We start from the raw sequence: 999058 nt of genomic DNA on the forward strand, positions 1-999058 counted from the left end.
AGCTGCTAGAGGGAGAACAGAGCATAAGACCTGTACATGGAGCTGCGATTCTCTGCATTGTATTGAAATGGCATAACAATGCCAGGAAGAAAGTATGAATGGGTAATGATCTTGCTGTGAACGTGGAGAGGAAAGCCCGGAATTGAGAGCAGGAATATGCCTACCTTCAGCGTGATTGCTGTATGCAAAGAGCAGCTTGCTGCACGCACCGCACCGCACCAAACGGCAGACAGGCAAAGCCAACGCCATCTTTCGTGTCACTCACTGGCGAGCACCAATAGGTCCGATTGAGCTCAGCAAGCTCGCAAGGGATGTCCGATAGCCTGCTTTGTTGCTGTCTTGACAGGATGATCAAGCAAGGCCGATTATTCGGAAGTCTTTTGACTTCTTGAAGACGTCGGAGAAGCTCTATCGGCTTTCTGAAACTCTTCGCACGATAGCAGTGGAATCCGTAGCGGTCTTGCAGTGGCATGAGGAATGGAGGGATCGGAGACGCGGAAGAGGGAGGAGTGTAAGCCGGGCATGATCGCACTGAAAGAAGAGTCATCAGCCATACCAGACAACTCATGATGTACCAAGAAATGGCTTTGTAGGATGATATTGACGATGTCAAGGAAGAGGAGTGAAGTCTGCCCTGGATGAGACCTCGGACGCGTCGCAGGATTATCATCTCACAAGTGGACCCCTCTGACGACAACGTCCGATCTTCAAAGAAGAACCACGTCCATGTCACTCTCTGTACCTGATCTTTCCTGTTCCTATTTCCGTCGCATGTTGGACTGCTGTTGAGGTATTCTAGCCGGACTTGTATATCATATGAGTGCGGCGGAGTGAAGCCTCTCGTCCTCTCTCTCCGCCATTCCTAACATAATCCCCCTCAATCCCATGCCAGCAACACCATGGCAGGCAACCCTTTCCGCCGAAGCGTCGCCGCCAATATCTCAATACCTCCCCTGGACACCGACAGTAAGACCTCGCCTTTTCCAGCTACAACAACACGCATTGACTCGGTCCAGCAACATCCACACCCCAACCGAAGAAGAAGCGAGTCCAAATTCAGTCACCACCAGCATTGAACAATGAAGAAGAAAGCGGCCGTCGACTTTCCGCTTCCGATTCAGCCTCTCGAGCCGATTCTCCACCACCTCCACCTCGAGAAAGCGAACTATCCGACTCTTCGAACGACGATGAGGAAGCTGGCGAGGCACGATTGAACATGAGGAGGAATTCGGGATCTTTAGCTCCGCCGAGTGCATTTCCAGGCATATTTGACCGACGGGAAGGAGAAGGAGTAGCAGGAGGAGGGACAACGAAAGCACCGTACAATCCGTTCGCTCGCACGCTGGCGACGCAGGAGGAGGAGTCTAGAAGTCGGAGAGCTACGAATGGACACGACAGAGGGACGAGAGATACTGCGGATCGGCCGGCAGTGATGGACGTGGATGCGTTTAAGAATATCCTATTGACGGGAAGTGCGACGCCATCTGCCGCGAACAGACCACAGGATTTGAACAACAGCACAGAGACACCAATGTTTGACTCAAACTACTCTATGCGCGGCCCATTATCACCAGATATGGACGGCTACGATGATTATGCTTCTGCTTCTCCGGACGAAGCTGACGATACCGACGATGACGATGATGACCACGATTTTACGAGCGAGCGAAAGAACCTGATGGGTCAAGGAAGATCCGACGACCTCGCACCGCCAGCACCACCTAAATCCTTGAAGCCCACGAGAGGACCACAAACAGTATCTTTTGCAGACTTTGATCAATCAATACCACCAGGCTGGCAGGCTCCAAGCCGGAATCCTTCTCCCTTACCTCGCGCTGGTATTCTTAGGCCGAGCGCGCAAAGAGCTAGCAGCGACATGAACAAGCCGCTTCCTCCTCCGCCAAGTGCTGGCATGAAGAGCGTTGGCGAGGAGTCTGCATTGCCGCCTACTGTGCCGGATAAGGATATGCCAGTTTCGCCGCCGCCACAGCCTGAAGCTCAGCCTCAAGTCGAATCAGAAGCATTATCAGCTCTACCGCGGTCGCAACCACAGCCTCCATTACAAAGACAACAGTCAGACGATGCCTCAACACCGAAGAAAGCTCCTCCCCCTCCACCCGTCTCCCGCAGAAAGCAAGCCTCCAGTACACCCACAGACCGACCTCGCAGCATCTCCAATCTCTCCACAACATCCTCAACCTTCACACCTCCCGCATCCGAGTCCGTAAGCCCCGGTCTGCCCTCTCCACCACTCACCGGGCCGACGAAACCGGAACTATCCACATCGAATTCCTCCGCTCCGACGATACCTCCACCACCTCCATCACGGAAGCCTCATCCAACAAGCTCAACAGAATCGAAGCCTCCTCAACTTCACATCCCAACAACAGAAAACACCCAGCCCCCAAAACTCGTCCCCCCACCTCCACCCCGCCGGCACCCCTCCAAAACCTCCCAAACTTCCCGAACCTCTTCTCCCGCCCACTCTCTTCGCACAAGTATACCTCCACCGTCAGGCGCAGCGGCCCCACCACCACCTCCTCCCCGCCGCGCTATGGGAACCACAGGCATCAACTCGGGTTCGGCGAGGAGTAGTCTCGATGGTGTGAGGCGACAGGGAAGTGCGAGTGGGAGTGTGGCGAGGAGTAGCTTCGAAAGCGGACAGCGCAGGACAGGGTTCGAGGATGCGACAACTCCGACGCCACTGGGCAACGGGAAGGGGAATGACGAGAGGGACGTGTTGGCGGATATGCGGGCTTTTGAAGAGGAGATTGAGGCGTTGAGGAGGGCTGGTGGTGGGACTTGAGCTTCGAAATCCAGAGACCAAGAAGGACGAAACAGTACAGGGTCGAATCTGGATCCCCCAGGATATTGACCACGATTCCAGGCGCAAGCTGAAAAGCGGAAATGTGGACGTTCAATGAGCCATCGTCCAGGCTGGCTGATTATGGTGAAGCTACGCTCCTTGGTCGAAAGAATAAGCTTGAACGTCGTTCCAGACGGCGCCTTCTGCGGCCGGGATATATCCCTTCTCACACCATCCAAACGCCACCTCCTCCTGCCCGGCATAGAACGCATCGAATGCCGGATTCAACGCATCCTTGAGGGAATGCACGTCGCCAGCGGAATGTATTGACTCCCAAGGATGCGTACATTGTCGTCCAGTGCACGTTTTGAGGACCATGAGCAGGGTGTTTAGACGGGGTATTAGTCGCGCTAGAGAAATTGGTGTCTGTGTTGAGGAGACGTTGTTCGGTGGAGATGGTGGGAAGGGGATGTATGCATTCCCGTGCCCTGCGACGGAAGGGAAGGTGATTCTCGTCTCCTCGTGATCCAGCGGATAGAGGTTCGAGGTCTGATATGGATCGGCCTACACCTCTTGTCAGTGCCATGTCCCCGCATGCAGGAGAAGTCACACAAAAGGCCCGAGATGCGGCTGGAAACGGAATCCACTCACCAAAACATCGTAGAGCTCACGTTCTCCACTACACCAGACGGTATACAACAGACTATACCCCTCGCCCACCACCCTCAACGCTTTATACGTATGATTGGGGTACAGCGTGCTGCCGTACTTGCCTTCGGACATGATGATGCCCCACATCTCCACGTTGACGTGTTCCATTTTATGCTCCATACTTTCCGCTTCCAGCAAAGTGTGCAGGGGGATGGGCTGGCCATCGAAAGCGTACTTCTCGCTCATTTCCTCTAGATACGAGGACGAGGAGGAAGCGAGGGACAAAAAAGTCGGCGCGAGATCCGTATGCGTCGTTACCAACTCAGAGACATGGCCGCGGGGAATCCCCGGCCCGCGAACAATAAGCGGGATATTGATGTCCTCTTCGAACGCGCATTGTTTCCCCGGTTGTAAACGGTGTTGGCCGATATGATACCCGTTGTCGGTGGAGAAGAAAATGTACGTCTCGTCCAGCACACCCGCTTCTTCAAGACGAGTAAAGAGCTCATCGACCATTTCGTCCACGGATTGCAGAGCTCGTAACCGGGACCGGTAAAAATGATCGTTGAAGTCAATATTCGTCTGATTTTGCTGGGGTAGTCGGCTGATCCAGCTTACACCGTGCGGTGAGTCCGGGTTAAAATGCGGAGTCCGCGGCACAGTAACATTTGCAAAGAGATGCGCGTGTCGAGCAGCAGGCACGGGAGGAGATTGAATATTCGACTTCTCGGTGAAGTTCCCGTGGATGAGACCTTGGAGTTGGTGCACGTTGGAGTGAGGGGCTGTGGGGGCTATTGTGAGGAAGAAGGGGGAGGAAGGATTGGCGAGGGCGGAGGAGAGGAAGGCGAAGGATTTGGAGCGGATGAGATCCGTGCTGTATTGGCCTGGGTAGGAGGTGGGAGGGCCGGCGTTGCGGGTGAAGGACGCGTTGAGGTATTCGTAGGTGTAGGGGTCGAGGAGGAATTCGGAGCCGGTCCTGAATGATATCTAGAGTCAGCAGAGTGCGGCTTTTCAGCTTGGAGGAGTCAGACGTACCAGCCGGCGGCGGGTTCGGGGTCGTTGTAGTTGTCGACTGTCTGCGCGTTGAACAGCTTCCCAACATAATAAGTCTCGTAATCCAGCTCCTGCAGCCACACAGGTAGATACGCCTCATTCAATCCTTGCGATAAAAACTTCGGATATCCACCTGAACGCCATTCAGCCATCAACGCCCCCCACATGAGTGGAATGACCACAATCACACTCACCATAAGGAGGATTAACGTCCGTAACATTAGTATTATGCGCCGCCTTGCCCGTCCACAAACTCACCCGACTCGGACAACACAGCGCGACGGTACAGTAGTGGCGTTTGAACGACGTTCCTTGGTCGGTGAGATGTTTTTTGAGATACGGCATGTAGGAGAGGGAGTCTAGGTGGAGGTCTTGGTCGTCGGTTAGGATGAAGATTATGTTGGGTTGTGAGGGGGCTGGTTGGAGGGGGTGTTGTGCATCTTGGAGGGGTTGTTGTGCATCTTGGGTCGCGGTGGAGGGGTGGTAGGAGAGGAGGAGGAGGAGGGAGATTGTGTAGATCGTCCAGGTATATGCGAAGCGCCAGATCATGGCTGAGATGGCACGTAGAGCCGGTCTGCGTACCGTTTGATATGGAGATACTGGCCAAGGATGAAGTTGATGGAGTGATGTTGCAAGAGGTGAGGTGGGGCATCTAGAACTAAAACCGATCACGCCTTGATCGACCTCATGGACTTGGCAACAACCAGAACGCAGGCCCGAGAGTCATGTCACAGGGCCTCATGTTGCAATTGCAGTGATAAGGGATGTGCGAACAAGTGATCTGCAGTGAGTATCATTGTCAAAATTTGAGATGTGAGACTTGTACATACTACAGCCCGAAAATCCGAGCCAACACCATTCCCACAAGTCCAACACTCACTAAAGTCTCTAGTCTATTCGACGCAGAAATAGGAGGATCCGTACTAGGTCTATCAGAGGTGCCTGGTATTCACCTCAATGTATCTATCGTTCCGTGATTCCGCAAATGCTTCTCATGCCTGGTTCACTTACCCTGCCATTCAACCGTCAATCCCGTCGGATGTCCACTTCCCGCATACACCTTGACCTGCGTACTCCCGCTCGCCGTCGAGTCTGCCGAGAATGCCGTGCCACCACCATACTGCAGCGAGTTCCCATCCGCCGTGAAGATCGTGCTGGAAACACCGGACCCGCACGTCAACGCGCCGGACACGATTCCGCACGCTCCTTTGCTCGACTTGAGGGTGAAGCCGTCGCCGGAAGAGGTGGCTGTGAAGGTCGCGCAGGTGCCGCTGGTATACCACGTGCCGGAGGAGATGATGCAGCCTTTTTGGGAGCCGCCGGTGATGACGTTTAGGTAGCCTGAGCCACTGAAAGGTCCGCCTGGGGAAGAGGTGGGGCTGCTACCTGGTGCGGAGGTACCGGTCGAGGTTGGAGAGCTGCCAGAGGATTTCGGGAGGTACTTGATGCCCGTGCTGGGACAGTTGGACTTGGTCAGGCTGTCGGTTGGGACGAAGTCGCCGGTTTGAAGACTGCCGCGGATGTTGTAGAAGTACCACAGTTCATCGAGTTGGCCGGAGCGACAGCCGACGTAAGGTGCGTGGCCGTCGAATTTGTCGGCCAGAGCATTTTGAATGGCGGACAGGGAGTAGGTCTTTGAAGAGGAGGGAGTGATACCCGCGGCGGAAAGCCAGGTGTAGGACGGCAATGACTTGAAGAGGTCGACGGTTCGGTTGAAGAACGCAGGGACTTCCTCGGTGGGTTGGTAGGATGTATAGCAGTCTGGGTCGAGGGTGGAGACGCAGGTGCCGTGCTTTCCCCATTCGTGTTCCCAGAAGCTAGAGGTGGTTAGTGGTGGCATGGATGGAATAGACGGATGGCACTCACGACTCTGCAGACCCAGAGTTGCTGGTCCAGTACGTGTTCATGTAGTCGACCAGATCCTGCCTGCCGTACGTTTTGAGAATGTCTGTAATGTTCGTGTAGGCACGTCGATCATCGCAATTGGCTTCGTAGGTGCCATCACAGTTGTCAGGCTGATCGATAGTCAGCATCATTCCTCCATCTCATCGTTGGTCAACACCCACCCAAAGACCGTGAATCGTCCAGCTGTCATCCGGTCCAGTAGCAGGATTCGTATCCCAGAATTGCGTCTGCAAAAGCGCTCCTCCAGGCGAGTTGAAACAGCAGGTATCTGTCACAGCACTGCTATTCTGGCAGGACAACTGCGGATTCGAGCATGTCGCCGAAGCACTCGATTCCTGTCGAATGAGCGAACTGTGTGTGAATCCCAACACGCTCTGAGTGACGCCCAGCGCCGAGAGGGCGAAACGTGACATGGACCGTACGGAAGGCATGGTGATGTTGGTGGTAGAGAGATGTCCTAGACGGGACACGGCGGCATTTTGTAGACTTGTTTGCCAGGCCATGGCTGGGTGCGACTATGACGGATGTTTCCTTTCTGCCCGGTTCCAGTTTGCTACCTTACGACCTTCCGGAATGGTGATGGTTCGCCTCCGAGAGGGTTTGAGTCGTCCCTTTGTTGGTGTTGTGGTGATGTCGGGAAACGTGGAGGATGGGGTGCCATGATTGGGCGGCGATATTGATTGAAGATATCAAGGATTGATTAAAGATATCAAGGGTCTCCGCATACTTTGACGGATCATTTGACGGATCATTAGTGGCAAAGCTTGAGCTCGACGACACGCCGAGGCTCTCACGTCTCCCCACCACCTCAAGCTGGAGAGCTTCACCGCGTGCTGCCATTGCACACGTCCTCACTACCACAATCATGTTCGCCCTCGCACAACACACCGCCCGGAGGACTCTCTCCCGTCAACAATGGACAAAGGTCGTCGTCTCCGCCGCCAACTACAGTAGCGGCTCCCTCTCCTCCACCATCCGCATTAGCAGCATCCCCGCTCCTCACACCGGCGAAATCACAGTCCTCTCCCTCAACCGTCCTCGAGCTCGCAATGCCATCTCGACCGCCCTCCTCGGCGAGCTGAACACCGTCGTCGAGCAGCTTCACGCTCAGGGCGACAAGTCCAGCACTCGAGCACTGATCTTGACATCCGAAAGTGACGATGCCTTTTGCGCTGGAGCAGACTTGAAAGAGCGGTTGACGTTTACTGAAGAAGAGTGCATAATGTCCAGCCAGCTCTCGTTCTGATGTATGCTGACCTCTCTCCAGCACCCGCAACTTCCTCAAAACCCTCCGCCACACCTTCACCCGCCTCTCCACCCTCCCCATCCCCACAATCTCCGCCATCTCCTCCATCGCCTTCGGCGGCGGCCTCGAACTCGCCCTCTGCACCAATTTCCGCGTCCTCGCCTCGACCGCCTCCATCGGCCTCCCCGAAACTCGGCTCGCAATCATCCCCGGCGGCGGAGGAACATACCGTCTTCCCGCCCTTATCGGCGAAACGCGAGCCCGCGACTTGATCCTTACGGGCAGGAGGGTGAGTGGAGAAGAGGCGTATTTTATTGGACTGGCGGATCGGCTGGTGCAAATCTCAGAGCAAGAGTTGGGCGAGAAGGGTGTTGCGAGGGGGAGGGTCTTGGAGGAGGCGACGGCCATGGCGAAGGGGATTTGTGAGGGCGGGCCGGTGGCGATTCGGGCGGCGCAGGCGGCGGTCAGTGGATGGAGAGATGGGGAGGGGAGTGAGAATAAAGCGTATGAGAGGGTGATTCCGACGAAGGACCGGTTGGAGGCGCTGACGGCGTTTGGGGAGAAAAGGAAGCCAAGTTTTCAGGGGAGGTGAGGGTGAAATGGGCAGGGTGGAGAAAAGTTAAGAGATGACAAAATCGGGATATATGGGAAGATGTGTAGATCATGTGGATAGTGATGATGACAATACGACGATTCCAGACAGTCGCCGGGAGACGGCGGTTTGCTCGAGGTGAGTCGTGTTCGCTGCATGAGATGCTGACCCGCATAGACATTGAATCACGCCGTGAAAGATAAACGATCTCCAATACCGACCGCGCGCGAGCTTCTTCAAGCCAGCATCAGCCGCCAGCGCTACGGCCCCCGGAGGAGTCGTGTTTTGGACCAACATGCGGCTGGATGTCCGACATGCACGCGGTTGCGCTTAGCCATGGCCGCGTCTCCTCCACAACGATTGAAGATCTTCTCACAAAGGCCGCTCAGCGCACCGACGGCAGGGTCGTCTGGAAATATCCCAAGCAGCCTGTGCTTCTCGCTATAGGCGGTAGCGGCAAGCCCACACGATACGACGCGCTAGTGGATACGGCGGTGATGCGGTCGGCTCTGCAAGCCATAGCTACCAACGCTGGCGTTGTGGACGCGCACACGATCCAGCTATACTACATTCGCCGTGGAATGCTTCGAGCCGGGGCCTACGTTGCAGATTCCCTCAAGGGTATTGCAGGCCGTGCTGCCGCTGCCATCGCTGGACACTCCGTCCAAGCTCTCAACAACGGCCTCACGGCGATGTACGCTGGAACACGCAACAACGACATGGACATGCAGAACCCACACGCGAAGGACGATATCAACCACGACGATGAGGACGGCATAGACAACAAAGACGACGAGAACAATGACGCGGAAGGCGAAACAGATCAGCATCAACCGACCGTGGCGATGCTATCAGGACAATACCACGACGAGAACGGGGAGCTTGTCCAAGTTTCCAAGGCCGACCTTTCTCCGCAGATTGTCGCGTTAGTATCCACAGTACTAACAGAGTTTCCGGTGAAAGATTCTACCTAGTCGAGGACCTCGTACGTCGAGAAGTGCGTCGGCGAGACTGTCTTAGAAGGTCGTACTAGTTGGTGTTAGTCGAAAGTCGACAAGTACGCGGCTGGATGACAGACGTGCACTAACATGCGCGCGCTATGTTTGCGATAGAATCCGAAAAGCTCACGCAAGCTGGTTATCGTCGCCATACCGCGGTCAATTCGTGGTACAGGATTATTGCCATCGGACACGGGATTCTGGCAACGAGAAGGAGGTCTCGCACACCTACAAACCTCTGGGCCTAAGTCACGCAAAGATGTTGAACGACACCATGGATGCGATATTATTACGAGGGTTCGCGTTGTTGGCATCATTACTTTGGAAGGAGCATTACGATGGATGGAAGAGTCTCGCACTATTCTGCATTTCAAATGTCGTCGGTCTACCAGCCTTCCAATCACAAGACTTTACCTCCTGACGCGCTCGTTGGCTTGCACGCGTCACCGCCGACGTCTGCGACGATTCTCGGAGGAGATTGCCGACTCTCCGTCATATGGAGGGGCAACTATGGCTATGGCTGGCATTGCGGTACTCCTAGAAAAGCTTTTCGACGATGGAACCTGCATGTTCGCTGCTTTATCGCGAGATGTTAGGCCCCGTGGAGGGTGCCATCACCACTGTCTGCAGCCACGGCCCATCAACATCGTAAACATGGAGCACGAGTGGGTGACGGAGCGGCGGCATTTCTGGATGAAGTGCCTCGCAGAAGCACCGATTCACACTGGTCGCTTCAAAGCGGACGTTGACATGACAGCCAATTTTCCATCGCACTTCCCACAGTATCCTGGACCAGCAAGCTCAAATTTCCAGTGGGACCAGGTGATGAAGCCTTTTGCGAGGCCAGAGCTGAGCGTCAGTCATCCTTTGAAGCGAATGAAGTAAGAGTTCTGAACTGACTGTGATATGCAGGCATTTCCGATTGGTACCTCAGCACTCCGCTCGTGCAGTCTTACCCGTCCTACGAATACAACTTCACCCAAACCGGCAGCTCGCGCGCGATCGCCGTACCAAATCCTCACTCCTATCCTTAAACGGGCGATACGCCGTCAAGTCTCTTCCTCCCAGCACCTTCCACGACGACCATCGATGAGTCAAACGAAATTTCTTCATCTCTCACACCCCGTGTCAGACACGGCCGAAACGGCATCAAGCCCGCTCATTGATATCCCATCCGTGACGACCGCGGACACCATACAAACGCCTTCATCAGCCGTCGACTCCGTCGCGTCAGAAACGGCCGATACGGCCACCATCTCTGCTCATCGGTCCGCACCCCCAACACCTTCCCCGCGAAGCAGCCCTGTCTACAACCTCTACAACGCCTCCCCGGTACGCCACAGAAGTGCATCACTCAACTTTTCGCTGGCTCCAATGGAGGATCTTCCGCCACCAGCACAGGTGCCTGAGGATCTTCCGCCTCCAACACACGTGCCTGCCACACTACACACTCCCACATTTGACGAAAACGTCACAAGAATCAACGGCTCCGACTTTGGCGCAAATGTCGACACCCCTCACACAGGGGACGAATACGTCCCACCTGCCGCAGATCCACGTTCCCTCGATGCACGCGCGTTTGACAACTGGGTGGCACAGTGGTCTAAGGAATTGACAAGATCCTCAGACTATCCACAAGACCTGATTGACGAGAGAAAAACTCGTTCGGTCGTCCGTTTCCTCCAAAACCCCATCTTCTGGGAGCGCATTGCACCAGAACTCATCAAGGCAGATCGTCAAGCGCTCGAGCATAGCTGTCCCTCCGTTGGAGAAGCGTTGATGAACGAGACTTGGTGCGTGGTGGTGGGTTACGAGAGTGGAAAGACGACCGTCACGCGTCGGCTGTATTACTCTGGCAAGGATGTCACTGACCTCCGCATTCGAGCCTTCAACGCCGCATGTGATCACAACATCCGAGGCTTGGCGACCATCAACGGCTATCAAATGGAGACCCGTCAGCAAATGACAGAGGCCTTGTACGCTTGTTCTCATGGCTCAAGCGAGAATGTGCGGAGACCCGGTCGCTCCGGCCTTGACTGGCAGCTACTTTCGCAGTTGAAGAATCACTTCCCCTACCTTCAGTCAGTCGCTATGCTCTGCTCGCCTCTCTCCCGGACGAAGAGTGGACGGCAGCGACGACGGAAGTGCCGAATACGGCAGCACAGACGATGACGATGACGACAATTCGGCATGGGCAAGGTCGTTCACACACCGCGCGCTCCCACCATCCAAGACAAAATCAACGCACTGCCGTTCGAGGTGGACTTTGACATCTCGCAGCCACAGCCGAACGCCACGGCGCACCTGCCCATCAAGTCTCACGGAGGTGCGATGTGGCACGAGGCTTTCCTCTCATTCCCCATCGTGCAGATGGCCTTCGAGCAACCTGGCTTCGTACTGTCGCAGCCAACAATGCTGCGCAACGTCTTGTTTCATCTCAACAGAGGAAGTCGGACCTCGCCCAACGACCCCAAGGATACCGAGAATTTGCGCATCCGAATGAAGCAACCTGGTCAAAGCATCACACTGGGGAGTCTGAGAGCCGTCTTGAAAGATCTCGATGATGGTATGTCCGGAACGGACACTGCTCAACAGTTTGTGTACGATCTCCCACTTCGACAGCATCGTCCTGGCCGTCCCCTTGAGATGAGATGGGAGCAGGTCTTGGAGCATCAGATCATGAGCATCGTCAAGTGCCCGGTGTGCCGCAAGTGAGTTCCGGCTGCATTCTTCACCCAGAATGCGCTGGCAGATGCGAAGAAACATGACTCTGGTGATGGATGTTGTCGCTGTCGCGGTGAGGCAGCATCGGCCGACTACTGGCACGATCTCCGTCATTTCATCCGCAAGCTCGACAGAGACAATGGATACGATGATGGCATGGATGAGGAGGTGCCTTCTGACCCTCTTACCGGGCTTGCTCTTGCGCCCTCCATTGAGGGCAATGCCACGAGGGTGGAGAGCCGACCGAGCCAGATGCTGATGCATGGCCATCTTAACCACAACTTCATCCATGCAATGATGCCGCGTGGCAGCAATCATGAATTCAAGAAGACCCTGCAGAGGTCATATACCCACGCAGCTCAAGGTTACGAGGGTCTCGTCGCTCATATGGCGACCGTGAGGAGGATAAGCGGCATCCGAGGTATCGCTGGTGGGGCCTTCTCCGCAACAGTCACGACGACGTCGATGCGATTTACCACCCGACCATCTTTCCTGAGGATGACCCATCTCTCACTGTCGGAAACGACCACTCTCATTCTCCTTCTCCGCCACGGATACCAACTGCAGCGGAAAAACACCCTGCCCCACCGGCCGATACTGGCGTCCCTGAATCACCGCCACTCGAGCCAGCGCAGTCCGCCGAACCAGCCGACACCGGCGTCATTCCACCTCATTTGCGAACTCAGGCGGCTCAAGAGCCTCCTCGACCAGCATCGCCGTCTCAGGATCCACCCATCGATCTTGGTCCTCCAGCTCCTGCAATGGCCGCAAACGGCCCTCCTGTTGTAACGGCTGCGCCGCGAGCACCACGGCCGGCACCACCCATGGTACCCGCTCCAGCAGCACCTACAGTTGTCGGTCCTACACAATCGATTACTACCCTCTCGACACTGCAGCGAATCTGCTCCCTCAATCTGAACAACAGAGGGATTCTTCTACCGGGATACTGCCGCAAGACAGCTGGTCCATCAATGTGTGGAGCACCGCTTCACATCTGTCCAGACTTCTGGAGCAGCGTGGTGAAAGGTACTCCTCCCTGCACAGTGACGGGTCCCGATGGCACTCAGCACATCGACAACGACCGCGTGCTAGTGATACACGAGAGAGTTACCTGCCGACACTGGCTGGAGGGCACGTTTCTTGCTCTCGCCGGACGTATCTACGAGCACGGCATTCGTTGGTGATATGAGGGCCTCGGAGCGTTCTCCGTGGCGGAGATCGCCGCGTAGCAAGGCGCAAATCAACCACCTCCTCCTCCGCCTCCGGGCCCAAATCTTCCAGCCCTCCCTCCGGGACCATCAGGTGGAGAACCACCGTCATCAGCAAGCCCACCGCCTCCGTGACTACCAGGTGGAGGGGCACCGCCTCCGTGACCATCACCTTGTCGCTCCCTAACGGCCTCGTCCACATCAAGTTCCGAGCGGTCAGACACACTAGAGGGAGATAAAAATGCGCTATTGCGAGGACAATAGCCAGGGAATCGTGCTCCACCGCCGAATGGTGCGCCACCGCCAAATGACTCTGCCACGCCAGAAATCTCTGCAACGCTGGGAAACTCCGCACCACCACCCTCGAGCTCTCCATCCACATCATCATCATCATCATCATCATCATCTTCCGATACGGAATCCGAGCGTACTCAATCACCACCTCATCGTCGACGAAGACGGAGCGGTGCGCCATCTCGCTCACTGGGAAGTATGCAATCTGACTCATCATCATCATCTTCGTCAGATGACAATGGTCCTCCTCAGCCAGCTCTCCAGGACCACCTGGCCCGCCTCCGGGACCGCCTCCCTCACCCGCGCCTCGCATCAACGCCGAACCACCACCACTCCAAATGAATTTGTTTCATTTCATCAAGCCAAACATGGTCGATAAGAAGTTCGAGGGCAGCACAGAGCGCGAACCCGTCTTCATTGATGGCAGAGAGCTGAAGTTTAGAGGCATGTCGGCAACATCAGGCGATGACGGCGGCTCAGACGCAATTTGCGCTTTCACAACCTTCCCCAGATTTGCGAGGTTCATGGGCGGTCGAGGACATGGACGCTATCATCCGTTCAGGACAGAATGATTCCGGCGATCTATCAGGTTTCGAGGCCCAGATCAGCGGCGTGGAAGCATTCGTGGCCATCTACGAGAACACGGATATGAGGTTTGGCTTCGTGGAATCGCACTTCACTGAGATTCTCGACAAGGAACTTGAGAACCGTGGACGGGCACTCGTGGGCGACAACGTCAACGTCAAGGACTTGCAGGGGAAACTGTATACGGACGTACACGGCAAGGCTTCCAAGCCGTCAAATGCAGTACTCAGGACCGAGGTGCGCATGTGGGCGAAGCTCGACATGTTGCGCAAACAAGGGCGATTTGCGCTGATCTGCTTCGGCTCAAAGACCATCAAGCGGCTTATACGCCGGGACGAAAAGGGCTTCCATCTCGACGACATGCTCGCGTGGGACAGCATTCTCCGCCACATCTACATGCAGGAGCGTGCGGGCTTTGCAGAGCGCGCAGAAGGCGATTTGAGAGCTCGGTGTGGACTTCCAGAAGCCTTGGCGACAAGCGAAGTGCTGCAAATGCGGTGGAATGATTTGGCCGCTCGATAGGCCGATCCAGAAAGCGCACGCTTGTTCTTCGAGAAGTACGGCTCTGCTGGACTGCGGCGGGGTATGGTCTGCTCAGAGTCACTGATCGAGGGAGGTCCTCTCGGCTTCCGGCATCTCGCGGGCATGGACACTCTGCTACTTGCAGAGATGCCATCGTTCGAAGACCTGGACAACGACACTGCGATGAACGGCGCCGACCCGCAGCGGTACACTACGATCACTTACGAGCCGAGACAGGCAGGGACACTGCTCGTAGTCGTGCCATGCGCCGCCAGCGTCCACGCCCCTGGCGATGGTCCATTTCCTCGACCAGGATACACTCCAGGAGTCCTTCCTCCCATCATCCATGATGCTGAACCCGATGTCATCTACAATTTTGAGGTTGTTGTGGGAAAGGTTTCGTTCTTTGAGTGTGTTTGTGACGAGTCAGATGCCAATTGCTGCCTCGTTTCGGATCGCCATGTCGATGAGGCACATCCTGCTCTCAAGACTCCTCGAGTGCTCTTGGTGGCCACCAAGGACATTGAGAGAATGGAGACTCTGCGAGTACTGCACAATCGATCAGGATCATCAGCGAGCGAGTTCAACAAGAACATGCAGTGTATGCTGACAGAAGGAGGCGATACGACCGTCAAGGGCACTTTCTGCATTCGGTTCGGTCAAGTCAGGCAATTTCTACCACATGGACGAAGCCGACGCCGAGAACAAAGCGAGCGGTGAGCAGGACCGAGACTTGGTCCGGGATCTCGTCGGAACTGAACACCTCTGGAACAAGTGTGTCAAGCCAAACATGGCTATGCAAGCAGACGAAGGCATTGCCATCGTAGAAGAGGACAAGACAGTGGTGCAACTTTGGTTCCGCAGATTGATGGGGGCACGGGTGGATTACGCAACTCTTGGCTTTCTGAGCAACCTCGACGCAGACTACCACGAAGTCTAAACATGGACAGCCTCATTCTTGACCGCATCCCACTCCAGCTTCGCCCATCACATCCACAGGATGGACCGGAATCAGTATGGGCTGATGTGTTTGGAGATCAGTCTACTGCCGGCCCAAGACAAGAAGAGGGGCGCAAAGAAGACCGTCACCGAGGTGCCAGAAGAGTTGAACACCAGAGTGGTCGATATGACGGCTCATCAGTAGATGGGTCGTCATATGTCATATCATCAGTAGCGAGGGGTCGTCATAGTTCATTGATGAATCCTCATATATGACGGCTTAGCATGTTGCTCCTTCCTAATGGGGATGGTCACCGACGATATTACCGACCATGTCCACCTAAGGCCTATTAAGCGAGGTGGTCTAAGCGCCTGAGACTACCTTACCCTCATCAATGACTTCTTATATCATCAGTGCCTCGTCATATTTCATCAAGGGCCCGTCATATCAAGAGTTCATTGATGACACCTCATTAATGACGATTCATATCGACCACTCTGTTGAACACCATCCCGGCTCGTTTCCCTCGAGACGATCCAAACAACGCATTCAGCTGTGCGTTGTACTTCCTCTTCATGACAAAGCCCATTCGTGAGCTGTTTGACATGTCCGTTTCGGTGGATGGGAGAGGCTGTTCAACATGCAGACCTGGAGGTCAATCACACAGCCACCAACCACGAATGACGAGGCGCGCGATGAGCGTGACTGCATCATTGATTGTCCTAACGCCATCAAGGCCGCAGTGCAGCATGCTTCGAGACGAGGTCCCGCTCTCGCGGACATGACGAGCATCGTCCGTGCTTTCAACGACGGCGATCCAGAGCGGAATCTCACCATCGCTCAAGACGACTTGCTGACAGACTTCGACACGGTCCTGGAGACTTTCATTGGCGTTCTATACGACGCCCTCCGAGACGGATCCAACACAGGACACATCGAGAACCGCGATCCAGCCATTTGGAAAAACTGGACAAACTTGCGTATGAGTAGCGGGCCCACCTTCCTGCTTGGCAAGACTCACGATCTCCTTATTCGAACGCAAGTTAACCAAACCGCACCATTCTGGCGACTCACATTGTACCCTTCTCGCATGAATACCCACACTTTCACTATCTCCAGCCTTATCTCACGTTCGAGAAGCCGCTTTACCGTTACGTCGCAGAAGGACCTTACTTAACATCTCGCGGAGCTCGCGAGGGTATTCGCTAAGCCCGCGAGGCTAGTAGCGGACGTCTCTTCTACTCGCGGACCTCGCGAAGGTATTTACCTTATCCGCGGAGCTCGCGAAGGTATTCGCGAAGCCCGCGAGGCTAGTAGCGGACGTCTCTTCTACTCGCGGACCTCGCGAAGGTATTTACCTTATCCGCGGTGCTCGCGAAGGAAACTGCGGACCCCGCGAGGCTAGTAGCGGACGTCTCTTCTACTCGCGGACCTCGCGAAGGTATTTACCTTATCCGCGGTGCTCGCGAAGGAAACTGCGGACCCCGCGAGGCTAGTAGCGGACGTCTCTTATACTCGCGGACCTCGCGAAGGTATTTACCTTATCCGCGGAGCTCGCGAAAGTATCCGCGGACCCCGCGAGGCTAGTAGCGGACGTCTCTTATACTCGCGGACCTCGCGAAGGTATTTACCTTATCCGCGGACCCCGCGAGGCTAGTAGCGGACGTCTCTTATACTCGCGGACCTCGCGAAGGTATTTACCTTATCCGCGGTGCTCGCGAAGATGTCTACTAAGCTCGCGAGGCCCGCGGGAAGAAGAGGTATCCTTCGCGGGCCTCGCGAAGGTATGTACTATGTCCGCGGAGCTCGCGAAGGTGTCTACTAAGCTCGCGAGGCCCGCGGAGAGAAAAGGTATCCTTCGCGGGCCTCGCGAAGGTATATATATTACCCGCGGAGCTTATAAGAACGCTAACTCTATTCGCGAACCCTCGCGAAGGTACTCTCGCTATCCGCGGAGCCCGAAAGAATGCCTTCTCTAATTGTAATCCTTCGCGAAGACATATCTCGTCCTCGCGGAGCTCGCGGACGTATAATCGAATCCGCGAAGCCCGCGAAGATGCCTTCTCCGTTCGCGAACCCTCGCGGAGCTCGTTAAGATACTTATCGGATCCGCGAAGCCCGCGAGGATGCCTCCTCTGTTCGCGAAGGCTCGCGGGAGGGCTTTCTTACTTACGATACTCTCGCGACCGTTTGTAAGTATTCGCGAAGCCCGCGGGCATACCTGCGCTTTTCGCGAGCCCTCGCGAAAAGTGCATACTTTACTTACGAAGCCCGCGGACATGATTCTCCTACCCGCGGAGGCTCGCGAAGGTAAATATTTTACTCGCGGATATGCTAGTCGTCCCCGCGAGTCCTCGCGAAGTCCGCGGAGACGTCTGTCCTACTCGCGGAGGCTCGCGAAGGTGTTTAATTTACGCGCGGATACTTTTATCGTCCTTGCGAGGCCCGCGGCTACCGCGGCGGACACCTCTTTCGTTCGCGGAGCCCGCGGCGGACACCTCTTTCGTTCGCGAGCCTGACGAATACTTCGCGGAGGGCTGTAGCTTACTCGCGGCGATCGCGGCGGTCGCGGCGGTCGCGGCGGACATTTCTTTCGTTCGCGGGGTCCGCGGACGAGCCTTGTTTCGTTCGCGGCGACCGCGGCGGACACCTCTTTCGTTCGCGAGCCTGACGAATACTTCGCGGAGGGCTGTAGCTTACTTGCGGCGGTCGCGGCGGTCGCGGCGGACATTTCTTTCGTTCGCGGGGTCTGCGGACGAGCCTTGTTTCGTTCGCGGCGACCGCGGCGGACACCACTTTCCTTCGCGGAGCCCGCGGAGTCCACGACGGATGTCTCTCTCCTTCGCGGATATCGCGGCGCTCGCGGCGGATATCTCGTTCGTCCGCGGAGGAGCCCGCGGCGCCAGCGGCGGATATCTCTTTCGTTTGCGGAGGCCGCGAGGTCTGTGACGGGTATCTCTCTCCATAGCGGCTAATTCATGGAACAGCGCAGCTGTTCACTACGGCAACAACCTTCCTGAGTCAACTCAGAGGAGCAGAAGAGTCATACCACAGTCACGGGAAAGACTGACGAGGAAGAAGTGAAGGAGACGACTGGGTCGACCTAGGAGTAAACTCAGACGCTGAATCACATCTTGGAGAAGGCGAGCAAGGTGAAATCGGAAAACTTGATGCAAGGGGCTCTTCATCTGGTTAAGGAGGCAATGTTGACATGGATCAAGGCGGTAACGCAGCTGCGAAAGTCAAGGCAGGCGACAATGGCGCCGAAGATGATGAATAGGAAGGGAACTGGCTCAATGCAGGACAGTCAAGCAGATCCAACCAGTAATAGCGAGGAGGGCGATAGGGACGGAACGGACCCTTCAGAAAGATGGTGACGATGGGCAAGATGTAGTGAAGGGCAAGGATAACGATCGAGTGCTGGCGTCCGAAGCAACTGCGGACCGTGGGAGCGAGTTACTGGCCAAGGTCGGACTCAAGAGGGAAGAAAGGCCTGGACACAACGAAGGCAAAGAGCGTTGAAGCCCAACCGGCTCATGGCTCCCAGCAAACAGGTGAGGAGGAAAAATTAAAAGACAAGGCCGTGGGGAGTCAAAATGATTAAGAGCCGTCGCTCGAAGAGATCGCCAACCGCTGAGACAAGTCGCCGTCCAAGGCTTCGATCGAGGAGGACAAGGAGAAGGAGGACCCGTTTCCTCCCGACGATGCTCTTGGCTCGGAGCACAACACGGAGATTGATGGGCAGAGGTCGCCAAGCAGAGCACGACGTGAAGCTGGCGAGGGCGAGGATGATAAGTCAGCTCATGGAGATGTTGCAGATCCGCATGGGATTATGGACACCAATGATTCAATCGATCCCGCTGTAAGACCTTAACACCAAGATCCTGCAGCGCTGGCTGAGCGTGCCATTCGGGACTGCCTGCATCACGATCCGGTCTCGGCTCTTCTTCGGTACGCAATCCTTCAGGATCGAAGCGATGGCCAAGCCAAGATGTCGCAACCCAACAGCCAAGTAGGCAACGAACCCAGCATGGCCCAAGGGAACCGAATGGCAAGATGTGGATCCGGTACGAGACATGAGTGTGTCACAAGATCTTTAGTAACAGCCTCCATATGAGCGGAGATGCTGGGACATGTCAAAGCCAAGCTCTCGATGGAATGCCGAGTGCATCCTGTGAACTATTTGAAGCAGTACGCCATGGAGATCAGGAACAACATCCTGTTCGCCCGAGATCGTCCCGGAACTGGAAATGTCCGAACGATCCTTTCAGTTGTGAATCATGCTAGTGTACACGTACGGCACTCCATCGCCAAGACCGTCTGACTAAATATGGCGCTGTCCATATAACACTCTGGCAAAACGTTCCCTACACTCATACATGCGCCAAGTGCATTCAACCTCACCGGTCATCACTCGACACCAACACGGCAACATTGGCATACGTCGGTGCTGACTTGGAAGGTGGCGGAGCTCTGGATAATGCGCATGAGACCAATGATCCGCCAGGCTCGAAGGTAGAATGAACTGCACATATAAGAGACTGTTCCACACCAGATATCGGTCCTCGTTGCTATCTAACAACAACTTCATACTACACGCACCACCCTTCATCACAATGCAACTCCAATCGTCCCTCGCAATGGTCGCACTAGCCCTGACTGTCGCTGTCAAAGCCGACTTCCAGATCTACGTCCGTCACTCCTTCATGACACATATTCATCTCCAACAGAACTGACAATGAAGATTCAGAAAGTGGATGGCTACGACGTCCTGGGCGCTGAATGGGATGGCTGGCAGGTCTTCGATGGAGAACCCAGCTGCGACGATGTCAACAACCAGTACAGAAGTCTCGGCAACTCCGCGGATGTCTCTGGCACCCCAGGCATTCGATGCAAAGGATGCGGCGATGGTGCCACCGAGGACGACATCACTGAGCTGGAGATCAACGGCGATGACTGGGGTCACTACACTATCTACAGTATGTGAGCTGTAGTCTTTCCCATTCACATTCGCTGACAGTTCCATCACAGAGGACAGGGGCTACGTGCTTGAGCCTGCGGGTGGCGGTGCAACTGCGGGATCCTGCACATACGACACCGGCGACGAGTTCACCTGCACCGGAGCTGTGACTTCTAGCGGCAAGAGAGCGTTCAAGTGCACTTCTGACTTGAGCGGCATCAGGGCCAGGGGTGCGTAGGGTTGACATGAGGTGCTGGACCTGCTGGTCGATCATTTTGTTGGCAGAGATTGGAACAGGAAGAAGACAACAACACTCTTTTGAACTATCATCATGTGTCCATATATGTCCGGTCTCTACTTGATATGACAATGACGATGCATCATGACCATGACTATGCTGATTCGTATTTCACCTTCACATGCATGCCAAGCCTTTTGACGCTAACAGTCCACTGGTCTCGTCCAGGCAGTATGCGATGAGGCAAGGCGGTAATGGTCACGCTTGAGTAGCATGAATGATGTGAGGATAGATCCGAAGCTTGTCATTCCTTGAGAGTCCCGATAGAGAGCGTTGTCACCATTTCATATTGAGCATTCGTCCTCACCCAGTGTCTGAAATGACACAGCCTGTCAGGACCCAGAGCTGAAGCTAGCACGACGCACGTCACTTGTCACTTGCGCTATCGTTTCAGCTGCTTTCACTATATAGCAAAAGCTCTGTATTGTCACATGCTCAACACGACATGATCCCTCTATTCTATACTTGCTGTCTTCTTATCAACATCTCCAATCAACATATCCTTCGCAACACATCATTTACAACAAGGAACATTGAGTGACTGCCCTCGATACAGCCCACTCATCGTCGACAACTACGGCGTATCGCATCTGCAAACAACCTCATCAGTCTAATCAAACACTGCCATGGCCAGGACAAGGACTGTCCGCCGGGGCCCTCACTACCGCCCTACAATGACTGACTCGATGAGAATCGCCCAACAAAGTGTCACTTCTCAGCCTCCCACCAACAGCACTCCGATCTTCAAGCTCTCTCCAGAACTCCTCAACAGGATCTACAATTACCTCCTCGCCAGTCCGAGCAGGATCTTCGTGGCAAAGATCGTGCGCGGCAACCGTCGCGCTGCTCTAAAGCAGATTCGAAGTAGAGACTCAGTCGAACTCTCCGTCAGCATCCTTGGCACATGTCGCCAGATCCATGATCAAGCTACACCGATGCTCTACGGTCTCAACTCTTTCGTGCTCGAGGCGGGCTGGGATTCCCAAACATTTCTGCACCAGATCGGCCCCAGCGTCGAGTTCATCCGGCACGTGAAGCTGCACAATATCGAAGTACAGGTCCCTGTCGCGGCTGGTTTGAAGCTCCTGAGCCAAGCGAAGGCACTGCAAACGTTGCAATTTGGAAGATCGGTTCGAAGTAGCTTCAAGGCGAAGGATCTGGCCGAAGCTTTGGAGCCGTTGATGGTTGCGTTGAAGAAGCATCAAGGCGAAGAAAGTGCTTGGGATGTGGTCGAATTTGTGCCAGCAGAACAGGTTGAAGATGAGTTTGAGTACATGATGGAGCAGGTGGAGATGGAGGAGTATGCCTCTGCTGTCAATGCAGCCCTGGCCCAGAGAATGCTTGAGCCAGCCGTGCGCACTTCAGAAGACTACTAACACGACATTTCAACGCCTGAGAGGCAATACTCCTGCTCTGACAAGCTTGATGTAGCACGATGATCATCGACGGCTCGGTCTGGCGAGATTGACTCACCGAGGCAACATTGGCTGCGCATGGCAGAACGAGACAGTTAGGCAGCGATAGCTTCGGTCAGGATTTCTTAATTTTCAATGCTAGCGATTCATCATGGAGAGTTCCTCGAAGGTCCTCGATCATAATCATAAAATAAGTCATGCAAGTCCGCGCAATGCCATCTAGTAAGCAAAAGCCAAACTCCTCTCATCCTCACTCTGCCTCATGCGGCGATTGATGCGCATCAGCCAGAACTTCATCACCCAAGCAAGACCAGCCGTGATCACCGAGAAGCCAGCGCTGGAGCCCATTGCGATCGGGTAGTTGGGCTCATCGCTGTCCGGCCACAAGTATGGAGTCCAGATGAAGGAGACGTTGGCAATGGTGTTGACAATTGCCAAGGATGATGCCTTCTTCTCTTTTGTTTGACCACATGTTGCCGAGACCCAGCCGAGGATGATGGAGTTGACGGCGTAGGTGCCAATAGCAAAGACGCACATCGAGAAGTAGCGACCGCCGACATTGGAGATCGTGCCAGCGAGTACGAATCCGACTACAGCAAGAGCCTTCGCGGAGGTGATGTGCCAAGTACGCTCGTTGTAGCGGCCGGATTGCCAGGACCAGTAGATGGAAGTAGCACCAGCGATGAGGTATGGTGGGCATGTAAGCGCAAGGGTGACGTCCTGGTTATCGAAGCCGAGTGATTCGACGGCGGTAGGGAAGAAGTTCTTGAAACCGTTGGCAGCCAAGTGCATGTGCTGCATAGCGGCGAAGAGCCAAAGCTTGGGATCGGCAGCGGCTGCTTTGAGACCGGCCCACGAAGAAGTGCCTGCGCTGGCACCGACTGTATCGCGGGTGATTCGGCCATTGGCGAGCAGACGTTCTTCTGGCGTCAACCAGCGAGTTGTGAGTGGGTCGTCCGGAAGGACAAAGCCAGCACCGATGGCCACGACCAGGGTGGCAATGCCTTGGATAAGGAAGAGCCATCGCCAGTCGCTTAAGCCAGCTGTACCATCGAGTTTGAAGATCCCAATTGCGATGAGACCGGCAAAGGCAGTGGCGAGGATGTTGCCGGTGTAGAGGATGGAGATTCGCGTGGCGATCTCCTTGCGGGTGTAGAAGATTCCAAGGATGTACAATGCACCAGGGTAGTACGGAGCTTCAACAAGTCCAAGGAAGAATCGAGTCAGGAAGAGGCCCTTGAAGTCCTTTGCGAGGGCAGTAAGGCCGGAGACGATGGCCCAGAGAGCCATGCAGGAAGACATGTAGATGGATGGTCGAAGGCGAGTAATGAGCATGTTCGAGGGAACCTGGCCGAGAATGTAGCCGACAAAGAGGATGGACACGCAGGTCTGGTATTGCACATCTGAGATGCCGGTGTCCTCCATGATGGAACCAATCTTCGCGAGGGCGATGGCATTGCGATCAAGGTAGTTGAGCCTGGCAAGTCGAAGCGTATAAGTCAGCTATGGTCTATGATGAGAATTCGATGCAGAGTAAGACCTGCTGGCGTTTCCGTGGCAGAGTCTCGGGTCACCGAAGGCCTTATACACTGTAGAACTTACCAGTACATTATCCACAATGTCGGCATGATGTATTTGTCAAGCTTCTTCACCAGAGCGATCTCAGCCGGATCAGTCTTCTTGTGAGCGCCGGAGTAGTCGACGTCCGCCTCGCCTTCAACATCCTTCGCGGGATAGTCGTAGTCCAGTGTGACGCTCGGCGTAAGAGTCTCTTGATGCGAAACGACAATCTTCTCATTGTCCTTGTCGGTCGCCATGGTGGGTGGTGATGTGTCGTGAACACAGGTAAGAGATAAGAGAGGTGGATGAGAGTCAAAGGAGATGAAAGGTGTCGGAGGGAGGGGTATGTTTGCGAAGAAAGTTGTGTTGCTCCTGCTGGGACTTATCTTGGGCCTGCTGGGGACTGGCCTTTATACATCACCGTCTGCTCATCCTACTTCACGGGTGATGGCGGCTATCGTCTCCAGAGCTACAATGGCTCAACGTCCGATTCATTCTTTCGACCCCAGACAACCTGCATCGCGTGGGAGACGGAACCATGTCTTCGTGTGGGGAAAGTGTAATGTCCAAGACACGGAATCCTTTGCCCAGCCAAGAGGGACACAGTTGTTCCTTGGGCAATAGGGCTGCTCAACTCGGACAGACGAGCTTTGCACTGCCCGAGGCGTCGAAGGCGTGATATACCAAGCATCGACCGTCGGTAAGTCAAGGAAACCGGCGGTAAGTGACGACCTAGGCAAGATTAGCTTTCCGGACGAAGCGTGGAGTAAGACATTCCAAGCGCATCCCCATACGCCAAGGCATTGGCTTCTATAAGCGGATGAAGAACCTTGGGTAGTGAATGGCTAGGAGATGTCCGGTGTCCAGCCCGGTGGATAGCCCAGGCTCCGGTGGCTTGCAGGTTTTCTTGGAAGTCGGTTGAAGTGGTGCTGGGTGCAGCAGTGACTTACTTGCCGAAGGTCTAGCCGACCTAAATGCATTGTATCCTTCGTGCCCAGAAGATACTTAGGAACGTTTTCTTGGCACTCCGCTCGTGCATACTAGCGCTCGACGTATCATATCCAGTATCCCAGCGCCCTGGTCGGCGGCTGCTGACATGTTTGCAAGGGACGCATCCTAGGCGCGGCAGATCCAGAACTTGCGGCAACCGTTGCTCTTTGCCACCAAGGCATCGATGCGAGTAGGAGTTAAGAATAAGCAGCTTGAAGCATCCAGATTCGTCTGGCACGCATGGAAGAGGAGCTTAGCGGTCAGTTTATCACATCGCACAAGAGTCTGACAGTAGTCTTTGTCCTTCGTTTCTGACTAGAATGCGCCTTAGAGGGAGACTAGATTGAACCGTAAAGGCGCGATGTTGTAAGTCGCAAATCCAAGACCGCCGCATTTGCGCCAAGGTCGGGTGAAGTCGCTCGGGCTAAGCTCCATCCCGAACGGAATAGCTACGGACTGTGGCATGTCGTTCGGATCCTTCGGAATAAGCGCGGCGGTGGAGTATGCAGAATAGTAGTCCCGTATTGAACGGACAATACCAGGCGAGGCGCTGTGCCGCGTTGGCGGAATGCTCCTGCGTCTCGAAGAAGGCCCGATGTGTGTCTTGGGCGGTGGAGTGAGGAAGAAGAGATGAGGTTTCCAAGGACCGAAAAGATCTTGGTGTTCCCCATGGGCAACCACGCGAGTCCAGCGGTATCCACACGTGGGTCCGCAGGGGTTGACACGTCGCGAGGAGAGCACGTGGTTTTCTGCGGAGAATTGTGGAGATCCTGTTCGGTCTCCGCATCGTCAATACATCGTCAACAGACGGCGTGCGTTCAAGTCGTTGAGATTCTCGTATTGTTCGCCGTTGTTGGTGGTATATGCTCGGAGGAAAGCCATGGCGGAAGGGCGATTTGCTCGTAGTCCACGTCCTTGGCAACGACCTCGAGACGAGGCAGGGAGGGAGGAAGGTGAGCACTTTCCTGTTTGAAAGCCATCAACATTTCAACAAACATTCCACGAGGCAGATTGGCAGAGAAGCACCTCAAGCACACCATGGGCATCGATCTCTCATATACACGATGCGGCCACTCCTCTGCCACACATCGTCGCGCCGGTATCGGGCCGTCATAGCCATCTTCCACGCAGACCGCCAGTCGTGGGATCTGCATGTGCGGCCGATATCCGCCGACGACACCGATCAAGATCTTTCGTGACTCCCACCGCCATGGAGTGTCCAACAACAACATTCTCATACGACAAAAGCGTCTGGCAGCATACTTGGCATGCCAATAGTCTGATCTCATGGCGCTTGTCGCACGTCCATTCCGCTGGTTCTATCATGAATTCGGAGTCGATTCCATCGCCAGTACCGGCAGAAATGCCTACCTGATCATCATATCACGTGCCTTGCGCATGTTTGCGTATGGCACTAACCAACTGATACTTGGTAAGGAGGTTGACCGAGACTTTTGACCAGCGGATAGAGCTGACTCGGGCATTGCAGCGTTGTTCTTCGCCGAGTTGAACTACTCAGACTATCGGATTGGCCTTTTCATGGTGAGTCAACGTCTATATCGATGCAGCGCAAGACCTTTATTGACGATGTCCTCAACAGACATTGACCTTACTCGGCGATGTCTTCCTCGGCACATTCCTCACACTCATCGCCGACCGCTTTGGTCGGCGCAAGATCCTCTTCGGTGGCTCATTCCTCATGGTCATGACCGGCATCATCTTCGCGCTGTTCGAGAACTTCTGGATCCTCCTTCTCGCGGCCGTGATCGGAGTCGTCAGTGCCACAGGTGGAGACTTTGGACCATTTCGAACGATCGAGGAGTCCATGCTGTCACAGCTCACGACGCCAACGACCAGATCTGATGTGCTCGCTTGGTATGTCACGATCTCTGCCTTTGGTTCTTCTATCGGGAGTGAGATGAGTGGAAGGATTATCGAGCATCTTCGAAGTCGAGACATGACTCTCAAGGCAGCATATCATTCTCTGTTTTGGATCTATGCGGTCATGGGTCTGGTCAACGCTGGGCTGGTGCTGCTCCTCACAAAAGACTGCGAAGCAGACAGCAATCTTGCGGCGGACAATTACGATCAAGTTCCGCAAGACGATGAGCATACCGACCACGATTCCGAGCTCGACACTCGCCCAGACCGTGGCCAGCAGATGCCACTGGGAGAGCCAGTTGGCTCAAAACTAGCCCCTGCCGCCAGTCCACGAGCCTGGGTCGCCCGCTGGATGGGTCCAATCTCAACACCGACCCTCAAAGTCGTCTACAAACTCTGGATCCTGCTCGCAATTGACTCTCTCGCCGACGGCATGGTACCCTACTCCCTGACGAATTACTACATCGATGGCAAATTCCACCCGTCAAAGTCCACGCTCGGCGACGTGACTTCAGTCGCCTACTTCCTCACCGCCATCGGCGGTATCTTCGCCGGTCCTATGGCACGAAAGATTGGACTCGTCAACACCATGGTCTTCACGCATATCCCATCTTCTGCGGCAGTGCTACTGTTCCCATTGCCAAACTACTTCTGGATGGCGGTCATCTTGCTGTTCGTCCGTGCAGGCTTGAACAACATGGATCAAGCTCCTCGTTCGGCGCTCATCGCGGCTGTCGTCAGGCCTGAGGAGAGAACTGCAGTCATGGGCATCACGAGTATGCTGAGAACCCTGGCAGCGACGAGTGGGCCGATGGTGACGGGTTTCCTGGCCGGCGGAAACCGATTTTGGGTGGCTTTCGTGGCCGGCGGTGCGTTTCGGCTGACGTATGATGTCGGGTTGTGGGTGATTTTCAGGAGTATCAAGTTGCATCAGCATGAGGGTGGAGATGGTAGTGACGCGATTGACGGGACGGCGAGAAGTCGGATGAGTGAGGAGGAGGTTTTTGCACTACAGAAGAGCGATGATGAGGATGATTACGATGAGGAAGATGGTGAGGGTAGCGAAAGGTCGAGAAAGTGATGGTCGACGATTATGGCGACAGCAACGTATAGGAAAGAACGGCATGAGATACACGGCCTTAATGAGTATAGACTGGTACTAGAGAGCTTTGTGGTATTGCTAATGGCCATCATGGTATTCAGAAGACGACCATCAAGGTACTTGACCTCACCTTGTCGAGCTATTTAATTTCAAGATCAGCTTCGATACCACCGGAACCTCGAACGACAAGCCAACAACAACACCACGTTTGTTTCCCTCGTGCTACCTCTTGACTTGAACTATCAACCCAGTCTCCCCCGCCTACTACCTCTCACACCAGAAACAATGCCCGCCCCTTACAAACTCATCATCCTCCGCCACGGCCGCTCAGAATGGAACGAAAAGAACCTCTTCACAGGCTGGGTTGACGTCCCACTCAACGAACAAGGAATCAAAGAAGCCACTCAAGCCGGGAAACTGCTCAAAAAACACAACTACCTCCCCGAAATCCTCTTCACCTCCCTCCTCCGCCGCGCCATCGTCACCGCTGACCTCGCTCTCGACGAAGCTGACAGACTCTGGATCCCCGTCAAGCGATCCTGGAAACTCAACGAACGCCACTACGGCGGTCTGCAGGGTCTCGACAAAGCTGAAGCCGCTGAACGAGAAGGTGCAGAACAAGTCCATATCTGGCGGAGGTCGTTTGATGTTCGGCCTCCTGCTACGAGTGAGGAGTATCGGAAGTCAGAGGATGAAGGTGGGAGGTATGCTTCGCAAGGGATTGAAGTGCCGGCTACGGAGTGCTTGAAAGATGTGCTTGTGAGGGTTCTGCCGTATTGGACGGAGGATATTGTGGGTGAGTTGAAGAAGGGGAGGACGGTGTTGATCGCGGCGCATGGGAATAGTTTGAGGGCGTTGATGAAGGAGCTGGAGGGGATTAGTGATGAGGATATTCCGGGCGTGGAGATTCCGACGGGGGTGCCGATTGTTTATGAGTTGGATGAGGAGTTCAAGGGGAAAGGGAGGCAGTTGGAGTGAGTTGTGATGGCCCGTGGTCGGTCGTGGGTTTGTCCGATGGAAGAGGATATGTTGGGCCACTCTGAGCTCGTGATAGTCTGTGTTGTCTTGCGAGCAACGATATCATTATGAGACCGTGTTGCAATGCCAGTGACACGACACTGTCACTTCTGCTCTCTTCTCCGATACTGTTCACATTTCAGGACCCTTCTAGCCAGAGCAGCAACCTACAAAGCGAGTCCTCTGGATCTAGACCATGAAGGTTCAGGAAAGCTTGGCAATTACGTTTGCCTCGCAAACGAAGTGAATGAGCTCGAAATATGCACGGACTTCCGGGCCGCCAGCAAACGCAGGTCTTCTCCGCCGTCCAATACAGCTCAGGACTTTTCATTCCTTTCTTTACCTCACCATCTTTCCAAAACACGCCGCAGCGCAGCCATCAATCATGGCACCCACCAGCACGACCGCGCTCGCGGACCCGCTCATGCTCGACAAGATCGACAAGCTCTTCGCCTGTGGTGTTGGTGAACTTGTTGACCTCCCTCAGATTGTCGTCGTCGGTGACCAGTCGTCCGGAAAGTCCAGCGTGCTTGAAGGTCTCATCCGCAAGCCACTGCCTCGTGACAGCGGACTCTGCACTCGATTCGCCACACAGATCGTCTTCCGCCGGGCTAAGGTCGAAGGCATCGAAGTTTCCATCATTCCAGACAAGGATGCCGATCCTCAGCATGTGGCCAGAGTGAAGAAGTGGGGAAAGAAAGTCGAGGAAGAGTTGGATTCAGAGGTGTTCGTCAAGATCATGGAGGAGGTGAGTGCCCGCCGATCACAGCGTCCGTGATGGAGCAACAATTGAGCTGACGTACGTGCGCGCAGGTCCATACCGAGATGGGACTGGCCGGTTTCGGCGGCGACGATGATGGAGAGAAGCGACCAACATTCTCGAACGACGTCCTGCGCCTGGAAATTTCGGGACCTGAGCAAGAGCATTTGAGCGTGATTGATGTTCCAGGCATCTTCAAGTCGACAACAGAAGGAGTCACGACAAAGGCGGACATCGCACTGGTGAGGAACATGGTGCATGGATACATGAACAACCCCCGCTCGGTCATTCTTGCCGTGGTCCCTGCCAATGTCGACGTTGCCACTCAGGAGATTCTTGAGCTTGCCACGGAGGCTGATCCTCAAGGAGATCGTACGTTGGGCGTCCTCACCAAACCCGATCTGATGGATAGAGGTACTGAGGGTCGGAGTGTGGATCTGCTCGAAGGTCGTGCGCGGGTGATGCAGTTGGGCTGGCACGTCATTCGCAATCCGGGTCAGATGGAGATGGCCGAGAAGAATTTGGACCGAAACACTCTGGAGAGGGACTTCTTCCGCAACAAGGCGCCGTGGTCTGATCTGGACGACGACAAGGTCGGCGTCGATACCTTGCGGATCCGACTCAAGGACGTGATCTCCTCGCTGGTGAAGAGAGAATTTCCGAAGGTATGTTGTCTTATGCTGAGAATGTCGTGTCGTGCTAATGGTTGAGCCAGGTGAAAGCAGAAATCAAGAACCGATTGAACGCTCGTCAAAAGCGGCTTGATCAACTCGGACCCGAGCGCAGAGGTACCATGGAGCAGATGGCGTACTTGACCAAGATGGCAGCTCAGTTCCAGCGCATTGCCTCCCTAGCGCTCAGCGCCAACTACGGTGCTGACGACGTCTTCAACGACGATTCCAGCCTTCGCATTGCTCCTGCAATTATGGCTCGTATGAAGACGTTCTCCGATGACATGGCCAAGCTCGGTCATGAGTACGAATTCATGTCGGTTCAGGAGAAGGACGACCCATCGGCCGCCATTGCATTGGCATTAGCGACGTCAGCCGCACCACTCACGCCGGTCAAGCTGGACACCTTCAAGATTCGAGAGCAAGAAGACGTCGAGGAGCTGACCGAGATCTTGCATGCCCAGTCTGACCTTTGCTGTCCGCTGACTGATGGCATGGAAGACTGGCTGAATCGCGTCTTCCGAGGCAATCGTGGTTTCGAGCTGGGCACCTTCAACGCCACCATTCTCTCGACCGCGATGAAGAAGCAGTCGCAGAAGTGGGCAGATATTACCAAAGGTTTCCTCAGCGACATCATCGTCATGGTGCACAGGTTCATCCTCGGGGCCTTGAAGGTCGTCTGCAATGACACCGAAATCCGCACGGCCGTCAAGAACACTCTCGCCGAAGACTTGGCAAAGTGCTACCACAAAGCCATGGAGAACGCCAACTTCCTGCTCAAAGTCGAGAGCTGTGACACTCCCACAACTCTCAACCACTACTTCAACGACAATCTGCAGAAGAGTCGTCATGGTAAGGTGGTCGCCGGCATGAAACGTAAAGCCTTCACGATCCAGGGCTACGGAGAATGCGTGAAGCTCGACACTGCTACCGCTCCCATCAACAACATGTCCAATGAGGACCACGTCATCCATGACATCCACGACATCCTCATGTCGTACTACAAGGTCAGCAGGAAGACATTCGTCGACAGCATCTGCAAGCAGGCCGTCAGCCACTACCTCCTCCACTGCGAGACCAGTCCGCTCGCGCTGTTCTCGCCAATCTGGGTCAGCCAGCTCTCTGTGGCGGCCTTGGAGGAGATCGCTGGAGAGGCACCGGCGGTTCGCAGGTCAAGAGCTCTTCTAACCAAGGAGATCGGCAGCTTGAGAGAGTCGATGAAGATTTTGGCATGGAATTGAGGCCAGGCTTGAGCTGGATGTCTGACCGGAGATGTTTTCTCCCAAAGCTGCGCACCAGAGGAAGAGAACGAGTGGCAAAGTCCTGGAAATTTGGATACCGATTTCTGCCTAGTTGTTGGCAATGGAGTTGGTGTAGTCCGTGCTGGCGGCCGAAGCCAAGATCTCCTAGCTTGAATGACAAATGTCAAAAACGTGCGTTCCATCCATGTCGTCAAGTCCGTCGTCGTGATGATATGCACCAGATTCTGATGAATGTGGCATGCCTGTCGACGTCGACTTTGCTGTCTGGTCTAACAGGCACCTTGCGTGCGAGACGACGTATAGATGTGGAGTTCCCGTCTCCCTTCATCCGCCCTTCTTGTTCTGTCTGACCTGCTCCCTCAACGCTTCCATATATTCGTCCAGAAATCCTCCGTTCCCTCTCGCATCTCCATTTCCCGGCGTCTTACTCGTCTCTTTCCACGCCGTGTCCGCATCTTGACTCGCACTCTCACTAACAACCCTCTTCCCACTCCCCTCCTTCTCGTCCCTCATCCTCCTTAATCTCTGCTCCGCCTTCCTCCACGCCACCTCCGCATTCTCCTCTGCCTCAACTTCACTCAACCCCTGCCTCCTCGCCTCAACTCTCGCCTGGCTCGCCACCTGCCTCATCTCCTCTTTCTCCGCGGCTCCTAATTGTCCACGTATCTCTTCGACGAAATGCTTGATGAAGCCGGGTGAATTGCTTCCCTCCGGTGAGTCTAGTTTCGTGCCGCCGAGTTCGTCCGCGGGAGTGCCGTGTTGTGCTCGGTGAACGGTTTTGGCAACTTTTCGGGCCATGCGGTGGAAGCCGGGGGTGCGGAGGAGTTGTTGGATCATCCATGCTTCTAGCAGGGCGATTATGGGGCGTGGGAGCATTGTGGTTTGTGATGTGGTTGTAGCGGGTGGGGAGGGAAGGATGGCTGTTGATGGTCTGATCAATCCGGCATCGTGGCAATAGTGAATGTGTTGTGGCGAGTATGCAGTACAGCGATGCGTTGATATTGCTGCCTATCGATAGTGATGTCGTGAAGTCGAGGACGTTCACCATGCGGCATGAATCCACATCCGACCCGGTCCAAGCGCGCGGATAAAAAAGCAGGGTCCACGATCGAGAGGGGCACTGCACGCGCTGTCACCTGTGTGTGTTTCAGATCTGAAAAGTCGTCGGCGTCATTTGATTCGTGCTGCAACAACCAGCATCATACCTCGCCTAAACTTCTCGCGGCTAAGCTTGAGGCTAAGGAAATGTGAGTGAATACGTGAGGTGAACGTAGGACACATTCTCATCCTTCTGCTCTCTAATCTGTCAGTTCACATTCACTCGCGTCTGTTACCTAGCAAAAGTCACCTCCAGAGAGTCTGCCCCACTATCCCGTTGATATAGTTCCCGCGGGGTGATATTCTTCCACTTTTCCTAGCTACTATCGGACACGCGACAAGAGAGAGAGTGAAGGAAGTCGATCCCCGAAAAGAATTCACCCACCACGGCCACCACTATATCAACCGCCCGCTGCCCCTCGTTTCTCCCACGGAAGCTACCGACCAACTCCATCGCCCGCCGCCTGCCTGCTGCATGCCACCGAACCATGGCTAACAATCCGCCCCCGCTGCCAGCCTTCCTCCAGCAGTCCAAGACTGGTCCGTCAATACACTGGATATCACATCTTTACTAACTCAAGCTAACATCCAAGTTTCTTCTCAGACCTCCACTCCAAGTTCGTCGACCTCGAATGGCAACAACGCAACCGCCTCGCCCAAGGCACCTCGCATCCCGCCAATGGCTCGCCCGACTCCTCCCCCTTCGCACGCCTCACGGGCACCCACATCTCCTCCCGCAACCGCTACCTCAACGTCGAACCCTTCGCCGCCAACCGCGTCAAGCTCCGCGTGGCATCCGCCTCCGACAACGACTACATCAACGCTTCTCCCATCTCCCTAGGCAAGAGACGATACATCGCAACCCAAGGTCCGAAAGACACAAGCGTAGCGCATTTCTACCGCATGTTGTTGGAGGAGTCGCAGAATCCCGCGGTGGTGGTCATGTTGACGCAGACACACGAGTCGGGGAAAGAGAAGTGTTTCCAGTACTACCCGTCGAGCGAGAGGGACAGTCCGCTACACCTACCAGTGAAAGCGAGTGAAGAGGAGGTGGTCGAGCAGAACGGACATGAAGAGGCATACAACGGCACAGTCGAGCTCATCAGCGTGGAGAGACACACACCCTCTCGATCAGAGGTGAGACGGATGAGGCTGAGATTCGAAGACAAACCCAACCAAGAACGCGAAGTCCGCCATCTCCTCTTCGAAGGCTGGCCAGATTTTCTCGTTCCCGAAGGCGACGACCGCGCCGCTCTCGTCGAACTCGTGCGACTATCCGCAGCACTTACAACCTACTCCCCTGCCAACGGCTCTCTCGCCTCCACACTCGCTTCCGCATCGCCGTCGAACCCGCGCATTGTGCATTGCTCCGCTGGAGTCGGCCGTTCAGGGACGTTCATCGCGCTGGACTACCTCCTCAGTGAGATGTTCGAGGGAAACTGGGACAATCTGGCGATAGGAAGGGATCCGGTCGCCGAGACGGTGGACGAGCTGCGGAAACAGAGGATGATGATGGTTCAGGGCGAGAGCCAATTCATGTTCTTGTACGAGGCATTGAGGGAGCAGTGGGCGAAGAAAGGTGGAGGAGAGGATGCGAAGGGTGGAGCGAATCGATGACAGGCGGGTCGGGCGCGCTGAGGAAACCGAGGAAACATGGATGGGTTGAATGATTATAACGAGGAGGTATGAGTCCACGACTTGGCTCAGTCAGGGACATTGGACGATTGGTATGACCTCTGTGCTGGAGTGGCATGGAGTTGGGATGCAGACTTCACCAAGAGACAGATGGGAAAGAGGAACGGAACGATGAGGTGCCTCAATTACGATGAAGATGATCATTCGTGGATGCCTGCTGTGAGTGGCAACAGAGCTCGTGAAGATGCGAACGAAATGCCAAACAAGATTCCCAAGTTCCCTCCCACACAAAGATGGTCCAATGCAGCGCGACCCGATGCGTGTCGCTGTGGCACTCCACCGGCACTCAACTCATTGCAAGGTACCGTCTAGCATCCGACAGTATTCCCAGCACCATTGACCAGAACCTGGCACGAGCTGTAAGGCACCATACCGCCATAAGGACTCTCGATCGTGTTCCTCTGCTGACAAGACAGCACCTTGCTATCGCAGTAGCCGCGCTCGGACATCCTGGGGTCGCATTCCGCTGTTCAGAAGTTTTAGATACGCAGTTCATCTGGATCTGTATGGTGATTCCTTGCACCAATATGCGTGCGACTGCAAGATCGACCGGTGGCACATGGGCGCGGTGATCGAGGGGTTTGATTGAAACTCCAGTTCACTGTGCCAGACCCTTGAGTAGGAGCTCCGCACGATCAGACCGAAGCGAATCTTGCGGGAGTCCTCCACGACGTGTGCAGCCGGTGTCTGGCAGTCAGCAGGCACACGCCAGTCTTGACGTGTCCTCCTGCTCCCTCAAGCCGTTCATACACCGGCCGTACGGGAGAACCAGCATGCAGCACTGCAAGAAGCGCACTGTGTACCATCAATCGCGCTTCAACCCATACCTCCGACCTTCCCATCTTTCACCTCTTGCAGTCCACCCAACACGATCCTCTGCCGTCTAATCCTCTCTTCCAATTCTGCGATCTCTTCATCCTGCTCTTCTAGACTTCTCTCCACATCCGGTAGTCCTTCGACAGCTCTCAATGCCGCGCGGATCTTCGCTTTCACTTCCAGTACCGCGGTCGGTAAGTCTTTCGGCGCGAGAGGTGCCAGTCCAATGTATGATGTGCCTTCTGGAACGCTGTCTGAAAGATTCGAGTTCGCTGTGTGGAGGTTTGGGTCGGTCTGTTGCAAGGCGACGCGGGAAAGGAGTTCGTGAAGGGTTGGGAGTATGTCGAAAGTGCCAGGAGGAGGAAGGGCTAGTAGCGGAGAGGTTGGAGTGAGGTTTGTCGTGGTTTTGATCGGGTGCGCCATGTTGCTGGTCGGTGAAAGGAAGCGATGTTGTTGGTGGTCGATTGGTTGTAGATTCGATTGGTTGTAGATCTGGAGAGCACAAGGTAAGGTAGCTCTTGCCGCCTGAGGCATCAATGAGAGCTTGCCAATGATCAGATCTGGTGGGATGTTCTGTTGATAGCGGGGCCAACACATTTCTCGCGGCCTGGATCGCGGTGGAAGAACAAACTACACTTCAATTATCACTCCTCATATCGTGGGACATTCACGACTCTTTTCAATCAGGACAATCACAAGCCAGCCAGAAATCGATCCACGACCGACTCCTACCCCGAACGATCCACCAAGGTTCTGCCCATCATGGTGCAAGTCAAGCAAAAGGCCGCATTGATCTGCATCGACGGCTGGGGTATTCCAGTCATCTCCTCCGATCCCCAGGGCAATGCAATCCTCAACGCCGAGACGCCGTGGATGGACGAGTTCGCGACCGTAGGCAGCAAAATTACATCCGGATACACCGAGCTCGAGGCTTCCTCCCTCGCCGTCGGTCTGCCCGAGGGATTAATGGGAAACAGTGAAGTCGGACACTTGAACATCGGAGCTGGACGAGTGGTCTGGCAAGATGTCGTCCGTATCGATCAGACGATCAAGAAGGGCGAGATGAACAAGGTGGAGAACATTGTCAAGAGCTTCACGCGTGCCAAAGAGGGCAATGGCAGACTGCACCTCTGCGGACTGGTCAGTGACGGTGGAGTGCACTCTCATATCAACCACCTCAAGAACCTGCTCAAGGTCGCAAAAGAGATCGGCGTACCAGAGGTATACATCCACTTCTTCGGCGATGGCCGAGACACCGACCCAAAGTCCGGCAAAGGCCACCTCGAAGATCTGCTCGCTTTCACCAAGGAGCAGAGCATTGGTAAATTGGCCACCATAGTCGGTCGCTACTACGTGATGGACCGCGACAAGCGATGGGAGCGTGTCGAGCTCGGCCTCAAGGGCATGGTCACAGGTGAGGGCGAGGAGTCCTCTGACCCAGTAGCCACTTTCCAAGCACGCTACGATGCCGGCGAGAATGACGAGTTCTTGAAGCCCATCATCATCAACGGCAAGGAGGGTCGCATCTCCGACAAGGACACTGTTTTCTTCTTCAACTACCGCTCCGACCGCGTTCGCGAGGTTGTGCAACTTCTCGGCGACCAGGACCGCTCTCCTCGTCCAGACTTCCCCTACCCATCCGACATTCACCTCACCACCATGACCCGGTACAAGACGGACTTCAACCTTCCCATCGCTTTCGCTCCGGTGTCCATGGACAATGTTCTCGCTGACTGGTTGGGCCAACACGATGTGAAGCAGGTTCACATCGCGGAGACCGAGAAGTTCGCCCACGTCACTTTCTTCTTCAATGGCGGTCAAGAGACACAGTACCCTGGCGAAGAACGTGACCTGATTCCTTCTCCCAAGGGTGTGGCGACCTACGACCTCGAACCAAAGATGTCCGCCATGGGTGTTGCCGAGAAGATGGCCGAGCGTATCGCCGCGGGCGAACACGAGTTCATCATGAACAACTTCGCGCCACCAGACATGGTAGGCCACACAGGTGTATACGATGCTGCGGTAATTGCATGTGGTGAGACGGATAAGGCGATTGGAGTGGTCTACGAGGCTTGCAAGAAGCACGGATACACGCTGTTCATCACCGCGGATCACGGCAATGCGGAGGAGATGTTGACAGAGGAGAAGACGCCGAAGACAAGTCATACGACGAATAAGGTGCCTTTCGTCATGGCAAATGCGCCGGAGGGCTGGAGTTTGAAGAGGACGGATGGCGTGCTGGGAGATGTGGCGCCGACGATACTGGCGTGTATGGGATTGGAGCAACCGAAGGAGATGACCGGAACGAGTTTGTTGGTCAAGAAATAATTTGCTTCGAATGCATCATCGAGGGATACACATGACATAGATGTATAGAAGTGGAGGATCCGATGGCAGTCTTGCGCGAATTGCACGCAGTCCCGATCTCACGTATCTCCAGCTGGACACCAGACTACACTGCTGAAGAATGGATGGGTAGAGCATGCGACGCGAGACGCAGTCAAATGACGCTCGAGAGTGAGTCTCATCTGTTTCAAGACTTCCGCGCTCGGCATTCTGGAGCGGATGAAAGCGGGATCGTAGCGTGAGGCTGATCTGTTTCAAAACATTCACGCTCGACATACATCCCTCCTGACCATCTCTTCAACCAAAACCCTCACTTCCTCCGGCTCATCAAAGACCTTACAAACCACGCCTTTCTCCTCCAAACCCCTAAAAGCCCTCTCAAACCGCTTCGGCGAATTCTTCTCTTCCTCATCCATTCCCTCCACACCCACCACCCTGCGAATGAACACCGCTCCAACCCAACCGGGAAACTGCCTCGCTACCGCACAGTAACTCTCCACATCTCTCTGCGTAGAGTCACCGATACACACGACTTTCCGCTTTGGGAACCAGCTGTGGACTTTACGCATTTGTGAAATTTTGTACGCTTCGACGCCTCGTGTCAAGCTGGCAATCAGGCCGCCGAGGTTTTGCCAGCTTGCGTCTCGGAGGAGGATTGTGCCGGGTGGGTAGTGTGTTGATAGGAATGGGCGGAGGAAGGGATAGAGAGGGTACGGAGATGCGGAGAGGTAGAAGAATGGTGGAGAGGAGAGGAGGGTGGAGAGGGAGGAGTAGAGGTCTGGCATGTTGGGGATTGGGAGAGGAGTGGAGGTGATGAAGGTGGAATGGATGATTCCCATAGGTGAAGGTGTGAGGGTGGTTTTGATGGTGTCGTCGATGTCCGAGAGGAGGAGGTAGCCGGTGGGAGGGCAGCAGAGCGTGCTGATGTTGTTTAGCTCATGCTTCCGGAAACACATGCGGTTTACTTACCGGCCGGCGAGATTGGGAGCAGTGTCTAAATCAACCGGTGCGGAAATCATTGGTCCAGTCCTCATCGGATCAAAGTGCAAAGGCACCACATCCGTACTGATTCCATTCCTCGTTGATGGGCCGAGAGTGACCTGTTCTTTGCCGCCAACATCTATCCGCAACGTACGTTTGACAAGTACAGTATCAGCGAAAGGCTGCACCCTCTCCGCAATCCGCTGCCGGGTGGCGATGTCCGTCTCGTCGATATTCAGCATACGAGCGATAGCTGCGATGACGTGAGAGACATCGGCGCCGGAGTTCTTGACGAAATAGCAGGCGATGAATTCTGCTTGCCAGCCTGATTCCTCTCCCTTGCGGACAGTGACTTCGTTCCCGTCGGAATCAATGACAGTCGGTCTGGCTTTCCGATGCGGACGCAGTCTTTCGAGACTCTTTACACGAACAGAGCGTTCTGGAGTTTGAAATGCCGTGTTGTCAAGGAGCCAGACAGTGTGTTCTTCTGGATCGACGGGTCTAGATTTGTCCCACGGGAACATCCTGGGCAGTCGTTCGAACAGGTCCGGCATTTCTTTGCTTAGATCGGACGTTACTTCTGGAGAGTATTTGGCTTGCTTATCGCCTCGGAGAATGCCGAATGCGCTGCTGGTCGATCGTCGCAGACGGCAGAATGGGCCTGATATAGATACCATGGTGGGCGGAACCGTAAGTCTTGTGATGGGAAAAAGCCAAGAAATCCAAGAGAGACCGAAGAGCGATGATATGGCAACGTGACGGCGAGATGAGACTTGAGACCGTGGCCTTCCAGACTGAACAGGTGCGAGGTTACGCTGTTGACATACGGCGGACAGGAAAGTGATTTAGGGTACAAGGAAATGGGATTTTGTCTTTAAGGTCAGGCGTAGGTCGTATATTACCTTTTCTGGTCATTCTGAGGCCATCGTGCGCGGCTATACGTCGTGGCATGACTTGTCGTCGAACAGGGAGGCACATGTCGTTGGAAGGAGGCACGCACGCGGCGTTCTGTCTCAAGCGACTCCTGCTGTCTCGCCGTGCTGTTGGAAAGCCTACTGAAAGATATGATCCCCCAGTCGTCGTATTGTGAGGCTGCGTATGCCATGATGGACGACTAGACGCTGATGTCGATGCAGTTGCAGTTGTCCGAGAGTGAGGTTGATGTTTGATCGGGAGATATTGCATCATGCCTGAGGCACCGATAGCTTAAAAATATTAGCATCAAGTCCCCAAGACGAGGCAGAGGCTTGTGTGCTCTTCGCATTTTTCCATCAGCAAGGCGTTTCAACCTCACCTCATCTCTTCGAGCACTTCGCAGCGCACTAATCATTACATCCAGTCCGACGACCCGCCCACGACCCTCTCTTCGGTGCGCTCCCGCCTCCGCTCCGAATCCGGTGTCACGGAGATCGCACCATCCGTGGAGTAGCTGATGAGGTACCTCGACTCTCTGCGGGGTCACGAGACATAGGTGACGAGGCCCGCCATCTCCAAATCGCCTCTACGCAAGCCACAGAATCCTCCGCCGTGGAAGGCTTCCAAGATCGTGGCAATCGAAGCATTCCATGTTCCATCGCAGGAACCACTCCAGCCGGACAGAATCCTGCGGCTGATCGACCTTATCTGCGTTCTGTGGTCGGAGCATTTTGCCACCTCCACCGCTGATTCTGATAAGGACTGATACCCAGTATGCGTCTCAACCTTTCAAGTGTCGGCGGTATTGCTCCTTATGTTCGGGCAAGAACGGCAACCCCGAGAGCATTCACGCCAGCGATAACACCGATCGGCTTACACGAAGCATTGACTGCATTCACCGACCGGCTCCAGAATCTGGGACCGTGAGCCGCCGCTTTCCAATTTCCACCCTGTCTGCCGCCAGACTAGAGTTCGTGGGCTGTCCCTGCTCGCCGCTTTGGTCGCGCGGAGCCGGGCGGGGTAAGGCCGGCGACTTGTTCGTGTTGGCTTGATGACCTTGTCAAGCCTAGCGAATCCCTTGAGAGCAGATCAGAGATGAGGTCCAAACCTTCGGTCGTAGTTGGACCATCCACTGAGAGCGACTTCAATCCTCGACGACGGTCATATCATCATGTAGAGAGGCGGTAATCTGAACCCCATGTGGAGCAGCGACCGGGGTTCCAGAACCTCTGCACGATCGCAACCCACCGGCGAACAAATGTTACCCCCGCAATCGAATACGACACTTCAATTTGACTTTGACACTTGGTGCAAACGACTTCACTTTGAACGAATCAGAGACCAGCCTTACCCAATGCTTATCTCTTCCACCATCGGGACCATCTCCCAAATTGGCAGGTGGTCAGCGTGGCTTCATGGGTCCGTCACCGTGCGTTCCCAAGAGCTTGGCTGCGTTGCTTGACCTGCTTGTTTCGTGCGCCGCAATTGCTTCTCCATTCTGGCGCCAGAAGCAATGGTGCCGTCTTCCGCACACTACCAACGCGGTGTCCACGCGACCTTCGAAAGACACTCTATCAACGCCCTGCAGATGGGCCGACCAATCTCATGGTCGGCTATCGGCCGGACCACCCATCTTCGCGTGGCGTCGAGCACAAGCTCGCACGATGCCTGTGCGACCCATGCTTGTCACATTGTAGCGGGATCAGGCTTATCGGGTATCACCACTCCGTGTCGACAGACCATCGATTATAACTTAGTGGTCCTGCCCCGGCCGCTTTCCTTGTTCCTCTCCCTTCTTGAAGCTACAACTATTGTCCCACAACCAGGGTCTGGCATACCATGGCTCCCTCCGCCTTGAAGAGGTTCGCCTTCAAGAGGTCCAACACAGCCCAAACCGCTGGCGAGGGCTCGGCCTCCAGCTCAAGCGACCAGGATGCCGGCATCACCGAGCTCACCGAGTATCCTGTCTCGAAGATCGCCGCCGAGTATGCTGGCGAAGTGCACGCCGACACCTCCGCCGTTCGAAACATCTCGGAGGTTGAAGCCAACTCGAGATTGAATGAGTTCCGCAAGGAGCATGCGTTCGATCCCAACATTCCCGACGTTGCTTTCGATGCCATCAAAGAAGTCACCGCCACTCATGACCACAAGGGCGAGGCTGCTCTTGCAGAAGAGTTCATCAACGACTCGCCATACCCTGAGGTGAGTAAGACTTGCGCGGTGTCTCCTCACCGCCTGCCATAGGTTACGGCAATAGCGCTATCCACAAGCGCACGAATGCCATATCCACGAGATACTAAGACTGACAGCACTTCAGGTCCGAGCTGTCGTGCGCAACTACGATGAGGATGTTCCCACCAGCACTCTCCGCGCCTGGACTATTGGTCTCCTCTTGACCACCGTGGTCTCTGGTTGCAACGCTCTTTTCTTCCTCCGATACCCCATCGTCTCGATCTCAACCTACGTTGTGCAACTTATCGCATATCCCATGGGCGTTGCCTGGGCAAAGGTCATGCCCAACACGACCATCTTCGGCATCCGCGTGAACCCGGGTCCCTTCAACGTGAAGGAGCACGTCATCATTGTCGCCATGGCCAACGCTGCTTTCGGTGGTGGTACCGGCTACTTCGTCGATACTGTTGTATCGATCGAGAAATTCTACAACATCGAGAGTATGGGCTGGGGCTTCAACATCCTCTTTGCACTGTCCACGCAGTGTCTCGGATTCGGTCTTGCAGGCTCCGTTCGAAAGTGGCTTGTGGAGCCGGCGTCTATGATCTGGCCTTCGGCGCTGGTCAACGTTGGTTTCATGTACGCTCTGCACGACCAGAGCCCTAGTGACCCGGCCAAGACCAATGGCTGGAGCATCGGCAGATACCGCTGGTAAGTTTTTGAAGGGCATAAGGCTTTCTGCGCCCGAGACTGTCTGGGTCCGCCTTGATTTGTTTTCTGAGCGTCGCTAACCCTTCTTCCCTTTAGGTTCTTGTACATGATGGCGGCTATGTTCGTGTGGAGCTTCTTCCCTGATTGGATATTCCCAGCGTTGTCATACTTCGCTTGGGTTACCTGGATTAAGCCCAACAATGTAGTGGTCAACCAGCTCTTTGGACAATCCACCGGCATTGTAAGTGTAGCAAAGGGCGCGCGAACCGTTCTTGTGCCCACATCTTTGATTGATTGCCATTGTTCTTTGCTTACCTTGTTCACTTCTGTAGTCTCTCGGCTTTCCCTTCACGGGCTTCACCTTGGATTGGGCACAGATCAACAGTTTCTACGGTAGCCCGCTGGTTGCTCCATGGCACGCACATGGCAATCTCCTGGTCGGAATCATCTTCCTTCTCTGGATTGTCACTCCAGCGTTGCACTACACCGGAGCGTGGTACGCCGAATACCTGCCCATCTCTCAAAACGGCATTACAGGTAGGTCAACCCAGCAACGAGAGCCTCGCGCACTATCCCGCCCCCGACACAGGCGAGAGCTGCCTGTACCTACGTTCCGGGATGTCGGAGATGATGGCTGACGTTGCGATCTTAGACAACACCGGCTCCAAGTACAACACATCACGAATCCTGACCCCCGAGCACATTGTCGACCCGGCAGCATACGAGGCCTACTCGCCGCTCTTCTTGTCAACATCCTTTGCGTTGACATATGGAGTTTCGTTCGCTACGATTACTGCGCTGGTCAGCCACACCTATCTTTACCACGGAAAGGACATCTGGCGCCGCTGGAAGGCTTCCAAGGGCGAGATGGATGACGTCCACATGAAGCTCATGCGGAAGTACAAGACTGTCCCAACATGGTGGTACATTGCTCTTTTGGCCGTTATGATTGCCTTTGCTTTCACCTCTGCACTAGCGTTCCCCACTGAGATGAAGGCTGGATCCGTCGTGCTGGCCCTCGTCATCGCTGCTGCCTGGACCATTCCCATTGGAGTCATTCAGGCCATGACCAACATTCAGCTGGGTCTGAACGTCTTCACTGAGTTCATTATCGGATACTTGCAGCCCGGTCACCCAATCGCCATGATGATGTAAGTACGACACAGTGGACAAGGCCTGCAATGAATCGAGACCGTTCAACGGGACTGCCAGCAGATGTTCCTCTGCATCGAATCCTCATCTTCTCGACCACAGCTGACTCAACATTTCGCTTTGACAGGTTCAAGACCTTTGGATACATTGTCATGACTCAAGCGCTTTACTTCTGCCAGGATCTCAAACTCGGCCACTACATGCACGTTCCCCAACGATCCATGTTCGCCGCCCAACTCGTCGCCACAGCGTGGTCCGCCATGGTGCAGCTGGGCACAGTTCAATGGGCTATGGGCGCAATTAAGGGCGTTTGCACAAAGGCCGCATCCAACAACTTCACCTGCGACTACATCAAGACCTTCTACAACGCTTCCGTCATTTGGGGTGCTATCGGACCCAAGCACTTGTTCTCCAGCGGTGCTCTCTACCAGGATCTGCAATACTTTTGGCTGATTGGCTTTTTCCTGCCGTTCATCCCGTACGTGTTTGCGAAGTGGTTCCCCAAGTGGAGCCTGATCCGGAAGATCAACATGCCTGTTGTGCTCAGCTCCATGAGCTATGTTCCACCATACAGCGCCATGAACATTGTGAGTGTCCCCGATCCACTCATGCACGGCATCAGTATAGCTTGCTAACGTATCATCCTCAGCTCGCCTACTGCTCCTTCGGCTATCTGTTCAACAAGTTCATCAAGGACCGCTACCGCGGCTGGTGGATGAACTACAACTACATCACCGCCGCGGCTTGGGATGTCGGTCTTGCGCTGATGTCCATCCTGATCTTCTTCGCTATCCAACTGCCAACCGGAAAGGTCATGACGGATTGGTGGGGAACCACGGTCATCACGACCACTGCCGATCAAATGCAGACTGCTGTGAGGAAGACGGTCGCTGACGGAGAGATCTTCGGGCCATCAACTTGGAAGTGGTAGATGTCGCCCGCGAGGAGATTTGTTGCGAGTGCAGGCAGGCAGATGTGTATAGTTCGGAGGTGCTGCTGCAAGGCAGAAAGATGAAATCACGAATACGAAGAAGTTTCGACTTTGAAACTGCACACCATCAATTGTGATAAAGACATGATTCGCTTTGAATTTGTGCTGACTGAACCTCGAATAGCCTGCAGCATGTGAAATTGTGAGACTTTCACGTCCCGTTGTATCTCAATCGCAAAAGGCCAACCTCCAACAAAGCGCTCACTCAAGTGACCGCAACCAATCCGTCGAAAGGGTGGAGCATCTGCCGCCCACTCCCGTGTCCGCGCAGGTACGCCTTTTGCAGGACCACTCAAAGCACAAAGTCATCGCTATCGTTCGCAGCCCCCTCGACCTCGTGCGACTTGGACTTGGACTTCTTCCGAGCTGGCTCCTGCGCCTCCTCCTCATCGCCATCCTCATCCTTGATCGGAGCCTCAGTCTCGGCCTTGGCCTTCTTTCCCTTGGGCGTGGCCGCGGCTCGAGCACGCTTGGGAGTCGGAGTTCCGCTCGGCGTCGCCTTAGCCTTCTTCACTGGAGTGACAGCACCGCCGTTTGCCACATCTCCTCCATATTCAGCTTTGAGCTTGTTCTTGGTGACGCGCAGGCACTCGCGGGCAGAGGCGACGGACTTGAGACCTGTGATAATGCGGAACTTTTCGAAGTCGATCTTTTCGTGGTCAGCATGTCACGTGGAGAGGGAGATAGGGATCGAGACGTACCTTTGGCTCGGTCTCCATGCAGGCGAAGGCGGCGGCCAAGCGAGAGTTGTCGATGTCGGTGAGAGGCATGTTGGCTCTTGGAAGTGGTTTGGTAGGACTTGTAGTGGTTTTGTTTCGGTCTGGCTGTGGACTTGGAGGAATCTTGTCAGCTTATGATTCTGGTTGGTTTGCGGTCGAACTGGTGAAAATTTGCGAGGCGGTGTCAAGTGCTTGTGCGCCGGTCAAACTGTGACCGCGCAGGATGCGCAGCGAAGCAGGCAATCTTTCGACAGGAAAGCGAGCGCGACCATACTTACCAGAGTCTGGGAACCTGATGCAATATCGGTCGGAATGAAGTATGTTGGAATGTATTTGAATGTCGGAGTTGGAATTGTAAACAGAGTGGATATGGAAGTGCGAGAAAGCAAACGCAGACTTGGACTCCCTTTTGTAGCTGCGCCTGAAGTGAATGAGCCTGCAAATGAGCGGCAACTGAGACACACATCAGCACAACTTCACTCCAGATCACTTCCATAGCATCATCATACCGCTCACAAGTGCCACACATATCGCCTGCTATTGGTCAGAATGCAGTCTTAGACACATCAAAGATGTTGTCGCAATCTTATTGAATCCGACAACTTTTCACCCGCTTCAAGTGAAACCAACGAGCATCTTTCCGCCAATGTTCACGTTCTTTCCGTGAGGTTCAAGTGAAAGGTTCTGGAGTCCATGTCGTGTGACGAGAGATCCCTGCAAAAGCTGCATATGGCCGTCCATTTTTGCGACTTGTCATTTCTCTTCCGCGGATGCGCCGGCAGATCACCCTTAGCGACAGATCCCACTGCCTTTGACTGGCCACAGTCATCATTCAACCACGCTTCCTCCATCCAGCAGGTCGCCCAGCAGGTTCCTCCTCAGCGCCTCCCTATCCACTTCATCCAGACTGTACACCCCTTCGTAAGCGTGAATGCTCAATTGACTCAGAAACGGCCTGATGACCTGTGCCACAAACTCCTCTCGCGGTAAAGCTTTGATGTCATCTTTGTCGACATTCAAATCATCGCCTAGCAGCAACCAGCGCCGCCCTCTTTGTGCTTCACGCGGGCTCAAACCAGCCACGTTGCTATTCGAGGTCGTGGCGAGGAGTGTGTCGTCAATACCGCTCGATGCCAGAGCTCCGGAGAGATGATCCGACAGTGCGGCAGGAACGAAGTCGGAAGGCTGGTAGACGGCGTCGATGGTATCGGAGATGTACAGCCACTCGTGGAGTTGGAACTCATCCGGAGAAACAGCGACCAGAGTGTCAAGCAGTTTACAAGCTTGAAAGAGGGACAAATTGTTGAAGCCCTGTGGTTCGTTCTTCGCGGTTGGCAGCAAGGAAAGCAGCGCCGACTGTAGCTTATCGTTGATGACGGGCCACAATGGTGCAAGGTGGAATGGAGATACAGACACCGTGAGCGTCCTGCAAAGCATAAACAGCTCGGCCTTGATCGCCGAGGAAGGCGAAGAAGACGGTGTAGCGTCGAACAACTCAGCGAGTTTCTCCTCCAGCGGACGAAGGTTTGCGACATACGTATCTTCGGGAGATGCCAGGAGAAGGAGGCAGATCCTGCGGAGGTTGAGCTGGGTTTTGCGATCGGCTTCGAGGCGGGCGGCGCTGGCTCCGACGCCGAACATGATGCCTGCGATTGAGGGAGGAGTGAGCCGGGAGAGGAGTTCGGGCATGCGCTCACGGTCGTGGAGGGACCACTGGTGAAAAGCTGGAAACCATCCTGTAGTCATGAGCTCAGGCGGAGCAGACAGGATCTTAGTATCGTTGAAGGCATCGGAAATCTCTTTCTTCCATGGCTTTGCACCCGGTGCCTTGCGGGCCATGTTGACGAGTAGAGTAAGCACATCCTTACCGACATTCTTCGGAAATGATCTCGCGCGGAAGATTGAGGAGATGAGACTTCCTGTGATGGTGTTGATGGTGGTTGCGATCCTCTCCTGCGTTTCTAAGATCAGGTCCAGCCTATCTGTGACCTGAATGAGGACTGGCAAAAGCGTCATGGAGTGCTCAAGCGTGGCGTGTCTCGAGGCGCGGTCGCCTTTCGCATCTTCTTGCAGTACAGGCTCGGTTACGTAGCCAGATGGCAAGGTGGTGAAAGTGGCGGCGAGAAGTCGCTGAAAGATGTCGCCGAGTTCTCGTCTCATTTTTTTCTGTTCACCAAAATTCGTGTTGTTCAGCTTGTCGGATAGCAGTAAGATGATTGCAAGCAAGTGCGGCAAGACCTGTCGATGTGGGAGTGGATTTGAAAGCACATCCCGCAAGAATGTCAAACAGTCGGGCCAAACTTCGTCCATGGCATCGTCTTCGATGGATGCGAGGTATGCCGTCAGGAAGATCGCCACGTCTGAGGGTGAGAGATCCGTGGTCAGACTAGACTGTCGAGGAGCCGGAAGAGTAATTGCGTTTGTGCGACTGCAAAGTGCATCCAGAACTGCGGGCACAACGTTCTTCGGTCTCGTTACTTGCATAACGTGAAGGACAGACAGAGTGGCGGACGCCTCAGAGTCTTCTGTCATAGTGCACCAATGTTTCATCACAACCTCCAGGCTTTCCAGCGGCTCAATCGAGAAGATCTCCTCAAGGAGATGGCGAGTCTTGTTGCGCACCTTTAGCGCATTGTACGATGTCGTAGCAGAACTGGAGGGGTCGAAGTGGAGGGAGTCCGCAGCACTGCTCGCCCACAGCCACATCTTCAGCGCCACGCGGATGCTGTCTTGGAAGGTGAGAATGACTGTCAGGCGACTATTTGCCTGCGAAGTCCTGCTCGGAGGACCCTCAGCTTTGAACATGCCAGCCGCGACATTTCCGAAGAAGCCCGGCTTGGTGTCAGCTTCTTTGGTAGCGGGCTCATCGGCACTTTCGACCATCAAGCATTGGTACGCCCGATCAAGCACCATCTCTAAGCCCTCCAGCAGGCTCATGATGACCGACTCCGAAGCTGTAGCACTGGCAGTACTCTCTTTCCGCGAGATTGCGACCATCTCTCCATGCGCCTTGAGCAGCTCTTTGCAGAAACATTCGACGAGAGGTAAGAGGTTGGCAAAGATCGCATCGGCAAACATCGGAAGGACATCAGCAAGAAATTGAAGCCACTGATCGAGATGATTGCGTGTCCGGGAACTCGCGAAGCCTAGTTGCAGGCACTTGAACAATGAAGGTGGCGGCCCAAGATTTTGCGGTAGAGAAGACGCCGAGGTCGCGGCCTGGCTTGAAGCTATGACCAACGGCTTCCTTGTCGAAGACGAAGCTCGTTGTGGTTCTCCCGTCTGGTCGCCGAGAGAGGTGGTAGAGAGGCGGAGCTTCAAGGCAAGATGGGTCACCCTGAGCATTCCGCCTTGGAGCGTACTCATAGATCCTTTAATGCAACTCATGAGGCGGTCCAAGAGCGCTACTTCCAGCTGCAGTGCCTTTAGCTGTTCGGATACCGGACCAGAGATGAGCAGATCCAGCACTGCTATGAGTCGTCTGTTCAGCGATTCCGACGGATGGCGGTCGCTACAGAGCAGTGCTACGCACTTCTCGGCGAGCACCTGAAGTCCATCTTTCTCGTCGGTCTTGGCCTCGTTCAAGGTGAAACTGCTGCTTAAGCAGCGCCATGTCCACTGACTGCCATGCTCAAGTAGATTCTCGAAGTGATGAAAAATGTAGTCCAGCTCCCGCAGGAGTCCATCTTGGTCGCGTTTTTGAGACCTCGTATCGGCACTCTCTAGCGATGCAATTGCTGTACTGCACTCGTTGAGGCGCCGCAGGAGGATCTGGAAAACATGCTCGAGGCTCGCAACACTCTGTAACCAATTTCTTGCGACTTCGAATGTAGGATTGGTGGGACTTGCCAAAGCATCCAGGACCAAGACTAAAGGGTGTTCCAGAATGTCCAGATGCCGTGCTGCTTGCTTTGCGTCGGTAATTATCGAGATGGAGCTGCTCTTGCGCCCGCCACCCGTAGCGGTATTTGGAGACAAGACGGAATGCCGCCAGAGGACCGTGAAGCGGCGAATTGCCTCTGCGCTGCCATCTTGAGATTGTTCCATCGTCGGTGGCATGTCTCGCATGAGAGTTGCGAGGGTCGCAGTCATTGCATCGCCGGAATCGACCAGCTTCTCGAGCTGCCAGAATGCTTTCACTGCTTCGACATGGTACTTCGGCATCGATGGAGACATGTACTCCCATAGTTGTGACGTCAGTAGTGGCTGTACCCGAACGATGTCTCCCAATGTCAAGTACGGTGGGGGAGAGCTCAAGGCAGCAGTCAACGAGATGGTCCATGAAATGACGGGGAAAGGTAGGATCCTCCGCTCGCGGGCGGCTATCTCGAATGCGCCGATCAGTGTGTCGCGCAGCTGCGGTCCCTTGGGTCGTGAGTGCGATGTTCTCGAAAGCAGACCAAGAAATAGAGCTGCTGACTCGGAGTAAAGATCCATGTCCAGCGCGGTGTATGAGTCTGTGAGGACCGAGGCTATTCGCAGGGAAAGCTGGCGCGAAATCTCAGCATTGCCAAAAGGCGGACGCCTCTCGCCGCCACGGTCCGCATCCCGGTAGAAGTCGCGAATTGCGTCCTGTACAGTCGCATCAGGGACTAGCGTTTCACTGGGCGTGTTCGTTACTCCAGAGTCGCCGGCTTGGAGCACCCTCGCCGGCACCATGTTCAAGAGTTGCAGTGCAGCGCCAACCAATTGCAGCTTCGCCTTGGGCGACTGAGGCGATCCTGTTGCATATGCAAGGAGATATAGCATCGCAATCGGGATATGCACGGTAAGCATCTCCTCGTCTTTGACGTTAAAAGTCCCGACGATCCACCGGAACAGTTCAATGCCGTTCAGACTTGGTGACGATCCACTCATGGTGTCTCGAACAATGCCGAGGAGACACTCCCAAATCAAACTGGCCTCGACACCGTCAAAGAATAGGCTTGCGCTCCGCACGACTTCAGTGACGTCGCTGGAGGGTGCTGACAAGCTGTATTCATAGAGGCTCCTCATCGCAGGCAAAAATATGTCGGGAACAAGCAATCCGCCGATCTCCCACCGATCCATCAGCGAGAGGCAGACTCGAAATGGTCGCGCGCGCTGGGCTGGTTTACTTTGTCCATGATCCTGCAGCATGGCGAGTATGCATCGTTGCAGGCTGGACTTGCCGTATGAAGAGAAGTAGCGCAATTGTGTGTTGGCACTTGATGTGTGAGAATCCTTGTGATGGGCCTCTGGTGATGACGTCCGACTGTCGTTGATTTCTTCTTTGGGCTCCGGGCCCAGAAACCAGCTCCATAGTCGTCGGTTCAGGCTCATATCTCGGCGGAGCAGAACCAGTGTGGTCGCGGTCACCAACCGATCGAGGTCGGCGTTGCCGACTCTCTGTTGAAGCACATCGCAACTCAAAGGCAGATGCGTCACCAATAGATCGAGGAAACCTCTTTGTATCAAGATCTGAGAGTCAGAAAGGCCACAAACAAAGCAGCGAATGAGCAAACCAGGTTCCGGCGAGACGATAGTCTCAGCTCCGCGACGAGTCTGCTCGTCTTCTCGCCCACCCTTAGTGGACTTTGGAGGCAATTTGGGCAACTTTCGAACGAGGTAATTCAGCGCACCTTGACGTCTGGTTGGACTTGTTACAACGGCCAGAAATAGACACTGCCAGAAATAGCCGTCCACGTCCTGATCCGTGTTTAAGTCCGATGTAAAAGCGTGCTCCAGAGATTGCAGAATGCGAAAGGCCCGATCGAAATCCTCACCGGTCTCGTCCTCCAATGCAGGTAGCAGACTGAGTGTCAAAGATTTCAGCGCCGGACGGAGGGATAAGGGAGGCAGCGAAATGATGTGGTCCTCGTATAAGCTGTAGAGGCCTGGTCGCACAGACAAGGATGCAAATGACAAGACTGCAGTCAGACCCGGGAGGTATTCATGTAAAAGTCCAGCGAGAAAGTCGTTTCCGAATGCGGAGAAAATGTAGGTGTAGACCTCCAACGACTTTTGATGCACTCCAGAGGGTAGCGCAGGATTCAAGCATTGCGCTAATCGTGTGGCTATGGCATCGCTATGAGGCAGAACGGGAGCATCCTTTGGGTGATTCTGAATGGCCTTGAGCAACCTGCCCAAAAAGGCAATATAGTCGGCCCATTCTTCCGGTGAGATCTCCCACGAGCTCAATGCTCGTTCAATGTTTGCAGCATATCGGCGGAGACTCTTGTCGGCCTTGTACAGGTCTGTAAAATGTTAGAGTGGAGTTCTTGAGAGTGTTCGGCCGCCAAAGCCACGCACATACCGCCTTCGACAGTCTTCCTCGTGGTCCGAGGAATGGGCGTGGAGCGGCCGGAATCTGGTGGTGAAAATGACTGTCGTCCCGTCACAGCCTCACGGCTCATCGTCAGCGTGTCCGGATCCGTGTGCACATTTAATTCGACGAAGTGGGAGGCTCGTCCGTCGAGAATGAATCGTCTCTGAAGTGAACACTTTGCATGGTTGTTTCCAATTCCATAGCATGTCGCGGCCTTGCGTGGAAAGCACGGTCCACTTTGATTACTAAGCCTTGCGGCAACGTCAAGGATACCTTACCTATCACTCTTGAATTGGAATCGCATTGCCAGTTCACAAACGTCTACAGTCAGCACCGGGGAGAGAAGGAAACAATCGAAGCGATATCAGCATGTGAGAGTGAAGCAATGCCAGGGAGTGATGGACCGGAAGCTGGATCTTCCACGAAGAATGATGAATCCGACGAGGTTGGCGACAGCGGCTTGCCACCAAGTAGCGATATTGACGATGGGATGACGAACGACGACAAGCATGCCCGACAGACACAGGATTCTGAGAACGGCTCTGCTATGGTCCAGTCCTTGGAGTTGACGCCTCCACCTTTGCCTCCACGGCCACCATTATCACAAGCGGGATCTCTCCGGCTGTCCCGCAAAGCATCGAGGCCGCAACTACTGTCCACTCCCACGACAGCAGTCTCGCTCGCGCAGGGACATATGCAAACGCACTCCGATTCGTTGGACTACCTTGGCTCGCCAGTCAGCAAGGGCGCATCTCGAAGACCAAGTTTTGCGCATCTTGGCCGCCTCAAAGGAAACGATGGTGACGATGGAGCCAGCATCCGCAGTTATCTACCGAACCTGGAATCTCACTTCGATAATGAGAGCATTCTGGGCGATGTGCGCGGTCAGGAGCATGTTCCGAGATGGGAAGGCGGACCGGGAGAAGCCGGCCAGGACGATGTATTCCAGAGTCTCACCGCAGAGGACGATGCACTCAGCGAGCAGATTCTCCACGAATTCGACGAGATTGATTCTGAGAATCTCGAGGGCAAGGCTGAGGACGTGTTGCTCGCGGACTGGAAAGCCAAGCTCAAGCATTTCTTCATCTTGTCCGCATCTGGCAAGCCAATCTACAGCAGACACGGCGACGATCAATTGATCAGCCACTACATTGGTGTCGCCCAAACCCTGATCTCATTCCATCAAAACTCCAAAGATCCGCTCAGAGGGTTCACCGCTGGAGGGACTCGCTTCGTCATGCTCCCAAAAGGTCCACTGAATCTCATCGCCATCACCCGACTACCCGAGAGCGACGCGCAGCTACGGACACAACTGGAATCGCTGTACATGCAAATCTTATCCACCTTAACTCTTCCGAGCATGGAACGGATGTTCTCTAATCGACCATCCACAGATCTCCGGCGAGGTCTAGAAGGCACAGAAGTCCTTCTCGATGGTCTAGCCGATGGCTTCACCCGGGGCTCTCCGTCCACCCTCCTCTCAGCTCTTGAATGCCTCCGTCTCCGCAAAACGCACCGACGAGTCATCAACGACACCCTTCTCAAAGTCAGATCGCCCGACCTCCTCTACGGTCTCGTCGTCGCAGCAGGTCGCTTGGTCAGCGTAGTCCGTCCTAAGAAGCACTCGCTGCACCCAGGTGATCTACATCTCATCTTCAACATGTTGTTCGAAGCCGGGAGCGTCAAGGCCGGCGGTGGTGAAAACTGGATCCCAGTCTGTCTGCCTGGATTCAACAATACCGGGTTCCTATACATGTACGTCAGCTTCTTCGACACGTCAGAGCGACAGTCTCGACCAGCCAGCAAAGACAACAGCAGCAAATCCAGCAGTGAAGACACCAGACCCTCCACCTCCACCGAGCCTTCCTCCCCAATCACCAACGACCTCGCCGTCGTCCTCATCTCCGCCAACAAAGAAGCCTTCTTCGCCCTCCGCAAAATGCGCGACGACTTCCTCGCCGCCCTCTCCACAACACCCCTCCTCCCCATCCTCCGAAGCGCCATCCTCACCCCCTCCCACCCCATCACCACCCTCCTCCCCAACACCCCTCTCCTCCACTTCCTCTACAAATCCCGCGGAAACGTGCAATTCATCTCCCCATCCTTCTCACCCCACTTCTCCTCCCCCGTCGCCCGCCGTCGCTTGATGAGTCTCTACGCCACCATGCACGACGCCCTCCACGCCAAAGGCGCGCATGCGAAAGTTCTGCATGTGGCGGGTCAGGATGCTAATGCGGTGGCGTGGGAGACGCCGGTGTTTGAGCTTTATTGCGTTGCTGGGCCGGGGGTGGGAAGGGAGGGATTGGTGGATGGGGCGAATCGGGTTGTGAGATGGGTGAGGAGGGAGGAGGAGAGGTGTTTTATTATTGGAGGGGCGGTGTTTTAGGAGAAGAGGAGGGTTGCGAGGGGGAAGACGGGGAGGTGCAAAGCAGGTGTGTTCATGGAAGAGGTCAAGTGTCGGATCGAGGAGGAGATGTGATTCGGGCCTGTAGTCAGGCGGACATCAGATCCGGATTTTGTCGCAGAGTACGAGAGCACACGGAGTGGAGAGATTGCCAAGGCAGCGATTTCTACAATATTACATTGCACGTTCAGTCTGGTGATGTACATTCGATGCTCTATCACCTCCAACAGCCGGGTAGCTCAAATTGTATACAACCTTCACACCATCGCCATTCAGCCCGTGGGTATCTCATGCGCCCAAAACTCCAGCCGGTAAGCAAATCCATGCGCCATCCATCCAGCCTCTCACACTTCACCTCAAATCACCAACCACTCCTCCCCAATCCTCCTCGCCGCCTCAAAATTCCCCACCAAAGCATAACACCCCTGCAACGCATACGCCGCCTCCATCGCAAAATCCTCTCCCTCGCCATAATTCCCCTCGAACCCATCCGTTCTCCCTTCCATCCTCGCAGCCGCCACCTCCTCCTCCCACTCCGCCCTCACCGCCTCACTCAACTCGAGCACCTTCTCATACGCCGGCACAGCCAAGTGCGTGAGCGCGAGGTAATGCCACATTCTCGCCACATTATACTCCGCTTCCTGTCTGTGACAAGCTTTGCCGGACTTGATGCGCAAATCATAGTATCGCGACATGGCAGCGATGCCTTGAGTGATACCAAAGTGTCGATTTTCAACTTGTCGCTTCATGGAATTTTGGATCCACATGGTGGCGATGGAGAGGTTGACGGCGATGTTTTCGGGTTGGAGGGCGAGGGCGCGGTAGTAGTAGGGTAATGAACTGGAGGAGTGGTTCGCGACGGCGACCATGTGGCCATAGATGAGCAGGATGCCGGCGTCGAGGCTTGGCCGCACGGGCTGCTCGTCGGACTTTTCGGCGCGAGAGATGAGCGCTGATTTTTGTATCGACCAGTCGATGCGCCCGCGGATGGCGGGGTCCATGGCGAGGTAGTCGAATTGCTTGACCATGCGGAGCATGAATTTCTGTGAGGGGCCGGAGGAGAACCAATTTGAGCCAAAGGAGAAACGATTCAGAGCGGCGAAGAGTTGGAAGGCTTCGGGGGAGCGGAAGTCGGAGTCGTTGGAGATGATCTTGCGGGCCAGTTCGATCCAGTATTGGGAGTCGTTGAAAGTTAGAGCGCAGTGTAGAGAAACGGCGTAATTGGTGCTTCGAATTTCCGGATCCGTGTAGAAGACGTTGGCGCCCCAGAGGACGTCTTGTAATATGCGATAGCATTTGTCTTGTTCCGCGGAGCGGGCGTAGAGCAGAGCGAGGTCGACAAAGACGTGGTTCCACTCGGAGAAGGGCAGACCGAGAAAGCTGTGAGCAGATTTGTTGTGGGCGTGATGCACATCGCGGATCAGACCTTGCCGCGTGTCATCAGAGATTTTGAGCTTGATATTGCGGTCGCGGTCGGGGAAGAAGACCTTCATCGATGCGAAGTCTTCGAGCATGCTGGTGGCTGCAGACACCCAGTGCTCGACTGCTTCCTCGTTATTGCCCTCCTTGAATGCGGGCCAATGGGTTTGGAGTACGGCATAGCTGGCGAGCGTCCGCATTTCGGCATCTTCAGCTTGACGAGCGCGCTCGAGTTTGCGTGCCGCTTGTATACCCGGGATTGCGGTCGTCGGCTTCCTCAATCTGGGACGCTTCGGGGTACCATCCGTCGACTGCTCTTCTCCCTCGACACCAGTGAGCATGCCCACAATGTCTCGCTTCTTGACACGCTTCTTCCTCTCCTTGACCGGGACAATTGCTTTCGCAGGACCATCACTCGGAGCTGCCGAAGGCTCAATAGTTGCACCCGGAAGCGCTGCCAGCCCTCCGACAGGCAGCAGCTCCCTCAGCACGTTTCCAGCTTTGTTCCAAGCCGGCGCCTTCTTGACGTACGGCTGCTGATTCGCGGGTGGCGCGCGCTGCGGCGTCCACTCTGCAGGAACCGGTGCGAATGCATACTGGTTGTTGGTCGGGATCATCTTGATCTTGGCGTCTTTCAACAAGTCCTTGCGTCCCAATCGGATAATGTCGTTGCAGAGAAATCTCGCTTTGTCCGTTTCTCCAGCATCTTCGTAGAGCTTCGCCAACAGCGCTCCAGCTTTGGCATAATTGTGACCATTCCGACCGACGATAATCTCAAAGCATTCCATAGCGGGAGCCGGGCGCTCCAAAGCTTGATAGCAAGTGCCCAGCTGCATCCACACTTTCTCATCGAGGTTGTGCTTCATGTGATTGGAGACGGTGCGGATGACGTCGTAGAACTCCGCTGCTTCGAGCAGATGTCCGGCATATCGCAAGGCGTTGGCTGCTTGGAGGAACATGTCGTGATACTCGTCAACATCCTCCTCGTACTCGAACAGAGCTCTAAAGTGCCTCATCGCCTGGTCTTTGTTCTGAAAGCCGAGCTTCATCCAGAACAGGCCCATGCAGACATGAATATCGACGGGCAGACCGTCGCCGTACTTGGACTTGTCCAAACTGCATCTCCCCTGCTGGAACTCTGCAACGTATGCCCGTCTGTCGTTTGGCATGTCCCACTCGCGGTCATCCTCGACATAGCGATCCCAGAACGTCTCATCTTTCCGACCAATGAACCATCTCGAATACCGCTTGGCGAGGGCCAGTCCCTCCCTCGCGTCTCCTGCATTGTATATCAACTCGAGGTAGATGTTGAGGTGATCCCACGGCTCCGTTTCATCATCTTCATCACCAAACGTCTCACTGTCCTTGTAGATATCAAAAGCCTTGTCGTACGCCTCGAGTGCTCTCTTCATTTCTCCTGTGTCCGTGGAAGAGGCAGACAAGAGGGCAAACTCGCGCACATACTGCGTCTTCTCAGGCCAATTTTTGAGAATGTTCTTGCAATCCAGGCGAGAGAACTTGACATTTCCCAGCTCCATGTACAGCTCAAACTTTGCAATGCGCAATTGCAGTTCAATATCCCGGCTCTTATTCAACTTGATTGCCTCACTATAGCATTCGATCGCCGTGTGGAGATGATCTTGTGAACGGACGTCGCCAGCAATTTCGAGGGTCTTTTCGGCGACCATGACCCAGATATCGGGATTGCGAATTGTGATCGCACCGAACCACAAGGCTTGAACAGAATCATCGTCTCGTCCTTGCTTCTTGAGAATTTCAGAGAGAAGAGAGTGGGCCTGGAATATCTCCGGATTGATACCAATGGCCTGTCGACAGAAGTCCGCCGCAATGTCGAGCTGGTCCTCAAAATAGTGCTTGCTCGCGCGCGCAATATAATCTTTGAAGACATGCCCGGGGTCCGGCGCCCTTCTTTTGCGCCCAAGCTTGGCTCTGTGACCCGTACCTCGAGGTCTTCGCTCCTTTACCTCATCGCTGGTCTTTGACATCTTGCCCACTTTTTCGTGCTCGGTACCTTTCAGCAGCTGTCGCCACCCTCCCCGACCGCGTCCGCGCGGTCGTCCACGTTTGGCACCTCTACCACGCACGCTCTGAGTGCTTGCCTCATCGAGAGCAGGTAACTCGGGTTCCTCCAATGCCGACGCAGGATCCGCCTCGAATGGTTCATCGTCAAACTGCAAGTCCTCTTCGCGGTGGTGAGCCTCGTAAATCATTTCCTGCAACGGCAGCTGCGCATCATAAAACGCCTCTCTCGCCTCGTATCGACCGTACCCAGCATGTGTAATGTCAGGTAGCTCCTCGTGCCAAGCAGCCTGAACAGGATTGACTCGACCTGGCTCATCATGTCGAGCCTGAAACTGGCGCATCAATCGCTGCGACTCCGTGAGGTTAGGCTCCGCCGCGGCGTTTGTTCCCAACTGTCCCGAAGATCCAGGTGCGGACTCCGCAGTGGTTGCTTGACTGGCATTATTCCAGGAGGTCCCGGGCCAAGTTCCGTATGGTGAAGCTTGTGTTCCAGAAAAGGCGCCATATGGAGAAGGTTGGGATCCTGGAAGAGTTCCATATGCACTGTAAGATCCGCTTGCAACAGTGGGGTCAGGGTATTGAGATGCGGTGTTGACAGTCTGATCCGTGGCGGAGGACTGTCCCACGTTCGAGTTGGCCATGGTGAAGTTTGTCAGATGATGGCGGTTGAGTATCAACCGCCGGGTTCAGCGAATTGGTCACCGAGATTGTTCATTGGGCATTTCGAGGACGAGGTCATTGGAAGGTCATATTCATCTTGTCGTTATTGTGACGTGCGATGTATGAAGACGAGGCGCAGATGTTCGAGGTTCGACGGGAATCTAAGTCGCTGACATAATCGCGCGCGCTCGACGGAGGCAGGTCCGCAGGTACGTGAGGGCAGTTGCGGCAGATATCATACCTTACGCAGATCGAGACGACACCCTGACCGGAATTGAGAGCACTGTACTAGACATGTGGCGGTGATGGTTACAATTCGAAGACTGCTCTATCGAGCTTCGAGTGCTATTGATACATGAGGTACATCGGCTCGTCGAGCGTAAAATGTCGCCAACATCCCTCTGTGTGTGGACATGTCCAGACTGTGCGAATGCCTCGCAATGACGTCTGCGCATCTCGCTATCCTCAAAGGACACTGAACGGGCTCAGTCACCGCCGTCGACTCGCTTCGGCCTTTGCATTGCGTCGCAATATCCGAGAGCCTCACCCTTGGCCACTCAGAGACAGAGACAGCTCTTTGCGACCCGTCATGTGGCCGGGAGCATCCCTCGAAATGCTGAGTCTCTGTAGTCTCTTCTTCGCTTCTTTCTGGAGTGGTATGTTGGAGTATCATGACGCTGTATCTCCTCCGTTCGGACCATTGAAGCTATTCCCTCTGCCTTCGACCTTTATTAACCACGCTCTTCTCAATTGATCGGCTTCGCGTTCTCCGCCGTCAACTTCTTGATCGTCGCATCTCTCTGGTGTTCCATAACTCTCCTCTTCTTGAAGTATGTGACCTACAACAAACCCCGATTATTAGCACTCGTCCTTTATTCGCATTCATGATCCCGGTCACGATTCATGTTCTGCTTAGCTTGATCCAAGCCAACCTCCCTCGTAGTATCTCCCTCAGGAAGATCCAAAGACTTACCCAACTACTCGCACAGACTTTCTCAAACTCCTTCAACTCAGGTGCACACGCCGCCCTGGCTTTCGCATCTTCTCTCACGGAGTCCACAATTCCATTCCTCTCTAAACAAGCGAAGAAGTTGTCGCGTCCTTCCCAGCATTGTGCTCGCGCGGTGCGGTCGGGTGCGATGAAGCCGCCATCGTTCGAGGGTTCGGGAGCTGGAGGCGATGGTGAAGAAGAGCTGGAGAAAAGGCCCATGGTTGAAGGAAATGTGTGATTCGCTCGTGTAAAGAGGTTCGTGAGATGAGGACGGATGAGAGCAGGGAGGAAGGTCCAAGTAGAAATGTGTCGAGTCCCTGGTAAAGCAATCTCTAAGGTATGAACGTGTAATGGACAATTCTTATGAAGTCGGCGTCATGAAGGACCTACATGCCGAGGCCAGAAGTCGTGGCGACTAGAACCATCAGCTGGAACGACTCGGCAGACGGCGAGCGAATTGCGATGGAACAAAGTGCTTCCTCTTTGCTCCCTGGCCATCATAAGGCGCCTGTCAGACAGGACGTTAGGTCTTTTGGGAATTGTGAAGCTGCCTGCATACCTTAGCTGCCTTCACACAAGTGCGTGGCATGCCGCTCGGTCAATTCGTGCTTCTGATCCCAGTTGCCAACCAGTACGGCCATGCAAACCCATGGAATCTTTCAGGATGAAAGACATGGTTCTCGGAAGATTGGCCGGCTTTTCTGCCTCCCGACGGAAAAGGCAAAGAAGAGAGGAAGTGAAGAGAACCAGTCAAGGTAATAAGAGGCGTCGGGTTGGTTTGGGAGGGCGAGAGGGGTTGGGATTCAATCTCACACCTCCACCGCAAGGGCTTCACGCTGGGATGTTCTCTCTCGCCAGCAGTAGGGAAAGACGCAACAAAACAGAAAGATCACATCATACAAGCACGCTCTATATCTTCCCCAACCGAGACACAATCAAAGGCAAAATGGCTCGCCTCTCACATGTTTTGATGCGATCCCCGTTGTTCGATCGGCCGCACGGTCCCGCTTAGGTGTTCGGGAATGCGGTGACTGGCCGATGTGAACTAGGAGGTACTGTGAAATGCGCCTAGATTCTCATGCTGCCTATAAGCATTGGACGGTTTGGGTCGGCCGTCCGTCCCTATAGGCATTCTTGTGACTATCTTGTACTTCTCTTATAGATGTGTACATCTGAGAAACATGGCGACGAGGAGGGAGAGTCTCTCTCTTGTTCCTTCCTCTCTCCAGCCAAGAAAGCCGCCTCAGGCCACTAGCGCTTCTTCCTCTCTCTCCCACCCACCCGAACAGCAGCGCGCGCCCGACAGCACAGCGCGTGTCGAGACCCAGCAACGAAACAGTCCCGGATGCCAAACAAACCGCCGAGGCTCCATCATCACTATCCCTTCTCTGCTCTCTAGGTGAGTGTCTGCATGCCGTCGGACCTCTATCTCACTGCCACCACCACCTCGCGCGCCGCCCTCCCACATTCCTCCTCCTCCTCCATCACCATCACCATCACCAATACTCCCATGCGACACGATCCATTCCCTTTGCGCCTCGATCCCTCCTCGCGCATGCCCTCTCACTAACAATGCCGCTATCAGTATTGATCCCACTCCTCCCCACTACCCACACATGTCACCATGAACCAAGCAGGATGGGCCAACAACCAGGCCAACATGTACCCGGGTGCCGCCCAGCACCTTAATCCTCAAGCCATGAACTACAACTTCGACGTCAACCAATTCGCCCAGGGTCTGCAACATCAACAACAACAAGCTCAACAGCAGCAGCAGCAGCAGCAACAACAGCAGAATGGCACATCACAAAATCCCACCCCGAATCCACAACAACAACAGCAGTTCGCCGGCCAGAACTTCAACCCGGCCTCCGTCGTCCCGGCGAAACGTCCTCACGATGGCATGTCCGCCTCGCCTGTTCAACCATCACAAGTATCGCGCTCCCAGACTCCATCCTACGGCGGATACCCGAACGCCCAGCAGCCTTTTCCCAACGCGCCGACACCATACCAGCATCTTCAACAACCCGGTTCGAACAACGCGACTCCCTCTCCAACGATGCAGAACCAGCCTTTCCGACCACCACAACAACCGCGCATGAACAATGCCTCGCCGAGTCCATTCCCGCAGCAGCAGCAACCCCCACAAGGCAACTTTGCTGGACAAATGCCGCCCGGCGCGCCGCAGACTATGAATCAGGGCAATGGGATGACGCCGCAGAACGCCATGGCCCAGTATGGTCAGCAGTATGGGATGAGCCCGGGAATGTCTATGCCGGCTGGTATGCCAAACGCGATGGCGCAACAGATGGGAAACATGGCGAATATCGCAAACATGCCTCAGGATGCGCAGAGACAATATCAGCTGAAGCTGATGCAGCATCAACAGGCGCTGCGTATGCAGAGTGGCATGGCCAACGCGCGCATGGCTGCTGGACAGCCCGGGCAACCCGGACAAATGAGCAATCTCGCCGCGATCCAGCAGCAACAGCAACAGCAGCGACAGGCAGCGGGACAGATGGCGAACGGACAAGCTACAGCTACGAGCCAGGCGCAAGCTCAGAGCATGCACTTGCAGGCGGAGAAGCGGAAAGCTTTCATCAAGCAATTGCACGGGTATGCGCAGCAGCAAGGACGACAATTCAACCCGCAGCCGCAGGTGGCCGGGAAGCCGTTGGACCTCTACACATTGTTCAATTATGTGATCTCCAATGGCGGCTCGCAGCAAATCGAACGTCAGGGACAATGGCCAGGTATTGCCGCGAAGATGCAGTTTCCACCGAATGCAGTGGAGGAGATCAAAGCAACGTACCTGAACGATGTCGGCGCATATGAGCGCGCATGGACACAGGTTAGGTTGCAGCATAAGCAAGATCAGGCTCGAATGCATGCACAGCAGATGGCGGGATATGGTGGAGGACAACAATCTCCTACAAAGGCGATACCCGGACCGACTGCACAGACTGCGTATCAGCAGCAAATGCAACAACTGCAGCAGCAGCAGCAGCAAAATCCGCCACCGCAGAGCACACCCGTCCAGGCAAATGCCGCATTGCCGCAAAATGGTATGACAACTCCTGGGCAATTGATGGGTCCTGGAGCTGGACAGCATCACCGACGGACGAGCAGCATGAGGCGGCCTGACCAGACGACACCCCAGACCGGACCCGTACCTCCTGGAGCTGGAGCGTCACCTTTGTTGGTGAAGCAACAGCGGCCGCCATCGGTCAAGCAGGAGAGCAGTGGCGCTGTTATGAAGAGCGAGGAGCCTCAAAGCTCCAACTACGTACCTCAATCGCGATCGATTGAGTCGGACGGCGGGTATGACATTCCCGCATTGTTTGAGCTAGGGACGGTGATCGAGCGGGCGAAGCCCAACATGCCGACGGTCGACGAGATGGGTGTGATTGACACGAAAGCCATCACCCTGAGTCTGGCATCTGGCATCCACTCTGAGGTGCGGTATGCACTGGACACGCTGGTCATAATAACATTCGAGACTCGCGTGGCCCTTAATTTGGAGCAATGCGAAGATCTACTGGATGTGCTAATAGACTGCGCCGAAGAACAAACCGAGGCCCTCTCAGAAGAGGCCGTCGAGGTCTCGGACGCACTCGACCTCCCCTCATACGAAGACGTCCTCCGCAACAACAAAATCGAAGCCGATACCTTGCAAGACGTCCCTGAGTTTGGCACGCAAGCCTATGACCTCGATCGCGCTGCTGACAGACTCATTGCAATCACGACCATCCTTCGCAATTTCTCCTTTTACGAATTCAACCACCGCCTGCTCACGTCCTCCACGGCGATCAAATGGCTGAGCAACACCATCCGTCTTCTCGGCACGCGTAATATGCTTTTGAGGACTCACCACAACACTCAGGACTTCTACAAGGACATCGTCATCTTCCTCTCCAACGTCACGCAGACGCTTGAGATCCCATCTCGCGAAGATGCGCTGCATTTACTCCACTTCCTCCTCGCTTTTGCCCCACAACCCGCTCCCTCTTTCGCCAATAGCACGAGCACTCCACCTACACTCTCATTCACACCCTACGTTCCGTCTCTCCACCGCTACCTGCCTCCAGCGGTCGACTCCCTCGCCAAACTCCTCGCTCGTCAAGACCCTAACCGTGGCTTCTACCGCTCCATCTTCTCCAGCTCCAACAATTCCTCCCTGGACAGCAGCGCCGAGGAATCTCCTCTCGATCTTCTAACCCGTTCCTTCGCCCTCTCAATCTCCATCCTCCCCGACCGCACCGCCGTGCCTCATCCTTCCAACTCGACCCAACTCCGCCTCGTGGAAGCTCGCAAAGCACACCTCACACAAGGAATGCTAGCCGCAGACATCCTCACCACGCTCCTGCCGAACGATGATGTCGGAGCCATAAGGGCGAGGAGCTGGATCGAGAGCGAAGATGGATGGGTTGTGGGACTGTTGAACCTCGCGGCGCTATTGAGCGTGGATCGAGGCGGTATGAATGGACAGAAGGGAGGACTGGGACTAGATCAAGAAGCCGCGAGGGGAGTAGGGCAGAGATGTCTCGGTATGGTGAGACGATTAGCGGAGAGGGCGAGGAAGGCGCCTGTAGAGAGCGATGGCGTTAATGGGACGAGTGAAGGTGATGATGAGGATGCGCTGTCGTATGAACAATTGGTCAGGGAACACAAGAGCCGACCCAAGTGGGAGGGTATCCCGCAAGGACATGCGATTTTGGGCGCGTTGATGATGCCTAGCACGGACAAGGTCGCGTTGGGCTTGCTTTGTGGATTGCATGAGATGGCGATGCAGAGTGTATGAGGTTGGAAGGGAGAATGATGGAATTCATGATTTGTGGGTGCCAGATGAGAGCATGTGGAAAAGGTGTTTGGGTATGGAGATGGGCGTACAGACGGGAATTGGGTCTGTGTGGTGGTGCGGGGAGAGACGAGATGAACTGTATAGTCCAACGAAATTACTTGTGAATTCATGTATACTTCTGTTCTATACCAGCAAAACCCTCCATCGACGTTGCGTATCTGTGCACATCTACACCTCTATCTCACGAGCATAGCCAAGGGCCTCAGCGCGGAGAACGGAGTCACGGACGAAGAATCTATCCTATCCTCCGTGCCCGGCTCATCCATGAGGATCGTCACACTACTGGAGGTACTGACTTCCTTCTCGATCGAAAAGCCCACCCAAGCACGGCTCTCCACGCTAAAAATCTCCCTCCGCGGATCTCAGGGAAATAAAGTTACATCAGGTAGCTCGAGATCGGCGGATGGAGGTACATGCAGGTGTGCCACGTTGTTTGCGAGATTTGCCGGGGTATGAACGTGGAGTTGTGGTTGTTTTTGTTGGGAGACCAACTCGAGCAGACCGTCGCGAGTGCCAGGGAACGGTGAAGGCGTTGCGACTTGGCGGGTTATTTTCACGATCAAGTGTCGAAGGTTATGCCTGCACAAATCCAGCAAATGCCTTACAATGTGCGGCTCTCGCAAGTCCCGAATGAACTTCCAACTGAGATGTTCCTTGATTCGGATAGGGAAAGCTTTGCCGGTTGAAGTCCGGGCTTGGCTGGGGCTTGCATAAATCTTGGCTGATGAAATGCTGAAGTTTTTGTGAATCGTCTTTGAGTTTGTGCAAACGAAGTTATGAACAGGGGTGTGCACAATAGCCCCATAGTCTCCATCTTTACAGCCCACTTCCTCCTGTAACTGTTGCACAAAGGATTCTAGGCCACGATCGCCACCCGACTGCCACTTCCACTTCCACGTGTCGCTGCTCCAGTTTCATGACTCCTTGTGGAGTCGAGATTCCGGGAGCACAAGAAAAGTACATCCGTATACATAAAATCGGAAGACTGGTGAGAGAGAGGATGCGATGCGGCTGCAAGAACTTTTTCATGGGCGGATCGCACAAAAGCTTGGCCTCCCGCTATTGATGTATGACGACAAACTGCACCAGTCGTATGGAATGCGAATCGCCGTTAAACTCCGAATGAGTGAGCACAATTGAGTGGACCATGTCGCCGCTCTCCGGTAACGTGAGGGCGGAGGTTCTACTTCGACCCGTTCCCTGAGTCGCTTTTGTTTATTATACACCCGCCCGCCCCCCGCTCTCTCTTTTTGACCTCACTTCATTGATACAGATTCCTTTGCCCTAACGAGATTGCTTGCGGATCCGTTGCCAAGCCGGGAATTCCTGCAATCCCTCGGACTGCGCTGTTTTGTTGTTGTCTTCAGCAGCAGCAGCATCGAGTGACTTTTCCTTGTCCTGACTGGCATCTCCTTGCATTGCATCGCAATACAAGCAGCCATGGCCACAGGCGGGAGCGCGAGCACGCCCATCGTGGGAGACTACAACCCGGAGCGAGTCGAGCAATTATTCGACATTCCCAGGCCGGAGCAGGGCAACATCTACGTCGAGGCTGAGAATGCCGCACGAACACCATCTGGAGCGCAAGAATCGCAACTCTCCGGCTCCACTCCCGGCATCAACACTGCTGATCATGCCGATGATTCGTACCTCACAGCAAACGGCAGAGAGGCGGCCGAGAGCATCAACGACGATAAGAAGTCCTCCGGCTTCAACAGCGATGACGATCAGCCCATCAACGCAGAGGAGCGCAATATTCTCAGGCGACTGGCCACAAACTCGCGCCGCTCAATGAATAACACGAACGAAGACCCGGAAGCTCTGCAAAGGACGGGAACGCTCGACGGCCTCGGTATGGACGACCCGGTCTTTGATCCGAACAGCCCGCGTTTCGACCTCTACAAGTGGTTGAAGCTCACCCTCAAATTGGTCAACGATGAGGACATCAAGATCAAGCGTTCCGGTCTTGCTTTCAAGGACTTGCACGTCAGTGGAAGCGGCTCAGCGCTCAACTTGCAGCCGACTGTCAGCAGCATGTTGAGTGCTCCTCTGCGAATAGGGGAGATGTTCAGCATGGCAAAGAAACCTCACAAGCAAATCCTGCGCAGCTTTGACGGTCTGATGAAGAGCGGAGAGCTACTGATCGTGCTTGGTCGTCCGGGTTCAGGCTGCAGTACTCTTCTCAAATCCCTGACCGGTCAAATGCATGGTCTTACGATGGATGAGAAGACCACCATTCACTACAACGGTATCGATCAGAAGCAGATGATCAAGGAGTTCCAGGGTGAAGTTATCTACAATCAAGAGGTGGACAAGCACTTCCCGCATTTGACAGTCGGTCAGACGCTCGAGCATGCCGCGGCGTTGAGAATGTCGCAGCAACGACCTCTTGGGACTTCCCGTCAGAGTGCGGTGGAGTACCTCACGCAGGTCGTCATGGCTGTGTACGGGCTCAGTCACACATACAACACCAAGGTCGGCAATGACTTCGTCCGTGGTGTCAGTGGAGGAGAGCGAAAGCGTGTCTCCATCGCTGAGATGGCTCTCGCCGGCTCGGCTTTGGCAGCTTGGGACAACTCGACTCGTGGTCTCGACTCCGCCACTGCCCTCACATTCATCAAGGCTCTCCGTCTCAATGCCGACCTCGTTGGATCCGCACACGCCGTCGCTATCTACCAAGCATCTCAAGCCATCTACGATCTCTTCGACAAGGCGATTGTCCTGTATGAAGGCCGCGAGATTTTCTTCGGTAAGGCGAGTGTCGCGAAGAAGTACTTTGAGGACATGGGCTTCTACTGCCCCTCCCGACAGACGACAGGAGACTTCCTCACCTCCGTCACCAACCCCGCAGAACGCCAACTCCGCGAAGGCTACGAAGACCGCGCTCCACGCACCGCCGACGACTTTGAAAAGTACTGGCACGATTCGCCCGAGTACCAGACCCTTCAGAAGGAAATTCAGGCATACGAGGAGGAGTACCCCGTCGGCAACTCCTCCGAACTCGAAGCTTTCCGCAGCTTCAAGAACGACAACCAAGCCAAGCACGCCCGCCCGAAGTCCCCTTACGTCGTCTCCGTGCCCATGCAGATCAAGCTCAACACCAAGCGATCCTGGCAGCGCATCTGGGGTGACAAGGCGCAGACCTTCACGCCCATGATCTTCAACGTCATCATCGCTCTCATCATCGGTTCCATCTTCTTCAACAGTCCACCTGCGACTTCCGCCTTCACTGCGAGAGGAGCTGTGCTGTTCTTTGCTATTCTGATCAACGCTCTGTCGGCCATCTCGGAAATCAACTCGCTATACGATCAACGTCCGATTGTGGAAAAGCATAAATCCTATGCTTTCTACCATCCTGCAACAGAAGCAATCGCCGGTATCGTCATGGATGTGCCGCTGAAATTCGTGGTCGCCGTGTGCTTCAACTTAGTGCTGTACTTCATGTCTGGCCTCCGACGCGAACCGGCGCAGTTCTTCCTGTTCTTCCTCATCGCTTTCGTGTCGACTTTCGTCATGAGCGCCGTGTTCCGAACATTGGCTGCGCTGACCAAGACGATCTCCCAAGCTATGGCGCTGTCCGGAGTCATGGTCCTCGCACTGGTCATCTACACAGGGTTCGTTGTGCCAACCAAGTACATGAAGCCGTGGTTTGGCTGGATTCGATGGATCAACCCGATCTTCTACGCTTTCGAGATTCTCGTCGCCAACGAGTTCCACGCAAGAGAGTTCGAGTGCTCGCAGTTCATCCCAACCTACACTCAGTTCGGCGGTGAGACTTTCATCTGCAGCGTCGTTGGCGCTGTTGCCGGTGAGCTCACCGTCACCGGAGATGCTTACATCGCCGAGATGTATGGCTACTACTACTCGCACGTGTGGAGGAACTTCGGTATCCTGCTGGCCTTCTTCTTCGCTTTCATGGTCATCTACTTTGTCGCTGTCGAGCTCAACTCCAGCACTTCCTCCACCGCCGAGGTCCTGGTCTTCCGCCGTGGACATGTTCCCGCTTACATGCAGAACATTGACAAGCCTGGGAAGGAAGATGGCGAGGCTGCTGCCGCTGAGAAGGGACCTGAGAAAGGTGACGAGGGCGGCGACGTTAGCGCCATCCCACCACAGACTGACATCTTCACTTGGCGCGACGTGGACTATGATATTGAGATCAAGGGCGAGCCGCGCCGACTCCTCGACCACGTCTCTGGCTGGGTCAAGCCAGGTACTCTGACCGCTCTGATGGGAACTTCTGGAGCCGGAAAGACCACCCTTCTCGATGTGCTCGCCCAACGTACCACTATGGGTGTTGTTACCGGAAACATGTTCGTCAATGGCGCTCCTCTCGATGATTCTTTCCAGCGCAAGACTGGGTACGTCCAACAGCAGGATCTTCATCTCGAAACCTCGACCGTCCGTGAATCGCTTCGCTTCTCCGCTATGCTTCGTCAACCTCGTACTGTCAGCAAGCAAGAAAAGTACGAGTACGTCGAGGAGGTTATCAAGATGCTGAACATGGAGGACTTCGCCGAGGCTGTTGTCGGTGTTCCCGGAGAAGGTCTCAACGTCGAGCAGCGTAAGCTGCTTACGATCGGTGTGGAACTCGCTGCTAAGCCAAAACTCCTCCTCTTCTTGGACGAGCCTACCTCCGGTCTCGACTCCCAATCCGCTTGGGCTATCTGCGCCTTCCTTCGCAAGCTCGCCGACGCCGGTCAAGCTGTGCTCTGCACAATTCACCAGCCGTCCGCCATCCTTTTCCAAGAGTTCGACCGCTTGCTCTTCCTCCGCAAGGGAGGTCACACCGTCTACTTCGGTGACATCGGCAAGAACTCCCGCACTCTGCTGGACTACTTCGAGAGCAACGGTGCCCGCGACTGTGGTGAAGAGGAGAACCCGGCTGAATACATGCTTGAGATTGTTGGTGACGATTCGTCTGACTGGGTTGGAACTTGGAACGACAGCAAGGAAGCCGGCGAGGTACAGCAGGAGATCGAACGCATCCACAAGGAACGCTCCTCCGCGGCGAAGAACTCGACCGACGACAACGACGACCCCTACGCCCACGCCGAATTCGCCATGCCTTTCGGCGCCCAACTCAAGATGGTCACTCACCGCGTGTTCCAACAATACTGGCGTATGCCGAGCTACCTGTTCGCGAAAATGGCTCTCTCCATCGCCGCTGGTCTCTTCATCGGTTTCTCCTTCTACTCCGCCGACGCCACCCTCCAGGGAATGCAGAACGTCATCTACTCTCTCTTCATGCTGACCACCATCTTCTCGACTCTGGTCCAGCAAATCCAGCCCCTCTTCGTCACCCAGCGCTCTCTGTACGAAGTCCGCGAGCGCCCATCGAAAGCATACTCCTGGAAAGCCTTCCTCATCGCCAACATGGTCGTCGAAATTCCCTACCAGATCATCGCCGGCATCCTCGTGTACGCGACCTTCTACTATCCCGTCGTCGGCATCCAGTCCTCCGAACGCCAGGTGCTGGTCATGCTTCTCTGCATCGTCCTCTTCGTCTACGCCTCGACATTCGCACACATGTGTATCGCCGCCATGCCGGACGCTCAAACCGCAGGAGCCATCGTCACCTTCCTCTTCTTCATGGCCCTCATCTTCAACGGTGTCATGCAGCCTCCCAGCGCCCTGCCAGGCTTCTGGATCTTCATGTACCGCGTCTCACCCTTCACTTACTGGGTCGCATCCATGGCCTCCGCCATGCTACACGACCGTCAAGTCACCTGCTCCGACACGGAGATCTCCACCTTCCAACCTCCTCAAGGCCAAACTTGTGGGCAATACATGCAACCCTACCTCGAAGGCGGCGCGGCCGGCTACCTGCAAAACCCCGACGCCACGGCCGACTGTGGATACTGCTCCATTCGAGTTGCGGACACCTTTCTCAGCGGCGTCGGCATCTCCTGGTCCAACCGCTGGAGAGACTTCGGCCTCGTCTGGGTGTACGTCTTCTTCAATTTGGGCATGGCGGTGTTCCTGTACTGGTTCTTCCGCGTGCGCTCGCACTCCAAGAAGACTAGCAAGAAGAGCAAGAAGAGCGGCGACAAGAAGGGTGCCGCTGCCGTCGCGGGTACTGAGAAGGACGACAAGAAGGTCAAGAAGACCGACACGTCCTCTTCTTCCGAAGGCAACACTCCCGCTGCCGCTTCCGTCGACCCGGAAAAGGACGCGGAAGCTCAGCGCTCGGGCTCGACGACTTCGGCAAAAGCGGTGAAGAGACAGACTTCACGCACGGCGGGCCTGACGAGGACGGTCAGTGAGATGGGACAGAGCGTGTTGACGACGAATAAAGGCCGGTCGAGGGCGAATGAGAGGAATGCTCATGTCTATTAGAGGAGGATATCGACAGAACGGTGGAGTCTGGAAAGATGCTAGACATGTAATGGTTGGAAAGGGGGGAAATGTATAGATGGGGAAAAGGATTTCGTGCATAGATTTCTCTTTCTCTTTCTCTTTTGGATTTTTGCTTTTTTTTTCAAGCGAGGCGCTCGATGGGATTCAGTCGGTCTAGATAGTTGGTTGCACAGGACAGAGGAGATGATACAGAATTGACGTCAGGATTTACCTTGCTGGCCTCGTTCTCTCATGATTCCTGTCCGACCATCTCTTCCACAGGTGGAGAAGTTGTAGAGCTGAGGAGCTCTCCGTTCGCACAGTCTCCTCCGTAACGCTTGAGCTACTTTGTCTTGTCTCTCTTCCTTGCTCCGTGGCCCGCATCGAGTGGATGTCTCATCAGAAGCATGATCTCTTTCTTGATGCTGGGACGCTTTCCAGGAACCGCTCATTCCTGCTACCAGGTTTGGTAAGGACGAGGATCTGTCCGTTGGCTTGGACTGCTGCATGGTTCTGCGAGACTGCATCTCGGGAAAGCCTCCTTCTTGAATCGAACATTAGCCTGTCTGGAATCCTTGCCATTTGCATGGTATGGCTCTCACTCCGGAAGACGATCCGTGATGAGAGAACGCCTCAAACTTTCACATGGCGCTGACCGCACGCCCACGAGGTAGGCATATTCATTCTCTCCACTCTCTTCACCAACGAGAGTCCTAGCATGTCCGTAAACATTTTCATTGGCATGGTCATTCTAGCATTTCTCGAGCACCATGTCTCACTAGTGCCGAAGCATCTATGCATGTGACAAAACCCTGAACTGAACGCCGTCTCACTTCCTCTCATCATCTCTTTCACATGCCGAAGCAAACACTTCACCATCCTCCGATCACGTGGCTCGCAGCCTTGTCCTTGTTGCGCACCACCCAGCCCTTCGCCAGCGGCTGGAACGCCAGCACACCTCTGATCAACTCCTCGACCCGCTTCGCCAGCACGCTCCTCCAAGCCCGCTGCATCTTCAACACAGTAGTCAACACGTGCACTCGAGTCTCTCCGAGCACCGCACACTCCCTGCCCACCGACATGTACACGATGCGACGGCGCATCTCCTTCCACTCCTGCTTCTTGCGCCACACACGCTGCAGGATGCGCACGCTGCGCAGCTTGCGATCACGTGGCAACACGGTGGCGGCCAGGTAGGCCAAGTTTGCAATTGTCGTGTTGCGGGTGGGATTGCGGTTGATGTTGTAGAACTGCTCAGACCAGAATTGGCCGCAGCCGAGGAGCTGGAGGTATTTCTCGAGGGTTGGGCGTTGAGCGATGTGCTCAGGACCGTAGGTCTTGCAGAGAGCGAGCCAGACGCGAGGGCCTCCGAAAGAGGTGGTCATGTCGTCGACGGGAATTCCATGCTCGGCGGCGTGGACGGTGGCCCAGGCCTGGAGAAGGCCCACTACCTCTCCGAAGGTTCGTGCTCCGATTTCGTTGTTGGGGAGGCAGGAGGTGTCGATGCCGGCGCGCTTCACGTCAGCGAGGAGGAGCCCGAAGTCCACAAGGTGGATGTGACCGTAGAAGCTGGTGATATTTGTCAAGAGGCTGATGGTCTTCACGCGGTGGCCATAGAGGATGTTTCGTGGGTCAATGTCAGCCTGTGGGAAGCCGTCTCGGTAACAGGCAGCATTGAAAGCATCAATCGCCAGGCGAATGTTCCACAGCTTCTGGGCGTCGCTGATACAGGGATAGCGGAGGTGACGAGTGAGGATTGGCTCAGGAAGGTGGCTGCGTTCGTCGTCGAAGACTTGATCTGTGCCCCAGGTGGCTTCCGACAGCATCACATCATCTGCCATGTTGAAGTCGGGGCGACGACTCAGAGTTGTTCCACCCGGGCTGAGACACTTATCGTCCTCGTAGAGAAGGAGCTCGACCAGTTTGACGAGGAGCACACCATCGCGCAGGTCGACGGCAAGGTTGTCGATATGGTACTGGAGCTCGCTGAGGGGGTGTTGCTCGTAGACAACGTCGTATCCCAGCCTGGACAGCGCGGTCTCCAAATTCGGCGAATTTGGCAGAAGCATTCTTCCGAGAGCTTCGAGCACCCCCGCTGAAGACTTCAGCTGCGATTTGGGCCTGAACAGTAGCATCGGAATTTGTCCTTCGTCCTGAACGCGATCGAGAAGCCAGATAAGCATCAGACATCGCTGCAAAGTCTTCCGCTCTCGTGCTTCAGCGATCATGGCCTCGCTGGCGCCGGCTGGATGTTGGGCGCCGACATCGTAGATGAAAAAGGACTCCAGGAAGAGATTCAGGTTCCGCTTCTCGGCGTGAGGATCAATCGTGTTGGCGACCAGAGGATTGTTGCTCGGGAGCTGACGGCCGGTCACGACTTCCACGGCAGCGGAAAGATATTTGGGGTTGTAATTCGTCCACAGGTTCAAGAACTGTCTCCTCAAGCCAATGTCCCGGGTCCGATCATGAGGATAGTTCGGATTCACGGTTGGTTGGATCGATCCGTACTGCAGTGCCGCTTGCAAGCGATTGTTCAGAATTACGACCTCTTCCACATCGTAGGTGGCGAGCATATACGCCCTCAACTCGGGGATCGTCCATTCATCGGCTGTGATGGCGAGTCCTGCTTCGGCGAAGATGACGTTCGTGACGTGCGTGACGGCGATTTCTTGCTGATCGACCCAGTTGTCGTCGAAGATCTCCGGATGTTTGACAGTCTCCGTGAGAAGAGGGAAAAGCTGCAAGTTTGCCGCTTTGGTCGCTCTGCGGCGCTCCGCGATGGTGACTTTCAAGGACGCTGGTGGAGCGACCTTGTCTGCAATGTCTAGGACTTCTTGCTTGGGTTCAGGGACGGATTTGATGGACTTGGCGGGCTGGGCAGTGTTGAAGCTGGGTTCAGGGCTCAGCTTTGTCGTGGAGGCACTCTTGGGCGGTGGAAGGCGGGCACTCTGCGCTGTCGGAACGTGGTCGGTCGTGGAAGCGCGGTTGCGGGATGGCAGGCCGGCACTCTGGGAAGTCGGGCGCATCTTGTAAGCGCTCTTACGTGGTGGAAGGCCGGCACTCCTGATGTTCGGGATGCGGATTGTCAATGGGCCTGACTGCGAGTCAGGAATCATGGACATTCGCTTTGGTTTTGGCTTCGGCTTCTGATTGCCATCGATGGAAGATTGCATGGAGAAACGTGGCGGGATGTTCTCCTTACCAGTAGGGCTTTGAAGAGAGATTAGCTCAGTATCATTCTGCACGGCATAAAGGTCAGTACTTACGCGCCCGCAACGTCATTCGATTCGCCTTGGAATGCATGGTTGTGAGGACTCTGCATCAGCTGGCCGAGCGGCATGCGTTTTGGTGCAGCTGCCAATGAGAGCCTCTTAGGCTTGCGCAGTGGCTTCTGCTTGATGGCATGACTGTCGTCGGAGGTCTGGGTGGAGTCGACCGGGATGCCGACTTGGAAGGTGTCGTCCAGGCGGTCTGTATGAAATCAGTCAGAGAGAATGGTCAGGGAGGTATCGTTGATGTTCCGACTTACTAGTGTTGTGTGCTCCCGGATGGATGGTGAGCATCGTCGTGTCGTCGCTTGGGACGAAGATCGTCCTCCTCCTCTCGCCACCGTCCTCCTTTGCATCTCCCGTCTCATCACCACCGTAGTCCATCATCTCCACCGACCGCCGTGTAAGATCCGAGATCACCGCTTCCTTCGACCCAGGTCCCTTGGTCCTATCGCCTTGGCTACGTACTTCATTCGACATCACGTTGCTGCTGCCGCTGACGCCGCCGAGCATCCTCCTAGAACGCATCGCAGGCTTGCTGAGCAAGGTCTTACCTGTACTCGTAGGTCCGCCGCTTGGAGCTGGCTCGCTGGCTTCCTCCGCCACGATGTCGAGATCGTTGCCGTTGGGCCGTCGTACTGCTCCGCCGAGCATGGTCGATTGAGGTCGTCGTGGTGGAAGGTCGACCGCGCGGGTGAAGTCGACGTTTTCAGTGTTGTCGTCTGTGGGTGCGATGCTCAATCTCCAAGGTGGAGCTGCCGCAGGAGGGCACGGAGTGGTGTCGGGCAGCATGATCGATGCTGTTGTTCGAATGAGAGTGTCTTGAAGCTCAGCTTCCAGCTGAATTCGTTCTTGGTGGGCTCTTGGCGGGGCCTTGATTTCTGATGCGTCGCAGCGTTTGATCCGGATAATCGACCGGAGTTGAGGAAGTGAAGTGCTGAGATCCCGGGTCGTACAAATGGGGCGGAGGACCCGTTGTTGTGAATCAGCCGGCCCATAGCAACGATATTTAGAACTATCTGCACGCCGAGCCAGCCAATCAGAAACGATGCCAATCGCCAGGGCCGCAGCTAGTTGAGCGACACATCTTTTTCGGAGAGCGGTTTCACATTGCCATTGTAAGAGCTCATATACACAATGTGTTTTTGATACAATGTGTGAAGCAGCCAACGATGCCTCAATACCGTAGAGAGACGCTGCAAAGGCAAGGGGCATTTCTCTTGAGGTGGTTCGTATGGCTGTGATGAACGGAGACGAAGCCCATGGAGTACGATAGGATTGTGATTTTGAGACGGCAATTGTGTACAGCAGCGATAGTTTGAGATGCTATATCATCATGTGCAGACCACCGGACTCATGTTCTGCATTCAGAGTCCCGCCCATGTTGAACGAGGACACTAAAGGAAGGGTATGTATGCGCTTGCACTCGACTCCATACAGCCACAGCAACATCAAATGGAACGACTGCTCACGCCTTCTTCCATGTATCTCCATTGCACTCGACCAAGCCGTCTCCCTCCATCATCCTCAGCAGCATTAAAACATGCTCATCGCCCCACGTGAACGTTGGAATGACCATCTTGACCATATTCGTGATTCCCATCGGCCCCTCCACTGGCCTGGGACCATTATTCGTCAACAGCGTAGAGATGAACATTGAGAACATCGGCGCCTGCTCTTTCAACTTCCTTTCATCGGCCAGTGCGGCTAGCATGCCCTCGTCCATGTCCACATCTTCTGTGCTGCGGTCGGCGACGATGCCAGGCTCCATGTCTAAGCGCTCCAGAACAGCATATTTGCCTGGCGTGAGTTCGTAGAGGACTCTGCTGCTGGTCCAGTGGTGGATCGCGAGAAGAACGAGCTCGGGTGGCATCTCGAGTGCTTCGGCAATCTCATCAGACGAAAGACCGGTTGCCGGGTCGTAGTTGATGGGAGGATCATTTTGATCTCCCTGCAGTCCGTCGCAGAAGACATCGATGACACTAGCCTTGAAAGCGTCCACCGAGTCCTCCACCGTACGGTCCTCCAGCTCCAAGACCACATCCGCTCTCGATTGTACATGTTTCCAGCGAACGACTCGCGTACCGTTGAAGTTCTTGTACTGCTGCGAGTACGCGTCCAGTTTCTGCTGTATTTGGTGAGGGATCTTGAAGTCTTCGCTCGGATACTCGGGCCAGAAGTGGCTTGACATGACTTTGACGTCAAGTTCGGGATGAGTGGTGGTCGGTTGTATTGGTTCGAGGGGCAGACGAGCGCGCTTGGGATAGTAGATGTTCCCGCGACGGGTAGCGACTAGCGAAAGAGCTCCACCGAACAATTTACGATCGATACGAGTCTTGAACATGTCGTACAGGACGTCGCCGTGGATACCTTCTGCTGGAAGGGCTCGCTGGATCTCTTTGGGTGTGACGGTGCCGATGTTGGTCGTTCGTGGGTTGAAGTGGGTGTGCAGCGCCACCGAGTCCTGCATATCCTTCAACATTACTTCGGCGTTGTGCATCTGTCCGGCATCCAGGCGTGCCTTGAGCAGCTCGATAATCTTGATCTCTTTGGAGAAGTCCGCGCCGGTCTTATGGAGGAAGTTGTCGCCGATTGCAGCTGTAAAAGCTTTGGCAAAGTCTTCCTTCTCGAACAAGGCCAGAATATGAGCTACAACGTCGTCTGACTTGGATGACTTGTAATTTGGTCCAGCGTCAATCGGGTCGGGCATCCATGTCATGTCACTCCAGTCGATCATCTTGTCGTTTTTGGCGTCGACGGCAGAGGTGATGACTTCGTGTGCAATGTCGGGACAGACTTTGTCCGGATCGTGACCGGTGACGGTGCCGTTGATCTCGTCAATATCTGCCAGCAGGCTGTCGGCAATAATGGTCGCCGTATCGTCTCTCCCACGTAAGTAGTTGCGAATTCGACTTGCGACCTTCTCCAGTAGGACACCACGAGAGTCCAGTGCTTGGAAGACATGGATGACACTGATGTAGATGCCCAGGATTTCCGTAGTGCTCGCCCCTGCGTGGAGTAAACGCCGTTGAAACTGGTCCAGAAATGATGCGCACAGGTGCGCTTTCTCGTTCGGACCATTCGTGCTGAGGTACTCCCTGATATCGAGGATGGCACCTTGGCTGGACGGCCAGCTGCGGACATAGTCGAACAATGAGCTTACTCTTGACCGACCGAGATGGTTCTCTGCAGCGGAAACGAATTGCTCAGCTGGTAGCTTCAGTAACGCCTCACCCGTCAGAGTAGATATAGCCTGTTCCGTTGCTGGCACGAAACAGTCCCGGATCCAGCAACGTAGCTTGGGCATAACAGAGGATCTGCCACTCCAGTCGACTTGGAAGCAGCGTCTCTCCACAGCGGCATCTCGCAGTATGCGATGAACAGCTAGCGCAGCAGCCCGCTCCTTGTTCGATCCGCTAGAGATGGTCGAGCCGATACGACTAAGCAAGTCGCTCTCCAGATCCATGTCGCAGTGACAATGCTCCTCGTGAAGACATTTCGAGGTCGTATTTATGGCTTGCTTCTGAGACTGGAACGACGGCTTCGTGACGGAGTTGCTCGCGTCCTTCGATCGCAGCTGTGATGTAGATGGCCGCATGGATCCAGATTGATGGAGTGAGCCGCCATGGTCCCTTGGCCGTCGTGATGAAGTCGTGTGTTGCTGTCTTGGAAACACCGAAGCGAAGACACTGTCCGGAAAGGATCCTTCACCGGCTCGCCCGACTGCCGCCGCCATGGTGAGTGTCTCTTCGTTTCTTGGATCAGACTCATCAATCGAAAGTGAGCTCGTCCATGCGCGTTCGTAACGCGATAGACTTTGTGGCTGAATCTCGAAGCTGCGCCTCTTCAGGTTCGACTGTGGCTGTGCTGTGACGTACATCTCTTTGTGGTCGGGCGGTAAACTTGAATTCACTTGATCGTCGAATAAACAACCTACGTCGTCGTATTTCACCGCTTTCTCCTTCACACTTCAAACGTCCTGCCTGATTCGACATTCCTCTTATTCAGTCGATCAGTCACCACCACCTCATCACACGCTGCAAACAACGAGCACCATCTCACCGCCAGCATGTCGAAACGAAGCGGCGTGCCCAATGGCGTGGAGAAGTCTGCCAAAGAGGCCACCCAAGAGCCCAGTGAGTGCTGATATCCTCATGAGAGCCGCCAATGAACAGCGACTGACCATACTCACAGCTCCCGATAAGCAGTCTCGTCTCATCAACGACCCGAACCCAGGCCACTTCAGCCTGGTCCGCGCCTACCACCTCGCGGATTTCATCACTCTCATGAACGGCTTCTGCGGTATCATGTCCATCATGTCCTCCATGCGCTACTGCTTGACTCCGAGCCATACACAGCACCTGTGGGCCGCTCTCGCTCTGATGCCATTTGGCTTGTTCTTTGACTTCTTCGATGGCAAGGTAGCGAGGTGGAGGAAAAAGAGCAGCTTGATGGGACAGGAGCTTGACTCCTTGGCAGATCTGGTACAACACATACCATTGGTTGGATACGAGAGTCAAAGCAAAGCTAACACGACTTACAGATCTCATTCGGCGTGGCACCCGCAATGTGTGCTTTCTCCCTTGGCATGCGCACCGGTCTCGATCAGCTCCTCCTGACTTGCTTTGTCCTCTCTGGTCTTGCAAGACTCGCACGATTCAACGTCACGACCGGGAACGTTCCGAAAGATGCCACTGGCAAGGCCAAATACTTCGAGGGTCTCCCAATCCCCACAAGCCTGTCGATTGCTGGTCTGATGGCTTTCTGGGCGTCAAAGGGCTGGGTCCAGGACAACATTCCTTACGGAACGATCGCCAAGGGCACAATCTTCGAGATGCATCCGATTGTGGGTCTGTTCTTGATTCACGGATGCTGCATGGTGTCCAAGAGTCTTCACATCCCGAAGCCGTAGAGAGACAGTCTTTACCGACAGACGTGGACATGAAAGAAGCGTTGGAGTTGTGGCTGAGCAGCGGTGAAAAGTTTCAGGGCGATTTGCATGGTGGAGTCGAGTGCAGCGCATAGATACCCTTCCTTTAGTGTCTTCGTTCAACACGCCGGGACTTTGAATGCAGAACATGAGTCCGAGAGCACCTACGCCCCCTTCTCGCCGCTGGTGGTCTTCAATACTTCGAGGTCAGTGATCATCATTAAAGCTGGGAAATGCGGAGTAATGACAACCTTCTAGGTCATTGCTGACTACAGTCGATTGAAAGATAAGTTTGACAATTAGGTTGGGTTCGTAAGTCGTCCCTGTGAGACAACAAGCCCGTCTGAGAATACCTGTAAGTCACTTCGATATCTTCTTCTTTCGAGCTTTTGTGAATGAGGGCAGACGGACTTTTTATATTTTGCCGTGTCTTCGCCGCATGTTTCTCGATTCGACACTTCGACACCTCAAGCATTCACTTCAATTCACGTCACCTCGCGCTTCGGCACGCCCCGCGCCTCCGCCAATTTCTCCAAGTTCCCTCTTCCATCTCTTGTCATTCTTCCACCGGCATCCCCGAAACGCCATCCGATCGCAAGATGGCATCTCCGTTCGGCGGCAAGCCTCTTGCGCCGCTCGAGTCATCCGCGCAAGGAGAACAAGAAGAAGAGTCGGACTTTTACGAGCATGTAGCAAAGCGCGCTCGATTGCATGCGCCCTCCTCGAGATCAGGCTCTTTCCAAAGCTCTCCCTTCGCCTCACTCGGAGAGGCGGTTGCGCGGGACGAGGACTCGCGACCATCACCATTTGGTCGGACAGATGCGCTCTCCGCCGGAGCAGCTGGACTCTCGAGCTCACCTTCTACCACTATCGCACCTTTGTTACCGTCGCAAGAGTCCGTTTCGGGAACGAGAAGCCCATCTCTCACTAGAGCATCACCATTTGGTGTCAACGAACCCATGCGCTCTACCTTCGGAGCTACGGCGCAGCCGAAGCTGTCTTCTTTCGCATCTTTTGGCAAACCCGCAGGCCCAGGCACACCGGCCTCATTCGCTTCGTTTGGCAGGACAAGCGCGGAATTTGGACCATCGACTTCCTTCCGTACCATGAAGATGACTCCCCGAGATCTTCAACCCTCTTCTGGCACACAAAAGAGCACTTCACCAGCTCAAATTCTCGAAGGTGATGATATTCTGGCGAAAGCTATGCAGCGCGCGATACAGAAGCGCAAGGCTGTCTTTGGTCACGAGGATGTCGCTGCTGACAAGGCTGTGGGCGACTATCTGACCCGTCTGGGTGCTCCAAATGTGTCCACCTTGGCAAGCGAGCTGTCCGTTGTTGCGCAGCAACACCCAGTGGCCATGGACTTCATCCGTCACATCTTCAAGAACAATGCGCAGTCAAGCACACCCGCCGTGCAGGGAATGTACGAAACTTCACGATCTCATTCTCAACGCATGCCAACAAACAATCTCGAAGCCCACGAGAGGATCTCGACAGACCACTCATTCTTCCTGCCTACGGAGAAATCTGAAGCCCGACTGGCGCAGCTTCGGAAGGGGAATTTGGACTTCACGACGGATGGTCGACGCGAGTCGAGCGCCGACAATTCGGCGCCTTGCAACTGCTCGGAACGCAGTGAAACAAAGACTCTGCCGGACACAGAAAATGGCGAAGACAACCTACCCTTCCTCGTCCTCGACCTCCCGCCAGAGCTGCGAATGGATGTTCTGAAGTCAGCCCTAAACCCAGGCTTCATCAGCCTCCGCAGCTGCGCCCACCATCTTCCGGCCGGCACCATTCCCGAAGTCTCACCTGCCCTCCTCCAGACAAGCAAGCAAATCGGACACGAAGCAAAAGACCTCCTGCTCGAAAATACTCTCATTGTCAACGTCTGGGTCGACTGCTCCTCCCGCTCCGTCGTCAACCCTCACCAACTCCCCAGACATCTCCACCCTTCCATCAAACACCTCACCATCGTCATCGACTTCACGCCCATCATCACTAGCCCCGCCACGGAGCGCGACTGGCGTCCGTTTCAGCGCATGACGAACTTGAAGACGCTTCGCATCTGCGCAATCAACGGCATCACAAAGACCTCCGGAAGCTCGGTCCGGCGCGACGACATCTACCAGGGCTGCGTCAAGGCTGTGGTTGAGCGGATCCCCAAGGACTGCGTCGTGTCCTACGGAGCCCATGCGCCTGCTGAAGAGGCCCACATTGCAGACATGACGAAGGCGCTGAACAAGCATGGACAGAGGTACACTGGGCTGGGTTTCAGTGGAAGATGCGGGGGCTGCTACAGCATGCCTGGAGAGGTGATTCTGGGTCATTTCCGAGAGCTTGAGAAGGTCGAGAAGGTTGTGCAGGGATGCAAGTCTGGGAGTACGTTGGATTGGCGGTTCATCAAAGAGGAACGCGAGGACACCGGTTGATGTTGACAAGGCGGTATAATGAAGTAGGTGGATCGCTGAAAGCAAAGCAAGGCCCAAAGCACTGAGTACAAATGGAGAATTGAGGGATGAAGACTTGGAATCGCGCCGCACGGAGGTGCTTTCTGGACGACCGGTCAAGGCACAGGCGTCGGGCTCATGGCGGCATCGACAAGCAGCTTTTAGACACGAACAATGCGATATGACTTCTTCCAATGTCGCAAAGTTGATCACTGACTGACTCACTCAATGCACTCAAAGGAGCTTCTTCAAATCCAGCGTTGAACACGAGACCGGACTAGTAGTTTCCACGTCCACGTTGCGAACGCAAGACGCATCGATACGCTGAGATGAGCCGGCGAGTCCAGGATCATGGGATCAAACTGGCTTCATTGTGCGTATAGTTTGTGAATGTTGTATCATGTACAGATACTCGGAGAGGCAGTGCAGCAGTCTCGTGAAGCCACTCTCCGAGAGAAAAGTGTAGTTCAACTAGCCGCCACATTAACGGTTAGCTTAGATTCTGTCTGAAGTGCGGAAGGTCTCGTTGGCTTTGTTGGGTACCGTGGAAATACTTGTCGCTACCGCACACGTTCAATCGAAACGATATCATTTACAGGAGCATATCAAGGCAATGTGGCGAATATGTACTCCGAAGCAGACATGATGTTCAGCCAGCTGCCGCACTAGTTCTAGCAATGAGCCCAGGCACTCAGAGTACGCACGGGTCGTGGATTCACGAACTCGTTCGTGGCCGTAGAAGTATTTCCGAGTCGAGAACCTGGTGCAGCTGCCGACCTTAACAGCGAATTCTGTGCCGAGTGCTGTCGAAGATCCTCGTGCAAGTACCACTTACACACTAGCCATGCGATTCAAGCTATGAGCGACCTTGTCGACCAGTTCGGGGGCTGCATCGGGGTCAATGGACGAGACGCGGTCGAAGTCAGCGAATGTCTTGTAGCAGATAGCGCTCGGTGCCATATCTAGCAACTCCTTGCCAGCCGGTGACACTTTGCGGTACTGTTTCCTTGCTAGCTCTTCGAGGTCTTCGCGAAGGATGTCGTTGAACTCTGCTGGTTTGATCTCCATGTTGTATAGCACACGCAGCCATTTCTTCAAGGTCGCGATACCTCTCGCCGTTCTCTCTGGATCATCATCTTCGTCTTCATCTTCATCCTCGTCTTCGTCTTCGCCTTGAGACTCGTACGAGGTCATGCTGGTGTGTGGGTGGATCATCCTGCATACACTCCATGCATGCATTAAAGCCAAGGGCGCCTCCGGTTGCCCGAGTTAAGTGTTGGACCCGTGATACGTAGTGATCACGGACGTGGCGGTACTCGAGAGGCTCCTCAGACTCGATCTCATCCACGCCGCCCCCAGCACAGTAGACGCACAACGCTACACCAGTATAGTATCTCAGTCCGGCGTCTCTTATCGTGTCACAGCGGCCGCAGAGGAAGTGTCGGGAATGAGCTGGACTCTGTGATTCGAGCTCGTCGGTCGGTGTGCTGGTGTCGGCCGCTGATTCGGCAGCCTGCTCGCGTTGAGGATGGGTTGATTGATGTGTTGATTGGAGTGCCGCGAGCTGCTCGTCGTCGTTCTCAGCTTCGATTCCGCCCTTTCGGTGGGTGGTGCATTGAGTAGATTCGCGTGGGGGTTGTGGAGCGGCGCTCGCTGGGCGGTAGCGTGCTGCTACAATGAATTAGCATAGAGTAATGTATCTCGATGAGGGTAGACTTGCTCGTCGTCTTGACGCGTGACTTCAATAGAGCACGTAGATGGTTCTCGTGGTCGCCTCCATCGTTGTTATAGATCAAGAACCGCGTGAGCGCCTTCGTGCTATCCTCTGCGTCACGTTGGACACGCTCATCTGCGTCCATGGGTGGCCGCGTCGTCAGAATGTGGTGTGGTGGTCATTCATGTCGATGAGTGGGCTTGAGTCGCGACGTTCATTCCATATATGGCAAGAACCCTCAGGGTCCCACCGCCCCGATAGTGATAGTGATCCGCGAGCTCGCTTTCGCTAAACTCCACCTCATGTGCCGATAGGTACAAACTGCATTTCCTCACTCCACCAACGAGTGATAGTCAGTAGTTGGAACTCATGTTGCTCGCATCTGTCAGTCATTCTGTCCCAGATCAGCGCCTCGTCTGAAGCCTCCTCGACGCCATCGTTATCACGCTTCCCCTTCCTCAGAAACCCTCAAACCCTCCGCCAGACGTGCTGTCAACTCATTGTAATGTTTTGCGTAAAACATGTTATTGCTCAAACCATCTCAACACCCTCCGGACACAGTTCCTCTCGAGCCATCCAGGCCACAGCATTTATTATTGCTTCCAGCCGTGTCTTGGAGTTCAATCGTCTAGCTCATAGGCCTTCAGCTCCTCGAACATTTTGTCTTGTGCGGACCATGCTTTCGTCTTGAAGGCCGGTCGTGCCCGTCCCTCAATCTCATGTTTGTACATTCGAATCAGCTCAGCGTTTATGCCCTCAAGCACGAAACTGACGGCTGTCGTCTCTGGCCTCCTTATTCCTGGCTCCCACAATGGCTTGTTGCAGTCCATCACCATCATCGTATCCTTCCCGTAAATATCCCTCCGATTCTCTTCGTTAAGAGTGTGCATACTGCTGCGAACACCCTCGTCCTCCCTTGCTCTATCGTCCGCTATGCTTCCTTTGCTCTTGTCCGCCTCTCCACTGCTCTCGCTAGTCCTCGCGTTTTCGTTCGGGTCTGACGGGCTCGTAGATCTGTCGAGTGCTTTCTCTGCTTTCTCTGCCGAGGCTGCGTTGGTTATGTCGCTTTGAAGAGTCTCGTCCGTACCTGCGGCGCCTGTCATTGTTAGCAATACCTTCGCCTCCCTAGAAGCACGTTGTCGTTCTTACCCGATATAGGCTGCTTGTCCTTTAGCCTCCTCTCTTTCCGTCGCGCTCTCTTCTCCCTCTTGCGCTCCTTCTTCTCCTTCGTTTCTAGCTTCTCGTTCTCCCCTCCTTTGTCCTCGGCTCTCTCTACAGCTTTGTTTTTCCTCCACGCCGCGCTCCTCTTGGCCTTTTCGTTTTCTCCTCTTGTGGCGGTTTGCTTCCCGTTACACTAGCATCGTCTCGCTGAGATGTCGTCGTAGACATCTGGCTAGCCATCGAATGTGCCGCTTGGAAAATCTCTATCGTATGCGCGCTCGTTGCAAAGTCTAGCACTATAGCCGCTTGTTGCGGTCCATCACCATCATCGTATCCTTCATCCCCCACCCAATCTGTGGAACGCTCGATCGGATCTCTTTCTCCGAGCCCAGTCGAGTCGTAGTCGTACCCGTGTGGTCGTGAACCCCGATATCTACCTGCTGCTCGGCTTTGCTGGAATGTCCGTCGCTGCAATCAAGCTCGCTGCCGCGCCTTCCATCGTCCGGTATGCCTCCTCGTCCTCCGTCCACTTCTTCACCGTCGAGGCATCCGCCGTCTATGCAAGAATGACGGCCTCGAGTCTCGTTTCTTTCCTCACTTCTTGCCCTTCTTCTTGCCCTTCGCACCTCCGCCGCCGCCAACAACGCTCTTCAATGCTGCATGACCTTCCGCTTCCACGTGCTTGAATAGCTGCGTTCGACTGGGAAAGTACTCTCTACAGACTTCACAATTGAGTCCTTTATCTACTGGTGCTCCAGAAGCCGCGGCAGCAGCTTTCTTCGCTCGCTTCTGCGCGGCTTTACCCATCTTTTTTGACGGGCCAGTGGAATCGTCGCCATTTTCCGAGGCTCCCGTCGTCGGTGTATCGAGAGAAGCGGACACGAGGCGGGCTTGTACTGTTTCGAGGGAGGCGTAGTCGTCGTTTTCGGAGTCGGATGGTGAGAGTGGTGTTGGTGCCTTTGTTTCTGCTTTTTTCGATTGGTCTGTGGGAGCCTCATTCGTCGCTGGTGTTTCGACGTCTCCGGCGTCTTTGAGCGAGGCGTTGTTCGCATAAGCATCCGGTTCAGCATCGTCAAGCGTATCGTCGGTCCCATGTGAGCCACCATTGGCTCGAACTTCATGATCATCCAAATCGTCCGCCACATCTTCAAGCATCTCCTCCCCGTCCACATCGACTTCGGGTGTATTGATACCTCCGCTCTCGCCATCACTGCCATCCAAGTCCAGATGCGCATTCTCCTTCCGCATCTTATGTTGCAAAGCTCTCACCGCCTTCTGATGCTTCTTACTCTTCTCATGCGCCTCCCACTGCCTCTCACTCTTGAAGATCTTATTACATGCCACACACTCCAGAACATGCTCCTCGACCTCCTCTTCCTCACTCTCCTCCAACTCCTCCGGCTCTCTGACTTTCGTCCACTCCGGCACCTCATCCTCCATCTTCGCCGCATTCGCCGCTCTCGCCCTTGCCGCCTGCGCCTGTGCCGCATCCCTCAACACCCTTTGCCGTTCCTCCTCAGTCTGCGTGTTCGGTACATATCTCGGATCCCGCTTCCGAACAAATGCCACCAAAGACCTGACCGCATCATTAAACTCCTGCTTCGCCGCTTTCCTCAACTTTCCGTTTTCCTCCTCCATGCGCCTTCGAATGAAGCGATCCGGCGCCTCGGATAATCTGTACTTGTCCACCCACGAAAAGCTTTTCACCGTGGCAAATCCTGCCCACGCCGCATAGAATGCCTTGACCACATCTCCGTAGTCATCGTCCCTGTGCCCAAAAGTCGGATACTCGCGAAACTCGCCTCCCTCCCAATCTGCTGCAACTTCCTCTTCCTTCGCTAATTGATCAAACGTCTCACGAATAAATCCAAAGAATCCCGACGGCGCATCCGAAAACTCAACATTACTGTTAAATTTCCTTACCAACCTCGCCAGATCATCCGCTGTCGTTGCTCTAACATTCCCAAACGAAGGCGCAGCACCTGCACTTCCATCTCCACCGATATCGTCATCTCCACGGAGAATGGCTGTTTCATGGCTATCGTACCAGGCTCGTTCCTGTGGATCGGAGAGGACTTCGTAGGCGGCTTGAACTTCTGCAAAGGTCTTTGTGGCTGCTTCTTCGTTGCCGTGGTTCCGATCCGGATGTAAGAGAAGGGCTTTTCGGCGATAGGCTTTTTTGATCTCGTCTTCTGTTGCTTGTCGAGTGATGCCCAGGAGTTCGTAGTAGGATGTTTTCTGGGTTGTGGTGGAGTTGCCGGTATTGCTATCGCTCGATTGACTGGCGCCCATGGCGGGCTCTATCGAGAGTCAATCTCCCGATTCAGTGAGCTTGATGGAAATCGTCTGAGGTATTGGTAGAAATTCTACGGCATATCAAGTGAGGTTGGCGGAAGTGCGGTTTGTGCTGAGTCATCAAAAACTGCGAGAGCGATCGCCGTGCGTGAATGACGAAGAATGGCTCATAAGGTAAGTACATCTTGGTGCTTTTTGATCATGAGAACTGTAGAATGGAGGATGATCGATAGGTAAGAGAAGATGACGTTTCGAGAGTACTTGCATTTCATCCGGGACCAACTATATAGCTTAACAACGATGTCGTTCTCATCCTTGTGAATGTCAAAGTCGAGCCTCTCACTTGTATTGCAAGCACCCCGATGTGTCTTCTCCTCGCTGATTCATGCCCAGAGGAAGTCTCGATACGTCTGATTGTCGTTGATGAAAGGACGAGACTCATCAAGAGTGATGATAGACGCACGCTTGTGATTGCCAAGTATCACCCCCTCTTCTGCAAGCTCTCTCCACAGCCTCCACTTCCTCCTCCACGCATGAGCGTGACTCTGTCCGCTGTGATCATCGTGAGGCAGAGATTGTTACAGTACAAGTCCTGCGCTCTGACGCTTCGGTATAGTGCCCTCTCTTCTATTGCCCTCCACGTCGTATCCTCCCGATCAATCCTCCCTATCGCGGCATTCCTTCGCAACAGCAGCCATCTATCGACATAGATTGCAGGTCGAAGAGCAGACAGCGTGAGGCAAGAGGCGATACCATGGCCACCGAGGCGCACTGTGCATACTGTTTCGAGACCATCGCTGCGCACTTCGAGGGCAGAAAGCCGCTGGCACTCTCGCAAGTAGAAGACCTCTGGGAACAGTATCACGCAAGCACTGGCACAGACGCAATACGGCATGGCGAGGAGGGATCTGAGTATAACAACGATGATGATGGGACAAACATTCTCGAGGCTGAGGAGTCCTCGAGCGCTCGTCCCGCCGCCATATCTCGCTTGCTGAATCGACAGCCGACTGATTCCGCTGCATCCAGCAACAGCAGCCTGCCATCAACCACATCCTCCTCCTCTCCTGGCAGCAAAGCCGCTTCTGGCGCTGCGACGCCCGCAAGCTCGACGGGCTCGCATTCGTCTATACTGCGACGAACAGAGCCAGGCGAGAAGCATCCGCTGTTCGTGACTTGGAACACCATCTCTCGGAGTGGTAACAAGAGCTTGCGAGGCTGCATCGGAACGTTTGAAGCACAGAGACTCGGGTATGGTCTGCGCTCGTATGCGCTGACAAGGTAACAATCATCATGAGCGAGGTCCTCTGCCTTGCGGTATCTGACACAATCACAGTGCCTTCGAGGACACACGCTTCTCACCGATCCCGGCCTCCCTCCTCCCGTCTCTCAGCGTTCACGTCACGCTTCTGACCAACTTCTCGCAACCAGTCGCGGACCCACTAGCCTGGACGCTCGGCAAGCATGGCATCCGCATCAAGTTCTCCGACCGCGGACGAAGCTACGGTGCGACCTACCTACCCGATGTTGCGACCGAGCAGGGCTGGACGAAAGAGGAGGCTATTGTGTCTTTGATGAAGAAAGGAGGCTGGCACGGAAGTAGCAGCTCATGGCAAAAGGCCTGGCGGGATGGCAAGGGAGAGCTGGTCACATACGAGGGCAAGCAGGTTGGCTTGCACTACCCGGAATGGCGAGCATGGAGGGACTGGGTGGATGAGCAGGACGTTGAGGCTACAGGTTCGGCGTAGGCGGTTGAAGAGCACGAAGAGCATTGCCGACTTCAAGGAGAAGAAAGACGCTTTGGAATCGCTGAATGGAAATTCCTAGATTCAACGCTTTCCGCCATCACACGTTCACTTGTATGACCGCTAGCTGCATGTTCCCATGTCGCAGCGCCGTGTCTCTGGAGCTGGCTCTGATCGAAGACCGCGAACTGGTTGTTGAAGTCCTTGGAGCTTGAATGTAGAGGCTTGGTTATCTTACTTACTACGAGCCAGGTCGATCACCTTCCATGTGCCAGCCGCTGCGTAGTGCCGTTGCGTGTTTGTGTCTCGTCAAGCGCCGCCTGACGCCTGACGTCTTTTGACACTCACGTGAGGCTACTGCAACCCTGACATGAGAAACACTTGCATCACCTCTCATTCCAACTTCCGCACCGGCCAGGAACTTGCTCCTCTGAAACATTGAAGCTTGCAACTTCTGATGAATGACGTTGAATGGCGACGCATTGTGGATTTGCACTTGAAGATGATCAATTGAAATGCGGGTCTCCGTTCAGCAAAACACCGTCATGTTGCAAGGATTTGAAAGAGACGAACCAATGCGATGCAAGTGTCTCGGCCGCAAGAACGAATGTTCATGGCATGAAGCGATCCTTACCTGTCAAAGGTCTTGCTTGCTGTGGCGACTACCCACTGTGAGCTCGCGCCTACCATCATGATCGACGAAAGTGAGGCAACAGTGAGGCATGTGCGTGCGTGACTGCTCGAGTGATTGCTGTATAGACATCATGTGCAAGCAAGAACGCACATGCAATGACGCAAGTGTTCGTCACGTTCTCAAATCGCAGCAGTCACTGCTGGATTGGAGGAGCATAAGAGAGCTCGATTCTTCTTTTTCAAACCCTCGCTTCTACTCCAACATCAACTCGCTCATCCACCACCGCAAACTTCAACCAAACATCCACTCAACCACATCATCGACCAACCAAAAAACAAACAACCAACACCGCCAACATGACTGACGCCGGACGCAAGGATCTCTCCGACAGTATGTTCTGACAACAACCTCATCTCGCCCGCAAGACACATGCTAACTTCACCACAGAGATCTCCGACAAGGCCACCCCTGACCATTCCAAGTCCACCATGGACAAAGTCGGCGACTCCATCACCGGCACCGCGGACAAGGCCGGCCGTGACCTCGTGCCCGACAGTCAAAAGTCGACCACCCAGTCCATCGGCGACAAGGCCAGCCGCGAGAAGGACCACGCGAAGGGTGACGAGTCTGTCCTCGACAAGGTACGCAGCATCGAGCATCTCTCCTCACTTCACTCGGATCAGCCACTGACTTCTCTCTCCAGGCCAAGAACGCCATCGGCATGAACAAATAGATGTCGTCCCGACGACATCTACTCCTCACACACCACCTCGACTTCGATTCACCTGACAACCATGGCATGAGAACTGAGGAGCTTGGAGGATTGTGCAGGAAGGCGGTACAGAGATACGACGCAACGATACCACCCTGAGGGGAACAAGGAGTTTTTGAGATTCTGGGGCAGATACCACGGCATGACCTACGTATCCTGAAATCAAGTCCGAGTTGACTGCATCTTGTTCCATGTGCTTATGTGTCTCGTTTGACGTGTGCCTGAGGATGTGTGGTGAAGATGATGTTGAAGAGAGTTTTGACTAAGGAACATAACCGTCCGAGCATGCATCAGAAGCACGACGAGGTTCTTGCCTCAACACAGCATGACATTATCATGCAGGTGCGTGTGATCAACACCATCGCCCATGGATACCTTGGAATCATGAGATCTGTTCCCTCGCATGTCCAAAGACCTCAACGAGCCTCCCTACAAAGCCGATCTCAAGCCCCTTGATGGAGAAATCATTCCAATGGGGTACAAATCTCGGGCACAAGAAACATCCGCAGCCGAGACTTCCTGAGGTGCAGTCAAGAAGACCGATTTGGAGTGAACTTGTCGGCAGATTGGCCCATGTCCGCGGCGACTCGACATCGACGACTCGGAATACCATGCCAAGGACTTGAATAGTAACACAAGACGCTACATAGAGCACCACGTGATGTTCTGGTAGGCAAGAAGATAAGGATGGCCATCAACCCAGCTCGCCGTGCCTGTCTCCTTGTGACCCTCGCGGGCCAAGACTGGGGGCCATGTTCGACCCCAGGCTGAGTAAAAATACATCGCGCCGATGGGGGCATCCTGGACAGCGATCCCCGCGGCAAGTCCCATCGGATCCAGGATTCAGAAGACATCAGCACTATAACCTCACTCCGCGGTCCGCCAAGAGGCCCAAGAAAGCGGGAGAGAAATGGACGTACAAGCATCGGGACAGGATGACGATTCCACGATCACCTCATCACATCACACGGCGACCTGTCGACGCTCCGGAGGAGATCCATGGAAAAGACATCATTCACAGCAGGCGTCGCCGGCATGGCGCGAGCATCGTTGATGGGGCGCTGTTGGCCCGGCGGGCACGCTGTTGTTGGCCTGGCAATTTGACGATACCCCGGACCGGTGACTTCAATCTTTGGAGCCCGGGAATCGCTCTCGTTTTGTCTGGTCCGCAGCAGCAGTCGGCTTGGCACCGGAGCAACTCCATGGGCCCATTCTCTGTGACGCGGCAGGAGGTTGGACAATGGATTGCTCGTCCGCCAAGCTGTCGCCTAGCCGAGATACAACGCCTGACACCCGGATTCGCAGCTCTTTGCTCCCCTAAACGGTCAAAGCAAGCGACTCGCCTCCAGAGTCCATCCATGTTCATCGACGGCTCTCTCCTCCGAACGTCGATGTCCAAATTAAACCAATGCTCCATGATGTGCCGTAGGGATCCGGAAGCATGTTCTAAAAAGGGGACTGTGAGTCTTTGTTGACAGTGTGTTGGAGCATGGATTTGCTGCCAGGGTATGTTCGGTGGTAACTTCACATCATGACGGGACCAGCTCCGGACGATGTGCTATTCTTGGCAGCACGATTGAAGTGAAGTCACACTACCACGACCAAGACTGCATGACACGATATATCGACGCCAAGGCACGTCAATAACACGATACGTTAGACACGTTATGCTCAAGTCGAACCTACCGGCATTTTGATATCACTAACTGCCGCCTCGCAGCCAACAGCCAAGCCAAGAGTCGTAGGACTCGTCCTTCGGACCAACCACGACGAATTGCCTTTCACGACTCGACTTGTGCAGAGAACTCCCGCTTCAACTTACCTTGCTGCTCCGGGTTTAGTCAGGGCAAGTTTCCACGGTTCGCTCAGAGCGGGCGGCACGGACAGAGGATCCGCAAGTTAGTTGGTGTGTCGGGACACACGGCTGACGTTATGCGCACGATCTGCACAGCATCGAAGCGCGGCAGAAGAATTCGGTCTTCTTCACCTCGTCAGGGCCTTCACCGCGAGAGCTCGTCGTACCTGCACGGCGCGTTTTCGACCGTATGTCCGTTCGCTTGTTGTCCGGGAGGTGGATTCGGCAATCGTTCAGGAATCGCTGGTTCGGCTTGCACGTCACTAGGCGAACAGCGAGTCGGTACTGCAGTGGCTCCCAATGCTGCATGTTGAACGTGAAGAGATGTTGTCACCGCCAGAGGTAGCAAGGAGAGCTGGAATACGGATCAGTTCGCACGAAATCTGTAGTGCCTGAGTAGCAAGCCGGATCCGCAATATTGACCTCTTACCAGCCATGTCTCGCTGTGAACAGTCTATCGCTTTTTACTCCTGCGTGGGCCAATAACGGCTTGCACACACGGCTGGAGACAATTGCAATCTCTACGATAGGCCTACGTCGAGAAGTCCCCGCGGACCTGAACGTCATCTCAATAGGCTTGCAGCTACTCCTTTCAGCTTACCACTCAGGTACGTACACATAAGCTTCTTGCATAAAAATCCGCACGAAAGTTGTGCCCGGCTCACGGAGCCTGGTGGCTGCTTGAACCCTCGGATCGCCGACGCCCTGGCCGAGACCAAGCATTGCAAGCGCGAGAGAAATTTTGCGCGGTGGACTCTTGTACTTTCCGCCCATCGTGAGCTGTGTATTGGTTGAAGATGTGGGAGATCAAAGATCTGATAGTGTGAAGAGGTTCTGTCTGAGAATTGGTCAGCTTACTTCTTCCGACTGCAGCGTGAAGCCGCTATGTTGGGCCGAAGTGGAACAGTCGGAGTTAAAAGAGATCGACCCAGGTTTCGTCCGAGCCTTTGAAGGTACGCTTCATATGACATCTCAGATCACACGTAGGTTGTCGTGCTGCTCGCAGTGCGACTCCAGTATTGAGGAATTGCGATGTGCTGAAATAACTCCCGCGCATGAGTTCGTCGCCCCGATGTTGATGAGAAAATTGTTCCGAGGTCGTTCTGTTCTTGTCTACAAGCACATGAAAACGCTGTCAAACATCGGAGCATGCCGCCCAGCGCCTCGACATTAGGGCTGTCAGAGTCCGGCCGAGTCGCGACACTGAGAGTGCGAGTCTTCTCTCGGGGTCTCTTCACCAAATGAGTCAGCTGCTGTCTAGTTTCAACACGCACCACAAGGAATGCAAAGGCCGGATGAGACTCCACACGCCTGTGCAGCATCATCCCGCGTCGGCGGCGTCGCCAAAGATTTTCTTGCATACAGATCCCAACCCTTCTAGATGTTCCAGGCGTGTTCCACGAGTGTCGATCTCTCAGGTACTGTTATACCAAGAAAAGTACCACACGGGACGAAAGCGAGACATTCTCCAATGCTGAATGCTCGGTGCCGGGCAATGTTCGAGAAAGGGACCTGGAGAGCGAAATTGACGTAACACAGTAATGGCGACCAAGACCCACGTGGCAGGGCGAGATGATCGACGCCTGGGCCGCAACGTGAAAACTGTAGACTGCTGACTGCCAAGTCGCTGGGAACGGACAATCGCGTTTCTGAAATTCCCGTTGTTTGGTGATCGGGATGTGAAGATCGAGTGGTGGAAAGGGAGACGTGTCCGCATGCGGATGAGGAATCTCTGGCGGTGTCGCGCATGATGTTAGACGTCTTCGACTGCACTTCTGCAGACCAAAGTGTCCATCATACGCCCGCCGACGCGTACAATCTGTGATTGGAGAACCCGCCAAATGCAGCACGCGAAACGTTGTCAGGTTGATAGATCAGCCAGTATGGTGGTGCATATACCTCCTTCGTTGCGGCTTACCACAAACGGCATGCGAAATGACCATGTGGAAGCCAGTAGAATTTTCCTGCAAGCCATACCGCTGATGGCTGCGACGCCAACAGCCACCCGCCCGATTAGATTGCAGCAACATCAAAGCCACGCGGCTGAAATTTCATCGTGCACAAGTGCGCAAGAACGTAAGTATCATTCGGTGCCGGTCTGCCTAAGACATGAGCTTGTTTTGGGGAATTCGTTAATGTCTGTTCGGCGGGGAGTTCCGACGGTGATGACTTGTCCCAATAGCACGGTAGGTGGTGAAACATCCATTTATACCACCCAAGCGCGATAGATCGTGCGGCTGCCCCAAACTTGACCTTTCTTGAGGATTACCATATCTCTCCACTTGTCGTTGTTGATGGCGTTCACGTAGCGCGAAGCCTCGATACACATTCCGCTTCGAGGTCCTCGCGCGGGCTGTCCGTCCATGGCTGGCACATCGATGAAACGGCCAGCATAGAATTGGAAGGCAGGTTCTGTGCTCAAGGCCTCAAAGTGAATATTGGTGTTGGGATGCGATAGCTCGAGCAGCTTGTACATCTGTTCCTTTCGAGTATCCAGCTTGATGGTTGATGGATCTGTGTTCATCACGAAGCAGTGATCTGGATTCGGCTCCTCGGGCCCAAAGACGAACTGCTCGTCTTGTGGAATGCCTGGGTATGGCTCAATGGCACCTGTGGGGATATCGTCGCTATCGGTCACCATATGCATGTTGGTCTGGACTTTCGCTCTTGTCCCTTCGATGGTTGGGCCTCCTGAGATGTTGAAGTAGCTGTGGAAAAGACGTCAGTGTCATGTTGTGTACAGCGTCTGTTGTTACGATCATACCTGTGATTCGTCAAGCTGACGGCCGTCTCTTCGACTTCATCGCCCACGAGCTCGGCTTCATATTCGATCTCGAGACTTGTCTTCTCAATGCCATGGTCTTGCTCCAACGAAGGTGTATACCAGATCTTCACCTCCACCGTACCCGGAAAGCCCTCATCTCCGTCTTTGCTGAGGTATTTGAATAGCACTGCATCTTTTCCATTCCGTGTGACAGGTGTAGGTCCCTCGAAGTCCTTCTTACCCCAGCCTGAAGGTCCTCCGTGCAGGGTGTTGGGACCATTGTTCGCGGTCAAGTCATAGCTCTTTCCGTTCAGTCGGTCGATCTTCGCGTTCGAGATACGATTGCAGACTCTGCCGATATTCTCGCCGAAGAATGGACTGTGCTCGGACTTGTACGAAGCTGCTGATGGGAAGCCCAGTACGATGTTGTGGCCGCCCACGCGGAATTCTTGGATGATGCCGCCCTGAGGCAGGAACGTGAAGGCGTCGGAGAACTTGGATTGAGCCATGCTGGTGATGGTCGAGGATCGAAAGTGATGTGAGAGATTGAAAGGTATTGCCGCCTACCTTTCACTGTCCTCGCGGTTCAATACCATGATCAGTGGAGCCGAGATGGAGGGGCACTTTAGCCTGTTCACGTATCAGTCATTTTGCCCACCTCGTATGCAGACATGAGCCTGAATGATGCTGAGCCATGCGAGAATTACTGGTACAATTGCCAGCGAAAGAGCATGTTCTCATGTTTCATCTTTGTTGTCGGTAACAATGTCGGTCAGGAAACAGCAGCGAACAAGGGAGTGCAACTTGGCAAAGTTATGAAACGCCGGAGACCGCCATTCCGCCAGCACCATCCTCGACCTCACGTTCACTCATCAAACCTGCCCAGCACCTCCATGCTTTGTTCACATCACGCTCACTGGACATGCCGCAACGTGGTCCAGTCGTCGCATTGGCAACAAGACACGCTTCATCACTCGAATGACGATCTGCCGGTCACACTGCATTGCGTGGCAGACCGCCAGGGGCCTACTGGTGATTGTAAACAGTGCGCACGCTTGTGAACCTGGACAACTCCCATGTCGAAATCCTTCCAGCGCATTGGCTCGGGGACGTTCTTTGCAGCCTCCCAACACCACTGCAGGATACACGAATACTCGCAGAAATGAGATTGGACCTGCTCACTTACAGGATACATGAGTACGTTCGGAAAGGAGATTGGACTTGTGGATTGTCAGTCAGCATCAGCATAACGATCGTCGTGAGCAGCCATCATTGTGCGCAGCGGTGAAAGGAAGTCGAGCGGTGAGGTAAACTCTATATTTGAATGCCCCGAGTATCGTGTGAGTCTCATCTCTATCTATCAGACGCGTCCGCTGCGCTAGTTCCCAAGATGCGATGAGGCGCGCCGTGTAATACATCCTCAGCGCCGATGGTATTCCCAACTCCATGCTTGAACGCAGCACAAAAACGACAGTAACAGCACGTGGCTCAATCCCGTCCGGCAAATCTCCGGCTCCATGTGCATTGTTCCAATAAAACACTCAAACTCGTTTCCTATGATGAAACCTGCACGAATTGGCTGAACTCGAGGTCGATCATGGGATCCAAAGGAGTCATGCCAAGGCTGATGTCCTGATGCACCTTCGGCAGGTAACCTTGGGATAGTGCATGTTGGTACAGAGGAAGACCTCCCATGCTCATATCGTAAGAAGAGGTCGGGTCCCATCCACCAAATGGCATGTTGGACATCTTCTCGTTGGCTGGCTCCTCGTAGGTTGTTGGTGACTGGATCATGTACGTCGATTGGATGGTGTTCTGCTGAGCGTGCTGGCTTGGATATGCCCACTCTGCGTGATACAATTGTGGATCATGCGAGAGTGGAGAGCTCGTGCGGACGGGTGAGTGCTGCGATTGATGCTGAGAGAGTCGCGGATTGGATCTTGGACTCTGTTGTTCGGTAGGCGAGTTTGGGCCGCTGAAGTGAAAGTTGTCGCGAAAAAGTTGTGGCTTGGCGTCGTATGAGCTGTAGGTAGCCGATTGTCGTTTCGACTGATACGCTTCGTGTTGGCTGTGTTCGGACTCGGAGCTCAAGCTGCCACGCCTTGCAGCAAAGCCGGCGCCTTCAGAGATCAAACGAGACTGCAATTGCGAAGGGTCCTCTTCGAACATTTCCACATCGCCAGATCCGTCGTTCTTCGACTCCAGCAGACCAAGGGCTTTCAGGATGTCGTGGGTAAGTGGCTGGCCGTTGTCGCTCTCGCTGAGCGTAGATCCCGTCCAGGCTCCGGCGGCTTGCATGCGCCTGTAAATTTCTTGGAGACCAGAAACCAGCTGAGCCTGCTGCTGCTCAAGCATCTCGACGTAGCCTTTCGGGTAGACCTTGTCGTTGGACTTTTTGCGCTCGCTGATGAACAGTCAGACAACAAGATCAAACGACGTTCGAGACAGAGTCCGCACTCACCCAAAAACACAGATGGCGTTGTCGGTCCGACATCTCGAGCAAGGGCTTGAACCATCGCACTTGCTCTTCTTGAGACGGCATCGATCACAAGCCTTGCAGACACGCTTCCGAATGCCATCGGTCGTTGAATCTTGCGAAGCAGTTCGAGAGATGTGACCCAGCTTTGTCGCGGGTGAATGTGCGCTGGGTGCCATTGTGTGTGAGTGGTACGAGACCGTGTTCATGCAATGGAGTTGGCCGCGGTGTGACATTGCAATGTTGTGGAAGGATTGTCGTCTGGAGTTGAGGTACAGATGGAGCCTTGTTCATGTAGAGCCAAGTAAGAGACGACCAGTGGGGTTGGGAGAATAGTGAAATGGGACGGGAGCGAAGACGTTTAGATATATCGAATGTCCGTTGTGATTGATGCGGCCGCGGCAGTACCAAGAGCGGGCCATCCCAGCAAGCTCTCCCAAGATCTTATGCACCGCCTGGTACACAGGTCAACGCTGAGGCCGTTTTGTCATCGTGCACGCCTAACACAGTGGCATTCCGTCCGGGATTTAGCGTGGCAGTGTCACGGCTGTTGGACCGGAGGGTAGCGCGATAGCAAGCAATACGCTTGTCCCGGGAGCTAGACATGGACCAGGTGGCATAGATGATGCACGCTGTCGACAAGGTTTGCAATAAGGTTTGGACGGTGCAGAAGGGATCGGTGACCAGGAGCAAGACGACCCGAATCCCGGTGCGATGCAGAAATAGTGAGAACGGCGAACGGAAGGGGACGCACTCGGCATCCGGGGCTTGTTTGACCTCCACCTGGAAGGATGTCCATGTGGGAAATGTGACGTCGGGAGGTGAGGATTCAGAACGTTATTACTCATCAATATGGTCACTGTAAATGACCGTTATCGTGTCGGTGCTGCTGGATGCTTAAGCGGACCTCATGCTACCGCTTGCCCGTGGAGCTCAACGCACATACAACCACGAGTCCGCACAACAGACCGCATGCGCAAACAACTCCCTCAAGATGCCTTGCCACTTGCTATTGAACACGCCAAGACGACGTCGGCCACGACTGCCCCATTCAGCATCCAATGTACCGCTCGCTCCCTCGCTCTACCCCTCATCAATGCGATGGTCGCAGTACCGCTAAACACCCATGCATCTTGCCCGCCAAGCGCGAGAGGGATCTTGGAGTCGTCCACCTCCAGACCATCTTCTCCACGTGTGCGAGCCGAGTGCAGGACGTGTCCCTGCGCTCGTGAGGAGCAGTGCCACAGCGCCCGTCCTCGCCGACCAAAGGGAAGCAAGGACAATGGTCGGCACGCACCTCAGACCTCTCGAGCGGTTGCCACGACTGGCTGGGTGCCTGAACGTGCGCTCACGGCTCTGTCTTCGATAGCACTGCCTCAACAGCACTGCCGGCCTTGGATCATGCCCACAAGGTGGTGATGAAGAACGCTGCACTGCCAGGCTGGCTCATGATTGAGACCACCATTAGCGGCCGATCATCTCGCTCGTGGGACTCTCCCTGCGATCGTCACGTTGGCTCATTTGGCTGCGCCGACGTTGCTACCCCGTGATTTCCAAACCCTGTCAAAGCCGAGAGACCCCGGTGAACTTTGGCCCAGGCCTTGCGGCCTGAGATCATCATCCTTCACAGGTTGTTCATTCCTGAAGTCAGATCTAACTTAAGCCCGACCACCTTCAGACTGACACGGGATGAGCCGGAGCCTCAATCGATACCGGTCCGGCAACTGCTGGAACCCCGATTGTCGTTGCGCGCAGTTAAGCTACTCAAATACGGCGCTCATCACAGCTTCCGATTCCGATGAGCTGGCCGCCGACCCTGGTCAAGAAGTATTCTTGGCGACGAATGTCTCGGCGCAATTGCTTTGGCTTGCTTCGGATGATGACTTGCAGACAGCTACTGATCTTTCGGCGTTTGATCCTGTATACGTCTAGCCTCTAGGACGCCCTCATTGGTGACGAATTCCCTCAATATCGCACAGCCTGCAATGATTAACATGGCGTGCCAACTCCGGCTAAACGCACAGGCGTGCATATGGCTTTCTCAAACGCAGCAAAGCAATCCCAAGCAGAACACGAACGACTCCACATTGCCATCTATGGACTGACATTTGGGATGAAGGACATTGCCTTGGCACGTACCATGGCCATGTTCTTGGCTGCATGTAGAGGGCATCCTGATTGCAATGGTGTTCATCCCCGAACTACCCCACAACTGCATGGATGTGCCACTCTTTCCAACGCCAAGCTTCAGGCATCGTCTTGTCTGCCTTGACCACTGTCTTGGGGCCAGCGATGCAATGGACATCTCTGACACGGGTCTTGGCGCTTGCTCACCGAGCTAGCCAGTCTTCTCCACGCACGAGGTTCTTGACTTGGCTCCAAGACTTTCCGGTGGCTTATGATCGTTGGCGACTCTCTTGGGTTGTTTCTAATCTCAGGCAGGTCCGGATCCTTAGTGTCAAAATGCATGTATTTTACTCTGCTTAAGCTGGACTTTCTCTAAGTTATTCCGGATTTGCTTAACATATACACAACGCATACTCTACGCATTTTGCCCGGATAAACGAGACGCTTATTTAGTTCTACAGCTACTTACGATACGTATATATATGTCTTAAAAACATAATAAAACAGTTGTATATGTATAGGAGAAGTCGACGCTATAGTCGGCGCTAGTCGAAGGGAGTGCCAGCTGTTAAAAAACTACTGGGACTATGCGTGCAGCCTGACTTAAGTTATGCCGACCTGCCTGAGTATAGAAAGAACCCTCTCTTGGACCGTTCCTGGGATCACGCCATGCCAAGTGCTGCAGGACGCAGGATGTATGCAACTTCAGTTTCGAAATCATTATCGCAAGGCAGGAGTGTTTCACTGAATTAAGACAACATCTCTCGGCAAATCGAGCGTCTACAATCGGCAGTTGGGCAGTGTTTCAAGCCACGACCGATGATCGGGCGAAGCATCATCCCAGCACAGCTATGCAGGCACAAGGCAACCCTTTCAGGGGGCCCACGCACGATTGGCGGCGACGCTACCTACTTCCATGGCCATCGAGTCCAGATCCTGGGAGATGTATCGGCACGATTTTGAAACCCTCCGTGGAGGCACGTCGTTTCGACATCCTGCTTGAACAGTCACAATAAATCTGTAGCCGCGGATTTGGCTGCCACCTGGTTTGGCTTGGGGTCGAATGTCCGCTGACTTGCTCGATCAATAGCTAATCACAATGCTATCGTGTGCTTCAGCCTTCAACCATAGCAAGTTCGGATCTATAAAATGGCGCGATCGAAGCTTCCAGGCCGGGCCTGCAACCGAACTTCCGTCCACGTAAGAGACCTCTCGCTCCTGTACACGAGCACGATGCCAAAAATGGCCCATATTACAGAAGCGAATGCTTGACTGATAACGGACATGGGTCAAATGTCAAAAGCCGTCCGCTGTACTACTGAAGTACTGAGCGAGCGAGAGGTCGGTTCGGGAACGGAGACTCGCTATCCGAGGATCAGACTGCTGCTTTGACCGACAGGGAAGCACTTGACTTGGACACTTTGAGCCTAATTGGTGCCGATCATCCTCGTAACTCTGTGTATGAGCCATATTAAGGATTTGGTTCACTTTGATGAACCGTCGGAGATACACCGCATTTCAATGTACGCCGTCAACTAGGATATCGAACGCGCGACAAAACACCGGCAGATGGCATGGGCGTGCGAGATCAAGGCTGCATTCAGAGCGCTGCGCAAAGGTCGCCGTGGTGCGGCGCCCAATCAGCGGTCTCCTTCCACTTTTTTCCGCCCTGCGATGGACCTGCGGATCGAGAGACAGAAATAATCAGACTTTGGTTCTCGCTGGCGGTCTGTCATCACCATACAACCAGGGAATACCAGTTTGAACACATCAGTCAGCTCACGGGGAGCACACGTGCTCGGTAAGCTCTGTTATACTGGCCGATACATCGAAGTAATGCGCCTGTTGCGCCGCCGTTGCGATCCCAGCTGATGCTGAAGTCCCGACCTATTTTTGAGAATCGAGGCTCGATAGTTTTACGTCCTTCCCGCGGATCTAGCCGGGACATGGTGCAGACCTTTTGCATACTTCGGAGTTCGCACTGCCTTGAACACACATTCTAAACAGCCTCAAAAACGCTTGTGTGATCGCTTCCACACAATCTGAGGTGCCAAGATCGGATAAGCGTTTTGTCTATTGCTCGGCGAATTGCGTATCGCGATTGAGTGTGCAGAATGTCACAGAATCTTCTCCACACGTGCGAAGACCGCCGTCGTTGCAAGTTTCATAGCCAACCTCAGTCCATCAGCTTGGCCGTACCAGTCCGAAGACGATCGAGACGCTCCCAGCATGTCCAGAACATCCAACATTCTTGTTCCACAAGCAGATGTGAGCCGCACGCGATCGACACACACACCCCGACACTGGAAGGATCAATACAGCGTCCCCGACAAAGTTGGCCGGGCACCCATATCCTCGCCATGTTTCCTCGGAGCCGGCACTTGGTCAAATCCCGAAAGCCCTGATTTCCTCATCTTCCCTGATGCTGCCTATTTCCAACGCACACCACAAGTCGAAACGAGCAGGCTGCATGGCATGCATGCCAGCTGTTGGCGATCGTGATGGATGCTCCTTGAACGCAATCGTGCCACATGCTCCGATGTCTGAGCAAGGAAGTGTTGCATCCAAACAATCCCATCCAAACAGCATATCTAGCGATGAAGTTGTTTTATTTTTGGTGGGTAGCCGAAGGCTACCTTCCGGTGGAGTTGCACATCCGCAAGAGCTAGTCAGTGGAATCGAACCACCATAATCACCATCCAAACAGCACATCAGAGTTCCCAATCCCGGAGAAAATGACGCTCGAGGGAACAACCCTCCATAAACGGCAACGCATCGACCGCTGTTGCGGCCCTGCGCATTCCCCACACCTCCACCGGAACTCCGCCTCATTCCCCATTACTGCCCAGAAAACTGTGTCGTCGGTCGCACTTCATGAGCAAATAAAACGTGTCTGCACGGGACACCCCTGTTTCAGGCATGTCCAGGCTGCCATGAACTCGTGAATCGTGAAGACAGCGAACTCCCGACTGGGAACTGCTGTCATGAGTCAGTGATAGTCGGTAGGCAGTGCTCGGACGACCTCGGAGTGCTCGTATATGAGCATCGAGAGCTCCGGAAACGATATGTAAGTTCACCTGTTCCCTCCACGTTGCGTGCGGTTGAAGGCAGTGGTTTTGCACAGCCCGACGGACGTGCGGAAGTCGCACAGATCATGTCAAGTGAGTGAGGCTGTGAAGAGCCACCAAGGTGAAAGTACCCGTAACACATTCTCCAGAGCGTTGACTCTGGCGGTGCGATTCTCCACCAGAGAGTCAGAGGCAGGATCAACAAACGAGACATGAAACGGCGTGCATACAGGAACGCCTCATGGATCGCACGATACAAAAAGCATTGCACGCAGGGGACATCGAGGGTCGAGATATGAGACTCGTGGATCGCACGATACAAAAGCATTGCACACAGGGAACATCGAGGGTCGAGATATGAGGATGTTTCAACTGCGATGCGCCGGCCTGTTTCGAGAAGCTGGCGGTGGATGGTGGGTGGTGTTCGCAACTTTCATTTCGTCGTTGAAAATGTGATACAATTGACGAGCAGTAGAGGCCTCGAGCGCTTGCACGTAAACGGCGCTGGTCCGTGACCTTCAAATCGCATTGCTTTGGGTTCCAACTTCAATGTGCTATGCAACGGCAGAGTCCAAGTAGCAGCCAAGGAAACACGAACCTCATACCTCGACATACGACTCGTGCAGCAAATGTTCCATCAAGCAAATCAACTCCATCTTCCATTCACCGCACACACGACGCTTCGCGCCCGAACTCTTCTTCACTCAATCCACAATTCCTCATGAACTCCCTTGTCTGCATCTCCGTCATGCCCTGCAGCTGTCCCTTCTCCAGCTGCACCAGCACTGGTTCCGGAATACTCCTCGAAAGTCCTTTGAAGTACTCCAGGATTCTCTCCTCTGTGCGGCGCATCGGATTCTCCTCCGCTGCATCAAGTAGGCAGCCCACCAACTCGGAATTCTTGCCATTCCACCCAACCTTCGGACATACTTTCTCCAGCGCTCGCTGTCTCATCTCTTTCCACCCAGGTATCTCTTGCTCACTCTCGTCGTCCTTGAACATGTCATTCACCTTGTCTCCCTCGTCTCCGTCTATTCCACCCTCAGCACCAGGATTGAAACCCCACGCAAACGCCTCGTCCAAAATTTCCTTCCCGTTTGCCCTGTAAATGAGATATTGTTCCAAGCAGGCCTGCAGCATCCACCCGACGGCCAGATCGCACCAAGTTTTGCTTACGGAAATGTTGAGCAGGTTTTGAAAACTGGCGGAGAGTCGCATGAAGAGAGGAAGCAGGTCGAGGAGGGAGATGGAGGAGGGCTGGCCATAATGAGAGGGCGTGGTGCTTGGTTTGGTGCCAGCGATGACCGAATTCTGGTGGAGGACGCGCGCGCGCTGGCGGACGATATGTTCGGTGGGTATTGAAAGGGTTTCAGACAAGTGATCCGTCGAGTGGTCGGCGGTGGGTCGGTATTTCGCAGACTTGATCCAGTCGTGGGCTCTGGCGCGATTCTGGTTGCGGAGCGCAGAAAGGGACTTGAGCGGCGGAGTGGTGTTGTTGAGAGTCAGTCGTTGGGTGAAGAGCGTCACAACCTGGAGAAGGAGTTCACGGAATCGGATCTCTGCGTCAAGTTTGTAGCGTGGATATCGGGTGTTGAAGAGAGCGAGGAACTCGTCGACTTGGCTTAGAGCGCGGTCTACAGGAGAGATGTCGTCTTCGTGGACGCGGGCGGAAGTGTTGGGGTTGTCGAAGCAGATATTGATCGCTTGATAGATCAAGTAGTCGAGGATCATGTGGTCGACTTCAAGGGATGTTGCGATGTCATCGTTCGTACGAGTCGCCAGGGAGCTTGGAGCTCGCGGATCCAAGCGAACGCGTTTTCGCGGTGGTTCTTCCATGCTACTAGCGACACTCTGTGGAACAAGACCAAGTAGTTCTCGAGATCGCCGTCCAAGGTGATTATGCTTCTCTTTCTATGGTCGGCGCTCGTGAACCTACGCGCTACGGCGGTTCCACGCGTTTCAGGCTTCGTTTCGGGAGATAGCGTGGGCGGTAAAGCATTATTCACGAGCGAAAGTGGAGGGAGAGGTTTCCTAGAGAACCGACAAATTCGTGGATGGTGAGTGAATTGCAGCGATTGTGATTGTCGTCGTGAAGGCATTGGAAGGTGAAGTCGGGCAATCTAGCGGCCCGCTTGTGAAGCAGTTCCGATCTCTTCCGTTCAACTACAATCCACCAGACTACTTCACAATACCATCCTCACCAACCTCATCATTGCAATTCCGTCGCTGCCATCAAGTCTACAAGCACTCGTGTAGCCGCCGTCGAGTACTCCTCGGCGTTGCTCTTCTCGCCGGCGCATGTCGCCGCAGAAGCATTGGCTGCGAGGCCCTCTCTGCGCTTGCACAGGCACTGCAGCACTCATATCGCTGTGCAATACGTCAAGCTGCTTCATTCACTCGGCCAAGAGATTGTCCGCAGTCGTTTGCCAGAAGTCTGCTGTGTCGCCACAAACGCACGTTTGCGCCAGCCCACTGACGCAGTTCCGGTTTCTGCACTGCCCTGTTTGTTTGGAGTTGTGACCGCCGCGCTCCTTTTGTACGGACAACAGCCACGGTTTCATTTTTCACTTCTTCTCCCAACATCATTCTTTCCTATCTTCCACTGATCAGACGACCATCATGTCAAACATTCCAGGCTTCCGCAGTGTCGGCTATTACGTGAACTGGGCGATCTATGGAAGAAATCACCAGCCTCAGGACATTCCCGCGGACAAACTTACGCATGTTCTCTACGCATTCGCCAACATTCGTCCTGAGACTGGCGAGGTGTACTTGACCGACGGCTGGTCAGACACGGACAAGCACTATCCGAGCGATTCGTGGAATGACACTGGAAACAATGTTTACGGCTGCATCAAGCAATTTTACCTTTTGAAGAAGCGGAACAGAAATCTCAAAATCCTCCTGAGTATTGGCGGCTGGACCTACAGCAGCAACTTTGCCGTGCCTGCATCCACCGAGCAAGGCCGCCGAACCTTCGCCACGAGTGCCGTATGCTTGCTCAAGGATCTGGGTCTAGATGGATTGGATGTCGACTGGGAGTATCCGAAGAATGACGCGGAGTCGGGCGACCTCGTGAAGCTGCTCCAAGCAACTCGTTACGCGCTGGATGAATACTCGAACACTCTTCCGGAAAGACCGCATTTCGAGCTCACCATTGCCTCGCCTGCCGGGCCTTCCAATTGTCAATGGCTGAGAATGCGCGAGATGGACCAATACCTGGACTTCTGGAACATGATGGCTTATGATTTTGCCGGGAGCTGGGATTCCACTGCCGGTCATCAAGCCAATGTGTATCCAAGCAAAGACAGCTCCAAAAGCACACCCTTCAGCATCGACTTTGCTGTCAAATACTACCTTCAGAACGGCGTGCATCCAAGCAAGATCGTGCTTGGAATGCCGCTCTACGGCCGCGCGTTCCAGCAGACAAAGGGACCTGGCAAATCCTTCAACGGCGTTGGCGAGGGAAGCTGGGAGAACGGCGTGTGGGACTACAAAGTAAGTTTTTCACACTCCATCACAACACTGCACCACACCTTCCACTCTCCTCCTGAAATGATGACAAAGAGCAATGGAGCCTGCTCGTCCTCGCGATGGGCGCGGACACGCGACTAACCTCTTCCTTCAATGGAACGATGGTTTCTGCGTTCCGAAGTGCCGCGTCTACAGGCCGTGACAAGCGAAGTGGATCACACCTCCGCTTCGCAACCAATAACTTGATCTAATCTGACACTTTCCTTCACCATTCATTATGTCGCCCTCCACAATTCTCACACGGAGTGCACTGACATCCTCCTCACAGGCCCTGCCTCGGCCCGGCGCCAAAGTTGTAGAGGACACCTCCGCTATAGCATCCTACAGCTATGACTCTTCCACCAAGACCATGATCTCCTACGACACGCCCGCCATCGCGGCAAAGAAGGTCGAGTACATCCAGCGGAACAATCTGGGTGGCGCGATGTGGTGGGAGACGTCGGGCGATAAGGTGCCTGGTGGAGGAGGCGGGCAGAGTTTGATTGCTTTGACGGTCGATGGACTAGGAGGGTTCGAGGGGAGGCATATGCAGAGGAAGGAGAATTGTTTGAATTACCCGGGGAGTAAGTATGATAATTTGAGGGGTGGTATGAAGGGCGAGTGAGATGAGGCATGGAGGGACGGGTGTTGGACAGTCGCGATTGAGCACCGGACTCCATATTGCAAACTTGAAAGGCGCATCACAGTCGTCATGAATTCGTTTCTTCCATTTCGCCGCCAGCGCCGATGCTACGTGCAGTAATGCTAACAAGCACAATGACTCCAGTCATGTCATGCAATGCTTCAAGGTTCTGTGTCCTTCTCAATGCAAATCACGTTCCCACTTTCGTCTCGCCGTCGCGTTGCTCTTCTCCTCTGTGCCTATCGATCCATTCTCACCTCCCGCCTGGGCCTCTGTCCCGACTTTGACTCGATGCTCGATCACGCCCAATCTCGCTCCTACTCAGATCCACACTCTGCCGCAGCGCCTCCACGCTCGGCCTCGCTATGCTGTCCATGCTAGGCCTGACACTTGAAGAACTGCTCTGCCTTCTCCTTCTATTCCTCGTCTCCTCCGGATCACCGGGCGAAAGTCCACTCGCTCTCGCGAACAAGTTCAGAATATCCGTCAACGACACGACGCCTGAGAGTCGGCCGCTCATACTCGCTCCAGGTAAGCTGCTCGCTGAGACGGCGATGCTGGGCGATGCAGGCACGAGGTTCGGAGGTGTGGATTCGGAGATGGAGCCGTGGCGGGCAGGTGTTGTGGTGGCTGTGGAGTGTTGGATCACAGCACTGTTGGAGAGGCTGGACGCGGGCGAGGCGTGGTGAAGACCTGGTGAGGGTGGGACGCTGGTGGATGGTGAAGGCGCATCGACGATCCACATTCTGTGGCTTCGCGTAGCGCACAGCTTGGCGACTGTGTGGGCAAGCGTACTGAAGGGCGTGACGTGGAAGACGGGATATGAGTCTTGACCATCGTAGACGCCGCGTTCGGTGAGGATGACGGAGATGAAGTGGAGGCAGGTGGAGGAGAGGAGAGGGATGGCGGAGGTGTCCGTGAGGAGCTGCGATGTGTTAGTGGGTTGTCGAGGACTGCGGAACATGAAGCTGAATCTCACCCGCACGTCTACCTGTGAGACGTTCCCGACCACATGCCCTTGACTGTCTAATACCGGCAGAGATGTGATACCTTCTGCGTGCATTAGTCGCAAAGCGTCGGCCACCGGCTTGTCACCATTGATGGCAAGCACCTCCTTCGCTCCGAGATCCAGATCCTTCAATGATAGCGAGTAGAGGTTTTCCGTCGCAGCGAAGCTCCTGTGATTCTCCCAGAAAAATCTGACCAGCCTCAACTGGCTCAGCACACCAATCGCCTCGCTCGTTCCCTCTTTACAAACGACAACTCTGTGGTGTCCACCGCCTAACACTTCCATCGCCTGTGACAACGTCGCGGTATGTGGTAGAAACTCCGGCTCTTCTCTTGCTCCAAGATGATCTGTAACATCTGCCAAAGGTATAACATCACCACTGCGTGCCCGCTCTGCTATCCTCGCGGCCTTCTCATCCGGCTGTACCAAACCCAGTACGAGAAGGAGATATGCGTTCAGATCCGAGTAGCCAAAGGTTTGTATCACTGTCTTCGTCCTCGTGGACTCCCTCACCAGCACAACATTCGGCGCACCCGACCGGATGAGCAGCTTCGTGGTATCCTCAATACTAGTGGAGAGCTCTACGAAGCGAACCTCATTCGGGTCGATGATCTCCTGGAGCTCGATCCGCCGCCAGTCTCGGCCTTTGAATCGCTCGTCCGCACCGTTCGACTTGCTAGAGGGATGCATGAGGAGTTCCGTCAATGTCGAGCCGGAGACGGAGTTGTTGCGCGTCAGGCGAGGAGAAGCGGGATAGCGGACGTTGGGGTTCTCTGCGAAGGAGGAGCGTTTCGAGACAGATGGAGAGGGTGTTGCGATGAAGCTCGACTCCCGGCGTGGGGTGTGGTGGGGCGTCGTCTGCGGGGGACTGGCCAAGTTGGTGGTGTTGATCTGAGCCGGGCGGTGGTGTTGTGAGTGGTGGGGTGACGCGCGATGATCCACTGAGCCGCGTCGAGATGAGCTCATCGGGGGCTTGGGAGGAATGTGGAGGGAGGGCGTCGTGGTCTGCGCGGCGGTGGTGGCGGAGTTGAAGACGCTGGCCTCGGAGTGGTCGGTGTCCCGTTGAGCCATGCTTTCCGTCCTATTCTTGCTTCCTTCCTGATTGAAAAGAGTTGTCGTAGACCCAACCTTCTATGCAACCTTATTCTAAAGTACCGAAGTGTATGTAACGAAGTGAAGGGAAGCAACTCATTCGTTCTGGGAGTGATGCAGAGATGGACCCGAGACTGGCAAGAGGATGGACGTGATCAGGGTATAGGTGGTTTATGTTTGTAGAGTAAATACATCCTAGTTCAGACCGCCGCTATAGCAGACATCCTTGCGCTGTGTTATCATTGAAGCTGTGGGACCCCTGACCCCTCCTTTAAAGCTTAAGTCCCGAAGTCCCTCCACAACCAGGCCAAGACAAAAGGTCCTCGAGCTGCATCTGGCAGAGATGGCCGCGTGTAAGAAATGCATGAGGATGTACTAGACAGGCGTACAGGTAGTCTGTTCGATACGCAAGATTGTCGTGCTTGCAGGTATTCCGGCAAAACATGCCAAAAGGAAAGAGGTCGCGTGCCGAGGCGCTAGTATGGCCTAGCGCCATCTTTGTCAGAGCCGGCATTAAAGTGCATAATCCGAACGATGGAAGAGAGTTGGACCAGACGCTGGCATCGACACGTAGTGCCAGAAGAGTGCTCACCCGCCTCAGGAAGGATGTGTCGTGGACTGTGTGTCAACGATGTCACAAAGACCGGACAATTGAATTGTCTGGCATTCCTTTGTCAAGAACGTCTTGTCCCTCTGCGTTGCGCACGAAAGGCTGATTGACAACCTTCACAGCACCAGTCGCATCAACGGCAGCACAATTCTCTCGGCTTCGGAGTCATGGGCTAGGTTGAACCACAGCTTTCGATACTTGCAGCATATTACTGCGCCGAAAGTGTACAACAGTCCGTGGTCAACACATTTTGCTCATACAGCTTTCCTCCAGTCCGATTCTGCAGTTCCGGACGAAGCACGCAAGTTCATTCCGGAGCCTGTCTACCCTGCCAGTCGATTCGAAGCATCTCCAGACTTGAAATCAGCAGCGCAGCGATTCGACGTCCCGTCTTGGCTGTCGATCATCACATCAGCACAAGGCATTACGGATCTCCGCAATCTGCAGCAAAACTCGGCTCGTCGATCGACTATCAACCTTCACAACCTGCAGAGCTACAGACTCGATGCTGCGGACAGCTTCGACTTCGGCTACAGGAAAATGACTATAGAATTTCGTCAGCATGCCGGAACACTACAGTCTCAGGAGACACTTTCTTGGCTGAGAGTTCTTGCGAGTCTCTTCCAATACGCCCACGACAATAGGGAACCTGACATACCGAAGCTGTGCCTGAACAACTGGGCCGACCCGAGCATGGACAGCATAGACTTCCTCATGATGGTCGGAGTCGATGCCGGCACGATCAAGCACTATGAACACGTCTTGGGCGTGTCCGTTTCCCAAACATACGCTGACTGCATTCGACGGGAAGAACAAGCCGCAGTGTCGAGGGACTCATGGGACCAATATCTCACGCCTGTTGCCCTGGAATTGATTGAGACACGCACGGCGGGTATATCCCCGTGGAATGTCACTTCGGTCATTCGAGAGAAGTTTGCTCGCGGAGGTTACGGCCAGTTTCCTGCATGCTATCTGGCGGACATGAGGCTTCACAAAGCCGCTGTGGACATCTTGACGGTCGGAACTCGTCCTTCTTGGGCAACATTGCCATCCAGGGATTCAGCCATCGATCTCCGTGCAAGTTTGTTTGATTCAGTCAGAAAGTGATTAGGTTCGCTGATAACCTAGTCTTCGTGGCGACATATCATTTGGAACTGAATGCTGCTTCCATCGTACGTATTTTCGAATTTCATATGCATTTGCTTCCAAGACCTCTCTGAACACGTTGACGTGTAGAACGCCGCGAGAAACTGAGATCGGCGCATCGCGAATCAGCGAGTCAACGTTGCCCTTTGGTAGGTTGTGCGTTGACACGATCAGGTTGTACCAGTAACTATGTGAAATGAATTATTAACAAGCATAGTAGATTTCATCAGTCCAGCATCGCTGTTCTGTCTCATCCCACTTCCTCAACACGGCAAAAATCAATTTGCCGATCAATCCAAAGACGCTGGGTCGACCGTCCTCGCCGCGGTATCGCAATCCTCAGGATTGTTCCCAACATTCTGCGCACACGCGCTGAACCCATCCACGTCCTTGTATATCCCGCTCTTGTCCGGGCTGGCCTGCATGAACTTGCCCGTCACCACACCAACACCATCCGCAGCCGGTCCCATGGTGACCTGTCCGTTCCTCAAAACCGGCAGCGCGGTGGCGTTGTTGAAGTAGTACGTGTTCCGCTGACACAGACCACTGGGCAGCAGGATGGGAGTGCTGATCAACTTCTTGATCGTGCGGGCTCCGATTCGAGAACTGTCGGCAGTCTTGAACGAAAAGTCGAGGGCTTCGGGGTATACACCCGGTCCGGAGATGGGATTCGGGAGGATGGCCCACGCCACTCTCGCGCTGTTGGTGCCGGAAGCATCGGTCATGTACGCCGCGGCCTTGGGAGCGAACTGTCCCAGCCGGACGGGTGCGCCTCCAAATAGCAGTGGAGAGGCTACGGTTGGGACGAGGCCGTTCGGGAGAGGACCGTTGGGTCCCGCGAGGTATTGCACGATCGAGGCCGAGAGGGGAGCGTCGCTGTTGCCCCTTGCGACGTAAGGAACGAAGACTGTGCCGACGAGAAGGGCGCCGTCAATCTGAAGCGCGGTCAAGCGAGTGTCGTCGGTGTAGCCGCTGGTGACCAGAACTGGGTGCATGCCTTCGGGAAAGCCGTTGGGGAAGAAGTCTGGGTCGGATTGAGATTGGATATCGAGCAGTCGGAGGTTTGCCAGAGGGTACGCCTCTTTTGCGGCTGCAAGAGCGGTGTCCTTGGGGACTGGGACGACGAACCATGCTGAACGGATGTTAGTATTGGAGCAGGAAGCGGGAATTGAGAGGAGTAACGTACTGTTGTTCGAAGTCATCGTGCGGACATTTGGGTTGTAAGCGGCAACAGTGTTCAGGCATTGAGCCGACACGAATGTCGCCACCGAGGCGGCCAGCAGGGCCAGAGACGAGCGAAGCGACGGCATGGTGGATGTTGGTATGCTAGATGAACAGCGCCGACGATGGCTTGCGGAAGAGGGAATATAAGCACCATGGCAAAACACAGCCTCAAGACGACGCGAAGCGTCATCCTGTATTTTCATGTGCGGTGCATCGATTGGGCCCCGTGCCACGCAACGGCAATCTCACCCATGAATCAGGCTGTTGATCTCGATTCTTGAACTTCTCAAAAAAAAGTCCCTCGCGGCCGGTCTCTCAACATAATAATTAATAAATGCGCAACGACTCGTACACCGCCTCTACGAGCGTTAGTCACAAGTCGTTTCCGAGGTTCTTGTGATAGAACAGGTCTGGTAACGATGACGCGAAAGTCATGCCAACCACAAAAACGTGTCGAGCAAGGCAAATTATGCATGAGGGACCTTACAATTCTCGCTGAAACGGCCCTGCGGCTCAGAATCGGCAGTGTTTATGTTGAAGCACGCACGCTGCCAGATCATTCGAAGGAGCTCTGATAAACAGGATGTTTCGTCCTGGCCACCCGCGACAATTGGATTTCACGTGTCTTGATTTCAACATGTTCCGTATCAGAACTACGTGTTTGATGCAAGACATGAGCTCGTAGAAGTAACGTAGGATGTGCTACAGCAGCATCGAATCGGACCTCTTCAACGATATAGACTTGGCATCGAATTGCATGCCAAACGGCAGCTTCTCTCACCGCTGGACGACTCTATCACCTTGGACTTTGACACCTCCCTTCCCAGTCCAGAGATCCCTCACGGCCGCCATGTGCTCCGCGAGGTTCAGATCGTTCCTCACACCATGCTTCTTCGATTCACGAAGGCTTCGCTTATACTGAGCAGACGTGCCCAAGCTGCCGGCAACACACCGTTTGACGCCGTTCCAAGCTGCGTCCGCCACGGTCTTCCATACAGCCGCCTGATCGACGACCATCTCTGGCGTGTAGAAGATCCTGCAGTCTGCCGGTTCATACATGAATTGAAGTGGTGTGTTGGTCTCGTCGCCTTGCCGATACGCGTTTCGATAGTTGATGCTGTTGAGTCCGGTGCGGTAATAGGCCCAATTGTTGTAGTTTGCAAGCACCGTCTTCTCGTAATACTTACGAGAGTGGACATACTCGGTTTGGAACGGATATAAGACATCGTTGAGAATGGTCTCATATGTGAGGTACTGGGATCCTTTGGTGCCTCCGACTGCTTGAGTGATATCGGTGTTTGGGCGCCCGCCAAGGACAACGTACTTCACACCCGCTGCGTTGAAATTAGCTCTTGACATCATCGGTTATGATGGTAATGATACCTTGCTGCCTCATAAGCTCCGAGAAGATCGAGCAGCCACTTGAGCAGTAGCCGTCTGTTACAACGACGATATTCTCGGCGGCGAACGGCTGTGTAGTAATATTTGTTCGACTGCGGTAGCCCGAAATGTCCCATGGCCCAGTGTGGTAAGGATTCAGGACATCGCTCAAATTCCATCGGACGATATCAGTATAGAGATCTCCCGTCGGTCCCAGGGGATGCGGGCCATATTTGTCCGCCCAAGATGTAAAAGGCTCGTAGTTGACATCCGAGTCGGTATGATAGTCAAACTCACTGGCTATGTTGCCGAGTGTCGAGTCGTTGTTCTTTGCACACTTGTCACTTACTTGACCAGAAGAAGGACGACCTTGTGGCAGTCGGTAGACATCAACTTACGTTCATGCTTCTCTCCACAAGTTTTGAAAAGTAGCTGACCTCCTGACCAACAAAGTCGAAAGCTTCGTGCGCTCGGAAGCGCGAAGCGCCATAAGGTAGCATTGAGGGAAACAATAGCTTGAATATGTCGTACCTGGAAGCCAGACGGTGATCAATTAGCAAAGTCTTTGCCACGTCGAGGGCTTAGAAATCTCTGCCAAGGATGACAATTCATTTTTTATACTCACACGGGTAAGATCAAGCCTCCACTGTTCGCGCTCAAGTCGATGATCAACTTCGTTTTGTTCGCTGCACCAAGAGGGTCAGAACCCGCGGTATGTATCGCGAAAAGGAGCAGCTCACCTGCCACAGCCCTGTCAATCAAATACGTGTTCACTGCTTGCCAATTGACTGGATCCGGACTTGAGCTCGCAAAGGAAGCTAGACTCAGAACCGCCACGTCGTCAAATCCGTCTCCGTCCAGGAAGTAGCCAGAGTTATAGTTGTTAGGTCCGCGAATGACTGGATCGGGATATCCTGGCGCTGGTGGATTTGCAAATGGGTCGGGAGCTGTATTTGGCGCGGGAGGAGCAGGAGTCGTTGACGAATTCGCAGACATCTCCTCAAGCAAGTCGATACCCATCTGCTCCGCGGTTTTGATCTTGAACGCATCCACTGTCAACCAGAACTTGTAGATGTCGGGACCGCTATGGAAATCGTCAAATGGCGCCAGAGTTCGAGCATAGTTTTCGCTGGTGACTGAAGAACCGTTCGCGAACGTCAAGGTGGTACTTGGGCCTGGATAGACGTATCGACCCCGGCCACCGCCACTGAACGTCCCAGTCCTATCGCCATTGATTCCCAAAGAAACTTGTGCGAGCACATGGAACATGTCGTTCCAACGGGCGTCGCGGTCCTGAAGCGGGCTGCTGATATCAGACCACTCGAGCAGGAACTCAGTGCTGTCGCGACCATCGATGAGGGCCACCGGACTCGGTGCGAAGGAGGCTTTGCCTACAGTGGTTTCCAGGATGTCCGAGTACACGTAGACTTTGGGTATGCTCATTCCGTCGAGCGAGACAGATACCAGCGGAGTGCTACGTCCAAATGCAAAGATCCCAAGACTGTCCGGGCCAATACTGAGATGATTGTCGTGGGCGTTTGTGAAGCATCTGTAGACATCATTGCCAAAAGCGAACTCGCTCGAATAGCCACCTGCGCGGACAGTGCTGTAAATAGCCTCAAATGCCGCAAAGAAATCGTACGGTGGCTGGCCCAGTCAATAATCACGAATAAAAATCGGTATGGAGGAGGCAGACTGACCTGAACCTTCTCTGCAAACTCCTGCGGAGGCTCTTTCAAGTACTGAAAGGTGGTGTGCCAGTCCAGAAATGGGCGAATAGAGTCCATGAAGACAACTGTGTACCGTCAAGATCGTACCTTGCAGTGCGAGGGGTGGTGAAACTATACCTGCAGCGGACTGATTGAAAGGTACGGTCGCTTGAACAGTGTCAGTCGGTATGCTTACGGGCTCTTCTCGCACGCACTCACTCATGCAGTCATACGCTAACTGCGCGGGAACCTTTACAGAGTCATCTCCACTCGCGAGATACAGCTCGCGCACCTCTGCACAAGCATTGTCCGCTGATGCCTGCACGGTGGCAGCGAGGAAGCTCGCTAGAAGGAATTGGCCTTTCATTGTGCCTGAGCGAAGCTGTTAGTGAGGGACGCAAGGTCACGTAGAATTGATATGGTACTTACCACCTCAACAGTATCGAATGGTGGCAGCGTTTCGTGTCCGTGTACGACTGGGTCGTCGTTCTTGAATTGAGGCAGTCTTCCTCGCACCTCGCCCGAAGATGATGGGAGGATGCAAGGCCGGCCGGGGACTGGTCAACATCATATTGAGTGTGAGTGTGAGAGAGACCGTATGGTTCCGGTTTTTACCCATCCATGGCTTCCGCGTACATGGTATATCGAAGAGTTTTTAATCTCGGCATCGTGTTCGGGAAGGTCGAGGGAATTGAGTTTGGAGGCAAAGTGGTCTCGTCTTCGAGCATCACTGAGCCACGCTCTTGTGTCGAATAGCTGATTTCAAGCGTCTCGCAAGGAGCTGTCCGTGAGTGAGAAAACAATGAATGGCAGCCAGCATCTTTGTGCTTCAATTTGTTGCAAGCCAGGCGCTCTAGATTCGGCTTGTCCCTGACCAGCAGGCCTATTACTCCAGACAAGGGTGATGTTGGGCTCAAGTCGGCTGTGCTGACGCGGATGTGAACCGATGCGTGGTCTGGAACTTGAAGGACGTGGCTCAGCCTCGTTGCTGCCTGAAAGTGTGCCTTATTCACAACTGCCCATTAGGTACCAAACCATACTTTCCACGAGTTCCGACTCCGAATCGTCGAAGGTTCAAAGTCGACTAGGACAACGACAACGAGACTGATCGTGCGAAGCCGAAGATGGTCTGTGTGTGGGCTGCTCAGGAGCGATTTCGTGGTCTGTAGGCTAGCCCAGGGCAGGAGCGAAGCTGCTAAGTAACGGCATCTATATACATATAGTTCAGCATCTGTACCAATATACACCAGACGCAATGCTCTACTGCCCTCTCACAGGAGCCCAGTAGAAGCCACCTTGGTGCTGCTCGACGCCCTCAGCAGCACTGCACCACTTCACGCGGTTCTTCGCGTATTGCTCGATCCTTGGCTTGACCTTTGTCTCGTGCAGATCGAAGTCGTCGATCGTTCCTATTCTCATAATGAGCTTCCCTGGGTACCCCTCACTAACACGATACAGCAGAGTGCCGCATCTAGAGCAGAAGTGGTTCTCCATCGTGTTGCCAGACTCAATTGTCTTGGCCTGGGCGAATTTGGTGAGAAGCTCCTTGCCACGAATGTGCTTGGTCGCAGACTCATTGACGATGAAGTTGGACGCGAACATGGAGGCTGTGATCTTGCGGCAGTCGGAGCAGTGGCAGATGAAGCTGTCCACAAAGTCTTCGCCTTCGGTGGGCTGAGGAGGAAAGTCATTAGTTCGTCGTCAATCACGCCTTTGTCCTGAGACACGTACGAAGTCGATCTGGACGGCGCTGCAGTAGCATGTCGCTGTAGCTCGCGAGCCAGTCTTCGCACCCTCAGAAGGGAGAGGAATGTTGCCGCTCATGGTGTGCAGAAGTCCGGGGATTGTTTGATGGTTTCGAAATCGTAGTCAGACTCGGTCAACGTGAGGTAAAGGGTCAATAGTAAAAGCAGAACGAGGGCTCCATCAGGTTATATGCCTTTTGCTCCCTCGGTTGGAGCTCTCTCATGCTGCGTCCAGATCTACGCTTATTAATAGCGGCATCGTGCTACCACAGTGCTTCGACCCTGAGAATGCAAATCATCCTCACCATGCGGCCAGATCTTCCGATGATACCATGTGCGGGTCGCAAACACCATTGCTTACTGATCAACCGCATTGCCGAGCACTTCATGACGAAAGATGCCTCGGGTTGTGCTATTGTTGCGGGCAATTCCTTCAGAGCCAATGGAGAGAAGGTCGATGGTATCGTAAAGGAGGAAACGGAGGAGACGGAGTGCGGTCAAACATATATGTGCTGGATGTGACCTTGATGGACGATATGCTGCAAGATCACATTCAAGATCGCCGCAAAGTCAAAGCGAACCCAATTTGGCATCGGCTGAAATTCGGAGAACACCCATCGACCTCTTGATGAACAACCAAACCAGTTGTACTCTCGACAACGTTCGGTCGACTTACCTGCGGCCTGCTATCCTACCTGCCAAGGCTGCAAGACTTGCTGCCTGCCGGTTCTGTATTTGAGGTATTTCACAAGGTTGCTTCGGCGTTGTGGACTTCGTGCTTGCTATAGCCAACAGACAAAACTGCAGTAGTGGTATTCGCTATATACCCGGCAGCTCAGAAAATCGCTTGGTGTAAAGAAATGTATTCAGCCAAGATACCGGCGGTTTCAGGTCCAGCCAGGAGTCTACCGGCTGGAACGTCCAGCGACAAAGGTAATGAGAATAACGGCTCCGAGGACGACGATTGCACCCGGGAGCAGAGCCTCGTTTGGAACTCCTGGAACGATCTGCTCCTGCTTTACGGGCTGCGCTGCTGCAGCTTTTCGTTCTCTACGGCGATCTGCAGCTGCTTGCGCCTCTTCTTCAGCCTCCTCATCCTCTTCAACCCTGCGGCGTCTGATCGACTCTGGCGGCGGCGTGACAGGGATGATGGCGGGTTGTGGATCGACCGTGGCGGTCAATGCTGGCTTCTCCGGGTCATGGACAAAGAGGTCGACTTTGTCTTTGCGTGCAGCTTGAGCGAGGGTAATGGCCTCCAGGAGATCGTGGTCAGTTGTGATGGAGACTGTATCGCCTTCGTTGTCCAGATAACTCAGCGCAAAGCCTGCATGACCGAGCGTGCCATTCTCGAATGTGGGAACACCGCCCAGGCCCTCAGCCTCGTTTCCGAGCTTGTTTCCAACGTCGGTGATGAGCTCTGCCAGGCCTGCCGAAGCTACGACCTGCAGTCGATGGACACGCCCTCCGGGGGCCTTGAACTTGAAGGTAAAAGGTCTGTCTTCAACAGCACCAGCAAGGGACTGCTCTTGATCCGGTGCACCAGTGTGTGATGCAGAGTCGTTTGGGAGGACGCTGTCACCGCGCTCGAGGTGCATACGGTGTCCCATGTCGGGCGACATCATGTTGGACCGCTCATCGGACGTGTGTGGTATGTGGCTACCACCTTCACCAGACATCATCGACTCGGTCTCGTTCTCCATCGACATCCAGAATTTGTTCCATGCTGGACCTTCATTGTCGCCAGTCGACATGCCATTGATCTGGTCCAGGGTTGCATAGGTCAGCTTCAGAACGTCGACCATGCCAACAATTTCGTCGCTCTCCTTGTTCATGACCGGCAGGTTGAGGTAGTGGCCATCGTGCATCTTTCTCAAAGCCTGCTGAATGCTCATGTCCATTGGTGCGAAATCGGGGTGAGGTGTCATGACACGAATGACGCTGCAATTCGCTGGATCCAGACCAGCTGCAATGACACGAAGGACAACATCCTTTGAAGTGAAGATTCCGGTAATTTGACCTTGATCCTGCACGAGTACCGCAGTGGTGTGGTTGTCCTTCATCATCTGAGCTGCCTCCTTGACGCTTGTCCTTACAGACACTGTGACCGGAGGTAGTCCGTTCAAGACTGACTCCAGTGTAGGTCCGGACATACGCTGTCTGACGGCTTCAACATATTGTATGATCTGCTGCGGTTGGCTTGACCCGAGCTCGGCCTGAACGCCCTCCAATGCGTCGTACAACTTCTTCGACGAGCTGTATGCACGCTCCAACTTCTCCATTGCGTCGTAGAAGCATTTTGTGATGTCCAAAATACCAGAGATGTCGTGGTTCTCGTCCATGACCGGCAAATGTCTGAAGCCCTTCCGCACCATGAGGTCCAATGCATCCGTTGCACTTGTGTCCGTCTTTGCACATAATGGGTTCTTGGTCATGATCTCGGCGATTGTCACGTTTTGAGCCTTGAGTCCTGCGCCTACCACTCGGAATGCCAGATCTTTAGCCGTGAAGATACCCGCGATCCTGTCATCATCGTCTGTTACGAGCACGCAGTCCTCTCGCTTCGCTGCCATTAATTGTGCTGCCTCGGTGACGGTCATCGTGGGCTTGATCTGCAAGGCTTGGTTCGGTCGAAGGGCGAGCACAGTACCCGGCGGTGCTTTTCGAGTCTGTCGTGCTCTGTTACCAGGTCCACGCTTCTTGTTGAGGTCCTTTTCGATCTTAATGCGGATAGCCTGTGAAAGGAGTCAGTCTATGTCGACAGCTCTGTTTCGCTACGAGTCTAGCACACCTCATCGCGCTTGGACTGCTTCGCTCTGCTGGAGCTGAGGGAAGTGTTCGCGTCGCTGACCATCGACTCCAGCTTCGGCCGTGGTATGGACGAAGGGCCATCGTTGTAGCCAACCTGCGGCCGCAGATTCTTTGGAGTCCCTCGCTGTGTTCCGCCAGCGTTCGACATGGTCGGCTAGACTCGCTGAACGGCTGATGGAGAGTCGACGTTTGCGGATTCAACAGATGTCCGCTCAGGGTCGAGATGGCAGGTTGATCAACAAGAGCACAGAGGACAGTCGGGGCCGTCACCTGTCAGGTTTAAAGTTTGAGTCGCTTGAGTCGGCAAATAATAAACAACGATCCGATCCCTGTCGCTACGACGGAACGTACCCGCTCCGCTCCTGCAGTATATGTATTCCTTCCGATCGCTCTCAAGTCTTGCCATGTGTTCTTGACATCTTCGCGAGATATCACTATGAAGTGGCGAATCTTTTCGAGGAACCAGTCAATTGCGTTGTGATCAGAGCACTAAGAAGAAGCTGCTCAGCTCCGAAATGCTGTGATAAAGTTGTCAAGGTCGCTAGGTCTTCTAGGCCTCAGGCACCACTATGCAGATGCTCAATGAATAAGGTACCTCTCATATTCATGATTTCGCACGATTTCCAGGAGGATAATGCTGTCCTATCGGTGATTCTGAGATCTTCAGTAGAAAACGTCTTTGGACTGCGCGCGAAAGAGTACCGGACTGATCGTGCCTGCCTCTTGATCCGTCGTTTCAAGTCACGTGCACTTGCAGTCCGGAAGCTTGGCGAGTCGAAAGCCCACTTCAATTTGAGATTGGGCGACATCAACTTTACGAGACCACCACTTCAGTCAACACATCACAACCGTCAACATGGTCAAGAAGCGCGCGTCCAACGGACGTAACAAGAACGGCCGCGGCCACACCAAGCCGATCAGATGCTCCAACTGCTCGCGATGCACACCCAAGGACAAGGCCATCAAGAGATTCACCATCCGCAACATGGTCGAATCCGCCGCCATCCGTACGACATATTCTACGACATCCTGGAAGAAGCGAATCGGTAGCTAAACATTGTTCTTTCAGGTGATATCTCCGATGCGTCCGTCTTCGCCGAATACGCCGTCCCAAAGATGTACCTCAAGCTTCAGTACTGCGTCTCGTGCGCCATCCACGGAAAGATTGTTCGGTACGCGCGCTCCGCCTCTTCGCTATAAGGAACCCTTCCGATCTCCGGTCTCGATACTAACATACACCCACAGTGTCCGCTCTCGCGAGGGTCGCCGCAATCGAGCCCCACCACCGAGGGTGCGCTACAACAAGGACGGCAAGAAGGTGAACCCAGGGCAGGTGGCCAAGATCCCAGGTGCTCAGGCCGCCGCATAGATGGAGCAGGGGATGTGAGATCACGATGTGGAGTTCATGGGACACGCAAAAGACTGGTTACTGGCGTTCTGCAGTCGGTCATATGGAAACGTGTGACACGGTTCGAGGACGAGCCGTGCCTGGCTAGGGCAGGCGTCGAAGGCCATCTGGAGTGAAGGAATAGCTTCGAAATGAACCACGTTCAACCACTGCACTGTGTCGGAATCGTCTTGTACAGGATCTGGCACGCAGCACCGACTCGTGAAGTCATTTTTCAGGATCGCGGGTGCGATAAAGCGAGCACCACAGGGGAGGATGCAAGGCAGGATCACGTTCCTTTCGTGTCATCGTTTGCATGTCATGTTGGCATACGGTCATATCGTTCAGACTGGTTGTTCTCAGTCTGCCCGTCGCTTTGCGTCCTCTACCTTATCAGCTCCGCCGGAACCTGGCTCAGCACCGTCCTCATCCCAGTCCTCCGCATTCTCATCCCAATTGTCGAGCTCTTCAGTCACAGTCTTGCCGGCTCCAGCGCCGGCTTGGCTATCTCCATGTACCACGCCCGTCTCCTGATCACCAACCACTCCAAGTTCAACGTCTCGTTCTGCGGCGTGATCTTCATCACCAAGTTCCTCTCCAGGCACAATGTCGTAGTGTTTGTTCTTTCGTTTCCGCTCAAGCATCCGCCTATGATACCACGAGCTCAATCCCAAAGCCAAACCGCTACCGACCACGTTCGCGAGGATGTCGTAAGGATCGAAGTCTCGGCCATTGGGCAGGAGCCCTTGCACGACTTCTGAACCGATTCCAAGTCCGGCCGTGCAAACGAGAAGTGATAGGTTGATGCAACGTCGTCGAGAGGTTTCCAAGATCCAGTAGAAGGTGATCTGTCGTATGTCAGTCGTCTGTAAAGTGGCAGCTCGAGCACAGGGAGGGATGCCATGGTGAGGGAAAGCGTTGCGGTCGCTTGATTGCAATCGTGCAAAAATGGAGCAACATACCGTCAAAAGGAAGAACGTCACAAGATGTAGGCCTTTGTCGCTTTGCCCATACTGCGGCAACTTCTGTGTGGAGAGTCCGAGATATGCGCTCGCTCCGACCAAGAATCCAAAGGCAGCTATAGCTTGGTTAGACACTCGTTGTACGGCACATCTGGCTGCGCGCACGAACCTAGGAAGGGCTTTCTTATCCGCAACGAAGACATGAAGGCATCCAGACTCATGCCGGTGGACAAGCGCAGGTTGTAGTTGCGACGTAGTTGAACAACGAGAGGTAGAGATCATGTAGCTTGCAGGCAAGGTGTTTCGGACCCAGAACATCTGCACGCATCGGCACTCCCTCACAAGCAAGAAACCCGTGGGACCATTTGACGACGGCCGAACCATCACCACAACCACCACAATCAATGCGCGTTCACTTCCATTCACTTCACCCCATCATTCATACTAGTGAATCACAATATTCACCATAGACCGGCTTGGTCGAGTTGCGCAGTCCCGAAGCCGCGACGCTTGTACATTCATTCACCGTCTGCCAAAAGTCCTCAGTTCATCATCGCTCCCGACGGGAACAGCACGCGGCTTCTCGACTTCAAGTGAGGTCAGTCCGAGGCCTTTTCATCGCCCAACATCGCCAACGCATCCGATTCATCAAATAAACTCCTCTCCGATATTCCGCGCGCCGCGACATTTCCTATGGTGCCCATATCGAATCCCTTCGTTCCGAACTCGGTCGGCGCACTGGAGCCGTACATTACCACGAGCAGGTGATGACCTCGACACCATCGCGGCCTGTAGTCCATGGCTTCTCGCGCGCGCCTAATGGACTCAATGGCAGCGCTCGTCGCGCTCATAGCATGAACCATGATACTGCTTCCCAACAAGGGCATGCGACGGAAGAGGGGCCGGGTGAGGAGGACCCCATCCATGAGATGTTACGGGCGCGTTGGACAGCCTCTGAAGCCAATATTGCAACACTTTTTGGCATAGACGGCCAGAAGACTGCTTCGGAGCGCGATTCCGCCGACCAGCATGATACAATAGCTTCGGAGAACGGAGCGGATGATAATGCCAAGACCTCCAATCCGGCCAAGAAAGCTGCTCGACAGATTGACGATGACTACGGCGATGACGATGATGAGGACGAAGCAGAGGATGCGGATACCGAGAGTCCTCTCAAGTCAAAGGGCAAGGCTGCCATTCCCAATGGGGTTTCAATCCCACCGTCGAATCCGGTCCGGACACCAGCACCGGCCGTCAAGCCACCCACCCTTGGACGACCAAGCACATCTACAACATCTGATATGGGAAAGAGCTCAGAAGAGGTTCGGAAGCAACTGGAAGAGGACAAAAAGGCTGCGGCCCTTGCAGCGAGATGGAGCTTTCAGAGCATGTTCTACACTTTCGAGAGCGATCGAGACGCGATGCTGGAGCAGCAGAAGTTAGATGAGCTGGACCGTGAAGTGGAGAATGAGATATCGGGCGGACCCAATGCGCCTGCGAATGGCACATCATCCAATGCGCCAGCTGCCAACACCGCAGGGACCACTCAAGGATCACTAGGCAGCGCAGATCTGGGCGCATCCAGTCTTACGCTCAAGCACCTTATTGCCCGGATTGATATGAAACGAGACCAGGTTCGGGCCTCGGACAATCAACTCAGGACCCTCATCTCGGAAGTTAGAAAGGGCCGTAGCAAGTGGGCGAGCGAGGATCGCGTTGGTCAAGAAGAGCTGTACGAAGCATCGGAGAAGGTGCTCATGGAACTCAAGGCGATGACCGAGTACGCCCAACCATTCCTACAGCGCGTGAGCAAGCGTGAAGCTCCAGACTATTTCAACGTCATCAAGACGCCCATGGATATCGGCACGATGATCAAGAAGTTGAAGCAGCTCGCCTACAAGAGCAAAAAGGACTTTGTCGATGATCTCAATCTCATATGGGCGAATTGCTTGCGATACAACCAGGATCCTCAGCACGTTCTCCGTAAGAAGGCATTGTATATGCGCAAGGAGACTGACAAGCTCACGCCTCTGATCCCTGACATCGTTGTGAGGGATCGAGCCGAAGTCGAAGCGGAAGAGCGCAGAGCCCACCTGGACAATGAAGACAGCGATGAGGAACCGCTGATTATGGCGTCTCGAGGGCGGAAAGCTCCTAAGAAGGGCGCCCCAACATCTGCGCGGAAAGGCCCACCAGCAGCAGCCGATGAATCTTCGACTCCGGCTCCTGAGTCGAAGCCCGCCATGCATGCCTCTGCGAGCAATCTGCGGAACGACTTCTTACGAGCAGATTCAGAGACACAGGACGCGCACTCAGCTGGCTTCAGCACCCCACCTCCCGGCCAAGCCACACCACATGTCAACGGTGTTCATACTGGTGGTGTGCAAAGTCAACCGGATGTCATGGAAATTGACGGACTGGGTAACTCTGCTCTTGGCGCTCATGAAGATTTGGATGAAGATGACACAGAGTTCAAAACGTGGAAGCAAGTCACGAAAAAGGATCGAGCGCAGGCCGCCGCAGAACGGAATCGCTTATTCCGAGGCAACAACCTGAATCCAGACGAGCCTGCCTTGCTACGCAGTAAAGCCATGATGCGACGATGGCAACGGCAGCAAAAGATGCTTTCCAAGAAGCAGTCCACAGATGCTGACACGAATGAAGAGGTAGACAGCACGGAGCCTACAGCTGGCGGCGAGACCCTCGCCGAAGGGATTGAAAAGGACGAAGATTCGACGCTGCCCGACTACTTTGATCCTCTCTCTGCGATACCTGACTTGGATGAGAAGTGGAAATGGACGACCGACTCCGATGGACATGCAGTCCCGCACACAGAACAGTGGTTACGCATGTATCCCAAAGGACATTTCACTGCTCCTCAGGGCGGGCTGACCAAGAGGCTGGAGAGCAATATTCGACAAGTTCAAGATACCAGAAGGATATGTTCCAAGATTGGTGTGGTCAAGCAAATGCAAATCCAGGCCCAGGCAAGTGCAGTGCTGGAGTGCTGATAAAACTTTTTACTGACCAATCGCCAGACATATCAAAATCAGTTCCCCAAATACGAGATGTCGCCTTTCGTAGAGCAGGATGTCAGCGACGTTGTCGTGACAGAAGACGGCCCACTCATGGCTCCGTGGGTCAACCGAGCTGCCTTTCAGCGATCAGTGGGCAAGATCTTCTATCACGCCGGATTTGAAGACTTTCAGCCGTCTGCTCTGGAGACCGTTACCGATGTGGCGACCGCTTTCATGGCGCGAGTCGGACACAGCTTGAAGGCGTACAGTGAACAGCCCAAGATCGACGCCGAAACACCCCGATTCACGTTCGAAGAACAGGTCTTACACGTGCTGGACGAGAATGGCATGGACATTGAGGCGTTGGAATCCTACGTTCGTGATGATGTCGAACGGCTGAGCACGAAGCTTGGCGTTGTCCATGAAAGGATGAAGTCGCATCTGGCGGACCTTTTGGTGAGTGAAGATAGACGTTGTTCCCTTGTGCCCCTACTAACATGTCCAAGCGACCTGCCTTGGGCGACCATGCCGGTGCCGACGGTGTTGGCGCCTTCAACGATGGCAGCGAGCAATTCGTCGGCGGCGACTTTGCCGAAGATCTGGACGAAGACTTCTTCGGTTTCCGCGAACTCGGTCTTGCAGCGGAATTCGGCCTGGAGTCGCTTAGTGTGCCTCTCCATTTGCTTCAGAATCGCATGCATAGCGCCTACCAGGCACAGAATGCTGGTCCAGTCAGCAGCACTGGTCTGGTGTTTGAGACACCATCTCCATACGAGCCTATCACGCTGGACAACCTGTCCGACCAGATTGGGTTGGTGCAGAACTTCTTCCGCGACAAGCTCCGCAACAATCATGACGATCCGTTGGTGGAAGACGAGGATCTTCCGCAGAAACAGAGATTCCCGAAGCCAAGGTTACCACCGACTGGTAAGATATCGAGCCCGCGGAAGAGACCCATCAGAGAACAGCAGCAGATGGCGAAGAAGAAGCGGAAGTTGGAGGAGAATGGAGGTGGTAGTGGAGAGAAGAGCAATAAGACGTTGGGCAAAGCTATTGGGCCGCTTCGTCTGCAGATGCCTGATCCGCAGGACGCGTTCGATCCACAGAAGGACAGCGAAAATGCGGTTATGATCAGTCCGGAGAGTCTTACGGGCAATTGAGTGCAGATCGATTGAGGCAGGATAACCTCAAGGGGCCTAATGGATGGGCTCAGCAGTTGTGGTCGGCATGTGTGGTCGGCAAGTGTACACAGCAGGTAGATCAATCCAGTTACATTCATTTGCTGCCTAATCGTGCCACGAAATGGCTATGCCGATAACTTCGGTGCCCTCCACATTACTTCGGGGAGCCCATCTTCCATCGCGGGCTCTCTCCACAGCAGCTTCATGAAGCCCATTATCCATCGAGGCCCCTGACCCCAACCTAACGAGAGAATCGCGAGCTTTGCTACAGCTGCACGTTCTCGAGCGTGACCTCGCGACCTCCCTTCTTCTTACACCATTCCTTCCAGTTCCTCTGACAAGCAGACGCGATGAACGCACCCCCAATCCCGGGCATACGATTGTGGGTCCACGTATGCCTGTCCACGGACTCCCGACGCACATCGCAACCACACTGGCAGGTCCAGTCCATGGCTTCGAGGACTTTGCGCTTGTCGGCAGCGGGCAGCTGCCAATCTTGCGATTTCTTCCAGAGGGAGACCGACGCTTCATTCACTGTATTATTAGGATTGCGCTTATTGTACCTCCTGAAGGAGTTGTAGCAATTGAGAAGGATGAAGCCGGTGACGCCGCCGGAAAGCATCGCGGGGAACTGAGTGTGGTTGGACGTGGGTGGATGGCCCTTTAGCTGACGCTGCCCATACTGGACTCGAGAATTGTGCAACGGACGATCTGGAGGATGTCGGGAGGTTTGATTGATTTGTGTCGCGGAGGTTATATCTTCTTACCAGCAGAAGGAAAAAGTGGTGAGGATGACGGACTGAGGACGAACGGCAGCAGAAGAAAAACCTGGAGGCGTTTTGCTTCAAGTCAGGATCGACACTGAGATGCGATTGCATACAAGGGGCGTGGGCGTCTTTGCTTTCCTTATACCCGGACCGAGCACCATGGGCAAGGGGTGGATGGAGTGATTTGATGTTGCGAGGTTTGCTAGTTTGTTACCGGATGGGGTATCCTATCCATAACGGCGGACATGTCGCTACCCAAGGTTTCGCGCGTGGAGGACTGGGTCTGCTGGTTGACAAGCTACCTTTATGAGAGGTGTACAGAACCGTGTCTAGTCTTATGGGGCAATGCAAGGGATGTATCGATGCATCTAGTCAGGCATGTCGTGAAGAATGGACGTGCTCTCTATTACATTGAACCTCATGTCCTGCTCGAACGAGGTGCTGCTATACATGTCGTGTTTCAGCATCATTAAGTCCCGTCTCGGTCACCACCAAAAGCGCACTTCGTGACTAGCGTTGGCGTTCTTGGTGATTGGACCCTGAAAACATTCCACATTTTTTGTTGGCCTAGACAAACTTCCCACAACCCACGAAGACCCCAACCGCTCGCCCGCTCGTCCGTCACAGACTCGCGTGGAATGCGACAGATCTCACATCTATGGTCAGGATCTGGTGAAACGCGCCGAATCCATCCCTCCACCGACTTCGACTCTCATTTGACACAAGCCTCTCCCCGCAAAAATGTCGACTCTTCCGGCAGAGGTGCACACCGCGCTGGGTCAGCTGCTGGGCGGACTGCAGTCGACGGACAATGGCATTCGCACGCAGGCAGAAGAGGCGTTGAACACAGAATGGGTTTCCCAGCGGCCGGATGTGCTGCTCATGGGCCTTGCAGAGCAAATGGCAGGCTCAACGGATGAAGGAGTGAGTTGCTGTCGGGAAACGGCGCGTCCTCAAGAGGTGACATACCTTACTGATCGATAATCTCTAGACTCGCGCCTTCGCCGCCGTCATCTTCCGCCGCATCTCCACCCGAACCACGAAGGAAGCCGCTTCTGGCGAGAACAAGGAGATTTTCCTGCAGCTCAGCCACCAGTCGAAGCAATCCGTCCGGAGCAAACTGCTGGAGTGCTACGCTCGCGAAGACGCCAAACCCGTGCGGAACAAATTGGCCGACGCTGTTGCTGAGATTGCGCGCCAATACACAGACGAGACGATACCCAGCCCGGACGGCTCGCGAGATACCTGGCCAGACTTGCTCAATGCGCTCTATCAAGCCAGCCAGTCTCCAGACGCAACGATGCGAGAGTCTGCGTTCCGTATTTTTGAGACAACACCAGGAATCATCGAGAAACAGCATGAGGAGGTCATCATTGCGGTGTTCCAGAAGGGAATCAAGGACGAGGACATGAGTGTGAGGATTGCGACTATGACCGCTTTCTCGTCTTTCTTCCAGTCGCTCAACAAGAAGTCTCAACTCAAGTACTACGGTCTTGTCCCGGACATCCTCGGAGTCCTCGTGCCTTTGAAGGAAGGCCGCCAGTCCGAAATGTTGACCAAGGCATTGATGGCTGTTATCGAACTTGCCGAAGTCGCTTCGAAAGCGTTCAAGGGAGTCTTCGGGCCGCTCGTGACAATCACTATTGAGATGATCGCCGATAAAGAGTTGGACGATCAGGCACGCCAGAATGCGCTTGAGCTGATGGCTACATTTGCCGATTACAACCCGAAGATGTGCAAGCAGGACAAGAACTACATCGAGTCAATGGTAACACAATGTCTCTCGATGATGACCGATGTTGGTCAGGACGATCCCGATGCGGAGGAATGGAATGCGCAGGAGGATGTAGACTTTGACGAGAGCGACTCCAACCACGTTGCGGGCGAGCAGACCATGGACAGACTGGCGAACAAGATTGGCGGCAAGGATTTGCTACCACCAACCTTCACATGGCTTCCGAGGATGCTGCAGTCCGGCTCGTGGAATGACAAGCACGCAGCGCTGATGTGCATTTCTGCCATCTCCGAAGGATGTGCCGAGATCATGGAGAACGAGCTGGATCAGGTCCTTCAGCTGCTCATGCCGACACTTCGTGATGAGCACCCTCGTGTTCGTTGGGCAGCCTGCAATGCTCTCGGTCAGATGAGTACCGACTTCAAGGGCACCATGCAGACCAAATACCACTCCGTGGTCCTTCCCGCGCTGATTGAGACTTTGGCCGCTCCCGAACCAAGAGTGCAGTCTCACGCAGCGGCGGCACTTGTCAACTTCTGTGAGGAGGCTGAAAAAGAGATTCTCGAGCCGTACCTGGACAGACTTCTCACCAATCTCATGCAACTGTTGCGCAATGACAAACGCTTCGTTCAAGAGCAGGCATTGTCAACCATTGCCACGGTGGCCGACTCTGCCGAGAGCACTTTTGGCAAGTGGTACCCTGAGCTCATGCCAGCGCTATTTTCCGTGCTTCAAGAGCCAAACGAGCGCGACAAGCGTCTTCTCCGCGCAAAAGCTATGGAGTGCGCAACTCTCATCGCTCTCGCCGTCGGAAAGGACCGCATGGGTCAAGATGCGCTCAATCTCGTGCAACTGCTCGGAGGCGTCCAAGCGAACATTGTCGACGACGATGACCCGCAAGAGAGCTATTTGTTGCACTGCTGGGGTAGGATGTGCCGTGTTCTTGGTCAAGACTTTGTGCCTTACCTTGCGACCGTCATGCCGCCGCTTATGAAGCTTGCCCAAGCCAAGGCCGACATTCAGCTGCTCGATGATGAGGAGAACGTTGCGCAGATCGAGCAGGAAGAGGGTTGGGAGCTTGTGCCTCTCAAGGGCAAATACATCGGCATCAAGACCAGCACGCTCGATGACAAGTTCATGGCTATTGAGCTCATTACGGTGTATGCCCAGAACCTCGAGGCAGGCTTCGCTCCGTATGTCATTGAGATCATGGAGAAGGTTGCCATTCCTGGACTGGCCTTCTTCTTCCACGATCCTGTGCGCGTCGCATCTGCCAAGGCCGTGCCACAACTTCTCAATTCCTACAAGGTCGCATACGGTGTCAACTCGCAAGAATACCTCACTCTCTGGAAGGGCACCATCGAGAAGGTGCTTGAAGTGCTGGAAACTGAGCCTGCCATCGAGACGCTCGCGGAGATGTACCAGTGCTTCTACGAATCAGTGGAGGTGTCCGGCAAGGACTCTTTGTCCAACGACCACATGGGCGTCTTCATCACCTCCGCCGAGACCGTGTTGAAGGACTACCAGGAGCGTGTCAAGGAGCGCGCTGAGGAAGCCAAGGAGCGAGAAGATGGCGAAGAGCCAGGCGAGGACTTCGAATTCGCTGTCGAAGACGACCAGACTTTGCTTTCCGACATGAACAAGGCGTTCCACACGATCTTCAAGCACCAAGGACAAACATTCCTCCCTCACTGGGAGCGGCTTCTCAACTACTACGACCTCTTCGTTACGAATCAAGATCCTACACAACGCCAATGGGCGCTCTGCATTCTCGACGATGTCCTCGAATTCTGCGGCCCTGCTTCGTGGAACTACTACTCCCACATCGCGCAGCCGCTCGTTGATGGTATGCGGGACGACCAGGCTGCTAACCGCCAAGCTGCATGCTATGGTGTTGGTGTCGCCGCTCACAAGGGTGGTCAGCAGTGGGCCGAGTTCGCCGCTGGCAGCTTACCGATTTTGTTCGATGTCACCCGCCGACCCAATGCTCGCAGCGAGGACGATGCGTTTGCCACGGAGAACGCTTGCGCGAGTATAGCCAAGGTTTTGCACTTCAACCACGCAAAGGTGCAGAACATCCCCGACGTCGTCAACGCCTGGGTCGATACGCTGCCTGTGGTCAACGACGAGGAAGCGGCTCCGTATGCGTATTCTTTCCTCGCGCAATTGATTGATGAGTATGTCCCTCTTTGTCCATCCTACTTTCTAGACACAAGACTAATTCTCCCCCAGGCAAGCCCCGGCCGTCATGCAAAAGGCCTCTCAATGCTTCCAGTACATCGCACAAGCCCTCGAAGCGGAGACGCTGCAGGGTCAAATGGCACAGCGAATTGTCGGCGCCGGTCGGAAACTTATTGCTACTGCGGGTCTTGACGCGAGTGCGCTTTTGAACGGATTGCCGCCAGAGACGCAGAATACTGTGAGGACTATGTTTGGTTGAGAGGGTGAGGTCTGAAATTCTGCGTTCTTTTTGCATAGCGCGAGGAAGTCGGCTATATCGGCCGAGGAGGTTTCGCGAATGGAGAGGTGGATAAAGGCTGTCCAGTGCATGGGTCTGTTCGATCGGCCGTTCTCGGCTTTGGATTGAGGTGTGGAGTGCTTCTCACAATGCTCGAGGCACGAAGCTGCAAGACAAATACAAATACTGCACGATCTGTGTCCGCACCTTCCGCTTGCAGACTAAGGGGTGCTCCATGCACGACAGTAGTGATCGCAACGTAGCTCTGCAGCTACTGCGAGGTCTTTGAGCTTTGTATGGACTACATGCGTCGCTACGAAGGTCGGAATTATGTTTGTCCGCTACTGTTGATGATCTCGCTGGACGAGTGGATCGATAGATGGCCCAATTACCTCGTCGGCCGATCTGGCCAATGGTCAACAACTATGTCGTTCTGGCCGCGCGACTTTTTGCACGAATTGCGGGACACTGCAGTTGGGTGAGGGGCCCGCAATGTGGATTTCGTTGTGGAGAGATTGGCGGGGTCGTGTGAGCCTGTGAGGGACAATGGAAAGCGAGGGGTGTGCCTGCAGGGAGAAACCTAACAACATTCACCTGGCTGACCATGTCTGCCGAACGTAAAGGGAAGGAGTCATCCATTGCACGTGCCCAATGTCCTCGCCGCGGTCAGGAAGTGTATCCATACGATGTCCACTGCGGCAAGTCCCACGACGAGCTTGAAGATGTAAGGTAGTCTTGTACTAGGCCCTGCCGGCGACTAGCTACCTGCTTTGCCCGAAGCGATGATGAAAAAGAACCCGACTCTGCGGCTTAAATGAACCTTTTCTAAACCGTTTCTTGCATAAAGTCTCCGAATCCCTCCAGGACCTGCCTTGCTGACTCTCAAACATCCGTCCCTTGCCTCTCGACGACCACTAATCCATGAAAGACCGCTGCGAGGAGGTATACAAAGTCTAGACTTCTGCTGGTTCTGCTGCTCCTTCACTGCTGTCATCGACCACGTCTTCACCATCGAGAAGCCCAAACGCACCAACAAAACACCGAACCGTACCCGAGCCATTGCCCAACGCACCATCGCCCAAAGCACCATTTTTCTTGTCACCAGACATGGCTCCTGGTCTCCTGCAATCGCCACCGACGTCGCCCGGGACGGTCAACAAGCTGGAGCCTTCGGAGGAGCAGTTGCTGCTGGATGCGACTACTGATTACGTGGGCAGGAGACGGTCGTCGTCCGGGTCTGGCAGAGACACAAAACGCATCAGTAAGAAGATTCCTCTCCATGTTCTCCCTCCTCGAAATGATACCATGGGATGGGGTGGACTTGCGACGACGTGGCTGCGACTTTTGGCTCAATTTCCGCCCAATTTTGAACTCCGGCTGGTCCGGGACGCATTTTGCTGGCACTTCCGCACCCCGCCCGCTCACTGCTAAAAATCCCCTCGCTCTTCGGACGACAATCCTCATCTTCATCATCACACCATCAACCATCTCCATCAACTCCATCTACTCCCCGACCATCACCATAAATCCCCATATCATCCATCCATCACTTCTCATCGCATCGCATCGCGCCTTTCAACAAGGAACTGTGCTACAATGAGCATGGCTAACCAGTTGCCCTCCGGGAGCGCTGCAGGAACTCAAACACAATCTCTACCACCACCAGCTTTGCCACAGCTGGTCGCCGAACAGCATGTTCCCATCGCTGCCTCCGACAAAGACACCAAGCGTCTCATCGTCGTCTTGTCCAACGCGAGTCTCGAGACGTACAAGGCAGCGCACGGTCGTGGCGGCGTGAAAGACGACAAGTACTCCTTGCTCAACAGCGACGAGCACATCGGCATAATGCGCAAGATGAACCGCGACATCAGCGACGCTCGTCCTGATATCACCCACCAGGTAAATTCACATCAGCCACCGCATCCACATCCAACATGTGCTGCGATGCTGACGTTGCTCTTCTTTCTGCGTAGTGCCTCCTCACCCTGCTCGACTCACCAGTCAACAAAGCCGGCAAACTCCAAATCTACATCCACACCGCCAAGGGTGTCCTCATCGAAGTCTCCCCGACCGTGCGCATTCCGCGTACTTTCAAGCGCTTCGCCGGATTGATGGTCCAACTTCTCCACAAGCTCTCCATCCGATCTACCACGTCGCAGGAGAAGCTCCTCAAAGTCATTAAGAATCCCATCACGGACCACCTGCCGCCGAACTGCCGAAAAGTTACTCTCTCTTTCGACGCTCCGGTGGTGCGTGTGCGTGACTACATCCAGGACCTGGGCTCGAAGGAGAGCATTTGCATCTTCATCGGTGCCATGGCCAAGGGAAACGATACGTTCGCCGATCAGTACAAGGACGATGCGATCAGTATCAGCAACTACTCTCTCAGTGCCAGTGTCGCTTGCAGCAAGTTCTGCCACGCTGCTGAGGATGTGTGGGATATCATCTAGGCCTGACGGACGATGCCGGAACCGGACCCGCCTAATTGACCGCAGCAGCACGGATGGAGAAGAAAAAGTTTGGCTTCTATGCAAGGCAAGTGTTAGAAGATTTGAGCATGATATGAGATCCGCGACTCGTTTTCCAGGCCCTCTCTTGATCGCAACATCGATGGTCGAAGAAAAGGCGTGCGGCGGATCTCAAAGTGTTGGCTCTTGGTTGAGAGTTTGTTCTGTTTGGATGACAACATCAGCATGGCAAGCAATATCAACCACATCTTGGAATGCGAAACTTGGCATAGGGTATTCAGATTTGGCCTTGTGCATTCGTCTATGGCCTTAAGTAAATAAGTAAAGGGGTATAATAATAGGTAGCTATCTAAGGTAGGTATAATAGACTCGAAGTCGAGATAGTATTCTTAGTAGATAACTAAGGGTTCGGGGCTAGCTCTACGGATTAGTCCCTTTCTACTCCCTATCTAATTAAGTCGTCTTCTACGGCAATAATACCTTAACGTATATATAGACAAACGCCGCTAAATAGAAACAGCCCTTTATAATACGATATCTACTATAGTCTCTAATATAACGAAGTTGAAGGTCCTTACTATAATAATATATAAGCGCCTATTTATATATATAGAGAAGAAGGACTTCTATATATATATAAAGCTTAGTTAGGAAGAATAAGAGGATATAGTAACTTACGTATACTAAGGAGCATATCTAGAATAGTAACTAAACTAAAGCCTTATAAAGTATATATAGGAGCTAATATATTAATACTAGACGATACGCTTAACTTCTTAATCGTACTATACCTATAGTAATTAAATATCCGATTATTAAATAAAGAAATATATATAACTAAACCCTCTTAAACGTAATACTAGGCTCCCTAGTATTAGTAGTAATTATAGTTAGCTCCGCTAGAGTAGTTATCTTAATAGGAGACTCTAGTAGCTCTACTACGCTAGCTAACGCTATACTATCTATCTTATTCGAACTAGCATTAGCCTATAAATAGATAGCGCTCCTTTTAGCGTAATAATCCTACTCGTAATCTAGATTAGAGAAGCTAAGACCTACTACTATAGGACTATGAGGCTTACCGCGAGACCTAGCGTTAGTATCTAGTAGAGAATATTAACCCCTTATAGTTAATTAACCCCTTTATTAATAGATAGGTGCTATATAAGTTCGATTATAATTAAATGCTCTACTTAAAGTATAATAAGCGTAGGTATAATCTAAACTAGTATATAGCTTAGCCTCTATAATTATAGGAGTAATCCTTCCTATAGAATATAGTTAGCTAATAACGTAAGGCTTATAGCATTTATATAGGCTATAGCTAATAGTATTAGGAGATACTATTAAGGAATAACTCTCTAGGCGTACTAAATACGCTAGCTACTCCGCGTCCGTTAACTAACCCTTACCCTATAGAGTCTATAAACGGAGATAAGAGCCTATAAGAGCTCTTAAATTATATCCGCTTTATAGGAGTTAATAGCAATAATAAGGAGGTTAATTAAGCTAAAGTACTCGTAGCCGGCTTTAAGAGAGCAAGAGTAGATAAAGACAATAGTAAGTAAGATACTTATATAGCTAATTAGCTAAGGAAAGTTGTTTCGCTATTATCTAGACGCCCTTTATAGTATAAATAAGAGCGCTAATAATAGCGCCCTATTAAGGAAACGAAGAAGAAGAACTCTAGTAGTAAACCGCGTAAGCTAATAAAGCCTATTAATACTATAATTAGATAACCGGCTATTAATATCCTTACTATCCTAGCTATAATTATAGTAATCATCCCTATTACCTAGCTTATATAATTATTACTATTCTTCTATAATAAGACGAGACGCTTAGTTAGTTAGCCTCGTATAAGTAAGACTAAGATAAAGGATAAGAACAGTATACTAGAAATGCTCTTTAGTTAAACGGTACTCTAAGCTATAGTATAAGACGCGGTAAAGAGTTTTTAATCTAATATAAATATATAGCTACTAGTACTAGTACTAGTAAGTATACTAACTACTACAATATAAACTATAAACGTAACCGGAGGTATCTTTAATACTGGATTATAGAACGTCGTAGTATAGATAGAGGGTATAGATAATAATAAAGTCCTTATAACTAAGATAATCCCTTAGCGTATAGTAGTTAACTATATTAGTATAGTAATCCGTAAAAGTATTAACCTTTAGAAATACTAAGATTTAGTAAACTACGCATTCGGAGTCCCTACTACTATTACTAGTATATATAGACGATAAGTAGTAGTACTACGTAACTAAGTTATAGCTAATTAAGGCTCTAAGATTAATCTAATCTACCCTTACCTCTATAAGGCCCTTAGCCTTAAACTCCGCGATATTAATAAGATCGATCTACCCCCTATAGATATATTAATAGTAAATAGTAGACTTATACCCCTTAAGCACTTTATAATCTTTAACCTAAATATTAAGGGTATTTTATAAGAAGTATAGGCCTTTACGTACCCTACGGAGCGTAGTAACCTTTTATTACTCCTTAGAGTTCCCTTCCTTTATAATATTAACGCTATTATTACGGTTAGGCGAATACTATTTAGATCGGTAATAAATCGCGTAACGAGCCGGTTATCTACCTTTAGTAGCTATTAAGAGAATTAGATACTCTCTCGGTTACCGTCGCCCCTTAAGAGCTCTAGTAGCTTTAATAGATAATTATTAATCGAGTAAATAAGTAGATAGAGAACGATAGCGAATCCGAGAGTAAGAGCGAAGGCTTAGAGGAAGCTAATAAGAATAATAAGGACGAGGAGTCTAATAACGATAGTAGTAATAAGAGCGAGTAGGATTTATACTAAGTCCTTAGTATAATACGAAACTATAGATAGTAGTTAATAATACTATAATACGCTAGAGCGAGAATATCGTAATGCGCTAGAACAAAAACGATAATCTAGCTATATTATAATAGAATAAGGAGGCGACTTTATAATAGAATTTATACTAGAATAATAACTCTACCGAGAGTAGCATTAACTTAGCGACCTACTACTATAATACTAAGTATCGCTACTTATAATACTAACTATCTAAGATCCTTACTATTAAGGTAAAGGGTAACTTAGATATAGTAGAGATATTAGATTATACTAAAGGGAAGAACTTCCCTACCGAGCGACGAGTAGTAAGGCATATAATTAATATAAGTTAGTCTGTTAAGGATCTAAAGGCTTAGGCAAAAGAGAAGAAGATAACGCTTAGTCTAGTTATTCCTAAGGAGGGTATATATAATATACTCTTAATACTATAGTCTATATATATATATAGGAATCTCGGACTATCTAATATAAAAAAGATAGGTCTACTAACTAACCTCTTATAATACTATATATAGCTAAAGGAAGGAATACCGATCTTATAAGCTAAGCCTAAGAGAATAGCGACTTATAGAGAGAAGTACTTAAGGAACTATAATCTCGTAGGGGCCGGCGACGAGGAACACCTGTACGTGGTGCCGGCTACGAACCTACGACGACATCGTCGTCGTAGAGCCAAGTTTCCTCCGGAGGATTGGAGAGGCCGTCGATCCCTCTTCCCTTACAAAAACAACACGACCTGGAGGTACACCTCCCCTCGAAACACAAGCTACAACAGAACAACAACAACAGCACGATTCGAACGAATAGCTCTCTACGCTACGAACAAGAAGAAGAAAGAAGCAGTCCACTCTGCCCTATACGCGCACCTCCTCGAAATCCGAACCGAAATCGCACCTCTTTCCTTCTAGAGATTCGGGTCCTCTACGGAAAAGTGCACTTCAAAGAGCTAGAACAACGGTAGAATCTACAACTCTACGATCAACCTGCGTAGCTGTATACGTTTGGAAGCGGCATACAGTTCCACAAAGGCATATTAAGGACAAGAGAAGGCAGCGAGTTGGACAGCTGCTTGCATCTCTTTCGAATTCGCAGCGTGTGTGCGAAGCGGAAGGATCCGCTGAAAATTCTGCAAAAGCTTGGCGCGAAAATTCTGCAGCCTTAGGCCGTAGCAACACTCGTTTGATTTCCTTTATCTCGCATTTGTTTAAAGTCCTTTGGCATTGCCTTAGGCACGGGGTTTCCCCTAAGGTTAAAGAATACTAAAGAATTTGATTGTAAATAGATCTACTGCCTTGCCCTTAGGGCAAGGCCGTCCTACATAGTCTTGGACTCCGAAAGGACGTAAATGGAACAAACAAACAAACAAACAAACAAACAAACAAACAAACAAATATAATCTCGTAGGCTTATAGAGTAGCTAATTCGAACGAACGACTATAGCGAATAGTAAACTATTATGCTAGAACGTAGATATAGTATTAGTACTAAAGAAGGGATTAAACATTCTACGACTAACGCTAAATAACGGCCGAATAGACTGCACCTTTACGCGGTGGCCGTCGTAAGTACCTTCCTCAGAAGGGAAACTAAGACAGTCTAGAAGAAACCTCCTCGAAAACCTCTCGAAATCTGCCCGAAATCCTTCTCGAAATCTGTTGCGGACATAACGGTTAGCCTTAGCGGCCGGACACATACTTCCTTCTAGAACGTAGATAGACATACTAAATTAGCTTTCCAACACTTATCTTCCGTACTTATCGTCCGGACTTAACAATTAGTAGCTAAGAACGCTTCGATCTCGAATCTTATTCGAAAGAACGCATACCGCTCGGACGAACGAGTTTTAGCCCTCTACGGAGACGACACCGGACGTACGACTAGGATCCCTAGTCGCATCCCCGCAAGACAGCTCTTACGCTTATACAAATCTAAAGACCTTACGAGAGGCATACGAACGAACACTATTGCCCTTAATATTCTGTACAAACTAGCTACACGAGCACTTCCGCACTTAGCTAACCCCCTCGGACGAGGAGAGCGGACTTATACGTCCCTTCCAGAAAACGACTGTTAACACTATATACGAACCTCCTATAGGAACGCTGCACTAAGCCTACCTAGCGTAGCTACCTAGCACTCGTAGCTATCGGACGAGGACATCGAACTCGCATACTACTTCCGTTACTTCGTTAGAGAAGAGAACCGTTCTCGCCTCGTTACTAAGAAGTTCCCGTAGTTAGCCGCACTTATAAGAGAAGTTACTCGGTTACATCCTATACTAAGCTTATATATACCTACCGGAGCAATAGCACTAGACAACATACCTAGCCTTAGCTTCCCGAATAACTAGGTAGTCGACAAGTCGGACGTAATACGCGTAGCAAAGACATTCGTCGCTAGTACGACTAGAGCGGGCATTACGCTATAGACAGACGCAGACGCGGACCTTTTAAGTAATACTACGGCCGCTATAGTCCTTTACCGCGAACCGGACGGCATAGCCGGACCCGCTCTACTATAGAGTCTAGTCGCTCGCGAACTAGCGCTAGTATAGAATCTAGTCGTTCCCGAACTAGCTCTACCGGTAAACTAAGTAGTCCCGAGAGCTAGACCGATTATAGTAGTAGAACGCCGAGCATAGAGAGCCTTACGCGAACTTAGAGAACGCCCGCTAGTCCGAACGTAGGCTCTAGCTAATCGCAGACCGCTACGTAGACCGAATACGCCTACCCGTTAAGTTCGACAGCGATTAGCGAGTCCGCTACCGTAGCGAAGACAACTCTTTCGTTAGCTAACTTCCTTACAGCAACAGAACCGCTTATTAGAGACATCTACACCGACTCCCTTACTACTAAACTCTCCCGAGCTCCTAGTAGACAGGGAACCTAAGGAACTCGTGCCGAACGTACTAGACGAACCTATGCCGATTGTACTAGACGTACCTAACGTGCCGATTACCCTACGTAGACCTACTCCCGAACTATTAATGCCGATTATAGCCAACGATCGGGACGCTAACGTAGAGGAAATCCCCCGTCCGTACATACCTATTTAGCGTAATGTCCCTCCGCGGTACTAATAAGTCTAGCTAGAGGCCCTACAACCTCGTAGAGCCTACTAGCAGCGTTAGGCAAGCCCGGCGGCTCCTTAACGCGAACAGACTCTAGAGGTACCGGACTTAGACGTCCTAGAGGAACTTATACCGGAGGAACTTCGACGACTCGTACGCCGTATATACAACGACTAGGTACGCGAACCTAAGGCAGCAGACTAGCCGCGAGCATAGTAACAGCAAGATAAGGGAGACTACATCGAGCGCGAAGAGCGGAGACGTATTATAGCCGAACGCCTCGAGCGCGGTAGACACGAGAGACTCGTAACAGCCGGTCTCGGACCTCGTATGTCTAGTGCTATTCCGGACGACCTACGTTATCCGCGACGCAACAGAGTAGTTAATAGCTACTATCCCTCGCACCGTAACTCGAGCAGCGAGCCGTCGACGCGTCGCGGACGTAAGTATAAGAAGGATAGACGCGGTAAGAAGAAGAAGAGACGTTTACCGAGCTCGTCTAGCTCCGACTTAGACTCGTTAGACGACTCTTCCGAATTATTAGAGAGGGACATTAACCTCCGATCTATACGCTTACGCCGCTCTCGCCGCAACGAATACGGTAGCCGCTTACGACGCCGAGATAGCTATTACGATCGCCGGTCGCGATCTAGATCCCGCTTAGTCTCGTACGACAGGCACTATAAAGTTAAGTACTTCGATCTAAAGGAAGTAGGATTCTTCGACCCCTATATTAAGTTCCCGGACAGCGATAGTTAGACGTACACCTATATAGACGACATAGTCGAGTATAGGGGTAAATGCTTCTTCCGCTCTATCTATCTGTTCTTAGACGTAGCAACCGAGTACGCTAAACTTAGTTTAGCAACGCTCGCTAGACGCAACCTAAGCAAATGCCTTCGCGGCGAGGTAAGCGTATAGTATATGCACTAATTAGATAAGAAGACCCGCCGTTAGCTCCACCGCGGTAAGGGCATTAAGCGCTAGACTAAACTCTTAACACGGAAATATAAGATAAGCGTCGGCGAAGTATAGACCAAACTTAATGCCGAGTACTATATATAGGACGACGTACGCGCCGGACGATTAGTCGAGTCGTTCGTTATAAACATCGTCCGCTAGTGTCGCGAAGTAGAAGTGTCGGACCTATAGGCATAGCTAACCTAGGTATAGCTGCACCTAGAAGCTCGCTTCTAAGAAGTTATAACTAAGCTAGACGAGTATACCGGACTAAACGAGTTTATCCGCGAACTTTAAGACAAGTACGATATATAGCGTAAGATGTTCCCCCCGGCGAGGGACGCTAACCGAGAGGACAAGGGTAAGTATACTAAGAACGACTACGAACCTCGGAGAATGCGAGACGACCGTAATCGGAACGGCTACGGCAACAGCTTTAACAGTAACAGCTATCGCCGGTTAGGTTTCGGGGATCGAGCGGACAACGACGGACGTAGAGACCGAACCGACTATAACAATACTAACAACAACTAGTAGCGCGAGGACCGAAACGACAGCTAGAAGCCGACGAACTAGGGCAAAGGCGACCGTTAGCTAAGAGAGTCTACTTTAGATAACCGCCACAATCGTAATAACCGTAACCGCCGTAATAACCGCGAGAATAGGGATAACCGCGATCGCCGTAACAATCGCGACAACCGTAGACTACGAAACTACTACGGTAAAGCATCGGATAATAAGTCGGACGCGAAGAACGGACACTCGTACTCGGACCCGGACGGGGACGTGGAAGCTATGTTTAACAACATTATATGCTACGGATCGGACAGCAAGGGATTACCGTAGAACTACTATTAAGAGGTAGCAAACTATTTTACGGAGGTGTCTCTACCGACCCCGTTCGCATTCGTTAATTAGGTAGAGCTATCCTACAGACTAGTGCTATCTTTATTAATATCTCCTATTACGTACATAGGCGGTAGTACGGTCGTTCGCTGTTTTAACTGTACGGACACGTTCCTATCTAAGAACGAGCTACATAGACACCGGCGTAAGACGCATCTAGCTAAGGCGAACGCAAAGCCGACTCTACCGCCTAAGCGACAGCGCGAGATCGCATCTACGGCTACAGACGCCGCGGGCAAGGCCGGCTTCTACTTCCGAGGATTCTACTACCTACGTATGCCGGTCCGCTTAAGCAAGAATAGCTAGGATTAGGCCGTATGCCTAGACACGGGGGCGACGGTTTCGCTAGTAGACTAAGGCTAGCTGCTCGAACAGCTACTAGACATACCGATCTATACGTTAGTAACACTGTTCTAAGTTAAGGGCATCGGAGAAACCTAATGTACACGATACGTTAACCTTACCTTTTAGATTCCGTCGGCCGTAAAGGACGAACGTGTGCTCGCTCGCATAACATACGAAGTGCACCTAATCCCTAATCTTAGAGCGAAAATGCTTATCGCTATAGATATTATCGTACTATAGCAAATAAGGGCCGATATACCGCGTAAACTCCTTACGATCGGAGCCTACGAGTTAGCTCGAGCGCCGCTTATAGTTAAGAGACGCGACGACGTCCGCTTCCGGTTAGGCGTAACCGCCGCGGACGATCTAACCGTACCCGTACATACGGTAGCATATCTCCCGATTAATATAGTAGAGGCTAGACCTATAGGCCGCGATTTCGAGTTTATCCTATACGTAAATATTAAATCCTATCTGTCGGTGTACGTATACATCGTCGACACGGACATAGACTTCGTACTCGTACGAAACGACACGGACGTAGATTAGCTAATGCTAAAGGACACTAGACTCGGCAACGTCTACGAATGCGATATTAAGGGATGTTATAGTCTTAACCTAGACGACTATAGCCTATCGGCGCTGCCTTAGATCCCTAGCAAGGTAGACCCCCTAAAGGTAACCGCCCTACTAAATAGTGTCTTAGTCTATAGCGACCTAGAATTCTAGGACCGAGTGTCTAAACTAGTACATAAGTACTAGGAAGTGTAGATCGACAACGGTAGTATAGTAAATGTGCCCGAAGATTAGCACATAGAGATTAGACTTAAGCTAGACGCAGATATGTTACGCCTGTTAAACAAGCCGTACCCGGCGAGCGGACTAGATAGATAAATTATCGATCGAATACATAACAAACTACATAGGCAGAACAAGATGTTCTAGCGCACAAAGCCTACTATATAAGGGTTCCTAAGCTTCGTAGTGTAGCAGGACGCTATCGTCGACAACAAACCTACGACTAAGGGCAGATCGGTTATAGACATCCGTAGCTTAAATCGCATAGTCCTTAAAGACAGCTACCTACTCCTATTGTAGTAGGACATCTTAGCCGAACTAAAGGGCGCTACGCATATTACAGTTGTAGACGCTGTCGCTTTCTTTTACTAATAGTTAGTTAAAGAGTCCGATCGCGAGAAGTTTACTATTAATACGCACCGCGGCTAAGAGACCTTAAACGTAGCTATAATAGGCTACGCCGGTTCGGTTTAGCTTCTTCTTAACGCTATATTTCCGTAAATTCCTATCCCTATTTGCGATCTTTGCCCGCCGTAGGCGAACAAGCTCCCCCTCCTACGATCTTTGCCCGCCGTAGGCGAACAAGCTCCCGCTTCTGCACCTCTGCCCGCCGCAGGCGAACAAGCTCCCGCTTCTGCACCTCTGCCCGCCGTAGGCGAACAAGCTCCCGCTTCTACACCTCTGCCCGCCGTAGGCGAACAAGCTCCCGCTTCTGCACCTCTACCCGCCGTAGGCGAACAAGCTCCCGCTTCTGCACCTCTGCCCGCCGCAGGCGAACAAGCTCCCGCTTCCGCGAAAGCGTTACATATACAGACTGCTAGACGTTAAGTGCACGGCGTCCCGACATTGCTCTACCCTATATGTCTCCTTTTATAGACCGGTACCTATCGCTATCGTTACGTATATTAACGCCTTATTTTCGCCTTAACCTTAAGCTCCACCCCGTTGTAGAGTCCTAGCAGCCTATATATATAGAATAAAGGGAGGTGGTAGAAGGAAGGTAGTATACGCATCCGGTAATTTCAAATAACATAACGTAGCTAGATTCGGAAATGGAGCGCATTTATAATTAGTCTTGCACCTAAGCAGTCTATGCCGCTTAGGCCTATTCGTCAAGCAGAACGACAAAAAGATCGAGAATGTCCTCCCTAAGCTTTCGTTCATATAACATTTTAAAGCCTCGCCCTAAGATCCCGTTACCAAAAGAAAAATGTGGGTAGGTATCTACTCGTTGAGCAGACACCTACCCGATATTGGATCTGGGAATTGAACCGCAGACAGTTACTGAATCGTAACTACTATACCATATAACCCAATGTCATTAATACAATCTTTGTTGTATATAGAGACGGACTCACTCCCGCTCCGAAACTTGGCGTGCACAGAGAGGAACAAACAAAAAGAGTTAGCCGATGTAGGAGTTGAACCCACGCTTCAGATCGATGACTTCCATAAGCAAAAAGAGTTAGCCGATGTAAGAGTTGAACTTACGCTTCAGATCGATGACTTCCACAAGGTGGAGCTGGAAGAGGCTGCGGTAATGGTAGCTAACCTTCCGGTCGCTACCTGCCACATGTTTGCGCCCTTGATAAATCAAGGGCACATCGGGTAGGTATCTGCTCAACGATCCGTGTCATAACCACTAGACCAACCGGCTTTGCTGTGAAATGTGGAGGGGCAACAATTGGAATCCGATATCAATACAATCTTACGCTGTACGAATAATTTGGAGAGCATCACCATACGAAGAAACAACATTCCATACCCTTCTTACCGTCCACGCCTGCTCAATTAGCATTTCTCTTGTAAGTCGTCGCGGACACTAACGACAAGCATTCCCGAGAGCCAAAAATTTATTTTACATCTCATCCGTCTCTTGACGGCAAAGATGTCTATGCAAAAAGAAGTTCCAATCTTCTTCACACACTCGTAACAAGTATAGCAACCCGTACGACGGAATGATGAAGAGGTGGAATAACGAGCAAGGGAATCGAACCACAAATAGGGTTTTACCACTGCGCCATGCAGCTCGATAACATTCCGTGGCTTTTGGCCTACATAGCCCCTAGTGGGAACTCACGAGATGCATAGCGATCGTAACCCAAGGACAAATTCGGATCAGAAAAACCATTCTGCCGTCTCGCAGCCGCGTGGCGCATTCGCCCCGTTGCCCCAACTCGACCGCCTAAACATCGTCCTCGGACTCCCCACGCGCATTCCACGGCAGAATCGCAACATTCGTCTCAGACATCACGTCCCAGCCTACACGTCTACAGAAATATCCGTAGACCTACGACAAGCCGCCTTACCCACCCTCGAGCACAGTATCGAATTCCCGCCGCCGCTTGGGATCGCAGACGAGCGTTTTGGCCCAATTCCCATACATGGCATCCCACATACAGCCATGTCCCATTGTGGTCTTTGCACCCTCGGGGTAATCGCATCCACATCCGCTTCAACGCACTGTCGACTGTGCGCGCCGCCGCTTCGTCGAGTTCGACGGAACGCTGCTGCTATTACTCTCTCCTTCCAACCACCCTGCAGTGGTGAGAACAAGAACGGCATCATTGCATCCAAGTATTAACTGTCCTTTTAGAGCAGTACCGCCCTTGCCATTGTCGGTGGTTGGCTAATGCCCACATCTCAACATGGAGCAGTAGATACTCGGGCGAGAGCGTCTGGACTTGCGGCGCGTCCCTTCCATTATGGCACCTTCCTCGTCGACATCTTTCCTGCTTTTCCCACTTCACATCTTTCCCATCTTATCACTCCTCCTTTTATCCCACCACCATCTCACTATCATCCCACCACTATCTCACCATTACTCTTTCGTCCGTACCATATCACGATCCTCACTATCACCCGTCACGTTACCCTCTTACACCCGCTACTCGACACTGCACGTTCGCTGTACAGTTCTGCTCACCTCTCGTGCCAGCCGCCGGCATCACTTCCACTCCATCACCAGACGCCCTCTCGTGCCAGCCGCCGGCAGCACTTCCACTCCATCACCAGACGCCCTCTCGTGCCAGCCGCCGGCAGCACTTCCACTCCATCACCAGACGCCTTCTCGTGCCAGCCGCCGGCATCACTTCCACTCTATTACCAGACACCCTCTCGTGCCAGCCGCCGGCAGCAGTTCCACTCTATTACCAGACGCCCTCTCGTGCTAGCCGCCGGCAGCATGCCTCCTCCTAATCTGGAACCCAACTTATCATCCTTGCCGGACTTGGACGAGGCGCCTCTTGACAGATTCGAGCACGCGGGTCAGAAGGGCATTGATGATTTGCTCGAAGGTCAGTAGCATCTTCTATTCTTCCAAGCCACCATCCCTGACTCTTTCCCCTACGCAGGCATTGCCACCGCCGCGGACAGACGCCGGTCAAAGTCGTTCGTTAAGAACCTCACTTACGCCTTCCAAAACCCCCAAACCGAATACCGTCACCGGCGATGGCGCAACCTTTTCAACACCTGGAGAGAGAAGCTCGGCACCCACTCGTCCAAGATCCCGGACTGTGAAGAGTTGATACGCTTTTGGGAGAATGTCCTGACACGCACCAAGCCGCGGAGTGATAACGCCCTCTCACATAGATGGCTGCTGGATGCTATCACCCGGACCGTCTTACACTGCGTCTTCCAGTACGAGGACTTTGTTCTTTCACGCCGCTCACGCCTGCGGATCAAGGCTATAGTAGAGACCTTCCTCAAGCAGGGGCTTCTTACTAAAGACAAATCTCGCATCCGTCGATAGGCTGGCGTCTTCGTCCTCCGCCAGCTGGTCACGGCCACTTTCAAAAACGCTTGCAACTTCGGAGCGCCCGACTAGACCGTTGTCATTTACCGTTGCCTCTCGATCGTTCTCTCCTCGGCGCTTAGCTGCCGCCCCGGTAACATTACCACTGCCTAGCTTCAAGACTATGATCTCAACTACCTCGCATACATAGACATCACGATCACCTTAAAGAAGGGTGGCAAAACCCTCGCTGATCTCTGTGCAATTGTCATCATCCGGAATGAGAAGGGTTACAAGTAAGTGTTTGAGCTGTTGCAACTTGTGCCGCCTCTTAAAGACAGCTACCTACTCCTATTGCAGCAGGACATCTTAGCCGAACTAAAGGGCGCTACGCATATTACAGTTGTAGACGCTGTCGCTTTCTTTTACTAATAGTTGGTTAAAGAGTCCGATCGCGAGAAGTTTGCTATTAACACGCACCGCGGCTAAGAGACCTTGAACGTAGCTATAATAGGCTACGCCGGTTCGGTTTAATATGTTTAGCGTTAGCTTAATCGGATATTAAGGGACTTCCGTTATTTCTGTCGGGCGTACATCGACGATATTGTTATCTTCTTAAAGACCGTAGACGAGCACCTCGAGCACCTTAAGAAACTATGCTAGCGATTTATCGAGTATAATATAACGCTTAGCCCGCATAAGACGTTTATCGGGTACCCGACAGCTACCTTGCTCGGACAGAAGGTGTCCGGACTCGGATATATAACGTACGAGGAGAAGCTCGCGGCGATTACAAACCTAAAGTTCCCGACTACGCTTAAGGAATTAGAGTTCTACATCGGACTAACCGGCTAGCAACGAACCTACATTCCGTACTATACGTACGTAATCGAGCCGTTCGAGAAGCGCAAAACGGAGCTACTTAAGCTGTCGCTATAAAACAAGGGACAGGCACGCAAAAACTACTCTAAGCGCATAGAAGTATAGACATAGTCCGAGAACCTAGAACTAATGCGTAGTTTATTCGAGATAATAAAGACTCTGTACGCGGGCGCTAAGTTCCTTTACTACTACGACCGGTCTAGACTACTATACTACAACCTCGATGCATCGTACTTAGGAATTGCCTACGTAGTATATATAGTTAAGGGTGATCTAGACTCGACAAACGTCGCTAATAAGGCAATACGCTTCCTAGACGCGGACGTGCAAGTTATCCTTTACCTTAGCAAGGCACTCTTAGATATAGAGAAACGCTACCTAGCGACCGAACTCGAAGTCGCCGGACTCGTATAGGCATTAAGGAAGACGCGCTATCTTGCATAGGTAGTATAGAAGCCGGTGTACGTCTTTTCCGACTACATTGTAGCTCTTAGACTCGCTAAGTAGCACTTACTCGCGACGACAACGTCTATAGATAGGATAAACCTACGACTTGTACGAGCGTCGCAATATATCTCCTAATACAATCTTACTATTTTGTATCGACCCGGACGCTTACATAGGATTCTAGACGCTCTTAGTAGAATAGTCGACGAGAACCTAACCTTATTAGGCAGCTACCTAGAGGATACGCTAAACCCGCACGCGTACGAAGACATAGGAGCGCCGTATACGACGCTCGACCCGCTCGTCTTCTATATAGTGCTAGTCGAACTCTCTAATAACTTTAAGTAGCGACTAAAAAACGGATACTAAACCGACAGCGCCTAGCATAAGCGAATAGAACAGCTCGAGAAAGCGATCGAGCTCTACAACTAGCGAGCATTAGCAAACCGCCTAGATATAGTCGACGGCGATAATACAGCTTCCCTAGACGGAGAACCCGAGTCTAGCCTACTAAATATTCGCTTCTTCCTTCGTAACGGTCTGATCTATTATAAGGACGACGTAGACGGACGTAAACGCCTCTACATTCTAAAAGGCCTTTACCGCGAGGTCTTCGAGATAGCACACGATCGCTATTACTACGTAGGCTACTACCGCGCCTACGCGAACGTGCAAGCTAGCTTCTATATCCTACGTATGTCTAAGGAGCTTCGAAAGTACATCGACTATTGCCTACCCTACTTAAGTACACAGACTCTACGCAACAAACTATACGGCGAACTTATACCGATTACGTAGTAGCCTATACCTTAGCATACTAGCATAGCCGACTAGGTGTATGCACTCCCGACTACAGCGGCTAGATTCGACAGTCTACTAACAGAGATATGTAAGTTTACGAAGGACATCCTGCTAATACCTACTAAGTCGACATAGACGGCTAGGGAGTAGGGACATAATTACCTGCTCGTATATGTACGCACCGAACGCAACCTGCCGGCTATCTTAATTAGGGATCGCGACCTAATCTAGCTATTAGACTTCTTTAAAGGAGTCTTTAAAAAGCTCGGTACAACGTTCCTAGCTACGACGGCGTACTATCCTTAGACGGACGGGCAATCCGAATGTACAAACTAAACTGTAGAGATTACAATTCGCTTCTTTATTACCTACTACCTAGACTTAGAGTAGATAGACGGACTGCCGTACATTTAAGCTTACCTTAACAACTCGAGAAACGTATTTACGAATAAGATCCTATACGTAATAATTTAAGGCTTTAAGTCGAACTTCGACGCCTTAAACCCGCTTATCGAACTACCTATAGAGGACTACTACGTACTGCGACAACTGTTAAGAGAACAGGCGATAGACTCGCTCGCCTAGGCCTAGGCGAATATAAAGGATGTATACGACAAGTAGCATTAACCTATTTAGTTTAGACCCGGTTAATAGGTTCTCCTTAAACTATATAAGGAGTACAAGATACCCGGACATATATAACGAAAGATCTCTTACTAACGCACCGGACTGTTTAAGATTAAGAGACGTGTTAGGAACCTCGTATACGAGCTCGAGCTCCTACTAACTATGCGTATACACCTAGTTATCTCGCTCGCGTAGCTAGCGAGGTACCTAGACACGCAAGATCTATACGACAGAGAGCCGAATCGTCTAGGTCCGGTCGAGATAGAAAACGATACGAACCCGGACGTACCTTATTACGAGATCGAACGCCTGCTCGACAAGCGGATCTATCGCGGCAACACGGAATATCTAGTTAAGTAGAAAGGATATCTAGACTTAGAGAACTAGTAGTATAAGCTTAGTAACCTCGCTAATGCCTTAGAGCTAGTAGAGGTATACGATCGCAGCTATCTAGAACCGCCGACGGTAATAGGTAGACGTGCGCGCGCGTAAGTAGTAGCAGACCGTAACGTTTAACGTACAGAGAGACGCTAGCTACGGCGTAGGCGATAACTCCTAGACCGTTTACCTATTCGGCTATCTACCGACGCATCTTATAGCATTTTTTTACGACATAATACGAGCAAACTAATTCTTATTGTCGAACCTTGTTATAGGGTTACTAGTAACGACGAAAGTAAAGCGAGCCTTAGCAAACACAGCGTTTGCTAGATAAACTTCACTAGCGGCGACGAAACTTTCTTACTAAACACTAACATCTTATATACTACCTTATATACGCACCGCATACTACGTAGACTAGGTCCTTTTATTATAGACGACTCTAAGGGGACGTAGAGCCTACTACTAACGGACGCGCAAACCGTCTAGCAGACGCCTAAACAGTTAAGCGCCGCCGCGCGACAAGCGAAACTAGTAAGCAATAAAGTCGAATCGACGTAGACGTTTAACCAAATCGGCGAAACTTAGTAGACGGTAGCAGAAGCTCTACTACAGATAGCGTAAGCACTAGCAGCACCGTAAGCGCAAACCCCTTTAGTACTACTAGCGACGAACACGCTCGCCGATTAGCGTAAGCCGAAGGCGAAATCCGCACGCGCCTCGTCCGCCCCTCTATAATAACTTTAAGCAGCGAGACCGGATACCGTATAATCGCTCTACCGACGGTCTATCGTATTCGGATAAATATAGACTCGCTATTGCTAGCCGCGGTTATGCTATATAATCCGGTAATCGCGTTCGTCGCCTTAGGCGCATTCGATAAATACTTACGTACGAGGAACACCCCGGTCGAATACTTTACTCCCTTACGAACCGCAGACGCGCTTATGCGCGGGTATCGCTTTACCCTAGACGTAATTATGCCCCTTATCCGCATTACCGAATCTTGCCTAGGCGACTAGACCGTATACAACGCGGCAAAATTTCTTATCGACATCGCCGAACGCGTAGGTTAGGGTAGAGACGCGGACGCTTCCGACGAGGATACGTACGATAGCGCCCTAAAGCTCTAGATTAATTACTATACCGAAATCGCCAAAACGACTATTTTAAGGATTTAGTAATTTAGCGATATCGCTCTATATAGGTGCTATATTAATAAACACTACGCTATATCGTCTAGCTAACGTAGATCCTTTATATATATAATACTACCCTTACTATTAACACTACCGCCCTCGATATATATACCTACCTCGATATATATACCTACTAAGACCCCTAACCTATAGGCCCCCCCCCGCCGCTCTCGCCCTCGCCGCCGCCCTTACGATCTCCTATACGATCTCGACCGATCTTACTATAAGGGTAGAGATGTTTATAAAATAAGATAGCTACTTATATAGATATATAAGTAGCTTTACGAGTACTAGTATTATTGTCTATTACTATAGTCCTTACGCCTATTATATTATCTGCTCTATTCCTTACCTTATTCCTCGCTTCTTCCTTAATTCCGTTCTCGTCTAAGATAGGAGTACGTATACTAGCAAAGTACTAAGGTCGTATAAGAATTTAATATACGCGTTCGGCGGTAAGGGTAATATTCGAAATCGCGTAACTAGCGTAGGGTATGTTTTCCGAGTTAAGAGTATGTCCGTAGTCCGTATACTTATCGGTGCTAGCGTACCTACGTATACGTTTCGTCTAGAGTACCTAAGTACTATATCTAGCGTACCTAAGTACGGTCGAGTCTAGACTCTAGAGCGCATCGGTACGCTAATTCTAGAGCGCCTACGTACGCTATTAGTAATAGTACTTAAGGTATAGTATTGTCCTAAGAGGTACTAAGGTTAACTCGGAAGTACTTATTAGTCTAGAGGCGCTTATAGCTAAAGCTAAGGCGCCTAACAATATTACGATATTGCTCCTATAGCTATAGCGTCGGTAGATCGGTGTAGCTAGCCTATACTATATAATCGTTAAATTATACTTAGGGGTATATAAATATATTACGGCTTAAATAGAAGGAAGAGACGTAATTCTAATAACTCGGTAAATAGACAAGTTTATATATAATGCTATAGAGAGAGTCTAAGAAGGACTCGAAGATATATAGAAATAGTTGCGGCCTTAGGTATCTACCTCGGAGGTAGATAGCTAGCCGTAACACTTTCTAGTAGTTATGTCGCTTATTAGATAGCTAAGATAGTACTTAAGACTAGGCCGTTATAATATACTTAAGGTCTATAAGTAAGTGTAATTTTATTATAGGTACTATTAAGTATTAACTATAGAGGGTAGAAGACTCGGCTATAATAACATAGGCAATATAGAGTAAGAGGCAATATAGAGTAAGTAGTAAAGAAGCGGAGGAATTATACGACCCGAGACAAGATAGATAATGTACTATTATAAAGAACTCGCTGTACAATGCCGGAATGGCGAGACAAAGAACATGTAACCCATCTGAATTACTCCCGGAAATAGTGCTGCAACTCATCCTCATCCACGTGTTTCTGCAGCAGCGAATAGAACTTGCGCTCAACCATCAGAGACCTCGATGTCGTGGCGCTCAACAGCGAGCCCGCGGAGTGTAGATGATACTGCCAAGAGGCCGTGGCGCGGTGGGTGATGTGCTGGTCCTTGGACGTAGGGCAGAGTCCGAAGAACCGGTATCTGATCAGATGGTTCATGTCGAGCTTAACGTGGCCATCGCCAAAATGCGAACACCACAGCTCGACTCCGCACCTAGGACAAGAGCGCTTATGTGGACCGAGGAGACGGGGGAGGATAGGACCTCTGTGATTAGAGGCGACGTAGTGCAACAACTCGATGTGTTTTCTAGAGAACTCGCAGTCGTGATAAGGACAATCCTTCATTTCAACATAGCGCAGGGCGATCTGCTTGCCGAGTTCCTCCCTGTTGGGACTAACGTCGTGATTATGAACTCCCTATAGGCAAGGCGGGTCGTGGAGGCAGTTGCCTCCATCCTTGGCCTCGCAATATTTGCGATCTTGGTTAGTTGAGCGCTCCTCGAAGATCGCATGTGTTAGGATGCAGCATCTTGGGGTATGGCAATTGTGACCATACTCGACGGCGTTAAGATCATTATCGTCAGCGTCCTGCAGCTTGAGGAGTCGCTCCTCGTCCAGACGACCGAGGCTAAGCTAAAGCATCTCGATAAGCCGGACGGTAGGGTGGAACTTCCTGCAACAAGGACACTTAAGATCGATAGGAACGAATGACAGGAAGAATCCTCGTGCATCTTCTAAAGAATGTCTACCTTTCGAATTAAGGCGCTCTCCTCTGACACTATTGCTGCGTAGGAAGGTGGTAAACTCGATAATATCGCCGCCTATGTCATCGAAGAACTAGTTGAGAGCCGGTACATCGCCTGCTTTACCGTCATAGCCGAAATGCAGAGCAAAGTCGAACGTGATGATCGTAGCTATCTCTTGGATCTCCGGAAGGCGAAAGTACGCAAACTTGCAAGGCCATCCTTTCTAAGTGATGCCTCTGCTTTGTAAGATCAGTGCAGCAGAAGGATTAACAGCCTCTTTCCATTAGGTATTATATCCTGGGTAAGCGACAGGAGGGTTGAGCGCCCGGCCTCGGAGATAGTTAAGCAGGTCGCCGATGAGAGCCACCCTTGGCCACTGTGCCGCTGACATGAGTCGACGATCGGACTTCGAGAGAGCACGCCAAGCCTGTGAGTGGAAGATTGAAGTCAGCGCCGGAAGCAGAGAGACAGAGAGGAGTTCTTACCGGGTTGTCCTTGAAGGCTTGGAGCTTTTCAGGTGAGACGCTCGTGACATGGTGCCAACGACCTCGCTTGTGTGTCAGACGAGTCTCGGTATCTCTATCGGAGTCCCATCCAGGCAGATAACGTGGGTTCTTGCCACGCTGATCAGCAGTCTTGAATTTCTTCTTCGGACGCGCGGCGTCGGCATCATCGTCACTGCCTTCATTACTCTCGTCTTCATCATCCTGACTCGCGTCTTCGCCGTTGTTGGGAGCATTGCGGTGGTGTTGCTTCGCCGATGAACGGACAGGTGCGACAGATTGTGCCGCCTCGGACTCGTCTTGGAGGAGGAAGTCGGCGGACTGGTCGTCTTCGTCATCCGAGGTTTGATCGTTGATGAGCATGTTATACTCTTCTTCGTCGTCCTCATCACCGGTGTTCTCGTACGACTCGTCACCATCGTCATCCTCGGGCTCTTTGCCGCCGTCATCCTCTTCTTCGCCGTACTCGAGTAGGCGCAGGTCGTCAGTCTCGTATTCGTCATCCTCGGGCTCTTTGCCACGGCCATCCTCTTCTTCGCCGTACTCGAGTAGGCGTAGGTCGTCGACCTCGTCTTCGTTATCCTCGGGCTCTTTGCCGCCATTATCCTCTTCTTCGCCGTACTCGAGTAGGCGCAGATCGTCGATTTCTTCGCCGTCATCCTCCTCTCGATAGTGCTCGGCGTTAAGAAGGTTATCCATCTCTTCGCCGTCATGCTCAGAGTGTACGACATATTCCTCGTCGTAGAGGGACTCATCGAACCCTAGTCCGCGAGAAGGAAACGGGGTACCGTACTCGTCGTTAAAGACCTATATTTAAGAAAGAGACGTCAGCCGTGGGCATCGGAGACAAGTGTAGGAAGAACATATACCTAAGCGCGGACTGTGAGATGATCGCGAGGCGGGAGGAAGGCGCTAACTGCCGTCGGACTTAGGGGATTGCTAGAGAATAAAGATAAGTGACAGGTGTAGAGGAGGATAATGAGGAGTACGAACGTGTAATGAAGAGCTTTAGCAAGCTATACAGACCGTGAATTGCTCGCTACTAGGGAGGATATTAGTATAGACGATGTGTGTAGCGTTGACTTTATAGCGAGCGGCATGACACTACCGGAACTCGCTCTCTGGGTGTAGGAAAAGAGTACCGTCTACGTACTACCGGCAGATTTCCATACTAGGTAAATACTCTTGTGCTGCGGCCCTTACAATGTCGCAGGAGCTGCACTGGAAGGGCGGCGAGTGGGTGAGAGCTGGGAGAGAAGCGGTCGCGATGCCGGGTTGTTGTGCTGTGGGGTAGTGGGCGGTGGGCGAGGGTGGATGCTGACGGCGTGCTGCGTCGGCGATGCGTTCGGCTATTGCGTGTGAGCGTAGTTCTGGACTTCATGCATGAGATCTGTTTATGTCACCTGTGCGTTCAATACATCCTCTCAGAGTCGGAGCGAGACGATTGCTCAGCTCACTGTCGGTTGTAGGACGAGCGATCAACTTGGCGAGTGTTCGCGCCTCGTGTTCGACAGATCGTCGGACGTCCTCGTCAAGGGGCATTGTAGGGAGCATCGCTAATCATGGTCTCGCGTGAACGACTGGCGAGGGTCAGGTAGGAGATGAAGTATGTGTGAAGAAGAGTGTGGGGTAAGTTGTTTCGCTGTGAGGATGGGGAAGTGGAAGAAGTGATGTAGGAAAGGCAGGAACGAGGCGTCCTCAGGCAGCAACCTGGAAGCTTGAAAGGCGGATACTGTAGTTCGTTACTTACAGTGAAAGTGAACATGAGCTGAGAGGAGCAACCGAGCGCCATACACACACAGCACATGTATCACATAGATTTTCTGAATCACGCAACTGGCACAATAGTGATAGCGCTCGCTCTGCTGTAGACGTATACCGGAACCGCCGGCTATAATAAAATGGCTAGATACCGAGAAGTTTAAGGAACAAAGAGAGACACACACTTGGCTGCTATCGAAATGGAATGTAGCATTAATGCTTGCTAGATCTATATTCTTCGTTCTGTTGCTGTAGTAGACGTCGCCGCTGTATAGTGGCTAAGTATAGAGAAGTTAAAGGAAACAAGGAGAGACACATACCTAGCTGCGATCAAACTGAAGTGCAGCATCGATGCTTGCTAGATCTATATTGTGTATCCCTATCGTTCCGCGCTGTACGAATGATTATCTCCCCGCAGGCTCGATGAGGTGCTAGGCCCGCTCCGTCTTTTTGGTATTAAAGTTGTGTTAATAGGCCTCGACCAATGACTCTGCTTGTGGACGATACCGCTAGTATAGCAATGCCCTGTTCTCTTCGTCCTAAGCTGTAAGACCAGTAATCTCCGTAAAGCGCTGAGGATATTCTCTCGCCATCTAGCTAAGTAAACCGGTAACGGTATCGAAGCGGGTATGTGGGAAATCGAACGGGGACTGCGGTAGCGTAACGGTGTTGCTAGTGGCGAGAACGATAGTGCCGTAACTACGGAGGTTGTACCAATTGGCATTGAATAGGTGGGTAGTAGGCACATCCGGAACTGCGATTTCGGGGTTGGCGTCGTGGAAACATCGGATGTATGTGCAGGCGCTACTGGCGTTGTGGGTGGTTGACATCGCTACGGCGGCGGTGAGTGGGCGGGCACGATGCGGGATTTGGGTCGAGAAGCCTTGGGATAGATGGAATACTCCGTCAACTCATCGTAGATGTCGTCGTAGAGCGAATCCTTGGACGTTATTTGGGGCGGTGGCAATTGCATTAGTTCGCATTGGTACATCTGCATCACGACAGCAGCCATAGCATCCTGCACCATGCCTTCGAACACTGTGTCTGCTCTTGCGCCTGCTTCGATGAATGGTTGATCGTTTGTGAATACCACTCCACGAGGAACCTGCTGGGTCGTTCTCGATGAATGGGCGGTGGAAGCGGGTGTAGCATATGGATGCGATGGCGTGCGCGTCGCTGGAGGAGCGGATGTGCCGGCGGTTTGCAATAAGGTAGAGGAGGAGGGTTAACTAAGAGCAGTAGGGCGGGGAGTCGTACGCGAGGACTGGACGGGACCGAGGGTTTTGGCTGTTGGTAAGAGGTTAGCAGTTGCTGGTTGATGTTGCGATGTGGATCTCTGTACCTGGTTGAAGGCTGCCAGTTCCGTTCTGTTGAGCTTTTCTCATAGCCTTGTTGCGCCTCTCGACCCATTTCTTGTGAGCCACCGCCGTCTTGGCTCCGGTGTTGCTATGCTTCACGTCATCCTCAGCAGTGGCGGTGTCGTTGTTGTTACGTAGCATGTTCGTGGATGTGGACAGGATGGATGTCGCGGAACCAAACAATGGGAATGGTGGGTGAGAATGGAGAGGGGAGAGGCACGGATGTAGCTGTTGGTGGATAGTTGTTGTGAACAACCTGAAAAATGAGATGTATTAGGTTGTCAGACTCAATTGCCACTAGGACAAAGTGAGCGAAAGCTTAATTTGGCCACGAGGACCGCAACGCGACCTCACCTGCAACCTTAGTCCACAACATTGTTGGCACACAGTACCTCACTGAGCATCTGGACATCCACGAAACTCAATTCAGTCTTACAATGCCTTTCTCTGCTGGTCTACACGACCGGAGGTTAGCCTCCTTGCTCTGGGGCTTCCTCGACTCTTACAACGCCTTTCTCTGCTGGTCCACACAACCTTAGGTTAGCTTCCTTGCTCTAGGGCTTTATCGACTCTTACAACACCTTCTCTGCTGGTCCACGAGACCTCAAGTCGGCTTCCTTGCTCTAGGGCTTTATCGACTCTGATAACACTTTCTCTGCTGGTCTACACGATATTAGGTCGGCTTCCTGGCTCCGTGGGATCCTCGACTCTTACAACACTTTCTCTGCTAGTCTACACGACCTTAGGTCGGCTTCCTGGCTCCGTGGGATCCTCGACTCTTATAATACCTTCTCTGCTGGTCTACACGACCTTAGGTCGGCTTCCTGGCTCCGTGGGATCCTCGACTCTTACAACACCTTCTCTGCTAGTCTACACGACCTTAGGTAGGCTTCCTTGCTTAGTAGGCTCCGCACCTCTGGTGCTGTTGGCTTTTAATGCTTTGCCTGCTGGTCTATAAGACCTTAGGAAAAGACCTTGACTCTGTAGGCTCCGCACCTCTAGTGCTGTTGGCTTTGCGTTCTTATCTGCTGGTCTACGAGACCTCAGGAAAAGACTTTAACTCTGTAGGCTCCGCACCTCTGGTGCTGTTGGCTTTGCGTTCTTATCTGCTGGTCTACGAGACCTTAGGAAAAGACTTTGGCTCTGTGGGCTCCGCACCTCTAGTGCTGTTGGCTTTGCGTTCTTATCTGTTGGTCTATAAGACCTTAGGAGAAGACTTTGGCTCTATGGGCTCCGTACCCCTAGTGCTGTTAGCTTTATGTTCTTATCTGCTGGTCTACGAGACCTCAGGAGAAGACTTTGGCTCTGTGGGATTCGCACCTCTGGTGCTGTTAGCTTTGCGTTCTTACCTGCTGGTCTACGAGACCTTAGGGGGAGAGTCTCGCTTTATGGGGTTTGAACATCGGATGGTTGTCGGCTTTGCGTTCTCATCTGCTGGTCGGCTAGACCTTAGGGTAAGGGTCTCGCTTTATAGGGGTTGAACATCGGATAGTTGTCGGCTTTTGGGTCTCGTCTGCTGCTCCGCCAGACCTTAGATATAGGCCTCTACTTGGTTTAAATGAACATTAAGTGGCTTTTGCTTTTAATGCTTCGCCTGTTAGTCCGCTAGACCTTAGGATAAGACTTTAACTTAGTTAGAATTGTACACTAGATGGCTTTAGCTCTGTTGCTTGCTCTGTTAGTTCTCTAGACCTTATAGCGCCCGTCCCTTGTTAGCCAAACCTGGCCTTAGGACCGTCGTCGGCTGGACATTATCTGCCCGATTTGCCTGATTATTAATGTATGCGGCGATGCAATACTGCATTAGCAGGCGTTACCGTGGTATTAGAGATTTCTGATTGAGCACATAAGAATTGTTGTATTGGGACTACATCTAGAGGCTTGCAAAAGCTGAAAGGAGACGTCTGCTGTGCTCTGGTGCAAGGATGGAGAGATAAAGTTGAAAGATCGGCCGTTGTATCACAATGAAGATGTCAGATGTCAGATGTCAGATGTCAGATGCAAGGCGGTGGAGGTTTCAGCTGATTGCGCGCGGATGTCAGCCTACATTTCACACCTCTGCGTCAAGGTTTATCACAGCGACGAATCCGCCGAACATCCACAAGACGTTGGTACACTGAGCGTCTGTTCTCGACAACAACAACCACCGGAACGCCACGCCGGCACCATCAACGAGAACAACGTAACTCGCAGCCAGGAAGACATGGCTCGAATCGAGATGAGTGACTTCGACAACGACCAATACTCCGACGTCATAGTCAAGATCTACGTAGGCGTCGATGAGCAGTCAGACTGTCGGACGTTCCGCTGCCACAAGCTCGTACTCGGGAAGGAAAGCGACTTCTTTGAGAAAGCGTTCAACAAGAATAGCAGATTTGCAGTGCGTCTAGTCGGACTCTCTTGCATCGACCGCGGCTGACACTTCACAGGATGCCAACTCGGACGTGTGCAAATTGTTCGAACATAATTTGGATGTTATGGAGGCCTACCTAAAGGGACGCTATAGGTTCGCGCCGAGTAACGCGGAGACCGCGGACTGGGAATTTATGCTGGAGCTCGCTCACATCGCGAGGTTTGTGGTCCATTTTCATCTTAGACATAAGTCTTTGCTAACGCATGTACAGCAGGTATAGAAATTCTAAGGAGGCGAGACACTACTGGCACGAGTTCCGCTGTGCACTTAAGAATACGTGGGAGAATGCGCGCGCTACGGCGCTAGAGCACGCCACAGAGGTGCTGAAGAAGTTGTTGCTCTCTTAAGACGTGGCCTTCGAGAAGTGGGACGACTGTACATCGAGAGGCTTACCAGAAGCAGTCGGACTGCGTTTTCTATGCAACAACTTCAATTATTTGATGGGAGACAGCGACTTCTTTGAATGGCTCCAGGGCTAACTACACCTGGTCCGCGCGGTAATAACAGCATACACGAATGTGGATGTTTACGTCTGTCCGGACAAGTGCGAGGCTGGTATCCGGAAGGGACTACAGAGGGACGACCCGGATCTGGAGCTAAGCTGCCCGACTTGCTCGAAGGAAATGGAGAAGCGAATCGTGCTGGCTACTAAACCCGACGTCGCCGAGTTCATCGATAACCCCCTCGACGAAGACTACTAGCACCCAAGGCGACGGAACGATCGAGCTTGAAGATTAAGCTGGCGGATCACGATGGTATACAGATGCTACGAGAATGAGCTATGGCAGTGTAGTCGATAAAACCAAACACGGACGACGGAGGCGGAACAGCTGAAACGTTCGTAGATGTGCATTGACGTAAGTCGTCTAATAAGCTACTTAGATAGAGAGGCAAGAAGCCTCTACAGCAAATGCAAACGCAAAGGTTAAACCGAACTGAATCTACTATTGTCTCTATTTATCCTCCTCGCGAATCCTAAAAGCTACGGTGTAGTAAGCCGTCGGTGTTAAGAAGAAGCACCTTAGGCAGCGAAGCTAGTGCTTGCTACCTTAGTACAAAGCAACTTTAGCGGCATACGAATAGTCTAATTAGTAATAGGTCGCGCGGTTTGAAAAACTGGAATATACGCGAGAGCGAGATAACAATAGGCATGCTTAGTCCTCCTCTAGCGCCGGAATAGCATCGGTGATATGGTAGCGGAAAATAAGGGCGTAGTGTGTAATGCGCCGAAGAGAGGCAATGCGAACAGACTGTAGTGTTGATCGTAGTAGTATGGAAGCGGCGGACGTCGTGAATGCGAGGACTGGCGTAGTCCGAAGAGGTTAATCGAGGAGTGCCTGCTAAAGACTAACAAAGTTAGCGGAGGCGAACGGTAGAGGAAAGGGCGATGTCGAAATACTTACGGGACGAATCTGAATAGCTCTTAATTAAGGGAGAGAAGCAAGTCTTAGTCTTCGATGCTGGCTAGCGCATTCGCCTCCTCTTTAGTACGCTCCTTGGCCTCCTTATCGGCTACCTCGCGAGCAATGAAGGATCTTACCCTTAGAGCGATGCCCTCGTACAAGAGAAAGAAGCTATGCTCGAGGTGCGGTATGTAACGTCCCGAATCCGTAAAGTCTTTTATGAATGCCAGCTCCTGTTTAATCAGGTTGTAGAGAAGGTAGATGCGGGCGACATAGGGAAGACATAGAGTGTGGCGAGGCTTAGGGTATCCCATTTCAGGCAGTTAAGACTAGCGATAGGCGCGCATAGGGTTGATCTCGCGCTATTCTTCAGGTGAGGTAGTGTCGAGGTTGAGTAGCTGGCTACGGCAAAAAGCCCGCACGGTGTTTTCAGCTTCGATTCCGCTTGCGAAGATATGATCGTATTTTTCGGTAATAGACTTAACGACGTTAAGAAGTGAAGATCTCCCTAACCGAGCGAAGAGATCGAGCTGCTATCGCTCAACTGTATTATGGCTGTGGTAGGTGGACGGATCATTTTTATGGGGTTGGAGGACGGGGCGTGGGAACTCGGGTCCTAGCTGGACGTCGGCGGGCTTGAACAGCTCGAGACGAATAGATTTATGCAAGAGGAGGTAGGAGTCGCGGGTGATGTTGAGTAAGCGGACGTTCTGGTCGTGGTTGTTTTGATATGGGCCGTTCGCCTGCTGGCGAAGCTGCTGCGCGGTGTACGGGCGATAGCCTGCACGAGTAAGGCAGCGTATGTCCGTCTCCGTAAGCTCCGGCATGACTAATATGAGTGATAAGGTAGCGGTCGGTGCAACTAAAGACGATGAGGTCGGATTGGGTTTGCGTGAGGTGAAGCTGGCTGCTGACGAGGACGGGTTTGGTTGGAGGACGCGTTGGAGTTGTGTTGGAGGTGTGACAGCGGTGATAATGAGGCCAGAGGAGGAGGAGCGGGAGGTGATGTAACAGCAGCAGGTGTTGCAGAATGTGAAAGTGACTCAATGTGATGTGGTGTTTGTTTCTCTGGCGTGGGGACCGGGTGAATGAGATTTGAAATTGCGGATGTTGCGTTTGTCGACATGAGTGGTCGAGCGATCGAATTAGGGGCTTCTCCGAGTATGTGAATTCAGGACAGTCTTGATAATCTCGACATAGTCCCGAGGACGAGATTGAAGAGACGACGGACGTGTACAACATGGGATTTTATTAATAGTTGAGCAGTGAGGACTTGAGATCTAAACATGACTTCGTATTTTGCCTGGGTTGGGTGATAGGCGGCTGATCTCGCTCTTTACTGTCGAGCCAGTCTCCCATCGAGTATTCTGCGGTAGCGCAGTGTCTATTGAAAGAGAATGAGTCGCATATCCAACACAAAGCATGACTGAAAGGCAAATCCTCAAGTAGAGTCAAGATGGTGCATGGCACTATGCAGACGCTTGTTGACGACTTCCCTTTCCCTCAACATCGTTCCATCGAACAAATCGTCATCGTCGACATACTGCGGTCCTCCCAAATACTTCCGCCGGAACTACCACAACCCGACTCTGTACTCTTGCAGCACGCATGTATGAAATGCGATTGCTTGAAAGACAGCACGATCGCACAGCGCCCTGTCGTCGCGAGTAACACGTCTGGTACGCAGAGAAGAGATAATGACGGCAGCGTGCAAGCCGTTTAAGGCCTGTTTGGTAAGGTATTGGCAGAGATCCTGGGAGAGTTCTTCATCTGGCTCGACGTCTTCGGTGTTGTTCGACTCCTCGACATAGAATTCAACCGAGAGCGCCTTGACTCCTAGTGGAAGTGGAGGAATATCCACGACTTCTCTCTCAATGTCGGTCCAATCTGGGAAATGATTATGCATCTCTTGTTCCAATTCAACCAATTTGCTGGTGGCATCTTCGCTAATGCAAGAAGTCGGAAGCTGCAGGACAGCTGGAGTAGGAGGGAGAACCGGGTTGCGGTCAAATGCGTCGCCGCGAAAGAATTCGAAGAATATTTGACCTAAGGAATGGGTGTGAGACTCGCGGATGTTCTTGAGCTGGAACCGGATGGTGTGAACGAGCGGGGCGATGGAAGGGTGGATGAGTACGAAAGAGTCCAAGAATGTGTGCTAACCCGCGGGCCATATTCCCATGTGGAAGTTCGAGACGAGAACCATCTTTGGGATAAGTATCTTGCGGGCATAGTAAAGGGCACGATGGCAGGATGCCATGAACGACGTAGGGGTGGTACTAGTGGCGGCGCCGGTGATTAAGTTTGCGTAGATGATCTCCTGTATCTCTTGTGGCAAGTCGAAGAGACTTAAGTTGCGGAATGTCCTCGGAAGGATGTTGGGCTGGAGATAGGCGAGCAAATGCAACTGCTCTCCTGGTGCGACGAGGGTGTAGACGACGGTGGGAGTCTTGGAGAAGCTTTTCGATAGACTGTCGGATGGGCTCTGAGAGTGACGGCTCGATTGCGGTTTGCACTCAAACTGGGATTGAGACTTCGCGATGGACGGTGTGGGTTGGGTATGGAATGCGAACGCCATGGTCGGAAGTGGAAAGATTGGAAGTGTTGCTGTTGATGAGTAAAGTGGTGTTGGAGGGTAAGGACGACATGATGGCGATGTAGCTGAGACGTGAGGTCTGTAAAAGAGTGAATGCTCATGTTCTGAGTGAGGGTGGATGGGCTGATGTAATGTCACATGCAAATCGAGGGACATATGGATCACCCAAGCTAGTTAGCCCGACGCTAACAGCCTTAGTGCACAAACTTTCGTGTCAACAGACACAGAAGACCACGCCAAACAGAAAAGCAAACAACACCAAAGCGACCGACTGCATGTCAGCTGTCGTCCCTCCACATCACGAGCAGCATCCACCTACCTGACGACACCAGCGCATGCTTACAAATAACCTCACCGACCGCAGCATAGCGAGCAGTAGAAGTCTCGCTATATCGAAATTAACACGCAACGACTTCACTACCGGATCTGCTGCACACCCGCCCTCCTCTGTACTCGAAGCTGCGCCCAGCCTACTAGAAGCACCTACTAGCACCTGGATTCTTAACCATGCCTGCATTAACACCCTTCGAGTTAAAGAATTTGGTAGGGAATGGGTTTCTAAAGTACATAAGGGCAGAGTTAGATGCGAAGATAAACGGTAGTAACCCTCCGAGCGACACAGAAGTAAATCGTATGCTCTTTTTTACTGCTGGCGAAGGAGCAGATTTTCGTAGGGAGATTCGGGATATGGCGCGCGTAAATAGCGGCGAGGAGACACCGGAGGATCTGTAGGTAGGCAAGGAAAATGTTGGCACTAAGTACGCGAGCGCTGGCAAGCGCCTCTAGAACTGGCAGCTACTAGTGCGCGCGGAATCTCGAGCTAGGCTCATCGACCCGATCGTAAGGAATATGACCTACAAGTACAAACATCTCTTTCTGGAGGCGCAAGACGAGGAGGAGAGCGACGCTACCGAGATGGACAACCCCTACGCCGGTGATCCGCTCATAGCGTGTATTGGATTCCTAGAGCCAGCCCGCGTCGAGTGCCTAACGCATGTCCAAAGCAAGAAGCTGTTGCGCTTGGTAATCGAAGGAGAGTTCCGGAAGATGAAGAAGCTGCCTAAGCTGCACGTCCGCGGCGAGCCAAAGTTCTACGAGAGGATTAGACAGATCGCACCGAGAGTTATAGAATGGGAGGAGAGAGTAGTAAAAGCGGAGAAGGCAGCGGATAAGAAGGGGATTAAGAGGAACAGGAAAGAACACCTCTTACTATGGAACTGTAGGGAGTTAAGGTTCGTACATTCAGAGAGTAACAAGATAGAGGCGATGTACATGTACGACCTGGCTCCACCAGTCCAAGCGACCGTATTAAGGAAGGCCCATAGAGAAACACCGCTTCTCGCAGAATTTACGCTGCAAAAGATAAAGGAAAGGGTAGAGAGCTTTAAAGAATAGGTTAACAAGACGGCGACGCTACCTAAAGAGTACTGGCTCGGGTGGACCTAGAGGGGGCAGGAATACGAGTTAACGACCGATCTAAGACTCCACAACATGATTTGGTGGTGTGAGAAGGACGAACTAGAGGCGGAGGTAACGGTGCACGTCGAGCGCCGCCCGCGAGCACCGAAGACCGTGAGAGAGGCAAAGTGGGCGACGGAGCCGGACGTAGGCTATTGATAAGTGGATGACATGGCGGATCAGCGATAAGACAGGCGGTAATGGCATGGAGAGGCGAGATTGGCGTTGGTGTCGACATGGGGGTGCAGAACGGGTTTTTGGTCTGATTTGAGATAGTTCTGAGGAGAAACGGGGTGGGGCATTGTAGATGAATGTGCTGCACTGCTGTCGTATGGAGGTGAGGCATGAGGAGAAACCGAAGGCTCTGGCCCTGGTTATTTTGGGCCTCAAGGGAACGGAAAAATGAACAAACCAAAACTTGGTCATGATTGCGCAATATGTGGTTTGGATGGTGGTATACCTTAGGGGTGCCTACTTGTGTTTTGGATCAGTGGACAGATTCCGCTTCCAGCTCATCTTGAATGTTGCCGCACAGGCATCTCCCGATCCCTGCAAGAACTAACCTGCAGTATCGTTGCCCGATCCTTGCTCAGCCTCGATACCGCACATACGAAGCGTCGCAGAAGCTCCCGCAAAATACTTGATCTATCCACATGGGGCTGCGCACAAGAAATACACCGACAACTGTCCAGTCACAGCACATCAACCGCTACAAGAATACAACCGACGAACACCTCCAACCGGCTCCACAGGCGGTGACGTCAGCTTAGCGACGGCCGGATAATTTACATGCACCAACGCGCCGGCCTGTCAAATTACACGACGTCGGGTCACTAGCTGCATGTACAAAAACGTGGCAACCGTTGTGTTGCTCGGTCTTCACGTCGTTCGCAGCCAGTAGGCATTTCCGCCTGCTAGCGGCAGCTGTCATGGTTCTTGAGCCGCCTCGATTACGCTGGTCTGCCGGGTTCTCTCTCGCTTGGGTGCCTGATGCCCCCATGGTCTGCATGTGTTGAGAGTCAATATTGATATGGAACGCCTCAGCTAGTATTTCGCCATGGGCCATGCCCGATTGACAAGAGGCACAGCTGTCAGGTCACATCCTACATCCCAAAGTCTCTACTTCTGCATCTCCTCCTCTCTCAGTTGCACCACAGTCTACTCCAGCATTCCTTGTCAACAACATGCCGGTATCGCATATCGGTCTCACGGTCTCGCACATCCCTTCTGCTACTTCATTCTATCTCGCTGCCCTCCAGCCGCTGGGATATCGGTTCATTGGATGGCAAGGCGATTCCATCGGACTCGGGATCGAATCGGCCGACTTCTTCCTCACGCAGTCGAGCAGAGAGTATGTTGGCTGTTCACTGTGCTTGTTTGAACATATACTTACACCTTCACAGTACCCGACCATCTCCAAACCACATCGCTTTCCTTGCCAAGGACCGCGCTGACGTCCGAGAATGCTACGCCGCTGCTCTGAATGCTGGAGGGCGACCAAGTGGTGCACCACAATATCGCAATAAGACGTGCACTTGCTTCAACGCTGCTGTAGAAGACCTAGACGGAAACACGATCGAGTTCATCTACCGGCAGGAACATGGCGAAGCTGGTTGCGAAGGAGAGGCTACTCCGTCGGAGCAGTCCAGCAGGGTTCAAAGCTGGCGTGAAGAGGTGGCCGAAGGCGGCGTTGAAGAGGATGCACGATCTGTGGCATCGGTGAAATTCCACGGCTCAAAGATGTCGGAAGCGAAGTCTACCATGCAGACTGCGGTTGATCTTGCATCGGCCACGTCCGAGTCGTTGAAGTCGGAAGAGCCCTATCTGGGCCTCACCAGAGCGAACACGGCGCCGGTGAAGTCGGACGCTGGCGGTAAGTCATTGCTCGGAGCGGCGTTGGGTGCTGCTGCTGGCGTTGCCTTGCTATATGCCATGCACCAGACCGAGAGAAAGAACGCAAGGGATGAAGCAGACTTTCGGGCATCAATGAAATCCAGATCTGGCTCCAAACCAAGATATGTCCCATCGAGAAGCATGCCTTTGCCGCCAGGACCACCCCCAACGGCGATCAGAGCCCAGACAGCCGTGCCATGCTCAGTGCCACGAGAGGCAACTACGCCTTCAGCACCACAGGAGACAACAGTACCCTCAGCACCACAGGAGACAACTCCGCCTTCAGCACCACAGGAGACAACAGTAACCTCAACACCACAGGATGCAACATCTGCCCGTCTCGTTCAGCCTGAGAAGAATCGCCATCGCAACTTCAGCACGACCGAGTCCGCTTACAGCACTCGTCGTCCAGCCGACCGCTCGACTCAGGCCCAACGCATGATCCAAGCGACGGGCTACAACGATCAAGACGCCGCCTTGCAAGAATTGTTCGACCGCAACAACCACCACCGTCCTATGCCAACTCGTAGCAAGACTGAACATGTGTACGACTATGTTCCCGCGTCCAGCGCTGATCGTAAGACACCTGACCGTCGCGATGAGGCCTCGACTGCCGAGTCCACGGCTGCCAGACCACGCCGCTCTCATGCTCGCCATGACTCCGTGGTGAACATGCAGTCCTCCTCCCAAGCCCGTCGAGCCTCGGCCTACGACACCTTGCCAGCCCGTCCGGAGTCCGTTATCGACACAGCAACCTATCACCCAGCCGCAATCTCTCTGCCCGGCAGCTCCACATTCTCACGCACCTCCAGTCGGTACGACGCCAAGCAGGACCCAGCAACGACTTCGAAGGCGAAGTCCAAGTCGACGTTCAGAGCACAACCACCGCTGGCACCGCTTCAAGCATCTGAACAGTCCTGGGAGAACTTTCGTGCCGAAACAACCGACGATGACGACTACCACAGGTCTTACAAGTACAAGTCCAGCCGCGACGATCGCTACGGAGCGGGAGAAGAAAGCGACGGTCTGGGCGATGTCAAAACTGTGGTGCCGGACGACAGCATCTCTTGCGTGGACTTATCCCAGCACAGGCGAAGACGGAGGAGGAAAGAAGGCGGCAGTACGAGTGGAAGAAGTAAGACAGGTAGCGAGAGGAGTGAGAGTACTGTTCGGCCGGTGAAGAGGCGAGAAGAACGTAGGGAGAGAGAGTCAAGTGGGTTGAGGAAGGTGTTTGGGATTGTTTAAGGCGCGGGAGATCGGATCGGTGGAGGCACAGTCGGTACTAAGAGAGCTTGAAGGTGGTTGTGCGGTGCGGGCGGACCGACGACTCAGCAGGATAGCTCATTGGCGGTACGGGTGGTTTAGTAGCACGCCTCCGTAGCTGTACAGATAAGCTGCCCGCATGTTTCGGTAACATGTCCTGCTGAAGTATCTGTACGGCTACCTGATCGTCCCGCTAACTTACCTTGCACGTCTATCTCGACGTCGTGCTGACTTACCTGCACGTCTGACAGGCTGTCCTACTAAACTACCTGTACAGCTACGCGACCGTCCAGTTAATTCACCTACAACGACTACTTGGGCGTCCTGCTAACTTACCTGCACGTCTAAGAGGCTGTAATGCAAAGTTATCTGCACACCTGTGCGATTTCTGGTACCGAGAGTCACATGAGAGATACGAATATGCTTCATGGTTCGATGTCAGTTCCAGGCGTAGGAGAACAATATTGTAGGCATGGTATGGAATCCTGGTACAGAGAATCAAATAGGAGACACAAATATGCTTCGTAAATCGGGGGTGGTTCGAAGCGTTGATAAACGATCCTGAAGGCATGCTGGGTCGTGAGCGTCAAGCTTAATGTGACTACCGCCATAAGGCGAACATTACAACTCGACGCCTTTTAGTGGATCGGTATTATTGTCCTAACAGTTAGTCCAACTCGACGCTCGACGCCTTCTAATGCGTCGGTATTATTGTCCTAACAGTTGTTCTGAGCACGCTGCACGAATACCTAAGTACGAATGTCCTAGGGTAGATAGATAATAAAGCTCTTCTATATACTAAAATAACTTAAGGGTAGAAAAGTTCTAGAATAAGAAACTTCCGGGATAGGAAATCTCCGGTATACTATAGATTTTAAATACTAGGAGGTATCGACCGATTTAGTATCTAAGACTATACTCTTAGTCTACGTTACCTTTATTTACTTACTACTATAGCGGGCCTATTAAGCGTATTACCGCGTATACGCTATACTCTACGTCGCCGTAATACTAGTATTATCTTATATATAGAAGGGCGAAGCTTCTCTCGACGAAGCTTTACTCTAAGCTAATTAGATTATTAATTATACTTAACTAATAATAATAGGACTATAAAATACTTAGTAAGGTCTATATATATTAAAAAGGGATAATTAGGCTATTATTACTATTGTACTAAGTTAAGATAGTTCTAGAGCTATATATTCCTTAACTATATATTCCTTTTACTTCTCTTAATATACTAAGTATATAGTCTACTAGCTACCTATATTACTATATAAATCTTCTTATAGTAAATCTTTTATTAGTATATAATAAGATAGATATATAAAGACGTATATCCTAGAAAGGATCTATATATAGGAGTATTAATAAAAAAATATATAGAAATAAGGTATAGGTAAGAAGAAATACTAAGTAGTTTAGTAATCTAAAATAAAAAGCTATATCTATATAAAGAATATCTTAGATTATACTACTATTAGAAAGAATTAATTAACTAAACCTTAGATATATAAATAGAATATCTACAGAATAGGATATTCTAAGAATCCTATATCTATAAAATAATAATATTATAGTTTTAAGAGTTTAAAGTTTTAAATATCTTACTAATAGTATATATATAAGACTAAGTATTATAAGGATATAAGATATAAGATAAAGAGATAATCTAATATAGAGACTATTATAAATATTACTTTTTTAAGCTAGGGTAGGTCTACTATAAGCTATATTAAAAATAAAATATATTTAGGAAAGGATATATTTTTTATAAAATCTATATAGAATAAAGTACCTCTAAAATATTCTATATCTAAGATTAGATACTTCTAGTATAAAAAATCTCTAGGATAAAATATTTCTTATATAAAATATTTCTTATATAGAGTATTTCTAGTATAAAGTCTTTCTAGAATAGGGAATTTCTAGAATAAGAGAGTTTCGGAATAAGGAATTTCTAGAATAAGAGATACCTAGAATAAAATAATTCTAGAATAAGATAATTCTAGGATAAGAGATATCCGGAATAAAATAATTCTAGAATATTTTTATTTTAGAATAAGATAATTCTAAGATAAATATATTATAGAATAAGATAATTCTAGTATAAGGATTTTCCCGGATAAGAGAATTTCGGAATAAGAAATTTCTAGAATAAGATAATTCGAGGATAGAAGAATTCCGGGATAAGAGAATTCCGGGATAAGAAATTTATAGGATAAGATAATTCTAGAATAGAAGAATTCCGGGATAAGAGCATTCTAGAATAATAGAATTCTAGAATAAGAAATTTCCGGAATAAGATAATTCCGGGATAGAAGAATTCTAGGATAGAAGAATTCCGGAATAAGAGAATTCCGGAATAAGGAATTTCTAGAATAAGAGCATTCTAGAATAATAGAATTCCGGAATAAGGAATTTCCGGAATAAGGAATTTCCGGAATAAGAAATTTCCGGAATAAGGAATTTCCGGAATAAGAAATTTCCGGAATAAGAAATTTCCGGAATAAGAGATTTCCGGAATAAGAAATTTCCGGAATAAGAAATTTCCGGAATAAGAAATTTCCGGAATAAGAAATTTCCGGAATAAGAAATTTCCGGAATAAGAAATTTCCGGGATAATAGAATTCCGAAATAATGAATTTCTAGAATAAGATAATTCGAGGATAGAAGAATTCCGGAATAAGAGAATTCCGGAATAAGGAATTTCCGGAATAAGATAATTCTAGGATAGACGAATTCCGGAATAGAAAAATTCTGGGATAGAAGAATTCTAGAATAAGAGAATTCCGGAATAAGAAATTTCTAGAATAAGATAATTCTAGGATAGACGAATTCCGGAATAGAAAAATTCTAGGATAGACGAATTCCGGAATAGAAAAATTCCGGAATAAGAAATTTCCGGAATAAGACAATTCTAGAATAAAATAATTTTAGGATAAGGAATTTCTAGTATAAAAATATTCTAGAGGAAGAAACTTCTAAGATAAGATAACTCTAGTATAAAATAATTTTAGAATAAGGAAGTTATAGTATAAAGATTTTGTAGAAGAAGAAATTTCTAGAATAGAAAGTATTTAGATTACTAGAACTCTAGGAGAAGAAGTTTATAGTATAAGGAAATAATAGTATTAAATACGTCCCGCAGAAACTATTTCTAGTATAAGGAATATCTAGTATAAAATATTTCTAGAATAAGGTACTATTAGAATAAGATATTTTAAGTATAATATATCTCTAGAAGAAGATACTTCTAGAATAAAATCTACCTAGAATAAGATATATTTAGAATATAATATTACTAGAATATATAGTCTTTAGGATAAGATATATAGAGAATAAGAGCTATCCGAAATAAGATATATTAGAAATATCGGCTATCCGAAATAAGATATATTAGGAGAAAAAGCTATATATAATAAAAAATCTCTAGAATAAGAAATATCTAGGATATATAATATATACTTAAGAATATTTCTAGAAAAAGAGAAATAAAGAGTAGAAATTATATAGAAGAATAAAATACTAAGAGTTAGAAATAACTTAAATAGAAGATCTATACAACTTTATATCTTAAGAATAGAATAAATTTAGGATATAATAGTTTAGAATTAATATAGTTATATAGTAAAGTAGTTTTAGAAGTAGAACCCTTTAGAATTATATATATATTAAGTATAAAATATATATAAGAGGATATATTTATAAGAGAGACTAAGAAGAAGAAAATATCTTCTAAATAAACTATTAAAGATATCTAATATTTTCTAACTTAAAGGATAAAGGAATACGTATTATAAAGACAATAATAGATATATATTATTATTCTATTAAAATAGAGGATATTAGAGACAAGATATATTTAAATTAATATATATTATATATACATTATTTCTATAATAAGGAATATATATAGTAAAGATTAAGATGTATAGTATATAAGATAATATAGCTCACCCGACGAAGGGGATGACACGTGCTGGAATGAACACATTCGTACTGAGAATAACTGTTAGGACATTAAAACAGGTGCAAGTTATTATCGTCCAAGTATTTCTGCAGCAGCGAATAGAACTTGCGCTTAACGATCAGAGACCTCGAGGTCGTGGCGCTTAGCTGCGAGCTTACGAGGTGTCGCGAGTACTGTTACGAGGCCGTGGCGCGGTGGGTGATGTGCTGGTCCTTGGATGTAGAGGAGACTGTGAAGAACCGGTATCTGATCAGATAGTTCATGTCGAGCTTGACGTGGCTAACGTCAAAATGCGAAAACTACAGGTCGACTCCGCGTCTAGGGCGACAGCGCTTATGTGGACCGAGGAGACGGGGGAGGATAGGACCTCTGTGACCAGAGGCGACGTAGTGGAACAATTCGATGTGGTTTCTAGAAAACCGGCAATCGTGATAAGGACAATGCTTCGTTTCAACATAACGCATGGCGATCTGCTCGCCGAGTTCCTCCCTGTCGGCACCGATGTCGTAGTGACGAACTTTCCAAAGGCTTGGTGGGTCGTATAGGCAGTGGCCTCTATCCTTGGCCTCGCAATATTTGCGATCTTAGTTAGTTGAGCGCTCCTCGAAGATCGTATGTGTTAGGATGTAGCATCTTGGGGTATGGCAGTTGTGACCATACTCGACGGCGTTAAGACCCATTATCGTCAGCGTCCTGCAGCTTGAGGGGTCGCTCCTCGTCCAGACGACCGAGGCTAAGCTGAAGCAAGTCGATAAGCTGGACGGTAGGGTAGAACTTCCTGCAACAAGGACACTTGAGATCGATGGGAACGAATAGCGAGAGAGTAGTTCATACAGCTTCTACAGTAAGTCGATTCTCTGAAGCAAAGCGCTCTCCTCTAACACTATTACTGCGTAGGAAGGCGGTAAACGCGATAATATCGCCGCCTATGTCATCGAAGGACTGGTTGAGAGCCGGCACATCGCCTGCTTCACCGTCAAAGCCGAAATGTAGAGCAAAGTCGTACGTGATGATCGTAGCTATCTCTTAGATCTCCGGAAGGCGAAAGTACGCAAACTTGTAAGGCTATCCTTTCTGAGTGATGCCTCTGTTTTGTAAGATCGAATGATTAATGCAGCAGCAGGATTAACAGCCTCTTTCTATTGGGTATTATATCCTGGGTAAGCGACAGGAGGGTTGAGCGCCCGGCCTCGAAGATAGTTAGGCAGGTCGCCGATGAGAGCTACCCTTGGCCACTGTGCCGCTGACATGAGTCGAGGGTTGGGAGTGAGGGAGCGCGTCAAGTCTGCGGATGGAAGAATGAGGTCAGCACCCGAAGCAGAAAGTCAGAGAGGAGTTCTTACGTAATGAGGCGGTTGAGTGTTGATCGCATTGCGGATGTCGATACCTCGCAGCTGAGTGACACCGATAGGTATGATTTTTTGATCCTCACTGTCGTATTCAGAAAGAGAGTCAGGCTCGAACCTGAAATCGGCGCGATCTTGATTATAATCATGGAAGGACTCGGTGGAGATGCTGCTGTCGTCAGGGGCGGCGTCAGCATCATCCTCACTCTCATCTTGGTCCTGGACCTCGTCTTCGCCGTCGTTAGCAGCATTGCCGTGGTGTTGCTCCGCCGATGAATGGACAGGTGCGACAGATTGTGCCGCCTTATACTCGTCTTGGAGGAGGAAGTCGGCGGACTGGTCGTCTTCGTCATCCGAGCTTTGATCGCTGATAACTATGACGGGATCTTCTGTATCGTGCTCGGCATGTACACGTTCGTCGATCTCGTCATCTTCATCCTCTCGCTTATGGCCTCTATCGTGCTCGTGCATGCGTAGGTCGTCAGTCTCGTATTCGTCATCCTCGGGCTCTTTGCCGCCGTCATCCTCTTCTTCGCTGTACTCAAGCAGGCGCAGGTCGTCAGTCTCGTATTCGTCATCCTCGGGCTCTTTGCCGCCGTCATCCTCTTCTTCGCCGTACTCAAGCAGGCGCAGGTCGTCGGTCTCGTATTCGTCATCTCCGGGCTCTTTGCTACTGTCATCCTCTTCTTCGCCGTACTCGAGTAGGCGCAGGTCGTCGACCTCGTCTTCGTCATCTCCGGGCTCTTTGCCGCTATCATCCTCTTCTTCGCCGTACTCGAGCAGGCGCAGATCGTCGATTTCTTCGCCGTTATCCTCCTCTCCATAGTGCTCGGCGTTAAGAAGGTTATCCATCTCTTCGCCGTCATGCTCAGAGTGTAGGGCATAGTCCGCATCGTGGAGGAACTTATCGATCTCTGGCCCGCGAGAAGGAAACGGGGTACCGTACTCGTGGTTAGAGACCTATACTTAAGAAAGAGACGTCAGTTGTGGGCATCGGAGACAAGTGTAGGAAGAACATATACCTGAGCGCGGACTGTAAGATGATCGCGAGGCGGGAGGAAGGCGCTAACTGCCGTCGGACTTGGGGGATTGCTAGAGAATAAAGGTAAGTGATAGGTGTAGAGGAGGATAATGAGGAGTACGAACATGTGATAAAGAGCTTTGGCAAGCTATACAGACCGTAAATTGCTCGCCACTGGGGAGGATATTAGTGTGGGCGATGTGTGTGGCGTTAACTTCATGGCGAGCGGCATGACACTACCGGAACTCGCTCTCTAGGTGTAGGAAAAGAGTACCGTCTACGCACTACCGGCAGATTTCTGTACTAGGTGAATACTCTTGTGCTGCGGCCCTCACAATGTCGCAGGAGCTGCACTAGAAGGGCGGCGAGTGGGTAAGAGCTAGGAGAGAAGCGGTCGCGATGCCGGGTTGTCGTGCTGTGGGGTGGTGGGCGGTGGGCGAGGGTGGATGCTGACGGCGTGCTGCGTCGGCGATGCGTTCGGCTATTGCTGTCTTGAAAGGTGTGCTGTGGGCCACGCCATGATCCCTGGCACGCCTGATAGCCTCAGTGCAGGTGAGACACGTAGTCCAGTCACACGACTCGTCGTTGCAGCTGCGTAGTTGCGCGGCACATGCAATGCTGATGTCGATACGAAGCTTCTGGCGGAACTTGAGAGTGGCTCGTTCTTTTGCATGTTGAAGTTGCTCGATGCTAGGAGCGGGCGAGGAGCGTTCGAGGTCACGGATCTCACGATCGACGTAGCTGGCCCAGAGAGGGTATGAACAAGCCGTGAGAGTAAGGTTCGTCGGCATTGTGGAATGTGATGTGTGCGTGAAACAAGTGATAGCAGAGAATGGGGAAGAAAAGCGAGGAAGCGTGGCACGGACCAGATGGGACGCGCACGTGCGGGTATGGCTTAGACCGAGAGAATGATCCAAATGACGAGTAACCGAGCGCCATACACACACAGCACATGTATCACATAGATTTTCTGAATCACGCAACTGGCACAATAGTGATAGCGCTCGCTCTGCCGTAGACGTATACCGGAACCGCCGGCTATAATAAAATGGCTAGATATTGAGAAGTTCAAGGAATAAAGAGAGACACATACTTGGCTGCTATCGAAATGGAATGTAGCATTAATGCTTGCTAGATCCATATTCTTCGTTCTGTTGCTGTAGTAGACGTCGCCGCTATACAGTAGCTAAGTATAGAGAAGTCGAAGGAAACAAGGAGAGACATATACCTAGCTGCGATCAAACTAAAGTGTAGCATCGATGCTTGCTATGTCTATATTGTGTATCCCTATTATTCCGCGCTGCACAAATGATTATCTCCCCGCAGGCTCGATAAGGTGCCAGGCCCGCTCCGTCTTTTTAGTATCAAAGTTGTGTTAATAGGCCTCGACTAATGACTCTGCTTGTGGACGATACCGCTAGTATAGCAATGCCCTGTTCTCTTCGTCCTAAGCTGTAAGACCAGTAATCTCCGTAAAGCGCTAAGGATATTCTCTCGCTATCTAGCCAAGTGAACCGGTAACGGTATCGAAGCGGGTCTGTAGGAAATCGAACGGGGACTGCGGTGGCGTGACGGTGTTGCTAGTAGCGAGAACGATGGTGCCGTGACTACGGAGGTTGTACCAATTGGTGTTGAATGGGTGGGTAGTAGGCACATCCGGAACTGCGATTTCGGGGTTGGCGTCGTGGAAACATCGGATGTATGTGCAGGCGCTACTAGCGTTGTGGGTGGTTGACATCGCTACAGCGGCGGTGAGTGGGCGGGCACGATGCGGGATTTGGGTCGAGGAGCCTTCAAACACTGTGTCTGCTCTTGCGCCTGCTTCGACGAATAGTTGATCGTTTGTGAATACCACTCCACGAGGAACCTGCTGGGTCGTTCTCGATGAATGGGCGGTGGAAGCGGGTGTGGCATATAGATGCGATAGCGTGCGCGTCGCTGGAGGAGCAGATGTGCCGGCGGTTTGCAATAAGGTAGAGGAGGAGGGTTAACTAAGAGTAGTAGGGCGGGGAGTCGCACGCGAGGACTGGACGGGACCGAGGGTTTTGGCTGTTGGTGAGAGGTTAGCAGTTGCTGGTTGAGGTTGCGATGTAGATGTCTGTACCTGGTCGATCATTGTCTGGTGCGTTGGACGGTATCCCGTCTTTGTGGTTGCGCTTGCGCTTCTGTTTCCTTAACGCCGATGCAGCCAGCGGGTCGCGATGTTGACCAGGCTTCTCGGCTATGGTGGTGTGTTTGTCTATAAGCGGCATGGTCCAAGATGTGGATGGGATGGTTGTTGGTGATGGAGAGAATGGGTGGAGTGGCGGTGCGGCTCGGCGTGAGGTGCAGCAAAGCTGGAGTGAGGTGAAGTCCACGACTGGAGCTGACGCGGAGTTGACACGTCTGAGCGCGACGCGATGGTGGGTGGGGTGTGCCTGGGATGACTAATGCGATTCGTTTTCACGGGTATATTTTCGATGTCGCTGCTTTCAGACCTTCTCATGCTCAGACAAAGACCTCCCGCTTCCACATCGTCGTTACTGTTGGCACACAGTACCTCACTAAGCCTCTGGACGTTCACGAAACTCAATTTAATCTCATAACGCCTTTCTCTGCTGGTCCACACAACCTTAGGTTGGCTTCCTTGCTCTGGGGCTTCCTCGACTCTTACAACGCCTTTCTCTGCTAGTCCACATAACCTCAGGTCGGCTTCCTTGCTCTGGGGCTTTATCGACTCTTACAACACCTTCTCTGCTGGTCTACGAGACCTTAAGTCGGCTTCCTTGCTCGGTGGGATTATCGACTCTTACAACGGCCTTCTCTGCTGGTCCATACAACCTCAGGTCGGCTTCCTTGCTCAGTGGGATCCTCGACTCTTACAACACCTTCTCTGCTGGTCTACACGACCTTAGGTCGGCTTCCTTGCTTAGTAGGCTCCTCGACTCTGATAACACTTTCTCTGCTGGTCTACACGACCTTAGGTCGGCTTCCTGGCTCCGTAGGATCCTCGACTCTTACAACACCTTCTCTGCTGGTCTATACGACCTTAGGTCGGCTTCCTTGCTCGGTGGGATCCTCGACTCTTACAACACCTTCTCTGCTGGTCTATACGACCTTAGGTCGGCTTCCTTGCTTAGTGGGCTCCGCACCTCTGGTGCTGTTGGCTTTTGATGCTTTGCCTGCTAGTCCACAAGACCTTAGGAAAAGACCTTAACTCTGTGGGCTCCGCACCTCTGGTGCTGTTGGCTTTGCGTTCTCATCTGCTGGTCTACGAGACCTCAGGAAAAGACTTTGACTTTGTAGGCTCCGCACCTCTAGTGCTGTTAGCTTTGCGTTCTTATCTGCTAGTCCACGAGACCTTAGGAAAAGACTTTGGCTCTGTGGGCTCCGCACCTCTAGTGCTGTTGGCTTTGCGTTCTTATCTGCTAGTCTACGAGACCTCGGGAGAAGACTTTAGCTCTGTAGGATTCGCACCTCTGGTGCTGTTGGCTTTGTGTTCTTATCTGCTGGTCTACAAGACCTCGGGAGAAGACTTTGGCTCTGTGGGATTCGTACCTCTGGTGCTGTTAGCTTTGCGTTCTTACCTGCTGGTCTACGAGACCTTAGGGGGAGAGTCTCGCTTTATAGGGTTTAAACATCGGATAGTTGTCGGCTTTGCGTTCTTATCTGCTAGTCGGCTAGACCTTAGGGTAAGAGTCTCGCTTTATAGGGGTTAAACATCGGATAGTTGTCGGCTTTTGGGTCTCGTCTGCTGCTCCGCCAGACCTCAGATATAGGCCTCTACTTAGTTTAGATAAACATTAAGTAGCTTTTGCTTTTAATACTTCGCCTGTTAGTCCGCTAGACCTTAGGATAAGACTTTAACTTAGTTGGAATTGTACGCTAGATGGCTTTAGCTCTATTGCTTGCTCTGTTGGTTCTCTAGACCTTATAGCGCCCGTCCCTTGTTGGCCAAACCTGGCCTTAGGACCGTCGTCGGCTGGACATTGTCTGCCCGATTTGCCCGATTATTAATGTATGCGGCGATGCAATACTGCACTGGTAGGCATTACCGTAGCATTAGAGATTAAGCACATGGGAATTGTTGTATTAGGACTACATCTAGAGGCTTGTGGAAGCTGAAAGGAGACGTCTGCTGTGCTCTGGTGCAAGGATGGAGAGATAGATTTAAAAGATCGGCCGTTATATTACAATGAAGATGTCAGATGGGATGCGGTGTGTCCACTTTGCGGGATATTGCGGGATCACTTCAGTGAGGACGACGGTGGGAGCAGCCGCTGCGCGTGATCCGTTTGCGGGTGGATCAATTCGAAAAGTTTCATCGTTGCGAAACCTTTTCCCAACAAACACCGACACGGACACATCAAGTGTCTGCTCCCAACACCTACCACCACCACAACGCCACGCCGGCACCATCAACGAGAACAACGTGACTCGCAGCTAGGAAGATATAGCGTACATTAGCAAGGCCGACTTCAACGACGAGAGTTTCTCGGACGTTAAGATCGAGATCTACACGGGTGTCGATGACCAGTCGGACCGCCGGAGCTTCCACTGCCACAAGCTCGTGTTAAAGAAGGATAGCGAGGTCTTTGCCACGGCGTTTAACAAGAATAGCAGATTTGCAGTGCGTCTAGTCGGACTCTCTTGCATCGACCGCGGCTGATACTTCACAGGATGCCAACTCGGCGGTGTACAAGGTTTTCGAGGAGGATCTGGACGGCATAGAGGCCTACCTTAAGGGTCGCTACGGCATCGCGCCGAGTGACGCGGAGACCGCGGACTGGGAATTCATGCTAAAGCTTGCTTACATCGCGAGGTTCGTGTTCTATTTTTATCTTAGACATAAGTCTTTGCTAACACATATATAGCAAGTATGGAAATTCTAAGGCGGCGAGGGAATATTGGGACGACTTCCGCGCGGCGTTTAAGAAAGTATGGGATAACACGCGCCCAACGGCGCCGAAGCAGGCGGAAGAGATGCTGAAGAAGTTGTTGCTCTGTGAAGACGTGGCATTCGAGGAGTGGAACAGTACTACATCGAAAGGCTTACTAGAACTCGTCGGATTGCGCTACGTGCGCAACAATCATAACGGCTTAATAAAGGACGACGACTTCTACGAGTGGATCTCAGGCTACCCACGCTTGTGGCGCAAATGCCTCGCAGCATTCACGGCTGTGTACGTCCACATCTGTCCAGACAGGTGCGAGGGCGGACTTCGGAAGGGACTATAGGGTGACGGCTTAGATCTAGAGCAGCGCTGCCCGGTGTGCTCGACGAGGATGAACAAGAAGACGATCTAGGTTGCTACGGCGGACGTCGCCGACTTTATGGTCGACCCGAGCGAGGTCGTGGTTGACAGCAGAGGTGTCGTCTAAGGCAACGGGTCTATCGAGCTTGAAGATTGAGCTGGCGGATGACGATGGTACACAGATGCTATAAGAATGAGCTATGGCGGTGCAGTCGATGAGATCAAATACGGACGACGGAGGCAGAACAGCTGAAACGTTCGTAGATGTGCATTGACGTAAGTCGTCTGATAAGCTACTTTGATAGAGAGGCAAGAAGCCTCTATAGCAAATGCAAACGCAAAGGTTAAACCGAACTGAATCTACTATTGTCTCTATTTATCCTCCTCGCGAATCCTAAAAGCCACGGTGTAGTGAGCCGTCGGTGTTAAGAAGAAGCACCTTAGGCAGCGAAGCTGGTGCTTGCTACCTTAGTACAAAGTAACTTCAGCGGCATACGAATAGTCTGATTAGTAATAGGTCGCGCGGTTTGAAAAACTGGAATACACGCGAGAGCGAGATAACAACAGGCATACTCGGTCCTCCTCTAGCGCCGGAATAGCATTAGTGATGTAGTAGCGGAAAATGAGGGCGTAGTGTGTAATGCGCCGAAGAGAGGCAATGCGAATAGACTGTAGTGTTGATCGTAGTAGCATGGAAGCGGCGGACGTTATGAATGCGAGGACTAGCGTAGTCCGAAGAGGTTAATCGAGGAGTGCCTGCTAAAGGCCGATAGAGTTAGCGGAGGCGAACGGTAGAGGAAAGGGCGATGTCGAAATACTTACGGGACGAATCTGAATGGCTCTTAATCAAGGGAGAGAAGCAAGTCTTAGTCTTCGATGCTAGCCAGCGCATTCGCCTCCTCTTTAGTACGCTCCTTAGCCTCCTTATCGGCTACCTCGCGAGCAATAAAGGATCTTACCCTTAGAGCAATACCCTCGTACGAGAGAAAGAAGCTATGCTCGAGGTGCGGTATGTAACGTCCCAAATCCGCAAAGTCTTTTATAAATGCTAGCTCCTGTTTGATCAGGTTGTAGAGAAGGTAGATGCGGGCGACATAGGGAAGATATAGAGTGTGGCGAGGCTTAGGGTATCCTATTTCAGGCAGTTAAGACCAGCGATAGGCGCGTATGGGGTTGATCTCGCGCTATTCTTCAGGTGAGGTGGTGTCGAGGTTGAGTGGCTAGCTACGGCAAAAAGCCCGTACGGCGTTTTCAGCTTTGATTCCGCTTGCGAAGATATAATCGTATTTTTCGGTGATGGACTCAACGACGTTGAGAAGTGAAGATCTCCCTGACCGGGCGAAGAGGTCGAGCTGCCATCGCTCAACTGTATTATGGCTGTGGTAGGTGGACGGATCATTTTTATGGGGTTGGAGGACGGGGCGTGGGAACTCGGGTCCTAGCTGGACGTCGGCAGGCTTAAACAGCTCGAGACGAATGGATTTATGTAAGAGGAGGTAGGAGTCGCGGGTGATGTTAAGTGAGCGGACGTTCTGGTCGTGGTTGTTTTGATATAGGCCGTTCGCCTGCTGGCGAAGCTGCTGCGCGGTGTACAGGCGATAGCCTGCACGAGCGAGGCAGCGTATGTCCGTCTCCGTAAGCTCCGGCATGACTAATATAAGTGATAAGGTAGCGGTCGGTGCAACTGAAGACGATGAGGTCGGATTGGGTTTGCGTGAGGTGAAGCTGGCTGCTGACGAGGACGGGCTTGGAAGGGGGGTACAGCGGAATGAGATGGGCGCGGAGAAATAGAGGGGATCACGAGAGTGAGTTTTCAACGACGAGGCGGACGAGACAGAAGGGGGAATTGGATCATGTGTCGCAAACGAAGTGTGTGTAGGGGAGATAGGACGTCAACAGGGACCAGGGGGTGAGGGGATATGGCTGATGAGAGGATTTAAACGCCAGTGATATGGATGAGAATACGACGAAAGCGCGATACGTCAGTCGTTATTGTTATTTGGAGGCTTGAGGCTTGCACCATGCTATGACTTCAAGAGGAACTCATAAGTGCGTCCACCCCACCCCCTGCCCAGTTTCCATTTCACCTCCGCACAGCTCTTCAAATGAGTTGAAGACTACTGGTCAGCGAAAGTGAATCCCATATCTTGCTCGGAGTGTCTTTGAAACCCATAACCTCAAAGGAGTGCCACGCCTCCAACTTCACGCTTGGAACGACGGTCGTAGACAACCATTTCCCTCAATTTGGTTCCAGCGAAGAGATGCTTATCGTCCACGTACGCCTGTCCTCCTAAATACCTCTCTCGGAACCACCAGAGTGCGGTCCTGTACTCCTGCGGCACGCGAGTGTGGAATGCGATTGCTTGAAAGACAGCCCGGTCGGAGTCGTCGGTGTCGCGGGCGCGATCTCCTGCACTTAAGGCGTGGATCTGAGCGGCAGCCTGAATGCCTCTCATGGCCTGTTGGTGGAGGTACGCGCGGAGATCTGGAGAAAGCTCTTCATCTTCTTCGTCGTCTTCGGTCATTGCCGATTCGTCGATCAGGAATTGAACAGAGATGGCTTTGGTTCCAATAGGGAGTGGAGGGAGATTAACGACCTGTCTCTCGATGTCTGTCTCATTCACAAAGGAATCCTCCACCAGTTGATCAAGCTCGGCGATTTCGCCCAGAGCGTCTTCTCCGATACAAGAAGTAGGGAGTCGAAGGATAGCCGGAGTTGGCGGATGAACGGCGTTGCCATGGAAAGCGTCGCGGCGGAAGAACTCGAAGTAGAGCTGGCTTAAGGAGCGGGTGTGAGACTGGTCGATGTTCTCAATCTTGAAGCGGATTGTGTGGACGAGCGGAGCAATAGATGGTTCGACCTCTGACATGCTGTCAAAAAATGGTTGATGATTCGGTGGCCAGAGTCCCATGTCGAATCGGGAGATGAGAATTATGCTTGCGAGGAGCGTCTCGCGGGCATAGTAGAGGGCACGACGGCAGGAGGCTATGAAAGATGTAGGGGTGGTACTGGTGGCGGCGCCGGTGATCAAGTTTGCGTAGATAATCTCCTGTATCTCTTGTGCTAAGTCGAAGAGACTCAAGTTGCGGAATGTCCTCGGAAGGATGTTGGGTTGGAGATGGGCGAGCAAATGCAACTGCTCTCCTGGTGCGACGAGGGTGCGGACGACGGTAGGAGATTGAGAGGGGCGCTCTGAACGGCGCTCCGATGGGCTCTTTGACGGAGTCTTCAGTTGCTCCTTGTGGCGGCGCTGTGATTTGGCTTTCGCGGTCGGCGGCGAGTGGTGAGGGCGGAGTTCCACCATCGTGAAGGGTGATGGGACGGTGGATGTGAGGCGTGATGTTGTGTTTGTGGAAGAGAATGTAATGTCAGAGATGAAAGTGTTTGTTGAACGAAGTGAAGCTAAGTGGGGAAACGGGGGGCGAGGGGGTGAAGGTTGACGAGGAGGCATCGAGGTGAGAGCTGAAGAGCAGATGAACCTGTATGCGGAGGTGGTCTGTGCGTTGCGCGCAGGTGGATGATGTTGCTATGCCAGGATCCGGAAAAGTGAGATGTTCGGTGAAAGAAAACAAAGAGAACATCAAGGAACAAACAACACCAAAGCGACCGACTGCATGTCAGCTGTCGTCCCTTCACATCACGAGCAGCATCCACCCACCTGACGACACCAGCGCATGCTCACAAATAACCTTACCGACCGTAGCATAGCGAGCAGTAGAAGTCTCGCTATATCGAAATTAACACGCAACGACTTTACTACCGGATCTGCTGCACACCCGCCCTCCTCTGTACTCGAAGCTGCGCCCAACCTACTAGAAGCACCTACTAGCACCTGGATTCTTGACTATGCCTGCGTTAACACTTTTCGAGTTGAAGAATTTGGTGGGGAATGGCTTTCTAAAGTATACGAGGGCAGAGTTGGATGCGAAGATGAGCAGCGCTTATCCTCCGAGCGACACAGAAGTGAATCGTATACTCTTTTTTACCGCTGGCGAAGGAGCAGATTTTCGTAGGGAGATTCGGGATATGGCGCGCGTAGATAGCGGCGAGGAGACACTAGAGGATCTGTGGGCAGGCAAGGAAAATGTTAGCACCAAGTACGCGAGCGCTAGCGAGCGCCTCTAGAACTGGCAGCTACTAGTGCGCGCGGAATCTCGAGCTAAGCTCATCGACCCGATCGTAAGGAAGATGACCTACAAGTATAAACATCTCTTTCTGGAGGCGCAAGACGAGGAGGAGAGCGACGCCACCGAGATAGACAACCCCCACGCCGGTGATCCGCTTATGGCGCGCATTAGATTCCCAGAGCCAGCCCGCGTCGAGTGCCTGACGCATGTCCAAAGCAAGAAGCTGTTGCGCTTGGTAATCGAAGGAGAGTTCCGGAAGATGAAGAAGCTGCCTAAGCTGTACGTCCGCGGCGAGCCAAAGTTCCACGAGAGGATTGGACAGATCGCACCGAGAGTTACGGAATAGGAGGAGAGAGTAGTAAAAGCGGAGAAGGCAGCGGACAAGAAGGGGATTAAGAGGAACAGGAAAGAACACCTCTTACTATAGAACTGTAGGGAGTTAAGGTTCGTGCATTTAGAGAGTGACAAGATAGAGGCGATGTATATGTACGACCTGGCTCTACCAGTCTAAGCGACCGCATTAAGGAAGGCCCATAGAGAAACACCGCTTCTCGCAGAATTTACGCTGCAAAAGATGAAGGAAAGGGTAGAGAGCTTCAAAGAATAGGTTGACAAGACGGCGACGCTACCTAAAGAGTACTAGCTCGGGTAGACCTAGAGGGGGCAGGAATACGAGTTAACGACCGATCCAAGGCTCCACAACATGATTCGATGGTGTAAGAAGGACGAACTGGAGGCGGAGGTAATAGTGCACGTCGGGCGCTGCCCGCGAGCACCGAAGACCGTGAGAGAGGCAAAGTGGGCGACGGAGCCGGACGTGGGCTATTGATAAGTGGATGATATGGCGGATCAGCGATGAGACAGGCGGTAATGGCGTGGAGAGGCGAGATTGGCGTTGGTGTCGACATGGGGGTGCAGAACGGGTTTTTGGTCTGATTTGAGATAGTACAGACGAGATGAGGGATGGGAGTGGTGTATACAAGTGTGATACCGTTCTTGGAGTCATGCATGATGAGACGAAGGAAAGACAGTAGGCGAACGAGAGGGATAGATGAAGAGAGGATAACGGCGTGTAGTTGAAATTGTAGAAAGGCCAAGCGTGAAGCGTGGCCCTGACTCACGCGACCGGGGTTAAGGTACTTGCCGTTACCCGCTTTGCTCCACGCGACTTGCTACCTCTCACTCGCAATGCTCCCCTCCAACCCGGCACTTCGAACACTTCACTGATGCCTTGCCCTTCTCAAACAACTCGGCAGCCTCGTGTGTATAGACCTTACAAGGGCTGCTCCCAACACCGTTACGCTGCTCTCTTGTGAGACATTTCTTGCATGCAGGCTTCCGCATAGTAGCGTACTGTGGCTGCTCTTCGATCCGTGCTACGGCAGACATCTTGCGCTGCTCCTTTACGGGCATATTTTCCCACCCTATGATATCCATCTGCTTTGTCCACCACATTCCGGTCATCTGTGGTCGATACAACTGAGCAGTTCCAGATCCATTGGGGCGTCCACGGACAACGCCTGGATCTTTGTGGTGTTGTTCTGGTGTGCGTGCTTGGCCGTGGGGTGGCGGTCGGCCATGTGAAAACATCGCGGTCGTATCTCCCTCTTCATCCGAAGGCACCTCGAAGGGGTCTGAAGAGCGAGACGGAGGCAAGGTGTTGCGACGACGAATAATACGTTGAAGACGGCCAGGTCCATCATTTTCTGCTGGGGTTGGCTCGTGTACTGCTGGCAATAGGAGCTGGGATGGCGTGAACACAGGGTTTGGCTGTTCGTCTTGTTCGGTGTATTGGCTTATGTCTTCAAGCAACGCACCGATGTCGACATCTTCAGATGGTGAGGTATTCATGATTGTGTTCTTGGTGGTTTGATGAGTTCAGGGGATGTACGACGGGCAGCGTGGGTGGGGCATGAAGGGTCTTATAGTATTCAGCAGTAGCGGTTGAAGCTTTGTGGACAATACGAAGCCGAAGGGTTCGCGTATTGCTCTTGTTGTTGTCTGGCATTCATCTCATTGTCTATCGCACTTTCCGTGTCGCACCAGTTTGAGGAGTCAAGTGTCACTCGGTCACCGAACGGGATCGCGCTCAGGTCGAGCAATAGAGTATCGGCTTCATGTTTTTTTTAACTATTCGTTCAGCCGACGGTCATGCACGTGTTGTTTGAATACGTGCTCCTCTGGAGGAGGAGGGGATGGAATGGCGAGCAGCTGTGCGTCTGCACTTAGTACATATAGAGTTCACACGCCCATTACGCAATGTCAAAGTGGCCGAGTGGTTAAGGCGTCTGACTTGAATTGGTTCGAAATCAGATATTTTCGGATGCGCAGGTTCAAATCCTGTCTTTGACGAGCAACTGTTTTTATTTTTATCGGAAGGTGCGCAGGTTCGAATCCTGTCTTCAGCGCCATCTTTTTGCTTTCGTTTGATATGCTCGGCGTCCGGTTTGGCCTTATATTGCGCGTGCAATGGCAAAATCCATTTTGCTATTGCAGTCAGTCGACGCTGGAGCGAGCAGTCTTGGTCGTGACCATTCAGCGTTGAAGTACACCATAGTCGTTCTGCTCGTTCGTGAGAGGAACCTCTCTGCTGGCAAATCGGTATGATTTTGCATGGACAGGGCTCGTTTCGGCGTTGGCGATATGACTGCTTGCTCATGAAACAACTTCCGGTTCGGGAGGCAGGTCGGATCAAAATCTCACAGTCAGGTCGGATTGCCTGTGCAGAGTTGTGCGAGTTCTCGTCTGTCGTCAGCGTTAGTTGAGACAGCCCCGGACCAGTCTAGGAGCATAGCTCCTAGCTTGTTGACGTTACCGAGATCTTGCGGTGTGGGTGGTACTGAGGCACCATTGATCGCCAATCGGTCGTCCAATGTTATCGATGTATGGAGGATGCAGTTGAGGCATTTCTTTGTTCCGCCATGAGGTGACGTCCAGAGCTTCGCATCGCGCCTGCCGACTTCTCTTCCCACGACGTCGGTCGTTTACTTCCAACTCATCTCAAAATACCTGCGGTCCCTACAGCTCCTCGCATCGAAGCCGTCTAGAATGACGTGTCACTCGCTGCATACAGGTCTCCGGTCATAGCATTGGCGGTGTGGTATTGCCATGTTTTGAACACCCCACCTTGAAACGCCAGGACACCTCCCACACCGCGACGTAGGTCTCGAACAATACAGAGCCGGATCTCTGATATAAAGGAACGAAATGGACGACCACTCGCCATCACCGCGGTTGTCGCGGACCACGACATTCCTCGAAGGAGCACGACGTACGAGCGATGGATCACAGACATTGGAGCGTGCAGAGACGAATCGAAGCGACGGAGATGGCTCCACGCACATCAGAATGGAAGAGCCAGCTATGAGACCGGCAATGCTCACACGGAAATCTCTGAGAGGTGCCAGCACGAAGAGTATATCCGAAGCATTACGAGCGGCACGGTCACGAGAAGAGCAGGATACACTTTTAGGAGATGGCGTTGAGGCGGACGACGATGGATGCTATCCTCCGAGAAAGAATGATGATCCACGAATACCAAATCCGCATAGAGCGTTGCCGGTGTACAATACAACCCACAAGATCAGGCGTTTGATCATTGCTAGCATCGGTAGGGAGACCGTATCCTCTTCGGTCGCACATGTAGCTAATTAGGCTGTATGTAGATGATCCGTACAGCAACGAGCAACTGAGAAGTCCACGCATGAACGCCGCAGTCGTTCGGCCGTTGGTCGATCATCTCTACGACCCGGACGACGTCTCCATTGTCTTCTGTCTGCTGGTCAACCGCGTGCAATTCTTGAGGGAGCAGTCGTACCAGGCACATCATCAAACAGTCAACATTACGAGGGCGTATCTGTGCGAGCTGGTCGCAAGTCGAGTATTACGACGCTTCGATGAGGACCATGAAGGCAGAGATGGTCTGCTCAAGCTGGCGAATGTTCTCGTGGCTGGATTCGAGCCATTCCAAAACGCTCCGTCTGAAGTCACAAGAGAGCACAGAACCGCTCTGCATTGGACGATCAGATGGCATCTTGCTCGCCCGGAAGGACAGCGCATGCTTACGGCACTGGAAGTTGCCATTGTGTCCGAGTCGAAGAGCTTTCTCAGCAGCTCAGCCTGCCAAAAGATTGTGGAGAACGTCTATCGCGGACGAATAATCTATACTCCCACATCGTTCATCGACATCCTTCCGGACCACTACAAAGACCGCGGCATCACACTTTACGACCCACGGCGTGCACCTCTCCTCAACCAATATCGCCTCATTGTCCCACGCACACGCAACATCATCGAAGGAGTCCAATTCGCCATTCTGCTGATTCTCTACGTCCTTACCATGACCATCGAAGCGGAGACCATTGGCCCTAGTCATCTAGAATTCACCAAACTCGAGCTCGTCTTCATCATATACGCCATCGGCTGGAACCTCGACGAAATTGCCTCGATCCTGATGCACGGCTGGACCGTCCATACAGAAAACCTGTGGTCCTTCCTCGATATCACCTTCGTCTTCATCTTCTGGACATACCTCGGCGTGCGCACCAACGGCCTTATGTACAACGATCCGGCGACCAGCAAACTCGCCTCCGACATCCTCGCCATGGCGGCGCCGGTCCTCCTGCCGCGGCTTGCCTTCTGTGTCATGTCAGAAAACATGCTGTTCATATCCCTCCGCGCCATGATGTCGGATTTCACCTTCCTAACTCTTCTCGCATGCTGGTGCTTCGGTGGCTTCATCCTCGCCATGTGGTGGCTCAGCGAAGGCCAAGAAGGCTTTCTCAACCATACAATAATCACCATCTCCAAGTGGATGCTCTGGATCTGGTTCGGGCTGGATGGTACAGGTATCCAGCGCAGTGTGGAAATGCACTGGTTCCTTGGTCCACTCCTCATGATCATGTTCGCTTTCCTCGGCAACACCCTCTTTATGACCATCCTTGTCGCGATGCTGTCCAATACGTACGCCTCCCTCTCCAAAAACGCCACGGCCGAGATAGAATTCCGCCGCGCTGTGCTCACTTTCGAAGGAGTCAAGTCGGACGCTCTGTTCGCCTATCGTCCACCCTTCAACGTCCTCGCATTGGTAATCCTACTACCACTCAAATTCGTACTTACACCTCGTTGGTTCCACAAAGTGAACATCACCGCAGTCCGCATCCTCAACGCTCCGATCCTGCTGCTGATATCCTGGTACGAGCGTCGCTACCTCTGGAAACGCCCAACCCTCCTTTCGCCTCCCAGGAAACATACCTGGCTTTCCATGTGGGAGCGCTTCGGCGCGCACGGCGACTTGCAAGCAGTGTTCGACTCGGATCCACCGCAGAGTGTATTGGATGAGTTCGATGACGTGGACGATGTGCTGGGCCTGGAATTGGTGGATGGGTTTGATTACACGAGTGCGATGAGGGCGAGGAGAGGGAGTAGGTCGATCAGCGAGGCGAGTGGAGTGTTCTATTCGAGGTCAAGGAGTCGGTTGAACGGTATCAGGAGGAACGGCAGGAGAGGGGATAGTTGGCCAGAGGTACCGGTCCCGGATGGGAATGATGATGGAGGGCAGGTTTGAGAGGGCATGGTGTACGTGCTGATAGTGTGAGGGTACCAGTACAAGAAAGTTACTTTGTGCCAGGGTTTGAGAGCAAGAAGAGGAAGAACTCTTCTACGAAATCAGGACTCTGGACTTGCCGAAAAAGCATGTGCTTCTCACGGAATGACTGTTACATCACTGAAGACTGCCATCACTGGATTCGTAGAGTGGTCGTCGTAATGGGACAGACGGATCGATTAATGCCAAAAGCAAGCGAATGCTGGTTGTGTCCTTCAGTGGAGAGGACACCGGATCAGCGCCAGGCGACAACATCCACGCGTGTTGCGAGCTCTGGGCATCGGAGCAAGCACAAGGGTCTTAACCTTGCAGGCTTGGGGCCACGTCACCAGATTACTCTGCAGGTTGGGGCATCCCTGGAGCAAGCACCGACTGCTCCGGTCCGGGGATGCGTCCGAAGAGGATAAGTAGCCTCTGTTGATCGCTTGAAAGCCATCGATGCTGACCTGCAGACCTGCAAGCTCGCAAGAACGAATCGGAACCCACCAAAGCAAACAACAAGCTATCAAACCAAGTCGAACATGCACGCTTTCAAGGTCTTCGCCATGCTGTTCTTCAGCTCCGCGCTCGCCGGTACGTCCACCCTCGTCTGTCTTGCCCAATTCAGCATTCTCCTCCTCGCCTCGTGTCTTCACACAAGACTGCCCGACTGCACCTTCCCGCCCGAAAACATTGAAGACTGACTCTCGGCCTCACAGCGCCAGCGCCAGCGCCAGCGCCATGGTTCCCTGGCTGTACCTCAACAGGAGGTACGTCCCGCTCGTCTCCTCTCCTCGATCTAATCGGCTAACGTGAGCGGCAGCATCCTGCACCGCCGACAACCAATGCTGCGGAGGACCGGGTGTCTGCTACAACGATTACGACATCGAACTTCAGACCAACTTCAAATGCCACGATGACGCTCCAGCCTGAGCCGCCTGTTGCAGGCGGGGATGGCTTTCCGACGCTATCCTTGGACCTCACCGCCTTCAAGGAGTGCTCTTTTGGCTTTTGCGCGAATTGTTTTCATTAGCTATGTGTTCAGGAGGGAGGATGCTGGAACTCGCGAATTTTGTTCAGGAGGGAGGAAGCTGGTACTCGCGACTTTCGCTCATGGTTATCCTGGCTACCGGGTGACAGCAGAATAGCAACAATGACAAAATATCGCTATTCTTGGACCTCACCGCCTTCAAGGATTGCTCTTTTGGCTTTTGCGCGAATTGGTCTCATTAGCTATGTGTTCAGGAGGGAGGATGCTGGAACTCGCGAATTTTGTTCAGGAGGGAGGAAGCTGGTACTCGCGACTTTCGCTCATGGTTATCCTGGCTACCGGGTGACAGCAGAATAGCAACAATGACAAAATATCGCTATTCTTGGACCTCACCGCCTTCAAGGATTGCTCCTTTGGCTTGTGCGGGAATTGTTTTCATTAGCTACATGAGGATGCTGGTACTCGCGACTTTCGCTCATGGTTATCCTGGCTACCGGGTGACAGCAGAATAGCAACAATGACAAAATATCGCTATTCTTGGACCTCACCGCCTTCAAGGATTGCTCCTTTGGCTTGTGCGGGAATTGTTTTCATTAGCTACATGAGGATGCTGGTACTCGCGACTTTCGCTCATAGTTATCCTGGCTACCGGGTGATAGCAGAATAGCAACAATGACAAAACACCGCGTCCCAGCTTTTCGCCACACTGATCCGCCATCAAAGTTGCCATGTCAATGTTTGAAAAGAGAGAGAGGGTATGTCAAGTAGAAGGAGGATCTCCAAGTGCCTTTAGAACGAACAAACATCGCGAATGTAGGTCGCAAAGGAGATCGCGAAGCTAGAGCATTGCTGCTAGAACTTGTGTCCCAACTCCTCATCTTGTTGCCACCACCTTGCCAGGACCAGGCTGGTGCCCATCTGACTGACAATGCACATAAGACCGCCCTGCTTTCCCCCCTCGCTATCCACCTCTTCCTCCCACACTGCCTTTTCACTCCATTCTTACCGACCACATCTCCCGACCACACGCACCAAAGGAAATCCCAACAACGACGACGACACCATGAAGCTTCTGACAACCACCCTCTTCATTACCCTCATCTCGACCACCCTCGCGATCGTGAGTCCTCCCTGCCTTGACTACCATTCCCCTCGCCCTAACCATCTGCAGGACCCACCATACCCGCCAGGCACTTGCAAAGAATCCGACGAAGAACTCGGTCCCAACTACCCGTACGGCGTTTGCGACGTCGAGATTGCTGGCTCGCGCAAGCAGGCTCCGGGACAAATCGAAGCGCCGTGTGGAAAGGTAACGCAGAACCCACACGACGAACTTCTACGTCTTGCGTGTTGCTGACTTTGTTGGGATCTTGCAGAAAACGCCGTGTCGGGACGTTACGAAGCCTTGCTACATTGCGGATGATGGCACCACGGCGACTTGTCCGTAGGTGCGTGGGGTGCGATTGCTCGCATGGCTTTTTCGTCAGGCGATCAGCTTTGTGCAACGCCTTCGGAACCGCGTGTCTCATTGCTTCAATGTTCGGTAATGGGACGAATGCTGTTCAACGGGCGAGTGGCTGTGCGTTATCAGATGAAAAGTAGTCCAGGCGACAGGACGCATCGAGTGCTTCAAGGTGAGGCACTTGCAGGCATGGTGTTGATGGTATTGTGGACGAGAAGTGAATCAATGGCTATCGTGATGGAGTTGAGGTGGGATTTTGGCTTGGCATTTCCGGGCCCTTGTGCACGCGATTAATACTTCCAGTACGGTAGTTAGTTTCCTACCACGACAACCTTTCTTTGATAAATTGAGATGCAGACTTGACCATCGAGAATTTCTCCCGAGTCCTATCGAAGCCGTCGACATGGTCGAATCGCATCGCTCAGGCCGTTTGTGAAATTTCATGCATCGTGAGCTCTTGATCGAATGCGCAAAAATCTTCAGCCATACAGGCAAATCAGAAGGATCTGCCAGTCTCCAGACGAAGAATCCACAGCTAAAGACATTATCGAGCCTTTTGCATCGACTTCGTAGTGCGACGACAGCCGTGAAGCAGGATGTATGTCCCAGATTCTATCCTCTGCCGCGACTCATCACGTCGACTGACGCGCGGAGTAGTGAGTGGCCTGCGAACGCCGGCGTCCAGTACTGTGGTCCATGCTGCAACGACGACGACCCAGACACCAAGACCACCGGGCTTACCTGCCATTGAGCAGATCTCTCGGATTGACAAACACCAAGACAGGCGTCTGCAGATTCGCTCGAGAGTGACCACGGCGCATGGGAAACCAGATGTGAGGTCTGGATCCGAAGGCAGATGTTTGCACCTTCTCATTCGAGAGCCAACAGCGCATGGAGTTTCAGACGGAGGTCGTTTGGCGGAACACATGGCCTGACCGGTGTATTTCAAAGATATTGATAGACCGTACAAGCTTGGCGAAATTCCGCCTCGCCCGTCTTCATTTCAGTCTCCCAGTGGTTGACAATTCGGCATGCCGCCTAATCAGCCAGGCTCGTTCCTTCCTTGAAAGCAAGCGGCGACTTCCAGAAATGCAGCGTGGAGCTATTCGGGAAGATGGTCGTGTCTCGGCCCGGTGACATCAAGCTCAAGGGGAGTAATGTGACACGTGGCTCTCCACGCCAAACTCACCGTCGAGGCTGTTGCATCACAACCATACTCAACGTGCGAAAGACAAACGATGCTCCTTTTGATTCCTAGAAAGAACAATACAGCAAAGACAGATCGTTACTTCACATTGAATAGTCCAAGAGATAATCCTCAGTCAGATTGAACACTCAGGACACCCATTCTTCGCCTTCCGAATCAGTCAAACAGCACTGCTCTCTTCCTCTAAAGCTCGTCGTGCTCATCGAGGTCCTCATCACCAGTCACAGCCTCGTAAGCGGCCTGAGCGGCCTCCTTGACCTTCTCCTTGACGCCCTCCTTGGCCTTCTCAGTAGCGGCAGCAGCTTGCGCAGGCATGCCCTCGGTGTCAACGGGATCGGAAACCTCGGGCTCAATGTACTCGACGTAGACGCCGGAAGATCCGTTCTCCTTGATGAACTTGGAGAGATCCGCAATGGAGCGGTCGCCGTCGTAGGCAATTGGAGCGTCCTTGGAGCCAGCCTTGAAGAGCTTGATGGTAGGGAAACCCTGGATCTCGTCTGGGACGTCGTTGGCGGTAGCGTCGACCTTGGCGATGATGATCTTGTCGAGGTGAGGCTTGTACAGGCCGGCGAGCTCGTCGTACTTGGGAGCAAGCGACTTGCAGTGTCCGCACCATGGAGCGTAGAACTCGAGGAGAACATCCTGCTTGCTGTCGATGACGACCTCCTGGTAGTTCTTGGCCACGACGACGTGGACACCCTCCTGCTTCTCTGGGATCGGCTCGCTCTTGATGGATGGCTCAATCTTGCCAGCAACGAAGTCCTTGACGAATTTTCCAATGTTCTTTGCGCTGAGCTTCTTGGCGGAACCGGCGTCGGCGTATGGGTACTTCTTGTTGTTGGTGATGTCCTGAATGGCGAAAGCGGGCCATGTGCCGACCGCGAGGTTGAGGTTACTAGCGTGCTGGCCGAAAGAGCCGGCGTCAATGGTAGCGAAGTTGATCTTGCCCTTGTACGCCTCAGCGACTGGCTTGAGGTCCTTGGCGAACTCCTCACGCTCCTCTGGGGTCTCGGCGAAGATGTAGGCGAGAGGAATTTCGGCCTGTTGTTCAGTGTCAGTACGAGGCAAGTCTCTTGGCTCAGTGCGGCTTCACTTACAGCCATGTAGTCAGAGTAGGTCTCTGGGCCGACCTCGCCGATCAATGGAGTAGCAGAGGTCTTCGCCCACTCCTCGATGGCTTTCTTGTCAAACTTCTCCGCGAAGGTGTTCTTGCCCTCATCGAAGGTCTTGTAAAGGACAATGGATGGCTGGACGGCACCCTCTGCCTCGGCGAGAGCGACATCAGAAGTAGCACCGAAGAGGTAAGAGTCACGGTGCGCCTCGGCGACCTCGTTGAAGGTAGCGTTGGACTTCTTGTCATCGGCGGCGAAGTAGCCAACAATGACAATCTTGTCGGCGGTCTTGAACTCATCGAGAGCGGTCGAGGTGGTGAGCTCCGACACAGCAGGTAGCTGCTGCTTGGTCATGTATGAGACAATGGCCTGAGCCTTGCGAGGGCCCGAGTATGGAGCAACGTTGTCCGCGCCGCGGAAGATCTTGAGGGTTGGGTATCCCTCCACGCCGTACTCCTGGCACAGATCTTGGTGCTCGGTGCAGTCGACCTTGGCCAATGCGATGTTCTTCTCTTTCAATGTCGTGGCAGCCTCCTCGTATTCTGGCGCGAGCGCCTTGCAGTGACCGCACCATGGCGCGAAGACTGTGGAGGAAAGTCAGAATCGTGCTGGAGTGGTCAGGCGGGGCAGTTTGCGGGAGGACGTACACTCGGCGAGGACGAGGTCGTTGTCCTTGATGAAGGCCGGGAAGGTGTCCTTGTTCAGGTCGGCGACATCCTGTTCATATCGTCAGCGTCTTGCACTGTCATGCATTGCAGGTAGTCTTGTCGTACCGATGCAGCCGCCAGGGCAGCAAGGCCCATAAGACCGAGTGAGTAACGCATGGTGGATGTGTGTTGGAGCTGTTGCTCAAGTGTCGACTCAATGGGAAGGTGGACTCGAGGACTGAAGTGTGTCTTCGAGGATGTCGATCGAATGAAAGAGGAGAGGAGGAAGGAAGAAAGATGTCTTGGGTTTCAATGGATCAAAAGGTACCACTCGTCCGCTGATAAATGGAGGAGAGGCGAACCTGACACGTAAGGTGAATGTGAACCACCACCTCAGCTCCCCTGCAAGCAATTCACACTTTCGGAGCTTTGGACCCTGACCCCGGCCATCAATGTTGAAGTCCAATTGGTTCTGGGACTTCAATCAGGGGACGCCCAGCGAAAGGACCCCGCTGATTTCCGTCTCTCCTGATCATGATCACGGATGAGAGAAACATTCACTCCACAACGACTTCAGAAATAGCAGACTTGCATGTGCCTTTTCATGTGAAGAGTGCACATGCATAAAGATGCTTCCATCTTCACACGTCTGGTGTCTATTCGCGCACCTCCGCACAGCCCGGCGAGCAATCAGATGCCAGTTTCAAACCAGGTTGTCAACAGCCTAATAATGCTCAGCTGAGGCCATCTCACGCCACCCGTCCTTTTGCCTATCTGGCTCATAGCACCGGATGATGGGAAGACTTTGACAGCTGTACGTTGGAGTGGAAACAAAAAAAGAGAAACGTATGCCGGAATATCTCAAAGCCGACAAGGTATCATGTCTCATGCTATTCCCTGTCCCATGCTCCGATTTGCAACTCCCGGCTATGCTGAACATAAAACGTGGTACTAATATCATCGAAGAACACGTCTCCTCCCCGTGGTAGCGCTACCTCCTACCGTGCGCGCGATTACATCAAGTCTCCTTCCTCGTATATCTCGGCACGAATCGAATATGTCGAATTGCTGTCGGTGCTGTCAATTGCTCCACTCCTTGAATTGTCGTGGAAGGCATTGCATATCTCCCGGATGCGGTCCAGCAGGACTTGAGGGTGTGTATATGGCAAGCAGGTCAATATCGCATGTTGCAGACCACGCTACCATGCGATGGAATTCTCGATGTGTCGACAACACTGCACATGGCTCTGCGTGAGACTTTGAACTCCCACAGACTTTCTGCCTCAGTGGATCGTCACTTCGACAACTGCCCTAGCGCAGCAGTCATCGTCCGCCTCGCATTGAGCTCATCGCCATCCTCCGACGGTCGACAGCAGTGCCTCACAATAGCGAGCACAGAATGGTAAAGGATATACCTGCAACAACAATCAGCATCAATCCATCCACCTCAATCACCAGCAAATACTCACAAATACTGCCTGATCCGCTCATCCGGCGTTCGATTCGGCAGCTTCCCAAACCCCTCCGCAAAACTGACCGAAGGCCTACAGAAGCAATCAGACATGTACGGATCACCCCACATCGTCGTCGACCAGTCCAGCAAGCCCGCAACCGTCATGGTATTCGTGTCGACGATGATGTTCTGGTCGGAAACCATTTCCAGCAACGTCAGTCTCGGTTGTGTGATTTGATCCAGACACGAGCGTCGGCGGCGGACGAGGTCGCGGATGTAGTCGTATGGGAGACTGATCAGGGCGTCTTCGCCGTCTCGTAGAACGGTCTCGAGCATGCTGGCGAAGCAGCGGGACCAGGATGAGTGTCCGGGAAGGGTTGCTTCGCGGACGGGACCAAAGGATGTGTGAGTTGCCCGGTGGAGGTGGCGGACGTACTGTCCGAGACTGCGGTCGATGCTAGCGAGGGCTTGGGTGGAGAGCGAGGGCTCGATGTCGACCAAGATGGAGCCTTTGAACGGGCCACTGATGAGGTAGGCGCTTCCGATGGGAGTGGTCGAAGTGTGGTAGTCGATCAGTCGTGGAAGTTGTAAGTCCGCCCTCCCTCGAAGAGTCCGTAGAGCGATGGCTTCCGTGTGAAGACGTTCTTGCTCATGGCGAAGGAGTCGGATGTGGCACGAAGGTTGGCACCGGAGGACATAGAAGTAGTCGGCCGCGGGCACGAGGCGAAAGGTTCGAAACAGGACGCCTTCGAGTCGTTCCACAGAGACGGATTTCGTTTGGAGAGTGCTGGCCGCAACTCGTTGCACCGAAGCTCGATCAGGTACCTTGGACGAAGAGTAGGTCATCTTGATCCGTTGCGGTCGTAGGACGATGGGATCCATCACAACAATCAGCGCATCGTTGGTCATTTTGTATCTCCTCGAAGCCGCACGATGGGAGGGTGATGTGGAGGTCGTTGGAATGGGACATCACCCAAGGAGGATTCGCTGCTGGGTTGCGTTTCCGTGGATTAGATGAATGCTGCACGCACACCGAAGAAGACCGAATATCTCTGGCGTTCTGACGAGACGGCCTCGGAGATGTAGTATACTACCGTGCCTAGACTTCCGGCACTTGAAGTGCCCTTCGCGTCAGCCAGATTACTTAAGTCGCGCTCATAGTTGGCAGACGGCGTCAGCAGTGCAGCAGACGGGACGAACACTGAAACATTCCGCCGGCTCCATTGTGAGCATCATTCGTCCAAGAGGGTATAGGGCCGCCCGGGAGGTGCTGAAGTCACGTTCGTGGCGTTTCGCCTCGGACGAGGGCACGAAACTCTGGGCTGTGGACACCATCTGATGAATCCTCGCGTGCTGTGACAGGGATCGTAGTTCTACACGTCTGCTCGAGGCCTTTGTGGTCCTCTCAGGCCACCGCGGTGGAGTCGTTCGAGCCTCGAAGTCGCGGGCCGACAAGATAGACTCTTGCGAGGCGAGCGAAAAGGCGCCAGCACTCGTCTATCGTAACCTTGGAAGCCCACACGAAGTTTTAGCGGCGATCAGGTCGTCTATTGGGGCCAGAAACGGTATAGAGCCCCGAGCGGGACGAAGCGCCTCGAGAGTTTGAGACCTCCATGCCGGACACTCGTGCAGGTTCCGCCGTGAACTCGTGTACAGCGGAGCAAGACGCTCCAAAGAACGCAGCATGCCATGGCTTGATGGCAGGGAGTCTTTGTCGCCATGAGGTGGAGTGGAGGGATGAAGCCAGTCGAGTGTCTTGGCAGGTCACACAATGCGGATGCATGCCTCCAATGCGACAGATCCGATACACGGCATCGAACCACGATACGACACGATTGAGCTGCGATGAGCTGCACGATCCGATGTCTTTGTGCGACGTGACGAGAGGCGTGGACCGACCGGTGAGACCGTGAGGCGAATGCGGGTGTGACCTCCGAATCTCGATCTCTCTTGAATACTGCACCTGGGTCCACATGTTACAGATATCCTGCAGCCACATCTCGAGTTTCCCGCCCTATGAAGAAGGAAAATCGGAGCATATGAGCTTCGACACGTTCGACGCACGTGCTTCGGCGTGCACAGCATGCATGTCTCCACTCGCTTGGGCTGCGAGATCTCGGTGTAGAGCCGTACTCACGGAGAGCTGCATGTCGACAGATGCAGAGGGCCCTTTGTTGCGAGCGGCAACATGAAAGTCTCCAACGTCAACAGAATGACCAATTCATGGCTTGCACGGCAAGTTGGGTTTCATATAGGCGAACATTGGCGAACGCGCATGGTCAGCGAGGCTTGCGGTTCGGAGCAGGAACCTGGAAGGAGCTTTTGTCCTTCGCTTAAATCACGTCGGATTCGGACTACATCTCTTTACATTCGTCCCCGCGGAGAAACATCGCAATCACTTCGACAGGCAGGCGAAGCTGCATGCGAAGGCCACGCAAGAATCGATTTGTAGCAATGCAAGAGCTACACACCTTGATCCACGAGTTGCGACGCCTCGGATGATGAAGACATCATTCATGAGCGATTGCAATTGGCCGCTGATATGCTCCCATATGTTCGAGCATCATACACCGAATGTGACCTATCACACCTCAGTTGCGACGTCTTCCATTGCTCCCACTATCGCCTCGCCCTTCGCCTCGACGTCGGCCTGCTCGGAATCCTCGTCTGTTGCCTTGACCACCACCTCATCTGTTGTCTCATCCTGAGCACCTTTCTCCGCCTTTGCCGTGGCCGCCACGTTGGGCTCCTGCGGCGGCGTAGGCTCATAGATCTCCGAGATGTTGTATCTTTTCAGCCGCTCATAGTCCGTATCAACCACACAGACGCCACAAACATGCTTCATCCTTCCGTCAGCAAGGGATTTAGACCTTGGGCCGCAATTCAGCCGCAACTTACCTGGTACAGCTCCACCAAAATCAAAAGATCGTAGTTCTTGAGATCCACCTCATGGCCACGTCCCACGAGCGGCGCCACTTGTTTGATCACATCATTCCGGCTCAAGAGGTTGTGATTCCGAAGGGTCGGCCGGATGGCAAACTACAACGATCCTTGTCAATATGGAGCCATCACACCACCGCAGTGGCGCAAATAAGGCAGCAACACATGTCCGTCCCATGCAAACATCCACATACCTTTCGACGCTGAAACGGCTCCTGATGAAAATGCGGCGCCAACACTTCCAAGCACACCTTTTCCAGCCCTTCCGCTGATGCCCGACCCATCAAGGTCATGGGCGTCAACCTCTGCGCGAACCGTGTTCGCTTGATAGCGCTGTTATTCATGGCGTCTTCGCAGATTCTCTTGACCAGATCCGTGGGTACAACAGGCGCGATCGTTTTGAAAAATACCACTGTGTAACCTTGTCAGCTCCGAAACCCCGACCAACAACCATACCCTCCAAGCCCGACTCACCACACTGCAAATTCACCCTCACGTGCGTGAACAGCTGCCCTCTCGCCGGCTTCTTCATCTCGTCAAGCTCAGCCTGGATCTCCCTCTCGATATCCATCTCCCCCTCCGCATCGCCTTCACCTCCGTCCGGCCCGTCCGCTGATTGCGGATACATCTCCTTCGCATACTCGTTGAACAAGTCTCGCATCTCCATCACACACTTTCCCTCCCTGCCCTTACCACACGTCACCCATATTCCGCTGTCGCCAGAGTGAATGTCCTTGGCGGTGTGGTTTTGTGCGGAGCTTCCATTTTGTTGATGGCTGGTTTTTGGCGGTCGCCATTGTTTCTTCGTCTACCACGTGTGAGTCTTCAGGTTCATAGAGTGGATTGCAACCTCTGATGGAGATCGCCGTCTTCATTGATCTCTTCCGTGAAAGATTCTGAATATGCACACCTTTGCTCGCTTGTCACCATTGCCACCGCCGGCGTCGGTCGCCTTCCTCTTAGATCCGGCTTCCATCACCGTTGCGTGTGGCGAAGGCGAGGAGAATTTGATGACATTCGTAGATGCTTGATCAATGTCGATGGTCAGTCTTCGAAGCTGTCTGAGACTGACGATACAAGTGGGGTCGATGTCTTGGCACGACTTTGGAGCATTTGCATTTGAGTCTTTTGAGGTCGAGCTCTTCTGCTCCCTGCACAACTTTGAGATACCCTGCAAATAGTACACACCCGTCTGCACATCGTTCTGCCATCGAAGTCTCCATGTTGATATCACTTCGCACGCCCTTCGCGGTCTAAATCGTTGGTCAAATACCACCGGCCAAGCTAGCTTCGGCGCAGAGGAAGATCGTTCATCCGTAGGAATAGAATACTCTTCGTCACCTCATCAATACTGACACAATACTGACAATTCCATACCACAGCCCTTTTCATCATGGTATCCTCTTTCACAGCCCCGAGCTTCTACCCCAGCTCACACGTCCCATCCCTTCAAGCCGAATACATCGGCAAATCCCTCTGCGATATTAACCCTCCAGCCGCAATACTCGACGCCGCGGTGCTCCGAAGGAACTGCAAGCGAATGCTCACAGCCACCCAAACTCTAGGCGTCGGATTCCGAGCACACGTCAAAACTCACAAGACGACCCAACTAGCGGAGCTTCAAGTCGGCAAAGACTCCAAGTCCGTGAACCTCATCGCTTCAACCGTCGCAGAGATTGAGAATCTCGCGCCTTGGTTGCTAGAATGCCAATCACAAGGCAAGACCACCTCAATCCTCTATGGCGTTCCCCTCGCTCCCTCTACTATCCCTCGACTCGCCTCCCTCGCCCGCATCCTCGGTCCCGGCGTGCTCGGCATCTTCGTCGACCACGCCGATCACGTCAAAGTACTGTCCGAAGTCGATGAATCCACCTGGCCGGGCCGCATTCCGATCTGGGTCAACATCGACGTCGGATACCACCGTGAAGGCGTGCCCTCTGACTCCAAACAGCTCGCGGACATCGCGTACGCACTTTCTGCTTCGAAGCGAGTCACTCTCGGTGGAATATATGCGCACATGGGCCACTCGTACGGTGTCAGCAGTCCGGGAGAAGCATTGTCTTTCTTCGGCCAGGAACTGGAAGGACTAGAACAAGGTGCCATCTCCTTTTTGAAGTGCACAGACGCGCACGCTACCAACGACCCGAATGCGGAAAAGATCGTGCTATCCCTCGGCGCTACGCCAACCGCCCGAGCCATCCAGAACCTGCTGTCCGGCGAGGCGACAGAAAGCACAAAAGCCTACCGCTCCACGCTGGACCGCATTAACCGATCCTTTACCGTAGAAATCCACGCGGGCGTGTATCCAGTTCTCGATCTTCAACAGATGGCCACTCGCGCAGCTTCCAGCGGTCCAGGAGCGAGTGAGACGTCGTACGACGACATCGCGTTCCGGCTACTGGTGGAAGTCAACGGCGCGTACCCCGAACGAAGCGAAAAACCAGAGGCGCTGATCGCAGGCGGCTGCATTCTGCTCGGTCGAGAAGCGTGTAAGTCTTATCCTGGATATGGAATTGTGACGCCTTGGCCGGCACAGGAGGGGCGTTTTTATGATCCCGCCGGATCCAAGACGGGCTGGATCGTAGGTAAAGTCGCGCAGGAGCATGGGAATTTGTGGTGGGAAGGTCCGGCGGAGAATGTGAGGCCGTTGGAGATTGGACAAAAGTTGATGCTGTGGCCGAATCATGCTTGTATTGCTGGGGCGCATTTTGGATGGTATCTCGTTGTGGACTCAGAAGAGGAGGATCCGGAGGTGGTGAGAGATGTATGGGTGAGGTGGCGAGGGTGGTGAAGATCAGAAAATCGCAGGGATGCCGCTATGCTCAATCGTCAATTGTGATTGACGAGTTCTTCCTCGAGTCAGTCCCATCTCTCGCTGCTCGTGAGGCTTCAAGGTTCAGCTCCGCCGTTAGCTGAGCACCGAGACTGACTTCACTCCGCTTGTCCTCCTCATCGTCGTCCTCCACATCCACTCCATTCGCCTCGGCAATTTTCACCAGCAGCTCTCGCTGCTTCTCCAATTTCTCCTCGATTCGTTTCTCCGCCGTCTCCCGCTCCCTTCGATTCTGATCGTGAAAGGTCGCACTGCTGGATCGCCACTTCTCCTCTCTGCTTTGCACTTTGTCGGCGTTGGTTTTGCGGCAGTGCTCCAGCCACGGAATAAGTTTTGCGATGTTGCCCAATTCAGCCATGGTCGTCGCAGTGGAAGCGTTAATGCTTTGACCTAGGACGTCTTGCACCACGTCGAGTTTTGTGAGGAGAGCAGTGTGATTTGTAGTGGAGGTTGCGGCGGCTTTGGTCAGAGTGTCGAAAAGCCAACCTCCTTGGGATGTCCATTCGTTGTGCCAGGTTTGCATAAGCTTGTGGGTTCCCTCGATGCGCTCGGTGGCCGTGATGTCGGCGGAAAAGCTTCCCAGACCTCGGCTGCGTGGTGACGGCTGACCATTGCTCTCGTCGGTGCGTAAGCGCTTGAATGGACGGACTTCCACCACTTCGTCGTCGTCATGAGAAGCTCGTGGAGCGGGCGCACCCGGCGAGCCAGCCGTCCCTTTGGCTGCCGGCTTTCCAGCAAGAGTCTTCGTCCGCGCAAATAAATCCTGGTCGAACTTGCGGTCCGTGATGTTGACACTGTATAAATGCTCCTTTGCGATCGGTCCAAGGACGTTGAATTTGATATCGGCTTGGATCTGACAGGAAGATGCGGAGTACTTTTGCACCTCTTGCTGCAACGTCGCCAATGCTTTCCTGACTTCCGCGCGAGCAGATGCGGTCTTCGCGAGCAGTTCGGTGTCGCCTTTGAAGTGGTGCTCCAGCTTTGCGTCTAAGTCCAGATCAGTCGCCATTGCCACGCGCAAGGACGCGTCTGGATGGTGTTTGGGATTTTGTCCGGCCTCAGCCCTGCTGTCTTGTGAAACTCGGCACTGCGAAATTCCGAACACTCCTGATTGGGATCCTTAATGTGGCGACAATGTGGTTTATTCCAGTGTGATGGGTGATCTTTGTCGACTGAGGTACGCGATGCGTGAGATGTGGACTTGCTTGTCGCTGATGATCGATTCTGCCGAGCTGATGAAGGAAGGAAGTCTACGTGGCTTGGGCGATACTTGTTCAGCGATCAGTCTTTATCACTGTCGGCCAACGTGCACGGCAAAGAATGTTCATGACCTTGTGCCTCTTGCCGTGGGAAGTTGAAAGTGAGAGCTGAGTCTATGCGCATTGCGCTCAAATCGGCGTAGTGGCCATCTAGCCTCATATGGGATAGCGGCGAAATTCGAGATCGTCGGTCGCAATTGTCGTATCGAAAGCTCTCCTCTTCATGGACGTGGACACGAAGCAAAGGTCATCATATTCCGCGTCGGATAGCCTGCTCGTGGTCATCACACCTCGACTACGGAAACAATGCAAGTACATCCAGCCTCACTTCTTCTCGCATCTTCTCTCTTCACTCCCCGGAACGTTGTTGTGTGCCAGTTGTGGAGGCCATTTCTTCTTCCCCAGCCAATGAAGCCGGGCTGAGAACCGGTCCGCAACGACAAGCCCGGGAGAGCCCACCTATATGTGATCAATCGGCTGCGTCGAGTCAACCGACCGTTGCAGAGTCAGCCACGGATGGCTTTTGACACGAACACGCTCTGGCCATGCCCGCACATCGAAACAGCGAGACAGCCATGAGGGGTTTCACGCGCTGTCGCATCGTGCGGTCCTTGCCCCGGGCCTTGATAACAAGCTGGTCCCGCCCGTGCGTCTGATATCTTCGCGCAACGTGCCCTTGAGGTTTCCGTCGTCGAGTCAATTTAGGAGGATCCGTACGAAGCGTTGGGAGTCGGCTTCGACTAGGACGTGGAAATGCGCAAACGCCAGCTGATCGAGGCGGAGCGAATCGAAGATGGATGGGCCGCGAAGTGGAAGAACGCAAAAAGCTCGAAGAATCATCCATTTCTCAAGTTGATGGCGCAGATTGTCTTTGGCATGCATTTGCTGGAGCAAGAATCACCTGAGTCAACCGCGGAGATCGTCGCCATTCTACAAGCGCACGTCAACGAAACCGATTCTTTCCTCGAACGGACGAACGAGGACTTCACCATCGCGACCAAAGACATCGAAGAGCGGATCCGCTACCTGAGGATGCCAATGCTGCACACCGATGTTTTTGATGTTATGCTCAACGATAGAAAGTACCGGAATGAGCTTCTGCTGGGAAATGAAAAGGTCGAGCGGATCGCCGAACGCACAGTCAAGGCGATGGACAGCGCCATGATGGACTTGGATTGTGGAATTCGATCAACCGCGGAGCTTCGACTGTATCTGGATGGTCTTAGCACACGATTGCCAGTAGGCAATCGGAAAGTGAGCCAAATTCTTTCGGCTATGAGTGGGAACGAACAAGGCTGGAACAAATACCTACACGATCTGCGGAGTCAAGGAAAGTATCTCGGCGAGAGACTGCTCACATTGAGCTCCATCACCGACGAAATCTCGAGAAGAGCCGGTGCGGCCAGCCGGCGCAATGTCCCACCAATGAGCAGGACGATTTCTCCCGAGAAGAAAATACCCGTGTCTCCTGGCATCCGATCGAAGTTCACGAAAGAGCCAATGAATCATACAAGAGCTGGTCCTTGGGTCAACAAACCACTTCCACGAGAACCGATACCGAATACGCCCACGCCGGAGCCCATGCTCCCGAGCAGGACATCTTCTGACACCGTTAGGAGGCTTGAACCACCGCCAAGTCATGGACATACCCCGGAGCCCAGGACATCGAGGAAGCTATCATCCGACACCATCAGGATGAAACTCGAACCACCGCGGAGTCAATCTGCTTCTCCTGCCCATCGCAGTACCGCTTCCAAGCGCAGCGCAGATGGCAGTCCTCTGCGCCCAAGACTTGCAGGCCATGCTCTAGGACCAGGGGAAGCGGAGAACACCAAAGCTCTGGCAAGGTCTATGAAAGACTCCAATTCTCTGCGAAGCCACCCGCCTGACTTCGCGGTGAAGCAAGTCCCCTTGCTGCCACCACCAGTCTTCCTCCCCACCCGCACCCAAAGCCAAACGCGGCGCTTGGAACCGAGTCGTCAACTTCGTCCCGAAGCGAACAAGATATTTCGCCGCTCACTCAGTCAACCCGTTCTTCCGACCGTCAGCCTCCACATCCCTGCGCCCGTCCGTCGCCCGATCACAAAATCCATCCCGCGCAAACCAGTTGCTCCCGCAAAAGTCGAGAAGGACATGAGCTTCGCCTACATCGAAGAGCTCACCAGTCCCACCATTGGGTACGTCGGACATACAGAGACGCATACCCGCAAACATCACTGACCTCGCTACAGCACCAATTTCTCGCCACGCTTCTCTAAGCGCGTCAAAAACCTTCCTGCACCTATACAAAGCCAAATCGCACCCGACCTAACCCCGAAAGCGATCGACTCCGCGCGCTTCATATCTCCAGCGGCTCGATTCAACGATCACGACCCTTCAAATCACTCCTATTTCGCGACCGATACCTCTGAAACGCTCTTCGCCAATTCCACGCCCGAGGACCAGCACGCCCGCAGGGGTCCCCGACTCGTCCTTTTCCCGAAACAGCCGGACCTGTCAACACCGAGCCAGGCCATCGCAAATGGACACGGCGCCGCGAGACCACGAGGCAAGACGACCAACAACTACAGCCCGCCGAAAGAGTTTTTGAATTTCAAGGCGGGGAACGCCCCTATACCGCCGGAGACTGCGAGAAAAGCGCCTGCAGCGAAAGGCGGGTCGAGGACGCTGAATTTGACGAAGTTCTGGCATCGGAAGGGGTGGAGCGTGAGCAATGCTTCCTGAAAGAGCTTGCAAGGGAAGGATAGGGACCATTGACCTTACGGCGACCACACGATGATGACTTCACGAAATACGATGGAACTGAGGAGAAGGAGGAAGATGTTGATGTGAATACGGACTATACACATATACCCTGATCACAAACTGTTGCGAGTATGAATGGACACGTTTGGGGCAAAGCGAGAAAGCTGTGAAGCAGAAGCATCCCACCTTCGTCTGCGACCTACCGGACGGTCAGAGGAAGTCCTATCGTGAGTGTTTCGTCATGTTTCCGGATAGGCTTTCGTACCCTGGCCCGAATCTACTCTTCAGATGGTTTTCGAGACCGCAAATGCTCGTATACCCAAGTCATCCGGTTGCTGTCACAAGACTCAAGGGAGCCGACTTGAACACACTTCGTTTGAATGATGCTTACAATGATCCCTGTTCTCAAATCCGTAATATGGCCGATAATACCTCAACCTCAACTTCGTCTTCGGCGCCAACGCCAACGTAGTCTTGTTTGGAGTCCCGAATCCTTGACTCGCAGCCTCGAACGTGACTTGAAAGTTGACGCGGCATCCACTGCCGACCGGCACCGGAACTCACGCCGACTCTCCAAGCAACCTGGAAGCCACGAAGAAACTCTGTTGAACGGCCTGCGCTGCGAATACAGGCGTTTGGGGTCTAGAACATCGCAAACCTCGACTCATGAATTCACATGCACAGCACGCTTTCCAGAGCGTCTCATCGGCGGTGTCTCCGATCAGCTTGTCTATCGACGATATCGCTGACCCTGACACACACTGCGGAGAGCCGTGGCATGACTGGAGTCCATCGCCCAGTCTAGGTCAGCAAGACTGCGACGTGCTATGTTCTGCGGTCGAGACCTCTTCTGCTTGGGAGTGTGTCCACAGTCCTCGAACTGACGAAGCAGTCTGCATGGGATCCTGGTAGAGAAGCAGAGTCGCCGCAAAACGTGAGGTGGAAACCTAATCATTAGGTTGCCCAGTCGCCCAATTAGTCAGCATGCTGGCATGGATCCATGGATCGGATGTATGGCTCACGCCTGCTTGGTCGTTCATTGGACCTCTTGCAGCACTCCCCTACATGGATGAGTGCTGAGAGCTCGCATCATGGAGTTGTGCTGCCAGCCTGTCAGCTGCAGTCTGCAAGGAGGAGGAGTCACGTGGAGAAAGAGCTGCGATGAGGAATGACGGCGAGAAACGACAAAACATATAACACCACCTAGAGCCGATCCTTGGTCAAGTAGCACATTGTGCGCCGGATGGATGGATAGCGCGTCTCTCGGACACTCAGAAGGGATCATCACCTGATACTAAATGTCGACGCCGTCCGGCTTCACTCCAGCGGGAGATCTTGAAGCGACATCTTGAAAACAAGGGAACAAGAGCGCTGCACATGCCAGACATTCGAAGCAGACGAGAGGCGAACATCAGGTAGGATGATTGGAATGCTCCTTGCAAGTGACCATGAGTACTTGCTCGAAGTCTGGTCTCTCTATCTAGGAATACAGGCGCAGGGTCCCCGAGTCAGAAGCAATCCACACCAGGCTCATAAAACGCTCGGCTGGTAACCTTGCCCATTCCCGCTCGGGAACCATCGAAGATTCCACGAGCCTTCACCCTCTCAAGCCTCGAAACCATGCGTACGACGATACGCCTTCTTCAATTGCTCGAAAGCAACAAATGTGATGATTGTCGACGGACCTCTGCTGATCAGGGCCGGAGTCAAGCCACGATACATCCAGAGAGGACCCTCAGTCTTGAACATGAGCTTGATCATGCCCGGAATGGATCCACCCTTCTTCTGTGTCATAATTCGCGCTTTGAACACGTCCAGAGGACTGCACAGCAGCGTCGACAGGAATCCTGCCAGACAACTGGCGGTGATGTGCACTGGGATATCGTCGCCGAGAGTCGTCCTTTTCAAAAGCTCGCGCTTGAAAATGTCGTATCCGGCCAGTTGTGTCGCGGTGCCCACCGCTGCTCGTCCGGCACCGACGCCCGCGCCGGTCCAGATACTGCGCCATCCTTCCGTTCTGATCATCTTCACCACGCCATGTCCGATGTTCTTGTAGTTCCGTCTCTGATCAATGGGAAGTCCAAGATCGTTCTGCATCCGGAGACAGACGATGTCTGCAAAGTTGCTGCTGAGGCTGCCGGCGATTCCAGAAATCGCAGCAAGTCCCGCCATGGCCGGCGCCGTGGGAGTGTGAGTAGGTGTTGTCGATAGCTCTTTGAGCTTTTCGTAGATGCCGAAACGCAGGCCCGAGTAGATGACGGTTCTGGTAAGGGATGCACCGAGCTAATGGACCGTCAGCAAAGCATCCGCATTGTGGGAATGATGATCGTACGCCTTTCTACAAGCCGCGTATGCCCTCATGACTCCAGACTTGACCGAAGATCCGCATCATGCCCAGACGAGCCACACTGTGGTCATGTGTTTGCAGGCGGAGCTGTGGAGGGTCAATGTTGTGGTCCGCGAGAAGTAAACACGCATATCACATACACCAGCTGCTGCTCGTCAGTATCATATGGACGAAGGCGAAGTGGGCGAGACTGACCAACACCCATTGGCTGTGTGCAACACACAGAGACGCAACTGGCAAGACCGCCGTAGTAGAATGGATAGTGGATGACGCCGTGCTCCGGAATAATGGACTTGTCCTTCTCCAGCACCAGTGGATGCGTCTCATGGATCGTAACGAGGGACCTGCGTGGCGCCGCGGGAGGATTCTCAGGTGAGGATTCTGCATTGTTCGAACCGGAAGTTCCAGGAAGATCAGGCATGATGAGAGAGTGAGAAAGAATGATGTGACGGAGGATAGATTCACGGGTTTGGGGAGTGATGTAGTTTGGCGCAACAGAGCTCAAAAGAGAAACGAGGTTCAGCTGTCGACCACTTCATTCGCGACTTCTCAGTGGCATCGCACGAAGCAGTGACGGCACTGTAGTTGTTGCTCACCGGTCGTGAAGCGCTCGGCAAGGTAGGAGCACCTGCCACACCTCCTCGTCCATACAATTCAGAGATTGTCCACTATTGCATCTTGCATTCTTCGATTCGCTTTCAGCACTTTCTCATGAGCGTTTCCGACATTGAGAGCAATTGGACAACGGACACTAATACCGCTGAGCAGACTTTTGACAATGGCCGCGCAAAGAGAGCATCGCCGAACAATGGAGCTGGCCCCCCCCCGCGTGCTGAAAAATGCAGTTTCTCAGTGTCTTCTTCTCCATGCTAACATCATCATCAAACACAACTCATCACTGACGGCATGGGAGTGGACGGCACTACACTTTCCTCTCAGCAATACCCGCCCTTTCTGTACGTCCACGACGACCAGCTTTCTACATATACAGCCATGAATAGATTGCGATCGGCGCCGGCGCGGTACATCACTGAATCCTTCCGACTCCTTCTGTGGCTTTGCCTCTGAGAAGACACGCGTCGGCACAGACGCACGACCCCAGTATTGTCCTATGGCAAGGCGAGCACGCAGGCCGGAGCAAACACGTCGCATACCACTTCGGTTCATCGCTTCTCGCAGGATTGTTGACGAGACGTGGTAGGCCTCTTTTTTTCAGTGGCTGTACCAAATTTCCACTGGAGGAGCGACCTCGCATTCGCGATTCCTTCTCGCTTCCAACAACCAACCATTCGCTGATTCGTGGCTGAGCTGAATGTTTGAGGTGTTCCGAGAAGCGAACATCGCACGGTGAGTCCGTGTTGGCTAGCGATGATCTCCCCTATATGTGTTGCTTGTTGCCCGCAGAATCCTTCGATTCTCTGCTATAATAACTCTGTGTCCCTCCTCCCCTTCTCCACTCGCCTCTCTCGATACTTACTATCTACGGGAAACCATCTACCAAACTTACAGTACCGCAAGACGACATCAACGCAACGATACAACACATCCAGCATCGCAGCGCCTCCCCCATCATGCGTTTCCAATCTATCTACCTCGCCTTCGCAGCAGCATCCTTCGTCCAGGCCCAGGACGTGTACGTTCATATCCGTGCTCCGCCTCGAACCACGCCCGAAACTAATACAATGCCAGTAACTCTATCATCTCGGTCCTCCAAACAGCAATTCCCACCTCGGTCGTTAGCCAGGTCCTCTCCGACCCAGCCGCATTCCTCTCCTCGGTCGAATCCGACGCCTCCAAGGGACAGTTTCCCTCGTGGTTCAGCGCCTTGCCGTCGGACGTGAAGTCTTACCTTGGAGTTGAGGCGAGTGCCACGACTACCGGAGATTCTAGCGAGATGACTTCTTCTGGGGACTCCGAGGCCACAGATTCTTCGTCAATGATGACGGGAGGCAGCGGTGCAATGGAGACCGGAAGTACTACTTCGTCCAGCGGTGGTGGAGCGACGGCCGCGAGTAGCACATCTTCCGGCGGTGCGGCGGCCGAGACCAAGGTTGTGGGAATGGGTATTGCGGGTGCGGTTGGTTTGGTGGGCCTTTTGGTGCTGTGAAGACGGGAGCTCATCGGGCTCACGAGGCTGACTACGGTAAGAATGTGTAGCCGCAGGCGACGACAATCCAATATCAGCCTTCCCATGGCTTGCTCAAACAGTCTACTTTTAGCGACGACACTGTCGAACGAACAGGTGAGGTGCATTGCTCCCGTGTTGGACGAACCTCAAACTTGCGTCATTGAGATATGGTGAAATCGTTCGCAGCTCATCATCCGCTGACACAGGGTTCAATGCTCCCCTGCACATTTTAGCTGGTCTAGTTACACCGCTTGCGTGCGAGCTTCAGGCACCGAAGCGAGGACGACTAGTCTGTAGACCAAGCAGGGCCTCAATGCTAACCAATTGACAGTCATGTATCTCGGACAGCGCATACATCAAGATCTCTTCTCCTCTTCGCACTGAAATTCCAAATGCAGCACTGTGTCTTTCGCCATATCTGCCATGGTTTCGACTCACGACTCTGGCAAGACATCGCCAGCAGATGGCCATGTATTTGATGAGGCAAAAGTCGACCACTGGTCAAACAATACCGAGCTCTCGATAGTACGACTCTCCAAAACGATGGTAGACACTGAATATCTGACGAAGTCGAACAGAGCCCGCACCCAGAACCACGATTGAGGGCTGACAGCAAGGCTGCAACGATCCTACATTCGCAGCTCAATACCCAGACGGGTCTCGTCCACGAGCCGCTTCCAATCACAAATCTCAGCACCAGCATTGTCGGATGGGAAAGTCAGAGCGATCCTGCTATGCCATACAACTTCAAACCCTCGCAGAAATGGACTTGGGTTGCGCTCCTATCTGCCATTACCCTGCTCGGCCCGTTCGCAACATCGATCTTGTCGCCCGCCATCGACATATTGAATCTTGAATTCGACAATAAGAACGCCATTCTCGGGTCAATGACAGTGACGATCTACCTTTTTGGCTACGTCGTTGGTCCCATCTTTATTGGCCCACTTTCTGAGATGTACGGCCGGAAGCTGGTGCTCAGCCTTTGCAATGTATTCTTCTGCCTGTGGCAGATCGGCTGCGCGTTGGCACCCAATATTGAGACACTCGTCGTATCGAGGTTTTTCAGTGGTGTTGGCGGTGCGGCGAGTCTGGTAAGCGTGGTCGGTCTCTTCTGCAGTGGAACGGCAACTGATACTATGCTCAGACACTTGGCGGCAGCATAATCGGTGACATGTTCCGCCCGGAGGAAAGAGGCAAAGCAATGGGAATGTGGAACATGGGACCATTGCTTGGTAAGTCACAAGCCATGGCAACACCAAGGACTTGCTAATGAATTCAGGTCCAGTCATTGGTCCTTTCCTCGGAGGATTTCTTGCTCAATATATCGGCTGGCGCTGGGATTTCTGGATCGTGCTGGCCGCATCTGCACCTGTGACCTTGCTCATCATTCTGTGCACTAAGGAGACGTGCCACAAGGTTCTGATCCAGCAGAAGACCGCGAGCCTCAGGAACACGCTTGCACGAGAGGATCTGACCAGCTGCTATGAGCCGACTTTCCGAACCGCAAAGGAGGCTGTGCGTCTCAGCTTCTCCAGGCCATTGAAGCTGATGTTCATTTCCCCGATCGTCTTCTTCCTTTCGCTGTACATCGCTTTCGTCTTCGGAGTTGTATACCTTCTGTATACCACCATTCCGACCGTGTTCCGGGACAGCTACGGATGGAGCAGCGGCCAAACGGGATACCCATATATCTCTCTTGGTATCGGGAACCTGATCGCATGGTTGTTCTTCACGATGTACTCGGACAAAATGGTCGTCAAGCTTGCCTCAGCAAACGGCGGTGTTTTCGCGCCCGAAATGCGCCTTGTGATTAGCATACCATTTGGATGCCTTCTCCCGGTCACGCTATTCTGGTACGGCTGGAGCTCATCATATCGCGCTCACTGGGCGTCCACCATCGTATCGCTGGTGCCATTTGGAATCGGCATCATGGGACTGTTCCTACCGATTAGTACCTACATTGTCGACAGCTATCCCACTTATGCGGCCTCCGCGACCTCAGCGAATGTCATACTCAGGAGCGTTGTTGGTGCTCTCCTGCCTTTAGCTGGACCACCTCTTTATGACAGTCTGGGACTCGGATGGGGAAATTCGTTGCTCGGATTCATCAGCATTTTGATGATCCCTCTGCCGTTCATTTTCTACAAGTATGGAGCTGGCCTTCGCAAGGCGGAACGCTTCGCTCTGTAGGCGGACCGTTGTTGGGATGAACGTCTGGACGTTGAAGACTTGTTCTGCGTTGTGTACCATGATCAACGGAAATATAGTTGCTTGTTGAACATCATGAGCCTGTTTGATTGTCGCAGAGATGTTGTCGGACACTATGACACATTTTACAGATTACAATTTGGTTATTTGGCAATATATGAGCATAGTCTAACAGCGCCCGCCACTACTGTTCCTCGCATTGGTGCATTGTGCAGCCGACTGGACTCAGGCAAGACCAGAAGCTGTCCGAACTCGCTCAATGATCTGTGAACACCAACGCCCGTACTTCAATGCTCTCTCGCGGTCTTGCGTTTGGGTCGTCGGTCTGTCGGAACGAGGCGTGGGGGCAGCCTGAACGGAGTCAATATATGAGAAGACGAAATCGAGCCAAGACTTACACTTTGCCTTCACATCCTGGTTTGAGTCGCTCATCTTCATAAACAAAAGCTCATCAGAGGTCTGATGGTCCATGAAGTGCCAGCGGTACCCACCGCCTTCGAGCGGATAGTAGCTTTCGCCGAGAAATGTCCTTCGTACAACATCGACCTCGATCAGCTTGTCATCTGGGACTGTGCTTCCGTCCATGAACGCCAGCGGATTGCTCTCGACAGGGTGTCCAATTGGTCGCCAGACACTGCGAACTCGTCAGCTCGCGCACTCCATCAGTCCTCATCTTGTGGTTGTACTTGATAATGCGAACTCTCTTATCTGGAAGCTGGTCGACCATGTGTGGGGCATGCCGATGCACGCGATCGAGTGTTGCCGCAGGAGTCTGATCTGTTGCTTACTTAGCGACCGCACCCGCTGAAGGATCTCGAAACCTCGAGGAGGACTGCGACGGGCCTCACTTACCGACGTGGACCGCCTTGATGGGCGCCAAAGTGGTCATCCGGTCACCAAGACTGATCTTCGTTCCTTCGGGGTATTTGGACTTTGCCTCGTCGCTCGATCTTATCTGAATGGGTTCAGTATTGGGCATGTATCGGACGCGATTGGAGGCATAGTGGTCGTACTCTCCAATCGAACCAGAAGATGACAGCTTCCTGTTTCAGGAGATCTCGAATGTGCTTCTCGAGAGATGGCATGTACTCTGCTTGGATGGTCGCATCGTTGAGATCTCGGAGATTTGGGTAGACTTGATGACCGAAAGCGAAAGCATGGTCGTCGAGGTTGAACTCCTTCTCTCGACCTCGCACGTCGTGGACGTGCTCTGGCTCGCCCGGGCGAGTGACGAAGTTCGCATTTGGTTCTCCGGGTGGCGGATCTGTGTACAGGTAGTAGGGCTTCTCATCCTCGAATTTAGAGTCCCATTGGAGATAGTTGAACTGGCCGGATGCTCCAGTCATTCTGAGAGTTGTTGGAGTCGGTGGTGTATAGACAATTGAAGTGCTGTGAGTAGTCAACGAACAGAGGCACCGTCAATCGATGAAGGATATCAGCAGACTTGCTGCGCCTTTCCGGCCTCCTTCCGTGAGTCCGTCTTCCTCGCCTGTGGATGTGACCCCGCGCGATACAGTCGCACTCGAGGGCTAGGTGCTGCATGTGTGCACTCTAGACATGGGAGAGATGCCTCATGGTTGTACAAACTGTATTTTGCATGTATGCACAGCACCTCATTGACAATCTACCGATCCGCTCTATGAGCAGCTAGACGGGAGTCCTAGGAGCGGCATTAGCTCGGATGTGTTGGTATTCTGCTGCTCAAGGATTGGGCACTGACTACTGTATGCAAGGCAGGAGTTGTATCCATGAGCTACAACAATACATTGTGAGCACGTTGAAGTGCCATCACGTCATCCGTCGAGGCCCACCTGGCTCCAATAGCTCGTTGGCAACGCAATGAACCGATTGAGACCTGAAACTTTGCAAGGCGTGAAGCGAATGGACGTCCAAGGTCATCCAATATGCCTCAAACGACCGGAACGGAGCACCGAAGATCAAGCAAGCGAACATTGAAGTTGCCATCCATAGCTCATCAAACTCGATAAGCGACCATGCACCTAGAGCTTGCGAAGGTATCCTGAATCGAACCGAAACGACATGGCATGAGCAGCCTGGAGTGGCAGATGTCTTCGAAGCTCACGCTGAACCCCGGTGCGTCTAGATTTCGCTCGTGGCATTGTCGATGCCTGGCCTGTTCGATGATGCGCCCTCGCTACTCCGGCAGACTCGCGCGGCCTGTTTTCAAATGGAGAAGCAAAAGTACGAACTGAGGAAGGTAGCCAGTGAAAGGCGGATGTGTGGTTGTTTCGACGTCACGTGAATGGCCATGGGGCGTGGCGTCTCTCCTGAGTCTCCTCCGATAGCCTCGTGCCATCATCCCGGCATGCGCATGTTCGGAAGAGGTCTCGAATCGAGAGATGAGAGCTCACGACATTGCTTTGGCGGATGGCGACAATCTTTGCACATGAACGGAACCCTGCGTGGTGCCTTGCGTTGTGCCTTGATGACAAGATATTTCCGAAGCTGTTGCTGTTGCACGCGAAGCTAAAGTCGTCTCCGAACACGGTCTGCCTGGGATCGTGCTGAAAGGGAAGACCGGCCCGGTCGGGGAACCTGTTTGGATTCGTGTGAAACTAGCAGGGAGCGTGAGTGGCAGGACGGCAGTCATGCCCGAAGAAAGTCCTGACGCATATGTAATGTAAGTCGTCTCCGATGATAGACCGAACCGGGATGAAGTCTCGGGGTCCACAAGTGCTTAGGATGCTTAGCGTCGCTTTAGTGGTACTCCAGACCGGTAACTCCTTCACTCAGTCACAGTATCGCCAAGTCACAATTTCTGAACCGAACTTGCTCGCATTGCATGCCGTAACTGATCTGCAGATCAAGCTATGTATTCGGCCATGATTGGCTCAGTAGCGTCTTGTCGTGATAGCTGCCATGTATGTCGATTGATGGCGAGTGCGAAAGTCTCTAAGCGAGCACAGTGTTCGACCGCCGCGTGGCCATCGACAATGGCGTGCTGCATTCTGTAATGAAGCAGACGTGAGCTGGCGGCGAGACACTGTCGGACACATAAGAAGAAGCGACCACCACGGTCCAGACGGCTCCAGTTCCAAACGCAATCTCAAGTCCAGTTCCAAAACAAGAGGCTCAGACCAGTCATCCGACATCATGCCCAACTCTTCCAACACCAACACGAAGGTCAATGGTGGGTTTCCACTGGAAGAGACCATCTCTGATAACTTCCAAGTATGCTGACATCCAGCTTCCGCAGCGCCCAACTCCAGCGGCCGCGCGCAGCCATGGAAGAAGTTCATGACTGTCGAGGGAGACCACGAGGACGTCCGCAAGAACGATTTCATCACCATCCGCACCAACGACGGCGAGAAGGACGGCGATCTCCACGACTACGCTTCTCAGCTTGGTTAGGAGCCGGTCAGTCGAAGGAAAGTGGGTGATCAGGGCTGTGGGAACCGAGCGGTACTCTGATGCAGGCTGCCAGTCAAGCAAGAGATCCCTTTGTGAGCGTCAGTTATGGCAAAAGCATGTGTTGAATGCTTCGAAACCTGTCTTTACCGTACATACTCATCGAACGTGGCAATTGTCTCGGTCCATCAACGTCGCCCATCTTCAAAGCTCTTGCATCGAGTGCGAGGTCTTCATGAGTCCTGAACACTCGCCTATGCTAGCCCGCCGTCTTTCGTGCCGTGCATCTTTGTACTTGGATCTCGATCAGATTCAGTCAGCATCATTGCGACTTGGCGTTGTCGCGTCGATGTCGCAGAATGTTCCTGCATTGCAATGGAAGGTGCAACAGGTTGGTTTGGTGGGATTTTTCCGAGGTCCACTGTGCTGACTAAGTAATGGTCGCCTTAGGCGACAACAAGATTCGCTCAAGGGCCCTTTTGCATGATCTACCTTCTACCACGACACTTGTTGAAGAGGTGAGGTATCGCTCCCAAGTCGGGCGCACTTCAAGCTCGTTGGGACGTGAGCTCCAGCTCCACAATACAGCTAATTCAGGGCCGACCGTGCCTGCACGGGGACTCGAGATGTTCACAGCTCCCGTTATCACTTACACGCAGCTCCTTTCCAACGCACGCCATGAAACCTCTTACCATTGCGCCCTTTCGAGCAGACAATTCTCTCCGAGCCGCTTATGCTTTTGCTCACTCACTTCATGCTGGATGGCATCCCTATCAGGCTGCACCGTACCCGACAGCGATGCCATACTCCTCTGCCCAACCCGGCTACAAGTCGCCAAAATTGTCGGAGATCGTACAGGGCAGCTCCGGACGTGAGTACTCAATTCAGTCGGTGCTACAAGACAAGCAGATTCCTTTCGGACGCGTCTACCTTGCTACGTGTGTTGCAACATCGGCCCATATGCATGGTTGTTGGCTAAGTTCGAATACCAAATCTAGCAACGAATCCAGAAACTACGTACTGAGAGAGATTCCGCAAGATCTCGAGATACGCGCAAGCATCTATCACCGCATAGGACGTCACCCAAATGTCCGAGCACTGATCGACACTGTACCGGATCGACGCATGTTTGTCTTCCGCCATCTCAATGAGAACCTGCTCGGTTTTGTTCAGAGAGATCTATCGCTCAAGCTCATCGAACGAATTTTGAAATGCGCGCTGCAGGGTCTTGCAGCACTTCACGAACAAGACCTGGTCCACAATGGTAAATTTTCGCCTCCCCAGACTTGATGCTACCGAACTGACCGCTCTCAAGACATCAAAGCAAATAATATCATGATCCAGACAAAAGAATGCTCACGAGACACCGATGTTCAACAGGTGCAGCTTGTTGACCTCGAAGATACCGTACATTTACCGCCTGGTAGAGCAACGATGGGCATCCAGGTAGGGAATTGGATGTGGCGTAGTCCGGAAGCCCATGCTCAAGGCCCCGTCGAGAAGTCGTCAGACATGTTTTCGTTTGGCCTTGTTGTAAGTACCCTCCTTTCCTGTCCTCAAATTGAAGAAATTGAACCCCTCCGCAGTGCATTTACGCTATGACTCAACGTTTAGTCTTGGCCGTCGACGAGTCGGAGCTACTGGAAGGCGAGGACAAACTGGCAATCGTTCTGGAACGGCAGTTATCGTATTTTGCAGACGAAAGTGGATTCAAAGCATTTATGCAATATATCGGAGCCGAAAGTGCGTGGCACGAGATCTTCCGAGTCATCAACAGTGGCTTCGGCAAGGACCAGCCGCGGAAACCATTTGCCTTGTGGGACGGAAATGGACTTGACGGTGATTTCAAAGCTTTTATCGGCGGCTTGACGAATTTCGACCCGGCAAAGCGGATGACTGCACAGCAAGCTCTGGCTCATAGATGGCTCGAGAATGTCTGACTACGATTTATAAGGGCGTGACCTGGCTTCCGCGGCGATTGCGGACTCTTGCAGCCCAGTCCTTCATTCTCATAACACAATCCAGGTCACCGAACACGATCACAATATCCGTGGGCCTTGGATCAATCCGACGTCATTCCTTGAGATCCAATGGTTCCGCAAAGTGCTGGAACCATCTTGGCATACACTCCGAGCACAGCGCTGGCGATCAGAGCATTCCTGGATCTCACGGGCGTAAGCATGCGCATCGAAAAAGTCTCGGTATGGATTGCTGGTGTCTTACGGCCTCTTTACGAAGCAATTGGCCAATTGAGCCTCGTCGATGCGCATGCCCAATTCACAACCCTCGATTGATGTTTCGGTTGTAGAATGGTATGGTGATTACTGAACGCCGCTCTCCTTGACACATGCATTTTGAGTCGCTTTACTCATGCCAAGGTGTCAAAACATCAGCAATGCGTCAGCCACGGGAGTTCTGTGCGGCGGAGTAGTTGTGGAGGTATGACAATGCTGGAAGCAATTTCGAAGGCAGACGCTCTGACATGAAGCAGAATGGGGAGGATAATCTGGCTGCATCCTTGCCCAAACGCCGATGAGTCCGAAAGCGAAGCGTAAGACATGTCTGCATAAGTATTCGTCGAGGATCGTCTTCCAATTCGAGTTGACACAGAACTCCCAACCAAGCAAACGTCGATATTTCCAACAAGCAAGGTCCAGCCACCATCATCGACAGATTCCATCTTCGTCACCAAACAACATGCATCTCGCCCAGCTCATGGTGATGCTCGGCCTCGCAGCCTCCGCTCTGGCCACCGCCGGCTACGTACGATTCGGCCTCACGTCCTGTCTCCTTTGACATACTGACGCCCATTCCAGACCTGCAAAGTGGCTACCAACCCAGACTCCGCCGGCACGTGTTCCACAAGCGGAGGTCGCGAACATCGCCATATGCCGCTCAGTCTACACCGGACAAACAAGCATGCGCACTCCGACATGCAAGGACGAAACGTTGCCGAAGTGCAGGAACAAGCTCAGGACTGCATGAACCATGACGTGAATTAGCAGATTCTAGATCAACGCTGAACTGTAACGACAGAAGAGGTTGAAAAAAAACCAGCAACGCCAGAGCAGCGATCGGAACAGTGAAGCACCAGTCCATAACCAGTCGTGTTCTCAGTGTAGCGGACGGAGCATATCAAGCCCGACCTCCTCCGCCACCTTTTCCTCCGCCACCTCCACTTCCTCCACCGCCTCCAGCTCCGGCCTTCGGCTGCGGGCTGGTGTGGCAAACGGCAAAGTCGCCTTCGCCATTGATGTAACAGTATGTACCAGCGTTACAGTTGATGTTGCAGCACTCGCAATTGGCATTGCATCTGCCTGTACATCGTGTCAGTGATGCAGATCGGCCCCGGTCAGACAGCTGGAAGATTGGACTTACGGCCGGCTTTGATGCAGCCATGATGACCTTTGTCCCCGGACGCGGCGGAGTCCTCTTGGAGTTGGGGAACTGACGGACGGTGCTTAGTCGAGTTCATGACTGTGGGAAGAACAATGTATGTGTGGAGACGTAATTGCGTACGCCAAGCTGACGAACAGCAAGGCGAGGAGCTTGGATGCGTGCATGATGGGATATTGTGGAGTGGATCGCGAGGCTGGATTTGGGATTGTTGATGAGAACTTGAGATTTGGAGTGGGTGTGACGGGACGATGTCTTTATGTCAAGAATTGTGCGGTGATGGTCTAGACCCGGGTTGAAACGGATGGCCTTCAAACATTACCCTTTTCAGATCGTGAGGGCATTGGACCATGCGCAGTCCTTGCACGTGGTACCAGATTGGACTGAATGAAGTGAACAATGGTCCAGGATTGAAGGCTGAGGAGGACATGCTGCGGTCGTGAAGATTGAAGGATTGCTTGGATGATCCAGGCTTCTTTCGCTAGCGGTGCCTGTGGTCGCTGCGGCTGTGCACAAGCATCGCAGCGAAGACATGAGCGCCTGATCATTTTTCAAGTGAAGACCTGGATGTCGAAGACGGGTTCAAGCGAGCAGCGGAGTCCTTGAGACAGGAAAACTGGTCGTCCGACCTTGCGGCCGCTGGGCGTGTTCGAAAATCCCTGCACCATGATGGTTAAAGCGGTGTCGTCTTGACTCTTGACGCCTCGCTCAAGCGGGTGCAACAAGGAGATCGCGTCGCGCGGTCAATGGAGTAAAGCCTCCACTCTCACGCCTCCACCGCCTTCCCGACTGCAACCCTCTCCTCCACGCTGAAGCATGCGGTACCTTGCCTCAATGCTCGGACCAACATCGGCACACTCCTCTCATTGAAATCACCCGCGGACCTCAGTTTGTCCAGATCATTGGCGAATTCATTCGTCGTTTGGCGGAGGATGAAGTCCGAAAAAGCCTTTTCATGCGCTTGGTCTTGGGAATTTTTTGAGATTTCTTGTGGAGGGATTACAATGGAATGCGACGCAACTTCCTCGTCCGAGCGAGCCGGAGCGGTGGACGTGGATTTGGACTTCTTCTGCTTCTTTATAGGCTGTTCCTGGGGTACTTCGGAGACTGGTTCCGGCGTTGATGCTGCGCTTTCGTTGTCGGAGGATATGGGTGAAGAGACTTGAAATTTCTGTTAATTTGAGGACATGCGAAGAGGAACAGGACAGGACACAAACCCTCTGTTCTGCTCTTACGCTTGTTCCGGCGCTTCTTGATGGTTTTGTCAGGAGCCATGATTGTTCGGGATGATGGTTTAATGTTCAGGAGTTCGTCCTGCAAAGTTCTCGTGAGATGGTATCGACATTCACTTCAAGATTGGCGGTTTTTAGTCTTGGCACATGTCTAGACATCCACTTTTGGCCTCAAGTGGAGAAGTCACTCAGTACACCGCGATTCTTCATGAGCATTGACGGATTTGCCATGCTTGTGCTTATGAATCATTATTTACATCGTTGCGGCGGGCATTGGTCCTCACTCTGAGCCGGACATCGTATCAATCCAACCCACACTTCACTGTCGTTTCTTCTCGACAAGCTCGACAGGTGCTGCCAATACCGCATCCCGTTCCTGCAGCAGGAATGCGGCAGCTGCGCCAGGTCCAGCGAGAATCGAAACCAGTCCAGCCTGGGCATAGGTCTCCAGAACGCTGCCTCCGCTCTTCCTCTTGGAAGCAGAAATAGCTTCTGCCGACAAAGTAGCAGCCCAGATCACGATCGCAGCAGATGAGCAGAGGTAATCCCACTGGAGGAATATCGCAACGCCAGTTTCGAAGGGCACCTTCTGAACGACCGATTCTGGATAGAACTGGGTTGGAATCAAGACGATTCTGGCGTCAAGCGCCGCGACAACATCCTCCTTGAGCCAACCAGATGCCAGGTGACCACTCAACAGATACGCCAAAGAAATGATGTGGAAGAAGCCCGACGCCAGAATGCTGAACACGTAGAACTTGCGCCGGGTGAAGAATGCCGGCTCAGTTGAAACGGATGCGGCGCTCTTCCCACCGAGCACGGTGATGGTCTTCCAAGCCACGTACACCCACACCGGATGGAAGAGTCGAAGAATCGCCCACAACGGCTGCGAAAGAATGCCCTGACCGTCAGGCTGGGTGCGAAGCATGAAAGCGCTCGGCACAACATGACCGATCATCAATGCATAGCCCAAAGCTTTGGAGTGTCCGCTTGGCGCCGCGGTAGGCTTGGTGACAGTCTTCGTCGGGTTCCGGACCATAAGCAGATGCGTGATTGCCCAGATTGGCGTGAAGAGTCCAATACCAAGCAGCTCTCCCATGACCTCGAAGAAGTATGTCGCGAAGAAGAAGCCGGTGGAGGTACTGCCGTGAGCTTCCGACAGCATCATGATCCAGATGCTAGAGAGCGTGCCGAGGAGATGGTTTCCTTGCCAGTGAGCTCGGACGTTTCTTGAGTCCAGAGTCGTGTGGAAGAACGCTGCCATGAAGGCAAAGAAGTTGTCCAACTTATCCAGGCCGGTACGAGGAAGAGAAAGAGGGATGTTGGTACCGGGTAAAATCTTGACTGGATTTGCGAGGACATTCTCAAGATTGACGGTGCCGTTCCATTCGGATTGTTTGGCCAGCGCGAAGTGAGCAGTGACTGCCAGGCCTGCCAGCAGCGCAATGGCGAAAGGGCGTACAGCGGACATCGTTGATGATCTGATGGTCTGACTGGAGTGGGCTGACGAAGAGTTGTTGCTGCGGTTGCAGAGACGGGAGGTGGGAAAGGCTATGGAGGAACTGAACGGATAAACTGAGGTCTTACAGGGGATATGTGTCTCACAGATGACTTTGTCTTATCTGGTAATTGGTACGGCCGACCTAGGGTGTCTTCCGGCCGTACGAGAACGAAGAGGGGAGAGGAGAGGACGAGGTGACCAGCTCTCACTCCAGAGCTGGACTTGCCGGACCTCGGTCCTTCTTTTCGCCGGGGCTTGGCAGGGGTGCGATGTCTGCGAGGAGTACGCACGAGACATCATCGTTGACTTGCCGTTGAAGCCACACAGAGATGTCGCCTCGTCGAGCGTCGGCGCCGCCCCGTCAGTGGCCAGCGCAGTGTCTGCGAGGCATTGTCCAGAGCGACCTTGTGAGCTTTCTGTCGTCGAAGGCAGGCCTGCCTGACCAATAGCCCGATACCATGCATGAGAAGCGATACAATGCACCTGATCCTTGACTGCTAGGCGGTAGTGTCTCAGAGCATGCTTGAGGGCGGACGACACAATGATGGCTGACCTTCGAGCTGGCACTGTCGCGTTGTACTTGTACACGAGTCCGCAGCAAGTTGCTCAAGGCTCCAGAGCATTTTCCAAATGCAGGCGATCGACGGGGAAGCGCTGGCTAACGTGTACAAGGGGGAAGTTGGGTCGAGGGGAAGTTGTTAGCGCGTGCCGCTAAACCGCAAATAGACGCGTGTTACGCATTGTTACAGCTTACGGAAGCTCCCGTAGGGTTATTAAGCATAATCGACGGCTCTATCTTATCTTCGAATCCTCTACTACTTCTAGCTTATTTAGTCGTATATACGCTTATAACTACTATTAACAATGCCTACGCTCGCTGCTAGTGCTAATTTGAAGGCTAAGACTACCGCCGAGAAGGAGGCGATAATTATACGAGCCCTTAGGGACTAGGCTACCGGAAGATAGACTAAATACCTTAATTGCGCTAACCTCTACGACGTACTATATAGTACCTTTACTAACCGGCTAAAGGGTACAACTTAAGAGCGTTAAGTAGTATATAAGTATAAGAACTGTCTAACTAGAGCTAGTCGAGCCGCTCTAACCGTCTATATTACTCGATTAATCGATATAGGCTTCCCTCCGGTCTACGAGATAGTTAGGCTATAGGCTAAACAACTACGCTAATGTTAGCTCGATTATAACGCTAACGAGGAGCCTATTAGTATCTACTAGCCGGCTAACTTTATCTCGAAGAACGATACGCTCTAGCTTAAGTAGGTAACTATAAGAGACTCTAATCGACGCGTAGTAGAAGGAAACCCTTAGGTATTAAAGGAGTAGTTTAAGCTACTAAACATAATAATATAAGAGCTTAACGTAATGCCGGAAGATCTATATAACATAGACGAGACTAGCTATATACTCGGTATTACCGACCGCGTTTATCGAGCCGTATATAGAAGGTCGGCTACTACTATATAGTTCTTATAACCTAGAGCTCGTAAATAGGTTACGGTAATTAAGAGGATTAGCGCTACCGGTTTATAGATACTACTATATATTATCTTTAGAGCGAAGTAGATAATACGGAGTTTACTAATAGCCTTCTAAGTACGCTTCTTAGACAAGGCATTTCTTACTATTACTAATAACGGCTAGAGTAATAGAGATAACGGCATAGTATAGTTATAATACTTTAATATAACGAGTCTACCTTCTACGTAAGGACGATAGCGACTACTTATTATAGACGGCTACTCTACGTATAAGGACCTTAATTTTATTAACTACGCCCTCGCTAACCGTATATAGCTAATCTGTCTACTAAGCTATTTAATATACCTTCTATAGCCGCTTAACGTTAGAATCTTCGGCCCTCTAAAGGCGGCATATAGCTTAACGCTACTCCGGCTTATAGCTACCGAAGGACTTACGTAAGTAACGAAGGAGGACTTCCTAGAGGTCTATACGGAGATAAGGGCAATAGTATTTAATAAGTCTAATATTACGGCTTTATTTAGAGCAACCGGTATTATGCCTCTTAACGTAGAAGTAGTCCTTAAGAAGCTTCTATCTACGTTTACCGCTAACATCTTACTACTAGCTAAACGATAAGCTATAGCGACTTAATTCGTACCGTCCGGCTCCTTCTTCGTAGATAAGAACGTAGACTCGCTACTACTACCGATAGCTCTATGTCTACGAACGCTGTTACGATAGCCCCTTAAGGATATTAGCTTACCTTAGTATACGCCGGCTATACGCTATCGATTAAAGCGGACTACGAGTAAGATAGAGCTAGCTAGCGACCTTATTAAGACACTTAGTAAGGGCATACCTAAGAGGATTAGTCGGCTCTATAAGTATATAATTAAGGGTATTGCCGTCGTTATAGATACTATCGACCTATTACTTACTAAAAACCGATAACTCCGTAGTAGTAAGGCTTATTCGGTATAACGGAAGTCTACTAAGAAGCTCGTTACTAAAGGGCAATAGTTTAATACTACCTTCCGTAATAAGCTACTCGTAGAGCTAGCTAATAAGGATTAATTAGATGCTATAGTTAAGCACTATAGACAACGTATTATTACCCTTAAAGTAGTAAAGGTAATAAGATAGGGCTTAGCTAAGGCTCGTTAAGTAGTTACTCGTAAGGAGCGAATATAATTAAATAAGCTAGTAGCCGCTTCGAAGGGTAAGAGCTAGTAGAAGGATGCCGTATATAATAAACTACTACTCTCGTTCCGTAAGGACTTAATTATAAAGTATAAAGGTTATAATATCCCCGTACTAGTAGTTAAACGAACGCTAGATCGTATTACTAAGGATCTTACCGCGTAGAAGGCGGCTAAGGACGTAGCTCGTATCGCTTACTCCGTATAGAAGGAAACGGTAAAGAAGGAAACGACTAATATAGCCGATAAGGTAGCTATAATAGAGGCGATCTATACTAAAGCGGATATACTTAACGACGCGGTAATTAGTTACTTTACTACTCTCGGAGCGGTAGTAATACTAGTAGCAATCGACTAGCTAGCTACTAGTAATGCGGACGATAAGGCGGAAGATAACGGCAATAGCACTAAGGATAATAATATAGAGCCCTTCTACCCTTACTAACTCGATCTAAGGCTTTACGAAGCCTTACTATAGCCTTTATTACTACTAACTAGTAATAGAAGCTACTAACATACCGATAACGAGCTAGTATAGGCTCTAGAAGAGGGCATAGAGGCTAATAGCGGTTTTAAGCTATTTTAAGTTAATTAGCGCTATAAAAAGGGCTTCCTTATTAATACCTATTAATTATTCTTATCTAAGCGAGCCCTCTAATTAGCCGAATAGCTCGTTACCCTTACTGTCGCTATATTTAACCGTCGTAAACGTAAGGAGTCTGTGAAGTATCTAGCCCCTCTTAGTAAAGCTAGCTTAAAAACTTCGTATAATTTTTATAGTACTACTACTACTCGCTATAAGAAGTTTCTTTATTACATCTAAGCAAACAGATTACGCGCTTTTATTTGCACTACTCAGAATATTAATGCGACGCGTGGTTGATAAGCAATAAGGTAGTAGTATTAAATACAGTAGAGGGGGGGGGAGTGCTAAGACACGCTAACAACTTCCCCTCGACCCAACTTCCCCCTTGCACACGTTAAACGGAACAAGGGCTTCTAACGGCCATTCCAACATCCGACACCAGAGGTGTGCGCTCAGCTCTGGGCTGCAGTTCGACAAGGCCACGATGAATTCGAGCAATTCATGCAAACGGCAGAAGATGATGGCTGGTGTACCACGAGGCTTCTTTGCAGCTCCAACGAGCGTGGACGAAACTTCCTCCACATTGCAGCAGAAACCGGAGACTGGCGCACTATCCATGTCCTTGTAAACCTCTGGATCATTTGCCATCCGCCCATCCCTCTTTACATCAGTATCCCACGCAAAAGAGTGCCCGTCCAACGAGATCTCGATGGGAATACACCGTTACACATCGCTGTAATCCACGACCACCAGGCTTTCGCCAAGGCCCTGCTCTTGTACTACAATTGCGAACCGATAATTGAGCCCCTGAGCGTGGAGGCTTCACAAGAACATGCGGATGGTCCTCGTGAGTACCCGGTGCCGATGTCGATGTACGAGATGGAATTCGCCCCGCGATTGAGGTTCCTGGTTGATCTTAAAAACAACGCCGGCCTCGTGGCCTCACAGGCTGGACATGCTGCTGGTTCAACCGCAATGGCGACTTGGCCTGAAGACTTTAGGAAGCAAGGCTTAGATGGCATCGAGTTGGTCTCTGGTGAGGAAAGCGATGATGAATATGAGTGAAGACTTATGCGCCGTGCACCACGTCCGAAAGATGCGCCTTCATTACCGTAACTGAGGCTTTACGATCCGACTGTGAACCGTCAACTCTGCGGCTTCCCGGAACTAAAATCTCCTTCCTCGCGGCCCAGATCAGCGAACACAGCGACCTCCCACGCCAGTATCCCACTTACCTCTGCCACTCCTTCAACCACTTCTCTACCAACCCACTATCCACAGCTTGCATGCTCCTCATCCTTTCACTCATCGCCTGCGACTCCCGCGTCTCCATTTCCAGCCTCTTCCCTTCGGCCCCAGCCAACGACTCAAAGAACTCCAACAGCTTGATCGCAGGCTTCTTCTCAATCTCCTCTGGCGTCCTCGGACTTTCGCTCAGAGCCTTGACCCATTCCTTCATTTCCACCATTTGGATATCTTTCCCCGTCTCCTTGGCAAGGTGACGTTGCACGGTCGGCGACAATTCCTGCCAAGTCGTGGTTCGAGGATTTACTATGTGGGCAACTCTGAATCGAGTCTTGTTCGGACCGGCTCCGTTGGTCAGTGCGGACTCTCCAGCAAGGCTCGCTTCAGAAATCTCTCGCACTGCAGTAGCGGCTGCGTCCATAGGCATCCAATCGAGAACATCCTGAGCACCCAAAGACTTGGGCAGCATACCCAGCGCTTTCGACGAGATGACGAGACTTGGAAACCATTCATGGCGATTCCATTCCGCCGTGCTCACCGCCGAACCAGCCAATTGCCCCGGCCGAATGATCGTCACTGGGACCTGGGCGGTTTCCGCTGCCTTGGCAAGAATCATGGATGCTACGTGCTTGCCCTCGCCATATCCTCCGTATCCCGCGGCGGAGTAGGAGTCGGGGAGACGCTCTGGGATTGATGTGGCGTCCGGGTAGACGCCGGACCAGTTCATAACGGTGGCGATGGTGGCAATGAAGACAATGTGAGCGTGGTGTTGCGAAGCTATGCTGAAGTCCACCACGCGCCGGGTGCCCGCAATGTGGACGTCCTCATAGGTGGGAAGGGTCTTGTTGAAGTCGACCGACCAGGCGTTGTGGATGAAAACGTTGACTGTACGCAGCAAGAGCGAGTAGGTGTCCTGATCTAATCCGAATCGGTCCTGGCCGAAATCGGTGCTGAAGAAGCTGACTTTGCGGAAGTCTGGAATGATGCCGCGGGTTTCGAAGCTCTGTCGCTGTCGGGTCTCGGCGTCGGTTGATCGATTCAGGGCGTAGATGTGCTCCACGTGCGGTGCCTCGATGAGTTCTTGCAAGATGTGCTGTCCTAATGATCCGGTCGAGCCGGTGATGACGACGCTGTATCTGGGTCTCAGGTCGCGGGTGTATTTCTCCACCAACGCAGCCATCATGTCTTCGCGGCTGGGTTGGGGTTTGTCTCCGTTGACAACCTTATCAGAGCCACGGAAGTGTTCGGCAAGGCTGGCAATCGTTGGGTGACTATAGATCACCCGTGGAGACACCGAAATCCCCATGGCATGGCTAAGAGTTGAGGCAACAGCCATCGTCTGCAACGAATCGACGCCATGGTTGAAGATATCTTCGTCATCAGACATCTTCTCGATGGACGCCATCCCTTTTGCCTTGAAGACTTTGCGCAAGAATTGTCTGGTATCGGAAACGCTAGCATCGGCGCTCAATCGACCAACGGCATCATCGCTGGCTTCGTTGGAGTACAGAGCCTCAATCTCATTCGCGTAGAGGGCCACGGTCTGTTTTCGAATGACAGTGCCCTTCGGCGTCCTCACGAATGGCTTGTCTCTTTTTGCAATGCCGATCTTGGACTTCCACACCTGCCCGTGACCCGGATTGCCCGCATTGGCTTGCTGAATGACAGGCCAGAATTGATCCACAAGGTCGGCGGGATCTGCGTCGTTACCCACCCTCTCCCAGTCTGGTTCAAGCAGTAGTCCAACCTGGAAGCGAGCATGGCCAACAACAATGGCTCCCCGGATGGTTGTGTGGCCCTCAAGCTTCTTCTCCATATTCGCGGGACCGAACTTCTCTCCATTGCTCAGGACCAAGACATCGTCTTTCCGACCCTTGCAAAGCCACAGGTTCTCCTTCGTCGGGTGCTTGACGAATAGATCTCTCGTGCGATACTCCTCGATACCAGGCATAGTGTGCCACGCCGCCTGAATACTCAGATCATCGGGTCGGATGACGAGCTCATATAGATCATCTCCCTCGGGCACCATACACACACCGCCGCCAGGTGCCCATTCAAAGTATTGCCAGTCCGCAGGATCTTCGACAACGTAGGATCTAATAGCACCCACCTCTGTGGAGCCCATACCAGACACGACTCGGCTGACTTGGTTCACCTTCACACCAGTCTCATCTGCCAGCGGACCACCCCCGTAATAGACGTATTTGACCTCCTTCAAGGTCTCAAGTCCGCCCGGAGTCTCTACAATGTCCTCCAACGTCGATGGTGGTGTTAGCACAATCCTGGGCTTCGTCTGTTGGATTGCCTTGATGATGATCTCGGGAGTTGGCAGCTTTTCGTGAGGAGGAGTGCATATTGGTCGCGGAGCTAGAATCGAAAGCCATACCACCATGGTACCCATCATGTGGAAGAATGGAGCGAATGTGAACATGAGCTCCCCGGGTTCGAACAGAAGAACAGTCGTCTCCAGACGGGCTTCGGGGCCAGGATCGGCGCCCAGGCGGATGAAGGTGGCGATGGAGCCGTTCGTGTGGTAAATCGGTTTCGGCACGCCGGAACTGCCGGATGTGTGAAGGACCATCACTCTGTCGCTTTCCTTGTTCTTGTACGGCCCTTGATAGGGCGTGGTGAGCGAGCCTTGTTGGATGAGATCGTCGAACGCTGGAATCTGGAATGCCCGCACGTTCGGCACTGCTGCACGAATAGTGGCGACATGTGGCTCAGCTCCTTCGCTGTGTAGAAGGCAGTCACATCCTGTGGAGCTGAACAGCGCAGCTTGTCCTTCGGCAGAGTTCCGCGGCGATGGAAGCAGCGCCATGTAACCGGCTTTGATCAAGCCGAGCTGTACGACTGCGTACCGGATGTCATTGACACCCACATAGGCGGCAATGTCGGCGCTGCTGGTTCCCATGCCGATTGAAGCTACGACCCACTTGGCCATACCGTCGACCGCTTGGGCGAGCTCGCCGTAAGTAATGTCCCGCCAGCCTTGTGTGAGGTTGACGTCCTTGGGGACTTTCCACCAGGTAGCATCTGGGCGGTCTCGTGCCAGGCCATCGAGAATCTCCACGAGGGTGTTTGACTGCTGTGATTCCGCCATCGTGTTGTTGGTCTGTCTGAATGATCTCGTAATGTATGAAAGTGAAAAGGAGGATAGCACCCGAACAAGAGCAGCGCATACTCCACGATTGTATATGCGCTCTTCGACGATGATGTCTTCAGAGATATGACATTGTCTTAATGCATGATGCAGGCGGTGTGTAAGACATCGGTGTGTTGGCCCTCTTAAGTCCGAGCTAAGCTGGACGATCTGTTCCGTTAACACGCAGCATGACTCAATTGTACTGAGGCCGAAGGTCTATTTGCGCGAAAATGCCTCAATTATCATTGAAGGTCTCGAGGATGTCGACAAGTCCCACAACCCTTTGCACAACTCTTTGCACAACCCTCGCGCTTCGCGCGCCGACACCCGACATACCGCAACTGAACGCCTACGCTGATGCGTTTCTTGCTAGGAGCTGCGAGAGCTGCATCTTGTTCTTGGTTATTGAGGCAGGTTCTCGGAAGCGGCGGATAGATGTCCAGGAAGGTGGTAAGCAGCGGGTACGAGGATGGCATCGTGGCTTCAGTAGAAACCCTTCGCGAAAGTGGCTAAAGGGTATGTCGTGATAGCTTGGCCACGGTGCCCTTGTATGGTCAACGAGGTCCAGCCGGGGTACGGTGCTTCGAACAGATCTTGACCGGACGTCCAATATGAGGTAGGTTGCTTCGTTTTGGCGGATTGTCGTCCATTCCGTGTGATCGACTGCTTCAAATGGGTAGATTCGAGCGGCTTCGACAGGTGACTTACTATGGAGCCCGCCTGACATGCTTGAGGACCCGGCGATGGCCATGCGAGGCTGCCGGTAGCGGTGATATCTCGACACAACGCGGAAGCACATTATACCGCACAGTGACGATAACGTCTTGGAATGACGAAGAGCTCGAAGCTTATTAATCGAGAGCGATCCTCCGGCTGTACTTGCAAGCTCCGCATTCGGAAGTGAGCGGGCGAGTAGTTCCCGCCGATATCCGGACCTTCAAGTTCTTCACCGCAGCTGACACCATTTGTCGGCGACGAGTCAAACTGCTTCGAAAAAGCATGCCCGCGATGGGAGGCAAGTTCAGCTGGACGCGGTATCTTGCTAGCGCACGACCCGGGACTTCATCCGAGAAGGACTCTGGTATAGGATCATTGCTGAGGTACTGGGCACATTGTCAGTAGCCCAGCCGAGACGGACCGGCGAGAAGGCTGCGCACCGACTGCTTGGGCGTCGATGAGGTAGTCTTTGTGTCGGGCAGTTCGACTATCAGAAAAGAAATAGAGAGATAGTTGATGCGGGCATTCGATCTGGGATGGGACGATGCGAGACAGATGCTGCGCGGGCGGGGAGTTCTCTGTCAGCTAGGCGATTGTGCAGTTGCGTCAAAAGGGACCCCTACCCTACCTCTTCTCTATCAAGCCCGTCTGCTCGAGTCGTCCTCGATTCTTGAACGCAAAACGACAAGGCTTTCCAGAATTGACAACATGGTCGATCGGAACGCCCTGTCTGCAAAGTCAACGATGGCAGGGCGGATCCAATCCTCGTATCCTGAACATACCGCCCTTGATAGCCGCCCTGTGCGAGAGGACCAGGCCACCACCGCTCTCCTCGCGCCCTGCGCTTCCGCCTTCCCAGCGGCACAGCTCGACCCTTGCGCCGCCGCCTGCGTGAACAGTCTCAACGACTGCAGCAACGTACGTTGCCTCTCCTGTGCTTTGCTTCCGCCCGCAACGCTGACAACTGACCTTGTGCCTTTTAGTGCAAACAAACCGATTGAAATCTCTTGTGGGACCGGCTCGAGCGTCATGACTGGACTACACTTTCGACAACTGGACTTCCAGGCATACAGCGCTCTCGGCTGGAGGAGGAGGTGAAGAGGGAGGTCTTTGTGTGACATGGGATGGGCCTTGTCCGGGACGGGAGGTTGGACTTTGGGAGGTGGACGATGGAAGGCTCGGATGTTTGTGCGATCAGTTGGGCGTCCTGCTGTTGAGAAGACGTCTGTACTTTACTGTGAATCGCAACGCATTTGGGTCTGCACTCTCGACGAGACGACATACGTGATGCTCAGCCCCTTTGCGAATGGCAAATTAGTATATCTTGATTTCCATGCTGCATACCTACCGGCACGAAAGTCGTGCTGACTTCGACCTCCCACGATCGCTCTGCTTCTGTGCATCTCACATCCCCTCTCTCTATCTCGGAGTGACATTTCGACCAGCCAGAGCTTCCTCGGAAGCCGCAGTCTCACACTCCACAACCGGAAACCACGCCTCACCTCCCCATGTGACCATTCTGATTCCCATAGTCATGCGTCATAATCTGCGCCTCCAACGTCTCCCGTAATCTCGCATCCGCATCCGCCTCCTCCGCTTCCTTACTACCGTCCAAACCCATTCCATCCTGAGGCCCAGTACTCCACATCTGCATGATCTGCGGATCCACAGGCATGTCGGAGTAAGCGCCCACGTTGTCGGCATACTGCATCGGAGCCATCGGTGCTGTCGGAGCTGGACCGTGGTGTGTGGGGAGCATTTGTTGGCCTTGCTGTTGCTGCATCTGCATTTGTTGATTGTCGTGCGGTGATGCGCCTGCCACGACGTCGTCGGAGCCGGCGGTAACGGTCAATCTCTGGCGTGTGCTGGGTGGGGCTGCATTTGTAGACGCAGCGCGGCGTTTATTCGAGGTGAAGGCTGCGGTGTCGTTCTTCGGTGCGGAGTCCTTGCATTCGGTGCAGTTGCGGATGGCGGCGCTGACGGTCTCCTTGATGCGGACCCAGTGGTACTTGTCGGCGATGCTGGCGGTTGTTTTGTTGATTCCGCCGTGCGAGGCGGCGTGCATGTTGCGGGCGATCTCGTATTGCTTGTGCGGATCTGAGACGACTTCCTTGCCCTTGAGCATCAGCTTGTCTTCTTCGCCGTCGCCGGTGGTGTTCGGTATTAGTCGGTAGTGCGTAGCGGCAGATCGTAATCGAGACTTCTCGGCGCGGTCTGATCCATTCGGGTATGTGCCGTTCTTCAAGTAGAATCGAATCTTGTCGAAACGCTCTTCGCTGATGTACTCGTCTCCCTCACCTCCCAACTCCCGACCAAAGATGATCGCATCGATGTACTGATCTGGATAGCTCTTCAGATTGCCGCAGTCCTTGACCCTGCCGATCCGCTTGAAGCCCAAAGCATCCCATATTCGTAATGAGGCCACGTTCGTCTCGTACACCAGGTTGAAAACGGAGTATGTGTATCCCAGCTTCGGCGCCCACTCGAGATATCCCTCACCCATGAGCCTTCCCACACCACGGTTCCGTGCAGCATCTGTCACCAGAAATCCTCCATTGCAGACGTGGCTGCTGCGGCCTGGGTAATTCGGCTTGACGTAGAAACTACCCAAGCACTGCTTCGTCCAGTCCACCCCTTGCTCCTCCATTTGTGCAATCTCCTCTACTGCCTGGACCTCGCCAAGAACCATGACCGCGCCGAAGTTTTGAAACCAGTATGCTCCGAAGGATGACTGAAGTAAAGGCTCTGTCATGGGGTATGTGTCTCCGCCTTCAATCTCGCGATTGAGCGTTTCGCAGAGGTAGGCGGTGAGTTGAGGTGGGACTTCTTGCGGTGATGAGAATGGGACGAGAGTGGCAGTCGTTACGCGATCGCGGAGTGTGACCTGGCGAGGCGCAATGTCGTGTGGGAGTGGGCCATCTGGTGTTGGAAAGGGCGGGTTCCCGGAGACTCGATATTTGACCGGCGCCGTCGGATCGTCGAGCATCGCTGGCATCGTGGTTGACGTCAAGGATGAGCGTGTAGAACTGTTCAAATCATGTTAGTTGTCGAGGTGGTGATACCGCGCGCCATGATAGGCGTGGGAAGCAAAGGAAGTCGCAGCCATCGCTCGAGCGCGACTGCCACTTTTGCGGTCGCTCTTGCGCACCGGTGGTGTAGTCATGCTCGAGTAACGAAAGGCATAAAGAGCAACATGGAGATGGAGAATGAACGTACTTGTAGTGTGCTGGCGATACGCTCGCTGCGTGCTTGTAGATACGCGCAGAAGAGCTGCCGCAATCTGGAAAGAACTCAGACAAAGCTTGGCAGGAGCGGCTTCATGGCGCTAGTTTTGGCAGGAGCGATGGGCTCAGATACAGAAACACATTCACTTGCCTCGCGGTGATTGACCTAGTGAACGCGCACGAGTAGACTTGTAATCGTACAATTCTCATTCCGAGCCTTCGATGAGGTTCTACTGTCCCTCACAATGCATATTGCCAGCTTCCTACTTTAATCGTGGAGCCCTTTCCTCCGTTTCTTCCTCAGGGTATCGTCCACCACTATATCATAACACACCATGCAAACGCCATGTCTCAGTCCCAATATGCGCCTCTAATCGCCCTTTAATCGTCGTCCTCTAACCCTCCCCTCCCCTCCCTCCCCTCACGACCCAACATACCAAACCTCCACCCCCAACACCTCAAACTTCCCCCCCTCCTCACTCAACCCCTCATTCCCAAACGTCGGACACGTCTCACTCACCCCCTTCCTCAACTCCCTATCCAGCCAAAGCCCATAATGCCCATCCCCACCTCCCACGCTCAAATACTCCTGCTGACAAAAGATGCTGAAATCATTCTCCCCCGTATACGGGAACGCTTTGAAGCGAATCCCCTCCGACGGGACCGCGAGTCCTCCATTCCGGTGTCCTCCATTCGCCGTAGTCTTCTTCTGATCTGTTCCCGTGCCGGGCACGTTCAAGGATGCTAAGGAAGCTGAACTGCCGTTCCTCGGCGTCCCCACTGCAATCGTCGTCATGCGCTGCGCATGCGTCGTGTCCGCGGATGGAGGAGGGGGGAGGTCCATGAGGTCGGGTAGTGCGGGGAGGACGAACGCCCGCCAGAGGAAACATTCCCCGCTGCCGTAGTAGGCGGACTGAGGTCTAGGAGCGTCACTGAGGTATGCGCCGAACACCCCGCCTGTGCCATCTCTCACCACCACCACGAAGCCTCCTCGTTTCCCACGGTGTTGATCGCATAGCGAGTAGAGCGTACTGAGTGTGCTGCCATCTTGTTCGAGAGAGTAGGTCAGGTGCCATGTGTCTTGCAATTGCAGTCGCGGTGGGAGGAGGAGGCGGATTTCTTCGGCGACGGATCTTCGCAGTAGGCGGGCTTTGTGCGGTGTATTGTCCCTGTAGCCGGAGAGGGAGAGGGGCGTCAAGGGTGGAGGTTGGAAAGGCGAGAGACGTCGTTTCGGAGGGTTGTAGTAGCCTGATGTGGGATCGTGCATGGAGCCGTTGTAGTTTGCGCTCAGCGCCTTTGCGAGCGGAGTTGGGGCGTCGTCGATGCTGATGCGTCGCACGAGGCCGGAGACGGTGTAGCGGACGGGATCGGCGAAGTAGGAGAACGTGGACATGAGGGGTTGGAAGGTGGAGGTTTGAGGTTGTTGTTGTGGTTCTTGCAGTGGAGGTCGTGGTGGAGCATTGTCGGCGGTATGATCGCCGTGGTGGTCTGTTTCAGTTGTTCGATAATTTGACATCATGGCTGGGATCGGCGGAGTCGCGTGGCCCGGACCAGGCGAGATGTGAAGTTGTTCACGCCGACGATTGGGAAGGCAGTCACGTAATATGAGCAACGGGATATTGAGAGTGAGATGCTGCAGCTCGGCCCGTTGGAATACAGGTGGTCGGAATGAGGCTCTGCGAGGGACCAGGGGAGCTCTTTTGTGGTACCTTTTGAGCTACATTTCAGGCACGATCTTCACGTGGAAATGGAGCTTCTAGGTGTGTATTTTGTATCATTATCTGAAAGTACACATCGGGCTGGTTTTATTCGGCCCTGACCCGCATCAGGAAGCGACCTACTCGTCCAGAGCGACTCCTTGACATACTGGTCCAGTACTGTCGGTGAACATGACACCACTTCGAGCGAGCCCAATCTCCAGCCTGGCTCCGTATCGACAGATTCAACGGTCTAACGAAGCCAGAGCTTCTGGATCTTCTACGACGCTTCCCTCTCGTCGTCCGAGCGATCTCGTTGCTGAGAAGTCCATCCTCCCGATCATCCAGCCGGTCAGACGAAAATTCCTCTCCCTCCCATATATCTCAAGTCCATCCTTCCCCATCCCCTCTCAAACATACTTCTTCCCCGGATCCAGCTGATCCAACAACTCCATCGTCTTCTCATACATAGCAAACACAATCCCTCCACTAAACACCAACCGCCCCAACCTGGGCACCGCACCACTCCACAACTTAAAGAACCCCTCGTTCCTAAAAATCTTCACCGCACAATCCACACTATTCTTATACTGCCCCTTCGCATCCAAACTCTGCATCCTCGTCTTGACCGTATCAATCGGCTGCGTCGCATACACCGTAATCGTGCCCGCCACGCCTCCAATCGCAAACGTAGATAGTGTTCCCAGCTTTTCTCCCGGCGCGACGTACGATTGTGCCGCTTGTTTCAAGGATGTGTACGCGCTGAAGCGCACGGCGCTGTTGGCGGCTTGACGGGCGGTGGTGGGTACGAAACCCTTGAAGAAGCCTCGGATGCCTTGTTCGCGGAAGATAAGAGCGGAGCCGTGGAGGAAACCTTTCATTCGGGGTTGGGCGCGTTTTCGGTCGTCGATGATTTGTGTCTTGATGCTTTCGAAGGGTGTGACTGCGAGGAGGGATTCTGTTGCGCCGGCGAGGAAACCGCTGACGACGGTCATGGGTCCGCTGATTGTGCCGTCGCCATTGCCGAGGAGCTGTTTGTATTGATCGAATGCGACGAAGCGGACTCCTGCTTTGATGCTATTGCCGATTATGAGGGTTGTGCAGCCGGCGTACCATTGCTTGCCGAAGGGTGGGAAGGGGAGTTTCTGGCCGGCGGCGAGCCGGGAGTTGAGTTGTGTGCGGGTTTTGGCGAATTCGGCCGGGTATGTGATTGCGATCTCGACGGCGCCGGCTGTGCTTCCTGCTATTATTGATCGTAGGGGCGATGGTTTGACCTTCTTGGGTTCGTCTGATTGATTCGAGGTTGTTGGGTTTGCCAGTACTGCTGATGGATTTCTCCCTGATGAAGACATCTTGAGACGAATGAATGTGCCTACTGGGTCTCTGGGTCGTCAATCGTCAGTGGGCAGAGATCCAATCGCGTCGTATGTCCAAAGAGTAAGCACATCTCGAGATTCTTGGGAAATGTGGTATGACGAGCTGGACCGGGATCGGAGGGAGGTGGTCCAAGCTTGCGAGTTTGATAGAGACAATTTTGGTCGACCTCCATCAACAACATCTTCGACGCTTCACACTGGATATGACATGAAGTATTCCTGGATAGTGAGACAGCGCTTGCCGGCTGTGTCTACATGTCGGGTATTCCCTGGTCTACTCATGCATCGGCACGGCCTCACCTCGCTTTGTTTGGGCTGCAACACATCTTACACGCAGCAAGTATATGTACCCGAAGGCCTCAGAGGCTAGCTCTGAGAACCATGGCGAAAGTGCCATCTGAGAGGCTTTTCTCGTGAAGGCATCCTGGGCTGGGCTTCAGTGCTTGGGAAGAACCCACTCGCTCGACCTTGATCAGCATATCTTTTCCGACGCTGTCGTCGCGTGAGCTACGCATGTTCAAGTCACGAGGTCGAACAATTCGGCAAGCATCGCGACACGAAGCTCCTCGATGTCTGCCAGCGTTGTCGGATCACTCGTCTTGACGCAGCCTAGGACGAAGAACATATACTGGCGGTCAGAGCTTTCATCCCACGCATGGTGACTGTTTTCGCCGCCGTCGGCCGCCGCATCGACGAAATATGATGCAGTATCTACCACTCAGCAGATCACATGTCCAAGTAATACGCCTCTCAAGTCACGAAAAGTCCAAAATGAGGCGAGTGCTTTGGCGGTGGTCGAGACTCCAGATCTTCTTCCAAGCCGGACTGCACGGCATGGCTTTCGCCATGGCGGCACGGTGATTTTCCACGGTGATTTGAAAAGATGGAAAATCATTGGTGAAGCTTCAAGCGATGTTCTCCCACGATGCAGCTTCCCCAAATCGTGGTTCTCGCTGCAGAAAGATGCCATGTGAGATCGCCCACTAGCCATGCAACCGCGGATTCTGCCGCCGTTCTTTTCCGGCCACTCAAAACCGACCACGTTCTTTAAGTCGCGCTTATGATTGGTCGTTCAAGAGGGATCAATTGACTTCACCTCGAATCTGCTTCGACGTCCAGAGACCGGAGCGTGGGCGCGAAAAAGTTCCTGCTCGGCGACACGCATCTCCACCTTCGATGAATCCCAACGGTTGGTGTTTTTCTCCTTCTGGCGGCTGATTTCGTGGGGTCTAACACATGGTTGCCCTCGTTCCGGGGGCAGGGTGTTGGTCCCTCATGTGAGTCTATTCGGACGATTTCGGGCAGTGTCCAGAGGTCGTTTCGGAGGACGAGTACTTGTTCAAAGGTGCGGCATATACATCAGTACTATCACCTCGCGGTGCCAGGAAGAAATACCGAGATCTACGCGGTCGGCCAAGCATTCAACAAGCATCATCCAAGCCTTGCCATGACGGGCGTGGTCGGTAAGATAGCTGATCCCAAATCGATACAGCGTCGAGCAGTCCTACTGGTTGCAAAGTCCAGACCCGGAAATGCAAGACTATTGATGTACGGGCATGCACATTCACCAATCAAGTGTACCATATTAGCGGATCGTATGCGGCATGCCATTTACTGCTCGTGCTCCGACTGTCACCCACGCTTCCCACATGGAGGCTGAACTACAGTATGTGTGGGTGGAGAGGATTCAGCTCTGAGCTCTCAGCTCTCTGCGCCTCAAATTTCGACACCTTGTCCATGTCCTGGTCAATTGCGACATTTACATGGCACCCATGATCGCACAGCTCATTGGCCGCAACAACTGACAAGGAACATGTATTGAGCGGCCTCTTGATCATCTATTCAAAGATCTTTGATCGACACACGATCGGCCTCGGCTGACTACAAGAATGGACAGAAAAAAGTGTTTGGACCCTCCTCCGATGCAGACTCGCAGATGTTCCGGACCAATTCTCCATCTGGCGGATCTGGCGGCGCTAGTGCTGTGTCTCTGGCACGGACGAGCCAACCGTTTCCAGGCGTGCCCCGACACCTGCTCGCCGGAGCGCACGCGACTGGTCAGGATGTCGCAGTCTGTCCGTAACCCGTGGCAAAGCCAATTATCCACTGGGGTATTCCAGACCGGGAAGCGAGAAGAAAGAGGTACTTCAATGTTAAAAAGCCACCTCCCCCATGCCAATTCCACCCAAGCATCTTTCCAAGTCTTTTCCTTCTCCTTGGCTTGTTCTTGGTATTCTTGACCGTTTTCTCAGTACTCTGTCAAGATGGCGTCTCAACCTGTTGTTCACAAGACGGCGGGAGGCAACGCTGCTTTCCACAACTTTCACAATGACTACGCACATATCGCCGACCCGAACGAGCGACGAAGACTTGCGCTCGCCGAGATTGACAAGGCGCCTTTTGGCTGGTACCATGTTCGCGCCTGTGCCGTCGCCGGTATTGGTTTCTTCACTGTGAGTTGTCCTGCGAAATGAAGTATGCGCACGATCACTGACACGAACACAAGGACGCCTACGACATCTTCGCCATCGGTATCGTGACCACCATGTTGGGTGTTGTTTACGCTCAAGGCGGCGCCACACCTGGAAAGCTCCCCGTCTCCTCCGATACTGCTATCAAGGTCGCTACTTCCGGTGGTACCGTTCTCGGACAACTTGGTTTCGGTTTCCTCGCCGATGTCGTCGGACGCAAGAAGATGTACGGTCTTGAGTTGATTCTCATCATCTTTGCAACTCTCGCTCAGGCTCTTACCTCGGATTCCCCTGCCATCACTCTTACCGGAACTATCATCTTCTGGCGTGTGCTTATGGGTATCGGTATCGGTGGTGGTATGTTATCTCTTGCTTTCCTCCGCTCTGGTCCACGACTAACAACACTTCCCAGACTACCCTCTCTCCTCCGTCATCACCTCCGAGTTCGCCACGACCAAGTGGAGAGGCGCCATGATGGGCGCTGTCTTCGCCATGCAGGGTCTCGGCCAATTCGGTGCCGGCATCGTCGCCCTCATCGTCACCGAGGGCTTCCGCGGCTCTCTCTCCTCCGCAGTCGGCAAGACTCCCGTCGCCGTCTGCGATGGCGTCTGTCTCCTCGCCGTCGACAAAATGTGGCGTATCATCATCGGATTCGGCGCAGTCCCCGGTTGCATCGCCCTCTACTTCCGCCTGACCATCCCCGAAACCCCCCGCTACACCTTCGACGTCTCCCGCGACGTCGTCAAGGGCGGCTCCGACATCAAAGCCTACCTCGCCGGCACCCCCGAAGGCATCCCCGACGAAGTCAACCGCGTCAACCAAATGGCCGCCAACGCCCCGAAGCTCGAGATCCCCAAAGCGTCCTGGACCGACTTCTTCGTCCACATCCGCCAGTGGAAGTACGCCAAGACCCTCATCGGAACCGCGGGTTCCTGGTTCCTGCTCGACGTCGCCTTCTACGGTATCGGCCTCAACAACTCCACCATCCTCCAAGCCATCGGCTACGCCAACGCCAAGGACGCCTACAACTTCTTCCGCGACATCGCCGTCGGCAACCTCATCCTCGTATGCGCGGGCGCCATCCCGGGGTACTGGGTGACGGTCGCCCTCGTCGACACCGTCGGCCGCAAACCCATCCAGCTCATGGGCTTCATCATCCTCACCATCGTCTTCTGCATCATGGGTTTCGCCTACCACCAAATCGGCACCTCCGGCCTCCTCGCCCTTTACGTCATCGCCCAGTTCTTCTTCAACTTCGGCCCCAACTCGACTACGTTCATCGTTCCGGGCGAGTGCTTCCCGACCCGCTACCGCTCTACGTGCCACGGCATCTCCGCCGCGTCCGGCAAGATCGGCTCCATCATCGCCCAGGCCGCTCTTGCTCCTCTGCGTACCCGTGGCGCGACGAAGACGAATGCGTCCCCGTGGCTCAACCACGTGCTTCAGATCTACGCTCTGTTCATGTTGTTGGGTTGCTTCACGACCCTGCTCATTCCGGAGACGAAGCGTAAGACTCTGGAGCAGTTGGCTGGTGAGGTCCCCGGGACGCCGGAGTATGACCCTGTTCTTGCGGGTCGTCAGCATATCCAGTATGACTCGGATCCGTCGAATGAGGTTGCTCATGAGAAGGGTGGGAGCTCCGTTTAGATTTTGCGTGAAGGCGATTGTTGTGTCATTGAAAGAGCGATAAAATACTTGAACATATCCAGTTTGCTCGATACCTTCGTTGTTATGTACAGTGGACACGAATTCATGAGAAGAAACTTGCATTACCTCCACACCGTCTCAGTGATTGGTTCTGGGTATGTTCCTCGATCAACAGAAGGCCTTCGCTCTAGTAGAAAGCCTAGGCGAGTATTTAGGCTTGCTCCTTATCAGCGTAACTTAGGAACAAGGATGGATCGGTTGCAGTCGACAGATAGACTATGACCGACCCATCAGGCGAAATGGTACCGGTTGTCCTCTCGCAAGCTTCCACAGCGCGTATAACGTACTCTCAAAGCTTCATGGCTAGGCGGTAGGTCCAGATCCGATCATGGCATATTCCGCCTCTCGAAGGAGTACATACGACGGATGTAAGCCGCAACATCTCAGTTCAGGTCCTCGCCTGAACCATCTCTTTTTCTTCTCATCAAGTGGTCGTTGTGTAAATGCGATTTCCCCGAGGCGGAGATACATTGTGATGCGCATTGTTCGATGGAAGTGTCGCTTCGCGGGATGAGGGAGGGGGAGGAGGGGGTTGGAGCGGGATGAGATTGTTGCACGGCTTCTCCGAAGTCTGCAAGGCGGGAGCACATGACCAAGATTCGGGATGTCCAATGGCAGGCGGACTGGAGCAGACGCTGAAGGATGTGGAGATGGGAGATCAGGATGCACGAATGCAGTTGTTGTCGTTGTCTCTGTCCTTCGTGACGACTTGCGACGGCTTGCATTTCGAAAGTCCAGATTTCCACAGCAGTTCTTTGAACTTCTCAGAAGATGTCTGTCTCCACACATCGGCTCCATGCGCTCGAAACCCCGACAAGTCCAGTCCTCCTTCCTCACGCCCTCGCTCGTCCCCTAGGAATGCCCCTCCCAATCCCACTCCCCGCCCTCCCTCTCTCCGTCCCTCTCCCCCTCCCACTCGTTCCCCTCGCAATCCCACTTCCACCAGCACCCCTTCCTCTTCCAGCAGCAGTCCCACCCCTCGTCTGCCTATCCCTCGGCGCACTACTCGGCACCCCACTAAACTTCATCCCGCCCGTCGTCCCTTTCTTCACGCTCATAGGCGGATTCTCCACAAAACTCGTATCGCTCGTCAGAAAAGTCTGCTCACCCCCCACATCCGGCGGCGCGCGCTGCCTGAAAGGACTCTCCTCAACGCCTCCTCCTCCTCGTCCAAGTAAATCCCCATTCCGCTCGAAACTCGCTGGCAAAGGCGCTTCCGGGAAATCCACGCAGAAAGCATTCATGTTCAGCCCGTAGAGGAAAGCGCCGAAGTTTTCGTTGAAACGTCCGAGAGACTCGTGCAGGAGTTGGAGGTGCATGAAGTTGGCTTCGAGGTCGGCCATGCTGTCGGAGAGTTCGCTGAAGGCGGGTTCGAGAATGGCGAGGGGGTCGGAAGGGGTGGAGCTGTTGAGGGAGCCGGAGGGGGTTGTTTGTGAGGCGCGGAGGGAGGTGCGGGAGTGGGAGCGGAGGGGAGTTGTTGGGCGGGAGGGGAGGGCGCGGGAGCGGGAGAGAGAGCGGTCGCGGGGAGTGTCGGGGAGGGGGGTGATGATTGTCGAGGCCATGGTGTGTGGTGATGGTGTTGGTTTGGTGGAAGATGTTCGATCAAAGGTGGGGTTGAAGGAAGAGGAAGACGCGTTTCTGTCAATATTGAGAGCGCGACCCTAATCCAGCTTAGCGCGAGCTGACTACGCATTGAAGACATCCATTCACATGCAAACCATCTCGACTTCTTCCTCCTCCTCTCCACACACAACACCACATCCTCTCCAACCATGACAACCACAACAACAACCCCCTACCTCGACCCCACCCCCTTCCTCTCCCCCACCTTCAACCCCTCCGCCCACGCCAACACCCTCGTCCACTCAACCAACAACCCCACCGATACACCGTTAGACCTCACAACCCCCCTCCAGAAAACTCTCTTCGACGCTCAAGAAATCTCCACCGCCATCGACACGCTGACCACGACTTCCGCTCTACCATTAATCGCACATACCCAACTTCGCACGGAAGCAGCGGAGCGAGTCCTTTCTGGCGTGGAAGATGGAGTGGGAGGACTGCAGAGGAGTTATGAGAGGTTGCAAAAGGAGGTAATAGCACGGTGGGAGGAGGCGGAGAGAGTACGTCTGGCGGCGGAGAGGGTCGTCAAGACGTTGAGATTGGGGAGGAAAGTGGGACGGGTCGTGGGCTTGGGGAGGACTTTGGAAGGGGAGATGGGTGGGTTGAACATCGCGCAGGGAGGAGGAGGAGGAATGGTTAGAGCTGCAAGGGCGATTGTGGAGATTAAAGGCGAGTTCGCGGGAGAGGAAGGGAAAGACTTGACGAGAGTGCAAGTCGCGAACGCAGTCAAGACAGACGTGTTGAGCAACGCGGAGAAAAGTGTCGTCAGCAAAGCACAAAGCGTGGTGCGGGAATGGTCGATGAACTCCCTCCTCTCATCCGGACAAGCACCCACCCCCGGAGCAACCGACATGGCCAACAACCAAACCTTCGTCCAGCAAGAATCCACCAAATCCCGCACCCTCGCCGCTCTCCAAACCCTCTACCTCCTCTCCCCGCTCAACACCCCTTTCGAACCAACCCTCATGCTCACCGCTCTAACAACCTACATCCACGCCTCCCTAACCTCCTCCCTCGCCGCCCTGTCGCGCGCGCTCGCCACCCTCCCAACTCTCGACCGCACTCTTCTCGAAATCTCCGCTCGGAGTCGGAATCTTATAGCCTTGGAAAACCTTCTCTCCTCTGCGAAACCACCCGCTCACCCTCTCCTGCCATCTACATCTACACCCGAGGGCAACCTTCTCACCCCCCTACTTTCTTCTCTTGACTCTCCCTCCTCTCTAGCGTCATATTTCTGGCGCTCGCTGGCCGGGCAGTTGGGTGGCAAGGTTCAAGTGATTGTGGATCGGGGCGGGGTGGCGGCGAGGACGTTGAGGAGTCAGAGGGAGAGGGTGAAGGACAGTGTGAGGGAGTGTGTGATTAGAGGGTATGGAGGGGAGGTAGGAGGGACCGCGAAGGGAGGATGGGAGAGAGAGGTGGCGGTTATGGTGGGGAGTTTGACGGGGGCGTTGGGGAGGTGAAGACCAGGAGGATCTTGGCTATGCGTCTATCATGTTGTTTCCTGCTCCTCCGATGTATGGCCCACAGCTGCGAAGTCATACTCCGGCAACCTCCACCCCTCCTTCTTTCCCCCTCCCCACCCTCCAAACAATCGATAAACCTTCGTCGTCGCAACAACCCAAAAAACCCACCGCAAAACCTCAATCCCCCACCTCGTCTCCGGATTCACCAGCCTTGGAATCCTCGCTCCACCAGGAATCCTCTGCGCCTTTTCCACATACCCCCTGAACACAGTCTCATACCTCTCAAACGCACCTTCCACATCCTCTGGCGTCTTCGCCATCTCCCCCGCCAAAATATACGCCCCCACAATCGCAATCGCAGTCCCCTGCCCCGTCACCGGTGAGGGAGCATACGCCGCGTCCCCAACGAGGGCGACTCGACCGGACGACCAAGTCGGGAGGTGGATTTGAGCGGTTTGCGCGACGTAGAAGTCGGAGGTTGTGCGGAGGCCGGAGAGGACGCGGGAGCGGAGGGAGCCGGGGAAGGAGGCGAAGAGGCGGGTGAAGATTTCTTTTTGAAGGGCTTGTTGGCGGGGTTTGGTGGCGGACTTCGCTAGTTCGGGGGAGTGGGATGTTTTGACGAGGTAGCAGGAACACATCCTCCCCTCTGCCTTCCCTGTGCCTGAGGGAGCAGAGGAGGTAGAGGAGGATGAAGCGGTACGGATTGGCCGGATTAATACCGTCCGACATCCCACTCCCTGCTGCAACACGGAATCCTCCCCGTCTCTCTCCTCCGCCGGGATGGAGAAGAATGCCGTCCATTGCGATCCGATAGGGCGGTAGCAATTCCTAGTCACTTCCGGACTGAAAGCTAGCCGCCGGACGGTGGAGTTCATGCCGTCGGCGCCAATCACGGCGAGGAAGGACACCGTCGTCTCTTCGCCATCTAGGTCGCTGAGCGTGGCGGTTACGGACGAGGAGGATTGCGAGAGGGAGGTTAACCACGAGCCGTAGCGGTATTCTACTCCTCCCTTTCCATTTCCATCACCTGCCGACGACTGCGACGAGGAAAGGCTTTGCGCGGCGGACGCGAGGATGCGGGTTATGTTGCCGCGCATGATTTCCAGTTCTTGCGTCAATTGGAGTCCACCTTTGCCTCCATCTGTTTGGTCTGCCGCTGGAAGACGCCCGATGACCTTTCCCGAGTCGTCGAGCATGGAGAAGCCTTTCTCGCCGGTACAATTCGCTCGCACGACGTCGTACAATTCCATTCGTCGGATCACGGAGATCGCCGGGCCAGTGATGTCGATTCCTTGACCCCGCGTGGTGGAGGTGGTGGGAGAGGGGGAGCGTTCGAGGATTAGCACTTGGAGGCCGGATTTGGCGAGGTGGTAGGCTGCTACTGCGCCGGCTGGGCCGCCGCCGACGATCAGGATTCTTCGAGGGGGAGGAGGGGGTGGCATGGCTGAGGTCGGATGCTGGACTGCTGGGTCCAAGGTAGGCAGAGCAAATCGATGGTGTAGGGCCTGCAGGCTACGCGATGGAGTGAAATCGTCGTGGATGGATCTTTGGTCTTCCTTCTTGCTCGTGAACTCTGCTGTGGATGCTTGCTGCGATCTGATGATGCTGGTTCGGTGGCTCGTTCGTTTGTGGTCTGATGATTTGGTGGCCCGATGATTTGGTAGATACTACGCTGAAAACGTTCAAGTCGGTGGAACTATGCGATGTTCAACGCCAGTGGTCCGATATCAGAACGTGCGAGAACGTCGCCTTACTCCTTTCTTCAAGTGAATGAACGTGAATTGGAGATGAAAGTGAGATAGATGCCGTGCAAAAGAAAGCAAGGAAAGTCGTTACCTTTTATATATCCATCCCTCCATCCCTCTCCCTACGGCGACACGGCGACATACGGCAGGATTTGGCCGGCTGGGAAAGTTGACCGTTTCCTACCACGTCCCACGTCAAACAATGAAAAATTCATTTCCGTGCCTGCTGGGTCAGTTCTTTCGTCATTGTTCTCTGATTCCAGTTCTGAACGACTTTTGAAAAAGTCGACCGTGAGTTGTGATGATTCGAAGAGACGAGGTGAGGTCTTGCGTCGAGAGTTCGTGGATCGTCGTCATAATGCCTTCCACGACAGCCGAAACGGGACAGAGATGTTGGACTGTACCAGTTGCCCTGAATGGCAAGATTGAGAGAACATGGAAATGTAGGTATGTATGTAGGTAATGTTGAATGTCTTCGTTCACGGGGGTATCTTCGTATATATGTACCATGCCACCAGTATGTCCCCAAAACTCCAAAAATCGCTAAATCTCAATCGCTATGCCGTCTGATATTTCCAAACCCATATGTTTCGTGCTGTACTGTCGCCCACGGAAAGATGCAAGGTATGTATCATCGCTTCGTCGATCGTCGTTGTCCACATTCCAAAATCATCGTACGCCTTTCCCGAGTCCATTCCCAACTCGGCTGTACATCCATGATCACCATCATGAAAACGTCCTCTTCTCCCCCACGCCCAGCACCCAAATCTCACACTCCTCCTTCTCCACCAACCTCTTCGCCTCCTCTTTCGCGAAAATTGTACTCCGAATAAACCTCGTCCCCAACCCACTCGTATCCTTGACCTCATCATGCGCTCCGATCCAATTCTTCACTCCCACTTCCCTCGCCAGCAATGCCGCCCCGGGGGCTCCCGCGCAGACTTCTCCGCCCATGAACCAGGGATTTGTCTCATTGTTGAGGGAGTGGAAGAGAGCTGTGAGAGGGAGGGCGCCGGGGAGGGGTGAGAGGTGGGAGGTGATGTAGGGTTGGAGGGAGGGGAGGGGGGTGCCGTGAGGGGTGTAGAGGGCTGAGAGGGTGTGGGGTTGGGTGGTATGCGAGGTGATACTGGGAGGGGTGTAGGTGAGTCCAATGGCGTTGTGCAGGCCGGTGAGGTCGAGTTTGGGACAGATGTTCGTAAGGGTGAGTTCGCCTGGGAGGGTATCCTGGGAGGTAGGCTCCGGGTGGATAGGTAGCCGGAGGATAGTATCCGTTTTTGTGCTGTTGTAGGGTTTCATAATCTGAATGATGTCGTTCTGGAAGTGCTTCCAGCTGGAAATCATCCGTGCTGCCTTGGGTGTTGCGTATATCGGGATTGTGGTGTTGGGTGGGAGGGAGCAGAGGGTCTCTTTGTGGCAGTGGTCCTCCATACCCTGACTGATGAGGATCATGTCCACTGTATCTTGCAATTCGGCTAGGGAGCGGACGGCGGGTGGGGAGGTATGGGTGGTGAGGGCGAATTTGGGGTGGAAGATGGTTGTGGTGCCATCCAGCCACGGGTCGACGAGGATGGTGAGGGAGGTGGTAGTAGAGGTCGTATTAATAGTAAGGGTGGAAGTCCAAGTGAGGAGGAAGGTGGAATCGGCGTTCAATTGGTGGACCGAAAGGGAGGAGGCCATGTTTGGCGGTGGGGTCAGCGGAGGGGGTTATCGACGACGGCGGCGGGGTTTCTGGTGGTGGTGGTGCTGGGTCGTCGTCGGCGTGAGGCATGTCATAACGTCGAGGTCCAAGTTCGGTAGATGCGGTAGAAAATGGGACGAAGGAGCGTCTTTATGTCTTTATCCAGGGCATTCACTTGGGTGAGATTGTCCCGAGAGGCAAGCGGACACGATGGCTCATGGCTCATGGCGCACATCTCGCCAAGCTCTCGGTTCAAATCCACCTACCTGGATCACGGGAGGATTTGACGAAGAAAGGAGGGGCGCAGCCCGCTAAGACATGCCAATCGTCGTGTGTCTGCGTGGACTTGCTTTTTCGCCCGGGAACTCTGATGATAATCAAACGAGATGGCTTTTCTCTCTCGTCTTACACGGAGACTTCATACATTGCTCTCCTGTCTCTCTCACTTCGCAAGACACAGCCTCCGCCACATCGTCGATACACCCTCGCCCGACGGCCGCATCTAGCCCTAGGAAACATCGCTGGCTAGACCCGGGGCAGAGGCGTCTTTTGCACGCCGAGCCGAGGATGTGGATCCATGAGCCCAAGAAATTGGGGACTGCGCAAGCCATGCTCGTATAGTGGTCATGTGATCGAGACACGTCGGCGTCCATGAAAAGATTGAAACCGCCAAGGTAAGAGGAGAAGCCATTGCATTCTTAGGGTGCGTTTACCTCCTGCTCATTAATGAGTTATTTAACGTTCTTGTATTTACGTACTACTAGTAGTCGTTAAATAGTTATTAACCGTTTAAGAGGTAAACGGTGCTATTAATTAAGTAGATCTATAGCGTTCTTTACGGAAGTTACTGTCTTAGCTACGCTATCTACCTTACGCGTCTTCTAGCTCGTATTATATACGTATGTTATATCGCTGTCGTTTATTACTATCGTTTATATAGATCCGCTCTACTCCTCGGTCGTCGTCGCTATTATAGCTATTATCGTACTCGTATACTTAATAGCGCTATTACTAGTCTAGTAGATCCGCCGCTATTATCGTCCTATTAGTATTATATAGATACTTATTGTTTGTTTGTTTGTTGTTTGTTTGTTTGTTCCATTTACGTCCTGTAGGAGTCTATAACTATGTAGGACGGCTGTCTCGCGACAGCAGTCTATCTATGTACAATCGTTGTTCTCTCGTATCTCTTAACCTTAGGGAAAGACCCGTGCCTAGGATAGTAGCTAGCTAGTATCGAAGGACTTTAAAGAAAGACAAATAAGGAAAAGTAAAAGGAGTGTAGGCTAGACGGTCTCGTCTTCGCCTCTTGCTAGGTGCTAGGACCTAGAAGCAATCTTTGTATCCGAGAGAAAGGTAGTAAGGTGTTTCCGGAGTTCCTTATCTTCTACTATTTCTAGTAGAGATTGTGCTTGTCGTAGCGGTAGTAGCCTAAATACATCGTAGATAGGGCAGCTACATACGAGGTGTTCTGCTGTTTCTCGTCGTCCGCAAGGGCAGTCTGGCGTCGTTGCGTGTCTAAAGCGATAGAGATAGGACTTTAGGTATCCGTGTCCTAATAGGATAGTATAGAAGGCACTAGTTAAAGCGCGTCTTCCTCCTATTCTATGTTTTCCTAGCGAGCTCTATAGAAATCGACTAAGGTAGCTATTTGTATTCCTAGGTACCTTATTAATCTCCCGTTGTCTTGCTATTTCGTATCGGGTTTTCCAGACGCTAAAGAGATCGTCTTTTGCGTAGTTAGCCCTCTCGTGTTCTACGAAATGCTTGTATTGTCGGAGTCGATAACAGAGTAGTTGTATCTGTATTCTCTGTCGTTTTTGCGGAAGTATCTCTCTCGAGTCCTCGTGTTAGACTTCTCGCGTATCCGAAGGCGCGCTTTAGATAGCGAGTCTTACGGGGTAGTTTTCGGGTAGCTTTGCTACGCGTAGAGAGTATAAAATTAACTGTCTCTCTAGGCGTAGATCCGGGGGGAAGAGATTTGACTCTACTTCGGACGGGACGTTTAGGGCGGTACGGAAAACGCCTAGGATCTTCCTACAAGCTTTACTTTGTAGAGATACTAGAGGTTTTATGCTCTTTTTCGACCGCTACTAAACCGGGGCCCCGTAGTCTGCTATTGTAGTAACGCAGGCTAGGTAGATCTTTCTTAACGATATAGAAGACAGACCGCGTTCGGTATTTGCTAGTCTTTCTAATCGATAGAATGCCGCTTGTGCTTGTGCCGATCTTATTGCAATGTGCTCCTTAAAGGTAAGACCGGCATCTAGCCAAATCCCAAGCTACCTTATCGCTTTCTTCGCCGGGCGAACAATATCGCCGTTTGGAAGAATTACCGGGCAATCGGACCCTTTCCCTTTCAAGAAGTGTACTAGGTCTGTCTTTGCTAGGTCGAAAGCAATCGAGTTCTTCTTTCCTAGGTCTATTAGCCTTCTTGCCTCATATAGATACTTATAGATCTACGCGCCGGTGCTTAAGAGGCGTTTAAATATATATATAGACCTAAAGACTACTACTATAGTACTACTCGGTTAAAGTAGCTAGTGTTCCGGAAGTTCGTAAAAGAGCTAGAGGCTCGTAGAGCTAGTAGAACTATAGATACTAGTATATTAGTCGCCGAGTAAGCGGTAATTTTCCTAGATTTCCTAGGCTATAATTAGTCGATGCGGTAGTTAAGAAGGACGTACTAGTACTCGTTTAGGACCTTCTATATTATTATTAAACGCATTAGTAAGATTATATATTTAATAAGTAAGGAATATATCTAGATGCCGAGTTAGTATATGCCGCCGCCGCCGCATAAGAAGATAATAATAAAGGAGAAGAATAATACTAGCTACTTACCGTTTAGTAAGTTCTACTAGTTTAAGAACGCTATTAGAGCAATTAATAGTACATTACTACCGATAAATCTGCCGGAGGAAGTTAGAGGTATATAGAATAGTTGTAAGGGGACGATCTTATAGAACGCTATAGTAGCTTATAACCTCGATATAGTATTCTAGTTCGTACTCGTTAGATATAAGGGCTCTATACCGGATAGTACTATATTAAAGAAGGTATATAATAAGGGATTTAATGTACCGCCTAGTCGGTATTACCTTACTAATAGTAGTTACTCTACGGTTAACGATAGGCTCCTTATACTATACGAGAAAACGTAGTATTACATTCGCGAGTAGAGGGTAGCGTAGCGGCGACCTAAGATAAAGAAAGAGCTATTTAATCTACGGCATATATAACTACGTAATGTCGTTAAGCGTATCTTTAGTGTCCTTAAGAAGCGGTTTCTAATCCTCGTATAGGGCGTATATAGTAGGTATAGTATCCGTAAGTAGACGGGTTTATCCTCTACTACTTCGTACTCTATAACTTTATTCTCTTAAGTAGTAACTAGCCTCTATCTTCGGAGCCGGAGTTATTAGGCCCTCGTAATAAGGACAGCGACAATAATACGGATAGTAAGGATAAGGACGGATTCGAGGACCTTAGAGATGTTAGTAGTAGCCGTAGGGTACGCTTCCGAGATAAAATAGCTAAGTTAATATAGAAGGATTATTAAGAATTCCTCGAAATAAAGGGCTTAGATATAAGGGGACCTTAATTAGACGACGAATTTAACTAGTAATTCCGCGAGAGACTCGGAAACGCCGTTATTATAAAGAATATATATATTTGCTAGTTAAATTATATATATCTTATACTAAGGCTATAATACTAACCTCTTCTAAAATACGCTAAGATTCTTATATTTATAGATAGAGAATAGAGCAGGGTAGGAAGATACCTCGCTATACTAGAAGCTTAAAATTAGCGCTAAAACAAGGTAGCTCCTTCCTAATCCGGACGAAAATCGACAAATTCTTAAAACACCTCTATATAAATCGATAGTATAGCCCTACTTTTATCTCTAGTAAGGTACTTAGGAGTATCTTGCCCTCCTATACGTATCTCTACCGTTAAAATTACTAGTTTTGTATTAGTAAGCGACTTTTAATAACACCTTTTCCTACTTCCGCTTTTTAAACTTTACCTCCTTTATTAACGACTACTATATAGACTACCTTATATTATACTAATCGGCGGCAGCGAGCTTCTATAACTAGCCTACTAATTATAATATATCTAGTATAGCGCTAGCGCCGCCGGCGGTAGAGTTAGAGGTAGAGCCGGAGCTAGTTTAGCCTTTGTAATAATCCTTCGTAGATACGACTCGAGGCGGCTACTTAACTCCTTCTTAAGGTAGGGTTTAGCGGCAACGGCGAGGTTAGGGTTTACTAACAACTCTATTAAAAGTAGGTCCTTGTCGTTATCGCTAATATCTACGAGTACGCCTACTTCCGAGAGCCGTTTACTAACTAGCTCTAATAGGGTTTGCTCCTTCTCCTTCTACTCGTCCTTCTTCGCTAGGGCGGCGACGGTAAGCTATAATAGTATTACTATCTTTACTAATGCCTTTAGATATTAAGGATTAACCTTACTAATAATAGACTCCTTCTTAGCCTTCTTTAAGCGGTCCTTATTATCCCTTACTAACTACGCTACTCTTAGGATCTACTCGCTTCCTTCTACCTCTTCGACCTTAATGTCCTACGACTCGCGCTCCTTACGCTTAGCATCCTCGTCTATACTGCCCTCGGAATCGTCGTCGCTATTAGCTCTACCCTTACCCTTATCTTCGGAAGGCGTAGCTAGATTACGGCTATTCGTAGTATACTCGCTAGTAGCTATATTAGAGCCTACAATTATAAAGATAGCTTCCGAGAATAGTAGACAATTATCCCTAAACGGCTTATACTCGGGGTAAGCTTCGTAATAGGCTACTTCGACGTCCTCGTCTACTAGCTTCGTAGGGTATCTATTCTATCTACTAATATACTTTAAGTAAGTAGCATATAGTATATATACCTTCTTTAAGTTACGCTACTTATTCCCTAGCGACTAAGCGTCGAAGAACCGCTACTATCGGTTATAAAACTTATAAGTAATAGGTTATAAGTCCCTCTTCGAGAACGAGTTGTTATACTATATAAGAGCGCGGTTCTTTAGCCTTAATAACGCCTCTAACAATACGGATATCTCCTTATTAGCCTATCGACTAAGCCGTAGTAGCTTACTACTATATTTAAGTCGCTTCTTCTACTTCTTCCGCGGCTTCTTACTCTTACTAGATCTAGGCACTACTACCTCCTTACTATTACTATTATCTTCCTTATTATTAGTCTTATCCTTCGACCTACGCTTACGGCCGGGGGCTAGCTCCTTACCCTTCTTCTTCTTCTACGGTATTAGCTCGGTCGGCATTACGAAGAGTAGTATATATATAACGAGTAGACTAGACGACCGACTACTATAATATATATATAACGCGCTCGGCAACGCGATATTGCTACGGACTCGGAAGGTTTACGACTATGCCGTTTATAGCACCGCACGGGCTAGAGCTATAGTAATTAATCGACTATAGTATCGATTAATTGCAAAACTACTAGGACAGCTATATGCTAACCTTATGTAGATACAGAGTAGCGAGATTGAGCGTGTAGCAAATAACTCGTCGGTTTATAGCGACGGTAAGGTAAACGGTTGGAAGAATGGCTATTATCTGCTGTTTTCACCAAATAACTAATTAATAAGCAGGAGGTAAACGCACCCTTATGTACGTTGTCACAATGCGATCGAGCCCGTGTGGTCGGTCGAGTGACTGCTTTGACTCTTAACCCGGCAGCATCTCGTGTTCGCAATGCTGTATGAGGAAAACATCACGGTGAGAGATTGCCAAAAAGACGACAGCGAGAGATCACTAGAGAGGGACAGGGTGAGATCACCAGACAGTGAAAGTTCTTAGAGATCACTAGAGAGCGACAGGGGGGATCACTATGGAGTGACCGGGGAAGTATCACTAGACAGTGACAAAACGGGACTGCCATGAGGACGACAGCGAGAGATCGCCATGAGAACGACTGAGAGAGATCGCCATGAAAACGACGACATGAGATCGCCTGAGAGACGACAATGGGGTGGCACCACAAGAGTGACGACGCCGGCGAGACCGCGTGGACTTCAACGCACGTCGCTGCTACTCAGCATCGCGACGAAGAGAGTCGAGAGGTGCTTCAGCTTCGGTCCGCTATGGGTCCGTTGAGTGAGAGTCGTCGTCCAAGTGTACGGCGTTCTCCTGTAGGCCCTTCGTCTTTGCAGTTCTGCAACTAGCAGGAGCAAACTCGTCCGATGCAGCTGGGCGGGTAGGCGTCACGTCCTCCGGCCGTGATACACGAGACGGCGCTCTGTCAGGTAACCCACTCGATTGCGCGGTGAAAGTGTGAGAGTCATCGGTCTTTGCGATCTTTCCTTCACCAGGAGTGGGTTCGGTAGATGAACGCTTCTTGCGTTTGCTCCGAGTCTCAGGGTGTGGGACTCCAGCGACCCAGCGACGCTTCAGATCTCGACCGTAGACGGCGAATTTATCCTTTTCGATATCGTAGTACACCCATGAGTCCCGCGCAGGTGCCCAAGTATACTGTCGACCGTTGTTCTTGAGGAATTCGGGTAAAGGCCAGGCTTTGTTCCCCTCCTTTGTGATCTGTGGTGATTGCGGTGTCGGTGCTGATTTGACCTTGCTTTCATCCAGAGCACCGCGCGCGTCTGATGGAGATGCCCTGGGCGAGGGTTTGCGTTTCGTCTCTAATGATTCCGAAGGCGGTCCAACGGTATCCCAACGCTGCATTGCCTGATCTATCGCGATCCAGATTGATCGTTCGTAGTCGTAGTATGCATACTGATCCCGATCAGATAGGTAGAACCACTGTGACCCATTCTTGAGGAGAACGTCTGGCAATCGCCAGTTCTTCTTCCACTGGATCTGTGATGGCTGTGGCTTGTGAGGCGAGTTCGAGGTAGCTTCGTCGAATGGAGACGGAGCAGCCGAAGCCTACTTTTCTTTGCTCAGCCTGTCTTGATCTTGCGGTGATTGTATTCTTGCATCTGTGTTTTGGTTCGTCTTTGCGATTTCTTTTCCTGTATTCATGCTCAGTTGTCCTGCGTCAGACATCGTGAGTTCTGGATGTTTGGGCAGATCTGGTAGAATGTGTTGATGAAAGAAAATTTGCAGCTCACTTCACCTTGATATCGACAAAAGTCGCGCCAAGACCGGACTCCTTTTCGATCACTTCAGTGAGAAATGCAGACATCAGACTTACCAAAACACACTCATCACTCAAGATGCCATCGGCGAAACAAACCGCTCCCATGGACGTCAACGCTCGACCGCCGATGTCGTGGTGCGTCGACTGCGCCAACAACGGTCTAGAGTTTTGCGACAGACAGATCAACACCCCGTGCACACAGTGTACGCAACACAACAACAAACCGGAAACCGTCAATCCACGCGTATGCACTCAGGCGCATCCTCGGGCCTGGCCACATCCAACCAAGTGGCAGGCCAGACAGATGGAGAGGCGCATGATGAGGAATCTCGACGGTACTGGGCGTGTTATCGGCAATGTTGGCAAGGTCATCGTCGATACCAGACCACCTCCTGCTCCCCAACCGCAGCAGCCACTCAGGATACAGCAGCCGCTCAGAGCGCAGCAAACCGGCAATCGTCGACCCGCATTGACGCGCCCACTGCCATCGGCTCATAGACCATTGCCAGGCAGCCCATACCTACCACCTGCTACCGCACCTGGCTATGCAGGAGCACCGCGATATGGCTACGGACATGCACCCCCGCCACCGCCGGCCCAGCAGCAGCATCGCTATGGCTACGGCCCGCCACCACATCTCCATCCGGACTGGGCTCATTTCCAACCGGACTGGGCTCGTCAGCAGTACGGACATGTTCAGCAGCCTGCGGCCACTCCACAATATCCGCCATCACCACCACCACTACTTCCAGCATCGCCACCTCCAACGGCAGCTGAGATGCTAATCAGACAGCAAGTTGAAATCGCAAAGCTGAAGGAAGAAGCCGCTGAGTGGAAGCGGCAAGCCAATGCACGCAACGCCCCGAAGGAGGTGAAGCAGTGTGACGCCGATAGACTGCCTGTCGAGAGTGTCAAGGTCAAGCGAGAGCGGGAACCAGAAGATGACAGCACGTTCGAACCGGCCAGCAAAGACCGGCGTCCAAATGGCGTGGAAAACCGTGCGGCCAGTCCGAAGATCAAGGTGGAGCCCGGGGTTGAGGAGCAAACTGACAGCAGGGCCCATGATGATCGTCGCTGAGCGTCTTCGCGCTTCTGCAGCAGACCGTGAGGCATCTTGTTGCAACTTTTCGCCTATCCATGCGGAGTCTGAAGTATCTCATACTTTCTTTCTCTTGCACGATCGCGTGTCTCTCGCACCATCGGCTGTCTCTTGCACCTTCGAGTGTCTCTTGCATTCTACAACATCTCTTACAAGGCTTCGCCATCTTCTGCAGCATCTAATCCAGTGCCTGTGTTTCTCTGAGCAGCATCTTCTGGGGCGCGCTGAAGTCAGACTGAAGGTCGCCAAAGGGGTTCGGCAAACATGGGTGGTGTCTGGGAGTTATGAACGGGCGCATTTATGGAAGAAGAACGACGCGTGAATCGAGATGATGAGGAGATTGACAGCACAGCAAGGCGACGGACGTGAAGATGGACAGCGTAGGGAGATTGGCAGCGTCGACGTGTATGTTCAAGGTTCCATGTTACCAAATTAGACAAGCATCACATCACATCGGTTTCCGATAATCACGTGCTCGTGCCCCCACTTCTCGGTCCTTATCGCATTTTGAGGGGAGATGGGAGGGCTGGCAGAGGAGGGGTTGCTTGCTCTTCCATTTTACACCAACGTTATTCGCAAGTATCTCAACGAACCAAAGAATACCTTGACCTTGTTCTTCACACTTGCGCAGCTTCCTTTATTGGAATCTCCCTCGGACGGGAGCCGGACAGGAACCTCGCACCACGTCGAATCAATCGTCTTCAGGGCCCGACCTTCCAAGCTGTACGAAGCTCCAGGCAGCTCTCCCACCTCCCCTTCGTCAGTCCCACCCGAGCTCGGCTGAGAGCCGCGCAGCATTCCACAGCACAGCTAGACGCCATTGAGAGCGAGACGACGGTCGCTGTATCTTGCTGCGAAAGGGCGCATCGCTGTAGGGTGTGTTAGCGGACGAGAGCGAGCCCGTATTCTCCATCCGCGACAAATCTCTCACAGTAGACGGACTGCCTCGATCGAGCAACAGAATCCCGTCGTTCTTCGTCACCACCACACACTAGACTGCCCGTGGCCAACCTCAGGCTCATACTTTCTTGCTTGCCGGTCGGCTCTTCTCGCATTGCTCAGCGTTCCCCCCACACCAGAACCCGAAGCTCTCCAATTCCGCGGGTGCACCACCACCGACCTGTCCTTGTCTCATCCAACCAGCAGCAACGCACCGACCAGCTCCAGCTCCAGCAGCCTCAGCTCGCTCCAGCTCTCACACAGCTTGCGGTCCACCTGATCTGGATCCCACCGCGACCCTCGACAAGGCATTGACTGGTGACTGGAGTGGCATCTACCCCTGCCTGCTCGCGCACCATGCCGCCCCGCACCGCCGCCAACAACCTCACCTCCTCCTTCAACATCGCCGACGCCAACAACGAAGTCGTCTGTCCCTTGCGCAATCAAGATGGCAGCAATTGTAGAAAGCGGTGCCTTGGCGTGAGTGAATACATATCCTCGAACATGCCTCTTGCAATGCACCTCGCCCTCTGTCGCATTGTCGCTCAACCAAGCTTGCACTTCACCTCAATGCAACATGCGATCGCTTCGAGAAGCAGGCACGACCCACTGACATTCACCCTTCATACCATACCCTCAATCCCGTACTGACCACACCTCTCCACCACAGGAAAAGCGCTTTCGCTCCATGCAAGAGCACATTCGCCGAGCACACCCCGAGTACTACATCCCGAAACTACCCGCCACGAAAGAGAGCTTCGAGTTGATGATCAACACTCCACCGCATGAGATACCACCCCCGCAAGAGAACAATAACAACAACAACACACCCAACAACTCTACTTCGGTGCTGCGGCAGCTCCAACACACACAACAGCTCTCTGATCCGTCAGGTCTGTCACCATCATTCAACCTTGACGGTCATATGGGCTCATCCTACGAAGGATATCACGCTCTCGGCGGTCACGATGGTGGTTACTACACCGCCGGTGACGCCGAAGCCGCCGCCATCTTCACCAACATGCAGTTTCAACAACGCTCCTCTGACGAGTACCGTCGAGGCTCCCTCATACCCGCCGCAAGTGCTGCCGCCGCACTAGCACAATTACATTCCCATCGAGGTGCCGACTCAGATTGGCCCACTGAGAGCATGGGACAGCAGGTGATCTTCCCTTCCCTGCAGATGTCGCCGACAGTCACTGAGGCCGATCTTCTTCAGGACTATTACGGGTCCAACAATGACCTCAAATCCAACCCTTTCCACGTCGATCCTCAGCTCGAAGACAACTCCTACCTCCACGATCACTCACAGTTCCAACCCAACTCGCATTCAGACGGCCCTGCAGGTTTGATCTCTCCATCCGATCGTCCCAGCACACTTCCTCCCTTACAGAGAAGTCTGTCTCGGGGTGGTCATTCGAATCGACCTCGCAAGTCAAGTCTGTCTCAACAGGCGAGAATGGCCAAGCATGAGCGGAAGAGATCGAAAGACTTGATCAAGCGGAGTAGTGGTGGTGATCGCAAAGCCTTTAGTGCCGAGCCCAGCAACAATCCAGCCTTTCTCTACGGTAAGAGGTGGGAAGACCTGATTGATGCTGCTGCCAGTGCTACAGAGGAGGAGGACTCGAGAGATCTGACGCCGGTATGTTGATTTGTCTTGTTGAGATGTGCCGGATCAGCGCCATTTGTCTTCGTCGCCCCTGGGAAAACAACGCTCACCCCCCTCTCAGATCCCCGCATCGCCATATCAATCACCACAAGTCGCCTCTCGCACCTCATTACCGCCACCCTTCGGCGGTCTCGGCGCTCAATTCACCTCCTTCCAAGCATCACCCCTCAACCGTGCTCTCACTCCACCCGACGCAAATCACCACTCCGGCCTCGACATGCAAACCTTCCCCTCCGTGGACGACTCATCACTCTCCTCCAACCTGTCTCATCAACACCACAACTCCGCGGACTCGGGCTCCCAATTTCAGATCATGAACCCCTCATCAATCGACTCGACTTCGTCGGAAGTATTTCCACCAGGATCCGGCGGCAGCGGTAGCGGTGGTCCGATTGGCAGTTCTAGCGGCGGTGTAGGTCTGAACTCCACCACCGCCACCGCGGGTCTCAGTGGCGCGAATGGACCAGTCCAGATCTACTGTGCGGGATGTCGAAGGCTGTGCTCGCTGAAGGAAGCGTTTGCGTGTACTGGATGTATTTGTGGGCTTTGCGGCGTCTGCGCGAATGCGATTGTGAGCGAGCAGAGTCGTGGGAGGATGAGCATGTGTCCGAGGTGCCATGTCATGGATTCGAGTTACAAGCCTTTTGCATTGGATTTTCGGTAGATGTGGGCGGGAGTGAGGACTGAGAGGATGAGGAAAAAGTTTCACTTCGTTTGGGCGGAAGACGCAGTTTGAGTTGTCATGAAGCGATGACTTCACGAAAAGATACAGCACATGCCGCCATGATGAATATGGTTGGACATGGAATCGATCTGGAAACTTCAGACAGGATTGGGCCGGGCAGCCTTTTTGACTTCTTCTCCTCGCTCTGGGCTGGCTTCTTTGCTTTTGGATCGAGAATAGATCGGGTTTTGGGCGTTCAAGGAATTCTGGGATGAGACCCGGCGAGGAAGCCTGGGTGTAGATGATGAGACCATGGCCGCGAGACAGAGATGGGTCGAACGGACCACGAGAGCAGTCCGAGAACTGACTCAAGGCAAGCAAGACGAAGTCGAAAGACCTGGGGAAATTCGTCGATGAGGTATGAGCATGAAGTTACGAAATGACTGAATAGAAGGACTGGACTTCTTTCCTCTTGTGCCTTGAAGGTGAATGTCACACTGTGCTTCAATCTGCACTTGTCTATGTGAGCGGCGGTTGTCGAAGTCGCCCCTATTTAGGTATGCCACCAACCGACTTCTGGTCTATGCTGTGCAATAAGAGTTCTTTGCGCTTCGCAAAGAACACGGCGCCAATCTCCTCCTTCCCCAATGATGAGTCGTATTCCGCCTGAAGCCGGTCCGGTATGATATCATTTCATTGGGCGGATTTAAGCTTTGACGGTAAACTATCATCAAAATTGAATGAAGTCAATGGACAAAGCTCTCGTCTGCACGTTGAACATCTACAACGATACATCGACACGACGGTAGTGCATGCCGAGTGTCGTGGCATTTCCTTACTCACTCTGATTTTGTACATCATTGCGTGTCGAAAGACTCGACAGGTGTCATCGATTGTTGCTCAAGTCTCGCCCCAAACTCGCCGTCGCTGCCGGGCACATCCTTGTCGTGCTTCTGGGGAAATTGGAGCTTGGATCAAATAACATCGGCCTACGTCAGCGTTCCCTTCATTCTGGTATCTGTGCGCAAACCTGTCCGAGTCTCCACCGCCGTTCTTCAATTACACACCTCTTCCCCCTCTCCTACAGGCATCCTCCCTCCTCGTCCACGCACCTGAAGAAGGCCACACTCCTTCACCATCACGCCGTCCCTCGCGAGGATAACATCACAACATGTCGAGTAACTACAGCTCAACAAAGTACGGCTCGGTGCCGTCCCCGAGCACCCCAGGCTATGGCAACTCCGCCGTCACCGACTTCGCCAACCCCTCCTCCGGCCCACCACAAGGCGGTCAATTCACCGAAGAATTCGACGCCTCGCAACGCGGCTCCAGTCTCATCGATGGACCCGGCATCGGTCGCTCCAGCTCCCGCGCGTCGACCGCAGTCGGCGGTGTGTCGCGCAACAACACGCTCAAGAAGAAGACGAGCGTGAAACGCATGGGAAGTTTGCGCCGCAGCGGCAGCAAGAAGAGCATGACCGCCGGCAGCATCCGCGGTGTCTCCGCTCACAACGAGGAAGACTTCCACAGCGCGTTCTTCACTCCCGTGCCGACGACGGGCACCCCGACGGAAGTCCTGGCGAACCGATTTCAGGCGTGGAGATCGCTGCTCAAGTCGCTGATTACGTACTTTCGCGAGATTCAGTCGAGTTACGAGGCGAGGGCTAAGGCGGTGCATAAAGTACAGAACACGCTGGCCAACATGTCGCATCCGTCGGTGTTCTTGTCGAATAACGGACTGGGTGAAGCGGCGAGGATACTGGAGGATTATCATAAACATTCGATGTTAGAGGCGAAGAAGTCGGAGGATATTGAGAATGATGTGATTGGCGCGTTGAGTGGACTGCGCGCGGATTTGGGGCAGAAGATCAAGGAGATTAAGAGTTTAAGTGGGGACTTCAAGAATAGCGTGGAGAAGGAGAAGGAGAATACGAGGAGAGAGGTGGAGAAGTTGAAGGATGCGTTGCAGCATGCTGGGCATGAGGATGCTGTGGGGAAGAATGATCCGTATGTGGTCAGGTTGGGAGTGGAGAGGGCGATTGAACGGCAGTTGGATGAGGAGAATTATTTGCATCGGGTATGTTGTGACTGAGGAGAGAGGGTGGAGTACTGTGCTAACTTGTTACAGGCATACCTCAACCTTGAGAGCTCCGGCCGTGAGCTCGAGGCTATTGTGGTTGGCGAGATCCAGAAAGCATACAACGCTCTCGCTGGCATCCTCAAGCGTGAAGGTGACGATGCCTACGCCGCGGTTGAGGGTCTTCGCACTGGTCCAATCGCCATGCCCAAGGATGAAGAGTGGCACCACTTTGTCACCAGTGATCCTCACTTCGTCGATCCTGATCTCCCTCTCCGCCGCATCGAGAACATCGAATATCCCGGCCGAAACCACCCGCAGGCCACCGAGATCCGCGCAGGCATGCTCGAGCGAAAGTCCAAGTACCTCAAATCGTACACGCCCGGCTGGTACGTCCTCTCCGCCACCCACCTGCACGAATTCAAGTCCGCGGACAAGATCTATACCCAGCCGCCGGTGATGTCGCTCTACCTCCTCGACCAGAAACTCGGCTCTCACAGTGACCGCGGTTCCAGCAGCCACAAATTCATGCTCAAAGGCAAGCAATCCGGCGGCGTGCACAAGGGTCACAACTGGGTCTTCCGCGCCGAATCATTCGAAACGATGATGGCCTGGTTCGAAGACATCCGCGTACTGACCGAGAAGACCGGCGAAGAGCGCAACGCGTTCGTGAGAAAGCACGCTAGAAGCGTCAGTGGCACGAGCGAGCGAGGCACCGTCAGCAGCGATGGTCTCGAAGACGACGAAGCCGATCGTGCGCCCTACTCGGCCGATGTCGCGAGTTTGAACCCGCCTGAGCCGAAACCCCAGCGGCCGCAGCCAGGTGAGTGAGTGCTCCCCTTTTATTGCTGCGTTCCGCGTTATAAACTAGATCGGCTGTACTGATCGTGTGTCTTGTTCGTGATGTCTAGGCGGCAGATTCCCATCTGACCTTGCCCTTCGCACTGTGGGAACGATGCCACCTACCGACGGCCAGGATGATTCGGACGATGATCGCGATGTCGTCCCTGTGCCGAGCAGCGCGCTCTCTGGATCCGCGCAGCAGGAATATGCTGGTCAGGATCCTTACCGCCTGGACGGTGTCCGAACCTCTGTCGAGACAGCTCGCAACGCGCCATATGGCGGTGAGTCCGCTTACATCCAGCAGCCGCAGACGCAGCCTCCACAGCAACCAATTCAGCAGCGCGATGTTGTCAACACCACACCACCACCGGTTCAAACCCAGACCTACGCCCTCCCGATTGAGCGCCAGCCGAGTATCAGCCAGGAACAAGCTCTCCCTCCACCGCAGCAACCCACCACCAGCCCCATCGCCGCGGCAGCACCTCAGACCGCCCCTGTGCAGACCTCCACCGCGACACCCCTCCCAGCCGCCCCCCTCGCCCAGCAAGAAGACATGCCCCACCCCAACCTCGCCTCCGGCGAGTGGGAAATGCCCATCGTCGTTGGTGGAGCGGCCGCTGCGGGTGGTGTAGGAGCCGGCGTGCTCGGTGCGCAGGGTTATCAGCGTCATCAGGAATATGAGAGTGCGAAGACGGTCCCCGTCACGCCGCTTGAACCGGCTGAGCCGTTGAACCCGGGGATTGCGATTCCGATTTTGCCTACGTCGGGAGATGAGAAGGCCGGAGCTGGAATGGATGGCGCGGATGGACATCCCATCCAGACGACTAGCAATACACTGCCGGTCGTATATGCCATTCCCACAGGTGGCAGCAGCCAGGTCGATGATGCTTCAAGCTCCCTCCCTCGCAGTACACCCGCTATACTGGACGATCCCGCGGGAACGAAGCCAGCGAAGATGATTGCTTCAAGCACCACTTCCACCACTAAGAGGGATTCTGGAGAAGAAGCCTTCCCTCTCGGCGGCAACGAGAAAGAAGGCGCGCACTTGACCGGTCAGTTGTTCCCGAGGGTCATCAGACATGATACGAGTTTGAGCGTTAGTAAGTTGCATGTGCCGGGGGAGTTCAAGTGAACACTCTTCCTCGCTGCGATGCGAAATTGCGGACCACAGAGACGACAGAACTAGGGATGGGCGCGAACAGTTGCGTTTGGGAATACACACGGATCGGAGAGGAAGGGAGTGCGTGGATTGGTTGGTACACATGAGGACCGGGAGGGGTTGGACTTGTAGGTTTATTGTACTGTAGCGTAGGTCTTGCTTTTGGATTCTTTTGTGTATGAAGATGTTTGGCACTTTTTTGATCGGAAACAGTCTACACATGGGACCCCGCTAGTTCAAGCTAGTTCGACATCCCTCCAGGCTCTCTAGTCGATAATCATCGACAGTCTATCGACTCGCAGCTGGTTCATCAACCCATCGCTTTGGCATGTTTCGGGCAGCCAGCGTAAGAAAGCTTATTGCTCGTTCGATCACAACATCCCGTCGCGCCTTCTCATGCACCCACAACCCCGCCTCGATAGATGCGGATCATTACACCTGCAACCTCGACGCCGAGCCGCTCCATCGATATCGAGCGGGCGGCTATCATCCCGTCCGGCTAGGTGATATATTTCACCATGGGCGATACAAAATCCTACACAAACTCGGCTGGGGCAGCTATTCCACCGTTTGGGCCGCGCGAGACTCCAGGCAAGTAAGCCCTTCCTTTGCTCCGCTTGGGACTCATCTTCGCGCACTAACCGAAGCAGTGAGCAAACGTATGTTGCCATCAAGATTCCCGTCGCAACGCTTCGTCGCGAGGGCCAGGAGCGCGAGGCATTGGAGGCGGTTGCCGCCATCGCACCTAGCCACCCAGGGCGACGTTACCTGCCTCTTTGCTGGACCAATTCCCACTCACAGGACCAAATGGAGTGCACCACTGCCTGGTGCTGGATATCGTCGGAACTAGCGTGCAGGACGTGGTGGAGAATCGCTTTGATATGACCCGTCTGCCCGGCCAACTGGCGAGGAGGATTGCACAGCAGGTGATACGAGGAGTGAATTGTCTACACGACCATGGAATCGGGCATGGAGGTTTGTGAAGCCGCCCCACCCACCGCTGCAATTCAAGTGGAAGTTCATATGCTGACAACGCTCTCAGATCTCCACATCCACAACATCGCCTTGGACGTCCCACCAGCACATTCCCTATCGACGGAGGACTTCGTGCAGATCTACGGCGCCCCTGAGACTATGCCCGTGGTCAGGAAGGACGGCCAGCCGATCGTTGAAGCGGGAATACCTCCCTACCTCGTCGCACCGGGCACTCGCAAAGACGACCTGGATGTCGACACTGTCAACGTCAAAATCGTCGACTTTGGCGGGGCGTTCATCCAGTCGACTTCCGCATTGGAGATCCACACTCCGCTCGTGGTTCGCGCGCCGGAGGCCATTTTTCGCGATGAGTACGTCGATACTAGGGTGGATTTGTGGGGTCTGGGTTGCATGGTTGGTGTAGAACAAGACTGCATACCCTCATTACCCGAGACTAATACAACATTCACTGGTTACAGATCTTCGAACTCGTCGCCGGCCAGCCGCCGTTCGACAACATCCTCGTCACGCCCCCCTCTCTCGTCCGCCAGATGCTGACTCTGACGGGCGATGCTCTTCCGGAGCGATGGCACGCGAAGTGGCAAGCGATGTCCGACAGATCCACTGGTCGTCCGACGATAGAAGAAGACGAGGAGGAGGACTTGCGGACGCTCCAGTCATGGCTGGAAGAGGTTTATTTGGAGGGAGAAGGCGAGGCGGGCCTGGATCGAGATGATCTACGGAGAGTTGGTGGGCTTGTACGATCGATGCTTCGCTTGGAGCCTGGGGAGAGGGCGTCCACGCGGCTGGCTTTGCGGGATGAGTGGCTTGCATAGGCTTCTGCGCCAAAAATCGTACAGTCGAGTGCAGACTTGACGTCGACTCCGCCCGCACAGTCGCAGCAAGGCCGGCCAACATTTCGACATGCAGGACATTTGGATGTACTTCGACTTCGAGAAGCTCAGCTACAATTCCCACGACATAGATCCTTCGCATCGCCACTTCGCTGGAACCTCGCAGATGCGATCATAGCTGAAGCGCGAGGCTCCTGCATCGGACGAGTTCGCTCCTCCAGACCGCGTAAGACTGCGGACTCAAATGACCTTTGAAGGCACATTGTGCAGTCAAGGAAAGAGCGACCTGAGTTCGATGAGTACCGTGCCAAAGTCGAAGAGTTCCTGGCTTCTCTGCATCGCAAGACGGAACACGAGCCGCAGCCTTTCATAGATACGACTGCGGATCTTCCTTAATTCTACACTTATCGGTGGAAATGCTGTATATTCAGGCTCGTCGTCTCGTGTCCGTGCAAAAGTTATGCCTGATGTGATGCCTGATGAAAGCCTCGCGCCCAACTACAACCAAAGTTTTCGTCGCTTCCACGCCAACGTCACCTTGTCTCACTTCGACTAAGGTACCACTACAAATCACAATTTTCGTCTTCCACTTCTCTCCCCGAGCTGTGAGACAGGAATACATCAAGTCTGAAGGCAAATCGAGGCACCGTCGGCGTTCTGTCCTCACATTACCAGAGGTCTGGTTCATCGGTCATCCCTCGGCGTGGATTCCACGTGCGACCGTCGTCCGTGGCGCTGGATCCGTCTTCACGACGGGGATTCCTTTCGCACGAGGACGTGGGACCTCATGAATTTTCCGTCTTCGGCCATTACCCTCGCACCCTGGCAAGTGGCAACTATCTTTGGCATTTCGCCGTGTTCATCCACGCTAGAACTATGGGATCCCTGTCACAGCTGTACGACTAGGGATGGCTCCCACGAATACACTACACAGCCTTCCACGCGTGTACACAAGTGTATTCCGTATATACAAATCTTGGTGCAGTAGATACACAAGGGTAATAAATCACGCTTACCTGTATTAGCATAGTAGGTAGTATAGTTATCGGTGTTTCCTCGCTCTTCTTATTGCCGCTGCACCTCTTGTTACTTTTTACTACTCTCGTTGCTCTTAAATGCGACTAATTACATTGCCGTCCTTCTGAAGTGCTCTAAGTAGCTAGTAAGGTCTGTATTCGATAGAGTCGTAACGTTATTAATAGAAGAACGAGGCTAGTAAGGGTGTCGATAGAGGTGCCGGTAGAGTCGTTATTAGTAAACAAAAGGAAGGCTAGTCGCTACAGAGTTGTGTTAGTTCTTACACCTTATAAACTATCTAATTTACTGCTTCTTAAACCCTTAATTTAATGCCGGATTAACGTAGACGCTCTACGAAGAAGCACGTTCGTAAGGAAGACATAGTTTAGTAGGAAGTCGAACGAACGTTCGTTAAGGATAAGCACTATCCTACTATCGTCTATAACTATTATAGCAGCGACTAGATTTCTAATAAGAAGGGCCGTATTATCGAGCACCTAAAGAAGTGTACTAAGTTGCCGGAGCGGTTGTAGCGGCGTTTCTAACCTAAGCGAATGCCCTTCGAGGATGCTAATACTCTAAGTAGTAAGATCCCTTCGAGCCCTTCGCGGCGCCGTTAGCGAGGAATGCTCTAGTTCGTAGACACTATATCGCAGGCCGACAAGGAGGCTGCTACTAAGGCTTGCGGTTAATAGATCTTTAGCGCCGGACTGCCTCTTAGTGTTATTAGTAATCTAGGATTCCTTAAGTTCTATTAGCGTCTTCGACTGTCCTTTAAGCCGCCGTTAAGGAAGGCGCTTATAGGCACGATACTACTACGGTAGTACCTAGCTATAAAGGAGAAGATCGATAATACCGTCCGGCGTAGTACTAACATTACGTTAGTAACAGATAGATAGTCGAATCTACGCGGTAAGGCAATTGTTAATTATCTTATAGTAAGTATAGTCGGCTTAGTACCGAAGTTAAAGCATACTAATCGTCGTTTATAGGTTACCTCTCGAGCACTATATTTCCTCCGCTCGATCGCGACTAAACTCGATCGCTATACCGGCTAGTATCTCGCTAACGGCCTCTTAGATGTCGTTAAAGAATATCCTAGAAAAGTAGTTACGTTATGCACTAATAATACATTAAACATAAGGTCGATACGTATAAAGGTATGTTGCGACTTCCTTTAATACTAAGTTACCGTCCTATTCTAGTTAAGCGCGGCTTCTAGCGTAGCGGAAGGGACGGGACGAGCTTATCGATAAGATTCTAGCTAATTAGCTAACGCTATTCTAGGTGTCGGAGCTGCACCCTTATATTATCGGACTTAGCTATAACTCTTATAACTTTAACAACCTTATATGCGATATTTATAAGGAAGATAGCATCGCTATAGCATTCTAGCGCTTTAAGGAGGTAGCTAAGTACTTTAAGAACTACCCCTTCGCTACCGAGACGCTTAGGCACATCGTAAACGGTCTACTTTTAGTCTTCTAGCTGCCTAGTAAAACGCGTTAGTAAGGTAAGCTAAACTGCGCAAAGAGCATTAACGATAAGCGGCGACACCTTTAGACTCTCGCGAACGATGTAGAAGAGTATGCTATTATATTGCTCGGTCTAGGCGCGTCGTTAGACGCTTAAGAAGTATAGCGACGGATCTTAGCTATTCTTTAATATTATACCTTCTGGCCGGACTTAAAAAGCTACCTCGAGCTAATAACCCTATTCCTTATAGTTACGCTAGCTCTTAAGACTAACAGACTATCGCTCTTAAGAGTATATAGCTATTAGAAGATACTCTTTAACACGTTATTTAACAATAGCCTTATCCGCTAAAGTAGACTTAACGAGCTCCTCGAGCACCGTTACCGGATCGCCTATTATCCCCTTATAATTATTGCCTACCTCGTAGATCCCTATGTGCGCGACAATAAGGACTACCGCTTTATTCTTATCGACAATAAGTAGCTCGACAGCTTGCAGCTATAGCTATACGAGCACTATTACTACAGCCTTCTAAAGGACAGCAAGCTCGACTAATTAACCGCTGCTAAGCGCACCGCTCTTAACGACACTATAATAGTAGAGGTAGTAGCTAGACTTACGCTACTTCGTTCGAAGTAAGGCCTATTTAGTAACGGGATAACTTAGTAGGCTTACTACCTAATAACTCCTATCTAATAGTAGCATAACTTCTTTAAGGATAGTATACTAGCTCTAACCTCTCTCGCGTTGCTAGCCCTATTAATTGTGCTAACAACCGGCACTGCCGAGCGCAACTAGTTAGCTTATAGCTTTATTTATAACCTCCGCCGTAACAAGCTGTCCTATAACACCGTAGAGATGCTTGTCTATTTGTACTAGAACCTCCGCATATAACGCAAGCTTACTAACAGCTCTAAGGGACTCGACGACGATAAAGGGGATAAGTTTAAGAGCCCTAGTAATATTATTACATGCGTATATAGACAGGACTTTAATAAGCAGTAAGGAAGGTAGTAGAGTTAGTAGTGTTAATAACGCAGTCTATTATATACACGTAACTGACTATACCACTTCAGGTTAACCTCACATACACGACACAGTATATACATGGTGTAATACACCGTGTGTTGCCACCGGCGGTCGCCATACACGGTGGATAGCCATCCCTATGTACGACTCGCGGAAGTCCGCTTGCGGCGGGGTCTTTGCACTATTTGTGCGTCATATCGAACTCACACACCGCCTGATTCACGGACTGCTTTGACTGGTGACATGTGGTCCCCGTATAGGTATACGCACAGCACCACTGACGGACAGCTGCCGTGCCGCGTATCGGCACAGGAGAAAGGCGAATGTCGCACTTTGTGTGAAAGAAACAGCCGAGAATAGACGACCTTAGACAACTGCGCCACTTCGGCGGTGGAGATCCTACAGGAACACTATCTCGACGCCTCGCGACTGAGCTGGCACGACAGGAACGGGATTTTACTCCTCCACGGGTGTTGGTATGCCACCTGTCGGACCACCACTGGTGCGACGGAACAATCCAACACCAGAGACCGGACGCACGAGCAGCTCCCCGATCAGCGTCGGGACGTGGCTGGGCGAAGTCGCCATGTCGCATTACATTGCATGTGCAAGCTGACCGCGCCGCAGGGCAAACTTTCTCGCCTTATTCAAGGTTTTTACTTCGGGAGAAAGGCGGCGTGAGCTTTGATGTCACCTATAGGTGGATCCGCCTTATACGTGACCTGCCTCCTACGAGAGAAGGGTCTTGTATAAGAGGTAGGGCCACGGGCGACAATTCTGGTAGGTTTTCGAACCATCTCTGGTACCTTTCATCATTGGCGTCGTTCACTGCTACCACTCATCACTTGCCGCAAACAATTCACAGAGTTGCACAAAGGCGGAAGTTACTTTCTTTGTTGAATATATTTGAGGTCAAAGAATCCCCGTTCCAAGACGTTTTGTCAAAGAACAGCTCTACCCACCCTTCCTCTCTTTATTGCAACGAGAAAAAAAAGTTCAGCGACGTGCCCATTGCTCTACAACACCACCGTCGACAACACTCAACGATCAACCATGAAGTCGACCTTCTTCCTCACCACCGCCTTTGCGGCCCTCACTCTCGCTGCTCCGTTGGCCAAGAGGGTACGTCCCAACACCCCAAACAACAAGACCAATTCCAACTAACATCCCACCAGCAATGCATGATCGACGAATGCGGCGTGCAAACCTGCAACGACACCCCAACCTGCACCACCTACGAAGACGGCAGCATCGCCTGCGTCGCCAAGCGCTCCCTCCCGGCCACCAACATCGTCTTCAAACGCCAGTGCTTCTTCGACGAAGCTGGTGCTCAGACTTGTCTTGATACCTCCACCTGCCGTGAGAATGAAGACGGCAGTGTGGTCTGTGTCGGCAAGCGGAGCGAGGAAGGGTTGATGAAGCGACAGTGTTATATTGATGAGGCGGGGGTGCAGCATTGTATTGATACGACACCCGGGTGTCCGCCGAAGGATGGTGGGGAGACGATCCCGCCGAGTTATGAGGAGCCACCGACTTATGAGGAGCCGCCGAGTACTGAGCAGCCACCGAGTACTGAGCAGCCACCGACTACCGAGCAGCCGCCATCTTATTCCGTCAAGCGAGGAACGGAAAACACCAACGGCATGGCGAAGCGCGCATGCTACTTCGACGCCCAAGGCCAACAGCACTGCAGCACTACTTCCAACTGCACGACCCGGGACGACGGGTCCGTGGTCTGCGTTGGCAAGCGAGAGGCGGAAGCGGAAGTGGCTTAACGAAGAGGCAATGCGACTTCGACGCGCAGGGCAAACAGCACTGCAATCCCAACCCTCGCTGCACGAAGAGACCGGACGGATCGGTGGTTTGCGTTGGCAAGTGAGGAGAGTTGTCGGTGCTGTATGATTGCGCAGCGATTTGGTGGTCGAACAGGACAAGACGAATTTATGACTTTATGAAATGTAGATGCAGGATGACCGGGATCCTGTGGGAACATAGAATTGGCGAGATAGTTAATAATGGCCTTTATGGCAGAGTTTGAAGAAATTGACATTCCTTTGACCGTGCCCGTTCATCCAGTTCGTCATGCTTTCACAATTTCGCGGCCGAAAATGTGTTCTGCTGCAGGGCAAGGGATCCTGCTGAGTCATGATCCTCGTCCTTCTCTCTCGTCTCTTTGTGCTCACGTTCTTCTGCTCCATCCATCGAACATCCTTTCCACCAATTCAGCGTACAGGTCGAGATCAAATGGCGGCTCCAGGACGGAAATGATAGTGTGACACGATGGCTTTCAAGCAATAGTCCACTCTCCCTCATTCGCAGGAGTCTCATGGTCGTTGCAACTTTACGCCACACGACACCGCTTTTACGCTTCACAAAGCCCGAGACAATGCGTTGTCATTGTCAGCTAAGTCAATGGTATTGGGTCAGAGATTCAAGAGAGAGCAAGTCAATGAAGATTGCGAGATGTCGAAACCACGAGGAGGAAACGTACTGCGTGGCGAGTTGCCTACTTTGCCTTCTTTCCCCGAGGACCTTTGGCATCGGGAACGAATCAAGACCAGGAGGCCAGCCACATATTTCGGACTGATGCTAACATTCTGCTATTTCGTCGGATAGCTCGCCGCCTGGTCTCGGGCGTCATGCAGCGATCTTTCTACGGAACGACGAGGTTTCCTCATGACCTTCGACGAGCTCAATCAGTGAAACATGATTCGCGAACTGAACACTTTCTCAAGACAAAGACATGCCATCGGTCGAGCTTTACCCTGTGTTGCAGGTCGATCTCTTGGGAGTTCTTTGTCCGATGCCAACGATGCAACCTCGACTGAAACCTCGAGATGGCCACGCAAGACAGAGATAGGGGCCGGACGTGGCTAGGTAACACTGGTATCTGGAACACAAGTAAGACAGAGATAGGGGAATGCTCAAGGCATCATCACAGATCTGGAAGTGTAAGTACTCTCAGTCTCCCTGTCTCCTTCGCCCTTCTCTTGCGTTCGTCACACGACCCTCCAGTATACACACAACACCCAGCAACTTCATTGTTCTCCATATATCCATCCACAATGCCCTTGTACACCCTCCCTTTGATCTTTGCGCCATTGTGCTCAATCTTCTTTGTGAGCGCTTGGCCAACATGCTGCTATATAGCGCACTCGCCGCTCTCCTCTCTTTCGCCGACCATTCCTCTTCAAATCATCAAGCTCAACGTCTGGAACGTTGACCATCGATACCAAAATGATGTCTTCTCGCCACGCTCCCGATTCCGCACCTACTCCGCCTCTCGATCCAACCTTTGGCATCGAGATCGAATGCATTCTCTTGGATGTGTCTTCGGGTAACGAGAGGCACGAGCGTGCCGCACGCCAGTATCTTGCGCAGACGGCTGTACACGCAGCACTCTCTCGTGCGACTACAGCGCAATGCGCTAGGTGCGGAGAAAAGTACAAATACACTCTTCCACTCAATGAGCCGACCCACTATAGGCTCAAGGTCACCCCGGAACACAGCCGCTGGACGGTTTCCTACGACCAAAGTCTGAGACTCTCGCCGGATGAGAGGATCATCATGGGCGCTAGTCCCATTGCTGACGATGCCGTCTGGTCACCAACACCAGCCGAACTTGCCATTGAGATCAACAGCCGAGTGCTCTCGTGGAACGTTGACACTTCTGAGCCGGAGCACGAAAAGCATACACACCGGATCTCCGCCGACGATGAGGTGAGACTTGTCTACCGCTTGTTGAATGAAGACTTTGTGAATAACGACAGTGCAGCATACAAGATGCTAACAAATCCGTCGTGCAGCACGCACGTTCACATCGGCAATGGCAAGAACGGCTTCCGCGTGCCCACGGTCAAGAACATTGTCTCCACCGTCTTGGCCTGCGAGCGACCTCTGGACACTATCCATTCCGTTGATCGGATCGGAGGGCGCAATGGCGAAGGCAAGGTCAACCCGTCACCTTACAACAATCCCTGGTCGGCGCATATGATGGAACTGGTTCTGCGACCCGCTAATCCAAGTCGTTTCCCATGCATTGAGTTCCCCAAAAACGCTGCTCTGGAGCAAGCGGCCAAACAATTCGATGTCCCTTCTTGGCTGACTATCATTGGATGTACTAATGGCGTTGACGACCTGAAAGCTTGTCAGCATCAGTACGGGCATCATTCGACGGTCAATCTGGACAATCTGCGGGATGAAAACAACTTGCAATCCTCCCACCATTTCTTACAGACCATTGAATTCCGTCAGCACGCCGGAACATTGTCTGCTGACAAAATCATGGCGTGGGTTGAGGTGGTCGTCAAGATGGCTGAATTCGCTGACTCTCACACAGAGCAACAGATCACAGATCTTTGCAATGGCGATTGGGCAGCAGATGATCACAACATTCACCGCCTACTGCTGAGGATCGGCGTTTCCCAAACGACTCGTGAACATTACGCCTCTCGTGCGAATGGCGGCGACAGCAAGAAGGGCACCGCAGAGCAACAGTCGGACTCGCCAGACCCGTTGACCCGCCGCGAAAGAGTGGACGCAGTCCTCACTCATGCCCGTGGAGTCGAAAATCGGAATGCATCTCCAGCCAACATCCTACGCAGGATCCGCGAAAAGTTCTTCAGTGGCTGCTACGGCCAGTTCAGCCGAGATCTAGTCGAAAAGCTGCGAGCGTCCAAAACGCTCACGGGCGATGAGGAGGACCAGCTGGAGAAGCTGACGATCGGCTGGAGGCCCGAGGGAATGACTGAAGACGACTCTTGACCACCAATGGACGATATTGCCAACGACATGTTGAGCCAACTCGTCTCCGACCTCGCGGACCCGGAACCAGAAATGGACGACTTCGCGACTGAATTGAACATTCGGCTGATGGATGTTCTGGCCATGCGACGAACGGGTCGAGTATTGGACATTTACATCGACGGAGAGAAGAGTCAACTGCTGGCAGATCGGCACTTCTCCTCGTAGACTGCTGTGCTTCAAATAGCATGAATATATATTCTGGTAATATCTCGCGTTGCCATCGAGCCTCGCATGAACACTGAACGTTATTTCCTCTCCATGGTGTCCTTCCTCACGAGATATGTCTGAGTAATGGCTCGGATGTCTCGAGGCCAGATTAAAGACGACATGTAACGTCAATGATTCCCTCTGGGACTGTGCCGACCATGCGAATGCTCGACCAAGTTTCTCATGGTTTGCTCGGGCACTCAATACCTTCGGCGTGTATCATTCGCTCGATATCGCTTGATGCCAGGCAGTGATTGATCTATCTCCCTTAGGAATATCCCGGACCGACGACGAGTCATGAAGAATGGTACCTCCTAGCGTTCGTTCGCACATATTCACTTTTCAAGTCTTGGCAAGGCCCCGAATAGGTAGTGTTCGTTCGCTCACATTCCTTTCGCTATTCTATGTTGGCGGCTCTGCGGCGTTGTACATCCTGACATGAGACGGGACAGCAAGCTCGGTCATTCGAATCGTATATTCATGGTGTGTACACTATTTACATTGTAGCCGTCAACCCTGTCCACCACGTGGACATATCATCCCCACTATACAACGAGTCATGCCGCGACTATGCACAACATCACCTCTTCCCCAAAAAATCTAGTTGGTGACGCCAGTAGCGCTACCACGAACGTAGCCAGGGAATCTCCTCAGCTGCTGCTCGTCGATGCGATTAAGCTTAGGGCAGCCAAGCTGGGGAATGAGAGAGCCCAAAAGGTTCTGAATGCCAGAGACGACGCCGGCGAGGAGGTCTCCCTTGAGCTGAGTGACAGTCTGGAATGCGAAGCATCCGAGGTTGTTTCCCTTCAGGAGGTCTGCGCCGTTGAACACGCCACCGGTGAGGTTGTTGATGTTGACACCAGCAAAGTTGTTGGTCTTGCCGTCGAGGTTGCCACCGACGTTGAGGAACTTGGGGTGGAGGCCAGCGGCGACGACGGTGTCTCCGAGGAAATATGGGATGGTGTATGGTGCGGTCAGAGAGCGACGGTACCAGTTCTCGGGAATGCGTTCGTATCCCTGACGAGCCTTGTAGTTGCCGTTCTCGCCCTCAATACCGAACCAGCTCTTGATTACGTCGTAAGAAAGAGTGCCGACGGGGTCAGCCTCAGAGTGGTTGGCCATGAAGCGGTAGATGAAGGTGAATGCAGCAGATTGCACTAACAGACCGGGGAAGGGGCCGTTGAAGAAGTAAGGGTTGTTGTTGAGGGAGCGGTCGAAGCGGTTGGAGCGGTGGACAGTCAAGCTGTCGAGGGTGACCTCGCCGCCGGGAGAGACGTCAATCAACTTCTGGAAGGCTGCAGCATCCGTGATGTAGTTGTTGCCGGACTCGTAAAGGTCAGGACGGGTGGGAGAAACGTCGTTCTCGTACTTGTTGTGCGAGCCGATGAGACCGTGGCCGCCCTGAGCGAGAGGTCCGCCGACACCTAGGGGTGGAGTGCCACCCATTGACCACGCAGTAAGGTCTCCGTCGAGGAGAGCGCCGAGCACAGCCAAGAAACCAGACAGATCAGCGCCCATGCCGACGACCTTTTCGGTAATGTCAATGTACTGCTGGATGGTGGCGTATCCGTTGCGGGGGAGGAAGCCGTGGTTGGCGAACGCGTTCAATCCCGGGCAGACACCACGGAGATCGCCCTTCCTTGGGGGCTGCCACTCATGACCGGAGCCAGCAGATACATCAATGTACTGCGCCTCCTTGTCGAAGGTTGGGATGGTCTCGAAGATGGCAGTCGCGGCACCAGCACCGGCCTGTCGGGCTGCCAGTAGTTCGTTCGAACGAGCAGCGAGCTCTGGGTTGCTCTGCATGATCTCCAGCATCTGTGACGTGTCAGCAACGACTCATACATGTTCGGGATTGTCAACTCACCTGAGCCGGGAAAGCCGCAGCCATAGGCAACGCGCCCATCAGGGCCTGAGTAGCAGAGAACTTCATCGTGAGGCCTGTGAACGGGAGTGTTGACGAGTCGTTGCGGCTGTGTGAGTCGACTAAGTAAGAGTCATTGAAATGGCGTTGTGGGAAGCCTTATTATATGATTGCATGCCACCCGCCGAGGCCGACGGTGCTATGCTCCTTCAATTCTTTGGTACATCCTTCAGGAAACGGCATCATAGCGTCCTCAACGTCGATGGCGTGGACCTCGAGGAGATCAACAAAGCAGGTTCAGCCACCGAGGCATGTCTTGTAGAGTTTTCTCTACCTCACGAAAAAGCCAGCCATTCGGCGTGTGGCCACGCAAGGCATCGAATGAAGTCCTTTTCATGTGCAACCGTGTAGCCAATCGATATCATCGTCGACGACTGTACATGGAGACCATGTGCCGTGACAGCCTGACATGCGATGGGGCTCTGGCAGATCGAAGCTAGATTCACAATCAGCCACTGACATGCGTTGCATTTGCTCGCAGAGACTTCCAACCTCGCATTGGTGGGTACTGATGCATCATTTCTCCACTGCAGATCATCGTGGCAGTTACGCTATCGAGCAAGAAGCGACGCCACGGGCGTGATCGACACAACTTAGACTCCAGGTCGAACGCAAGATTTCTCCAAGTTCCTCGGCTTGAAAGTATGGGGATTCGCGGGGATATGTAAACGACTCCTGTGGGGTGCATCTGTCGGTAAAAACACTGCGCGCATTCGCAGAAGAACTGATACTTTCGTCACTATCATGCGAATCTTCACATGCGAAGTGAGGGGAGCTGTCGTACGGCTCGGACAATTGAGATACAACCTACCTTTGGGTGACTTCCATCCCCTCATGCTGGACGCCTGTTTCGGTGATGTACATTGCAAGATAGTTCCGGTAGCAGTGTATAATTGTGCCGAGCGCGAGATGGCGAATCTTCACAGAACTGGAAGCTCGCAACGGTCGGCCTCTGGCAAACGGCTCATGCATAATATGGCTCGCTCTGTTATCATTCTTGGTAGTCAGTTGTCCTGATGTTGCCGCTCCAGTAGGGAGGTCTGCATGACCGTTCGAATCGCAGCCGTCACCGGAAATTCTTCGATAAGCTTCGTGAGGAGACTGATGAGGAGTGCTACCCCCCAAGGCTTCTGCAACAGCAAAAGGAAGCATAGCACATGGCGTGATCAACGCCGTGACGCGCAAAGCCGTAAATGTCAACAGGTGCAGTTGTAATGCAAAGAAGTTAGTGCTTGTTAGTGTCAATGTCCATCGATCGCCGTTGGCGCCGTTGGCGCACAAAATTTGGACTGTTGTACTTCGTATTCCGGATGCTGGTACCTGGCAAGTATCGGCGATGGCCCCGGATCATCGTCCACAACGTGAGACATGGTATACCGTCGCAGTGTCTTCGGCCCTCAAAAATGACGCACATGTGCCGGTCGAGGGTGTTTACCGGGTCCATGTCTTCGCAGCGTGACGACCACGAGTCCACGACTGGTAAGCATGGATCATGATTGGCCGTGCCGAGCCTGGTGAGGATGTATGATAGACCATGCGCCATGTTGCTGTCTCTATTTGCCAGCAGTGAGCCGAGCTAGAATGTCGTCTGCCAGTAGCTTCATTGTTGATGAACTTGTGGCGCCCTGAAGCTTTCGATTGGCACGGCTTGGTACGCCTTCGCGGATCATGCGCACAACGTTCGCGAGGTGATATTCGCCAGTGCGGGCCTCTCGTGCCTGGCTTCCGCAAGGCATATATTCGACGATCGACTGAGGACCGACCAGTCGGACATGCATGAAGCCCACAGAGTAAGGCGGAGCTTGAGTCCATTCTTCCGAAAAGGTACTACCCCAAGTAGCACACAGACGCAATCATGATCGCACATCATGGGAACCATTCTCCAAGATCCGGCGCCAGCAGAGCGACTTCCTCCCTAGGCTGACGGAGGGATTCTGCAGACGCGAGCCGGAAGCAGGATGTTTGAAGGGCTCTCAACGACGCTAAAGTTCTTTCATTAGCTTGTCTTTCTGCTTGTTCATCGTACATGTGCCGTTTCATCAGTATCTATTCGTGCAGGTAGGGTATCGCTAAACGCTCAAAGTATGCCAAAACAAAGAATTCGTCATACCCAGTCAGAACGGCAGGCGCGGACATGGTGGTGAACAATTGTATTCGCTTCAACCAGCGAAAGCAAATCTGCTGAGGCTGAACGCAGGCCGACGCTCGTCCCTCTCCGTGTCGTTCTCTGGACTGTTGGGCACGAGCAAATCTTCACTGCCTTTGAAGGAGTCTCCCAATGAAGTGTGAACGACATCTTGTTCTATCGCAAGCCACTCTTCGTCCTTGGTGTCATTATCATCAGGCTCCGCGACATCGGAAGGGAAGGATAACTCCGCCAGTGGTGGGGATGAGTTGGGAACGAACACGACCGCCGGTCCGGCGGGCGACTCCCGACGAGACTTTGCGACTGGGACATTGTTGCTTGCCTCCCATTCGTTGAATGTCGTCGAGATCGGAAGAGTAGACTTCGTCCGTGACAGTGTTTTCGTTGATACCGCTGGACCACTATACCCCATCATGGAGAGCTTTTCGCGCATGCTCGTGGCGGGCTTGATCCAAAATCGAGGTGAGTCGAACTCTGCAAACGATGTATCCGGCGTATCGTCCGTGACAGACGCCTGAGAATTGGGTGTCGCGGTCGTCAATATACTCTCTTGCGAGATATCGCCGATGCTGTCGTCTGCTGGAGAGCCAATGGGATCCGCCAAAACATTCAGCTTCTTGCGCTTCTTTGCGACTGAGATGCCCAGATCTTGCGTCGACTCGGGCGTTGCGGTGGCCGCTGCGACCGCATCTGCGACTGAATCGTCAGACCAAAGGTCAAATTCCTCCTTTTTGCTCCGATTCGACTTCGTTCGCATTGACGGACTTGGCTGCGTGGGCTGTTGAGCGAAGAAGCGACTTGCAGCTGTCTCCACCGGATTCATCACTGCCGCAAGAGCCGAGGAGTCGGAGCACAGACGCTGTCTCTTGGGCGAGGTCAGCCGTGCGAGTGGTGTCGGAGCAGTAGCCACACGTCGAGTGACCTGCGGCGCGGACGACGGGACTGGGATTTGGGAGGCACGCCGGCCACCAAAGACTCGCGATGATGGCGCTTGTGAGGCGGACCAAGATGCGTTCCGTTGTGACTCGCTGGTCTGTTGCTGGCTGGGCGAAAGTGTAAAGGAGTTTGGGTCGAGTTCTGCTAGAGGCGTGCGTCTCGCCTTGAAGAAGTCCGATATGGGTTTGCCGTGTTTCTCGTCTGGAGTCTGTATCAACGTGCTGCGCGAAGCTGGGTTCTGGAATCTGTTCTGAAATCTCTGTGGCAGAACAATTGGAAGCTTCGTGTTCGGATCGAGATCACCGCAAGCAACGCCTGCAGCCAGCTCCGCATCAACAGTCTTGCCAATGTACGGCATGCTTTCGGCGTCAACTCCAGACGGTAGAGGCGTCAGGTTCAACAAGCCGCGTGTGTCGGAACAGAACACCCACTGATGCAAGAACGTCCGCTCAGCATTGAGAAATGCCTCCAGATAGCCGGGTGGCACTTTCATCTTGCCCTCGAATTGAACGGCTTGCACGATCCTCTCGACCGTCTTGTGTTTCCTCACATACCGATATGCAGTCTTGAGACCCATCTTGTCAATGCCCGGTAGATAATCGCAGCCGCTGAGCATTGCCATGATCCGGAACTCTTTATCAGCCCAGCCGACAAGACTTATGTCACGACACGAGGTGAAGTCTGCGCGATTGACCATGATGCACTCGCCATACTGGTCCAGCTTCGTGAGAAGGCATTTCACACCAAAGACGAGCAGATCGGAGTCCTCGCTGAGCACGCCAGAAATCTTTCCTTGCTGCTCCAGATATGCCAGTTGGCTATCGGCTTCGAAGGGCGCAACGACGTATGGAACATCCATGCGCTTCAACTCTTCAATCAGCTCCCTTGCCATCACAGGTGTGACATCTACTGCTTTTTGGAGTTCGAGATGTGCTTGTGATGTCCGTCCCATTCGAAGTAGCTCCAGTCCGACTCTTTTGCTTTCCTTTCTCCTGGCAGCACGTTCCTTTTCCGTATGTGACTTGCTTGGTAGGTAATCGCCATCGAAGACGATGTATGGTGTTACGCCGAAATGAATGAGCATCCGTACTCGATGGAGGGCGAAATCGATATGCTTTCTCGTTGGTTTCCCTTCGGCAAGCTCGATTGCGCAAGCAACCGTACCTCGATGGAGCCAGCCATATGCATCGACTCCGAGGGTCTGACCGGCGAAGTTGCGAAGATGAGTAGGCTTTTGTATGCTCTTGAGCAAGGGAAGAAGGCCTGCGAATGTTACGTCAGAGGTAGGAAGTCTTGCTGTCACTTTTGCCGTTGTTCGTACCCTGAATACCCATCTTCGGCGCTCGATGACCTCTTCAATTCATTGCGGTCCCGTTCACGCTGTTGTGTAGGCTAATATCAGCTCAAGTGCAGTGTACAGGGCAGGTTGTTGATCGGGTGAAGTGTCATGCTGGTACGCGTTCGAGCAGGCGCGTAGCTGAAATGCTTTGGGCCCATTGGCTCGAGCGGAACCCTGTCCGCCATCTCGACCACCCTCAAAATTTCGTCCGCCCGAGAAAGAAGAAATACTTCATCCTATGACACATCACAAAAATGCCATCCAAACTCAGCAAGGTCCAGAAGGCGGTGGGCAAGAAAAAGGGCGGCGCCAAGGTCAACAAACTCCACGAAAATAGCAGAGATGCTCAGCGATTACGAAAAGCTGGCGCCAGAGATGAGAAAGTCTCTAGGGTCGCCTCACATCGGAAGAAGGAAAACAGATTATGGTTGGACCGCCTCGAGTTTCTCAAAGACAATTTACCCGACACTCTGCATCCTCTCGACCTGGATTCCGTCAAGGGACTGATTACACAATACCTTAACCGCTACGATGAAGAGCTCGCACAGCTGAGAGCTGAGCGCAGAGCAGGACGGCCGCCATCGACCAGGCAGACGCTGTTGGAGCAGCAATTGGTGATCGAGTCGCAGGAGTACGAGGGAGGATTCTGGATGCCGAACTTGCAGGATGCCGAGAGTCTGGTCAAGCTTGATGCGTGGGATGGACGGTGGCTGGGGTTGGGCAATCTGAGGTTCGTCAGAGTGCCGAAGGAGGGGACTGTTAAGGAGAGCAGCTTCCCGCCGAGAGGATCGGTCTAAGACCCCGCATGAGGCGATTTGCAACGAACTTCGAGTGATATGAGCGCGGAGAGGGGCGGGAACGGCACGTGCGCACTGAGGGTCGAATGAACCGCATGTGCACACTACGGAGTTGATCTTGCGCATGGCGGAGTGAGAACCATGTGCGTAAGCGAGCGCGATGCGTGCCCCGTCGCGGTCTTTTGCCTGCAGGTGTCTTTCAGCTACATTATTCAGCGACACAACTACAACCACAACCTACCACATCTGCCCTGACTGACCGAAGAAGCGTTATGGCTCCCAAACGAAACAATTCTGCCATGACTGGCCCTCACGACCCGTCCATCAGGAGCGGTCTCGCACCAATGTAAGTCCATCGACACGTCGCCGAGTTCTGCGTCCTCAATTCTAACCAGAGCAGGATTGATAGCGACACCGTTTTGGTGCTTGTGGGTGCAATCGAGTACGGTTTCACGGTGCACGAGGCACCATTACGCGCTCATTCACGATTCTTCGACGCAGCGATGAGCGGCGCATGGAAGGAAAGCAGCAAACGCATCGTAAAACTGCCCATGGAAAACGCTGCGATTTTCAACGTCTACGTGCAATGGGCGTACACGAGCAAGATCTCAATTGCAGAGAACTGGAGCTACGACGATTTTCTCTCTTTGTACCTCACAGCCTGCAGACTACAGGACGGTGACCTTCAGGACGCTACCATCGACTGCATCATCACTCAGCGACAGCCGCCAGCATTAATTTCACCGAATGAGAATGATGTCTCCAAGATCTATAACAACACCGCCATCGGCAACGCCGCTCGCAGACTTTTCGTAGACATCTGGACTTCCGATGCTAGCGAGGAGTGGCTGGTCAAGCTCTGCGACAACGTTGCCGCGCAATTCTACTTTGATCTGGCCAAGGCTTTGATCAAGATGAACGCGGGAAGAGCGGCGCCTTTGCTCGTCGATAAGGCCGGCAGCACATGCAAGTATCACCAGCATAAGGAAGGCGAGTGCTACAGCAAGAAGTTCGCAGTCTGACATGGGCCCCGTTCAACAAGCACATCCGTATCTTACAGCATGGAGGACGCAGCATAGGACTCTGGGCGTGCGATTGGTGGGAGGAGAACACCAAACGTGGGCTGAGTTTCTTGGTGGAGCACATTGCTCCGGCACGATAGGAAAATGCGGTGGTGGAAGAAAAGCAAGTCGAAGATTGATTGGCACAACGAAGCCATGCGACGCTCAGACAAAAGCGACGTGAAGACTGAGCTCTCGAGAGTAAGCACACGCATATGCGTATGCGGAGTCGGACTTATATGCCATCGAATGCTATGTTTGTTACGTGCTTTGGAGACCTAAGTATTACCAAAGAACGATCTGTGCTACGTCACCATTGGCTTGCATACTCTTCAACACCACCTTTCCTGGGCGATTTCTCAACTTCAATAATACCATCCATTCAACATAAGACACGTCCATGAACTACCAAGAGTCCAAAAAGCAGAGCTCCAATTCCGTGCATAGAGCAGACAACCTCTGACTTCTCCCTCCCTGCCATGGCCACCACAACTCCAAACTCCCACAACAAACCCTGCACCCTCTGCGGCATCCCTCGCCCAGTCCTCGTGCGCTGCAAAATAGACGAGACCGCAAAATGGCACATGGTCTGTCCCGGAAAATGCTGGATCAGTGTCTCAGGCGGCCAAGAAGACGCTCGAGGCCATGAAGCAGAACATCCGTTTTACAAGTACGGCGGGATGTGGAAGAATAAACATGCCGATGGACCCGTGAGTGCGAAGAAGCCTGCCAAGGTGAAGAGACGGCAGAAGGAGGGGAGGAATGGGAAGAAGGGAGGTGGTGATGGCCAGTCTACGGATCAGGGTGGCGAAGGCGATGCTGAGGGTGATGATGGCCGTGATGATGTGGGTGGCACCATCGAGGGAACGGCGAGTGCGAAGAAACCTGCTAGGGTGAAGAGGCGGCAGAAGGCGGGGAGGAGTGGGAAGAAGGGAGATGGCGATGGTCAGTCTGCAGATGAGGTTGGCGATGGCGATGCTGAGAGCGATGATGGCCATGATCATGTGGGCGAGACCACCGAGGGAACGTCGAGCGACGATGGCTTGGACCGAGAGACTGCACACGACAAGACAGTGGACTTGTCTACCATCAGTACGTCTAAGCAGGATCTTGATCGCGAAGAAGAAGCACATCATCCGGCCTGATTCCAACCCGTCCGTACGAGCAGAACTTGAATCGGCCTCTCACTGGTGAGCTGTCGAAGCTCTAGTCACAAGCCGACGATACTCTGGCTGTCCGGGGTGCAGTAGTGAAATAGGTGTTTGAAACGTCTTTCATTCGAGATCTCGCAAAGATCTATACTAGTACAAGGCGGACCTCTTTTCGAGAGCCGCATAGTACACACAAATGCCGCCGAGCCACAGGCTTGAAGACAACGCCGCCCCATGCCCTCTGGAAGAGCGTGTCAATGCCTCTCGGGAGTCTGAACCAAAGACGACCGGGCTTGCCATCTTGAGAAGCTCTGTCCCGTTTCCCTCCCATTTATCGACCGCCGCCAAATCTTCGCTCGCCATCACATATACAATTCTCAGCAGAACTATCGTCGCTGCAAATCCCCTCTGCTGAACGCTGCCTTCGCAGAGTCCACATCAGTCGAGGCCACCAGATACGCTATCTTCACCGCATCAAACCGTGCTTGGTTGTAGTCGCGAGCGGCAGGCATCAAGCGCAGGACGTACTCGATCATCGGTGGCAGAGGAGGAGGTCCTGACGGCACAGAAACGCTGTTGGGCACGAACGTCTTGGTTGCAAAGCCACCTCCACTCGTTGCACCGGCCTTGCTCTGCATTCGCAGGCCAGCGGCACCTTTGAGTGGCGACTCGCCTCGCATGAACTTGCGCTGTGGCTGCTCGCTGTCGGAATCTTCCAAAGGACGCTTCGGGCTGGCGACGTAAGGACCGTTTGGTCCAAGGAGGATTTCGGGTGCTGCTCCTCTGGGGCTGTTGTGCATGTTCTCAATGCTGGTAGCAGGCGCCTGCTGTGGTGCTTGCTGTTGAGGCTCGAATGCTCTCGGTCGTGCCTGAGTTGGGCTCAATACGAGCTGCACGTGCATGGCATCGAAGTCGGGAAGAGAGAAGCGATGGCTGAAGCGGCTGATCTCCGGTTCTTCGGGGTACAGTTCTGACATGCGTTTCTCGATCTTGTGAATCTGGGCCAGATCACCGTACTTGCTTTCGTAGTCGTGCATGTATGCGATAAGAGGCCGACATTTCTCCCTCTTTTGCTCCAGTGAGAGATCTGTCGCGTTGACGATCTTTGGGATGGTTGACTCGAAAACGACACGGGCGTTGGTGATGTCGCTGAGAGCGATGAGGTGCTTCACGTATTCCAGAATGAAAACTTCATCGAGAGGGAACAACTTCATGCCTCGCTCAAAGATCTTGATGGCAGATGGGTCCTTGTAGCAACGCCACTCCAGAAGTGCAGAGGCAATGTAGACATCACTTGACAGCTGTCCGCGCGGTCTTGCATCAGCGAAGATACCCCGGAAGCCTTTGACCACCTTTGAGGTTGTGTCTCCCTTCTTCGGCGGTTTGCCTTGACCCTGTACTCTTCGGAACGCCCGCATCTTCGCGACCCAGACGTACGAGATCGTCCTCTTGAGGAGGTCCATGTGGGCAGCCGAGGCCTGCTTAACAGAGTCGATTGCTGCCTTCGACTGCTCGGCTCTAGTCTTGGGCTTGTTGCTTGGCTGGTCGTCATCATCGTCCTCCTGCACAGTCGTCGGTTCTTCCTCGGGAGACAAGCTTGCGAAATGCGCGTTGATCTGAGCGATCGTCTTGTCGTCCTTTTCCTTGAGTCGACCTCGAAAGGCATACAGGGCGGTATGAACTTGCTCGTAGGGCACATCGAGTTTGTCCCCGTTGCGGATCAAGATCTCTTCGGTGTTGCCGGTCTCGAGCGAGGATTCGACGCGGTCTGCTTTCGACATGGCGAGCAATACAGATTCCGGATTGGTAGCCATGCCTTTGTCGAGAAATTGCTCGCCTTCAGTTGTGAAGGAGTCGATTCCTTGCGAGAAGCACCATGATGCAGCCTCGAACCAGATCGGCGGGTAGAAGCATAGGAACAAAGTGGCCTGCTTGTAAGCGTACAGCACGCGTCTGCGCCAAGCATCGTCCTCGGTCCCTTTAAACACCAGCGGATCCTCATTCTTCTCCCACTCGATCCACGATCGCCACTTCTCGACCTGGTTGCCGAATTCGTCCTCGCCCGCACATCCATACAGTGGTGGCAGGACTGGAATAGACCTCCGATCCAGGCCATCCAGCTTTTGTTCCAACTGCATTCTCGCTGTGCGTGCCTGCATGTAGTGCGGACTCTGCTCTTGAACATGCTTGCGCCCTGTAGCCTTGTGCAGACCCATCTCAAAGTTCTCGTACTCTTTCCACAGCTTGACAGACTCCGAATGGGGCAGTTTGGTGGCTCGTTGATATGCCTTCCTCAATTGGTCCACCTTTTGAAGATCCTGCCAGTCCTGTCCTCCCACCATGCCAGGGCCGTCTCGCACGAAATCAATGTACTCGCGCCACAGTATACCAGCATCCGGGTCGATGCCAACGTTATCCAGAGTGACATCGAAGGCCTTTGTAATTTCGGTGCGGTTTTTGCCGCCGGCATCGTTGATGAGAGGGAGTGCTCGCCGCACATGATCAAGGTAGAGTTTCCAAAGTTCCACGCTGGGAACTGTCATCACAGACTCACCGAGAATGTGCACAACGTTGTCACGCTCGTCTAGTTCGTTCTCCATTTGGATATATTTTACCCACATGGAGACCTAGGATACTCATTAGCTTGCAGCTTCGATGAGTAGGCTCGGACAGCCTGGTGGTCTCGCAGCAAAAGCGCGGAATGAGTGCTTACCGCAGTTGGAAAGACAGCGAGGAAACGCTTGTACACATCTCTTGCGCCCTGATATTGAGTCTTGTCATAGTAGTGCTTGATGAGCGAAAGCCAAGCATCGGTGTCACCCTTCGGATCGTCCTTGATGCGATCCTCGAGCTGGCCGACTTTGTCGTGAGGAAGTCTCATCTGCGCTGCAGGCATTGAGCCATTCAATTGAGTGGTCGGAAGGCTCACTGCAGGAGCCTTAGTGTCTGCTTGTGCTTGAGGTGTTGGAGCGGCAGATTCCACAGGCGTGAGAACATCTTTACCCAAATCTGCCACAGAGGTCTGAAGGGTAGAAACAGGTAGAGAAGGAGTAGACGCAGGGACGGGAATTGTGGTGGACCCATTGAGACTTGTGCTGGAGGTAGCAGTGTCTTGCGGTGCACTACGTAACGATACATCCTGCGCCTCAATGTTTGTTTCCGCATCATGTTTTTCTGCATCAGAACCACCGTTCATCTGCGGCGGTGCTGCAACGCTCTCTTCCTGCTCATCATCACTCTCCTCTACTATGAAGCCGGCAACTGTCTGCTGCGGTTTGCGCGGTTGCTCGATTTGTGCAGGTGGTTCTTTGAGCGTCTGATCTGGTTCGGCTGCCTCGGAGTGCTCGGTGTCTTCGCCGTAGTTGAAGCTTGAAGGATCGTAGTCGTCGTCCTCGTCTGCAGCGTCGTCCGCAGCATCGTCCGCAGCGTCGGCGCCTGACTCGTATTTCTGTTGCTCGGCATCGTCTGATTCATCTGCTGGGTCAAAGGTCGGCGGATCTAGAGGATCATACTCTTCCGCCATATTGGCGACTGGCGCCAGCGGCGCGACTGTTTCAGTGCAGTTCGCGCGCTCGACAGGTCCAGGCCGCGCTGACACTCCAAAGGATCGAGCGTATTTTGGGTGTACGATATGCGCCGTGGTGAGAGCCGAGTATCGATGGCCTTGCGCAAATGTGGAGATACCGGCGATGGTGGGAGAAAGCGATTGATGGCGCAAATGAAGATCGTTGGGGATGTTGTTGCAAAGACAGCTGAAGACGGGATGGCTGGACAAGTGAAGAAGCTCGAACGCATGCCAAGACCATGCTCGGACGTCACTTCCCCGTGCCGCCGTGAATGGTGAATGGACGATCTGCCTACCTTACCTCACGATATTCACTTCTTTTCAGCAGATCACGGGGAGAGAGCACATACAGCATCATTGAATGATTTGATCCTCGCCAACAAGACTTGCCCTCGGAAAAAAGTGCTCTATACAACTTCCGGCCATAAACAAGAACAAAGCCTGAGCATACCACAAACAACCACAACGAATCTGCTCCTGAACCCGACCTTTTCACGATGTCATCGAACCAAACAAGAAGCGCCAGCATGCGCATACCGCCGTTCTTTCGAAAGCTCTTCAAGATCCAGTCTATGGACTTCGAGACAGTACGTTCATACACATCACACAGCCACACTATTTTGACTAACTGGCTACCGCAGGCAACATGGGAGATGACACATCTTATTATCGCACCCAAGAAAGTATTCAGAAACATTTACTATCATGTCAGTCATCAAGAGTACTTCCGATGACAATGAAGCTGACTTTGATTACAGAAACGTATGTTGACAACACGTGTTCGATGAGGCTGATGGTACTGACTCGTTCAAGAAACAAAAAACTCCTACCATCGAGCGGACCCGGCCTTTACATATCTACTGTCTCTCTTCCTCCTCCTCACTGGCCTTGCCTGGGGTCTGGCGTATGCAGATGGCTTCGGCAGAACCCTACGAGTGGCTCTCGTGTTCGTGTTCGGCCAGTTTCTGGGCAGCTCGCTCCTGCTATCAACCATGATGTTTTTCCTGGTTGGTCGAGTACTGGGTAAAAAGAAGCAAGGCTTGTTCGGGCCTCCTGTGGGAGGTGAGGACAGCTTGGAGTTTGGATACTGCTTTGATGTGAGATTTGCTGGCGTGGTGAGATCACTTTGACTACATTACTGATCACTCGACAGGTCTCGATCCGAGCTTTCCTCCCGGTCTGGGTCTTCCTTTACGTCCTCCAATTCTTGTTGATGCCTCTGATCGCACAAGACTACTGGGTCTCAAACTTCTTTGGAAACACGATGTATCTTCTGGCTTTGAGCTACTACTTTGTGATTACCTTCCTGGGTTACAACGGTCAGCCGCCCTGTTCTTTGCATGGCAAATTGCAACGTCGCTGACTTCCCCCTAGCATTACCATTCCTCTCGCGCACTGAGATCCTACTCGCGCCTATACCGGTGCTGGTAGTCCTGTGGCTTCTGAGCCTCTTCACATTCGACTGCGCGACGAACCTTGCGCCTGTCTTATGGTGCGGAGTCAGTCTGCGGAAACCGGTGTGAGACCCGAATCTCTGATTGAGCAAGTGGTACTCAAGTTTACATAGAGGTGTGGGACGGACCTTGCTTCAGCACGAAACAGCTGGTATTCACATGTGCATGACTGGTCCACGACTTTGCCTTGGAGTGAGACTTCAAAGTCGGAAAGGTATTCAATCTCTCGAGATTCCACTTCCCGACCTAGCCATAAAGTAGCTGATTATTTATCGTAGTCTCGTCTGCTGTCACATTCGTGAGGATGTATGGCGTATTGCAAGCCTTCCCCCGATCTAGCTCCCGATCTGTCTTCTTGGTCCATCTATTTGATACGTCGAGGCATCCGCATCGCGCCCATCAGTCTGAATTTCATCTTGTGCATCGTGGATTCTCTGGTGCTGCATGCATCATCCGATGTCATTTCAACACTCACTCGCGGGGTCTTGGGTTTCAACTCTCGCATCGAAAGCACGGAGAGTCGATTGTGAGGTTTCCTCAGCGAGTCTTCCGAGTCTGGCGAAGGCGATGGTGTGATGAGGACATCATCGGTCGCCTTGGGAGCTTTCACTGGTGATGGAATGTCGATTGTCAATCCGACCTTCGCAACTTCAGGAAGAGCAACATCGAGATACGTCTCGCGCACAAAGGTGACGAACCTTTGGACATCTTCATCGCTGCTCATTGCGCCCAGACTCACTCGGACGACACCGATGGGCTTCCCAAAGACTTGCGCCAGTGGCTCTGAACAGCGATGACCTTCATCGTACGCGGCACGCAGCTCCTTCGGGGACCATTTGAGGTATGTCGCAATTCCACCTGGATTGCAGAGCGACCCACTCCTCACGGATATGCTGTTCTTGTCGGCCTCTTTCTCAACGTCGGCGAAGCTGACGATGTCGCCCTTAGGACTTTGGATGTTGAAGGCGATCGTCGCACCCTGCAACTTGGCTTGGCCGTAGACCGCCGCGGCATCTTTGTACACCACGATGACTGGAATGCCACTCGAGTGCCGCAAAGATGTCAAGTCGTCGTATAGCTTCTTGATCAAACGGGATGTGTGTGCGGAGATGGTTTTCATCGGCGAGGGACCATAGATCTTCCGATGGGTGTCTATCGCGAGATCGAGAGCAAAGATGGAGGTGAAAGGCAAGGTGCCATCTTCCAAGCGGCTGTGGACGTTGTGGCTCTTCTTCGATGACCATGAGTCGTTGACCGAGATCACCATTTCGACGGTGCCGCCGCCGAAGAACTTGCGGTTCATCAATACCTGTGATGATGATTTCTTGACCAGGAGCGCGCCGAGGTTGGGGAAGCCAAAGATCTTGTAGAACGAAAGAGCGACAAAATCCGGTGCGGTACTGGTGTTTGAGAGATCCAGCTGTGTCGTCGACACAAGGGCCGCAGCATCAAGAAGCGTGTATACCTTGCTGCGAATTCTGTCTTGGATGCGACCTGGCCTAGCAGGTGTTAGTGGAGTCTCCTTCGCTCGTCGAATGCAAAGCATACCATGCCAAGGGAAGCCGTCTGCCAGTCATGTTCGATTGTCCAGGATATGCGAACAAAGCGAGATCATTCGCATTCGCTCCGCCGAGCCCTCTGCTCTCAATCCAAAGCTCAACCTCTCGATCGTTGCGGAAACATCTGTGCGTTCGGGTTCCTTCTCGCACGCCAACGACCGATGTGTGAGCGTCTTTGTGGTAACCGTACCACCAGTTCTGGCGCTTCTCTATCGCGTGGTCGCGAAAACAATCATGCACGAGTTTGATGGCGGCTGTTGCATTCGCGACAAACACGAGGTCCCACTCTGCCGGATCGGCATTGAAGAAACCGAGAGCCTTTTCCCGAGTGGCTTCAACTCGAGTGTCTGCCAATTTTGAGGGAGCATGCTCGGAATGCGGATTGCCATAAAGATCAGTCATCATGTCCGTCGCGAAAGAATCCACGAGAGATTTAGCCCATGGCTAGATGATGTCAGTCAGCCTGGAATAAAATGAAAGAGTTCAAACATTGCGACATACCGTTGTACCCGCATGGTCCAAATAAGTCTTCCCGAGCAGTTGAGGATACTCGAGCGCTCGGATCTCCTCCATGTTGGTCTCCATCTGGTCGATTGAGTCTGAGGTCACAGGGTCGAACAAGACTGATAAAGACAGGGCACTTGGGACGAATCGACAACGCTCTCCCAGGTGGCTTGCAGAAGCTCTTTGAACGAGATTGAAGCTCCAGTTTGCTCTCGGCAGAGAAGACCAGCATCGTCGCCCGCTCTTAAGCAATCAGACAATCTTGAAGCGCATTCAAACGTTCCCACAACGTTTCTTCTTAGCGGCTTCGCGGCGGGCTTCGCGGTGGGACCGCACACGAGAACAACGCCCGTCATGATTGCCGGAAGTGTCCAAGGCTGTGGCGAGTGCGACGACTAGCGTGAAGTAGTTGTGATAGTCAATGGTGAGCCGATCGGCTTGCACGGCCCGTCGTCAGTCCTTGTACAGTCCTTGAAGTTGCATACATCAGTCAAGGGTCTGAAGCTCGTGCGTTTCCTGGAGAGCAGCGAGCTAGCTCGGTCATCGTCGTGTGAGATTCCTGGTTACGAAGTGCGATTGCGAGCGTTCAATGTCGTGCTCGAGCGCCATCGTGGGGGCGACTCGTTGGTATATGACCCATCTGACATTGCCGCTACATCTCGTGCTCACCGCTGTTGCGCGATCAGCTTGGAGCCTATGACATACCTAACAAAGAAGATCCTGGTCTTCAGTGACATCTGTCGGTGACCACGTACTTCTGGCGCTGCAGCCGACAACAAACTGCATCTCCACTACTGAGGCACAGCTCGGCACTTTGGCGCTTCCAGTGGGATGCGCATTGCTCCGTATGCGCGTCGCTACTATGCCTCCGATGTACGAATTCAATCATCGCGTTGACTGTGCACGATCAACAATCAGTAGGCCAATAGCAACAAACGAATGTTGCGGGGCGTTGTCATCGTCCGGCGTCTCGCCTGCGTGGATACAAAACGGCGTATGCTAGCAGTGTAACTGGGTCCCACTTCGCCCTTTTGGTAAGTGGCCAAGGCGGAGGGCATTTGAAGCACAAAGTAGTGGCGCCGTCTTTGTGTTCATGCCTTAACAGAAGTGCACGATTTGCGCAGTGGAAGTGGACGCAGCCAACTTTCGAGCAATACAACATCCCACTTGTATGAGTTGTATAGTCTGATGCTTCGACGTTCGAAGACACTAGCAAGGTTATTCGCGCCAGCAGGGTTCAGGCAGGAAGCGGAGACGGCAGTCTGAGCTACTGGATCTCGGCAAGCGGCTACGACGACCGCAAGACCAGGTTGAGCGGCAGTAGCCTCGTAGGCAGCTAATTGCAGGAGTGATTGATGTTCAGTAGGCCGAAAGAGGCCCCATGTCTCTCTCGGGCTTGTAGCGACAAAGAGGGCGGATGCCGAACCCTCACGGTAGCGGAAAAGTTTGCTCCCCTGTAGACGGCCGAGGGTTCCTGTTCCAGCCTCTGTCCGAGTTGAAGGCCATTGGGCAGTCTTCGTTCACACGCAAAATGAAAACATCAAATCGAGATACGAAGGGATCGGGCCTGCAACGAGTCGCCGCTGGGATGTCAGGCAAGTGTTTCCAGGTTGCAAACATTGCCTCGAGCATAAAAGAAGGTTCTGTGGACCGCACGAGCCGGCCTGATCCTGGTATTGAAAGCCATATTTGTAGTCATCGTCGAACAACATGCGACGACAGTCGCAGACCAGACAGACATATAAGTACTGCCAATCCTCTGCGCACGCCATACGGCAGTGCTCTGTCTTCATCGCAGGAGCGACGATCTTGTCGTCAAGATTTGCTGCAGGCCATTCGATGGTCAGTTGTCCCATACCGAAGCCAATGCGGCTTGTTGTCTTGGTGAGCTAGTGCGTGTTCCTTCACTAGGCGAAAGCCCGGCGAACTCCACGTCCGTGAGATGTGGTTGAGAATGAAGATGTCTCTCGAATCTCGAAGTCACCCATCCCAGTATGATTTAAGTCCCGGCACGCACTGCCCATGCTCAAAGGATCGAGGTGCAGAATGTGCCAGGTACCCACGCTTGCTCCGTGCCGCAAAGATATGGACGGAGATCGAGCGCGCTGATAGGCGACAAGGTCGGGAGTGCTGTAGCTGTTGACAGTAGCGCCGACTCTCGAGTCATGTCAAAGGGTTGAAGGAGCCGATAGACGCAACGAAGGGCTTCCTTTCGCGACCGTGGAACTGTCCTAGCGTTTGCCTAATTAGTCAGTCCAGTCTCTAGCCGAGTCCTCTGTCTCACTTATCCGCCCCATCGATGCTGTGCCACGCTGCCGTGCGGAGTCGAAGCAGCGATTTGCAAGCCCCCATGAGAATCCAATTGAATTACCTCCGTGCTTCCGCTCAAACTGCACCATCCAAGCCAACCGAGCGATACCTGTACGGTGAAAGTGGTGCGGGAAATTGGGGATATGTGCAACAGGATCGTTGTTCTTATGGTCTTGTTAGCAATGTGTCTCTAAGCTTCCGTGTGACCTGCACCGCACGAGGTGGGCTTAATTGGGTTGGTTTGGAGTGTTGCAGTTTGAGCGGAAGGACGGAGGTACCCTTGCTCCAATGGTCTGGCTTGTCGCGTATGTATGCTGTATGTGCTTAGTTTCTTTGTACATCGGCGACTTGGCCGCTGCGACCTTCACAGCCGTCTCTTCTCGCTAATCTCTTCGTAACATTGAATCGAGTCGCCGACCTCGAAAGTCTCCCATCCGTCGAAGCCTATGCCGCATTCCGTACCCTTGCGCATTTCGGAGACATCTTTCTTGACGCTCTTCAATGAATCGATCACACCTGCCGAACATGGTTAGCAACAGATCATATGTGTTGCGGCGCGGCCGATCGCACAGATATACTTACCATCGTACACCTTTTCGCCGGCCCTCATGATTCGCACCTTGCTACCTTTGCTCACAACGCCGTTTCTGATCTTGCATCCGGCAATCTTGACCTTCTTCCTACCAGCAACGGTGATATCAAACGCAGCGCTGATGTCAGCTTCGCCGAGCACTCTTTGAGTGACTATTGGAGGCAGCTTCTCTTCCAGAACCGCCTTGACATCGTCCAGCACGCGGTAGATGATATTGTTCTCCAAGATTTTGACGCCTTTGGCTTTCGCTGCCCCAATGATGTCTTGGTCGGCAGGCAGGTTGAAGGCAATGATATGTCCTTCGGCTGCGTAGGCAAGCTCGATGTCCGACTCGTGCACGGCGCCGACGCCAGAAGAGAGAATGGTCGGCGCGATGAGCGGGCTGGAGACGGACATGATGTAGGCTGCGACTGCTTCCGCAGAACCAGACACGTCCGCTTTGATGATGAATGGAGTCTCAAGCTGGCCCTGTTGTTGCGGGGCGGTGTCAGATGTGGTAGAAGCAGAGGTCGCAGGCGCTGGCTCATCAGGTGTGGTACCAGCGGCGACTCGTTTAGCAGCAGTCTCAGCGGCCTTCTCCTTCTCTCGCTTCTCTTGCTCGAGTCGGCGGGCCTCGTTGATGGCTTCCATATCTTGGGCGGTCTTCTCGCGATCCGCTTTCTCCACACGGAAGTCCACGACTGAATTTGCCTTCTGCTCGCTGGGTGCTTGCAACACTTCGTCACCTGCAACGGGCTGATCACGCCAGCCATCTACCTCGACAGGCATGCCAGGACCGACCTCTTGCACTGCAACACCAGCTTCGTTCCTCAACGAGCGTACGCGAGCCCAGGTCTTTCCAGCAACAATGATGTTCCCCGGCCGGAGCGTCCCCTGGCGGACAAGGACAGTCGCCACGCGACCGGACAGCTTCGTGGTAGCTTCAAGTACCCAGCCCTCCACATCCACGTCTGTCTCAGCACGGTGGTCCAGAATCTCGGACAAAGTAACCACGTTCTCTTCCAGCTCGTCCATACCTCGACCAGTTTTACCGGACACACACACGACTTGCGTCTCGCCACCGTAGTCTTCGATATCGACTCCGTGCCGTGCGAGATCCTGCTTACAGCGCTCGATGTCTGCTTCAGGCTTGTCGACTTTGTTGAGTGCGACAATCATCGGTACACGAGCGTCCCTGGCATGCTTGATGGCTTCCAGTGTCTGTGGCTTGACACTGTCATCGGCAGCAACTACTAGAATCACAATGTCCGTGACGTTAGCACCGCGTTGGCGCATGGCCAGGAATGCGGCGTGTCCAGGAGTGTCCAGGAAGGTGATCGTTTTGCCGCTGCTCGAGAGAGGAACACTGAAAGCACCGATGTGCTGGGTGATACCTCCAGCTTCGCCTGCAGCTACCGAACTCTTGCGGAGATAGTCCAAGATCGTGGTCTTGCCATGATCGACGTGGCCCATGATGGTCACGACGGGTGGCCGACTTGGTAACGATGTCTTGTCGGCAATCTCTGGTTTGGCTTTGAGATCGCGTTCCTCCTCCTCTCGATACGTACCATCAAAGGTTGGATCGAAGTTGTATTCCATAGCGATCATGCCGCTGGTTTCCGCGTTCAGCGTCTTGCCGGGGAATATGTCATCATATCCCAAATGCTCCAAACGTTGGACAAATTGCTCGTACCTGACACCAAGCATTTGCGATAGATTCTGGATGCTGATGTATTCAGGCAAAACGATCGGAGTTCCTTCTTTGAGCTTCTTGGCCTCTTTTTTCTTCTTTGCGGCTTGCTTCTCTTGCTCCTTCTCCTGCTCCTTCTGCTTCTTGCGTGCAGCTTTGCGCGCCCGATGCTCATCTCGATTGCCTAAGCCGTCATCCTCCTCGTCATCGTCGCGCTCACGCCTGTTCACGCGCTTCGCAGCTTTGCGGTCATTCGATTTGGCGGTCTCATCGATGTCCTGCTCAGGATCTTCCCACTGGCGGCGGCGGGCGTCCTTACTTCCGCGTTTTGTATCTTCGACTACAGCGGGAACTTCTGGTTCACTGAATCGAGCGCGACGAGGTTCCGAATCGCTCACTTCTGGTTCGACACTTTGCGAGATGCGATCCTTGCTTCCCGATGGCGTGTAATTTGATGTCTCATCGCCATCTGTGCGACGGAACAAATTGCGTTGTGGCGGCTGATCTGCGCCGACCTCAGAAGAGTTGCGGGCGACAACATTGCTTTGTTGAGCGCTTCGCCCTCCCGGAGCCTCATGTCTTGCTGCGGGGATGCCAAAGCTTCCCGAGGAGGCTTCCGAATTACGCCTCTGACCTTCACTCCTTCGGTCGAGTCGTGAAGCTGGACCGCCAGCACCGTCGCCTTGCCTTCCTCTCGAGTGGGCCTCTGGCTGGTCAAAATGATGGTTCACACGATGAATCTGCAGCGTCGTGCAATTTCTCGCGATATGACCCTTTTCTCCACAACGAGCGCACACTTTGTTCGCCTTGTCTTCGTCCCGATAGATCTGATGATGTCGCGAACTGTGGTTCACAGCCGGTTGAGGTGGAGCTGACTGGCGCCGAGCTCTTTGATGTGCTTGAAAAGCTCTGTCTACCCACAGCTCATCAGCCCCAGCATCAGGGACTTGTGATGGCTGCGTCTGCGTCGAAGCTGGCTGCGAAGCCTCTCGAGACTGCTCGGCAGTCTTTCGTCGCAAGTGTTGCCAGTTTCCAGAGTTATCTGTATGGTCCGCACTTGGGGCGGCGGTAGATGATTCCAGCGTTCTTGGGTCAAGCGGCATGGCCCTGTATCGATTTTCTGTGATGGTATTTCGATCACGAGGGCTGTTGACTTGACTGCTCCCACGCTCAGCTTGAGATGCAAAACGCACATCGGACGACCGATTTGCTTGCTTGGGAGGGCCTTTTGAACTCACATCAGAGCCTGCGTTCATGCGATCGAATTCTTCGATCCTGCGCCTCCAAGCTTCCATCTCGGAGAGTTCTTCTGCGGGCTGCTTCTTTGAATTCGTAGAGTCGATCGTGGGATGCGAAGCTCTCTCCGCGTCCGTAGGTGTACCAGGTGTGTTCTGGGTATACGGCGCACTGACTGGCTCGTTGGTCTCATCCTCGTATCCAAACCCGAAAGAACCCATGTTCACGGCAGCTGGCGACTCTTGCTCAGGAAGATTCGTCTCGGGAGACGGCTTTTCAAGATGTGCATCGTCGGCGACTTGAGAAGTCGATGCATCAGGCGAGATATCCTTCGCAATGGTTCTAAAGGCAGGAGCTTCGACGTCTCGGTGCTTTACGGGCGCCAGGACCGGCTCGCTTGCTCCCCAGCCGACCACTGCCTTAGGAGCAGCTTCGTTCGCAGAATCATGTTTGAGGAAGCCTGGCAGAGCAACCTTCTGTGGCTGTCGGGAACCCGTAAATGATGGCTTGCGACGCTCCTCAGGCGCACGCTGATCAGCTGGCCGTGAAGACCTATCGATCACAAAACCACCGCGATTTGCGGGCGGGGCCTCGCGCTCGACTTTTCTGATGTTGAGCCCTGCTCGATTCTGACCGTCACCCCGGGTTCGGATCCTCGGTGTGGTACCTGGACTCGATCGTGGAGCGGCTCCTAGCATCGCGCTATCCAGCGAGGTTCCACGTTCTGAGGATCCATTAGACGTAGAGTCTGCTTGACCCGATCTCGCAGACGAGCCTGGCTGCCGTCTCGAAAATCCTTGTCCGCCATGATTGGGCCGCCGCTCGTTTCTTGGGCCTCCGTCGGTCTGTCTACGCGCTTGGGCCTGCTGCGATATCGAGGTCTGGCGAGCCTGCTGTAATTCCACTTCCGCCTTTTGCCGTGCTGCAATTCGCCTCGCTTTCTCCTTCTGCTCGGTGAGGGTCAAACTGGACTTTGGATCGAAAGTAAAGGGTGGATCGCCGTGATTGCCAGTGGCAGTTGTCGCAGATTGTCGGGCATGATCGGTAGTAGAAAATTCTCGCTGCGATGTTCGAAATGTCGGGGCGATCTGCGATGCTGGAAACTCATGGCCAAGTCGACAGGCACAAAAGATGCACAAGCTTCGTGCTGATGATGCCTGGGAATGATTAGCCGGGGTGGTTGGAGAGCCGGCCAAAGATCCTACATTGAGCATCCGTTGCCTTCTCATCCTCCAAAAACACACTGCTGCTGTCCAGGTCGATCGGCTTTCAAGAGGTGTTCATGAGGGTCATCTATTAGAATGTCGTCCGACCTGGAGTCCATGGCCGCGGGATTAGTAAGCAATAATATGTCTCCACTCCCGTCGCTCTCCAGCAGAGTCCAGCTTGCCCTCCCGTCCAGATTTCTATGATGCTTCGTCTCGCCTTTACTTCGACATCACGTTTGTCTCCTGCCACCATCGCCATCCGCCAAAATGTCACGACAGAAGACCGTGGCACACTACACTCGGATCCTGTCTCAATGGCCAGCCGATGTTCTTCGTCCCGAACGCACATTCGCCGACGGCGTCCTCAAACCACGCCTCTCAAAGCCGCCAGCTACTTTCCGCTCCGAAGACAAGGAAATCAATGCCGCATACCTCCTCATCGGCGACGCATTTCGCAAGCAGTACCCACTTCCAGCAAGCTTGATGAAGCCTGCTAGCCAGCCCGAATTCTACGACAATCTGGCCCGTGAATTGAAGGAGCTGCCATCGAGGAGCATGTTTGGCGCTTGGGTCAAGAGGATGAAGAACATGATTCGATGGAAATGAAGGCATATCGCGATCAGGTTGGCGATCACGTTGAGACTGTGCAGATTGAAGGCTGCTTTACACGGCCTACCAATTTGCAAGTCTCGGCATTCTCGCAAGACATATCCACTCGAACGCCTCTACGCAACACATTCTTCACGGCCTTGCTGCAACTCAGAGCTCATCTCTCGATTTCAACAGCTGTTCTTGACATGTTTTTGGTCAACCCTCGAGCACCCAGGAAGTGTATCACGATGGAGGACAAGCAGCGATGAAGGACGGCGAGGTCGATGTTGCGGAGTGGGCGTGGCACATCAGGCATACGGCAGCGACTCCGGCTACCATACGAATATGCTGAGTAGGCCAGAACAGACGAGATGAAGCACTCACATGATCTAATGCCTCACATCGCCGCTCTCCTGCTCAGATGCGTATTCTGAGCCACTCGCGCATAGATAGTACAGCGCAATTCGAGCGGGAACAGGGAGACACTTCGCTTCAGGCTTCATGATCAAAAACGTTGAAAGTTCGACTGGTAGTCATCACATTGGCATGGTGACTCGCTGTTTTCGTGAGAGCGTGCAGCCCATATGGACATAAGCGAGACTGGGTTGGCCATGATCTGTCGATCTGTCGAGTGGGACCAGACTTCTGAGCACTTGCAAGAGCATTCTGCTCGCCTAAGGAATGAGCAGCAGATTCAGGCCTCGGCCAGTGGCTCCTTATTGTTTTGTGATGGACCAAGATGAGAGTTGGTGTGGAAAGCAATGGATGCGTGGTCGAACCTGTAACATCAAGAACAAACAAGCATTCGTTATCTCACACAAATGGTCCCGTCATTCACGCATGGAATGTCATCATCGTCACAGGAGAAGAGTAAGCATCTTCCCGATGGGCGATTTGACGTAGTCGAAGTAACTCGTGAGCAGACTGAAATGATCCTGTACGAATGGCTAAATCGAACGCTCCCCAAACTCCACGCTATGGTATGTCCAAACAAAGTCATGAATCAAACGCTTGTCTCAGGCGTCTCGTTCTCCGCCACAACAGCGGTGCCCAAACCACGATCCGGCGAAGACCTTATCAGCGCCTCCTGCCGCCTCGCCTTCATGAAGTCAGAGGCCGCACGGATCAGAATGAACCACCCGACAATCATCAACACATATGAAAGCCACTGGGTAGTGTCAAGGCCTGAGTGCGAAGGTCCATCTCCGGCAAGTTCGCTCGGGTCGAAGTTGTGGCTGTTGGGATCGTCCGGGATACCATCGGCCGGTGCACCAGGGTCTGCTGTGCCAGGGCCCGAGTTCGCTAGATTGGAGGGGCCATAGCGGGTTTGAAATCCGTACTGAACGAGAGTGATTCCGAGACCAGCGCGGGAGCCGTGTTTGGCTGCGTGTGTTGTGTGCAGAAGGTAAGTGAGGAGAAATCCAATGATCTGGAAGGACATGGAGATCAGGAGATTCCAAATGAAGGAGAAGAATGATCCCACGAGTAGGCCGTCCACGAAGACATCATCGGGGTTACCGCTCATGGCGTAGGGAGATAGTATGTGCGTTTCCCAGTAGGGAGGAGTTGCATCTGCGGATGCTTCTTCGTAGGTCTAAATGTACTGTTAGTACGAATCGTGTCGTGTATCGGACGTGTCCTTCTGCTTACCGGAGGCTTCTCCTCGAGATCTTCGCCAGCCCGTGGCTTTGCACTGATATTCGCGAATACTCCATCATTTGCCTGACTGCTTCCAACGACTCTTCCGCTTCCTCCTGGTGGCGGGACGGGGAACGATGGCAATTGAGTGACCGATCTCGGCAGCGCATCTGGTCTTGACGTGCTTCCAGACTGCGCTCCTTCATGGCTGTGTGTGGAGCCCGAGGTCGCGATCAATAGTCGGCGGTCGCGTGTATCGTCATCATCGTCTTCATCATCGGAGGGTGCATCGAAGGCGTTATCTAAATCGCGCTCCTCCTCATTCGGTCGTGAGTCCTCATCTCGGGAGTGGCGGCGAGAGGACTGATGGGAGCGGAATGACGGTGGCGGAGAGGCGGGTATCGCGACGGGAGACTGTGTTAACCCATCATTGTCATTGTCTTGTCCTGCGAGCTGTGTCGGAAGAGAATTAGTTGGCTCATCAAGATGTCGCAATCATGGACCATGTCAGGCAGACGTACCCGCTCGTAGCGCTGTGAGCTCATGGCTCCGTCCAGTGTGTCGTGGCGAACTCCCGGTGCGTCGAACGGTCTGATTCTGAAAGCAGGCAAAGTGTCTCTATCGCGATCTGATCCCGGTAGATAGCGCGGCGGTGTGTGGGAGGTGATAAGCAGAGGAGAGCGGCTCAGGTGGATGTGAGGTCGTGGCGCAGGCCGAAGCCCTGCTGACGAAGTCTGGGGGAGGAAGGAACTCGAATCACGTCACGGGACGATTTGGGTCCTTTGTCAAGTGAAACATCCGCCTAAAAGTTGCAAACCAATTTTTAGATCAACCACCCATGTCGAGGCGACATTTGTTCAGCCATGGACGACGATGAAGTTCTGTACGCAGCGGCCAATCCAAGCGACCGGCAATGTCTTCTCCCGCTCATGAATGATACAGTCAATTGCCGGCCGATACCCTGAGGTTACTGCAAGAGTTCAATACAGAAAAAGATGCAAGAGCGAAGCAGTTTGAAGAGCTCAAGTCGAAGGCGGAGAGCGACTTTGAAGGCAAGCTCAGCATGGACTTCTTTGGTGAAGACTGGAATGCTTCTCAATTCTGGTACACGGACGAGACCGCACGCACATTAGCAAGACAGCTCCTGAAAGACGCCACGAAAGACTCCGCCATTGCAGTTGTGTCCGCTCCCAGCGTTTACGTGGCTCTGACAAACATCCTTGCCGAAGAGTCAGAGCTCCCGCGACCCAAACTATGCCTGCTAGAAATCGACACGCGATTCGAGGTCCTTGGTTCCGACTTTGACTACTACGACTTTGAGCAACCACTGCGGCTCCCAGCTGAGCTCAAAGGTAAATTCGACCGTATCATCTGCGACCCACCGTTCCTCTCGGACGATTGCCAAACCAAGACAGCATTGACGGTGCGATTTCTGGCTCGGGAATGGTCAGAAAGTGGTCTGCGCTTCATCTCATGTACCGGTGAAAGAATGGAGGCCACCATCATCAAGCTATATGCCAAGATCGGGGTCAAGACGACCGGGTTCGAGCCGAAGCACAGCAAAGGGTTGAGCAACGAGTTCTGGTGCTACTCAAACTTTCAATGCGAGGACTGGCGCTGGCGAGCGGATTGAGCATTGCTTGGATGGAGGATCCTTGCGCCGCATGAATCGCTGGAGACTAGGGTGTACGATTGGTGGTACGGCAGTCCGAAAGCATGATCACTGCCAGCCCACCACTGCGCCAGTTGTGGCTCTTGCTCCTGACGCACATGTATGTGAGTATCGAGAGGTGCAGATGGACCGACTCGTGCGTTGTTGACCACGCGGAGAATTCCAACGGTTGTTCGAGGCGCACCGGTGAATGAGCGGGTCATGCTAATTTCTGATATGTTAGCACCGGGCACACTCGACTCATAGCTAGCACAGGCAACACGGGAAGGAGCTATGTCAGAACGACTCAATAAAGCTTCTACCGGTGCACTGGGTCCTTGTAGTAATTGCGCTCTCTTGCCCAAAGTGCAACAAACCACGCCATGCGGATGCAAGTCGTGCGATGAATTTTGAGCGATTCCACCGAGGCAGACAACACCCTCTGCGGCTCTTGTCCTCAACTCGCGATTCGACCCACTCGTACGGTCTTAATGCCGAATGTGCGCCATACGTGCGACTCGTACACGCCTTCAAGCGCCTTTTCGATGCATGCCGGCATCTCGCAGAAGTTCACAAGCTCCGAAAAATAGCTTCAGGCTTGGTTGCCATGAGCGCATGTGGGCTCCATGTGCCGTGGACGTTGCCAGTTCGAGCTGCAGCATGTGCCCCACAGTGATGGTCTTCCAAGGATTGTTCTTTGGGAGACGAGTCTTTTAGCCGGTGGATATGGTTTTCCGAGTTGTGGTGCTCAACTTCCACGTGTGAATCTAGCATGCTTGCCATTGCATGCACGCGCTTGCGACCAGTCATTTGGGAGCCAGAAACGCGGACCCATGTTCTACGGCGTTTATGGTCGCGGGCTCGGCCCCAGACGCCGGCGTGGCATGCATCGTGCGATGGAGTTTGTCCGACGGCTCGAGAACACCTCGACTGAGGTGGCTGCAATCGCGTTGTGTTGAACCGGCATCGTTCGGCCCGGAGGCAAAGCTCTCAACTCGAAGGATCGGTCGAGCGTTGTACGAAGAGCATTATGACAGCATGTCGCCAAATACCGCGGCAGTACTGTCCTTCAAGGCATGATCGTGAGCCGACTCGTCGTCTCGATGTGTGTATCCGTCATATCCCAGCTTGCCAGTAAGCTAGGCTGCTCTTACATAGCTGTTGAGTTGAGCAGGGTTATAGCCGCCGCAGAAACAGGTTCGGTCGGATTGGTACGTCCGAGATGGCAGTCCAGGAATCGTCGCCACCCGAAGTGCAGGGCATCATGTTGTGACACATTTGGTCGCACGACTGCAGTGCCGTTCGGTTCGTTCAGCTCGCGGGGAAGGCACACCAACGATCGCATTGACTACCTCCGCTCTCCTGTTCAGACTGCATACACCATGCCACTGAGGGTCAAGCCGTGCGGTGCAGTTTGAGCAGTACCATGGAGTTACGTTGAGCTGATTCGTGTCTGTGCCAGCGTGCATATCTCGCAAGCAAGCTTGGACGATGGTTGGAGTAAGTTGGCTCTGGCCGAATGCAAGGTCAACGTTGAACAAAGTAGAAGAAATCTTTATGTAGCTATCCGTCCGCACAACGTCCGTTCACATGCTAGAAAGGAATGGAGGCTCGCCAACGCACTATCCATGCGCACCTGCCGCGCCCCGCGCCTTGGCCTGAAAACAACCACAGCCAGGAATGGACCTGCATGACTTCAAGCTCGGTTGACTGCAAGCTCCCAAGCTCTCCTGAAGTGGCATGGCCCATGGGGCCAATGATGTCAACGACAGGACAGGACACTGTCTTTGCGAGGCTATTGCTGTTCAGCATTCTCGAAGCATGATAATCGAAAAGTCAACGAACCTGACTCCCGTTGACAATGATGGGTTCCGTGGTGGTCCTGCCGGCTCGCGAGCGTGCGTTGCTCGTAGTGATAGGCACGTTGACAGGAGTCGCTTCTTTGTCACGTCTGACGTTCAAAGGCATGCCCCAGAACTCCTGACCATTGAAGATCGCAATGGCCGCAGCGACGGAGTCGGCGTTGACGTACTGTATCGTGCAATTGCCTTTTGATCTGCCGCTTTGTGTGTCTCTTTGCAAGTCGACCTTGACAATCGGACCTGCTCTGGCAAAGTGTTTCTCGATGTCTTTTGTGCTAGCTTTGAAGCTCAGCCCGTTGACGAAGACACCTCGACATTCGGTGCGAACGATTCCTTGGCTGATATTGATAGGTGTTCCGGTGGCGTTAGCGGCGTACATTGGTATCTGCGCGGGTTGGCGCTGTTGTTGCTGGTACCTGGGATACTGCTGAGTCGATCGAGCTTGATACATCTGTTGCTGAGCGGCCTGAGAGGCACGCGGCCCAATTTGCACTCCTCTCATAGCGAGCGTAACCTGTGTAGTGTCCACTGGCATGTTGTTCCTCTCTGCCGACGCCATGAACTGGCTAGGGTATGTTCCAGCTTGCGCCTGAGCCTGCACCAATGGGTATGAACGACCGGTGCCAGCCAGGGGTGAAGTCGGCGTGAAGTTTTGCCATCTCGGATCGACAGCCATGGCAGAAACCCTCGCACTTTCGTCGTTGGACCGATGTACTTGCGACGCTCCTCCACAATTGCAGCGCATCATTATCGCAATAGGGCCGCCGATGTTCCACATATGCACAACCAACGGGCTGTTTTCGACCAGAGTCTGAGCGAGATAGTCTGCTCACGGTGTCAGGAGAGCAACAAGAGAAATAGATGTTCAAAGCGAGGCTCACTGAACAACTTCGTAGCTTCGTCCGCCTTCGGGACACGCGCGGCTCCTTTGCCGTCGCTTTGCCCATTTGAAAGCACTGCCATCTCTGTCCAGCAGTTGTGGGCAGCTTGTTTGCGAATCAAATCTTTCAGATCTTGCCACGTGTATCTTCGTGGAAGCTGCGGACGGTCAGTCAAAGGTCGCAATCGTCGCATCGGCTTACTGACTCCTTCAATGCCCAGAAGATATGGTCCAGTGGCACGCTGAGTGCTGCTTCCTGACGATGTAGACATTGTCTCAAGATCGTTTAGAACCAAACTTGAAATGCAGAAAAGCCACGCCCAAGGGGTCCAAAAAAGAGAGATCTGTTGTGATAGAGGAAAGCTATGAGGCGAGCAGCAAGTATTACAGACCAAGCCAACTGATAGATGTAGATGCGGACGAGCTGGATAGATATGAACAGGAGATGCAGACTTCTTCAATGCGGGCCCTCGACAGACCGTTGCATGCTTTGTCCCTGAAATGCGTCCATCATAGCTGTGGAGACCAACAGTCTCCTGGGCTGGAGCTTCTGGCCACTTTCCAACACAGCCACGTTCGTCGAGGTGATACGTTGGCGCTGTGATGCTGCACAGGTTGCTTGATGCTTGAGCTTGGACCCAAGGTGGATGCTGCGCGGCAAAAGGTCTCCGTCGATGGTCGGGACCCTGACGTCCGAATTTGCTGCTTCTATGGGCGATACCGACCCATGTAAGAGATCGTGGGTATTGCCACATGGCAACAACTGTCAACCATAGGATGCATTGGAACGAGCTCGGACTCTGCTGCAGGAGACCAGAGCTAGCTACAGACGATCAGCTTGGTTGCCGTAGCCCGCAGGATGCAGCATCCTTGGTGGCGACGCGGTACAATCACAGAGCTGCAGCTCTGAAGAAAGGTATCGGCAGCATCGGCGGGTCCATCGCAGAATAGGAGCAAATCTGGTGGGCGGCAATGGATAAAGATTATTCAGGATCACGGTACTTGTATACATTTAGCCTCCAGACAAGGCGGGGCAATGCGAATGATTGCTCTTTGGCGAGCCCATCACATGTGACAGTGAACGGGCATCCATTGGCATCGTCGATAACGCGTCGCGGCGAAGCTCTGTGAGAGCGAGCTCAGTGCACTTCTGGTGCGTGAGGCCAGCGGCCAAGATCCATCGTCCAGGGTGGCGAGATACACTCGTCCGAGATGTCATGACCTGGGAGGATGCCGACATGCGAGGTTCGACCTGTCGCACGACGATAGCATTTGGGGGCTGGGCGGCTTGCCAGACGCAGTGGAGGCTCCCTTGGCGTCCAGGGGTCCACTGCCTCCACAGTCGTCGTGTGGGTGGAGTGGCGGCTAGACTCGTGGAGTACAGTCGTAGGTCGTGTTGTACCGAGCGGGCGTGTTTCGGCGTGACTTGAGGGAATGAGGTCGTTTGGCGGCTCTGTTGGCAGTGAAGGAAGACGGGAGGAGGTGGAAGTGCTAGTTCTACAGTATTCGCACTGCAGTACCAAATATTTCACGGCAGCACTCGAAAGACGTGGACAGCTGTATTGGCATATACGACGAGAGTCACTCTACGCGGTCTGGTCTGCGAAAGATGGACGACGCCTGGTTCCATACCTTGACCTCCGCGTCCACGACGTCCAAAGAGCCACCTCAGCACAAGCGACGCGCTTCACTGCTCCAGCAGCCCGTAAGCCAACCCTCCCGACCACGAGCCTTGCCATTCTGACCGCATACTAGGCGGAGGAGAAAGCCGATGTGGCGATAGAATCTATTCAAGAAGTCGCGGAGGATGAGAGCAATGCCTGGAGCGGGCCTCCGAAGGCGTCGATCGCTCGACGAGCCCAGAGCTATAGCGACTTCTACCATGTTGTGAATGCACGACTGAAGAAGGACGCCGCGTTGAAGCGGAAGAAGAGCTTGGAGATCAAAGACAACACGTCGAAGAGATTGGGCGGCGAGATTCAGTTTGAATCGGATTTTGCAGCCGTGGAAAGTCGGTTATTGGACGACAGCCATTGGGAATATCAGACGTACCAAGAACAGCTGGAGCTTTCCGATGCACACCTGGACAATCTTTTGTCTTCGACGACCAATACCCTCGCCCTGCTGTCGACCTTGTCCGATTCGTTCAAAGCTGTGGAGGAGCAGACTGAGGCTTTCCGGCGGCAGTGCGAATCTTTGATCGTGGAACAAAAGCGGTTGACATCGCTGGCCGATGCCATTGACGAAAATGCCCAATACTATGCCTATCTCGAACCTATGACCAGGCGTCTAAATGCTCCTGGAGCTGCCAATCTTGTCAAGGGACAGGATTTCTCCGAAATGCTCTCCAACCTGGACAGCTGTCTGGAATACATGGAGTCTCATCCAAATCACAAGGAATCAGCTATGTACAGGAGTCGATACCGCTTGTTGCTTACACGTGGTCTGACTTTGATCCGGCATCACTTCACCAAATCGCTGGGAGAGATTGGTGCCGACATCAGCAAGCGAATACAAAGTGGGCAGCTGAAAGAAACAACGCACTCCGCCCTGTTATATGCCAAGTTTCGAGTGCCAGCTCCCGAGATGAAAGCCCTCGGAGTGGAAATACAAAAACGTGCTGTCCCAACTCCGGACGATGTTGATGCGGGACGCGAGCCAGAATATCTCTCTCTCCTGCGTGAACTCTACCAATCATACTCGACAACACGTGGACGGCTTGTACTACCGCTGGTAGCAAAGAAAATGGCAGAGCTGGCAGAAACACCACAGCAGTCTGACGTTGTAGCCTTTGCCAAGTCCGCACTTAGTTTTGTGCGTGGAATTACTTTGGATGAGTACGATCTGTGGTTCGAGTGGTTCGAGACGGAAGGCGCGTTGTACGAGTTTCTGGAAAGCCTACTGGAGCCGATGTACGACTATCTCCGCCCAAGGACCATCCACGAGACCAAGATGGAGAAGCTGTGTGATCTGTGCGCCATGATTCAAGGCCGCTACATGGATGTAGAATCGGACGACGACGATGCGGAGAGCTCTGCTGCGAACTCATCCTACAATTCTCGGCATCCTCAACGGCGACTGGATTTCGCCAGCCTGGTCCACCCTGCTCTGGAAGATGCGCAGACTCGCCTTGTCTTCCTGACAGTAAACGTGCTGAGGGACAGCATCGAGAATTTCAAGCCCAAGCCGGAAGATCTCGAGGTGAATCCGCGTGCACCACCAGCAGCAATGAACGGCAACAAAAATGGCCCTGTCCTCTCCGGCAAACGAGCGCCATCTGTCCCTAGCACACCCGCTCCGAAGAATCTCGTAGTAGTGGACGAAGACACCGACGATGCAGAAAGCATATTCAGCAAACGCTTCCCGACTGAACCCACCACCTCACCCTCAACCCGACAATGGTACCCACCCCTCCGCAAAGCAATCTGGCTCCTCCGCCGCATCTACCGCCTAGTAAACAGCACCGTCTTCGACGACCTCGCCCACCGCATCGTACACTCCACCATCGCCGCTCTCATCCACGCAAGCCAACAAATCACCTCCAAGAAGACCGCACAAGACGGTCACCTCTTCCTCATCACGCACCTGCTACACCTCAAACAAAGCATCGTCGCCTTCGACATCGAGTTCATCCCTCCAGAAGTCCAATTCGACTTCTCGTCGTACACCAACACATTCTACGAACTCCGCGAACGCGGCAGTCTCTGGAATCCCGCGTCCTGGATGCGTCTCGTTGGCGGCGCCGTAGGTGGCGGTCTACTGCCCAAAGTCGTGGAGAATATGCTCGACGCCAAAGCGGAGCTCGACGGTCGTCTTCGAACCGTGATCAACGACTTCGTCAACGGCTACGCGACGCACATCACCGCTCCCGTCGACCCAGCCTCCATAACCCAGCAAAAGGGCGAGTTTGACCCACAAAAAGCCGTGCGTACCATCCGCGGCTTAGCGGAGAAGGACGTTCCTCTTCTGCGCGCGAAGCTGGAGGCTTTCGTGGACGATGCGCGGACGAGGGAGACACTTGTCGCGGCGGTGAGGGATCAGGTGTTGATCACGTACGAGGAGTTCTTCGACTCGTATAGTGAGGGTTCGGGGAAGAAATTGAGTCGGAAGGGCAAAGGGAGGGAGGATGAGTTGTGGGGACCGGATTTGTTCAATGATGCTTTGGAGAGGGTGTTCCAGGTGGGTCAGATTATGGGGGATGATGATGGGGGAAGTGTGAGGAGTGAGTAGATGTGAAATGGAGACATTTAAACTGCAGCTGAGCCGTGTTCATGTTGCCTTGCTCGTCTATCCAGCTCTATGTTCCCGATGATCTTCACGCCGAGCTATGCATGCATCGCCAATACAGTCTTGCCTCCCAAAATCGATCTATCATCATAATGCATATTCCCCGGATCCCTTCCAGCCTCTACCACATCTCCTCACAAATCAAAGCTAACCCACTCCCTCTTCGGCGGAATCTCCGGCATGAATCCATCCCTGAACGTCCCCGTCGTCCTGACATGATCATACAACTCCTTCAGCTTGATCCCCTGCTCCCCCTCGTACGCCTCCGGCGGTGCCTCTGTCATCGGAGCCGCACCCGTGGGAGGGCCTTCGAGGAACCAGATGCGCTGTTTGGCATTGGTCTGAGGATCGATGATGAATGGGACTTTCTTCTCTGGATCGAACTGGACTGGTCTGCCTTTCCAGTGGTTGGGGTGTTGGCCGTTGGGTTGCGCGATACCGTTGTTCTGTTGTGGTGCGGAGGAGCCGAAGCCGTTCTGTGTGGGTTGTTGGGTTGCTTGGGCGAAGGGTGAGGGTCGGTTGAATCCTGACGGTTGGGAAGCTTGGCCGAAACCGCTTGGCGGTTGTGACGCCTGGCCGAAACCCGATTGTGGTTGTGATGCCTGTCCGAAGGCTGATTGTGGTTGCGACGCCTGGCCGAAAGCTGTTGATGATTGGGATGCTTGGCCGAAAGTCGAAGTGGGCTGGGAAGCTTGACCGAAGGCGGAGGTCGGTTGAGGAGATTGGCCAAATGCGCCACCCGGTTGTGATGGCTGGCCGAACGCTCCTGTGGTGGGCTGCGAGGCTTGACCAAAGGCTGGTTGGGCGGCTTGTCCGAACGATGGTGCGCCAAATGCACTTCCAGCTGGCTTCGATGCCTGGCCGAAAGCACTCTGTCCGAATCCTGAGGTAGGTGCTGATGGCTTCCCGAACGCGGACTGCTGTGGCTGCTGCGCTGCTGCACCGAAAGCTGAAGGCTGACCGAATGCACCGGCCGCGGGCTGTGAGGGTGCGCCGAACGCCGGTTGACCAAATGCTGGCGGCTTTGCGGCGAGGTTTGATGGTTGTCCAAACCCACTCGCAGCTACAGCTCCCATCCCAGATGATCCAAATCCGCTAGGTGCTCCCATGGCGGATGGTTGACCGAAACCTCCCCCAGATGGTCGACCGAATGCTGTCCCACTGTTCGCTGCAGCTTGCCCAAATCCTCCTGCAGGAGTCGCTTGAAGGCTCGGTCTATTGGTCCAAGGGAACACACTTCCTGCAGACTGCGCCATGTCGTTGCGATTTGGATGCTCATTTTGACCGTTCTGAACAAACCTTTTGGCACCTTCGAGATCCTGCAGGACTGTTTGCACTTGCTGGTTGATTTGCGTTCTGAGACCGTTCACGTGTGCATCCTGAGACGTTAGGTCTTGCACATGCATGGAAAGAGATCGAATGCACTCACATAGTCTTGCAGTCTGCCTGTCGCCTTGGCGAGATAGCACATCACCCGCAGCTCCTCTTCGCTCATTTCCACATTCGGACCCTCCAGCAATTGCTTCGGCGCCGCGATTCCAGGCCCATACGAGGAGAATTGCCATTGCGGCCTCTCGCCCTTTTGGCTGGCCTCTGTCAAGTCTAGACGAATGCCTTCTGCTGTGACGTTGAATCTGCATGTGGTCAGTTTTGAATGACTCCAATTGACAGGGCTTGACAATACTTACGGTTCTTGCTTTGGATCTGGAGGCACGTTTCAGCAGTCAGTCGATTTGTCGAAGGTTTCAAGAAGGCTCAGGGCATCTCTCACCAGTAACAGCGCCCGGTCTCCCGCGCTGATTGGCATTGGCGGGATTCTGTAAAGGCGCGAATCGATTCTGATTGCTGGACTGCGGTGCTTGATTTGAGGGATGTTCGAACTTGCAGTCGTCTATTGATCGTTCAGCATTTCTTGCAGGCAGCGCAAATGGGACGAGTGTCTTACTTCCAAATCTGCACCTTCCTTCGAGAAAGAACTTGCAGACCTCGCGGCTGCGGTTGTTGCGGTACATGCTGGCTACTTGAGCTCACTGTTCACTCATTGCGCGGATCGACAAGAGCAGAGCTGGTGAAAGCGTGATCCCGTAACAATCGTCTCGTGTATAGAACAGACTCGGACCTAGCGATCCTCGGATCCAAAGGCGAATGATGTCCAGAAGTGGACCGATTGTTGTAGCTCCAGGATTGGTTTCAGTATTGCTTCAGGCTGATTGTCATTTTACAAGCGCATTCCTCTTCTTGTCTCGATTTGGGATATTCCAGCGGGTCAATGCTTTCCAGTGAAAGAGTTGTTGCTACAAAGAAAGTCACGTCGGAGCCTCGCCTCGCGTTGGTGAAGTCGATAAGGTTTGCGGTCAGGGTACGGGCCGCAGCAAGAGCCTCGAGACGAGCCGCTCACTCTGCGTGGACATCCTTCTCACGGATTGAGTTCAGGAGCGAGCTGTTCATATCGCATCCAAGAGTTCCATTGTGGGAAATGTTTCAAGAAAGCTGCGGAAAAGAGTCCACCATTCGCAATTACAGCTGACAACCGAAGCTGGACAAGCAAGACCGGCCGAAGAGGAGACCGGGCTCGGCTTTCTGCTCCGCTGTGTCGTCAAGTCCGCCGCCACACGCGCGCGCTAGAACTACTGGTATTGCTTTGCCGTAACTCCACCTGTCCACGGAGCCTTTCACAACTACAGCGACATCCTTCTCACACTCACGCCCGAAGGTCGACGACTATGCGTCTAGTCTCTCGATCGTGCCATTGAGCATCCCCACATGCATCCGGTCTCGATCTTGACCCTCTTAGTGTTTTGTTCTGGCTACGTCACAGCTCGCTGGGACCTCGTCGCGCAGTTGATCGAGCTCGCGCTATTCGCTTGGGACCACTCCGTTGTTGTACGTTGTGCGGACCAGCCCCCAGTACACATACAATTGACTGACGCGGTCCAGACACGAGCTCTCAAGGGATTCGCGGTCCTCACCATCTTCTTCGTCCTCATTCTCATCCCACTCGAACGCATCGCTGCGCGCGAGGCCGAGCTCGTTAGTCTGCCAACAGTGCCCGCCGCACTCATAGATTGTTCTGATCTTCTCCTCCAGCATCCGCGAACGATCGATACTCCAGGTCTTTCAGCTCGAGAGCAGCTGAGGCGTCGCGGCTCGTTCTAGTGCTTCCGCAATGGGAGCATGCCCACACGAAACCATGGGTTGATGCGTGTATTCTGGCCGTCTGACGCGCCTAGAGATGCCCTAGCAGGAGTCCTTGTTGGATGGAGGAACTCTGAATTGGATGTGACCGTGATCTGCATACTTCAGGGAGTCGATGTGAGGGAGCAGTCATGATTGGCCTGGATATGCCCAAGTTGACATTTTTACAGGTGCGAAATACGGATCATGCACTGCGCATGCGAGCACTCTTTCGTGGATGTCCTCATTCGATAGACAAGATCACCGCGCACTGTGGTGGGCAACCGCTACAGGTGCTGGGAACACTCAATGCAGACACCTCGGCCACGACCTTCGACCCCAATCTCTTGTCACTACACACAGTACCACGGAGCACAATACCTCGAGTCGACTATCCGGAGGATGCTCCAATCACGATCCAAATCATAACTTTCATCAGACCCGATCCGAAACGTATGCAATACCTGTCGCTCACGCCCATATCGCTCGCGCTTGGAGACAAACAGGTCAGAATCGACAAAGATGAAGAGCGCGAAAGGATACGACAGGAGAAGCTGGTGGAGAAGTTGAAGTTGCACACCGTCGTGAATCATCCACGAACACAGAAAGAGCTGGCACTCAAGACAATCATTATTCAGATGAATTGCTCGGCCGAGCTCAATGCGTTGATGCAACAGAATATTGGAATGATAGGCATGAGGACGAAAAGAGCCATGAGCGTCAGCGAACGAGTGGTGGAATCAGCAACGAATCTGTGGGATTTCATCCTGCTCTGGTCGAAGCAGGCGTTCAAGGATCACATCTGGCCGTTCGCGTCACAGGTGTTCATCCTCTATCTGATGATTCTTCGCGTGGCTGCGGAAGCTCTGCTTGTGCTGCTGGACTGGAGACCGACAGGCCGGGCTGCTCTGCGAGATATCTCTGCTTCCTGCCAGCAAGTTGATATTCGGCTTCAGCAGTTCTGCTATTGGCCTGACCAATATGTGACCCTGCATAACAGACGAAGTGACTGGGAGAGTATCACGAACAGTCATCCGGACTACATTCGCTTCTTCAACAGTCTCTGGCTCGTCGCGAACGATGTCATTATCGGAATTGCGTTGGGCTCGTACATCATCGAAAACGTCGACTTTGTTGCTTCACAGCTGGACAAGGTGATGACCACATACTCGGTGGAGGGGCTTCAGCAAATGCTCACCTGGCTGATGGACTATCCTGCCGGACTGAAGTTGAATACGGAGCTGGCCAGATTCCTTGGAGACCTCTTCCTCTGGGTCATTGAGTACTGGAACGACTGCATGACCCAGCTCCGACCAACGCTGCCGTACGTGATCCGCCTGATCGGCGTGTCCAGCTTCGCCGGGGCCAGTCTGCCCATTGCAATGTTCTCCGACTTACTCTCGTTGCTCACACTGCACATCTACTCCTTCTACATCGCATCCGCGCGCATCTACAATTGGCAGCTGACGATCATCATCTCGCTCTTCCACCTCTTCCGCGGAAAGAAGCGCAACATCCTCCGCAACCGCATCGACAGCTGTGATTACGACCTCGATCAACTACTTCTGGGCACGATTCTCTTCACGCTTTTGTTCTTCCTCCTCCCGACCGTGGCTGTCTTCTATGCTACCTTCGCCGGAGCAAGAATGGGCATTATCGCATTGAAAGCCGCATTGGACACTTGGCTGGCTGTTCTCAATCATTTCCCGCTCTTCGCACTCATGCTCCGCGTCAAGGATTCCAGGCGTTTACCCGGCGGCATTCGTTTTGAATTGCAAGATACCCCTCGCGCGTTGCTTTCTTCTTCTTCTGCATCATCCGCTGCATCTAAAACTTCCTCCCCTCCTGCAAGGACCTCGTACATCAAGTTACAGGTATGATCATCGTTCCTCAACACAAACGACGCATCAGCTAACATCCTCCCAGTCCGTCCCCTTACCTCTCTCCCAAACTTTCTCCCAGTACGCCCAACTTGGCCACCGCCTCCGAAAGCACTATCTCTCTCCCCGTGTCTTCCTGTGTCTCGTCTCTGGACAATTCGTGCCGCCTATTCATCGCAAGAGCCTTTATAGCTTGCAGTACAGCATGCTGCCGAGTCAAAGAGTGAGCATTGGACAGCTGTGGAAGTTGTTGACGGAGGAGAGGAAGCCTGAAGGTGGTGTGGTCGTTGGGAATGGGCATCTGGTAGCGCCGACGACGTTGAATGGGAGGAGGAGGAAGAGTGAGCGGAGGTAGTAGGGAGGCTTTGTTGGGGCGGGGTTTTGTATAGCGTTGATAGCGAGGTTGTATATGTTCGAGCATCTGCTGTTGCGTCAAGTCGATTGCGAGATACGGGACAGCGAGTGCGGCCTGCACGCTTATGTGGCATGTCTGCTACCTGACCTCGACCACTACTCAGCGTGTCTACTTACTTACTCTGTACGCTTGCCTGTACGTTGAGTAGCATGTCAGCCAAACTCACTGTACGCCTAATTGCACGTCTTGTCACCTTGCCTGGATATGTTCCAGGGTGTTTCGAAGCGTTTCCCATTAATTTGCCTGTACGTTCGACTACCTGCCCGGTAAACTGATTTTGTACGCCTGATAGCACGATCTCATAAGTTACTTGCCCACGCACAAGTCCACTTTCACAGAGTTCTCTGCAAAGTGGCTCTCGCTCTCGCGCTACATTGCAAGCACTTCTCATTCCCATTACTGCGGCCTACCAGCCTACGTCTGCCATTGCAATTGTATTAAAATCTCCTCTCCTGTGTCTACCGTACTCGTCTTCTGAATGCAGTCCCATACCAATGCCAAGCACAGCCACAGCTGTTCGTTGGTGGTTCCCAAAAGTGTGGCGTTGAACTTTGACCTCGAACCAAGACCAAGGCTCGAGTCTAATCTCACCACCGTTCACCATGGTCTCGACTCGACATGACATTGCGCCAGCTTCTCGGATGGACTGCGCTACGACGATGGATCGTGTACGGTGTCCTTGTATGACCTTGTACCGCTCGAAGGCACTGCATCGCCCGGCTCAAGGCCTTGACCATGAGCAGCCTCCGCTTTGACGACCTCCACGGTGCTTTCGAGAGGAGCAACAAGGCGGTGACCGTACGGTAAGCTGGAGACCCTGTAATGATGCAGCCAGCAGCATCGTGTTCCGCTGCAAAGATGCAGGGCAGGAGAAGAGAGAGCGGGCTGAGGAGAAGACGAGCTCACCACCACCATGGTGATCTCCGATTGAAGAGCTCCTCCTATGGGTAGTCTCATCGCAGGCCAGACTGACATAACAGCACAGCGTATAGACTCTCAAGGTTGTTGTAGTACGCTGACCTGCCTCCTCGAAGGCAAAGCAGATGATGATTGACCACGCTGAAAGCTCTGGTCTCGAGCGTCCTCCGCACTGACACGCGCTGGCATGCTTCGGACCGAAGAATGGCGAGCTCGCGAAAGAGTAGTCCATCACATGCGAGAGGGATGAGAGCATGGCCGCACGGAGAATCGGAGAGCCGAGAGCAGTGCTCGCTGCAGCACATCCCGCCCTGCTGGAAAAGGTTGAATGAGAGGACGGCGCGCCGTGCGAGCGAGGCCGCGGGACATACTTGCCATGCTGGAAACCGGAAGTTTGATGTGAGGAAGCTGGATTTTGGTGGTAGAGCATTGGACACCCGCTGGACATGGGAAGATGTCGGAAGCGACCACATGAGTCGCAGGAGACATTGAGAGGCAGGGTCGAGATCTGCCGCAGGTTTCGCTCATTTCTCGGGCAACATGCGTCGAAGCTGGCCGGACAATATACGGCGGAGGACGAAAGAGACAATCCGCGATGGAGTGCTCCGCTCTGCACATCCTTGCCTCCCTGGGAGGACTGAATGCTCGAAGAACAGCTTAACTCGTCCCATGGTTAATTGGTCAAGCCTCGGAAGCCATAGTAGTTGCACGTCCGGAGTTCCGTCCAGCATGACGCGCAATGGAGATTGCGTGACATCGATCCTCCTGAGCACATCTGCCATGGTCTCCTTTGGCTTCGAGGCAACACTAGGATGAGAGGGGCCTGCTTGATGACCAAGTTTCGAGGGACCAAGGCTCTCAAAAGCTCTCTCCGACACGAGCATCCTTTCGCTCTTCAGGGGCGATGGGAATGCCATTGTCGGTCATTCAGAGCCGAGATGACATGACAAACCGTTGAGCAGATCCGCCCATGTCTGGAGGTTCCTTCTGCGTACGGCCAGATCGTCCACCGGAAGCTACAGGGCATATGCAAACTTGCTCCAGATATACTTGTGCCGTCACCGCTCCCTGCTCAGTGTTACTCTTTGCCATGGCACAGGCTGGTTTCAGATGATCGAAGGGAGCAGCTGCCAGGAGCCATGGGGGCATGCGGAAGAGCAGAAGTTCCGTCGCTGAACTCGATACTGGCACTACCTTTCTCTCCTCGCCATGATCTATGTGTGTGCGATCCCAGGAGAACCCGCATTTGCGATTGCTCCAGACATCTCGCATGTTCTGGAAGATGCAATCTCCTTCTCTTGCCGTGCTTCGGGAGCCGTGTATCAGCGCTTCATCCGCTCTTCAGGCCCTCGCCGTGGTACTGGTTGTATTGGCCCGGCCGCTTCTTCTCGTTGGAGCAGATTGGAAGAAGCCATGGAAGCTCTTTCCCCTCTTGCCATGCTTCCGGAGCTGTGTTTCAGCGCTTCATCCGCTCCTCAGGCTCTCGCCGTGGTACTGGTTGTATTTGGCCGGCCGCTTCTTCTCGTTGGAGCAAATTGGTAGAAGCCATGGAAGCTCTAGAAAGAGCAGGATTCCTCTTGCGAATCGCCACACCAGCTTCATGTGCGTCTTCCCGTGAGCCCTCTATATCTCCTCTCAGGACGATTCGAACTCATGAAGGCTCCTCGCTTGCCGCGTCTGGTATGATCTGAAAGTTGCTTTCTCCTTCTCTTGCCACGCTCCGGGATGGGCAAAACCCCGCTCGGGGCGCCTCGCAGGGACTCGCAGTGCGCTGCGTCTGTCGTTCGTTGCACTCCTCCTCGTCCGACACGGTTTCCAAATGTGTTGTTCCACCGCTGGACTCCAGGCTTCACGTTTGGCTTCGCCTTCGATGAGAGCTTCTTGATCAATCCTATCCGCGCAGTCTCTCTGCCTTGCTCTCCATCGACCAGCCAGGACTTCGTGTTGCGAAGGATGCGGCTTGTCTCATGGTGGTCCTGGAAGACCTTCCTCTCCCAATGCTCTCGCGGCATGTTGCTGGCAGTCAGGGCGATGCGCTTGTGGTCCTACGAACAGGGTCGACATGGATTGCTTGCTGGATCACGGATGTCAGCTTCATTGTTCTCTTGAAGGAAGAGTAGCATCTCGAACCTGCCAATGGCTCCTTCCCCGCCGCATCAGTCGTCTCGAGCAAATCATCTGCGGCCAATGGCTGTCACCGAGAACTTCCCCTGGCTCTTCGCGATGAATGAGAGAGCGGCCAGCGGAGCCGAGTATGAGTCTCCTGCACCAGAAGCTGGATGCTAGAGAGCTGCCTTGGACTCGGACCGGCAACCTGAAGTGTGCTTGTCTGCTTGAGTTCCTACAGACTATGCATAGGTTCGCTGGAGAACACACCTACCTTGGAGCTTCTTCGTAATGAATTGTAGTACGCTGGCATATCCTAAGGTTCAATGCCTTACCGGGCTCTCGTAAATCTCGCTCCCGGCTGGACTCCTGCCTCAGCTGCACCTTCCCGTCGGGCTGTTCTTGCCGATCGTAAACAGACTCGCCAAGCTGATCGTTTGGGCACATGGAAGGCTCAAAGCTCAACTACCTCCTGCCTCACTTCTGGATCCTCAACATCTGATCTTCACAACCACCAACATCACCACGAGCTTACCAGCATCAGAGACTCACCCATCACTGCAATCACAAGCATCACACGCTGAGCTGTGAATTCTCTGTCACAGGCTCGCTGCCCTCCGCCGCCGCTCCCGGTGCACGGTCCCCACTTCCGCCCTGCTCGAGATCAAAACAATCGTCCTCGACCACTTTCAACCCTCTCTCTTACACTCCACACCTCTTCTTCCTTCTCTACCTTCACCACCTCCAACACTCTTCGACAACCATCACCACACACCACAACACACTCCACCACCCTCACCGAACTTCTCGGCGTCAAGCTGCCATCAGGTACGTTGTTTGTCCGCCACCGCGGTGGCATTCTCATTATCACATCCTCCCATCACCACACTCGTCGTGGTAGTCTTCTTCATTGAAGCTGCTCGCTCGAGTCTCATCTCTCACATGTGGCCGACCTCGCGGTCGGCTGCGCCAATGCCTCTTCCACCTCAAGCTTGTCTGCTCTGGCATCACAAGCATCAGACCTGACTTCCAGCCTCACTGCCATCAAACGCAGTGTCGCCACTTCCGCACATCCTCTCACCTCCGCACACCACACTTCACTCGATCTCATCTCCACATTATTGAGCAGCTCATCTAACATCCTCTTCAGTTCAGTTCCAATCACACACCCACCAACCGCACTGTCAACATGGCTGGTGCAGCCAAGAACCGTGTGCAGAAGGAGCGCGCTGCGGCGACTCCCTCTCAGCAAAACCGCTCGTCCAGTGGCGAGAACTCTTCCTCCGGCAAGGCCTCGCGCTCTGTCATCTCTGACTCTCGGTCAATTGCGCCATCTCGCGGCGGCAAGAGCACTCGTGGCCAAGGCTACGATGGCAACAACGATGAAGCTCCAGCTGGCCCGACCGGTGGACGCAACCCAAACTCTTCGAAGGTCATCGTTGACCCTCGCAACCTCGACCTTGGTGGTTACGCCTGGTCCACCATTCGTGGTCAAGAGATCTCTACCACTCTCCCCACTCGTCCTGGTCCATCCAAGCTCGGCCAAGCAATCAAGGTCGGCCTTAACACCTTCCATGTTGAGAGCTTTCCCGATAAGCCCGTCTACCAATTCGATGTCACCATCGGCAAGGGTGACGAGAAGCGCGGCGCCATCGCGGTGGTCTGGAAGTCAAAGGCCGTTCAGGCTGCTGTCGGTCCGAAGGCCATCTTCGATGGTAACAAGCTCATGTGGAGCGATCGCCCGATCGACCGCGAGATTCGCCTAACTGTCAACATGAGCGAGGAGGACGGTCGGCCACCCGGTAAAGACCCCAACAAGAACATCTTCCGTGTTGTCATCCGTCAGACCAACACCGTGCGTTTCGACACTCTGAAGGCTCACCTTCAAGGCAAGGCTTCTTTCGACAACGGCTGTCTTGAGGCTATCAACTTCTTTGATCATCTTCTCCGCCACTACCCGCGTCTGAAGTACACTCCAGTGAAGCGTGCCTTCTTCGCCAAGGGTGAGAGCCGTTACGATCTCGGCAGTGGTGTCGAGGCCTTCAAGGGTGTATACCAGTCTCTTCGCCTGGTCCATCCCGGCCGCCTGTCCATCAACTTGGATGTCGCCAATGGCACCTTCTGGACCTCATTAGCCCTCACTCTAGCAGCCGTGAAGGTTACTGGAGCACGCGATATCGCTGACCTGTCCGCTATGCTGTCGCGGGGTGGGCAGAGCAGTCGCGGTGCTCAGGCGCTCAAGAAGCTTCGCAAGATCCATGTCGAAGCCAAGCACCGCAACAGCACTGAGCCTGATCATTACTGCATCGAGCGCTTCGAGTTCAAGGGCGCCCGCAACACGACCTTCGATAAGGAGGATGGCACGAAGATTTCCGTGTACGACTTCTTTGCCAAGACGTACAACATCCGCCTCCAGTACCCAGACTTGCCGCTTGTCAAGGCTACGAAGGGCAAGAACACGTACCTTCCCATGGAGTGTCTCGTCATCAAGGAGAACCAGCGTTACAATTTCAAGATGGACGAGCGTCAAACCTCGAACATGATCAAGTTTGCCGTCACCGCTCCACCTGAGCGCTGGACCGCCATCGAGCACGGTCTGAAGATGCTGTCGTGGTCTGAGGACCCGTATCTCCAGAAGTATGGCGTCAAGGTCAACCCCAAGAAGACCGTCGCCGACTCCCGCCTTCTGACCGCTCCTAAAGTCAAGTACGCCGCTGGAGACGCTAACCCCGGTACCTCCGGTCGCTGGGACTTGAAGGCGAAGAAGTTCCTTCAGTCAAACCCTCTGCCCCTCAAGTCATGGGCTGTCTGTGTGATCTCCGGTCGTCGTGGTGGCAAGCCAGACAAGGCTGTTATCGAGAAGTGGATCTCCGAGTTCTGCAAGGGCTACATTGGCCTTGGTGGCAAGGTTGAGAACAAGAATCCCGCAATGTCGCTCGCCTCGGGTGACGACGCGGCCAACTGGGTCACTGCCGCTTGGAACGCCGCCGGCACTCAATCCAGCGCTCGCCCTCAGATGCTCATGTTCATTCTTCCCGACAAGGACTCGGTCACCTACGGCAAGATCAAGCGCTCTTGCGAGTGCCGCTACGGCGTCGTTTCTCAGTGCGTGCAGTACGCTCATGCCCAGAAGGCTCAACTTCAGTACATTGCCAACGTGTGCATGAAGTTCAACGCCAAGCTCGGTGGAGCTACTTGCCGCGCAATGGGCAAGACCTCTTCCGGTCCCACTGGTCTCTTCACCAGCCCGACTATGGTCATCGGCGCCGATGTTTCTCACTCTGCTCCCGGTGTGGACGCCCCATCCATGGCTGCATTGACAGTTTCGACCGACAAGCTCGCCACTCGGTACGCTGCTGCCTGCCAGGCCAACGGCTACCGTGTAGAGATGATCGCTACAGAGGTGATCAACCAAGAATTGAAGCCCATGGTTCAGCACTGGATGGCGAACGTCGGCAACGGCAAGCTTCCTCAGACTGTGTACTATCTTCGCGATGGTGTGTCTGAGGGCCAGTACCAGCAAGTCCTTCAGTATGAGGTGGCCGATATGAAGGCTCTCTTCAAGATGGCTGACCCGAACAACAACACGAAGTTCGTCGTCATCGTTGGCTCGAAGCGCCACCACGTTCGCTTCTTCCCTGAGCGCGGCGACAAGCATGGAAACGCGATGCCTGGTACTCTGGTCGAGAGCGGTATCACCAACCCCATCGAGAATGACTTCTACCTCTGCGGTCATCACGCTCTGAAGGGTACAGCTCGCCCCGTCCACTACTACGTTCTGATGAACGAGGCCGGTGTGTCCAACGACTTCCTTCACACCATGCTGTACGAGCATGTTTATCAGTACGCTCGTGCTACCACTCCGGTCTCCATTCACCCGGCGATCTACTACGCCCACTTGGCGTCCAACCGCGCTGTGCCTCACGAGGCTGACTGGGGTGCTTCTGACCCTGCTCCATCGAAGGCTGGCTCGGGCTCGCAGGGCAACACTTCTTCTGGTGCTCCCACCGAGTTCAAGAAGCTCCTGCCCATGCCCAACCAGGGCGGCATCTGCACCTCCATGTGGTACATTTGAGAAAGTCACTTCAGCTTCTTTTCTGACTTCATGATGGTGGGAACGAGCAACGAGGCATGACGGATGAGAGATGAGGAATGACTTTGCGATTTGCTGTTTTGTTTGCTGCCCGAGGGCGGCTGAGTGAAGGAACTGAGATGAGAGAATTGGAAAAGCGGAGCATGAGATTTCTTTGATTTGGCCTGAAACTGAAACGGATGGGCCTTGCTTTTCTCTGCATGCGGTGCGATCAAGAAGAAGACCTTGGTCTTCAAAAGCGAAAACGAAAATGAATTAGATGCCTTTGGGCACACCAAAAGCTTGCTCCCTTGTTGTCTCAATGTTGTGACTTGATATGTGATGCTCGAGTGAGATCAGCTGGTTGGCAGCTCGACTTCAGACCTCCTTGCCTTTGGTGAACTTGAGCAGTCGATAATTGAAAGTACACTGAAGGTAAGCAGGATAGGCAAGGAACGCGGAGATAGAAGGTGGGACCGGAACTATGATGAAGAGCACGATGACTTTCACGACCTGCAGCCGCAGTCTCGATTGCATTCTTCTATTTACACGATCTTTTCCTGTCAATGACCAATATGCGCGTGGGTGAGGGTATGTCGTCCTCCCTCTGTCGTTCAACCGGCTAGCCAGCCATTGCATTCGTGCAGTAGAAGCAATTTGCCCAGAACGCCTTCTCCAATGCCGCTGACTGCCGGTGACAGGATTTTGGAATCTCCTTGTCCGTGGGCAATGTCGATGAAACAGTAACACTCTCAGCGTTGTACACTTGCTCTTCCCATGTTCTTGAAGATGCGTTCATCTTCCCATCAAGCACTCTCGGTATGTGCTGCTTGCAGCGGTATCATCCCTCTCTCCTCATCATGTACATTTTTCATCCCTCATTCCTCATGCCCAAACTCTTCTCCTGTTCCTTCCCTCATCATTCATCCGTCAACTTATCCAACAGATGGATACTCAAAATCATAACCAACAATCCCACCGTCACAATAATGAGCAGCGCAAATCCAAACCAACCCAACACCATCGCCGCCGTACCGACTCCACTCTTGACGCTTCCATTCCCGAAATCTTGAGCGACCTGCGCCGCGGCGACGGAGGCCGTGTGTTGCCAGAGGACGGAGACGAGCACGAATATGGACGAGATGAAGATGAGCGCGAGGGCGACTTGGGAGACTGGTCGTGAGGGGAAGGGTTTAATGTCGATGTCGGACCCGGTGCGGGCGTCGTGTTCTTCGTGCCAGCCCGGGAAGGTGGCGAGGAGGAGGAAGGTGCCGAAGGCGAGGATTATGGCGACGATTCTGTGGGGAGGTTGTCAGTGGTCGTTCTTGGGGATGTGGTGGTTCCGTGAAAGGAGGCTTGACTCACAGGAGGTATGGAAAGACAACGCTGTTCTTGAACGTATTGGCCACCCAGATCAGATTGAGCGGATCCGCGTCAATGGAGATTTGTTGCGCCAGCAGCGTGGCGTTGTTCGAGCAGAGGAAGCTTCCATCATCGGGTTGTATGCAGAGTCCAAAATATCCCACTCTTACTTCCAAACTCGCGCCGCCGACGATGTTGGTGATGGCCGCTGTGACGCCGGGGTTGACTTGTGTGGGATCGTAACGCGGGGTGTACATTTCGTAATAGAAGGATATGAGGAAGATCCCCGGTATTAACGGCGAGGATGACGAACATCCTGCTAGGAGGAGGGCTGTTTGGGACGCGCCGTTAGCTGTTGATCTGATCGCAACGGTTGACGGTTGAAGGTTCCAGCTTACAGAGTAATATGATTGCCAGTGCAATGAGGATCATCAACACATGGTGGTATCCAAGAAAGGGTATCAGCCGCTGAATGCCGACTGCCAACCGTATGTTCGGCATGGTCGTGGTGGCAGAGATGGTCTACCCGCTGTCTGGAATGTGGTTTCTCGCTTCGAACAATGAGGGTGTGTGTGCTCCAGCGGCACAAGGCCGAGGAGGTGGGTGCGTGGAATGCGGCAAGCGGGTCGAGTCTCTTGTGGTATCGTCGGTGATAGCGATCGGAATGCGTATGTCGGGATGCGATTCGAGAGCTGTCGTGAATTGGTCAGACGAATTGAGCGAATGTCTTGCTTCCACACAATTGATGCGGAGGATGAGGAGAAGTTTGGTAGAGTAGCTTAGCTCGAGGGTTTGAACGGGTAGGTAGACGTTTCTCGTTTTCTTCGTTGGACCACCGGATTGTACAAAGAGGTGGTTGGAGTGGCTGGTTGAGTCCTCGAATTGACGAAATCGGGAGGCTGGGGCAACGAGTAAAGTAAACAAAGCGTCATGGCTTCATGACCCCTGTCGCGGTCCGTCCGGTCCGCAGTGCTTAAGTTCAGCCTCTGCCACTTTTGGTCAATGCTCGGACGCCGGTACACGGAAGATTGGAACATCGTTGTCCTTCCCACGCCATGACCGAGACATGGAGTTGCCATTGTGGGGGAGCGTTGCTTGTACGTCTTCGCAGCATAATTCAGCAACGCACACGTGTTGTCCAGTTCGAAGGACCCCGAGCATTGCACCGCGCCAAACTGTGGAGGAAGATCGCCCAGGCGACGACTTGAATCGGAGGAACCCTGTTCTGACGACATGGTCCGCCTTGGAAGCTTCAAAGATTGGGACCACGTCGCTCCAACCACGCCGATGAACTGAACTTGGTCATTGATCTCGCGGAATGCGCATCTCTTGGGACATTGCACAGACATTGAAGATCAACAGCAGTTTCAATGTCGGCATCGATGCAAAATGGTCGTTCGTATTGTCTGTATCGGCATCATCTATGCGATCTGTCGAGGCCGTGTCCACTCCGTCGTGCGCAACTCTTCCATCGCATACTCATCAACCGCGTCGTTCGCTGTAGACGTCTGATAATGTCTTTCCCTCACCAGAGCAGTTCTTGAAAGGGCGCAACGGTTCCTGTCGGCCATGAGTGGCAGTCAGTCTCCTCCAATAACGACCAGCGTTTCATCAGTGATCTTTCGAGTCCAGCCAATCATTCTCGCATTGTGATTTTCTCTCCGCGCCCGCGCTTGGTCTGCTGAAGACATTGTCGAGTATATTGGCCTGTAACTTCTCTGCCGCATCGAGTCTTGGTCCAACAGCCATGCGATCCATCTCAGCGGTGGCTCATCTGTAGCCGACTGCACTGCGCTATCGCTCATGTAGGACCGACAATCCACGACTGCATGCTCCAATCCGTTCACACGAGGTGGCCTGACATGCTGGCATAATCATGCCTGCGGCCAGGACATCTCCAGATATCCGCGATACTCCAACGTCATCCCTCTCACGGCCCCAACCTTTGCGTGCTACCCTCCGGACCAACAGCGACACCGTTCGACGCGGCCAAAGTCCCTCGTCCAGGACCAACCAGCGGGCTCCTCGAAGAGGTCGGAAGCACCCCATATCTCCCATACGTCTTTTGATCCACGCTGACATAGTGCGGCAGTCTGCCCAGCAGATTCAACTTGCCCTCCACCCATCTCAAGATCTTGTCATGCGGAGCCAGAAACCTGATGTATCCCAGTCCCCACAAGTAGCCCACCAGCGCGCCGCATAGATGTCCCAGTAAACTTGTACCCGGTACGAGAACCCAGATCACGACAATGAGGAAGAGTGGTGTCGTCCATGTTGGGATCTTGACGTCGGAAATCTCGAAGTGCGGGTTCTGGCGGTAGGTTTTGATCGCTTCGTTGGAGAGGAGGAGGAATACCCAGACGCTGGCGCCGACGACGGTGGTGTTCATGCGGAGGACGTAGCGTTCGAGAACGGTGTATAGGAGGCCGGGAAGGAGACCGAAGGGACCTGTAAAGAGGGCGAAGGTGACAATTGTGCCGTGCTCGGACTCGAAACGCTCGACGAGCGGGACGAAGGCGATAAGATTGAGGAGGTAGTGGAAGAAGTTGGTATGTAGCATGGGGAACAAGTTTAGTCGTCGTACTGCGAAATTGTCAGGTCTGAGGCTGGAAGTATGTCTCCTCTGTCCAACATACATGTCTGCAAATTGATCTCGTTCGGTATCAGGGCTCCCCATTGTAATACCCATGGCATGAAGAGCTTCGCGATGTAGAGGAGTGTGATGATGAGGATGAGTCCGCGGGTCGAGAGTGGAAGTCGCAAGATGTAGCTTCGTATGCGTCGCGCATCCGGCATGGGAATGGAGGGCGCCATGACAGTCTAGATGACCACGGTGGGCGGCGGATTTGTGTGAAGGAGACGTACGTAGATGCGAGGCTGCAATGTCGCATGCTCACCTCGCGTTAGTGCAGGCGCGTGGCGCGATGAGGGATTCGGGGAAGGCGGAACTCCGCCGAATTGGCGGGACTTCAGAAGGACGTCTCCATCAATTTAACGATTCGTGTCGTGTACGAAGAAACAATCAATGCAATAACCCAACATGGCGCTCAGTAAGGCTGAATCAATTCATTCGTTCGCTCGACCTGTGAACTGACTGAATATGTGCAGCTGCGCGCCTCCTTACCCTCCGCCGGTCACCCATTCTACTGAAGCTCCCGCCATACCTCTCCCTCCTGTTGATCGTCGTTGGAATCGCATGGGTACTACTTCTCCCATTGAACGAATACTCTCGTCAAACATACATCTCCGAGAACGCGATTCTTCCTGGACAGGTCCATACATACTTTGGAGGCAGCGAGCACAATGTTTTCCGGGCATATCGTCAAGAGGTGTACAATCTGGGCCAACAGCCAGGGACGGAAGTCAGGAGAGATGGTTTGGTGAAGATGATACGGGAGATGGGTCTGAAGCCTGCGGTACAGCCATTCAGCTACCATGTCGCTGGGGAGACGATATCTGGGAACAATGTGTATGGACTCCTCCAGGGACCTCGAGCTGATGCTACGGAAGCAATGGTACTCATGGCCGCATGGCGCAACTTCGACGGCGAGGTGAATTATTCGGGAGTGGCATTGGCATTGGCGATGGCAAGATACTTCAAGCGCTGGAGTATCTGGAGCAAGGACATCATTTTGCTCATCCCTGAGGACAGCACCTATGGACCAGAAGCATGGGTGTCTGCGTACCACAGCACTTCAGATACCATTACCTCGTCGAGGAACGTCAGTGCTTTGCCTATCAAAGCTGGAGCGTTGCAGGCGGCGATCGCTTTGGACTATCCCGTTGGGCCATGGGGTAAGCGATTCGGGAAACTGGATGTACTCTACGACGGCATCAATGGCGCTCTACCCAACCTCGATCTACTGAACACCGCAGCCTCTGTGGCCAGCGGCCAGATGGGGATGGGCTGCAGTCTCCACGGCATGGTAGATCATTCGGACAAGTACGAGGATCGACTGAAGTGTCTTGCAAAAGGAGCCCTGACGCAAGCCGCCGGACATGCCACTGGACCTCACTCGGCGTTCATGCCCTATCACATAGACGCGATCACTTTGAAGACTGTCGGAGATGGATGGCACGACGAAATGGGTCTTGGCCGAGTCACCGAGAGCGTTTTCCGGTCTATCAACAACCTGCTCGAGCATCTCCACCAGAGTTTCTTCTTCTACATCCTGCTGAACACGAATCGCTTCGCCAGTATCGGAAGCTATCTACCCGCTGCCATGCTCATTGCTGGCAGTTTCACAATCAATGCGCTTGCCCTATGGATTGCGAGCGGCAAAGGTCCGGTCGAGCCACCTGGAAAGCCGACCGCGAGTCTGAAGGAGAAGGTGAAGCAGGAAGAGACGGTAGCAGTCCAGACTGGCGAAGGCGTGGCGCTCGTCCCGAAAGCTGAGCTGGAGAGTGTGGAACGCAAGATGTTTGTGCCTGCCATTGCATTCTTGGCTGTGCACCTCCTGAGTGTGGTACCTCTGCACGTGCTAACACACACCCCCCGAGCAGTAAGTGGTGAAGACCATCTAATCCTGAATATTCACAGCTGATCACTCTCGCAGAGCTTGTCCTTCTCCTTCTTTGCAGTCGCAGGCTCGACCTACCTGCTCCCGCTCTACTTCAGCACAGTGCTCGTCCGCTTCTTGCGAGCAAGCTCCCAGCAGCTGCAGATCATGCAGACCTTCTCGCTCCTCTTCCTCGGCGCTACACTGTCCACTTGGGCTACCATAAACTTCTCGCTCGCACTCATCGTAGGCGTGCTGGCAACACCGCTTGGCTTCGTTCGCCCCCTGCCATTCGGAAAAGGAGACGGACAAACAACAATAGCACGGTTGGCTTTAAGCATAGCTGTTACAGTGGCCTACTTGATCGCTTCGCCACCTGCGGCGATATATGCCAGCAGCTGGTATTTGAAGAAAGATGTTTCGTGGCTGTTGATGGAGGTCGCAAAAGGTTGGGTGGCACAAGGAGTCTGGAGCCATTTGATGATTTGGTCCGTGTGGTGGCCCGCATGGATCCTGGGCGGCATTGTCCTATACAGTGGGGCCGTGCGCCCGAAGACATGATGAAAAGTAGGTGTAGAAAGTGGGATCAACGACAGTAATGATTCTCGAGGATCTTGAATTCTGCTTCGCCCCTTCCTCACCATCGCACTTTCCTCATCGCCGTCTGCAAAGCCCGCTCCGCTTCAGCCTAATTCTGACCGCACTTCATCTCCTCCGGGGCTCATCTCCTCGCCACTTCATCTCCTCTGGACTCCATCTCCGGCGATCTCTATCATCACTTCACTTCTACACTCTGCACTGCCATCACATTCTCCAATTCGCGAGGCCGCTCCCGTAGCTACTCAATAACATCGACGCTTTCCATCATCGCAATGGCACCGACCAAAGAAAAAGGCGAGGCCAAAGAGCCCAAGCTCACACCAGAACAGTCCGCAGCAGCCATCCTCACCTACCTCCGCAAGGAGAACCGTCCATACAGCGCCACCGACATCAGCTCCAACCTCCACAACCGCGTCACCAAGACCGCCGCTCAGAAACTGCTGAAGGACATGCACGAGCGGAAAGAGATCGAGGGCAGAGCATCTGGCAAGCAGATTGTCTACCACGTCATCCAAGTACATCATCCATCATTGTGCATCGTCAAGAGACTTTGACTAACTTATTCATCATCACAGGATGAAGTCCCCGATGACTTCCTCGAGAAGCTCGCTGAAATGGACCGCGAAATAACTCGTCTCCGCGAAGAGACCGTCGCGCTCAAAGCGGAAGAGAAAGAACTCAAGTCTTCTCTCCGAGGCGATGCCGCGAGGGTTCCCATGCCGGAGCTGAAAGCTAGCGTCGAAGCCCTACAGGCACAAAAGGACGAGGTGGAAGCGAGGCTGGTGAAGTTGAGGAGCGGCAGTCTCAAGCCTGTCAGCGCCGAGGAGAGGGAGAAGATCGATGTGATGTACCGGAAGGTGGGAAAGGTAGCTAAGAATAGGGCAAAGATTCGGACGGAATTGTGGGCCGAAGTGAAGGGAATCGTGGAGAAGGAGAAGTGGGAGGATCTGAAGGAGACTTTGGGGCTGGAGTTCTGATGCTGTGGGATTGAGCTGAGAGGAAGAGTGTACGACATGATGCACGAGGCGTGCCCCGGTGAGCTGACCGTTCGTCCCAAGTCATTATGGACATATCATTAGACAGGAAGTAGAAGGCTCATAGACATAGACGAGCGCGCGGCAAAGATCAACTCTGTCGCGATCTCATTCAGGAGTCGAGTTGTCTGCACAGCTCCAGCTCGCACCGCTACCCGCGCTGTCATGAATCGACTTGCCGCTGGCATACAAACCCACGCCACAAATCGTCGCTCCCAAGCAGAAGATCATAATGTTGAGCACGAACAGGGAGGTCTTCCTCCAATTCTTGAACCACTGTCCATAGTTGAGGAACAGCCACATTGATCCGGCGATACCTATATTGTCAATCAGCGTCGGTCGAACTCTGCAGGGAGGGAGATCTTCGTTGCTCACCGTATGTGAACCACGATGCAAAGAGCGAGGAGATCAGACCGAGCAAGTCGTTGAAAGTCGGAATGCTTTCAGCGATGATAAAGGCTACGATCCACAGCGCTCCGATTATCCCAAGCCAGCTGCCGACTGCAAACCACGAGCGAGAAGACATGTGCTTGGTTCCACGGAAGATGCGGACGTAGATGTACTTGGCTGCGACGTGAGCGTAAATCACGCCGGCGATAACGATCTGCTCTTGTTAGCTTGCTTGTCTCACACTCATACGACCCAGTGCACACATACCGTCGGCAACGCAATCCCATACGCCACCCTCTTCACCGTATCATTCGTCGAGCCCAACGCCGGCGACGCCACCTCGGGTCCAGCATAGCGATAAATCACAATCGCAGCGATGAGGTACAAGCCAATGTCCGTCGCTTGGAGCAAGACGAGAGCTTTCGGGAAGTCCTGCGGCTTCTTCATCTCGCTGATGAAAGAGAAGAACGCCAAGTGGCCGGCGAAGGCAAAGATGATGTTCGTGACTGAGAGGAATGCTGGGGCAAAGGCGACTTTCGTGGTGGCTTGCACGTTGGGGTCGGGACGCTCGATGCCGACGCCTACCATGGTTATTACCACGGCGGCTACGATTGAAATTGCGGCTGAGGGTTGTCAGTCGGCTTTCTATGGTTGAGATGTGGGAAGTTGGCTTACAAACGATCGAGAAATGCGCAATGTTCTTCAGCGTTCTCGGGATCGTGAAAAGAAAGAGAATAATCGTGCCGATCACGCCCCAGACAATGGTACACGCCGCATGTCCAGTAATGGCATTGAACGCAATCGTGAAAGTCAAGATGTGACTCCCCATCGTAAAGATCAGGAAGATGACCTGCGCGGCGCCGAAGAGCTCTTTGCCGAATCGACCCATGAGCACCTCTCCCGCATCCGCCATGTTGTGGACATGTGGATAGGCGTTCTTGAATTGCCCGAAGATGTAGCCTGTGTACGTGGCCACGATTCCAAGTCCGAGGATCAAGATCACGCCGGGGACCATGCCAATTGACCCGAGAACTGAGGGCAATGAGAGGATCCCGAGGGAAATCGTTTCTGCGATCATGATCTAACAAATCGAAAGGCGGAAGAGTCAGCCATCGTTTCGACCAAGAATCGATGCTCGTACCATGCTTGCTTGCCACCATTCCAGGGTGCGGTATTTGACTTCTGCGTCGGTCTCGTCGCCAAAAGGGTCGCCGGTGTCATACTTGCTGCTTCGACGGGCGGTCTCCTCGACGTGGCCTGCTTTCTCGGGGTCGGCGTAGGCGCTGCCATTTCGATCGATGGACGGTTTTCCATCGATGGAGTCCTTGTAGTCGTCCTGCATCGTGGCTGATCTGCTATCTCTATTGTGGGTCTGCCTAAATGGTGTGCTTCTACTTCTCGAGCGTTCTGTTCACCGCCCAAGAACTATGGATCCCAAGTCGCGACCGGACGCTGCAAGTCGTTGAGAAGAGCCGAAGGACTGAGATCAGTTGTCAAGAACGACAAGTTCTCGATACAGTGAACTGGAGGAAAGTGTTCTGTTGCTGTACAAGGAAACCCGAGAGTAACGAAGCGAAGTACAAGCAACCACCAAGCTCTGGAGTGGTGATGCTTTTACACCTCAGTACCACGCGACACCGCCATCAACTCCAACAAGGTTGGCGATCGACATAGTATCCTGCCGTGTACAGCTCGCTTCCTCTCCCGCGCTTGTTGTGATTCGCTGTGCCTCTTCCTTCGGAACACATCGAGGGTAGTAGAGTATGACGTCGAGGTGTGGTCAGGATCGACAATCGATGATAGCCAAAACTCTCTGCGGAGCTGAGTCCGCTCGTGACATGTGAAGAAAGCGTCTCCAGCCGCTTGAGAAATGTCGCATGGAGAAACTGACGTGAAGTTTGTCAATATTTCATTCGAAGCAGATGTCTGTACTACCATTTGAACACGCTCATTTCCTTGCCGATTCCGACCCGACACCGTCGCCATGCAATGTTCCCAATCGTCACAATACCACGCACCATCGATCAGTACTGAAGTTTCTTAACCTTGTCGTCAACCTGAATGCCCGGCTTCGTATACGAGCAGTACGCATCCTTGATGCTCACCACCTCGTACGTACCCTCCTGGTTAGCCCATACGCGCATACTGTGCTCGTGGCTGACCTCGCTGCGCATGTCCAAGATGACGCCCTTCTTCCCATGCTTATCCGTGTTCGAGCTGCGGATGTAGGTGAACTCGAACGGCGGCGTGCCGCCAAAGTCGAAGAGAATCTCCGCCTGGCCACCTTCGTGGATGTCGACGTAGCTGTCCTTGCCACGAGATACACGAACTGACGGCATACCGTTGATCTGCTTTGCGATGTGTGTCGTTGCCTTGCATGATGACGCTGAGTCTTGAAGTCCAGTGATGATGAAGGCGCCGGGCTTCTCCGCCAAACGACGGAAGGTGTTGCCGTTGGAGACTGTCGCTTTTCGCGCAACGCCTTCGAATGTGTAGAAGACTTGAAAGGGCGCAATACCAGAAAGCGCGAAGTTGATGCGATCGCCGACACAATAGTTCGCCTGTGTCTCGAGGGGAGTAATGGTTGGTGCATCGTGCACCGAGATCTGCACGCGAGGCGTGGTGCTGTCGAGACTACGTGTACATCCGCGGGCATCGCTAACACGCCGAAGGGACACCGCAGACTTGCCTAGCTGTAAACGAGAATGCGGAATGCGAATGTTGTGAGTGTTGGACGCGATGTTGTTGTATGAAACGAGCTCGGCCTTGACCGTGCCATGGTGCTTGATCTCGACTTCAAGCTCGAATGGTGGTTGGCCAGAAAGCTTGACGGGAATGACCTCCTCGCCATCCGACTCCACAGAGCAGAAGCTGTAAGACTTTCCAGGTGTCGTGAACGCTGCGGATGGTCTCGAGTTGACTTTCTGCTGAACGGTGATCGGCGTGAAGTGTTTCGCATTGTTGTTGTAGTTTGCGTCATCCAGTTGCGTGAATTTGTATTCGTACAATCCAGCTTGTGACGTCTCCATCCGCAGCGATGCGACGCCAAGAGCTGCTCGCAACTCCTTGTTTTTAGGTGTGGCAACGCCGTGCTCTGGTTTGACTGACTGGACGTAGCTCATCTGGAAAGGCGGCGCACCTTTGAACAAGACTTCGATGGCGGACTCCTCTCCCTCGCAGACATCAGCTTTGATGTAGGCACTGCCCTTTTGGCTCTTGACCTCATTCGGTGCAATGCGGAGCTCCGGTCGTGCGATCCAGCTGACTTTGAACTCGTTGGCGGATTCATCGACAACACCTGGACAGAAAGCATCGGAGAGTTCGGCGAGCCGGTAGGTGCCTTCACGATCCACAGTGATCTTATCATTGGGGTTGGAGGCCCTCAGAGTCTGCTCATTCCCGTCTCTGTCCAGGTACTTCAATGTCCATGGTCCTTCGCCGACCAGTCGGAGCGGCAGATGGATCTGCTTGCCTTCGAGAGTTCTGATGTCACGACTGCCTTCGATCTGTCCGAAACCGACCTTGGGCTTCTGATGGCGGACTGTGAACTTCGCTTCCTCCTGTAGCGGCTCTTTGCAGCCCATCTTGTCCGCGACACTGACTAGTCCGATCATGTACTCGCCGCCATCGCGCAAGGCTTGCGTCTCCAGCGTGACCGAATTTGTTGTGATGTTCTTCATGTTGAGCTTCTTACGCTTTCCATTGTGGACGAGCTCGTAGTCCAATTCAAAAGGTGGTTCGCCAGTGAGCGCAACTTCGAAGGAAGTCTGTCGATCAATGCAGGTCGTCCGCTTCTCTTTGCTGATGAGCCTAGCATTCGCCAAAGGCTTGACGTCTTGCTCGAGTATATCGACATTAACCGACTGGCGCTTGTACACCGCGTCGCTGACTGACATGAACTCATACTTGTAGAATCCCGACTGTGATGGCTTGAGGTCGAGCTGACCTCGATGGGTGTCGAGTGAATGGTACCAGTCGTTGTGGTGGTTCCCATGGGAAACGCGATACTTGATCTCGAATGGTGGGGTTCCGACCAGATCAAGCTCGACGTGCAGACCGATTGGACGTCCTGCACATTGATCATGAATCTCTGATCCGACAATCGCAAGTCGAGGCTCCGGTGGATTCTCGAGCAAGCACGAGGCAGGCTCAAGGACGTCTCCGCTGCAGAACTCCGTCGATACTTTGGTCAAAGTGTATAGTCCAGGCTCATGAAGCTGTGGTAGAGCCTTGATGTTCTTCAACTCCACTCTTCTAGTCTGCCGTGCAGAGCCATGCTCGCCTGTCGCCGGCATCGTATCTTGTGGACTGAAAGTGTATTCGATCCTGTGGGCGACGTTGGTGAGCTCCATTTTTCCAGTCGAGCCGAAGCGAAGGGGAAAGTTCGCATCACGACCTTTGGCTACCTTTAGGGGCTGCTGTGGGCTGCATCCCTCTAGGAAGACATGTGGTCGTTCGTGGACCTGAATGACCTGATGCAGCGAAGAAGAGGCTGCTCGATGCTCTTTGTCGCTGTCGGAATACCTGACGACGTTCCCGAACCCATCGACAATCTCTTCAATAGCATACGCCCATTTCCCCGCGCTGCTCAACCCTTCGCTGAGTGGTACTGAGACGGTATGAGACCTCGCCCATTCAGTGTCCACCCTGTTCGGGACGACCAGCGCCCCCTGCGCTTGACGCATAAGTGGCGATACCAGATCTTCTGGCTGGATGTTCTCAAACGTCGCTGACTGGGTCGCCTTGTTCACAATTTTGCGATACTTAACCTTCATGGGTGGTGTACCCGTGACCTCGATCTCGATGTCTGAGAGATCACCTGTGCATCGGTCTGCGGCGGACGGCTTCATGACCACTTTTGGGCAAGGCACAACCACCGTGTGCGCAAAGTTCTTCCGCGACACTTCCAAATTGGTCTCATCGACAACCTTCTCCAACAGATAAACGCCCGGCTTCTTGACTGGGTAGTATAGAGTCTTGGGCTCGTTGGGATTCTCGCTGTACGACAGCAGTCGCGATGCCTCCTTGTGCATGGACTTGAGTTGGGACTTGCTGATGTGCAAGGTCTCATTTGCTTGGGTATTCAGATCGACTCGCAGAATGTCGATGGCGATCGGATTCGTGGCGTTGATCGTAATCGGTAACCGGGCGTCATGGCGCGTCTCGTCAAGACAAAAAGATTGTCTCTCGGGATTCAGCACAGCAGAACCTTCAGGGAGGATGTTGATGATCTGCCGCCCGAGAATCAAAGACTCGTTGAACTTGATCGTGTTGGGATTGACATTGTGTTCGTCCACGGCGGTCTCGGATACCCCAAAAAGTCCAGTCCAGACAACAGCAAGTCCAGCACCTAGTGGTATGGGGATTCGAAACATGAGCATGAAGTCCGCGAAAGCGTGCATCAAGAAGATCAAGATCATTGCGTGCGGACTCCATTCCAACCAGGGTATCCTCAAGCTCGGCAGCCCAAACAAGAACACTCCATCTATTGCAACCCATTTCATAAATAGCCAAAGGCTTTGCTCTTCAGCATCTTGCAGTCCTACAAAGTCGTACGTCCTCCAAGTCCATAGTGCTACCCAAAACGCAGCCGCATAGAGTCTTTGTGACGGCGCATCTATTATTGTCTCCGGTATGAGTGGATCAGTCGTAGAGGCAGTTGTTGTTTTGGTTCTGAGAGTCGGTATTTGCGGCAGCGGTTTTGCCTGTCGAGCTGGCGATCGTCCGCCGAATTGCGGTCGGGGTATGCGATCTCGAGGATTCCGCGATTCTCGATATTGTGGTTGTCCCTGTTGTGGAGTGGCCGGAAATGCGCTTCTAAGGCGCGGAGTGCCTTCCATCGCTAACTGTCTCTCATCTCATGCGCCAGTATGTTGACCTTTCGGGGTTGCTTCGTCGCGGTAATCTGCGGATTCAGTGGCACCAGGAGGACTGTCAAGAAATCGTCGGCAAAATCGTTGGCAAGGGCGACAAGGGCGAAGATGTAGAGTTGACGATAGGAATCGCGAAGTTGATGTTTCTCACGCGTCAAGCTGTGGTGATGCCTCAAATTTCAGGCTCTCAGCGGCAGGCATAAATCACTTGCTTCACGACGTTACATCAAACAATTCGCCCACTCGAATCGCACAATGTTACAAGCAAACTGGAATTTGTCCCGCAAAGGCCGGCTTGATCGAACATCAATGGCACTCCTTCCACCATAAAATCACATCTCTCGAAGTCGATCATTTCACTTCACCACACTTCCAAGGAGCCCATATCGAAACGAACAGATCAACACGACTCCGCGAGCAGCAAGCATGGGACCAAAGCGAGGCGCAAAGCGGAAAGCCTCCAAGACGGCTGGTGAAAATGGCGCGAATGGCTCACCTGCCCTGGTCTTGCCCGACCGAGAATCATGGTCAGGATGGGTTGAAGTCGAAAACGAGCCGGTACGCAGCGAGCTTCAATGAGGTCGCGCATGTTGCTAATCTGAACCAGGAGCACTTTACGATCATGCTTCGACAAATGGGCGTAGAGGGACTTCAAGCAGTGGAGGTCTTGGACATTCCATATGCTCTGGCATTGCCGTAAGAACCAATGCACTTCTTGATCGATTTGTCCTGCTAACACACCATAGCCGACCTGTCTACGGCCTCATATTCTTGTTCCGATATCGAGACGAAGACATGCGGATGGATGGCAACGAGCATGAGTCCAGTCATGTCTGGTTCGCGAATCAAGTTCCGGACTACGCCTGTGCTTCGGTAGCTCTGCTCAACATCGTCAATAACATCCAGGATCTGAAGATGGGAAAGCAATTGAGCGACTTCAAAGCTTTTACCAAGGATATGGATCCCCTGACGAGAGGCGATACTATTGACAACTTCGACTTCGTCAAGCGTATTCACAACTCATTTGCCTCGCAGAACGACTTTCTCAACGCGGACGCGATCGCCAAAGACAAGTTCAACAAGTACAAGAAGAAGGTCGCTGCCGCCAAGGGTCGCGAGACGAAAGCAGCGAAGAAAGCAGAAAAAGAGCAAATTGCAGAAGACCACACCAACGCATCGTCAACCACAAAAGCAAGCACCACAGGCAAACAGCGCAAGCAACCCGCATTGGACCTCGACAAGATCGCAGGTGAAGCGCCGTCAAAGACGTCCAACGGCGTCTCCGAGACTCACTCAGATGCAGGCTATGATCCCAAGTCGAAGATCAACGGCACTGTGGCAACAGCGGCTAGCAATGGAGATAGTGACTCTGCACCTCGTCGCTCTGGCCGCTCGCGCAAGCCTGCGCAACACAAGAATATGGTCGATGACGTGATTCCCGACGTAGACGGCAACGGGCACCACTTCGTGGCATACGTACCCGTCGGAAACCATGTCTGGATGCTTGATGGTCTGAATCATTTCCCACAAGATCTAGGCTGCTTCGAGGCTGGTGTCGAAGGCGGCACCGGAGAGTGGATGGACGTCGCAGCAACGGATCTTATGATTCGCATGGTCAAGGGCGGAGACGACTACAGCCTCATGGCCATCGTAGCAGACCCCGTAGACCAGGAGAAGGCCAAGCTGGCGGAGAATGTCAAGACCCTGCAAACAATCGACACTCAACTCGACATCCTCGATGGCGATTGGAGGTCGATGGATGGCGGAGAGACGAAAAAGGAAGTCGTCACTGGCATTTCCGAAACCTTTGGACTCTCTCAGGCCGATGTCAACGATGCGGAGCTCCCCGACAGTATCAAGGAGAAGATCGCTAAGGGTGATGACCTACTCGCTCTGCTGCAATATCGGCAAGACATTGTCAAGAAGCAAGCCGGCATCCGGGCGGATGCGCTCGAAGCGTTGCGCGCATCACAACGTCTCGATACAGATGGCATCCATTTGCGGCACGACTACGACAACTTTGTGAGGAGCTGGGTCGGTGCTCTGGCTGAACAAGGTGTACTCGCGGACCTGGTCGGTGGGTGAAGGTGGTTTTGGTCGTGCCAGTGCGCACCCAAAAACCATACAACGAAATCTTTTTGCGCTTCCAGCGGGAAGTCTTCAGGGCTCCGATTCGCGAGCATCGATTCGAAGATGTTCAGCCGGATGAAGGCCACGGCAAATACCAGATCAGCCAGCCGGTCGACGTTGACCAAGGTTCCCAAGAGGGCACACGAGGAGACGGAACAGAGCAGTGAACAGGAGGAGCTCAAGCCGGCAAGCGACCGGTTGAGTCCAGGCGGTCAAGAGCGTGCCCTGACGTTGTCCTTCCATCTGGTGACCTCCATTGCCAGCTATGTTGACTCAGACCATAGTGCTATTTGCCAAATAAGTCAAGAGCTTCGACCTCGTGCCTTCGTGCGAATGCGTCCGCCATCATGTCTCCAGGTCATGCTGCGATTGCTAACCCTCGCAGCATTCACGGCAGCATACTATCTTGACAGCGGACTCATAACCAATCTGACACTTTCACACTCAACCCAACTCCCATCACCCGTCTCCGACTACACAATCCAAGCAATACTCAAGATGTGCATCCGAACCGAATACCGCTACCAAAACTGCAGCCACGTCGCAGACCCGGCGCCTACCCGCACCAATCGCTCGGCCAAAGGACAAGGTGCTCATAGCAGCGGCGCCATCGACGCCAGACGTTCGCGACTACGCTGGGTGAATCTCTGTCAGACGGTGAGGGAGGAAGGCACAGCCCCTTGCCCGGTGGACTGGTCCGATGAAATGTCTTTGTGAGTGCTGGCGTTGTGATTGCATGGTGAGCTCTACTGACTGTGCGCAGGAAAGGCAGCTGTCCGTCGTGTGCACTGCTAGATGAGGATCATCTTGCTGGAGCTCAGCGAAAAGATGCGAAGGCGGCTCAGGGGCAGGATGCTCAACTCAAGGCACTACTGCGAGTCCCTCACCAGACTGTTCGCGTGCGAGATGGAGAGCGGACGAGGTACATCGTGGTGCCTTTTTAAAGCACAGCGCTGGCCGATAGTCTGAGGACTTCTGATGAGTTACCTCCAACAACATAGATGTCTACTTCGAGCGATGCTGAGATACTGTATGATCATTTGACTGCAAGTATTCGAGCTTTGGACCAGCCACATAACTTGTGTTACATGGAGACATATGCTGCCCATGACAGCGGCGACTGCTTCCCTTTCTGCGGTGGGGATTTGTCCAATACGGCCGAAGGGCCCTAGACGCTAGCGCAAAGCTTATCCTCGTCAGAGAGGAGACGGCGCGTGACGTTTGAATGCGGTGTGATTGTCTCTCTCGACTTCGAAGACTGTTGCTTTTCATTAAACGAACAAGTATCGCATCTAGAGGCCATTTCGAACTTGCTAGGCAGCTGTTTGTTTGCAAATCCAATCAGAATCTAAGAATCTCATTTCAAAGCTGCGACACTCCGCAGGATCCAGTTCATTCACCTTCAAAGTCACCGATCACATTCCCGAGCAGTCCCCGGAGCTGTCCGGCGGCCTTTGCTTTGCGCGTGATCAGCTGCCTTCGAATGACCTGCCACCGCTTGTTGATATACACAGCCTGAGCGGGAGAGCATCGACAAGACACCATTGCTCATACACTCAGAGAACTACAGCATCCAAAATATACATCCTCTCCAAACGATGGGCGACTTCCTAGCAAACCTCTGGGGCTCTGTCTTCACGCCGGGCACCACACCAACTCTCCTCATTGCAACAAACGTGACCTTCGCCTCGCTGCAGCTCCTCCTCGGTGGACTCTTGATAGCAACCTACAGCATTCACTTCGCGGTGCTGAGCTTCCTCTGCGGCGGCCTCTGGTACAGCATCAACTGGTTCGCCCGCGAACTTCAACAAGCAAATATTGCAGAGCAAGAAGCAGATCGGCTACGAAAGAGAAAGAAGGCGGAGAATGAATGGAGAGCAACGGGAGAAGTTGAAGACAGTGCAGATGATGAGGGAGAGGATACAGAGGTCGAGACTGCGGGGTTGAAGGACAGCATGGAGAACATATCGCCGGAGAAGGTGCCAGCTTGGGCGGAGCAGCAGATAGCTGAGGCGAGGGCGAATAAGGGTTTGCAAGCGGAGACATCGGGTGCACAGGCGAGCACGGGTGCGAGTGATGCGAGGCTGAGAAGAGGCGATCAGGGAAATGTCAGTTCGAGCGAGCTCAGCACGGATAGCGAGTGGGAGAAGGTGGACAACAGGCAATGATGCTGAAATGTGTCTATATGAAGTCCTAGACTCGTGCATTGAGTCCATGAGGAGGATGAACTAAGTCAGGCTCGAAGCCTTGAATGAATGGACGATTGGACCTATCTGCGACTCTCGTATCTCGCTGCCTGCCCCGTGGCCTTGTTCTAGCAATCTCTCAGGGCGCTGATAAGTGCTAATCTGTGCTGTTTTTGACCTCGAATGGCACGCTCGGTCGTACTGCGGTGCTTGCACGAATAAGCGAAAAATTGACACATGGAATTGAGCTTTTCAAGAGGACTCTTGACCTTGTCAACGCCGCCATGTGGTGCAATTTTCAAAACCAGCGCCACCCATTTCACGCTCCTCCGTGTTCGATCTTGCATGATCCTCGATGCAACAATCCTTCACAACAGCTCGGTTGTAAGTCCAAACGATCCTATCCAGCCTGACCACCTCACTGCTACTCAGCCATCGTCTAGCCCAATACATTGGATGTCCAGGCTCAAGAATTTGCTCTAGAAGCTCAGGTCGTTCCGTGAAATGAGCGACTACATCTCCAAAGCGAACGCCGTCCTCGTTGTGGATCCAAAAATGACCTCCGACCGAGGGCTTGTAATGGTATCGGAGACCGAAGCGAATACTCTTCTGTGGCGGCTGCGTCAGAAACATCTCTCGAGCTAGAGGTAATGCAGCGCAGAGCTTGTAGTCCTCCAAGAGTATCCAGAAGTCACTGCCACGATACGGAGAGTAATAGCCGTGCCGGTGATGTGCTGCACGATGATGGGTGACGATGCAAGACCGAAGCCCTCGTTGATTCCATTCTTTACAGGTAGGGTCCGCGATCTCGAGAGCACGAAACGCGGCGGCATCGTCTGGGTTGTGCGAAAGGAATGGATAGACTAGGTCAGGGCGGTTGTAGGGAGGGCCTCGTGTCTCTGCGAACTCGTTCGGGTTGGAGTAAACAAGTACACCCTCAACAGCTTCGTCTTGAGGCAACAGTCCCAGCGCTGAGCGTGTGCGTTGCTCGAGCATTACGGCGTTCCAGGCTTCACGCGTTACGCCGCGGAAAGCGAGCAGAGAGGACACGTTCGCCGTGGTCACGCATGCCCTGCTGGAGATTGTGCGACTTGATGGGCCAGATGCTATCACGACCTTGCAGAATAGAGTGCAGAGCTTGGGATCGCGAAAGAAGCCTATGGCGGCGGTCTTGGGTTCGGCTTCTTTCGAGCTTGCGTCTCTCGATTGGGAGCTCATCACTGCCGACCCAGACAAGCTTGGAAGGGATCGGGAAATTCGAGCAAGGTCAATGAAACGGCGAGGCCTCGCAGACTTGACTCTCAATCGTAGAGAGTGACGCGAAGCATATCTTCCTCACGGATCGACGAAGGATGCGCTGCGGACGGGCGGCAGGAGTGGCATTTGTGAATGTATTGCCGACTTGCCTTACAGTAATGGATGTATGAGAATTCAGCTTTGCATTCTGCGGTAACTGCCATTGTCACACGCTCTGTCCATTGGCTTTGCGATGCGACTCGATGGTAGCGTGCGAGAGATGGAGTGTGAGAGAGGTAGTGGTGCGGCCAACGGCAAAGGTTACTTGCTGCCTTAGATTTCCAAGGCAGAAACTCCGCCCTAGCGCCGAACTTTTGAACCTCGAACTTCACCTTTGACGAGCGCAGTTCAAGTACACATTGCGCGCTCGACAGTCCACGAACACCAGCTACAAGCTCCCGACGAACACCTTGGATCCGAACTATACGCCCTCGCGCGCCGCATAGCCAAGATGAAGCTCGTCAGGTAAGCCGCCAGATCCCTCACAGGCTTCGCGACTCCGGCGCATGCTGAACGAGACCTCGAAGGCTACAATTTTCCGGGCCTGGCTGACAGGCATGACAGATTCTTGATGAAGTGTACGAACGAGACGGTCACGATCGAGCTCAAGACTGGTGAGCCCAATAAAGCCCGACCACGCATTGTGCAAAGACCAGAGCTGACATTGCAACAGGAACCATCGTCCAGGGCACAATCGCATCCATCTCTCCTCAGATGAACACCAACCTCCGAAACGCAAAAATGACGCCTCGCGGCGGCTCGCAAATCGCGCTCGAACACGTTAGCATTCGCGGAAGCGAGATCAGATACTACATCTTGCCAGATTCGCTACCCCTCGACACACTTCTCATCGACGATACGCCGAAGCCGAAGAACAAGGCGAGAAAGGAGCAGGACAAGAGTGCTGGTGTTGGTGGTCGTGGAGGTGGACGGGGTGGACCGCGTGGAGGCAGAGGTGGTGGTCGGGGTGGTGGCCGTGGTCGGGGACGAGGTGGTGGACGTGGGTTCTAAGCACGTCGAGATGCGTGTGAAAGTTGAGATTGTCATATTCAGGATGGAGTGTCCTGTGTGGAGTTCCGGCGCAAGAGAATGTGTTCAGGCCGGGGTCAAAAAGGCAGGCAGGAGCGCCAGGAGTTGAACATTGCTCAGTGATCAAGCTGGATACCTCGGGGCGAATCGAAGGTACGATCAATCCGTTGCCTTTCGACCAAAGCCTGTCACCTTTCGTCACTCCTTGGATAACCAGTCTGCCCATGTACCTTCGTGATCATCGTACAGAGTCCCAGCATTCAGTGTATGAAGTTATTCTAAGGTAAACAGGGTCCCACGTGAAGCTCCAAGTGGACTTCGAGCACATGTTGCAAACGAAGGTGAATTGAGCATTTTAGAAGGGTCTAGACCAACTGACAGCTACAGATACAAACGACTTACTTTCTTCCCTCTGTTTCAAACAACCACCGACCACTCGCCCACCTCAAGATCAACACCACGGCACCAAAACACATACCGATCCAACAATTACCGCCCATCATCAGCGTCAAGATGGCTCCCATTACCGAGAAAGACATTCGCGTTCTCGCCAGCGCCTGGGGTCTCTGCGCGACGGAGCAACCCAAAGTATGCACTTCCAAATCACGCCGCGATAATCGTGCATCAGCGCTGACAAGACTAGGTCGACTACGCCAAACTAGCCGATCTACTCGGCTACAAGACCGCGGCATCTGCTACCACCGCCTTCCACAATGCTCGCAAGAAGTTCTTCGCCGACGGTGCGACGATGGCAGCCGGCGATGCTGCGACCCCAGCTACTCCAAAGACACCCAAATCGACAGGCAAGAAGCGTGCTGCCGCAGAGGACGGTGATGCTCCAGCTGAGACCGGGTCAGCGAAGAAGCGTGGTCGTAAGACCAAAGCTGAAGTCGCCCAGGAAGCTGCTGCTGCTGCTGCCGTCGACGAGGACGACGACGTGGACGAACTGCTTGCCAAGGTTGAGGCGAAGACTGAACTCGCTACAGACTCTGCTACCGGTTCTGAGGGTGGACATGTCAAGGCTGAGCCTTCAAAGGATGACGATTGAGACTACTCAAGGTCATTTCGAAAATCGCTACGACTGGGACATCTACAGGTTGCTCATGCATGCAGCGAACAAGCATCACTTGGAGCGAAAAGGGTGGAGTTGAGCATCTGACAGAAGTCAGCACCATGGCTGACGAGCCTCTGCGTTTGGTTCAAATGGGTGAATTCAGCGGGAGCTTTGGCGTGTTTCAGATGCCAGCCGGTGTAAGTGGATTTCACATGATTGCTGTTAGCTTCACTTCACATGAGCTCGAAGGCAAAAAGTCAGCTCCAATACATCGAACATTCACCTCCTCTTGAGTGAGCTCCATCTGTCAACTCGTACTCTGTCTGCTACACTCTCTCTCCAAGCACCGCACAGTGATATCCTCGACAACATTCCAAGCACCACCAACAAACGACCAGACATCAACAACACCTCCCTCAACACCAATCAACCATGTCTACCCCCAACCTGACCCCAGCCGAGCTCAAGGTGCTCGCTCTCGCCTGGCACTGCTTCACCGAGATGCCAAAGGTAAGAACCCTTCTCCGCCCGCATGCATCCAGCGCGTCAAAACCGACACTGACATTATCCCCTCCCCCACTAGGTCGACTACGCCAAACTCGCCGAGCTTGGTCCCTACAAGACCAACGCGTCCGCAAGCGCCGTCTACCTCTCCGCCCGCAAGAAGTTGCTCGGCGGCCTCACGAACAACGTTACCAACGCTGGCAGCGAGGGTTCCGACGGTACCCCGGTTACTCCCAAGACTCCGAAGTCTGCTGGCAAGCAACGCGCCGCCACGGAGGAAGGCGGAACTCCCGCCACGGGCGCGAAGAAGAAGCGTCGCACGAAGGCTGAGATGGCTGCTGCCGCCGCTGCTGCCGCCGATGGTGATGAGGATGACGAGGAGCAGGGTCTTAGTGCTGGCAAGGAAGACGGCGACGACGTCACGAAGGTGTTGGAAGGTGCTGCAGACGCTATCGATGAGGCTGGCGCTGAGGCTGTCGTTGAGGGCGAGACCAAGATCAAGGGCGAGGAGGACGATGAGTAGGCGTCGAAGATACCTTTGACGGTGATGAGAGCGTGAGTGGATGAGAACTTGTTACGTTGTAGAGAGGACTTTTGATTTTGCGGAAGGAACTTGTTACCTTGCGGACGAGATTCGTTACCTCGCGGAGCAAGCTTGTTGCTTTGCAAAGACGACATGCTACCATGCGGAGGAGACTTGTTGCCTCACGAGAACAGCCTTCTGGTTGCTTTTCGACAAAAGTCTGTCACCTTCGATGAAAAAAGCCTGTTACCTTCGATGACCCGACTATCGAGCCTTGCTGCCTTACTGTGTTGTTAGCTTGCGATATTGCCGATCCATGTCGCGGAGTTCGAGCAATAACAAGGCCTTCTAGGTTTTCATGCCAAGGTCCATGATGCCCAACTCTCCAGCTTTGCGAGCAACAATCTTCGCACACGTTCCGCTCGACTGCCTTGGTCTGCGGTCCGGGCAGGAGAGCGGAGGATACCTGCACGTACCGACCTCACCCTCTTTTCCACCCGACACGTCCGGCGCCCACGTGGCAACCCCATCCAAATCCTACTGTCCCGGCGTAAGACTGACGACAGCACCACATACGCCCACATCTGCATCTGCACCTCGCGATCTCCATTTCCGAAACGCAAGTCGTACCGCATGTACCAGATCTCACCTGCTGCACAGCCTGTACAGCCTCCGCGGCTCCGCGAAGCGAGAAGAATCCGTCTACTGTCGCTTGCAGCCACGGCAGTTGATGAAGTCGTACACAGATCTAGGTCTAGACCCAGTGGCTTGGTGGCTTCGTGGCTGCGCTTGGTGACCTCGGTACATTTCCACCTCGCTACGCTTCGTGAAGACGGAGTAGGAGCCGAGTTGGTGCGACGAGATGACGGGTGAAGGCTTGCAGGAGGCTGGGGAGACAGTACCGATGAGACCTGGAGGATGCGTAAGATACATGCAGACTTGGAAACTGCGAGAGTCGCACGTGGAAGATCCGAGATCGATAATACGGCTCGGAGGAAGGATGGTTATTGACAGGCGTGGAGATAGCTCCGAGATGCTGTATGCAATGTTCATGCAATGCGATGCAGTGGAGCGGGTCGGAAGGATTCGTGATGGGACTCCCGCTCGAAGTACACAACCCAGTCCATGGAGCGAATTCTCGTGTGGTGAAAGTTGCGCGGTAAGTTGGGGAGCAGTGCGGTGGGATGAGTCCTGTAAAGTTCTGCAGAGCTACTGTCGGCAATGTGTCTCGCAGCTGTCGCTTGGAAGGCACTGCACAAAGTGGTCCTAAGTGGCTTGGAGTGTGCAGTGCGGGTCGGACCATGGAGGAAAGACAACGTGCGAGGAATCGGCTAGTGACGAGACATCTCAGGGTGCCGGAAAGGTTTCCAAAAAGATTCAGGCGATGTGCGTGCTCTGCGCTGTACTGTATCGATTGTTTATCTGGACATTCCGGCTAAATTAGCAGTGCGTCTTATTGAGCCGCTGTGGTGGGTAGTCTGCACCGGTCCTGTCAACGTGTCGGTACTGGTACTGCTGGGGAGGTTTCACTCGCTCTGCTGGGTGAAGAGTAGTACATGTCTTGGAAGCATCAGTTCTTTCCTGCTCATCATCGGTACCCGTCCTGGTCGTTTATCGGTGTTTGTCCTGCCATGTCATCGAATTGCATACTGCCGAGTCGGTGGTAGAGATATCCATGGAGTAGCAGCATCAGTCGGAGCCTGTTCCGCTCTGCTCCAGCCATGCAAGGCGCCATTGAACATCGGGTCTTCAGAGATGTACCTTCTTATCTGGCCGTTTCTCCACCCTCTTCTGCACGAAGGCGTTAGGGCAGGGCACGAGGCGGAAGGATCTAGTCGGCCAACGGCTCCAAGTTCTCGATACGGTGTGGTTGTGTGGTGGGGTTGTATGGTTTGTGACACCTCAAAACCCAGAGCCTGAGCAATTTTCCAATGATGGAGGTTTACATCCTTATGACGATATGTCTTCGTGGTACCAGAGGTCCTTGTGAGGCTCGTCTCCGGGGTCCGTCCGGGTATTGTTAGGATAAAGGAGAAACACTTGGCTGACTCCGTGGTAGGACCGTAGGACGAAGAGTGGGTTGGTAACAAGCGGTGAACCCCGCACACTCAAATACTGAGGGGACGGGAAACGTTCTCGGCGATGGTCTCCGTTGTCTTCACACAGCGCTTGGAAGACTGGGGTACCGCATACGCATGTCTTGCAAGGGATTCGAAGCCGGCAGTCCGGTCTGCGAAATCGAGGGTCCATCTGCACGGCCTGATTCAGACGCAAGCGACGGGACGTCTCAAGCGCGTAGGTGGTAGTACCTGAGGCATTAATTTGGGGTCATGGCATGGCCTGGACTGCTGTCGCTCAGCGAGCTTCAGGAGGTACGTATGCCATGCCAGGCCGTTCCTAGAATGATCGCCAGGACGTTCTCGGAAAGCATCTTGGTTCAATCTGAGCGAGGCGGAGTCGGTTCTGAAGATCTTCGGCGTATTGCATCACAGCCACGAGGAGCTCCAAATTCAATTGCGTGCGTGTTCGTTCAGAGGAACGTCACAGCTTTTTGTTGTGCTGCCGAAGCGATGAGAAAGCACCTCGAAGACTGATGCCATTTGGCAGACTGACGCTACCGCTGGCTCGCATGGTCGCAAGGCACAAATCTGGGAAAGCTGGTAAACATGAATCCCTCTGCCTTCGGCACCGACAAAAGGCAGCTGCCACCGTGAGTGCCACCTACGTTGCCCCCCGTACCGCACGTTTCCCACCTGCAGACGGGAAGAGTCGGCCACAAGCACAAGCGCGATCTGAGATCGCAAACTCTCAAACTCTCGCATCGACGCTTTCGCTTCATCAAGGCAAGATCAACGCGGTGCGATCTGGAAATTGCGTTTTAGCGGCCGGGCCTTGGTGCGATCGGCCAATGCGAGGCGTCGCCAGCTGCGGAGAGCTTTGCATGTGTTTGCGCCCGGCGGCCGGCGGGGACAAGACTTGCCGAGCACAGCTGTGTGAGGTGGTGAGGTTTCACCAGATCTGTGTGTTACTCATCCGGCTGTTGTGGTATGGGGGTGGCGAAGATCTGTGACCAGATCTGTGGAGGTTGTTTCGTGGATCTCGCTGTCCCGGGATGCGCACGCACGATGTGTCGGGGCAGAGACACAGGGTGGTGTGAGATCCTTGTTGTCGGGAGGATCGCTGGCTTTTGAGTGGACGGCCAATTGGAGGTTGGCCGGGAGAACGTGGGGAGGAGGTCTCAGCTTGAGGTCAAGCAGTGCACTGAAGATAGACTGGCACACTGGACAGAAACAACCCTCGTAGAATACATACAACTGCTTACTACTCAGTGCCATGGTATACAGAGAACATCTCGCCTGCAACGGAGAAGAGAATGTTCGACAAGGGCGGAGCCGGGTATAAAGCATGGCGTGGTCGGTAATACTGGATCTGAGCAGGGACACAGAGACACCTCGTTCGACAAACCCACGTGCGAAAGCGACGAGTTGCAGAGATTGCAGAGTATTTGATGACAAAGTGTCAAGTCAAGGTCGGTCGTACTTGTAGAGTCCATTCGGGTGCTAGAGGCAGTGCAGGCCTGGTAGAGAGGTACCTCCTAGTGAGTAGTGACAAGCTCGTCGATTCCGTTGGACTCGCTCGTTCCCATGTGCCCAAGCAACCCCTCACTCAGTAATTGTTTCTCTGCCTCGCTGCTCGGTACCCGAAGAGGCAGCTAGTCGTTCCCGTCGATCGTACACAACATGCGGCCGAGTGCCACTACGTTCTCCGATAAGGTTGCGGGAATGAGATCTGGGAGGGCGAATCAGAATCGAGGTGGGCCCCCATGTCACAAAGTGGAGTCGGTCTTCGAGCTGATTGAAGCTCCGTCCCGCCTGGCCTTCTTCTGCCTACATCCATGGCCTGATCTCTGCTTCCTTCTCACTTCCTCTTCCACACACACGAACCCAACCCGATTTCATCACTCACGACCAGGTTCTCATTACATCCGGACTCGGACCATCTATCCAGGACTTCCATCAGCACTCTACCTCTATATCATTCGCTGCTGGACGATTTGGGCGATTTGTTATTAGACAAGGCCTGTCTCTCAGCACATCTCGCCAAAGGACAATCAACCGACATCTGGCCACTCCGCTCAGCTGAGAAATCTCGCCAAAGCACCTTGCAGTACGCGACAAAGACCCTTTGAGTCCTTGTCATCGAGCAGACTCTGACACCCCGTCAGACGAGGCACATTCCTCGCACTACCATCACAACAATGCCTCCAATCCGCACCATGCCGGCTATCAAGCCAGTCAGGACCGAGAGGACCCACGAGGAGAACCAGGAGAGGTACGATTACACGCAGCCTGCATCATCTGACTCTTGCTCACATATCTCACAGAGCATACATTGCTGCCTCGCGACGAAGCGACCGAAGCTTGGAAGCCCGCGTAGAGTCGGCTCGCCGAGCCTCGGAGATTCACAAGAAGCGCACGGGCCGCTCATTGAGAGTCCGCGAGGAGGACGTCCTCAATGAGGAGATGTACGAAGAGGAAGACGACGACCTTCCCATGCAGTTCCGCCGCATCAACGCCCTCTACCCTGGACAGGCCTACAATGCCTTCACCGAGCGTGTTAACAACTACCTCGCCGGCCAGGTCGGTGTTCGAAACTACCTCCATCAGGCCATCTACCAAGCCAATCAGCATGCCATGAACAACCAGTTCCTGAACCCAGCGATGCAGCAGAATGCTATGAATGGCGGTCAGCAGCAATGGCAGCCTAACATGCAGAACGATGGCACCCGCGCCGACTCTCCCCAAGATCAGACCCAGCAGGCCGCCAACACACAGATGCAGAACAATGCTCAACGCATGTCGCTGTCAATGCCAGCACCAAAGTCGCGGTCCTCATCAGGACAGTCGCCGACCACGCAGAAGGCTTCGCCCACTTCGAGCCGCCCATCAATCGACAACAGCAATCCTCTCACCACCACACTGCCGATTGAGACCCAGCAGCTGCTCGACGGCTCGTCCTACGCGAACCAGGTCTACCCGTCTCAGTTCACACCTGGTGTTCCGATGCCATCGACTTACTCCTACACATACAACCCGAACAGCAAGGCGAACAACAACCCAGGCAGCGAGCAATTCGCATTCACGAACAAGGGCCTCAATCAGACTCTGTCACCACATGCAATGCACAATCAGCCTACCACACCATACTCCGACTCGCACTCGGCATCGAACGCAGCACCGTCGCTGGACTTTGGCTTCGGCGATGACATGTTTAACGACTCGAGCTACGCCTTTGACATGGACTTCAACAGTGCAGGCCAGCACAATGGTCTAGGCAACCTCAGTGGAAACGTCACACCCGGTGGTGACTGGGATTCGAACCATGACGACTTCTTCAACTACGCCGCAGCGTCCGACTAAGTGACCATCGACTACGAGAAGGAATACTATAGGACGACCATCTCCACGAACATTCATCTCCGTCGATGTCGCGATCGAAAGATCCCGACAATGTCACTGGATCCGGCCAAGCGACTAGCAGTCGCCGATTGGCCACGCTGCCGCACTGTACAATACTACGAGGATACCTGTTTGACGACTTCTGTATCAGAATACCAATAGCGTCCAGCTTCCGAAGATCGGATTCAGCTGGCGCCGATGAGGATCTGGCCTCCTCATGACGACGAGTAAGCGTATACAGCACGAAGACGATTTGTGCGAAATTGGGACCGGGCATCGGCATACCGAGAGTTAGCACTCAGCATCCACGCTCCAGGCGTCCGGAGGATACCGATTCATGGCAAGCCCGGTGCGACTGTCACCGAGGTGTACCACTGGTAATGAGGCGTGCGATGAACGTACCTGCCAGCTCTGTCAGCTCTACGACACTAGGAAGAAATTCCGGCTCGAGATGCTCGGAAAGCTCGCTCGTGATCTCGCGCGTCCGGATGGGAGGAATTTTGCAGCGCTTTGAGCGCATGGATGGTTGGTCTCAGCACAGCGCTGTTATGACCATGGCAACGGAATGGAATGAACGACATTAATTAATGCGTCTGGCTTAGAGTGCCGATGCCAACAAAACTACTCTTCTCTCTCTTCAAACATCAAATCTTCAACAACAAGATTAAAAGTGACGTCTCATTTGCAACTTGCTACTACAGACGAGGTAACCAGGTACAGCGCACATCGAACCATTGGAACACACACGCTCTAGAGTACTGACTGACCGACTGCACGCAGCCCATAGATCTCAGAACATCCAGACCTGTACCTGAATCGCAAAGCTACCGTCCACTCTTCCAGACATGCGACAAACCACGAGGCGCACAATTACCAATGGCCACGCTGTCCGGCCCTCACTCACTACTACCCTGACTCTGCTTGCCGGCCGAAAACTGCCGCTCTCCACTACTCGCTAGACTAGAATACCCCTGTCTTCAATGTGACGACGGTGGAACCCCATCCACTCTATCTTTCTTGCTCAATGCTCACGGAGTTCGCACCAGTGGGGTTCTTCTCACCTTCCGGCAGTTCTGCTAGTGGGTGGGAAATACAAATGGCATTGACAATTACGGCCGATGTTCCTCTTCACACGGTCTGCGAGTCTTTCGCTCTGCTAGCTCTCGAAGCGATGTGTGAAGAAAGGCTTGGGATTCTTGGAAAATCAGGAGAATAAATGCAAATAACTTACACAAGCGTCTTGATTAGTAGGTAGGTACCTCCTTTAATAACGCCTACCGCTCTCTTCTCGCCCAAGGGAAATGGAGATCCTTCCGTCAGCACGGGTCTCATCATCTCATCTCAAGGAGGTAGAGCTCATCACGAAGCCACGTACACAAGCTCATCATCAGCAGCGACGTCTACGTTCTTGCTTCTTCGGCATCTTCGCGCGCCAGAACCTTCGCCAGGCCTGGGCCTTGAGATCTACACCTCTCAAAGCCTGAACAGAATACAGAGTTCACGATCTCCTCACCTTTAGCTTCCGCAACTCGATCGCGGGCATACGGCCGTCGAGCTTCCACATCCTGTACCGCCTAGGAGTGAGGTAGCTCCAAATACTCTTACCTCCCGTCGGTAGGAAGGCACCAAGGCACCTCCAGCAAATTCTCTGCGTGCGGGGCAAGCGAGCGGACGATGATCACGCCGACTCGCCGTTTGTTCCTCTGCATGTCTCTCTGCATGTATCTTTTCTTTCTGTGGAGTACAACCGGGCTGTGCAAAAGGATCGCCCCACGACTGAGAAGAACGTGGCATGCCTGGGCAGGCAGTCATTCTTCGGCTCGAGTGGACGCCGCGAAGGTCGCTTCGAATTTCGCATTGGGTTTCTTGGATTTCTTGGAAACGAGTCGGCCGTCGACGCCTGTGACGTTTTTTTGAGCCACTTGCCCGGGTTGGCTTTTGCTGACTTGGCAAACTTGGTTGCTGCGAGCTCGATTAGCTCTAGGTTGTGGCGTGCGACCGTTGTCGGCGGATCGGGAATAAGATTAGAGTAGGCGATATGGTGTGGCGACGGAAGAGGTACCGAAGATCGGGAGAAAGTGTAGAGGACGGGCACGGAGATGGAGCTGGATGCGGATGGCGGCGGCGGGTGGTTGTGTGGAGATGATGTCTTTCGTAGAAGCCACCGGCTCTCGCCACGAGGTACAGAGAAGACGTATGGTCTTCTTTCAATAGTCTTTGCCTTTGGCCTTTGACAGTGCGAAGAGGAAGTGCTGGCTGTGCAAGGCTCGTCAAGCAACGATGGATATGGCTAATGGCAGGAATCAATGGCAACAGGAGATGCTTGTTGGGTGAGAACGAGAAGCTCTTGAGAGCAGGCCGGCGTCCTCTGCTGCAGTCCATCGTCTATGCAGACAAGAGTCACCACATGTTGTCGTTGTGCAAGGCTCGTAAAGGACTCCAGAAATCGCGACGGAGGAATGTGATAGCCGTCTCCAGCGATACGAGGCATAAGTAAGTTATTGAAATGTATGAGATCTCAGTCAAGGAGGAACAGACTTGTAGACAAAGGGATTTCATTCAATTAATCAGCGATTTCAGGCGCCGCATAATCCAAGCATGTCAGCGCAGATAGGCCTATTCAAAGTAAGTCGTAAGTTTGATTCTTACTCTCCTTCAGCTTCCCTTCTCTTCCCTTTCCTACAGCCCAACCCTTGCTGCCAACCGTCTAATTTGCCTGCCTCATAGCCTGCGCATCCTGCCACCCATCCTCAGCAGAGTACAAATAATTCGTGAAAGAATCATCCCCATCACCAAGCAGAACTGTTACGGAACGCTTGGTCACTAGTTAGGTGACCGGTCAGGTGACCGCAGTTACCTCATAGTTCCTCCACTAGCAGATAGTTACTTAATTACGTTTATACACCATTCCATACTAAATAGTAGCTAAGAACGTACGAAATTTTTCAATTTTACTATCTCGTTATTATACGAGAACTAGCTATTACCGGCACTAGTTTCCCGTCTTATAGACGTAGAAAAACCTAGGACATCCGGAGCCTATAGTAACTACATCCCGAGGACGCGACACGCGGCAATCCCTAGTTTAGTACGATATTAGTAAATCGGTCCTACAAAAGACGGCGACCGCCGCTATATCTATTGCAGCTTGCTACCGATCGCTTAGCTTATTACTCTGCCGGACTATTACTAGAACGCGCCTAGTGCTTCTTACGCTCGGAAGGACCGCTCCTTTTGTTTTAGATTACTTGTAGTAACTACTATTTTCCGCATACGCGGTAGCTACTTATTTCTAGATTTCCTTCCTTGCTACGTCTACTACAACTCTTTAGTCGTAGCCGGCTCCGCCCTTGCAACTATTACAACGCCCTCTATTATCGAGTCTTGCCTTGTAGACTTACGCCTACTTCCGCACACCTACATCCGCACGCTTTAGCAAACTTAACTTCTTTCGCCCTCTATTAACAACTCTGCGTTATTTCGCTTCCGCTCGCACCCTATAGTTTACTTATAGTCGCTAAACTAGCCGAGACGCATTTACTAGCGGCTTTACTCTCCGAGGGAGAGCGTTAGTACCTTATTACCTAGGCGCCCTACCTTCTCGCCTTCGCGAACTACTTACCTAAACTTCGCACTACTCCTTTTACGCTTACTAACGTACTTTACGCACAGCTATGTTATATTATTTATAACGAGGCTTTCGGCGAACTCGCTACCGTTACCGAAGTACCTAAGAAGAGAAGAGCTCGATCGGCCGAAGTTAAGATCGAACCTACCCTCGGCTTCCCTATGTCCTAGCTAGGCTTCCTAGTAGACGTAGAGAATAAACGCCAGCGCTATAACGCACTTATAAGCTCGTAGCCGACCGAATTCCGCCCTCGACTTCGTGTACGCTCCCCTATTCCTTCTCCCGGGTCCTTAAACTTATCTACCGAGCTCCCCGAGACTCTATACCTAAAACTCTTCGGAGTATAGTACGACGCGCTACTACTACCTCGTCGACCTACTACCGTCGTAGATAGGAGAAAAGAGAGGATTGTTATAACTAGCTTCTCGAAGCTAAACCTTAAGACGTTCCTAGAGCGTTAGCAACCCTTAAGTTCTAAGCAACCGGCACCTTAACCTTTACTACCCGCCTAGTCTACTATAGCCGGAGAAGGAGGCTATATCGATAGTTAAGTTCCGCAACCTCCTAACTAAGTCTTAGCTGCTATGCAGAGAGCCCTAGACGAGCAACGCGAGCGACATAAGCAGTAGATAGCCGAACAAAATGCTATGCTATAGCAACGTATCGAGCAGTTAACGTAATAGATCGCGAATAGTCCAAATAGCAACGCTTAACCCCGTTAAAATTAGCAAGGTTAGAATAACGCTTAGTAAGGCTAGAACAGAGACGCACCGCTACTACTTAGAGAACAACAACAACTAGCGCCGCAACGACTGTAGCAAGTCAACCTCGACGAGCTAATCGACGCAGCCCTCGCTCGCCGAGAGATCCGTTAAGGCTACGCGAATTATAGCGCATTACCGCACCTAGGCTATAGAGCTAATGCTCTAGCTGTAGGAGCGCGTGCACAAGACTAACAAGATCTCCTACTACTAGCCGGTCTTAACAATCGACGTAGCCTAGGAGGACCTAGAGATCCAGAACAGAATGCACGAAATGTATAGCTACTAAACCCGAATAGTTATAGACCTAGGCTACCGCTAGCCGGAGAACCCTACTAATTTCCGCCGGATGCATACGCACTAGCGCTATATAGTTATAGACCTAGCCCTCTAGCAGCCGGAGAACCCTACTAATTTCCGCCGGATGCATACGCACTAGCGCCGTATAGTTATAGACCTAGCCCTCTAGCAGCCGGAGAACCCTACTAATTTCTACTAGATGCCTACGCACTAGCACCGCATAGTTATAGACCTAGCCCTCCTGCGCCTAGAGACCTATACTAATATCCGCCGAATTAGTAGGTACTACCTTACTAGAACTATAGACCTAGCCTCGGTTTCTAGCAAGATTACGTATAGGAAGCTGCAGGTCTCTAGCTACCGGCAGACTAACCCTATCGACGTAATTCTTACGCTTCTTAAGATAGTCTACAACGTCGGGAGAAGTTCAAGCCGGACGAGATCGGATTCTTCGACCCTAACATTTCTATAGACAAGGGGGCAGGAGGCTAACTTACTATCGGCGGTAAGCTATAGTACCGGGACATCTACTTATTTACGAATGTCCTTAAGATTGTAGCCAAATTAGGCTAATTCTCCTACGAGACGCTACGACTGTCGATTAACCTTTGTCTTCGAGCTAAGGCAGCCGATTAGTACAATATGTAGTTAGACGACATTACTCGGACCTATCTGCGTAAAGGACTGGGCATTACGCGCTAGCTCGAGCTGCTAATTAAAAAGTTCAAACCTAGCATTTTTATAGTTCATGCTATGCTTGCTGCTAAGAAATACGACCTTAACTTAGTCCGCAACGGCCGAACGCCGTTAGATTTCGTGTCTAACGTCGCTTTACTACTTTAGCAGACCGGAAAGACCGACACCGACTACATTCTCTAAGAATGTTAGTCTAAGACTTACGAGTCCTTACGCCTTTACATCGCGGTACCCTAGGCGGGCATAACTTAAGATTAATTTACCTCGTTAATAGACGCTTACTACCTTACTTAGAGGCAGCTGTAGCTACATTAGCGTACTAACACCTTATTATAGCTCTAATCGCGAAATAGTAGGTACAAAGACGTAGCGCCTGTTTACAAGTAGCAGGACACGCGCAATTTCCCCTCTAACAACTCCCGTAATAATACGTAATAGCAAAACGCGAGCGCCTATTCTAACCGAGGCTTTAACAGCAACGGTAATCGAGGAAACGAACAGCCCGGTTAGACGACCTAGAGGAGCAGCTATAATAGCAGCACCGTCCTAAGAGGCAAGCCGTATATTAAAGCCGGTGCAAATGCTATATAGGACAATAATCTTCAAACCTTCCTCGTACGCCTAGAAGACGTAGAAGACGACGACGAGCGCGCCGCTTAAAAGCGGCGAGAAGAGCAAGAGCAAGAGTTGATAGATCTGCATAACGGAGATACTCGATAGGACAACACATAGCAGAACTCGGAGGACTAAGACCTAAGAGAAGTTATTCCCGCGATAATAGTCGCTTTAGACTAGAAGTATCGAATGTGTAGGGAGCCCTGCGGATCTAACAACAAATTGCATAACTACATCCGTTAATGCTATAGGGGAAAAGTAGGCGGCAATTAGAGAACTCCTCCTCTATTTGCGACAAAACTGCGGGAGATCCTTCTTACTTATCGATGTAGACGGCTCTCCTACCTAGCAGGCTACTAGATTTAGCAGATCCTATTACCTACTCTACTTTTCAGGCATCTACAACTCCCTTATCGACGTAGCCTACTAGACCGCCGGGCCCGCCGTTGAAAACCGAAGCCTTATCGGCAAAAGCTTTATTAGCAGTTTCAGATTCTTTTTCGCATCGCACTTAGGCTTCTTAAACAGACCTAGCATCGCCTCCGTCTATAGATAGAGACCCACCGATTATCGATTATTCCGTAGTCTTACCTGCTAGGAATCTAGCTTACGCTTTTAGGTCGTTTAACATTGTTAAAGCTTACTACCGACTTTTACCTAGCAGCGAATCCTAGCGCGTGTATCTAGATACTAGCACACGAGCCTCTATAGTTAACAAGGCTTAGCTATTAAAGACTATCGGCTCCGTAGGTATTTAGAAATTGCGACAGCCCCTTACCTTTGTATTACTTATAGGACATACCGATTACAGCGAGTAGAAGATGCTTCCTATGTACTTTCTAGCGCATTATAAGGGCAGATCCGTCCTAGCAAAGATCGAATAGCCGGTTCGCATTGTTAAGAACTGCCTAGCGAACATATTACTCGGGACTAACGTAATAGTTCCCGCGGGTTTTTGCATTAATCTACTAAATAGCAAGGTGTTAATGCGAAAGAACGACGACGCGGAGATAGCGATCGTAGTAACTCCTCGTTCTAAAGACAGAATTAAAGCTTTAGTTACATCTACCGCCCTATACCTCGTGCCCGCTCGCTCTATTATAAACATTTAAATTAAGGTTAGCCGACTGCTCGAAAAGAACCGAGACTACGAGTTCTTCCCTAAGGGGGCCGGCAAAAAGGATAGCTTGCGATTATTCTATTATGTTATAGATGTAGATACTATTGCGATTAGAGTTATAAACCAGATATATACATTAATTCGGATTCTTCGAGGCTAGCACCTTAGAGAAGTAATCGAACTCGAGATAGATAGATATTACTACATCTCCGAAAAGGACGCCCTCCTAGACGGAGCCGATAACATTCTCGCACGCTACTTAAACCCCTCGACCGAGGAGCCGGCATCGACGTAGCGGGAGCCCTACAATAAGCAACCCTTAATAGAGCTAGATATTAATCCGAACATACTACTTACTAAACTCGCAAACGGAGTAACGATATATAGAGATAGAGCAGATGCCGCAGCCCTACAAAAGGTCGTAGAGAGGTTCCCCGAGCTCTTTATAGATCGCGGCACTATAGTAGACCTCCTACTAGACCGACATCTTACCGCTTCCTTAATACCGAATTAGCAAGATCGAAAGCAGGTCTCTTAAGTCTACCTACTTTCCTTACGCGACCGCCCTATAGTAGACAAAGTTTTTAACGGTCTCTACGCTTAGGACAAGATAGGAAACAACAAGCACTTCACGCCGCTAGCGTGGCCCTGTTTTGTAGTCTAGAAAGACATCTTCGTAGATAGAAAGATCGAACAGCGTCCGCGGGTTATTATCAACATCCGGGGTCTTAACTAGATATGCATAAAAGACACATACCCGCTTCCCCTACTAAACGACATCTTCGCAATAATCCGGGGGTGCAGTTTTATTACAATTATAGACGTACACGCTATGTTCTATTAATTTCAGATTGCGGAGTCCGACTAGCCTAAGTTCATAGTAAACTCGCACCGAGGTTAGGAATACCTGAAAGTAGCTCTAATAGGGTATTACAATAGCGTCTAGCATGTACAAAGAGTCCTGGACGAGACGTTGCGCGACTTAAAGTTCGCTCGTAGCTACGTCGACGACATAGTCGTAGCCTTACGCACCCTCGCAGAACACCTTACCCACCTAGATGCCGTTTTTACCTGTCTCGACGCTAGAAGGTTTAGTTTAGCCCTAACTAAATCGTTTATCGGTTTCCCTTCTACTAAAGTCCTCGGCTAACAAGTTAGTAGACGCGGTTTCTTTACTATAGCAGAGCGGATTGCAGCCTTAAAGGAATTTAAACGCCCGATAGACGCAGCAGCGCTAGAAGCCTACATCGGCATTATAGGATATCTACGCGCCTACATCCCGTACTATGCCCGCCTAGCGGAGCTACTACAGAATATAAAGACATTAGCTCTTAAGACCGCACTAGAGAAAGGAGGTAAGCGCAAAGCCTATACGAAAAAATCAACTATCGAATAGACGTCGGAAATGTAGGAATCGTAGAAATCCCTCTAGGCCTGTTAGGACGATCTAACCTTCCTTTATTATTTCGACGAGAAACATACACTATATATAGAGGTAGACTCCTTAAAGGCTTTCGGTGTCGGTGTCGTCTACTACTATGTTTTTAAGGATCCGGAACTACTAGCCGAAGACTTACCTACACCTTATATACAAGCGGACGACACACTTGTAGACTTCGTGGACTCGACGTCTTAGTTAAAGAGAACTAAAGATTTCCCTTGCTTAAAAGTTTAGATTATAGGGTTTGCTAGCTACGGACTTACCGGCGCAGAGTTAAGATACGCAATTACTAAACTCGAAATGTTCGGAGTCGTCTAGGCTACTAAGAAGCTTCGACCAATAATAGACGTAGCGCCTAAAGTCTATATGCTTATAGATTACTTAGCCGTAACAGCGATCGCGAAGAAATTTCAGATCGCTACTACGGTCTCTAACGACCGCCTTAATTACCGCCTAGTCTCCGTAGTAGTTTTCCTATCTTAATTTCCTTATATAGAAGTTATGTATAGACCTAGGCGATTGCATATCGTACTAGACGCACTAAGCAGATTAGAAGGATTCCGTAAGGAAAACAAAGCCTTAGACTTAAACGACAGCGGCTTAGATAATATCCCTGCCTTCTTAATGCAAGTTTTTCTCTTAACGGAGGAAGTAAACTATAACTATTTAACAACGGTATTAAATCTCTCCGACGAGTTTCGACAGAAGGTAAAAGACGGTTACTAGGCAAGCAAGGCATAGAAGCGACTCGCGCGAGTGGTTACTCGGCTCGTAAAGGAGAAGACTAAGATCGTTAGCGCAACTAACTCCCCTAGCTACATCGATCGGACCTTGGCCCAATCTGCGGAAACAGGAATAACAGGAACTTCGCGCCCGAAGACGCAGAAGTCCGGTTAAGCTCATAGGTTCTAGTCCGTAATAGAGAAAATGGACAACGCCGACATAGACTTAGCGATCTTTAAAGGAATTCGTTTTTTTATAGAGGATAGCCTAATTTACTATGTTAATCCTAAGACTAGGCACCCTCGGCTCTGCATACTACCCTTACTTACTTACGAGATTTTCGAAATAGTATACGATTACAGGCACTACGCTAGTTTTAACCGCGCTTTCGACCGCATTATAGCTACAATGTATATAAAAGACTGCGGTCGGCTGCTCCGCGAATATATCGATTATTGCCTAGCCTGCTAGGATTGCTAGACGAGGCGTTACAAACCTTACAGCTACCTTTACCCGATAGATGTAGAGGGCCCGCCGATAGGAGTCGTCGTAGCAGACTGGATTACTGCGATGCCTCCTACTATCGACGCTTTTAACATACTCCTTACCGTTACTTGCAAACGCTCTAAGCGAGTTATGCTGCTCCCGGGCAAAATAACATAGTTAGCAATAGAATAGGCAGATTGTTACCTTACCGCTATTTAAGAACGTAGGTAGTCCGTCCTATACGCGATAATATCGGACCGTAACTCTAAGTAGCTTAGTAATTTTTGGAGGCGCTTGTTCTTACTTCTGGGAGCAAAGCTCCTTATATTAACTGCGTACTATCCTCAAACAGACGGATAGTTAGAGCGCACGAATTAAACAGTCGAGATCGCGATACGATACTATATTTACGCAAACCCGTACGGTTAATAGACAGACATGCTCCTATCTCTTACCTCCTACCTTAACTCTTATAAGAACGCATCTACCGGAGTCTCGCCTGACTAATACCTATACGGTTTTAATTTAAATACGGACGCATTAATCGCTCTTCGAGATCTGCCGGAAGCTAAGTTTATATCTATCCGTTAGCAATTCCGAACGTAGGCCGACGAAGCAATAGCATTCGCAAATATTGCAATAAAGGACCGGTACGATAATACTTATAAGAGACTAATCCTATAGGTAGGAGATTACGCTTATCTCCGCCTTTACTATAGATATAAGGTATACGGAGAGAACTCTCGGAAGTACAACTAATAGCGAGTTAGGCCTTTTAAGATTAAGAAAGTTATTAGCAAGCTAGCTTACTAATTAGAGCTCCTACCGAATGCCCGTTTTTACGACGTAGTCTCTATCGCATAACTAGAACCCGCGCCGATTAAGGATAACCCTTACTCCCGACCGCGTAATCTTTTCTAGCAACCGATAGATCTAGCCGGAGCGCCTTAGCCCCTAGAGTTCGTTTAACAGATCTTAGGTAAGCGCGAGCAAGGAGACAAGATCTAGTACTGCGTTAAATAGTAAGATCTTGGACCTACCTACAACGAGTAGATTAACGCAAGTAACCTTAAGGCATGCAAAGAACTTGTTAACGCGTTCGAACAATCTAAGGACGTCTAGGCGAAGCAACGACAGAAAAAGCTAGCTACGATACTAGTCCTCCCTAAACTACACGCTCTACTTACTCGTCCGGGAAAGCTCAAACTACTTAAGCATAGGGAAACGGGTATAGAAAAGACGTCTACTACGTCGATGCTAGAGAACAGTTAGAGCAAAACGCCAGCCGATGCGAGACCCCAGAGCATTCCTAGACCGGCCCCTACCTCTAGCGCAGCTAACGCCGAGAGTAGGCTACTAGGCCCCTTAAACTCGAAGAGCAGTCTAATACCGACTACTACATTTACCGCAGCGAACGCGAAGAGCAGAACTTCTATCGCTCCGAGATCTTAAAACATTCCGACACCGGCACCTACGTCTACTGCAGCAGAGGCGAGGAGTGCGACCTTAATCGCTCCGAGACCTTAGAACATTCGGACACGAGCACCTACATCTACTACAGCCAAACCTAAGAGAGGACAGCTAGGTCCCTTAACGCCGGCAAACACGTTTATCGCTGCCCGTCCAAGGAGTGAAGTTTTAGTAATTTAAGAATTGAACATTTTGTCCCCGAGAGTTACATCTATCGAACTCGGCGCGTAGAGGACGCCGCTAAAGCTAGCAAAGTAAGGCAAAACCGCGGTTCCGAGACCTACGTCGATACCGAATGTAGGGGAAAGACTCGGTCTAAGGACTAACGAGTGCCTCGACATCCGCGCACCGAGAGCTACGTCTACCGCCGAGAACGAGAAGAGAGTCGTTCTAACCCCTAGGAAGGCATTTCTAACTACGACACCGATAGCTACGTCTACGCCGATATTAACAAGGAGCAAAACTAGATATATAGCGGATCCGTTTGTTAAGACATTACTAACTTCTTTCCGCGCGAGAGTAGTTACCCGGGAAGAGGGTTTTCCCGCTCCTGTAGCAGATACGGACAGACGCATCTTACTAGCGAAAAAACCGAAGGATAACAAGTTGCCTACGTTATTTATAGACGCGGAGCTATCGTTATCTTTTCTGGTCCGGCGCTAAAGCGAGCGTATACGCATTTTACCGGCCTTATTTTTACCGGCATAGATTTTCTTATAAGCGCGCACATAAATTCGCGCGTTATTTACTCTTTTCTTACCCGTAGCCTATAGCTTTTTGCGCACGGTCCCGAAGCAAACGAGCTCTTACTTTATTTTCCTACTTTTCGCACTTTAGCTTCTATACTTAAACACTAACCCTCTATAAATATTAAACTTAACTTTAACCTTTACTAAGTATCGAACCTGTCCTGAACATTAACCTTTTACTAACAGTCTATGTCTCGTTATAGTAACGGCCACATCTACTACTATAGTGCGTAAAGGCAAATAGCGCGTAGTTAGCCCGTCCGACAACTCCGACTTAGAGCGCCCCGAAAACCCTCGCCGCGTTAGCCGCGACGAACCTAAAGACGGCGACAATAGCGACACTCCTGGAGGCCGCGACGCACCCCTTATTCCGGTCCTATAGCCTAACGAGATCTTACTTTACTACCTAAACGGCGAATTCCTACAACTAGGCCTTAATAGCTACCGATACATCGACAGTCGTTACTACGCCGGCAAAGGCTCCTCTAACGTGCTCTCCGACGCGAGAACCGCCGTAGGGAAGCAAATAAATAAGGTAGTCGGGCGCGAGCGCGAGATCCTTATATCTATAGCTAAGAATTAGGATAGAGTGCGGGAACCTTACGAGCCTCGTCCTCCTAAGAAAGACAAGCTGTACACCCTAGGCACGGCGACTATATAGTACAAGTACGGTTAGGCAGCCTACCTGCTATAGTTAGCTCTATAGCGAAAGTTAATAGCTGTTTAGAACAAGGCAAAGAACGACGCAAAGAAGTGCGCCGACATAGTCTTACGCGCGCGCGGTCTGCTAACTATTCGGGAGATGCTCGCCTCGGTAACCCCGGCAGTGCGCACTAAGCTTGTAACTCTGGCGCCTACATAGTTTAAGCAACCCGCAAAGGCTGCCGACTAGGACTCCCAAAAGCTCTGTTTGTTTGTTTTGTTTGTTTGTTTGTTCCATTTACGTCCTTTTGGAGTCTATAACTATGTAGGACGGCCTTACAAGCAAGGCAGTAGATCTATTTACAATTAAATTCTTTTAGTATTCTTTGACCTTAGGGGAAACCCCGTGCCTAAGGCAATGCTAAAGGACTTTAAACAAATGCAAGACAAAGGAAATCGAACGAGTGTCGTTGTCTGTTGTCTACAGCTAGGGCTGCAGAATTTTCGTGCTAAGCTTTTTGCAGAATTTTTAGCAGATCCTTCCGCTTCGCACGCACGCTGCAAATTCGAAACGCAGTGCAAAAGCAGTGCAAAAGCAGCTATCTAACTCGCTGCCTTCTCTTATCCTTAATATGCCTTTGTAGAACTGTATGCCGCTTCTAAACGTATACAGCTACGTAGGTTAATCGTAGAGTTGTGGATTCCACCGAGTTCCAGCTCTTTAAAGTGTATGTATGCTTCCTTTCGAGGGCGACGACGTCTCTAGGGACATGCGATTTCGATTCGGATTTCGAGGAGGTGCGCGTATAGGATAGAGTGGACTGCTTCTTCTCGTTCGTAACGTAGAGGGCTGTTCGTTCGAATCGTGCCGTTGTTCTGTTGTAGCTTGTATTTCGATAGGAGGCGTACCTCTAGGTCGTGTTGTTGTTGTTATAAGGGAAGAGGGATTAACGGCCTCTCCAATCCTCCGGAGGAAACTTAGCTCTACAACGACGGTATCGTCGCAGGTTCGTAGCCGGCACTACGTACAGGTGTTCCTCGTCGCCGACCTCCCAAAAGCTCTGGTTTTTAGGCAATAGCGACTATATCTCCTTTACCGAACCTTGGGCGATTTAGAAGGCTACCGGCGAGACGTACCTAACCTAGTAGCAAAAGCAAGGATACGAATCTCTACCTCCGTCGATAAGCGGCTATTATATAGGCTACAAACCGAACCTCGGAAGTACTGTAAGCGATAAAGCTATTATTAAGTTCGACTCTTACCTCCTTAAGCCCGCTAACTCCTTTATTAACTCCCGCAACAGAGATTTCCCTACAACTATAACCGCCCGCGGTCGCGCAGACGGGATGCCCGTTAAGTATTTGTAGATTAAATACGAGGACCTCGATCCTACCGACTTTACATTTCTTCCTAGTTAGCACATCGGCGACCTGTTCCTAGCTTACGCATTTGTACTGTATTTCTTAACCGAAGGCAAAGCCGCTACGGAGATTGTTAGCAAGGGCGACTTCGAAAACACCTTCCCCGAAGTATTCGTAGTAATTAACAACAGCACCGGGGCTACCGCTGCTAAGTCTGATCTCGCTAGACTTCGCGTACTCCTTACTACTAGTCCAAATACCGCGCTAGATGTAGAGGATCGCGATTAAGTTACAGCTACTATTCTTTACTTAATCGTTTAGACTACCTAGATCGACTTATAGGAAAACACCGACGGCGAATTATACCCTACCTACTAAGACTCGTTCGACAATATTGTCGCGATAGCTATAATAATCCCTAGCAACCTCCGCTACTTGCTTATAGATCTAGGCCTTACCTTGCACCCCTCCGACCGCATCCTTCGAGCTATATCTATAGACATATTTATATAGAACAAGACCTTATACTTTAAGGGCAGTAATTTTATTAACAACTTCCCGGACTTCGCGTAGTTAGCAATCGAGGCTATATCTACCGCTCTACCGGCAAACGAGCATACCCCTAAGACTTAGAAGCTCGACGACCTCGCCGACGCTCCGACCTCTTCTCTACCTACGAGCGGTCCTAGATCTATCGCCGAAGGCTCTATGCTACTACCGCCTAAGCTATAGTAGCGGCAGACGCCTACTATTACCTCTACTTTCGCGCTAGCTACATCTACCGCAGAGGCTAAGCCGCGGCTAGCGCCTTAACCCTTCGAGAAGGAAGTCGAGAATACCTACGTAGCGCTCCGCAAGATAAGCAAGTTCCTGCCTTTTTAGCGCACCTTGCCCGTAGTAGAGAAAGCCCTAAAGATTAGATACCTCGACAGAGCATTTAGCGAATACCTACAATGCAAATCCGCTAAGTACTAGTAAGAGCTTCGTAACAACCTTAACGGAATTAAGCTACTTATAGTCGAGCCTCCTTATTTTACGTATATATAGAACTTAGGCTAGGACATATAGAAGGTCCTTAAGCCTTATAAGAAGATTACGGCTATTAACAATACGACGCCGATATCCGACGATCTTTAGGCCTATATCTATACTATCCTAAGAGCTATAGGCGTTATTTCGCAAAAGCTTAATACTGTCGCGAGAGTAGTAAAGTTTTTCCCTAACTTTCGATTCTCGGTCCCTCGCGAGGACTTTACTCTAGTACATTTTATCCGTAAACTAGAGGCACACCGGGCTCGGAAGCTAAATTAGATCGAAGACATAATCGTCCCTTAGGCGACAGCTGCATCTATTCCGAGCTTCCCTAGTAGTGTCTATATATCCGACATTATGTTGCTTTTATCGAGAGTAATAGGCTTAAGCCGCGAACTCTCCCGCTACTAAAAAGTCGACGTTATATAGAAGTAGTTGTAGTAGGTAATAAACGTCGACGAAGCCTACGTCTACGCCTAGCCTCTCGATTTCATCCGTAAGAAGCTTAACTAGATTATTCCTATTCTCTATATCGCTAATAGTACGCACAGCCTGCGAGCGGCCTTCGTAAGAGTCGCCTATATAATAGCAGATAGAGTTGCCTCTTACGAACTCGGTTTCGACGTACAAACAAACGAGCATAATATTATAAGTTACGCAGACAATAACCTTAGACCTTTTATTAAGCCGGTCTCGCTTGTTAAACAGATCGACATATTTACGAAGAAAGCGGTCGACGATACTATATCTATAGCCCCTACTATCTAGAAGTTCGAAGTCCTTAACCTAACCGACCTTACGGATCGCGATGCTTTCTACGAGGTAACTACCTAGATCGCGGAGTTGCCGGAGGATTAGATGCTTCGTACTCCGATAGACGATCTAAAGTTTATAGTCGCAAACCTAATTAAGTTCCTTAAGGAGACTAAGGACAAAGACAACCCCGCTACGTCTACTATTACAAAGGCTATATACGAGATGTGCATCTTTTTAAAGCTTAGCCGCAACACTTAAACCGAGGAAGCCTTCGTTGCCTCCCTCGATACTAAGCCCGTATTAGGATAGGTTGACAGTACCCTTAACAGGGACGTTAAGGATTAAGCCTCCGGAATAGATGCTCCTACATCTATAGCAATAGTATAGTACGGAGGAACGGTAGATTTTTACGCTTTAGTTTCGTTTTTGTTTTTGATTTTCAAAAAGCATAGTACTATAATAACGCTGCGAGGTCGCAGCCTTTTCTTTTTACTAGGGGGGGACCTGTTACGGAACGCTTAGTTACTAGTTAGGTAACCGGTCAGGTAACCGCAGTTACCTTATAGTTCCTCCACCAGCAGATAGTCACTCAATCACGTTCATACACCATTCCATACCAAGAACCTACAACTTATCCGCACCAACCTGGCTGTTGACAGCATTGTCACCAACAGTGCAGCGCACAGGACATAACCCCTCAGCCGTCACCTGAATAGAGCACTTGGCCGCCTGCGACCCATCGTCACTATCAAGAGCGGCCATCTGCACACCATCGCCCTCCTGCTCTTGACCCACGACCGTGAAGTCGGTGCCCTCATCGTCACCCCAGCCCGCGACGTGAAGCTCGTTCCAGGCGTTGAAGCTGAAGACTGAGGGCTGGTTGCGGGTGAGGGCGTACTCGATGTTGTGGGAAGTCTCGTTGTCGGCGCCATTGGTAGCCCATTGCGCAACGGCGGCGTCAGGAGCTTGCAGACGGTCCATGAGGACGAAAGCGGTGGGAGTGGCGGCGAGCTCGTAGGCGACGGTGGAGGTGACGGTCGCTGCGACGCGGTTGATGCTGGTGATGGTGGTCGTGACCGTCCTGGTCAGAAGAGCGCCAGTAGTGATGGTGGTCACAGGGCTGGAGGTCACAGTCGAGACGGTTCGGCGAGTGGTGACGATGGTGCGGGTTGCGGTAACGGTTGAGCGCAGAGTGGTGGTGCGAGTGGTGGTGGAGGCGGGGATGATACATCTGCATGCGTTGGTGGTCGCGACAGCGTTCAAGGCAGTCAAGCAGGCGGGCTTGACTGATGGCCTCACGACCTGGCGCTTCTGCTGGCCAGCTGCTGTCGTCTCAGGCGCGCCTGTAGTCTGCTCGGGTGTTGCCGCGGTCGTCACGGTCTCAAATCCGACAGATGTCGCGATCTCAGGTCCCGCAGACGAGGTGACTCCAGACTGCTCGGGCGTGGTAACCGCCGATTGCTCAGGCGTGGTCGTGGCTGCCTCGGAAGTCGGCAGCTCCGAGGTCGTATCAGTGTCAGGGTCAAGCGCAACTGGGCCGTTGAGAGCGAGCGTATATTCGGGGCATGAGTCGAACGTGCGAGTACGCCTGACAGTGACGGTCGTGGTAGTTGATGTCAAACGACGAGTCGCTGTGTTGGTGATCGTCGTTGTGCGCGCACTGTGAAGATACTGTCAGCCAGGGTCTATTTGAGGAGGAAGAAGACGCTGAACATACCTGATGATTGTGGATGTACGGGTAGGAGCGACGGAGGTGGAAGTCGAGGTGAACAAAGTCGTCGTCTTGACGACAGTTCTGGTATGCGAGTTAGTCGTGCCTCTTCAAATCATGGTGATGTGGTAGTACCTCTGCTCCGTGGAGGTAGACCGGGCAGTCCTGACCGCAGTGCCGAAGCCGAGCGATGCGCACCAAGTACTGGCACGCACTCGGAGAGTTGGCGTAGCTTGACATCTGCCTACTGCAGCCGCGTAGACTGGAGCAGCTGGTGCCTGTCGTTCCTGAAGTTGTGCAAGAGGGTTGGCCAAGGCAGTGCCGAGAAGCAGAAGAAGAGGTTGAAAGTGCATATTCGAGTATGCTGTTTGTTGTTTGATTGAGTATGATTCTCTTGATGATGGAGAAGTATGTGCATATGAAGGACAGGACGACGATACTTATACCACTGTCAAGCTACCCAACCTGCTTCTTGAAGGCGTCTCGATCGTGGCTCCATCGGTATGTTCGTTTATCGTGACCTTTGGAGACATCTTCGTTGTGACTTTCCCAGACATCTTCGTTACAGCATCTCCCAGATATCCCAATAGTTGTCTCAGTGATGTATCGATAGAGATCTGTGACGGTTGAGCTTCGATCTGGTGGTGAAGATGTCGACTGGGCTTAAGCCACCCAGCGTGGTACCTGAGATATGGACGCCTCGCAGCACCAAGTCAAAACGGCGAAGGAAAGTCTTGCCCGCTGGTGGCAAGTCTTGCCCGCTGCGGAATCTTCTCACGGCTAGTCCACGGGACGTGTAGTTCGTTGGGAGATACACTCTGAGCACGCCGAGGCCCTTTCGACCTAGTAGTCGCGACTCAGCAAACGGTCGAGGTTGGTCGTTCTTCAGGAAACGCTCCGAAGCGGGAGAGTTCCTGATGCAGTCCATCGAAGTATACAAGCTTGTATAGCCCGCGATCGGCTTCAATGCGTGGCAAGCACGCGGCGCTATTTCGCCATGTGGTCTGCGAAGATTCAACGACTGCGCAGGCAATCTGCGGGATCGCATGCAGGTACCCAGAGCGAGCCAGGTATGTCATGCAATGGAGTCGTCGCTCCCGTACGGTACCGAGCTGTGACTGAATCCATTGACCTGCTAGCAGTACCGGAGGTGTACCTAGCAGAATCGTTATCGCAGCGAGAGCGGGGTTGATGAAGGATGTCTTAGCAGCATCGTGATGAATTTGTTCCAATCAGGCGGCCGCATTGCACCGCCCGCTAGAGAAATGCCCAGTTGTGGTATAGAAGCGTTGCCATGTGGTTGAGCAAAACCTGCCACTGATGGCAGTGCAAGCAGTGCCGGCTACCGCAGCATTGCCGAGGGCACCGACTCGGTTCCCAGCCGAACACTGAACCAAATCGGTAAATCCTAGCCACACATGCAGGTGTGCAACGCTCGCAAGGGAATTGTTGCCGGAAGGATGCGGTGAAAGTGGTTTTGTATCGCCTTGGCATACATATATCTTGGCAGCCGTTGTGAAGAGGTTATGTCTTTCAGCCGTTGTCTGACCGTTGCCGCATTCCGAGCAGCCACCCTCGTGTTTTTCAGCTTGTCCGAAGCCATGTGGACGTTTCGCTAGCTGGCAGTCTGACCATCGCGGTTTATTTAGTCTTTAAGAAGTCCTGAGGACAGCGGTACGGGTAGAACGGCGATATCGGCAGCTCGACAGATTCGACAAGTTTACGCTGTGCGCCTGTGACGACCAACGCTTCTTCGATAGCGTATCTGTCCGGATGTTCCGAGCACACAACGTCGCAACTCGTGAGACTGTTTGGCCGGACGACCTACCAAAAGGGGCCGATCGTTGGCGGTTCCTGCGCACGATATGGCTGGGGATGGTCCGGCAAGATCGTGACAGCCGGTCGCCGCGACAAGGATTGGTGGGAAAATGTTCCGGAACCGGCGACAGCAGATCGAGAAAATTGTCGAACTCAGCATAGTGTTGATTCTCCTCGGGGACTCAGCACAGGAATCGGAGCTCCGAATTTTTTGAAAGCTGAAAGCAGCGCCTAAGAGGTGAGAAGCGGGCGACTGAGACACATTGTGCGTGAGAGAAATGCGTGCAGACTGCCTTGAACAAGGCTGCCTGTCTCGATGAAAGGTGCTCGCGTGTCTTCCTAGTCATCGCAAGCACAACTAGCTGCTCATCTCGCTGAATGTGCTGCAGTGTCGTCGATGTGCTGATGAGATATCGTCATTGTATTGCGATGTCGTTGAAGTGCTGCGATGTCCTTTGTGTAGGTGTCCGCGTGTCTCGGCTGTGGCAACGATCCTACATCGTTTCGCTGTCTCCCAGTACAATGTACAGAGATGTCTCGACGTCCTGCGCCATGCGATCATAGACATTTCGACAACACCACACATTCCTTCCGCACATCGCTTGATGGACCAGTAGTTGCTGGCACAAGTACGAAGAAAGGCCCGAGGTGGCGTAAAAACATGCGGTCCGATTGCAATGCCGTTACGAGGCGACTTGAGATCGAAAAGCTCTCATTTGCGACAGTCCGCACCACGATTGCACAGGTTACGGTATCGCCACCCTTCACGGCCCTTCGAAAGGCGGTATTCGACGGCTCCAGATCGGATCATCCAGAATGAGATTCATGGGAAATCGTGACAGGATCGTGGTATCCTTGAAACAGTGGCGGAATAGTGATGTGGCATCGATGAGTGCTGTGTTCGGTGCTGGGAAAGCCGTAACGAGTACGAGTACGTGGCTTGGATACTGCGAATTCTCAAGTGAGGTATCGCATAGAAACATGATGTTGTTCACGTGCGTGAACGTGCGGTAGGTCCAACCATGAACGATTCAGGGCACGCGGGCCCTGATCCGACATCTTGTGGTTCGAGGATTCTTCGTCGATTGCAGAACCGCGGAAAACCATGCTCTCGTCCTGGGAATGACCCTTAGCGACCAGACTCTCACAACAGATCGCTCGTGGTCCACCAGCAAAGCTACCTTTCGGATTGAGTCGGTTTGCCGAAGACATGCTTCGAGGGCCGAATGCGTATGCTCCAGTCTGATCCATTGAAATCGTCTTGAAATGCCGCAAGCATGTTTTCGCGAGGATCGAGGCTTGCGAGTCTGCCGTCTGATGTGGTATTGGACGCATCTTGCACTGCACTCTCGGGGCAGGTTGCCATCATAACCCTGTTCTATCGTCCAAGAATGGTGGCCTGGCCAGGTCGAGACGCTGATCGATCATTCCAGATATCGGCGGGAGACTATGTGCGCGGGTATGCCAGATTACTTAGCAAAACTCGCTGCTCCTCGGATGTCGTATATCGTATGATGTGCTGTTCTGCCGTCGAAGTCTTGCTGCCACTCGACTTTGCTCTTTCCTCTCGATGCCATCGTTGTAGTCGCAATGTGCTGTATCCCGTGCCATGCCATGCATTCATATCCTCATACAATCATCAAGTTGTACCATCATGTCCTCGCATTCAATCCTCTCTCACCACTCACTCCCCCCTCCCCCCACCCTCCCGATAAACCTCCACCCCAAAGATCCTCCCCACAAACCAACTATGTCCCGCCACACTAATCGGCCCACCCCTCCAAAGCGGCAACACCTGCTCCCTCCCCTTCCTCCTCCTCTCCACCTCCCCAAGCAACCTCCCCTCCTGAAAAGCCAGCACATCCCCTCCCTTAACCCGTCCAGTCTTCACATCCGCCGCCAACGCCCACACCCCCAACGCATCCAGTCCCGCCATAAACCCCTTCTCCCGTCTCACCACCTCCATGATTTCCGCGCGAGTATACTCTTTCTTCTCATCGACTTCCACGCCGTGGAGAGGGGTGGTATGCCATTTCACGGACGGGACGTGGATGTTCAGGCTGAAGAAGGTGGTGTTTTTGAGGTAGAGGTGGCGACCGAGGGCGACGGCGAGGGCGACGGGGAAGTCTAGGCCGAGTGAGAGGTTTCCGCGGAGGGAGTCTTGGAGGCGGATGGTTTGGGAGTCGTGCGGGTTGCGGTTGGAGTAGAAGGAGAGGAGGCGGTGGAATGGTGGGGTCGAGGATGAGGACATCTTGTGCTGTGTTTTGGTGAGGGAGTTGACACTCTTGCTGCGATTGAGGGGTTGACGAAGGAGATGTAGCACTGAGGACAGCTTCCGGCGAGTCCAATGTGAATGCACCAACTACTTCCGTACTGTCATGACCTCACCAACAAATATGTATGGGTCCGAGCGCCAAGCGCGTGAAGCTCCAGCTGTCGACGCGCTCTGTCTCACCACTCAACATCCTACATCCTGTACTTGCAGGAGACATGATCCTCACTGTAGACCTTGAGGTCACGAACAGGTGAGCAGGTAAATCGAGTCGAAGCTTAAGGCAAATGACATTCAGTATGCAAATCTACTTCTGCTATTCATTGCGCTTCCTCCATTATCTCGCATCTCGCATTTCATCATCTCTTCGATGAAACAAATCCCACATCTGCTTTTCGTAATCATACATCAGATAATCATGCAAGAACAAATTCGCATAGCCAAAACATGCGAAGCTTGAGCATCAACACCTCCATGCTCTTTTGAAGATCGTTCCGAGGAGATCACCTCTAGACGAGGAGGACTGCGGAACCAACGGCGATGACCAAGCAGACCATCATGCGCTCGATGTCGTGAGCAGCCGCGCCACCAGTGAATGGAACAAAGGTCTCGGATGGCGAGCCCAGAGTCGGAGTGGCAAGAGTGCCGTTGGTGCTTGGTGTCATGTAGCCGGTGCCAGAAGCGGTGACGCCGCCCGCTTCGTTGGAAGAGACGGAAGTGACCTGAGCTGGTGGGCCGTAGGCTGGTGGGGCTGGCGGCATGCTGCTAGCGCTCGACGAAGCCTCGGTGGCGTTCTGCAAAGTGTCAGTGAATGTCCTGAGTGTGATCATGTTTCTCCAACCTTACCGCAATAGAGCTGCCGGCCACCGAAGAGAGGCCGCTGCTGAGAGTCTCGCCTGGGACAGTGACGGTGGATTGGCGGGTGATTGTGGAGTGAAGGGTCGACTGGATGGTGCTGTCGCCGCTGGACTGAGCCGGGACACCTGGTGGGGCAGGCGAGCTGCTGACTGGGCTACCGGACGAGCCGCTCATGGTGGAGGCGTATGACGAAGCGGCGCCGCTGGAGGTGATGCCAGTCGAAGCTGCGGGACCGCTCGAGGCAGGAGCAGTGGAGGCTGCGGGACCGCTCGAGGCTGGAGCAGTCTGGACGGCGGAGGTCTCAGAGTCGAAGCTGTAGGCGGTGCTGGTGACGGTTGTAGTGGAGAGCGGGGCGGAGCCGGTGCCTGGAGTGCCGCTGGTGGTGACCGACGTGACGGTGAGCGGGCAAATGGTGGTGGACACTGGAACGACCGAGGTGACGACCGAGACGAGGTTGGTGCTGCTACCCACGGGGCAGTCGGTGACGGAGGAGTCGCAGGCCCAGACGGTGACCTTGCTGGTGCTGTAGACGGTCGAGGTGGACACGCCGGCGAGGTGCTGGACGATGACGAGCGCGTTCTCTGTGGAGGAGTGGTCAGTGATGGGAGTGAAATGGAAGAGATGAGTGCGCTTACCAGGCTCGCGTCCTTGAACGGCGGCGCTGGCGAAGGTGGTGAGACCGATCGCGGCGGCGGTGATGAGGTTGGTGAACTGCATCTTGTCGGTTGTGACGGTGCGAGCTGGTGGTGATATTGGAATGAGTGTGCTGGTGGATGCAAGAGGCGATGCAGGTGCGTGATGGAAAGGTGAGCGAGCGTGTGTGTGGAAGATGAAGTCGGGTGGTGGTGGAGGAAGAGGAAGAAGAAAATTTGTTGAGGGTTGTTGACGCTTTTGTGTTGATGAAACGCGGGCAAGAACCAAACGCGCTCCGGTGACGACGATCGAGCAAACGCAGACCGGATGTCGGCTGGCCACTCGGGAAGCCGCAGACAATACGGATAATCGGGCCAAACAGCTTATTCACGCAGACAGGTGAATCGAGAGGTATGGTGACAAGGCAACTTTGACAATGTGTACAGATCTCGAACCGAGACCCCTTTAAATGGAATGTCGCCATGGCACATGTTGATGGAAGTCCGGGAATGAGAACAATGATGGGTGCGAAAGCTTTGCATTACATTGACCACGATCCGTCAGAGAGTGAGGACACATTGCAGTGAAGACAAGATGGTGGACTACTCCAAATCTGCTGGCTTTGCATGTGAAGAAAGAAATGGCTGCGGTGGAGGTCAAATACGCTTGCCAGTCACTGCTATCTCTTGTACGACCACTCTTGCTAAGGTCGAGCATCTCGCCTACAGCAGTATCTGGCTTTCACTTTGGACTTCCCTTCTGCTGGTGGGCGCAGCTCGACTTCTTGCCAGCCAGAAGGTCGACTTTCCTTCCATTTGGTCAACACCTTCCACCATCCGAGCTGATCTGGATCTGCTCCTTCTCTACTATCATGGCAGGAGCTCGCTGCTGGGCAACGGGCTGTGCTGGCTCCTCGCATTCAAAAGACTTCTCTTTTCCTTTCTCTTCCTTTCTTCTTCTTCTTCCTCTCACACACATTTTCAAGGCTTCAACTCACCGCACCGCTTCCACCACGCATTTTCAGCACACAGCTTTATCGTATTGATACACAGCAGCACCACCCCAACCCAGCAACCATGAAGACATTCACCGTCAACGCTGCCAGTGCCCTTGCATTCGGCCTTCTCGGTTCGTTCCAACATTCATGGCTCTCCTCATGACTTTTTGCTGACAGCATTCCCAGTCAACGCCCAGGTTCCCACCGAGATCGAGCCCATCGAGCGTGTGCCCACCGGGAAAGAGTGCGACGACGCCGCCAGATGGCTCGGCGAGCACGGCGTCCACGAGCACATCAAAGAGAAGAAGACCAGGGAGCACGGCACGACCTACGTCAAGTGCCTCGACCATGGAGTCAACTTCAGTCAGTCCACTCGATCCTTTCCAGCTTCATGGAACATCTGGCTAACATCTCACAGCTGCTGCTGTCGTCAGCACTCTCATGCACGAGCACCCTGATTTCCTCAGGAAGCTCAACGACAACTTCGGAATCCACCCCACCGAGTCCCTGGAAGCCCGCTCCGACAAGCCCGTCAACGCCCAGGACCCCATCGAGCGTGTGCCCACCGAGAAACAGTGCGACGACGCCGTCAAGTACCTCAACGACGAGGGTCACCACGAGCACATTCACACGGACGAGATCAGGGAGCACTGGGCGACGTTCGACAGCTGCCGCGAGAACGAGGTCCACGTTGGTCAGTCATCTCCATTTCCTCCAGCTTCATCGGACATCTGACTGACATCTCACAGACCCTGCTCGCCTCGCGACCTTCTACGACAAGTTCGGTCACCCACCCGTCGGCGTCCACCCCACCGAGTCTCTGGAAGCCCGCTCCGACAAGCCCGTCAAGTGCAAGGAGTGCAAGACCATGTTCGACTCCGACAGCGAGGTCCAGCACCGCGACTTTGCAGACTGTGCTCTCATGATCCAGCGCGGCAACTGCCCCAAGGAGTTCCCAGACGGCCTCTTCGGCATTCCAAGCTTCGAGGACCTCACCGGCCATCAGAGTTCGTCACCTCTTCCCACTTTGCACACTTGCTCCACATCAACAGCGCTGACCTTTGCACAGAGCGTGGTGAATACCCAACGACCGCCGTCGAGCCTCACCCGACCTACCCGTCCGAGCCCATCAAGCCATACGGCATGCCACCCAAGGTCTACAGCACCGTCGAGCAGCCCAAGACGTACATCAAGACCCATCCACCAGTCACCGTGACTTCGACCCTCACGTCTCCACCGCAGATCGAGACCACCACCTGCTACGAGACGGTCACCGAGACACCCAAGGCATACACCGAGCTCAAGACGTTGACGGAGACATGCACCGAGACTTCCACTCTTGAGAAGTACCTCACCGCCACTGAGATGAAGTCATACCCAGTGACCGTCCCGACCACCATCACCGCCACGGAGACTTTCACCAAGGTGCCCGAGTGCCCAACCATCACGACCAGCTGCACGCACTGGACTGTCAGCGAGACCCACCCAGCCTACCCGGAGACCCACCCAGCTTACCCAGTCAACACTCCTCCAACTCATCCTGGCTACGCTGTCACCACCAAGGAGTCCTCCCACCCTGGCTACGCTGTCTCCACTGAGGAGTCCTCCAAGCCCGGTCACCCTGTCTCTACCGAGGAGGCTTCCAAGCCTGGCTACGCTGCCACCACCCAGGAGTCCTCTCAGCCTGGCTACCACGTCACCTACTCGATGCCAACTCAGACCGAGAAGAAGGATTACCCAGCCACCACTCCTGTCGCCAAGGCCTCCACCACCGAGCAGGCCTCTTACCCAGTCACCTCACCCGCCAAGCCAGTCTACCCTGTCGCCAACAATGGTACCGCCTCGATGCCATACTACAAGCCTTCCGTCTCAGGCTCCAAGACTGAGGTGACCTCCAAGTACAACTACCCAACCGAGTCGGTCATCGCCACTGGTGACAGCAGCAAGGTGTCGATGGGTATGGGGCTTGCCCTTGGCATGGTGATGGCGGCCATGTTTGTCTGCGCTTGATCGGATTGAAGGATGAGAGGAGGATCGAGGAGGTTCTGTTTGAAAAGTCGCTCCTTCAGAGTACTGTACAGTCTTGTTCGTTTGGAAGTCTAGATCAATAGTAATAACACACTCTTTTGTATCTTGATCATGTCTTCTTCCACCCTTCAGATCCTCTCCTCTTCTTCGACAGTCAGTCTGCCTGATGCTCCTGTCTTCAATCGAGGTGTCGTTGTTGGTGCTGCGTTTGAGGTGAGGTCTAGGATGGTCGGTGGTCGGCATGGAAAGCTCGGACCAACATCCGCGTCCGCCGTGGTGCATCGTCACTTCACAGCTGTCCTTTCATGTGAGAACGATCCACAAACAGCAAACAACACACCACTTCCGGACCTCTTGACTGATGGTCATGGACACGACTTCAATACCACGTTGACTCAATCATACCCACCAGCATCACCACAATGCGCCTCGCATACTACGCCGGCGCCTCAACGGCAGCCGCGGCGGCCTGCCTGTTGAAGGCCTTCCACGAGCGACCCAACTTCTACAGCGCGACCGTCTACCTCTCCCAATCGAACGCATGTCTCCTCATCCTCACGAATCTCCTCCTTATCCTCGCCTGCAGTTTCATGTTCGCGCTTCAACGACTTCTCTACGGACCACTCCGACCGATCGAGATCGAGCAGCTCTCCGAGAAAGCATGGTACGCCGTCCTGGACACACTACTGGCGATGCCGAGTTTTCGAGAAGATGTAGGAGGATGGCTGTTGACGATGTTTGTGCTGTTAATGGCTGGCAAGGTTTGGGGATGGATTGGAGAGGGACGGGTGGATGTCCTGGAACAACAACCTCCGGCAAACCCGCGATTGTTCCATGCGAGGCTGGCGACGAGTCTGATTGTCAGCGTCATTTTCGACTTTTACATGCTGAGTTACTGCATTGAGGCGGTTATTGCGGATCCGAGACCGGGCATGATGGTCATCTTTACGTTTGAGTTCTCGATCTTGACCATCTTCTCGCTGTTCACGCTTTGCAGATATGGGCTGAGCTTGTATGAGGCTGGAGTGATCAAGAAGCAGACAGTCGTTGCGATTGAGGAGCGGAAGACTGAGATCAGGGCTGAAAGAGCTGCGGCGAGGCAGAATGAGACGGAGGAAGGGAGACCAACACCGGCATCACCACCGAATGAAGAGCCGATTGAGGTGGACGAGGCTGAGGTTGATGTGCCGGGCTGGGAGGACAAGGGACGATATCTGTTCATGCTGGAGGTGTTGACGGACTTCATCAAGCTGGTGATATACCTGGCCTTCTTCACGGTCAGCGTCACCTTCAACGGCCTCCCGATGCACATCATGCGAGACGTGTACATGACTTTTGCTTCATTCAGCAAGCGTGTGGCAGACTACATTGCATACAAAAAGGCGACGAGCGACATGAACACGAGATACCCAGACGCCACGACAGAGGAGATCCGAGGCGACTCATGTATTGTTTGTCGAGAGAACATGGTCGCGTGGGTGCAGCCGACTCCGCAAGCAGAAGCCCAGCCTGCGGGCGAACAGCCACCTGCTGCTCCAGCGCCATCACAACGAAGAGATGAGGGATTGAGGGCGAAGAAGCTGCCTTGCGGACACATTCTCCATTTACGATGCCTCAAAGCATGGCTCGAGCGACAGCAGGTCTGTCCAACATGTCGAAGACCAGTCGTCACCGCCATCACGCCAGAAGTCGCCGCAGCTGCGGCCGGCAATAACGGTGGAGCTCAGCCAGGACAGCCCGGGCAACCAGGGCAACCAGCAGCACCACGTCGAGGTCGAGCGAGAATATTCAACTTTGGACCTCTTCGTGTCGGCCTCCTCAACGGCCCGAATGAGCAAATGCGGAACATCCTCAACCAGATCCAAAACCCAGACGGCGCTGCAAATCAAAACAACGCTCAGGCTGGCGCGAATGCACAAGCACCCAATGCCAACGTGCAAGCTGGTGCGGCGGGAGCGACACCAAACTTCGTGCCTCGCGCGGCGACCAGGGTACAAGTGCCTCTGAACATCCAGCTGATGCAGTTGGAGCAGCGCATCATGCAGGAAGCATACAACCTCAACCTCGAACAACAACAGCTCGCCAATCTCCGCTACATGGAAGGTGAACTGTCACGTCTGCGAGCTCAGGTTATTCCTGATCAACCCATCAATGGAATCTCGGCTGGTCAGCGACAGGCGAACAGATTGACTGCGATGACGGGAATACCGTTCCAACACCAAGTATTCACTCCTTCACCGCCAGTGCCGCCAGTGACATTGAGCGGGAATGCGGCTGAGACGGTTCAAGATGGCCATGAGAGTTTGCCAGAGGGTATGGTGCTACCTGCTGGATGGTCGGTCATGCCGCTGCGGCGGCTGGGTGGTGACCTTCCTACTTCTGACAGCACGGCGGCGACAGTGGACTCGCAGTCTGGGCATCCCTCATCATCGACAGCCCGTCCTGGGGTGCCTGCCAGTGCGCTGCCGACTTTACCCAGCTTCACGGCAGACGCCGCCATTCCTTCTCTTCCTGCGACCCACACTACTCAAGCACCACCATCGGCAGATGCTGGCATGCCCACAGACGAGCGTGGTTCACCGCTATTCGTACCTACGCCTGCGGTTGCTACCACTTCACAATCACCTGCGACTACGACTCCTCTCGATTCGACCGCGTCCGCCGCTCCTACAGCAGTAACGCCTTCAGAGCCAGTATCATCACTTCCATCTTCATCGCTCCCATCATCGTCACTGCCGTCAACATCACAACCACCCACATCACAACTACCCACATCACAACCGCCAGCTCACGACTCCCAAGCCCCATCACCATGGGTACCTGGTTCTGGAGCTTGGTCTTTCGAAGGTCCGCCTGATACCAATGGACAAGCGGTACCTGCTACGAACTCGGCGGAAACACAGCAGAGTTCAAGTGAGGAGCAGGGCACGAGCATGGATAAAGGCAAGGGCAAGGCGAGAGCTGTGGAGCTGGAAGAGGTGCCTGAACCGGAGGCTTAGGGTTGTATAGATGGGATTACGATGAGTAGGTTACTTTGCGTGTATTGAAAGCGAGCGTTTGTTATGATGGGGTTATTCACTTCAATGTTGTTGCTCTGTTGGTGGCTGGCTAGCGCGATGAGGAGTCGCCGAAATTGGTAAGGCGCACTGTCGCCCGCTCCTACTACTTCACTCCACCCGAGCTCGAGCTTGCTTCATCAATTTCCATCAAAACATTACACTCACTCTCACGCTGCCAGATCTTCACACACACCGACGCGGATCAATCTTCATCGGCGATCACAGGCACCTCTACCGACCGTCACAACTCATCCACATCTTCAAGAAGAATGGCAAAAACACGCAGCAAGGGCGCGAAACGCACAACGACGAAAGCACTACCACCACCAGAATCCTCCCCTCCACCTGCACCCGCTGCTGAAGAACCAGAGACCGTCGGCTTCCTGAGCTTGCCACCAGAGATTCGCAACATGGTGTATCGAATGGTCCTCTGCCACGACGAAACCATCATCTTCTACAAAGGCGGCTATGGCTTTCACCCCGCGGGACGCGCTCACAGCGGTCCATACGGCAACAAACCTCTCGGCGCCAAAGTCCTGCTGCCACGTCTCCTCTACACCAACAGCGCGATTCATCACGAAGCCGCAACGATTCTGTATGGCGAGAATAAATTCGTCGTTGCGATGTCCGAGGCCGTGACGGAGGACCTGCACTTTTTCAACCGTATCGGAGATTGCATCAAGCTCATCCGTCACCTCACGCTGTTCCGTGGAAGCCCGGTGAAAGCACAGACTCGGAATGAGGTGTTTGACAAGGTCGGGGAGATGGCGAAACTCGAGAGTTTGACTTGGTGTCATGATTTGAAGATCAAGGAAGCTGCGGCGGTCAAGTTGCTTCTGCCGTGTGTGAGGGCTGTGCAGAGGAGACTTGATGAGGCGGCTCGAGGTGGTGAACGCCGCAGTGCTGTGGAGGTGCTTCATTTCGCTCAGTGTACTGGCAAGGAAGTTCCATTCTCCAGGCCAAAGCATGTCGCTTGGGGCTGGGATGAGGATCTTGAGGAGGCGATAAAGGCTTCGGTGAAGGACCAAGGGAGAGTCGAGAAGGATCCTGCCGAGGATTGGGGCAATGCGGTCAAGGCGGAGTTGCAGAGACTGTTGGACGACTAAGCCGAGGAAGAGGCGGAAGACGAGACGTACGAATGAGAGTGTCAGGACACGAGGAGCCAGAGGTCGTCTTTTGCCTTGCTCAATGCAGTCGCCATGTCGATGCCGTCGTACTACGGACGTACGGTCTGCAAGAAGAGTCGGTTTTAATCAACGAGAGATGCTGTTGTCACTGATGAGCAAGACCCAAAATGCATGGAATAGCGATGGATAAAAACAGCGGATGAACGGAGCAGATTAGGAGGTGTGACTACCAGGACTTCACTTTCGAGAGTTCGATTCCGTATATGATCACAACGCTTGTCTTGCGTACCTTATGTTCACTTGGTCATCCTCGTTCTGTCGCGTCGCGTCGCATCGAAACGCAGCACCGCGGAATCGCTCATCGTCACGTGCGCTTTGCCAAGCATTTCAGGAGCTCCTTCTCCACCAAAAGCTGAGACACTCGGACAGCTTGTGCGTCCTTGTTTGCCAACACGTCGCCAACTTTCGTGTCAGCGACATCCTCGACCTCTTCCATCATCCACTCGATATACCACTCCTCCTACGCTCGACCAGCTCGTCGTGAAGGCAAGTAACGCACCGAACAGCAGGCAAGAAAGAGCTCGGAAATTTTGACGGATTGTCACTGCCCTTCATCGAGCTCCTCTTCACTACCACCTACCGCAAACACCTCCTTCATCAACACGCTTCGCGCGCATCCTCCACCTCTCCGATCCTTCACTCGACAACCAACACCTCCAAATCCGAACATTTGCTTCAAGACTTCACTGTCCTTCCATCACACCCGATCACTGCTGCAGTCCTTCCAACTGCTTCCCAGCGTCCACTCCAGCACTGCATCTACCTCTCGGACTATCTCGCAGCACAGCACGCTCCTTGAAACGCTTCACAACTCCATCAAGCTCAGCATCTCTCCGCCTACACTTCCTCCGATCCTTCCGATTTTCTTCCAGCACCAACTCCTACACCTGCACCAAGTGTACGTAGGAACAGACAGACAACCAAGCAATTAAAAAGAACCCCCGTTTCGGATACACATACTCTTCCTACACTCATCGTGACTTCCTTCACAATGGCCGAAAACGCCCCCGACACTCCCGTGGCCACCCAAAAGCGCCCTCTCGAGGAGCCCTCTTCCCCATCCGGACCGACCGATCAACCCGAGGCGAAGCGTCCTGCGCTTGACAAGATTATCAAGGAAGATAACACAGACACCAGTGAGAGTGCCACCATCGGCGCCAGCGCACCAGTCGAGACAAGCAGCGCCGATGTCACAGCCGTCGATGCGCAAGGTCCAGAGCGTGCTACCAAGCAAGATGACACCGTCGTTCCCGATGCTCCTATCAATGGCGTGTCCACCGATGTCGCCGCAGCTATCGGGCAGAGCGCCGCAAATCCCACAGCTGCTAATGGAGCTGCCGACAGCACCTCTCAAGCACCGATGCCATACCATCAACAAGACGAGAGCTCCTGGTTGCACGTGCGCGCTATCATCTCCAGCGCTGAAGCTGCTACAGTGATTGGTAAGGGAGGCGAGAACGTCACCCAGATCCGCAAGATGGCTGGCGCCAAGTGCACTGTAAGCGAGTATACCCGCGGCGCAGTTGAGCGCATTCTCACCGTGAGTGGACTGGTGGATGCCGTTGCGAAGGCTTTCGGCCTCATCATTCGCACCCTCAACCAAGAGCCCCTTGACCAGCCCTCGACTCCACAATCCAAGACATACCCTCTCCGCCTCCTCATCCCGCACATTCTCATCGGCTCCATCATCGGCAAGCAGGGCGTGCGCATCCGTGAGATTCAAGAAGCCTCCGGTGCGCGCCTCAATGCGTCGGAGTCTTGTCTGCCTCTGTCTACTGAGCGGTCTTTGGTTGTCCTTGGTGTCGCCGACGCCGTTCACATTGCTACATACTACGTCGGAAGCACGCTTGTGGAGCAGCTGACTGACCGTTTCGGCGGAGCCGCAGCTTCCAACTACGCGGGACGCCACGGCGGTCCTCAAGGTGTCGTTCCCGGCGGCATGCAAGTGGTCCCCTACGTCCCTCAGCACACCGGCGGACAGATGGGACACCCGGAGAACTTCCGCAAGCCTCAAGGTCCTCCTCAGCGCGGTCCGCCCAACGCCTATGGCCAGCCTTACATGCATGGTCAACCTCCGCAACAGCATCCACAAGCCGCAGCTCACTACGGCGGCGGTGCAGGATCTCCTCGCGCACCATACGTCGGCGCTGGACCTCAGCAGCCACAGCCATATGCTCATGCAGCACCTCAAGCGAGCCACGCTGGACCACCTCAGCAACCCATGCAAGGCATGGTTCCAGGACAGCCTATCACTCAGCAAATTTTCATCCCCAACGATATGGTCGGCGCGATCATTGGTAAGGGTGGTGCGAAGATCAACGAAATCCGTCAACTCAGCGGCAGTGTCATCAAGATCAACGAGCCTCAGGACAACAACAACGAGCGTTTGGTCACTATTACTGGCACGCAAGAGTGTAACCAGATGGCGTTGTACATGTTGTACTCCCGGTTGGGTGAGTCTGGCAGATGATGATTTGATTTTGAGCAGCTTGCTAACTTTGCGCAGGCGACGTCAACAAGAACGAGAAGCATTAGGTGCATGATTCACATTTTGCTGCAAACTAACGGGAGTATCAAGTTCCCACGGGAGTGCTTCCCACACGGCAAACCGCCGATGCAAGGGACGAACAAGGCGTTAGAGGTGTTCGCATGAGGTATCACCGGTTCGAGACAGTCCATTGGGATTTTGAAAAGGAGATCGGAATGTAATTGTTGCCACGTGCAGAAGTGCATTCCCACCGCGAAAAGCTTGCTACGACGGGACGGGCAAACAAGGCTCGGTCCAAGTGTCGACGAACAAGCGAACGCATCAAAGACATACCTCCGAGATGTATCAAAAGTATGAGAATAAACTACATGTCTTACTCACTTAGCTGCAGGCGCCGCAATGGTCGACAGGTATGTGTCGGCGCGTGTTTCATTGTCTGTTTGCATGGGTTCTGCTGCACTTCCGCTTGCGGTGCCGCGGATCTTGCTGCGAGCTGCCGCTTCCGACAAAGACATACAGCTGCAGATGTCGATGAGTGCTGTGTGTTGGTCTGCTTGCGATGGATGTTGCCTTTGCTATTATCTCGCTGTGTCTCTTCTTGTCGTCTTCGATCGATCTTCTCTCTCCTCATCTCCACAGCATAGCAGTCCTGTCGTTCGCTTTCCTTGCACTTTTCCTACCTCGTCGTCCCGAGAAAGAACAAAGAAGATTGCAAACCACGAGGCCACAGTCGCTACTTAGATATTCCGCACGATCGCTTTCAATCTGGATCCTCCACCGACTCCCGTCTGGTTTCGCCGTCTCCCTCCCAATCCAACGACGCCTCCAGCACACCCTTCACCTCAAGACGACATGATGTCCGGCATGGTTCATCAGATCGGCGTGCCTCCAATGGACATGCCCTCACCCACCGGCTCCGACACCTCGACCTCCCACTCCACTCACCAAGGCGTCACAGAACTCCCCCGCCGCTCTCCCCGGCACGGCCGCTCTCCCAACCGCCCACCGCTCCGCACCAACTTCCGCAACTTCTCCGGCGTAGCGACCATCATAGTCGGCGAAGCCAACAGCAAAACCCGCCCTCAAACCACCTACCTCGTCCATAAAGAACTCATCACGCAATCATCCCCCTTCTTCGCCGCCGCCCTCAACAGCACTTTCGCCGAGGGTCTCGACCAAACCGTCCGCCTCCCCGAAGAAAAACCCGAGTCCTTCGAATGGTTCCTGCAATGGCTCTACACCGGCACTTTAACCGTACAGCCCACTTCCTCCACCGACTCCATCTACCCTCGCTCCTCAACCCACCAAAACATCCCCCTCACCCACTCCGACGGCGATCTCCGCAACTCCGCCGGGTCGCCGAAATACTTCCTCCTCTTAGACCTCTACGCCCTCTCCGACCGCTTACTCACAACCCCTCTCTCGAACCACATCCTCACCACCCTCGCCCGCCTCTCCGAGTCCACCAATTCCGTCCCCACTCCGTCCGACACCTGGATCCTATACGACACCCTCCCCCCGTCCTCCCCTCTCCAACGCCTCATCCTCGATCTCTTCGCCTACAAGAAAACCGACCGGTTGCTCGAAACGCACAAAGACGACTGGCATCCTCGATTCCTCCGCGACTTGGTCGTCAAGTTGAAACGTCCCGGACCGGAAGCGGTCGATCGACACAGTCTGGTGGCCTGGCGCCCGAGGAGCTGGAGCGGGAGTAAAGCGTGTGAGGGCTGTAAGGAGGTGTGTAAACCGGGCGTCAGTGTGGATAAATGTTGTGGGTGCGAAAAGGTGTTTTGTCCGGAGTGTTTGAGACGGCATGCGGGGGAGGGGTGGACGTTGCCGAATGATACGAGTGGGTGTAAGCCGTGGATGGGGAGGGGGATGTGTGTGAGGTATCATGATCATGGGGAGGGGGAGGCTTGTGGGTAGAATTGAAGGGTCATGTTTGAGGGCGAGGTTTGTTGTTGGATGATGGCTGAAGGGAAAGACTGACCGCTGGACGAAGACGAGTTAATGGTGTGGGAGTATTGTGGTTCATGTCAAATCTCGCGTGTACAGTGCTTTGTACTTCTCCATTCGGCATGATCAGGAGGCTTTCTCAACTCAGCTGCTGGCGGACAGATTCACGTACGCTTAGGTGGCAGTACAAGTCACAAAGGTCACTGAGCAGTAGAGTAATGAATTTCTTCCCTCAGCTCATCCTACTCCTACTCCTCCTACTCCATTCCCACTTCCTGTACTCGAATTCTGTTGAAATCGCAACTGTACTCCTTCCTCTCTTCTACTTCTCCTTCCTCTCCCCTACTTCTTTAGACGTACTCCTCCATCTCCATCTCCACTTCCACCCTCTGCTCGCTTCTCTATCCACTCGCACGCTCTCAAACTCAACAAATAAAAACCCACAAGACAAGGCAAAGCACATCTCCCTTCTCTGAGTCCAGTACAAAATAAAAAAACTCCACCCACCACCAGCCGTAGCCGTAGCCATCAGTCCAAACACACAAGGGAACACTTCATGCCAGTACGCACTCCAGCGCATACCCCTCTCCGAGGCGCGTCTGTGCAGTCGTCAAACATACAAAAGAGAAAAAGAAAAAAAAGCACATCAATCTACGCCCTGATCTTCCACCACACCCCCTCACCCAAAAGCAGCAGCGCCTAGCTCCTCCTCGCCCCTCCACTGCGTTCATCCCACCTCCCCTCTCCACTCATCAATCCCAACCCTTCCAATCCCAGCCCACCCAAACCATCTTTATCCAGCCGACCATCCTCTTCGCCGGGTAAAGGGAGAAGCGGCAATTCCTTATTCTTGTCGCTGTCTCCCGAACTTCGCCTCGGTCCTGGGAGATCTTTCGGCGGGGTAGGAGGTGGCCTGCCGGAGCCGATGAGGCCTTCCCAGGCGGAGCCGTCGAGGTTGGTGGTGGTTTTGGGTGGTGTGGGAGGTGGAGCGGTTTCGGTTGAGGTGCGGTGTTGTTGAGTCGAGTGATGGTGTTCATGTGGCCGGGGAGGATCGTTGGGATTCGTCGTCGTAGCGATGAGCGGCCAAGTCGGACTCGCGGAATCACTCGTCGTCGGGCTGGGGATGGCGTTATGGCTGTTGTTCGAGGCCTTCACCGGCGACGTCGGGGACGCAAGCGGAAACCCCGGACTCAATCCCTCGTCTCGTTCATCCACCTTCCTCACCAACCGACTCATGGCACTCATACTCTCCCGTCCCTCCCTATCCTCCCCACCCACACTCGTTCTACGACTGCCCCCTTCGCCGCTTCCCGACATGGTCTCCCCGATGACAGGCAGAGTATTCGCATCATTCCTCAATCCCGACGTCCTCACCGTCCCAATCGATCGATCGGGTACGTCCTCTTCACTCGCGCCGCCCTGCATGGACTTCAGTGCGACCGCCGCGGCGCCTTCCATGACTTTCTCGGTGCCCACGGGATCGTGGGAGTCAGCGGACTTGCGCTCCATTTCCATGCTCATCGATCCAGGGCTGAGTAGGGTGTTTGAGGCGTTGTGAATATTCACGCCTCCGAGGCGTGGGTCGTTGATGCTACCGGCCAGACTCTCGGAGATGCGAAGGCCATTCGTGATATGCGCGGTAATGGGTTCCTGGACCGCAGACTCGCGTTGCGCCTCAGCGCGTTCCCGCGACATGGTGACGCCGGCGATGAACTTGACAAAGCGATCGCCATATCGCACAGGCGGGATAGCTGAGATTTGGGACTCATGGCCTCCCATACCTTTCCAGAAGTGTTCGGCTTTCTTGATGTAGTTGTACTGTTCACACAATCTTCGTCAGCAAAACATCCCACTCAACGGGACAGCATTCTCAAAAACTCACCCTCGTCAAACAATCAATAATCCCCAAATAATAAATCTCCTCCCCAGGCGTATCATCCTCATGCGTCGCCCGAAACCCTCCATCGTCCGCATAAAAATAAAACGAACTCTTGTGCGCCTCGTCCGGCATCTTGTTCACCGTCTGATCCATCGGCACGGGACGCTGCTTCTTGACGAGATCCCGCAACTCCTTCGCCCGCTTGGCGTTTTCCATCTTACTCGGGGTCCTCGCCAGTTGCGCACCACCTGCTCCCGGTCCGGCTTTATCGTCCTGCTTCTCCCCACCCGGTTGAAACACCTGCAACGTCTTGTCCCGCAGGTTCTCCTCGTTTCCGCGCTCGAGATCGTGGATGCCCACGAGGAGGGAGTAGTCCATGATTTTCAATCGCTGGAGGAGAGCGACATCTTTCTGCATCTGAGCGACAAAAGCGTCCTTTTTCGTCGGTCCGAATTCGAGGTGGAGATTCCTCCTCAACCAATTCAGATCCTTGAGCGTCGCGCGCGGGTTGTGTTCCAGGTCGTCCTCTTTGAAGTCTCGTCCTATCGTGCTGCCTTTCAAGTCGAACGTGCGGTGGATGTCCCGATGCGGAGGGAAGAGGTTGTTCATGACCACAAAGTGCACCTTCCTGCCAATATACGGCAGTTTCACACGGTGTAGGCCGTAAAATTGCGACAGGAGGGTGTTGGGGTTCTCGGCAACGTGGTTGTGGTAGTCCTTGAGAATCTTCCGGAGAAATTTATGCTCGGAGTGATGGATGGTCTTGATGATGTACTTGTAATCCCGAGAGAAGTAGAAGAATGATCCGGACTTGCCGGGTGAGCCCAGCTCGGAGAGGATGTACTTGCTCGTCAAGGACATGAGATATTCCGCCGGATCAATGTTGAAGATCTGTCGGATATGGCGGAACACCCAGGGCGCATAGTCCTTGAATTTGAAGTCGTATTTCGTGCTGGGCGTCTGTTCGTTTCCGGTAATGTCAAAGGCGAACTTGTTACGTATTTCAAAGTCGCTGTCGGTCAAGGCGCGGTCGAGTTTGGCGTTGTTGCGCGACACGACGAATCGAATGCCAGTGAGCATGTTATACGCCATCTCGTAGTTGACGTGGGTGTTATCCACTTTGGTTCCCACGACCACTCGTTCATCGTCGGTGTCTTGACGAGCCCGTCGCTCTATCCGTTTCTGCTTGATGACTTCGGCCCATCTCGCCGCATCTTCGTCTTGTTGAAAGTCGTCCGTGTGCATGTCTGAATGTACAGATCTCGTCTGTCTTCGACCGAGCTGTAATGAAGCTCTTCTTCGGGTAGGATTGGGCGAGTTGGGAATATACCTACCGGTCGTCGAGGCCGCGCCATCCACCTCAGCCGAGGTCCTTGGAGCATTCAATTTGGGCACTTCCAGCGTATGTCGATGCGTCAAACGATCCGGTCGAGGCTGCGGCGGTTGCGGCGTGGAACTCGCACTCAACGCACCGGGAGAAAACGCCGGCGGTGACGAAGCACGATGATAATGCGCATGCACCGGCGGTCTCAGCGTTCCCGGCACCTCCGTCTGCGGACTGCTCTCCTCCACAGGTGGTAAAGCGGTATTCGGCGTCATCGGCGGCGGCGCTCCACCACTCCAAGTCGGTCCACCATCGCCATTCACGCCTCCACTCGGTCTCGCAAGAGGTGATCTCGGCGGCCCACTCGGCTTCCCGTTCGGCAGTCCAAAGTATCCCTCCTCCGCAACCCCAGGTCTCGTCGTTGAAGTACCGCCCTCTTTGGCGGTAGCCAGCGTCGCATTCTCCACCGCCAAGTTTGACGCGCTTCTCCTCGCCTTCATACTCTTGCGATCCCTCTCTCCCATCGGCACGCTCAACACACTTCCATCCCTCCCACCCACTCCCTCCTTATAACTTCCATTGACACCTCCAGACTCCGCCGAAAGCCTCTGCTCGCTCGAATACCTCGTCCTCTCATAGCTCCGCTCGGACCCAGTGAAACCCATCTCTCCTCGACTGTATCCACTCTCCCGACTATTCCTGCTCTCCCGACTCTCCCTCCTACTCTCCCAACTAGTACTCCCCCGACTCTCCCTGTTCTCCTGCTGCTGTTTCTCCCTGACCATGAAGATGGCTCGTGCATGAAAGTCCAATTCCGACGACTTTCGCCCGCCCGCGGCGCTCAGCGGAGAGGTCGCGGTCAGAGACGAGGAGCGGGATGCAAGGGGATCATTGTTGTCCCCGTCGCGGGGTCGCGGGTTGGAGGCGGGCGCCAGTGCGTTGATTCAGCGAGGGGGAGTTGTCGCCAGTGCGTTGATTTGAGTCGGAAATTGTTCCCAAGTCGGGCGTGTGCGCCAGTCAGAGGATGCGTTGCGCTGGAGGTCTAGTCCAAGCGTACGGCGCAGCTGGTCGGAGCGTGAGCACACGAAAGTGAGGCGGAGAGTCGATTGTGATTGGCGGCAGTAGCTCGTATTTCGTCCAGGCCTCTCCTCGTCGCTCGGATATGTCTATCGCTGCCAGCCGTATCTATACACACAAGATATGCAATCCAAAGGAAGACTTCGTGATCGGTGTGTTCAGAGTGGTAGGGTATCGCTTTTCGCGGTCCAGAGCGTCGAAGGTGGTTGGTGATAAACGGCGTCCAGCAGCTGATCTGACCCACTGCGTCTTCAGCGGAGCATGAAATCAAATCAAGAAGCAGCGTTCGTCTCGTGCTGTGAGGTAAGATTCGACAGTACAGGGTAATGAGGTAGTCGCGAGTTCTTGGTAACAACAGCCAGCCAGCAAGGTCAGGTAGGAGAGAGAGGTCCAATCCCAAGCACAGGCCCACCCATCCACTCCCTTCGGCAGGGCTGCAGTTTGATGATGAGCCTGGCCTTGGCGGAGACATCCGTTCGGAACTGGCAGGCGCCGGCGGTCGGAAGTTTACCTTGGCTCCAACGACATCTGTGGCTTCATAACAATGGGAATCTGAATACACGTGTTTGGAACGACGTCGCAATTGCAAAGTTGTCTCGTCGAAACTCGATGTGCTGCAAGAGTGGTCATTCGACGTCAACAAAAGTAAACAGTATCAAGTTATCGAATTCATGTCGAGGCTATGTACTCTCTGTGAAAACCCTCCATAGTAGACATCTCTCATAGCCCAGTTGTGAACGCCGGTCCTCGCTAACACCAGTAAGAAAACACTGAACAACAAACACACACGACAGACCAATTCCAAATTGGCCCGTTTTTCCGGATCACCAGCCACACTCCTCTCTCGTTGGGACCATCGACACAACGAGGTGGAAGTCTTTCGAAACATCCCGCAAAACCCATTTGGTATCACACACACGCGCACACTTCGCCCAGTCGACCTCGTTTTGACGCCGTACGCCGTTTGTCGGAGCGGACAGCATCCTCAACACTCAAGGTCGCTCGTCATAATATGAACAGAACAGAAAAGAAGCAAAAGACAACAGCACGTCTATGCCTTCTTGGGAGTGGCGGCCTTCTTTACCGCGGGCTTCTTCGCGGTCGTCTTCTTGGCGGCGGCCTTCTTGGCTGGTGCTTGAGGTGCGCTTGACTTGGTGACGCGGCCGGACTTGGTCTTTCCGAGGACGACGGGAGCCTTCTCAACGACAGCTGGGGCCTGTGATGATGAAAATGTCAGTATTGATCGATTGAAAGTGGTTGACAAAAGAAACGTACGGCGGCGGGGGTCTTGCGGACCTTGCTGGTGTTGGCCTTGCTCTTGGTGGCGGTCTTGGTGGCAGTCTTCTTCGCGGCGGGAGCCTTCTTGGCAGCAGCAGTCTTCTTGGCCGCAGGAGCCTTCTTCGCGGCGGTGGTCTTCTTGGCGGCGGCAGGCTTCGCGGCGGTGGTGGCCTTCTTAGCAGCAGCGGGAGCCTTAGCAGTCTTAGGCTTGGGCTCCGCAGCCTTCTTGGCGCCTCCAGCAAGCTTCACTGGGCCGGATGGACCTGTGCGCGGCGGCGATGTCAGTGAGGTGTTGAATGTGAGGAGTGATGCTGATGATGTGAGGTGCAATGATGACAATGCGAAGCATCGTAGAATCCACAGATAGGGCGGAAAGGTGACGATGATATGCAACGATCATTCAATGCGCGACTTACCCTTTGGGCGGTCGAAAACACCGGTCTCAGCACCCTTGGTGAGCGCCTTGTTGAAGTTGCTGGTGAAGGAAGCATCGGTGACGCCGGCGAGGTGGCTGTTGTTGGCCTGAACGTATTTCTTGAGTGCTTGACGGCTGTGAGGGAAAGGATGTCAGCAATGCGCTCGAGTCTGGTGGAGACCGCCGCGGAAGTGCCCAGAAAGAGGCAACGACGGCGACGGTGTAGGTGGTGATTTTTACGTACCTGGAACCTGATCGCTCCTTGAGCTGTATCATGAAGACACGTCAGTTTCGTTTTCAAGTGGAAGGCCATCAGGTGAGAGTGATGGAAGGTGGAAGCGCATGATGCGTCGCAATCTCGCGGCATCGGGGCTTTGCGCCGGGAATGGGTGTACTGACGCTGATGATGGCCTCCTTGATCATGTCTATGAGAGATACACATTAGCGACCGGCGAAGAAGATGGGATTGATATCGCAGACGCGCAAAGAGCGTGGCGCAATGTAAACACCTTCATGAACATACCTTGGTAGGAGGGGTTGCCAGTGGCGGCGGCAGCCTTCTTGGGCGCAGCGGTGGTGACTTTCTTGGGAGGCATTTTGGTGATGAGTTGATCGATTTGGATTGTCGAGTGGGTGATGGAGTAGTCGAAGGAGGTGGAGGTAGTAATCAATGGATTGTGGGTGTGTTGTGGTGGTGTCGTTGTTGTAGAGTTGGAAGGGAAGCACCGAAGGTAAAGCGAGAAGTGGGGAGAGGCCTATTTATTGGGAGATCTCGTCGGCGCGCTCTCACAATCAAACAAAACATCGCCTGTCCTCGAGCTAACGCGATCTGGACCACCTACACCTCGACCTCTTCTACTCATCCTCTGGGCAGTCGAGTATTCCATTGCCTGTTTCGATCCGAGTGTTCTGTCTATTGCTTCGTGTCGTGCTTCTTGGCGAACTGTTTCTCTCTCGTCTTCGTCGTCGCGCTTGCCCTCGAAGCTCGAGCAATGTTGTGCCCCTCTTTCCCTCCTCACGCTCATCTTTTCTGCTCCCCCGTCCTCCTCTCCCTCTTCGTTTTAGACTTCTCCCTGAGACCACATGACCACTTGAGAATGGTGCACGAGGTACCTGAGTGACTTGTTGTATACTGTGTCACAAACAGCGTGATCGACCACGACGTATACACCCGCAAGAGTGACTCGTCGAGGCATGCGTGGCAGACCAAGGTAGGTGTGCTCGCCGTCGCGTCCTCCCTCATCCTCGACAACAACAATGACGGCCGCAGTACACAACGACTTGTGCCAATAAAATCTGGTACGGCATCAGAAGCGGCGTCTCATCCTCTATCAGGACGTCTTGTCAAAATCTCAATACCATTTCTGCTCGTCACGAAACAATTCCCTCAACTCCATCGGGCGCGATTTTCCAAATTCTGCCTCCTCCCACCCTTGTACAGACAGCTTCCGGCACCATTCACTCGCACCACCCACGACGAGAACGAAATTCAATCGATCTGTCATCTTCTCCATCTTCCGGGCTCTAATGTGTGTGTCGCGATGACTTTCAAAAATTGTTCACCTCCGTTCCTGCAACGCCCAGAATCCGACCATGGAGAATGAGGATCTTGACCTCGCCGTCGCGAGCCAGCTTGACAGAGTCGGATGAGGCAGGACTCTGACCACGCCCAACAGCTGGAACGAAATCAATCGATCGAATGCCATCTCCATCTACTGAACATCTTCACCGCCATATTTGATACTTTCAAGATGCCTTCAGCTCGGTCCCTGCAACGGTTCGAAGCAGACTAGCCAGACCTCGCCGTCGCAAGTTGGCAGCACAGTCAGATGAGACAGGACTCTCACGACCGATAGCAAGAACGAATTCCATCGAGTCCTCATGCTCTCCAATCTCCAAGCTTCTCTGACTGAGTGTCGCCAATCACAAGACTTCCTCCGCCCCTGTTGCTGCAACGGTGAAAATCCGACCGTGTAGATGCGCCGTCGCAAAGCTGAACTTTCAGTCAGACAGACCAGGACTCTCACCACGACCAACAGCAAAAGCCAAGTCAATCGATCCATTGCCATCTCCACCTCTTGCACGTCTTCAGCTTTGAATTTATTGCTTTCAAGATCTCTTCATCTCTATTCCCGCAACGGTCCAAAGCTGACGGTACAGACCTCGCCGTCGCAAAGCTTGAAGCCAGCTGAAGCAGGACACACCTCAGGACACTCATCACGACCATCAGCTACAGGACTTAGCCCGATCGACTCATCATCGACTCCATCTCCCAAAACGTCTTCAGCCTTCCGTCAACATTTCTCAAAATCCTTTGATCTCTTTCCCCACAACGATCAGAAGCCAACGAAGCAGACCTCACCGTCGCAAAGCCAAACACCAGACCTCCAGACGAGGCAGCATTTTCCCACTTCACAGCAATTTGAATCAATACCTTACCGCAGCGCACGAGTCTATCAGCCTTTCTTCATTCAGCTATGAGCCTCATAGTCTCAACATTCCTTCGAGTCTCTTAACGGAACGGCAGGAATCCAATACCGGATCGCGCACGCAATTCCCAGTCTCATCGTCACAAGCCTAGCCGGCCGGGGTCCGTTCCAGCAGCACACATGAAACCCACGACGATGAGTGGCATACGTTCGCACCTTAATCAACACTAATGCATTCTGTCGTCAACTCAAGGGCGATCGAGGACCCGCTCGAATAGAATCTCATATTACTGGACGCGATGCGACCGCCAAAGCTTTTCCCTGCCCCAACTCTATCGATGCTCTCCGTTTCGTCACCCACATTCCCCACTCTAGTCCTATCGATCGTGAAGGATGTGTTCAGCACGTCGAAATGAGAGCGGTACAGCTGAACCAAAACATATTCGTGACCGCGACGCCAGTCACGCACGCCATCACATCCACGGTGACGACGCATGCCCCATCGAAGAGAGAACACGTTGAATGTAACGGTACAAGGATCTCTCAAAGACGAAGCACGGAGATTTCAGCCTCTTCTTACTCCAGCCTTCGATGTATACAACCAACAGTCATACATAGCACGTCACAAGATGAATCATCACGAGACGAGAACAGAAGGCGATTAAGAGATTGGAATCTTGTCATTCAGGACAATCCAGCAGCTCTAGTCCGTAATCTAGCTACCAGCTCATCCCTCACAGCCTCTCTCAAAGTCCAAAAAAAAGTTCTTTTCTGGTATTTCATTCCACCAGGTCCCGTTCCTTGTTCGTACTTGTCCGATCGATCGTTGATCCAATCGATTTTGATACGAAGAAGGATTGGGGGTTCCCAGCTCTGATCTTGCCCGCTTTCATCTCATCTCTTCTCTTCAGTCTCTTCCGATGCTCAGACCACTGCGAGGGCGGATGGGCAAAGAACGTGTCTCAAGATAAGGGAAAGGTGGAAGTGGGGATCAACGTTTTCTTGTATCCGTGTCAGACGACCGTCTTGATGTCTTGGTGCGCGGTAGGCGGGTCATGTAGGATGCTTGTCGGTTTTGTGCGAGTGTAGGTCGAACTCTCCTCTCGTCATGATCAGGAAAGGAGCCTCGTGTATCGCTGATTGTCGGGGGAATGTGCTGTGCGTCTTGGAGGGCGACAAGGCGCAGATGAGTAATTGGGGCAAGTAAAAGTATTCTCAGTGAGGTCGGCTGAGAAATGACCAGTCTCGTAGTCTCGTCGTCATAATGGCGACTCGGTGTGTATCTCGAGTGGGATCCGTCGAGAAAGAAGGTGTAAGTATGTGGTGTGGTCGTCGAGTAGTGTGGATAGTGAAGACCCCTTGAAGAGTCCACAGCACGCAATCGCAGTGGCGTCTCTTCTCACTATTCAGAAGCAGACGCGCGGCGAAGTGCATAGCCAGAAGCGACAGCAAAGTGTCGCAGAGCAAAGAGCCAGCTCAAAAGGGAAAGCAATCCGGCCAGTCAATCCCGTCTACACCAGGTACCGTATGAAAAGTCCCCGGAGCAATCGTCAGTCATGCCGTAAGTTGCAGGAAACGCCAGGCCCATCAGTCAGCGCGCCGGCCAGACCGCCCATAAAAACAGGCTTCTTCTATCCCATCGTCCATCATCGTCATGTCAGACCCTTGCTGACAGAGCGGACAAACCGAGAGAGCAAAAGAAGCAAAACGCCGGGTCCAGAAAACAAAAGCAAAGAACGCCACTCATACTTCTACAGATCTGCGCGCGCTAGATCGGTATCGATGCAAGCTAGAGGTTGTTATGCCTGAGCCGCAGGCGGACCGGCGGGCGGCATCTGCTGATTCGGTCGGGCTGGGTATTGTCCGCCTTGTCGCTGTTGTTGTTGGCCTTGGAAGCCGTTCTGACCATTTTGAGCACCGTTCTGAGGATATTGCTGATCGTTGCGAGGACCACCTCGGCCACGACCTTGTCCTTGTCCTTGGAAGCCGCCTCCGCGACCTTGAAATCCGCCACCGCCTCGCCCACCACGGTAGCCGCCGGAAGTGCGGTTGGCAGGGTCTTGAAGATCGGAACCATTGCCTTGCTGACGGCCAGCCTGCTGAGACTGGGGTTGCTGAGGAGCAGTGTTGATCGGCCGAGGAATGTTCTCGGGAGAGTCGTAGACGTAAAGGCTCTTGTCAATGGATGGAGGAATTGGCTGGATCTCAGTTCCGAGCTCCTGCTCAATGCGATAGAGGTTGAAACGGTCGTCCCAGTTGATCAAGTTGATGGCCAGACCCAAGTGCCCGAAACGTCCTGATCGACCGATACGGTGGAGGTAGGTCTCGGCATTCTTGGGGAAATCGAAGTTGATGACGACGTTCACAGCTTGGATATCGATACCACGGGTGAGGAGATCGGAGCAGACAAGGTTGCGCATGGCACCGTTGCGGAAGTCGTGGAAAACGCGGTTTCGGTGCTGTTGCAGCATTTTGGCGTGGGAGTAGAAACATGAGTAGCCGAGTTCGGTGATCTTCTTAGCCAGCAGCTCCACACGCGTGGTGCTGTTGCAAAAGATGATGGATTGGTTGATGTTCAGTCGGCTGAAGAGGGTGTTGAGGCAGTGAACCTTCTGCTTCTCCTCGACAAAGGCGTAGTACTGAGTGATACCGCGGAGGGTCAGCTCGTCCATAAGGTTGATTTCGTGTGGGTCATTCATGTGTCGGTCCTTGAACTCCTTCACCACAACTGGGAAGGTCGCAGAGAACAACATGACCTGGCGGTCTTTCGGGTGGAATTTGAGCAGCTGCTCGATCGTGACAGTGAATTCGGGCGACAGAAGCTTGTCCGCTTCATCCATGACAAAGGTCTTTGCTTCAGAAAGATCGGCGACACCTTTTCCAGCCAGATCGAGAATACGACCAGGGGTGCCGACAATGATGTGAACAGTCTCAGCCAATCGCATGATATCATCACGGAGACCAGTTCCTCCCGTCGTGACCATTACATTGATTCCAAGGTGCTTGCCGAGAGTCTTGCATACTTGCGAGGTTTGCAGTGCCAACTCTCGTGTGGGTACAAGGAGAAGCGCCTGTACCTTGTCCAATTTCGGGTTGATGCGTTCAAGTGTAGGGATAACAAAGGCTGCTGTCTTTCCAGTACCGTTCTTGGCACGTGCGAGAATGTCGCGGCCTGATAGCGCAACGGGAATGGTCTCTTCTTGAATGGGCGAAGGCTTCTCAAATCCAGCCTCGAAAATGCCCATCAATAACTCTCTCTTCAAGTAAAATTCCTCAAACTCCAATCCCTTTGTCGCAGTGACATCCTCCGTCTGATGTCTGCCATCTTTTGCGGGTGCTTTCAGTCCTGCTTTCCAGTCCCCACCGGCGGGTGATGAATCGTTGAGACTCGTTGTTTCGAGCTTACTCGCGAGCTCGGCAGCCATTGTGTGTCTTTATGGGAGGGTCGTTGTTTTTGAGTGCACTCCGTGGTGCTATGGTGGGCGGATGGTTTCAGGTCCGAGTGGTGAGCGACCGAATGTTTGTGGTCCACTCAGCTGCGCGAGAGTGTGAAAGAATCTTTTCGCGACAGGACTCGTTGATCGAGGGAGAACCGCTGACGAGGTTGTAGATGAGGAGGCTGTCCGCGCGCAAAGATATCGAAGTGACGCACGTGAGCGATGGTCAAGCTGTTGTTCGGAAATGTAGGTGAGGTTTGTTTTGAGCTTCAAGTTGAGGAGCAGCGGTGATGTCGTTCGAGCGATCTGAAGCGCGATATCTTGTTCTGCGGGTCGACGATATTCGAGGGAGTCCGCGAGCGATGGTAAGGTAGTGGTGGGAGTGGTTTGTCTTGGTGAGAGGATTGCTTTGAGACAGAGAGCGCCAATGGTGGAGTTGACGGTCGTGCCTGCCGCTGATCCTGCCTAAGGCACCAACTCACTCTACGCGCGACACCAAGTGCGACAACATCGAAGCACTCGAAATCATTGGACGAACATTCGATTGATACTGGTGCGACGTGGAGCATCACCCTTGCTTAATGTTTATGGATCACTCTGCCATTTTGTAAATCGATGTTCTTCCCTTCCGTTTCTTCTCGAATCCATCATCATGTACGCCTGCTCGACCTGTCCGTGAGCACAGCATATCTAACCTCATCATTCCAGGGAGCGTCTCACCAGACTTTGCTTGAGGAGGACGACTTTCTCTCCTCTTAGGTCGCGCCTCTTCTCCTCCTCAAGGGCGTCAGCACCAAGAAGGTCGAGAACCATGGCAGACGGAGCGTTCTTCTCGCAGACCGCCACCTGGCTGGGCAAGCCCGACACCTATGGAACAACTCGGCGGTTCATGTACTCAATGCCTTCCGCAAACCCCAAGCCGGTCATGCGGATCGTCTTCGGATTGATTGGTGTCAACGCCGCCGTGTTCGGCGCGTGGCATTATGCCATCGCTTACAGAGACCACAGGCTTCTCCGGACGATGAACGCGCACTTCAAGCTTTCGGAGACCAATCTCAAGGAAGGGCGATATCATACGCTCATCACCAGTGCATTCTCGCATACGGATTTTCGTCACATCCTCTTCAACATGGTAAGAGACTTCAGTGAACGGTCTGCGTGGCAGCGACTGATCACCAGCATGTTTAGTTTGGTCTCTACACATTCGGCTCCATCATCAGCAGGGTCCCTGGCGTCGGTGGTGAGTTGTCAGACCTCCTGTACAGTACAGCGCTGGATGTACTGATCGCGTTTCAGGCCTTCATATCATGGGCATCGTACTTGGAAGTGCATTCGCAGGTTCCGCGGCAACGGTCTATCAAAAGTCCAAAACGCAACCTCGAATCTCAAGAGACCGCTGGCTCAACAGTTCAAGGACTGCAGTCATACGCCACACGTGGGAGGCACTTGGGGCCAGCGGCTCGGTCATGGGTCTCGCAGCTGCAGCGACTTGTCTCAGCCCGTTCAATAAGATGGTGGTATTGCCAATCCCGATCCCAATGCCTCTATGGGTTTTGATGATTGCATACGTGGGATTGGACACATACTACATGGACTCTGGCAGCAAGACCAGCTCGGGTAACATTGTCGGCCATACAGCCCATTTGGGAGGCTTTGCATTCGGCTTTCTCTACTACCTGTTCCAGCTTAGGAACCGCGGCGGTTTGTGGAGCATTGTGCGGTCCCGATCACGGAGGTAGAGCTGGGTAGAATGTACGGTAATGGACTGATCATGCTGCGGTTCGTGAGGGTAGGCGACCAGTCTATCGCGCCTCCTCGAGAAGGAGTCTCTCAACGAAGCAAGAGCTTAGCACCCGAAATGGCATTCACGACCCTTTCGAGCCTCGATCGGCTCTGGACTGATCTCGATTCCACTCACTCACACCATCCTGAGCTTGCACCCAGAGTCCTGAGACAAAGCTTCGGCCGGAGTCACCATGAAGCTCGCACTGCTTTTGCTGCACGTCGCAACAGCACTTGCAAAAGGCCGGAACCAGCTCTTGTGCAGCAATGTCACTCCACCCACATCTTTCGCGAAATGGATCTCGCCATTCAGCAACATAGCGTCCGCCTTCGTCCACGACATCCCGATCAGCCACTGCAACAATATCTTTGGCAAGCATTCTGCAGAGGCCGCTGAGTGTCGCCAACACCAGTGTCCGACCAAGTACGATCGTGCTCAGTTTAGTAGCATCGAGATCGCGAGCTGGCCACAATATGCCAACATCTCGGACGTCGGAGACAGCATCACCACGCTAGTACAAGGCTACGCTTTCGCAACACCAGAATGTGGATCCCTCCCCATCAAACGACGAGCTGCGCTTGGTCGCCTTCTACGAATGACTGGCTACAACATTTCCTGGACTCCCGATGCCATGATGCCGCGAGAATACGTGTCCTGGGCCGTCAACGGTGCTCAACCCATCGTGACCGTCGACGACACCTCCACCGCACTCGACATCTCCACTGGAACCTACGGCCACTTCGAGACCTTCCACACTCACCACCTTACCTTGCAATATCCAAATACCAGCCACATTCTCTCCAGACCCATCACCTTCAACCTAGCCGGCTGTCACGAAGCCAACATCTCCATCCCGACCACAGTCGAAACCCTCGTCGTCCCACCCATCGGTCTGACCATCATCTCCGACATCGACGACATCCTCCGCGTTTCCGAAATCTGGGACCCCAAACAAGCCTTTCTGGACCTCTTCACCCGACCCTACCAGCCGTGGCTCGACCTTCCCTCCGTCTTCGCTTCCTGGAAAGCCGCCGTGCCCGACGCACATTTCCACTACACCTCCGACGTACCCGAGCTAAGCAGCGCCTTCTACGCCAACGGCACACTCGCGCAGTAAGCCTCACCGTCACCCGCCACCTCTCACCTCCACTAACACCACCCTCAGCTATCCCTTCGGATCCTTCGACTTCCGCCCAACAGTCTTCACCTCCTACTCCCAAGTCTCCACGCCCCGCTACCACAACATCCGGCGCCAACTCGAAACCTTCCCATCTCGAAACTTCGTGCTTCTGGGAGATACGTCCACCTCCTCCACCCTCTCCGCTTACGTCCGACTCGCCCACGAGTTCCCCGAGCAAATCCAATGCATCATCGTGCGGGACGTCTCGGCCACTGAGCCGGCGAACTGGATCGTGCCGACTCTTGCTCCGTTGAGGCGGTTGAAGGGGAAGTTTTTGATTTATGCGGTGCCGGCGGAGTTGAGAAATGTCACGGATGTTCTGGGGCGGTTGGCAGGGAGGGATGGGAGGGGCGTGGGATGTGGTGGGCTGGAAACGGATACGGGACTGAAGGGATATGGAGCTGTGGAAGCTTGGGTTAGGACGGGGTGGGGTGTGGTGAGTGCGTATACGCAGTGTTGGTTGTTGGGGAGTGTCAGGCCGCATGTGGGGTGTCGGTTTGATCGGAGGGTGGAGCTGGGGAGGGAGGGTTGACGCCGAAAAGAGCATTCGAGTAATGCATTGTGGTTGGCCTGGTGTGTGAGAGCTTGCGAGCCGTCTTGCAGACGTTCGATTGCAGACGATGCGTGGAGTTTTGCACTTGCCAGTATCGGTTCAGAGTACACCCTTCGCTATCGCCTTGTCGTATTATGAGATTCCGCAGACCTGTTCAACAAGCATGAGCGTCACCGTCGTGTACCTATCGTGGGGCCATTTGATATTTTCTGCACAAAGCTTTCGTGCATCGATCGTGGATCAAGAACAGATGCAGACTTGCTTTTGAAGTCTTCACACCAGAAGTCGAGTTCAACTTGACTTTTGACTCGGAACTTCCACCACACACCGCAAACAGTACCAAGATGAAGCCAGAGATATTCAAAACACACAAGAAACATACAAGATGTTTTTCATTAAAATCATCGACCATTCAAGAGTTGCGATGACTAGGGTTAGGGTTTGGGTTGTTGGAGAGGATGCCAAGATTCACATGCTAGATCCTGTGTGGCCGCCAGTCACCCCAGCACGCCCTGATGGCATATTCGAGAGATTGAAATGCCTGAAAAGGCGCAGGATCTATCGCACCGACTCGCCTAAGCATGAGAGATGTCCATGTTCTTTCTCACGGCTATCATGGACATTCAAGCAAGTGAGAGCATACTGTCCGTGCTGCGACTAGCCAGGAGACGATCGATGTGCAGAGGTCTTGGGTGTATAGTAGCAACTGCAGGCCATCCACCAGCACTCCGTTGCTGCCTCAGTTTCGAATCCAGGCGGGAGCATAAGACCTTGTAGGAGAAGCATACGCAGAAGAGACGAGTGTGGTGGTGTGAGGCAGACGATTGGATGCGATTCATTGTCGCCGAAAGACCCTGAAGCGGCCTGTGGAGCGTCAGGAGCAATAAATTGATTCAGGCCGTGTCTTCGCTTTGTTGTGCTCGGCAAGGGGATGACTATCTCTAGACTTGCTCGCTCTTCTCCCAATGTCCAACTTCTGCATCATCACCCGTAGCACAATAGCACTTTGATGTGCTAGTCTTGCTCGTTCTCCGACCGGATATTGCATCTCATATTCCGGATAAACTCCTGATTCCCGCAGCCTTCCCGTGCCTCCCCGCCCGAGCCGCCGGGTAGCAGCCCTACCAAAACCGGCGGAAAGTCTGCTAGCACACGCCTATTGGAGAGCTCTGCCATATTGTCAGCACGCGAGAGAGAGACACAGATCATCCTTCACCCTCTTCGATCCCTTCTCTCTCCCCATGTGCAGTTGGTTCACCCAACCTCACCGTCCACTTCACCCTCTCGGCGAATACCTTTGAGGACAGCCGGTCTGCAGGTCCCTTCGTTGTTGCAATTCCCATTGTGCGACCCAACGCTCATTGTTCATCCGCCCTCGAAAGCTGCGACCCCTCCCCCATCTTCAGCAGCACTTCTTCCGCCAGACTTACCTCCCCACCCTTCGACGACGATGTCTAATATCATCGGCAACCGCAACAGCACTCCCGAGGCTTCGAGGTCTTCCATCTCCTCGCTGGGCTCTTCCCTTCGACCACCTACCGCCTCCCGCACCATGGCGTCTGGACACCACCTGCGTGCTTCCGCCGACATGGGTGCCTACTCTGCCACGTCTCCTCTCGACCGCCGCGGCATACGCCCTGCTTCCGAGGTCTACTACGATCAATTCTCACAAGGTCCCGGCGGCTCCAACGCAGAAGAGGTGGCAGAACGTGCGGCACAGCAATGGATTGCGGACATTGATCAATACGAGACTACACTCGAGGACATGGCTGCGGCCACTCTCGATCAGGACTTTAAGGACGAACTGAGCGCGATTGAGCAGTGGTTCCGCGTGTTGAGTGAGCCGGAGAGGACTGCCGCGTTGTATGCTCTCCTTCAGCAGACCACGCAGGTGCAGATTCGCTTCTTCATCCAGGTGCTGCAGCAGATGGCCAAGACCAACCCAATGTCTGGAGTGCTCTCACCCGCCGCGTTCGGCGAGAAGGATCCTCTGTCATCGAGAATGAACGACGCTATGAACAAGTTGAACGTCGAGGGCTCGCGTGCCTCGTTCGGATTCCCGGGTGGAAAGCCACCGCCGTCGCCCGGTGCTAAGCGCATGTCTGGTCTCGACCCGAGCACGATTAAGAGCATGTTTCCAGATGCTGCTCTCGCGATCGAGGATCAAAAGGCGGAATTTCAGAAGACCACGGGCAGCGCACCGAAGTCGAATAGGAATAGTGCGGTCGGTGACCGGTCTTCGCAGTACATGCCTACCATCTCACAACCCGAGGAGGAGAGCAAGAGGAATGGAGTCTCGAACATCCCGTCAGGACCATGGAGGAGCACAAGTGGAGCGAACACAGAGAACCAGCCACCAATTGGTCGGCCAAAGTCCTCTCACGCTCAGCAACCACCGACTCCAATGGGACAGTTTGGTGCTGCTCCTCCGCTTTCTGCCGGCCTTCGCGCACCTCGTCCATTTTCACTATCCAGTGGCAACAACGACATTCAAAGCCAGTCGATTCATGCTCCACAAGACAACTCAGCCATGGCCGCTCTCTCACCGTACCCGCCCGGTGCCAGCTGGGCGTCCATGACCAACACTCCCATGGTGTCCAACTTCAGCCAACAGCAAAGCGGACAACAAGCAGACATGGTCGCCAACGCCACCGCCATGAAACTCGCCGCTCTCTCCACAGTCAATAACCGCCTCCAACTCGACGATCCACGCAAGTTCCGCCGCACACGCTCGCAAGAAGGCCAAAACCAGTCCATGCCCATGTCACCCGGCATGCCCTCCAACATCCTCATGACAAATGAACTCGGCCAGGTTCTCAGCCCACAACAAGCCGCTGCTCTCCAACAGCATCAGATCGCCGCTCTTCAAGCCCGTCGTTCTCGGCCCAACTCCCCTGGTATCGCTATCACCGGCCCACCCGGCTCGCAACCCAACATGGGCATGCACATCCCACAATCGAACGGTTACCTCGCCGCCTACGACGGCAACATGGCCGCGCTGAACAATGGCCTGCAAGCCATGAGCATGGCTCAATACGGTGTCGGTGGAGGTTTCGGCAACGACATGTACCTCTCCGACGGCGGCATGCACGAGCGTGGCCGTTCGCCGCGTGGTCGGAGAGGCAGCTCCAAGCCGCCAGAGGACCCGACGGACTTGGCGCTGTTGAACGACATCCCGAACTGGTTGCGGACGTTGAGGTTGCACAAGTATACGGAGCAGCTGAAGGATATGAGGTGGCAGGATTTGGTAGCGTTGGATGAGGCGGGATTGGAGGCAAAGGGCGTTGCCGCGAAGGGCGCGAGGACCAAGTTGTTGAAGGTATGTTTGTCCTGGCGTGATGATCGTTGATGGGTGGAATGCTGACGTTGATGATAGGTGTTTGAGCAAGTCCGTGAGGCTCAGGCAGACGGCCGCCTTTGAGTGGCTTGTACGATATGAGAATCAAGGCTTTTCGTCGAACGGAGCTCTTGACCGCGTGTGAGCATTGCTGGCAATTGACCGACAAGTTGCAACACTGGACCGGCGCTCGCGACATCGTTGTACTACAACCCTTAATTCTCAATGGATGCCGCGAGTGCCGATCGGGAAAAGTGGAATGAGAAGGAACGCGAGGAAGAGGATGATGATCACGTCCTTCACGGCTGTATGCATTGCAGGCGTCTATGGATGGAGCACGAGACACGGGCACTTGATCTCGTCAATGGACTGGTTTGGGATCACGATTGGGACACTATCACGGGTCTTACACGCGTGTACGAATAGCGGTACGTTCCTCTCTGCGTTCAGCGAGCGGGTAAAAAGTTATTTTCGTTTCGTCACGATTGCGCTGTAGCTCATCTCATCTTCACTTCATTTGCGCAGCTACGAGTATGATCGATCGAATGACGATGAGATCAGGACCGTCTGCTATTTCTTTGACCTTTGTTCGCGCACGTGGCTGCATTGTCCGCCTCGTGGAAAGACAATGAAGAACGACATGAAGCAGAAGGAGGACCTCGACACCGATCTCTGCTCCGCCGTATCAAGACAATGTCGCCATTGTTTCTCTTCGCCATTGTGTTATATTCATTGTTCCATTCACCCCTGCGACTTCGTGTCGTGTGTCTTATACTCTACTCGAGGATCCGTTAAGTACGCTCCTTCCTTCCTTTCCTTTTCGTTCCCAGAAAACGATCGATTGCCTTCTTTGACAGAATTCAATCACACATTCACTACGAACACTTCACCTCGACAAACAAGACATCACGAGAACTCTGCTGCGCGGATTCAACGGACTTTTGCAAACGAAAAACGCTCCTTACACCATTCACCGACTACAAACGCTCTTTACTACAACGACGAAATCGAACGATTGAATCTGCTGCTTCATACAACGAATACACACACGAGAAACCACTCTCCAGACAGAACGAGCAACAAGCACTCGACCAACCAGCAAACATGAAGCTCTCCACCAGCACCACAACCACCCTCCTCCTCCTCACCACCCTCCCTCTCATCTCCGCCCACCCGGCCATCACCAACTCCTCCAAATCCACCACCAACACCGCCGGCTACACCCTCCAAAAGTCCTACACCGCCCCAACGTTCTTCGACGCCTTCAACTTCTTCACGGGCCCGGATCCGACTCACGGCCACGTAATCTACACCGACCGCGCCCACGCCGCCACCTCCAACTACGTCGCCTTCCACACCCGTCCCGCCTCAAAAGACACCACAGCCTACATCGGCGTCAACACCACCCCTCTCGCCCCCAATGGACGTGAATCCGTGCGTCTCATCGGCAAAGACGCTTTCAACGCGGGCTCCATGATCGTCTTCGACGTGCGCCACATTCCCGTGCAGTGGGGCGTGTGGCCCGCCATCTGGCTGCTCGGGAAAGACGGGACCTGGCCGCAGACGGGGGAGAGTGATGTGCTGGAGTACGTGCATCGTGGGCAGCATAATGCTATGACGTTGCATACCGCTCCGGGGTGTTCGGTTTCCAACTCCTCCTCCAACCCAAAGGACGGCGTCTTCTCTGGTAATCTCGTGCATGCCGACTGCAACACTGACGATGCGACGACCGGCTGCTCGATTTCCGCGCCGAGGGACTTCCGTATCGCCACGGCGGGGGATGCGTTTAATAAGCAGGGTGGAGGGGTGTATGTGCACGACTGGACCGCCGATGGGATTAGCGTGTACCTTTTCCCACGCAACGCTCTGCCCGCTGATCTCGTGGCTGGAAAACCGGACTCGTCGACGTGGAAGCAGAAACCTCTTGCGCGGTTCGCTGGTTCGGGATGTGACTTTGAGGAGCGATTCAAGAATATGAACATCATCATCAACATCGACTTTTGCGGAGATTGGGCAGGCAGAGACAAGGTGTGGCAGGAGAGTGGAGCGCAGAAGGCCACTGGCGCGGCGACGTGCAAGGAGTATGTGGCCAACAACGGAGGGGACTTCAAGGAGAGTTTCTTCGAGATTGGAGGGATTCAGGTTTATGGAAAGGGGAAGTAGAAGCTTGGAAGGCTTTTCTTTTGGATGAGGATATGATGATGAAGATGAATGGAGAACTATGACAGCGTCTTGGATGCACAGCACAAGTCGTGCGGCATAGACGGATTCAGATGGTACAGCGAATAGATAGATGGAGAACGAGACATACTGTTTCATGAAATGACTTGCCTTCTTCGGTGTGTGTGAATCCCTTCCCTTGTCGACGTTTTGCGTTCCAGAGGATACCTTAGTCGACGGACGTAATAACAGCGTGGCGGTGTTGTAGACGCTGGACGAAAAGTTGTCAATGGAAACCTCAGTGGAAATCTCCTTGAACGCTGAATACCATGGCTCGTCGGAGTCATGGGTCAACTCGTCGTGACTTGAGCTGAAGCCTGTGTGGTGTCCTGGTGATAGGAATGGCTTGGTAGTCTGCAGTTCGGTAAAAGCGTGCTGCGTGACCCGTGAGGTCATCCATGGAGCGATATGCCGCCTATTTCGTTCGGTGGCCGTCATCGGGGCTATGGAATCGAATTCTCTTCGCCTACCATTCCACCCTTCGGACTGGCTGTCTCCCTGTTTTCCGTTCCTACCACCGCAGATCCCGCTCCAGTAAAACCGAACAACAACTCCAACGCCAACAACGTGGGAACGGTCTTCGGACTCTTCCACAGCACGAGAATATCCTCCTTATCCTCCTCCAACCCACAAGCCACCCTCAACGCCACCAAACTCTCCTCATCCACCGCCTCCTTCAAATCATACGTCGGCACGTCTCCCAACACGTCTTTATTCACTCCATCCTCACCAAGCAGCAATACCGCGCCCACCTCCTCCTCGTAAATAACATCCTCCATAAACCCAACAAGACTAGCACTGCCGTCTTCACCATGCTTCGCAGCAGCGCACCACGCCAACTTCTTCAACACGTCTGTGACCAATTTCTCCCTCACCACAGCTTCCATGTCCGCATCGTAGATCCACTCCTTCCCCTCGTCCAGTTTCCTCTGATCCACGCCTTTCCTCTGCGCCCACGCTCGAGACATCCGCTGCTTGACGAGGACTGCCCATTTGTCCTTCTTCCTCTTTCCTGTGCCAGTGGGAGCGATGTGTCTGAAGGCGGCCGCGCGGGCGAGGATGTAGGAGGAAGGTTTGGGGGATCTGAAGCCAATCCGGGGTTGGAGGGTGGGTCGGGTCGGCTGAGGCTGCTGCTGTGGTGGTAACGGGGTTTGCGACTCAGGCTTGGGAATGGGCGGTTGGTTGGAGATGAAGGGGATGAGGAAGTGTTCGGGAAGACGGGCGCGGGTTAGGACGCATTGCCGGGTTGGGGTGGCGAGGGCGTGGGCTGGGAGGGGGGTGTCAGTTCTGGCTCGTTGAGAGTGATGTTGGAAAGTGTACCGTATGGGTTGGATTGCAGCTCTTGTTGGAAGGGCGTGAGGTTCGAGGAGTCGAAGTCTGCGGGCGGCTTGACTGCCTTGTGTTTCTCGCGGGCTGCGACTTTTATGGGATCGAAGAGGGAGGGGAGAGGGAGGGCTTTGTTGCCGTGCTTCCTGAGGCGGAGGGTGTAACTGCCATCTTCGCTGGGAGTCGTGGAAGGGAGAGTCGCTGTCTCTTCGGGTTTGTCTGTAGTCGGGAGAGCCAATCGTCGGGTCTTGTATGTAGACAGCCGCGAGCTGTATCGACGGGTCACATGTTGCATGAGTGAAATTGTGAGGAACTGTCAATGGAAGGAGAAGAGGTGAGGTCGAAGATGTGGCAGCTTGCAGTGGAAGCTTTGACTTTGGCGTGGGGAACTTTCACCTCGACTTCATCCATGACTTGTCGAGCAACATCACATCTACATACACCACACGATGGAGTTCATCGCGAGATCCAGCCTCCGGGCAACACGATCGCATATCCTCCGGCAGCTCTCAAGACGACAAGCTCGAACATTCACCAATTACTCGCCATATACGCCGCAACACAATGCTACACAGCAACAGCAGCAACAACCACGCCCGACAGGCGCAATGCCAATGCCCTTCGTGACCGAGACAGTCGGCGGAGGATGGCATACATGTATGATCTTCGCAGTCAATCATGATCTTGTTCACACACTGACCTCTCCCAGCCGATATCTTCTCCCGCCTCCTCAAAGAACGCATCATCTGCCTCAACGGCGAAGTCGAAGAGACCACCTCCGCCTCCATCGTCGCCCAACTCCTCTTCCTCGAAGCCGAGAATCCCCAGAAACCCATCTCCCTCTACATCAACTCTCCAGGCGGGTCCGTGACCGCTGGTCTCGCAATCTACGACACAATGCAATATATTGCCGCTCCAGTAACCACAATATGTCTTGGACAAGCAGCATCCATGGGATCGCTCCTCCTCTGCGGCGGGGCACCCGGACAGCGATTCTGCCTTCCACACTCGAGAATCATGGTGCATCAAGTCAGCGGCGGGTATCATGGCCAGGCATCGGACATCGCGATTCATGCAAAGGAGATTTTGAGGGTGAGGGAGCAGTTGAATCGGATTTATCAAAGGCATTTACCGGTCAAGAAGGAGTTGGAGGAGATTGAAAAGGTGATGGAGAGGGACTTTTTCATGAGTGCGGACGAGGCGAGGGAGTGGGGCATTGTGGATAAGGTGTTGGACCGGAGGCCAGGTGCGGAGGGTGGTGAGGAGGAGGGGAAGTGATGTGTGAGAGAAGGGAGAACATCTCTGGCCGACAGACCAACATTGATGAGCGAAGCGGGTTGCTCTGCTGGATGGACCATGCTTGGCTCGATATCACGAACAGAGTCTTTGCATATCTGGGCCTTTGGGCCGGTGCGAGATTGAACTAGGCCGACGCTAGGATTTTGAAGGCCTATCCCCAAGCCTTTGCCGGTCAACATGTCAAAGCTTCCGGTATGGTTGGAAGCACTCATCGTCCTGTGAGCGTTCTCCACAATCTCACGTAGAGGTAGCCACAGCAGCTCACCAAGAACGCGCAGCTTCGATTCTTTGCCGGAGCCTCGCCACCGATCCTCGTCACCCGTGTCGTCGTCTTGCTCGTCCTTGTTCTCTCCCATCTCGTGGTCGCCCTGTACTGGCTTGAGCGCACCGTCCCGACTCCCTTGGACCTTCCACATAATCGACCTGTCCTTGGCTATGGCCATTATTCGCGGGGTTCGATCATGGCCGAAAAGCAAAAAACCGATGCTTCTTCTCAACAAAAGTCCAAACGCTTGGCTCGAACCCACGACCTCCTCCACCACCCCTCGCCTGCGAGAAGAGCAAAAGTTTTAAAACCCCCTTTCTTTCTCCGTCAAAGGATACCAACGCCTGCGAGAAGAGCAAAAGAAAAACCCCTTTCTCCCTCTCGGGATAATCGCAGGACAAAGAAACCCAATTTATCCAATATATGGCACCGCCCCTCAAGGTTTGGCTGGGTTTCATTTCGATCAAAGCAACAAATCCCCACCGTAAGGTATGTAATAATCCTCCGCTGTTCCTGGCCCAGTTGCCATATCACCCCATCACATAGAAAATGTATAACCTAGCGCTCTTCGACAGGTGACCCGCGCTTTCTTAACGCTGTACGGCTGAGCCAGTAATGACAACTGGCTCTGGGGATTGTGCTGAGAATTGGGCGAGTCGGTGGGGTATATGTATCTTTGTTTGGAAGGGAGGGGAGGGCGGGATGACGTACCTGAGAGGAGGAGGATGGAGGAGAGGGAGGGTCCATGAAAAGCATTACTCCGTTCCGAGCTCGAGGGAAATGGAGCAGATGCGAAGTCGCTCTTTATCTGCTAGCTCTTTTACGGGAGAGGGGACTAGATGGTGTCTGTCTGTTGAGTGGTCATGGTCCTGAGGGGCGGCCACAATCGCAAGACGAGCGGTGAGCGGGAGAAACTGGCATGTGATTCTTGGCGCAGGATATGGACAGGAATCTTCAAACTCCGACCGAAGGGATCTCGAGAATATGTCTTTGGCTGTCCACCGACCTCACTTGACGCATGCTCTGCGAACAAATAATCATAGACTTGACAAACCAATCGGTGCTCAACGATACGATGCAGAAAAGTGATGTTCTCTTACGAAATTGTCTCGCCCACTGCCCAGCCCGCCCAAAACATCCCATCGCTCACAACGAGATAGAATACCAGAACAAGCGATCGTACTCCCAAACACCACGCTCAATCAATCTCCCAAAAACACCTCATAACATCATAACAAAACCCAACCCTCAACCCGCCTTCACCCCCTTCCCTGCTTTCCTCCCAACCCTCTCCGCACACCTCACCAACCCCTCCTGCACCTTCTTCTTCTCCGCCCACTCCGCCGCCGCCTTCTTCATTCTCAAACTCGCAATAATCGCGCACCCCACAGCCTTCAACCTCGGCCTCCTCTCCTCCGAAAAGCTCACCTCCGGCTCAACCCCCATACTCTGCAACAATCTCAAATCCGCCTCATTGCAAGCCGAAAACATGCCCACCTGCAGCAAATACCACTCCTTGACAAAAATCAAATCCCTCCGGAACGCCTCCGCGCGCGCACACTTCGCCGTGAGGAAAGACACAGTCTTGATCAGACCCTTGACTTCGGACTCGTGGCGTTTCTCCACCACGGCGAGGGACTTGCCTTGTCCCATGGTTTGATATCCGTGGCCGGGGTCGGAGATTTGGAGTTTGAGAGTTTTGATTTTGGTGCGGAGTTCCGCTTCGCGAGCGGTGGATTTCTCGAGTTTCTCTCCGCGTTCGAGGAGGTATTGTTTCAACACGCGGATTTCCGCTTCGGCGTCGGAGAGTTGTGCTTGCCAGTCGGCGCGGTCGAGGAGGACGGTATCCTGACTGTCGACCTTCATCTTCTGTAATTTCTCGCGGAGGTCGATCTGTTTCTTCAATGCGGCTTGGAGTTTTGCTTCCTTGTCGTCGGACTCTTCTCGCAAGTGGCCCAACTCCGCGCGCATCTCCTTGACTTGAGCGCGGAGTTCAGCCTCCCTCCTCGCGTGGCCAGACGCAGAACCCGTCTTGTCCGAAACCTGCGCCTCCAACTCCTCAACTTGGGTAGCCATCCTCTTCAACTCCTTGACCTGCGCCCGGGCCTCTCTCTCCTTACCCATCGCAGTCTTGACCTTCGCCTCTAACTCCGCGACCCGTGCCGCCGCATCTTCCACATCCTCCTTCGCCATCGTCAATTCATGCCGGAGATCGCTCTCCCTCTTCCTCGCCTCCGCATCTTTCTTCTCCCTCGCCCGCAGCTCAATCCCCAACCTCTCCGCCTCAAGTTTACTCGCCTTCAACAACTCATGCAAATCCGACCTCTCCTCACTGATCGTCTTCTCCAACTGCGCATTATAGAGTTGCGTCTCCAGCTCCTCAATCCTCGCCTCCAGCTGCTCCACCTTGGCTCCCTCCTCCCTCATCTTCCTCCTCAACCTCTCCGGCGAGCCGCCGTACGAAGGATTCGCGCCCGCAAGCTCAACTATCGCTTCGGCTAAATCATTCTCCAGCGTCTTCGCTTTCAGTTTCAGAGAATTGCGCTCCGTCTCGACCATTTTGAGACGGTGCATGAGTTCCTCGCCCGGGTGGCCACTGCCCTTCACCCGTTCGAGTTCCCTCTTCAACTCCGCTTGCTCTGCGTCGGCGATTTTGAAGTGCGTAACGAAGGCTTCGATTTCGTCTTCGAGCGCTTGTTTCGCCTCCTTGTGTTCACGTTCGAGCTCCGCTTTCATGCTTTCCATGCGGTGTTGAACGTCGTCAATGTTACCTGCGCTGCTGGATTTGGCGACTTCCAATTCGCGCTGGAGTTGGCGCACTTCCATTGTACGTTCGTTCTTGGCGTTCTCCAGTTTGAGGGTGACTCGGTCAAGTTCGTCTTCCAAGTCATTGACCTGCTGGTCGCGGAGACGAAGTTCTTCAGTCCGACGCTCCTCTGCCGTCTCAGCTTTCTTCCGGAACGTCTCAGCGCGGGTCTTGAGATTGGCATTCTCAATCTCGAGCCCTTGACATTGACGCTCGAGCTCATCAAGTTCAGTGTCTTTGGCTTGCTCCGCTTGCTGTAGTCGCTGTTCCAGCGAGCGGACCTGGTCTGCTTGTTGGCGAAGCAGACCGTCTTTCTTGGATGGAGTCTCCATTGCTCCGAGGCGGGACTTCAAGCTCATGATCTGCTGAGACTGGTCTTTGACCTCGCGATCTTTGACTTTGATCTCCGACTCCAGACGTTGCAGTTTTTCAGTCTTGAGCCTCAACTCAGCGCTGTCGCCGGACTGCAGAGCGGAGACACGGCTTTGCAACGCCTGCAACTCCTTCTCGCGCGCGGCGATGAGTGTGTCCTTCTCCTCGAGCTTCTTCTGCGACGCCTCGTTGACGACCCGCAACTTCTCCTGGAGTTCGCCAACCTTCTCCTCCACTTCTCTCGACCTGCCACCCTGCTTTCTCACCGCCTCATCCCTCGCCTGCTCTGCGGCTCGTACTCTCTGCTGCAAGTCGTTCAACTCGTCATCTCTTTGCTCAATGACTCGAGACTTCTCTCTTAGCTGAGACTCCTTTGCTTGGATTAGGCGGTCCTTCTCCTGCACGCGCGCATCGGTCTGCTGCGCTTCAGCATCCCAGCTTCCGCGAGCAGTCTGGAGACGTTCTTGTAGAGCGCGAATCTCGCCGTCTTTGTCGGCGAGTTCACGCTGGGCGTTGCGGAGATCGTCATCACGTTCGCGGAGGGCAGCGGTGTGCTTAAAGTCGACGGACTGCAGCCGACTCTCAAGGCTGCGGAGTTTGGACTCGCTGTCTTCGAGTGCTTGGGACTTGAGGCGGAGTTTGTTCTCGTAGTCGCGTTCGAGATCGTCCATTTCTTCATCGCGTTGGCGGAGCGCAGCGTCGTGAGTAGAGTCGAGAGTCTGCAATCGCTTCTCCAATGCGCGGAGTTGAGAATTGCTGTCATCTAGAGATTGATCTTTCTCACGGAGCTTGTTCTCCAACTCCGAGAGTTCGCTTCGCAACTTTTTGGCGGAGCTGCCGGAAGAGTCGAGGGACTGCATCCGCTTCTCCAGTGCGCGGAGTTGTGAGTTGCTATCGTCAAGAGCTTGATCCTTCTCTCGAAGTCTGTTCTCCAACTCGGAAAGGTCACCTCGTAGCTTTTTGGTAGACGATTCACGATCATATGCGGTGTTGATGCGTTGTTGCAGTTCCGATATCTCCGCGTCTTTACTCTTCGACTCGTCTTGAGCTTGCTTCAACTCAGCTTCCAAGTCGTCAATGTCCTGCTGCATGATCTCCACATTCGCATTGTCGGCCTTGAGGATGCGGATCTGATCTTGAAGATCTTCAAGCTTCTCGTCCTTCTGCTCGATCTTCTGCTCGCGCTCTCGCACGTCTGCTTGGAGGTCTTCAATGTCGTCCTTGAGTCGCTGAACGTCTTCCGAGTTATCCCCCGATCGCTCGGCAGTTTGAAGCTTCTCTTGTAATGCTTCCAGCTCAGCCTCCTTCTCATCCAGCTCGCGCTCACGGTCATGAAGATCTTGTTGCAAGTCTTCAACATTGTCTTTCAACCGCTGCACCTCATCCTCATTCACCTGCATACGCTCAGCACGTTCCAGCTTTTCACGCATGCTTTCCAACTCCTGCTCTCTCTCATCCGCAATCTTCTGAGACTCCTCTGCCATCTTCTGCAGTCGATCGTACTCTTCCTGATCGCGAGTACTAGTATGCCGCGTCTTGACTTTCTCCTGGTACTCCTTCAGCCACACTTTGTACTCCTCGAGTGAGCGCTCGGCGTCCTGCAGGCGTTTGCGTTGTCTCTTCAAATCGATCTCCAACTCCGCTCTGCTCGTCTTCAGCGTCACATTCTCTTTCAGTGTTGCCTGATGAAACTCATTCCCACTCTTCCGCAGCGCTTCTTCCAAGTAGTGAATCTTCAGCTTCAAACTGAAGTTGTCTTTCTGAATCTGATCCAACTTCGCTTCCTGATCCCGCAGCGTCAAAACATTCCCTTGTTCAAGCACACCCGCGCGATCCGGGAGTTGTGGTATCGGCGTCGAATCGATCATAGAAGAACTCGCAACAGCAGGCGCCATGGGCGTAGCTTCGCGATCACCAGAACTACCAGTGTGATCGTCCAGCATTGAACTGTCAACAGGCAAGCCTGGCGTCGCGCGACTTCCATAGCTCACGCGCAGACCAGCCGGAGTGCGCAGATTACTCGAGTTTTCCTTATCCTCCCGTACACTCTGCTGCATGAGCTGTTGTCGTTTCGCGCTTTTCAGCAGCGGCGTGAATTCCTGTGCTGCTGCTGGATTCCGTCTATCGACCAGAGGAGCTCGCGTTCGGGGTGTTTTCACAGCTGGAGCTGCACCACGCAACCCGCGCATCTGGTTTCGTAGGTCCTGGCCTGGGGCCTTCGAGGGCGACGCGAAAGGTTGGACGAAGGAAAAGTTTGGGTTCTTGGACGGGCTGAGGAAGGTTTCGTCGCCGCGTTCGGTCCCGGGGGTGTTGATGTAGTGCGCCATGATGGGCGATGGGATCCAGAGAGTGCTATCCTGTGTCGCTCATGGACATGCACGCGTACGCTATGCTGGAAGGTCGTGAAGAAAAAGTATGTTGAACTGTCGCGTTCACTTCGCCAGTGTTGATCAAAGTAAACAGAGTCGTTGGCGTCTTGAGCTTAGAGTCTCGTATCCGGTGCGAGGTCCGAACCGCTTTCCGCCCTCCTTGCTCCCCCGAGCATCATCGTTTGATATGTCGCAAAGGCGCGAGAGATCACGCGGCTCCTATCCCGAGCGCAATCCGAAGTCCTCCGCTTCCGATCAATCTCTGAGCGAGAGATGCCCGAGACCAATGGCCACCGCAAGGCGGCTTCTTTCTGGACTGGACCACTTGTCGCCCTGCTTTACAAAGTGATGAGCAGCAAATACACTGGTGGCCAATCTCGTGACTGCGGAGGCGTGTTGTTCATCTCGCCCACTCTCTGTATCAAGGCGTGCCCGGGTCGTACGCGCTTCGCCGAAGCGAATGCCATGGAGTTTGTGCGACAGAACACATCCATTCCGGTGCCCAAAGTGCATCTTGTCACCGAATACAAAGGTCGCGTGTACATTGTCATGCAGAGGATCAAGGGCCTCAGCCTCGGCAACGGGTGGTATTATCGGTCTGCAGAGTCAAAACAAAACATTCTATTGCAGCTCAAAGCCATGGCTGGTGAGCTTCGTAACCTTCCTCGATCGCAAGGTGTTGGAGTTGCCGATATTGACGGAGGACCAGTCTGGGACTGTCGACTTCCCTCCAAAGATCTCTGGGGCCCGTTCCCAACGATTCGCGAATTCCACAAAGCATTGTCCGGTGACCAAGACTGGTCAGATCTCAAGGACGAAAGATATCCCGATCTCACCGAGCTGTCCACATTTTACAATCAATCATGGCACCGTCCGGTCTTTACACACGGAGATCTGAGCAGCTTCAATATTCTTTGCCGAGGAGACACTATCGTGGGTATCATTGACTGGGAGACTGCAGGCTGGCTGCCGTCCTACTGGGAATATGTTACGGCGTGGAACGTGAATCCTCAGAATCAATTCTGGCAAGTCGAGGTCGATAAATTCCTGGAGCCTTTTCCACAAGCACGACGCATGGATTCGATACGGCGGAAATACTTTGGCGATTATTGATTGATGACGAGCACAACTTGTTCATGGAAACACCTCAACACCTTCGATCAAATCCCAGGTCGGCACCTTTGTGTTGTCGAATTGGCCATTCCCATCGAAACGATGCTGTGCCTTCTTGTGTTCCACATAATTCATCGCGGCGTCTCGGACGCTCTTCCAATCCGTGGCCGATGTTCCCAGCGCCTTCCCATCTGCCTGGAGACGCTCCAAAGCTTCCTGCACCCAAGCAACACAGTTCCAGCCAGGCTCTGCTCCTCGAATCGGAGTGGATTCCAGGACATCTTGCATTCGCTTCGTATTGGCGACTTTGCCGACCACGACCCGCACCAGTATCATGGCTGTCGGTGCCATGGAGATTGCGCGCTCTTCAAATTGCCAAGACGACTCTGCTCGGCCGTCGTTGATGGTCATTTGTTCTTTGGCGTGGAAGCGTCTTCCCTGGGCATCCGAAGCGTCGGATTTGGGACCAACGATGATACCCCAATGGTATCTATCATACGATGTCAATGACTGGATTGAGCTGAGAGGCATTGCAGAAGCTTACTTATCCTCAAGCCCAGGCATTTGAGGCTCGCCACCTCGTGCGTACAACGCGATGTAGATCCGATCTTTGTTCGACGGCATGTTGTGTATCGATGCTTGCTGTGTGGAAGGGAGATGAATGTGCTACTATGGGACGCAGTTCACTCAAGTATGCACCTAGCCACGTCTCTAAGCGCCTCGGAGGCACAGCGACATGGGCTACGACCTCGAAATACTTCCTTGAAACGACAACAAGGGTCTTTCATCTTATTCGAGCGTAGGCAACTATGCTTTACCGGTCGTATCCAACACTTCTCGACCACTGCTACCACCATTGTAAGCGCCGCCCTTGTGTCGAGGTCAAGCATCACGCCAGCCGTGCGTATCGCCAACATGAGAAGTTTGCTAATGCCTCCGGCCGATTTCGCCGCTCGTCTGTCTAGCATTGGGACAGAAGGAGTACTGGACGTTCATGTGTAGACTCATTAGCAGATGAACGAGGAAGTAGAGAGCGGAGAGCAGCCTCTGGCTCGTATTCGGTCCGAGGTCCGTGAGCTTCACGTCGAACTTTCTTTCGAAGCCAAACGTCTTCGATGGTTCCGAGTTGCAAACATCTCGGATGTCACAGCAATGGACGACCAACTCCCGGACGACGGCCTCAAATGGTTCGGCGAAGGATTCGACGGCTTCCCCAAACGACTCCCCGAAGACTGCGTCGAATATGCCATCCACATCATCGACCAGCAACTCTCCTCCATCGCCACGCTCCGCTCAAAACTAAACGAAATCATAAAAGCCGCCAACGAGCTCAAGAGGAAACACCTAAAAAACTACATCTGGCAACGCGAGTACTTCGATCCCACAATCCACCCCAAATTCGACCTCACCAAATCAGCAACAACATCAACCTCAACAACACCACCCCACCTCCGCGGCCGCACCAACTTCGGCGACTCCATCTCCGACGAATGGCTCATCGTCTACCTCCTCCACACCCTCAGCATTCAATTCCCCACCGCCTGGATTCAACTCTACGACACCGACGGCGAATTCCTCCTCATCGAAGCCGCCGCCTCCCTCCCCAAATGGCTCAACCCCGAAATCGCCCAGAACCGCGTCTGGCTCCATGCAGGCCATCTAAAGATCATCCCTCCCTCTCCCTCCTCCCCACCACGAAACCTCTCCCTAACCGAAGCCCTCTCAACCCTCACCACTTCCCCCGACACTCTCCTCGTCGACCCATCCATTGAAAAAGAAGCCTTTCACCGTCTCGCGTCCTACCCTGCCGCTATATCCTCCTCTCTCCACCACTCCCTCACCACCATCCCCCGGCGTCTCGCCTACATCCTCCACTCCCACCCTTCCTCCATCGCCGCGGCCGTGGAAGCTTTCTACCTCCGCGACCCCATCAGTCTCCGTCCCCTCGCGACAAAAGATCTCTCCACCCTCTCCTTCCCACCCGAAGACTTCGTCACATGCAGCGTCCGCTACACAAAAGTCGGATTCGCACAGCTTCGATCGCAAGTCCTTGACCCACCTCCAGCATGGGTCGGGCAGAGTCCTTGGATGGGAGATGAGAAGAGGGCAATGGGGATGAAAGTCGCTTGTGGATTTGAGATGTTGGTTGGAGACTCGCAGTTGAAGGATTCGAAGGTTGTGAGGGAAGTCAAGCTGTTGTTGGAGGATTTGGAGAGTGGAGAGGTGGCGTTACCAACTGATGAGGAGATCGCAACGTGGGAGAGGAGGGAGGACGAGGAAGGGTGGTTGGACATCGACTATCGAGACTTTGAGCAGGAGTTGGATGGCAAGAAGGAGGGCAAGAAAGGAGAAGGATTCGGCGACGAGTCCGCGCAAGAAAATCTTCGCAAAATGGTCTCCCGCTTCCAAGACTTCCTCGAAGACGATGAAGCGGGCGTTGACGGCGTAGACGATATGGATGATGATGACGACGACTCAGCCTCCACCACTTCATCCGCTCCCACTGAGCAGGACAAAGACACCACCTCCACCTCCCCACCCACCCCCACAGAAGAAGCCGCCTTCCGCGCCTCCATCCAAAAAACAATGTCCATGCCAACCCACCACATCTCAGAATCCGGCCTCCTCTCCGAAGCCCGCAAACTCGCTCTCGAAGACGAAGACTCCTCCTCCTCAAACAACCCAGAAGACGTCGACGAAGACGAAGAAATGCGCAAAGTCATCGAACTCATGGAATCAGAACTCAAAGGACATGGAGCGTTGAGTTTGGATGGAGATGGGTATATTAGGAAGAAGACTTCTGATTCTGCTTCTGGGAAGGGGAAGGGGAAAGCGAAGGCCACGGAGTCGGGAGACGTCAAGTCCTCCGACAAGCGATCATCCACCACCACTTCCAGCAACGGGAAACCATTCTTCGGCCCCGAACGGCCAGCTCATCTTCAACCTCCCTCTGCCACCACCTCCAAGTCCACCTCCGCAAACAAACCCTCAAGCAGCGACAAAGCCTTCCTCCGCTTCAACAACACCCTCCCTTCGTCTCCATCCGATGACGAAGAAGAAATCGGTCCAGGAGACGTGGAATTGTCATCCGACGACGAAGACTACGGCTCAGACTACAACGCCGTAGACCTCACCCTCGCGAAAAACATGCTCGAGTCCTTCAAAGGCCAAGCGGGAATGGGTGGTCCAGCCGGAAACCTAATGAAAGCGCTCGGGGTAGGTACTCTACCTCGGGATGAAGATGACCGGTTGAAGTGATCTGGATGCAGATGATATGCAGCAGGCCGGCGTTCTCAGACTGGGTGGAGGTGAGTGACTATCTGTCCATGAGCAGCAAGTACGAACCCAAGTCGAGAAAGATGTAAGAAAGATGTTGAATAAAAAAACTCGCGTTTCCTGTGTTACGTTGGTCCTTGTCTATAGCAGCATCTCGATCGTTCGTTCACATATGGTATCGGGTAAAAGGGTGAAAAGGGGTAAAGAAGACATCATCCTTCCTCCTCTGACAGTTTCTCAAGCTCATTCAGGTGAACATCTCCGTCCTCATCAAAATGGCACGTCGCAGACTCTTCTTCGACTTCCACCAACTCCTACTCCTCCACCTGCACCAGAACCGTCGACGGGGGGCTTCTTGGAGAGTTTCCGTTGTGGCTTCTCCGGCGCGCATCGTGTTGGTGGAAGTGGTGGGAGAGGAGTCTGGTGGTAGCCAGCAAGGTCTTCTGCGCGCCACTGATCGGTGGTGGTCGTCGTCGTGGGTTCGGGTGGAGGATGTATATCGGGAGGAGATTCGGGCGACGACTAGTCGCTTGGATTCGCCACCTGGAAGAATACATGTCAGTAAACCATCAACATTCCATTGACTCCTCAGCAACTCACCCTCAATATTCTCCTCGAGTAGTCTTGGTTATCAGCCAAGCTGCCAACACTATTCCTCCTTCCGGCCTCGGGATCTAACCTCTGATCACTCATACCACTATAGCTCGTGCCTGGAGGTTTTCTCTCGCTGCCGGCGCGCATCATGTTATCGACGTGCGTTCGCTGCTTGAAATCCTCCTCGGCCTCTCGTCGTCGCTTGTGGCGCATGAAGAAGTAGCCTCCGAGGGCCATACCAGCAATAGCAACCACTCCGACAACGACACCGGCCGCGATGCCGGCAGTGTTGGGGCCGCCGCCGCTGCTAGGTTTTGAGGTCTCGGAGGCGGTAGCCCTGGCGCTGGCGGGAACTGTGACGACAACAGTTTGGCCACCGGTCATGCTGGTGACTACTGTGGGTGGGTCGCTGGTCGGTGTGCTTTTTGGCGTGGAGACCGCCGAGCTTGATGATGATGATGCTGATGATGACGATGAGCTGTCGCCGCCGTAGTGGTCGACAGTGCCTCCTGTGGTGTAGACGGAGTAGAAGCCATTGCCGCCACCTGTATCGTGTTAGTCTTGTGTAATGGTGAGCGTCAATCATCATCGTGTACTTACATGTATCGTCGGGAAAGCCGACACAAGGTTGGTTGCAACTGGTGTCGTCGACTTTGTCGGCCACCGCCGGTAGTTGATCTCCACACCAGCACTCTTTGCTGCCGCTCATGGCAAAGACGGCAGAGCCTGAACATTGTCCCGAGCAGTATCCCGAAGACTGGTACATCCAGTCTCCTTTACTCTCGAGTGGTGTTGATGATGAATAACATCCATCATATGAGCCGGCTCGCTTTTGTAGTAGGTTTTCCATTTCGCCAACAGGAGGTGCTGCGCTGACCAGGGTGAGCAGCGTGAAGGCGGCGGCCGCCGTTCGGAAGATGGGTGGCATTATGCGAATTGTGGTCGTGAATAAGCCACGCAGGGGTGGGTGAACGGTGATGTTCGAGCGCCTGAAAAGGACACAGTCAGTATGCGAGTGCAGACGCGTGCGACGGCGATGTTTGTCACGCAATGATGCGAGGATGGCAAGCCATGTGACGATGAGGGTGCAAGAATGGGAGATGAGCGGAGACGAACCTTTGTCTGCGGCCCGCCGCGAGAAAGAGCAAAGGGATCGGGCGAAGTGGTCGACTTGTTTGTCGATGTGATGAACGGGTGCTGGAGAGTGCACACTCCTTCAGACGGCGGTCATGCAAGGTGACCGAAGTATGTTGTGATGGAGTCGTGGATGGACGTTCGTTCGCCGCGTGATGTTGTCTTTTCTCGGTGTCGGTCGGGGGTGGTGAATGCGGTGATTTACGCGCTCGGTCGGGAGTCGTCGGACGGGAGGTGGGTGATGGAGATGAAGATCAAGGTCGAGTATCGGTGTCGCGCTGTTACACCAGATGGGTCACAGGCGGTCGGAGCGGTCGAGTGTGTGGAAGAAGGCGACGCAAAAAGGGCGGCACGACGCGCAAGGAGAGTAGCGAGAGTGTCGAAGCGGAGAACAACACAGTCGTATCGCAGTCAAACGAACGAATGGGAGCAGTGAGTGTAGCGACCGGAGTGAAAGAGTGTGGGTGACGGTGTCGAAGGACAGTCGGGCGGGCGGGCGGTGGTGTCGTGGTGGTGGTGGTGAGGGTGGTGGTGGTGGACAGGACTCGGGTGAAGGTGTAAGAGATGGTGAGACGAGAGACGAGCCTCTGGCCCTCTGCCTCTCTCTCCTGTTCCTCCTGTTTCCCTCGCCGGGCTTCGCTTGCACAAGAGCCAAGGTCGGTCTAGCCGGATCGGGACTGGACCGCAACGCGTACCCAAAATCCCATGCCCCGGCTCCGTCTCGCCCGATGGATCTGCAGAAAATTGCTCTCGATGCGGGAGGATCCAGATGGAGGAATCGAACAACAAACAATAATGCGATGATGAAGAAGATTGATGTACTGGTGGTCTACGAGGCAGATGTCCTCCGAAGAACAGTACTGTATTGCTCTTCGTCCTTCACCTCGAACCTCTTCTTCACACATCCACGGGACTCGCCGGCGGAACATCCCCATTTCTCAACCCAACAAGATTACAGAACGACCCTCCCCAAAACGGCACCCCAGCGATCGCGTGTACAAAAATGCATGGGCCAATTCACAAGAGAGTCGCACTAAAAATACACGCCATCATCCATTAAATCGTCCATGCTCAATACTATCCACAGTAGTCTAGACAAAGACCATCCAACGTTGTCTCACTACAATTGATGACTGTCATCAATACATCCACCTCGGTCCTCGATGTCGTGTCTTGTCTGTCCAAAATTCCGATCGTCGCAAGCCTCGTGACGACTGGACGACCACGCTGAAACACGAGTCGGACGACGGCCCTCTACTTCTCACACACCAATAATCTCCCTTCGAACGGAGAGCCTAGAGGATCCCAAGAAACTCGCCAATCGTGGGCGTTGCTCGGATACCCTGCTTTCTGTCATCAGTCTCACACACGCTTCTGTGCTTTTTCTCCTGCAGACGTGTGAAGAAGAGGATCGATGTCCGCGTAGTTCTACCCCCGAGGTACCGACGTACCTTACGTTGCTTGCCATCTCATCCCCGACACAATGTTTCCACGCGGCGGAAGCACGGTTCTGCTCTTCCCGCCGGAATCTCGACTGCGGCCAGCATGTACTATACCGACGATGAGGAGTAGTACGCAGGAGTCTCTGCAGTAGTATCGATGATGTTCAGCCAAGTACGCCATTCGCATTCGCATGCGCTATTTCGCGATGTCCGTTGCAGCCGGCCATAGCCGCCAGTCGCATGCAATTCGTAACCGCTGGCGTGTTTCGGAACCACAACCAGTCCTCTTCTCCCCACGCTTGCAGTTTTGAGTGTATTGAAGAGCACAAATGAAGCGACACGTTGTCAACTGTCATCGGTTCTGGGAGGCAAATTAGGTACGCTCCGAGTCCTCGCACGTGGTCTCGAAGACAACCTTAGAACGCAACAGAAGCGAAGGGATGTCTTGTGACTTCTCTCCGCGATTCACAAAGGACTTCACCCACAGTAGACTCCATCACGCCTCGCTCTCTCCTCGTCTCCCTTTGGCTTGCGTCGGAGGCTTCGGGTACCTAGACTTGTACCTGACACTACTGCACCTCTGTCCATCATTCAGGTACGAGAGGAAGAGTTTTCGGCCAATCGCGTCCAGTACGGAACTTGCCATTGCAAGAAGCAGGACTCGAAGAATCGAGATGGACAAGACAGAGCATCTATTGTCGAGGACTCGAGGCGATGGATGATGCGAAGGTGAGGGAGGAGGACGCGTACGACAGTTCGGTAAACCACTGCCAACGACCCACTTTGATGATCTGCAGCGCCTGGACTCGCCGTTGAAGGAGCTTAGGAAAATACGCAACGGTGAGGAAGTGAATACGCAACGGCCTCTGCGAATCTGGTCTGAGGGATTCGGTAGCACAAGAGCGATGGATGTGGTCCCGCTATGAGCTGTTGTCATCCACGGCTTGGATTCAAGAAGTTTTGCTCTGCTGAGGTCAGCGTCTGCACCTATGAAGTCGTAAACTGGACGATGCGGAGACCTCTCAGGAGATCGGCGGTTCCTATGCACCTCCTGTCCCGCTCCGCAACTCCGTGTCTCCGCGAGGTCTGCGACCTCCGTGTCCGACCTCTTCGGCGCACACGCCCTCTCCAATCTCATAGACCCGTCTACACCAGGACCAGCCAAAGATACCAATACTGAATACTGAGTGAAGAGCTTGTGGTACAGCTGAAATTCATGCGACCGCACTCACGAGGAGTCGAGGCGGACAAACCGAGCTAGGAATTCAGTACTGCTTTCGGATTGACAAGCAAGATCCCGATTGATACGCTTCGGGGGACTGGCAGATCTTGAGTCCGAAGGGTGCGTCGTAAGGAGGCGGCTCTGAATACTTGAACACTTGAACAGGGTGTTCAGAGCTGGTTCCTCGCATCTTTAAAGCTACGAGAAAGGTGCCTGCGCAAGATGGCAGCCAAATAGGACAGCTGAGTGCTGCATGCAACAGAACAGGTGATTCATCGATGTCTACCAGAAGCTCATGCTTGTACAAGGCTTCGAGGAAAGGCCTTTTGCAGGAACTAGCCACCATCGCCGCCATGGGCATCGATGCTGTGAGCGACCCGGTTCAAAATTTCCCTGTCGCGAATTTTCCGCCATCACATTTGGCCTGTCGTCGTCTGATGTGGAGAGGAATGATCGACTGCACACTCACAGGATGACGGATGTGCGATCTCTCGTACTCACATACTAGGTAGTTCTTTTTCACGATTTCCCGGCCTGCTACGCCATACAGCGACGGTTGCTGCGTCCACCCTCTGGCTGTCGGTGTCGATAAAGTGGTATTTTTGGCCCTCTAACCCTTTGTTCTTTGAACTCGATTCGAAGTCCGCATTTGGTAGTCCCAAGGCGACTCTCTCAACGACAATAATCACATCAAACGCGACTTTCAAATCAGCAACTACAACAAGAGAGCACCCACAATGCGACTCACCAAGACCACTCTCCTCCTCCCTCCCGATGCTTTCGAGCGCCCTCGCAGACTTCATAAGTCTTTGCTCAGGGCACCCCCTTCCTCCCGCTTTTGCTAACAAAAGTTATTAGAGTTGCTGGATCGACCAGGGTGTCACCGGCAGCAGTCTCCATCGTCGGCCACGTACGTCGAGTCGACAGCACATCTTGGTGGAGACATGTTCGCTGGCTCTGTGACATTCTGGCAGACCACCAGTGCCACACCCCGAATTCGCCGTGCACTTTCCAGGGAGACGGGCGACCCTCACTAGGCTTTGCCAACTACAGCTCCACTACCGTGATGGAGTTCCTACATTTTTCGGGGGTGCTGGATTGGAACTTGGCTCTATCGTGGGAAAGTTCAATGTATGTAAGCTACCCTTGCCCGCGCAGAAGGGCGCTCGACTGACTATCGATTCACAGCGCTACCTACGATCCCATTGTACCCTTGCGATCTCCTCGTGTGGCCACCTTTGCCTCGACAGTACTGGACACGAGGACCTCTCCAGTATATTCCTTGATGATCGCCGGGAACACCGCTGTGACAGAACCCGCATCGACCCCAAAGACAGCTTTCCCGAAACAACTGGCCTTTCGTCACCGCTATCCGAGCGCCGGCCACGTGGGGCAGTGCATTGTGAATTCGTGCTCACGAGGAAGTATAAGGCCTTGTTTACTTCCTGGTTATTATCGCTATAATAGTGATAATAGTAATAGTTAGTTTCATAGTGTCTTAATAATAGTGTGTGTTATTTACCCCTCGGATAATGCACATAATAGTGCTATACTATCTAGAGTTAGTCGGCTTAGCGGTGCGGTGCAGCTCGTGTCGCTGTCGTGTCGTATATCGCGTTCTTCTATATATTATTAGTCTATATATTACCGCTATTAGCTACTATTATATCGCCCTTAATTTACCTAACCGCCCTTCTACCGCCGATACTATACTACCGAAACGTAGCGCTACGGAGGCTTTAAAATAGAAGTTTAAGTAGCTAAAGGAGATAGTTAAAGAGCTCTTTAATGCATACCGTATACTTAAAGATAAGGGTAAGATAATAGAGGCGTACGGCTTTAGATAGTCGGATGTCTTAGAGCTTACGACGCGGTTATTTAAGGATAATAAGTATAGCGTAACGGTTACCGCGAAGTAGACTAAGAATAAGATCGGTAATAGTAAGAAGTAGTAGAAGGCATATACTAACTATCTGTCTTATATTAGCGGCTAGAGCTCTCTAATTAATAGTCTACTACGGTTAATAAAAGAGAAGGAAGACGAGTACTATATTAAGTACTCGTACTATAAGAAGTTCCGGTCGAAGCTACCGCTCTACGTAGAGTAATGCGAGTATATATAAGCTAATAACTTAGCGACTAGTAATAAGGCTATAGAGCCGGATAAGCTTATAGGGGATATACCGCCGCCTAGGGAACTTAAGGACGAGGAATCCGCGGAGCCGGTAGACGACGATAAGGTTAAAGAGATAGATAATAGGCCTACGAAACGATAGACTCCTATACCTAAAACTCCGTTAGTAAGTTCGAGTAGGACTAAGGAGCTACGGCGTATTTGTTAGGGAACGACTAGGGTGTCGCTACTCCGGGCCTAAATCGGGCCTGTTCTAGGCCCGATATAGACCCGATGTAGGCCCGAGGATGCCCTAAGCGAGGCTTAGCACATATATTCCCTTCTGTTCCCTTCCGCCTCCCTTTGTTATACTCGGTAGGTAATATAGACATTCGTATATAGACTGTTTACACGTGTTAGTTGCTACCTAGTTATACTACCCTTATAGTATATTGCCTTAAAACCTACTAAGGGATTAGCTGTACTAAGCACTAGAGTAGGTACTGTCGATCCCCGATTTAGCGCTGAATTAGAACTAAGGGATGCCTCCTAAGAGACAGCCGGACGGCCGAGGCCCGAGTAACGCCTTATCGTTATTAAGACTTAGCGACCCGCCGAACGAAGAGGATAAGTAGGACAATATAGGAGGACGAGATATAGGGACACCCGATATAGACCCGGAACAGATCCTAACGGACCCGGGAACGGACCCGAATATAGACCTAGACTATCTTTAGGTCCCTTAGTATATTAGAGACTATCTCTAGGAACTAAGGTAGGTTTAGATCGCGTCTATAACAGCGAAGCAATAAGTAGCGCACATTAAGGCTCGCTAAGATGCCGTCGCTATATACGACATAGAGCTAGACTATATTAAAAAAAGGAAGAGAGCTCCCTCTAGCCTATAATTAGTAGAGAGAGGGATTAGGTCTAAACTAGACCCGATTTAGAGCCTTCTTAAATCCGGACTAGGATGTATACTAGAGGCCTCCTCCTTAGAAGCTCTTTATATATAGGTAAGCGACTACGAGAACCGCTTCTATTTCTACAACGTTCCGGATAATATAACCGCTAACAACTAGTCTCGCTGCACCGCCTAGGCTATCGAACGAGTTAAGCCGAAGGACCTCCGCGCTACTATTATACGCTACTAGGTAGACTACCCCGACGACTACGCCTCGGACACTATTTTCGAATAGAGCGACCTTAAGAAGGTGCTCCGCGACTAGATTACCCCGAAGGCGACCTATATAGCAGAGCTCGCGACCTAATATTAGTACTACAAATAGCTTAACAACTAGTCTATAGGCAACTTCTATATATATATATAAGGGCTCGAGGCTCGCATAGATATAGTACTAATAATAAACGAGGAAGATAGGCAGAACTAGAAGAGTTTCTACTACTCTAAGCTGTCGGAAGACCTTTAGAAAGAGATTAATAAGAACGAGAAGCTTACTAGTACGTACGACGTAGTAGAACTTATAGAGATCGTATTAATCTACGAGAACGTCTATTTTCTAAAAGGACGTCCTAGGGCTCGCGACTCTAAACTAAAGAAGGACCCGGAACAGCCCCCCTCCGGCCCTACTATAGCCGCGAATCCGTCCTAGACCCCGAGGGGTCGGGGCGGAAGTCGACTAGGCTAGAGGGGTAGCCGCGGAAACTTCGCCTACTATATAAATAACATACCTACTTCCGGCGTTAATCGTACACTAGCGGGGCACGCCGAGGAGGTAAAAGAGTAGCCCTAGTTAAAGTTGTCGTCGCATAACTTAGCTCCCTTAAGCTAGGGCCGAAAATAAGAGGGAAGGAAAGAAGACTAGCAATTAACGCCTAGATCCGCGACGGCGACGGCAGGCTCTAAACACTAATAGCGCTAGTCGACTATAGCGCATAGATTAACCTCGTCTCTTAATATAAGGTTTAATTACTTTAGCTCCCGAGTAATAGAGCCCTAGTACTAAAGGTTAAGTTCTTAAACGATTATTAGATAATAGTCTATAAGGGCTACGACCTAACAGTGCTAGCGAAGGACTTAAACAGGACCGAAAGAGGGGTAAACTAGACCTTCTAGGTAGCTACCTTTACCGGATACGATATAGTACTCGGATAGGACTAGATTCTCGCATCTAACCCCCTTATCTATTTCCGGTCGGGAAGATTCGTATAGGCTACAGCCGACGACGATAACGACGGCGTAGAGGAAGAGGACGAGAGATAGCCCCGGCGTAACTACCCTGCCGGCATAGCACTATACGCTATCTTTAGCGGTAAAGCTATATTTAAATAGGAAGGACAGTTCCTAGTCGGAGCCGTAGTATAGGAAGAAGAAGAAGGGGACGCCGACATTACCCCCGAAACAGTAGATATTAACGCCCTAGACAGCGCTATTATAGAACCGATAGCGGTTTACATCGATAGGGACTACGATCTAATAGAGATTAACCTAAACAAGTAATGCGAGCACTAGATCGCGGCGTTATTATGCTATAAGCGATACCGCGATATATATAAGGGTAAGCTAGAGTTAGCCGACCTACTAAGACAGGCCTATAGAACTATGCTTACCGTTGCCGCGGTAGAGTAGGCGGACCTCGATCGCGTCCCTCTAGAGTACCGAGAATACGATGTATTTAGCGAGAAGCTAGCCGGCATTATAGCCCGCAACAGCTAGCACGACTATACTATTAATATCGAAGAAGGGAAAACACTACTATAGATGCTAATATATAACCTCTCGTAGAAGGAGTTAGTAATCCTACAGGAATATATTAACAAGGCCTTAAAAAAGGGCTAGATTAGGCCTAGTAAGAGCCTATGCGGCGCCCCTATCCTGTTCGTCCTAAAGAAGGACGGTAAGATAAGACTATACGTCGACTATAGGGGACTAAACCGAGTTACGATTAAGAACTGGTACCTACTCCCCCTAATTAGCGAAATGCTAGACTGTCTAAGCTAGGCCCGAATCTTCTCTAAATTAGACCTAAGAGACGCCTATTATAGGATAAGGATTAAGGAGGGTAACGAGTAGAAGACTGCGTTTAAGACGAGGTACGGTCTGTTCGAATACTTAGTTATGCCCTTCGGGCTAGCTAATACACTAGCGACCTTCTAAGCGTATATTAATAAGGCCCTTATAGGACTAGTAGATACTATTTGCGTAGTATATCTAGATAACATCCTTATCTACTTGAAAAACGAGGAAGAACACCGACGCTATGTTAAGCAAGTCCTTAAACGCTTAGAAGAATAGAAGCTATATACAAAGCCTACTAAATGCGAATTCTACATAGATCGTGTTAAGTTCCTAGGGTTTGTTATTATACTAGGAGGTGTAATTATAGACTATAAGAGGATCGAGGCTATCTATAAATAGCCTATACCGAAGTCCTATAGGGACATATAGGTATTCTTAGGGTTCGCGAACTTCTATAGGAGGTTTATATATAGATACTTAAAAATCGCGAGACCCTTAAATAACATACTGTCCGGAGGCTAGGTCGTAGATAAGGGGAAACGAGGGAAGAAGCAAGTAGTCCGTAGACCCTTCGAGTAGAATAAGACCTCTACTAGGGCGTTCTTAGACCTAAAACAGGCCTTTACGGACGTACCTCTACTTTAATACTTCGATCTATTCCTCCCGATTAAGGTTATTACGGACGTATCGGACGCTACCTACTCCGGTATCCTCCTCTAACCGAAGGAGGACGGCGACGGCAACCGCTATTAGTACCCGGTAGCCTATTACTCTAAGAGCTAGGTAGGACCGGAGATCCGGTACTATATACTAGACAAGGAGCTAATAGCTATATCGGAGTGTTTTAAGGCATAGCGGTATTACTTAGAGGGCGCTGCCTATCTAATATAAGTTATAACCGACTACTATAACCTACGCTACTTTATAATAACGAAGACACTTAACGGGCGTTAGGCTCGTATTACCGAAACCCTCGCCGCGTACGACTTCGTTATTAAATATATACTAGGGAAGTTAAACCCTACGGACGGCTTGTTACGCCGCCCCGACTACTTTGCGGGCTTTAAAGAAGGTACAAAGGAGGGCGAGCTATAAGGAGCTCTCCCTATCCTTTAATAGTCGCTAAGGACGCTATTCCCGGACGGCTCTACGTTAGACCCGCGTAAGGCTAGTAACAGCCCTATAGTTACATCTATATAGGAGCCTATAGAAGAAATAGGTAGCTTAGAGGGCTATGCGCCTAACGCGTTAGAAGAAACACGATTCTCGATACGCAAATAGAGCATATACGCCGTTTATAGTATTAAGGACGACACCTCGATTAGAAGCGTTCTACGCGTTCTATACTACCTCGTTGCCGCTACGGCGGAGGGGGAGATAGCGAACTCGGCGGAGCTACCGGCCTCGTTTGTTAACCTAATTAGGGATGCCTAGTAAGCGGATCCTTTTGTCTAGGAATAGAGAAGTCGGATAACCGCGCGAAATTTAGGCGTGGCCGCCTTAGCCCTAAAGAAGGCCCTAGGCATACCCGAATTAGACCCGGACCTAGTAGGAGAAGACGACCGGTAGGCGTTCGACTCTAGTAGAATCCTACGGTGTAATAGAAAAGTCTACGTCCCTAACGTAGTATCGCTAAGGAGGGAAATCCTTAGACGGAATTACGACGACCCTACCGTAGGCTACTACGGCCGCTAACGTATATAAGAAATTATCGCCTCTAAGTACTATTAGAAGGGGCTTACGAACAATGTTAACAACTACGTCGGAACCTACAATGTATGCTAGCGGACTAAAACAAAATACTATAAGCTATATAGACAACTATAACCCCTTACTATTCCTAGTAGACTGTAGTAGTTACTATTAATAGACTTTGTTATCGGCTTACTACCGTCTAAGGGATTTAATAGTAAGGTGTACAACGCTATACTAGTAATTGTTAACAGATTTACGAAGTACGTCCGATACTTCCCCGTAAACAATATAATCGACGCTAGTACTCTAGGAGACCTAATCTACAACCAAATCGTGTACGAAACAGGCCCCCTAGACGATATCGTATCGGATCGAGGGTCGATCTTTACTAGCACGTACTAGAGCGCTCTATTTTACTACCTCTCTATTAAGAAGCGACTTAGTATAGCCTTCTACCCTTAAACGGATAGCTAAACTAAGCGTACAAACTAGTAGCTCGAGGCCTACCTTAGGATCTACTACAATTAGGACTAAGACGATTAGGCCGTCCTCCTTCCTACGGCGGCCTACGCCTATAATACTAAGGTCTATGCTAGGTCTAGATTTAGCCTAATAAAGCTCGCTTATAGGTCTAATTTAGGTACTATTAATAGCGTATTAAAGAAGGACTTTCCTATAAAGGGACTAACGTCGAAGGCGAAGTCGCTAGCTAACGCCGTACGCGAATACCTCGCGAATAGAGAGGTAGAGTTTGCTAAAGTAAGGGAATACTTAGAGTACGTAGCGACCCTATAGAAGAAGTACTATAACAAGACGACAGTAGAGAAGTTCTATAACGTAGGTAATAAGGTACTATTATTAAGGAAGAATATTAAGACTCGGCGACCCTATCGGAAGCTAGACAACAAGTTCCTTAGGCCCTTCCGCATTACGGAACGGATTAGTACGTAAGCGTACTGCCTCGACCTTCTACTATCGATAAAGCGGTTCTACCCCGTATTCTACGTATCGCTACTAGAGCTATACCGGGCCCGAGAGGGGTACTAACTACCCCCGGTTTAGTCCCTCGAGCCTAACGATAACGAGGAGGATAACTAGGAGGTAGAAGGGATCCTAGCTATAAGGGGCGACATACGAGAAACGAGGGAATACCTAGTACAATAGTTAGGCTACTCCCCGGAGTATAACGAGTAGATATTAGTAGAGAGTATAGAGGGAGCGAGCGAACTTGTCGAAGAGTTTAAAATTAAGCAAGCTAGACTAGAGGCCGAAGGCAGGCCTAAAACAGGCCTAAATACTACTATAGGTAGGTATCCCGGGCGGCAGAAGAAGAAAAGAGCTCGTAGATAAGGTCGTATACTTTTGCCTTATCCTCTACGCTAAAAAACAAAAAGGCTCTATAGCTAAAAACAAAGAACCGGACTAAGGAGTCTAATAAGCTAGGCCCCGCTATAGTCTTTAATACTATACTAACATTATCTGTTATACCCTAATGCCCTCCGAGAAGAGCCCCGCCTTATACCCTTTCTATACTAGACCTAGCCCCTTAAAAGGCCGAATAACTATAGTATACGAGGCGGAGCATACGAGGACTTATATCCGCGATAATAAGTTGCTCGAAAGGCCTGTCCGTAACGATATTAAACAGCTGCTACGAAGACACCCCTATACTAGCTATAAACCGCGTCTCCTTACTTATTATATCGGTACGGCGAGACTGACGGTAGGCTATCTACTACTCCTCCGTAGGCTTAGAAGTTAAGTCCTTATACTTGCGCGCGGGGGGGGGAGCCCTAGTAAAGAACGTAAGAATACGCGCGTAAGTAGGAGCATTTATACCGGCGACGAAGACCTCCTTAATTAGGGACGTAATCTAAGGGTACAGCTTCGCGGCGTAGTTACGAACCGCGTTAGTCCGGCGTAGGAGGCGCTTCGCGGCGTCGGTCTTTACTATAGGGTCGTTAGTAGTGTCGTCGACGGTAATACCGGGGTTCCGCTAAAGATAATCCTTTATAGTATATTGTAGATAATCGAGAATGTTTATAGCGCAGAAAGCCTCCTCCGGCACGGGGTAGTAGCAATCGGTCTACTTATTAGTAATATACTACGAGCACTTGCCGCTCGGATCGTCCCTTATATCGTAGTAGGTAGTAACGGAGAGCTACTAAGGCGCGAGGTTGTATTAACTAATAGGCTAGAGGCGACAGATATAGTTAACGTAGGGCAACATACGAGCCGGAGGGCGAGGCTATAGGTAAGGAGGAAGGTAAGGAACGCGAGTAAGCGGAAGGTCGCTTACGGCTATCTCCTTATAAGAATAGAGACCCGTAGGAACCTTCGCCTTTAGAGGAACAGTAATAGGAGGCCCTATCTATATTAGCTTAGTCGTAGGCTAGAATTAGACTAGACATATACCTAAACGCTAGGTAAGGGAGCTGTTAGAATTCGACCGAGGTACATTCCCCGGAGCCTAAGGGGATATCGGTAGACTATTACCGGCCTCCTAGCTAGTGCGCCGATTATAACTACGATTAAGCTAATCGAGGAGCCGGCCCTTAGGGCTATTAATAGCGGGAAAGCTACTCGGAGGACAGCCGCTACTACTACTACTACTACTACTACCGCCGGGATAATTAGACGCGAAACCGTACTAACTTATAATAGTAGATACTCGGCGAGGCGTAGCGGAGTGCCGGGGAAAGGACGGTAGCGGAAAGAAGCCGTTACTAAACACTCTCCGCGGAAAGTCTTCTTAGATAGACATAAGGGGGAAGGCTAGAGCTAGCGTAATAATGTCGATAGTAGTGTCGATAAGGAAGTAAAGGAGGTTAATAAAGAAGGAAGGAAAGAATAAGTAGAACGGCGTAGTTTTATGCGAGAGGATATATAGACTACGTCTATAATTAAGGACTCTAATTTACTAATATATTACGAGCATAAGGAGTTATAGGTAGAATTTACGGACAATTACGAGCCTTAGGTGTTAGGCAGGCAGATACGAGACCGGAATTAGGGCTGTTTGTGCTATATAACAATAGTTAAGAGGCAATGCTATAGCGTAGGCACCTAGGAAGGACCTAACGATTAGACTCCTTAGTCCGAGTCTTAGTTATATTAGCTAGTAGGCCCGAACTACGCCGGATATAGGCTAAGGACAGCATTTAGGCTGTCGAACACCCCTTTAGTCCCCTTATAAGGACCGGAAACTATAACGACAAAGGAACGTCTACCTACCCCCCTATTACCTATATATGCAACCGGATTACTACTACCTCCGTCCTAATAGCCTAGTAGTCGTCGCGTCTATTTAATAGTTTCTCCTTCCGTTAGCTTCCTCTTATAGTGCCCTTAGTTCGAGTCTCCGAGAGAATAGTACATCTTCGACTAATTCGTAGCGCTTCTTTTTGCACCGATTTCCGTTTTAGAACAGCGCTAGGGGTTACATTTATATACTAACGCGTGGTCGCTTACTCTATCTAATTACGCGCTTTTATACGCAAACTAACTTCGTCGCGCCTAGTTAGCTAGAGTAGCGCTTAAACGGACTAACCTACCGGAGATTGTATATAAAACACCGCGGTTCGATTCCTTCCCCGTTAGTCGGTTTCGAGATGTTGTTAAGTTTCTTTTTGCTACTTGTTTTTCTTTTTTGCGACCTAAGGACAGGCCGCTAGGGGAGGGGGGGAGACGGCTGAACAGACTGCACCTTTACGCGGTGGCCGTCGTAAGTACCTTCCTTAGAAGGGAAACTAAGACAGTCTGGAAGAAACCTCCTCGAAAACCTCTCGAATCCGCCCGAAATCCTTCTCGAAATCCGCCTCGAAACACGAGCTATAACAGAACAATAGCACGATTCGAACGAATAGCCCTCTACGCTACGAACGAGAAGAAGAAAGAAGCAGTCTACTCTGCCCTATACGCGCACCTCCTCGAAATCCGAATCGAAATTATATGTCCCTTCTCTAGAGACTTCGTCGCCCTCGAAGGAAGTATATATGCACTTTAAAGAGCTAGAACTCGGTAGAATCTACAACTCTACAATTAACCTGCGTAGCTATATACGCTAGAAGGCGGCATATAGTTCTACAAAGGCATATTAAGGACAAGAGAAGGCAGCGAGTTAGACAGCTGCTTTTTGCGCCTTTGCGCTACATCGCCTTGCGCTACATCTCTTTCGAATTCGCAGCGTATGTGCGAAGCGGAAGGATCCGCTAAAAATTCTACAAAAGCTTAGTGCGAAAATTCTGCAGCCTTAGGCTGCAACACTCGTTTAATTTCCTTTGTCTCGCATTTGTTTAAAGTCCTTTAGCATTGCCTTAGGCACAGGGTCTCCCCTAAGGTTAAAGAATACCGAAAAATCTAATTGTAACTAGATCTACTGCTTTGCCTTTATAGCAAAGCCGTCCTACATAGTCTTAGACTCCGAAAGGACGTAAATAGAACAAACAAACAAACAAACAAACAAACAAACAATAGGGGAGGGGGGGATACTATTAGGGAACGACTAGGGTGTCGCTGCTCCGGGCCTAAATCGGGCCTGTTCTAGGCCCGATATAGACCCGATACAGGCCCGAGGATGCCCTAAGCGAGGCTTAGTACACATATTCCCTTCTGTTCCCTTCCGCCTCCCTTCGTTATACTCGGTAGGCAATATAGACATTCGTATACAGACTGTTCATACGTGTTAGTTGCTACCTAGTTACACTACCCTTACAGTATTTACGAGAGGGTAATATCCTTAATAGATAGTCCGGACTTCGATATTAAGAGCTAAGTATTAATAGCATCCTCTACGTCGTAGCGACGCACCGTAGAAGCATATAGTATATCGAGGACTCGTATACTAGTAGCTCCGTAGTCGGCGTTAACTTAGGCGGTTATAAAATACTAGGAGTATAAGGCGTTTAAGAAGCTATCGGATAAGGATAGGTTCTTGTTTATTAAGAAGGTATTACTAGCGAGTAAGAACGTAGAGCTCGTTACTAGTATAGCTAGTAATTTCCTCGAGTATTAGGTAAAGTAGAAGGTTAAGGCCGAGAAGGATCTTATACTACCGCCGCCGCCGCCGCCGCCGCCGCGCGGTAAGACGCCGCTTCTATATCTACTTCCTTAATAGTAGCCGCTTCTAAGTCCGCTTCCTTATTATTATTAGTAGCTTCTATTTCTTACGCTAAGCGGTTAGCTAGTATCGGGGCTCGTAGGGGATTATCCGTCGTAGTCGAGTTAGTAGAATCTATCGTAGTATTCGTAGGCGTCGTCGTAGGGCGGTTATTAATATCGGTAAAGGTAGAAGGGTTAAGAAACGGTATAGAATTAAGGTTAGAGCTAAAGCTCGAATTTAGACGTACGGTCTAAGAGGGTAACTAATTAAGGAGTAGAGGAGCGGTCGGGAGGCTATATATAGCAAAATGTATATAAAAGTCCTAGTATAGTATATACTATTAATTTTAGTAGAGGTGTTTTAATATTTTAGTAGGGAAATTTCCTAATTAGGTAGGAGCTAATAAGGGGCAACATCGAGAGGTATTAGAATCTAGTACTTTCTCCCGATACTTCCTCCCTTAAACTATATAACTAATTAAGAAGTTATCTAATTCTTCGAGTTTACGTTTCCTTATACCTTCTACCTTTATTACTTAACTCTATAATTAATCGTCGCCTTATACTACTCCTATATAGTAGTCGTAATATCGTTACGTAGTTATACTATCGCCGCATCTTACACTCCCTTAGGAACTCTATTACTAGCCTCGTTACGACTAAGGAAGCCGATATTAACATTCGCCGGTCTCTAGTTCTAACCCTCGGAGTTTAGCGACTAGCTATTAGTATATATAAAGTTGTATAACACGTAGTAGTAGACGACAAAGCGAGCATTTATACGGATACTATAGCCCTTATTAGCGCCGTTCGTAAAGCACTTCTAGCGTAGCTTATTAATGCCGAAGATACGCTTAATATAGTTACGGTATTACGCGTAACGGAGGTTAAACAGCTCTTCCTTTATACGCGGCTTCTACTACGTAGCCTCGAACTTACGTAAGTAATAGCGAGTCTTCGGATATAGTACTAGTATACGGCGATTCTTCTTAGAGTAACCTCCGTCTACGAGGTAGTACTTACTAGCCGGTACCTTAAAGCCCTTCTTCGAGGTAGTATTAAGGACTAATATGTCGTTTACTAATCCCTTATAGCCTAGTAATATATATACGAACTGTTAGAAGCACCTTAAGAGGGAATATAGGCTTACACCGAAAACAAATAGTTATAGAATATAACGAGTCGATTCGATAAGGAAGGGAATAGACGAGAGCGTCCCCCGAGGCTATATACCCGCCCTTTGTATTACTAAATGCGTCCCTCCGCCTAGACTAGGCACCGGTCGTAGTCTAACGTCCGCTTAGGGGCCGTCGTACGCCCGTAAGGTTCGTTCCTCTATAGGATGTCCTAGTCTAGTGTTAGAAGCACCTCGAGAGGGAATGTAGGCTTGCACCGAAAACAAATGGTTGTAGAATGTAACGAGTCGATTCGATAAGGAAGGGAATGGACAAGAGCGTCCCCCGAGGCTATATACCCGCCCTTCGTGTTGCCAAATGCGTCCCTCCGCCTAGACCAGGCACCGGTCGTAGTCTAACGTCCGCTCGGGGGCTATCGTACGCCTGTAAGGTTCGTCCCTCTACAGGATGTCCTAGTCTGGGCCAGATAAGATAGCACCGGTAATCTGTAGTACTAGGATAGTCTAGGTTAGGACAGGTAGGGGGCGTTATCGTAAGGGTGTCCTTACATTGCCCCCCTCCCCTCTCTACAACTAACCTTAGTTGCGGTAGAAAATTCATAAGCTGTTAGCTGCCAGATGTCCTAATCTAGAAGGATTTGCGGGTCTATAGCGTCGCTATATTAATTTAATTCTTCTTCTAAACTTTCTCTCTTCTTTACTAACTACTAAAAAGTAAGTAATCTAGGGTAGTGCTAGTATAGTCTAGTTTAGGTCTAGCAAGGCTAACATTAGCGCAGACACACTATATCTTCCGCCGCCGCGGCCCTCGTGCGCAACGATTACGCCAAAAAGGTCCGCAACGGGGCTTTTAACTACAATCCGTGCTTTAATTGCATTAAAGACGTTAAGCTAAACAAAGACTTAACCAAACTATGCTAGTTAGCGTTAGAGAAGCCTATTAAGGGCATTACTGCTAAATGCGCCGGCTGTCTAGACGACAGAAATGCCGATTGCTTCTAGGTAGGATATTTCTAGACTGTTCTAGAGTCTTCTAGATCCAGGCTAACCCTAAATAGCTCCCTCCAGCCCGTAAGGACGAGTAGGATACTATTAATATCTAGATTTAAGCAGAGTACGCTAATCCGGTAGTAAACGCGGACAACAGGAAGAAGTTAAGGAGCAAGGTGCTCCTATTTGCTAGTTCGATTAAGTTGTATATGCCGTTCTAGCTTATTTTAGACTAGTATGCTAACAGTTAGCGCCTTAGGGAGCTTGGAAACAGCGTTCGCGGCCCGGAGGGTCTTACTTTATACTAGGGTACCCGCGCGTAGGACACGACGGGTTAAAAGGTTAAGAAGCGGGACAGGTCGGCCGCTGCTTATATAGAGAAGGCCGTAAGTGTACCGTTCTAGCGCATTTTAGGCTATGCTAACGCTAGGATGTAGGAGCAGGCTACTGCCGGGACCCCGAGGGCTAAGAGAAGCCGCCTAATTAATCTAAAGGGCGCTATTACGGTCTAGTCGTTAATAGACAAGCTTAACAAGTACAAGACTGCCTTATATCGCAATAGCAAGGCCCTAGAGAGGTTTAATTTGTACGCTAGGGGTACGGGAAAGACTAACAGGGAGGCGTTAAAGGCTTTAGTAAGTACTACGGCCGCTTAGGAGCGTAGAGAGGACGCTTCGGACGAGGATAGCGATAATTAAGCCGGTTTAGTCTAGTTAGCTCTAGCAGTGTGCAGGGTATAATAGATAACGCTATTACGCAGAGTAATAGGGCCCTTTTAAGTTATAATAGCGCAGAATAGCTTAACGTAGACTAGAATAGTCCAGAATAGAAAACCTTAACGCCTAAATAAAATCCCTAGAATTATTAAAAAATGTTAAAGTCTAATGTTATAAAGCAAAAAGGATTGAAAAATTAACTAAGGGGGTTAGCGTTTTTTCTAGAATTTACCGCGCGCAGTCGGTCCTTTCTAGCCTATTCTGCGCCGGTAGGCCCGTATTGCTACCGGGCTAATATTAACTGCTGCTTCCTAGGAGTTCTCGGACTAGTCGTAGTCTTTCTACTTAATAAGGTACTCCCGATTGTTTAGTTCGTCTACACGTTTAGCCAGAATAGCCTCGACTTCGTATTTATTGTCCTCTCCTACGTCGTATCGCATTATCCTGTCCTGTTTGCGACTAAACTAGTCCGGGATAGATAGTTCTAGCAGAGAAACATAGAAGGTTAGGTAGATCTTTAGTAAGTCCGGTAGATCGAGCGTATATGCGACGCGGTTAATAACCGCTTTTACCTTATAAGGTCTAATATACTTGTAATCGAGCTTCGCCGAAGGTCTTAATAACCTAATATTGCGTATGTTAAGGTAGACTTCGTCTCCGACGTTAAAGGAGATGTCCTTCCTATACTCGTTCGCCTACTTAGCTATTTGCTTCTTTGTTTTAGCTAGTCTAACCTGTAGTTTCTTCTAGTTAGAGATAACGCGGTCCGTAAGTTATATAGCGAATAGGGCTTCTCGTCTATCCTAGCGTAGTCTAGGCTAGTAGTACCGCCGAGGGTCCCGTATCGTATACGCCTAGAATAGCGTAACCCCTATTACGGAGTATACGCTATTATTGTACGAGAATTCCGTAGTAGAAAGTAGGGAGGCCTAGTTATCCTATTTATAGTTGTAGTATGTACGAAGATACTACTCTAGCGTCTAGTTTTAGCGCTCTGTTTGCCTGTCTGTTTAAGGGTAGAACGCTGTGCTTAGTTTCCGGCGTATACTAAGGCAGAAACAGAATATACTCTAGAATTTTAAGGTTAGGATAGGCCCTCGATCCGACGTAATTGTAGCTAGTGCGCTATAGAGTCGTACGACTTCCCTTATAAACACCTCTACGAGCTCTGCTACGGTAATCGTCTTCTTACATAGCGCATAATAGACTATTTTGGTGCATCTGTCTACGATTATTAGGATTAAGTCGTAAGCCTAGCCTAGAAGCATACTAGGTAGCAGGTCCGTTATAAAGTCTAGCGTTATATCCTCCTATAGTGTAAGCGATAGTAGCTCTGCGTACAGCAATCTGTAAGGTTTGTGCCGCCGTAGCTTTGCCCTGCTGCACGCTTAACACGTTCGTATATAGTCCTTAACGTATTTCCTTATTTTAGGCTAGTAGAAACTCCTTTGTAGAAGTTCGAGCGTTCGAGAGAAGCCGAAGTGCCCTACTATAGGGTCGTCGTAGCATTCCTAAAGCAGTTAGAGTCTTATACTTCCTTTAGGTACGTAGGCCTTGCCGTCTATATACGCGACTCTATCCTCGTTAGTCTATCGATCTACCTAGAAAGTAGGTTCCGCTTAGTCCTTTTCCTCGTTAATCCTATTAAAGGTCGGATCTTTTAAGAGGGCGCGTTTTAGGCGCGTTTTTAGGTCTGGGGCGTCCTTTACTGCCCCTACGTGCCTTACTAGTCTATTATAGTCTAGATGCGGTTAGAATGCTGTCTAAAGGAGCCGCAAGCTTGCAGACGACTCTTCGTCTATAGCCTACCGTCTAGAGTAGTCCTTATCCGTAAGGTCGGGCCTTCTGCTTAGTACATCCGCTGCCCTATTAGCCTTGCCGGGTCTGTAAATAGTCCTAAAGTCGATCTGCGACAACTACTCGGCCTATCTAACCTACCGCCTAGACAAGGTCTTAGTCGTTATAAGAGTTTGTAGGTTTGTATAATCCGTTAGTAGTTCGACCTAGTATCGAGCCCCCTCTAGGTATTATCTAAAGTGCTTAAAGGAGTCTACGACTGCTAACAGCTTAGCGTCTTCCGTAACGTAGTTCCGTTCTGCCGCGATTATCTTTCGTAAGAAGTATAATACAGGGAACTACTACGTCTTGCCGTAGTCTTCGTATAGTTAGCTTAGGATGCCTAAGATTGCCTCGCCTAAGGCGTCGGTTTCTACCCTATAGGGCAGTTCTAGGTTAAAATAGCGTAGGATAGGAGCTTCCGAGAACCTTTTCCGCAATTCGTTAAAGGAAAGCACAGCTTGCTCGTCGAGCTCTAAGTATACTCGTTCCTTCTTATATTAGTTTACTGCCTTTTTCCCCTCCGTATAGCGGTTAAGTGCCGCAGCAAGGCGTAAGAAACCCTTAATAAAGCGCCTATAGTAGTTCGCGAAGCCGATAAAGACCCTAATGTTATATATTAACTAGGGAAGTAGCTACTCCTAGACCGATCTAACCCGTTCTAGGTCGATCTTTAGCCTATTACGTGTAATAACGTACCCGAGGTAATCGACGCGGTCCTTATAGAAATCGCACTTAGACAGGTTAGCGTACAACTTATATTTCCGGAGGCGCTCTAGCACCTCCCGGACGTAGCCCTCGTACTCCTTTACCGTTTTAGAGTATATAAGGATGTCGTCGAGGTAAACGACGCAGAACATGTCGATTAGCCCTACTAATATACTATTAATAAAGTTTTAGAACACCGTAAGGGCATTACAGAGCCCGAAAGGCATTACGGTATATTCGAAATAGCCGTATCTAGTCCGGAAGGCTGTCTTCTACTCGTTACCTTCCCGGATACGGACACGGTAGTACGCGTAGCGGAGGTCTATCTTCGTAAAGTACCTAGCGCTAGCTAGCTAGTCTATTAACTCGGAAATTAAGGGAAGACCCCCCCTATTCTTTACCGTAACCGCATTTAGGCCGCGGTAGTCGATATAGAGGCGGAGTATATTATCCTTTTTCCTCGCGAAGAGGATTAGCGCGCCCGCCGAGGATGTCGAGCAGCGAATAAAGCTACTCTTTAGATGTTTAGGGAGCTGCTTGCGTATCGCATCTATCTCTGCCTCCGACAGAGCGTATATAGGGCTAAATAGGACCCTTGCTCCCTTAACTAGGTCGATCCTAAGATCGTACGGTCTATATAGTGCTAACTTGCTAGCCAACTCCTCCGAAAAGACGTCGGAGAAGTTAGAGTACGCTATTAGGACGCTATTCTAGTCTAGTTCGAGTCTATCCTCGACCTCTTAGATCGATATAACGTAAAGAGCTACCTTAACTTTACCGAGATACTCTTAGTAGAACCTGTCCGGGAATACTACCGCTATTACTTACTGCTTTCGAGGTTTCTACCTCTAGAAGACCTTCTTTAGAGCGAAGTTAATACCTAGGTTGTACTTCTCGAGCTAGGGTATACCGAGTACGACTTCGAAACCGTAGATACGTCCTACCTTAAACGTATCTATATACCTCTACACCTTACTAGAGGTATTTATAGCCTTATAGGAGTTTCTCGTTTCTCTAAAGACCTATAGGCTCTAGCTATTTAGAGTTAGGTACTTTATCTAGGTAGATAGCTCGGAAACTATCTACCTTATTTCCTTTACTAGTATAGAATCGTAGAAGTTGTCCTAGGCGCCGCTATTAATTAGGCCCCGGACCTTTCTAGACTCCCCTAGGCCGTTTAGCGTTAACTCGACACTAATTAGGCGCCCTTACTAGGCGCGGCGCTTTCCTAGCTTAGCCGAGCGCTACTAATCCTTATTATAGAGGACTTAGCCTACCTAAGTAATAGCGTCTACTTAGGGGGTATCTCTTTCCCTAAATCCTTCTATAGGTACTAGTTAGTATAGTCGCGGTAGATATACCCGACCTATTAGTATCCGTAGTACGTAGCCTTAAAGGGGGCCTTTAGGTCCTATTCGCTATTACTAGTCTTTACCTTCTTACCGTCCGGAGTAGTAGAGCTATCGCTAGGGCGCTTCTTCGCCTACTTAGCGGCCCTTTTAGTAGCCTACCTCTTACGAGCCTCTTATTTAGAGCCCTCGTTAGCGCAGTAGGCCTTTTTAGCCCTCTCTTCGGTGTCTACTAGGTTTAGTAGGGTAGTAGGGTAGTTTAAGAGGCGGTTACGAAGGGTCTATAGAAGGGCGCTATAGAACCTAAGGATCTTCTTACTATTATCCCTTTTATCGAGCTCCCTCTAGAGTATCTTTAGCTCCTTAAGGAGTTCTTCTAGCATATAGTTACTTAGGGTAATCTTTTTTAGCTTCTTATAGGCCTTCTCGCGCTATTCGGTCTTTATACTTATTAAGTTAAGTATAACCTCCTTTATTATAGACTAGGTTAGCTTAGAATAGTCGTTAAGGCCGTCGACGTAGCGTTCCTAGTAGTCTTACTAGAGCTTTCCTATATAGTCGGTAGTAAAGTCGACCTTATAGTCTTCGCGTTCGGCGAATCCTTCGTATTATCTAAAGGCTCTTTCGAGGGCTCGGACCTAGTCGTCGTAGCTTATACGCGACTTACCCTTAAAGACTAATAGCTCTTTTAACTTAGGGAGGTTATCCCTCGTCCTAGTATACTAGTTAGGTTTAGAGAAAAGGTAGCGGAGGGTAGCTATCCTTAGGTTCCCTTCTAGCGTAGGATAGTCTAGTTTAGTATAGAGTTCCTTAATCTTCTACTAAAGGGTTAAGAACTCGAAGGTAGCGCGGGCGACTTCGTTATCGTACTCCTAGGTAGCCTTTTCTTTTATAGTCTCTCCCGAGCTAGGCTAGTTAAGAAAGTTAACGTCCTATAGCTAACTAGTAGGCGTAGCCGATAGCTCCGTAGAGGAAGCGCTTACCTACTATCGGGCGGAGGTATTAGGAAGGGAATCGTCCTAATAATAAGTAACCTTTAGAGCTATATCGGTAGTTTTCGGTATAGTTATACGATTGTTTTTAATTAAATCGAATATTAGAAGTACCTTAAGAGGGAATGTAGGCTTATACTAAAAACAAATAGTTATAGAATATAACGAGTCGATTTAATAAGGAAGGGAATAGACGAGAGCGTCCCCCGAGGCTATATACCCGCCCTTCGTATTACTAAATACGTCCCTCCGCCTAGACTAGGTACCGGTCGTAGTCTAACGTCCGCTTAGGGGCCGTCGTACGCCCGTAAGGTTCGTTCCTCTATAGGATGTCCTAGTCTAGGCTAGATAAGATAGCACCGGTAATCTATAGTGCTAGGATAGTCCAGGTTAGGACAGGTAGGAGGCGTCATCGTGAGGGTGTCCTCACATGTGCACTGCAGCGAAATGTTCCACACCCAAGCAATGCTACGGAGGCTTCTGCTATCCCACCGGTGACCCTGATGATCCGGCCGGCGCCAAACCCATTTGTAGGAGTGAAAAGGCGGCGGGTGCAGGAAGTTGAGGAGGTGGAGGAGGAGGTCATTAGCAAGCCTGATGAAGCCTTCTGGAGTTTGCGGTCACGATTCGTGCACGGAGACGATTTGGCGTTGGCAGACTCGCAGATATCGCGACGAGATTGGTGGGACTGCAGGTGTCGTCCGGGTCAGGATAGCTTGTTGCGATTGTATGACAATTTTTGGCTGATCGAGAGCTCCCGCACCATGGTCCATGCTTGGCATAATGCGTCATTGTAGGAGAGGAGTCGCTGCTCTGAAAAGATGGATCTCTGCTGAATTTGACCGACTTTCGGGCGGGAGTGAGCATGTAGTCGCGGAGACTGCTGGCGATTGCGCGTCGAATGTAGGACAATGAGAGGTCGACGAGTCTTCAAGAAATTTCATACGGAGGCACTGATCCGTTCACGGCAACAGCAAGCAAAAGCGTTTGATGTCATCTTCGTATCACATAAGACTTCATCACTGGGATATACGAGCATAAAGGGAAGCGAGATGGGCCGACCACGTCCGAGAGCCTTTTTTATTGCCTGTACCTTACCTTAGTAAACAGGGAACCTGGACGAAATCTACAGGGCCGGCAGAAACATAGTGCGACCGTGCACCGCAGAAGACACCGCACGATCAAAACCGGCCTCAAGGCTCAAGCCAGGCAAGCATTCCCCTGCTCAGGTAATGGAAATGGGTATATGTACATGTTGCGCCACTGTTCCGGACCTTCATCCGTCCTTTTCTTCACACCTGTCAACTGTACGGCATTGGCTTGCATGCACCACCTCGACCTATACCGACCACTACATCAAGCTTACATTGGCCGCACCCACAAGATCAACAGCAGCAGCAGCAGCAGCAGCATACATTCCGACGACACTGCCACCAGCCCACACTTCCACAGGATATCATCAGCATTCATCCGCATTCGGCCTCCAACACACACGACCCTGCCAACCCAACCACCACGATGACTTTCAAGCCACTGATCATCCTCTCACTCTTCCTCGCAGCTTCCTCAGCCGGAGACTGCGGTTATCCAAGCGACTGCCTCTGCCAAGATGAATACGGCGTAAGAGAACCAAACGGCAGAACGCCTGCAGCTGTCCGAGAGATTGTCTCTCGGGCTATGCCAGCAGGTCTCAGTCTGGCCTTACACCCTGTCCAAGCCATTGCTAATCCTTCTGTCCTTCTGTTGTAGGTAGCGGTGTGCCGGGTACAAGCCAAGAGCCTTTCCGGGGCAGACCAGTGCTCCAGCATCTGCTTTGGCAGCGTCTGTGCTGGGACCTACGACGATGGAACCAGATGTCGTTTGCCTAAAGGCCAGTGTGCTGGCGACGGCAGCAGGCTTCCCGACTGCAGAGCCCGGGACAACAGCTGTGCCGCGAATGACTACTGCTGAGTTTCCTGCGTCGTCGAGCTGGCGTCTGAGGTAAGTGTTTCCCCTCTTCGGTCACGTTGAATTCGAGACTGCCTGCTCGGGAGTACGACAGGACGGAGTTGGTGGAGTTTCTTTCGGAAGACTTTCTTTGGCAATGAAAAGACCAGGTCGGTTCGCCTGGTCTTGAGGCACCAGCTGGTAATGGTATACGAAGCCGCTGGCAAGTTATTGAAGCAGTGCGGTTGTTTGTATCTATATTTTCAAGGCCTCGACGACGGCGACATACCTCCGAGACCAAGGGTAGATAGTCAGTGGCGGCCGAAGTTCTGCGGTGTATCGTTGAATGCGGCGCCCATCAGGATCGGCTAACGGCAACGAAGTGGCATATCGCAAGTCCGACGACCGTACAAATACCTCGGATAGTGAGTAATCACACGCCGCCTTATAGCAATACTTTGCTATAAATCAGGCCTGTACCTCATGGAGTGTTCTGGTGGACAAATCACCGCAACCATTCTCTCCACGATCCCACTTTCACTCCCTATCGCAGACCAAGTCCACCAAGCCATGGCCGAAAACAAGCTCTCGCAAAACACAAAAACAGCTCATGAATTCATCCGCTTATGGTCCCAGCCACTCACACTACCCGTCAACGACTTCCTCGCCATATACTCCGACCAGATCGTCTGGTTCGATCACTTTTTCGGCTTGCACCTCACCGGACCAGCGGCAGTCCAACAACTTCGCGAGCGCTGGCTCGGAGCACACGACGATTATGCCGTCGAGACGGTCTCGGTGGAGGCCACCCTCTGCGGTGCCGTCGTACAGTTGATCAACAAGGGAGTTTTTACGAGAGACATGAAACCCAAGAGGGAGGCGAGTGGGAAGAGGTTTGCTTGCCATGCTTGCTACGTGCTGAAGATCGACGAGGGAGGCAAGGTGGTACAGGTCGACGAGTACCAGCCGACGTACTTTGACGACCAGTGCTATACCGAGCGGTATGTGAAGAGGGATGGAGGGCCGGTTCGTGGGGCTTAGTGCATAGGCGTGCGTAAGAGAAAGCGAAGGGATGATCTGGACGCAATTTGTCAGGTGTTATATCGATCGCGGAATCTTGTAATCCTTTCTGTTTCATCGAACGATAAGTTGTTTGGCCGTTGTGTTCATATGGCCCAAAAACCCTTTCCCGTGCCGTCAAAAGTACATGCAAGTTCGTTCCTTGGTCTCCATGGCGGTCGCCTTGTGCAGTGCTACGGCTTGTGAAGATTTGAATCAGCAGAGAGCATACTGGGAGCATTTCCTTTGGTAAATGCGTACAATCACCTCCAAGAACTTCTGAGGTTGTTAGTGCCCATGGCGCTCGACCCAAACTCAGAGATCGAAGAACTCACCAATCTATTTGTACGTATCCGCGCATCCCTTGCAACGAACGTGTCCTGCTGGGATAGTTTTCGAGCAGTCGCAGCAGGTAGCCATCGTGTAGCGTTTTCGATACGGCTTCGACGGCGAAAGATGGAGTCTCTTGTAGGCGGTGTAATATAGAAAGAGGAGCCGGAAAAGCTTACAGCTCAAGCCAGAGATACGGCTCGTTATATGTATCTTTGTCAGTCAGGCTACAACGTAAGCTGACCACATATAGCCGTACGCGAGCTGACTGCTTGCATGGCCGTACGCGAGCTTCGTACAGCCATACACCAGCTATCTGCATGGCCAGAAGCGAGCTGATAGCACATTCCGACTCGGGCTGATCATGTACCGTAATACGCGAGCTGACTGCTGCATGGCCGTATGCGAGCTGCCCGACGCTCCTCAGCATCCGCATCTTCACGACGAAGCCTTGGTAGGATCCACGAAGAGCGGCACATCAAGCCCACAGACCGTCCCATCCACAGGCAGCGTCCCATTGACAAAGTACGCTGCAATCGCCGCAGTCGTGCAATTCGATGGTTGAGCCGTCGAGGTATGTCCATAACCGTCCTGGATCAGAAGTCCACTCCCCTTGAACGTGGCACTCTCATTCCTTGCAGCCGCCAAAGACGTAATGGGGTCAAAAATGTTGCCCACAAAGAGGGTCGTATTCTTGGTCGTGACGTTGAAGTCGCCCTGGTAGCGTCCTTTCGTTTGGAACGGCCATTGTGGACACAGCAGTGTCTGCGCGGTGGTGACTTGCCCGGCGAGGCGGGGACTTTGGGCCAACAGGGCTCGAGATATACGTGCGGGCTCGGGATAGGGTGATGTGCTGTGGAGACTGGTGTCGGAGCAGCGGATGGCGGGCTTGACGGACGGACCTCTGAGAGCGCCGGTCAGAGTTGGTAGCAGAAGCGAGTACTTCGTGACGTTGCGGAGCTCTACGGCGTCGAAGAAGTCGCCCGGTATGGGCCAGAGCGGCGGCGCGTATAGCGGAGCGATTACGGCAGCGTGGAGGGTCTTAGAGTCGAGAATAGTTGGCGGGGAAGTGGTGTTATCGATTATGTACGGCCCAGTGTCAATCGAGTCGAACAAGTCGTAGATTTGCACTTGCAGGCTCTTCTGGTCGGTCGGGCGGATTGCGATGGGGCAGAGATCTGGTCTTGAGACGCAACCGCTGATGAGTCCGTCGAGTACAGCCTCCGTGGATGCAGTTTGTTGTATGTCGCTGAAGCAGAATAGCATGTGAGCGGTGATTACCAGTTTCTCTTGTAGTCGTGAGACTTACCTGCCGGCGATGTATTCACGCGGTTTCAACACTCCATCAAGCACCATCTTGTCGACTTTATCGGGAAACATGGCAGCAAAGATTTGTCCTGCAAAGCAAAGCGTACAAGGTCAGCGGGTGTCGTAGACAGTGTGGATGTACCAAGGCCCGGCGCTCGAGGAGGTCTCGGAAAAGGGAGGCCTTTTGCACTTCATTTGCTTACCCGAAGCTGTTCGGTAAGAAGCACCTAAAAAGATCAGCGCTCGAATTGGTCTCGGTGCATCGCGTTTCATGTGTACCCATCGTAGTAGCGAAGCAAGCCGTCCAAGCTACTTGGTTGAAAATCGGAACGCCCGCCCTTGAACACCCGCCTAAATCGTTCCGTTTTTCAACCAAGGCAGGGGGCCGTCCTCTCCCGAGGCGGTAACAATCTCCATCATGTCTCTTGCTGTATAGGCAGACCCAATCAAGCTTCCAAAGTCTTTGAGGGCCTCCTTACATGCAGCAGCAATGGCAGAATTTCCATTCCAGGTCTCTTCGAAGCGATAGTCGGTTCCTTGTGCTTCTGGGACATTCGTCACACGGGTACGCTCTGTATCGTTTGCAAAACAGACAGCAGGGAGAGTCCAGCCAGTGCCTCTGAGATTAATGTTAGATTGAGTCAGGTCGATAGGGAGACCCATCATACCTCGGGTCCCAAGTTACCACGTTGCCACCAGTATAGCTGATCAATGGTCAGCATCTGTTCATCTCCATACGAAGATTGGACTTACTTAGCCAGGAACCCCGAAAGAGCATTGTAAATGTCGTTTCGGCCGCGATCCCAGGTCCCCCAGGATTCATGAGCACGCTTCCTTTCGAAGAAGACTGCGCAGCCTTAATCTTGAGGAGGTTGAGAGTCAATTTGTCGTCAAAACATTGTCCCATGAGCAAAGATTCAGGCATACTATGCGTCGAGTCCGTGAGCTTTCCGACAAGATCGTGCACGCCCGACGGCTCTATAGGGCCGTCTGAGAGTGAGAGCAATGTCGGAGGTACGAGTCGCCACGAGCTACCAGGGAGGGAAAGAGGAGGACATTTACATGCTGAAGCTTTCGTCTCGTCGCTTCTTCTGCGGACTCCTGCTCCGTCCGCGTTCCAACCAACGAGCATTCTGCAGCCGCGAGCCTATTCACGCTACTCCGTTCGAACCCTCCATCTCGTCCAACCCCTCAAGCAGATCTTGCCTACAATCCGAATCGCGCCTTGATCACTGCGATCACGTTAGCAAAGCTCCATCCATCATCTCGTCGCGAGGGGAAAAGGGTAAGGTAAAAGACTTACACCCCGTCGCAGCACCCCTCTTCTGCTTCGACACAAACTTATTCACATCATCCACCCAACTCTTACTATTCTGCTCCAGATTCTCCATACTATCGCCCACCAATCCCAACTTCTCCGTCCGCTCCGCCAGTTGCCGCTGCATATATCCCCAATACCCTTCCTCCTGTCCAGCATCCCTCGCCGCCACCGCCGAGCTCCCCGCTCCGACACGTGCAGCTTGACGACGCTGTTCTTCCTCCGATCGCGATTGCGCGATCATGCGCTTTGAAGGAGGCCGCTCGGGACCGCCGATGAGGATGTCCATGTCTGAGGGCGTGACGTGTTGTGTGCCGGTGAGCCATTGCACGTTGGAGATTGTAGGCCGAGGAGGGATGAGAGCGTCAGGGTTGAAGAGGCGGTCTTGGCGGCGATGTAGCGTCTCGCCGGTGCCGAAGATGTTGAGCAGAGCGACCTCGCTCGGGCCGGTGAAGGCGAGGATGTGGCCCGAGGGAGTGATGGAAGCGGAAGGGAAACGGCGGACATCTAAGCCTGAGCCGGTGTCGTTGATGTTGGTGAGGTCGAGGGTGGTGATCTCTCGCAGTTGGGGCAGGGAGAAGGCCCGGGCTTTACCGTCGCCGGAGAGGGTGAGGAGGGCATGGCCGGCGTCTTGGTAGCGGATGTACCCTGCACTGTCGCAGAAGTAGTTGTCGAAGGACTTGTGGGCGCCCTTGGAGGTAGCAGGGCGGAAGAGGGAGATGGACGTTGGGGTTACGACGAGGAGAGCGCCGTTGACTTTGATGCCGGAGCGGAGATTACCCATGACGGTTTGGGAGGCGGCGGCGGCTTTGCCACTGTCGGCGGAGATGGGTGTGATGGAGATGATGCGGGTGCTGTCGAGGGTGAGGTGGCCTGCAAATTGAGCGGTGTAGCGTCCGCTCGGGTCGGGGATAATTTTGAAGGTTGCAAGATTGCCGAGAGAGGTGCCCACGTGGAGGAGAATGGAGCTGTAATTTTCTCCCTCGAGGGCCATGATGCTGAATTCGAGCTTGGTGGCCCATTCTGGCTTTGGTTCGGAACTGCTTGCTCGGCGGCGAAGGGAGCCAGTTTTGTTGCCTTTGGCGAAATCCTGCACGGAGGTCTTGAGGATGATTGCTGGTCCTCGAAGGTCGATCAAGGCTATACTGCCACCCTCGAAAGCAGCGGCAACAAAGCCAATCTCACTCATACAGACCGCCGTGACCGGACCGTCTTTTTGATCAAGCATAGTCAACGGCATGAGACCTTCGCTCAAAGACGCCTCCACACGGTTCACTACATTTGTCAACACTCCGGGCTGGGTCGGTTGTGCCGGCGGAGGATCTCGGCCTGCATTTCGGTTGGTCCCCCAGCGGAAGACGACCACTTCGCCGCTACGCAAGCCGACAACGAGCTCGGCACTGGCTCCAGCAAATGAAGTAGCCGTCACCGCAACGTTGTCCCAATGGCCGACAGCACGTGCGATGTCTACCTGCAGCACCTTCTCATTCTCGATTTCGTCTCCATGACCAGGATCCCATAGGCGGACGGTACCATCAGCATGTACTGAATAGATAATATTGCGGTCTCCATGACGTCGTATCAGGCTTGGGAGCTCGATTCCACCTTGCAAGATCTTAGGACCTTGTTGACGACGTTCTTGTAAACCGAGCCATTTCTCACGTCCGATCTGAGCGGTGTGTAGTGATTGGATGAAAGGATGGACGAATGTGAGAGAGACATGAAGTTGGTTCGAGGGACTGATGGGAAGGCCGGAAGGGAATGATAAAGTGAGAAGCTCGCCGGATGATAGCAGAGCAATGACAGCAACTGGATCGTGAGCACCTGCGAAATGTGGCGTCGAACGCGGTATTAGGCAGTAGTCGACCACTTCGGTGCCAGGAGGGGTGGGAAGAATACGTTGACGCTTGGGCGAGTCGAAGTATGCGATAAGTGTCTCCCATGCGCTTGTGGCGTAAACAGGAGTTCGACCCATTTCGAAAAGGGTGAGACCTTTGCTGGGAGCCTGAGTTGACTGACCGCCCGCGATCAAGATGGCAGTGTCTTCAGGATCCTGTTGATTGGCACACCATGACATCTTGAACAGAGGCTCCTTCACCGCAAAGGTTTGTCTTGATCCGGCGCTGTCTCTAGCAACACCAGGAGTGGCAATATTGGTATCGGTCAACGTCCTCGCCGTGAGAATTCGTCCATCTTTCATGGTATCCCAAAAGACAATCGAACTGTCTTCGTGTCCAGTCATGATGAATGTTCCAGTGGGATGCCATACAGCTTGTGTGAGCTTCGGCCGTCGGATGATGTTTGCAGATGTGGGATCGCCATCGCCTCCTGCTGCACCTCGTGGAACCTCGTAGTGGAAGAATCTTAACGCCTTGTTCAGCTTGAAGCTGTAGATTGCAGCTCCTTGACTGTAGCCGATGAGAAGCGTACCGATGTCTCGCGGGTGGAATTGTAATGACACCACGGAGAGGATGCGAGCGCGTGAGTCCACTTCTTGCCACAAGTTCGGAATCTTGAAAGGCGCCACCGCTTCTCGATCCATGTCGAACGCAAGAATATCGCCAGTCTGCATCCCAACCAGAGCGTAGTCCAGCATCGGATCCGTACACAATGCAGTCACCACTCCGGGAGGAGAGAACGAAGTGATGAGTCGTTTGAGCTCGATGGAGTAGATGGAGACATCATTCTTGGAGTCCAAGCATACGAGCTTCTCGGCGCAGAATTGCAGGGTCTTGGGGCTTGCTCCATGGGCTGGGAGAGGAAGTACTGCCTGGACTCGATCGCGGCCGAACATGTATATCTGTCCGGGTCCGAATTGTGATGACTTGGTTCCGACTGCAAGGAGTGATTGTACCGGATCGTATGCCATGCAGGCAATTTGTGAATTGACACCATAGCGGGCGAGGTCGTCGATGGCGAAGACATCTGGTTGAAGTCCCGCGGAGAGATCATTCTGGATGCCTGCCTGCTTGCCTCGAAGGAGATGGGCCATGGTGAGGAGGCTCCTCAAAAGACAACCATGAGGATTGATGCCGATCGAGCTTGTTCGGACGCTGTTTTCGACGTTGGAGATGGTAATTCGACCAGCGACAAGGAAGTCGATTTGATAAAGTTTGATGTTTGTGTCAAGACGCATGCCATGCCATACCTTAGCTCCACTACTGCCTGTCGTCAGCTCCTGCCTCAGGCATCAATAAATCCCACCACTTTCCCTTCCCAATTAAGAGCTCCGTCGCGACTACCGCGACCGCGTCGAGCTCGCGTAAAGTTGGTGAGAGCACATCAATCTCTCTCGCTCACTCTCTTTCTTCCCTGCAAACAACAACAACACCTCTGTCCAACAACACTGCAGACTCTACCAACGCATGACACCCCATTGTACCAACCAGTAATCCACATTTGAAGCATATTCGCGCCGCATCTCAAGCATTCCAAAGCACCGATCAACGACAACCGCCGCACACCGCACATCACTTCACAACATGGCGACCGTGTCGTTACTGAACGTGACAGTCCGCAACAATCCCGCCGCCTTCAACGCGCCATACGAGTTTGAGATCACATTCGAATGCCTCGAGCCACTGCAAAAGGATCTCGAATGGAAGCTGACTTACGTCGGCTCCGCTACCTCGTGAGTCTCACTCTTCACCCATCCAGGAAGTCCTTCCAGGCAGCAAACATCCACTAACACTATCACGTGCAGCTCCGAACATGACCAAGAGCTCGACTCACTCCTCGTCGGCCCGATCCCTGTTGGCGTCAACAAATTCGTCTTCGAAGCCGACCCACCAAACACCACCCGCATCCCTGCCACAGACATCCTCGGCGTCACCGTCATTCTCCTCTCCTGCTCCTACGATGACCGCGAATTCGTTCGTGTCGGCTACTACGTCAACAATGAATACAGCGATCCGACGATGAATGAGGAGCCGCCTGCAAAGCCGGACATGGACAAGATCCGCCGCAATATCCTGGCTGATAAGCCCAGAGTGACTCGCTTCCAAATCAAGTGGGACTCTGAGGAGAGCGCACCAAGCGAATTCCCACCCGAGCAGCCGGATGTGGATCAACAAGAGGATGACGGTGCAGCGTATGGTGCCGAGGAGGAGGAGGAAGAGGAGGAGGTTGAGGCTGCTGTAGAAATTGAGGAGACCGGAGGCGCTGCCAAGGCTGAGGCTGGAGAGGACGCAGATATGGATGGTGTCGAAACGAACCAGGCCAATGATGAGGATTCCGACGATGGCAGCGAGGATCTCGAAGCGGAGAGCGACGGAAGCGAGGAGGAGGAAGTGGAGGAGGACGACGGAGAGGATGTGGAAATGGACGACGCCAGCGCCCAACAGGCGCAACCGGCTCCACACCAGGATGTAATGGTTCACTAGAAGCTCTCTCGAATTGATATGCTCTCTCCGATCGATGCATCGACCGTGCCAATAGCGGAACCACCAGTCGTATGTTGTGTGACTCCACCCTGGAGAGCGTTTTCGAGAAATGGAATGGCCCCTCTCTGGACCTGCGTCTTTCCCGATGTAACACGCTCTCCACAGACACTGCATCGACGGAGCTGCCAGCCGAGCTGCCAGTCGTATGTCGTATGTCTCTCCCCCAGACACTGAGAAACGGAATAGCTTTCCCCTAGACCTGCTTCTTTCCCGAAGTAACACGCTCTCTCCAAACACTGAATCGACCGAGCTATCAGCCTAACCACCAGTGGCTTCTGGTCGGTCTGCCCTTTTTGTTGCTTCCAAGGAACTGTGTGTGGACCTCAACACTCGCTCTATCCGATCGAAGCATCGACTGTGCTAACAGCCGGGCCACCAGTTGTACCTTGAATGTATCTACACCGGAGAGTAGTCCCCAATAAGTCAGACCTCCATTCGAGAAACTCACAGACTAAGCTACCAGCCGAAGCACCAGCAGATTCTTGTACAACCCCACGCCGGGGAGCGAATTGACATTGCTCTCTCGAAAGATCGCATCGACTATGCCCTGCTCGACACCCTGCCTCGTGAGCTAAGGGACGAGATCTACCTCTTCGCCGCCAAAGACTTCGCCGCCATTGACATCTGCGCCACAAGAAAAGCAGAGTGAAGCGCTCAAGTGTGTCGAAGCACTTGGAGGCACCTGCCACAGAATTCGCACCGAAGCTTACGACCGCTTCGTCAAGAATAACACTTTCGTCGTCCACCTCAAGAAGCGCAAGTTGAAGTATGCGCACGCATCGCTTTTGAAGCGCGCGCGCTGCGTCACCATCGAGCCACGATATGCACAAATTGCCCCTATCGTGCTGTCCCGTACCGATACCGAGGACGGCGGGACCGTTGAAGAATCCCAGGAGTAATTCGAAGCGAGGGAGTGGATGCTGACGGAGATGCGGCAGACTCTGCGACGCACTTTGAAGGCTGTGCAGACCATGTTGAACAACGGGGCGAAGGACGGCTTGATCATAGGCAGCGTCAAGAAGATCCGCAAGGCGCAGCGTCGCATCACGGTGGCCCACGTAATGGCTTACCCGCTCAAAGTGCAAGTGACCAGCTCGGCGCGCTGAACGTGTCTGGCGTCCAAGCACCCGCACCTGGTTTCTGCGTGTTCTACGCCTCGTGCGGATCTGAAGGTTGGCGATAGCTTCGACGAGGTTTTGACGTTGACGATTGCTTGGATTGCCCCAGCTTAGGAAGCATTGTTTCGCTGTTGCTTCGAGCAGTCTAAGATAAGTTACCGCCCTTAAGCTGTATTCACTATGACCACTCCAACTCACCAAGCATACCATGTCCTCGGAAATAACACCGGCTGCGCCACTGGCCTGGTCACCAGTAGTTTCTTGTACGACTTCACACCGCAGAGCGTTCCCCAGCAATGGTCTATTCGTGGACAAGTCTCCTTCTCTCGTATACACGCTCTCCCGGATAATCGCATCGCCCGAGCCACCAGACACGAAAGCCGCAGATCCTTCCACGTCATTTTCGGAGAGCATATCCGAAGGAACATCTGCGACTGGCCAAATAGGCGTACATAAACTGGACATGCCGGCTTATCCAGGCGTACAGGTCCGTCGATATGCGAGCTGGTATAGGCGTACATGTACGGGGACATGCTAGCTTATGTAGGCGGCTCATATAGCCATGCCGGTAGCCGTACATGAGTGTCACGTAGTACGCCTGACTGGACGTACGTGAATTCGAATCGGTAATTTTCCTGGACACCTTGTTAGTCGTATAGTTTCTTTGAAGCCCGGTCGAAATCCAGGGGCATCTCGTCCAAAGCAGGGTGTAAGAAGCATTGCTGCTGCTTTGAAGCCCTCGAAGATCTCGGAGAGACAATGGTTTCGAAATGTATCTACGATGTCTTGCTCTTCTGCAGACGTCGAGCCATCGAAGTCCGAGTTTGAGGGAATGTATGGTAACGCCGCCGAATGTGGACCAGTCAGGTAGTCTACCACATGTTGAAAGCCTGCCAAGGCATCTATATAGTCTTAGACGCACAGACTATACTTGGCGGCGCTAATCCCCTTCGGGGGCGCCTTCCTGTATAGTCTAAGAGCGTAACAGCCGAACTAGGTAATAGAGGGTTAGCTGAAATCTGAAAACTTATATATTAGTCTAAACGCCTGTCTAATACCCGCAAACGATTTGTATAACTTATAGAATTAATCTAATGTAATTTGTTTACGCCTAATCGCAATAGCCGCACCTTAGTCGCCTAAAAGGGAATCTCTAGCCGCTCCTAGACCTCTAGACGTATTATATCCTCCCTTTATATAATACTACCTCTACCCGCCTTTGCGCTACTAGTCGTCTATACCTATCCGGCGAAGGTAGCTGTTATATAACTTATACTTAGTTATACCGTAGGGTACTCGACTAAGCCTGTACGTTTATACGTACTATTAGGGCTTCCCTCTTCTACTGTCTAACCGCTCTATCCTCTACCTCCCGCTAAGCGCGGGTAGCTATACTAGACCCGCGACCTAAAGAGGTTAAAGCGACGTTTATATTAGTATTTAGGGTTAGGTCTTAACGCCTAGCAGCCGCCGGTAGTACAGCAACTAACTAACGTCTAACGCTTAGCTCTCGTCTCTCTCTATACCTAACTCTACTACTATCTAGCGCATTTCCGCTATACTCCGGCCTTTACGATATTAAGCTGCCTAGCTAAATAGTATCTGCCTTCTTCTAAATGTTCCTAGTATGCGTAGGCTTTAGTTCGTAGTGCGGAATCCTAGGCGCGAGGTATCTGCTCGTAGTCTCGCGTACTAGCTACGCTATAGTAGCGTAGTAGGATAGCGGGTTTCGGTTGCGGACGTCTTTTAGCACAGCGCTACGCCTATCGCCGACGCCTGCGCGGCTGCCGTATATTCCCCTAGGGCAAAGAGCTACTATCTCGTATACGTTGTCGTACTCGTAGTCTAGGAAGGTGCTCGATAGTAGTACCTTTATCTAGCGTCGGACGCGCTAGCGCACTCTCTAGAGAGTTCCTTTACGAGGATTACGCTCGACGGTCTCTTCGTATTGCTAGCATATGCTAATCTTCAGATGTTAGTAGCTATAAGCGACTAGTTAGGCTCGATACGCACCTAAATAGGTAGTAATTAATAAGTAGATGCGGAAGAGGATAATTAGGCTAGACTAGTAGAAGGCGATTATTGTTAATATCGATGCGATATGTTTAAACGTTATTAATGTCTAAGAGACGAATGCTTCGCCCTATCGCGTCTGTTTTGTCTTCGCGTTGTCGTCTTGTTTGCCTAGTAAATATATAGGTCTACGCGGGTGTTGCGCGTACGTAATGTCGGATTGTTTCCTTAATCTATGTTAGCTATTATATAATCTCGCTAGACGATCTGACTAATGTGTAGTTTAGCTATTAGTCCGCCGGTCGCAAATATCGTAGCTAATGCTCTACCTAACTACCTATGTACTACGTGCCGCTCCGCCTATCGATTGTAGCCTAGGGCTCTAGGCGATGCTGCTTTAGCTGCTTGCCGTTTAGCTACTTGCCGTTTAGCTGCTTACTGTTCTGCTGCTTGTCGTTCTGCTACTAAGTCTGCGTTATTAGAGGCTCTAGGTAATAGTCTTACGTCGGATAACGTGCGCCTATCTAGATGCTCTACTTCTTAAGTAACCTAGCGAGGTTATCGATAAGTTTTGCCGGCCGAGGACTGTCTAGCTAGTATTATGTCGGTTCTACTATTACTATATTGCTATACGGGCTATATAGGTAGCCGGGCGCTCTACTACGCTAAGGCTAAAGGCTATATTAGACTCCTTAGTCCGGTTCTTTGTATTAGGCCCGTCCCCCTTACTATCGGCTGTTAGGCGAAGGTTAATATGTCTAAGTTGTCGTCGTAGCCTGGCTTAGGTTATATTACGGTATATAATACTTTTAACGAGAAACTAGTAGACATAAGCAGGCTTTTAGGGTTTAATTAAAATCTACTTAACTAAACGCTCGAGCTATCGCCTATAGGGCTATCCTAATAATAGGCAAGCAACTAATAGTAGTACTAAAGGTTCTATGCACTTTACTATTAAAAGGGACTTGCAAAATAAATACTAAAGCTAACACCTATAGGGCTATCCTAGAGACAGGTAAGCTATAAAGAATGCTCGTGTCGCATCTTACCTAAGTGCTGCAAACATGCTTATAAAATTAGTTAAATATAGTTAATACTCGCGCTCGCTACCTCTAAATTATTTGCCTTTACGCCTGTCTAACTTCTTTAGCCTACTACTAGGAGGAATCCGGCTACCGTAACTCTAGTCCTAGTGCGAAAAGATGCTTTAGACGACGTGTCTATCTAAGTCGATCGAACCCTCGTTTCGCTTATATCCCGGGCTTAGGTTAACCTATCTAGGCGAGAAGAATATGCCGGTTAGTTCGCCGCCCTCTAAGACGTGTCTTCCGCCGGAAGGGCTATCCTGCTAGACATCGAATCCGAATAGGGTAAATAACTTCTTCCTACTTCGCTTAGTAGAGTTAGCTATTAGAGTATGCGGATCGTTGTGCCGGGACTTCGTAGGCGTGTCCTTAGGCGTCTGCTTCTTCGCCGGCCTCTCCTTCCGAGAGGACCTTATTCTAGCCTCCTCGCGGGCAGCCTCCTCCCGCTCCTCCCTAATCTCGTCCGCTAACCGCGCCTTGTCCTCGCGCACTTTATTACTTATGCGGCGAGTTGTCCTATAACCTATAACCTTAGGCGCGTCCGCTATCTCTACGTCCGATTATAGAGCGCCTATCGAACGAGTACTTATGCGCCTATTATATATAGGCGTCTTTAGCTAGATAGAAGGCGGCGCTATCGTTACTAGAGGACTGTCTAGATCTAGAAGGTCGCGACGGGAGTAGTCTTAGTTCGTCCTTGGACATGCCGTACAAGGGGCCCCAAGGCAATCGGGGCAGTGAACCATCGGGATTCGGCCGGAGAGCGATCTTATAGTCCAGATCCCCTCTGTGAGGAGCGAGCTTGTCGGCCTCCCGCGTCCTAAATAGCGGCAGCATGTCGTAAAGCTCCGGGGGGAGCCTGCTCTTAAGCTGCTTGTCTATTAGGGGCTCCTTTACTTCTAAGGACTTCTAGATATCCTAAACCGTCGCGGTAGCGAGGGTTGTAAACCTCTTAGCATCCTAAAGGGTCTTCTTAACGTCCTCGACTGAAGCTGTAGCAGCTACTACAAAGCTGCCGGAGTCCTTAATCTCCTTATAGTTCCTCCCTTCTTCTACCTATTTGTTAGCGATACTATAGTAGAACCGGTGTTCCTCTAGTGCAGTCCGGATCTTATTATGCGCCTTCTAGGGGTTCCCGAGGATTAGAGGGAAGGCTAAGTTAGGCACGACGTAAGCATATACTAACTAGGTGTATCCGCTTACTCCTATCCGGAACGCGACGACTCCCTTAATCCGCGAGTTACGCATAGACGTAGTAGCGCCCTTAACGCCTCTCTTCTTATCGCTAACTAAGCTAAGCCCGAGGCCTTTAGCTAGGTCTCCGTTAATAGCAGCGTAGTATTAACATCCTTCGTCGATTAGGGCGAAGGTCCCGAAGGTTTCTTCTAGGACTACGTCGCTATAGATTAGGGTACCGTTTATCTTGCTTTTAAACGCCTCCTAGCCTGCTATTATTGCTACGGCTGCACTATCTCCTACCCTAGCACTTCGGGAAGGAGTTAGTCTTTTCCTGTCTCTGCGGAATCCGACTCCTTTTTATCGTCCTCTAGAACCGGTCCTACGCGGACCGCGTTTATTCTGGCGGGTAGCGTTGCTACGGCGTAGGGACATTCGCGTCTGCGGTGTCCGTCCGCTCTACAGCGGAAGTAGAGTCTCTCCTGTCGGCGTCGCTCTCTTTCTACGTCGTCGACCTACTTTGCCCTCTACTTCCTTCTAGCGTTACTATTCCGACTTCCTTAGCTTCTTAAGCGATTCCTGCTCGTCTAGGCCGGGGTTATAACAGTATCTCTATCGGCGTCTACCCGTGCTCTTAAGGTGCTCCTACCCTAAGGGCGCGCGGTTACCGGTATAGAAGAAACGGTGTCCTTGTTCTTCTCTTTCTACTTTTTATTAGCAGCCTTAAACTAGTTAGTAGCCTCTAGATTAGTTATTACCCGCTCGACCTCCTCCGCATAATCGTTGTAGTCCTTAATGTTTGCGATAGAGGTAGTATATGTCTTTGCGGGGTTCGAAAAGGTGTGTTTTAGGTATCTAATCTAGACCTTGTCTTTCTAGCTCGCTCCGCCGGCACTAAGCAGGAGATCGTTAAATCTTAGCTAGTAGTCGTGCTATAGCTAACTAAGTTTATGCTAGAGGTTTATAAGCTCTTCTAGTGCGTTTAAGGCCTCTCTGCTGTCGCCGAAGACCTCTTCGAGTCGCGTAAAGAAAGCATCGGGGTCCTATGCTTCGTTCGCTCCTCCCGACTCCTAGAAGTAACGTATACGAGATCTCTCCTTATAAGGGAGGGTGTCGTAGATAGCGTCCTAGTAGTACGGGTCGGGGAGCGTTAGTTTAAGGCCGGCACGCACTCGAAAGGAGCTTCTTAGCTATAGCAGATAGTCTCGGAAAGTACTTAACTTCCTGTCCTAGGCTGCCGGCTTCTAATCCTTAGGGCCCGAGGGTTTTAAGTCGTCGCCCGCGGCCGGTCGACCGGAGATCGCCTAAGTTAGTGCTCGAATTAGGTCGTTTATAGAAGGGGCCGCTAGATCCACTAGGGCTCCTCTAGTCTCGGCTGCCGGCTACGGCGTATTCCGCTCGGCTTCCGCCCGATTAATAGCGTTCCGCTAATGTTCTAGCTCTACCTACATTGCATTTTAACGTATATGCAGTTGCTAGAGGAACGTTTGTAGATCGGGTGCACTCGGCTCCTCCGGATTAACATTACCGGATCCCGAAGGATTTACGCTGTTATCCGTTATGTCGTTTATAGCAGGAGTTGTATCGAGTAGATCGAACTTAATGTTACGGGTAAACAATATATACACGAGAGTTTAGAGTCTGTGTTGGATACAGTAAGTTCGATAAGGAAGCAGCCCAGAACCTCGCGGTAAGCGCAGAAAAGGATGTGGGCTGCCAAGACAAAGCACGGGGTTGCGCCACGTGTCATAGAAAGGGCGCCAGTCCCTCACATAATTACTTTGTTAACCTCTCCCTACGCTTCCTTTAGAGCAGTTTTTAGGCAGTCGGTATACTCTTCTACGTCGAATCGAGCGTCGTATCTAAACGGGACTATAATGCACCTATGCTTCTTATATTTGCCTAAGACGCGTCCGCTACTATAGTGCGTTACAACCTCGGGGACATTCTCTATACTTATAAAGAGTAATATGTCGGAGATCTTTATTTAAGCGTCTCCTAAGCTAGGAAGACGCTCCGTCTCTTCGTCCTCCTTACTCTCCTTACGGTCCGGCGTCGCTTCCTTCATATACTTCGTAGCTAGACTGTTCGTAGCTAGACTATACTTGTTATAATTGCTATAAAGCAGGCAGTTAGTACAGGTACCTAAGAAGAGGAACTCTCTATCCCTAGCCCTCTCCTATATAGGGTGTAGCTAGACGATATAGTCGTTTGCGAATTTATTCGGATTGTTAGCTAGGCCGCACTTCGTACAAGTCTTAGTAGCCGACATAATAGCACTACCTATCTAGAAAGTAGCTAGAATAGCTACTAGCTTCGTAGCGGAGGTGCTAGGCATAAAGGTACGTATCTAATTGCCGAAGCGCCTTAGAATCTCCTTACTAGATATAAGCGCGTATAGACTAGTTCGGGAATCGTCTACTAGTTCTATAATGCTAGAATACATGCGCCCTTAACGCCCTACGCGCTTATTTACGTCCCTAATTACCGAGCCGGATTTCTAACATACTACGTAGTAAAGCCCTTAAACGAACTTAACGATGTTGCCCTTGTAGAGTATAACTTTTGCCTAGCTGTACTATTCCGTCTAAAACTACTCGGCGTATATATCGTACATATCTTAACCCTCCGCCGAGATGCCCTAGTCGGCTAGCTTCTTCTATACGCTAGGTGCTATAGTAAAACTATTTACGTATTAGTAAATCTCTGTCTTTGTAGGCGTAGCGAAACTTACGCTTAAATATAGTCTACTAACGAGATTCTCCGTCTATCGAAAGCGCAAGGTAGTTAGCAAGGATAGATAAGTAGTATAACGAGTAGTATAGTAAAGGATAGATAAAGTAATAGTTAATAGAGGGATAGAAGGGCAATCGGATAGTATAAGAAGATTAATAAAGAAGGAAGGAAGTTTAGTAACTAAAGTCGGGTAGAAGTAGGCGTCTTACTACCTCTGCGAGCTATATAATTAACGTCGTCGACGTAGTACGTACATAGGTACATAACTAATCTACGTCTCGTAAAGGGCGTCTATACGTAAATTAGTCGTACTAATGCCTAAAAGGGCGGTTAGTAAGTGCCTAAATATAATGTTAAGGGCGTCTAACGTATATATATACGAGGCAGGTAATAGCATAGCTGTTAGTAAGTAAGGTTAGTCGCTATTAAAGTGAACATTACCTACCTCGTCTTCGCTGTTAGGATCCTAAGGCGTCCTTATTAGTCTAGGAGTAATGTCTATCGCTACTATACGGCGGAGGTAAGGATCCGTTATTAGGTCCGGTAGTTCTATGTTTACCGGGATTAGATCTTAGTCTGCCTATATAATCTAAGAGTCCTTTACAACTACATTCTTATTAAACCTCTCTAGTCGACTGCTACCCTTTACGTTAGTTACTAGGTTCTTAACACCTATAGTATATAAGTCTATAGCGTAAAAAGGGAGGACTATATTCGCATCTAGATCGACTGCCTTCGTCGGCAGTGTTTCCTAGTAACAAATCGTTGCGACTACATATATCTCCTCGACTAACTTTAGTAAGGTATGCTTAGTATTCGTTACCTTCCCGAACCTAGCCTTAATAACCTCTCGTAGGTAGCCGGTATAGGTTGCTAAAAGCGCGGCTTCTTCTAGTTAGTTCTCGACGTCGAACGTACTATTACGCCGGCTAGCTATTAATATCTTTAGATACCGGTTAAGAAACTTATTCGCCCTGTCGATCTCGAACTAACTATCGTCTACACTAGCTATGTTTACTAGTCCGTTAGCTAGCATAGCCCGCTGTAGTATCGGATAAGACGTCTCGGTGTCCGTTAACTACTTTATCTATAGCATAATAAATGCGTAATTCTTGTGTAATCTAGCGTAGAAGATTAAGATACATCGGTTAATTACCCGGCGGAGTAGTCCGATATCTGTATACTTTACGGCTCGCGATAGTATCTAATACGTCTCGACGATATAAAGGAATCGGATATAATTCCTACGCTCTTCGTTGCCGTCGGCTATAGCAGCAGCCTTATTAGTCGTACTAGCCTTCTTCGACTAATACCTCTTTAATAAATACGAGTTCTTTGCCTTAATAGTGTCTCCCTCTAGGTAGTCCGCATCTAACGAGCGGGCCTTATGCGAGAAGGCCTTCTCGTAGACCTTATCTATTAGACTAGTAAACCCTTAGCGAGTAAGTACGCGAATGTAGGTCGATATCGCTGTCCGACTATATATAACTAACTTAAGCTCTTTATATACAAATGCGAGTATTCTAGTATTAAAACTGTCTAAGGTTAGACGCTCTAGGTAGCTATAGGGTGCATAGAATAAGGGGCATATCTTCCTTTCTATTAGTCCTCGATAGACTATTAATAAAGATTTAGTAGTATAGCCTTCCTGCCTATTAAAGTTATTCTTAATTGCCTAGATAAAGTATATCTTTAGGTAGAATAAACCTAGCAACGGTAGTACCTATTGCATCTTGTCGAATACGTTATCGTTCTCTCGAGCCTCCTTAAGGTATATTCGGATATTCTTTACCGACAACTAGTCGCTATATATTAGGAAGATAATATTCGTCCGATTGTATATATAGTGTTCTAGCTTCTCTCTTAGCGACCGCGTTTATAGAATGTATAGTACTATACCCGGCGACTATCTAAGCGCCCTTAGGGGTCCGCTAGGTGTACTATAACTACGTAGGGCCGACGAATCGCGTCTGCCGTATAGAAAACTACTACTCGTTGCCGCGGATAGCTATTAAGAAGTCGTAAGGGTGCTCTAGGCGGACGTAGAAGTCGACTATATCGCCGGATATAGTAGTTAGGAGGTTATAGGCGTGCTTTAGGATAGCTAAAAAGTAGACTAGGTTGCTAGATATTGCTATTAGGATAGCTAAAAAGTAGACTAGGTTGCCGGATATTACTGCTAGGATAGCTAGAAAGTCGACTAGGTTGCTAGATACTACTGTTAGGATAGCTAGAAAGTAGACTAAGTTACTAGATACTACTGTTAGGATAGCTAGAAAGTAGACTAGGTTGCCGGATACTACTGTTAGGATAGTTAAACAGTAGACTAGGTCGCTAGGTATAACTAATAGGGTTGCTAGGAGTATTTAATAGGATAACCTTCTATATCTTAGGTAGCATCGCTATTAGCGGTAGGATAAGGATTCCGGTAGTAGATTTGCTAGCTGCTAGTAGCGCCTTAGTAGTTATAAATAGTATCCCCTCTAGCCCTCGAGGATTATGCGTCTTAATGCCGTAAGAACTCGTTATATATATCTCTATATCTAAGTTAGCGCTCGAGAATGTGCTCGATTACGGTATATATGCCTTTAGTCGTACCCTCGTATTCGAATATAAGATTTAGTATATACGTTACGCTTTTCTACTTCTCTAGCCGGTCGATTATAGGAAATGTAGGGAAGCTAGCGACATTATCCTAGTCGATCTTGCTCTTTCTATGCTTATTATATATAGCGGTCTCCCTACTAGTGCCCGGGTTAGTACTAGACACTCCTGTTCGATTACCGCGACGTAGAGGATCGTTATCGGCAGTAGTATTGACACCTAAATAATACGCGACTATATTAGGATACAATCTAATAATAGCCGAGGCAATAAGGCTATATAAGATTTGTTTCTAGATAGCGTCGTATCGATTGCCGTCTCCTTCGAGTACGTCTACGAGCTAAAGAGGCTTGTCCTTACGAAAATACTCCCGCTTTAGACTAGTCTATAGTACCTCGATGCTTTTAAGCACTATACTAGTCGTAACATGCTTTAGTTTATCCTTACGGTTATGCCTATGCTCCCCGGTTTTGTAGTAGATGTCTAGGTTATCGTAGACACTATATATGTAGCAATCTCGTCTAAAGCCGGTAATACGGTCCTTCGCTAGGGAGTATAGTTGTCGATTATAGCGGTATATGCTTTTCGGTAACGCGTAGATACCTATTCCGGACAGCACTGCAATTACCCGCCGCTTTACGCCCTAGCTCTAAAGATATAATCCTAGCTAGTTCGGGAACTAACTGTAGTATCGCGGATACTATGTCCGTCCGAGTAAGCTAGCAACTAGACCTACGCGCCTAAGTATGTAATTAGCTAGGATAGCCTTCCGTAGTAGACCTAATATCCTCTTAAAGAGTGCCTGTATTAACGGTACGCACTCTCCTATTAACTAAACCGCATCCTTATAATCTAGATCTTCCGCGGGCATCTTTTAGTCCTACTGCCCGAACTCCTAAAAACGTAAGTATATGTCCGTATATATACCGGACCTCCTTACCTAGCGCCCCCGCAATATCTCTAGTTCGTTATATACTGCTTCCGTGTTTATCTACTTACCGGGAGGTATATGCTTAGATACTCTTATATATATCTAATCTTTCTATAATAGACTAGCTAACCTCTTAGTTCTAGTAGCTGCCGTCTCTGCCTAATTAGACGACGAGGCGCCCTTCTTATATAAGATATATAGCTCTACAAAGGTCCCGAATATTATCCCTAACTCCTTTATTTAGGCTAGTAGGAGGTCTACCTTCTCTCTCTTTATCTTGCCTTCGCTATAACGATTTCTCGGTCTCCGGATACTAGTATCCCGACTCTTGCTCGATCTAGACCCGCTAGTATTCGACGTCGACTAGGAGGGCGTTCGGACTAGAGGCGCCGGCTTAGGTAATTTGCGTTTACGCTGCGGACGCCCCCTTCGGGCAGCTTAAGTTAAGGCTTCTATAACTGTAGATATATGTATAAGGACAATATACTAGTAGAGAGAGATAACGAGGCGATATTAAGGGCTCGAGCAGGGCTATTATTATAATACGCTAAAATCTAAAATCCTTAGCAAAACAGTCTATATCTTTAACTAGTTAACCTCTTTATAGACACTATCGACACCTAAACCCTACTAACTAAACCGATGCTTCTAGGGCACTATGTTCGCTACCTACGTCCGACCGCGCGACGTTATTACGATTATCGGTTTAGGCGATACTATAGCCGGCACCGGAGAAGCTAACTAACGTCTAGCTAGCCGAATCTAGTTCGGATTTAACATAGTGCTAAAACGATAGCCGTCCGAACAAACTCTATTATTAGATGCTTTAGGCGTAGCCTTTCGATAGCTAGTAGAAACTCCGGAATGCGCTCTAGGCGGCGGGGTAGGACAGCGGACAGAAGAGCTAGGCGCGCGATTAGGAAGGAGGACGGCTCTACTAGATTGCGCCTATATAACCTTTAGCCTTTTAAGGATAGGCGTAGGCGGCTTACCGACTAGAGGGCTAGGCTCTCGTACCGGACCGGCGTAAGGACTATAGATAGACTAAGCGGCAAGCTTATAGTCTAGCTTACTAGTAGCCCTTATATCGTCCGAAGCGGACCTAGGAGATCGCTTAGGACTTGTAGAGAGTTCGAGACTTAGATAGCGCTTCTACGTACAAATATAATATGCCCCGACGCGTTCCTAACTCTCTTATAATTCCTAGGCCTCGACCGATTACGCTAGCTTAAGTAACACCGACAGCTTCGAAACTAGTATAGTTATAAGCTTAAAAGACGGTCGGAAGTCTATAGCAGAATAGGCTAGCTCGACCTAGCGAGCTATTACGTCTCCCTTCGCATTAGGCAAGCCGAATATAGAAGTAAGATACGCGATTACCGTCTAAGGTAGAAGAGAACCGGGTATACTAGGGAACAGTGCCTTTTTGTAATACAATTTAGCTACGCCAAGCTCCTATTTGTTTAGACCCTTGCGGATTATCTTCTCGTATAGGCGTCTAGTATAGGTAGCATCTAGGTCCGCCGAAGACGGAATCTATTTAGAAAAGCAGTCGGCAGGCAATATTATATCCTAGTCGTAGATATCGTAGTAGTTCTTGCGGATACGCCCTTTAGGCAGTAGCTCTACGAAGGGCTTTAAAGCAGCGACGCGACAATAGTCGACCGGACTATCTATATCACGTCTAGCGTTTATAAACTCCTATACGGAATAGTTTATATTGTCGCGCTTCTGCTAAGGACCTAGTTTCGCCTTCGGCTTCTTACGTACCGCTAATAGTTGTAAGGGTCTGAACCGAAGTTGCTCACAAAGGGCCAGATCCGAATGTATGAAATTCTAAAGCTACCGAAAAGAAGATCTATCTAGAACAACGGAACGTCGAGTATAAGCTGTGTGTGCGCGTAGCGTCGCTTGGCGCATACATGGCCTTCTAGTCGGCCGAAAGGAAGCTTGTTCCCGATTCGGCCTAGTGGATTTCTGAACCGGCGTTCGTCCGTTGGGCGTTGGCCTAGGCATCGGCACAGCCGATGCAGCCTCAGGCACCAGCCTCTGACAATAGTAGTCCGATAGGCGCCGGCTCGTTAGCATCTAATCTAGCGTTAGACAGCGCATCGGCGAGATTACTAGCCTCTTTCTCCTACTCCGAGTTTAAGAATCTGTCCGGGACTATACGAGTCTAGTTTAGTTAGGCCGGCGACCGGGGGCCTACGATCTATTAGTCGTAAAGGAAGGTAAAAGTTCCGGTGCCCTACCGCTTACTATTATATATAGCGCGCCCGGCTCGCTATATAATAATCCGTATGCTAGCGTTCTGTAGAAGGCGGTATTAAACGACCTGTTTAATATTAGGTAGGTCGACGCTTAGACTAAGAGCCTTAGTCGCGAACAGGATCCGGATCTTCGAGTCTAGTTTCTGGAACTCCTTAATTATATTCGCCTACGTTTGCCTAGCCGTCCTACTATAGTAGGTTCTTACTATAGTATAGATCTAGTTAATCGTTAGGCTTCTAGAGAATTAGGTATGTAGGTAGGACCGGAGGCTAGACGCCGTAGTATAGATACCCGAGCGACTATCGATAAATACTACTATTTTCTTAATCGACTAGGGATTCGGCACGCTATTAGCTCCGGTAAGGCAATCGGTTAGATATCGAAGCGTCTTATAGTTCCCGAGCATACTATCTAGAATAGCGTAATATTATATAGATATCTTAGATTAGTTAATCAAATCCTATACAACAACCGTATCGTCGTAAAAGCCGGAGGCTGTCTAATACTTAACGAAGGTGTCCGGCTCGAGAGTCGCTAAACAACTAAAGAAGCGAATATAATTAGTTAAGGTAGACTGAAGATTCTTTAGACAGGCATATTCTTTCCGAAATCCTCTACCCTCTATCCCCTATTAGTAAACTAGGTAGAACTCGTCTAATATAAAGAGGCCGAGCCTTTGCCTTACCGCCGGTTTAACTATTAGTTTTATAAACTACGACTATATCGCTATCTTAGGAGATAATATTAGGTAGGTACACTTCCCGGAATATAGCAGCTTCTACTACTAGTCGGTAAGCTCCGCCTTAGTATTTAAGTTTAATACTAACGGTTTTCCCTTTAGACACTCGATCTTCTCGAGCTGTTCCTTACTAATCTAATTAAGTAGAAGTACTAAGATCGATATCTTCTTCCGTATTAGCGCCTATAACTAATATGCTAGACTCTTACCTACCGAGGTAGCCGTAATCTAGACTAGGTCTTTCTTCTCGAAGAGTAGGTACCGCAGTATACAGACTTGTGACTTTCGGGTATAATACAGATATATTAGACAGACCGCGCGCTTAGTTATGTCTACCTACTCCGCTATACTTATAGCTTGTTGTCCGTCTAGAAGTACGGGCGTTTTAACGGTATAGTTAATCTAGCGGCACACCTTATTAAATGCGCGGCGGCGCGCTATTGCAACTAGCTAGTCTAGCATATTAGTAGGCAGAGAAATAGAAGGTATATAGCATTTATTAGGGGCCCCGACCTAAGCGGCTTCGACTACGTCTATATTATAGGTATTCCTCTACGCTAACTAGAATACCCGCTTTAGTAGCCGCCTAACTAACATGTTGTCTTCTTTAACCGGAATCTCTTCGGTTAGTGCTAATACTATCTTCTCTAGCTATCCTTCCCGCTAAATAAAATGCACTTTTATACTACCCCTATACAAAATCGTTAAAAGGGCAATATCTAATACTAATAGTTCTATAGGGTTTTGTAGACTACCCTAGAGGTCCTCGCTATTATCGAAGTTACTTAGGACGTTAGACAGACTATTACTGTCGTCGTCGTCGTCGTCGTCGACTACCCGAATACGCTTAGGCACGCTAGTAAAAGTAGTAATTTCTATATACGAAAACGACTCGTCCGATCGATCCTCCTTATTAGTCGCCTTATCTAACGCATTGCTAACTTATCTAGACTCGCTAGCGCTAAAGCTGCTCGAGGTACTTGTCGCGAAAGATCGGGTTAGGTTAGAATTTAACCTAGAAAGACGAGATTTATAGCGCGGCATCCTAAAATTGGCTTTAGTTAAGTTAGGGAGCGGACGGCTAGCTATCTAATAGACAAATTTTAGTTAGCATTAGACAAAAACTAAAGGAGGAGTAGGCATTGCCGTCTTGCTATATAAACGCGTTGGTTAGACTAAAGATACGCGAAAGCCTACTCTTCGTTCGTCTAACGCGTTAGGTTAAAACAAATAGTAGGAGGTTGTAGAGCACGTTAATCTATATTAGATAACTAAGCCGGATTTTTAGATTTTATACCTAGTAATGCTGTCGTCGCCGTTAGTCGTACAGACGCGTTTAGGTGCTAACACTCTATGTTAGTGTAATTTACATATAAAGCTAACACTCTATTACTAAAAAACACTAGTTAGGCCCTCAGACTACCTACAGTAGGGCCAGGTGCTTGCACCTGATTAGCCTAATACGCGAGGTGGTCTGAGCGTCTGAGACTAGCATCTATACTTTCCCTACCTCTTAGATTTCACACTGACCATTCTTCCGACGGTTATTGTCTGTCGACTTGTGACTGTAAGTAAACACTAGAAGGCATGATTCGTTGGGAAGGAGTCAAGGAGGGATGTTGGTACCGCCGCCGAATCTGGATCAGTAGTCATCATCGTCTACCATAGGTACATATTGCAAAGTGCCAAGGCGTCCACACTCTACCTCTCGGTTTTCGCAGTGGCCGTTCTTTGGATGGTCACCAACTTCCGACCTGTAAGTGAACACGAAAGACGCCGACATTCAAGACGCCGATATTTGAGACGCCGACGTCCTGGCGATCATCGTCAGGTGATCACTCCCGCCTGCGTCGAGCGGAAGGGCCGCGGTACATCCATTGGCGTGCCGCTACGACTAACCAATGAGCAGATATCAACCTCTCTCTCTCCACCTCTCTCCTGCTCGAACTGCACACACCGAGCCACCTACCGGCCTGTCGAGCTCTTCAAAATGGATACGGCGAAGGAGAATGGGCAGCCGTCTGCCAGTGGACGTAATAAACGCAAACGAGAGGCAAAATCACCCTTGGCCGTCAAAAAGCAAAAACTCTTCGAATCGCGGCAGCACCTTCCAATATGGAGCCGAGCGAAAGATATACGAGCTGCTCTCAAGCAGCATAGTGTGCTTGTGCTTTCCGGAGAGACAGGCTCTGGCAAATCCACACAAGTGCCACAATTCTTGCTCGAATCGCCATGGTGCACTGGGAAGATTGCCGTTACTCAGCCTCGTCGAGTTGCCGCCATCAGTCTAGCTCGCCGAGTCGCTGAGGAAATGGGTTCGCCGCTGGGATCATCGAGTCCCGCAAGCAAAGTTGGTTACAGCGTGCGATTTGACGACAACACGAGCCCTGGCACGAAAATCAAGTTTTTGACTGAGGGAATGCTGCTGCAGGAGATGCTGCGAGACCCTACCATGAGTCAATACAGCTGCATTATCGTCGATGAAGTCCACGAGAGGAGTGTGGATGTCGATCTGATATTGGGCTTTCTCAAAAGTCTTCTGCTAGGTGGGAAGCGCAAAAAGCCGCTCAAAGTCGTCGTGATGTCTGCGACGGCGGATGTCGAGGGCATCTCGCAGTTCTTCTCTGCCCCAACGGCGAGAATCGAAGAGGACGAAGACCCTTCAGTAACCACACATGGCGCAAGTGCGGAAAACAAGGAAGAAGAGAAGACATCGGCGGCTACTGACGCTCCGGAAGGCGATGCTCAAGAGTTGCCAGTGTCGCAGTGCCATGTCGAAGGCCGCCAGTACCCGGTGAAATTACATTACCTCGACCAACCCACGCACGATGTCGTTGATTCTGCATTACAGCGCATCTTCCTGATACATTGCAAGGAGCCCATGCCCGGCGATATACTGGTTTTCTTGACGGGACAAGAAACCATACAAAACCTGGCGAAATTGGTCGAAGAGTTTGCAAAGAACCTCACGACCGACTTTCCGAAGATGCTGGTCCTCCCATTATTTGCAGCATTGCCGCAGACGGCTCAGCAGAGGATCTTCGAGCGAGCACCACCGAACACCAGAAAGGTTATTCTGTCTACCAATATCGCCGAAACCTCCGTCACCGTTCCAGGAGTGCGTTTTGTCATAGACACGGGCAAAGCCAAAATCAAGCAGTTCCGAAATCGACTCGGCCTCGAATCGCTCCTTATCAAACCCATCTCGCGCTCCTCCGCCGATCAACGCAAGGGTCGAGCCGGTCGAGAAGCCGCCGGCCAATGCTTCCGGCTCTTCACCGAAGATGGCTACAACTCGCTCGCGAAAGACACCAAACCCGAAATTCTACGCTGTGATCTCTCCGATGCCGTGCTCAAGATGAAAGCTCGCGGCGTTCGCGACGTCCTCGCCTTCCCCTTTCTCACACCACCCACTCGTGAAGCAATGGAAAAGTCCCTACTCCAGCTCCTCCAACTCGGCACCCTCCAACCCAGTAATGGCAAAATCAACGATCTCGGCAGGAAAGTCGCTCGTCTCCCTCTTACGCCATCTCTCGGCCGCATCATTCTCGAAGCCGCCAATCCATCCCGCGACTGCCTTCTCGAGGTCATCGACATCGTCGCCTGTCTCAGCGTGGAGAACATCTTCCTCCCGACCGATACGGAAGAAGCCCGCGAGAAAGCCAACGAAGCCCGCTCTCAACTCTTCCGCCGTCAAGGAGACCACCTCACTCTTCTTGCCGCCGTTCAAGGCTACGCATCCGAGAATTCCGACCGCAAGCGCTGGGCATCCAAACACCTCATCTCTCACCGCGCAATGCAAAGCGTCATGGACGTGCGCAAGCAACTCACTGCGCAGTGCAAGTCACATTTGAATTCAAAGCCTACAGTGCGGACATCAGTGGACGAAGAGACGCAAGAGAATATCCTCAAGTGTTTTCTGAAAGGTTACAGCTTTAACATTGCGAGACTGTGCCCGGATAAGAGCTACAAGACGTTTGTGGGAAATCAGACGGTCGCGATTCATCCTAGCAGTGTGTTGTTCGGAAGGAAGGTCGAGGCCATCATGTACAATGAGTTTGTTTTTACGAACAAGGCGTATGCGAGAGGCGTGAGTGCGATTCAGTTGAAGTGGTTGGATGATATTTTTCCTACATGAGAGGGCAGCTTGCAGCTCTTCGTTCTCTCTAGGGGTTACCTCGAAACTGTGCTAATGGGCTCGTTTCTGTCTATTTAGAAACGGATCGTTCCTCGGGGATAGTAGAATAGCTTTTGCGAACTTTTCCCCTCTCTGTGTCGTTTTCAATGCCAGTTAGCTCGAAGATATACATACAGCCTTGTCACATGTCGAAGAGATGAATAGAGTGATTTTCACGAGTCTCTCCCACTACAAAGTTGCCTTCCTAGCGAGTGTGTAGCTCTCGAACGTAATGCTTCATTATAATCATTCATTCGTAATCCGTTCTGTGATGCCTCCGAGGACACTCTGCCCACGCTTTGCCTTTCAATCCCATCTCAGGACTTCAGCTCTGGTCAGACCCGGCGCCCTGCCGTTGGCAGCATTGCTGTTCGCGGCAGCAGCAGGCTTTGGAGCACTGCACACTCCACATCGTCCAAAGTCTCCTGGGTTGATGTACTTGCCACCCTTGCACGCTTCACTCTTGCACCGCCAATGCCCTGGCACCAGTTTGGTGCGTAGGACGTTGGAACAGGCGATGCAAAGAGCTGAATCGGGTTCGTTCTCGAGGGAGCATATTGGGCAATTGAGAGTACTTAGTGTCGTTGCTGCATCGTTGCCAGGCCCTGTCGGCCGGGGAAGGCGCTCAGCTGTGGAGTCGTGTTCCGAGGGCTTGGAGGTGACTTTGTTGGCATGAACTTCGACGAGTGGTCCGAGTCGAGAGGCATTCGTGTGGTCGATCTCACGAGTCTTCGAAAGCCCTGATGCTTTCGGTTGCTCTTCACCCTCGCTTTCTGTCTCCGAGTCTTCGTATCCGGGCTGCCCAGGTGCTGGAGGCTTGACAGCTGGCGTTTTACCAGAGTCAGGTTTCGCTGGTCTGCTGGTCGATCCTTTGGCAAGCATTCTAAGCTCTGCCATTTCTCTTCCAGCGCCATCTTCGCCGTCCTCCTCACCACCGCAGACCCGGTAGAGATCATCACCCTCTTCGTTTTTGATCACCACAGCATCAGAGCCAGTCAAAGCGCCGTGCTCGTCCCAGTCCGACTCGGTCTCACTGTCTGATCCATCATCCAATTCCGGTGTCTCCTCTTTCTTTGCTTCGGCTTGAGCCTGTGCAATCCGCGCAAGTGCTGCATTGGCTGCGAGGTCTCTGCCACGCTTGCTCTTTGCCACCTTGGGCTTTCCCTGTCGTCTCTTGCCGCCGTTCATGGTCTCCAGTGCGCCTCTCAAGAGGTCGTCTTCGCCCACAGTGGAGCCCTCCCCGTGTTTGCCAAACTTCTTTGCAATGCGCCGCTGCTGGCGTTCCGCGTAGCTGACCTTCTCAGACTGATCACCGTCCTGAGCACCACGCTTCCGCTTGCGTCCCCTCTTTCGATATGTACCTCCACACAGATGCTCCGGAATCTGACTTGCATCTGGCAGATGATCGTGAGTAAATGCTCCACTGGTGAGATCACGCCCACGTCCCCAAATAGCCTCGCCAACGTATTTGTCCTTCCAAAGATCTTCCATCTGCTTCGCGTACTCATTACGCACTGCCCAAAACGCGCGGCTGTGATTCATCTGCTTGCAATGCGCCAGCTCGTGCATCATGACCATTTGCACAAACTTGAAGCTCAGCCAGTGGCCTTGCTTGTCCTTGAGCACGAGTTGTATCGTCTCGCCGCCATTGAAATTCCGTCCCAAGAACTCGGTGTTGTATTCGTACTCGTCTAGTCGTCTGACCTTGATCCCGTGCTTCTTCATGACAGGATAGCATTGTGCAGCGATGCGATTGAGGAAGTCCTCTGCGACGGCGTGGTCGGGATTCTGTCGGATTGGGACGATGAAGTCGATGTGTTCGTTTGGACGCTGATGGCGCTCATTGAGGCGCATGAATCCGGAGGCCATGGCGGCGAAGGCGTTCGTGTGGTCATGTCAGAGGAGAGGTGAAGCTTGCAGATTGAACTTGGAGACGGGCGACGCGAATCAAACACGGCAACCGCGACTTGTCACTTGATCGACGTCACTCTGCACAGCTGCCGCATGCTCCCGTCCAAATCGAATTCACGAAACATCCCTGCAAGCAGTGGGAATCCGGTTTATGACATCGGACGACCAGGGTGCGTATCGAGGAGGAAGCACAGTGGATCACAGTCCATTGGGGGGCATTATGTAGAAACACAATTGACGTCTTCTCATCGCTCCATGTTTTTTCTCAGTTGTCGACCTTCATTCAATTGAGCTATCATGTCTGCATTCAACACACCATGGTAAGCTTCTTCGCATGGGAGGATGAAGGCTTCTTTGACTCGTAGCCAGGTTCAACTCGCAAGATCGGAGCTTCTTCAACGTCTTGAACAAATCCAAGATCGCTCATGTTGTCCTCGCGGCAGAGACGGAAGATTTCGATGAGGAGACTGAGCAGCAGTGGAAAGACGAAGGCTTCCACGTGCAATACGTACCTCTGCTCAAAGGCGGTGATGACTTCATCAACCGCATCCATACGACCGGAGATACCTTTGGAGTATCAGAGCAATATGCCATCGTCGGTAAGCCATGACTAAGCCAGCCAGCTTGCATGACGTCCTCCTGACAGACATCAGCATACGGCGATGCCGCATCACTCGCTCTCGAAGCCCACACGAAGCCCAATCACCCCAAGCTCGTTGCCATAGTCGCCTACTACCCAACCACGATCCCGGCCGTGACCACCAAATTCCCCTTTTCAATCCAAGTTCTAGTACACCTCGCCGGCAACGAAGTCAACGTCTGGAAGCAAGGCGAAGTCCTCGGGATCCAAGGGAAGCGCAGAAGACTCCAAAAGCGCATCGATCCTGGAATCGGCTACGGTGAATGCCTGAAGCTTTCGTACAAAGCCTACACCTACACAGGTGTGCAGCCAGGTTTTGCTGAGCACGATCTCGACGAGTATGACCCGATCGCGGATGGGATCGCCTTTACTCGGAGTATTGCTTGCGTTCGGAAAGGATTCCGAGTTGACAATGACATCGAGGCCGTGCGGGACCACCATGCGAGGTACATGTACTCGGGCCAGACCGACCGAACGATGGCTCAGGTGCGATCTTACGGCCATGTCCTGCACACGCCTACCCTCGTTGGAGGCGTTGGAAGCGAAGATCTGGAATACTTTTACTCGGAGCTCTTCACGCCTATTCCAGCCAACAGCAACACGCAGATCCGGCTCCTGAGTCGCACAATTGGCACGGATCGAGTCGTGGACGAGCTATTCGTATCCCTCGCGCACTCAATCGAGATCGATTGGCTGCTTCCTGGTATTCCGCCGACGAATCGGAAGATCGAGATCGTGATTGTGTCAATCTTTCACGTCCGAGGAGACAAATTAGAGTCGGAGCATTTATATTGGGATCAGGCGAGTGTGCTCGTGCAGGCGGGTCTGCTGGACTCGAAGGCAGTGCCGGCAGCATTGAAGAAGAAAGGGGTCAAGCAGTTGCCGGTGGTGGGTGCTGAGGGTGCAAGGGCGATCAAGCGTGGCAGCAGTCGGATGGTCAACACGTTGATTCCAGATGAGTGAGTAGGTGCATCCTTGGCCGGCCCGTTCACTTGCTCGCGGAACCCATGTCTTCTACGGCATCCTCCCGGTCCCAAGAGTCGGTCTCCAGTTTTCGAACTCTGTCCAGGATGCTGTGAACACGCTGGCTGTTGACTCGTTTGGCTTCTTCTTGCAGATCCCATGTTTTCTGCAACACTTTCAACATCCACGGTTGAAGTGGAGTCTTCTTCGCCCTGCGATAGTCGTACAGTACGCAGTCTTCGATCAGTCGAGCGGCAGGTCGTTGATGTAGTTCCGACAAGATGATAACATGCATATCGAAATTGTCTGTTCCCTCTTCCGGCCGCGACGACAGTTTGTGGTAGATGGTGACATGATCAGGATATACCATGGGGAACTTGAACTCCGTCGTGATCTTCCTCAGCAGTAATCCCTCGCCTTTAGGAGTCATGAGATCCCTCCATTGCTCTGCGTGCTCGGGATCGATGTGTCGAGCATATTTCTGCGCCCAGCCAATACGCCCGCTCTCTGCATAGCGATTGTATACGACATTATTGACGTGACCCATTGAGTCCATCTCGCCCCAAATCACCTCCCTTCGGTACATGCTCAGCCTGGTCTTGTCTGTCAGGAAGCCCTCGCTGCCTGCGACAAGCTCTCTCCAATCTCGTGCTATCTCTTTCAGAATGTGTCCCGCATCATCCGTCTGGTCTGGCTTCAGGCCGAATGTGATACAGTGACCGATTCGCTGCTTGACATCGGACAGCCATCGTGGGCTCAAAGAAGCGGTCGCCGGTTTTGCGGAGCTCGCAGCTTTCGTGGTCGAATAACGTTGTTGTTCCAAGGAGCACACAAGAAGATTCCGCAGAGATGTCGCTGGATTCGGAGTCAGCCTCTGCCAGCGCGCGCCACGCCCTGCGCTCAAGCACATAGCCATGCCCACTGCGAGAAGTGTTCTTGTCGAGAGTTGTCCCCAATGCTGCATGGATTGACAAGGTTGACAGAGCTCCAAATCTTTTAGCCGCGGCCAATCATCCAAGCTCTCGATCCTTCAGAGCAATAGGGACGTCATGAATGTTTCTTCTCGCATGTCTCCTCCAACAACATTCAATTGTCTTGCCAATCAAACCTATACTGCATCCGATCTTCCATATAGGAAGTCCTTCGTTCGTAATCGTCCCCGACAAGCCGCACGATCCTCACGGAGTGGTCTGCATTGAGAAAAAAAATCCAAGATGCCGCCAAACCCGCTTAGACATCAGGTCATTCGAATCTACAAGGGTGAGATGATGATTATTTACGAGAGAAATAGAGGACTGTTGCTGATATCCCTTTTGCAGAACTCCTTTATCTCGGTCGAGAGTATCCGCTCGGCTACGACTACTTCAGGCCACGCCTTCACAAAGCTTTCAGTGCGAAGGCTGGAATGCAGGACGAGGAGCAAATACGCAAAGGCATCGAACAGGCTGAATATGTCAAGAAAGGTTCGTCGTTGAAGTTTTGACTGCTACAATTTCCTCAAACTAATGGTCAACGTGCAGAAATCGAAGCGCTGTAAGCATCGTTCGCAGCGAGCATACATTCAACACAATTGACATCTCTCCAGCTACTACCTCAAACGATACCGAGCATTGAGGCAGCGGTACGATAAACTTTGAACCTTACATTGATCATCGGAACCGATCAGCCCGCGGCTGTGCCTTTGTCGCCCAGAACACTCCAATCTCCAAACACTCGCCGGCAAATGCCTTCTTCTCAGGACCAAGCATGTCCGCCATCATACTGGCGTACCATTGGCTCCACTCGTCCGTGGTCTTGCCGCTGGCTTTTTTGAGCAAAGGCTCCATTGCCTGATACATCTGGAGATTCGTTAAAAGAGCAGTGTGCCTCAGCGCGGCTTGGTCAGGCGTCAAAGTCCGCTCTGGCCATGGCGCTTTCTCTCGCGAGCCGTCGGACAGGAAGGAGTCGCGATAGGCCCTGCCAGATGAAAGGGAGCTCCGCTGGGAACTCGGTGCTCCTCGTTCACTGGGCAATTCTCCGAATGGGATTGCAATGCGTCGACTGCCGTGATCCGAAAGCGACTCCTCTTGAGTCATCATCTCTGTCATTCGCGGACACGGCGCTACCAAGATCGACTCCCAGTCCAACACCTGTTCCACCCATGCATTTGCTTGCATAAAGTACTTGTTCTGGGTCGGCACGAATGGGTGGCCGCGCGGCAGATTGAACGTTGCCGTGGCGTCGGCGATGAGCTCCTCCTCGACGGTCCCAGACCGCGATGGCGGCGTGTCGGGGTCCAGAGATCTGATAACATGGTCCGACTCCCAGGCCTCCAAGACACCACCTTCTTTGAGTATCCTCATCACCTCGTCCAGGATACCATAGGACCGCTCGTCCAGCGGCATGGTCATGGTGGAGTCCTTGATCATGACTAGATCAAAGTAGTCGTCTTCAAAAGGATATGGCAGATCACGGGTGTCCCGTTGTACAAATTTCCAGTTCACGCCGTGCTTCGAGAGATCTGGAGCAGTGGCAGCTATATCCATTCCTATGAATTCAACGTCTCCGACGCCCGTCGCCTTGAGATAGTCGTCGCATAGAGAACTCCAAAGTCCAGTGCCGCATGTCAGATCCAATATGCGCTTTGGTGGCATCTTCGCAAATCGTGGCGCACAGAGAGCTTTTCCAAGGGCCTGCGTAGCTACTAGAGTCCTGAGATTCTGACGATTGAACTCGGTCAAGTCCACAGGCAGCGGATATGGGCTGTCTTTAATGTACGGTCGGCCATGACGGAGCTCCAGCACGCTGCTGGCTATCTCTACAGGAGGGAGCTCCACAGGAGGGGTCTTCGCTCGTGGCGGGTTGCGCTGCGCCGCCACGGCAATGAGATATGAGCCGCCCATCCCAGCTGTACCAGCCATAGCTGATATTCTGCCACTGCGACTGCCCGGCGGTCTACCGCTCTGTGAGGTGGTGTCAGTTTCGCGTTGCTTTCTCTGCATCTCAAGTTGCGTGAGACTGGGGTGGGTGATTGATCTTCGTGCAGATGCTGGATTGTGAAAGTCGTGTATGAGGTTGCTCACATTAGCGATGCTCCCCTCTCCAGGGCCGCAGCAACCCTAGACCTCTTCTATGCTGGCTCAGTCCCAATGTTGTGCCGTCATTGAGTTTGCCGGGGTATGAATCTTTCATAAATTTGCTGAACGCGAGAGATCACGAGTTTGCGCTCGTGGCCAGCGGAGAACAAGAGGGCTGCAAGACCCTGTACGCATGAAAAAAAAACCGCCAAAGAATGAAGAAGGAAAAGAAGCACGCGGCGAGAATAAGGAGTGACAAGGACGAGGTCGGCAGAACATCGTGGTAGACACCCCTGGAAATCGTCTCATCAGACTTGTGGAACGATCTCAGGGCCGCAAGAGCCGCATCCTATTACACCTTGCTAGCCGCGAGACGCAACGTGGGCTTCATTCGGACGAGAGCAATTGCAGGTGCTGAAACCGTTCGAGGCGTGGTGCCACCTCAATGGAGATGTTTCGACACAAGTCATTTCGATAATAAGCGATCGTGAACTCCGTCAGTGAGCTTGTCGAGACTCAGAGCCGTGCTTGATAGCACGTCGCTGATGCATTTCGCTGGGGTCCGGTGAGCAATCTCCTCATCATGTAGTTTGCAAGCATATCGCATAGGTGATGTCCTGGATCGGAGGGCATCTTTTGGCTGTTTCAGCAGTATTGCCCTGTGAGAGTTGAGCATGATCAAGTGCGACCGAGGCCTCTACCATCGCAGCGACCAAAGTTCAGAACTCGAGAACCGTGGAGCTGTCCATGTTGCCTCCGGTATGGCGATGCCTCAGGACGACGTAAATCAATAGGCAAGCTACCTAGATCGAAGCTTTTGTGTCTTGACGATTGGTGGTGTGATCGACCGATGGACGCGAGTGAATCGTTCTTCGTTTGTGTGGCTGGACATCGCAAGGGTTCTTTGCATGAGGCTTGAACTTCTTCTTGGCGCCTTTGCCCAAGCCGACCGATACGACTTCATCTCTTACCCAAAGTCAAACCTCCATCTCGCGCTGCAGCAATTCTTTCCCTGGTACCGCATACCGCGACGATATCGATTCGACTCTCAGTCACAGGGCGGACGCCATTCGCGATACCCGGAACAACTTCCGTCATAGCTGCTCGCAAGCGTGGTTGAAGCTCCAACGTCCTCCTCACATCCCTCACGAGCGCACCGCACCCGCACAGCCTTCCATCCCGGACATCGAACCGTAGCCACCACCGCTCCCGCCGAGTCAGGTTGTATTCTTTCGTTGATGCAGAGCGCGGCGGTTGCTCATGTACAGGAGACGAAGAGTGCGCCGGCCAGAACCTCCTCCTCCCTAAGAACCAACACGCGCATCCATCTTTCGCGCCGTCACTGCTCCAGCGCGCGGGCAGCAGTCGCTACAACCCACCGACCATCTCCGCCCGGTGATGGCGGATGGTTTTACCCGGTTCAATACCGGAAGCCAGTATCTCTACTCGAATCAACACTCGGCCGCCCATCCACGCAATCAGCTTCACCACCGCAACGGCTCCCCGATCAACAACAATCGCGGTCTCTTCCAACATAACGCCGACACTCCCTCACCGAATCGATCTCCGGGCACCAATTCGCCCGCCCATAATCCGTATACGATGTACAACAATCATAATCACCGCCAAAACCATAGCCTGCTCAATGGCGGTGCGCACCAGAACTTCCAGCCTCAGATGAGCTTGGGCAAGGCATTCCAGAGCCAGTCACACGGCCATCAAGCGCACCATCTGAACAATCACAATCAGGACCACGGTTTAGGGCATAGCAACAACTTTGGAAATCACCACCATACCATCTCCGCGAGCACCTTGTCGAACACCACCCCGAACTTCACTCCCGCACATCTCCAGAATGGCACACCCGAGAGCTCCAGCACGCTGAGCAAGCCACCGAATGCACATTGGGCAGAGCAATTGAGGGAATACGAACGACTCAAGATGGCGGATCACAAGACTCACTTTTACGCGCGGACAACACCATCAGTGAGTAGGTATCCTGGAGCTTCACCTTCGACGAACAATGCGCGAACGGATGGAGAAGAGCATGGTGAGAGGAGACGCGTGCTCGAAGGTTCAGAAGATATGGGATCATGGAATGCAATGGATCTCTGCGGACAAGGACTGAAAGGCATGGCACCTGCATTGTTCAAGCACTACCCGAAATTGAGCAAGGTCTACCTAAACTGGAACAAGTTGAGAGAGATCCCTCCACAGATTGGACAGATGCGCTTCCTGACCGTTCTGGACCTCTCCATGAACGATCTGCATTACCTGCCTCCGGAGATTGGTATGTTGACGAATTTGAAGAAGCTTGCTCTATACGACAACCACCTTGATGATCTCCCGTACGAACTCGGGTCGCTTTACCAACTCGAAATGCTCGGCATTGAGGGCAATCCTATGAGGCCCGACTACAAGGAGCGATTGGTTGAGCACGGAACGCAGGAGCTGGTCAGATATCTTCGTGAAAACGCGCCACGTATGTTGCACAGATGGACTGTTGTGTGCTGTTGCTAACTTTCTACAGAACCCGAACCACCCCTTGACCGAGCATGGATACCTCTAATCGAAGACGCTTCCGAAACTGACAACTTCACGATCTTCAGCTGGAACATTCTCTGCGACCGGGCTGCAACCGCCGCTATGTACGGCTACACACCCTCGGAAGCGCTCTCCTGGCAACGAAGGAGAGATTTGATTCTCGATGAAATGCAAGGTCGCGATGCGGACATTATGTGTCTTCAGGAAATGGATATCGAGAACTACAACGAATTCTTCCGACCGAATCTGGCATCAATGGACTACAAGGGTGTTTTCTGGCCGAAGTCGCGAGCGCAGACAATGGCCGAGAAGGAAGCCAAGGTTGTCGACGGATGTGCCATCTTCTACAAGAACACAAAGTATATCATGCTCGACAAGCAGGTCATCATCTTTAGTCGAGAGGCCATTTCACGACCGGATATGAAGGGCGAGCACGACGTTTACAACCGAGTGATGCCCCGAGATCACGTTGCCGTGGTCTTGTTCCTGGAGAACCGACAAACCGGATCAAGACTGATCGTTGTGAACACGCATTTGACCTGGGAGCCCTGGTACAGCGACATCAAGATCGTGCAGGTGGCTATTCTGATGGAATCTCTCACGAAACTCTCCGAAACCTACGCCAAGTGGCCAGCGTGCAAAGACAAAGACCTCTTCAAATTCGCCAATGAAGACAGCGCCGACGGAGCCGAGCCCGTGAAGATGGAACCTGGTCCCTCGATGAAGTACGACGAACCCACGCAAATCCCCCTCGTCGTCTGCGGCGACTACAACTCCACCCACGACTCTGGCGTTTACGAGCTCATCACGCAGGGCTCGCTCTCCAACTCCCACTCGGAACTCGGCAACAACAATTACGGCGACTTCACCCGCCACGGCATGAGCCACCCCTTCAGTCTGAAGTCTGCTTACAGCGGCATCGGCGAGCTGCCGTTCACCAATTGGACCCCGGACTTCCGTAAAGTGATTGATTGGGTGTTCTACGCTACAAACACGATGCAGGTCACCGGCGTGCTCGGCGAGGTCGACCCAGACTATATGCGACGTGTACCTGGATGGCCAAACCACTATTTCCCGAGTGATCACTTGCCGTTGATGATGCAATTTGGAATCAAGGAGCGGAAAGAGCGGAAAGCGGCGGTGGAGACGGACTTTGGTCCCGCAAGGAGGGAAAGCAGGAATTGAAGAGTTACGCAACGGCTTGACGACGATGACTGAGAATCTCTGGCGCAAGGAAGGTTGTTTGTTCACTTACTTTTGGGGAGGAGGATAACGGCAAGGCAAGGGTGTTGGGGTATCAGGGCGCAAGCTGCTGGGACTAGGTGCTGCTGATGTCACTGTGTTGTGTTTGAACTTATGCGTTCGCTGCTTTTGTCGTTTACTGTACACAGGAAGCAGTGCGGAGTAGAGCGGGAATGTTCTGGCCGCCTTTTGTGTGCGGCTGGACATGGGTTGAAGACGTGGTGGACAAGGGCAAAAGATCTCATGCTGGTGATGGGGCGTCACGTTGGGCTTGTTGCGGCGCTTTCTCTTCGATTTCTGCGGCTGGGAGGATGGGCTGAGGAATAGTTGAGAGTTGAGAATCTTTGGTATTCGTTCTCTTATTTTGTGTGCTTCTTCTTCTTCTTGTTGATATGGTGGGTCGTGTGTGTGCGTTCTCGATGGATGTGCAGAGAAGGAGATGGAGCTTAGTGGTTAGATCACAGTGTTCCAGGAAGTGTTTGTAAGACATGGTATGAGAAGAATGGTACGAGAGAAATGGTATGAGAAGAATGATATGAGAAGAATTGTATGAAGATGCATCGGCTGCTGCTACATATCGCATTCCTCAGCTTCCAGAGCAACCTTGGAAGTCGTCAACGATCGGCATGCTTTCTCCGCGCTCAAGCATCGATAAGCAGAACTCCGCAAGCTGTCGTGAAACTCAGCTTATCGCAGCGTCACACCCTCTTCAGCATTTTCACCTCGCTTGCGACTGACGAACATCTAGCGGTGAGTAGTATGCAGGACAACGAAAAAGACAGCCTGTCAGCCAAGCCTGCTTTTCCCTCTGCGACAGGCATTGGGATGGAGGGCAGACCTTGCCGCTGCACTCCACAGCTGCAAGCCGACGATCAGCAATTGGAGCGGCTGCGGAGCCTACAGCGAGCTCGTCTATTCTTTGCGTGGGCGCGTGACGTGGTTGTCTATTGGAGGAACAGGGGCCGTCGTTGAGCTGACGCACTCTGCCTACTGTACTGCCGACCGGGATGTCAATTCTGTAATCGCAGCCGACGTGCAAAAGGACGTGGTAATAATGATCGACGCCTTGCCGCGACGAGCTCGGAGCGAGGCTTGTGAGGAGCAAGCCATGTGCCAGGAATCGACGGGCGGAGCGGGATGGCTGTTTTCTTGCATAAAATGATCGACATCCGAAAGGCGGGTTTTGTCTCGAGTCTAAAGCGGCATCCTGGCCTGTCACATCGAGAGGTCGTGGAAAAGAAGGAACTTGTAGCCGGACCGAGACCGGATGTTACAGTATACGAAGGACAGATCATGGTGGCTGCTGGTGTCTGTGATCGGTCTTGCTGGTGTGATTCGAGCTGTATGGAAAAGCATTTCTGCATTAGGACAACAATGTGGTAGAAAGTAGTAGACTTTCCCACGAACCATGCGGCGAAACAAGTGAATCGTGGGAATCGGCGCCAGCGAGCAGAGTTTTGCTGTTTCTCAGGGAGTGATGACACAGAAACTCGCATCCTGGTCCGCTGGTCTTGCCCCGATTTCGTTTCTAGTAGCTGGTCGAGAAGCAGCGAAGCGGCGGAAAGAGCCGTAGCCTGTTCCTGGAGTGGCTTGACAGGCAGAGAGGAATCCACTGTTTGGAGAACTCGCACGACTGTTCTATTCCTTGTTCACGACCACCACACCCCATCTCTCCACCCACGCATCGATACCCGATTACCCCTCCTGGACACCTCTGGCTTGTCGTCCCGATTGTGACGAGCCAGAAGGGACGACAACTGCTTGCTTCGTCAGGAGTTTAATGCCTCCGAAGGGCAAGACGAAGAACGCACTGAGCCCGCACGACAAACGCCACGAGAACGGTCTCGCTGCCCCGGGAAAGAGAGTCGCTCGTCAACGGAGCAACGGCCAGCTGAACGGAGTGTCAAATGGCAAGCTCGCGCCATCCGTGTCGCCTCCTGCGCTTCCCTCAACTGGCCTAAACTCGGGCTTCAAGTTTCCACGAGCCGCCGACGATACCGCTCCCGGTGCCGCGAACACTAGTGACAATGTTGTTGGAAGTGAAGAGAAGGATACACCCAGGACTGCTTCAGACGCATCGATGGAGGAAGAGGGACCGCACGGCGAGAGGATCGACGCAATACACGAGCAGGTCTCGGTGGAATCACAGCCCACTGTAGCGGACAAGCACGCACCTCCCCACGCCGGCAGCACGTTTTCTACGGTATCGACGATTTTGACATACTACCCGCTGCGCGATGCCATCTCAATCCTCATCCTCCTCTTGTCTCTCCCGCCGACATTGGTCCTGTTCATCCAAACACTCTTCGCTTCGCTCACGTTTGTCCCACCGACGGCCGGTCTGTCGATGTCCACGCTGCCCAACGTCAAGGAGATGTTCAACTCGTCGAATTTTGGATACCCAGCATTGGCCACGATTCTGTTTGTCGACGTCTTTTTCTGGGGATGCTGGCTCACTCTCTGGAAGCCCACGCAGGCCATCTTCTTGGACCTGTCCCAGGCGGTCATTGCAGTGTCTCTCAGTGGAGCGGCGGCCAGCACTGGCGGGCCGACATACAGCATAGCGACGTGCGCACTTATCGTCTGCGTGTCGCATGTGCTGCGGTATCAAGCAATACACCTCACCGCGTATGACTATCTCCGCTCTGTGCTGCACAAAATGGACGTCAAATTACCTCTTGATGCGCCTGCTTTTGCACCTTCATATCTTTCACAACCACCGATCGAGCGTGGCATGCTTTTCAACATCGTCCGCACAATCCTTGGAATACACATAGTCTCGCAGGGTGTCACGACCTGCGTCCGCCGCACTCTCGCCAACGCCAAAGCCAACGAAAAAGACCACAACCTACCTGCAATCATCAAGACCGACACCGAGGCCGCTGCTGGAGCCGATCTGTCTTCGCGAGCTGGTACCGGCATGGCCGAAGGCCTACAGCCTCCCACCAATGTCTCGACTTCTGACGGCCGACTTCCCGGTCCTCCATCTCACCGCGATGGGAAAGCTCGGGAGTCAAACAGCAAGAAGAAAAAGAAACAGGCCAACCAGGTTCGAAGTCAGCAGCCACTCTGGGCCGCGATTGCAAGTACCAAAGTCACTTTCGTCAAGGAGATGGAGCAGCGAGATGCGGCCGACGACGCTCGTGAAGCCGCTGCTATGGATAACAACACAACAAACCTGTTTTTAAGCGCAACCAACACCCCTACCAATCGCGTCTGGATATGCGAAGTTCGGGATACAGAGATATACTTCGCCGTGGAGCTCTCGCCGGAAGCCGCAACGGAGACTGTTGAAGGGAAGCAGAATTCGATGACACCAGGCATTGATAAATCGAAGCCCTTTTTCATCCGCGTCAATGGAGCTGTTTGGAGCTCGGCCAGGATCATGCCCAGCGAGGATGCCGGGAACGGACCTATTGACCGCTACGTGGGCGAAGTCTTCGGCCTTGCACCAATGAGCAGCTACCATTGCGAGATTGTCAGCATCGCAAGTCAGCGCGTTCTTTGCTCTGCCAGCCTGATTACTCAACCCGCACCGACTGCTGAGCAGGCTGCTGCGGTACCTGCGCCTACCCAACATCAGACCCTACGACCCTCCTCGCCAATCACCACGCTCAAGCAGTCTATTCAATCCGCCGAGGCCAAGCTGAACGAAACCAGAAATCGCCTGAAGAAGACCAAGAAAGACCAGCGAGCCGCTCACGCCGATGTCAAAAAGGAGATCAACGCGCTCAGGGGCAAGATGGAATCTTCCGGAGGTCTGGATGATAAGCAGGAACGCAGACTCCTCCAGATCAATCAGCACAAGAATCAAGCCGAAGAAGCGACCGCCGAGCTCAAAACACAGATCGATGCCATGGGAGACCTTCCCTCGGATGACCTGGCGGAATCTCAAGCGAAGCGACGCACGTGGCAGTCTGCCTTGGACGCGAAGAAAGCCGCCAACGCCGACTACGAATCTGCAAAGGCCGACCAGGACCGCGAGCTTGCTGCACTCCGAGCTGAGATCACTGCCTCGGAGTCCAAGAAGGAGAAGCTTGCCGCTCGAAGTGCTCAACGCGCTCAGGAGCTCGAACGACTTGCCGCCAGGCAGCAGTCCGAGATGATGGCTCGCTCCAAGCAGGAACATGACCGCGCGCACGATCTTGCTAGGAGGGAACACACCGCCGATCAATTTCATCAGCAGATCGCCGCCATGGAATACGAGTGCCAGTCCTGGACGACAAAAGCACAGGAAGCCTACCAAGCTTCTGCCGCGCTCTCAGGCTGGCCGACTAAGATTCCTCCCGGCTTTCCAGGCTACTCCTCGCCGCCGACTCCAGAAGGCATGGCGTCCTCCAACCAAGTCAATGGTCAACCCAGTCCTCAAGCTAACGGTTTCCCTTCCATACCATCTTTCACTCCCGGGCACTCGTTCACGCCTTCCAACCCTTTCATCCCTTCCTCCCACATGCTCTCCACCTCCGCCGGCGCCATGGCTCCACGTGGACGTAGTTCGTCCATGCTCAGCCAAATTTCCGGTTTCACCGACGACGACTATCATTTCGGACCCGACATTCCCTCGCACCAGCAGCAGCAGCACTGGTCCATGCCACAACAATCACAGGCCCAAGCCGGCGCTTCTTCTCACTCCACCACCGCCCTGCCCACCACTGATCGTCAGGCGAGTGATGGCGACGCGGAGGGGTCGGCGAATGGTTCTGGCTCTGCTGGGGCAAGCGTTATGAATGGAAGTACGAATGGTTCTAACAGTCCGAGGCCGGAGGCGAAACCTTTTATTCCCGGAACGAACGGGAGTGGAAATGGCAAGGGAGGAGGAGTGGGTACGATTGGACAGGCGAGGAAGACGTTGCCGCCGAGTCCGGTTGCGGCGAAGGTCGGAGCGAATGGTAGATAGGATTGGTAGTTCGCCTATGAGATGTGGTTTGTTGTTGTTAAGGACTGTCTCCCTGGTTCTCTGGTTGTGAAGCGTGCCAAGTATAGGTGCGATCGTGCTTACTCATGCACGTCGATTGGATGCTGTGAAACTCTTGGCCTCCTTCTCCCACTCTCTCGACACGATATGTGCCAAACAATGCACATGCAGCCATTGCTTGTAACTGTCGCCGGTCATTGCTTGTGACTGACGCCGGCCATTGCTTGTTCGATTTTTTTCTGCGCCAGATGGAGAATTTTATAAGATCCGTCGCCGATCTGACCAGGATGGTGAGCTTAAGCCTTATACCGGCCGCGGCGGCGACAGGCATGCTGCGATAGCCTGTCCGAGCATGTCCACACTCGCGGTTAGAGAATAGATATCTCGGCGCAAACGAAACGGAAAGCTTTTCGCGAGGACCATGATGCTACGAGCACGTAGTAGAAAAGGCGTCGTGTTAACGTATCGGAACGGCTGCGGGCTCAAGGATACCACCGGGGCGTCAATGGTCCGAGTCCTGGTATTCAAACCTCTCATATCCGAGCGCTGATCATCCTAGTGCGGTTCGCATGGCGCGCGATGTCGAGGGCAGTGCTCGGTGGCCGGCGGAAGTCTTGTCAGACCACAAAATAGTGCTACAAGAAGCCGTCCTCTGTCCTTTAGACTCTTCTTATCATCCATCCTTCTTTCTATCCACCATGTATATCCTGGTGGCCACCCTTTGAGATTGTCCACGACTCTGTCAACTCGCACAAGATATCTGCCATCATGCACAAAGACAAGTTCCTCAGCCTTGCTTACGTATGGATAGGAGGATTGCTGCCTCTCCTGAAGCCGGAGAAAAAAGACTTGACCGGCAAGACTGTAGTCGTCACAGGCGGCAACTCCGGAGTTGGCTATGGATTGGCCTTGCAGTTGGCAGAGATGGGCGCTTCGGTCTACATTGCTTGCCGCAGTGAAGTTCGGGCAGCCAAGGCACGGAACAGTATGCTGGAGAGCTGTCCGGATGCGAAGATTGGGATTGAGATTCTTGTACGTCCGATGTCCTACTTGATCTTAAGGAGTCCAAGAGCTGACTTCCGTGCAAGGACACGGCATCCTTCGAGTCAGTAAAGGCTTTTGCGGCGAACTGGAATCACGGACGGATCGACATCCTCGCGCACAATGCGGGCATCACCCTTCCGCCACATGGCAAGGAGTTCACAGAGGACGGCTACGAGTACCTGTATCAGGTCAACATCCTATCCTCGTTCCTATTGACAGGCCTGCTGGACTCCGAGGGAAAGCTGGCCGAGGATCTGCGTGTGTTGTTCACCTCCAGTGTCGCAGCCTACGAGTCTTCGATCCCGGACGACTTCAGCGTTGCCAAAACCCAGCTCAAGGTGTGTCTGAATCGATGCCCGACATTTCTACTGTAACCTACTGACCGCATCGCCATGCAGAGAGATCCGCAAATCCATGGCGACGACCGACTGGCCGACAGATACTCGCACACAAAACTATTGCAAGTAGTCTTCGCTCGAGCCTTGCAAGTGCAGTTTGAACGTGATCCCGGCAACAAGCGACTCGCATTCTCTTGGGAGCCAGGTCTGACGCGAACCAAAATCTTCGAAGACGTACCAAATGCGCGGTGGGACTTGCGATTCTGGTTGGTCTCCAATGTCATGCCTTATGTCGGGATTGACGAACGTCAAGGCTCTGCTACAGGGGTGCATCTTGCTACGAGTGACTCTCCGGATGTCCTTGGCAATAAGGGTCGCATGTTCAATCGCATGAAGGCGAGATGGCTTGAGGTTGATGGGTACTCTCAGGAGAAGCTCGAGCGGGTTTGGACGAGGTTCGCGGCGGATGCTGACATCTCTTGGCCGTGGCGAAATTAGAGTCGGAAAGGATCAAAGAGTCTGAGCGAATGGAACAGAGTAGCATGTGGTGTTCGGAACCTGGTAGTACTGCGTCTTGTTTTGAGCCTTTCTTTGGGTCGCCTGCTTAGTCTTGCCTCGATCGTATTAATGGCCTGGTTGGAGAACTCAGGAATTCTGTGGGCGTAAAGCGACTCGCTTTTTCTCCTCCTTGGATTCTCTCCTTGGAGCCCGGCACCCTCCCTGCCACCGCGGACCATCTCAAGATCTTCCCGCGCCAACCGCTTTTAGAGAGTCATCGATCGCAGACCCACGCTCTGCCGACATGATTCTTCCCCACACCGTCTCCTCGATCCTCGCACCTGGGTCCATGAGACTCCAATTCGGACTCTGCTCATTCCTCAACCACTTGAAGTCGTCCACCTTCTCCCACAGATTCTCCTTCGCCTCGTCACCCTCCAGTTGATACGCTTCCGGAAGAGGCGCGAATCTAATCCCACTGCAGTCCTCAATGATTGGCCGCGAACTTGCCAGGAGATAGACGTCGCAGCTTGAGGAGTCGTGCATGCGGAATTGTCGAGTAGCTACCACGATAGTTGAGCTTTTGACGTTCGTCAGATGGACTGCGGTTTTGACATGGCCGCATATGACGAGAGAGTTAGAAATGTTCTTGAGTGTCAAGCCGGCGAATGCACGGCCTTGTGCGCTAGGAGCAGAGATGTTGATGATGGAGTTCTGGATGTTGGAGACAGTTCCGGAACTTGTTGCGTGACTGGCGGTGGCAGGTAGAACGACATGGTCTCGGTCGTGGTTGTATATTGTTATTGAGTCGCTTTGTGCGGAGGAAGGTCCAGAATCTGAATTACTGCTGCTGCCGTTCTGGGCGGAGCTCGGGGTCGCATGTTCATTGGCGGGAGTGATTGCCTCGATGGGAGTCGTAGCGAAGCTCAAATCATTGGAGAGACCAGCCACAGGCATTTGATGGCGTCTTTGACTCGCCAACTCGGCAGCATCATTGAGACTGATCGCGGATTCGTTCTTGGTTGCGCTGAACAGCGCGTTGGATTTGAACGAGAATTTGGGCTTGGGTGCAACGGACGATCGAACCTCCTGTAGTTTTGCGTTCAAGGCTTTGATGGCATCTCCGTATGTTCGTTGGTCATAGGCTGGAATGAAGGACGATGCATCTTGGACCTCGGTTGACAGTCGAGCAATGGCAGATAGGCAGTGGTCCACAGCGTCTGATCGCTCACCGCCAGCGGTACCGTGGCTCTGGATGCGACCCATTTGCTCTTGGAGGGCTATGTCATGTTAGCAAACTGATATACGAGGCACGATCAGATGCAGCTCCGGGATACCTGTGACTTCATGCTGGAAGTAGCGAAAGAACTTCTCGTTTGGCGCTAAGTGAGTTGCAGACGGCTGACCTTCCGGCGCAGTATCCGCCGTCATGTCGAGCTCGATTCTCCCCTACTTTCTGCTTCGGTATGCTTCGTCGATATGTCCTCGCAAGTGGCCCTCCTTGAAGCTAATCAGAGAGTGGCTGGAGAATGGACGCCCAATCTGAGGAACAATCGATAACACCGTCAGAGCTTGGTGAAGCGGTCAGGAGAGAAGGACTGGCAGAGCAGTCTTACGTTGTTCCAAGGCGGTCTTGAAGGAGCAACACAGTTCTTGTCGTTCGTTCTACAGCTGAAGAAGATTGGATTGAAGAACATCTTTCGAAAGCTAATGGATGAGGTACGTGAAGCGCTAGGTTCTATATAGTATAGCCAAAATGGCCATGCGCGGAGCCAGGTCCGATGGATCTACACCAAAAAGTTCCATGACCTCAACTCGTAGAAAGCAACGAGACTTGAGAAGAAGCTGAAGTGTTCATGAAATTCGATGCTACGCTAGAGAATGCCGACTCGATCTTTCTCGATTCTGGAGCTCTCCACATGAGCAGACTGAACTGCTTCTCGCACTGCTTTGATCTCGTGAGCACTGGTAACAGTTGCAATCAACGGCTCACACCCAATGGCTTCGATAAAGCTTCACTCATCATCTAAAACCATCCTGTGCAAGCTGCCACTCATCTCGTCCAATCGAGCCTCAACCTCCGGCTTGGTGTCGGTCGACGAGAGCTCCTCTAAGATCAGGGCCCACTTCTTGTGATAAGCGTCGGATCTCAGGGCGTTCGAGCGCATGGTGGGGTACATGTCGCTCATAAGGATGTCCCAAGATCGAGTGTTGTAGTCGTTCTGCGCCCAGGTCTTGTCCATCTCATCTTCTTTTGTGGGTGGCCCGTACAGCTCCTCGGTGGCCGCGAACGGCTCTTGTGTTTGCTCGACGTCAGGAGACAGACTCGTGGGCATCTGAACGTCAGGCAAGACTTCCGAGAGCTGGCCGCGAAATTGGTTGAACCTCTTGATGTACGCACGACCAAATATAGGCAGCGCGGACTCGGGAGCTTTAAGCTACAAATCGATGAAGCCCTCGCGGACCCAGGTGCGGTCTTTGTCGCCCAAGTCATGCTCAAGGCAAGCTGCGGCGAATTGACGCTCGAGAGGAGAGATTGGATGTTTGAGCTCTGTGTCGCGGGATCGAATAATGGCGCAGAGCATACGGGCTATGGTATGTGTCAGTAAAGCGTGATATTATCCGGCCATCGAGATAGTAGTGGTACGCATGGAAAGGAGAGTGGGCGTATGAAGGCGACGACAGGCGCTCTAGATCGAGAAGCTAGCTTGAACGGCCAGGAAGAGAAGGGGCGCCATCGTCCCTCTCTGCACAATGAAGCGGGAAGAGACGGCTTGACGAATGGAAGAGAAGACCCAAGAGCAAAAGGGTCAATTGGGACACCGTGGATATCGGCAACGGTGAGAAGGGCGAGCTCGGAGAGGGATGGGCGTGCGATTGGAAGAGACTCACGACAGATTTCGAGCCTGCCAAAGACCAGCCTTCAACCGGGAATACGGGCGCTGAGGTCGGAGACGCACCGGCTGACCGGCCGAACATTGAACATTGCACCCTCGCGGACGCTCGAGCGTATTTGCAGTCCACTGCTCAGAGCGACTCGCGGCCTTGGCCCAGCAATTGTCTGGTCACTGTCCGAGTGGACTTGCTCAACCGCGGCGTGCCTACAGCTTGTGCACGAATCTATCGCTTGCCTACTGGTCCCAAGAACAGCGAGCTGCGCAAACAATGGCTAGCTCTTCATCCCAAGAACCAGGTCAAACAGCGTGGGCCGAAGCATGGCCTGCCTCGCTTGCCAAAAGACGCTCCGGCTCATCTCGTGCAGCGTAGACTCGTACGTTCGCTGATCGAGCCGCCCAAGGTTGGCGAGGACGCATATCCTGTCTGTCCCTCTGAAGAGGACCTCATTGGCTTCGTCACCACCGGCAATTACCATCTCGGGGAAGGTCAAGGTACCGACATTGGCAGCATTCTACTGGAAAGAGTGCGTGGAGATGGGGAGGAGAACAGGCTGTGCATTGTCAGAAACGCTGGGACTGGAATCGGAAGATTGGCGAGATGGGATCTTGTATGAGGAGTCGACAGTGTCAGTGTCTGGGTCTCTGCGGGAAATAGAATCGTCGTCACGCCGTCTGTTGTGTTCTCGTTCAGTATCTCGTGTGACCAGTCGAGCAGATAGCACATTCACGAGTCTCACCTACTTGATATATTCTGACAGGAGTGAATGTTCGTTGCGGTAGATCTCAGCACGCACAAACTTCGGCCCGACTTTCATCCTCGACTCCTCCGCACTCTCTGTCTTCAACTTCGCGACAGACCCTCGACTTTACTTCACATCCATCAACATTCGCCAACATGTCGTGGAGAAGCAATCGAAGTAACACTCTGGCCGAGGACATCAGAGGTGTTCGGCAGCTCTGAAGATGTTGATAGGCCCAGGGTCAACGAGCTTAGGCTTTCGTCGACTGGGGTAACGATCGAACCGAGGACATTATGAATTGGCTGGCGTCTCAATAGACGACGTTGACAGGCCGAGGGTCAGGGAGGTAAGGTCTTCGACGAGCGAGGATAGCGTCTGACCAAGGACATCAGAGGTAGCTGGCGCATCCGCAGACGATGTTGGCAGGCCGAGGTTGAGGGAGGTGAGGTCTTTGATGAGCGAAGAGATCGTGGAGCTGATTTCGACAACTTGCGGGATGGCGGTACTGCTCGTATCGATCTCGTGAACCGCTGTTGCGGTGGCAAAGACGTCCGTGGAGATTGTGAGGGAAGATACGACATCTTGAACACTCGAGATGATGCCGTCGGCGCTTTGAGCGGCCGCGGTGGCGAGATCGGTCTCCAGAGCGGTCACTGAAGAGATGATCTCCTGGACGGATGAGATGATCGAATCGGTACTCTGAGCGCTCGGGGTGGCAGTGCTGAAGCCGAGAGCCAATGATGTAGTATCAACAGATCCGATGTCTGTTGTAATGGCATCAGTAAGCTTGATGCTCGCGGAGCTGGTATCGATGACTTGAGAGATCAGAGAGGCAGCGGAATCGAAGGCTTGTGCAGCCGAAGAAGAGACGCCGGCATCTTGAATGATGGAGGTGAAAGACTGAGGATCAAGAACGCTCGACGTCGTGAGACCGACGGACTGGCTGGTCGTGACGGTAAGATCAGCGCTCTCCAAGATTTGACTAGTAAGATCTCCGGCGGACTCAAGCGAGGTGCTAGTCCGAATTCCATCAGTCGATGCAGTGAACGAGGTCAGTTGAAGAGCAATCTTGGTCGAAGAGACCTGTGGCGTGTTGACCGAGATCGCTTCGGTAGAGGCGGTGGTAATTATTGAGCTCGTCCCGGTGGAAGTAGTGAAGGAATTGGCGGAACTGGTGGTAGTTGGCAGTCTCTGCCCGGCAGCCACTCCAAGTGCGAACGCGATGTCCACTCCAGGAGCCAGTGCGCTGAACGTCTCACACATGCTGTCCTCGTCATAGTAATTGAAGCCTATACAGGCTTGATTCTGACTGCATATCGAGATGCAGTCGTCGATGAGCCCGGCTGGATCAGTGCTGAGTAGGTTCGAGCCATCGTCCACGATTTTTTGATGGCATACGACAGTGAAACCATCGCTGACCATGGAGCTTGAGATGCCAATTCTGCATGTGAATTCCTGGATGTCGTCCAGAGGGTCTGTGCTGCCATCATCAACATCGGCAATGGGTGTGGTGGTCACCGGTTCGACGTCCAAAGAACTGGTCTCGCTCTGAGCCAAAGTAACGTCTGGGGCCGCAACACTGCCGGTAGTCTCGCTCGGAGCCAGAGATGTGATATCTGTCCCGTCCACAACTGTGAATGTGGAAGATCCATCGCTGATTATCCATGATGTGGTGCTGGCGGAGAGCTCATCAATGATCTCTGATAATGAAGTCAAGGTTTCTTCCAAGGCTACAGATGTCGCGCTGATGCTGTCTTCGACTCGAGTCGCCAAAGTGGTGACACTCTGGCCCGCCACCGTATTATCAATGGAGGAGGTGAATCCGCTCTGTGCTACGGAATTGGAAGTTGTGACGCCAGCAAAAGGAGTGACAGCCGTGGTCTGGCTCCTCTCGAAAGTCGAAGAAGTAGCTAAGGCGGCGGATGCAGTGTTTAGATTGTCATTCGTGCTCAATGTGACTGCGGTTGCAGGAATCGGTGCATCTGTTGTCTTGGTGACGGTAGTCGCTGGCCGAGGATCGGCTGAAGGCATCAACTCAGTAGATCCAGAAGATTCACCAGAAGCCGGTCCGGACGTCGAAATGCCGGGAGTTGCAAAACCACTGGTGACCACCGAAGCACTGCTCGCGAGAAGCGTAGTTGCAGGAAGCTCAGCAGTGACCGGTGGCAATGTGCCAGATGATACGGATGATATGGTGCTAGGTTCCGAGGACACAGTTCTGCTGGCAGTCGCGCCGCCAACAACATTAGGCGATGTGCCAGTTGACGCACTATCAGAAGCCGAGGAGCTAGGAGCGGAGGAAGTATTGCCAGGATGCTGGCTTCCACTGGCGATAATTTCTTCTGCGGAAATGTCACTGATCGACGTAGAAATGGGATCGTTGCTCGGTGCTGCAGGTGTACTAGCAGTAGTGGTGTCGAAGACATCAATCGACTAAGTGTTCCTCGTCGAGGCAGTCACGATTTGGATGCTCGTCGTATCTGTCGACGCTCTAGTGTCGGGCGTCTGCGCCGAGGGATCGGGAAACAAGCCATCGGGTGTTGCAGTGAGATCAATTGTCGTCGTGGCAAGGGGTGTCGGCTCGGTGTAACCAGGCTCCTCTGAGGTATCCGGAGGTCCATCGTCCGTATAATTCGGAGGATCGACATCTTCAAAGCCGCCATCGCCATCATCGCCGTCGGACGGGGAAAGAGTTGTCATAGGCGCGAGTCCCGACGTGTCAAGGGAAGCCGTGAGAGCCGTTGTGGGAGGTGTACCCACTACAGAAGCTGATGCGGAGGCTGAGGCAGTGTGAAGTAGTGCAGGGATCGTGTCAGCGCGAGATTAAGAGGCACGTGCAGGGTTTGAAAAGGGAGAAGACGCAAAAGCAGAAGACGTGGAATGGAACCTGGATGGTGCAGATGATGCAGCAGAAACGATAGAAGAAAATGCAGGAGTAGACGACAAGATAGGAAATGAAGCAGGTCCGGAGACAGTAGCGGCCGCAGAGGCCGGTGGTGGTGCTTGTGCAGAGGTAAACGCAGCAGATGAAGCAGGGAAAGACGCAGTGGAAGATCTAGGAAATGACGCCGTGCTGGGCGAGGAGGAAGATGCAAAGGAAGGCGAGGATGGGCGTAAGGATAGATGAGTAGATGGACGTAGAAGAGACTCGGAAGATGCTCATAGTGCTGCTAGAACTCCTCGTCGATGCGGTCTCGGTACCAGCAGTCGGTTTGACCGTCGCATCTGAAGATGCAGCGGGGTTGACAGCAGATACTGGCGGCCCGATATCCGACATTGAAGCCGCTGCGGTGTTTGAGCTTGAAGCGGAAGGAACCCGAGGGTCGGTCGAAGCGGTAGAAGAGCCTCGCACGATCACAGTCGTCGAACCAGCGATCGGTCCAGCCGTCGTGGGAGAAGGACATGCAGCGTACGTCGCAGAGTTCGATCCGGACCAGGAAGCTGAAGGAGCCGACGCGTCCGTGCTAGAGTCATGAAGTGCTGACCGGACTCACCGGAGTGACGTTCGCACAAGGTTTCGAGTGTCTGCGGTCTGGGGTGAATACGAAGCTAAATTTGTCTGGGGTGAATACGAAGCTAAATTTGTCGACGTTCATCTTATCTTGGCATGGATCTCACCTGTTCGACAATCGTGCGGGACGATCCCGTGGATGGAGATCTGGGTTCTCTGAGAAGAGAAGGGCCGAAGGCCGATGGGTTGAAGATCGTGGAAAGGGTGCTCCCATCGAGGGAAAGGGGTATGTCTCTCAAACGATCGCATCGGTCTCTTTCCTTTTTACGATCGATCGTTCGGCAGGCCAGCTCTTCCAACACCGTCACTCGATGCACGGCCTACACCAGGTTGGCATTTACAACACCTGGACCAAAAGCAAGAAGTAGTGCATAGCCCCTTGGGCATGTCACCGGTCTTTCCGCGCCAATGCGAGCTCTCGATCAACTGCCGAAATGTGCTCAAGCAGGGTAGATAGACTTTGTCGACTGTCCGCGCTATTCCTGTATGCAGGATACAGGTTGTACCATAACCCTGCAGGCACGCGCCGGATGGCCTCACATGGATTTCACGAGGTCGAGAACCACGTTTGTTGCCATTTTTGTTGGCAGTATCCAGGTCTGTGCATCAGGCAATGACGATGCTGCGGTCATATCAACTCGTATCTCCTCAAACTTGACGAAACAAATGCGACGAACGAGCAATACGCTACACTGCCACGCCGTTAGGAGCATTTTTCCTTGCTCAGCGGTGCCGCAGTGGAAGCGATGCTATTCCTGGCGAAGGACTGCGAAGAAGTGTATAAAGAGATGCCTTCTCCCCGTCGAAGGACCATTCTTCATCACCAGCAACAACAATATCCAACAACCAACAACCAACAACATCCAGCAACCAACAACACTTCCCAACAACATCCACTCAACCCACCACCACAATGCTCTTCACTCAAAGCCTCACCCTCGTGGCCCTCCTCACCACCTCCGCCCTCGCCTCTCCCCTTGCCCAGAACGGCGGCGGTACGGCCGGCACCACCGGACTCCGCAACAACTGCGACGGCTCCACATTCGTCCCCGTGACCGGCAGCGCCGGCAACGCCCCATCCAAGTGGGACTGCCAGCTGCTCCGCGACGGCTACATCGCCAAACAGAACAAGTCCTGGCTCATCTCCGGCCCTCGCATCATTGGTACCGTTCGCACTTGCCAATTCTCCGCGACGGTGGATGTCTCCGGTACGTCAGGCTGGATCGGACGGGACGACATTATGGATCTAATGAAGGACTCGTTGAACTTGTGGAAGGATGGCGAAACGACGCAGGTTCAGGGCGCGATGCAGGTGGGTGAGTCGGGCGATGTGAATTGTGTTGCTGGGAAGAATGGAGAGGGGCAGAAGGTTCGTATTGCTTGGACTCTGGGGCATTCGTAGGTGGGAGGCCGAATAGGGGGGGTGATGAGCAGAGAGGTCGTCGCAGAGGTGGACCGGACCAGGAGATCAGTTTCGCCGATATATATATATGCTGATAGAACGGTGTACATCAGTCGGCTTTGATTGTCCACGGCAGAATTTCATCTGGTCGATCATGTCCAATTGGTTTTTATTTATCTTCTGAGTTGGTTGATACTGGCCTGTCGTTGTCAAGACAAAGACTGAATGTATAGCCCAATACGTGTTGGTTTGGTTGTCTACACGAGGCTAAATCCCGCACGTGACGTCCACGAATTACAGCCTCAGGCCAAAAAAACATGACTCAGCTGAATAGTTTGATTGTGGGAGCTGCCGAGAGCCGCTAGTGAGTATAAGTATTTTCTTTCTCCCGCAACCCTCCGAGTCCAGCAGCTCTTCTTTGCCTTTTGGCTTAGGTACGTTACACTTCGACCTCAATTTTCTTCGACATCATGCTAACAGGACCATTCAGATCAAGTGTAGTATCTGGTATGCACCTTCCCGATCGAGCGCAATGCTCCTTCCTTGCTAACATCTCGCAGTTCTTTTCAGTTTAATCTCTGAAACGTCACTACGGTGACATTCTATGATTATACTCATTTTTGGAACCAGCCCGGTGGCCGCTGAGCTTGCTCATGTCACTGAGCACCGTGTCGCCAGTATAGCACTGCCTCTGGCTGACGCGAATCACTTTTTCATCTGCCTCTTCGCTGACTGCGAGGTTCAGAAGAAGAACATGACTTTCTTTGCGCATGTCGTGGTGAGCTCTTGACACGTGGAATTACAGGCTGCGCTGCGATCCTCGCACCTCGCTGAGATACTGCTGTCAAATTGTCAAGACTGTTTGTTGACTACGAGGCAATCATCCTCTCTCCTCGCTAACAGAGCACCATAAACAAGCAGCCTCGATCGTTCGGTCCATCCAATACGAGCTCTCATCCTCTCCACTTGGTCGACCGCTCCTTTTTCGTCTTCGGCAGCCTCTGCAGACCGAAATTCTGGTTGATCTCCTCCCCAGCTTCCTTCAGCTCCTTGTCGCTTGGCTTCTTGGTCCATGATGGCCCGCTGATGGCGCCTCTCCTTTCCCATTGACGTGGTGGCGGCGGTGTCATCAGCTGCGGGAATCTTGTCAGGTAACTCTCGTCGTATAAGTTGTTCTGGGGCCGTCGTAGGCGCGGCGGCTTCTCCTCGCCAAGCGCATCGAGCAGCGGTCGATGGACCGGAACTGATGTCATGAACGGTGACAGCTGCTGGATTTGCTGCGCAGTCAATGGAAGCGCTCGGTTTCTATTTTCTAGCAGCGACAGGTGGCGCATGCGATCGAGCTGCGCAAGGAAGTCTTCGTTCATGGTGGCTCTGCTGGTTGCTGGGGTGTTTGGCGTCTGAATTTCGAGCTGCGCCAGTTCGTCAAGCGTTGTGGTAAGACGTGCGCTCTTGCTCGTGGGGTTCGTCATCTGAAGTTTGTTCTGTCGATTGCAGACTGAGCGGCGTAGGTTGAGGTAGATGAGCAGGATTTTACTCATAGACAATTGCAGAGACATCGCACACGACGCTTCGCGAAACAGCTGAGACAGTTCACTCATCTTCAAACTGAATGTGACTCGTCATTTGAAGATTCAGCTAGAAAGACACAGTCTCGAGGCTGAGATCGTTCACTCGCCTTGCACCATGACCGAGCACAGCACACGATCTATGCCCCCATTTGCGCCTACCATCCTTCACTATCTCCGCCTTCCAGCTCCTCCACCACCTTCACCACCTCTATCAGCCAAACTCACCACCTCGCTGATTCCCGCAGCTTCCTGTTCATCCTCCAACGCCTGCACTTCCTCCCGAACATCCCACCACTTCTGCTCTGCGCGGTCGAAAGCTTTCTTCCGAATCTCCTTCACGGAGCGGTCGTCAGGGTTGCGCTCATACTTCCGCGCCTCCAAGATGACCTCTTGCCAGTCGTTGTTGGTTCGAGTGAAGAAGTCGCGCAGAGTCTCGAAAGGTCGAGGCATGGGAAGCTTGTCGTCCGTGGAGGCGGTGGCATCCTGCTCCATTTCCTCGGCCTCTGCTGCCGCGGCGGCATGAACAGCCGCTGCATGTTCGTCCGCAATTGATGTTGCTGGTGTGCTTGGTTCAGTACCCATCTCTTCGTCGGAGTCCGAGTCATCCGAGCCTTCTTCGTCATCCTCATCGCTATCTTCATCTTCGCTTCCTTGCCAGTCTTCGAGCTCACGCTTGAATACTTCCTTCACGCCGTCCAGCTTTCCAAGATCAATGGAGAACATCTCGTCGAAAGTATACTCCCGGTCACCTTTCTCAAAGGTACCACCAAAGAGGTACAGAGTATCTTCTTGAACTGCCAAGGTGGTGTTGAAGCGAGGATGCGGCATTTCCCACATTACCGGCTTCTCGATCTTCGTCTCTTCGTCGTCGTCGTCTGCGGCTGCGACAGGTACATCAGTCATCTCTGTGTCATCTAGAGAACCTTTGTTCTCGATAAGAGCCAGGTTTCGCAGAAGCTCCTCCTCATCCGCTTTGCCTCTCCCACGTCTCCGATCCGCTGCGGGAACGGCTTTCTTGCCTGAAGTCCTAGGTCTTCGTAGACCGAGTTGAAAGAAGCGATTGCGGTCAACATTGTAAGCATAGAGTAGATTGAAGAACTCGCTGTCAATGCCCTCCTCAGATTCTTCGACGTCATGCACGCCGCCGAAGGCGATACCACGACCCTTGTGATGGGCCATTGTCGCACCGGCCCGTGGCGGATTGGGTGAGTTGACTGGCTTCTTCCTCCTCTCCCATCTCACCGTGGGCGGTGTATTGACAGGTGCTTCAGCCGCTGGCGGAGTGACTCTCAGATACCATGTATCCTGATGGACCATCGGCTTCATGGTCACTCGCGAACCAGACTTGCCGGCTTTGGTGGACTTGATCGCCGTCGTAGCCTTGACACGAGAGTAGCCTCCATATATGACCGCTCCTGTCTCATGAGGTAGTAATGAGAACGACGAGCGGGCATCCGGCTTCTGTGCCTGCGCCGGGAGGTTCACCGCATGCCAGACATAACGCTGGGTATCGTACAGCCAGACGTCCTGCAAATACTTCGTCTGCTGGCTCGTGTCCTGGAAGCCTCCGAATAGGATGATGTAGTTCTTGAAGTATGTCATTCGATGGCCACTTCGAGCTGGCGGTCCTCCTTTGCCTTCCAGCTTGGTCCACTCTCTAGAGCTCGGGTCGAGTTTCCAGAAGCTAATTATCATGTCAGAGAACATCCGATTCGAAATTTTGGAAGATCTTAACTCGTTATAGTGGTAAAAGGTGCCCTGCTTCGGACTTGAGAACTCCCCGCCGAACATATAGATGCCGCCGGAGTTACCTCCCATGCACATGGCGTGTCCACTTCGTGGCAAGGGTGTATTCGGGCTGGTGACTTTTCGCCACGTATCCGTATTCGTTTTGTAGACAAAGAGGTCGTTGAAGAAGGTCGCGAGAGCTCCATTGAAGTATTCTCCTCCAAAGAGGAACAGCTCATTGCTATTTGCTGGGGATGCTACCAATGTGGCAGACGAGCGTGGCGATGGCGGCTCTGTTGAGACCTCAGTGACTTTGGTAAATGCTTCCTGCTGCTTTTGGTATGCCAGCAGCATGGCATCGAGGTCTGCATCCTCAGCGTCGCTATCATCGTCCTATCTCGTTGTTAGATAGAGTTCACAGCTCATGTGATCCAATCCTTGCCTTTTTCTTCAGTGACAATTTCTTGTCTGACTTGTCTGACTTTTTCGCCTGCTTGGCCGCTTTGGCCGCCTTCTTTGCCGGATCCTTCTTCTTCTTATCCTTCGCCATCTCTGCTGCGCTTGTGTCAAGTCTTGACTGTGGCTGGACTAGAAAACGAGTGGTTGTTTCATGAAAGTGGCTCAGTCCCGTCGAAGGTTTCATTCATTCACTTGCCCCGTTTGCGGCTCGGCCCTCGAAGCTCCTGCTGACTGTAAAACGACCACTTGCGATCCCAAATCCTCGATCACCATGCTCATCCTCCGAAAAATGTCCACTATTGCTCCAGCCCGGATCATCAGTCAGAAGTCGTACCAAGGTATACTGCAGTGTCCTGTGAACGGCCTTTCACGAACACTAATTTGGTCTCGTCTCAGTCGCTGGAAAGCTCAAGGTGACCGAGCACTTCTTCGACGTTCCCAAGGACTACTCCAAACCCGACGGAGGCACAATCCGTGTCTTTGCTCGCAGTGTTCGCAAGCATGAGACACCCATAGTACCCGTCGTGGGCTCCGACAAGGAAAGTAAAGACCAGTTGCCATGGATGGTCTATTTGCAAGGCGGGCCTGGAAACGAATGCCCCCCGCCTCAATCGTTTGCTGCGACACATCGGGTTCTGGATGCCGGGTATCAATTACTGTTCCTTGACCAACGAGGGACCGGGTGAGTAGTAGAAGGTCAAGTGTGACAATTGAGCTTTGAGCTGATCGAGAGACCAGCCTATCCACCCCAATCACAGCATCAACACTACAAATGCGAGGCGATAACGATGTCCAACACCAATATCTGAAGCTCTACCGAGCTGACAGTATCGTCAAAGACTGCGAAGCAATCCGTCAAGCTCTGACAGCCGACTATCCCGAGGAGAAGAAGAAGTGGTCGACCATGGGCCAGTCGTTCGGCGGCTTCTGCACCATCACCTACCTGTCTTTCCACCCAGAAGGCTTACGAGAGTGCTTCATGTTTGGCGGGCTGCAGGCGCTGGTGAAGTCTCCTGACGATGTGTATCGTAAAACTTTCGTCAGAGTCAAGGAGCGGAACGAGGCTTACTATGCCAAATTCCCGGATGATGCGGAAAGGGTTCGCACAATCATGAACTTCCTTGCACGATTCGGTGATGGTAAGATCAAGCTGCCGTCGGATGGCAATCTCACCCGGCGGAGATTCCGTCAGCTGGGGATTTCGCTGGGAATGCATGGAGGCTTGGATATGATTCACGATATTGTGCTACGAGCTAGCTACGATATTGAGGTACGTTTATCGTTGTCCTCTTTCGTCGCCGCCAAATTCTGATTGATATCAGGCCTTCGGACATATCACCCGAGGCTCTCTTTCAGCAATCGACAACATGTCATCATTCGACGACCATCTAATCTATGCAATTCTCCACGAGCCAATCTATTGCGAAGGCCACGCGCCCAACTGGTCGGCATACCGTGTTCAGTCCGAATTCCCGGAGTTCGACATCGACCGCAAGGATGGTCCCATCTACTTCACCGGCGAGACGATTTATCCCTGGATGTTCGAAGACTATGCCGAGCTTCGCAAGGTCCAGGACGTGGCCAACCGCGTCGCCTCCGACTCAAGTTGGGGTCCACTGTTCGACGAGAAGCAGTTGGCGAAGAACCAAGTTCCGGTGTATGCCGCCAGCTACATCGAGGATATGTATGTCCCCACGGACTTCGCCCTGGAGACGGCGACGAAGATCAAGGGCTGCAAGGTGTTCACGACCAATGTCATGTTCCATAATGCTCTTCGATCTCGCGTGGATGAGGTGGTCAGGCAGGCGTTTGCGTTGCGGGACGATGTGAACGATTGAGGTTCGTGTGACTTTCGGCCAGTGAGCTATGTCTGCTTGGGGTTGACCCGGCAGAGCTGTCAGAGAGCAGGTCTCCTGCATGTAGATGTCGATATCTTCTTTCGAATGAACGAAATGGCACGATCTCTTCCTTTGTCACTTTCCTCAAAGCAAGACGTTCTCCTGTACTGCAATGCGGTATATCGCTCGAACAATTGGCTCAACGTCCTCAGTCTTGATCGGCATTCTGTGCTCGCCATTCCATTCGACCACAGTGGTGGTTTCCGGATTATGATACTTCTCCAGCATCTCTCGGTGTAGATGTATACCCGGATCCTTCAGGCCATGAACATGGATTGTAGGTATCTTGAGAACATGTGGACTCACGCCCTCCCACACGAAGCCCTCACTCATGCCTCCTGGGTTGACCAACGCCGGAGATCTGCTGTGCTTGCACAACGATACCAGCGGCAGTCGTCCGTTGCAGATAACCCCAAATTTGTAGTCCGTATCTGCAGCTCCCTCTTTCTCCAGCCGAATCTGCTGGTCATACAGCAAACTCGAAGCCACCTTCGCGCCCTGACTGAATCCCAACACTCCAACCCATGGTCCGTCGCCTGTATCGTTCTGCTTGCAGGTATCGATCGCATACATGAGCTCTTCAGTCGCAACTTCGTCGTCCAGCTCTTGGTGGGTCGGCAGCCAGCGCAGCCATCTTCGAAAAGGGCCAAAGTCCTTGTAGGTGGGTGCAATGCCCGGTCCGGCGTCGCAGAAGTGAGGTCCGTCGGCGAAGACGAGGCGGAAGTCGGGGAGGCGGTGGATGAAGGCTCGGGCTTGCAGCTGGAAGACCTCTCCGGTTACGCCGCCTCCGTGGAGGCATAGGATTCGAGGTTTGTGAAGATTGGACTCTTCATTCGCGGATTGTGGTCGAGAATACGACATGGTTGTGGTTTGCTCTGATCGAATTCGGATGTCGTTCTGCTTGGTTGCAATGTCGTCAGATAGGTCGAGGTGCTCGCTACAATGGCCAGGTATTAATCACTGCTCGTGGTCTGTACTTTCTAGTCGCTGAGAAATGAGAGAGAAACTTGAGATAGGACAGGAAATTGCCCGCGAGATGTTCCTTGCAACAAAGCGCAAGCGGAGCGAATGCAGCATCTACCGGCCTATTTTGGGCGTCGGCGCATTCACCTTGATGTGGTCGTCATGCCTATCGACGCGCTGACATGTTCGCTGGCCGTGAGATTTGACATACTGAATCACTGTGGGAAAGAAGACGATGCAAGTTGAAATTTCACAAGTTCCATTTGCATTGATTTGTTTCGCCAGAGACACCAGTCAGTAGAAATGAGGATCACGCGATGCACGGATTACGTAATGCAACGTTCTTACGAGAGCATAGCTTTATTTAACACACTACTTTAATAGCTAATATTATTACAACTAGTAGTTACAACCAGATAGTTAATAGCTTAAATTCATCGCATTAATTATGTCTATTAGCTCTAAGCAGCTTAAAGTCGTTGCCTTAATATTATACGTATTAGAGGCTAGGAGGATTTAGCTACTTATGCACCGGCCCTCTTACCCCCCTTTAACATAAAGGGCAGTTTAAATACTACAACTAGCTTCTTCTTTACTATACGACGTTTAGCTAGCTATACTTTACGTATAGAGGCTTAGAGGTCTATATTTAGCTATAAATTAACCTCCTTATGCTCCTTCTAAGTAGCCTTCTTAGCCCTCTTTTATGCCGCCTTAGAGAGCCTGTCTACCTTAGCTTATATCCGTTGTTTAGCTCTTAATTGTTTATCTACCTTCTTTAATATAGTATCTACTTCCTTCTTCTTCTTCTTAGTAACCTTCTTAGCCTCTTTAATAGCTAGTATCTCCTTATAGGCTTATAGTTTAGCTAGTAAATAGAACTAAGATAACTACCCTTATAGAAGAGCTAGTAGTAGCTTACTACGTTATCGCTTCTACTTCTTATTATTAAATAACTAGAGTAGACTATTACGCTCGCTCTTAAGGAGCTAATTCTACGTTTAAACGTATATAAGGGTGTTAGTAAGCCGCTAGATTATCCGCTGCTCCTTAGTGTTCGCTAGCTTCTTAATTACCTACTTTATAAGGGCCCTTATCTTACGCTAGTTATTTAAGATAATAGAGGTATCTATACCGGTAGTAGTCGGTCTAATGTCGGTGTCGTCGGAGGTGCCTAGCCTTAAGCTATTACTAAAGTAGACGTTCTTGCTCTTGCTCTTACTCTTAGTCGGTTTAAGCTTATCTACAACTAGCGATAAGTCTAGTAGATAAAGGCTAGTCTTACGGAAGCTAGAGGCTATATTCTTTAGTATAAAGGCCTTCTACTAGGCTAGCTAGAATAACCTAAAGAAGTTACGCTTTAAGAGCGCTAATAAGCCTTTAGAGTAGTAAAGGAAGTATAACAACTTAGTGCTATAAAAGCTAGCTAACGGACTAAAGAGACTAACATTAAGAGGTTGTAAGTAGTATGTTAAATAAGGTAGAAACACCGCTATAAAGATGCGGTAATCTATATAGTATTATAGGAACGCTATATTAATATGCGATCTATAGCTATTAACTACTAGTAATCTATAGCCTCTACTAGCCTTCTACTTTATTAATAGCTCGAATACCTTCTTAAGCTAGTAGAGTCTAAGGTTATTATTAGTCTAGCCGTTCGGTAACGAGGTAAAGAAGGTAAGGTGCTCGTTTATATCGAAGTCCTATAGCTATATAGACTAGATGTTACCGGATACCGCCTTATAAATTAATGCCGGTAGTAGCATAGTCTAATCTACGTATATCGCTATAATTAAGGTTATCTATTTACGGTTGCTATCTTATATGTTACTAATTAGTTGTCCTAAGAGGTATTTGTCCTTCGCGAAGACTCGCTTTATCTTTTAAAGTATACTAATTAGGTGTTAGAGGCTAGTGCCTAAGGCTGCATCGGCTGTGCCGATGCCTAGGCTAACGCCTAACGGACGAACGCCGGTTTAGAAATCTACTAGGCCGAATCGGGAACAAGCTTCCTTTCGGCCGACTAGAAGGCTACGTATGCGCTAAGCGACGCTACGCGTATATATAGCTTATACTCGACGTTCCGTTGTTCTAGATAGATCTTCTTTTCGGTAGCTTTAGAATTTTATACATTCGGATCTGGACCTTTGTACGCAACTTCGGTTTAGACCCTTACATTTTCTAAAGCTCGCTATCGAATAGATCCCTCGACGGAAATACCGCCTGAACTTTAGGCGTAGCTCGCTATAGAGATAGAGCAGATTCGAAACGAATATCGCGCCGCTATCGTAGAGACCGAAGCTATATATAACGAACGACATCGAGCTAACGAGCTCGTATAACGCGAACTCGAGATAGTACGACGCGAACTCGAGGTAGTACGACGCGAACTCGAGATACGTCTTAAACGAGCCGGAAAACGACTAGTACAACGGACGCTAGAAGCGAGTAGCTCTAGACTCGCCCCGGAAATAATCGAAATAATAACGACGGACATAAATACGACGAACATAATAAACACGAACGACGACTATATACCAAGACGCCCGAAAGAGCGTCTCCTAACGCTACGGACCTTTAGCGGCAAAAGATTAGAATAGGAAGACTAGCACCTCGCTACCTTATTAAAGCTCGCTGTCGACAAAGTAGCTATTAGTAGGGACTTCGACTAATTCCTCTACTTAATAAGTAGGCTCGAAGAGAGTGCGGCGAGAATAGTAAGAACAACTATCGAGAACGCTCTCCGACTTAGGTAAGGTAACGCGAACGATTTCTTCGAGTACCTAAACGGTATCTACGGCGATATAAACTAGTAACGACGAGCGCTACAAACCCTCTCGAGGATATAATAGGGCGATAACGAACCTATCGCGACCTACCTACCTCGATTCGAGGTAGTTCTTACTAATACGGGAATAGCCGAGATCCTCTCGCCGGATACGGAATCGGACCCGAAGCTCGAAGGTATTCGGATTACCCTTCTCGAGAACTCTCTTAACAAAGAGATACGTAAGGCATTGCTCCCGTTTGCCTTAAACCCGCCGGATAAGTACTTAACCTTTACAAGAAACCTTCTTACTATCGGCGGATTACTCGTAAACCTTCGTTTTCGGTCGAACATATCTAGACCCTCCGCTCCCCGGGCGACCCTACTATCGATAGGGTTATAGGCGACCTTACTATCGACAGGGTTACGGGCGACCCTACCGCGAGAATCGAAAGACGAAATAGATTAGGAACCGACTCGATCTAACTAAGTCGAGTTAAGTAATAAGAAGAGAGCAAAGTAGGTTACGAGAGAGACAATATAAGCTCGAAGGGAATAAGGCCTTTATCTCCGTTGCGGGATAAAAGGGTACCTTATCGCCGACTATACCTATCTTACCGCCCGAAACCCGAACGCTATATAAGATACAGTTAGTAAGGCCGAGTGCGAGATATAGGAAGTCTTTCTAGAAGAAGATAATAACTCGGTATCGGAAAATAAGTAGCCTCTACGACAAGTCGTCTATAGAGGTAGAGTTAGATATAAGTAGAAGTAGAGTAGAATATCTTTTAAGATACAAAAATAAAACGATCTCTTTTCTATACTTCCGCTATTATTAACAACGACGCACTTCGATTCTCTCTTATCGACAACGGTAGCTAATCGTATTGTCTAATAAACGAACAGTTAGCTAAGAGACTCCGGCTCCTATAGATTCCTATTCCGAGACGAAAGGTTATCGGCGCGTAAGGATCCCCTTCGCAGAAGAAGGGAATCTCTTTTGTTACTAGGTTCTCTCTTAATATCGGCGGGTATAAGTCTACGGCGTTTGCTTACACTATACCCGACTTATAAGAGGATCTTATTCTCGGAAGGCCCTATCTCTTTTATAAGAGTGTACAAGTTATCGAGTTAACGAACCGTCTCGAGTTCCTTCTCGACGGTTTTTCGATACCTTACGAGATACGGCTAATAGGTTCTACGAAGGCTAAGGCCGTTAGTAGAGCTACCTTTAGATACCTCGCTCGGTTATCTCGGAAACGAGATATTACTATCTTTGCTGCCTCTCTCGAAGATATCGAGAAGGCGTTACGTACGAAGAAAGCCCTTACTTATAAGGACATTATCGAGAAGCTTCCCGAACACTACCGCCCCTAGATACGTGCCTTTATCCGGGAAGGAGAGTAGTTACCGCCGTATCGACCCGGATTTAACTACGAGATCCTACTTACTACCGATAGTAACGGGAAACCTAGCGAACTTCCCTAGGGCCCTCTCTATAATATAACCCGGGACGAGCTCTTAGTCCTCCGGAAGGAACTATACTCGCTCCTCGAGAAGGGCTATATTCGGTATAGTAAGTCCCCTACCGCTATGCCGGTTCTTTTCGCTAAGAAACCCGGCGGCGGCCTTCGTTTCTATATCGACTACTATAGCCTAAACGCTATTACTCTAAAGGACCGTTTTCCCCTCCCGCTTATCCGAGAGACGCTTACGTCTCTTAGTAAAGCTAAGTAGCTTACGAAGCTCGACGTTTCTACCGCATTTTATTAGATCCGTATTACTAAAGGCGAGGAATAGAAGACTACTTTCCGTACCCGCTATAGCTTATTCGAGTAGAACGTTTGCCCCTTTAGTCTTACTAGCGCGCCGGCTACCTTCTAATAGTATCTAAACTAGATCCTACGCGACTTACTCGACAACTTTTATATAGCCTATATCGACGACATCCTTATCTTCTCTTCCGGTACCCTTGCCGACTACCGGGAGAAGGTAACGTAGGTTTTATAACGCATCGAGGATAGCGAGCTTGTCCTAGATATATCGAAGTATAAGTTCGAGACTCGTACTACGAAGTACCTAGGATATATCGTCGAAGTAGGTATCGGCGTACGAATAGACCCTACGAAGGTATAGGCTATCCGGGACTAGGATAGACCCCTAACTGTTCGCGGAGTCTGCTCGTTCCTCGGGTTCGCTAATTACTATAGGATGTTTATCCGTAAGTATAGCGATCTCGTTCGCCCTCTTACCGATCTTACGAAGAAGACGATAGGCTTTCGTTAGGGAGACGAATAGGATAAGGCCTTCGAGGATATTAAGGACGCTTTTATCTACGGACCTGTCCTAGCGAGCTACGACCCGGACAAGAAGACGCGAGTCGAGCCCGACTCTTCGGGCTAGGCGACGGGTAGTGTACTATATTAATTCGATACGGCACTATAGACTTAGCGACCGGTAGCGTTCTTCTCGTAGCGATACGCTATTGCCGAGATTAACTACGATATCTACGACAAAGAACTCTTAGCTATTGTTAAGTATTTAAAGGAATAGAATTCGGAACTACGCGGACTAAAGTACGAATTCGAGGTCCTTACAGATTATAAGAACCTCGAGCCTTTCTTTATTAAGAAGTCTCTTAACGAACGCTAAATCCGATAGAGCGAGTTCCTCGCGCCCTTCCGTATGTTATTAGTTTATCGCCCTAGAAAATAAGCTACCGTCCCGGATACGTTATCTCGACGGGAGTAGGATATGCCGCGAGACGAATCCGATAATAGGCTACGTAGTCGAGAGGGAATCTTACTCGACTCTAGCCTAAAGACCTTCCCTACCGAGCTATCTACGCCTACTTCTCCTTTCCTAGACGATACCGAGTTATCGTAGCTTTAGATAGACGCTTTTTCGCTACTGTACGGAAATAGTTACTTACGCGCACTCGAGGCTATTAAATAAGGTTAACGGGCGTTCCCTATAGATCTTAACCTTAAGCTCTCTATCGGGGAATACGATATACGGGACGGCCTACTTCGCTTTCGAGAACGGATCTAGCTACCTCTCTTTAAACCGCTAACGATAAGGGTTATCTAAACGACGCACGACTCGGTCCTCGGTAGACATGCTAGACGCGATGCTACTATCGACTTTCTATCTCGACAGTTCTTCTAGCCGGGAATAAACGCCGAAGTACGTAAGTTCGTATAAAACTGTACTACGTACGGATAGACTACTATCTAGAGAGAGAAGCGACGCGGGCTATTACGTCCCTTACCGATCCCGGAGCGTATTTAGATAGAGATATCGATAGACTTTGTTATAGACCTAGCGCCTAACGAGGAGGACGGCGCTACTACCCTCCTTATTATTACGGATCGCCTCGGGAAAGGCACTATGCTCTTACGAGTCCCTCCCGGCTAATTTGACGCTAAGGGCGTTGTAGAGCTCCTTATCGAACGCTACGTTAGCATATACTAGCTGCCTACCTGATGTGATCTGAGTTCATTGTTGATTTGTGAAAGCTGTCTGGCTAAACTGCGAAGGTATGGTCTGCTGCTCTCGGCAGCTGCCGTATCAAAATCCCCCCCCAAAAGAGAACAGTTCGCGACCTCGTGAACCTTGAACAAATCAAGTAACGCAATCCATCCAGCGCATTCCCAGCCAGCGCAATCCACATATCCGCTCGAAGGCAAACGCAAAAAGACTCCGTCGCAAAACACTTTTACCTCACATCTCAGCCGCAAAGACTCCGCTCTATCTCCACACGAGACTCCCTCGCTCGTCCGGTCATCGTTCCACGATCCTCTGTCATTTCATCCATCGAGGCATAGACCTAGGCCTCTTTGTCAGTCCCGCAAGGGAACAACTGGTGAAATGGTTCCTCCAGCGGCTTGAAGTTAGGTCCGATGTTCTTGTGCCAGTTCCAGATCGTCTCAGCTGAGTAACACACTCCGGTGGTCTTCTCCGCCAGTGGTATCGCGTTCGCGCATATCTTGAGCGCTTGCACGTAGCGGCATTTCCGATTGTCGAGCACAATCGACAGAATGTGCCTCATCCTCGTTCTGAGCTCCTTAAGGTCTGTAGTGTCCAGGTACCTCTCAGAGAGCTGCTTAGTCCACATCTCGAGGTCTAAGTGAAGTGGCACTTCGCTGCGAGGGATCTGGCCGTTCGTGCGAACGGAACCAACGTTGGAGGACTTGGAATGCGAGTGCATAGACCTAGCCCCTCCAAGTCGCTGGGTGGATGGGTCGGTTGGATCCCAAGGATCGGGCTCGCGTCCTTTAAATGACCCAGTCGAAGTCTTCAGCTGAGCCCAGCCCTCAACCGGGTTGGTGACTTGTTCCTTCGTGGCGGCGATGCCACACTTGCGCAGCAGGCGGATCGCGTCGTGGATGCGTTCCTCAGTCGTGAAAGGGTCCTCTCGAATCTCTAGCATCAGGCGGAGAGCGTCCTTTCGGTTATCAGACCAAGTGTCATGGAATAGACCAAGAATGTCATCGATAGACGTAGGGGGCTCCGGGTCCTTGATTTCCCAGGACCAGTTTGGCTTCTTGCGGAAAACCCACTCCTCCATCCAGAACGTAAGGTATGGGTCGTTCGAGGGAGTGCGGATGGTCAGGGCTACCTTATCGGCTAGGGCTTGAGTCCAGCGCCAGATCACCCCGATCTTCATCTTTGGGTCGACTTGGGCGCAGAGCAAGCGATAGACCTAGGGGTCTATAGTCTGAAAGTCAGCGGCCTCAAGCTTGAGGCTGCGCTTAATCACTGCGTCGTATACCGGTTCGAATTTGTCCCACTCTGGGAATGGTCCTGAAGGAGCATCTGGTGCGCGCATGCCCTGATTCGCCGGTGCAATCGGGTCCGTGGGGATGAGGAACAGTCTGTCCATGTTGTCGATCTGTTCCTGCGAATGGTGGAACTTGGTAAACTCGTTGGCTGCCACTGCGAATTTCATATCGCGCTCCTCCTTCGTCAAGCAGAGCCAACGGACTAGGCACTCGAGGTACTCCTTAACAACTCGGGCTCTGGCCTGGTGGATTGTACTCTTCGGCATATTGGTTCCCAACTTCAGTTTGGCTGACCAGCGCTGGGACTTCGGAGTGAGGATGAGGTCGTCGTCCTCCTCTCCGTAATGAGTGCTCATTTGCAGCTTCGACATGCGTAGCTTCGCGGCTTGCCCTTGTGGTGTGTTCATTCGGGGAACCGGCATAGACGCAGGGGTGTCCTCGTCAGTCTGTTCCATGATCATCTGCATCATAGTGGCTGGCCTGCTTCGTCTCGATGCTGGTCGTCTCCTCGCGGGTGCGGCAGGCTTCTTAGCTGGCTCGTCGATAGACGTAGGCTCCTCATCGCGCTCCTTTTCAACAGGCGGTTGGTTCGGTTTCTGACGTTTCTGAGCTGGTTCGTCATTGTCCTCTTCGACATCCTGCGTAGTTGCTGCTTTAGCTGCTGCCATTTTCCTCGATTTGCGCTTGTTGGGTGCCTTCTCAATAGACGTAGGCTGGTTGTTTTCGCCTTCGTCAATGGCCTGAGTCGGCTGAGAGGGTGGTGGCGCTGCTTGGGGCACCTTCATGCTTGCGAGTTTTGCAGTGTAAAAGTCTGCTGGGATATCCTATTGCTTCAGTCTAGGCCCATCGGGTGCGAGGGTGAGGAGCAGGTCTACCAAAGGCAGCTTGAATTCGGTTGGAAACTGCCCAAGTTGCATCACTGCAGATCCGTACAAGTGCTGCATCTCGTCTTTGATGTCTCCGTTTGCATCCTGCTATAGGTCGGTTGTGCTAGCTGCTATAACCAACTGGATAGCAGTGTTCGCTGCGAGGCGACGGGTTTGAGGCGGGACAACAGGCATCAGAGCAAAGAGCCCTTCGGACGCCACCTTGCGCAGCTCGACCATCTGATCTTGGACCTCTAGGTTACCTTTTGCGAGGTCGAGGAGCTCGTCGAAGACGTTCTCGAACCAGCCGTGCGGGAGGTAGTTAAAAACCAGGGAGCCTTCAGACAAGTAGTATCCAACGAGGCAGCTCGCGAGCACTACGTCGTCGCCTCTGTTGGACTTATTCTTGTGCAAGAAGTAAATGTTCTGGCAGATCTGTCCTCCTCCTTGGGAGCGGTGGTAGGTAGAAGGCATAGACGTAGCCTTGGACTGGGCGACTTCCAGCAGTGCGGACTTTGAGGATGCGAAGGTAGCGGTTCGAAACTCCGGAACGAGTAGTTCCGCTTGTCCATCTTTAGTCTTGCGGATTTTCGAAAAGGCTTGCGGTGGCATAGACGTAGGGTCTGCTTTTCTGAGCAAGTCTGGCGTTGGGTAAATCTCGCCTGTCGGAACGAAGTAAGAGGTGGGCTGCTTGACTAATGGGCGGCCACGCAATCCGCCGTACGGTCTCTTCCGGTCCGTGTATTCTTCGCCGAAGTCAAAAAGGTGGGGATAGTCTTTCAGGAGCTTCTTGCGGTCTGCCTTGGTTGCAATCACATTGAGGAGGTCTCGCGCGTGAAGGTCACTACGCTGCTGCATTACGAACTTCCATCTCGCGGAGTCGGTATCGAGGTCGGTGCTCAACGGCTTCTCCTTTCCCTTGGGGTCTGCCGGCCATGGCTTCGCGTTCGCTGCTGGGTTCGCAGCTTTCTGGAGCTCAAGCTTTTCTTTCTAGGCCTCGAGTGCCTTGCCGGCGAGCTTCTCGGGAGGCTGCTTGGCCCACGGGATCGACTTTCCGTCGATGTCCTGGAGCTCGAAATAGTCCTTGACGAGCTCGGGGTTGTCGGAGCGAGCTTTCAACCAGTCTGTGTAGAGGTTGACTTGCACGGGAAGGATCAAGTCGGCTCCAATCTTGCCGAATTTCCAGCGTTTGTTTGGGGTGCCGATGATGGTCTCGTAATCGGTAGCGCGCGGAGCGCGAGGAATAGCTGGTTGCGGAGCGTAATCGTGGTTGAGGGCGATAGACGTACGCATCTCATATTCTCGTGCGATGATGTTGTTGAGCTGGCGGCTCGGAGCTTGACGCAGATCTGGGATTGCGCCCTTCTTGTAGGAGCGCTCATCGATGTCATCGTAGTCATCGGTGAAAAGCTGAGCGTTCAGCTCGTCGGGGTGGCCGATGCGGATCAGCTGGCCGGACTTGAGAGGTGGGAGTGGGTCTTTGGGAAACTCGATGGCGTCCTTTGACTTCTTGAGTTGGGCTCCTGCCTTGCTTCCAGATGCGACCGCTTCGTGACGCTTGACTTTGGGCTCGTCTCTCGCTTTCTTGGCTTTTGCTTTCTTTGGTTTGGGGGAGACGCCTGCGCGCTGATTGTTCTTCGCGCGTGTGCGCGTGGAGACGGATCCGGACTCGCTTGGTTCCGAAGCCATGGCAGCGATAGACCTAGGTCGAGCTGCGCGGAAGGCGGAAGTGATCGATGTTCTGTGGTGATGTTGTAGTGCGAATGCTGGATCGCGGCGGTGTGTGTTGATGTTTGATAAAGAAGTTGGAAGAGAAAAGAAACTTCGATATCAAGGCAGCCGCGTGGCTTGTGCGGTGAGCATGTGCGTGAAGCATGTGCGTTGAGCGCGTGAATTGCGCATTTGCATGTGCTTTCAGGAGCTCTGAATTTGAAGCTTTGAAATTTTGCTGTAATAGCTAAACTCTGATAATCGCTCTGAAGGAATTAAGAGCGATGAGATCGGCCCTGCGCAATGGCTGGGTCTATCTCGCGCTGTCGCTCGCTGACAAGTCTCGTTTCGCTGGTGGCGGAATCTTGCAAAATGAGAATAGGTGAGGAAATAGCTGACGCGAAGAAGGTGGAAGGGCGGATATCGCGGTCTGGTAGTGCTTGAGTGTTTTCTCGGGCAAGCCGCGCGCTTCTGCGAAGCTGAGGAGGTTGTGTGAGATGAGGATCTTGCGCAACGGGACCCTGCGATGGACGTGAGGTAGCGTCGGGGAGTTGGACCCATGCGGTGCGCAAGTTCTGCGGAATAGTCTCCTATGTGCGGAAGGATAGACCTGGGGTGGGCCTTCGACCTGCTGAAGCGCTGTAACGCTGGGAAACCTGACGATCCGTGCTGTGTGGGTCTGACCACCATTCGTCGTCGGCACTGGCCATAGACGTAGGGTTGGCGTTTTCGATTGAAGTCCAGGGTGAGGTCTGGGATGGCTGACGATTCTCATTTGGTGGCTCTGCCCACTAGTCGGAGCTGGTCGGAGCCATAGACGTAGGCCCCTCGTTTCCGCTGGGTGTGGCCTGGGATGCGAAACGATGATTCTGGATGGTTTCTGCCCACTACTCGCCGTTAGCTGGAGGCATAGACGTAGGCCCCTCAAAACCCTTAGGTGGGGCTTGGGAGGTGAAACGACTGCCTTGAGCTGTTTCTGCCCACCATTCGTGTTCGTCAGCCGCCATAGACGTAGGGGTCGGTGACTCTCGGTACGAATTGAGCGGCGGCGCTCGCGGATACCTCTTTCGCGGCGGTGGTTAAGCCTCCTCGTCTGAGGACTCGCGATCTTCTTCAGACGTGGGTTTAAAAGTTTCGTCTTCAGGTTAATCGGTCCTCGCTTCTGCTTGTGCGGTGTTGCGGGCCATTGGAGCGTGGGACTGGGGTTCGTAGATGTGAACGGTAGGGTGGAGCTGGTCGTGCCTGTCAAAGACTGTCCTGGCTGTCTCGAATTGCGCGATCATGTCTTTGCAGTGCTCAAGTTTGTCCGCATTAATCCAGTCGTTGTACAAGGGCCCCAGATTCTTCCACTTGATTAAGTACTGCAGTTTCCTGTTGGAGTAGCGTTTTGAAAGAATCGCTTCTGCGTACTCGGTGGGGCGTGGAGCATTGGCTACGTCGATGAAGTCAGGTTGTTCAGTGGCCGGTCGGTTGTATAGGTCAGCTCCTTTCGCAGCAGGTTCAAGCTGTGCGATTGAGACGACTGGGTGAAATCTCAATCCGGCATCTGGTGGGAGGTGAAGCTGGTATGCGAGCTTGCCGACCTTCTTAATAATTCTAAAAGGGCCAGCGCGCTAATTGCTGAACTTTCTCGAGTCTTCACCGTGAATCCGATATCCGTGATGAAGACGGAGGTACGCGCAGTCTCCGACATCGAATGTCAAACGCCTGTGCTTCTTGTCGTAGCGGTGCTTCATGTCCACTGCAGCGAACGCCAGTGCCTTATCCGCAGCGTCTCGATAGTGCTATCGCATGCTGGCATAATCAGCGGCAGGCATCTCGCGAAGTCCGATAAGGGCGTCAGTGTTCAAGTTAAACCCGAAGAGCATCTGATCTAGGGAGACGCCCGTGCTGGCGTTCCTGGAGCTACCGATGTACGAGGTAAGTGACGGCAGCACATCTGTCCATAGTAATTTCGGGTTGGCAGTGACGAAATATCGGATCGCGATTTCGACTGTCTGATTTGTGCGTTCGCTCTGGCCGTCGGTCTGCGGGTAATAAGCAGTGGACGCCAGGTGACGGGCTCCTAAGCACTTAAGGAGCTTTGTGAAAAATTCTGACAACCACTTAGGGTCTCTGTCGGAAATGAGTGCCCTCATCACTAACCAGCTGCGTTCCTGGATAGCTGTGAGGTATGCAACAGCCTAATCTTGTGCGGTCCAGGTTGCTTTCCCTGCGATTAGAAGCACTCGCTTTGATTTCTTGCAGGTAATAGTGAGAAGTGTGTCGAATCCCTCGTTGGTCGGGGGAAGCTTGACGACCCAGTCTGCGCACTGAACGTCCATCGGTTGGGTGGCTACGTCTATAGGATGGAGGAACCCATTAGGGAGGTGCCGATGTGTCTGGTTGACGTCGCAGACTTTGCAGTGGTCGAGGTATTGCTGGAGGTGCTTCTTGCAATCCTTGATGTAAAAACTCGCGTTAATTCGATCTAAACAGCGATTCATGCCTGCGTGATGGCGGTGGTCATGTGCAGATTCGAAGATTTTATGCTGTAGTGAGGGCGGCACGTAGAGTCGCGGCTGCTTGTTCACTGGGTCGACGTAATAAATGAGGCTGTCTTCGAGGAAGAAACGCAAGCCCTCGCGAAGGCCTGCGTCTATAGCTGGATCTTTCTCGTCATCCACGAGCCTCCACAATCGTCGAGTGTTTATAGTGTCGGTCATTCGATCGGTCGTGTGAGGAATCAGCAGCACAGGGTCCTGTCCGTCTCGTGTTCGAGGTCCCTCTACAGTCGGAGGAGGGTCGTTTGCTGTCCTGTCAGCCGCAAGCTGTGACTCGGCGAGCACCGTTTCGAGGACGGTAAGCATGCAGCGCCACGGACGGCTTTCAGAGTAGCCGGTTTTGACTTGAGCGATGAATTCTGGCGAGAGGCTAAGAACGGTGTTTACGTAGTTGCTTAAGGCTCGAGCGGAAGAGAAGAAGGCAGGAAGGTCGTCCATCCAGCTATTGCGAATATCGTCGTCAGAAACAAACGCTTGCTGAAACAATGCGGGAATGTTGTCTAGACCGCTCGCATTCAAATCACGCTTGGCCTTTTCGTCCCTAAGTCCTTGCAACCGCGAGAGCGCATTAGGAGCGACGTGATTCCGTCCTAGACGGTAAAGGATTTCTAGCTCGGGATATTGGGACAGGAAAACTGCTGCGCTAATGAGGCGTCGGTTCAGGCGATCAGTGCTCACGGTTGTCGCAATCTGAGATTTCTTCGCGATTGCCGTTACCGCTGAATAATCCGTAAAGATCACGGTTTTGTAGGCTAAGTCTATAAGCTAACGGGCTCTCCTCACTGCCTACACAACTCCGAAGAGTTCGAGTTCGGTAGGCCAGTATCTTGATTCAGCTCTAGTCAGCGCGTGACTAGCGAACCCGATGATTCTGATCTTGTCGTGTAGAAAGTTCTTTGCTCTTTTCAACTAGCTCGTAGAGTTAACAAAGTCTGCGAGAGACTTGTCCCTGCGCGCGACCGGTACTGCAGCGTCTTCCCATTCTGGTGATGGGTTGCCATCGACTTGGTAGTACATAACTCCGACGCCGAACTCGGCTGAGGAGTCTACGTCGATGTAAAGCGTCCACTCGGGATTGAGGTGATGCAGGAACGTCGGCTTGTTCCACAGGGCCTGCATTTCTTCCTATGCGATATCCATAGCGCGCGTCCACTGCAGGGCTTGGGACTTCATGTGGTTCTTGCGCTTTTGACCCTTCGGTGGGGCGTTCGCTTGTGCATCCGTTTTCGCGGCGTGAAGCGGAGCTGTAATAGTTCCGTAGTATGGTATCTTGGATCTCAGATATCCTGTCAGCCCGAGGTACTTCTCCAGCGAGGCTGCGTCGTTCGGTTTGGAGATGTTTTTTAGTGCGGCGATTCTCTCGGCATCTGTCGTAAAACCGGTCCCGTCGACCATCTGACCCAGCAGTCTGACCCGAGGGTATCCGACAAATGCCTTGTCTGGAGCGAGGCTCACTCGCTTAGAGTTAAGTACCTCAAAAAGCTGCCGGAGGTGAGACTCATGTTCCGCCAAGGTGGTGGATCTAACAACCATGTCGTCGATGTATGCGTGCGCGAAAGGGAGATCTCGAAGGAACTTATCTATTAGGCGTTGCGCGTGTTGTACGCTGTTGCAGAATCCCATCGGAGCCACTTTGAGGTATTCCTGGCCTCGGTGCGAGTTGACAGTTAGCTTCTAGCGGTCTTCTTCCTTTACGAGGAATTGATAGAACATTACCCTTGCGTCTATTACGCTAATGTACTTGCAGCCTCGAAGCTTCGAGATTAGGCTCTCTTGTAACGGGAGAGGGTAGGAATCCTTTTGTACGATCTTGTTCAATCCTCGGATGTTAACAACCACGCGCGGTTTCTGCTTAGATGTACCGTCTTTGTTGTAAATTGTGCGCCATACTACGAAGACTAGTGAAGCGAGGGGAGTCGGATCCTCACCCCAGCCCATCTTGTCTTGGTCGTGGAGACCGTCGAACGTCTTGTTCACGACGACCTCGCATCTCTTGGATAGGGGATAGACGCGGGTGCTTTGTTTCTCTTTCTCCTACCCTGGAAGGAGGTTGATAGGCATGTGCCGTTCCTTCGGGACGAGGATAGTGCTGTCTGTACCTCTGTCCTTCCAAAGTGCTGGGAACTCGCTTACCACTCTCGCGAGTATCCTCCCGGCGTCAAGTCCTGGGTTGGTGGTGCAGACTTTGACACCTTCAGGTGTGAGCAAGTTTCCTTCCTCGTCAAATTCAGATTTGAATGAGGCTACGTCTGCGCGGCCTGCCTCCGATCCGTCGACAGATTCGGATTTCGATAGGGCCACGCCTGCGTGGGCTGCGTTAGATCCGTCGACCTAGGAAGAGAAACAGACTGGCATAATTCCATCGATTTCGAGTTCCTGCACGGTGCCGAGGCGCATCTTCGCTGGGATGTAGATTGGCTTGTCTGTAGGGTTGGAGACTTCGACGGAATGGAAGTCTGCGTCTATGATGTGGCCGGAAACTCTCGCTCCTTGGCGTAGATACGCTGCATCGTTCGTTGGCGTCATTGGAAAGAATTCGTAGTCGCGAGCAGGCTGAAGTAATTGTTTCATACTGACGCGCACGTAGGTCTTGGTGAAAGGTGGGAGAGTTACCGGAGCTATAGACCTGACCATCTGGATCGCCTTCTGTTTCGAACGTGGAGTTACTGATATGGGCATAACGGCGTTGGCGTTTTCTCTCAAGAGGACCTCGCGGTTTCGCAAGTCAATGTAGAATCCAGCGGGCGCCATTACGTCCATCCCGAGGAGGATGTTGTGCGGGCAGTCTTCGACGACTTGAACGGGCCATTCGATAAGTAAGAGAACTGGTGTACCGTTGCGATATGATAGGAAGTACATGGGTAGAAGTCGCCAGGTGTCGTTGAGCTTGTCACCTCCGAGCGACGTAAAAATCAAAGGCTTGCGAAGTCGCTGAAAATCAGTCTCTCCTAGAGCGTCCACCAACCAGGCGCGGTTGACCATTGATACCATGTTCCCAGTGTCAAGGCAGATTCTCCTCAATTCACCGTCTAGTGAAAGCTTGCACATCGCCTCTACGATGTTGTAATGTCTGAAGTTGAAAGGTGCGTCTTCACCAACCGGTATCCTCGCACTGCACGGCACGATATCGAGGCCTGCGTCTTTGTGTCCTTGCTCTTGACTCCCTTCTCCTGCGGGAGCTGAATAAAGTGCGGTGCGGACTTGAGATGCGAGCACGCGGATAGGTTCATGCTGATCTTCCGTAAAGCTGTTCGCGAAATCGAGGTATGGGGCCTGCGTCTTAATCGAGGGCACGAATGGCGGTTTCGGCGTGGACGCGGTCGTCGGTGGTGGGGATGCTGTATCGATGTTCTTAGGTGGATGATGCTCTGATGCGCCGTTTGAGGTGAAAGTCTGCTTCGAAGGAGTAGTATGTTCAGTATCGGAATGCTGAAGTGAAGCTCGGCTTTCATCAGAGTCGGAGTCTTCGTCATCATCGGTGACAGTGGGTTAAAGGTCTTTCAACCTCTTGTCCTTGTTGCCGAAGCTCGCTGATTGTTCTGAGTCGGTGGAGGCCGAGGAGTCCTCCTCCGACTCTAAGAGTTTCCCGCCGCCTTCTCTCTGTTGTTAGGGAGAGTGCGGTTCGCACGCTAACCAGTCACTGCATCCTTCGGGTGGACATCGTCGAGGTGCTGGAAGAGCTGGTTCTTGGATAGGAAGAGTCCGCCGCACATTAAGCACTTCTCGAATTTCGCAGGCTTCGAATTGGAAGTGCTGCTCTGCCGCTGCGGTTAAGGCTGCGAGGCTGAGCTGCGTAAAGGGTTGGAAACGTAAAAGTTCGCGACTTCAGAGGGCTCGGTAATGTCTTCGTAGAAGTAGTCGGAATAGCCCACGTCTTCCGATTGATCGTACGCCGTAAGGTCTTGTGGCTCGAGTGTCTGCAAGTCAGTTCCACCAGATGTAAAACCCATCATGTGTTGCCATTCGCTCTCGGCGGTGACTTCGTGTTCCGCGCCAAAGTTGACGGGCACTCTTGCGGGGCCTTGGGTAATCGTCAATTGCTGTAGCTGAGCTGGATAAGCTACGCGACCGTTTGCGTAGTATAGGTTGTTGGAGCTGATAGGCATTTGCTGCTGGAAGGTGTTATTCTGCGGTCTCGAGTTGTTGAAGAAACCGCCGCGGCGCCCTCGTCCACGGTCAAAGCCTCCTCGCTGTCCGCCTGACATCGAGGTTGGGTCTTGAAACCGCTGTTAAGTCATGCCGTTCTGGTTGTAATGCTGGTAATTACCTTGTGGAGCGTATTTGCGGAAGATGCCTTCCCATGAGACGTTTGAAGCCTCCATTGCGCTGATGAAAGTCATTTGGTCGGTCACCTGAAAGCGTAGCATGGGGACGTTAATGCGGAGCTCGTCAGCGATGTGATTCCAGGCGAGGGTGAGAATCAAATGCTCGTCTTGCTCAGAGTCTTGCTTGTATCCCGCCTGATACGCCTTGCGGAACATCGCAAGAACGTAGTCGCTGGGCGTGCGTCCGTTCTTGACGTCAGCAATGGTGTATTTCTCGTGCTCAAGATCACTCATGGCTCTTGACACGGGCACGCGGAAGGAAGATTCGAGCTTGTTAGTCCAATTGATGATGCCGGGTCCCTCGCGCAGGAGCGCGCGGTAGCCCTCAGTAAGATTCCAATTGAACCAATCCTAAGCTCGACCCATCAAACAGCGGTTGATGCATAGACGTAGCACATCAGCTGTGCACTGCTGAGTCTTAATAACGATCTTGAGACGACCTGTGAAGGCGAAAACGTCGCGGAAGTAAGTGACTCCCTTGTAATGCACGGATGCACCTTTCCCGTAGACTTCCTCGCTCAGGTGGGGATCGAAGAAACCAATGCTGTCAGGGCGGAAGCTGCCAATCTGTGAGTTAGAGTAGTAGTTGCGGGTGACAAGTGCGCCAGGTCCCTCAGGGCCTACGTCTATGCCTTGATCGAAGAACTGGGGCTCAGCGACGAATCCGGGATTCGCAACGGGTGGCGCTGGCCACGCCTGTTCGGCTCTCTCTTGGGCGGTGAGGCCAGGTCGATGAAAATTCTGACCTGCGGGCTAGTTGACGTAGGACTGGGCGGAAGTCTGCGCACCGTTCAATTGCACAGCAGGGTCAGGTCGGCTGAAGTTTTGACCAGTGGGCTGATTCACGTAGTTTATGGACGCCATCTGCGCGGCGGTCATCTGCGCTGAGGGGCCACGTCTGTAAAAGTTTCGACCACTGGGCTGCTGGACGTGATTTCCGGCTGAGGTCTGGGCGCCATTTATTTGAGCTGAAGGGCCAGGTCCTTGGAAGCTGTGGCCGGTGGGCTGCACGACAGGATCTTGGATGTTCCCCTGTGCAGTGGTCTGTTGGCGACGGAGCTCAGGTCGATTTACACCTTCAGTCTGATTCGGCTGCTGCGCCGAACTGCTTGGTCCTGTAAGGGCGTTGACGATCATCTGCTGCATCTTGAGCATCTCCCTCGAGAAAATCTCGAATCCGGTTGGGTCGTTAGCTCGCTGGTTAGATCCGGAGGAAGATTGAGCGGTGCGCTGTTCCTTGGACTTTCCGCTGCGGACTTCAGCTAGGAGCCTCTCGCAGTAGAGCTCAGCTTCTTCCGCGGCTTGTTGAGCGGCTTCCTCCTGCCGAAGGAATTTGCGGTGCCAGTACGCAGCAGCCTCCTCGTGTGTCATATCTGGTCCGTCCTCTTCCTCTCGCTCTTCGCTCTTACGACCGCTGTCGGCTGGCGGAGAGTTGTGTTCGGGGCGTTAGTTGCTACCACTGGGGCGAGCGCCGCTAGGCTGGCGAGAGTGCCTATAGACCTGAGCTGCGTTTAAAGCCATAGTGGAAGACTTGACGGTTCGAGCTGGTGCCGGAGCTGACGGGAGCGGTAGACGTTGCGAGGCTGGGCGGATCCTGCGAGGATTCTTCGGTTGTGGTTTATCCTGCTGCTGCTCTTTCTGAGGCTTAGGAGCGGCCGCGCGGTCGCGTTGCTAGCGAGATTCGGTGCCTTGATCGAGGCTTTGAGATCGACGAGGCGGGGGAGTCACCTTCTCGATTGACTGGACGAGCGAAGCTGGCTTCTCGAGGTTGCGAATGAAGTTAGTGTACTCCGGAGTTCCGACCCAATGTGCCGTAGCCTCGGTTAGACGGTTTAGTGCTCGCGTCGGGAGCAGCGGATCAGCGGTCCAGGGTGCTGGGAAACCGAGTGTAGTGTCGGGAGCGACTAACTGAGATCTCCCGCGTCTGCTCTGGGCCGGTGAGAGTGACAGATCGTTCCACTTGATCAGGGCCTTAACGCGATTGTGGAATTCAGCCGGGTACACAAAAGGGTGGATTTGCTCGGCTGGGTGCAGCTTCTGGTGCTCGATGTAATTGTGAAGGTAGAGAGCGTCCTTGCAGATAGCCTTCTTTGTCTCCTTGTTGGCGCGAATGTCACAGACGACCATACCGCAGGGGTGGGTAACCAAGATGTCAAGTCACGCGTGCAGCGGGAGAAGCGAGTCGATCGAAGTCGCGGGTCGAGCGTGAGATCCGTATAGCGGCAGACGCAGGGTGCTAGTGTCGGATTGCGGAGAGCTTGACTTGTCGTTCGTGCGGCAGCGAAGGTCGTGCGAAAGGTGAAAGGAAAGGTGAGAAGGAGCAAGAAGTGGTGTGAAGTGGGAAGTGGTGAATATCCGTCGGTCGTCTGGTCTTTCCAATTCTGTGTGGAAGGAGCTCAGTAAGGCTGTGAAGCTGACGTCACAGTTTACTTCAACCACGGGTGGGAAGCAGCCGATCGAAGGGAGTGAAAGGGTAGTGAGTGTGCGGAACGGTGGTTCAGTGCTGTGGTAGACCTGAGTCTCGAGGATCCTGTCGAATCCGAGTAGCGGTAATCGCGCGGTGGTTACTAAAAGGGTGGTTTCGACGGTTCGCGAGGAGGGCGGTCGCAAATCGTCTGGTGGGGTTGTGGTGCCGGGGAGAGTCAGGTCCTCGACGGTAGTAGAAATTCCCGTGGTATTGCAATGAATTGCTCGGGAGGTAGTGCTAAATCGACGATTTAGCGGATGAACAAGCTCTCAGCTACCATTTTGATGTAATCTGAGTTCATTGTTGATTTGTGAAAGCTGTCTGGCTAAACTGCGAAGGTATGGTCTGCTGCTCTCGGCAGCTGCCGTATCACTACCGGTATTACGTCGGATCGAGGTATTTAATTCGTTAACGCCCTTTAGAAAGAAGTATACGAGCGGTTAGGTATCGTTCGGCGACTATCTACCGCGTACTACCCGGAGACTAACAGTTCTACTAAACAACGGAACTAGGAAGTCGAGACCTACTTGCAGGCATTCGTTAGCTATAATTAGGGCGATTAGGGCAAGTAGCTCTCGCTCGTATAGATTACCTTAGATTTGCGCGTACCCTCTACGATGTAGGTCTCTCCCTTCTTCCTTACGTATAGGTACTACCCGCGTATAATCGAGACTATTTCCGATACTATCGAGTCGCCTCGGAACCCTCGCGAGGAAGGTACGTATATTATTACTAAGCTACAATAGGCTCGCGAGTTCGCCGCTTTAGCGATAGCCGTAGCCTAGTAGCAGTAGGAGTACTATACGAACCGGTCCCGGAACGTCGCTACTAAGTACAAGGTCGGGGACAAGGTCTAGCTCTTACTTCGGAATATTAAGATAGACCGGCCTACGAAGAAGCTCGACTAGATTTACGCGAAGTATATAGTTATTCGTACTTTCGAGAGTATGCCCTACTTCGTCGAGCTCGATGTTCTTTGTAGTATTTATCCGAGGTTTTATACGTCGCTCTTATGCTTAGTATATAACGATGCGCTTCCGTCCTAGATTGTTACGGATTCGTAGCCCGCCGCGATTCTTAACGATACGGGAGACGAAGAATACGGTATAGAGGCACTTCTTCGCTATCGTACGAGGCGCGTCGGCCGCGGCTATCGCCGAGAGGCTCTTATTAAGTAGGTAGGTTACGACCGACCTACTTAGGAGCCTTTGCGCGAGTTTAAGGATATAGTAGCCCTCGAGCGTTTCGAGATACTCTACGGCGACGCGAATACGGTAGACGGTCCTATATAACCTTAAACTACGTAACGTTAGACTCCTTAGTCCGGTTCTTTATTACGGGCCCTTACCTTTACCGGATACTAGATACGACTACTAGATACCTGTTTATCTATCGTACGATATAAAACTACGACACCGCGCTCGCGGTATACTAGACTCGACCCTCTTCCTTCGACAAAAGATAAGAATCTCGCAAAAGATTTAAGTCTTCCCCCTCTTAAACTTATAGTAAACTATATCGACTATGTAACGAAGTACTTAGAAGTCTACGACTTCCCGACCGGGTAAAACCTACAAGTTTAAGAGGAGCATTATAGAATAGAGGACCTACATAACGCAATAGCGCATATAGTAACATATAGAGCACAACCCTACTTGCGATATAGGGTTAGCCGAACTACTTCTATGCGCACCCTAAATAGCTAGCCGTTAGGCTACTATATCTGTTAGCCGCTTCGTTATCGGCCTAGACGTATCGACTAGTAGGTTACATAAGGCGTCTTAAGAACGTATAAATCTAAGCATATGTAGATTCCTAAAAAATATATACCTAACAATTTCCCGGAGGTTAAATAGCTAAGTAGAATAGACCCTTTACCTCCGGCTTTTCTTAAGCTATAGAGTATAAGATTAGTAGGTTAGGAGGTAACGGAGCTAGATTTCTAGGAATAGGGTGGAATTTTAAGGCGAATTTAATAGTTACACCGGTTTTGCGATTAGGGGTAGGGATAGGGGGGGGGGGGGGGGGGGGGTATTGTTAGAGGCTAGTGCCTAAGGCTGCATCGGCTATGCCGATGCCTAGGCTAACGCCTAACGGACGAACGCCGGTTTAGAAATCCACTAGGCCGAATCGGGAATAAGCTTCCTTTCGGCCGACTAGAAGGCTACGTATACGCTAAGCGACGCTACGCGTACATATAGCTTATACTCGACGTTCCGTTGTTCTAGATAGATCTTCTTTTCGGTAGCTTTAGAATTTTATATATTCGGATCTGGACCTTTGTGCGTAACTTCGGTTTAGACCCTTACATTAGGAAGCCCTTCTCGTCTATATTATAGGTATTCTATGCCTTAATATTATACTACTCTTTCTTCTCTATAAGGAGCTAGTAATAGGCCTTAAAAAACCTCGGTGCCTCTACCTATTTATAGTTCTTATCGAGGGGATTAAGGTATCTCGAATTAATAGCCTTACCGTACCTTTTAACAAATCGTAGTACCTAGTAACGGCTTAGTAGGACCTTTACGATGTCGTAAACGAACGTACGAACTATAGTAGGTATCGGTAGAATGCCTCTACGTATAAGTATTATAATATAAGCTACGAGGGTACGTTCTTATTAGTATAAGAGAATCGACCTTTCTTCGTTACGCTAGGCTTAAGATTCTATTAGTTTGTTATATCTACGCTATAACGTCGTCCTATAGATATTATACTTCCTACTAATTTTAATAATATTCTTTCTATTATTCTCTTCTAGCTTAAGCAACGCCCGAGGGCTGGTGAAGGAATTTACTGCCGCCCCCGCCTTGGCGTTGGTCGGCTTCGTTACTACTACCTTAATTTAGTGAAGAAATGAAATTATCTTAACAACTACTTAGGGGATCGTAATAAAATTGAATAAGGCTATAGTTTGTATATTGTTTGTTTGTTTGTTTGTTTATTCCATTTACGTCCTTTTGGAGTCTATAACTATGTAGGACGGCCTTGCAAGCAAGGCAGTAGATCTATTTACAATCAAATTCTTTCGGTATTCTTTAACCTTAGGGGAAACCCCGTGCCTAAGGCAGGACCTGCAAGCAGAATCTGCCGAAGGACTTTAAAACAGCGCAAGACAAAAGGAAATCAAACGAGTGTCGTTGTCTGCAGCCGGGGCTGCAGAATTTTCGCGCCAAGCTTTTGCAGAATTTTCAGCGGATCCTTCCGCTTCGCATACACACACACGCTGCAAATTCGAATGCAAAATTCGAATGCAAAGCAGAGCAGCTGTCCAACTCGCTGTCTTCTCTTGTCCTTAATATGCCTTTGTAGTATCGTAGTAGCAGTTCTATCTACGACAACGCAGGTTAATCGCAGAGTTGTAGATTCCACCGACTGTTCCAGCTCTTTGAAGTGCTTCGGTTCGGATTTCGAGGAGGTGCGCGTATAGGACAGAGTGGACTGCCTCTTCTTCTTCTTCTTCTTCTTCTTCTTGTTCGTAGCGTAGAGAGCTATTCGTTCGAATCGTGCTGTTGTTCTGTAGCTTGTGTTTCGAGGCGGATTTCGAGAAGGATTTCGGGCGGATTTCGAGAGGTTTTCGAGGAGGTTTCTTCGAGGAGGTTTCTTCCAGACTGTCTTGGTTTCCCTTCCAAGGAAGGTACTTACGACGGCCACCGCGTGAAGGTGCAGTCTGTTCGGCCGTCTATAGTTTGTATAGTGATCTAGCTGTATGCAAGTTTCTAAGGTGTTGTTGCCTTAATAGCTCGTATGCAAGCCGTTATTAAAGAAGCAGTTATAGATCCTTTAAGGCATCGTTAACACGAGCTTATTAATCTTATCTTGTGTTATATTAGCCTATTCTTTAACGATATAGCTCTTTAGTTATTCCTTAGTCTGTAGTTCCCTACTTTCAACTCGTTGTTTAAGGATGCGCTATACGTTCTCGATAATTAAGAGGTCTAGTAACTGCGGTAAGTTAGTATACTACTTAAAGTTGTGCAGTAAGACCTTATATCGATATACGATATTATCTATTAACCGCGTGCTATATAAGCCGTCGTTGTCTTCCTTAAGAACGAATTTAACACCCTCTAATTATGCTTGTCTCTATGCTAGCTCGATATAGGCCTTAAAGATGTCCTCGAGGTATTGCTCTTATATTATGTTGCCGCCCTTCTTTATACGCTTAGCCGGTCTACCTTTGCAACACTCGTGCTTGCAGTTGCTCTTGTTCTTGCACGTATACTTACAAGCCGGTGTGGCATCGTCGTCGCCGAGCAGTCGTCGTTCTTCAGCTTCTATTTCGAGCACTAGTGCCGGTTAAGGGATATCGCTATATTACTCTGCCGAGTCCTTGTCCTACGCTAGATCTTTACTGCTCGTATTTACGTCGTAAAAGATAATGTTGCTCTTGTAGTTCTAGCCGACTATAGCCTAGTAGTAGAAGACTAAGGCTATGTTGCGCTTGTTAAATTAAATACAAGTCTCGCATTCACGCTCCTCTTAGTTATAAATAACTATTGCAGTGCGTCTTGCCTCGACGCAGAAGTGCACCTCGTCTGTAAATCGCACGCCCTTCTAATAGTCTAGCTCGAGAAACAACTATATAGCACAGAACGCCTTCCTCTTGTCGATATTAGCCGTCTGGAGGTAGCTCTTTTAACAGGCCTTACACTTGTAATATCCAGCCTCGTTTATAGACTTCTGTAGCGTACGTGCGCAATACTGAAGGTTAAAACGATCCTTTAATACCTTCTAAGGCAATATGTAGTGTTCGTAGGACTTAGAAACGTACGCGATTATCTTCCTTAGCGTCTTAGTGCTAATGTCCTTCTTCCTTCTACGATTCGACTAGCTAGCCTTGTCTATGCGTCTATCTAATCCTCCTTTTGCAGCGTGTAGCCTCTATGTACGCTTAGGAATGCCTGTAAGTCCTCGTATCGCTAGCCTTAGGACACTATATTCGAAAAGGATTAACGCTTTAGACCGGTTCGGGGTAGTGTGTTCTTTGCGAATTCCTCTATCGCTCTTACGCGGCGTGTAGGGCACCTTTCCGGATGAACGAAGTCTTATTTTGAAGAGCACAACAAGGGCTTTAATTTAAGCTATTAAGTGTCTAATTTAGTGTTGTAGTTGCAAAGATATCACGTTGTAAAGTGGTGGTGTTTTGAACGCGTCCCAAACGCGGATCATGCCGCAAGCCGGCAACGAATAAATTCACTAGCCCTCGGCCTTATCTATTAGAGCTATAGTTGTAGTGTAATAATTCGTAGAAGTTTAGCTATTTTTACGGATTTAGCGATTCTCGGAATTTCGATATTGCATTATATAATCCGTGCATCACGTGATCCACTCTTCTAGCGTGTACCACACACGCGTGTCCCACGCGATCTCATGCTCGGCTTCCATCTCTCTCGCTTCAGAACCACCTTTTAGATTATCATGATTGCCCACATTATTCCAACGCCTCCGTGACCGTCTTCTCGATATCGGCTATCGTCTCAGCCGGTGTGGTCGGAGCTGACATCAGATACAGCACATTGCCGAGCACTCTCGAATGGATGACTGCCTCATCGTTGCCATTCCCTGCCAGCAATCGATCCCGCAATCCAGTCGCCGCTGTCGAGGCATATCCCGAGCCAGCTGGATCTTTCACGGTGATCGCAAGCACGGATCCGATTGCAAAGACATTGTCGACTTGCTCCTTGTGCGAAATGGCCGAGACGAAAGATAACGACCACATGCTCCATGCGTGCTGGTTGTTCGGGCTGTTAGTAGATGTTGTTGGACTCCAGTCCTTCTTATAGTCCGTCCAAGATCCACCTCGGTCCAGTGTCATGAGTGTTCTCAAGCTTTCGTTCGCAACTGAGCAGCCCATCGGATGCGCTGTGTAGCTATGACCATGCAAAAGCGCGTCTGTCTTGTCCTCGCTCAAGAAGGCCTCGAATATGGACTCACTAGCGGTTGTCGTGCAGAGCGGGAGAAGGCCACCGGTGAGCAGTTTGGCGTTGACAACGATGTCTGGCTCAACGCCCAGGAAGCTGCCCGAGCTAAATCGTCCCAGGCGATACAGGCCCGTGAAGACCTCGTCGAATATCACTGGCAGGCCCTGCCAGTCGAGAGGTGAACCTGAAGAGCCTCCATGGGATCCTGCTTTTGGTCCGTCCTGTCTTGCGAACTGGAGCTCTCGTGCTACTTCGACCAGGCACTTCTGATACAGCGGATCGGCGAACATCATACCGCCAGCTCCGAGCAGTATGGGCTCGATTATCAGAGCTCCTAGATTAAGTCTTTCCTTCTTCACAGTCTCACTGATCGTGTCGAGGATGTACTTCTTGTATTGCTTGCAGTCGGCCTCCCGATTGCTGAAATCAAACACATCGTTCAGCGAGTCGAATTGACGGGTCTCTCGGCTCGAGTCGAATGGCTCGACGATCCACTGGCCTTTGCGCATCTTCACAGTCGGGAAGTCCAGCCAAAGTCCACGGCCTCGGTACCACTCCACCTTCTCGTTGAAGATGCTCGGCTCCGAGCAGTCCATAGTGCCGATGGTGTCACCATGATAACTGTTCTTGAGTCCGAGAATGGAGAGTTCAGTCTTCCGTGGCTCGCGCGGCTTGTGTCGGACCATCATTGCTCGCAGCGCCATCTTGACAGCCACTTCCATCCCAGTGCTGCCGTTGTCGGAGTAGAAGACCTTGCTCAACCTTGGGTTGCTAGACTCCTTCACGACTGTCTTCGCTAGTTCCAGTGCGGGCTGGTGAACCGCACCGCCGAACATTACATGACCGTACCTCCCAGCGGCATTGGCGGCCGTAAGTGCGAGCTTCGGGTTTCCGTGTCCGAGGCCTTGCGTCCACCACGATGCCGATCCATCGAAGGCAGGCTTCAACAATGATTGCTCCTGTTCTGCGGAGTCGAGCTTGGCCTGATCAGACTTGATTGTATAACTCTGGAAGTGGTCGCCGTAGGCAGAGTCCCAGGCTGTGATCGTATACTTGGACCTCTCGGTGTGCTGGAGGAAAGGGTGCCAGATCACTTTGTCTGCCTGTTCAGGCATTGACCGCAGATATGCGATGCGTTTATCGTGCGCTTCGATGAAGTCTCTCGTGAAGTCTGCTACGCCAGCGTCCCCGCTTGACTTGTCGTAGTAATACTGCATCGCTTTGAGGTCCTCCTCGGCGTCAGCGTGTCGCTCTGGTGGCGGCGGTATTGAGAACGAGGCAACGCCACGCTCCTTGAAGTAGTCTTTGAGGTACACATGATTCTCGTACCGGTCTCCCGAGAAAAGAGCCACGGATGTCACGTCGTATCCTCGGATGTGTAACGATTCCCAGGCGGAGATCGTGGTTCCGATGCCTCCGAGATTGTGGTCTCCGATGAGAATGGTCGGCAGTCTGAGCGGTCGATATAGGTCTGCTTGCGAGCTTCCTGAGGGTGCCGGAGACAATACGCCCCCAGCAGTCTCTACTATTGCGATTCGGTCCTTGCCATCCGCATATCCATTGAGTTCGCCGTAGACAGCTTCGAGGACTGCTGCATCGCTGATGGGTTTGCCGGCCGACCGGACGGCCAAGTGAGGGCTCACTGGATCGTCAAATTGGAAGAGACATCTCGAGCTGACGTTTGAGCCAAGTCTTGCAATGTGACTGTCGTTGGATTAGTCTTGAGGTTCTTGTTGAAGAGACATTGTGCTTAGGGTTAGGGTTTGGGTAGCAGCAATCGTGGTCACAAATATTGTCATTGCCTCGCCCACGGTGGGTTTCTAGAGTCAAGACTCTTCCGTGTGATCACAGGTGTAATGGATAACTCACTGATCATCTGCTTCGTCCAATGGCCCGGTGGAGACAGGTTTGAGATAGTTGACGTTTTGGAGCCGCTTCTTGAAGGCACGAATCAACACCGACGAGAATATCGTTTTGCCGACACCTGTGTTTGCGCCGTACACCTGCAAGACTCGCAACTTCGGCCACAAAACAGACCCGACATGCCGCATGCTGACACCACGACGCCTCGCAAGAACGCAACAACGGCAGGAAAGTAAAGAAGACCTGGATGATATGTTGAAGAGGACCTCACCGTCAAGCTCAAGCCCGGAAGAAGCCCAGCTCGGTCTGAGCCGGTCTAGACAGAGCTTAATAAACCTCCCCCATCGTGCGAGATATCTCAATGCCTAGCAACATCGAGCTGCAAAGTAAGGAATCAGAGTCTCCGTTCGTCAGGTCGAAGAACGCGCTCTCGGACCACGAAGGCCAGAAAGCGAGCAGTCGTCGACTCAGCGGCCGCTCGAGGATGTCAAAGCCCAATACCTCCCATCTCGACAATGCCCTCTCAACAGCCCTGGCCAAGCGAAAGCAGCAATCCACAATCCGACAATTGACCACAAACCCAGCGACCTCCATTGACTTCTCCTCCAACGACTTCCTCTCCCTCGCAACATCGCAAGAATTACGAGCTGCGTTCTTGAAAGAACTTCAATCCGACCCAGCTCTCGCCAACCATCTCGGCAGTGGCGGTTCACGACTCCTAGACGGAAACTCAACGTACGCGGAACGACTGGAGAACGACATTGCGGAATTCCATGGTGCAGAAGCTGGACTACTGTGCAATTCAGGCTACGATGCGAATGCTGGACTGTTCTCATGTTTGCCCCAGCCGGGAGATGTGGTGGTTTACGATGAATTCATTCACGCGAGTGTTCACGATGGGATGAGAATGTCACGAGCGAGAAAGTTGGTGCATTTCACGCACAACGAGCCGGCAGCATTGAGGAGAGTACTGGAGGACTGTGTCGCCGAGGATGAGGCGCTGCGGGAAGGTCGAAGGAATGTCTTCATCTCGGTCGAAGCGGTGTACAGCATGGATGGGGACGTGGCGCCGCTCAGAGACTTCGTGGCGGTGGTCAAGGCAGTACTGCCGAAGGGCAACGGGCACTTGATCGTCGACGAGGCTCATTCAAACGGCATTTTCGGTCCGCGAGGGAGAGGGCTGGTGAGCGGGTTGGGTCTTGAGAAAGAAGTGACTGTACGACTGCACACGTTCGGCAAAGCGCTGGCATGTAATGGGGGCATCCTTCTCTGCAGTCCGCTCATCCGGCAATACCTCATCAACTACGCGAGGCCAATGATCTACACGACCTTCATGTCATATCCAGCATTGGCGGCGATAAGAGCATCGTATTCGTTCCTGATGGAAGGGAAGACCGTGGCATTGGCGAGAAATCTCCAGATGCTGATTCGAGCGCTGCACGAGAGATTGCTTGAGATGCAAGAGTCTCTGAATCTGGCGACAAACATGCAGCATCTCCTGCAATGTCCACAGCAATGTCCAGACACACCGATATTCTCGATCTTGTCATTCGAGCCGAAGATCCTCGCCGCGCACTGCCAGAGGAGTGGATTTGTGGTCCGTGGAATCCTGCCACCAACGGTACCAGAGGGCACAGAGCGAATCCGAGTATGCCTGCATGCCGGCAACAGTGTCGAGCAGATCGATGCGCTGGTTGCGACCATCCGGAAGTGGGTTGCGAAGCGGGTTCATGAGCTCGAATCCGGCAAAGACGTGACGGCTAGGCTGTAGATTAGACATGAGATATGAAGAACACCCTCGTAAGGCCCATTCCGTTCATGATTTCGGTATAGCATTCGTGTCTCTGTGCGAGGTCGGCTGTCCCGTATATACAATCAAAACGCCAGTCCCATCTTCCCATGTCCCTACAAGTGCATTGGTGGAGGCGCTGTGCCAATGTCAGTATACGTCTGTCCTCGCAATGCGCTCAGTCTCAACTCACGATCCAAGTTTGGACAAGGCAAGTTGCGCTCGTACTTGCTGCCACCAGGAGCCGTAGGTGGTCTGTATGGGTCGGGGTGCTTCCACTTCTCCAGCAACTCTTCGGTCTGCTCCACGAGCATCTGTGTCCCCTCGTCAGCGCCTGCTGTGGCCACCACCTTCCGTGTTTGTCGACGCTTCGCACCTTTTGTTGTCTCGGTTGGTTCACGGTTCTGTTCGCTTCGAATAGGCTGCGGATGTACATGGCCTGTCCGCGCCAGACATATCGGTGGACGGCCCAGTCGAGGGAGAGCTTGAGGGCGCGGCGGTAGAGATGACTGTGCGCGATTGCGTTAGCTTGTGAGGGCGCATACCAGGACAAGCAATGCTCACAGGACATGCGTATTGGGCGCCATGATGCCGTGTCGTGTCTGGCACCGAATGTGAAGTCGGTGGTGCGGCTGCTGGACTGACTGCCGCTGTGCTGTTGCGGAGGTGTCGATTCAGTTCACCGGGAAAGCCCGGAGCTACGAGCGCCCTGACGAAGTTCGTCCTTGTGAAGATCGCAAACAACCTGAGCTGAACAGTGAACACCTACCTGCCACAGCTTGAACACCAAGTGCGACGAGCTCGCATCCCTCATCACCTCCTCTATCTCGACGCGCTTCCCTCCGAGAGCTTCTCAAGACCACTCACTGGCTCTCTCTCATCATGTCCAGCGCTCAGTGCCTTCGCCGACTGGCGATCCGCCCTGTTCTTCGCGCTGCATCTTGCACTGCTCCACGAGCTTCCGCTGGCCTTCGCACCCTCTCCACTGGCATCTCCTACTCGAAAGCTCTTCCCGCGCTCTCAGAATCATCGTATGCGAACCTTCAGCGTATTGCATGGAGCTTCTAGCTAACAGTAAACAGAAAGTCTCTCCAACCACTGCAAGCTCGCCATTTCAGTTTAACAAGTCGATACCATGGTACGTTCAGCATGGGAGAAGAGAGAGATATCATCAAGCTAACATTTCTCCAGAGGAGCAGATCGTTAAAGTCCCAACGATGGCCGAATCGATATCCGAGGGTACATTGAAGCAATTCTCAAAACAGGTCGGCGACTACGTTGAGCTGGACGAGGAGATAGCCACCATCGAGACCGACAAGATCGACGTCGCTGTCAATGCACCTGCTGCTGGTACCATCAAGGAGTTTCTTGCGAATGAGGAGGACACTGTTACTGTGGGACAAGATTTGGTGAAGCTCGAGCTGGGCGGAGAGCCAGGACAAAAAGCGGAGAAGGCAGGTAGCGAGCCAAAGGATGCGGCATCATCAGACCAGAAGACCTCTTCTCAGACAGAGGGCGAGACAGAAAAGTCCAAATCGGAGCCCAAGGAGGAATCAAAGCCTGCGCCAAAGCAAGAATCAAAGCCTGAGCCCAAGCAGGAGTCAAAGCCAGCACCTCCCAAGCAGGAGCAGAAGCCAAAGAAGGAGGAGTCAAAACCCAAGGAGTCGGAATCAAAGTCCGAATCGCCCTACGGCAACCGTGAGGAGCGCCGCATCAAGATGAACCGCATGCGCCTACGAATCGCCGAGCGCCTGAAGCAGTCGCAGAACACCGCCGCTTCGCTCACGACCTTCAACGAGGTGGACATGTCCGCGCTTATGAACCTGCGAAAGAAGTACAAGGATGAAGTCCTCAAGAAGACGGGCGTCAAGTTCGGCTTCATGAGCGCTTTCTCACGCGCGGCTGTCCTCGCCATGAAGGAGGTTCCCACCGTCAACGCCAGCATCGAGGGCCCAGGCGGTGGCGACACCATTGTCTACAAGGACTACGTCGACATCAGCGTTGCGGTCGCCACGGAGAAGGGTCTCGTCACCCCCGTCGTGCGCAACGCCGAGAGCATGGACATGATCGGAATTGAGAAGTCCATCGCCGAGCTCGGCAAGAAGGTCAGTCGCATCGAACACGGCAAGTCCCAAACCCATTGCTAATTATATGATTGACAGGCCCGCGACAACAAACTTACCATCGAAGACATGGCCGGCGGCACCTTCACTATCTCCAACGGCGGCGTCTTCGGCTCCCTCATGGGCACGCCCATCATCAACCTGCCACAAACCGCCGTTCTGGGCCTCCACGCCATCAACCAGAAACCCGTCGCCATCGACGGCAAAGTCGAGATTCGTCCGATGATGTACCTCGCTTTGACGTACGATCACAGATTATTGGATGGACGGGAGGCGGTGACGTTTTTGGTGAAGATTAAGGAGTATATTGAGGATCCGAGTCGGATGTTGCTGTTCTAGAGGGAGTGTAGGAGGGACGAGGATTATAGCGTGGGAGAGATTGGTTCGGTCTGAGGATGGAGGGAGAAGACCTGATCACTTCCTGAGTTGTACGCTGCGGTGAGATGTGGTTTGCTTGAGTTGAGTACGATTTCGCGTGTATAAAGTTGCATAACCTTGTCCAGCAATGAATCCGTCTGGGCGAGTGCTCAAAACTCCGTTCTTCGTTCCAATCGTTGCATCATCTGCTGTATTGCTGCTGTTGGAGCCAGCCATATCAGAACTGGCTCCCACGTCATTGTGCTTGAGCTGAGGACGATTTGGCGAAGGCTTCTCTGCACAACCATCTGCTCGTCCAACATCACGACCACAATATTTCTGTGAGTCCAGATTCCTCAAGTGATGGAGAAACGAGGGTTTCGAAGTCATCATGGCTGGGTCCTCGACCATGGGCGACTTTGTGAGCATTTGCCAAACTCGGCCGCCGACCATTGGGCTCAGCGCATTGACCACCGCGTTCAACCAAGCGGCCTCTTGTTTTGATCCGACCTCACCTTGCACGCGTCTGCAGAGGGCATCGTACTCGCAAATAAGCTGGAAGAACGAGCCAAAGAAGACAGTGAAGTGTGAGAATGATTTCTGATCAGAATTGCTCAATTGTCAAGCCTTGGTATCATCATAAAGCCCGACTCGCCTCTCCCCCATCTCTCGTCGCCATCGCCGCTGCTGTAATGTACAGCCTTCTGGAGATGCTCAGAAGTCCATGCAACGTAGTAGTTAAAAAAGCAAGTCTTGAAAAATCCACGAACACCCATTGTGTTCCCGCCTTGATGCGATTGATGTCCATTATCATTCGCGAAACAACCCCATGTGCGCCAGTACCCATTGTGTTTGTCGATTCTTTAGGAAACAGAGATGAGAGCATCTACAGCTCCTGAGATGGGCCCTTGCCGCCCTTGGTGCCGGTGGTCTTCTTTGGCAGAAGGTCTAGGAGATGAGGTCAGTGGATGTGGGAGATGGAGTGATATTTGGCGATGATGCTTACTCTGGTGAATGTTGGGGAGCACACCACCCTGGGCGATGGTGACGTGTCCGAGAAGCTTGTTCAACTCCTCGTCGTTGCGGATGGCGAGTTGGAGATGACGGGGGATGATGCGGGTCTTCTTGTTGTCACGAGCGGCGTTGCCGGCCAACTCGAGGATCTCAGCTGCCAGGTACTCGAGGACGGCGGCGAGGTAGACGGGAGCACCTGAAGGAATGAGTCAGTGAATGTCGCATGTGATGAAAGTGGATTGAGAGATGAAACTCACCAGCACCGACACGCTGAGCGTAGTTGCCCTTGCGAAGAAGACGGTGGACACGACCGACTGGGAATGCGAGACCGGCCTTGGATGAACGGCTGTGATTGATGTCAGATTGAGGTTCAAGATGTGAAAACGCGTTGATTCGAGATGGAAAAACGCGTCAAATGAGGTGGAAAGTCATGGAGTGAGTCCAAAAAGGACAGACAACACACGACAAACGGGTGAGGGAGAACTCACGATTGCGCAGTCGATTTGGCACCGCTGGCCTTGCCTCCGGACTTTCCTCCAGTCATTTTGATGGATTTGTGTGGTGGGGTTGGTTTTGAAGAAAGGTGAGTTTGGTGAAAGTGGTGATGTTGATGTCGTGGATGGATGGATGGCTGTGGCTGATGGATGAAGAAGAGAGAAAGGAAGCGACAAGAGCGATGTTGGGGAGACGGTGGAGTTAAATAGTGCGGGCGCTGTCGCCGCCGCTCACAATCAAGAGGTGCGACTTGCGCGGGCTTTGCGGGTGACGCACGGACCAATCACACAACTTCGCACCCAGAAGTCGCGTTCTTGATCCCGCGGCGTCGCAGGCGGGGAATCAAACTACTTAAGCCCGCTCGTCCCTCCCAACTTCATCGCCGTTCCTCTTCCTTTCCCACACACGACAACACCAGCCCATCCATCGACATTCATCACATACTCATCTCAATCTCATCCACCACTTCCAAACAACACCCAAATCTTCCAAAATGGCACCCAAGGCGCAAAAGGTGCGATTTCCAGCCTTGTTTCTCTCACATCTGATCGCAAACTGACGCGTGTTCCTCATCGCAGACCCCAACCACCGCCGGCAAGGCACCAGCTGGCAAGGCTCCCGCAGAGAAGAAGGAGGCTGGCAAGAAGACCGCCGCCGCCACTGGTGACAAGAAGAAGCGCACCAAGACCCGCAAGGAGACCTACTCCTCGTACATCTACAAGGGTGAGTCCTCGCTTCATCATCAACGACGCGCTTCATCTCACTTTGAAGTCGCACTTCCATCTCACATGACACATTTTCTGACGCGTTTCATCTCCAGTCCTCAAGCAGGTCCACCCTGACACTGGTATCTCCAACCGCGCCATGTCCATCCTGAACTCCTTCGTCAACGACATCTTCGAGCGCGTCGCAACCGAGGCATCCAAGCTCGCCGCATACAACAAGAAGTCCACGATCTCCTCGCGCGAAATCCAGACCTCCGTCCGACTCATCCTCCCCGGTGAGCTCGCCAAGCACGCCGTCTCTGAGGGCACCAAAGCCGTCACCAAGTACTCCTCCTCCACCAAATAGAGGATCGACAACTACTCGGTCTGGAACACATGAAGGATGAAAGGTGGCGTTTGTTTGAACAAGGGTGCTTGGATGCGCCCTTTCTGGGCTCAGCATGAAGGTGGCCGGGCGTTTTCGATAATGCGATCATGGGATGGGTTTGCTTTTTTTTCTCGAGTTATTTCCACACAACAACATTGCTGCGCTCACAATACCATCGTCGCCCGCTGCAGGAGGCGGCGCGCGCGAAGTGAGCTTCACATGAGGGCTGTACAGTAGTAGCAGCAGAGCAGTGGATGGATGGGAAGAAGACAGGTATCTCAGGCGATTGAGATGAAATGCATGATTACCAAACTACTCATCGTCTCTTGTCCTTCACATTGACTTGTCTTTCACCTTTTCTGACATGCAAATACAGCTCCGAATCGATTGAACACGGCATTCTGTCGACTTGACACCTTCTGGGGAGCTGAGGAGGTGTAGTCCGATTTGTTTTGCTGTCCTCCGGACGCGCCTGAACACGCTAGCGGAGGCAGGTCCGCTCTCGGATCCGGATTTTGGAACAGACCGACATCAGAGTGCAACCTGAAGTTCCACAGGAGTCGAGATAGCAGGAGCAGAAGGTGGATCAGGTGTTGAATGAGTGCAGTCGGAGGCGGCGAAGGATCTCACTGCGATCTTAAACTGCCGCACGGCAAGCTGAACTTGACCATGGCGCTTGAGACGGCCTCGCATGTACTTGCGCCTGGACGACGCAGAGAAGGGAAGTCCTCCGTCTTTCCACACCGTACCTTTATGCCCAAACGAGCTGACATGCCACCACACTTGTCTGGACCTACATGCGTAGGTGGACGGCCATATCGGCGTACATGCCAACGTACTTGAACGCCCAAATCAGCTGGCATCCCAGTGTAGCTGTACCGTCATCCAATCCGACATGCCAGCCTACTTGCACGCCTCTACAAGCCGGCATGGCATATTAGCTGTACATTTATCGGAAACGGCATGCCAGGAGACTTGTATGTCTGAATAAGCTGCGATGTCAGTATACTTGTCTGCATATTGAGACGTACCGGTACGGCCATACAGGCGTATATGGTAGTCGACCTGTGCGCACCGTGTACGGTGTTTGGAAAGGACATGAGGACGTCTGCTGTCTTTGGTAAAGGGAGACAGATACATCTACACGGTCAAGCTGGTTCGTTCAAGTCGTTCAGGTCGTTCATTCATTCGAGAGATATTTACAACTCGCATATGCAGCAATAAGCTTCAGATGACCCAGATGATCCTCCTCCTCCAAGAAAAGCAGTCTGTCTATACACGCACACCAAGACACTCCCTGCTCAAGAAACACAAAGTGTACTGTCCTTCCATCCTTGCTGTCGATTTCGCCAGATTCCCAGACCTTCCTCAATAATTCGGCGTCCTTGTATCCCTCCCTCCAAGATACACATGATGCTCCACAGGCGTGAGAGTCCCATTTCCCTCCTGGCCTCTGCCTGCACCAAGATACCCATCATGCTGCGTAGCCTGCGTAGCCTGCGTAGCCTGCGTTCCATCGTGAGGCTGCAAACTCCTCGGAACATTTGCATCGGCCTGACTCGACGGACCGGTCTGCCGCTGAGAAAGAGTCGACCTCCAAGAATTAAACCCGCCCACCTCCTTCTCTCCTCTCTGCAACGCAGCCAAATTCTTCTCATTCACGGCGGCTTGTTTCTGCGTGTTCTTTCTCGGAAAGCGGGTGTCGATTTCGTTGTTTAGAGTTCCTCGGAGGGTTTCGCCGACGCCCTGGGTAGTGTTAGCTGGCTGATCTCTTTCGATGTCGCGGCTGGTGGGAAGTTTTGGATGGGTTGGAGACTTACGTGCAGACCTTTGGCGGCCATCTTGAGATTTTGCAGTGTACCCGCTTGATATACAGCCGCTTGCTGTGGAGGCGCAGTTGCTTGTGTGCCGTGAGTGGTGGGTACCTGTGCTGGGAAGGAAGGTGGGGGACCAGTGACTGTGGCGGAGGTCATGGGTCCGACTGGACGGCGGGGGATGGTTGGTGGTGGAGCAGGGTACGCCGGTGCTGTGTGAGGCTGCACGGCAGGCGAGGAGCTCGGCGCCGCGTGCGTGGCGGTGTGCTGTTCGGGTGTCGGTGCGGCGTAGCTTGGAACAGCGGGTGGAGATGTCCGGTCTGTATGAGCTGGGACGGGAGGAGCGTCTCTGCCATGAATAGTACCGGCTCGCGACCATTGGTTTCCTGCCTCTATGGGACTGATTGGATCGCGGTCTCGGTGGTTGCGGTCTCGGTCCTCGCGCTCACGCTCGTATTCACGTTCGCGGTCGTACTCGCTTGGTGTCTCCTCTGGGATCGTCTCGCGGGAGCGATCGATATCGTAAGAGCGGCGATTGGGATTCCGATAAGGAACGAAAGGTGCGTTCTGCGGCTCGGTGTGGTCGACATTGGAGTTCGGCTGTTCGAGATTCGAGTTGGAGGATATGTTCGAGGAGGAAGGGTTGTGCTGAGAGGCCGCTGAGTCTGGATGCAGCTGTACGGAGTCGGCGGGCATTTCGGAAACGCCGCTGTTGTTAATCTGTTGGGCTGTCGGACTGACGATCGAGGGCGTGGTAGCGGCGCTGTTGTTGTTCTGCTGCTGGGTGACGGCAGAAGGCGTGCTAGCGACTTCAATCTTCTGCTCTTTCTTGCCTCCAGACTTCGTCGTGGTGGTAGTAGTCGTCGTAGTCGTAGTCGTGACCGTCGAGAGAATCTCTCCCGTCTGATCGTCGACCACATCGCCGGTCGCTCGATTAAGAGCCAGTCCTCGATCCTCGGAGACACCCTGAATCTGGCCCTCATTCCTCACCGGCACGAAGTTCTGCGAGTCGTTCTGGCTGTGCGTACTACTACCAGCATACGCAGAGTCATGACCAGGCGTCATAGCCGTGGAGTTCGAGTTCATACCATGCAGGGCCGAGAGTTGGGACTGCTGTTGTCCGTCATGACCGATGTTGTACATAGGTTTGAGAGTGACAATCGGTGGTGTCAACGCTCCTGATCGTCCTGCTCCAGTGCTGGTCCGGCGTTCTCCTTCCGCCGCTGCGTTGTTGGTAGGGTAAAAGATGGTTCCTCCATATCCAGATTTCGAATTGTTGGCGGCTTGTTGCTGCTGAGCCGTCTGCTGGATATCCTTCTCCTTCTTCTTGCCAAACAAGGCCGACAGCCTACGCTTCTGCTTCTCTTTCTCTTCCTTCTGAGCCATGGTTTCGGTCGGTTCGGGTGTGGTTGGACGGTCTTTCCGCAGTTTCATGGTACAACCCTACAGAAGCGGGTGAAGCTCGAGGGGTGGGTATATATGGGAGATGGAGAAAGTGGCAGTGAAAGCAGGGATGCAGCAACCCAGCTGAAGAGTGGCGAGTATGCAAAACTGAAAGCTGCGCAATACTGACAGTGATGAGAGGAGATAAAAACCTGCTGTACCTACCAAATCCCTCATAGGCGCTCCTCTCCCGGCGGGTGTGGATGTAAAGTTGGCTACGCAGCTGTCTTGGTGATGTCACGGCGCGGATAGCTCGCTCGTGCTCGTGAAGGAGGGGAAGATCTCATGCGCCACGAGATCATCTTTGCCCTGCATGATGCTGATGGGAGGAAGACGATTGAGAGATGAGAGGTGTATACCAGATGTGGCTGTGATGTTGATGATGTTGTTGCAAAGTACAAGGAATGGATCCGGTGGGAGATGTGATGTTGTTCCAGACATGTCTCGGAGCATGGGTGCCACGCGGATTGCTTCCATATGGTGTCCGTAGGACTGCCGACTGCCTCCAACTTGTTGCTCGTCGATCGTTCTGGGAGTTGTTCTGCTAGATCAGTCAATGACTGCCAGGCTGACTGTCGCCATACATTTCGTCGTGTTGACCTGAAAAAATCCGAGATCATGAGTGGTGGTGGTGTTGAAGTGACAAAGACCTGCGACTATCATGGTCTCTTGTGTATGACTATGAAAAGTAACCAAAACAGCAACAAAAGCGTGGAATTGCATGCAAGAGGCGGCGACGACGATGGAGAATTACGACAACGATGCTATCGCAATGCATGTTCAATACGCATCATTTCCATCCATACCGGACACCACAACACCTCGTGGTCGTGAAGTCGACAACAACCCAAACCCTAACCCTAATGCGAATTATACTAAGATTCGTCGATACGAGCAAGGGCTTCACTCTTTCTGGGTTGCAATGCACATCCATACGTATGACTGCGCTCTTGCTGGCATACTCTTCGCATCGTTCAATCCTCTTCGCTCATCCTCCGTATGGTCTATACACTGATGCCTGTTCCCACGAACGCCATATCCATCCAATGAACAGCCCATCTAGCCGAGACCGGCAGTACCCAGGCGAATCTTCTGCTCGATCGGCGCCTGCGAACCCTCACCGTCCTTGCCCAGACCCATGCCCTTACTCCAACCCATCTTCAGCATCAACCGATGTCCCATGCTCTCCTGCCCGATCTCCGCAGCACCGGCACCCACAATCTCGCCATTGCGAACACCAACAGCGGACTTGCTGAAGCCTCCCTTGCCTCTACCACCTGGCCCGCCCGGAACAGCTCCGCCCTTGGCCAGCTTCTTCGCCTTGCCGTTGGTGAGGAAGCCCTTCTCCGACACAGCCATGACGCGTTCGAAGACGTCAGGAGAATACGGCTGGGTACGAGCGGTTTTCGCCAGAATCGGAAACCTATTCTTGCCGCTGCCCTGAGACTTGGAGTTCAGGTTGAAAGCGGTAGCGATCGTGTGAAGAGCCGCCCTGTCGCTCTTAGCCATGGACGGGAACGACCGCGTCATCATCGAGTCGTTCTGGAGGAAGTCGCGAAGTTCGTCGGCAACCTGCCGCATAGTCATGCCGAGCGGGTACTTAGCGTTCAGATCGGGCTTGCCTTTGCGGCCGGCTGAGCCAAGTAGGCCTTCACGACGGAGCTCTTCGCGCTCGAGCTTCTGCTGGCTCTTCTTGAAGCGGTCCTTCTGCCAGGCGTCGTTGAGGTTGGCCTTCAACTCATCGTCGGAAATGGTGTCGAGAACGTCTGGGAGCTTGCCCTTCCGGCCCTTCTTGGTGGGTCGCAGCGATGGACGTTCCATGTCCATGATATCGAAACCGTTTTCGCCGTATTGCTCCACGGTGTCTGCAAGAGCGGTCGCGTTGGGAAAGTTGAACTTCTTGTCACCTCCACTGCGCCGCGCGCTGCGTTTTCCAAACGCGGAGTTGGTGATCTCTGAAAGACCTGCACGTGCTGCGGTGATGTCGCCGAAGCCTTCGTCAGATGTGTAAGTGAATGCTCCGTCATCAATCAGAAGCTCGTCACCGGTCATGCCGAGCTCTTCTTGCTTTGCAAACAGTCGAGCGATCTGCTCATCTGTCATGCGCTCGATCCGGCGTTGACGGATGTCTAGTTCGTCCTCCCACATCTGCTTCTCGGTGTACTCCAGCTCGTCTTCCAAATCAGATGCGTTCAGATCCTCTTCCGAGGAGAGCTCGTCAGAGTCCGGATTGAGCGCATCACTGCTGTCACTTTCCCAATCTGATTCGTGGTCTTCACCCTCGCTCCTCATGTACTTTGGCAGCACTTCATCATCGGCAATCGCCTTTCCATTGACGACCATCGAAGGTCCAAGACCAACTGACCGCGCTTCGAATGCAGAGATCTCCACCTCGCTCCCGTTGCCAACATCGTCATCATCAAGACCCGCGGCAAGGTTCTCCATGTAATCGTCATATGCAGCTTCGCCGTCGGTGTCATTGTCATCGGAGTCGATAGCCTTTCTCATCGCGCGATTACTCTTCTTGCGACCCTTCTTGCCGGCCCTCCTGCTCGGGCCAGCGTCCTTGACACTGATCTCTGCAGCATATGGATCTACCGTGCTCACCGAGGAGACGTCCGCTTGTTGACCGACCACCACGAGGTGGGGAAGACGTTCGCGCATGGAGGCCGTGCCCTTCGCTGCCTTCTTCTCCTTCAGTGTAGATTTCCAATCCGCCTTTGCCGTAGCTACGTCGTCCGCGGTAGCTTTGGAAGTCTCAGAATTGTCCGCCTGCACAAATCGAACCTTCGAGTCTTTCTGCGGCGCTTCTTTAAATGCCTTGATTTCCGACTCGGACGGGCCGAGATCTGGACGAGGCTTCTTGTTATGCTTCCGCCAGTACGGCACGTCTGGAGCTGGCGTCCACTCATCTGCAGGTCGAACGGTCTGATCGTGGACTGAAGGCTGACTCGCCCAGCCCATGTACGTTGGAGCCTCCTTCGTGGACTTGATGGGCTCAGTTCCTCCAGCCAGAGCGCGAAGCAGGTCGTCTGTCATGTGAGGTGCTTCTTCAACGGGCGGCTGTGGTGCTGTAGCCTTTACATTTGTCGGTGCCACTGGTAGTGCTGGCGTCCTCGCGGATGCTGGAGTCTTTCCTGGTGCCGGTGAAGCGACTGCTATGGGAGCATCGTCGATGATCACGGCACGTTTGTTCCGACCGGAGAAAACCACAACCTCGTCGTCCGAATCGGATGGTATGGGAGAGGGTGCACGACGGGCTGCACGCTTGCTGTTCGCCATCTTGCTCTCGAGTGACGAATCACCCACTGTGTCAACGACGAACATCGGTTCCGTGGGTGCCTCATCCACTTCCATCTCTTCTGTGGCGTTGTGTATGTTCAAGTCTGCCATTCGGTCCTCCGACTCTTCAATCGTGGTACTTGTGACAATGTTGATCTCAATGTTGTCCTCAGCCACGTCACTCAGATCATCCATCTCTTCATCTTCATCGTCGTCGTTGGAGGTGTAAGGCGGTGGTGGAGTGGCGTCTGTTGTGTGCCGCAATTGGGTGGGAGGAGCGTTGGTGCCCGCACTGACGAACGCGATTGCCTGTTCTCGAAATTTCACATTCGCCGTAAAGCTCGATGCGCCGTTTCGGGGAGGAGCACTTCCAGCGAAGCCCTTGAATGGCTTGAACGGCGATTGTTCTGGGAGCACTTTAGCATGTGATTGAGCGAGATGCATGGCATTTTCTTGCGCGCACCAAAATCATCATCGTCGTAATCTCGTTGAGGTTGTCTGAATGCCTTCTGTGCTTTTTGCTTCTTTCCCGCCCTCCCTTTCTGCTTGTTCTTCGCCATTGTGCTGTACAATATCTAGCTTTCCAAATGTGCTGCTGACAGTTGCCACCGACCGAGGTGCGGAAGAGGTAATGCGTCAAAGTTCTCCCAAGCCGAATGGCAATGCAAATTCCAGGACACGCGTAGAACCGTCAAGGAATGACTCTGGTCAGGTGTGAAAGGGCAAAGACAGAAGCAACAGAACAATGGAGCGACCGGCGCGATGGTTTCGTGGTACTGACTCTTTCATCGATGACAAGATGCGGCTCCACAACGTTCACACCCTGCAGCCCCGCCATCGATAAGCTCCCGTCCCTCCTAGCGCCATCTCTGTGAAGGCAGATCTCCAACATCCATCACATCTCACTCATCTACCAAGCAGTGTGACTTTGTTGTATTCTCCGACAGCTCCAGTGGAGGATCTCGCCTTAAAGCAAGCCTTGTCGATCGATCTACGAAGCCGAGGAGGAGCTTCGTCCCTGGGTGTGGCTGCGGGAAAGTCGTCCAGCTGGTCCCGCGTCACATGCTTGTAGCTCTCTCCACCTCCTCCTACCTAGACACCAAGACCCGTCCCGTGAGCACCTCGTCGCCTGCCCGGTGTAGGCTAATACTTCCGATCATCTCCTACTTCTCCCTCATACTCCATGGGAACATAATGAACGACTTTGCTCGCTTCAAGAAGCGGGCTGTGGACTACCTGTTCGATCGCCCTGTCCGAAACGATGACTCCTCTCCGATCTGGTGCTTAGGACAGTCCTACGACTCCGAATACAAAGCGCCTCACCCAGACCCTGTGACCGGCTCTTCTCCGTCTGCAAAATCCGACTCCGATATCTCCCACGCCGATTCCGCCGTTGTAACTCAGGTCCCATCCACCGACACCTCCTCCAAACCCGAAGCAACCGACGATGAGCTTGCCAAGAGTTTCGACCAGGTCCAGATATCAAAGTCGATGGAAGAGGAGGATCTTGGCTGGCCTTCGCAGTTCCTCGATGACTTTGAGTCTCGAGTGTGGATGACATATCGGAACAACTTCCCACCCATACAGAAAGCATCAGACCCAGCAGCCACATCCAACATGTCGTTTGCTACCAAGCTACGAAGTCTCGCAAATCAGGGCAACTTCACCTCGGATACAGGCTGGGGTTGTATGATCAGGAGTGGACAGTCTCTGTTGGCAAACACAGTGGTCATGCTACGGCTAGGCAGGGATTGGAGACGAGGACAAAAGGAGAAGCAGCATCACGAGATTCTTTCCATGTTCGCAGACACACCTGAGGCTCCATTCTCAATACACAAGTTTGTTGAGCACGGAGCGAGTGCTTGCGGCACATATCCCGGCGAATGGTTTGGACCCAGCGCGACAGCTAGGTGCATACGGTAAGTCGTTCTCCAGTCCACCAACTCGACTCCCAGCTAACACCATTACCAGCGCCCTCACGGAGAAGTACCACGACGTCGGCCTCCGCGTCTATGCCCGGCCCAACGACTCCGACGTCTACATCGACACCCTCACAGCAACAACAACCCAACACTCCGCCTCGGAAACCTTTTCTCCAACCCTCATCGTCCTAGGTGTCCGCCTCGGAATCGAGAAAGTCACACCCGCCTACCACGCCGCTCTGAAGTCCATCCTCGAACTTCCTCAATCCGTCGGCATCGCTGGTGGCCGTCCAAGTTCCAGCCACTACTTCGTCGGCCATCAGGGCGATCACTTCTTTTACCTAGATCCGCATACCACCCGGCCGATGCTAACTGCCCAGCCGACGGCGGAGGACGTGGAGTCGTGCCATACGCGGAGGATCAGGAGGTTAAGTATCGCGGAGATGGACCCGAGTATGCTGCTGGGGTTCTTGGTCAGGGACAAGGAGGACTTTGAGGATTGGAAGCGGAAGATTGAGGGAATCCCGGGTAAGGCGATCGTGCACATCCATGAGACGGAGCCGGGCTACGCAGCTGGAACGGGAAATGAGAGGGCGAGTGCGGTGGATGAGGTGGAGACAATGGACGAGGACGATGAGAGTTGGTGATGAGGAAATTGGCGTTTGGGCTATGACGGGAATGATTTATGAACTGCATGACTGAGAGTCTCTACGTTTTCCTGCTCTAAGTCCAAGCTACTCAGGTGCCAGTCGAGCGGTGTTTTTCCGGCGAGGCGACGAAGACTTGGACTTGTTAAGAGACAGTTTGGGCGGCCTTGAAATCAGGATATTGCGAGGATTCAAGAAACTATCCGACCGACGTCCGGCCAGCATGAAAGACGGATGGCACTCTTTCCGACACCAATTTCCCATTCGGTCGACCAGGCTTGTCTCTCTGTCCAGATGGTCTTCGATTTCTTGAATTCTTGCGCTGGAAAGGACCTCGATTGTCTCCTCTCGAGAGTAGTCGACATTCGGTGTGGTCGATCTCGTAGCTCTGATGAGTATGGCAAAACGGCAGTGAACCGATTCGAGCGGCTAACAAAGTAACAATGGTTCCATCTGGCACGATCTACACTGTCAGTACTCACTAGCGACTCTTGACCTTTGCTATCGTGCTGCAGGAGGTGAGAAGGATAGACGATATAAATCTTTCGGTCGATCATGCAGTATCGATTGTAGCAAGTCCAGTATCAAGCCTTGAAGTGTCCACCAAGAGCTGTCGTGATGCACGCCAGGATCACCTGTAGACATCCCAGCAGTGCGGACCTCGGGGGGGACCTAGAAAGTTTGGGCCACCCAAAGTAAATTCACCTGGAGAGCAAATCCAACAAACGTGACATCCAGAAACTCTCTCCCGCTTCCGCTCCGCTCTCTCTCAAGGCAAACATCATCATTACCCAAAGAGACACACACATTTCTTTGTGTTGAAGTGAGCTCTTTCGCTTACAACAAGACCCCCGGCGCGACCTCATCTCCGTCCTCGCCGCCATACATCTAATCTAATCGATCGTCTCCGTCGTCGGACTTCACGCCCGAAAACATCCACTCTCGCTTCATCGCATCGTCATTGAAAAACACATTCGCTTGTGAGAGATCGAGGCGCTTAGGAAGGGCGAATGGCTCACAATGCAAAGCTCGTTCAGGACGAGAGCGACGAGTACGAGTGAGTGAAGGCCACATACACACGCCGAAGACGAGCTATGGCTCCAAGCAATGGCTATGTGCAGAAACATTGATCTGACATGGGCGCAGCTATGAGTCTCTACCGCCAAACTTCTCGCTCGCTGCCAACATGGCGGCGGGAGCCTTTGCTGGAATCGCTGTATGTTGCCGATGCTCCCGGGAATGGGCGGTGGAGCAGGAGAGAGAGCTTACACCAGGATTTAGGAACACTCTGTGATGTACCCCATTGATCTACTGAAGGTAAGTCGCGGAGCCTCGCGGAGAACAGAATCACTGCAAGACATTTCGCTGACAGCGTCCTTACCAGACGCGAATGCAAGTCGTCAACCCGACACCGGCTGCCATCTACACGGGCATTGGCAATGCGATATCGACCATTTCAAGAGTAGAGGGATATATGTCATTATGGAGAGGATTGTCTAGCGTGGTCGTGGGAGCAGGTATGCGCGAAGGAAGAAAAGATTCGAAGCGGAGACACACATCTGACAATTTCCACCAGGGCCCGCGCACGCCGTCTACTTTGCTACATACGAGGTTGTCAAGCAAGCAATGGGAGGAAACGCATCTGGACATCATCCTGTGGCCGCAGGTGAGCACGACTAGCATGTGACTCGAAATTCTCCCACACTGACCCTTTCTACCCAGCCTCCAGCGGCGCCTGCGCAACCATTGCCTCGGACGCCTTCATGAACCCCTTCGACGTGATCAAACAACGCATGCAAATGCACGGCAGCACCTACACCTCCCTCATCGACTGCGCAACCAAAGTCTTCCGCTCCGAAGGTCTCCGCGCCTTCTACGTCTCCTACCCAACCACACTCACCATGACCGTGCCCTTCACCGCCCTCCAATTCACCGCCTACGAGTCCCTCACAAAATACATGCAGCGCAAACGCGGCGCACAGGGAGCCTACGACCCTCTCACGCATTGCACGGCCGGTGGATTGGCGGGAGGTGTTGCGGCGGCCGCGACGACACCACTGGATGTGATCAAGACGTTGTTGCAGACACGGGGTACCTCGACGGATATGGAGATCAGGCATGCGAGGGGCTTGTTCCCGGCGGCGGGGATTATTTGGAGGAGGGAGGGTGCCAAGGGCTTCTTCCGTGGGATGAACGCGAGAGTGGTGACTGCGGCGCCGAGCACGGCGATCTGCTGGAGTGCGTATGAGTTGGCCAAGGCGTACTTCATTCGGGTGGAGGATGAGGCTTGAAAAGCGTCGAAGAAGACACAATTACTTGGTGGTGGGTGGCATGAGGCGAGGTCAGTGGGACAACAGCAAGCAGCGGAGTTGAGGATTGCTGGCGTGCGAAGGGGAAGAGAAATGCTTGGACCAGGCGATGACGGGGAAGCAAGAGACGCTCTGCATAAGAACGGGACCTGCAAACCATTGGCATGTGAAGGCGCTTCGTGGAGGTCCCTTTCGGCGGATTTCTGTGTGTAACATATCAGACATGAGCATGGCGGAGATGTGGCTTGGAGGGCGACTGGCACTGAGAGAGGTGGGATCTCAGACGACGATGATGAGATGTTAGATACTGGGAGAGTCCGAGCCGACGATCAGCGCACGCGCTTTGATCGATTACAATGAAAACCTGCTTGACTTGTGCCAACTTACTTTCTGGAATTCTTGGCTGTTGAAGGATGCGATGTGCTCTACAGACTCTGTATATACAAGCCTCCCCACGACCCTCCTCAAAGGTCCCTCGTTCCACGATTTACCGCCCTCCTCCGATTCTACTTTACAATGTTGGCTACGCCAGTCTGAGCGTTGTCGACTATCGGGATGACGGATCCTTGAGTAAGACTGTTGACCGCATTGACCATCTCTTGAGCGTTCAATTGGCGCTTGACGATGTTGGAGACTCCGGTCTGGGCTTCGTCGACTACGGAAATGACGGAGCCTTGGGTCAGACTGTTGATCGCATCGACGGTTTCCTGGGCGGTGAGTTGGCGGGAGGAGATGATGGGAGCGGCTGCCACGAGGGCGGCGGAGGAGAGGAGAGCAATGGAGGTGGTGGAGAAGCGCATGTTGGAGGTTTGTTGGACGGGTCGAGTAGGTTTGAGGTGGTAGGGTGTTGGAATGTGTTGGAAGTGTGTTGAGGTTGATGTCAAAGGTGGAGTTGGTGAAGTTGCTGCTGGACATGTAAGTAGAAACGCCGTTTGGAATATACTTATACTGCTCTTCGTTGTCTTCCCTTCAACGTAGGAGATCTCTGACGTCGCGGTACTTCAACGCAAGACCAGAGTGTCACGTTGATCGACATGTATGGCTCGAACAAATGGTACAGGTGCCGCAAGCGACTGGTTGCGTTCTGGTCGACGTTCCCTAGGGATGGACAAGATCGACGAACGCGTTGCTGGAAAGGCTCTGAGACACCGATGTAATCTTGTCCAGACACCCGCTCGTTCATGATGTCTGCTTGCAGGAACCGCTTCAAATGACGAACCCGACTTGTCCCAAAGAAGGCAACACACTAGTGAGAGAGACATATGCATGCGTTCTGCGAGGACCCTGCGTTGGATCAACAAGGTAGTCCTACGAGGCCAGTACTGAAGAGAGACCAAGGCACTACTGTCGCAGCCTTTGGGGCATGATGAGCACACCTGGACAGGTGACCTCGAGATGGCACGATCGCTCTGTCACCAAGCTCCTGTGAGGTCGTCAGTCCGGAGTCAGGTCGATTACTTATGAAGGTGTCCCGTAGAAGTTGATTGTGGCCCGATTCTGTTGAATGGTATGGTGTTGGCCGCACGGAACCCTCCACGTTCAACACTCACACCTCCCCACCCACCGTGGGAAAGCCACCACATCCCTCACACTGCCCGTCCCGCTAAGATAGCACAACAACCGATCAAACCCTAACCCAAACCCACCATGCGGCACGCTCCCAAACTTCCTCAGATCCTGGTACCACTCCAACCCACCTCCTGCCACACCTTTATCCTGCATCGCCTGCTGTAGAGCGTCTGCACGATACTCACGCATTGAGCCTCCTACCAATTCGCACAGGTCGGGAACGAGCAGGTCGAAGCAAGCAGCTGTGTCGGACGTGCCGGCGCTATTGGTGGAGAGGGAAGAGGGAGGCATGTAGAATGGTTTTTGAGCGACGGGATAGTCGGTCACGAAGACGGGTTTGCCTTCGCCGACGACTTGGGCGAGGTAGCGTTCGTGTTCGGCTTGGAGGCCATCTTGGAGTGTTGGAGAGAAAGTGAAGTGTTGGCCGTTTGATGCGGCTTCTTGTAGGGTTGAGATCGCTTGTGCATAGGTGATGCGTGGCCAGCTGAGGGACGCCATTCCATTCCAGCGGGTCTGCAGGGTGTCGGCGTTTACGAGGTGCTCTTCGGACTGTGGCTCGTCTTTGATGGCTACTGTTCTTGAGCGGAGGAGTTCCTCGCCAAGTTTTGAGGACTGTAATTCGACGGCTGTAGCTCGCAGCATGCTTTCTACCAGGTCCATGACGGATGACATGTCGTCGACGAAACACATCTCGGCTTCTAGCATGTAGAACTCGCTCAAGTGTCTGGGAGTATCGCTCTTCTCTGCCCGAAAAGTGGGTGATAGAGTCCAGACTTTACTGACAGCGTGGGCCAGAGCTTCGAGGTGCAGCTGGGCAGACACGGTGAGATACTTGGGCGTTCGGAAGAAGTGCTCTACTTCGGTTTTGTCACCTGGCTTTGACTTCTGCTCGGAGTCTTTTGCTGCGTTGGACGACACAGTGAAGACTTCGCCAGCACCCTCGCAGTCTGATGATGTGATGATCGGAGTGTGAGTCTGTACGAAGCCTTCATCGTTGAAGAATCGCGTGATCGTTGCGATGACCTGTGATCGTAGTCGCAACAGCAGTGCGTTCGCTGGGATGCGAGGTCGAAGATGTGGTATCGTTCGTAGATACTCCGGAGTCTGATACTTTGGTTGAATGGGATTGTTCTCAGCATCGTTGGTACCCAGAATCTCGACATCGGTGACCTGCAGCTCGTGGCTTTGCTTGCCTCCCATTGAGGCCTGCCATGATCCAGTAAGCCGCACAGCGGATCCGTACGACAAACTGCAATCATTTCAGTCACGGATCAGTCCATGCATCATTTCCAAGACATACTCCGCCGCCTGTTCCGGCTTCAATACAGCCTGCAACGGATCGATCGTTGAGCCATCTCCCACAGCGGCAAATGCGACTCTCTTCTGCTTCCTCACCGACCGGATCCAGCCATTGACCTTGACCGACTCCGACTCGACATTCCTTTGAAGCAAATCCGCGATGTTGATTTGATGTTGTCGAAGGGCACGTGAGGTTGAAAGGGGACGCTTGCACGCGGCCTCAATCGTCGGGATGGCGCATGATGCGGACCGCCAGACTCTCATCGCCCACGAGTGCTCTTACTGCGATGAGGTCTTTGATATAATTGTCGGTGGAGTCGATGTTATATCGTCGTTACAACCTATATTCCATCCATCTCCTTCCACCAAAAATAGACGCGTGCAATCGTGGCTTGTACAGACTCTAGCCACAGAACTCAGATTGGCGCGACGTCATCCTCTCTCTTGAATCTCTCCATCACGAATCGAAACAACGGCGACTGTGCGCGGCGACTACACTCCAAAATGCCCATGCTGTCTTGCACTTACATCCTTTTCTATCGCTAACTCTGTCCGACATCAAAATGATGCGCAAGGCCGGGTCGTCGATGCAGAAATGCTATGATGAAGGCTACCTCTCGTGCTCACTGGCAGTTTACTATGAGTCGCAGGTACGTTTCATACACTCCTGCTACTTGTGCGGAGTGCAGCTGACCTGTCCAGAACAACGAGACTGAAGCCCTTCGTGCCTGGCGCAACGCCCTCGACCAGATCTACTACCACAATGCCTACAAACTACCCTCCAGCTACGTCCCGCGAAGCGAGACCGAAAAGGCGCTACACGAGTCATTACGAGCAATGGAGAAGCAGTGTAAGGAGCGTGTCGATCTTTTGGAGTCTTTGGGAAAGAGTCGCGAAGAGGCGACCAAGGATGCAAAAGAGGCTGCTTCCAAGAGCCAGGAGTCCGTGGCTTCCTTCTCGCGAACGTCTTCTGAACAGAACCCTGGACAAGCCGGACCGAGCTGGCTTGGTCAGGATACAGTACCGCCAGCGACATATGCAGATATACCACGCCCGACCGACCGCCGACCGTCTCGACCTTCATATACGAGCAGACCGAGCTCACGAGCCGACGACGCTGGAAGGACCAGAAGCTTCAACACTGCGACAGCAGCAAGACTGGCTCCTCCATCGGGAGAGGGTACTGGAGGTAGGACACCTAGTCCGGAGAAGAAGGGAGGCATGTTGAAAACGCTACGATCAAATGGCAAGGAACGGACAACTTCGGAGGGTGGCAAGATGGCTTCCAGTCTGAGGTCGAAGCCCCCAACTGCGGCTTCGAAAGCGGCGGCGCAAGTATGGTCAGGTCCACAGCGACCTCCAATGCAATCGAATGGGAGTGCGCCGGCGGTAGCGGCAGCGGCGGCGGCACCAGCAGTGACCACCTCCTGGGATCCATACACCAGACAACTTGTTGAGCGACCACGCCAGAGAAATGCTGTCCCGGCATCGTCTGAAAGGCGGACGCAGAGCGCGCAAGTTGTGCAGCCTCCGAGCCCTTCGGACTACATGCAGACCAGGAACAATGGTAGCTCGTACAATGGAGGCGCGCAAGGATCCTACCCACTGCCATATCCAGGGCATCAGAATTCCTACGGCCAACAGGCGTTTGGCGTTGGCGGGTATGATGCCTTCAACGCACCTCCACCTCCGCCCCACAGATCCTCGCCGCAACTTCAACAGACTACCACACCCGCTTCTGGATCCCCTTCAATACCGCAGGTGGGACCGACCTCAATTTCGTACATGAAGGAGTATCCGAATCATCCCACAAACAACCCTAAGAGGCCACCTCCTGTTCCGGCCAAATTGAGCGATCGCAGTGGGGCACCACCTCCATCGCCAGGTCGCTCGACCCCCACCATTCAACGCAAAGCTGTCGGTGTAGCCAGCGCCATGGCAGAGCGACAGAAACTCGACAGCCTACAAGCAAATCCGTCCTCACGCGCTCGAAACGGTGCATCTTCCTCTCAACCTCGAAACGACTTCCTCGGCAGCAGCCCCGAAGCTGCCATCCGCCGCAACACCTCCAAACGCAAAATCGAGTCTCGCCCTGTCCCCGCGCGCGCCATTACACCTCCAACTACCGACGACAACCTTTCCGATCCTGCCGACTCACCTGGCGAGAAGGACGCTTGGGAATCCCGCGTTGAGCAATTAATGAAGAAACTCCCCAAAGGCGTCGATGAAACTGCAGCGAAACAGATCTTCAATGAAGTCGTCATCCAAGGCGACGAGGTCCACTGGGATGATGTCGCTGGTCTGGAGATCGCCAAGTCTGCTCTGAAAGAGACTGTCGTCTACCCCTTTCTACGTCCCGATCTGTTCATGGGTCTCCGCGAACCCGCGCGCGGAATGTTACTGTTCGGCCCACCTGGAACGGGCAAGACAATGTTAGCCCGCGCCGTAGCAACGGAGAGCAAAAGTGTGTTCTTTGCGATCTCGGCTAGTAGTCTGACGAGCAAATTCCTGGGTGAAAGCGAGAAGCTCGTACGGGCACTATTCGTATTAGCGAAGGAGCTGGCTCCCTCGATCATTTTCGTCGACGAAATCGACTCCCTACTCGGCAGTCGAGGCGGCAGCTCCGAACACGAAGCCACGCGGAGAATCAAGACGGAGTTCCTTATCCAATGGAGTGACTTGCAGAAAGCGGCTGCAGGACGTGAAAGCACGGAGGGTGACGCTAGTCGCGTGCTCGTCCTCGCGGCGACGAACTTGCCTTGGGCTATTGACGAGGCGGCGAGGAGACGTTTTGTCAGGAGGCAGTACATTCCTCTGCCCGAGGACTGGGTCAGGGAGAAGCAGTTGCGGACATTGTTGAGCGCGCAGAAGCATGGACTGAGCAGCCGAGATCTGAAGGTCTTGGTGAAGCTGACGGATGGTAAGTATCTGCATCAGACACTTGTTGAGAGAGTATGTCGGCTAATCAATATTTCACAGGGTTCTCAGGATCAGACATCACTGCTCTGGCCAAGGACGCTGCTATGGGTCCTCTTCGTGCGCTGGGAGAAAAGCTGCTGCACATGTCCCGGGATGATATCCGACCTATCTCGATGTCAGACTTTGAAGCGAGTTTGGTCAATATCCGACCGAGCGTGAGTAAGGCGGGATTGAAGGAATTCGAAGATTGGGCAACCGAGTTCGGTGAGAGAGGCGGATGATGCTGGGAGCTTGTGGTTGAAAAGGATGGTGGAGGATCACGGAAATACAGTACAATGAAGAAATGATCACTCGTCACTAGGGAGATGCGGTGGTTTGATGGCTCCTTGCACAGTCTTCGAGATGTTCGGGCAATGTACGCGTCTCGTCAGTGTCTTGAAGCTTGGCCTTCTTTTTACGTTGCGTGGCATGCCATGAAGTCGCTGTACCTGTGACGTGTCAACGCGAATATCGGACATTGAATCACATGTCTCAAACGTTGGGTAGAAATCGAGACGGTTTCAAAGGTACCCACACATAGCTTCCCGACCGCCAAGAACATCATGAGAGCAAAGAAGGGGAGGATTCCGAAGAAGTGGCATTCCGTTCCAATTTCCACGTAAATTATAGCGCGATTCCATGGCTGGATCGTTCATTCTTTCCCCACGGGGCGCCTTGGCCCCTCGCGACTTGGGACTTCCGTCATTCAATGAGGGAGCTCTATAAGAGGTGAACCGCGGAAGGTGTCATGTATCAATGGGAACCTAGCACTTCTCTCTGCTGTCGCAAGTGATTTCAGGTTTCATCGTCACCGCTGCAGCTACGACATCGTTCAGTTGCAGGAATCATTCATTACAGAGCAACTCGATTATTCGCGTGCTCGTGCCCCTCGCTGCATACACCGCTGTCTCTATGCGCATCCTCCTGCAGACCTGCGTCGACATGTTCTCCTCCTCGAACCTATGTCTACTACTCCTCGTCTCGACTGCGACATCAACTTTCGCCCGCGCGCTGATTCCTCAAGCCGCCCTCAGCGACTCAAGCCAGATCCGAATTCAGCCAGCAGAGCAACACATTCCTCCACCTCGAACAGTCACTGGCGGTAAACATCCATTCGATGCGGCGATAGCTTCGGTCGGAGTGCTGTTCACATCCCTGGATCCGAACGCGGAGGATATGATGCATCTCTGGCTGCCGCTAGGCAAGACCGTGACAACGAGTAAGAACATTCCAGTGGGATTCCACAAGATGTCTCGTCGCTGACTTTCTCTCTCTTCTTCTGAACAGGCAGCTCGCCCATCCTACCTCTCCAACCATCAACAGCCCGCGTAACGACATTCATCCACTCGCGACCTGATCTGGTGGGTCCAGAGTTTCTGAACCGGATACAATGCGAGCTCTCGATGTATAGCAATCGCACCGAAGGCGCAGATGAGACGGAGCGGTGGAAAGTCTCGTTCTCAGAGAAGGATGGCCTGGTGCGATTTGCGGATAGACACGGGCCGTTCTGGCTGGGTGGATCGGAGGTGGAGAGCTATCGCTGCTTCTCATAGAGTGTGCTCCGGCTTTCGTCCTAGTTTAATCGATTTTGCGACCTGTTCATTCCATTTGCTGCGTTCATAGCGTGCGAGAGTCGAAGCGTGGACGAGAGGGCCGAGAGGGCCTTTCCAGTGGGAAAACGGATATCCTAGTATGTATCCCTGTTGGACTCAAGCAGGCTCCTTTGGCGCCACTCCCACCATCTCATATGATCCAGCACCGTCGCGTCCAGCACCCCTACTGCTGCTGCCCATCTCAAACCCGGCTTCTTCGTCTTGTGGTCCAGGAAGGTGTCCATTTCCAGCCGAGTTGGTCGCAGTCTGCTCTTTCGATCGTCCTCCAAATGCCATAGGTCTCAGTTCTCGCCATTGGCAGGCCCAGATTCCAACTCCAATCATTAATGTCGCCGAGCAGATCTGTAGCAGCCACCAGGCAAATGTGTTCGGAATCTCGCGCGTGTAGAGGGATGTGATGATGAAGTTGAGGCCATGGATCGTGAGAGCGAAGTCGGGTACGAGTTTACTGCGCGCTATGAGGAGGAGAATTGGAATCACGCTGGATGCCTTGTTAGTTGGACCCAGGGAGGGATGTGAAGCTGAGTTGTCGCAACGTACGTTATGAGAGCATCCAGCATCCAACATAGGCCTAGAGTCCATCCTGTGGTCACATCGCCTCGCAGCTGTCGCCAGTCGAAGAATCGCGTCGGATCGGGGTGTTCGCCAGCGACGAAGGTGGTGAAGACGATCAGAACTATCGCGACGCCGTAGTAGGACAGCTGTAAGAGGAGTATCTGGGTTGCGATCCTGACGGGGCTGAGATCCATGAGGGCTCCAGGCCTGGGAGGTCGTCGCCTTCGAGCCATGGCAACCGTTATCGTCTCGAGGTGGCAAGCTGATCTCTGGCTTTCATTGTGTCGATGTACTCGAAAGGAGAAGATGCCTGACAATAATCATAATAAAGCTCCAGCGACGTAGCTGCCTCTCCACACAAATCATGCGGCTCAACTTCGGCACGAACCGGACGATCGCAGCTCTCAATTGACGACCTCACATTGCACGCTTCCTTTCCCTTCCTCGTCATACCTCAATTCACTCCACTCTTCCGCCTCACCGTCGCCATGGCGGAACACACCGATGAACACCAGTACCACCCCGTCGACGCGATCGGCAAGTCCGTCCGGGCTGCGCTTGTCACTGGAACTGCCGGCGCATTCGTCTCCACGATCCAGAACACCTTGACGAGGCAGAATGTCGGACTTATGGGTGTCTTCACAAGGACGGGAAGCACCATCGCTGTGTTTGGTAAGGACAATGGGCGTTCTGAGGGATGGTGGGAGAGGCATTGGAGCGCGGCGTGCTGACTGCTGGGTTCTCTAGCTGCCATGGGCGGAGCCTACTCTTTCACATCATGCGCTGCCGCGAATTTGAGGCAAAAGGACGACACGTGGAACACGACGATTGGAGGAGCGTTCGCTGGAACCATGCTTGGGCTAAGATGTACGTCGAGGACCCAACAGGAGCCTTTCAATGGGAATGGGGACTTCTGCTGCATACCATTGCGGACGGTCAAGGTCTTGTACTGATGAATCAACAGTTCGATCCGGTCCTGCAGTCATTGGATACGGCTCAGCAATGGCTGTCGTGCTCAGCGCTTTCCACTTCACCGGAGGTCGCATGTCAGGTTTCAAGAAGGATCCGGAGATTGATGAGGTTAGCCGGAAAGAGTACATGAGAAAGAACAGGAGGCGATCGATTGAGGAGACTGTGAACGAGCTGGGGGAGGGCCGAGGTGAGTACGATGTCCGGAGCAAATGGGACAATGTTTGCTATGTGGAAGGACAACGAGGGCTGACATTATGCTTGCAGGTATCTACGCTCCAGGCTACCCGGAGCGCAGAGCAGAGCGGATCAAGGAGCGCTACGGAATCGATGTTCCCGTCTCATCATCGTAGAGCAGGGGTAGGCACTCGAACGTGGCGGGAGGGCACCTGCACGGTTGTATATATACTCACAGAACAGCTTCCGAAATATCGGCCCATCAATCCTCCGTCTCTCTGCGAATTGCAATTATGCTGACCCGTGTTACTGATCGTGTAGCGACTGACAATAGATTAGAAGACACCCTGCATCGATTCAGCCGACGAAGACATCCGAGCTGCGTATGACGGGATCTGCGAGCTCCTAAAGGGCACAAGGACAATATCGTCAGACACAGGTCTCAATTCAAGACATCCGAGACCTCTCTCAAGGCAGATTGGGCCAGATGTGGAATTCTCTTACGCCTTTGACCTGTCTTGTGGCACTCTCAGTGGAACGTAGCAACTTGTCTTGCATCGCTGCTAAATTCTTGCTCGAGACCTCGACACTAAACGGCCTCGCCGAGACACACAGCCGGGATATGGAGCACTGTGAGGAGAGTCTTCGCTGGGTGGTTGGCATAAAACCCAGCATACCCTCCTCATTATCCTTGGACAGATCATCATCACACACACTCCCATTGCAAGCAACATACCACATCAACACAAAAACCATTCGAACGTCTGCAGACCAAGCTCCAGACTATATCACTTCACCATCCACTGCCAGAACTCCGCATCCGAATCCTTCGCACGTCAACCATCCAAGATGTCGCACATTTCCAGCTTGCTCGAAATGTTCAGCTCGTTTCGGATCACTGGCCACAGTTGGGGTCCGACGTACGCCGAAATCTCCGAAAGCAAGAGGCAAGAACGCGATGCCAACATTGCAGCGATTCGCCAACTCTCCCACGTTTCACCTCATGAGCTCCTCCCGCCCGACAACACCCCAGCTGGTGTGCCAGAGAATGCCCAGGACTTCGATGAAGACCTTTTGAGCGCCATGAGACGTATGTGTGAGAGCACGAAGACCGACATGTATCAAGTCCGCAAACGCATTGCCCAAGCCATCCTCAATCGTACTGGTGGCAGCACTGCCCTCTTCATCAGCGATGATTTTCGCGACGCTCGCGAGCTTCTCGAAAAGGACCTTAGCCACGACAACGGATTCATGGAGTGTCTGCAGGACGAGCCCGAGTGCGAGCACGCCGGAGGTAGACCTGCGCAAGAGCACCGTGCAAATAATACGGGAGAAAGCGTCCCACCGCAGCGTATGGAGACCAGCGCAATTCATGCCGAACTTGCGGACTTGCACGAGGAGCATAGTACAAGCTCCGGGGTCATCTACTACTGGACAAGGCATGGCTTTGTAGCCCAGCGAGTGAAAGATCTTGAGGAGGAGGTGTTCGGGAGAGGGCGTCATTGGAATCAATTTCGCCAGGACTGAGAACGAGTCCGATGCTCTCGTATTTTCGGTTCAGCAGAGGTCCGTAAAGGGGCTGAATTTGTTATGCATGTGCTGGTCATGGTCGACTCTTCCCTGAGCGCGAGTGGCTTTGCAGGATTGGGATGATACTGAGAGGCTTGAAGCCGTGTACCGTTGGCGCACGCATTGGGTAATTTTGGTTTTGCTTTTGGGAAGGTCCTCTGGACTGGATGGCGCATGGGACTACTAGACAGGACTAGATACTACGAGAACAAATCTATTACATCGGGCCTCCTCCAATCTTCCACCCTGGCCACAGGATCTCTGCCAACGCTTTTACCCGGACTGTGGCTGTCTTGACGCAAGAGTCGCCCGTTGATTACCTCGAGCCGCTTGCTGCATCTGGAATCTGGCGACTACGGAATTCACACACCTTGGGCAATGCGAAATTAAGGAGACCCGCGGTGAAGCGATCTTCATGGTGCGGTTCGCTGCATTTGCCAGCGACTAGACAAAGCATCGATTTGTTCTCAAGGCATCGAATCGTATCGACTGCGTGCTGCATCTCATCTCGGCTATCCTGCATCCTGCGCGATCTGAGACTGCGGCGAGACTCGATTCAGCGTGCCAGATCGATCGATTGGCATCATCTCAATCAATATAGCGACTGAGTATAAGCATCCCTCAAAGTCCTGACATCGGCCTGCAGCTCATCTGACACTACCCATCTATTGCTGACGCCGTCTTGACCAACACCGCGACTCAGTACCTGCGTACGAACCACCCACAACAAAGCCACAGCATACCATCACACTTCTAGTGATCATGCAACAGGTCCGGTACAATCCCGACCACTCTGGACACGTGCCACGCCGTGCGGTGTCTCCCCACTCGCAAGAGCATAATTTCAAGATCTACCGCGAGTACTTGGTCAGGCGGATCAAAGATGTCACTCAAGGCTCGGAACCGACGAGTTTCTTTACCGACTCACAACTTCCTCTATTGCAAGGCGATGCTGCCGAGTGGGACAAGACACTGCTGGAACACATCCTCGATCTGGCCATTGAGGTGGCGGAGATCGCACGCACCGATTTCAATTCGAATATGAGTGAAGCCGATAATATTCAACATTATGTTCGCTTCGCACGGAGTTGGATGTACGAATATGAGCAAATGAGGCGTTTGTGGAGGAGCGAGGCCGACGTGCAGAACGCTGTGAAGGAATGCCGAGCTGCTGTCAGGACTTGGTGGCGGAACAGAGCGACAGAGGTAGCGAATGAGGAGCGGAAGCAGCGGAAAGAGTCGATCCAACAAGAACGTAAAGAGGCCATGGAATCACTCGTCGCACTCATCCGAACTTCGATATCTCGCTCTCCTGCAGATGTCATGGACGTGTGGGAGGGCATCGAAGAGCAAATCGATCAATGCCAGGGAACTTTGACGGAAGAAGTCAAGGAATCGATTGCAAAGGAGTTCGCGCGAATGTGGAAGCATGTACAAGCGCCTCGTCGAACAGGATGGATCTTTCACTCCACAAAACCTCGTCCTAAAGGATGTCAAGCAAAGGTGGCCGTGACGTGGAAAATACCTCCCGGTGGTGAGTACGACTCAGAGAAAGGGCATATCACCTACGAAACCTCGCATGCCTACACAGAGTTCTACCGACATGACACATACCCATGGAGCCCGGACTTGAAAGACCCCCCAGAGACCATCACGCCGTTTTTGATCGATCCCATCAAGGTCAGGTTCTCCACGACAACACTCAACGGCAAGCCCACGAAAGGAGAGGTTGCTCTAAAGCCTCGTGAGATTGAAGCGCAAGACGTAAGACGTGCTCTAGCTTTGAGAAGCGGAGCACGATCTGAAGCAAATGCAGAAGTGTCCCAGACTTCAAGCACAAGCTCGACATGGTCGGAAGAGCTATGAAGAGCTTTACATATGCGCATCGTGGGATATCAAATGCCGCTATCGATTTGAGAAAAAGGGCAAGAGTGGAAGGGTGGAAAACTGTTTGAACGGCGAAGATAATAGGTTGCAGTACAAAGAATGAAGTCTTCCTACGGCTATGGCGGAGATGTTTTCGAAGACGTGGAGCGCCGCCTCATGTCCAAAGGGAATCCAGATCATCCGCCGTGAAGAGCTATCGCATCTATTGAGGGTGAGAATCCAAGACCTTCTCACATCCCGCTTTAGATACCGGTGCTCTGCTTCACTTTCATTGTTCTTTCGGCGAGCACTGCAATCATGTTCTTGGACGCCATGGTTCAGATTCCATCCTCACCACGTCTTGTTTGCTGTGTCTTACGGTAGCGAACATCGGGCAAGACATCTCAGCCGGAGGACATAGATTGTGGGTCTCGACCAGATGAGATCTTGTCTCTGCTTGCTGAGACAGCATACTGATATAAGAGGAGCCATGGACCTTCTCTTATCATCACGATCATAAAACGACAACGCAAAACTTGCCCTTGGTCCCATTTGCAGGAGCCTTCAACCACAGTACAACTTTCTGCTATTCCATCTCATCCAGCAATTCTCAGCTTCGCTCCAACTCTTTGCCGCGATGTGGCCAGCTCGTTTGACGGAAGGCTATTCAGCGAATCTGTCAACGCCAGGCTATTCAACGAACCAAGTTGCCCGCAGACCAGGTCAGATCATGACTGCAGATCAAAGGGCCAACAATGCCCACAATGGTTCCGTCCTTCGAGAAATTGAGCTACTAGCTGGAAACTTGGGTCTCCGAGCAGTTCTTACACCGAGACAACTCAGTGCCCTGAACAAGGATGCGGAAACTTGGACGACCCCAGTGCTAGACACGATCCTTCAGCTCGTCAAGACCGTCGTCCACGAATCTCTACCCGGCGTACAAAACGCCGCAGCTGAGCATTTCATACAAGAAGCCCGAGCCTGGATGATGGACGAAGAAGTTGCCAAGGAACTTCATCCTCTTGGAGCAGGCGATGTGCAGGAGGCGGTCAAACGTTGCCAAGTCGAATATGCGGACAAGAAAGTTGCGGAAGGACAGCAGATGATGAGAGAATACCATCTACTCGAAGCACACAAGAAAGCCATTCAGGACACGTTGGAGATCTTCAAAAAATCCATCACCGACTGCTCGAGCAACTTTGAAGAGGTCTGGCACGACATCGAATTCGAAGTCAATATGCGCCACGGCATTCTCACACACGATCTCAGGCAGTGGCTCCAAGAGCAGTTCTACGAGCTGTGGGAGCAAGCCAGACCACTCCCTCCGCGGAAGTACACCTTTCGTTCTCTCAACCCTATGATGCGGGCAAAAGGACCGAGAGCTAAGCTGAAAGTCACTTGGGAGATCCCGCCTGGTGGTACGTACGACAAGAGCACTGGACGCATCACCTATGAAAGTAGACATAGCTTCGAGGAAGTCTATGGCATCGATGGTGCAACGAAGAGGACTGGTAACCATGACACCCAGCCTATCGAGATCGAGCATCTGAGTACCAAAGTCGTCAAAGTTAGGCTCAACGGCAACCCGGGAGTCATGGCCTAGAAGAGCCATCGCAAGATAAGAGCGAATGCACTTTTGACGGCGCAGATTGGGCTAAGGTGTTAGAGCAGGGTGCGCTTCTTGTTTTCCATGAAAGCATTTGTCGATGCCTCACAGGCGGGTAAGAGGATGAATGACCACGGCAAAAGTGAGGGTCAAGAAGCTCGGGATCAGACTGAAAGAGTCTAGGTCGTGCATCAGAGATAATAAGTACCTAATATCTACCTCGCAACATTATCCAATGCATCGGCGAACCCTCGTCTGTCGACAGTTCTGTTATATGTTCTGTAATCAAGTGAATTCAAGCATCTCTGCCAAGTGACAGACAGAAGTGGATGCTGAAGTGAGGCGGAGCGGATTTGCAAGGACATGCCAACCTTTCTACCGAACACTCGCGAGACAACTTCTGCATAACAACATCTCAGCGCACTTCTGCAATCTACACCATGGCCTTCGGCGAAGATCAAGAGATGAAGGACTTCAACTTCGAGTCGCAAAGCGCCACTCCACGCTCGTTCATAACAACGCCAACTCACAAGACTTCCGATTCGCCCACGGACCCAACTGGCCTTGACGACCTTCTCGCTCTGGAGGCGATCGTCGACAGAGAGACGCTTGAGAAAGACATCAAAAAGATAGAAGCTCAGCTGAAGGATGACTTACACTTGAAGGAACGTGGGCATGGTGCCCTAAGGGCAGATGCAACGCAAATTGGCTCTTCAGGGGCAAGGGGCAACATGCGCAGGGTACTGGTACCGAAGTCAGCCAGCGGTTCAAGATTGAGAGAGATGCAGACGTCAAAGATGGAGGTATCCGAGTACCCTTTAACACATCAGGCGAAAACAAACCAAGGTACAGCCTCAGATCGGACTGCTGTGGAGCAGGAGGCGGATGCGATGGACTTGTCTTGAGACATAGTCTGCCTCGTTTGACTAGCTAGCGCTGACAATCAATGCGCATACTTCGATTCAATATTCAAAACAGCCAGTGTATCTTGTGTTGTGCGATCTCGTCGTGAATTTGTTCTCTAGCCGGGTCCTTCCTGTTTAGGACGACGCTAGCAAGGCTTGGCATGAGAAGTGAATGGTGCTCAGGACGCATGGCTGCCTCAGCTGACTAACGCCCGCCTCGACCCGCCGACCGTGAGCGCGGAGCAAATCATTGGACGCAAGCTTGGAGCTGCTTGTGCTGAGCGACGACATGATCGAATTCCCCGCCTGCCCCTGACCTTGACCGGAGCCACAAAAGCAGAGCGCAAACACCGCGCCTCTGTCCATTATGCAAGACCTGCAACCGGGTATGAGTATGCAGAGCTACGAGCAAGCGCTCGATGACTTCCCCTATCAGCAAAACCAGGATTCGACCGTGGACGATCAAGCATACCGGCAACACAGCATGTCCGATCATGAATTGTTGTCCGCCATGTCCAAACACAGCTCCTTTGCGCACCTCTCCAACATTTCTTACAAGAACTCCACGAGATTGTTACACAACGCGGCAACAACCCACCAGGATTTCGAGCACTACGAACCCGCAAGCGACATTGAGGATTACACCGTCGAACTCGACTTCAACAGCGATGCGCCTTGCATCGAAGAGCAAATTCTCTACGCCATTGAGACCAGCGGTGAAGCCACGGAGCCCGAGATCCACTTGAGATCCGTCGATGAAGCGGTCAAAGAGGTGCGTCAGTCTCTTGAGCATCTTGACATGCAGTCTTACGAGAGGCTCACGCAGCTCCAGGCTGTCATGTTTGCCAAGGCGGCGAAGAGGCTTCGAGAAGGAGCGCCGCCATATCCGGATAATACCTTTTGCGCACAGCGCGGTGACGACGATGACGACGACGACGAGGAGAACGAGTTTTCGGACGCCGAGGCGGAGAACCATTACGTGAAGTACTTGGAGGGACGGCTTGCATTGCTCGATAGGAAGGCAAAAACCCGCCAGGCGCATGGAGGACAAAAGGACGATGCTCTGCCAGGACAGGAATGTGCTAGATCGGTCCCGCTACCTGGTGAAGTCGACGGTCAGGACCGCATGGACCTGGACTGAAGCGGAAGATACGGCGAAGCGGTTTTTGGTGGAAGTGCAAGGGCCGGCTCATAGTCTGGTCGTGAGAGTGTTGCCGGGTCAGGAGCAGACAGAGATACAGTATTTCCCGAAGAGAAGAAGACAGCCCAGAGACAGATTGAAAGGCATCAGGCATTGTGTCAGATTCCGTTCTATCATATCTTGTAAGTGAGCGCGATTGGGCCATATCGTGACAAGCTCAAATGAAAGTTGATCCTCATGGTCCATGTGCGTTGTGCTTGGAGGAACCAGCGATCGTCTTCTGAGTCCCGATCTCCTTCCTCGCTTAATAGGTTCCTGCAGACATGGAGTGCACTCCCACATCTGCATCTCAAACAGCATCTTCCCCCAGACCATCAACTTGCAGTTGGCATTTCATCTGCCGAATCCTCGCCTCAAGGACCTTTTGTTTCTGTTCCTCCAATTGAGTGTCCAATGATGCCAGAGCCAAATCACGCTGCAAGGCAGCGGCACGATCGCTGTCCGAGAGTGACCTGGCGCCAGTCGCCTGGACGGCCGGTGAGGGAAGCGAATGGCTTCTGCCGGGAATCATCGTGGCTTTATTATCTGTGGCTGGCAACGAGATCGAAGCTGGCTGTGACTGGGAAGCGGGTCGCGGATGGCCGCTGCTCGGTGTTGAGGATGAAGGATCGAACTGCGCTGCTGGCGCAATAGTCGAGCAGACTGGTGTAGAGGTCGGACCTGGCCGAATCTGAGAAGCTGACACCGGTTGGGCAACGCTTGAGCTTGGGATGAATGATGAGGGGCCGCGTTGCGCTGCTGGCGGCACCGTAGAGGCTCTGTCCTACGAAGCGTTGGATGAAGACTTTCGTCCGAGAGATACAGGGGATCTCAAGACGCTGGAAGACTTCTCCACACCACGAGAGCCGGCAGTCGATTTGCTCGGTGTGAGTATTATCGTAGAAGCGGTAGAAGACTGGCTCAAGCACCTCGAAGCGATGTTGCTAGAGAATGCAGGAGCCGAGAGTCCGTGCTGCACAGTGGATGATTCGCCAGCCGAGGACTTCGCGTACACAGGCAGGGAAGATCGAGCGGTTTTGGAGGATGCTGTCGATTTGCTGGCCTTCGGGACCGGCGAAACTGATCTAGCAGATCGGGTCGAACATGCGGGAGCCGGGTCTTCTGGCTGGAGACGACCAACACACACCGAGATCGCCCTTAGCAGCATAGAATTGGCGTTGATCGGATTTTCGGGAAATGGTTTGTTGGGAGGACGATGGGCGCGTGGTACACAATACCAGTATGGGTGATCTTCGCCGGTGACTTCGTGAATTTCTCGGATCAATTCTTGACGAATCTCCACGATGGACTCTTTACAGTCTGCAGCAGGCTTGTGAACGAACCCGATCTCCTTCTTCGTACTCTTGATGTATGCCTCCCAGTCGTGGCGTGATATGGTATACTGACTTATTGTTTGTCCGGGCTGAACGCCTGCCTTGGTTGAGGAGATTGTCTTGGTCTGGGCACCCAACGGCTTGACTCCAGAGGTTAGAGGCTGGGAGCTTTGCAGAGAACGTCTTGCGCTTCTGCGGCAGGGGCGTGGTCCTGACAAAGAGCTCGTCATCGTCGTTGCCATCCCGCGCTCGCTTCGCGCCTTTCGAAGCTTCAGCGTTGACCATTGGCACCGAAGTTGGCGCGGATTTGGTGACAGGTGTGATACCTGACGCTCATTAGCCGGAACATTCGTCGTTGATGTGGATTCAGGCATATCTCACGAGTGATCTTCTTCGCATTTTGTACAGTGAATTTGGCCTCTGCTGCTGCAACAGCCTGCATAATGTCCGCAAGGCGAGGTCTGCAAGCTCGATACAGCGCCTGCAAGCCTAGTAATACGCCCCTGGGGATCAGATCTGAAGGTAAAGTGATCGCGACGGTATGAGCTAGAACCTGCTGTTATGTGGATTGAGAAGGTCGGGACAAGAATCGCAGTACATTATATTCGGGGAACAAACAGCGCTGTTCGTTTCTCGCAGTCACGAATGGAAAGGGCGCACCTACCAAGACGTAGATGAATGTAGCGAACAGAGATGCAGCAGGGGCACTGCGACTACCCGCGATTCCCAGAATTACCTCAACATGGCATTTCGCGATGTGGAGCGGTCTTCGTCTGCGACGAAGAGCTCTGCTGAGAGCGGTCAGTATTCGTTGCTGAATTAGAAAGAACGGACCATCGAAAGCCAAGCTCTTCAAAAACTCGGAGTTTTGAAAAGGCGAACGGCGTGTGCTCGCCCAGAGTGACCCACTTTGAGCTGTGGCTACCCGTGTCCAGCCTGCTCGACTTGTCGGATGGTGCAGCGAAGGACCTCACCATTGCAGAGAGAGCTTCGTTTGAGTCATTGGAGATGCAGAACGGGCGAAAGAGGATCAATGGCCAGGGGTGATCTGTGCACTCTGCATCAGAGACATCGCGAACTCTTGCCTCTCTTGTCAAAACCGTGCAAAGCAAACGGCAACCAGAACATCATCGGTCGAAATCGAAAGGTGAGGATTAGGACGAGCGTGGATGGTTCCGACTGTGGGATCGTTCGCGAACACGAAAAGAGGTTCCAAATCCATTGTCGACGCCTTCAACTCCTTGGTGGTATGGTATGTACACGACACCTGATATCAGTTCTTTTGCAGATCCGCATTCCCATTCAACTATTTCGTTACGTTCCCTGGAGTCACGGCGTACGTTGGCCTGACGAAGCTGTGTTCCGGAAGGGTCAGTCGTAGTGTCCTTGCGCAGATTCCTCAATTCCACCTCTGCCACATACCGGTCTCCATAGTATACAGGTGCCGCCTTGCCCAAAAGCTCCTCCTCCATCTTCTGCTGCGCATAGTGTCTCCGCACCGCATCGCGATCCTCCTCGGCTTGTAGTAGGGGAATAAGGTGGATGCGCGACCACATCTTCTCTCGCGCCAATTCGCTGTTATCCAATGTCAGCTCCTCTTGATTGTATATCCTCCTGAAAGAGCTTCCCGACGTACTTCTGCTCTCTGATGCCCTTTCCGACTTTGTAGAACCCGTAGGTCATGACACCGGCCACTCCGAGGAGGTAGTAGGCAGGTCGGAAGCCACGAACGGGTAGGTTTCGGCGGTATTGGACTGGCTCGTAGCCGCCGGTCGGCGGCATATCCTGAGGCATGATTGCGGTTGCGCCTGCGCGGTGTTGTCGTGGTGTATTGAGCTGTCCCAGAGGTGTTGTCCAATGGTGGAGGTACTCTGGTATGGACAAGATGTGCTTGGCAGCGGAGCCCAATGAAGGCAAGCGCGATGGTGGCTAGCGCGGCTCGAACTTCGAGCTTTTTCGTCAAGCACGAGAAGAATTCCAAGCTGCCCATGCGGAGCGATTGAGACCGTCTGATCCACCATCACCACACCGAAATACCCGCCAGCAACACGCCGCTGATAGACCTATACCCTCGATAACACTGCGCCGAGCAGTACACCCGCCGCCATGTCGGTCGACTACCTCCTCCACGAGTCCTCTGTGGGCTACGCCATTTTCTCCGTCAAGCTCCCATCTGATACCGTTGGTGCTCGCCTGAAGGAAGTACAAGATGCGCAGACCGATCTCGCTCGATTCGGAAAGATGGTGCAGCTGGTCTCCTTTGCACCTTTCCAGGGCGCCGGACAAGCATTGGAGAACGCAAACGACGTCTCTGAGGGCATCATGAGCGACTACTTGCGCACTGTGCTGGAGGCCAACCTTCCCAAAGCGAGCAAGAAGAACAAGATCACTATTGGTGTCGGCGACAAGGGTCTTGCAGGAAGCGTCAAGGCTGGATTCACTGGCATTGAGTGCGAGACTCCGGAAACCAGCGAGCTGGCCGCCGACCTTCTCAGAGGACTGCGTCTGCACGCCGAGAAGCTGCTCAAGAACTTGCAGACGGGCGATATCTCTCGCGCTCAGCTTGGTCTTGGTCACGCCTACTCCCGCGCTAAGGTCAAGTTCAGCGTGCAGAAGAACGACAACCACATCATCCAGGCTATCGCAACGATTGATCACCTCGACAAGGCTGTCAACACTTTCTCCATGCGTGTTCGCGAATGGTACGGCTGGCATTTCCCGGAGCTCATCAGGATTGTGAGCGAGAACCAGAAATACGCACAATGCGCACTTTACATCGGTGATAAAAAGACTTTGACGGAGGACAGCCTACACGATTTGGCCAAAATCGTGGATGACGATGAGAGCACCGCAAAGGCCATCATCGAGGCCGCACGAGTGTCTATGGGTCAGGACCTTGGTGAGAGCGACATGGAGAATGTCATGATGTTTGCGAAGCGCACTGCCAGTTTGGCCGCATACCGCAAGTCGCTGGGCGCCTACCTGGTCGCAAAGATGGGCATTGTCGCACCCAATTTGGCCGCGCTCATCGGCGAGACCGTTGGCGCTCGTCTTATCTCCCACGCTGGCTCGCTCACCAACCTGGCCAAATACCCTGCCTCGACTGTCCAAATTCTCGGAGCTGAGAAGGCGCTCTTCCGCGCGCTGAAGACCAAGGGCAACACTCCCAAGTACGGTCTGATTTACCACTCTTCGTTCATCGGCAAGGCTGGCCTCAAGAACAAGGGCCGCATTTCTCGTTTCCTCGCCAACAAGACCTCGATCGCATCAAGAATCGACAACTTCAGCCAGGCACCGACGAGGAAATTTGGCGAGGCCCTTCGCGCTCAGGTTGACGAGAGACTACGATTCTACGCCGAGGGTGTGAACCCAACGAAGAACGCCGACGCAATGGTACGATCGAAGACAGTCAGACGTCGAACATGATGATGCTAACAACTTTCACAGAAAGCCGCAATGGACGCCGTACTTGGCGATATCAATGTTGAAGATCCTACCGCCGAGGTCGAAGGTGCTCCAGGTGTCACCGCACAAGCAGCTGAGCAAAAGGCACGCAAGGAGAAGAAGAGCAAGAAGTCGAAGACTGAGGACGCCGAGATGGAGGACGTGGACACCGCCAAGGAGAACAAGAAGAAGCGCAAGTCTACCGCCGACGAGATGGAAGTTGACGAGGAGAAGATTGAGAAGAAGCTCAAGAAGGAGAAGAAGGAGAAGCGCAAGTCAGCAGGAGATCTCGCGAATGGCACCGTACCTGATGAGCAGATCAAGAAGAAGAAGAAGAAGAGCAAGGCGGAATAGGTTCGTGATGATTGGAAATGTTGAATGCGGAGTTCAGGGTGTTCGAGGTGCTCGGGGCGTTCTTTGCGGTGAGTGTACCGTCAATCGGAAAGGTGGTCTGTTCGCTATATACTGTACAGCTGAAGGAGGCCAATCAATCAACTCGCTTTTCAAAACCGGCCAGCTGGAGCGAACCTCTGTGGGTTGCCGTACCGCTCATCGGTCGTCCACCCATCTGGAACAGAGCCTGCGGACCGTGTATATTCCGTTCGTTGACTGGACTTGGCATGCAGTGGGTATGTATGTCGCCTGCCGTCCGCCCGCTGAACTATCCATCTCAGGGCTCTCACGTATTGGCGACCGATTACGTCTGGTCAACCCGGCGCTCGTGCAAGACGCCAATGCTCACGCACGTCCGCCTTAGCTTCGCGCCGGAAGCTCCACGATGATGCACCTTCAGATGAACGACGTGCATGTTTGCCGCTGTCTCAGCCTCGTTCTGGGATACTTCGGCCTGAGAGGCTGAGACATCGCGATATGGCGGTGTAGTGTTCGTGGAGGTTGGTCTTAGAGCTTCGTTGGCTGTTGCAGCATGTCGTCTGCAAGACATGCTGCGAGACATGCTGCTGGAATTGAAGGTCTCAGAGCGGCAAACATCTGGAGGAAGAGCAGAGCGCCACCGCTCAGGGCATAAATAGTGCCGGTTCCTCCTGCTAACTACCCAGCTCTCTATTCTCGAGACATCGAGCAGGACACCTTTACAACGCCGTTCCTTCCTGCTAAGAACCTAGTTCTCTACTCTCCCGACACGAAGGACACCATTACAACGCTACTAAAATCATCCAACCGGCGAGCACCATGCAAACGCTTTCGGAAGCAGCAGGAGAAGTGCCTACTTGTATCGTGATCGATGACAACGACAAGGACGGTACGTTAAAGGGCGTATGGCCGCCCATCATGAATCGTGTACTGAGCATGCAATAGTCGAACAAGGAACGACCCCTTCGTTGCGAACCTCTTCAGACCAGCACAAATTGCCAAAAGTCCATCGTCCGCTATCAACTATCATCCGCAAGGCCGAGTTCGTCATCGACGGGGACATCTGGACGGACCACCTCTCCCATCAGAAGAAGAACAGTTTAAAGCACATGCCGTACGCTGCATGTGGGCCGTCCTCTCAGCGGAAACGGGACGAGGTGATCAACGACATCAACTTCATTACCGGCGAAACGTCCAAGCGGGCCTGGTTCACGTGTATTCCGCTGCGATTCCGTCCCGCCAAAGTTCCTGAGGATGCTAAGGATTGCAGTACGGCTTTACTGCAGGACATCCTCTTCTGTCTTGAAAGGACCAACGACAGACGCAAGTTAGCCGAGCAGACGGCCAAGCTTGCGGCCGCTCGTAGGCCATCGAGTAAGCACGAGTCGCCTGTTACAACACAAAGTGTACCGCCGCCTGCCAAGATGCACGAAGCGCACTCCCAGCGCCTGTCAACACTGAAACAAAGCGATACCCGAGGAAGCTCCAGTGTCAATGCTGAGCGGGTCGAGCAGCCAGAACACTCGGAACAGCCAGATAGTCGCAAGCGGAAACATGAGGACGATGACATAAGTGCATCAAAGAAGCTCGACACAGGCTTACGAGTCCCAGCCAGGATCCAGACATCTGAAGATGCGGCGATACAACGCAAAAAGAATGAAGCAGGCTTAGCCATTATGCGACTGGAGGCTAAAGTGAAGAGCTTGGCGAGAACGGGTGGGAGTTCGGAGGAGCACAAGGAGAGCAAGGCCGAACTGACAGTTTTGAAGCTGGACTTTGCGTTGAAGTATGGCATGAATGAGTATGCGATGTGGAGAGACCAGATGGTCCTTCAGATGTCTTCGGATTGAGCTTGGGAATGAGATCTTGTCGGTCTTTGTGAAAGGCCGCCATATCGATATTGTGGCTGCGTAGGTAAGTATGGAGCTGGTTCAAGACGTTCCACGGTACATCGGACTTACGTGCATCTACCTTAAAGTGCTCCAGATAGGAAGAGCTGACCTCAGCATCGACTGTCCCCTACCTGGATCCATGCTGAGATCCGAGCTCCATAGCGTATCAAGCTGCCCGACTATCACCTCATCGGGAGATCCGCGGACCTCACTGCTGTCGATGATCTGTCTCCACGCCGGGTTGATCCGGCCTATGCCTCGAAGCTGCACTGCGAGTTACTCCGTACATGATTTTGCCGCCTCGAACAAAGCCAATTCCATGCTTGCGGCTCGGTCAGCCATTTCAAGAGCAATCAGCTCGATGGTTTGTTTCTTTTGTGTCCATCTTGCATGGTAGATCTTGCTTTACGGGTACACGCAGTGTCTCTTTCTTTACCGCAGGCGGCAAGCTTGAAAGGGGCAAACATCGAAGTCACCGACAAGTGCCGTTGTTCGAAATCAAAACCTACAACAAATCTCACAGACCGTTCGTATGCGAACAGAACATCCTCACGGCATCCGAAGTCCAGAGATATTTACTGTAAGCCCCAACATCGTCAATCGGAGCAAGTATGGCGTTTGCACCGGTTGGAAACGATAGCGACTACGATGAACTCGCGGGCGATTCGAAGGGTTTCGGTGAGATGAGCTGCAAGATTTATGTGCTCGTAGCAGTCTACTAACCATCGTGCAGCTCGACCGACCTCATCATCGATCCTTTCAGCCAGACGCGACACTCACAAAGATGACGGACCCGAGCCGGCTGTGGGCTACAAATTCGATCCGGTCATGTACGAACAAGTGTGGAAAGACCATATGAAACAACGCCCCACTCCAAGACAAAGGTACAATCACTCAGCGTTTGAGGAATTGAGCGACAACTCCAAGCACCAAAGACGTCGTCAGAAGGAGGCAATCGACAAGCTTACTGGGCGAGACTGTACGCTTTCGTACTCCAATCACATCCCAAGAGCATACCGACCAGTGGATCTTCCGAGGTATGCAGAGGACTGCAGTGGAGACTTGCTCAAAGTCATTGCCTTTTGTCTTCGGAATACCAAGAAGATCCGCAAGAAGGGAGAAAAGGTCTCCAAGAGCGGAAATTCTGCAGCCGAGCGTGAGCATATGCCGGCCAAGAAGACTTCGAGTAAGCAAGAGATATTGTCTCTGACCCGATTGGTACCAGCACCGATGAAGGAGCAAGACGCTCCATCAAAATCGCAAAATTCTGTCAAGAGCAGCAGGCGCCTTGACAGTCCTGAGAATGCTGTGACCTCTCCACCAACGATTGACACTGAAAATCGCAAGAGGAAGCTCATGGTTTTCAAGTGGGGAACGTCGACTAGCAGTGATGCGAGACCACAAGATCCAGTTGTGAGGAACAGAGATGCTGTGGATGAGCGCAAAAAAGAGGAAGCAGGATTGGCTATCATGTCATTGGAGGCCGAATTGAAGAGGCTGGCAAAGACCAGCAGAGCCTCTGAGGAGTATCAGGAGAAGCAAGAGGCCTTGGTTGCTTCGAAGCTACGTTTTGGACATAGACATGGCATGAAGTATGCACTGTGGAAAGAGTGGGTCATGCTTGAGATGTCTTGATCTTGGGTTTGAGATGCTCTCGGCCTTGCCCAATCGCCAGAGTGGTGGTGTCTTACATATGGAGTCGGTTCGATACATTTCGTGCGTATGCTCCAGACAGTTGGTCTTACAGATGAAGCAGAAACGAAGGTCGTCAGTACAAGAGCAGGCCATTTCCTGCCTTTCACTCCAAACATCTGCAAACCTCCCCTCGAATCCAAAGTACACCATGGCATCGAACTCTCTCACCTCCGTCTTGAAGGTCTCCAAGCAACGACAGCCGAGCTCCGAAACGACTATCCGGTCCCTCCGCAGAAGAGGCTCAATCGATCTCCGTCCATCTGGAACAACAGGCATCGTCACTACAGTCGGCAAGACAGCAAGGTCAATCGCCACGAATGCTTCAACAACCTCAGTCTCCGATCCCAAGACGAGCGATTGACGGTTTTCAACGAGATTGAACAGGTCGTGGGCCGGGAAGTCCAATGGATCCGCGACCTTGGTCGGGCTCCTGGTATTGCGGTTCATCCTTTAGATCTGAGTCTGCCGTACTTGACGGCTCTGGCCAAGCTGTACAAGGAGGTCAGTGGCGATGAGGTGAAGGCGTTTCACTTTCAACGATTGGCGGCTGCAAGGAATGCAGGTTGACAACGCACACAGCTTTGTGCGAAGGAAATCGAGGAAGCTATTAGCATCTGTGCCGAGGGAAGAAGACGATCTGGAAAAAAGAGCAGACCGGCCGACTCTTCGATCGATCATTGAATAGATCACGATCTGATCCATATCTCTGCCGGTCTGTCGGATCTTTGCTGTAGTCGAACGGCCCGGGAAGCCAGGAGTTTAGGGGAAGTGACGCGGGCATCTTGGTCCAGAATGATTTGATCATGTAGCACTAGCAACAATAGCAAGATGCCAATGGAGCTCTAGGATAAAGTGCTCCGTTTTTGCTTATCGAGACATGCTCTATCTAGGCATATTGCAGACGGGCTTGTCAACAGATCGTTTTAACTGTAATCGCAAGTTTTTACAGCACTCGCGAACTCATAGAAGTAATGCCTGAATACGCCATCGCTCGTTTTATGTTATCGTTGGAGGACAGCTCATCGCATCGATCGTTCGAATGTGAACGCTATTTCTGGGCCTAAGCAGGGATATCTCTCTCATGGTCACGATGATCTCGCAGCTCGTCGACGTTGATTTGATCGATACAGCAGCTCAATGTAAAGTAGTGGGCGTGTCAAACGTAGTATTCGTGGCCTCCCGAAGATCCACGGTGTCGGGCCAAACATGCTCTACCCTTGAATTGTTTTACGGACATATATTATACAAATCACACCCTGGGAACCAATCAGCTATTAGGAGCCAAGCTCCTATATCCTCTCAATAGCTCAGGTACACGGCAACGCCCCACACTTTGCAAAAATCAGTCCTAACATCATTTTCAGCTGGAAGAGCGCCAGACTGTAATGGAATATCCCCAAAGATCATCTGGATGTCCGCGGTTCGATCCCGCGTTGGGAGACATCTCTTTTGCACGTTGCAGCATTCGTTTTGGTCTATCAAGACCGAAATAATGTCGGTTTATCGATTTTTGCCGCAGCTGGACAAAGGGGCGACAACGACAGCAGGAGCATTTTTTGAGCCACTGACGCTACTTGCACCTTGATGAGCGTCACTTGGACAGTCTGCTCATCTTTATAGCATTCGATTCGGACGTTTGTAGGTTGTGATATTGTCATTTGTTGCGGGAGTGCCAAGACTTGGCTTCTGACTTTCACGTGATCGGAGATTTTGCCGGACTGTCCCCACATCAGATCCGCCCTCCAAACCTCTTTCCATTCATCAAGATGAGACCGTCTAGCTTTCTTCTGGAAGGCAGAACACACGAATGCGCGTTCGAAAGAATCATTCAATGTACCATGGTATCCAGCGGCTGGTACAACCTGACGACATGCGAAGGCTCCCGCTACCGTACCAAACACCCACGCGACAACAATCTGCGCTCAATACAGTATCAGGATGGTGCTGGGAACACTACGCCTCGCTCGTCCAACAGTGACGAGGAATCAGAGCCTCCTTGACTTCTCCTTTGGTGATAGCTGCCACGACGAATTTTGCACGAGAAAAGTTGGTCAAAAATCGGCCCTGCTATGGCGATGGTGAGATTGAGAAGGTCTTGTTTGCTATTGAAAACTTCCACAACAATGTGAAAAATGGATGCATGGCCATACGGGACATGAGGTGAGGTCGCCGGGAGCGACCTCCCGAAAGCTTGGCACGCCGGTGAATGCGCTCAAGAGGCAGGAACGGTACTGCATTCCATACCACGGATCCACACTCTGGCCTCCTGCGATTGTACTTCCGCTGGCGCATTCTCAGCTTGTGACACTCGATCGCTGAGCGTTCATCGACGCCGAGCTCTCCCAGAAGCTCATTCTTCCTTCACTTTCGGCTACGAGATCGTGCGTGCGACACGGAGGCGATCCCATCCTTCGCTGCTTTCAGCGGACCTGTTTTGCTTTCCGGACCTCTGCGGCACTCCCCGGCCGTAGAGTGTTCCCAGCACCATTCTCGTTCCAGTTCGCCAATCGCCTGTTGACACCATGCGCCTAGGGACCGCGCTCTCTCTGCCCGCATCTGCCCACGTCGAATGATCCGCCATCTACCAGCGCTTCCCGCCTTCACCCCAGCCTCGACTCACTGAAACGCCCTCATAGAACTCATATGAAAGCATCTCCACCCATCCTCCTCTTTCCTCCACTTGAACTCATAAATAACACGAGTCATCACCCCCGGCGGCGCATTATGCTCATCGCACTCCACATACACAACAGCGGTGCCCTCTTTCTCAAACACCTCCGGCGTCACCTGAATAACCTCCACTCGATGCTCCGGATATTTCTCCAGGAAAAACTCCCGCATCCATTTCGCGTTCTCCGCCACAGACAGTCCCTCTGGATTGTTCCCAAAATAGACTCGAAATTCAGGGCTCAAGATGGCGGTGAGGTTTTGGTCATTGTCTCGACCGTTCCAGTCTCGATTGTTGAGTGCTTTCATGCCAGCGTGGCCAATTTTGATTAGGAAGTCGGTGAGCTCCGAGATGCTGGTGTCGGGGCTTGGAGGGGAAGTGATGGGCTCGTCGACTTTGGATGGCTTTTCGTCTGGTGGTGATGCCTCGGATTTGGACATTTTCTCGTGGACCCAGAGGTCTGATCTGGGTCGAAGCAAGCAGAACGCTCCGGACCAGTGTCAGTCCAGTGTACCCCGTCTTCGGCCAGACTCAGACTCTTTGATCATTGCTACCAAGGCGGGGGTTGATTCGCATAGGTCAAGAGTTTGCATCCTTTAGGGTGCGGCGTTCAGCACCTACTCGGCTATATGTGTTGACACCTCGACTCCACCATCTCTCGAGCAAGACATCCGGGCGGAACCGATCCAGTACATCCTATCCAACATCCGCAGACCTCGGTCTGCTACGGCAATCCTCTAGCCCGGCCAATTTCCGAAGCTGGTAGGAGAAAAGCCCACAACGAGTAGACGTCTAGCAGACATGATGTCCGAAGTGCAAGCGAGGCCATGGAGTACATTCAAATTATGCGCGGTAGTGCATTCAAGATAAAGGACATTGCCTTGTTCTGATTCGTATGTTCCATGTTAAAGTTCGAGCCCGCAAACTCAAAGAGAAGTGGTGGGCTTCCTTCGACTCGGAAGGAGGCCCGACGCCGCGGCAGACTTGGGTGAGTATCGTGATATGAGGAGTATTTTGATTCTCGCCGGCTTCTCTACTCAGTCGAAAAGCGGAACGCCCACCAAGCTATTACAACAGGAAATCTTAGCGACGGCTTCACCGATCGCCGCGAAACTTGCGTTCGGGAATAGTCACAGGCTACCTCTAGCTTATCAATGGAAGGTTTTGAATAAGTTTGGCACGTTGTTGCTGAGTATAAGGTGTTCGAAGTGCAGTCAATGTTCGGCTGACGGGAGCGTTCCGTTTTTCAACTGAGTAAGGCAGCCGGCCTAAACTCGGCGTGCCTGCACTTTCCTCGTTGGGAAAGTTTGACATGTCTCAGCGAAGGCCTCTGTTGAAACCGAGAAAAAGAGACGGTTCAGGCGAGTGTCTGGACTGTGATATTACGGCTTGTAACCGTTATATGGATTCCTTCAACAGCCTCTTCAAAGTCCCCACTATCAAGCCATAACCCTATAAATTGGATACTCATCATTAACAGCCAACGGCACAAAGTTGAACGTCACATACGAATCCGGACTCTCCGGTTCCAGCACCGCAAACGCCAACGCAGCGTTCTTCTGTCGAGTGCTGACCAAGAAGCTACCCGCTGGCAGATGGACCTCTTTGTTCGCTGCACTCGTCGTCACCGTGTTCAACACATGACCTTCGTAGATCTCCTCGCCGAGAGTGCTAGATGTGGCAGTGAGCACTTCCACCGTGCCGTGGTATTCGTACTCAAGAGTCTCGACTTCCAGTCCGAAGATTTCCAACCGTTCGACGATGTCGATGTATGTGCGGGGGATGAGGTACGCTTCTGGCCGAGAACGGGTCAGGTTGGCTAGGGTGGGTGTCTCGATGAAGGTTACTGGGACTTCGACCACGGAGCCGTTGGCTACAGAGACGAGGGGATAGGTTCTGTTGATTGTCGTAGTTGCTTCGAGCACGACAATGTCCTCGGTGCTGGAGATGAAGGCTCCTCGTGCGGTTTCGATGAGGTCGTAGAGGCCCTCGGTGTCGCGGGCGGTTTCAAGTACAGCTTCTAGCTTGATGAGCTGGGTTGCGACTCGGCGCTGGAAATTCTGGTCCGCCAATCTTATGCCGCGAGTTTCGTGTAAGAACGTTATAGCCTGCGTCAAACCGACGGCGCTCTCAGCATAGCGAGCACCAGTGCCAGATTGCGTGAATTCCGGCACAGAAGTGTTCGCAGGCCCAGTAACGTAATAGTCCGACCGCAGTCCGTAGCTGGCCAAACGCTCCATCGTCGCCGGGATGAATGTGTTGAGACCAGCGCTACGGATGTCAGGGTGGATGTTGAGATCAGCTCCGATGCCGAGCATAGCATCAACTGCGTGTTGGTATTGGCCATCTTCACCGAAAGTGGTAGATGCCGTGTACTCGTGCATATCGACCATGATGTGAGCACCGAACTCGTGGGTCCTGCGCCAGATGTCACGGGTTTGACGGCGGTCGAGCTTGACGGCTTCACGATTTGGGTCGAGGTTGCAAGCCATTCGGCGTTGGAAGGAGGCCACACCATCGGCGTTCCAGCGAGGCTATAGGTGGTCAGCGACTGTCTCGGCATTGATGTTGTCGACTTACCAGCATGAGAATGTCCATCTTCTCGAGCAGCGATGCCGTCCATGTCTGATTGGCATCCATCTTTCCTAGCAGCGCTAGAGCACCTTGATCTGCCGCGGGCTCATTTCCATGAATTGCAGCTTGGATGTACACCTTCAACTTCGAGCTGTTGGTGGTCGTGGGTGCAGTCGTAGGCTCTGAGAGGTAGACATATGGCATGACACGCCCCTCTTCGGAGAGGAATTCCGCTGAGCGATAGGTCATCCAATCGTTCCGCTCGGCGATAGACCGGAGGAAGGAGTCCATCTCTGTTTGGCTCGTGGGACCAGCTGTGCCATTGGCAAAATCGCTGTTCCTGCTGTTCTCGTTGATGAAGTAGGGAGAGAGGAGATCAATATCCACTTCGGGGAATGCCTGTGACACCGTCTCGCTGTCTTTGATCACTCCCAAGCTATTACCACCGTAAGTGAAGCCTGGAGGAGGCGCGGTGTCTGACTGAGCTACAGCATGGCCCGCCAGCCAGAGGCATATTGATACTGCGTGAGTGTACATGGTGGATCTTTATTTGCTAGGCCGAACAGATGGAATTCTCACCATGGCCTTAAGCTGGCATTGCGGCAGTGTTTATTCAGCCATTGTTCATCTAGCGTCCGAAACTTGACATGGAGTCAACGTACGCCCAGAATCGCATCGCCTAAATTCGCGTCGACGAGCCCCAAACAGGAAGGACGAAGCATAAAAGTGGTGCAGTTTCCTTGGCTTGCCTTGGCCATCGGTTTGTCGGCTGTCCATCGTCCTGTCCAGTCTTGCTTGTTCGTGACAAGATGGAGTCGATGGCTGCGCTCATAGCTGTACCTCAGAGAGTGAAAGTCGATGCATATGACGACTTCGTTCGCCGCTTCGACCAGAGAGGACTTGGTCATACCCAGTGGGAGTTCGCTGCGAAGATGAAAACCTCACATTGTCGGCGGCGCTAGACATCGCCTCCCATTCTACCGAATAATCGGCTGATCTGTCGGACTGCTCACTCGGCGATGAGGCAGAATAGCGGATAGCCCGATGTTGTGCAATGGCTGATCGGGCTAAACGCCAGCATCTTCCAGGCCTACGAGAGGCCCGAACAAGGCCGGAGCCTGGACATTGCTGCCGTCGTTGTCGCCCAAGTGCTGAAGATCACCTCCCATCGGATGCCCTACTCTCTCAAAAGCGCTGCAAGGGTTGGTCGTCCTCGTTGTTCGCAATGGTGAGGTCGGATAGATCCAAGTCGAAACACGTGTGAAAGAGCCTCAAAAACCAGGAGGTGCTGCGAACGAAATATGGACGCTTTCATTGGCTCAAGATACCAGCTGGCGGGATGACGGGAGCTTAAATTCACGTGCCGATAGACGACCAACCATCCCATTCCTCGACCACAGCTCCCTGGAACAACGGCATCTCAAGATTTGCCTCCCAGTCCAACACGGCGCGATATACTCGATGGCTCGTGTCGATCAATCCAGACTGCAGATGTATCCGAAGGTCTAGACCCATGCCTCCCTACTGCTGACTACAGGAGATTGAACCGGGAACAAGTCGAATGATATCAGCGCCCAGCCGTTCGACAGACGAACAAGGGGACCGCGGAGAAGTAGCCTTACGAGAATCACCTCGCATGTGAAAGTTGCGTTCACGCAAGAAGGGGCCAGGATGCTTATCAGGTAGGAGAGGCTGACGACCTGTAGCATACCCGTTTGGGGTGGTGTTATCTTAGCCACAGATAAGCTTTGATATCGCTCGCAGATACCGGATCAACCTGGGAGCAGGAGACGGAAAGGCTCAACCGAATGTCGGGACTTGGATTTTAGCTGTGGCTTGTACGAGGCAGAGAGCATTGGACGCACCCAGACGGCTTGTATCTTGCTGTTCGGAACAAGTTTATACTGGATGCCATCAGAGAACACTTCAAGGACCAGGCATACCACCAGTCAACGGCCACGACGCACGTCGAGCATTGTATCACCTGCAGGACATCCTTCAAAGTCCGAACGCCCGATCAATCAGCTCAAAGCACAACCGTCCAGCTCGGAGAAACGACAACACCAACTCCCAGCTCCTTCAAACATTGGCGAGACTGTTCGATCAAAACGCCATCACGCCTTGCGCATGCATGTTCATATACTCCTCGAAGCCCAAGTACCACCCAGACCCTGCACAACCGCGACGCTTCTTATCCGGATCAGCCCGAGCCACGCGCCACAGACCGATAGTGGTTGAGGAAGGGGTCCCCACACACGTGCTACAGCGCATGGTGAGATCCGCGGAAACGTTGGTTCTTCAAGATAGTCGCCAGTCACAATCAAGGTATTGCTTGTGACTTGTGAGCTCCGGAGAAAGTCAAACTTCGTTTTTTTGGGGATATCGTGGTTGGGAGGGTTGGTCGTTCATATAACAAGGCTTCGACCTGCTGTCCCTTGTAGATCTGTCGAGACAGCTTCTTCAACTATACCATATATCGTCTGCTTGCGACAGAGATCATTGAACTTGCCTCTGATCGAACCCATCGTCGCAAACATGGCCTTCAGCATAGCAACCCTCTGGACGGCGCCCGCCATCAACCCCATCAACAAAAAAGCCCGCTCAATCCCCTTCTTCAACCCCATCAACGAATACGGCCGGGTCTTCTTCTTCTCCTGGTTCGGTTTCCTGCTCGCCTTCTGGTCCTGGTAAGTGCCCTCACCTCCACCAGCCCCATGCACCCCACCCCTCGCTAACCCTCCCCACAGGTACGCCTTCCCCCCTCTCCTCCACGACATCATCGCCAAAGACATCCACCTCACCCCAATCCAAGTCGCCAACTCCAACATCGTCGCCCTAACCGCAACCCTCTGCGTCCGACTCATCGCCGGCCCCGCCTGCGACCGCTTCGGTCCCCGCAAGACGTTCGCCGGCTGTCTCCTCATCGGCGTGATTCCCACTTTCCTCTCCGGAACAGTCTACAACGTCAACCAGCTCTACGCATGCCGTTTCTTCATCGGGATTCTCGGGGGTAGTTTCGTGCCTTGTCAAGTCTGGACGACGGGGTTCTTCGATAAGAATGTCATCGGTACGGCGAACTCGCTGACTGCGGGACTGGGGAATGCGGGTGGGGGGATCACGTACTTTGTCATGCCGGCGATTTTCAATAGTCTGGTGAAGGATCAAGGGCTCACAGCGCACGTCGCATGGCGGGTGACGTTCGTCGTTCCGGGCATCATCATCGCCGCTGTCGCTCTGGCACTCCTCCTCTTGTGTCAAGACACTCCAACCGGGAAATGGTCAGACCGCCACCAAATCGTCGAGAGCAGTAGTCTCCGGCAACACGGCCTGCAAGGCGCCATCGTCGACATCCCCGGCTCCGTGAGCGAGGAGAAAGAGAAAGACCAACGCCCCGCCTCCTCCTCCGCCTCCTCATCCAAAGTCCTGGACGAAGAGGAAAAGAAACTCGACGCAACACGGGGTCCCACGTTCGCCGACAACGAAGCCCAACTGGGATCGGCGCAGATGCTCGACACGGCGCGAGGCGAAGTCATCCAAAAACCCTCTTTCACCACGATCCTGAAACTCTCGATTTCCCCACAAGTCCTCGTCCTCGGGATCGCGTACTTTTGCTCCTTCGGCGCGGAATTGTCGGTCAACAGCGTGCTGGGCTCATACTATCAGAAACAATTCCCGAACTTGCCCAAAGAGACGGCGAGTAATTGGGCGGCGATGTTTGGACTGATGAATGTGGTGTTTCGACCGCTGGGGGGTGTGGTCTCGGATTTGGCGTACAAGTATTCAGGAGAGAATGTTTGGGCGAAGAAGGCGCTGTTGCATGGATACTGTTTGATTACGGGGGGGTTCTTGGTGGTTATTGGGATGGTTGACTCGCACGGCGTTGGGCAGCTGGTTGCGCTGGTTGGGGTTGGGATGGCGTTTTTTCTGGAGGGTGCGAATGGGGTCAACTTTGCGGTGGTGCCGCATGTGCATCCTCATGCTAATGGTGTGGTTTCGGGATTTGTTGGAGCGTGTGGGAATCTGGGCGGGATTGTGTTTGCGGTTGTTTTCCGGTATGCGGGGGTTGGAGGGAATTATGGTCATGCCCTTTGGATTATTGGGGCGATCATCTTGGGTTTGCAAGTACTCACGTGCTGGATTCCGCCGATTCCCAAGGGACAGATTGGTGGCAGATGAAGTGCTTGAGCAGAATTAGCTTGTCCTTTCGCGCATAGATATCCACATTTCATGAGACACAAATGCAGCACCAGCAATTTGTTGACAATGGACGAGGAGTGAGTGAGAATCATGGTGGTGGTATGCCTTTCGGCGTGAATGCATTTCTTGACTATGGCATTCGCAGCAGATGATCTATCATGTGCATCCGCTTTCCTGAGAACCAATCGTCGCGCATTTAAGCGGCAATGGTAACCTCAACCTCGACACCAGCCTCGATGTTGATGATGATCTGCTTGACGACCTCGGTGGGAGCGTTGAGATCAATCAGACGCTTGTGGATTCTGCGCAAACCACATCAGTATACTATCCCACAATGACCTCCCCTCGATCCCTCATTCCAACAACTCACCTCATCTCGAACATGTCCCAAGTCTTGGAGCCCTCACCACAAGGAGTCTTGCGGGTGGAGATCTTGAGGTTCTTGGTGGGAAGACGCACGGGGCCCTTGACGCGCAACTCCTTGCTCTTGGCACGCTCGATGAGCTCGCCGCAGACCTTCTCGAGGGCGGTGACCTTCTTGGAGGTGAGGGTGATGCGGATCTTGTGGATCTTGGGGGCGTCGCCCTGGCCTCCCTTCTTTGCGTCTTGGAAAGACATTTTGGTTGGATTGACTGGATCGAGGGAATTTTCGGTGGGGTTTGGGGAGGTTTTGCGAACACGACTGAGATTGCTGTTAGTTCGTGGAGATGCTTGTGATCTGGTCGTCGCGATAACTCACCTCGGTCTTGTTGACTCGGTAAAGTGATGTCCGTGAAGAAGGGAAAGCCCTCTCGTCGTGAAGCGCGAAGTTGACCAAATCGGAGTGTGAAAACTCTTGGCATTGGCTGAATCCAGCTAGTCCCAATCGGGCACATGCGCCAACTGCTTGCCGTCTTTCTCGATGCACTCATCATGACAAACAGGAGCGTATAAATTTCTAGAGGGTCAGAACAGTCCACTGCGGAGGAGATCGAAACACAGGAGACTCCCAGCATTCGTCGACAAAATGTCAATTCCAGCATTTGCACCCCTACCACCGGCCAATATCCGACTCAGCCTGGGACCGCAAGAATGGGAAGCCTGTCTGGACGCCTGGTTGACTCTCGCAGAGCTGACATTACGACTCCCACTGGACAAGTTCAGCATCGCTGCAAGTGACGATGGATCGCTACCCGTTTTCCTCAGTTCGTTCTACCAGGAGCTCAGCGAAGTCAACAACGATAGCTTCAATACTGTGAAAGTGTTGTCATTACGAAAAGTCTGCTTCCGACTGGTAGCTCGTGCTTGGTTGGAGGATGTCGCCGTATCGCAGTCTTTGCTGACCTGGAACTTCCTGTCCAACTTCTGTCATGCTCACTTGAAGAGTTCCGCACTTCCACAGATCATGGCCAAGCTCTGGAGGAAAAGGTCGGGAGTCCTCATCCCTTTGCTACAGAAACAGAAGGATCTCGCTGTCATCATCCTGGAGTCGAACAAGATGGACGGTGCTGCGGTCCTGTTACCTCAACTTGGAACCATTACGCATGCTTCCGCGGACATTGGATCGTTCTTCATGACTGGCTCGGACTTTTTGGACGCCTGCATTGGAGCATACGGCCGAGCTTCGAGCGATGCAGAGAAGAAAGCTTTGTCAACAAGTGTATATCTCTGTTTGGTATCTCTTGCAAAGACTGAAGTACACAGCATATCGCTCCTCTCCGACCATCTGTACACGTTGAAAGCACAAGCAGACAAGTCCGGCCCATCCCTGCTTGCGGACGTCGTCACAAACACGCCACTCCTGAGCAAGCTTCGACTGCTGGTAGGCACCAAGGCTCCAGACAGATTGTTCAAGCTGCTTGATACTCTCGACACATATCGATCTCCAAGCCTGGCTCGCCGCAAGAAGCATCCGCAGCGACATTCAAACAAGGGCAAAGGCCGCCAAACAGAAGCCCAAAACCCGATCAACATCCACCAAATGAGCCTCATCACCCAAATCCAAGATCTCTTCCCAGACCTCGGCTCAGGCTTCTTGATGAAGCTACTAGACGAATACAACGACGACGTCGAGCAAGTCACCGCACACCTCCTCGAGGACTCCCTCCCACCGCACCTTGCCTCCCTCGACCGTACAGAAAACGCCCAGATCCACTCGATCGACCCGCAGTCCCAAATCGACCACCTCGCCCCCCGCTCAACACCACCTCGCTCCCAATCTCCCTTCCTCCCCGACCGCCACAACGTCTTCGACAACGACGAACTCGACTTCACCACCTCCAACCTGCACATCGGCAAACAATCCCGCCCTCCATCCCCCTCCAATCCTTCCAATAAAGCCGCCATCCTCTCCGCCCTCGCAGCCTTCGATTCCGACGACGACGAACGCGACGACACCTACGACGTGGAAGACGTAGGCGGAACCGTCGACACCGCACATCCCGACGGTGAACCCGGTCCCAACCTCAAACTCTCCCAGTCCGAAGTCGACGCCACGTTGTTCAGCGCATACAAGGCGAACCCGGAGTTGTTTGGTCGAACGTTTAATATTAGGAGAAGTCAAGCCCGAATGGCGATGAAAGCGGAAACGGGAATGACGGATGAAGCGATTGAAGGGTGGGCGATTATGTTGGGGCGTGAACCGGGGAGGTTGAAGAGGTTGGAAGCTAAGACGGGGGCGGGCGCGTTTGATGGGAAGCAAGCGGAATTGGCGGGGACGGCGTATAGGGAGGGGACGGAGACGGAGGATTCGGATGCTGGGTCGGGGGGTGGGCGGGGTGGGTTTCGGGGGAGGGGGAGAGGGAGGGGTGGACGAGGCAGAGGAGGAAGGGGTGGGAATGTGGCGGGTCAGGCGGGAGATCCGAGTACGGTCGCGGCGCAGAGGAGGAAGGAGGAGAATAAGGGGAGTCGGGCAAATCATAATCGGAGGGATCAGAGGGCGAGGAAGATGGCGAGGGGTGGGTTTCCTGGGTAGTGCGGACGCGGAGGAGAACATTTGTGGTTGCTGCTACAGGAGGTACTGTGGTAGCTATGGACATTCTTGCTATCATAAGCAGACAGGTGATGCAGATCTAATTCGGTATGGCAATTCCAGCAAATTGCTGTTGCTGCGGTATGATCACGCCCTTCGCATATCATCTTCGAGACCTATCATCTGCTACGGTATCGACACCGATATCTCATCATCATGTGAGTTTTCACTGCACCAGCCTCGAATCCCAATCATCCGCAAAAAAATCGCTACCCAACCGGATACTCCTCATCGCCTGCCGCCGTCGATCATTCTCCTCCCTCTGCCGCTTAGCCTCCACAACGGCCTTCTGCTTCGCACTCAGCTGAGCAAGATCAGCATCACCCAAGTCGCCCGCCACAGAACTAGCAAGTTGTCGATCGAGAACCGCGAGAGCCTTGATCTTCATAGCTTCAACATCTGACATGACTTGCTTCGCTCCCTCGAGACGAGCTTTCTTTGCCACTTTATCAGCCTTGTCCTTCTCCTCTTCCCGCTGCTTGCGTTTCTTCGATATCAGCTCCTGTCGACGAGCTTTTTCGGCGAGATAGCGAACGCTATGGCCACGTGGTGCTCCTGTCTGCTCGAGACCGACCGGAGGTGTGGTGAAGAACAGCACCCGACCAGACTCGTCACGCTGGTATTGCTCGCGAACGTCTGGAGGGATGGACAAGTTTGCGGCATCCGGAAGAGTGTAGACTTCGATCGGTGGCGGGTCGCGGTAATTTGCTGTCGGTGGGCGAGGAGCATATGCTGCCGGGTGCTGTGGTGCGGTCTGGCTTTTTGAAGGCGCGTACGAATTCTGCTGAGGGTGCACAGGACGCGGCGGCATTTGGTGGTGTTGTTGTGGTGTCGGAGGATAGCTTGGCTGAGAATTCGAGAGTGGCCGCGGCGGTATGGGTGTCGGAGCAGCTTGGCCGTACTGCTGCTGCGGTCGCGTAGGGGTGTATGAAGGCATTCCACTGGCGGACGGAGCTCGCTGAAGAGGCTGCTGTTGGTGCGCCGCAGCTGGTTGGTATGTCTGCGGTGTCGCCATCGGTCGCGGAGGTGGTGTCGGCATTTTCGGTGGTGGCGGAGGGGTGGGCTCAGGGGGCGGAGAATCTTTTTCAGTGCGGGGTCTTCGGTGGACAGCACCAACTTTTGGCGGGGCGCGGTCCGCTCCCCACTGCGGCTGTGGCAGCTCGTCCGTCTCCTTCTGGTCGTCCTTGAGCATGTACTGTAGTGGAGAGGGGAACTTCTTCATCTTGCGAGGATGGTCGAACAGATCCATCTCGTAGTCTTTGTCGCGCACTTCGTCCGGAAGACAACTCGCCCACGTTTTGATGGTGTTGAGTTGATGTGCTGTTTCGTTGTAACGAGACTGGCAGACATAGATCTCGGTGCCTGCAGGCATGTTTCTCGGTCGGCCCTTGAAGTATCGCGTGTAGAACATGATAAAGCACTTTCCTTCAACCTCGTCAATTCTGTGATCTCGATATCTGCCGGTCTTGACGACTTCATTCGAGAAGAAGTGCTTGTCGAATCGGTGCACAGTCTGCTCTGGTCGATAGTACCAGCACACATTGACCATGTTCTGACCATCTTGCACTTTGTAGGTACGATAGATCTGCGCCGGGATGGGCTTCGTCAAGTCGTTGGGGTTTTGAACGTGGACCCAGTCTCCAACTTTGTAGAGCTCGCCATTGTGCAATATTCCATTCGGCATCGGAACCTTTCCCTCGTCATCGGCAAACGAGTCATCTGGCTTCGCCTTCTCCTCGTCATATAATCGCCCAGCTTCGACTTGCAAAGCAACAGCATCCTTGAAGATTTGCGATTCGTCCTGGTTGTACGCCTTTGCATTGTTGAACATGAGATTGACATCGGCCATGAACTCCTCCAAGGTCTTGTACTTCTTCCTCTTCACCTTCCTTTTGAGTTGGTCGTATGCCATGGGCTGTTTGATCTCGGTGTAGTAATCAGGCATGGCAGCCTTGTCTGGGAGACGATCGAATGATCTTATCATAAGCTGGCTCTTGCTGTTCCTTGGCTTCCGAATGCCTTTCAGAATGACTTGCATGCGAGCCTCCATGGGAGTGAGCAGCTTCGGTGGTCTACCTCGAGCGCGCTTCCCATGTGCCTCGTCTGCAGTCTCTCGCTTTGCGATCGAAGTGGACGCTCGCGGACCTCGTCGCTTCTTCTTCTTTCCATCCTCATCCTCATCACCATCATCGTCGTCATCCTCTTCTCCCTCATCGTCCGACTCTTCCTCGTCTTCCGCCTCGGCTTCCTGTTCTGCCTCTAGCATCGTCGGTGGCTCGTAGGTGGGGATCTCGCCGAGATCGGGTAAAGTCGCGACATCCTGTGTGATTACACCATCCTTGACCAACAGCTGCAACTGCTTCTCCAATTGCTCCTTGATAACCAGCGCATCTTGGAATGCACCACTGTCTGGGACATTGTATATTTGCGCATTGTGAGGAATCAGCGCAAAGTCGCGCACGAACTCGCTCCAGCTTCGGTATGCCTTTTGGTGAATCTTTGCTTTGATCGTTGACATTGCTATTGGCTCCTTGATTGTCTCATAGTAGTCCGGAAGGATCCGCTTATTGATCTTCTTGTGGAAGAGTTTGGACGGATCGAAGCCATCCTCTGTGCGATAGTCGTAGATGGCATTGAGGACTCTTGACATGGCAGCCAGATCGGTGGCCGGCAGCTGGGGACCATCGTTGGAGATTTCGGTGGACGGAATGGGTGTGGAGCTAGGACTGCGAGCCCGTTTGGGCGGCATGGCGGCGTCGGTTGTAGTATGGAGTCTTCGTGGTCTGCAATGTCCAGCTCAGCTCATGCGCCGGGAGACGCGACGTGAGGACGGAAGGTGCACCCTTGCGGACGGTCCCACATACTTTGGAGGCCTCAGGCATCAATAATGCTGTATGTGCCGTACGCCGTTCAGTCACTCCAGTGCGTATATTCACCTCAGCATACAGGACAAAGATTGGGATTTCTTCACGACGGAAAGGCAGATAAGATAGTAAGAGTAGGTTCAAGCGAGATCAGTCTTGTGATCTTCCAGTTCGTAGGTGTGGCCCTGCTGACTCCTGCTCAGCACTGCAACGACGGGACCAACTACGAGACTCGTCCTCAACTCTGGCAGCTGACAGCGAAGAGTCATTGATCACGAGACATTGGACATCTTTTCACTCCTGCCTGCATTCACGAGCAGAGATCATCGGCTTGTGACTTTCCCCATATCTCAGACCATCCATTAGATCTGCCTTCCGAACATCAATTAGCACTTCCAAAAAGCAAATCTCGCCATCCTTCGCTGCACATTCTTTGGCCTGCACGAACACCGCCATCATCATGGCGACTTCCATCCGCCTCCGAGTCCGAGGCCCTCAAGGAGTGGCGACGGTGACCATCAACAATGACGCCTCCTGGAGCGACCTCATTCACGAGATCTCCGAGAAGAGCGGAGTCGCCGACTTTGACCTCAAATACGGATATCCACCTCAGCCTCTGAACACCGAGTCCATCAGTCCAGACATGAAGCTATCCGACTTCCCTCAGAAACTCAACGGCGAACAACTCATCGTCATGCCGCGAGCTATTCAAGCCAAACTCTCCAGTCCTCTTGAAGGAACAACAAAGAACCAACAAAACGTCGAAACGTTACCCAAAGCGAGTTCATCATCAGCACCATCCCACAAGTCCGGAGACTTCCCAGACAAACCACTAAACCTCACGAGAAAGAAGCAAAACCTCGACTCTGACCCTCCCGAAGTACAAGTCCCTCTCCTCGACGGAGTCATGGTTCTGCGCGTGATGCCCGACGACAACTCCTGCATGTTCCGAGCATTGTCCTCCGCTGTCCTCGGCTCCGCCCTCGACGGCATGACCGAACTTCGCTCTGTCGTCGCGCAGACCATCCAATCTCAACCAGAGCTCTACACCGAAGGCATGCTCGAGAAGAAACCCACAGACTACTGCCAGTGGATCCAACGCGAAGACAGCTGGGGAGGTGGCATCGAGCTTTCGATTCTCAGCCAGCACTTCGATATTGAGATTTGCAGTATCAATGTGCAAGATTGTCGAGTGGACAAGTTTAATGAGGGGAAGGCTACGAGATGTCTGTTGGTGTATTCGGGGATTCACTACGATGTGTGTGCGGTGGCGCCTTATAGTGGTGCAGATCCGGAGTTCGATCGCAAGGTGTTTGAAGTGGTTCGAGTTGATGGCGAGGAGGAGATGGATGGAGGGGCGTTGGCTGGAGCGCTGGAGCTGTGCAGAGGATTGCAGAAGCGGCATTACTTCACGGACACGCATGGGTTCAAGTTGAAGTGCAATCAGTGTGGTCAGGGAGGAAATGGGCAGCAGTGGGCTGTTCAGCATGCGAAGAGTACCGGGCATGGTGATTTTGGGGAAGGGTGATTGTGGCGTGGGCTTCATCAAGAACTAATCAGCGACCTCCAGTAGCTCTAGTCTTGTCATAGCTCGCACATACAGATATCGCTATTCATACCGACCTTCATCGACCATAACTCCTGTCCAACAACATCGCCGAACCGCCCTGGCATCACCTTTCTACCCCTTGCGAACCCCAACATACCTCAAAAACTCGCTTCGAAGCTCTGGCTTCTCATCGAAACACCCCATGAAGCAGCTCGTGACAGTAGTAGCGTCAGTCTGCTCAACCCCCCGCATCTTCATACACAAGTGCGAAGCCTCCATCACGACCGCGACTCCCTTCGCCTTCACGACATCTTGAACGGCATAAGCCACTTGCGACGTCAGACGCTCTTGGATTTGCAGTCTGTGAGAGTACATTTGCACGATGCGCGGGACTTTGGAGAGGCCGATGACGGTGCTGTTGGGTATGTAGGCGATGTGGATCTGCGGGACTTTGTCAGCTGTTGGCGACGCAGAAAGAGAGAGCGGCGTGCTTGTGGTAGTATACCTTGCCTAAAAAGGGAAGAAGATGATGTTCGCAAAGACTGTGGACCTCGATGTCCTTGACAACGACCATACCAGTATATGCCCCATGGAAAAGAGCTTCGCCAACGATGGCGTGAGTGTCGAGCTTGTAGCCGGAGGTGAGATCGATGAGGGCTTGGGCGTAACGACGTGGTGTTTCGAGGAGGTCTTTTCGATTGGGATCTTCGCCGATGCATTCGAGCATAGTCTTGATGGCATTGCAAAGCTTTCGGAAGTTCTCGTTGGCAGTCTCGGGCGCTTCAGTCTCGGTAGTGTCTTGGTCGACGCTGGTTTCGGTCTCATGGAACCGATCCGCACCGGGCATGGAGTCGAACGATGCCATGTCTGAAGTTGCTACAGAGCGCTTGCGTTGATTGAAGAGCTGAAGCAAAAGCGAGCGGTCCGCAAGGTACTTATCAGTACTCCTTGTGTCGAAGATCAGAGTCCGTTTGGCAATTGCTTGTGTGACTCCATTCATACTTGATAGATGCATGGATTTGTCAATAAGCCTTGTTGTATGCTTGAGGTGAGGTCCATGTTTGCTGAAGCAACGAAAAACGGGAGCTCTCCGAATGGTGCGCGCTCGATAGTTTCGTCGACAAACTGTTTACGCGAGCGGCAGAGCTTTGCTTCAGTCGGGGTGGCGGGCAATTCTCCAGCAGATCGAGACAAGGACAGTTTACAACCCTGGAGTTATCGGTGAAATGCCAGATCTGTCTTGTGAAAGGGAGCCATGTGGGAGCAATCGTCCGCGTGCAGATTTGCGGTGCTAGGACGTGAACTTTGGCGCGTGAAAGCTTCTGCTCAAAGACTCTTGTAAGATGCTTGGTAAAGCGGAGAAACAGGCAGAAGGCTCGCCTTTCATGCTTCTGCTTGTTGAGCTCAGCGCATCTTAAGCTATTCGCCAACAAATAAGTCAGCAACGTCCTCATCATTCCTCAGCGCATTTCCAATACAGGAGTACATCCGACAGCTCAGGACCAAGCCAGAACCAGAACCAGCAGGATGGCAAGCCTCAACAAGCTGAAGAAAGCTCTTCGAGAGCAGGCAACACAAGCTGCGCCAGCATCACAAAGGATACCACTATCCGACTCTCAGTACGAGGACGGCTTCAAGACCTTGATCGATGGTCTCGGAAACTGCGCATACCAGGACTTCATCATACCGCAACTGTCGCAGATTCTGGCACCACTCCTCGACTCTGGACGCACGATCTCGGTGCTGGAAGTTGGTCCGGGCCCAGAGAGCGTGCTCAGTCATTTTCCCGACCTATTGAGGCACAAGATCAAGCGGTACACTGCGTTCGAGCCCAACGTATTGTTCGCAGAGAGATTGCAGCAAAGCTTGAGCTTGGCGTCAGACACAACTTCGCCGCTGCCATGCCTGGAAGGTGCACCAAAGATTCATCACGTTGCCTTTGCTCTGGATACTTCCGCCGGTGTCCTTGAAGACGGTAATGAGGAGAAGTTCGATGTTGTGTTGTTCTGCCACAGCATGTACGGCATGAAGCCAAAGCGATCATTCATCGAGAAGGCGTTGAGTTTGCTCAAGGAAAAGCCCGCAAATGGCATGGCGGTCGTGATTCATCGAGAGAGCCTGGACTTCGGAGGTTTGACCACTCATTGTTCGACTTCCGGTCCAACAATAATCCGCGTGAATGACGGAGACGAAACGTTGAATCGCTTTGCGCCATTCATCGCTGGATACGTCATGGAACAAGATGATGTGAAGGAGGCCGTCCAGCGGCGATGGCGACAAGTCTGCCGCGAACTGGCTGAGCGCGAAGACATCCGTGAAAGGAGTCTTCTCTTCCGCTCGCACGACACGATCACAGCCTTCACCTCAGAGGACAACGCCGGGTCGGACCCAATGACACAACTGCCCTTGGATCGAAGCAGTGTTGTCGTCAAGAACCGAGAGGCTCGTATTCATCGCCCTGCCGCGGTTCTCAAGCCGAGAAGCATCGAGGAAGTCCAGAAGTGCGTCCACTGGGCTCTCAAGTATGGAAAAAGTCTGACTGTAGTCGGTGGAGGGCACAGCGACCATTGTCTTGAGCCAGATGTCGTCGGAATTGACATGAGTGCCTTCCATCTGATTGATGTCGCAGACACAGAAGTCAACCATACCGATCCAATCGTTGTCGTAGGAGCCGGCTGTAAGTCAGGAGACATCATCGCCGAAACAATGGCGAAAGGCTTGACCGTAGTGCTCGGATCCCGTCCGAGTGTCGGTGCCGGCTTATGGCTTCAAGGCGGCATCGGGCATCTGGTTCGGCAGTACGGACTGGCGTGTGATGCGATCGTCGGTGCTGTGGTTGTCAGCGTCGCTACCGGAGAGGTCCTTTGCATTGGATATGTACCGGACCAGCACCAGCCTCCCAACGCGTTGCGACCGAAGAATGAGGAAGATCTGTTGTGGGGTTTGAGAGGCGCAGGCACAAATTTCGGAATCGTGATCAGCGTCACTCTCAAGGCTCACCCTGCTCCACAGTACTCAGTGCAGAGCTGGATAAAGCCCATGAGCTCCAGTGACGAAGCTCGAGTCATGTTGCGACGAATTGATGAGCAAGTGGTGAAGAAGCTTCCACGACACCAGTCTGCAGACGCCTATCTGTTCTCGGAGGCAGGCAAGCTCCATCTCGGTGTCAGCCTCTACGAGAGCTTCATCAGCGAGCCTCCTTCGTCAAACTCGCTACTGGAGACAGTCCTAGGACCAGCTCTTGGCACTCAAGTCGTGGATTGCATCGGGCTGTTCGACACAGAGATGTACATGTCGGGTATGCATGGTGGACACGCAGGTGGCAAGACGTCTTCCTTCAAGCGATGTGTGTTCCTCAAGGACATCGGCGCCGCTGATATCGCAGAGAAGCTCACGGCCGCCATCGAGAATCGTCCTCCGCCTGCGCCACGCTGCTATCTTCATCTCCTCCACGGCAGCGGAGCGGTCGCAGATGTGGTCCCATCGGAGACTGCTTTCGGCTGTCGAGACTGGGAGTATGCTTGTGTTGTGACTGCAGTCTGGGCTCGTGATCGAGACGGGACTGATTCCGCCCAGATCGCTACTCAGTGGGTGTACGACGTTATCGCAGATCTGCTGCCATTGAGTTCCGGCGTTTACGGCGCTGATCTTGGTCCAGACCCTCGTGATGCCGCTCTGGCAGTCAAGGCATTTGGACCGAATGGACGCCGTCTGGCACGACTGAAGGAGCGCTGCGACCCACACAATGTGTTGGCATACACATGTCCGCTTCCGTGTCTGAAGAAGCATCAAAAGCTTGTCGTTCTCGTCACTGGCGACAGCTGTGCCGGCAAAGACTTTTGCGCAAAAGTCTGGGCCTCCTTTGTGACAACTCAGAATTTCAACGTCCACATTGCGAGCATCAGTGACTCTACCAAAAGAGATTACGCAGACTCAAAAGGCGCCGACTTGAAGCGATTGCTGGAAGCAGGAGAATACAAAGAGGACCATCGGCTCGAACTGACGGCTTACTATAAAGCTCAAGTCCAGCAGCGGCCTCAATTGCCAGTGGAACATTTCTTGGACGTAGTCCAGCAAGCCGGAGATGTGGACGTGTTGTTCATCACTGGTATGAGAGACGAGGCACCCGTGGCGAGCTTCGCTCATTTGGTCTCGGAAAGTCGATTGATCGAGGTAAATGTCCAAGCTTGCGGAGAGTCACGAAGAGATCGTGGAGGAGTCATTGCAGGAGACGACGCCATCCCAGAACAAGGAGGCAAGAGCAAGCCAACCCTTGTCTTCAGGAACGAGGTGGCCGGCCATGAAGCGGCAGTGACATTCGCCAGAGACGCTGTCCTCCCGCTGCTTCATGAAGACCTGCAACGACTTGCCGGGCTAGTACGTTCAGTGCCAGACTTCCCACGCCCAGGAATCAATTTCCGAGACATCATCGGTATTTTCCAGCGGCCAGGCGGTCTCAACCTGTGTGCGAAATTGATGCGGTCCCATTTTGCAGGAGACTGGACGACCGTCGATGCCATCGTCTGCTGCGAGACAGGCGGCTTCCTCTTTACGCCGCCTCTGGCTGCGCTGGTCAACTTGCCAATGGTCATCATGCGGGAAGCCGGCAAGCTTCCTCCGCCGACTGTGAGTGTTGTCAAGTCTGCCTCGTACATCTCGTCATCGTCATCGTCAGGAGAGACATCAATGCAGAAGACGATCGAGATGGGCCGTGATGTATTGGCGAAAGGCGCATCCGTTGTCGTTGTGGATGACGTCCTTGCGACTGGAGAGACACTTTGCGCTGTGTTGGAACTGTTGAAAGTGGCTGGTGTTGATGCCGTCGATATTGCGGTCATTGTCGTAGCTGAGTTCCCGCTTCATCGAGGTCGGGAGTTCTTGCGCCGGCGAGGTTTCGGTGGAGTCATGATCCAGAGCGTTCTGGTACTGGACGGTAAATAGTGCTTCTGAGATGTCGCCGAGAGAGAGCTGGTGGCGAACGAGGCACACCAAGCCGTAGCATTCTCGACAGCCTCCCGTCAGCCTGACAATGTAAGCATGTCTCTTCAGTCCTCCCAAGCCCGCCAATCTCCAACCTCCACTGCATTCGGCTGATCCACAAACAGCTCCACTGCGAACCCTTCCTCTTGCTCCTCCGAACTCACATACATTCGATCCACCACCAGCCAGCAATCTCTGTACCCATACTTGACGAAGTCCGGTCCCAAGTCCAGCGGATTCGTGCGCACCGCGGCGGAACTGTCGGCGTACTCTCCGCCGTGAGATGCTATCAAGATTCTCCGTGCAGGACCTCTGCCAAGTTCGATGCTGAGGCGAATGTGGGAGTGATTTGAACGGCGTTGTGAAGTGGCGGTCGTAGAACGTTTCTGGTTCAGCTGCTTTGCGATGATATAGAAGTTCATCAGACGTCGCGGAGACAGCGGTGCAGCGACTTTACTTTCGCCTTGTTTGAACACCGCAGGCTTGAGCTCTGTTCTAATTCTCCCTGCACCTTCGCGAGGCAAGAGTGTAGCACAAACCGGCTGGGAAGAGTCGATGCGTAGGTTGAAGGCGCCGAGCTGATCTGGCTCGAATGTGCTGCAGACGATGGTGTATTGACCAGCGTCGAGGTCTTCAATTTCAGCAAGACAGCATCCACGGCGGTAGTCTTTACTGTCGACTATGATGTCTTTCTTGCCCATGCGATGTACACGTTGACCATTACTGTGGAGAAGCCTGACGTGGACGTTGAGCTGTTGATCGTGCGCTTCCAGCAAGAGGCTGATATTTGTTCGAGCCGAGATGGTGATGTTGTATTGCGGATTATCGTAGTAAGTCGTGTTCTGGGCGTTACCACCTGCGGTCTCCTTGCTCCATCGTCCAGACAGAGCGGTGACATGGGCATACCGGGGTCCGGCGTCCATCAACGTGATCGGCGAGTTGCTGAATGCAGACAACGTGAACGTGTGGTTCGTTGAGTGCAGATTCTGCTCCAGCGGAACAACCGTGTAGGTTTTATTAGGTTCGCAGTCGTCCAACTTGAGCAGAATCTGCGGGCTATCGACGAACCAACCTTTTTGAAGATACCGCTCTGAAAGCAGGACTCTCCGCCCGCGCGAGGCAAAGACAACCATCGAAATGTGGCCATTGAGGTCGATGTACTGCCGTCCACTTTCAATCTCTTCGGCTGTCGCATCTTCCGGAACATAGTTCTGGAAATGTCTGCACAACAGTAGCCAGATGGTGCCCCCATTACTAGCAGTGACCGTGAATTGTGGATGTTGTTGAAGACTTGTATATGGTCCTCTTGTCCTTTGCATGCTACCAGCCTCAGGGCTCTCTGACAGATCCCACGCAAAGTGCGCATCCTGCCGGAAGGAGAAGAGGCCGGCGTTCCAGTTCAGATATACGGATTCGAAGTGCTGTATGACATTGTCAAGGTCCATCCAGAATGTGCCAGGTTTCAATTGGTCGTCAACGTTGAGCAAGTCGCGCGGTGAGTTGACGGGCTCCATCTCATCGTGTAGCTGCCTGAGATCGCCTTCAGTGTATTGATGCCCATCGCTCGTGGTATCTTTGAACCGTCCGCGCCAGCTCGTGCCTTCAACCCATGGATTTTTGATAAGCATGAGACGCTGGCCATCCACTTCTCGAAGGTCGAGGACTGCGTAGTCATGCTCGCCGGCCAGCCCCAAAGCCTTCTCGGTCCTCCTCGACATTTTGCCAGTTCCCATGGTGATGAGTACGTCGCCATAGGAAAAGCCCTTGAGAATTCGTCTCCAAAAGTTGTCTGGCTCGAGATCGTCAGATTGAAGGAAGACTTGCTCCGGAATCCAGCCCGTCAGGATCCACACGTCAGTACCACTATTACTGCCAGGAAAATCGTAGCCGCCTCTAACTTTGAGATACGCCTTTTCAACAAGCGCTGGCCACAGCAGATTGGGATGGTTCCGATCAATGACATGAATCACTCTGTTCGTCGAGCTTGTGGGTATGCGGTCGTCGATCACAACACGACGGTAGCCACCGTTGAAATTCATGCTTATCACGTACTTGCCATTCTTCGACAACATCGGCTGGTCCTTCGCAACGTCAAAGGGATACATAAGACACTGTAGCATTTTGGGATGGCCACGAGCGAGTCTTGCGATCGCCGCGCAAAGGGAAGCTACCACGGAGCAGTCTGTAGCGGCATCTTGTACGAGATCAATGTCGCGATATATGTCCATTGTCGGCGCCAGTCCGGTTTGGTTGCCTAGATACCATGATGGCGGAGGCAGCGCATCATCGGGTCGTTTCCAGTCGTCCAGTACATCGGATTGGAACTCGGATAGCGGCAACTCTGACGCTTCGTCTCTTCAGGCGCTGATTGTTAGTTGGAACATGAGCTCAGACATGTAAGGAAACATACAAGAAAAGATCCTCACCAGGAGCTCTTTCAAACTCACTCTGATCAGGAGCATTTGTCCATAGCGGAAACTTGACACCGTTGAGGAAGCCAGCTTTGAGCAGAATGATTTGCTCCTTGGTGGGTAATTTCCGAGAATTGCGAGGTTCCTTGAGTAGCCTCACCTTGCCGCTGTCGGGAGCATTGGCTTTACCGGGGCTGATCACTGCCGTCCAGTCTTCGCCGTTCTTGATCCGCTCGGCATCATGCATATACTGCTTGACACGAGCCGAGTATTTTCTCTTTTCATCTGGATCAGTCACCAGTGACAGGGCCTTCATCGACTTCTCCGCAGCCTTGATCGCAATTTCCAGCGCCTCATCCCTGGAGTAGGACTCACGCAATTCGCTCGCGAGTCGCTCTGCATCGTTGCAAAGATTGTCCAGGTCCTTGTTAGCTGACACGCTCATGCTGCGCCCTCCCGACGCCTCAGGGAAAAGCGAAAGGAGCAATTCGAGTTGAGTTGATATGGTGCAACAGCAGAGGTGAGGTGCCGTCCTTCACGTGCGTCCGCTTTGTTCCGGTGACGTCGGAAAGCTTCTTTGCGAGAAAGATCCGAGATTCACATGGCCTCGGTAAATCGACAACCGGCCAGTCGAGGCAGTTGATTGCTGCACTACCTTTGCCGTCCGATCATGCGTTGACAACCTGGTCATCCCGATTCCATACAGTCGGTAGATTTCGACTTCTTCTCCCGAGTATTCTTTGAGGTGCCGAGCGGGCCTTTCCACATCCTCACTCCTCTCGCCGACTCGCCTACCAACCACGCTACGCTCGCCCGCTTCGATACAACGGAGAAACTCCACGACGAAGAGCGATCACAGAACACTTCAATGGCGCCCGCAGCCTCGAAGCAAGAACTTCCGCCATGGGGCATGGCTCTCGCCGGCTCCGGAGGTGCCCTCGTTGCGAACGCCCTGGTCTACCCGCTCGACATTGTCAAGACTCGGCTGCAAGTACAAGTCAAGAGAAATGCGAAGGACACATACGCAGAGGCTCCTGGCCACGTACATTACGACGGAACGATGCATGCTATCCAGCATATTATCCAAGAGGAGGGTATATCGGGTCTGTTTACCGGCATCTCGGGAAGTCTTCTCGGAGTGGTGAGCACCAACTTCGCATACTTCTACTGGTACGGAATGGTGCGCGCAATATACGCGAAGCGTATCTCCAAGAATGGTGAGCCGGCTGGTACGGCGGCCGAGCTGGCCATGGGAGCTGTGGCAGGAGCTGTCGCGCAGATGTTCACAATTCCTATCGCGGTGGTCACTACCCGACAACAAACACAAGTGAAGGGCCAGAAGAAGGGCATGCTTGCAACAGCCAAGGAGATCATTGATAGCCCAGAAGGTGTTCCGGGTCTGTGGAGAGGTCTCAAGGCCAGCATGGTGTTGGTCGTCAACCCAGCCATCACATATGGAGCTTACGAGCGACTACGGAATCTCTTATTCCCTGGCAAGGTTCAGCTTGCCGCTCATGAGGCTTTCCGTGCGTATGACTGAGAAGAATCATATGATTCTCGCTAACATATTACACAGTCCTCGGCTCCCTCTCCAAGATGATGGCAACAGTAGCCACCCAACCCTTGATCGTCGCCAAGGTGGCTCTGCAATCCACACCACCACCAGCCCGTGCCGGCAAGCCCTTCAAGTCATTTCCCGAAGTCATGCGCTACATCGTCGAGCGCGAGGGTCTGCTCGGTCTGTACAAGGGCATTGCACCGCAATTGCTCAAGGGTTTCCTCGTCCAGGGAATCCTGATGATGACCAAGGAACGTGTGGAGCTACTTTTCGTGCTGCTATTCAGATATGTGCGCAAGATCCGAAAGGAGCAATTGGAGAAGTTGGCGAAGATCGCGGCGGAGAAGGTTGATCAGGCGAAGGGTCAGCTCAAGCCTGTGGTGGAGCAGGTCAAGGAGCAAGTGAAGGCTTAGAGGTGGGTGCTGGAACGATGTTTTGATGGGAGGATTTTTTGAGATTCGAGAGAAGAATGGAAAGACATCAGTCATGTCTTTGGTCAAGGGACGAAGGCGACCCTGCCCACACGGGAGCCAATGGGTATATCTGAGAGAGGGATTTGGAGGACACGCTACAGCGAAATCAATCAGTGATCTATTCTGCATCTGCGGCCCGAATCTGCATGGGTACAATATGGTTTGCGCGGGAGGTGGGAAAGAGGGCAGTCTGCAGACACGCCGTGCTGCGTGATACTGTTGTCGGGTATATAGGACATTACAATGTACAAGAACTCAGTCTTTCAACTCGACCATCCTCGTATTGTTTCCTTTGTGAGCTGGGATCGACTTGAGGCCTAGCGAGATCCCTCTGAGTGTGATGGTAGGCTTGTCCCTCGAAGTTTCGCTTCTCCTGCTCTGCCTTCACTTCTTGTTCGTCTTTACCTCCTCCTCGATGTTCTTGACGTAACCCTCTAATCTCTGTACCGCGGACTGGAGCGCCTGTATCGAATGTTAGCCTGAGTTCATAATGGCCTGTATTGATTCTCCGCATACGTAGATGTCCTCCGTCAACAGCGTGTTCGACACCTTGTACTCGTCCACAACGTAGTAGTAAAGTCCACTACCCGCAAGCACTGTTCCCAGAAGGAAGCCCAAGAGCCTATATGTCGCCGAGATCCCATCGTCAGCGAATTGTTCCATTTCAAACAAAGCCTCTGCCATGCGCCCAGCACGGCTGATGTGGTATCCACGTCGGACCTACGATCCTCTGAATGCGCCAATGGGTTTTTTCGGCGTCACGACGACATCCGCCATCATTCTCCGGCTCGTTTGGAAGTTCCGTCTTGCGACATTGTGGAAGAGAGTTTGCGAGAGGGTTGCGGCGAAGGGTCGAGAGACGGCGAGGTTGCGGAGCGTGGTTGGCATGCGGGCTGCCATGATGAAGATCGGAGTGTATGCGGCGTGGTATGGTTGGAAGTGTTGTTGCGAGATGTTGATCAAGCTGGAGTTGATGTGCAAGTCGGCTTGTGATGTTGGAGCCGAGCTGTCAACTGCGCTTGGGCCCGCCAGCTTCTATAGAAATAGAATATGGCTCCTTCGCCAACATTGTTTCTTCTCATGTACTGAATGACGATAATCTTTCATGTTCAATTTGTTTGCGGAGCTCATATACATTTTGTACTAAGTGCTATAGCGACGAACACAAGCGCTTCTCTTCGAATATACCCGTGCAGGTGACCGTGAAATCAGCGACAATACGCTGACCACTCGAGCATTCGCCTCTCTGACTTCGCGCAGGCTCCTCCAACATGCGAGCAAGATGTAAGCTCCAAGGCATGACAATACCGCTGTGGCAAAAGCTTCCATACTGCGGGGTCCGTTGCGAGCTCCGTTTCCTAGACTTGATAGCCTCCGATCCTCCGTCACCCTTCACCATCGGTTGTCGACGACATTCCCATCGAAATCACGACGCTCCTCAAGAACCGACTGCTGAGCCCGGCGGATCTTGTTCACACACTCGACCGTGAAACCGTCCTCCGCTCCGTCGGCCAGAATGGCCTTGACCGCATCCAGGACGGCCTCGATATTCTCGTCCTTGATCATCGACAGCCACTCGTTCTCCTCGAAGTACTCATGAGACTCCTCGACCTCCCATCCGTTGTCAGAGCGTGAGAGCACAATTGGAGCAATCTCGTCCCAGTATGGCTCGATGGTGACACGTCGGACCCGCTTCAGGAGGGCGGCATCTACCTCGGTAATGTCGTCCTTCTGCATGAAGATGACAAAGGTGTTGTTCTTGAAGAAGCGATCATAAACTTCATCGCGGATCTGCTGGCAGGTGGCTCCGAGCGCCTCGATGCACTTGACGGCTGGGCTTTGGTCCTCTTTGCTGGCACAGACGTCGATGGCGAGAAAGTCGTTGGCGGCGAAGAGGTAGATCTCATCTCTCAGCTCGCGAGGTAGGTTCTCAAGCAGGGTGCAGTGTGTCTCCGACATTGTGTGGTGGGTTGGTTGGTTGCCGTGTGGTTGGTTGGTGTGGTTGCGTTCTTGCTTGTGCGGGATGCTGGATCGTGCTGGGCTGACTGCAACTGTAGACGGTTGATGGTTCTTTCCAGGACTACGGGGGATGATGGGCGCATCTTATACCTGGTCATTGCCATTTTCTTCAGACCGCCATACTTTTGCGACGTCCCTCGCGGTAGCTTTGGCAGCGTTCCAATCGCCAAGAGTGGTACATCTGTCTCTCAACCACGGCTTCGGTTTGATGGTTCCAACCAAGTCGCTCGGCTCCAGCTGTGATTGCGCCGTGCAGCGACAGTCTTCAGAGTTGGTCTACCGTGGTTCTACTCCCGAGAAGATTGCGGTATACAGTCCGACAGTGTGGAAGATGAGGCAGTCCTTTGCTTGTGACTCTCAAGCTTGCGATCCTCGGCTCAACCCTGGTCCACCAAAGAGCTGCAACTGACACCTCTCAGATTCATCCACACGTGCGCGAGGCCTGGCAACTTGGAAGTTGCTTGCAATGCACGAAGCTGACACTCACTGTGCTTCGGTGGAAGTCCTCGAGAAAACGTGCTGAATAGTACCGAAAACATGACCATCTGAACCCCTGACTATTGGGAATGGGTCCAGAACTTCTTCGGCGCGTCGCGATTCTTGACTCTGCATCCTTTGAGTTTGGTATGACGAGCAGAGCTGTGGAGGGGTTTCTGTTTACTATGACGATCAAAACGGTGACAATTACCTTGGAATGCCTTCTAGCCGAGGAGCTATAGGTCCGGCAAGGTGCATGTATAGACTTCATTTCCTGTTTTCTGTTCATCTGATCATCCTTCTTTCGATCCAACAAGCACTCTCGCACCATCTTCGCACGAGCAGAAAGAACCACCGATACTCAAATCTACAAATCAATACTTCACAATGTCGCAGAACAGGGACTTCGACCAAGCAAAGGCCGATGCGAGACAAACCGCCGAGCAGGCCAAGGAAGCGACGAGACAGAACATCAACCAAGCCCGGGACGTCGCGGGCGAGAAGGCCGAGCAAGCAAAGAACGTCGCGCGGGACAAGGCTGAGCAAGCAAAGGACGCTGCTGACCGCGCTGGCCGCCGAGTTGAGCGCGAGCTGGAGAACGATGGCGTGTACGCATGCTCTTCGACATCGCCTTAAAGTCATAGACACTAACTCGACGCGAACTATAGCTACAACCCCAAAGGTCTCGCCGTAGCCGCCGCCGGACCTCTCTTCCTCGCTCTCATCCCCGTCACGAACTGGATCTCGCAACCCGGCGGCTTCCTCGAGAAGGGCGTCAACGGCGTCATCGGAGGCGTAGGCCTCCTCGCATCCGCCGGCGCGTCCACCCACATCGCTCAGGGCGGTAAGATCGCAGCTCTGGCTGCTATATACGCCACAGCCACATACGCTCTATCTGGAGCCGCTAGCGCTGGAGGTCAAGATGCGGGTACGCAGGGAGGACGGGACAACAACCATCCTCGCGCGGCGCTCGCCAACTTGCAGGGTCTGCCATTGAGGTTGTACTCCGCCCACCAGCATCTGATGGAGATGTTCCCCGGCTGGGCTATCGCCGCGGCCCTCGCGCAGGTCATTTCGCCGAATGATCAGCACATTATCAACCTGTTGGGTCTGCATGTTATTGCTAAGCTCTTTGTGTAAGTATTCGTATCGAGATGGTTGAGTATTGTGGTTGCTGACCATATCTTCGCAGGCACTACCCAGCATACGTGCTCAACAACGGAGGCGTTCGCTCGGGGGCGCACTTCTTCGCTACCAGCGCCATCTTGAACGTGCTGCTCCAGCTTGCGAGGAAGCCATTGGTGTAGAGGATCGGTGAGATATATGGTCGAAACAGAAAGTCCGAAACAGACATCAGCGCAGTCGCTCTAAGAAGCCTAGCATGTGGCTACGAGAAGAATGAGAATTAGTATGTACAAACGTAATGGACTATCTTGAATTCTTTTTCGCTTGATCAGATTCACATGTAGTCGTACGCGCAGTTCACGCAGCTATCAATGGTTTCTGTACACTGTTCTAGTTACCCGTCCACCAAGTGTAGTTATTGGTCTGCTCCGCCGTATCGAACACCAACTGCGAGCTGCAGTTCAGTGGACGGTGTGGCCAGACATTATCCGTACCGAACCACGCCTCCAGCGAGCTCACCTCCGCGGTGTGGCCCTCACCGACGTACACACCAAATCCGGTACTGCACTCCTTGGACGGGTAGATCCTCGCTGACAGCGCGAAGCGTTCATTGATGTAAATCTCAGCAATAGAACCGTCGATGAAGACATTCATGTTGATCGCCTCCGTCGTGCCGTTGACGGAGTAAGGGTAGAAGTAGCCAGTAATGGTGGCGTTGTTGAACTCGACGATATTGCTGCTGTGCATGCGTTCAACGAGAATGGTGTGGTTTGAAGGCTCGTAGATGATGTTCGTGTACTCCTCGCCATCGGGCGAGGCCTCAATAACAAGACCGACGGGTCCGGAAGCGGAGGAGATCCAGGCGTTGATCTCCATGTGTGCGGATCCGACTTCCTGCACGATCGTGGTGGAGCTGTAGGTAGTGGTTTCGTTCCAGGTGTTCTTGGCAGCGGTGCGGCGGAGACCTGCGACGACGTCGGGGAGAGGACGTACTCCCATAGTGTGGGCTGTGAAGGAGCCGTCTTCTTTGGGCTCGAGAATGGAGTTCTTTGCGTAAGAGATCTCGTCGCTCGAGTCGACGTGGTGTACCTCATGGACGAACAGCTCGCGCGGCAGCGAGAGAGCGCCCTGGAAGCCTTGCTGGGAGGTACTGAACAGGCCACCGTCGCCAACGTAGTCTTCCCTCACCCAAGCGTACTGCACTCGGCGGTTGTGCTTGGTGTCGTTGAAGCTGGTCAAAGCATAGCCGGAGCCCCAATCTGCAGCGCCACCAGAGATCGGAGTAAACTCGACACTGCCATTGTCACGGCGAGAAACCTTGCCCTCGTTCCACAATGCCCATTGTGCAGACTGATGGAAGGACACATTGCCTCCTTCGGACCCGACGTTGACATACCAGTGAGCGATGCCTTCGCTGTCGTAAAGTGCGAAGAACCCGCTGACTTCGAAGTTGTAACCATAGCTGCCGGTGGAGAGGACTGGACCGACGGAAGTGTTGGCCGCTGGCTCCCAAAGAGCTCCGAGGAACGTCCAATCGGTCAAATTATTGGCAGGTGCAGACCAGAGTGGGACTCTTGGTCCGACTTCAGGTTTGATGCCAGAACCGAATACAGCGTAGTAGTGTGGTTCGTCGACTCCTCGCAATGCGTCGAGCTCCGGCGATGGCTCGAGGAAGGGATCGCGGAAGCCAGTGATGTTCCAATTCATTGGTGCTTGTTCGGTCGTGGTGGTGATTACAGGATTGCCGGGATATTCTTCCCACGTCTTGCCGCCATCAGTGCTCAATGCTAGACTCTGGGTCTCGGTACCTGGCTGGTATGGCAGCGCCCAGTTGGTGGGCAGCTTGGACACCGAAGTGTAAAAGATGAGCAGAGTGCCGTCCACCTCTCCTTTGGTGTTCACCGGCTGCGCAGTGCCGGAGAAGATTCCCAATCCATTATACGTTCCGTTGCCGGAGGGAGACAGGATGAGAGCTTCATTATTCTCCCAGCCGCCATGATCCTCCCAATGAATCAAGTCCTTGCTCATGGCAGAGCCCCAGCTGATGTTGCCCCAGTTGATATGATTAGGATGCCATTGGTAAGACAGATGATATTCGTCCCGGGTGGGATCGTAAACAGCGCCACAAGGATCGTTCATCCATCCAGCAGGTGCGATGAAATGTGACTGCGGTCGCCACCGGGTGAACAAAGTGTTATTGCCCATCGACCGGATGTCTTCCGCTGTCAACGATGCGCATGTCGAAGGATGAGGTGCGCAGTCATTAGGCGCAGCGAATGCAGCTGGCAGAGCCGCCATGACCGCACACCTGGGTAAGAATGAAGAACGCATCTTGCTTGAGCCTGCACTGCTTGTTGATCGAGAGCTGTAGGGAAGAGCCCTGATGGAAGACCTACCAGGCGAGCGTCGTTCTACTTATACAGATCTGGTGCAATGACCAGCATATATACGCCGTCTCTAGGCGAGAGGCCAGACTCCACGCATGACTCCACTGGGGGAGTTCGCGGAGAGGACAAGCACTGTACACGGACCAGGATGAAGACATCGCCATGCTTTTCGTCCCCGCCGAGAAATACATCCCGGCTGGTAGAAGACACCAACGTGTGTAAATTCGCCGAGCTTGAGCCCGAGGTGCAGGCCACGGTGCTTGCCTTTGACATTGCCATCGAAATGCCGAGAAGAACGGTCCCTTGGCTGACGCTGCAAGCAGCGGGCTTTGACGGCTCCAATTGCGACGGTCCGGGGTGCTTGATGAACATGCGGAGAGCGTGTCCACCGATTCTACCGCCAAGGTGGAGCAAAAGTCCAAGCGAGTTCACTGTCTGTGACATTTGTGCGATGAAGTAGGGAGATTGCCGGTTTGTCATTCTCTCGGCGCCTGAGGTGTGAAACGAGCTGGATGAGTCAGCGAGCCACTAGCGCCGGGCGGCTTCCAATGCATCTACCTCAGGTACTACACGCATAAACATTCTCGTCTTCGGAATCGACTTACACGCTTGGGCATCATTGAGAAAGGCATTGCTGGTGATGACCGTGGCGTGACCGTCCGGTCTTCTGCTCAAAGTGCCAGTCATGCGGTGCGGTCTGGCCGGCATTCCAGAGGTAAGCGATACTCGACGACCAAGCGATGAAAAGACTATCGTCCAGCTGCCTGCGCTTTCAGCTGCCATGGACAAGGCGTCCGAGCCTGCAAAGGTGCCGCAAAGACTACCGACTGCTATCAGCCACTTCGAGACTCCAAATTGAAGAGCAAAGTCTACCACGATTTCATCAAAAGCGATACTTCCCTGTGAACATTGGTCAGGTCTTCAACAACCGATATCGCATCATCGCCAAACTGGGCTACGGTGCAAATTCCACAGTCTGGCTTGCACGCGACCAAGTAACGCAGCAGTACGCATCGCTCAAGATCTGCGTCCGCGACGAGACCGAAGATTCACCTGTCTTGAACGAGTACAACATTCTCCGCCACATCTCAGCATGTGCAACAACCTCGGACCACGCAGGTCCCTCGCTGCTTCGGCGTGCTGATGACATGTTCATGGCAGACGGGCATCACTGCTTTGTGATGAAGCCCTACGCCTGTAGCCTGCAACAGCTTCGAGAAATGTTCCCTTACTCCATAATACCACGAGAATTCATCATGGCCGTCGTTGTGCGACTGCTTGGATGCAGCAATTGGCTTCAGCTAGAGGCTGGTATCGTGCATACGGGTACAGTCTCAAGATGTTGGAACAGTTTTGGGCAATGCTAATGGTGGGCAACCAGAGATTACGCCTCAAAACATCCTCCTAGCGGCCAGCGACGACGACATTTTCTCGAGAGCCGAAAGGATGGAGCTTGAAAGCCCAAGTGTTCCGGTTATCGACCACTCAAAGCCTTGTCCATATCCAATATACATCTCTCGCGGACTTACCATGAACCTTTCGGAAGCATCTGGATATTCAGTGTTGACAGACTTTGGCTCCGCCAGGTTCCTCGATGCTGCCGCAACGACTCGAGGCTGGTGCATGCCGGATACTTATCGGGCGCCCGAAGTCTTGATGAGCCTTCCATGGGGCCACGGTGTCGATATCTGGTCAATCGGTGTTATGGTAGGCAGCGTCAATTGTGAAAGATAAGCTTAGCTATTCACGTCGCTATAACAGGTGCTCGAGCTCCTAGAGGGGAGGAACGTATTCAATCCCATCGATAGGGTCCACAACCAGTACGTCCTGCCAGTAGCCTTGGCTCAGTACATCAGCCTCACGGGCCCACCACCACTGTGGATGATCCAGCAAAGCGAGGATCCAGTCATTCCAACGTTCTTCGATGACCAAGGCAGATGGATTGCCGACCTGCCCATTCCCAAGAGGAGCTTCCAGGATATCGTAACGGTGATCGAGCCTGGCGAGGAGAAGGACCAGTTCATTGGATTCCTCCACAAAATCTTCACCTGGGATACAGTCCAGAGGGCCAATTCCTACGAGCTTCTCCAGGACGAGTGGCTTACGGGACCCCTCAGAGCTCAGGGCATCCTGTCTTGACAGGCCTCAGACAGGAGATGACGCTCGTTTGGTGGACTTCGCTCGGAGTGCATGCTAGCAAGATTCAGTACCCGCGTCTAGGTGAGTTGGCAATGCTCATTCTGCCGCGTACACGTAGGCTATGCTTACATGTACGGCTATACAGACGGTTACATGCCCGGTTACATGTCGGTGGCATGTACGGTGTCATGGACGGGTACATGTACGGTTACTTTACTGACTTGGTCCTACTAGTAAAGCGTATCTGTACGGCTGCGCAGACCGCTCGGCCAACGTGCATCTACGGTGACAACGGCGTGCAGCCAAGGTACGCGCAAGCCGGCAGACCAACGTATATGCACGCCATTATAAGCAGGAAGACCATCATACCTGTACGCCTATATAAGCCCTTCGCGCACCTTACACGCATGGCTGTCGGGCTGTCTGGGTAAGTTACCGGTCCGCGTACATGCACGTTTCAGGAGGCGTACATCTACATTAACAGCTCAGGTACCAGGTAAACACATACTGCTATACATACATGCTAGAATACTTCGTTTCGGCTGTGTTGGCAGCAGCATTTGGACTGTTCATCAATCATCCATTCTCCTGATCATCGCACAATCTTCGTCACACCAGGGGATACCTTTTCCAGGATATCAAGGAGCTCTTTCCACACCTTGACCTGGACTTGCTGGCCCTGTTCACTCCGAACAAAGATCGACGCCGGCTTGACTTGGCATTCGCTGAGGTAGTGCCCGTGTGTCTCGCTTCCAGCTGCGATCGCAGAGGTCAACGTTCGAGCGCCCTCTTCACTCGTTCTTCCGATGCGCTTGAGGAGATTTCGGCCACTGCAGCGTTGTTAGCAAGCTTTCTAATCGCTCTCCTCGGAAGTCTCTTACACCACGCCACCATCGTCTGTCCTGAACAGCTCAGTCTTACACCAACCAGGAGCTGGGAAGTTGACGATAACGCTTGGTCCCCCGAACTTCTCCTGATGACGAACGGTCTTGGCCATCTCCTGGAGACATTGCAGCACGATGAGCTTGCTGAGGTAGTACCTCGTAGCCATATTCGCTTTGCTCTGCTCGCTCAGAGTGGCAAAGATTTGTCCTGTGGCAGGCGTCCTCAGCTGGTCATCTGGAGCAAAGGCATGGACCGCCGAGCCAGTGATGGCGAGATGAGATGGAACTCCATTCTGCCGTGCACTCTCCTGCAGTCGGGGCAACACCAACAGAGACAGCAGAAACGTGGCGACGACATTAACGGTCAACGTTTCCTCAAGTTCCTCGGCCAGGTGGAACTTGTTGGTGGACATGCCTGCGTTGACGAGCAGTACATCGAGGCGTGGAAGTTGATTGACCCTCGCGGCGAAAGCCTGCACGGAGGCATAGCTGGACATGTTGACCTCCCAGACCTCGATCTTGGTCTTTACGTCGCCTTTCGAAAGAATCTTTTGCTTCGCTGCTTCTCCCTTGGAGAGGTCTCTACATCCGAGGACTAGGGTCGAGACATTGAGATCGATTCTATATCGTCGTCAGGCGTACGCTCGGCGGAAGGTGGAGCAAGTGGTTCTTACAGCTGCCTTGCACTGTCGTAACCCAAACCTTGGTTCGCTCCGGTAATGACCACAGTCTTGCCTGCGAAACTCGTCTCTGGAAGCGTGGGCGTTTGACATAGCTGTCCTCTGAAGAACTGGGCGTAATCTGTAGCTGAAGGCATGGTTGGTAGACTGGTGGCTTGGTTGGTAGGATGGCTGACGGAGAGTTATGAGATTTCTGGATTTGGCTGATGGGTATGAACCATCGTTGAGCCACGAACGAACACCATTCTTATACTGTATCGTATAGTCAGATCCGGGACTTGTTCCGATACCGTATATCCGTTCTTTGCGTAGTGTCCGGTCAGATGCAGTGCGTGGACTTAAGGTTTCAGCAAGTCCGGAGGTTGCAAACCCCGGTCTTTCGATGACAACAAAGGACATCCTTTGAAGCAGTTGCCTGGAACAATGGAACAGATTCGCCGAGGCACAATCCTGTTGGCTTACACCTCCTTGACGTTGTTTGGGCACATCGAGGACGTCCGGGTTGAGCAGCCAGCGGGATGCAAGCTCAGCTGCAGCTGACTGACATCAGGATTCACACCGATCCCGCGGTGAACTCGAACGGACGAATGGACTTGGCAACATAGCAGAGACAGCTTCCTACAACCTATGCCGTGCGTAGAGGAATAGCGCTTATTGCCGAGAGCCATACTGCTGCCTTCTCCGGGCAAGCATCGACGGTTGCATGAACGGCTGCTGACCTCTGGCGATGGTATCCACCGTGTCGTCTCATTCGTTGACAGTATAGCAGTGACAAGTGGTGCACTGCATGCATCTAGTCATGCTTGGAGATCACGCTTGACATAGACTCCGGTCGAAGCGAGCCCAGGGACAAGCGACAAGATCTCGCGACAATGGCAATGCATCGAGTATACAATGACCATCATTCATGCTCCGTCGCTGTTGCAAGCCAACCGTGCCCGATCGCTCGATGGCATTATCATTAGGAACCATTACTCTACAGCCCAGCTTTCTAAGCCGGCTGCCCTTTAACTTTGCTCTGCCAGAGCCCAGCGATCGTTTGTTGTGTCCTTCGTTGTTGCTCCTCCATCTGCTCCTGTGTCTGACCCTTTGCATTCCCTCTAGGATCCATCGAGTCTGTCGGTCGCACCACCGGAGTGGAATCAGCATCCTCCATATCAACATCTTCATCCTTTGGCTTCACCCGCTCCGGATTCATCGATGTCGCACCGTCCATCATGCCCATGCCGCCGGCCCGCAGCTGATTAATAGCCCGTACAGTGTCAATAGCTTTGTGAAGTGTTCTTCTTGCGTTGAAGTTCTTCTTGACGGTCGGCAGCAGATCAAGCTCTCCTCTTCCACTTTCAGGGCCTGCAATCCATTGATGTACCAGTGCGTCATGTGCGGACATGCGCTTGGTCGGATCGATCGTGAGACATGCTTTGATGAATTGTCTCGCCGTCACACTGACTCCACGCCAGTATTCAAGTGGTGTGAAGCTGTAGTCCGCGACCAGAATCGCCTGCATCTCTTCCAAATTGCTATCCCTATCGAACGGCGTGTAACCGCAGAGGAGGAAGTATGTGATGACGCCAATCGCCCAGACATCGACCGGCTTGCCATGTCCACTCTTCTTGAAGATCTCCGGCGCCATGTATCCAGGTGTGCCACAAGTTGTGGTGAGTACGTGGAATTGCTCTTCGTCCATGATGCGAGATAAGCCAAAGTCGGCGATGAGGAGGTCGGCATTGTCTTCGGGCGTTCTGAAGAGCAGATTCTCGGGTTTCAGATCACGATGTACGATGCCATGGTCATGCAGGTATGCGACGGCGGAGAGTGTGGCTCGGATGAGATCGGCGGCGTCAGATTCGTAGTATGAGCCTTTTCGGCAGATGCGGTCGAAGAGCTCTCCTCCGAGGGCGAGGTCGGTGACGAGGTAGACTTGGAAGAGATGTTCAGCGGTCTTGTCGGATGGTATCAATATATTCACACTCACGGTTGTTCATGGTCTCGAAATAGTCCACCAGTGTGAGAATGTTCTGGTGTCCCATTGATACTCTCTTTAGCACGGCAATCTCATTTCGCACCATATGTTCCCGCCCCGCCATGAGGCGCTTGTTGATGACTTTCGCCGCATAATATCGGCCGGTATCGATGTGCACGCACTCCTTGACGACGCTGTAGGAGCCCGCTCCCAGTGTCTTACCCGTCTTGTAGCGGCAAGGCTGGACCTGAGCTTGCGGCGCAGCCATGGCGGGCGACGTGTTGAGGGTGGTGGTGTTCGGAGCTCTCGTGGGACATGCAATGTATCGAGCGGAAGCAAAAGTGTCACTTATCTCCAAGCACGAGTCAGTTGTTGGGTCGTGTTCATAGGCATGGGCGCATCGGCAGGGTTATCTTCAGCTGAGGTCGAAGGGCGGGCGCTTGCGGGGTCCCGCGTGGCAGTTGCGCCAAGCCGCTAGTGCATCTTCACGTGTAAGGAGGTCGTTGGTCGACAACGCAATGGACTTCCACAAGACTACAAGGTGTGACCATTACAACATTTTGACGGTCTTACCGTGCTCCTGGTCGCTATGGGTCGATTGTGGTGCGCTCGGAAGGGTACCTGGGAACGACAAGGCTAATCTGGCACTCTAGTCAGACTTGTTGCTTAGTTCAGGGCTCTCCCAATGTAATTCGACCTGGCGTTCGTTCTCCGCTTTCTGTAGCGTACAGACTTGACGAATCGACGTCTCTGGGTGTTGGGATGAACCTCCGGCGGCTACGGGCTCGCGTATACAGCCAAATCGTCTGTACAAGCAAGGGACTACATCCGCGAACTATAGCCTTCAGGGAATCAAACTCTATCATCGTATACGACCGCCCGACGCTAGAAGCTTGCAAAATCATCGCTGCGAACAAAAACGCAGCCCCACCACCCAAATTCGACGTTTCTTCCTAGAATTTCGACCCAGATCGTAAGTGAATGAATCTCTATCGTTCTACAACAAAACAATGGCACTACAACGACGCCACGGCCCAAAAAGGAAGCTCCCTACCCGGGTCGAACGAGTGACCTAACAGCCAAAAAAATTGATGGACGCGAAGCTCCCTACCCTGATGAGATATTAGAATGATTATTGATTTAAGTATCATCAATATGACATACCGGGTCGAACGAGTGACCTTAGGATGATTGCGGAACGGTGCTGCAATCCCACGCTCCTGGGTCATTGTTAGATCGGACAGTTGGAGATGGAGATTTGGTGAACGTACTACCACTGAGCTCTGCGAGATGTTAGCACATGTTCCAGACAGCAGGTACAGCAGGGTTCAACGTACAAAGGAGCCTGATTGGATGAGAGAGTGGCGAAAAATATCGTTTATCATCATCACACCAAGCACCCGAGAATCAGCCGAGCTTCTTCCCCTTCCAACGTGCCATCCCATTGTACTTGCTCACGTCCTTAACGTCGACTACTGCATGGCATACAAATCGAGAGAACCACGATACAGGACTATTATATCCTCGCACAGTACAGACTATCGTCGTTGCGATAGCTCGAGCGGCTGCGTCAATTTACAGGGCATTCGTTTAGGCACTCCTTCGTGCGTATCTACTCACCAGGCCATAGGTTTACATGAGATACTGGGCCAAGGACGCCTGGCAGACGGATCACCTCCCTACGAGCCAAGACTTGGAGATGGTTTGCCGGCTGGTAAGGCATAAAGCACACGAACTACTTGATTAACTACCGGACCCAAGACAGAGACCATGCAACTACATCGGTGTGCAGGACGACCTGAAAGATGGAAAAAGGAAGCGAAGCAGTACTCGTTTAGGTCCCTTCCCGTTGTCGCATACAGCGTTGAGCGACAAAGCCGAAAGGCGATCTTCCATTACGAGAATGAAGTATATGGCGTATATTTGTGCTGGAGCGAACCTTCAAAGAAAGCACATGTGTCAACATCGATAAGGTTGAGGGTATCGTTGGTAAGCAACGGTGAGGTGACGTTGGCTTTCGCGAATTCGCTTTAAGCTTGAATTGCCGCATTCGGCTTCAGAAGAAGAGGCGAGGCAGGAGCAAGTTTCTGGCGGGCGTGCAAACGCCGGGCTCTGTTTTGTTTGTGCGCTCCACGAGAACATCAGTCACCACGCATATCACCACCAAGCTATCAGTACCACCACTTTTGAGATTCCGAAGCTACGACGTACACTCTCGATAGCAAATCATGCAGACTTCTGGAGCACAAGAGGGGAGGAAAAGGGATAGCGGAGAGGGGGAGGAGAGGAGGACGAAAGAGGGAGATGGGAGGAGGAATAGAGGGAAGGCGAGCAATGAGAGAGAAGGAGCAATGAGAGAGAAGGGGAGGAGAGGAAGAGGAGGCGAAGGTAGAGGATGAAGAGATAGGTGAGAAGCAGGGGGCGAAGAGTATGTCAGTCAAGCCAACAGCAATGCACAAGAACCTCGACTAATAGCCTCGCCAGAGCTGTCCAAGACACAGGCGCGCAACCAACGTCGCCGCGAGACAGCAAAGCGCACCAAGACCGCTCAGCTTGATGGGCACGTCTCCACTGCCACTGACCAGGCTGATGACAACTCTGCTAAGAAATCTGTAGGCGTCATCAGAGAAGATGATAGCCAATGGTTCGTCAGTCCCATGAGTCCTCTCAAAGACGCAAGAGCGCAACAAGCGCCGCCGCATGACGGCAAAGCTCGCCAACACCGCTCAACACGAGACCCTCGCTTCCGGTACAGTCGACCAGACCGATGAGAAGGCTAGCGAGAGACTACGGTCATCATGGAAAAACGAGGAGAGACAAGATTGCTGATTGGGATCTTGCGCTGCGCGGGCCATCATAAACTCGAAGTAAGCGCCTCTCGCCTTGTACCAGCTCTTCTACTGTCCTTTGCGGAAAAGTCACACCGCCGACTCAAGATCCCGATCCATCCCCGTTCGAAGCCAAGTATCGCGAGTGATGTTGTTCGCAATGGCATGCATGGCATGCTTCCTGGCACATGTCCGAGGCAAGAAAATTGTCGACAGCGGGTGGGTGTGCAGTCCGGGTTGCATCGACCAGGCCGACGAGAAGGACGGCAAGGATACCACTATTTGCAGCAACGGGGAGAAGAAACGATCATTCGTGGTCCCGGGATGAAAAAGCGGCATGTCCCCCTCCACCATCACGCAAGCCAATGTGGTTGGCATGGCTTCACATGTGCTTCGTCGGTGCCATCATCTTTTGGCGAGTCGACGAAGGAAGAGTGCCCAAGACATGATCACTCAGACCAAGCAAACAGGGAGATGGCGATGAGAGACTCACATAGATCGAAGGAGAGGACTGGATCTCCGTATTGTTGCTTGCAAGTGGCAACACGGTAGCCTCTTCACTAATCTGTGATATCCAACGATCCTGGTCACATCTGGAAGTTTGCTCTTCGAGCAGAGATGAAGGAGCTTCAGTGAATTCTCGAAATCGAAGGACTGCCGGACGACCATGGACTCACTCCACAGAGGAGGAGAAATCCAGCATGCTCATGCACAACCGGATAAAAGATCCCGGTGTGCTTGTACAATGAACCCGGTGTTCCCGAACCATGCTGGAAGCTATACATCCTCGACACGGCGACGATTACCCGAGCAAGAACCCGAAGCAGCTGAGACATCATGATTCCAGGCCCGGGATGGCAATCAGCCTATAATCAGCAACAGAACATGATATATACCGCCCCTCGACACCCACCTTTACCGACCTTTTCTATACCTCCTCAAACCAGTCCTGACCAGCGAGATCAAAGCCATGCAGATCTTCAATCTTTCCACCCTCCTCGCCCTGTCCTCGACCGCCCTCGCGGAATACAAGGGAGTACGATCTCCCACTTCACCCTCTCTCCAGAAGGAAGCAACCTCTAACAAACACCATCTAGAGATGTCAGACCGACTATGTGGCTGGCGCCAGCATCGGCATGTGCTACGGTCAAGAAGAGTACAAAGGACTGAACTACCCTTGCTACCAGGTAAGCAAACCCAACATGGCAGGATGCTGCCTGAGTTTCTTGGGCTGATGTTTTCGTGCTATTCCTAGAGCAACCCGTGCACCAGGAACAACAATCCCTGCTACAACATTGGCGGCATTCAGAACAAGGCTTGCACTTAGAAGGAGTGGACTGCTTTGTGAGCTGGTATGTTTCGCCTTCATCAACGCTGGAGATGTAACCAGATCTCCCGCTGATACGACGATGATCTAGGAACGGGTGTGCTTGTGAGCTTTTTCGTTCTCATGCTCAAAGTCCATGGGCCAAGCAGTTCTGTCACAAGTCGTGCTGAGCAGTTCGAGCGAGGCTTCAAGAGTATATCCTCACGGTGCCTGATGAATGTCGTGATTTGGTTTGATCCGGAGATGTGTGAGCGATGCTGGGTATATCGAGGTGTTTGTTCGTCTCGATAGTCCATGTCGAGAGAGTTTCTCGTTGTTCTCTGTATATTCGGTAGCTTGCGATAGCAACGACTCCTCGTCATCATACGAAGTTCGATTGATCCGTACCGCATGCAAGCCAAAACCATTCCTTTCCCGTTCGACTGAAGTCAGCAGCACAGCAGCACTGAAGCGATAGAGTATTTCAGTACATATCGCAGAATGACGCGAAGACGCGGTGAGACGACAACCCTGATGCATGGCACGGCAGCATGACCGCGTGCACCTTGCGTCTGGCGCGCGCCGAGATCTGAACCGTCCAAACCTGGCTTACCTGTGCACGATTCGTTGGCCAGGAACGCTTCCCATGTTTCGAGCTGTGCCTGGTCGGGTGATGTCCGAGACCCTTGAGGTCACGGTTGATCATGGGAAAGAGTCTCTCTTTGTGCTGCTGCTGTTGCCGACTGCACGCGATGTCGTTCCTCCTCACACGACTTTTTGTATTCTTGACATCCTCATCTACTCCATCGTCGACATCGATGTGACAGGAGAGAAGAGCGCGGGTGGGAAAGGAAGACTCGAATCGGCAGCTTGATCCCCGCCTCGACGTCACTTTCACCGAAGTCCAAGTCTCGGAGACGCTACGATACGCTACTTTCATTGTTGACTGCGAGATTGTCAAATCGTCTTGCAATACTTCCTGCAGACGACGGGCGGTTGTCATTCTTCTGCTTCTACTGATACCCTCATCGCTTGAGCCTCCTCGCCAAACCCATATACGGCACCACGCCTAGTCCTCCAAGAGCATCGCCTTGAAAAACTCCGACCGATCGAGGATAAGGGAAGAAAGAGGGAGCCTCACAACTACTGCAGAGAGCTGCTCTCCGCTGCGGGATCCTCATACTCGATCATGGCATTCGGCAGCAGTAAGAAGACGGATACAGAGGCGGGCTCCGTCTCGGCTCCAGTCTCAGATGGCACGCCCTCCGCCACCGTCTCCGAGACCAACTCCCTCAAAGACGTCGAGCGTCCGCAGACCGCTTCGAGCAGCAAAGATGTCGCAGCTGTTCCAACGGATGGTCAGGTGCCCTCCGATTCCAGCAAGCTGCGTACATTTCTAGGAATCCTCAAGCGCTTCATCGGCGTATCGGACATGGCTGCTGTCCGCTTCAGTCTGCCCGCCCAACTTCTCGAACCAATTCCCAACCTCGAATACTGGCACTACCTCGACCGACCTGAGACCTTTGCCGCGATCGGTGACAGCGACGACCCGCTCGAGCGCATGCTGCACTGTCTTCGCTTCTGGTTTACGAAAGATCTGAAATACGTCAAGGGAAAGCCTTGCAAGCCATACAATAGCGCATTGGGAGAGTTCTTCCGCTGCAGTTGGGAGGTTCAAAAGGAGGAGGCCATGAAAACAGTGGGCACAGCGCAACAACCAGTGAAGGTCCACTACCTGACCGAACAAACATCCCACCACCCACCGGTATCAGCCTTCGTCTACGACTGCCCCGAAAAAGGCGTCTCAGCAGTAGGCTACGACCAGCTCTCCGCGAAATTCACCGGAACCTCCGTCAAAGTCACACCCGGAGCTCACAACCAAGGAATCTTCATCACTCTCCGCCAGCGCGGCAACGAAGAGTACCGCCTCACCCACCCGGCCGCTTTCCTCGGTGGTTTCCTCCGCGGAAACCTCTACATAACCGTCGCAGACACATGCTTTGTAACATGCGAGAAAACGGGCCTCAAAACCATCCTCCACTACCTCGAAGAAGGCTACTTTGGCAAAACCCAAAACAAAGTCGAAGGAATCGTCTACAAACCCTCATCCATCCTCGACGACAAAGTCACTCGACTAAAAGACGTTCCCTCCAAAGAAATCATCGGACGCATCGAAGGCGTCTGGACGGAGAAAATCTGGTTCGTCCCTGGATCCGCGGACTTCAAAAAGTCGAAAGAGTCCGAACGTATCCTCCTCATGGATGTCTCGCCTCTCCTACCTATCCCGAAGAAGTGTCCACCAGAGAATCAGCAGCTTCCGAATGAGAGTCGGAAATTTTGGGGTGGAGTTACGGATGCAATTGTCGCGAAACAGTATGGACAGGCGACGCAGAGGAAGACGGAGTTGGAGGAACGGCAGAGGGAGCGGGCGGCGGAGAGGGCGAAGGAAGGGAAAGAGTGGAGTCCGAGGTTCTTCACAACGGTCACGGAGAAGGACGGACGCCCGCGGGTTAGTGAGGTTGGGAAGAAGGCTATGGAAGGGCTGCAAGCGGGTGATTACACGCTCGAGAAGCCAGCGGAGTATGGTGCTATCTGACGGATGTGAAGAGCCCGGAAGAGGGAGTTGTAGAAGTGGCATTGCTTTGGCGTTTGGGGAGTCGAGCACAGGGCGTTGGCATCGATCAGCAGAAGAGCAGGAGTGGTTGAACATAGTACGGTCCGCCAGTCGATCATTCACACGGCAGAAGAGTAACGATGCAGGATACGAGTGGAGGATAGAAGAATGACGAGACATAGAGCAGATGAGAACGGCACTACAGTCGCTTAGATGAATGGACTACGATGACAGCAGCGGATTGCAGTCGATTTTTGATTGATTGAACCAGACACACTGGATTGCAGGGTTTTGTCGGGAGCTTAACGGAGCATATCGCCTGGTGTGCAACGATCACCTCCCTGGCACGAGAATCAAGTCTTTCCTTCTGCTCTCCTGACTAGACCGCACACTCCACGCCACCGGACGGTAAGTCGTGCAGTGCCGACCAAGCGCTATCACAGAGCTAGCCACCCAACCATACCTATACAACATGACCACACATTCAAAGTCCCACTCCATCCGATCCCACTCCCTCACTTATCACAACCCCATCCTCTCCCCCGCCCTCTCAATCCCCTTGACCAACCCCTCCACAGTCCCCCTATCCGTCCCTCCATTAACCACAACCCTGAAAAACTTCCCATGCTCCCCCGGCGCGAAATCCGTCATGAAACCCCCTTCCTCCCTCAGTACTTTCGTAATCCCCTCTGTGACGGCACTGTTCCTCCCAGCATCCGACGTCTTCGCGTAGTAAAAGCAGACTTGCAAACATGCCGGTGGATCCGAGGAGACGAGGGTGAACTTGGGATTAGAAGCGATGAGAGAGGTGAGGTGAGTAGCGATGGAGAAAGCGTGGTCGATCGCAGCGCTGAAGCCGGAGGAGCCGTGATACAGCCAGGTAAGGGCGAGTTTGAGACTGTCGCCCCGGCGGCCGCATTGGGGTGTTAAATCGGCGAGGTCGTAGAATTGATCCAGTGAGCCGGGGATGCCGTCCCATTCCCGTTCTTCCTTCTCAGCGTGGTGGTGGCCATTGGTCATCTCTTCAGGTGGATCGGCAGAGTGGAATAAGTAGCCGGCGGGGAGCGTCATACCCTGGTGTAGGCGCCTCATGTCGGAGACGAGGAGGAAGGAGCAGGTTAGTGGGACTTGCAGCATTTTGTGCGCGCAGATGCAAATCGAGTCTGCGCGTGAGGAACCCTGGAGTTTATGCCGTTGCGCTTCACTGAAGATGACCGATCCGCCCCAGGAGCCGTCCACGTGCAGCCATAGTCCTTCTTTCTGGCAGACGTCCGCGATGGCGACCAGCGGGTCGAAGGAGCCGAGGACGGTCGTTCCTGCTGTAGCGTTGACGTAAAAGGGTGTCTCGCCCGCCTGTCGTGAGGTCGCGATCGCTGAGCTGAGGGCCTTGGGATCCATCCTTCCGGACGAGTCTACAGCGACAGACTTGACAGCCCTGGACCCGAAGCCGAACATCTGCGCCGCCTTCTCGACGCTGTAATGCCCGTGCTCACTCGTGAATAACACGAATTTCCTTCCGCCATTCCCTTCCATTTTCGTCTCCGGAAAGAGGATATTCCTCGCGGTCACCATTGAAGTTGCATTCGCGGCAGAACCACCGGGTTGCGATACACCTCCGGCATATGGCCCTATGAAACCGAAGAGCGTGGCGAGACTCCGACACGTGAGTTTTTCGATGAGAGTGAGTGCTGGACTGACTTGGTAGACGTGGAGATTTGTGTTGAGGGTTGAGAGGAGGAGGTCGGATGCCAGGCCGATGGGAGTGGGCGTGGAGTAGAGTTTGTCGAGGAAGCCGGTGTCCCAGGTGTTGGTGCTGTTAGTTAGGATCGTCTGGACTATGGATAGGAAGTCGTCTTTGCCAACGCCGTCTTGTGGCAAGCTTGAGGGGAGAAGTTGTTTGAGGTCTTGAGGAGGTAGGGAGTTGGAGAGAGGGGGTTTGGAGCCATTGGGTCGGGGATCGATGCCGTGTACTTTTTGGGGAGTGTCGGTGTCGGCGGATTGGATGAAGGGTTTTATGAGGGCTTGGACGGCTGAGAGGAGCTGGATTGATGATTAGTTGAATTGGTCTGGGTTGGAACTCTAGGATCGTCTACTTCTTCTGTTTCGTCTGCTCGATTCCCTAGTTTCGTTCCATTCGTTGATGGGGTCGGTTTGCCACTTCCGTTGGTGGTCATTGTGAGGGAGGACAGTGATTCAAAGGCGATGTGTCAGGAAATGCTGTCAATCTTGAGATCGATATTGAAGGAGACTGTAGAGACGGGAATAAGACGATAGAAAGAAAGTGTATACTCTGTGTACCTGACATCAATGTGATCGTATCCGAAAATTTACGAGGTGAATCCAAGATCCGGACCGAATCCTGCCGAGTCGGATCTCGGGAAGAGAAAGACATGTTGTGGCGACCGTTGACTCGATTTGGCAATTGGTCTTAGGCATTCCGAGATGCGGTGGCGGTTCGACCGGATATCGGTGGGTCGTGGTCGAGGTGATGTCCGATGGAGAGGGACAGGGCAGTCAAATTTCTGTAGCTTTGACATGGCCTCGTTGCCGGGGTACATGCTCGATGAACTTCACAGCCTCGTCACGGCACGCCTGAATCTCAGCACATAGAAGATGATGCATTCGTCTATCGACAATGGCGCTGAAACGCGGGACTCATAAAGCCAAATTCGTAGTCCATTCCTCCCGGACTGCTTCGACTCTTCTCTCACGAGCTGCCAGCCACCGGCCTCGTCCGGTTCGCCCCAGTAGCTTTCGACTTGACCTCCTTCTTGCCTTCCCCATTCCTCGCCATCGTCCTCCCTCTGCCAGCTTCCTCTTTCTCCCGCTTCGCCTTCGCCTGCGCATGTCTCTCCCTCGCTATCTGCAGCGGCGTCTTGCTTTCCTTTGCATCGATCTCCGAGAATGCCTGGAACCCCTCGTTGCTCGCCTTCAATCTGCTCTGCCTGACCCAGTCCGGTCGTTTCCGTTTGTACATGTCCATTTTCCAGTTCTTCCATACTGCTCTGCCACACGGGCTATCTCTCAACATCGCCTCGTTTTCAGCTAGCTCTTCTGCGATGCGTTCTCTGATGAACGCTAGACCGTGAGTGCCTTCCCAGATGCAATCCACCACGTGAGAGGCGGACTTATCCAAAGCCATCTCGCCGAAGTTTCCGTAGAAGCGCTGAATGAGTTTGCGGCGTTGGATCATCGAGGCGTTCTTCGTGGTGAAGGCTTGTTGCAGTGTGCGGGTGACTACATGGTCGGAAGCCATGCTGAGGAGGGTCGCGGCTTCGAGTGTGGTCATCGAGTCGAGAATGAGAGCTGAGAGGGAGCCTGGTACGATGAGCATGGACTGAGCGAGGATGTTGAAGTGGACTTTGTTGGGTCCTGATGGCCGCGCGAAAAAGGCGTCGTCTCCGTTGGCATGTGCATTGACTTTGTTGATGTCGCGCACTGTGTCCGGTTTCTGCACTTCCAATTTGAGGAGCTGTTCCACGTCGAATTGATCGTCCTTTTGGAAAGTCTGTTCGAAGACTGCTGCGATTGCTTGTGTGTCGATGTCCCGAACTGTGCATCTCTCGATCAACGTCTTGGTCAAACTTGTCCATTGCCTCTCCAGCAGAGTGGGTATGATTGGAAGCAAAATCTCGTGAGCTTCCAGTAGGTCATCGTATCCGAGTCGTCCCAGGATGCGGCAAACCACATATGTCGCAGTCTCATTCTTCGCATGAGAGGCTAATCTCTCCTTGAAGAATTGGTTATACAAGCTCTTGAATAGTTTCGCCGGTGCGTTTTCAATAATCCTCTCCACCAAATGTGCTCCCACTGGATCATACACCAGACCACTGATGAACCCGGCACTCTCGCAGTCGGATGTGAAAGGATCGTCGGGTAGGAGGGTTCGGATGATCGATTTGCTGTCCTTCGCTCGCTGCTTGCCGTAGTGTGTGAGTTCTAGGGTGAGGAGGAGTTGAAGAGTCGGATTCGCGGATGGGTGGGTAGCCAAAGCTCGGAGCTTGTCCGTGTCAAGGCCAGCAACACTGTCGTGAATGAGCTTCTCCAACGCTGTCGAGAATGCTTTCGGCACAGGCCGCTTGTTGTCGGTAGCTTGTTCGGTCGATTTCGTGGTTCCAGCAATTGGTGCACCTTCTCTCCGCTTGCTGTGAAGGATGCTTTTGGCGGAATCGTTCGTCGCGGGCGATCCCGACAGTACCAACAAGAGGACTCGGAGAGCGTGTGAGGCATATTTGTCAGTCAAGAGGAAGCCCAGATTCCCTTCTAATTCGGCCAGAGTGTGAAGAAACAAATTCTCCAATGAAACGTAGACATCATTGACATCAGTCTGTTTGATGTCCTTCTTCTTCGTGGTGAGCTCTTCGCTGACGAGTGGAGCCGCGTAGGTGAATAGCGTTTCGCAGCAATGCGAGGCAAAGCGGTGCGAGAGCATGTGAATGAAGCTGTCATAAAAAGTTAGTATGACGTCGCGATGATTGCCACCAATATTCCAAACACTGCACGTACTTTCCGCTGAATTTTTGGAACAGATTCTTGAGTTGAGATGCGTTGGACACGCGAATCAATCTCTCCATCAATCGTGAACAGGATTGACTGTGGGCGATCTTGAGTTCCTTGCCATCAGCTTCGCGGTAGACACTCTCCAGGAAAAGTTTCCGTTCGTCAGGGTCCGAGAATTGATCCAGCTCCAACATTTCGTCCGCACGTTTGAAGTACTCCTGCTCGTCGTCGTCGAGCATGCCGAAAAAGACTCGCTCCTCGGCGGGGGGGTATGCGGCGTCCATGTTTTCGTCGTGGTCAGTCCCATTCAGAGGCATGAACTCGGGCTCGGCTTCCTTTATACGTTTTGAGCTGGCATCCGGGTGGGTCACATCTTCGAGGACATCTTCATGTTTGCGCTTCATGCGCCTTCCACGCTTGAGGCCCTCTTTGGGCATCGTGGGCAGTGGAAGTTATGCGAGATGAGATGACGACCAGGATCCCGAGCACACCGAAGGATGTGTGACGGCAAGAGAGGAGTACAGGTGGGGCAAAAGGTACAGGCCGTATCTCGTGGAGCTCGCTGCAGAGTGGTGTGTATGAGTGTGCGTGTGATTTTTCCGGTGTGATGTCGGGTAGGTTGGTGTATCAGGGACAAGAATGAGATTGGATCTTGGGGGCAGAGAGGAAGTCGACGCGGTCGCACGGAGCACGACCTCTCTCTTGCGCAGATGTGACAGGGAAGAGCAGAATCGGTGCAGGCGATGGGACGTCAGAGATGTCGAGAAAGTTGTTAGCGCCATCTGCGGATCGATCGGTGGAAGACAAACTCTATCTCGGCAGGCAGATTCGGATCCCCGCCAGAGATAATTCTACTGCATGACCTGACCCCTTCATCGGAGCTGACGGGATCTGTCTGACCGGCTTGGCGAGATCAGATCTCCGGTTCTTGTAGACCTATCCGATCTTGTATCCGGAATATACTCTTTACCTGCCCTCCTCTCTACTCTCCTTCTACTACACACTCACTACATCACCTTCGACCACGCATCTCCTACGCGACGGCATGACCTCTCGCCGCAATGCAACGTCGGCACAATCGAGGATCATGCATGCTGCACGATACATCTCATCACAACATACACGGCCTTCCCACCGAGACATGCCATGCCTCATCAGTAACCAATCTCACACAACCTCCAAACACAGCAAACCGCCATCTGCAAGGGCCACGATTACACCACGATCTAGACTTGGCGTAGACTCTCGCTCCAGATCTGACACACCACGCGAGCAAGCGGAAAACGGCCTCGCGTATCGGACAGGTTACACAGAGATACAACCCCTTTTTCTGCCTTCCCACGATCTCGGAAGGCTTGTCGGTGTGAGATGGCATGGTAACACGATCGGAGTCCACTTTTTCTTTATCGCTGGTCACACAAGATGGGAACCCCGCTTCTGTGACGAGGTGGATGAGATGATGACAGGGGTAGGAAACGCACTGCCCTGCAGGTGAGCTGTCGTTGTCGCCAGCACCGCAGCGGAGAGATGTACCGCGCCATCATCGACTCGTCTAATCATGCAGGTTCCCGCTGGGTCGCCAATGTTCGAAGCACGAGATGTCAGATCTAGACTGGTCGAATCCGGTGTTGTCCCGGCCTTGGCCTTGGACTTCCATGCACTGCACGTTGCCATTATTGCTCGACTGCACTGCTCAACGTCCCGCACCATGCGATTCGAATCCCCACAGCAGCACCGAAGAAGAAGTCCCACTCTGGCCGCCCAATACGGGTATTGCATTCATCTTGCATACATCTGGCATCCATCTACGCCTTCAGATCGATCTGACTCCACCTCCCGGGCTGTGACAGCTCCACGTACGTATGCTAAGAATTCGGGAAGTAGGTGTCGATGTGAGCGCGCGTCGTTGGCATGCGTAGCTTCGCTTCCTGACACACCGTACTGCATGACTTTATGTCTGTCATTCAGAAATGTCGGCTTAGCAGAGGCGCAAGATCGTCTCGCAGCTTTGTACAGGTACCCGGCCAGCGGCATAGATGCCAAGAGATTCATGTCAGCGATCTGTCTTGAGCTGACTGACAGCAATTCACGACCGCCCTGCACGGATCTGCATCGTCGCATAGCCACGGCTCGGTTCATTGTCAATGCCTAAATTTCCAACCTCGCGCGCAGTCTTCACCCTACAGGCTTCGCCCGCTTAGCTTGGACGGTGCAGTTTGAGCGGAAGCACGGAGGTATGCAGCAGGCACCTGCGTGGGAAGTTCAATCGATGCCCTTTTCGGGGAAGTATCGACACTCTGTGAACAGTGCTCCATTTCCTACCGCGATCTCCAACGCCCTGTTTAGGCAGGTATGGACAATTTCTTCATGTATCGTCCGATCGTTGCATTCGCTGCTCAATTCTCCGCCAGTTTCCGACCATCGAGGCTGTCCGATCCTAACTGAGGTCGTTCGATCGTTGCATTCTCTGCCCAATTCTCTGCTCAATTCGCCACCATCGAGGCTGCGATACTAACTGAGGTCGCCGACAGCTCTCAGATCTCAGGAAATGAGGCCGCTTGGCTCCGCTTGCTTTCGTGGACCGGAAAAGGTATATGAAGGCAGCTTTCCACCGTCGATCAACCTGTTCTTGAGCAATCCCGCGAGCGAAAGACGTTCTCTTATCGGCAAATACGGCTTCTCTTTCCTTACAACGCCATTGACCCTTGCCAAAGCGATGTTTTGTCTTGGAATCGTTGCGAGACTTCGGTGCAGATATGAAGGGATGCCCCCGATGGGTGTGGGTCACAACGGAGGAAACGAAGTGGTCGGAATCGTACGGTCAGTTGTGCAGGGAGGTACAGGTCGGGAGCTTCAAGATATCTGCTTGGCGCTGACGCTCCAGACACCTCCGCGGCCTGATCAGAGCGGAACTGCGGAAGTGGTTAACTTCATGGCAACAGAGTCGTTGGAGGCAACTGCTATTTATGTGGGCGTCTTGTGGAAGTATTTCGATGGACCGTCCCACCGCTCCATTCACTGCCCACAGAATCGATCGCGAAAGGGTAAAATAAGTGCAATTATGACAACTCTTGTAGACCATCTCCCAAATATCTCGCTTCTGGCCATGGGTTTCCGGCGGTGTCGGCCGAAGAGCTCAGGATCATGATGGTTGAAGTGGTCACGAATAAGTCCGAGCGGGCTGACGTCCCAAGGATGACCCCCTTTTCCAGCTCTTGGTCTCTCATCGCGAGCATAAGCTGACCGTGGACAGGACATTCTGGATGTAATGAGAGATGAAAGTTAGTGCATGTTGAAGAGCGAGAAAGTCAGAAACATCGTCGACGGATGAATCTTGAACGGCAATTGCTCGATGTGTCTTCCATGGGCGGCCTCTGGAGTTCAACCTTGTATCCGCTCGGAAAGACCGGCAATGTCTCCAGGATGCGGCCTGCTGTGCTTCTTTGAACCACCACCATGCCCGGAGATCGCGGACGACGCTGCGACGATCCCGCCCTGATACCCTAGCCGGACAGAAAGTTATAAGCACGCTGTCTGCCAAAGGTCATCATCTTCCTTTTCTTGACAACGAGCCAACAACGACAGCCACCGCAAACAACACAAACACAATCGAAAACAACGCACCAAGAACATATCATTATGAAGTTCACCGCTTTCATCACCACCCTCGCCGTGGCGGTCGGTCTCATCACTCCTGTTCTCGCAGTACGACTCTCTCTTCCCCTCCTTGCCATCACTTCGTCTCCATCGCATTACTGACGGGTTCTTTGTACATCAATAGCAATGCAAAACCGACCCGGATTGCAATAGCAGCGGTCTTGTGTGCGCTAAGGGCGCTCGTATCACGTGGTATGGCGATACTTCTGCTCGGGGTGCTGTGTGTGCTAACGTCTGTCCGCGTTTAGTGACTATGGCGATTGCGGATGCATTGCTTCGTGCCCGAACGGATGCTGATTTGGTGGAAATGGAATATCATGCTGGCTTCCAGGGTCGAGTTTGACACGGTTCAAAGGAGCAGATATCAAGGATCGTCGGCATCGCTCTCTGACAGTCAACACTGTTTGAATCTTGTCTTCTCTCACGTTCGTCTCTTCTCACGTTCGTCTCTTCTCACGTTCGTCTCTTCTCACGTTCGTCTCAGTACAATTGCTCTTCAATCAATGTCTTCGGCTGACTCTCGAAAAGCAGCCATGCGTGGGATGTCGGCGGAGGCAGTTCTATTGCATACGAGTGGCAGTCGCTCGTGTAGATGTAACTCGACAAGTTCCGTTGCGGTGATCGCGGACGCGCAGCGATGCAGTCCTTGCTGAGCTTTTGCTCCCTGGAGCACGCTACGGATACGAGCTTGCATGGATCATCTATCGAGGCTGTGCATACACGGAGGTCATCCTCTTCTTCTTTCCAACTTCAACAACAGCACCACCCACAACAAAACAGCGCACATCACTAGGACTCAACATGAAGTTCATCGCTCTCATCACCGCGCTCGTCGTCGGCCTCCTCACTCCTATGGTCGCAGTGGGTCGCATATCCATCACCCTGTCATCACCGCATTGCTGACGCGGACTCGTACATCAACAGGCATGCACATCGAATCCTGAATGCGAAACCGACGAAAACATCGCTGCTTGCCACGACGCCTGGGGCCCACACTATAATCCAGCCTGGTACAGCGACTCTTCTCTATGCCTCAGCAGTCCATTGGGTGCTGACTTTACCGCATTGTAGCGACTCTGACAATACTTGCTACTGTTGGCCCGGCTAGAGATTGAAGGTCTGCTCGGCGCACGCGCGAATACCACTGCGAGCGGGTCATGCGGAGCAGAAAGTTGCAAGGGGAGGACGGGATGGAAGGAGGGTGCCAGTCATGGAGAGGCACAGACGATCATTCCTGTTGGATACTCACATCGTTGCCGCATGCTGCCTAGCACAATTGTCAGCATGGTAGATTCGACATCTTCGGGTAGCTTTTGGGAATGGGAAACGACCTTGTATCGGCTGACACACACCGGAAGCATATCTCCACAGGTACGAACGTGAGGTGCTTGTCATTTGTGCAATCCGAAAGATTCCGGAGATCGCAGAGGCGGTGCTCCCTGGAGCACGCTGCGAATACGAGCTGGCATTCATCATGACCCCGGTCGGCGGTGATGCATGCATCGGCTTCCGTCGGAGGCATCTCTCCAAGATACGAAGGTGGATGAGTGCCGGATTTTGGTGATCCGACAGGTCCCGACGGACGGCCGGCTCTTCCTGGACCACGCTGCGCCATGCTACGCCATGCGAGTTTCCCATTGAAATCACACACAAAGGCCGCTGAACCTCATCCACTTCTTCTTCCTCTTTCCAACAACGACAACACCACACCCAACACGACACCTCCACGGCACGGCGAATATACCGCTCCACTTCCAACACATCGACCAGTCAGCATGAAGTCCACCGCTCTCATCACGGCGCTCGTCGTCGGCCTCCTCAGCCCCATCGTCGTAGTACGATCTACCCGTTCCCGTCACCCCGTTCCACCGCATTGCTGACGTGGAATTGCAACGACAGGCTTGCACTTCCAACCCTGACTGCAACACCGACGCGAACCAACAAGCTTGTGTCAACGCTTATGGCGCTCGTTCTCAGCCGTTCTGGTATGGCTGTACACTTCTCTGCTCCCTCGCGACGTGCCGTGTATATGCTAACCTTTCTCCGCGCCTAGCGGTTCCGATGACCAATGCTCTTGCACTTAGGAAGTTCGCTATGCTCATCGCACGCCAAGCAAGCGTTCACTGCGCACGGGACATGGAGGACATGGAGAATGGGAAATGGAGGGGTGGAGGGTGTGAGATTAATGTTGGAGGAATTGGGCCAAGCATAGCCACTCAATGGCGAACATCACTGTTCGAATCAAGTCGCGTCCCCGGTCAAGAATCCGATTTTCTCAATGTGGCTCATGATTCCCAAGGATGTCCGTTCTGTGAATCAGCATGCTGTACGTGGACTTTGCGCTTACCGGCATTTCGAGACATGTCTGTACAATTACATGAAACAGACTCTGGTATCTCGTGCTTTACATCGTTCGAGGTCGATGCCATGCGGTGCAGATCATGCCAAAATCTCGTGGCCGCCAAAAGGTTCCTCTCTCCATCTACCTCCTCGGCATACCTCTCCCTCGTCCTCTCATCGCCCTCTGCGCAGCCCCCGGCGGCAGTCCTCTCGCGGGCGCCGCAGGCTGTTGCGACTCCTGATTCTTGATCGTCTCGTCCACGCTCAAAATCAAACAACTCGCCTCAACCGCCGCCTGGATCGCATTCGTCTTGACCAGCGCAGGCTCCCACACGAATGCCTCCAAATTGTCCCGAATTCCCTCGTTCTGGAAGTCCACACCCGCCCACAAATTTCCCTTGCGGTGTTCCACCCGAAGACGGTTGAGAATGTCTGTCGCGTCGAAACCTGCGTTGTCGCACAGTTGGCGAGGGATGACTTCGAGCGCTTTTGCGAATGACTTGATGATGGCTTGTTGGCGGTGGGGAACGTTCTTGTCGGCGAATTGGTGCAGGTAGGCGGACACTTCCATTTCGCAGGCGCCGCCGCCTGCCACGATGGTCTGGTTCTTGATGGCGCGCTTGACGATCATGATGGCGTCGTGCAGAGAGCGCTCCACTTCGGCAATGAATTGCTCTGCACCGCCACGGAGGACGAGTGTGCATGTCTTCGCACCTGGGCAGCCCTCGAAAAAGTTGAAGCGCTCTCCACCGATTTGGCGCTCCTCGAAGCGGGCGCAGGTACCGAGATGTTGGGACTGGATGTCGGAGCAGGTGGATTGGACGGTTGCTCCGGTAGCTTGGCAGACACGCTCGAGGTCGTCTGAGGCGACACGGCCTGCGCAGAAGACATCGCGGTCGGCGAAGTATTGGGTTGCAAGATCGCCAATGGGAAGTTTGGAGAGAATGACTTGTGCGCCAGACTTGTAGAGAGCTTCCATCTTATCGTAGATGATGCGCCATTCAGCGTCGACGATGGCTTGGTATTCTGAGACCTGCTCGACGCGGACTTCGGCATTGTCCTTTTCGGACTTGAGTTCGAGTTCGACGTTGAGGCAGACGATCTTGGGGTCGACGAAAGATTTGGGTTGTTGTTCGAATCCGGCGTAGGAGAATGTCTTCTTGAAGGCCACTCCGTTGACGAAGAGGGAGTCTTGGAGAGCTCCACCAGTGATCTTCTTGATTCCAATGAGTTTCTCGTTGAGGTCGTCCTGATCGAGTGACAGTACGGCATCGCAGACCACTGGAGGTCATGTTAGCCAGATTATCCTGATATCTCCTCATATACTTATACTCACTCTTTGTGAAGAAGTCAGCATTACGGTGAATGAGCTTGCTGCTCATCGCCGTTGCCGCCAACTTCAGCAGAGTTTCCCTCTGGTTTCCCTCGCTTGTGCTGACTGCAATCTCCTTGATCTTGTTCACCGCCATCATACCCGCTCTTCGCAGCCCCTTGATGATGACCTGACTGCTCACACCCTGCTCCACATGCTCCTTGACCTCTTTCAACACCTCTCCCGCCAAAACCACCACTGATGTCGTTCCATCTCCTACTTCAGCATCTTGCGAGCGGGCAATATCTGTGAGAATGCGTGCGGCCGGATGCACGATATCGAGCAGCTTCATCACTGTTGCGCCATCGTTTGTGATGGTTTGCTTGCCATTTTCGTCGACTAGTAGCAAATCTCCTCCGTATGGGCCTAATGTGCTCTTGATGGTGGTCTGAACGGCTAAACAGGCGTTGATGTTGGAGATGATCTGTCCTCGGCCCTGCGACTGATCGGTTCCTGGTAGATTGGTTAGTGAGGTTTTTGGAATGAAGCTCCCACAATTCTGCCTTACCCTCTTTCAGGACGATGATGGTCGGGGTTTGCCCTCCGAAGGACATATTGGAGGTGAGAAGATTGTGTCGAGTCGGTGTATATCGTATCAGTCTGCGGAACTGTGGATGTTTTCCGGGTGATGGCGGAGTTGATCTGTCGTCGTGAGTGTTTGCTGGTTGGATATTGAAGCTCGACGTTGGAAGTCCACGCGAGGCATCTTCAAAAAATCGCGTTGTTAATTGAGCCAATGACAGAAGCTCTCCGCCGCGGAGTGGAGTCCGATCGAAACGACCTCTCCTGCCGTCCGCGTCCATTCTCGTCTTCTTCCTCTCTGCCTTTCATTACCTCACCCTTCGAACTCATATGTCGCTGTTGGCACCGGATTCACGATGGAGAATCCTCGCAACCCCGTCACGATGCTCTTGGGCCGCAATAACGAACACCGCCTGAAGCTCTATGGCTCACAGCAGCGATGAGCCGGTTCTTGTTGCCTTTGTCACACTTGTGCTCAGGCTCCATTGCGATGAAGATCTGGAGTCTATGTCGTCTGCATGTCTCAAGCGCTCTCCGAGGAACTCATATCTTTCGCGCAGCTATACTCTGACTGCAGCATAGAGGAGCTGACCTGCATGTCCATGTGGCCAATCATACAGTACCATACTCAGCCACGCAGGCGCGAGCGGCCTCGCGAACGAACGCCTTCTAACTCGATTGACCGCATTCTTCGTTCGAAAGAGCGACTTCTCGCGCAAAAGGTCATCAATCCGTCGTCTTCGTTGAACCATGGCTGTCGGTCACGTCTCTCGTGCAGTGAATCCTGGCCTGGCCGAACGAGTGCGCATTCTAGAACATGACGGTATATTCACGGCAGACAGAGGCCACTGATGGCGTGTGCCGCTCACAGACTAAATAGGAAATGCGTGCTGGACGTACCGAGCGACTGACATGTCCGACCTCTGCTCCCAGCAAGACTCGTCTGGGCTCAAGGTGATGTAGGCCGCACATTGCTCAATGGTCATCCAGACCCGTGGTCTGACTAGCAAAGCTTCATGAACATTACCACCTCGAATCCTGCTCCTATGACGGCGGACGTGCAAAAGGTAATGTTCACCAAGTTCCACATCCCAGCCTGGTTCTGGACCGAGAAGAACCGTGTATCAAATGGCTTCTACTTCGCCGACACCACTCCACCTCCAATGCCAAATAAACCTCCGCAACACACATCTATATTCCGCTTCCTCATCAAAACGACCTGGACCGGGCCCACCGCCAAACGACCCGGTCTTCAAATGGGATACAACTGGCAGCATCTCAGCTTCGCAGCTCACTGGTCGTCGCCCACGCAAGCCACACTCGTCTGCTTCGACCTCCCTCTAGATACCGAACACGCGATCCATATGTCTCTCGAATCCCAACCCTTAGATGCCGTCTACTCTCATCCGTACGGCATACATGCTTTCATCCTCGACCACGTCACGACCCTTTACGACACCGCAATATGGAAACTCCGTGATACCGTCCGTCATAATGAACTGCACCGTCCGACGGTGGCTCAACCATCGGCGAATTACACCTCACTTCACGATATGGCGCGCCACATGGCCCATTCGACCGAAGTCTGCGGCGTCGCGCTCGGTGTGGTGGACAGCATGCTGTCAGATTTACAATCCCTCCCGACGACGATCTCATCATCCACTCCCGCAAACACAGCTTCCTCCATCCTTGCCGACATGCTTCGCCAGCGCTCCCTCCTATACGGTTTCCACCTTCGCTGCCAAGCGACGGAAGCTCGACTGAAGAATGAAATCGCCCTCGTCTTCCACATCGCCGCCCAACACGAAAGCATGCTAGCTCAGCAAATCGCACAGGCCGCAAAAGAGGACTCGCGAGCTATGAAGACGATCAGCGTGCTCGGTCTAGTCTTCTTACCAGGTACCTTCGTCAGCGTGAGTAAACTTACACTCCTATGTGGTCCCACGGACGGCTACAGGTTTGCTGACAGGACACTGCTTATATGCGATAGTCCCTCTTCTCGATGTCCTTCTTCAATTTCAATCCTTCCGACTCCCTCTCCAGCTCACAGTCCGCAGATGAACCAACCTGGTGCATCTCCGACCGCTTCTGGATCTACTGGGTTGTCACCCTTCCCATCACAGCCATCACCATCGCGTGGTGGTTTTACTGGCAACGAAGACTGGTGCAGAAGAGCCATGCAGGGGAGGGCGGGAATGCGTCAGAAATTGGAGCAGCGGAGAAAGTCTGAGTAGCACTCAGCATCGGGTTGTTGAGGTGCACTGGAGAAATCGATTGAGAAGCTAGGAACCACCACAGCAAAGTCGTCCTTGTGGCAAATTTTGGCATGCAGGTAGGTCGAGATTCGATCGTGGCGTGTTCCGCCCCGTGGAGACAGTACCGACCTTTCCAAACCAATGTATCCTTGACCAAAAGGCGACACCTTGCCCGGAGAGCTTGTCGATTAATTTCTCATCGCAAGCCTCACTTCCTGTGTCGCTGAGGTTCTGTGCATAAGTACTTCAGGGCTGTAGCTTGAGCGGGATACAAGTCCCTCTCAAATAAATCCCTACTCTATACCGCAAGGACTCCACGCCTGCTCAAGAGTCCGTAGTACTCGTCGACCTGCCAGCGCTCGGAAAAGCAAAACGAGAGAGAAAAAGACGTCCTCCTATCCTAGGTAAGTCCCGTCTCAAGGGTGCCAGGAAAACGTCGTCCACCGCTTTCGTTTCGACCGTATCGCAACTCCCATATCAACCTACCTTATACAGCGGCGGAGCTTCCGGATTCCCTCGTCCCTCTCACGAATTCTCATCTCATCAATCTTCCTCATAATCTCCTCGCAGTCTCGCCAGATCCTCTCGCGGTTCTTGAGCCCGGGAACCTCGGCACCGCGCTTCTTGAGGGCGGCGTATAGCTTGAACCAGTTCGTCCGGATTCGTGGGAGGAAGACTGGGATGACGTGGGCTTGGTCGTTCTTGAGCGTTGCTGCCGGACGAGTGGAATCAGTATCAATGGCGTTGGTGGCATCAATGATCGCAATGCGGGCCTGTGACGGAGTTGTCTCTTCCGGCGAGACAACTATGCTGTTTGCGTGCCCAGCCAGTTGGAGCGTGTCGTTCGCCAGCTTACGCGCGGCTTTGTCGATAACAGCTTGCGTCCAGTGTGAGTAATGCGCGACAGGGGTTGTTGAATCGGCCTCCCAGATCCAGGGGTAGTCTTGACGCAGCAGGGTATGGAAGAAGGAGATGGGAATGTGAGCGAATGCCCGGGAGACTTCGCGTAGGGCGGCGACGGTGGGCGTAGAGAGCTCGCTGAGGATCTGTTGGAGGAGCTCCGCTGGAAGAAGGAGGAAAGGGTCAGGCGGTGCGCCAGACTTATTAGTCGACGCCGTTGGGTCGGGAGATGACCAGTTGGGAAAAGCGCTGTCTGCTGGGTCGAAGGCCTCGGAAGCCTCGATCACTGCGTCCTGCAAAAGTTTCACAAGCTCGGGATCCTTCAATGGATCCGCGATGAAAAACTCTTTTCCCTTTTGATGCTCCCAATATTGCCCATTCGACTCCTTATACCCCATGCGCCGCTGCAGCTTCATGTCATCCATCATTCCTTCGGTGTGTACCCACCAATCGCCCATGTCATCGATCGTCTTGAGTGTTTCCTGCTGCAACGCGACTCGCTGATAAACTTCCAAGCACCACGGATGGAACGGCATACCATCGTTTGTGCCACCGTCCCAGAAGATGTCGTCTTCGAAAATCTCTTCTACGCCGTGTCGGGAGGGCGACCAATCTGGAGTAGGACCCATTTCGCGCTCGATTAGGAGTGAGTTCAGACCGCTCAGCATCCAATCGAACTCTCTTCCCAAGGTTCATCGTCTGGAGCAGGACGCCAAGTGGAGGCTTCCGGGTCTGCGGTGTCGTGGTGGTCTTTCGCGTGGATCTTCCGAAGAATACACTGCGCTGTTCGGGCACATTGAACGGCGGAAGCACTCACTAGATTGCCGTTGTAACCGAAATCGTTGCCGCATCGGATGCCAGAGATGTGTTCTTTATGGATGTCGGGCCAGGTGTCTTGATAGGTTGTTTGGCTGGGCACAGACGGGAGGAATTCGTCGACGTCCTGATCACGGTCGACGACCGTACAGCTTTCGGCACAGGCGGCTTTGGGCTCGTCACTGTGTTTGCAATATCCGAAGCCGTCAACGTCCCAGGCGTGGGAGCGGGGCTCAGCACGTGTGCGCAGGCGAGCGATGCTGAAGGTCACGCCGCAGAGTACACAGCGGATCTGAGAGGCAGATGTTAGGTTCTGAGAGAACGTGAAGATGAAGTGAGACTCACCTCGTAGTAGCCCATATCGGCGAAGTGCAGTATGGTAAACGACGCCTGCGAAAGTCGTAGCTTGTGATGTTCAACGCACCAAATGTTGCGCAAGGATCGATCGCTGCAGTGCTATGCTGGACTCTGGTCCGCGAATGAGACTGATGACGATGAGCTGTGCGATATCTTGATCTTGTCGGACGGAGGAGGAGGAAGGAGAGTGAGAAATAAATGGCGACGTTGGAAGACTTGACCCGAAGCTCAAGGCAGAAGGCACGTGGATCTTTTGTTGGAACTGCGCACGCAGAGTTGAGCTTTCAGTTTCGTCGATGTCAGTGAAGGTCAAGGAAGAGGTAGGAAAAGGTAGAAGAGAGAGACAGTCTGCGCCTCGCAAACGGAGGCACTTACATCATCCCCCAAATTTCCATCAGGTATGGTAGGTATAACTCGAAAATGCCACCTTGCTCGAATACAGATCTCTGCGACTTCTCGCACTTCATCCCGTACTAATTAGATCAACGCCATCTTCTCTACCCGCTCCTGCCCAAAGAATCTTCCACTCCCTGCCAGACCTGCCACGAAAACCTCCCGCGCCTAACCCGCTGTCGTCTATTGAAGAATCTCATCGCTCATCACACCTCCCGTTAATGAATCCCCGGCTTCGTCATACTCTGCACCCTCAACACCTCCTCCACCATCCTCGGATCCATCTCCTGCACCCTTGAATCCTTCTCCCTAGGCTTCACCTCCTCCTTCACCTCCTCTCCCTGACCCGCATCCAACCCCACAGCATGCGCCACCCCAGCGGGAACATACGCCGCAACGCTGTCAGGCACATACGCCGCCACAGCACCCACCGCGCCGCCAACGCTCGCTTTCACCGTCTCCACGATCCCTCCATTCGATTGTTCTTCCCCAACACCGTTAACCTGGTCGTCTTTCGCCTGTCCTCCCGCGTCGGGTTTGACGACCTCACCCTCTGCTGCGGGAGCGGGGGTCGGTAGTCCCACTTCCTTTGGCGCTTGGCCGACTGTTCGGGTTTCAACGACTGCTTGTCGGGATCCTTGGCCGTCGAGGGTGGTGTTGGGCGTGTTGTTGGCCGCTTGGCCTTCGGCGTAGGTGTCGTTTTGTTGGACGAATTTCGTGGCGGAGGTTCCTTGTCGGTGGGCGAGGTCGGAAGTGGAGCGGTCGGGGGAGGGGTTGTGGATGGCGATTTCGGGGTGGGTGCCGTTGGGGTGGGAGGGGAGGGAGTCAGAGGTGGTGGAGGTGGGAGAGGTGGGAGATGTGGTCGGTGCCGCTGCTGTTGTCGCTGCTGCTGTTGTCGTCGCCGCTGCGGCTGTGATTCCCTGCTGCGAAGATGCGTTGTTGGTGGTGGTGTTGGGCGAGGACGTTGACTTGGTCTGACCATTCGCAGCCTTCGAATTGATTCCGGCCACGGAAGAGTCGATGTGATCTGCTCCCTTCTCCACTCGTCCCGGACTTAACGCTAGCGGCGTGACTCCATTCTCCAAATGCAACCCCGCCACGACATTCTGCCTCTTCTGCCCACCTTCACTCCCGATAGCCATAGCCACCAGATCTCCCTCGTCATCATGCATCCACTTAATGGGTCCAATAGGAAATGTCTTGAAATTTCTCTCCATTGTCTCATCCTTCCACCTCATCGCATTTGCAATGTCCGCTTCCAAGTGCGGCATGTCTCCGAACGACCAATCCAGCTTTCCACCGTACTTCTTGGGAATATTCTCAACGGGTATAAATCGCGAGAGGGTCTCGAGCATTTGCTTATCGGGCACAATTTGAATCTTCGCGACGGTGATGGGATCAAACCAGGATTTCGCCCAATCCCAGATGACATTGAAGAAGCCGGGAGCGCCAATGACGAAGATGCGGTCGAGAGTTTCCGGGTAATGTGCTGTCGCCAATGCACTCGAATCCTGGAGATGGCCGCGAAGGTTCCAAAACTGACGGAGACTGACTTTCGAGATGTCGACAATGTTGCTGCTTTGACTGACGGGCGTTTCAATGTTAGGACGATTGGGAATCGCGGCGCAGAGAGGGAGGACGAAGCGACACATGTTCTCGTAGAGAGCGAAGAGTCTGATCATCTTTTTCGGCGCCTTGCTCTTCTTATCTGCCTTCTTCGCCTTCGCGTCGTCGTCCTTTTCATATGCAGTCAATGCTTTGGTGTTGAGATTCGCGACTTCGAAGACGTAGAGGGGAATGCCGCGATTGTCTCTTCGGCCTGTCCATTGTGGGTATAATCTCCTTGTCGCCTCGTACTCTTGAATATCGATTGTCTCGTACAGATTCTCGAGGCCTGTCTCTTGTCGCCAATCTTCTGTGTCTTTGAATTGTGTGAACGCGTCGTTGGGCACAAACTTTCTCGCGCGCAGATAGCGCAGCATTGTCTCGTCATCGTGGCTCGCGGGAGTGCTGTCCTTCGACGGCGTGTAGTAGCCTTTTTCCTGGCAGAGTTGCTTGAACTTTTCGAGGGCTGAGGTTTGCGAATCGCTGAGATGTCCGACGTGTCCAGCTGGCCACTAGCAGGGAGGAGAAGATGTTAGGTAGGGTTCTTCATGGTACATTGCGTATGTCAGCACTCACTGTGTACGAATTGATGCGCTTCAGGTTGTTGTCCTTTGGTGGCTTGAGCGAGTTGCTCGTCGTCTGTCGCGATGCCGTGGGTCGGGCAGTGGTGGCCATGGTGGAGGACGAAGGTCAGTCACGAGGCGAAGGGACGGAGACACAGCAGGACAATGGGTGAGGGCGGGAATGCTTCCACTACATGCACGATGGTATAGCTGAGAAGAGGGAGAGGTGCAGGTGGGGTGATTCATCCTGCCGAAGGATCTTTATTGTACAACTGAATGACGCAGTGTAGCATAATCTCCGTACGGCGGCATGGCATCTGTGCTTCTCTCGGTGCTCGGTCAGCTGCCATGCCTATGCGCCAGCGGAGCCAAGTGAATAAATGATGCGCGACGGAAGGAATGGATGGATTGCAAATGGGCGGATCGCAGCGGATGCCGATATCACCGAATATCCGATGTTCGTCCATTGCTCTAGTGAATCAAGAGGCATATTCTCGGGGCTTTGGGAGAAGATGTTTTCCGGCGGTACTAAGGTAGGAGGGACGAAAACAACCAACATCTGTCATGAGGCTCTGCTATCCGGCCCATCCGGTGCTGGCAGCTGCAAGAGATCGACTGGGAGAGGAGAGAACATCCGTGGCATCTTCCGTCCGACCTTTGTATCGATAAGTGACGGCTTGGTTCCATTCTTTGATGCCGTCATTCGCGTCAAATCTGATAGCCGAATGGGCTGACCTTGGCTTCAATACCATCAAATATTGAACCCCACTCACTTACACGACCTCATGCTCGCCTGCACCACGACATCATTCATATCTGGTATCTCCAAGGTAGACCTCCTCCGCAATGGCCTCTCAGTCTGCGGAGAGCGCACCCACAGCATCACGCGACCAAGCCGCCATCCTGCGCCTCCCAGACGAACTCCTTGAAGCCATCGTAGCCCATCTGCCTCCTACGGCTACCCTCGCTTTCGGCACCACCAACTCTCGCTTCAATAAGATCACCTACGAGCCGCTGGTATGGCGACGACATTGCGTGCAGACATGGAAACATTGGGAAATGAAGCACGAGTTGGAGGAGAAGCTGGATCAACCTCCCGTGCAGACGAAGTGGCGGATCTTATACAACGAACGGAAGAAGATTGATAGAGAAGCATTGGAGCTGTTCGACCAGCTCCTCCTCACAACTCAATATCGATATGAACGAATGGAAAAGGTGGCGAAATATGGCTATGATGTGAAGGATCTCCTCTTGCGGCTTCGAGACCATACCCCAGAAGATGCAGAGGACTATCTCGCAAGGACATTCCACGCAGATGCTATCCTCGGTCAGATCCACCGCCTGCGAGGAATTGACAAGTGGCAGCGACTTCACAATCATCAGATGGTCAAGCTGGAGGAAGTACTCGGAGCATACGATGAATTCGTCCTTGCGGGAGCACAGGGTGACATACAAGACATCGACCGCGAGTTTAACCGTATCGCTCAATGCATCTCCACCGAGGTCCCCGATTTCTACGAACTCAGCCCTCGCCGTCGAGCTGTCGAAATCGCTCAATACCTTCGCAACGCTGGTCTGGTCGGTAACAATAATCAAGACGAATACCACGCCCTCCGCAACAACTTCCTCTCCCTCGCCCTTTTTGAAGAACCTCACTCCTCCCTACCTCTCCAATCTGTGGCTATATATTGCGCCGTCTCCCGTCGCCTCGGTCTCAATGCCAAACTTTCCAACTACCCACAACACGTCCACGCCGTCGTCACTGCTCCACCCGGCATCACCCTGGACGGCCGCCCTACTCGCGCCAGATCCACATCATCATCCTCCACCGACGACGAATCCGACCCCAATGCCGGCGAGACAATGCACATGGACCCCTGGCGTTCCTCCACCGAAGTCGACCCTCAATACCTCCGCGCTCGCCTCCTACAAATGGGCGCACCCTCCCACCAACACATCCAACACCTCTCCCCAACCTCCACCCTTGACATCGCCCTCCGCACCTCCCGCAACATCATGACCTCCGTGCAATCCTTCCGCGAACGCCATCGCTCGCACGCCAACGCTTCAACTTCCCACCACTACCCAGACATCGAAGCAGCGTGGTACGCCATGCTATGGAGCATGCTCATCCTCGGCGACCACAACCCACGATCCAGTCTACATCGAAGAAGGCAGTGTCTCCCCTACCTCATCGAGCACTTCCAAACCCACTACCCCTGGGACCTGCCTCTCATTGAAACACTTCTCCCACCCATGTTCGCCAACGAGAACGAGGCCAATGTCCTCTCTCACCTCGTGGTCGCGCACCGCTCCACCGATCGCACGCGCAAAGCTCCACAGCACCGCAACCCGAGGACAAAGGAGAGCGTGAGGTACAAGATCGGAACGTGGATGCGGCATAAGCGATTTGGTTACGAGGGCTTCGTGGTCGGATGGGATGCGACCTGTGGAGCTGAGGAGCGATGGGTGGAGCAGATGCGGGTGGACGAGTTGAGCAGGGGAAGGGAGCAAGGGTTTTATAACGTTGTGTGAGTTCATTCTTCCTGCTATCCGCTTCATGTGGTAATCATTGCTGACCAAGATCTGTGACTATTAGCGCGGACGATAAAACCATCCGCTACGTCGCCGAGGAGAACATCATCGCTCTTCCCGAGGATCTCTCATCATCGAGGACAGAATCTGCACGGCCGACGTCGAGTTCTGCGCCAGCGTCCCTCGCCGGCGTCTCCACCTCTGCGGACGAAGGCGACAACGACAGCGACAATGGTATGGACAGCGAACGCGGCCATGAAGAGGAGTTGGAAGTGGCGAAGAAACCGGGCGCGAAATTGATGAGTCAAGCAGGGAGGTACTTTTGGAAGTGGGATCAGGAAGAGGGAAGGTTTGTGGGTGGGTTGAAGGAGGAGTATCCTGATGATTAAATTGGAGAGTTGGGATGCGGAGAGGAGGCGAGAGGTAATGAATGACACTTCCATAATAGTTGAACTTTATGACGGTACGCGTGCGTGATACGATCGTTCTGTGGATGTGGTGATGTGTATATATGTCATGAAATGGGTCACGAGATACATGAGAGACAGCTCAAGATTCAAGAGCTCTCTGCATTGCTCTGGATGTCGCATCGTGGAGCTAGCCACTCACATCGAAATGGCGCAATGATGGCGAGAATGTTTCGCGAATTCAATCATCTCCATCATACTTCCGCAAACGTGAATTCCTCTCGGTAGTAGCGCATTCCTCCCGCCAACATGGCAAAATGATGTCCAACCCACCTCCACCCCAAAACTCACCGCACTCGATCCGATAAAACGATATTCGTAACGGGCAGAGGTCGAGCAAAAAGAGCAAAACAAAATTCAACATGAGTCGAATCTGGGGTGTTCCAAAGATTGAGAATGCGGCTTGGTGCAGTGAGCCAAGGATTCATCTGGTAAAAGGCAAGGTGAATGCTGATTAACCCAACTGCGCCGTCAAAGCAGAGCAGAATTCAAATTGATCATATACCTCAAATATTGATGCCGGGGTTTGGCCGACTACGACCACTCTCTCTTCGTTCTTCTTCTTCTCCTCCTTCATCTCTCCTACCTTGAAAACACAGTCGCTGTCAAGGTCAAAAGAAACACATCCATGGTGCTGCGATCTCAGTCGATCGGCGCTCTGACGAGTCTCGTCGGTAACGCCACCTCATGGCTGCCTGCTGTAGTGATTCATAAGGTACCTTAGTGAGTGGTCTCGTCCAGAAACGAGCCAAGGGCACTTCTGCCTGGTGCTCCGGCCGTTCCTCTCCATGATTCCTTTTCGATGAACACTCTCGAGAGTCCATCACTTTTGATCATCTCTCCATTCAAAGACAAGCAGCTCAAGTCAACAATAAGACGCCTCGGCATCGCACCTCGAGGACACTGACAGCTTCTAGCCTCCTTAGTTGACGCTCACAATCTTTCCGCCATGGGGTATTCAGAAGTATATCATCGACTCTACCCATTGCCGTCCCTTCCAATGCTAACACCGCCCTCCAGATGCACTGCACCATCTGCGGCGTCAGCTTCCGTATTGGCCGCATCCGCACCCGTCACGAACCCCGCTCCTACGCCTGGTGCTATTACGGCGGCGACATATGCAATCAACTCGCCCTCCCCGATATAGACTGCTCATCCTCCCTAGGTTGCACCTTCGTCGACCGCAACAAATCAACCGACGACTTCCATTCCCTCGACTCGGATCCCGAAATCCTCTTCCCGCCCGATGGTCAGCTTCCCGACGAAGCCGAACACAGTAAACCCGCCGCCGAGGACGACGACATTACGAATGAAGCTGTGCGACCACCCGCCTGGAGTCCTGCGCCGGACGACGAACCCTGGGAAGCGAGCTCCAAATGGATGCTGACCGGCATGACGACCAAGACCGAAGAACGTGAGGTGCCAGATGAAGGGGACTGGCTTCCCTTCCGGCACGGCGTGACGGAGTTCTTGGCGGATGATTACCATTTTGACAACGGTTACGACTTTCGCACGGCCATGCCGTTTCATCCGTGGTGTTTGGAGGTATATCTACGGGCTGCATTGGCACAGAAGGGGAGAGTAGACGTGGACGGATTAGGGGAGTGGTGGGAGCAGAGCGATAGGCTGGGCGGGCCGGACGAGGTGGAGAGATGCATGGCATTGGAGACGTGTCAGGGGCAGTGGTGGGATCATGAGAAGGAATTCGCATTTCTCATCATGGATCCGTTGAAGGATGAGGGACTAATGGGGATATTGAATGAGGCAAGGGAGGTGGAGCATGGCTTCGATCCGTCGCAAAGTGCCTTTTTGGAGAGAAACTCTCCTCCACCTACAACCGACGAGCAGCACGACCCATTCCTCACCCTCCCACCGGAACTTCTACAGCACATCCTCACCTTACTCCCCACACCCTCCATCGGCGCTGCACGAACCGCCTCACGAGCTTTCACCCACATCCCCATCTCCTTCTTCCACCACCTCCTCCGCAAAGACTTTCCCTGGATCTGGGAGGTCGATCTGGACACTTCCGTCGCTTTGCCAAGGTACTCCAAGTGGACGCAAAAAGTAGTCGACGACGCTCGCGAACCGGAGAGGGATAATTTTGATCCGCCGGACGACGAAGCTGGGTCTCAGGAGGATGGCGGCGGTCCGCAAGAAGCGGAAGTGGCCACTGCTGCTGGGTCTGCTGAGAGCAATGAGGGTTATAACATCCCGCCCGTTCTGCCGCGGTTCCAGACGAATTGGTTCAAGTTGTATGCTGCGTTGAAGAAAGCTGGGCATTCGATTCCGGGTCTCAGGAACCGTGAACGGATTTGGAGGGACTGTGGACAGATTTTGAAGAAGATTGATGAGATGAGAGTGAAGGATGAGGAGGCGGCAAAATGGGCTTGACTTGTTTGAGAAGCATATATGGGCTCGTGCGATCGATGGCGCACTGCATGAATGATCGAAGGACTGTCTACAGCGGGCATGGAGCCGTCGCACGCGGGCGTCGTGAGCAAAAGTATTCGGCTCTTACGGATGAGATATCGAGAGTCCGGGATCGAGGATCGCGCATTGAAGCGACTCAAAGTCCCTTTATGACATCACCCTTTCTGATGCTCATGGATGTATCGCCAAGATGACTGGTGATTGACAGAAAACGAGACTCTACAGCACGCTCCTTGCTCAAACCTGCTCGGCGGCTCCAGTGACACTGGCTCCGGGCTGGAAATGGAGCGCGAGCGAACTTCTGTTCTCTGGATCGAAATATCGATGCTTTCGAAAGCCATGAAAGGTAGCGGGAGTCTCGGAGCATGGAAGCCAGGTAAGCATGCAGATAGCACATGTCAGCCCGTCGTCTTCGTCTCTTCTCTTGCGGTTCTCTTCCTTTTATCCAAGCAAGACTCTCGAAATCCAACACACGAGTACCAGCGCGATTCGACTACTCACTGCAGACTCCCAGGGCAAATCCTGGCAAGGGTACTATCCCACGGGAGAAGGCCAGGACGACGCGCCGAAGCATTACGCGTGCACTGATCCGGGCGGTGTGGGCAGAGAGGATAAGAAGGGAGGATGCGGGTTCCCTTGGAAGCCACCCGCGGATGGAGGGTAGGAAGAAAGACGGGAGGGACAGTGTGCAGGAGAGGGAAAACAGAGGCTGTTCAACATTACTATTGCTGATCATGATCTCTTGTATGGCGTTTGACTTCTTTCCTTGTGTGCTTGCGAATGGGCGACGATCGTCTCGCGAGTTGTCCCATTGACCCATGCTTGAACAACGTTTAGCCGATAGAACTTCTTCCATGCGCACTGGAATTGTGCCAACTATCGATGACTTAATTGATATCATTCAATCAGGTACAGCCGGTGAGCACATCGGACGGATCAATGTTCAACACTTGTCCGCAGGCTGATGGCCGGACTGCATGGCAGTTGGCAACCCCTACCCTAGATATGCCCTTCTGATGGCTCCCAACGGTGATCCGTCGGATATGCTCTCACGCTGTTCTCCTGGAATAATCGGAGCTGCTTTTGACTCGGAAGCATCGGCCTTCCGTGCAATGGTTGTGCAATGCTTTTGTTGCGTCACGGGCAACAGGTCATACAAGGTGCCCCTAGTGAACAACCTAGGCACGGAACCGGGCATCCGGGTTTAAATCAAGAACAGCAGCCCGCTCCCTGTAGTGACCGCCGACTGCTTCCGAACCAATGCTCGCTCGATGACGACTCGGGAGATGGCGTGAAGGAGTGCGGAAGTGATGACGGACTTGGGAGGAAGTGGAAGGAAGAGACAAAAGATCGAGAAGGAAAGGGAGTGATACCAGAGTGATGCGCTGCGTGCGGCATGAATGTGCAGTCCTCACAAGCTGCCGCAGTCATGCCGTCTGGATTGACGATAGCTCTGCCAATGAAAACAGCACGCCCGTTGGACCTGGAGCATACCTCTCTGTCACCTTGAGGCCTCGTTGCATCGCACTGGATAAAGTCCTCCGGCAGCGGAATGTTCTTATCTCACTCGTGAGATCGCCCTGCAAGCTCGTTCCTGTCGGTATTATCCTCAGCCGACTCGCCCTGAAGGAAATCATGGCAAATTACACCCTTCTCTCGCAGAGTAATGTCGTGTCTGCGTGCACGTCTGCTCTGGGCTGTGCTTTCCAACGCTTGCTGACCACGAAGTCATCGTCCTCACTGTCATGTCCGTCCTGACGATCTTGCTTGAGGTCTGTGGTCTGGAGGTTGCATCGTTGGGAATGTAGGATTCCCAGTCCTATTATCTGTTCTGAGACCGTGCAAACGCGGCCTTTGATGGCAGGAAAAGCCCTGGCGGTGCGAGCTGACGCCGTCGCGGCTTTCTGCCATCTGTCTTCAACTGGTGGACTCAGCGAATTCTTTTCAACGTCATCAGCGGCGGGCGCTTCGAGATATGTATTCAAAGCATGTCCTGATAATCACCGACAGAATTGAAGAAATGAGCGGGAGACAGTATTCGAGCACGCGAGAGTTTTTACGTCTACCATCTAACTATACGCCTAGGATACTAATATACTGTATATACGTAGCGAGCTTTACTTCTAGGAATCCTCGCCGCTATAACAATAATAGTCACTCGTTCGAGAGTTACGTTCGCGCTACTATACTACGCTTCGACTTATCCGACCAACACTCCCATTTTGAACACTCCCATACGCCGTAATCAACGTGGCAGCATGTCTGCCCACTCGGACACGCGCTTCCTCCCGATTCGCAACGCTCTAAAAACAGTGTTAGCGCAGCTCGTAGCGAAACCCGCTTTGGGGAGACAACGTACTCTGGCACTTGTTGTCAAAGCATCCATTCGGGGCACAGCAGATGCCGCCGCCGTAACAGGGTGCTGTTCGAGGCGGTAAGTATTCGACTTGGGAGGTCAGAGCGTTGGAGGCGTAGTATGCGTACAATTTTCTCCCTTGATACACAATGACACGATATGTCCGCTTTCACCGAGAGCGGCCGAGGCCATAATAAGCAAGGTGTAGGTGAGGACCTTCATTTTTTCGATTGCAAGGTCGGGAGTGTTGGAGTGTCGGGAGTGTTGGAGTGTCGGGTGTGTTGGAATGTCGGGTGTGTTGGAGTGTCGGGTGTGTTGGAGTGTCGGGAGTGTTGGAGTGTCGGGAGTGCCGGAACTGGTTGGACGCTTCGATGGCTTTGACCGGCGATGCAGAGGAAGAAGAGAAGAGGAGAACTCGGAGGGAATTGACGAGTATTATGGTGACTCGAGCCGTCCGATTTTAGCACCGCAATGTGGCTGAGTGTGCTGGGGCAGTGCTGTGTCTGTCGACGAGGCCCGTTCGTATTCGGAAGAGTCGGAACAAGGATGGATGGTGACCATGCAACTTCTCAAGAACTTCGCGCATGCATGACTCCTTCGCAATCAGAATTCATCCGAAGCTGATCTTCATGTGGTATTTACAGCTCCTACCGTTTAGTTCGCCAATTCTTCAAACAGATCTCTCCAGCTTGGCCTTGGCAAGATGGAACCACATCGACTGCACAAGATGGCGACAACTTGTCATCGCGCGCCTGCCCAGTCTTGTCAGCCCTGCACTGGATACGAACGGATGACACTGCCACTGACGACTCCCTGATGTTGGATGCGGCATTCCGGGCAAGGAAGGGTTTCAATGAAGCGGAAAGTCGCGGACAGTATGCTTGTCATCCACTTTGGCGACACGTCTGATCCAGAGTTAGCATGTGACGAAGTCTGATCAAGGAGCATCCTGCACAGACAGTGTTCTGCGGACCGGAGTAGTGCTTACGGTTAGAAACTCAATCGATGCATTTCCCACGCAGAGATCGGGAACTTCTCGAGAATCGAGATCATGTTGGCACAAGAAGAAATGCTTCGTGCGGCGGGCAATACTTGGTGCATTTGAATCACAGAGTCTGTACATTTCCCAGCCCACTCCCTTATTACGAGACATGGAGGTACAACTGCCTGTTTGTCCGCAAGGGACAGGGAGCAATCGCTGTGTGTTTTTCGGACGGACTTGTGCTGAGAAGGCTGTGCCTTCTTTCCATGGACGCCGCAGCCGGAACGCATACAGCGCTGAGTTGTTGTCGGAGGGAGGGACACTTGTTGGTACTGGGGACCAGTGTGACATTCCTGCTTTCCTCCCGCTTGCTGCAGCCATGCCGTGGCAATCGACTGTGGTTCTGCCAATGTTGATCGTCAGCTTTGGTTACAAGCAAGCTCCAGATGAAGTTTTGTTCCAGCCGAAGAGCATTCAGCCCGTGGCTTCATCGAGCTGTGATCGAATCACGAGCGCTTCATGCTTGCTGCTGGCTCATGTGCAGATCAAGGTGTGGACCAGTGCACGTCTACCTCTCCTCGCAAGATTCCACCGCATCAGCTCTCATCTCCTACCTCACACTCAGCCCGACATGCAGTGACTACGTCCACGCCTGGTAGGACCACAATCCCCGACGACGAAGTTGAAACCCACGCCTCTTCTTCAATTCACTTTGCCCACCGCAACGATGTTCTCTCGCTCAACCATGCTCGATCGCCATAATTGCTGTTCAGAACGGTCTCTCGACTGTTTCGCCTACAGCTCTGTGTTGTTGACTAACACCGGAAGTGTCCCACACAAAAAGCCGTACTTGTCGAAAGCTATCGAAGAGAGGGGAGAGTGATGGTGTTCCAATTGTCATAGCCTGTGGTCTCTCGCTGGTTCCAGCGGTCCCAAGTTCTCGGCCCCGGAGTGTACTCCTCTCAATCAGGATTGCGTTGTGTGAAGAATCTAGTCAGGACGTGAAGAAGTGGATCTCGAGCAGACTGGCGGAAAGACGGTCCATAGTCCGGCTTGGCTCGGGAGGGGTTGATACCTCCTACAACGACCGTGAGGTGCGTGGGTGCGTGAGGTACGGTACGTGAGCAGAGGACAGAGAAATGCACTACTCACATTCACAATTCCCATGGAAGAGAACACGATCCGTTTTCCCTGTCATGTGAAAATGGCACCATCTGGATCGAGTGAGGTCCAGATCGAAAGCGGGCACTTTAGAGCGGGGTAGCAGTGGCGTCAAATGTTTTCCCGCCACATTCAGCAAGTCCCGCAAACGGCAAATGCGAGGGACAACCGAGAATGCAAGGATTGGGCGACGTGGCATGTTGATTGTTGACGATGAGCAGAAGCGAAAGAACGCTGAAGTCATGCAGATGTGAAGGCTGGAATGCACAATTGTTGTTTCGAAATTTGATTCTGAGAAACTATTGACTATGCTCTGATGAGGAGCCTGTCGATATCGCTGTGTCGCTGTCGTGATGGTATAGACTGCCGTGAATCATTCGCAAGAGTGGTGTGAAGTTGGAGTAGTCTGCAGATGACTGTCAGCGAGACGCTCACGTCGAGTGGTGGTAGGTATGGGTATCAAAAGCGTACACTCAAGGTCCCGAAGACCCTCAAACCATCCTCCTCATCCGTCACTCATCAGAAGAGGTGAACGCGCGGGGTATGCATTTAGATTCCCTGCTTGTTGGCCTCCTTGGAAGCCTCGTGCTTGGACTGCTCAGCCTTGTCGGAGGCGGCACCGAGAGCGCCGGAGACACGGTCGGTGATGGAGTTGTTGCCGGGGACGTTGCCCTTGGCCTGCTCCTTGTTGGCCTCCTTGGATGCCTCGGCGGACTTGCCCTGGAGAGACTCGGACACGTAGTTGGCGGCGTTGGAGACCGAGTTGGCGATCTGACCGACGATTCCCTCCTGTGATGGTGTGTTAGCTGGTGAAGCGGGGTTGGTGAAGTGTGGTGAAGGTGATGATCAACGTACGTTGGGTGCGTTGGCGTTAGGGGCAGACATCTTGATGATTGTGTGGTGGTGGGTGTTGGGTTTGAGTGTGTTGTTGTGGTATGTGAGATTGTGTGAGGCTGGTGATGAAGAAAGGAAAAAGGTCGACGAGGCAGCAGAGTTATAAAGCACAAACAGCCAGATCGAAAAGCACGGACCTTGCATGAGCTAAGCGGGCGGACTGCGTCATGAGCACATCATTCACGTTGGTGAGTGGGAGCTTTTGGCAGGTGCACCCCCACCATTCATCCATCGCCGTGACGACCTGACATGCCGACGTGCTCCCTTTGTCTGTCACGCGCATCTTTGAGTCTGTTCTGTGGTCCATTTCCAAGGAAACCGGGAACGTCCAGCATGCACGTCATTTCCACATGCCATGCCAATCGTCAGTCGTCGTGGCCGCGAACAGCTGTCCATCCTGACGCCACTTCCAGGTTGTCTCTTGGGACTGAGTCCAGTGCCGCCTGCCCCTCCTACGCCACAGCTTTGTCCCACGCCTCGTCGTCACTGCTTGGGTGGGCCACATCTGTCATCTGTCCTTCCGAGGCATCATCCAACCACGCGCAGTGGCAGTGGCACTGTTCCTGTTCCTGTTCCTGAAGCGATCTTCACGCCGTCTAGCCTAGACAAGTACAGCGTCGCACTGGAGGAAGGTGGGCAATAGCCACTTGTGGTGCTTCCTCTCGAATGTTCGAGGGCATGCGGTGGATCAAGGTATTCGTGTCGTCGATCGCGGCGATGGTCCAGGACCAGTCAGACCTAAGCCACGATCCACCACCATCGTGATGCCCAAGCTGTCAATCGGTTCCATGCCGGCCCACAAGCCTCAGGCATGCTGGCAGCTCTGGTGTTGGATGCTGAGAGGAAGGCGTGATCAACATTCTCGGTTTCGTCTTTGAGGTAAAGCCGTGGAATTGGTTGTCATGCTCCGCGAGCATGGGTCGACACACGAAGCTGACCGGGTAGTGAGAGTCGCTCATCGAAATGCCACGGTCACTCATTCCAAGAGCAGAGGTCAAGTAAGACGGGACGAAGTGAGGTCCTCTCGCCTGACTTAAGTACCCACCACCCGATTCAAGATCACCCACAAACCGGGCATGGAATGACACAAATCCTGCATCCACGACCGCATCGAGCATCACTCGGTCTTGGATCCATCAGTCCGGAGTTCAAGCCGAACCACAAATCAAGCATGGCACGGGCGTAGTGTGGAGGAAGCGTCGCCCTATTGCACTCGCGCTTCTGGCGGTCTTCTGCACTGCTTCGAGGGCGGGCCTGCTGACGTTTGGCATGCGAAGGCGGAATGTCTTTGTACGGCCAATGCCCGTGGTACGCAGTGCAGTCTCAGCTCGAGCGTGAGTACATTTGGCTTCCGCGAGTAGCAGGAATCTCTGCATGTTTCCTGCTTTGATCGGCATTTTCTCTCATGCCTGCTCGATGTGATGTATTGTGCATCGGCGTGCCATCTGGCACTCTATCTCTGATGTACAGCGATGACTTTCGTCAACTGGCTTGATCTCTCTGCGACTGTCGTGTGTTGGTTGCACAATAGTCTATGCGTTCGATGACCGGCACCGCGCAGCGACCCGATGGATTTCGTGCATCAATTCAGCCATCTGAAAAGGTTTGGTGACGATCTTTTGGCAGTCAGAATAACGGTAGCACGATGGAATGATTTGGTGCTTCACAGCGGTCCTCTCGGTGTCTGTCTGTACTTACGGCATTTACTCCCGCCTCCCTAGCTGTCATCTGCTGTTCTCCTCTCGCATTGGCCGTGACAGCAATAACCGGCACAGTGCCGTGCAATGCACCACTGGACTCCATCGAGCGGATGAGACGAGTCGCTTCGAGGCCGTCCATGATCTACTTCCCGTCAGTAAAGCCATCAATGTACCAGCAGCTGGCAGAAAACCCACCGGCATCTCAATATCCATCAACACAACATCCAATTCCTCACCAGCACCATCTCCACTCGCAAACTTCGTCCGCTGAACATACTCCACCGCCTCCCTCCCATGGTTCGCCAACGCAACAACATGTCCCGCCTTCATCAGCTGCTTCGCCATAACCTTCTGATTCACCAAATTGTCTTCCACCAGCAAAACGTGGAACTTCTTCCGTTCACTCTGCCCCACACCAGTCCCTCCTCCTTCCCTCTTAGGACTACCCGCCCGCCGCCCACCTTTTCCTTCGTAATTACTCACCATGCGCCTCAGACTCGTACGTCTCCCATCTCCCGCATCGCCGGGACCGCCAAAGGACATCTTCCCGCCCTCCGGCTTCGCGCAACGTTTCGTGCGGACGTAGAATTCGAATACCGAGCCCTTGCCGTGTTCGGACGCGACGCCGATTTTGCCGCCTTGAAGACGGGCGAGTTCGCGGGAGATGAAGAGACCGAGTCCGGAACCGCCGTAGCGGACATGGGTTTTGGGCGAGGATTGCTGGAAGCGAAGGAATATGTTGGAGAGCTCTTGGGCGGGGATGCCGATGCCGGAATCGTGAACTGCAATCATGAGGTACACGCTGTCGGTAAGCTCGGCGGACGTCAACGCGGGACTGGCGAGAGGTGTGGATTTGTCTGGCATCGCGGCATCGAGGTAGGTTGTGCCGTTGGGAGAGTGGGTTGGTTTTGTACGGGAGGCGGCGAGGGTGACGGTGATGTTGCGAGTGGGTTCGTTGCGGGTGAATTTGATTGCGTTGGTGACGAGGTTGAGGTTGATTTGTAGCAGACGGGAAGGGTCGAGGAGGACCCAGTTAATGTCTAGATCGTAGTAGGACTGGTCGATGTTGTACTGGAGATTGATACCGGACTCTTGAAATTCGCCGGTGAACATTCGCAGGCTTTGTTCGATGAGGTGGCTGGGTTGGACTTCGCAGGGTGCAATAACGAGCAGACCAGAGTCCAGCTTGGACAGGGTGAGGACGTCGTCGATAATGCGACGCTGGTGTTGGATGCAGGTCGTGATGACTTCGGCGTTTTCGATGTGGCTTTCGATGGATTCTCGGTCGATGGTGATGACACTATTGCTAGTCTCCAGAGCGGATTCCAGACTGTCGAGAATGGACTCCGCACAGAGGGTGATGGCCGAGGGCGGATTCCGGATTTCATGGCCGACCATGTCCATGAATCTCTCCTGCTGACGTTTAAGCTCAACCAGTTCTTGCATTCTTCGCTCCTGAGATCTCTCCATCCATTTCTGACGAGAGATGTCGATGAGAGCGCCTTGTATCGACTTGATCGACCCATCGGCATTCCTTACAGCATAGCCTGCCATCAGGATCCACGTCTCTCCTTCAATCCACTTCCCATGAAGGACGTCGTTGGCAATGAAGGGTTTCTTCATCATGGCCTCATATTGCACGGACTCCCCAGCTGTCAGCTTCTCAAACTGTGCCTCGTAAGTCTCCATCGAAGACTCGTGGATCGTGTCAACCCAACAGAATGGATGTAGATTATTCCTATCGAGGCCGAGGAGCTCGAAGTAACTGTCGTTGGCGTAAAGAATGTCCCCCTCTACACTGATCTCGTACATGGCGACAGGCACATGGTCGGCGATGGTTCGGAATCGCAACTCGTTGTTTCGTGCTTCTCGTTCCGTAAGAGCAAGTTTCGCCGTCAGCTGGGTGCGGTCGAGGGCAGCCTGCTCAGCAGCTCTCTGTATGCGGCGATTCTCCTCTTCTATGACATTCAACGAACTCAGAGATGACGAGAGCTGCTGGAGTAGCAGCTTGATCCACGCCTGGTATGGTTCAGCGTATGCTCTTCTGCTGTTGATACCCATGATCAAGAAGCCAGAGAAGTATCCAGTATTCAATCTGCCAACGGGTATCAGGACGGCAGAATCGCAGCAATCTCCATAAGCGCGGGAGGTAGACACGCTGTGGAGATGTGGGGCGAAAGTGCCATCCGAGAGGCGTAAGAGCTGCACTTCGCCGCTGGTCATGCCTGCTTCGAAGGATGGCGTGAAATGTGCCGCCGACCACTCCGCGTCAATGGTCAGAGGGGTGGCAGCGTCCAAGATTCCAAGACGTGCTTCGAGTTTCCACTCGCGTGAGGCAAAGTCGATATCATGAGATGCGACGGTGCATGCTCCAGATGATGACCGAGCTGGCTTGCTGGAGTAGACCACCGCCCACGGTGCATCCTGATTGTTGCTTTCAAGCCCTCGGGCGATGCCACTCCAATATTCCGCCTCACTTCTCGCATCTGCTGTTTCCTTCTCAACACGCAATAGCGAATCTTTCTGTCGTTCATAAACCACTTGCTCTGTCGTCTCTATTATTGTTGCGTAAAACATACTCTGCTCTCCGCAGAGGACAGCAACCAAAGTCCAACTGCCATAGACCTCCTCAAGATAACCAAGACGCTCGACAAAATGTAGCTCCCGGTCTGTCTGGCTTGAGCAGCCAGTCTCGTCGGCACGTGCAATGGCATCCGCGAGCACCGGGACTTCAGGCCAGACCTCCCCCAGAGATCTGCCCATGGCACAAGGATGCTTCTTTTCGAGAATGCATTTGTAGTGCTCGTTGTAGATCATCGTCCTTTGAGGACCCCACATAATAACCGACGCCCGTGGGTCTCCCATCAGGAAGTTCACCGATCTTCGTAGACGGTCGTTCCATGATGACATGGCTCCAAGACCTGTCTGTGACCAGTCGAATCCTCGGATCCAGGCGACATGGTCTGGCACAATTTTGCCCGGAGGCAGTTCCAATCTGGTAAGATCGTGAGGTCCGAGGTCATCGACCTCGTGGCCAGGAGAACGGCTACGTTTTGTACGCTTTCGCAGGCTTGGACCAGACGTCAAAGTTGGGCCAAGACTGTGCCATCGTTGACGGAGTGTCTCCAGAAGCCAGTCTGGATCTCGATGTTTCAGATCGTCAATGAGCTCGTCCAGACTCGGCACACGAGGAGCCGCAAGGAGCATGTTGTCTAGAGGCTGGGCGCTCGCTGCACCGCCGCATCCTCGGTATGAATGCCGCTCGCGGTAGTGCTGATCCTTTCGTGCCGTGCTGCTCAGCGATGGTTGACTTGCTCTCCGGCCAGATGCTCACGAGTCACTACTGCGCCCAATTTGTTTGGTCTTTCTTGTTCGGGCCACGGATATGGAGTTGGGTACGAGGAGTGGTTCCGATTCGGCTGGCGCTGGAATTGAGTTTGACCCATTTTGCATCTCGGCATTGCACTTGCGACGATCATCGAGGCATATGTCCATCGTCGTTCTCAACATCATCAGCAATGGGTGCCATCTTCACGCTGGCAACGCGATGCCCCAAGACAGCCCGTTCCTCGTGCAGATAGAGATGCGTGCGACTGTCCGTGGCGGAAAAGGTTCCAGGGCTGACCAACGAGCTGATCACTGGCCGAGGCTGAGAAGGCACGTCCCGCGATGAAGGCAGACTTCGCAAGCCATCGCCGACGATGATCCTGCAAGCGCTTGACCCGAGCTGTCGGATGAAGCACTCAAGGCTCTCCCGGCGATGGATGTTCGTGTACGCAAGACGGAAGTTGATGACTGGTGATGAGAACTGTCGGTGTCGTGGCATGATGCATCCCAGGTGGTTCGGAACCCCAGTTCTCATCTTCACATCCACGGGCACAATCCCCGCGCCCAACTTCCGACCCCAGCATAAGGTTTTTTTCAACATCAACATCCTAGATTATCAATCTTGATCGACTGTCCATCCTTGAGGCTTGCTCGTATCGACTTTGTTTTTGCTGCATGGATTGGGGTAGACTGGCAACAATTGGTGGCTTTCGAAGCCACGTTTCAAAATCCCTCACTCGAATGAGTCGGTTCAGGGGTTCTATACGGGAGCGAAGTCTAGACTTGCAGAACTGGACGACGATCAAATGTCTTCCCCGCGACATGGTGGTTCAATGTAGATTAGCTTCAAAGCGAAACAGCGGAGATGGCGACCTGCGCTGCCACATGCTGCGAAGTCCTCCTCGTTCACTTCCTCGGTGATGTCTCATGACAGCACTCAAAGGTGGTTCCTCGGGACCTCCACAGCATCTGGGCCGCCGTATGGTACGCAGCGGATCAGCGGTATACCTTGTCGTAAACTCAATCCAAAGACAGTGCCAACCCGGACTTCCCATGTAAACTGCCAGGCCCCGACGTTCAACCCAGCAAGTCAGACGAATAATACTCCTGTCACCTCCGAGCCGAAGCTGATTTTTCTCTCCTCTCATCACGTCGCTCAGTCCTAGCATCAACAATGCACTTCGCCTCTCTCTTCCTGAGCGCCCTGGCGACCACAGCCATTGCCTCTCCAATCGTCCACGTCAAGCGCGATGCAACCAGCATCATCTCCAGCATCTCGGCCATAAGCGCTCAGATCACCACCCTGAATCACACCCTCAACACCTTCACGCCCGGCAACCTCATCAACACCTTCACGGTCCTCAAGATCCAGCAGCAGACCAAGCAGGTCGAAGATGCCATCAACGCCGCCATCAACACCGCCGGCAATTCCAAAAACCTCAACGCTGACGACTCCGGCAAAATCGCCACGGCTTCGCTCGATTTCACGCCAAAGACCTATTCCCTGCTCGACAACTTGCAGCGCAAAAAGCCAGTTTTCGACAAGGCCGTTTTGGGTCTGGTCAGCGTGAGCTCCATGGTGAAGGACAGTCTGCAGCGCCAGAAGCAGTTGAGTGCGTCGTTCAGCTCTACGCTCGCGTCGAAGCTGGCGGAGCCGTACAAGAGTCTTGCGCCGATCATTTCCGATTCGGTTGCGGCTGCCTTTGACAAGGCGATCAAGACGTTCTCCGCCCCGTCAGGAGGATTGTTGGGTTGAGGTCAGGGTGCTAGAGGCAAAAGATGGGAGAAGTGCAAGATGTGAGAAAAGGAAAGACTTACGGAGGGTGCTCTGTGTATTTACCTGCAGCCAGTGATGTATTTCGAGAAGAGCCATGTTGAAGCATATGACTTCATTGCGTCGTGCTGCCTACTTTTCCTAATTGCTGACCGGTCCCGGTAGCAAGTCGCACAAGTTCAGCATGTGGAGGTTGTTGATTTGCCTGATCACAGCGAGTGCCTCGAACATTTCGGACAACGAAGAAGCCTTCAGCAGTCCCCTGCATATCACTTGCCGTCTCTAAGCAAATTATGGCAAGTCCGACCTCAGCTGGAGTCGATGATCTCTTCCCTGGCCGCCATGAGAGCCTTACCCAGCCTGTTCTGGCCCCAGGTGTTCATATTTGCAATCGCGTCCTCCTCCTTGTATCCAATACCCCAGATGCGATCGGCCGGACTGGCCTCCACGAGCGTCTTACCGGCGGTGTCCATGAGCGCCTTCTTGAGATCCTCATTCTCGTTGAACTTGTTATAGTTGACCTTGGCGACGATGTCCAAAGATCGCGCATCCCAAGTCCCGTTGTTGAAGTTCTTGACCAATCTTCCCATCTGCTTGTGCTCTGCCGGGCCTTTTTCAGGTGTGCGGATGATCTTCTCCATCATCTCACTATCGTCAAACAACTCGGCCTTCAAGTACATCATGCACTGCTCCGCGGTCACGAATTGCTTGCCGTCCATCTGGAATGGTGAGTGGAACCACTGGCAAAAGAGCCCATTCTTCTGCTGTGGCTTCCAGAAGAAGACGTATTCGTCCGAGGTCGGCATTTGGCGGCGCTCGTCGTCGATCCCGTCACATTGAGTTGAGGATGCTTTCAAAAGGCGTGTCGTACTCTTCAAGATAAGGTCCTCCCATAGAGGTCTAGACTCTTGACGAAGATCAGCCCGTCAAATCCCAGATCAGCGAATCTTGGCAAGGCTTGAGGCCGCGTCAAGAACCCTGACCCCAGTTTTGCAGTTTTGCCCACGTTCTCGCCGATAAAGGCCTCGTCCAACCAAGAGCATTGAGTGTGCCTCTTCGACACCCCACACCCTCCAGGCACACGCTCTGATTCGCTCTAGAACATGTTCGAAGAAGGCAGCAGACTTTCGAGCCATTGTTTGCTCGTCGCCGAAGGTCTTCCGTACGCTTCTCCATGGTTGGTCATGTAAGTGTACTTCCATACTTGCGACAACGGCGACACCGGCTCTACTGCGCCGAAGAAGACTTTTCATTATCTCCGTTTATGACTCCCTCTCTCCTCTCCTACGTTCACCCCACCTTGAGCCCACTTCACTCTGCAGGCAGGCTCGCGACTCACGTCGATCATCGCGCCAACCAACGACCGCCATAATACACCTGCGAACATCCTGCGAATCCACCCGCCGATGAATCGCATGCCACATCCTCAGCGATGAAGTTCGGGCACGAATACTCGACCGCGCTCGCGAACGAGGGTTTTCCTCAAGAGTGGGTGGACAAGGCGATATCGTACAAACATCTCAAAAAATGCATCAAGAAAGTTCAGCGGGAACTGGAGGGGCTAGGCTTGGATGAGGCAACACTGCAAGCCGTGAGCGGTATAATTTCTCAACCACTCGGACCCGAGGGGAACAGAAAACAAGAGAAGGAGCTGTTCTTTTCCGCGGTAAAACCACACTTGACATCGATACCCGAGGAGTTCAGTCCGCAACTGCGTATTTTGGTTGACAGCACGGGAACGCCACTGGATGCGAGACTTGCGCCTGAGACCAGGGAATCCCTGCGTAAGCTCGCACGACACGAGCTCGTGGTCGTCAACGGTCGCAAGGATCATTACGGCGATCGCAGACATTCGAACACGCAGGAAGAGCCAGGGCTGCTGCAGGAAGAGGATATCAGTTTCTCGTCACCGGATGCACGATGGGTGCAAGTGCCTCTGAACTCCGCCAACGACTTCTTCGAGACACTAGAGCCGAAATTACAAGATTTGGAGAAACTTCGAGACGAGGAGACTCACAATCTCGAAGAGGCAATTCTCGACCTTGGATCGGCAGTTGAGGATGTTGTCCAGCCAGTGCGGGAAGGCTTCGAAACAAGGCGTGAAATGTCATATCGGGATCTTTACTTTTGGCGGGAGATGTTCCGACTCTACCTGGAGACGCCCATCTTCTACAATGAGACCGAGCGACGGCGAGGCGCCTTGACCTTTACCGAAGCTAAGTCGAATCTTGAGAAGTTCGACTTGCAACTTCGCTCCACGGGCTTACTGGCGAAGATGAAGACTCCGCAAGCACAACGCGCCGCCAAACAGTTTCTCGACCTGAACGTACAAATCCTCTCCATTATGCACTTTCAAGAAATGAACGCCCGCGCAATGGCAAAGATCCTCAAAAAGTTCGCGAAACAAACCCATCTCCAAGGGAAAGACTTCACCAAGGGCCTCAAGGTCAGATATCCTCTCATGCTAAGCGCATCCAAATCCGGCGCAGGAAGTTTCGCCGATTCCATTGCGCGCGACTTGCACAGCGAGATTGGCAGCAAAGTGCTCTCCATCGTGCCGCAACTCGACGACTGGATCTGTCCCGTGTGCTACGGCATGGCATGGCGACCTGTCAACTTAGGTTGTTGCCGGTCAGTCTTCTGTATCCGCTGTATCATTCACCTGCAAGACGAAGGCATGAAGAAGTGCCCAATGTGCAATAGCGAGACGGTCCTGAGCGCGGATGGCCGGAATATCGACTTTGAAACAATGCAGTTCCTCACAAAATACTTTCCAATGGAGGTGAAGAAACGGCAGAAAGAAAACGAGAGAGCGAGTTTAGTGCGGGAGCATGGAGAGGAATTCGTAAAGGGACCGGCTTGCTCTGTCATGTGAGATTGGGATGAATTGTAACGACAGCAGGAGACTCCTCCACGAGGACGAGATGGCGCATTTAGGCAAGAATACTGGACTGGACGGCACTTTGGTTTTTGACTAATTGATGGATGAGATACCCGCGACCTTCGCAGCATGCCGTGTATAGAAGCATTTTCTTTGACAACCACAGACTTCTCAACAGGCTACCAACAGTGTACACCGACAAGTTGAGACTTGCTGTGACGCGATTCTTGGACATCTTGTCATTGCCGTAGTCACTTGCTTTGCTTAAGCATGCACATGACTGTACATCAGATCTCGATGCTGGGCCCAGCAGCCCCACTACTTAGCACACACAGTCGTCAAATGCTGCCGCTGCCGCCGTGGCATCAGCGATCGACCGCTGATAGTGAGTAAATAAGGCTTCGGCTCCAGGGCCGAGAAGATCTAGAACCTCACGGCAGAGTGCACATTGTTGGGTCGTCAAAGGAACGGTGTATCAATTCGTCAGCACGGTGTTTGTTGGAGGAATTGAGCTTCGATGCTCCGATGAGCGGCGATATGGACTTCCAGCATTGAAGGTGGCCATGTCGGGCTGGGCATGGCGCGGAGAGAGACGAGGCCGCCACGCGTTCGCAGGAGCAATTCGTCGCCGAGCCATGATAAGAGTCCTCATCGGTTCTCGATATCAAGCCACGAACAGTAGAGAGCCAAATGTGTGTCTTCATCCGAGGCCACAGGGCCAAAAGCATTCTTGCCACGAGACTATCGTATGCACTCGGGGGAAGACTTTGCCTCGTAATCTGGAATACATCGGGCTTGTCCCGAAGAGTCCATGACAGCGACCATGGCTTCGGGCTCCGGTTCTCCATCACTGCGCACGCGCCTGGACTGGAATGAAAGAATGCTTATCTCGCGTGGAAACGCCATCGGCCGCAAGGCGTCCATTACACTTTTTTGCCCTGTGATGAGGGCAGTGTGGAAAATCTCCTCACGCCAATAGTTCTAGATTCTCGGTCCACTTTTTGGGGGCCATCATTCCGCGCAGTACCAGATTTCTACTTTCTTTTCATCAGCTCGCATCATTGTTCCAGTCGGCGGTCCTAGCATGACAGTCATGCACCGTCGTTGACTGTTCTTGCCCACACGCAGACGTTGGAAAAATCTCAACGGGCATCTCCAACTGACATGTCCATCTTCAGACCCTCGGCTTCCAGACCTCACCTCATTGCACTCCACCTCATCCGGCCGGGCCAAGCCCTTGGACCCCATTATTTGAGTAAGCTGTCCCGCTGGGGGCAGAGACGAGCGGTTCAACTGAGACACATACGGTCCTGGACAGACCTCGACTCTGTTGGTCTGCCGGCAAAACTTCTCCTTGGCTGACCATTCGCGATACGCCAGTTCCAGAGGTACCGATCGATGAAGCGCCGTGCTCTCCGCCCATTGAGAGTCTGAGACATAGACCCGCAGACGCAGCACTGCGTTCCACTCCCATACGCACTCCTCTCACAGGACTCGCTCCCGGCTACCAGGTTCTCAACAACTTGCCACGGACATTATCCAAATTTTCATCACAGTGCGAGGGGTCTGAGACATGTGGACGTCCAGGCGCACCGTCCAGTCAGGGGCGATAAACCCTTCACGGCATAGGGTCCCAACGACTCGGGACGATGAACGCACGTCTGGTGCAGCTTGGCTATCTCTACAACAATGCCAGTCAAGAATGGCAGGCTGTGGACCGCAGTGCGCGAATGCGGAGTCAAGGCATTTATGCAGTTGGGTTCAATTGACAGGCTGACTCGATGTAGCACTGCACTAACCTGTACAGCCAACTGCAGGTACAGTAATGGGAAAGTTGTGGATCAGGACATGCTAAAAGACTTTTAGACTTTCACCCGACAGAGGCCCAGCAGTTTGGTTCCTTCCAGATTTGGAAGTCGTCCTCCAGTGCCGTACCCAAAATCGGTCCTCGCGGACGTTTGTGAACGTTTTCTCGGGCCGGGCTTGTGCACTAGTGGACCGCCGTCAACGACAATGTGCTTGGGAACCACGTGTGACGACACCTCGTTCTTCTTACCACTTGCCTGCCGGTGTGCTCGTGGTCCCATCACGAAACCGGAAAAGATGACATGCCATCACAGGGAATCAGAAGGTCCATGAATCATCCACTGCTTAGCTGTTTGGCAGTTGAGTACACAAAGTATGCCTTCTAAGTTTCTGTCGTTCAAGCGTACGTACAGAGCGGCGATGCTTCCAAGCCCTAAGTTACTGCTGAGTATTTCGAGTTTCTACTTCACCGTTAGTCTAATGCCAAGTCGTGTGGGCTTGACTATTCCATCTGGATCATCAAATTGCTCTCCACCAGGCCGCAAACCGGACAAGCTAGCGAAGGCATACTCTGCAATGTCTACTGCGCTCGACCAATGGTGTCTCCCTGGCGGCACTCTTACTCGTCGACACATACCACATCCGCTTGGAGTTCGTGGCGTAGGGCTCCTGTCGGCACCACGGCAAGCTACCACGCCTTTGTACCACGAACTACGAGGTCGCGATTACCCTGAGATGGACCTATTGTTTGCATTGCGGTCTCGATCGGAATCGAGATGCATCCAAAGTCAACCACGGCAACAAGAAACGGGCTATGGCTATGCCGCGCCACTACTAGTTCTTCTTGACAATATGGATCGATGGGGGCGATCACCGTGCCTTCGCGGAGCCCGTGAGCCCGGTGGAAGAGTGTAATGGTCAGTGGATACCACCATGATTTGCCGACATTGTCGCCGATCTAGAATCGAGACTGCTCGGTATATATACTCCAGCGGAAGCCGTTGCACCGTTTCACAGTCTACCACAACATCATCTTCAATCTTCACTTTCACTACTGTTCTTTACTTCCAATGGCTGGCCTTCGCTCTATCAGTCTCCTTGCCCTCGCGGCTATGGCTAACGCCAGTCCTCAATTCTTGCCCATTCCCATCCCGAACCCATTCGTAAGCAAGACCGTTTCATCGCAGCAACAACGGAATTCTGACTCTTGCATCAATACAGTTCAACCACCAGTCGTGCGCACAAGTCGGCTCGGGCACTCAATCCGGTGCCTACTCCATCAACTGCGGAGTCGACCGTATCGGAGGTGATTTGCTGATTGCGCCGTTGGCCGCATTGTCGTTCACTGAATGCGAGTCTTTCTGCGGCAAATACAGCAACTGTCAGGGCTTCGTTTACAATGAGCTCAGCCAGCTGTGCAGCCTGAAGAGTGTTCTCAACCCGGAGAGCTTGGTGCCCTTCTCCAGCACCGGCATCATTCCCACCACGTCGAACGGTTACCTGTCAACCTGCGCTCAGCTCGGTGCGTCGTACAAGGGTTACAACATCAAGTGTGGTCAGAGCTTCACTGGCGGAGACCTCTCCTCCGAGGATAACAAGTCCTTCTCCAGCTGTGTCGACAAGTGCAGCTCTCTTCCTGCCTGCGTGGCTCTGGTCTTCCGTGGAGATGAGAACCGTTGCTACTACAAGAAGGCCTTGGGCACTTCCTCTGCTGATTCTCTGGGCTGCGTTGCTCAGAACCCCACTAAGCCGATCCCTACTACCACGACGACTACACGCTCCACTACAACTTCCGCGCTTCTCCCAACCACAACTTCCATGGCCCTTTCTACCACGATTTCCGTTGCTCTTCCAACCACAACTTCGGTGGCTCTTCCTACCACGACCTCCGTAGCTGTTCCAACCACGATTCCTGTGACTCTTCCAACTACGGTTTCTGTGTCTCTGAGCACAACCTCCTTGGCTCTCCCAACTACGGTTTCCGTGTCTCTCCCGAGCACAACTTCTGTGGCTCTTCCTACCACGACCTCCGTAGCTCTTCCAACCACAACTTCGGTGGCTCTCCCTACTACGACGTCCCTGGCGCTCCCAACTACGACGTCCGTGGCCGTCCCAACTACGACCTCTGTCGTCCTCCCAACCACGATCAGCGTCACGACTCCGGTCGTGCCCACCACGATCCCTGGAGCTCCCACGACCACCTCGGCTGTTGTCATCCCCACTACGGCCTCGACAACTTCCTCCACCACTTCGGCCGGTCCTGCTGCATCTCCAGGCTCCTGCCAGGCATCCGGGAGCCAGCTTGGCGCCTACACGACTTACTGCAACACCGACTTCGGCGGCAACGATCTCAGCAACGCGCAGGCTTCCAGCTTCGCCGCTTGCGGACCCATCTGTGACCAGACTCCAGGATGTATGGGATTCTCGTACGTTGGAGGCAACAACCCTGGCGTCTGCTACCTGAAGAGCTCCAAGGCTGCCGGTAACGGCACTCCCAATGATGGTGTCAGCTCTGGCTTCAAGAGCATCGCAACTCCTGGTAGCTTGACCACCTCCTCTGCCGCTGCTGGTACTTCTCAGGCATCCACATCTGCAGCAGGCACGAACTCCGCCCCTGCTGGGACCACTTCTGCCGCTGCCGCCCCAAGCGGAGCTTGCGGTGCTGTTGGATCTGGAATCTTGTTCGGCAGCGGATACACCGCTAGCTGCGCGACCGACTTCCCAGGCAGCTTCGACTCTGGCAACTCTCCCGCCAACAGCTTCGCTGCCTGCGCGCCTCTCTGTGATGCTCGCTCTGACTGCATTGGCTACTCTTATGTCGGAGGCGTCAACCCTGGCGTCTGCTACTTCAAGTCGGCTAAGGGCACTGCGCAGTCAAACCCCAACGTCGACTCTGCATTCAAGCCCAGCGTATCCGTCAGCAGCAGCATCTCTGCTTCTCTCACCAGCGTGTCCGTCAGCAGCAGCATCTCTGCTTCTCTCACCAGCGCATCGGTCAGCACAGTCACTGTCTCCGCCACCGCCATCCCCATCACCACCACGATCTTCACCTCCGCCACGACACCCGCAGCGGCCGCCCCATCCGGCGCTTGCACTGCCTTCGTCGGCAGCACCTTCGGCAGTGGCTACACCGCTGAATGCCAGACTGACCGTGCCGGTGGCGATATCTCCAACGCGCAGGCTAGCTCTTTTGCCGGCTGTGCTCCTCTCTGCGACGCCATCTCCGGCTGCATTGGCTACTCCTTCGTTGGTGGTACTGGTGCCGGAAACTGTTACTTCAAGAACAACAAGCAGGGTGCCAGCTCCAACTCGAACGTCGATGTTGCTTTCAAGCCAAGCGCTGGCTCTGGCACGACCACCACTGCCGCCACGACCACTACGCTTCCCGTCTCTTTGACCGTCACTTCTCGTCTTCCGGCCTCGACTTGCTTGTGCCGTGACGAGCTTTAAAGGAAAGATGGAAAGATGAAAATGAGAGAGGTAGATGAGGAGTTCTTTGGCGTGATCAAAATAGAGATCTCTGCGATTTTGGGGGGCATTCATTCATTCTTGTTCTCCTCTTGGGGACATACGATAGCATTTCTGCTTGATTGGCAATGGCCATGCGCTTCCCAGCATTATAGACTCGAAGGAGAGAATCTTTTAAGACAACCACCTCGTTTACATCCCATTTCAATGTCGTGACAATGCTCGGTTGCTCCTTGATGAGAGATCGGGATGTCCCTTCGCACAAAACTAGAAACAATGATGCGGCGTGCCGCGGTTGTAGCTACGGCGGTAGAATACAAGTGGTCCGCATTCGTCATTCACTTCGGTGTGGCTGGTGAGCAGGGATACGTACACATCCGATGCATTTCATAAACACTTTTTGCACAACGACATTCGCATTTCCACATGTCCGTGGTCATCGGACCACTCCGCTGCCGCCGTATTCTTCCACCGTCCTCTCTGCGAGTCTCACACCGAGTTGGACCCATCGGTCAGCCCAACTTCCTCCAGCAATCCTTCCGCCGTCATCAAACAGCGTTCCCGGCTCCACCACGACCCGCTGCACGATTTGAACCTCAAAGGAGCGGACTTGACTCGACCACTTTCCTAATCGCCGCTACATTCTCATTGGGAGCAGCATACATTGGACTTCAATACACCACAGCAGATACACCGGTATACACAGCAGCTGAAGAGCCCAAAGCGACCGTCGCGCTCAGTGCGCAGGAATTCAATCTCGTCATGGCGCAAGAGATGCCTCCGGGACGACCGGGCAACCTGACGCCTGAGCAGGAGACGAAGCTCAAGGAGATGTGGGCTGCGCTTCTAGACCTATGCGGAGTATCGCACGAGCAGAATGGAACCGCGGCCGCAGTGAGCTCACCAACCCCAGCACCCCGAGAGACACCAGACAAGAAGACAAAGAAGAGCAGATTATCACTTTTCGGAAAGAAAGACAAGGAGATTGCCGATAGCGAGCCAGCATCGGGTGTGGACAACGACAAGCACGGTCAGACGAAAGAGTTCCAGCAAGCGCTCGCTTCACTGTCTCCGGAGGCCCTTCGCGATGCTCTCTGGAGCATGTCGAAACACGATCACCCAGACGCGCTCCTCCTGCGATTCCTCCGCGCGCGAAAATGGGACGTGCAAGCCGCGCTGGTCATGTTGATTGCGACCATGCATTGGAGGAGCCAAGAGATGCACTTGGACGACGAGATCATGATGCAAGGTGAAGGGCACGCAGTGCGACAGGCGAACTCTTCCGATCCTGCGGAGAAGAAGGAGGGCGAGGACTTCTTGGTGCAAATGCGGCTGGGCAAGTCGTTTTTGCACGGAGTGGATAAGGAAGGGAGACCTTGCTGTTATGTTCGCGCGAGATTACATCATGGCGGAGAGCAGAGTGAGAAGAGTCTTGAGCGCCTCACTGTGTATACTATAGAGACTGCGCGGATGTTGCTTCGGCCTCCGGTCGACACCGCGGTGAGTATTTCTGGTGTCTCGCTTCGAACTCTGACTGACTTCTCATTCAGACCATCGTCTTCGACCTCACCGACTTTAGCATGGCCAACATGGATTATACCCCGGTGAAATTCATGATCAAATGCTTCGAAGCCAATTATCCCGAGTCCCTCGGCAGCGTCATCGTGTACAAGTCTCCATGGCTCTTCCAAGGCATCTGGAAGATCATCAAAGGCTGGCTTGACCCTGTGGTCGCCGGCAAAGTCCATTTTGCCTCCAACCCCAACGATCTCGAGCAGTGGATCCCGCGCGAGCACATGATGAAAGAGCTGGGCGGCGACGAGGACTATGTGTATCAATATGTTGAACCCAAGGAGGGTGAAGATGTGGAAATGGCAAAGACAGCCGAGAAAGAGCCGATACTGGCGGAGAGGAAGGAGTTGGTGGACTCATTCGAAAGCGAGACGATCTCATGGATGCACGGAAATGACGCAGGCGAAGGCCGATTGAGGTTGGCGCAGAGGTTGGCGGAGAATTACTGGAAGTTGGATCCATATGTGAGGGCCAAGTCGGTGTATGATCGAACGGGCGTGCTCGGGCCGAAGGGTGAGCTCAACTTCTACCCAGAGGAGAAGAAGCCGGTGTCTGCGTCTGCTGGAGGTGCGCATGATGAATTGGATTGATGAACAAGCGGAAGGATGACTGCGACAGGATATCTCGCCCTGATGAGGAGGACAAGTGTAGACCTAGATGTCGGGTTTGGTACACAATCCTTGACCGCCTGCTTCCCACTCGCCGCCTCTTCTCGTATATTCTGATACCTATGGATCACAGCTGCGATCTCGATGCGCATTACTAGGCTTCTGCAGCCTACAGCTTCCGGTAATGAACCACCAGCTATCATTGCCGCTGACACCTTGCTCGACAGCCTGTTGGACTATGGACAGCTCTTTGAGCGCTGCGCACCGGGCGGAACGGATGACCGCTATCGTACCGCGGTGGAAGAGAACGAACGAAGCCAGTGAGGCTGTTCTCACAACCTGCACATTGCGGACAGGATCAACGCTGACGGCTTTGGAGACTATGGATGTGCATCCACGTCGACTGAGAATACCTCGAGTAGACGCAGGCTTTCAACAAGGTACAGATATCTCCTCCCCAGCAGCACAATCGCCCCGCTGACGTTCTCGCCATCCACGCCGGCTTGCGTCACCCACCGCCCAATCTCCGCGCTTCGGAGAAGATGACCACATCCCTGTGATCACAAATTCTCCTAGCCATCGTCGACCTCTCGTTCACCTTCTCCTCACACGCCAGATCCGCAGGTCATTCACGACGTTCCTCGAAATCCGCTATGGCGGTGTGCAACCAGCGTGAGGCAACCAGCACTATACACGCGGCAGCATCAGCAGATCATTGATTTGAACCGTACGCGGGATACGGGCGAAAATGAAATTGAAATTAGACATACGCAGTCGCAATTTTCCAGACTTCCCGTCAAGCGGTTGCATTCGCGACTGCGCTTGCCATAGGCCTGGGTAGCGAGGAGAAGAGTAGTGTTAGGACGAAGATGTGTTTCATCGTGATGTGATGATTCTGGTGGTAAGTCGACAGTGTCAGATTCTTGGTTGTAGGAGAACGTTAAACTCCTTTGCTGGAGGTCAGGCTGGTTTGTGAAACGCAGACCGACTGCAGCGGTATTCCGAGGGCGGTTCTTTATGACCGGCCAAATGGCACTCTCCTCTTGTGGTGCGGCGAAAGAAGATTGATTCAGTGACCAAGGCGATCCCTACACTCTGCGTCTGGCGTCCAGGAACTACGGGGTCTGCGGTAGACAGCTTCATCGACGGCCTGGTCAACTATCGACAAATAGTCGAACGCACTGGATGCCCGGGCCTTGTGCTCCCGACCGAGGGACTGTCATTGAGACCTGCTTTGGAGGCAGGACTGAATGGCTCACCTTCGGTACTCAGAAACGAAAGACTGTCGTTTCCGTCAGTAGCATGGCGCGGCGAGGCTCCGTCGCTACCTTGTCGAAGCACAGAAGCTGGATGCACTTGAGATCTCCCGGAGCCAAGATCGGTGGGTCTCAAGGTAGGGTTGTGATTTGCACTGATTCAGAGCGGCGTGGATGGAGTCGAATGAGGCATTCTTAGCTTGAGGCAATGGAGAGAAAGTGGAGGGAAAGTGGAAAGAATCATCAGCAGAAGAGTGGGATTTCAGACTAATGATGCTTTTGAACCCAGCGACCTCCCCGAGTTGCGACGCCTTGAGCGACAATGCAAATATCGAAGAAGTGCGAGACGACGGGACGAAAGAAGTACGCAGCGAAAGAATGTGGAATTCCTCCTCCCTGTCCGCATCTCTCTCATCCCATTCACATCCTCCTCCAGTCGACAGCGCTGCATGTCGGGCACTCGAAACAGCCAAGAGTGTGGTCCAAGTATGCAAGCTTCAAAAGAAGGATTGGATTTAGCAATTCCCGCCAGGGATTCCGTAGCACTGAGCGGCACGTTAGTCTCAAAGTCATGGGCGAGATTTGGGCCAGGGCGACGTGACTCACATCGCAGCATCGGACTTGCCCGCAATCATGGCAGCACTCGCCGGAACAGTCGTCACGAGGCGCCAAGGTGCCGTCTAAGACGGCGCGAGGGACGAGTGGCTTTGGCTCTGGAGCTGCGGAGGCGCAGAGAGCGAGGAGGAGGGTGGTAGCGACTTCTGCTCTTGGGCCGCGCCGGCTATGCGGACTGCCAGGTCAAGTGTATCCCTACAATCTTCATTTCGTGTACAGGAACAACGCTGACTGTGTGACAGCTTCACCGACCTCGCTGACGACTGCGCCCCGAAATATCATGGATGACCGTACAATGTCCATCTGGCGTACAGGGATAACGCTGAATGTCTTGACAGCTCTTCTGACACCGCCGATGGCTGAGCACCAGAAGACCAAGGATACCCGTGCAAGATCCACTGCACGTGCAAGAACAACACTGAATATGTGACATCTCTACCGATACCGCTGATGACCGCCCACTCGGAGATGAAGGACTCGGAGATGAAGGATACCCGTGCAATTCTTGTGCAATTCTGCTTTCGCATCCAGTAACGAAGCCGAACGCTGTGACCACGTTCTCCGACTTCGCGGATGACTGCGCCCAAGAGTTCAAGGCTATCCCTACAACCGTGGATCATATGCGGGGAGAGATGCTGGATGCTTTGGACAACTCTTTCGAAGTCTATTTCGCAACCATCGAGGAATGCTCGGAAACACACGAGTTCCTAGGCCCTGTCATACTCCTCGAGGAATGCCTTTCCACACCAAATTGGACTGGGCCCAGCACTTGGAGTTGGTGCTGAGGGGGTGCCGCTGATGACTGTGGGCTTGAGCCTTGAGGTTCAACGGCATCCCTACAAGACTCATTCTGCGAACAGGAACAACCCTGATGTCAGCTGGAGATAATCCGTCCGCTGTCATGTGCAACTACCGCATGCGCATAGCATGGCTTGGCTCACTTCCTGATGATCAGGTCGTTGCGCCCGGACCGGATGTGACGAGTGGCCGCTCGCCAGTCCACTTGCTTACCATTCAAACCACCCAGCTTCTCGTCGATTATCTGAAATTCTGGCGCATCTACCTCGTTATCGCGTCCAAGATCCCTGACAGGCCTCGCCGGCGTTATACGGACTCGAACAGTGACCAAGCAAAACAGATTGGATACTGGTGGGATTGTGAACGCCCAGACCACGATGTTAATAAAGCAAGGAGCTGGCGTGACAGCTTGGAGAGCTTACCCTCCGAGCTGCGCAAGAAGTCGACCGACTCATGGCGGCCCGCAGAGCTAATACAACGACTTTACGACTTCACGTTCGATACGCATAACTGGTGCATTTGATTGACATGAACGGCTGCGTTCGAGAGGGTTCCGATCAACCAACAACGGACCGATGAGAGGTGAGCGACATTGAGATTCCCAGGCGTTTGGAATCGAGCAGGGAGGTCTTACCTCCTGGTATTCTCTTCCGCCCACAGGTGTCGACTCAGATCGAACTCAACGCATCGACCACCATCGGAGGCAATAATGAACTCTCTGCGGCAACTCGCCGAACTTGGTGACCATTAATTTACCGCCTCGACGATGATGGTCTTGCATCTAGCCTCCAGTCTAGCCCCCAGTCTAACCACTCTTGGAATATGAGGGAATGACAATAGTGACCACCGCATCGATGTTTCCTTCATTGTCAATCGTGATCGCGTGGACGTTGACTATGAGACGTGTACGAAGGACTGTCGCCCGAGCACGAGGACTTTGCAGTCGGCCCGACCTTCCGCAAATGGTTCTCGTGTGGAGGTGTGGCGAGGAGAGTCGATCCGTCAGCAGCGTCACTGAGACGGAAAATGTTGCACGGCACAAGGAAGAGGGAATGACAACGAAGTGGACAGCAAGGGACAGTTGATTCCGACAGACTAACGATGCTGCAGTAATCCCGAGTCTCCTGAGCTGGATTTTCTTGATTGGCGTCCCAATGATTGATAACGACGTGCGAGACGACAAAACAAAAGGCCGTTGGTCTTGTTGAAAGACGCTCTGATCTGCTCCCATTCTCCTCCTTCTTCTCCGCCGGACAGCGTTGCGACCCGAACCACCGAATCCTGGAAGGATGTGTGACCCAGCACACGACGCTCAAGTCCGTGAGAAGATCTATGGCGGCCCACAGTTGTCGCCACCCGTCTGGCACTGCACAGCATGTTAGCCACGAATGTCGACAGGACCTGGGAGGAGGGCACATACGACACAGCAATTGTAGCTGCCAACGCAACCACTGCAGTCGGGACCTGGCACGGGCTCTGGCGCTGGCGCAGCGAGAGCGCCGAGAGCGAGGATGAGGAGGGAGGTGAAGTAGAAGACGGTCTTCATTTTGGGTTTTGGGTTGGTGAAATCGGTCGGTGGATTGGTGGCTTTTTCTTTGGTATGTGGGTAGTTGAGTCGTTTGGTGTTCGTTTGTCTTGGGAGTTGCTGACTTGAGGAAGAAAACAACAGTTGAGGCGATAGATGACCGACGCTTTATAGACAACTATGACTTCTCCTTCCGTGATTCACAGCCTTCTCCTCTTGCTACTAGATAGCTGCGCCGGCAGGAAGCGTTTCGTAAGTTCAAGGCACTCATGGTAATCTAATGCCATGTTTCCTCGCTTTAGCGCTGCGGCGGAGGAGGACGGACAGCGATGGTCAGCATACCCCGAGAGTTGAACGAGCTTCTCCTCCTTCGATCGGCGGCCACATCGAGGAAAATGCGGTCCTCATCCACCTGCCGACTCGTATCACCAAACATTGAGAGGGATTGCCCTCGTTGGCGTGTCGATCTCCCAGTGACTCATGTCCCACCCCTTTCTGAAGAGTGAGGCGAAAGAGCATGAACTGAGAGGTTCAGGATACGACGAAGCATCGGCGGGCTTGTTCCTCGACCATCGGCGCTTGTATCGAGGGTGATGTCGAGTCTGTCCAGACGTTGACTCATATCACATCGTATTCGAAAGGGAGTGTCCTTGTGGGCGTGTCGCATTCTCGCATTGCAGCCTTGTCTGCAGCGCTGAGGCGGGAGACGGCGCTGAGGTATCGTCAAAGTTCCTCCCAGCGCTCAATCGATCTCTTGTTTCGCGGTCGAAAAGACTCATCGTCTACTTCGCATGCCGAGCGTGTGCAGTGACGACGAAATGGACATCGCTCACAGCCATATCCTTGCGACGCACATGTTTCTCCTTCATGGAACATCAACACCTAGCTTTACCACCACGCTTCGCCATGCTGTCGTCAGCATCTGCATTGTTCATCCTCACCACATGGCACGATCTGAGACCGGAGCGACACCGTCGAGCTGCGTAATGCCATGTCCAGTGGTGAGCGCACCGGAGTTCTAAGCGTGTTTTTGCAGAGCAGACTTTCGTACGCTTCAATTGGCTTGATTACTACAAGCAGTGCTTCGGCCTCAGAGAGGGTGCAGACACTTAGTACATCCATGCGTTGAATCGATCTTGGTATTGCAATGATGTTACTTCTCTGTGACAGGTCCGAGGCGGTCATTTAAATATTAGTCTCAGAAGCACAGACCCTCTTGGCGAGCACTAACCTCTTCGAGCGCCTCGCCTGAGAGGGTCTGAGGGCCTAGCAGCGTTTTTGGGTAATGCTGTGTAGCGCCGCGACATCGAAAATTCAAAACTACTTTTATCGCATAATTAAGGTATATATAAGAAGCTACATATCGATCTAATTGCATTACTATAAAAATTATACTATAATTCTATCGCTGTCGTACGTAGTAGGGGTATTAGTTTCTAACTAGTATCGTAGCTAGATTCTTATGCTAAAAGCTTAAAATTACTATACCTATATCTATTGCGCCCCTATATCCGTCGCTAGTACTATATTATTTGTCCGCTATAGTAAGACGCTGCCGCGCGCGTTCCTCCTTAGCCTTAATCGCTACCGCCCTACTCTACTAATCCGCTAGGTTCTACTTCGTTAATAGCGGTTAATAAGCTCTTAGTCGTCGGCTAGAGCGACTACGTATACTCGACTAAGTTGCTATAGTCTCGATATAGGGATACTATCCCGTATTACGATAAGTCGACGGCGCTATACTACGAGGCGCTAGCCGCGTTATAAACGGGTTGTTAACTTAAGCGGGCTATAGATTCCGGGTCGTCCGCCTAGCATCTCTAGTATTACGTCCGTTATCTAGCCTTATCCCTAGCCTCCCCTCTATACGCTGTCCTAAACGTAATTCTTATATCTTATCTATATAGTAGTAGTTAGAGCTTCCTATATAGTATCCTAAGCCTCCGTATTGCGACTAATCGCGGTTGTCGGATAGGCGCCGTACTAGAAGATCGTATACAGATTCGAAGTCTTGTTCTTACGCTATACGCTCGTCCTACCGCTACGCCTAGCGCTCTTCTTCTAAGTAGTTCCGGAAGGCGCGTAACTTTCGTAGACCTTACTTCGGGTAGCGGTTAATACTACGATAGACTAACTAGTCGTCTAAGGAGAAGCACATAATGTCTAGCGAATGTTAGTATAGTTCGGATGTTTACCTAGGTAGCTAAGGCATACTTACTAGTCTCGCTTAATAGTTGTTAATGTTAGTGTTCGAGAGAAGTCTTAGGGGCTCTTACGGGGTTATTTTATATACTATTCGGTCGCCTAGCTACGCGGCGCAACGTTAGTATCTCGTTAGTAAATTCTATTAGCTACTAATTACTATTCGTACGTAGCTATCGACTTATCTACGTTGCCGGCCTTTATCTAATAAATAGTTATACTAAAGTGCTATAAGAATAGTAATCGCCTCGCGTATTCTATAATCTTACAGCGAACTCTATTGTTATATAGCAATATTTAATAAAAGGGAGCCTTACGTTTGCTAGAGCACTAGTAAATAAGACGGTTCGGGTTATAAAGGCACTAGGGTTATATTAAAAAGGACTTAACTATAAGTATACTTTTAACCTATAGGGCTATCCTATCGATAGGTAGAATTAGACAGCGATGTTAGGACTTATAGTCTACCGCCGTCCGCGTTATGTCTCGTCTCTACTCCTATCTTATATAGGAGTCGCGATGCGTAAAATCTAATGCTCGCTTAGTAATCGCTCTACCTGTAGGGCTATCCTAACGACGGGCTAAGTTCGATGCTACTCTACTAAAGTCGTAGCGCGATACTAGTAAATGTAATAAAAGTACTAAAATCTAAGTTAAAACATCCGTATACTCCGTAGTGCCCTCCTATTATCCGCACCTATCGCTCCGTTTCTTAGCGGTCGCGGTAGCGACCGCCCTAGCTAGACTCGCGGCGCTTCTACTTTCCTACCTTAGTAGACGTATTAGTAAGGTCCTAGGTCGTATCGTCCTTACCGAGATCCTTTATGCGCGTGTCCTAATCCCGAGGCTTATATACTCGATAAGCTAGTGCCTCCGCCGTACGAGGCTTTACTATACTTAATAGCGCAACTAAGCAGCTACTACGGCTACGGAACCTGTCGAACATCCCTATTGCTCTAGTCCGGGGTTCCGGTTCTACGCTAGGATCCGGGCTAAAACCTAAGCCTAAGTTTATATCCGAGAAAATACTACCCTTTGTCTTCTTACTAGGTGTCTTATCTACCTTCGAACTAACTATCCTACTGTCCTTAAAGGGGGGACGGCTAGACGTCTAGATCCCCTCGAGATCCTTATCTAAGTCCTCCTGTATAAACTCTAGCAAGAGTTAGGAAGTCTTCTTAGAGTAGCGACGACGTCGGCGGCTTACTAGCTAATCGTCTACCTCTATCTCGTCCGCCTAGGGCTACTAGGTAGTGCTCTACGAGCGGGTAATGCGGCGCTAATTATGCGCGAAGTCTTTAGGCTCCCTCCTTAGTTCCTCTAGCTCCTCCTCTATCCTACTAGTTGTCCTCCGAGGCGTCTTCTTCTTCGGACTCGTAGTCTTTATTCTTAGCCTCGAAATGCCCGATCCTATCGACTAAGTATCTCTAGCATTAGACTTAGATAAGTTCCGGAGCTCTTAATTACGTAGTATCGACCGATACTCCTCTACTCCGTCCTTTAATGCGCTCTTTATCCGTCTAACGTATGTAGTAGCATTGTCGTTCCGGCTAAAGGTAAAGGGAACGCTTAGTATACTTACTATACGGTTAGTTACCCGGATAGAGTCGTCTAAGGTAGGATAGGTAACGGAGTCTAGGATACTAGTACTATCGTCGAAGATCTCGCTAATGCGCACTTACTAGGTAACTCTGTTTAGTAATAACAACGGCTAAGTTTCTTCTCGCTTACTACCTTTACTCGTACGCGATACGCGCTTCTTTACCGGGACTATGCTAATACTATATAAGTAGTAACTACTATTAAGTAGGCAGTTCGTATAGGCGCCGCCGAAGAGGAGAGATTTGCCGTCTAGCGCGGGAAACGTAAAGTAGCCGTTAACTAGGCCTTTCGCGTCTAAAGATAGTCCGTATTAGTTATAGCTACGTTAACCTACCTTATCGTCTAGCTCGCCTATTTTATTTGTACCCTTTATAAAGCTAGCTAGGATAGCGCTAAGCTTCGTAGCGCTTCCCTATAGGTTAACGTTTATGTCGCTACGTAGACGGTCCTTAATTTCCTACAGGCTAATAAGCCTCGCCTAGCTTACTAAAGAATCTAGGATAGACTCTAGTTCGCTATAAGGGCGACTATTTGTATAAGTCGACGGGATAAACTCTCTACATTTTTGTACCGCTACTCTATCCTCCTATAATAGAGCCTAGTAAAGCTTTCTAATAAACTCCGCGATACTCTCCTTCGTATGCTCGACTCGCTTATAGCCGAACTAATACTTCTATAGCTACCTTATAACGGCCTCGTACTCCTTCTAGTCTGTTCCGGATAGCGCATTGCCCTAGCTCGCTAAGCGCTCGAGACCGTCGCGGATAATCTTCGCGCGTTTTCCTAGAGTCTCGGACATTTCGGTAGTACTATAGTCTCGTTAGTCTTTAGATTATAAATCGCGGTAAATGTTAGGAAGTTATAAGCTTACAATAGCTACTTCTAATAAGGCAGCGTAGTTACGAATAGTAGCCTACTCGACGTAAGCGGACGATAGCGGATAGTATAGCGGATAGTGTAATAGATAGTGTAATAGATAGTATAGTAGATAATGTAAGGAAGGTAGAAGGGGAAGGAGGTTAATAAAGGATAGAGAAAGAAGATTAAGAAACAAGGTTAGTAGGGCTGTAGATATACTTAGGTTGCCCTCTGTGTAGCTAGCATAATTACCGCTTTCGAGTCGGCTAGTTAGTGCGTTAGCTAGCTCGTAAATTTACTACGCGGCCCCTCCTACGCGTATAACAGCGCGTAATAGGTTTGCTGTCGCGCCTTGTACGTAGGTGTTTAGGGAGCACGATATTACTTATCGTCGCGGTTAGGTTATATAGTTTATTAGGCTTACTTTAGCGGTAAGATCTTAGCCGTAAAGTCGGTTATATAGCTTATTAGCCTCGCTCTAGTAGTAAGGACTTAGTAGTAACTTTAGCTATTCTAGTAATACTAGGAATTATAAGGTGTACGGTATAGCCGGATCTAAGATTTATTCCGGTCTACGGTTTAGACCTCGTCTTATAGCTCCTCTTATATTTACGAGCCTCGAGGCTATATTAGACTCCTTAGTCCGTATATATATACTAGGCCCGCCTACTTTAGCGTAGGTATAGTATAAGTCCTAGACTCCGGCGTTATAGTAGCTTAGATAATAAGTATAATACGGATAGAGAAGCTGCGCTCCTGTTTATAACACTACTAGGTTTACGTAACACCTAAGTAATATAAGGCGATAGCTAATAGGGATACTAAGGTTTAATTCGAAGAATGTATCTAGCAACTTACTGTCGACCTATAGGGCTATCTTAACGATAGGTACGAACGGACCTTTAATAACGGGCTTATAGTCTATTGCTAATTAGTATGTCGTGTTAGAGCGACTGCCGTTCGTAAAATCTAAGGCGCAATGCGCTAAACAAATGCTAAGAAGTAGTCGCTAGTCCTATAGGGCTATCCTAACGATAGGACGGTAGCATAGCAGCTACGTAGGTAATAAAGCAAAACGCGAATCTAAAATAGTAGTATAGGCGCTATAAATTAAGTAAGCTCTAGTGTCTTAGTATAGCTATCTAACTACCGCTTACGGCGGCGATTACTCTTGTCTACTTTGTTGCTCCTACTAGGCCTTATAGTGCCCGTAGGTACGGACTCTATAGTAACGTCTTGGTCCCCTCCGGCGTCGACTATCTCCTCGTCTAAAATTTGTCGCGGCTTATAGACCCTCCGCCTAGGCGGCTACGAGGCGCGAGGCTAGGAAGGCTAGGTTACTATACGACTCTTATTGCGACTGCTTAGCAAGCTATTAAAGATGTTGCTTATTATTAAAGCTTGCTTCTTCGCTAGCGTAGTCTCCGGCTCGGGGCTACTAAATAGGTCGGTAAGTGCTAGTTTCTTCCTTCCGGATTTCCGGGCCGAAGGGACAACTAGATCGTCTTTATCTTCGACGTCTATTTCTCCAAAGCTACTAGGCAAATTCTTTCGATCCGAGCGGCGCCTAGAACGGTCCTCGTCGATAGGAACCCTCCTACCTTAAGTTAGTCGCTCTAATCTCGTACTCCTATACTACTTACGCTCTCGGACCTTAGCCTTCGGTATACTAAACACTAGCATAGAGTCTTTAGATCCGGGTAAGGACACCTGTCTCTCCTCGGCCGCGGCTATCTTAGTTTGGTCTCGAGCTATAGCGGCATTCCTAATAGTAGTCCGACATGCTTCTATAGTCTTAGCCGCTGCGCTTTCTATCCGACCGACGTAAGCCTCCGTAGTATCGTACTAGCTAAAGACGAATAGAATGTTAAGTGTACCTACTATATAGTCTTCTCGTAAGATAGAGTCGTTCGAAGTAGGATAGCTAACAGTATCTAGGACACTATCTCCGTCGAAGATGTCTATAATGTTAACTTCGGCTATAACGCGTCTAAGTAATACTAATAGCGGATCGTTACGCCGTCTAGTCGACGTATTAGCCGTATTTTTAGATGCTAGCCTGTCGTAAACTCGCGATAACTTCCTTCTACTAATGCTATATCCCTTCTTATTGCCGTCTAGTAGGTAGTTAGTATACGCGCCCGACTAGAGCTTAGACAAACTATCCGGCGCCGGGAATGTATAGTAGCCTTTAACGAAGCCTTTCTAGTTATCGTATAGACCGTATTAGTCGTAGCCGCGTTAACTATCCTTCTCCTCTGGCTCGCCTATGCGCTCGGTACCTACTATAAAGCTAGCTAGGATCGTAGAAAGCGAAGTAGTGCTTATATATAGGTAGAAATCGTTACGGCCGCGCATACGCGTAGCGATCTTGTCCCGGGGAATAAGCTTCGCCTAGTCGGCTCGGCTATCGAGGAGAAGCATAAGTTCGGTATACGGTCTGCTAGAGGCGTGTAACCTAGGTATGAATCTCTTAAGTAGATCTAGTATAGCACTATCCTCCTATATAAGGACGCTATAAAGCTTAACGATAAACGCTATTACCTCGAGCTCTAATATCCGTATTTTAGCTAGCTAAACTAGTTCGCCTATATCTAGATGCATGCCGCGTTATACTAGTCTTAATTAGTGCCTAGTAGGGCTTCGCTAAAGTCGGCTAGTCGCTAGAGACCCGAGAGGTTTCTACTACTCGTAGGAGTGCTTATAGTAAGCTAGTATTCGAGTTCGCGTACATTCGCGAAGGTAGGTAATAGAAGAGATAGTTAATTAGTAGATAAAGTGGACAAGAGAGTAGATAAGGAAGTAGATAATAAAGTAGAGTCGAGATGTTGTTAGTAGATAGAAGAGTTCCGAGTAATAATGTCGATAGGGCGGTAGATATACTAGGAGGCACCTATATAGTTAACACAATTAATGCCTATAAATTTCGGTAAATTAGCTAACGATAGCAGGCGTATAACAGCGCCCTACTGCGCCCGGTTTGCTCCCGTATAGTACGTAGCGACTAGCGAAGTAACTAACATTATTCTACCTCGCCTTATTATAAAAGCTCTAATTCGTATCCGTCTATCGGATCCTAGGATAACATAATAAGTCTAGGTATTAGGTCGGTCGCTACCGCTCGTTGTAAGTAAGGGTCCGTCCTTAGGTCCGGAAGCTCTATACTAACAGATAATAAGGGCTAGTCGGCCTATACAATCTGTTGTCCTTTAACTACTACGTTCTTATTAAAGCGTTCTAGACGGCTAACATTCTTAACTAGAGTTACTAGGTTCTTAATACCTATAGTATATAGGTCTATAGCGTAAAACTAGGCTACTACGTTAGGATCCGGATCGACTTCTTTAGTCTTTAACGTCTCGTCCTAGCATGCCGCTACAACGGCATGCACCTCTTTAACTAATTTTAGGGACGTATGCTTTATGTTTGTAGACTCCCCGAAGCTAGCCTCTATAACCTCTCGCAGATAGCTAGTATACGTTGCTAAGAGGGTTGCCTCTTCTAGTTAATTCTCGACGTCGAATGTCCTATTGCGGCGGCTACTAATAAGAGTCTTTAGGTATCGATTAAGGAACTCGTTTGCCCGGTTAATCTCGAACTAACTATCCTCGGCACCCGCTATATTTACGAACCCGTTCGCTAGTATCGCTCTTTATAGCACCGGATCTAACGCCTTAGAATCGGTTAGCTATTTTATCTATAGCATAATAAAAGCGTAATTCTTATAGCTACGTATATAGAAGATTAGGATATAGCGGTTAACGACTCGACGTAGTAGGCTAATGTCCGCATATTTAATAGCCCGGCTAAGTATATAATACGTCTCGACGATATATAGGAATCGGACATAGTTTCTCCGCTCTTCGTTTCTATCGATCCGGGCAGCTGCCTTTTTAGTCGCCTTTGCCTTCTTCCCCTACTACTTCTTCGAGGAGTACGAATTCTTTACCTTCTAGGTATTAGCTTTAATAGCATCGGGTTCTAGGCGACGAGTAGACGGCGAGAACGCCTTCTCGTATACCTTTCCGACTAGACCTATAAAGCCGTCGGCTAATAGCGCCTAGATGTAGTTAGATATAACATGCCTCTTAGGAACTACCGGGTCGATTTCTTCGTATACGAATGCTAGCACCCTTATATTAAAGCTATCGAGTGTTAGTCGTTCTAGGTAGCTATGCGGCGCGTAAAATAATAGATATATCTTCCGCTCTATTATCTCCCGGTATACTAGGAGTAACGATTTAGCCCGGCAGCCCTCTCTACTGTTAAAATTGTTCTCGATTGCCTATATTAGACACATCTTAAGGTAGAAGAGCCTAGGCAATAGTAGTACCTATTACATGCGGTTAAAATCGTCCTTATTCTCCCGGGACTCCTTTAGCTACGTCCGCATATTGCTTACGGAGAGCTAATCGCCGTATATTAGTAGAATATACCTAGAGGGGTTATACGTACTGCCCGTAAAGTCCTCGACTAGCCGTCGAACACGTAGAACGTCGTCCTTAGTACGTTCTCCGTCCGTAGGTAGTCGATTGCGAATACTAGGGGGCTAGTCTCGACTAGTAGGAGGCGGATTCCGTAGCGTAGGGAGGCGGTTCTATAAGGTAGGCGGCTAGTATTATAAGCTAGGAGGCTAACTCTACGAGGTAGGCGGCTAATATTACGAGCTAGGAGGGCAGCTTTACGAGGTAGGCAGCTAGTATTATAAGCTAGGAGGGCAGCTTTGCGAGGTAGGCGGCTAATATTATAAGCTAAGAGGGTAGCTTTACGAGGTAGGCAGCTAATATTACGAGGAGGGGGGCTAAATTTATATGCCGGGACGATAGTTATTAGCTATAGGCGACTAATTTAGAGGAGCGGGCACTTAGGTCTACCTAGTAGAGGGCTAGGTCTAAGTAGTAGGAGGGCGTTCGTAGTAGTCGAAATTACTAGGGCGGTAGATCTAGTCCGCGTTCTGTCCTTTAACGGCCTGTTCGTACAATTCCCTAAGCTTAAGTTGCTCCTCTAGTATATTCTCTATAACGTTATAAGTGCCTTTGGTCGTGCCCTCTTATTCGTAGATTAGATTTATAGTAGTACTAATAGTTTTCTACTTTACTATACGATTAAAAGCCGGGAATTAAGGGAAGCCCTTTACTTTAGTCTAGTCGATGCCGTTAGGGTTAGCTTCGCTACCGGTAGCGGTATCTCTACTAATACTAGGGTCCTAGCTAATATTCTTCTTCTTCTTCGGTTTCTTTTTTAAAACAGAATCGTTAGATTTAATACCGAATGCCTATACAATGTTAGCTAGATACACCCTTACTATAGCGCTTACGATTAAGTAGAGTAAGATCGCCTTCTACTAAGCGTCGTGCTAGTTGCCCGGGCTATCTAGGATATCTTATAGCTAAAGCGGCCTGTCCTCTCGGAATAGTTCTTTCTTTAGGCCTAAGCGTAGCACCTCGATGCTCTTAAACTATTTTGCGGTAGTAATATGTTTTAGGACGTCCCGCCTACCGAAGCTATACTAGCCGACGCGGGCAAAGTAGTCTAGGTTGTCGAATATACTATAGGTAAGGTTAGACCGGCCGAATGCCTTAATACGACTGGCAGCTAGGTCGTAGAGCATCCGGTCATAATAGTATATACTCTTTAGGTATCTGTATATACCTAGTCTAGCTAGGACCGCAAGAACGCGACGTTTAATACCTTAACTCTATAGGTATACTCCTAACTATATAGCGAACTAGTTCCCGGATCGAGGATGTCTTATACATAGAAGCATACTAGAAATAAGACTAATGCGGCGGAGCATTAACTTAGAGAGATCCTAAGTTGCCGGCAAGCCTAAGAGCTCCTTTACGAGAGCCTAAATAGATAGGACGTACTAACCTATAGCTACTACCGCGTCTCTATAATCTAGTTCTTCTATAGGTAGTTTTCTGTCCTAAGACCCGAATTCCTATATAGACTTAGTAATAGAACCTATACATACTAATATTACTTACCTTCCGTCCCTTTAGATCCTCGAGCTCTTTCGCTAGACTTGTAGCACTTAGCTACTTACTATTAGACATATATAGTGCGATGTACTCTACTACTTTATCCTCCTATAGAATCTGTGCTAACTTTGCCGCCCTAGTAGCCGCCCGCTCGCCCTAGTTAGGTATGTTCTATTCTTTCTTAGTCGTTATATAAAGTATTAGGAAGTCCTCGAACGATAGGTGCTGCCCGCGAATAGTCTATAGTATAAAGTCTACTTTCTCGCGAGCGGACTTCGAGTCGCTATACTAGTTGTTCCCTCTCTTCCTCCTAGTCGGCTTAGGTTTCGTCTACTAGCTAGCTTTAGTCGTAGGTAGCGGCGAGCCCTTAGGCGAATTAGATAGCGACTAGGGGGTAGGTAGACGAGGACTACGCATACAGCGAGAACTAGAAGCTAACTGTTATTAATCTATATTATAAGATATTAATATTAACTTAGCTTAAGATAAGGTCGACGATAGTATTAACTAATGTTAACTAAGAGCCTAGTAGCTAAAAATATACTTATAACTTAGTATTCTTAGCAAAACAAACTACCTAGCGCCGACTACCTCTTCTCTCTATTTAGCTTATCTATATAACTATTAATCTACCCGAGTCGATGCCGCTAATAAACCCCGTTTACGACCCGCTTCCTACCTCGAGATGTTTCCGTAGTTATAGGCGACTAGGCTACTTCGGAGGATGCTAGAGAAACAGGAGTAGGCGCACGAGAGCCTCGACGATTAGGATCTAATTCTATGCCGAATCTGCGTACTGGCGAGGCTCGGGCGACAATAGGACTAGAAGCCGCGCTCTTACCCTTCCGAGAGCCTACCGCCGTAGGGCTAGGAACTACCGTAGGAGGTAGAGGCTAGGCGCTAGTAGACAGGCCGGGAGTAGGTAGAGGAGGAGCTTTCGCCTTCCCTCGGCGGCGCTTAGAACTAGTAACGACTAAGGAGGTAGGCGATACCGGGGAGGGTATACGAGCAAGGACCGAACGAGCACTACTAGTAGTAAAGGCGATAATACGAGGGTCCGGAGCACTAGCAGACCTTACTTCCTAAGAGGCTACGAAACAATCCCGTTCTCGACTAGAAGAGGCCTCTTCTCGTTAGAGCCGCTAGCGCTAGCGCTCTTCCTAGCGCTCCCTCTCCCGACCCTCGCGCTTAGTTATAAGCTCCTATAGCCGCTAGGCTTTAATAGACTCCGCGACCTTACGTAGGGTCGACAACTACGGTACTAGTATGTCGTACAACTTAGAAGAGACTACGAAGTCGACACCTATATAGAGTCCCTAGATCCGGCTATAGCTAAAATTAGGTAGCGCGTCCTCTATACCGTACGCTTTAGCGAGGTAGTTAACTATATACGAAGGTAGTAGAGACCTAGGAACTCCCGGAAAGACGGCGTTACTATAGTATAACCAAGCGGCTCTAGACTCCTATTTAATTAGACTATCGCGGATCGACTTAAGGTATAGCCGGGTAATACTTACCGCCGTACGAGTACCTAGATTAGTCGCCTATTCGAGTATATAATCCGAAGGTAGAGCGGACGCCGGCGAGTAGATATTATAATAGATACGTCCTACTACCGGCCTAGGTACCTCGGAAAACAACTTAAGTACTATAACGTAGCGACAAGACGGTAGAAAGGACGTACTGCTCGGCGGACAAGCGTTAACAAACTTCTAGACATATCTATCTATCTTGTCGCGCTTCTACTAATTCGTTAGTTTACCCTTCTTTTTCTTCGACTAGCTAACCTAAAGAGGCTTATCGACATCTAAACTAGCGTCTAATAGGCAATCTATATTAGCGTTAGAGCTCGTAGGCGTTGCGGTATCGTCGTCTACTTAGCTCTACTATCTCGTAGGGACCTAAGAGTCCGGCAGCCTTTATATAACCTGATTACCGAGCATCTACGGATTATATAGGAACGTAAACAAACTAGCTCCCTATTTTCGACTATCTCGGACTACGCGGCTAGCACGCTAGATAATAGTACGCATAGTGCCGTTTATAGCTAGTCGGTACTATATAATACGTTTAATATTAGGTAAGTTAACCCCTAGGCTAAGCGCCTTAGTAGCTAGAAGGATACGAATGCGGGAGTCGGGCTTCTAGAACTCTTAGATAATATTTACCTAAGTCCTCCTTATAGTCCTACCGTAGTAAGTCCTTACGAGCTAGTATACTTCGTCCGAACTTAGCTAACTAGGATACCTTACTTAGATATAGGCCTAGAGACTAGTAGTAGCGGTATAGATGCCGGTACGGCTATTAATAAAGACGACTGTCTTCTCTACGCTCTAAGGTCTAGTAACGCCGTCCAGGCCGACTAGGTCTACGAGTAGATACCGAAGCGCCCGCTAGTTCGTTAGCATCCCGTCCGGAATAGTATAATACCGTATCGATATCTCCGGCCGATCGATCGGATCGCAAATAAGCTAAGTGTCTAGGTCGAACCCGGCCGCCTCCTAACATTTAAGTAGAGTAGACGTATTAAGCGTCGTAGAGTAGCCGTAAAACTTTACCCGCTCGTAAAGTATAGTCCGGAGGTTCTTTAGCTAGGTATACTATTTCCGGAATCCTCCTCCCTTAATGCCCTACTAGTAGACGAGATAAAACTTATCGTAGACGAGTATTCCTAGCCTTTTCCGTACGTCGGTCCTTATTATAAGCTTCCGGAACTAGGACTATATAGCTATCTTTAGAGACAACATTAAGTAGGTGCACCTATTAGAATATAGGAGTTTCTAGTCGTCCGCCGTAGTACTAGCCTTCGTATTATGTATTAGTGCAACTAGCTTACCTCCTATACCTTCGATCCTTTTAAACTATTCCCTACTAATCTAGTTTAAGGGCAAGATTAGGATCGACATCTTATTACGGATAATAGGCTATACCTAGAAGACGAGGCTCTTACCTACGGATGTAGTAGCGATCTAGATAAGATCTCGGTTGTTAAATAGTAGCTAGTAGAGTACCCGGACCTATAGCGGGCGAGCGTAGTAGGGAAGGAGGAGTCGCACCGCCTACTAAACTAAATATATCTACTAAGCGGTAGTTATAGATAGCCCGCTATCGACAGGGATAGGCTCGTCGATCGCCTAGTTAATTATATTGCGTACCTAAAGAAACGCCCGCTAGCGCGATAGTACAAACAGACTACTAACTATATCTTTAGGTATCTCGAGGGTTAGCTTGCCGTTAGCGCCTACTAGACCGAGCTAGGTAGAACGTACGGCTTCCGGGTTAGTATTTTACCGCTATATATTATATAGCGCCTAAAGTACGACCTTCTCTATACCTACGTTGTTAACCTCTACTAGCGTACGTAATAGAGCGGCGGTTATCTTAGCTACCTATTCGCGTCGCCTAGCGAAATAGATCCTTATATCCCCTCTACCTAGGACCTTCTATATAGACAAATCTTCCTCGGACGCCTTAACGGATACTTATAGACTACCCTAAAGCCCTCTTATATCGTCGAAGTTACTAGGTACGTCCGAAAGCCCGCTATTACTACCGTCGTCGTTACCCGGGTACCTATCGAACTAGTCGAGTAGGGTAGCTATACGCTCGATATCTATACTAGGAGACTACTCTTACGATCGATTTTCCTCGACGACCGACGTCCCTATACTGTTCTTATCTTATCCGGTGCTACTAGTACTAAAGCTACTCGAGATATCGCTAGCGTAAGATCGGGGATTAGTAACTTTTAGTTGTCTACGGCGGGCCTTTGGGGGAGCTATTAGAGAATCGGGGACTATAACTTTGTAGAGGGAGCGCGTACAGTTCTAGTAGATATAGTTTTGTTAGCATTAGTCGCTAACTGCGACCTCTAATAGAGCTCGCGTCCTACTATATAAACGCGTCGTTAAGATACGAGGTACGCGAGCTCTATTAGAGGTCGCTACTAAGGAGGTATAGACAAATAGATAGTAGGAGGTTGTTTAGTAGGTCTAGTTATATAAAGTTATAGTGTCCGAAATTTAAATATTATACCTAGTGTCGCTATCGTCGCTACTAGCCGTTATTAATGCTACACTATATGTTAGTAGTATTTATATACTAATGCTACGCTCTATTACGAAAAAAGCGCGTCTAGACCCTTAGACTACCTATAGTAGGGCCAGCTGCTTGCAGCTAATAGGCCCGTTAAGCGAGGTGGTCTGAGCGCCTGAGACTATTTAAATATTCCGCCAAGCTTTCGATCTAACGCTCGGTCTAACCACTCTCGGAATATGAGTTAGGGCTCAGTCCGACAACATCCGTCTGGACTCGTACACTTTATCAACCCTTCATGCAAAGCACACAACGACAACAATGTATTCGTTACAATTACAGATCTTGTGCCGGTTTTCTGGCAGTATGACTCAGAAGGCCGCCTGCTAACGTGGCTTATCAAGTTCCACATCATTCCCATCCAAGCACGTCCCAATGTCATCCCATTCGAATCCTCAATTCCAGGTATTCTCCCTGCTCTCGCCAGTGACACACCCTACCCTGCCTACGTCACCGAACACAAAGCTTCACCCTGTCCGTCGGTCGCATCGGAAGTCCCGGGCGGGCTGTGCAGCATGCAAGGCCAAGCGTGTGAAGTGCGACGAGGGAGCACCGGTGTGCGGACGGTGTTTGAGGTTGAGGAGGTGTGGAGAGGGTGGACAGTGCGTGTATGAGAACACCACCAAGACTGGCAGGAAGAGAGACAGGGTTGAGAGTAGAAAGGACAGTGGGAGAGATTCAAGTTCTACTGGGAGTCCGGAGGAGGATGAGGAAGTTGAGGTTGTGGAGCGGACGGTGGCGAGAAGGACTTCTGTGGACAGTGCGATGTCAACTTCGAGCATCACGAAGGAGTTGAACAGCATGGCTGCCGTCGTGTCGCCAAGGAGTCTAGACTGGATCCCGGGGGACCAGGAGCTGTTGCGGCACTACGATGACATGACGAGCGAGGGACTGCTCATAGGCCCAGAAAGTGCACATTACCACACCAATGTGCTGAGATTGGCACAGAAGGCGAGTTGGAGATCAACTGATATCCCGCACCTGTATGAAGCTAAGCATCGATCTTTCAATAGTACACCTACCTTCGTAACACTCTCCTTTCAACGGCCGCCCTCCACCTTTCCCGCTCCACAACGCGCAACGCACACCATGCCACTCAACATCTTCACCACCTCACCTCCGCCCTTCACAACTTCCAAGAAGCTATCTCATTGCCGCTGCTCCGCTCTGCCTCCGATGCCCTGATCATCACCTCCTTCCTCATCACAATCCAATACTTCTCGCTACCTGACTCCTCCTCTCTCCGTCCAGAGTCTTCGTGGATCTACTCTGCCTCACCCACCCGACTATCCTGGCTATCAGTCCAGCAAGGAACCTCCGCTCTGCTCGGAAAGTTCCGTCCTCACCACTGCGAGAACCGCATGTTACTCCACTTCTCGCCACCCAAGCCCTCTCCACGCCCAAGTCCCAACTCCTCCACCCGAACCCTACCAGACTCTTTCTTCACCCTCTGCAACGTGACAGATCCCATGGGTCAGCCCGGCTGCCACCAAAATCCCTACCACGATCCCGTGCACGCCCTCTACCGCCTCTTGCCCCTCCCAACCGGCCGCCGCAGCTTGTCAAAATACCTGCACTTCGTGTCGAGGATGTATGCACCTTTCATACAGCTCGTGGAGCGGAACGATCACCGCGCCTTGTTGATTCTGGGGTACTGGTTTGCGTTGATCTGTGGGGTGGGAGAGGAGGTTTGGTGGTGTTGGGGACGAGCGAGGAGGGATTGTTGGGCAATTTGTGAAGTGCTGAACAGAGAAGCTGGAGAGGAGGTGAGAGATCTGGTGGGATTCATGGAGGGCGCTTGTGGGTTTGAGAGAGAGGAGGGGGAGGAAAACAGAGTGGTGCGGTCGAGGGACTACGCGCGGTCGGAGAACGAGTTCCAGGGAGTGGATTGCGATTGAGCTGAAATGATTCAGGGTTCCGGAGCAGAATGTATGCGCAACGCATCAGGTCACATCCTACCATAGAGTCTCACAGCATTCGAAATGCTATCTCCGTCAATGCCATGCGTGCACTTGCTGATATCGTGCGGCATCGCATGTAGAACGTGAAGCTCATGCAATTCTGAGCTGCCTTGCTTGCATTCTCGCACTCGCGCGATATCCAAGCTCGACGGCGCTTTGGAGAACCTCAAAAGGCATCGATGGAGCTCATGGTCGATGTGGATAGGCGGACATCTCGAGCTGGAGTTGTACGCTGTTTGATAGAACGCTATTCCTGTCTCGGACTAGCGTTCTGTTGCACCTGCCTTCTCGAAATCCACTCCCAATTCTTCAATTTCGACGACATCCCGAAGCGCATTCTATACACCACCTCACCTTGTCTCTTCACCAACACCGCACACACCACAAACATGGCGACACTTGCATTCGACTACACACCCGGCCGACCGGAGAATATTGACCAGATTCTGAACGGACTCGACCGATACAACCCGGAGACGACCACAATTTTCCAGGACTATGTCTTGAGCCAGTGCGAAAGTCAGACATACGATTGCTACGCAAACTTGGCGCTGCTGAAATTGTGAGTTCTGTCGCGGCTCCCCGACGACCGTGTGCGCGAGAAAAACAGGCTCTTCCATGATGATCCAACCAAAAAACGTTTCCTATTAGCTGAGGGCTCTGAACCGCCTGAATGAAGCGAAACAATGTATTAGCTCTATCTGATCCGAAGCCCTTTCTCGCGCTCAATGCACAGCATCTTCAAGACAACAACCCAGGAGACCACTTCGCTGACAACCTCATCCGCAACACAGATACCAATTCAACCCGCACCTCACACGCGACGAAACCACCACAAACATCCTCGTCAAGTCTCTTACCGTCTTCCCTTCACCCGACTTCAGCCTCTGCCTCTCTCTTCTTCCACCCTACGTCCTGCAAGACTCCAAAGCCACCGGCGGCGCCTCATCCGGTACTCTCGCGGAAGCAGTGCAATATCTCGACGTACTCCACAACCAGCTCAACAACGCACAATACACCGACTTCTGGTCGACGCTCGACTCTTCCGATCTCTACGCCGATTTGACGGCCGATGTGCACGGTTTCGAGGACATCATGAGGTTGAGAATTGCGATGGTGGTGTCACAGTGCATGCAGCAGGTGGGACGGAAACATTTGGAGTCGTGGTTGAACGTGGAGGGAGCGAAGTTTGAGACTTTCTGTCGGGACATCTGTGGATGGACGATTGAAGGGGAGATGGTGATCATGCCGTCGAATAAGGACAACGAGGCGAGGAGTGTGGTGCAAGGGGAGAAGGTCAAGTTTGATCAGTTTTCGAGGTTGATCAAGAGGGCGTATGAGCAGCCTGCGTAGACGTGGATACATGACGGGTGATGATGATGAGATACTCGCTCCACATGGTATTGATGGAGATGCGAGATGGATGTGATGCATTCAGCGCGGCGTTCAGGGCGGTGAAAAGATACTACTTTACGCTCTTCAGAAGATGGAGCCGCAGAAGCTCGGGCTTTGAACCTTGGGCTCTTATGAGCCACTCAGTGCCTTATCAACACAAATCATGCCGGCCGCTGCTGCTTGGCCAAGTCCTCTCACAGCACATACCCCGCTTCTCCCTCGCCGTCGACCTTCTGCTTTGCAGTTCTTCCTGCCAATGTCAAGATGATGCTGAAAGGAGCAGAGTTGAAAGTGAAAATCTAAGGCGGTGGCGCGCGAGGACAAAGCATGCTACTGCGCAACAAGTCTTTCTATCGCTGTAATACCATCTGTCTCGTCCCCATCGCGCGCAGTCAGCATTGGTAGAGGACACCGCCTCCTTCGTCGATTCCTGGGAAGCATGCCGACGACTGGGTCCTCGGAAGAATTCCAGGAAACTTTTATCTTCCAACCTCCGCTCTCCGGCTCAAAGTGCACACTCCAAGTCACTGAGGCGCAGTTCGGGCAGTGCAGCTTGACCAGGGTTGAGAGGAACATTTCCGCAGCAGCGCCGTAGGCAAGGATGGGTGGTGATGGCCTAACACGCAATGTGTCGCGCATCACAAGACACGGATCGGCGACGACATTCGCTTGCGTGCGGGCCAATTTTCCCAGGAACAGGCAGCTTGCGTCTTCAGATTGTCCACGACCACCGGCTCCGTCCTCATCCGGGCGGCGCAGCAGTCAAGGAACAGAGGCTTCAGAGCAATAACTTTCCAAAGGTATCCCTGTATCTTAAAACAAGGCCCTCAAGGTACCCAAACAAGTCCTCTAACCCTCTTGCACCGCCTCCCCACGCCGCAGAAATAGAAACCACCGCTCGTCTATAAGAGCCTCGCGCGTCTGCCAGATTCTAATCATCACACATCCAGCCAAGAATTCTACAATACATCAGGGTCACTTAAGGCAGCCACAACATCCGTCCACACGAAACATCAAAGATGAAGTCCGTCATCTACCTCGCCTCAACCCTCCTCCTCGCTCTCTGCGCGTCCGCGGCGCCGTATGACATCGAGGAATACTGCGCACAAGTCTGCATCCACGCGAGCCTCGATTGCTGTTCGGTATGCAGCTGCCTACCTTTGCGTCCACAACACGCCATACTAACGTTCCGTGCAGTGCTTGGGTATCCCACAAAACCAGTGTGGCTAAGGCTTTCTCATCCGGCTTGGAGTGTTGGGGATACGGAATGCATCGCTTTCGACTGAAGGAGGGGGGGTTCGGGCGGGAGGAGCGAAAGGATGGGAGCAGGAGGAGCGGAGTCGGTTTGTTTTCGACCCTGTCAACTGTTTGATCACCGACAAACGGCGTTTCGAGAGAGTTGAAGCATACTGCCGTGATGAGCTCCGCTGTACATCATAATGTCACCTGTCCCGTTCTACATCACGCACGCCAGCGTTATTGGGCGAAAACGTCATCTCTCCGTGCGAATTTCGGTCGTCACCTTATCGAGAAGTACGCTGTTGATTGGGTCCTTGGGTGAATTGCAGCCCTTGAATCCTGAATCCGAAACTCCGGGCTCTTGCGGCGCAGCAGCCAAGGGTAGGTCGGTGATGGACTGATGGTGTGACACGAATTGACAGTGATGTTTCTGTCAAGGAAGCAAGCGATGGCTGTGTCCCTGTATGCTAAAACAGCACTACAAGCCTGTTCCGCCGCAGTCCGACAGCAGATGGCAAAGCCCCTCTGCGTCTACAAAGAATTGTTGGAACGTCGACCAAGGCGGCTTGAGACATTTCGTTAGTCTGCAGTGGTACGGTCCTGTGTCTGTCTCACTCCCAATCGCCACCGTCGCCATTTCCATTGACCGCCACTCTCACTGCCCACCTCCACGGTCTCCATTCTTCGTCCTATGCCGATTCATGCAATGGCTCATGATCATCAGCTCCGCATTGTCTCCCGAGCATCGACCTGTCCTCGAATCGGGATTCAGTGACAGCCTTTCGATCAGTCTGACAAGATCGGGTGCTCTGTCGACACTGAAGAGACTCTCTTGTGAGCCCTCGTGCATCGGGAAGTCTCATGCCGGCCGTTGCTGCTTGGCCAATTCCTCCCACTGCACGCCAATCCATTCCTCCACATATCCCACTTCTCCCTCGCCTTTGCCCTTCTCACCGCAGTCCTTACTACAAACGCCAAGGATGATCGTGCCCCAGTCCATGCCATCAATGGACATCTCATCCGCCTCCAATTCTTCAATAACGTGCGGCGTAAGCTGCAGCTCAAACACCCTCCCCGCCCCACAGTTTGCACACTTTGGCATAAAGCTCTTATTGCCATTCCCCTGTACTTTGACCTTGACGTTCGCATCACCCTGCTCCGGCGCCAACAACTTCCCAACAGCATCCGTATCAGAATACAACAACGGCTGACCCGCAAATTCGTACCGTAGAACTTGTTCCGGATTTTGTGCCAGTCGATCGGCGAACTTCTGAAATGTCTTGTCCATGCTGCTTTCGAAAGCTTCTTTGACGTCCGTGCTGCTGCTGCTGCTGCTACCACCCTCGGAGTCCACGTCGAGGCGGGTTTGAGGAGGGACCGTCGTAGTTGGGGTTGGGTCTATCCATTCTTTGTCGGCGTCAAGGTGGTAGGAGGGATAGGGGTCTGGGAAGGTGGAGTGGTCGGGCCAGGGTATGGAGGATTTCGTTGAAGATGCTGATGGTGTGGTAGGTTCGGGGGAGGAGATTCGGGCTTTCTGGGCGAAGGTTTCCGGGAGCGTGGTGTCTGCTTCGGCGGGCTTTTGGGATGGTTTCGCGGTGAGTGTTGATGTGCCTGCGAACGGATTTGATGCACCGTTGCCGTTTGTTGAAGTAGAGAAAGGGTTTGCGTTTCCTCCTCCGCTTCGCTTGACTCCGAATAAGCTCTCTCCAAGGTCGACTTGTGGTTTGGGTGTGGAAGCAGCCTGCTCGACCGTCTCTTTTGGCGCTACTTTTGACACCGAGGCCTCGATCCCAGTCTGTCTCGTTGCCCTAAACCCTCTCACACTTCCCTCCTTCCGCCTGCATGGTTTCCGCCGACACGCCCAGATGTACAGTCTCCTCTCATGTCCAGGATACCGATCGGGGAGATCGCCATTGATTTGTAGGAGGAGGTTCATGAGACCATTGCAGACTTTACACTTTGCCAACTCGCCGGATGGTGCAGTCTTGCCGTCGAGCCATGTCTACACCCACAGTCAGCTCATGCTGTTGTCCGGCACGCGAAGCATTGAATGCGTACTGGATGTCCTCCAAGCTGGCTGAAGTCGTCGCTCGTGGGTTCCTTCGAAGCATATCCTAGCAACACATTGGTCTCGATATCGTCTCCCGCTGACGAGTCCGAGTCGTAGTTGTCCATGGCGACTGGTAGAGGATATGTATCTGTGTCAATGGCAAAGTTTCTCGAAGTGAATTCGATCATGAAGCCACAAAATTGTTTGCCGAGATTCCGCCGGCCGATAACGATAAGCATCGTCACCGTAGGCGACTTCACCTCGAAGCTCCTGCATTGGCATTCCAACAAACATCAACGTGAATTCGGCTTGGGGAGTGTAACGATTCTTCGGAGCTCATACAAGAGTAGAGCGCCTATTGCTGGCAACAAGAGAGCTCTCTCACTTCAATTCTGTCTTCACCGCTCGACATCATGGAACCCATCGCAACATCAGCTCAGCCTTGCGCAGCACTCCAACCTCGAACACCACCAGCATCCCTCCTCACTCTCCCTCGTGAGCTGCGCGATATCATCCTCGACTTTCTAATCCTCAAACCGAAAAACACAATAACCATGCTCCCCAACTTCAACTGCCACACCAACGAAGTTTCCGCCCGGGCACCAGCCATCTGCGCCGTCAGTAAACAACTCCGTTCCGAGGCTCTCCCCGCCTTTTATGCCAACAACACCTTTCTCGCACAACTCGACAACGACGAAGACCTGGAAACAGCAAAACACTGGCTCTCAGCAATCGGCGATGAGAATATAGCTCATCTGCGGCGGTTGGCGATGTGTGGGTGGACGAGAGTACCGTTTGGGCATATGGTGAGTCGGAGATGGGTCACAGTTGTTCTGGATCTGAAGTTAGGGACGATGGAGTTGGAGAGTCTGGAAGGGAAGTATGGGATTGATGAAGTGGTCGATGGAATCAGAGGTACGATGGACGAGCTGGAGGTGGCGTATCGGGATGTGGTGAAGGCGAAGGACGGCAAGGCGTTTGATGGAGCGATGTTGGGCGAGTTGATGAGTGGGTTCAATCTGCTCTGCACGGGCTATTGAATGCGAAGTGGCTTCATGCCCGGGACCGTATATTCCGGATGGAACCGTGTTGCACCCGCCGTATATCCCATCTTCACACGCCACTCCACGCCACTCTCGACAATGGCCCGTCCTCGCTCCTCGAACCGCCTTTCCAGGTCCCTCCTTCCTCACTCAGCGGGTTGGTGCCCATGTCCTCCATGTCCTCTCCTCGGCGGCTTCCTATGTTTCGGCATCTGTGCCCCTCCAACCCAACAGCCCTGTTCCAAGTCGCCAAAAACCCCGCCAGCCGCCTGACAAGCTGCCAAGTAGTCCTCGTACCACTCGGCGTACAAGCAGCAGCTAATCGGAGCTTCCTAGAATTCGAGGAACAGTCAGTCTCAGCGCCGGATTCTGAGCGAGCACGATTGGAGCGTGAGTAGTCTTACATATCCGCCGTCGTTGTCGATGCAAAGGGCTTTGGCGGCGTCGTCGGGGAGTTGGCAGGACACGTGCGAGTACATGCCCAATCCGAGGACTCTGGTTGTTGTTGCGGCCAGGACGAGGAGGAAGGGAATGGGCTTCATTGTTTGATGTCTTGAATTGGGTGGATGGCCGAGTTTGAGGTGGTCGTGAAAGATATTGGAGTTGAGGTATTCGAGTCGAAGTATGGAGTGCGATGAACCAAAGGTACCAACAGCACCTTTAAGTATCCCCCCAAAGAGGACATTCTCGATCATGGTCCTCAGAGCCAAGCGGGCAAGCGCAGCCGTACACTTTCGTGGTTGGGGCCAAGATTATCCATGTAAAGGCACTTCCGGTGCTGATACAAATTACAACGAACGCGTGCAGACAAGGATGTACCATACATTTCATCATTCACTTCACCACCGCCATACGCTCGCAAGGAGGGAAGATTCCCACCCCCAACGCGAAAATCAATGGCAGGTCCTTGAAAGACGATGGTTATATTTGGGGGCCGATTTAAGCTCGCGAGGATCGATCCCATTTATAGACTCGTCCGCAGCCAGCACCATTCCCCTGTGTGCAGGAGCCAGCTTGTATACCCAGCGATCACACGGGCTCGAAACTTGGGGCCACGCGGTGCGGTCTGGGAGGGGCGATTGCATGGATGTCATCGGTACGGCTGTCGATTGTCCGTCAGGAAAAGGTTGCTATGTAATCTCGCTCTCCGTTCGCTGGATGAAACCGAAGCATGCTGAAGCCAGGAGTCTCGACCACGATTCGCCATGTTCTTCTTTCAGTAGTCCTGGCTTGATTGCCAACACAGTGTCATACCTCGCGCTCCGACAGTTCCTGAAGTGCACGTGAACTTGTGCAATGCCCTTTCACGGTGATATCGATGTTCGACATCCCCTCGACCGCAGCGCCGCCTTCAAACCCGAGGCCTCGTCTTTCAGACGCCGACGTTCCTCCTTGATCTCCACCAGACGCTTCCTCGCTGCGGCGTCTTCCTGCGACCGCCGCTCGTCCGCAGCGTTCACCTGCTCTTGAACCTGTTGCTTGTGTTCGTCCGCTTCTTTCTGGACTCGCGCCTCTGCAAATACTGCTTTCATACTCCCTGGCAGCTCGCGGTTCTCGATCATGTCCTGGAGGCGCAAGATTTGTGGCGTGCATGACCCGATAATCATCACTTGCAATCCTAAGCCCTCGTAAGATGCGTGCTCGGCGGCCGATGCTGTAATATTCATACAGAAGGGGTGAAGACCGCCCGTGCGGCATTTATCGCGAATCTGGTCGCGAAGTGTGCTATTGACTGCAAGCATCTCTGCGGTCGTTGCGCAGCCGCGAAGAAAACGATCGAGATCGAGTGCAGCTCTGACTTCAGCCGACTGTTGCATCCAGTCTGCGGCGGCAACTGGTCTCTGGACCTCCAGCTCGTCGTCTGCATCGAGCTGGTGGCTATGCGCTTCAGGATCGAGGCAAGATTCGTTCGCCGTGGGCTGTTCTCTGCCTGCGCCCATGTCCGCCTCCGTCCAGACCGGCTCGGCTTCCTCAATCGATGATCGGACCCTCTCACGACCTTGCCGTCTCACCTCATCCCATTCTTCCATCCGGTCCCGGCGCGCCTTCTTCACAGCTTCCATCTTCTCCTCCTTCGCCTCGACTTGAGCAGGAATCTCCAACATCCTCACCCATTCCTTCACCACGTCGTGAACCTTGCCGACGACCACATATCGCCAGATCTTCCCAAACCTCTCAGGAATTGCAACCGATTGATGGTGAAGTCCCATCTTCTGACAGCTACGATTCAACTCCAATCGCTTCGATGCCCTCACGCGCAGGATATCTGGACTTCGGCACGGCGCCGCTGAAACTTCCTCGAGCTTTGCGGTCAATGATTTCGGGCGGAGATCATATTCCAGACCTGCCGAGTGGGCGTCCTGGAGGATGTAGTAGATGTTGGAAATGTGCTGTCGGATTTCACCGCCAAGAAAGTTGACGACCCAAGGGCGCATGGGCGCTGCGTTTTCGGAAGGCTCGATGCCACGGATGGCGCATTGGACGGTCCAGTATGTCTTGTGGTATTCCTCCAGTGGGATGAAATATGGATCGGGTTCGAAGTAGAGGTGGAACTTTGAAGGTTGCGGGAGTTGGGGTGTGGAGGCGGACATTTTCATGTGGCTGTTTGGTTGTGATTTGGGAGGATGTTGTGGGAAGGAGAAGTTCGTGCTGCAATTTGAAAGGTTGCGTGAAGAAAAGTGTGTGATGAGGACGAGCGTTTGCAAACGCAGACTTGGTGAAGTGGCAAATCTGACCGATCACAAACGAAACATCTCACCACTTCTCCACATCTAAAGAGATCTTTGCCATGTCACTCACCTCTTCAAAAGTTTCTCTCGTCGATGCTGTCCGGTAGACGGTCGCCTGCCTCCGCGAGGCATGAACACAATCCTCTCCCCGTTCAATGCGCGCCATCAGCAGCAAGCAACTCTACTCGTGGTGGCGCTGATCGTTGAAGCACAAGCCTTGCACACTCTACACTTCCCCGCGCGACGGCCGTCTGAATCTACTCGGCGAGCGGCGTCGACCTCTTTCCAGTACTTCGCCAAGATCTCAGCTCCTCTGCCGTTGTCGGTCTCTTCTTCCTCACGCCGACACCTCGCATTCACCCCTTGCCGCCGCCGCGCTTCATCCGCCTTACTCGCATCTTTCCCATCTTACATTACGCCTCAGCCTGGAACTCTTTTTGGGAGGTGCATATGTCTTACGCTCTCGTCGTCAAACCCAGGCGAATCCGATCTCGTGCCCGATCGCCGCGTATCGCATAGCTTCATCAACGTGGCAGCTTTGACGTAGACGTGCTCTGATTCGTCTTGGATGCGACCTTGCAGGCAATGGTCTCAACCACCGTGAAGCAGTGGCATGGGTCCCAGTGTTCAATGCTGTCGGGGCTGAATTGGGGCTGCGACTAGAGCTCCATCAAGGCTGGGTCAAGGCGCCGTCTCGTGCAGTTTTCGTCCTCTTCTCCTTCATCAGTCTTTCTCGCTGATGTGATGATGAAAGATGCAACATCCCACTTCGTCTAGTGAAACTTAGGACGACCATGGTGGACCCTTGGCGCGGAGATGGCGTCAAGTGGGGTGTGGCGGGGAGGGCATTCGACGTCTTTGTTCACGATGTTGATCCTGCATACAGCGTGAACGCAACAAGAACAAGAAGCTGATGAGGCGCAAGGCAAGATCGATGCTTCGCCATACCAATGCAGCTTGTAGCCTCCTTTAATTGGTTCAAATGATGCGTTATTCACGAGATGTCGCAAACTCTGGTGCCATGCAGGGGAGCGACTTCTGTTTTGGGAAGCTGCGTGTTTGACGTACCTTCCTCTTTCTTTGTTCCTTTCTCCTACATCAATTTCTACAACCACCTACCAAACTACCTATCCAACCTACGAACGTCGACCTCTCAAGATATCCGAAATCCTACCACCTTGCGCACGAACACGACTGCACTGCCTTGACCGCACGCTCATACCAGTCCCGCTCCCAACCGCATCCTTCCTGCGACACACGTCTTCTCCTGCGCCGGCGCAGATACCACCCCTACAGGTGTCGCATCGCATCGACATAGAGATACGACCTTCTCGCCGTACCGATTCTACTTCCTACACAAGCACTCCCTCCACCGCAAAGATGAGCAATAACCCAACCCTGATCAACCTCCCACCCCACCCCTCCGACCCTGTCACCCCCTCCGAAGTCCCGTGAGTACCATTTCCACCTCCAGACACCACATATTGTTTCTAATCAAATGTCAGCTCCCGCTCCGGCACCCCCAACTCCACCACAACCTCCATGTCCGAACTCTCCACCGTCGCAATCAAAGACGGCCACCGCGGCCTGGGCCCGCACCACCACCACCAAGCCTCCGGCCTCTCCTCGCAACTCGACGCCGAGCGCGCCGATCGCATCTCCCGCCTCGCCGGCCTCGAGCGCGTGACCACCGCTCGCAACCCTCAAACTCCCACATCCCTCAATCCCGGCGGACAGCCCGGGTCCTTCAACTCGCCTGCGAATCAGCCGCCGCATGTGCAGTCCTACTTCGACGCCTCCGGCAACCCCGTGTTGGCGAGGGAGAGGAGCACAGTGGGAAGTGCGTCTGCGACAGGCAGCGTCGGCGCACGCACAACGTGGGCGGGCAGCGAAGCGGGCGACACCTCGAATTTTGACAAGATGAGCGAGTCGCAAGATTTGGACATGGAGCGGGACACATCCAGCATCGGCGGCGGAGATTACATGAGTGAAGACGGCGAAACTGGAGGATTGGTAGCGTTTGGAGAGGGAGCGAGGACGCCGGCGAGGGGAAGTATGATGGGACTTTCATCCGCGATCGGAAGTCCGAGTGGTAAAGCTACGGCGACGACGCCGAGAGGAGGTGGGCAGGGAGATGTGCGGATGGGCGATGACGGAGATACGTCGAGTCTGGGAGCGGGGAGTTTTGGTGCTGGTGGGGGTGGTTTCGGTGCAATGGGAGCTCCTCCTCCGCAGGGTCATGCGGCGCAGCAGGCGGAGCGGATCGTGAGGGAGAATATGAACACGACTAGTCAGGATCGGATGACGAGTCATAATGAGACTTCGCCGAAGAGGGGAGGTGCTGGGCAGGAACCGCAGCTGGGGAAGTTTGGGTTTGAGAAGTAGAGCTGTCTGGGGGTGGGCGAGGAACGCTTGTCATGAGGAAAGGTCGAATGAGTTTATGGGAGGAATGAGGCCAACGAAAGAAAGTTCAGTGATTCGACTCACTCCTCATGAATTCTTTGAGGGTTGACCGCGATGCGATGCGATGCGATGCGATGCGCGAGCGTTGATCCGTTCTCACGGCTATGAATGAATGAAGATGATTCTCCAACAACTCTCTCCTTTCGTACGCTTCATTTTCGCTGTTCGTCTGCAGGTCGAGACTTTCCCGCAGGCGTTCAGTCCCTGTAACTCTATATCGTCATGTCGTCTGCAACATCATTCCCATATGCTTGCTGCTACCCTCTTCCAAACATACCCACCCTCTCTCCACCCCCCTCAAATCCACCCCCCTCAAATCCACCCCCCTCAAATCCACCCCCCTTCCATCTCCTCCTCCTCCCCACCCCTCCCATCCCTCAAATCCACAACCTGAAACTCCAACCCCGGCCCCTCAACCACATGTCCCACCCCCCCAAGCGCATCCGTATACAACCTCCCCTCCTGATGCGGATGAAACGCGCTCGTCTGCGTACAACCCAAAATCGCGTCCAACCCAGGCGGTTCCGTCAACCTGAAAACCCCCCAGTCGGGATCCTTGCCCGGCGCGCAGACGATCGCGATGGACTCGGGGAGCATGACTTGATACCCCGCGCTGGTGTGGAGATCACGGGAGGAGAGGAAACATGTTTGCGAAGGATGGGTGTGTATCCACCCGACCACGAGAAGGGCGTGGGAGTCGACGTAAGAGAAGAGCGCGGCGTCGCCGGCGGGAGTGGTGTCGCAGGTGTTGGGGGTGGAAGTCTGTTCGGGGAGGATGAGGTGGGTGATGAAGAGGGCGTTGGAGATGAGGGTCGCCGCGAGGATGCCGCAGGTTTCGAGGTTGTGGGCGGTGTTTGTTGAGGCTAGTTTGAGGAATGAGGAACGGAGGGATGGTGGGAGGAGGAGAGGGCGGAGGGGGGAGCCGGATTCGGTGGTTGCTGTTGGGGCGAAGGTGTAGCGTTGGGTGGGGTTGGAGGTTGAGGTTGAGGGTTTGGGTGGGAGGGCGGGTGCGGAGAGGGGGTTTTTTGAGGGGAGAGGGGGAGGGGAGAGGGCTTGTTTGGAGGGGATGGAGGGGGGAGGGAGGTTGTAGGATGATATGTTGTCGAAGTTTGTGGGGCGCCTTGACATGCGCTTTTCCTTGGGAGGTACGGTAGGGTATCGTGTTGAGGGTTGCTGGGAATTTTGAGGAGCCGGTAAACTTTGGCGAGATTGATTCGACTGTCCATATAGAAGACGGCCTGCCTCGCGGAAGCCGTCGTCAATCTGCTGGAAGTATTCGTCGTCGTCGTTGACGATTCCTTGACGTCTTTGAGCGACGGTATGCGGTGAGATGCCTGCTTGATGGGTCGATCGTTTGCTCGCATCTCGTCTTCTAATTTCCTTCTGGGCCAAGTCGACAGCGAATCGCCGGTCTTGATGGGCGTTGAGAGTAGTTGTCGAGGCCATAGCGCCAACCATGTCATAAGAGCCTCTCCGCGAATGTGAATGGACGGCTTCTTCATCCAGCTCATTTTGAGTCAATCTCCTCTCTGCATCTCGGCGAGCCATAATTTTGGTATATCGTTCGTGCTCCTGGTTGATTCGAGGTTTCCACTCCTCCATTTTGACAAGGTTCTTCTGGAGCGTCTTCCTCGCTTGCGAGAGCTCTGCTTTGAACTGCGGATTTCTGTAGTCCGGATGTTGTGGCAATTTGGCCAGCACCAATTCCGCATGTCGATAGATGTAGAGATAGGCCTGCGCGATGTTTCCCTCGTCCTCGCAGACGGTGGCTTCCGTGAGGAGCATTCTGGCGGCGCGGATCCATTGCTGTAGAGGTCGATTTGGGTTGAACTCGAAATTTTGTGCTTCTTGCACGATCTCTTCCACGTTCAAAGGTCGGGAGAGCGCGGCATGATGCCGTGAAAGAGCCATGATTGATGGATGTCCTGATCAGATGCCAGACTTGATGTTTCAGGCATTCATCTGATTGATGGTATTCCCGGAATAGCAACAGCGGCAAGATGCCCAGGCGGCCAGGCGGCGGTAGAACAAGAGCCCGGCAGATTGGGTTTAATATTCCCAAAGAGTCGTCTTCTTCCTTGTATCCCGTTGAATGTCCTCCGAGGCAAGATGAATCGAGTTGTCCTTTCCTGTTTCAAGGTGACATCTAGAGACACGGTCACGCCTCAGGCTCCAGCTTCGAGGTCGATTCGTGATGACTAAGCAGGAAACCAGCAGACGATGGACGGGATCGATGGCATCTGTTCTTCGATCCAAAACCATTTCTTTTCATCATCAACTCTCCATCTGTCGCTCGTCCTGGCCATATTTGATCCTCGACAAGTTCTGACCTTTTATGTCGAAGAAGAGGATAGCTGATGCTATCGCCTCGAAATCCTTGAATGAAACCCTCCGCAAACTTCTTGACATTCCCGTACCGAGAGGACGACCGTCCGTAAGTGCTCAAGTCAATCCCGAGCAAGTCGACATAGTCTCGGAGAGTTTGTGCGGTAAGTCTTGTTTTCAAGCCACTCGATGCCTCCACCATTTCTGACCTCTTCCAAGACGATGTGCTTCAATATCTCGCCCCATCTCTCAAGCCATATCAAGGATGCACCGTCATCGATGTCAACCCAGGCGCTTGCCTGTGGTCTGCAAAGCTACACAACTTCCTCAAACCGAAGCGGCACATCCTGATGGAGCCCGATGAGCGTTATGTCGAAACCTTCATCAAGCCTTTGCTGGATCGGCCGAATTCGAAATACTGCCACACCACTCTGACAGGGGCTCATAACACTGGCATCTTTCTAACAAACTTCAACAAGCTGTTTGAAGATGAGAGGTTATTTTCACCGCGACAGAATCCTGCCTACGATGATGCAAGATTGCGTCAGCTAGACACAAGTGTCCTACTCACAGGGAACCTAGTCCGCAGATTCGCGAGAGACAAAGGCATGTGGGCTCATCGAGCGAATCACACCGATGATAGCAATGCTATTCTACTCGTTCAGGCCCTTACCGCTCTCTCGAATGATGCTCTTCACAAGTATGGCTTGGTCCGGCAGCTCTGGTGGGTTCCAGAGAAGGCCAAAACGTCCGTCATTGCATACAACCAGACGTTTCGGTCCAAGCTGACCGCCGTGCTCGATCTCGCCTCTGACATCACAGAAGTCGCTGGCATCAAACCCGCTGTGGACTTTGAGCGTTGGGGGAGTGTGCTGAAGCCTGGCGGCATACGCAGTCGATCTTCTGCGGTGGCGAACGCAGGCCATGTTCAAGTCAAGCAGAGGATGCATGAAGCAGGGATCAAGATTCCAAAAGACCGAAAGATTGTGCCAGCGATCAATACGAAGCTGTCAAAGGACTTTGAGATGAAGGACCCCTACATCGTCGTCCACCACACTGAGAATGCGCTCAACAAGGCTATCGATGAGCTTGAAGCCCACGTCGATGCGATTGCATCCATGCCGGATCTTCAGGATTGTGTCATCAAGGGAAAGAAGAAGACATCCGGTCTTGAACACTTTATTGACACTTTGCATTACCCGCAAAGTATTCACATCGCGGCCGAAGTACAATCCACTCGTAGCAGCGGTACATTGATGCCCGAAGACGGCGTCACCGCTTCCACGCAACGCCGCGCCATTTATATCGATGCGATGCTCCGCATCGTCAACCTCGAGACCCACGCAGTGGTGCTTCGGGAGGAGAAGCAGACGGACATTACCAACATCGCCGCTCGTCTCTTTGCCCTTGATAAGGCGGTACAAAAAGTCTTCCACACGATCAACATTGGCCACAGTGGTCTCTATTCCGATCAAGCAGCCTTCTTCGCCCGCCCGCAAAACCTCAAGTACGACCGTCGTCCATTCGAGCCTCTTCAAGCAAATCCAACAGAGTTCTTCCCAGAGTCAAGCGTCGCCCTCCTCGACGTCGTCCCATCAACCATTGACCTCGACGTTCCGGGCCTCGCAGATCGACAAGAAGTCTCCAAGCTCGGGAATGAGCTTGCCAAGCTATTATTCCTATACCGAATCACCTCGATCCCGTATGCTCTCGACAAAATTGCACCGAATGCCGCACAGGACCTCATCCCGCAGGCGCCGAGTATCACAGATCCGAGACAGGGAGGAAGATTGAATCCCGAACATGTCATGGTCCGAAGTATGACGGATAAGATGTTGGAGGAGTTAGTCAAGGCGTGGTTTGAGTGGCCTTTCAAGCCGGATAGATTTGAGTTGGAGCTTGCATCCACGAGGGTTGAGCAGTGGGATTCGAAAGTTAGGACTGGGGTGGAGGAGGAAGGTGAAGTGTAGATGGGGAGCATTGAGATCTAAGAAGGAAGGAAGGAATGCCATATACATATCCACACCACTCAACGCAGCCGCGATGGTTTTGACTTTCCCACCAGCTATGCCGTCGTCTAGCCATATGAACAGACTTCCCCCGAAGTGAGGCTCAATATAGAGTGACGATGTTTCCACGTTGGTCCATTGCTCTGCCACGTGAAAGAGGCGTTTGTTTTGTGGAGCTTCTTGCCCGAGGAGCTCTGATGAAAGATGACATCAACAGCAAAGCAAATGCACCTGCACTCCACCTCCACCAGCCACTTCACCGTTGCTTCTCTTCAACTCAACTCGACAATCACACACCATCAATCAATCTATCAACAAGACAATCACCTACACCACACCAAAACACATCCAATCCATCAACATGTTCCGCCAAACTCTCCTCCGCCAGTCCCGCCTCTTCAGCACCTCGGTGCGCGTGCAGAAGAGCGCCGTTGAGGCCGCCAAAGACACCATCAAGACCGCCGACAAGGCCGTCTCGCAGAAGATCGTCCAGGGTATCGAGGCGACTGGTAAGTCACTGGCGAATCCACATCCCTGCAAACATCCCACGTCATCAACGCCGTCTCTGCCCATCATCCATCATTGCCATCATCAACCAAAGCTGACACCTCAACCAACAGAGTCCGCCACGGAGAAAGCCAAGGAGACCGTCGCCGGCGGCGCAAAGGAAGCCCAGCGCAAGGCCGAAGATGTCAAGGACGACGCTGCCCGCAAGGCCGAGAACGCGAAGAACGAGGCGGCTCGCAAGACCGAGGATGCTGCGAAGGAGGCTAGGAAGTAGAGCTTCACGAGGTGGAAGAAGGACGGATTGATCGGGAGGATGATGAGATGATCAGTTGAAGGAGGGAAAACAGTTGTAACATTAGCGAGGGGGTCGATGAGAGGATACCAGACCTATGACGCAGTCAACCTGAAAGCATTGATGTTCCCTGCGTCGGCGATTTTTCACGCTGGTGCACAGCTACCAGCAGTCCGTCGTGCTCTTTTAGACAGGTGTGCTTGGATTCATGCAATGACGACGCTGATCATGAAGTCCAGGGATGCCATGTTGATGAATTGGCCAGCCTCATTGCTGACCTTTCCGATACACTTTTCAACTTCGGGGATTTGACCTGTGGTGCTTCCAGTCTCATCCGTGAGCATGGAGGGAAGATGGTAGAGGATTGTGCAGACACGAAGGAAACAGATGCCTGTCACCTCAAAATATACCCCTATCCGCAGTGTCCAGTCTCTTTCGTCCTCTGTGCTTCTCACCTCAGGCCCGACATTCACGCGCCGGATCCTACCTGCGGCAGATAACACACCTTGCAAGGACACACCCGAACACAACCCTTCAAGCACAAACTTCCATACCCTCAACAGCCAGCTCCCGCAACAATGCTTCGCCCACGCCGCCGCCCTCCTCTTCTCCCTCGCCGCATTGCCGCTCGCTCTGGCCAACATCTGCGTAGCCAATAATCGCAAATGCTGCCTGTTCACGGTGGTCAGACCTACAGTCCACTTGTCGTCATCGCCAACGACGAATATCTGACCAGACTCAAAGCCAGGAGACCCCTACCACGGCCTCCTCATTCCGGATGACGCTGGGACATCTTGTGTTTGCCACAAGGCCGACGGCAGTGGTCATATTGAGAGTTGCCCGGGTAAGTACTAGGGACATGTCAAGGGGGTGGGTGAGAGTTGTCGTTCACGTGTTCTGGTTACGAGGATGACCGACCATATTTGACTTGATTACTATTCTTGGGCATTGCGGGCTTCCGGCACACGAGTGGAACGTTCTGTCTCGTGATCAAGTTGATGGTGAGGGTCCTGGTTCGAAGAGTTGGACAGGAACTTGTCCTGGACTGCTTCAAGGCTTGTCAAATGAGAAGGAATGATGGGATACAATCGATGCATGGCATCTCTTCTTCTTGCTAACTCTCGAAGAACTCTCCACTGACAATGTCTTTTTGGTCGATGCATGTGTCGCCGCCGCGCGATGACGAAGCCGGATCATACGGTTCAAGGATTCCTTGTCGATCGACGAACACAGCCCCCTTGGCCGACCCTTCCGATGCTTCCTATCCGCAGGGGACTGGCAATCAGTACGATGCACGAGCATGCACCCGGACAGGGAACATCGCAGAGGATTGCGTCCAGTATAGGGATGTTCTTCCACCGTGGATGGAAGATTTCTGCGTATATACACGGTGGAATCCACTACGTACACAGGGTGGACGTAAGGGAGATAACCCCTGCGAGGCTAGATTCGGGCACTTTGCGCGTCGATATAGGTTATATCCGGGGTCATTGGTATCCACTCCTTCCTAATTGGGCAAAGCGTATACCGATCTGCTGTGGACGGAAGCGACGTCTTCTTACATACACGCTCTCCACGTGTATATACACGTGTATGGACACAGTGTGGATTGTGGAGGAACATCCCTAGTCCAGTAAGGTAGACACGAGGCGAGACATGCCTGCAATCCCAAAATATATATATTCCTTGCGAATCTCCGCCTTTGCCCAACACTAAACGACACATCTACACACTGCAACCGCACGAATCCGCCACACACTGCAACGACATATTTCCACACTTTCATACACCGCAGCAACAGGGGTCTCCGCTACAATGCGCTTCGCTCACGTCGCCACGGCCATCGTCTCTCTCGCCGGCCTGCCGCTCGCTCTCGCTCAGAAGCCCGGCCCAGCGACCGACGCCTGCGGACCGAACTTTTGCAAATGTTGCTTCTACTCCTCGGTAAGATCTGTGTAGTACATGTCTCTTCGCGAACCCAGCTGAACCAGATACCTAGCCGTCAGAGAGTTACTACGGATTCTACCACACGAGTGGCTCGACCTGTTATTGCAAGAAGGCGACCAATGGCTATGACACGACTTGCAAGGGCAAGTGTCCCTAGGTAGTTTGCGACTTCAGCAAAACGGTAGGAAGACACGTGGCTCACGTTTCTTTCGTTGCGAAGCTGACCATGCTTAGCCGAACTACCGCGTGTTGGCAAATTCATCACCCCGGTGGATCGTCTTGTCCTTCTTGGATGGAGTTGATGGTCAGCGATTTGTTTTGAAGGAGGGATGTGGAGGGACCTGTCCCTGAGTGGTTCCATGGTCATCGTTTGGGTGAGCGAATAGTATACACAATTGGTACAAGGCATCTCTGCTTCTCGTTCTCTCTCTCCTCCTTCTTCACGGACAACGTCCACTTGATTGGTGCAGTATTCCGCGACCAGCAGCAGCAGACCGCTCATTCGAGTAACGGTCGGTATGCACAACCAAGTCTGTGATCGAGGTCTGTCTGTCGGTCTGAGGTATACCTCCTGTAGTCCTGGAGAGCGCCAATGCAGACTGAAGTTCGCGATCAGAACAATGATGATCTACGGATACAGAGAGCTCATGATCGGAGCTGGCATCGGGTCGGATACAGCTTTGCTTCTGGCTCGGCTGGTCGACGACTTCGACTCCACGTCGCACGGGAATTTCAGAAACAACTCCATCGACTAAAAACTTCACGAACATTCAGATTCTCAAAATGTCGTTCTCCCCAAGGACTCATGCTCCAACAACTCCATCGTGGCCGCCCTGTGTATGCAGCCATGAAGATGCTGGCGAGGATGACATTGACGATCCTCAAGGATCCATTTTGAGTTCACAACTCCTCGTCTGGACTACCTTACCTAGTTCTTCACGATGCGGAGAGCTACCACACTAAGGTGTGGTAGTATGTTTTCCTTGACCCGCACGCATCTTTGAACGACGTCGGTAAGCTGTCGGTAAAGATATACGGTCGTGCTCCTTCTACCGACTTCACCTGTTGTCGTCCTTCTCGAATCTACCACCAATTGGCGAACCTAAGAATATCTGCCACGATGCAGCATCCCCGCCTCACCTTGCTCGCGATCGTGTCATTCTACGCCGAACGCGTGGTCTCGGCGTCCTGCAAAGCTTCGACGATCAGGAAAGCCCTGCCTGACCTCCTCGGAGTCGAGATCAAGAATGTGAAAGCGGAGGAGGTTCTGCAATGGAATGAGTATGCGACTTCGGCGCCGACGGTGCCGTTTTTGCCTGTGCAGCCGAAGCCGATTGATTTTTGTGATGTTACGGTGACTTATGGGCATAATGGTGAGTTTTTGGTGGTTGCCAGAGATGGAAGGGTAGATGGAGCAGATTGCTGATCAATGTTTACTAGGCCATGGCGATGAGATTAATGTGAAAGTCTGGCTGCCATTGAAAGACGAGGACTGGAATGGCCGATTCCTCGGACAAGGAGGTTTGGGATGGGTATGAGCATCTCCTACTCCTACCGATCAACAAAAGACCACCCACTAACACTCCCTCCCAGGCCGCCGGCAACGTCGGCGCCCTCGCAGGCGGTGTAGGAATGGGCTACGCCACCGCCGACTCAGACACCGGACACACCTACAACGGACACCCAGCCGACGTAGCCCTCAGCTCCACCAGCTGGGCCTTCACAGGCAAAGGAAACGTGAACCTCCACGCCTTACAAAATTTCGGCTACCGCGCTCTAGAAGAACTCACCCTCCTCGCCAAATCCGTGACGGAAACTTACTACGCCAAAGACATCGCCTACTCCTACTGGCAAGGCTGCAGTACCGGTGGAAGGCAAGGTTTGACAATGGTAAGCACCCTCCCCACTCCTCCCTACGCACCTCCCTACCCAGCACAGCACTGATACTATCAACAGGCCCAACGCTTCCCAACCCTCTACAACGGCATCCTCGCCGCCGCCCCCGCCATCAACTGGGTCACCTTCCTCATCACCGAATACTACGCCCACGTCCGCATGTCTTCCCTCAATTACCACCCACCCGCCTGCGAACTCCTCGCCATCCGCGACTTCGCCATCACCGCCTGCGACGACCTCGACGGCGTCCGCGACGGAATCATCGCCGCCCCCGGCGACTGCACCTTCTCCCCCTTCTCCGTCGTTGGGGAACCTTACACCTGCGACGGTGAGGACCGTAAAATCACCCCTCAAGCCGCGGAGATCGCAGCCGTGGTCTGGAGCGGTCCCAACAACACAGATGGGAACCCGATCTGGTACGGTCTCTCCCCGGACTCCCTCCTCCCCGGCGCCGACCCCCTCTACAAAGGTCTCGCCCGCACGACCTGCTCTCCTTCCTCCACCGACGCCAGCGACTGCAAATCCGACCCATTCCCCATTTCCGCCGACTGGATCCGAAATTGGATCCTCCGCGACCCCTCCTACGACCTCTCTTCCATCGACACGGATTCCAAATTCCTCGATATACTCAAGATCTCACAAGATGAATACCACTCCCTCATGGACTCCGCGATCCCCGACCTCCGCACTTTCAAGCAAAGTGGCGGGAAAATCCTCACCTGGCATGGATTGGCCGATCAACTCATTCCTCCCAACGGCACCATCGACTACCACGAGCGGGTCGCAGCCCACACCTCCTCCTCCTCCTCCTCTAGCAGTATTAAAGACTTCATGCGCCACTTCGAAGTCCCCGGCCTAGCGCATTGTTTCGGCGGTCCTGGGCCTTTCCCGCTCACCGCTTTCAATAGTCTGGTGGAGTGGGTGGAAAAGGGAGTCGCGCCGGAGAAATTGGGGACCGTGCAGTTACCGGGTATGGATGGCAGTCCGCCGGAGGTGGTGAGGGGACGGGTGGTTTGTGCGTGGCCGAGGGTGGGGGTTTGGGATGGGGTGGGGGATGTGAATGAGGAGGGGAGTTGGAGGTGTGAGGAGGGGTTTCCGGGGGGGTTGGTTGGGGAGAGGGAGGGGCATGATGAGTTGTAAGTTGGGGTGGCGGTTGAGGGAGGGGGGAAGGGAGGGTGAGGTTGCGAGGGGGAGGTTGCGAGGGGGAGGTTGCGAGGGGGAGGTTGCGAGGGGGAGGTTGCGAGGGGGAGGATGGGTGTGTGTTAGGGATGGCGGAGGGAAGGATGGGAGACTTGGCTGGACTGGATTTTGGAAGTTGTCACTTGTATATAGTTGGAAATTGTAGGGAATATGTGAACTGGATACCGGAGACAAGAATAATGGGAAACAAATGCTTATGATACCAGACCTGTTTTGATACCAGACCAGCAGCTCTCGCGGTTTACTCATCTCCAAGCACACCATCGTGATCTATTGCGCCTGTTCCGTTCGCTCCATCGCGAGAAATCAAAGCCGCTCATCCACTGCCATTCATCCCAAGGCTCTGAGTGTCGATTCCTACCTCTCAGTACTGTCTCCACCCAACCCATCCTTACCTCATACATGCCCACCTTCATCACCTCGTGAAATTCCCTCCTCACTCACATCACATACAACAAATTCGTATCTGTAGACACCCAATCAGTCAGCGACTCCACTCAACCTCCCCACCAACCAAACCCCCAAAAAGAGCTCCACTTACCCAAAGGATGACTACAACTCAACTGCGGTTTCTGACTATACTTCGCCTCCAACTCATCCCGGATCGAGTTGAGCAACTGCACATAACTCTGCTGGGGGTTCTTCTTCAGCGCCGTGATGAAGGCCCAGGACATGGCTCCTGTCGCTTGGTTGGCGATGTTGGCGTCCGCGCTAGAGAGTAATCACAAAATGTCAGCATGAGTCCCGTCTTGTTATCTCATGTGGGTGTGGGTGTGTAGGTGGGGAGGGCAGGGGGAGGAGAGGGCAGGGCAGGGCATGGGGATAAAGCCAATCGAGCCAACGCAACCCGTCGTCCCTCCGCCTCGAAGCCGCCCGTAGAAGGGCTCTTTGAGGTAGAAGGACGTCAAGAAAGTGTTAGGTTACAAGTTTGGCTCGATCGCTTTTTCCCAGATCCCACTCGCCCGCTCGCTCGCTAAAATGCGCTCGCTCGCTAAAATGATGCTCGCTTGAACGCTGCAAATGTCAAAGCCCACCAGCCGAAAACGCCTTGCTAAGTTCGATTCACCCCTCCAACCTCAACATCCGCCATGTCATCTCAGATTAAGCCGATCGACATATCTCGGCGGACGCATCGGAAAAAAGGACGAGGAAGCACTCAACCTCGGCGTTCTCGAGCCGCGGCGCTCATGCTCAAACTCATAATCAAAAGCAGGGTAGTCAGGTGTAGAAGGGGGATCATGATAAGGCACATACGAAGTCTGCGAGTCCTTGCTGCCACTCCACATGATGACGTCGGCGGGCGACGTCTTGGTCTGCAAATTCCTCTCGTAGGTGTCCCGTCCGCCGGTGGCTTTCTTGAAGAGTCCCATGGCGGTGGACGCCATGCCGCCGAGGTCGCCGCGCGCGTAGGACGATACGATGCCCAACAGGCCTTGGCCGGCTTCTTTGGCGAGGTTGGGTTCTTTGAGGACGCCTTGGGTGGAGTAAATGTAGGGAAGGTCGAGGGCGGAGCCGGAGTGGCAGGAGTCGAAGATGGCGGTGAGGCGGACGCCGGGTTGGAGGGGGTTGACCCTGCAGACTGTTAGTGCGGGAAGCTTTTCGGTGTCTGGCATTCTCATCATACATGATACGGTGCATCTCATCGTCCACAATGTGGCCGACCTGCCTAAAGTCGACTGGGTAGATGACCTCATCGTATCCATCTTCCTCGTCACCATCCAAATCTTTCGTTTGTCCGCCATGACCGGAATAGTGAAAGAAGAGGGAGTCGTTGGGCCTCGCATCTTTCACCAGCCAGCTCATAGCTCGTAAGATGTTCGCCTTGGTAGGCTGACTCATTGGGTTCTGCTGGTCATCTGTCAAAGTGACCATATCCTCTCTCTTGTATCCAAAGTGCCCGTTGAGATATTCCGACATGTTTTTGACATCGTTGATACAGCCGCGCAGCTGACCCTTTTGACCAAAGTAGTTGATGCCGATGAGGAGGGCCTTGCGGCGACCGGTACAGGCGGAGTATTGGAATGTGTAGCCCGATGGCGCGCCGTGGCCGAAGTTTTGTTGTGATTGAGGAGGAGGGGGTGGTCGGTTGTAGCCTGTGGTAGAACGAGGTGAGCATGCTGTCGTCAATGATGATCGTCAGGAAATATCTCACCCTGAGGTGGACGCTGCTGCTGGAATTGCTGTGGAGGTGGAGCTCCATATTGCTGCGGCGGTGGAGGCTGTTGATAGCCGCCATATTGTGGTGGAGGTGGGGGCCCGCCATAGCTGCCGTACTGCTGTGGTGGAGGAGGTTGCCCATATGGCTGTTGATATTGCTGAGGCGGAGGATAACCATTGTTGTACGGCTGCGGCGGCGGGTAGCCAGCCTGATTGTGGTAGTTCTGGCCTGGGAAACCCGACATCTTGGCTGGTTTTGTCTTGTCTTGGACGTCGATGCTGTATAGCAGTGGTGGGTATGAGTGGTGTATGAGGTCAATGAGTGATTTCGAGTTTGACGATGACGGCTGTACGCGGCAATGCGCCGCTGTTGGACGGATGGAAAGTGGAAAGACGAGCGGCGATCGGTCGAGTATTTATGCTCTTTGGGAGGTGTATACCGTAGACTCGAGATGTCAGTCCAGTTCCAGGGTCGAGGGGGAATCTCAGCTGCGTCACAGTGTTTCGTGGAATGAGGTGGGGTAAGGTATGATGGAGTCGAGATGCGATGCGGTCAATCTTCCGGGCGAGGCTGAAGCTTCAAGATGGCTTGCGGGTCGAGTCCCAAACGGTCGAAATGGGAGTTTTCTCTCTCAGGCGATGCGGATCGTAGGTGGTATCGTTAGGAGAGAGACTTGGGATGAGTGTAGACGTGTAGCCAGTCCGTGCAGTGCAGTGCAGTGCATACGTCGATTGCGTGGCTCGGTCGTCTCGTCTCGTGCGGCTGACGACCGCCGACCCCACACTTCGCATCTCAGCCCCCCGGCACTCGCTTCGATCATCCGGAGACTACCACTCGACAACAACAATGAGATTGTCATATACGCTACGAAGCATCACCAGAATCCATGATCATGTCCCCGATTGGAGTCTGCATTCAGCCCTACAAGGCATACCATAGACGCCCTACGACGCCTCTCGGCGACTCCGAAGCCACAACGACTGCTAAAAGGACACTACTCCTGCCGTGTACAAACGCCCATGGCCAAGACCAGGGCTGACTTCTATCCTCGACGGAATGAATTGACGATGTCGCTTCGACATGACTGGTCTCCCTGTTCGAGCCGCATCATGAGTTGCGACCACGGCTCCCACGTGTCCGGCTCCTACGAGGCACGGATGCTGTGGCATGCTGCTTTCGTCTGTACAACGACGCCATCTCCGTGCTTGCATGGAGACTTGCTTTCTTTCTGGCAAGGAGTCTTGACGACCTGCTCATGACGAGTTTCCTGTCAGCGGTAAGATAAGCTGATGATGAGGCACGGCAAACAAGCTGCTCGGTACAGCATCATGCCCGTGGTCATCCACTGCACAAAGTGACTTGATCACGTTCTCAATCTACGACCCAATCGAGCTTCGATCGAGCTTCTCCTCATCGCGGCTGTCACTCGAAGCGTTGCACTTCTCAGACTGGACTAACTACTGGTATCATCGCACCGACCACGGTAACATCACTACGAAGCGAGAGCATCAAACTCACCCATTGTCCAGCAAACTATACCACGACTCACAACATCCCATGCCACGCCTCGATGAAACCTCCGACCACGGCGTGTGGGGTAATGGAACAAGAAACACCACGGCACCGAATCGATCTCATCGAGAACTCACCATCACAGAATATCCATTCAGCGAATCGTAACCCCGCACGAACCGAGAGACCGGACGCCATCAACGGCACGCGTCCACTAGCTTTGCGCCTCCATCATGACCATGCAGCCCTACGAGACAACACCATCGCTAAATGGGCAGTGCGATACGTACTTCCACCACGCGCAACAACCATGTGCGAACGCTCCGCAACAAGCAAGCAAGCAGACACCCCGCCAACTCTAACATCTCAAGGCGCAACGACTTCCTGTTTCGCACCAATGACGAGCGGAGTGGCTTCCGGTCTTCCTGCCCGTTTGGGCGGAACGTATCTCAGCTGAGTGAGAGAGGCTGTACCACTTGCTCCTCTGGTAGCCAGCCTTGCCGCTCCTTCGATTATTCCCGAAGACTGGAAGACGCAATCTGACAAGCCACTGGTAGCACTGACACGTGGAGTCATGGTTCTTGTCCATTTAGCTTTGATGAAGCTACCTAATGCGTTACCTCCTCGCAAAGAGTACGAGGGTCACGATGCTACGCAACCAACACTACTACACCAACCTCCCTCCGAGTGCGGAGGCACATCGTCCTCTTACATTGATACGACCTAGCCATCACCATCCGAAGCACGCCATACCAGTGGAGCAAAACCAAAACTCGGTCATCGTCATGCCATCACGACCTCCGCGATCCCATACGGAGAGTTCCAGATGCAGCGGGCCAGCTTCAGAGCTATATCCGCTACAGCTTCTTCGAAGCTGCATGCAGCTCCTTCAGCCCTGCCAGGTACGCTTACATCGCTTACATCGGTTGCAGCGCTTGCATCGCTGATACCACCATCCTGCCTATCTGCACTCAGCCCTACGAGCACATGGGTTGGTAGCTTCGTGTTCCTCTCGAAGCTCAGCCTTACGAGCGATGGTCTGTATTGTTTGTACAATTCCCTGCCTCTACTCAGCCTTGCCAGCTTTACTGCGGTCGGTAAAGTACAAGCCATCAGCCTCACAAACATCATCTCCATCTCATACCGCATGACCAGCCCTCTACCCTCCGACTCGGCCTCAACCTCCCTGCTCCCTCCACCCCGTCTTCCCTCCACCCCGTCTTCCACCCACCCTCCCTTCCCGCCACTCAATCACCGACTCTTCCACCTCACCCTCCCCACCCACCCCGCCCACCTCCGTACATCCTCCCTCCCCATCAACGCCTCCACATCCCCCCAACTCCTCGCCAACTCCTCATTCGAACACAATCCATGCACGAAACTATGACACGCCCGACACAGCCACGCCACTTTCCCCCTCTCCCACTCCTCGCACCAACCCCTTTTCACCGCTTTGTCCGCCACGCTCCGGGGGATGAGGTGGTGGTATGTTAGGGGGAGGTGGTCGCGGGAGCAGATTTCGCAACTGGAGGGGCGGGAGGTGAGGAGGGAGGGGGTGTAAGTTGGTGGGGGGGAGGTGGTGGTGGAGATGTAGGATTGGATGGGGGGAGCGAGGAAGGTGGGGAGGTGGGACTACGGAGTGGTCAGCGATTGGGCGGTTGCTAGAGGTGTAAGGATAGGCTGAGGGATGAGCCGGGGTTTTCTGGAGTTTGGGCTTGCTTACGGGGGAGGAGAGCAGGGTGTAGGTTGTTAGGGAGTCGGCTATTGAAGGGGGCATTGCGTCGGTCAGAAGTTCGACGTCCGTGGTCGAAAAGCTTGAGCTGTACTTTTCTGATAGCTTCGAGTCGGATTGAATGGCCGCGTAGGAGAGCGTTCGTAGTTCTGTCGGAAGTGCGAGGAAGATTTCTTCGGCGATGTACTAGGAATCGAATCGTTTTCAGCATGTGCTTTCCCCTTGACGCTCAGCAACTCTCCCTCTCCTACCACCGAGCAGCAACAACACCATCAATCGACCGGATTTCACAGTACCACGACATCACCACGACCAACACCACCGCCGTCTCCAACACCACATAACCACCGCAACCCCCGTCCTCCAACTCAGGAAAAGGTAAGAAACTCACCTCAACAAACTCCCCCACCTCCCCCACCAACCGTCCAGTTTCCTCCTCTTCTTCCTCCCGCGTCTTCAAATTCGCCACAGGTTTGATTTCATTCTTCCTCCCTTTCACTCTCTTCTTCGTCTTTTTTCCACTGTCACCACTACCCTGAGGGGCGAGTGCCGAGATGATGCTTGTTGAGATGCAGTCGCGGAAAGTGTCGAAGTTGGAGGATTCGTTGGAGGATGAGGAGGGGGGAAGCATTCTTTTCTTTAGGTAGGTAGGTTGCTTAGGGTTGGGGTGGGTTCTGGGGGTGGGTTGGATGAGGTCTTAGGGTTGGCTTGAGGGTGGATGAGGTCTTAGGGTTAAGGGTGGATGAAGGGTACTTGAAGGATTGGGAGGAACGGGCAAGACGAGGAGGTGAGAATCCGTTGGAAAATCTGGATAGAGTGGGAGACGGGACGTGTCGTCGCCGTGTTGTGTAGGATGTTGTTGATCCTTCGATCCCTCTCCTTCGTAGTGTAGAGAATGGAAGACGATCTCACGCGTCATCGCGGAGAGAGAAAACATAGCGGCGCCTTTCATGTGATTGACGACACACACCACTACCCTACCGTGCCAACGTCGAATTGACCTTTGATGGATGCGAGTAGGTAGGTTCATTGCTCGAGACATGAGTTGTAAGCAACGCTCTGCCGAGAAGTGGTAGTGGAGAGGTTCATTTCTGGCTTGTCCTCAAAGGTATATAGCAGAAGGCCGAATAAAACTACATCGAAAGCAAGCTTGACTGATACGCCGGGCACATGCAATATTCCTTGTACAGACTGTCGACTTTGCTCTCGTACACAGCATGGTAGAAGTCGGCTCTAGCTCCTACCGTACTCCCTTCTCCTTCTCCCACCGGTCCTACACTTTCCCTCTGATATTCCTCATGCTCTCTTCTTCGAGTGTTCGACTCTTACTCCACAAACTCCTTCACCCGTCCCAACCACCCAAGATACTCCTTCTGCTCCTTGACGTCAATGTAATCAGGCACAAACTGCGCCAAATGGCTGGTGATGCCCCTCGCGGTCAGATAGCTCTCCAAAATTCCCTGCACCTCCTCGTCGAGCTGCTGGAATGGCGGACCGGCGTAGGCGGTCTCCTGGTGTGCGCGGAGGAGGTTGGCTGCGGACCCGTTGCCGGTGGAGGCGGGAATTTGCGAGAGCTGGTGGATGATGAAGTCGCCGTCGTTGGCGACGAGTTGGAATTTCAGAGCACCCTTGGAGGGACGTTGGATGAGGACGTTGACGCTGACGGGGAAGGCGGGTTGGTCCTCCTGTTGATGATATGTTAGTGGCTATGGGTTGTGCTTCTGTTGTTCTCGATTATAACATACCTCATCTTGAAGCTCCTCCCGATCCGCAGGCGCGACGCTATCCTCCGGCGCGACCTTGAAGTTGCCATTGGCTGTGCCACCCCGGTTGATAGCGCCCTTGGAGTTCGCACCATGGCTCTGCATCTCCATATCCTCCTCATCGCCCATCGCCGAATCCATATCCTCATCGCCCATCATCTGCGAGTTGAAATCCGCAATGCTGAAGTGCACGGTAATCGTCTCATCCTCGTACTGCCGGGTGATGAAGACATCCTGCTCGCCGGCGGTGTCCTCGATATTCCAATCGGGGTTCTCGGCGAGAAAGGCGTCGACGTTGGTGTCGCTGCCGGCGGTGACGTTGGATTCTTCCGTTTCGATTTTGATTTCGCTGTCGAGTTTGATGGCGAGTTGTTGCGAGTTCTCGTCGAAGCGGGTGCGGGTTGTGCTGAAGGCGGCGAGGCGGGGGAGGTGTTGTGGGATGCGGGCTTGGAGAGTTCGTTGGAAGGCGGGTCGGATGGAGGGTGATTGTGAGGCGATGCGAGTCGCTGTGCGTGGAGCGGCGCGGAAGGCGGCGCGAAGGGACATCATGATGGCGGTGGAGAGAGGGTGATGCGTCCGTTTGGTGGTGGAGTGGAAGGTAATGAAGTTGTGTCGGTGGATGGTTTGGTGATGATGGTTCGCAGATGATAGAAGGGTCTCGCAGACTTTCTTTCGAGGAGCTTGGGCCTCGCGCTTCGGAGGTCCGCATCCGCAGTCAGCTCCGCTGTCTTTCAGATGATATTCGCAAAAACGGACAGCTATCGAATCCTTTCGATTGATCACCAAAGGCGACATGCACATTGCGGAAAGATGATGGCAAAGACAGCAGTAATGAGAACTCAGAATTGCATTCCTTTCCTCGCCTGGTGAGGAAATCTTTACAAATAAAACCCTACTCCATGCTTTCTGGTTCTGGCCATTTTGCAGGCAAATCTAAAGAAACATACGCGAATCCCAACCATGAAAATGCCAAAGTGATTAATCCTCCCAATCTACAACAAAATCATGCCGCAACCGGAAAGCACCGCAAGCATACCCATGAAGAACACTGGGAGCATGCTAACCTCAGCGCTGGCCTTGGCAGAGTATCCAGCGGCACCCTTGGAGGTCGCGCCGGACTTGGAGCCAGAGCCGGACTTGCCGCCAGTTGGTGAAGAGCTGACAGAGCCGGTACCATCGGAGCCAGCCTCCTTGAGCAAGCTGTTGCAGTTACCCGAGGGAGTCTGAGAATCCTTGAGAGTTGCAGCGCCATCGAAGTCACAGGCGTCTTGTGCGGAGTTCTGGCTGAGGTAGTACTGGTTGAGGACGAACGAGAGCTGCTCGGTGGAGTTGCACATGCTGTACGCGCCGTAGTCGCCGGTGGTGGCGTTGGCGGCAATACCAGCGCAGACGTCATCACCAAGACCGCAGACGGTGCCAAAGGTTTTGCCAAAGTCCTCCGAATCCAAGTTGGAGGAGGCCACACAGCTGAGAGTCTGGTACATGCAACCACAGAGCTCCTCGTTGGGAGTTGGTGGGAGAGGGGAAGACTGAGCACTCCAGTCGTTTGCGGTCGGGCAATCGGCAGGGCTGTTGGTTGGAGAGTAAGAGTCCATCTCGACACCCGATGGTTTAGCCTTGGCGATCTGGGCCTTGTAGTTGTCAAAGTCTTTAAGAGTAGAGACTGAGTCGCCGTCGACCTTGACAAGACCGTAGTTGTTGGCTTCCTCGAAGTACATGTAGACAATACCACCGGACCACACTGGAGCCATCTGCGGACCGTAGAGCGCGGAGATGTCGCCAAACTCGCGGGGTTCGACCTCGTTGCAACCGTACTCAGCGAAGAAGACGGGCACGGAGTAAGAAGAGAATTCCTTGGTGCGGACGTCATAGCCGGACTTTTGGTAGGAAGAGTCACCGCACCACGAGTAGATGTTGTATCCCCAAAAGTCAATAGCAGAGCTCTGGTCGCCGCAGTTGAAGAAATCCGCCATGTTCACGCGAATGTCGGCATCGTCGTTGGTAGCATAACCAACACCGATGGTGCGAAGGTTGTTTGACTTGATGTATGCCTTGGTGTCGCGCACAGCGGCCTTGACGAACGCACTGGCCTCGGTGTTGTTCACAGCGTTGGAGACCTCATTACCGGCGAAGAAACCGAGAGTGTTGGTGTATTTTGCCATGCTGTCCACGACAGCGGTGTAGCGCGAGTAGAGCGCATCGTCCCATGTCGGCATGTTGCGGTTGATGGAGCCACCGGCGATGGGCGCGGACAGATCAGCGACGACATAGATGCCAGCTTTGGCCAATGCAGTCATGCACTCGTCGTGGTCGGCATCGGGGTTGATGGAGTAAACACGGATCGTGTTGGTTTGGAGCTCTTGCAGGTATGGAATATCGCGCTGGCATGTGGACGCATCGGCGAGAGGGTCGGTGTATGTGTTATCGCTGGAGGTGGTCGAGCCGTTGCCCGCGTACTCCTGCTGGTATGCGACACCCTTCATGAAGCTGATGATGTGTTAGCGCTGATGTCTTGCGGTCCAACCATGCCGTGCTCTTACAACTGTGTGCCATTGTTCTCGTAGAAGAACTTGGAGCCCTTGATCACGATCGAGGGCAGGTCCTGCGCGACAGTGCTGGCGATGAAGTTGCTGGCCGCAATGGTCGCCGTAGCGAGTCCGAATGATCTCATATTGACGGAGTGTTGGTGTTTGTGGTACGAGTCGAGGTCTTGGTGAAAGGTGAAGATCTAGCCGATGAAGGCAGGGGTGGATCAAATGATGCTGTACGCGCGGAAATGCACCAGTGCACGCGGCGATACAATCCTGGAGCTTTAGCGAGTGTGTGAAGAGGTCAATACAAGATATTAGAATGTAGCACGAACTGCCAAGGGAGAAAGAGCGATGAACAAGAAGTGGCAAGTCTTCGACAAGGAGTGAAATGGACGACACAAGAGATGTTGTTAAGGAGACAAGCCGTGGCCAAGGGTAATCTTACGCGTTCGCCGCCCTCTGTCTAACCAATTCTGGTCCAAGCGCAAAAGTAGAGCTGCGACGGATGTGAATTTTCATTGGCCTTCATCTTGCAACGCGCGAAACAACCTCTTTCCGCTCGGATATCCGGCAGAAGACTTCCTACACAAATACGAAACCCTCCTTTGCCGTCTACGCGCGCGCATAGAGATCGAATTGCTCGCCTTGTATCACGTGATACGAGGACTGGCAGCATTACGTGGCGAACTATTCCTGTCTACCATGTTGACGGGCCGCGTTGCTTGGCTCAACGCTTTGAATTCTACTGTGAAGATCTTTGTAGGATGCGATTTGGTTCGCTGTGAGTGTGGTGATGGTCGCCACCGGAGGAAGATGAGCCCGAGATATTGATTCGCGCAAAGTGTTCATGAAGAGTTCGAAAACTCGGACTGCACAGCCCCCGACGTTGCATTTCGACATACTCGAGGCGTGCGAAGTTCGATTCGGGTTTTTCTGAATCAATTTGGAGAACGCCGCTAGATCACCGTTGTCACCTTGGCGCTCTGGTCTGGTAAGTGCTTTGAATACGCTGAGGCCTGCTGTTCAGTCCAAGACAACGTCGTCGTTCGACGTGGCGAAGCCGATAGTGTGGTTTGCGTCAGCGACGAGAAGGGCGAACTAAAGCTGCAGGTACCAAAGGCAGTCCTTCGTTCTTGAAGGGATGAGCTCGTACCTTTGCAGTCACCGACGTGGCTGTCACGCCTTTATATATTTTTTCGACATGGTTGTCTCGACTGCGCCTCACGTGGTGATGGAACCAGTTCTTGCTCCTCTCCTTTAGATGTTGTTTCAGAGTAGGTCGTCGGCTGCATGAAGCGCAATCTGGTGGATGGAGGGCTTCCCACCCGCGGGAAGCTTGCCGACACTACTGCTGCCGGCGGATCTCAAACCTGAAATAGCTCACGAATAACTTGATTGGGATGGGTATCGCTGCAGACGTTCATCAACTGGCAGGCGAGATCCAGTGGCGGTTTGATAGCGGACATGACAGCGCACAGAAAGATGAGCGTGTAATGCATGGCATGGCAGGACTGTAGGACATGTCCTTCAACGCTCGCCACATCGTTGCATGCGGGTGTCACAGGCTGAGTCGGCAGGTTTCGTGGATTAGAGTTGGCTGCTGCATACGGATAGCTGGTCGCCATCTCGATATGGAACCGAGAGCTAGCCATTTTCGAATTGATGATGAATGTCCAAGAGCTCGAGATGAACGTTGTAAAGGTGCCGGGTTCGACGCGAATGCTCGCCAGTTCTTACGGCCTCATCCGGATCATGGCAGGGAAGATCGAGAAATCTTCCAGGAGGATTCGATGCGAGGAACTATGGTTGGCGGCAGTGTCGCGGAGAAAAGAGTGGTGGGTCGAATGCTGGGGCAACTTGTATTTTAGCCCGCCTCAGCAAAACATGGAAAAGTCGACGTTCGGCTCTTGGTTCTCCTTTTCGAAATTCCCTGTCAAACGGCTATGAGAATTGTCTCGAGCATGGTTCTCACCTTCTTCGCCCTTTTGTCAATCAACATCCTCTGCTGGTGAATATCTCATCAGTTCTTCCCTGTGCTGCCTGTTTGCTCAGTTGTCCGGACAAGACTCGCGTGTGCGACAACTTTGGACAATACAAACTTCCGGCTTCACCCAGCCAATCAGCGGCCGCAGCCGTCAGGAGCATTGGCAGGAAGCGCTCGTCCCCTTCCCTTCCGCGCGTTCCTCCAGTTGTTGCTCTGAGAAAGTGGCGCCCTTTCTCCTTCCCTCACCACCAACCTCGACGGCGACTGCTGAAGAGTGACTTTCGCTTTGCACCACTGCTCAACACCGCCATACCATCGAGGCGCACGCTCCTGCACCTTGGGAACACTCACTCCCCACGACAACGTCCGCGACGGACTGGACAGCCACGCTCGCTCAACACATCTCTCGTCCTCGACGAGCTACCTTTAATTCCACCCTCCGCCGCAGCAACGCATCGCTGCGTCTCATGGTTTACGATTGAACGGTACGCGCACTCGCCGTGTCTGCAGACACATGTCACCTCTTTCCGCCTCGTTGCGCGGGCCACGATGCTCCGCACATCGTTCAAGACATCGACCAGCAGCTGACACTCACTCACAGCAGTACCTAATCCTTCACCATCACCCATCATGGCCCACCCTCAGGGCGGCTACGATGACGGCTACGGCCAACAGCGACCTCCACCGCACGGCGGCGCTGATCCATACTACCAGGACGACCAGGCCTACTACGATCAGCAAGGATACGCTCAGGGCGGCCAGGGCCAGCAAGATGGATACTATGATGATCAGGGCTACTACCAGGCCGGCCACGACAGCTATCAAGATGGATACTACGACGCTGGCCAGCAAGGCTATCAAGATGAGTACTACGACAACCAGTACTACGACCAAGGCGCTCCACCTGCAGGCCAGTACCAGCAGCCGGGTCAGGGCGGTGTCCCGAGGAGGCGCGGCCACGACTCCGAAGAAGACTCGGAGACTTTCAGCGACTTCACAATGAGGTCTGACATGGCCCGCGCCGCCGAGATGGACTACTACGGACGTGGCGACGAGCGATACAACTCGTATGGTGACGGCCAAGGTCGTGGATACCGCCCTCCATCATCGCAAGTTTCGTATGGAGGCAATCGCTCATCAGGCGCCTCAACACCCGTCTATGGCATGGACTACACAAGCGCGCTGCCAGCTGGCCAACGGTCTAGAGAGCCATACCCAGCCTGGACCTCCGACGCTCAAATTCCGCTGTCCAAGGAAGAGATCGAAGACATCTTCCTCGATCTGACGGCAAAATTCGGCTTTCAGCGTGACAGCATGCGCAACATGTTCGACCACTTGATGACGCTTCTCGACTCCCGTGCATCGCGCATGTCTCCCAACCAGGCACTTCTTTCACTTCACGCCGACTACATCGGTGGCGAGAACGCCAACTACCGAAAATGGTACTTCGCCGCTCACCTCGACCTCGACGACGCTGTCGGATTCGCCAACATGAAGTTGGGCAAGGCCAACCGCGCGACTCGCAAGGCTCGCAAAGCCGCCAAGAAGAAGAACAAGGACAATGAGCCTCAGAACGAGGAGGCAACTCTCGAGAGCCTTGAAGGTGACAACAGCTTGGAGGCCGCAGAATACCGCTGGAAGACGCGCATGAACCGCATGTCTCAGCATGACCGCGTCCGCCAAATCGCGTTGTACTTGCTCTGCTGGGGAGAGGCCAACCAGGTCCGGTACATGCCAGAAGTTCTGTGCTTTTTGTACAAGTGTGCAGAGGACTACTATCAGTCTCCCGCCTGCCAGAACCGCGTCGAGCCTGTTGACGAGTTCACCTACCTCATCAACTGCATCAATCCCTTGTACGACTTTTGCAGAGACCAAGGATACGAGATTTACGAAGGCAAATACGTGCGCAAAGAGCTGGATCATCAAAAGGTCATCGGATACGACGACATGAACCAGCTCTTCTGGTATCCCGAGGGCATCGAGCGGCTCTCCTTTGAGGATAAGACCCGTCTGGTTGATCTGCCGCCCGCTGAGCGATACGAGCGCCTGAAGGACGTGCTTTGGAAGAAGGCCTTCTTCAAGACCTACAAGGAGACTAGATCGTGGTTCCACATGTTGACCAACTTCAACCGCATCTGGATCATCCACGTGTGTGTCTTCTGGTTCTACACCGCTTTCAACTCGCCTACGCTCTACACCAAGGACTACCAACAACAGCTTAACAATAAGCCCAATGCACCTGCACAATGGTCTGCCGTCGCGCTTGGTGGTACCATTGGCTGCATCATCCAAATTCTCGCTACCCTCGCCGAGTGGTTGTACGTCCCACGACGATGGGCTGGCGCTCAGCACTTGACCAAACGTCTATTCGCTCTTCTCGGCATGCTCGCGATCAATGTCGCACCATCAGCCTACATCTTCGGTTTCCAGCAAACGGGCAAGATCGCTCTCATTCTGGGTGTGGTCCAGTTTCTGATCGCTCTGGCTACCGTGTTCTTCTTCGCTATCATGCCTCTGGGCGGTCTCTTCGGCAGCTATCTGAATGGAAAGCGACGACAGTACGTGGCCAGTCAGACTTTCACCGCGAGCTGGCCTCGTCTGCAGGGCAACGACATGTGGATGTCTTACGGCCTTTGGACTTTGGTCTTCGCTGCCAAGCTGGCAGAGTCTTACTTCTTCTTGACTCTGTCCATTCGTGACCCAATTCGGATTCTCTCCACCATGGAAATCCAGAACTGCGTTGGAATCCTGTACCTCGGAGACATCCTCTGCAAGCAGCAGCCGACTGTCCTGCTTATTCTGATGTACTTCACCGATCTGATTCTTTTCTTCCTGGATACTTACCTCTGGTACGTCATCTTGAACTGCGTCTTCTCCGTCGCCCGATCTTTCTACCTTGGTGTGTCTATCTGGACACCGTGGAGAAATATATTCTCTCGCCTCCCAAAGCGAGTGTACTCGAAGATCTTGGCCACGACCGACATGGAGATCAAGTACAAGCCAAAGGTGCTCATCTCTCAGATCTGGAACGCCATTGTCATCTCCATGTACCGCGAGCACTTGCTCGCTATCGACCATGTCCAGAAGCTCCTCTACCACCAGGTTCCGTCCGAGCAGGAGGGGAAGCGCACTCTCCGCGCGCCAACGTTCTTCGTGTCTCAAGAAGATCACTCCTTTAAGACGGAGTTCTTCCCAGCCATGTCCGAGGCCGAGCGTCGTATTTCCTTCTTCGCTCAGTCGCTATCGACGCCAATCCCCGAGCCTCTGCCCGTTGACAACATGCCGACGTTCACTGTCATGATTCCTCACTACAGCGAGAAGATCCTCCTGTCTCTTCGCGAGATTATCCGCGAGGACGAGCCATACTCCCGTGTCACTATGTTGGAGTATCTCAAACAGCTTCACCCTCATGAATGGGACTGCTTCGTTAAGGACACCAAGATTCTGGCTGACGAGACCTCGCAATTCAATGGAGAGTACGAGAAGAACGAGAAGGATACCGCCAAGAGCAAGATTGACGATCTGCCATTCTACTGCATCGGTTTCAAGTCCGCCGCTCCCGAATACACCCTCCGCACTCGCATCTGGGCTTCCCTCCGCTCGCAGACACTTTACCGCACGATCTCCGGTTTCATGAACTACAGCCGTGCCATCAAGCTGCTGTACCGGGTTGAAAACCCTGAAGTCGTTCAGATGTTCGGTGGCAACTCGGACAAGCTCGAGCGCGAGCTCGAACGCATGGCCCGCCGCAAGTTCAAGATCGTGGTCTCCATGCAGCGTTACTCCAAATTTAGCAAAGAGGAGCGTGAAAACGCCGAGTTCCTTCTCCGTGCCTACCCTGACCTTCAGATCGCCTACCTGGATGAGGAACCGCCAGCCAACGAAGGCGAGGACCCCAGACTCTTCTCTGCACTCATCGATGGCCACTCCGAGCTCATGGAGAATGGCATGCGTCGTCCCAAGTTCCGCATCATGCTGTCTGGCAACCCCATTCTCGGTGACGGCAAGTCTGACAACCAGAACCACTGCCTGATCTTCTATCGCGGAGAGTACATCCAGCTTATCGATGCCAACCAGGACAACTACCTCGAGGAGTGCTTGAAGATTCGCTCCGTGCTCGCAGAGTTCGAGGAAATGACTACCGACAATGTCTCGCCATACACTCCAGGTCTGCCACCTACCAAGTTCAACCCCGTCGCCATCCTCGGTGCGCGTGAATACATTTTCTCCGAGAACATCGGCATCCTTGGTGACGTCGCTGCTGGAAAGGAACAGACATTCGGTACACTCTTCTCTCGTACTCTGGCACAGATTGGTGGCAAGCTCCACTATGGTCACCCGGATTTCCTCAATGGCATCTTTATGACCACGCGTGGCGGTGTCTCCAAGGCGCAGAAGGGACTTCACTTGAACGAGGATATCTACGCTGGTATGAACGCCATCCTCCGTGGTGGTCGCATCAAGCACTGCGAATACTACCAGTGTGGTAAGGGACGTGATTTGGGTTTCGGCTCTATTCTCAACTTCACCACCAAGATTGGAACTGGCATGGGAGAACAGATGTTATCCCGCGAGTACTACTACCTCGGAACACAACTCCCGCTGGATCGCTTCCTGTCCTTCTACTACGCTCACCCTGGCTTCCATATCAACAACTTGTTCGTCATGCTGTCAGTGCAGATGTTCATGTGGTGCTTGCTCAACCTGGGAGCCCTCCGCCACGAGACCATCAGCTGCCGATACAACCGCGATGTCCCCGAGACCGATCCTCTTTACCCGACTGGATGTGCCAACACCGTTCCGATCCTCGACTGGGTGCAGCGTTGCATCGTTTCGATCTTCATCGTGTTCTTCATCTCCTTTGTGCCACTCACGGTGCAGGAGTTGACCGAGCGTGGATTCTGGAGAGCCCTGACCCGCCTGGCGAAGCATTTCTCCTCGCTATCCCCGCTGTTCGAGGTGTTCGTCACGCAAATCTACGCCTACTCTCTCCAGCAGGATCTGTCTTTCGGTGGTGCTCGCTACATCGGCACCGGGCGTGGTTTCGCCACCGCTCGTATGCCGTTCGGTGTTCTTTACTCCCGCTTCGCTGGACCATCAATCTACATGGGTGCTCGTCTCCTAATGATGCTGCTCTTCGGAACGTTGACAGTCTGGGGATACTGGCTGCTTTGGTTCTGGGTGTCTCTCCTCGCCCTGTGCATTTCGCCCTTTGTCTTCAACCCCCATCAATTCGCCTGGGCCGATTTCTTCATCGACTACCGCGAGTTCTTGCGCTGGTTGTCACGCGGAAACACCAAGGCTCACTCGGCATCCTGGATCGGCTTCGTGCGTCTGTCGCGCACTCGCCTCACTGGATTCAAGCGCAAGGCTCTCGGAGAGCCTTCTGCCAAGCTCTCTGGTGACACCCCTCGCGGCAAGTTCACCAACATCTTTTTTAGTGAAATCCTTGGCCCGCTTGTCCTGGTCGCAGCCACCCTGATCCCTTACCTCTTCATGAACTCCGGTGTCGGTGTTATCGCTGAGAACAACGACGGCGTTGATATTAAGCCCAGAAACGCCCTCATTCGCGTCGGTCTGGTCGCCTTCGGCCCGATCGCCGTCTACGCCGGAGTTGCTATCATGTTCTTCGGAATGGCTTGCTGCATGGGACCACTGCTTAGTATGTGCTGCAAGAAGTTTGGTGCCGTCCTCGCTGGAATTGCCCACGGTGTTGCCGTTGTTATGCTGTTGGCTTTCTGGGAGGTCATGTTCTTCCTCCAGAGCTGGAACTTCTCCCGGGCTCTATTGGGCATGATCGCCGTCGTGGCCATTCAGCGCTTCATCTTCAAGCTCATCATCGCTCTCGCCCTCACCCGAGAGTTCCGCGCCGACACTTCGAACATAGCATGGTGGACCGGCAAGTGGTACGCTCTGGGCTGGCACACAATGTCCCAGCCAGGCCGTGAGTTCCTCTGCAAGATCACCGAGATGGGATTCTTTGCCGCAGACTTCTGCCTTGGTCACATGCTGCTCTTCTTCATGTTGCCCGCGATCTTGATCCCATACATCGACAAGTTCCACTCAGTCATGCTCTTCTGGTTGAGGCCTAGGTACGTTGGCACACCGCGCTCGACATTTCACATTTATACTGACTCCTTTTCCAGCCGTCAAATTCGCCCACCGATCTACTCGCTCAAGCAATCGAAGCTTCGCAAACGCCGCGTGGTGCGCTACGCCATCCTCTACTTCACCATGTTCGTCCTCTTCATCGCCCTCATCGTTGGCCCTGTGATCGTGTTGAAGATCACGAAGAAGGTGCCCGACTTTGGCACTCTCCCGCTGCAGCTTCTGCAACCCACCGACTGGAAGAACAATGACACCACGAACAAGGTTACCGGAACCCGCAACGTTGGTGGAGGCGCCTCTGCTACTGGTGGTGCGGCACGAGCCAGTTCGACGAGAGGTTCAAGATTGGGAGGAGGCACCGGTTCAGGCAGCGGTACGAGCAACCGCATGATGTTCATGTTGTAGTGGAGGAGAAGAAGTAATGAGAGGAGGAGAATTGCAAAGAACAGAGGAGATGAGAAGAATGATACTTGCTGGCACATCACCGCGAGGCTACGACTGCATCACAAAACACACATTAGATGGGGAATAACAATAGCAACAACATGGGAGTACACTTGTACGAAGGAGAAATGGACTGGAACGGCACGGATGGGTGGATATGTGGTGTTTGCTGCTGTTGTACAACTGCTTTGTTCTCTGTCAAAGTATCTGGCAGCTTTCTTAGGGATAGGTGTCTTTAGGGTCGAGAATCTTACTTTGGGGTTGCTTTCATGATTTGTTGTCCTCCGTCAACGTGAGTCGAGAGTATCCTCCTTGAACTGAGACTGCTTCCTTGATATGGTCTGGTCGATTTCTGGGAATTCTCCTTGATGGCTTGACGTATCAGCGGTTCGATCACTTTATTGTCGGTGAGGCATTGGCGGTGAGATATCCATGAGGCCATGCCGTGCTGAGACAACCTATTCGGCTTGGTCTTGAACGATGGGTCATGGCTGCTGTTTCGGATGAGACAGCCGAACCACACTTGCGAATTGATCGCTGAACCGTTCATACTTTTGACGTTCTAACCTCTATGCGTCGACATCTTCGCTACGCAGCAGAATCTCGATACCTCTGTACATTCTGTACTTGTCGTAAAATGAGGCTCCCGATGGCTCTCGTTTGTCGCGGCATCGTGTCGCGGAAGAACACACATTTTCCCAGACTCTTCTGACCCGCTTCGCGATTCATCAGCCGAACGTCAGCAGATCTTCAACACCCCCACGCACCGGCATGAAGTCAATCATCCTCATCAACAATGGGAGGCTTGGCAGCGATTGGGATCATATGGAGGAGAAGTTTTCCGGGCAAAAGGACAAGGAAAACTCGGCGACTCTTTCATGTCTAGGCTTGGACACCCGAAGCGGGGAGTTGTTACTTGTGAGCGCTCGCACTCGACCCCGATTTTCGAACTGTCCGAGCCGTGGTTGGTGTACCCCTAAGATCTTTATGTCTTGCCGATCTGTGAGTGCTACCAATCGCGGCCTCCCGGCTTCTCGAGCTACAGCCGCCTTCTGCAAGGTACGCGAGTCACGACAGCTCGCGACAACCTCGTGCTTTTGCTTGATGACTCGGCCTGCTTCCACCAGAGTCGAACGACGATCCCAGGGGACCAAATGCAAGAGAAATGCGACGTACGGGAAGAGGTGGAGCTGCAAAAAGCACCTCCAGGTCGATGAACTGTCTAGGATATGAGGACCAGGCGAGGCAAGGACTTCTGCGTGTTTGCCGTCTTGCTCTAGCGCGCTGTTCACCGTGACGACGTTCTTTCTTGTCGCTCGCCTCGCTTCGCGATGGCGATGGCTAGGAGGTGCCGGGTTCTGGTGGGACGATGGTATGTTGTTGCTATCGGAAACCCGGACTGGCTTCGTCGACTAATCGTATTTGATCTAGGTGTCGCCGTAATGTGCTACTTTCCTATCCTCGCAATGTTCATCGTTGGACAGTTTTCGATTCGGTATGGATTCGGTCGAGATCTGTGGATGGTCTCTATTCCCGACTTCAAGATGTGGAGCAAGGTAAATTATCGCATCGACGCTTGACCTTCATTTCCTACTAACATATACCGACAGATGTTCTTTGTTCTACAGCCGTTGTACGTTTTCAACGCGTACTTCGCAAAATTCTCCCTTCTACTACTCTACCTCCGCATCTGGCCGGCGGCGGACTCTCGCAATCACAAGTTTAGATTGCTATGCAAGGCTATTGGCGTTTTCACCTTCCTGGCGGGCATATCCACTTTACTCGCCGTCATCTTTGCGTGTCACCCCATTACTGTTGGTAAGGCTTTTGCAAACCTCTCCGTTCATGGAATCCCCTTGCTGACTTTGCGCGTCACACAGCGATGCGGAAGCCAAATCGCGCTGGTGGAGCCTGCATTGATCGCATAGGTCTCAACTACACCGTTGGAGGAATCAATATCATCCTAGATATCCTTGTCATTGCGATGCCAATCCCACGGCTGCTCAAGCTCAAGATTTCGACGATACAGAAGCTAGGGTATGTTGACCGCAGCGCATTGAGTCGTGTTCCTTTGGCTGACCGATACTCAAGCGTTATATGTTGCTTCCTTGTTGGCTTCGCTGTGACGGGCTGCAGCATATATCGGCTCACGCATCTGCACCAGCTGACCACCATCCGAAACGCGACGTGGGACTTTATACAGCTTGCGCAGTGGAGTATCATTGAGGTGACATGCCAAATGTAAGCTCCCCCACAGAAGGAGACGATTCTCCGTTTCTTACTAACGCATAATGCAGGATCTCCATCTGCATGCCAGCGATGGCTGGCTGCTTGAGGCGCACGTTCACGTTCGTCCGAGCAAAGTCTTCACTTGCGTCGTCTCGGGACAGGATCAATTCCTTTGAAATGATCACCGAGAAGACAAGTAAGGGCAGTGACTACAGCGAAGGCGAGTCCCGCGATGTGGTGTCTCCTGCTCCGATGATGTACTCTGCGGACGAACAAGGCCGGATTGTAAAGAGCACGCTTCGGCCCTACTTGTCCGCTGTGTGAATAACACTGCCCGATACGCCAGATCACTGAAGAGCACTGCGAGCGCTCCCGTGGTGCGGGCACGAGGAAATGACTGGCCAGAGCAGTAATGTGGATGTCGATGTATATCATGAAGTTATGAAGGGAGTTTGTGCAGAGATATCCCATGCAAAGCACTTTTGGAAGACAAGGCAGCCTGTCATTGTTGATGTCAATGAGCACAATATCATTACGTCTTGTCCTGTGAGGCCGTCGCTCGACCTACTACTACCTACTCCCTGTAGACCAATTTGGATGCAAACGATCCGGAAGTTGCGCCAATGCACCATCTGTCGTGTCCAAGTCCGCATTAGAAACTATCGTGTGCAGGGCAAGACGTGGTGATATAGCTCATCTAATCGGTTTTTAAGAACGCTCTCAGAACACCAACTTCCTCGTCACTTGCAACCGCGCCAAACCAACCTCACCACCTCCGCCACGTCGACCACGCCAGCTGATTCATCAATAACACACGCACAATCATCGAAACCCTCACCAGATGCGCGCGGCAACACGACAGCGACGAGAAAGAGATGGATACAATGGAGGGCTGGATACCGGTGGTGGCTCCTAGAGCAACGCGACTGCTGCATCGGTTTCAAAACACCCCAAATTGATGGATACTGGCCTATACCACAAACGTGACCAACTGGAGCCATTGGATACAGTGCGAACTCCTCGATGCGATGTTCAACATCCCGCCATACGAACAGCGGGAAGACGGTCACAGCCTACAGGGCGCCTCCGAGTTCTGCCGTTGTCTCGCCGTGTCCCACTTTCCAGCCATCGGGACCCTACGGAGGAGAATTTTCCCAGGGCACAAGAACAAGGAAGAAGTCGGTGACTCTTTCATGTCTCTGCTCCACCGTGGAACTTGGATGCAAACGGTCCGGAATTTGGGTCCATGCATCACCAATCGAGTCCAATGCTGACCAACGGGAGAACACGTGCACCACTGTGATGGACATGTTGACATGTACTCAAGGCGTGGGCTGACATGTACTTGATGAGCAATCAGGCAACTAGGCGGTGAGCACCATATCAATGCGTCCTGCCTGTTCTGTTGAGTTCGTCGCTCGAACTACTCTCGATACACTGGAACTGGACATCATCAATCGCACGCATTGAAGTCATCGATTTGCGTGGCCAACGCCCCCCTCTATACGAGAGAAACTTCTCTGCAAGTCACATCTGCTCATCATCGGAACGATTTGCTCCGCTTTACGTCCTCTTGGCGCCACCTGAACGCCTCTCTGCAAAGCCAAAAACGCGTGTTGTCTTCATTTGGCCAAGCTCCAGGCACAAGGCGTAACATCTACGCTGTTTCTTCGGCCGTACCGGACGTGATTGATCGGAGGCACCGGAGCGCCAGCGGGTCCACCGTCTTTTACGGATTCATGCATGAGAAGAAACGTGTGCAGGAAAGAATTGGAGGACGTCGGTGAGGCGATTTGTGATTGACTGTTGCTTTGCCGATCTGCCTCTTCTCTTTCTCTATCTCGCACACAACAGCATCTACACCTTTGCCTCACACCAGAATCAATGTTCTCTCGACCGAGAGACCAATCCACAATGTCTCTAGCAGAGGCATACTCCCTCGCTCACACCGCCCAGACCCGACTCAATCACGAAGCAGGTCGTCCCGATCGCCATCTCCGCTATGTCGTCGGCCACCTCATGCACTACGAGTCTCTTCGCCTACGAATCGTCGACATTGAGAACGATCTTGCCACGAGACGACGATCGATCCAATTCCATAGGTTCCAACACCGACCATCCTCACTGTCGAAAGTGGCCTCAGCACCACTACCTCCAACGGCTGGACAATTAGACGAGGACGATACCGATGAGGACGATGGCGACAACGATGACTATGACGATGCAATGTTCCTCGACGGCGAAGATGCGGACGACGATCTCTCCCTCTCCCGCTTCCCTTCTCGAGCCAGCCTGGCTTCTCCGCCTACCTCTCCCACGGAACCACAATTCCATCACGAGTTACACGACCCGGAACCAGATCTTTCGTACTCGCCCTCCGCTTCCTCGGACGAATATGACGAGGACGAAGATACCGAGGACGAGTCGGACTTCGACGATGCATGTTTGGTCGCGTACCCCTCTCAATCACATACCAGACCGCAGTTGAGGATACGAACACCTTCCGATGATGGACTGTACGAAGGCATGGCGGAGCTGGGCTTAGGAAAGAATCTACCAGGTGTAAGAAGAAGAGGAAGCAGCACGAGAGGTTCCGCGAGGGTTCTGAGCCACATTGAGCAGCTTGAGCGTGGGCAAACGAACGGCAGCAAGAGCAGTGATGGAGTCGGCGTTCACGTCGAGGCGATCGAGATCGATGAGGCGTAGGATACCGCTGTCATTCGCATTGGACATCACGAGTGTGACAACGGCGCCGCCAGGGAGGTAACATGCATTTGGCAGAGGAGTTATTGGACGGCATATACTATGGACACATCTTGGTCGAGACGCGACTTGTGGTGATGGAAGGTGCAAAAGCATGGCATGGAGCGAATGATACTGGAACGATGATACCCAACTCTTAAAAAATTTATGCCACGGCGAAACTGGATATGGTGATGAAGACGAGGCCACAGGACGGCTCCGAATGTACAGCAACACAGTCCCGAAGCATACCTACATCGTATTTAACAGTCCACCACACCTCGGTTCCCGTTCCGTGATGCTCCAGTTCGCCCAGTCTTGCTTTCCAATGCGCGTGAGCTTCCAGGGAAAGTAGCTCATCTTGCTGGTGTGGCCTTGTCAGATGTCAAGCTGAGCGAATTAACCGCGTGATGTTCAATTGACGTTCAAAAGGCCGCCCTATTGCAATACATCCCTGAATCCTGCAGAGGAAAAAAAAGAGGCGCGTTGAGCTTTTCTACTAGAGCTACAGATGTCGTTGCCCAATGTCCTTTCCACAAGGGAACCAAGTGAGCGCCGCTCCAATCATTCTTTCACGAGCGCGTACCTCATTTCGTGCATTCTCTTGTCTCAACATGGACATCACTCCGACCACTCCCAACCCCATGACTTCCCATTTGACCGATAGCGCAATCGACTCGTCCTTCAAGTGTAAGTGGCCATCTTAAGGTGTCATGCGATAAACTGATTTCAGCTGGATTTGCCGCTCTCAGTTGCCGTTATATGGCTCTTAGCTGCTGTTAGACGCACTAATTTCCTTCTTATGCTATGTAAGGCTTCCCTTACAATGTGACGAGCAGCTAACAGCTAGTAGTTAGCGTGTTGTTAGTGTTGTTGTTCGATAAAATGTAACAGCTCGAATATTGTACTCGAAAGTAGGTCCGGCCGCTCCTCGGCGGGTGCAGCCGAGCGTCGTAATATCGTCGAATTGTAGGCTCTTATATTCTCGTGCAACATTCACATAATTAAACAACCACAACCGCGAGCTATATTAAGGTCTACGCTATATAGGAATTTAAGAACTTATTAAGCGCTTTTGTTCGGCGTACTACTCGTCTTAATCGCCCTCGGATCTACTATTATACGGCCTTACTAAGATAACTTCCTAATACACTATCCCCGATCCGAATATTGGTCTATACTACTACGAGAGTTAATAGCAGACTTAGCCTTCCGAGCCCTTCGAGCCCTTTATCGAGTCTTAAGACGATAACATCGACCCTTAATTTAAGGATCCTTACTTCCACGATGCCGACTCTTAGGCTATATACGAGTCGCAGCTGCTTACGAGCATATAGTCGACTATATCGAAGAAGGTAGCTTAGTCTAACGACATAGAGCTCTACCTAGTAGACTACTAGATGCGTCGGATACAGATTAACGAGCATATCGACGGCAACCTTAAGCCGGCTAGCAAGAACTACTTATGCACCTACCTGACCGCTCTCTACAAGCACATAGTTACATAGAAGTCTATCTAAACTAAGATAACCGCATTAAAGGGCACGTATTTAGCATACGTCGTGCTTTAAAACCAGTCCGGCTTCGGCGTAAATACTAACAATAGCATCGTTACTACTCCTAACAAGGTATAGGATAATTACCTTGCTTAGGCTTGCTACAAGAACGCCGCTAAGCTAAGGAAGGGGCTATGTCTATACTTTATTTAATGCGCTGTTATCTTTAATAAGAAGATTGCTACTAGTAAGCATATATAGGGCAAGAAGCAGCGATAGGCTCGTTAAGAGATTAAGAGCGAGGCCGAGGGTAGCTTAACTTCGGCGGCAACAACGACTGTTAGTGCTACGAACGAGGATAATAACGACCCCTTCGACATCGACGACAATAGCTTCGTCCGTAGCGGAAGCAGTAAGAAACGTAAGGCTACTAAGCAGCCAATTACTCCTGCACTACTAGTCCTTAAAGCTAGTCGAGGCTCCGGTGCTAAGATTATTAGTAACTCTCTCGAGCGTACGTTCCTTAGCCTTAAAGAGGTTAACTAGCCAGAGCGTGCAATAGATATTATCGATATAGAGCACTGGCCTATCTCTTAGCGCATGTATTAGAACTACGGCCAGAGCTTCGATATAGCGCTATACGAGGCTAGAGCCTTCTATAGAGGCAGCACGATTAATTAGCTTACCTAGATTATCGACCTTAGTAACTAGCTCGAGAAGGACGTAGACTTGTTAGTAGAGTTGCGTAAGGGAATAAAGAAGAATTAAGGGTAGAGCAAGCTAATAGCGGCGTTCGTTAGTAGGTGCTTAACTATCCGCTACACGATTTTTTTCGGACTATAACGACTTTACTACGTCTTTAATAGATACATCTATACATTAGATATTAATATAAATATATTCCGCCGTGTAGTTGTTAAGCTATTAGGTCGTGAGGAGTTTATGTTTTATTAATATATCTCTGTTGCTAGCTGATCGGATGCTCCCGCACCGTTAAGAGGACTAGAAATGTAGTAAGTACGGCTGAGATTCTGCTAGATTCTACGAATTTTAAAGCCAGATTAAAGTAGGGCTATACTAATGATTTTGGTAAGGGTGTTGTTAGTTTTCGAGGATTTCTAGTGCTCTTATTAGCTCTAGCTAAGCCGAAGTTTCCCCGCCCCGCAGCTAGAATCTATGTTGCGCCCGTCGCGTACTGAAATTTGTCGACTTCGCGGGGTTGTCCTCTACCGGAGCGAGCTCCGGGCGACCGAACTTTATCTTTAATAATTATTAAGAAATCTTCTAACAATAACAACAACACCCCCCTATATATTAAACACTACACGGCTACTACTACGACACATTTGCATAACGGCGATTGTTGTGTATATTAAGGGCTATGCGCAGATAAAGAAATCGTAATGAACGGTTGTATATTAGTTTGTTGTTTGTTTGTTTGTTTGTTTATTCCATTTACGTCCTTTTGGAGTCTATGACTATGTAGGACGGCCTTGCCCTAAAGGCAAGGCAGTAGATCTATTTACATTCAAAATCTTCTTATTCTTTGACCTTAGGGGAAAACCCCGTGCCTAAGGCAGTGCTAAAGGACTTTAAACAAATGCAGAACAAAGGAAATTAAACGAGTGTTGCAGCCTAGGGCTGCAAAATTTTCGCGCTAAGCTTTTTGTAGAATTTTTAGCGGATCCTTCCGCTTCGCACGTACGCTGCAAATTCGAAATGCAGTGCAAAAGTAGTGCAAAATGCCGTGCAAAAGCAGTGCAAAATGCCGTGCAAAAGTAGTGCAAAATGCCGTGCAAAAGTAGTGCAAAAGCAGTGCAGAATGCCGTACAAAAGCAGTGCAAAAGCAGTGCAAAATGCCGTGCAAAAGTAGTGCAAAAGTAGAAGTAGCTGTCTAACTCGCTGCCTTCTCTTATCCTTAATATGCCTTTGTGGAACTGTATGCCGCTTCTAAACGCATATAGCTACGCAGGTTAATCGTAGAGTCGTAGATTCTACTAACTGTTCCAGCTCTTTAAAGTACTTCGGTTCGGATTTCGAGGAGGTGCGCGTATAGGGCAGAGTAGACTACTTCTTCTTCTTCTTGTTTGTAGCGTTTGTAGCGTAGAGGTCGTTCGAATCGTACTGTTGTTCTATAGCTTGTGTTTCAATAGGAGGCGTGCCTCTAGGTTGTGTTTGTAAGGGAAGAGGGATCGACGGCCTCTTCAATCCTCCCGAGGAAACTTGGCTCTACAACAACGATGTCGTCGTAGGTTCGTAGCCGGCACCGCGTACAGGTGTTCCTCATCGCCGGCCTTGTATATTAGTAATGTTCTTAATAATTAGCAGATTTCTCCTATTGCTCGAATTTCGGACGACAAGACACCCTTAAATCTTCCTCATTCCGGACGTTTATGGACTACTTGACTACGCGTTGCAAGCTCTTCCTTATATTGCTCCTACATAGCCGTTGTAATCCTCTTACGCCGCTAGTCTATAGCTCCTTTATTATCGATTACACTAGACTTAGAGATCTGGTTGTAGTATAGCTGCTCTATAGGCAGGGCATTTAATACTATGCGATGTTCCTTATTTGCGAAGAGCTCGTCCGATGCGTTGTACATTCGGATAAAGTTGTAAAGGACAATAAGGGCTAAGAGCATGTCGACCTGCGTATCTATAGGGAAGCGTAGACTACCGGCTCTTCTTAGAATACCCTATCTCGACTTTAACACGCCAAACGTACGCTTAACGACATTGCGTAGGGATGAATGCCGCAGATTAAACAGCTCTTCCTTCGACGTTAGTCTCTAGTTACTGGACAGCTACTCCTTAAGATAATATCGCGTACCTTAGTAGGGCGTTAAAGTAAGGCAACTATTACTATATCTAGCGTCTGCAAGATACACCTTATCTACAGGCAGAGAGGCTCTAAAGCTATCCTCGATCCTAGCCTTATCTAGCACTCGCTAGTTATTCGCAGAGCCTTCCTACCCTAGCAACACGTACGTAAATAGCATATTAAAGTCCACGACTGTAAGGACATTGTGCGTAAGTGTGCCCTTGCGGTTTCTAAACGCTATTGCATTAGCCTGCGGCACACGAGCCTTAATGTAAGTGCTATTAAGAGCTCTAACAGCGTATACGAATTCCTTATATTTGGGGTTCTTTAATCGCTCTAGCACAAGCTAGTAGTCCGGCTTACGCACGTACCGGTTATATAGCTAAAGGACTGCCTTAAGAACTATATAGAAGGATTCTATTACGGTAGATATCGACCTCTTAAACATAAGGTAAACGCTATAGTAGGTTACGCTGTAGCTAACGAGATATAGGAAGTGCATTAATCTCTTAGCGGCTAATAGGTAACGGCTCGATTTAAGGACGCCGGTAGCAACGAGCTCGCTTAACAACGTATAGAAGGTGTCTATATCTACGCGGCAAGTGTTAAATAGCTCGCCGGAGTCTTCTAGCAATGTGGCGGTAATAGATAAGCCGACCTCGTTTCCCCTACGATAAGGCTTAGTGCCCTTAATATTGAGGTATTTACTGCTGTAGTAGTCTACCGCTTTAGCAGCCGCTACTATAGCCGCTCTTAATACGCCCTCGGAGATGCTAGTCGCCGCCGCAATGCCCTCTATCGCAGTATCTACTAGCACGACCGCTAGATATCTCTTACTCGCGCAAACGACTCGCACGGAAGCTGGAACGCTCGAATCCGGTGTTAAATAGCTGGCTAATAAGAGCGCTAGAAACTCCTTTAACTTTCTCGTTCTCGGTAGGCGGCTAAGGGGGGGGGGGCGGCGGCTCCGGTTAGGAGTTCTAGGGTGCTAATAGTGTTGTTAGTGTTATTAGAGGGTAGTAGCGGTAGTAAGGATAATATATATAGAGCCAAGAGCCTTACTATAGACCTACAATTAAGCGATACTGCTCCACTCTTATATTAAAAGGTGCTTAATAGCGTCGGCTAAAATAAGGGCTTTATATCGCTATTACATAGCCTAAACAGGGCAAGCCAGAGCGAGCATTATATAGCCTTATCTACTATTATGTAAAAAGCGTAAATAAGGCTGTTATATTAATGTTTCCATTCGACAACCGTTAGGTAAGACATTACATTAATATCACTATTCGACAACGGTCATATTGGCCGAATTTCAGCCGCTGAGAGTTTATCGCATGACACCTAAGCTCCGTCGCTGGCGCAGAGCAAGGCGAAAGCAGCGTCACAACTCACTACTTCTCCCTCTCACAGCTTGTCTTTTCGGAAGTCAAATCTGTCTCCGCTGAAAGTGCCACCTGGAAAAAAGCTTGCACAGCCTGAATCGATCAATCGGAGCTCGTATCTTCTCCTCCAACAATGAGGCTCGTCACGTCCATGTCGCTATGAGACCAGAGCTCGAGAAGCGGCCCAAGCTTTCAACAAGAACGCCGATCGCAGAGCTCTAGCGTCTTGGCTCCACAATGCAGGTGAATGAACTCGGACTGACAACGCCTTCGCTCATCACCGTCGCAAGGAAGCTGCAGAAAGCCAATGCAGCGTGGTCGATGTGCCGTGCCGTTTTTTGAAAACTCTCTCAACCACCCCTGCGAACGCGCGTCCGCTATACAACGCGATCGAAGCTTCGAACAAGCTCAAGAAAATGCACAGGGTTCACCGTGGGGTCGCATCTCATTCGCAAGGCTCGGGGGGCGGCCGCGCGGCGAAGATGAGGTGAAAGTGCGGCGGCTGCTGGAGATTCGTGATTCGTGATTCGTCTATGTTTCAGGGCAGCAAGTGTCGAAATAGAGATGCTTCTGAACTATCGATTGCGGGACAGCGGTGGTCCCCTGTTCGAAGGCCTGTCGTGGATTATGACGGAGCTTCAAATGGCCCACCCCGCCAAATTCGAAAGTTTTACGAATTCGTAGAATCGAACACTCTGTAGACTGTCGCCTTTTCGCACAGCGCGGCGCCCGACTGCCGGTCGCAGGCTCCCTAGGTCGCCGCAAGCTTTTATACAGTTTAGCCTGCCTTCTAAACTTAGTTGTTATCGTAAGAGAAATAATTTATTTCCTCTTTAAAGTCGTTGTAGCTTACGAGGTTGTATTGTCGCAGAATTTAAACTTCGAACTTTATAGGCCTACCGGTGCAACAAGGATCGCGACCGACGTAACGACGCACCTCGAAGAACTACGATAGCAAGGTAGATATTTTTTAATTTAGAAATCTATAATACGAAAAGGTAGCTTATTATTATATATTGTAAACGTACGGCGGGGAATGTACAAGGCTCTCTTCCACATATTAAAGACGTCGCGCACTGCCGGTTCTACAGATTCGGAAAAAGTTCGAATTTGGCGGAGTGGGCTATTTGAACCGCCGTAATTATCCGGACCGAGCGCTAGGTCTGGAGTCCTGGACTTCACGCTGTGCATGGGTTGCCGCGATTCTCCCGTTCGGCAGAGATCTCGCGCGAGAGTTGTGCTGCAGCCGCCCACGCGGTGATTCGTGGTGTGATACTGGCCGAAAGACGCACGATGCGAGGCAGCATGTCCAGCTGAGCTGGTGGGAGGCTTGGTAGGAGGGGTAGTCCTCGGCCGTTGTAGTGTGAGTTGTGCGAGCATGCCCGGGAGGATTTGCAGCTTAAAACCATTCCCATCGCAGCGTCTCGCGTGAAGAGTGAGATGCACTGTGACCGAACAAGTTCCTTTCCCTCGCTCTTGTAGCCGGACTCACACTTCAGAAGCTTTCCACCGGCCTTCGCCGTGCCGGGCGCTCCTGCGGCGATACATACACGCCCTTGTAGTCAGGCAAAGCACAATCACAACGAGCGCAACCAATCCCCAAAACACAGCTGGATGCGCCACCAACCACAGAACGGTAGCCACATCTTGTCCGTGCCACGTTCCACCGGGACTTGGCCGAAGAAAGTGTATTCTTCTGAATAGAAGTCGCGAGGTAGGACGAACCATGCATCGGACGCTGTGATCTAGTCAGAACTGGGAACAGTGTCATATCGAAGCCGACTTACTGTCTTGACCCGTCTCCGCGATGACAGTCGAATGCCCAGCCCACCACTTGAACAACATATCACCCGTAAACTGCGGCCCAGTAGTCCAAAAGATGGTGACGTAAGGGAACAAGAAGTTCCATCGACTCCGCGGCTCCAGATTCCGAATCATCAATTCAACGACCGGATGTCCAGCCCTCGAAGCCATCAAATCGTTGTTGACGCCCAGAGGAGACGCTTCGGGAAACCAAGCCGGGAACTCCAGGAGAGGATCTAGTGGTCGTCGGCAAGCGATGTCGAGGTCCATGTACACGCCGCCGTGGTGGTGTAAGATGAAATACTTCAATGCGTCGATGCGTTGGATCGGATACTTGTATGAGTCGTAGGTGGTGATGAACCAAGCGTAGTGATCTTCTATTAGTCGACGTCCAGCATTGGCATCCCAGATCGTGATGTTGTAGGTTGGATTGTGCTTTTGACATAGCTCTGGTGCATCGGAGCCGAGGGAGGGGATTTGCGTTGTGTCTGGCCGGGTGGAGTAGAGGTCTTTGAACCAGATGAAGTGGATCGTCCGGGGGATTGTTGAGTTGGATGAGGAGGGGAATGAGTGGGTGTAGTCGAACTTGTCGGCTTCGAGCGCTGGCCAGTCCTTTGATTTGAGGAGGGAGGTGTATTGGCTGGGAAAGTCGGACCAGGTGATGTAGCGAGCGTGGAGGTGGCGTTGGAAACGAGATCGATCACGAGCGTGAATGCAGAAGCGGACGAGGAGGAAGGATATGAGAAGAGCGATGGTATAGCGGGCGATACGCAGAGCGGCGGTGTAGTGCATGGTATCGCTTGGCTGCGCCACGGTCTGAGAACGTGCCAAAGAAAGTAGAAGGGATGGTCTCTTCCCGAGCTCTGAAAAGCGCTTGAGATCGCATTGTATATCAACAAGAAGAGACCTCCTACCTTGAACTTGTCTTTCAAATCATCGCGCCCTGACGCTGCTGAACCCGTTCGCGGCTTGCTGAAGACTGTGCCGCAACGGCTCCAGGGACCCTCCCCGGCGGCATTGAGTAATTTGAGCTAGATCGAACACGCGGCATCCAGGCGCGGGCGATCCGGGGAGCAGATGCTGTCAGTGCCTTAGCGAGAGGATCAATTGAGTTCGCAGGCATACGTGGGGGCTGGTCCTCGACGAGACAAGCATGGGGAGCAGTTGATGTTGCTCACGAGGTCTGGTCAAACGCCGTTTCTGCGCATGCGCGGTTTTGTCTTCGTAGGCATCACAGCTGTGTTTCGCACATCACTGAGGGTGATGAGGTCGTTGGCCGGAGGGTCGATCGCTTGATGCTCTTCCAGTTATCATCCTGTAGCCTGGCTTGTCCCGATCCTGAACCATGACCTGCTGTAGTCGTCCTGACACATCGAGATGAAGCCGGCACCATAGCGCCAGACCAAGCGGAATGCGGAAGAGTGCTTTGAAGGCGCAAATACATGTGAAATGGTCAAGCTTCGAACACGGTAGGAACACCACCGGTCATCAGCGTAAAGTCGTCACAACACACGCCATCGAAAAGGTCGACAAACACCACCAGATAGTCCGCCTGTAAATGGTTGCCTACAGCCGAATACGAACATCAGTCACATCAGTCACATCGATCTGATAAAGTTCCCTTAGCCCCCAATCCTGCAGGAAAGAGCATGGTGTCACCATGATGAGTGACGTCCACGCTAAGCCTTGCACAGCGGCACAGCGGCACCGCGTATAGGGAGCCCAGCGATAGACACGATCCGATCCGGTCCGTGCAATAACTACTACCAGAGCCTAGGTTCGTGACCAGCGTGCAGGTGGGGTCCAAGGATCAGTCAGCCTGATGTGATCGATTCGCAGTCGAAGAGGACAAACCTCCTAGCGCATTGAAAGACATGGGTCCGCCGAATGGTACGCGCGGCCAGAGAGAGAGAGGGTTCTGGGCTGGATGGTCACGCCTTCGGTCAAGCAAGGGGGAAAAGGGTTCGGCAGTACGTAAAATGGTGGTTGATAGTGTAAGAGGTCGTGGTTGAGGCTGTGGAGGAATAAATGCAATAGCGGTTCGAGGTGAGGTCAGGACGGAGGAAGTCGAAGGTCGGGCTCGATGTGAGGTGAGGTGAGATTTGTCCAGCTTAGTCAGCGAACAAGGGCTCGGCGCTCAGCGCCCATATTCGTGAGATCAGGGAATGAAGGAATCAGGACGCGATGAAGATCAACGTGGGTATCATTTCTCAAAAAAGGACAAAGCAAGCTGGGTTGAAAGACGCCGCTGTCCTGCACTTTTTACCCCGCCATAAAGCCACCATGGTTTTTTTTCCGCGCCCACGCCAAACCTGTCAATCAAAATTTCAATCGCTGTTGAAGACCCTGCCAATTTTAGCTTTCCCGTGTCCTTGCCCTCCGAAGTGAACGCCTAAAAGCACCCATCCTCAACCCACCCTTTGGTCGAAAGTAAACTTAAACAGGCAGAGGGAAAGTGCTCGCCCACGCCGCAATATCCTTCTTAATCTCTCCCAACTCCGGCACGCTCGCCGCACCACCCGCAACCTTGGCCTTGAAGTCCTTCTGCTTGTTCGCCTCGGCGGGCAACTCACTCTGGATCTTCGTCGCCAACTTGACGCACTGATCGATATAGCCCGCGATTCTCTCAAAGTCCTTCTCGCCCATACCGCGGGATGTCATGGCCGGCGCACCGATGCGGATACCACAAGGCGTCAACGCGGACTTGTCACCAGGGGTGGTGTTCTTGTTGCAAGCGATGTTGACCTGGTCGAGCACGGACTCGACCCTCGCGCCGTCGAGACCGAGGGGTTTCAGGTCGAGGAGCACCATGTGGTTGTCCGTGCCGTCGGTGACGAGACGGTAGCCGAGGGACTTGAAGGAGTGTTCGAGCTGTTTGGCGTTCTTGATGACTTGCTGTTGGTATTGGAGGAACTCGGGGGTTTGGGCTTGCTTGAGGGCCACGGCGAGGGCGGTGATGGTGTGGTTGTGGGGACCACCTTGGTGACCGGGAAAGACGGAGAAGTTGATGGGTCCTTCGAGGTCGTAGAGGACTTGCACCTCCTTGCCGGCCTTCATGGCGGTGGAGCGGACTCCCTTGCGGAAGAAGATCATGGCGCCGCGGGGCCCGCGGAGGGACTTGTGGGTTGTGGTGGTGACGATGTCGGCGTACTCGAAGGGGGACTTGTTGACGCCTGCGGCTACGAGACCGGAGATGTGCGCCATGTCCATCATCAGGTAGCAGCCGACTTTGTCCGCGATTTCCTTCATTCTCTTGTAGTCGATCTCGCGGCAGTAGGCGGATGTGCCGGCGACGAGGACTTTTGGACGGTACATGAGAGCGTTCTGCTCGAGTTGGTCGTAGTCGATCAGGCCGGTTTCGAGGTTGACGCGGTAGGGGAAGGTCTCGAAGTAGGTCGACACGGCGGAGATCTTCTTGGTCGGGGTCTGGTATCCGTGGGACAAATGGCCGCCGTGAGGGAGGTCAAGGCCCATCAAGCGGTCGTGAGGACGCATGATGGCTTGGTAAACCTGCAAGTTGGCTGGCGAGCCGGACAAGCTTTGAACGTTGACTCCCCATTTCGCAGGGTCGAGACGGAAAGTTTTGAGCGCGCGAGCTTGGCATGTGAGTTCAATCTCGTCAATGTGCTCGTTGCCGCCGTAGTAGCGGGCACCGGGGTAACCCTCGGAGTATTTGTTGCTCATGGGCGAGCCGAGAGCGTCGAACACGGCGCGAGAGGTGACGTTCTCGGAGGCGATGAGAAGGATGGACTCGCGTTGGCGCTTGATTTCCTTCTTCATGAGCTCAGCGATCTCGGGATCGGTGTCGACGAGGGAGTTTTGCATGAGGTCCTGGTGGGCCTGAGGCAGAGCCAGGTGGGAGGTGTCGCCGTTGGTGGCCATGATGGTGGTGTGAAGGGGGAGGGAGTGTCGTGCGAGGGGTGGTGTGGATGTCTGTCGGCAGGACGGTGAGGTTGGAGAGAGGGAGGAATCGAAACAATAAAAGTTGTCGAGCTTGTGGCTGTCCCTGTTAACTTTTTGGCGGGGCGATCTGGTAGGGCCGAAAACTCAATCTTGCTGGCGAGGTTGGGCGAGACCGGAGGGGGATCTTCTTCCACTCACTCTACATCCTTTCTCTTCTATGACCTCTACATTTATATATCCTTCATTCTTCATTCTACCCCGCTCTCGCCATACGTTTGCCTGGATGGTCACGAGAGATCGCAGCAGGAGGTTGCTCCAGGATGTTGGATCATATGCGGATGGACAATCCGCGCATCGCGAGAAGCCAGACAAAGACATGAATACATCGTGTGAGGAGAGGTCGACAGGCGCCGAGTTCCTCCGATATTGGCGGGACCCGTGCCATAGAGGCTGTCACATGCGAACGGTAGCCACTAAATCCTCTAGTCCTTGACATCGCTTTCGCAGTGGTCAAGCATGCTCACGATAGCAGTGCTCTCGCACTGACGTTACGTACTGAGAGACGATGCCAACGAACAGAGAAGGATACTCGAGCCAGAATCAGATTGTTTTGTCCATGGGTCCATAGATCCAAAGACATGAGTAAGGTATGTCAGTCCTCGGACTCACGAACTCATTTGGGTATCACAACAGCCATCTCGCCGCCGACGAGCTGCAAGTTTCGTCCATCACGTCGCAATCAACTTCACATCCCAACCGCTGCGCTGCAATCGCAGCCATCAATTCGACACCTTTGCGGGAACCTGTTGATGCATCAGCATCAGTAACACGCTCCTACACCTCCATGACGGACTAGCTCACCTTCTTCCCCGTCGCCTTCTCGACCATCTGACGAATCTTATCGGTAATCTTCTCGTTCTGCTTGCTGTACTTGTTCGGATCGATGTTCTTGCCCGATTTCTTGCCGATCATGCTCTCGAGTTTTTCGAGGGCTGTGGAATCATGTCAGTACCTCCACGCCTTCGAACTGATGATGAGGTGGCGAGGTGAAAGTGCTCGTCGAAGATGGAAGGACAACTTACCCTTGTCGAGGTAATCCTTTTTGGGAGGTGCGCCGGCCATGATGACTGTATCGTCGCCTTGTATGACTGTGTAGTGCTTGTAGAGTGCTTATTATGTCAATGTAAAGACTTCCGATATCTCTTGGCTGCTGTCGTGAATGTTGATGTTTTTCCACAAGAAAGAAGGGCTGAGAGATCGGCGGGATTTCCAAAAAAATGTGTGAGATTTTATATTTTTGCAGATCCGGCTGCTTCGAGTCTAGAATGCGAGAGAGTCCAGTTTCATGTGAGACTTGTCTCCCCCTTTTGGGCCCTTGTCGCTTTGTCCTTGTCACGTTTCATTGTTTGTTGCCTTCGAGTCAATGCTTTGGCTGTGGCGGTGCAAGTTGAGAACGCCACAACTAGCGGGGACTTTGCAATCTGGACTTTTTGTGGTGAGGCGAGGAACGTCTTCTTTCTGCGTTGATACAATCGCAATTGCAGTGAGAAGAACGTCCTTTTCGACTGCAATACCACCGACAAGATGGCGGACGCATTGGAAGAAGCGAACATCAATCCCGCCGAAGGGAACTTGGCGAAAGATCTCTTCTCCGGAGCGGTGGGAGGTGTCGCACAGGTGTTGATCGGTATGGACGATTGAGAAAGATCCATCTTCAAATCAACACAATCTAATACACTCACAGGTCAACCATTCGGTACACTCCACCAACAAGATTCCAACCAAGACCACTCCCTCTAACCAAATCCCCCCTTCCAGACATCGTCAAAGTCCGCCTCCAAACCACCACCCAATACACCGGCGCCCTCGACTGCGCCCGCCGCATCCTCGCCAACGAAGGCGCCTCGGCCTTCTACAAAGGAACCCTCACCCCTCTCATCGGCATCGGCGCTTGCGTCTCCGTCCAATTCGGCGCTTTCAACTACGCCAAACGTTTCCTCGAAGCCCGCAACGCCTCCTCCTCATCCTCCCCTGTCCCGGCACCCCTCTCCTACACCCAATACTACACCGCCGGCGCCTTCGCCGGCCTAGCCAACACGGCCCTCTCCTCCCCCATCGAACACGTCCGCATCCGCCTCCAAACCCAACCCCACGGCGCGGGAAAACTCTACTCCGGCCCCCTCGACTGCATCGCCAAACTCTCCCGCTCCCCCTCTATCGCTCGCGGCCTCTACCGCGGCACCCCCGTCACTCTCCTGCGTGAAGCACAAGCCTACGGATTCTGGTTCCTCACTTTCGAGTACCTGATGAACACGGACGTGTCCCGCAACAGAATCCAGCGGAAAGACATCCCCACGTGGAAAGTCGCGTTGTATGGAGGACTGGCGGGCGAGATGTTGTGGATTAGTAGTTATCCGTTTGATGTGGTCAAGTCGAAGATGCAGACGGATGGACTGGGGGTTGGGGAGAGGAAGTATGCGAGTGCGAGGGATTGTGTGGGGAAGACGTTTAGGAGTGAAGGGTTGAGGGGGTTTTGGAGGGGGGTGGGACCGACGTTGTTGAGGGCTATGCCGGTTAGTGCGGGGACGTTTGCGGTGGTGGAGATGACTATGAGGGCTATTAGTTGAGATGGGAGGGGGAAGAAGGGATCGTTGTGGTTGCGGTGGAAGGAGATTTGGAGTTGCGAAATGCTACGGATTGCAAAGCTCCCAAGAGAAGCATTCTCGCGCAAGGCTCCATGTCTCATCCATTGTCTCAATCCCTTCATCCTACCAATTGCAAATGTCGCTCCTCATACTTAACCATATACCGCCAAGCCAAAGAATCCACATGCACCGGACCCACCTCCGTCCACCCTTGAACCTCACAAGGTCCTCCCTCTCTCCACCGAAACACCCCAAATCTCTCTAATAATCGACATCGACGCCGCCTCTTCCTCCCCCATCCCCTTTTCTCCCATCCTCATCTCCATTCCTATTCCTCCCTCCTGCCACTTCACCCCGCTCTTCCGGTCAAAATTCCCTCGCCCATTGGCAGTATAGACACGCGGACTTCGGGTGTGGAGCGTGCAAGAATGCCCACCCTCGCGGATCCGGACGCGTATGGCATCGACGACCACCCCTCTTCCTCTTCCGATGACGATGATGGATTGAATCTGGACGATGAACCGGAGTCTGGACGTCGCGAGGCGAGGACTCCACGCTTTCCGGGGGAGGATCGGACGCCTACGACGGAGAGGGAGTTGAAGGGGTGGTATTTTGCGGGGTTGGCGGCGGAGGTTTATGCTGTTTGTGGGGTTGGTGAGTTGGAAATTTTTGTTCTTCGTCGCGAGTGGTTTTTGGTTGGGGGTGATTTGGCACGATTGAGGGATTGATGGTGGTATGGGCCGGCGGGTGAGGTAGTGGTTTTGAGATGGGTCAGTGGTCTGGAAACAGTGGATTTGGAGTGAGGGCAGTGGTCTGTCGACTGGGGGCAGTAATCTTTTGATCGAGGGCAGGTTATTGGTCGAAGAGGTGCCGAGAGTGTATGGCCTGAGCGGCTGTCGAAATCTCTGTGACTGACATGGAAAATCTGCAATGGTAGCGGTCGAAGAGGAGGTGCTCTTGTCGAGGTCGAGATCGCTTCTTCGCAACACTCGACGTCTGGCCTTCAAGACCTTTGCATGTTCTGTGCTAATAAGACCTCTTTTTACAGGCTCCTTCGCACCAGTCACACTCGAGCAACTCGCTCGGGAAGCTGGCGTACTTCGCTCAGATGGCGTGACACCCTGTATTGTTCCGAAAGGCTCCACTCCTTCAGCCCGACACATCGTCCGTTCCCTTTTCGCTCGAGCAGATGAGAGCAATCAATGCGTCGTCTACCCTTTCGGCCACATGGTCAGCAGTAGCAGTTTCGCACTCTACACATTCAGCGCGGCGGTCTTCGTGCAGGCTCTAGTCCTCATCAGCTTCAGTCCAGTCGCGGATTATGGTAGGTCCTGCTCGAGTCGTCATCCCATCACACAACTAACTCCACCCTCCCACAGGAACATACCGCAAACGCCTCCTCCTAACCTTCGCCTTCACCGGCGCCATCGCAACAATGGCCATGCTCCTCATCTTCCCTTCCATCTACTACATCGGCTCCCTCCTCACCATCATCGCAGTCGTCTGCCTCGGCTCCGTCTTCGTCCTGCTCAACTCCTTCCTCCCCCTCCTCGCCTCCAACCACCCCACCGTAACCGCCAAGTCCCGCTCCCTCCCCTCCCACCCTGGCCCATCCACATCCACCTCCCCCGCCCTCACCCTCTCCACATCCATCTCCTCCCGCGGCGTCGGCCTCGGCTACATCGCCGCAGTCTCCGTCCAAATCCTCTGCATCCTCCTCCTCATCACCCTCAAACGCGCTCACTTCCTCTCCGAATCCACCCCTTTACGAATCCTCCTCCTCCTCGTCGGAATCTGCTGGGCAACCATGACCCTCCCCGCAGTCCTCTACCTCCGCAACCGTCCCGGCCCCGTGCTCTCAATCCCTCACTCCCGCCTCCCCCCGTTCCTCCAATACCTCATCTTCGCCTGGTCCTCCGTCTACACCACCCTCCTCACGGCCCTCCGCCTGCGCCAAACAATCCTCTTCCTCATCGCCTGGTTCCTCCTCTCCGACGCCATCGCCACCGTCTCCGGTACAGCCATCCTCTTCGCGCGCACAGAACTCCACCTTTCCACCATCCAAGTCGCCCTCTTATCCATAACCGCGACCGTCTCCGGCATCGCGGGCGCCTTCGCCTGGCCCCGCATCTCCCGCGCCTACGCCCTCGAAACGAAATCCACCATCCTCGCCTGCATTCTCCTCATGGAAATCATCCCCCTGTACGGACTCCTCGGTTTCCTCCCTCCAATCCGCGCCCTCGGATTCCTCGGTCTCCAACAGCCGTGGGAAATCTACCCCCTCGGCGTGGTCCACGGTTTCGTAATGGGTGGCCTATCATCCTACTGTCGAGCCTTTTACGGGGAAATTATCCCCCCTGGTTCGGAAGCTGCGTTTTATGCGCTGTACGCCATCACGGATAAAGGAAGTTCCGCCGTCGGGCCCGCGATTGTGGGGGTCATTGTGGATCGGGTGGGGAGTATACGGCCGGCGTTTGGGTTTTTGGCGGTGCTGATTTTATTGCCGTTGCCGATTGTGTGGAGGATTGATGTTAAGAGGGGGAGGGAGGAGGCTGTGGCGTTGAGTAAATTGAGGGTGCCGGTTGATGTGAGCGTCAGACTGGATGAGATGAATGGGAGTGCGGCGGAGGGGTTGTTGGGTGGGAGGAGGGAGGGGGCGTGAGGGATGTGTTCAGATTTTCATGGTTGTGGAGGTTGAGATCGGGAGGGGTGGATGATCTGATACAGATAGACGGGATGGTTAGATTTAGATGGCGATGTAATGATCGAGATGTATTGAGAAATTTGAGCGAAAGAGCGTTGTCAGGAATTGTTGACTTCAGCTCTGTGTTTGAAGCATTGGTGTATTCGAAGCATCGGTAGGTTTGAAGCATCGATGTGCTTGGCTGAATGCCGTTTGTTCGGAGCCTCGAGTGGTGCAGTCCTCTCATAGTCGTGACGATTGCTCCCGGTGGCAGTCACTTCCAGGTTGTTTCTGGGATGTGAGCGATTGTTGATGTGAGCAAGTGAGCGGTACTCCAGATTTCACAGCTCCTTCTTTGCATGTGGAAATCCACAAGCCAGAACTGAATAATCTTGGTAATATCGTGCATTGCCGTTCATGTGATGTCGTTCATTCGTATCGTCAAAAGTCGCCGTCCTCCATCCCGAAGCGGCTAATCTACCTCGTCAGGTCCGACAAGTACTGTCTACGGCCCCTGCTCCACCGATCTATCCTTGATGCCACCCCAGCGCCCTCCACGTTCACATGATCACTCAACCCCCCAAAACCTCACCATCCTCCTCCCCCTCTCCCCATCCCCATTCCCAACCCCACCGCCACCCCTCTCGCCTCTGCCCCCATCCCCACTCCCCTTCCTCCTCTCCGCCCTCCTACCCCTAGCCTCCCTCGCCTCCCTCGCCTTCCACTCACTAACCTGCGCCCTCCTCTTCTGCGCTCGGGCATACGCAATCGCCGGCGTCGGTCGAAACCCAATGCCATTCAGTCCCGTTCCATCGTCGCCTGACGCAGCGGCTGTCAAAGGGTCGTAGTTGTGGCCGGTGATCTCGGAGGGGTGCCAGGTCAGGGATGTGATTGGGTCAGAGGATGGTGGTGGTGGTGAGGATGGTCGGGAGGGATAGGTGGTGAGGTCTGTTTTGAAGGATGTGGTCGGAGAGGACGTCGTCGATGAGGATTGAGGAGATGGGGAGGTGGTGGATGTGTAGGCGTTTGGTGTTTCGCCGATTTCGAGGTCGTGCATTTCCGTCTCCGCAGCAGGCGTGGCCGCATCTTGCTTCCTCTGAACTGGTGGCGGCGTCCTCATCCTCACTCCACCCCCCTCTTGCCGCCGGGTAGGAGAGTCCATAACAACATCAGGAACAGGACTAAACCTCATCCGCTTCCTCCTCTCACCATCCACATCCATCGCCACGACCTCATCTCCGAATCTCGGTCCCGCCACCGGCCCACCCCGGATTTGAAGTCCTTCGAATCGCGCGGCGACTCTGGAGCGTGGACTGTCGGGACCGGAGCCTGGGGAGAGAGCTCGGTTGAGACTTGGTCCTCCAGGCATCATGGGTGGTGACTCCGCTCGCAGATTTGAGTGTAGGAATCTAGTAGGCGAGGAGAGAGCATCGCGTTTTCGCTTGGGTGATGGATCATTTTCATGCGCATTCTGAGGGTGGACGTCATTGGCATCCGGCATTGTGGTCGCGGCGGGGTCATGTCCGCGACATCTTTCAATCTCAGCTTCAGTCCACGTCGCAGGCAGCAGCGGAGCGGGAATCGCCGAATCCGACATTTGAGCTTTCTTCTTGACAGTGGACTTTCCGGCGGATCCCATGGTTCTGCTGGCGGTGGGGGAGCGATATGGTGGGTTGCGATAGGTGCCAAGAATCATGCTTTCCCCTCTCTCACGCTTCACTCCCAGCTGCTGTGGAGTTTGGCAGAGAGATGGTTTTGAGGCGGCGGAGTGACGAGGCAGGCTTGTGTTGATCCGGAAAGTGTGTGCTGTGTTGAGTCAATGCGGATGGTTGGTGGAAAGTGCAGCGTAAAAGAAGAAGAGGTGAGAGTTGATTCGGTGAGGTGAGGTGAGGTGGGAAGTGTCCAGCTGATGAGCGGGCGGCAGGTGGGACAAGCAAGCTGGGGCGGAAGTACCGGAAACTCTCACCCTCAGGCACCCACATCACAGTCTCACCACAAGACGACGACACGTGAGATATACCTTGCCGATACTCCAGGTCGTTTCGTTGTTTTTACGTGCTCCAGAGTATATGTGTAAGAGCAGGGAGTTGCACATACACAATCCGCAGAACAGCTCGCCTGTCCACAACGGAACAAATCCAGCGTTTAGCGAGCACGGGATTGAGAATGAGCGATATAGAAATCACCAAGGTGACAACGACAAGCGTCTCTTCAACTTCAGCGCTCGCTCGTACATGGGTATACACTCATCTCAGCTACCTCCTCTCATCCCCTGACCAGCTCACGAACCCTTCGTTGAGCCTTCTCTTTTCCCACATATGCCCCAGCGAACACTTCCCATGCGCCCGTCAAGAGTCTCGAGCTCTATTCACTCCGTTTCATTTCCCATAAAACACCAAAGCCAGACAAAGCCGTCTCAGCAATGCGCATAACCCTTACATCAATCCAACAGAGCGCAGCGCTCTTCCTCGGCGCCTCTCTCTCTCTCTCTCAGATCCCATCAGAGCATTCCCACCTCCCAACCCCCTCACCCCACAACCGGACTAACCCCCCCACTACCCCCACCACCACCACCAACAACCGGACTCGCCCCATTCGCAGCCCCCCTCCTCTTCAAAACCTCCTCCCTCGCCTCCCTCGCCTTTCCCAACGCATCACAATACGTCCGAAACTTGACAATCTCCCTCAACAAATAATCACTCTTCCTCTGCCAATTCCCCATCGCTTTCCCAAAATTCGCACTCCTGGGACTATACGCCAACTCAATCCCTCCTTTCAATCCCATATGTCTCCTCAACTCCTCTTCCTCCCCTTCCACATACGCCTTCAAAGCTCTCAGTTGATCGACTTCCATCAACGCGGATGCCATGAGCGATTGCGTTGGGGGAATCCATTCGTTCAGTTGGACTCTGTCGCCGGGGAGGCGGGCTTTGGTGTTGGCCACGCTGCGGGAGCCCGTGTCCATGCTGCCGCGGATGGAGGATTGCAAGCTGGAGCGGCTGCGGTCGGTGGAGAGGGTGTGTGCGTGTCCTCCGGGGCCGGTGTGGTTGTGGAGGGAGACGGGTGGGCCAGAGGAGGCACCACCTTCGCGAAGATCTGCGGGTAAGAGAGCGGTGTTGATGACGCGGTCTGACCAGCCGTACTCGACGTTTGAGACGCCGCCGGCCAAAGGTTCCTTGCTGAGTCGCGCGGACCAGTAATTCGCTGCGGACATAAATTCTTTCGCGATGTCGGGGGTTCCGACTTGGAAGAGGTGGACGGCGCCGGATGGAAGGCTGAGCGCCCAGACGTGTGGACGGACTTTGGAGTATCCCGGTGGAGGCAGGACGGAAGCGATGGTCTGGCGAAGGATGAAGGACTCTAGCTGTTCGGCGTTTTCCATCCAGTCACCGCCGCCGACGGTTGTGGAGCCGGATACTGAAGCGGCTTTTCCAGACTTGGTGAAAGATTTCTTCAGGGTATTGGAGGATGTGGAAGGCTTCTGACCGAACGCGAAGAGAGTGAGTTTACCTTTACTGATCACAGCAAAGCAGTCATTCCAAGATCGCTCTTTCGCCTTACGATCGGGCGTCTCGAGGTGGTGCTTGTGCTTGACCAGTCCCTCTTTCGCCCAAGGCGCTCCTTCCAGTGCGAGGGATTCATCCTCGAGGAGTCCACCCGGCACGACGAACGAGTCATTGTCGCCGCTGAGGCCGCCGGGAGAGGTCTCCTCGCGGATGATGGCTTCCGACAATGCGTTGGCGAAGCCAATGGAGTGCTTGTACGGATCGACGTAGTGGCCGAAACTGCCCACACTAGGGGAAGTCAGAGTTTTGCCAAAGGAGAATTTGGAGGATTGTGCTGAGGGAGACCAGAAGCCAGAGGTGTTGTCGTCGAAGGAAGTGCGGGAAGAGGCAATCGTGCTGGCGGCGTACGGCTTGGGACGGCCATTGTTGCGGACGTTGCGGTTGGCGCCCCATCGCATGGTCATGGAACGGAGGTCATTCTTGGGCCGGTAGGATTGGTTTTCGGAGGGAGCCTTGCTGATGATCGAGCCGGTGCGTTGCACGGTGTTGTGAAGATCAACGACGGAGAGGTTGCGGTTGCCGAGAGGGAGATCAGTCATGACGGCGCCGTGAAGGGGAAGCTTTTCAGCTTTGATGGATGCGAAGAAGGCTTTGAGAACTGTTTCGATTTCGGACTCCCAGCCGCGGAGAAAATTCGGACCAGGAGTGTTGACGAGTGCGTTGATGCCGAAGCCAGTGGCGGAGTCTGGTGTGACAGGACCTTCTGAATCGTTGCGTGACATCCCTGGCCGGATGGACAGTCTTCTGATGTTCTCGCCATTCGGCGTGCCCGATCGTGGAGTGTCAGGCATGGGTGACGTTGGCCCGCTTGTGATGTTGGAGCTTGCTCCAGACATTGATGAAGTACTAGAGTCAGTCCACGGCATGCCCGGTCTGAGATTGTGCGCCATTGGCTTCAACGTGTCGTCGAACGAAGTAGGCGCAGCGTCCAACACAACCCGCTTGATGGTAGGAAGTGTATTTTTGACATAAGCACTCCTTGACATCTTCTCAGTGATATCCGCCAAGTACATGTCCGTGTTGAGCAGGATGAGAGAGTAGCATAGTGTATGCACAACATCCTGCGCTTTAAAGCCGTGGTTGGGATTGCACTGCACCCACCTCGAGGACAGCGCGTTGATGATGCGATCGAACTGTTGCGTCTCTCCTCGCAGAACCAGCTTCCCGCACAGCATTCTCAACGCAGCCAAAATGTTCATGCCAGCAAAGTCGAACAGCTCCATATATGCCGTCAGCGTGCGCGAGCTGAGAGTACTTCTCTCGCCCATCCAGGCTGCGGCATCCAATTTCGGAACATCCTCTTCATTGCCGTCGAAGATTCTTCGTGCGCGCTCCCTGTACTCGGCTCCCTCATCAACCATTTCTAGCGGAACCTGAATTGTTGGCGATGGTACGGCGATGATTGCCGGGTCGGTGACACTTCGAGGGATGCTAGTTCCTTCAACTTGCACCGCAGGTAGTAACATCTCAGATTGACTGCCTTTTTTCGACAAGTTGGGCGATGACACCGGCGAAACAACAAAGTCCTTGTCATCCTTCAGGACCACACGACCCAACCTCTTCTCTGGACTGCTTGGTCGCCGCGCGACGCCCGCCCACAAGGGATCGTCCATCGACAGACTGACATTTGTCCCAGCGCTGAAGTCTCGCAAGTCCTCGCTCGATTGTACAGCGCTGACATCCCGAATGCTAGTGCTATCGCCATTGTTCTCAAATGTGTCGTGGAAAACCTCTGACCGCGATGATGATAATGGCGACACTGCAGAACGTTCTCTTTTGTGCTCTCGCAGCGTGCTCGTAGATGTGGCGGCACTCACACTCCTGACCTTGGCCGGCCTGACAACCGGGCTGGATGTGATCAGAGCATCCATCGTTCGTTTCTTGACTTTGATCTTCGTCGGACTGTCTTGTGGTTTCACCGTTTGTTCCCTCGACAATGGCGACCGCGTGTTCAACGTCAGAGGCGCATCAGCAGTGTACCCAGTATGAAACAAATCCGGATTGTCCGAGTCCTCAGCCCTCGAGTTTGCGGTTGGCGGTCTGGAACCATTGGTATCGACACTCAAAAACGGCGCCATCTCCTTACGCAAACTGCTGATTGATGGCGCCGGTTCGTGAGCCTTTTTCATGAGGTCGGCCTGAGTGATTGCCGCATTGGCAGGCATGGGCGGAGGCACGTTTTCATTGAAAGACTTTTTCCTCCTTCGGAAGAACGAAGGCTTTTTATTCAGACTGAGCGGGGGATGAGATGTGGTGGAAGCCGACGGTGTTTGCTTGGAGTCGCCCTTGGCAGTGCCCGGTGGAACTACAGGAGATGCCTGCGACAGGGAACCCTTTCGACTTTCAGATTGATCATTCGCAAGCGTCGCGGCGGAAACCTGCTTGGAAAGGGGACGTTCCATCGGATTAGACACGACACGAGAGGAACCACCGAATACGCGTTTGAAGAAGCCGGGCTTCTCCTTTAGAGGTGAGTGGTCTCGCCGTCTGCTCGGGTCCGGGCTTGGCGCGATCCTTTCTGGAACGGCAGGTGGTACCAGGCCCGCGGATTCAAGCATGCTGCTGGTTCGGACGAATTCGGCCGCTTGATCGCGAATGACTTGTGGCACCAAGTGGTTGTCGCTGTTGTTGACGGACCGCAGATCCGGTTGCGTGGTGACTTTGCGGATTGTGCTGCCGCCGGTGGTGGTTTTGGGCGTTTTGGGGGGTGCGGGATTCACATACACTGGGCCTGAGGCGGAGGGGTTCTGCATGTTCCGCGGTCCTCCTGCTATGAACGGCTCAGGTGCAGCTGCGTCGGTGGGCGATTCGTACTTGCTATGTACTGAAGGCACCGGACGACCGCGTGTGAGGACCGAAGCCGCCTCCTCGCGGCGCATCGACTCTGTGCTCATCGATCTTGTACTCGTCGCCAGCCTGCTCGGTACTTGTGCCAGACCTGGATGGCCTTTATCCTCGGATCGTCTCTCCGCAATGCTTTTCGACTCTTGCTCGCCCTCTGTTATGCCTTTGGTGATGCCCAATCCATTCTTTTTCGGCGGTGTTTTCTGTTGAAAATCCGTTGTGCTGTTGCTCCGTCGTCCTTTTGGCGTGGCGAAGTTGCTCGCGGATGAATCGGTCAAGTCGGATGTGGAAGAAGATTGGGTGTGACCGCGGGATCGAGATGGCATGCTCATCTGGAAGCCGTTGGTGGACAATTCGCTCAGAAAGCGAGTTCGATCGGCGTCGGCGCTGGTCTCGAAGTCTCCATCTCCAAAATCTCCATGCGGCATGCTATCCAAGGAGAACAGCAGATTGTCGACGACAGAGTCCCGAGTGGTGGTGTTCCACGATAGACCATGCGAATGTCGGCGACCGTCCTCCTCCTCTTCAGTTATGTCGCTGCCGCTGCGAATGTGGCGCGCGGTCGCAGGTCTCACAGCCTGCTTGCCTTTTCCTTTGCGATCGCGTTTCGGAGATGGTGTTCGCGGTGGGTCGGATCGATTGCTATTCAATCGTGGCGGAACAATGGATCGCGAGAATTGCTTGGAGCTGGTGCGGGGCGAGGGGGGAAGACGAGGACTTCGCAGAGGGAGATCGCCGACCTGGGCGGAAGTGGTCGCAGAGGAAGACGACGATGCGTGGACGTGTCTGGAGGATGGATGAGATGCAATTGGGGGTCGTTGGTAGAGATCCATGGTCGCAAGAAGGGCTAGCTCGAATGGGGACAGAGCAGAACTCCCACGCGGCGGTTGGAGGAACAGGTAAGATTAGTATTGGCAAAGAGGATTTGCCGAGTGAGAGGAAGAAGAGATGCCTGCGATTCCAAGCGAGAGTGCTGGCATGGCCCAATCTCTGGTCGGTCGGAGCTCGCTGAGATGAGATGATGAGATTGAGAAAGAGGAATTGGTACGACCAGGACGCGGACAATCACATGGGAACGAGTGGTGTGAAGTTCGACTGGCCCAGCGCAGATTCAGGGGCTCTCCATGTGTGGAGGAGACGTGCAGAAAGTTTGATCCAGTCGGATTCATCCGAGACGGACCTCGGAGCTTAAAGGTAGGTTATCTAGGGGTGTCGATCATCAATATGCTGATTCAATATTTGATGGGAGGAGAAGACATTCCGTACGAACGAGGAGCAATGTCTATACCACAGAGCATCTCTGCAAGCACGATTTTGAGAAGCACTGTGATGAATAATCATGTATCCAACTGCAACCTCATCAAAGGCGTCGGTCGGACACCGTTCCTCAACCCTGGCTATACAGCAGCGCCCAAAGTACACGTAGTACCTTGTTCCTTGCTTGCAGACTGCAGCATCATTCCCGACCACGCACGCAGATACGAAAGTACAGCAGGCCAGCATGCATCATGCGGGCGGGTAAGCTGCTGTAAGGGCCCGTCAAACCGCGCCTTGCCCCTGCATGAAGGCGCGAAAACGAACCAAGCTGTGAAGGACGAGTTCAGGAACTCGCCACAACCACCACCACCATCACCGACATCAACCAAAAAAACTCCCGAGCTCGAAGTGTCCAGAACGTGGGGAACTCCCGCATCGCCACAGCAAAGACCACAAGATCGTCCGACCGCGAAAAATGGTCCACGAGTCATGAAGCGAACGCGTCTTCGACTTTGCGGTAGTGGTTGCATGGCGCTGCAAAGTGCCGATTTTCAATGCACTACGCCTGATTTGCGACGGCGAGAACCCGGGATTGGAGATTGCACGAACGTCGGATGTGCGACTGCGTGAGGTCACTGAGGTGACGTCGCACAGTTTCATGCTGAATGCCTGATACTGCCGAAGTTTCGACTTCACCGCGGAGCCGCATCGCACGTGGGATGGTATCAAAGCAAAGCAAGGATGCAGCGATTGCACATCGTCTGCGATGATGTCGGTCCCGGTAAAAATTGAAGCGAATTCGAAGACTCCGTCTATTCTATTACCGAACGCTAAAGACAAACCGCTACCGCGAGCACAATCACCAAAAGCTTTCCGCACGTTTCAAGCCTCGAAGCCGCTCCTGTGTATTGCGAAGGCACATTGCTCGAAGTCACACTACCAGCAATTCCACCGGTGGGCTCTGTTGCAGTCGACGACGAAGGAGAGCCTGGCTCCGACGACTTCGTCTCGCCTATACCACCTGCGATGAAGTCGCCTATACCCGCCGACGAGCTCGACGTCTCACCAGCGGGCGCGCCGGAATTCAGCACCACTGGAAGTTGTGTTTGCTCGCCATCTTCAGCAGTCTGATCTTCGCTCGCGGAAAAGGTTGGCACTGTGGTGGAGATCACATTCCCGCCGGCTAGAGTTGTGACGATGACTAGTGGCTCTGCTGTGCCGGAAGGTCTTGAAGGCTGATTCGGCGATTGATCGGGTGCTGGCCGCGTTGAGGAAATCACAGTCCCACCAGCTAGAGTTGTGACAAAGACAATGGACTCTGCTGTGGTCGAAGGTATCGATGGCTGATTTGGTGGTTGATCGCCATTCTCAGCCTGGTTTACGCTGGTAGGCTTCAATGGTGACTCCGAACCGATCGCCTCCGGGGAGTCTGGAGCTGCATCGTTGTCTCCCGCATCTGTGGTCCCCGAAGGTCTCACCAGTCGAGTCGCTGTCTGCAGAGGAGCTCCTGGAACGGGTGACGGACGAGTAGTTTCTGGCTGCGCTGCTTGCTCGTTACCATTGTCGGACTCCGGAGCGTTCCCATTGCCTAGATCAGCCGTGCTCGAAGGCGTCGTCTGCTCAGGCGATTGAGGTGCTGGTTGCGTCTGCGGCTGCGGAGCTGGCGTATCTTCGTCTGTGGAGTCAGGACCTGTATCGGAGCCCGCTGTGCTTGACGGTCTTGTCGGCTGAGACGCTGGTGTTTGCTGCTGCTGTGGAGTATCAGGAGCTGGCCTCGTCTCTGGCTGTTCTGGCTGTGCGTCTTTGCTCGTAGGCTCAGGCGCTGCACCCACCGGATCATCAGCTCGAGATGGCGTTGTTGCGATGGGCTTGGTTGCGAGCGGAGTTTTGGTCTGCTGAACTGGCTCGGGCGTTGGTCTTGGCGCGGTTTGCGATGTCTGTTCGGGAGCTGGCTCAGGCGCGGGCCGCGAGGTCTCTTCAGGCGGAGAAGTACTTCCGCCGTCATTATCAGGAACCGGCTCAACTGGCGCAGCCTGACTCGTACTGCTCGTCTTTTCATCCGTCGTCGTGGCCGCAACCGACCCCAACCTCGCGAAGCGAGTCGTACTCGCCAGCAAGAACGAAGCAGTATTCAGCGGCGTCGCAGGCAAAGGAACCGCGCCACTACACAGACAACTGCTGTAAACAGACACCACCAGATCTGTCGGATTCCAGCTTTGCAAGAGCTGTGTTGCGTATACACCGCCACAGCTACCGCCGCTCGCGCCTGGCATCTGCAGTCCCTTCGTCGCCCCATATGAATAGAAAATACCCTTCGGGTCCTCGGGATCTACCGTCTGAGTTTCCGTGGAGATGTACGTCGGCGATGCGATGGAGGAGAGACTGGCGGTGTTCTGGTAGCAGCTCGTTGTGCCGGCTGAGACGATGGGGATGCTGCCGTACCAGCGTAGCTCGGCTTCCATGTCGACGTATCCGGAAGGGTATCGACTAGTCCGTGTTAGCGATGTCCTGGATCATGGTGGGTCTGGAGTACTGACATGGTCTGGACGTTGTCGAAACTATCCGTCAACACTGTGCTTCGAGTCGGCACATCGTAGCCCGGGTCGAAACCTCCATTGCTGAGCCATTGTGAAGGATCAAGCGTTGTCGGAGTCGGCTCGCCTGGGAGAGTCACGACGATTCCCGTGGTTATGATCTCCGTGGTGGTCGTTGTGATGCCGAGCGCGGTGTCGATGATGACGACCTCCGTTCCTGAGTTCGGTCAGCGATCGATTGTCGAGACGATGTTGATCCGACGACTCACCAACAGTCACCGGTTGCTTCGATACACTTTGCCATGTGTATTCAAAAGCTACAAGAGGTTGAAAAGTGCAGCACGGTTTGGCTCCGCAACTGGTAGCCGTCGTTGTAAGGAACGTCGGCCACTCGTATCCCGAGCCCAACGGGCAGGAGGCGTTCACGTATCTGGTGCTGGACAACGACGCCATTGTGAACAAGAGCGACCTGCGAGGGAGCGTAAATCATGTTGCCGAAGGATCCAACTTCATATTTGAGGAGAATCGCCTTCGAGGCTGTGGGCGTTCAGCTTGTCCAGGGCCGGAAATCCTTCTATGCGCGATGGAATAGTATCCCTGCTCCTGCCTTTCTCGGACTGACGCTACTGGCTGGGCTCGAAGTCTATTTTAAAAAAGTTGGTGCTGCCATGCATTTACCATCTTTGGACGACGACCGAAGTTGTGCTTCGAATCAAGCCAGATTTGACCATGGCGCACGCCTTATACCCAGCTCTGTCGTGCTTCGAAATCAACCCATTTCGGCCTACTCTTGGTCAAGTACTGTCGTCGAATATGTGTCAGCCCCACGCTTCGGAGCTTGGCACACAACCCCGTAGGATCACTTTGCATATGTAACAAGGTACCCGAATTAAAGCCACTGCTATCGATTGGATATTGGCGTCGCACTTCATTCTCCGAAGCTGATGAAACGCTGCCTCCACCGGTTCGAGCGAACATGGATTATTTTGAGATCGGTCAGCATCTTGGGAAATGCGCCGCACGTGGAGTCTTTTCTTGGCAGAGTTCCTTCTTTTTGATCATCCTCGAGGTAGATTGGCCGTGGACCTGAATGTTGATGGAACTCAGACTCATCCTGGCTTTGCTCAATCCTCATCCTGATCTGAGCGGAGGCGCTCGTTGCACAAGATGAGGACCGTCGCTCTCTTTTGCTTCGGACTTGTCGTGGCTGTGAATGCAAAGGTCGAGATCACCGCAAGGCCACTATCTGTGCCCGCCAGTGGATTCTGGTAAATATGTTTTCATGATTCCCTCTCCGCGGCGCTGACATTGTCCAGGGAAGGCAACGATGGTCGGTGGTCTACATTCAACGTACAGATAGGGAGACCAGGTAGGGTTTTACAAGCACCATCTTCGCAACGACATGCACTGACCAAAATGTCCCATAGCTCAAGTCGTCCGACTCCTTCCCGGAACCTCAGCCACCGCCGCGAACCAAGTCTGGGCCGTCCTCAACGAAGGATGCACGCAAGCCAACCCGGACCTAGATCTCAAAGACTGTATCTCCTCCCGAGGCGGTGTCTTCAAGTCCAACGCATCAACCTCATGGACCACCGCCCGCCTAGAGAACGGCGGTCTCTACGAGATCGATCTGTTCGAAGAAAGCAAACTCGGCTTGTCAGCGAATGCCTACTTCGGCTTCGACGATGTCTCGTTCGGACTTCCCGGCGCTGGAGTTCCTACGCTGTCAAACCAGCTCGTCGCAGGCTTTGCCACCAACGACTTCTTTCTGGGTACGCTGCCGCTCAGTCCCATCAGCCAGAACTTCACATCCTACACCACGAAGTCGATCCCCAGCGTGCTTGGGACGTTGCGGAATAGCAGTATCGCTCCCAGCACAACGTGGGCCTACACTGCCGGCGCGGTATACAAGGATCCTCCCGTCTTCGGCAGTGTGACCTTTGGCGGCTACGATGCGAACCGGATCGATCTGAGGTACAACAGTGTCAGTGTGCCGTTCTGGACTGATCCTTCTCGCGACTTACTGCTGGGTCTGCAGTCCATCACGTACGACACCCTGGGCAGTTCTCCCCTGCTCACCGATGGCATCTACGTCTTCCTCGACTCCATGGTAGCGCAAATGTGGCTTCCCCTCCCCGTGTGTCAAGCCTTCGAGTCTGCATTCGGGATAGAATGGGACAATGTCACCGAGCTGTACACCGTCAGCGAGGCGACCCACACAAAACTCCTGGCCCAAAACCCTACCTTCGAGTTCACCGTCGGCGTCACGAAAGAACCACAGGGCAACGGCATCACGTCTATCAAGATTCCTTACGCCGCATTTGACCTCAACGTCAGCACGCCGTTCTACAACGAGAGCCGGCGGTATTTCCCGTTGAAGAGGGCTCAGAACGATGCGCAGTATACTCTCGGGAGAGCATTCTTGCAGGAAGCGTATGTCATTGCCGACTATGACAGGCGGAATTTCACGATTGGGCAAGCATTGTTTCCGACGACCGAAGATCTGAAGGCCATTCTGCCGCCCGGGGAGATGATCGATCGACCAGGCTCCGGCTCTGGCCTCAGCAAAGGCGCGATAGCAGGTATCGCCGTCGGCGTGGTCGTACTCGTTGCAGCGTTACTTGTGTGCATATGGCTATGGTGGCGCAAGAAGCAGCAGCGTGCCCGAGAACAGAAGTACATGCTCACTACGCCGGACGAGAAGCCCATCCAGGACGAAGACGACGTGCACAAGACATCAGCGTCAGAACTCGAGCATCAAGATGTCCGAGAGCTGCGAGGCAACGACTGGTATCCGGAGCTGAGAGGCGACGAGCGGCATCCGGAGTTGTCTTCATCGAAGACTCATGATCGATCGGAGCTGGGAGGACATGTGAATGACGGAAAGTATGAGTTGCCAGCAGGAGGGGAGAGATATGAGCTTAGCGCGGGGAGAGATGCTGCAGCGGAATTGGAGGCGAAGCGGTAGATACAGGCTCGTGCTGAGAGACGTTTCTGCTGTGTGCGTTCGGCGCACCATAGATACAGTTCTGTACAGTGTACAACGGCCTTTGGTTATGATACAACATGCGCATATCTGTCGCATGATTTTGTGGGGTTTACCGATCGACTTTGGTATCCCAGGCATTAGGTCTGCGCACTTGTCAGCGACCCGCTCAATGGACAATCATCAGAGAAGAAGGCGGGATACTCACCGTCTAAACAACATCGTAAACAAGGCCTTTCCCTTTCCGCCATCTGCCTTCTGCTTCTTCAACCACTGCCACAATTCCTTGCGCAAAGTCTCATCTCTCTTCCCGAGTACATCAATACCTCTCTGCTCACACGCTATCGCGACCTCCTCCGGTAATAGCTCGTTCAGCGCTTTGTCTCCAGACTTGAGCAAGAGAAAGTCGTCACTCGCCAAATATGTCAGATTCCTCGACAAAGCCCGTCGGAGCAGGAAAGACGGCGGCGGAAGTTGTATCCTATCCCAGAAGCGGTTGTGCAAGTTCAACACCGAGGAGAGATGGTATAATTGGTCGTCCCTCAGTCGTGAAAGAAGTCCAATAATATGCTCCTTTCGTGTAGTCGGCCACTCCAGGCTCTTCCTCTCCTGCTTCGTATCCTTCGACCCAGCGCCGCCCAACAGCTGCTCTTTCGACGGCTCGGAGATGCCATTCCTGAACGCCACCCTCCTCCTGTCTTCCGCCTTTGCTCTCATACCCCTGATCTGCTTCGGAATGCGACAAGTCCCTGGAACTGCCGAGGGAATGAAAGGTACAATGAGAGGCAGCCATTCGCCAAAGATGCAGACCAGCACGCCGAAGAAGGGGAGTTTGCCGATATCGTATGCGTCGCGGGCGAGTAGTTGGTGTTCGGCGCGAGTGAGATGTGATAGACGCTCGAGAGGAGGGGAAGCACGCTCCTGGCCAGGGCCGCCTTCTTTGGCGGGCTTTGGTAGGCGGGCTTTGAGCAGTTTCACGGCTTGATGATTGAACCACACTGCTTTCAGACCGAGCCAGTAGAAAGAGCCGTAGGCACGGCCGATCTTGAAGTAGTAGATTGGTGTACTGGAGTCGCCGCGTTCTGGGAGTTTGAGGGGTGGAGGGAGCGTGCTCGACGGTGGGTTGACTGTGTGTACATTGCGTCCGTTCTGTATCGCGACCAGCGCTGCTTTTTCTGGTCCGGGTCTTGCGTCCTGTTTGTCCTTTGAGTCTAATCTTCTTGGGCTGGAGGAGATGTATCGTGCGGTGGATGACTTGAGGAAGCCATTGTTTCGTCGACGGACGAGGAGGAGCTGCTGTTGCAAGCTGCCGTTGGAGTAGGTGGAAATGCTCGAGGCAGCGCGCGAGCAACTGCTCGGCCAACGTGTTGTCATTGCATGTGAGGAGGTGGAGGAGGTTCGAGGAGAATGAAGAAGTTATAGCGACAAGGTGAATGTTCCCTGAGCAAGCATGAATCTCGAGATATCGCGCTGAAGGTTTGAGGCGCGACGGATGAAGTGAGCGTCATCGCCACGTGGGGAAAGGATTAGTTGGCACCCATCAATATTTGATGGGTAATTCGTCCTTCTGGCTAGGTAAGGACCTCCATGGCTCCGCTCAAACCGCACCAACGCAACTCGGACTTCAGTGGCCCAGTCGGTGTGGTGTGAGCTCGAAGGACGACAGTATTCTAGTTGCTTTCATTCCCTTCGTACATCTTCCTCGATCTATATTCACGTTCCCTGCGCAGAACTGCATAGTCCAAGCTCACGATATCAGACGCATGCGTTCCACTCTCAGCGGGCTCACGGAGGTAGGTAGAAATGCCGGATGATTGCCAGGTCTGAGAGAGCACACCTCGACCGCAATCTCTATATCTACTTCTCCGGCAACATCATGACATACTCCCTCTCACTATCTCCAAACCCAATGACATCCTGATCTCTCAACTCCACATACCGACTTGCCTCCACCTTCTCTCCGTTCAACTTCGTTCCCTTCGTGCTCTCCAAGTCAATCAAATACGGCTTGACCTTACTCGCCCGGTCTCCGTACTCATTCGTGCTCGTAACATATCTGAATTGAATCACCGCATGCTGCTTGCTCACACTCGGATGCTCGATCGGTAGATCCGTGACTCTCTGGTCACGACCCATGAGCCAGACACTGCGTTGATAGAGGTAGACTGTGTCGACCAAGTCTTTTCCTTTGAAGATGTACATGCGCCATTGCTCTTTGGACGAGGGCTTTCGCGCTTCAGGAGGTTCGTTGTATTTGAGGACCGTCGTTGTGCCGGCGACTGTGTTGGCTTCTTTGGCCAGGAGTCCGGTGGGCTTGAAGTTGGGCTTCTGCTTTTCTGGAGGAGGTGCCTCGCCTGGTGCGACTTCGCCGCGGAAAGAGTCATTTTGAGACGGTAATGGCGCTCGAGATCTCTTCACTTCAGACTTGGGTGGTGATCTCGAAGCGCTGCGTGATCGCGCTCGTCGCTTCTTGGCGGGTGGAGATCCAGAGCGATGGCGCCGGTGTGATCGATCCTTGTCGTCTCGAGAGCGAGAGCGGTCTCTGTGCTTGCGCTCCCGTCTTGAACTTCTTGCTTCGCTTCCAGAATCATCCGCATCCCGTTCTCGTCGTTCTCGCCTGTGATGAGATTCTCTGTAGCGATCGGAGTCGCCGTCTCTGCTGTGTCGATGCGATCGTCGCTCGTGTGAGCGGTCGCGTCCTGATCGTGGCTCCTTCCGTCGTTCAAGAGAATCTTCGCGCGACCTTGTGCGTTGCTTGCGATCTTCTGTGCGCTGGGAAGACCGGGACGAATCCCGCCGTCTTCTGTGCGAAGGTTTTGTGCGGCTTGACTCCATGTCGGAGGCCTCACTACTGCGGCTTCCTCTGCGGGTGTTGGAGTCCATACTTTTGCCGCCGTCTTTATTCGCTCAATCGATATTGCCCTTGCTGGAAGCTAGTCTCGCTTTGCTGGTTGCTTTGCGCTCTTTTCGATGTTGATCAACTGGCGAGTCTGTATTCCTTCCTCGCTGTAGCAATGCTGCTTGCGAAAATCATGGGACAGACAGCTGACTAAGCTGAGCGCACGGGCCCGATCCCATTCATCACCGTTGATCTGCAAACTTCCGCCCTTCAACGACAACATCATCCCTTCTACGTCGACTCCTACATCTCATGATCATGTTCTGGAGGGGGTCGAAACCCAAGAAGGAAAGAGCTGCATCAGTATTGGTTTCGGGCAAAGTACAAGACGGAGCTGAAATGTTCGATGATTCCCATCCGGAGGCTCCCTCATACCGGGCGCGTGAACCGTGCTACCATCGGCCATCATTACTGAGTGCACCCCAAGGACTGTTTGGTAAAGGGTCCAAAGGATGAAGGGACGGCTAAGCTGTGTAGGCGATACTAATGGTCCTGGAGCAGTGTAGATTTGAGACGACGTCAATACCACTCGGAGAGGTCGTCATAAGCACTAGGACTGCTACTTGTGCGCGGGCTACAGTCCGTAACGACGACAATCGTGGTCGCAGCTTCTCTGATGATGCCTTCCATCCGCCTGTAGGAGCTGGCATGAACATGTCTGCTTCTTGGCGGCCCGCTGGTGAGATGTTGCTTTTAGGCCAGGACTGGGAGATGTGTCACCAGCATCGCATATGAGGGCGAAGGGGGTCAGCAAGTCATTGAGGCGCAGCGCTCTCGTTGTCCAGGAAGTCTAGGATCATTACATCCCTCGCATCGTGTCGCAGCTCCGGCATTGTACTCATTGCTGAGCAGCCCTAGGGAAGTCCAGCACGTCATTCGTTACACGCATGCGGGAATCTGATCTCGGCCAACCCCAGAATCGTCGCATACAAGGACATAGTCGTGTGTTGCTTCCGTCGCTGTTCCTGTATGCAGGAAATGGTCTGTACTATCCGGATGCGCGGATGATGTCCAGGATCTTGACATCCATCCTGGAGTATCCGGAGGTCCCGCCATTGCGGTCCCGTCAGCATCCGCAGCCTTTCAAGGAAATAAGACTCCTCCTCTTGTCCCACACCGCTCTCCCGTCCCACCACTCCAAGCTCTTCACTCGGAAGTCTGCGCCGCCAAAACCAACCCATCTCGGACAATAGCGCTCTACCATGAAGCTTCATCTCAACCTCGCCTTTGGCCTCTTCCTACTCGGCCAAGTCACAGCCCAGCCATTCTCCGGTCTCGAGAAACGAGGCAACCTAGTCGATCCTTACCAATGCAACGGAGGAAGCTATACGATCAACTGTCCCAACGATTTCGTCAACATGGCGTGCCAGGGCACCTGCGCCAACGGTGATGTTTGGGCCGGCAACTGCTATCCAAACGCGTCGTAAGTGCTCGTACCGCAGACATTCTTTGCCGAATTGCGTGACCGATGCGGTGGAAGGAATCGGGGGCTTCCTTGACAGCGTGCTGATGAGATGCTCTCTTGTGTGTAGTCCTAGCACCGACTGGAGCTGCATCTATCCACTTTATTAGGCTGTGGCTGCGTCGTGCCATGCGCCGAAGCGAGAAAAGAAGTTTTGCGAGCTTGGTAGGTCTCGAGAAGTGGATGTCGGAGCTGTACTGTTTTCTGATCAATGACATTCAGGCAGCGCGGACTCGACGATAAGGAAGGAGAGTGGATTGGACTTGTTGGATTTGGGCGGTCTCGGCTGGGTCTCATCAATATTGATCAGATTTTCTGAGCGTCGATCAATGCGGTGTTCTTGACATGCATACGTCCCTTGCTGATGTATTTCTCATGTCCAAGTAACTGAAGGAGGAAGGTCGGTGCCCATAGTCGAGTGAAAGTCCGACTTCATCGAGTACTGCGATCGCAGCCGCTCACTTTCTTTTCGTCACCTCATTACCTCCCATCAACCCAGCACCGGCGTCCTCACCGTGCCCCTCTTGAACCTCAGAACAGGAACAGCAATCGCACTGACGCCTCTGCCCTCTCCCTCAAGTCTAGCTTCGTATCCCACGTCCGCACCCGAGTTCACATACGTCGCCGGTCCTGTACTCCTCCATCTCGCCGTTGACAATGGAAGCACAATTGGGAAGTTCTCGGTCTCCATCTCGGGCGTTCCGCGTTTTGCATAGGAGGAGATGATGGAGTCGGAAACAGAGCGGAGGGTTTCTGCTCGAGTGATTGTTGGCTGCTGTGACTTGCCTTCGGTTCGCCAAGAGCCTGTGGTGGCATCAACAGAAGGGGTGGCGGGAAGCTCTTTGTGGACTGCTAGTGGAAGTCTGGCGCTTCGAGGAGGAGCTGGGCTGGGAGTGGATATACTGGCAGTATTGGTGGGAGCTTGGTGGTGTAGAGTGGTAGCCGCTGAGCTGTGTCGTGTTCGGCGGGGCGGAGCGGAGTGTCGAGTGGGGGTATCGGTATCAGCTTGACGGGGCAGGGAGATTCCCAGTCCAGACTCTTGTGAAGGCCGCGACGGCCGATCCGAGCCGACACTGCTGTCAATACTGTTCGGAGTCTGTGGCCGTTCAACCTGCTGCGCTTGCAAGCTTTGGACCCTTGCCTGAGCTTTCTTCAGGTCTTTCTTGTACCCGCGGATATTCATCTTGTAGAGGACGATCTCTTGGATACAGTGCTTAAGTTCCTTTTCGAGGTATTCGCAGCGCTGTTCTGCTGTGAGTTGACACTGGTCGTCGAGCTCAGTCCGGATGATCTGCAACTTCTGCGATGCGATGGCCTGAACATCATCGTTGATCTGTGGCGTGGCGGTGTGCAACTTGATCGCGATGGACTGCGACTGGCGTCGAAGTTCGGCATGGAGCAAGTTGTTGTACTCCTCTCGTTCAGCTTTCACTCCACTAAGCTGTTTCTGGCATGCCTCGAGCTGTCGGATGAGGAGCTCGTTTTCCTCAATACCCGTGGTGTCCAGATTGAGTCTCGTGAGTTCGCGGATCCGAGCGTCTTTCTCTCCCACTTTTTGGCGGAGATCGTCCAACTCCTGCTGCTGAGTCTCGATCACAGCGACGGACTGCATGGAGTGCTGAGAGATAGTGCTACCTTCAGTCCCGGATGATGTGTTTGCCGTAGTCTTCGCCGTCCACTCTGGATCAATACTCGACAACCGGTCTCTCGCCTGATCTCTTTCTTCAATAAGCAGCTTTTGCTGATCGGACATGGATTTGGCTCGATTGCGAGCTTCGTAAAGTCCTTCCAGTACATCTGTCCTCTCGAGGTTGCCCATACACAACGCTGCTTCGAGACGTGCGATCTTGTCCAGCATCGTCTTCTCGCTGTCCTTTGCTTGTCGAATGATCTCTTGGAGCTGCAATATTTCTCGGTCGTGGCTGTTATTGGAATCTCGGAGGATGTCTCGCTCAGTCTTGGCCTTGCGATGTTCGGCTTGTGTGTTGCGAGCGAGGCACAATTCGCGTACCAAGGCTTCCGTTCCGACGGCTGAGTCTGACGAGGCTAGTGGCTCAATATCGAAGGTAGGTCTTCCATGTTGGCTTGTGGTTGCGGACTTGGTCGCTGAGGTCTGAACCTCGGTAGTCGCGTGTGTTTCTGGAGCAATTTCAAGGCTTCCGATAGTTTGCGACACTTTCGGAATGTTTTCACGCTGCTTCTCCAGGATTTCGATGTAAGACCGGTGCGACGCCACTTCTCGTTCATGTGTCTTCTGAAGCGACGCAATGTGTGCATCGTGAGACGCCCGCAGAGCCATGATTTGCGAGACAAGTTCGTCCGTCTGCGCTCGATGGTGTTCTTCGCGAGAGCTGTCGTATGTTGGTGGTGCTGTGATGGACTGCTCGCTGACGGGCTGAGACGTCGCGGTGTCGTTGTCATTGCTGATCGATCGAGTCTGCTCTGCCTCACGGACATTGAGAGATGGTCGCTTCGTCATATATGGCAAGGCATCACTTTCGGTCCCCACAAGAGTGTCCTCGCTTGTGTTTGAAGTATGTGAAGTCGATGGCTTGCGCTGTTGATATGGGCATATTTGCTTTCGAGGAGTTCGGGATGCGCTCCGACGCACGTTAGCTGACTTTCGAGAATAGCTGTCGCAAGAGCGTCGTGGAAATGCAGCAGAAACCCGGGATGGTCTCGGGGGAGTGCCCCCGTTGTGTTGATATTCTTGCGGCCATGCTGGCATCGATCCCTCAAGCTCTGCTGGCTCCATACCCGGCGCTTCATACATTGGTGTCGACGGTGCAGTCCTAGATCGAGGTCTTCCATGCCAGGGCTGTCTTTCCTCCGCCTTTTGTGCAGAAAGGAAGTGAGCGTTAAGTGGAGGCGACTTGAGCATGTCGTTCATGACAGCCATGAGACTGGTGGCGGACTTGATCGCAGCATCGTGGAGCGCGACGGAATCATTGCTTCTGCTGCTTGTGTTCGATCCGAAGTCCCGCGCGAAGTCTAGTGGGATTGGCTTTCGTCCTGCTTTGCTGGAGCGCTGTGCTTTAATTAGCGATACTCATCTACCGATTGCCATGCGGGCCATACTTTGACATTCCGACCATGCTCCATCCCTTTGATTGAGATGTACTCGATGGGTATTGGAATCATGCCTGTCGAAACATGTTTCTTGTCGCCTTTCGTCCACGTAAAGAATTTATTCGACGCCATGATGGAGAACGATCATATCGTGTTCATGATCGCAGGAGAAATCGAGAAAGGAATCGGATCGTGAGCACTCAACAAGAGATGCCCGACAGTTGCAAAATGCGATGTACGCCCGGCGAAAAGGAAAAGGTTTCGACGCAACAAAGGAAGAGTAGTGAAAGAAAGAAGCACAAGCGACGTGCCCACGACTGCGATGTTCTACCGCACCGTAGGCTTGATGGTCTACCGGGTCGCAGGGTTGAAACTAACCGCCAGGAAGCACGCCTTCAATCTCAACCTGCATGTCAACCACGTTGCATCGACAGGACCAGCAACGCTCATCCGCCAACACGCAGCGGCCCGCGAATCCTCACCTTCAAACGGACGTCTGAATACCGACCGAGTGGTCGTCGTCCACGCCTGGAGTCTGCATCGAGAGTACTGAAACATGCTCTCGCGGCTGTCGAGACTTGGCTCCTGAACAATTGCGTGAGGGCCAATGGTGGTGGACTTTAAGCGCCGGGCAGTGAAGAAGTGTCCGAGTCGGTTATCTGCGGTTTTGAGACTAGAGACACCTGGCATGCTTGGGATTGTGCTTGACGCTGGTCCAAACAAGGCTTATTGGATGGCCAGGGAGTGTTGAGGAGGACTTAGGAGATGATGTGGAAGTAGTCGGGGGAGGAATGGTTTTAAAGAAGACGATCTGTGAATGCCTACCGATCAGCTTAGTCATTCATTCGTCCCATGACTTTCGCTTTGGCGCGACTCGAGACAGAAATCAGACAGATCGTAAGGAAAGACATGTTTTTAGTATTTTGTATGTTCTACCTCATCCATCCCATCCTGAGATGAAAGCCGATCTCCCCACTCACTTTGGACTAGGACACCGCCGCCAATCTCCCACAACATATTTCCAGAGACCAAGGAAAGTGAGCTTTGCCATACGCCAAAGGAGAGGAGTTTCCAATTTGTGACATAGCCGGAGAAGATTCGTCGTCCATCATTCAATGCTAGTAATTTTAAGATATCGATATCCGTGGTCGAGGCCATGTTCCCTCATCGTCCGTCCAGAGCGGAGTTCCATCAAACTTTTACTGCTCGTACCCACGTTCTCCTGTCCTTCGTGTCGCCATGTCCTACACCCTACCCTCAGACCCCATGATCACCTTATATTACCATCCTCCCCATAATTTCATCCTTCATCTCGCTCAATTCATTCGCACAAACATCGTCCATCGCGATCAACTCCTCCGGACTCAGACCCTTCAGCTCCGCACGGGATCGACCTCCAGTCTCGCCGCCGCGGTAGGCCATTTCCTGCGCGATGCGGTTCGCTTGCTCGAGGGTCCGTTGGCGGAGAGATCTGAGAGCGAGGAAGGGCGTTGAGTGGATCTCAGACAGGGGAGTCGGTTTCCAGGGAGTCGAGAAGGGTGATGCTGGAAGGGTGGGCGACGGGACCGTGAGTGGTGTGATGATGTCATGGGGGGTCGTGGGTGCGGATGGTGGAGTGACGATACCGGCGGCGGTAGTCGGAGCAGCTGTGGTCGCTGGAGGAGGGGTAGAGGTGTACAGCTCCTCTTCGCTCGGCTCATCGGCACTGTCCTCCTCCTGCATTACCACATCTTCCTCTTGTGCAGCGCCCACTGCAACGCCGCCTTCTTCGACAGGCGTATCGACTTTCTCGTCCTGAAGTGCCTTGATGACAGCATCCACATCCTCCACGAAGAACAGTCGTCCTTCTCCGAAACCCCTTTCCCGTACCAACTCCTCCACAACCGGCCTGATCAATTCTCCCTTCCCAGCCGTCTGCTGGCTCAGTCCTACCATTTTCTGGAGTAGGGTAGTCGGCCACTCTCGTGGTGCCATGACCTCATTGTCTTTCTGACTCTTCGGCCAGAAGGATGCCGGTAGGATCTCGGATATGTCGTCAACACCCCAATTATGTTTCATGTCGGAAATGTATTGGTCGCGCTGGCGGCGGGTTGCGGAGTTGGGGTTCAATTCCCTTTTGCCCTTGATACGTGTTCCCTCACTTTGAGGTCCCGAGCTGGACTTGCGCTTCTTTGGTTGGTCCGCACGAGCGGGCGGAGGTGAGGCGGAGCGGCGTTTGTTATTCGTGGGAGAAATGAGTTGACGATTGATGGGTGGCGGCGGCATGACTACAATGGTGGAGCCCTCGGCGATGGACTCGGAGTCGGATTCCACGATGATTTCTTCTTCGTCTTCCTTGTCGGAGTTATTGGTAGTGACTTCGGTGTTCTGTGGCACCGTCAGTGTGAGATTTTGGGCGCCTTCGTGAATGGTCTGTTCTCACCTGCGTATCACCTTCGGGATCCGGGAAGTCGGGGTCCTAGGAGGATGTTAGTCCGAGACATTGGGTGCATTATTGACTGCATGATTCTCACCAGCTCGTCACGCTTCTCCTCCTTGCGTTTGAAATCGGCATACATGCGCTCGACCAGATCAACTTGCGATGGCTCGACAGACTCGTACCGCGAGCGCTGACTGACGGCATTGATCGAGTGATCAACAGTCGACTGGGTATCGTAGAAGTACGCGGGTGTCGCCGGTCCTGTCACAAAAAGCGGCGAGTCCACTGCTGTGACATCGTTCAACTGCCGCGGAGCGGACTCTTGCTGTTGTCCTTGGCGATTCTTGCGCATCTCCTCAAGTTGCTTCTTGGTGAACGCCGGGATCTGGCTAGGACTGGAGTCGCGGCGAGTCAATTGGGACACGAATAGAGTGGACGACTCGGCTTGTGTCATATCATGATCCGGCTGCTCCGTACGCTGCGAAGGCTGGCTAGGCTGTGCGGACCGTGGAGCATTTTGACTTGGGATCGAACCCCAGGTGGTGTTCGAGGAGTGGCCAAAAGTTTGACTCGCTGACTGCGACCATTGATGCTGTTGACTTCCAGTCGATCCGCGGAGTGTGCTTGACTGGGCTTCTTCGCTGTCACGGATTTCACCGTCCTCGAGCATAGTGTCGTCCGCTGGGTCGGCCACCTTGGACAACAATGCGTGCTGCATCTGTTGTTCGTTTTGACGCATCATTTCCGCCACGATCTTGTTCTTTTGGGACAAGTCATTCAGCTCCAGTTCAGTTCGGCGCGCTTGGGATAGATCAGTCATCATGTCGGCCGTCGGCGCTCTGAAGGTACGCGGGATCTGCTCTTCGGCAGCGGGAGTATTCTCTTGAGACAGCATAGCCATGGCATCCGTCACCTCTGCGACGGCTTTGTCGCCATTGCTGGTCTCCTTATTCAATGCATGAGCCGTCGCATTGTTCTCAGTGGTACGCCGGATATTCTCAGTCACGGGCCGTTGAGGAGCTGTGGCTGATGCCGCGAGTTTACGTGGTCGTGAGCTGCCAGGAGGGCGAATGTGCGGACGACCTCTGAATGCTCCTCGAGGCGGAGCGAAGACAGCATTATTTCGATACTGTCGGATAGTTAGTCAGGCTTCGGGTACATGCATACATGCGGTCGGCCAGTTATGCTTTGACGACGTTAAGCTAATGAACTCTAAATGTATTTATGCGTGAAATAGCCGCCCCGCATCTTTTTGTCTTTGTAAGAAAAGAAAGTACTTGTACGACATACTTCAGGCTTGTGGCCGGAATGCATTGTTGTTGTGGCTAAGAGCACACTTGCAAAAGCGCAAGGTGGGTTTATTATTATGTATAGTCACTGTGTTGTGTTGTTGTAAGGTAAGCCGAAGTGTTTGAGTCGAAGTGTTAAAGCACGGGTCGGAAAGAGCTGCGATAATGGAAAGTTGCGAAAAGAGTATTGAAATCGAGGTGGTGGGACAAAGGAAGAAGGATTGAGATGAGGAAATCATGGGTTGTTTTTGTACGCGCCCGACAATGCCAAGCCAATACTCTGACTCATTCCTAAGCTGGACTCTATCTCCTCAGTTAGCCAATAGAGTCACGAGACGTAAGACCAATACGTACATTATCTCAGACTAAAGCAAGGAAGCGGAGTTATGCTGCAGGAATGCGGGGCGTACGATGGAATTACCGTCAATTACTGGCTGCCCGTTATCTGTATCCTAGAACAAATATGCTCTTTGCGGTCATGCGACGACATCTCCTACACGCTTGGAACCATTACGGTCAAGATGTTGCGCCGGAGCTTTTCATTTGCCGCTGAGCTCGCCGGAAACGATATCGACTAGTTTACTGCCTACATCCTAGCCGCCCTAGGAAGGGGAGTTTTGTTCGCCAAGACACCAATGTCAATTCGACGAACAATTCCCGTCCTGCGCTCCAAAACACCACTATATCTTCTACCTTCCTCATTGGGACTATCGCCGCAGTCGACGCAGGACAGCGATGGCGCGATGTACACCTGTAGCCGTGTCATAGCACGGCATGGAAAAGTCCTGATGGTATAAGTCCGACAGGTAGCGGCGGTCAAATCTCACATTCCCACTTTCCACTCCCACAACACAATCATGCATCTCCTATCCATCCTTCTTACCAATTTACTCACAGCCGTCACCATGGCCTTCACAGGCTGCTCTGCTCCCTTCAACACAACGATCGGCCCTGCAAATGGCCACCTCGTGATCGTCGGCGGTAACCTCCAATCCGACTCAGTCTGGGAGAAAATCATCTCTCTCGCCGGCGGACCATCGGCGCCTATCGTTGTCATCCCCACTGCCGGCGGTGAGGGCACATACAACGATACCTACGCTCCCGTCACAACTTTTCGACGTCTTGGTGCCACGAATGTCACGCTTTTGCATACCTACGACCCGGCGGAAGCGGACACCGACGCCTTTATCGCTCCTCTGCGAGAAGCGAAAGGCATTTACTTCGGTGGCGGCCGGCAATGGCGGCTCGTTGACGCTTATGCTGGAACGAAGTCTGAAGCTGCTTTTCAATCAGTCCTCGACCGAGGCGGTGTCATCTCCGGCAGCAGTGCGGGAGCCAGTATCCAAGGTTCCTTCCTCGCTCGCGGAGACACGGCGAACAACCAGGTCATGATCGGCGACCATACTGTCGGATTTGGGTACCTTCGCAACGCTGCCATCGACCAGCACGTCCTTGTTCGGAATCGACATTTCGACATGTTTGATATTCTGAAGAAGTTTCCGGAATTACTGGGCATTGCGATCGATGAAGATACGGCGTTGATCGTGCAGGGAAATGAGGCGGAGGTGTTCGGCCGGACGTATGCCTTGATTTACGACGGGAGCTTCTACTCGGATGAGGGAACCGAGTTGAAGACCGTGCCGCCGAAGGACGTCAGGTTTTACTTTCTGAGGAATGGACAGAAGTATGATTTGGCGAAGAGGGCGGTGATTGAAGATCCGGCGCTGGAGGCGCAGGGAAGGGATGAGTTGTGATGGAGATGCTGTCGCTGGGGAAGATCCGCAATCCTTCCAGCGCCATGCGCTACAGGCATCCGAGAAGACCACGTCAACACCGCGTCGTGAAAGCCAGACCGTGGTCATCTATTCTACGGTGTAGCAACACATTCGGAATTCTCCATCGAAGTGAAAAGGTTTATGCCGGATCCAGGGGAGCCTCTCCGACGAAAAATGCGTGCACAGACCTATGACCACGCACTCATCAGTATGGTATGTAGCTGAACGACAAACCGCGGGTGCACAAAGAAGTGAAGAGTTGTGAGCTACCGCGACACCATCTATCTACTCAACATTATGATCAGAACACATATCGAAAGTTCGGGTTCTCCTTGTCCGTCAAATCCTCAAACGCATGCACCATCTTTTCATCCTGAGCCTCCGGAACTCCCGCCGCAGCGATGACATCACGCTTCTTATTCTGCGAGCGAAGATACCAGCGTAGCACGAAGAGCGTCATGATGAGGAGGGTGTAGCAGCCGATGTGCGTGGAGAAGGCGATGAAATACCGTGGTGCGTCCCAGGAAAGGAAAACCTGCGGGCCTGAGATCATGTCAGCGAGACCGATGGGCGTGCCGGCGGCAACGACGATCGGGATGTCGTGGTAGACCTACCAATTGCATTGCCTGTCGCCCAGGCTACAAAGTTCATGGACACCGCTACTGACTTTTTGGTCTGGCCGGCGACGTTGCGAGAGAGCATGCTCATGCCGAGACTTTGGGCTGCCCAGAAGGAGAGAATGATGTAGTATGAGCTGATGATGAGGATCAGTGAAGGCTATTCTTGGTTTGGACAGCCATGAACATACAACAAGAGACCAGCTGCGGTGCTTGTGTTGGTCTTCTCGACAGTCATCAACACAATGGTGCCTGCGAATGACCTGTGAAAGGCTTGGTCAGTTCGGAGCGGCGGGGACCACGTCGTCTACTCACGGCAGGCAGAAACAGGCCATCACGATGGTGTTCTGCTGCGTCTTCTTCGCCAGCCAAGAGGAGCTGAACAGAGTGATGATGATAAAAGCGCCAAGTACCATGGCCAACAGTTGCGTCTCCAGGACAGTGAATCCGAAGCCAGTGATGATGATCTGTCCACATACATGATCAGTACGGCACGGACTGGTATCGCTCGGGGAATCCTTACATTCGCAAAAGCTCCAAGGCCGCCCGTCGGCAGCGTCGTACAAAATGCGATCAAGCAATAGCACCAACACTGGAGGTCAAGGAATGCCTCTTTCATCTGCTCGACACGAAACTTCTTGTTCTGGAGTCCCGTCTGGTTGGACCGCACCCTTTCCACCATGAGGTGCTTGTCTTCCTCCGAGAAAAATTTTGCTCGCATTGGACTATCAGGCAGCCAGCAGATGACGAAGACGCCCCAGAGGACCGAGACCACACCATAGGTGATGAAGATGGCTTGCCAGGACTCCAGTGCTCCGCCGCGAGGTATCAGTGAGAAGCAGTACGCCAGGAGACCGCCGACAATCTGTTGCCTGGAGGACGTTTAGCTCTCGGAGTGCCAAAGGGCATACAGTCCATCGACTCACGCTCCGTTCATACAGTACCAGAACGCCACGATCATCGCTTGCTCTTCCCTTCGATACCACATCGACGACAAGATCAAGAAAGTCGGCTGACAGACTGCCTCGAAGATTCCCAGCAGCGTCCTCAGTGCACAAATCCCCGCAAAATCCGTCGCCGCAGCATGAAAAGCCAGCACGCTGCCCCAAATCACAATGCAAGCCCCTAGGAACTTCGCGATCGGCAGACGCTGGATGAGCCAATTGATGGGATATTCGACGATCAGGATAGCGATGTATATGCAGGTCGTCAGCCAGCTGTACTGCTGTTTCTGGAGGTTGAGGTCTTCAGGGAGTTTCATGATGGAGGTGAAGGAGAGGGTTCCTTTGTCGAGGGCTTGCAGAAAGTACGTTAAGACCATGATTGTGAGGACTCGTTTGTTGATCAGCTTGCGCAAGCGAAGGTTCTCGGCAGGAGATATCTCGATGCGGGCGGTGTCGGTGTATTTGGCGACTTCGGCCTACGATGGAATGTCAGTGGTCAGGCTGAATGTGTTGCCCACGCGGCTATCAGAATGCTTACGTCGATGCGGTTGTAGTCTTGGGCATCCTTCGGGATATCGTCGGGTGTCATCACTCGCTCGATTTCGGATGCCTCGAGACCTTTGGACGCAACATACTGATTCTCATGGGCACGCTCGATGTGGAAACTGCTGGTGAGGGAAGTCATCTTCGCGTCCGCCCGTCTGAAGGTTTTCCGGACGAGCAGGCCATGTCAGACCAGGGCGATCATTTATATGCATTCATGGAATGTTATGACAGCTTCTGCCGAGAGAGCTTCGGAGTAGGGCTTCTCGTACGGAAGCATTGTTGGATCCCGCGTACCATTGGCGGATGAACTCACAACGGAGAGACGAAGGATTCGTAACTTATGCTTCTTCGATCCTTCGTGTCATTTATCCCGGCCGAACATGCATCGAATGCGGAGAAGTTGGGGAAGAGGATGGGTGGAGCCAGCAGGACTCATGCACTTCGGCTTGAGATGTAGCGAGGCGGTGCATGTTCTTGGACTTGCATACATGCCGCTCTTTGCTCCGAGTGGTTTTCTTTTCGTTTGAGTGACATTGAGACACATCGGGACAGCAACTATGCCACAGCAGCCGATCCGGATCGAAGGCCTGTCCGCCGGCAACGTCCAAGTCAACATCGAATTACTCGTCGACAATCTTGTCTCGATTAAAGATGAGACGGGTCAATTCCTGCTTCGTCTTCCCGATGGCAGAGTCATCGATACCAAAGGCTGGAACGACTGGGAATGGACGTCAGTTTCAACCGTCCATCAATCTACGACTATTTCTGATCAAGTTCCAGGCACGGCATCGGTCTATATGGCCTCTGGCAATACCATACCCTGACCAACTCCCCGAAAGCTCTTCAAATTATCAACGACTGGTACACCGCCCAGCTCGCAACCGGAACAACAAAAAACATCAACACAATGTCAGTCATGCTCACTCTGGCTTGTCTGTACGAGAAAACACAAGACCAAACATACCTCCCGTGGCTCGACTCCTGGGCCGAATGGGCAATGTACGACCTTCCACGGACCCGCTTTGGCGGTATGCAACATATCACGTATCTCGATGCCAACAAGCAGGAACTATGGGACGACACGTTGATGATGACCGTTCTGCCTTTGGCGAAGATCGGAAAGGTACTCAATCGGCCGCAATACATCGAGGAGGCGAAATTCCAATTCTTGTTGCACATCAGATACCTCTGTGATCCTTCCACGGGACTGTTCTTTCACGGCTGGAAATTTGATTCGTCCGCTGCAGGTGGTGTCGGGCATCACTTCGCCAAAGCAAGGTGGGCGAGAGGCAATGCGTGGTTAACGATTGCGATACCGGAATTCATTGAATTGCTGGATCTGGCTCCCGGCGATGCGTTGAGAGAACATCTACTGGCAACCTTGGTCTCTCAATGTGAAGCGTTACGAGCGCTACAAGATCGATCTGGCTGTTGGAGGACACTACTGGATGTGAGCGAGATCGAGGGGAGTTATGTTGAAGCTTCCGCAACGGCTGGCATTGCATATGGTATGTTGAAAGCGGCCAGGAAGAGGTACATCAGCAAAGAATTCAAAGCAGTCGCTTGGGCGGCCGTGCATGCGGTTTTCCAGAGGATTGATGTTGATGGAGAGCTGAAGGACGTCAGCTTTGGCACCGCCATGGGACACGATTTGCAGCACTACAAGGACATCCCGGTGACAAGTATGCCGTATGGGCAGGCGATGGCTATGATGATGCTGGTCGAGGTGATGAGGAAGTTCCACTAAGACTTCTCCCGACTTTCCCGACCGGGCTGCCTTTCGACCTCATGTTTAAGAAGTGATCCAGGACGATACACTACAGCGCGAAGGAGTGGCAGCGGCATTGGCCAGTGGACTGTTGGTATAGAATTGAACATGAAGTTGGAGCGAAAGATTGGCGATGGAAGATATAAGTACAAGAAGCCACCCCATGGAGATACCGGAGTGACGGTCGTTTTTGGTCTGCTGATTGCTGCGCCGCTTTTCATGGCCCAAAATAGCCTAAGCGCTCGAGCGCAGACTACACTGCGCTCTGTCTTGGTCTGCATTTTCATGATAGCCGCACGAGGGAGGGGCCACCTCACGGATGAGAACAGGTCGGTGGACTGGATTCGAGCGAATGCGATGCCTTGGGGAGAAGCGGAGCTGGTTGCAGGAAGACGGCGAGGTTGCCTCCGACGAAGTGCGTCCGCGCCTGCGATGATTCGCTCTGCTGCTACTACGTCTGCTAGACCGTCGAGTTCGGGCTATGCGGCTGAGCACTTCCATGGAAACGATCTCTCGACTTGATCTCTGTTCTTTTGCTCTCTGAAGGCGACCGAGCCGCTGCTACGCCTGCTCGACCGCCAAATGCGGGCTTTGCGGCTCATGACATCCATGCACAGTGCCCCCTCGACTTCTTCTCTTGCTCTTCGAGTGCTTACGCGCCTGCGACGATGGGCTCGGCTGCTGCTGCCTCTGCTAGGCCTTGAGTTCACGATGTGCGGCTGAAGACATCCGTGGCAAATGAAATCTCTTCCTCTCCGAAGGTGACCGAGCCGCTGCTACGCCTGCGGGATCGTCGAACTTGGAATACAAGGCTGAACGCATCCATGGGAAGTGCTCTCTCTCCCTCTTTGGAGGCGACCGAGCTGCTATTGCGCCTGCTGGACCGGCGAGTTCGGGCTGATTGGCTGAAGAAATCTAAGGCAATTACCCTCTCGACTTGGTTTCTTCCTCTCTGAAGGCGATTGAGCTGCTGCTACGCCTACTGAGTCATCGAATTCGGCCTAAATGGAGGAAGAAACCGCCACGGCAGACGCTCTCCTGGACCAGTTCTCTTCCTCTCAGGGCCCGACCAAGCTACTGCCACGCATGCTGGGCCGCCAACTCCAGGCTGTACGGCGGAAGAAATCGCTGCGGCATTGGTCTCATCGACATGTTCTCATCTTGTTTCAAGACGACCAAGCTGTTCCCACGCCCGCAAATCGACATCGACACTTGAGCTCACGCCGGAGCCCTCTGCGATACCCATTATCCTCCAGGCTCAGGACCGAACGACGCACCGTCTCGGCGACATTCCATACGGATGCCCTTCGCCTCTCTTCCGATGTTGAAGCAATTCTGAAAGTGAGGGATGGAGTTTGCCTGCAAATGTAGGTTCTGTCAGCTTCAATGCTGGCTCATGGCATGGCTGGTCTCACAACTCACCTCATCGATCCACTGAATGGTGTCTGTGCAACCCTCATCAGAGTACACGAAAATGCGACACTGTCCAAATTCATGTAGCCTCTCTTGGTGAATCAAATGGGCCAACCAATTGTACGTGAAGCTCTGGAAGAGCTTTCCGTTCTTCGGGCCCAGACACTTGGTCGTAGCGATGTCCTGGTCAAAATCTGAGGTCTCGAGCTCGGCACCGCGAGAAGTGTGGGTTGGGTTGTCTTCCATCGTAGTGTACTTGCAATGAAGATCTTCATGGCTCATCAGGCAAGTAGGGATGGTGCACGAGAAGGAGGCTTCCCTCGAAAGAGGTAAGCACAATTTGAGCAGACTTGCATTTCTAGAGCTGCTCCCTCTCTTGAAACAAACAACAACAACACCACCATCCAGCCGAAATGCCAGCTCCCGCCGTCCCTCTTGAACCGGAAGGCCGTACCACTCCGTGGTCAGGTCCGGACTACGCGGAATGTGGCGCCAGCGATCTGCACAAAGTCCAATTTGTACATTTGGGCCTACAGCTGGCAACGCTACTGATGCTGGCAGAACACCTTCCCTGCTCGAAGAAGTTGCTCCGGAGAATGCATCCCGCGGTGGCTCTGTTCCTACCACTGGTCGGTTACTGTCTGGGAGCGGTTCGCCTGGGTATGGACCTCTGGGCGGTGGAATGCGGTGACAAGATGCATCCCGGCCTCGAGATTGCCGTGTTGGAATTCGCGGTGATTGTGTGCACGCAGCTTCTCTCTTTGCGTGTGCTGTGGAAAGAGATGGAGGTCATCTTCCCAGATGAGGATACCGCAGGATGGAGGAAGTACCGTGTTCGTCTGGTCTGGGTTGTGGCGACAACTCCGGATTCTACAGTCGAAGCGGCACGACTCCATCAGGAGTAAGAAAGACCCCAGGATGGGGCCGGACAGAAAGGCATCGGTGTCCGAAACAACAACAAAGACCGGTTGGATGGGGCAAGCCATGCCAAGGTCCCAACAATCGGCCCCCGTGAAGTAGGGGTACTTCTCGCGTGGAACTCCGCTACGGTTTTGTACCTTAACGCGGTGCAGGAGTAAAGTACCTGTCGCAGACGACAATCACATCAGTCGAAACAAGCCAACGATCAACACGCCGACTACACCAACACGTCAACTCGATCAACACCCTCGCGACAGGGAAGCCAAAACAAGACCAGGCCTTGCACGCCCCGCCAAAAAGTTATGACAGTCAGACGTCCATCAATCGCGTCCTGATTAGTGCAGGCCAAACACCCTTCAGTGAACCTTCGTCAATGGGGTCTCACTGCGACAAACAAGCGGACCGGAACAGGCGTAGCATTCGCTCTGCCGTCCAACGGAAACGCTCGATCTTCCAACGCAACGCTCGATTTTCCATCGCAACGCAACAAGCTGGACCAGTCCGACGGAGACACACAACTACATCTAGCCGAATCTTCAATGCCCACAATGCAGGTCATTCAAGTCTATCAGCACAGTGGGTCTCCACCGATGGAAAATTGGATGTGATTCTGGATGATTTTGAAGCTCAATCGAGCGCCAATGATAGGCGATTATGGGGCCAGATTCGCAATTCGCTGTTGCGGGAGCCTCGTTGATCAGGTGGGCAAGACTTCGAGATGCGAACTTCATTCCAGCACTTTGACCGGACTTCTGGGGTCGTCGCGCCGAACATATGGCGCCGGCTCAGCTTATCTGTGGCCTTGTTCGACAGGTGTATGGACGAGGGTAGCAGTCGACGGCAGAGCCACGAATTTGGTGACCTCCACGCAGTTGATCCACAGAAAGGTCGGGAATGTCCTACCAGAGTATACTCCAGCAGTTCCACGGATATGCTTTGCTGGCTTTCGGATACGCCAATGCGCTCCACGGGACGCCAAAAGTCAATGGTCCAAAGACCCAGACATTGCCACTGTGGACAGCCTGTTCCCGAGAACGAACGCCAATTCGCTCCACGGCATGCCAAAAATCAATGGTCCAAAGAGCCAAAAATTGCCACTGTGCTGACAACCTGTTCCCGAGAACGAACGCCAGAGATATAAAATACTCGCTCCGCATCTTTGCTCTTCTTTCGTTTCAAATTCGTGGTCTCTAGCGCATGATATCCTCGACGCGGTCATGCTTGGTGCCTCGCGAGTCTCCATTTCACTTCTGGCCACGCTACAACCAAGCGTAACAACTGCAAGTCTTTCGATCCAGTGTGCGTCAAACAGCGCCCATCGTGAACCAGCAACGCCCTTTGGAGAACTCAGGAGGACACTCTGGACACTGGCTACCCGAAAGATGACGATGACAACGCTCAGATCCTCATTTGCGTGGCACACACACCGCCTGATATCAACTCGGGAGCTCTGGGTAGATCAAGCACACTGAACGTTGATGCAGACTCCACCGAGTGACAACAAACAAAGACAACGCTCTCAAGCACATTGGGCACGGTCGACTCTTCGAGACGAGGTTTTGCCGAGCCAAAGGTTATTTCCAAGCCGGTAATGCCCTATCATGGTAATGTGGGCCTTTTCAATAAACCTGAACAGTCGGGCACTGCAACCTACAGGCCGGTACGGCGGCAATGCCCTTGGTATCAAGGGGCAGTGAGGGCCGTGTGCCGTTCCAATCAAATTTCGATCAGCCGCCGTTCGCCCAATGAACATTAGGGGCACACTGTCTCCTCAACTGTGGCGTTGAATGCTGTTCAGCTCGCTGTTGCGACTCAAGAGCGAGAACCAGACCGGTCTTGTGGTCGCCGGCTTCATCAATGACATGGCACAGAAAGTGCGCACAACTACCGATATGATTCGATTCTCGACCAGGTCGTGTCTGCTTTCGGCTTCTGAAAAATAAGGCACGGGATCAGTGAGATACAACTCGACGACTCCGAAGCTCTATCGATTGCCGACGTAATGGCTGATGATGGGGTGCCAGATTCGCAGTTTGATACGGCGGAAGCCCGATTGATCGGATGGAGGAGATATCGGCTCATACGAATCTCATGCCAGGACATCGTTCGGACCACCGTGACCGAAGTGTCTACAAGGAGAACAACAGGAAAGAACTTCCGGCTAGAGATGACTAAGCTCGTATAGCTCGTATACCATGCCGAGACTTGCAAATTCGACTTTAACTTACCGCCCTTCCACCTTCTATACTACTTAATGCACTACTACACTATCTACTGCAAGCAAAGCGATATTAGGATTAACAGATCGCATTATTAGCTATACATAAAAAAAAGAATTATCCGAATCGGCCCTGTTTTAAGCTTAATATAAATCTACTAACTTCACCGCTTGTTTTAGCCCTCAACTTCCAAAATAGACGACATTAGCGACTCCTCTATAGCGGATTTACCGTCCCTATTGGACTTCTACCGCGACTATAGCCTTTAGCGCACTGCTTAGGACGACTACCTTAACGACTTACTTAGTAAGGACTTCCTTAACGACTCGCTATCCACTAGCGTCCTTATAGGTCTACTACCGAGCGCTCCACCGGCTCTACGTAATTACGGCAACAGAGTCTCGGATACTATTAACTTGCTAAGCGACTTACTAGCTCCACCGCCGCCCTTACGACTGCTAGAGCATCTATTGTCTATATTAAAGCCGGAGACGGTTATTTATAAGGGCAAAACACTAGCTAAGCCTTATCTGCCTACCGTTGTTAATATACTATTACCAGCTCCCTTACTAAGAGAAGCATAGCGACTACATTATCTGCTCGCGCCGGAGCAACACGAGCTTCTTCGGTCGTTCGTAGACTCTATTAAGCCGTCTTACTTCGAGCATCTACGCAACGGTAAGGTATTCCGCAATGCCGACTATTGCCTTGTACGGCTATAAGACTACTACTTTACAACCGGCAGCGCTGTCGTATATATATCGAACAACAGCTAGCGAGCGCTCTTTAAGTGTATCTACTACGGCGATACTACACGCAACGACGAGGCCGGCGACGAGGAACACCTGTACGCGGTGCCGGCTACGAACCTGCGATACTATCGCAGAGCTAAGTTTCCTCCGGAGGATTAGAGAGGCCGTCGATCCCTCTTCCCTTATAATAATAACCGACCTAGAGGCATGCCTCCCCTCGAAGATACAAGCTACAGAACGACAGTACGATTCGAACGAACAGCTCTCTACGCTACGAACGAGAAGAAGAAGAAGAAGAAGAGGCAGTCTACTCTATTCTATACGCGCATCTCCTCGAAATCCGAACCGAAATCGCATATCCCTTCCTAGAGACTTCGTTAACCTCGAACGAAGTATATATGCACTTTAAAGAGCTAGAACTCGGTAGAATCTACAACTCTACGATTAACCTACGTTATCGTAGATAGAACTGCTACTACGATACTATAAAGGCATATTAAGGACAAGAGAAGATAGCGAGTTAGATAGCTACTTGCGCATCTACGTTGCTCCTACACTACTTTCTGCACTGTAATGCATTTCCTCTCTCTTTCGAATTCGTAGCGTACGTACAAAGCGGAAGGATCCGCTAAAAATTCTGCAAAAAGCTTAGCGCGAAAATTCTGCAGCCCCGGCTATACGACACTCGTTAGATTTCCTTTGTTTTGCGCTGCTTTTAAAGTCCTTCGGTAGATTCTACTTTGCAGATTCTACCTTAGGCACGGGGTTTTCCCCTAAGGTTAAAGAATACCGAAAGAATTTGATTGTAAATAGATCTACTGCCTTGCGCGCAAGGCCGTCCTACATAGTCTTAGACTCCGAAAGGACGTAAATGGAACAAACAAACAAACAAACAACAATACACGCAACGACGAGGACTTTAAGGAAGCTATATACGACAGTAACGACGAACACCGGCATCTACGAATTAGGGTAGCACGCAATATCCGAGCTCGTAACTACTAGTAGAGTTGTCGTCTCTTATACAAGCGCGTTCGCCGAGATGTAGAGGTAAAGTAGGCAGTCCTTATCGTCCACAGCCTTAGTTACACGCATAAGGTAGCACTAATGCCTATAGTCTATTCGGTGCACTAGAAACGTATACTAGCATATTAAGAGGCCCTTACTATTGCAGCATAGCTCCGACTTACCGGCGAGTTATATAAGACGGCATATAGACAGTTGTCGTCAAAGGAGCTTAAGCTTAATCGCAAGAGGTACTACAACCTCGTTAAAGGGCATACGCGTACCGGTAGTAATAACTCCGAGACGGTTATAAACGCCTTCCTTAGTATGCTTATATCGCTCGGCTTTAACTACGAGGCTCGCTAGTTATACGAGCTAGATAAGTAGACTAGTTAGGCTATTAAAGCGTCGCTTAAACAAGTCGTCTTCTAGATAGTACGGCAAGAGCGGTATGCACAGCGTTTCTTACCGGACTTCTTAACGTAGGTAGACGCTACCTTTAATATTAACCGCGGCAATCTGCTGCTCGGTATAATAACTAGTACTGTAAACACTAGCCGAGGATTCCCTATAGTATACACCCTTATAAAGAGCGAGAGCGCTAAGGATTAGCACTTTATGCTAGTAGTAGTAGCTAACAACTATCTTAAAGGTCTACGCATGCTAAAGGTTATTATATCCGACCGCGGCAAGGGCCTTACCGCCGCTATACTAAACACCCCCTTTAGCAGTACGATATAGCAATACTATTAGCTTTACGTAGCGAAGAATATCCGCGAGCGCATTAATTAAGGCGCGAGGCGTAAAGCCGCTATAGTAACCGCTACTGCTAAGGCACGCCTCGAAGCAGTAGTAGCAGCCGCTGCAGCTAAGGGCTTACAACATAACTATAGTAATAAAGCCGAGCTAAACGAGCCCTCTACACAACCCTCCGAGCCCTCGGAATCGACTTAACGCGCACTAAAACGAGCCTTAAAGCGGAAGCCAGGCTATATAAGGGAGGACAAGGACGCTCTCGCTAAGCTAGTGTAGCTATAGCTACAGTCTAAGACTATTAAGGCTGCTAATAAGAGGGCCGAACGCATACTTGCTCTATTTACTACGGACGACAAGGTGTATTTCACGAGCATGTAGTTAGCCGTAAAGGAGCGGCTGTTAACATACTATGTTAAGCACCTTGCTAACCTTAGTGCTAACTCGTTACAGCGAGCAGAGGTTAGTAATCGTAGTGTAAAGGGCTTTACGAACGCTAACTACAACATTAAGCAGTGCGTTAAGGGCATTAAGGGCTACGTTAACAAGGTGTTCGACGAGCTAGAGCCGCTCGAAGTAAACACCTATGCTAGCTTACTACTACTAGCTATATCTATAGATAACTAAGGCTACTTTAAAGAGCTCGTTAGGGAGGTAACAGTCTATACTCTAAAGCGCGTATTAAGGAGCTTCTACGTTGCCCTTAAATTAAAGCGCTTAATTAACTGTCAAAACGCTAGCCGCAGTAAGGAGATAAGGGTGCTATATCCTCTGCGTAAATACTACACAGACTATAGTAAAGTAGAGCGCTATAGACTCCCTTATAGCTACATACTGCTTACGGCTGTCGTCGAGAGGCGTCCTATTGCAGCACGGATGTTGCATCCTCGTTACTTCGCAAGCAACAGAGCCCTTAGCCGCGTTAAATAGACGCCTTAGTAGATATCTACACACGACGAGGCGTTTAATTCACTACAAGAGCAACTGCCAGAGCGCCTAAGCGCGGTAGACCGGTTAAAAGCTACATTCCTTTGTATGCTAGAGTTTGCTAAGAACGTGCATAAGTCTAACACTACACACCTCGCTAACAACATTAAGGCCTTCGAGCATACTTATATGCTAGCTGCTCGTATACGAGCCGCGGTTGCTAGTCTACTAGAGGCAACGCTATTCGAGGCTCCGAGGGACACCTACTACGCTCGTAAGGCGACTTATAAGAGCAACAGCCGCAACACACGCCTTTAGACCTCTGCTAAGATAACTGCAACGGCTACTTAACAGGCAGAGCAAACAGCTACTCGCACTAAAGAAGCAGCCTTAGCGGCTAAATAACGTACAGAGCCTATAGTAATAGTAAGGGGTAGAAGGGCTCGTAGTAGAAGGAGTAGAGGGCGGGGTAGCATTAGCACAGCGCCAATAGGCGGTAAGGGCGTAGCTACTACTAATCTTAGTAAGGAATCTACACCGGCTCCTATTAAGGCTGCCTCTATATCGTCGACCCCTCTAGTAACTAGCAGCAGAGGTAGACCGATCCGTCGCCCTCGGAAAACGGTATATATCTTAAGCGCAGCTACTAGCACGAGGCCGTAGATCTATTACTCGCGCAAACGACTCGCACGGAAGCTAGAAACACCGAATCCGGTGTCAAACGCTCGGCTAATTAGAGCGCTAAGAACTCCTTCAGTTTTGACGCTCTTAGCTATATATAGTATTACTATTTCGTTCCTTTCGAATTATATAGCTACACCTCTTAGTTAAGTAGTAGCAAAGGCTACTCCTCTATTTACTAGCCCTTATAGTAACGTTTAGTTCGAGAGCTAGTAGCTATTACCTAAGGGATAGGGGACTCTTCCGCTCCGGCGACGAAATTTTTGCTCCTGCCTAGTTAGGAAGTTGCGGAAAAATTCCCGATCGGGCTTAGCGCGAAGCCCGGAAGTAGGGCTATATTAACACTCTATCTTTTGCTTCATTTATTAGCGGTGGAAAGGGTAGCTTAGTAAAGGGGCTCGAGTGTTTGTTTCTCCTTCTGTTAACTACCTTCTTTAGCGTCCTTAGTTCGAGCCGATCTAGAGAGCCCATTTACTAAGGCCACTAGCGTCAGTAAGACTTCATCTTTTTAATGTTGCTTTTTGGTCGGAAAACTTCCTTTTTGGGTTTAGCGTGCTTAGTCATAGCTTAGTCACCTATAGCCGGAAGTGTTGTGGATCATCAGACTGACCATCAGTGAAGTGCACGTGACTAGTGCCAAGGCATTCCCACACACAGATAGCTGAAGTGAGAATCTCACACTTGAGATTCTCTCTGCATGACAATATATACCTGCCAATCAGAGGTCTTCTTCCACTCAGCTTGAGTCCAATCACAACAGGAAGTTCTTTCCTGTTGTTCTCCTTGTAGACACTTCGCACCGTGACTGACAGCTTTCGATCACTTAGCACGCTCCGTGTGGTCCTGCCGGCCATCGCTAGCCCAGCGATGTCTACTACAATCACACAGACGAACACTGGGCGAGATGCAACCTGGCCTAGAGGCTTGCCTGTTCTATCTCTAAGACATTCTTAAGGATTGTGGACGGGAAGTGCAAGTCCGTACGTCGACCACCTGGGTTGTCGTCTCGGCCGGCTGTGGGAAAAGTGTGTTTGCTATCCATCTTTGGCAATCGCGCATCAGTTTACTCCAACGCGACTGAGCGGGAATATGCCTGGAGGATAATTGTGGTTGGAAGGAGATGTTCGTACGCTCGACCTTCTGGATTGTCTTATCTGGTTGGATTGTGTATTTGCGATCTATTATTAGCCATCAAGCTTCGGAAAATTTCCAACTCAGTGGGAAGATGCCGCTCCAGTGTATTCCGTGTGTTGCGAAGGAGTATTGAATGGAAGAACATGTACTGCATTTCCGGTCATCGTCAATTTGAAAACTATCTGTAGCGCAGTACATAATCACGCCTCGCTGGTCTGTCTCTTCTCATTCGCTTCTCCAGCTCGCTCTGCGTCTCTTCAAACGCCAGCCCATATACATCAAGCTCAATCTCCTTGCCCGCCTTCTCCAAGCGTGCACGCAGATCCTCCGTTACGGTCATGCAGTGCTTAAGCAGCAGTCCCCGAGCATATGACAGCATGGCCCACCTGTCGTCCTGAGACACGATGCTATTCCAAGGTCCATGATACACCAGGATGTTGCACGCCGGTGCGGAGATCTCGACAGTGAGACTGACCAGGCTTGGTATTTCCAGCGGCATGTTGATGGATAGGCGATCATGGCGAAGTCTCTCTATACTGAATTTCTCGTAGGTGGGAAACCTTACTCGGACGTGCTTGACGTTGGCGAGGTACTCCTGATCTTTCGCGGTAAGCCAGTGACAGTCCATGACTGGCTCCATAATCTTGATGGCGAGTCTTGTGATGTATGGCATAGCGTACGCTGGTGGTCGAGGTCCAAGCACGTGGTGAGGCTTCAAGCAATATTTGCAGAGCTGACGTCCTCGATCAGACGGCGAAGTGACAACTTTGGCAGGATTCCGACAGAGGTTCAGACCTACGGCTTTACATTCGCGCATCCTAAGTTCTGAGTTGCGGCCAAGGGTGGACATCCCTTCGTTGAAAATTTGCTTATTGACGCGCAGAAGAGCGGTTCTATTCGGCAGATGAGGGATGTTGTTCGTGGGATGCAAAGCGTTCTCGGGGAGCGCATCTCTCTTCGAGAAAAACGTGTCTGTGCGGAAGGGTGGTTTCGTCCATAGGTGTTCGTAAATGCACAGGCGCAGTTCCATCGAGAGGCCCATGAATGTTGCTTCTGAGTAGTTCCTGGTGTGCATGAGACTGTCCATTTTCGATGCACCAGATCGGGTGGATGGTCGGCTGGGACACAGAGGGACGGAAGTCAATCAAGTCATGGAAATGGGAAAGAGGACTTTGAAGTCCCGGCGTTGAACAAAGACCAAAGTGGGAGGTGCGCTTCTGGACGGGTAGACAAAGAAAAGGCCAGATGCTTTGGTAACTTGCTGATGGGAAAGTCATTGTCCTGTCAGTATTTGCTGTCTCGGCTGATTTTGATCGGTCATCGCTGAAGTTCGCAGCGTGGGCATTTGCGTGGTAGTATCGCACGAAACTCTTGGCCCAGTCTCGGTGGATCTTGGTCGGTCGTCGCTGGAACAGCGGACAGGTCTGCGTGGTCTCGCAAGAAAATCCTAGCCCAGTCTCGATGGATTTGATCGTCGACTGCAGCTTGAGTGTGCAACATGGATGTCTTGAGAGGTTCATGCCCATTCTCGAGCAGTTTGGTCGTTGTTATCGCTAGAACAGCGGAGATGTCGGCGTGTTGTGGCGAGTGTCGCGAGAGACTATTGCTCAGTCTTTGTTGCTCTCCTCGTCGATGGAGAAGTTGATGGACGGTGTTGTTGACGATGTCCTCGGTCGTTAGTTGTCGCAATGAGAGCTCATTGACGAAGTTCACTGAAGGGTGTTTGACCTGCACTAATTAGGACGCGATTGATGAACGTCTGACTGTCGTAACTCGGTGGGCGTGCAAGGTCTGGTTCTGTTTGGATCTCCACTCGCAGACGGATCAAATTGATGTGGCTTTGGTTGGCTTGATCATTTGATGTAATTTTGACGTCTGCGAAGGTGATGGACTCCTGCGCCGCGTTGAGGCACAAAATCGTGGAGGAGGGCCCAAGCGGTTGCCTCCAACTACTTGGGTGCCTTGTGCGGGCTTTCTCAACTCCTGGTGGCGAAGGCCGTCTCGTTTGAAGAATCCGGAACTGTGGGCTCAGCTCGGTCCAAAAGAGCACGGAACATCTTCCATCATTTGGAGATCACATTCTGTGGGCCCTCCGCCGTCTCGCCTGTAGGATCCGCAATTGTGGGCTCAACCCAGACCAGACGAGCACGGCACGGATGGACCTTGGCATAGCTTGCCCATCCAAGGTCTTGATGTGTAGTCCACCTGGAGCTGGAGGAGTTCCACCAGTTCCGTCTCGCCTGAAGCACCTGGTGTTGTGGGCTCAATCCAGACCAGACGAGCACAGTAACTGATTTCCTCGAGGGAAGTACACCACGAACGCTTCGGATCGGGATACGCGAGGCGCATTTCCTTCGCCAGACCTGCAATCGTGACCGCGTTCCCGAGAAGAGCCAGGACCACGCCAGCTGCGTAAATATGCATCGAGGGAATTCTCCTCTCCGTGCAGGCGATGTTGACGGCATGGAGGCCTATATCGGCCGCTCTCATGAGCACCGTGACCACCACTGGTACGAGGCTGAGCCTCGGTGGCTTGGTGCGCAGCCATTTCTTCGGAGTCTCGAAATTCTCCACGAGCATGACCATCGCGCAAAGTGCGAGGGCGAACTTTACCCAGCCCATTCTCACTCGAATCTCGGAGCCGCATTCCGCCCAGTCCGGGCCCGATCAGGTCTTGGTGGAGTTCGTGTGATGTATGAAATCCGGCATTGTGTTCGAAGCGCGTCTCTCGGGTGGTGGTGCCGGTGGTGTGATGTGTGTTTACGTGGAGCGACCCAGCCCCACGCAGAGTGGAAGTGGAAGAATGCCCACAAACAGAGGATTGTGCCTACCTCATCTCGTCCCTGCCCAAGTCTCTTGTTACTACAGCTGCTACCTGGTTGGCACGGAAGGATTTGCTACACCTCCACGGGTGTCTGCAGAATGCAAGCTTCTTCATGCCAGCTTGTCATCCTCACATCCGTCGCAACGAGCTGATTCTCATTCCTCCATCTCCCTAATGATCCCGCTCCAACTGCACCGCATGTGTCGGACAGTCTGTGCGAGGGGATGGAAATTCACTTCCGGAGGGTAGTGTGATGTGTCTTGATGGGAGCCAAAAACGGCAACGATACTTCGCAGCCCAGCTTAGACTGCACGAGCCAAAGCATCGGAGCGCAATTTGAGCGGAGGCACGGAGGGTAAGGTAGGTCTGCAGTCTTGCTGAAGAGACTCCGAGGTTTATTTAATTCTACTTCGAAGATTTGTTTGCATGTGAGCCGCGCGAGTCATGACAGCTTGAGCGTCACATTCATGATCATCAGTGATCACCGCACCCGTGTTCTGCCGATGGTGCTTCTAGTTGACTCGCTTTGCGCTCCATTTACCAGGCCGATAACGATCCAGCCCCGGCGTGCAGTGTGCACGGGAACAGAGGGGGCCATAGACCATATTCGACAGACTGGCACAAGGAATGCTCGCACTCTCGGGAGAACAAGGCAATGTCAAGACACCTGGCACGGCGATCGCACGCGATTACGCCCACGATTGAGTGCCTGCACACTGCAGTTCTGCGGTATATCCGTCAGTTTGGCCTTGTATAATATCACGGCGTTCATGGACCGGCTAGTTTGATGACGGATGCGCTTGCGTGTGCCGACATGATTTACCAACCGTGCCTGCCGTAGTGATCGTCCCTGGTGCGGTCCTGGAACCTGACATGAGCCGCGCAGCGCAGCGCCCGATTGGATCGTGATCAAGTATCACTCCGAGCAGAAGGATGCGCTACTTTCGGCCCCAAAGACGAACTACAGCGAGTCGGCGACCTGTCATATCCACCAAGGCAGACATGACACCACACCCAACCCTCTTTCAAGCGCCATAGTGCTCGCTTTTATACATGCTTTCCCTGCGCAATCCGAGACAGCATCGACCGACCCTCGCTTTGCTTCGCTGCTGATCAAGCATCATGAAGTCTTCGCTTCTCTTCATCGCCATTGGAGCTATTACCACCATCTTGCCGGTGCGCGCAGAAGTCAACCTGACGGCTGCCGCAGCTCTTCCCGAGTGCATTGTGAAATGTGGTCTGTCGGTCAGCACAAAACACAACTGTCCGATTGGCGCTGCCTGTTCTTGCGACTTGGATGGCCCCGTGAGCAAAGACCTCGCAGCGTGTGTCACAAATGTACACCACGGCTGCAAAGCATGGGCCGATGTACTCTCCGGTCTCCATTACCAGGCAGACAGCTGCGACTGGCCGACAGACCGCAATAAACAGCCTGCAGTGAAGAAGACTGGCATCGCGCTTTTCGTCTTGTCGACGCTATTCATCGTCGCTCGCTTGGCTTCGCGATGGCCGCGGTGGGGTGGTGCAGGCTTCGGTCGGGATGATGGTAAGTCGAAGTTCGAAGTCGAGAGCCTCAAGCAGAGCTGGGCGTTCAGAGCCGTCGCTAACAAACGTGCCTCGCAGGGCTGGCCGTCATATGCTGGCTACCGATTCTAGCTTTGTGAGTGGACCGAACAGCAGGAATTCCTCTGGAGCCTGGCGTCAGCATGTCTTATCAGCTTCTGGCCCAAGGCTTCATCGCCTCTGAGACTCGGCTGACTCTTTTGCCCTTTGACTGTAGAACGATCGCGGGTTTGATCAGCTTGAATCTGGGTCTCGGCCGCGATCTGTGGACCCTTTCAGTCTCCAATGTCAAAGACTGGGCAAAGGTACCGCAAACAAACTGGCGTATGGTATCCAGCGTCCCTACTGACACGATGTTTCAGTGGTTCTTCGTCTCCCAGGCGCTTTACGTCTTCGGCGCATTCTTTACGAAGCTCTCCTTGGTCCTGCTCTACCTTCGTATCTGGCAGGAAAGTCCTGAAACACGCACGTTTCGATTGATGTGTAAAGCCACGGGTGCAGTCTTGATGCTCGGAGGCGTGGCTTGCATACTGGCTACGATCTTCTCGTGTCATCCTATCACGAATGGTGAGTACGTTGCCGTTGTCGGGATCGCCTTGACTGACCTCGTGCGTTTTGCAGCAATACGATATACCAATCGGGCGGGGGGTACCTGCATCAATCGAATCGCCTTGGGTTACTCTGTCGGTGGGATCAATGCCGTCTTGGACATCGTCGTCATTGCACTCCCTATTCCGCGACTTTCGAAATTGACCATCTCGCTACGACAGAAAATGGGGTATGTCATGCCCTTCGCTTGAACGTCCGACCGTCGACTGATCCACTTGCTGTAGCATTATCTCTTGCTTCCTCATTGGATTCACCGTGACGGCTTGCACTGTCGTCCGACTCACCCACCTGCACAGTCTGACCACGATCCTGAATCCCACCTGGGACTTTGTCGAACTGAACCTGTGGTCTTTGATCGAGGTGAATTGCAGCATGTATGTTGACCCTCTGCACGAGACATATCCTCTCGAACTTCAAGACCGTCTTGCTCCCCGCTAATACTTCAACTAGGATCAGTTGCTGCATGCCCGCCATGGCTGGCTTTGTCAAGCGAACCGGCAGATTCGTCACCAAAAATGCTCCCTTTGTGTCTTCGGGGTCCAGGGGAGCTGCCATCGACGAGTTCCATCTCGAGAAGACAATCAAACACAATCAACACAGCGAGGAGTTCCGCGACGTGGGGACTCCTCCTCCGGCTTACTCCCAGCTTCAAGTGTGAGGAGATGTGTATCGAATACCTCACCTTCATAGCATCAACTATGCTCATTCAAGTCTTTTCAAACCCGCAAGTGCAACGGAAGCGATTTTCGGTCACTCTCAAAATGGCGTTCAGGCTCCCAGTCCCAAGCCATCCGTGTACCTTTGAGGGACCATCCTCCTGCTATCGAAGCTGCTTCCTCGTGACCCCAATTTCGTAATCCTGGAAAGGAAGTCAAAAGCGGTAGCCCGAGGCCGCACTCTTGTTCTGGGCAGACCTCACCCACGCCGCTGCGAAACTTGCAAATACCTGGCCGGTGGAGTTCCTTGCTTGACCGGTGCTCCCTACTATAGCATGGCGACCTCCGAGTGCAAACCCTGGAACGATAGAGATTCTTCTCCGGCCGACATCTCCGATCATGGCATGGCCTGAGTCCGGGCAACAGCAGAGGCAATGCAGTGCAAACGACATTGCTGAGTCGTGTTCTGGCGGAAGCATCGGCGATTCAACATTAGCTTGAGGTCGTTGCGCAGCGATGAGAGAGCGTTTTCATGAGTGTGATTAAGATTCGACAGCAGCCTCCTGTCATTTTGGTGTCGACTCTCTCCTGTCCACGCCGCGTTTCTGTAGGCATGGCTGGTACTCCAGTACCACAGACGTTCATAAGCACGATTCGCGACTAGCCTGTTCCATCAATGCTCGGACCCCAAGTTGCTCCGTCACGACGACATTCCAGTCGCACGCTCTGAGCCTCGTCGATCCTCCCTTTCTGGCACATTTTCCACGAGGTCATGGAATTTGCCTGGCGAATCGTGTCAGCTCTGGCGGCCAGACGTGCTATGGAAGATGTTTTGCTCGAAGACATTGTGTAAAATTTACGGAGAGCACTGACATGTTGTATCCAATCGAAGCCATCGGCGCAGAGCTTGTCTGAATAGAGGAAGATGCGACAATCTCCAAAGTGCTTCGGGTGCTCCAACGGAACCAGGTGTCCAAGCCACTCGAATTCGCAGCCGAGAAAGGACTTTCCATCCCTCCAGGATTTACACTCGGAGGTCGCTACGCCATGGTCAAAATCACCGGTTATGATTCTAACTCCTCGGTCATCTTCCGGATTAAAGCGGTCCATAGACTTCATTTCGCAGTTGGCGTCGGCGAAGCGATTGAACAGAATCCCATAGTGTATGAGATCACGCTCTACGATCGAGCTGTCGGAAGTCGAGATGGTATCCTTGTCATGGCCGTGGTCGGTCGATTCAGTTGGGAATCCGCGGCCCTAAACATCAAAGGGTATAAGGGTCAGCGATGTTACAGCGATAAAGACTTAGACCTGCAACCCTTCAGAGACTTACCGTGTGGGCCAAGACCGCGAGGCAGAGGAGTTGGAGTCCGTGAGCGCCGAGCATGGTTCCTGAATCAATGGAAGAGAAATATTATCTGGCTGGGGGACTGTGTGACGGTTTTGTATATCTCTGCTGCCATATATTTCGGTTCAGACAGTCCGGTACCGTAGGTTTGTTTGGTGTCCGACATTTTGCGTTCCATGGAATTGTTGCAGGCACCAAGCGAGTAACAAAGCAGTGACTGCGCAAATTTCGGGCACTTGCCTGAGCCGAACCTGCGCGTGCCTGCCAACGAATGAGGTACGACATCCATCATTGGCATGTGATGACCGTGGTATACATTACCGGGCTTTAGGTTGTTCGCTTGGTCAGAGTATGTCTCAGGAAGAGTTGAGGTTTGGGGAGGAGTAGTTGTCCAAACAGTTGGCGTTGCTCGCTCTGGCTTGTGAAGCTCAACTCAATCGCGGCGGAGCGGTCCGAAGTCCGGCGGCAGTGACGTCTCGACATGAGCGAGCACGAATGCTAGAAAGAAACATCTCCCTTCTCTCTCTTCGAAGCAAAGACATCTTGTACCAACAACTTCAACATCACGACCACACTCTCTTCTGGTGCGTCTGAGTGATACATCGAGACGACTCTTTCCCATCAGCTCGAACGAACGAATCCGACGCCACCACCGTTCCTGCTTTCATTGCACTCGAGCAGTATCTCGAACCCGTATTCGAGCTTCGATCCACCAAAAGCTGCCACAATGGTGCGCCACAAGAAAGACTTCTCGTCCAAGGGCAAGAAGGGCAGCAATGGACCTGCGAGGACATTCGCCCAGCACACCCACCCCGACCGCGAAAATGGTATGAATGGGCACAAAAGACCGGCCTACAAAGCTGCAGCCTGGGATCTGAATCACTGCGACGCGAAGCGATGTTCAGGAAAACGCCTTATGCGACTTGGTCTCATGCGTGAGTTGCACGTGGGTCAGAAGCACTCTGGCGTGGTCATCAGTCCGAAGGCGAAGACAATCCTCAGTCCCGCGGACAGAGAGATTCTCGAGCAATACGGCGCAGCAGTGGTCGAGGCGAGTTGGAACAGAATAGAAGAGGTGCCTTTCAACAAAATAGGTGGACCCAACAGTCGACTATTACCATACCTCATTGCGGCGAACCCTACAAACTACGGCAAGCCGTGGCGGCTGAACTGTGTGGAGGCTCTAGCTGCTTGCTTTGCGATCTGCGGAAAGGACGATTGGGCGGAGGACATTTTGAGCACATTCTCTTACGGACCGAGCTTTCTCAAGATCAACAAGGAGGTGCTCAAGCGCTATGCAGCATGCACGAGCGAAGAAGAGATCAAGAAAGCGGAGGAGGACTGGCTAGAGAAGATTGAGAATGAGTGGAAGGAGGATCGAGAAGCGAGAGAGGATAACAAGGACGATGCGTGGAGAGGCGGCAACATGAATCGAAGGCTGCCGACTGGGTTGGAGGATGGTGACAGCGAGTCCGGCGAGGAGGATAGCGATGAGAACGACGATGACAGCGACACGAGCAGTATGGGAGGAATACAACTCGGTGGACCAAAGCCAGGAGACCTACCACCAAACAGCGACGATGAAGCAGAAGGAGACGATGACGACCCGTACGGCCTGCCACCGAATGACGACGACGAAGAAGAGATGGCAGAGCTGCGCCGCCGTGTCCTTGCCTCTAAGCCCTTCGTCAACTCGACCAAACCTCGCTACGATGAAGTCGAGGAGCGCAAGCCTGAGAAGATCCAACGACCGACTGAGCCAGCAAAAGCAGAGCTACCGGTCGACTCTGACGCCGAGTCTGGTTCAGATCTTGGTGATGCTGGCGACGATGACTTTGACAACATCATGAACGCTGCACCCGTCACAGATCGAGCGGGGATCACGGCTGCACAGAATAAGCGGGCAATGGAGAAGGAGGGCAAGTTGAGCGCGACGTTCTCGAGGGCGGTCATCAGTGCGCCGAACAGGCCGCCGTGAAATGGTCGATGATTAGCGCGAGCGTATGACACAACGTTCGCCCAGCATGTTTCCCCTGTGCGTGAGGTATCTCCTTGAGACGACAAAGGTCTGTGCTATCAAATGCGACACTGACGGAGCAGCGGCCAACACTTCCGCGGAGGCATGCAATGAACAAAATTCCCAGATTTCCCGCAGACTTTGCCAGAAGAAAAGCGAGGAGCGGAGGGTGGGAGTGAATTTCATAGCATTCGAAGTTTGTTGCACTTAAGCTACCGTATTCATCACGCAATTTCTCAAACCACTGATCCAAATCCATTGAGCTCACCCTGCTCATTTGTCTGTTTGCCGCCAACTGTATAACCCGCTCGCCATCGCATCTTCACACTACCACCCTTCCCCCTTTCAACGCCTTGTAAGCGTATGATCTGTGTGATGCCGTCTTGTTGTTTTGGTGCTAAGTTTCTGCTTGATTGAGGTTCGAGTTTGAGCGTATAGCCCTGTGAGAGTCAATGTCAGTTCTGTGGGTGCGTCGTGTTTCCAGGTGTGAATGCGTACTTTTGTTACGGCCAATTGAAAAGTCAAGTCTCCTATCGGCTCAGCGGTGGAGTTGCTTATTCTGCTGTGGATGAGGAGCTCTTCGCCTTCGCGTGTGACGGTGAAGATGGTTCGGATAGCGGAGCTGGTGACTGTGATCTCTGCTGGCTTGGCGGGCTCTGGTAGAGAAGAAGAGAACTCCCACTCATCGTCTGGAGGTGCTGCGGCAGTGCCATTGCTGCTGCTGTCAATGCCGAGGAGATCCATATTTGGGGAAGGCGGCGGTTGTGATGATTTTGCGGTCGTCTGCGCTTGGAAAGGTGAGGACTGTCGTGAAGGTGTGCTGAGCGCCGCAAAGGGGTCGGAGGCTTTTGCCTTATTGTGGGCCATGGTCTGTGACTGAAGAGATGATGGAATCGGTGTCGTGGGCTTGGATGTGGGTTGGGAGTTTGATGCGAAAAGGTTGAAGCTCGCTGGCGTTGGAGATGCGGGAGGTGCGGCTCTGGACTGTTGAGAGAAGATCGAGTTGGCTGCAGATGATGGTTGAGAAAATTGAGCCATGATGTCTGCGTTTCCAAGAGAGATGCCACCGCCTTGCCCGTAGTTGCCATCGCCCATGTTCAAGCCGAGAAGATCGTCTTCCAGTGCATTCCCGGCTGATTTCGGCGCTGCAGAGCTTGACGATTGGTAGCTTGTGGATTCTGACGGAGCAGCCTCTTCTGATCCCCCGAAGTCTATCAAGCTCAATTCGTTGTCGGGACCCTTTTGTACGCCGGCTCCACTGACGCCCAGTGTGCCCTTGGGTATTGCATTCGCAGCTGCAATATCTCCCTTCTTCACCAGCTTGTATCTTTCAATCGTTCGATGAATCGAATCGTTGATCTCGAACAGCTTTGCGACTGCCTCTGTATCGTCACTTTCCTCCTCACACATTTTCTGGATCTTTGGGTGTGCGCTAGCCAGTGAATTTGCCAGCTCTTCAAACACATCTCCCTCTTTGATCTCGTCGCCCTCCTTGTAGCCTTGCAGCATTTCCTCCAGGAGCTTCGCCTTTTGCTGGATCCGGCTGACCTCCTCCGCTGCCTTGGCGCGGTAGTCGGTCTTGTTTCGTGTGTCATATCCAGCCATGACCTTCATCAATTTGTTCGCTTCCTGCAAATCGTGCGGTGTGCCTCGACGGATCAATTCCTGAAGTTTTGCACTCTGCGACTCTCTTTCTTCTGCCTCCATCTCCTCTGCCGACTTTATGTTGTCACTTGGATTCAACACTGCGACATCCTCGCGCCTGACTTCGGGGAATTGGTAGCCCTTGTAGTGCAGTAGCCTGTGCATATCCCGGACGAAACCCAGGTCCTCCTTGTATTTGCTCGTCTCGCATATGGTCCGCCGCCATTCTTCGATCAACTCAAGAATTTTGTTCTGCACTCTTGTCGTTCTGATCGGCGGGCGTTCGGGGAAGCGTCTGACCAGCTCGTTGAGGAATTCCTTGGTGGAGATTTGTAGGTGGAAAGGGTAGCCGCAGTTCTTCACGCATATGTCCAGCAGTGATAGAGCGAGCAAGCTGACATTCGGGTTGCGGTGGTTTATGAAGCCAACAATCGTGACAGCAGCCTCGCGCGGTGCACCGCCTTTCTTAGCATTGATCAGGTCCGCGATTTCGAGAGACAATGCTAGATTCGGCTCGAAGTTCTCGGGAGAGCAGGCGTTCTGTATGTACCGCTGAAGAGGTGTTGCTGCCGGCTCAGTAGGAAATGCGAAGCGATCGCGCGCAGCATAGCGGGCACTCGCAGCCTCCATGGTCCGCGCAGGTGGTGGTCGCGTCGTCGCCGAAGGAGGGGGAAGGGGAAGGGGAGGGAGGAGGGGAGGAGGGGGATTTTCTAGAGCGAGAGTTGTCAGTAAAGTGAGCAGGAGTTGAGTTGTTCACTTGACGTTGCCCCGGCTTGAGAAAGCGTGGCGGGGCGGCCCGAAGTCCGAAGGTGGGGGTTCCATGGCCTCTTGTCCCATCCAAAGCGTCGATGCATTGACACCATGTGACCGCATCTCGCGAACGAAGGGCAAGATGACCAAATCGACAGCGGCGTTGAGTCCGCCGCGGTCGGAATACCCGGAAGGCACCATGTGAAAGGTGAGAATGATCCATGAAGTGACATGGATGCATCGGGGAGTCGAAGCAAGACTCGCTGCGTATTGAAGACTCCAGGAGAACGCATCCATCAGCCGCTGAAGGCGCACCCACTACGTCGCTGCCGGTGGAGGTGACTGACAGTTGAATTCCTTGCCGTTGGTGCGGAATGTCCAGTTGTGGAGGAGAGCGCCCACTGCTGGCCATGACGGGCGGAGCACAAGTCCAAGGATGCGGATATCGGCGAGAGATGACAATGTGTTGTCGTTGTAGAGCCGAGTTCGGCTTCCACTTGTTCTCTTCATTGCGATGACAGTCTGCGCCAATGACCTGGCACCACCAGGCCTTTCTGCGCTCGATAAGGATAGTCGACTTGCAATGCGGGCTGCTTCCTCGAAGCCGGCGGACGGAATGTACAGCAGCGAAACTGCTGGCGGCTTAGTCGGAATCCCAGAGGAAGCGAACCAAGCCAAGGAGAGCATTTGCCGTATCGATTCTTTCCGCCGGACATCCCGCGTTCGACAATCCAGCAGGCATAGAGGAAGATGCGACAATCTCCAAAGTGCTTCGGGTGCTCAAACGGAACCAGATGTGGCTTGTCACCCTCTAGGAAGAAAAGAACAAGTCGAGGAGAGCATAGGCCAAGGCGATTTCTTTCGCCGAAATAGCCCGGACTCTCGATACCGCGGGCATGAGAACAGCTTGGTCGTCTTGAAAGAAGATGAGAACCCGTCGAGGAGACTATTACAGTAGCGATTTCTTCCGCCGTACAACCTGGAGTTGGCGGCCCAGCATGCGTAGCAGCAGCTTAGTCTCGTTCTCTCCGGCGCCCGGAGAGAACGAGAACTGGTCCAGGAGAGCATCTGCCGTGGCCGTCTCTTCCGAGAGGGTATGTGGCTTGGACTTCTTCGGCCAAACATCCCGAACTCGCCAGTCCAGCAGGCGCAGTAGCAACGCGACGATCTTGCAGGGTAGCAGCGGCTCGGTCGCCTTCGGAGAGCGAAAGAACAGAGATCAAGTCGAAAAGGTAGCACTTCGTCGAAGGCGACCTCGCCGTCTTCCTGCAACCAGCTTTGCTTCTCTCCAAGGCATCGCATTCGCTCGAATCCAGTCCACCGATTTGTTGATGTCTCTCCCACATCCACAATCCATGGCTTTCACGGTTCGATGATGAGGAGGTAAGGATTACGATCTGGGGTATGCTGATTGAACTTACTGCTCCTCTGGCTTCCACACTGGGTGGCACCAGCGACCACGCCACCACCAGCGACCACCGCCGCGCCACTCGAGATCCTTGTTCAAAGTTCGCCAAGCGAACACCACGGCCAACGATTTGATCACTTGGCCCGCAAGAAATGCCCAGAACGCAGGAGTGCGATCTAGGCTGCAGGCAGCCGCCCAAAACTCCAGCTCCGAGTGGAAAAGGGCGGCGTAAGTGACTAACGCCCACCAGACAAGAGCAAACCAAGGAGTAAATTTTTCAAATATTCTTTTCCGGGAGTCCGGATATGCTTCCAGGGAGAACAAGATCAAAAAGGCACAGTATACAACTGCGGCCCAGTTCGCTACGTGGCGCTCGAGAGCGCCGCACTCTGTCAAGCTTCCACCCCAGAAAGCAAGCCACCAAGGATCGTCGGCCGCAGGCGTGGAATTGGGGTTTCGAGGGTCCGGAGGATATGGTGCCATTTTCCGCGGGTGCTCGAAAGAGACGAGGTACTACGAGCGCGCGCGCGAAATTCACCACAACTTGATTTGTCCCGGCGTTGCCTAGACACTGTTGCTATATACTACAGCCGCTTCGTGCCTTCTGCAGCTTGCACAAGTCTCTGGAGGATAACAAGTACCATGATTCGATCGGCGTCTACCTCAAGATCGGAGACTTCCACGGTGGGAGAGCTCAGTCCAAGTGCATGATCCGAGACAACGGCGCTACGTTCAACAGTGTTATGTTCAATTGGGTGGCTCACGGGTTCGGCTCCGAAGAACTCGACGATTTCGGACACGGTCGAGTCTACGTCTACTCGGACTCGGAATGCACAGATGCTATCCACATTCTCGATTGGGTAACACACTTTCAGCTTCTCTTGATGCGGACATCCAAGCTGATCTATTCCTCACACAGGCGAACGCAACGCATAATCTGAAGCAGTGCTATCCTCTCCTGCCGAAGGATGGCAAGGATGTAGTCGGCCTTCGCTTGGAGTGTCGACGTGGCGATGCGAGTTGGTAGACAAGGGACTGGCAAATGCGGACGGTACTCACTGCAGGCAATGTACATGCGGAGTCAGTATGGGACGACCAAGTACGCAGAGTGAGAGATGGACACCGCACGGCGGTTTGTGGTCTTGGGGAACGAAGGAAAGGTTTGGTGGTGGCAGCGATGGAGACTCGGCAATGTACTTAGCAGCACAAGTTGCATACTCGATGAATATCGTCTCAGATCCTACCAGCACAGAACATGTGCCGCCATTGGAAGATCACATCCCGGCCGCATTGTATGGCGGTCCTGCAGATGCTCCGATCCCCTTTTTCGCTGACATCCGCATTTCGACGGTGTCTGGATCGTAGCGACGCTGGGCATTTGCAGCATTTGCTCGATCATCAAGCACCGCGAACGATCTCAAGTCCAAAGAGCAGGCTCAGCAGTACCGCTCACAATTCGCGCATCTTCTCTGGAAAGTCTGACGATACGGGAACAGCGCAGCTCGAACCAGGTCGGCCCTCCCATCGAGTCGCAGAGAGTGTCTTTCGTACGGACCCCCGCGTCTCCGTCTTCCTCAGGCACAGACGAGTATCTTGCATGGTGTTGGAGGCTGATTCGGTGGTTGCCTTCAACCCGGACCATCAGGAGTAGGACTCCATGTTGCGGAGTGGCGGCGACATTCCAATCTGACGGCCTTCGCTGGGCCCTTCTTCATTTTCAGGCAAGCATTCATTGGGTTCCCGCTGTTTGCCTGATCTGGTCGTCAGCTTGAAGCCTCTGCACGCGGAGGCCTTTCGGACTTACCCAGTCCATCCACGCTGCGCCATGAGTGCCGCGATCATCGACGTATGCGAACAATCTGCAGTATCCGAAGTCTTCCAAGTTCTCCGGATGGATGATCTGTGTAAGCCACACGAATTGGTCGCTGGAGAAAGACTTTTCGTTATCCGAGACTTTACAGCCGATTTCGCTCGTCGTCCTTGTCGAAGCGATCCAACGACTTCATCTCGCAGTTCTCGTCAGCGAAGCGATTGAACATGACGCCGAAGTATGTATGATCCCAGCGCTTCGATGGAGGCGTCGAGATCGTTCGATCGATGCTGGTTGTTGGCGGTTGAGCTTGAGCTGGGAGACCCTTCGCGGTGAGCACGAGAAAGGTCACACAGCCGAGTAGAGCTCCTGAGATCCAGAGCATGGATGTTGTGTGGGGAAATGACGGTGAACAGAGAGCAACGAAGAGCCTATGCTGTGAGGCCTTTGTTGTTTTCTTGGCCATCTTCCTAGGTACGAAGGAATCGAGATGCGAGCCAACAATGAAAGAAGGCAGCGTCGACATTTCGTGGTCTTGAGCTCAACAGAGTTCTGCTACTGCTGGCGCCAATGGGATCAAATGGTCAGCAAAACATTGTTTGATTCGAATGCCCTTCTTCTCCAAGCATGCCTGGTAAGCATCACTGACGCTGCACCTCCCTCCCACTCTCTACTTGCACTTCGATCGTCCGAGCCAGCTAACGGTAAGCGGCAAGAGAGACGTGGATATACACGGTAGGAAAGCCCGTGGGTCTGTCGCGACTGCTTTCGTTGAAAGCAGCTCATTTTCGCTGGACTTTCCATCTCTTCCACAGAACCCTCAGTCGTGCACTCAGCTGTGACTGTATACGCATGGTATTCGGTCGCCGTTGTGAACGTGAGAAGAATATCGCTTCCGTTGTGCAAAGGCGACGTGTTAATCTGTCCCGCACATGAGCCATTGGAACCGCTGTCGAGCTATCCGACACCTCTGAGCGAGCCTCCCTCTTGCTGGGACCCCGATCGTAGGCTCAGCTGTACCAAGATGCGCAAGGAGCTTCTTTGGGTTTTAAGCGTGATCCAAATCATTTCCTTGTGGTGCTTTCAGAAGTCGGTGATACAGCACAGATGGTAGGTTGAGGATCAGAATTAGTGGTACTCTGGGAACGAATGAGCGTTGCGGGAGTACTTTTGCCGTCCTCGAGTTCTGGTATTTCGTATTCCCAGTCATAAATATCTCTTGGGTGAGAACATCTTTGCAGGAGACAGTCCGCTACATCGGAGCGAGGACTGACGAGGCCTTGCGGTTCGGGATTGATGCGTTGTGGTCCCGCCCATGATCCACTGGGACTGCTGTCGAATCGTCCCGGAACCTCTGGGCGAGCCAGCGGATGACCAAAAGTCAGATTGCACACCACCACACGCCCACGGATGTGAGCTTTTTTTTCTGGCAGCAGCTTCGCAGATGTCCGGTAAAAATGGCGGTGGGTGTATAGAAAAGCTTCAGTGCCCGTTGCTTCTTCCTCTTCTTCTTCATCGATTCACTTCTTCCTTACTTTCATCCAAATCTCCCAACCCCTCGTCAAATACACAATATGGTCTGTATTCGAGCAATCCTCGTTGGCCTCGCGGCCATGCCCAGCCTGGGCTTCGGTGCTGCGCTCCCGCTTCCCCCAGATGGCTGTCGGGATGGTCCTTGCCCCCCGGTGGCCGCCGACGGATCATGGAAGCCTGTCACTTCCGTCAACCACGCAGCGAACTCCACCGCCACCGTCGCTCACAGTCACCCACCAAGCAAGACCTCGGGGATCATCCCCACGTCTACACACCACCTCAACTCCAGCTCCACCCACACCCTGGCCAAGCGCTGCCCTTGGCCATGGTGTCTTGACCCCTTCCTCATCCTGCTCAACCGCTACGCCGGGCCCAACTGCGGCACCTCCATGGAAACCACCGAGCACGACGGCGTGCAGGGGATCTTCATCTCGACCCACGACTGGGACGGGGACCTAGCCGATTCGGAATGCTTTGGCGACCAAGCGTTTCAAAGCCTCGCGTGGCAGTGGCAGAGCGAGGAGTTCGTTTCGCTCGATCTCTTCGGACAGTGCCGCCTGCATGTGTTTGACGACATTTCTTGTGGTGGAAAGCCTATTTACACGGTCGACTGGGTGAGTCGTTCTCTTGTTTTGCGGATGCAGAGGGGAGTCCTGACTGACACATTCGGGAAATATAGGTGAATCTCCCTGGTGCACAGACCGTATGCCATCCGGACGTCCGCGTTCCCGGGAAGCAATCGGTCGCGCTTCGTTTGGAGTGTCGCGCAACGACTGAGGAGAGGGCCGAGTGGATGCAGCAGCCGCAGGATGTTACCGGACCGGCGAATTGGTGGGTTCACTTGTCGCAGGCCGACGGCGACGGGGCGTAGACACTCGGCCTCCAGGCTGGTGCTCGTTAAGTCTTTGGCTTCGACATGGTCGATCTGGGCACGCGGTCTTTTACGGTGTTGGGCATGGTGCTGGACTACTCTCATTTTCGTCGCTTGGTCTTAGAGGCCGTGACATTGTCTTGTCGTTTTAATAGGTGTTGAGATCTTAAAAATGTATATGCGTGCTTCATTGAAACCGTGTCATTCTCCACGTCCAGACACTTGTTCGTGTGATCGGACATGACAACAGCTTGGTCGCGTTCCAGTCGCGCTCGTCGTACGGCAAAGACTCCGGCGTTCAACAATCATCCATGCCATCCACGATCCATCGGGCAGTCGACGGAGAGTCGACGATGAGGAGAGGATGAAGTCGAAGATGATCCTTTTTCCGAATGCACAGACCTCGCCAAATGTCTCGGGGGAGAACAACAGGAAAGAACGACCGGATACTGAAAATGACTAAGCGAAATTTGACGCTAAGCCAAAAAAGGAAGTTTTCCGACCAACACCAAAAAGATGAAGTCTCACTAACGCTAGTGGCCTTGGTAAATAGGCTCTCTAGATCGGCTCGAACTAAGGACGCTAAAGAAGGTAGTTAATAGAAGGAGAAACGAACACTCGAGCCCCTTTACTAATCCACCCTTTCCACCACTAATAAATAAAGCAAAAGATAAAGTGTTAATATAGCTCTACTTCCGGGCTTCGCGCTAAGCCCGATTAGGAACTTTTCCGCAACTTCCTAACTAGGTAGGAGCAAAAAATTCGTCGCTGGAGCGGAAGAGTCCCCTATCCCTTAGGTAGTAGCTACTAGCTCTCGAACTAAACGTTACTACAAGGGCTAGTAAACAGAGGAGTAGCCTTTACTACTACTTAACTAAGAGGTATAGCTATATAATTCGAAAGGAACGAAATAGTAATACTATATATAGCTAAGAGCGTCAAAACTAAAGGAGTTCTTAGCGCTCTAATTAGCCGAGCGTTTAATACCGGATTCGGTGTTTCTAGCTTCCGTACGAGTCGTTTGCGCGAGTAACAGATCTACGGCCTCGTACTAGGGGCTACGCTTAAGATATACACCGTCTTCCGAGGGCGACGGATCGGTCTGCCTCTACTAGTTACTAGAGGGGTCGACGATGTAGGGGCAGTCTTAATAGGAGCCGGTACAGATTCCTTACTAAGATTAGTAGTAGCTACGCCCTTACTGCCTACCGGCGCTATACTAATGCTACCCCGCCCTCTACCCCTCGCTCTACGAGCCCTTCTACCCCTTATTATTGCCGTTGCCGTTGCCGTTGCTACCGCTACTAACGCCTTAGGCTCCCTTACCCTCTACTCTACGGCTAGTATTACTTCCTACGTTTAAGCCGCTGTTCGCTCTACTTATTAAGTAGTAGTCGCCGTTATCTCGGCGCTCGTTTAGAGCCGGCTATTAGTATTATTATTGCCCTTACGAGCCTTACGGATATAATACGTGTCTCTTAGAGCCTCGAACGGCGTTGCTTCTAGTAGACTACTACTTATAGCTTGCTCTCGTGTAGCTAGCATTCGTATTAGTTTAAAGGCCTTAATGTCGTTTGTAAGCTATAAAGCGTTACTATCGTAGACGGACATAGCGAAGTCTAGCATACGAAGGAACGCTGCCTTAATCCTGTCTTGTGCCGTTCGCCGCTCTAGTAGTTGCTCTTACATTGCATTAAAGACGTCGTCGTAGGCTAATATCTACTAAGGCTGCTATTATATCCGACTAAGGGCTCGGTTGCTTACGAAGTAGCGAGGGTAGACGACTCGTACTAGTATTGCAACCCTCTTAATAATAGCCCTTAGCAACATATAGCTATAAGGGATGCTATACCGCTTAACTTTACTACACTCTATATAGTATTCTCGCACTAGATATAGCACCTAGGCTTCTGCGCTACGGCTAGCGTTCTAACGGTTAATAGAGCGCTTTACCTTAAGGGCGTAGTAGAAGTTCTTTAGTATGCGCTCTAACGTATACACCGTAACCTTACTAACGAGCTCCTTAAAGTAGCCCTAGTTATCTATAGATATAGCTAGCAGCGGTAAGCCTGCGAAGGTGTTTATCTCGAGCGGTTCTAGCTCGTTAAACACCTTGTTAACGTAGATCTTTATGCTCTCTACGCATTGCTTAAGGTTAAGGTTAGCATTAGTGTAGCCCTTTATACTACGATTGCTAACCTCTGCACGCTATGTCGAACTAGTACTAAGGTTAGCTAAGTGCTTAATATAGCATATAAGTAGCCGCTCCTTTACGTCTAACTACATGCTCTCAAAATACACCTTGTCGTCTAGAGTAAACAAAGCGAGCATCTGCTCGGCGATGTTATTAGCGGTAGTTACGGTCTCGGACTTTAGCTAAGGCTACACGAGCCTAGCTAGGGCGTCCTTGTCCTCCTTCGTATAGCCTAGCTTACGTTTTAAGCTACGTTTTAGTGCTAATCCGGCTATATTCGTACTATTTAGCACCTCCGCGGAGGACTTTACGCCGTCCGGTAGGTTAGTATATTATAATTAAGAGCTAGAGGCTATAGCGGCGACTGCTGCTAGTCGTGCATTAGTATTAGCGGTAACCGCGGCGGCTTCTCGTTTAGCACCGAGGTTAATACGTTTAAGGATGTTCTTAGCAGCATACTACTAGTAATATTACTACATAACTACGTAGAAGGGAGTATTAGGGATAGCGGCAGTAAGGCCCTTACTACAGTTAGAGACAATAACCTTTAGCATCCGTAGAGTCTTTAGATAGTTGTTAGCTACGACCGTAAGCATAAAGTGCTAGTTCTTAGCGCTCTCGCTCTTTATAAGGCTATAGGCTATAGGGAACCCTCGACCGGTGTTCGTAGTGCTAGTAAATACACCGAGCAGCAGATTAGCGCGGTTAGTATTAAATGTGGCGTCTACTTACATCGCGAAGTCTAGTACGAATCGCGAAGTAAATACCTCTTGTCGTAGTAGCTAGTAGACGACTTGTTTAAGCGATAATTTGACTGCCTTGCCGGTCTATTCGTCGTTTATAAACGACTAACGAGCCTTATAGCTAAAGCCGAGCGATACTAGTACACCGAGTAAGGCGTTAATAACCGTCTCTATCTCGCCGCTACCCTAGTACGTAACGCCCTTAGTAAGGTTGTAGTATCTCTTACGATTAAGCTAGAGGTCCTTCGACGATAGTTGCCTATATACCGTCTTATACGACTCTCCGGTAAGGCGCAGTTAAGCGGCATAGGCGAGAGCTTCCTAGTATACTAGCATTCGCTACTTGTAGACTATATAGACCGTCGGCAACGGCGCTATCTTATACGTATAGCTTAGGTTGTAGACGATTAAGACTAATTGTCTAAGCTCCGCTCCTCGGCGCATACGGTTATAAGACAGACGACAACTCTACTAGTAGTTACGAGCTCGGATGTTACGTACAGCTCTTATACGGAGGTGCCGGTGCTTATCGTCGTCGTCGTATATAGCTTCCTCGTATTCCCTATCGTTGCGAGTAGCATCGCTATAGTAGATGTAGCGGTAGATCGCTCGCTCCTTATTACTAGACGTACAAACAACGGCACTACTAGTCGTAAAGTAGTAGTCCTATAGACGCTAAAGGTAGTAGTCGGCATCTCGGAAGATCTTACTATTACGGGGATGCTCGAAGTAAGAGGGCCTAATAGAGTCTACGAACGACTAAATAAGCTCTCGTTGCTCCGGTGCGAGTAATAGATGCGGTTGCTATGCTAGCCTCGGTAATAGAGCCGGTAGTAGTATATCTACTACGATAGGGAGGTAGGGCTTAACGAGGGTCTTGCCCTTATAAACTATAGCCGGAGGTGCCGTTAACATAGCTATTAGATGCTCTGTAAGGCGTATCGAAGGCGGTGGAGCTAGTAAGTCGCTTAGTAAGTTAATAGCATTAGAGACTCTATTGCCGTAATTACGTAGAGCCGGTAGAGCGCTCGGTAGTAGACCTATAAGGACGCTAGTAGATAGCGAGTCGTTAAGGAAGTCCTTACTAAGCAAGTCGTTAAGGTAGTCGTCCTAAGCAGTACGCTAAAGGCTATAGTCGCGGTAGAAGTCCGATAGGGACGGTAAATTTACTATAGAGGAGTCGCTAATGTCGTCTATTTTGGAAATTAAGGGCTAAAATAAGCGGTAAAGTTAGTAGATTTATATTAAGCTTAAAACAGGGCCGATTCGGATAGTTCTTTTTTTCACGTGTAGCTAATAATGCGGTCTATTAATCCTAATATTGCTTAATTTGTAGTAGATAGTGTAGTAGTGCATTAAGTAGTGTAGAAGGTAGAAGGGTGGTAAGATAAAGTCGAATTTTGCAAGTCTCGGCATAGTATACGAGCTATACGAGCTTAGTCATCTCTAGCCGGTCGTTCTTTCCTGTTGTTCTCCCCCGAGACATTTGGCAGACCTCGCACTATTCATGCATGCATCGGACCTGAGTCCGCGACTTCTTCAAGATCGACATCATCGCGACTTCAACTTTTGTCGGAAACATCGACCAACTGCCTACCGACAACCGCTTGTGTGTGCTCAGCGCTGGAAGATGGAACTGACATAAAGAACTCACAGTACCAGGACGTTCATTACCACAACCATGTCTGTCAACACACCGACTGCGCTCAGCCGATGGAGCTGCCAAAGCAAGCAGATGCCGCCAGTCGGCCAGATCGAGCACATCCACATCTACGACTTCGACAACACACTGTTCTCCTCGCCCTTACCGAACAAGAATCTCTGGAATACGGGAACATGCGGTCAGCTGCAGGCGCAAGAGTTCATGACTACGGGAGGATGGTGGCACAATCCGAGCATTCTCGCCGCGACAGGCTTGGGTGCGGAACAAGAGGAGGCGCGCGGATGGCAGGGGAGCTGGAACGAGTCGATTGTGCAGCTGGTGGAGCTGTCGATGGCGGATAGCAATACTCTGACTGTGCTGCTGACGGGCAGGAAAGAGGATGGGTTTTCGGAACTGATTGGCAAGATGCTGGCTTCGAAAGGTCTCGTGTTTGATATGGTGTGTTTGAAGCCAGCGGTCGGGCCGAGTGGGGATACATATAGCAGTACCATGCTGTTCAAACAGGCGCTGTTGAAAGACATTGTCTTCACATACGCCCAAGCGGTAGGTCATGTCATGCACATGGCGAAATCGACCCGTCTAACACTTTCGCAGAAGGAGATCAGGATCTACGAGGACCGCATCAAGCACGTCAAGGGCTTCCAAGAATTCTTCTACGACATCAACCAGGATCTGCAGGAGAATCCAGTACCCCGCGCCCCGATCATCGCCGAAGTCGTCCACGTTAAAGAGCAGGAGAATTCCATGTCGCCGGAAGTGGAGGTCGCTGAAGTGCAAAAGATGATCAACGTCAACAACGCCGCTGTGCGCAACGGTACTGCACCTCGAAATACTGTCCCATACAAGATCAAGCGCTCGGTGTTCTACACGGGATACATCATCTCAACGGCGGACATGGAGAAGCTGAGGTCGCTCATCCGCCTTCCATCAAATTGCCCCGAGCACGAAATCCGCCCACTTGCTAACAACATCCTCATCACTCCACGTCCAGCACCGAGATCCATCCTTGACAAGGTCGGAGGCATCGGCGCGAAGATGAGGTGGAAGGTGACCGGGCTGGCCGTGCACGAGAGCCGAGTCTGGGCTGCTCGCGTCGATCCAGCAAATCCTGGTGCTCGCTACTACACCGAAAACTCCACACCCTGCGTCGTGCTCGCCACTCGCCGTCAAGCCAAACCCATCGAGGCGAATCGCATCCAAAACTGGCAGCCTGTACCGGACGACCAAGCATTCACCTTCGAGACGGTCGTCGGCGAAAAGGTTCTCCTGCGCATCGAGCAGGAGCAGCGATACGAAGATGACTACGAAGCGAGCTTTCCGACCGCTAAGAACGCGAAGAAGCATCCGCGGGAAGCAGACGACGCGAGAGATCACCAACCTAGACAGGCACCGCAAACAGGAAGAGGTGGATACCAACAACATGTCAATCGTGGTGCAGCTCGTGGCAACGGGAATGCTTTCAATAGTCCCAGAGGCGGCGGAAGTGGCATGCAACGAGGCGGCGCAAACGGAGCCAATGGGAATGGTGGTGGCCGAGGCGCGAGAGGTGGTGGTGGAGGCGGAGGCGGAGGCGGTGGTCGTGGTCGCGGCGGTAGAGGCGGCGGCGGCGATCGCGGAGGAGGTCGTGGCAGAGGCAGAGGTGGCTATCGCTCCTTGGATGATAATGTGGGTCAGGGCTACGGCAGTGGTGGGATGCAGTACTAATGCTCTCCGGGCTGTGATGGCTTACGCACATGTTGTCGAATGGGAACGGGATGGCAGGGCAGGGCAGGTCAGGGCAGTAACTCTGTCTGGCATGATTTGACGATTTAGCATGGCGTCTGGGCGCAATATCGAGGGACGAGTACTCATGCGATGGGACGCATGGGATTTCTGGGCGGGATGAGAGTGGTTCGAAATACCATTAGCAGGTATGCATGAGAGTCGGTTTCTTTGCAGTCGACTCTCCGTTCAACATGCTATGGCTAAGGCATTGCAGTAGCAGATGTTCCATCAAATCGAATTCAACGATCGAGTCACTGTCCCGTTGTGGACACGATCAAGTGGCTTGTATCAACATGTGTGCGGTCCTTCTAACCTCCATCACCCCCAAGCGCAGGACAAATTGGACGCCTCTCGATTTTTTTTCGGACATGTGAGTTGGGAAGATTGACGTGCGGAGAGTGAACAAGACACGGCAATCGATTCATACTTGAAAGGTAAGACTACTCTTCCCCTTTTTTTCTGATGACCGCCATATTCCCATCGACACAACTGCTAGCTAATCTTCACCGAAGACAGCCACCTTCCCGCCGCGAGATCCCAAGTACCTCTGGTCAATGCTGCGAAAACATTAACCACCAGGCTTCATCTTCGAATCCCAACTCCGGCCATCCTAATTACGAAACTCGCAGTCGATGATGGCCGACATGCCCGAAGGCGAGATATCACGGCACTTATTGTCGTCGTCGCCCATTTCCACCTAAGCAATCGCACAACCGTCAGCCTCCCGCAAATCCCTCTTTCAAGGTCAGCAAGGATAAGGTAGATACTCACACCAGGAATCGTCTCCACAACATCCCCCTTACACCGATGATCGGAGAAGATGTGCAAGTCGCAATCCTTGTTATCCGGACGATCCTCCCAGCGGTGCTTGTCCCAGTGGAATTTGTAGCTGTCGAACGGCTGGCGGTGGTGCCCGTGGAAGCACTGGCCTGAACGGACTTCTTCGGTGCGGTATTTTTCGCCGTTGTCTTCGGTGCAGCCTTGGCCTTCGTAGCGTTCGATCAGGCTGTGGAGGAGGGGGGAGGGTTAGTGAGGGGGGATTGGGAGGGTGGGGAGGGAGAGAGGCGAACATTTTGAAGTGGGCGCCTGTGTCGGCGGCGACGTGAGTGGTGCTGAGGGCGACCACGAGGGTGGAGAGGATGGAGGTGAGCAACATCTTGAGGTTGGTGTTGGGGATGGGGAGTGATGGGATGTTGAGGAAGGGAAGATGGAGGAAAGTGGGCGGCGGGAGGCTTTTTATCTCGGAGGCATAGTAGGCTGGGTGGCTCTTTTCGACACCAATGTGTCACGAATATTGCGAAAGTCTGCTATACCGCCTCTCTTGGTATCCTGCCTTGATTTTGTGCTGGCTACCGATGTTATGAAAGCGCTATCCTTGGCGCGGACGAAGTGAGAACCAAGCTTGAGGACGAATGGCACCAATTCAATGGTACGGACCAGCATCTATTTCTGTCAGGTCACCTGAGCAGTATACCAGAAATACCGCGCACCATCACCTCGAGCCTCGTGCCAGCTCCTCCTTCATGACCGCCCTCCTCCAATCACTTGTGATCGTTACACCAAATCTGGACCGACATTCCCCTTCCCTTGAAGCCGGTGTCCTCGTTCTGGCACACATCGTCTTTCTTCAGACTATCAATCTGATTGAAAAGAGGTTTTAGCATACTCAGCAACAACACTCGAAGCCCATGAGTCCTCGGATGACGGATATTCACCTCTTCCACCATTTGAAGCGCGGAATCCTTTTCGCACTCCTCGTTGCCAAAGAGGATGAGGTCGCACACTCTGCCTTTCATGGGACGCTTTTCTCCGGCGTATTTGAAGAGGTAGCCTGTACTTGGTGTTAGTCAACGCGCGAGACGGGAAAGGATGCGAGATGCGGCGACTTACTGTCGAACGCCCGGTCCTTGACCCAGCTTCGACATTCGCCCTCGACTAGCTCAATCCCTGGGCCGTTGACGGGATGTTTGTCGTCCGTCAGGTCGTCGGTACAGCCTCCGTTCTTGAAGGGGCGGAAGGTGACCTTGAACTCCTGGGCGGTGCCAGTACCGGCGAGGGCAAGCGTGAGAGCCGTGAGGTACGTGGAGAGCTTCATGTTGATGTTCGGTATGGTTGAAATTGAGGTTGTGTGGGATGGTCAGGAGGTGCTGGGTCAGGAGGTGCTGGGTCTTCCTGCGATACGGAGCGGCGGGAATATATATCCAGACGTGCCACTTTTTCACGACCACCATTTTTCAATGACGGCGCGCGGACCTCTAGACCTCGCCTCCGAAAATGGGAATCTGAGCTTCAATCCTGAAACTCTAGTGCAGTGTACCTGACGCTACCGCTGGTGTAGACCTCATCCGTACCATGGATCGAGCTGCTCCGAACTTCAAAACCAACAGCGGTCGGAGTACTTCCACCGTTAAGGAACGGAGCTGCTTCCCAATGGTGAGCGAGTAGCTGCGGCCGACGGCGATGAATGGCTGTCCGTCTCTTCTCAGCGGCGTATCGCGCGAAGTATCGTAACGGAACCAGCGAAGAATTGTGGCCATATGCAGCAGCTGATGGAAGAAGAGCAGTCCATTGTGAGCCATCGAATCCGGCGTAGAATAATTCAAGGCACAGGTGACAGACTTGGTGAGAGCATGCGACTGAAAGGCTCGCTTGTACATGTTTCTGGCGAGATGCTCAACGCTAAAACGCAATCAGTATCATCCTGCCGTCTGTTCTCATCCAGCCTTTGACTTCGCTTTTGCCTCCTTCTTCAGCTTCTTTCGCTCTTCCTTGCTCAGCTCATCTTCACCACTGGCTGTCCGCTTCTTCTTTTTCTTCTTCTCGGGATCCGTCGTGCTGATCCCCTTCGTCTTCGGGAATTGGAATTCGCTCGCTTTCACATTCTCCTCACCCTCGTCTTCGCTTCCACTCCCGAGTCCTGGCGCTCCTTGTCCGAAACCTGGAGGCTTGTACCGCATGCGCATGCCCTTTGGCTGTGGTCTCGCTGTGCTGAAGGCTGCTCGACCGACATTCGCAGCGGCAGCGCTACCTGTGTTCACATCGGCTTGCTTTTGTGTAAGGTTCGGCAGCTCGATCTTCTGCTGGAGGATAAGTGTCATGTGGATCGGCTGCTCGAGGAGTTCGTAGCCGTCGTCGGATGGCACCAGGACATTGTCGCCCTGCGCGAGTGTTGTCTTGACTTGCGTGAGAGTATACTCATGGCCTTTGTGTGTGAGGACTGTAGCCCCCGAGGCTACAGCCGAAAGGGCCACTTCGCTGATGGAGCTGATAGGGATGTTGGAGGGTGCAGTTATATGCCAGATCTGCTTTCCGGCAAGGCGTTTCGTGCTTGGGAGGAGAGATTTCGCGGATGCTGTGGGCAAGTCGATGAAGTTCTGCGGAGCTTTAAAGGGCCTTGCCGGTATACTGGGTATCGAGATCGGCGCAGCTGGTGCTTTTGCTGGTACGGGTGATGCAGCAGAAACCCTGTAGAGCGTTAGTCGCATATCCGCCAACTGCTCGAGCATGAGGCTCTCACCTGACTTTGTTCTTTTTGTCCTTCGGCTTCTCAGCCTCTTCATCATCAGATGATTCGGAACTTGACGCTGTCTTGGCCTTCTTTGCCTGAGGTTGTTCGTCCGGCTTGCTATCATCGCTATCTGACGATGTATCCTCGCTGCTGCTGCTGCTGCTGCCCTGATCCTCCGCTTTTCGTTTCACACCATTTGTCTTCGCCGATGCCGAGACTATCTTCGTGACTAGCTTTGTGGTCTCTTCATCCTCCTCTTCACTGTCTGTAGATTCCTCGCTGTCTTCCTCGGAGCTTTCAGTCGGCGATGGTGCTTTTGGCGGAGGTTTTGTGGGCGTTTTGGACTTCTTTGGCTTCGTCTCTGCTGTTGCTGCTTTCTTTGCCGACTTTGCAGCCGCGGCTTCGGTCTCGCTGTCTGAATCCACGACTTTGTCCTGGCTCAAGCCATACTTCGAGGGCTTGATGGACGTCTTCGAGGCCTTCTTAGAAGACTTCTCCGCCTCCTCTTTCGCTGCTTTTGCCATCTTTCTGGTCCCGCCAATCGCTGGTCTCGTTCGAGAGAATCGTAGAAAAGTTGTTCCACAATGCTAGAGCTCAATCGCAAGAGAAGTTGCGCCAGCAGAGTCCACAAAATTTATCCGTAAGGCTGAATTAAGCTCAAAGCTTAAATCGACGACTGTTTTCCGGAAGAGGTCGCTCGCTCTTTTCTCTCCGTCCTTCGACTTTTGGCCATGCAGCGATGCTGAGGTCACAACGAGCGTGACGAGTGTTCTTGCGATGGCGCAGAAAAGGAAGGCAAAGGAGGCATTCGGACCGTCCAAAGGAGTTCCGCCTCAACTCAGTGCTGTTGCGGCTGCTCGGTTGGCGCAAACATCAAGATCGCATGCAAATTCGGAAGAGCTTGACGCAGAAATTGTCGACGACATCGCCGCTTCCGTTGCCGAGGAGCCATATGATGACCGGCAGAGCGATATTTCATCACTGGATGGCGACCCGGAACCTTTAGAAGTGCCGCAACAGATCACCGCAAAAGTCGTCCTTTCGTCCTTCCAAGCCAATGCCAAGAAGATCCTCACAGATGACTCCCAAAGGCTCGAGCTCGTGCTCAAAGCGGACGAGAGTGTCACGTTCGTCGGCGAATACCAGCTCGAGGTTCTGCGAGGCGTGGTCACGATTTACGGAGCTATGATCTATCCGGAGCTGGGTCCGCAGAGAGTATACGCTTTCAGCACTCAGGCATTGCCATCGATCATGGCAAGAAAGGACGACTCGGCGTTCCGTGTGACCTCGATCAAGTCTGGTATCCCGAAGCTCGCGAAGCTTTCACCTTTGTTTCGCAACATTGGTGCTGACGGCGAGCCCAAGAATCGATCGTTCATGCTTCTTTCAACATCAGATGATGACCCTTTGGAGCGGCCTCTTGTGCCTCTAGAAATCGATGAGCCAACGAGAAGAGCACTATCTCGGATCAATGCGAAGCTCGACGATCAGGACTCAGGGCCAGCAGCGAAGATCATGGCTGTGGGACCTAAGTCTTCGGGGAAATCAACCTTCAATCGTCTCGTTTGCAACATGATTACCAGCAGACCTGGGAACGGAAGATGCATGTATCTAGACTTGGATCCTGGCCAACCCGAGTTCGGAACGCCTGGACAGATCTCACTTGTCGAAGTCAAAGCTCCTCTGCTGGGTCCTTCATATACTCATCCTGCCACTTCTACATCCGATAGCTACCGACTTACTCGATCCCATACCATCGCTGCTACTTCCTTTCGAGAAGATTCAGCGCATTATCTTGCATGCGCTGCGGATCTCTTCGACTACGCGGGTGGTGCCCCACTTGTTGTCAACTCATGCGGCTGGACTTCCGGACTTGGAGGGACTACATTGGCAGCGCTGTCGAAGATTCTGTACATCGACACTGTCGTCCTTCTCGGAGAACCAGGGTCGACCGATCTGGTGCAGACGTTAGGTAAATCGAGCACATTACACAGCACACCGAAACGATTGTCACGTCCATCAGCACGAAGTCCTGCGGAGTTGAGGTCTATGCAGACTATGGCGTTTCTTCATCACAAGCCACGGCCTTCCTCTGCGACTGCGCAATGGAACACAAAGCCCATCAGTACCTTTCGACCGTGGGTTGTCGGCTACGCTGGCGAAAGTAGCAGCATCACTGCGATCGTCTCATACGGCCAGGCACCACATCCCGACATGCTGTCAGAAGTTCTCAACGGATCGATCGTCGCTATTGTCGTGTCCGACTCTGCGCATTCAATAGTCGACAGAGAAACGATTCTTCGGACAAAAGGAGAAGACCTACCCTACCTCCCAGAATCCTGCGCCGGTACTTCACAGGCTCTAGATCCTTCACAAAGTCACTGCATCGGCACCGCTTTGATACGAGGAATCGACCATGCAAACAAATGCTTGCATCTCATCGCCCAGCTTTCAGATAAAGATATCGCAGAGTTGGAAGAAGAGGGCAGGCAGGTCGTGCTAGTTAGAGGGCGATTTGATGCTCCTGAGTGGGCATACTTGGAAGACATACACCACGATGGAGGCGATGGCGGTAAGGAGAGACCGTGGGTAACAAAGCGAGAGCTAGTGGGCGTGGAAGGAAGTGTGTGGAGGATGAGGCATCCGCCAATGGCGAGTGCTATGAAGTAAGACTTGCAGAATTGGCTCGGTATCGTTCATCACCCGACGTCCGTGCAATCTCAGGCCACTGTCGCCCTGTTCTCCACCGCGATCTCTCTTGATGACAACTTGAGCGGCCTGCCGTGCAGTTCCTAGTCACGACTTCCGCCAACCACACACTACACATGATTCTTTGAGAGTGTGAAGCAAGTGGTGGTCGGGATAGCGAAGGGTCACTGGTGCTGCGCATACTTCATAGACAACGGGCGATGATACAGGCACCCAGGACCAAGCTGGAGTTCAGAGCGCATGCATTGAAGCATATGCAAGATCTCCCGGGAGTGACGGGTGCTCAGACGCACAGCTTCGGAAGCATTGCTACGGAAGGGAGCCTTGTACGCGGAGACGTACGAGCAGTGAACAGAATAAATCCCTCCGTAGATGAAGGGCGCTGATTGTGGTGGAAGAGCCAGCAGAGGGATGGAGGATCGGGAAAGACAGGAGAGGCAGTCTCGGTGACGACGATGACAGTGGTCGTGATGGTTTCGGTCATGGTGGCGGTGACGGTTTCGGTGACGAGGGAGAGCGAAAAGCGGAGAGGCCAAGCTCGAGGAGAGGAGGTATGTGAGCACCGCGAACTTTCTTCACGCGAAGGGGGAGACACTCACAAGGGACCTGAGTGAATAAGAACATCTTACAATGATGCCCGAAAGCCAATATCACAGACGGAGAGCACGGGCTGGGAGAGACTTTCGGGTGAAGCTGCAACACTGCGATGAAACTGTAGATATGTGGGTGACTCCAGCAGAAAAAGCATGGTTATGGTGACAAAGGGCAGAGCACGAGCACAGTCTGATATGGATGTTCATTATTCGTATCTTGGTATACAAATCCACCCGTCGGCTGGTGACAGCTCAGTCTAACCATGTTACCACTCCCCATCTGTCGTCTTGCTGTGCCTGTTTCACATATCCCATTGCACTTGGTCCGGTCTGCGCCTCAAAAGTATTTTCCCTTGCCCCGAACGCCGCGCTTGAAACAAGAACAAAAACACAACCCAAGCCTCCAAAACGCCGCCATATCCGAAGTTATCATGACAACGGACGAGAAAAAAAAATCATGCTGACTCCTTGTTAGTACAATAATCCACCTTCCCTCCACCATCCTCTTCTTCCACCAATCCATCTATCCTCTTCTTCGAACAACACTGCACCAAAACGTCCTTCAACTTCGCCCTCTTCACCGGTTTCGCCAGAAAGAAATCCATTCCGGCGCCAAAACACTCTTCAACATTACTCTGCTCCGCAAAAGCGGTAAGCGCTACAATCGGATTCTTGAAACCTTCAGCGCGGATCTTTCGGGTAGCTTGGAGGCCGTCCATGTTGGGCATTTGTATGTCCATGAGAATCAGGTCGAAGGGTGGATGGTCGGGTGTGGCGTGAGAGGATATGATGTGGCCGAGAGCGATTCGCCCGTCGGAGGCGATGGTGATGTGCTGGATCTTTTCGAGGCGGAGCATGCGTTGGATGACTTCTTGATTGACTTTGTTGTCTTCAGCGACGAGGATGCGGAGTTGGGTGAAGTCTGGTGATTGAAGGGAAGAGGAGGTGGAGGAGGGTGATGTTGCAGGGGATGTTATGACAGGGCGATGAGCGGCCGCAAATTGGCTGGAGGGATTGGCGAGGGGTGGCGTATTTGCGGGCGATGACGGGTCTGTCTTCGCAGTAGAAGAGTTGGCTCCTGGAACGGCATCTGCGTGGACGACCTCGGGACTGCTCGGCGTAGCCGGAGAAGATGTGCTAGGCGAGAACATTCCCGTGACCGTCCGGCTCAGATCCATTGAGCTTCGTGGCGTGTCGCCGCTCGTACCGAAGACGATTCGCAGCGGCAGCTTCGCGGTAAATGTACTACCTTTGCCAAGCGTACTGCTCAAACGAATCGTCCCGTCCATCAGACTGACCAGCTGTGTACTGATCGAAAGTCCTAGGCCAGTCCCGTTATGCCTTCGATCAAGACCTGCGTCGGCCTGCACGAACGGTTCGAAGATCCGAGCCTGCATTTCTGGTTCGATACCCGGCCCAGTATCCTCGACCTCCAGCTCGATGAAGACGTCTGTGCCCGCTGGAAGAGAACGTCCATCTTCGTGTGCCAGGCCATGTCCCTGCTCGACTTCTCGCGGGTTGATGAAGCATGCCGTTCCGGGTCCGGGGCTGGCTGGCGTCTGCTGACGGGTCGCTGGCGCACCTGGCGTCACACGTCGGACGGCCGGCTTTTCCTTCAAGCATCTGACTCTCAGTATGACAGAGCCTTCTTCAGGCGTAAACTTGAGACTGTTACCGACCAAATTGATGACAATCTGTAGAATGCGATGAACGTCGCCGTATAGCCGTAGATCGCGAAGTTTGCCAGTTCCATACACATCGCCAGGCGTTTCCTCGAATATGAACCGTAGGTGAACATGGCGTTCCTTCGACTGCTGGCCGAAAATTGCCAACGTCTGCGTCTCGATGTCTCGGATTGCAAAATCCTTCTCGTCCAGTGTAAGGACTTGATGCCCCAACTGATTCGTGCTGAAAGTCAGAAGATCATTCAGTGTCCGCAACAGTAAGTTTCCACTCTTCTCAATGATCATGAGCGAGCCCTTCACCCGATTCGGATCGTTCTCTGCCATGCAAACCGCGGCCAGCCCCAGGATCCCGTTCAACGGCGTACGCAATTCATGGCTCACGTTCGCCACGAAACGTGTTTTGCTCTCGTTGGCCGCTTCTGCAGCTTTCTTGCTGTACTCAAGCTCGATGGTCCTCTGCCGTACGCGGTCCTCAAGTTTGGTATATTGCGCCAGTAATTCGTCCGACATATCATTAAAAGTCGTGATCAAATCCGACATTTCGTCTGTGATCCAAGTGTTGCGCTGCGGCACCTTTCCTGGAATGCGAGGGTGGTCTTCGTCTCGTGGCTGTATACTGCGTGCGGCTTGCTTCTTCATCGAGAACTTGCGGAAGATCGCCGCAAATATCCCTCCAGTCCATTTCGAACTCGGGCGATGAAGACCCTTCTCTGTCCGACTGGCGCAAGAGCTGAGATCCTTGCTGTAGTAGGAAGAAGGCTTGCTGTCTGAATAGCTTCTCCCAGGTGGTGCTATGGTTTGCTCGGTGGCTGCTCGTAGTTTCATGATCGGTAGGACGGCCCAGTGTGCTAGCGGGAATGACACAATACACATAAACCCAATTACTCCAAACAGGCATGCGAGGATGATCGTCCGGAGGTGGTTGATGGGCTGCCACACCTCGCTCCGAGCTTGTTCCACAACAACGATCCAGTCGACCAGGTCCGTCGGCGGCGATGAGTACCCTACTGAGACATGCTTGCCATCTTCATTGTGTGTCCGCATCATACTTCCAACGTCGTCGATGCCGCGTAGATCTTCAGTGATGGCTCTTTCAACGGCAGGATATTTGCTGGCCAAGAACGAGGGGTTCGGGGTTCCGACCACATGTTTTGGATGTCTTGCGACAGCAGAAGTCGGCAGAGGAAAGAGCAACTCGACTTCGGCGTTGCGGGCTGAGCCTGAGTTCCCAGAGATTCCAGGTGGGAATTTGTTTGTGGCATTGATGGGACCGACGAGTAAGGTCTGACCTGTTTCTCCAAGCCCACTGGAGTCTCTCGCTACTTCCAGGATCAGCCTGGCGTCTGTGACCACCGTGGCCCAGCCGAGAATCCTGTCGGTCTCTGTGTTGTTAACAATTGGGAGCGTGAAAGATATCAATGAGAAGCTCGAGTTGATCATCCGTGGGCCCAACACCAAAGTTGAGCGTATACCGAGGATCTCGCCATTGAAAGATGCCATCGGATTGAACGAGGTGCTTGCAGCAATGTCCGTGACAGTCAAATTTGGGTACAGCGCAGGAGGGTATCCAAGGTCATCGTCTCCAAGAAATGCTTGCTGCCCATTCGAATTGAGGTAAGGCAGTCTGATGGCTTGATGCGGTATGCCGGTTGCTCTCATCACACTCGAAGTTCCCGCAGGTCCGGAACCGTTGCCGGCGTAGATCTGAGCTTGAAGCACCAAGCCATTGCGAAGCGGACCAATGTTCCCCAGTGCCGATGCCAGACTCGTCTCTGCTAGGTTGAAATTACCAGCCGTCAGATCGGTCCCATTGTTGTAGCGCTCCAAAGCTTCCTGAATAGTGACGCGGTTGCTGAGAAAAGTCGCAGCGGTCTGCATCAACTCGAGATTGAACGCCACTTGCGCGGCTTTGAGAGAAGCCGTGATCTCTAGCCGAGAAGCTGCAACGTCGAGGACGAAGTCGTGGTTCAGGACCCATGTAGCAATGGCCAGCACGGCCAGACCAATGCCTCCGGAGATTACCAGCAAGAATGCCAATTGTTGCCGCAATGAAAGACGCATGGCGGAGGGCCTGATGGTTCGCCGCCCTGTCAGGTTCGAAGAGCTGGACCCACAGAGCTGCCGCTATTCAAGCTCCGACTGCCCACGTTCACCTGGTTTTCACACTCAAAGATCCAGCTGTGAGGAGCGGCTGAGGTGCACCGCATGGTTCGTTTTGCGGCGTCGTGTTTTTCCTTTGCACGTTCCACAGACACAAATAGGCAGTCCTGGAGACAGTACCAGGATATCGCAGTTAGCTATCGACCAGGACCAGTGTATGCCGGCATTGCTCGTGATGTCCAGGTCGACGGATTCTTCTTCCTGGAACGGGTGAGGTTAGAAACCCAAAGGCGGCGAGTAGGATGCTCTTGGCAGAGGCTGAGATCGATCGGAGAATCGCCGTGGAACTTAGAACGCTCCAGCCGTTCCGATTCGCGTACAGTAAGCTTCGTTAGCATGCCGAACATGCCGCATGCCAAGAGCGGCTTCTGGGAGTTCGTCTCGAGTCCGATGTGCAGACAACCAGTGCAGGTTGAGGAAATTGACATTAATCACGTCTCCGGCTGGACAAGTGTGTGCTTCCGTGTTCACATTGAAGAAGTCTAGGCAACATGCGGGCCAGGTGTTGCGAACCGGTTCGACAAGGAAGAATCTGGAATGCTTGCAACGGATCGGCACGCTCCGTCGTTCTCAATGACCCTTGGCCATGCTCAATTTTCAGAAACCTCACCTCCTCCCCACCGTGTCCACAGCACTCAGATGAGGTCCCAGCTTGGGCAGATTGGCGATGAAAAAGGGCGGCTTAGCTTGATGGCCTGGACCAGGCAGTCGGACGTTGTCGCCCTCAATGTTGATATTGCCGGAGATGCTTCAATCACCGTGTTTGCAAGATGCTTCCAGATCGACGGCAGAGGTGATCGGAGTCGGACCTTGGACTCGTTGGAACGGAGCAGGTTTCGGTCGCCGGCGATCGGTTTGTCCTCGCCAGGGAGTCCGGTGAATCTGGCAGTTGGCGGAGTCCGAGGCATAGCGTGGCATACTTCTATCATTTCTGCTGGATGCTCGCAGTCCAGTCTCTGTGAGATTGTTGTGCTTCGATCGATGCAAGTGTGGTCGGCTTTGAGGTATGTTGTGTTTGCATCATCGGCGTGTTGTCGCAGTGAGAGCTCATTGACGAAAGATCACTGAAGGGTAGATTCGGCATTGCACTAATCAGGACGCGATTGATGAACGTCTGACTGTCGTAATGTTTGCGGGGCGTGCAAGCCTGGTTTTGTTTTCGCTTCGCTGTCGCAGACGGATCGAGTTCTCGGAGATGGTGTTGGCTTTGTCTCCTGAACTCCGAGCATTGATCGATGGCTTGTGTGCTCGCTCGTTGGCTTGGTTGGATCATTGTTTTGTTGACGTCTGCGACAGGTACTGTACTCCTGCACCGCGTTAAGGTACAAAACCGTAGCGGAGTCCACGCGAGAAGTACCCCTACTTCTCGGGGGCCGGTGGTGGACCTTGGCATGGCTTGCCCATCCGACCGGTCTTTTTGTGTACGGACACCGATGCCTTTCTGTCCGGCCCCAACCTTGGGGTCTTCAATCCGCCTTCTTCTTCCGCCAAAAGGACTGGAGAGGCTCAGGGTCCTTCGTCCAGCGCAAACGACGACGATACCAGCGACGGCCCGGAGGGAGCGGCCGCACCCACTCAACCTCTTCCACCAAGTGCCAAAACGAGACGAAGGAGCCGCCGATTTTGAGCACGTAGCTCAAATCCACCTTCAGCGCCGCCATGACGATGTCTGGATCGCAAAAGCCGGCCCAAAACTCGAAAACGGCGTGCCAGACCGCCACACCCACGGAAACCAGCCAGACAACCAGATGGACCCATGGTGGCATGACCTGGAGATATTTGCGAGAGGGTTGCCATTCCTCAAGCAGGAAGAGAATCATCACCGCGGTGAAGACAATTGTCTCCAAATTGGTGATATCGCGGTATTTTTCCGCGCACTCTGTCTCCGTCGGGCCAGTCCAGATCGAAGAGCGGTGCTCCTGCTCGTTGGTCGGGTGGTTCGAGGTCGCCGGGAAGCCCATTTTCGCGGTTTTGTTGTTGAGGTACAGAATCAAGTGAGGCGACTTCACGCGGAGAAGTGGAAGTTCGCTTGTCAACATTACATGTGCGCCTACCACTTCAAGTGACCTACGTTGCCACGCGCGGACTCAAGGAGGTGGAAAGTGCCGACCACGGGCAGCGCAGCGGCGAGGGCCCGACTACCTTCCGCTGTCACTCGGAGCGTGCCCTGTCACATAGCAAGCGGAACAGCGAAGAACTTGAGCCGGATCTCTACAAACGATCCCCTTGGCGAGGGCTCGAACTCGATCATCATCACCGCATCAAAACAAAACAAAAAACAAGCAAAGTGGAACGACAGCAGCACGAACCATACACAGGGAAAACGATCTCTTCTCAACGCCAGACGAATCAGCAAAAGAAACTCTCGAGACAACACGAGTCCACAAACCCTTTCCAAATCGTTATATTACTACAAGCTCTACGAATAGGCCAAATGGGCGGGTTTTCTTGATTGGATGGAGGAGAAATTTCATGGAATATATATCTTACCGTGACTCACTGTGTTTGCAGATCGGGCTTGGATGTGCTCAAGTTCCGAGAGTCCGGGTGCGCCCCGTTAAGGAGGTATAACAGCACTGCAGAGTATTAAAACTCCAAGCCAATTGACAATTGACCACGTCCCATTCTGCAGTAGCGCTGAGAAGGAGATAGATGAATCACCTTAGGTGAAAGCAGGTTTTGAGTGAGAGCGTCCGTCTTGCTATCCTGGTGCGAATCGATACCTCTCATCAAGAGCACTCCCAAGGTAACGTCAGGAATTGATACCGCAGTCAAGTCTCGAATGGTAGGGAACGTCGTAGCGAAGATGAGAGCAGAGCGCCGAGATCGGCTTGTTGGTTTGAGTAAAATGGCATTCCATACCACACCGCTGCTAGCGGATACGCCCAGGCAGCAAGAAGCGCGGTTTGGGACTGATTGCGGTCCGTCGTGAGTTTGAGGTGCTGGAGCTGCCAATTGATGCCGAGCTTTGTCAAGAAGAGCGGAGTGAAGACTCAAAGCGAAACATGAAGAAACCGAAAAGGTATGATACATCTATCAAACACATACTCCTGATCTCGAGTCCTCCATATGTAACACAGCAACATATTCCATGCATGCAATAACCATATCCCACCCAGCCAAACGCCAAACCACAGACACTCTATCATCGAACCCGACCCAGCCATCCCACTCTCAAACATAAACCGGCGGCAAACTCCCTACCATAAAGAAGTCAGCAAAGTTCTGATCCCAACAAAAGTGCCCCAGGGTCTCACTCACAACCCTCCTCCTCCTTCAAGGAATTCAGAGTTCACACACCAGAATACAACGAATCCGCCAACCACTCTCGATGATCGTCCTCCCCCTCCACCTGCTGTCCACCTCTCACTCCCCTCCGCCCAATCCCATCCTTCACACTCCAACCCCTCACCAACTCTCCACTCTTGGCGAAGAACAGTCTCAACTTCTCGCCAAAGCGCTTGAGGTGAAACTCCGTCTTGCTCATGCCCACAACACCCTCGTAGTGATTGGCGCTGCTCGTCACTCCACCGCCGGCATGCGGAGTTCGACTGACCATCGATCCAGCATCGTAGAGCGTCGAACTGCCCACTCCAACGGCGCCGTCGTGATCGAGAGAGCGATTCCGATTGGCCGTACCACTGCGGGTGCCGGCCTTGGACTTAGTCCCGTGCTCGCGGTTGTAGGAGGCGTGAGATTTGAAGTACGTGAGTCGCTTGCGGAAAGAAGCAGTGCGTTCGCGCTCGGAAGAGTTGTCGGAGAAGAAGGAGCGGACTTCGTCGAGGTTGAAGTTTGCGGGTGGAGTGAGAGCTGAAGTGGGATAGCGGTCGCCAGCGCGGTGGGAAGGGTGATCCGCGGAGGAGATGCGACCGGGAATGGGCGACCGAGGTGAAAGAGTTGACTTCGTCGTGGTGTCTTCCAGGTCGGTGATAGTGGTGGTGTTGTTCGCGGTGTTCGAGCCAGCAGCACGGGAAAGACCAAACTTCTTGGAGATCGAGCCGATGATGGAACGCTTCGAATGTTTACGGGCGTGCTGGGGTGGGCTGCTGACGCCAGTCAATTGTTCGGCGGTCAACGAAGCGGACGAGTCGAGACGGGTGTCATAGATGGAGCCAATATCGATGCCACGAGTGTCGGTAGTGTCCTTTGGTCCGGTAAGATCCAGCGATTTGGTACCACGTTGTCGCTGGAGTTCGCTCGTGAAAGACTCGCGGGTGTGAGCCTGATCAGGAACCGAGAGATCAATCTCGACTTTGTTACCAGACCAAGGATAGTTCTCATCGAGGTTCCATGGACGGCTGCTGGGCTGTGAGAGGACCATCGAGCGACGGGCGTTGCGAGCAATGGGGTTCATCTCGATTGGAAGCAGCTGACGAACTTCATCTTCGGTAGTTGGAGCTTTGTGCCGCAGAAGTGCCGACATGGGACGGACAGGACTGCACAAGTCAACAGGAGCTGAGACAGACCCACTGAGGTATGCCTGCTGAGTCTCGGGCGACGCAGTACCCGCCAACTGGTCAACCGAAGTAGAAGCTGGAAGAGCTGGCAGCTCCTTGTTCAAGCTCAACGCTCTGATGGCTGCAACGATCGAGTCGTGCGTTCCATTCTTGACGATTTCCTCAGCCCTTTCGGCGAGAGTACGGAAGCCGGCGGAGGTCCGATTGGAGAAGGCTGTGTCAGGTCGACGAGACAGCTCATTTCCGCGGGTCGACTCGTCGTACTCAGAGGCCAACAGACCGTCGAGCTGGAGGTTCTGTAAGTTCTTCAAACCAGGAATCAACTCCGATAGTCGCTCAGATAGACCATTGACCGAAGGAATGGAAAGTCGATTGACCTGAGTAGCGACGCTGAGGAAGTCTTCCGGAGAGAGTGGTCGCTCTTTTTCACGCTCGACCTCTTCAATCTCGGTCTGCTCTTGGATTTGGACGGTCGGTACCAGAGCATTGTCAGCTGTGGGTTGAAGATGATCTTCATCCTCGTCGTTACTGTCATTGGAGTCGTCGAAGAAGCTGAAGTCTTCGGGCTTGTTGAAAAAGCTCGTGTAGCGATCCCTCAAGGGCTCAGTGCTGAGAGGGCGCTGTGGAGAAGGACAATGGATACCAGAAAAGTCGCGGCGGCGTATTGTCTCGAGTGACTTCGCCGGACGTACTTCCAAAGCTTCGTTGAGTTTGTCGATCAGATCCATGCGGCTGAAGTTGAGCGAAGGCAGGTCTCTCGTCTCTGCAATCGATCTGTTGTGCTGACGGGCTTGACGACGAGCCTTGGATTTGTCGGCTGACTCTTGCAGACGACGTTCTTGCATGGCTTTGACAGCTGCGATCCGAGCTGGCAAAGGAAATTGTCCGAGGTCCGAAGAACGCTTGCGGTCTGAGATACTCATATCTTCGACAGATTCCTCCTTCAGGCCAGGGAGGTACGTGCTTTCAAAGCCTTTGGTAATGCCGTTCAATTGATTCATGGCAGAATAGCGCAAATCCGTCGTGCTTTCACGAGAGCCATTGCCCGAATCCATGGTGTAGTCCGCACGTGGCGATTGCTTCCGGATGATAGACTTGGTCTTGGGGAAAGCTGATGTCTCCTTGATGTTCGAAAGTGGACGAAGCGGCTCGGACTTCTTGAAGATGTTGAGTGGAGCCACCTCATCGGCAAATGTGACAGACGACGTGCGGCGAGCGGTCTTCTCGAGCGCACGCTGAGGAGTCTGCTGTGGTAGTCCAAAGTCGAACTTTGGTTTGTCAGGCGTGGAGCCCGCTGAGATATCAACGATATGTGGTTTACCAATGGTGATGGTAGTTCCTGGAAGCGAGAACCGCACGGCGACATCAGTCACCATGTCCGAAGCACTGCAGCCGGTCATGTCGCCGATGGTGCTCATATCGCCAGGAAGGGAATATCTATTGGTGTTGGTACCTGTGCTAGCACTCTCGATGTGTGATCGCGGATGAAGCTGAACCGACTTGGAATATGTCTTGGGCGTACGTGGAGTGGGTGGCGGCATTGTGTCCTCGGCATAAAGATCTGAATCGGTCTGCTCTTCCGAGCTCGTCATGCCGCTGAGAGATGCCATATGAAGCGTCCCATCGATCCCGAGAGTCTGAGTGTGCAATGGACTCACGGCCGAGGATCGCTTGACGATGTCGTCAGAGCGAAGAGGACTAATTGGCCCAGAGGAGATAGCCTGCGCTCGCTCTCTGGTCCCTCGCACCTGCTCAGGCGAGTCCGGATCTTGCAGCTCCTGGTGAGACTCGGGTTGTGTGGTGCCATCCTTGCTCTGTTGCTGCTGGAAAGTGATAGTGTCGGCATCCAGAGCAAAAGGGTTCCCTGATTGCGTCTCATCGGTCGAAATGATGGTAGTGTCAATAGGTGCAGTGAAGCGCAGTGCGTAGTCCATGCCAGTTGGGATTGACGCCTCGATCGTGGCCGTCGTGGTCGTCGTGGCGTTCTCAGGCGCTGTGTCGTTCGGAGTGTGTGACTGCAGATGCAGATTGACAGCATCAGTGTCAATCTGATTGTCAAGGTCCTCGGCTCTGGTCTCAACCTGGTGTGAGGGGTGAGGCGTTCGCAGCTCAATCTCCATCACCATACGGTCGGTGGACCCATCTTGGTTCTTGACTTGCTGGCTCGTGTTGTCAGGGCTGGAAGGTCCCAATTCAGCTCGAATCATCTCTCTCGTGATGCGCTGTGTCGACAATGCGACAGTTGTCTCGATAGCATCGAGTTCAGGAACCTTCACAGGCGAGGCGGGCAGCTCAACAGGTGCCTCGAACTCCTCGATGATAGTGAAGCGCGGAGTCTCATTGGCAGCAAGCTCGTGGAACTCGACCAAGTCTGAGACCTCCTCTTGTTCATGCTCGTTCGCGTACTCCTGCATGTATTGCTCACGCATGATCATCTGCTGCTGATGAGTCTTCTCATCGCTCTCGGTCTGAGCCACGGCTGCATCGTTGATCGCCTTTGACTCAAGCATCGCTTTGACACGCTGTACGAATCCAGTTTGTGGCACCGACGAATGCGGCACTTCCATATCATGATCTTCAAGCGGGCCGTCGGCATACTCGAAGTACTTGGCGGGCAGTACTGGCTCGCTAGACGAGTCGGGCAGATCCATGAGCGCAGGGTCAATGAAGGCTGGGTCGACACCCACTCTGATCGTGGTGTGGTCCTTGGGCGTAGGCGGGTTCGATGATGTCGGCGCGGAGCTTGAGGATTGAGGGTCGGAACTTGGCGGACTGTCACCAGCAGTCATCGGGGTGTCAGTACGATATGGCACGTTGCGAGCCATCCTAGCAGCATTGTGAAACATGTGGTGTGCCATTGGGGCAATGTTGGGGTTCGCTGGTGGCGGAGGTGCGCGTGGACCTTGATACTGCATGTGAGGATGCGGCATGTATGCCATTCTTGTTGGGTATTGAGCACCGTATGAACTGAAAGGAGGGGCTGGATGGTTTCGCGGTAGTGGCTGCTGAGGAGCGTACATCGACGGCTGCGGCATCTGATGCGGCATAGGCATAGGCGGCATTGGTCTCGGAGCACCCTGCCGGTAGTCGAACTGGTTCGGCATGAAGCCCATGTTACCGGGCGAACTGTTCGCAGTTCGAGGCGGAGGTCGGACGTTGAGGTGACGAGGATCTTGGACATACTCCATGGGGTATCCGGTGTTGTAGCCGTTGTACACAGCCTGTGGCGGTGGTCCGCGGGGTACACCAGTGCCTCGTCCGATGGGATACGCGCCAGGTGGCGGAGCGTGGCCAGCATAGGTGTCACTCAGCGCGGGTGATGGTGATCGGTAGCCGGGGCGCTTGAGTCTGGTCGGGTACACGAACGGTCCACGATTCTCGGGCATGGGAGGAACAGGTCCAGGAGGCATACGATGTCCAAGTGGCTCATGTCCCTGGCTCTTCAAACTGCTTGCCGAACGCTGTCTGGACAATGGCTGGCCGGATGGGGCAGAAGTCATCGAGTATGAGCGGCTGTCTCGTGGGTTGTCCGGTGTTGGTGGCATCGTTCCGAGGGATGGCTTGCCGCTGAGATGTGCTGGAGGGAGAGATGGCGGCATGCTCTGCATACTCGTGAGAGAGCCTCGCCGATGCGTTGAGGATGCATCCCACTGCGAGCTCACGCGAGAGGTTTGGGATGGTGCATAGCTATGATTGGAAGGGACGCCAGGGTTATGATGCGGTCCGTTGATGGAAGATCTGGTGCGATGTCCTCTCTTCGCATGAGTCGCCCTGGGCACGGAAGGCAGACGGGATGTGTTGAAGGAGAGGGCGCCGATGTCGCCTGTAGTCTTTAACATGCTGAGCACGCCAGCGTTGGCCATCGTGTCGTTGACCGCGAGCGGAGCGCGATGAGAGCGAGAAGCGCCTGTGGCTCCCGAAACGTTGCTGGCTCGACTATTGCGTCCGCTGACGATCGAAACCGTATCTGCGAAAGGCATTGTGCCGCCTTGGTGGGGCTTGTGATTGAACGAGCGATTTTGGGTGAGGCCAAGAGTGAGTTGAATGGATTGAGCAAACGACGGACCAAGATGTGCTATCCAAATGAGCAGCGAGACCAAACCGGCCAGGCGAGTAATGTTGGTGCTTGGATGATGGAACAAGACTGCAGCGGATGTTGTGATGAAGTTGCAGCTTGTGCGGAAAGGTGAGACGTGCCATTGGAGCCTGCCCGGGGCAATATCAGTCGTTCGCGGCGCTTGCAATCTGGAAGTGATGTCTGAGGAAGTCGTGAGATGCGAAGGTCTGGATTCTGGTAAGGTATGTAGAAGCCGCACTTCGCTAGTTGTAACTGCCGTTTAGCAGAATCAACACCAGTGAGTTACACTTGCCATGTATGCTTGTCTGGATTTTCCGTAGTTGCATTCGATATCTCGCACATCGGTGTTGAACTGTCGCGATCTATTTTTTGAGGATTATTGTAGCGTATGGGTATACAGAAAGCACCGCTCGAAACGGTTCTCCATGCCATCAACTCTTCTGTCTCGCTGGGCGTCTTTAGCTGTTACCTGTGCGACTGCATCCCGCACGTCCTGAGAGCACCGAACAAACCATGCCAATGCAATGCAAGGATACTGTCTCTGGACCGGGTCTTCTGACCGTGTCAACCGTCCTTCCGACCGTATCTACTGCGGTGCAGGTGCTGGCTGTCCGGCAACGACGCCTTGAGGAGCGGCAGCGGGTTGACCAGCAGATCCGGCGGGCAGGCCTTCGCCAACAGCAGGCTCAGTAGCTGGAATGGCGTTACCACTGGCGGCAGCCTTCTCCTTCTCCCACTTGGCTGGTCGCGCCCATTCCTTGTCTTGCCCTGTGTCACCATATCAGTATCATATCTAGCCACTCGAAGTCCACTTCCACTTACAAGGACCCATATCGCTCAGCATGCATCCGCCGGGGCACTTGCAGTCTCCGCCAAACTCGCTGGGGAGGTTCTCCTTGGGCACCTGCCCAAGCAACTCTTTCTGGAATCCACTTCCAAGAACGTGGATCTTGGCCACGGTGACTGGGTCGAGGAAGCGCTTGACCATGCTGAACACACCGCTGAAACCCCATGGCGCGTTGATGATGTAGAACTTGCCCAAGCGCTCCGGGTAGTGGTTTTGGCTGATAGCCGAGGCGCGCTGGACGTACCCGTAAACCTGCGAGGCCTTGCTCAAACCGACACCTTTCAAGTCAAAGATGGAGCAGCAAGTCTCCAAGAGCTGTCCGGACTTCCGAGAGCAGGCGGGGAGACGAGGGTCGGCGAGCTTCTCGTATTCGACAACGAGGTTCTGCAGCATGCGGTCGTCGGTGGTGATGGTTCGGAGCTTCTCGAGGTCGACTTTGCCGAGTTGTTCGATGTACACAGGTCGTCCGTCCTTGTCGGTCTTGTGGTAGTATTGTGGGTAGTAGGCAAAGACCTGGGGCTTCTCTTGGTAGTCAAATGTCTTGACCAGCTCGTCCACACCGCCTCCGAATTCCGAGCGCCACTTCTCGCTGTCGATCCACCTGTGGCATTCACATGTTAGTCGTCTGTTGTCATGGTTGGAGGCAAGCATGCTAGCCGTACATCTGCTTCGAGAGGTTCACATCAAACTTCCGTGCTCGGAGGTAGCGAAGCAATGTCAAGGTGTCCAAGCGCTTGGAGTAGCCCTCCTGCTCGAGAGTACTACGGAGCTGGAACACGGCGGCATCTTGCTCTTTCGTGGTGTGGCCCGGGTGTCCAGACTGCGGAGTGGGAGCGGTGGTGGGAAAGTCGTAGTCGTCGTATTTGGGATCGGTCTCTAGATGAGGAGCGGCGGCCATATTGGGCGACGGTGAATGTGGTCGATTCGGGAATTCGGTGGCGTCTCGTATGTCGTATGTATGGTCTCGTTGTCGACAGAGTTGTGTAAGGAGTTGGTGGTTGTCGAAGTGTGGCTTCAACCGTTCAATGTTTTGGTTCGGGAGATTTGGCGGGCGGAAGGCGAATAACGCGCATAATGTAATCAGGGGTCTGCATTACAAAATGACGTGGAGTGGATAAATTCAAGGAAGTTCTCAGGCGTGTGGGATGCATTGGTTGTCTTGAAAGAATGAGTAGATGTTGCATGGCGAAATACGTGAGAGATGCATTCCACTGCTGCTGCATCACAAGAAATGTCCCGACGAGCTGCATGTCCATTCATGTCCTGCTCTCCTAGGCCGGAAACGAAATGGTAAGGGTCGAGCATATGCTCCAGGAGACTGAAGACGGTTATGTGTATATCGGCCTCAGCCACAATGCCAGTCCTGTTACAGGTTGACAGAAGTAAGGTAGATTTTGCAGTCGTGTTGTTCTATACATCGGAATCGTCTCAGACCTCCGCCGACTCTCCATTCCCGGAAACCTCCTTCGCCTTCTCGACCGGCACGACCTTCAACGAGAAATCCACGTGTTTCACGCCCTGATGGATACTACTCGAGCTAATGATGTCCACATCATCGCACACATAGTCTCTAACATTCTCCTCGGTCAACCCACCACTGACCTCCACAAGCACCCTCGCCTCTCGTCCTCTTCCCCACCGATCCTTCAGATTCCCTGCCGCGACTCTGACTCCATCCGGCGTGAAATTGTCCAGCATCACCACGTCCGCTCCCGCCTTCACTGCCGTCTCCGCCTCCTCTTCACTCTGGCACTCGACCTCGACTTTGATCGCGAACCCAGCCGCAGCTTTCGCAGCATGCACAGCCGTTGTGATACTGCCTCCACAAGCCCAAACGTGATTATCCTTCAGCATCGTCATGGTACTCAGATCTTGCCGGTGAGGATCACAGCCTCCCACGATCATGCCGTACTTCTCCACCAGCCGAAATCCCGGCGTTGTCTTTCTCGTGCCCGCCAGACTGTTCTTGTATCCCGCCTCACGCAGCAGTCTCAATAGTCTCTCACTTGCTGATGCAACGCCTGAACATCTTGCCAGCAAGTTCAGCGCCACTCTTTCGCCTAAGAGTACACATCTTGCCGGGCCTGTGACGGTTGCGACATGTTCTTTCTTCTCCTTCACGCCGACGAACTCTCCCTCTTTGACGTTCCACTTTACTGTGCATCCGAGTTGGGCGAAGACTTCGTCGAAGAAGGGAACGCCGGCTAGGACACCTTGAGACTTGGCGAGTAGATGGGCAGTTACAGGTGTGCTGCCGACGACGAAACCGCCGTAGTCGAATGAGGGTGTGTCTTCGGCGAGCCAGGCTGTGATCGAGGTTTTGAAGGTCGGTGGGAGGAGATTGGCTGGAGCGCCGTGGACGGGTGCGCCTTCTGTGATTGGCATGATTAAGAGTTGGTCGGAGGTATCGTGGAGAATGAGGTTGCTGGAGGAGATGCGATGATGGTAGGAAATGTTTAGACTTCACTTGTTCCCCCCGCCGAATCCGATGTCGTCGATGAAATGTGGGGTCTCCATCCTGGACTTTCACATGAACGAACCGAACCGTCTTCACATTTCATGTGCATTGCTCGACGCGTGGGAGTTATGCACTGATGAGTGGACTGCATAGCGATGCACGAAATCACACGTCTGTGCTATCGGTGGTGTCGAGCTGCCCCTTTTACTATCATCCATGAGTCGCTGGGATCACGTCGATCAGGCCGTTCTTCTCATCTCGCCTGTGCTTTCGCAGAGCTGGGAAAACACTTCGCTGTTGGAACTGTCATGCCCCCAGCACTCGACAACGACACTGCTATACCTCCATCTTCACAGTCCCATCACGTCGGCTGTCTTCGTTTCACATCGAATCGAGGTGTCACCGTGTCAAGGAAACTTTTGAGTTCGCAACAGCCCAAAAGAGCTCCTGACACAAAATGGCCACGCTAGCGACGAGCTAGGATTTAGAGTTGGGTTGGACACGAGAGTCAAGGAACTCCTGCCTCGAACATTGGGAGATAAAATGTTTCGCGGCCTTCCTCGCTCGACCCCACGGAAAATGTTCATCGAGGAGGTCTCTGTGACAAGCTTGTTGCATGCACCTTGAAATTGTCTGAGCGTCAGAAGATACCATCGCCAGCACAACAAACCCATCCAACGGCTCGGCGCGTCAACGCGACCAGTCAACTGGGAACTATACGTCTAAACGAGCGTCATCTTACGGAAACGAGATCAACAACCTGGACAGAGTTGTCGCCAGCCTTTTAAAACGATCTCTGGAGGATGGCCGACAGCGACGGTGGAAGTGTCGACCACAGCGACAATGAAGCGCATACCACGAATCCACGCTCGGGACCTTTTGCGCGCCGCGACAGCGAATTGACCGATCTACCGACGGGAGAGCACAGCTACCTACAGGAAGATGATGGGCCGAGTTTTGTGAAACCTGGAGAAGAGCAAGGAAACGATCACAGCTTCGACGAGCGGGCCATGAACCGCCATTTCCAGGACGTCGAGTCGAGCTTCTTACCGGAGACAACAGCGGCGCCAGCGGTAGAGGAGCAGGAACCTATAGGAGCGGATGACACATACTTGGAGTTGGCACAACCGCCGAGCGTGCAAAGCGGAGCAGAAGATGAAGAGGAGCGTGAGCAAAGCAGTCAAGCGGACACACCAGCAGGAGGATATCAGACTGCTGCGGCCGAGCGATTTGATGATGGCCAGGATGAAGATGTCCCAGGAGAGCATCCTTCGTCGCCGGCGGCTGCGGCGGCGGAGAGGACACATGCGCGGACTGCGAGCTCTGCGAAGCTCACGCGGACGCAGCCTACATCCATCACCATGGAGTCGAACAGTCGCAGCAGTCCGTCACCTTCAATACGCGGGATGCGGCCGCCCTCTGCTGGCTCCACGCTTCGCGATACTTCCTCTCCACAACCGGCAAAGCTCAGCGTAGGACCCTCGGAGTCATCTTTTCTGTCCAGTCCGAACGGCGACAAGCCCACTCAGCTCAATCCTCGCGCGAGTATGCGAAACGCTCGACAAGCGAGCGCCATATCAATGCTGTCCAGCGTCACTAATACATCGGACTTGTCCGGAAGCGAGGCGGTGTATAATACCGACTTTGCGTTACAGACTGGCGGTGCGACCGGCGACCGAACGACCAAAGCTACGTCCAGACCGAAGCGCGCAGTCAATCGAGTACCAAGCATAGCCAGCGTCGGAAGCTTTATGTCCGCAGGCGAGTCGTCATTCCCAAGAGACGTTAGCAACGCTTCTCTGCTTGCGTCTCGAGCAGAAAGCAGATTCGATGGCACGCGTAGCATGGCAGGACTGGAAACACCGCGCGCAACAACTTCCAACTTTCATGCGCCGACCGATACCGTTATCGCACAGCATGTCCAGAGCATTCAGGTCCCGGAGACGGTAGCTAGGAACTTCCGTCTTCGCAATCGATCAGCATCGCCGGAGAAACGTCCTGCCTCATCAGGCGGCTTTGGCACGAGTTCGGTGCAGGGACCGCGACGAACATTGACGTTGAAGGAGCAGAACAGCAAGATTGACAAGCTTACCAAGGAGAACTTTGACTTGAAGTTGAAGATCCACTTCTTGGACCAAGCGTTGCAGAATCGTTCGGATGATGGTGTCAGGGAGTTGATCGAGAAGAACGTGCAGTTTCAGACAGACCTTGCGAATGAACGGAAAGAGGCGCAGAGTCTCCGAAAGAAGATGAAGGAGATGGAGAAGAGAATGAAGGAGCAGGAAGATGCCCTGAAAGAAGCCAGGCAGCAGAAGCACACCGAGAGGGACGACGATGATGACCCGGTTCTGCAAGCAGAGATGCACGAGGAGATTCTTTACCTTCGACAACAACTCGACCACTCCGAGAACACAGTCACCACTCTCCGCGATGAAGTCATGACAAAAGAGTTCGAGAAACGTAAAATGGCCGAACACATGCGCGGTATGGCTGGTAAGCGTGGAGAGGACACTTCTGGTATGAAGGAGAACATGGACATGTGGCAAGATTTGTTGAACGCCGAGACCGGTCGCCGTGAGCAGGCCGAGGAGGACCTTACCAAGCTTCGCAAGGAACTCAATGCGCTTCGCGTGGAAAGGCAGTCTCCCGTGGCGAGTCGGACCAGGAATGGTCACTATGCTGACGAGGGCAACGACGCCCACAACGAGGAGCTAGCAGAATCCAACGCTGCGATTGAGCAGTTGAAGCATGAGAATTCCGAGCTGAGGAGAGATCTCGGTGCGCAGACCAGCATGCTCACTTCTCGAAATCGTGAGCGCGAACGGCTGCAGCAGGAGATTGAAGATCTCAAGTTACTGCAACGCAAAGGTGATGCAAGGTCTGTTGCAGGGGAAAGCATCTTCGATCGATCAATCTCCCGAGCGCATCATCAACGCAGTCAGTCTCGAGCCGGTAGCGAACTCCCGATCTTGAATGAGGTCGAGAGGGAGGAGTGGGACCGGAAGGAGGGTCAGCTACGAGACCAGAACGCCGAGTTGAGGATCAAGTACCAAGAGCTGGAAAGGAGCCACAACACCCATCTTCAGTACGTGACCGTGCTCGAAGGCGACTTTCAAGAAATGGAGCAGGAACTCGGCGAGTGTCAGGATGATCTTCTCAAACTCCAAACTGAGCGCGATGACACACTGCAGGCATACGAGGAGAAGGAGCAAGAGTATGCCCAACTCAAGGAGGAAGCACTGACCGAGATTTCTGCTTTGGACGAGGAGAAGAAGGCACTCGAGCAAGACTTGACCAATGCCGAGAACCGACTTCAAAAGACGCTGAACAAGCTGCAGACTACCACGGACGGCTACAGAGGTCTGCAGGGCGAATTGCGTGAAATTACTCAGAGCGTGATGAACCTGGAAGACGAAAAACAGGCCAACATGAAGACGATCCAGAATCTGGAGTCGCAGATCTCGGAAATGGAGGAGGAGATATCGAAGTGGGAGCAGAAATGCAGTGAGGTGGAGGAGAAGAATCGCAAGCTGGAGATCACCACAGAGAGCCTGCACTCGGAAATCACATTCTTGCGCGAGGAGCAGGAAGGCGACAAGATCAAGATTGGCGAGTTGGAGGATGCGCTCAATGCCGCGCAGCATCAAATATCAGACGAGCAAGAGAAGTTGCGTGAAGTCGAGGAAGGCATCTTTGAGGAGAGGCAGCAGCGAGACGTCTTGGAGAACAAGTCAAAAGAGGACGTGCAGAAAGTGCTTGATGATCTCAACAGCGAGAACGCAAAGTCGAAGGATGAGGTCCGTCGTCTGCGTCGCAGCCTCGCCACGAAGGAAGTCGAGTCTGGTAGCTGGAAGCAGAAACTGGACGAGCTTGAGCAGAATCTTCGTTCTATTCTGGGCGATCCTGATGGTACCAAGCAGAGTCTGCTGGCCGAGATTGAGAAACTGCAACGCGATTTGGAGACGACTGCTGGCCAGCTTGATCGCGCAAAGATGGATCTCTCTGACAAAGATCGTCTGCTTCGCCACCGCGACGGACTCCTCGAGAGCACCAGTCTGGAAAGCCGTCGTCTTTCTGACCTCCTCGAGAAGGAGCGTTCGTCCCGCAAGCACGATCTGGAGCAGTTCGAAAAGGCTTCCCGAGGTCAAGCCACTCATATGCGCACCATTGCACAGCAGGAATCTCGCGTCCTCGAGCTCGAAACCGCATACAGCCAAGACAAGCGCAAGATGGCGCTCCTCGAATCGCAGTTCCGCGACCAGCTCAGCGATCGCAACACCCTGCTATTTGCATTGTGGAACCGTTTGTCCACTCTGTGTGGTGCAGACTGGACGCAGACGAATGGCATGGTCCACGGCGAGAATACCACGATTGAGGTCATCGCCCGCAAACAGCTTCACCCATTCCACGACAACATCCTCAATGCCGTCAAGACGATCGAGGCTCTGCTTGGCGGCTTCAAGGGTCGCATCCGCAGCATTGAGAAAGAGCTATGGCGTGACTACCAGACTCTCGAGCACAATCTCTCACTTCGTATCAAACGCCAAGACGCCCTCGAAATCGCAGTCCAACAAGCGCAACAAGCATTCGCAGAGGAGGCCGCCAAACGCTTCGCCATTGAACGCGCAGCCCTCGAATCCCGCAGTGGATCCGGCAGCACCAGCAAAAAGAGCATCGAGGAAGTCACCCGCCTCAAACACGAAGTCAAAATCTTGACAACTGAGCTCAAGATCCACCGGAAGAACCCCAGCCAGCAGGCATTGCAGATGATGCAGCAAGCCTACCAACAAACCTCTTCCTCGGCCTCCTCCGTCCACCACCTGAACGGCGAGTGGACAGATGGCGGCAAGAACAACAACCTTCCCTTCATGCGCCGCGAATCCTCCTCGGGCGACTCCTCCCAAAAATCCAAAGACAGTCCCGCCCGCAACTTCGTCGCCAACCTCCTCCGCACCAACTCCACGACCCAAAAAACCACCACCACGGATTACGAACAACACTACACCGCCACCCACCGCTCCCGTCCTTCCACGGCGTCCACCATCCAGGCCCCTCCCCGACCCAGCACGTCCCATCACACCGGCACCACGGGCACGGGCGGCGGCGAAGTCCTCTGGAACCACGCACAAGCTCCCCAACCGATCGTTCTCGCTGAGGGGCGACCGGGAAGCCAGGCTAGTGATCAGAGGTGGGTGCATCGACTCAAGGAATTGGAGAGGAGACTGAAAGCGGAACGGGAGGCGAGGTTGTTGGATCGCAAGGGGGCGAGAAAGAGGTTGGAAGAAGGGAGGGTGGAGAATGAGGAGTTGAGACGACGGTTGGAGAGGGAGATGGCGGGGAGTAGTCGGGGTGGAAGTGTAGTCGATGGGCATGAGGAGAGGTGGGAGGGGGATGGGGATGAGGAGGGGGAGGATGGGGCTAGGTGGGAGCAGGGTGTGGAGGAGAGGGACGAGGAGGGGGAGTATGAGAGTTATGTAGGGAGGGATGATGGGTTGGAGGGAGGGGGTGGGAGGAGTATGAGTAGGGGGAGGGATCGGTCGGTGGATTAGTAGGGCTGTAGGCAATGGGAAGACGGGAGAGATTGGAATAGCTGAGGTGAAGTGGTATACAACATTTTCGTGAGCGTTGTTGTCGCACTTCCTCCAGTCTCCGATTACATCGCTACTGAAAGGAAGGCCGGTTAAGGGAAGACGTGCATACAGTAGCAGTAGCAGCACAAGCGATCCCTTTGCTGCAATCGAGGCTGATATACCAGAAATCGTTCTCGCCATCCTAAGTGTGAGTCGGTGCTGCTTGGTCTTGCTCAGCGCTCTCGACCGCGACTGGCTCCATCTTGACCGGTTCGACGTCCAGCTCACTCCCATCGGCAATTTCGTTCTTGACGCTCGCGTCTGCAACCAAAGATGGCTGCTGCTCGCCAGTGTTCTCCTCGTCCACAGGCTGAGCCACACCCCCATCTTCATCATCACCGCCACTCTCATCGGCTCCACCATTCTTGCTGCCCTCTTTCTCATCTTCGCCACCATTCTTGCCCCCCTCACCTGCATCATCCTCCTCCCCACCCTCGCCCTTCAACTTCCCCCCTTTCCTCTTCGGAATCGCCTTCATAAACGCCGCCGCCCAATCCCCGCACTCCAACCACTTCACCATAATCTCATTCACATGATTCGTGGCCAACACTTTGCGACTCTGCATCTCCATGAACTCTCCAATCGGGAGTCGCGCCGTCTTGATCCCCGCTTGCGTCGCGCGCTTGAAGCAGATTCCTTTCGCGCGGTTTTTGTCGACTAGGCCGCCGATGATGTAGGTGCTGTAGGGTTTCAACTCGGTCAGGTCTGAGGTTGCTTCGGAGGTGAGGTAGACGACTTCGCCGGCTGCTTTGAGCTTTTCGATTTCTTCATCCGTGGGGTCCTCGGGACGGTCGAAGACACCTTTGAGTTTTCCACCGCCCTCAGCACCCATCCACTCCTTCGCCTTCCCCGCCACCTCCACAAACCCCTCCGGAAAAGTCCTCACCCCCTTCCAACTCAAATACGTCCCCTTCAACACCTCATCAAACCGTTCCTTCAACTTCCCCCCAAAACTACAAATCGCCAAATGCGCCCGAAACCCCGAATTCTTATTATCCGAGTAACACCTCGTGATCTGGGAACTCAAACTCGTGCGCTCGCCTTCATGCATGAGGTCGTCGAAGTTGCAGTCGATGAGGATTGTGATGGGGAGTTGGATGGCTCGTGGAGGTTGGGGTTTGGGAGGAGCGGGGGGGAGGGAGGCTTTGTGCGCGCGGAGACGTTCGCGTTTGGCGGTCTGTTTTTCTTTGCGGAAGGCTTTGCGGGAGGCGGCGGAGGATTCCCATTCGAGACGTTTTTTGAGTTTTTTTTGTTGGGATTTGGAGAGGGGTGGGTCGTTTGATGTGGGAGTTGAGGAGAGGAGGGGAGCGAATGTGGTGGGGTTTGGGAGGGAGGGTTCGGTGTTTTCTGAGGATGCGGTGTTGGCTTCTTCTTGGGAGATGGTTTGTTCTTTTTGAGCTGCTGATGCGGTCGAAGAGATATCGGCTTGTGACGGAGCATTGGCTGAAGAGTTTTCCGGCTCGCCGTTCTCCAGCTTGCGCATCTTAGTGGGCCTCTCCTCCGAATCCATGTTGGCCCTGTTGATGGTGAAAGTTGGTGAAAGAGGGTGGTCGATGAAGTGCGGTCCAGAAAATATATCTTGATACGGCAGCCTATATCTTCGCAGTTCCACTCAAGACTGAGCGTTCAAGAAGCTCCAGCGAAACTTCCATCAAACCAACACCTCCTCAACCACCACACACAATGTCAGCTGCACAACTCCTCAACCCCAAGGCGGAGTCGCGACGCCGCGGTGAGGCTCTCAGAGTCAACATTAATGCTGGAGAAGGCCTGAAAGATGTTCTCTCCTCCAACTTGGGTCCAACGGGCACCCTCAAAATGCTGGTCGATGGCGCAGGAGGCATCAAGCTCACAAAGGATGGCAGCGTGCTGTTGAAAGAGATGCAAATTCAGAACCCCACAGCTGTCATGATTGCCCGCGCAGCGACTGCACAAGACGAGATTTGCGGAGATGGCACAACGAGTGTGGTTATGCTGGTGGGAGAACTGCTGAAGCAAGCAGATCGCTACATCAGTGAGGGACTACACCCAAGAGTCATCACAGATGGTTACGAGGTGGCCAAGAACGAGACACTACGATTCCTGGACTCCTTCAAACTCCCGAAAGAAGTCGACCGCGAACTCCTCCTCTCCGTCGCCCGCACATCGCTCTCCACCAAGATCAACTCCACCCTAGCCGAGCAACTCACACCCGATATCGTCGATGCCGTCCTCGCCATCTATGAAGCTCCCGCAAAGCCCGACCTGCACATGATCGAGATCATGACCATGCAGCACCGCACAGCAGCAGACACCCAGCTCATCCGTGGTCTCGCATTAGACCACGGCGCTCGCCATCCCGATATGCCCAAAGACGTCAAGAATGCCTTCGTCCTCACCCTCAACGTCAGCTTGGAATACGAAAAGAGCGAGATCAACAGTGGATTCTACTACTCCAGCGCAGAACAGCGGGACAAACTGGTGGAGAGTGAGCGTCGATTCGTGGACGACAAGCTGCGCAAGATTGTCGAGTTGAAGAAGGAAGTCTGCGGAGATGACCCATCAAAGGGCTTCGTCGTGGTCAACCAAAAGGGTATCGACCCGCTCTCCCTCGACGTACTCGTCAAGAACGGCATCTTCGCCCTCCGCCGCGCCAAGCGCAGAAACATGGAGCGTCTGCAACTCATCTGCGGCGGCACCGCACAGAACTCCGCGGATGACCTCTCACCCGACATCCTCGGCTGGGCCGGCCACGTCTACGAGCACCAGCTGGGAGAGGAGAAGTACACATTCATCGAGGAGGTCAAGGATCCCAAGTCCGTCACTATCCTCATCAAGGGCCCCAACGCACACACCATCACTCAGATCAAGGATGCGGTTCGCGATGGCTTAAGATCGGTGTATAATATGATTGTGGACGGCAGTGTGGTGCCTGGTGGTGGAGCGTTCCAGATTGCGTGCGCGAGACATCTGAATTCGGATGAGTTCAGGAAGCAGGTCAAGGGCAAGGCGAAGTGGGGTGTTTCTGCGTTTGCGGATGCGTTGTTGATTATTCCCAAGACGTTGGCGGCGAATAGCGGGCATGATATTCAGGATTGCAGTAAGTTTGCACCACACTCCTTGCAGTTTGCATTGCTAACATGCATTTCAGTCGCAACACTCCAAGATGAGCACGCGGAAGGACACATCGCCGGTCTCGATCTCACACTCGGCGAGCCGATGGATCCTGTACAACAGGGTGTCTACGACAGTTTCCGCGTGCTGAGGAATTCGATCGCCAGCTCAACGGGCATTGCGTCGAACTTGCTGCTTTGCGATGAGATGCTCAAGGCGAGACAAATGGGCAAGTCGGGTCCGCCTGGGTTGGAAGATGGGGAATGAAGAGGTGGTACAGGAGGAGGATGGGACATGTGTGATCGAAGAATCGCGAGAGCGCGGCAATTGGCAGTTTGTCTGTTCAGAAGAGCCTTTTCGAGTCCGCAGTGGAGTCGCACATCAGTGCATGACCACGACTCCGGTCGTACCTGTAAGTGAAGGCAGTCTAGACATACCCGTCCAATATCGAAAGAACCACCAGATGATGACGATTAGGCACTCGCTTCACTTCAATGTCACCGTGCTAAAATCCATAATTGATCGGACCCTCGCCAGCGGCACGCTTCGTTTGCTGTCTGCCCTGTCTTCCTTCCTCGACTTTCCTTTTCACAAATTCGACATCCTTCATCTCCTTCATCACCTCTCACCGCCACATTGACCGCGCAGAGCAACGACTTGCTATGCTGTCGTCCAGTCGGCTCCCGGCCGAAGACGTGGACCGCTCACCTGCCGTGGATTGCTTACCTGCCGTGGACCGCTCACCTGCTACGATGGAAGATGAAGATGGCGCTCGCACTGCGCTGCGCACTGTGAGCAATATTGTATGCGTTTTACAAGATTTGCGGAAACTGACATCTGCTGCAGCACAATCCACAAGCCAACCTGCAAGGCATCCCTTCCGAGCTTCGACTGATCATCTACGAGGCCTTATGGACGCCCAAGGATCGGAAGTACACGATTCATACCGACGATCCCGACAGCAGAATCTCGCAGCGCCAGCGGCAGGGCATTTGCGAAGTGTTCGGAGAGGCCGCCGGTCATCACACTGCGCTTGTGCGCGTGAATAAGCAGATTTACAACGAGGCTGTCACCATCATGCACAGGAACACAGATCTGGCACTGTTGTTCTTCTCGTGCAGGAATGGAAGCGTATGGCCTGTGCGATACAAAACCCCGACCGTCGACGCAAAGTCGCGCATCACGAGCATCAGACTATCAGCGGACTTGAACGAGCAGCTTCTGCTGCTATTGCGCTTCGAAGATTTTCCCTGTCTGGAGAAGCTCCAACTGATGGTCAAAGGTCTCAGGGGAGGATCAACGAGGCCTGAAGACGCGGCGGACACTGTTTGCAAGCTCATCGAAAAGTGCTCTGCGAATGCAAAACTCAAGAGTGTCGCCATTGAGATGTCGTCCAGCTCCCTCTTGACGCTGCGAGACCTTCTCAACAAGAACCCGCAAGAGGGTGCTTGTGATCGGCTTCAGAAGCGCCTCCAGCGTGTTATGGGAGATATGGGAAAGAGTGCTGTGGTTGAAGTGCTCTGGAGCCGAGGCAGCGTCTATTAGTGGGCAATCTGGATGGAGGATGTCTGCTTGCATGTGAGTATTCATTTCATATGCTCATATTCCATATTGCCGCTCGGACCCAGTGGCGGGCCGTTATCTCATGTGCAGCTTTGGCCTCTTGATTTGCTTTCTCTCTCTCTTCTTCAATCCGAATCGCAAAAACTCTCAACACTCCACGTCAAGTCAGCACCATCTTCCACCACCACAAAATTTCATCAACAACGTCTACACATCAACATCGTCCACATCAACAGCTGCCTCACTCAAGCCGCAACTATGGATGTCATGCATACCACCATCGACAAGGAGTCCGTCCGCCGCGAAGCGGCGTTCATCGTGAGTTACACCTTGATCTTGAATTCGAAAACTCTTCGCTCACTGACATACACTGCAGCCTGATTTCAGCCACACGAACGAGTCCAAACCCCAAGATCACATGTCGACAGCTGCCGCACCTCCGCCAAATGTCGAGCGCGCACTGGTGGTGTACCGAGAACCGAAAGGCCGGTCTTCGCCAGCGGCACCAAACGCTGCCACCAAGAGCCCAGCCGTGCAGGATCACAGTCCGCAAGCCAGCTTTTTGGGAATACCTCCTGAGCTACGTCTGCACATTTACCAGATGTTGTGGACTCTGACGAAGGAGATGTTTACCACTCATGTCGATCAGGTCACAGGCAAATTGTCGCTGCGCAAACGTAGTCGGGCACAAGAAGACCTCAACAACACTCGCACTGCTCTCTTGCGTGTGAATAAGCAGATTTTTCAGGAGGCAACGCCCGTTCTCCAGAGGACCTCCGACCTATCAATGATGACCGATGGAGTCTCTCTACCGCCATGGTTTTGGAACTCCAGCGTCATCCCCGCACCGGAAGCCCGTATCACAAGCATATGTCTGCGGGCGCAAGAGACCGGACACCGGAGGATCACTCCGTCACCGGCTCTGGGGCAGTTTTTCACGCACGATCGCCACCCACATGTGGAGAACTTACGATTTCTGGTCAAGATCGGCCACGGTATGGATTGGAATCAACGATCTGCTATGGTGACTCGATGGGCTTTGGGGTTCGCAGACAGCCCCAATCTCAAGAGCATCGCCATTGAGTTCTCATACTCATCGTACGTCGAGCGGAGCTACGGTGACCTCATGTGCCAGCGTTTCTGTGACAGGCTGCAGCGCGAATTACGAGAGGGGTACCGGCTCAAGGGAGGCAAGAGCGCCGCGATCGATGTAATGTGGAGGTGGAGGACGATGTTTGTAGGCTGGGATTGAGCACGAGTCTGGCATTGTCTACCTGTACACTACGATGGTTTCGAGGGAGCTGAAAGCGCGGTTGGATACTTTGCGAAAGCGTACTTCTCATGCGGGAGGTCTGCAGCAGACATTTTGCACAAGGCGTAACAGACATAGCGATCGAGGAATGCTGGATGTATGTATAGACCTTCGTCGGATTGGATCGTTCACACGATCTGGATCTCTATCAGCGAGGTAACGTAATTGGACAAAAGCATTCACTTCACTTTATATCACATGCTAAAAGTCCTGGAAGGCAGATCCCCGGCAGCGGCCCGCTTTCCGCTTACTTCCATGCCCAGTGCTCCGTTTGCTCGCACTTTCACCTTTTCTAGTCTGTTCTCAGACTCGAAGTTCTCCATTTGCATCACCACATCGCCGTGGACTCGCGCACCCCAACGACCGGCCATGTCATCAGCAAGTCGGCTCTTAGTCGCAGACCCGGATGGCCAATCTGCTACGATGGACAACACGGACCTTGTTCGCACAGAGTTGCGCACTGTGAGTAGCGATTGTCCATGCACTTTATGAAGTGCTCATTTACTGACCTCTGCTGCAGCACAGTCTCCCGCAAGCGATGCCCGGCGAATGGCCTTCATTGTCCTCATTGAGCATCACCGACGAGGCCCAGGCCATTGCAGTCCACCAAAGTCCACGAGCCAGCCTCAAAGGCATCGCCCCAGAACTTCGAATCAGCATCTACGAGGCCTTGTGGATCCCCAAGGCCCGGAAGTACACCATTCACACCGACAATCCTGAGCGCAGAGTTTCACAGCGCCAGACGAAGCGATCGCTCGATGACATCGACCGCAATCGTACAGCGCTCCTGCAGGTGGACAAGCAAATCTATCAGGAGGCTGTCAACGTTATGCACAGCAACTCGGAGCTGGGTTTGTGGTGCATGTACGGAAGAATGCAAGACGATGCAGGAGCGGTATGGCCCGTGCTTTACAAGTTCCCGACCTCCAGTGCCAGCGCTCATATCACGAGTGTTACACTGCAAGTGGTCTTGCGAACGTTCTACTCCATTGCATTCGCACCTCAGGGCTATCCGAGCATGGAGAAGCTTCAGCTGGTCATCAAACATGACGGCAGATGGTGGAATGAACCACACCCCGACGAGGCCGCCAGCGAGCTCGTCGGGAAGTGTTCAACGAACGCAAGACTCAAGACAGTCGCAGTCGAGCTCGTCGTCAACCGAAAATACATTGCGATCCACAACGACGCCGATCAGAATCGGGCTGCCGCGGAGCAAGCCTGTAACAAGGTTCAGAAGGAGTTGGAGGCGGACTTCAGACTCATGAGGAAGAGCGTTGCAGTGGAGGTGCTTTGGAGTCAGGGCACCACACCGTACTGAGCTGAAAGAGAAACTTGCAAGGGGAGGATCTTGAACAGGCAGCAAGCCTTTGGGTTTCACTTCACCAGTAAAACTTTCATTAAGCGCCAGGATTCGTATCCCTGTCACGGATCGTATCTTCCCACGTCTCATTTCGTCTTTCATCTTCAATCTTCTCTTCCATCTTCCTTATTCCCAAGCACAGTTCTGGTCTTCCAACATCAACACACCCAACTTTTGATCCTGTCGCATCGCCAGCTATCGAACAGAGATGGTTGCTCACCGAGCTTTTGGTTCTCGCAAGAGAGCTCGCCGTGCTCCGCCTGCCAAGGGCACTCCACCTCGGACTCGAAACTCGAAAGTAGCAACTTCATCTCTGCGTTCCACTCTTCTGGGTTTGATCGGGCCGGGGGAGTTTAGTAGTGTTTTCAAACAGAGTGAATGCGAGAGGCGTTGCGATGAGATGCGTGGAGAGTTGGAGCAGGCGCTGGGCGATAGGAGTGAGGGTGTTGCTGTTGAGGTGGTTTGGAAGGGGCACCATGGTGAAGCACCGGATCCAGAGGCATATTGAGAGGTATGCTGATGGAACGATGGCGTACGCTGAAGAGCTTTGACTCCATCGAAACTACATCGGCGAGAGAGTGTTACTAGCTCAGCCTCGCTCTTCAACCGCCGACATCCATGCTGCTACAACGGGATTTGGTGTGCCATATTTGGAGCGGATTTAAGAGCGGCAGTATCGCGACTCTTTCTTACTGCGCTCGGTCCGTCTCCGCTCTGCATACCCTTTTTGGTCTACAGAATGGCTATCGAATCAGCACGAATGGAGATACGCGAACGCTCAGCAACAGAGTGCCAGAGTGCGAGACTGCCACGATCCATTCCTTCCCAGTGGTCGTTTACAAGCGCGGTTTGAGTCTTCCCTGGACTCCGTGCTCCTGCAGACATTGGAGAAGGCATTCCTTCAACCGCTACATCTTTGTGTGTTCATTCAAGACGGCACTGGTATTACATCTCACGCAGACCTTTTCCTGTTGAGCTGCTGCTCTCATCATGCTCACTGATATACACCATTTGGAGCTAGCCAGCCATTGCCAGCCACCCTATTTCAACAGATGCTCGTATGGTCTTAATCAGCGAACACTCGCTTCCAACAAACGACATTGGCCGAACGGCATTGCGGTCGTCGCCAGGGACAAGAGTTGGGAGGAAGAGATGGAAGTGAACCGGCGTCTTCACTTACAAACGGAACAATTTTCGGCCCGCTTGAGCTCCGACCACTAGTTTGCACGTGGAAGTACCCACTTTCCAGCTCGGACAAACTTCATCTTCTCCAACTCTTCATCTGAGTTCCCTTCCGTCGACCTCTTCGCAACACAGGTCTCGACTTCATGACCACGCACCACGACAACAGCGTCGCCGGCACGCACACCATCATGACGGACATACCAGAAGTAGCGCACGACGCAAAGCCGGACAAGACTTCCGGCGGTCTCACCGAACAGACGAAGACGATGAATCAGAAAGTCACCACCGATACTGCGAGTGCCAATTCCAGCGACTCGAAGTCAATGGCCATCGTCAGCCCACTGGCTTCCTCGTCACCGACCGGCTTCCTCGATTTGTCACCGGAGCTGCGCAACGAAGTCTACATGCTCTGCTTGCGAAGTGACGAAGTCATCAGTATCCATCTCAAGATGGGACCAAAACCGTCTTGGTTTCGTGCCACCCACCCCCATACGATTATTCCCAAGCAGTCTAGACCTAGACCTTTGTTCCCGAGCCTGCTTGCAACCTGCAGTCTCATCCATGCTGAGGTAACGCCAGTGCTGTACGGATCCCATCGATTCTCAAGCACCCAGTTCGGAAACATCTTCAAGGGTGGAAGGACTTTCTTCGACGCGGTGGGCCAGCTTGCATGTCACAACATCCGTCACGTCGAGGTGATAGACGCTCAGACCGGGCAGCTGCCTCACATACTTACGGCTTTGGGACAGTGCGACAGACTGGAGTCTCTGGTTTTGGGCAGATGGATTCACGACGGGCGGAAGACCGAAAAGTCATGGGTCTCTCAGTTGGTGCCGATGGTGAAAGCGTGGCAGGATTCAAGACAAGACGCGGACGCTGAGACCATTCTGAAGCCGCTGAAGCTTTGGCATGGGGCGGACCACCACACTCAGCTCAGGGAGGCCATCACTGCCAAATTGATGGCAGTACTGGTGGGGCGCAAGAAGGATTTTGTTTGATAGTCTCGACTCCCACTGGTCGAGCAAGGGAAGGTGTGCCGCGTGGAATATGCTCAGAGACATGACTACGAGAGACTCAAGAGGTCTCGGACCAACAGAGAAGACATTCTAGTGCGCACAACTTCGTTGGACATCATAAACCTCAAAAGACGGTCAAGCAGGACTTTAAACTCCCTGCTCCACATACTAAATCTCCTCGACCGCAATCCCCTCCTTCTCCGTATCACCTACCACATCCTCGCTATCATTCGGACTGATACTGTGCAGCAAGACCGACGTTCATGTTTATATGGATGGTTCCTGCATGGACGCTTTCACTACCTCCCTGCTTCCGCTCAAAATGCACCATTCAAGCAAACTTAGCGATAGCTGTGCGGTGAAAGTTGCGCGGCAAATCGGGGAGATGTGCAACAGGATTGTTGTCTCGAGGTCTTGTCGGCAATACGTCTCCACGCTGTCGTGTGACATGCATCGCACGAGGTGGTCCTGATTGATTTGGTTTGGAGTGTTTCGGTTTGAGCGGAAGAGTCGAGGTACAACGAGACCACTGGTCTCTCTCAAAGCTTCTTGCTTCTTCCACCTCCAAAGGCCAGCAAACTCTCTCTTCGTCAACATACATATCGTCCCCTCCGACCTCCAACCTCCGACCAGAACTCCAACCAACTTAACCAGTCATACTTTGGACATCCAGCCGACGCACATTCCTCACCATGGTGACAACGAGATCGTCAACGAAAAATGCGAGGTCTAAGGCATCCAGCGCTGGCCATACAAACGATCAAGAGGCGGCAGTACTTCCATCGAACGCACCCACCACGTCTACAGGCCCTCCTCCTCAGCAGCTGGCAGTTCCTATTCTTCACCAGGTCTCGACATCGCAACCGACTGGCTTTTTCAAGCTCTCCGCTGAGCTACGTAACGAAGTCTATAAGCTTTGTCTCCACTCCGATGAGCCTGTCGACGTTCTATGCCATCTTTCGGCCGGAGGTCAACCGATGTTGACTATGGTCGAACCACTCGCCGGTTCATTCCAGCCGAATCTTCTCGCCACATGCAAAGCGGTCCGGAACGAGGCCACATCGATCCTGTACGGATCGAACACATTCGTTTTCAGGAGAGTAACCAACATCGGTAGACGCATCCGTTATTTCGGCCAGCTCGACAGTGCCAACGGTCAGCTCATCCGTCAGGTTGAACTGGAAAACTTCCCGAGCTGTGAGCTATCGTCGGTATTCCAAGAGTTTGGGTGGTTGCACGGTCTGAGATCTTTGGTGGTACATGAAGGCCAGGGTCCCGGCGGCTTTCACAATCCCCAGGCGTGGTCTGAGCATCTGGCTCCGATGATGCGAGCATGGCTGAAGGCTAGAGATGGGGAAGATATCGAGAGTCTTCTCGATATCCTACAGTTTCGTCCGCGGCCAGAAACCTCGCCCGAAATGATTCGGAAAACTCGCAAGCGTCAGATCAGACGTTGGACGTATGAGGAGTTCAAGAGCAAAGTCATGGCTGCTTTGGTGGTCGTGACGAAGCAGGGTCAGCGGGAGTTTGACCGACAGCGGCAGCTTCGAGAGATGTTGAGAATGTACAGTGACGATGAGCTGGAACAATACAAGCTGCATCGAGCATTGCTTGGGTGAAGAGGGGACGTTGGGCACGAAACGAATACAGGTGACAGGAAAAGAGCAACAGACGAGCTTCGAAGCTGACACCGCAATGATCACACAAGTCTTGATCGTTAGAATGTATCATAAAGTTCATAAAATCTATCAAGATCAAATCATCATACCCCACGGTAGTTCCGTCTACTCGGCCAGTACTCAAAGCCTAGACCCTCTGCTCCACCTCCTCAATCTCCTCCACCGCATTCCCCTTCTTCTCCATATCCCCACCAACATCCTCACTGTCCCTCCTCCTCCTCGGCCCAAACACAGCCTTTGCCAAACTCCCATAATGCCTCACCGCCTCATCTTCTCCGCCATCCTCCTCCTCATCCACAACCTCAAACCTCGCCCTCGACATGCGACTCCACACATAATCCGACATACCCGTAAACCTCAACTCCACCTCTTTCCCAGCATACAGCCTCAACTCCGCGACGAACTGCTTCAATTGCGTCACAGCCGTGGTATCGAGGTGGTTGCAGCGTGTGAAATCCATGACCACGAGGTGGATTGGCGGGAGACTTGAGGGGTCGGTGATTTTCGTCTTCCTCCGTAGTCGGGCTACGTGGCGTTCGCTTTGGACCGACCAGTTTCGTTCTGCTTCTGCGCCGTTGCGCGCGGTGTAGGCGGGTGCGTGGTGGGTTTGGATGCTGTCCATCATCCCGCTTTTGATCCTGTGGGCGTTGGGGAAGAAGAAGGATTCTTTGAAGCGGAAGATGCGCACGTCTTCGGGGATTGTTGAAGGATGGGTTGGAGTGTGAGGGAGGAGTTGGGAGACTTCGGCGTCGTTGTTGGAGGATATGGATTGAGCGTTTGTGAAGACTTGGCGGAGAAGGACGTAGACGATGTTGAAGCCTACTGCCGCTGCGAGGCCGTATTCCGTGCTGACGAAGAGGCAGACCCAGAAGGCGATCATGCTGGAGATGAAGTCTGCGAGGGAGGTTTTCCAGTAGCGGTAGAATGTTGAGGGGGGTTGGATGAGGGGCCAGATGGCTGTGATGATGATGGCTGCGAGGGTGGATTTGGGGATCCAGTAGAGGGCGTCGGAGACTTCGAAGATGCCGATGAGGACTACGGCGACGGTCATGATGCCTGATAAGGGGGATTTGACTTTGCATTGGGAGTTGACGGAGGTGCGGGACATGGCGCCGCCGACGCCCATGGAGTGAAAGAAGGAGTTGACGAAGTTGGTGACGCCGTAGTAGGAGAGTTCTTGCGTCTGGTCGCTTTGGTAGTTGTTTTTGACGGCGAAGGCGCGGGCGATGGCGACGTGCTCGAGAGCTGAACCGACAAAGGCGGCGATACTGCGTGGGAAGGTCTTGGAGATGAGAGCGGAAGATGGGACTTCGGGTGTTGCGATGCCGGAAGACTTGACCTTGACGACTTCGAAGAGGTAGCGATCGCTGTCGGTGCCGAATTTCTTGTTAACGCCGTAGCTGATGCCGGTGAAGACGACGAGGCAGAGGAAGGCGCGGGTGATAGAGAGCAGCCAGACGATTTTGTATTTGTCTCCCCATCGCTTGCCGGCTTTTTCGAGGATGGTCATGAAGATGATGCCGCCGAAGCCGATGGCACAGGCGTAGCCGTTTGCGTTGGGGAGCTGTTGGAAGATGTCGTGGATTTGTGTCGCTGCTCCGTCGCCTACGTTGTCTTCTCCGAGGAGGGAATCCATTTGGTTGAGACCGATGGTGATGGCTACGGCCGTGATGAAGCCGCTGAGGACCGGGAGGGAGACTACGGATTGTGTCAGTAGTAGGCTCTAGATTGTGAATATGGAGTCGTGAGGATGTCAACGTACTGAATTCAAGCAGAAATCCAAGGTTGAGGAACCCAAGGATAATACCGTACAGCCCAATGCACATAGCTACCGCAGAAGCAATCTGTTGCGGCGTGTACTCATCGGTCCCGATAGACTTGATCACCTCGTGGGTAGTCAAGCCAAGTAGCGAAGTCGGGCCAGTGGAGAGATCTGTTCCTTCTGTCAACGATAAGTCCTGTATTAACAGCGACCCACACACACCTTTCGTTGATCCCATAAACGTATACAGCAACGGCGGCACCCAGCTCGACATCAGGCCATATTCGACCGGGATCGTAGCGATTTTGGCGTAAGACAAACTCTGCGGGATGAGCATAAGTCCGATTGTCAGACCGGCAATGACATCGTTGATTATCCATCGGTAGTCGTATCGTGGCAGCCAGCCGATGATGGGCACTTTGTCCAGCGCGTAGTGAGCGGCTGTTGTGGGAGTGGCTTTGATGCCCTGTTTCGCCAGACGGCCGACTCGGTTCCAGGTATAATCCGTGCGGACATCGTTCACCATGCGATTGAGGACCTTGGCCATGATGGACGAAGAGTGAGAGGCTTGCTCTCTTGTGCAACGAAATGGCACCCAAATGCTCAAGGAACAGGGTAAGAAAGAAGATACGAATGTACCTCCGAAAGATGTTGAAAGAGGTCGAAATTGAGGAGATCGGAGGTGATACCTAATATCTGACAGCTTACTCTAGACATCCCAGCTCCCACGAGGTACTTTCGTGACTTTCGTTCGATTCTCCTCATTCGTTTGAAACCTTCGCCACGCACGCATGGGGGAGCTGGTCGTCAGTGGTACGTACACCATCTGCTCCGAAAGCATAAAGCTGTTAGCTTATCATCCCAGCTATAGACTTACCGCAAGTCTATATGCAAGGGAGCCGCGAGAGTTGTGCAACGGTTGCAGCAGATCACAATCAAGATGGTCGCGGCAGGTGTTGCACTGCGTGCTTGGTACGGAGATACCCGAGTCTCTCTGCTCCGGAGCAGTGGACCAACGGTAGCAATATGCAAGATGTCCAGGGCATTGGTCGGAGCTGAGTTCGAAGCGCATAGCGTGAGGTTCGGTTAAACGTTGCGGCTCGAACGGATGTGATCGACATGGTTCTTGGGTGGTGCTAAGGACTTAAACCTTGAGCTTGAACGGATCTCCTCATCACGCGGCGAAAGGTGTGCTTTGGGGCCGAATTGCGTGTGATATGTAAGCGGCGGAGGTGGCTCGGACGACATGCTTGCGAGCGGAAGCCCTCCGGAGCCGTGTGCCAGGATAGAATGTCAGGGTCGAGCGAGCTCACGAGCGAGCATTGAAGTCTGTCCAGTGATACCATAAAGATCCGATGGCTTCACGACAGAGCTGCATTCCAGCGACATGCCCAAAGCGGCCTGGATCTCAAACAATCTTGGTTTTCGAGCTTCCCGTCATCAAGCTCCAGCTAGAACCATTAGCAAGCGTGAGGGTTTCGTGGCAAAGCTTGAGCGAACCACCACGATCTGACGATCCAACCCATGGCCGGAATCTTATCCGATGTCGATTTGAATGTCAATCGAAGAGTTGCGCCAGCATCCGTGACCGGAAGCGCAGCGCGCCAGTGCCGGGCACATGGTTTAGATCTGGGCATGCAAGCTGCACGATTTGAAATCATATGTTGTAGCTCTGCGGAGTATTGATCAAGCGATGCAGACTGCTTGTTGATCTCTCCCTCCACGTAGCACAATGATGATATTCATGATGAATTTGAACCAAAATGTGAATGTTTTTGATGGGAGGAGTCTTGGGTCACTCGACTCTCGATCTGCCGAAGCCCTAGTCGCTAAGAAGAAGCGGGTCTTCCCATGGCCTTCTGATTGGCTGTTCTCTTCACCGTCCACATCGACCAGGGAAGCCCGGAGTTGCATGCGAAGAGAGGAATTCCCGACGTGCCACGGAGACCGATCGCCAACGAGACCGACGTATCATCCAAAACCGTCCATGTGGCGGCAGAAGTATTTGCTCGCAAGCAATGGCGTTCCGGCGGCATCTCCGCATGTGTGTGCACATCACCCGTCGGCCAAGATCTGTAACAAGCGGGCGGACAGAGCGGGTATGACGGAGTCTGCACGAGAGCTTCAAAGAGCTCCCCTCCGCTCACAATGCTTCACACCATACTCCATCTTGTCATCTGAGATAGGAACCCGTCAATATGTACACTTCTGAGTTGCTGTGTGCGGCCACTTGGTTGCTGAGCACGGTGTCCGCTGCTCCTGCTCCTGCTTCCATTGAGAAGCAACAAGCGTTGGCGGAAACGCAACATTCGCTGCCAACACATCATCGACATCCGCAGGCGAATTATCCGTTTGAGAAAGATCCGTATGATCGGAAGCATGATACTTATGGGGATGGGGTTCAGCCTTCGCCTCGTGTATGTTCAGACTCCCGGTGATCGATGATTGTGGGATGCAGTCGCTGACGATGATATAGCGGAATGGACTTGGAACCAGTGTCCTAGGACCCGTCAATGCCGATCGTGACCGTCAGAATCCGGATCTTGTCCGACCACCTAGCACAGATCATGGCATCCTGCCCAACCTGAGGTGGTCATTCTCCGACTCCCACATCCGCATCGAAGATGGAGGCTGGACTCGTCAAACGACTGTCCGTGAATTGCCAGCCTCATCCGAGATCGCCGGTGTGAACATGCGGTTGGAAGAAGGCGTGATTCGTGAGCTTCATTGGCACAAGGAAGCCGAATGGGCGTACGTGCTCGCCGGCAGGGTCCGCGTCACAGCTCTCGACATTGAAGGCGGCTCTTTCATCGACGACCTCGAAGCCGGTGATCTCTGGTACTTCCCATCCGGCCACCCTCACTCCCTGCAAGGTCTAGGCGAGAACGGCACGGAATTCCTCCTGGTCTTCGACGACGGCAACTTCTCCGAAGACTCCACGTTCCTGCTGAATGAGTGGATCGAGCATACGCCCAAAGCTGTGGTAGCGGAGAACTTCCGTCTGCCTCCGGAGATCTTTGCGAATATCCACGAGAAGGACAAATACATTTTTCGCGGATCCGTGCCGGACTCCATCGAGAAGGAGAAGCCTGCGGCGTTCAAGAAGTCCAAGCACATGTACACTCATCATATGCTTGAGACGCCTGCAGTGCACGGCAGTGGAGGTAAAGCGCGGATTGTTGACAGCAAGAACTTTCCCATCTCGAAGACTATCGCGGCGGCGCATCTTGATATCGAACCGGGTGCGCTGAGAGAGATGCACTGGCATCCTAATGCCGATGAGTGGTGAGTGCTGGATGATGTTCATCTTGATGGGCAATGCTGATATTGTATATCCAGGTCTTTCTTCCTCAAAGGCCGCGCTCGAGTCACCATTTTCGCCGCCGAAGGTAATGCCCGCACATTCGACTACATGGCGGGAGACGTCGGCGTCGTGCCACGCAACATGGGCCACTTCATCGAGAATCTGAGTGACGATGAGCCGTTGGAGGTGCTGGAGATCTTCCGCGCAGGTATGTTGTTTCCTCCACCAATATCCCGAGTCCAAGTACTGACGCCTCCCATCAGATGAATTCCAAGACTTCTCCCTCTTTCAGTGGATGGGCGAGACGCCGCAGCGCTTGGTGAAGGACCATCTGTTCCTGCACGATCCGAAGTCGGGAGAGAAGTTTGTCAAGGCGGTCGAGAGCGCGAAGAAGGATGTGATCAAGAGTCAGTATGAGAAGTCGCCTGGCTTGGAAAAGGATGACTTGTAGATCCAGGGGACCTGCGGTGTTCGTGGTGAGTCGAAGACGGTGTACAGTACGTATCGAAAATCAGCATTGTCACTCATGTCAGCGATCTCATTCCGTAAGTGATAAAGTGATGTCGCGAACAGCTCTCCGCCCCGCTGTCCCGTCACATGCACGCTAAGCCAAGCTCCGCCGCCCAAAAACGTCCACCGCTCCGTCACTTCCTCCGTTCTCAAAACAAACGCCGACGTTCACCACTCAACACCAACTTCATCACCACCGTCCAAACACCGCGCACCGCCAGCATGGACTCACCATCGCGCGCATCGACTCCGCACCTCGACACAACCACCACAACGATGACGGACTCCTTCAGTGATCAAAACGATGGCGCCGCTAAGAGAGCAGACTCGCCGCTGAGCTCGTCGGATGAGGCGGTCGAAACCAAAATCGCTGCTCTGCCCACTCTCTCCGCGAAAGAACAACCGATTATGCCATTGGCCGATTCACCAAGCGTTCCGACCGATGGCATGCTGAAGGGAGAGATGGTCGTCGAGCAGTCACCTTTCATGCGGATCCCTGCGGAGTTGCGAGTTCGGATCTACAAGCTCCTCGTCCTTTCGCATCCCACTAAACGCATCGAATGTCCAAGCGAAACTTGCACCGATGGATCCAGCTTCCTCGCCAGCACATGCAAGCCAGTCAACTCCCAGGTGCGCAGCTACAAGTGCCGGGTCTGCGCCCGATTCCGAGGGAACGACGTACATCTCGAGATCCTGCGGACTTCCCGCCAAGTCTACCACGAAGCTTCTGCGGTCCTCTACGAGAACGTGGAGATCGTAGCACGTGGCTTCGGCTCCGGGGGCTTTATTGCTCCTCCATCTACGCTTGCGTTGCACGTTCGCCAACTGTGCTGCATCCTGCCAGACGTTCGAGGACACTATCGCCACTTTCGCGACATGCCCACTCGTAATTGGTTCGGTCGTACCGTCAGCGGCCTCCCGAACCTTCCAAATTTGCAGTTGGTGCGTTTGCACCAGGACGTGAACTGGACCTCTCCGACTTCGCGGAACTACGACACCATACTCAACTCTCTGGATGTCTTCACACTTTTCGGACCGCAGGTCGAATTTGCACTGGACATACACATCACCAGGGCGTGGTCCGATGAGGGAACAAGCATGGGTTGGATGGAGGAGATTGTGTCACGCACCGGGCACGAAGAGCGTGCAAAGGAGCTGGACGCTGCCGCTGTCAGGTTGAGACAGAGGCTGGTGGACGGACTGGGCGAAGCTTTCAAGCGCAAGGGAAAGGTTCTCAAGATTCGCGGGGAAGGATCGGTGGAGGCCGAAGTCGCCGAAGACGAGCAGGAGGGATGAAGTGGCACGACAGTCGCGCGCGAAGATGGCGGAACGTGGCTCAACAGCGTCAGGACCACGAGAGAGAAATGTCTCCTCGGTCACGACAGAGAGAAAATGAACAGAACGGGTTTGTTTGATTGCTTTTGCGAGGTGGTGTTGCTAAGGAGTTCAGCAGCGATGAAATTTGCAGTGCATGCGAGAAAAGCAGCTTCAAGGGGATCAATGGCTTCATCAAGACGAGACAATGCGAAGGAAAGCGAATCGTCAAACGACATGAGAATGAGAACTTCCAAAAGTGCTTACAGGTCCAATGCCCTTTCCAACGTGACTCTTGCATCTCCCATCTCTCCCTTACCACTACCGCATACTACCCTGGCCACCATCACCCTAACCACCCACCGCGCCACGCTCGTAAGCAAAGAAATGTACCGACCCCCCTCAGACCAACACCACGTTCCCCTCAACCCCTCAAAAGAGGAAATCAGAGTCACGGCTCTCCCCACCCAAATGAACAGAAGTCCAAACGGACAGGAAAAAGCCATCCGAAACGCAGCGCCAAAAAGGTCCAAAGCCCATCGGCAGGTAGTCCAACCACCATCACCCCTCATCCATCCTCCTTTGTCCCTTCCGGAGAAAGTTACGAGAGAGAGAGAAAGAGTTTGTGATGTTTGGAGTATGGAGGACTTTTGTGTTTTTGATCTGTCGCGAAGTATACTGAGCGCCGTCTTTGACCTTGAGGATCGGGCTCCACTTTTCGTCGCGAGGGGTTTTGGGCAGGGGGGATGTGCAGGGAGTTGGCGGGGGTATGGGAGAGGGGGAGAGGGGTGGGGAGGGGTTGAGGAGAGGAGGGAGGGGAAGAGAGGGAGGGGAGAGGGAAATAGGAGAGGAGAGGCGAGAAATGAGATCTGAGGAGAGGGAAAGGGACACCGAGATGTGGCAAAGAAAGCTGAGACTGAGAATCTGTTCGAATGTAAGTCGCTTGAGGGGTATCAAAGGCATTCTTCGACCATTTGGAGGGAAATTAGGTCTCGGCTGCTCAGGAAGCAAAGCCAACTTTCCGCGTCGTTGTCGCTGCGCCGCCTGCCATGTCGTCCAGCATACGGTCCATGGCATCTAAGTCCATCGCGCCAGCATCCAGCATTTGTTGATCCTTCGCCGTTGCGACTTCGGCAGGTTGTTGGAAGAGTGTGCGCCCCACACTTGATGCAGGCCGTATCGTCTGCAGAGCAATAATGCGATGTTCTGCAGACACAAGAATGTCCCGCTGTGTGTTCATCTGACCCAGCCCTGCGCTCGTGTTGGCGCTAAAGTGGGAGACGGAGGTGATGAGCTCGTTGTTGAGGTTGATGTCTGTAATGTGCGAAAGACCGGGAGCATACAGAGAGCCAAAACCACCGCTGGCGCCGGTCGTGCTGCGCTGCCAGAACGATTGCATGCTCGTGATGGAGTAAATCTCGCTGTTGTACCATATCACCACGCTTTCATCGGATTGGCCGGTACGGGAGTAGTTGGGTGCGACGGAGATGCCACCTGGGGGCGCGACGCCTACCATCTTGGGGGTGCCAGCAAAGAGTTCCTCTGACTTTGTCTTCCTCGTATTGGGTGTCATTGGAGCAAGTTTGGAGGCTCCTCGTTTCGGCTTGGCCGGCTCTGACTGCTCAAGTGTGCTCGAAGTGCCGAGAAATCCTCGCACGGTGAACTCTTCGACTCGCTTGCCTGGTGGCGCTGTTGTCACATCCCAGATACCCCACTCGCCGTCTTCAAGAACGGTGAGTATTGCCTTGCCGGAAATCACCCAGCGTGCGTCGAGAATCTTCTTCCGCCGAGGGGAGACTGATTCGACTTCTGAAGGTTCGATCGTGCTATGAAATGCGGTGTGGTAGGTCATGATCCAGTCGCCTGTCGGTATTGGAGCATTCGAAGGCTCGGCCACGGAGTCACCAGTCGCAGGTCGGCGGCGGGCCGATCGCGAAGTATGAGGGTCGTAAATTCGAGCTGTGCCGGATGTGTCTGTTACCAGAACTTGCGCAAGGCGGGATGAAGGGTGGAATGTCACGCCGTTTGCAGGGAAGTGCATCTGCGCTCTTCGAAGAAGCATGTCATCGTGAGCAGCCAAGCCGTTCTTGCCAATCGCAACAGACCAGATGCTGAGTGCACGCGACACGCTGGCCACGAGGATTTGGTCTTCAGGAGCATGCTTTGGAGCAGCGAAAGTGTCCGATCGAGAGTCATCGGCGGGCAGGTATTTGATGGCCAGACTTGCAGGTACTGAGCCCCCAGCGGACAGCTCAATCTGTGACCTCCCTATCTTTCGTGCAATGCTGTCTTTAGTCCCCTCTGACGGCGGTGCGAGTGGTATCTGCAGTATCCGTATTGTTCCATCTGATGAGCCTATGACCACAATTGCCGTCTTCCTGAGGATGCTCGGTGTCAACGAGGAAACGTGCACAGCCGGTACCTCCACATGCAAGACATTCGTTCCGACTTCAATGTCCAGATCTTCAATGATGGTCGGATATGGGCAGTCCGCATCTTGCTCCTCCTCTTCAGCCTCGTATTCGTCTTCTGCTGCATCGGCCGCATCGTCGTCGTCGTTGTCAAGTGAGATGATCTCGTGGGAATGGCCGTTGCCGTTTGGTGTCGCTGAAGATTGTGTACGACTGTCGTGTTCTTTCCGCCGCCGTCCACCTCTCCAAAGCACCCTTACGCCTTTGTCGTATCCATATATCACGACTGTCGAGCCATTCGGTGCGGTGACCGGGTAGATGCGAGCGCAATGGATGCGATGTGGTAGTTCGTAGCTACAGTCCAAAGTTAGCAGGATTCCTAGAGAAGTTGGCAGCATGATCGAAGGGCAGATCACTGACCTGACATGGAGCTTCCGGTCTCGCTTTGACACTCTCGGCCGCATCACCGACTCCATGGCGTTGATGTTTCAGCCAGGAGCTTGGTTGGTGTTGATGCGCCGGGATGAGTTGGTTGGTGAAGTGCAGCGGGAAAATGCTCGTGAATCAAATTTGCTGAGTTCCATCAATATTTGATGGAGGAAGCCGCGTTGACTGCAGCTCCACAAGCCTGACGCGTGTTTAGGAGGATGTGTGAACGATTGAAGTATAAGGTAGGTAGACATAATGCTCAATTTACTTGCACTTTCTGCGTATTCGATGAGCGCCGGTGCATTCTTGGTACGACTTGTTAGCATGGTCTTGCTAAGTCGCTAGGAACTGCAAAGCGATCAATATCTCTCCACTCTCCGGTCCATCACGAAGCAGTCGCGTCCCACATCTATAATTCCGACTTCACTTCATCACATGTCGATAACACACGAGACATCCCGACTGACATCTCTCTCGAACGAGAGCCGGGACCATGCCAAACGCCATCGCACATATTGAACAGATCGAATGGCCGCCGTCGAGAGTCTCGGCGTCCACACGCCGACCGGACTTCAATACCTAGTCTCAGAGGGCATCCTCCCGCCAGATCCCAGGCCAGAACGATACCAATGGGAAACATTCATGGTAGCAGATGGAGAAGAACAGACGGAAGAAGAGATTCTCACCACAGAGCACGCAGTAGTCTGGTCGCAGGGAAGTTTCGTTCGAAATGTCTTCCGATTTGACGTGGAAGGCGAGATTGTCACGCAGGCCATTCTGACCACGTTCCCATCGGATCGCGCTGGAGATGGCACCAATGCTGAAGCCTCGCCCGCAAGAGCGCTGGTCGTTCTACTCAGGACAAAGGCCCACATCTACTTTCTCCAAGGCAGCCATCACATTGTCGACCTACCATTTGAGGTCGAGCGAGCATTTCAAGCTCCAAGAGGTCTCCTTCTCCAACGGAAACGCACATCCCCGAACTCACTGCCACCGTCACCACAGATGCCGTCCGTTCCTCCAAACTCATTCTTCTTCTCTCAAGCTCGCATGCGCACTTCCATGTCATTCTTGGATTGTCCGACTTTGCAAAAGAGCTTCGCAGGCTCAAAGCGCATTCTCTCAAACCCCACGAGTGGAGACTCGAAACTGGAAGCTCTTTTCCAGACCATCACTGCGGCATCAGGGAAACGCGGAGACGACGATGTTACCAACTTGTACTCTCTTAGCGGTCCACTGTCAGATCTTGGAGTGGTGACATACTCACTTCAGCATCAAAAGCCGCGGATGAATGGTCGATCTCAGAACGGGAACAGTGTCGAGTTTGAAGGGCTGGATCCGGCAGAGAAGATCATCTATGTCTCTCCAGAGGACGAATTGTCTTCCACGGACAAAGGAAAGTCTGGTCCACTGGTGCTTCTGGTTACTTTGAACACCGACATACACACAATCACGATATGGCACGCCTGGTATGTGGATGAGAAGTCTCTTCAAGACCTGCTCAAGCACCGGAAGGAACAAGAAGAGGTCAAAGCCAGGAGACGAAGTTCATTCCTCAGCGCCGGTGTTGCTGCCACGGGTACAACAACTCCTGCGGTGCGCCGTCGTGACGGGGCACGGGAGAGCTTCGCAGCTGGCGGACTTGCGAATCTGCCACTTCCTGGTGACACAGCAGTCACACAAGCCGGAGGCGTCCCTCGGAAACCCACGGAGGAAGAAGTCATGGCATCTCAAATGGACCCAGACTACGTGCCGGCACTATCCCAACAACCAGCTCGCGAAAACCGCCGGATCAGCTCTATGAACACCGATGTCCGTGGCAGCCAAATGACTGTAAACGCTAGCTTCGGCAGTACAGGAGGCCGTCGTGCGACATCTTTCGGTGGTCCTGCCGAGCGAAGATCCTTGAGTCATAGAAAGAGTCGAGGATCAACACCTGGCAGTACCTACAGTAGGAGTGTGGCAGGAGACGATGACTCCATCATGGACCTGGACAGCACGATCGAGATTGACGACGAGGAGAGCGCAGACGGCATTCTACGCCACATACGGGCCACATTCGAGGCATCTGGCGCTGACAGCGTGTTCGGTAGTACGGACGATGGCTTCAAGCGTGAGCTGATCGTGAGAAAGATACACTCGTTTCCAGTCGGATCGCTTTCGGCTTCCCGCGGAATGGCTGAGGTGCCGGTCGGCATGCACAAGGTTGTCACACTCCCTGAAATGCAATCAAACAATGGTGTGAGCAGCACGAAGATCAATGTGTACATCCACGATCGACAATCAAGAGGAGCACAAGTCTTGACATTGAGGGTCAAGCAGCGACCGCTGTGGCCTGAGACTGCAAATCCTGTCAACGTTGCAATTCCGCTCCTTGTTTCAGAGAATGGTATCGCCAACTGCGATGATATTCTTCGGCTGCAGGATAGCAATATGCGCGCAGTGCTGCTTGGCAGTAAAGGAATTCAATTCTCACTCGATGAGCAGCCTCTCTGTTCACTGCCTGCGCCTGCAACGTATCGAGTGTACAATCCGCTCTCTTTACGCTCGCAATCTGGACAATCGGACAAGGAAGTTGGCCGGAATCGCTTGCTCGCCCCACCTGCAGCTCCTCTATACCTGCAGCACGAAGGCACGCATGGTGCGTACGATGAGGTTTCCCAAGACGGCGTCCATCATCGCAGGCGACTGTCGCTTCGTCCTTCCCATCAGCACATTGACGACTTGCTCTCCGTCTGCGAGTATGTACTGCCCAAACAACAAGCTAGAGCATTGCGGAAGACCTGGTGCATGGCGTATGCGTGGCTTTCATCACATCAAGAGAATCTTACAGCAACGAAGTGCGACGCAGAGTTTGTGGCGTTCGTTGCGACTCTGTTTAATTCCATCATCGGCTTACTGGACTCCAAGGCGCGAGCTGCACTGAACATCTTCAAGCTGTCTTCGGCCAAGGCTACTGCTTCGTCACAAAGCACACTGCATCTGCGACGACATCAGCACGAGGGCGAATTGCTTGGTAGCACACCATGGTCGTGGATGTCGCAGCAACCTCAACCCCGACTTCGATCCCCGAAGAGCGATGAGAAGCGCAAAGATCAGCTTTTGATCATCGCGACAGCATTGGCAGATGAGTTGTCTGCTGCATCAGAACCCAAACAGTCCGCTACCGTCGCAGCCATGTCTGCAGGGAAGCTTATGCTGGCTCTGCACATCTTCCTAGAAGATCAGAAGTTATGCACATTGTCCTCTATCGACGAATCACAGCTTGCCGCCGTCGTTGCACAGATTGGATCGTGGCTGAGCTTAGAGGACTGGTCGTACGGCCATGGCACGTACTATCACCTCGAGGGAGCTGGAGACGAAAGATGGGCATATCTTAAGTCTAAAGCTGTCTACCCGCCTCAGCTAGGTTTCCTGGACCAGCCCATCGGTGTCTTTCAGTGGTTCGAGCACGCTTTGATGCATTCATCTTCGGAGACTTATCCGTCCTTGTTAGCTGTAGCCCAAATTGGCTCTGATCCGAGCCTGGCCAACATCGAAGAGTCGGTCTCGAGATCTCTCACGCCGCGTATGGCGGCCCTCTCAGATATGTTGGCGGCCACGAATGGGCTGATGACGTCCCCGGTACAAACGGTGGAGCTTCTACCCGCGAATGGCATTACCGTCGAGATGCTCGACACTTTACCAGAAGCGGTCGCAGCGCCCTTCAAGGAAGCCATCGCACGTTGCGAAAAGCAGCCGCCCACCACGTGGTCATCCGACTTGCTGCGCTTAGTCAATCGGGAGGATCTTATCATCGGAGAGATGAGCGACACTCCAGCACATCCAAGACCGCAGACCATATTCAGCAGAGTGCCACGAGACATGCACTCGGCCTGTCTCGCCCTCGACCAGTCTACCCAACATCCCAAAACGAGAGAAGCCGGCCGCAACGCCGTATCGCAGCTCATCTTCAGCGAAGATCGCCGACTTGTTGAAGCAAGCAGTCTGATGCACTTCAACAGCGTGCAAGTCGCGCAATGCCCGAAGCAACCAGAATGGGACGAAGCAACGCATTTTGAACATCAACGGCGAGCCATGCAGTACGTAACAACTCGTATGATCGCTCTTCCCGCAGGCGATGGCATGATCCATTTTGACAGCCAGACACCTCTTCTCACTGAGAAGTACCACCTTCCTGGCTTCAACTCGTCGTGTCTGATGCAGCCCATGGGTCATCATTTGACCACCGATCGGAGCGGCTTGACTGAGGAGAAGGTCAACTGGGCATATTTCCACGCAGGAGTGTCATCCGGCCTTCGCATATCGAGAAACGTGAGAGGAATTGACACTTCCTGGATCGCCTTCAACAAGCCAAATGAGCTGACGAACCGTCACGCTGGACTTCTGCTTGCGCTTGGGTTGGGAGGACATCTCCGAAACATGGCGAAGTGGCTGGCCTTCAAGTATCTCACACCGAAACATACGATGACATCCGTCGGTCTGCTGCTTGGGCTTTCAGCATCGTACATTGGCACCATGGATGGCTTGATCACTCGCATGCTGTCTGTGCATATCACGAAAATGCTTCCGCCAGGTGCAGCAGAGTTGAACGTCTCACCGACCACACAGACGGCGGGACTGATGGGCATTGGTCTCGTCTATTGTAACACGCAGCACCGCAGAATCAGCGAGATTATGCTGTCGGAAGTGGAGAACATGGAGGTCGAGGATCCAGATAGCGGACCCGATCAACTTCGAGACGAGTCCTATCGACTTGCGGCTGGATTCGCTCTGGGCTTGATCAATCTGGCCAAGGGCGACCGCCTTCGCGGTCTGCATGGATTGCAGATGCCGGAACGCTTGCTCGCAGTTGCGATAGGACCTCGTCCCGTCAGTGCGGTGCACGTCTTCGACCGAGCTACTGCTGGAGCAGTCATTGCCATCGCTTTGATCTACATGAAGACCAACGATCAGTCCATCGCGCAGAAGGTCAACATCCCCGATACGGAAGCGCAATTTGATCATGTTCGACCGGACATTCTGCTCCTCCGCTCCATGGCGACGCACCTGATCTTGTGGGACAGCATCGAAGCTCGAGGCCCGTCTGCAGAATCTGAAGGCTGGATTCACGACAATCTTCCCACATGCTACAAGAAGCGTGCAAAACAGTTGATTGTCGAAATGACCAAGACCCGCACGATCGATAGCGCCCACATCCCTCTATTCAACGTCTTCACCGGCCTTGCTTGGGCTCTCTCCCTCAAATACGCCGGCAGCGGCAACACTACCGCCCGCGACGAAATCCTCTCCGTCTACCAATTCTTCTTCACCCTCAACCACGGCGCCGACGCTTTCTACTTCGACGGCAAGCTCGGCCGCGCCTCTCTCCGCCGCTGCATGGATGTCCTCGCCCTCTGCGCAGCAGTCGTCATGGCCGGGACCGGCGATCTCGAGACCTTCCGCTACCTCCGTCGCATGCACGGCCGGACGGACGCCGAGACTCCCTACGGCAGCCACCTCGCCGCTCATCTTGCCATCGGCGTCCTCTTCCTCGGCGGCGGCACCTTCACCTTCGGCACTTCGGACCTCGCTATCGCTGCTCTAGTCTGCGCTTTCTACCCCCTCTTCCCGACCGACGTGCACGACAACCGCGTCCACTTGCAAGCTTTCCGCCACCTCTGGGTCCTCGCCGCGGAAGCACGCTGTATTGTCGTCGAAGACATCGAATCCCACCGCCCCATCCACATGCCCATTACTCTCACCTTACTCGACGGCTCAACACAGTCCCTCCGCGCACCATGTCTCCTGCCCGAACTCTCGACCATCCGAACAGTACACACAGACGACAACCGCTACTGGCGCGTGACCCTCGACTTCGCCGCTAACCCCTCTCATATAGCCGCTTTCCGCGCCAGTCAGAGGGTATATGTCCGCCGCTGCCCCGCCGCTGAAGCGCACCCGACAGTCTTCACGGCGACGCTGGCGGCGCTGAATGAAGCGCAGAATGTGCTGCCAAAGGAATTGTTCGTCTGGATGGAAGTTTTCAAGTTGGAGGCGCTGAGGGGTATGGAGAGGGCGGATGTGGAGAGGGTGTTGCCCGCTGCTGGGGGTGGGGTTGAGGGAATGGATGAGAGGGGGAGTGTGGTTGATGAAGCGTTGCAGTTGGAACGGGTGGCGAGGTTCGGGACGGCGAGGGAGGGGTTGTGGGGTCTGAGGGTGTTGTTTAAGTGGGCGGAGAGGGCGAGGGAAAGGGGGGATGGGAGGTTGAAGTGGATTGGGGAGGAGGTTGTGGAGGGGTTGAGGGGGTGGATTGAGGGGAGGAGTCGAGAGGGGTGAGTGTATGCGAGTTATAGAGATGAGAGGCGAGGATCAGGAAAGCATCTGATGGCATATTAGCATGGCGTGGATCGACTGTCGTTTTTCCGGAATAACATTGGTTCGTACGCACAGCATTGTTGCCATTACCACAGGCCGAGCGTTTGAAGGTGGAGAGGCACTCGCTTTCTCAGGTCTCTTGGGAGATGTCTTGGACTACGGGCATATACCGCCTGATCAAAAGAAATTGGCGGAGGATGAGAAAGACTGGTTCGGCATGAATGAGAGCCAGTCCTGAAGCAGGCTGCACGAGAGACTTCCTCCATGATCCCGCTCAAATTGCAACGCTTGTGTCGAACCCCAGTAGCTTGGTGTATATAGTCTGCGCCGGAGAACGGGGATGTAATCCTAGATGGTATGTGTCTTCGTGGGAGCAAAGCAGCGACCAACGACAACTTTCGTTCCCCGACACACATTGTACGATCTGAGCTAATGGAGTCCAAGTTATGTGGTGCGATTTGGCTATGGAGGTAGGGATAAGGAAGCATTTGATGGCATGTCCACGAAACGTCCTGGCCTGGAGAGAAGAGATCGGCAGAAGATAAGACTCATGCCCGATAGCAATGTTACAATGAGCATTGTATTTTGCTTGAAACTTCGTGGTATGTGCATTCGTGATTTTGTACAGACGCCGTCTTTGCGCCGCTTCGACCGCTATGCGCGGTATCGTACAGCGTCCGAGCTACTTTCCCTCGCTCCGCTCTCGATGCTTGTCAAAGGACTTGCGCCTCCATGACTTCATGTGGTCGCATGGTCTCTCCATCAATTCGCGGCGCTCGGTCTCAATGCCACATATCGTCCTCGCGACTGGCGAGAATTCGATCGATGATTCACTTCTTCCAGATCCTGCACTTTCATCGGGCGGGTGTCTCCAGCAAAGGCTCCGTCATCGGCGTGAGCCTTCGTATCTCTTGATCAAAACAGCTGGCTCCTTCTCATAGCTCTCCTGCCCTTCACTTCTTCCCGCCTTTAGGCTTCCCACTCTTCGCCGCCGGCTCTGGCGTCGCAGCAGCAGCAACTTTCCCCTTCTTCGCCTCCTGCTGCTTCGGCATCGCTGTAATCATATCCATCAAACTCTCCTCCTTGACCGCAGAACTGCCGCCCGCCTGTGAAAGCTCTCGTTAGCATCCTCAATCTCTCCAGCGTACCAATAGACCGCATCTCACCTTCTCATCCCCCTCCTCAGCCTCCACAGCTTCCGCATCAAACCCCCTCCCGAACCTCTTCCTGAAATTCCTCAGTCGCCCCGCTTCATCCTCCTCCACATTTTGTAATTTCGCTGAGCTCGGATTCCAGAGGAGACTATTTTTCGTGTCCTTTGCACTTCGGTAGACGGGTTGCGGGGAGGTCGTGCGGTGGGTGAAGGTGCTGCCGTCGGAGAGGGTGATGAGTTGCGTGAAGGTGTAGGGGCGTTTGGGACGGCGAATCAGGGAGGCGTGGCGAATTTGTTGGGCGGATTGGAGACAGCGGGTGCAGAGCGTTGGTCTGCCGGATTTGAGCAGCATTTTCGTATGTATGGCGTGAGGTTCAGTGGTGTGGTCCTTGGAATGATGTTGGAGAGTGAGGGTTGAAGATGCGGAGATCTCGGGAGTGCCAAGGATACCATTCGACATGAGCTCGACTTCACATCTTCGACTTCAGATGAACATCACTTTCCTGCATTCTGATGTCCCTTCGCAGTGGGACGGCCGCGAGCCGGTTCTACAGGGCTTTCTACCGATGGACTGTCCTCAGCTCGTCGCCTTCGGCGGCTCATGGACCTCGATTTACTGGACGGCGCGCGATCTCCGAAGGCGCAGAGGAAAAGAAGGAGGATGAGCAGGCCACGAAGAAGCGGAACAAAGGTGTCTGGGTCGGGAAGAGGAACCCTGCTGAGAAGAAAATATCTTTCCGCCAAAATACAACGGAAGACGGTTCCCACAGCAAGATCGATGATGCCACGGTCCTCAGTTCGAATCAAGAAGCAGATCAAAAGAGCTCGCCGCAAACTACAACGGAGGCATCGAGGCAAAGCAGTAGCAAAGCTATCTCCGGCAACGACTATCAAGAGGGTGCGACAAAAACCATGTCATCGCAAGGCTGGAATATCAGAACAGCTCCTGTCCAGTCGCCTCAAGAATTGCCATTCACAGCGCTGGGGCCGCGAGAACAGGCCGTTAGGCATCGGACTAATGCAGGCTGCATTGTCGAGTTCGCTGTCGAGGAGAAGGCGTTGGGCAAATTGCAGTCACGCTGGGGAAGCCTGCTTGAAGGCCTCGGACGTGGTCAGGAAGTCAAGGCTGAAGTACGCGATGCGAGAACCTGGAACCACGCATCACGGAGCTATCTCTATCCCGTCATAGTATCAGGACCGACCGACCAGGTCAACACAATCAAGCGACGTTTGGTCCAGGCCTCGAATTACACGAGGTTGACCGTTCTCGACAAGCCAATGTGGCCAACGCCCATCAAACCGCCGCACAGTAACCAGAACGTATACACAAGCAAAGTCCGGAAACAGCTCAATGAGGAAGTGGCGATTTCAATCTGTGTTCCAGAAGCTAAGTGGCATAATATCAAGGCAGAGGCGTTGAAGCATGAAACGGTTTCTGCTCTCCCGGGCGTCTCTTTCGAAGTCGGAACACCCGGAGAGCGCTCATACCTCCTTTGCGAGAACGCATATCTAGTGCAGGCTCGGGACGTCACGATTGTTGGGCCTTGGGACGGCGTCAAGAAGCTGTCTGGCGAGATTTGGTCGGTCCTCTTTGAACCAGTGGTTCTCAGCGAGGACATTGACTGGTTGAAGATCACGGCAGGCGAATATGGATATGCGACCAGGGAGCTCCCCCCAGGCAACAGTATGCCTGCAGCAAAGAAGAGACCTGGAACAGTGACACCGTCAGCTTCCAAGCACAAGGATAGTCGGCCTGAGAACGGGTCAACACCGCCGGGAGTCTCTGCTGTGTTTGAGCCGCTGGGTGTTGGCGAGGACAGAGTGATCCGGAAGATCACAGAGCGCGCACGAACGTCTGAAGCAGCGAAAGTTCCTCAGCCCAGGATGACGGCCTCTGAAACTGCTGATGTCCGAGGCACTGCAAATAGAACGTCAGCAAATTCTCCGTCTCCGACGCCGATCTCTCAGCCGGCTTCCGAGCCTCAAGACTTGTTCAAATTGGTTGTGGAAATCACTGCGCACGACATTTGGGCCCTGGGCCGTGCTCTGCTCCATGGTCGGCTGATCGAGACACTTTCCGAGGACTCAGGGTGCTCGAATACCATTGTTTCGCCTGTGGTGTTTGAAAAGTCGCCGTTGATAATCACTTCATGGGGCACGCAAGCGCAGGTCGCCTCCTTTCAGAGCAGGGTGGAGTCCATCGCAAAGCTGAAAGCCGCTGAACTGGATCTAGATGGCTACGGCATAGAGTGTCGGACAAGTCGCCAAACTAAGATGTCCAAGTTCGAGGGAGAGGTCGCGCAGATGCACGTCCGGGCCGCTATGCGTAGCCTTTCGCATCCAGTCGTGGTCATCACTTCAGCATTACCCGCGCCCGGCGATTTTCCCGGCACCGGCGAAATTCGATTTCGGCGGCATCGAGGCGTCACGGTCTCCTCCTTCACCACGGTGGCGTTATCACCGGAACCTATCATATCATTCAATTTGAAGGTACCCAGTAGCTCCTGGGAAGCCATTCGGAAATCCGAGAAAATGCAGATCCACCTCTTGGCCGCGTCTCCGCGTGGTGCTGCAATCGCACATGCTTTCACTCAGCCGTACGAACAACCACACGGTGCATTTGACGCAGTGCGAAAACTGGGTGTAACGGTCATGTCCAAAAGCTCGGCGACTCCTCCATGGCTGAGCGATACCCATGGAGATATAAACTACGTGTTGAAAGCCAAAACATTGGCGGAGAAGTGCGTTGAAGTGGGCGATCATGTCATTGTCGTGGCTACCGTAACGAGAGTGCAGAAATATCCAGCTTCGCTGCGTACCCTCACTAACCCAGAGGGTCAGGAACCGGATGAGTTTGATGGTCTTGCGTACGCCAGTGGTGGTTACAGGCGTCGAGGTGCAAGTATACAGCAGTCCAAGGACGAGGAGCCGCCGCAGGATACCCAGCCGGTCGAGTACAAGCCGCTGCACGTAGAAGAGCGACCCGCACCGCCTCCTCCGAGCATCAAGATGGTTCCCGGCTCATCGACATTAAATCCCTCAGATTCCGCTGTTCCAGATCCTTCGCCCGTGAGAAAGCACCGGGCCCCCGCCCGCGATAACGATCCCCTCACTTTGGGAGCTGGTCGCAACGACCATGCACCAAAACGGACTCGACAGCCTTCGACGGTGCCTTTGCCGAAATTTCAAGACGATGATGAGTCTCCACTCATATCCCGTGATCCGATCTACCAGGCTTTGCGCAATGCGAGAGAGGCAGGTCTCGGGGAAGACGCCGATGAGCCCACTGGTCAATCACCTACCGGCTTCGAAGAGGCGGAAGACCACGATCTGGGTCTCGAGCGCGCCGCTTACCGGAGTGACAAATCCGCTGAGTCTTCTGCGAGTACGGGAGATGACGCAGAGGCTGCATATGAGGCATTTGCAGCCTACGCCGATGCTCCCGATGATCAGACGCCGACTACAAGTTCAGCGTCGCCTGAGGCATATGAGGGCGAGATCAACCCGGCATTGCAGCAAGGCCACGACGATGAGCTGGACAAGCTCGAGAAGCAAAGCGAGAAGCAACATCAGGCGGTCGATGCCGAGCACGAACGCTCCGAAACACAAGATCAGAATCCTAGCAATCTTACTGCGTCGAAGCCTGTGGAGCCCACGTCCATGAACGCACCCGCCTTCACTCCTTTCGGACTCGGCAGCTTCGAGAAACGATCAATGTCGACCGCAGCATTCCCTCGCCAATTCCATAGCGTGAAGCGCTTCTTTCACACAACTCAACACATGCACTGGAAAGAAAGGAGAAGAATCGTCAAGCAGGCGAAAGAAGCCGAGGAACGCCAGATTAACAAGGTCGAGCCCACGGCCCGTCAAATTACCGTAGCAGACTTCTTCAACCTCCCCGACGACACAAACCCCACGACCCCTCCTCGCGTCCGAAGCCTCGTCAGGATGAAGAAGCAAGCCGACCGTGCGCGCCGCATCATGGAAAGCATACCCGAACGCCTTGATCCGCAACAAAAGGCAGAGTTCCTTAGCACGATCGACACTCATGAGCGGAAGATTGCTCGCAAGATGGCGTGGAACTCGGCGAAGGAGTTGAGGGTCATGCTCGACAAGGGCTCGTCGCGGGTGGACTTTCAGAAGGCAAGATGGATGGAAGAGAGTATTGAGCGTGGCCAGGCGATTCTGGTGGATGAGGCGAGGAGACTGAAGCAGCAGGCCGAGGAGAGGAGTATCAGTGCTGAGGACTTCACTAAGGAGAGGGCGAAGTTGGAGGAGCTTCAAGTCGTGCTGCAGACGGAGATGATGAGGTTGAGGGATGTGGTTGAGGAGGCGGATGGCAGCGGAGGGGACCGGTGGGATGATGATGATTGAGTGTGCCGTGCCCGCACCGAGGAGCTCGTTGACGATGTGTACACGATTTCGCCCGACCTGTCTTCAACGAGGTAGTCGATGGTGATGACCAAGACTTCACCGTCGCTGCTTGGAATGCCGTTGTCGTCGTCAAAAGCTCGAGTGCATCGCTCGTTATCCCACATCGTTCCAAGCGCACCTCCATCTCACCACTCCAGCTCTCTCTCACCAAAATCAGCACAAGCATGCCAGTGGAGTCGGTCTCATACGTTCCGGAAGGCAAAGGCGACGTCGATCTCTCGATGATAGGTATGCTCCCTACCCTGCCAACCACTCGCTTACGATGCATACAGCACAGCTTTCCGTCGTAGAAACGATCCTCCACACCCTCCTAACCTTCTCGCTGCAGCGTCGATATGGCCAAGACAGACAATGGAAGTTCTTTTCAGATCTCGAACACAAATCAAGCCTTGAGCGCTGCCTTTTTGGTGCTTTTCTCAGCTTTCAATGTGAGAGCCATGGGACGCCTGGACCAAGCACAGCTAGTACCAAGAAGTTCCAATGCTTCCGACAAATCAGATCCTTGGCATATGGCCTGACTTGACCTCGCCCAACGGCACCTTCTCTCCAAATTTCCACGCCCAGAGTTGGCAGCATCTACCACCGAGGCACCAGAGTGGCCAGTCACGGCACGTTCGAATTTAATGGCAGGCTGCCAATACAAAAATGCAGTGCCGGATGCCGTTCTGCCGTACACCACCCATTTTCTATCTTCATCGTCGAGAATATTTACGCCAACCCAAGTCAGCAGAACATTCGACGACATATCACCATGCTCAACCATCGCCTTGTAGCGCTGCTCGTGGCCGTTCTGCCATGCACCTCCTACTCGATGCCCACGACCAATTGGGCGTTCGCTCTGTCGGTCATGAGATGGAAGTCACCGGACTGCGGAGAAGTAAGTGTACCATCGGCAGAACGTCTGCGATGCATGAGACTGTATCCGTCTTATGTCAAGTCTTGGCGGATTTCGCCTTCTTGTCGACGAAGCATTGCTGACCTCATTCTGTACTATCTAGGCACTGTCAATGGAAGGTCCCACGGGTGGCGTTCACATTAAGCAAGGCGACTGCCACACTTGGGATGATGGAAAGAACTTTCCTTCACTCACCTACTCCTGGGAAAATAACACTCGCTTCCAGGAGTTGCGAAGCGACAGAACTTGCGCGGTGCTGGTCTACGAGAAGGACGAATGCTATGGTCACTTGCTGGCGGTGAACGACCACGTAAGAGCTCCACAGAACTCCATCCCGTCCGTCGCTGTCCGCTCACCTCTCTCAGGTCAACACTTGGAAGTCTCTCGGCAACTGTTGGCATTGGGAGGGGATTCCCGGCAGGAGTATCAAGCTAAAGTGCAGAAAGACGGGAACTGATCCGCACTGGGGGCCCGAGACACACTGGGATCACGCAGAGTCGGAGAATAAGCACGAAGACGAGCTTGATGTGCACGGGAACCCTGTCGATCCATATCACAAGGCGGCATAAGATGTGAAGTATCTTATGCCAGGCCGGCGAGGCGACTTGAAAAGCGATCAGAACTCTTGCATGCTTGTTATTTGATCAGACGAGCATCTTGACTGGAATGGAGAGGTAGTGAACAGACGCTCTGCTTATGAATTGAGAATATTATAGTCCTTACCTAACATTGTCACACCGACGCCTTCGGTAGCTGTGTCTACCATCTGGAGTACCGAGATCGAGTACGAAACCCACTCCGCCGCCTTGACCTCCCAAACTCCGCTCGTCTCCAACGTCCACCATACCCTTTTGCGCACGATATCCGTCGACTACAGCACCATACCACACTGACATCGACCGACAATCTGCGCAATATGAAGATCACTACCTTCATCGTATGCGCCATCATGGCCCTGACTGGGATCCTCGCTGCTCGAGAGAACGCTTGCCATCTCGCGAAATCAATGGACCACTGTGGTGCTCGATACGATTTGGAACGTTTGACTGTGATCGCCATTGTCGAGACGATTTCCGCAAGAAGTGGTGTGGGAATCGACATCACACAGCCTTTCGGTTCAATGGCTCTCCCATACTCAGCTTGACACCCGAACAACGACTTCGAACACATCTGTCCTAACACGAAGCGATCCGAGGAGCGCAGAAGTCGAGATTTCCTGCTAAGCGATCCGATCTGGGCAGTTTAGCTTCCCTTGCCTCATTCGAATTCGACTTCGTCAGAAGATGGCATTTCTTCGTTTCGCCGACTCGCTGAACCATCTCATGCTATCATATGGGGTTAGAATGGGAGCGTCTTTGGGAGAGCGGAGCGTTCAAGAAGAAGCCTAGAGCTAGAACTCTGCCGTAGCTTCCTTGCCGCAGTAATGGGTCAGGCACCGGACCCGTCCATGGTACGGTACATTGGGTACCTTAGCCGACCCCGTTCCATCATTTAATTCCGTTATACTTTCAATTTCTGTAGGTGTAGCACGTCCAATATTCGTTGAGTCACTGCCATCTTATTCGGACGTATAGAACCACATAAGATATTTCTCTCGATGGCCTACTTTTCAAAATGGACCCTCCATCATTCAGAGAGTAATCAACAGTGATCATCATGAAACTATCCCTCATCACGGTGGCCACCGCGGCCCTGACAGTATACCACGCTCAAGCTTCTCACTGGAAGCACTTCAACATCCTGTTCAACCGATACCTCAGCGACGACTGCCACGAAGGACGATCCATGGAGCGCGGCTCCGGACTCAAGATCCACGAAGGAGAATGCTCTACCTGGGGCCATAGCGAGACCTTCAACGCCTTCGCGTACGCCTGGCTACAGCACACCGACTGGGAGGAAATGCCAGCGGACAAGACCTGCGCCGTGCTGATCTATGAGGAAGACCACTGTCATGGACGCCTGCTCTTCGTTAACGACGCCGTGAGTACACCTGATTTCGGCCATCCATGATTTTGAGATGCATGCGGTGTAGCTGATCATCTGGCCAGGTAAACAACGAGGAAGTGCTTGGTAAGCATGGTGACTGCCGCTACCTGAAAGGAAGCAAAGGGCGCAGCGTGAAGTTGGCCCGTAGGGAAAAGGGAAAGTCGTCAGTTTGGGCGGATGAGGTCCGGTGGAAGAACCCAGAGTTGATTCCTACTCGCACGAGACTGGTCCCGATTGTGGTTCCAATAGCAACGAATGCGCAATGAGAATCTCTGCGGCGGTCGTGGTACAGAAATCGAGAGAGGACGGCGGAATGGCAGAATGCAAGGCGGGAGCGGGGAGAGACGGTCGCGGTGGAAATGGTGGAGGACTGCGTGATCGTAATCGACACGGCGCGAGGTGAGATATCTTCACATGAGATGACTCGGCTCAAGCGACATTTAACACATCTCCAGCTTTAGCGCTGTGGTCTTCAATTGGACTGTCGAATCAATGTGCATTCGCTCGGCTGGTTCTGTGATTCTCGAAGCACATTACAATTCCCAATAGACTTACACCGCACGCGCTTCTCTCCATACCATACACCTCCGCCCCCTCTACGGCAAATACGCACCACCCGCCATAACCAAATTCATCTGCGTGAACCTGACCCGATACACGGGACTCTTCTTCGTCGGGAACGCCGAGATCTGATCTGGCGACACCACCACATCTTTCTTCTTGCCCTTCCCACCCGCTGCACCAGCCGCACCACCCACGCCACCCGCGCCATCGATCTTCGTGCCAGCGCCGCCTTCGCCCACGACTTTACCCTGTGCGTCCTTGTTGGCTTGAATGTCCCAGACTCGCACTGTGCCGTCTGCGCCACCGGAGACGAGAACAGATGACTCCACGCTCCAGTCAAGACTCCAGATTCCGCCTCGGCCGTGGCCGCGCATGCGCTTTTCAAGTCGGCCGGTGGCGATGTTCCACAGCAAGATCTCACCACGATCGTCCGCGCTGGCGACGACTTGTCCATTCGGAGCGCACATCAGCGCAGTGACGTTGCCAGTATGTCCAGTGAAGATGCGCACGGCTTGACCGCGCTGAACATCCCACATACGCACGGTGCGATCTCCGCCTCCGGATCCGGTGAAGACGTAAGCGGAGTTGGGATGCCAAGCGACGCATTCGACGTCGGCATCGTGGCCGACGAAGAGGCGGAGAGGTGCAATTTGAGGTGTACTCCAGAGACGAGCGGTGCGATCAGCGCTTGCGGAGACGAAGTAGTGACCTTGAGGAGAGAAGCGCACATCCCAGACTGGTAATGTGTGGGAGCGGTAGACGACTAGATTGGTCCATGTGTCGAGAGACCAGAGGCGGATGGTGTTGTCGGCGGAGGATGAGAGAAGGTATCGTGGGTGCGAATCGTGCGAGATGGGGTTGCTGTGACCGTTGGTCTGTGGTTCGGGAAGAGCGATGGATGGCGAGAAGGAGAGCGAGTAGACTGGACCTGAGTGGCCAACCAATCGGCGAGATGATGAAGGTGTGTAGGATGCGGGATCGGTCGGAGAGGTGAGCGCTTTGTTGTCGAGAGACCAGACTCTGATGTATGACTCTGACGTGCCAGCAGCCACCAATGTGTTGTCGCCGGAGAACTCGATACAGTTGATGCTGTCGAAGGTGTTGTGGAAAGTGAACATCGTGACGCTGAGACCGGGCCCAACGCCGCCTGTCCGACCTTCAATCCGAAACCTGTCTCGATTCTCCTTCACTTTCTGCACTTCCATGGCGACGTCTCTTGCAGTCGATGGTGGGAATGGGAGGACGTCTCGTGTTGGTACGTCGTCGAGTGGTTCGCGTTTTATGCGCTGCTCAAATTCGTCCAGAAGCGAATTTTGTCCGGCGGCGGGAGGGTTGGCAGAGTCGTGATCTTGAAGCTCGGCTTTGACATCTTCCATGAGATCGGCCTCCATCGGGAGCGGGCCGAGTGAAAGCTTTGACAGGACAGCTGGAGCCTTCGGGTCGAGATTGGCGGATCCGGGATTGTGTCCGGGTATTCCTTCATCTTCTGCTGGAACGTCCAGGTTCCCTTCCCGTTGCGCGAGAAGTTTACCAAGACTGCGCTCACCCCCAGTCGCGGCACGGTCTACTATCCGAATGTCGAGGTTGGCTTGGATGATATTAAGCACAATCTTGCCGCCCTCGTTGTCCTTGGCCTCGAGGTATGTGACGAGCGTTTGGAACGCCATGTTGCTGAGCGACAAGCGGTATTTGTTGTTGCGGTACAGCTGCGCAATGTCATTGCTGGTCAAGTGCTCCGGTTCGAATATGGCAGAGATCGCTCTAATATCATCTGTATGCTCGCCCTCGAACTGCTCTCGAAATCGCTGAAACAACTCTTGTCCATCTTTGCTAAAGAAGTCGGAGATGCATTGGAAGAAGGAGTAGACAAACAGCGGCCAAAGAAGACGCTTCAGCTCGGGTTTGTAGATGTCGAGGACATTGTCGATCCAGTTCTGCGTGAGGTCGAATGCGCGGCCGTACTTCTTGCCGCCCATCTCGTCGATCGATGTGGGTACTGGGGCTCCACTCGGATCGGTGTTGGCGCTCTCCCGCCGGAGCATGGCCTCGGTGCGCGCATAACCTTTTTTGTTGAGGTATTCGAGGACCTGGCGGCGATAATTAGCATCGTATTCGTACCGCGATTGGTACGACATGATGTGCGCAATATTGAAAGAATCAAGCAGACAGAAGCAAAGGAAGAAGCCGGCGAGGGCGGCGCTTGGCAAGGTATCCGCACCAGATCACCTATGGGAGGCGTTTTTGTCCCCGCCGGAGGACGAGAAATGGCGCGGCCGGTTTGAGACATGTTGGTGTGGTCGATGTTGCAAAGAGAGAGAGAGAGTCGTTTCGAGAACGAGAGTAGTTCCCAGAGAGGTTTCGAAGTCGGAAAGCGATCGGCGTATCCAGCCGAGCCAGGATGCGGAGGTGAAGTGATGAAGCGTTCAAGCCCGCAATTCCCATCCCTTCAATTCACGCGCGCAAAACACCCTTCCCTCATCCACGTGAAAGCCCGCAAATTCGCAACATATGAAAAGTCCAATTCACTCACAATCTGATTCAAATTCTGCTGCGGATTCGCTCCCTGCTGCCCACCAGCAGCGCCAGCTTGTGCCGGCGGCGGCGCACTCATATTTCCCGCTCCGCCCTGAGGTCCGACACTACTCGTTCGCGACGGCGGCGCCGGCTGCGTCGCCATGATTTCGGTGGGCTTCTCACATGCACTGGGGATCCGTGTCGATTCGCTCGGTTCGATAGGAGGACGATGGAGGTTGTAAAGGGATGTCAAGATGGGATGACTGGGGGTGTGGAGTGAAGTTTGTCGCGAGGTGAGGTTGGCTTTCACGGAAGGTGGAGATCGACTATTGGAGGAGTGGTGCCTGAGGCAGAAACTTTTCGCCTCCAATACCGCAAACGCACATGAACAGAGAGTGACCGACGAGTTAGCAGCGCGCGTGTTGGACAGAGTCGAAGCACTGTGTCAAATGCAATAAATTGACGACTCCGATACATCTTCACGGGAGCGCGAACTCACAAGACTTTTGCATCTCTACTTTTTATACGCTCCTCCCCATTGTCGTCCCTCTTCCATCCGTCCCCCCATCACACCCTCCTAGTATCTTTACACATAATACCTCGGCTCATCAAACACATGGTACCGATGATCCCTCACGCCCTGGCCCTTGAACATAGCCGGGAATCGATACGCCTCCGGAACCTGATCCTCCGAGATCATCTCATCGCTACCCTCCGGCTGGCCGACGATGAATTTTCCGACCTGCAACAACACACATCAGTAAAAACGATCTCAAAACACAACTTCCACACAAAGACCGCTTACCTGCAACTCCGTATCCGTAATCGTACTCCTGCTCACTCTTGCGTACCCGGTCCTCCTCATGCCCTTGTACAAGATGTACTCACACCAACGGTCCCAGTCACTCGGGTCGATGTCCTTCATGCCACTTCTTTCACTGACGTAGGTGTTATAATTGCCTTCTTTAGGCTTCGTGACGAGGTAACTGAGCAAGATACTCGGTCTTGGCGAGCTACCCATCAGATCGGCGAGGTAGAGACTCTGCTGTCTGCGATCTTCGGGATCCTCTTCCTGGCCGGAGTGGAAGACGAAGACGTCGATGAGCTCGCCGTATGCGTCGATCGTGGCGTGGATGGCAGGTGCCAGCTCGCCGACTGGGCTGGGGAGAAGGTGGTGGGTGGAGTTGAGGATTGGGAACTTGGAAAGAAGAGCCGCACCCCAGGTGTGCTTGTTGGGGCCAGGGCCGTAGTCGACGTACATGCCGAGTTCTTCGGCGAGGTATTGCGTTGTGTCGCGGTTGCCCATGATGATGCGCTGCAAGTCGCTTTCGAGGAGACCGATTAAGTCAAGCTCGGTCTCGCGAATGAGCTGTTCCATGCGGCGCTCTGACGAATACAGAGCATCGTCAATGCTGAAGTGGATGGTCCAGATACCGGCCGTGATGAGCTTGGCGTCCTCGTGGTAAGGCTTGTAATTGTAGCTGGGGAAGCGGAGGTAGGCAATGCTGCCGCTAAGGAGTTGCAGAGCCAGGAGAACGTAAATGTAGTAACTCCTTTGGCGACGAGCTGCGGGGTTTGAGGGTGGTCGGGTGGACTTCTGCTTGGCTGGGCTGCTGTTCTGCTGCGAAGAAAAGACGCCGGCACCGATGGTAAGCATTGTTGTGATCATGACCCAGTCAGTGTGTTCGCGAACAAGAGGTCCGCCAGGGACGAAAGCGTAAGCAACAACCCAGACGTGGAAGAGGACCAAAAAGTTGTACAAAAAGAAGCCCAAGAAAAAGGTTCGGCCAGGTGCGAATCGTACGGCGTTCGAGATGAGAGCTGGAGTGACCGCCATGAGATACGCAGCAAGGACGAGGCCGCCGTAGTATCCAGTCCAGTGAGAGAAGGCGGTCAAAAGTGCGGCGCCAATGGACCCAATGCCAAAGACCGACCAGCTTCTTGCGAGATTCGGGTAGAAGAGACCGAAGACGAGACCAAGACCCATGGCGAAGATGGTCCAGGCACCGTGAGGAACAGCCTGTGGGCCGCGAACTGGATACCCCTCCCACACCCAGAGAATCATGGTGCTCGAGTCGGAGAGCAAGGAGTGAAGGCCAAAGAAAGCGCCAGCCAATCCGAGCGAGGCCAAGAAAGAAGTACCCTTTACGGCCTGCTGCGCTGGTGCGCTATCGATGTTCTTGCTCTGCTTCTGGTACGCGCGCGCAATCGCAAGAGCGAACAGAACGAGACCGGTCTTGTTCAGCCCGCCATTCTCCGCGTGCATGATGGGCCAGACTGGATTGTTGGTCTGGTATGCGAACTTGGCGACACTGCTTGCGAGGAGACCAATAAGCCAAGCGGATATCCTACCTTCGAGCATGGCCGGGCTGTTGCGGTAGCGATGCCAGATGGCTGTCCATGCCAAGCAGCCCTGCCAGACTGCAAAGCTGACCGCGAAGAAGCGGTACTCGGGCTTCTTGATCTGGTATGCGATGAGGCCGAGGACGGTGGACAGGAGAATTGTTGGCGTCGACGACGAAACGAAACGTCTGATAGCAGGGATGCCGAGGACGAATGGAGATATCGTTGACATGACGGCGACTTCGTAGCCAGAAATGCCCATGTGCCATAGCGGGAAGTACCACACAACGACACCAAGTGCTGTGAGGATAGTCCAGAAGACGAACTAGAGCATGATTAGAGCTGTCCTACGTTTTGGACGAGGTTGTGCTTACACCCAAGTACACATCAGCTGCCGCATCCAAGAGCTCGTCCCATGAGAAGCGAGCGTCGAAGACTTGGCCGATCGGCTTGTCCTTCTCATGCGTCAGAACTGTTTGCGCAACATTCTTCTTGTCGCTATATCCAAACCCCCTGTCAGCACGCAGCCTCTCTTCGGTATATGCACTTCCAGACACGCCGTACCAGCTATTTCGGAAGCCACTGCACGTACCCTCTGCTCAACCCCTTCACATCTTTTACCACCAGCTCGAAGCTGCTGAAGTCCAAGGCAGTCACGGCATCGAATGCGACATCGAGGAGGACGAGGGCCCATTCGAAGAAGGCGTAGATCGTGTATGCTGTGTTTTCAGTCAGTGATTGACGACTCGAATCCGCACGATTGTGCACCCACCGCCTGGCACGCGATGCACCTTGTGCTGAATAAAGAAGTAGACCAGAGGAACCAATGTGCCGAAGAAAGCTCCAGCCAAGTATTTGCGTAGCTTGATAGCTCGCGGGTTTGGAGGGCTCAGCGCGAGGCAACCCAACGTCCAGGGAAGAGTAGCCACAAGGTAGCTAATCATGAAAATGTCATGCCAATCATGGTCGTCCGTGCTGGTAACATACGTCCATCCTCCACAAGTCAATGTCCGGAAGACACCCATGCCAGCCACGAACTTGGGCAAGGAGCTGTTCGGCTTGTTGGCAAGACAGTACCACATAAACACCAGAGCGAATCGAGGCCCAGAGCAGATGGCGATGAAGAGCTGAAAGACAGATCGCTCGGGGTATCGGTCTCCAATAGTTGCGCTGACGGAGGGAAACCATTCCACTGGATATCCAAAATGCTCGTTCTCGACAATTTTGTGGTAGTGCAGCCACATGCCCACGATGAGGGCGCCGACGAAGGCGGCATAGGCGGAAATCGTGTGCGCATGCGAGATGTAGTGACCGGGAATCTGTTCGAGGCGCATGAGCTGATGTGGGAGAATGTCTCGGGCATTGGCGGAAGAGAGCTTACCACAGCGACGACGTCGCCGTCACGGTGTTTGGGTGGCATGGTGGAAGCTGCCCTGAGGCTCAAGGAGTGACAAATGGGTGAAGAAGTGGAAGAGACTGTGGATATTGAGAGAAGATGAGACGAAAGAGAGAGTCAAGTCAGCTCGACGACACCCCTGCGAGTTTCTCCAGCTTCGCGTTCGGCATCGGAAGTACGCGACCTCCTGCCGAGACCGTAGCGCCGGATGCTGCCGGGAGAATATATGATGAAGTGAGAGGAACGTCCGACTTCGACTATCAAGAGGTCGACAGACCAACGACATGGCCGACAGGGACACGGTGATATTGAAGCGGCAGGGTCGATACCATGTCCCAAATGGCATTGTGCACATTACGACTCTCCCCTTAGGGTTATGGACCCAAAACCCAACCTGGACCTTGCGTGGGACTGCTTCAAAATGCTTTCGATGGGACAGTTGACGACTACGGAATCGGCTTCATTGACCGTACAGTGAATTTGGAGATGGCAAGTTTTGAAACACAATGGTCGTTAATCGCTACATCATTCCAAGCAGACCTCCATCTCACCACTCCAGCCCGCTCGCTCTCACAAAACTCAAAGCACAAGCAAAGGGTATCCCGTCCGAAAACATCGCTCACATCCAACTCTCCACATTCCCTCTCTCTAAGCAACACGATGCGACCCCTTCCCATCCGTCCCATTCATCCTCCTCGTCCCCGCAGCCTTCTTCCCCGGCTTGCGCGTCAACGTGCCACTCAACTTCATCATTGCGCCGCTCAACTTATCGCCCATAGTCGGCTTGCGGCGTTGATGATGGACCGGCGCAGCGGTGGTGGTGTGGTGGGCAGCAGTCGCTCCGCGGGTGCCATGGCTGTGGGTGGCGTGGGGAGTCGTGGTGGTGGTTTGCTTGGTCGTCGTCGTGCCGGTGATGGGGTTGTGGGACTTCTTGACATGGGTGGTGGAGTGGGTTTTGTTGCCGCGGAGTTTGGAGAGGAGGCCTTGTTTGCGGGGTTTGGTTGTTGTGGCGGTGGTGCGGGCCATTGTTGTGGTTGGTTTGGTGGGTGGGTGGTGGTTAGGGTTAGGGTTGGAGGTGATGGAGTCGTTGATTGTTGGGAGAATCAAGTCGTGTGGATTTGAACGATGTTACTGACGACCGCCGACGATGCCTATATATTCCACTCCATACCTCCCTTGTCTCTTCTCAAGAACGAAGCGACGTCACTTTTGTGACACCGGCACACAAATCCTCCATTCCTACCCTGTGACTCGTCATCTGTCGTGATAGGACGACGCCAGCGCTTGGTCAAAGCAATCTGCCATGCCTGCAAATGTCAACTGTTTCAAGATCTTCTTCGCCAAAATAGCGATGACGCAGGGTCAAAAAGGGACAACTTCGCGAACATCAAGGTGACGCTGCGTCAGAGTGCTGACCGGGGTCGGGGAAAAAAGTTGGCATTGGTGTGGTTGGATCCCTGCTGGTCAAGAACATGCCAAGGGTAGGTTGGAAGATGTCCTCGTGATGGATGTTCAAGATCATCATTGAGGAGGTAGTGGGACGCGTTCGAGAGACGAAGCGGTGAAGTACACTTACCAGCATCCTCCCGCCCAGACTGCGCACACTTCCCAAGCTACAGAGGACCACTTCGAACGGTGCAATCCGAACACGGCGACGAGCTACGTACTCTGGGGACATCTACAGAATCGAGCTGCGCGCAGCTTTCACCGCACAAGTTTCGCCCGTCTAGCCAGGATTGTGCAGTCTGAGCGGGAGACCGGAGATGACTCCACGACGTGTCAATAGTAAGAGTCGAAGTGAATGCGTTAGCAAAAAGCCACTTCCATGTCAGACCCCGCGTACGTTATGCGCCGCCTCCAGATGCGAACGACAGCAACTTCATGCTATGGGGCATAGGTACTTCGATCAGGATGGCTCGTGCTGTACAATATATTGATGTCGGCCGGTCTAACGTACACATCGTCAACGAACGCCTCAGCCGTCCAACGACAAATCAGAGTGCGCTTCAGACGCGTGAAGGAGAGAAGATGCTCAGAAGCCAAATTCCAGTCCCGCAATCGTTCCAAAGAGCAATCCCGCTGGCAGGGAGAGGCTCCTGCTAGAAGAGAGAGCCCGTTTGTTTACCGTCCTCTATGTGACAATTTCTCGCTCGCGAAGTGAACCAACCTCACACCAACAAAGTCCACATCACACCGCGCGCAAGAAAACTTTACCCCAAAATGCAATTCACCACCATCACGCGCACCGCGACCGCCTCCGCCCCCTTTCCTTCCGCGACCGCCTCCCACAACCATACCACCAGCGAGGAGATTCTCGGCCTTTGTGGCCATATCGCAACGGAAGCTCGAGACATAGTATCTTTTCTCACTTTGTTTTTCTTGTTGCTTTTTTCGCACGTTTTGGTCCGTCCTCGCGTGTGGCGGGTTATCTTGTTTCTATTACTTAACATCTCGGACATCGTTATTGGCGCTATGAATACCACCTGTGCGACTTCGTACATCTCGTGGGCGGTGGTGAAGATAGTTCTCCTTTTTTTGGCCACCTTTCTTGTTACCCGGAAGGAGTACCGGGCTCTCCGCAAGGAGACGAGCGACCGCGCCGCCTCCGCCAGCCTCCTGCCATCAACATGGCACCATGTCGTCGAGATACAATCAGTATCTTTACCATAACATACATCAACAGACGGTGGATCCCGGCGCCGGCGCGCGCGCGCCGACCACTTCTAGATTTCCAACATCACCACCATCAGCATCATAACCAAGCATGATTCTACCTGGAATATCTCAATCTGGCATGATTCTACCCGGAACATCTCAACGTCTTCATACCTAGCGATGGCCCGTTCTGCATCACAAACCGAGCATGATTCTACCTGGAACATCTCAACGTCTTCATACTGCCCGCGATCGATCTCACAAACGGAGATTCTGCTTCACAGACCGCAGAGTGAAAAGTCCTACCTTCATCCGATCCGGCAAGCTTGGAGCTGGCGAAAAGTCCGAATGACTGGTCCAGCATCCCCTTCCCGGCCTGAGAGGAACATCTCAACGTCTTCATGTCCAGGAGCCAGAATTTGGCGACTTTGAGTCACCTGCCGACCACGCTTCCTCCTCGTTGACGCGGAACACGCCTGTTTCAATGGTGTCAAGGCACGGTCGACAGGGAGCGGCCAACGCGCAGAATCGTCTCATGTTACCGCCGGACAGCGAAATCTACTAGGACAGCACGACGGAAGAGTATGGGAAGCGCATCACATCATCGAGGAACGGCAATCTTGACCGCCTGGCGTCATCGGACGCCGGTGTTGCGTACGATCTGCCAACGGCCAAATCAACTGCCTAGACGACACCTTCTCAAGGCCAGAACCGTGACACATCACCAATGGACGATGATCCTGGTCGCACAGCTTCACCGGGGATAGTAGACTCCGAGACTGCACTCATATCCACGTTTGGAGCCTGCCACGCCATCAGAGGACCATGACAGTGACACTGGTCGCAAAGCTTCGTCGGCGGAAGCAAACTTCTGGACGGGACCCCACGAGAGGCAAGAATCTGCCACGACACCAGACGCATCACGATCATTGCAGGAACATCTCACCGTCTTCGCTTGGTCAGTTCGGACAGGGGAAGAATCGCGAGAAGGATGCGTACAGGATACGTCTACACCACCATGAAATTCACCACGATCACGCGCACCGCGACTCGCGTCGCGACAAGCTCCGCTCCGCTCCCTTCCGGCACTTCGATCGTCGACAAGGTCATTGTGGAGGAAGTCTTCTGTTCTGCGCCATTTTGCATCGAAGTCTCGCGACGATTTGGCAGCTTCCTACACACCAGCAAGACTCACACCAACAATTCTCACATCACACCACAACACACGCGAACCAACTTCACGCCACCATGAAATTCACCACGATCAAACGCTCCGCGACGGCCTGCGCCATCTTTATTATCGCAACGGCCTCTATCTTTCCTCCCGCAATGGCCTCTTACGGCCACACTACCAGCGAGGAGATCCTCGGCCTTTGTCGCCATCCTGCATCGGAAGCTCACGACGCAATCCCATGCGTGACGGTTCGCCATTCGATCTCGGCGCTCCGCTTTGTGGCCGGGTTCATTTCTACGGCCGTTGACCTCGAAGGGGATATTGGGTTGGCCTTGCGCTGGCTTAAAGAGCGCAGAAAGCGCAAAGCCGCGGAGCGAGTGATGGTGGTGGCAAGGAGAGCGGAAGGCGAGGCGGCGGACTGAGAGAAACCTCCAATCCTGAGCAAGCGTAGGAAATCGCATAGGCGGTTGGCTCAATAGATGGGGAGGTCAATGCGTTCTGGGGAAGAATTGCGAGATTATGCGTACAGGATACGTCCACGTATGCGATTAATACATACGGTCACCTGTCCCATCTTCACGCTCCAAGCCACTGTCAGCCACGGCACAGCAAGGAGCCCTCTTCCGTTCATGAGGTCGACTTTCATCAATTGGCAGCTTCATTCCGGCACAGGAAGCACCACAGTCTCATTGTACACCATTGGAGAAGTCCAGTGAGTTTTATCCATCCAATCTGGCTCGACGCCCTTCTTCCTGCATGTCAACTTCATGCTCCTACCAGGCATCCCATGCATCGCAAAGCAATCACCAAGATCTTCCCAAGTGTTGGCCTGCCATAGTATTAGCTCGGAACTTGGGGAAAAATTTACAACTGACTCACATCGTCCTTCCACCAGACCAGATGCCCACCGCAGTCATCCAGCTCGTACACCAGCAGCGCACACGATATGTCTTCCCGGAACTTCTCCCCGGTCACGTACTTCATCCACTGCCACGTGAACGAGTAGAACGATTTTCCTTTCGGCCACGATTGGCATCCATCTCCATCCTTGATCTTCGTTCCGAGAGCTTTGGGGTTCTCGAGAGTCTTGTACCCTTCGCAATCGAGGTTGTCCCATCGCTTCACGTTGATGCGAAAGGTCCACTTGCGTGCTTTGGCCGAAAGCGCCAGCGAAAGCAAGGCGAGTCTGAGGGCATTCTTGATGGCTACCATGATGGAATGAGTGAGATGGGAGCTGTGGCTTTGAGAAGTGGATGAAGTGAAGGAAGGACGGGAGAGTCGTTGTCGAAAAAGAGGGAATTGCTAGACAACAACCAGTGAGTGACCAAGTATCCAAGCTTTGCCATATTCCAAGCACGTCGGTGTCATATGGTACGTCGCAGCAAAATGGCGATAGAATGAGAACGACGGTTTGGAGCTACCAAATAATGAACACGGCTGTGCTTGACCATCGGCACTAGCATGGCGAATTTGAGGTTTAGGTTAGCTGTGAGGTTCTTGCCAGGTGAAAGCATACTCAGTGCGTCGACAGGAGCAGCGTTGTACGTACACTGTAGATTGAGATCGTCTTACGACTCTGGTCTCCAGGACCGTCTCGTATGCCTAGCCAACAAGAGCGTCATCATACGTAGAGCTCCGCCTAACATGCTTGAAGGGAAATGCGCCTGCGAGATTTCAAACCTGCAATTCGAGCCCCTAGGTACCGATACATCGAAATCGAGGATGATCTTGCAGCGCACCATGCGCACGGTATCGTATGGGGCTCTCAAACTGCGCTGTCCATGAAACGTGGCTCCTGTTGACATAGTGAGCGGGAAATTTTGGAGAAACGGAGCCGTCTCTCAGCAAAAGCCTCCCTTGTCGCCTCAACGATCAACGAGGACTATGCGCTCTCCGTAATCTGTGCTCCGATTGTGCAATCAATAATGGAGGCATGCCAACGGAGGCAAGTCGTCTGATGGAATTAGAGCCTGGCGCGTAGTGAAATGCGAGATCCTGGGCTCGAACGCTTCCTGCGGTGCATCACATGTCTCTGGTTCGGCGATATCCTCGTTGCTCTCCGCAGCCAATGTGTCGACGGCGACAATGTGCTTATAGTCATGACTCCAACAGGGAGTCGGGTTCCAGAAGGGCGGCAGACGATTTTTAAGCTTTCGGAAGCGGTCCGAGGTCCGACTGCCAGGGCACCTAGGTGCAAGACTCCAGACTTCCCAAAAATTAATTTGATCTCGACAAAACCTCGACATACCAACACAATGGCCGCAACCACCGACCGAGCACGGTTCTACCTCGAGCAATATGTACCGGAACTTCAGGAATACGAGCGCAAGCAGATTTTCACCCGCGACGAGATCAGCGCCATCACCGCAAAACGAAGCGATTTCGAGCATGTGCTGAATGCCCGCGGCTCGCAGCCCGGCGACTATGCTCGATATGCCACGTACGAGATGAACTTGGACAGCCTACGGAAAAAGCGATGCAGGAGACTGGGAGTGAAGGCGACATCATTCAATGGTCAGCGGACAGTCTTTTTCATCCTCGACCGCGCGACGAAAAAGTTCCCAGGCGACATGGGCTTGTGGATGCAGTACATCAATTTTTGCAAGAAAGAGAAGGCAAACAAGAAATTGGCAAAGGTCTTCACGGCGGTGCTGAGACTTCATCCGCGGGATTGGAGCTTGTGGGTGCTGGCTGCAAAGCACTACGCAGAGACACAGGGAGACATGGGAACGGCGAGAAGCTACATGCAGCGTGGATTGAGATTCTGCAAGGATGAGAAAAAACTGTATCTGGAGTATGCGAAGCTGGAGATGGTATACCTGGCGAAGCTGGCGGCAAGAAGGAAGATTCTGGGACTGGACGGGTCGAGGGAGGAGAAGGAAGACATCGAGGAGGACGACAACATGATTGCGCTTCCCACAATCACAGCAGAAGACATCGATCTGGATGCTGGAAAGGGAATCGAAGAGATTGATCAAGCTGCATTGCAACGACTTGCCGCGGCGCCAGCTTTCAGCGGAGCGATACCGGTTGCGATCTTCGACTCGGCGATGAAGCAGCTCAAGAACAATGCGCTTCCAGCAGCTGAAGATTTCTTCGACCTTGTCGCATCATTCAACCAAGTCCCAGCCTCCGAAAAGATCTTGCAGCACATCCTCGAACAACTACAAAGCACAGCTCCCACCGCCATCGAGACGACAATCTGCGAGGCGAAACATCATATGCTCAACATCCCGCTACAATCCGCCGAGTTCCCACCTGCGCTTGGACAGGGTCTGGCAAGGCTAAAGGCAGGCGTCGATGGTGCATCAGAGAGACAGCGTCCGAAATATGCGGAGAAGGCGGCTGCGGCATTACTTGCATGGGCAGAGACGGCTGTCAAGGACCTGACGGAAGACGAGACACTGGACGAGGACCTTGTGACTGTGGTGGAGGCAACGATCAAGCGATACCGGCGGCTCGGAGGGAAGAAGGCTGCAGAACAGGACACAGTTCCGGCGATCATGGCGAGGTTACGAGGTGACGGCGATGGCGATGGAGCAATGCTGATGGTGGATGAGTGAATGAGCCGGAGCTGTACAGCATGTACCACTTATTATGTCTCCGTGATCCCGCTCAGAATGCTCCGCGTGTGTCAAACTCCAGTGGCTTGGTGTGTGCAGTCTGCGCAGGAGAACGAGAATATGCATGTAGGCGGAACCAAAGCAACGATCATCGACAGTTTCGTTCTCCGACACACACCGTACCATCTAGGCCACCAGGGAGCAAAATACGCGGTGCAATCTGAGTGTAGCCAAGGAGATACGTCCGCTGCACACTGTCCGGTCTCAGGTCATCCGTTCATGGAAATCCACCTGATGCCTCCGTCGGGCCACTGGAATTGCGCCGCACGACCTGCCCATCAGTGGCGCAGTGTTCATCTTGAGCAGGAGAACGGAGGTGTCTCTTTGGGAGCGGGCATGATCAAGACGATGGCCAGAGCATGTTGGAACAGCTGAATGACGACTGTCCCTCCTCGCTCTCTTTAATTCAACACGCCTCGCTACTGGACTCCGAGTCGGCCATACAGATCCAGCTCGCCACGCCGAAACAACACCCAATTCTCACTCTCACGCTGCGCCAATGGTAGACAGTTGCAGCTCCTGCTCATGCATCCATGCAATGTTGATAGCACAAGCCTCGCTTGACCGGCTTGGCGATCCCGTGCATGACGGTCTCGACCTCTTTCAACTCGTGTCGTCCACTCCCAGCTCGGTATCTCGAGCAGGCCAAGAGGCATAAGGGTGGACGTCTGAACGAGGTTGACGCCGTAGAGAGGCATGACGAGTTGGATCTCGACGAGATTACACAACGAGAAAGCTGAGAAGCGCGAAACTAGAAGTCTGAACGAGCCTGGTGCTGTGGAGAGGGACCGGGTTGGATCTCCGAATGTAATGTCTTGAGCAAGGCAAGGAGCGAAGAGTCATGCGGTTCAGACTGGTCGACGCAACGGAGACAATTTGCGTCGAGTCTCCCGAAACTAACATCACGACCAACCCAAGGAGCGAGAAGCCACGCAGCTCAAACTGGTCGACGCAACGGAGAGCATTCGGTGATATCCGATCACGACGCTGGAGGAGCCGACTCATCGGGAGAGCGTTCTCTGGCTCCATCGAACAGGTGAGCTAAGCAGCAGGATGGTAGCAGCCTCGCAAAGGCAAACGAAGCGGAGTGGCGACTCGTCTCAGCGTACGCCCATAAGGTTCATCCTGGACGAAGAGTGAGCAGCTGTGCCTTTCGCAGACACAACAACAGCAATAACAAAGACCACCAAGAAAGAATGCGATGCTGTACCGACAAACACACAACACGTCCGCGAGACTTGAAAGAGAGTCTCATCAAACCAGGTCTTGCACGCACCGCAAGTTACGACAGTCAGACATTCATCAACTGCGTCCTGATTAGTGCAAGCCGAAAGCCGCAGTGATGTTTCGTCAACGACCTCTTCCTGCGGACGACAACACACCACGGATACCATGCGGATCTCACGCCTTTCAGAACAGATTCTAGCCATTGAACGGCCGAACGTACTCTCAACTGTGATGCGAGATATCATCATCATCATCATCAGCATCATTCTCTCACCGAGATCTTTCCGGTTCATGTCAATCATGCGCATATCCAAGCATCCATCATCGGGCTGAGATATCGAGCGGCGGAGCGAGATCCTGTGAGATTAGAATGTGCCGACCTCAAATCTCACCTGATCACAAGACTTTCAATGCTGGCCTCGCGATACGCATCTGATGATCGTCCCTGACCTTTCGCGTCCGTCTCGGTTCTCCATTCCCTCATCCATCGTCTCTGCCTTCGTACAAGATATCCAGGCAATGTCTCTCAATGATTGGCACCCTGTTCTTCGACAATCCTGCTAGAGCAAGACACTCTACACGAACTGTGATCATCAAGCGACAGCACTTACTCTGGACCCAAGAAACGAGCTCTGCAACAACGGAAACAAAGACGAGACGATCTCTCGCGGGATCAGGTTGATTGATAAAATATATCCCGCGCCCAACTCATCTCTGACCCCCTTTAATTGGGATCGCTCACGACCATCCTGGTGGCGGCCGCCGCATGTGACCGCAGGCCCGTGGTGTGGGCGCCCAACACCGCCAACTCGACCGACTCGACTCCGCGCTGCTCTTCCAGACGCTTGGCGGCGCAGCCAGCGGCTTTGCGCTCCGCGCGAATCTCGAGAAAATCCCGGAGGAGCTCGACCACCATCGCCGTAAAGGCCGCGAAAAAACGAATGACCGACGGCCAGTGATCAATGATCACGCAGTGAATGGCCATCCCATCCAGGGTGGTGATTCCAACACCAGAGGCGAGAGCGAGCCCGAAACGAACTTTGGGGTTGCGAGGGTATTTAACCCCAACGAGAGCGAGGATCACCAGAAACAAAGAAGTTACCCCGGAACGGATCTGTTCGATGACGGGCAGGCAGAAACCGTGGGCGGGCGGCGCAGCGGCGCAGACGGAGGTCGGAGTCGCGGAGATCGAGGAGAGAGTTGCCGATGCGGTCCGGGTGATGGTGGTCCACATGGCGGGAGGTGAGGTTCGTTCGCGCGAGGTGAGATTGACTTCCGCTAGGTGAGATTCGTTTCGGCGAGGTGAGATTCGTTTGCGCGATGTGAGATTCGTTTTCGCGGTGTGAGATTCGTTTTCGCTGTGTGAACTTGTTCAACGTGTGGTGCGTGGTGGATTCTCACAAAGTGGCCGAGTGAAGGAAAACAACGCGCGATAACACGGGAGAATTGATATACCATCGCTCTCTTGCAGGTGCTGCTTCCCTATGGCATTGCTGTGGATACCGGCTGTTTAAGGTAGGTCCAACTGCAGGAGGGATTGGTAAGGTCCTGACCAGCGAGTGGCAACCATGCGAGAACTAAGCATCTCTCGTCGACCCGAGCTATTGAGTGGCAAGGCGACTTCCTCCAGTAGACGAGTACCTGAAGCTCTTGCAGATTCAAGCTTTCTGCTTCAACATGAGCCGTTGAGCAGCAACGCAAGATCAAACTAACAGAAGAGCACCGAAACGAATGCAACGACGATCTCTGGCGAGATCGGGACAATTCATGGCGAACATGCCACAGCCGAGCCCATCATTTCGACTCGAAGTACTGCCTGGCGGAGCAGTAGCGGCGATGTTCATCCCACCACGGAGACGACATCTGGAGACGATTTCCGGCGAGATCTGTCCCAACATTAGCATCGATGCCTGACCAAACGCAAGGCTACTGCTGTGACTTTTGAGCGGTCGAGTGGCGGAACAAATTCAGGACCAGAGAGACAAGACTCAAACAGCTACGCTGGTGCGATGCGTCCGGGTATCACGCGAGACTCAAGCACTTCCAAGGACCATGAGCGGCGGAGCGATGGAGCGAGCTCTTTGCCCAGCAGATGGCGCATGCATGGTGTGTGTGAAACAATAGAGCTAGGGTCGGTCACCATATCTCGCAATTGAATTCGATCGCAATCCCGACGAGCTCGTTTCGTAGCCGCCAGCTCCGCCGCTCCGCCGCCCATCCTCGGTTTCTTTCTGCCCCTTTTCGAAGAGATGGGTACAACTGAAGATCCTCGCTCTCGTCGGGGTGAAATGGCCTCGTCGCCGCTGTGTTCGTCTCGGGCTCGCTCTACTCTCTGGTGCCGGAATATCTATATTAGATGGCCATACCCATCCACTAGATGCGCCGCAAAGCGCATAGAAGAGCAGCGCGGAGTCGAGCTGGCCGAATTGGTAGGGCACACTCACGCCACGGGATACCTGCCGCCACGCGCGATGGTCGTCACGAGGATGGTCTTGAGCGATCAGTGAATCCGACCTCGGTGGTTTCGACACTATCTTCCTCGTCGACGACAGCGACTCCGCGGCCGGTAGCCGTTGGCACGAAACCGCCAAAGCCCTCGAGACCATCACACCAATGTGTAACTCAATCGCTCCGCTCAAACTGCGCCGTACGACCTGCTCTCCAGTGGCCTAGAGCGTGCATCTTGAGGAGGAGAACGGAGGTGTCTCTCAGCAGAAGTCACAAGCGGGTTGGAATGGGCAATTCATCTACGGAAATACACAATACCTCCGTCGTTCCACTCGAGCTGCGCCGCACGACCTACCCTCCAGTGGCTTGGAGCGTGCATCTTGAGCAGAAGAGCAGAGGCATCTCTCAGCACAAGTCACAAGCAGCCCGAAGTGGGCACGACCAAAATGGCATCACGAGATTGAGTACAAGCAAAGCGTCGCAGTGAATGCGTTCGCGGAATATTAAGGCAGCTATGTAACGACTGTTCATCCTCACTCTCGGCTATTCACATCAAAACTCGCCACTGGAACCCAATCCAACTCTCCACGACCAACCAATCTTCGACTCAATTCCTTCATTCTCGCCTCACGCTGTGCCGATGATAGATAGTGGCAGCTCCTGCTCATGTCTCAAGTCCTAGCGGTCGAGATGGGAACGACGGTACCCGGGATTGTAACCACCATCGGCGTCTTCCAGGCCCTCTCCTTTTCCCAGTCCGCGGCTTCGCCCCTCTTCCTGCACGTGATCTTCGCACTCCTTCCCTTCATACCATGCAGCCACCAACACTTTCCCAGGTTTTCCGGAAGGTTCGCCTAGAGCGCAAAGTCAGCGTGATGAAAGGTGGTGGCATGAGCAATGCACAGCGACGCACCTGATCTCTATCCAAGAGCAGACGTCCACCGCAATGATCGTACTCATAGATCAGCACTGCGCAGTCTCTGTCTGTCGGCAGTTCGTCCGGAGACCAATATTTATCGGCGAAATAGGTGAATGTGAAGGAGTCGAAAGTCTGGCCGTCATCCCAGTGGTGACACTTCTCCTGGTGGATCGTGGCTCCATCACCGTGCTCCAAGGACTGGCTTTGGCATTTGTCGCTTTGGAATCGATTGAATGAGATGTCGAAGTGGTCTAAGTGGGGATTGTAAGCGCCAGAGACCATTGGCAAAGCCATTGCGGCTACGAAGCTGAAGGAGAACTTCATGGTGTTGGGTGCGTGCTTCTTGTTGTGGTGGAATTTGGTTCTGCAGTTGGAGAGCGTGAGTGTGCGAGAAAGAGACAGAGGACTGTTGGGAGAGAAGACGACCTTGCCGCGATCGTGGACCGACATATATATATGGCTCTGCTGCCATCGAATTCCGACGTACGGGGACTACTTTGGTACGTTCGAATAAGAAGGCAGTGGCTTAGCTGACCTCCAGGACCTTACCAATGATCGTGATGGTAGGAGCCAATCGCAATAACCACGGATTCGAACACGGACGTAGCCGGTGGGACTGCAGAGTCTTCTCATTGGGATCGAAACCTGAGCCATGGGACCAAAGAAGCAAGCTGCGGTAGAGTTTCGAAGAACGAGCTAGTGGTGAGCTTGTTGCTTCCATGTCACAAGTCCAAATTCCAGGCCACGTACACAGATACACGATCATGAGCGCGGGGGCAGTGTTCAAAGGACCCGCAATCGAGTCCCTTCACTTGGAGATTCTTCGCCGATTCGAACCTCAATCCTGCCGTTGGTAGCATCCCCAGCACCTTGAAACCATCATTCCATGTTGAAGCGATACATAAGAGTGTTGAGGGTGAGCTGATGATGTTCTCTTCGCGTGATGAAATCTAATCCTGTCCAAGGAGGTAGCCAGGTAGATGGCGGTCCCACGGCAGCGACGACCAACGCGGCGACTCAGGATGCATCTGTGGTGACAGTACAAGATGGAGCTCGCGTGCGGTATGGTGTGAGGTGAGTTCTGTTGGTGTTAGTCTTGCTGGTGTGATAGAAGCTGTTCGCGAGACTTCGATTCCGATGTGACCGCAAAGGCCGACAACTTCCTCTACAATAACCTAGTCGACGATCCGGGTGCCGGAAGGAAGGGGAGCGGAGCGCGTGATCTTGGTGAGTTTCATCGTGGCGTAAAGTTCTCCCGTGGAGTTGTGTGATGTGTAAGGTTGGTTCACTTCGCAAGCCACTCGAGCGGACTCTTTACACATGCTAAGTAGATGACGAGGTGTCTCTCCTTCGCAGGCGCCCCTCCCTGCTAGTGAAAGTCATCGTGTAGGTAGAACGCAGGTTACTTGCGTTGAAGCAAGATCTCGCAGGCGCACTTCCCTGCAATATCAGTAGGCTAAGCTGTAAGTATAGGGTCGCTCTTGTTAGCATAGTACAGGAGACGCTCTACGAGAGGAGGCGCAAAGCGAGGAGCAAAGTTGGGTCGGAGATCTTTTCGGCGTAGAGAGTTGGATCTGTACGGTCGACTTGGGTTTAAGGGAATGCCGCCATGAGCTCAAAGCGGATTTCCTCTTCAGTTCGTAGCGGTCGAGACTTGAACCACTTCCGTAGTCAAGAACGTGACCACTAATGGCTCCTTCCAAACGAGCTCCCTCTCCCAGTCCGCTTGGGTGTCCTTCTTCCTGCACGTAAGCTTTGCACTCATTCCTTTGATGCCATAATTCAGGGACCAGCATTGACCCAACTTTTCCCGAGTATTCATCTGAACATAATGGTCAGCGAGATGGACAGTGGTATTATGGTTTTTGTGCGAAACGACGTACCCGATCTTGTGCCCAGAGTAGACGACCACCACAATGACCTTCCTCATAAATGAGCAGTGCGCAATCCTTGTCTGTCGGCAGTTCTAGCTCTTGGACCAACGTGTACTGGTCGAATCTGAAGGAGTTGAACGTCTTGCCGTCGGTCCAGTCGTGGCAGCCCTCCTGATGGAGTATGGGTCCAAAACCATCTGCCATATTGCCGCCTTCCAAAGACTGGGCTTCATGGCAGTCCTTGCTCTCGAAGCGATTGACATGGACTCTGAAGCCGCGCCGGCGGTGAGATACGTCGCATGAGGCCAGAGGTAGGGCCATCACGACCATCAGGCTGGAAGAGAGCTTCATGATGCCGTTTGCGAACTTCTTGGGCGAACTTCTTGTTGTGGTGGATCTTGAACTGGGACTTGGAGAATGTGATCGTGCGGGAAAGAGAGAGCTCCGCAGATTGGGCATTTTGCATGGCAAAGGAGCTACTTATGCATGTCCCGCTGCCATGAAAAACGTACGGAGACCACTTTGGTACGTTCACTCCCAACCATGGGTTCAATCGTGGAGTGGACACCAGAAGTGTGCAAAGTTCCATGGTCGAGATCGGTGCTTAAACCATGGGAAGAAGTCAGAACGCTGCGATAGACTTTTGAAGAACCAGCTAAGTGAACACTCCGGATCAGCTGCGATCCTGTGGGTATTTGACTGGTACAAAAGGAGTCAGTGCGAAGCTCGAAAAGGAGGTGGCCTGGAAAACGCCGATGGTGGTTGCAGTCTCGACTATCGTGGTGCCCACCTCGAGCGCCACCGTTGTTGTCCTGCGCAGACTGTACAAGCCAAGCCGTCCGAGATCACGACCCTGAAACCAGACAACACAACCAGCAGGAGATGAAGCCAGAGGTTCCGTCGCCATTTGTAGGTCGCAAGGATGCGGCACACGACAAGTATGGTATTGATACCTGTGATGATGTCGGCGCCGTGCTCCGAACAAACGCCGCGAGGGGCCTTGAGAGTCTCGGAGCTGAGGATGGAGGAGATGGTAGTGAGTTGCGGCGGAATGGTGGTCGGCATCGCGCCGCGAGGCGAACCAGAGGGCGTCTCGGCTGCCTGGCTTCCATTCTCTTCGGAATGGACATAGCCATCCTGAGGATCCGTCGCGGCAACTTCCTGCTTGCGAGTGACTTCGATCACGATCTCGTATGCCCAGATGCGGGAAGGCGCGTCGTTATAAAGATTGTTGCTGCGAAAGAACCTCCGCTGTGAGCTCTTCAAGCCAGATGTTCAAAGGCGTAAGGATGGTCGGGTCGTTGTTGCCGGACTGAGCAGCGACGCCGCCGCCGTGAGAAACGAGCTCAGCGTGCGTGCCGGTTGACTGACTTCCGTTCTCCTCAGTCGTGATGGAAACATCGACCAGAACCGAGTCGACCACATCGAGTGAAGTTGACGAATCGTCCTCTTGGAATGAGCTCGCCTCGGCATCGCTCACACCAGGCATAGTGTCCGTGATTCCCTCCACATCGTCAATCTTCAATTCTTCCTCGTCGCTGTTCTGTGTGGATTGGACTTGGTCGGTGGCAGAGTCCTTTCTCGCTTGGTTGAGGGAGTGCGCCCACATGTCAGTGTCAGGCGCGGTCGGGGTGTTGCTCTTTGCCGCGGCCGAATTGTGACTCTCCATGGTACGGAGATATGTGTGTGATGAAAGGGAAGTGCGCGGAGCTGTGGTGACTGCGGCAGTGGAGAATCAGAAGTATTTCATCCGGTTGGATCGACTCCAGCGACGCGATAGCTTAACGTCAAACACTCTCCGTTCCGCCGACATTCCTCAGCTGCATGTCTCTACGATCCTTGGCTTAGTCGTGGCTTTGCTTCTCGAGATCCTTCTCGAGATCCTTCGCGGGAGCACGCTAAGCTAACGGCGGAGGACACGGCGAAGGAGATAATAGCGATTTACGGAGGCATGGTGATCAACATCGCGCGAGATGTCATCTTTGCCGCCGACACAGCGGTAGGGTAAACGACGTCGCTTTCCAGTCCGGGTTTGCACCATCGAGCGCCTCGATTAGTTGGTGGACATGTTCTGGCACGCTGCGCGGCAAACTTGCCGACGACACTCCGACTTGGACACCCTCTTTGTTGTAGTAGCGCCCAATGAAGGGTAGGGTAAAGCCCGGTGGTTGGTTGGCGAGCGGTGCAACCGGAGGCCATATGTTTAATTGTATAATGCGGTTGTAAATCTGCAAAGTAGCCGACTAAAGTCAGACGACGCGAGAAAACACAACTGGAGAATTGTCATGCCGTGTGTTCTTTTCACGCGAGGTGAGTTGTATTCAACTTGAATCTGAGCGCTTCGATGTATGCGTGTTGTGATCCTACGGAGTGGTAAGAAGCCAGTACGACAGGAAGAAGCAGGGACGAGATGGAGCCGGGGTTTGGTCTTCCAGGTTTTGCCGAAGATGTAGTTCGTCTGTTATTGGGCGGTTGTTATCTGCTTCGAGCTCCGTGTGGCCGAAGAGTGTCGTAAGGCGTTGGGAATTGGTGCTTTGATCGTCTTGGTTTTCCCAGGAGAGAGACTTGCATCGATGCCCGGGATGGAGAGGTCGGAGTAAAGATGGACCACAGTCCAAGTCAGATGTGATTTTTTCCAATCCTTCTTCAGCACTCTCCTGCGACTCACCTCCTTCTTCAGCACAGTCCTGCGACTCACCTCATGCTGGCGCACTGACATCGACTCTGGAGCTCTCGTTAGCATCCACCAGTCGGAGAGAGCAGATAAAAACCCCAACACCCACGTGAAATGCGTCTTCATAAATCACATACCCAAACACCTCTCTCATAATCTTACAACCTCCCATACCCACTCCCATTCCACTTCCCCTCCATCAACACCCTCTGACTCTCCACCCCCTCCCCACCACTCATCATCCTCCGATACTCCAAATTCTCCTCTTCCTGCTTCTCCCACTGCATCTCATGCATCGCCCTCTCCGCCCGTCCCGCCTTCCGTTCCCTCACACAATACGCCGCAAACGCCACCGCCGCCACCGCCACGGCGCCCAATATCCCCGCCGCGACGCCGATTTTCGCTCCGGGGGACATGCCCGCCCAGGTGGAGGAGAGTTTGGCGCGGGTGGATTCGTGGTGGATGGCTTTGTAGGCTTCGGATTTTCCGGCCGTGACGGCGATGGATTGGTAGGAGCCCGTGCGGTCGGACCAGGTGTAGGTGGAGGCGTTGGTGTGGGCGTCGGTGACGCGGAGGGAGGCGATGGAGGCTGTGAAGGGGCTGTGGAATAAGAGTGTAAGTCTCTTGTCTAATGAGGTGAAGGGAGGATTCCAATGCTCACCCTTTGCTGAAGTCTGGCGCTCCACCTGCCCACTCGACTGTTCCTGGTTGGTTGGAACATCCACCACACCAGACGCCGAATTGTACGCGCGAAGGAGTTTGCGGGTAGAGACCTGGTTCGTCGTAGTGTACTGTCCGCACGACGTTGCTGTCAATCAGGTACTCGATGCGTTCCTGCGTCCAGTCGATCGTGTAGTTGTGGTAGTCATTTTGCGGACCGTCGAGAGCGGGATCTTCAGCGAATCGTTGGTCTTGATTGCCCCATCCTGCAAAAGAATGTTAGTCCTGAATTCCAACGTACCACTTCCCCCATCCTCAGCTCACTCACCATAGTAATTATTCGACACAGCCGTCGTATTCCCACCCTTGATCTCCCAATCAATCTCATCCAGATCATCACTCAACAGAATGACCGTACTGATAATCCCATTCCCGGGAGCGGCTTTCATGATAAACTCCAGTGTCCCGAAGAAGATGTAAAAGTTCGACTTGATGGTAACGGTATCGCCTTTCTCCTTGAGCGATAGGTGGACGCCATCTTTGCCGAACGAAACGAGCTCTTGACCGCCGTCAAAGTGCCAGTATTTGGAGTTTAGTTCGGTGGAGGAGGAGTTGAAGACTTCGAGGAGTTCGGTTCCCAGGGCGGGGTTTGGAGGACAGGTGGAGTTGAGGGGGCTGCATTCGGTGTGGGTTTGGGCGAAGGTGGTGGTGGTGGCGAGGAGGAGGGCGGAGAGGAGGGTTCGTGCGAGAGACATCGTTCGTGGCGTTGACGGGGATTCTGTGGAGGATCGTGTTTCAAGGCAGTTTGGAGTTTCGTGGTAAGGGACCTGCCCAGAGGAGGGTCGTATAGGCGTATAGTCTTGAAACGAGAGTGTTTTGCGATTTCGTTAACGAGTGACTGGAAACGACGACAACAACGACAGCGAGGGGAGGAGAGAGAAAGCAATACAAGGAAGATGCCGTGCGGTCGAAGAAGAAGATCACAGATGGTGTTCTCGATCACTGGACGCGCTTGCAGGAATGCCGATCCAGGGGTACAGAAGCCGACCAACGCGCATGATTGGCCGCTTCGACGCAGGTACCGCCAAAGTCTAAAGTATTTCTCCAGCGATCACCCCTGCATGAAATGGTGAAACGAGGGCGAACCGTTCTTTGCGGAGATGAAACAAGAGGACTGAAGTGACAGCTTGAAGTATTTCTCCGTGGTCCGACATTGCATCGATTGCTCGCAGTGGGGAGACCCAAGTCGAAGAACGAGAGATCTCGCGATCAAGGTCCAGAACACAGATGCGGAGGCCGCCAAATCTTGCTCAAAAGAGGTCAAGCTCTGCTGGTTGTGCATGGATCATTACGAAGGCATGCCTGCTAGTCTGGACTCGTGATGCACTCATACGAGCTCCAAGCGAGGCACGAATAGCGTCATGGAAGGACAGGTCGAATGCGATGGATGCTTCTTCTTCTTCTCGATCGCGACTGAGCTGTGTGATCTCGCAGTAGGACCGTTGGTGGCTGGAGAGGAAGTCCAAATGTGCAGGCAAGATCCCACGAGAGACGTGTGCGACAAAATGTCCGGGACAGGATAGCTGGTCTTTTCTGTGCTCGGCGCTGCCCAACTTCGTCGGCATATGCAAAAGTTCCAAGTCAACCAACATCAGCCGAAGAGATCGTGGAGGTTCCAGCGGCAGATCTGGAGGATAGTCGGCTTGTGCTCTCTTTCTTCCTTGCTCGTTCTTTTGGTACAGAGCGGAACGCACTGGAGCGGTCAATCATGTAGTCTGCAGAGCGGTCCATCGGTAGACTTTCGAAGATTTGATGCGGGTAGGAGTCCTCGCAGCAGCGTCGATAGTGCCTCTTCAGCCACGCCAGCATGTGTCTCGCTTTGACATCGCTCGAGCGAGTATCCTCTCTGCCCGACAAGAACGTGATGTCTGTGTGTACACCCTCCTTCAACCTCCCTCCAATCTCCTCAACGCCTCCACCCCCTCCCTCCTCACCCTCTCCACCCCCCTCGCCTCCCCCAACTTCTCCAACACCCTCTCCACACACCTCCACTCCTCCCTCGCCTCCTCGCCCTTCCCCTCATCCACCAACCCCCTCACCCTCTCCGGTCCACCCAAAACCCACCTCACAACCTCCCTCTGCCTTTCCTTTCCCCTTCCAAAATCACCATCCGCGGCAGACTTCGCAGCACCCTCCCTCAACCCCCTCGCCGTCTCAGCAATATGACCCACCGCCAAACCCAACGTCCTCGTCCCCGGCGTCATGGGATCCATCTTCTCCCTCATACTCCTAATCGTATCCGTCGCCGCGATCAATTTCGAGTAGTTGTCATACACCAGGGCTTTTTTCTCGCCGTCTAAAGATCTTATCTCACTCACTAGTCCCGAGGAGACGCGGAGTACGCCTTCGAGGGAGGTGGTGGAGAGCACATTCGCAACATATGTCTCAGGTACGAAGCCCGGTGCGTCGAGTTCGGAGGGGGAGGAGATGGGAGATGGGGGTGAGGAGTCGGAGGCGAGGTTGGTGGATGAGGTGACGGGAGAGGGCACGCTGAGGTTGTAGTAGTCGCGGAGAGCGGCGCGGTTGCGGCGGAGAGAGGCGCGGTCGAGGGTGGATTTTTGGGTTGGGTCGGTTGTGGTTGTGGTGGAGGTGGTGGAGCGTTGGGAGGAGAAGGAGGGGCGGGGGGAGGCGATTGTGGACATTTTTTTGATTGCAAGAGGGGTGTTATCGTGGCATATTCGTCGGTTGGTTGTGTGTTCTCCGATGTGTTCGTGAGGTGTTCAGTCGGAAGTTCGAAGGGAGACATCGATATCTCCATTCTCCAAGCCTCCGCTGTCAGCAGCCATGCGCCGGAGCTGACTCCGCCCCCGATCTCGACTTCACAGCTCCCCCTCCCCTCCACTTCCCTCTCCAAAACAACAACAACCCCCACCTCATTCACCCAAGAATGCCACCCTCAACAACCGCAGACCTCACCACCGCCCTCCTTACCTACCTAACCTCCAAACACCTCCCCCCGCGCCCCCAATTCCTCACCTCCCTCCTCCCCTCCCTCAACCCCTCCATCCCCCTCGCCGCAACCCAAAAAACCGCCCTCTTCCGCCTCCTCGCAACAGACATCACCTCCACCCTCCAGTCCACCCCGACATCAACTTTCCCACCCAACATCTCCAACCCAGCCGTCAAGGAAGTCACCCTCCCGGGACCCATTACAGTGCAAGTCCTCGACATCGAAGACGTGGGACGCAGCGCGTGGAGTCAGGTTGAGATGATGGAGATGGAAGAACGGGGGGAATTTCGAAAGGGGTCGGAGATTATTCGTGTCACGGAGGAGGAGGAGGAGGAGACGTCTGATCCGGCGGGGAGGCCAGCGGCGTCAGGGCCGCATAAGTTGTTGGTGCAGGATGCGAGGGGAGTGAAGGTTTTTGCGTTTGAGATGGAGAGTGTGGCGGGTGTGGGAATGGGGATGGCGATTGGGAGTAAGATTGTGTTGAAGGGGTGTGTGGTGGCGAGAGGGGTTGTGTTGTTGACGCCGGGGAGTGTGGAGGTGTTGGGTGGGAAGGTGGAGATGTGGGAGAGGAAGTGGAGGGAGGAGAGGAAGGCGAGGTTGAAGGTTAGGGCGGGGGGAGGGGAGGGGGGTGGATGAATGGATGGAGAGGTGATGCGGATGAAAGATTTCTGAGGGTTGAGACGCAGCGCTTCTGAGATGCATTGTCTCCTGCGTCCACCGATGGCGAGCCAATTGGCCAGATATGAGCACGTTTCGAAGACATGCTTGTCAAGGTATGGCGATTCTCTGTGCGAAGTTCTTCCTGCGCTGACGAGTCTCTCCAGAATCCACAGCGCAGACCGAGTGACGCGCACCGCTTCCGGCCTTGCAACGAAAGCTTCCACAACTAAGATACCAGAGCATTTGATACCGATACCACTGGTCCGCTCAAACCCCCAAAAGACATGTCGTACGCACGGTCAGCTCTACCTCGCCACACAAATCGAACGTCAAAGATGCAATGCCCGCTTCGGCGGACACATCTCCCGCCTGCAGCTTCCCGTCCTCCCCGATCAAACGCAGCACACCGCCTCCCTCCCCGCGCTTCCACCCTTCTCTCTCCGATGGGGAAAGCAATGCATATAACTCTCCCAATCCTGGCTGTTTTCCAACGAAAGGGGGATGTGGTCTAATGGTAAGATTCTGTTTCGAGTGTACGGTGCCGATGGCAGAGCTCAACCCACTGCGCGGATTCAGAGACGTCGGTTCGATCCCGGACTTCTCCATGAACTTTCTTTTTGCCTGCCGGCTTTGAGGTATATGCTATCGGCGGTGAACTCATCGGCACCGTTCTGCGGCTGATTCTCTGAAGCAATGCTCCTGGTCCGCTGTCTGGCCTTTTACATGAACATGATCGACCATGCGCTTCGCATTGAGCTCCGGCAGGCAAGCTATAAAATGCTCATGGCATCCAGTCGTTTCATCAAAGGGGATGTGGTCTAATGGTAAGATCCTGCGGAGAAACCGGACGATCGCCGCGCATTGGCTGGCCATTCTTGCCGCCTGACTGCCTGGCCTGTTCCGTTACTACCTCAGGGACGTCGGATCGATCCCGGACTTCTCCATCGATTCTTTTTGTGTATCTGCGCGTTCTTCTTCTTTGTGGATAGCAAGTGGACACCACGTGAATTGAGGGCCCAAGGTCTAGCTTATTTTGTCTTGCGTCTTGAGAGGACTGAGCTGCTAAGAGTTTGGGATGTAACAGACCTGCCTGGAGATTGTGGTTTTGATCGTCTTGCGCTGACGATGATAAAGTCGAGATGTAGATCGCCATCGTAGAGTTTTCATTGTCCTTCAAGATCCTGCCTTGGCTCTAATGTTGAAATGTCCTGGAACAGGAGCTTAGGTCGTAGTTCTTGCTCGGTCTGAGATGATGGTTGAAAGACATCTCAAGATTCGATGATCGACTTGATCGAGGCGCCGCGGGTGGGCACTTTGACTCACTCACCATAGCTGGTTGGAAGCGTCTGCTGCATTGTCAGGTGTTCGCTTGATGAATGCGTTCAAGAAAATTTGGTCAAGGTCGGCTCGGCGTCCGTGGCGTCTCGTCTTCTCGCCGCTGGTGGACCGCTACGCGCATAATAGCGCTTCGACTGAGATTCCTCGCTTGCTCGCCGTAGGCATCCCTGGCGCAGAGGCGGCATACTGCAAAGTCATCGTCCCACTCACAGAGTTGGAAGTCTGACGACGTTCAGTTTGCTGTGCAGCTCTTTTCGTAGCCATATCTTGCAGTCCATCTACTCCGTTCCCTAGCTGTGGTCGCAGATACTCCAGTATGTCCACCACTGCCACTTTCCCGTCTTTCGCCGCAACTCGTTTCCACGGCACAGGCCATGCCTCCGGATGCAAGTCATGACACTCTGCGCCTACACAGTAAGCACACATCGATAGATTTGCTCCCCAGTCCAGAATCAGCGATATCGAAGCGATGCACTCTTCGATGTCACTCACCCCATATCCTACAACCCCTATGTGCGAAAGGAAGTTTGCGAATATGGAATGACCATGCCACTGCGCATTGGGATCCGCGCCGTACTCGAGCAGCTGTCTGACTCGACTAGACACAGGGCTGGAAGAGTCTTTGCGTCGTAATGCGTAGTCCAATGGAGGCCGGCCAGTCTTGTTGTGTACGTGTGCCGCTGTCAGGTTCTGGTCCAGAAATGTGGTGAACTCGGACTGCACCGCGAGTGAAACGAAGTCGGTCCCTTCCGAATGCCACTCTGCCGACGTATAGCCCGCCATGATCCGAGCATTTGGGTCGGGTGCGCTTGTAAGGAAGTCGGCCGCAGTCTCCAGCACCTTGAAGAGACCCACCCACCGGGGATCTTCTGGGCTCAGTAGCGCTCCGTATATAAGGGAGTCTGCTAATTCTGTCTTCCAAGTGTGGCAATTGCGGCTGCTGGCGTGCTGCAACATGAGGACTTGAGCCACTTTTGTACTTGCGAGGAAGAATTCCAAGTCTGAGGTCGCCACGGGAGCCGTGGCAAAGTGTTCATTCGCGAACTGCTGAAATGTTTCCTCGAGCAGGAAATCGTGCAACGTGCGATGCATGAAGTCCACCACGAAGCAGCCCGCCAGCGTGATGTCCTGCGCAACGAATGAGGCCAGTGTAAGGGGAATTTCCAAAATTTCTTCAATTTCATCCTTTTCCGTCGTCGAATCTCCATCGGTCAAATCTCCTTCAGTTGTACTTTTTCTTCTTTGTTTTTCGAAGGAGATCCGAGCTTCTTCCGCTGAAGTTTTCTTTGAAGTTGTCCGAATAATATCGAGGGTCGGGTAGAAAGCCGTCCATGAGGCTGACGCCGGAGGACCTCTTGAGGTAGAAGCAATCAAGCAAACCTTTGCAGCGACTGGATAGGACACGAAGGAGGCCGTTCAGACGATGGACGAGAGCGAGAGGATTTGAGAAGAGTTGCCGATCTGTAAAGGGATGGAGAACAAAATCAGGATTCGAGGAGGCAATGTCGAGGAATAGGAGATCTATCAGCTGTAGCTTGTCGTCGACGTAGTCATCCATCTTCTCCTGTTCGTCAGCCTTCAGTGCGAGTAGGAATATCATACAAGCTTGTTTCCGATGGTGTACTTCAATAGATCCGAGGATCTTCCCAAAATACTTGTCCAGATCCGGAGGCACGGAGTACACGTGTTGTAACAGTGTGCTGTAGGAATCGCCATCTCGAATGCCGCGGACGAGCTCTCTGACAACAAGGTGAGCCCAAAGAAATACACCTTCAGCTCTACTTGTTACCACTGCGATGAGGCTGGCGGCATGAGAATCGTGGTCCAGCATTTGGAGAAATCGAGGCTGGGCGCGCAATTCCTCGCGCACGAAACTGTGGATATCCTCGTAGTTGAGATCCTCCAGGCGGAGTTGAGGGCAGCCCGAGAACGCATCGTAGAAGATTGTCCAGCGACGACTGGAAATGAGCATTTTGATGCCGGGACAGCTGGTGATGTCTTGGACGAATTCGATCAAGGCTTCGCGGGCGTCATCATCTCCGCCGAGCTCATCCAGCCCGTCGACGATGAACACAACTTTGCACGACTGCGTGATTGTGCGCAGAGCATTGGCAAGAAACCCCCTCAGTTCCGAGTCCGACCAGGAGATCATGGGGCCATTGGGACTGAGGGCGCACGCCAACCTCCATATGTGCTCCGGCACGTGGTTGATCATATCATCCGGTAGCTGCCGCAACAGTTCCAGCAGCGCCGTTCTCATCAGTCCTGTCAGCGACTTCTGCAGATCAGACCCAGAGATCCAAAAGTAGTGCGCAATCCGCACAAGCTCTGACCCTTTGACCCAGGGACGCATATGCTCGGTGGTTAGTTGCTCGTTGAGGAACTTCATAAGACTGGATTTCCCTGCACCAGGCTTGGCGCTGATCCAATATATGTTGCTTGGAGGGCGCTCGGCCCCTAGCCACTCAACAATGTTGTCCCACTTGCCCGGCGCTGAGGTGGAGGCCAGGAGGGACCATAGGTATGTGCCGTGATGTGCGCCGGTAATCTGACTTTGGCGAGCGTCGAGCAGGTAAAACCGAAGACTGTCCATCAATGAGTTCACAGCGTCTTTCGTGGTGCGATAATGGGGATCAACTCGTGCCGGCTCGTCAAAATAAGCCTTTCGTTTGAGGCCTCTCGAGCCCGGTGCTTGTGTGTGTGCATCCTCGTCGATCTCAGCGATTGCCCTGAGCAATTTCCGCTTCGCGTTTCCTTCCCCTTCTCCATAATTTGCTCCGGGCGCAACTCCAAAAATGCCGAACAATGAATACCACATGTCCTCTCCTTTAGTCGTCTCGCGGCCTTGCATCCACTGCATTTTCTCCTCGAAGCCCAAATTCTTGCTGCATTGATAATGCCTCAAGACAGCAACTGGGATGCGAGTCACTTGCGCCAGGTCCTCGTCCAGTGAGTTCCCAACATGCCCAAAGTTCCCGGCAACAGTCTCTTCGTCAAATGGACCCTTGTGGCCAATGATGTTCCACTCAAAATTCAAGAATACGACCCATCGTGGCGCCAATAGTTCCTGTAAGGTCCAGCCTCGCCGAAACCATTCGCTGTGTCTCCAATTCTCCTTCAAGACTTGCTGTTTCGTTGAAACACTGCCGTGCTCCGGCAGAGCAGGGCCTGCGACATCCCATAGCCAGACCAAGCATATCTCCGCAGCTGCGTACCACTGAAACATGCAATTCACACCCTCGGACACCTCCAAGCTGCTGTCCTGTTTGAGACATACCGTGTCGATCCACAGCCATTCGATGCGAGGGATGTTGTCTTTGATGTGCTGACAAGAAGCGAGAACTTTGCGGTATCCCGACGAAGTCGTATTGCGGCGTTTGGATATATCCTTGAACGTCGCCTCGTCGGATCGCCAGCGATGAGATGCAACGGCGTAAGGCGGTGTCGCATCATGTGGAGGATTGGGAAATTCCACAAATGTCAAGGAATGGCAGTTGAGGAGTCGCAGCTTGGGTCATGTGTAAGTTACGGTGGCGCGGTTATGTCTTTTGCCCAGACTATTTGCCCGAACGACGCCTGAGAGTCCAGTCCCTTCGAAAGATGAGGCGTGTGTACGAACGGGAGTGTTGACTTCGATTCCGACAGACCAGGGAGATGATGGCCTTGAATGAAGGCATAGCGAGAAGACAGGCCCTCGGCCTGGTTTCTGCCGGATACTTCATCCAGCTGAGAAGTGGCGCGAGAGCGCCTCGTCACGCTTTGCCGCTCGGTTGGAACATGCATGCATGCAGGAGGCCTCTTAAGGTACCTTCCAGGTTACCTACGTTAGGCAGCGAGCAGATGACTAAGCAAACTGGAATGCCTTAGGCATGAACATCCAGGAGACGGGAAACTTCACACCCTGTATCCAACCAAGATCGTTCAACCATTCGAGCAAGCGATAAGAGACCATATCTTACCTTCCCGTCCCTATGACATGGTTTCACGTTTACCGCCGATTCCCCATGAAGATTCCTTAAGCATTACAAAGAGGCTGCGCTCATGGCTAAAAGGTCATGCGCTTGTCGTCTTTGTTTCCCGAGGAAATACTCTCGCTGGCTGTTTGGCGGCTTCGCTTTCCATCTCTCGATTCATCGCCGGGGGCAAGCCAAGGATCTTAAGGCCAACAAGCTAAAAAACGACGATGCGAAGGAGATATCTGAGGGCTGGACGATCGGGTTACTGAGCAAGGATCCTTCCGCTCTCTCGATTAATCGTCGCGAGCAAGCCAAGGATCTCGAGGCCAACGAGCTTGAAAAGGTCGAAGCGGTGGAGACGTCTTCTTCTCTGGATCGACCGCTGCGAACAAGCCAATGATCTCGAGGGCAACGAGTTTGAAAAGGTCGAAGCGGTGGAGACGTCTTTGGGCTGGACAACCGGCTCGATTAAACACTCCTGCCAATGCGCAGAGCAGGATTTCCTCTGGCTCCACCGAAGAGGCGAGCTAAGCAGCGCCTCGCAGAGGCTGTCCGGAGTAGAGTGGCGACCCGTCTCGCGGTACTCGTACAAAGTTCATCTTTGTCGAAGAGTGATGGAGCTCTCCCTTCAATCTTGCGAAAGAATTCTAGCGAAGGGAGTCGAACCGAACCAGGTCCTGCACGACCCAAAACAAGCTACGACAGTTAGATGTTCGTCAATCGCGTCCTGATTAGTGCAGGCCGAAAGCCCCAGTGATGTTTCGTCAATGACCTCTCACTGCGAACAACCAATCTGTGTCATCCATCCCAGGAACCTGGGATTATTCTTTACTCACGAAAGGGTCGACAGACTCGTCTAGTTGGATCGAGCGACGTCAGGGCCAGGACTTGCCATGAGGCAGGCTGAACATGTTATAGCCTGTATGCGTCCGTGGAACCCTACGCATTGCGCAGGGCATTAGCAAAGGAACTCAATACATGGCATCTCTTGGTGGTCCGTGTACTTCTCCCACTGGTATGTGAACGAGACGAAATTCTTCCCGTCATCCCGGGTGTGGCACGTCCCTTGTTTGACGTGCACACCTCCGTATACACCTTCCGGCGACAGCGCCTCGCCGCAGTCCGGGGATTTGAAACGCATGACTGGCAGTGCGAATGGCCAGTTCGTCATGGGTGCAGCGGCGGTGGGTCCAATGGGGTTGATGGCCGGCAACGTGGCGAGGAGTGCGACGATTCGAGCGGAGCTCATCATTGCGGCGAAGCTGGGTTTGGTACGGCGGAGTACTTGATTCCCTCGGAGAGGCAGTCTGAATTCAGGAGAAGATCTTGGGCGGTGGTTGGGAGACAAGATTTGGAGAAGAGCAAAGGAGATGCCGCCATGTCTTTATTTTTGCGGCGTGCCATTATTTTCGAGCGTGTGGTGGAAATATGGCAGTCGGTTCGCATACGCATCATTTCAGCTGGTCAGGTGTTTAAACGTCGGTAGAGGATGTTGACCATGGAAGTGGTTCATCACCTCAGTGGGTCTGAGTTTGTCCCAAACCAGCGGGCCCACCGAGAGAAAGTGCGCTAAATCTGAAGCCTGGAAGATTATTGATTCGCTGTGGTCCCTGATTGTGACACTCAATTCCGCTGCGCAATTGTACCTTGTTTTCGGTTGCGCTTCGAAAAGCAATCTGTCTTCTGTACCTTTGCCTGGAGATGGAGCCGCCGCATAGTGGTACCCTTGACGCTTCCCGCCTCCAAATTCTTCACCGTCCCGGTCGAGCTTTCCTAGTCTCTTCTCACTCGAGTTCGATGACAGTTTGAAAGTTGACAGCTGGAGACTTGGACATGATCTGTCCATGCATAAGCCCATGCACGTAAGCCGCTCCCACAAGCCGATATCTTGCACTCCCCTCCTGCTTCCGCAAGATCAACGGCACTCTCGAGCCCGGCACGATAAAGACCGAGTCGCCGGGCAGTATTGCCTCAGCACCGCATCCAAGAAGTCCTCCGGCGGTGCGAAAGACTCGGAGACATACTCTCAGTGAGAAAGCGGTATCGAACTCGCGAATGTCGGCTTCCAGTGTACATGAGGCCAGTTTGAGCTGTTCGAATGCTCGCAACGTACCGGCGACAGCGCTACTCCTGTCGAGAGCCCCGAAGATTATGTCACCGCCGGGTTTCAACTGCATCCATGATCGAAAGGCGTTCGACATGGCTGAATTCGCCGGACATGTCTTTCCCCAGCCGGTGTTGAACATGATTGTTCTCCAAAATGCTTCTGTCAGGTCCTGCCGAGAGTCCTCCGTGCCGGACATCTTGTCGGGCCGCGTGGGCTCGTCGAGCGTGGGATACATGTCAGGCATGGGACGCAAAAGCTCGGCGGTGGCATCCAGGTTGCTGCATTCGCGGAGCTGCTGTTTGGTGTTGCCAATCGCAGCAACAGTGCCGACTTGAGTGACACGAAGCCGCAGAACAAGCTGTTCGCGGTCAGCGAACTCGATTCGTTGCAAGAGGTTGTCGCCGGCCCAGTAGCGCCTGTATCCTGTTATACCAAGGCCGACCTTGTCCTTCACGGACCAGTCGGGCACCCACGACGGAACAGCCTTTCCCTCTGCTTGCAATGCCGCGCTCCTCAAACTTTCGGAGTATGCCAGAATATGTAGATTGTTCGACATCTCAAGTACAGCCCGTGCAGTCTGCGTGTAGGCCTGTCCCAGGCTCTTGCTGTAGTCCGGCTCGGGAAAATGAAAGTCTTTAGGCCAGCAGCGGAGACCAATGCCGTAGCAGCAGTAGACCTTGTCTCGCGCTTCCTGGCAATCGAACTCTCTCGCTCTGATGAGCGTGTCCAGGAACAAGTCATGTTGTTCGTGCTCGCCTTTGCTCTTCTCTGTCATCGCCTTGATATCATCCTCTGTTCCGCCGATCTTCGCAGCGGCACCAAGCCGAGGATCAGGTCCGAGGTCCCTTAGAAATTTTGAGTCAACAAAGCGATCCTTCCACTCGGATTGTGCTAGCCAGCCGGACACCTCACGAAGGGCTTTCCACTTGATCTCCAGGTCACCGCACCAAACGATCTTGTTCTTTGCTAGAATCACCTCCTGTATAACCCACGCTCGTGTGAACCAAGTGCGCCGAAAGAACTTTGCTAGGGCTATCCAGCAATCTCGATAATCAAGGTCTGCAGCGTAAATTGCGGCAACCTTTGATGCGACCTTTGCGTCGCTGATGCCATCGGGACGAACCGTCTTCCGCTGTTCAGGTTTCAAGTCTCCTAGCACACGAAGGAGATCTACAGCAACGGTGCTGTTGTTGCGGAGGTCTTCTTTGCCCAGCCAAATGAGTACTTCGAGGGCAGTAGCATAGATACTGCCCATGAGCTGAATTTGCTGCGTCTTCTCAGTCTGATCATCGGGGTCCTGGTTGATACACAAAGCGTCGATCCATATGAGCCTGCGAAATCTCTTCCGCCGAACTTGGTCGAGAGCTTGAAACAGATTGTGACTGACCCAGCATGTCTCGCCATTGCAGTAGATTTTCATCAGAGGGTCATCTCTCACGGGAGATCCTGACGACCAATCATGGTATTCCAGGGCGTTGTGCCAGGTGTATGAAAGTGCTGAGAATCCTAGGCCGGAGGAGAGATCTTCGATGGTCATTGCACAAACCACCTTTCCATCTTGCAGCTCGGACTGGACTCTGATCATCCGGACTTGATTCGGCCCTAAGCGATCGATGTATAAGCTGGGAGGGACCTCCATTTCGAACGTGACAAACTGCCAGATCGTTGGACAGCGAACACGAGCACAGCTTCTGTGACGCATCGTGCCTTTAGGCAGATCCGTGTCGATTTGACAGATTCCTCCTTAATTGTGCTGCACTTTGTTTGTCGAGAGGGCAATCATGTCAGTCAGCCCTGCACCGCACCGCAGGCGAGCTCTGTTCATGCAGTGTGATGTCGCCATGCATGGGCCGACTCCGCTCCATTAGATGTCCATCGACTCGCAAAGCCTCGTCGTTACTCTGCTGCATCTCCCAATCGCTCTTCGATCGTGTTCATGCCTCAATACATGTTCCATGGACGAAGAAGCCAAGTGAAAGCTCCAGAAGTGGGAAGTTTGTGGTGCAAAGAAAGCAACCTAACAGAAGGACGGCCATCATCAAGGCGTTTCTGCCTCAGGCATCCTAGCATCACGGTGAACCTGTTTTGTTTGCTACACACTGCATGCGCCTCCTCCTCGTCTACGATGAACTGCATCAAGCCTTCATCGAACTCGCCAAAGCATGACAGCTGGCGAAGAGATACTCTCGCGCAATGTACTGCCGTCGGTCAACGTACATTTGAGCCATCAACAACGGCAAGCAAGAACCACAAAACTTGACAGGCTACAGGCGCAGCGAGGCGGCCCATATGTGTTCGTTGTCGCGAATCGCCATATGCTCGATCATAGGCGCTGCTCTTCTTGCATGGACTATCTGGATGCCGGCTCCATCGAGCATGTCTCCTCTAACAGACTTCTCTTACGTACCAGACATCTTTACACACGACACGCTTGCAACGGGACCGAATACGCCTCGCGCTGTAGGCAATATCGGTCATCCGCAGCAGAGTACTCCTTGACGCTGACGATTGATAGGAAACTCTTCCCAGATTCGGCATTCTGGAGCGCCAATATGAAACAGATACGCCTGAAGATGCTTTCAAATCACAATGGCAGCGCCTTGCCAAGTACCTCCAGCATTTGAATGCGAAAGCTCCATACGAAGAGCAATACAAGGTTCTGTTTGTAGCGCGACATGGAGAAGGCGTTCACAACGTCAAGGAGCGGGAGGTCGGCAGAGAGCAGTGGAACGAGTATTGGTCTAGACTGGAAGGCGACGGCAACCTGACTTGGGTTGATCCTCGCCTCACCAACAAAGGCCTCGAACAAGCGAAAGCAGCGGGCAAATTCTGGATCAACGCCCACGACGTGGACATGGTTCCGCTGCCTCAGAAGTTCTTCACCAGCCCGCTCACTCGATGCCTGCAAACAGTCGAAGCGACCTGGGCAGACGTACCAATGCCGGAGTCTCAGCCATTTCAACCAGTCGTGGTCGAAGCGATCCGCGAACTGTTCGGAGTACACACCTGCGACAGGCGAAGCGCGCGTTCCGCTATCGAATTTGCATTTCCAACCTTCAAGATTGAGCCGAGCATGACTGAGGAGGATGAGTTATGGAGTGCTTACTTCCGCGAGACAGCAGAAGATCACGGGAAGCTCTGGCGGGACTTCCTGAGTCAGCTATTCGAGGACAGCGACAGCACGTATGTGTCCATTACGACTCACTCAGGCGCCACGCGGGCACTTTACATGGTTCTAGGCCATCCAGATGTATGGACCGCGGCGGGATCTGTGGTGCCCATTGTAGTGTGCGCAAGGGGAAGAAGCGCGATGCGGTCAGAGTCTTTGACAGAGCTATAGCAGGACAAATGCTGATATCTTGCTGGTCGCACGAGCTTCGCCTGGTTCCAATTGGAGCCTGCCATCCAGACTGCTCCAATTCTCTTTGCATCTTGATCAGGATGGCGGAATTCGAACCTCTTCCTCACGGCCTTGACGGTACATGTAAGAAGTCAACCGACCATGGAAAGTAGAATGTCGTGTATCGTTGCTACTCGTGGTCAGAAGTTATGGTTCTAGCATGTGACAGAGTCCACCCCTGCTTCAAAGGATTCGGAACATGTCACGAGGAAAGAGCTAGTGATGGATCAGATGACCCGAGAAGGTAAAAGGAAGTCTCTTCTCGCTTGCCTCGAATGAGAGAGCGATCTTGGATGGGCAGGAGATGGAAAAGATGAACCAAAACTTAACTCCGTGATTCCGCTCAAACGGCACTGCATGTGTCTGACTTTGCGGGCTTGGACTGAGCAATCTGCGCCAGGGAACGGTAATATAATTCGAGGAAGATGTGTGTCTTCGGGTGGAATGAAAGCAATGACAAAACGTTCGTGCTTCGAGCTCACACGATACCGACCGAGCCACTGGAGCCCGATTTGAGTGATGCGGTTTGAGCGGAGCCATGGAGGTACTGTACCGGCATGGGCAACACTGGTCCTACTTCGAGCTCCAGATCTTGTGCAATGCTCCAAAGGTCCTGCAGAACCCGAACCTTGAAGGGAGACAGTGCACTGCATCCCACGTAAGCCACCGAAGACCCAACGGATCTTCAACGAATATGGCCCACGGCCCTCGAGACCATATGGCACGCATGCACGCAACACGTTGCCCATATTACTCACTCCACAAACAACCACGTACCATCCAGGATCCGATCTGCAGACCATACCGCAAACAACCTCTCCTGCAGCAGGGCCATGCCGTCACCAACCCGACATCCCCGACCTGCACGATAGCAATCGTAGAAATCCTTCGCTGGTCTGTCGGTATATGTCGGCAACCTTGCCTTGCTTGCATCATGCACCCGTGTCGAGGACGCCGATCGTGAGGCTATGCTGGGAGTCGACCACAAGTAGGAGTAAGTGGATCCGGAAGGTATGCACCGCGGCGGTTGTGGGGACCTTATCTGCGTAGGATGGCGATCATACAGAAGTTTGATGTGTACCGTGGTGGCACAACTGGAGCAGAATGGATGCCAAGGTCTGAGGCTCCACTGCGCCCAGGAGGTGAAACGCGGGAGAAGGAAGGCTGGGGAATGGAGAGGTGGAGCGTGGGGGTGGGAGGGAGTTTGTCGGGTATGCTGTGCTACATCGGATCCTTTATCAGATGCAGGAGTGTAGAGTCCATAGATCGAAGGACATGCAGTCGTCGTAGAAAGAACCTAGCCGCTGCCGACAAATGTGCCTGAATACACCCATGTCAATTCCCAACTCAAGCACCGCGCGAAACGCCCACTCCATGTCCATTTCCATTGCTTGGTGTATCTCAAGTCATATGACGAAGCTCCTGTACCCTGTGCGTCCAAGGCCGCCTCATCATGCCTTATCTCTCCTTGGTCTCATCATCGCCGCGCGCCAAGCCAGAGGGTTCTGGGCGCTGCTAGCCATCGACGTGTTAAGTCGGGAGAGGCTAGCACGGGGGAATATAGGGTACGACGGGCCCGTCGATCTTCCGTATGCAGGAGAAGGTTTGCTTGCTTGGGAGGCGGAGCTGTGCGAACGATCCAATGGTGGTTGAGGTGGAATGTGCTTTGGTTCGGACGTCCTCCTCCTCCTGCAGGACCAGATCTCTGAGAGGCATGGCAGGACTCTAGCTGTCGTACAAACGTCCACACCATGCGCATGCGCAATCAATGTCACGTTCTCGATGTCGGTGTCGACGTCCACTCACGGGATGGCAAGAATGGGTGCTTCTGGCCGGAGTGCAGTACGATGCTGGCGGAATGATCGACCGCCAAGTGTCCTTGGCAGTCGGGATCATCGTGCATCCGGGATCATCGCGCAACTACCGCAGCCTCTTACTCGGTCGTGCAGAACTTCTTTGTTCAAATAGAACGACTCGTTCATGATACGCCCGACGATCTTTCCGCCATAGTCTTGGGTCGCATCGGTGTGATGTCGAATCCAGGTCGGACTTGAACGGTTTCAACTGATTCTCTTGGCGTGCCATCTATCGTTCCGCTCCTGTCTTCTGTCATTCCGCCGGCCGCGGAGTGGACTATAGACGCGGACATACTATGGGAAGAGCGGAGGCACACCGATACCCCATGTTCGACACGATCTAGGCGAAACAGTTGGGCATATCTTGTCGGACCTGGTAAAGTCCAGACCCCTGTTGGTGAAATATACCGCTCCTGGGTGGAAGGAGCAACAAGACTGCCGCAGCCGAAACGCCTCTCCCGCCGACCTTATCTGCTCATCCCTGGGTGTATGCATCATACTTTCTCACAATCTGCCTCCCAAGCACTTGGCAGGTGGTATATCGGGTCACATCCAGTCAAAATTTCACACCGCACCTGCACCACCGGCCTTGGACTTGGCAATCTGCTTTCCACTCCGCCCCCTGCGCCGATCCTCACCTCGCGGACATTATTCGTCGTCGCTATCGAGCACGTTGATGGCACGATGGCAGGCTCGGGGACACACTCGTTACACACTCTGCTTCCAACTGCATCGTTCAATGACGACGTGCATCACTCCAATCCCCTTGGCGGATATCCACTACGCGCGTACGGCAGTGGCAGGCAGCTCTTGCCAATTGCACATTCTGCAAGCAGCCTCGACGCCTTTGATGGCATTTGGCTTTACCGTGGCTGCGTTCCCCCAGCGCAAGGGTGCCTTTGCCATTCAACCCGGCCAAGAACAGACGGTCTGGAAGGTTTACGGCTAATCTGTCGTAGCTTCGTCCTTTATCTCTTGAATCTTTGACTACTGACCACATCCGTACTCCGGCCGCACCTTCTCCAGGTCGGAGGTGGGTCACTCTCCCGTCCAAGGCTTGTGCTTGGGCGCCGTGGAGGAGGGGCCAGGAACTCCACCTTCCACTCACTACTGCCTCGTCCTCCACTCATCGGCAGGTAAGGAAGGAAGCACCACTACCCGACGGCGTGCACTTGGACCGTTGCTTGGCATCGATGTGTTTCATCGATATATATCGGAGGCTCCAATCTTCCATGTCGATCGGTCTTCATATCAACTCTCCCTCACTCTTTTCGCTCCCGACCGCACTGACCTTCCTTCTCACCTCCGACGGCAACTCCTCCGACGACAACACCTCACATCCACACCCACCTTCACTCCACCATAATGCCGTTCCCAGACCGAGATGAACGACGTGCTAGCTTCGCTTCCACCATCTCCTCCTCCGAAAAGTCATACAAGTCAGATGCTGCAACACCATACGCCTCACGATCCATCACCAAGCCTCGAGATCTCGACGAGATCGACACTCTCGACGCTCAACGAACCATCTCCTTCGACAACAGAAACGAAAAAGTCGAAGATGAACTACCGCGGCCAGCACCCACCGCACGGAGGAACTGGCGGGAGATAGAGACTCCCCAAGGACCCGTCCGACAGAACACAGCCACATCACTCGCTTCCTTGTCGCAGCAGCAGTACCGAGGAACGTCATTCGATGAGAGTGAACCTGTTTGGCCGACCGATTGGAGAGCCTACACATGTCTATTCGGCGGCTTCTTGCTAATGTTCAATTCTTGGGGTCTTGTCAACACTTATGGAACGTACTCTTCGTTCTACATGCAACACCTCCTACCGGGACGAGACATCCTACTCCTCAATTTGGTCGGATCAACGCAATCATTCGTCGTGCTCATCCTCTCCGCCGTGGTGGGACGCTTCCTCGATGCCGGATACTCCAGGACGCTGATGATTGTCGGCACTATCTTCGTCAGCATCGGCTCTTTCGTTCTTTCCGCTGTCAACGGGAATGCCGAATATAACGACGGCAACTATCCTCTTATTTGGCTCACACAAGGCTTCTTGACCGGCTTGGGCATGGCTTGCTTCTTCGTCAGCTCCTCTCAAGGTATGATCTCTGTCTACACCTTCAAGTGAGACCAACACTAACATCTCACAGTCGTCGCAACATGGTTCAAAGCCAAGAAAGGTTTCGCCATCGGCGTCGTCGCATCAGGAGCCAGCATCGCCGGTCTCCTCTACCCCATGATGACAAAATTCCTCATCCAAAAGCAAGGCTTCAACATGGCAACCCGCTACGTAGCCGTTGTCGTCCTCCTCACCTCCGCTCTCGCAGTCATCATCGCTCGTCCGAACCCGGCACACCAAATCCGCAAACCCGACACTTGGTTCAAAGTCAGCATCTTCTGGGATACCTACGCCTTCCACAACCACGCGTACTCCTTCCTCGTCGCCGCCATCGCATTCCTCTTCTTCGGCTTCTACGCAGTCTTCTTCAACCTCGAGGAATGGGCAGTGGAAGAAGGCTTCGGATACCGTAAAGCCATCAACACTGGTGTCAATGCCGGTATCAACGCCAGACCACCACGCAACTCGATCGAGACCTTCTGGCTTCTTTCCATCATGAACGCTACCTCCACGATCGGCCGTCTTGGCTCCGCTTACCTCTGCGACCACTTTGGCGCATTGAACGTCCACGCCATAGTGACAGCCGTCGCATCCATCCTCGTCCTCGCGCTCTGGTCTCTGGCCAGCACCCTCCCCTCCGCCATCGCATTCGTCGTTATCTTCGGCGCTTTCTCCGGCGCGGTGATTGGTCTGCCACCCGCTTCAGTCGCATACATTCTCGGTCCGACACCCGAAGCGCAGGCAAAACTCGGACAGTGGACGGGCATGATGTACTCGTGCGCGGCGATCTTCGCTTTGACAGGACCTGTCATCGCAGGCCATCTCATCACTGAATATTCGACTTTCCTGACGGTACAGCTCTGGAGCGGAGCGTGCATGATGATGAGTGCGGCGTGTATGGCCGGCGCGATCTGGTGTCGACGAAAACAGGACCAGGCGAGGGACAGGAAGATGTCGGGTGCTACTGCTCTTATTGGGGGCGATGCTGAGAAGGCTTGAGAGAGTTCCGCCTGCATTTACGATTTTTGCTTTTCTTTTCTCTTTGTCGGCAAGGCGTCTGGGACGGCTAGACTTTGATTCTGGCATGGGATGGATGGACACGGATGGGAATATTTTATCATTACGACAGTGGGAATGGAGGCTGGCCATGGATACAAAAACAGCCCGGGCGTTTTGTGGAGTTCGAGTCTGGGGTTTTTTTGAGGAATGACTGAGAGCATGAGACATGAGTGCATGACCTTTTACTTTCGCGGGATATATAGATGTGAGAAGGGGATTTGAATGGAGTATACATGATGAATGACTATGTATCAGTTGGTCGGACTTCTCTTCGGCTGTGCAGTTCCTCATGGTATTGGCAATGATCGCAACACATGCACCACTGAGACAGGAATGGCAAGAATAAAGTAGCACAGCATCTGCAAGTCGTCCACTTCAAGTGGAGCAGTTGACAGCAGCTCGGGTCTACTCCCCGGAACCTCACCATCCGCGGAAGCATTGATGCCACGGATATGTCGTCCAAACAAGAAGATCGGCCGGAAGCACGCCACTGCCGAAGGGATCCTTGCCGTGCATGTGCTTGTGAATCCTACTTTACCTTGCCTTACGTCGCCTGACCAGACTATGTCCATGTCGTGACAAAAGGGCGTGTAAGGGGAGGAGAGTGTATGTCGAGCAGATCGTGAAAGCTCCAGTTCTTCATCAGGTTGATGATATCGTGGGATTCGTGGGCGGGATTCCATGATGGAGAACGGAACGAGAGACTCGTATGAGGCTGTGAGTAAGACGGACGTTGGGGATGAGATCATTGCGCTTGATCCGAAGGTCGATGTGGTGGTGGCATCGTCACGGTTGAAAGTTCTTCGACTGGACGACCATGAGGATCCGAGGAACTGGGCTGCTAATGTAATTCCCTGTTTTCCAAGCTACTTCACTCACGATGTAAGGTAGACTGACATGAGTCCGAAGGGCTTGACACCAGCCTCGCCGCTCTAATGACCGGTATCATCGGCTTCCGTTCAAGCGTGCAGACGGCCACGCTCCCTGCCATTGCGAAGCAATTCCACATCAGCGCCTTAATCTGCAATTTAGCATTCATGGCATTTCTCGTCGGAGGCGCTTTTGGGCCACTGTTGCTCGCACCTCTGTCGGAGACAAGGTTCACAGCTCTCTGAGAGACACGCCCAGCTTACCAATACGTCTCTGACTCTCTTCCCAGCGGCCGCGACCCTCTCTACTCCACCTTCTACTTAATCTTCACCCTCTCCAACCCCGGGCAAGCCCCCTTGCCTAGCTTCGCCGCCTTTCTAATGTTCCGCTTCCTCGCCAGCTTCAGAGGTCTCGCCGTCTGCGCCCACCCCGGCGGAATTATCATAGACCTTTGGTCGCAATCCCACCGCTCCGTCCCGTGATGCTGTTCCTGGCGATCAATGGGTACTTGACGGGCACGCGGCGAGTGCGTTAGCGGCCAATACGATGCTGCGGTGTCTTTTCGGAGCGGGATTCGCATTGTTCGCGAATGATATGTCTCTGAGAATGGGAACCCCTTGAGCGACGACGTTGTCGGGTTTCGTGGCGACGAAAATGGGTGCCGCCTTGGGTGCTGTATCGGGATGAAGCGAGGCTGAGGGCGAAGAGTAAGGTAGGTTTCATGTTAGTGTGACGATGCAGCCTGAGATGGTGGATGAGCTGGAATAGGGGGTTGGGGTGGAAGCTGAGGTTTGAGGTGGTGAGGTGGGAGGGTGTTTGGGTAGAAATTGGGAGACTTGAGTTGTAATTACCCTTTGAGATGGTTATTTCGACCAGTGCTGGCTTGGAGTTTGGCTCTCCCTTGACCGGCGGAAGGCCTCTGTGTATGGATGAATGAAATACACTTCATGGAGGAGAGACTTACCGGTGCAGTCTGCGGGCGACCGAATTGAACACCTTGCTCTTCTGATCGAGCATGGACTCCAAGCTGGTGAATTTCAGTGTGGTTGAAGACCGGAAGGATTTGCATTGCCAGTGTCAGCCGTCTCTTCTGCTTCCGACTCTCGACTCGCAGAGCTACCAGCCAGCAACCAGCCCTCCTCTTACTCCAACTCTCTCACCCATCTACCCTTGCGTAACCCCAAACCAGACCAACCCCATAACACTCCCCAACCCCACCGCCATCGGCGGACTAACCCCAAAATGCATCCCGCCCACAAAACTCGTCGCAACAACAACCAACCACCACGGATCCCGACTCAAACTCGCTCCATTCTGATTCTCCCCATCCAAATACCCAATCTGAAAAATACGATACACCGCCGTGAAAACCAATCCCACCGCACTCGCGTGGATACCCCTCAACAGGGCCCTCACGACTTGCACTTTACGCACACTTGACCACAATCCGATGAATCCCGTGTGTAGCCACATACCCGGGAGGAAAATACCGACGTATCCAATCATCGCTCCCACCACGGGTGGTATACGGGATCCCTGGACAGCTAAGGTGCCGCAGTAGACGGCGAAGTTGAAATTCGGGCCGGGAAACGCTTGTGTGATGGCCAGTCCGAGGATGAAGTCTCGCGGGGACACGAAACCGGGGGTGACGATGTACTCGCGGAGGAGAGGGATGACGACGGGTCCGCCGCCGAAAATGATGGTTCCGGCGAGGTAGAGGTTGGAGAAGAGGTCGAAGCCGCGGTTTGCGCCGCCGAAAGTGCCGCGGCAGACCATGACGGTGATGAAGGAGGCGAAGAAAGCGGTTATGATGGCGGTGGCGAGTTTCCAGGAGGACAGGACGGGGGTGGGTGGGGTGGAGATTTCTTCGGCGAGGACGGATTGGTGGGAGACTGCTGCGGTGGGTTCGGTGGGATCGGTGGGCGTCTTGATGGTGGAGGTCCGGGCGTGGAGGTTGGAGGTTGATGCTCGTGGCTCGGCGGAGTGGTGGATGCTGCCCATCTCGATGGCGCTGTGGTGGACTTCTTCCGGTGGTGGTGCTTCCTGACGCGGCGAGAGTTTCCTCCATGCCCTCTGTACTAGCTTCAAGTCGAATATCACCGTGACGATCCCACCAGCCGCCATCAGCACAGGGTAGTACCATCTGTTAAGCATGGTCAGCGCATACGCCTCACTCCCCACCCCAAAACAACCTCGTCACTCACAGCGCATTATACAACATCCCCGCCGTCCCCCCCAAAAACACCAAACACCTCGTCAACGTATCCGTAATCGCCTTATTACTCAACTGCACCGCCGCAAGCGCAATAATCCCCACCGTCGCCGAATTAAGTCCACTCAAAAGTGCATACACCGGCGCCGGCAACTCCTCCCCAATATTACCCACTCCCAACCCGAGACCAAACGCCGCAATCGCCATGGGTAAACTCCACACGAAAAAACTCCCCACCCCCACGGCCAATCCATAATGCAGTACATTAATCGCATAGATCATTTTCGTACTCGCGGGACCACTGAGAGCTTGGCATAAAGCGAACAGTTCGAGGTAGGTCGCCGCGTCGATCCAGGCGTATTTTTCGACGAAGAGTTCTTGGAAGATCTGGAAGTGGACCGTGGGCCCGCCGAAGCAGGTTAGGCCGAGGTGCCAGTTGTGGGCGAGCATGTCCAGCAGAGGAGTGGAGGAGATGGCATCGCCGCTGGGGAGGAGGGCGGAGCGGAGGGATTTGTAGGAGGAGCGGAGGCGGGTGAGGAGGGAGGGCATGGTGGCTATCCTTTGGAGGGAGAGTGCTGTTGGAATGAGGGCGGGGGTTTTGTATGTTCTGTCGTTTGTGGTTCTTGCGGAAGGATGGGTCTTGTGTTCTGCTTTCATGTTGGAATGATGTGTATTGATTCTATGATTGATGCCTCTCATGTCCTTGGCTAGTCGAATGACCTCTCTCGTCTTCCGAATGACATTCTTCTTGACCGAAGTTGGCGGGTGCCGTTTCCTTCGCCAATCGGTGTGATGGCGCCATTGCACGTGTCAAAGCGGGAGACCTTGGAAGAGACTTGGCGTGGGGTCCAAAGACGACATCCTCTTCCGTCTCGATGTGCTCCATTGTTCTTACGGCCACGATTCAGCAGCAAGGTGTCAGAGACAGTCGCAAAAAGGTCGAGCATGAACGACTGACGTTGACATCGAAGACCTAGGTTGCGAAACCTGACTCTCTCCCTGGTCATCAGCAGGCATCCCCTGCAAGTCGAAAGTCAGTGCCCTAGTGCGATGTCACGGAGCCAGCGATACACGACATCTTCAGTATTTGAAAGACCATGTGGTGCTTCGTTGCAGCTTGGAGCCAAGTCTGCCACTGCTGTACTTCGTGCGCTTGTGGCACCATGAAGGCTCAGCAGTGCGACTTCGAGGTCAGTGCTAGGTCATGCACGAGCATTGGCAGGTTGCACTGGCGCCACGACATGGAGTATTGTAAATTGTGTAGTTTCGTCGCCGTCGCTAAACTCATCCGTCATGCTAGCTACCGCAGCTTGATCTAAGCTATGAACGCTCGACAGTCCCCCGATCCTCCGTCCCGCTGTTCATGCTCGAGCGAGCATCATCCGCTTTTGCTTCCGAGCCTAAACGCCAAGTCTATGCTCATCGCCCCATGCATGAACACATGGACGCCGAGCCTTCAATGCGAGTTCTCTCGCAGTCGGTAGAATTCATCCGACCATCATCATATCCACATCAACCACCCCGGACCCGAGTCTCTGCTTTCAGAAGTGTAAATGCTACTTTGCACAAGACTTCTTCATCTCGCCACCGCAGCGCTGAGAACTTGTGTCCGGAAGAAGCCACCCTTGGTTCGCTCGATGACCTGCTGGTAGACGCTGACGGGTGGGTGGTTCATGACCACGGTACCGGCCTTGTAGTCGATCTTGGCGTCTACACGGGTGTCGCGGATGAGGTTGACGATCCACTTCTCTCCTTCGTCGTGCGAGAGACCGAGACGCGTTGAAAGGTCCCTGAAAGCTTGTTAGTACACGAAATGGAGAATCTGACGCTTCGATGCAACTCACTTGATGTCAATCCGCTGATGAATCTTGCAGTACGACTCGGAGATGAGATGGCGCGCAGAGTCGATGAAGGAGTCCGCCGCAGCCGCGAGGAAGAAGTCGGCACGCAGAATCTCATCAGCCTCGAGCAGACGCTTCTGCGCCTCCTCAAAGTCAAAGTCGACGTACAGCGCCTTGACGAAGCTGGTCACGGGGTCGTTGTACTCGTATTGCTCCTGGCGAACAATGCGGACCAAATCCTTCAACTGCTTCTGGTAGTTGCCGTACATGAAGTTGCCCTTGCTACCAGGTCGGTTGCGGTTTGTGATGACAGCAGCGCAAAGGTATCGCAGAATCCACGGGCATGAGGTCTGAATGGTGTTGATGTAGGCGGGAGAGAAGAAGAGCTCGGTCAGAGCTTCACGGGCGGGCTCGTGGTTGAAGAATGGGAACAGCGACCAGTGAAGCAGCCATGTGCGGTGCTGAAGTTGTGCGAGTGGGTTGTTGAAGAGGCGCGTGTCGATGCTCTCCTTGATCTTCATGACCTCCTCCATTGCGCTCTCCCAGTTGACCGTCAAGATATCGCATGCCAGCTTTCCCCATGTCGCCGCATTGACCTTGTCGTTGTCGGTGGAGAGAATGCGGAATTGGTAGAGCAGCTCAGCGGCGGTGCCGTAGTCGCCGCAGGTGTATTGGAACTGGCCGAAGTCGTACAGCTGATCGACCATTTGTGGTGTCACGCCGTGGTTCTCCTTCAAGTAGTTCATGTTGCTGTTCTTGTCGCTGCGCAAGTTGTTGATGACGTCCGCATCGCCGAGCAGACTCTGAATCTTCTCCGTCTCCTCATGGAATATCCGTTGTCGCTCAAGAACCTCCTCGCTCTTCTTCGTGTATTCATTCGGTCGCTCCGGAAGATCATTCAATTCTGCGTACAGATTGCCCACGAATTCGTGCATGTTCGTCTGTTTGAGGAGCGCATATTTCAATTTCGTGATGTCGGTCGTGTCCTGGTCTTCGGGGGTATCCTCTTCCTCGAAATTCAGCAGTGGGAAGACGAGATGGCGATCGAGGTTCGGGATGAGTTGGGAGAGCAGGCTGTTCTCCTTCGCGAAGTCCTGTTGTGTTGAAGTGGCCATGATTGCGGTGGTATGTTTTGTGAGGTTGTGAGAGAGAGTCGTTGTCGCTGTCGTGAAGTTTGGTGGGGAGGATTTTAGTGCCAAGATGTCGGAGGTCGGAGGCAGGTGCGAGGGTCTGAAGATCTGAAGTCTCCTGACGAACTTCACCTCATCACAGCCAGCAGCAAACGACCGACTCGTGCCACCACATTCACCATCCTCATGACTTCAACATCGATCATGCCATTCCTGCGCCCGCTGGGGCTTCCACGACCAGCGACAGTCCGGAGCTTCCTGAGGTTCTCCACCAGTACAAGATGTCGCGCGAGCCAGCACGAGACCACGAGCGCAAACGATGAAGGTGAAGACAGCTGATATCGTGCCATTGCCATCGCATATACTCACACTCTGTCAGATCCCAATCTCCGAGCTTCTCGATACGCTCCCGAAAGCTACCCACCTCCGAGCATGCGATCAAACCCTCGACCGAAAGAATCCAAAGCCTCCCGCCGAACCGCACATCCAACCAAGGAACGCCCATATCCAACTCGCAGAGCATCTCACCATCAACCAGCCGTATCAAAATTGATTCCCGAACCCGTCGAGCCGCTGAACGCCGAGCAATGCGCCCCAAACCTGCCATACTTCGTCTCACGCAGCGCAAACAACGAGCTGCCGATCTATACATTGAGGAAACGAGGAGGAAACTTGAAGATGACGAGGATCAAGAAGATTGATGGAGACAGGCATATTCTGAGGGACGAGCTGAAGTCATTGCTGAAGAATTCGGACTGCGTGGTGAATAGCGTTACGGGGCATATCATGATCAAGGGACATCATAAGCCGCAGGTGGAGAAGTTCTTGAGGGAGAGGATGTTCTAGGAAGTCGGTCCCGGGTAGAGGCTGGGAGGAGGCCACCCTTGACGGTCAGACTATGTACAAATGTGACACAAATGGATATGCATAATGCAGCCCGCCCCAGCCACGTTCGCCGCAGTCATCGCTCTCGGGATCCGAACAGCTTAGCGAATCCCTGCTCGGCTTTTGGTGCATAGGTCTTCCTTCGGTCTGAGAGCTCCGTGTCTCGCTTCAACAAGTGCACACCCCTAAGAATGCCCACACGGGCGATATTGTTGACCTGCTCCTGGATGCCGTCTTGGAGTCAATTTGCTTGCCGGCCTTCACAATGCGTATCAGGCCATTTGGTGGCACACCTGTCGATCCTGCGACCGGACTCTGCTTCCAGCTCGACTATCGTACGCTTCACGATCCTTTCGGACCGGAGCGACTTGCCTGTCTGCAGCATTTCAGACTCCTACTCTTGCAAAAAGCATTTTCACAATAGCACATCGACTCCAGAGCCATGAAATCGCAAAAAGATATGGAGAAGTCCGGGATCGAACCGACGTCTCTGAATCCGCGCAGTGGGTTGGAGTTGCCGATTCCGGCTTCCTTGCCGAATTCGGCACCGTACGCTGAAGACAGAATCTTACCATTAGACCACATCCCCTTTGATGAAATGACTGGATTCGATGAGCATTGTATAGGTCCCATGGCGGACCTCAAGGCGGAGAGCGCGGTCGATCATATGAAAAATTTGGATTTTGTGCTAGAGCAGAACCTTGAACAGTCAGCCGCCGGCTATAAGAAGGAAGCTGCTGCCGATAGGAACCCTCAAATCTGGAAAAAAGAAAAAAGATTGGAGAAGCATGGGATCGAACCGACGTCCCTAAGTTATTTACGCCTAGGAGATCTTTCAAGCGACCGGCCCAGACAATACAGTCTGGCCAGTTGGCAAGGGGCGATCTCGACCGGGTCGTTTTCCCCTAGGATCTTACCATTAGACCACATCCCCTTTTTCGAATCGTTGTGAGAACGAAGGTACTTCTTCTTATATAATCCCACTAGCAGGGCACATTGTAGCTCGAAACGGTATAACCGCCTACTGAGAGTAAGATTCGAACACTGTCACATGCCAAAACCTTAGCCCCTGAAAATGTAAACGAACGGTTCACGAGAAAGGCGGTCTACAGCCGGTCGACAGTCGACTTCTGCCCTTTATTGTTAGGGTTATGAAGGAATATTCCTAGTGACGAGCCAGCCAGGCGGCGAGAGGCGGCAAAGATGGCCAGCTAATGCGGCGGCAATCGTCCGATTTCTCTGCAGGATCTTACCATTAGACCACATCCCCCTTAGTTCTGTTTCTTGCTCAATCGTCTGGTATATGTACGCTGCTTGTACGTGCGTGGCAAACAAAATCAGAGGAGGGGTCTCCCGCTTATGCAACTTCCCGATACGGAAAGTTTAACGTCTGTCACATGCGAAATGGCTTTTCACCACTAGTATACACAAGTCTTTGGCACATCGAGATGTCTATGCTATCGTAAGCAAAAAGCATGATTGGAGAAGTCCGGGATCGAACCAACGTCTCTGAGCTCAAAGGTGAAGCATCGCTCCGTTGTGAAACTTGCGTTGTGAAACTTGCGCTTCGGAATCAATTGAGCCCAGAATCTTACCATTAGACCACATCCCCTTAGCTGTTCTTCTCAAGATTCATTGGCATCAAATAGTCCATCATCATTCGTCAGAGGGCAGAGGTAAAAGCGAGTCAGGGGCAGCCACCCTGCCTGCAACTTTTAAAGGAATGGCGCAACTCGTACGTACAGTTCTCGGTTCGAGTCTTCGAGACACAAGTCGTGCATACGTGAGCCCCACGAGGATCGAGTCGTCTCTTGTACTCAGGCAAACGGCAAAAAGGTTGGAGAAGTCCGGGATCAAACCGACGTCCCCGAGGTACTTGCAGTGATGTATGAACCTAGCTGGGTTGCCTGCGGGATCTTACCATTAGACCACATCCCCTGAGTTGCTTTATTACCATCCGCAGGACTTATATGCATGCAACCGCCCTCGTGGGCGCGGAGGCTGTTGACATAGATAACGCAGAGGGTGCGCAGCTGAACCCGATTGAAAGGGGCACATGGAAGCGCGCGGACATGAATGACATTATGCCCTTGGTTGTTTCTCGTGAATCGCAGAACTTATGTACATGCGAGTGCTCCCGTCAGCGCTGAGACTGTTGACACAAGGAAAGCAGGAGGTGCGCAGCTGAATGGAAGGCCCACATGAAAGAGGTCGGAATTGAGGAATCGAGACGTTCCGAGAAGATGGTACAGTCAGTGTGAGCAAGGTTTTGGATCCTCATCTCGCATTGCACTAAATCTACCACACGATCCTCTGCGCGCAAGTTCTGTTCGCACTCCTCACGAGGACACGTCCGTTTTCAGTCCACCAGCCAAAGCCCTTCCTCATGAACTCCCATTCGCCCCCGGCGGAGGCTGCGGCTGCAAATTCGGCTGCGGCGTCCCACTCGCCGGCCTCGGCGCAACAGCCCTCTGCGCTGTCCCTGCTTGGAACCCATTCACCGGCGTTTGCGGTTGTGAAGGGTAATTCACTGGCGTCGCGCGACCGGAGCCGGGGTTTTGAGGAGCTTGCTGTTGTTGAGGGACGTACGTAGGTCTTGGCGGCTGTTGAGCTGGCTGCGGTGCCGGAGAGGCGTACCCGCCTGGTTTGATTGGCGAGACGGTGCGTGCGTAGCTCTGCTGTTGGGGAGTGCTTGTTTGGTAGTTTACGGCTGCGAGCGCGGCGTTCGGCGGGCGTTGTTGATACTGCTGCTGAGGTGTCTGTTGGGTCGCGTACGCCGGACGCTGGGCTTGAGCGCCTTGCTGGAATTGTTGCAGTGCGCCGTAGGTGCCGGGAGTTTGCTGCGCGGCACGTTGTTGGTAGTATTGTTGCCCGTTGGACTGGTTGTAGCTTGGTGCCGGAGCACCCGTACGGGCGTACTGCTGTGTTGAAGGAGCGTATGCTGGCCGTTGTGCAGTACCGGAGGGTGTACCGTAGGACTGGTTGCTGGTCGATCGGGAGAACTGAGGTGCAGGTGCAGGCGTTCTGGTGGTGGCGTATTGCTGTCCGTAGCGAGTATTGGCGGCCTGACCTATGGCCGGTGTCCGCGACGATGTGGTGCTGTAATGCTGGCCAGCAGAGGAATTGGGTCGTGCAAGGTTTGCAATGCTGGATGCGGTCGCAAGCGCGGAGAGTTTTGCTTGGCGAGCGACTGAATCTTCAGCGAGAGTACCCTTCGTGTCTTTCGTCTGGAATGTGATGAGCTTGCTGACGCCGAGGTCTGACAGTCGATCACCATCAAGCTTAGCGACGGCGTACGGTGGCAGCTGTAAGATCAGATATGCCAGCTCATGCCGTAGAGTGTTGTATGTAGAGATCTCTTCCTCGGATGGCTCGTCTGGCTTGCCGATCTTCGATGCTGAAATAGGAGCGGGACTGATCGGAGGACGAGAGGTTGCGCCGGAGGTGGGCAAGGATGCGTTGCGTATGCGTTGGTGTGAGGCCAAAGTCTCCAGCAGCTCGGAGATTTGGCGCAACACTTGGTCGACTTCGGTCTTGGACCTGACCTGCTGCGGTAACGGCGATGCCTCCTCGAGATCATCGAGGCTCTCCATGACTTTGCTCATCTCTGCCTCTTCCAGTAGCGGCGTCTCCTCTGTTTTCTCCTCTCGTCGTGGTGGATCGTCGAGCAACGCTGGATCGAGGGCAAATGTCTCGTTGAACCTCTTCTCGCCGACCTTTGCCCACCACACATCGTCTTTCACCCGCGTTGGCACGATTGCGCCGTTATTGTCATATGACGGAGCAAAACTTGAGTACGCTCTGCGGAACAGGGCAGCCTCCTCTTTCGCGAGTGCGTCGTCGAGTGCAGCATCAGGCGAGAACTTTTGTAGGCTCCCACCACCACTCAAAGCTCGATCCCTCTGCTTGCGCTTCTCTCGTGTTGGATCCGCTGATGCATCCAGTCCTCCATATCCCAACCAAGCACCTGTAGTCTGAACTTGTACTGTGTATCCGCCTTTCCTGCTGTTCCTCTGTACTGGGTCTTTGAATTCCCAGTTGATGGAGTTGTCGCGAGTCGTCGATCTTTTGTGGGCTTTTGGAGGGAGAAGCGCAGCAAGATTGTGAGGTGGTGCAAAGGCGTCTCCGAACGTCGGACCTTTCTTCCCATGGTCTGCTGGCGTCGCCATAATCTTGGTAGCTGTGACCCCAATAGGTAGACTCATCTCTTCCACTGGCAGCTCAAGCTTGATGGGAGAATCTTTGCGATCAGGCTGGGCAGTCTGGATGGAGGAGAACAGCTGTTTTGGAGTCGGCGCGTTCCCAAACAATGTAAGCACCGTGCCAGTCTTGCGATCAACCGCGCCATTGAGGACCGATGTACCATTCTCCTCCTTCTTTACGACCTGCTCGTCCCTGTGCAAGTAGCCCATTTCCCGATCCAAGATATCTTTCGCCAGTGCCTCCAGTGCCTGCACTTTGTGTATCTGCTTCAGTTCATCCACCGAAACCCTCCCTGATTGTGATCCATCTCTTTCTTTTGCTCGTATTGATGTAACAATCGCGTTGCTGGCATCACTGAAGTCGAGTTTGATCTGATCGAGGGAGGGGTAGCTAGCATTGTTCAGCCTGTTCGCGATCGTCGATGTGCTGTCGTCCGTGGTTGATGCGGTTTTCGCCTTCTTCTGGGAGGGTTCTTTCGTTGGGAGGACATGTTTGAGGAGGGAGGGAGTGGTGTCGTGGCTGCGCGCTGTCAGTAGCTGTCAATGCGATGCAGTCCTTCACTACCCTACCTCTCCAAGACGGGCAGTAAATCTTTTTGGATCTGCCTGATACGCAATGCAGTTGTATCATCGCGCTCGTCGAGAGTACTGTCTTCGCGTTTGCGCTTATTCGTGGCCGATGGCGATGCAGGCGCGATTTGAGGGGCGACGTCGACGGACATGGCGGAGTCGCCGTTCACGCTGGTCATGATGCGGGATGCGCGCGTGGGTGTGAAAGCTCCAGCTGGGGTCGCGCGCTTTGGCGGGAGAGAGATGGGAGGGTCTGATAACGCGTGAAATTGGTGGACAACTTCATGCACGTGTGAGGAGGGTGCAGTGACAATCGTGGTATTCCAGAGGGCGCAATGTCGTCCGGCAGAGGTATATGCCAGTATTGGACAGAGAACAGAGAGTAGGGGAGGACTGCGAATGAGTGTTGGTCGGGATTGTCTTGTGGTGCTGGTCCGCTCGTCTTCCGCTGGCCTGGATTCGGAGGTGCCGCTAGCGAAAGAGGCCGATTGCTCCGTGTGTTGGTGAGAGATTGTGGAAGGGACCGTCTTTCGTGGCAGTCGGCCGGTATTGGCGATCTCTCTGCTCATACAACGGACCCAGGCAATGGGTATCTGAGCAGGAAGAGAAATGTATTGCGATACGATGCGATGAGACAAGACTGTACTGCAAATCTCCTTGCCTTATGCGGCTAAACTTCGGCAAGTACGCGCCTCGTCTCGTCTTGCTCGAGCTCCGAATGGACTTCAACTTTTACATCCCGCGATCTTCTTCCTGCTTGTTCGCCTTTTGCGCATTCCTTCCGGTCATTCCACGCGCATCCGGCACTTGATGCATGCCAACTGGTCATTTGACTCCGCTTGGCAGACAGCTTCGTACTGTACTGGCCAACCTGTCAGTCAAGCGCACTACCAACAACACCTGCGGAGCTCCAACAGCGTTGAAGTCTGCCTCTCATGGCCGACGCAGCCTTCAAAATGTCGCCCACTCGAATCCGATCGCCTCACTCGACGACGAACCGACCGCTGCAATCGTCAATGCCCCAGTATGGAGAAAGACGCCGCCAACGAGTTCGAGGGTCGTGAAGAAACGCGGCCACATCGACCACATCACCAATGCATTGAAAGAGGTGGGACATGAAGGATTGATACCCAAACGTCCACCAGGCAAATGGGACTTGTCTTATGTGAATCTCAAGAGGAAGAGCGGATTCGGAGACGCTGGGGTCAATGCAAGGCGGCATGCGAGAGACGTCCCACCTGACCACACACACACTGCCAACATGACTCTTGGAAGTATTCTTGGAAGCTACATTCGTGCAGTGCAGTCTCAGGTGGATATTCTGGAAGCGGACTGGAACAAGTCGTACACTTTCTCTCAGACGGAGATTCGATTCCTGCGCGTGAACGGGTACACCACCACGGACGACATATCTGCATGGGCAGACATTGTCACCACTTCGGACTCCTTGAGCGCCGCTCGGAAGCTGTCCGAAAGAGCAGCATCAGGAAAAAGCACGCCTGCTTTCATACTCCTGCATGTGCTTCGCCGAAAGCACATTTCCGGCGCAGCACTGCGCATTCTGATCCTGTCCACATTTTCAACGCTGTACGGCCAATCGAGGAGCCACATGCCTCCACGACTTCACGGGCCACCTTTATTCCTGGCCATCATTAGGCTCATGCGGCACGCTCGGAAGGTTTGGCCACAGGCTTTGGCAAGCATTGTGTCGATCTGGCTTCGGCATTTGCAGCACACCACAATCTCAAACAAGAGTCGCGCCGCCCACCAGCAGCTTGCGGCTCGCACATTTGAGCTAAACAAACTGTTGAGCCTCGTCTCGCTGAGCACGTCGCTTGAACCATTCAAGCATGTCGCGCACAGGTCAGCCGCCATTGTTCCCATTCTCAAATTCATGTCCGAGCACAAGCCGCCGCTCCTGATCGACCGCACGGGCTATCGAGCGGTGATTCGAGTCCAACTCGCACAACCGAAAGCGGAGCGGGAACAGCAATGGGCAGAACTCAAAGCGCTGTCATGGCCGCCATGGAAGGTCGATCGCACGGGGATGGACGCATCGATCGGCTTGGACTATGGCGTGTCTCAGGCCGGTGCAACCTTGGATGCTATGAAGGATGCTGGCTACCGGCCTTTGGCGTGGGAGCAAGTGGCCCGACTGTATGCAGGGTGGGACACGGATGGCACACCGACGATCCAAACCCGAGCTCTTTTGTGCCTTCCCGGCTACCTGAATTCGGAGAAATCACCGCCACGCATCTCGCTGTGGGCGGCGCGCATTGAGTGCACTCGAACTGTTCAGGAAGCATGGGCCTGCTATCTTGCATGGGAAGAACTTCATGAACAGCACAATCAGATGATCTACCTCGCGATCTTCACAAAGCTGAACGAAGAAGCGAAAGCTCGGTCGAAGTCCGGGATCGAAGACGAACAGACCGAAGTGGGGTCCAGATACCAGCCACCACTTCCTGGCGATGGCAAGGAGATTTTTCCTCCTCCACGGTCCACGCATTTGCACACGTATACCCGCACGTCACCACCCACCGTGGATGAACTCTATACCACTCTTCGCGAACGAGGTGCTGTTTTTGGAGGCCACTGTCTCGCTTTCCTCGTCCGCAATGCAACATCCTTGCAAATCGGACTCGATAGGCTGGAGGACAGTACCGTGATCTACCCTCAGCTGCGTGGTGTACAGTCGCTGCAGCCGTCGATCAGCTTTGCAAAGGTTCCTGATGAGGTCTTTGCGGCGACGATCACATTGTTCTCACGGTTCGCGCTGCATGGGACCAAGACAGGCGAGAACAAGACGCACGTCACACCAGCGTCGCTTGCGCCCACGTCTCAACTACACACCTTCCATGGACTCAATCACAAAAGTGGCATGGCTCATGCGGTCGACCTCCTCCTCCGTCGACCGTTCAGCTCTACGAAAGCGTACTTAGACGTTCTCGAAGCCCTCGCATCCGCCCACCGCCGCTTGAACCTGCACGTGAATTACCGTCATGATCCCGCCGCACCCGTCCGCAACGCTGCAATGCAGGTTACCTCTCCCGCTGTACAAGCTGGCGCACTCTTGGCGTACAATCTCATGCGGCGCACGATTTCGGCATATCGCGAACAACACCGCCCGATTGATTTGGAAATGTTCGCGCAAATATGTCAGTGCACCGAACACGCCGCTTATGCTTCTTGGATGTTATTGCAGAACGAGCTTGATCCGGATTGGACGAGCTCACAGCAGCTCTCTCCAAGAAATGCGCCTCATGCTGTCGCTCAAGCTAAGCAATTCGCCCGAGACAAAGACTCGCTGCACTTCCTCGTCGACCACTTCTCCACACTCGTGGGTACCTCTTACCCGATTGAAACTTCGTCCAGCACGCCCGACCAAGACGACGACAACTCGCTCTCCGACCTCCCACGTCTCCTCGCAGTCCCATTTCCCCAAGTCCTCCACCGCTACATCCGCGCTCTCGGCTGGATGGGCGCCCACGAAGAACTTCTCAACCTAGTGAAGTGGATGCATACCCATCAAGTCGAACTAGCGGAACGAGCGGCGGTGGAACGAGGCGGCGAGAAGGCAACGCGCCAAGTTGTCAGGGGTTTGAGGGTTTTCTTGGAACGGACGTGGGTGAAGAAGGGAAGCGAGGAGCTGGAGGAAGTTGGTGACGGTGATGACGAGATCAAGACGATTCTGGAAGGTTTGAGACGGCCTGCGAGAGCGAGACTCGTGGATGAAGTGAGAGAGTTGGTGGAGAGTGTGGAGGGGTGGCCTGGATGGCCAGGGAAGGGGAGGGTGGAGAGGTATTTGAAGGATGCGAGGTTCGAGGCGCTGTAGGGAGAGGTGGATATTGAGATACAGATGATATTGATACAGACCATGTCGAACACTTTGTCAGTACTGTGGCTTCTCTTTTTCTTCGGCGATTTGCGATCCGCCCTAAAGCAGCCCTCGACGCGCGCGGCTAGAGCGGATATCGCGTGCCGCTCTTGATGTCCATACTATGACCTTTGTAGATGTCGTGATTGTGACATTCTGATGTAGCGCCCTGCCAGCGTATCGCCGCGAACAATTCGTTGAGGTGGACCAGCGGCTACGTCGACTGCGTACCACTGGCAAGGGTCCGAGCAATCGCACGCCAAAGCTGAGCATCATGATGAAGTCGTGGACACTGCCCTTGCCTGCATCCTCACGACTTACGCACGTAGGATATCGTTCTCCGCCAGGTGTCCACCGCCCGACTACAAGACGACAGCCAAGCGGCCGATTCAAGTATCTCCACCGAGAACGAGTCGAGTCGAAGAGGTGAGGTCTTGGAAAGTGCTTCACGGAAGCGGCCGATGCCGAAGCGGGTCCCGAGTTCAGCCACAGGTACAGCCGAGACTCGACTCGAGAGACGGGAGTTCCGATTGCGGCTGACGTAGGCGATTAGAGATGCCTCAGACGGTGGAAGGGTCTCGAGTTCCGATCCATCCTTGGAACACATCTTGTGACTTGTTGGTTGCGCCAGACTGAGGTGTGATTGCAGATTGCCAATTACTCATCTTACTTGGACTAGAACTACCTTATCCGAGACGAGGGTTGGGTTCTTCTTCCTTTATAACCTTCCCGTCACTCTTCCTCTTCTGATCGTCACTCTGCTCGTTCCTCGCCTGCTCGTCACTCTTCCTCCGCGCTTAACTCCACCGCTTCACTTGGCCGTCGAGTCATCTGTCATCCCCGACCGCTTCATCTCGCCACACATACAACCTCCACCGACTCACCGACATCGACATCGACGACACTCTCCTTCGGCATACCATACCGCCACATCACACCGCCATCCTGAGCCGGACATCTCCCATCGCTCACACGACCACGCCATCCACCACACGTTAGACCTCGCTCACTCTACACCACAACCACAACCATCACACACACCACCGCCATCAACATGCGTTCCAACAGCATCTCCTCCATCTCCTCCTCCCGCGCATCGTCCGCGGAGCCCGAGTCCACCATGCAAATCTTCGTCAAAAACGTAGCAGGCGACAGTAAGTCCTTATTTCCACCCTTCACCCTCATCCGATGGCTATGTCTAACACCCTCCCAGCCTTCCCCCTCACCCTCCCAGCCTCCACCTCCGTCGGCACCCTCCTCTCCCTCCTCGCCCTCCGCACCCCCGGCATCCCCGAATCCTCCCTCCGCCTCGTCTTCGCCGGAAAACACCTCACTTCCCCCACCGCCTCCCTGACATCCTACAACATCACGCGAGAGTCAACCCTACACCTCGCGCTGCCGATCCGCGGCGGCGCACCGAAGAAGATTAGGTGTAATGCGAAAGAGTGCAAGGATGCGGCGCAGAGGATTGTGGGCGACTGTGGGTTCTGTAAAGGCCAGTTTTGTGGGAAACATCGGATGTTGGAGAGTCATAACTGTAGTGGATTGGAGGATTGTAAGCAGGAGGAGAAGGAGAGGAATCGGGCGAAGTTGGAGAGTGAGAGGACGGTTGCTATTAAGGGGATTTAGAGGAAGAGGTCCTCGCTGCTCATGCACCATATGATGATGTGGGAGGATGAGATGGGGGGAGGAGTAGGAGCCGGATAATGAACATGCACACACACACCGGTTTGAAGGGCTTAGCTTTTAGCATTGCGATGCGATGGATGGACTCAGCGGGACATACGCGCTGGAGCTCTTTTCGGTCTTTGTTCGGCGTCCTCGTTGCTAACGGCAGCAAGACGTTTTCGAAGGGAGATTTTCGTTGTTACTGGGATGAGTATACAGGCCTGTAAGTGTTCAATTACAGATTCACATTACCTTGTCTTGCTTTTTGTCGTGCCTCATTTGCGCTTTTGGACTGGGGTTTTGCTGTTGCATTCGAATATGTTCACTCCGCGGAAGAGTTGGAGAAGAGGAAGGAGGAAAGGAAGAGGAAGAGAAGAAATATGGATAAAACCTGAAGGCGGGCTCGCGACACCACTCGCTACGGATGTTCAGGTTGCGCGAATACCTCCACGGCAACCCTTCCTCCTATGCTGTGAAGGATGAGAGAGTGAATCTCAATCTCACAGCACCTGCTCCGGTCTTCACCTCCCAGCATCCCCACCGAGAGGAGACCATAGGAAAACCTTGCCGGCCTGCTCCTGCTCTTGCTCCTGCTCCTGCTCCTGCTCCTGCTCCCGCCCCGCATCCGCTCTTCACGGCCTTCGATATGGGAATCCTTCACACCCCGATGGTCACTGGAGCTCCCACTCGGGACCTTTGTTGGGTTTCTGGCTTCTCGCTATATGCATCTGTTGCCTCCTTTCCCGCTCGCTCCCATCTGCTGAGCAGTCTCAGCCAGTCGGGCATCTCGCAAGCAGATGAAGTGGAGGTTGAGAGAGGAATCTTACATGGCCTGCTTCGGTCTCCGCCATACTACGCCCTACAAGGAAAGACGGGAGAACAACATCCCACCCTGCTTTTGCTCTGCTGCTCCGGATCTTTGATGGCACAGATCCGCTACCGACTCTTCTCGATGGCCTCGGGAGATACTTCCGCTGTTTGATTTTTCGCAATAAGCTTTACGGATCTGCCGCCCAGACTTCGCTCGCTCCATCTTGCTGGTTGGCTCTCGTCGGCCAGAGGACTTTCGGAAGCGGTCCGCGAAGAGCAAATCGAGGAGATATGACAGCCATCACTGCTCCCTCTTTCAAACGCATCAGAACGGTTCATGGCGGATAGAGATATACCTCGATATCGTCCGATCGTACTGTGGAATAAGCTGGGCATTGCTTAGTGTGAAAGGGAGGGCAGCCACATGGGATGGGAGGGAGATTGCCTGCCTGCCACCTGCAACCAGCACGCTGTGACCTCCGAAAGAAGCCATCCTCCGCAATCATCGCGCAGTTGGACGGGCGCCGGAAGACTCCGGAAGAAAAGAACATCAGCTAGTGTGAAGTGGAGAGCAGCCAGATAGGATGCGGTGCGGCCTGCTTGTCTGCCCTCTGCGACACGCCCTGCTGTCATGACTTCGTGCACACCATCGAAGAGGCACCGGAAGCTGCCGGAAGAAAAGGACATTGCCTAGTGCGAAGGAGAGAGCAGCCAGCTGGACTGCGACGGAGTCTGCTTACCGCACTGTGCGAATTGCGAGACATCTTGCGGGAGTGATCACTCGGCCGAGGTGGACGTGGTCGAGAGCTTTGACTTGGACCGGATATGGAGCAGAGTGGACGGTGGAAGTCATGAACTCAAAATCAAAGTGGAGACTGGCACCGCAGTGGATACGACCTTTGCCGGAGGCCGAGCAGATGGAGTCGGAGATGTACAACTCGAACCCAAGTGGAGACTGGCACCGCAGTGGATACGATCTTTGCCGGAGACCGATCAATGGAGTCAGAGGTCTACAACGCAAAGCCAAGTGGGTACTCCAGCTCAAAACCCAAGTGGAGACTGCGATTCCAACCCCAATTGGGATTCACCCGAGTGAAAACTTTGCGGTATGCTGCTCTGCGGATGCGATATTCTACGAGGATCGACAGGAACGCTGGGGAACTGGATACATGTCAGCCTCTCGGATCTGACCAGGGCTTCCACGAAACATCAGTCTTTACAAGACGACATTGACCGGGAGACCTACAGCAAAATGCGCTGTCGCTTGCTGTGCGAGGAGACGAAGACCTCGCGGTTGGCCGGTCTGAAAGCAAGAAAGCCGAGCAAGGCTGGATTTGACTTCCCCCGGATCTCCCGAGCAGAAAACTCGTTCATCCCGCGCCAGCTTTTGGTCGCCTGTATCCACACGGGATCAGCCCTACACAGATCCAAGCGGAGTGCTCCCGATGTTCTTGCGAGAACGCTTTGATCGATCTGAGAAGTCAGATCTGATCGGCGATCTACGAGGACATGAGCTAGCGCGCCAGGTACTGCTCTCCTTTTCGAAGACGCTGGATGTGCTTACGGCGATGAGAACGGATGCTTGGTTGGATGCTGCGGTATCGAACTCCGGCTACCGATCTGAGCACATTGACCGCAGAGATCGAGCGAATTGCTTGAACGCATGTCGTGATCTTGGGTCAATGTGCTTCTGCCAAGTACGCTCAGATGGATATCTGGATGTCGAACAATGCTCGCAATGAGTTTCCCGGGAGAGCAGCAGTATTCGCCTTGAGAGGCCTTCCGCGCCCACCGGATGCTAAGCGGAAGCAAAGAACGTGAGCTAGCTCCTGCCCGGAGAGCGACCAATACCAGCACAGTCCAAGTCGACATGCGGCTCTGCGGATGTCTGCGATGCATTGCGACATACCTCTGATTGCAGATGCAATCAAAGCCCAGATCTTGTTTCCTTCTGAGATCGACATGAACATAAGCTAGTGGACCAAGGAGCGTCACCCTTCCATGCTACGTCGAAGTATGCTTACGGCGATTTGCGAGGTTGATTCAGTGTGTATACTGGGCCCATCGACCGAGCTGCTGGAAATGTGTCTCAGGCCGTGCAACTTTTGGCGAAGATAAAGGACATTGTCTAGTGTTCCGGCCGGAGTACTCCATTCCAGCTGCGAGACGGTGTGCTTACGGGAACGTGTAGAATGGCTACGAGCTCCCGCACCAGGCCCCGTCTGCACATCGCAAGCACTGGCAGCAAAGCAGTACAACAGCATGTCTTCAGGCCAACGCACGACAGTCTGAATACGCCGTATAGTGCTCGTGGAGGAATTGGGTATGGCTTCAGTCCTGTTGTTTGCGCGATGACCTTTGCGTCAGTACGCCTGTCAATTCCCGCTCCGATACCTTCTGTGACGCTGCAAGGAGGACTCCCACTGGTATGGCTTGGGTAGGAGACACTTCCAATGCCGAAAAGAGTCCTTTCGATGCCGGACACGCTGTCACTACCCAAAGCAGTCACATTCTGGTCACAGCGTCTCCTGATAGCCTTTCGCCTAAAAGCGCTAGCAAGAACATGAGCTAGCGGCTCATGTTCGTGAAGCCACTCCGAGGGCAAAACTACTATGCTTATTGCTGGGACTCGATGCTGTCAGTACGCTTTGCGATGATGGACTTGAGTCCTTGTCGACTTGTGCAACATCGGCGCTAGGAAGTACATGAGCTAGTGCGCCAGTTCGGCGAGTCACTCCAGGTTCGATGCAGCGGTCTTTCGGTGTCAGGAGATGTGCTTTGCTGCGTTCGATGTGCACGCACGCAACACCACTGCGCGAGGAATCCGTGAATGTCTATGAGCCATGGACGCTTGGGAAGGTCATCGCTGCCGACGTGGAGAACGCCCAGTCAGAACAGATCACGGAGGCCCTGCCGTAGCACAGACGGGCCTCAGGTCCCCGTGTTGCCTCATCACATGGCGGCCTGCAATGCTCCAGTCTCTTCCGGAAAGATTTGGCCAAAAGGACATTGCTTAGCGTTTACAGAGTCGCAGCTATTCGGAGAAGGACTGGATATGCTTACGATCTCATGAGCGTACTCCGTTCCGATCCCTCCTCGTGGGCGGACTGAAAGACTGCATGCGGCAACTGGTCCTGTCTTAGTAGCCTTCACGCCAAACTTAGACCCTTGGAGACATTGCTTAGCGTGGTGGCTCCTGCAGCGACTCACGATAAGATCTGCTCTTCTCAGGGACCGTTGACATGCCTCCGGAAAGCATTGACCTCTCGCAAGACCTGGGGATGCTTTGAACTAAAGAGGGACCCTGAAGAACATTGCTTAGCGGGCATGAGGACGCAACTACTTGGAGGACGACTGGATGTGCTTACCGCCTCATGAGATTCTTCTGGTTCGATACTGGTCCGATCCTTCTTCGACAGCAGAATAACTGACCGAATCGGGCAATTGTTTCTTGACTGGATGAAATTCGCGCTAGAGGGACACTAGAGACATTGCTTAGCTTCGGCGTGATTGCAGCGACTCGGGATGAGACCTGGGGTGATCGAGAACTGTCCGTATGCCTTTGTGAAGGCAGTAATCTTTCCGCATGCGGTAATCTGGATCTATGTGGATGAATTCCACGCTAGGGGCCCAGCTACTCGGCTGTGAATCGAGATTGGCTTATGCTATGCGAGCAGACTTTCCGCTCGGCTGCTCGCGTGAGCAGAATTTCCGCGTGCAAGATGTGATTGGCGTGGCTTCCTCGCTGTCACGTGCGACTGCGCAGTTGCATTGTGCTTGGCTGTGTGTTCTGCTGCTTCAGGGGTAGCCATCTCTGCTTCAACAGTCGCGCAAGCAGCGGCGAACGTTTGCTGTCACGTACGATGAAGGAGCGCACGCTGCACACGCTCTACAAACCAGCGTCCACTACTGTCTGCGACCTATTGGACTCTGGCACCGCCATGCTCGCCGTCCGCACTGTCGCAAGTGTCCGTCAAGAATACGCCAGTCTGTCCGCGAGCTAGCGGGGCGAGAAGCCCAGACACTCTGGCGACCTGGGTGAACCGCAGCAGACTCTGCACTTGGGTCGCAACTGTGCTGTGACGAGGCGAGCACGGACAAATGCGCTCGAGCGTGATCGGCGATCTGGCGAACAATGGCTAGCGCTGAGCGAGATCGAGCCATTTGGAACGCGGCGTATTGCAGTTACTGGCGGTGGTGGCGCAGCAGCGGAGGCCGACGTCGGTCTCGATGGCGAGGCATCGGTAGTGGGCAAATATCGGTGGGAAAAGAGTCATCGTGCACTGACATATGACAGGACATCACCAGTACCTGTGGTGTTACTCGCTCGTCCTTGGTCGGGAAGCCAGCCAGCGTAACTCTAAACCTTCAAACTGCCGGCTGCCAGTTTACGACTCGAGACTCGTTGTCATCGGGGCGGCAAGACCTTGGATGGCATCCACAAATTGATACGGACATGCAGCTGACGTTTTCCCGCATCGCAGAAACTCAAGGAGAATGATTCCGAGAGATCGATCTTCACACATTCATTCACATTCAACCCAACGTGGCGGCATTAGCGGCTTAAGCTTTGCCTAAAATGACTAGTCCATCTCTAGTACCAGGGCGCTACTCTTCGAGCTCTGTGCTCGGACTCCTCCCACTCGGCTCCAGAGTAAACCCTCACACACCAGAGCAAGAAGAGCCCCGCGATAATGTTGTGGATAGCTCGCAACAATGGAACGCGGTGAGTCCGCTTTCCTCTGCCATTTCTCGGCGACGACGAGGGGGAGGCAGAGTCTGCTCTCCCGCGCCGGTGAAAGGTTATCACTTGCCTACTCTACTTCTCCGTTTGCCCAACTGCTCTCCTACACTCTTACAAACACCATACCAATCACAAACCCACCATCACCACCAACACCACAAGCACCATGGCAATGCTGTTCACCACCCCAGCCGACAGCTTCACCATGACCACCCGGTCCATGTCTCGCCATGGCACCCGGGCCGTCATCAAAGTCCGCCCTGTCCGCCGCCAGAAGATCTGGCTTCGCCTGCCGGGATGTTACTCCCCCCGCCCTCACAAGGGCAAAGTAAGTCTTCTTCACCCTGCTCGCCTGTTTCTGGCGTGACTGCGTGAGGTCTGATCACTGACTCGTCTCTTGCTCGCAGAAAAGCGGTATCGTTCTTAGTCTCAAGAAGAAGAAGAACGGCCAGACTGGCTGGGTGGGAAAGGTACGTTCCAAACGTTCGTGTGCGCGAGAGAGTGGTGTGCTGACTTTTGTGTAGAGCTGGCAGAAGCCGGGATTTCCGAGGAAATTGTCGAGGTGATGGGCATACTCTTGAGGAGCTGAGCAATTGCATCGCGAGGCATTTGCATGCATTGGGTGATAGCGTTGGAAGCAATGATAGCGTTCTCATCGTGATGAAAAAGGGGTCCATTGTGGGTGAAGCGTCGCATCTTGTGTAGCATGTAGCATACAATGCAGTTCCAATGTCAAGTTCGTCATCCTCAAATGTTTCCACGTTGTCGCTACCTTCCCTGCCGAGCTGTTCCTGGTGACGTCGATCTAGCCATGACCGTGAAGGAGCGAGTTGTGTATATGCCGCGTGGAAGGCGAAGCGAACAACAATCACACGACTAAACCACGCTGACTAGTAGTGGTATGCGCACAACATCTGCTCCGAGGACTCAAGAGCATCAACCATCCTCTTGATCAAATGCATCTTGGCTCCCTCATCGCAGGGTGAAAGCTTTTACCTCGCTCGCTCTTCAAAACGTCGCGCCTACCCCGAGCGTGACCCAGTACCTCGAACTTCACGCATTGTCCCGCCAGCGGAGTCTAGGTCGCTCATGACCATCGACTTCCGTCTGCGAATCACCCTCACACGGAATCTCTACCATTCGCATCATCGGACATTCTGATCGAGCGCACACCCCGAATCGCCGAGCACTTCGCTGAGAGGAGTTTGCATACATTGGACCACTGGCCGCAACACATGCACATGGTCTTGAGCAACGAGGGATCCCCCAGGAGCGAGAAAAAGAAGAACATGGTCTATGGCATGATGGTACACAAGATGTGAGATATGGATGCGAACAATGAAAAGGGGGTAAAGAGAAAGCGGAAAACACGAGGTCTCGTTTGAGGATACAGCAATGTCACAAGGTGCAGCACGCATGTCCTGAAGACGAAAACACTGGGTCAAGTAAATGAGCGTCCAATAAATCGCTACAGAATAGAGTCTCCAGCATGGCATGCCGAGACTTCAATCGAACTTCCATACTCATGTTTTCTACTCCCATCCCAGCCCATAACTCTTCACCCGACTCCAATAAAACGCCTTATCATTTCTCAACTCAAATCGTCCAAAGTCCTCCCTTTCTTTGTCCCAACTCCAAAACCCCTTCCAAGCCAACTTGTTGTTCCTCGCCCCTTTACCCGCATGCGCCAATGCCAAATGCAAAACATAGGTGTACTTCGACACCACACCTTCGGTCTCCACGAACACGTCGCCTTCCACTGCCTCGTGCTCCAGATCGGCGAGCGGTGAGCTGGGCCCACTGCTTTGCGAGGACAAGGGACCAGAAAGTCGCCAGCGGCCACGGAGCGCATCTTTCATCACGCTGCTGGGTAGTGCAGAGGTATGAGTATGGGCTCCCAGGTTGGACTTGGTGAGGTGATGTACGACATCGGCTGGTTCAGCGGTGGTGAGCAGGGAGATTGCGGCGCCGTCTCGGAAAAATCGGAGGTACCGGAAGTAGGTTACCACATGTACCGGTGCGCCCCAGGTAAGAGTGTTGGACGAATTTGCTCCGGCTCGGGTGTAGTTCACTGTGCTGATGTAGCAGCCATTGAAACGAACTCGTGGCCGGGAGCGGAACATGCGGAGGTAGGAGGCGGCGTAGGTCGTTTGTAGGAGGGAGGAGGTCAGGGAATGGAAGGCGAGCTGACGTTCTTCGGGAGTCGGGATGGAGATGTCTACATCGTGTTCCTCATCTTGAGATGCGGGAAGGAAGTAGTGTTGAGGCTCAATTGGCTGTCCGGACACCTCGCAGACGAAGTCGTAGTGCATCGCGGCAAAGCCGAACGCTCTGCCTTCGACGACTTCTTTCCAGATTGGTTCTTCGGCGAGGACGAGATAAGCAAGGCGTTTGCAGACTTGAGCTAGGAGGACGAATGATGCGACGTCGGTGGTTGCGACGGCAGACAAGATGTGAGCGAGGATTTCTTCGGGCAGCTCGGCGATCAGACATCGCTGTGCTGGGGATGCACTTGTGGGTGGTTCTGGAGGCTCGATACGCATGGTGGAGAATTCTTCGACTAATTGCTTCAAGGTTGCAGGCAAGGCATCCGTGCTAGCACTACCATGTAGTGAGTGGTGGGCGGTACCAGGCACAGTGGAGGCAACATTCGATGGGTTGATGTTGATCGGTTTTGTCTTGACAAATGAAGAGGGCGGGAAGTGTTTCTTCTTGTAGGCTTCGTGCACACCATCATCGAGCTGCGACTTACCTCAGCATATGTACAAGAATGAATGGAGCGGAAAAGAGTGTGGACGGACTTTGAATGCTTTCCTGTAATGTCTCATACTCTCGCCGAGATTGCCCTGCGTTTCCTTCTCCACTGCTCGCTCGTAGTGCTCCAGAGCATTGCTGGGTTCCTTATGAACGTTTCTGTCATGATCCTGGCCGTCAACTCCGAGCTTCAGCTGCTCCTCCTTGTCCGGCAGATCGTGATATGTTCGCGGCTCGATTGCTTCGGAGTAGTCTTCTCTCCGTCGTGCGGTTGAGGCGCCGACTGTCACTGATCGTGCGGCCTCTGATCGAGACTTAGTGTTTCTGGCGTCGTCCTGTGTCTTTGTTGATGATTCTCCGGATTTCTTGTTCCTGGCCAGCACCTCCTGCCGCCACTGCTGGCGGAATGCCTCGAGTTCGACTTCGGTCTCGGGCGCGGCATCACTCGACTTTCGCTCTTCTTCCCGGCTCTCCATGATTCGAATGCAACACCTACGAGTGATATGCCGAGGAACTGATATTCATAAGACAAACGGTGACTCCTCAACGAGGTGACGTTGACGGAGGCTGGATGACAAAGCGTGCGGGATCGTGGAAACCATCGGACTGAGGTCCGTTGCTCGTTGGCCCTGTTTCTCCGGAGTCGGCCATCGAAGTTTATCTCCAGTCATGGAATCATCATAACCACCGCATCATCTGGACCGCCAAATCACAATCCTCAAGCCGACCTCATCTTCCTTCCGCCACCGCTCCGCCCTCTCTCGCGATCTCCGCTCGACGTCTACGATAACAGACAACAGTCCTTCACAACGTTCAAGTGGCAACAAAGCAAACGTTAGCGCCGCCGGCGCAATACAAACGAGCAGAGAAGCAGAGAGGATGTCGACAACACACACACAAGGACAGTCGCATGACAGAATACCGCCCATCGGCGAGGACGGCGACGGTGTCGGCATATACAATGGCCCACCAGGCCGGACAGCACCCGATCCCGACACGTCAATATCGCAGAAGATGCTCTCTGCGGTCATTGGCAGTCTGCTTACATCATTACTGGGTTTGTTCTGCCTGATGCTCGACAACGATCCCAAACTGACCCTCCATCACAGTAACACCGCTCGATGTCGTCCGCGTAAGGCTCCAAGCCCAACCTCGTCCGTCTGCTCCCTCCTCATCCCTACCTTCCTTCGTCCAACTTCCTCCCAACCTCGGCGTGACAGCGTGTTGCCGCGAGGTGTTCTGGGTGCAGAACCAATCACAATTCTGCGTCGCTTCTCCGCCATCATCCTCCGCCGCCGCAGCCGTCATGGATGAGCGCATCATCTCTGACTGTGCTGCAGAAGAATCGCAACGGCGAACGTTCAACTCTACACTCGATGGGCTAAGAAAGATCGCACGGAATGAAGGAGTTTTGACGCTATGGAGAGGTCTCAGTCCAACGTTGATGATGGCGATACCGGGAAACGTCATCTACTTTGCGGGATACGACTGGCTGAGAACGAGCAAGATGAGCCCGATCGAGGGCAGGGTCAGCGATGCATATGCGCCGCTGGCGGCAGGATCGGTGTCAAGAGTACTGGCAGCAATCGTGGTTAGCCCGATCGAGATGCTGCGGACGAGGATGCAGGCCGTGGCCTCAAAAGAGAAGAACGTTATGCGGGCAACAATGGTGGGACTGAAGGATATGGTTGGCACGGACGGATACACATCTCTTTGGCGAGGTCTCACGTTGACTTTCTGGCGAGATGTGCCTTTCTCGGCTCTGTATTGGTGGGGTTACGAGTACGGCCGCGAGCGATTGCACGAGGCGAGAGCAAGAGACTCCTCGATTTCTGGACAAAGTCGCCGAGACCTGACCAAGAGTGAGCTTCTCCAAGATTCTTTTATCGCAGGAGCCGGTGCAGGCGCCATTGCTGCTTTGGTCACGACACCGTTCGATGTTGGCAAGACCCGCCAGCAGACTGTGATCAATTCGAACATGTCCGCCGAGCAACGGCGAGCCCTACCGGAGAATCGGACAATGCCTCGCTTCTTGTGGCATATCTACTGTCAGGATGGAATGTCTGGACTGTGCAAAGGCTGGGCGGCACGATGTTTGAAAGTCGCTCCAGCGTGTGCCATCATGATCTCGAGTTATGAGATTGGCAAGAAGATGGCGGTCACTGTCAACGAGAAGAAGGAGTTGAGGGAGTGAAGACTTCGTGAATGTAAGATTGGTGGGTAGAGCAGTGTGAGCGTTCCGCGACTTCATGGGAACGGCGTTCTGCATTCAGCAGAGTCGGCGAGCGATGGCCATGTGGGATCGAAACTCGCCCGACATTCAATGTATAATAATGACAGCACACTCAGCAACGACGGCAGAAGAATCTGCCTTTTCGCCAACTCTGTTTCAAGATCTTCAAATATGCTTTGCAGGGCATCCCGTCCAATCTTCGGCCGAACGTCATTGACATCGCAACCCTGCACGCCGAACACTTCCGAGATGCCTTTCCTTCAACCGGCTTCTTCCTCCAGTCGCCTTGTCACGCCGACTCACCAACGAAAAAGAAACATCTCACCGCCTCCGACAACGCAGTCGTCATGAATATTCAAGACCATGCGCCACACCGCTCGAGCTGAAAAGCCAGGGATTCCCATGCACAGCATTGTAGATCTATCTACCATTGCAAGGGACTTGCCCGAAGCTCATGCCGTAGCTCAGTCTAAAAGCAGAGCCTTGGACCCATGCAAATAATCCCAGCAAGACTTCACTCAGTATGGCGAAGGATCTCTCTCTCCTCCAGAACCACCTTCCTTTCTTAACACTCTACGTCCCGACGCCATGCTTTGGCGCTCAACCACTCAGCGCGCCGCTTTGATCTGTGGTCTTGGGCTGCTCTCCGCCCTTTCCAGTCCTGCCGCAGCCCAGCATGAGATCGGCGACAATTTTGGCGTGTCGGAGAGGAGTCAGGACGGCGAGGCACGGCGAGACCCCATGCGAGTTCTTGTGGTCGGGGACTCGATGACACACTGCGATCCAGGCGACTACACCTGGCGCTGGCGGCTGCTGGAATGGTTCGAAGCCCAAGGAATCGCCTTTGAGTATGTGGGACCGTATTCTGGAACGCTCGGGATCCCAGATGCAACACCACCGATAGCGCCTCTTCCATATGGGACGAGTGCTCCGAAGGAGGAACCGAACTTTAATGGCTCTTACGCCGACGGTATCGATTCTGATGGTCGCCTGTAGTGTCTTCTGATATGCGGTGTTCGACTGTGGCTGTGGCTGACATACTGCAGGAATCATTTCGCCGTCATCGGACGAGCGACGAAGACTGATGTGCCTTTGATTGAGCAAGTCGTGCGAGACCATCCTGCGGACCTCATGTTGGTTGATATGGGCTTCAATGATCTGGGCTGGTTTTATAGCGACGATGTTGAGCTTGTGAACAATACGTGGACATTCATCCAGAATACTCGCCGTGCAAGCCCGAATATGAAGTTTGTATTGGCTACAATAGGTATGGAGCGAGAAGATAGGCTTTCATGCCGTTGGCTGACAGCTTTTCCTAGTACACCGAACATTTCTTGGTGGGCGGCAAGATCTCGTCAGGATGACTGACTCGTTCAATCGCGCGATGAAATCGAAGGTTAGCGAATGGAGCACCCCTGGGTCTCCGGTGAGTCCTTACAGCTAACGCAAGTCCCGTCCGTGGTGGTTTCTGGCTAATTCCAAGCAGGTCACATGGGCTCCCGTGCGAGAAGAGTATGAATGCGGACCGCAATACGGAATCAAAGGATGTCCAGCCGCCTGGGATGGTCTCCATCCCAACGAGCTGGGAGAATACCAGATTGCGAGGGGCTTTAGTCGAGCACTTGTCAGTGCTCTTGGAATCGGTAAAGCTCCGCTCGAGGTTCCGAAGGATATTCCGAGGAGGCCGCTTCCACCTCCGAGTAACTTTCAAGTGGCATCATCTGCTTATGGTGTGACTGCGACTTGGAATGAAGGTAGTGCATCAGGTATCTCAGTCAATCTGCGAGCCCTGCTAATATCGAAATCACAGTACACGCCGCTTACGAGTACGATGTGGAGCGAATCATCAATGGCGGAGCTGTCAACGATTCTTCTTCGGAGCAAGTAAAGGCGAACAGATGGGATGCGAAGTATTCCGAGAAGGGCTGGTCGTAAGCTAAAAGTCAGGGCTCTACTGAAGTGACGAACTGATTCGAGTCCTGCAGATATCAAGTCCGGATCCGTTCAAGCGCAGGGAATCGCAAAGGCGACTGGAGCAACTGGCTCACAGCTATTGCTAAGCCTGAGTCAGCAGCGCCACCAGCAGATGTCACTGTTCATTCAACTCCGTCAGGATTCGACATAACGTGGACTGCACCAAGCGGAAAATACAGCGACTCCATCATCCAGTACGACATCTACTGGCAAGACCAAGATCTACAATGTGCATATCCCCAAAACGCGGGATTCGAACCTACCGGAAGCGCCCACATCGTCAACCTCACTGCCGGACACAGGCACACCGTCTCCATCGACGCCTGGAATGCCGCAGGGCCTGGACTGCCGTTCCTGGCAAGAGACATTGTGCCTGGCAGTGGTGTACCTGGGACCACCACGGGTTTGCAAGTCGGGGTGACGAACGACACGCACTTTCATCTCACTTGGGATGCGATGCGTGGTGCGGCTGGATACTACGTTTTGAGCCGGAGCATTAGCCAATCTGAGACGAGGTGGGAGAAAGTGGATGGCACCTTCAGTCGGCCGTGTGCGGATGTATTGGCGCCTACTAATGGAACTTATGAGTATGCTTTGAATTTGTTGTTAATCGATGATGGCGGTGCTGACTTATTGAAAGATATGCGATTACTGCGTTTAATGGCGACACCGATGGTGGTAGAAGTCAAGCCGTGGAGGCGCCGAAAGCGGGATCTCCGAGTGTTGGAGCGTGTCCTGCTCCTCCTGGTGAGTATTGAGTCCATGCAAGGCGTTCATTGGAGGACCTGTGCTGATGTGAAGTGTCAGACCCGTGCCCTCCTACAGACCCGTCAACCATTCCAGGCACCGATCCGATCGATCCTAGTGATCCGCCGCCGGTGAACTCGACCAAGACTGATTCTTGAAGCCCGAGCTCCACTTTATCGTCCTCTTGCACCGTTGGATGCCACTATGATTTGAAGTTGAGCAAGCGGAACTTCAAATGCATCAAGCACAAAACAAGCAACTTGTTGACGCTGAGCGAACCTATCTGGGGCTCGCACGGGACCGCCTACACTACAAGCAGTCCTGGCTTGGCGACATCTGGCCGAGCAAGATGCAGGAGTCAGCGAGCAGATAGCAAGACTCTTACGTTCGCTGTATGCGGTTCTCGCAGATTGCTGCACCGTGTGGTGCCTTGCTTTTGGATGAAAGCCCAGTCGACCTCTGCGGGAATGCCGCTGCACTTGACCGCCTATCATGAGCAAGGTCTCGATGTTAGTTGGGCAGTATATCTGGTACACCATGCGCCGAGAGGGTTCTGCGTTCTGTTTGTACATTGTCGGTACTGCGTAAGGCCCTCATGCATCAAAAGCTCGGCCTTCGAATTGCCCAGCTTTTGGTTCGTGGCGGAGATGGCATTCTGAGATCACGTCTAGATGTGAAAACCACACGTCGAAGAGCCTTCTTCTTGAAGCGATGGTCCTACACTCCTTCTATGATGTTCAACCAAGGGCGGAATGGGTTGTACAAAGAACTGAAGATTCTCGGACATCCTTCGCTCGCATGCGATGCGTTGCACCGTGCCACTCAATAGGAGGCGTTCAGAAGAGATCTTTCGTAGCACATTGCTCAGAATAGCATCATGAAAGGAAACCATTGCATATCGCGTCAGTAATTCAGGAGACGGAGTCGGAGTCGGACATGAGATTGTAATGTTGTAGAACTAATGTCTTGGCGCTGGATGTCGCGCCGTTAGATCGAGCTGCACTTCACCTCAACATCACCGCCTGTATTCCAGCCTAGCCAATCTACTTCAACAGCTCAAGCCAATGTGACTTCCCGCCCATAATGGCGCTGTCAAAGAACACGCCCACGATCTCCCCCGAAGAGCGCATCCGCGAACTCTCCACGATCAACACCAATGTCGCAGCCCTCCTCACCTCCGCCGGACATGCCATCAACTCGCTCACGAACCGCCCTCTCGAAAGAAACACCTCCGACGAGGACACTGAAATGAAAGATGCGGCTGGAAACTCCCCCGAAGACCACAAGAAAGCTTTTGCGCAACATACCACCGAGTTCTTTGAAGGACTGCAAGGCGTTGTGGCTCGACTTCGCCGGCAAGCTTACGCTCTCGAAGAGGCTGGCATCATCACACCGGACACACTCGGGGTTGGAAGTACGCAGACCTCTGTCGTCTCCACGGTACAAGGTGGAAAATCTGGTGGGGCTCAGCAAGAGGTCGAGAATGTGAAGAATGGTGGGTTGGGCAATTTCGATGTGGGCTGGTTGAACAGCCGCGGGAACAAGGTTGGCAGGGACAAGGAGAAGGAGCTGGTGATTGAGGCGAAAGAGCTGCTGGAACAGGTCGTGGTGGCGAAGGGGAAGGGAACCTTGGTTGGAGGAAGTGATGCTGTGAAGCAAAGCTCTCGACAGGAAACGTGATTTCACATGCTGTTGCCGCGAAAGTGCTACCACAGGCTATCTCCGCGTGGTGTCCATCGCTCCTTGCATGTGTACTTCCACGATATGATGAATCATGTGCTACGGAGTGAACTTGGGCCAGTCACCCTGCGAGCTGCCGTTCAGCCACCCTTCTACCGGACAACGAGCGCCGGCAATATCACTCGTCTCGCTTCGGACACCATCCACCATCCACCATCCGCTATCCGTCATCCGCCATCCGCCATCCACTTTCGACGGAACCACTTCGAATTCTTCTCAATTCAGCAATTTGCGTGCCAGCCACAACCTTCGAGGAAGAATTTGATGGAGATCCTTGAGTATGTTGCGTCCATGCTAGAACATTCCGGCGCTCGCTGACAGGACTCTCAGTCTTACCGGCCCAATGCGGACCGTCGTGGTCGGCCAAGAACCGCAAAACGCCGTCCCTCCTGCACCACAACATCTTGTGCAAGTCTTCCCAATCTTTCAAGTCAAAGGTGACATGGCCAGAAGCTGTCGAGCTTCCAACATCGAATTACGAGGTTTTCCAACCCTACTCCTCCTGGCTCTACGCTGGTCGCATTCCTCAACCGCAAGACGACATCTACATGAAATGCATCTCCTGGCCGCTGCTCGCTCATGCCTATGTACTCGGAGAAGCCATTCAAGACTGCAGATTCAAAGACCTCATCATCGACTACATGCACAACATAATGACGTTAGGCCTTCTTGGCTCGAAAATCTTTCTCCACTCTGACGCATCTGAAGTTATCACGACGATCTACAATGGCACGCCTCGGGGCTCTCCCGTTCGACCATTCTTGAGTCAAGTCAGCGCCGAACGACGCAACACATCGGGATGGCTTGACCAACGGCGTTACGTGTTGCCCAACGACTTCATCTTCGATATGGCGATACTCATGGCTCGTGCCATGAGCGGTCAACCCCTAGCGAGACTCAGCGAAAACAAGTGCACTTATCACTCTCATCCGATCGACGTGGACGACGAAGTTTGCGCGAACGGTCGCGCGCGAGTGGCAGCGTGATTACCGGACTTCACAAGGCCGAGACGATTGATTCGGGTGATACGAAATGCGTTGCCACAATACTTGAGCGCAAGTCGCAAGCGAATTGCTTTTGCCCTGACCGAGTGGCTCGGGACATTGCTGGGGGCCATATCAAAACATCTGATTCTCTTGCCTGCGGGGCCATTGGTGGTGATGTTGTCGGCCATGCTGATGATGTTGTCGATATGAGGTGGATGTAATGAGAAGGATGTGAGGAGCGAGGTGGAAAGGTGGAAGGTGAGGTATGAGGTATAAGGTCGGGCTGCCGTCCGTGCACGAGGCTTGTCACATGAGGGCCGTGTGAAACTTGAAAGGAGGTGAGATGTGCCAGTGATATGACAGGAGGTCAGTGCTGCATGTGAACAGAGGCCAGCTGCATCTTCCATGTGAAAGGAGGTCAGCTGTGCTGCTCACTTGAGGGAGTCGTTTGCTTCGACCGAATTGCTTCATGCGGGCCCTCTCCCTTTGCCTCCGTGCTGCCGCTCAAACTGCGTATTCCAAGCCAGTTAAGGCTAATTCGTCCGGTGCTTTTCGAGCGACAGCGGAGAGCTACATTGCCAAGAGGATCTTACAGTGTTTCGAACGACCAACCCTCCGACTTTCCGCGCAGCGTTTACCGCACAAGTCTTGCTCGGTCTGCTGAGATTGTACAGGCGACGGAGGTACGGCCCCTGTCTCATGACGGACGATGCAGTACGGACAACGATTGGGCCAGTAAGAAGGATGATCTTTCATCTATTGCGCGACTATGCTGACCTCGAGGCGGCCGAGCGTGCATCGAAGTTGACCGCGCATGTGAATCCTACTTTCTTCTTGATGAACTCGCAGATCCATACCTCCGTGCCCGCCCGAAATACACATTCGAAGCCACTTAGGACCACTTCGCCCGATGCGTTCCAAGCGACAGCCGAGAGAGATATTGCCGACAGGACTCTGTCAACTTTCACAGAAACGAGCCTTATGCACAGCTCCCCAACCTGCCGCGCAACTTTCACCACACAAGGTTCGTCCGTACAGCTGAGGTTGTGCGATTTGATCGGGAGATCACCTTACCACCAGGGCTACTCGCCCACGGAGGTTCATGGGTGTACCAGCGCCAATGGATCTAGCACGTACGCAGCGCCGGAATGTCGCCTCGAGACAGTGGACGGCCGACAGCAGTGCTCGGCAAAGATCTCCTGCCGTGATTCTTCGAGATGTTCCGCCGGTAGTCCCGCTTTCCCCGGTCCCGCTGCTCAGCATCCCTGGCGGCTTTTCAAGGCACCGATCGGCAGAGGCGATACAGAGGCGAACGTACCGCCAAAAATGACATCAAAGTCGGGGAGGCCAGTACTTCATCGGTCGACAGAGCCAATACGGAGGCGACTGTACCGTCAAAAATGCCATCAAAGTCGGGGAGTCCAGTACTTCAAATCTTCGACTACCACCACCACGCATTGTCTAATGCTTCCTGGGCTCCGGCGCCTGGCTTCACTACTCCCACTGCGGCGTCTTTATTCGCCTCACCACCGTGATTTCATAACTTTGGATCCATCCACGGGAGGTACCGACCTGGAACCTTCCCTGTGGAAAGAGGGAGTCCGAGGAGCGAAGGTTCGTCCCGCGTGGTCGACTACCAGATTCAGATGTGGTCGACTCCCAGATTCAGATGTCGGTCGACTGCCAGATTCAGATGTCGCAAAAAGATGGCAGGCGAGAGACATAAAGGAGCGGCGTCCTGTCATCCGCGCTGTCAAGGTTGTTCTTCCACCTTTCCCGCCTGCAACATTCACTCGAGCCGGCCACTTCGACTTCAATCACCTCGCGTGAAGCTCCTCAACTCGCGTGAAGCTCCGCCACCTCGCCACGATGACTTCCACCCGCATCGTCGCACTCCTGGCCGTTCTCCCAGCTATCCTCGCCAAACCAATGACCGACTGGCCTTCGCTCTCCAGGTGATGCGATACAAATCGCTCGACTGCGGCGACAACCTTTCAATGGAAGGTCCTATGGGCGGCGTACACATTAAGCAGGGTACTTGCCACACCTGGGATGACGACAAAAACTTCCCCTCCTTTGTCTACTCGTGGGAACAATACACCACGCACCAGAGTACGTTCGGATCGGGACTGCGTGGTCTTGGTTTACGAGAAGAAGCATTGTCACGGTCACTTGCTTTTCGTAAACGATAAGGTGAGGTGATTCCACTCCCCCCTTTGTGTGGTCATTTTGTACTGATGGCGTTAGATCAATGACCCTGATATCTTGGGCAAGCATGCGGATTGCTGGCATTGGGATGGTATTCCGGGTATGAGCATCAAGGTTAAGTGCCGGGTGAAGGGATCCACCCCGGATTGGGAGCCCGACACTCACTGGACGGACGCGGTGTCCACCAATGAACATGACGAGGAGCTGGGATCGAACGGTCTGCCTAACGATCCGAAGGACAGCCCGCCATGGGAGGAGTGAGGTGATTCAACGCCACACTGCAGACGGGAGCATCTACTCATCGAGTGCGAGAGCTTTGGCAGAAGTGAAGGAATTCGACAGCGTAGCTGGGGACTCTCACCTCGCATCAATCGCTGGACTGCTTTCAACTCGGGTAGCGTAATACGGACAGGACAATAGGGCCACAATCATTCGTGCATACAGAACCTAGTTGAGCTGTCGTATCATCATGTCGTAACCTACTGTCGTTCAGTCGAACTTTTCAAGAAAACGTGCTTCGTGTGCAGGCGAGTAGCAAACGCTGCTGAGCTCACGGCTGCTCCTCCATCCCTAAGGTATTCTCATTCGGCAGAGCATTCTGAACATCTCTTCGCCTCTCTTTCGTTTTCAGTGCCAATGAGTTCAATACTGCTCCTCCAATCCCAATCTTCATGCGAGAGAGTATTCTGAACATCTCTTCTTCTGCGGTTTGTTCAGTGTGCCGGTCAGCTCAATGCTATTCCTTCATCTTCCAATCCCACCAGAGGGAGCATTCTTTGTACCCTCGTACTCTCCTCAGGTCTCCTGACCCCGGACGGGACGGGAGTTGAGCTGACCAAGCTGCTGACTGATCATGTTGCTTACCTTAGTAATCCAATCGCGACGACAGGGATGTCGAAGGAAGGAATTGTTGTGATTGGACTTAAGCTAAGTGGAAGAAGACCTCTGATTAGCAGGTATATATTGTTATGCAGAGAGAATCTTAAGTGTAAGATTCTTACTTTAGCTATCTGTATATAGGAATGCCTTAGCACTAGTTACGTGCACTTTACTAATAGTTAGTCTAATAATCTATAACACTCCCCTATTAGCAGCTGCATTATTACGAGCTGTCTGTTACCTAAATATAGTAGGTATTTACCTACTACGTAGCTAATGCTCGGCTTTAGCTTATTAAAAAGCATCTTCTTCTAGCTTTTTTATTTCTCTACTTTACAATCTATACCTCTTATCTATTTAGCTAATTTATTAGCTAATCTATTATCTATCCCTTATAGCTATTAATAATATAATCTATATTACTAGCTATAGCTTCCGGAAGAAGAGCAGCTTTCTCTATCCCTAGGAAAACCTTCTAGTAAGTTATTAATAAAGTAAGAGCTATTAGTAGTAGAGATCTCCTATAGATCTATAAAGATAGTTCTATAGTATATTAGACTATATATTAACTTATTAGAGGAGAGATAAATAGATACTATAATAGAGTAAATGTTAGGGCTTAGGGTCCCTTTTCTTTTATAGCTTGCTTTAATAGGTTTATAGCTAAGCTTAATAAAGATCTCCTTACTATAGACCTTATTAATATAGTAATAGAGGAGCTGTATAACCTAAGGGAGTAGGCCTTCCTAGTAGAAAACTACCCTAGTCTAATAACTCCTAATCCTTAGGGACTTATGTTATACTATAACTAGACTCCTCTTAGCTAAATGTTAAGCTCTAATAAGGTAGAGATAAAGTAGTAGTTAGTAGCATAGCATCCTATATATGTTCTCCTTAAAATCCCTTCTTCCCTAATAGAAACTAATATTCTCCTAGGCTTTAAGTTAAGATTCTAGGGGAATTAGCTTAGTCTTTTAATAGTAGTTTTAGGGGGGCAGGCTATAGGTTCTAGGACATACTTTAATACTTTTAGGTTTTTATAGAAAAGTTTTCCTTTAGCTAAGTGTTTTTCTTATAGTTTCTTAGATACTTTTATAGAAGTGTATAGTTGCCTCCTTTCCTTTATATAGATAAGAATAAAATAAGTGTTCTAAGTGTTATATTTCTTAGTTTTGTAACAAATAAAATAGTGTAATTCTAGGGAGGGAATCCTTCTTAGGTAGGAATGTAGGTATTAAGGCATAAATTTAAGAGCAATTTCCCTCTTCTTATTAAGGGCTAGTTAGTCTAGTAGTGTAATTTCTAATTACAAATTAGAAGGTTATAGGTTTAATTCCTATATTAGCCTCTCTTATGTGTCTATATTAGCTGCCTAATATAGACACATAAGTATCTTTTTGCTAGATTTATAGATCTATATATTAGAGGATAGTATTTAGGGATTTTGGTTTTGTTAGACAGTCTATAAGCTGCATATCTGTCCTTATAAACTCTACCTTAATACTCCCCTTATTATATTGCTCTCTATAGTAATAGTTCCTAAGAGAGACATGTCTTAATCTTTTAGAGTTAGTATAGTTTTCTATAAGGCTAATAGCTAATTAATTGTCTACTTTAATAAGGATAGTAGAAATGCTTTTAGCCTAGGTAAAGGGCTAGAGCTTATTAATAAGATTCCTTACCTAATTTACTTCTCTTATTACCTTAGTAAAAGAGAGGTACTCTACCTTAGTACTAGATAGTACTACTTCTTTCTGTAGTTAAAATCTCTAAATAACTAGGCCTCCTACAATTTTAAAGAGCATTCCTAAGGTAGACCTAAATATACTAGGATTACTAGTAAAGTTAGAGTCTAAGAATGCTTTAATCTAAATTTGCTCCTTAGTTTTCCTATATATAAGGTACTTGTTAATTATGCCTATAATATATCTCTAGATATGTTTAGCTGCCTAAATATATAAAGGTCCTAGGTTCTAAAGGAACTTTGCATAGTAGTTAACAGCAAAACTAATATCTAGTCTAGTATAGTTTAATAGATATTGCAGTTCCCTAATAATCTTGTTAAAGAGATTATAGTCCTCCTTTGTTCCCTTATCTTAAAGGGGTTTAAGGAGGGTGTTAAGGGGGTACTTAATACTCTTTGCATTACTAAGACTATATCCTTAAAGTTTGTCTCTAAAATAGTGTTCCTAAGAGACAGATATAGAGCTATCTTTCCCTTTCTTTAGGTAAAGTCTAAGAAAGACATTAGTATTAACAACCTTAATTATGTACTTCTGCTCTAATCCCTTAATTAGCTTGTTAATCTTATAGTCTAACTATCTAAAGATCTAGAAGTTATCTATATAAAGGAGAACAAGGATGCCTTTCCCTTAAAAGAGGCAAGTATTACTAATAGTTCTTATTAGACTAAGCTTTTAGAGAGTATCTATAGTATCGTAGTACTAGAGAGTAGCTGCCTGCTTAAGCCTATATAGTCCTTTCTTAATATATATAATATACTTGTAGGCATCTTTCTTAAAGAAATAAGCTCCCTCTAGTAGCTTAATAAAGATCTACTTATCTAGGTTTAGATTTAGAAATATAGTCTTAATATTAACTTGTCTCCTCTTCTAGCTAAAGTTAACTAAGAGGGACAGAAGTATTCTCCCTATTGCAGCTCTTAGGGTAGGAGTAAAGGTATTAATATAGTTAAGTCCCTTCCTTTATGTAAATCCCCTAGCTGTCTATCTAGCTTTGTACTTCTCTATAGTTCTATCTAGGAGCACCTTAATCTTAAAGATCTATTTCCCTATAAGAGGGACTCTCCTCTTAGGGAGGGTGCTAATAAGTTTCTATTTAAGGCATCCTATAGACTTAAGTAACTTAGCTTCCTTAATAATAGCTTTCTCCTATTCCTTATAGTTAGATCTAGAGAGAGCTTCCTTAACTATCTTAGGATTAGACAGATTAGGATTTGTTGCTTTAAGTCCTATCTTCTAGATCTTGCTATAGTCTTTTCTTATAACTAATCTTCTACTTCTTAAGAGTCTAAATATGCCTAAGCTTTTAGGACTTGCTTTATTACCTAATTTCTTAGGTCTCTTAGGGCTTCTTCCTACTTTCCTCTTTCCTATAATATAAATATCTAAGAAGGGAGTTATAGTATAATCTTAGAGGTCTTCCCTTTTAGGGCAATTCTCTGCTAATGCTTAATATTATAGCTATATTAATAAGGCATTAGCCTACTCCTAGAATCCCTTAGGACTTCCTTAGAATCCCTTAGGACTTCCTGTTTCCTTAGAAATATGCTCCCCCTAAGCTAGCTAGGAGGCTTCTTTATACTTAGTAGCCTTTAGCTAATTAGGCTTAGACTACTTATATTAGTTATCCTAGGACTATATATCCTAACCTAATGTTTGCTCCCCTTAAGATGTTAAAAGGGAGGCTTAGTTTCTCTCTCTCTATATAGTATTAAATATATTCTCTACTTCTTAAAGATAAGAAGTAGTAAGAGGTTAGGTATCTTGCCCTTAGGCATCCTAGCCCTAATCTTAATCCTTAGTGTAGATAGCATAGACTTCCTGTTCTATAGTAATAAGTTATATTAGTTATAGGAAACTCTCCCCCTAGAAGTCTAGGGCCGCAGGTATTATGCTATATACCTTATCCTTATTATATGTTATATAAGGAGAGGTTATAATCTTGTGCTAAAACCTAGTAAGGGCAGATAGTTTAAACTTCTAAACTATATAGTTAGTTAAAGTGTTCTCCTAGAATCCTAGATTCTAGTATTTCTCTGCTCTAGGATAGAACTTTTATAAATTAGGTCTCCCCTAATTATGTAGATATGCTCTATATCTAAATCTCCTAACCTTTGTTAGATTAATATATAGAGTTCTAGTATTAAGATCTTAATTAAATTCCTAAAGAGGAATCTTGTTAGTTAATAGGTATACTAGCCTGTTAGTAAGGAAGATTGCATATGCAACTGCAAAACTCTAGAGAGGGAAAGGTAAGCTAGAGTTAATTATTATTGCTCTTGCCTTATTAAGGATAACCTTATTAGATAATTCTGCAATTCTATTCTACTTAGGAGTATAGGGAGCTAAGAAATCCTATCTTAGTTCCTTATTCTCTACAAATGTAATTAGATTATTATTATTAAATTCTCCTCCTCTATCTAAGAACTAGATCTTAACTATCTTTTTGTACTAGTTAAATGTCTTAGTAGTCTATTTCTTAATAATTTGTGCAGCTTGTAATTTAAGCTTGTAGAAGATAGCCTATCTCCTTCTTAACTTTGTATTAGTAATTATAAGGATGTACTTGTATCTAAAGATGTCTAGTAGAAAGATTAGTCCTATAATGTTAATATAGACCTTATCTAATAAGGATTAAGGTATTAGTCTTAGAGTTCTTAACACTACTCTCTATAACCTTATAAGCTTGTATAGCTTATAGTACTTAAGTATAGATATATTAATCTGCTTAAGTCCTTAGACTTAAGCCTTTGTTATACTAAGAATCTTGTTCCCTATATAGCCTAGTCTCTAGTACTATCTTGTTATATTAGCCTTAGGCATAGCAAAGGCTAGATAGGATATGTTCCTATTAGTTATAGAAGCAACTTTAGTACTTCCCTTAGGGAGAGAGATAGTTGCATTCTAAAGGATTAGAACATTATAAGTAGACTAAACCTTGCCTATCTTCTTGTTATTCCTTAGAATATATAAAGATAGCCTATCTAGGTAGACCTTGCACTTTAGCTAGAGAGTCTCTACTAAGATAAGGTTATAATTAGAGTTAGGAGAGTATAACATATCTTGTAAGGTAATGTTTAACTTATTCCCCTTATACTTTATTATAATCCTTACACTTCCTAAGTATATAACTATGCTTTGTTTAATAGCTTAAGAGAACCTAATTAGGGTTTCTAGGGGTTTAAGGTCTAAAAACTAGGACTTGTTATTAAAGAAGTAGTATAATATACTAGAATCCTAGATAATAGTATTACTCCTTTGTATTCTAGTAGTAGCAATTGCTGCTCCTGCAAATAAGCTATCTAAATTAGAGCCTAAGCCTATATTAGAAGAGGAGATAGGCTTAATTGCTGCAGTACCCTTTCCTCCCTTTTTGTTATATCTCTTACTCTTGTCTTAGGACTTCTTCTTGTCCTTATTAGATCCTCCTTTTCCTCTATGTACCTAGGACTTTAGGGCCTTATTAGGGTACTTCTTAAAGTAATCTGTATTTGTATAGATATAATAGGTACACTTAGTATACTAATTATTATCTACTATAGTACCCCTAAATCCTCCTATTGTCCTCTATGTCTATAAAGGAGGTTCCTTAATTAATAAGGTAATTAGCTCTTTAAGAGTTGTGTTCTTAATATAATAGGATTGTCTCTAGCTTCTTAGGTATTCTAGATAGTAGAGGCCCTAGATAAAGAACAGCCTAATCTGCTTATTACTAAAGGTAAGCTTTAAGACTAGAATGTTCTTAGACCTAGAGTATTGTTCTGTTATAGAGATATACTTATAATACTACTTCTAGAAGTCCTTATAGTACTTCTAAGTATTTGTTCCTTAGATCTTAATATTACTAATTCTAAGAATCCTTAGGCTGTTATAAATGTTTATAATTATAATAGGCCTGTAGGTAGCTGCAACAGTATTATATAGTTCCTTAGCTATCTTCTCTATATCCCTAAAGTTAGGCCTTAGAGATTAGTTAATCCTTTTGCTAATAATCCTGTATATAATTAGGTTATACTTATACTAGACTTAGAGAGGAGTTAGTCTTAGTCTACTAGTTAGAATAGGTTCTGTTACTAGAGTGTCCCCTCCTTCTTTTTAAAAAGGAGTTAGAGCCTAAGAGGATAAAGTAGTACTCTCCTTAGTTAGTAGAGAGGGATATCTAACTTTAATTCCTAGCTTTAGTTAGGCAGGGCACTAGGGAATGTTATAAAAGACATAGCCTAATACCTCCTTGTCTATAAGGGCTACTTTAAGCATCCTTAACTAGTCTAAGAAGTTGCTTCCCTTTCTTAGGACTTTATTCTCCTTTACAATCTTAAACTTATTAGCCTGCATTACGGCTGTTGTTATAACTAGCTCTTTCTCGGCTCGCTAGTTAACTGTCTAAATAGTGTATAGTAAGGTTCTAGTAGCTGCGCTTAGAACAGATAATTCTTCCTTAAGTGTGTAGTAGTTACGCCGGGCTTATAACCTGTTATAATTAGACTTAAGCTAAGTAGAAGAAGACCTTTAATTAGCAGGTATATATTGTTATGCAGAGAGAATCTTAAGTGTAAGATTCTCACTTTAGCTATCTGTGTGTAGGAATGCCTTGGCACTAGTCACGTGCACTTCACTAATGGTCAGTCTGATAATCCACAACAGGAATTCCATCGCCACCATCCGCAATCATCATCATTCCCTCCTCAACAACGAACTCAAGCCATCGAACAAAGAGCGACGAAAGCCATGGCATCCTCACTCCCATCACATATGAAGGCGTCGCAGTGGACGACCACGTCCGGCGGCATTGAAAAAACCCTCAAATACACCACCAGCGCAAAGCTGCCGAAGAATGCAAACAATCTACCCGCCAAATCCACCCTGGTGAAAGTCTCGCACGCAAGCATCAACCCGGTGGACTACAAGCTGGCTGAACTCCCGATCATCAATCGCTTCTTCACCAAACCCGCCATTCCCGGTCTCGACTACGCCGGCACCGTCGTCGCCACAACACTCCCACACCTGAAGCCAGGAGATCGTGTCTTTGGAAAATCACAGCCTCTCGCATTTGGCTCGACAGCGGAGTACCTCGTGATCTCGGGCGCGGATGGCTGTGTCGCTCTACCAGATGAGGTCTCGTTTGAGCAGGCTGCTTGTGTTGGCGTGGCCGGGTTGACAGCATACGAATCGATCGCTCCCTTCGTGAAGCCAGGCAGCAAGGTTCTCATCAATGGAGGATCTGGTGGAGTTGGCACATTCGGCATCCAGATCGCAAAGCATCTTGGCTGCAGCGTGACTGTCAGCTGCTCCGGCAAGAACGCGGAATTCTGCAAAGAAATCGGCGCAGATGAAGTGATCGACTACCGAAGTACACCCGTCGTGGAAGCATTGAAGCGCTCCGGCAATCAGTTCGACTTGATCGTGGACAATGTCTTCGCCGAGCCACAGCTCTACTGGCAGTCTCATCATTACCTCAAGCCAAGCGGGCGCTTCGTCACCGTCACCTCGCAATTCACAATCCACAGCATTGCCAATCTCACGGGTATTCTCACTCTTCCGAAATGGCTTGGAGGTGGGAGTCGCAAAGCTCAATTTTTGGGTGTCGGGACGAAGAAGGACGAGTTCGAGACGATCGCCAGGCTGATGAAGGAAGGCAAGGTCAAGGCGCAGATTGAGGAGGTGTTTCCGCTGGACAAACTCGGAGAAGCGTTTGCCAGGCTCAAGGCTGGACGAACTCGGGGAAAGCTTGTCATCCGGATCTAAGCAGATGTTGATGGAAGTGGCTTCTACAGTACTGCCACGATTGACTGTCGACTAGGTGACAGACAGAGCCAAGGACAGTCGAATACCAAACCACCGCTCTTTTCGCTCAGTACTCCTTGTTCGTTAACACTCGCCTGTTGGGAGTCGTCTTGACATCTGAATCGAGCTGCAGAATACAACACTGGGTTCCTGGCACGCCGCATTTTATGTCTATTTGAACATACGCTCTATTTCTGCGAGTACTCCTCGATGACGCTTCTCGGCTCGACGTACGTCCCGACCGGCTTGTACGGAATATCATACCCAAACGCAGACGGCCCACCAATCTCCAACCCTCTCTCACTGTCACTCCACCTGGGACTGCAAGTGATTCCCAGGACCGTGACTCTGAAGCCATACTTGAATTCCGGAACGCCGAGTGATTTTCCAGACCCTGTATCAAGGACGCAGATCAAGTCGGGAACCGAGCAAATCATCGTCTTCACTCCTCCATCAGACGTATGCTCCGCATACAGGTTCTCATTCTTGAACGGAATGGTCAACGTTCCTCCGGATGCCCGAGCTGGCATGCGACTGGCCTGAGATGTCGACGAGTCTTCCTCTTCCTCCGAACTGAGGCTTGCGATGGTGATGCTGCCGTAAGAATGGCCCTTGAAGAGTCGTCTTTCAACTTCGACGATCTTGCCCCGGAACAGTATGCATGCGCTCTTCTCGCCGCCCACTTCGTCGATGATAGCTTCTGCGACGGTCGAGAGCGTATTGTTGGCCTCCGCAATGGCGATACAGCGACCGATCCTCCACGCCAGCGACACAGTATTAAGCACCCCGAATTCTCGAACTCGCTGTTTCGTGTTTGGCCTCGCCGCGAGACCCACTCTACTTCCCATCTCGGAGCAAGAAGCTCGCAAAGCACGGTCGACAATCTCATCATTTGGAGCTTTCGTCATGATGATCGTCTTTCCGTCGCCCGAATCGATCGCACATGGCACAAGCTCGCCAGGCGCATGCACGGTCAATGTGGTTTGCCAATACGTTGGATACGCTCGACCCATCCAATCCCCATCAATGACTGGTCGATCGAAGAAGCGTGAGCTGGCGACCAAGAACGGTTCCAGTCCATTTGCTCCTCCGATCTCCAGTGACATGACTGCGTCGAAGGAATCCTGCCCGAGATGCTCCATCATTGCACGAAAGGCATAGACTGTCTCCAGCGATTGCAGGCGCTCGTTGGATGTCGCTGGACTACCCATGTGTCCTCCCCAGTAGATTCTGGCCGAGTCTGGGAGAGATGAGGCATCAATCACCCGCATCTTGTGTCCTGCTCGGAGCATGTCTCGGAGCTGGATTCGTGACGCTGCTGGAGATCCACCTCCTGCGCAGCCGAGAACATAGCAGCCGTCTGCGAGGTAGTCGATGTCCGTTTCAGAAATGCGCCATTCCAGCATACCGCTCTCAGATGACTTTGCCACTTTGGGCTTGTATGTTCGCGGATCGACGGGCGGCTCATCGATCACTTTTACAGCGAAGCTTTTCGTCGTTTCGACGTCGTCTTCCCAGTCGCCTGCTTGTTCCTGGTCGACATCAGGGACTTCGAGGCTCACGTCGAGCTCGCCAATCGCTTTTGCAATCGTGCGCAGCTTATTTGCGACGTACGAGATGGGATACGTCTCCAGTTCTGCGATGATGACTGTCTCCCGAATCGCGCCGGCCGCAACTGCTCTCTCGATCGCAATCACCTTGGCTTTTTCGATGGCCTGTGCCGAGGACTGCTCGGCAACGTCTTGGATGATGTCCACCGTTCCACCGACCTTCGAGATAGCTGCACCTACAGCATTTGCGACGTCATGGAACGGAGGCAAAATCAGCTCCGAAGCACCGCGCAGGAATGAAGGTGCCAAAGCGGCTCCTCCACCGACCAGAAGGACGGGCAACGGGGCGGGCGATGTCTTGATCATGTCCACAGCACCTTCCAGCAGAATTTGAATCCTCTGCTGAGCTTCCCCGACAACATCTTTGTCGAGGCTCTCCACAGCGCTGGAGTCTCCCATCTGGACCTTTCCAGCGGCCACAGCAATATCCGACGCCGTCAGGACCTTTCCTCCGAAGACTCGAGCGTCTCTAGTAAGGTAGTGACCCACTGAGTCCGGGCCTATAGTCACCTTCTCTCCTTCTTGTCGGATAATGGATCCGCCACCGAGACCGATAGAATGTAGCGACGGCATGGCATAGTTCACACGGACGCCGGCGACAGTAACATACGCCGACGCTTGTCGCGGCAAGCCCGATGGCAGAAGTACTCCCACATCGCTCGTGGTCCCACCGATATCGATCACAATCGCAGATGTGCCGTTCAAGTTTCGGCCAGCGAGATACGCCGCACCACGCATCGAATTCGTGGCTCCAGACGAGAATGTCCGTATCGGTATATTCGCTGCAGCGGCGGCGTCCAGCAGGGTTCCGTCATTCTGCGTGAGGAAAAGCGGGCATTTCAGCGACAAATTGGACATCGCTCGCCGAAAACCTTTGACTGTCCTTTTCGCGTAGCTCAAAATCGCGGCGTTGAGGATACTCGCATTCTCTCTTTCCAGAAGACCGATATTGGCGACTTCATGCGAAACCACGACGTCGGCGCCTGGAATCTCCCTCAAAACAATGGCTTTGACTCTGTCCTCTTGGTGGAAGCACTCGTCGATGGGCGAGAAGGATCCAACGATCACAATGGCCGTCAACCCGAGAGCCTTGATCTCCTTGCATCGATCTATCACTTGACTCTCCACAAGCGGGGCCTCTTCCGACCCGTCAATGTGCAGCCCGCCATCGACGTACCCGACATATCCGCGGATAATACTCGTCAGCCCTGAAGGAAATTCACTGAACGGCGGGACTTCTCGGAGGAAACTTTTCGACAGCCGTATGATGGCTACACGGCGCAGTCGTCTGGCGTCTTGCTCAATGACGGCGTTGATGAAGTGCGTGGTTCCGACTGTGACGCTTGCTATGGCTGTGGCGGGAAGTTTGGATTTCGCCAGCACGCTGCGGACAGCGGCTTCGATTCCTGCAGTCACATCGGGTGTGGTGGGTGTTTTGTGGTGGGCGAGGACTCCGCGTGAGGGTGAGGATTGTTGAGAGGTGTCGATTGCGACGGCGTCGGTGTTGGTGCCTGGAGATTTCGAGGTCAGTCTGCGGTTTTGGCTGATGCTGGGCGGCGGTCTTACCTCCGACGTCGACGCCGATTCGCACTGTCTTTTGCTGTTGTGCCATTGTGCTCGTTTTGAGTGTTGTCGTCAGTGCGTTTGCTGGACTTGCTCGCTTGCGTTTTGTTTGAACTTCAACCTCTTCTGTTGGCGGTCTTCAACTCCACACGACTGGAAATATCTGTCGGCCTCAAGTGAACAGCATGTCCTCAATCTGGATTTCTAAGCCTGGCGGCGCTTATCTCGTCGGCCAACTGTCCCCGACTCCCACCCAGGTAATCGGCACACGCAGGGCAGTGGATTTGACCAGGATCCCCGCATGCGACATGCCAACCCCCGCAAAACTTCAAAGACCAACAACGTGAGTGGTCCGATAACGTGCTCCGGTCCTGATCAGTGTTCGGCACTTGTTCGCGGTCAGCATGTCGACAAGGAATCTCACCCGCCGCACTGGTTCGTCACAGGCGGGTGAGCGGCTGCATCATCGAGATCCCGGACTGTGCAATGGAAGCGGATAGATAGGCGAAGAACACGAGCACATCACGCGAAGGCCGCGGCGAGGGAACGTGCGCTTATCATTGCCTCGATGAGCACGCCATCTACGGAGGGCCCTCCATCATCTTCCATTTGACCTCCTTCGTACGCATCTCCCTCAACAATCACACCGGACACGATGTTTGTCGGATCTTTCCTGGAGTCCATCCGGCTGCCGTCCAACGACCGAAGCGTCGCCAATGTATGGATCAACGAAGACATTCGACCACTCCCACCCAATCGCCGGACCTGGACGAGATGGGCATACGTGAGCTTCTGGGCCATCAATCAGATTGCTCTTGGCAATTTTCAGATCGGAGCATCGCTGGTGTCGACAGGATTGTCCGTGTGGCAAGCGGTAATCGCTGTCCTGGTTGGGAAGATCATAATCGCAGTTGTTGCCGTAGCCAATGGGTTCGTTGTCATCCCTTCAGTCTTGGTGTGCGAAGTGAGGAGCTGACACCGTGCAGCACAGTCGGAGCAGAATGGCACATCGGCTTTCCGGTCGTGAGTCGATACATCTGGGGTATATACGGCCACTACACCGCTTTGATACAACGAATTCTCCTCTCCTTGGTTTGGTTCTCCGTGCAATCTTGGACCGGAGGACTCTGCGTGCAAAACATTCTTGCGGCGATCTTTCCCAGCTATCAGCACATGAAGAACCACTTCCCGGCCTCCGCACATATGGACACACGACAATTCATCGGTTGGATCATTTTCAACTTACTGATGATCCCCATCCTTTGGGTCCGGCCCGAGAAAATGAAGTGGGTCGTACTGTGGATGAATGCGGTCAGCTTCGTCACCTTACTGGCCATGACGATCTGGCTTCTGGCAGAAGCGGGCGGCGCAGGGCCTTTGCTCAAGCAGCCAGCGACTGTGAAGTCCAGCTCAGCGCTCGCATGGAGTATTACCTCTGGTGTGACGACGGTCATTGGAGGCATCGCTGTGGGATTGACTAATCAAATGGACTACTCACGGTTCGCTCGGAGACCGGGAGATCAAGTCATTGGGCAATGGGTGTCCATTATCGCTTTCGGCACGATCATGCCCACTCTCGGCTGTCTTTGTGCGTCGGCCTCGGTGACCGTTTACGGAGAACCAATATGGTGAGCTGCCTTTTCTACTCGAAAGCACCGAATTTATCTGAACAAGGCGCAGGAATCCTCCAAACCTCGTGCAGAAATGGCTCGACACCGACTACACTGCCAAGTCTCGCGCGGCTGCATTCTTCGCAGGTATTGGGCTTGTAGTCTGCCAGCTCGCAATCAACACGATTGACAATGCCTTTTCAACTGGCATGGACATGGCGGGTTTGTTCCCATCGTATATCAACATCCGACGAGGAGCGTACGTCGGACTGGTCCTGAGCATAGCCATGTGTCCGTGGGAACTGCTTGCCTCTGCTGGTACTTTCATCAGTGTTCTCGGGGCGTACGGGGTCTTCCTCGGCCCGATGACGGGTATCATGGTCTGCGACTACTTCGTCTTGAGGCGGAGACGTCTGAAGTTGTCGGATCTCTATCATCCGGGTCAGTATACCTGCACCGACTTCCTACCCATGTGGTCAAACGCTGACACCGCACAGGAAAGGACGGCCTCTACTACTTCTGGTACGGCATCAACTGGCGCAGCTTCACGGCATGGGTCATCGGCTGGTGTTATCTCCTGCCTGGATTCGCCCATGCTGTGACGCCCAATGTCAAGGTCCCGGAGGCATGGAATCATCTTTATTACTTGGCGTATCCTTTGGGCTTCACCGTCAGCTTTCTGGCATTCTATGTCCTAAACAAGATATCGCCACCTCCCGGCCAAGGCGTTACGGATGACTTTGATGTCTACGGGACTTTTACGGAAGATGAGGCTAGGAGGTTGAGTTTTGACAAACCTTCTGTCATCGAAAAGCTTAAATGATGGAGACAGCCAAGACTCCCTCGAACTCAACCTGCTGCTCGCGACAATCTACAAGGAGGAGTTCCGACTGTGCTGGATATATTCTGAGGAATGCAGTCGATAGACGCAGTTTTCTTCTGATCTGTTTTGAGCGTGATCGTGGTGCCGAAGGCGTCCATCTTTTCCTCGCGCCGTCTCCCTCACTTGAAGAGATCACAGGACTCTTACTTCAAAACCTCTCCCCTGCTCTCGTTTGAGATTTTCTGGCTGCTAGCTACAGTCAAGTCGCAGCGCCGGTGGTGATTCATGCTGCAGTCACCTCGCAGAGTCGGTGGTGGTTAACCGCTCTCGGTCGCACTTGCAAGAGTATTGCCATGGGTTTGGTCTTGCCCGTGCGTCGTGAAGACAAGGGATGGAGGGATATACCAGGTGGAAAACAAGGGATATGCCAGGTTCGGAGGGGCCGTCCGGACGACCTTTTAGCGCTTGCAAGCCTTTTGACATGTTCTAGAGCCGTACACTACATGCACCTTGGATTTAAGATGATTCAAGTGGGTCACCATCGCACTGGTGAGGTGACTGCAATGCCTATACCTTGCTTCGCTTGAGACAAGCTGAGTGCCACCTCTTCCTATTCGCTGTCGCTGGGGAAGGTCAATCAGCCCCAACCTTTTTCCTACTAATCCTCCTCCTTCCAACCACTTCCCCGGTCCCCAGCACGCTTAGAGGTCCCCAAATCGTGTATAAGAATCGGACACAGCCGGCGCTAACAAGCGAGCCGAAGTTGCGGACTTTGCGAGGTGACGAGCGAACGCAACGAGGGAAGTGAGTACTAAGGAGTCCGAGCTTGCGAGGACAGCGACGGGCGTACGGTAACCGAGCGCGTAAGGCATAGACTCGTTTGAACGGTTAGCAAAACTATTCTGGCCGCCGGAGGCTGGAATGCGATGTCGTCTATAGAGTTAGCTAGGGACCTCTAAGGGTACTGGGGACCGGGGAAGTGGCTGGGCCTCCTCCTCCCCCTAGGAAGTCAGAACGCCCCGATGTTTAGCAGCGCCTTAGCACTCTTGTATTGCATTAACACTACTATATAGCTTAACGACTACACGTCCTAAGAACAATTAAGTAGACTATATCGAAGAGCGCGTTTAGAACAGTTAGGTACTATTATATAATATTGTAGAGCCTTTAAAGGGGAGCGTTTAAATATAAGACGAAGCCGGCTTAGTTATAGTCGTATAGTCGATAAAGTAGACGGGATAGTATACTATACGTAAGTTACTACTACTACCTCTTAATTAGTAATTTAATAGTTACGTACATAGCTTAAGTAACTTTACTCCCTTAATAAACGCTCCTATTGTCGCTATATATTACTACCTATTGTTAGCTAGCTACTAAGATTACGCTAAGAGCTAACAATTAGATATAAGTGCGTATAATACTAATAAGGGCGTTTAGTAGGTTTAAATATCCCCTTCCGCGGTCGTTTCTCTCTCTCTCGAACATTAATATTACTACTACTACTACTAATCTCTACCGCTCTCGCTCTCGCTTACTATAGCCTTTACTACTTAGAACATACTATAAGGCGAAGCTATTAAGAAAGCTAGACTCGAAGCGTAGGGCTTACCGCTCGAGCGCGAAGATATACTAATATAAGATGTTAATAATACTCTAACTCTAATACCGCTACTATCTCCTTCGACTCTACCTAAAGAACTCCGAGCCTACTATATACCGACTATAATAGATTAATTCGCTCCGTAGTATATTAGCGTCTCTACTTAGAACGAAGCTATTACTAAAGTATAGTCGGTAGATACTACTATACGGAAGAGCGGAAAGTAGACTCTTAACCGCTATAATTATATAGGTCGAGTATAGGAGACGGACGAAGGTAAGTTTAATCTAGGAGATCTCGGTATATCCTAGTACGATCTTAGCTAATTATCCCGTTTTAGGATTACCGGCGTTTACCGAGTATAGACTCTATAAGCGAGTAGGCTACGTATGTCGCGTATATAAGAACATTATAACGTATAAGACGACTTACGGATATTACTTTAGCCGTAGTAAGGCTAACTATAGTACTAGTAAGCTAGTTAATAAGGGAGTAGAGCCTACTATCGAGGATACTACTAGCGGAGGAATAATAGTAGATATAGAGGTAAAGATAGTAGTAATAGAGGATAATATTAAGCTATTAACTAATACGAATTTAGAGCTAGCGAGTAAGGGTAAGGTACTACTAAGTAAGATCGAACTCCTTAAAGCTAGCTATAGCGCTAAGATTAAGGGACTTACGAGTAAGATTAAACTCCTTAAAGATTAGTAGTTAGATTTAGTAGCGAGCTATAAGCTAAACTAAGAGGACTTAGTCGTAGCGAGAGATACGTTAGAGGAGAAAGATGCTACGATTAAGCGGCGTTTAGCGAAGTTAGAGGGCAAATAGGTAAGAAACGTACTAAGATATAGTAAGAGTCGCTCTCGAGCTACTAAATAATACCTAAGTTTCCTCTATATATACTTCTATTATATCTACTTCCTTTATATATACTACCCTTACCGTATACTATACTAAGAAACGCTATAAGATAATACTAAGATTCGCTCTTAGCCCTCTTCTACGTTAGAATCCTCTTCCGACCGCTCCGCCGTAGACTATTACTCTACTCTATAGACTCCTTAAGGACTAGCTTATTAACGACTAGCTTATTAACGACTAGCTTATTAACGACTAGCTTATTAACGACTAGCTTATTAACGACTAGCTTATTAACAACTAGCTTATTAACGACTAGCTTATTAACGACTAGCTTATCGACGACCGGCTCTACCTTAAAGCCCTTCTACTCCTATTTAAGAGGGATCTCCGGTAATTTAGAGCGTTCTTATAATAGCGTAAGGTTTAGAGTATATAATAGCTTACGTATACGCGATAGCTTACGCACCTTCTTTATCGATAGTACCTTCGCTATTATATTAGCTACTCCGGAGGACGTTAAAGATGCTATAGTCTTAACTAGCGTATATACTAGTAGCTCCGTAGAGCTAGACTCGGCCGCCTTCTCCTTAGCCCTTCTTACGGCTACTACTCTAGCCTTAACAATTATATCCTATAAGCTAGAATCGGAGTTAACGTCGTCGTCGATAATAATTATAGAGTTGTTAAGTCTTACTAGTAAGGACGGCTAGAGCTCCGAGCTAGTAGTACGTTTACTAGGCCTCGAGGTACTAGTAGTAGGCTCTTCGGGTCGGCGACGAGGAACACCTGTACGTGGTGCCGGCTACGAACCTGCGACGATACCGTCGTTGCAGAGCTAAGTTTCCTCCGAAGGATTGGAGAGGCCGTCGATCCCTCTTCCCTTACAATAACAACACGACCTGGAGGTACGCCTCCCATCGAAATACAAGCTACAACAGAACAACGGCACGATTCGAACGAACAGCCCCCTACGTTACGAACGAGAAGAAGTAGTCTACTCTATCCTATACGCGCACCTCCTCGAAATCCGAATCGAAATCGCATGTCCCTAGAGACGTCGTCGCCCTCGAAAGGAAGCACATGCACTTCAAAGAGCTGGAACTCGGTGGAATCTACAACTCTACGATCAACCTGCGTAGCTGTATACGTTTAGAAGCGGCATACAGTTCTACAAAGGCATATTGAGGATAAGAGAAGGCAGCGAGTTAGACAGCTGCTTTTGCACTGCTTTTGCACTACGTTTCGAATTTGTAGCGTGCGTGCGAAGCGGAAGGATCCGCTAAAAATTCTGCAAAAAGCTTGGCGCGAAAATTCTGCAGCCCCGGCTGCAGACAACGACACTCGTTTGATTTCCTTTGTCTTGCGCTGTTTTGAAGTCCTTTGGCATTGCCTTAGGCACGGGGTTTCCCCTAAGGTCAAAGAATACCGAAGAATTTGATTGTAAATAGATCTACTGCCTTACCCTTAGGGCAAGGCCGTCCTACATAGTCTTGGACTCAGAAAGGACGTAAATGGAACAAACAAACAAACAAACAACAAACAAGTAGGCTCTTCGATAGGCTTAGGCTTAAGGGACCTAGTAAGGGCTAATTTAAGAGCGAGATTAGGGCTAAGAGACGTATCGTTACTACCGAGAGCGGTAAATGCCTCGATCTCCTACTATAGCTAGTTCTCGTCCGATAGCTTAGGCTTAGCCGGTTACTTAGCCGCCTTACCCTTAGAGGTAAGATCTACGGTAAGAGTAGCGCTAGCGTTAGTCGTAGCGGCGAGCTCGTTAATAAATTTACCGCCGCTCTACTCCTTCTTCTTTATCTCTCGTAGTAGCTTAAACGGCGGTATAGGCTTCTTCGTAACGGATAATCTAATACGCTACTCTAGCCGGTACTTAGATTTATTACTAACGAAGCCTCCGTAGATGTTAAACTAGCTAAGCTCGTTAATAAGTAGCGTAACGTATATACTAGCCTTAACGAGCCTATCCGTAATATTAGGGAGGAAGAGCGCTAGCTACCGAAGGATACTCGGCGATATAGTACTATTATTACCTAGCCGAATAGGTTAATTCTTATCGTTGTATTTAATCGTAAGGAAGTAGTCGTAGTATCGAACACTAAGGCTACGGACTCGACGGCTAGTAGTGTCGCTCTTATTAAGAAGCTAATTTAGTAGCTAGGATTTCCGCTCTTCTACTAAGATCCCCGCTAAGATAGCGCTTATCTCGTCGATAACGCCTTAGCCGGTCTACTCGAAGGCATCCTTCGGCTCGCTATATATATATACCGCCGGCTTACGAGTGTTTACGCTAACTATATATATTATATAGGTAATACTAACTTCCTATAGAGTTTCGACTTACGGTCTACTACGTCGGTTATTAGTTACGTTATTAGTTACGTTATTAGCCGCACCGGAGGATGCTAGATCGGTCTACTACATAGGCGGAGTTAGCGACGGAGCGGCGGTAGTAGCTTAAGTAATAGTAGTAGCTTAAGTAGTATAGTCGATTAATAGAGCGCGAGTACTAGCGTTAGTAGGGCGGGTAGACTTCTTAGAAGTACTCTAGCGAATTAGATTAGTACGACCGGACTATAGGACGCTATAGCTATAGTAGGCTCTAGTACTAGGCTTACTTACCGGCGGTAGTACGGCGTACGTAGCGGAAGCGCTCTTAGCGCGGCTCTCGGTAGATAGTAGATCGTAGCCGTAGTTGCCGTAGTTACTAGTAAGTCCGACGTAAGGAGCTCTACCGTCGGTATAGAACTTAGTATAAGTAGGTATAATTAAAGGCTTCGTTTAGGGCTAGATACGTATATATTAGACTAATTATTAGACTAATTGTACGTAAATTAGAGGGTATAGACGATGTTAAGGATAAGAAGGGCGAGGAGCTAATAGCTAGGAAGGATTAAGAGTAGAGTTTTTATTTAAGGGCCTGTTATACTAGGCTCTTAGTACGCTCTACTTATATATCTTAGATAGGGAAGCTATTCTCCGTAAATACCTACCTTATACGATCCCTTAGCTATAGGCCTATACCTTAGGCCGACGTCTTAAACTCTACTAGCTTACTACCGGTAGCTAGATAAGTAGCGGCTATAGCGCGGATATAAAGATATACGACGACATAGAGCTTGTTACTACTTATAGTCTTCTTACGACTATTTAGTTTAGTAGGGAATCTAGTAGCGGTAAGGTAAGCGTTAACCTATTATATAGTACTAGGCGGAAGGTATAAAACGAGGTCTATATATATTTAAATTAGCGAGCCGCCGGTGTTACCTATTACGGGTAAACAATGTATATACGAGAGTTTAGAGTCTATATTAGATATAGCAAGTTCGATAAGGAAGTAGCCTAAAACCTCGCGGTAAGCGTAGAAAAGGATATAGGCTACTAAGACAAAGTACGGGGTTACGCTACGTATTATAGAAAGGGCGCTAGTCCCTTATAATACCCCCCTCCTCTCGGTGCGCGGAAAAGTCGTCGGCAACTAATATAAAAGTAGCGGACTATTTACCCTCCTCCTTTAGACCTACTATAATCGTCTAATTAGCTAAAATTTACTCCTATTGTCCGCTCTTTTTCTAGTATTATCGTATGTCCGGGCGAAAACTATCGGATCCCGATATAATAAGCCCGCTACACTTTACCCTATCTCTTTACCTTTCTAGTATTGTCGAGAAAGTAATAATAGACGGAAAATACGCCCTTAGAGCCCGGGGCTACGTATAAATACCCTGCCCCCCCCCTCTTTTCTACTACTAGCATTACTAAATCGTTAAGGTAAGTTTTTAACCTAAAGGTTAAGGGTTCGAGTCCTTCGCTTTTATATAGGACCCCGGTACTTTTCTAACGGAGTCGTAGATAATGTCCCTTTTCGGTAACAATAACAATCCTTAGAATAATAAACCGGGTCCCGCCCTTACCTTCCCGCTAGCCGCTAATAACCCGCCGGCGCCCGCCCCTACTCCTCCTTTAGCGGCTCCCGCTTAGAACTAGCCGCGTGCCGTTATCTATTACGAGCTATACGCTAAAAGCGGAATCGACTACGTCCTACTAGTAGTATAAAATGTATCCCGCCTATTTTCCGCCGGACCCCGCTAATAAACCTAGATAGGCCGATCTCGCGCGTATAGGAGCTATTACGCTAAGCGTAAGAATTGCGCTAAACTATAAGTTATAACCGGGCTCCGCTCGAAAGTCGCCGCTAACCGCCTAGTCCTTAATTCGCCTATGTCGCCTACGCCCTTTAGACCCGCGTAGGTACTTAGTAGGTAGCGTAAGTATCGCCGGCCTCCGCTCGAAAACCGTCGGCTAATTAGACTATAGTAATAATGCTTATAATAGTTTAGGTACTACTCTTAAGGCTCTCTCTACGTAGGTTCTCTTATTATCTCCGATCGAAAAGCCCTACTAACCGCTCGAAATAGTCCGGTAGCCTCGGAGATTACTCGTTCTATAGAGGAGGTTGTCGCGTAGTAAGGACAAACGTAAGTACTTCGCCGGTCTCCGTTCGGTATAACCCGCTAACCGCTCCTTAGTCCTAGTAGCATTCCTACTACTCTCGTATTAGGTAGGCGTCGCTCCTCGTAGATAGCTACTTCCGCTCGTTCTCGGTCGGTTCCCGGTATAGAATATAGTAGTACGATTACTACTCTAAAAAGCAATTTATAAAATAAAAACTCTTACGTAACCTCTCGTTCTCCTCGTATATCCGGTTACTTCTTCTCGGTAACTACTCTCTTTTTCCTCTTCTTAATATACTTCTCTTTTAGCCTATTATTAACTTTAGTATTTCTAAATTTTTGCTCGAAGTTATCTATAGCGACGGTGTCTACTAGGTTATCTAAGGGCTCCTACGTTAGATCGTAGTAGCCGGTCTATTTAACTAGGACCTCCCTTCCCCCTCCTCTATTCTTTAGTACTATCCTTATATATAGTAGTTCTTCTATATCCTATTCCTCGTACGACTTAATTAATACTAGATCCGGCTAGTAATCGTCGGAGACCTAGCCTAGGAGAGGGTCGTCGCTCGCTAGTCTTAGTAGATCTAAATAGAAGACCGGATAAATATTACCGGGGATCCTAGCTAAACAGATATTTGTTGTTTGTTTGTTTGTTTGTTCCATTTACGTCCTTTCGGAGTCTAAGACTATATAGGACGGCTTTGCCATAAAGGCAAAGCAGTAGATCTAGTTACAATCAGATTTTTTAGTATTCTTTGACCTTAGGGGAGACCCCGTGCCTAAGGCAATGCTAAAGGACTTTAAACAAATGCAAGACAAAGGAAATCGAACGAGTGTCGTTGTCTGTTGTCTGCAGCTAGGGCTGCAGAATTTTCGCGCCAAGCTTTTGCAGAATTTTCAGCGGATCCTTCCGCTTCGCACATACGCTGCAAATTCGAATGCAAAAGCAGTGCAAAATGCCGTGCAAAAGTAGTGCAAAATGCTATGCAAAAAGTAGCTGTCCAACTCGCTGCCTTCTCTTGTCCTTAATACGCCTTTGTGGAACTATATGTCGCTTCCAAACGCATACAGCTACGCAGGTTGATCGCAGAGTTGTAGATTCCACCGACTGTTCCAGCTCTTTAAAGTGCTTCGGTTCGGATTTTGAGGAGGTGCGCGTATAGGGCAGAGTGGACTGCTTCTTTCTTCTTCTCGTTCGTAGCGTAGAGGGCTGTTCGTTCGAATCGTGCCGTTGTTCTGTAGCTTGTATTTCGAGGCGGATTTCGAGAAGGATTTCGGGCGGATTTCGAGAAGGATTTCGGGCGGATTTCGAGAGGTTTTCGAGGAGGTTTCTTCCAGACTGTCTCGGTTTCCCTTCCGAGGAAGGTACTTACGACGGCCACCGCGTGAAGGTGCAGTCTGTTCGGCCGTCTAGCTAAACAGATAGAAACCGGCGAAAAGACCTTATTAACTATATACTTCGCATTCTTATAATCTAGGCTTTCCTTAGGGCGATTAGTACAATAATTCCTTAAATCTAGCTACACCTTATCGCCCTTCTGGTATATTAGCGCCGCGGTACGCTTCCTATTAGCGGCCTCCTCCTACTTTTAGGTAGCGTCCGCTATACTTACCTAGCATAGGTCTATAATTCCCTTTATTTTCTCTACGAACTTCGAGGCTCTCTAGGCTACGGCTAGCGTAGAGGGCTCCTCGCTGTCCGGCTCTAAGGGTACGGGGGATAGGGCTTTGTCCCCCTATTGCTCGTAATCGCGCTCGGTAGCCTATAATATCTTACCTAGTAGTCTAGGAATCTCTCGGCGTACTCCTCCGCTTTTATACTAGGCATCGCCTCTAAAACGACGGACTTACTTAAACGGTCTTTAATAACCTATAGGTAACGGTTCCCCTTAGACTTAGGGAGGTCGGTTATAAAATCTATAGAGATCTCCTAGAAGAAGCGATCGGGAACCGGTAGAGGGCGTAGGAGTCCGTATTTATACTCTCTCTATACCTTATTCCTTCCGTAGTAATCGTAGTTTCTTAAAAACCTCCTAATATGCCGTAACTATAGGGGCTAGTAGAAGTTTCTCCCTAGTATAAAGGCCGTAGAGTCCCGCCTAGGGTAGCCGTAGACCGGGGAGTTATGTACAGACTAAATAATCTTAGTACGGAGTTTATCGTTTTATAGAATCTTAGTATCCGCCGACTTATATTCGGCCTCCGACGTAACCGCCGCTCTAGGAACCTATAACCTACCGCGATGCCTTAAGCGGCCCTTCTCGTCGATACTATAATCCCTAATCTAGATTTTAACCTTTAGATCCGGTAGAATAGCCCGGGATCCGTCCTTAACAGCGCGGATTACCGTCTAATACTAGGTGTCCTTTTTCGAAGTCGGACCCTATAGTTTATTTAACTCGCTGTCCTAAAAGGGTCCCGCTATAGCCGCGTCCTTACTATCGGAATTCGGCTCTAAAGCTACTAGCTATATTAGTATAGCTTATAGGTAGTAGAGTTAGATAGACGTAGCCGATAGGTTGTTAGCTACTACCTCCCTTTCCCCTCCGGCCGCCGGCTAATCCGGGGCGAGATTAGGTTCTAGGAACCTCCTAAACCGTAATATCTTATCGTCCTCGCCTAGAGTGTCCTACTCCCTACGAGAAAGTACGTCCGGTATAATCGCTTCGGTCCCTAGTCGGTATACGAGTTTAAACTAGAACAAAGTAACGGTCTTAAACTATCGAATCTACCTCTTACTTAGCTACCTCTTCGTTATAAAGTACTCTAGGTTCTTATAGTCCGTCTAAATAGTAAAGGGACTATACGTCTTTAGCTCGGGTACCTAGAATTTTAGGTAGGACACTACCGCTAATATCTCCTTATCGTAAATGTCGTAGTTAATCTCGGCCTTATTAAGCTTCTATAAAAAGAAGCCTACTAGCTTTAGGACCCCGTTCGCTTCCTATAGGAGCGCGCCTCTAATCGCGAACCCGCTATAATCCGTCTCTAAGAACGTAGGAAGCCCCGGGTCCTAGTATATAAGTACTAGAGCCCTATAATACTTCCCCTTTAACTTCTCGAATGCTTTCTCCTTAAGCTCTCCCTAGGAGAACGGCGTTCCCTTCCCGGTAAGCGCGGTTAAGGGAGCGGCGATCTTAGAGTAGTTAGGGATAAACATCCTATAGTAGTTAGTAAAACCTAGGAACCTTCGAACCTCCTTCTACGTTCGTAGTACCTTCTAGTCTTCTACTACTTAAATCTTCTTAGGGTCGGGTCCTACGCCTTTTCCGTCGGTATAAACGATAAACCCTAGGTACTTAATAGTCTTCTATACGAAAGCGCACTTTCCTAGGTCTAGGTATAGGCCCCTATCCTAAAGGGCCCGGAGGACTATACAAACCTTCTAGTAGTAATCCTTAAGCGTACTATCGGAGTAGATAATTATATTATTACTATATACTAATATAAAGTCGTCTAGATATTCCTATAACAAATTATTAATAAACCGCTAGAAAGTAGCTAGTACCCCGGACAGACCGAACGGGTATACTAACTACTCGAACAGACTAAATCTAGTACGGAAGGCTGTCTTATACTCTTCGCCGGCCGCTATACGAATATAATAGAAGGCGGCTATAACGTCGACCTTCGTAAGCTATCGTAAGCCCGTAAGGTTCCTTAAGGTCTCCGGAACTAATAGGAGTAGGTACCTATTATGCTTCGTTAGGGCGTTTAGCGCTCGATAGTTATAGTAGAAACGTAGTCCCCCTCCTAGTTTACGAGCGAAAAGTACCGGTGCTATAGCCTCCGAGGAACTTAGCCGGATATATCCCTTTTTTAGTAAGGCATCGATAACTTTTCTTAGGACTAGGAGTTCGTCCTTAGATATACCGTATAAGGGGCCCTAAGGTAATCGGGGTAGTAAACTATCGGAATTCGGCCGGAGAGCGATCCTATAGTCTAGATCCCCTCTATAAGGAGCGAGCTTATCGGCCTCCCGCGTCCTAAATAGCGGTAGTATATCGTAAAGCTCTAGGGGGAGCCTACTCTTAAGCTACTTATCTATTAGGGGCTCCTTTACTTCTAAGGATTTCTAGATATCCTAAACCGTCGCTATAGCGAGGGTTATAAACTTCTTAGCATCCTAAAGGGTCTTCTTAACGTCCTCGACTAAAGCTATAGTAGCCGCTACTAAGCTACCGGAGTCCTTAATCCCCTCGTAGTTCCTCCCTTCTTCTACCTATTTATTAGCGACACTATAGTAGAACCGGTGTTCCTCTAGTGTAGTCCGGATCCTATTATGCGCCTTCTAGGGGTTCCTAAGGATTAGAGGGAAGGCTAAGTTAGGTACGACGTAAGCATATACTAACTAGGTATATCCGCTTACTCCTATCCGGAACGCGACGACTCCCTTAATCTACAAGTTACGTATAGACGTAGTAGCGCCCTTAACGCCTCTCTTCTTATCGCTAACTAAGCTAAGCCCGAGGCCTTTAGCTAGGTCTCCGTTAATAGTAGTGTAGTATTAATATCCTTCGTCGATTAGGGCGAAGGTCCCGAAGGTTTCTTCTAGGACTACGTCGCTATAGATTAGGGTACCGTTTATCTTACTCTTAAACGCCTCCTAGCCTACTATTATTACTACGGCTACACCGTCTCCTACCCTAGTACTTCGGGAAGGAGTTAGTCTTTTCCCGTCTCTACGGAATCCGACTCCTCTTTATTATCCTCTAGAACCGGTCCCGCGCGGACCGCGTTTATTCTAGCGGGTAGCGTTACTACGGCGTAGGGACATTCGCGTATACGGTGTCCGTCCGCTCTATAGCGGAAGTAGAGTCTCTTCTATCGGCGTCGCTCTCTTTCTACGTCGTCGACCTACTTTACTCTCTACTTCCCTCTAGCGTAACTATTCCTACTTCCTTAGCTTCTTAAGCGATTCCCGCTCGTCTAGGCCGGGGTTATAATAGTATCTCTATCGGCGTCTACCTATACTCTCGAGGTGCTCCTACCCTAAGGGCGCGCGGTTACTAGTATAGAAGAAACGGTGTCCTTGTTCTTCTCTTTCTACTTTTTATTAGTAGCCTTAAACTAGTTAGTAGCCTCTAGATTAGTTATTACCCGCTCGACCTCCTCCGTATAATTATTATAGTCCTTAATGTTTGCGATAGAGGTAGTATATGTCTTTACGGGGTTCGAAAAGGTATATTTTAGGTATCTAATCTAGACCTCGTCTTTCTAGCTCGCTCCGCCGGTACTAAGTAGGAGATCGTTAAATCTTAGCTAGTAGTCGTACTATAGCTAACTAAGTTTATACCGGAGGTTTATAAGCTCTTCTAGTACGTTTAAGGCCTCTCTACTATCGCCGAAGACCTCTTCGAGTCGCGTAAAGAAAGCCTCGGGGTCCCGTACTTCGTTCGCTCCTCCCGACTCCTAGAAATAACGTATACGAGATCTCTCCTTATAAGGAAGGGTGTCGTAGATAGCGTCCTAGTAGTACGGGTCGGGGAGCGTTAGTTTAAGGCCGGCACGTACTCGAAAGGAGCTTCTTAGCCGTAGTAGATAGTCTCGGAAAGTACTCGACTTCCCGTCCTAGGCTACCGGCTTCTAACCCTTAGGGCCCGAGGGTTTTAAGTCGTCGCCCGCGGCCGGTCGACTAGAGATCGCCTAAGTTAGTACTCGAATTAGGTCGTTTATAGAAGGGGCCGCTAGATCTACTAGGGCTCCTCTAGTCTCGGCTACCGGCTACGGTACATTCCGCTCGGCTTCCGCCCGATCGATAGCGTTCCGCTAATGTTCTAGCTCTACCTATATTATATATTAACGTATATATAGTTACTAAAGGAACGTTTATAGATCGGGTATACTTAGCTCCTCCGGATTAACGTTACCGGATCCCGAAGGATTTACGCCGTTATCTATTATGTCGCTTATAGAAGGAGTTATATCGAGTAGATCGAACTTAATGTTACGGGTAAACAATATATATACGAGAGTTTAGAGTCTATATTAGATATAGCAAGTTCGATAAGGAAGTAGCCTAAAACCTCGCGGTAAGCGTAGAAAAGGATGTAGGCTACTAAGATAAAGTACGGGGTTACGCTACGTATTATAGAAAGGGCGCTAGTCCCTTACATTACCTAATAGGTTATATCTTAGGTAGATCTAAGTAGAGATCTCGGTAGATCGGTATCTTACTAAACTCGTCCTTCCGGTCGATTATTTCTTATATCTACGGATACGTAACGTCGAGGTCGATACTATACGGCTCGGTACCCTTTAGCTCTAGATAGTCGTAGAGGATGTTCGGTATACTATTAATATACTTAGGGATCTTAGGGTACTTACGAATGCGGTAGCGATTATAAGTAAGGACGAATATCTATACGGTATATCGGATAATAGGTAGGTAGATAGCGAGGAACGCTATACGGTTAGCCTTTTAATCCTCGTTATATAGACGCTTATTACGGAGCTTAATAAAGAAGTTACGCTATCTATTAAACGCCGCTATTACTCTAAGACCCTAGAAACGTTTAATAGTATTATTGCCCTTACTAGTTATATACTAGAAGCCCTTATTAAAGCGGAGTTAGTACCCTTCTTAATACTCGCGGAAGTATAGATAAGCGTTAGCTATTATCGGAGTTTCTACGCTATAGTTAGTACGTATAATCTATATATTAAGGTTAGCGATAGCGTCGAGAGATGCACTAAGAAGTATACTAAGATCGTAGCTTACCTACGGCGTCTTCCTAAGGGATTCGACTATACCGAGATACTAATAGAATACCGAGAACTTCGTCTTAGCTATAGTGCCGACGTACGCCTATATAATCTTACGTAAATATACGTTAATATAGTAGTAGAACTATATACTAAACAGCTCTAGCTTATAGTATATATCTATAGACTATATATAATCCGGGCCCTTAGCCTTTAGAAGGTAAGAGCGGACCTTAACTCTCTTACTAATACGACGTACTTGAACGGCGCCGAGTTTATTTAGTAGGCGATACTATAGATCCGGTTCCTATATATACGGATTAGCACCGAGAGCTTTACTAGGAGCCCGAGATCGCGAACCTTCTAATTAGTCTAAACTCCTTCTATATCTCCCTTACGAGACTACGGTATCCGTAATCTTCTAGCGCTCTACCCTTAATAACTCCGACTAATACGCTCTTAATAATCTTATTATATATCGGCTAATTATCCTTAGGGATCCTATAGTAGAAACCTATACTCTTCCTTAATTAAACGAACTACTACTTCGAGAGCTTAAACCTATCTAGCTATAGGATCTTATAGTATATATTATCCTTCTTATCCGTTTCCTAGAATAGGTACTTAACCCTCGTACGTAGGCGCTCCTTATTATTCTTACCGAGATTAGGCCTCCGAGGCCTTATTATAATACGGTAAGTTACTAGTTGTCGCCTTAAAGTTCTAAGGGATATATCTACCTACTTTTACTCTCTTAGCTATACTCTTATAGCCTCGTAGCTTAGTCCTAAGACGTATAGTAGGACTTTAATCTCCTCGCGAAGGTAGTCGTAATTAGGCCGTAGACGTAGTATAGCGGTAGGATTACGCTAAGATTACCGGCGAGCGCTAAGGGCGTATATTCGTATATTCGTAGAGGCGTATATTCGTAATAAGGGCGATAGCGTAAGGGCGATAGCGTAAGGGTAACGGATTCTATAGTAGACGACTCCTTAGCGATAGCGACGACGAGCATAATAACGGTATTACTAGTAGTAGCGTATATATTAATTAAGGGCTATATATAGCTAGATCATTAAAGGTCTAAACATCTAATTCGCAAAATAGAGGTAGTGGCAGTAACTCACGAATGGTGCGCCATCACGGGAGAGTCCCGCAGTAGTTAGCTGCTATAAAGCACTTCCATTTACGGTTTAACGCCGGGCGCTGCCAACATCGGGGCATTTCAACTTGCCCCTTGCACACGTTACTCCAGCTCTCGACAAGGTGTGTAGGGCGGCTATGCAGCTAGGCCAGGCGTAGCGACTTGCTGTGTGAGAGCATTCTTATGCCTCGAGTGGCGCATTCGCTTAAACATCGGCCATCGACCTCAGGTCGGGTCCGCCAGCATGTACGGTCTGAAGAGTCCGTTGTTCTAGTATCCAAAGTCGACATCATGGTCTAGTCAAGACGTGTGTTGTTCAGCTTACTAGCAAAGAGTCGATTGAGGTCCATACACACGCCCACGGGGGTGATAGGTGCAGTTTTCCACGAATGACAAAGGCTGTGGGAAACCTCAAGAATGTACGCTGAAACATGTCCTACCGAACAGCTGCAAGGTCGAGAAGGAACCGTAGTTCTTTCCTGTAGAACTCTTGGTCCATGCGGTGAGACAACGCCAGAGATCTCGGCATAATCATGGCAGATTTGGTAAATTGTCTAGGTAGAGGCAGTCTAGATTCGTCTGGCGTACTTTTGAACTGACCCCGAACTTCAAGCCGGACACCAAGGGACGGATGTAGATGCAGTCGAACGCTGGGGAACATGGCGGATGTGTAACCCGCAGAGTACATATGTCCCCATTTCGCCATCACCTTTCAGATGGTGCCATTCTCAACACCCCATTGCCCACGACAGAACAACCCAACTTTTCCGACATCGTTTCAACACTCTCCATCCTGTTCCAACGCTCTCGACACCGCCTCAGCACTCCCTATACCGTACCGCGCCTCGAACAAGATGAAGCTCCACATCATCGGCACGGCTCTTGGCCTTCTTGCACCACTCGCTCAGGGATGGGTAACGCACACGCACATCTGCGCCAACTCGAATGTGATATTCTACTCGGCAGCCGACTGTTACAATGCGGGCCTGCTTGGTATCTGCGTAAGTACCCTCTCCGCCGGGCCACGTCGTCTCGTCTCCGCTTCCCTGTATACTAACTTGGCCATAGGCTATTGGCAAACCAACGGAGGCGGACGTCGCTTGTTATGACTACCCGAACTATGAGTACCCGGCCTTCCCCAACGAGTATCATTTCCATGGCTGGTCGGACAGCGGCGTCGAATGCTACGTGCCAGGTTTCGACAAGAAAGTGGGAACTGGTCATATCGCTTGCGTTTTCGAACCTGACGACGCGCGAAGCGTTCGGAACTTGGCGAGAGAGAGCAGTGATGGGCCTTCTGTGGCCTCGCAGACGTGAGAAGACTCGCAAAGCAATTTTCGACCAGATCTTTTTGCAACGGGGAAGTTGCAGAGACCGGTCACTTGGAGACAGCCTTTAGGTGTTTCTCGAGCACTTTGTAGGCTATAAATGTAGCTCGACTTGGAAACCTGAACCAAGCTTTCATGTAAACAGCAGTCCTTCGGATCTCGGAGAAGTGTTGTCCGATACTTCCGCATTGAGATCATCCTGGAAGCTGTCAATGCAGGGCGTTGCAGACGACGGCACCCGATGCCCCTCGTGGGCTGGGATGACTATACTGCCGTCGTGACTTGTGCTCCTTCAATACTCAATCATGTATCGTTCATGCGGCATTCGGCATCCTCGCTTTCATAAAGTCCACCAGATCGAAAAAGCTCTTCTTATATCGCCTCGTCTGCGTTGTCCTATTCACAGTCTGAATACCAAATTGCTGCTCGTAATCTCCGAACTCCCAGCTAGCGAACGTCTGTCAGTGAAGCTTCACCCAAGAGAACAGAACGAGCAATGAACTCACTTGTCCATAAACGACCACGCAAAAGCCCCCACAACATGCACCCGATCCTCCCAAATACTCTTCAACACCTCCGACATGAACGACAAATAGTACACCGACCTCGGCGTGTCGAACAGCTGATCCACCAAGTCCTTCTGCGACTCTCCGAATACCGGGAATCCGAATTCGGTGATGGCGATGGGGGAGCGGAAGGTGTTCCAGAGGTAGTTCAGGTATGCGCGGAGATAGCGAGGGGTCGTGTACACGTAGGACTGGGAGCGGTACCCGATGTCCCAGCCGTAGATGTTGGTGGTGGTTTGGTTGACGCAGTACGGGAAGAAGGGCGAAGAAGTGTTGGCGGCGCAGGACTTGATGCTGGCGATTGTGGCGTGGTCGGGGGGTGTCACGACGGTGGCGGTGTAGGGGTCTATGCCGATGAAGTCGGATGTGCCGTTGATGTAGGCCAAGTCCTCGGCTGAGAGTGGGACGTAGTCGGGGACGGTTTCTTTGAAGCTGTCGGGGTAGTCGATTCCGAGGTTGATGGGGTTACAGAAGGTACCGATTTGGAAGGAGTTGAACCAGTTTGCTGCAAAGATGTCCACTGAGGAGTAGGGATCGCGGGGCACGCCGAAGTTGTCGTTGAATTTCATTGCGATTTGACCGGCTCCTCTGAGTTCTTCATTGTACCAGTGGTAAACTCGAGCGTGCGATTTGATGACGTTATTGATTGCTACGCCGTTGGTGGCGTAGAGAAGAGGCTCGTTGTAGGTGAACCAGATGGGTACGCGGTCGCTCCATTGGCTCATGGCGATTTTGGCGTAGTTGACAAAGGCGTCTTCGAAGGTTGAGTTTTGGTAGCCTCCGTTGCTATAGCCGATTGAACCCGGCGCTTTGACGCCGATGGCGGAGAGATTCCCGGCGAAGAATTGGAATGGCGTGTCGAAGTGGAGTAAAGTGACAGTTGGAAGCATTCCTTTTTCGAGAACAAAGTTGATCAAATCGTCGTAGTGGTCGATTGCTTGTTGATTGATTGGAGTGCCGGGCAGAGCGAATGGCAGGATTCGGCTCCAGGGAATGCTGAAGGAGTAGTACTTTACGCCCATCGCTGCTAGTCGCTCGATGTCTTGTTTGTACAGGTAGTAGTTCTCGTTCGTCACGTAGTCCTTTGCTCGATCTGTCTTGATGAAAAGGTCCATGAGTGTCGGGCCTTTGCCCTCACTTGCAGTCGCACCTTCGATCTGAGAGGCAGAGCCGCTGACACCGAACATGAAGTCGTCCGGGAAGTTATAGCAGTCTTCTGGACCGAAGTAGTCTCTGGGAGGCAGGACTAGCTCGCTGGAAGGGATCGGAGTCGGCGAAACAGTCGTCGAGTAGATCCCTGTCTCGGTGAAGTTTGGAGGGTTTGCGAGTTCCCAAAGAGACGTCCACGCCGCTTGCCCGTATGGATCGGCGCTGTCGGTCGCCGTCGTGGTCGCATTGGGATTCCAGTTTCCCCATGTTGTGTAGCTGGCTCCGGATGATGTCGTTGGTGGTGGGCCGTAAGAATTGATGGTCGTTGCTGGTGGGATTGACGTTGCCGTCCGCACTGTCTCGTTCATGGTGAACTGAAATTCCGAGAATGCGTACGTAGGCTGGGCCTGGTAGGAAGTAAGGCATTGTGGTCTCGTTGTTGGTCCCTCCGCTGGTATGTATATCTGTTGAGCTGAAGCAATGGCAACGACGCCTGAGAGGGCAAGTATGTACGCCATCTTGAATTACTGGTAAGAGCATGAAGGGGGGAACGCTGCCAGCTTGAGAGACGTGAAAGAGAAATACTTTGGCAGAAGCAATGACATCGGCACTCAATAACCCGAAGAAAAAACGGCACGTGAGTGGCTGTTGGCGTGCGGGGTGAACAATGTAGCGTGGTGGAAAGTGGAGATTCCGGGTCGTAGTGGAGAAATCCCCGCCTCGAGGTGTTCGTTGGCCGGACTCACGGTACAGCATCTGGTCTGTCCCAATACAATAGTCGTTCCCGTCCATCACTGCAGCATCTGCGCCAGACTCTCCTTGACAGTGATCTTCGGGGCTGCCAACTCGAGGACCTCCGGACTTGTCGTTTCCGCTTTGCACTTCCCCGCCCATGCAGTCTCAGGAGCATGTGAAATCGAGCGGATCACATTCTTCGATCCCGATGTCAGACCGTCCGCCCAAGAGTGCACAAAGGACACATCTCTGTACTCAACGTCGCCCACCTTCGATCCAGTGTGCGACTCGACCATTTTTACGATCTCTTCGCCCGTAATGTCTTTGGGCCCGTTAAGGACCAGCCGCTTTTGATTGTAAGCGCTGGTGTCGTCCTGAGCGAGCAGATGAGCGGCCAGTACGCCAATCTCCGACGCTTCGATCACTCCGACAGGCGTGTTTGCGTCCAGCATTAGGGACAGCTTTCCTGACTTGCCGGACTTGCGATGTTCTTTGATGTACTCCGCCGCCGGACCCAAGACGATCGAGTAGAATACATTTGGCTGCAGCGAGGTCCAGTGCATATTCTTGAACTCTGGCTGGCTCAGCATCTGCTCGATAGCCCAATGCGTTCTCGGATAGTATGCAGGGTAGTTTGGTTGGACATTCGCAGCCGTGGTCGAGATGCGCACGACGTATTTGACGCCCGCATGCAGTGCTTCAACGTGGAATTGTCCTTCTTCAGCGAATTGGGAAGGTTCGTTGTGGGATGCGATGAAGATGCGAACGACTTCGTGCTTGCGAAGCCAGTCGGCGGTGATTTCGGTCCAGTTCTGCTCCGCCAGCTCGACGCCGTCCAGCGCTGCGAGCTTCTTCGCTGACGGACTGTCTTTTGATCGGGTGAGCGCCAGGATGCGATGGTTGGATAGACTCTTGTGCTGCTTGAGCAATTGTGGAAGAGTCTCCATGACACCTTTCCCGGTGTTGCCGGTCGCGCCGACGACGAGGATTGTTGGAGCCATTTCGATGTTGTGTGTGCTGCTGGGTGGCTGGAATGTGATGTGAAGGCGAGGTTTGAGGTCATCCTAAGGACCTGTGCAGGTTATGTACCGTGGAAATGCTACAGATTCGTCATGCCGATCAGTAATCGGGGTTGTCTTTGTGCAAGACCCTGGAACGTCTGATTAGAAATCCCTCTTGAACACTGTCGTTGTGCTCGAAGACTGTTGCATAAACTGCCAACACAAGACTTCTTGATCAGTGCAATCGGCCTTTGCATCAAATTGTGAAGAACATCTCGTCCTCGTGAGTTGTGAAGCTCATCCGGCGTGATGCCTCCCTGACACCATTTCGACTGCTCGCCACTGCCATGCACAAGTCTCATGTCATGCACAATGCCAAAGGCGGTGTCGATCCAAGAGATCGCCGTGGAAGCAGCAACAGCTCCTTCGAACAGACATTCGCGCCATCCGGGACTGACAACAGCATGATCGGAAATGAGAATAATGACGAGAAGAAGAGGAAACGTACAGATAGGAGAAGGTGTTATCTGACGAGAGAGAAGAGTGGTCCCAGAGGTACGAAAGCGGTCTGAATTGTACATCTTGCCCTGGCTGCAGATTCTTTCCGGCGTGGAACCACTCCGAACATTCCCACTCCTCCAGCATATACTGCAACAACACGCGCCGAGGGGGATAGCACATCCGTAGTGCCAATGAAGATCTGGTTGATGCCCGATACAAGAGAGAAGAACATGAACAAGCAGCTATGACAGCAGATCCGAGAAGAACTCTCGGATCTCATACTGGCGAACCATGCAGCGGCCCAGGGATCCGCGCTCGCACTCTTGAAGCACCATCCCAACGGTCGAGCTCGAGGGATCTTCTGTGGCTGTTCACCTGCAATTGCTGTCCCTTTGCAGAAACCGCATGCCCGGGCAATAGGATCGAGTCGTCGACAGCCACGTCCCTCGCATGCGGATTGGAAAGCCATCCTCGTGCTGGAGAGGAGAGGCACATCATGCCCACCATCGTATCTCCCGTCGACCGCCAATCTCGTCAATGTCAAGATCATGCCGGAAGCACTGCCATGTCCATCCGCAGGTAGCCGACGATCGGCTATGCGGTGTCTGGGGAACGTCCTTGTTGTCGATCCGCAAAATACCGAGACCACTTTCAATCAAGCTGACTCCCTGCTTGGAAGAATCGGGATCGTGGAGACAGACAGCCTGCCGCTCCGGATGTCGTCCCATCGTGCTCGACCAGATGTCAGATGCGCTATTATTGTCGTCGGCAGGCATTTGACGATCGGGTATGCTGTGCCTAGGAATATCCCTATCATCGATCCGCACGATGCCGAATCTTGAGAACCCCTTGTCGGGATCGGGTTGGGCAAGATGAGGGCAGCTGTCTCTCAAACGTCCTCAATGCGCGAGGCGGTGCTGTGAGTAGGTGATATGATTCCGCGCATCCGCAGAAGCCGATGTGAGGCAAGGCCAGGTACCGACCGGCTGTGCCGTTGGTCTTGATCCTTAGCAGCCAGCAAGATGACTTCATCACAAGACGCGGGAGCGGACTTCTCGGACTTTGAGCAGGGACTTTCCCTTCTCCAACAGATTGCCTGGGGATGGATATACATAGCCCCACTACTTGCGGGAAGATCACGAGCGCTCACATGGCTGGCCAGGAACCGCGCTCCAGCTGGTTCAATCGTTGGACTGTATTCGGAAGGAGCGGCGACGATGGCACGGGTAGCACGGTTCCCATCATCGAGTCTCCGCGTAGAGCCGATGGACTAGCATGTACACAGCGACTTCTGCTTCGACACTAGCCTGGAACCGCATGGAAAGGACCGTCATGTAACTCACATGGGTTCTTTGCATCTCTGGACTCAGACTCCCGGTTGAGATATTGCTTGATACTATTGTAACGGATGTTGCTCTCTGTCGGGCAATCAGCATGACAACATTTCAAAGCGACGACATTGTGGAGGAATCGATATCTTGCCGATGCGTGCCCAAAGATAGCGACGATGGAAGTTTCGACGTAAACAGCGCCCCTGGTCGCAGTCGACTCTTGGCTGACTTCAGTGAGCTGCATGAGCGGAGGGTTTGACGGGGAGGACAGAGAGGGTTGAGAAGTTCATCATTCTGACAATGTTGGCTCGTCGCACTGCATGCGGCGCATTCGCGCTTTGGGCAACGCACCACGCAAGGCTTCCGACCATGCTGCGAGAAATGATTCAACTGCGCTTCAATCGTCTTCGGTAGGCAGTCGAAGCAAAGAGATAATGTTTGACCAACCGTCATTCATTCTCTACTTTGACCCGTTGCTTTCGGGTCGCTTCGCACCATCTGTATATTGAAAGATCTGGCCGTATCGCTCGCACTGTTCAGATGAGCGACAGGACCGCATGTAGCCGCATAACATCTGTCGTTGACACGTTCGCGGTGTAGAACTAATCGTACAAGATACGAGAAGCTTCCACTCGACTCTCACTCATGGCAAATTCCCAGAAGCTCGGAGTCGGAAGAAGGTATGCACTGCCGGACGAAGGCCCAGGGCTCAGGGCTGTACAACTGCTCGACTTGCCTTGAAAGTTCCTTTGACCAGCGATCAGAACGTATATCGCCGTCTCAAATTGACCGAGGCCCGCTGAATCTTGGAGGCAGCGTTCCTGTCAACCTGCTCAGTATTTCTCTTCCACTTTCTCATCATGACCGGGGAACGCCATAGAGCGCTCTGGAGCATTGTGCGATTCGATCGTAAAGCGAGGCCTATTTTGGGACTGCCGGTGCACTGACATGGCCGTGCAGTAGAGACACGAGATCGACCACATCCTTGTCAAGAACAACGAACCTGCCCCTGTCGAGCCCTTACATCATCCGTCTTCACAGTCCTGGGATTCACGTCATCTCGAACGGCAGGTTTCTATCAATAGCGTGCTACCATGCGATACCCGGATCGACTCTCACGGAAGTGACGGAACAGCTCTACTTGCTGCGGAATACGAGTGCTTTCGAGGGAACCTGACCATCTTCCACATGTTCTTTCTCGATACTCCATTTTTGGGTACGTCTGCAAGGAACGGCGGACATGGCCCACCGCACCGTTCGTGTTTCCTCGAAGAGTCGACTGACATGTGAACGCACAGCAAGCACTGCCACCACTCCCGTCCAAAAGTTATAAAGCCTTCTTGGGCTGCTTGCTGAACTCGTATCATCTCTCAATCCATCAACTCCTCCAAAGCACAGCAACATCTTTCAACAGCAGAAAGCCCGACGCAAAACCCAAGACAACCCAACACTCAACAGCACCGAAAGATCATCATCATGCAGTCCATCATCGCCACTTCCATTCTGGCATTCTTCGCCAGCTCAGCCATCGCCGCTCTTCCGGACAGAAGCTCCTACAACATCGAGAACTTCTCCGAGACCAAGTCGCTCGACAACGACATTACCTCGGTGTCTTTCGACATCACTCCGTACGATCCTGCTACCACTTCTGGGTCCGGCGGTGTCTACCACTGTACGCAATACGACGTGGTCACCGGAGAGCTGGTTGCCAATTTTGAGGAGATGACGACGTACAGTTGCGGCCCGGGGTCTCCGTTCAGCTTCTCGTACTCCGAAAAGGATGGACCCTTCAAGTACAGGCTGTACATGTGGCAAGAAGCGACTCCGCAGACTCCCACGCGTTGGGCTTTTACACCGATCCGGGCCCCCGCATGCAACACCGCCGATGGGCATCAGATCTGCTACGCTCCGGACAGCTTGATCACCCTGACCAACGATGGCACTTAGGCGACGACCAGTCGAGATCTCTGGAAGCGGAACTTGAGAGGGAGAGTAGATGGGGGTGGGAATTATGCAGCAGGCGGAGGACAAGGTGGGCAAGAGGAGGACATCGATTGGACCAGGCGTTGGGATTAGATTGTTAGGACAATAAATGCATATCGGAGGTTTTGGTCAGCGGTGTTCTAGTGATATCGCGCTGTTTGTTCTGTCTTCCGATCGCCGACGTCCTACTTGGCAAGCGCACCGACGACTCCTATATCCTTGTTCAGGCCATTGTAGTTTCTTTACGCCTGAGCGAGCTCGGCCAACATTCGTCCCGCCGCTCGAACCATATTTGCCTTTTCTATATGTGTTAATACGTGTGTCTGGAGCAGTGGTTCGCGTAGCGAATGTGGCGACTCTGTAGATGTGAGATTGATTGGAGACATGAGCGTCTTTCCGTCCGTCGAGCTCAAGGTCAAGCTCGCCGTTCTGCGCTCAGACCTTTGGCATACTCTCATCTGACTGGTCGACGTCGCATGTCCCAAACTCTGGCCATGACCACATGCTAACTGCTACGAGGTTTGACTTTCTCCAATGCCTGTCCACAATCACAATGTCAAAACAAGCAAAGCTTGGGCTCGCACAATGTCAGCGGTCCATCGATCGTGAGCCGTCGCAAAGCACGCTTCCCTACGTCGCTGGAATTCAAGGTCGCCTCTGCAAAGGCAGAAGGGCGCTGAGGGTCGCGAGTTTCGAGCCAATTGCGGAATGTAGTCGGGGAAGATGTCGGACCTCCCGCGAGATGTGCGAAGACGGCAGCAAATGCAGCTAGCTAGGGAAGACGTCGAGAAGCTAGAAGCGGCATAACAGGAACCAGCAACTTCGCGGAGAAGATCTACTGGGGCATGATCGCGTGAACGATGATTGCGACAAGGACAAGCACCGACGTAAAGGTAGCAAGCGGACGTAAGTCAAGTGGAGAATGCTCGAAACGCAAAGGCGAAGATGGACAGAGCAAGAACATAGGCCAAGTATCGTCGAGGTAAAATGATTGTATTAGTAAGTAAACTGAGGTCGATCAGTCGAAATTCCGTCGATCGTATCCACTTGGCGGCTAACCGACAGGAGTGTCGGAAGAAAACCTTTCCAAGCAATGTGGCCCGAGCCTGATTGAGTATGTGGTGTGCGTGTCGGTTTGTGCTTGTGTAATTTTCTTTCACTGGGTCCGGAACGATTGATGCATTTTGCCTCCTTCGTAAGAGGTTCTGCATTCGCGAGAAGTGGGTGAGATCGCATCCATCTACCAACACTTTGCAGAAAGCTTGTGATTGGGGTTGTTGGTGTCGTACTCGCAGTAACGGTTGTCGTTGGTGCATACATTGGACTGATGAAGCATGCCAATGTCAGTGAGCGTGATCGACGTAGCATCATGTTTGTCGTCTACATACCGATTTGCAGCCACGGATGAATCCCTACGTACCTCCACCAGGGGGTGTGAAGGTACTAGAGCAGTAGCTATAGTAACGAGGGAGATACGTATTTTAGAATCCAAATAGGCTGTACGTAGTGCAATTTCTACCGAAAGTAGCGCCTTACTAGCTAAGCTAGCTAGGTGCGGGGTAAATGAAGGTATATAGACTATAAAAAAATTCGCCTCCTACAATCTACGCGATTAGCTAACGTAGTTACCTCGCCCGTTAGGAGGGAGCTATTATTAAGGGGGCGTATCTAGGGTATATAGAACCTAGGATATTACTAGTAGGGCTCGTAGCGTATATCTAGAAGCTTCCGAATAGGAAAACCTAGGGAGATAGGTAAATTCGTTTACTACTATCGCGTTACCTAGTATACTTAGGGACTAGTGCCTATACGGCCGTATAGGGGGAAACTCTACGTACGGTTCCGCGCCGATAGGCGTTATAGCTTTATCTAAGCGTATATATAAACCCTCGGGTATATATATACGACTTAGATAGGGGAGCTCTAGGCTTTACTTAGGGTAATACTATTATACTTTTTTTATACTATTTTTTTATTATACCTAGGTGTAGCCCTAGCCCGTACGAGTCGAACGGTATACTCGGTTTGTTAGGGTTAGGGTACTATAAGGCAGTTTGGGGTTGGGGTTGGGCGGTCTCCGCAAGCTGAAGCCGGCTTTCGGCACCGCTAATTGGTCCAGCGATCTGAAGCCGCCTTTCGCGACCGCTGATTCGTCTACCGGTCGCGGGGTCTACACCCTCACTTTTTCTAATACACCGAGACGACAAGGACGCACCTACATACCGCCCTACTCCTAGTATAGCTTTAGTTCTTACTTAATTCCCTCCTACGAGAGGTCGCTTGGAGCGATGCCTAGGCGAGCGGTTTACCAGTCTCCGCAGTTGCAAGCCGCCTTCGATGCTGCTACCCGCGAACATCGGTCGTAGACTCAGCGAGAGCTTCGCGTACGGCGACGATAGGATGCTCTTGTAGACACCCTACAACCGCAGGCACCGGTCGCAGCCGGACTATCTGTCGTCGTAGGACCATCCGTCGTAGTAAGCGCGGCGCAGCAGTAGCAGCACCGTCCGACCGAGCTCGCAGAAGACGCCCTAGAGACAGCTATCCTTAGGAGGAGCCCTCGGAAAATCGCTCCTAAACCTCCTTCGTACGTAGCGCTACTACATAGACCGGTCGACGAGTCCGACTGGAACACCCTCGTTGGAGGCATTGTAGCGACAGGTATCCGCGCTAACTAGCAGGCCGTGCCCCTACTACCAGTTATCGACGAATCTAAAACAGCCTAGGAGCCCGACCCTCTACTACCGGTTATTAACAAATTCGAGTTACCAGTTATTAACGAGTTCGAGTCGGACTAGGAGCTTAGCCCTCTATTACCGGTTATCGACGAATTCGAGACAAATTAGGATCTTAACCCTTCCGACCTCGACGACCGGTCGCTTACCGCTTGCGTAGAAGAAGACGAGGAAGAAGAGGAGCAAGAAGAGGATTACGTCGAGGACGACTTTTCGGATATACGTAGCGACTAGTTAGTTACTTTAGGTAGTAGCGCTACCGACGAGGATGAGAGGGTAGGGATAAGGCACACTATAACACCGGTTATCGACGAGCCCGAGACACAGGAGCCTAACAGATAGGATCCCTTGGGGGCAACAGAATTCTGTAGCCCCCAGGTCCGGAAACGGTATAGCGCGGCTTCGCGGCTACAGGCCCTAAGCTGCAGTCCCTATGTTTATATATTTCACTATACATTGCGAAATACTCGCTGAAAATTAGGAATACATATCGTAGTACCCTATCTATACTAGCGTCAAACTCGTGAATTAATCGGACTCGTAGTTGTTAAGATATTTGGTCGCAGTTCCGTCCGTCGCAATTTGGGTTAACCCTAGCATACAAGCACCCCGTACTTACAATTAGATCACTAACGGAAAGCTCAAAACTCCAGCCTAAAACCCCCGCCTAAGAAGCCTTCGTAGAGAAGATACATAACTAAACTTGCTCGGATGTCGTAATGTAGACGAGCCGATTCCTCCGCGAGTAACGGACCTAGTATACCGTCTTGTCCCGAGCCTCTATGTAGCTAACAATAGCATTACTATGCGGGTAGGCGTCGTCTAGCCGTCCTCGTCTACCGCGAGGCATAATCTCCTCCTTGCCGCTACTTACGACGTCGACGACCTTATGCGAGTGCTTCTAATAGCTGCATAGGGCGGAATAGCGGACTGCGAGGTAGTTAGTGTAGCTCTGCTACGGAAACCAAAACTGCTTCTCCTAGGGAGGCGAGTAGCTATGCGGGATAGTCCTGTTCTTCCGCCAGAAGCAGACGATGTACGGCTCGGCAAAGGGCGCGACATACTCGGCGCGGCGCTTGGTGTCTCGGAAGCGGATGTATCCTGCGTTTTAGGCCTGCATCGCAGCGCTAGAGCAGACCTATATAAAGGTGCACTTGGTGGAAGTAGTCGTGTAGCGGGTGAGGGTTCCGTCCAGCCTATTAAGTTAGTGCACTAGGTGCAGCTAAAGACTCTCGTCGAGCGTAGCGGAGGCACCGACTCGTATTCTACGTATTACTCCTCGAACTAGCGGATCCAAACATACCCTTATAGGAAACATTTTATTTCGCTGTCTAAGAAGAAGACGAATTCGAAGTCGAGAATATCCTACAACGGAGAGGTTAGCGATACCTCGTTAAATAGAAAGGATACCCGGATTCTAAGAATACCTAGGAGCTAAAAGAGAATCTCTCGAACTGTCGATAACTCCTCGAAGAATTCTACAAAAAGTAATGTACTTCTAACTACGCTGTAGGTGGAAGTACATCGAACACTAAGACCAGGAATCGAACCTAGGACGCTAGTTAAACACGTTAACCAGCTGCACTAACTGCCTTAACGGAATAGGAAGAATTACGAACTATTATAAACTACTACTTCCTCTAGTAGGAATTTTATTTGTATCTAGGAACGAAGGAAGAGGCCCGTCCTAGAAGGCGTCCTCTATACCGCCTATAGCGCTCTAGGTCTAAGGAGACAAGGCAAGAGGCGGATCGGAGGACGGATCGCTAGGAACCGGCTGCTCCTCGGAATACTCCTCTACGAGCACGCGGTCCCCTAGAGCACGACCTTCGGCGACCTTTCGATCTATAGCATCCAGTTGCTTGCGAAGACGCATTTCCTTCGCGTAAGTAGTAGCTAGCGCCTCCTTTGCTGCGTCTAGCTTAAGAAGAAGCCTGCTTCGCTCAGAAGCAAGGCGTTTCTACTCGCTTTCCGTAACCTTCGCGTTACAACCTTTCAAATTGTGCTACTAGCACTCCGTATACCGACCCGACGAGATGTGTACCCGACAAACTCGGCCCTTCTCTTTGCACGAGCTGCATGCCTTTATCGTAGTGTCTCCTTCCTCGAAAATCTAGACGGCCTTCTTGCGACGACGGAGAGTGTGTGCCGATAGGGATAGATAGACGGACAGATTGCAGTTAGGGAAAGGACAAGAAGTTATTCTAATGACGACAAAGTAGACAAAGAAGAACGTAGTACTAGATAAAGCTTCGGGACGAAGCTAGTCTAGAAGGGGGATAGTGTTACGGGCATGCACGAACAGTAGGAGAACCAGGGTGCCCTCGGCCTTATTAGACGAGAGACCCTTCCCCTTAGTAATCCCTCTAATCTCCCGCTTAGCAAGAGATTATAAGAGAGCAGCTTAATCTCTCTGCTCTCCCTAATCCCGAGAGAGCGCGGAGAGCATAGAGAGTAACGCTTGTAGTAATAGGTATATAGACCTTAACGATGTTCCTTCTAAACATCGTGTACAACTTATTATTTAATCTTACTAATTAGAATTCCTGCCTTTACTCGCATCTATTGTAAGAACACTTGTTTCTTAAACTGACGAGCACTAACCCGTGCCTTATACCTCTTCGGAAGTGTGAGACATAACAAGTAGATGTACGTCGTTGGTCGAGCGAAACTCGAGCGTTATGCCGTCCGCCGAGTAGAGATGCACGAAGCGGTTCCGCACGGGCGACGGCTTCGTACTAGGCAAGGAGTAGCCGTGCAGAGACGAGCACGCGGCCGGAAGAGTTATCGTGTTAGATAGAGGGTAGAGGAGCTAAAGATAAGTAATAAAGGGTTGGGTTAAGTAGTGTCGGAGTTAGATAAAGGCAGCGGTTGGTGAAGGGTGTAGTAGTAGTTAGAAGGTAGAAGGATCGAGCCCGCTCTAAGGGGCTGTTTTGTGCCCCGAGGGAAGGAACCGTGCAGAGGCACTAACCTGCGACACGTGCCTGTCTATGCGAGCTTAGTCATCGCCGGTAGCTTGTAATTGCTGTCTTGCATATGTAGCAATCGCTATGTTATGTTACCTAGATTAGTAGGTAATGTAGCAATTAGTTAGCGATGCTTCACTTGCCTTGTGGCTAGGCAATAACATAAAGCGTCGTGTGCTAGGTTTGCATATAGGCATGTTATTCACTTAACAATCCGCGCTAGCGCTAAGGCCGACCGGAAACTCCGCGCGAGCACGTGCGCTTCTTGTTAGCATTCTTGCTAGTAATCGGTTAGATGCTAGCCGCACCTGTACACTATCCGAAGAGTGACGATTATTCGATTGTCGTGTTAGTATATGAATTGTTACTTACGCGAAGGCACGAGTAGGCGGCACAAACGTAACGACGCTGTCACGTTGTTAGCTCATGCGTCCGTGCGTCGCCGGTCGCAGCCTTATAAAGGACCCTTATTGCCTTTGTTTTAACCCTTTCCTTTCCACTAACATCTACCTCTACTTCCTTCGCTCTACTCCCTTATCTTCGAACTTCTAACTTCCACCTCCTCTTCTATCTCCACCTTTGAACTAATATACTACTTACACCTTATTACCGCCGCTACTACTATAGCACAGAACGCCCTTCCTCCCGGTCCGACCTTGTAGTCGCTAACCTAGCCGCTAGGTCCGAACCGCGCCGCGTAGCCTATCGCTAACGACTACTACATTCCACGCGCTTCCATCTACGACTAGTGCAGCGATCCGGACGATGTCGAACTCGGTGACGGCGGCTCGTAGAAGATTCGAGCGCTACGCGGCGCGCTAGAAGAGTAGTACAACACTATGTAGAAGAAGGACGTCGGCGACTAGGGCTTTATCGCTAAGATGTAGTACGGCAACTTGTACGTGTTCCTTCCGCAGATCGCGACTGCTAGCTAACTACACTTACAGCGTGTTCGTCGGGACCTTCATAGGCTTCGATGTTGTATATAGTCGCTCCACCAAGGTGGAGCCGCAGTCGGGCTACTATTACCTCAGTCTCTTCCTCTACCCGACCACTAAGCGAGGCGATGCGCTCGAGAACGTAGGCGTGTAGCGCACCTTCCGCGGCCCTGTGTTCACTAGCTTCGATTAGCTCGTACAGTAGCACAGCTTTACTCTGCTCGAATCGGTCTAGTAACGCATTCTAGCTATCGCGAACGGCACGAAGAAGTAAGCCGACATCCGCGAAGACCCCAACCGGGCCCTCCTCGTATAGTATGTAACGCAGGCTCTAATACAGGAAAAGGAAGCACTTGCCGCCACCTTTACGGATAGTAGCAAGGGTTGCTACTTCGACGAGCCAGGTGCTAGAGACAAGATGCGCAGGCTCCTGCAGGCGACTCCTCGTCGTTAGGACTGCTACTTATAGTTTAAGGGTAGCCTTAGCGTTTTAGACGACAAGGTCTCGCTTTGCGAGTTTACGGGCAAATCGCTGCGAGGGTGTTCGGAGGTCCTCGGTTCGTCTAAGTACAGTGTAGTTACGAGGTTGCGAGTTTGTAAGGGCATTAGTAGTCCGAAAAGTTTTCCATTTTAGTCTCTTTCTATTTAAGCTTAGTTTCTTAGCCTAGCGTCTCTCTTATAATAGTTTCAGCAGTTTCTCTTAGAAAGGTTTTAGCCCGGATTTAAGCTAAAGTTCTCGATTTATTTCCTCTCGTAAAGGCTCGAGCTCGGATGCATAGTCCATCGTTCCTCTAGAGATCGAGTAGGTTAATATCAGCTAATTAACCCTAATAGATAGGATCCTAAGGGGGCAATAGAATTCTGCAGCCCCCAGGTCCGGAGGCGGTATAGCGCGGCTTTGCGTCTATACCTACCCCCCTATGCTCGCATAACTTATCGCACTTTGCGAAATGCTCGCTGAAAATTAGGAGCATAGGACGAAACACTTTGTTAATACTATCCTCAGACTTATATACCGATTAGAGCTGTTGTTATCAAGATATTTCGCCGCAGTTCCGCACGTTGTAATTTAGGATCCGAACGCTAACCGACACCCGCAAATATATATCTCCTGCAATACCCGATAGTACGAGTTAAAGAGGAGGACACTTAATAAGACGCAAAGTTGTTCGACTGCCGAAGATCGATACTTATAATGCATTTAACAATTTGGTTTGGATACCGGAGTATAGTGTCGTCGTCTGCCGCGTACACAGCTACGCCGTCTGTAATATCGAAGATTATCTGCGATTGTTTTACAAAGGATTAAAGGACAATAGAAGAGAGGTCGCTACGCTGTTCGGAGATCGTTACATTAAAGAGCCGAAGGATGTGTTACTCCTGCCGCCGCTCGAGGCGCCCTTTAGATGTTTAGGCACGCCGCTACGAGCATATATCTGCGAAGAGCCCGAATGCGACCGTATCTCGATTAGTCGTAACGAGATCCGCAAGCATTGTAACAAAGATTACGGCTGGCGATCATCGAAGAGCGAGCGAGAGCACTAGCATTAGACGTAGGTACAGACATTCTTTAATTGATCGGGCTTACAGAGGTACTTTACCGTCGATTATAGTGGAGGGGAAGGATCCGACAACGACATTGAAGCGCAGGAGACAACCGCACAATCCGGAGAGCGAATAGCGGAGATAGTAGGTATCTTTCAGGATTAGGACACAAAGCGTAAAGCGTAGGCGAGAGACATAGAGCTCCTCGACGAGACAATCTCGAAGACGGACAACTTAGCTTGGTTTAAGCGGACGCAGTAGGCTAAGCACTTAAAAGGCTGCAACTTGCGCTATCTTAGTTATGCAAGTTAGCTGCCTAGGAAAGAGGAAGACATGCTTCGCGCCGCAGCAGAGGTAAATATTGCACTTATCGAGCAGTGCGTAAATAGGCTTCGAACATTGGATCTCGAGGTCCAACGCTAGCTTCGTAGTGCCAAGCGGAACGAGCCCGATTAACGGCTAATAGCTCGACTATAGAACGATAATTTATAGCAGCGATATATCGGATATATGACTCGACTCCTGTGTTACACTCTTCGGGTTATAGAAAGCGAGGAGGCATACGAGAGCCGGCGACGAGACGAGAGCAGCGACGAGACGGACGACGATTCTAAGGGCAATCGCACTGGTCCAAGTAAGAGTAATTAATCGAATAGCAGTCACGGGAGAGGCGAGACCGTTACAGCGACCGATATAATAAGAGATGCACGAGCTCTGTTCCCGTAGAGAGAGAGGCAACGAGAGCTAGCTATAGCATTTCGTAACTCACTTCGGTCTAGATATAGCGAGGGTGCTTAGCAAGAAGCACTGTTACAATTCTACTAGTCGCTTATCTTCTAGAGGCTCCGCGCCGACCCGCATACGAGTGTTCTTATGCACTTTCTCGCCGTTCTCGGTATCGACGAGGAGCTCCGGCGGCTCCGGGAAGCGAACGACTACTTATACATGCTCGCTGGTGTAGTGTATTGCGTGCGTGTGTTAGGCGTCGAGATCGTACTCCCGTCAGGGGAGCGGGATCGGCAAGATAAGGCCAACGACGATCGTTTCTATAAGGTGCGAGACGAGTATCTCGCGGACGGTTTGTTTAGTCCGATAAGTAAGATGCTTAGCTTGTTAGCATATAGCAAGTCTCTCGGAATGAACTATGTTAACGCCGGGTTAACATTCTAGTCGGAAGATCGGCTTACTCTGTCGTACAAGGGCAATCCGATTAAACTACGTCGCTTCTGCAGCTTCGCGCAGGGCGTCGTACAAGAAGCCGAGGACAAGCTGTAGGAGATTATGCTGTCAACGAAGGGCGAGCAGTTCGAGGTGGCGCTTAACTCTCTCCGCAATAATATGACTTTTACGAAGCGTGGACACTCGTTTGTAGATTATCCGGACAACGGGCTACAGACGCATCATAAGTAGCTACTTCGTCGAGTGCTGGATCGGCCGTCCTAGGTAAAGCTATAGTTAAAAGGTAACTAGGTAGTTAAGAACGTCCGCTGGTATTTACAGGAGATCGATCGGTTTCGAGAGCTGCTGTTGCTTAGCGTTTATCTCTACGGTAGACAGCCGGCTCGAGGAACCGAGATTACGTCTATACATCTCCGCAATGCAACGTTAGGGGATCGGAACGTCTACATCATCCACGGCCAGGTCGTTATCGTTACTCGATATCACAAGTCGCAATCTCAGCTCGACAAACTAAAGGTCATCCTACAATTCTTACTATAGCAAGTCGGACAGCTTATAGTTATATATCTCGCATATGTCCAGCCGACGCTAGAGTACTTCATACTCGCGGTACTAGGCAACGGCGCGAGTAATTATGTCTAGTCGAACGAGAAGGGTCCGTAGGAAACAGAGCAACTAACTCGCATCGTGATCCGCGAGAGTTAACAGCGAATAGGCGTAAGGCTTACAACGCTTAACTACCGGCACGTCGCGATTGCGGTTGGGCGCGAGGTCATTAGTGCCGAGTTCGCACGAGGGTATTAAGAGGGAATAGACGAAGGAGTAGAGGACGAGGAGGACGAGGACGAGGATGCACTCGAGATGTCGGCCGGAAGAGGCGGGGAAATAGGCGCCAACCGCTACGGCGTCCCGCTCGATGTAATCTGTCATTTAAGTAACAAGACGGTCGACACGTTTCGTCCGCTTAGTGCGAAGTGGCACGGGTTCTTAGGGTTACAGAGCGGGAGTGGGAAGCGGTCACGTCGGAGTGACAGTATCGGCACAGAGGAGGTATCTCAGCGTAAGAGGCCGGCTCTATTCAGCGGTCTGTTCCCCGGCTGGAGTGGGGTTAGGGTTAGGGTTAGGGGTTCATTGTACTTGTTTATATAGGCTAGTCTACCTTTGCACCTGATCTGAACTGGAGCCCCATCCAAGCCCTTGCTCCCGGTTAGGGTTAGGGGTTCATTGTACTTGTTTATATAGGCTAGTCTACCTTTGCACCTGATCTGAACTGAAGCCCCATCCAAGCCCTTGCTCCCGGCTTTAGGGTTAGGGTTAGGGTTAGGGTTAGGGTTAGGGTTAGGGTTAGGGTTAGGGTTAGGGTTAGGGTTAGGGTTAGGGTTAGGGTTAGGGTTAGGGTTAGGGTTAGGGTTAGGGTTAGGGTTAGGGTTAGGGTTAGGGTTAGGGTTAGGGTTAG

At 52.8% G+C, this 999058-nt stretch overlaps 301 protein-coding genes across 301 annotated transcripts; 152 read left to right on the forward strand and 149 right to left on the reverse strand.

Annotated features, from left to right (window-relative positions):
- Positions 1–2112: 2112 nt before the first annotated feature.
- Positions 2113–5059, reverse strand: MYCGRDRAFT_76800 (uncharacterized protein; the record flags this gene model as incomplete). Its single annotated transcript, XM_003848590.1, has 4 exons — positions 2113–3294; positions 3445–4433; positions 4493–4643; positions 4705–5059. 4 exons carry the CDS (start codon positions 5057–5059, stop codon positions 2957–2959), a joined length of 1833 nt encoding a protein of 610 aa, XP_003848638.1.
- Positions 5060–5513: 454 nt separating this feature from the next.
- On the reverse strand, positions 5514–6828 carry MYCGRDRAFT_49350 (uncharacterized protein; the record flags this gene model as incomplete). Its single annotated transcript, XM_003848589.1, has 3 exons — positions 5514–6327; positions 6377–6525; positions 6577–6828. The coding sequence occupies 3 exons, from the start codon at positions 6826–6828 to the stop codon at positions 5514–5516; spliced, it is 1215 nt and encodes a 404-aa protein (XP_003848637.1).
- Positions 6829–7280: 452 nt separating this feature from the next.
- Positions 7281–8253, forward strand: MYCGRDRAFT_76805 (uncharacterized protein; the record flags this gene model as incomplete). The annotated part of the gene is made up of 2 exons (XM_003848290.1): positions 7281–7630; positions 7683–8253. The coding sequence occupies 2 exons, from the start codon at positions 7281–7283 to the stop codon at positions 8251–8253; spliced, it is 921 nt and encodes a 306-aa protein (XP_003848338.1).
- Positions 8254–20109: 11856 nt separating this feature from the next.
- On the forward strand, positions 20110–20809 carry MYCGRDRAFT_106106 (uncharacterized protein; the record flags this gene model as incomplete). The annotated part of the gene is made up of 3 exons (XM_003848291.1): positions 20110–20215; positions 20275–20503; positions 20556–20809. 3 exons carry the CDS (start codon positions 20141–20143, stop codon positions 20720–20722), a joined length of 471 nt encoding a protein of 156 aa, XP_003848339.1.
- Positions 20810–22416: 1607 nt separating this feature from the next.
- On the reverse strand, positions 22417–24014 carry MYCGRDRAFT_87999 (uncharacterized protein; the record flags this gene model as incomplete). The annotated part of the gene is made up of 2 exons (XM_003848588.1): positions 22417–23674; positions 23800–24014. 2 exons carry the CDS (start codon positions 24012–24014, stop codon positions 22417–22419), a joined length of 1473 nt encoding a protein of 490 aa, XP_003848636.1.
- Positions 24015–26003: 1989 nt separating this feature from the next.
- MYCGRDRAFT_76808 (uncharacterized protein) lies at positions 26004–27709 on the forward strand (the record flags this gene model as incomplete). Its single annotated transcript, XM_003848292.1, has 4 exons — positions 26004–26179; positions 26237–26289; positions 26348–26897; positions 26964–27709. 4 exons carry the CDS (start codon positions 26035–26037, stop codon positions 27707–27709), a joined length of 1494 nt encoding a protein of 497 aa, XP_003848340.1.
- A 306-nt stretch (positions 27710–28015) lies between these two features.
- GPM1 (phosphoglycerate mutase 1) lies at positions 28016–28708 on the forward strand (the record flags this gene model as incomplete). The annotated part of the gene is made up of 1 exon (XM_003848293.1): positions 28016–28708. One exon carries the CDS (start codon positions 28016–28018, stop codon positions 28706–28708), a length of 693 nt encoding a protein of 230 aa, XP_003848341.1.
- A 424-nt stretch (positions 28709–29132) lies between these two features.
- On the forward strand, positions 29133–31419 carry MYCGRDRAFT_49293 (uncharacterized protein; the record flags this gene model as incomplete). The annotated part of the gene is made up of 3 exons (XM_003848294.1): positions 29133–29495; positions 29561–30172; positions 30223–31419. The coding sequence occupies 3 exons, from the start codon at positions 29133–29135 to the stop codon at positions 31417–31419; spliced, it is 2172 nt and encodes a 723-aa protein (XP_003848342.1).
- A 1340-nt stretch (positions 31420–32759) lies between these two features.
- On the forward strand, positions 32760–34406 carry MgPtp1 (phosphotyrosine-specific protein phosphatase; the record flags this gene model as incomplete). The annotated part of the gene is made up of 2 exons (XM_003848295.1): positions 32760–33078; positions 33143–34406. The coding sequence occupies 2 exons, from the start codon at positions 33027–33029 to the stop codon at positions 34153–34155; spliced, it is 1065 nt and encodes a 354-aa protein (XP_003848343.1).
- Positions 34407–34924: 518 nt separating this feature from the next.
- Positions 34925–35475, reverse strand: MYCGRDRAFT_106107 (uncharacterized protein; the record flags this gene model as incomplete). Its single annotated transcript, XM_003848587.1, has 1 exon — positions 34925–35475. One exon carries the CDS (start codon positions 35470–35472, stop codon positions 35050–35052), a length of 423 nt encoding a protein of 140 aa, XP_003848635.1.
- Positions 35476–35665: 190 nt separating this feature from the next.
- Positions 35666–37377, forward strand: GPM2 (phosphoglycerate mutase 2; the record flags this gene model as incomplete). The annotated part of the gene is made up of 1 exon (XM_003848296.1): positions 35666–37377. One exon carries the CDS (start codon positions 35812–35814, stop codon positions 37375–37377), a length of 1566 nt encoding a protein of 521 aa, XP_003848344.1.
- Positions 37378–37754: 377 nt separating this feature from the next.
- Positions 37755–38717, reverse strand: MYCGRDRAFT_30246 (uncharacterized protein; the record flags this gene model as incomplete). Its single annotated transcript, XM_003848586.1, has 2 exons — positions 37755–38316; positions 38365–38717. Coding segments are annotated over 2 exons (915 nt in total), but the record flags the coding sequence as incomplete, so codon positions are not given.
- Positions 38718–41096: 2379 nt separating this feature from the next.
- Positions 41097–44881, forward strand: MgOPT2 (oligopeptide transporter; the record flags this gene model as incomplete). Its single annotated transcript, XM_003848297.1, has 8 exons — positions 41097–41493; positions 41609–42174; positions 42271–42415; positions 42507–42711; positions 42827–43325; positions 43454–43913; positions 43976–44200; positions 44843–44881. The coding sequence occupies 8 exons, from the start codon at positions 41131–41133 to the stop codon at positions 44879–44881; spliced, it is 2502 nt and encodes an 833-aa protein (XP_003848345.1).
- A 983-nt stretch (positions 44882–45864) lies between these two features.
- Positions 45865–51410, reverse strand: MYCGRDRAFT_96615 (uncharacterized protein; the record flags this gene model as incomplete). The annotated part of the gene is made up of 2 exons (XM_003848585.1): positions 45865–51251; positions 51311–51410. The coding sequence occupies 2 exons, from the start codon at positions 51408–51410 to the stop codon at positions 45865–45867; spliced, it is 5487 nt and encodes a 1828-aa protein (XP_003848633.1).
- Positions 51411–51869: 459 nt separating this feature from the next.
- On the forward strand, positions 51870–53708 carry MYCGRDRAFT_49928 (uncharacterized protein; the record flags this gene model as incomplete). The annotated part of the gene is made up of 2 exons (XM_003848298.1): positions 51870–53098; positions 53126–53708. 2 exons carry the CDS (start codon positions 51870–51872, stop codon positions 53706–53708), a joined length of 1812 nt encoding a protein of 603 aa, XP_003848346.1.
- Positions 53709–54082: 374 nt separating this feature from the next.
- On the reverse strand, positions 54083–57829 carry MYCGRDRAFT_96617 (uncharacterized protein; the record flags this gene model as incomplete). Its single annotated transcript, XM_003848584.1, has 1 exon — positions 54083–57829. The coding sequence occupies one exon, from the start codon at positions 57827–57829 to the stop codon at positions 54083–54085; it is 3747 nt and encodes a 1248-aa protein (XP_003848632.1).
- A 669-nt stretch (positions 57830–58498) lies between these two features.
- On the reverse strand, positions 58499–59172 carry MYCGRDRAFT_106110 (uncharacterized protein; the record flags this gene model as incomplete). The annotated part of the gene is made up of 2 exons (XM_003848583.1): positions 58499–58687; positions 58822–59172. 2 exons carry the CDS (start codon positions 59056–59058, stop codon positions 58595–58597), a joined length of 330 nt encoding a protein of 109 aa, XP_003848631.1.
- Positions 59173–60109: 937 nt separating this feature from the next.
- Positions 60110–63640, forward strand: ARID2401 (ARID/BRIGHT DNA-binding domain-containing protein; the record flags this gene model as incomplete). The annotated part of the gene is made up of 2 exons (XM_003848299.1): positions 60110–60238; positions 60425–63640. The coding sequence occupies one exon, from the start codon at positions 60464–60466 to the stop codon at positions 63638–63640; it is 3177 nt and encodes a 1058-aa protein (XP_003848347.1).
- A 1500-nt stretch (positions 63641–65140) lies between these two features.
- On the forward strand, positions 65141–70039 carry MgAtr4 (ABC transporter; the record flags this gene model as incomplete). Its single annotated transcript, XM_003848300.2, has 1 exon — positions 65141–70039. One exon carries the CDS (start codon positions 65141–65143, stop codon positions 70037–70039), a length of 4899 nt encoding a protein of 1632 aa, XP_003848348.1.
- A 4737-nt stretch (positions 70040–74776) lies between these two features.
- MYCGRDRAFT_96622 (uncharacterized protein) lies at positions 74777–76774 on the reverse strand (the record flags this gene model as incomplete). Its single annotated transcript, XM_003848582.1, has 1 exon — positions 74777–76774. The coding sequence occupies one exon, from the start codon at positions 76772–76774 to the stop codon at positions 74777–74779; it is 1998 nt and encodes a 665-aa protein (XP_003848630.1).
- A 489-nt stretch (positions 76775–77263) lies between these two features.
- On the forward strand, positions 77264–78220 carry MYCGRDRAFT_111248 (uncharacterized protein; the record flags this gene model as incomplete). The annotated part of the gene is made up of 3 exons (XM_003848301.1): positions 77264–77444; positions 77503–77792; positions 77852–78220. The coding sequence occupies 3 exons, from the start codon at positions 77378–77380 to the stop codon at positions 78218–78220; spliced, it is 726 nt and encodes a 241-aa protein (XP_003848349.1).
- Positions 78221–78837: 617 nt separating this feature from the next.
- MYCGRDRAFT_96624 (uncharacterized protein) lies at positions 78838–80673 on the forward strand (the record flags this gene model as incomplete). The annotated part of the gene is made up of 1 exon (XM_003848302.1): positions 78838–80673. One exon carries the CDS (start codon positions 78838–78840, stop codon positions 80671–80673), a length of 1836 nt encoding a protein of 611 aa, XP_003848350.1.
- Positions 80674–81186: 513 nt separating this feature from the next.
- MYCGRDRAFT_96625 (uncharacterized protein) lies at positions 81187–82550 on the reverse strand (the record flags this gene model as incomplete). Its single annotated transcript, XM_003848581.1, has 5 exons — positions 81187–81251; positions 81396–81460; positions 81527–81907; positions 82065–82068; positions 82367–82550. 5 exons carry the CDS (start codon positions 82548–82550, stop codon positions 81187–81189), a joined length of 699 nt encoding a protein of 232 aa, XP_003848629.1.
- Positions 82551–84160: 1610 nt separating this feature from the next.
- On the reverse strand, positions 84161–85858 carry MYCGRDRAFT_49647 (uncharacterized protein; the record flags this gene model as incomplete). The annotated part of the gene is made up of 1 exon (XM_003848580.1): positions 84161–85858. One exon carries the CDS (start codon positions 85856–85858, stop codon positions 84161–84163), a length of 1698 nt encoding a protein of 565 aa, XP_003848628.1.
- Positions 85859–86436: 578 nt separating this feature from the next.
- MYCGRDRAFT_111249 (uncharacterized protein) lies at positions 86437–87609 on the forward strand (the record flags this gene model as incomplete). Its single annotated transcript, XM_003848303.1, has 2 exons — positions 86437–87142; positions 87198–87609. The coding sequence occupies 2 exons, from the start codon at positions 86616–86618 to the stop codon at positions 87607–87609; spliced, it is 939 nt and encodes a 312-aa protein (XP_003848351.1).
- Positions 87610–88530: 921 nt separating this feature from the next.
- On the forward strand, positions 88531–89194 carry MYCGRDRAFT_63646 (uncharacterized protein; the record flags this gene model as incomplete). Its single annotated transcript, XM_003848304.1, has 3 exons — positions 88531–88630; positions 88688–88881; positions 88944–89194. 3 exons carry the CDS (start codon positions 88597–88599, stop codon positions 88971–88973), a joined length of 258 nt encoding a protein of 85 aa, XP_003848352.1.
- Positions 89195–90604: 1410 nt separating this feature from the next.
- On the reverse strand, positions 90605–91641 carry MYCGRDRAFT_96628 (uncharacterized protein; the record flags this gene model as incomplete). Its single annotated transcript, XM_003848579.1, has 5 exons — positions 90605–90619; positions 90835–90838; positions 91035–91222; positions 91298–91310; positions 91469–91641. The coding sequence occupies 5 exons, from the start codon at positions 91639–91641 to the stop codon at positions 90605–90607; spliced, it is 393 nt and encodes a 130-aa protein (XP_003848627.1).
- A 1432-nt stretch (positions 91642–93073) lies between these two features.
- GALM1 (aldose 1-epimerase) lies at positions 93074–94879 on the reverse strand (the record flags this gene model as incomplete). Its single annotated transcript, XM_003848578.1, has 4 exons — positions 93074–93575; positions 93632–94141; positions 94199–94261; positions 94818–94879. 4 exons carry the CDS (start codon positions 94877–94879, stop codon positions 93074–93076), a joined length of 1137 nt encoding a protein of 378 aa, XP_003848626.1.
- Positions 94880–95185: 306 nt separating this feature from the next.
- On the reverse strand, positions 95186–96390 carry MYCGRDRAFT_111251 (uncharacterized protein; the record flags this gene model as incomplete). Its single annotated transcript, XM_003848577.1, has 2 exons — positions 95186–96035; positions 96093–96390. The coding sequence occupies 2 exons, from the start codon at positions 96341–96343 to the stop codon at positions 95186–95188; spliced, it is 1101 nt and encodes a 366-aa protein (XP_003848625.1).
- A 5575-nt stretch (positions 96391–101965) lies between these two features.
- On the reverse strand, positions 101966–103033 carry MYCGRDRAFT_96631 (uncharacterized protein; the record flags this gene model as incomplete). Its single annotated transcript, XM_003848576.1, has 1 exon — positions 101966–103033. One exon carries the CDS (start codon positions 103031–103033, stop codon positions 101966–101968), a length of 1068 nt encoding a protein of 355 aa, XP_003848624.1.
- A 533-nt stretch (positions 103034–103566) lies between these two features.
- On the forward strand, positions 103567–105440 carry MYCGRDRAFT_101579 (uncharacterized protein; the record flags this gene model as incomplete). The annotated part of the gene is made up of 2 exons (XM_003848305.1): positions 103567–104800; positions 105105–105440. The coding sequence occupies 2 exons, from the start codon at positions 103922–103924 to the stop codon at positions 105438–105440; spliced, it is 1215 nt and encodes a 404-aa protein (XP_003848353.1).
- A 358-nt stretch (positions 105441–105798) lies between these two features.
- MYCGRDRAFT_23199 (uncharacterized protein) lies at positions 105799–107283 on the reverse strand (the record flags this gene model as incomplete). The annotated part of the gene is made up of 2 exons (XM_003848575.1): positions 105799–106383; positions 106438–107283. Coding segments are annotated over 2 exons (1431 nt in total), but the record flags the coding sequence as incomplete, so codon positions are not given.
- Positions 107284–107673: 390 nt separating this feature from the next.
- Positions 107674–109276, forward strand: MYCGRDRAFT_96634 (uncharacterized protein; the record flags this gene model as incomplete). The annotated part of the gene is made up of 3 exons (XM_003848306.1): positions 107674–107719; positions 107951–107987; positions 108292–109276. The coding sequence occupies 3 exons, from the start codon at positions 107674–107676 to the stop codon at positions 109274–109276; spliced, it is 1068 nt and encodes a 355-aa protein (XP_003848354.1).
- Positions 109277–109605: 329 nt separating this feature from the next.
- Positions 109606–110625, reverse strand: MYCGRDRAFT_96635 (uncharacterized protein; the record flags this gene model as incomplete). Its single annotated transcript, XM_003848574.1, has 2 exons — positions 109606–110447; positions 110502–110625. 2 exons carry the CDS (start codon positions 110623–110625, stop codon positions 109606–109608), a joined length of 966 nt encoding a protein of 321 aa, XP_003848622.1.
- A 691-nt stretch (positions 110626–111316) lies between these two features.
- On the reverse strand, positions 111317–113706 carry MYCGRDRAFT_49727 (uncharacterized protein; the record flags this gene model as incomplete). Its single annotated transcript, XM_003848573.1, has 6 exons — positions 111317–111873; positions 111923–112247; positions 112318–112450; positions 112545–112605; positions 112660–113566; positions 113620–113706. 6 exons carry the CDS (start codon positions 113704–113706, stop codon positions 111317–111319), a joined length of 2070 nt encoding a protein of 689 aa, XP_003848621.1.
- Positions 113707–114888: 1182 nt separating this feature from the next.
- Positions 114889–115452, reverse strand: MYCGRDRAFT_49895 (uncharacterized protein; the record flags this gene model as incomplete). Its single annotated transcript, XM_003848572.1, has 2 exons — positions 114889–115302; positions 115360–115452. 2 exons carry the CDS (start codon positions 115450–115452, stop codon positions 114889–114891), a joined length of 507 nt encoding a protein of 168 aa, XP_003848620.1.
- An 826-nt stretch (positions 115453–116278) lies between these two features.
- On the reverse strand, positions 116279–118224 carry MYCGRDRAFT_76843 (uncharacterized protein; the record flags this gene model as incomplete). Its single annotated transcript, XM_003848571.1, has 2 exons — positions 116279–118105; positions 118162–118224. 2 exons carry the CDS (start codon positions 118222–118224, stop codon positions 116279–116281), a joined length of 1890 nt encoding a protein of 629 aa, XP_003848619.1.
- A 774-nt stretch (positions 118225–118998) lies between these two features.
- On the forward strand, positions 118999–119771 carry MYCGRDRAFT_106114 (40S ribosomal protein S26; the record flags this gene model as incomplete). The annotated part of the gene is made up of 3 exons (XM_003848307.1): positions 118999–119188; positions 119251–119353; positions 119427–119771. 3 exons carry the CDS (start codon positions 119038–119040, stop codon positions 119548–119550), a joined length of 378 nt encoding a protein of 125 aa, XP_003848355.1.
- A 223-nt stretch (positions 119772–119994) lies between these two features.
- On the reverse strand, positions 119995–120780 carry MYCGRDRAFT_63662 (VanZ domain-containing protein; the record flags this gene model as incomplete). The annotated part of the gene is made up of 3 exons (XM_003848570.1): positions 119995–120416; positions 120531–120646; positions 120700–120780. Coding segments are annotated over 3 exons (588 nt in total), but the record flags the coding sequence as incomplete, so codon positions are not given.
- An 838-nt stretch (positions 120781–121618) lies between these two features.
- BRD2402 (SAGA transcriptional complex subunit) lies at positions 121619–124730 on the forward strand (the record flags this gene model as incomplete). The annotated part of the gene is made up of 3 exons (XM_003848308.1): positions 121619–123526; positions 123569–124003; positions 124054–124730. 3 exons carry the CDS (start codon positions 121832–121834, stop codon positions 124705–124707), a joined length of 2784 nt encoding a protein of 927 aa, XP_003848356.1.
- Positions 124731–126236: 1506 nt separating this feature from the next.
- On the forward strand, positions 126237–129670 carry MYCGRDRAFT_96640 (uncharacterized protein; the record flags this gene model as incomplete). The annotated part of the gene is made up of 3 exons (XM_003848309.1): positions 126237–126419; positions 126487–129407; positions 129463–129670. 3 exons carry the CDS (start codon positions 126237–126239, stop codon positions 129668–129670), a joined length of 3312 nt encoding a protein of 1103 aa, XP_003848357.1.
- A 1620-nt stretch (positions 129671–131290) lies between these two features.
- MYCGRDRAFT_49453 (uncharacterized protein) lies at positions 131291–132138 on the forward strand (the record flags this gene model as incomplete). The annotated part of the gene is made up of 2 exons (XM_003848310.1): positions 131291–131587; positions 131662–132138. The coding sequence occupies 2 exons, from the start codon at positions 131291–131293 to the stop codon at positions 132136–132138; spliced, it is 774 nt and encodes a 257-aa protein (XP_003848358.1).
- An 18356-nt stretch (positions 132139–150494) lies between these two features.
- Positions 150495–153341, reverse strand: MYCGRDRAFT_111257 (uncharacterized protein; the record flags this gene model as incomplete). Its single annotated transcript, XM_003848569.1, has 7 exons — positions 150495–150942; positions 151693–151730; positions 151789–152613; positions 152676–152745; positions 152800–152848; positions 152960–153155; positions 153210–153341. 3 exons carry the CDS (start codon positions 152503–152505, stop codon positions 150495–150497), a joined length of 1203 nt encoding a protein of 400 aa, XP_003848617.1.
- A 1058-nt stretch (positions 153342–154399) lies between these two features.
- MYCGRDRAFT_96643 (uncharacterized protein) lies at positions 154400–155066 on the reverse strand (the record flags this gene model as incomplete). The annotated part of the gene is made up of 3 exons (XM_003848568.1): positions 154400–154743; positions 154825–154854; positions 154910–155066. 3 exons carry the CDS (start codon positions 155064–155066, stop codon positions 154400–154402), a joined length of 531 nt encoding a protein of 176 aa, XP_003848616.1.
- A 1843-nt stretch (positions 155067–156909) lies between these two features.
- MYCGRDRAFT_96644 (uncharacterized protein) lies at positions 156910–157685 on the forward strand (the record flags this gene model as incomplete). Its single annotated transcript, XM_003848311.1, has 3 exons — positions 156910–157305; positions 157355–157497; positions 157550–157685. 3 exons carry the CDS (start codon positions 156910–156912, stop codon positions 157683–157685), a joined length of 675 nt encoding a protein of 224 aa, XP_003848359.1.
- Positions 157686–160314: 2629 nt separating this feature from the next.
- On the reverse strand, positions 160315–161316 carry MYCGRDRAFT_96645 (uncharacterized protein; the record flags this gene model as incomplete). The annotated part of the gene is made up of 2 exons (XM_003848567.1): positions 160315–160628; positions 160902–161316. The coding sequence occupies 2 exons, from the start codon at positions 161314–161316 to the stop codon at positions 160315–160317; spliced, it is 729 nt and encodes a 242-aa protein (XP_003848615.1).
- An 867-nt stretch (positions 161317–162183) lies between these two features.
- On the forward strand, positions 162184–162659 carry MYCGRDRAFT_96646 (uncharacterized protein; the record flags this gene model as incomplete). The annotated part of the gene is made up of 2 exons (XM_003848312.1): positions 162184–162566; positions 162629–162659. 2 exons carry the CDS (start codon positions 162184–162186, stop codon positions 162657–162659), a joined length of 414 nt encoding a protein of 137 aa, XP_003848360.1.
- A 1038-nt stretch (positions 162660–163697) lies between these two features.
- On the forward strand, positions 163698–166245 carry MYCGRDRAFT_111258 (uncharacterized protein; the record flags this gene model as incomplete). Its single annotated transcript, XM_003848313.1, has 3 exons — positions 163698–164143; positions 164196–165820; positions 166226–166245. The coding sequence occupies 3 exons, from the start codon at positions 163977–163979 to the stop codon at positions 166243–166245; spliced, it is 1812 nt and encodes a 603-aa protein (XP_003848361.1).
- Positions 166246–168327: 2082 nt separating this feature from the next.
- Positions 168328–168750, reverse strand: MYCGRDRAFT_50147 (uncharacterized protein; the record flags this gene model as incomplete). Its single annotated transcript, XM_003848566.1, has 1 exon — positions 168328–168750. A coding segment is annotated over one exon (423 nt), but the record flags the coding sequence as incomplete, so codon positions are not given.
- Positions 168751–170214: 1464 nt separating this feature from the next.
- Positions 170215–170917, forward strand: MYCGRDRAFT_96648 (uncharacterized protein; the record flags this gene model as incomplete). Its single annotated transcript, XM_003848314.1, has 4 exons — positions 170215–170456; positions 170614–170687; positions 170761–170768; positions 170822–170917. 4 exons carry the CDS (start codon positions 170215–170217, stop codon positions 170915–170917), a joined length of 420 nt encoding a protein of 139 aa, XP_003848362.1.
- A 332-nt stretch (positions 170918–171249) lies between these two features.
- MYCGRDRAFT_96649 (uncharacterized protein) lies at positions 171250–173082 on the reverse strand (the record flags this gene model as incomplete). The annotated part of the gene is made up of 4 exons (XM_003848565.1): positions 171250–172230; positions 172293–172362; positions 172450–172465; positions 172746–173082. The coding sequence occupies 4 exons, from the start codon at positions 173080–173082 to the stop codon at positions 171250–171252; spliced, it is 1404 nt and encodes a 467-aa protein (XP_003848613.1).
- Positions 173083–176465: 3383 nt separating this feature from the next.
- MYCGRDRAFT_96650 (uncharacterized protein) lies at positions 176466–177778 on the forward strand (the record flags this gene model as incomplete). Its single annotated transcript, XM_003848315.1, has 6 exons — positions 176466–176488; positions 176738–176900; positions 176950–177092; positions 177145–177453; positions 177528–177541; positions 177708–177778. 6 exons carry the CDS (start codon positions 176466–176468, stop codon positions 177776–177778), a joined length of 723 nt encoding a protein of 240 aa, XP_003848363.1.
- A 1924-nt stretch (positions 177779–179702) lies between these two features.
- MYCGRDRAFT_96651 (uncharacterized protein) lies at positions 179703–180830 on the reverse strand (the record flags this gene model as incomplete). Its single annotated transcript, XM_003848564.1, has 1 exon — positions 179703–180830. One exon carries the CDS (start codon positions 180828–180830, stop codon positions 179703–179705), a length of 1128 nt encoding a protein of 375 aa, XP_003848612.1.
- A 4198-nt stretch (positions 180831–185028) lies between these two features.
- MYCGRDRAFT_76858 (receptor-activated Ca2+-permeable cation channel) lies at positions 185029–187317 on the forward strand (the record flags this gene model as incomplete). Its single annotated transcript, XM_003848316.1, has 2 exons — positions 185029–185263; positions 185319–187317. 2 exons carry the CDS (start codon positions 185029–185031, stop codon positions 187217–187219), a joined length of 2136 nt encoding a protein of 711 aa, XP_003848364.1.
- A 412-nt stretch (positions 187318–187729) lies between these two features.
- MYCGRDRAFT_106125 (uncharacterized protein) lies at positions 187730–188770 on the forward strand (the record flags this gene model as incomplete). The annotated part of the gene is made up of 3 exons (XM_003848317.1): positions 187730–187831; positions 187957–188007; positions 188061–188770. 3 exons carry the CDS (start codon positions 187780–187782, stop codon positions 188168–188170), a joined length of 213 nt encoding a protein of 70 aa, XP_003848365.1.
- A 478-nt stretch (positions 188771–189248) lies between these two features.
- Positions 189249–189877, forward strand: MYCGRDRAFT_106127 (uncharacterized protein; the record flags this gene model as incomplete). The annotated part of the gene is made up of 1 exon (XM_003848318.1): positions 189249–189877. One exon carries the CDS (start codon positions 189292–189294, stop codon positions 189583–189585), a length of 294 nt encoding a protein of 97 aa, XP_003848366.1.
- A 1038-nt stretch (positions 189878–190915) lies between these two features.
- Positions 190916–192991, reverse strand: MgPDI (PDI precursor protein; the record flags this gene model as incomplete). Its single annotated transcript, XM_003848563.1, has 5 exons — positions 190916–191725; positions 191777–191938; positions 191995–192593; positions 192657–192726; positions 192783–192991. The coding sequence occupies 5 exons, from the start codon at positions 192831–192833 to the stop codon at positions 191081–191083; spliced, it is 1527 nt and encodes a 508-aa protein (XP_003848611.1).
- A 959-nt stretch (positions 192992–193950) lies between these two features.
- Positions 193951–194955, reverse strand: MYCGRDRAFT_50118 (uncharacterized protein; the record flags this gene model as incomplete). The annotated part of the gene is made up of 2 exons (XM_003848562.1): positions 193951–194071; positions 194126–194955. The coding sequence occupies 2 exons, from the start codon at positions 194953–194955 to the stop codon at positions 193951–193953; spliced, it is 951 nt and encodes a 316-aa protein (XP_003848610.1).
- Positions 194956–196693: 1738 nt separating this feature from the next.
- MYCGRDRAFT_49528 (uncharacterized protein) lies at positions 196694–197779 on the reverse strand (the record flags this gene model as incomplete). Its single annotated transcript, XM_003848561.1, has 4 exons — positions 196694–196948; positions 197008–197148; positions 197244–197461; positions 197524–197779. Coding segments are annotated over 4 exons (870 nt in total), but the record flags the coding sequence as incomplete, so codon positions are not given.
- A 518-nt stretch (positions 197780–198297) lies between these two features.
- MYCGRDRAFT_76868 (uncharacterized protein) lies at positions 198298–199840 on the forward strand (the record flags this gene model as incomplete). The annotated part of the gene is made up of 2 exons (XM_003848319.1): positions 198298–198365; positions 198432–199840. One exon carries the CDS (start codon positions 198443–198445, stop codon positions 199838–199840), a length of 1398 nt encoding a protein of 465 aa, XP_003848367.1.
- A 31-nt stretch (positions 199841–199871) lies between these two features.
- Positions 199872–201216, reverse strand: MYCGRDRAFT_111263 (uncharacterized protein; the record flags this gene model as incomplete). Its single annotated transcript, XM_003848560.1, has 2 exons — positions 199872–200195; positions 200289–201216. The coding sequence occupies 2 exons, from the start codon at positions 200889–200891 to the stop codon at positions 199872–199874; spliced, it is 927 nt and encodes a 308-aa protein (XP_003848608.1).
- Positions 201217–201894: 678 nt separating this feature from the next.
- Positions 201895–202560, forward strand: MYCGRDRAFT_50053 (uncharacterized protein; the record flags this gene model as incomplete). The annotated part of the gene is made up of 1 exon (XM_003848320.1): positions 201895–202560. A coding segment is annotated over one exon (666 nt), but the record flags the coding sequence as incomplete, so codon positions are not given.
- Positions 202561–205491: 2931 nt separating this feature from the next.
- MYCGRDRAFT_49627 (uncharacterized protein) lies at positions 205492–206654 on the reverse strand (the record flags this gene model as incomplete). The annotated part of the gene is made up of 3 exons (XM_003848559.1): positions 205492–206169; positions 206258–206320; positions 206370–206654. The coding sequence occupies 3 exons, from the start codon at positions 206652–206654 to the stop codon at positions 205492–205494; spliced, it is 1026 nt and encodes a 341-aa protein (XP_003848607.1).
- Positions 206655–209017: 2363 nt separating this feature from the next.
- MYCGRDRAFT_49848 (uncharacterized protein) lies at positions 209018–210551 on the forward strand (the record flags this gene model as incomplete). Its single annotated transcript, XM_003848321.1, has 3 exons — positions 209018–209452; positions 209506–209593; positions 209641–210551. Coding segments are annotated over 3 exons (1434 nt in total), but the record flags the coding sequence as incomplete, so codon positions are not given.
- Positions 210552–210989: 438 nt separating this feature from the next.
- Positions 210990–211897, reverse strand: MYCGRDRAFT_26999 (uncharacterized protein; the record flags this gene model as incomplete). Its single annotated transcript, XM_003848558.1, has 4 exons — positions 210990–211143; positions 211256–211352; positions 211422–211524; positions 211583–211897. Coding segments are annotated over 4 exons (669 nt in total), but the record flags the coding sequence as incomplete, so codon positions are not given.
- Positions 211898–215042: 3145 nt separating this feature from the next.
- MYCGRDRAFT_18448 (uncharacterized protein) lies at positions 215043–215878 on the forward strand (the record flags this gene model as incomplete). Its single annotated transcript, XM_003848322.2, has 3 exons — positions 215043–215202; positions 215341–215345; positions 215525–215878. Coding segments are annotated over 3 exons (519 nt in total), but the record flags the coding sequence as incomplete, so codon positions are not given.
- A 2222-nt stretch (positions 215879–218100) lies between these two features.
- MYCGRDRAFT_49896 (uncharacterized protein) lies at positions 218101–218301 on the reverse strand (the record flags this gene model as incomplete). The annotated part of the gene is made up of 1 exon (XM_003848557.1): positions 218101–218301. A coding segment is annotated over one exon (201 nt), but the record flags the coding sequence as incomplete, so codon positions are not given.
- Positions 218302–218885: 584 nt separating this feature from the next.
- On the reverse strand, positions 218886–220088 carry MYCGRDRAFT_111265 (uncharacterized protein; the record flags this gene model as incomplete). Its single annotated transcript, XM_003848556.1, has 1 exon — positions 218886–220088. One exon carries the CDS (start codon positions 220035–220037, stop codon positions 218886–218888), a length of 1152 nt encoding a protein of 383 aa, XP_003848604.1.
- Positions 220089–224565: 4477 nt separating this feature from the next.
- MYCGRDRAFT_50095 (uncharacterized protein) lies at positions 224566–227679 on the reverse strand (the record flags this gene model as incomplete). Its single annotated transcript, XM_003848555.1, has 1 exon — positions 224566–227679. One exon carries the CDS (start codon positions 227677–227679, stop codon positions 224566–224568), a length of 3114 nt encoding a protein of 1037 aa, XP_003848603.1.
- Positions 227680–229936: 2257 nt separating this feature from the next.
- On the reverse strand, positions 229937–231670 carry MYCGRDRAFT_76870 (uncharacterized protein; the record flags this gene model as incomplete). The annotated part of the gene is made up of 2 exons (XM_003848554.1): positions 229937–231466; positions 231657–231670. One exon carries the CDS (start codon positions 231431–231433, stop codon positions 229937–229939), a length of 1497 nt encoding a protein of 498 aa, XP_003848602.1.
- A 431-nt stretch (positions 231671–232101) lies between these two features.
- On the reverse strand, positions 232102–233073 carry MYCGRDRAFT_25825 (uncharacterized protein; the record flags this gene model as incomplete). Its single annotated transcript, XM_003848553.1, has 2 exons — positions 232102–232349; positions 232422–233073. Coding segments are annotated over 2 exons (900 nt in total), but the record flags the coding sequence as incomplete, so codon positions are not given.
- A 696-nt stretch (positions 233074–233769) lies between these two features.
- Positions 233770–234945, reverse strand: MYCGRDRAFT_101589 (uncharacterized protein; the record flags this gene model as incomplete). Its single annotated transcript, XM_003848552.1, has 2 exons — positions 233770–234636; positions 234934–234945. 2 exons carry the CDS (start codon positions 234943–234945, stop codon positions 233770–233772), a joined length of 879 nt encoding a protein of 292 aa, XP_003848600.1.
- Positions 234946–236939: 1994 nt separating this feature from the next.
- Positions 236940–240689, forward strand: MYCGRDRAFT_101590 (uncharacterized protein; the record flags this gene model as incomplete). The annotated part of the gene is made up of 5 exons (XM_003848323.1): positions 236940–237188; positions 237242–237563; positions 237619–238010; positions 238101–238737; positions 240589–240689. 5 exons carry the CDS (start codon positions 237000–237002, stop codon positions 240687–240689), a joined length of 1641 nt encoding a protein of 546 aa, XP_003848371.1.
- On the forward strand, positions 240686–241996 carry MYCGRDRAFT_50050 (uncharacterized protein; the record flags this gene model as incomplete). Its single annotated transcript, XM_003848324.1, has 1 exon — positions 240686–241996. The coding sequence occupies one exon, from the start codon at positions 240686–240688 to the stop codon at positions 241994–241996; it is 1311 nt and encodes a 436-aa protein (XP_003848372.1).
- Positions 241997–242025: 29 nt separating this feature from the next.
- MYCGRDRAFT_101591 (uncharacterized protein) lies at positions 242026–243441 on the reverse strand (the record flags this gene model as incomplete). Its single annotated transcript, XM_003848551.1, has 2 exons — positions 242026–242645; positions 242700–243441. 2 exons carry the CDS (start codon positions 243439–243441, stop codon positions 242026–242028), a joined length of 1362 nt encoding a protein of 453 aa, XP_003848599.1.
- Positions 243442–244470: 1029 nt separating this feature from the next.
- Positions 244471–245589, reverse strand: MYCGRDRAFT_101592 (uncharacterized protein; the record flags this gene model as incomplete). Its single annotated transcript, XM_003848550.1, has 1 exon — positions 244471–245589. One exon carries the CDS (start codon positions 245419–245421, stop codon positions 244471–244473), a length of 951 nt encoding a protein of 316 aa, XP_003848598.1.
- A 7054-nt stretch (positions 245590–252643) lies between these two features.
- Positions 252644–253645, forward strand: MYCGRDRAFT_96672 (uncharacterized protein; the record flags this gene model as incomplete). The annotated part of the gene is made up of 1 exon (XM_003848325.1): positions 252644–253645. The coding sequence occupies one exon, from the start codon at positions 252644–252646 to the stop codon at positions 253643–253645; it is 1002 nt and encodes a 333-aa protein (XP_003848373.1).
- A 1317-nt stretch (positions 253646–254962) lies between these two features.
- Positions 254963–256938, forward strand: MYCGRDRAFT_88038 (uncharacterized protein; the record flags this gene model as incomplete). Its single annotated transcript, XM_003848326.1, has 5 exons — positions 254963–255085; positions 255276–255498; positions 255550–256247; positions 256336–256623; positions 256747–256938. The coding sequence occupies 5 exons, from the start codon at positions 254963–254965 to the stop codon at positions 256936–256938; spliced, it is 1524 nt and encodes a 507-aa protein (XP_003848374.1).
- A 1123-nt stretch (positions 256939–258061) lies between these two features.
- Positions 258062–259949, forward strand: MYCGRDRAFT_63693 (uncharacterized protein; the record flags this gene model as incomplete). Its single annotated transcript, XM_003848327.1, has 3 exons — positions 258062–259015; positions 259067–259838; positions 259927–259949. Coding segments are annotated over 3 exons (1701 nt in total), but the record flags the coding sequence as incomplete, so codon positions are not given.
- A 1396-nt stretch (positions 259950–261345) lies between these two features.
- On the forward strand, positions 261346–262828 carry MYCGRDRAFT_49843 (uncharacterized protein; the record flags this gene model as incomplete). Its single annotated transcript, XM_003848328.1, has 4 exons — positions 261346–261698; positions 261775–261992; positions 262060–262406; positions 262472–262828. 4 exons carry the CDS (start codon positions 261346–261348, stop codon positions 262826–262828), a joined length of 1275 nt encoding a protein of 424 aa, XP_003848376.1.
- Positions 262829–267919: 5091 nt separating this feature from the next.
- Positions 267920–268405, forward strand: MYCGRDRAFT_106132 (uncharacterized protein; the record flags this gene model as incomplete). The annotated part of the gene is made up of 2 exons (XM_003848329.1): positions 267920–268201; positions 268244–268405. 2 exons carry the CDS (start codon positions 268026–268028, stop codon positions 268245–268247), a joined length of 180 nt encoding a protein of 59 aa, XP_003848377.1.
- Positions 268406–269605: 1200 nt separating this feature from the next.
- Positions 269606–271132, forward strand: MYCGRDRAFT_96676 (uncharacterized protein; the record flags this gene model as incomplete). The annotated part of the gene is made up of 1 exon (XM_003848330.1): positions 269606–271132. The coding sequence occupies one exon, from the start codon at positions 269606–269608 to the stop codon at positions 271130–271132; it is 1527 nt and encodes a 508-aa protein (XP_003848378.1).
- An 849-nt stretch (positions 271133–271981) lies between these two features.
- MYCGRDRAFT_96677 (uncharacterized protein) lies at positions 271982–273314 on the reverse strand (the record flags this gene model as incomplete). The annotated part of the gene is made up of 2 exons (XM_003848549.1): positions 271982–273199; positions 273249–273314. 2 exons carry the CDS (start codon positions 273312–273314, stop codon positions 271982–271984), a joined length of 1284 nt encoding a protein of 427 aa, XP_003848597.1.
- A 2837-nt stretch (positions 273315–276151) lies between these two features.
- Positions 276152–277723, reverse strand: MYCGRDRAFT_63697 (uncharacterized protein; the record flags this gene model as incomplete). Its single annotated transcript, XM_003848548.1, has 2 exons — positions 276152–277650; positions 277709–277723. Coding segments are annotated over 2 exons (1514 nt in total), but the record flags the coding sequence as incomplete, so codon positions are not given.
- A 247-nt stretch (positions 277724–277970) lies between these two features.
- Positions 277971–278565, forward strand: MYCGRDRAFT_106133 (uncharacterized protein; the record flags this gene model as incomplete). The annotated part of the gene is made up of 1 exon (XM_003848331.1): positions 277971–278565. The coding sequence occupies one exon, from the start codon at positions 277981–277983 to the stop codon at positions 278521–278523; it is 543 nt and encodes a 180-aa protein (XP_003848379.1).
- A 1528-nt stretch (positions 278566–280093) lies between these two features.
- On the forward strand, positions 280094–280363 carry MYCGRDRAFT_29441 (uncharacterized protein; the record flags this gene model as incomplete). Its single annotated transcript, XM_003848332.1, has 1 exon — positions 280094–280363. A coding segment is annotated over one exon (270 nt), but the record flags the coding sequence as incomplete, so codon positions are not given.
- Positions 280364–280840: 477 nt separating this feature from the next.
- On the reverse strand, positions 280841–283631 carry MYCGRDRAFT_76890 (uncharacterized protein; the record flags this gene model as incomplete). Its single annotated transcript, XM_003848547.1, has 2 exons — positions 280841–283362; positions 283449–283631. 2 exons carry the CDS (start codon positions 283629–283631, stop codon positions 281122–281124), a joined length of 2424 nt encoding a protein of 807 aa, XP_003848595.1.
- MYCGRDRAFT_76893 (uncharacterized protein) lies at positions 283347–288201 on the reverse strand (the record flags this gene model as incomplete). Its single annotated transcript, XM_003848546.1, has 5 exons — positions 283347–283846; positions 283973–284051; positions 286404–287253; positions 287303–287757; positions 287815–288201. 5 exons carry the CDS (start codon positions 287896–287898, stop codon positions 283347–283349), a joined length of 1968 nt encoding a protein of 655 aa, XP_003848594.1.
- Positions 288202–290427: 2226 nt separating this feature from the next.
- On the reverse strand, positions 290428–292648 carry MYCGRDRAFT_63707 (uncharacterized protein; the record flags this gene model as incomplete). Its single annotated transcript, XM_003848545.1, has 3 exons — positions 290428–290643; positions 290710–291181; positions 291269–292648. 3 exons carry the CDS (start codon positions 292403–292405, stop codon positions 290492–290494), a joined length of 1761 nt encoding a protein of 586 aa, XP_003848593.1.
- Positions 292649–295050: 2402 nt separating this feature from the next.
- On the forward strand, positions 295051–295820 carry MYCGRDRAFT_106138 (uncharacterized protein; the record flags this gene model as incomplete). Its single annotated transcript, XM_003848333.1, has 1 exon — positions 295051–295820. One exon carries the CDS (start codon positions 295100–295102, stop codon positions 295436–295438), a length of 339 nt encoding a protein of 112 aa, XP_003848381.1.
- A 606-nt stretch (positions 295821–296426) lies between these two features.
- Positions 296427–297606, reverse strand: MYCGRDRAFT_49968 (uncharacterized protein; the record flags this gene model as incomplete). Its single annotated transcript, XM_003848544.1, has 3 exons — positions 296427–297017; positions 297074–297514; positions 297583–297606. 3 exons carry the CDS (start codon positions 297604–297606, stop codon positions 296427–296429), a joined length of 1056 nt encoding a protein of 351 aa, XP_003848592.1.
- Positions 297607–297924: 318 nt separating this feature from the next.
- On the forward strand, positions 297925–298694 carry MYCGRDRAFT_96686 (uncharacterized protein; the record flags this gene model as incomplete). The annotated part of the gene is made up of 2 exons (XM_003848334.1): positions 297925–297944; positions 298004–298694. The coding sequence occupies 2 exons, from the start codon at positions 297925–297927 to the stop codon at positions 298692–298694; spliced, it is 711 nt and encodes a 236-aa protein (XP_003848382.1).
- Positions 298695–303395: 4701 nt separating this feature from the next.
- MYCGRDRAFT_50069 (uncharacterized protein) lies at positions 303396–305684 on the forward strand (the record flags this gene model as incomplete). The annotated part of the gene is made up of 1 exon (XM_003848335.1): positions 303396–305684. A coding segment is annotated over one exon (2289 nt), but the record flags the coding sequence as incomplete, so codon positions are not given.
- Positions 305685–305875: 191 nt separating this feature from the next.
- MYCGRDRAFT_111278 (uncharacterized protein) lies at positions 305876–307998 on the reverse strand (the record flags this gene model as incomplete). The annotated part of the gene is made up of 5 exons (XM_003848543.1): positions 305876–307120; positions 307171–307375; positions 307430–307445; positions 307513–307632; positions 307687–307998. 5 exons carry the CDS (start codon positions 307751–307753, stop codon positions 305876–305878), a joined length of 1653 nt encoding a protein of 550 aa, XP_003848591.1.
- A 478-nt stretch (positions 307999–308476) lies between these two features.
- On the forward strand, positions 308477–311150 carry MgGPI1 (putative N-acetylglucosaminyltransferase subunit; the record flags this gene model as incomplete). The annotated part of the gene is given in 6 exon segments (XM_003848336.1): positions 308477–308624; positions 308679–308771; positions 308829–308896; positions 308915–309053; positions 309107–310789; positions 310842–311150. 6 exon segments carry the CDS (start codon positions 308505–308507, stop codon positions 311148–311150), a joined length of 2412 nt encoding a protein of 803 aa, XP_003848384.1.
- A 2576-nt stretch (positions 311151–313726) lies between these two features.
- On the reverse strand, positions 313727–314140 carry MYCGRDRAFT_96691 (uncharacterized protein; the record flags this gene model as incomplete). The annotated part of the gene is made up of 1 exon (XM_003848542.1): positions 313727–314140. The coding sequence occupies one exon, from the start codon at positions 314138–314140 to the stop codon at positions 313727–313729; it is 414 nt and encodes a 137-aa protein (XP_003848590.1).
- Positions 314141–315738: 1598 nt separating this feature from the next.
- On the forward strand, positions 315739–318165 carry MYCGRDRAFT_10621 (uncharacterized protein; the record flags this gene model as incomplete). The annotated part of the gene is made up of 1 exon (XM_003848337.1): positions 315739–318165. A coding segment is annotated over one exon (2427 nt), but the record flags the coding sequence as incomplete, so codon positions are not given.
- A 1060-nt stretch (positions 318166–319225) lies between these two features.
- MYCGRDRAFT_111281 (uncharacterized protein) lies at positions 319226–320527 on the reverse strand (the record flags this gene model as incomplete). The annotated part of the gene is made up of 3 exons (XM_003848541.1): positions 319226–319604; positions 319672–319999; positions 320067–320527. 3 exons carry the CDS (start codon positions 320167–320169, stop codon positions 319226–319228), a joined length of 810 nt encoding a protein of 269 aa, XP_003848589.1.
- Positions 320528–321261: 734 nt separating this feature from the next.
- MYCGRDRAFT_63728 (uncharacterized protein) lies at positions 321262–322467 on the reverse strand (the record flags this gene model as incomplete). The annotated part of the gene is made up of 2 exons (XM_003848540.1): positions 321262–322251; positions 322305–322467. The coding sequence occupies 2 exons, from the start codon at positions 322462–322464 to the stop codon at positions 321599–321601; spliced, it is 813 nt and encodes a 270-aa protein (XP_003848588.1).
- A 392-nt stretch (positions 322468–322859) lies between these two features.
- MYCGRDRAFT_49312 (uncharacterized protein) lies at positions 322860–324728 on the forward strand (the record flags this gene model as incomplete). Its single annotated transcript, XM_003848338.1, has 2 exons — positions 322860–324170; positions 324225–324728. Coding segments are annotated over 2 exons (1815 nt in total), but the record flags the coding sequence as incomplete, so codon positions are not given.
- A 311-nt stretch (positions 324729–325039) lies between these two features.
- On the forward strand, positions 325040–325744 carry MgHop2p (TBPIP-like protein; the record flags this gene model as incomplete). Its single annotated transcript, XM_003848339.1, has 2 exons — positions 325040–325282; positions 325343–325744. The coding sequence occupies 2 exons, from the start codon at positions 325040–325042 to the stop codon at positions 325742–325744; spliced, it is 645 nt and encodes a 214-aa protein (XP_003848387.1).
- A 71-nt stretch (positions 325745–325815) lies between these two features.
- Positions 325816–327727, reverse strand: MYCGRDRAFT_101603 (uncharacterized protein; the record flags this gene model as incomplete). Its single annotated transcript, XM_003848539.1, has 5 exons — positions 325816–326118; positions 326177–326405; positions 326459–326814; positions 326867–327272; positions 327333–327727. The coding sequence occupies 5 exons, from the start codon at positions 327531–327533 to the stop codon at positions 325910–325912; spliced, it is 1401 nt and encodes a 466-aa protein (XP_003848587.1).
- Positions 327728–328215: 488 nt separating this feature from the next.
- MYCGRDRAFT_76921 (uncharacterized protein) lies at positions 328216–332031 on the reverse strand (the record flags this gene model as incomplete). The annotated part of the gene is made up of 1 exon (XM_003848538.1): positions 328216–332031. The coding sequence occupies one exon, from the start codon at positions 332029–332031 to the stop codon at positions 328216–328218; it is 3816 nt and encodes a 1271-aa protein (XP_003848586.1).
- Positions 332032–332316: 285 nt separating this feature from the next.
- Positions 332317–334149, forward strand: MYCGRDRAFT_76924 (uncharacterized protein; the record flags this gene model as incomplete). The annotated part of the gene is made up of 4 exons (XM_003848340.1): positions 332317–332622; positions 332672–332760; positions 332811–333159; positions 333466–334149. The coding sequence occupies 4 exons, from the start codon at positions 332491–332493 to the stop codon at positions 334147–334149; spliced, it is 1254 nt and encodes a 417-aa protein (XP_003848388.1).
- A 1420-nt stretch (positions 334150–335569) lies between these two features.
- Positions 335570–336371, forward strand: MYCGRDRAFT_106144 (uncharacterized protein; the record flags this gene model as incomplete). Its single annotated transcript, XM_003848341.1, has 1 exon — positions 335570–336371. One exon carries the CDS (start codon positions 335793–335795, stop codon positions 336360–336362), a length of 570 nt encoding a protein of 189 aa, XP_003848389.1.
- Positions 336372–338104: 1733 nt separating this feature from the next.
- MYCGRDRAFT_63742 (uncharacterized protein) lies at positions 338105–338854 on the forward strand (the record flags this gene model as incomplete). Its single annotated transcript, XM_003848342.1, has 3 exons — positions 338105–338141; positions 338241–338290; positions 338350–338854. The coding sequence occupies 3 exons, from the start codon at positions 338128–338130 to the stop codon at positions 338685–338687; spliced, it is 402 nt and encodes a 133-aa protein (XP_003848390.1).
- Positions 338855–345044: 6190 nt separating this feature from the next.
- Positions 345045–346206, forward strand: MYCGRDRAFT_96701 (uncharacterized protein; the record flags this gene model as incomplete). The annotated part of the gene is made up of 2 exons (XM_003848343.1): positions 345045–345118; positions 345171–346206. The coding sequence occupies 2 exons, from the start codon at positions 345045–345047 to the stop codon at positions 346204–346206; spliced, it is 1110 nt and encodes a 369-aa protein (XP_003848391.1).
- An 8333-nt stretch (positions 346207–354539) lies between these two features.
- On the forward strand, positions 354540–354761 carry MYCGRDRAFT_49710 (uncharacterized protein; the record flags this gene model as incomplete). Its single annotated transcript, XM_003848344.1, has 1 exon — positions 354540–354761. A coding segment is annotated over one exon (222 nt), but the record flags the coding sequence as incomplete, so codon positions are not given.
- Positions 354762–362390: 7629 nt separating this feature from the next.
- On the reverse strand, positions 362391–364090 carry MYCGRDRAFT_111289 (Ca2+-modulated nonselective cation channel polycystin; the record flags this gene model as incomplete). Its single annotated transcript, XM_003848537.1, has 5 exons — positions 362391–362396; positions 362672–363523; positions 363603–363686; positions 363744–363821; positions 363953–364090. The coding sequence occupies 5 exons, from the start codon at positions 364088–364090 to the stop codon at positions 362391–362393; spliced, it is 1158 nt and encodes a 385-aa protein (XP_003848585.1).
- Positions 364091–365913: 1823 nt separating this feature from the next.
- Positions 365914–367806, reverse strand: MYCGRDRAFT_96703 (uncharacterized protein; the record flags this gene model as incomplete). Its single annotated transcript, XM_003848536.1, has 3 exons — positions 365914–366100; positions 366737–366928; positions 367244–367806. 3 exons carry the CDS (start codon positions 367804–367806, stop codon positions 365914–365916), a joined length of 942 nt encoding a protein of 313 aa, XP_003848584.1.
- A 530-nt stretch (positions 367807–368336) lies between these two features.
- Positions 368337–369402, reverse strand: MYCGRDRAFT_96704 (Ca2+-modulated nonselective cation channel polycystin; the record flags this gene model as incomplete). Its single annotated transcript, XM_003848535.1, has 3 exons — positions 368337–368621; positions 368674–369266; positions 369321–369402. The coding sequence occupies 3 exons, from the start codon at positions 369400–369402 to the stop codon at positions 368337–368339; spliced, it is 960 nt and encodes a 319-aa protein (XP_003848583.1).
- A 3306-nt stretch (positions 369403–372708) lies between these two features.
- Positions 372709–375342, forward strand: MYCGRDRAFT_101607 (uncharacterized protein; the record flags this gene model as incomplete). Its single annotated transcript, XM_003848345.1, has 3 exons — positions 372709–374707; positions 374876–374946; positions 375034–375342. 3 exons carry the CDS (start codon positions 372766–372768, stop codon positions 375340–375342), a joined length of 2322 nt encoding a protein of 773 aa, XP_003848393.1.
- A 1722-nt stretch (positions 375343–377064) lies between these two features.
- MYCGRDRAFT_111290 (uncharacterized protein) lies at positions 377065–381247 on the forward strand (the record flags this gene model as incomplete). The annotated part of the gene is made up of 5 exons (XM_003848346.1): positions 377065–379042; positions 379168–379294; positions 379469–379487; positions 379819–380814; positions 381212–381247. 5 exons carry the CDS (start codon positions 377581–377583, stop codon positions 381245–381247), a joined length of 2640 nt encoding a protein of 879 aa, XP_003848394.1.
- Positions 381248–382695: 1448 nt separating this feature from the next.
- MYCGRDRAFT_10540 (phosphatidylinositol-4-phosphate 5-kinase) lies at positions 382696–384475 on the reverse strand (the record flags this gene model as incomplete). The annotated part of the gene is made up of 2 exons (XM_003848534.1): positions 382696–382851; positions 382916–384475. Coding segments are annotated over 2 exons (1716 nt in total), but the record flags the coding sequence as incomplete, so codon positions are not given.
- A 1500-nt stretch (positions 384476–385975) lies between these two features.
- On the reverse strand, positions 385976–387701 carry MYCGRDRAFT_82615 (uncharacterized protein; the record flags this gene model as incomplete). The annotated part of the gene is made up of 6 exons (XM_003848533.1): positions 385976–386529; positions 386589–386854; positions 387008–387141; positions 387251–387273; positions 387406–387431; positions 387530–387701. Coding segments are annotated over 5 exons (464 nt in total), but the record flags the coding sequence as incomplete, so codon positions are not given.
- Positions 387702–391234: 3533 nt separating this feature from the next.
- MYCGRDRAFT_101609 (uncharacterized protein) lies at positions 391235–393256 on the reverse strand (the record flags this gene model as incomplete). Its single annotated transcript, XM_003848532.1, has 2 exons — positions 391235–391323; positions 391435–393256. 2 exons carry the CDS (start codon positions 392858–392860, stop codon positions 391235–391237), a joined length of 1515 nt encoding a protein of 504 aa, XP_003848580.1.
- A 4379-nt stretch (positions 393257–397635) lies between these two features.
- MYCGRDRAFT_76944 (uncharacterized protein) lies at positions 397636–399809 on the forward strand (the record flags this gene model as incomplete). The annotated part of the gene is made up of 2 exons (XM_003848347.1): positions 397636–399707; positions 399765–399809. 2 exons carry the CDS (start codon positions 397839–397841, stop codon positions 399807–399809), a joined length of 1914 nt encoding a protein of 637 aa, XP_003848395.1.
- Positions 399810–400937: 1128 nt separating this feature from the next.
- MgMLG3 (putative endo-beta-1,3(4)-glucanase) lies at positions 400938–401873 on the forward strand (the record flags this gene model as incomplete). The annotated part of the gene is made up of 1 exon (XM_003848348.1): positions 400938–401873. A coding segment is annotated over one exon (936 nt), but the record flags the coding sequence as incomplete, so codon positions are not given.
- Positions 401874–403879: 2006 nt separating this feature from the next.
- Positions 403880–404549, forward strand: MYCGRDRAFT_88062 (uncharacterized protein; the record flags this gene model as incomplete). The annotated part of the gene is made up of 2 exons (XM_003848349.1): positions 403880–403928; positions 403981–404549. The coding sequence occupies 2 exons, from the start codon at positions 403880–403882 to the stop codon at positions 404547–404549; spliced, it is 618 nt and encodes a 205-aa protein (XP_003848397.1).
- Positions 404550–407439: 2890 nt separating this feature from the next.
- MYCGRDRAFT_49912 (uncharacterized protein) lies at positions 407440–409881 on the reverse strand (the record flags this gene model as incomplete). Its single annotated transcript, XM_003848531.1, has 2 exons — positions 407440–407673; positions 409678–409881. Coding segments are annotated over 2 exons (438 nt in total), but the record flags the coding sequence as incomplete, so codon positions are not given.
- An 849-nt stretch (positions 409882–410730) lies between these two features.
- On the forward strand, positions 410731–411495 carry MYCGRDRAFT_49266 (uncharacterized protein; the record flags this gene model as incomplete). Its single annotated transcript, XM_003848350.1, has 1 exon — positions 410731–411495. One exon carries the CDS (start codon positions 410731–410733, stop codon positions 411493–411495), a length of 765 nt encoding a protein of 254 aa, XP_003848398.1.
- Positions 411496–411516: 21 nt separating this feature from the next.
- Positions 411517–412119, reverse strand: MYCGRDRAFT_96713 (uncharacterized protein; the record flags this gene model as incomplete). The annotated part of the gene is made up of 2 exons (XM_003848530.1): positions 411517–411985; positions 412040–412119. 2 exons carry the CDS (start codon positions 412117–412119, stop codon positions 411517–411519), a joined length of 549 nt encoding a protein of 182 aa, XP_003848578.1.
- A 528-nt stretch (positions 412120–412647) lies between these two features.
- Positions 412648–414753, forward strand: MYCGRDRAFT_76947 (uncharacterized protein; the record flags this gene model as incomplete). Its single annotated transcript, XM_003848351.1, has 2 exons — positions 412648–414275; positions 414492–414753. 2 exons carry the CDS (start codon positions 412648–412650, stop codon positions 414751–414753), a joined length of 1890 nt encoding a protein of 629 aa, XP_003848399.1.
- Positions 414754–414873: 120 nt separating this feature from the next.
- MYCGRDRAFT_106153 (uncharacterized protein) lies at positions 414874–416266 on the reverse strand (the record flags this gene model as incomplete). Its single annotated transcript, XM_003848529.1, has 3 exons — positions 414874–415314; positions 415372–415910; positions 415966–416266. 3 exons carry the CDS (start codon positions 416213–416215, stop codon positions 415294–415296), a joined length of 810 nt encoding a protein of 269 aa, XP_003848577.1.
- Positions 416267–416272: 6 nt separating this feature from the next.
- MYCGRDRAFT_82625 (uncharacterized protein) lies at positions 416273–417035 on the forward strand (the record flags this gene model as incomplete). The annotated part of the gene is made up of 2 exons (XM_003848352.1): positions 416273–416354; positions 416482–417035. The coding sequence occupies one exon, from the start codon at positions 416747–416749 to the stop codon at positions 416933–416935; it is 189 nt and encodes a 62-aa protein (XP_003848400.1).
- Positions 417036–441348: 24313 nt separating this feature from the next.
- MYCGRDRAFT_96716 (uncharacterized protein) lies at positions 441349–443472 on the reverse strand (the record flags this gene model as incomplete). Its single annotated transcript, XM_003848528.1, has 5 exons — positions 441349–441515; positions 441679–441780; positions 442098–442101; positions 442585–443341; positions 443402–443472. The coding sequence occupies 5 exons, from the start codon at positions 443470–443472 to the stop codon at positions 441349–441351; spliced, it is 1101 nt and encodes a 366-aa protein (XP_003848576.1).
- A 1166-nt stretch (positions 443473–444638) lies between these two features.
- MYCGRDRAFT_76950 (uncharacterized protein) lies at positions 444639–447807 on the reverse strand (the record flags this gene model as incomplete). Its single annotated transcript, XM_003848527.1, has 2 exons — positions 444639–444859; positions 444989–447807. 2 exons carry the CDS (start codon positions 447708–447710, stop codon positions 444639–444641), a joined length of 2943 nt encoding a protein of 980 aa, XP_003848575.1.
- A 393-nt stretch (positions 447808–448200) lies between these two features.
- On the forward strand, positions 448201–449100 carry MYCGRDRAFT_50079 (uncharacterized protein; the record flags this gene model as incomplete). The annotated part of the gene is made up of 2 exons (XM_003848353.1): positions 448201–448349; positions 448422–449100. 2 exons carry the CDS (start codon positions 448201–448203, stop codon positions 449098–449100), a joined length of 828 nt encoding a protein of 275 aa, XP_003848401.1.
- A 16643-nt stretch (positions 449101–465743) lies between these two features.
- Positions 465744–467971, forward strand: MYCGRDRAFT_111295 (uncharacterized protein; the record flags this gene model as incomplete). Its single annotated transcript, XM_003848354.1, has 2 exons — positions 465744–466148; positions 466380–467971. The coding sequence occupies 2 exons, from the start codon at positions 465824–465826 to the stop codon at positions 467969–467971; spliced, it is 1917 nt and encodes a 638-aa protein (XP_003848402.1).
- A 345-nt stretch (positions 467972–468316) lies between these two features.
- Positions 468317–469889, reverse strand: MYCGRDRAFT_76956 (uncharacterized protein; the record flags this gene model as incomplete). Its single annotated transcript, XM_003848526.1, has 2 exons — positions 468317–468634; positions 468674–469889. 2 exons carry the CDS (start codon positions 469877–469879, stop codon positions 468317–468319), a joined length of 1524 nt encoding a protein of 507 aa, XP_003848574.1.
- Positions 469890–470187: 298 nt separating this feature from the next.
- MYCGRDRAFT_111297 (uncharacterized protein) lies at positions 470188–471420 on the forward strand (the record flags this gene model as incomplete). Its single annotated transcript, XM_003848355.1, has 4 exons — positions 470188–470241; positions 470291–470520; positions 470575–471317; positions 471406–471420. 4 exons carry the CDS (start codon positions 470219–470221, stop codon positions 471418–471420), a joined length of 1011 nt encoding a protein of 336 aa, XP_003848403.1.
- Positions 471421–471435: 15 nt separating this feature from the next.
- Positions 471436–472442, reverse strand: MYCGRDRAFT_106161 (uncharacterized protein; the record flags this gene model as incomplete). The annotated part of the gene is made up of 1 exon (XM_003848525.1): positions 471436–472442. A coding segment is annotated over one exon (893 nt), but the record flags the coding sequence as incomplete, so codon positions are not given.
- Positions 472443–472738: 296 nt separating this feature from the next.
- Positions 472739–473007, forward strand: MYCGRDRAFT_50073 (uncharacterized protein; the record flags this gene model as incomplete). The annotated part of the gene is made up of 2 exons (XM_003848356.1): positions 472739–472784; positions 472844–473007. The coding sequence occupies 2 exons, from the start codon at positions 472739–472741 to the stop codon at positions 473005–473007; spliced, it is 210 nt and encodes a 69-aa protein (XP_003848404.1).
- A 161-nt stretch (positions 473008–473168) lies between these two features.
- Positions 473169–474739, reverse strand: MYCGRDRAFT_111299 (uncharacterized protein; the record flags this gene model as incomplete). The annotated part of the gene is made up of 2 exons (XM_003848524.1): positions 473169–474466; positions 474587–474739. One exon carries the CDS (start codon positions 474422–474424, stop codon positions 473174–473176), a length of 1251 nt encoding a protein of 416 aa, XP_003848572.1.
- Positions 474740–476182: 1443 nt separating this feature from the next.
- On the forward strand, positions 476183–478557 carry MYCGRDRAFT_63781 (uncharacterized protein; the record flags this gene model as incomplete). Its single annotated transcript, XM_003848357.1, has 2 exons — positions 476183–477062; positions 477111–478557. The coding sequence occupies 2 exons, from the start codon at positions 476183–476185 to the stop codon at positions 478307–478309; spliced, it is 2079 nt and encodes a 692-aa protein (XP_003848405.1).
- A 1501-nt stretch (positions 478558–480058) lies between these two features.
- Positions 480059–483279, forward strand: MYCGRDRAFT_63782 (uncharacterized protein; the record flags this gene model as incomplete). Its single annotated transcript, XM_003848358.1, has 1 exon — positions 480059–483279. One exon carries the CDS (start codon positions 480147–480149, stop codon positions 483261–483263), a length of 3117 nt encoding a protein of 1038 aa, XP_003848406.1.
- A 770-nt stretch (positions 483280–484049) lies between these two features.
- Positions 484050–485161, forward strand: MYCGRDRAFT_96726 (uncharacterized protein; the record flags this gene model as incomplete). The annotated part of the gene is made up of 3 exons (XM_003848359.1): positions 484050–484313; positions 484370–484663; positions 484724–485161. 3 exons carry the CDS (start codon positions 484050–484052, stop codon positions 485159–485161), a joined length of 996 nt encoding a protein of 331 aa, XP_003848407.1.
- A 240-nt stretch (positions 485162–485401) lies between these two features.
- On the reverse strand, positions 485402–486592 carry MYCGRDRAFT_49613 (uncharacterized protein; the record flags this gene model as incomplete). Its single annotated transcript, XM_003848523.1, has 2 exons — positions 485402–486441; positions 486499–486592. The coding sequence occupies 2 exons, from the start codon at positions 486590–486592 to the stop codon at positions 485402–485404; spliced, it is 1134 nt and encodes a 377-aa protein (XP_003848571.1).
- A 584-nt stretch (positions 486593–487176) lies between these two features.
- On the reverse strand, positions 487177–487497 carry MYCGRDRAFT_96728 (uncharacterized protein; the record flags this gene model as incomplete). The annotated part of the gene is made up of 1 exon (XM_003848522.1): positions 487177–487497. The coding sequence occupies one exon, from the start codon at positions 487495–487497 to the stop codon at positions 487177–487179; it is 321 nt and encodes a 106-aa protein (XP_003848570.1).
- Positions 487498–487732: 235 nt separating this feature from the next.
- MYCGRDRAFT_96729 (uncharacterized protein) lies at positions 487733–488672 on the forward strand (the record flags this gene model as incomplete). The annotated part of the gene is made up of 2 exons (XM_003848360.1): positions 487733–487756; positions 487950–488672. The coding sequence occupies 2 exons, from the start codon at positions 487733–487735 to the stop codon at positions 488670–488672; spliced, it is 747 nt and encodes a 248-aa protein (XP_003848408.1).
- Positions 488673–490832: 2160 nt separating this feature from the next.
- On the forward strand, positions 490833–491388 carry MYCGRDRAFT_106171 (uncharacterized protein; the record flags this gene model as incomplete). The annotated part of the gene is made up of 1 exon (XM_003848361.1): positions 490833–491388. One exon carries the CDS (start codon positions 490879–490881, stop codon positions 491233–491235), a length of 357 nt encoding a protein of 118 aa, XP_003848409.1.
- Positions 491389–491953: 565 nt separating this feature from the next.
- MYCGRDRAFT_96731 (uncharacterized protein) lies at positions 491954–492274 on the forward strand (the record flags this gene model as incomplete). Its single annotated transcript, XM_003848362.1, has 1 exon — positions 491954–492274. One exon carries the CDS (start codon positions 491954–491956, stop codon positions 492272–492274), a length of 321 nt encoding a protein of 106 aa, XP_003848410.1.
- An 865-nt stretch (positions 492275–493139) lies between these two features.
- Positions 493140–493840, forward strand: MYCGRDRAFT_106176 (uncharacterized protein; the record flags this gene model as incomplete). Its single annotated transcript, XM_003848363.1, has 1 exon — positions 493140–493840. A coding segment is annotated over one exon (490 nt), but the record flags the coding sequence as incomplete, so codon positions are not given.
- A 623-nt stretch (positions 493841–494463) lies between these two features.
- MYCGRDRAFT_82649 (uncharacterized protein) lies at positions 494464–495283 on the reverse strand (the record flags this gene model as incomplete). Its single annotated transcript, XM_003848521.1, has 3 exons — positions 494464–494517; positions 494707–494764; positions 494938–495283. Coding segments are annotated over 3 exons (445 nt in total), but the record flags the coding sequence as incomplete, so codon positions are not given.
- Positions 495284–495450: 167 nt separating this feature from the next.
- On the reverse strand, positions 495451–497591 carry MYCGRDRAFT_76974 (uncharacterized protein; the record flags this gene model as incomplete). The annotated part of the gene is made up of 3 exons (XM_003848520.1): positions 495451–496966; positions 497018–497403; positions 497453–497591. 3 exons carry the CDS (start codon positions 497558–497560, stop codon positions 495451–495453), a joined length of 2010 nt encoding a protein of 669 aa, XP_003848568.1.
- A 149-nt stretch (positions 497592–497740) lies between these two features.
- MYCGRDRAFT_111305 (uncharacterized protein) lies at positions 497741–499307 on the forward strand (the record flags this gene model as incomplete). Its single annotated transcript, XM_003848364.1, has 4 exons — positions 497741–497807; positions 497866–498151; positions 498208–498739; positions 498792–499307. 4 exons carry the CDS (start codon positions 497741–497743, stop codon positions 499305–499307), a joined length of 1401 nt encoding a protein of 466 aa, XP_003848412.1.
- A 144-nt stretch (positions 499308–499451) lies between these two features.
- On the reverse strand, positions 499452–500228 carry MYCGRDRAFT_50020 (uncharacterized protein; the record flags this gene model as incomplete). The annotated part of the gene is made up of 1 exon (XM_003848519.1): positions 499452–500228. One exon carries the CDS (start codon positions 500226–500228, stop codon positions 499452–499454), a length of 777 nt encoding a protein of 258 aa, XP_003848567.1.
- Positions 500229–506929: 6701 nt separating this feature from the next.
- MYCGRDRAFT_111306 (uncharacterized protein) lies at positions 506930–509744 on the reverse strand (the record flags this gene model as incomplete). Its single annotated transcript, XM_003848518.1, has 3 exons — positions 506930–507805; positions 507875–508698; positions 509014–509744. 3 exons carry the CDS (start codon positions 509606–509608, stop codon positions 506930–506932), a joined length of 2295 nt encoding a protein of 764 aa, XP_003848566.1.
- Positions 509741–510439, reverse strand: MYCGRDRAFT_96736 (uncharacterized protein; the record flags this gene model as incomplete). The annotated part of the gene is made up of 1 exon (XM_003848517.1): positions 509741–510439. The coding sequence occupies one exon, from the start codon at positions 510437–510439 to the stop codon at positions 509741–509743; it is 699 nt and encodes a 232-aa protein (XP_003848565.1).
- Positions 510440–515132: 4693 nt separating this feature from the next.
- MYCGRDRAFT_111307 (uncharacterized protein) lies at positions 515133–518699 on the reverse strand (the record flags this gene model as incomplete). The annotated part of the gene is made up of 6 exons (XM_003848516.1): positions 515133–515195; positions 515353–516396; positions 516876–517063; positions 517271–517652; positions 517725–518038; positions 518117–518699. 6 exons carry the CDS (start codon positions 518697–518699, stop codon positions 515133–515135), a joined length of 2574 nt encoding a protein of 857 aa, XP_003848564.1.
- A 4042-nt stretch (positions 518700–522741) lies between these two features.
- Positions 522742–523264, reverse strand: MYCGRDRAFT_82650 (uncharacterized protein; the record flags this gene model as incomplete). Its single annotated transcript, XM_003848515.1, has 2 exons — positions 522742–523105; positions 523136–523264. Coding segments are annotated over 2 exons (235 nt in total), but the record flags the coding sequence as incomplete, so codon positions are not given.
- A 1965-nt stretch (positions 523265–525229) lies between these two features.
- On the reverse strand, positions 525230–527770 carry MYCGRDRAFT_111308 (uncharacterized protein; the record flags this gene model as incomplete). Its single annotated transcript, XM_003848514.1, has 2 exons — positions 525230–527423; positions 527589–527770. 2 exons carry the CDS (start codon positions 527768–527770, stop codon positions 525230–525232), a joined length of 2376 nt encoding a protein of 791 aa, XP_003848562.1.
- A 296-nt stretch (positions 527771–528066) lies between these two features.
- MYCGRDRAFT_49723 (uncharacterized protein) lies at positions 528067–529353 on the forward strand (the record flags this gene model as incomplete). The annotated part of the gene is made up of 1 exon (XM_003848365.1): positions 528067–529353. One exon carries the CDS (start codon positions 528067–528069, stop codon positions 529351–529353), a length of 1287 nt encoding a protein of 428 aa, XP_003848413.1.
- Positions 529354–529565: 212 nt separating this feature from the next.
- MYCGRDRAFT_29525 (uncharacterized protein) lies at positions 529566–529876 on the reverse strand (the record flags this gene model as incomplete). Its single annotated transcript, XM_003848513.1, has 2 exons — positions 529566–529685; positions 529748–529876. Coding segments are annotated over 2 exons (249 nt in total), but the record flags the coding sequence as incomplete, so codon positions are not given.
- Positions 529877–530130: 254 nt separating this feature from the next.
- Positions 530131–531921, forward strand: KGD2 (dihydrolipoyllysine-residue succinyltransferase; the record flags this gene model as incomplete). The annotated part of the gene is made up of 4 exons (XM_003848366.1): positions 530131–530402; positions 530454–530509; positions 530563–531476; positions 531534–531921. The coding sequence occupies 4 exons, from the start codon at positions 530254–530256 to the stop codon at positions 531831–531833; spliced, it is 1419 nt and encodes a 472-aa protein (XP_003848414.1).
- Positions 531922–532437: 516 nt separating this feature from the next.
- Positions 532438–533525, reverse strand: HTA2402 (histone 2A; the record flags this gene model as incomplete). The annotated part of the gene is made up of 4 exons (XM_003848512.1): positions 532438–532799; positions 532858–533061; positions 533123–533211; positions 533354–533525. The coding sequence occupies 4 exons, from the start codon at positions 533407–533409 to the stop codon at positions 532738–532740; spliced, it is 411 nt and encodes a 136-aa protein (XP_003848560.1).
- Positions 533526–533766: 241 nt separating this feature from the next.
- On the forward strand, positions 533767–534718 carry HTB2401 (histone 2B; the record flags this gene model as incomplete). The annotated part of the gene is made up of 3 exons (XM_003848367.1): positions 533767–533874; positions 533939–534083; positions 534181–534718. The coding sequence occupies 3 exons, from the start codon at positions 533854–533856 to the stop codon at positions 534429–534431; spliced, it is 417 nt and encodes a 138-aa protein (XP_003848415.1).
- A 4050-nt stretch (positions 534719–538768) lies between these two features.
- Positions 538769–541661, reverse strand: MYCGRDRAFT_111313 (uncharacterized protein; the record flags this gene model as incomplete). The annotated part of the gene is made up of 2 exons (XM_003848511.1): positions 538769–541398; positions 541455–541661. The coding sequence occupies 2 exons, from the start codon at positions 541549–541551 to the stop codon at positions 538769–538771; spliced, it is 2727 nt and encodes a 908-aa protein (XP_003848559.1).
- Positions 541662–542185: 524 nt separating this feature from the next.
- MYCGRDRAFT_49421 (uncharacterized protein) lies at positions 542186–543560 on the forward strand (the record flags this gene model as incomplete). Its single annotated transcript, XM_003848368.1, has 2 exons — positions 542186–542910; positions 542963–543560. The coding sequence occupies 2 exons, from the start codon at positions 542186–542188 to the stop codon at positions 543558–543560; spliced, it is 1323 nt and encodes a 440-aa protein (XP_003848416.1).
- Positions 543561–544296: 736 nt separating this feature from the next.
- MYCGRDRAFT_63807 (uncharacterized protein) lies at positions 544297–546218 on the forward strand (the record flags this gene model as incomplete). Its single annotated transcript, XM_003848369.1, has 6 exons — positions 544297–544617; positions 544707–544776; positions 544842–544877; positions 544945–545077; positions 545137–545226; positions 545283–546218. The coding sequence occupies 6 exons, from the start codon at positions 544571–544573 to the stop codon at positions 545849–545851; spliced, it is 945 nt and encodes a 314-aa protein (XP_003848417.1).
- Positions 546219–547408: 1190 nt separating this feature from the next.
- Positions 547409–549001, reverse strand: MYCGRDRAFT_49696 (asparaginyl-tRNA synthetase; the record flags this gene model as incomplete). Its single annotated transcript, XM_003848510.1, has 2 exons — positions 547409–548687; positions 548739–549001. The coding sequence occupies 2 exons, from the start codon at positions 548999–549001 to the stop codon at positions 547409–547411; spliced, it is 1542 nt and encodes a 513-aa protein (XP_003848558.1).
- Positions 549002–549300: 299 nt separating this feature from the next.
- MYCGRDRAFT_88089 (uncharacterized protein) lies at positions 549301–551937 on the forward strand (the record flags this gene model as incomplete). Its single annotated transcript, XM_003848370.1, has 5 exons — positions 549301–549387; positions 549440–550304; positions 550438–550518; positions 550680–551657; positions 551717–551937. The coding sequence occupies 5 exons, from the start codon at positions 549301–549303 to the stop codon at positions 551935–551937; spliced, it is 2232 nt and encodes a 743-aa protein (XP_003848418.1).
- Positions 551938–552621: 684 nt separating this feature from the next.
- Positions 552622–553396, forward strand: MYCGRDRAFT_82659 (uncharacterized protein; the record flags this gene model as incomplete). The annotated part of the gene is made up of 1 exon (XM_003848371.1): positions 552622–553396. A coding segment is annotated over one exon (281 nt), but the record flags the coding sequence as incomplete, so codon positions are not given.
- On the reverse strand, positions 553363–554135 carry MYCGRDRAFT_106186 (uncharacterized protein; the record flags this gene model as incomplete). Its single annotated transcript, XM_003848509.1, has 2 exons — positions 553363–553789; positions 553849–554135. The coding sequence occupies 2 exons, from the start codon at positions 554094–554096 to the stop codon at positions 553405–553407; spliced, it is 633 nt and encodes a 210-aa protein (XP_003848557.1).
- Positions 554136–554321: 186 nt separating this feature from the next.
- On the forward strand, positions 554322–555223 carry MYCGRDRAFT_106188 (uncharacterized protein; the record flags this gene model as incomplete). The annotated part of the gene is made up of 4 exons (XM_003848372.1): positions 554322–554535; positions 554611–554730; positions 554828–555022; positions 555100–555223. The coding sequence occupies 4 exons, from the start codon at positions 554352–554354 to the stop codon at positions 555183–555185; spliced, it is 585 nt and encodes a 194-aa protein (XP_003848420.1).
- A 635-nt stretch (positions 555224–555858) lies between these two features.
- Positions 555859–556536, forward strand: MYCGRDRAFT_96751 (uncharacterized protein; the record flags this gene model as incomplete). Its single annotated transcript, XM_003848373.1, has 1 exon — positions 555859–556536. The coding sequence occupies one exon, from the start codon at positions 555859–555861 to the stop codon at positions 556534–556536; it is 678 nt and encodes a 225-aa protein (XP_003848421.1).
- Positions 556537–557340: 804 nt separating this feature from the next.
- On the forward strand, positions 557341–558444 carry MYCGRDRAFT_96752 (uncharacterized protein; the record flags this gene model as incomplete). Its single annotated transcript, XM_003848374.1, has 1 exon — positions 557341–558444. One exon carries the CDS (start codon positions 557341–557343, stop codon positions 558442–558444), a length of 1104 nt encoding a protein of 367 aa, XP_003848422.1.
- Positions 558445–559081: 637 nt separating this feature from the next.
- MYCGRDRAFT_96753 (uncharacterized protein) lies at positions 559082–560047 on the forward strand (the record flags this gene model as incomplete). The annotated part of the gene is made up of 1 exon (XM_003848375.1): positions 559082–560047. One exon carries the CDS (start codon positions 559082–559084, stop codon positions 560045–560047), a length of 966 nt encoding a protein of 321 aa, XP_003848423.1.
- A 443-nt stretch (positions 560048–560490) lies between these two features.
- MYCGRDRAFT_96754 (uncharacterized protein) lies at positions 560491–560955 on the forward strand (the record flags this gene model as incomplete). The annotated part of the gene is made up of 1 exon (XM_003848376.1): positions 560491–560955. One exon carries the CDS (start codon positions 560491–560493, stop codon positions 560953–560955), a length of 465 nt encoding a protein of 154 aa, XP_003848424.1.
- Positions 560956–561322: 367 nt separating this feature from the next.
- MYCGRDRAFT_96755 (uncharacterized protein) lies at positions 561323–562096 on the forward strand (the record flags this gene model as incomplete). The annotated part of the gene is made up of 1 exon (XM_003848377.1): positions 561323–562096. The coding sequence occupies one exon, from the start codon at positions 561323–561325 to the stop codon at positions 562094–562096; it is 774 nt and encodes a 257-aa protein (XP_003848425.1).
- Positions 562097–564677: 2581 nt separating this feature from the next.
- On the reverse strand, positions 564678–565275 carry MYCGRDRAFT_82666 (uncharacterized protein; the record flags this gene model as incomplete). The annotated part of the gene is made up of 3 exons (XM_003848508.1): positions 564678–564824; positions 564892–565044; positions 565106–565275. 3 exons carry the CDS (start codon positions 565261–565263, stop codon positions 564776–564778), a joined length of 360 nt encoding a protein of 119 aa, XP_003848556.1.
- A 204-nt stretch (positions 565276–565479) lies between these two features.
- On the forward strand, positions 565480–567267 carry MYCGRDRAFT_77007 (uncharacterized protein; the record flags this gene model as incomplete). The annotated part of the gene is made up of 2 exons (XM_003848378.1): positions 565480–566862; positions 566917–567267. 2 exons carry the CDS (start codon positions 565576–565578, stop codon positions 567265–567267), a joined length of 1638 nt encoding a protein of 545 aa, XP_003848426.1.
- An 837-nt stretch (positions 567268–568104) lies between these two features.
- MYCGRDRAFT_96758 (uncharacterized protein) lies at positions 568105–571439 on the forward strand (the record flags this gene model as incomplete). The annotated part of the gene is made up of 6 exons (XM_003848379.1): positions 568105–568174; positions 568231–569086; positions 569516–569541; positions 569701–569757; positions 569911–570769; positions 570950–571439. The coding sequence occupies 6 exons, from the start codon at positions 568105–568107 to the stop codon at positions 571437–571439; spliced, it is 2358 nt and encodes a 785-aa protein (XP_003848427.1).
- Positions 571440–574979: 3540 nt separating this feature from the next.
- Positions 574980–576651, reverse strand: MYCGRDRAFT_49571 (uncharacterized protein; the record flags this gene model as incomplete). Its single annotated transcript, XM_003848507.1, has 2 exons — positions 574980–576074; positions 576121–576651. 2 exons carry the CDS (start codon positions 576649–576651, stop codon positions 574980–574982), a joined length of 1626 nt encoding a protein of 541 aa, XP_003848555.1.
- Positions 576652–578466: 1815 nt separating this feature from the next.
- MYCGRDRAFT_111320 (uncharacterized protein) lies at positions 578467–580463 on the forward strand (the record flags this gene model as incomplete). Its single annotated transcript, XM_003848380.1, has 4 exons — positions 578467–578801; positions 578862–580166; positions 580365–580388; positions 580457–580463. 4 exons carry the CDS (start codon positions 578650–578652, stop codon positions 580461–580463), a joined length of 1488 nt encoding a protein of 495 aa, XP_003848428.1.
- A 44-nt stretch (positions 580464–580507) lies between these two features.
- MYCGRDRAFT_88095 (40S ribosomal protein S20) lies at positions 580508–580929 on the reverse strand (the record flags this gene model as incomplete). The annotated part of the gene is made up of 2 exons (XM_003848506.1): positions 580508–580613; positions 580682–580929. The coding sequence occupies 2 exons, from the start codon at positions 580927–580929 to the stop codon at positions 580508–580510; spliced, it is 354 nt and encodes a 117-aa protein (XP_003848554.1).
- A 367-nt stretch (positions 580930–581296) lies between these two features.
- MYCGRDRAFT_77016 (uncharacterized protein) lies at positions 581297–583264 on the forward strand (the record flags this gene model as incomplete). Its single annotated transcript, XM_003848381.1, has 1 exon — positions 581297–583264. The coding sequence occupies one exon, from the start codon at positions 581318–581320 to the stop codon at positions 583262–583264; it is 1947 nt and encodes a 648-aa protein (XP_003848429.1).
- An 11-nt stretch (positions 583265–583275) lies between these two features.
- On the reverse strand, positions 583276–586070 carry BRD2401 (chromatin remodeling complex; the record flags this gene model as incomplete). Its single annotated transcript, XM_003848505.1, has 2 exons — positions 583276–583823; positions 583896–586070. The coding sequence occupies 2 exons, from the start codon at positions 586068–586070 to the stop codon at positions 583488–583490; spliced, it is 2511 nt and encodes an 836-aa protein (XP_003848553.1).
- Positions 586071–586388: 318 nt separating this feature from the next.
- MYCGRDRAFT_77021 (uncharacterized protein) lies at positions 586389–587713 on the forward strand (the record flags this gene model as incomplete). The annotated part of the gene is made up of 1 exon (XM_003848382.1): positions 586389–587713. The coding sequence occupies one exon, from the start codon at positions 586646–586648 to the stop codon at positions 587711–587713; it is 1068 nt and encodes a 355-aa protein (XP_003848430.1).
- Positions 587714–587866: 153 nt separating this feature from the next.
- Positions 587867–588461, reverse strand: MYCGRDRAFT_88098 (uncharacterized protein; the record flags this gene model as incomplete). Its single annotated transcript, XM_003848504.1, has 2 exons — positions 587867–588175; positions 588240–588461. 2 exons carry the CDS (start codon positions 588459–588461, stop codon positions 587867–587869), a joined length of 531 nt encoding a protein of 176 aa, XP_003848552.1.
- Positions 588462–589261: 800 nt separating this feature from the next.
- Positions 589262–592675, forward strand: MYCGRDRAFT_49954 (uncharacterized protein; the record flags this gene model as incomplete). Its single annotated transcript, XM_003848383.1, has 1 exon — positions 589262–592675. One exon carries the CDS (start codon positions 589262–589264, stop codon positions 592673–592675), a length of 3414 nt encoding a protein of 1137 aa, XP_003848431.1.
- Positions 592676–592779: 104 nt separating this feature from the next.
- Positions 592780–595441, reverse strand: MYCGRDRAFT_49955 (uncharacterized protein; the record flags this gene model as incomplete). The annotated part of the gene is made up of 3 exons (XM_003848503.1): positions 592780–594244; positions 594296–595069; positions 595125–595441. 3 exons carry the CDS (start codon positions 595439–595441, stop codon positions 592780–592782), a joined length of 2556 nt encoding a protein of 851 aa, XP_003848551.1.
- A 442-nt stretch (positions 595442–595883) lies between these two features.
- On the forward strand, positions 595884–597185 carry MYCGRDRAFT_111324 (uncharacterized protein; the record flags this gene model as incomplete). The annotated part of the gene is made up of 2 exons (XM_003848384.1): positions 595884–596651; positions 596702–597185. 2 exons carry the CDS (start codon positions 595994–595996, stop codon positions 597094–597096), a joined length of 1053 nt encoding a protein of 350 aa, XP_003848432.1.
- Positions 597186–597346: 161 nt separating this feature from the next.
- On the reverse strand, positions 597347–598051 carry MYCGRDRAFT_82675 (uncharacterized protein; the record flags this gene model as incomplete). Its single annotated transcript, XM_003848502.1, has 3 exons — positions 597347–597618; positions 597673–597778; positions 597881–598051. 3 exons carry the CDS (start codon positions 598042–598044, stop codon positions 597541–597543), a joined length of 348 nt encoding a protein of 115 aa, XP_003848550.1.
- A 2273-nt stretch (positions 598052–600324) lies between these two features.
- Positions 600325–600959, forward strand: MYCGRDRAFT_50051 (uncharacterized protein; the record flags this gene model as incomplete). The annotated part of the gene is made up of 2 exons (XM_003848385.1): positions 600325–600788; positions 600845–600959. Coding segments are annotated over 2 exons (579 nt in total), but the record flags the coding sequence as incomplete, so codon positions are not given.
- A 208-nt stretch (positions 600960–601167) lies between these two features.
- MgSUC2.2 (glycoside hydrolase family 32 protein) lies at positions 601168–602916 on the reverse strand (the record flags this gene model as incomplete). Its single annotated transcript, XM_003848501.1, has 1 exon — positions 601168–602916. The coding sequence occupies one exon, from the start codon at positions 602914–602916 to the stop codon at positions 601168–601170; it is 1749 nt and encodes a 582-aa protein (XP_003848549.1).
- Positions 602917–603904: 988 nt separating this feature from the next.
- On the forward strand, positions 603905–605303 carry MYCGRDRAFT_50017 (uncharacterized protein; the record flags this gene model as incomplete). The annotated part of the gene is made up of 3 exons (XM_003848386.1): positions 603905–604490; positions 604546–604871; positions 604926–605303. 3 exons carry the CDS (start codon positions 603905–603907, stop codon positions 605301–605303), a joined length of 1290 nt encoding a protein of 429 aa, XP_003848434.1.
- Positions 605304–605895: 592 nt separating this feature from the next.
- Positions 605896–607004, reverse strand: MYCGRDRAFT_49497 (uncharacterized protein; the record flags this gene model as incomplete). Its single annotated transcript, XM_003848500.1, has 3 exons — positions 605896–606133; positions 606185–606808; positions 606862–607004. The coding sequence occupies 3 exons, from the start codon at positions 607002–607004 to the stop codon at positions 605896–605898; spliced, it is 1005 nt and encodes a 334-aa protein (XP_003848548.1).
- Positions 607005–607858: 854 nt separating this feature from the next.
- MYCGRDRAFT_88104 (CMK1 Ca2+/calmodulin-dependent protein kinase) lies at positions 607859–609098 on the reverse strand (the record flags this gene model as incomplete). The annotated part of the gene is made up of 2 exons (XM_003848499.1): positions 607859–608787; positions 608843–609098. The coding sequence occupies 2 exons, from the start codon at positions 609096–609098 to the stop codon at positions 607859–607861; spliced, it is 1185 nt and encodes a 394-aa protein (XP_003848547.1).
- A 1960-nt stretch (positions 609099–611058) lies between these two features.
- Positions 611059–611601, forward strand: MYCGRDRAFT_96771 (uncharacterized protein; the record flags this gene model as incomplete). Its single annotated transcript, XM_003848387.1, has 2 exons — positions 611059–611218; positions 611306–611601. 2 exons carry the CDS (start codon positions 611059–611061, stop codon positions 611599–611601), a joined length of 456 nt encoding a protein of 151 aa, XP_003848435.1.
- Positions 611602–613900: 2299 nt separating this feature from the next.
- On the forward strand, positions 613901–615560 carry MYCGRDRAFT_101642 (uncharacterized protein; the record flags this gene model as incomplete). Its single annotated transcript, XM_003848388.1, has 1 exon — positions 613901–615560. One exon carries the CDS (start codon positions 614154–614156, stop codon positions 615558–615560), a length of 1407 nt encoding a protein of 468 aa, XP_003848436.1.
- A 540-nt stretch (positions 615561–616100) lies between these two features.
- On the reverse strand, positions 616101–620734 carry MYCGRDRAFT_111327 (uncharacterized protein; the record flags this gene model as incomplete). The annotated part of the gene is made up of 3 exons (XM_003848498.1): positions 616101–617618; positions 618304–620020; positions 620085–620734. The coding sequence occupies 3 exons, from the start codon at positions 620513–620515 to the stop codon at positions 616101–616103; spliced, it is 3666 nt and encodes a 1221-aa protein (XP_003848546.1).
- A 5399-nt stretch (positions 620735–626133) lies between these two features.
- On the reverse strand, positions 626134–628077 carry MYCGRDRAFT_63851 (uncharacterized protein; the record flags this gene model as incomplete). The annotated part of the gene is made up of 3 exons (XM_003848497.1): positions 626134–627356; positions 627412–627900; positions 627956–628077. 3 exons carry the CDS (start codon positions 627999–628001, stop codon positions 626218–626220), a joined length of 1674 nt encoding a protein of 557 aa, XP_003848545.1.
- A 1139-nt stretch (positions 628078–629216) lies between these two features.
- Positions 629217–629753, forward strand: MYCGRDRAFT_30604 (uncharacterized protein; the record flags this gene model as incomplete). The annotated part of the gene is made up of 1 exon (XM_003848389.1): positions 629217–629753. A coding segment is annotated over one exon (537 nt), but the record flags the coding sequence as incomplete, so codon positions are not given.
- A 4037-nt stretch (positions 629754–633790) lies between these two features.
- On the reverse strand, positions 633791–634807 carry MYCGRDRAFT_14888 (uncharacterized protein; the record flags this gene model as incomplete). Its single annotated transcript, XM_003848496.1, has 1 exon — positions 633791–634807. A coding segment is annotated over one exon (1017 nt), but the record flags the coding sequence as incomplete, so codon positions are not given.
- An 821-nt stretch (positions 634808–635628) lies between these two features.
- On the forward strand, positions 635629–637782 carry MYCGRDRAFT_77046 (uncharacterized protein; the record flags this gene model as incomplete). The annotated part of the gene is made up of 3 exons (XM_003848390.1): positions 635629–637389; positions 637458–637553; positions 637698–637782. 3 exons carry the CDS (start codon positions 635705–635707, stop codon positions 637780–637782), a joined length of 1866 nt encoding a protein of 621 aa, XP_003848438.1.
- A 1098-nt stretch (positions 637783–638880) lies between these two features.
- Positions 638881–640254, forward strand: MYCGRDRAFT_49969 (uncharacterized protein; the record flags this gene model as incomplete). The annotated part of the gene is made up of 2 exons (XM_003848391.1): positions 638881–639989; positions 640056–640254. 2 exons carry the CDS (start codon positions 638881–638883, stop codon positions 640252–640254), a joined length of 1308 nt encoding a protein of 435 aa, XP_003848439.1.
- A 5087-nt stretch (positions 640255–645341) lies between these two features.
- On the reverse strand, positions 645342–645677 carry MYCGRDRAFT_88109 (uncharacterized protein; the record flags this gene model as incomplete). The annotated part of the gene is made up of 2 exons (XM_003848495.1): positions 645342–645581; positions 645648–645677. The coding sequence occupies 2 exons, from the start codon at positions 645675–645677 to the stop codon at positions 645342–645344; spliced, it is 270 nt and encodes an 89-aa protein (XP_003848543.1).
- An 83-nt stretch (positions 645678–645760) lies between these two features.
- On the reverse strand, positions 645761–646291 carry MYCGRDRAFT_106205 (uncharacterized protein; the record flags this gene model as incomplete). The annotated part of the gene is made up of 1 exon (XM_003848494.1): positions 645761–646291. The coding sequence occupies one exon, from the start codon at positions 645991–645993 to the stop codon at positions 645787–645789; it is 207 nt and encodes a 68-aa protein (XP_003848542.1).
- A 901-nt stretch (positions 646292–647192) lies between these two features.
- M3YPp1 (histidine kinase) lies at positions 647193–650374 on the reverse strand (the record flags this gene model as incomplete). Its single annotated transcript, XM_003848493.1, has 3 exons — positions 647193–647302; positions 647385–647528; positions 647582–650374. 3 exons carry the CDS (start codon positions 650294–650296, stop codon positions 647219–647221), a joined length of 2943 nt encoding a protein of 980 aa, XP_003848541.1.
- Positions 650375–651800: 1426 nt separating this feature from the next.
- Positions 651801–652469, forward strand: MYCGRDRAFT_77055 (uncharacterized protein; the record flags this gene model as incomplete). The annotated part of the gene is made up of 1 exon (XM_003848392.1): positions 651801–652469. One exon carries the CDS (start codon positions 651888–651890, stop codon positions 652467–652469), a length of 582 nt encoding a protein of 193 aa, XP_003848440.1.
- Positions 652470–652795: 326 nt separating this feature from the next.
- On the reverse strand, positions 652796–653293 carry MYCGRDRAFT_49268 (uncharacterized protein; the record flags this gene model as incomplete). Its single annotated transcript, XM_003848492.1, has 1 exon — positions 652796–653293. The coding sequence occupies one exon, from the start codon at positions 653291–653293 to the stop codon at positions 652796–652798; it is 498 nt and encodes a 165-aa protein (XP_003848540.1).
- A 526-nt stretch (positions 653294–653819) lies between these two features.
- On the forward strand, positions 653820–655549 carry MYCGRDRAFT_77057 (uncharacterized protein; the record flags this gene model as incomplete). Its single annotated transcript, XM_003848393.1, has 1 exon — positions 653820–655549. One exon carries the CDS (start codon positions 653920–653922, stop codon positions 655360–655362), a length of 1443 nt encoding a protein of 480 aa, XP_003848441.1.
- Positions 655550–658244: 2695 nt separating this feature from the next.
- Positions 658245–660624, forward strand: MYCGRDRAFT_96782 (uncharacterized protein; the record flags this gene model as incomplete). Its single annotated transcript, XM_003848394.1, has 2 exons — positions 658245–658337; positions 658396–660624. 2 exons carry the CDS (start codon positions 658245–658247, stop codon positions 660622–660624), a joined length of 2322 nt encoding a protein of 773 aa, XP_003848442.1.
- Positions 660625–661404: 780 nt separating this feature from the next.
- On the forward strand, positions 661405–662804 carry MYCGRDRAFT_88113 (uncharacterized protein; the record flags this gene model as incomplete). The annotated part of the gene is made up of 2 exons (XM_003848395.1): positions 661405–662142; positions 662193–662804. The coding sequence occupies 2 exons, from the start codon at positions 661405–661407 to the stop codon at positions 662802–662804; spliced, it is 1350 nt and encodes a 449-aa protein (XP_003848443.1).
- Positions 662805–665564: 2760 nt separating this feature from the next.
- MYCGRDRAFT_96784 (uncharacterized protein) lies at positions 665565–666014 on the forward strand (the record flags this gene model as incomplete). The annotated part of the gene is made up of 1 exon (XM_003848396.1): positions 665565–666014. The coding sequence occupies one exon, from the start codon at positions 665565–665567 to the stop codon at positions 666012–666014; it is 450 nt and encodes a 149-aa protein (XP_003848444.1).
- Positions 666015–666821: 807 nt separating this feature from the next.
- MYCGRDRAFT_96785 (uncharacterized protein) lies at positions 666822–667452 on the reverse strand (the record flags this gene model as incomplete). The annotated part of the gene is made up of 3 exons (XM_003848491.1): positions 666822–666857; positions 666912–667084; positions 667359–667452. 3 exons carry the CDS (start codon positions 667450–667452, stop codon positions 666822–666824), a joined length of 303 nt encoding a protein of 100 aa, XP_003848539.1.
- A 16642-nt stretch (positions 667453–684094) lies between these two features.
- Positions 684095–684849, forward strand: MYCGRDRAFT_106207 (uncharacterized protein; the record flags this gene model as incomplete). Its single annotated transcript, XM_003848397.1, has 2 exons — positions 684095–684280; positions 684513–684849. Coding segments are annotated over 2 exons (510 nt in total), but the record flags the coding sequence as incomplete, so codon positions are not given.
- Positions 684850–687211: 2362 nt separating this feature from the next.
- MYCGRDRAFT_77064 (uncharacterized protein) lies at positions 687212–688530 on the reverse strand (the record flags this gene model as incomplete). Its single annotated transcript, XM_003848490.1, has 2 exons — positions 687212–688354; positions 688411–688530. The coding sequence occupies 2 exons, from the start codon at positions 688525–688527 to the stop codon at positions 687212–687214; spliced, it is 1260 nt and encodes a 419-aa protein (XP_003848538.1).
- A 186-nt stretch (positions 688531–688716) lies between these two features.
- On the forward strand, positions 688717–689160 carry MYCGRDRAFT_106211 (uncharacterized protein; the record flags this gene model as incomplete). The annotated part of the gene is made up of 1 exon (XM_003848398.1): positions 688717–689160. A coding segment is annotated over one exon (345 nt), but the record flags the coding sequence as incomplete, so codon positions are not given.
- A 1589-nt stretch (positions 689161–690749) lies between these two features.
- Positions 690750–692036, reverse strand: MYCGRDRAFT_96788 (uncharacterized protein; the record flags this gene model as incomplete). Its single annotated transcript, XM_003848489.1, has 1 exon — positions 690750–692036. The coding sequence occupies one exon, from the start codon at positions 692034–692036 to the stop codon at positions 690750–690752; it is 1287 nt and encodes a 428-aa protein (XP_003848537.1).
- Positions 692037–693310: 1274 nt separating this feature from the next.
- MYCGRDRAFT_111335 (uncharacterized protein) lies at positions 693311–694559 on the forward strand (the record flags this gene model as incomplete). Its single annotated transcript, XM_003848399.1, has 2 exons — positions 693311–693625; positions 693680–694559. 2 exons carry the CDS (start codon positions 693555–693557, stop codon positions 694557–694559), a joined length of 951 nt encoding a protein of 316 aa, XP_003848447.1.
- Positions 694560–694964: 405 nt separating this feature from the next.
- On the reverse strand, positions 694965–696548 carry MYCGRDRAFT_50144 (uncharacterized protein; the record flags this gene model as incomplete). Its single annotated transcript, XM_003848488.1, has 2 exons — positions 694965–695768; positions 695955–696548. The coding sequence occupies 2 exons, from the start codon at positions 696546–696548 to the stop codon at positions 694965–694967; spliced, it is 1398 nt and encodes a 465-aa protein (XP_003848536.1).
- A 2720-nt stretch (positions 696549–699268) lies between these two features.
- MYCGRDRAFT_106214 (uncharacterized protein) lies at positions 699269–699908 on the forward strand (the record flags this gene model as incomplete). Its single annotated transcript, XM_003848400.1, has 2 exons — positions 699269–699480; positions 699592–699908. The coding sequence occupies 2 exons, from the start codon at positions 699333–699335 to the stop codon at positions 699750–699752; spliced, it is 309 nt and encodes a 102-aa protein (XP_003848448.1).
- Positions 699909–701521: 1613 nt separating this feature from the next.
- Positions 701522–702138, forward strand: MYCGRDRAFT_101652 (uncharacterized protein; the record flags this gene model as incomplete). Its single annotated transcript, XM_003848401.1, has 3 exons — positions 701522–701714; positions 701770–701898; positions 701952–702138. The coding sequence occupies 2 exons, from the start codon at positions 701586–701588 to the stop codon at positions 701872–701874; spliced, it is 234 nt and encodes a 77-aa protein (XP_003848449.1).
- Positions 702139–702837: 699 nt separating this feature from the next.
- TAN (tannase precursor) lies at positions 702838–704753 on the forward strand (the record flags this gene model as incomplete). Its single annotated transcript, XM_003848402.1, has 4 exons — positions 702838–703090; positions 703158–703249; positions 703311–703607; positions 703674–704753. 4 exons carry the CDS (start codon positions 702838–702840, stop codon positions 704751–704753), a joined length of 1722 nt encoding a protein of 573 aa, XP_003848450.1.
- Positions 704754–704992: 239 nt separating this feature from the next.
- Positions 704993–707215, reverse strand: MYCGRDRAFT_111338 (uncharacterized protein; the record flags this gene model as incomplete). The annotated part of the gene is made up of 5 exons (XM_003848487.1): positions 704993–705279; positions 705355–705524; positions 706068–706385; positions 706438–706906; positions 706966–707215. The coding sequence occupies 5 exons, from the start codon at positions 707213–707215 to the stop codon at positions 705254–705256; spliced, it is 1233 nt and encodes a 410-aa protein (XP_003848535.1).
- A 2519-nt stretch (positions 707216–709734) lies between these two features.
- Positions 709735–710846, reverse strand: MYCGRDRAFT_88121 (uncharacterized protein; the record flags this gene model as incomplete). The annotated part of the gene is made up of 3 exons (XM_003848486.1): positions 709735–710115; positions 710207–710401; positions 710607–710846. The coding sequence occupies 3 exons, from the start codon at positions 710844–710846 to the stop codon at positions 709735–709737; spliced, it is 816 nt and encodes a 271-aa protein (XP_003848534.1).
- Positions 710847–711540: 694 nt separating this feature from the next.
- On the reverse strand, positions 711541–712575 carry MYCGRDRAFT_77069 (uncharacterized protein; the record flags this gene model as incomplete). The annotated part of the gene is made up of 2 exons (XM_003848485.1): positions 711541–711900; positions 711961–712575. The coding sequence occupies 2 exons, from the start codon at positions 712525–712527 to the stop codon at positions 711541–711543; spliced, it is 927 nt and encodes a 308-aa protein (XP_003848533.1).
- Positions 712576–712804: 229 nt separating this feature from the next.
- On the reverse strand, positions 712805–714903 carry MYCGRDRAFT_106219 (1,3-beta-glucanosyltransferase putative; the record flags this gene model as incomplete). The annotated part of the gene is made up of 2 exons (XM_003848484.1): positions 712805–714465; positions 714519–714903. The coding sequence occupies 2 exons, from the start codon at positions 714647–714649 to the stop codon at positions 712971–712973; spliced, it is 1626 nt and encodes a 541-aa protein (XP_003848532.1).
- Positions 714904–717123: 2220 nt separating this feature from the next.
- On the forward strand, positions 717124–723967 carry BGS1 (1,3-beta-glucan synthase; the record flags this gene model as incomplete). The annotated part of the gene is made up of 3 exons (XM_003848403.1): positions 717124–722585; positions 722640–722865; positions 723932–723967. 3 exons carry the CDS (start codon positions 717124–717126, stop codon positions 723965–723967), a joined length of 5724 nt encoding a protein of 1907 aa, XP_003848451.1.
- A 226-nt stretch (positions 723968–724193) lies between these two features.
- Positions 724194–725752, forward strand: MYCGRDRAFT_77074 (uncharacterized protein; the record flags this gene model as incomplete). Its single annotated transcript, XM_003848404.1, has 6 exons — positions 724194–724417; positions 724477–724601; positions 724656–724863; positions 724926–725082; positions 725137–725286; positions 725343–725752. 5 exons carry the CDS (start codon positions 724488–724490, stop codon positions 725596–725598), a joined length of 885 nt encoding a protein of 294 aa, XP_003848452.1.
- A 1436-nt stretch (positions 725753–727188) lies between these two features.
- Positions 727189–728272, forward strand: MYCGRDRAFT_111342 (uncharacterized protein; the record flags this gene model as incomplete). The annotated part of the gene is made up of 1 exon (XM_003848405.1): positions 727189–728272. The coding sequence occupies one exon, from the start codon at positions 727189–727191 to the stop codon at positions 727978–727980; it is 792 nt and encodes a 263-aa protein (XP_003848453.1).
- A 7213-nt stretch (positions 728273–735485) lies between these two features.
- Positions 735486–736313, reverse strand: MYCGRDRAFT_49574 (uncharacterized protein; the record flags this gene model as incomplete). Its single annotated transcript, XM_003848483.1, has 1 exon — positions 735486–736313. The coding sequence occupies one exon, from the start codon at positions 736311–736313 to the stop codon at positions 735486–735488; it is 828 nt and encodes a 275-aa protein (XP_003848531.1).
- Positions 736314–737785: 1472 nt separating this feature from the next.
- Positions 737786–739403, reverse strand: MYCGRDRAFT_82700 (uncharacterized protein; the record flags this gene model as incomplete). Its single annotated transcript, XM_003848482.1, has 2 exons — positions 737786–737937; positions 737965–739403. A coding segment is annotated over one exon (1439 nt), but the record flags the coding sequence as incomplete, so codon positions are not given.
- A 1590-nt stretch (positions 739404–740993) lies between these two features.
- On the forward strand, positions 740994–742051 carry MYCGRDRAFT_77079 (uncharacterized protein; the record flags this gene model as incomplete). The annotated part of the gene is made up of 3 exons (XM_003848406.1): positions 740994–741111; positions 741169–741180; positions 741243–742051. 3 exons carry the CDS (start codon positions 741009–741011, stop codon positions 742049–742051), a joined length of 924 nt encoding a protein of 307 aa, XP_003848454.1.
- Positions 742052–742497: 446 nt separating this feature from the next.
- MYCGRDRAFT_49768 (uncharacterized protein) lies at positions 742498–744731 on the forward strand (the record flags this gene model as incomplete). The annotated part of the gene is made up of 3 exons (XM_003848407.1): positions 742498–742723; positions 743118–743393; positions 743449–744731. 3 exons carry the CDS (start codon positions 742498–742500, stop codon positions 744729–744731), a joined length of 1785 nt encoding a protein of 594 aa, XP_003848455.1.
- Positions 744732–745320: 589 nt separating this feature from the next.
- MYCGRDRAFT_96803 (uncharacterized protein) lies at positions 745321–751995 on the reverse strand (the record flags this gene model as incomplete). Its single annotated transcript, XM_003848481.1, has 3 exons — positions 745321–746558; positions 747038–747116; positions 747301–751995. The coding sequence occupies 3 exons, from the start codon at positions 751993–751995 to the stop codon at positions 745321–745323; spliced, it is 6012 nt and encodes a 2003-aa protein (XP_003848529.1).
- A 3687-nt stretch (positions 751996–755682) lies between these two features.
- MYCGRDRAFT_96804 (peptidase aspartic) lies at positions 755683–757921 on the forward strand (the record flags this gene model as incomplete). Its single annotated transcript, XM_003848408.1, has 4 exons — positions 755683–755751; positions 755811–755833; positions 756270–756322; positions 756381–757921. The coding sequence occupies 4 exons, from the start codon at positions 755683–755685 to the stop codon at positions 757919–757921; spliced, it is 1686 nt and encodes a 561-aa protein (XP_003848456.1).
- A 273-nt stretch (positions 757922–758194) lies between these two features.
- MYCGRDRAFT_63892 (uncharacterized protein) lies at positions 758195–759319 on the reverse strand (the record flags this gene model as incomplete). The annotated part of the gene is made up of 1 exon (XM_003848480.1): positions 758195–759319. A coding segment is annotated over one exon (1119 nt), but the record flags the coding sequence as incomplete, so codon positions are not given.
- A 477-nt stretch (positions 759320–759796) lies between these two features.
- MYCGRDRAFT_88127 (uncharacterized protein) lies at positions 759797–760774 on the reverse strand (the record flags this gene model as incomplete). The annotated part of the gene is made up of 1 exon (XM_003848479.1): positions 759797–760774. One exon carries the CDS (start codon positions 760772–760774, stop codon positions 759797–759799), a length of 978 nt encoding a protein of 325 aa, XP_003848527.1.
- A 1832-nt stretch (positions 760775–762606) lies between these two features.
- On the reverse strand, positions 762607–765501 carry MYCGRDRAFT_96806 (uncharacterized protein; the record flags this gene model as incomplete). Its single annotated transcript, XM_003848478.1, has 4 exons — positions 762607–762687; positions 762815–764857; positions 764912–765328; positions 765379–765501. The coding sequence occupies 4 exons, from the start codon at positions 765499–765501 to the stop codon at positions 762607–762609; spliced, it is 2664 nt and encodes an 887-aa protein (XP_003848526.1).
- Positions 765502–766644: 1143 nt separating this feature from the next.
- Positions 766645–769255, reverse strand: MYCGRDRAFT_111345 (uncharacterized protein; the record flags this gene model as incomplete). Its single annotated transcript, XM_003848477.1, has 4 exons — positions 766645–767736; positions 767792–767827; positions 767883–768917; positions 769079–769255. 4 exons carry the CDS (start codon positions 769100–769102, stop codon positions 766645–766647), a joined length of 2187 nt encoding a protein of 728 aa, XP_003848525.1.
- Positions 769256–769934: 679 nt separating this feature from the next.
- On the forward strand, positions 769935–770831 carry MYCGRDRAFT_49854 (uncharacterized protein; the record flags this gene model as incomplete). Its single annotated transcript, XM_003848409.1, has 1 exon — positions 769935–770831. The coding sequence occupies one exon, from the start codon at positions 769935–769937 to the stop codon at positions 770829–770831; it is 897 nt and encodes a 298-aa protein (XP_003848457.1).
- A 322-nt stretch (positions 770832–771153) lies between these two features.
- On the reverse strand, positions 771154–773104 carry MYCGRDRAFT_77082 (uncharacterized protein; the record flags this gene model as incomplete). Its single annotated transcript, XM_003848476.1, has 7 exons — positions 771154–771395; positions 771467–771606; positions 771661–771732; positions 771785–771936; positions 771993–772341; positions 772396–772889; positions 772952–773104. The coding sequence occupies 7 exons, from the start codon at positions 773096–773098 to the stop codon at positions 771154–771156; spliced, it is 1596 nt and encodes a 531-aa protein (XP_003848524.1).
- A 412-nt stretch (positions 773105–773516) lies between these two features.
- Positions 773517–774706, forward strand: MYCGRDRAFT_50077 (uncharacterized protein; the record flags this gene model as incomplete). The annotated part of the gene is made up of 2 exons (XM_003848410.1): positions 773517–773689; positions 773740–774706. 2 exons carry the CDS (start codon positions 773517–773519, stop codon positions 774704–774706), a joined length of 1140 nt encoding a protein of 379 aa, XP_003848458.1.
- Positions 774707–776435: 1729 nt separating this feature from the next.
- Positions 776436–777045, forward strand: MYCGRDRAFT_96811 (uncharacterized protein; the record flags this gene model as incomplete). The annotated part of the gene is made up of 2 exons (XM_003848411.1): positions 776436–776469; positions 776549–777045. 2 exons carry the CDS (start codon positions 776436–776438, stop codon positions 777043–777045), a joined length of 531 nt encoding a protein of 176 aa, XP_003848459.1.
- Positions 777046–778676: 1631 nt separating this feature from the next.
- MYCGRDRAFT_106227 (uncharacterized protein) lies at positions 778677–779197 on the forward strand (the record flags this gene model as incomplete). The annotated part of the gene is made up of 1 exon (XM_003848412.1): positions 778677–779197. The coding sequence occupies one exon, from the start codon at positions 778849–778851 to the stop codon at positions 779002–779004; it is 156 nt and encodes a 51-aa protein (XP_003848460.1).
- A 5513-nt stretch (positions 779198–784710) lies between these two features.
- On the reverse strand, positions 784711–785619 carry MYCGRDRAFT_96812 (uncharacterized protein; the record flags this gene model as incomplete). Its single annotated transcript, XM_003848475.1, has 1 exon — positions 784711–785619. One exon carries the CDS (start codon positions 785617–785619, stop codon positions 784711–784713), a length of 909 nt encoding a protein of 302 aa, XP_003848523.1.
- A 1040-nt stretch (positions 785620–786659) lies between these two features.
- MYCGRDRAFT_96813 (uncharacterized protein) lies at positions 786660–787154 on the reverse strand (the record flags this gene model as incomplete). Its single annotated transcript, XM_003848474.1, has 1 exon — positions 786660–787154. One exon carries the CDS (start codon positions 787152–787154, stop codon positions 786660–786662), a length of 495 nt encoding a protein of 164 aa, XP_003848522.1.
- A 1324-nt stretch (positions 787155–788478) lies between these two features.
- MYCGRDRAFT_96814 (uncharacterized protein) lies at positions 788479–790186 on the forward strand (the record flags this gene model as incomplete). Its single annotated transcript, XM_003848413.1, has 7 exons — positions 788479–788902; positions 788980–789016; positions 789137–789224; positions 789282–789486; positions 789541–789697; positions 789753–789902; positions 789979–790186. The coding sequence occupies 7 exons, from the start codon at positions 788479–788481 to the stop codon at positions 790184–790186; spliced, it is 1269 nt and encodes a 422-aa protein (XP_003848461.1).
- A 1040-nt stretch (positions 790187–791226) lies between these two features.
- Positions 791227–791885, forward strand: MYCGRDRAFT_82703 (uncharacterized protein; the record flags this gene model as incomplete). The annotated part of the gene is made up of 2 exons (XM_003848414.1): positions 791227–791441; positions 791518–791885. The coding sequence occupies 2 exons, from the start codon at positions 791232–791234 to the stop codon at positions 791578–791580; spliced, it is 273 nt and encodes a 90-aa protein (XP_003848462.1).
- A 181-nt stretch (positions 791886–792066) lies between these two features.
- Positions 792067–793749, forward strand: MYCGRDRAFT_77085 (uncharacterized protein; the record flags this gene model as incomplete). Its single annotated transcript, XM_003848415.1, has 2 exons — positions 792067–793052; positions 793128–793749. The coding sequence occupies 2 exons, from the start codon at positions 792260–792262 to the stop codon at positions 793508–793510; spliced, it is 1176 nt and encodes a 391-aa protein (XP_003848463.1).
- Positions 793750–793785: 36 nt separating this feature from the next.
- On the reverse strand, positions 793786–795864 carry MYCGRDRAFT_77089 (uncharacterized protein; the record flags this gene model as incomplete). Its single annotated transcript, XM_003848473.1, has 2 exons — positions 793786–793989; positions 794048–795864. 2 exons carry the CDS (start codon positions 795821–795823, stop codon positions 793786–793788), a joined length of 1980 nt encoding a protein of 659 aa, XP_003848521.1.
- Positions 795865–798926: 3062 nt separating this feature from the next.
- MYCGRDRAFT_106229 (uncharacterized protein) lies at positions 798927–799604 on the reverse strand (the record flags this gene model as incomplete). Its single annotated transcript, XM_003848472.1, has 2 exons — positions 798927–799102; positions 799156–799604. One exon carries the CDS (start codon positions 799544–799546, stop codon positions 799307–799309), a length of 240 nt encoding a protein of 79 aa, XP_003848520.1.
- A 1131-nt stretch (positions 799605–800735) lies between these two features.
- MYCGRDRAFT_111350 (uncharacterized protein) lies at positions 800736–802028 on the forward strand (the record flags this gene model as incomplete). Its single annotated transcript, XM_003848416.1, has 3 exons — positions 800736–801308; positions 801374–801525; positions 801902–802028. The coding sequence occupies 3 exons, from the start codon at positions 800736–800738 to the stop codon at positions 802026–802028; spliced, it is 852 nt and encodes a 283-aa protein (XP_003848464.1).
- Positions 802029–806167: 4139 nt separating this feature from the next.
- On the forward strand, positions 806168–807869 carry MYCGRDRAFT_101662 (uncharacterized protein; the record flags this gene model as incomplete). The annotated part of the gene is made up of 3 exons (XM_003848417.1): positions 806168–806708; positions 806760–807425; positions 807552–807869. The coding sequence occupies 3 exons, from the start codon at positions 806184–806186 to the stop codon at positions 807867–807869; spliced, it is 1509 nt and encodes a 502-aa protein (XP_003848465.1).
- A 670-nt stretch (positions 807870–808539) lies between these two features.
- MYCGRDRAFT_96820 (uncharacterized protein) lies at positions 808540–809085 on the reverse strand (the record flags this gene model as incomplete). The annotated part of the gene is made up of 3 exons (XM_003848471.1): positions 808540–808626; positions 808701–808935; positions 809000–809085. The coding sequence occupies 3 exons, from the start codon at positions 809083–809085 to the stop codon at positions 808540–808542; spliced, it is 408 nt and encodes a 135-aa protein (XP_003848519.1).
- A 385-nt stretch (positions 809086–809470) lies between these two features.
- MYCGRDRAFT_111352 (uncharacterized protein) lies at positions 809471–810444 on the reverse strand (the record flags this gene model as incomplete). The annotated part of the gene is made up of 2 exons (XM_003848470.1): positions 809471–809760; positions 809820–810444. 2 exons carry the CDS (start codon positions 810022–810024, stop codon positions 809471–809473), a joined length of 495 nt encoding a protein of 164 aa, XP_003848518.1.
- Positions 810445–815278: 4834 nt separating this feature from the next.
- SLN1 (histidine kinase sensor) lies at positions 815279–818485 on the reverse strand (the record flags this gene model as incomplete). Its single annotated transcript, XM_003848469.1, has 1 exon — positions 815279–818485. A coding segment is annotated over one exon (3207 nt), but the record flags the coding sequence as incomplete, so codon positions are not given.
- A 1565-nt stretch (positions 818486–820050) lies between these two features.
- On the reverse strand, positions 820051–827021 carry MYCGRDRAFT_96825 (uncharacterized protein; the record flags this gene model as incomplete). Its single annotated transcript, XM_003848468.1, has 3 exons — positions 820051–820612; positions 821085–821160; positions 821885–827021. The coding sequence occupies 3 exons, from the start codon at positions 827019–827021 to the stop codon at positions 820051–820053; spliced, it is 5775 nt and encodes a 1924-aa protein (XP_003848516.1).
- Positions 827022–827705: 684 nt separating this feature from the next.
- Positions 827706–828944, reverse strand: MYCGRDRAFT_77102 (uncharacterized protein; the record flags this gene model as incomplete). Its single annotated transcript, XM_003848467.1, has 3 exons — positions 827706–827887; positions 827942–828567; positions 828629–828944. The coding sequence occupies 3 exons, from the start codon at positions 828862–828864 to the stop codon at positions 827706–827708; spliced, it is 1044 nt and encodes a 347-aa protein (XP_003848515.1).
- Positions 828945–829394: 450 nt separating this feature from the next.
- Positions 829395–830370, reverse strand: MYCGRDRAFT_101664 (nicotinate-nucleotide pyrophosphorylase (carboxylating); the record flags this gene model as incomplete). Its single annotated transcript, XM_003848466.1, has 1 exon — positions 829395–830370. One exon carries the CDS (start codon positions 830349–830351, stop codon positions 829395–829397), a length of 957 nt encoding a protein of 318 aa, XP_003848514.1.
- A 1025-nt stretch (positions 830371–831395) lies between these two features.
- MYCGRDRAFT_10006 (uncharacterized protein) lies at positions 831396–834980 on the forward strand (the record flags this gene model as incomplete). Its single annotated transcript, XM_003848418.1, has 1 exon — positions 831396–834980. A coding segment is annotated over one exon (3585 nt), but the record flags the coding sequence as incomplete, so codon positions are not given.
- A 646-nt stretch (positions 834981–835626) lies between these two features.
- Positions 835627–837559, reverse strand: MYCGRDRAFT_101665 (uncharacterized protein; the record flags this gene model as incomplete). The annotated part of the gene is made up of 2 exons (XM_003848465.1): positions 835627–835646; positions 836415–837559. The coding sequence occupies 2 exons, from the start codon at positions 837535–837537 to the stop codon at positions 835627–835629; spliced, it is 1143 nt and encodes a 380-aa protein (XP_003848513.1).
- A 168-nt stretch (positions 837560–837727) lies between these two features.
- MYCGRDRAFT_77111 (t-complex protein 1 subunit zeta) lies at positions 837728–839414 on the forward strand (the record flags this gene model as incomplete). The annotated part of the gene is made up of 2 exons (XM_003848419.1): positions 837728–839133; positions 839185–839414. 2 exons carry the CDS (start codon positions 837738–837740, stop codon positions 839412–839414), a joined length of 1626 nt encoding a protein of 541 aa, XP_003848467.1.
- A 5288-nt stretch (positions 839415–844702) lies between these two features.
- Positions 844703–845333, reverse strand: MYCGRDRAFT_106231 (uncharacterized protein; the record flags this gene model as incomplete). Its single annotated transcript, XM_003848464.1, has 1 exon — positions 844703–845333. The coding sequence occupies one exon, from the start codon at positions 845190–845192 to the stop codon at positions 844968–844970; it is 225 nt and encodes a 74-aa protein (XP_003848512.1).
- A 2056-nt stretch (positions 845334–847389) lies between these two features.
- MGSUL2 (MGSUL2 probable sulphate transporter 2) lies at positions 847390–849571 on the reverse strand (the record flags this gene model as incomplete). The annotated part of the gene is made up of 3 exons (XM_003848463.1): positions 847390–848960; positions 849025–849201; positions 849247–849571. The coding sequence occupies 3 exons, from the start codon at positions 849569–849571 to the stop codon at positions 847390–847392; spliced, it is 2073 nt and encodes a 690-aa protein (XP_003848511.1).
- A 1651-nt stretch (positions 849572–851222) lies between these two features.
- MYCGRDRAFT_77113 (uncharacterized protein) lies at positions 851223–852779 on the forward strand (the record flags this gene model as incomplete). The annotated part of the gene is made up of 4 exons (XM_003848420.1): positions 851223–851441; positions 851501–852309; positions 852364–852536; positions 852592–852779. The coding sequence occupies 4 exons, from the start codon at positions 851223–851225 to the stop codon at positions 852777–852779; spliced, it is 1389 nt and encodes a 462-aa protein (XP_003848468.1).
- Positions 852780–855152: 2373 nt separating this feature from the next.
- Positions 855153–857067, reverse strand: MYCGRDRAFT_111361 (uncharacterized protein; the record flags this gene model as incomplete). Its single annotated transcript, XM_003848462.1, has 2 exons — positions 855153–856917; positions 856984–857067. 2 exons carry the CDS (start codon positions 857037–857039, stop codon positions 855153–855155), a joined length of 1821 nt encoding a protein of 606 aa, XP_003848510.1.
- Positions 857068–857520: 453 nt separating this feature from the next.
- MYCGRDRAFT_96834 (uncharacterized protein) lies at positions 857521–863310 on the forward strand (the record flags this gene model as incomplete). Its single annotated transcript, XM_003848421.1, has 1 exon — positions 857521–863310. One exon carries the CDS (start codon positions 857521–857523, stop codon positions 863308–863310), a length of 5790 nt encoding a protein of 1929 aa, XP_003848469.1.
- Positions 863311–864163: 853 nt separating this feature from the next.
- MYCGRDRAFT_77116 (uncharacterized protein) lies at positions 864164–864856 on the reverse strand (the record flags this gene model as incomplete). The annotated part of the gene is made up of 2 exons (XM_003848461.1): positions 864164–864455; positions 864516–864856. Coding segments are annotated over 2 exons (494 nt in total), but the record flags the coding sequence as incomplete, so codon positions are not given.
- A 558-nt stretch (positions 864857–865414) lies between these two features.
- On the forward strand, positions 865415–868876 carry MYCGRDRAFT_96836 (uncharacterized protein; the record flags this gene model as incomplete). The annotated part of the gene is made up of 1 exon (XM_003848422.1): positions 865415–868876. One exon carries the CDS (start codon positions 865415–865417, stop codon positions 868874–868876), a length of 3462 nt encoding a protein of 1153 aa, XP_003848470.1.
- Positions 868877–869541: 665 nt separating this feature from the next.
- Positions 869542–870400, forward strand: MYCGRDRAFT_111364 (uncharacterized protein; the record flags this gene model as incomplete). The annotated part of the gene is made up of 3 exons (XM_003848423.1): positions 869542–869813; positions 869935–870141; positions 870197–870400. The coding sequence occupies 3 exons, from the start codon at positions 869688–869690 to the stop codon at positions 870398–870400; spliced, it is 537 nt and encodes a 178-aa protein (XP_003848471.1).
- Positions 870401–871487: 1087 nt separating this feature from the next.
- Positions 871488–872083, forward strand: MYCGRDRAFT_96838 (uncharacterized protein; the record flags this gene model as incomplete). Its single annotated transcript, XM_003848424.1, has 3 exons — positions 871488–871811; positions 871864–871879; positions 871941–872083. The coding sequence occupies 3 exons, from the start codon at positions 871488–871490 to the stop codon at positions 872081–872083; spliced, it is 483 nt and encodes a 160-aa protein (XP_003848472.1).
- A 212-nt stretch (positions 872084–872295) lies between these two features.
- Positions 872296–875150, reverse strand: TAFV2401 (transcription initiation factor TFIID, subunit TAF5; the record flags this gene model as incomplete). Its single annotated transcript, XM_003848460.1, has 2 exons — positions 872296–874468; positions 874912–875150. The coding sequence occupies 2 exons, from the start codon at positions 875056–875058 to the stop codon at positions 872414–872416; spliced, it is 2202 nt and encodes a 733-aa protein (XP_003848508.1).
- A 331-nt stretch (positions 875151–875481) lies between these two features.
- Positions 875482–878572, reverse strand: MYCGRDRAFT_77121 (uncharacterized protein; the record flags this gene model as incomplete). The annotated part of the gene is made up of 5 exons (XM_003848459.1): positions 875482–875637; positions 875701–877563; positions 877613–877696; positions 877827–877957; positions 878011–878572. 5 exons carry the CDS (start codon positions 878570–878572, stop codon positions 875482–875484), a joined length of 2796 nt encoding a protein of 931 aa, XP_003848507.1.
- A 719-nt stretch (positions 878573–879291) lies between these two features.
- Positions 879292–879462, reverse strand: MYCGRDRAFT_19375 (uncharacterized protein; the record flags this gene model as incomplete). The annotated part of the gene is made up of 1 exon (XM_003848458.1): positions 879292–879462. A coding segment is annotated over one exon (171 nt), but the record flags the coding sequence as incomplete, so codon positions are not given.
- Positions 879463–883107: 3645 nt separating this feature from the next.
- On the reverse strand, positions 883108–883746 carry MYCGRDRAFT_101672 (Hypothetical protein; the record flags this gene model as incomplete). Its single annotated transcript, XM_003848457.1, has 2 exons — positions 883108–883292; positions 883343–883746. 2 exons carry the CDS (start codon positions 883673–883675, stop codon positions 883122–883124), a joined length of 504 nt encoding a protein of 167 aa, XP_003848505.1.
- A 972-nt stretch (positions 883747–884718) lies between these two features.
- Positions 884719–885753, forward strand: MYCGRDRAFT_63935 (uncharacterized protein; the record flags this gene model as incomplete). The annotated part of the gene is made up of 1 exon (XM_003848425.1): positions 884719–885753. A coding segment is annotated over one exon (1035 nt), but the record flags the coding sequence as incomplete, so codon positions are not given.
- A 2284-nt stretch (positions 885754–888037) lies between these two features.
- Positions 888038–888547, reverse strand: MYCGRDRAFT_96844 (uncharacterized protein; the record flags this gene model as incomplete). The annotated part of the gene is made up of 1 exon (XM_003848456.1): positions 888038–888547. The coding sequence occupies one exon, from the start codon at positions 888545–888547 to the stop codon at positions 888038–888040; it is 510 nt and encodes a 169-aa protein (XP_003848504.1).
- Positions 888548–890432: 1885 nt separating this feature from the next.
- MYCGRDRAFT_96845 (uncharacterized protein) lies at positions 890433–890974 on the reverse strand (the record flags this gene model as incomplete). Its single annotated transcript, XM_003848455.1, has 2 exons — positions 890433–890615; positions 890675–890974. The coding sequence occupies 2 exons, from the start codon at positions 890972–890974 to the stop codon at positions 890433–890435; spliced, it is 483 nt and encodes a 160-aa protein (XP_003848503.1).
- Positions 890975–892313: 1339 nt separating this feature from the next.
- Positions 892314–892905, reverse strand: MYCGRDRAFT_96846 (uncharacterized protein; the record flags this gene model as incomplete). The annotated part of the gene is made up of 2 exons (XM_003848454.1): positions 892314–892502; positions 892564–892905. 2 exons carry the CDS (start codon positions 892903–892905, stop codon positions 892314–892316), a joined length of 531 nt encoding a protein of 176 aa, XP_003848502.1.
- Positions 892906–893227: 322 nt separating this feature from the next.
- MYCGRDRAFT_96847 (uncharacterized protein) lies at positions 893228–894223 on the reverse strand (the record flags this gene model as incomplete). Its single annotated transcript, XM_003848453.1, has 3 exons — positions 893228–893253; positions 893508–893729; positions 893926–894223. The coding sequence occupies 3 exons, from the start codon at positions 894221–894223 to the stop codon at positions 893228–893230; spliced, it is 546 nt and encodes a 181-aa protein (XP_003848501.1).
- Positions 894224–895386: 1163 nt separating this feature from the next.
- MYCGRDRAFT_77127 (uncharacterized protein) lies at positions 895387–896718 on the reverse strand (the record flags this gene model as incomplete). The annotated part of the gene is made up of 3 exons (XM_003848452.1): positions 895387–895828; positions 895890–896154; positions 896217–896718. The coding sequence occupies 3 exons, from the start codon at positions 896641–896643 to the stop codon at positions 895387–895389; spliced, it is 1134 nt and encodes a 377-aa protein (XP_003848500.1).
- Positions 896719–897834: 1116 nt separating this feature from the next.
- MYCGRDRAFT_88148 (uncharacterized protein) lies at positions 897835–898590 on the reverse strand (the record flags this gene model as incomplete). Its single annotated transcript, XM_003848451.1, has 1 exon — positions 897835–898590. One exon carries the CDS (start codon positions 898588–898590, stop codon positions 897835–897837), a length of 756 nt encoding a protein of 251 aa, XP_003848499.1.
- Positions 898591–898853: 263 nt separating this feature from the next.
- On the forward strand, positions 898854–899498 carry MYCGRDRAFT_28152 (uncharacterized protein; the record flags this gene model as incomplete). The annotated part of the gene is made up of 1 exon (XM_003848426.1): positions 898854–899498. A coding segment is annotated over one exon (645 nt), but the record flags the coding sequence as incomplete, so codon positions are not given.
- Positions 899499–903618: 4120 nt separating this feature from the next.
- On the reverse strand, positions 903619–904347 carry MYCGRDRAFT_50032 (uncharacterized protein; the record flags this gene model as incomplete). The annotated part of the gene is made up of 1 exon (XM_003848450.1): positions 903619–904347. A coding segment is annotated over one exon (729 nt), but the record flags the coding sequence as incomplete, so codon positions are not given.
- Positions 904348–906636: 2289 nt separating this feature from the next.
- MYCGRDRAFT_96851 (uncharacterized protein) lies at positions 906637–908598 on the reverse strand (the record flags this gene model as incomplete). Its single annotated transcript, XM_003848449.1, has 1 exon — positions 906637–908598. One exon carries the CDS (start codon positions 908596–908598, stop codon positions 906637–906639), a length of 1962 nt encoding a protein of 653 aa, XP_003848497.1.
- An 891-nt stretch (positions 908599–909489) lies between these two features.
- Positions 909490–910299, forward strand: MYCGRDRAFT_50078 (uncharacterized protein; the record flags this gene model as incomplete). Its single annotated transcript, XM_003848427.1, has 1 exon — positions 909490–910299. A coding segment is annotated over one exon (810 nt), but the record flags the coding sequence as incomplete, so codon positions are not given.
- Positions 910300–912815: 2516 nt separating this feature from the next.
- MYCGRDRAFT_106236 (uncharacterized protein) lies at positions 912816–913430 on the forward strand (the record flags this gene model as incomplete). The annotated part of the gene is made up of 1 exon (XM_003848428.1): positions 912816–913430. The coding sequence occupies one exon, from the start codon at positions 912900–912902 to the stop codon at positions 913200–913202; it is 303 nt and encodes a 100-aa protein (XP_003848476.1).
- A 486-nt stretch (positions 913431–913916) lies between these two features.
- MYCGRDRAFT_23191 (uncharacterized protein) lies at positions 913917–915257 on the forward strand (the record flags this gene model as incomplete). The annotated part of the gene is made up of 2 exons (XM_003848429.1): positions 913917–914322; positions 914374–915257. Coding segments are annotated over 2 exons (1290 nt in total), but the record flags the coding sequence as incomplete, so codon positions are not given.
- A 2178-nt stretch (positions 915258–917435) lies between these two features.
- MYCGRDRAFT_49939 (uncharacterized protein) lies at positions 917436–919032 on the reverse strand (the record flags this gene model as incomplete). Its single annotated transcript, XM_003848448.1, has 2 exons — positions 917436–918414; positions 918476–919032. The coding sequence occupies 2 exons, from the start codon at positions 919030–919032 to the stop codon at positions 917436–917438; spliced, it is 1536 nt and encodes a 511-aa protein (XP_003848496.1).
- Positions 919033–919958: 926 nt separating this feature from the next.
- MYCGRDRAFT_63945 (uncharacterized protein) lies at positions 919959–921468 on the reverse strand (the record flags this gene model as incomplete). The annotated part of the gene is made up of 2 exons (XM_003848447.1): positions 919959–920273; positions 920328–921468. The coding sequence occupies 2 exons, from the start codon at positions 921437–921439 to the stop codon at positions 920060–920062; spliced, it is 1326 nt and encodes a 441-aa protein (XP_003848495.1).
- A 550-nt stretch (positions 921469–922018) lies between these two features.
- Positions 922019–922300, forward strand: MYCGRDRAFT_18814 (uncharacterized protein; the record flags this gene model as incomplete). The annotated part of the gene is made up of 1 exon (XM_003848430.2): positions 922019–922300. A coding segment is annotated over one exon (282 nt), but the record flags the coding sequence as incomplete, so codon positions are not given.
- Positions 922301–924723: 2423 nt separating this feature from the next.
- Positions 924724–927290, reverse strand: MYCGRDRAFT_96856 (uncharacterized protein; the record flags this gene model as incomplete). The annotated part of the gene is made up of 2 exons (XM_003848446.1): positions 924724–927061; positions 927112–927290. 2 exons carry the CDS (start codon positions 927288–927290, stop codon positions 924724–924726), a joined length of 2517 nt encoding a protein of 838 aa, XP_003848494.1.
- A 1234-nt stretch (positions 927291–928524) lies between these two features.
- MYCGRDRAFT_106239 (uncharacterized protein) lies at positions 928525–929156 on the forward strand (the record flags this gene model as incomplete). Its single annotated transcript, XM_003848431.1, is given in 2 exon segments — positions 928525–929082; positions 929100–929156. Coding segments are annotated over 2 exon segments (417 nt in total), but the record flags the coding sequence as incomplete, so codon positions are not given.
- A 2886-nt stretch (positions 929157–932042) lies between these two features.
- MYCGRDRAFT_50110 (uncharacterized protein) lies at positions 932043–932617 on the forward strand (the record flags this gene model as incomplete). The annotated part of the gene is made up of 2 exons (XM_003848432.1): positions 932043–932142; positions 932202–932617. 2 exons carry the CDS (start codon positions 932043–932045, stop codon positions 932615–932617), a joined length of 516 nt encoding a protein of 171 aa, XP_003848480.1.
- A 5759-nt stretch (positions 932618–938376) lies between these two features.
- Positions 938377–939371, forward strand: MYCGRDRAFT_96858 (uncharacterized protein; the record flags this gene model as incomplete). The annotated part of the gene is made up of 3 exons (XM_003848433.1): positions 938377–938538; positions 938618–938680; positions 939192–939371. 3 exons carry the CDS (start codon positions 938377–938379, stop codon positions 939369–939371), a joined length of 405 nt encoding a protein of 134 aa, XP_003848481.1.
- A 371-nt stretch (positions 939372–939742) lies between these two features.
- MYCGRDRAFT_77140 (uncharacterized protein) lies at positions 939743–941445 on the reverse strand (the record flags this gene model as incomplete). Its single annotated transcript, XM_003848445.1, has 3 exons — positions 939743–939969; positions 940012–940951; positions 941012–941445. The coding sequence occupies 3 exons, from the start codon at positions 941438–941440 to the stop codon at positions 939743–939745; spliced, it is 1596 nt and encodes a 531-aa protein (XP_003848493.1).
- Positions 941446–941688: 243 nt separating this feature from the next.
- On the forward strand, positions 941689–943158 carry MYCGRDRAFT_77145 (uncharacterized protein; the record flags this gene model as incomplete). The annotated part of the gene is made up of 2 exons (XM_003848434.1): positions 941689–942021; positions 942074–943158. 2 exons carry the CDS (start codon positions 941844–941846, stop codon positions 943156–943158), a joined length of 1263 nt encoding a protein of 420 aa, XP_003848482.1.
- Positions 943159–943785: 627 nt separating this feature from the next.
- On the forward strand, positions 943786–946053 carry MYCGRDRAFT_49859 (uncharacterized protein; the record flags this gene model as incomplete). Its single annotated transcript, XM_003848435.1, has 6 exons — positions 943786–944189; positions 944244–944464; positions 944517–944627; positions 944706–944951; positions 945008–945128; positions 945183–946053. The coding sequence occupies 6 exons, from the start codon at positions 943786–943788 to the stop codon at positions 946051–946053; spliced, it is 1974 nt and encodes a 657-aa protein (XP_003848483.1).
- Positions 946054–946980: 927 nt separating this feature from the next.
- MYCGRDRAFT_106242 (uncharacterized protein) lies at positions 946981–947618 on the forward strand (the record flags this gene model as incomplete). The annotated part of the gene is made up of 1 exon (XM_003848436.1): positions 946981–947618. One exon carries the CDS (start codon positions 947002–947004, stop codon positions 947596–947598), a length of 597 nt encoding a protein of 198 aa, XP_003848484.1.
- Positions 947619–958225: 10607 nt separating this feature from the next.
- MYCGRDRAFT_88157 (uncharacterized protein) lies at positions 958226–959218 on the forward strand (the record flags this gene model as incomplete). The annotated part of the gene is made up of 2 exons (XM_003848437.1): positions 958226–958697; positions 958842–959218. 2 exons carry the CDS (start codon positions 958226–958228, stop codon positions 959216–959218), a joined length of 849 nt encoding a protein of 282 aa, XP_003848485.1.
- Positions 959219–959445: 227 nt separating this feature from the next.
- Positions 959446–962479, reverse strand: MYCGRDRAFT_49587 (uncharacterized protein; the record flags this gene model as incomplete). The annotated part of the gene is made up of 2 exons (XM_003848444.1): positions 959446–962378; positions 962434–962479. The coding sequence occupies 2 exons, from the start codon at positions 962477–962479 to the stop codon at positions 959446–959448; spliced, it is 2979 nt and encodes a 992-aa protein (XP_003848492.1).
- A 606-nt stretch (positions 962480–963085) lies between these two features.
- On the forward strand, positions 963086–964863 carry MYCGRDRAFT_50149 (uncharacterized protein; the record flags this gene model as incomplete). Its single annotated transcript, XM_003848438.1, has 4 exons — positions 963086–963360; positions 963417–964058; positions 964111–964481; positions 964538–964863. The coding sequence occupies 4 exons, from the start codon at positions 963086–963088 to the stop codon at positions 964861–964863; spliced, it is 1614 nt and encodes a 537-aa protein (XP_003848486.1).
- A 15636-nt stretch (positions 964864–980499) lies between these two features.
- MYCGRDRAFT_96865 (uncharacterized protein) lies at positions 980500–980962 on the forward strand (the record flags this gene model as incomplete). Its single annotated transcript, XM_003848439.1, has 2 exons — positions 980500–980646; positions 980714–980962. The coding sequence occupies 2 exons, from the start codon at positions 980500–980502 to the stop codon at positions 980960–980962; spliced, it is 396 nt and encodes a 131-aa protein (XP_003848487.1).
- A 325-nt stretch (positions 980963–981287) lies between these two features.
- On the reverse strand, positions 981288–983206 carry MgBgl5 (putative beta-glucosidase; the record flags this gene model as incomplete). Its single annotated transcript, XM_003848443.1, has 2 exons — positions 981288–981420; positions 981480–983206. 2 exons carry the CDS (start codon positions 983204–983206, stop codon positions 981288–981290), a joined length of 1860 nt encoding a protein of 619 aa, XP_003848491.1.
- Positions 983207–983479: 273 nt separating this feature from the next.
- Positions 983480–984442, reverse strand: MYCGRDRAFT_77151 (uncharacterized protein; the record flags this gene model as incomplete). The annotated part of the gene is made up of 1 exon (XM_003848442.1): positions 983480–984442. One exon carries the CDS (start codon positions 984422–984424, stop codon positions 983480–983482), a length of 945 nt encoding a protein of 314 aa, XP_003848490.1.
- Positions 984443–984771: 329 nt separating this feature from the next.
- Positions 984772–985508, forward strand: MYCGRDRAFT_96867 (uncharacterized protein; the record flags this gene model as incomplete). Its single annotated transcript, XM_003848440.1, has 2 exons — positions 984772–984979; positions 985324–985508. 2 exons carry the CDS (start codon positions 984772–984774, stop codon positions 985506–985508), a joined length of 393 nt encoding a protein of 130 aa, XP_003848488.1.
- Positions 985509–987732: 2224 nt separating this feature from the next.
- Positions 987733–988203, forward strand: MYCGRDRAFT_96868 (uncharacterized protein; the record flags this gene model as incomplete). Its single annotated transcript, XM_003848441.1, has 1 exon — positions 987733–988203. One exon carries the CDS (start codon positions 987733–987735, stop codon positions 988201–988203), a length of 471 nt encoding a protein of 156 aa, XP_003848489.1.
- Between the last annotated feature and the right edge of the window lie 10855 nt (positions 988204–999058).

The sequence above is a fragment of the Zymoseptoria tritici genome, chromosome 11 (genome assembly GCF_000219625.1).
Source record: "Zymoseptoria tritici IPO323 chromosome 11, whole genome shotgun sequence".
In the NCBI taxonomy this organism is placed as follows: Eukaryota; Fungi; Ascomycota; class Dothideomycetes; order Mycosphaerellales; family Mycosphaerellaceae; genus Zymoseptoria; species Zymoseptoria tritici.